This window comes from Lissotriton vulgaris, chromosome 5, assembly GCF_964263255.1.
Source record: "Lissotriton vulgaris chromosome 5, aLisVul1.2, whole genome shotgun sequence".
NCBI classification, from domain to species: domain Eukaryota; kingdom Metazoa; phylum Chordata; class Amphibia; order Caudata; family Salamandridae; genus Lissotriton; species Lissotriton vulgaris.
In genome coordinates this window covers 317,921,883-319,075,315 of record NC_141693.1, presented here as the reverse complement: position 1 = coordinate 319,075,315, position 1,153,433 = coordinate 317,921,883, and the positions used below count along the sequence as shown (strand labels likewise).

At 45.2% G+C, this 1,153,433-nt stretch overlaps 1 protein-coding gene across 1 annotated transcript; it reads left to right on the top strand.

Moving 5' to 3' along the window:
• Positions 1 to 443,594: 443,594 nt before the first annotated feature.
• On the top strand, positions 443,595 to 997,876 carry TTC34 (tetratricopeptide repeat domain 34). The gene is made up of 8 exons (XM_086920058.1): positions 443,595 to 443,789; positions 476,488 to 478,152; positions 514,253 to 514,478; positions 630,691 to 630,883; positions 801,207 to 801,373; positions 871,215 to 871,488; positions 894,737 to 894,951; positions 996,845 to 997,876. The coding sequence occupies exons 2-8, from the start codon at positions 476,549 to 476,551 to the stop codon at positions 997,364 to 997,366; spliced, it is 3,201 nt and encodes a 1,066-aa protein (XP_086776184.1). The 5' UTR covers positions 443,595 to 443,789; positions 476,488 to 476,548; the 3' UTR covers positions 997,367 to 997,876.
• Positions 997,877 to 1,153,433: the final 155,557 nt, after the last annotated feature.

Below are 1,153,433 nucleotides of genomic sequence, written 5' to 3'. Positions count from 1 at the left end.
ATCTGGGTGATATTTGGGCTACATTTAGGCTCTTTTGTCTCTGGTGGCCATCTTGGGAGACTGTATGTCAGATTTTTTAATGAAATTGAAGAAGGTTTGAGAAGTCACTCAAAATGTGCCCTAATTTTTCTTTCTGCAGCACTAATCATAATTCATATGGCAAAATATACCCCCTCATTTTGTTCCTTTTTAAATTAAATGTTTTAAGAGTTACCACTTTATTCCAATCAAGATGGCTTCAGGTGTGCCATACCTTTGTAATAAGTAGGACTGTTAGCGCTCTAGTTGTTCTTTAGAACACTCTGGGACATTCTGTCATTGGGCTATACTTGGGCTACATCTGGGTGATATTTGGGCTACATTTGGGCTCTTTTGTCTCTGGTGGCCATTTTGGGAGACTGCATGTCAGAATGTTTTAATGAAATAGAAAAGGATTTGAGAAGTCACTCAAAATGTGCCCTAATTTTTCATTCTGCAGCACTAATCATACTTTCTATGGCAAAATATACCCCCTCATGTTGTTTCTTTTTAAATTAAATGTTTTAAGAGTTACCACTTTATTCCAATCAAGATGGCTTCAGGTGTGCCATACCTTTGTAATAAGTAGGACTGTTAGCGCTCTAGTTGTTCTTTAGAACACTCTGGGACATTCTGTCATTGGGCTATACTTGGGCTACATCTGGGTGATATTTGGGCTACATTTGGGCTCTTTTGTCTCTGGTGGCCATTTTATGAGACTGCATGTCAGAATGTTTTAATGAAATAGAAAAGGATTTGAGAAGTCACTCAAAATGTGCCCTAATTTTTCATTCTGCAGCACTAATATTACTTTCTATGGCAAAATATACCCTCTCATGTTGTTTCTTTTTGAATTAAATGTTTTAAGAGTTACCACTTTATTCCAATCAAGATGGCTTCAGGTGTGCCATACCTTTGTAATAAGTAGGACTGTTAGCGCTCTAGTTGTTCTTTAGAACACTCTGGGACATTCTGTCATTGGGCTATACTTGGGCTACATCTGGGTGATATTTGGGCTACATTTGGGCTCTTTTGTCTCTGGTGGCCATTTTGGGAGACTGCATGTCAGAATGTTTTAATGAAATAGAAAAGGATTTGAGAAGTCACTCAAAATGTACCCTAATTTTTCATTCTGCAGCACTAATCATACTTTCTATGGCAAAATATACCCCCTCATGTTGTTTCTTTTTAAATTAAATGTTTTAAGAGTTACCACTTTATTCCAATCAAGATGGCTTCAGGTGTGCCATACCTTTGTGATAAGTAGGACTGTTAGCGCTCTAGTTGTTCTTTAGAACACTCTAGGAGGCTGCAGTAGAACACAAAGGAATCAACTGACAGGGTCTGTCCTTGTTGGATGTTTATGTTTTACTGAGAATGTCAGACTTCATTTTCACATGACTGAGAAAGATAATGTGAATTTACAGAAAATATGCTTTCAGTTTAGCTTATAGATCCCCTTCCAAACCACTGTGGGAAAATCATGAGATATTAGTTTTCTTTCAAACAATATTCATGATATCACAGCAGAAGGTTTTTTCACATGGTAAAATCACCTTAGAACCCACCACAATTCCTAAAACGAGTATGGTACCATCAACAAATGATTTATAATGTAACTAAAGTCCTAAAACCCTCTATTAACTACAATGCTTTTTAATGAGGTGCTATCATGTATATTGGTCCCAAGATGGCTGCCAACACTTCTTGGATGAAGTGCTGACAGCCAATCAGATCAGATGTGTGGTTAGGCTCCGCCCAGATATATATCTTTTTTTGAACCTAAATTACTCAAAATCCACTGGAGCACATATATTGAGACCTAGCAAAGGCACATCGGGCTAACAGTCCCTACAATTTTGCCAAGTTTCATGCAAATCCATTCAGCCGTTCGAGCTAAAAGTGAGGCCAACCACCCTATGGAAATTAACATGGGAAAAACGCGTTTTGGGACCCCCCTTTTTTCTCGGCCCCCCCTTGATGAACCCCCCCAAATTGTCAGGGGCTGCTCAGAAACAAAATGTTCCATTTTCCTGAAAATTTCAGCCAATTCCGTCCACAAACGCCAAAGTTATTAGACATAGAATTTTCAAAAATCCCATAGAGAAAAAATCCTAACTATATATACCTACTGGCGACCGCCAGTAGGTAATATATATAGATATATAGATATGTATGTATGTATGTATGTATGTATGTATGTATGTATATGTATATATATATATATATATATATATATATATATATATATATATATATATATATATATATATATATATATATATATATATATATATATTTTACCTACTGGCGGTCGCCAGTAGGTAGTTATGGTTAGGATTTTTTTCAATGCAAAATCTCAAAATTCGATTGTGAATAACTTTGGCACCGGTTGATGAATCCGCCTGAAAATTTCCTCAAATTTGCCTCGCGGAGCTTCGGTCCTTCCTTGAAAATTTGGGGGGGATTCATGAAGTGGGGGCCGAGATAAAAGGGGGGTCCCAAAACGTGTTTTCCCCATGTTAATTTCCATAGGGCGGTCGAACTCACTTTTAGCCCGAACGGCTGAATGGATTTCCACCAAACTTGGCAAAATTGTAGGGACTGGTAGCCCGATGTGCCTTTGCTATGTCTCAAGATATGTGCTCCAGTGGATTTTGAGTAATTTAGGTTCAAAAAAATATATATCTATGGCCGCACCCCGGTACGCACACCGGGGCGCGCTCCGGGCGGGCCACGCGAGGTGCGCACGGAAAGCTGATTGGCTCTCGGGTGTCTGAAAACATTCGAAACAGTCCGGAGCGGCCGCCATCTTGTGTCTCGGTAGGATCGAGACACAAGAGGTGGCAAAACAAAGGGGGAAATGACCATAAGGGGGCAGAGTAGACCCCTTCTGACCCCCTAGGTTTGATGTGGGGGCTATAAAAGGGCCCCGCGGGGCAAACATTTTTTTTTTGATTTGTGCGGGGGGAGCGCCCAGTACGCGTACCGGGGAGTGTTCCATGGGGAAAAAGAATGATAGAGTTTTAAAAAAATGTAGCCTTTTTTTATAATTTGGAGGTAGTTCTAAAAATAACTGTTTTTTTTCTTCTTTTTGTTGTTTTATATTTTGTTTATGTTTTTTGAACATTTTGTACTTTTTTTGGCTTTTATGAACTATTTTGTATTTTTTTTGTTATTTTTATGGGGTGAAACAAAAAACAGGGAATTGAAAATGGCTCAATTGGAGTAAAAAAAAAAAGGAAAAAATTAGGTTTTTTTTGGGGCAATTGTGGTTGTCACCAGCAAGGAGGATGAGCTTTAGGCTCTGCTCACCATAGGAGATGGTCTTACCACAAAAAATACATGTTATCCTAAATTCTCCAAACCATGGTTGTATGCAAGGGATTGTCTCCCTTGTCTCTGGTCCCGATGGAGTGGGTTGTTTTCGTTTGGAGGTGCTGGGTGTAGATTGGGGAGGGTTGCTGGCCAGTTCTCTCATCTCTGCGGCAGCATAGTTGTTCGGATGCTTGTGCTGCATGTGTCTAATCATGGTAATATTCCCAAATGAATATTTTTTATTTGGGTTACCCCTTGAAAGTTCCATGTCACAGATAAGGCAAGTCACCTTTGCTGCATTCACTTTCTTTTTTCCCTCAGGGATGGAAAAAAACTCCCATACAATGTGTGGCTTGGGTTGGTATGGGGTATTGTGTTCTTCCAGCCACCTCCTCCTCCTCCCCTCCTTCTCTTCCTCCTCCTCCTCTTCATCTTGACCACCAATGTGATGTTGTGGTAGTCCTCATGGTGGTGGTGGTGGGGGTGGATATGCTCCAGCTGATGCTGCTACTGTAGCCATTTCAAAGTACAAAATATACCTCAAAGATTTCAAAACAGGTCTTCCTCAGTCAAAGGACAAAGTCAGAATAAGGAAAAAAGGTGGGGGCTTTCATCATTTGGAAAAAAAAATGTCCTGCACCAAATGAAAGTGTTATTTTCAGGTCACATGACCCAACGCGCTTACGCGACGCGCCCGGGGGCGCGCCCTGGGTCGTGTCGCGTAAGCGCGTCGGATGCTTACGTTGCGCGATCGTATGCGCTCGAGTGCTTCCGGGTGCATTTACGCCGTGCGTATCACGTGGACGCGGCTACGCGGTACGTCACAATGATGTTTTCGGTCGCGGCATTGGCGCTAACGGGACGCTCCCCGGTGCGCGACCCGGGGCCCTTCAAAAGACTACGCTTTTCGGGGCGCTCACCGGGGCGCACCCAGGGAGCGCTCCAGGGCAAAAAAAAAATAAAAAATATATACATTAAAAAAATTGTTTTAAATACAAATATAATATAGGATTCATTCATTTTCAAAAAGATTACATTTCATAGCTATAGACATTTGCTATTAACAACATTTTGAAATTCATTCATTTGGGGCCTTATATATAGTTAGGAATTAGCATTTAAAAAACCTATGAAATTCACTGAAAACACCATAGGTTTCACACCAGTTATAGTTAGGAATTTGCATTTAAAAAACCTATTAAATTCACTGAAAAAACCATAGGTTTGACACCAGTTATAGTTAGCTGGAAATTTTACTGACATAAAACCATTGAAATTCCCACGTTATAGTTAGTTGGACTCACTATAACTTGCGCGCCTTGCAATGCACTGCTGATGACGTCACATATTACATCACTCATGACATGGTCAGTGACATCCCTCATGACATCACTGATGACACCATCCTTGTGACAGAGCGACAGACCTCCTTTCAGTGTAATGTAACCCTTGAAACACATATTCAAAAATAGAAACTAACATTTTCAAAAAATGGAGATACCCATACCAGTTACAACAACCAATTCAGTAATTCCACCATCTATATACACATCCACTCATATCTATATACATACACACACACACAAAGGAATTTACCCAGTTCTCATAGGGAAGTCCAAATTCATTACGCTTAAGCTTCAGAGCGCTATCTAGCAGCACAGTGTATTTTATTGAGGCCAGCCATTCTACTTTATTCGGGGGCTTAGCTTAAATCCAATTCTTACAGATTTCCCTGCGAGCAAATAAAATTAGTTAGAAAATCAGTTTTTTTATGCTTTGTGACAAAGATTTATAGTTATCCGGGAGCCCCAAAAAACAAGAGATTTTCTTACCAGGAACGTCACTCCAAGTATAAGGGATATTTTATTAATTACATACCGCCAAAACCTTTAAACCATCTGACAATCCATGAACATATGCTAGTCATCACCTTTTTCTTTCCCACATTTAGAGCTCCTTGGCGTGATGCCTTTTGCAAATTTTGCCAATTTATATGGCGTCCAATAGATCCCGTGGAGACAAAAAAGGTGGTTCTACCTTAAATTTGCGGCACGTACCGCGGAGTATAACAAGTCACAAGATACTTGCCTCTGCTCTTTCAACTGCTCTCCTGGCATGCTCCTCCACCACAGTGTAACTAGTAGCTTAAAGTCTCCATCCGAGCTCTCCACTAAGATCCAGGACCATCTTGCCCCCTCTTTTCTACTGGTTCCTTCAGATTTTATTGAAGATTCTAACTCATTGGGAAGTCCCGCACCTATCCCATCCGTGAGGCTCCAACTCTTTATTTGGATATACTTAATTCTTGACAGTTGCCCGTTGGTCATCTACTGGGCCTCCTCCCAAAAGATTAATCCTCCCTCTACCATCAATTGACTTCAGGTCGCTATCCCTGCTTCTTGTAATGGATAAACCAAGCAGTCCTTAGACCACTCCGGAGATCCAGGAGAGTCCCAGATAAGGGCTAATCCACTATAGTAGTTAATGTTGGATTCCCTCCTGATTTTATGCCAAGTTATTGCAAAGCCTTGCAGGGTCTTAAGCCGTACTTTTTTAAAGAAGAGTGGGTCACCATAATTATGAACAAAATCATACTCGCCCCTTGCACATCGGATAGCATAGCTTTAAAAAAATTCCCGGAATCAGAACAGTATGGTTTGCTTAGTAAACATTTCCCTCCCTTTATTAAAAAAAAAAACAGGCTTAATAAGATAAATCCGGCAGTTGTAGGCCCCCTTGTCATATTGCCTTCCAAGCTATTTCCAACCAATTCTCGTACCTTTTGAGGCCCAGATAAAGCTAGTAATCTTTGCTTGGGCCTTTTTAATCCATTCTTCTTTAAAGGCCATAAGGATATGCTGAAACAGAAAAATGAACTTGGGGAGGATTGCCATCTTTACAAGATTTACTCTGCCGTAAATAGTTAGAGGAAGGTGAGCCCAGCTAAGTAGGAGTTTCACCATTGCCTTATTGATCTTTTGGAAATTAGTTTCTGGGATTTGTTCTATCCTCTGAAAAATTTTGATGCCTAAGTACCTAATTTCTTCCTTAACACAGCTCAGTTGCGAATTAAAGTTCCATGTCTTTACAACCATTTTACTTTCCTTTTCTTGTAGCCTGAGAGACTCCCAAACCGTGATGCTAAATCATACATTGCTGGTAATGCTGCATTAAGATCTGAGGTATATACCACTAAATCATCGGCATAAAGTCCTACTTTTTCCTCCCACCCCTGGAATCTAAATAGGAGTATGCTGTCATGACCTTATCTTTTCCGCTAATGTTTCAATATACAAATTAAAAAGTAAGGGGGATAACGGACACCCTTTCCTGGTCCCCCTATAGATGTTAAATGTGTTTGAGATATTTCCATTCACCAAAAGCCTAGCTGTGGGATTCTTATATAAGAGTGATATTGCCCTGCAGAAGTTCTCCCCTAGATTAGATAATCGCAAAACTTCCTGAAGGAAAGACCAATTGACCCAGTCGAAGGCCTTAGTCGCATCCACGGAGGTTAACTCTTTGATCCCCCTACCACGCACAAAGCCCTTCTGATCTACATGTAAAAGTACTTTCAACACATCACTCAGCCTATCTGCTAAAATTTTAGTAAAGATCTTATAATACGAATTAAGCAATGAGATAGGCTTGTAGGAGTCTCAGCGATTAGGTGGTTTATCTTTTTTAAATATCAGAGTGACAATGGCATCATTCCAAGAAGGGGGGATTTCACTACCAGATTCAGAAATCTCAGTGAACAGCCTGGCCATTACGGGACTAGATATTTCTCCAACTTCTTATAAACTTCGACAGGAAGACTGTCTGGTACTGCAGCCTTGTTCGATTTTCCTATTTTAATAGCACTTCTGATTTTGGCTTCTGTGATTGGGCTATTAATTACTTCCCTTTGAGATTTAGACACTTTGTTGGGGGGTTTCTTGACACAGCCAATCTTACACCTCCTCTCCCAGTGTGGATAGATTTCCAGAATACACTTCCCCAAAATGATTTAATAAAGCCTCTTCTATGCCCTCTCTCATCTTAGTTAGGCATCCTGTCCATCACCTTTTAGTTCTTTTAAAAAGCTTATTGTTTGGTCGGTCTTTACTTTCCATGTAAGTAGCTTGCCACAGCCTTCTCCATAATTAAAATGGACCGGTTTACTCACTTGCCACCTTTCCTGCAATCTTCTTTCCAATATGCATACCAGCTCCATTTTAAGAAACTCAATAGATGCTGTCCCGGACTCCTGTACTATCTCATTATCCTGTATCTGTTGCTCAAGCCCCTTGATCTGATCTTCAATATTAGCTATTTCTGCACTTCATTGCTTATTTTTGTAAACTTGAATAGATGTTATTTTCCCCCTTAAGAAGGCATTAAAGGCATCCCATTCTATACCCATTGAGGCACTATCTAAGTTATGCTAAAAAAAACTCTTGAGATTCCAGCCCCAATTTCTCCATCGTATCTTCATCAGAAAGTATAGTGCAATCAATAGTCCCTCTCCTTTGGATCACCATATTAGGAGGGGCTAAAAGTATAGTTATGGCAGAGTGATCAGACAAGTGAGATCCCACATGACTGGCTTCCCTAACCTGACCCTTCAAGGATTGATAAATCAAGAATAGGTCTATTCTTGATTGATGTCCATATTGTTTATTATTAAAGGTAAAGCTTTTTAGGGGCCCTTTCCGCTGCCTTCAGATATCACACCAAATTTTTTATTAGAGAGCGTGATTTATTATGTTTAGTCACTCTTCGTTTGGTGGATCGGTCTAAGCTATCATCTAGAACCACATTAAAATCACCTGCCATTAATATGGGGTCCGGAAAAAATCCAAGAGTTCCAAGAGTAGATTGCCAAAAGGAGTAGGGTCATCAAGTCGGGGCAATAATAACCATCCAAGGTATAAGCCTGGTTGTAATACCTCACTTTGACAACAACCCATCTACCAGCCTTATCTACTCTAGTCTCCTCTATTACAATCTGTGGATTTGTTTTCACAAGAATCATCACTCCTCTTATAGTGAGTTGATGGTCCGTACAAATCACTCCCTGAAGCCATCTTCTAGAATTAAAAATCTCAATCATTTCACTGCTGGTTAGATGAGTCTCTTGGAGAATTATGATTTGGGCTGGAGCATCTTTTAAATATTGCAGGATCTTTTTCCTTCTTGACTCACTCTAAGGCTATTAACATTCCTTGATAGCAGCCCTATCTGTGCTTTCTGGCTGATAGTCATTTTGTATTCCATACGCTCGCTAGCCCATTAAGACCAGAGTTCCTGATCATTTGTTGAGGACAAACTTTTTTTTGCATTTTTTCCCTCTGCTCCCCACCCGTGCACTCAATTCAAACGGTGCCCCCCTCCTCCCCTCTCTTGCAAATCCCTCCTCTCTCTTCTTAATAGCCAAAGCCTAAGGAGGCCCTCCGAGGTTAAGAGACCTAATCTTAAAAGTATATGGGCCATATGTAGGTAAAAGTGAAATTCTGAATTCTTATTATCGAATATTACCGATTCGGTATTAAGAATTTCGGAATCTCTGATGTAGGTAAAATTTATTGTATTTTTTACCGAATCGGTAAAATTCAGAAAAAAATTACAGATTCCTCAATACCGATCGGTATTATTGAATCTGTATTACAGAGTTGGAAAACACCGAATCGGTAAATACCGAATCGGTAATTCAAAACACCGGCAATTGAGGAATCAGCCAATCCTGTGCATCCACCCCACCTCCCAACCAGGAAGTGGCCACACCCATGCAGGTGCACTGAATCAGAACCTTCTGGAGACAGACAAAGAAGGAGGTGAAAGGAAGAGAAAGCTGACATTCAGCGAAAGGGATCTTCAGGTCCTGATTGAGGAGGTGGTGAAACAACATACCAAGCTGTTTGAGAAGCAGTCCTTGCAAGTGGCTGAATCTGAAAAAAGGAAGATCTGGCTGGGAATTCAGGCACAAGTGAATGCCATAGGTGTGACCCCCCCCCCCCCGGGAAATTGAAAAACTTAAAAAAAGGTGGTATGATGTCAGGAGCATCACCAAAAAGAAGATGGTGGAGATTAAAAAACAAGCCAGACAAACAGGAGGAGGAAGGAACAGGGCACCTGCCCTGACTGCACTTGAGCAGCTTGTGGAGTCCACCATAGAGCCTGAAAGTGTCTGCGGAATCGGGGATGCAGACAGCTCAGCCAGAGCTGCCACCAAACAAGGTAAGAAGCATGCACACCAATCTGCATCCCCATTCCTTATCCCCAATCCCCAATGAGGCTGTGTGAATCTCACTCCAGTACTGGTTTTAGTAAACACCAGCAATGCATTATGGGTGATGTAGTCAGTTAAACAGGTATCATGACAGTCATCTCACTGAACACCAAGGCATGTGACACACATCAGTGATAAGCAAGCAGAGGGCATTAAGATAGTGTGCCAGAAATGAAAATGTGTTATTGCTATACAGGGCTGCCGGACTACTGAGCTAATGAATAATTTGTGTCCACAGGCGAGACATCGCACAGGTCTGCACAAGACAAGGCAAGAAGGGCACCCCCGGAAGGAAAGATCAGAGGAGGCCAGTATAGGGCAGGGCACACCACACCACTACCACCGGCATCACCACCTCTGCCAGCCTCACAACCACTGCCAGCATCACCACTACTGCTACCATCACCACCACTGCCAGCATCACCACCACTGCCAGCCTCACCACCGGTGCCAGCGTCACCACTACTGCTAACATTGTGGTGGTGAGCCTCAGCAAGGCCTACCAGTGCTAGGGGTTCTCCCTTCTCTGGAAAGAGTCCTCAGACCAATAGAAAGAAGTTGGCACAGAAGCTGGAGTAGAAAAGACAGAGTTTATTAAACCTCATGAGGTGGAACTACATTCACACAACACCCTTCGGAAATGTATGAAGTAGCACACTGACTGGAAGGAGCGTGGTCTTTTTATACCCACACAGGGGCTCAAATGAAGGTGGTACAAGTACAGAATGCTGGTTTTAAATACATATAAGGTCATACAGAGAATGTGCTGGCAACACGTGGGAGGGGCTGACAGTTAGCTAATTGTGGTGGACACATCCTGACAGTTACAAGTTGGGGACAGCTGTAAGCTCAACTTAGCATGTGCAAAGCAGAAGAGGCTAAATATATCTCGTCTCTAGGCAGATTTCAAGAGCAGTTGACAGGAAGGTAGGACAGAGCACATGGCGGGCACATGGCAAACAAAATGGCTGCCAGAAATACAAAATGGATTCCACACAGCGGACAAGATAGACTCTAAATAAAAGATGTCTTCTGCTAATGCTTAACCTAATCGCTGCTGAAATACAACAGCGTCATCAGCAGCAACACCACCGGCAGTGGCAAGACCCAGGAGGCATGCTGTTGCCACACTCCAAGAGATGGAGTCGTCCTTGGAAGACACCAGGGGGGAGAAATCTTAACTGTGCCAGTGGATGGCAGTAATGCTGGGTCGCAGTCCACCTCAGGGAGAGCACACACAGGTGCCAGACGCCGCAGGGCTAGAGAAACCAGTCCACCTTTGCAGGGTGAGGAGCATGATGTCTTCGCAGGGCTGGAGGCAAACATGGTCAAGGTGCAGCACCTGCAATTGAAAGCAATACAGTCTGTACAGCGGTAAATGAAGCACCTCAACAATAATATGGTGAACATTGAGAAGGGCATCAGCACTATGACCTCCACGCTGGCTGAGGGCATGAAGGACACTGCTTCTCCTACCAGAATAGACCTGAGCTGGTTATTGCGCTGAGTTTCTAATGGTTCTCCAGGTCTTAGAGGGCTCCACGCACTCCGAAGACTCCTGCCCTTCGTGAACTACAGGCAGTCTATCTCTCTTATTGGAAAGTGTTTCATCCGTGCTTGTACTGCTTCTGCCCAAACCACTCTGGACGGAGCATTGAGCCACCGCCCTCTTGCCTCTGCCGAGCTACCGTGCCACACGAGCCCAGTAAGAGTCTCGGGCAGCCCCACAGCCTCTATGGGACCTCTACCCCCTCTGGGGCCCCGCTCCAAAAGGAAAAGTATAGCTCAGCCAGCGCAGGATCACAAGGTAAGCCACGAGCTGAATTCCTTCTCACTCTGTCTCCGTATGCTGTAAGCCCATTTAAATCACAGTTAGATCATCCTGTGATTTCTCTGCATTTAACTATACACGCCGATTACACCAAAAAACACTGGGTTGTTGTAGGATCAATTTCTACATTTTAAGCCTCGGGGAGCTTCCGTGACCGAGTCTTATCGGCCGCCATGCTTTCCTCCACTTTCCGTGTTCCGATACTTCTGGTTTTTGTTACAAACCGTTTGGGTATCAGACAACATTAAGGGGATGTCGCTCTCTTTGTCTCACTCTAGTAAAGTCACTATTGACTGTTTAGGAATTAAATATCACAATTGAACTCAAGTGAAACAAACATGTCTCAATTCCGGACCAGTTTATATTGTCTTAGAGTGTAAAAATATATATATTTTTTTAAACACACTAGTTTGTCACTAAAACCGAGGTGACATGTTTATGACTGCATGGGTTTCCACAGGCACGAGTAGACAACATGAGCCGAGCCTTCAAAGTTAATCTGTCACAATGGGAAACTGACATTAGATGCTACTGTTGGATACCTTGCATTCTCAATTCTGTACATTTGTTTATTTCTTAGCCCTGAAGGATTGGATACGCACAACCATAAAGCACGACAAAACACGTGTTGGCTAAGGTTTTTGAGAATAAACTGAGGCAAATGTTCCAGCAAAGATTCAAGTTTTTTGTCACACTGTTATTGATATAATCTGTATACTGTTAGCGTGTGCTGGGGATTGTTGTTATGTTCTGGTAGTGACAAACACTCCAACTCATTTTTCAATACTGCGAGGCCGTCTCCTCTCATAGGGTAACATTGGGAATTCCTTATTACACTTTTAAGCTGTAATTTCTGATTCAGAAAGAGTAGCTCTGTCATGTTTTTTATTTTGGATTTAATATTAGTATTTGAGAAATACCACTTATAGAAAGTTGGAATTCCTCTGCTCTTAAAGGTCTGTGTGCCTGCAGCCTGTCTCCAATATACGTTTGGGGTGGGTGACAACTTACCTTTGTGTATTCCTTCTAGAGAGCCACATACAAAGGAAGGTTAGGTGTGTCTAAGTGCCCATCTGCCTCCTGATGGCTCATCAAATCAGACACTTCTGGATCTGTAAAGAAACTCTGTCAGGAAGAAGTACTGTGGTGCTGCTACAAGGACTTTCACTCTGTTGTACTGCTGCTCTGGAAGAACTGTTCTTCTGCTGTGCTGTCCTGCTGTCTGCTTCCACCTGACCCTGCTGAGGAAGAACTGGACTCTTCTAGAACCCAGAGTTATATCCAAGGGCTTGTTGACTCGCCTCCTATTTTTGAGGCTCAGGGATATCAAAGTCAATGTTAGTGTCTCACTACCTGCTCTTGTGCCTGGTCCATTGGAAGTGGACCCAGGTGCTTGCCCTAGTCGAACAAATGCATCTCCTGCCCGCATGTAGCAGAACCAATGCATTGTCACTGTTGTGGGAGAAGAACTGGTGCATTGCACTTAGAACAAGCGCATCCCTTAAAGTACCTGTGCATCTGAACCAACACTTCCGCCGCTGCAGTGTGGGCAGATTGAGGCATCCCTTCAACTGCGATGGAGAAAAGCGGAGCATTTTAAATTAAATAATGTATCCTCATTAGCCTTTTCGCCACCCATTTCTGAACCCATGGGCTTTTATCTCATATACCAGCTTTACCGACAACGGCTCATGCAGTGCTACTTCGAATATGGAAACTCTTGTGCAAACCAACCCATTTTTGAGAGTCCATCTCTTAAAGCACTGCTACCATTTCAGTTCAATCTCCTGGGACAGAGGAAAAAGAAACCGCCGGTGAGATAGGCCAAGATCTTAATCATCGGATTATTATTGTTTAAGTCGCCTTCTCCACGCCAGAAATTCCCTCCCTCACCGCCAAAATTTCCCTCCCTCAACCAAAGTGTGTCAAGAATGGTAGCCAGAATTTGTGCTTTTTCTTTATCTGATCCAAGGTATCTATTTTAGCGGTGTGTCTTATGGCTCGTAACCAGTACGAGATCGTAGGGGATAAGGAAGACACCCATAATTTGCAAACCTCCCTACGTGCCAGGAGAATCCCGTAGAAAACCAATTTAGCTTTGTCATCCATATCCTTACTCTGCAAATTATATCTTCCTGTGATAATTAGTTCAGAGCGTACCTCTATCTTCTGATCTGCAGCTTGTGATAGGCAATTACTTACGGCCTCCCAGAACTCCCTGATGTTCGGGCAGTCCTCAAACATATGCAGATCGTCCTCGTTGGGGCACCTGCACTTGAGGCATTCCACCAGCCCGTCTGCTTTAAATTTTGAAAGTCTGCGAGGAGACCAGTATGCCCTGTGAATTGTAAATAGATGGTTTCACCTTAAGTTTGCAGGTTTGACTATTTTATATAACATAGCCATAGTTACTTGCCATTGAGTTTCTGTTGCGATGTTCGGCAAGCAATCGCCCCATAGGACGTCAGGAAGTGAAAACACGCCGTCCTCCATCTCAAGTATCGACCAGTACCAAAGGGCCACTTCCTTTTAGTAGGATTGAGTTGAAAAAAAAGCTTTTCTTCTAGCTCATTCTGGAGTCCACCAGTATTTTCCACTTCACTTGCCCAACTGTGAATTTGCAGATACTTTACATTTTGAGAAGCCCGACCCCAGATGGCCTGACCTTGACCCCATTCAATCAGCTTTCCATCTGGAAATAAGTCACCCCATCGCTCCAAACCCGACACTCTCAAATGAGTAGCCAGTGCATCCTTAGACCAAAGAGGTGACCCTGGACCATCCCATATTGGGGCCATATGACCATAATAGGGAATCTTGAGTGCTCTCCTTATCCTATACCAAAGCTCCGCCGCATCATGCAATGTCTTGAGCCTTACTTTCGTGAAGAACCTTGGATAAGAAAATTTGCACAAGAAACCATGCTCATTGTATTTACAAGTCTTAAGCATTGCAGCAAACATTCTTCCAATATCTGAGACCGTCGGAGTATTCATCAGCATTCTCAAATTCTTTAACTGAAAAGCTCAAAAGTATAACTGAAAATCAGGGGCCGCCAATCCCCCTTTGACCAACTTTCGTCTTATCTTGTTCCAGGATAAACGGGACCCTTTTGAGGCCCATATAAATGAACAGATCTCACTCTGCAACCTCTTAAACCAGTCTTTTTTGAATGCTAGGGAAATAGTTTCAAACAAAAAAGTCAATTTTGGCAAAATCACCATCTTTACCAAATTTGTATGGCTGTACAAATTAAGTGATAAGTGTCCCCACCCTCGCACCATGGCACCTATTACTCTTGTTATCTTTAAGACATTTGTTTTTGTTAAATCTCCAAGGTTATGTGTGATCCTCATCCCCAGGTATCTCATCTCAACTTTACAATTTATCCCTCCTGTATCCAAATTCCACGACATAATCTCGGTCTTATCTTCGTTTATCTCATAGCCTGAGACAAGACCAAACTCTTTTGTTAATTCTAATAAACCTTGCATTGATTGTTGCAAATTAGAGGTATAAATAATGATATCATCCGCTTATAGTCCTATTTTCTTAGACCACCCTTCTACAACAAAGGGAGGGATATTCTCGGCATTCCGAATCCTGCAGGCAAGGGGTTCTATATACAAGTTAAACAATAGAGGGGACAATGGACATTCCTGTCGTGTCCCACGCATCACCTTAATGGACTGAGTTAAAATCCCATTGATCAATACCTTGGAAGTAGGTGAATCATATAGAGCTAGCAGTGAGTTGGTGAAACATGTCCTAAGTTCAAGATGACCCAAAAGAGCCTTTAACAAAAAACAGTTTACCCGATCGAAAGCCTTGGCGGCATCGAGTGCTATTACTGCCAAGGGAAGTTTATGAACCGTAGCCATATCTATTGCGCCTTTTAAAGAGAAAGTAAGCTCCTTTAGGAATCTACCCTTTATGAACCCCTTTTGGTCCTCATGTACCAATTTAGGGATAACCAAACTTAACCTATCAGCCATTATTTTTGCAAAAAGTTTGTAGTTGCAGTTTAATAGCGATATAGGTCTGTAAGAATCTAAATATTTAGGTGATTTCCCTGGTTTTGGAATTAGGACGACGGTTGCCTCCTTTCATTAGTCTGGCAGTGCCGCCTCTCCCTGAAAACTGCTATTAAATAATTGAAAGATTATAGGAGTAATAGTCCCACTCAAAGCTTTGTACACCTCAGCCGGTAGACCATCTGGCCCCGGAGCTTTGCCTCTCTTTCCCGACTTAATAGCATTTTCAACTTCAGTTAAAGATATTTCACCATTTAAAACCTGCTTAAACTCAGTTGGAAGTGGATCCACCAGCTGTAACCATCCCCTTAGTGCTGAAAGTTCCGGATTTAGGTCTTCCCTGTAGACTTTCGAAAAGTAGTCGAAGAAAGCATCCGCTATTCCTTTACTCTCTGTGATAATGGTATTCGTCGCTGCCGGCTTCACTTCCTTAATGAAATTGCGAACCTGATCTTTCTTCGCCTTCCATGCTAAGAGTTTACCACAACCCTCACTGTAGTTGAAATGAGCAAATTGACTAGCTTCCCACTTATCCTTAATTCTATAAGTGAAGACTGCCATTAGGTCCGATTTCAACTCTTCCAAGTCATGTAAGACCTGCTCCTCTATTGTAGAATCCCCAGTATTAATGATCTTAGCCTCACACAGACTAATCTTCCCTTCCAACTCTGAGACTTTTCCATAATAAGATCTACACTTCTTAGCTCCCAGAGCTCCCAGTCTACCTCTCAAAAAAGCTTTACAGGTTTCCCAGACCGTCTCAATCTTTGCCGTGCCGATGTTTTTTTCCAGAAAAACCTCTAGCTCTTCACTAGCTACTTTTAAGCTTTCTTGGTCTAGGAGGACTGTTCGATCTAACCTCCAGGTTGAATCCAATCCACTTGTTTTTAACTTCATACTCAATATGATAGCCGAGTGATCTAAAATATGAACACCTACATTGTCCACCGCAGTCACAAAGTCCTTTAATCTAGAGTCCAGGAGAAAATAATCAATTCGGGATCTGTGCTTTTATTTTTTATTGTTATACGTATATCCTAGCTGTTGACCCAGCTTTAACCTCCAGATGTCGCACAACCCAAACTGGGTCATCAACAACCTGATTCTATTAGACATTTTAGAGTTTATCAACCCTCGTGATTTTACTGACCGATCTAAATTATAATCCAATACTGCATTGAAGTCTCCTGCCATAATTCTTTTCCCCGTAAGACCTAATACCTCCCGAGCTAAAATATCTAGAGGTCCATCATCTTCCAAATTTGGACCATAATAGCCAATTATAATTAAAGATTCTCCTGCCACTTTGGCTTTCAAAATCAACCATCTGCCTTTTGGATCTGCCACTGTGAATTCTACACAAAAATTTACTCCTTTCCTAACCAAAACTGCCACCCCTTTGTGACTATGGTTTAAGGCGTATAAAATGAATAAGCAACCCACCTTTGGGCCAACAAAATTTCCTTACACTAAGTAGCAGTTAAATGCGTCTCTTGTAAAATAATAATATGGGCCTGTGAATCCTCAAAATACTTTAATATTACCTGTCTCCTACATTTTACATGTAGGCCATTAACATTCCACAACAAAAATTTAAATTCCATTATGTTAGCCCCACTCATCAAATTCAAAACAAAATACTCCATAGATCATGGCGTCAAATAAGCTTCTGAGGAAATTATTTGCTGTTTTCTCCCGTACCCTAAACCTTCCCCACCCCCACCCCCTCCTGCCCCCCTACTACACTCTCCCCCACCCCACACTCCCCTGGAAAACCCAACCGACCTCCCCATTGGCCTTAGCCCTTAGGGTGTCTACCGTGGTGGTGCAAAATAACTCAATCGCATTAATTAATGCAATGTGTGCAAGCTTCAGTCTGGAAGCTACATTTTAACCAACTTTTTTAAATCTCCACACTATATTATTACAAGCCTGCCTGTTGAGCCATCTCTTGGCACTGTTCAATAAATCGACCACTCGAAAAGTGTGCATCCTTTTTCGCCACATTACTTTAAAAATGCTGGAAACTTAAGTTGAACCGTGGCGCCCAAGTCCCTGAGAGGCTCGATCCGCTTACCTAGTTCCCACTGTCTATTAGCTGTGACGGGTGACAAGTCAGACCTTACTTCAATTTTCACCCCGTCAACTGAAATACTCTTCTTCTTTAAGACAGCTGATAGAATTTTCTCTTTTAAATTATACGTCAAAAAATTCACTGAAATCTTTCTCGGCTTGGTGCGATTCGGATTCAACCTGATGGGATCTCGGTGAACCCTCTGGATATCTGCTAAAATCACCTCTTCATCCTCGTCCAATTCCAATTCACATTTAAGAAGATGTGCCACATATTTCTTAATATCTGAACCCTCTTTCCCTGAGCTTGCGTTCCAAAATAATATGCTTTCCTAGACTGTTTAGAGCAGTTCCTTTTTTTTGCGCTTTTTTAAATTAATGTCTTGTAGGCTTCTATCTTTAGGCTTGGGGGGACCGCAATATTTTACAAATGCCTTGTCACCCGCATGACCTGGTAACTTGGACAAGGTCATGTGAAGAATCACGGTCGGTCTGGCTGCCAATTATGGAGCCAGGAGGGAGGTCAATTCCTGATTGGCTGGTAGTAGGTTAGGCGAGTTGTGCCTACGGGGAGCCTCACGATTTAGTTCGATTTAGTTCGCAATGGAACTAGCGGAGATGTCTGCGGGCCGACATCTTCGCAAGTTCCATTGCGAACTCAAGGAGCCTTATTATAGGCTACCGCGCCTTGCAGCCCACTCCCGAAATCGGCAACCTTCTAGGTGCCTCATCTTTAACCGGTTCTGCACCCCTTGATTTCTAGATAATACCGGTCCCTGCCTTATTAACTGCGCACTTTCCACACTAACCGCATAACTCATTGCGCAACCCGGGGACTCCTAAATCGTGAGGCTCCCCGTAGGCACAACTCGCCTAACCTACTACCAGCCAATCAGGAATTGACCTCCCTCCTGGCTCCATAATTGGCAGCCGACCGACCGTGATTCTTCACATGACCTGGTCCAAGTTACCACTCCATAGGCTTTCAATTCAGACAAGCATTGAATGTCCTGATGATGATCCACAATTTTAACTGGATCAAAACGCCGTCGACAAATTATGTAGTCTAAACACTAGTTCACAATTGTGTGCCAAAAATCATGTTTTTTCTACATATGTGAAGCGAACAGATTGAATAATCACCTTTTTGCTCCTGTACTTTTTAAATGCCTGAAAATCCCTAGTTAAATGTACTGTGTATTGTATGTATAGCACTGTGGATACAGGACTGTGTCCCACTGCCCTATTGTTGTTTTGTTGAATTTGACTTATCTCTTTATCAAATAAATTCTAAAGTCCAGCTGGACTTGATGTTCATTATAGTGCATATTGTAGCCTATAATTATTGAAACTGTTATTCCTCCTTATCTTGGCTTGGTGCATCATGTTTGCAACTGGTGCATTTCCACTGCATGAAGAAAATCGACGCATCTCCTCGACTGTGGGTTTGGTACATACACATTGATGTTTGTTGTCAACGACTAGTAAATAATTATAATTCAATTAGTGAAGAAAAAGGTAACATTATTTGTTTACATTTATTTCATATATCACATCTCATTCTAAAAGAACCTGACTACTTACAGGCACGTGCATCAACCTATTTAGGAAGTGCAAACGGTGCGAATCGAAAAATTCGGCCGTTTGCGATTCCTAAGTAGGTTTTTGGGATGCATCAAGCATTTTTGGTAAAATCGCTATTTTTAGCGAATTCCAAAAATGCGATTGCTTTTCAGGAATCGCAAATTTGCGATTCCTTAAAAGCAATGCATGATTAATTTTAAAATTGCGAATTCACAATTAGGGGGTGCAAATTACCACGAGGTTGAACCTCGTGGTAATTTGCGAAAATGTGTTAAAATGCTCAAATTTGTATTTAAATACACTGTCATGTTACAGACACACATGTCCTTAGGACATGTGTATTTGAAACATGCACTTCAAAAAACATTTCAGGGGTGCAGGGGGTGGTCCTTTGGACCCCCCCTGCACCCATGGAATGCATCAACATTTTGCGAATTCTAATTTGCGAATTCGCAATTCCCATTGATTCCTTTTGGCCCATAGGAATCAATGGGAATTGCGAAATCGCAAATTGGAATTCGCATAATATTTGCGATTCAGTAAAAATTGCGATTTTTACTGAATCGCAAATATTATGCACTTTCAATCATGCATCCCGTTTTGCGATTCCTTATTTGCGATTCCTTAAAAATCGCTAATAAGGAATCGCAAAACGTTTTGTTGGTGCATGTCACCGTTAGTATACTAAACTGATGCATCAATGAAACCTCTTTAATTTGGCGTTCAATGTGTATTGAAATTAATGTAAGCGAGGAGCACGGTTAATTTTACATAATCATAACATGACATAAAATTTTCTATGATTATTTATCACTTGCACAGCATGCCATTTACAGTTGATAGCTGATCAACAAACCTTTTCATAATTGGACAACAAAATATATAATGATGTTACAGTCTTCTAACATATTTAATACACCATAAACATTAGAATTCTGATGTTTGTTGTTACCCAACTCAATAGTACTCATTTTATTGACCTCAGAAGGATGATTGTCTGAGTGGACCTGCCAAGATTTGAACCTGTGACCATGCGGTCGAACACAGGCCCTTACAATGGACACATTAGTCCACTAAGTCACCAGACCCGGTTTCAAATCATGTTTACTATACTAAATACATTTTTAAGAGTGAATTAATATGCCGCATTTTAAAGTTTACATCTGGAATTCTGTCTGGTAATATGTTTTTAATAATATGTGATTCAACTTCTAAATATAGCATAGCTGCATGTATATATAAATATTAATATTATTGTTAATATTACACACAGATAATTAAAAAAATCATATTTAGTAATCAAGCATTTTATTTTGAAGAATTATTTTTACATCCTTTTTAATACTTTTTTATAAGTGCTTAAGAATTTACAATCTGCAAAGAGTGTAAAAATTGTCAATTATTTTAAGCTGAAAGTTATACATACATACTTTATTATGTATGAGGTTAACAAAACCAAAAATAAAGTCAGGGTCCTATATTGGTAATTTGCATATTGTAACCTCTAATTTGTATGAAAATACATGCCATTTAGCACACGTTCTCATGCGTATTGTTTTTGTATAGCTTTGTGTCTGACAAATCATGCCAAACGTCACAAAATGTAAATAAAAATGACACAAGGGGTACTGTCAACTTGTTCATTGGAGGGTTTCTTTGTGGATGTGTGAGGAGGTGCTTTGGTGTTTTGTGGAGTTTTTAGAAAGTTTGGAGGAGTTTTGAGAGTTTGGGTTCATGTAGGGGTTAAAAAGTTAGATAGACTTAGGCAGGGGATAAGGAGGTACAGAGGTAGGGACTTTAATATGGCTCGTACTGCACTACCTGCCATATATGCTTGGGGCCGGTGATAAAGTTGGACATGGCTATCTTTTGCAGGAAAGAAGGCAAAGAAGCGAAGAGGACATCCTCCACCTTGCAAAACCTACTGATCTGTGAAGCTGACTTGGTGTCCCAAGAGGATGATCTTCTACATTATCTCAGCATTAAATTGGTGGTGTATTTGGTAAGTTTTAATGTTTAATAAATGTATTTTAAAATGAAAAAAACATTTTAAATATAACTTTGAAAAAGAATACAAACTTTGTTTATTTTTGTTTTATACATAATATTAAAAATATATACCTTTTGTAAACATAATGTTTCATAATAATATATTTGAAATTGACTCTCTAATGTATTTTTTATGCAAAAATTGAAATGAAAACATTTAAGACATTTGGACCTAAACTGTGGGGCCTGAATTCTAGTATGTGTAATGTCATATGGCAGGCCCTACTATGGGAATGCAAAGTAGTCGGTGTAAAAATGCTTTAAAATTAGCTATTGTTGTTCTTAAATGAACAAATGTGTCATAGCAGTATAGGTTTACATGTATCTTTTGTATGATTAAACATTTAATGAAATGTTTTTCTAAAATGAGGACATTTTGTTCTTAATATAACTGTTCAAAGATTACAATACTGTAATGTGCATTAAGCAACATAGAAATATAAAGTATGTTATTATGTATAATTCTTTTAGTGAATTGGTATTTGAATGTATAAATCTTCTCGAAACTCCCTCCTTATGTAGAGTAGGATGGATCAGATACTCAAACACAACTGTGGCAAGTGTCCCTTATGCTAAATTTCAAGTGTATGAGAGTATTTGGTAGTGCGGCAAGTGGAAATTCTGCTATAATTGTCACAAAGTACCCAGTCCATGATTCTCTAACTAATGCCGTTAATATTATAGATTAGGGTTTCAAAAATGTTTTAGGCTTGAAATGATTATTGAGGAGCTACATCTCACTAGTAAATGTTTTGCACCAAGTTTGTGTCTAAAGCTTTTGCTAACCCACATTAAAGTGTTTATGTGGATTAACATAACAAAGCTAAATGTAGGTCTGGATGTAATTTGTATTACTCCGGTGTAATGTGAGTAATTCTGTAACTTTGCTTTACTCTTGTGATGCATAATTACTGTTTTACCACAGTAATGCTATACCATGTAAATCATTCTGCTGTTTGGGGAAAATCGAACTATAAGAACCACTGAAACAATGCAATTGCACTAATTTCCCTATTCACCTTTTGACAAGCGTAATCAGAATGTTCAGTGGCCATTTTGAATGCAAGCGGCAGTTATTTAACTCAGGTGATAGCCAGTCAGCATTTTGGCTAGATTACTTACTCAAGCAGCTGTAAAATCAACTCAAAATGCATTGTTGAGTTAATATTTTACCCAAATGGAATGTTTTGGTATTTTTTAGAATGAAATGCACTTATTATTGATTTTTTTAAAGTAGTACGTTAGTTTTATATATACTGGTAGACTTCTAGAGCTACAGTAGCAACTTCCTCTTCTTGACCTAAAGCCTCCTTTCTTTGCTTTGTCCAGCTCTTGGTCACTGTGAATTTGGATTTTGGAGGGAAAGCATCGCTCTCTCTTCCGCTTCAATGTCTGTTGTATTCACACCAATAGAAATTTATCTTTTTGGGAAAAATCAAGTAAGTTTAATGCAGCACTTTGTAAAAGGTTTTTGTTTGATAGATGGTATGCAGCAATAATTTTTGTTCCTTTTTACTTTGTTTTTATCTTTGTTGTTACATGCCCTGGAGTTTGTATTGGATTAGGTGGAACATGTGGGATTAACGTTTTAGGGGACATGTTTACACTTTTTTTGATGGCGGGGGACTAGGGATAAATATACTTTTTCTCCATAGTCTTGTGTGGCTTTTGTTTTTTTTGACTGATTTAGTTACCATTGTACTGGAATGTTGTTTTAGTTACTGTTTCAGACTTTGCCTGCCCTGCACTAGGACTGGGATTTATTTGTATGTATGTTTCATATTCTCCCTGTTGCTGTGCTATATGTTGTTTAAAAAAAAACTTTAGAGCAAGGGGTTATGGTCTATGGCCTTGGATTAAATGCAATATATATATTATTTTTTGTCTGCATGTGCCTGTTGGTGGCTTGGAATGTGGGAACTCCAGGAGTCCACGCCCATGTAGCCAGTCATCTACCTTTGCTCATAGCTACCTTCTTCTTGCCCACAATTTTCTGTGACTTTGTATATTTGTGACATGGTTGATGTTGTGGCTGGGGAATTTTTAAACTTAGTATAATTTTGTTTTGGTATTGCTGATTTAGTGTTGGTGGGTAAAGGGCAGTTGCATGTGTGGGCCCAGAGAAATGTGGGAAACAATTACTTTACAATCATTCCCTGCAATGTTACAAGACATTTTAGGTTGGACAGGTGCTCCATGCAAGACATGGCAACGGTCTTCTTTGTTCTCCATGCCTCCTTCTTTGCTGGCCATGCTTCTGTGGCCATTTTGTGTAGCCAGTGTGTGTATGTTATAGCCATTTTGCCTTTGTCCTCTAAGTCTCCTGCTTTGCTCGCCATGCAGCGACCCCCATTTTGTTGAGCCAGTTAGTGTGCGTATTTGGTAGCCATTTTTATTTTTTTAATGTCAAAAACCTTTATTGAAGTTTGGTACAATGTAAGTATAGATGTTACATTTCGTACATCACACATGTAGTCTTAAAATAGTGACTTGTTGCATCTTCGTACCATCGAACAACCCACCCTCCCTCCTCCCCCAGCCCCCCTTCCCTCCAACAAAACGATTGTATGGCTAGACAAGCATAACTCTCTTTAGGACTTAGGAATTGTACACGGTACACTATTATCGGTACTCATCGCCAGGCAAGGCCTGCAAATTTAGCCAACAGAAATTGCCTTGCCCCTTCAGTGCATCTAGTTGACAAAGTAAGAAACCCAGACCAGCATCGTCCATCTCCTCATCCACCCCATGTCGCCCAGCGGCGGTGCCCAATTGCCACTCCACCATCCCCAGACTTACGCCCTAACCTACCCCTCATCTGCTGCACTATGTTCCTCCCCATCTTCAGTTCCTCTTGCTGGGAGGTAAGTCACTAGGGACCCCCTACAATCGGCACCCCCAACATCTCGGACAGCCCCTCAAAACCTCGGTCCAGTAAGATTCCACCCCAGGACACTGCCATGCCAAATGTATAAATTCTGCTCTCCCTCTACCACATATTTCACAATTGTCATTCTCTCTCAGTCGGAAGCGGTGTAATCTAACAGGGGTGTGGTATATTCGGTGCAGGAACTTAAAGTGTATGAGCCGCAGTAGACTATTTCCCGTCACAGCCTCTGTCTGCGCGCAGCTCCATTCCCACTGGTCATCAGTCAGTGGCTCTACTAGGTCTTTGTCCCACTCCCCCCTAGCACGTGAGGGCCCTGGAGGGATAGCATCCTTTACTTGTCTGTACAGCAGGGAGACAAAATGTGTGGGGGTATCAGTCTGTAACAATACATGCAGTGGTATAAATATGTCAGGTTCTGACAGAAATGCTGGGGTGACTGCCCTCATATTTTGCCTGAGTCGAGTATATAGAAACACGTCCATGCTAGTGGGCATGTGATACCAAAGAATTGCTCCAAGGTGCAGAATTGTCCACCCGTGTATAGGTCCCCCATGTACAGTTCTTCAGTGTCCGCAACATACGGCAGCCCAATCCCTCACACTTAACTTGTAGCAGCGGGTTACGTAGGAGTGGAAAGCGAGGGGAGTACATCAGAGATGTCTCCATCTTATGTGCCATCCATTTCCAAGCCAGCACAGTGCAGTCCACTGTGGAAGGGTCACGACTACGTTCCTTCACTTGCGTGAAAACATATCCCTCCGGGTGGATGGGTGCCATAAAACCGTCCTCTACAGCTAAGTGGGCCATGTAACCAGTACACCGCATAGTGTGCCTGCGCGCAATAATAATAGTACTCAAAGTTGGGAACATCATATCCACCTTTATGATATGGCAACATTAGTGTCGCTAAATTTAGCCGCGCCTGTTTCCCTCCCCATATGATCCGAAGCAATTGCGTGTTGAGGGTGCGAAAGAAGAACCTGCCCGGGTGGAATGGTATGTTGATGAATAAATATAAAAAGTTTGGTAAAATCGTAATTTTTATAAGGGATATCCGACCCACCGTCGAGAGAGGCAGGCTAAGCCACTTAGTAATATTGTCCGTGACCTTATCTATGGCTGTGCCATAGTTCATACGCATCAACTCATCTTTGTTCCTGGACACTTGTGTACCTAACTATTTGAAGTCTTCCATCTTCCATTGCAACGGGTAATCGAGCTGATCTTGTGCTGTCTCACCATTCAAGGGGAAAACTGCCAATTTTGCCCAATTGAACTGTACCCCCACTATAGCTCCAAATTTTGTAACTTCCCGGAGGACTAGGTTAAGATTTTCTTGGTGCTTATGTATATACAGCGTTATATCGTCCGCATAAAGGGATACTAACAACTGCCTAGCGGGGTACATAAGAGCCCTGTGATCGTGATGTTGCCTCAGTTTCGCAGCGAGGGGTTCAATCGCCAACGTAAAGAGGACCGGAGATAGCGGGCATCCCTGCCGCGTACCTCTTGAGATGGGAAAACTGTCCGATCTGGCACCATTCAGCAGTACAGAGGCCCGCGGGTTGTTATATAACAGCCTCACCCAATTGAGGAAGACGGGCGGCATCCCCATGCATCTTAGTGTGCCCATGAGGTAATCCCACTCAACCCTATCAAAGGCTTTGGTGGGGTCTAGAAAGACTGCCACTGCTGCACTCGAAGGGTCGATATCTTGAAGCACATCCATTAGGGTCCTGAGGTTATGTGCTGTTGCCCTATTGGGAAACAAGCCTGCCTGGTCTGGCAGCACGAGTCGCTCCATCAGGAGATTGAGGCGTGTCGCAAGTACCTTTGCCAGGATTTTAGTATCGCAGTTAAGAAGTGACAGTGGCCTATAGGAATCGCAAGAGGTCGGAGGTTTGCCTGGTTTGACTTTGAGCAACGTGACGATCTGGGCCTCCCTCATTGTCAGCGGCAGCTGTCCTTCTTTCAATGCCTCATAGTAGACTGCCTTCAAAATGGAGACTAGAGTCGTTACATACGCCTTATAAAATTCTCTAGGCAATCCGTCGGAGCCCAGCGCTCGCCCCGACTGCATATGCATTATTGCCTCAGTAATCTCATCAACTTCCAGGTCTAATCCAAGAAACTTTTGCTGGGTAGTGCCCAGCCACGCCAGGGTGGTGTCTTCAAAATAGTGCTGTAATTCTAAAGGTGGACCCCTCTGGGATGTATGAAGCGCCGCATAATAATCTGTAGACGTGCGGAGCTGCTCCGGCAGGTTCCGATGCAGTTGGCCGTTTGCGTCGCTAATTTCCACAACATATTTTGGGAACTTAGGAGGCCGTACCGCATTCGCTAGTGCTTTACTGGGTCGGTCTCACTCCTCGAACAGTTGCCCTCTGTACGCTTTCCCTCTAAATCTGCACTCCCTATCAGCTGTCTCCTCATATTCAGTCATTTTAGTGTGCAGCGTGTCCCTGGTAGTATCTACCTCACCGCCCTCTGCCAATTCCCTCAACAATGCTTTAAGTTCCACCTCTAATGCATGTAAACTTTTACGTAGGTCCTTCAACATCCCCCCTAATTTAGAGATGCACCAGCCTCGTACCGTTACTTTAAAAGCCTCCCAAACAGTGGTCAATCTAGGCACTGAGTTTACTTTACGGGCAAAGAATTTCTTTATGTCTTGCTCCAATTGAGCGCTAAACACTGGGTCCTGCAGGTGTAGAGGATTGAGTCGCCAGTAAATATATTAACGGATTGGTTTACTGGGGGCATCAGTGTAATCATAACTGGAGAGTGGTCCGAGTACGTACAAGCCAGATGGGATGCTTTCTCTATCCAATGTGCCATCCCCACCGTAACTAGAACATAATCGAGCCGTGCCCAAGACCTATGTACCGCGGAGTGATGCGTTCCCTCTTTTAATGTGGGGTGCATATACCGCCATGTGTCCAGTAGATAGTGAGTGGATACAATGTCTCAAAGGGTCCCCTGCGTGTTGGTGTAATGTATGGGTCCAGGATGGGATCTGTCAACACTAGGGTCTATTACCACATAAGTGGTACCTATCGTCTGAATTTTTCCCCACACCTCCAGGAGAGCGTGCGGGTCGTCCGTATTGGGGCCGTAATAGTTAGCGAACAATACATCAGTAGAGTCCAGCCTCCCCCAGAGCAGGCAGTATCGTCCGTTCACGTCCACCTCTTCACCTCCGTGTACAAATCGCAACCCACGTTTTATCAGCACTGCCGCACCTCTAGAATAGTTCAAATATGAGGCAAAACATCGATGGGAAGCCCAGCGGGCGGCGAATTGAGGCTGGCTACTCTGGCCTAGGTGAGTTTCTTGTAGCATGGCTATCTGAACATGGTGTCTATCTAAATAGCCCAGTACTTGCCTCCTTTTCCTTGGGTCATTTAACCCTCGTACATTCCATGAAATAACTTTTATACCTTTCATGTCCATCACCCCTTCAGCCATCGTTCCAACTGGTGGTCATATCCTTTATGTGTCTGCTTTGTCTATAGCCTGTTTCACAACTAAGAATATGCTCCTACCCTCGCCCCACCACCCCCACCCACACCGGCTCCCCCAACTTGCCGGTCATGTTACCCTCCCACCAAGAAATAACACAGAAGCCTAGTGAGTTCCTCCTCTCTCAGGAGGAAGACCTGGGGGTATGCCCTCATATTGGGGACACTAGGGGCTCACGATTCGCCCTCACTCCTCCTTAATTTCACCCACCCGCGATCCCACTCAGTGGAGCAGGATGCATTAGTGGGACAGAGGCGAGTGACCAGGCAGAGCAAACAAATAGACATTTACTGAGTAATGCTGTTAATACATCACCAATATGGAGCTAGTCACTCGATAATCATTCATAACCTCCGTCTACCACGCAATGTCTGTGCTCCAGCACTCAGTCCCGGTTTGACGTGGGCGAATGGGACCTGGAGCGTCTGCTGTCGTCTGTCTCCCGGGATGCTGCTGTGCGATGTCTCCTGAGGTAGTCTTCAGCTTGTTGAGGAGAAGTAAAAAATAATTTTGTTTCCCTAAGTGAGTGATCTTGAGTTTGGCCGGATATAACATCACATACTGGATATGCTGCACCAGTAGTTTTTTCTTCACTGCGGTATACTTGCGCCGCACTTCTTGGACCGCTTGAGTAAAGACTGGGTAAAATGCCCTGGTGGTATTCTCGTAGCGGACCTACTTCATTTCCCGGGCCAGCCTCATTACAGTAGCTCGGTCCCGGTAGTTCAGGGAACGGACGATGACCGGCCAGGGTGGTGCGCCCGGCGGCGGGCGCGCTGCCAGCGATCGGTGGGCTCTTTCCACAGTGAGGTGGGCCGAAAAGGCATCTCTGCCAAACAGCTCAATGACCAGATGCTCTATAAATACCTCCATCCGGCTCGTGTTGGTGGTCTCTGCTAGGCCAAGGATCCGTACATTATTGCGGTGAGAGGGTGCCTCTAAATCCTCATTCCTTTCAGCAATCACTTTCAACAATTTGTCTAACTGAAGCACAAGGGTGCTCGTCGTGGCGGCACCATTCTCCAGTTCCGACACTCTGGTTTCAGCTTCCTTGAGCCTGTGTTCGTGTTGCTCAAGTTTATTTACTACTGAGTCCATTCTCGCATTCATAGTGTCTATCTTGGTGTCGATAGATGTGAGGCTTTCTTTCATGCCCAACAGGTTCATCTACTAGTCTTCGTTGGGCTGTTCCGTCGGGCCAGTGTCTTTATGCTCCGCCGAGTTGAGCTGCTGCCCCCTACGGGGGTTGAACGAAAGTTTGGACTGCTTGGGTTGAGTACGACCTATATCGGGTGCGGAGCGGTACCCAATGTGTTGGACCCACTCTGTTGCATTCTCCGTGTAATGTGCAGCAGCACCACTGTACGGTCTCCACGCCCGGGGCCATGCGGGCCTGCCTCCTGGCCAAGCACTAGTTCACCCCCGCTGATGTCTCCTGCAACTGTTCAGGGCGTGAGGGCAAAGGGTTCAAGCACCCGACACTGGAGAGCCCACACACACCAATCCTCACACCACTGCACTGGTACTTTGTCCTGGTGGTGGGGCGGGTATACTGTCTTTCATGTCACTCTGCCCAAGTTGGAGTCTATTCCGGGATTATGCCCTCCACAGTGCCATCTCAGCTACAGTCTCTCAATAATGGTGCCGCTGTGCAGGCTACTGTAGTCCGCTGCAGTCTCGTGCCCAGTTAGTACCCTCCCGGCACCACACAGCGGGCGAGCAGGCCACAACCGGGGATTTCAAGCACCGTGCTCCACTAGGTGCTCACAGGCTCAAAATGGTGGTCATCGCACCCTGCCGCTTCTCAAGTAATGGCGTCCCCCTACAGGAGTGTGCTGGAGGCCCGCGCGTTCATCAGCTTCTCAGCAGGTCCCAGGCAGTATTCCTTCACTGTATCTGAGCAACATCAGTAAGCAGCGCAGCTCATATCGCCACACCTGTGCCGTTCAGACACCCGTCGCCGGGGCTTCATGTAGGGTGACTTTAGCTAGTAGCGCGGTTCCTACCTTCACTCCCGTTTCTCACGCTCACCCGCTGCTGGGGCTTCATGGGGTGCCACAATCTCAGCGGCCGGGCAGTGCTCTCCTAGCGCGACGTATCGAAAATAATGGCAATCGTCTACAGGACCGGAGTCAAGGTTGTGGCCTAGGCTTGCGCGGCCCGCTACCCCTCAGCCAGGTCCGGCTAATGCACCCTTACTGTGGCGGGGCAATTCCTGGCAGCAGCGCCTCAGCTCCCAAGCCGCTCACTCACCCGACATCGGGGTGTTATGCACCACCGTACAGTGCCTCCTCGGGGCACTCCTCGCGGATCTCTCAAGGAGCGCACTCCGCCAGGGGTCTCAGGCGGGGATCTGTAGGCAGCGACCCCGGTCTGCCACCGGACTCCAGACAGTAACGTCTCCAGAGCCCGGGAGTGCGGCTAATGGGCTGTTTGCTGGTCTGTCCGCCGCACGCTTCAGTTGGACCCAGTCATCCCCAAGTTCGCCTGAAGAGGGCGGCCGTCTTGCAGTTCCGGCACTCCGCCACGAACACTCTCTCTCATTCGTGCCGGCGTCCGACTCAGGCATACGATACTTCCAGGAGACAGGAGTTAGTTCCACACAGGCAGAGTTGTTTCAGCTCTCCATTTAGGTGTTCAAAAGGCGGATTTGGCACTCAAGGATGGGGGTTATGTGTGATTTTCCGGATGGTCCGGCAGGAGTCTCGCTAGTGCGCGGCCATGTTGGTCGTGCGCCCTCTAGCGGCCCCGCGTTTGGAAGCCATTTTGCCTTTGTTTTCCACCCCTCTATCTTCAGGCGACTTGGTCAGTTAGTTAGCTTCCATCATTTTGTACAGAGAGTGTGCCTTTAAACCCTTTTTTTCACTTTTAAAAGGTATTTTCTAGGAACATTGTTAGAAGAGACTTATGACATGTTAGTTCATGTTTTTCTTTTTTTCCTGACATACATTTTTGTACTCGTGACTGATTGTAGTACACTTTTGTTGTGTTTATTCATTTTATCAATGTTTGCCTCACTCAACCTGCCTCTAATAGAGCCCACGTGGTCCATAATGGGGCACCAGCAATTATTGAATGTATTTTTTTCATGCCTCCCTTAGACTTCCGATAATACCTGATGGTGAACCAGAAATTATTTAATGTATTTATTTTTAATTTTTGCCTCCCTCCCGTAGTATTCCCATGGGCCTGGTGGGGCACCAGCAAATATTTAATATATTAATTTACATTTTTGCTTGCCATTCATAAGGTTTGTTTCAATATTTGCTGCCTCCCCTAGAAACCCCACAATCCCTGGTGAGGAACCAGAAATTATTTAATATATTGTTTTTTATTTTTGCCTGCCTCCCATATAGTTCCAATAGACTCTGGTGGGGCAGCAGTAAATATTTAGAGGCCAATTACGATGCGGCCCGTAAAGGCCGCATTGTAATGGGCTGCTCAGTTTACCACTTAATTATGATGGAGGTGGTTGGAAAGTAAACCGGCCAGACGTTCCCGTGGGCCAGTCAGAATCCAGCTGGTAATCTCAAGGGCGGGCCTTTCTGCCTTTGAGATTACAATGCACAGTTTCCGAACATGGTTTCCATGCCGGTCTGTCCGACATGGAAACCATGTCCGAAAGTGTATTTGGGGACCCCAGTATGGCCCCCTTGGGTGCACACCCTACGGTTGGGGGTCGAGGGGGCATCTATGGGGACCCCTGTTGATATCTTCACCCCGTGGCAGGCACCTTGAGGCACCTGCCACGGGGTGCAGGGATGAACTAAATCTCCTTTTTCTTAATGCAAGCTTGTGTTTTGGCCAGTTTACGGCTGTAACACGAGCTCCCATTGAGAAAAGTGGAATTTGAGTGAACAGTGTTCGATCGCATTATAATGGGCATTATAATGGGCCAGTCTGGACCACCGACCGGGTGTCGGTCGGTCCCAGGACCGTGTCGGTGTCGGTCAGAAGCAATACCACCCGACAACAAAATTAGGCCCTTATGTATTATTTTTGATTTCTACATGCTTCCCCTATAGTCCTCATAGTCACTGGTGGAGCACTTGCAATTATTGATTGTATTTTGTTCGATTTGCCTGCCTCTTACTGCCTCTCCTAGAGTCCTCATGGGGGTACTAGCAATTATTTATGCAATTTTTACCTGCCTCCCATAGAGTTCCCATGGGCCCTGGTGGGGAACCACCAATAAATAAATAATTTAGGGGCATATTATCAAGCAGGATTTTTTTTATCACCAGCTATCGCTGGCAGTTATCGCCATGCTATCGCTGTTTAACCGTCTTCAACCATCTTTATTTCGATTTTATAAATCATAAAAGACTACAAGATTAATACATACTTTTACATAAGATACAGATGAAAAAATATCCACAATGTTCGTTAAAACGTCATCAATGCATTACCCATTAAAACTTGACTAAATATACTTCTAAAGACGTGCAGAAATTCATTCATATAAAAGATAAAAAAAATGTATCATCCAGTTATGTGTCTAATAGGTGACTAGCTCTAATGACCCATACCCATCCTAAAACTTTTGCCACTCCTATTGTCAACCATTCGGAGGTATTTGATCTTAAAGTCCAAAGTGCTTTCAAGTATCCCCTTATCTTTATCCTTTTGCAAATGGGTTTGAGCCATTTGCGGCGGGGAACAGTATAGGCAGGGCAGGCAAAAAAGATGTGGCCTATAGTTTCTTTTTTGTCGTTACACCACGGGCAAAACTCTGTTTGTTGACCACACCATTTGTGTGTATACGTCCTAATTGGTAAAGAGCCTATTCTAAATTGATGGTAGAGTTTTCTATCCAGACTTTTAGTAATGTTATCCCAATAGGGCTCTAAACAGAAATCTACCTTATGACTCAAGAACAAACCTGTCAGGGATACAGATTGCGATGACTTAACAAGTTGTGCTTTTACAGTCGCCCAATACAGTAATTTAAACTCTTGTTTTGATGGAAAAACATTATTTCCCGGATCGGACCACTGCAGACTTAAGCCCATGTTTTGTAGTGTAGACTTCACTACCCGGAACCACGGGAGGTTACCCGACCCCATAATTGATCTTAGATCCAATATTTCATTGGCAAACTAGATCAATTCTGGAGTAGTCCAAATGCGTTGCCACAAAGCTACCATCCTATAACATGCTAAATCTTTGATGGAATGACATCCCATATCTAAAAGAAGCGGTAGTATTGGGGTAAATTGAGGGAGACTGGCTAAGCTCCGCAAAAACTTGTTTTGAATTTTGTCCAGAGGTGCAAGGTCCACAAAACCCCATAGATCGGCACCGTAAAGAATTGCAGATCTAATTTTTGCATTATATATTTTTATTGCTGGTAAGATCCTTTTGCTGTGCGAGCAACGTTGCTCCTTTACCAGACACCACGTTAGACGGGCAGATTTCAGGCATAAGGCTTCAATCTGTGGCTTCCACCGCAGCCTATAATCCAAAACCACCCCCAAGTATGTCATGACATTAACCTGTTCAAGGTCAATGCCATTCACACAGACATGGCTAAGTTGTGGCTTATTTTTAGTTAAGACCATGAAATTTGTTTTTGAGACATTTATCTCTAAATCGTTAATGTTACAAAAATCCATGAACTTATTTATGGCAGACTGTAACCCCATCTGAGTTTTTGCCAGAATCAACGTATCGTCTGCGAAGATAAGCAGAGGAAATTTCCTACCTCCTAGGACTGGGGCATCGGTAGGGACCTCCTAGGACTGGGGCTATCGCTGTATTAACAACACCTAGCGCAATGGCGATAATTTTCCAGCGATAGCAGTATTTTCCATGGAACATCGCTGGTTTTCCAGCGATGTTCTGTGGAAAACGGTGATAGCCTTTCTGATACGACCACATCATATCAGCATAATCCACTCCCCCTTGTTAGGTATAGGTATGTCTGAATTTTTGCAGACGTTAGTTTTTGGCAAAAAACGCGGTTTTCGCCAAAAACTAACATCTGCAAAAATGCGTGGGCCTCCTTGTAAATATAGCGATGTACTTTTCGCAGTATTTTACAGGGTAGTCCTTTAGGGGTATGCCCAGAGACTCGCACTTTGCATCTCATTAGAGATGAGAAGTTAGGCGTACTGGAAATGGGCGCTAATTCAAGGAAACATGTGCTACCGTGTCCTTGATGATATTGCAATACAATTATCGCCGCTTTTCGCCTGAAAACGGACGCTAACGCTGCAATAATGTTATCACCACCCCTTGTTAATATGCCCCTTAGTTATTACTTTTTTTTCTCTTCACCAACAGCTTCCTATATGTGTCTCATGGCTCTGGAGGGACACTAACAAACCCTTTCTGTGTTATGTCAAAGTTTATGCATGTTTTGGGTACACTACATTTAAGTATTGAAGATGATGATGATGAAGATGATTTTTTTCAATTGAATACCTGTTTTTTTAATCATATGCCACATTGAACCGTTTCTCGTGCCCAACAAGGATTGTCAACCCCACTGCTCGCTGCTTTCACAAGTGTGGCAGGGTTTCTCTGTGTTTATTCCCATATTACATGCAATACAGGTCTGGGTAACTGTGGCAAATAATGTTTTCTTTGCAATCAAAAGCAGTAAGTGAAAAGTGCTGGTTAACAGCAGATTAAGTGCTGCTTTGTGTTTATAACTAAAAAGTGTATGCTTGGATTGCCATGCTTTTCACACACGTTTGCTAGCAAGACCAAGAAGCAAACTTTTCACCCTCTGGTTCATGCATTGTTTTAAAAAAAGCATCAGTTGACAAGATAGCTTCAAGGGAGATTATCATGTGTTCAACCGTCCTGTGGGAAGAAAAAAAGAAAAAAACAATAGTTTTTTTGTGTTTTTTGTTAGAACAGTTTTATTGAAGATATGACTTGCGATAATGACATTAACAGCATTGCATTTCCATGAAACATTAGTGTCCATCATCTTACAGTGAGAACAAAGTTTTCTAGCACGTCTGATGTATATTATAGGTTAATCAATTAACAGATATAATATTTATTGTTCATCATCCTCCGAAAAAGGATCAATAGTCGGAGGGGTGCAGATACCTCCCCTAAATGTATTCCATTTACCCAACATTCGTTCCCATTTTTTGGGGCATCCTCTGTGAACGTATGTGGCCCTTTCAGCCACCATGGCAAGTCAATATCTTTACACCAGTCTTCAAGGAGTGGGGTAACACTCGCCCCACAATGTCTTACAATATTTCGTTTTGCTATTAACATACCGAGGGTTGCCCAGGCTTGGGCTGTGTGATTGAGGTCCATTGGTTCCCAGATGTTTAGGAGATTTCATTCAGGCGGTACAGAACTGGCGCTAACCTGTGTGATTGTGTTCATCACTGTCGCCCAGTATAGTTTAATCGCAGGGCATTCCCATAGTGTGTGGTAAATGATGCCTGTGTCCCCACATTGCCGCAGGCACAGTTGACTGTTGGACTTTCTTATCTTACATAATGTTACTCTGTTAAAGTATGTCCTGTGGAGCACTTTGAGTTGTATAAGACACAGCTTAGTGGATACTGCCACCACCCTCGGGGACTCTAGCACCTCGTGCCAGTCAGTTTCGTCTAATTCGCCGATATCAGTCTGCCATTTTCCCTGTAACATTTGCATAGGATCTAACTAATTATTGATGATTTTCCTGTATGTGAGTGATATTGCCTTTTTGTCTATGTATTCCGTGAGGATTCTGTCTTTCAATGGGGAAGACTCTGGAAGGATCGTGTCTGGTGGGATGGCCGCTTCCAAAGCTTGCTTAACCTATAAGTATCGAAACAGCTCAGTGGGTGCCAGTTCGTAATGGGTTTGTAATTGGGCGAAGGTGAGGATTTTTCCTGTTTTCCAGAGGTCACCCAGTCGTGAGATCCCTTTTGTGTCCCATTGTCTAAATCCCTTACTCTTGCCCAGGTTGCCTAATTAGCCTGTTTCCCATAGCGGGGTGTGTTGCATTAGTTTGTCGTCCCAGCCCAGGCGTCCTTTTACCGTATACGTTGTGAGGAAGGTATGTTTGGTCGGTCCTATAAGGTCTGATTTACGCTTTTTATTATACAGTACTCGATAGATTTCTCCCACTCATAGGGCATGTCTATCTAATCGTTATAAAGGGTCAGTTTGGGGTGAATGAAGCCATTGATTAATCACGGTTAATTGAGGGGGCCAGTAGTATGTCTGGACATGTGGGAGTGCAATACCGCCGTCATACCAGCTCCTATCCAGCTTCGCCGCTGCTATTCTAGCGGTTTACCATCCCACAAGAGATTATTCACTTCTGAATCTATTGCTTTAAAGTACAAAGAGAGAACACAGAAGGGGTATTAAGAAGGGCATAGAGAAATATAGGGAGCGCCATCATTTTAAAAAGTACTGCTCTACCCAGTAGTGTGAGGGGCAGTGACTGACAATGTTTGGCGTCTCACCGTAGTCTCTGCAGTGGTTCCTGAAGGTTTTTAGCTATGAAATCATCGGAGTCGGACGTGACATGAATTCCTAAGTATTTGAAACTGTCTGTGACTATCTTTACCACACATCCCTTGGCAATACTGGAGAGGGTTCATGTAAAATGTACAATACTGATTTTCCCCAGTTGATGGCATATCCTGACACTGTCCCTTATACTTCGCATATGTTGAGGAGTCTATGTAGGGAGCGTCTTGGGGATACCATGTATATGAGAATGTCATCCGCATAAAGGGATATGCGGTCTTCCCATCCTTTTGTCCATTGTAGCCCACGGATGACTGCCTCTCAAGGGAGACAGGAGATGGGCACGCGCAGACGGACTGGAAATGTGAACGCGTGCGTGAACTCGCACGTTTAGTCACACGCCGTGCACATCTCCTGTCTCCCTTCCGTCCTCAGGACTTTCACTTTCCATTCACCCCACACCAAATGGCCAAGAGGTTCTATAATTAAAATTAAACGTTGCCCCCAAAGGAGCGACCCGCAGCGGCAGGACTGCTCATGATAGGCACTCACTAGTGCCAGCATGCAGCCCCACTCACCGGGCTGCTGTGCAGAGACTCTTCTTGGCGGCCTGCTTGGGGTTCCAATGCGACGCTCTGCAGGGGCTCCCTCAGCATACGGGAGCCCTGCAGAAACACACCCCGCGTCGCCACTTCACCCGGGCCCCCTCCTGGGACCCGGGACTTCTCAGGACTTCCACCGCTACAGCGGGGCTCTACCTTCCTCGTGGGAGCTCCGCATGGACGAGCCCCATCAGCCTCTTCCGGCCGCGTCACAGGCCCCGCCCATGTCACGGGCAAGGATGCTTGACATCCTGGTTCAACAGTGCTACGAAGTGACACATTTGGCAAGGCAGCATTTTACAATACATGTGAATATATTTTTATGTTTCTTTATTTGTTTTTGTATCCCCTCTTGCCTCGTGTAGTGGTCTTGTGCTTGGTGTGTAGGGTGCTTTGAAAATACTAAGTAAAATAAAAATAATAGCAGAAATATCATATTGCTATTTTGTGTTGATAAACCCCGATATAAAAATGCATGGCTTGAATCCGTTTGTTTAGAAGGTGGCTGCGTCTGTAAATCGAAACAATTTTGTCTAGAGTTAGTTACGCTCTCGTATCGCCTCAGGGAGGAGTCACACTACTACCACTTAGTATCCATAGTGGCAGTAAACCAAAGAAAATCGTCCTTCAGCAGCTCACTCGTTGAAGTTTCATTAAACATTAACTGCCACTGCTAGTCATGCTGCCTTTAAGTTTTAAAGAACACAACTTTTTTTCCTTCGGAAAAAGATGTCATTGCCATCTTTATGCAGCGCAGACTGGTGACGTAAATGGACCTGAGTAAACCACACAAGGGCATTGTAGGGAAACTGCTCAAGGGCAGATTTATGTAAATTGTGGTTTATGGGCTGTGCGAGTTGCACATTTTTTGATGTTCACAAAAGTGTTGTCTATGACATTACGGGTTACTGTTTATTTGTAGTGCAGACTCTAAGACAATTTATGTACATGGAGTTAGAAAAAGAAATCGGAACACTCGGGGAACGTCAGAAATCTGAAAATACCTGAATGAACTGGTTGATCTCAGCTCTCCAGTCTGTCAGATTTTGTCTGGCAGTGGTGACTTTGGATTCCAGGACTTGCACTTTATCACTCCAGATTCACAGGTTTGGTCAGTCTTGCTGGCTACAGCACTTCGCGCTGCGTCGCCAGGTGCAAGCCCTAAAAAGGAGTGGGGACAGGGGGCAGCCTTATCTCGTTCCACATCCCAGGGGAACTTTACCGGAGATGGCTACTACCTGTGTCAATGGATTAATGTATAGCAGTCAGACCCATGAGCAGAATTTTGGTCCGAACTCTGGATGTTGGAGAACCGCAAAGAGGAATTGCCATTCAACCGAGTAAAAGGCTAGCCTTGCGTCAAGAGACCATATGGCAGTGTCTTCTTGGATAGTGTGTTTGCTGCTTAAGATACTAAGTAGGTGTCAGAAATGTAATGCTGTCTTACTTCCTGGCATAAATTCGAATTGGTCCAGATGGACCAATTTTGAAAGGTAGGAAGTTAATCTGTTGGCCAGTGTTTTAGCCAGTATCTTGGCTTCTGCGTTAATCAAAGAAATGGGACGGTAAGAGGTGCTTTCTGAGGGTGGTTTACCCAGTTTATGGATGGCTACTATTGTGGCTATGTGTTGGTCTTTGGGGAGTTCTCCCTTTTCTAGGCTGGCTTCATACATCCTTAACAGGTGGAGGGCAAGTTCAGTAGCCGCCTGCTTGTAAAGCGCGATGGGTATGTGTAATGGCTGGATTTTCTGAGTAGGTGGGATCAGCCCCCAGGGGCCCCTCCAACCCAGCCAGAACGTACTCACCTTCCCTCCTCAGGACCACCTATCCAGGCACCTGGTACCTACCTGAGGATGGGGAACTCGCAATATACAAGCTCATATTATTAAAAACACCACTAAATCTATAGGGATACTAAGAATACTCACTGATTACTAGGGATATCCATACCCTACACCACACTTATTCACATCAGTTGGTCTCGCGGCCACTCAGACCCAGACCGGTCTACCCTAGGGCAGATATTGCGCACAATCCGGTGCGACTACACATGGGCCTGCAGAACCCAATGCTCCCTTTTCCAAACTGTTCGCAATCCTGCGAAACTACACACTAGTTCGACCACCTAGTGCTCTCACTTACTCAAGCCACAATCCAGTGGGTATCTACACTGGTCTCCCACCCAGTGTTCTCACTAACGCCGCATATCAACGACGACCACATTCCTATGAACACCTATACATATATATATTGGGAAGTCTCTTCACTAAGGGTCTGCTACTACAATATTAGGAGTTAGCCAATTAATATCATGCGTCCCCTATTCTTGGCATCATAGGTCCACTCACTCCCTATTTATGTGATCACCACTTACCTGATTGGGATTACTCATCCATTCACATGCCTAGTAATTACCTAGGAGCTACATTTACCTATATTGACCAAAAATATGAAGCGCATGGCAGTTCATTAATAAACTGGGGGTCTCTTTAATCACAATAATATAGATACATACACAGATCTGACAAAGACTATAGGTAGAACACTCCGCTGAAAGAGAAAAGATTAGCAATGCAAAAGCCCAGGGAATAAAGATAAGATTAAGATGCAAGTGTAAAGTAAATTAATATAACAGGAACGCCTTCACCTTATTAGTGTGTAGTCTTGTTCTAGCTGTCATCTGGGTTCCTCTCTCGTCTGTGCCTTGGCTCATCTCAGACTCTCTCTCTCTCCTGCACTCTTGGGTACACCTCTGCGCTGATCGCTCTGTCTCTGGACTCCTCTCCCCCACACGAACTGTCTCCACCTTCCAGATTCAGTCTTAATGGTTCCTGCCGCTCTGATCACCGTTCATTCCACTAGCTTATTCACTCTGTCTCTGCGCCAATGTCCAATTAACTCCATCTGCTCCCATAGGTTAATCCACGATCTCTCCTCGGTCTCTTCTAAAAGGCATTACTTCAGACTCCAGCTATTCACACCTCCTCCTGATAAACAACTGCTTCTGACTGCTTCCTTCAGTTCCAGCTCACTATTCAACTCAGCTCTTCTCCAGCTTGAACCCTCTCTCTCTCTCTGCCAACTCCACTCCACTGCTTTCCACTCCTCCACCTTAACACGACTCCCTCTCTCTCCTTGACTCTCTGCTTGACTCCCTCTGCTTGACTCCCTCTGCTTGACTGACTCTCTCTGCCTCTGCACTTCACTGATATAGAATGCTGTTTCCTCATGGAAAGTTCCAGCCATCAGCCTGCCGCCCACCAGGTCTCTGCATCACCTCGCATCAAGGACACACACCCAGCCGGCCGGCCTTTTGTTGTGTCTTCTACACAGAGAATAATACAGCCTACCGATAAGGGCTGGCCCAGACCGGTTCTCTCCAAGTGAAAAACAGCCTTAACTATAAACTTTGCCTTTGCCCTGAAAAGCCTGTCAGCTTCATCAAGATGGAGTCCCTCTAGCTCTAGGCCTGTAGGCCTGAAAGGGGTGAAATGCTCCTTAGCTCTGTCAGAATACCTACATAAACCATACCAATGTGTCTAATATGTCAAAGCCAATAGGCAATAGACAGGTTAAAGTCAAGAATAAAGGCATATTAAGCAGCTATCCTCTTCTAGGTCTGGAAAAAGGGCTTAAAAGGGCCAACACAGGCTAAGAATACCTATACTAGATGCGAGCAAGATTAATGATCTATATCACTGCTAAATAAAGCCAAAAACTCTGCCATAACAGTATGCCATTAGGACCCAGAGATTTTCCTGACCGTATCTTTCCCACAGCAAGTGTTAGGTCATCTGCGGTTAGGTCTGCGTCTAGTAATAAGGCCTCTTCCTGTGTGAGTGTAGGTAAGTGTATGATTTGAAGGAATGCTATTGCATCTTGCGAGTCAGTGTTGGTCGTGGGAGTGTAAACACACTCGTAGTGCACTGCAAAGGCGTTTACTATCTCTTGTGGGTCTGATGTGAGTGTCCCGTCCTCTAAGCGAAGCTCTGTCACCTATCTATCTGCTTGTGTTTGCTTATCTAGCCAGGCCAAAAGCCTGCCTGCTTCGTCCCCAGCCTCAAAGACCCTATGGCGAACTGCTGTGAGTCTAGTTTTAGCGTCCTCCCATAATTACTCCTTGTATTCTTGTTGCTTCACACGCAGCCTATGCGTGTTAGTGTCAGATGGGTCCTGAGTATGTAATGTCTCTAGTTGATTCATTTCTAGTTCTAGGGTTCCTATTGCTTTACCCTTTGCTTCTGTATGACCTGAGATTAAGGATATGGCCTGTCCTCGCAGGACAGGTTTGTACGCTTCCCAGAGAGTCAGAGAGGATGACACTGGCTGCTCATTTTAGATGAAATTGTGTTTTGTGGTAGTAAGCAATCCCTTCCAGATCTTGGGGTTCTTTAAATAGCTAGAATATATCGGGTATATGCGACAGCGGGTTGCGACCTGCATGGCACATTCCGCAGAGACAAGGGAGTGGTCGGAAAGACCTCTGGGTAAATGTGATATCTCTCGGAATCTACCTACATTGTCTGTTGATGTAAGTATGTAATCAATTCTAGAGAGACTGTTGTGGGCACCGGAGTGATAAGTGAATTGGCACATCTGTGAGTGAAGGTGGAATATAAACAGATACCAAATTAGTTGCGTGTCCTTCCCATTGATAAGAGACTGCTGCAAAGTGCGTTGTACAATCAGTGGGAATTGTGTTTTAATCAAAATTCCCACCCCACATGAACCTGTTGTGAATTCGGAGTGTACCGCTAACTAAAAATCCCATTAGTCTAGGGTTCTACAGGTTGATCCCACCAGATGGGTATCCTGTTTCATGGCTACTGCTGGTGCCTTGCGCTTAAGATTTTGCAGCACGAGCCCACTCTTTAACTTGTCAGGCCATTTACATTCCTGGAGACTAGCGACAGTGATGGAGCGGGCGTGGGGCATGTCTTGGAAATATCAGAGGTAGTAAGTGTGGACATTGTTGTCAGCTGAGCCAATTGTGCGTGTCAATCAGTCTGTCTCTTCGAAGTTTCACTTCTTCTTATAAGTGCGTATTATCACTCCAGTGGGTCCAAGGCCATCCATGCTTTTACAGACTCAGGCCCTTCTGAGTGTTTTGTGGACCATGCTTTCAAGTTACAACAGGAGATTCCTATTTATGCAAAGGATAAACCACATGAAAGGGAAATGATGGCACAACACTCACGTCTGGGGATTTACGAGAAGAAACAAGACCTCTTCTTCTGAATAGCTTTCATGGGGAGGTAGAAAACATTTAATTTATCATTATAGACTCTCTTACGTTTCCCATCATCTGATTGATTGGCAGAATCCATCCATTTTATTTTCAATGCCCTAGTGACTAAAGAAGTATTTGCCTACACCTTGAATCTCACAGACCAGGATATGAAATGTTTTGGTCTACAAAAAGACCCAATATTGTAAATCAAAGAAATTGAGCCAAAGAGGGATCAGATTCTGTCAAGATATTAGGTTTTACTGATTTATTTCAGTAAGAGAAGGACGGACATTATTCCTTTTCATAAAGAATATTGTGCAATTTAACAGGCCATTATAGCAAAAATTTAACATTGAAAGATGTATCTCTTGTCAGTGAAAGAATATGATAAGCTCATACAGGTCTTGAATAAAAACGTAGACAAGAAGTTCATTAGGCCTTCGACGTCAACAGGTGGGGCCCCAATATTGAGTGTGTATTAACAATCAAAGGTTGAACACTATGGCCATCTGGAACCAATACCTTCTTCGTCTCATCTCAGGATTAATGGACCAAATCAAATCTGTCAAGATAGTTTGTTGACTTGACTTTAAGATTAATAGAAGATGAGGAATAGAAAACAACATTCAATACACAATATGGACTTAGTGAATATTTTGTTATGCTGCTTTGTCTATGTAATGCTACTGCTACTTCCCAGTACTTTGCAAATTGCTTTTTTAGAGATTGGTTAAATATGTTCACAGTTGTATACTTAGATGATATTTAAACCCACTAAGAAAGCAATAACTTCAAGAGCATATCAAAGAAGTGCTCTTTTTATGTGTGCTATGTTGGGATTTTTTTTTATTAAGTACCAGGTATCATGTGCCTAGGTTTCAAAATATCTGAAATCGGTATTCATGAGAGGGAGGCAAGATGGCGACTGAGTAAAGTCCTCTGATAATCACCCCCGCATCTCTCCCGGAGATCACCTAGGGTGACGAGGTTTTACCTCGAGTGGGGCTGGCTATGCGCGGAAAAGGGGCTGGATGGCACCTGATGAACGGATGGTGCAGAGGTTGCCGCAGATCAGCTGCTCGACAAGCCTTGGTGAGGAGCGCGCAGGACGGGGCCGTTGGGATGCTGGGAGCCTATTGGGCAGCTCCTACTGACTGCAGATGCCGGCTTTGAAATCCCCGATGTAGGAGCGGCGCTGCCTAGCAACACGGATGCTGGAGAACCCAGAGCTCAGCCAGGAGAACAGATGGCGGCTCGAGGCGCTCGGAGCAAGATGCGTTTGACGGCACAGGCGGTTTCTACGTCTGCACAACTTGAATTGAACAAAAAAGCAGACAGTGACAGGAAAAAACACGAGCTGCATACAGGTAAGGGCGGTAAACAAGAAAATTAGAAAAGCTCTTTACCGAGAGATACTATAACTGGAGATCACAAAAAAAACAGATAGCTATAACAAGTCTGTTTCCAGTCAAAGGAACAAGCAAATGTGAAAAGTGAAGGAACTTTTAAAGGACACAAACAGCATAACCAATATTTCAATTGAAGCCTCTACCGGTGCCGAACCGCCTGTTACAGACCCCTTAGTTCCTAACAATTTCCCTGACACAATAACGGAAGTCTGCATTGAGCGGTTGTCATAGGGGTCCAGCGGTGAGACAACCGTATTAGGAATGCCAGAGGCATGTTTAGGAAATCACCTAGGAGGGGAGGAATCTCTAACCAAAGGAAATACCCTAAATACGGTCCTTTTAGTTGAGACATCAAGAATAGCCATACGAGCCCCAAATGGGTTAGACATGACCAATAATAACGACCAACCTCTCTCACTTATTCCACTGAAAAGGAAAAAGAAATACAGGGGGAAAATAATCATGAGGCAGGTTCTTTGTCTCCAGATCCTTTGGAAAAATACTATTCCCTTAATGAGGAATATGGGGAATCTGAAAATAAAGTCTTAAGCTCCAGAAGCGATGAGGAAGGGGACAAGGATACATCCACAAGCTACTGTAGCCAGCAGGGGGAAAAAGGCTGTCTAGGAAAACTAAGAGGCTATCAGATGGAAAAAAGAGTGGGCAGAGGCAGAAAGAGGGAGAGGAAGAAGGGTAACTAGGCTGGGATTACTCAGACACGCAGACACTGCTAGGTAATGGTCTACCTGGGACTATGAAGCCGCCTAAAAAACAACCAGTGGGTCTGCCCGGACAGAAAGACTCTGGCCTTCCAGGAGAACCATCCCTATCCCTGATCCTACAGTCCCTCAAATCATTTCAAAATGAAGTAAAACTGGAGAACTGGCAAGGCCGACTGGCATCAAAAAAGTTACAGGGTTCAATAGGGAAAGTTGTGAAAACATGTACAGAGATTGTGGAGAGATTACGTTTGCTGGAAAATCGAACAGAACTGTTGGATATCACGGTCGAAAGCCTGAAAAAACAAACAGCATCTCAAGAAAGTACCCTGAAAGACATAATGTGGAAGATGGAAGAGACAGAAAATTGGCAACGCTGCAGCAATCTAAGGCTGCTAGAAATACCAGAGATTAGAGAGGGTGATGACATCAGGAAGTTCACAATCGATCTGTTGAAAATCTTTTTTCCCGAACTCGCACAATGGGACTGGGATAAAGAAATCCAGTGGGTACACAGATTCGCTCTAAATATATCTAGACGGCGTCTGAATGACCAACAGTATCCAAGAGCAATTTTAATCTTCTTCAGGAATTTTCTTCTCCAACAATCTGTGTTTGAACTGGCGAGACATGACAAAAAATAAAACTGGGAGAGCTTTTCGTACTTTGTTTTGCAGGATTTCGCTCACACAACAGTCGAGAGGAGGTGGCGGCTCAGACAGATGATATCGCCATTTCAAAAAACAGGTGCTTCAGTCTATCTACAAAATCCTGCTAAACTAAAAGTGAATTTTCAAGGACAGTACTTTTATTTCACATCTGAAATGCAAGCGCAGAAAATGTTAGAGGAAATTACTGAAGGGAAAATAAGCCCTAGTGAGAATAATCGTTAGCGAATGGACATGAAGTAATGTAGCTATCTCCCACCTACATAATAGAATGTAATTTATTGATCTACACCTTGCTATGGTCAGTAATGGTCATTAATTCCGGGGTAGTTTCTTTCTGTGCTTTTTTTTCTTTTTTTTAGGAAGGGAGCACTTTTTTAGGAGACATCTGAGTACGGATAAAGAGGAAAAAAAGAGAAAAGAAAATATATGTATATAGCTATAACAGCAGGGAGGGCGACGGGAGTGGGGTGAGGATGAGACAGAAGATATCAAAACAAGCTCAGGAAGCTCAGGACTGAGCCTGATTGCCTACATATTGTTGGGGGGTGGGGGGCAGTGACTCACACAAATTCACACAAATTCAAATGTTGATGCAGAAACAAGAAGTAAGGGAAGAAAGTATTTAAATGGAAAAAGAGTAGAGAGGTTAAGTAAATATATACCCGGGATGGGAAAGGATCAGTATGGCTAAGTTAAACTTTTTGACTGTTAATATTTGTGGCCTCAACAATGAAAAGAAAAGGCAAAGAGTGGGTATCGGGTTACAATTGAGTGGGACTAATATCCTCTGTGTACAAGAAACACACATCTAGGGGTCTCAAATACACCTACTCAATAAATTGGGTTTCAAGGTGGTTACTGCAAGGGTGTAGCTATATTGGTGAAAGGGGGTGGGACACAATTCACTTGTTGTATATCTGATAAATATGGACGATGGGCTATCACAGAGTGTCAGCAGTATAATGGTGCTAAAAAAAACTATCTGCACAGTATATAGTAATGTCAGTGATGACCCAGAAGTTCTGGATCATATATCTAATGAGACTGTTCACTGGCCTCTCCCAGTAATAATTTGTGGTGATTTAAATCTAAATCTACCTAGTGACTGGTCGGAGGACACAGGTCTTCAGTACAAGGGTAGGAAGCCAAAAGTATTTCAAGCTTTTAAAAATGTATGCCAAAGCCATAGTCTGATAGACAGTTGGCGAGATAAACATCCGAAGGATCCAGGCTTTACTCATTATTCTTACGCACATGCATGCCATGCAAGACTGGATTATTTTCTGGTCTCTAACACATTAGCAGCTAGCTGTACAATTGAAAAGCTACACAGGGTACTCTCTGACCATAACTCTCTCCTTTTAACTATCAAAGTTGGTTTAACAACGCAGAATGTGAAAACCTGGACATTTGAAAGGGCATTATTAATTAATGAGAAGTTCTGTGATTCTATGCGCCAGTGGATGCCCAGATTTTTAGAAGATAATATAGGTAGCGCACCAATCAATATCGTTTGGGATGCCCTAAAAGCTGGGATCAGAGGTGAAACACTTCAATTAATAATAAAATCTGTTCAAGATGGAAGGGAAGTTGAAAATGAACTTAGGAAGATTGCGATCGCTAAAAATTGTATTATTGACGAATTAACAGCAAAAGCCATCGATATAGCTACATTACGTAAGGAAAATGTTTATGAATTAAGTGAATAGGTGGGACATCAGCTGGCGGTACGAACCAGAGAACAAAGCACTGCTAACTTTATTAAGGCTATTTGGGATCTAGAAGGTGGGCTAAGGACAGATCCTGATGCAATTAGAACTGCATTTCAAAAATACTAGCAGGAGCTCAATAGGGATAGTGACATACAACAGGAATCAATCGAGGAATATATGGATCAAGACAGATTTGTCAGATTAGAGACAAACGACACAGAAAGCATGGATGCTATTCCGTAATGGTAGGAAATTCTTCTCGCAATAAATAGTCTTGCTTCAGGTAAAGCGGCGGGCATGGATGGAATCCCCATGGAATTTTATGTTAAATTCTCCAGGCAGTTAAAAAATATATTGTCAGATCTGGTCGCACATATATTTCAGGGGGGAAGACCTCCGGGATCCTGGTCCATGGCCAAAATCGTAGTCTTTTTAAAAAAACATAAAGACTCTACTGAATTTGGGTCGTATCACCCTATAACATTAATAACTAGCGATTCTATTTTATGCCAAGCTGCTAGCTGCCCGACTAGCCCCGAATAGACACAAAATTGTATCTGAACGACAGCATGTGTTTATTCCTGGCAGGGCCACAATCGATCATATCTAGAGGGTGATCTCATTGTTTTACTGGTCTGAGGTTGCAGGAGACCTTACGGCACTTATATTATTAGATGCCGAAAAGGCTTTTGATAGGGTCTCCTGGAAATATCTCTCTAGACAGTTATGGCAAAGAATGGTATTGGAGAACCCTTTATCAAAATGATACAGATGTTGTATCGGGACTCCTCGGCTGTTGTAATGGTGAATGGGTCAACTTCAGAACAGCTGCCCATCACCAGAGGGACAAGACAGGGGTGCCCATTTTCACCGCTTTTGTTCGCTTTATATATTGATCCATTTATCCGGAGACTAGTTAATAATACATTAATCCCACCTGTTTGGATAAGAGATCAGGCCACAAAAACGCTGGCATACGAGGATGATATTGCGCTGGTCACTAGTGACCCGGCAAACTGAATTAGTGAAATTGAAGAAAAGGTGAGATATCAGGCTTTAAATTAAATCAAGGCAAAACTCAGATTATCCCCAACAGAAAAATTGAGATGAGGGATGAACAGGTAACAGAGAAAGCTATATATCTTGGCGTTAGCATAACCGCAAAAATAGGGAAATTATTTAATGAGAATATCGCTCCACTAATGCAACTCACAAAAAAAGATATGATCCAGTTTAATAATCTTCATTTGTCTATCGGGGGCAGATGTAACCTGATTAAAATGCTTTTTTTACCTAGATTTTTTAATTTTTTTACAACAATCTGTTTGGAATTTCCCTCGCAAATTTTCAAAGACATAGATAGTATGTTTTCTAGGTTCTTGTGGGGGTATAAGAAACCTCAAGGAGCATTACAAACCATTACCCTACCTAAAAATAGAGGGGGATTGGCACTGCCTAATTTCAAATTATATTATTGTGCCAATACACTGAAATATTGTATTAGTTTACTATTCAAGACAGACGTCAGCAGTGAAGGGGATATTCCTACACCACAAGAGCTCTTATTAGGGGATGAATCCAGAGGATGTTTATGGCACCATGTGAATGGCAGTTACTTTTAAAAAGTCAAATTTAAATCCTTATTCAGTATTTATAAGTTTGGAATTATGTACGGAAATTACTGGGTATCGGATGATTATCTTACTATACCCCAATTTATAAAAATCGTAATCTCCCTGGGATTTTTAATGACATATGTATAGAAAGATGGGTACAGAACAGGATCACACAACTTGGATCTTTTTATACTATTTCAGGATTGAAATCTTTTAGGGAATTACAGATGGAGTACAATCTAGATCATCGGGATTTCTTTAAATATTTGCAAATCCGTGATTTTCTTTCGAAGAAAGGTGGTGAGGGATTAAAATTTCAAACAGTTCAGATAATGGAGAACCTGTCTAAAAAGTTAAATATTAAAATTGGAGAAATTTTCGAATTACTTATTATTTGCTATCCAGACGATATGGATAAATATACTACAAAATGACAGGTTAACCACATGGCTGCTAGGCGTTTTCCCGTTCTGTGCTGAAGTACCAAAATACCCATTATTCATGACGAGCTGGCCTTGTCATCCGCGCACGGCAGGTAAGCGCCATGACGAGCCCAGCTCGTCATTAGCTTCGAAGGGGTTAAACATGGGGTCTCGGTTGAAACCATCCACCACTCCTTCGTATTTTATCAGTGTTGCTTAATGTCCACTAAGCTACAGGCTCAATATTATAAAACCTTCTTTTTTCTATACTATGCTCCCTGCAAAATTGCTAAATGGGGAACCGGAAAAGGAACAGCATGCCTTAGATGTGCGTTAGTCAAAGCTGACAGCATACATATATTTGTGTCATGTGATATATTAACGAATGTAGTGAATGAAATTTCAGCCTTCCTATCAGAGGTATTTAATACAAGAATAGAAATTTCTGTTTGTAGTTCAAGCAAACATCTGGCAAGTAACTCTTATCTTCAAGAGTGGAATTTGTATGTACAATTTCCCAAAGTCAATATCAAAAAGTCAAAATTCCAGAGTAAATAGTCTTTGTAGTTTTATTTCTTGCTTTTTCTTTGTGTATCATCAGATGTTCAAAGTTGATTACAACAGCCAACACGTGTTTCGTCGTGTACAGTATAATACCCCGACTTCTTCAGGGCTGTAATCAAATAAAACATATCCCACAATCACTACACATACTACGTATAGTTAGCTATAAGAGGTGGGAAAGTACCAACCACCTTCCAGTAAAGTAATAGCCTGCAGAGTGGATAGATTTGAAGTAAGAAAGAAAGTAGAAGAGCCACTTCAATCAAGAAATACACCCTAAATATGTGTTAAAGTCAAGACCCACAACCAAGTGAATAATCATGGTATGGGTAATATATCACCTCTAAATTTTACAGTTGCCTCATGCTTCAATAAGGTCGTCCCAACATAAGTAAATTATCAGTCTGTAAAAAAGAGGCATAAAGTAAATCGTATATTCCATAAAATTTTCTCAAGCACCAATAGAATTGCCAAATAATCCTTATTTGGCTCCAAACAAAATGTCTTACCAACATAAAATATCAACTTCACCCCCTATATCTATTATTCAACCAATGTAATTATTACCTTCGTAATCTTGTCTAATCCAATTCAGCACTAGCAGAACATATCCAATTCTTCAATCCTCTATCAGCATCCACTAGAATCAAATATAATATATGAAACTAAATATGTCTGCTAGACAACGCTTGATAATGTAGTGCACTTAGTAACACTTACCCAGTGTCTATTATCTGGGATATTTCCGTAATCGTATTTTAAGTTTCTCTTATCCTCATCCCACACTACAAAAGTAAATAGTACATGTCATTTCCCTACTGAAATAATATAAAAACAGTTCAATCATATTGCCATGAGATAAGTTCACACAACTCACCATCCTCATTACACTACGTCCGTAGGTCTATCACAAAGTATCCAAATACAAGGGAAGGTTCCTAATCATAGATAAAATAAGAGTCAGTAAACTCCATGTAAATATTAGCATCCTTCCCATTTAATATAGGGATTCAAAAAGTATCTCACCTACGTTGACGGTCTGTCTATGCACAATTTACCTCTCAACGTGATCCATCCAATTAACTCACTTTCTATAAGTAAGAGAGGAATGCTTTAGACAATGCCGCTATTATATATATACCTCAGAAATTAGTCATGTGAGGTTATATAGACTTACCCACGGTCTTATAGTAACAATCTCGGCTCGGGGTCGCTATCGTCTCAAAATATCTAGTAACGGCTGTATATGACAAAATGGCGTCAAAGGTCATAACCCAACATCAGAAGTTGAACATACAATACTCAATTCTCAATGCCGCTCACCAAAATCTGTATCCTATTCTGTTTCACGACCTCCTATAGAATATAAAGTACATTTTAGTATTCGTGTAATATACTCTATTGTACCACAAAAGCTAACAGTCTACGAAATCCGCTTATTACCTATATTCCGCGCAGTCGAAGTGTGTCCAGTATCCTCCGACGTCTCCCAGTACTGGCGTCTAGCATCAGCGCCATCTTAGAGTGTCAATTTATATAAGTATTAGCGGGCGCCATCTTGTAACATGTTTGTATATTAACTCGTAATCCTAAATCGGGACCCTGTTCTTTCGAATACGGTACACATTAGCGGGCGCCATCTTGTAACATGTTCGTATATTACCTCGTAATCCTAAATCGGGACCCTATTCTTTCGAATACGGTAAACATTCATGATTTATAAATTGAATGTAGATATTAACTCATATATAGCAGCTAAGTGGCATACAGAATATAGTGCAATTTTTCGTAGACTTACTATCACAATGTCGACCAACCAGCCGCCCAATTATATACTAATATCAAAATTTATATATCCCTACTCCCCGCCGACAATTCATGGGATACTGTACTATTCTAATAAAAATTAGTATAGATAAGACTCCAATTATAACCCAAAGTGCATTAATCTGGTCCCATAGGTAAGGGTGAAAAGGAGCAATGAAGTGTCAATGTTAGTCAGTTAGCCAGAAGAAAGGTAACAGGTAGTGCAAAATCCTCCTTTCTACTTACTAATATTCTTAACAGAGCATAATACAGGTTGAAGCAATACCAATAATCATGCCATCTCATTTTGGAAACCTATATCCCTGTACATTCTAATAATAATCAGCAGCAAGATGTCAACATCAGACATGTAATAGACAAATTAGAATCATTTAACAGTCCATAACCATACGGAGCATTATTGAGTCAGAAATCTGCAAATGTGTTAATCATTACCTAAGAAGTACTGGTATTCATTGTCAATGTTAAGACCACGTTCAACTGATTTCAATTTCATGATCCAAAGTACTTCCCTGCGTCTGAGTTTCAGAGTTCTGTTACCTCCCCTAGGGTCTTGAGTCACATGTTCTACTCCATGGTAACAAAATTGGTGTTCTTCCTGTTTGTCAATATTTTGGACAAAGTGAGCAGCAATAGGGTATCTAGTGTCCCCATTTTTCCATGCCCTAATATGTTCCATCATCCTGTCCCTGAGTCTTCTTATTGTGCTGCCCACATAAATCTGTCCACATGTACATGCAATTATATATACGACAAAGGAAGTTTCACAATTGATGAAAGTATCAATTTCATACATAACTGAGTCGTTGTAACTGAAACTCACAATCTTTTTACATGCCCATCTGCAGCAATTACACCGTCCACATTTATAGAATCCTCTTGTCATATTTCTAGGCCAAATTTCTCTATTCCTGATAGGATAACTCGGGCTAAGATCATTAGCGAGGGTCTTCCCTTTCCTGAAAGTTATGGACGGTCTCTGCCCAATATACGGTGATAGGTCTTTATCTGCGGACAACAGATGCCAGTGACGATTAATAATAGAGTATAATTTATTGGACTCTGTATTATAACAAGTCACTAGGCAAACTTTCTGTTCACTCTTCTCTGTGGTGACTTTCTTCATTAATGTCTGAGAGCGCACAAGTTTACATGCACGTCTCCTTGCCTTGGCAATAACATCCCGTTGATAACCTCTTGCTACAAATCTAGTAGACATATCCTGAACTACATTGTCGAAATCCTCATTCTCAGAACAATTTCTCCTAGCTCGGACCATCTCTCCATAAGGGATGGATTTAATCTGAAAATTCGGGTGGCAGCTAGTTGCATGAAGTAATGAGTTGCAACTAGTCTCTTTTCTGTACATCCTAGAACACAACTTATCCTCCTTAATGTACAATTCAACATCAAGAAAATTGATTTTCTTCTTATCATATTGAGTTGTGAACCTTAAGTTCACATCATTACTGTTCAGATGTTCAAAGAAGCACATAAGGTCTTCAAGGCTACCAGTCCAGATCATGAGACAGTCGTCTATGAAACGACCCCAGTATTGAATGTATTCAATCCATTTGACACCACGACGACCCCAGATCCACTCCGCCTCAAACCATCCCATAAACAGGTTGGCAAAAGACGGAGCAAACCTGGAACCCATCGCGGTCCCAAGACGCTGTCTGTACCAATTGCGATTAAATACAAATACATTATTCTTCAGTACAGTTTGTGTCATGTCAAGTATCATCTTTGTATGCTCGAGATATTCAGCTGGTCTCTTGTTGAAAAAGGTTTCTACTGCAATAGTCCCTAAAGTATGATCAATATTGGAGTATAGCGAAACCACATCTAGTGTACCTAGATACATATCTTTTTGCCAGACCATATCTGACATCATGTTGAGTACATGTTTGGTGTCTCGGATATAGGAGGGCAAACCTTCAACATATGGTCTCATAAATATATCGATGTACTCTGAAATCTTTTCAGTCGGACCACCAATGCCTGAGATAATCCGCCGTCCGGGTGGGTTCTCTCTATTCTTGTGCACCTTGGGTAAGGTGTACAGACACGGGGCTCTAGGTGTTGATACTGTCATATAATTATACTCATCCACATCCAAAAGTGACAAATCATACCAGGATTTCAGTTTCTCATTTATCAAGAGTGTCAATGTTACCAATGGATTACTAGCTAAGGGTTCATAATATTTCAGATCCCCCAGCTGCTACATAATCTCCGCATTGTATTTAACAGTATCCATTATGACAACATTGCCACCCTTGTCTGCCATTCGGATGGTAATGTCGTCGTTGGCCCTCAGGAGTTTAAGTGCCTCCCTTTCTCCCTGTGTAAGGTTATCCGGTTCTTTATAGTATCCACCTTTAGACCTTTTATCAATGAGTTTATCGATTTCCAACTCCACAGACTTGTGGAATGCGTCTATCGTATTTCCTGTTCCGAGTTGCGGTGTCCATTTTGATTTCAATTTTAAACCACTACTTTGACTGAGATACCTATTAATCTCCAAATCTTCCAATACTCTAGAAATGTAATAGGATCATCTTCATTCTCAGTCAAAGAAAGTAGTTTTGATTACTTGGTAAGACAACCCCGGGGTTCCAAACAGAAAAAAACTGCCACACCTAGTGTAAGTGCTAGTGAAACTGATGCCTCATCTATTGTTAGTAGTGAGAATGAAGAGGTAGATGGAGGGGCAGTGGCCAGGTCAGGTATACATGAAAATACTTTTTTAGAAGAGGTGAAGCGTCACAGAATTGGGAATCGGGACTCTACGAACAGAGGCAGAGGTGGCGGAACTACAAGACAAGGAGAGGATCCAGGGGAAAGAGGTCAGCAAGGAGCAAGAAGGGGGATGAGACTAAGATCATGGAAGGATTGAATAATACACAGAGCAATTCTAAAAATGAAATTGAGATTATAAATGTGTCTGAACTTGTATTAACTGATGACATGACTAACTTGTTGAAAAAGGGATTGGGATTTTGCCCAAATGTTATTTCTGATTGGTACATGACTAAGATTGATGTATACAAGTTTGTAAGACTTCTGAAGATTAAGAAGTTTTTTGTTCATGCGCCATCGAAAGATAAAGGTATTTCAATACAGAATCAATTGAGTGACTTGACTATAGAAGGGGCAAATGCGACAAGACTACTACTTTCTTTGACTGAGAATGAAGATGATCCTATTACATTATCTAGAGTATTGTAAGATTTGGAGATTAATAGGTATCTCAGTCAAAGTAGTGGTTTAAAATTGAAATCAAAATGGACACCGCAACTCGGAACAGGAAATACGATAGACGCATTCCACAAGTCTGTGGAGTTGGAAATCGATAAACTCATTGATAAAAGGTCTAAAGGTGGATACTATAAAGAACCGGATAACCTTACACAGGGAGAAAGGGAGGCACTTAAACTCCTGAGGGCCAACTACGACATTACCATCCGAATGGCAGACAAGGGTGGCAATGTTGTCATAATGGATACTGTTAAATACAATGCGGAGATTATGTCGCAGCTGGGGGATCTGAAATATTATGAACCCTTAGCTAGTAATCCATTGGTAACATTGACACTCTTGATAAATGAGAAACTGAAATCCTGGTATGATTTGTCACTTTTGGATGTGGATGAGTATAATTATATGACAGTATCAACACCTAGAGCCCCGTGTCTGTACACCTTACCCAAGGTGCACAAGAATAGAGAGAACCCACCCGGACGGCGGATTATCTCAGGCATTGGTGGTCCGACTGAAAAGATTTCAGAGTACATCGATATATTTATGAGACCATATGTTGAAGGTTTGCCCTCCTATATCCGAGACACCAAACATGTACTCAACATGATGTCAGATATGGTCTGGCAAAAAGATATGTATCTAGGTACACTAGATGTGGTTTCGCTATACTCCAATATTGATCATACTTTAGGGACTATTGCAGTAGAAACCTTTTTCAACAAGAGACCAGCTGAATATCTCGAGCATACAAAGATGATACTTGACATGACACAAACTGTACTGAAGAATAATGTATTTGTATTTAATCGCAATTGGTACAGACAGCGTCTTGGGACCGCGATGGGTTCCAGGTTTGCTCCGTCTTTTGCCAACCTGTTTATGGGATGGTTTGAGGCGGAGTGGATCTGGGGTCGTCGTGGTGTCAAATGGATTGAATACATACAATACTGGGGTCGTTTCATAGACGACTGTCTCATGATCTGGACTGGTAGCCTTGAAGACCTTATGTGCTTCTTTGAACATCTGAACAGTAATGATGTGAACTTAAGGTTCACAACTCAATATGATAAGAAGAAAATCAATTTTCTTGATGTTGAATTGTACATTAAGGGGGATAAGTTGTGTTCTAGGATGTACAGAAAAGAGACTAGTTGCAACTCATTACTTCATGCAACTAGCTGCCACCCGAATTTTCAGATTAAATCCATCCCTTATGGAGAGATGGTCCGAGCTAGGAGAAATTGTTCTGAGAATGAGGATTTTGACAATGTAGTTCAGGATATGTCTACTAGATTTGTAGCAAGAGGTTATCAACGGGATGTTATTCCCAAGGCAAGGAGACGTGCATGTAAACTTGTGCGCTCTCAGACATTAATGAAGAAAGTCACCACAGAGAAGAGTGAACAGAAAGTTTGCCTAGTGACTTGTTATAATACAGAGTCCAATAAATTATACTCTATTATTAATCGTCACTGGCATCTGTTGTCCGCAGATAAAGACCTATCACCGTATATTGGGCAGAGACCGTCCATAACTTTCAGGAAAGGGAAGACCCTAGCTAATGATCTTAGCCCGAGTTATCCTATCAGGAATAGAGAAATTTGGCCTAGAAATATGACAAGAGGATTCTATAAATGTGGACGGTGTAATTGCTGCAGATGGGCATGTAAAAAGATTGTGAGTTTCAGTTACAACGACTCAGTTATGTATGAAATTGATACTTTCATCAATTGTGAAACTTCCTTTGTCGTATATATAATTGCATGTACATGTGGACAGATTTATGTGGGCAGCACAATAAGAAGACTCAGGGACAGGATGATGGAACATATTAGGGCATGGAAAAATGGGGACACTAGATACCCTATTGCTGCTCACTTTGTCCAAAATATTGACAAACAGGAAGAACACCAATTTTGTTACCATCGAGTAGAACATGTGACTCAAGACCCTAGGGGAGGTAACAGAACTCTGAAACTCAGACGCAGGGAAGTACTTTGGATCATGAAATTGAAATCAGTTGAACGTGGTCTTAACATTGACAATGAATACCAGTACTTCTTAGGTAATGATTAACACATTTGCAGATTTCTGACTCAATAATGCTCCGTATGGTTATGGACTGTTAAATGATTCTAATTTGTCTATTATATGTCTGATGTTGACATCTTGCTGCTGATTATTATTAGAATGTACAGGGACATAGGTTTCCAAAATGAGATTGCATGATTATTGGTATTGCTTCAACCTGTATTATGCTCTGTTAAGAATATTAGTAAGTAGAAAGGAGGATTTTGCACTACCTGTTACCTTTCTTCTGGCTAACTGACTAACATTGACACTTCATTGCTCCTTTTCACCCTTACCTATGGGACCAGATTAATGCACTTTGGGTTATAATTGGAGTCTTATCTAATCTAATTTTTATTAGAATAGTACAGTATCCCATGAATTGTCGGCGGGGAGTAGGGATATATAAATTTTGATATTAGTATATAATTGGGCGGCTGGTTGGTCGACATTGTGATAGTAAGTCTACGAAAAATTGCACTATATTCTGTATGCCACTTAGCTGCTATATATGAGTTATTATCTACATTCAATTTATAAATCATGAATGTTTACCGTATTCGAAAGAATAGGGTCCCGATTTAGGATTACGAGGTAATATACAAACATGTTACAAGATGGCGCCCGCTAATGTTTACCGTATTCGAAAGAACAGGGTCCCGATTTAGGATTACGAGTTAATATACAAACATGTTACAAGATGGCGCCCGCTAATACTTATATAAATTGACACTCTAAGATGGCGCTGATGCTAGACGCCAGTACTGGGAGACGTCGGTGTCAGACTCCACAGACTATCGCGCCTGCCACGCTAGAAACTACATATCCCATGAGCCTTGAGGCTCCACTCAGGAAGTACATCTGGGGGAAAGATGTGCTTCCGGTTGCGCGTTATTCAGTTTCCTGTTCGTCTTCGGTGTGAGAGCGGATGCTCTGCACGCTAGTACCTTGTTCCTGAAGCCGCCTGACGGAGTGCGACGGAGCGGGACCTCCGGTGTTCAGCTGTTTGGACCGCCCTCCGTGCGATCTCAAACTTCATCGCCTAGCACTTGGTCTGGGCAGTGCCGCAGGTATTGTTGTACTGACTCTTCCGCCGCCTCTAGCGGCCAGCAGTCTGCCTACGCTTAACCTTTTGCTCCTATGTAAACTGTAAACGAGTGTCTTACTTCCAAAAGGCTTCTTGGTTTTGGGTGTTGCGGAACATGGTGGCGGTCGAATCCACGTGTTACTGTACACCCTTGTACATTCCTGATTGTATCGGTAGCGGGGCACTGTAGTGAGGTTAACTACGTGTCACCATTACTCTCCTGGCATTTGAGGGGAAGTAATACAGAGCGGGGGCGTTGTAGTGAAGCTAACTACACGTTCCTGGGACCTTTGTTCTTGTTATTCGTTTGGTGCACCTTAACAGAATTCAGTGGTGGTCGCAACTACGTTTTTCTGTTATAAGCCTTATTCACTTTTGGGTCATTATTGTGGTTCCTCTGAAGAGAAGGGAGCGGAGTGTTGTAGTTCTTGCTTCCTACACACTGCCGTATCTCTCGTACGCTGTCTGGATCAAATGTACATTATTTCCAGAATTCTTGGACCCCCATTAATACATTGAGTCCTCCTAACAGTCTGTGGTATGTGGGGTATGATTGGTTAAGAGTCTCCAGTAGAGTGTGAATGCGTCTGTTAGGTGAGGACCTTCATTCACCCTCTGTTTCTGTGTTCCTAGGATATTCTTACAGGCTGTGACTGAAGGGCTGTGTTGGGTTATTATCAAAGGCTTGGTTTTTCTTCTCATCAGGTATATATACTTAAGTATACGTAGCGAGAATTCATGAGAGTAGAACTGTGTGGCATTAAGCACTTATTTGATACCTGTCTTGTTTTTTGTTACAGGCATCCCTTCCCTGCTGACCCTAGCCTTTTCCCTTCCCTCGTTTTTTATTTTAGTTTGTTATTTTTCTCCCTCGCCTAATGACTCGAACACCCTGTGTATATACATTCAGGGTGTTGGTGACATTTGGAGGTGGAACCATTGTTGCAGCGACTGGATCCCGTGGAGTCGACCTGACAGTCGGAGGATACTGGACACACTTCGACTGCGCGGAATATAGGTAATAAGCGGATTTCGTAGACTGTTAGCTTTTGTGGTACAATAGAGTATATTACACGAATATTAAAATGTACTTTATATTCTATAGGAGGACGTGAAACAGAATAGGATACAGATTTTGGTGAGCGGCATTGAGAATTGAGTATTGTATGTTCAACTTGTGATGTTGGGTTATGACCTTTGACGCCATTTTGTCATATACAGCCGTTACTAGATATTTTGAGACGATAACGACCCCGAGCCGAGATTGTTACTATAAGACCGTGGGTAAGTCTATATAACCTCACATGACTAATTTCTGAGGTATATATATAATAGCGGCATTGTCTAAAGCATTCCTCTCTTACTTATAGAAAGTGAGTTAATTGGATGGATCACGTTGAGAGGTAAATTGTGCATAGACAGACCGTCAAAGTAGGTGAGATACTTTTTGAATCCCTATATTAAATGGGAAGGATGCTAATATTTACATAGAGTTTACTGACTCTTATTTTATCTATGATTAGGAACCTTCCCTTGTATTTGGATACTTTGTGATAGACCTACGGACGTAGTGTAATGAGGATGGTGAGTTGTGTGAACTTATCTCATGGCAATATGATTGAACTGTTTTTATATTATTTCAGTAGGGAAATGACATGTACTATTTACTTTTGTAGTGTGGGATGAGGATAAGAGAAACTTAAAATACGATTACGGAAATATCCCAGATAATAGACACTGGGTAAGTGTTACTAAGTGCACTACATTATCAAGCGTTGTCTAGCAGACATATTTAGTTTCATATATTATATTTGATTCTAGTGGATGCTGATAGAGGATTGAAGAATTGGACATGTTCTGCTAGTGCTGAATTGGATTAGACAAGATTACGAAGGTAATAATTACATTGGTTGAATAATAGATATAGGGGGTGAAGTTGATATTTTATGTTGGTAAGACATTTTGTTTGGAGCCAAATGAGGATTATTTGGCAATTCTATTGGTGCTTGAGAAAACTTTATGGAATATACGATTTACTTTATGCCTCTTTTTTACAGACTGATAATTTACTTATGTTGGGACGACCTTATTGAAGCGTGAGTCAACTGTAAAATTTAGAGGTGATATATTACCCATACCAAGATTATTCACTTGGTTGTGGGTCTTGACTTTAACACATATTTAGGGTGTATTTCTTGATTGGAGTGGCTCTTCTACTTTCTTTCTTACTTCAAATCTATCCACTCTGCAGGCTATTACTTTACTGGAAGGTGGTTGGTACTTTCCCACCTCTTATAGCTAGCTATACGTAGTATGTGTAGTGATTGTGGGATATGTTTTATTTGATTACAGCCCTGAAGAATTCGAGGTATTATACTGTACACGACGAAACACGTGTTGGCTGTTGTAATCAACTTTGAACATCTGATGATACACAAAGAAAAAGCAAGAAATAAAACTACAAAGACTATTTACTCTGGAATTTTGACTTTTTGATATTGACTTTGGGAAATTGTACATACAAATTCCACTCTTGAAGATAAGAGTTACTTGCCAGATATTTGCTTGAACTACAAACGGGAACTGTAGGTGTGTGCTCAGAGGATATTGTATATATTGTCGCTCCCTTTTGGTAGCTAGTGATGTAGGATACACATCATTTCTCTAGAGGCACCAGTATATTATTGTAATCTGTTCAGAATGTTGTACCCTGATAATAAGGGTGTGCACCCACAGTTTTGGTTGGTATCCGAACTTTAGAGAAATTTCTGTTGATGAAATTATCCTAAGTATAGCTAACACAGAACGACCAAAATACATGCGAGGGCTGATATTCGTTGCAATGGCAGTTTTTAGATTGTGTATTGCGTCAGCGTGGCAGGACACAAATCCACAGTGTTCCAACAATGGAGATCTCGTCTGCTGGCTTCTTGCAGTTTAGAGGTAGCCATATATAAAAGAAAGGGGCGTAGTAAACGTAAAAAAGGCCTTGCAATCTGGGAGCCGTTACTGCAGTGGTGACAAAGACAAATAGAAAATGCTTAATTTATGTTAAATATTTATCATAGAGCCGAGCTGTGTTAGCTTTGTTTTATTTAGAATTTCTTTTCTGTTTCTTTCATTTCTTCTTTCTGTCCCTAAGTTCTTTTTTTACTCCCCCCCCCCCCGGGGTGGAGGGTGGACAACTCGTGGGGGTGTAAGTGTATAAAATTCAATAAAATTTTTTTTTTTTTTTAAATCGATATTCATATGGATAACTCCAAAATACATTCTGTACTGGAATTGCCTCACGCCACCAGTGACAAAGTCTTGCAGAAATTGTGGACTTCATCAATTTCTATAGACACTTTAAGCAGGATGTTCCCACTATTAACAAACCCATTTGAGTTAAACTAGGCTTCTCCTTCCTGTGCCATTCTTCAGCCACCGGGAGGGCTCATTTAAGTCTCAAAGATTTGCAAAGTTTAGCAGATTTCAGAATGGAGCTTTACTTTTATTTAAATGCTCTTCCTCTCACGCGGAAGAGCTCAAGGACCTGCCATTGTGCCCTCAGCACCTCAGCAATCTTCCTTGGCTGAGGCAGAAGTACCCTGCAGTTTTTAAGGCAAACTGAACTGCTTGCCTGCACTGTCTATCAACACAGCCTCTTGCTGGGGACCTGTGCATCTAGCAGCAGCCTGTATTACCTCTGGGTACCTTCAAGAAGAAGCCTGTCATAGAAGTTGTGATAAAGTGCCTCTTTTTTGCATGGTTAGCCCCCCACTTTTTGCCTGGTCACCAGCAGGCTCGACTACGGCAACGCACTCTATGCCGAAATAAACAAAAACCTCAGCGCAAGCTACAGAACATCCAAAATGCCGCCGCAAGACTGGTCCTCAACCTGCCAGGCCACTGCCACATCTCCCAGCACCTGCGCACACTCCACTGGCTCCCCATCAAAGCTAGAGTTACCATTAAGATGCTAACCCACGCTCACAAAGCCCTCCACGACACCAGACCAGCATACCTGAACAGGCGACTCAAATTTCACACACCACAAAGGACCCTACGATCAGCCCAGCTCTCCTACGCCATGGTCCCCCGCACCAGAAAGACCAGATCGGGAGGCCGCTCCGTCTCCTTCCGTGCGGCCAGTGCTTGGAACGACCTTCAGCTCCACCTCAGACAGATAACATCGCTCCCCATCTTCGCAAGAAACCTCAAAACCTGACTCTTCGACAGACCCCCTTCTTGATGGACTGGAACCTGCTAACCCCCCCAGCACTCTATTTACAGCTTATAGCGGATGAAAGGCAGATGTTCTTATTCACAAAGTTCTGACTTCAAACTATAATCTTTTTGGTAGCTTTTCCCATTAAAGGCACCGGTTTCCATCTCTCCCTAGGTGTCATTGTGAAAACTCAGCCGATCAAAGCACTCTGCACTTTACTTTATTCTATACGCTTTATTTACCCCAAAGAAGACAGTTCTTGAACTCAGTTTTGCAGCTCCCTTCATGGTCAGTGTCTGGAAAATGAAGCTGTCACTTTTGCTGTTTTAAACGACATCCTAAGCTCTCTGCAATTACGATCTAAATACTGCAATTATTTATTATATTTTACTCCTACTACACTATATAATTGATTTTTTTCAGATTTTATAACTGAGGGTCCCATTTTTCAGTTTTTACTGATTTTTACAGCACAATACAGACAGAAACAGAAAACAATGTGTTTTCTCTCTGTGTTTATTTCTAAAAGCTTGGAAATACAGAAAATGATGCTTCTTGTGGGTTACTCTCCATGCTGTCTTTCATGCTTTCCAGGACAACAGCCGAGCAGATAGACAGCTTGAGAGGTTAAAAAACACGTTCAGATTTCCCTAAATAGAGGTATATGTTAACATATATATGTGTGTTACAATGCTGATATTTACCTCTGGGTGTAATGTTTCTCTATATTTGGCTGCTTAATTTGCTAAAATGCAACAGATTGCAAAGAATGACTGCAGGTTTATCAGTTAAAGAAATGTGGAAATATGCCATTTTATGACTTCATTTATTCTCAAATTGTACAATAAATATGAATGAATACAAATAAGATGGGCAAAAGATATATATGGATAAATCCAGACGGAAATGTTAGAAAAATAAATACTATAAAACTGGACGCCCTATTTATTACCTACTTTTATATTGCATTTTACTTGACCTTTTAATTTTGTATCAATTATTGTGTATTTCTTTTACAATCTAACTTTTATGGCTCGGTGGAGCTGAATAAAGAATTTTGACTGACTATTATTTATTCAAATAAAACCTTTGTACCATTCTCTCTCTTTGTTATTTTCAAGATTCCTATATCTTCCAATTTTGAATATATTTAAGATTTTTAAATGATTTATTTACTTTACAGTTATGAAATAATTTTGAATTTCTGTTTCTTTAGTGCATGTTGTATTTAAATCATGTTATGTTATGTTATGTTATGTTACGACTATTTATTGTGCGCACAGATACTCCAGCCAAGGAGCGTCCTGGCGCAGAGACAAGGTAGCACGTAACACAACAAGAGGCTAAAAACAGAAGCTAAGAAACAACTAAAACAAGAAGGTTTTTATAGCCCTCCGAAAGGTCAGAAGGTCCTCCAGCAAGCGGATTTCAACAGGCAAGGAGTTCCATGCTGACGCAGCCATTACCCTAAACGAGCGGCCTCCCATGCGGCTAAGCCTGAATCTGGGAACCACCGCAAGGGCCAGACCCTGAGACCGGAGGCTACGGGCAGGGACATAAAAGGACAGACAACTCGACAGGATTTCCGGGCCTGTACCTCTCAAGATTTTAAAAGCCAGGCACAAAACCTTGAAGAGAATGCGCTTCCTAACCGAAAGCCAGTGTAGGGAGCGAAGGACACCTGTCACTGAGCAGGATCTAGGCAAGCCAACAATCGCCCTCGCCGCAGCATTCTGAACCCGTTGTAGGCGGGTTAGTTCAGCCTGGTTAGCCCCAGCCAGGAGAGAGCTGGCGTAATCCAGGCGGGAGATGATAGTAGCCTGGATCACCAGCTGCCTGGTCGGGGCATCAAAGAACTTGAGAACAGGTCTCAAGCCCCTCAGGAGACCAAAACAACAGGCCGCAGTTCTTTTAGTATGGCCTACAAAGGAGAGGCCCGCATCCAGCCATACCCCCAGATTTTTCACTTCCGATACCGGGATCGGAGTAGGTCCCAACTCTGAGGGCCACCAGTGGTCACCCCACAGCTCCACTCCCTTCCCGACGACCATCACCTCTGTTTTAGTGGCGTTTAGCTGAAGGCAGTTGCCTGTCAGCCAGCTAGCCACCGCCTTCAGTCCGGACTGAAACCTGGGGGCCTCGATCTCCGCATCCCCGCTGAGAGTAACCGCCAGCTGAGTGTCGTCGGCATATGAGACCAAAGTAAGGCCCCACTGCCTAGCGACATCAGCCAGCGGTCTCACGTAAAGATTGAACAACGTGGGACTCAGCGAGGACCCTTGCGGAACCCCCATGGCCAGTGGTTGGTAGTTGGACTTGAAGGGAGGGATGGCAACACAGAAGGAGCGGTCATCTAAAAAGGAGCGGAACCATTGCAACACCTGATCGCCAATGCCAGTCTCCTCGAGCCGACGTAGGAGGATGCTGTGGTCTACCGTATCAAAGGCGGCGCTAAGATCTAACAGAATAAGCGCCGCCGTTTGACCAGCATCCAACCTTGCCCGGAGATGTTCCACCATCACAAGTAATGCAGTTTCCGTACTGTGCCCAGCACGGAATCCGTTTTGTGTGGGGTCGAGGGCATTGGTCCGAGTCAGATGTTCCGACAGGGCCAGGTTGACGTGGGCCTCAGTGATCTTGGCTGGCCAGGGTAACAACGAGGGTAACTATGCAATTTCCCCAGTGTGTGTTATTCTGGATAAAAGTAAATATGACACTCCTAAATTACGTACTTTCTCCAGTGCTTCTTAGATTGGAGTTAGAATGCAAAATCTTTTCTTTTAGTGTATTGAGGGCATCAAAATAACTCTAAACATGGTGTTAGCTCCCATCTGGGTGGTCCACTTCCAAAAGTCATATATAGCCGAAAACATTCAATGTTGGCCTTCCTGTGCTCAGGATAGTAACAAAGGTTAATGCACAGGGAACATGGCGGCCGTGACGTAAACGGTCTTGGGCCGCCGGAAGGGAGAAGGCGAGCTGGCATGTGACCCCCGCTAACTTCGAACATGAATGCGGCCAAAGTATGTGTTAGATAGCGTACCTGCTGTGCGTCCAGGGGGTGTCTGGATGCAGCCTCAGTGGGGGTTGGTGTTCATCCCGAGGCAAGGAGGGTGCTATCGCGTGGGAGAGGGTCACTGTGCAGCTGTGCCGTTCTCGCATAGCGCGCGCCCTCTCACACAACTTGTCAACTGGCACAAGTTGAAAAGTGGAAGGAGAGGATGGAGAGAGTGAGCGGTGAGCAGGGGATTTTGGATGGCGTTTGCAGAGTCACTGAATCCCAGCATTTGAGTGAAGGCTGGGGAAGTGACAAAGGAGGTCGGCGAGCACTACAGTGCTTACCTATGGGGAAGGACCTACTATCCCTGGAGAAAGTACGTGGCCATTCTGAAAAGATCTCCAGTTACACCTTGCACACCCGGGAAATTGGGGATTCAACTGGGGTAAGTTCTGATTTTAGAATTGTCCCTAGTCACTGTCCCCAGCGATAAGGGCATTGGCAAGGTAGGGGGATTCCCTCCAACAAAGCTGGGGAGAGCTGGAAAGTCTGCAAGGCAACTGAGGAAGAGTCCATGTGGGAGGGGAAAAAAATCTCACCCCCAAGGGTAGGGTCACTCCCTCCCACAAAACATTTTATAAATTCTTGACCCAATCAACGATATTGAGGGAGGCAGGTGGGAAAGCAGTAACCGTGTCCCAGAAGGAGCCTAAAATGGAGAAAGCTAATCCCACCCCGATAGCAGTTAATAAGGCTGAGGTGGTCAGTGGGTGTGCAGAAGCAGGCAGTGGACCTGGATCAGAGAGGACATTGGCTCCTTCCAGATACCAACACAGAACAGTTTTAGTGTGCTGGGGGTTAAAGTTGAGACAGACTGTTTGGACTGTGTGGAGAAACAATGTTACGAAGTCCATCAGGTAGCCGAGACAGGGGGTTTGAACCCACAGCCTGAAGTCCCCTTGGCCTCCATCCTTCTGGATCTGAAAGAGGAAAAAAAGAAATAGGTTTAGAACATCGGAAGCCAATCAAGCAGATATACAAGCCTCTTGCGTGGCACAAAAATTGGAAGATGTAGCTGTGCCGACAGGTACATTAGAGGATGAGGTAGGACTGATGAGGAAAGACATAGCCAAAAATACAGTTGGGCTGGGAACACTGGTTAAAGAAAACTTAGGGCTCAGGGAGGATCTGGAAAGAATCAAGAATCACTCAAGAAGAAACAGCTTGAGGGTCTTGAATATCCCAGAAGCTGAAGAGGGGGCTAACATTAAGGCATTTATAATCAAATTGCTAAAAGAGACTGTCTTGAAAGAGAGGTTGGATATTAATCTGGACCATGGGATGCAACTTTTTCATCGGGACCCCTTTAAGCATAATATTCAAAGGCAGAAGCCAAGGAATAGTCTTGTAAACTTCCTCTCATATACACTTAAAGAGGCCATCCTAACAGCAGCCTTGAGGAATGGGCATACACAGTTGAAAATTTCACTTTCTCCATCAAGACTGATGTGTGTCATGCAACCAATCAGAAGCCGAGGGAGTTGGGCAAGAGAATGGAGGAGTTCAATAGGCTCGGGCCAGGGCCCAATTGAAATTCCCGGCGATGCTCCGCGTTATGTGGAACAACCAGATGCGTAAACAGTAGAAGAAGCAGACAGTTTGATAGAGAACATGAAAAAGGGTTGAGTATCTTGATGAGAATTGCCTCTCAATGAGAAGGTCAAGATACAGCAAGCAAAGTGATGCTGGTTGAGTAGTAGGGGGGAGGGGGATGGGAGTTCACTGTTATATTTTAAAGAGTATTGAAAATGTCTCCCTTTCTGGTGGCCCTACATGCACCAAGCCTGATAGTCCAGAGAGGCTTCCCATGGGAGGGAGAGGGGGGATAGAGGATGGGGTAGGGCACTGGGTAGGGAGCAGAGGGAATAAACTAAAAATATAAGTCCTCAGTATCGCCTTGGACCATTATTGTAACATACCACTTTGGATTATCAGGTGACATAACCCCTTCGCTGCTCATGACGAGCTCAGCTCGTCATGAGGCACGGTTGAGCTGTGCTTATGACGAGCTGAGCTCGTCATGAACAATGGGGTTCATTAAGGATCAGCACAGGAGGAGAAAACCATTAGCAACCAAGGTGATAAAGAACGTCCAACTTGAGAATGATTGGTGGAGATGATAAAAATGTACACATTTTAACTTGGAACATAAATGGCCTTAGATCTAAACATAGAAAGAGATATGTGAATAAATATTTGGAATACTCTAAAGCCCAGGTAGTAATCTTACAAGAAACTCTTCTAACGGCAAGCGAAAGCAGAGGTCTCCACACCCAAATAAGATCAATTGAAAGCTATGCAGTTTCGGACTAAGCAGAATATTGTAAGGGAGTTGCAATACTAATTAGGAGGGGAACGGGGGTTGAGCTTATTTTTTCCAAAACGGACAGTTCAGGAAGGTGGGTCGTAGCAACTCTCAAATGCTCAGGTACAGAATTTGTCTGTTCTGGCTTTTATGGTCCAAACGTACATGACCCCTACCATATAGTGGATCTGCAATGAAGCATGGTAGGGGAAATAACCCCTATAATTATAGGGGGACTTCAATACTGTTAGAACTGGGGGTCTCTAGTTGGCAATGGTACACCTTTGACCAAATAGGGACCCTTGCTTCTAAGTCGGGGAAAGGGGATTTCACTACTGGATAACGCCTACTCACCACTCTTGGAAGCTTGGCACGAGCAGACAGGCTTATCTCAGAAGCAGTGTATTAAGCATTTGTGAATACACACAGTAATACAGTGAAAACACTACAGATTGACACCACACAGGTTTGATAAAAATAAGTATTTTTATATAGACTTAACAAAAGACCACAAACACCAAAAATCCACAATACTGTATTTAAAATAGACTTAAAGATGGGGGAAGTTACTTAATTCAAGTTGATGAAGATTGCAACAAAGTTCTCACAAAAGTACCTGGATGTGTAACACAAAACAAACAAAAGGTTCGCAGGAAGGGAGATGCATTGGTTCCTTGCTTAAGGGGAGACGATGCATCGCGCTTGAATGCTTGTGCAGAGTAGGGGATGCATCTTGGTCCTTACTGGAGAGAAGGTGATGCGTAGATTCTGGTGATGCGTTCTGGTTGTGATGGGACAAGATGGCGCCTCGATGCGACGATCCGGTGCGATGTGATAATATGGCGCCCTTGATGCGACAACGTGAAGAAAATGCGTGCACACCCGGCAGCCGTGCGGTGAGCTCTGTAGCTTTGGAGCTGCGACAGGCCCTGCAACATGCTTCTCCGGTGATGCAACGACGACCTTGCGGCGGCGACACGCTTCTCCGGTTATGTGTTGGATAACAGCTTCGACGAAGGCACGCTTCTCTGGAGATCTGCGATGCGATAGCAACAATTACGACGACACGCTTCTTGTCGATGCATCGCGCTTCCAGCTCCCAGCAACACGCAGGCTTCTGCAGACAGAATTGCCAGCAAGGAAATTCAGAGGGGAGCTGGTAGTGAAGTCTTTTGTCCCTGTGACTTCAGGAGGCGGCAAGCACAAGTTCAAGCCCTTGGAGTAATATTCTGCAAGATTATGAAAGTTCTTTAAAAGTTCCTTCTCCTTTCCTTGGCAATAAAGAAACCACTGCAGGCCAACCCAGCAACACAGCACTCTGGCAGGGGACAGTCCAAACTCCTGCAGCTTCCATGGTTCTTCTCCTTGGCAAAAGGTTCATCTTGATCCCAGAAGTGATCTAAAATCTTGGGGTCTGGGTCCCCATATTTATACTCAAATTTTCTTTGTTCTCTGAAGGCAGAGAGGCCTCTGCCTAATCCAAACCAGTTCTGGTCGGTCCTTGAACACTTTGTTGAAAAGACTTCTTCTTTCCTTTCACATTGTAGGCCAGGGACATCAGACACACCACGCGAGGTGGAGCCAGCATTGTGCAGTGAAGGCACAGCCCTATTCAGGTCCCAGGTGCAACTCCTCCCATCCATCTACATGCAGATATCTTTATTCAGCCTTGTGCTGACTCAGCCTCTCCCCTGCAATCCCCCATCCCCTGTCACTCAAACTCCAGACAAGGAATACACACCCTAGCAGAGGCAGGCTTGGATAGTAAGGCAAGAAAATACCTACTTTCTAAAAGTGGTATTTTCAAACACAGAACGTTAATACCAACTTCACTAAAAGATGTATTTTATCATTCTGAGTTGGGGCATACTAGATTTGAATTTCTACCCAATTCCCGGGGTCCGGTAGGATTATAAAATGTAATAATATGGCCTATGGGGAACAGATAGCCTTGCAATAGTGAAAAACGAAAATGGCTGTAATTCATTATTAGGACATGCCACACACACCAGGGCATGTCCTACCTTGTACTCACAATGCACCCTGCTCCTGGGCCTACCTTAGGGGTGTCTGAAATGAAGAAAAGGGAAGGTTTACAGACTGGCAAGTGGGTGCACTTGCCAAGTCGACTTGGCAGTCACAGACTGCACACAGGTCTTGCAATAGCAGGCCTGAGACACACTTTACAAGCTGCTTTTGTGGGTGGCACAACCAGTGCTGCAAGCCCACCAGCAGCATTTTGATTTACAATTCCTGGACACACATGGTGCACTGTACTAGGGTCTGACAAGTAAATCAAAAAACCCAATCATGGAGTCACTAATTACTCCAGCAATTTAACATAGGGAGCACTTGCACTGTGGCACTGAATAGAAGTGGCTAAGGGCCCAAAGCATCTAAAACCAGCAAACAGATCAAAAACAGAGGAGTCTATCAGAAAAAATGGAAAGGAGACTCATAGCAATGATACCAGGTCTAACAAATACCCTATTGGATCCAACCTTGGACAGGTCCACTAGTGGGAGGGGAACCCAAGCTCAAGAGCCGAGGACAAGTCAAGCCCTCAAGCATATGTTATATGAGATGGGTTTAGTGGCTGCATGGAAATACCTAAGGGGGCAAAAGCGAGGACACACCTTTTACAGCAAACAATATAACCACGTCTCGGGGCTAGATTATTTGTTAGTGGACAGAGCCTGGGCTCGGAAAATAGAAGAGGTCACTATATCTCCGGGGCATATTTCAGATCATGCTGCAGTTTATGTTACATTAATGGGAGTTAGAGGAAGCCACAATGCAAGATGGACCTTGAAAAGTTCATCTTATTAGATCCAGACGTGTTCATTCTCTTAAAAAACAAGTATAGAATTATTCCTGGATATTGCCTGCTCAGCCTCCATTGAACTAATCTGGGACACCTTTAAGGCATATGTACGTGGGGTTTTACAAAACCAGGTCACCTACAAGAATAAGGTATATAGAGCAAAGTAGAGAACATTGGAGGAGAGAGTGGGGATGATAGATGCTGAACTACAGCAAATGGCAGAGAACAATCGATATAGTGAGAATATATTAAGCCAGCTGGAGGAAGATAGATTAAATTATAAAATCAACCTGAAGGCAAAATGTCGAGCGCAGTGGATAATGTGGCGCATGCAACAATTTGAGTATGTAGAGAAGGCTGGAGCATTGTTAGCATGGAAGTCGAGGGTTGAGAGGCCCCCAAAGTACATCAAGAAATTGATCAGGGCGACATATCTGATAAGGAGGAGGAAATGCAGGCCTGGCTGGTCTCTGAATAATATACGGAAGAGGTGTGCCCAGATGAGGGGAACCTAAAGAAATGGTTAAGTAGTGTAGAACTTCCTGTGCTCACAATACAGGGTAGGAAGAGTATGGATGCTCCAATCACTGAGGGAGAAATCAGAGACCAGCTCTCATGTGTAAAAAATGGGAAGGCAGTGGGACCAGATGCAATACCAGTAGAGTTATATAGATTAATCACAGATGAAATATTCCCAGAAATGACGGTATTATTCAATTAAATCCATAGGGGGGAAGGACGGATCCCAAGCTCATGGAGGGAGGCCACAATTGCTCTGGTCCTAAAACCTGTGAAAGAACCGAGGAAGCCCAATCTCCTTATTAAATGTGGACTATAAAATCTTCACCGGCAGGGAGATTGGCAAACTTGGCTCCTCAACTGATCCACACAGATAAGATGGCCTTTGTTCCAAAAATACAGAATCAAGAACTCATATTGTCATTAATCGAGACTATCGATCTTGTCATTATGTGTTTGATTGCCTTGGTAGTGATCACAATCGACACTGCCAAGGCATTTGATCGTGTTGGCTGGATATTCCTGTGAGCAGTTTTGGAATCCATGGGATTTAGTGCTGGTTCTATCCCGGCATTCTGAAGGCTATATGAGAGTCCCACGGCTGAAATCCTTTTAAATGTTTCCTTGATGAGGAGCTTTAAAGTGAAAAGAGGAACAAGGCAGGACTTCCCCCTGTCCCCTTTCCTGTTCGATCTATATATCGAACCATTGGCACATCTTTTAAGGAAAGATGACCAGATAGTCCCTATTCACTCACTTCCTTCCAGTAGCAAAATAGCATTATATGCTGACGACCTAAAAATCTATACCTCCGATCCCACCGAAACATTACCTAGGGTGGAGCAGTTGACAAAGGAATTTAGGGCTATATCCGGATATTTAGTGATCATCTCCAAGACAGAGGTAATGTGCTGTAATATGGAGGATTGTGGAGGGGGGTGTGTGCAAAGATAAAATACTTAGGGATTGCCACAGCCAATCAAATTGATGAGAACCGACTGTGTAATCTGAAGAGGGTTACCAAAGAGGTTGATAGGTCATTATCCAGATGGAATAATTTACCTTTAACCATCTATGGGAGGGTGAACTTGGTAAAAATTTCGATCCTCCCAAAGTTGACATATTTATTTATTTGTATCCCACTTTAATTCTCCAAGAATCCTATCAATAAAATTCAGGGGAAAATAACCAGCTTTATCTGGGAATCCTGTGGAGTAAGGCTTGCCTGGAAAAATCTATGGCGTCACCTTAAAATGGGCGGGTGGGCCCTCCCAGATTTTAATTTCTAGTGCATGGCATTAAAATTTGAAAACTTTCGTATGCTTCTGGGAGAGCCCGACTCTTTCACGTGGTGAATATTATTGGGGGAAATGATCAACGAGTTTGGACCAGCAGTGGAAGGTTCTAAAGACCGCATTAAGACTTTGGTATGGGGTGAGAAAGATGTTAAATATTGGGTATTATTCACCAATCTGGGAATCTCCAGGGATACCAGAATGTATGAAGGACATGTTGAGCCTTCCTCTGAAGGAAGCAGGAATATCTATGTGGGTAGACTTGATGTCTGCAGAAGGTCTTCTACCTTGAGAGAGGTTGAGCGCGAAAACAGGAAATTGATTGTCTAGATATAAATACATTAAGCTTACGTCAGGGATCACAACAGTTTCTCTGGAGATAGGAGGGCTAAGGGATGTTGATGCCCACCTCCAGGAAGTAGGTCCAAAAAGCAAAGAGGTTGCAAAGTGGTATTGGCAATTCCTGCAGGCAGAGGAAAAGAAACTGGTGACTCCCGATGTGAACAGGATGGATGTACTCCAGGAATAAAATATACAACCTCTTTGGAAGGACTCATTACATTTGTTATGTTAGACCTGCACACCTCAAACGATACCATTTTTTTGTCATGAACATTCTGTATTGGACTCCCCAAAGAGTGGCCAAGTTCGTATCACAGCCTGTTCCCAGATTTAAACGATGTAACTTGCCAAAAGCCAACGATGAACACATCTTTTTTACATGTCCAGAGATAAAAGAATACTGGAAGGTCATAGAAACCACTATAAGAGGCATCCTTGAGAACCCCATTGTTCTGACAGTTGTCTTAGTACTCCTAGGGGTCGATAATACTGCATCTAATGCTCTGAATAGTAAGTAAAGGGGCCTGGTATTCTACTTGCTTCTCACCAGGCGGGAGATCTGTAAACGTTGGTCCGACCCAGTCTCCCCACACCCTACAGGTGGTTAAAAGTGGCCAAGTGGACTAGCCGTATGGAGGTGGAATGTAAATCGCAAAGGTTGGGGAGGTATTGGAGGATTTCAATCAAATGGGTCATATAGGTGCTGCCGCGCTATGGCAGTATGCGGAGCTGTCGCGGAACAAGAATAAACTTTCCATAGTCCTATGATTACACTAGGTCATGGTACTTGGGGGAGGTCCCCCTTTGATGCGACCAGAGTGTTAGAGGATCAGGGCGAGTGCATGCAACGGGCCACAAGACGGATAGAGGGTGCCTAAATGGTCCAAGATTTGCAGACACCATGGTGATATGAGGACAAAAAAAGAAAATATTCTGTATTTATGAAATAATTTTGAATGCCTATTTCATTTGAGTATATTGTCTTTAAACCCTCAATGTAGGCACTTTCCCCAATGTTAGGGGGTCATTATGATGGTGGACGGACCTGTGTCCGTCCGTCACCCCAGAGGTGGAGGGACCGTCCGTAGGGGCAGCGGCGGTCCCTCCGTGCGAATGAGGATGTGACCCACCGCAATGCTAAAAATACATGCAGTGCATTTGCATGAACAAAGCGGCAGGCACCGCGCGGTGCCTGCCGCTTTGTGCAAGCAAATGCAGGGGGGTACCATAGATACCCCCCATGTGCACCCCCCACTCCCTGACACCCTGTGGGCCCACAACGGGCCCCCAAACAGAAAAGACCACATGCTTTTCCATTGTGGAAAAGCCGCTGTGGAAAAGCATGTTTCCCCATGCATCCTAATATGGCTGGCGGTGTCTGATAGACACGCCACCATATTAGAGCTTTTCCGCCACGGGACCGCAGCGGAAAATTTGCTGACGGTCTTCCTGACCCCCCTGCCATCCTAATCTGGCGGGGGGGTCTTTTCTCTCACCGCAGCGGTGAATCTGCATCCTCCGGGCCGGCGGTGGCTTCCGCCGGCCCGGAGGATGCGGATTCACCGCAATCCTAATCGGCCCCTAAATAAGATTGGAGTTAGAATAGTAAATGTTAACCCCTCGATGTAGGAATACTTCCCAGTCTTGGTGAGGTTTTAGTTAGAATAGAATAGCATATTTTAATTGTTTTTTATTTGTTCTTTTTTAATAATTTGATATTAGAGTTTAGTAAGTACATATAGTTTTCTTGTGAAAGTTGAATAAGATGTTTTGAGAATATTTAATTTAAAATTGCATATTTAACAACTTTATCCTACTTTTTAAATTAATTGTCATTTGTGTTTTCATTTTCAAAAGTATTAATTAAATGTTTCATTTTTTACCATTTAAAAAATATTTATTTGTGTCATATATGTTTAAAATATTTATAATGGATGAATTAATTCACAATATTTTTTAATATTTTAAAAAAACATAAGTCTATGTTTGCTTGGTGTTCTATTCTTTAATAGAAATTTAATTTAATCAGGAGGCAAGATGGCGTCTGGCTAAGCGGCAACTAAAATCACTCCAGATGCCGTAGCAGTTGATAGAGATAAAGCGGTGTGCTTATCCCCTAATGAGGGCGGTATATTCGGGCGACTTTCTGGCGAAAGCAGAGCAGCTGCTTACCGTGCTCCTGGGAACGGCGGCGGTGGTCCTGTCAGAGCAGTAATCACACGGTCGGCAGCGGAGGGTGATTCTCGGCATTCGCGGAGCTGGAGGAGCCGGCACTGCCAGCGGAGCATCGAGAGGCGGACCAGAGCCCGGAGGCAGCAGCAGAGGCGGAGGCAGGCAATTCAGCAGAACCTCGAGTGCTGATCCCGAGAAACACATACTGCAAAACAGATCATCGGAAGCCTCATACGCAACAATTATGGCACCGAAGAATGGCCGGGGAGCTAAAGGTAAGGCGGCAGACGGAGAGCAACAGCTCGGATTATCTTCAATACAACCAAAGGCTCCAATGCAGTCTACAGACCAGGCTAAGGCTAGCATGGCAAGGGAGGCAAAGGAGGCCGGTAAAGAGGTTATGAAGAACATGTGCAGCACCCCAGGTGAGAGGGCTGAACAGGTGAAAAAAAACCATATTGGGGCTTGGAACAATACAAGGGGGAGAGGGCCAAAGACAGGGGAAGCGAACACAGGAGGGCTTAAAAATATTACGGGCTTTTTTTCACCAGTTAATCAGACGGACCCTAAAAAAAAGGCTCACCAGCCCCTGGAAAATCTTTAAACGCAAAATCCTCTGCGGTAACCCCTAAGGGAAAAAAGACTGACCTGGAGAACCTCAGACCAACTCTGGCAGCCCCTATCGTAGTTACACAGGATATAACGGCTCCAGAAGGTCAATGGGGGGACTTGGTCGAAGCTAATGAACATAGCGCTTGTGTTGTCAAGGCAGGAGAGGACGAGGGGAGCATTGATATAACAGAAGACTACCTCAAACGACAAGAGGCTCCTGCAAGAGAAAACGCAATGCCTAACCCAGCCGAGCTAGGAGGGGAGCACTTGTTAACAAGTCTGGTAGTGCAGGAGATCACGGCAAGCAGTGGCCCCAGCGGCCCCAAAGACACCCAAGAGCTATGAGAGAACTTCTTTTTGGTCACAGATGGGTCAGTAGGCATTCCCTCGGCAGGGGAAGACAATGAAAATGGAAGTGATGGTGCAAGCGCCTCATCTGCCTGCACGGTCTCTAGCTCTGAAGCCGGAGCTGGTACCCTACAAAAAGATAAAGATACTGTAGTCAGAAAAAAAGGCTGTCAAGAAAGCAGAGGGATTCTCATCCCCTGGAGAAGAATAGTATGGCACAAAAACGGGTCAGCAGATCCAATTCGGAAGCAGCCTTGAATTGGGACTACTCAGCCACCAGAAATGTTTATCCAGAGCAAACATCACGGTGCACGCAAAGGCGACAGCTGGGGCGGACGAGATTGCCCCCACACTTCGGATGACTCTCGACTCAATCAAGGAACTTCAAGAAGAGACATGAACTGAAGGGAAAAAGAATAGACTGGCAACTAAAAATTTACAAGGAGCAGTGAGTAAGCTGGCAAAAGCCTGCACTGAAACCAATACGAAAGTTGCCCAACTCGAGGATCGGACAAGCATACTGGAGGACTGTCAGGTGAAAGACACAGCTAAACTAAGCACATATGATAAACAATTCACAGACGTGCAGTGGAAGCTTGAAGACCTGGAGAATCGCCAGTGGCGGAATAACCTCAGTATTTTGGGAATAGATGAGGGGGTTGAAGGAGATGATATCAGGGCTTACGCTCTGAAATTGCTGAAAGGCGCCTTTCCAGAACTGAGCCACTGGGAGTAGGAAAGGGAAGTTCAAAGGGTCCATCGCTTTCCACTGACCCCAAAGAAAAACCATCCCAGACCCCAAGAAGGTGCAGCAAGATCAAGAGCTATACTAATATGCTTTGGCAACTTTCTATTGAGGGAGGAAGTATATTCTAAAGCTCGGCCAAACAGTAAAAGATCTTTTGTCAGCCAGTCTTTTTTTACTACCCCGGATTACTGCCATATAACAGTTGAGAGGCGATGGCGACTAAGGGAGCTGTTGGAGCCTTGTCGTCTGATGGGCGCACAAGCCTTTTCAATGAATCCAGTGAATCTCTGCAAATACAAAAATATCACTTAAATCTTTGTTGGACTTAGTAAGAGCTTTTTACAGCAGCATTCCAAGTGACACTGTGTTTCATGGTTTCCAAAAGTCTGGTGTCATGTTTTCACCACTATCCCAGATGATTTGTGACAGCGCTCTTTTCACATATACCTGTCACTACACTTTGCATTGAATGTTTTAAGCCTGAGGTGTTTGACAGTTTACCTGCTATCAAACTTGACTCGCTAAAAAAGGGGGATGATGTACCAAGGGGTTTTACTCATTCAGTGTAGGTAAATGTGATGGTACAAATTAGGAAAGATTCTTATGAAACCAGCCCTTTTACATTTCAGTAAAAAAATCAATCGTAGCCAAACTATCAAATATGATTTTGATAATTCCTGATTCTCTACAGTTTATAAAAAAAAACTAAACAAGACCTAAAACAGTCTTCGAAACCCTGCATCTTTGGACCCAAGACCACAAAAGGAAGAGGAAACAATATTTTAGTGTTATCCCTAAACAACAAAACACAAGCAGAATAATGTTAGCTCATTCTTTCTTGCTGATATAGTTACATTATATATATATATATGTTATAGTTACATTATATTGGTCCTTTCAGGAAGAAATAGACATGACTTTCAGTCTCCTATTCTTTCTTTAAATGGCATTGACTTTGTGGTTGTGCAGGTGTTTTTTATGTTTATGGGGCCCATTCACAGAACTAATCTGAGACAAAAATCCTAAACTTACTACTTTTGGTATTCACAAAAGGCATTTAGTTGTAGTAAAGTTAGGATTTATAACTTTACTACTAATAAATGCCTTTTGTGAATACCGAAAGTCGTAAAGTTAGAATTTTTCTTAGTTTAGTAGTAGTAAAGTTAGTAATCCTAACTTTACTACTACTAAATCCCTTTTGTGAATACCGAAAGTCGTAAAGTTAGGATCTTGTCTCAGTTTAGTAGTAATGAAGTTAGGAATCCTAACTTTAATACTACTAAATGCCTTTTGAGAATGCCAAAAGTCGTAAAGTTAGGATTTTGTCTTAGACTACTTTTGTGAATCAGGCCCTATATGTCTACACTGGCGAGAGCTATTTGCCTTTTGGTTGTGTATTATCAGTTATTATAGGTTTAAACCTAAAACAGGATAGCCTAATCTTGATGAATATAAAAAAAGACATTGGGGCCTATTAGGATGGCGGACGGACCAGCGTGTGTCCGCCACCCCCGAGGTGGAGGGAACGTCCGCAGGGGCAGCAGTGGTCCCTCTGTGCGAATTAGGATGTGACCGCCACGCTGGGGGTCACATCCTGCATATTTAACCTTGCAGCGGGTGCTGCTTTAAGCAGCACCCGCAGCAAGGTTAAATATGCATGCTTTCCATTTGCATGCACAAAACGGCAGGCACTGCGCGGTGCCTGCCGCCTTGTGCATGCAAATGCTGGGGGTACCATAGGTACCCCCATGTGCACCCCCCACTCCCCGACACCCTGGGGGCCCGCAAGGGCCCCCCGAAGCTATTGTCCACATGCTTTTCCACAGCGGTAAACCTGCCGCGGAAAAGCATGTTTCCAAACCCATTGTAATTTGGCTGGCGGTGTCTTGCTGACACCGCCACCAAATTGCTGCCAACACCCCGCGGATCAGCGACGGACGGACCTGCCGTCCGCCGCTGATCCCACCGCCATCCTAATCTGGCGGTGGGTGTTTTAAAGGTCCGCAGCAGTGATTCCGCATCCTCCGGGCCAGCGGTGGCTTCCACCGGCCTGAGGATGCGGAATCACCGCAATCATAATCGACCCCATTGTTAGATATTTGACACATTTGATCTACTTGTTATTTACATGTCAGTTTAAAATAGCCTGCCAAGAAGACTTTCATTTAATTTGAACTTAAACAAATAACAGTAGGTAAGCTACAATGATAAAAGAGAACATGTACCAATTTTATGTTTGGAAATCATGTCTGCCTATATTAAAACAACTGCTCCTACAATGTATTGTCAAACAAGACTAAAATATGCATCCTCTTGTGGTAATTATTAGTACACAGTATACCACAAGCGTACTTCATGAAATTAATTCTGTCATAAATTTACTTTAGTTTACATGGAAAAATAAAAACATACATTAACAATGTTGGATTCGATTATCTAGTTTATTTGAATAATTTTAACTAATAATAGTTAGTACATTGTGCACATCATGGAAAGTTGTAATTTTCTATATGTTGAACTTGTGCTATATGTCAATTAATACCATTGATAGCATGCTATTATTATGGATGAGAATTGTAGTCTTATTTCAAAGTATCCGGCCACTGTTTTATTTGACTATTCATTCCTTTCAGCAGGTGTCTTTAAATTATGTTACTGGTTGGTATGCCACTTTTAAAAACTAGACTAATAGAAGATTAATAAAAATCACCTTCAAGGTATAAAACAGAGTTTCAATATTAAAAGCCTTCAAGAGAGTAGCACACTGTAACCTATTCTCTCCGAGTGTCTTGACAATGTGTATTTGCCTCCTCTTCTCCTAAGCACAAATAACTAATTATTAGCCTCAGTTTCCTGTTAAATAGGCTATTCATTGAAAAGACCACTTTGAGCATCATGAAAAGCAATTAGTAATACCCACTAATGTGCATCTTGATTTGTTCAATTTAAAGATGGATGATTCCTCAAGAAGCTGAGGCTTTCCGAGTAGTCCCACTAGGCCACAGGCGTGCCTAGACTCACACTTGCTCAGCGCGAAACTACCCTCCCAGGTGATAGTGCATTCTCCAAATCTGCATAATATATTATGTTGAAACAGCTGACAGTACTATATTGCCAAACATACCATAACATGGAATAACATAGCATAACATAACCAAACACGTCTGAAACAGAGATAACTTAGGTTCTGTAAAGTGGTTGAATTTATTTTTAATTTAGCTTCAAAGAAAGGTAGCAGACCCATAGTGGCCCTTTAAAATAGGAAATGTTTGCCGACTCTCACTTATGGTGCTGGCCTGTGGGGCTGTGGGGTTTACTGGCAGAGGAGAACAGAGTCTGCAGACTCAACTTTCGTGTGCCCCAGGACACCTACCTTTGCCATGCACGAGGAGTTGGGTCTACTGTACGTAGTAGATATCATCAAACTGGTCCCTCTGATGTTATTGTGTCCGATTTGGCACAATCCAGAGGCCTTCCTGAATAGAGCCATTATCTTGGACTGTTTTACTTTTTTAATTTTTTCTATGCACTTAGAAGCACTTTCACTGAACTCCGCCATAAAAAGTGACTGGAAGTAGTGGACTTTAATTAAATACCTCAACCACTAACAACATGAGCTGAATCAAAAACTGTTTGGTCAGGAGAATGTCTATTAAATTGCAGGGATGTATGTCAGTACAACGCGATCTTTTAGATTACGGTACTTTACAACGCGGTTATTACAACGCAGGTCGTTACAATGCCTTACGTTGGAGGGCGCGGATTGAGGAATATTATAGTTTTATATTCCAACACCAGTCCACGTAACAGTAGGGAAGGTGTTGGAATATAAAATTACAATATTCTTTAACCAACAGCGCCATCCAGCGCAAGTCGTAGTAACGACTTGCGTTGTAATGGGTGCCGCTCGCAGTGGTTTGTTTGCTGTGGACCTTGACTCTAGGGCATTTTCATGTCGGCGGGACTGCGAAGACCAGCAGCCCGTGTTTCCCCGCAGCTGTTTGCCTCTTCCTGCCCTCCCATGCTGAGACTTCATAAACTCATAAACTTGGGTGCCGCTCGCAGTGGTTTGTTTGCTGTGCACCTTGACTCTGGGGCATTTTCGTGTCGGCGGGACTGCGAGGACCAGCAGCCCATTTTTCCCCGCGGCTGTGTGCCTCTTCTTGTCCCTCCCACTTGCTCCTATTTCCTTGTGCGCGCATCCCGCTTTGCGGAACGTGTGCGGGCGCGCACCGGGCTCGTTTAAGCCCGTTGTAGCCCGGAGAAGACCGGGCCACCCCTCTTTCATCCGGCCTGTCCTGCATTTTCATCGTGCCGGCCGCCCTGTAAGTACTTTCCAGAATCTATTACTTGTGCTACTAAAATGTCGGGGCGAGAAAGTAGGAGCAAGGCAGCAACATCGAGTGGATATATAGTAGGGACGCTGGTCAATTTTATTATCAGAGCTAACTCAGTTATCGATCGCGAGATAATACAGATGGAGCGTCGCCTTTCCCAAGATCTCGCCCTAGCGAAGAGATCCTCACGTATGGGCGGAAAATCCGTTTCGCTCGCGGATTTTCGGGAAATCCGCAATCCGCGAGATTCGCGAATCTCCCGCAAAATCCGCAAATCCGCGAGCAGCGGATTTTGCTCGCACTGCTCGCACTGTTCGCGTGAGTTCGCGGCTTCCCAGTACAACTTCGCGCCCCGCGAATAAGTGCTAAATTGCAGAAATACGATCTTAGCAAAACTGAAACTACTTGCCAGGTTCAAAAGTTCAGGCTCATCATTAGTAGCCATTTCCTGTAGTGCTTCCTGAGGGGCCCCTCCAGAGTTCAGTTGCCAGTTGCAACTATTATGTGACCCTGCTCTGAACCTCAGAATAGTTACACATATGCCACAAAGGTCCTGAATTACAGCTAAGGGAGACAAGCAGGAGCCAGGCTGGAAGTTAAAATCCATTAATGAGCCCCTAATTCATTATTGTCAGTTGGGGCAGGGCAGGTGTTGTAACTAATTTTGCAACAATGAAAGCACTTAGCAAGTGCAAAAGATCACTAATCAGGGCGCACTAAGGAAGCAGGTGCCAGCTAAAAAAATATTCTGTGACACATTAATCAGCCCCAAATTAATTCAGGTCACTTGAGGCAGGGAAGGTGTGCTTTGCTCTGCCGAAAATAATGTACACTGGACAACCAGAGGGTGTGGTGATGAAACAGAGGGTGGCATGGGTGGGCCAGAGGGTGGCATGAGTAGTCAGAGAGTGGCAGTGGTGACAGAGAGTGGCAGTGATGAAGAAGAGTGTCCCAAACAGGCTGGACACGTAGAAACAACAAGTTCGCAAAACTTGCGACCCGACAGGTAAGTTCGCAAATTGCGAAATTGTAAAAACCCTCGCGAACTGGCAGAAACACGGGCGAACACAAAAAAAAAAATCCGCAAATTCGCGGGAATTCGATTTAGCAAATGCTCGCACACCAGAGCTCGCACAGCGGCCTACTATTATTGAAGTGCATGTGACTGTACATAGACCAGTAACTACTCAGGATCAGGGCCATACCTCCTTAGTCGTCGAGACTCAGCTATCAGCAGTAATAGAGACTACCGTAGCGTCAACAACAGGTAGCACCCCTGAAAGGCCAAACATGTGTCAGCTACGGGGGAGACGCGAGTGGGCGATACCCATAAGGAAGCGTGGGGCTACTGCTGCCGTTGGTGGCAAAAAGCCCAAACTTGCAAAGCGTACCATCAACAGTGACAAAACCACCCAGTGCCAGGTCCCAGCGGTCTTGGAAGTTGTGGATGAAAATGGCCCACCATCTTTAGCTGCAAATACCTCAGGAGCGGTTATCTTCACTAACGCAACAACTACCATGGAGGCCCCATTTCTTGCAAAACTGGGTACTCTACTAAGGTCCTCACTCCAACCATTTGAAGCCAGATTCGCGCAGATTGAGCTACGATTGTCCAATATTGAACAATTAACATCAATGAATGTGGATTGTAGAAAGTCTAATAATGTGACTCTGGCTAATGCTCAACCTAACATACCTAATATAGGCCAGGGGGGTGTTGCAACACAAAATTCTACACTATCATCCAAGTTGCCTCCCTCTAATGCAGACACCACAAAGCAAGTAACATTAACGGACTCTCTTGTTAATGCACCAACAGGGGTCAACTTTGCAAACCCTAATGAGGACCCCCAGAACTTATTTGTTAAGGGCTGTTCTTGGGAAATTACAACAGATTTGCCCCCAGAATCAAGCCCGTATCTCGTGGTCCTAACAAGGGTTCCCGAAATAAGTGATCCTAGCAGGGAATCCTTTATGTCACTAAAAAACAAAGTTATTGACTGGCTTAACAAAAATAGACCGCTACCAGGCCAAATTACTAGTGAAATCGTGATGGTTCGTAGGGTGTCAAGGTTGGGCACAGGCCAAAGTCTATAAAGGGTGATTGTGTGCTGGTTAACTTTAGGGATACACGGACAGTGGCACACATTTGTGACAGGACGCAACATATTCCTGGGTCAACTATACAACCCCTCCCATTGTCCTTTTTTTACCCTCCGTCCCACATATTAGACATGGAACGTGATTGGACCTTAGTGGAGCCCCGAGGAGTGGGTAGGGCCGACAGGGGAATGCTTGAACAACCCCACGCCCCGGGCCACATCCGTACCCAAAACAGATATAGTTGCCTGGATATGGTAGACTGACTGCACCACGTCCAGTTGGGCTTAAAGGGGACCTCCCAAAGAATGGGTAATGCACCTTACGACAGAACTATTGAGGTAGCTAGTAGCCAGTCTATCCAGGACTTTCCAGATTCTCATCCGCCTATTCCAGGCACTGCTATAGGTAGCGGCGATCAGTCACCGGTCAGAACTGTGTCTGGCTCTGTATTGTACCCCTTGTTGACAAGATGGAGTGAAGGAGGCCCTATGGGAAGTAGCGACAACAGCGCCAAAGATGATAAACCAGGCTCTGTAACTATACTATCATGGAATGTTGCAGGCCTACCCAACAAAATAGCTTGCCCAGAGTGGGGATCCTTTGTGGACAAGAATGATATTTGCCTCTTTCAAGAGACCTGGGCTCGTGAGGTACAACTCCGAGTAGGCTATGCTGTTTTCATGTACCGGCCCATTGGGGGGGAAGGGGCGTCCGTCAGGAGGCCTCACCACCTGGGTTGTCTCGCACTTGGGCTGTACTGCGGAGACTCTGACCACTCACTCAGATGATGTCCAGTGCGTAATTATGGAGTGACCCAATGCTTTTAAGCTCACCCTTGTTAATGTCTACTCGCGACCTGTAAGTGCAGCTAGCGATTCAAGTACTATTGAGAAGCTGTCGAATTTCTTGCACACCCTTTCTAGTGAGGGCATGGTCTCCTCTAGCAATCCAAATTATGGTGCTACCTTTAAATTACTCTATAAGGGCATGTAATGGTCGCACGCCCTCTGATACTCCAGCTAGGGGCACTTTTAATAAAACTGGACATGAGTCACGTCTCGACTATATCATGGTCGAGACTCGGCTGTGGCCCAAGGTCATAGATTTTAAGGTAAACACAAGTTCCGAGAGCGACCATAACGCTCTTACTCTGGAGATGGTCTTCCCTGGCGAGCCTGGTATGGCAAATTCGGAGGATCTAGGGGATAGGATTACCCTTTTCAAATTATAAACGCATGGTAAGGTGGGAAAAAATAGTGGCAAACCCAGAAGAACTCTAATTATAATGACAAAATCCTGGCTCTTCATATGGATCTAGTATCCAATCTAGGGGAGGTATTCAATCCCCAGGTGGCTAACAGGAGGAAAAGGGCTCCTGTGTCCTCATGGTATAATGGAGCCTGTAGAAAGGCCAAGACCCAGCTAGTACAGGCTATAAAGCTTGGAAACAATAAACCCCTTGTTCGAGAAAGGAGAGAACAGTATAAATATGCAAAGCAAGAGTGGGACCACGAGAAGTGGACAAGCCTATCCGCCGCCCTCAATATAAGAGATGTACGGAAAGTTTGGTCAATAGTAAATACAGGTTGCGGGGAACCGAAATCGGCCATTGAACCAAATATAGATGCCAGGGTCTGGGAAGTCCATTTCCAGGCGCTATATTCTAAAGAGCAAGGTTCGGAAAAGCATTCTGGTACCCACAGCTCCTCTACCTCAGTCTGATGAGCTAGAGTTTACCACAGAGGAAGTTTGCAATGCAATTGGTAAATTGGCTGTAGGAAAATCCCCGGGGTTAGACAAACTTCCGGGAGACCTCTTCAGACATGAGCCGAAGATCTGGGGCCCATATCTACAAATACTCTTTAATGCAGTTCTGACGGGCATGGCGGTTCCCTGTACTTGGCTGGGAGCAGAAATTGTCCCTATATTTAAGAAGGGCTCCCCTCTGCTCCCAGCCAACTATAGGCCCATCAGCCTGATTGATGTCCCGCAAATTTATTTTGCGCAGCTTATTTTAGATCGCCTTCAGTACTGGATCGAGGAGCACGCAATTCCTAGCCCGAACCAAGCGGGGTTCAGGAGGAACACCTCCACCATGGACCAAATCTTCCGCCTTGCACTACTATTCTGGAAGACGGTGAAGATAGAGGGTGGCAGCCTCTACATGGTGTTTGTGGACCTCCACTCCGCTTTCGACTTAGTCCCCCGGGGGAAATTGTGGCTCGTGCTCCTCGAGCTGGGTATTCCACCCCAACTTTTAACAATCCTGATGAGGTTACATGAGGAGAACTTTGCACAGGTCAGATATGGGAAGAATGGGACGGTGTCATCTAGATTCCCTGTTGACAGGGGGGTAAGGCAGGGTGTGTATTGGCACCTACACTGTTTTGCTTCTATGTCAATGGGGTAATCGCCCATCTGGATGGAGTACTCCACAATGACGCCCCAAAGTTGGCAGGCAGCAGGGTGCTGGCGATCATGTTTGCCGACGACACGCTGCTGCTGTCTAAGTCTCCCATGGGGATACAACGCATATTGGATGGCTTTGAGGAATTTTGCAGAGGACGGGTTTTGGAGATAAATGCTGGTAAAACGAAATTTATGATCTTCAACCCCCCAGCAACTACCCGTCCAAATTCAAGCCTAGGTCCAGTTCGACTAGAAAGGGTGTCGACATTTGAATATCTGGGGCTAACCATTAATGAGAACCTGTCATGGGGCCCCAGCAAATAAAGTCACAAATACAATTGGCACAGCTTGCGAGGGGTATTCTCAAGCTGTCCAATCAATCTACACTTAAACCCGTCAGTCCACCTATGGAGATATACAAAACTCAGGCGAGGGGTGCCATCCTGTACGGCGGCGAGTTGTGGGGTTACCACTGCAGGCCCGAGCTTGCTAAAACCGAGAATAAATTTATAAGGCAGCTTCTGGCCCTCCCACCTAGCACTCCGCTCCTCCCCTTGAGGCTTGACTTGGGGCTGAGACCCATTGAAGACGAACTGGCGCTCAAACCCCTCAGGTTTTGGCGTAGGCTCTGGATAACGCCCGAGCTGCAAAATTATAGGCAGGAACTCAAGGAAATATTAACCCATCACAGTACAGGTAGAATCCCCTGGTTCATGTACATAAAGAATGAATTAGCAAAGTTGGGATTGTCTGCTTTATGGTATGATCCCGAGAGGAGTTGCAAAAAGGTCTCTCGCAAGTCCCTTACCAGGATTTTTGTTGATAACAAACTAACTGATCCTTTGTCCGATCCACATTCTGGCACCTTAACCAATTCTTTTTTAATGATCAAAGCATCTTACTTTATGGAGAATTTAATGGATGATATCTACCCCATTGTAGCTAGAAAACTTTATATACAATGGAGATATGGTACTCTGCCCATAAGAGCATTTACTAGCAAATGGTCCACTTCTGGAGCGAGAAACTGTCCTGGGTGTAGCTGTGACACAGAAAATGAACTTCACGTTCTCTTCTTTTGCCCAGCTTATAGTAAGTCCAGGAAGTACTGGCTTGTACCTTTATGCAAGAACCTTGGCTTTGTACAGTGTATGTATGCTTTTAGAGTTCTAAAAACTGATATGGCCAGACATATCGTATTTGCTGTTTCTCAGTTCCTGGTTATAATTGCTAAAGAATGATATTAAATTATTTGTAGACAAGGGCTGTTTTACTGTTCATGCAATTTTAGAGTATGTAGGTTTTTAAGCATTTAAATGTGCATTTATCAATGAATTGAATTATCATCCATGAATATTGTTTTTTTGTATTGTACTCTTTTATGACAAAACAGCAGAAATAAAGATTTTATGAATGAATGAATGTCAGCGTGGTAAAGGTCGTGCAGTGTAAACACCGCGTTGTAAACGACGTTAACCAAATTGCAGTATTTGTTTTATAAATGACATAAATTATGGAATATTATTTTAAATATTGTATGCAGAACTGTTTTAACTTGATGTTCTTTGTATAGCAATGTTTTGTTTATTAACTATGCAAATAAACGTACTCACTTACTTACTTACTTACTTGTGACAAGCGTGTCCGTATTCTCTGGTTTAGGCATGTTAGAGATTTGTGCATCAAACTTGGCAGACCTAACATCTTCTCCACGTCTAGCGATATCACCCAGAGGGAAAGAAATCTAACTTTAGAGATCTTATGATAAGGGAAAGTGAGGTGACCGAGCTGTGGAAGCCTGCTAAGAGATTATCTGTTGATGTAAACTACCCCTGGTATGGAGCCATATCTGGTAATAGTCTTGGAGGGTAGGGATAGGGTCCTCCCCACCCGGTTTAGGTCAGATTAGATGCCGCCTCCCAATTCATTTAGGTCAGTTCGACCCAAAGGACATTCGGATCTGCCTTTGCGATGAACGTTCATTGCAAACTTTGGGACATTTTGTGTTTTCTGTAGATTGTATCATGACTTAACCAGAAATTTTTCATTCTGCTTTTGATGGACACCTCACATACCCGGCATATTCCCACACTCCTGTATTTACAGTCGCTCCCGACCCTTGAGGTCAGTTTGGTGAGGCCACTGTACTGAAAAATGTGTTGAAGTATGGGCATGCCCTAATGTTTTAATTGGCATAATTTGTTTTGCCAATTTTTAATGCAGTCTGGCCAGGGACAAGGTTTTTCTGCAAATGGGTTGCACTTGCTTCCTATTGCACTTTATATTTGCTGATGTCCTCATGTTGGCTACACTGAGCTGCAGGCCGACATTAATTTTGTATCCGACTGTATGATTCGTAGTTCTGAGTCAACTCTTCGCACCATGGTTTTAAAAATTATTATACAGAAACAATATTTCTTTTTATTGTAATAATATTTTTATTTATGTATTTAATGTTTTCATGTCATTGTGCTTTTATGGTTTTAATTGAACCAAAATAAAGCTGATGATGATGATGGTAACATAACATTACATGACATAAAATAACAGATACTTTGGAAGAACATTTGTGTTGGTATTTGTACATATTATATTTTTCTCATGTAATGAGGAAATCAAGTGCATGGAACAGTATTTAAAATGAGCTGTTACATGATGACAGGGGCATCTGTGCACTGCTGTCCATTATTATTCCTGGCTTTGACGGGTAATTGAATGGTCGTTGTGAGTTTCTTGCAGACCTACTGTCAGAAACTCACAAGATGGCATTGGTTGTAAGTCTTGAGAAGAGGGCTCTAATATGCCTCATTACAAACATAATTTGACTTTGCACTCAAGCCACCTTTATTACTGCAATTGAATACCACACAAGTGACTTTTATGCTTTTAGGGACATGCATTTTGGTTTGGTAAGACTGTGTTTAGTAGGGATTGGTTAACACTCTTATTTTCCTGCCAGGGATTTAGTTAACATCTAAGTTATACTGCTAGATATGTTCAGTAATATCAAGATCAAGAAGGCTCTGCAGAAGCCTTTACTAAGCAAATTGGCAAAGAAGATAACTCAGCTAAGGCGAGCTTTCAGATAGTAGGAGGTTGTTTCTTACTACTGACAGTGGAAAACAAAATATGTTGTCTTCCACAGATCTGTATGATAATCTTTCTAATTATTTTCAAGACGAAGAGGAGAACATTTACTCCAATATGGTCTTGGATAGTGGATGCCCATTCCTCTGTCCTAGTTCTCGGAGCTGCTCAAAAATGTGGGAGAAGAACTGGCTGTCTTTGAGGAAATCTCAGTAGCAGGTTCAGAAGTGGCAATTCTTACTGCTAGGTTGGGATCCCAACTAGACCCCTGCCCACCTAGTATTTTTAAATATGCAGTTTCAGCCTTAAACAAACCTATCAATGACCTCATCAACCGATCACTAGAACTCGGTTTGGTCCCCCCTTCCTGGGAAAAAGCTTTATTGTTCCCATTATTGAAGAAGTCTCTGTGCCTGAGCAATTACAGACATATTTCCCTTATTCGATCTCTGGGGAAGATGGTGGAGAAGTTAGTAAACAGACAGCATGCCCAATTCATATAAATGAATGGGATACTTCAGTATACTCAATCTGACTTTTAAGAAGTGTAAGAAAGTCCTTGTCAGGGTGAAGTCACTAGCAAACCCCAATATAACATTTGCAGAGTGATGTGAAGTGCAGTGGCATTTTTGAGGGGCTGTGAGACTGCGATCCAAGGTCCTGCATTATCATTGAGGATGACATTGATGAGAGGCTTGTGATGGGAAGTCCTGCACTGAAGAAGCATCACACACCAGCTGGCTCCAAAGAAGCTGTGGGGCTTGTGATGTGGAGTCCTGAGTCATCGTTGAGGATGCTTGTGATGAGGGTCTTGCAATGCGAAGGCCTGCATTGAGAATGCATTGTGTAGCAGTGGTTCCTGGGAGTCCGCGGGTGGCAATGTGAAGTCCTGCGCTGGGGATGCGTCACCCAGCAGTCCCAATGAGGAGTTTGATGAGGCGATTTGTCACGATGCAGCTATAATGCACAGCTTTTGGGAGGCGATGCATCAGTTTTGCTTGAACCATTGATGGGCTGCCAGACCACATTTATGCCCACTTCCAAGGGACCAGGACTGGGGTGGCACCACTTGGGAGGTCAGGAAACACAGTTGGCAGATTCCAGGTGCTTGGTCCATGATTAGTGGAGCCTGTTCTGTCCCTGAGGCTCTGATCGGGGGGCCAGCCAACTAGCTCTTAGAGTCACTCTGGTGGTCCTGGGTACAAGATGCAGGTGCAGTCCTTCTCATTCAGGCAGGATAACTGCAGGGCAGCACAAAATAACAGGAAATTGGTGGCCTTTCCTGCAGCAAAGCAGTAGAGCAGTCCTCCTTCTGAGTCTTCAACAGGTCCAGATGTTTAATGAACAGCTGGGTTTTTGAGACCCAATATTTATACCTGGTGGCCACTTTGAAGTAGGAAACGTTTCTAGAGGCTTTCACCCCCTGAGGTGTCATGCATCCCCTTCGTCCCTGCCCTGGACCCAACTTTTCTGGGAACACAAAAGACTAGTGACACACCTTTTGTGAGAGAATTTGTGATGTGCTATTGTGGTAGGTGGCAACTCCTCCTGCTCATTAGGTCAGAGTGGTCCATCCTACGAACACCTTGCTTTCCTTTGCTCATAGTTTGGGAGCAATGCACAAAGACAAAATGCTAGCTACACTTAGTAATGTGACCCAGGAACAGGCTACAGGCATGAAATGGTTGGGAATAGAAAATGACAACTTTCTAAAAGTGGCATTTTCAGATTTCTGACTTAAAACTCGACTTCACCATTAAAGAGGGATTTTAATTGCAATTCTTTAAACATCAAACTTGACCTGTCTTCTTGCTCCCAATAGAAAGTTATCACTTATTAAATGTAATTGGCTAACCCAATGTTGTCCTATGGGAGGTGTAGGCCGTAATGGTGAAAAACAAATTGAAGAGTTTTTCATTACCAGGACATGTAAAGCTTAAATGTACATATCCAAATGTTTAAATGCACTGAAACCACCCACTGGGCTGTGTGGGCCTACCCAGGGGTTACTAATATTTATTCAAAAGAAAGGTAGGGGCCTGGCAAAAGGTTTATTTTTACAGGTTAAAATGGACGTTTAAAACTGCACACACAGGCTGCAATGGCAGCCCTGAGACATGTTTAATGGGCTACTTAAGTAGGTGGCACAAAGAGTGCTGCTGTAGGCCCCTAATATATACATAATGTCCTAATGGAGCAGCTTGAGGAAGTGGTAATAGTTCATACAGCTAAGCTTTGCTTTAAAAACATTTTTATCAGAGAGGGAGCAGGCAGTCTATCTACCTCCATCTACATCAAGCAACAAGGGATTAGCAAACATTTTACAGTTTTTCAAATCAGTGTACCTAGCACAATTCTATAAAATGGGACCCTAAATATAACAATTTAAAATCTAGTAATGCTAAACTGCTTTGGTCCCTCGGCAAAGGGACATTGCCAAACTAATTCTTGGATTTCTCTCATCCAATATAAAAGCAGAAATCATTCCATTCAGCCTTTTAGAAAAATTATTATGCAGTACACAGGGAATAGACACCACCCTAGCAATGATTGAGATTGGCATCTTTCTCCACCGTTCCAACAGAGAGTCTTGTAAAACTGAGAAGGGTAATTTAATTAATACAAATCCTTGTATTTATTAGGAAACCCTTATGCCCAGATACATAACCGACATGCAGTTTAAGTTTAAAAATTCCAGGCGTTGCTGCCATTCACTGTGGTAAATGGGGCAGGCAAGAGACAAAGGAAACCCTGCCTAATGCCTCTATAAATCTGATAGGGTTCGAGGCCCTTCCCATTAAGGGATACTGCAGCACAAGCTCCCTGATACAATGATGGTGTTGATAAACACACTTAGGATCCGAGGGGATTGGAGGAAAGCCAGGGGGTACTAATCCCTCAATAGAATTTTTTTTATCAAATGGAGTATGCCCGGTTGTATGTGAGAGAGAGGAAAGGGAGGTAGAGGTAGTGCAATGTCTGTAGAAGAAACAGGAGGAGAAATTTCCTTCAGGGCAAGAACCCTCACTCACCGTTAGGTGACGTGCTTCATCATACGGGTTCCCTCCTCACACCGAGGTGGGGGCTACGACTCCCCGAGGGTAGAAGCTCGGGTGCTTTCTTAAACATGAGAATAGTGCAGAATAGGTTTGTGAGTGATTAAAAGTGTCTCTCTGGATCCACTGAAATTTTATTGGTATTTACCCAATATATCCTTATAGAAAGGACAACATGTTTCTGCCATTAGTTGGTCCCCTATAGAGATCCGGAGGGATTCATCAGGACCCTAGTTTAATAGTCACTCTGCAGAGATGAAAAGAAAGTACATATACTGGGCACCATAGGAATTGGGAGGTCAGGTGTTCAACAACCCACTTCACTTCAAAGGGGTTTGTCTACTGTGGAAAAATTGAGCTACATTAAAAAGAAATCACATATAGCCGGACATACTCTGGGTGATAACAATGACGGTGTTGACCTTTTGAACTGGGGTGGTAGCCCCGTAGCTTCCATCACCAAAAACAAATAATAACATTTCACAGTGTCAAAGCCCTTCCTGCATCAATAAACAAGAATACTGCTGGAGTCTTTGTGAGCTCAGAATAATCAATTACTTCTGTCAGATAATGAGTATTGTAATTTCATTTATGGGCTGTAATAAACCCAGTTTGATCTTTCCCAATTAACAAAGACATAACTTCTGCCAACCTTGCTGCAATTATTTTCATCAAGGGTTGTATAGTGTGAATTCAGCAGCGTGATTGGAAGGTATGAGTTTACGTTCTCTGGGTCTTTATCCTTTTTGAGAAAACACAATAGCAGGGCTTTTAGAAAAGAGGGTGGGGCAGAGCCACACATCAACGTATTATGAAATAAAGCAGTCAAAGGGGCTGTCACCTCTATAACCAGCGCTAGTACTTTCTCCCCACGGAACCTATCTTCTCCTGGTTCCTTCCCTCTTGACAAGGATCTGACAGCAGCCTCCTCTTCTAATGGTGATATTGGACATGCCAAATTTAATGCTGTATTTTTTGAAAGCTTTGAAAAAGGGATACTATCCAGAAAACTCCATACCTCTCTCCCATCCAAGGTTAGGGTGGCTGAGTATATACTTGCAAAGTGACGTCAAAATACCCACTCATTTAATAAGGCTTCCTTAACCATGGCCTCCCTTAGTGGCTCTCATATTTTATCCACTGTATTTTTAACCTGTTGGGTTCTGACCCACCAGTCTATCAATTTTCCATTTACTCCCAAGAGACAGTTGGAGCTTATTCTTATCCTGCTCTCTATTTTTCAAATTCATTCTATTAGGGACCGGAGAAAATTACTTTTCTGCAAATTGAAAGTCCAAAGACAAATTCTTCAACTGTGCCCTTGCTTGCTTATTAGAGAAACATTTGAAGGCAGTGATCTTTCCCCTCACAGTAGCATTAAATGCCTCCCATATGTTATCTAATTAGGAAGAATGTCAATTTTCATGAAAAAAAAGAGAAGCTCACTCCCTCATTTACATGAAAAAAGATTGGTCCACAAGTAGTGTTTTATTAACCCCCCCCCCCGCTTAGCCAGCCATTGCTGCAGAAACTTCATTCTGTCTAGAGACTGAGAGTCCCTTGGAGAAGGACCGCAATAAGGTTAGGTATCGCTCATTCATATGTCATAGAATTAAGCAGAAGAAACTGTTTGGATGGCTACAAATTCAAAATACCCATGCTGAAAGTTTGATTCAGTGTTGGTGCCTGGCGGAGCTGAAGGGAGGTAGCTTTCATATTATAGAAATATAAGGGCTTATAATGATGGTAGACAGTTGGACCATCGACCACTATTGCTGCAAACGACAAGCAGTTGTCAGTCCGACAGCCGCATTTCGATCCTATCGCCGGGCTGGCGGTTGGAAAGTGCTCATTTACATGGAAGCTTGTGCTTCAGCCCTGGAAAAAACCCACAGCACATGCCACAGTGTAAATGAGCACTTTGCGTACATCCAGGCACTGTTTGCCATGCACCAATGTGGTGCATGACACACGGTGCATGGGGGCACTACATGTGTATCCTAGTCCACTTTACAGTGGATCAGGACAGATAGGAGCCCTGTTTGTCAGTCTATCTGACATGAAAGGGCTGTCAGGAAGGGGTATCGGAATCCCGAAGGCGATGCCAGCCTCTGCACTGCCGCCATTCAAGGTATACAATTCCAACCACCGCCCAGACGGGATCTCAGATCCCGTTGGAGGCGATGGTCTACCCCTGAAACACTGAAGGTCCGACCAACTGCATCATAATGTTGCAGTCGGCGGGAGGGCTGTCAGTTGGTCAGACCGCCACTGACGGCCAGTCAGTGGAATTCCGACTGACATCATAATCAGGCCCATAGTTTGGGGAAAGTCAGACACTGGCTGGTGAATGAGGCTCTGATTTCCAGGGAAAGTGTGCAACCTCTTTTTCCAATATTTTGGAAGGAGAATATTCTGGTATACTATTATATTATGTCTATCTTAAAGAAACTCCAGCTACTTCAAATTGAAAGAACTCGAGAGGCAGTTGGGGCTCTCTTTCATTATCTGCAGGTTTACACAAAACAGACACAATGGTCATAATAGCTGAATTTAGAGGGAACTAACTTCCGGATCCAGTTTCTATGTATGCAAGCCAAGAAGCCATGAGAGGGTGGGGTGAACGTAACCCGGACCCAGGAGTTGGAAGTTCTTGCTCTTAGTACTCTGCTCAAATGTTTGCAAAGTGCAACTATATTCCCAAAGGATGATATATTATTCTCTAGCCCTGTTACATGAATGGAATGCCAATATATTCGAGCAGAGCCTAAGATGCACTGGAACAGGAACCTGGATTCATATTATTTGAGAATGCAATAGTGGCCAAAAATTTTTGAAAGAGGTGATGAGACGGTGGTGGTTCTCCTTTGGGAAAGTGTATTTTTTGGGCAGCCCAGCTCTTTTGCTGGGCTGCCCAAAACATATAGATATTACCCCTGTTTCAGCCTGGCGTTGGTGGTTTACAGCAATGTTGTTGGCAAAGCATTATGAAAATCTGCTGAACCGCCAAAGATGTAAACGTAGATAGAAAATGTTAATAAAGTATATTTAAGGGAGCAGCTCTATGCAAAAAGGTTTGGAAAAGGTAGAAGCTTCGCAGAAATTTTTGACATATTCCACCCCATTTATACAGGTTTGAAATATGTTGATATTAAATGCAATAAGTGTATGGGAGTTGGGGAAAGGATAGAATTCAGCTGTGTCGAAAATGAACTAAATCTGCACTTTAAGCACATATATGCAGATATTTATGCATATAGCATTTTGTACCATAAAAATGTTTATGGCACTTTTGATAAAGTTTTTAGCACTTCATATTTTTTGAAAATGTATTTAGCATTTAGGGGCACATGCATCAATATTGCATTTTGCAATTCCTTAATTGCGAAAAATAAGGAATCGCAATTAAGGAATTGCAAACTGCAACGCATCAAGAAATCGCTATAAAAATAGCGATTTCTTAAAATTCCTTAATTGCAATTCTCTAATTGAGAATCACAATTAAGGAATACCTCCCCATCCATTCCTATGGGCCTAGAGGCCCATAGGAATGAATGGAAAGACATTCTTAATTTGCAATTCACCATTAGAAATTCGCAAATTAAGAATGCTATTTCAAGGGTGCAGGGGTGTCCAAAGGACACCCTTTTGCACCCCTGTAATCTGCTTAGAAGTACATTTTGTGCATTTTTCAAAGTTTTCGCAAATTACCATGAAGGTCAACTTCATGGTAATTTGCTCCCCTTATTTGCGAATTCGCAAATTTTTAGAGTTTGATGCATTGCATTTAAGGAATCTCAATTTGAGATTTCTTAAATGCTATCGCAATTTAAGAAATCGCAATTTTGCTATTTCTTAAATTGGGAAAATTACAAAAATGTTAATGCATCCCAAAAATGGGAATTGCATTCGCAAACGGCCGAATTTTGCGATTCGCACCATTTGCAAATGCAATTTCCTTTGATGCATGTGCCCCAAAGTTCTATGATTTCTACCCTTGCACTTTAGAGAAACAACATTTTCGCACTTTCTATTTTAGAAATTGTAAATAGCTTGTAGCATCTAATTTGATCTGTATTTTCGCACTTTAAATTGTCAGCATTTGACTTTCTTTGAAATCATATACTCTCTCTAGAATGGACTAAACATGCACTTCAGAATGTTTACTTAGAAATGTTTGAATATAGCATTTATCATTTTGATCTTTGAAATGGCACTTTAGAGTAAGAACTCATCTGCATATGACACTTCTGAAACTGAATTTAGCACACAGCACTTTGATGTAAATTTCGGCCTTTTAGAGAATGAATTTTCAGTATTCGATACACTCTGAAATTGTATATTAGTTTATTTTATGAAACAATAAACTCAGAATGTATTTATTTGCTGTTAAAAAGTTAAAGCATATCTGAGTTGTTCTATACACAACCCTGTTTGGACTTTATACTTGCACTTTATAAACTAAATTGATAATGAATTAGATAATGTATGTAGTACGATCTATTTTTGAACTGTTTTGTGACCCTGTAAGAAAGTGCAAAAAAGAAAAAGCTACATGGAATTGTGATATGGTGTCCCACAAAGCTCGCCACTTAGTTCCACTTGTTTAACATCTATATGGCACCACTGGCAAGGGAAGTGGAAAAGTGGGGTTTTAATGGAGTTTCCTATGCAGATGATATCCAACTGATGCTGGACTTTCAGAAGACAGAAAACTTGGTGGTGGAGACATTCCAAGACTGTGGGTCGGCGGATGCAAGGTGAATGCAACACAGCTGCCTTAAAATAAATTCTCATGAACCAGAAGTTCTGTTGATTTGACTCTACCTCTCAGGTCTTCTAAAGTTTGGGGCCCAAAGATCTCAGAGAGCCTCTGACTCCCAAATCAGAAGCAAAAAATGTAGGAATAAAATTAGACAGAAATCTTTCTTTCAGACCACAAGTAAGAGCAATAACTGACATCTGCTTTGCGATTCTAAAGTCACTAAAAAAGAAGCTGATATTCCTACCTGGTTACACTCTGAAAAGTATAGTGCATTTCCTTGTAACCACTACACTGAACTATGCAAATGTACTCTATTTCAGGCTATCTTTTAGGATATTTATTAAGCTACCACTGGTTCAAAAGTAGACATGTGGGAGTCTGAAGCAGCTCCATGTGTTTCCCATTATTCAAAGGATCATTTTCAAATCCATGCTAATCACTTTTAGAGCATTGCATAAAAAAGGTCCTCTTTATTTGCAGAGAAGATTCAGGGACTGTTAGACCTGGCACTATTGGCGCGAGTCTCCCTTCCATTTTTCGCTGTTGCCTCATGTGTTTTTCTGGTAATAGATGCTTTGGGCACTTTGCCACTGCTGTCCAGTGCCACAGTGCAAGTGCTCCCTACTGTAAATTGATGTATTGATTAGTGGTTCCATGATTGGATGTTTGGTTTACTTGTCAGACCCTAGTACAGTGCACTGAGTGTGCCCAGGGCGTGTGATCCAAATGCTGCTAGTGGGCTTGCAGCACTGGTTGTGCCACCCACAGAAGCAGCCATGTAAAATGTGTCTAAGGTCTGCCATTGCAGAACCTGCGTGCAGTCTGGTCCTGTCATGCTGACTTGGCAAGTGCACCCACTTGCCAGTCCCTAAACCTTCCCTTATCTTCATATTAGTCACCCCTATGGTAATCCCACGGGCAGGGTGCAGTGTAAGTATAAGGTAGGTAAAGCCCTGATGTGTGTGGCATGTCCTAATAGTGAGTTGCAGCCATTTTCGTTTTTCACTATTGCAAGGCTACCTGTTCTCCATCGGCCAGAATGGGCTGTTAGACTTGTTACCTCCTATAATCCTAAGAGACTCAGAGAACATGGTAGAAATTCGAGTTTAGTTTGCCTGGACTCAGAATAATAAAGCACATCTTTTGGTAAAGTTTTTTTTAAATATTCTGTGTTTGCAAATACCACTTTTAGAAAGTGGGTATTTGCTTTCCTTACCATTTGAGCCCACCTCTGCTAGGCTGTGTATTCCTTGTCTGGGTTTGTGTGTGACAGGACTGGGGAATTCCAGGAGATAGGCTGGGGCTGCCCGGTGGTGAATAGGGAGATCTGCATCTAGATGGGAGGGAGGAGTTACACCTGGGACCTGAATAGGGCTGGGCCTTCCCTCTACAATGATGGCTCCACCCCTGTGGTGTGTCTGATGTCTCTGCCCTGCACACTGAAAGAAGAGAAGGAAGGCTGTCAACAAAGTGCTCCTGGACTTTACTTGCCTTCCACAATGCTGGCTCCACCTCCTGTGGGGCGTCTGATGTTCCTGCCCTGCATGGTGAAAGGAAAGGAGCAGTCTGGTAAACAGAGTGCTCAGGAACTGGTTTAGACTGAACACATGCCCCTCTCCCCTCAGAGAACAAAGGATTTTGAGGTATAAGTATTGGGACCCTGATCCCATGAAATTAGATCACTCCTGGAACTGACAAGATGAAACCTCTGCTGAGGAGAAGGAACCTGAAGAAACTGAGGAGAGAGTATTCCCAAGCTGAAGTGCTGCTTGGGGGATTGCCCTGCAGTGGTTGCCTTGCTGCCAAAGGGAGGAGAAAGACTTTGTGGACTTTTCTTTTCAACTTGTGCAAAGATCTCCAAGGGCTTGGAAGAGAGCTTGCCCCCTGACCGAAGTCCCAGGACCAGTGGACTTCCCCAGCCTTTGTGAATTGCTGCTGGAAACAAGTGGCTACAGAGGCAGGGAGCTGTGACCGACTCTCACGACCGGCTTGGTGTCCTGTAGTCACCACACCAAGCAACGTCCGCCTCGAACAACGTAAGCTCTGCTCTCACCGACTCCGTGCACCCCGACTGGAATAACACCGCAACGTGCAACGTCTCGCTACACCAAATCGAACTGGTCTGACCGACGCAGTCACTGCTGCTGACTTCGAGTCCTGTGACCGCACCAGAGTTGGGCACCGCCTCGCACGCTTTGCGATGCACCGCCCAACTCCGGCTCGTTCGCCACACCGCAAGCAGTAAGCACTGCATCGAAGCACCGTCTCGCCCTGCAACGCAAGCCTTGGATCCACTGACTCTGTCAACGGGCCGCTGCCTGCACCGAATCGAGGGACAACACGTCCTGCAACGCTTCCTTTCTGCAACGCGAGGATCACCGGAACCGGCCTGCCCGTCCTTGCCGGCCGCCCCAAGTAAAAGGTACTGTGACTGAGTCTGTCGACATTTGATTTGCCCATACCGACATGCTAGACTCTGTTATTTTCAATGACGCTGTAGCCCGTCCGGGTTACCGACTCGCACAGAATCTTGATTTAAGCCTTTTTTTAACCGGAACTCTTGAAATTTAATAGTACTGTGCATTCGTTTTGTCGTTTATTGGTCTTGTGATAACTCTACATAAAGTATACTTATTTTTGATGTAAAACCTGTGTGGTGTCCATTTGTATTGTTGTCACTGGGTTACTATATGTGGTCTCAAATGCTTAACTTACATCGCCTCTGAAATAAGCCTTGACTGCTCGCGCCACGTCACCTAGAGGGTGAGCAGGGGTTATTTTAAGAGGGTAATTCCCTTGCCCTGACTAGAGGAGAGGGTCCCTGCTTGTCATAAGTACCTACCTGTGCCAACCAGAAACTCCTAATTCTAACATTGGAAGTCAAGCGGAAAGGATTCTGAATTTGCATTTGTGACTCATGTACAGTGATTGGTGAACACTACTTAGTGAGTGCAGATCATAACGCAGCCAAATACTTCTGATACTTGTTTTGGCCAGAAATATCCTTTTTTTTAAAATCATGCCTGGTTCAGTCAGAAAAGAAAAGGCAGCATCCATTGCATCTGTTGACTGTGATTGGGAGGAAGAGAAACTAGCAAGCTACACCAACACCCAGCTCAAGAGCTCCTGCAAACAGTTTAAAATTTCAGTAGCTGGAATCACCAAAAAGGAGCAATACCACAAGGCGCTGAGGGCCTGGGTGGAAGCAAGGAATGCCCCATGTGAACTATTGAATGAGGAGGATGCAGAGGAGCAGCTTGGAGGGCCTCTGGGTCCTGAGAGGAGGGGTGTGCCCTCCCCAGTGGGTAGCAGTGTTTCTGCCCGAGTTCTGTCCCCAGAAGAGTTGGCAGACAGGAAAGAAAATAGGATGCATGAGATGGAGATGGCCAAGCTCAAATTGAATGGGCAGTTGGAGCTAGAAAGAAAGAAGATGGCTCTAGAAGTGGAGCTAGAGAGCAAGAAATTGGCTCTGGAAGAAAAGAGATTGCAATTGGAGCATGACCAAGTTAGGAGGGAGTTGGATCTGAAAGCTAGGAGCCTAGAGAGCACGCCCTCTGGAAGCAGCATACCGCCAGCGCATGGGGAAGGTAGAGTGTACATCCCCAAAGATGTGGTAAAGGAGTTTTTTTAAGAATGATGATATTGGGCAGTGGTTCAGAGCCTATGATGTAGCCATGTCTTCCCACCGGGTCCCTGAGAGAGATTGGGGAGCGGGGTTGTGGGGAAGGTTCCTTAGTGAGGGGTGGGGCACACTGTTGGACTTGCCTGCTGAAGTCCATAATTCCCATAGCCACATGAAAGAGGCCCTCATGACTAGGTATGGTTTGACCCCTGAACTCTATAGGCAGAGGTTCAGGAGGTGCAAGAAGATAGAAAGTAGTACCTGGGTAGAGTATTTCACTTTTTTTTGCAGAGCATTGGATGGTTGGGTAAAGGGCAGCAAAGTGAATGATTTATAAGGTCGCTTGGATTTGATTGCATGGAAGTACTTGTCTGATAATTGTTTTCCAGAGCTGCGCCAGCATCTGATTGATAGCAAGCTGACTAACCCTAGAAGCTTGCTGAGGAGGTGGACCGCTGGTTCAGTACCAGGGTCCACAAGAGTCACGTGGGAGACTCAGCCAAAGGTAGGCAGGGTCCCCAGCAGAAGAGTGGGGGGGGACAGGGGTAAACAGAGGGAGTTCTACAGAGGGCCCCAAAGTAATTCCCAAGGGAAAGGTTCCCAGCCTTCCCCTGAGAAGAAGGCAGTGGTCCCGACAGGTAATCCTGTTCCACAGGGACCCCTGAAATGTTACCGATATGGGAACCTGGGTCATAAGGCGACTGATACCAGGTGCAGCCTGTTTGGTAAACTAGCACCCACTGGTGCTCCGCCCAGGTAGATGGCTAGTGTAGCCTTTGAGGAGGAGGTACAAGTCCAAGATGGGTGAGGTACCGCAGAGATGTCCCTTGTGAGACTGTGAGGTGGTCCCTGAGAACCAACTGCCCAACAACACTAAGAAATATGGGCAGTGGGTGACCATTAATGGCCAAAAGGTGGAGGCTCTTAGAGACACAGGAACCAGTGTGACAGCTGTCAGGTGTCACCTGGTGTCTCAAGAGCAGGTTGTCCCACATGCATTCTGCCGAGTTGTTAACGCTGACAACACAGAGAGTCATTGTCCAATGGCTCAGGTTCCCTTTGAGTGGGGGGGGCTCTGGTACTCTTCAGGTACCCGCCATGCCTGTTGACTGTTTGTTGGGGAACGATTTGGAGAGCTCACCTTGGGAGAAGGTGGAGAAGAGTACTCACCTGAGGATGCTGGGTCTGCCTGACTGGGCGTGCGTGACCTCCCAGTCAATGGCAACCAGTAGGGGTGCTCAAGAGGACCTGGAGCCTGAGAGGGAGGCCCAGGAACCTGCCTTGGAGAGAAGTGGCAGGGGCACGGGAAACCGCCCCTGAAGTTCCCACGGCCTAGGAGGAGGTAGACCCTGAGGGGGATGCCCTGGAGCCTACCGGGGAACAGGTAGCTGAACTGGGGGACCTGCCTGTGCTGACCCATTGGCAGCAAGAAGGAGGCCCCTCTGCAAGGAGCAGAGAGAATGCCTTTCCCTTGAGGGTTTGCGGCAGCAGGCAGAAAGCCAGGCAGCAGGTGATCAGTTTGGGTCACATTGGATCTATTGGGAGAATGGTCTCCTGTATAGCAAGCCTATGGTTGCTAAGCCTGGGTCAGCCCGTGTGCTGGTGGTACCCCAGCGCTTCAGAGCCTTCCTACTGGTGCTGGCTCATGATGTGCCATTGGCAGGACATTTGGGGTAGGACAAGACCTTTGAGAGGCTTGTCACCCACTTTCAATGGCCCCAAATGCGCAAGAGTTCAGACACTCATTTCAGGACCTGTCAGACTTGCCAGGCAAGTGGAAAGAGTGGTAGGAAGCAGTAGGCTCCTCTCCAGCCATTCCCTATGGTCATTACCCCCTTTGAGCGGGTGGGGATTGACATTGTGGGGCCACTGGACCCCACGACAGCCATGGGCAACAGGTACATCCTGGTCTTGGTGGACCATGTCACCCAGTACCCGGAAACCATACCTCTGAAGACAGTGACGGCCCCCGTGGTGGGACGAGCACTGCTGGGAATTTTCTCACGAGTAAGATTCCCTCGAGAGGTTTTGTCTGACCGGGGCACCAACTTCATTTCTAAGTACATGAAGTCCCTGTGGCGGGAGTGTGGGGTAACTTACAAGTTCACCACTCCTTACCACCCCCAAGGAAATGGGTTGGTTGAAAGGTTCAACCGAACCCTGAATGGCATGTTTATGGGTCTTGAGGATCCCATGAGGCGTAAGTGGGACGTCCTCTTTCCATGCCTGTTGTTCGCATACCGGGAGGTACCACAGAAATCTCTAGGGTTCAGTCCCTTTGAGCTTCTCTATGAGCACCTGGTCAGAGAGCCTCTGAGTCTGGTCAAGGAAGGCTGTGTGCAATCTCCCAGGAAACCTCCCCAAGATGTATATAGCTACATTCTGGCCTTCAGGAACCTTACTAGGCGTTTCAGGCAAATCGCTGAGGCGAATCTGGAAGCCAGCCAGGAGGAGATGAAGCGGTGGTACGACCAGAATGCCACCCTGGTAGAGCTTCAACCTGGTCAAAAAGTGTGGGTCATGGCCCCAGTGGAGCCCTGTGCGCTCCAGGATAAGTGGAACGGACGTTTTAGGTTGTGGAGTGCAAGAGTCCAGTTACCTACTTGGTGGACTTGCGGTCTCCCAGGAACCCCTTGAGGGTCCTGCATGTCAACCACCTTTAAGCCCCACTTAGAGAGTTCTGAATTTGGCATGCTCTTGGTGACAGATGCTGGAATGGAGGAGACTGAGCCTCTTCCTGACCTCCTGATGGCCACAGAGCAAGACGGGTCAGTGGATGGTGTTAACCTCTCTTCCACCCTGACCCCTGAGCAACAGAATGACTGCCGCCAGTTGCTGGGACAGTTTTCTGATCTGTTCTCCCTGGTTCCTAGTATCACAGATTGGTGTGTCCATGATGTGGATACAGGAGACAGCCTGCCTGTGAAGCACAAGTCTTACAGGGTAACTGACAGGGTGAGGGCTTGCATCAAAGAGGAGGTCTCAAAGATGATTGCCCTAGGGGGGATTGAGTCCTCCAGCAGTCCTTGGGTCAGCCCAGTGGTCTTGGTCCCAAAGGCTGCAGCGCCGGGTGCCACACCCGAACTTCGGTTCCGTGTGGACTACCGAGGGCTCAATTCAGTCATGAAGACCGATGCCCACCCCATCCCCAGAGCTGATGAGCTCATTGATGGGCTTGGGGCTGCACAGTACCTCAGCACGTTTGACTTGATGTCTGGGTACTGACAGATATCCTTGCCTGATGGGGCAAAGGAGAGGTCAGCATTCTCCACACCAGATGGGCATTTCCAGTTCCGGGTTATGCCCTTTGGGATGAAGAATGCCCCTGCCACCTTTCAGAGGTTGGTCAACCAGGTGTTGGTTGGACTGGATGAGTTCAGTGGCACCTACCTGGATTACATTGCAGTGTTCAGTGTCACTTGGGAAGAACATCTGCGCCACCTCTGGGATGTGTTGTTGGCACTGCGGAGAGCAGGCCTCACGATCAAGGCGAGTAAGTGCCAGATCTGGCAGGGTTCTGTGGTGTACTTGGGACACCAAGTTGTGAGCGGCCAGGTGCTGTCCAGTGCCACAGTGCAAGTGCTCCCTACTGTAAATTGATGTATTGATTAGTGGTTCCATGATTGGATGTTTGGTTTACTTGTCAGACCCTAGTACAGTGCACTGAGTGTGCCCAGGGCATGTGATCCAAATGCTGCTAGTGGGCTTGCAGCACAGGGTCCCCAGCCTTTGTGAATTGCTGCTGGAAACAAGTGGCTACAGAGGCAGGGAGCTGTGACCGATTCTCACAACCGGCCTAGTGTCCTGTAGGCACCGCACCAGGCAACGTCCGCCTCGAACAACGTAAGCTCTGCGATCACCGACTCCGTCAACGGGCCGTAGGAAGGACACCGCGACATGCAACGGCTCGCTAAACCGAATCGAACTGGTCTGACCGACGCGGTCACTGCTGCTGACTTCGAGTCCTGTGACTGCACCGGAGTTGGGCACCACCTCGCACGCTTTACGACGCACCACCCGACTCGCACCGCTGTCCGGACTGATCGACGCCAGCTCCCGAACTCCGGCTCACACCGCAAGCTGCAAGCACCGCATCGAAGCACCGCCTCGCCCTGCAATGAAAGTCTTGGATCCACCGACTCTGTCAACGGGCCGCTGCCTGCACCGCATCGAGGGACCCATCCTGCAACACTTTCTTTCTGCAACGCGACGATCACCGGAACCGGCCCGCATGTCCTTGCCGGCCGCCCCAAGTAAAAGGTACTGTGACTGAGTCTGAGGACATTTGAGTGGGCCTGTACCGACGCGGTCTACTGGATTTGCTAGACTCTGTTATTTTCAACGACGCTGTAGCCCGTCTGGGTTACCGACTCGCACAGAATCTTGATTTAAGCCTTTTTTTTAACCGGAACTCTTGAAATTTAATAGTACTGTGGATTCTTTTTGTCGTTTATTGGTCTTGTGATAACTCTATATAAAGTATACTTTTTTATATAAAACCTGTGTGGTGTCCATTTGTAGTGTGTCACTGGGTTACTATATGTGGTCACAAATGCTTTACTTACATCGCCTCGTAAATAAGCCTTAACTGCTTGCGCCACGCCGCCTAGAGGGTGAGCAGGGGTTATTTGAAGAGGGTAATTCCCTTGCCCTGACTAGAGGAGAGGGTCCCTACTTGTCACAAATACTTACCAGTGCCAACCAGAGACCCCCAATTCTAACAGGGACTATGCTCCAAACTGTGAAATTCACTCCTCCAATCAGGGTTGGATTTGTATCCCGAGAATTCATAAGGTCAGATCTGGTGGTTCACAGCCAGGTTGAAGAAAAACCGCTGCAACCCAGGCACTGTCTGAGCAGCAGACAAGGCTGGTCAGACCAATCTTGGCACTGCTCTCATAGCAGTATGATTATAGAGATCATAATGGCTCCGTGACTGCAATCGCCGAGTCGAACTAAGTGACCGTGATTCCCTACAGCCCCGGCTGGGGCCGTGGACTGGGGGCGAGAGGTGGTGCCGCATTCAGCAGGAGTAAAGGCACATGGTAGAATTTTCCGCTGCCTTCCAGTAGAAGAGCATGACAGGATTCAAAGAAAAGATATCCCTCCGCCCCCCCCCCTTTTTGGCCACAAGATCGCTCAACCAAAGGTTGGTGCTGTTATTGAAGTATTCCTGGTTGTGTCCTGAATACAGGATTTGGTCCACTCGTAGAAACCTCCACAGGCCAACCACATATCAATCTCTCAGAAGAATAACAAGAGCCCTGATGATAGTTTGGACACTCCCGGCCCAAACTTGAAACGCGTCGGCAACCCAGCAAGAGCTAATCATATACATTGAATGTGTATCAAAAAATATAATTGCCTCACGTTTTTTGCTCTTATATTGAATTGGCTCTTTTCATATATTGATTTGTTTTTGATTATTCGTTTGTATTTTACATAAAATTGTCGCATTGTAATGTTTATGGTCTAGCACTGTGTTGTATATCGTTTGTGGGATGTAACACTTGAAATTTTCCTTTTCACACAGTTAGTAAGTGTCATCGTGTCAATTTAGGTTTGTGTCAATTGTTAATAATTTTGCATGTTGTATTCTCTTTTCTGCCAAGAATTTTTTTTTTGAAATAATTATTTAAAGAAAAGGTATAAATAAATATACCGGACCAAATTTAATGTCTATGTTAATTTGGTCCCCAATGTGAAGTTATTGAGCGAGAGGGCACAGTCTGTTGTATTGAACTATATAGGGTCCAGCCCTCCCTCAGCCCCACTAAGGACCTATCTCCCTTCGTGTGCTGCTCATAGCATGAGAGCAGCATCCAGATTCGATGGGGCGGCTGTGCTTTCCAGGGACTGCGGGAGCAAAGCACAGAGGCAGCCATCAGCATTGGCTGCAGGAACAGGTAAGTTATTTTTAAATGAATTTGTTTTCCCCCGCATGTGGAAGATGGGTAAGCGAAATATCCTTGACTATTCCTCATCAGAATCTCTTCAGAATGGGCATTTTGATGAAGGAACCAATACCAACACCCAACCCCTACAATTTTCTTTGCCATCTGCTTAGTGATTTAACATACCATCTCCCTCAGCATTGAATAATTCGTTTTTAGAAAATTCACTATTTCTAAAGAACTCAGAAAGAGAGCAGTGGTCAACGTAGTAGCCTGCAAACGAACTGTTTCCCAGGTAATCAACGTCTCATAATTGTACAAATCCCCCAGCTTGGAATAACCCAGCCCTTGCCATACCTGATCAAGCCCTCTGGGCAAAATAAGACCTCCTACTACACAGTCCTGAGTAGGGGTCTATGTATGGAATGTAGGGATATCTTGTGACAAAAAAAACAAACTGAGTTCTCTCAGCCAATGTGAGTATCACCTTATATCTTGTTTTCTAAGGGAGTTTCGCTAGTCGTAAACACACAGAGAGTTCTATATTACTTTTCTTCAACATATGAATCAATAAAAAGTTATCAAAAACTGAATTTTCCTCACCCAATTGGGCGAGTTAATTAATTAAAGCAGCCTGATAATAAGTTAAAAAATGTGGGAGTGCCAATCCTCCTGATGTTACATCAATTTGTAATGTACTTATTTTAACCCTAGGATGTTTATTATTCCACACAACCTTCCAAATTATGATATAACCAGGTCCATGCATTGTAGAAGGTTTTGGGGGGGGCTGATAATTAGTAAGGACAGGTTTCGGTCTGGTCCATGTTGACCCAAAAGCTTTGTTTAACTTTTCAGAAGGCACTGTATCAGTTAATTGAAAATCTTTAACTACTCGGTTAGAGTTGACCTATACAATGTAGAAAATAGTTGGGACCTCTCCAGGGCTGAAAGTAACAAGCAATTTTACTATATACAATTAAAACGTATTTACAGCATAATGCACAGACCGCAATTGAAATGGCCTGGATACAATGGTGAATTGAATTCCCAAGAGGGAAGCACCTGCACTCTGTTCTGTATTGCTGTGTACACAGTACTTAAGGTAAATTGGTGCTGCTTGATAACTCCAATGATATAGCTTTATACCAAACGTGGACAACGTCCCCAAACGCACTCAGAACAAAAGTTCTTTCAAAAAACGTGCTTGATCCTTTGGTTATAAGTTCATATGGAAGTTTTATTGAATTTCTTTCTGTTTTATTCCATTATTAATGATGTCAACTTCATATCATTAATTTTCTCATGTTTGATTTCTTGCCCAATGCATTTCGGGCTCTTGGCCCTTTTCAGGGGCTTCACAGTCTGGCAAGGAAAATATACACAACTTTAGGATACAACTACAGCATATGCATTTAGCGATCATTCAAAGACACATGTTTATCATGCTCGTTAATGTGGTCAACGCTATATCACTGGATACAATGGTGCCATTTTTGATTCGCAGTAGATTTCCTATTTCCTACAGCCTATAACCATTAAGTTATACTATTTGAATAAGTTATGAATGTGTTACAGATCAACCAAAATGAGTCCTTAAAGAATGCAAGTATGGGCAGTGCCAAATACAATCGGACACTGTGTTGCCCAAGATACTCTCCTTGGGTTACAAAACCGTATCTGATTTAGTATTGTATGGTGTCCACCTATAATGTAATGGAACTGTCGATGTAGTTAATATAGAGACAATTTTTTAACATAGGGATCCATACCCATCTAATACTGCGTTTTGTTCAGTCCACAAATAACATACAACCACTAAAACGAATACGTCAAATCCTAATAGTTTTAACAAAATAAAGAGAAGCTTACTAAAAGACGTCAAATTACACACCATCTGACAAATATAGTATGTCTGTACTTTTGAGCAGTATCACATATCCCAATTTCGGTGTCTTTGGCTCTCAGTTCTGGATTAACCTATTACTAGGATATCACAGCAATCGTGCACTGAGAAACGTTCTACTGACTGGCAACAAAAGATGTATGGTGCTACTCCGCACGTACATGCCGCCTTGTACTCAAGCAGAAATGCTAGTGCCAACTGTTTTCAATCTGGACAAAGTGTATCCCAGTCAGTGGAACCAAAAAAGGGATGCAGGTATTCCGTGGTACCGTTTTCTACACCATTGTCCAAAGTTACTCCTGAGACGCTCTTGGGCTGGAGTGCTCTACAAACTTTATTACATTCTGCATTCAATAAACTAGTGCCATGTGGTACACAAGGCTGCATGTCTTAAAACTATTAGAAGTTTGATTTGTTTAACTATGTGGAGGTGTAGCTGTCAGCAAGATGATACATGGTCAATCCCAGTACTATTCTAGGATGCTATTGAGCAAAGGCATGTTTCAGATTTACAAATCATTGTACTTTGCAGTAGGTTTGAGTATTGTGAAAAATTAAGTCTTATGCTTGGTCTTGGAACAGGATCAGTAGACCTGTGCGTAGACTATTGCCACGTGCTGATGACTGAGGTTAGTAATCTTCAGTGTTTTTGTATGGAGGAGAGGTCAGCACACCATATGAAGTAACCTGCCTCATGATTAGGGCTAAAGGAGGCTGGTGGAGCTATACGAAAGTTGAAGATCCCAGGCAAGCTGTTGGGGCCCTGTATGATTTGCTTTCACCGGACTAGGTGGGCTTGCCGCTAGAAATAGCACTGACATGCTGGTATCTTTAAGTACGATTATGTTTGTGGCAGAAGAAGTAATGTAAGTACATATGCGATTTTGGTGCATCAAGTAAACCTTCATGATTGACTGTGTCATGGGCTACAAGCGGATATGAGCCCAGGCTAGTGTTTTCAGGCATGGTATTGTTTCTGTTTTTGTATGGAGTTGGTTGGAGATCCCCTTCTCCGTAATTTTCTTGAGGCATGGCATGAATTGTTTGACATTTAATTTGCAGTGGATTGGGCTCGTGAGGGTGCCTCTAAAAGATCCTTGATTAGGGGTTATGTTCAGATTGTTTGGCAGTGTGCCTCACCACCGGTTTCCCTCACTACCTATGTTGGGAAGACATTGTCTTCCTAAGAAGCGTCCAGCAGCAATTGTACCATTCTTGCCACATCAGAGGAGAGTAGGGTTTGAAGGTAGCCTCCATGTGCACTGTAGAGTTTAACCCTGTATTGTCTGCACTGCCACTTGTTTAAGTTAGTTGCTGCACATTTCTTTTTAAAGGATGAGGGATCCAGTGGAAAGTTAATATAATGCTTGACCGCTTGTCCTTGTGCTGGAACCCTCACCACATGGTCGTTGTCTTGTAGAAGGACCTTGGCCCTGGATGTGCCACCAGTAGGTCTTCCAGAAGGTCCTTTTTGTCTGGTCTTTGGCGCCTGTGGTTGCTGCCACCTCTGTAGGTGACAAGTCTTGTGAAAAGCTTGGCCTTTAAACAGTGTGGCTCTCGTCTGGAGGGCCTAGTCGAAGTAGTGTTACAGTGTTTAGTCCAGATTAATCTGTAGATAAAAATGGAAAACGAAAAAAAATATATATTTTCATCGTTTATTTTGATTGCAGTTATAAGAGAAATGTATTCAGTTACTTGTCATCTTTGGTAGTGTTTCTGTCTCTAGACTGTTAAAAATGAATACGTACGATGTGGGCCACATTTCAATTTGTAATGTATAAAAATGCTCATATGTGGAGACCTTTTGTTTCTTTATAATTTTTATTGCTTCTTAATATTCCTGAAACTGTCTTACTAATTATCCGTGTGCTGCACTAGTGGAGTGGAATGTCCTCAGCCGTCTGTGGCTACACACTTGTTTCAATACGATTTGCCACTTTTTAAGTATAGAATTCATTCTTTGTCTGCGAGACATCCGATACAATGCAATAGGTCTCACATTTATACGAGTTTGAGCTGTTTGCATTGTAAATGGCAATGCCTTTTATTTAGGTTTTAAAAACGAAAACAAAAGTAGAAGGCATTGTCATTTGCAATGTCAATAGCTCAAACTCTCGTAAATGCGAGACCTACTGCATTGCAAATGCTTGTTTGTTTTTGGTAATGTTGAGCCATATCTGCAAACAAATGTTTTTCTTTTTTCTGATGCGGAACAGCATCGGCAAAAAGCATTAACAAGGCCAAAAGGTCAGGGAATTACACAGGAAGGTGGGAACTACATCCTACACAGTGATTTGTTTTCAATTCGGTGCTTACACTCTTCTCCGGACTCTTATGTTCTTTATATTCCAGTGTGTGTTTTGTTTCTTGGATAGTACACTACAAAGGCTTTGGGTAAGCGTGCTTTAAAACAAGCAGATATATATAGACATCCATTCAATCTAGACATACATCAAGCCGCCGCCAATCAGGAGGGAGAAAGCAGACTATTTCAGAACGTGCAATGTAATGCACATTGGCAGTAGCGTGCTGGCCACAAACACGCACAGTAAGAAATCAAGCCAGATACAAAAGCTGCTTGTCTTTCTGCCAGGCAAAATGTAAACTGCTACTATGTCTCTTAATAAATAAACTGCTGATTTAATTTCCTATTTTCCCCAGCACTGAAATACTCGTGTCCATGCGGACATGGTTTCATTTTTCCTCGAGTGCTTTCTTTTTTTTTTTTTTTTACCTTGCACTGAGGTTTTGCTTATATTTAACCTGATAAATGAATTCTGGGAATTATTCTTTCAAAAAATGTTAGGGTCTATTAAAACCATGGATTCACCAGAATTTCTGGAACCAATAGAAGACAAGCAGATATTTATGTGCTTCTGGCTGCTTTATACCGTTCAAGCTACTTTCAGGAAATGTGCTGATTTGCAGAGTTGGCTCGGCCATCCGAGAGATGCCTGTCTCACCTTTTGCCTTGATGGAAACTGCAAACAACGGGTTTGTGTTGTGATTATGAAACAGTATAGAGTTTGCATGTGGACTAGCCTTTCTGGTAAGTCAATGCCTCTGAAAGGTCAGCAGAGCTTGGGCAGTCAGCACATGGGAGGCCTACTTTTACTCCATCACAAGGTCTAAGAAATCTGACTAGGAACAATACTAAGGGCCTTATTATAACTTTGGCAGTGCAGGAGTAGCACTGCCTGCTTCCGCACTGCCAAACCTTTGTAGGAACTGCCCGCCAGATCAGGAGTTTTCTCTTCGTGTGGCCGGCAGTTCTTTGGCCTTCCGAGGGCAGTGCCTATAAATAGGCACTGCAATGGAAATGCAAAGGCAGACACTGCACGGCATGGACTACTGCAGTCCTTTCCGTGCAGGTACTGGTCTGCATGCACACAGGTGGGCACATGTTGTGCCTATCTACGAGCATCCGCAAGGTGTGAGGCAGCAGGGGGCCCTGTAGTGCCACCTTTGTTTCCTCTCCTCCATGGTTTTCATGGTAGGCTTCAAGGTGGAGACGAAACTCGCAAAGCATACTGTGGCCTCAGAACCACCACGCAACCGCCAGAGAACAGCAGTTCCCTGGCAGTTGCGACAGTTGTGGCATTCCTAGGGTGACCCAACCACCCTAGTCATCATAGGGCAGTAGGGACTCATATTAAGGGCCAAAGTCTGGTTTCAATCAAATCCAGGAATGCTAAGGAAGTCACATTTGAATCGATAATATACAGCAAAGAGAGATATGAATATTCCAGATGTTCGCAATGTACACACCATAGAAAAGAGAACAACTGCTAGTTTCAAAAAGAATAAGTAAGACAAGCGGATCAATACTACCATTTGGAAACACATACTTCAACAAACTACATCCTGACTACAGATGTATGGCATTCATTTGTATAGTGTCAGATTATGCACATTTTGGATACAAACACATATACATTTTCAATGATTCCATCAATAAGTCAGTCAAGCAATCTGAATTAAATGTGGTTACATTAAAACTTTAAAAACATGTAAAACAAATAAAAACGACAACTTATGTATTCATATTACTACTAAAAACAACGTATGAACAACAACTAAAAGAAATCCGGTGACTTGTAAACAATAGACCAGGTAATCTTATCAACAAAATTATCCCTAACTTTGGCAGTAGTACGCAAGGAATGACCCACAGCACAACACACTAAAGTGGTGGTTATAATAAAGCAGGGGCCTCATTTACAAGAAACTGATGCATCAATGCGCCAGTTTCCTTGTGCCTGTGCCAAATGTCCTTGCAACATCATGGATACAATGTATTTACAATACAGGGCTCCATGGTGTATGGATTTAACTGATGTGTCCGAAATTGTGACGTACCTGTTGCTGCAAATTGATGCATTAGTGGAGTTGGTCATAAAACTGATACAACTCCAGCAATGCGTCGGAACACACAGGCGAGTCCCATGTAAAAAATCCTGTGTCAATTCTTATGCCTGGTCATAAAGTGAAGCAGTGAAATGTTGTACATTTCAATGCTCCACTTGTACGTTTTTTTGTGTGGGAACATCCACCCTGCATACTTTATATCTGTCACAGGTATAATGTGATGCAGGGCTCTGCAAACTAAGTCATTGGACCCAGGGCATCAGTTTGTAGATATGCAGCAGTGTAGAACACTGATTGTGCCACCACTGCTTAAAAAGGAAGTGACGCAGTGGTGGTGTTTGTAAGGCAGCTGGATCTCAATAGAAATACAAGATATTTATGTTGGGAAAACTTGTAAAAAGTAAAAAAAAATGTAAGTGCCTCAGTGTCGGGATTGAATTCTGGTTCCAGGGCAAAGGGTCAGAGAATCAGCATGCGTCCAGCCCTTAAGAAACGATCATATAAAGGATAAATCCTATCCTGAACCTAGTTAATAAGCAGAGTTCCTATTGATTTCAAGCCAACTGTAAATTAGATTTTTATTGTGTTGTGTTTCTGACTTTAACTATTTTAATACATCTAAAACATTACGCATTTCTTCTAATTTAAGTCATAGCTACCAGGGGGGTGATCGTTAGTTTAAATTATTGAAATATTTGCCTGGAACTAACAGGCTGGTGGTGGTATTACTTGTGGTGGACTGCCATCCACCCCAATTAATAAATCACTTTCTTAAAGACAGATGTAAAAATCATGAGTCTTCACCCTAAAACAGGTGTGTTGGCATGTAATAGAGTCTCCCGAAAGAACGTTTTTGAAGAGTGGCCTGCTAGTGATTTTATTTGCTGATGCTGAAGCCATCAAGGACCATGACAGGGGCAGAGAGTGGAGGGTAATCTAACACACCATAAACCCCTACCATCAGTTGTTTAAATGACAAAGATATTCTAACTTATGGCTGAAGTAACTCTGCACAATCTATTAATAATCACCTCCAATGAAGGAAAATGATCATCACCCAAAATTTTAGCTTCCTTGCCATTGATCTGTTAAAAAATCTGACCTTCCCAGTTCAGAACGTGTGTCCCTTACATAATTGAGTTTAAAGAAAAAGGGGTAACCCTGTGTCCCTCAGAACCTGGGTGATAGTGGTTAAATACAAAGGTGGTTCTGTTGGGTAAGGCAAATCACTTTCAAAATGCTGATTAATGCAAAACATACGTATGAAACCTCTCTGAGGCACCTATGCAATGAGATAATGAATCCTCAAGCAAAATCAATCTCTTCAAAGCCAAGGGGTAGTTTGCAATGAATTTATATTGCAAATCAATCATGTTACATTATGACAATCAAACATAAGTGAAAGAATTGTGACAATTGGTGACAAGTGCTTGGTGCATGAAGCAATATGCAGTGAGATCAAAAAATATATACATATATACAATTATGTACTGGGGTATAGTTGGCCAGAATATATTTCACATCCAAGGAATCATAGCATTCATTTCAAAGATCCTGGAGTTTCTGGACCATAGGTGAGCGTCGACATTTCGACCCTAATGCGCCCCAGTTGGTGGTCGCGTCGGGTCTTTTTCAAGACAATAGGGGTTGAGTCAGTTTCAGCCGTGCACGCCGCTTTGACTCTGAGCAAGCAGCCTTCCCCGCTACCCAGAGAGGGATCTCCAGACACGGACCGTGTCTTCTCCTCCACCCAGACCGGATCTGACCGGTTGGCCCATGATCAGGCAGAGATCCTCCTCCTGACCTCCATACTGTCAACCCCCACCCCTATTGTCTTGATAAAGACCAGAAGCGACCACCAACTATACTCCTGTACATAATTGTATATATGTATATAATGTAACATGATTGATTTGCAATATAAATTAATTGCAAACTACCCCTTGGCTTTAAGAGATTGATTTTGCTTGAGGATTCATTATCTCATTGCATAGGTGTCTCAGAGAGTTTTCATACGTTTTTTTTGCATTAATCAGCATTTTCAAAGTGATTTGCCTTACCCAACAGAACCACCTTTGTATTTAACCCCTTACATAATTGAGGCACAGAATTTTAGAGTGAGTGTCAATGGTCAGACAATCCTTGATCATTTGCGGTTCACGTGGGTGGTCAGGTTACCCCGACTGACACACACAACGAAGAGGTGATCATTTAATTACATCGTTCAAATAGCACATCCCAAGTTTTTCATTTCGGGACACATTGGAATTTCTGTGTGGAAAGTCAAAGAGACATCTTCAGAAACTGTGGGGCATATTACCAACTTTAAGCGATATTTACCGCTAACGATGCTTAGCAACGAATTTTTTAACGCTAAGCATCGCCGAAAATTATCGAAGAGATAACTTGCTATTAGCAAGGTTTATCTCAGAAGTGATAAAAATCCTCACGCTAACTGCCAATTGAGAGATTATCGCTGGAAAACCAACGATAATCTCTCAAAGTTTGGTTTTAGCTTGATGATAGGGGCTCACAAACTTAGCCATGATATCCACCTTCCATAGGATATTATGGCTAAGTCAGGAAAATACCAGGTGTAAAAATCAGCAGTGCTAACTGCGGTTAGGGCTGCTTTTTTTATCACTAACAGGGTTAGCGAAATCCTTGATAATAGGAGAAATGTCGCTTAACAACATTTCTCCTATTATTTTTCTCTGGAACGCCCCCTTTGCATCTCATTAGAGATACAAGGGGAAGCGTAGAGAAAAAGGGTGCTAACATGCGAATTTGTGTGTTAGCACCCTGGTGCTGATAGGGAGATAATTTTATTTCCGCTTTCTTGGGTTTTAAAGCCAAAAAAGCGGAGATAAATCCCTTGATAATATGCCCCTGTGTTCTCCTATCTGAATACTAACAATGTTGGCAAACCCCAGGCACTGGCACTAAGCGCAGCCCATGCAGGTAAGAGCGGTGTAGGATATTTGACAGACGACCACGAGGGAAAATTAATTTTCCCTCATCCACGTCTGTCGAATCCCCCCCACCTCACCCCACCGCTCTTACCTACATGGGCCTTAGCTGCATGGGCCACTCCTGACTGGTGCCAGGACAAACAGATGCAATGCATTAACTTCTAAAGATGTTCTACATAAATTCTAAAGTCTTAGGGGCATATTATCAAGGGATATATCTCTGCTTTTTTGGCTTTAAAAGCCAAGAAAGCGGAGATAAAATTATCTCCCTATTAGCAACAGGGTGCTAACACGCAAATTCGCATGTTAGCACCCTTTTTCTCTAAGCTTCCCCTTGCATCTCTAATGAGATGCAAAGGGGGCGTTCCAGAGAAAAATAATAGGAGAAATGTTGTTAAGCGACATTTCTCCTATTATCAAGCATTTCGCTAACCCTGTTAGTGATAAAAAAAGCAGCGCTAACCACGGTTAGCACTGCTTTTTTTACACCTGGTATTTTCCTGACTTAGCCATGATATCCTATGGAAGGTGGATATCATGGCTAAGTTTGTGAGCCCCTATTATCAAGCTAACGCCAAACTTCGAGAGATTATCGTTGGTTTTCCAGAGATAATCTCTCAATTGGCAGTTAGCCCGAGGATTTTTATCACTACTGAGATAAACCTTGCTAATAGCACGTTATCTCTGCGATAATTTCCGGCGATGCTTAGCGTTAAAAAATTTGTTGCTAAGCATCGTTAGCGGTAAATATCGCTAAACGTTGGTAATATGCCCCTTAGTTCCTAGCCTAGCTCCAAAATCAAAAATTGTTCTTTGTAATTGAATAAATCTAAGCCACCTCAACTATCCTCCAGAATTATCACAGCCCCCATTAAGGTAACCAAGGTAAAAAAAAAGCCTGGACTTACTCGAAAATTTGATTTTTAATTGAGGAGGTTTTAGATCTTGTGGACTTAGCACACTTACAGAGCTACTTATGTTCAATAAAAATCATCCAGAGCTACTAATATTATTAGTGTTGTAATAGTGACCACATCAGAGAAGATTACATTAGTGCCCACCCTATGCAAGTTTACCAGCAGCAAACATGTTGGTGCATCAGGCAAAGTTGACATCAGCAATGCAAAAAAACTAAAAAAGGCTTTGTCCATTTGGAATGCCTTTACATAGGTAACATATAACAGCCATAGCTGCAATGCTGCTAGTATCAAGGTAATAATGTTAGTAATACGTCTGCCGAAAGCTACCTGCATTTATCACTCAATATCAGATGTAAATGTTTTTTTTGTTTAATTCAACCAGTTTTCTCCAAACACAGGCTTATGGGTTCCAAAAGTGCACACATTTTCTCTTGAAATTGCTCTTTTCAGGTTTGGAACACATATATTGATTCAGCCAAGCAAAAACGTCTGATTTATTAGGCTGGACTGCATCCTTGAGAGACACTTACAAGTAGCCGAAGTGCTCCCAGTAGCTCACAGACTGCTCATTGGAGAGGTCTGATTTAAATGTACTAGGTATAACTGCTGTGGAAAGTGAGGGAAACATACACAATACCCTCACTATTTAGGGAATGTTGTTCTAAAGAGAGATACATGTAAGAGAAAACAAGTGATACTGGAAAAATACAGCAAACGAAAAAATAAGTGTGAAATTGCTAACATTTCTCAAATCTAGTCAAACTTTCTGTATCCCCATGCAAAGTACGCAATCGAAGGATAAACAAAGTTTATTTAGTTCGTCAGCCAAAACCATAAAGCCTAGAGCAAACTTACACCCATTTTATGCGCACCTTACTTTGTGAATAAAGTTCATTCTTTCATACACCGGATGCTAGTTTCCTAGTTTTCAGCAGAAACAAGCCATTGTATGTGTATATTATTAGGCAGATACCTGCGGTGCGTGGTTGTTCCTGTCCCTGTATATGTTTTCCCCTTTGGCGTATTTGTTTAATTGGATCCAGCCAAAGAAAAATGTCAGTTCATAAGACATCTGCAGCATGGCGATTTTTTCCGCCAGAGGAGCAATGTCCATGTACGCCCTCACATTCGCCCATATGGACTGATTCTCCTGCAGACAAACTCTGGACAAACCCCTGACACAGCCATGAAGCCGCAGGAGGCTTTGATCGCAGCTACCTGAAATCAATTTGTGGAGCTAGGCACATCTATAATTATGAAGCTTAACAAAGGTAGATCCGATTTCCTCTGTTTAAAGGCTCCTGGCAAGAAGAGGGATGTGATGCTCAAAATAGGAAACACTCAAATAAAATTGGGGCCGACTGGAGCTGCATTCTTTGAATCTACATTTGGTATGCTTTATAAGTTCCACATTTTTAGGATGGACTGTATGTGCAAACCAAACAAGAAATAAAATAACATGCTTTCTATAATTTACCCTTCCTCTGGTGTTATATTACTATACATCAGCGGTCTTCAATCTGTGGGGCGCGACCCCCAGGGGGGCCGTGGAGTCCTGGGAAGGGGGTCGCCGATTCTGCAGCGTGCAGTTCCTGGCATTGGGCTGAGGGTGCTCCCGGCTGAGGCCTAATTCACACCGAGGTGTGAAAAACATCAACGCCTCATTAAGAAGTAAAAGGTCTTTTAAAGACCTGTCAAGTACTTGGGTGTGACTGTGTGTGTGTCCCTGAAGCTGTTACAGCCGGGCTCACATACACGAGCTGGTGGGAGCTGGGGGGGGAGGGGCTGGGGGAGTGGCTGTAGTGTAGCCCTTTCAGTTCAATGGATGTTGCGCACCTGGAGCTGTGGGTCCCGTGACATGTCCCCCGCCCCCAGTAGGGAGGCACAGAGATGCCCTCCCATGAGTGGGAAAGAAGAATGAAGCCCCCCCCACCTCCCCTCCCCCCCATGAGAGAGGCACAGAAAAGGTGGGTGGGTGAATGATAGGTGAATGGATGGATGAAAGGCTGAAGGATGGATGGATGTGTGAAAAGGTGGGTGGATGAATGATGAGTGGATGGATGAATGAAAGGGTGGATGGATGAATGATGGATGTAAGGATGAAAGGGTGGATGGATGAAGGATAGATTGGTGAAGGATAGATGTATGATGGAAGAATGAAAGGGTGGACGGAAGAATGGACGGAAGAATGGATGGATGAAAGGGTGGATGGATGAATGATGGATGGATGTGTAAAAAGATGGGTGGATGAATGAAGGGTGAATGGATGGATGAAAGGGTGGATGGATGAATGATGGATGTATGGATGGAAGGATGAAAGGGTGGATGGATGAAGGATAGATTGGTGAAGGATAGATGTATGGATGGAAGAATGAAAGGGTGGACGGATGAAGGATGGATGGATGAAAGGATGGATGGATATGTAAAAAGATGGTGGGATGAATGATGGGTGAATGGATGGATGAAAGGGTGGATGGATGAATGATGGATGTATGGATGGAAGGATGAAAGGGTGGATGGATGAAGGATGGGTGTATGTATGGATGGGAGGATGAAAGGGTGGATGGATGAAGGATGGATGTATGTATGTATGGATGGGAGGGTGAAAGGGTGGATGGATGTATGGATGGATAAAAGGCTGCATGGATGAATGATGCATGGATGGATGTGTGAACAGATGGGGGGATGAATGATGGGTGGATGGAAGGAAGGGTGGATGGGTAAAGGATGGGTGAATGGATGGATGGATGGATGGATGTGTGAAAAGGTGGGTGGATGAATGATGAGTGGATGGATGAATGAAAGGGTGGATGGATGAATGATGGATGGATGGATGGAAGGATGAAAGGGTGGGTGGATGGATGAAGGATAGATGTATGGATGGAAGAATGAAAGGGTGGACAGATGAAGGATGGATGGATGAAAGGGTGGATGGATGAATGATGGATGGGTGGATGTGTGAAAAGGTGGGGGATGAATGATGGGTAGATGGATGAAAGAGTGGGTGGATGGATGGATGAAAGGGTGGATAGGTGAAGGATGGATGGATGGATGGGAGGATGAAAGGGTGGGTGGATGAAGTATGGGAAGATGAAAGGGTGGATGGATGTATGAATGGATAAAAGGTTGCACTGATGAATGATGGACGGATGTATGAAAAGGTGGGTGGATGTATGATGGGTGGATGGAAGGAAGGGTGGATGGGTAAAGGATGGATGTATGGATGGAAGGATGAAAGGGTGGATGGATGAAGGATGGATGGATGTATGGATGGAAGGATGAAAGGGTGGATGGATGGATGTGTGAAAGTGTGGGTGGATGAATGATGGAGGGATGTGAGGAGGTCTAACAGGTGCATTTATGGTTGTCAAAAGTTGATGATGAGGAGTACCACTTTCTTGAAACTTTTGTCGGAAGGGGGTCCTTACGCCTAAAAAGGTTTTACAAGGGGGTCTTGGCATCAAAAAGTTTGAAGACCTCTGCTATACATGGATAACCTTTTCTTAATCCCGACGTCCAAGACTTAAGTGGCAAACTCTCTAGGGGCAGAAGAGTTAAGGCAGAATGAAGGGTTTCTCCTGATATATGTGTGACGAATTTCTAAGAAACCCAAGAGTTTATGTACTCTGGTGCTTTCATTTTACATTTTGGGAATAATACAAATACTAGTAACGTTTTTCAGACAATTATTTTACAAATTCATTTGAGCAACATCTATGAAGATTTCAGCAGCACAAGAAAATGTTTATAGTAAATAGTGATCTAAAAATAAACCTTCATAATTTCAAAGCCGAGTTAACCTATTGTTATCGGAAGATCGTAGTTTTTGAGAGAGCGCAATTTGAATAAAACGTATATCCGAGTCATATTTATAAGCATATCGTATAAACGTAGGAATGAAATGTATATCGTAACGTGAAGTTGACATTTATAAGTATAAAGTTAACAGACGTAACCAAAGTAATATAGGAAATGTAATTGTACTTACTTTTGAACGTGCATTAGATTTAGAAGACCCGAATACATAGTGGGCTAATGTAGAAATGCTTACGAATGAAAGAACGTGCAAAGTAGAATTCATGTACGTGTGTAACTTTAAATGGAGAAACGGTGAGAAATGTAACATGGAGAAATGTGCAGAGAGCATACATAACGATGTAAAGAACGAGGATAACTTTATATTCTATGTAATTTGTATTCTATGTAAAATGTATTCACATATAAGCAAAGGATTTGCTAAATACGATTATATATATAAATGTGTGTTAAAGGTTATACTGTGTAGAAGAAGTTTTGTAGAGTTTAGGTCATTTGTGATTTTAACCTGACTGACCAAGGGTTCGCAGGAGTGTAGTCCGCTGTTGGTAATTTAGTGGGCTCACAGGAGTCGTGAATAGACTTGATGTGAACGTGCGAGCCAAGGAGTCTAGTTCTTGTTAGATTTAAGGTGACAATGTCGGACGAAGTTTATTGCCTAAACATGAGAGGAGACGCTTGGAATTTGAGTCTTGTTTTGAAATGACCATTCACAGGACCAAGAAAGGTTACTTATATAGTCGTAAAGAGTAAAGTTCTGATGAGGTGATAGACTTTTGCTCCGAAAGTGTCAAATGTAATGTCAATGAAGTCACCAGCAAGAAGACGAAGATGGCGGCTAAGGAGAAAGGTCAACTTAACGGACGACGCGAAGAGACGAAGCCATGGAAAGAGCTAGAAAATGACATCATGGGGGAAAGTCCGTGGTGGGCGTCGAAGGGGCGTTCCACCCACACTGTGATTGTGTATTTTAGGGACAGCACCCCGGGGAGAAGATAGCGCAGATGGCATGAGCAGATGTCCAGAGAGAGAGATCAGAGCGCAAGAGAGCAGTAGGCCGAGGACCCTTAGAGAGCGGATGGGTAGGCAGAGAGGGTACTGCTTCTTAAAACTTAAGTTACCTTTAGAGGCTAAGAGAGTTTGAACTTCTTAGGGAGTCAAACTGCTGACACCTTTTTAGGGTACTTGGAACTTTCGAAGTAGGGATGTCACCTAATATAGAGTAGGGACAGATTTAACTTGTATTCTTTTTCTTTTAGATGACGCAACAGAACCACATCATATCTATGCTTTTAATTTGTTGATTCTGAAACTGACTTTGATTGTATTCGTTTGTAGACTGAGGTTCTTTAGGGAATTTATGTTCCTTTTAGTTCCTGTATATTTGCTGAATTTTATCCTGAGAGGATTGTATTTGCAACTTTTCTTAATTTTATATTAAATCTTTTAAACTTTATCAGTCGTAAGTGGTTCTTCAGAGTTGCGTCAGTTTATGGGGTTTATCTAAACTATGTGGGGTTTTGTCTTTTACTCAATGACAGAAAACAACCGATCCAAATTGATGAATGAGATTAATATCTAAGTGATTAAAAAGGGTATCAAAATCTCATTCCCCGCAGTTGGTAGCAGAGAAAGATGGTTTTCTTCTTGAGGAAGACAACCTAGGTCAGGTTTAGTTTACCCCAAGGTCCCTAGTCATCGACGACCAGAAGAAGAATCCCTGCCGAAGAAGGTGCTGACGGTGCGTCGAGAGAAAAGCAGCAGAGTCGGTCGAGAGTGAGTATAAGGGTCATGCGTTGCCAGATTGCGGTGTTTTATGTTGTACCTGTGTTGTAATGTCAAGCGGAGTTGAATGCCTGTAGTGTGATTGAGGGAAGGTTGTGAGCGCGCGCAACCGGATAAAATCTTATGTCCAGAGAGGGCTTAAGTAGTTCGGGTGTATCGAACACCCAGAGTAATTTGTCTACCATTTAAAGGGGGTCATGAGGTACCATTGATCGCCCGCAGACCGATGATAGGGGGAGCGTTTGAGTGAGTGTATGAGTAACGGACGCTGGTCGTACGTTTACTGTGTGTAAGTAACCTATCAGTTGAGGCAAGCGTCTGACCGTCAGAGGGAAGACGTTTCGCCAGTCGAGTTAGCAATTACAGTTAGACTGTGGCCGTACAGTCAGAGAAAAGTGATCGCTTGGACGGAAGTAGTCATTTTTCGGCGTATGAATGAGACGTATGCAAGACCGCGAGGCAAGCTGAGAAAGGAGGGAACTGCTGCAGAGGGGACGAGTGACGTCAGCGTAGAGTCGCGCTGAGATTGGTCGGTTAGCGTAGAACCGCGTTGGGATAGGCTGATTAGCGAGAGTCGCACAGGGATTGGTGGTTTGTCATCGGGACGTAAATAAGGAAGAGAATTAATAAAGGAAAATCATAGATTACTGAAAATGAAGTGTTTCAAACGTTTAAGGGCAATCTTTAGGAGAGATAGAAGAAACTTATATGCCGGAGAAGAAGCTCCACCAGAAGGCACACCAGCTTATCATATGGCAGTGAATGTAGGCTTACACTCGATAATATGGATCTCCGAGTGGAATAGGCTAACAGAAGGGAATAAGGAACTGACGTTTCCAAGATACGGAACGTTTAAGCTAGAAGTGTTGAACCAACTGAAAGCAGTAATGCTTGCAACGAGACCTCTACCGAGGCCAACACAGTTCGAAGCACTTAGTGCATGGTTTAGAGCAGCACACGAAAAAAGCTTAAAGAGACGCCAAGAAAGAGTGAGACGATCGGTAAAAGCAGTGCAGGATGCAAAGTGGGATGAGGAAGCTAAGAAGTGGAGAGTGCAAAAGATAGAAGCAGACAAACTGTTCACCATGATAGAGACTACGGGAGAAAAGAAACCTCTAGAAGAAGATGAGGATAGTGAACCAGATGACGATCTGATAGAGAGGCTATTAACAGATAGACCACCTCCGTACAACAGCGAAGTCGCAAGTCCCGTATTACAGCAAGGGGACGGAGCTAGGTGGGGGAATATAAATCGCTCCCCACATCAGAGTGGGATACCAAGAAAGGTGAGGAAGCAACTCAATCTAGTTCCGAACAGAGAGTAGTGGGAAGATTCGTGGTCCAGAAGGTCCCAGAAACACAGCATGCAAGATCGTATCAAATGCCAGATGCTTTACAAGTACCTGTTACCATAGGCCCTATAGTGTCAATCTACAACCCAGAGGGGGTCCAGCAGGAGGAGCAGGCACGATGGGACAGGGAAAGGGCAGAGATGGAGAATAGGAACAACGCGATAAATCCTCAGAGGCAGATACTAGCACCGACGAGTCGGAGTACCCCATTAGATTCCGCAACGGGTCCCTGGATAGAGCAAGGGGGTCAAAGAGGATCAATGGATTTGAGGGGACCGAAACCAAAATCCTATAAGGAATTAAGGGAATACCTGAGAGAATGGGATACTGCCGAAGAGACTCGGAACAAAAGCTTAGAAACAGGAACAGAATGGAGAGACCAGGATAACAAGATCCTCTCTCATTGTGGAGCTGGCGAAAGCAGCCCGGAGTGGGAGAGAGGGAGTCAAAGGGGAGATACTTGTCCTACTACTAGTGGCAATAGGCAAATGTGCAACGACAGGAGTGCAGGGTGTGGGGAAGTGCCTCGCGTCACCTTTAGTGAGGGAGAACGAAGGACGCAGGAGTACCGAAATACTTTCAGATGCACTCACCATACCCCGGATGAAAATGTGCAACATTGGAATCACGGGAACATGGAGAGTCGCGAAGGGTCTCGCCATGCGTCCGGTGATCAAGAACAAAGTCATGAGACTATAGGGAGTCGCGAAACGTTTCGCCATGCATCCGGTGATCACGAACGAGATCGCGGGAACATGGAGGACCGTGAAGGACCTTACCGTTTGTTGAGTGACACTAGACAGCAAGCGAGTTACAGTGGTTTAGAACAGCATGGAGGATCCTATATTGTATCTGGAGAAACTGAGCCAAAAGGACGGAATGTAGTGATGGGGAATGGAGCAATGTTCCACCACACCCCAAGGGAAGATGGAAAAGCTTGGGATCTAGAGAGGTGGGAACAAAGAGATAGAAGAAAAACTCCTCATAACTCACCTGTGCTTAGGCGTAGGGCGCATAGTGGAGGTGAGAGGGATGTAAGAGAACAACCTAGGACTGACGTACTGAGAGCTGAAATAAAAGCAAGACGGATAGATGTAATGAGCTTGAAATCAGACTTGGATGAAATAATTGATGGCACAGTAGAAATAGAAAGGTTAGAGCTGTACGATCCAGATGAAATATTGTTTTTATCTAAGGATGTTACTCGAAAAGCAAGGGCAGCTCATGAAAAGTTATCTGAATTAGCAGAAAAGTATATGATAGACATGTCACGAACTAAAGCCTTACAGGCCAACCATCGGCTGAATTGCACGGATCGGGATCTAGATGAGCGTAGAACGATTGGGCTAAGAGTACACATAAGGGAACTAATCATGTGTATCAGAATATGGAGAGATCTGGATAGATGGGAGGAAAAATGGTCCAAGAGGGGATCTGTCAGAAGGAGTACACTTGTGAAGTCCCAGGATACAGACCTAATGCGAATGGAAGCTTTCCCTTTGCGAGAGATCGCGAACGGAAACTACGTTCATGTACCCTGGAGTAGGGGGGATTTAGCGGCATTCACTAATTCTTTCCCAAAGCTTAGAGAGAATCCTGTGGAGTGGTACAAGCAGGTAGAGAGATTCGTGAAGATCTCTAAGGTGCTGTGGATCGATTTGAACACTTTGTTCGATATCGTGGTACCCGGAGATTTGTGGACGGCATGTAAACTTAGTATTGAATGGCCCGCTTGTGAGCCTCCGAGGGATGCCCGGACAGGCGGTCCATCAGACAGAGTCATGAAAAAATACGAGAGAGTAATAACATGGCTAAAAGAGAAAGTGCCGGTGCAGGATATAGACTGGGTTAAGATAGATCGAACAACTCAGGAGCCTAAAGAGACCGTTCACGAGTTCTATGAGAGGTTACTGAAAGCATTTAAACAGTACAGTGGGTTGGACGTAATGGATCCTAAAGACATAGGACAGTTTGTGTCGAAGTTTGTTCTCGGATTGAGACCAGACATAAGCCTGATGATTCAACAGCATTTGATCTGTTGGCAAAACAAACCTTTAGATGAGATTCTGAGGTATGCAAGGTACTGTAGCGATGAGATAGATTCGAAGGCAAAGAAGCTTAAGGAAAAGCTGATGTTGGTACAGATGCAAGCAGCTGGAAAGGGTGGACAGCGGCAACAGGGAACAGGAACGCCAGCAAAGAAACAGAATAATCAGAGCAGAGATGAGGAAGAAAGACCGAGACCGAGAATAGATATTGCGACATTGAAAAGGACAACAAGGTGCCATCAGTGTAACGAGGTGGGACATTGGCGACGCGAGTGTCCTTACAATGTCGAGACAGGCGAATTAGAACAGGAGGAGGAAGAGGAACAGAACAACGTGGTTAAGGGAGCAACAGTCCCGAAGGGAAAGTTTATCAAAGGGGGGACTCAGACTCCTCGAGCCCCGTTTCCTCAACCGCCTCGTATCACAAACGGAGGGAAAACCTATAGACAAATGCCATTGTTCGTAGGAGGAGAAGAATGCTACTACGTTGATCCTCTTACAGGGCAACGAGTGAATAGGGAAGAGGACTGTACTCTAGGAGCAGCCCTGGAAGTAGATCAGAGAGGACCATACGTAGAAGCCGAAGTAGCTGGATGTCCTACGACCTTTTTGGTGGATACGGGGGCCACTAGATCCACGTTGAGATCAGCGGTAGTCCCAGGTCTGCCGATATCAGGAGAGATGATTCAGGTGGGAGGAGTCGCAAACAAGAGGATGACGAATCCTCTGACGGAACCAGTGTCAGTGAAGATAGGGAATTACCGTGACGAACATCAGTTTGTGATCTGTGATTCTAGCCCGGTGTGTTTATTAGGAAGAGATCTGTTGTGTAAATTGAATTGCAAAATACATTGCACACCTGAAGGAGTGGAAGTGCAGACCAATGATGAGGATGCTGATTTCAAGGTTGTAAACTCGCAGGAATGCGTGGAACTATATCCTACCTTAACAGTGGGGGAGCTTCCACAAGACTTGAGGGAGAAAGTGTCAGCTGAGGTGTGGGATTTTACTGGAGAAGAAATAGGATTGATCAAAGGGGTAGAACCAGTAAAGATCATGGTAAGACCCAATGCTGAGTATCCAAGAACACCACAATACAAGTTGACACCGGAGACGATTGCAGGAATAAAGCCTGTGATCGAATCCATGATTAAACAGGGAATACTGAAGGAGATCGTGGGTAGTCCATGTAACTCACCGATTATGGGTTTACAGAAACCTAGTGAAAAATACAGAATAGTGCAGGATCTTCGAAAGATTAATAATATTGTTGTCTCATGTTGTCCAGTGGTACCGAATCCATCAGTGATATTGTTTCAGATACCGTTCCAAGCTGAATGGTTCACCGTGATAGATTTGTGCCAGGCTTTCTTTTCGATTCCTTTAGATGAAGATAGCCAGTATCTTTTCGCTTTTAAGCTGGAAAATCGCGTTTTAACATGGTGTCGTATCCCTCAGGGGTATACAGAAAGCCCATCGATTTTTAACCAGCTACTAAAGAAAAATCTTGAAAGTCTAGTACTGCCCAAGAATTCGGTTCTGGTCCAGTACATAGACGACCTCCTAGTTGCGTCAGAAACAGAGGAAGCTTGCAGGGTAGATACCATCACCTTGTTAAATCATTTGGCCGAGAACGGACACAAGGTGTCTCCAAGTAAATTGCAATATTGTCTTACCGAAGTGCAATACTTGGGCCACAGGATTGAAAAAGGAAAACGGAAGGTGTCTCCGGACAGAATAGAGGCGATCATGAAAATGAACGCGCCTAAAACACAGAGAGAAGTCAGGATGTTTCTAGGCATGGTCGGTTATTGTCGACAGTGGATAGCCAACTTCTCACTGAAGGCAAAGCCGTTATTACAACTGACGCACAAAGGAGTGAGTGATCCGGTACCATGGGACAAAGACTGTTTGATGGCGTTTTTGCAGCTGAGGGAGGACTTGTGTCGCGCCCCGGCTTTAGGAATGCCTGATTACACAAAATCATTCTTGCTTTACTGCTGCGAAAGAGAGGGATGCGCTTTAGCAGTTTTGGCCCAGATACATGGAGATGCGCGTAGGCCAGTTGCGTATTTTTCGGCTACATTAGATCCAGTAGCCGCAGTGTTGCCCGGATGTCTCAAATCCGTAGCTGCAACGGGTGTCAGCATTGAACGATGTGAGAGTGTGGTAATGGGACATCAGTTAGTGGTGTACGTACCGCATTCTGTGGAATTGTTAATGACCAGGACCAAGACTCAGCATCTGACAAATAGCAGGCTCACACGCTACGAGCAAGTCATATTGGCTGCCGAGAATGTGACCCTAAAGAGATGCTCCGTCTTAAATCCTGCTACGTTGATGCCACTTCCAAATGAGGTGGATGATGAAATTTGTACAGATCATGACTGCCTTGATGTGACTGAACTATGCACCAAACCGAGACCAGATATCGTAGATGAGCCATTAACTGACCCCGATGAAATTCTCTTTGTTGATGGTTCATGCGTAAGAGACGATATCGGTCAGCTGAGAGCAGCTTATGCAGTTTGTACAATCACCAGAGTTGTAGAAGCCGCTTGCCTGGAAGGAGTACATTCCGCTCAGGTAGCTGAAATTATTGCTTTGACGCGTGCCTGTTTAGCAGGTAACAAAATTCGAGTCACCATATACACCGATAGCCAGTATGGTTTCGGGGTAGTTCACGATTACGGGCAGTTATGGTCTCAAAGAGGTTACATGACCTCCTCGGGTTCTCCCATTAGGAATGGAGAATTCGTGAGACTATTGTTAGAAGCATTGCAAGGACCATCAGCTATTGCGGTTGTCAAATGTGCCGCGCACACAAAGAACGTAGACTTTGTGTCGCAGGGCAACCGATACGCTGATGAAGTAGCGCGTTACTGCGCAGAACAGGGATATTCTCACACTAATGTAGAAGTGGGGGGAATACAGGAAAGAACTGATTTGACTATGTTGTTAGATACTGTAGATACGTGGGATGAACTGAAAAATGTTCAGGAAAATGCACCAGATGATGAGAAAAAGGGCTGGGAAACAGCTGGGTGTACGAAAAGCGAAATGAACTTTTGGATTTCTGCAGATGGGAGAGCAGTTTTACCGAATGAACTTGTTAGTCCAATGGCAAGGAAATTGCATGGATCAGCACACATAGGTAGAGATGCTATGGTGAGAGTATTCAGACAAACGTGGTTTAATCCAAAGTTTAGAGTAGCGGCAGAAGCAGTATGTCAGCGATGTGCGATCTGTCAGCAACTAAACGTAGGAAAGAGAACACCAGTCACATTGAGTCACATTGGGAGGTCTGGGGGGCCTTTCAATAGGATGCAGCTTGATTTTATCGAAATGCCTAAATGCAATAGACTCAGATACGTTTTAGTGATTGTCTGTATATTTTCTAGATGGGTTGAAGCTTACCCTACACGTAGGTGCGATACACTTACAGTAGCAAAACTGCTACTTAGAGAGTTAATACCGAGATTTGGGGTGCCATCCTCTTTGGAATCGGACAGAGGAACTCATTTTAACAGCGAAGTAGTGAAGATGTTGTGCTCAGCTTTGGGTATCGATCAGAAGCTCCATTGCAGTTATCGACCAGAAGCTTCAGGGATTGTAGAACAAATCAACAGCACAATAAAGTCCAGACTTGCCAAGGTTTGTTCATCAACATCTCTGAGTTGGCCAGACGCACTTCCAGTGGTTCTTATGAGCATACGTAGCACACCAGATAGAAAAACAGGTCTCTCTCCACATGAAGTGCTAATGGGGAGAGCTATGAGATTGCCATCGGTTCCGACTGCAGCGTTATTGAGCATCACAGACGACTTGATCTTGGACTACTGCAAGGGACTATCTGATGCCATTAATTCTGTGTCCCTTCAGGTCCAGGCTGCAGAGGTTCCATCAGCACAAGACTTGTGCCATGACCTGTGTCCAGGAGACTGGGTCCTGGTGAAGAAGCACGTAAGGAAAAATTGTCTAGACGTGCGCTGGCGAGGACCGTTTCAAGTCATACTTGTTACGAACACTGCAGTGAAGTGTGGAGGCCTGCCGAATTGGATACATGCTTCGCACACTCGAAGAGTGCCAACACCTCTAGAAGAAACAGCTCCTCTCTCGGATGAGAATCCAGCGGAAAGCGGAGAAGCCACAGAGGGGGAAAGCCAAGCTGTAGAGGTGATCGAAGAGGCTGAGCCTGTGTCGGAACAAGTCGACGACGGTCAGGACACCAGTGAGACCGAAGCTGTATCAGAAGAGGGAAGTAGTTGGGAATTCGAGTCAGAGACCGAACAAGATGTAAGTGACCAAGAGATGAGTCCAAGAACAAGAAGCAGGAGGACAAGGAGTGATGAAGCTAGTTGGCCAGAACGAAGGAGAAGGCCAAGCTTAAGAGCACCACAAGAAAGAACCCTTGTCCCAATCTCTGAAGAATCGGACCAAGAAGAGGAAACTACAGACTCAGGCACTGAGAGTCCAAGAAGATCGAGAAGGGTACGTGTGCCCTGCAGAAGGTACACCACCCCAGAGTGGACTTATCTAGCAGATGTCTTGGGGACAGAAATCTGGGAGAGTGAGAGAAGTGAAAGTAATCGATCTCGATCCATTTGTGGCAGTGGAGATATGGATGTTGACGCCTGGACTCGAGACTGAGGGGTTACTGACTTTCACACTTCCCATACCCCCATACTTGAGTCGGATCAAAGAACTAGTGCTAAATCGATTACAGTTTCCAACTTTTGGTCATCAAATTCCAGAAGAAGAAGAAAAAGTCATTCGTTTTGAACTATTGGAACTTGTTAATAAAGCTGCAGGTACGAGAATAATTGTTGATGCATAAAGACTTTTGTGTATAAGCTATAAAGAAGAAGATAACCTAGCGCCGAGTGGAAAGAAGAATAAAATTAGGGATTACATTTAGAGGACGGAGAAGGGTTAGGGTTGTCTGTTGCTAAAGATAAAGAGACATTGTTGCGAAAAAGAGACTTTGTTGATAAGGAGCACTTTACAGACTGAGAAAGAAAACTTTTCTTCGAAAAAGAAAGAGCTACGCTGTTTTGATAACATGGAGAACGGCAACCCAAACCGAAAAGCCAAATGCATAATAGGTACACTAATATCAGTAGTAATTTTTCTCATAATTACAGTAGTGACCATATCATACATAATAGGACATGAAAGTGATAAAGAAACAGCAGATGTAAAGCCTGTAACGACTTTGAAACCTGCTCTTGTTGGGAAGAAGGAGGAGAGCAATGTTATCCGTGAAAAAGCGTTACTGGCAAATGAAGCTCGTAGGTTACACGTAGACGAGTCACAGGGAAACTTTAGGTCAAATGCATATGCCAAACTATTGTATGAGTATATCGATGCCATGGAGGCCAAAGATTGCTATGTTTGTATGCAATTGCCGGCTTCTGTAGATGAGGGCATCAGATATCATCATCTCCCATTGACTTATGGGATAACATGTAGTTTACTGCTTAGTATATTTTATGGTAGAGAAGGGTTCGAGTACTACTTTTCAAATTATGATTCGGTACTGCCTGAAGTTCCGAATTATAAACAAATGAATAAGTGGGACTATTATAAAAAGGAGGATAGACTAGCCAAATTCTTTCTTCCTTGGGATACATTAGATACATCATACGCACGCAGAAATAATCTGACTTGCAAAGTGTCAGAGATTGAGAAGAAATTCATAGGACAAGTAGATGACCGATACAGAAGGCAGAAGATTCTAAAAATGTCAGGACAGTGGAAAACTGATTGGACCGAAGAAGAAAAAGCACACAAAAAGAAAGGGAGCAATGGTCCAATAGCTTTGGATAGAACGCAGAAAGGAAAGTTATGTTTAACTCGAAGCAAGACATATTATGAGAACGTATTTGTAGGTGAAGTTAATTGCGAACATGCTTTTAGGTTAGAGTACTATACGAAAGATTTCATGAAGGAGATGCAAGTGATTCCTAATGTATATTTTGTATGCGGAAGAAATGCCTATGTAAGACTGCCTGACAATTGGTATGGTTCGTGTTACTTGGCAATTGTCTTCCCCAAAATATATCATGCAAAGGATTTAGCGATCATAGAAGGAAAGGCTTCGACAAGAACGAAAAGAGAAGTAGGAGATGCAGAAGTAGTAGGAGACGTATTTGGAGCGATGTTTCCTATGTTAGGTTTAATACTTAACGATGTTAAGATCAGGAGACTAGCTACAGTTGTAGATAGATTGTCTGCAAGTACTGCAAGGTCATTAATGCTAGTAGAAGGCGAGATGCAATCGATTAGAGCAATGGTTCTTCAGAATCGACTTGCTCTTGATGTACTATTAGCAAAAGAAGGCGGAGTTTGCAAGGCTTTGAAGGTTCAGGAATGTTGTACTTATATTCCTGATAATTCAAAACCACTTGAGAAGGTCATAAGAAACATTACACAGATACACCAAGAAGTCGAAGATTTGACAAAAATAAATGTTTGGGAAAAAGTAGGTCATGGAGTAGGAAAGGTTGGAAGTTGGTTTGCCAACCTTGGTAAAAGCATTATATGGTATATATTGAAACCTGTATTAATAGTATTAATTTGTATAATTACATTACTAGGGTTAGTAAAATTGTATAAATGGTATAGGACGAACCGGTTACAAAGAACCATGAGAGAACAAGAAAGGAGATTAGCTACTTTACAAGATCAACAGTATAACAGTTTAAGAGCACTCGAAATGATAAAAAGAGGGAATGATGTAACTAGTTCTGTTTAAAGGTGCTATTCAAATTGCATTTAGTGATGACTCCTAAGGGTCATCAAAGGGGGGAACTGAGAGAGTGCAATTTGAATAAAACGTATATCCGAGTCATATTTATAAGCATATCGTATAAACGTAGGAATGAAATGTATATCGTAACGTGAAGTTGACATTTATAAGTATAAAGTTAACAGACGTAACCAAAGTAATATAGGAAATGTAATTGTACTTACTTTTGAACGTGCATTAGATTTAGAAGACCCGAATACATAGTGGGCTAATGTAGAAATGCTTACGAATGGAAGAACGTGCAAAGTAGAATTCATGTACGTGTGTAACTTTAAATGGAGAAAAGGCGAGAAATGTAACATGGAGAAATGTGCAGAGAGCATACATAACGATGTAAAGAACGAGGATAACTTTATATTCTATGTAATTTGTATTCTATGTAAAATGTATTCACATATAAGCAAAGGATTTGCTAAATACGATTATATATATAAATGTGTGTTAAAGGTTATACTGTGTAGAAGAAGTTTTGTAGAGTTTAGGTCATTTGTGATTTTAACCTGACTGACCAAGGGTTCGCAGGAGTGTAGTCCGCTGTTGGTAATTTAGTGGGCTCACAGGAGTCGTGAATAGACTTGATGTGAACGTGCGAGCCAAGGAGTCTAGTTCTTGTTAGATTTAAGGTGACAATGTCGGACGAAGTTTATTGCCTAAACATGAGAGGAGACGCTTGGAATTTGAGTCTTGTTTTGAAATGACCATTCACAGGACCAAGAAAGGTTACTTATATAGTCGTAAAGAGTAAAGTTCTGATGAGGTGATAGACTTTTGCTCCGAAAGTGTCAAATGTAATGTCAATGAAGTCACCAGCAAGAAGACGAAGATGGCGGCTAAGGAGAAAGGTCAACTTAACGGACGACGCGAAGAGACGAAGCCATGGAAAGAGCTAGAAAATGACATCATGGGGGAAAGTCCGTGGTGGGCGTCGAAGGGGCGTTCCACCCACACTGTGATTGTGTATTTTAGGGACAGCACCCCGGGGAGAAGATAGCGCAGATGGCATGAGCAGATGTCCAGAGAGAGAGATCAGAGCGCAAGAGAGCAGTAGGCCGAGGACCCTTAGAGAGCGGATGGGTAGGCAGAGAGGGTACTGCTTCTTAAAACTTAAGTTACCTTTAGAGGCTAAGAGAGTTTGAACTTCTTAGGGAGTCAAACTGCTGACACCTTTTTAGGGTACTAGGAACTTGCGAAGTAGGGATGTCACCTAATATAGAGTAGGGACAGATTTAACTTGTATTCTTTTTCTTTTAGATGACGCAACAGAACCACATCATATCTATGCTTTTAATTTGTTGATTCTGGAACTGACTTTGATTGTATTCGTTTGTAGACTGAGGTTCTTTAGGGAATTTATGTTCCTTTTAGTTCCTGTATATTTGCTGAATTTTATCCTGAGAGGATTGTATTTGCAACTTTTCTTAATTTTATATTAAATCTTTTAAACTTTATCAGTCGTAAGTGGTTCTTCAGAGTTGCGTCAGTTTATGGGGTTTATCTAAACTATGTGGGGTTTTGTCTTTTACTCAATGACAGAAAACAACCGATCCAAATTGATGAATGAGATTAATATCTAAGTGATTAAAAAGGGTATCAAAATCTCATTCCCCGCATTTTCAATCAATTGGAGTGAATATTGACACTCGTAGAAGTGATAAATTGCTAATGTAGGGGTCAAGGGAAAGTACGGTATCAAAGAGATCAGGAAATCTGCAGGCCATCCTGGCTGTATGAACTGCCTCCACTTTCAACTCCACACCTAACCAAAGTGACTTGGCAGCTAATATTATATCAAATGGGTTAAACTGGAAATGTCTTGGCATCAATTAAAAAATAGAAAATAATTGGTTAGAGAAGATGTGGCATAAACAGCTGCCCCCTCAACCGCTTAGAGCCCAATTACGATGTCGTTAGGGAACTGTCCCGAACTAATCGGTTCCGGAATAGTTTCCAAACGAATCAGCTCCTGTGAGTCCGGACGACAGATTACAATGCTTCCCAGCATCGATCGGTCGGACTCGCATTGACTTCAATGAGAGCCTGTGTTCCGAACAAGAACACAGGCTCCCATTGAAAAAAGGGATGGTTGGGGAAAACCTTGCACCCTGTGGAGGGCATCCCATGGTGCCTGCCACATCGAGCATGGTTGGGAATAGGGGTCTCTTGGGTATCCACATGGGCTACATTCTTAAGTCTCAGGCAACGGGCCCCCAAAGACAGATTCCGGCAGCTGTTTTGTCTCTGGCAAACCGAATTGGAACGGCTGGCCGAATCTGTCATTGTAAGCACTCATCCAGAAACCATGTCCATAGAGCTGTACAAATCAGCTCTGAAAGACTCAGGCTGTCCGTAACCTTTTGGAATCGATTCGGTCTGCTTGAATGGTTTCCGGGCATCGTAATCGGTCATTGGGAAATCTGTACGATTCGGTAGGAAACAAGGGTTCAGAATCGGATTCTGCATTACTGAATCCCATCCGGAGCCTTTCCTAACAACATCGTAGTCGGCCCCTTAGTGTGGCAACAAAGACACTGGTAAATGAATAACACATGATTATTAAAATGTGATGTGTTTTGTTGACTCTGTATATCTACATTACCCTTAGGCTTCCCCACCATCAAAGACCTTCGTGATTCAAGGAGCTACAAGGCTCTCACAGTCAAACCACTTCTCAAATCTCAAAGGTGGAATCTAAAAATAGGGACATAGAGGCAGCATTGCATGGAATAGGCAAGAGGCTCTTCCCTACAAGTCCCCCGCTGCGTGGCAACATTAGAACGCAGCTTGTCTCAACTGCCTACTAATGCTTCTTTTCTGTAAACTGCAAGCACCACTTAATCCACACTTACCAGGTTCCTGCATACTCAAGAATCGATTTTGTGCCAAGCACCCATGCCAGGAAAATAATTTATCAATGCATGGCTTAGTCATTCATGCAAGAGTGGGACTCAGCCAGGACTACAGTGTAATCAGTTCACCCTGAAATTGTGGACCCGAGCAGTTCTTTCATATGACACTTCCTCGTGGGCCAGAACCTACTTACAGACTTAAGCCCTTGGCTTCGAGTCAACAGAATGCATCAACAGCCTTATTGAGTTGAAGCAGCTACTTTACGCACCACTTCGTATTTCATGCCACAGTCTCCAATTGAAGGTGGCAACCCCTGCGCACAGACCCAGAACACCGCCAGTTCAAACAGGGGTGTAAACTTGGTGACAGTGGGCACTTCCAATTTTCAAATATCGTAATAGTCAGTGGAAGGTAAGTCAGCAGCATTAGGAAAGTGACCCTGCTCGTTTATCCTGATGGAAGGCAGGCAACAGTTGCCAGGTCTGGACTGAGCCTAAATCAAGTGCTTTCCCATTGGGGGCCTGTAAAATCTTTCCATAGGAAATGCGTGGAGGAGTCGGACTTCTATGCGGAGCTCCTGGCTCAGACAGGGCAGCCCTTGTTGCTCTCTCTGTTAACTCTGTCTGACATCTAGTTCAGAGGCAGTTTAAGCTGATGTTTACAAAGGGCGGGCTGCAAAGTGGAGATGATTTGTTTATGCACCAGATACTTATGTTTCAGCCTGAAAAGCGTCCTTGATTAAATGGTATCGGGCTGGTCCCTTCACATAAGTCAGATGCAAGGAGTCAAAATAAAAAGGACCTTATCAGGGCAATGAAGGGGGATAATTGAAACTTTGAAAAAAAGTCTCTCTGTCAGCTACATCCCCATTCACCTGGAGGTCGTTTTGGCTACTGGTGGCGGCGCTGCACATCAAACGAAATAATCACACCCCCTGTGACCTTTTCCGAAGAAAAATCAAAATAAACTCAAAAAGTAATTAGCACCCACTAAGATATGTTGGGATTGGCTCACCATATGCGAATGCTTCGAATGTGGACATTAATGAATCTAGTTTGGAAGAATTCTTAGCCTGCCTGAGTTCAGGGAAAGTGCAGTACACGGATGGGAATCGTGTGTGTGAGTGCGTGTGTGTGTAAGATTAGGTGGACGCTTGCTAAACGTATTATTGCTCTACGCAGTCAGACATTAATGGTCATTAATTGTCTTTGTTTCTCACTATGCAACCGCTCACCTTATCTCAGCCACATTTGATTCTCGACAGAGCTGCAACAAAAACACATACCAGCCACTATGTGCCTTCCACAGCAAACCTCCCCAAATGCCACCTTGTGCATGCCAAAGCAGGGGGGTACCATAGGTACCCCTATGTGCACCCCCCAACCCCCAACACCCTGGCAGCTCGCAACGGGCCCCCAAACACAAAAGACCACATGCTTTTCCAAGGCGGAAAAGCCACAGTGGAAAAGCATGTTTCCGCCTGCATCATAATATGCCTGGCGGTATCTTGCAGACACCACCATCATATTTGTGTACACACACCTTGGATCCCATCCTAATGTGGCTGGTGGTGTTGCCGCAGTCCAAGGCGGTGAATCCGCTTCCTCCAGGCCGGCGGTGGCTTCCGCCGGCCCGGAGGATGTGGATTCACCGCCATCCTAATTGGCCCTCTAGGGAAAGAACTAAGCAGATGCCTTGAAAACAAAGAGCATATCTTGCTAAACAATTCAGTGGTGGTCCCATCCTCTTAGGACCACCCTAGGCACAGTTATGGGCAAAAATACAATCCCAACCAAAGGCCCTGCAAAGCATTATGGGACGAGATTAGAAGTGGGAATTGAATATTATAGTATTCTGGTTTTGTGCTTGAGTTACTTGAAATTTGGGAGTCTAAATTAACCAATATATTTTGCCTTCTTTTCTAAAATATTGATTTAATAAACATGTATGTGTCACTTTAAATGGACCTGAATTTGTTTTCTTGCCTCGCCTTAAGAGTGTGTTGGATCTTGTTTCATTGCCTTATCTTATGGAAGTGCTGTTTTACATGTGTTATTTAAAGGCGCAGTAGTGCATTTGCCTCTTCTTGGGAGTGCAGGGTTCAGGAGTGTTCTATTGTGTCAAATTACAAGCACTACAGGAAGTAAAAACAGTAACGCAAGACCTGCCTGTCCCAAAAATGAGGGATCTGGCCAGAGAAAAGATTGTGGACAAGAAAGAATTTGGGCCATCAAACAGAACATCTTTACCTGTCCTGGCTGTAGAAGGAACAAGAACAATACTTCTTCCGCCTCTTGCCAGCAGCAAAAGAAAAGAGATTTGTCTCTATTGATCTAATCAAACCGAACTATGTGGCTGATGCTGAATAACAGGCCACGTGGGCTCCTGGGTAGCCGCCGATCTCCTCTCGCTACCAAACAGGAGGTTCAGACTGAAAGACTGTTAACATTTGAAGAGTCTTCTATAGGTAGTAATGAAGTTACCATCAATGAAATGGAACTCGTTCCTATTGAAAAAGAACATCAAAACACAAATGAGCTACCAAAGATAGCTCAAAACACATCTGGCTACTTCTGATTCACCGCCAGCTCCATTTTTCTTCAAAAAACACCTTCATGATTTCTACATTTTTCTGAAACAGACATATCTAGTCTTACCATGGGTACAGCTCTGGATAATAATTGGAATATTGTTCCTACTCTTCCGGATAAGTTTAGTGACTGTCTTTTGTTTCTCATGAATGGACCTGCACCACACCCGTCAAGCCGAGCACCTGCAGCAACCACCTGAAGTGCATCCTGCTCAACACCCGCTCCGTCCACAGACACGCCGTCGAACTCTGGAACCTGCTCGACACCACATCACCAGACATCGCCTTCCTCACGGAAACCTGGATGAACGCCTCCTCAGCGCCCGACATCGCCATCGCCATCCCGGACAGATACAAGATCACCCGGAGGGACCGCGTCAACCAAACTGGAGGAGGCATCGCCATCGTACACAAGAACACCATCCGCATCACGACCGACTCCAACGACACCTTCCCCGCCGCCGAGCACCTCCACTTCCAGATACACACCGACCCAAAGACAACCTTCAGAGGCACCCTCGACTACAGACCCCCGGGACCACGCACACAATTCAGCGAAGACATCACGGACTTCATCAGCCCGCACGCCCTCCACTCCGCAGACTACATCCTCCTAGGGGACCTCAACTTCCACCTGGAGAACAACAAGGACCGCAACACCGCCGCCTTCCTGGACAACCTCGCAAACCTCGGACTCAAGCAACTGGTCAACACCCCCACCCACTACGCCGGCCACACGCTTGATCCCATCTTCTCATCCAGCAAGCACATCACCTTCAGCCACTCCACCGGACTTCACTGGACCGACCACAGCTGCGTCCACTTCAGCTTCAGAAGAACAACGACCCACCACCACCCGCAACAGGTTCCTCACAGGAGCTGGAGCAAGATCACCGCCGAGCAGCTCACCACCTCCCTCAGCCAGAACCCGCCCGCCAGCACAACGGACCCCAACGAAGCAGCCCACAACTTCACACAGTGGCAGACCGCCTGCGCAGACGACCTCGCGCCACTGAAGAACCCTCCCAGCAGACCCAGAAGCAAGAAAGCCACCTGGTTCACCGACAAACTCAAGGACTCCAAGAAGAACTGCTGCACCCTCGAGAATGCCTGGCTCCTCTACCAGACCACAGACAACATGACCACCCTCAAACAAGCCACCCGCAAGCACCACCAGCTCATCCGCACCACCAAGAAGAAATCACTGAAGGAACGACTGGACAAAAATGCCCACGACAGCAAGGAACTCATCAGCATCGTCAAGGAGTTCTCCAACCCCAGCACCGGCAACAACGACATCACTCCTTCACAAGACCTTTGCGACTCTCTCGCCTCGTTCTTCCACCGCAAGATCGCCGACATCCACAACAGCTTCGGCGCACCATCCACGCACCCTACCATCGAACCAACGCCCCCCACCGCCACCCTCCGCACATGGACCACGGTGACCACCGAAGACACAGCCCGCACGATGAACACCATCCACTCTGGATCTCCAACTGCCCCCTGCCCCCTCCACGTCTTCAACAAGGCCGACTCCATCATCGCTCCCCAACTCCGGGACATCATCAACATTTCCTTCAACACCGCCACCTTCCCGGAGAGCTGGAAGCACGCCGAGCTCAGCGCCCTACTGAAGAAACTAACAGCGGACCCCACCGACCTCAAGAACTTTCGCCCCATCTCGCTCCTCCCTTTTCCTGCCAAAGTCATCGAGAAGACCGTCAACAGACAGCTTGCCGCCTTCCTCAAGACGAACGGATCCCTTGACCCCTCCCAGTCCGGTTTCCGAGCCAACCACAGCACCGAGACCGCCCTCATCGCAGCCACCGATGACATCAGAACCCTGCTCGACAACGGGGAAACAGCGGCCCTCATCCTCCTGGACCTCTCCGCAGCCATCGACACTGTCTGCCACCGCACCCTAGTCCAACGCCTCAGCAACACAGGTGTCCAGGAGAAGGCACTGGAATGGATCATCTCGTTCCTCGCCGGAAGAACACAGAGAGTCCGCCTCTCCGTTTCGATCCAAGGCCACCGAAGTCATTTGCGGCGTACCGCAAGGATCATCACTCAGCCCCACCCTCTTCAACGTCTACATGAGACCCCTTTCAGCCATTGCACGCCAACACAACCTCAACATCATCTCTTACGCCGACGACACCCAACTGATCCTCTCCCTCACCAGAGACTCCGCCAACGCCAGAACTAGCCTACACGAAGGGATGAAAGACGTCGCCGAGTGGATGAAAAACAGCCGCCTGAAACTGAACTCAGACAAGACGGAAGTCCTCATCCTGGGACCATCGCCCTCCGCCTGGGATGACTCCTGGTGGCCCCCCACCCTGGGCATCACTCCCAAGCCAACAGACCACGCACGCAACCTGGGCTTCATCCTGGACTCCTCCCTCTCGATGACCAGACAAGTCAACGCCGTCTCCTCATCATGCTTCAACACCCTACGCATGCTCCGCAAGATCTTCCGATGGATCCCAACCGAAACCAGGAAGACGGTCACCCAGGCACTCGTCACAAGCCGACTGGACTACGGAAACACCCTCTACGCCGGAACCACAGCCAAGCTACAGAAAAGACTCCAACGCATCCAGAACGCCTCCGCCCGACTCATCCTGGACATCCCCCGACCCAGCCACATCTCCGGCCACCTGAGGGACCTGCACTGGCTCCCCGTCAGCAAGAGAATCACGTTCAGACTCCTCACCCACGCACACAAGTCCCTCCATGACCTGGGCCCCAAGTACCTCAACGACCGCCTGACCTTCTACACGCCCACCCGCAAGCTATGTTCGACAAGCCTCGCCCTCGCCGCCGTACCACGCATCCGAAGAGCCACCGCCGGAGGAAGATCCTTCTCCTACCTGGCGGCCAAGACATGGAAGTCCCTACCCACCCACCTTCGGCTGACCCAGGACCATCTCGCCTTCAGGAGACAACTCAAGACCTGGCTGTTCGAGCAATAGCAGACCCCCTTCCCCCAAGCGCCTTGAGACCCTCCGGGTGAGTAGTGCGCTATACAAATGCTATGATTGATTGATTGATTGATCATTCCAACCAGTCTGGATTGACTGTGTTTTGCCTGTTCCCCGCTGCTTGTTCTGCAGACATGAATGCATGTTGGACCTCTAACACTTCCATTGGTTGCACCACCGGACGTGGATGTATTACTGGACCCGTTAACCGCCCAGTACTGCAGTGTCCTCATCGTATTCCCATGTTGACGTCAGCACTCTTAAGTATACCAGGGATGTTTCAGCTCCTGTTGGATTGGATACCGGCTCCACTACAGCTACACAGGCTTTAGATGTTTCAAATGCTTCCCCAGAATCAGCTTTGGGAACTGAAGAAGATCATCTTTGGTCGATCGACCTGACCTGTGAGTTGTTACAGGGACTGTTGTCTGCGAAGGCAAGGCGCAGTGATGTTGTGTCTCCCACACAGGACATATAAACATTTGGCTCTCCGTGTGCTGGTAAGAATTCTCCCTTTTTCCAAAACAAACAAAATTGGAACTTTAAACACATTTTTTGATTCTCAGTTATATGAACATATGTTAAAGGACTTATATGGCTTTTTACATATATAATGGATTCATAGAGTTTTTTGGCACTTTTTATATACTTTTAGACATTCTTACTCTGAAAAATTTTTAACAATTTTTTTATGATTGCTTAGAAGGACAGTCACCTTTTTTAGTATATCCTCTGGCCAGATGAGGAGTGGGTGTTATGTTTTGTAATGCACCCCAATATAGGCCTGGGTAGTCACCTAACCTTTCACCTACATTTCCCCTGCCATTGTTCTACATAATGGTTTTTAGTATTGCCTTGTACCTAGTTGGGTGCTGCATAAAATGTTGTGTGTTTTTCCCAGAAAACTAACCTAATTTATTATGCATGAGGATTCCCAGAATCACAGCATGATTGCCATCTTCTTCATAATAACTCGGCTGACATGACACAGCAAGGGAGAACCCCTGAGAGTATCTTTTGCGTATATAAACACCATGGGGCCCATTACGATGTCGGGCGGATTGCCACCGCCAGGCTGGCGGTAGCCACCGCCAGCCTGGCGGGGGCAATCCGCCCGACATCGGTGCACTAAAGACCTCCCGCTTTAGTGGGATGGCGGGGGGACCTCGGCGGACGGAAAGACCGCCGGCCGCTTTTCGGCCCCGGTCACCTTGCGGCCAGGGCGGAAAAGGAATAATATGGTGGTGGTGTCTATCAGACACCCCCAGCCATATTAGAATGGGCTTCTCCGAATGGGAAAGGCATGCGGAGAATCCCTGGGGGAGCCCATTGCGGGCCCCCAGGGACTCCAGGGGGGTGCACATGGGGGGGTACCTATGGTACCCCCCAGCAGTTCCATGCACAGCATGGCACACACCGCGCGGTGCCTGCCATGCTGTGCATGGAAGTGCACAGCATGCTTTCCTTCCATTGTGGAGGGTGTGGCTGAGTGCACCGCCCACCACAATGGTATGAATGCAGGATGCGCCCGACCACTGTGGCGGGCGCATCCTAATACTGGCGACGGGACCCCCGCCCTTAAGGCGGGTGGTCCATATTACCACGGGGATGGCGGGCGGGCAAAGTCCGCCTGCCATCCTAAAGAGGCCCCATATCTTTGCTGGGGCAGGCAGAGGAGGTATACTTCCATGCCGGCACACTGACGCAAGGCTCTGAGGTTTCCTGCACGCAGACACTCCAGCACGCAGTGATCTAACATCCCTCGCGGGGTGTCCATCTCTACTATTCTTTCGCAAAAGTTAAGAATCCCCCTAGGCTTTATCCTAGGGGGATTCTTGGCTCCACCTACATACATGCTAGGTGCACTTAAGTACTTCTAGTTAGGGTTGCATCATAGGAGTATGCATTATTATTGTCATGTATTTATATACCTGCGTATATTCATTGTTTTAGCACTATCCCTTTACTCTGTTGGTGCTTATAATCATTTATATCTGTTGCTGTCTTATGGTGGTTTCATCACACTTATTTTACACTAGAATGACGCTGGTTCAATAAATGCTTATTAGAAACGTCCCTATCATTAATTCTGTGTATCTTTCCGTGACAAAGTGAGCATGAGGGACTGAGCGGAAAGTACTGTACTGTTTCCATGATCCATGATGGATTGTCATGTTCCATAATTGCCAGGAGCTATTCTTTTCTTGATAAGAGGAGTTTACAGTGGTACTGTGCAATAACTGGTATATGGGCGAACATACCCGTAGGGGGTGTCGGTAATCAGTCTGGACACCAATCCCATAGTTTATGTTGCCTAAATGTTCAGATCCTATATATATTTATAGGAACTACATGACAGAGTGCAGCCGAGAGGTCCAGGAGAATGAGTGCTGCCGTTTCACCCTAGTCGAGGAGGGAGCGTATGTCATCAGTGGCAGCGAGTAGGGCGGTTTCAGTGCTGTGGTTGCTGCGGAATCCGGATTGGGAAATGTTCAGGACGCTGCTAGCTTTGATGAAGTTTGCCAGCTGGGTTTTGACAGTCTTTTCGATTACTTTGGCTGTGAATGAAAGCAAGGATATGGGCCTGAAGTTCTTGAGGTCCATCGGGTAGGCTGAGGGTTTCTTCAGGACGGGGTTGACTTCGGCGTGTTTCCAGTCGTTGGTGAATGCAGCGCGTTCAAGGGAGCAGTTGATCATCTGATGTAGTTTGGTGTGATGGTCAAGGCGGGTCTGTGGAAGATGTAGGTGGGCAGGCATCTGAGGGTACTTTGGAGTGGATGCTTTTCATGATCTTCAAATCGTCTTCTGTAGTGAGAGGATCCGGTTGAGCAGGGTCTGTTGGATGATGTTTTATGGAGGGAGAGCAGGAGCGGTGCCGAGGTCTTAGTTTTCGATGTTGTTGTAGATCCTCTTAACCTTGAGGTGGAAGAAGGTGTTGAGTTTGTTGCAGAGGTCTTGAGAGGGTGGAACGTCTGTTGTTTCACCTTCGGATTTTGCAAATTCCTTGATGATGGAGAAGTGTTCTTTGGTATTGTGAGCGTTGATGAGGATTTTGTCCTGTAGGTATGTGGATTTGATGAGATGGTGGTGTGCGGTGGTGGTTGCCCTGTAGGTGGTACATGATTCTGGGGTTTTGTTGTTCCTCCATGTCTTTTCGAGTCGTTGGCAGGAGCGTTTGGATTTCTGGAGTGCAGGAGTAAACCAGCTTGCTTTCTTGATGTGTCTTCCTGTGGCTTTCTTGAAGGGGTCGAGTCTGTTGGCGCAGTTTGTGATCCATTGGTGGAGGTTGCATGCTGCGTTGTTGCCATCTTGTGTAGTCAGTGGTGGAGTGCTGCCTAGGGTGTAAGTGAGCTGGTCTTCGGTGACTTTGTTCCAGCTTCTGCGGGTGAGGTAGTGGGTGTGCTTGTGTAAGGTGGGTTTTTTGAAGGAGAAGTGGATTCAGTGGTGATCTGTCCAGAGGAGTTCTGGAGTGTGGCAAAGATGGAGGTGAGTGTGTGTCCCACTGTGTGTGTGGGTGTGGTGACCAGTTGCTTCAGTCCTATGTTGGCAAGGTACTCTAGGAGGGAGGTGGTGTTTGGGTTGTCGTGGTTGTCCAGATGGAAGTTTAGGTATCCGAGTAGGATGTGGTCTGTGGAAGCCAGTGGGTGGGGTGCGATGAGTTCGGTGATGGCATTGGTGAAAGGAGCATGGCCTGTAGATGAGGTTTCCGTGGACAGTTGTTTGAGGTTTAGTCTGGATCTGGAAGTGGAGGTGCTCCATGAGAGTTGTTGTGTTGTCCAAGTTGGTGGTCGTCATGCGGAGGGTGCTTTTGTGAACGATGGCGATGCCTCCTCATGGGCGGGTGGGACAGTCCTTATGTAGGATCTCCATAGGATCCATCGAGAATGGATAACCAGGTTATTGGTCTTGCTCTTCTTGCCACGCAGTGGCCACCATTAATTAGGGAACGGGGAAGGTGGGTCAGAGGGAGGTGGGAAGAATACACTGGAGGGAGGAGGAGCTGACGGGGCAGCAGGAGCAGGGTAACAGCATGAAGAAAATGGCAAGAGCAAAAGAAAAAAAATAGAAGGCAGAGATGGATGGAAAAGGTAAAAAAGAAATTAAATAAATAAAAGATAAAGAGGCAATAAAAGGTAAAAAAAAAGAAGAAAAAGAAGAACAGGCAATAGAGGTAGGACAGCAGAAGAGCAGAGTTCTCTCCAACTGGACCACCAGGGACGAGAAGCAGGCAGGAGCCTGTGGGTGGAGGAGGGCTCGAACACCCTGCAAACAAGAACTCAGAGGGCAGCGCTTAATGGTGAAACTGAGCGGGGCAAGCAGTCATACTGACCAGGTCAGTGGTCTTGCTCCAAGTAATGTATATGGAGGCCGGGCCGTCATACAAATCTGTGTCTACCTCACTTGTAGAGTCCAAGGAGGGGACTTACCACACTGGTGAGTAACTTATTCTTACAAAGGGTCTTTTCATGCTTACAGAAACTTCCATGTGCACTTCTTGGGAAGTAGCCTGCTGTCAGGAGAGTGATCTATTGAAGCAGACCCCTAATTTACAGTGTCTTTCATGCATACAAAATAAAGGTGAAATGTGCATGCAACACTTTACCACACATTTAACACCTTTCTGTGCTATGATATGCTATGTGGGTATCTAAAGCACACAGCTGCCCGTAGGCTTCCCAGCTCCAGCTGCCTAAGAGACTGTATTGCTTCGAGACAAGTGGAGAAACACAGGGTGGTCCAGATGTATATAGCCATGCGCTTAGCTTTTTCTGAACTGTGATTTGTCGTTTAGGCATCTTAATTCTGTGAGGAGTGTGTTCCAAAGTTTGGTAATGAGATGTAAAAAGTACCTACCGCCACATCTGGCTTTATTAATACTAGGGGGCCTATTATCATGGCGGGCAGATCGCCACCCCCTTACCGGCGGTGGCGATCCGCCGACCAAATCAACCAGCCACCGCCATTTACCCCCGCCACATTAGCATGGCGGGGTACCGCGGCGGACGGAAAGACCATCCGCCGCTTTTCCACCTGCAGGCAATCGTCACGATTGTCACGATTGCCTGCCCGGCGGAAAAGGTCCATAATGTGGTGGCGGTGCCTGCCCTATTATGATGTATGAGGTGGAATGCCTTCCCATGGCGGGGAACCCCACCATGGAAAGTCATGCAGAGTTTACTTTGGGGGCCTGTTGCGGGCCCCCCGGGGGTGGGGGCTGCACTTGGGGGGCACCCATTGTACCCCCCCCCCCCGACATTGGCATTCACAAGGTGGCAGGCATCGCGCTTTGCCTGTCACGTTGTGCATGCCAATGCACATCATGCATTTTCAACATTGTGGCAGGTGCTGCTTACAGCACCACCCGCCACAATGTTGAATATGCAGGATGCGACCGCCAGTGTGGCAGTCGCATCGTAATGGGCAAAGTGGGACCGCCACACCTTTGGCGGTCAGTCCTGCTTACCATTATGGTGGCGGGCGGACATCGTAACGGGCCCCTAGGTACCTTCAAGAATCAACCCATAGTGGATCTTAAAGCCCTACTGGGAGAGAAGACGGTCAATAGATCCCTTTGTGTTAAGCCATCTATGTGCCTGATAGAGTGTTTAAAATGTTATCCATGCCTGACAGGTGTGGTGCAGCGGCCAGGGTAGCTGCCATTAAAGCACAGGGTTCACAGTTTGATCCCCATCTCCGGTGGCAGCTCAGCTCAGCACCATGTGACTGGGTAATAGCTCACTTAGAGTCTCATGGTCAACCATGTTAAAAGCTGCATTTGGGTCCAGGAGGATGATAGCAGCTGTTCCTCCCCAATCCAGCAGCATTTTTAGATCCTCTGTTAAAGTAGGGTAGGCTGTTTCTGTACTGTGTTGTGTACATAATCCTATCTGGGAAGTGTACAGTAGATGATTTTCTTCAAGGAATGTAGACAGGGTTTGGTGACATGTTTCTCTAGCACTGTGCCTATAACTGGGAGCAGGGAGATTGGCCAATAATTCCCTGGATATGTTGGGTCGAGACTGTATTTTTTTACCAGGGGTTTGACCACCGCATGTTTCCACGTGGGGCCCGATTCTGATCTCGCTAAGATAGTCCTCCGTACGACTAGGATCCAGAGGGCTTTCCGAACAAGATGTGCTTCAGGGGTCCGAACAAGCGAGTACGATGCTTCCTTATGCTTACGGATACGTTTCGCTTGGACTCCCATTGAACTCTATGGGAGCCCGTGTACAGAGGCTCCCATAGCAGAAAAGGGGTGGGTGGGGACAAGCGTACACCCTGGGGCGGGCACCCCATGGTGCCCGCCACACTGTGCATGATTGCATCGGGGGACCCATGGGTACATGCCTGTGACAGATTTGGAGTGTCCCGGGTGAAGGGGGCCTGCTACACCCCTCAAAGTACGCTTCCGACAGCCGTTTCGTCTCGCTGAGACCAACGCGAGGCGGCTGTCCGGATCATGCATCGTACTTGCTCAGTCAGAATCTGGCTCCATTGCACAGCACATTTCGTCTACGTGTGAGTCGTACGGACAGATTCGGGTCCCGGAAACGATTCGGTTGTCGCGTACGCGAACTTCGCAGCGTACTTGGTCCTTCGGACCTGTGTACGATTCGGTCGTAAACAAGGGCTTCGTATCAGATCTGGTGAAGCCAAGTCCGATCCGGATGCCTTCCGAGCAAGATGGAAATTGACTCCTTCGATGGCAATCTAATGGTGATGGTGGCTGGAGCTCCTTGTGAAAATATGTGTGGGGTGCGGGGTCAAACAGAGACCCTGAATTGACCTAAATGAGAAGAGTAGGAAGTTCTTCCTCTGTGATGGGAAGGAAGAGAGGCAGGCCAATAAAGGATGTGTTGGGCATTCACTTTTCTGAGGTGAAGGCATTTAAAAGTCTGTTCTTTTGTAGAGACAGATAAATATCGGCTATTGAATTCTGACAATTAGCTGCAGCCTGTTATTGAGGGGGGTGGGGAGAGTGTTTCCGGTTTTTGGAGTGGTCAGGGATTTCACAAGTTTAAAAAGATCCTAGGGGCGTTCGATGCCTGGCTTATTTTGGTTATGGAGTAGGACACTTGGGCAGTTTTAATATCTATATGATAGTTCTAAATTACAGTACTATGGGACATTTTAAGTTGAGCTCATATTTTTTTTCTCCATTTCCTATCACGTTTTTTACATTCTTTTTTCAAGGAAAAAAGAAGGGTGGTAAAACAGAGTTCGTTTTTTTTCTTTTTGACCTTTTTTGATCTTTTTTATATTTTTTATTGGGATATTTTCATTTAAAGACTGTGTGATCCATTCTGTTGGCAGAATCAGGGCTTTCTCCTAATGTACATTTGGTCAAGTCTAGGGACAAAGTCCATTCCACTGTATTCAGCTTAGACATTATATGGACAATTTATGGAGTGCATTTAATCTTAGTCATGGGTCCATACTTATCAAGTGTGAAACGCATTAAAAAATCGTCTGTCCAGGGCACAGGACAGGGACTTTTTACAATCATTTTGTGGTCATTGCTAAAAACAAGTCATGTATTATCCCTGCTGCGAGTGGGTTATTAATTTTGTCAAAATGTATATTCAGGTCACCCAGGGTAACATTTGATTTTTCGAGTTCCAGGCTAGCTAACATGTCTAGGAGGGCATCAGCAAACTTGGAACTGAATCCAGGGGGTCTGTATCTCAATACTCCCAAGAAGGTGCAGGTGGGTGACAGAGTTATTGTGATTGTGAGATTCTCTCATTCAGGAATGGAAAGGAAATTAAATATGCATCTGTAGGACTCTTTTAAGATTACTGCAATGCCGCTGCTCACTTTATTTACACGATCTTTCCTACACATGTAATACCCTGTGAGTATGGTTAATTTATCAGGAACATATTCCTGCAACTCTTTTTCAGAGGAAGTTCTGGATTGACTTCCATCACTGTACCAGGGAAAAGCTGCACTTTAATCAAAACAGTTCCCAACTTTCTAGGTTTGGAGAAGGGCAGAGGTGTAAAAGGGGTGGTGGGTTGCGTGTGTGGCTGTAGCTGCTGGGATGTGAATCCTACATTACTTGTGGGATATTGGGCAGAGTTCGTGGCCCCTGGTACTGTTCGGGCGCAGACGGGTGAAGACTGCGTGCCTCTAGCTTGCCTTTGGCGGGCAAGTGGCACGCCCAAGCAGGGGACCTTGTTTGATGTTTAGGACGATGGTCTGCTGCCACTTAAACAATGTGGAAATACCACATTAAAGCAGAGAAGACGTTGCTAGCAACAGCAAACCATTGCTCCTAACTCCACTCATTTAAATGGTTAAACACGGTTCTGTTCCGTCATGCTCCTCCAGAGTTAAAGCAAAATTGTCAGTGATGCCTCGACTACCGGGCTAAAACCCTATCACTGGTTTGTAGTGTTGCCAGAAAATCTCTGTTTGGTTCTATATGGGCATGGTTTCCGTGAGCACTGTGCCACTGGAACCAAGCTATACCTGACTGATAGGCCCTAATAAGTGTGATACTGGCCCAGGGTTGCTTATGTTCTGGTTCAGGGAGCACCTGGCCTGGAAGTTCGGCTGGACTGTTTCCATTAGAGCAAGGTCAAGACTGATTTACATATGGCTGGTTTCAAACTGAGGAGGCACCATATGCAATATAACAATGGACTGGTATGCAAACTGAGTAAACCAGTGGCTGCGATTAATTTAAGCAGGGCCGGCTTTAAGACGGTGCGACCGGTGCAGCCGCACCTGGCGCTGACTTTGGAGGGGGGCACTGTGTCTAAAAATAACTTTTGGGTTAAAAGCATGTGAACTTCCTTGTGCATCCAGCAGTTTTCAGGCAACAATAAGAATGTCAAGATAATTCTGTTTTGTCTAGTGCCAGTTTTGGCTCATCATAAAGTACAGCAGATGGTTAATGCAAAGGACATGCACCATGCAGATCACAGAATTGAGTGAGTGAGTGAACTATGAGTAGCTCTATGAAAAAGTGAAATGTTTGTCAGAGAGAGGCTATGAATAGACAAGGAGCCCCGTTGGGAGGTGGTAGTGAGAAAATCCTTTTAGAAGGAGGTCATTGGGGGTGCCAAAAACAATTGCCACACTGTGCGTCACCAGCGCTAAAGCCAGTCCTCTATTCAAGCATTTTATTTTTTATGTTTTCTTTTTTTTTACCAGAAGGTATTTGAGCACTTTACGTGAGCACCAGTTACATTACACAAGGACACATCCATATTCTGGTAGGCTCCTGGAGATTAAGGGGTATATTATCAAGGGGGTTTATCTCCACTTTTTTGGCTTTAAAAGCCAAGAAAGCGGAGATAACATTATCTCCCTATTACCTAGCTGTCGCTAACACCAGTTAGTGACAGCTAGTAGGAGATAGCGACCATCTTGGGCCCCACTTTGCATGTCAGTGATATTTATCACTAATGAGATGCAAAGTGGGCGTGCCAAGATGTTAGCGACTGAAAACAGTCGCTAACATCGCTATCTCCTATTACCAACTTTTGGAGATATTCGCGCTAAGCGCGAATATCTCCAAAAGCTAACACCTGCCCTGAGCAGTTCTTAGCCATGTTATCCAATGGGAGGTGGATAACATGGCTAAGAGAATTCGCTCGGTAATGCATGAATATCGCTGACTTTTCAGCGATATTCATGCATTGCGGCGATTTTTATTGCATTTGCGATAAACCTTGGTAATACAAAGGTTTATTTGCGGTAAAAATCGCCGCAGCTCAGCGGTAAATTTTTGTCTCTAACCAAGCAATAGCGATAATTATCGCTGTTGCTTGGTAATATGCCCCTAAGTGATTTGCCCAGAATCACAGGATGCTGAGCAGACGCCGTATTCTTCAGTGGCTCTATATGAGGGTAGTAGGCGGGTGGTTTACTTCCATTATGTTCACATGTGGGTTGTATGTGATGTGGAGTGCAATACTTTAGGGGTGATAATGATGGCGAACAGACTTGAGTCAGCCCGACATTGTAGCAGGGATTGGGGCCGCCCGCATGTCATGCGGTGGTCCCGCACACCACATTACGATGCGACCACCACCATGGCGGTCGCATCCAGCAATTTAATATTGCGGCGGGTGCTGCTGGCTTGCGCACCTGCCGCAATGCCAAAAATGCATGTAGTGCATTTACCTCGATCCCAGCCTTTCCATGGCGGTTGTGCCTGTGGCAAAAGCATGGTTGGCGGTCTTTGCGTCTGCCGCGGTCAGAAAGTGATTCCCCCCACCATCGTAATGTGGCGGGGGAAAATTGCTATCCGATTTCGGAGGGCCCACCACCGCAGGGCTGACGGTGGCGGGCCTTCCACCATCATAAGTGGGAGAGGTGTGGCGCCGCAGCCAGGGCGACTGATGCTGGACGCGGCGGATCACGTTCGATCCCCGGCTCCGGCAGCAGGGGTCTGCCCAGCACCATGCGACTTTGGGCAATAGCTCGCTTAAACTTCCCAACGGCCCCCAGCAGCGAGATACCCTTAAGGGGCGATTCGTGCGCTATACAAGTACTGGATTTATTTATTTTATTATTTATAACCAGCCCCTAGTGACTTACCAGCATGCGTGGGTCCAGACTTATTGCAGTCGTCTGCTTAGCATATAATCACCGGGGTGGTGTTCTCACTGAGGAATGAGGAAAGTGATGAAGGACATTGGGTCATTCCACACCAATTTAGGTATACTGAAACACCTTCATTTGACAATCATTACTTTCAAGTTAAAACGTTTTCCTCATCCTGTGTTTTTTCGCGTTTTAATTTTCCAGGAACGCACTCTTTTATCATGCCGGGCCGCGGGGTCGATTAAGGAGCCATGGCTTTCTTTCAGTTAGCCTTGCTGTTACGTTGAGTAACCGCCAAGAGTTCCAGCTAATGAAAAAAAAATCATTATTCCGCCTATTCTTCTGCCCTCTGTTACCGACTGAAGAGCTCTATTAACAGACGTTGCAGATTTATTTAATTAGAAAATTATTTTGTTTCCTCAGATTCCTCCAGGCACAGAATATGTCAAGCCCGTGAGGTGATGGCTAACGAGTTCTAAATGACGCACATCGATCACCAGGCGCCCTCGTCCTTCTGGACCCTCCTTCTGTGCATTATTCTCAGAGCCTGTTCTGGACTGCACCACTGGCCTTTGGGACAAAGGGGGCAGGGTGTACTTGAACCAAGAGACGTGGGCTTTCACATTCAAAGTGACACCTTTAATGGAACGGGATAGAAAACTTGAACTTTACTCTGTTTTTTAGCTTTTCAAGCTTTTGCTCCAATATTTAGAAACTATCAAAAATGAGTTACTCTGCATTATCCACGCTCCTTACGGGGGATTTGGTCACACCAGGTGTTACCAGTATTGGTGGCACCACCAATTCCGGTTTCTATTTTTACTATGGGATAACAATTTGATCCCCTATAGAACATATAGACTGAGGAGACTGATGTACCAAAATCAGTATCAACGTATCGATTTCTGTATCAAAACCTGTAATTCAGGGCAAAATTCTGGCAAATATTCAAACCTTCTTTTAGTGGGTAGAGTTGTCCCCAAAAGTCCTTGCAGTGTTGCTCGACATGGGAATACAGGGTGTAATATCACCCTTAATACAGTGCAGTGTCAAGAAGGAGCTTAATTGACTGTGATAGCTCTCAGAGTTGAAGAAGACATTTTAAAAGGTCTCGTGTGCCAAGCAATAGGGCCCAAGTAAATCCAGTCCCTCTGGACGGGAGGACTTGCATCATAGTGGCTAGAGCTGCTGACTTTAGAACCTGGGAGCCCGGTTTGAATCTTGGCCTAGGAGCTTCACTAAACATCTTGTGACTCTTGGCAATTACTAAATCTCTCTGAGTGTTAATATATGAATTGTGTTTGTGTACTCTCCACTTCTTTTAAGCATCTTTCTCTCCCATTCCCCAAAGTAATTTATTGTTTCCTAGCTAGGTTTGCGCTATATAAATACCAAGGGCCATATTTACAAGGAAGTAACGCAGCCCGGTGCCGCAAGCCATTTGACTGCGTCATGATGCATTACTTCCAAAGCAAAGGGATGTATCATATTTACAACAATATGACATATCCCTGATCTCTCCCCCAAGCTGACGCACAATTGGATGCCATGCACCAACGCAGGCACCCTTGCACCATGGTGCAAGAGTGCATGCGTTGCGGGGATGATTGTTTTTGTGCAGGAAAAGACATCTTCCTGCACAAAACAAGGAGATATAAAAGTATTTCTCCTCATTGTGCCTCCTTACGCCTCCCCTGGGTAGGCGTAGTAGTCTGATGCATTCCCAGGTTTACGAAACATTGTAAATCTGGGAATGCAGCAGAATCCATGGATGTTGCATGGGAACACACACAGCAACACCCATGGAATGCCCCTTTCATGGAAAGTGCTGCGTGAAAAGGGCACATATTTACAAGGACATGAAAAGCCACGCAGGGTGGCTTTATGTTTCCTTGTAAATATGGAGCACTACAATGTGTCGCATGTGCGTCACAAAAAGTGACAAAGGCGGCGCAAGGGGCTTGTAAATATGCCCCATTTCATTAAATGTGGCAGGGAGAAAGTGAAGTAGTCGAAGAATGGGGAATAATTACTGTAAAATGTAGTGGGCTAAGTGGAATTGAAGTAGAAGTTTAGGTAGGGTCTTGTTAAGACAGAACCCACATATGAGTAAAACAATTGCTATTCACAAAATACAATTGTGATTCCACTGTGACTTTCATAGTGACAAATCAAATGAGCCTTAAATGTACCCCAGCACAGCCATGGCATTATCAAGCATCAAACATGGCCAGCAATTAGTGCTGGAACACACTTCATAGAAAGCAACAGAGGCTGTCTATATATTTGACGCACCACAGGAAATATTGTAACTTAATTTCAACTAGTTCCAAAGTTCTCCATGTAAAATTATTTATATATTTATATATATATGTGTGTGTGTGTATATATATATATATATTCGGTAAGCACAAACGTCAAAAACAAATCGATGTCTTGAATGACGAGGCAGGACCCATAGATAGTGCAGGTTTTTCAATTTATTGTGCGACCCAACACCAGTCCGACATGACACGTTTCGGCTCTTACAAGCCTTGATCACATGACACATACAGGTGGCTGATGACCCTTATTTAAAGTGCACAGTGCTCATTTGCATAATGAAAAGTGAAGACATACTTTGACACTTAATAGCATAATGCTGTTTGAATGCGATTGTGCAATTTCTCAATTTAAACAAACAAATAGCTGTAATAGTTGTTTGTACAGTCAGTAGCCAAGTAATATGTACTTTGGATTAATATAAGTCCAAAATTACAAATAGCCAGCAATGGGGGTACAGAAATAAAAACCATCATTTTAAATATTTTGCCTTTAAAACAATAAATATTCACTTTTACCACCCAAATACTGTTTAAAGTGCATTTGTGTTTTACCGTATGCAGGATTTAGCTGCAACAATAAATATAAATCAAAATGCAATGTCTTATTTCGAAAAACAACTCATAAGAAATGATTTCCAAAATTGACAACAATAAAGCCCAAGTGGGCAAGCCATACTGATTCTGTATAGGGTCAATTGTACAAATTGGTGTCAGTTATAGAACAACAGAAAGTACCGCCCAAGTGGGCAAGACCCCTTTGTGCAAAATACGCAATTTTGAATTAACAAATAGTATGCCTTCATTATGTAAATCTTAAAAGTGCTACCAGTGAATTTTAAAAACCATGTAATCGATGTTAAAATTCATGAAATATCAGATGTGTGGAGGACTTATACAGAGGGGCACAAACAACCTAAAGTAAATTAACTCATTTGTATACAGTTTTTGTACTAGGTATATATCCATCTCATGCAGTAACGATGAAAATTCTTGGAGAATGGAAACCTATAGATACGTATAACAATCATCACTTGTGTTGAGCCCATTTGGAATCTTTGTGTCAAGTAAAATTATATGTCTGGTCTCCAATTTTCTCAATAAAATCTCCCTGTCACCACCTCTCCGTTGTGGGGGTACACAGTCTATTACAAAATAAATTAATAGAGATGCATTTTTTGCGTGTACCTGATTGAAATGTCTGGCGACTGGGTACGCGGGATCAGCATTAGTGATGGCCCTTAAATGCTGTAAAATTCTTTTGTACACCTGCGGTCTGGTACTGCCCACGTACCTCAGACCGCACGGGCATTCCAGTACATACACCGCGTATTCTGATCGACAGTTCAATTTTTCTTTGATCTTGAATGGGGTAGGGAAGAGAGGAGACTGGTATTCCGATTTACTGACACCATTCTTGCAGGCCTTACAGGTGGAGCAACGCAGAAAGCCTTTACTGCCTGATAGCCACGATCCCGTGACTAACTCTGGGCTACTACTAACAAGATTATCCTGCAAAGATCTGGCTTTTTTTAAAGTTATGTTGGGAGATTTATCCAGTTTAACACCAATAATGGGGTCACTTTTAATAAGTGGCCAGTGCTGTTTCACGATTTTATGTATGGCTTTATGCTGGCTGTTGTACCCAATAATTAGGCGAACCACATCGATTTTACTGTCAGCCCTCACAGTATCAGTAGATGGAATTAAGAGGGTTTGTCTATCAAGTTTGTTCGCTCTCAACATAGCACTGTCAATGCAGGAATTAGAATAGCCTCTCTGTTGGAACCTGATTTTGCACTCATTCTGCGCTGCTATACATTCTGACTCACTACTGCAGATCCTCCTGATACGGAGCATCTCCCCATATGGGATGCTCCTGATCAGGTGCGCCGGATGGTGACTACTGGCGTGCAGCAGGGTGTTGCCCGCCGTTGGTTTGCGGTAGAGTCTGCTGTGTAACTGACCATTTGCGACATAGAATTCAACATCTAAGAACACTACACTTTGCTCACTCATGTTACAAGTAAAATGTAAATTCAATGAGTTGGTATTCAATTCTTGTACAAAAGATGTTGCCTCTTGAATTGACCCCTCCCAAATAAAGAAGAGGTCATCTATGAAGCGCCACCATGATTTAACCCTGGTGGTCATGGCCTGATTGTGTTCTACCATGAGGACCTGCTCCTCCCAGTAACCCATGTGGAGACATGCGTAACTGGGAGAAAAACAGGCCCCCATGGCGACCCCCCTGACCTGCAAAAACAATTGGTTGGAAAACAGGAACACTTGTTCTCAAGACAAAGTAAAATCATGGCTAAAAGCATTTTTGAGTGTTCTGAGTGGCATGGCGTTCTGTTCATCAGGAAATGTTCCACAGCTCTTATGCCATCCCTGTGGTTGATGCTGGTATAAAGTGATGACACGTCCATTGATACCAGCACATATCCTGTTTTCCACTCAAAATCAGCCATTTTCCTAAGTAGGTCGCCTGTATCCTGGATATAGGATGGAAGAGATTTCATGTGTTCTTGCAGGAAGAAATCTATGTATCTGCTTACATTCTCCAGTATGCTGTTTCTGGCCGAAATAATAGGACGCCCAGGAGGTTTTAATGGGTCCTTGTGCACTTTAGGAATAAAATAGATGACCGGTGTTGTTGGGCAATCTATTTTAACATATTTGTATTCATCCATTGTAAGCAGACCAATACTTTTCCAAGCAATCAGACTGGAATAAATAGTTTTATGTGCCTGTTGTACTTCCAAGGCGTTAGTTCTTTTGTAGCAATCCCGGTCTGTTAGTTGGCCTAGTGCTGTCTCCATGTACAGGTTTCTTGCCCACAACACAACATTTCCGCCTTTATCGGATTGGCGAATAATCACATTCTTATTTGTCTTGAGTTTTTTATCAATTTGAAATATTGTGTGTCATTGTAGTTCCTTTTCCTAGTGGTGTTGCATACTTTGATGTGCAAGCTTTTTAAATCTGCGCAAACCTTATCGTGAAAACTATCCAAGTTGTCCTTGAGCAGAAGTGGGTAGAATTTGGATTTTGGTTTGAACGGGGTTGGTTGCAGTTTTGGTCCCAACTCCCCGCCAGGAATTGTTTGAGAAAGCAGCCCTTCATCCCGTTGTAATTCCAAAAGTTCCTGAGTCAAAGCCATCCCCGTTATAGCAGTGGGCTCGGGGGTGCGTAGTGGATCAGATACCGTAGACTTTGTAGTGGTAAAATGTTTTTTTAGCTTTAATTTACGAACATATTTGAATACGTCAATTTTAGTGGTGGCATAATTGAAGTCACATCGTGCACTGTATGACAGGCCTAGAGATAAAATGGAAGTCTCTCCCTCAGTTAGTGCAACTTCAGATAAATTGACAACAGTTCGTGAATTCTCTACTTTTGTACCTGATTGCGTTGCCACTTCGCCCTTTGTCTTCTCTGCCTCCCTCCTGCGTTTCCGCTTGCGGTTGCATTTGCGCCTTTCTGCGCGTTTCCTGTTGCAGATTTGGTGGCGGATGCTCCTTGGGTACCAGATCTGAGCGTCATTTTCCTGTCTTCTTGCATGACCTCTAGTTCCTGCCCCATTGTGAACTTGCGAAACCCTGACCTTTCCTTTCTTTTTAATTCAGAGTCCGATTCACTATCAATTTGTGAACTATCTTCTGAAATGGAAACTTGTTCCGCTTGAGTACTGTTGCCACTGGACCCCACAAGTTTTGCCATGGCTGCAGCATTGGTTGCCTTGCGCGCTTTGATGTTATCGTATTTTTTCGCAAAGGTGAAAATTTGACCGTTTTCATAGTCCAAACGGTTGCGCTGGAATTTGTACGCCTTACGTTTCTTAATTATCTCCTCTTCACGTTTCAGGCGCATTTCCATATCTTCGCGAAACTTGGCTATCATAGGAGAACTAGGCAGTTCGTCAATTTCTCCGTTGATTCTGTCAATTTCTGCTAAAACTTCAACCTGTCGCTTTCGGCATACTGAACTAGTATTAACATCAAACGCCGTGAGGAATCTAAATTACATTGCGCCCAGTCCAAAAGCATTTGCGGGTCGGGGTTCTCGTAAGATGGCGTTAACATGCATCTTAAGCCTCGGGGCTCTCTTCCCACTTCAAGGTAGCCTGTGAGTGAAGAGTGTTCCCACCATTTGTCTTGCTCTTGTTTACAACACTTCTCTAATGCTTTGAATAGCTCCTTTGCATTGTTTGTAGGCTCTGGCAGTGATGTTGTAGTTCCGTTATTCGAACCTTCCCCAGCCGGGGGTCCGTAAACATACCCCTCGATGCCTCCACACGCCCCCTGACCGTGTCGGCGGACATGGTAATTGCTCGTTGGGTCAAAGTTAGAAATATAGAGGTTGTCGATACTCTTACTTGGGTTGGTCCAGAAGAGTAGAATCCTCGCACACCTCGCACAGGGAAAATACGCAGAGTCCTTCAGTTTCTTCACGAGTACATGATACAGCTCCCGGCCGCGATCAACCTCCGCCGACCTCTCAACCGGAACCGCTTCAGTACTTCCTGTGTCACCGAAAAGAATATCCGCTGTCCCTGGGGCTCCGTCGGCAACTCCTTCTCCCGGAGTAGAAAATAGAGTTTTGCACGCAAAACAGTTGCTTCACGCCGCTCTTGCCCAGTAGCGAGGGGGTCTTGCCGATTCCGAGGAAGCAGTCCCGGAAATATCTTCGGTAAGCACAAACGTCAAAAACAAATCGATGTCTTGAATGACGAGGCAGGACCCATAGATAGTGCAGGTTTTTCAATTTATTGTGCGACCCAACACCAGTCCGACATGACGCGTTTCGGCTCTTACAAGCCTTGATCACATGACATATACAGGTGGCTGATGACCCTTATTTAAAGTGCACAGTGCTCATTTGCATAATGAAAAGTGAAGACATACATTGACACATAAAAGCATAATGCTGTTTGAATGCGATTGTGCAATTTCTCAATTTAAACAAACAAATAGCTGTAATAGTTGTTTGTACAGTCAGTAGCCAAGTAATATGTACTTTGGATTAATATAAGTCCAAAATTACAAACAGCCAGCAATGGGGGTACAGAGATAAAAACCATCATTTTAAATATTGTGCCTTTAAAACAATAAATATTCACTTTTACCACCCAAATACTGTTTAAAGTGCATTTGTGTTTTACCGTATGCAGGATTTAGCTGCAACAATAAATATAAATCAAAATGCAATGTCTTATTTCGTAAAACAACTCATAAGAAATGATTTCCAAAATTGACAACAATATATATATATATATATATATATATATATATATATATATATATATATATATATATATATATATATATATATATATATATATATATATATATATATATATATATATATATATATATATATATATATATATATATATATATATATATATATGCCGCGGTCGGAAAGCGATTCCCCCCACCATCGTAATGTGGCGGGGGAAAATTGCTATCCCATGGCGGAGGGCCCAACACCCACGGCTGGTGGTGGCGGGCCTTCCGCCATCATAACAAGCCCCTAGTGAGTTACCAGCATGCGTGGGTCCAGACTTATTGCAGTCGTCTGCTTAGCATATAATTACCCCGGTGGTGGTGTTGAATGTGAGAGTGGGTTTCTCTCCTCCTGCATTTCTGCATAATCTCGCATAATTCTGCTGTAGTTTTGTATAAATATGCTACGACATGTTACAAGTTACTCCCACCCCTAAAACCAATAAATACATACTTTGCCCAAAACCCATAAGTAGCCCTTCCTTGAAACTGCCTTTGTGACTATTTTGTCTCTTCAAATATGGCAGTCACCTGCCCGCTGTACAGAATGTATACACAAAATTACCCTTAGAGGAGTTCTTGAACACTACAGGTGCTGTGATACTTAAAATGGCACAATATTGATCTCTAACGGGCTCCTCATTGAACTCTGTACTGACAACAGGCCACCCTTCAAGGGATATTACCTCAATCACTTTCTTGCCCAACAAAAAATCCAAATCCAAAGATTCACCCGATGATTGTTACAAGCCAATGAGAAACCTCAAAAAGTAATCAGAAACAAAGTTGCTCATATATCACTGTGGAGCCAATAACAGGACTTTGGTAGTCATACTTAAGATCCTGTAATGGAGCTGATATTGATTTGTAAAAATAGGCACACTCCTAACCAGACAACCAGTCAGTTTTTGGACCAAAATATTTATTGACATAGTAGCTAATTTGACATCTTTATTGAACAAAAGTCAGTATGTTGGCAAAGAAAAGGTTCCCTGTAAAACTCTGTAGAGAGTGCACCCCTGCCCTCTGTTTTCCATAGCAATCTCTGATGATTTGTGGATGTTTGGTCTCAGACCATGCAACAATCATTTGTGGGTTTGCTGCTCGACCACTGTGACATTGAACGTGACACTGAACAGGGCTTCCTGTGGAGCGTTACACCACATGCACCCTCTATGTCTGAGCATGACTATCATCAGCTTACTGGCAGTGGAAAGCTGACAGTGGTGGCAGAAACAGATGATAGTGACAGCACAGGCCTTCTTTTTTACCCCTCACCTGCCGGGGAGAGTTTTATATATTATTTTACAGTTTTTAAATTGGTCTTTGAAAGGGGAAATGGCCTGAGTGTGGAATGAGGAGGAGATGAGCAATATGAGCTCAGCTCCAACCATGCCAAATAACACTATATCAGCACCATACTATAACAAAACCTCCAGTCAGATTCCGAATCACAAATTCCTTTATTCGAGTGCAAAAGCAACCATAAAAGTCCTTGTGTTCAATTAAAACTATTGTTGAAACATCTTACAGAATTAAATATCACATATAAAATCAAGTAAAATGCTTGTGCATTAATTAGTTAAAAAACACCATTAATAAATCACTCGAGGTGCATAGAGCTATGTGAACGAACAGAAAGTCTCCAACATAAAAACAACATTCAGCCTCCACCAGCTGCTGAAGGAATCACATAGCTGGTCTATACTGCCTAAAATTGAATAACTTAATTAAAGGGATAAAAAATTGTTTTGTATATTTTAAATAAGATTTACAAAAAGCTCAAAAGTGTAGCATTGTTTTAAGGGATCTTCCATTGCAGGGACAGAGGGATGTGCTAACATTCTTCAGGAAGCCCAAGGGAAAGTAAAGTCGATAAATAACAATATCAGCTCTAAAGCAGAATAATAAGGACCATTCCCATCGCCTATTTGGATTATACAAATATTGCACCAGGGTTCTACCGATATTCAAGTATAGAAAAGCTGCAATAATGGGTTTTTTGTTTTCTACTATAAGTCTTTGAGAGAGTGAGTGTGGTTTAGCACTAACGTTTTCATGGTCTTTTTGCCAAGTGTCCAGCTGGAACAAGGCTCATCAAAGATGTGCGATAATCCTAAATTGTGAAGATTTGGGTGCACTATATGATATGGCTGTGGGGCCTTATCGTGAAACACGCTAGCAAATACCATCTTAGGTCCAGTCAGTATTGTTTACTTAGACTTAGCTCAACCCTAGGTAGCTGAAGCTGTGAGTGGCAAGGATTGGCAAATAAACTTAGGGCCTGATTTGATGTCGGTCAGACTTCCGTTCAACCAACATCGTAGTGGAAATGGACTGCCCGAAAAGGACTAAGCAGTTTCATTTCCACAATTAGGATGCAACGACCTTCACGGCGGTCGCAAATTGTACAGAATCTATTGAGGCTTGTGCTGCAGATTTCAGCACCAGCCACAATAGAAAATATACACTTTTCAAACATCCCTGCACTGTGTGGCAGGTACCATGCGGTGCCTGCCACACAGTGCAGGAATGTTTATGGGGGCACCACAGGTGTCACCAAAGTCTCATAGCGGAGGCCCCCAAAGTCACTTTCTGACAGTCTTTCCATGTTAAAAAAAGGTCGACATGGACAGGCTGTCGGAGACAGACATCATGATCAAGACAGCGGAACAGAGCCAGGCTCCTCCGTCATTACGGGATAATGAATCGTTCCAATGCTCTGACAGGCTCCTTAAGCAAAACAGAGATCTCCAGATGGTGGGGGTGCAATTCCCTCGAAAAACATTTGGAGGTGGGTAGAGTACTGCAAGAGTTGAAGGTTTGATTGTTCCAACCTTTGAGAATCCAGACCCTTACAGAATGGGCTATGAACAGCACGGAATCATCACAAAACATGATGAAAATTCTCATTAAATATGCTAAATGAGACAGACAGTAAATATTAGAAGAAATCAGATTACTCCAACAAGCTTGCCAAACCAGGGAACAGAAGATGGAGCGAGCACAAGTCGTGACCTTGACTACTCGAGTTAGTGAGCAGTTCACTCCGCTCGTCCCCCAAGGAAGTGAATACGCTGAATAACAAGTTATAGGTATTATAGACCCATACCCACCCAGTGCCCAAATAGATCACTGAGAAGAAGTGTAAGTGCACAGCATACCTCCGCAAGTCAGTGAACAGTTACATGCCATACACTGGTTCTGGAGAAAGCCCTCCAACCCGACTGGGCACCGTAAGGGCTGAAACATGTCGACCACTCACGTTTTTACAGTCAGTCAATCAATCAATCAATCAATGGGATAGTAGGTCCCATAGAACAGTAGCCCTTCTAGATACGAACCGCCTTTTGTTTAAACTTGCCCCATCTCCAACAGAATAAACCCTTATTTTGAGAGATGGAGGTAATTTTAAATTCACTTCACTTGCACTCTGACCATTTCTGATCACTACTGTAATCACCAGTTTGTCTCCCTGCAGGTGGAGGAGATCATATATTAAGATCCTATGATGATACTTTTCACATAGTCACTGAAGCGGAAAATCAGATATACCGATACGTTACCCTTTACGTGAATGAGGGTTTTTTAGACGGTTAGAATCTAAGACCCTGGTAATAATACAGGACAAGCAATCCATTCTTCTTTGATTATTTGCAAACCGGAAGTAGTCCAGAAATTTCGAGAAAGGTTTTGGAAACTAAATTGAAGAAGCATGAGCAAACCATCAGAGAACAAAAGGCAATAAAATTTACGAGAGATAGGATGGACTATCAAAGGGGCCAAATGTATACTTTTGCGTGTCGTTTTGATATCCTACGTAGACAGAAATTATCAAACAACGCCGTCCCACAAGTACAAAATCAAGACAAATGAATTATGACAGGAACCAGTTCAGAATTTAGGGGCACATGCATCAAAGTTACAATTGGCGATTACCAGATAGCCATTATCAAGGAATCGCTATTTGGTAATCGCACACGCCTTTGCATGTAGGAATTGCCAAAAAATTTGCGATTCCTTAACATTAGCTAATAGTGTTTCGGAAATTGCAAATCACTATTAGCTAATGTCAATCCATTCATTCCTATGGAGCTACAAGCCCATAGGAATGAATGGCATTGTATTCCCTAATTGCGATTATCAACTGGTAATCGTAAGTAGCGAATGCAACTCCAAGGTTGCCCAGAGGACTAAGGCCCCCCTGAAGGACCCCACAAAAAAAGTTAGTATGTGAATGTAAGCACACTCATGTCCTAAGGGCATGTGTGCGCTACATGGCACATTGAAAAATGCATTTTTGTGCATTTTCCAAAGCAATATATTACCATCAACTTGAAGTTGATGTTAATTAGCGTTTCCTAAATGCACAGCTCTCATTTCGGAAAGGCTACATGCATCGGCATTAGGGAATCGCAAATTGCAATTCCCTAAATGCATTTACAATTTAGGTATTCGCAAAAAATTGCAATTACCTAAATTGCAAATGACAAAAACTACATGGGACGGAAAAAGGCTTGATGCATGTGCCCCTTAGTTCAGACTTGGACACTGATCAGGTAGACGGAGCAGGGCTGTCTGATAGAGGTAGAGACACACAAGAGCCACCCTCAGTCGTATATGAACTTCCTTTTTTATGCTTCGACCGCTTGATGAATCCCAGAACGCACCCGCCGAGAAAAGAAAAATTCAATTGAGGAAACTTAAGAGAAGAAGAAGAAGGCCTGGAACTCAGATCGGGGTCAAAATCAAGGAAACGCGACAGCGCAACTGAATTTAAACGCAGCAACAGTAATCAACCTATCGGACTTGGTTCTGTCAGAAGAAGAATTAAGTATTTTGTCTTTAGGGCTTTCATATTGTACTCATGCAAATTTCAACTATGGACAGATGTGGAATGATTTTTATAAATTCGTGAGAAAACTAAAATTAAGAACGTTTTTCCACAATAAAACCAAATCAGAAGCTGTGGGACATTCTGATGACTATATATCTGTTTCAAACTTGGTGGTAGGTCATTTGAATTTATTACATGATTTCGAACAATTTGAGAGGAACAGTGAAGGAACATGGCAACCTACATTATCTAGAGAGACTGCCAATATTTTCTGTCAAGATATTTATGGCAGAGTTAAAACACTGTTTAGACCCTTGTCCACTTTTGTTCCAAACATTTTGAGGGATTTCTTAGATATATTCTTGAATCTTGTGATTACTGATCTAAAGGATTTATCTGTGAAGTCTAGTGAAACTTTTCTTAAAGAAAATAAAAACAGGACATAGGATACAAAAAAGTTGTGGGTAAGATCAAAGCTAGAAAAATTATTGTGGTTCACCAGTCTGATAAGGGAGGAAACAGCGTACTGTGACCATTATGTATGTACAACAATGAGGCCAGATTACAGTTACAGTCCATTAAGTGTTATCATAGAGTACCACAAGCAAATTTGGCTGAGATAAAGATTGGGTTTCATGAAGATCTAGCCAGGTGGAGGGGAACAGGCTTAATTTCTCAAAGTGAATATCTGTATTTGAAGGTGGATGCCCCCATTACATCAATACTATACCTGATCCATAAAATACATAAAAATCAAGAAATCCCACCTGGGTGACCCATCATCTCCGCAATAGGAGGCAGTCTCTGAGATGACTTCCTACTACATTGGCCCCTTCTTGTAGGAATTTGTAAGTGGTCTTTCATCGTACATCCAGGACACAGGGGATTTTCTGAGGAGAATCTATGACATCCCGTGGGAGGAATCTTTGGTTCTGATGACACTTGATGTAACCTCGCTGTATACCAGCATTTCCCATGAGGATGGGCTTAGAGCCATGAGACATGTTTTAGACTCATGACCAAGAAGGCTTATATCAACATTCTGAAATGCTTATTGAGATGGTTAGATGGTGCTTGGAAAATATATTTTTTTTGTTTGGCAAGGACACAATCTGACAGGTGAGGGGAACAGCTATGGGCACCTGCTTGGCCCCAAGTTATGCCAACCTGCACATTGGTCGGTGGGAGGAGCAGGTGCTCAGGGTCAAACATACCAGGGAGTGGGCTGAGAGTGTCATTCTCTGGACAAGATTCGTTGATGACTTGTGGAAAGGTCTGCAAGAATCAGCTAAGCTGGTTGTGTCAGAATTAAATAACATCTCTTTAAATTTACAGGTTACCTGCACCATCAGTGAATCAGAGGTTTGCTTTTTGAATTTTGAGGTGTGTGTGAAAAACAGTAAATTATATACTAGAACAAATAGGAAACCGACAGCAGGGAATCCCATCGTGCATGCACGTAGCTTCCATCCACAGAAAGTTAATCAGAGCATTCCATATAAGCATGGGCGAATTTTGCGAATCTCGCGTTCGCGAATTTTGTGGATTTGCGAACTCGCAATTCGCAAAATCCGCGAATTCTTTTGTGTTTGCGCGGGTTTCTGCCAGTTCGCGAGGGTTTTGTACAATTTCGCAAACGCGAACTTACCTGTCGGCTCGCAAGTTTTGCGAACTTGTTGTTTCTACGTGTCCAGCCTGTTTGGGACACTCTTCTTCATCACTGCCACTCTCTGTCACCACTGTCACTCTCTGACTACTCATGCCACCCTCTGGCCCACCCATGCCACCCTCTGTTTCATCACAGCACCCTCTGGTTGTCCAGTCAGTGTACATTATTGTGGCAAAGCAAAGCACACCTTCCCTGCCTCAAGTGACCTGAATTAATTTGGGGCTGATTAATGTGTCACAGAATATTTTTTTAGCTGGCACCTGCTTCCTTAGTGCTTCGTGATTAGTGATCTTTTGTACTTGCTAAGTGCTTTCATTGTTGCAAAATTAGTTACAACACCTGCCCTGCCACAACTGACAATAATGAATTAGGGGCTGATTAATGGATTTGAACTTCCAGCCTGGCTCCTGCTTGTCTCCCTTAGCTGTAATTCAGGACCTTTGTGGCATATGTGTAACTATTCTGAGGTTCAGAGCAGGGTCACATAATAGTTGCAAGTAGGCAACTGAACTCTGGAGGGGCACCTCAGGAAGCACTACAGGAAATGGCTACTAAGGATGAGCCTGAACTTTTGAACCTGGTAAGTAGTTTCAGTTTTGCTAAGATCGTATTTCTGCAATTTAGCGCTTATTCGCGGGGCGCGAAGTTGTACTGGGAAGCCGCGAACTCACGCGAACAGTGCGAGCAAAATCCGCTGCTCGCGGATTTGCGGATTTTGCGGGAGATTCGCGAATCTCGCGGATTGCGAATTTACCGAAAATCCGCAAAATCCGCGAGCGAAACGGATATTCCGCCCATGCTTAATTCCATACGCAGAACATCTACTGATGAAAAGAAATTGCAGTGATTCCACTTTTCTGAGGGAAGCACAAAGGAAATTAACAGAGAGATTCACTGAGAAAGGATATAGCACAGAGGTTCTAGATCAAGCTCAAAACAAGGTGAAGAGAATCACCAGAGATTTGCTACTGTTCTCAAGTAAGACAGGAGGAACCAAAACAAAAAAAGGCAAGGATGAATTATGTATGCTCAATGGATACAATGCCTATCATGCCAAGCTGAGAGAATCAATGAATAGATACTGGCATTTAGTAAAGAGTGACCCTACATTAGGCAGCATCATATCTCGTAAACTTCTTTTAACATTCAGACGAGCAAAGTCTGTGCAACAGGATCTTGTGGTGAGTAGCCCAGAGGTGACAGACATTAGAGAGTCCTTGGAAAATTTACCATTTTTATAATTGCAGGAGCGACTATGGAGTTTATATTCTTCAATGCTCATGTCCAAAATTATATGTAGGGAGCACTATTCACATGTTACATGTGAGAATTCTGCAACACCTTAGGGCAGTAAAAAACATTGGCAAAGGTTATCCTGTCACTGAGCACAATAATGAGGTCCATGGAGGTAATGTGAATGAGCTGTTTTACTATGTTAATAATTCGGTTTAAAAAAACAGAAGAGGTGGTAACCAAGAACTCAAATTAAGAAAGTTGGAATCAAGATATATTTTGATGCTGAATACCAGAATTCCATATGGTCTCAACTCTGATGAAGAGTTAGATGGACATATTTAGAGAGGATTATTTTTCTTTTCTTCTCCTGATTAGCCAAAGCAGATGTGTAGATAGAGGTGAATACATTTTGGGTGAAGAAGATAAGCATCTCAGAGAATAAGAGTGATCGTAAAAGAGAAAGTATAAAAAAACACTTCAATTTATAAATCACGAGTTTAGGTTATGTTTGTATGTATTGTTGCAATAAATCAGTGAAACCACAGTAAGTTTATGTATACAAGTAGATGACAATAGTTGTGAGGTACAAGTACAGTAGCTGGAGAAGTGTGGCTTAATGATTAGAGCGGCAGACCCTGATGCAGAGGTCTAGCCTGGGACCAGGGTTCAATTCCCCACCTCGGTGGGTCTTGGGCTTAAAATTCCACGGACCTGATAATTCTCGCCTCAGTGCCTATTCCAATCATGGTGTCCCACTCTGCAACTCTGGGCAATAGGTTGCTTAATCTCCACAACGGCCCCCACATTACTAAGGATGCCTGGCCTCCACCTCGGGGGTGCCCAGGAGTGGACGCCTCACAGGGAAAGCCAGGATGGGTTCCACAACGGTAGTCGTACAAGCCCCTTGAGACCCTTGCGGGTGAGTAGTGCGCTATACAAGTATCAATTTACATTTACATTTACAAGATGTGTGTCAAACATAATATAAGACAAGCAAGGGGAGGAATCTTCTGCTTTTATATTTTATAACCCCGTTGGAGTCAAATTGTTGAATAAGGAATATATTTTGCACAGGCACTAGCCAAGAATTTCTATTTGTGTGTGTGGCATCATTTGAATATAAAAATATAAAAAATATGTGTATACAAAGGTGATAGAGACAATTTACTTAAATATATTTATCAAAGTGTACATTCATAATGTTCTGCAGCAAATGATTATGATGCTGGCAGAGTTTTAAATATGGTGCAGTAGCATTTTAAATATAAGATTTGCACTTCATGAGAGCTTGGCAACGGTCACTTAAAGCACTTGCACCTTAAATAATTAACTTAGAGTGATCAAGTAGTATACATGGAATGACTTACGTAGGCACTGAATTTATGCATGAGCTCTTTATTTTGACTTTACTAACCAACCTGTGCTCTGTAATTGTGCAAATACCTGAGATGTGGTTAAGTATGATCAATTTAAAATATTGGATTCAAATGGCGAAATGAATTTGACATAGGCAGAAAAAAGAAAAAATTAAAAAGTACAAATATTAAAGAAATTAAAAAGATAATAAAAATAAATATAATGTGCATAGCCGGAGGTATGCCTCTCTTGCCTGGGGTGCAGGTCCGATGTACTAAGCGTGACCAACATTTTAAGCATCGAAGAGGACTAACCAAAAATATTTTTAGGTACATTTTCACTCATTTCTTTTCATTTGACTCACTTATCTCCTTTTATATGTGAATATCTCCCTGTTATTGTGGTGTCTGTGGTGTTTTTGACAGGCTATTTATTTTAACCCCTTGGGCGTAGCCGGAATTTTGCCACGGTGCGGCGAAATTCCACGCGTGCGCAGATTGGATGGCTCCAGGCCATTCGACGCACAGGCCCATCATGGCGTTGGATGGCCGGGGGCCATCCGACACGTGCAAGGGGTTAAATTAATCTTTTATGGCCACTAATAAATACATTCGGTTAACATCTGTGTGGTATCCTTTACTGTATCCTTTATTGTATGTATTTATTGCTTTACTTCTTCCCCTTTAAGTTACAATGTTCTTTTTCTGTTTTGAGTGTTCTGTATTCTGGGTAGAATCTTAGAGTGGAAGTTTGGCAGTTTCTGCTTGGCCTTCTACCGCTACAGTTGGGCTTTTGCCGTGGGTCCCTTCCTTTGGACTCTAGAAATAAACTACTACTCTTTGACAATCCTAAATTCTCCTGCCTTGGTCTTGCAGTCTCTTCTCTGTTCCTACATTTTGGTACCACAGTAGGTGAATGGAACGAGAGAGTTTGAAACATGCAAGGTGTGAGACACAGCAGTTGGGGTTTAATGACAGCACGCATTCTCAAAGTTTAAAACATAAAGAGTGTGCAGGCATGTAGCACGCAGCACGTAGTCCTGAGTGCAGAAAACCAACCACAGACACATGTGGGTACAGAAGCCACACACCTGAAAGCGTGAGAATAGTCCTCCTCAAAAAAACTGCTTAACTGTAGATCCAAATGAAAACTCTGAGCCTGTTGGTCCAAAGCTTCTCCCATTAAGAGATGGAACAGTCGTAGTAGTCTCTACCCCACTCCTGGTATCCTTGTACCAAAATGTAATATCAGAGCAGAGACTTAAAGTCTGATGCAAAGTGTGCATGACAGCAGGAGTGGCTCCTACACTAGGGCGGAGGAGCGTCGACCCACTACTTTCTTGTAGAAACATAAAATGTTAATAACTACCATTTATGTTTTTGCTTCTCGCACTGTGGGAAAGCAGAAGGGGTTGGTTGCAGACTGGGAGGTGGGTGGTGCTGCTCTGTGAGCAAGGCTGGGAAGGGTAAGAGTGATGTTCCCACTCCTGAGTGCGTATGACTGGTTTGGTCAGTCCTCTGGGGCCGACCAAACCAGTCATGGGGACTCTGCCTTTCTCCATGTAGGCTGCAGTGCAGCCTACATGGAGAACATTGGTGGGCCATTAGCCCATGGCTGGGTGGCGTCCCGACCAATCACAACGCTGCTTGCAGTGTTGTGATTGGTTTAGGGGTGGGACTGGGAGCCGCTTCCTGTCCCTGCTGGAGAGCAGGAGCAGAGATGACGCGGGACCCGGACGGTGTGAAGGTGCGTTAAATTTTATTTTTATTAGGAAATTAACTCCTCCTCCTCTCCTCGTGACCACCCACCCTTCCACCCGCCAGTCGTGCCGGCCGCGACTGCATGAGGGTTTGGCCGGGCCGGACAAAAATGTGTGTGCACTTGGGTTGGTTAAACCACTCCTCCCTCTGCTCCTCTGTCATTGGAGCAGCCCCACTATGCCCCGCCTGCAAACCAGCCGTAGCAGGTAAACATAAAATGCTAATAACTTTGAGTTATTATAATTTTATATCTCCTTTACTTCACTTCTGCAAAGCAGTGGGGTGGCGCTCCTTCGTCTTAGCCGAGGATCTGCCTCTATAACATGCGCCTTAAAGTTGGATGTCATAAAGTACTTATTTCAAATATCAGTTAAGACCAAACACAGGGAGAGAGGTTTGACATTCAGCTTAAAAAGTATCATTTTTTTACTGTCTGAAGAAACGTTAAATATCTATGTGGAGTAAATAAAACACGTTCATAAAGAGTGCATAGCGTATGCCATAGTCAGTGCAGGACGAATGCTATAATCAGCACGAGGCATTCATCGCTTATAACATGATTTTACACTTTGCCCTTAACATTACATGATTTGGCGCTGCTCAACGCCAAGAAAAGAATGCTTCTTTTAAGTGTGTCATAGGGATAAATGTCCCTTTGGTGCCCTCTGCCGATCTTATTGTGAAATGCTAAAGCTAAAAGAATGTCAGAATGTATTTACTCTTTCCTTAAATTATAATTTATTCATATAAGTGAGCAGTCCAAAGCATGTATTTATTCAATAAACTTTGTAATGCAGGCGTAATTGTTATATAAAGCCATATCAGCAATTAACTAATTGTTTCCCTGTCAGAATGAAGGACGGATCAGATGTTGTAGAACTTTGCCATTAAACTGTCTGATTCCGTAAACAAGCAACAAAAATGTTGAGTGGTTTCTGATATAGAGAAAAAACAAATAACTGGGGGGCATATTATCAAGACCGGGCGATAAAATTATCGCCGCTTTATCGGCAGGAAACTGCCGCTAAAGTAGCGATAAGGGGCTTGATAATATGCCGCATAGAATTCCCTTAGAAGGCCAGGTTAGATGTCTAACCTGAGTGCGAATTCTATAGAGCATATTATCAAGCCCCTTATCGCCACTTTAGCTGCAGTTTCCTGCCGATAAAGCGGCGATAATTGTATCTCCCAGTCTTGATAATATGCCCCTCGATTATTTTTATTACCCGAGTGACTGCATTCAACGTTCTTCCTTAAGCCATTGGATAATCGTTCAAGGACAACGTAGCGTGCAACATTCCTTTCTTAACCCCTTCGCTGCGGCGGCTATTCCGCCGCAGCGCTAAAGGGGCGGGGCGGCCGCGCGGCGGCCGCATGCTGGTGACAGAACCGCTCCGTCACCAGCCGCGGTTGAGCTGTGCTGGTGACGGAGCGGTTCCGTCATGACCCGCCCCGCTCATTAGAACTGCCGCGCAGGCGTGAAATCAGCGCCGCGCAGGCGCAGCGGCTGGGCCATGGCGGAACCGCTCCGTCATCAGCACAGCCCAACTGTAGCTGATGACCGAGCGGTTCCGTCATCAGCAGGGGAGGGGTTAAAGAGCCCATAGATGCCTAACAAATAAAACAGACGAGGATCTTTGCATAAGAGTTAAAGTCCACCTAAAACAGAGCTAGTGACCACTGTTTACGAATCCAGGGCATGTTGTTTGGACTCGATGAGATTAGAACCCATAACCAGTGGTGCTGGCACAAATTTCAGAGTGGGGGGCGCTCCCATCAAAGTTATATCACTAAACTCAAGGATATTCTCAAAAAAACAAGCATGATGCAAAGAACAAGTTTCGCATATAACCCACTTCCATTCAGTGAGAGAGTGATAATGGTGTAGTATGTAACTGTTGTTGCATTTAGTTGCCCACTTATTAAAAATATACTACTAAAAAACCGTGTGGAAGAACAGTCTTATTTGCAACAGCATATTTTCCCTTGAAATGACAACTAAATTTGCGTAGACGTACAGTTTTACTGATCAAACTATATAGCAGGTAAACAATAATGTGTGGATATTTGATTTCAGGGAATATTTGACATTTGCGCATCTCCAAGTGAAGAGTCTTGATTTTTTTTGATCCTGCCTAAACCTGTTTCCTCACACTTTCAAAATAAAAAAAGCACTTGATTTGTGTTTTTATAACTGTTTTTTTATTTCTAAATATTTGCATCGTTAATTTGTAAGTTTTTAAATGTTGATGTGTGTTAGAAGAAAACGACACCCTACTGCCTTTCCCTTCACACTCAGCAAGATTCTCACATAGGTCACTTTACAAAATTATCACTCTTTGGAGTAAGAGAAATAAAAGGACACATCATTCTCCATGGTAAAAGAATAAGCAGCGGTTTGTCAAAGGATTAGACTGACATTTGACCTCTATCTTTGAACTTAAAGTGTATATGGCAATATGGAAACACAAAGTAAAGTCATCTTTAATGTTCATTCAGCTTCAGAAGTCCAGCATAGTTCTTTTGACGGTGCTGCGGCACTCCTACACACTTACTTCCAGCACTATACTCGCAACCCAATATAAACCTCCCTCCAGAGGCCTAGCCATATGTTTTAATCCTTGTGAACATTCTTGCTTCAAAAGCAATTTGAGAGGAAGTTGCTTCCAATTAAGGAATACAAGCATAACTGGATATCCAAACATCTGGACTTCAACACTTACAACTCTGATCAAATTTTGTCTGTAAAGAGAGTCAGATTGATTGAGCCTTCTCCAAACTCCAAAATCATTTCAGGGTGACAGCATAATCATTAACTTTACAAAGTTTATCTATTTCAAGACATTGCTTGCTAGTTAGTTGCATCGATGCAATAAGTGCAGTTGTATTCTCGCCTTGCCACTGGGTTCCTTCTATAAGCCACCCTTATTCTGTACTATCTCCAGTCCTTCATTTGAGCTCTATGGTGGTTTCCTGGTGCTCAATGAAGAAAAGTGAAGGAGGCCCCCTTATCTGTCAATTCGGGGACAGGGGAGGAAAGTTGAAAAAGGCAGGGAAGTCCCACTGGTAACCCTTATGGGTTGGTGTTATATGGTAGGCGCCCAAAGTCTTATTTTTTACTAATACCAATCACACAATTGTATTACCAAACCTTATCTGCAGATTCATTAAGTTACATATTAGCCAACATTGTATTAGAGAACTGTCAGATGTTTTTAATAGCTGTCAAGCTCACACATTACTTATATTTTAGCAAAATTAAGAAAATTAAAAAAACAGGAAAGTTAGTTTTAGAAAAAATATATACCATTTGTATGTTTATTTCGGAATCACAAATAGATCACAATGATCACAGTTAATTAAAACAACTTTACAGTAACATTTTAAAAAAGCATTCAAAATCATTGGTATAAACAATAAACAAACAATTTATGCATTTGTCAAGTTAAAAATGTTCACAAGAACAGGGGTCGACGCGGCGTTTCGGTTCTGGGACAACAATTAAAACCTTCTTCAGGACCAAGTTCTAGAAGGAAACATACAATTACTTTTTTGTGTTTACAAATCTTTTTTAGCAACAACACATAATCCTAAAACAATTCCTGTTATCTATTAGAACATACTACAGCTATTTCGCAGTTGGCATTAGTCTAATTCTAGTTTTTGGTAATGTTATTGGTATATGTAAAAGACATTTTAGTTACTGAAAAGGTCACCACCGGTAAATACCAGTATCTAATTTCCATAGGGATGATGTTACACTGTTGCGATCTAAACAGTGTATTAAGCATGGCGTTGGTTGCCCCAATTTATGAAACTCCAATAGTTGGTAATATCATTGGTGTTCCCACGACATACTAAATACTATATCAATCACCATTGGTCTCTGGTTTGCGAATAGATGATGACTTGCTCTTCTCACCCAATAAATGAAAAGAATTTAGGAAATTATTACCTTAATTATAAAACACTGTCGTCCAGATAAATCATGGAGGACTAGCCGCCCGAATATAATTTCCGGGTCTCAGCTATACTGCATATTTCCAAGTGTGGGGATATATCTTTGTGAAATTATAGTACCTGTGGGTAAATAGCAGTAGGGCCCATGTCAATATCTCACCAAACATAATATATGGTGTGTTTAAAGAATAATGGAGCAATAAATCTATAAGTTATGCAGCTACCTTGTATTTTCATAGGATGGATACGCGCTCTGGTAGTAGGAGCCACCGATATGGGATTTATGTTGGGCTGTGGATAAGTGAAAGTAAATTACTATCGTTTTTTAGGGGTAATACCAAAAAAAGTCCAGAGAGGCTCTATTGTGTGCACTTACCCAGTTTATAAATTGCTGGACCCTCAGTTTAACACGACCTTATCAATTGGCTTGTGTTGCAGGTTGCTTACGTATATGAGCAGGATCCTCCTTGTACTGTAGATAGAGAGGGGAAGTTTGTAATCAGTATACTCCCATTGTACAAGTGATTCTATGCTAGCCTCATCTAATTTTAATACTGATAGTATGTATACGTACTAACGTAAAATTCGTAATGGGAACCACTGTATAATTTTTGGCATTTATTGGTATTGCCCTTAATACATGGATTGTACTTAGTCGACATGAAGTCGGGTTCTTTCTTGTAAGGCATATTGTGTTTAAGCAACTCGCAGATATATTGCATCATCAATAACTAGATCATATGGGGAAAAACCTTTAGTATGGGTTTTGATCTTTATGTCTTGCTTTAGCAGACACGGCTACGTTTTGAAGATGTTGCGTAGTAATGCAGGTCTACTTGAATACAATTTGTTCTGACCGCCTAGTTACTGTCAAAGCTATATTGGCGTGTTGGTATTTCATTTGCATTCAGCGTTATGGCTGGTTAAATAACTAAACTTGTGTAGTTGCTTTAAGGGACTCATACACGGACTGAAAGGTGCGGCCGTGTGAATAGCCACAGACATTCCACCTAGTTGCTGTCGAGACTGTGCTGGCGTAAGGGTATTTCCTTTACTTTCAGCGTTATGGCTGGTTAGATAACTAAGCTTGTGTGTTTGCTTTAAGGGACTCGTGAACGGACTGGAAAGTGCGGCCGTGTAGATAACCACTAACATTCCATTGGAAATAGACAATTAGGTCTACGGGCAAGCGGATATTGTAATCTACACACGCGCATCTCTAATCAAAGCGGCGGGTCGCGTTCAGCTTACCGTGGGTTGGTAATTCGGCCTCCCTGCTCCTACTACGGCGAAACTTCCCGGGTTCTGCAGTCATTTGATATGCGGAAGGGAAATGCTTTAGAGCCTTTTTATGCTCCGGGTCTGACGATTGGGCGGCTACTAGAGTCGCGCTGATAGGTTCTCAGGAGGTCATGTGGCCACATGTTCTGTTTACCTTCTCTCTCGTTCGTATTTTTTAAGCCGTTCGGTTCTATATTTAATCGCCATATATAACGCATTAAATTGTATGAAATTATCAGAACAAAAGTGTGGGTGAAAAGGGATATGCGTGGTTTACATTAGAGACTTTACTTCCTCTTTCAGCGCTAGTTCTATAAAAACGAGTGCAGAATGCAATTATGTCACTCGTGGGGTATAAAGGAAACAGTAAGCAGCACATGCTCAAGCATATCCAGGACCCTAGTGAGTTTATATTAAGTAGATACAGGGAGGCAATTATCTTTCCTGGGGTGCCATGTATTGCCACCTGGTAGGGAAAGCCTGTGATTTAACTTTCTTATTTAGACTATCCTTTCCCAGTCTTCTCTGCTGTTCAATCCAATACGGACACTGTTGCATTTAGACATGTAAAATTGTTCACGTCTTTTTCTTTTCTGTGTGAGGTTTCCACCCCTGATATTGAGACTTACATGCTCTAGACAGCACCAACGTAGGTCACTGAGCTCATGTTTTGCTGTTTTCCAATGGTCAGTTAGAGGGGCCCCTAACTTGTTGGTACGTATAGCTGATCTGTGTTCGTTAAGTCTAACACGTACCTCTCTAGACGTTTCCCCTATATAAATAAGATCACAAGGGCAACAGATGAGGTATATTACGCTTCTGGTCCTACAATTCATGAAACTAGTGGGTTTGATGACGACATTTTTTACGGTGATAGTGTTACCGCGAATAATGTCTTTGCAATTGTTGCACCCTGAACATGGAAATGTACCTGTTGGTAGAGGTGCATTGTTGATGCAAGGCTGGCTTACTGGTTTATTTTCTCTGTATGTATGTACTAAGCTGTTCCTGATTGTACGGTTCCTCCGGTACGAAAATCGCGGTTTGGGCAATGTGTTATACTGTTTATCAGTGATAAGGTGCCAGTTTCTGTTTATAATGTTCTTTAGTTTGTTGCTAATTGCATTGTAATTAGTAACGAAAGCAATGGGCTGAGGGATGCTCTCTTTGTTGTCTTTAGACAAGAATAGGCTTTCTCGATTGTAATATTTGGCACGCTTGTATGAATGTCTTATTATTCTTTTCGGGTACCCGCGTTCCAGAAATTTAGTTTTCAGAATGCTCGCATGCTTTTCAAAGTCCTGGGGTGTAGTGCAGTTTCTCTTCAGTCTTAAGAACTGACCAAATGGGATATTATTTATTTGGCTGGGAGGGTGGTTACTTTTATGGTGAAGCATAGTGTTTCTATCTGTCGGTTTTGGTGCTCAGCAATGGCACTCAATTGCCAGCTCTGGCACTTTTGACAGTCTGTCAAATGGTGGCGCTGTCTGCCTAAGTTAGTTATGAGTGTTTCTTAATTCAATTTACATTTACAATGACTAATACATGCCCCCCCCCCGAGCCATTCTTATGGCTTTGGGGGCCTGGAATAGTATGACTTGTTGCACTTGTAAAGTGGTATGGTTAGTTGTGTTGGCACTGCCATTGGCAGTGCTGCCAGGGACAATGAATGGTGCAAGCTGTAGTGTCCTCCTGGCGAGAGCCCAGGCACTAATTATTTTACAAATTAAGCACTGACTATCTCACACTCTGACTTTCTTTAGGCTGACTAACCATCCGTAAATTTCACGGACCGTCCATAAATTGGCCCTCACGTCTGTTGTCCGTGAGGATCCCTTTCACTGACGCCTTTTCTTAGTAATTTTGGGCCTTGCAGGGAAAAGAGCTGTTACTTGTGAGAGGCCTCAGCTCTCTGATGGGGCGGCCTCGCAATCGTCTGCAAAACACAAGAGCAGCCCCACCCCACCATTGTCATTCATTCTGTATGCTGGCTGATTGTCACATACAGAATGACAGGCTAGTCTGGGCTGTGAAAGCATGTGGTGGCCTCCTCCAGTCTACTTCTAGGGCAGGGCATTCTCTTAGGGTTAGATGGATGACATTTGAATTTAATACTCCTCTTAGGCGGTGGTATGGAGCGTGACACTGAACACTAGTCTAGATAGTTTACAGCAGTACAAGGCTGACTTGAAATTTCATAACTTGGAACCCCATTTTGATTCTCACACAAATCTAGGTGTGAGCTGAGCATTTAGTAACCACCAATGACAGGGGGGTACAGCATTTTTCGGGCGACATGTTGCACTTCATGCAGTTTCGACGATTTGACCCCCAGAATGAGGAATAACTGCTTACCTGTGCATGTTTTTTTCCGATTCCAAGGTGCAAAAACTCAGATTTCGCACATTTCTGTGTATGATTTGAGCCAGGATTTGACTGGCGAACATCAGGCAGGCAAATAAATACCTGTGGGATGCACAATCATTGCCTCATTCAAGTTCCCAAATCTGCTGCAGGTGGGAGTTGGCAGACGAATTGGGATTAGCTCTTGTATCAAATGGGTCCCTGGTGCACTTAAGGGGACCACAGCACGTGCACTTAAGGGGACCACAGCACACAAACTGTAGGATTCCCATTACTTACCATGACCCAGACCCTTTTCTTTACCAGGCATGCTTCCAAAACACTATTGCAACAGAAGGAAAAGATACACCAAGTAGGCAAACAAAAAGAATATTTAGAATGGAAGTACCACTATTATAGTGTACAGAGTAAAAAAGTTAAAAAGAACATCTTACAGTTCTTTCACAGTCTCATCATTTTAGAGCTGAAGCATTGTTAATATTATATACAACGAAGCCATAGTTGCTGCTTTTTTATTTATTTTATGCAACTAACATCCATTGACAAAGCCAATAGACATGGCTTGTTGTGGGGCTAATATTACTGGATGCAATGATAGAAACAGCAAAATACCAGTCGGGTGGCACACTTTGCTCAGCACATATTTTTAGCGTAGGTGTTCTAAGCCAAGCCCTTAATGACATCAGACACGCCCCTTGGAAAGACCCCCAATTTTTTCAACCCACGTAAAGCCCTGGAAACAACACCCTGTCACAGTCACCTCACGTCCTGGCACTGTGCATCATGCATGACTCATGACTTCCAAGTTTCAGATTGCCTATGTGCAGGTGCATAGTGAACCCTCCCCCACCCCAACCATTGCTTTAGGAACTACAGCGAGGGTGAAGTTCTTGATGGGTCTCTTCTGTCTGCAACTGGATGGGTGGGTGGGTGTTTGGGTAAAGTGTGGCTGGAAGGATGGGTGGCTAAGTGAAAGGGGAATGGAGAGAGAAAGGGAGGATGGATGGATGAATGAGTGAAAGCATGAATGAATGATTGGCAGAATGGATGGGAAAATGAATGCATGGATGAGTGAAAAGAAGAATGTAAAGATTGATGAGTGAAAGAATGCATAATGAGTGAAAGGGAGGTTTGAGAGCTGGAAGGGTGGATGCATGAGTGAAAGGGTGGACAAATGAGTGACTGGGTGGATGGATGAGTGAAGTGATGGCTTGGGTGAAAGGGTATATGGTTGGATGGATGAGTGAATGGATAGATGGGTGGAAGAGTGGATGGACGAGTGAAAGGATGGATTGGGTGAAAGGATGGATGGATGGATGATGGATGAGTGAAAGGGTGGATGAAGGGATGGATGAGTGAAATAATTGATGGAAGGATAGATGATGGATAGGTTTGCAAATGATTGAAAAGGTTTAAATATGGATGGGCAAACAGATGGAAGGACAGAAGGAATGGTGAAAGACTGAATGATGGATGAAAGAATTAATGGATGACAGAATGAAAATTATCATATGAAATACCACAAAAATACCTGCACAGTTGCTCAAATCTGCACGCATACCAAATAAACGTGAAGTGCACGATTGTCTCAACCTAATATAAACTTATTTTGACTTGTACTTAAGTGGTTGTCTATTTACTCACTTTTATACTATCGCGCAACTGAAGTGTCTGTAAAACGTAGCTTTTTTCACAAAGTTTGGTCCTGAATTTTAACCTTCTGTAATTTTGACCCTCTGTCCTGAATTTTTAAGCTTACAGACCTGAATTCGCAACAATGCCAGTTGGCACCTTGCAGGTTTTGTCTAAATTTCATTTTTTGGCATCTAATTGGTTGATTTGTGGGGATTTTAAATCTAATTTAGACATTGAAACAAATTTCATGAACTATTCCAACTTCAACTTTATTTAGCTACTACTTCTGCCAGCCGAAACAACACAGGTTCTGAGCTTGGCAAACTCATCTTGGAATGCGAACTGATTATGGTTCATGAAAGGGCTGCTTCCAATACATCGCCTACTTCCATTATTTTGGAAGAGGGTATTTGTCCACCATAGATTATATTTTTTATCCAGTGCAAAACCATCAATTTGAATATTGGAGATCACAATCTAATAACTGTTGTGCTGTTGTCTCCAACACCTTTGATTCGTAGTATCTCCAAGGTACTCTCTAACCTGAGACCTTACAATGATAATTTGAGCCTTGCATGGAACCTACCGAATCCTTGTGCGTTCTTGGAGTACCTTATTAAATCCAAACCCGGCCTTTTCTCATTGCCTTGACTCCAATTACCCTTCCAGAAGAGGGAGTTGGCAATATCATGTTTGTTTTTCACTAATTATGTGTCACAATCAAAAGTATTTTCTTAAACCCCAAAAATCTAGAAAGTCACCACCACCAAGGTGGTTTAACGCAACATACTCAGTTGCGTGCAATCGTCTGGAAACTGCCTTGTCCACTAATCAGAGGGGCTCCAGTTTTGTAGCCACTCATTGCTTATTTATAAGTATCTATATATATATTCACTGAAAAAAACATAGGTTTCACACCAGTTATAGTTAGCTGGAAATTTTACTGACATAAAACCAATGAAATTCCACGTTATAGGTAGTTGGACTCACTATAACTTGCGCGCCTGCAATGCACTGCTGATGACGTCACATATTACATCACTCATGACATAGTCAGTGACATCACTCATGACATCACTGATGACACCACCCAGTGAATGTGAGTCTTTCTGAAAAATAAATATGATTTATATATGTATATGTAAAGGTCGATGGAAGAATAAATGTTTAAATAAGTGTCTAAAAAGATATATTTTTTTTAAATTTGATTGGTTAACTGGCTTATTAAGTGTCTACATATATTAGCGAGTAATGATTAAGTATTTAAATATATGTATCAGTGTTTCACTTTGTGTATAAGTGGCTGCATGGGTTGGTGAGTAGCTACATGTGTGTGTATATGGGTTATTAGATGTTTTTTTAGTATCAGTATGAGTGTCTGTATGGTTTGGTGGGGGTATTACTTAGCACATAGATGCATCAATGACTGACTCACTGTTTGTATGTGTTTTGAAGACAGCATATGTGGAGGACTGTATGGGTGGATGAGTGTGTATATGTGTGTGTTAGTGAGTGAATGACTGTCTCACTAGTGTCTTTATCAGTAACTACATATGTTTTAATCTAGTATATGTGAGTATTGATGTATATAAGGGAGTATTTGTGAGAGTGAGAGATTGAAAGAGTTCCTGTTTAAATAAGTATGTGTTTCTATAAGTGATTGTTTAAGAGAGTAAGTATGTGTAAGTTTCTTTAGAAGTAAGGTGGTAGTGTGTGTATAGTTGTATGTGCAAATAAATGAATGTTCAATAGTTTATTTGCATGTGTGATTATGTGTGAGTAACTTGTGGATGACTGTCGGTGTGTAAAAGGATGTATAGATGTTTCACTAGAATGTCTGTCTAATTATCGACAGACAGAATATCGATATACAAAAATATCGCAACAAAAATATCGAGGGACAAAAATATCGGGATGCTATCTTTAAAAAGGTAAGTACCAAAATATCGGAAAAAAAATTTCGAATGTAAAAAATATCGTTTTGTGTAAAATATTGTTATATTTTAATTAAATAAAAATGTTATATTAACAAAATAATAATTATGAATGTAATCAACATGTTTAAAAATATAATATATTATAAAATATTAACAATTAATGTTAAAAAAATAAGAATTATTAATAAATGTATAATACATAGTATATTTTTCATTAATAATAACTCTAAATTAATTATTTTTATAACTTATAAACATATAAAAATATAATAATATAAAAATAAATGTATATACATACAATAGTAATATAAATTACAATTAATAACAACATAAAACTACTAAAAAAATACATACATTAAATATATATATAAATAATTTTATAAACATTAATTAATATTATAAATAACAATTAATAACAACATAAAAGTAATAATAATAAAATTATAAACATAGATAGCGTATGAGTACAAATTACTATTCCAACTCCAGAGAGCGCAACAGTAGGGAAATTGTTGGATAGTTTAGGGGTTAAAATTACTATACCCACTCCAGAGAGTGCAACAGTAGGGAAAGTGTTGGATAGCGTAGGGGTAAAAATTACTATTCCAACTCCAGAGAGTGCAATAGTAGGGAAAGTGTTGGATAGCGTAGGGGTTAAAAATACTATTCCAACTCCAGAGAGTGCAACAGTAGAGAAAGTGTTGGATAGCGTAGGGTTAAAAATTACTATTACCACTCCAGAGAGTGCAACAGTAGGGAAATCGGTGGATAGTGTAGGGGTAAAAATTACTATTCCCACTCCAAAGAGTGCAACAGTAGGGAAAGTGTTGGATAGCGTAGGGGTAAAAATTACTATTCCAACTCCAAAGAGTGCAACAGTAGGGAAAGTGTTGGATAGCGTAGGGGTTTAAATAACTATTCCCACTTCAGAGAGTGCAACAGTAGGGAAAGTGTTGGATAGCGTAGGGGTAAAAATCACTATTCCCACTCCAGAGAGTGCAACAGTAGGGAAAGTGTTGGATAGCGTAGGGGTAAAAATTACTATTCCAACTCCAGACAGTGCAACAGTAGGGAAAGTGTTGGATAGCGTAGGGGTAAAAATTACTATTCCCACTCCAGAGAGTGCAACATTAGGGAAAGTGTTGGATAGCGTAGGGGTAAAAATTACTAATCCCACTCCAGAGAGTGCAACAGTAGGGAAATTGTTGGATAGCGTAGAGGTAAAAATTACTATTCCAACTCCAGACAGTGCAACAGTAGAGAAAATGTTGAATAGCGTAGGGGTAAAAATTACTATTCCCACTCCAAACAGTGCAACAGTAGGGAAAGTGTTGGATAGCGTAGGGGTAAAAATTACTATTCCCACTCCAAAGAGTTCAACAGTAGGGAAAGTGTTGGATAGCGTAGGGGTAAAAATTACTATTCCCACTCCAAAGAGTGCAACAGTAGGGAAAGTGTTGGATAGCGTAGGGGTAAAAATTACTATTCCCACTCCAGAGAGTGCAACAGTAGGGAAAGTGTTGGATAGCGTAGGAGTAAAAATTACTATTCCCACTCCAGAGAGTGCAACAGTAGGGAAAGTGTTGGATAGCGTAAGGGTAAAAATTACTATTCCCACTCCAGAGAGTGCAACAGTAGGGAAAGTGTTGGATAGCGTAGGGGTAAAAATTACTATTCCAACTCCAAAGAGTGCAACAGTAGGGAAAGTGTTGGATAGCGTAAGGGTAATAATTACTATTCCCACTCCAGAGAGTGCAACAGTAGGGAAAATGTTGGATAGCGTAGGGGTTAAAATTACTATTCCCACTCCAGAAAGTGCAACAGTAGGGAAAGTGTTGGATAGCGTAGGAGTTAAAATAACATACTTATAAATAAAAAATAACATTTATTAATCAAAAAATAAACTATTAAATAAATATAAACTATTTACTATACCTATACATAATTATTAAAAACATGATTAGCTAAATAAATGTAAAAAAAAATTGAAAATACCATTTTATAATATTTAATTAGCAATTAATAATTTATTAACAATTATATAATTAACAAAACTATTACTTTTGAAACATTATTAAATATTTTATTTTAAATTATTTCCCACCATATTCCCCTATAAGCCCATAACCCGCTAATGAACATATTTATAAATTAATCAATTTTTTAAACGTTATTACCAAATTATTTAAAATGTATTAACAATTAATTAAAATTAATTATTAACTCCTACTAATTACTACTTAATTTAACATTTTTAAATTACTTCCCACCCTATTCCCCTATAAACCCACAACCCGCTACAGAACATATTTATCAATTAATCAATTAATTAAAAATAATTCCCAATTAATTAAAATTAATTACCAATTAATTACAATTATTTATTAATTCCTACAAATTAATACTTAATTTAACATAATTAAATTACTTCCCACCCTATTCCCCTATAAACCCACAACCCGCTACATAACATATTTATCAATTAATCTATTAATTAAAAATTATTACCAATTAATTTTTGGGAAAAAAGCATTATTACCAATTAATTCAAATTAATTACCAATTAATTAAAATTAATTATTCATTCCTACTAATTAATACTTATTTTAACATAATTAAATTACTTCCCACCCTATTCCCCTATAAACCCACAACCCGCTACTGAACTAAAATGCTAAATTTAATTAAATTACATAAATAAATACTTAAAAACATATTATATACATTATAATATACAAACCAATTATTAGAAAATCGATATTAGTAACATCGAAAAATTTTACATCGATATTACTACACATTGATATATTTAACTTCGATATTACTGATATCGATATTAAATAGTGTCGATATTACTTACCTTCGATATTGTGTTACATCGATATTTAAACTTCGATATAATTGTATATCGATATTTAAATTTCGATATTTTGTCTGTGTACCGTTTCACTACATATGATGAGTGAGTATATGTATGAATGACTATATTGAACTGTTGGTGAATGAGTGGATGTGTATATAGATGGTGGTATTACTGAATTAGTTGTTGAAACTGGTATGGGTATCTCCACTTTTTTGAAAATGTTAGTTTCTATTTTTGAATATGTGTTTCAAGGGTTACTTTACAGTGAAAGGAGGTCTGTCACTCTGTCACAAGGATGGTGTCATCAGTGATGTCATGAGTGATGTCACTGACCATTTCATGAGTGATGTAATATGTGACGTCAACAGCAGTGCATTGCAGGCGCGCAAGTTATAGTGAGTCCAACTAACTATAACGTGGAATTTCATTGGTTTTATGTCAGTAAAATTTCCAGCTAACTATAACTGGTGTGAAACCTATGGTTTTTTCAGTGAATTTCAAAGGTTTTTTTAATGCTAATTCCTAACTATAAGTCTCACTTTATAAGTAAGACTGTTAGTGCTCTAGTTGTTCTTTAGAACACTCTGGTACATTCTGTCATTGGGCTATAGTTGGGCTACATCTGGCTGATATTTGGGCTACATTTGTATTTTTTTGTCTCTGGTGGCCATCTTTGGGCTACATTGGGCTACATTGGGCTACATTTGGGCTACATTTGGGCTCTAACATATATATAGCCCAATGTAGCCCAATATATATTTTTTTAAAGTTAATTTTCTTAAAAACAACTGGAGCATATATCTTGAGACATAGCAAAGGCACATCGGGCTACCAGTCCTTACAATTTTTCCAATTTATATTTTTTTTGTCTATTATTTTATTACGGTGAGCGCCCCGGAAAGCATAGTATTTTGAAGCGCCCCTGTGCGCGAACCGGGAAGCGTCCTGTTAGCGCCAATGTCGCGATCGAAAACAACATCGTGATGCGTCGCGTAAGCGTGACTTATCGCGTAGCCGCGCGATGTGTCTTATGACGCGCTGCGTAAATGCACCCGGAAGCGCTCCACGGCGTGGCCCGGTGCGCGTAACGTAAGCGCGCCGGAGCGCGTAACGTAAGCGCATCGGGTCATGTGACTTGAAAATAAAACTTTTCATTGGTTCTCATCATTTTTTTTCTCCAAATAATGAAAGACCCTCCTTTTTTCCTCATTCTTACTTTCTTCATTGAGAGAGCAAGAGCTATTTTTGAGCAAACAATGGCATCACTTGTTTCTGCAGCTGGTGCACCCCCACCACCACCCCCACCACCAAGAAAAGAAGGTCCACCAACACAGTTTCTTGGAGGACAAGAAGAAGAGGAGGAAGAAGAGGAGGAGGATGAACAACCAAGGCGCTTCCTGCCTGAAGAACCAAGACAAAGGCATGTTAAAGTGCACTTTATTTGGCAATTCTTTTCTTTTCCTGAAGACCAGAAAAAGGGGAACGCCCCCAAAGTCACCTGTCTTATTTGTGACAAAGTTCTCTCCAGGGGCAATCCCAAAAAGAAATATTATTTTGGTAATTTTACCATGATCCGCCACATGGAGAGGTGGCATCCCAATAACTTAGCCCAGGCTGAAGTACAGGAACTTCGAAACAACCCACCCCCTGTGGCCAGCACTTCCTCTACTGTTCCCTCACTTTCTGGTCCTGAAGAACGCCAAATGGTGCCAAATATTCAGCAAAAATTTGGCAACCTCAAATTTGTTTGCATTTTCCGTGGCAAAACATTATGTTATGGTGAACTTAGTGTCACCTAATAAATAATGCTGTAGACAACCACCAATGCAGCAAGAAAAGAAAGCAGTAATTCTTTTATTTTTTTTTGCTCCTGTTGAGCCATTTCCAATTCCCTGTTTTTTGTTTGTTCCCTTAAAAAAAACCAAAAAATATAAAATTGTTCAAAAATGCAAAAAAAAAATGTTCAGAAAAATAATAAAAAAATATAAAACAACAAAAAGAATTAAAAAAGTTCTTTTCAGAACTACCTCCCATTTATAAAATATTGCTAAAATTTTTAAACTCTGGCATTCTTTTTTCTCTTTTGTGCGCTTCCCGGTGCTCTCCCTGGTGCACGTACCGGGCGCTCCCTCCGCGACAATCGAAAAAGAAAAAAAGATTTTTGCCCTGCGGGGCCCTTTTATAGCCCCCACATCAAACTTAGGGGGTCAGGGTGGGTCTACCCTGCCCCCTTATGGTCATTTCCCCCTTTGTTTTGGCCACCTCTTATGTCTCGCTCCTACCGAGACACAAGATGGCGGACGCTCCGGACTGTTTCGAATGTTTACAGACACCCGAGAGCCAATCAGCTTTCTGTGCGCAAGTCGTGTGGCGCGCCCGGAGCGCTCCCCGGTGCGCGTACCGGGGCGCTGCCATAGATATATATATTTTTTTAATCTAAATTACTCAAAATCCACTGGTGCACATATCTTGAGACATAGCAAAGGCACATCGGGCTACCAGTCCCTACAATTTTGCCAAGTTTGGTGGAAATCCATTCAGCCGTTCGGGCTAAAAGTGAGGTCGACCGCCCCATGGAAATTAACATGGGGAAAACACGTTTTGGGACCCCCCTTTTATCTCGGCCCCCGCTTGACGAATCCCCCCACATTTTCAGGGAAGGAGAGGAGCTCGACGAGGCAAATTTGAGGAAATTTTCAGGCAGTTTCATCAACCGGCGCCAAAGTTATTCCAAATAGAATTTTGAGATTTTGCATTGAAAAAAATCCTAACTATAACTACCTACTGGCGACCGCCAGTAGGTAATATATATACATATATATATATGTATATATGTATATATATATATATATATGTATATATATATATATATATACATACATATATATATATATATATATATATATATATGTATGTATATATATATATATATATACATATATATATATATATATATACATATATACATATATATATATGTATATATATTACCTACTTGAAGGGTCGTAAATAAACAAGATCATCCTGCCTGAAAACGTGGGGTCTGCCTTCTTCTTTCGCCGCGCTGCGCTGTTGGCGTGGAGGTTCGAGGATTGTGCTACATATATATATATATATAAACGCAATCTTCAAACCTCCACACACGAGCGGCGAAAGAAAAGGCAGACCCAACGTTGTCCAGGCAAGTTATTTATTTCGTGGCTTTCAAAAAATGTAACGTTTCGAGTACAGATGTACTCTTGTTCACACACCACATTTTTGTTACTGGAATACTTTTATAATTGCAGTTCTGACCCCTCCTATGGGCCACACCTACCACACGTGCAACACAAAGTTCAACCTCCAGCCTGATTAGAACAATTTAAAGGCACAGTATACATTGACAAAATGAAAAGTGTGATGGCAACATATATATGATGATTATAACGTATTTAACGAAATTTGTGTATGTTTGAAAATTTGGGCACAAAAGATGTCAAGTGCATTATTACTTGTACAAATACGATGAAATGTGCAACATTACTGCTTGAATGCAAATGGAGTAGAATTTCAAATAAACCTATTGATGTAAACATAACATAACTGCTTGAATGCATTTGATGTAAAGGTATCAATAAACTTTTTGAAATAGCGTGCACAATCCATAATCAAATCTGGGTTGAAGTACACCCAACAAAAATGGAACATGCCTAAATAGTTTACGTAGAGCAATGTATGTAGATCTTGTTTGTTGCATATAAACACAGTGCCATTAATAAGTTGAAACAGAACTTATGCTAAACTTTGTGAGAAAACCAAAACAATATCACATTAGAAAGCACCTAAGTGTTTGACCATGTAATTGAGCTACAGTCCTATATACTTATTTAAAATGTATACATTATAAACTTTATACTACATAAATATTAAGGACTATTTACAATATGTGCAAAACATAAATTCAAGTTCTCAAATTTATTCACAGTGCAAAAAAACCACCAAAGGAAATAATTTTTTTAAACCAGTGATCTATTTAAAAGACTGCCATGCTCAGAGCCCTGGCTGGCCAGTTCAGAAACAGAAAAACGGACTGCAGATCACCTAAAATAGGTGCAATACCAAAATTTATATACAATATAAGATATATAAGAATGATATTATTATGCTGTGGTGGTATATCAGCTAGAGAGAATTGTTAGATGCAGATTACAGGTGATAGGTTGGTGTTTTTATAGAAAGTTGTACATGTCCTCTGTCGCATTCAACCCATTGGGCTGTTTGCTGTCGAGCCTGATTATATATCGCGTTTCCAGTCGGCGTAATAGTTTGTCACGATCGCCACCGCGTCTAAGAGGAGCAACAGCATCGATGACATAATATGATAGGCATGACAGATCCCTGTTGTGCCTGCTGTTGAAATGGCGTGCCACTGGATAAGCACTGTCGTGATTAATAATAGCACGAAGGTGCTGCAGTATTCTAACATGCACCTGGGCACCAGTACTGCCCACATAGCGCAGACCACAGGTGCATGTTAAGACGTAAATAGCAAACTCCGTTCGGCAGTTGTAGTTGCCAAGAATTGGAACTTCACTATCAGAGAACGGAGTGAGGTAATGGGTCATGTTCTGTCCAAATTTGCAGGCTCGGCAAGAGGAACATTTGTGAAAGCCTTTCCTTCCCAGCCATTGATTAACTGCGGGTAATTCAGGACTGGATCTAACCAGTTTGCTGTGCATACTGTATGCACGCCTGAAAGTTATCACAGGTCTGTCTGAAATGATGTCCCGTAGAACACCATCAGTTTTCAAAACTGCCCAGTGTTTGGTCATTATGGATTTAATCTGACGGTGTTGCCTGCTGTAAGTAGTTATTAATCTGGATGTGTCAGCATTGGTGTCATTCTCAGGGAGTTTCGGTGTAAGCAAAGAGATTCTTGATCTCTCACGGCTCTTTTGCAAAGCTTGGGCCAGACAATCATTGTTGTAACCTCTTGCTTGAAGCCTGGCTACCATTGCCACAGCATCCTCCTCAAACTTTTCTGGTGTGTTGCAAATTCTTTTTAAGCGCAACAATTCACCGAGAGGGATACTGTTGATTACATGCTTGGGGTGACCACTGCTGGCATGTAATATACTGTTGCCAGCAGTGGGTTTCCTGTAAAGGGAAGTGCCAATAACAGTGCCATTGATGTTGATACAGACGTCAAGAAATTCAGCAGTTGTGGTACTGATATTCGATGTAAAAAATAAATTGAAATGATTGACGTTGAGTGCCTTAACAAATAGCTGAGCACTCTCCACATTACCCTCCCATATACAAAACACATCGTCGATAAAACGCATCCAATGCTTGATGCGTTCAAAACCTGGAATGTCAATTAGCTCCTGCTCCTCCCACAGCCCCACGCGCAAGCACGCGTAGCTGGGGGAGAAGCAGGATCCCATGGCTACACTGCGTATTTGTCTCCAAATGTCCTTTCCAAACATAAAATAATTGTTGTCGAGACACCATTGTACCAAATTACATATCATCTTGTTGTGACTGTAATACATACAGGATTTACGTCCCTAAAAAAGCTTGATTCCTTCAATGCCCTGAGTGTGTTCTATACAGGTATAAAGGGACTCTATGTCCAGAGTGATGATGCACCAGTTCTCATGCCATTCTATTGACTCCAATTTGGACAAAAAATCCCCCGTATCTTTGATATAACTGGGCAATGATTGGACATGTTCCTGCAAATAAAAGTCAATATAACGTGAAATGTTCTCACCCATACTTCCGATTGCCGAGATAATGGGTCTCCCCGGAGTTGGATCTTGCATCTTATGTACCTTTGGAATTAGATACATATGTGGCATGACTGGGAATTCCACCAATAAAAAAAGCACATTCGGTTGCTGTAATAAGGTTGTTCCTTTTATACGATAACAGTTGTTTTTTGATGTCATACTTAGCATGTTTGTATTGAACGCCATTGCTTCTTACATAACAATTGGCATTCTCCAACTGTCGTTTGGCTTCCACAATGTATTGGTCTTTTTGCCACAGCACAATATTACCTCCTTTATCCGACGAGTTCACGATGACTTCTTGATTCTTGGACAATTTGGTCATTAAATTGTTGTACTGTTTAGTTTGGAAACTGGACATGTTTTTCTTAGTATGAATTCGTTTGTTTAATTTCTTCAGATCCTCAATGATGCAGTCGTGGTAAATGTCAACCACGTCCTTGGGCATGACGGGGACAAATTTACTTTTGGGTTTGAATGGGCTCTCTCCAGCACCTTTCTGAGGAACATCAATCTCACGCAATTCACTCTGCGTATCTGGAAGTTCCATGTTGGTTGATAGAGGGGGTGCTCCGCTGTTGAGCTTGCATAGCGTAATGAGGGTTCTGGTGTCACTTGCTGGAACCATTGAAGATACAGCCACTTCGTTGGTTGCCCCGGTGTGGACTGACTGTGTCGAATTGGGTTTGGATTTGATGGCGTGAAATTTCTTAAGTTTTAATTTGCGAATGTACAGATAGACATCAGCTCTGGTGTTTGTGTAATTAAATGAGCTCTCCGGACAGAAATTAAGACCCAACTTGAGAATTTGTTGCTCGGCTTTGGTCAATGTCATATCGGATAGATTGATGATGGTACTTGCATCAATCATTGCTTGTTGTTTTTCTTTTTGAACCACTTCTTTTTTGGCGGCTGCGTTGGTTTTGGCGCGCTTTCTTCTTGCCCTCCGCCTGGCGTTTTTCCTTTTCCTGCATTGCGCGATCTTGTCCGCGGACCCAGAGATTGTAGTTGAGCCTCGACTAAAAAATCCATTTCCTCTGCGAGGTCAAGGACAGCATGTTGTGAATTGTCTTCCAGTAAGCTTGATAATGAGCCGCATGTACTGGAGGTGCTGGCAAGCTGTTATGTTATGTTATTTGGATTTTTTAAGCGCACAGCTGCCCCAGCTAAGGGGCGTCCCGGCGCTATAACTGGAAAAAGTAACATAACTAATAACACAGAAAAAGTAAGGAGTAATTAATAAGACAGAGGAAAGAAATGAGTCTTGACAGCTTTCCTAAAAGCAAGAAGGTCATCCAAAGAGCGGATGTAGGCAGGAAGTGCGTTCCAAAGTTTAGAGGCCAAGACCGTAAACGATCGGCCACCCAATCTGCATTTTTGAAATCGGGGGACAAGTGCCAGATTTTGGCCAGCAGAACGAAGGCTGCGTGAAGGGGTGTATGAAGACAGAAGGTGCTGAAGGATGATAGGGGTGTCAGATTTAAGAATTTTACAAGCAAAGCAGAGGGCCTTGAACTCTATGCGCCTGATTACTGGCAGCCAGTGCAGGTTGAAAATTGTGCTACGGGCTGAACAGAAGCGTGGCAGGCCCACCAGGGCCCTAGCTGCCGCATTCTGCACCCGTTGAAGTCGCAGGACTTCCGCCTGGTTGGCGCCCAAGAACAGTGAGCTCGCGTAATCGAGCCTCGATAGTACGCTAGCTTGGATCACCATCTGGCGGGTAGGGGCATCAAAAAATTTGAGGATAGGCCTCAAGCCACGTAAGATGCCGAAGCACGTGGATGCCACCTTCTTAGTGTGGAACGAGAAGGTTAGTTTGGAATCCAACCAGACGCCAAGATTTTTGAGTTCGGAGACAGGTTTTGGGGGAGGTCCCAGCTCCTTAGGCCACCAGCTAACGCCCCACAAATCAAGATGTTTCCCCAGCACCATCACCTCAGTTTTGAGGGCGTTGAGTTGTAAACAATTGGACGTAAGCCAACTAGCAACAGCCCTCAAACCATCCGCAAAGTTCGATGCCAGTTGGTCAGTGTCCCCGTTGAGAGCCACCGCCAGCTGGGTATCATCGGCGTATGATACCATAGTGACACCGCAACTCTTCGCAACCTCCGCCAAAGGTTGGACGTAGAGGTTGAAGAGAGTGGGGCTCAACGCCGAACCCTGCGGGACTCCTTGAGCGATGGCATGGGGCTTGGATCTGAACGGTGGCACTACAACCTGAAAGGATCGTTCCGAAAGGAATGATTGAAACCAATCCAACGCCCTGCCTAAAATGCCAGCCTCACCAAGCCTTCGAATAAGAATGGTGTGAGATACAGTGTCAAAGGCGGCACTGAGGTCCAAAAGGACCAGTGCCGCCGTTTGACCTGCATCTAGTACAGAGCGGAGATGTTCGACCATGAATAAAAGTGCCGTCTCTGTACTATGTCCAGATCTAAAACCATTCTGTGTAGGATCTAGTAGATGTGCAGATTCCAGATGGTTTGTTAAGATGTTATTCACATGGGCCTCTGTGATCTTTGCCACCCAGGGAAGGAGGGAGATGGGTCGATAACTCTCCGGCTTCAGCGGGTCCAATCCAGGCTTCTTTATGATGGGCATGACGCAGGCAGCCTTCCAACTAGGTGGAACTGAACCGATGGTAAGGGATTGCTCCACCAGATGGCGAATAGGAGGAAGGCAGAAGGACGCCGAGTCCATAAACTGGGCTGGTCTCATAGGGTCATCTGGTGAGCCAGACTTGACCTTGGCCGCTAGGAGATTAAACTCCTGCTCCGATGGTATAGAGAGAGAGGCCAAGCACTGAGAAGTAAGCGAAGTGGTTTCTGTTGTGGAAGTTTCGTGATTCTCCGATGTTACAGCTAGATCAGATTGCGCCTCTTGTGTTTGTGTTTTCGAAGTCATTTTTTGAATTTGACACTGTTTTTTGGCCTGATCATACTTGCGAGCAAACGTGTATATTTGACCTGTCTCGTAGTCATTAAGGTCTCTTGCAAACTTGTTAATTTTGCGTAACTTGATCTTGTCCTCATGTTTTTTGAGACGCTCACTGATGTCTTTTCGCCCCTTAGCAATCACTGCTTGAGTTTCAGCATCCGTGAAAGCATCCAAATCCGTGTTTAACTTTAAAATGTCATCCAAAAGAACAGCTCGGTCCAGGATTGCATATTTAATTAGCAGTCTAATTAAATTCATGGATGCTCCTAAGTTCAATTCCCCCCATTCACGAAGCATGTTTGGATTGGGGTCCCTGAAACTTGGAGCCAGCATTATGCGCAACCCTCTCGGGACTCGTCCAGCCTCCTCATATTTAGTTAACGATTTGTGCTCCCACCATTTGGTTATCTCGGAACGAGATTTTTTTTCCAGTAAATTCAACATTTTCTTCACATCTTGACTCTCTGTGGAGGCGGTGCTGGCTTGCGTTTGTTTGCTGCCTATTCCCCGTGGCACTTGTGCAAAAAGGGCGTCAGCTGCCGCTTCCCGCTCCGTTTCTAGATTGGCTGCCATGGCGCCTGGCAGAGCAGTCGAGTGGTGTAGTTTTTTGAAAGTTTATGGCGCACACAGTTATCGTTTGGTGAAAAAGGGTGAAAACACTTTACGCACCCTTCGCGTTTGCACGCCGCCTTCGGACAAGAACGCTGCCTCCTCACCTGAAATGATTAGTTGAACCGGTATACGCCCACTCAAGATACCGCGGTGACCGGTGTAGAAACTGGCCTCCCACAGTGTCAGAATATGCGCACAATCCGTATGTTTTAGATCAGGGAGCTTTCATTGTTGTATTCCTTCTCGGAATTCGCGTCCGTGGTGGTTGTAGAAATGAAAGCTGCTTTGGAGGAGGGGGTGCCGCCAGCGGAGACAGCCAGCATCCGCATTAATATAAACGCAATCTATATATATATATATATTCAAATCGAGCAATGCGCTCCTGCGCTTTCGAAAGTCACTCTCGATCCTCCTGCCATCCAGCTCTATCAGCCTCTCGTAGCTCCGCGCCTCTGTTCTCAACTGTTCAGTGTCATGCGCCCGACGCGTTTCGAGGCTGATACGCCTCTTCTTCATGGGGTCTTGGGAAGTAAAGCAGGCAAAGGCAGCTCATCCTTTTTCAATCAATCTTGGTTCGATTTGACTGGGTGCCTCCCTTAGTGGGCGTGGCTTCTTTTGCTTTGTCCATCAGGAAAGATGGTATTTGTAGTTCGTAGGATGAGTGTGTAGCTTAAACCTTGAGTAGGCTGCCTGTTTCCTTCATTGGACATCTGTATTAGTCCCTTGAGTAGGGGTGATAGGCAGGGAGCGGAGCTGTCTTTTGTCGTGGAGCATCGGGCCTCAAGCAATGCCGTGTGGGTTGCTGTGGCCTATCCGCGTTGTTTCTGCTTTTCCTCACAACCGGAAAAGGTGCCCTTTCGCACGGCCAGGGGCAGCCGTGTATAATATTCAAATCAAGCAATGCACTCCTGCGCTTTCGAAAGTCACTCTCGATCCTCCTGCCATCCAGCTCTGTCAGCCTCTCGTAGCTCCGCGCCTCTGTTCTCAACTGTATATACATATACATAAGGGGAATACGTATACCAATTTCTAAGATCTGGTCACAACAGCTAAATTGGAAAAACTCTAAGGTATTTTAGCATACCCTTAACTCTAGTATAGCCAACCATAGACACCTAACATGAGTTAGCTCTCATAAGTCATCAGAAGAGTGAGTTTGGCCTTTTTAAGCATCTATTCCTCAGCAGTCTGGGAGCGTGGTGGCATTCAGTTAGACAGATTGTATTCCTATTTTAAACTCAAAGTGGATCTTCAGGCAGTAGCTACAGCCTTGCATAAATGTCTTTCCAACAAAGCCCCTAGACCCAATGGAATGCCTATGTGCATATTTAATTGCAACATCAACCTATGGGCTCCTTTGCTCACTAACACTTTTAATAACTTAAGCAAGAACAATCTACATAGATCTTGATCCAATTCCATAATCGTCCCTATCTTCAAAATGGAGATCGCACAGACCCACACTGATATCCATCCCTAAATGACACCCCAGTTAAGGTATAAGTGAAAACAGTAATTATCAATAGACTTTGGCTATGGGCTAGTGAGCATGGAGTCCTGAGTACCTGTCAATATGGGCTTCGAGACAGTCCTGGTACAATACAACAGTCCTCAAATATCCACTTAATTATCAGTAAATATACCCTGGCTAAGCATGCCCATTTTACCTTGCTTTTTATGAACCTTTCCAGTGCCTTTGACAGGGTCAACAGATCTAAATCCTAGCCATGGCTCAGAGGGATGGGATTGTACACCAAGTTGCTTCATTTTCTTTCTGTCCTGCACCTTAACTTCTCTGCTGTAGTTAGGTCCCAAAGGTGAGTTTACTGACTCATTTAGTTTAGAGCATGGAGTGTGTTAAGATTGTATCCTTCCCCCTCTGCTTTTTTGTTATATATAAATACATTGAATATAGTGCTGGTAGAGCTTTTAAAGGATGTCCCTACTTTTAACTCCACAGTCATCCCTGCCCCGCTTATGTTGATAATTCAGTTTTGTTTCCACATACTGTTGTGTGTCAATTTAGATACCGTATATAGGTTTCCCGATGTATGCCCTTATATAGACACAATTCGCATTGCCCATATTTAGGCATAGAAATCCTACCCTTATTTAGGCATTATCCATGCTAACAAAATACAGGCATGGCCACCTACAACCGTCCATCCACGTCACAATGAGTTCTTGGAAAACCAGACTCTTAAGCCTTGCTTGAATTATTGATTTCTCCAAGAACTAATTTATTATGCATGAACATCTATTCCTTAGGGGTTCATTTGTGACGTTCTTCTGCCTGACTTCAATACTGGCATTCCTAAACACCTTCAAAGTATAAATATACCTTCACTTGCCATGGCAAACTACGTTTAAGCTGCATACTTGCACGACACGGCTCACCATGGCAAGTTCAGAAGGAAGTCGAGTCCCCACCTGACACACTGACCAGACGCTGTCATCCTCCTTGCAGAGAATCCAGCTCCATTGTTTCTGACTCCCCTTGCAGGGTGTTAGAGATCGAGCCCGGAAATAGATTCCAACCTCTCTCATTCTAAGGTATGGAGTGGACTAGAACCTAGAGGGACTTTTGGCAAATCTTGGCAAAACCAATCTTAAGCTATAGCTAAACTAGACTAAACTAGACTATAGACAAACAGCACCTACTTCTTACCTCGTACTACACTTAGGTTAGGTACACTGGGGTAGAACTAGCTAGAAGCACCAGATGAGTATTCACAATTTAGCCTGTGTTATTTATATATGTATTTTTATGATGATATGTCATAGCTACAAACCAGGCTATTGCAGTATTATTTTATCTTACTGCTAACGCTGTACGTATTATACTTCGCATTCTGCCTTACGATTGTAGCAGTTTATATCTCTTGCATGAGAAATAAGATTGTTCAATAAACTCTTTTTATTGAAATGCCCATCTATCTATTCTGTGTAACTCTGTAGAAACGAAGCATGCACAATTGACTGAGTGAAACTGGTATACCTTCTTGTTTTTTCGAGAAGTTATTAGTGACCTCTAAGTTAGCTGGAACACACCAGCAATTAAGTTTAATGACTTGATAGAGACATACTGACGTCAGTCCTATGTCAAAACTATAGTGTATATTATTCCAATGCGCAGAGCATATCAGGGATATAGGAACTACACTACAATACTCCCAATAGTTTGAACAATCTGGTGGAAGCATTTAACAGCTTCACAGCCCATCTAGACTTGGATATTAATTACTCCAAGTCTCTGATAATGTCTGTGGGGAAAACACATGAATATGCATGCAATATGATCAGCAAGAACATACTTGACACCAAAACCTGAAACACCCTGCCTCACCACCTCAGGCTATCCCCGTGGCTAACCCAATTAAGGAAGGATCTCAAGACCTGGCCATTTGACTGAACCTCAGTGCCCAGTAGGGCCTGCAACCCCCTCCCCCAGTGCCTTGAGACCCTAGCGGGTGAGTAGTCACGCTTAACAAATACTGATTGAATAATTGATTGAATGACAAAGGTTGATTGTTTTTCACATCTAGGAGTGATCTTTGAATCTAACCGGTGCTGGCATCAAGATAACTGTCCCAAACTGTTGGTTCCCATCATAATTTGATTCCCGCCCAGTAGGTAAACCACAAGGGCCTTCCCTCGATATTATAAAGCCCATAACATTCCAATTGCTATATATGGTGCCAGGATTTAATGAGTATACTAATGTTTCTCTCTTGCGGAACGAGGAAACACAATTTTATCAGTACTTTTCTTTCAATACCACCTAGCGGTTAGCACTACTTGTGTCATGCAGAAGTGTGACTCTCATACATTGAGGACATTATCAAATTCACCCTCTTAGTGTTCTGGATATCTGTTTGTAATAATGCATGTGCCAATTTTAATCTAGATGTCATCATGGGCTGCTTGAGTGCAACAAAGGGCTTGATATTCCGTGGTTGTGTTATATCAAACAGTCTTGTAAAATCATAAGACTTTTGGAGTTGTTCAGCAATCACACGTCTATTCATAAGTAGGACACACTGGGCAAAGAGCTCCTTTTTTTGTGTTAAGACGTCAAGCAAAAAAAACATTAAATTGCAAAAATCCAGTATATGAGAATATGTGACACTAAACACCACAACGTTCATTGACTCCAACTTGCTGTGTAATGTCAGTCACTGGGAGTGGGAATTATTATTTAGGTTTAGTTCAGGCACTATCCAATGCGTGTGTTTCGTCTTGGGTAGTACAGCTTATCCAACACGAACAAGTATCCTTGTGATGATTTTTCAAACCAAACTTTGTTGCATGTTATGTTTTTTTGTGAATTTAATGAAATTCCCACTAGAAGATTTTAAATTCTCCTATTAAAATAAAGACATTTTAGAAGATGTGTTGGGTCGTACACTTTTTACAGCTACTAGGCGATGACTAGGTGCGTCTGATGGTTGGGTTTTTTCTTAAAATCAACGTGCGCTGCTGCAATTCAATGCATAATTCACTACTTATTTAATGATTTGTCCTACCTTTCCTAATGTTGTTTTTATTGTTTTATGGATATACTTTTATAAGTACACAATTTATGATTGAATAAAGCTTTTTGATTTATTGAAAGTTAAAGTAATTTAATTCAAAACACTGTGGGTGAGGGAAGTTTTCCATCACTCTTCATATATTTATTTTGGGATTTTGTAAAGCAAGACCAGGCTCAAAAAGTAACGGGCCATGTGTAGGATGTCAGAAAATACAAGTGAGAATGTGCTGGACTTGATCCTTTCAGCAGGGTTATACCCAGAATGTGTGCCTTCAATCTCCTGCTTTCTGAACCCATTTTTGTTGGCCTTTAGGACTCTGTGCACTTTACCACTGCTAACCAGTGCTAAAGTGCTTGTGTTCTCTTCTCTAAACATGATAGATTGGCTTGCACACAATTGGCATATTTAATTTACTTGTAAGTCCCTAGTGAAGTTGTAGTACATGTAAATAGGATCTATAACTTACATTCTGCTAATGGGCCTGAAGCACCGATTGTGCCACCCACTTAAGTTGCCCTTTAACATGTCTCTGGCCTGCCATTGCAACCTATGAGTGCAGTTTTAAGCAAAATCGATTTGGGCAAATAGACGGATTGAGAATATTCAGCGAAAATGTTAAGTTAAGCTCCAATCCACCTAGTGACTATATTTCAGATCCATATTTTGAAAAACCGGACTTTTGTTGGAAAGCAGTACAAATTATGATGAAGAATTGCAATGAGCAAACTGTAATGTAAATAGCCTTGAAAAAGCCCTGGCGCGAATCGCCACAGGGGGCGAAACACGTGTCGGCTGTTCATGTTTTTACTAAAATCAATAAAGAGCCTTTTTCTACACAAAAATTGACTTTTGACTCAATCTATATGAGCAAGGATTCAGCCTAAGACTTTACTGTTTAAAACTCAAGAGGTCCAGAGTTTTTTTGAGTGTGTTTCTTCTACAAAAACCACGTGAAGACTGATATAGCCTTGGATTCTCCTTTGGACCACCCTTCCTTTCTAGAGTACTAAAAAGTAGTGCCTGCACTTTAACATTTTACATGTTTAGAAAAACAGAGAAAGACACTTGAATTTGTTTTTCACCATTGCAAGGCCTGCCTCTCCCATAGTAACATTGGAGTAACCTATTATATTTAATGAGCATATCTTCCAAATGACAGCAGCTCCACTGATCATGTTTGGTGTCTTTGGAATTGTAATGAAAAATCCCCGTTTATTGTAGTTAGATTTTGAATTGCAATTCAGTTTTTAGAAAGTTGGCATTTTTCTGCCTTAGCCATTGAAGGCCTCATTTATGGCATTTTGGCATAGGGCAGCACAGCAAGGCACCTTGCTGTGCTGCCTTAAGGCAAAGTGAAAGGGCAGAGATTCACCATATTTAAGCATTACAGTGCATTTCTGTCCATTCTGCCCATGCTGGTGCAGTTTCATCAGCCTAGTGCTGACGTAGGCCCCCTTGCACCATGATACAAAGGTGCCTTCATTGGAGGCAGGATTGTTTTTGTGAAGGAAGGTGCTTCTTCGGTTGCACATACTAACGGTTGCACAGACAGAACTGATTGATACAGTACGTTCCCCGCTAGTAAGCCCAGCTGGGCTTATGAGGAGGCTGTCATCCCCCACCCCACACAGTCCTGAGGAAGACCCGACTAGACGCCTCAAGTGCGCTTTCTGAGGGTCGAAACGTCGACGAATATATGTAGTGGACCTACTTTTTGAAGACCATGTATTAAATACTGACATCTGCAGTTTACAGTTTACTTTATAAATAACATAGGCCACGCTGGATTTTTCTTGCACATCCTCTTGTAAATATTGTCTGTATATATTGTATATTTCACTTGCACCGGGAGCACAAAGCACTTAATTTCACGAATTGCACCAATTGTTCACTCTTGTTCAGCCTTTTTACGTGGAAAGATATGCATTTTGAACATCTATGATTGAATACGATTTATAAAATACTGCATGAATACGCAGATGGTATTGGATTCTCATTTTCTCTAGAATTGTTTCTGATTAAAAGAAATTGTTGAATACTTCATATGTTTATGAGACTGAAAATAAATATTTTGCACCCGAATGAACCAATTGTTTATAATATTATTGGGTTACTTTGCATGGCTTCATAAATCTTTAAAAGAGCCCTGCATCAGGCATGTACCATTTTACGTGGTGCAAACGTGATGCAGGCCTGTCATAAATAAGCCCCTTAGTGCTTCCAGTATGGGTCACATGGGTCACATGAATGGGTGTAGTTAACAATGAGTCTTGTCTATTTCTGCTTGACAGCTACCCACAATAGAAAGCTTAGGTGTGCCTGAATAGGCCATCACTGGCAGGTTGGGAGGATGGAGCTGGGCACAACCCTACTTACACCTGAATAGGCTGTGTCCTGCCTTCACGCAAAGAACTGCATAACCCCTGTAGTTAGTCTGGAGCCAGGACAGGGGAGGCAGGAAACCTGAGCACCTCAAAGGGAATCCTCTAGAAGTTTCTCCTAATTCAAAAAATTCACAAGGTATAAATATTGGACCTCAGACACCAACTCTTCAGTATACTCCTGGACCAGTGTATACTACAGAAGAAGGACTGCTGTGCTGCTTTGATGCCAGAATGACGGCTACTTTGCTGCCCTGTTACTCTGGTAGTCTTCTGTCTCCTGTCCCCCTTGCTGAGAAGGAATATTGGACCTTCACACTTCATCCCAGGCTGAAGTGACTCTAAGAGCCAGCCAGCTGACATCCTGTTCTGAGCTACAGGGACATAACAAGTTTTCAGAGTCTCCCTGCAACTGTTCAGCTGATCTGCTGCCCGGACCTGCAACTGGACCTGTATTAGCCCTGCTGGCCTCTGTTGAAGCAAGATCCTGACCCCCAAGTAGTGCCTCTAAGGTCCTGGACCCTTAGTGAGGCCTACGTTGAGCGCCCCAGACGTTTTTGGACTGTTCATGAATGCAAATGGACACATTCAGGCTAAAATCTTGCCCCCGCGGCAACAACCAACATGACGTTCCCGTGAACCAACTCTTCATGCTATAGCATTGACTACAAGCGGGGGCCACCAACGCAATGTGCCAGCAAGGGCAATCTACAACACTGACAGGAAATTCTTGCTACACCGACAACCATCCGCATTGCCCAGCCTGAGCACTATGCTACTTCGCTGATTACTTGCAAAAATCTCCCTGCTCCTCGTGACCACATCTACAGTGAACTGAACACTTTGTGCTGGACTGTGATGGTAACTCTTTCAGTGGGACTAACCTGGTACCAATTTCCGGTCCTCAATCCATCTCAGCTGGTATTAACTTGTGATTTTCACCTGGTCTTGCACAGCTAGATAGCCATGGTTGACACTTTGTGTTTTTGGTCCCTTTAATGTTTAAAATTGCATATCTCCGGTTCTACCAGTTGGATTTTTGTCCTTTTGGCGTCAAATTATTTTTTACATTTTACTTTATTTTTCTAAATTGGTGTGGGATTTTCCTGGTGTTGTGTTTTCACTTATTTGCTTGTTTGAAGTACTGCACACATACTTCACACATTGCCTCTAAGTTAAGCCTGACTGTTCTATGCCAAGCTACCAGAAGGTTGAGCACAGGTTAAATGGGGGGTTTCCATGTGACTTCTCCCTGACAAAGATTGTGAATACTGCTTGAGTAGGGTTTACCCATTTCACAACCAGTAACCCACTTTCTTATAGAACTACCCCTCTCCACTTCAATCTATCCCAATCTACCCTAATCTACCCCACTTCACCCCACTCCACCACAAACTATCCCAATCTGCCCCAGTCCAAACTACTCCACTCCAATCTCCCCCACACTAATCAACCCTACTCCAATCTGGCCTACTCTAATCTACCCCACACCAATCCACTCTACCCCACTATGCTCCAATCTACCACACTCTACCCCACTCCACTCCACCACAATCTACATCAATGTACCCAACTCCAACCCACCTCACTCATCCCCATCTACCCTTTTTCCAATCTACCCCACTTCAATCAACTCCACTCCAATCTACCCCACTCCACTCCAATCTACCCCAATATGCGCCTCTCCACCCCATTCCACTCCAATCTCCCACACTCTGCCCCAATCTAACCAACTCAACTCCAATCTACCTCACTTCACTCCAATCTACCCCACTTCACTCCACAGCCATCTACCCCAATCTACTACACTCTACACCACACCAATCTAGCCCACTCCATTTTAACCCTATATTCCCCACTAATGTCTATTCCAATCAAACCCACTCCAATCTAACACAATCTACCCCATTCCTGCCTACCCCCCTGTGCTCTCCGGTCTACCTCAGTCTACTCCACCATGCTTCTGCCAGAGAAAAACAGCACACATTATCTAGTTCTAAGACATTGTAACAGCATTCCAATGTCATGCATGTGCCCCTGAATGTTCTATCTCCGGTAGCTGGCTAAATAAACAAAATGATCACAGCTGCCATGAATGGCAAGCACAGTTAGTGGAAGCATACAACTTATACCCAATTAAAACATGTATTCCTGGTTCCAAACATGTGGGCGAAGCCAAAGCCTCTTCCCAAAGGTGAGTAAATCATGCACCTGTCTAAGTGACAGCGCCAGGCAGTTCCACAAACGGGAGGCCTTTAATTGAAAGGAGCGGCCCCCCTTGCGGACACGGGAAAACTTGGGAATAGTTGTCTGCTTCTGCGAGGACTATCTCAGAGTTCAACCTAGAATGTAGCGCTGAACTCTCTTTCTTATATAAAAGGCACCAGAGTCATGTAGAGCTTTGAAAGCCAAAACTAAAGCTTTAAATCGAATTCTCTTTCGGACTGGCAACTAGTGTAGGACTTTCATGAGGGCAGCAACCCTCGCTCTGAGCCTAACAAGAGAATCGCCCTGGCTGCTGCATTCTGAGCCACTTTACGCTGATTCAATAGATGCTCTGGGAGGCCCAGATACAAGATATTGACATAGTCCAGCCTTGAAACTATAAGAGTCTGGACTACAGTTTTCCTATGAGAGACTGGTAGTAAGGGAAGAAAGTTCTTGAGCATTTTCAGTAGGCCAAAGCATGAACCCACTACTGTTTGGATCTGAGCTTTCATGGATAAATTATCATCTAGCTTAATCCCCAAGTTATTGACTATACTTACTGAGTCTGTAGGGGTCCAAATGTCTGAAGGCCACCATTGACGCCATACGTTACTGGCTGAAGAACACAAAAAATGATCTCCGATTTCTCCGGATTTCACTTTAATTGGTTCATTCTTCGCCAGGAAAACATCTCCATCAGACAATTGTTAATCTCATCACCCGTAAAATCAGTACCCATGTTGCATGTAAACAGCATTTGGGTATCATGTGTGTGATGTGATGTGATGTGAGGAAGATTTATATAGTGCACTGCCACTCCAAGGAGCATCATGGCGCTTAGACTCGTGAGCTGAAAGATGGTAACATATACTGTTCTCACACATTAGGAAAGGGATTTAAACAAGTGTTTTACAGACCGAGTCAACTAGGCCATAAATCCAAGTTTTGAGAAGTTTCCTGAACTTATGTTCGGAGGTGATTGCACGAAGTTGATAAGGCAATTTGTTCCATACCTTAGCACCTATTACTGCCAGGGTTTTTCCTCCTTTTGTTGCTAATCTAAATTTTGGAACAATCATCAGATTGGCTGTTGCTGATCAAAGTTCTCGAGTGGGATGGTATCTGTTAAACTTGTTATACAGATATCGTGGACCATGCTTGTGAAAGGCCCTAAAGGTGATTGTGAGGACCTTAAACAGAATGCGCTTCAGGATGGGCAGCCAATGGAGCGCATCCAGCGCGGCCGAGGCCGAGGATTTTCTTGCCCATCTAAGGACCAGCCTTGCTGCAGCGTTTTGAACCATCTGCAATCTATGCAGGGCCGATGTATTTGCCCCTGCATATAGGCTGTTACAATAATCTATTCTGGAAGTAATTAGCGCCACCGCAACAGTACGTCGGGCTGATAGTGGCAAGAGATCAAAAAATTTCCTGAGGCCCTTTATGGTGTTGAAGCACACGCCAGCAACTTCTCTAGCCTGCTGTTTAAAAGAGAGGGTCTCATCAAATGTAATTCCTAGATTGCGTGCTGCCGTGATGGTGTTTGGCGGGGCTTCTGCTTCTTTTGGCCAGCAGGTAAGAGGGGAGAAGAGGTTGTTTTGACCGAACGGCAGGATTTCCGTTTTGGCAGAATTACATTTAAGATGGTTATTGTTCATCCATGCAAAGGTCGCCGTCAGACACTCTTTCAGAATTAGTTCGGCTTTTCCCAAATCTTCATCTAAGACTAGAACTAGTTGAGTGTCAACGGCATACACTATAGTACTGATGTTAAAGGAGGAGATAAGATCGATCAGGGGGACCATATACAGGTTGAATAAAGTAGGGCTCAAACTTGAGCCCTGAGGAACCCCTGACCGAACCACCTTCTCTTCTGAACAGAACTGGCTTAGCATAGTAATCTGCCTTCTGTGCATCAGAAAGTTTTTAAACCACTTTAACACGGTGCCCGCTATGCCTGCATTGGCCAGGCGATGTAATAAGATAGCATGGGACACCGTGTCAAACGCTGCAGATAAATCTAGTAGGATCAGAACTGCCCTCTTGCCCTGATCCAGTGCAGCTCTTATGGTCTCTGTAGTTGACAGAAGTGCGGATTCTGTGGAATGATGAGCTCTAAAACCAGCTTGATTTGGATAAAGAATATCATTCTCCTCCAAATAGGCCGAAAGCTGCTTGTTGACAAAAGCTTCAGCAAGTTTAGATAGAGCTGGGAGTAATGAAATGGGCGGTAAATTAGATAGGACTGTGGGGTCCCGTAAAGCTTTTTTCTGTAGTGGTCTAACAGCTGCGACTTTCCAGCATGCTGGAATCTCCCCTTTTTGAAATGATGAATTGAGAATTGAATTGATCACAGGGTTGACCTCCTCTTTTATAGCATTTAACAGCGCAGGGGGGAAAGCATTGAACGGTGATCCTGACTTGATTGTAGAAATGGCTTGGGAGGACTCTTCCAGACTAATCATGGCAAAGGTTTCCCAACCTACTGAGTGAGGCTCTTTGTTTTGAATTTTAAGTATTGACTCTAGCCCCTTCAGATTAACCTGAGGGAAATCTTTAGTAATATTGATTATTTTCTGATCAAAGAAGGTTGCTATCTCATTGCAAAAGTTCTGAGATGGCAGAATTTCCTGAGAAAGAGTTTTTGGGTTTCTGAAACTATTAACAATTTGGAAAATTTCCTTTTGCTTATTTTGTGAGGTTTCAATCAAATAGGTGAAATAGGTCGCTTTTGCATGTTTAATTGACGCATGATAGTTTCTCCTAGTCATTTTGTAAGCCTCCTGATCATTACTATTGTATTGTCTACGCCATCTCCGCTCTAGTATTCTCACTTTTCGTAGGGTTTCTTTTAATGAACTGGTAAACCAGGGAGCGGATGTTTTCCCTTGTCTAGATTTCTGCTTTTGTGTCCCCCGAGATTTCATTCTTTCCCCGATGGTCCTCATCCACCCCTCCTAGCTTTGATTATCAAGTGTCACATCCCCTAACAAGGATGGTCTGCTCTCCTTCACCCAGCTGTTGAGATCTGGATGCTCTATAATTTTCCCCCAACATGGGGTAGGCGTCTCCTTGCCTGATCTAGCCGCCTTCGTTACCTTTTTGCCATCGGTTCCAAGGCTGAACGCGATGAATTTGTGGTCCGACCAAGTTTGAGTCAAAGGGGATTGAACCTTCATAGTGTCTAGATTAGAGCTGGTGCAGTCTAGGATATGCCCAGCTTTATGTGTGGGTTCCGTTGTTAGTACCGTTAGCCCCAAAACATTTAAGATCTCTTTGAAACATAACGCATTAGGGTCACTGATGCTATCCAGATGGAGGTTTAAATCACTTAATAGAGTAAAGTTGGCCGATTTGAGAGTTAAATTCGTTAGAACTTCACCCACACTTTCTAAAAACTGAGTCGGTTGTCCAGGGGGGCGATATATCAGTGCCCGGCAAAGGTAAATGAGTCGTGGACCGGAAAGCTAAAACCAAGGCATTCTACTCCTTTTATATCCGGTAATTCCATAGTGGTACATTTGAGGTTGTCTCAATGGATAATAGCTAACCCTCCTCCTCGCTGAAATGGTCTGTCCAATCTCTGTATGAGGAAGCCAAGAGGCAAAGCCTGAACTACATCAGGATTAGCCCAGATCATTTTCTGAGATGAGATTGTATATGTGAAGTGCATTCTTGCACATGGAGCGGGCATTGATGAGCCCCCGATTAAAGATCTACGTATGGCCTTCTTCGACGGTCTTTGGTAGGGTTCTAAGTTTTGTTTACAATGAAGACAGCTAGCTGGGCCTACCCACTTATCGACATTAATGGCCTGGTGGCAGTGCTTAGATGTTGCATTCAAAGATAGTATATGATCTATAGATAGCTGACCTGTCATAGAAATCTGAGCAGTATGGGCAGCCCCTAGCCTGTCCTTAGCGCGGACGGGCGCAGACGGGCTGGACTTTGGCTTGACTTCGGCGCGACATCATCGTGCCCGCTGCTCGCGTCCGCTGCGCGAAGCGGTGGCCATCTTCCTTTGTAGTCCCGTCTGCAGCGCTAGAGCGCTGGGGCTTGTAGTTCCTCAAGTATGTCCGTGAGGGAAACTGATCGTGCGTCTCCGGCCACAGCACCTAATCGTCTGTGTTAGCTCGGAGGGGACAGTGCCGGCTATTGCGCATTTTAAGGGTGTCAAGAGTCAAAGGTAAAATACAAAATGCGGCGCAAATTAAAATGGGTGAACAACTAAAGAATTTTTTTTAAATAGTGACAGACAAACCATAACCCGGCTTTCCGCCTCAGGTGTACAATTTTTAAGTGGACAAACAAGTAAACTTTCACCTGGCTTTCCGCCTCAGGTGAGCATGGAGCATGGAGTCTTGCGAGCTAACGCGCTCCCTTCCTTTGTAGTTCCATCTGCAGCGCTAGAGCGCTGGGACTTGTAGTTCCTCAAATATGTCCGTGAGGGAAACTGATCGTGCGTCTCCGGCCACAGCACCTAATCGTCTGTGTTAGCTCGGAGGGGACAGTGCAGGCTATTGCGGATTTTAAGGGGGTCAAGAGTCAAAGGTAAAATACAAAATGCGGCGCAAATTAAAATGGGTGAAAAACTAAAGAAATTTTTTAAAATAGTGACAGGCAAACTATCACCCGGCTTTCCGCCTCAGGTGCACAATTTTTAAGTGGACAAACAAGTAAACTTTCACCCGGCTTTCCGCCTCAGGTGAGCATGGAGCATGGAGTCATCTGCAAATTGTTGCGCCATTTAACTCAGCTAGGTGGGCAAGAGGGGGCATATATAAATTTAAAAGTGTCAGGCTCAAAATCGAGCCCTCTGGAACCCCTACCTCCATGGGGGGAATGGGGCAGCAAATGGAGGAGACCAAATCCTTTGCTGTATGTCCTTCAGAAAGGAAGCAAACCACTGTTGTGTAAATAACAACAAAATGAAGTTAAAAATATAAGTTTATTTGTAGAAATGAAGCACTCCCTGCATGCAGCTCCGGTCACAGAGAGAATATCCAGTAACTGATCATAATACAGTTAGGGCATACAGTACAGCAGTAACCAACTGGGGATGGTCTCGAGTGATGCACAATTGAACAATAATATCACTCGAGACCAAACTGAATCAAAACAACAGCACGAGTCGGCGCGAGTCCACGCGGTGAGCACACGAGGGAAACCTCGCACCAAGCATGTACTCGCGCTGACTCACGCACTACACAACACACCTTCCCCCCTTAAAGAGAGAGAAGAAGAAGAAGAAAAAAAAAAAAAAAAAAAAACACAGTAAATTACACTTTTCTGGTAATGAAAGCAACAAAATCAGACAACCACTTCGGTTTTTTAGTGACTCTTTTAGGTAAAGAAACCCCATACTGGACAGTAACATCTTGGTTGATGACACTGCTATCTGGACAGGGAGTTACAGTAGGAACAGTATCTTGGTTGGTAAGACAACTATTTGAACAGCAAGGTGAAACGTCTGCAGTACAAGAATCCTCTTCCAAAAAAGAAAAATCAGGATGTTCAGGAATAACTTCCTTACAATAGACATCCTTGTCAGCCTTGAGGACAGCAATTCTACCCAAATTCCAGACTTTATTATTAGATAGTCTCACAGAGTTTTTCAAAACTTCTGAAACTTCAAAAGGGCCCATAAATGAACTTTCACCTTTCTTGACCTTCCATGGTTTCTTGACCTTTACCATCATGCCCACTTCTACCTTGGGATCTTTTTTTGAACCACATTTCTCATCAAAGTATTTTTTGTTTGAACAATGGGTGCGAATAAGGTTTTCCTTGACTATACCCAAATCCACTTTTGAAGGAGTGGACTTCACCAACCACGAGGGGTTCGCCTTTGTCCTAGGAGCTCTTCCTCTCATGATCTCAAAAGGAGAATACCCAGTCATTGAGTTTGTGGTTGTTCTGTACATCCACACCTTCTTAAAAATCTCTACTTCCCATGTTTTGTCATCATTACTAGCGATCTGTATGGCCCCTTTCAGAACCCTATTGAATCTCTCTATAACCCCATTCCCACTGGGATTATATAAAGAAGTGGTAGAGTGAACAATGCCAAGTCTTGAAAAATAGTCATTAGCTTTCTTGGAGATAAATTGTACACCATTGTCAGATATTATCTTTACTGGTAACCCTTCTTCAATGAAAACTTTATCTAGGAAACACAGGACTGAATCTGTATCTATCTTCTGGACAATTTTGATAATAGGCCATTTTGAGAAAATGTCAATAGCTGCTATAACATACTTGGAATCGCAGCCAATGGGACCCATAATGTCTATGGCAATGGTTTCCCAAGGATTATTTGGAATACTATGCGTACCCATATTGGGTTTCAAAGTAACTAAAGACTTATCAGAATTGGCACATGTCACACAATTTCTGACCAATCTTTCAATAAACATGTCCATCCCTGGCCACCAAAATAAATGTTTAACTTGTTGCTTGGTTCTAACCATGCCACTATGACCTTCATGACCCTGTAAAACTATAATTTTCCTTACACCCACTGGTGGTACGATGCGCTCACCTCTTTTAATGATGTCCCCACAACATGAAAGTTCTGACCTTACTTCCCAGAAGCTTCTCAACTCCGGACTCAAACACTTCTTTTCAGGCCAAGTGCTAACTATATATCTGGCAACACTTTTTAAAATATCATCACTCTCAAATTTCTCTTTCCACAAAGTCTGATCAATAGAAATGGGACCCTCATCATGTATCATGGCAATCTGGAAATTGTCCCATTCATTATGCAAATCCTCTTGAATAGGTAAAGGCATTCTAGACAAGAAATCCGCAGAGACATTCTCTCTTCCCGGTAAATATTGTATGTTGTAAATAAAATCCTGCAAACGCATGGACATGCGTGCAATGCGTGCTGAAGCTCTTAACATACCTTCTGTAGTAAGTAGCCGTACTAACGGTTTATGATCACTCCTAAGAGTGCATTCCTTACCCCAGACAAACACTCTGAAATGTTCTAACGCCCATATGCACGCTAAAGTCTCCCTTTCTATTGTGGAATACTTTTCCTCGGCAGGAGTAAGTGCCCTTGAAGCATGCGCAATGATAACCTCTTTTCCCTCCTTATTCTTTTGCGAAAACACAGCACCTAGTCCTTTTGCGCTAGCATCGGTAGTAATAATGTTTTCCAGAGAAGGATCAAAACAAGATAATGCGCTTGCAGAGCAGATTGCATTCTTCACATCACTGAACTCTTTCTCACATTCACTAGTCCATTCGAAAACCACCCTATTTTTAATTAACTGCCTGATATTATATGTCCTGCACGAGAAGTCAGGTACATACCTAGCGTAGAATTCAACTAACCCTAAAAAAGACCTTACGTCATCCTTAGATAAAGGGTGAGGAGCTGATTTAATCGCTTCTAAAAGTGAAGGTTTGGGTTTGATACCCTCTGCACACAATTCATGGCCTAGGTAATTTACAGAATGAACACCAAACTTGCATTTCTCATGCTTAATGGTAAGGCCATGTACGTTAAGTGCATTCAAAACTTCCTCTAAAGCCATAATATGTTTATCTTTATCATCATTGAACACCAAAATGTCATCCTGAAAACAGATGGCACTTTTACAATCCTTCAAAATATCTTGCATGACCCTCTGGAAAATAGCTGCTGCAGACGCTAGTCCAAAAGGCATCCTATTGAATCTGAAACACCCAAATGGTGTAATAAATGCCGCAAATCCTTACTCTTCTCACTTAACTCTATCTGGTGATACGCAGCAGAAAGGTCAATTGTTGAAAAAATATTAGACCCCCCAACCACAGATAACATTTCGGAAATGCGAGGAAGGGGAAATTGATCTACAACAATATTATTGTTGAGATTGCGAAGGTCAATGCATAATCTCACTTTGCCATTAGCTCGCCTGGCAACCACTATGGGCGAAACCCACTCAGAGGACTCTATTCTCTCTATTATTCCTCCTTCCACTAAGGCATTTAATTCATTCCTAACCTCCTCTCTGACAGCAAAGGGAATGTTGCGAGCCTTATGTATTTTAGGACAAGCATTGTCTTTTAAACGGATTTCATGTTTAAAACTGGTTAACTTTCCAATGTCTTTTGAAAAAACATTTGGAAATTTACTTAACATCAGAGAAGAAATACCATTTTGTTCATCAATCAACATCACTGGAGTAGGACTATTAGGATCCAATACAATGTCAAGTTTGCCAAAATCAAACCAGCTAAGGACTGAGGGACCCTTCCTTGAAACATATAATTTTGCAATGCATTTTCTGTTCTTAAATCTGAAAACTAAGGTTCTGAATCCTAAGATATCTATCCTTCCACCAGAATATCCTTCAGGATTGATATCACTTTCTTCTAAATGACTGCCAAGTCTAGGTACAAATAATTTTTTCCAAACAGATTCACACACTATAGAATAGGGTGATCCAGAATCTGCATACATGTTAATCTTTACACCTCCAATAACCATATCACACAAAGGCTTTTTCTTGATGGAATGGTCATTTACATTTAAAACAGCGGCATCCTTTATGTTCAAAACAAACGAACAGTCGTTGGAATCATCTGTAAAATCATCCTCATCACTATTCTCATTCAACTCAATACACTTGACTTTTTGATTGACATTACCTCTTCTGCAAGCAGAAGTGAAATGTCCTTTTAACCCACATTTGGAACATTTTTGCCTCAAACCAGGACAAGTTTTATCGTTTGCTAAATGTGATTTGCTGTTACATCTAAAACATTTCAAATTACTCCTTGAAACTTCAGAATTAGGTTTGGAAGAAAATGTCTGTCTCTTTTTGAGAGCATCCCTATTATTACTGTCATACTTTTGATTAATTTTGGCAACAATATTTTTACTGACGGAAATTTCTTTCCCTTTAACTTGTAGTGCACTTCTACAGGAAAGTTCAGCTTTTCTGACAATGGATAAAACAAAATCTAAATCCTCATCACCATTAATCCAAAGTCTCTCCTGTATGGTTTCATTTTTAGAGTGCATGACCACTTGATCCCTAATAAGATCTTCTTGTAGGTTACCAAATTTACAATCTAACGCTAATGTTTTAAGGGATGAAACAAAATTATCCACAGTCTCCTCACTTAATTGTTTTCTTTGAAAAAACTTAAACCTCGAAATTCCTATGCATACTTTAGGAGAACAGTACTTATCAAAATCATATACCGCCTTATCAAATACATTCATGTCACCACTTGCTTGTGAGATAGGAAGTTGATTGAAGGCTTTTAGTCCTTCTGGTCCTAAACTGTGTAAGAAAATACCTTTTTTTTCTGGGGCTTTCATTTTGCCATTTGCATCTAAAGTCTCAATATAGTTTAAAAAGTAAGCTTTCCATTCAATCCAAGGCATGCAAGGAGAACTACCAGCTGACCAATAACTTTGTGGAGGTGAAAGTGTATATCCTTGAGCACACATTGTAAAAGAAGTAAGTAAATAAACAGAATACTTTACACTGAATACTAATGGCAAATGGAATAACAATCAAAAATAGTCTTTGCAAAAATAAAGAAATATTAGAGTATTGCAGAGGAAAACAAAGCAGTCACAAGAAATAATGGAAAAATAAAAAGATTTCCTGTGTCTATTTATCACCATCCATCTGTTTCTCTGCTCTTCAAGATCTTAAAAACAATCCATTCCTCTGTCCTCGAGGTTTTTGCTCCGTTATTTGAATAAATCTCTCTGTTTTTTAAGTAGGACGAGAAAAACGAAGTCACCTTGTCAGTTTCACTAAAAATAGAAAACCAATAGAGAGCGGCGTCTGTAATATCCACAGGAAATGCAGCAATTGGTTCCGTTTTATCCAATTAGTGACAGCGTAGAAAATGTAGCAGAACCGCTTAATGGACAGCCAGCAGATCCACTTAACAGGCAGCCAATGCGTGTACAGGAAGGATTAGCCAGCGCGATCAGACGCGCACCTCCACACGCGAGTAAAAGAAAATCGGCTTTCAGAAGAAATTCAAATCCTCAAATCCTTCGAGGGATCAGCTCTTCAGGAGATTGTGCGCCGCTTTCAATGTAAGTTGTAGCATACGTGAAAGCGTTTAAATGCTTTAAATTTTTTTTTTGAAGAATCAGAAAAGCAAAAAAAAATGGTAAATAAGTATTTAAACAGACAGGAAGTGCTTCCTTCAGGAACAGGTTCAGTGCTCCGTCCCTCGTCGCCAAGTTTGTTGTGTAAATAACAACAAAATGAAGTTAAAAATATAAGTTTATTTGTAGAAATGAAGCACTCCCTGCATGCAGCTCCGGTCACAGAGAGAATATCCAGTAACTGATCATAATACAGTTAGGGCATACAGTACAGCAGTAACCAACTGGGGATGGTCTCGAGTGATGCACAATTGAACAATAATATCACTCGAGACCAAACTGAATCAAAACAACAGCACGAGTCGGCGCGAGTCCACGCGGTGAGCACACGAGGGAAACCTCGCACCAAGCATGTACTCGCGCTGACTCGCGCACTACACAACAACCACTTAAGTACTGTGCCACCCAGGCCGCTCTCCTGAAGTCTCTGCAGGAGCCGGTCATGGGGCACGGTATCAAAGGCTGAGGAGAGGTCCAGTAGAATCAACACCACTTTGCCTGCTTTATCTAATGTCTCCTTTATGACCTCAGAGACTTCCAGCAGGGCTGTATCTGTGCTGAAGTTCGCTCTGAAACCCGACTGGCTATGATGGTTAGCTTCCACATATTCTGTAGTGACTAGATTCACATATTTCTCCAGGGCTTTGGAGAAGAAAGGGTGTAATGATATTGGTCTATAATTTGAAGCCACCAAGGGGTCGGCCGAATGCTTTTTTTAGCAGAGGGAGAACTTTTGCATTTTTCCATCTGCCTTGCACCAGCCCCTTTTGCATCGAGGCATTGAGGATCATATTGACAGCAAGATTAATGATCCCTGCTACAGATGCCAGTACTTTGGCTGGGCTTGGATCGGTGGGAGAGCCAGACTTAAGGGCTTTCATTATCTCCGAAGATTTTACCAAGGGAATTGGTGGGAACTATGTGAAGAGTGGCCTTGTTGCAGGGGTGTAGGGGGGAAAGGCCCTGTGTTCACATCTTTAACCAGGGAGGGATCCTCAAAGGAGTCTTGAATGCTCTTGATTTTCTTGTAAAAATAAGAGGTAAGGTGGCTAGTCCATTCGTGAGAGGGAGTGAAAGGACTCTCAGCAGCACCCGAAGACGAGAACTCTCTTACAATTTTAAAATGTCTTTACTTTTGTTCCCCACTGACTCAATTTTGGAGGAGAAGACATTTTTCTTTCCCTCAAGAATTTTATTGTAATGGACCTTGAGGGCATGTTTGTAGGTAATTTTATCCACGGGTTGAAATTTTTCCGCTATGCTCTCTCCGGGTATTTACAGGAACTTTTGTTCTTTCTGAGGGCTTCTGTAAACCATGGGGCTGAGGCTCGGGTGGACTTAGCTGAGCACAAGGTAGTGGGAGCAAGCTCCCAGGAGCGAAGCAGGAGCCAATTCTCCAGACAGAGTGCATCATTCTCCAGGTTGCCACTGAGGGGAATCGGATGGCAACTAAGTGCATCCGTCAGGGCTTCTGGGGTGATCTGATGGAAGGGTCTAAAACTACTAGAGCGAACCCTCCCATAGGATTGAGAGTAATTAGGTTCCTTACAGACTCTAAAACCCAAGAGATGATGGTCAGACCACACTAGAGGAAGCAGCGCATCTGTTTCAATCCGTACATTGGAGAAAAGCTGATCCAAAATATGCTCCCTTCTCATGGGTAGGGTGATGGACATATAGGAGCAGATTGAAAATAGCCAATGTTTCCCGCAGCATGATGCTCAGCTGGCTTGTCCATGTGAATATTAAAATCACCTAACATCAGGCAATGCTTATATTTGGAGACAAAGGGGGAAATTATATCACTGATAGACTCAAAGAACTTTCCGGTAGGGTCCGGGCCCGGGGTCCAATAGATTAGTACTCTCGCCAAGGATTGATGTGCAGACACTACAAGGTGAAATCCGAGGCCTTGAGCCCCACCTAACTCTTCTGTCGGTACTGTGGAGCAGGAAAAGATCTTTTTGAAAATAATTGCTACACCCCCGCCTATACCCACTTCCCGGTCCCCCCGTCTCATCCGGTAGCCAGGGGGAATAGCACTCGCAATAATAGGGTTGGAGCCTGCATTAAAGCAATGTTTAGGTTAGAAAAAGTGGTACACAGTCAAAATATCGAGTTGGAAATATCGACCTACCATAATATCGAGTCTGAAATATCGAAGGAGCATAATATCGAAGTCAAGAATATCGTAGGACAGAATATCGACCCAAGGTAAGTAATATCGAAATCCTTAATATCGATGTAAGTAATATCGAAGTTAGTAATATCGATGGCATATATATCGATGTTACTAATTTCGATGACACTAATATCGATATTTGTATTATTTTATAGTTTTTTATTATGTATGTGTTATATGTTTAATTTAAGTATTTAAAATAATTACTATTATATGTGTATTAATTTTATATAATAATAAAGTAATTTATAAGAAAATTGTATGTTTTAGTACCGGAGCGGGTTGTGGGTTTATAGGGGAATAGGGTGGGAAGTAATTTAATTATAGTAAATTGATTATTAATTAGTAGGATTAATTAATAAATTTAAATTAATTGGTAATTAATTGAAAATAATAGGAAAATAATTTTATTTAATTTATTAATTGATATATATGTTCTGTAGCGGGTTGTGGGTTTATAGGGGAATAGGGTGGGAAGTAATTTAATTATGGTAAGTTGATTAATAATTAGTAGGATTAATTACTTAATTATAATTAATTGCTAATTATTAATAATTAATTGAAAATAAATTAAATTAATTGATTAATTGATATATATTTTCTGTAGCGGGATGTGGGTTTATAGGGGAATAGGGTGGGGAGTAGTTTAATTAAGGTTAATTATTTAATAATTAGTAGGAATTATAAAATAAATTATATTAATTGGTAATTAATTATAATTAATAGTTAAATAATTTTAATTATTTACTAATTATTTTTCATTAAATCATTATTGGATAAATGTGTTATATTATGGGTAGTTGTTTTATAGGGAAATATGGTGGGAAGTAAAGTAAATTTAATTAATTAATAATGTATTAAAACTAATTGTATTGTTTATAATTTAATTGATAATTAATTATTAATTGGTAATTAAATAATATTAAATGGTATTATTTTACATTAATTTTAGGTAAAATATATTTTGCTAAGCATGTGTTTTATAATTAAGTATAGGTATTGTATATGGTTTATATTTATTTAATAGTTAATTTATTTATAATTACAAAAGTCGTTTATTTATAAGTATGTTATTTTAACCCTTATACTATCCAACACTTTCCCTACTGTTGCACTCTCTGGAGTTGGAATAGTATTTTTTACCCCTACGCTATCCAAAGCTTTCCCTACTGTTGCACTCTCTGGAGTGGGAATAGTAATTTTTACCCCTACGCTATCCAACGCTTTCCCTACTGTTGCACTCTTTGGAGTGGGAATAGTAATTTTTACCTCTACGCTATCCAATGCTTTCCCTACTGTTGCACTCTCTGGAGTGGGAATAGTAATTTTTACCCCTACGCTATCCAACGCTTTCCCTACTGTTGCACTCTCTGGAGTGGGAATAGTAATTTTTACCCCTACGCTATCCAATGCTTTCCCTACTGTTGCACTCTCTGGAGTGGGAATAGTAATGTTTACTTCTACGCTATCCAACGCTTTCCCTACTGTTGCACTCTCTGGAGTGGAAATAGTAATTTTTACCCCTACGCTATCCAACGCTTTCCCTACTGTTACACTCTCTCGAGTGGGAATAGTAATTTTTACCCCTACGCTATCCAACGCTTTCCCTACAGTTGCACTCTCTGGAGTGGGAATAGTAATTTTTACCCCTACGCTATCCAATGCTTTCCCTACTGTTGCACTCTCTGGAGTGGGAATAGTAATTTTTACTTCTACGCTATCCAACGCTTTCCCTACTGTTGCACTCTCTGGAGTGGGAATAGTAATTTTTACCCCTACGCTATCCAACGCTTTCCCTACTGTTGCACTCTCTGGAGTGGGAATAGTAATTTTTACCCCTACGCTATCCAACGCTTTCCCTACTGTTGCACTCTCTGGAGTGGGAATAGTAATTTTTACCCGTACGCTATCCAACGCTTTCCCTACTGTTGCACTCTCTGGAGTGGGAATAGTAATTTGTACCCCTACGCAATCCAATGCTTTCCCTACTGTTGCACTCTCTGGAGTGGGAATAGTAATTTTTACCCCTACGCTATCCAACGCTTTCCGTACTGTTGCACTCTCTGGAGTGGGAATAGTAATTTGTACCCCTACGCAATCCAACGCTTTCCCTACTGTTGCACTCTCTGGAGTGGGAATAGTAATTTTTACCCCTACGCTATCCAACGCTTTCCCTACTGTTGCACTCTTTGGAGTGGGAATAGTAATTTTTACCTCTACGCTATCCAATGCTTTCCCTACTGTTGCACTCTCTGGAGTGGGAATAGTAATTTTTACCCCTACGCTATCCAACGCTTTCCCTACTGTTGCACTCTCTGGAGTGGGAATAGTAATTTTTACCCCTACGCTATCCAATGCTTTCCCTACTGTTGCACTCTCTGGAGTGGGAATAGTAATTTTTACTTCTACGCTATCCAACGCTTTCCCTACTGTTGCACTCTCTGGAGTGGAAATAGTAATTTTTACCCCTACGCTATCCAACGCTTTCCCTACTGTTGCACTCTCTGGAGTGGGAATAGTAATTTTTACCCCTACGCTATCCAACGCTTTCCCTACTGTTGCACTCTCTGGAGTGGGAATAGTAATTTTTACCCCTACGCTATCCAACGCTTTCCCTACTGTTGCACTCTCTGGAGTGGGAATAGTAATTTTTACCCCTACGCTATCCAACGCTTTCCCTACTGTTGCACTCTCTGGAGTGGGAATAGTAATTTTTACCCCTACGCTATCCAACGCTTTCCCTACTGTTGCACTCTCTGGAGTGGGAATAGTAATTTTTACCCGTACGCTATCCAACGCTTTCCCTACTGTTGCACTCTCTGGAGTGGGAATAGTAATTTGTACCCCTACGCAATCCAACGCTTTCCCTACTGTTGCACTCTCTGGAGTGGGAATAGTAATTTTTACCCGTACGCTATCCAACGCTTTCCCTACTGTTGCACTCTCTGGAGTGGGAATAGTAATTTGTACCCCTACGCAATCCAACGCTTTCCCTACTGTTGCACTCTCTGGAGTGGGAATAGTAATGTTTACCCCTACGCTATCCAACGCTTTCCGTACTGTTGCACTCTCTGGAGTGGGAATAGTAATTTGTACCCCTACGCAATCCAACGCTTTCCCTACTGTTGCACTCTCTGGAGTGGGAATAGTAATTTTTACCCCTACGCTATCCAACGCTTTCCCTACTGTTGAACTCTCTGGAGTGGGAATAGTAATTTTTACCCTCACGCTATCCAACGCTTTCCCTACTGTTGCACTCTCTGGAGTGGGAATAGTAATTTTTACCCCTACGCAATCCAAAGCTTTCCCTACTGTTGCACTCTCTGGAGTGGGAATAGTAATTTTTACCCCTACGCTATCCAACGCTTTCCCTACTGTTGCAGTCTCTGGAGTGGGAATAGTAATGTTTACCCCTACGCTATCCAACGCTTTCCCTACTGTTGCACTCTCTGGAGTGGGAATAGTAATTTTTACCCCTACGCTATCCAACGCTTTCCCTACTGTTGCACTCTCTGGAGTGGGAATAGTAATTTTTACCCCTATGCTATCCAACGCTTTCCCTACTGTAGCACTCTCTGGAGTGGGAATAGTAATTTGTACCCCTACGCAATCCAACGCTTTCCCTACTGTTGCACTCTCTGGAGTGGGAATAGTAATTTTTACCCCTACGCTATCCAACGCTTTCCCTACTGTTGCACTCTTTGGAGTGGGAATAGTAATTTTTACCTCTACGCTATCCAATGCTTTCCCTACTGTTGCACTCTCTGGAGTGGGAATAGTAATTTTTACCCCTACGCTATCCAACGCTTTCCCTACTGTTGCACTCTCTGGAGTGGGAATAGTAATTTTTACCCCTACGCTATCCAATGCTTTCCCTACTGTTGCACTCTCTCGAGTGGGAATAGTAATTTTTACTTCTACGCTATCCAACGCTTTCCCTACTGTTGCACTCTCTGGAGTGGAAATAGTAATTTTTACCCCTACGCTATCCAACGCTTTCCCTACTGTTGCACTCTCTCGAGTGGGAATAGTAATTTTTACCCCTACGCTATCCAACGCTTTCCCTACAGTTGCACTCTCTGGAGTGGGAATAGTAATTTTTACCCCTACGCTATCCAATGCTTTCCCTACTGTTGCACTCTCTGGAGTGGGAATAGTAATTTTTACTTCTACGCTATCCAACGCTTTCCCTACTGTTGCACTCTCTGGAGTGGGAATAGTAATTTTTACCCCTACGCTATCCAACGCTTTCCCTACTGTTGCACTCTCTGGAGTGGGAATAGTAATTTTTACCCCTACGCTATCCAACGCTTTCCCTACTGTTGCACTCTCTGGAGTGGGAATAGTAATTTTTACCCGTACGCTATCCAACGCTTTCCCTACTGTTGCACTCTCTGGAGTGGGAATAGTAATTTGTACCCCTACGCAATCCAACGCTTTCCCTACTGTTGCACTCTCTGGAGTGGGAATAGTAATTTTTACCCCTACGCTATCCAACGCTTTCCGTACTGTTGCACTCTCTGGAGTGGGAATTGTAATTTGTACCCCTACGCAATCCAACGCTTTCCCTACTGTTGCACTCTCTGGAGTGGGAATAGTAATTTTTACCCCTACGCTATCCAACGCTTTCCCTACTGTTGTACTCTCTGGAGTGGGAATAGTAATTTTTACCCTCACGCTATCCAACGCTTTCCCTACTGTTGCACTCTCTGGAGTGGGAATAGTAATTTTTACCCCTACGCAATCCAAAGCTTTCCCTACTGTTGCACTCTCTGGAGTGGGAATAGTAATTTTTACCCCTACGCTATCCAACGCTTTCCCTACTGTTGCACTCTCTGGAGTGGGAATAGTAATGTTTACCCCTACGCTATCCAACGCTTTCCCTACTGTTGCACTCTCTGGAGTGGGAATAGTAATTTTTACCCCTACGCTATCCAACGCTTTCCCTACTGTTGCACTCTCTGGAGTGGGAATAGTAATTTTTACCCCTACGCTATCCAACGCTTTCCCTACTGTAGCACTCTCTGGAGTGGGAATAGTAATTTTACCCCTACGCTATCAAACGCTTTCCCTACTGTAGCACTCTCTGGAGTAGGAATAGTAATTTTTACCCTTACGCTATCCAACGTTTTATATCAATAATTGTAAAAAAATTAAATGTTTATTTTATTTTTTATATTACTTACATTTTATTTATGTTATTGTTTTATGTTTGTAAATGTATTAGTAAATTAGAATATATTTTATTAATTTATAAATTAGTAAAATAATTATTACTACTTATTGTTCAGTACATATATAATATATATTTAGTGTATATATTTAATTAATGTATTATTAATATATAAGTATTATTTATTAATTTTAAACATTATTAGATACTTTTAAATATGTATATTTTTTTTATTTGTGTTATATACTTAATTTTACATTTATATATTAAAAGAAAAAAAATCGATATTTTTGACATCGATATTTTTTACATCTATATTATTTTTTCGATATTTTTGTACTTACCATGTTGTAGATAGGATGTCGATATTTTTGCCCTCGATATTATTGACTCGATATTCTTGTAGGTCGATATTTATGAGGTCGAAATTCTGTCAGTGATGCAGAAAAAGTATATCAGGATTTGATTCTGTCAGCAAATCATAGATATGCGAATATGTGATATAACAACGCGATCAAAATGATTGCGGTATGTTACATTGCAGTCTTTACAATGCAAGTCGTTACAACGACTTACGCTGGAGGGCGCTGGACTTAGGAGTAGTAAGATTTACTATTCCAACACCAGTCTGCGTACAGTAAGGTGTTGGAATAGTAAATCTTACTATTCCCTAGGACGGTTATAGCGCCATCCAGCGCAAGTCGATGTAACACTTGCATTGTAACGGCTGCGTTGCAACTGCATTGCGGTGTACTCACCGCGATGTAAAGGGTGTTTCCCTAGATATGCAAATCATGTTCTTTCAAGGAGCATGTGTTAGGGAGAAGGGCCTTTACATGTCCGTCCTCCAAATGCTGTGGACCTAATTGGGGCCCCAGGGTACCCTAAGTTGGTCTCGCTATTGGAAATAGAGGCCGCCCAGTTGCAGTGCATGCACACTGAGATATTACCTTCCGAGTTCAAGGCTGAGTGGGAGCGGCAGCTCACACACTTACCGATGTCAAATAGCATTGCTCTACTGTAGCTCCCTCTCTGCATTAGCAATAGAAGGGTTCAGTGCACATGTAAAGAGTGCAAAGAACACTACCTTCTACATCTTACCAAGATGATGTTGCATCCAGCCTAGAAGCAAACTGTGGTACCTCTGAGCATCTGAGGCTGACTGACCCGGCTTTGATTTCTAGGACTCCCCATTTACTAACATTTTCGGCAACACTATGCAGCAAGACAACTTGCTGCGCTGCGTCAAATGGAAAGAGCAGGAATGCATATTTAGTTATATATGGTGCATTCCTGCTTCCTCTCTGTGCCGGTGCACTGAATGCTGCCTGGTGTCAATCAGTGCCAGACTGGGAACCAAAACCGGCCCTGGCAAAATGCTCGGCCGGCCCCAGCACCTCCCCCCCATTCCCCCCCCACCCCCGCCGCCGCCGCCGAGCTCTTTGACAGGTATGCTGCAAAAACGGCCCTGTAACAAAATCGGCCCCCAGGGGCCCAAAACCGGCCCCCACCCATGCGGCGCACCGGGGATTGCCCGGTGCCGGCTACGACCAGTCCAGGCCTGGTGTCAATGCAGGCATCCTTATGCCATGGTGCAAGGATGCCTACATTAGAGGCATGATTGTTTAGTTTGTTGGTCGCTGCCCTACCTTTAAAAAAATACAACCCCGTGGGTGGGGTCCCTAGAACCTGAGATGTCTCGGCAGGGGATGATAAGTATTGTAAGTAAGATGACTCGTAGGCAATCGTGGTTCTTCAATTCTTCTTTATTCCATCAAGTAGTAAGCAATACAGCGACACGAACACAACTGCATCCTCCACCTTCCCCTTCAGTAACTGACTCCCTTCCACTACATTCTTCCAAGCATACATTCCACACATTCCACACGTGCATACACATACACGCGCCACACACATACACGTGCCACACACACACGAGACATACACGCGCACAACACTACATATATAACCAATACCACACACCCTCCTCCTCAAAAGCTTAAGTCACCGCAAAAAGAATTACCCTAATTTGAAATCAGAAAACCGGACAGGCATCCTCCTTATTCTGTCACCACGGCGAAGATTCTCACCTTCAACACCAACATTGGTACGAGATGATCCAACATCAACAACATCTCTAACACCATTTCCTATATCACAACTAGTACTACAACTACCCGTGCTGCTAGTTAACGCCAACTCCTTTACTAGACCAAAATCATCACCTAACATATAACCACTACAGGACCCATCATCAACACCACCAGAACGTGCACCTACCACACCACTCCTCTCATTGCAAAAACTCAATTGCCGAAAATTCCACCTCTTACCATCTTCCAATTCTACAGCGCTACCAAACACCTTCATTACTCTCAAAGGTCTGGACCATACACTTTCACCTTTCAATACTTTTCTAGGATTCTTCACCCTAACCATCTGACCAATCTTAACTAAAGGCCAAGCATGTTTGTTACCATGATACTGCTGATTACGATCTTGATACTTCTTGACTTCAGATCTGACTTCTTCATCAATATTCTTCCCATTACACTGCATTTTATCATTTCTTTTCCTCAACCACCAAGGAACCAAACCAGTAAATGGTTTCCTACCTCTCAAAATTTCGAAGGGTGTCTTCCCTGTAGCAGAATGCGGAGTCACACGATATGCGGTCAATCTCTCTTGTAGAGCTTTCCTCCAAGGTAAACCTGAACTCAATGCCAATTCGATCTCTTCCTTAACCACCCTGTTGAAGCGCTCAACTTGACCATTACCTTCCGGGTGATATAGTGATGATTTGATGTGCTTGATACCCATCACCACTAAAAACTCTTCCATCTTCTGTGACACAAACTGGGGACCATTATCAGAAACCAAAACTTCTGGTACTCCTTCTCTTGAAAACACGTCCTCTAAAAACTCAATAAAAACATCTGTAGTCATCCCACTTACCATTCTTACCTCGGGCCATTTCGAATAGTAATCAACTAATACAATGGCATAACAATCCATAGACGATAAGGCTGAAAATGGCCCCATGAAGTCAATAGCTACTTTTTGCCACGGATATTCAGGTAACTCCACCATGGTTAAGGGCACACTTAATGGCTTTGCCACTTTATCACTAGTACCACAAATTTTGCAATCCCTTACTAATCGATCCACCATGGAATCAACACCTGGCCACCAAAACCACTCCTTGACCCTCCTTTTTGAGCTGGACATACCACCATGTCCTGAATGACTTTTCTCAGCAATATTCTTCCTTAAACCAACTGGAGGCACAATTCTGTCACCCCTTAAGACAATATCATTAACAATCCACAATTCATCTTTGATCTTTGAAAACGCAGCACACTCACCACGTAAATTGGATTCTCTTGGCCAACCCTCAACTATAAAGCGTTTAACTTCTTTCAAAACCACATCTTTATCCATCTCACTCATCCAAGATGCCTCAGATACACTACTATCAGTATCCTTAACACCTATAAGAAATACATCCTTAGTGGTAAACGCTATCTCACAATCAGTATTTGTTTTAACATCCGTCAAATCCACATTAGGTAGTCCTGACAAGCCATCCGCAACTACGTTGTCTTTACCCGGAATATATTCTATGTCAAAACTGAACATTTGCAGCTTTGAAGCCAAACGAGCCAACCTTGGAGTTAAATTCTTCCCACCTTCAGGCCTTAAGATGTTCACCAATGGTTTATGTTCAGTGCAAATTTTGAACTTCCTCCCCCACACATACATCCGGAATCTCTCAGCCGCCCATGAAGCAGCCAACAATTCTTTTTCTATTACGGAATAATTTCGTTCCGCTTTTGTCAATGTGCGTGAAGCATACGCCACCACCCATTTTTCAGATTTAACATGTTGAGAAAACACAGCACCAATTCCATACCCAGACGCATCCACAGATAAAATACATTCAGCAGTTGGCAAGAAAGGTTTCAAACATGGTGTCGTAACTATCTCTTTCTTCACTTTCTCAAAACATGTTTTTTGTTGGTCACCCCATGTAAACATTACACCTCTTTTTAGCAGTGATCTCAAGGGTTCAACCTTTGAGGCATAATTTTCAATGAAACATGAATAAAATTCTGTTAGTCCCAGAAATGACATCAATTGTTCTCAACTTGTAGGTTCAGGAACAGCTAAAATAGCATCAACATGACTAACCTTAGGTCGAATACCATCTTTGGATATGACATGTCCTAAATACTCTACTTCGGATTTCCCAAACACACATTTTTCATTTTTAATAGTCAATCCACTCTTTCTTAACGCATCTAGAACCGCAAATAAACTTTTGTCATGACATTCCTTGTTCTTCCCATATATTAAAATGTCATCCTGAAACACTTTAGCATTTTCAATGCCTTGTAGGACCCTGCACATTTCTCTTTGAAAAACCGCAGATGCACTTGCAAGACCAAATGGCATACGTTTATACCTAAACATTCCTTCTGTGGTAATGAAGGCAGTGCAGTGTTTAGAATCATCCTCTAACACAATTTGATGATATGCACTCGTCAAATCTATCTTAGAAAACCAAGAAGATCCACCAACAGAGGATGTAAGCTCCTGCAAATTTGGAAGAGGAAATGTGTCAACCCAAATAGCTTCATTTAAACATCTTAGGTCGACACACAAGTGCAAATCGCCATTAGATTTAAGCGAAATCACGACTGGCGAAACCCAATCTGAACTTTCAACTGGTTCCACAATACCATCCTTGCATAATTTTTTAAGTATTTCACCCAATTTTTCTCTATAACTAATAGGTACGTTCCTAAGTTTTTGCCGAACAGGACATGCACCTTCTCTTAATATGATTCTGTGCTTGAAACCAACCATTTTACCAATCCCATTAGAAAATACATCGGGAAAATTTTCCTGGAGGTTTGAATAACTATCCCTCTCAACACACTCATTCTGAATAGAGTAAACAGGACAATCCAACCTAGGATCAATTTTCATACCTAAATCAAATATGTGTGGCCACCCCAAAATAGTTGCACCTTTGTTAGCCACATAAATTTTGCCTTGACATGAATTGTGTCCAAAACTTATTTTGGCTAGTATAAACCCTTCCAAAGGTATTTTGTGCCCAGTGTAACTTCCAGGATGTACATCAGGTCCCAATAATGACCTGTTGGGCCAAAGAGATTTAAACAGGTCCATGCCCATAATGGTATACCACGCACAAGAGTCTACCATAACCTTTACTTCTAGACCATCAATGTTGACGAAACATGATGGTAACTTTCTAACCTTACTCGTCCCTTTAACTGACTCATCATGTACACTGCATATCTCACCTACTACGTGAAAAGTATTGTCTTGGTTATCAAATTGGACACAATTAATGTCATCTTGCTCATCATCTTGTAGAAAATTGACCTTAGCTTTAAAGTTGCGACACACCCTAGTAAAATGTCCTTTTTTTTACAATTAGTACATATTTTATCAAGAGCAGGACACCACTTATAGTTTGCTAGATGGGTAGAAGATCCGCACCTAAAACATGCAAACTTTTTCAGCTCATTACTTTTCTCAAAACTCTTTTCATTACTCTTCTTATTAGAATAAGACGAATAATTAGTTGACTTACTATCACTCTTGAATTTAGATTTGTCATCCTTATTTATCACATTAACTGAAGTAGAATCAGAATCATTTTTCTCGTTTCTGACCTCGCGAATACATTGGTCCGAAATTTCCACACCTCTAGCTACTTCAATAGCATTTTTCAATGATGTACTCCCTGATGACCATAACTTTTCTTGAATTTTTTTAGATTTGGTCTTCATAAGAATCTGATCACGCAAAACCTGGTCATACGTCATACTTTTAAATTCACACGTAACAGCTAAACCCCTCAAGACTGAAACATATTGATCAATTGACTCATCACTTTTTTGAGCTCTCGAATAAAACTTAAACCTCTCCATAACGACATTAATTTTCCTTCCAAATCTCTCCTGAATTTGTTTAACAGCACATTGGTAAACACCCATGTCACCAGCATTTTCAATTTTAGGTAAATTTTTGAACTCCCTTAACCCTACTGCACCCAATCTATGTTTAAGCAAGGACACCTTTCTTTCTTGAGAAGATTCTTCTTCAGCTAAAACTTCAACATAAGCTTCAAACATGTCAAGCCATAAATCCCATGCAATAGGAGGTTCACCAGACTCTGCTAAAAAAAATGGTGGTGGATGAATTGAAGACATTTGAATTAATATATACAGTTAAAACAGCAACTTAGAAGTGAAAAAAAAATCTTTGTATCCTTGTAAGTACCTTGCGCAAAAAGTTCACCAAAGTTCAAATAGTATTAACAGTTAATATTCCTTTTTGGGCAAATTGTTCACCAAAGTTTGTAAAATAAAAAAATTTTAAATAAAGAAAATTAATATATATTCCAAAAATTTACATGGACTCTGAGCGTTGATACCATCAATGTAGAACACGGTATTCAATTGGTATTACTGGCGTTGAGATCAGCATGCATTTAACATCGTTAGCGTTAACAACGCATTTAATTTATTTATTCAGCGTTAAAATCGGCACCCAGAATGATGTTGAACACGGAGTGCTCGTTGCTAGGATACTGAAAATGTATTCAAGATGGCCGCACGTTAAGCGTGATGACGATGTCGCGTGATGACGATGACGCGTCGTGGAAAACAATCAGCTTCGGAAAGTCAAGGGAATGTTTCCGCTTAAGCTGCAACGATCCACACGCGCAGAACGTTCATGCACCATCCACTCGCGAGTCCACTTGAAAGATGCACCATAAGAAAATAAACGTTGCTGAAGGTAAAAGTTCCTTAAACATACCAATTTGCCGCTCAGAAGTCCATTAGACGATCTCGTCGTAGTAATAAGATAACATTCAGTTGAAAAGTAGCAATTTGAAAAATTAAGATAATCCAAACGGAAAAAAAAATATTTTCAGTAAATTTGTGTTCAATGCCGCTGCGAAATCCCGCTCGTCGCCATATATTGTAAGTAAGATGACTCGTAGGCAATCGTGGTTCTTCAATTCTTCTTTATTCCATCAAGTAGTAAGCAATACAGCGACACGAACACAACTGCATCCTCCACCTTCCCCTTCAGTTACTGACTCCCTCCCACTACATTCTTCCAAGCATACATTCCACACATTCCACACATGCATACACATACACGCGCCACACACATACACGCACCACACACACACGAGACATACACGCGCACAACAATAAGCTCACTCCCCTTTTTTTTTTCTTTTTTTTTTACAAAGCCACCCTGGGGGATGTGGTCTGCCTGAGTGTGACTAGGATCTGCGAGACCAACTTTACACTGTGTATGTCAAAATTTCAGTGCATTATGTCGGGTTGGCTGCTCGAAATGCTGCCCACATCAAGCCATGCATGGACGAATGCCTGGTGTGGCATGGGTTTGGCTGCCTACAACGGTTGGATATAGGGCCTGGCAATACCTGAGGCCAGCTCCATGCAAAACACAGCCAAAGGCTGCACTCCACCAGAGTCTATGCGGGTGTGGGGTTGCTTGCCAGCTAGGAGAAGGCCGTGCGCGGCCGGGGGTTGGCTTTACATATAATAATAAATATTACTTTAAGTATAAAAAAAACTGGAAACTCACCACTTATAGTTATCTCTAGTAAATATAACTCAGAACCTTAGAACTAAAACACGTGTCCTCGCCATACACAGCGAATTATCCCACAAACTCTATCGTAAATGGTGTTCTATGGCATCATTGATAACATCACTGCCACATTTGAAATGACATCACCGATGACGAGACTGTGCATGGTGGGGGCACAAGTTACAGTTAACAGAGAGAACAATAACTGAAGATTTTCTGTGTTTTATTTTTACTTTACAACATTAAGTTGTCACTGAAATGTTCATCTATCTACAATGTCAGTTGAATCCTGGTTTTTACAGTGAAAATATACATAATACCAGGGGAGGGGTAGGGGAAAGGATGTAACCTTATGGCTAGAGCGGTCGACCTCGAAGCTGGAGAACCGGGTTTGAGTCTCGGCAATTATGCTCAACATCCTGTGATTCTGTGATTGTCCTTGTGTAACGAAACTGGTGCTCATGTAAAGCACTCTGAGACCCGATATCTTCGGGCCTAGTTCGCGCTATATAAAACAAAAAACAAAAAGAATATTGCAATAGGGTACGGGTTGATATTTTGTTATTGCCAATTAACTGACTTCTGTTTTTGGTCCCTATTAATACTTCCTGAAGTCCATTCTTTGGTGTGTGTTTTTGTTGCTACACATCTCCCTCGAGTAAATACATATGATGTCATTAGAATGAGGAAGCTGTCGGAACAACCCGGGCAGAGCCACGCATGTTCCAACAACGCAATCGCTACCACGCTTGCCTTAACCACGCAAATGCCTTAACCGCGCATATGTGTGGTTAAGGTAGTCAGCGGTCTAGCCGCTGCTTGGTGGAAGCAGGAAACATTTGGAGAGGACACAGTGAGGTGAGTGGGGTCGGGTTTTAGATTTAGGGGGTTAAGGGTCATTTTTAGGGTTTAGGGGAGAGCGGGTAGTCTTTAGGGCTTTGGGGTGGGGAAGTTTTAAGGGTTTGGGGGAGGGGGTTGGTTTTCTGGAGGGAGGGGGTAGTTTTAGGTCTCAGGGCGGGCCACGGGCCGTTATAGGGCTCAGGTCAGAGGCAGGGATCAGGATACTTTTTAGGGCTGTGGGGCAGAGTAGTTTTTAGGGCTCAGGGGCTGGGGTAGTGTTTAGGGCTTAGGGGAGGGTGGGGTCATTTTTAGGGCTTGGGGGCAGGGACGTTTTTAGGGGAGGTGGTTGGTTTTTAGGAGGGAGGGGTATTTATATGTCTCCAGACGGGGGGCAAGGGTTGGGGACAAAGACTTACCTGATGAGTCTTACCCACTCAAAAGTCTTTGCCATAAAATACATTCTTAACAACGCATGCATGGTAAAGGCATATGCGTGGTTAAGACTTGCTTGGTTAAAACAGCGTGGTACTGGCATGTTAAACGCATGTGTGGTTCCGTCACACAACCAATTAGAATGTGTTTTAATCTAATATAATTGTTTCCATCAGATGTTTTGGCCTGAGCTACCAACTTTCACTGCCCATGAAAAGATTTGAGGTTTGACTACACAGAGTGAATGGATGATCAAATAGGCTTTGGTTCAACACAAATATGTAGTGAATTGCACCATAAAAGCAAACCTACAACAGAGCCGCAATGACGAGGAGTGAATATGCGGCATAGAATCCCTGTGAGTAATGCTGCATTTTCGGTGCACCTTTCTGTGCCAGAACATTGTCTGTCTGGATATACTGGGATATATTCAGTGAGGTCATAAAGCAAAGAATGTTCTTGTGCTGTTGCAGCTGCTGGGTACCTCCACACGCTCGCACTTCGCTTTAATGGTTATATTTGCTTTCATTCTCGGTGACCGCAGTGCGCCGTGCGGTGTCTGCTCAGTGTTACTGCTGACACGCTGTATGTTTGCCTTACTTAAGGGAGGGTTGCAGGGCTTGACATTGTTGGTGAACTGTGCAAGACACTTGGAAGCATAACTCGGGTTCCAGTAAACAGACTCAGCAGATGCCTTGCTGGATATGTTCGGAGCTGTTTGGCGTCCTGTGCAGCACAAGTGCCTGTGCGAGGGGAGGGGGAGCTGACGCTGGCTGAGTTGTAACTGTATTATCTCATGTGTAATAGGAAGGGGCCAAGCTGAGAGCGGGTTAAGCGTGTTTATGTTTTTAAATTATTTACAGGGCTCTGCGCTGCAGGAAGACCTCATTTTATGACAGGTTTTGCAAATCTGACAACTGAAGACCAGCTCGGGCTTTAACGCTGGAGGAGCCCGGTGCTTAATGACGACGTTGTCCACGGATTCCCTCACTACCACCCTCCAGCAGTGCGCATGATCTCTCCATAGCCCTCTATCGCATGCATTTTATATGTTTTATATTACTATGCACACCACTGTAGGGTGTCAGAGCACTTTACATCACACACACACACAGATTATAAAGAGACAATGACTGTGCAACTCAGTCGACAGATAAGGTTACATAAACAATGATGATTAAAAGATGTAGGAAACATGTCATCCACATTATTTGTCAGTACATTTTCAGAGTGTTGGGTCTGGAGAAGCAGAAACTCAGGATTTAAAACGTGCCACCGTGGTTGGGTTTACTAATAAGAATGCATTTCTACCCAAAGTAACCTTTTTTGGCAACATTAGGATAATAAAAAACATAACACTCCAACCTATACCATGATGTTTGTTTGCAGCTCTTTGGTGGCAGTTCATAGGTCACTGTCATATACTAGGATTGTAATTTATGAACTGCATGTAACAAAAGGATCTCTGTGATGAAAGCAGTAACCCACTGAGCTAACCACATAAAATAAAGTTCTGTGATATACATGGTGTACGTTCTTTGCAGTATGCATGTTAACCCACGACATTACTTTATGATGAGTCAAAACTGACAAAATACAAAACTCAATCTCTCTCCAGCAGGAACATTAATCATCAGAGTTATCTTGACATGTTTATTGTTACCTGAAAATTGCTGGACACACAAGGAACTCTGCAGCCGGTGCTGTTAAACCCATAATGTTTCTCTAAACACAGCATCCCCAATCGTGGTCAGGGCCAGGTGCAGCTGCACTGGTCGCATCGCATTAAAGCCGGCCCTGCTAATGACTAATTTCATACACAACAGCAAGCATTCTAACCAGAGGTACACAGTTCTTGCTTCCTCATCTCTTCATCACATGTTCTCCCGGTCCAAGTATTTTGGACCTTCAAGTGTGCATTGCCTTCCACTCTACAGTTTCCAGAGACATGTTTAGGAGTCAGGCAAAGTAGGTGGCTCTCATGGCATTCAATAATTATGTATTCATTTTTTTTTTAAAGTGGTGTACATCTTGGTCACCCACTGTACTGAACATTATTTTACGGCAGTGGACGCAGAAACAGAGTTGCTTTGGTGCAGTAAAGGTCAATCTAGATTGTGTAGGAAGCTGTGCCCTTGACTCTGTGTTGGGTGATTCAGGGCTTAATTTGAGCTTGTGGTTGCAGATGGGGTCTACTGGCTCTCTTTAGTGGGGTCAGGCCCTTATTTTCCTCATCAGAATTAGAACCAGAGCCAGATAGAGAACAATACACAAGGAGGAAAAGGGAAGAGAAAGACAGAGAAATTGTGAAAGCGACAGAAAGCAGGAATGTGCCAGAGTGAAAATAAAGGCCTGAAATGGATTAAATAGACATGTGGTGGTATCAAGAGTATCCAGCACCCTAAAATTCAATAGTGAAGGCAACGAGCATCTGAGCAACACTTTGGGCACCTGCGCTTATTTGTTTACAAGCTGAGCACTAGGGTGGTCTAAACATGGTAGCATAAAGAGGTTGAATAGATGTAGGGGGCATTTTAGGAATTTTTCAAACTGATAGATCAGCTGTGTTTCAGAAATGCATAATATGAAACCCACAGAAGATCTACTTGGGTATGACTTGATCGGTAGGGAAGCTAAGCTGGTAAATTATGTTTCTTTTCTTTGAAATCTGTGTGCATGATACTCGATTCTTACGCCGTGGTTTTGATTCTTAAAGTTCAGCAGATGGGTAGCGAATGGCGCACTTGTCCCTTAGTGGAGTCAAATGGTTCAAGAATTAGAGAATGATTACTCACATGGCATCTGCTTTTGGGAAGTTGCAGGGTGCTGTTATAATCTTTAAAACTTTGTATTCATGACTTTATGATGCCATCCAGCTAAGACATATAGGCCACTATTAGGATGTTAAGGACGGGGGTCCTGATGTATGCATTAGGATGCGCCCGCCACAGTGGCGGGCACATCCCTCATTTTTAACATTGTGGCGGGCGGTGCTCACTGCACCGCCCGCCACAATGTTAAAAATGTATGCATGCATTTGCATACACGAAGCGGCAGGCACCGCACGTTGCCTGCTGCTTCGTGTATGCAAATGCTGGGGGGTACCACAGGTACCCCCGTGTACACCCGCCACCCCTCCTTCACTCTGGGGGCCTGCAGGGGCCCCCCAGAGTGAAGACCGCATGCCTTTCCGTGGCGGCGGAAAGGCATCTCTTTTGGCCCATACTAATATGTCTGGCGGTGTCTATTAGACACCGCCACCATATTAATCCTTTTCCGCCCCGGCCGCAAGGCGACCGGGGCGGAAAAGCGGCGGATGGTCTTTCCGTCCGCCGCGGTCCCCCCCGCCATACTAATATGGCGGGGGGGAATTCAGTTGCGGATGTCGGGCGGATTGTCCCCGCCAGGCCGGCGGGGGCTACCGCCAGCCTGGTGGGGGCAATCCGCCCGACATCCTAATGGGCCCCATAGTTTTGTCTTGACTGTAAACCCCAATCACACTGATAGAAATTGGGTAGGTTAGCATTCCATTTAGCAGTGCAAAAACTCATATGAGGATCAACAGGGGTGATCCACGACTATCTTTCTCTATATTTTATGAGGCATCTCTTTGATATGATTTAATATCATCTTGAGGCTGGGCCAAGATGGTGAACTAGTGAGTCACACTGCAGCACGTTCTTCTTGAATCGCCCCACAGACAACATCTTGATGAACTGTTAACCCCTCCCAACCACCGGCCGTTACTGTGGAGATGCTTCACTGCTTGCTATGGGTAGCAGCACTGTAAAGCCCAGAGAAATGATGACAGCTGCCAGAGTTGGAGGTGGCCTGCCGTGTCGCGTGCAGCAGTGGCCTTCCCTGTCTGGTGGGGCCGAGTAGAGACTGAGGTGGTGAGGGCGAGATGAGAAGTGCATGACGGCAGCTGCCATATGAGAGGGACCTCTGAGAATCTCAGTGGGAGCAGCCCACACCAGAGCACACATACGGAGGAGAGGATGCCAAGACAACTCCCATCTGGACCCGGGGACACAAGTGGTAAGAACGGACCCCCCGCCCCCAGGTTATGTGACAACACAGCACCAATTGCCCATTGCTCCAGCCGGTGGTGAACAAGGAGGCCGCATACTTGGAACTCTCCTGCCGGTCCCCTCTAAGACAGAGACCCTCCCCTATGACCCCAATACTGTCACCAGACTGTACATGGGGAAAGCATAGACCACCAGCTGGTTCCAATTCAATAGACATCCATTGCAGGGGGCTAGCAACTGCTGCTGCGCTGTGGCCTCCATGCACAACAGCCCCCTCCCTTCTGCCATACCTGGGCAGCACACCTGAGCATCACATGGCTTAGCCCATCAGACAAGCAGTGCTGCAGCATAACCACAGGAGGATATAGAGAAAATATGGGCAAATCCAAGGTTTCAAAAGGTGGTGGGACAGCCGGTGAACCTGTTGGAATGAGAGGTAACTAAAGTATCTGGCGAAAGCTGTCATAAGTTCATCCACTAAGTGAGGAGATACAATCTCTAAAAACAAAGGCGGATGATGCTGAAGAGTGATCGTGAAGTAATAATGTCTACATTGTGGGGCTGCCGGAGAGGATGAAGGGTCCCAGCATGGAGCTATACCTGGAAGACTCGCTAACACAAAGTGTACTGGTCGGTAAGCAATCCACTCTCTTCAACTACCAAGATAGGCATCACATCCTACAGGGCTCCTGCAATAAGGGCCCATGGACTATTGAGAGCTTTGCTGTCCACATCTTCCCTGACTACACGATGGAAGTCCAGAACCGAAAAACATCAATTCTGGAAGTCAAACAATGGCTCCACCAGTTAAACATACAATATATCTAGATGTTTCTGTCCAAGCTCTGAGTAACGATGGCAACTCCACTAAGTACCTTTCGAATCCAGGAGAATTCTAGCTGTGACTCAAATCAATAGGGGTACCTTGATTGAATGCCCAACCAGAACCCAATGGTGAATCAGAAGCTAGACACAAAACATTTAGGAGGATGTAGAGTAAATCTACCATGGAGCAGGCTGTTAACAGACCGTGCTAAAGTACTTATGTTTCGCGAATTCTGATGTAGCCGCCAAACAATGACCCTGAGTGACAACGAAGCACACTGTTCAGGAACACATGGGATAGACATCGAGAACGCCATGGTGGCCTTATGACAGAGTCACGTTTTCACTCCAGTGACTGCTGAACAACTTATATGATTTGGGAATATTGCTCCTTTTGTAATCTGCTCTTAACTCAAATATAGCGTTTTACCCACTCAGGTTGAAAGGGAGCTCCAAAGGTGGAGATAGAAGTTGGACAATACAATTACAGCCCCTTTCATCACATGATGAAGGGGGGAAATTCAAAAGGTGCTGGTGAAAGGGTCTCTTAACCTAAGGGACAATGACATGATCGCCCCTCCTCTTCTACCGAGATGGAACAGGTTACTGCATAGTTGTTGCATGCTTGTTAAATGTTGAGGCAAGTTCTGCAGTCCCTGCCAGAGAAGGAGAGTTGGGATGTTTTAGTCAATATGCTATTTGGATCAATGTGTTGCTTTACATGGATGGACAGAACTATGTACAGCAATATGGTGGATAAGGATGGGGCATGGAGAATGGCTGTTTGTTTAGTACAGGAACTCATTGTGGGGATTGAAAGACATGATCCAACCTGTTATATGGTTCTAACTTCGAACATTAGAAGCATGGCTACTCCCACAAAACATTGTAGAATAAATAGGGGCATATTTATTAGTAAAGTATTGAAGCGTGTCGTTAAGCCAAGAAGGCTAGCAACACACTCCGTCACTTTAAAAATGCAGGGCTGCACCATATTTACAAGAATATGGTGCAGCCCTGAGTTTTGCCCCGCATTGGCACTCAATTCAGCTGCCAGCACGACTGCAGGCACCCTTGCACCATAGTGCAAGGGTGTCTTCGTTGCAGGGGTAGAATGTTTATGTGCAGGAAGGTGTCCCTTCCTGCACATACCCAATCTTTAAATGGTGTTTTGTAACTTATATGTGTGCTGCTCTTTCAGCACAAATAAAAGTTGCAAAAAGTCATTTTTTTAAAAATGATTGTTTATGTGCAGGAAGGGACACCTTCCTGCACATAAACGTCCCTTCCTGTACATAAACAATCATTGGCGGTTTGCTGCTTCCATGTGTGCTAAACAACGCACCTCACATGGAAACAGCAAAAACAAGGAGAAATTAAACATTTCTCCTCATTACGCCAGGGAAAGACCGGGGTTTGCATGGTCATAATTTTGGCTATGCCCCATAATTACACCATCCTTATAAATATGGGGCAGCTTCAAAATCAATGGGTGTTGCGGTGGAGCGCCCACAGCAACACATATTGTCCTCCCCTTTCATGCTAAGTATATTGTGAAAGGGTGCCCTATTTACAAGGAAACATTAAGTTATGATAAGTGGCTTAACGTTTCCTTGTAAATAAGGCAAAGCCCCTATTGCCACCAAATGTCCTGAAAAGTTATGGTATGATGGCGATAAGGGCTTGTAAATATTCCCCCCAGTTACCTTAAGAGGGGTCATGTATACTTCGCATTCCTCCAGGAGACACAATTTACTCTCCCTGCTCTCCCTGTGCTAACCAAATTGTAAAACCGCTGTCATGGCCTATGGGTTGGCACCACATATGCAAGATACACTAGAGAGGTGCTCATATGGGTGGCTCTGGGGGTCCCATTCTGTGCAAGCCACACTAAGGTAGAAGGTACATACGTGGTCCTCGAAGAAGTACTAGATGGGGCTTCCATCTCACTTGTGGCCATATATGCCCCAAATGCTGGACTACTTACCTTCTTAACTACTTGAACCCCTAATTCCTAACTGATGAACAGGCACCTTGCATGTGGGAGGGATGACTTCAACTGTGTCCCGAATGTTGTCCAAGACCGCCCTACCCCACCTTTGGCAGGAGCACAGTGACCGAGGTCAGCAAGGAACCAACATAACGGGCAAATGATAATCAAGTGTGAACGTTGCACCCAGAAACTAGAGCTTGCATACTATTCGGGGTTGCACATACTGCACATGTGCATTGATTTGATTTATTGTAATGCAGCACTGGCAGAGAGGGTGCTTGGCATGGAATAATTAGTTTGAACGTAATCAGGCCACTCCCCCTCAAATTGACTTTCAGCTGGGGCCACAATCATTCACCCATCCCCATATGGAGACTCTGTCCAGAGGCTCTGCCTGACCCCGCTTATCAGTCCACTGTCTCGGATCACATACAGATATAGTTTGTGGAGAATAAGGACTCCGCCACGGACATCACGGTGGCGTTGAACACATTCAAGGTGGTGCTCCGAGGCTTCTGCATTAAAAAAGCATATGGGGTGAGACAGAAATTAAAGAGGGAACTAACAGCAACAGATATGGTCACTAGAACTCCAATTCCTGAGTGAACCAAGCAGAAAAACACCTAGTACAAACCAGGGTGGAACACAGAGCTCTGCAGTGTAGGTTAAGCCAATTGGATTGTCAAGACTGGGAGAACAGGCAGCATGAAGAGGGAGACAAGCCTGGGTGCATGCTGGCCTGTCTCTTGAGATCTGGCATCCCTTGAATACTGATAGATGTGGTTAGAAAAAATGCTTGCACAGTTGACAATAGACAAGTTGAGATAAATGCAGTATTTTGTGATTACTATGCAGGGCTATATACTCCTTCCCACTTGAGAAGTGGCACATAGATGGCATTCTTTCTCAATGGGATAACAGTTCTGTCCATAGACCCCAGGAATGGATTGGTTCTCAGTGGAAGTTTATGCAACTTATTAAACGGGGCTTTCACCGAGACTATTGAGGATGTATAATATGGCAAAGCAGCAGAAGGGAAGACTCCCAACATTCCTATAAGAGGTACTAATAGTAATTCTCCAAAAACCAGTCATGTTGGTGACGTCATACCTTCCACTGTCACTGATAACCTAGATTGCAAAATATTAGCTAATCGACTTATACATATAGCCCACAACATAATACACCAAGATCAGAATGGGTTTATTCCTGGTCGAACACCCTTCTTAGCATCTGCTGCCTCTTTAGACGTATGGATTGGTCACAACACTAAGTAAAGTATCAGGTGGAATTCATAGATATAGAGAAGCCTTTTGACACTCTTGGGTGGCAGTATTTGCAGGAGTTCCTTCAAAGAATGGACTTTAGCCCGGAGATCTGTTCATGGGTGCAGCTGCTGTATATAGACACAACAACTAGAGTGCAGATAGGCAAGACCATTTGGGATGCACTGAGCACAGACAGAGGCACTAGATGTGGTGCCCCTAGCCCCTTTCAAATTTGTACTGGCAGTGGAGCACCTTGCATGCCTTCTCAGAGGTCACAAACCACAATGCGCAATCTTGGTGGGCAACGATTGGCATATAATATCATTGTATGCTGATGACACCCTAGTACATCTATGAAACAAGACCATCTGTAGTGATTTCCTACTGTCTCATTTCTTTGCTAGGGGACTTTAAGGTGGTCTCAGGACTCAAGTCAATGGTGACAAGAGGCGACCCAGGTGCTCCCAATTACTAATTTTATTCTGCTGACATCCAACTAGAGAAGCCCATAAGCTTGTTGGTGATGCCGCGAGCCTTGGAAATGTGAATACCACCTTATTCATTGGCTACTGAGCAATAACAGGGGACCTGAGGGAGACCACCTCCTAATGAGAGTGGCAAAATAGTATTGGCAGAGATATGTACACAAAAAAGAATCCCCCTCCATACACGCCTGAACTTCCCCTTTGGTTCCTGCCAAGTTGTGCTTGACTGGCACCGATCTATGACATGCGACCGCAGAACAAGGCAGTTCTGTAAATCTGGGGTAATATGTTCACTGAGGAGGGCTTGAGACCATTTAAGGACCTCCAAGAGGGGCATAACCTAGGTACAGGCTACTTCTTGCTATATAATGCACTGACAAAACAGGCGACTGCAACCTGGACAGCTGAACAGGGCGCCCAAGTGCCATTGGCATAACCACAGGTGATACTTATGGCACCGCCGGATGGGGATCTACTTGCCGATATACTGCCCTATTAAGGGCACTGGACACACAACTGACAGATCTCAGGCAGTGGAGTGAATAAAGTCTGGGACAAAAAATACCTCCCAACAGATAGGCCGCTCAGCAGCATGACATTAACTTCAGATTGCAGTATATGCAATTTAACAGCATATGCCACACATACACCATACGTCACACATACACATATGCCAAACATATCTCAACCCCAAGCGCATAGGGCGCATGTACCCAGGGAGTACACACGTTACCCTAGATTTAAATGCACAGAGGAGGCTTTCCTCCATATGGCATGAGAATGCCCAGTGATAGAGGGTTTTGAGAGGCACTTTTGATTTGCTTGTCCTAACTGGCAGGGAGACTAGTACCTAAAGCAATAAGACTTGCTTATTGGGATAAACAGCATGCACAAAAAAGACCAAGCATGTTTGCAGATTTATTGACTGAGGCCTAGGGCAGGCGAAGTGATGCCTAGCAATGACCCTGGAAAGCGGCGACAGCTCGACCCCTGGAATAGTGGCTGAGAGAGCTATGTAAGTGGGCCATGGCAGATGTTGATGCACTGCCAGGCCCACTTACAAACTAAGTCAATGGGTGGTATTGGATTGAGCTACACCCAATGGGACGGTTTTCTTGGCACAAGTGGAAGGGCAAGTCAGACACCAGGCGTCCTTGAACTCAAGACATCACCTGTTACTAACAAACATGTTTACAGCTTTTAACACCAACAGACCTATTGGGGTGAGGGAAGGGATAAGATATGAGTAAGTCCACACCTGAGCACTTAATAACACTACAATTCTCTGCTTAGTACCAACTTACTCCACCATGGTTCTTCAGATACTGGCCCCCTTATTGTTGCGTCTCCCCTTGGGGAACTCTGAACCCCTACATGCACATATCCATACATTCCTTATATGTTCCTTATTTTTCTCTTTCGCTTTTCTGGACCAGTAATATCAAGTTTGTTATGTTTGTTAAATGTTTTTTTTATGGATAAAGTTCTCACATCCTTAACTGACTGCCTCATACAACACACTGCAATGGATTGAATGTGTACATATGATGGCAACATACTTAATATACAAAGATCACTGTCAAGCTATGCTTAGTCTACTGTCATATTAAAAGAAAAAGATATACAGGAAAAAATGATGCAGTACCATTTTTTTTACAATGTGTGTAATTGATGACCAGTGATAGATAAAAGGTGCACATAAGCGCTCTGACAGAGAGACGTTTTAAGGCATGGTCAAAGTGGGCCTTGGCCTAAGAGCCCAGCCTTTCATGGCCCCCTTGACAAAGCCACCTCTGTTCAGCAGAAAATCTTGCTCTAATGATCTCGAAAAAGACTTACAAAGATTGTTTCAAATACGTTTTCCATACAATTTATTTTTAATGTGGGTGATGTGCGTGAGTGTATGAATCAAACATAAAGGCTGGGACTGGGGCTTGACAGGTCCAGCACAGAGTCCCCTGATAGCAGTAATGAAAGCAGAAGTATGCAGTTCCTAAAGGGCAGGGAGGGGGCAGGGGAAAGAGGAAAAAGGAGTTCTGGTGTCCAAAAGTAGAAAAGAAGGTGAGCATGGAGTAGCTCCAAATTAGGAGCAAGAACCCTCACATACCCTGGGGGTGTCATGCTTCATCATCAGGCTGCTCCTCGTTGGGCCGGCGCTGCAATGCCCAATGTGCCCCACAAGGGGGCTCTTTGCCAGAGGTCTTCTCTTTTTTCCGATGTGAAGTGTTCGTGGGGCATGTGTGTCAAGAGTAGAGATGGGAGGGAGTGGTTGTGGATTAAAAAGAGCAGTCGGAGTCCCACAAAATAATTTTATTAGCTGGGTTAATATTCTATACTAAAAACAAAAGACTATAGAGTTGTGGCTAGAGAGGGGGGAATTATACCCTCTCGAGCTCTAGATTATGCGTGTAAAGTGCAGGGATCAACATGTTTCGTGCCTTTTTATGGTCCATACAATCTTGGCATTCCATCAGGACCATAAACATTTTTATTTATCCCTATACTTTACCATACGAAGATCTCCACCCCGACTGTGGTTTCTCACTAGGGTACTGTATAGGGATTTTTTTTTTATGCATTTAGCTCGAGAATATTTTTACTTTAAATACTGATTTAAATGTATTTTATATATATACCTTAAATGTAAAACCAAATAAAAAATGCTACAGCACTATCAATTTCATTTTGAATTAAAACTTTGAATAATGGAAATATATTAAGTTAAATATTCATTATGTGTTTGAAGTTTCAAATAATTCATACATTCCCACCCAAAGAAAAAAATATGTTTTTAGGATGCATTTATAATTATTAGAGGTTATGTACAGAATTAATTCAAATTAATTGGATTTCTTTTTAATAACATTTTTGTTACGTTCTTTTTAAAATTCAAAATAGGTTATTGAAATATGTGGTAATTTAATCATGAATATATACTATTTTTATATATATATTTTAACATTCATTATTTTTTTTATATGTTTAACTATTTTAAATAATTTCATGTAATTTAACATTATTTCATATAGGGTTTTATTATTAGTCCCCACATCCATTATTTCACATGGGATGGTGTTGCAGTAAAAGTGGTTGGCCATTTGTAATGCTGGATTTAGGAGTATCTTACATTCGGAGTTTGTGAATAATGGTAAGTAGTAAAGTAAGTAAAAATTGTAAACTTACTCTAAAGTGTAAGTTATGATTGAGAATTTGTATCGCTTTGTTCGCCCTAAGTTGGTAGAGTATGCTCAGACGTGAGTCCCTTGCTCACTTTGCCACTGGATTCAAGCTAGCCTGGCTGATGACGGCTGAAATGCCAGAAACCAGTCCCAGGATGCTTGTTTCCGGTCCAGGGAAGACATGGCTTTGGCAGTTCGGGCTGGACTGTCCCCATGAGGCACAGGGTCAGACTGATTTGCATATGGTCATGTCTGAACTGGGGTGGTGGAGTGAGCTAAAGAATGGTGATGGATTAAACCCAGATCAGTTGACTGGGGGTGAGTGTTTGATTTGCTCAAACGCTCCGTCCATCATCCCCTTTTGTATCACTTTCTTCTCCCTAAGTTGGCAGGGTATGCTCAGACGTGAGTCCCTTGCTCACTTTGTCACTGGATTCAAGCTAGCCTGGCTGATGACTGCTGCAATGCCAGAAACTGGTCCCAGGATGCTTGTTTCCGGTCCAGGGAAGACATGGCTTTGGCAGTTTGGGTTGGACTGTTCCCATGAGGCAGAGTCAGACTGATTTGCATATGGTCATGTCTGAACTGGGGTGGTGGAGTGAGCTAAAGAATGGTGATGGATTAAACCCAGATCAGTTGACTGGGGGTGAGTGTTTGATTTGCTCAAACGCTCCGTCCATCATCCCCTTTTGTATCGCTTTCTTCGCCCTAATTTGGCAGGGTATGCTCAGACGTGAGTCCCTTGCTCCCTTTGCCACTGGATTCAAGCTAGCCTGGCTGATGACATCTGAAATGCTAGAAACGGGTCCCAGGATGCTTGTTTCCGGTCCAGGGAAGACATAGCTTTGCAGTTCATGCTGGACTGTTCCCATGAGGCACAGGGTCAGACTGATTTGCATATGGTCATGTCTGAACAGGGGTGGCGGACTGAGCTAAAGAATGGTGATGGATTATACCGAGATCGGTTGACTGGGAGCCATCATCCCCTTTTGTATCGCTTTGTTCACCCTAAGTTGGCAGGGTATGCTCAGACGTGAGTCCCTTGCTCCCTATGCCACTGGATTCCAGCTAGCCTAGTTGATGACGGCTGAAATGCTAGAAACCGGTCCCAGGATGCTTGTTTCCGGTCCAGGGAAGACATGGCTTTGGCAGTTCGGGCTGGACTGTTCCCATGAGGCACAGGGTCAGACTGATTTGCATATGGTCATGTCTGAACTGGGGTGGCGGAGTGAGCTAAAGAATGGTGATGGATTAAACCCAGATCAGTTGACTGGGGGTGAGTGTTTGATTTGCTCAAACGCTCCGTCCGCCATCCCCTTTTTTTATTGCTTTGTTCGCACTAAGTTGGCAGGGTATGCTCAGACGTGAGTCCCTTGCTCACTTTGCCACTGGATTCAAGCTAGCCTGGCTGATGACGGCTGAAATGCCAGAAACCGGTCCCAGGATGCTTGTTTCCAGTCCAGGGAAGACATGGCTTTGGCAGTTCGGGCTGGACTGTTCCCATGAGGCATAGGGTCAGGCTGCTTTGCATATGGTCATGTCTGAACTGGGGTTGCGGAGCGAGCTAAAGAATGGTGATGGATTAAACCCAGATCAGTTGACTGGGGGTGAGTGTTTGATTTGCTCAAACGCACCGTCCATCATCCCCTTTTGTATCACCATTGTGAATTAAGAACATTATGTTATCAAGATTTTTCACTACAGAATTGGGGCACAACACAACAGAACTACCCCCCTCACTATTACTGTGCAGTGAAATTTGAATGAAAACTCAAATTAGTTTGATATCGTAAAAAAGTTCAACAGAACATTGTTATGGGAATGATGCCAAATTAGCATTTTAGCAGCCAGCATAAAGCATTTGAGAAGCATTGCATCACTTTTTATTCTCCACTTTTGGTTCTGAGAGAAAACTAAACATGTGCAAATCAGTCTGACGCCAATATCAAAAGACAAGCAATGACTGCTGGTCATGTGCTCTTTACAAAGAACAAAAACAACATCAAACAAGAGTCGTTCCCTGGCGGTGGCGGAGCTGCACCACAATGTAACATGCTAAGGGGGACTGGTGTGGTCCTGCTCTGCATATTATGAGTTCCGTCACAACCAGCCATTTCATGATGGGAGTCCTGCCATGAAAAGGCTGGCAATGGAGGAACAAAGGGGGCCCTACAGGGCCCCAATGCCCATCCTCCCATGGGGATACATTCAGAGGGGCCCAAAATGTGCCCCCCTGTTTGTATTCCTCCAAAGTTCCAGCACACATAGACATCACCGTCCATGCTATGCTAGAACTCTTTTGCTGTTCCCATTGCCGTGCTTGTTTTCCAGGCACAGCTATGGGTAATGCAAAGGACCATCTGCCTTACACAAGTTCAACTCGAAATAAGGCAGGCAGTCCTTGAGTGGCTTTGGCGCAGCTGTGTCGGGGGAGAGCCGGCACAACTGTGCCAAAGTCGTACTCAGGCCCTTAGATCTTGGATTACACTTACAATGCACCATTATATAATTTGGGCCCTAAAGAAGACCTGTGTGACTACCCGTTTATGGCAAGAAACACGTCTTAACAAAAGGAATTTCATCAACATTAGGACATTTGCCGAATATAGTGGATGGACATTTCTAACTGATGTATTATATATATCCATGGGGCGTCCGCAGAAAATTTTCCGGGGGGGGGGGGGAATGTTAACGTCATCACCATCCTACGACATGATGTGTGCCAGGTGGGGCATAAGAAACACTGGGGTGCAGGAGGAGCCATGGGGGGCAGGAAGCAGGCTGCATATGATCTCATACACCATAGAGTTGTTGTGCCACAGCCATCTCTTTCTTTTGTGGCACCCCAAAATCCATACCCAACCTGAATCCTAAAATCACCACTGCAACCCCCCCCCCAAAACTCATACCCTCCCTGCACCCTAAAATTACACCCCTGGCACCCCAAAACCCACACCCGCCCTGACCCCTACAATTTTCCCCTGGCACCCAAAAACCCATACCAGCCCTGAACCCTAAAATTTCCCCCTCTTGCACCCCAAAACCCATACTCGCCCTGAACCCTAAAATTACCCCCCTGGTATCCCAAAACCCATACCCACCCTGAACCCTAAAATTATCCCCCTGGCATCCCAATCCCTAACCCACCCTGAACGTTAAAATTACTCCCTGGCACCCTAAAACCCACACCCACCCTGAACCCTAAAGTTACCCCCTGGCACCCCAAAAGCTGAACACTACATTCTGATTGTGTAGCGCACCATCGGCTGGTCTGGATCTGCTCGCCCTGGTCCGGTTCTGCTCGCCCATCTCTGGAGCTAGTCTGCCTGCCCTGTCCCTCTTCTGGACCCACCGAGCCTGCCTCCGTGCACACTGCCTGACCTACTCTGTCTGGCCTTGCTCTTTCTCCTTTGGACCCCCTGTCTTCACTGGTGGAGTTAGGACACAGGTCTCACTTCTCTGAAGCTGCTCTCCCTCACCCAGACCTCCCCACCCCCTCCACTTGCTCTCTCATCTTCCTTCCTCCCTACTTCTTGGTCTCTCTTTCCGCACATCCTGCTATCTATGTTGCCTCCCCCCTCCCTCCTGCCTTTTGTCTGTGTTGCCTTGCCCCACACTTCTTCCAGTTGTCAGTGTTACCTTTCCCCCACCCTCTCTCCAGTTGTCAGTGTTGACTTGCTGTCACTCTTCCTCCCACTGTCTCCACTGTCTTACCCCCTCCCTTCCTTCAGTTGTCGGTGTTACCTTCCCCCCCCCCTCCCTCCTGTTTTCAGTGTTGCCCTACTGGTGTCAGTTTTGCCTTGCTCCTACTCTCCCACCTGGCGTCCGTGTTGCCCTGCTCCCCCTCTCCCTCTCAGTTCTCTGCCACTCTCTGTGCACTGCCACTCTCTATGCACACTCACAGTGTGTCTGAAGGGTCCGGGTCCCCTCTCCCTCTCTGTGCTCTGCCACTCTCTGTGCATACTCACTGTGTGTCTGAAGTGTCCCCTCTCCCTCTCTGTGGTCTGACACTCTCTTTGCCCAGTCACTGTGTGTGTGACATGACCCCTCCCACTCTCGGCCTCTCTCTGTGGCAACTCAAGTAGTGTGTGAAGTGTCCCATCTTCCCCTCAGTGGTCACCCACTTGCTTTGCCAACTCAGTGTACATGTGAAATGACCCATCTCCCTTGGTGCTATCCACTCTCTGTCCCCACTCACCATGTTTGAAGTGCCCCCTCTCCGTCTCTGAGCTGTAACTCTATGTGCCCACCCACTATCTGTGTGAAATACCCCCTCTCCTCCTTTGTGCTCTGCCACTCTCTGTGCCCACTCACAGTGTGTGTGAAGTGCCCACCCTACTCTCTATTTTCTGCTGCTCTCAGTGCCCACTCACTGTGTGAAGAGCCCCCTCTACCACTCTGTGCCCTGCCGCTGTCTGTGCCAAATCACTGTGTGTGTGAAGTGCCCCCTCTCCCTCTCTGTGCTTTGTCACTCTAGTGTAGGTGAACCGTCCCTTCTCATTCTCTTTGCTCTGACACTCTCTGTGCCCACTCACAGTGTGTGTGAATTGGCCCCTCCATCTCGCTGGCACTCCCTGTGCCAACTCACTGAGTGTGTGAAGTGACCCTTCTACCTCTCTGCCACTCTTACTGCCAGCTCACTGAGTGTGTGAAGTGCCCCATCTCCCTTTCAGTAGTTACCCACTTGCTGTGCCAACTCACCGTACATGTGAAATGACCCATCTCCCTATGTGACTCACTGTGTGTGAAGTGCCTCATATCGCTCTCTGTGCTCTGCCGCTCTCTGTGCCCACTCACTGCGTGTGTGAAGAATCTCCTCAGTCTTTCTGTGCTCTGCCACCCACTTACTATGCCCATCACTGTGTGTGTGAGAGCCCCCTCCCTCTTGTGCTCTGCTATTCTCTGCGCACACTCACAGCAGGTGTGAAGTGCCCCCTGTCTCTCTCGGTGCTCTACCCCTCTCTTTACGCACTGTGTGTGTGAAGTGTTCCCTATCCCTCTTTGTGCCCACTGACCATGTGCATAAATTCCCCCCTCCCTCTCTGTGCTCGACCACTCTTTGTGCCAACTCACTGTGTGTGTGAGGTGACCCCTCTCCCTCTCAGTGCTCTGCCACTCTCTGTCCCAACTGACCATGTCTGTGAAGTGACCCCACACCCTCTTTGTGCTCTGCCACTCTGTGCCCAAATACTGTGTACGCGAAATGTTCCCTCTCCATCTCTTTGCTCTGCCACTCTGTGTCAACTCACTGAGTGTGTGAAGTGACCCCTCTCCCTCTTTATCACACACTGTGCCAGCTCACTGAGTGGGTTAAGTGCCTCATCTCCCTCTCAGAAGTCACCCGCTTGCTGTGCCAACTCACCGTACATATGAAGTGACCCTCACCGTCTCTTTGCTCTGCCATTCTCTATTCCCACTCACAGTGTGTGTGAAATGCCTTCAGGCAATAAAAATATGCCCCCGGCAATAAAAAGATGAGCAGCAAACTAAGGCAGTGACTGATAGAAACTAGGCATGGGCGTCTGTAGGGGGGGGCAAGGAGGGGCACTCCAGGTGGTGGAGGGGGCAAGCACCCCTCCGTGCCCCCCCTGCGGACGCCCATACAATCGAAGTGTTGCTTTTGGGTTATGTGGAGGAATTTAAGAATGAAACTTTGGACACTTTCCACACATGAACAATATTTTGTATGAATAATTATTGATGTGAATTTTCACTGATGTGAGAAGTCTTGTGAATATTACAGAATATACCATACATCACGACGTTGTACTGGTAATCTACCTGTTTACTTACAAGTTGGGAAGATGACCTTGAAATAACCACCCCACCCAAAAGCCAGAGAGTCACAAGGTAAAATTGAATTTGTACCTTTAAAAGAGTCACTGTTAAGGAAGTAATGATAAATTACCCTTACGAAATAATAACTGGGAGGAAGAGTAGAACTGACGATTAACAGAGCGTAATCATCTACGAAGTATACACTTTCTTAGTCTTTAATCATGTAATTTCAACAAAGGATCACGCCACTCTCAGCAGCTAGAAATACACCTTTTATCACCGGCATAGCTGCCAGGTGACCCCATATGTGATGCTCTCAGCATCCTCTTCAGTTTTCTATCAATCAAGATTTTCATTTGAGGATGTATAGCTTCACTTTGAACATCAAAAGCGTAGCTCAAATCATGTTTACAAATTGTTGTCCGGTGAAGTCCAGGCCTGGCTGATGGTGACACCCATAGCAATGGACAACTCAGTAGCAAGGTGAATTAGGGTAACTGTTTTTTAATTGATTTCAGGTGAACGCTCGCAATGCCTTCAAATATAATTCGGTCATAAATAAAGGACTGTTGTCTTCATTTAATGTGTGACTGGTGTCCTCCTATTCTGGAATATATATGACGTTACAATGCAAACTATTACAACACATGCCTTTAAAATGCAGTTTTTACATCGCAACTACCATTACAACGCATGATTTAACAGCGCATGCCATTAAAACGCATTTTTGGAAACTACTATTACAAGGCATACCATTACAACGCGTATCATTACAACGCATACCATTATAATGCATAATGCTTTTGGGGCAACAGTGGGGTAAGTGTTGGATAGTGTAGGGGTTAAAATGACTATTCCCACTCCACTGAGTGCAACAGTAGGGTAAGTGTTGGATAGTGTAGGGGTAAAAATTACTATTCCCACTCCAGTGAGTGCAACAGTAGGGTAAGTGTTGGATACGGTAGGGGTAAAAATACTATCCCCATGTACCCCAAAACCCACACCAACCCTAAAACTACAAAATCCCCATTACTTACCTTAAAATGCGTTGTAATGACTTGCGTTGTAATGGAATGTGTTGTAATGGCATGCGTTGTAGTGACATGCGTTGTGTTGGCATGCGTTGTAATGGAATGCAATGTAAAGGCAGTTGTGTTGTGACAGCTGCGTTGTAAAGGTAGTGTGTTGTAATGACTGCGTTGTAATGGTTGTTTCCCACTATTATGCCAAGTCAGTGGAGTCTAGGACAACGCTTCCTGGCGGGAATCACTGTGCCTTCAGAGGAGCTGCCTCTGAGGTGCCCCATTGAAGGCACTGTTCCTTTGCTAAGCAGGGACTATGGTTGATTTGTCTGCTCTCAAACATAGAAAAGCAGTTCATGCAGAACAAAATGACAATGACCCCAATGTACAGGGGGTTTTCTCCCTGCTCTGGAGTCTATTGTGCAATTATCTTAAGCAAGCCTGCCAAATCTTGCGTGCTGGTTGGGAGCGAGGAAAATAAATTAAGGTCAACCTCCCAAATAGGGTAGTTCACCCCAACATTGCCCTAGCACTCCTGCGATGAATGCACTGCTACGTCAAATTCAGCTGACTGAGTCCTCACCTGTGGAAATCCAGTGGTTTAACCTCCTTTAAATTAAGTGGAGGTGGGATTTGCGAGTTTGGGGGACGCATACATCTGCTATTTTATGGTGGACACACTGTTCGCACAAAGCCTCAGTGATCCCCCCCACCCCTAGTGTGACTTAAAAGTTAAAGGTCTCAGTAGATGGGCACCTCTCAAAGAAGATCAACAATAGCAGACAGGAAATTGAACATTCTTCCAGATCATTGTTACTCCTTTCTTGCAAACCTTTATGAAGAGATGTTACCTCAGAAACAAGCTAAGGTTCCTAAATTGCATCACAGGCACCGTCAAGAGTCTCAGTAAAGGACTCCAACTCTCCTCCTGTATCAAAGTATGGCAGATTTTCTTGTTCTAATGATTAAGCTGCTAATTCCGCCTGTTTATAACTTGTTTCCTGGGTTTCTAATGGCAATTAGCATGCAAATGAGCACTGTGGGGAAAGGCTCTTGGGTCCATGGTTCATTACCAAGTTAATTACTGTTTGCATACTTAAACGTTACAGTTATAAATCGAGGCAGTTAGTGTAATAGGCGAAAGGATAATTACATCAATGACATTTTCAAAACCCGCTTCACTGTGTTATTTTTCTGGGTGATTAATGCATCGGGGCCCCATTGGAAACGCGGGTTCGTGTGCACTGGCACCCTGAACGCTTTGCAATATAGGGAAAAAGGTGCTCCATATTTCAACCTATGCCCCAGTCTGCCATCAAGATCATAGAAATGTAAGGAAATGTTCATTAATCGTTTTTGTCTGAATAAAAGTTGAGGTTGCCCAGCTGTTCTTTCCAGTAGTGTAAAAGTAGATAGTGGCAATTTGTGTGGCCAACAGATGTATATGCAATTATTTTTAGACTTTGATCGCTAATGTTACACTTGCCCATCCGAAGGACACTCATTTTTTATGTTCAAAGAGTATAAAAGACTCGTTGAAGGTCCAGGGACTGAAACTGTGCACTTGAAACACAGGTTTCTGAGGCAGTGGCATTGACCCGCTCAGCTAACATTTCGGTTTGAAAAGAAAGGGCCAGTGACTTGACCCTTCTCTTGACTGTCCTTGCATAGAGGCAAGAGACTACATCAATGCATAGGTTTGTACGTTGGACCAAAGCCTAAATCTGTTGTTACAAGAGTAGTATATGAAAACAAGGTGGAAAACACGGTGGCTTAGGTACCATTATTGTAGCAGCTGAAATTGCACTATGGCAAAAGGGTATGATGAGTCTATTGCATTAAGTTTATGGATGTCCATTACTACCCATCCAGATGTTACCAAAGCTATTTTGCTTTCTTTAAGTAGTACTGATGTCATCTTGGCAATGTCAATGGAAAAACACGAAATGGTTTATGTTAGACCTGGCATCCTTGGCATTATTTCACCTTAGTTTTTGCCTTCTGACCTCCTGTTTTGCTAGCGTCATTTTTGCTGGCTTTAGCATTCTGGGCACTTTACCACTGCTAACCAGTGCTAACATGCACATGCTCTGTACTGAAAATATGGTAACACTTGCTTAACCACAATAGGCATATTTAATTCACGTATGGATCCCTAGTGTAGTGCACTATATGGGCCCAGTGCCTGCAAATTAAATGCTGCTAGTGAGCCTGCAGCACTCATTGTGCCACCCACTTCAGTAGCCCTTTAAGCATGGCTCAGGTCTGCCACTGAAGAGGCTGTGTGTGCAGTTTAAACTGCCATTTCGACCTGGCAAGTTAACCTACTTCCCAGGCACAAACCTTCCGCTTTATTACATATAAGTCACCCTCAAGGTTGGACCTAGGCAGCCCTATGGGCAGGGTGCAGTGTAGTTGAAGGTAGGACTTGTACTTTTGAGTTTTACATATCTTGGTAGTAGGAAATGCTACATTTGTTTTTCAATATTGCTAGGCCCATCTCTCTTATAGGTTAATATTGGGATTGCCTTAAAACATACTTTAGGTGTGATTGCCAAATTGGAAAATATAGAGATTTTGAGTTTGGTGCCTCTAAACTCACAATTTAAAATCACATTTTATGGTGAAGTTGGATTTTAAATTGTAAGTCTGAAAAATGCCACTTTTAGAAGGTTTGTGGCTGGTTGAGTGCGTTACGGGGTATGTAAACGCATCCTTGTGTTTGGGCACACCGTTGGGTTCGTCATAAATACGACAGACTCCTTTGGGTTTCAAGAATAAATTGCTTTTAATTTTTGTTCGAGTTTCTCAAAGTTCATTTGATTGCATTTTATAACTTCATCTTATCCATATTAATGCATATGGAGAAATAATTCAACGCTGTTAGGCTTCACATAAAGCAAATGCTCCAATGCATTTCGGGCAGGACAAGCCCTTTTTCAAGGAGCGCTGAAAATGTAATGGTAAACACTTTTAACCCCTTCCACGCTCATGACGAGCTGGGCTCGTCATGGCGTAGCCTCCTCGCACGCTGATGACGAGCCCAGCTCGTCACGTAAAGTGCGGTTTTAAAAAACTCAGCACAGGAGCGGAATTGCGCTAGCACGCATGCGGTTAAAACATGGAACTAACCCAAAGTAAAACATACATGTATGCTTAAATGTTATAACAATGTTCATTAATCTGACAATCCATGAATACACATGCTTAAATGGTGATCTTATTGCGGGTGAAAGAATGTGCCTTGTGCACCGTGTGGGTAGTGATAAAAGCGGCGAGGAAGGTGAAGTGGAGGTGGGGGGAAGTGCAAATGAATATCAGAGAACACTTACGTGCGAGTGGTAGGTTTGATTGGTGAAAACCTATGAAAGACGTGGGAAAAGAAGGTTATCGCTATTGGTTTCAAACCGAGTGGTGAAACAGTAAGCTAATGCTCGTCGGGGCCCCGACTTACTTATAGATTGAAGGGCATCGTGGATAGGTTTGCGGCTGCGAAGCGGCAGGGATCCCAAGCGGAGTTTCCGCGGAGTTCGGGAGGGAGTCTCCACTAGCGGAGTTAAACAGAGTCATGTGGTGAATCACGTGGTAGGGGGATAAACATGGTGAAGGGACTAGGAGAGGAGGGGGCTGGTTGGTGGACATGTTGGAATGGGGTAGTGCTACGGGAAAGTAAATTAAAGTGTTCAAGGTGCTGATATTAAAGGTTGACAGAAAGCATACACGAATACAAATTTCTGCACAGTTGATGGTAACACTCAAGTAAATGCTGCCAAGGGTCAATGTGTGGAAAGAGTACCAGCAAGGTACTATAGAAATGCGCTTAGTTCAATTCGGTCATTCAGACCGTGTGGCTTCATTGCCTGAAGCCTGTAGATCCAGGCGGTTTCCCGTTGAAGAAGAACTTTATTGTTGTCTTTACCTTCATATTTACATACAGTCTCAAGTACCATGTACTTTAATTGGGCCACATTGTGGTTGGAGTCATTAAAATGGATCGCAACATTTGATTTCTGATTTTTTGTACGAATGTTTGATTTATGTTCATTGAGGCGAACTTTAATTTTCCAGGTTGTTTTTCCCACGTAGATCATCCCACATGGGCATTTCAAGAGATAGACAAGGTTGGAGGAGTCACAAGTAGCGTCTACGTTGAGTTTGATTTTGAAACCTCTCATGGGGTGGTTTATACTGTTTCCAGGGATGACGTTGTTACAGCTGTTGCAGTTGTGGCATGGGCGTGTTCCAGTGTGTGACATTTGTTTAGGGGGTGGTTTAGATAGTAATTCTTTTAAGTTCTCAGATCTGGTGTAAGCGAAGAGAGGGGGTTCTTTGAAAAGATCTCCAAAGTCAGGCTCAGATGAAAGGATGTGCCAGTGTTTCAAAATGATACTTTTGAAGGTTTTGCTGGCTGTAGAGTATCTTGATACAAGTACTGTTCTGTTGTTATCTTTTTTGGTGGTGGATCCTTTGAGGGCTTCCTCGCGTGTAATGTTAGAAACTTTAGTGATAGTCTCATTGAGGCTTTCATGTGGGTACCCTCTGCTTTGGAATCTTTTGCCCATTTCTTTCATTTGATTGATGCACACGTCTGGGTTTGATACGATTCTTTTGACTCTCAGCAGTTGGCTCTAAGGTAAGTGTCTTTTCAACGAGTCCTGGTGGAAACTAGTATGATGGAGGGTGTTGTTGCGGTCAGTTACTTTTCGAAACAGATCTTTTTCTAGGCCAGTTTCAGAAATTTTGATCTTGACGTCAAGAAATTTGATTTCTTTGTTACTTATGTTCCATGTTAGTATGATGCGGTTGTCTTTGGTGTTTAGTGAGTTCAAGGCATTTTCAAGAGTATGTTGCGTATTCTTCCAGATGAAAAAGAGATCATCAATGTAGCGCACGTATAGTAGGATGTTGTCGGTCCAGTTGGTGTCAGTATAAATGTGTTTCGATTCAAATTCACCCATGTACAGATTCGCATATGTAGGTGCTGCGCAATTGCCCATTGACATTCCGGACATTTGTAGGTACCATTGGTTGTTATATACGAAATAGCTGTGGTATAGCGTGTATACCATGAGTTCCATGAGGAACATCTGGAGAGGTTCGGTGATGTTGCTGTTCAATAAAGTGGTTTCAATGGCCTCGATTCCACCGCCATGGGGAATGGAGGTGTAGAGGCTTTTGACATCTGCCGTGCACAGGATCAGTTTTTCAGGGTTGGTGATGGTGATTTCAGAAAGTTTTTTCAAGAACTCAGTTGTATCTTTGATGTAGCTTCTGAGTTTGATGACGGAAGGTTGTAAGTGACGATCAAGGAATTTTCCAATGGGTTCGTGAAGGGACCCTCTCGTGGATACGATGGGTCGAAACGGGGGGTTTGTGAGGTTTTTATGACTCTTTGGTAGCATGGTTATCGTTGGGCTTCTGGGATGTTCAACTACCAGAAATTTTTTTGTACGATCATCGATGATACCATCTTCATGTGCTTTCGTTACTATTGCTAGCAGCTCCGTTTTATATTCACTGGTGGGGTTTCCTCCAAGGGGCATGTAAGTTTCAAGATCAGAGATGTATTCATATACTTTATGTTCATACATGCTGGTGTTGAGGATGACGAGGGCTCCCCCCTTATCAGCTTTTAAACATTTTATGCTGCTGTTGCCAGCGATCTTCTTTAAGGTGTCTTTATCTTTCCTCGTGATGTTTTGTCGAGTTTTTTTGTTAAGGTTCAGTTTGGAGATGTCTTGTCTTACGAGAGCTTCAAAAGTGTCAACACTTTTATGACTACATGGAGGCATGTACGAGCTAGGTGGCCGTAGGCCCAACAATTGATCCGTTTTGGTGTCCGTTGCGGGTGGTATGATGTTTTCAAAAAAGTGCCTTAAGCGTAATTTGCGAGTTAGCTTGAAGGTGCTGACTTCCAGCTCTAGTAAATTGGTGTTACTTGTGGGGATGAACGATGTGCCTTTCTGGAGGAGTCTGATTTCATTTGGGTTGAGATGGGTATCTGATATGTTAATAACTAACGATTCCTCCTCGTTTTGGCTTTCTTTTTGTTTAATGATTGATTTTCTTCTTGATCCTTTTCCTGCTCTTTTTCCCCGACGGGGTCGTTTGTTTCGTCTGGTCCTACCTCTAAAAAAGGCTCAGATGTTGAAGGTGTGTCAGTCGGTGTTGTTTTTTGTCTGGTGTCTCGTGGTTCTCCTGGTCTGGTGGATTCCGTATATGTTTTCCTTGGTGGACGATTAGAACTTTCGCTGCCAGAGGATGATGTGTTTGTGTTCTGATTGTAAGGTTTATTACGACGACGCTGCGCATATGCGTCGGCCCAGTTGTACACTTCCCCTAGCTTATAGTCTAGGGTGTTGCGGCGAAATTTGCGTATTTTTCGTTCGTTGATCTCCTTGGTGTGTTTATCTAATTGGAGGTTTATGTCCTCTAAGATTTTGGTTAAGGTCTCTGGGGTGATTGAATCCTGAGCTCCTGTTCTATGTCACTGATTTCTTTTGTTAATTCTAACAGGATGGTAGAAAGTTCTTCAACGATCAGGAGAATGAGATCGAGACTGCATTTATTCAATATGGCGTTCCATTTTTCTTGAAACACTGGTGAATTCTTACATAATGATGGTTTCAATGCAATCCGTAGTCCTCTGGGTATGCGCAGGGCCTTATGATATTTGATCAAAGTATTTGCATGGAGTTTTTGGTTGATCCTGCGTTTTGAAAGATAAAGAAGTTGTTTAACACACTGTTCCTTGGTGCGACTTGAGGTCGTTTGGGTTAGGTCCTCGTTAATAAGTGCGTAGATCCGTTCGGTTTCTTCTGATCCGAAGGCTAATGTACTTGCTCTAGCTTCGGTTGATTTGAAGATTTCCTCGTACTGCATGTCGTTCAGTTAGATGAGGCGTGCTGCCTGCCAGAGGGGCGGAGTGGGTTGAATAAAGACTGTAGATACGGGGGCAAGGCGCACAGCGCGAGTGGTTACTCGAAAAGTTGTTGTGTGGTTATTTGAATTTAAAGATGAATTTTAGTGGGATTTTTAGGGTGCTCCAACAAGTGGCGTAACCGTCCCAATACGCCGGAGATTGGTGGCTGGTTGAGTGCGTTACGGGGTATGTAAACGCATCCTTGTGTTTGGGCACACCGTTGGGTTCGTCATAAATACGACAGACTCCTTTGGGTTTCAAGAATAAATTGCTTTTAATTTTTGTTCGAGTTTCTCAAAGTTCATTTGATTGCATTTTATAACTTCATCTTATCCATATTAATGCATATGGTGAAATAATTCAACGCTGTTAGACTTCACATAAAGCAAATGCTCCAATGCATTTCGGGCAGGACAAGCCCTTTTTCAAGGAGCGCTGAAAATGTAATGGTAAACACTTTTAAAACATGGAACTAACCCAAAGTAAAACATACATGTATGCTTAAATGTTATAACAATGTTCATTAATCTGACAATCCATGAATACACATGCTTAAATGGTGATCTTATTGCGGGTGAAAGAATGTGCCTTGTGCACCGTGTGGGTAGTGATAAAAGCGGCGAGGAAGGTGAAGTGGAGGGGGGGGGGGAAAGTGCAAACGAATATCAGAGAACACTTACGTGCGAGTGGTAGGTTTGATTGGTGAAAACCTATGAAAGATGTGGGAAAAGAAGGTTATCGCTATTGGTTTCAAACCGAGTGGTGAAACAGTAAGCTAATGCTCGTCGGGGCCCCGACTTACTTATAGATTGAAGGGCATCGTGGATAGGTTTGCGGCTGCGAAGCGGCAGGGATCCCAAGCGGAGTTTCTGCTGAGTTCGGGAGGGAGTCTCCACTAGCGGAGTTAAACGGAGTCATGTGGTGAATCACATGGTAGGGGGATAAACATGGTGAAGGGACTAGGAGAGGAGGGGGCTGGGTGGTGGCCATGTTGGAATGGGGTAGTGCTACAGGAAAGTAAATCAAAGTGTTCAAGGTGCTGATATCAAAGGTTGACAGAAAGCATACACGAATACAAATTTCTGCACAGTTGATGGTAACACTCAAGTAAATGCTGCCAAGGGTCAATGTGTGGAAAGAGTACCAGCAAGGTACTATAGAAATGAGCTTAGTTCAATTCGGTCATTCAGACCGTGTGGCTTCATTGCCTGAAGCCTGTAGATCCAGGCGGTTTCCCGTTGAAGAAGAACTTTATTGTTGTCTTTACCTTCATATTTACATACAGTCTCAAGTACCATGTACTTTAATTGGGCCACATTGTGGTTGGAGTCATTAAAATGGATCGCAACATTTGATTTCTGATTTTTTGTACGAATGTTTGATTTATGTTCATTGAGGCAAACTTTAATTTTCCGGGTTGTTTTTCCCACGTAGATCATCATGGCATACAGGCTTCAGGCAATGAAGCCACACAGTCTGAATGACCGAATTAAACTAAGCGCATTTCTATAGTACCTTGCTGGTACTCTTTCCACACATTGACCCTTGGCAGCATTTACTTGAGTGTTACCATCAACTGTGCAGAAATTTGTATTCGTGTATGCTTTCTGTCAACCTTTAATATCAGCACCTTGAACACTTTGATTTACTTTCCCGTAGCACTACCCCATTCCAACATGGCCACCACCCAGCCCCCTCCTCTCCTAGTCCCTTCACCATGTTTATCCCCCTACCACGTGATTCACCACATGACTCCGTTTAACTCCGCTAGTGGAGACTCCCTCCCGAACTCCGCGGAAACTCCGCTTGGGATCCCTGCCGCTTCGCAGCCGCAAACCTATCCACGATGCCCTTCAATCTATAAGTAAGTCGGGGCCCCGACGAGCATTAGCTTACTGTTTCACCACTCGGTTTGAAACCAATAGCGATAACCTTCTTTTCCCACGTCTTTCATAGGTTTTCACCAATCAAACCTACCACTCGCACGTAAGTGTTCTCTGATATTCGTTTGCACTTCCCCCCCCCTCCACTTCACCTTCCTCGCCGCTTTTATCACTACCCACACGGTGCACAAGGCACATTCTTTCACCCGCAATAAGATCACCATTTAAGCATGTGTATTCATGGATTGTCAGATTAATGAACATTGTTGTAACATTTAAGCATACATGTATGTTTTACTTTGGGTTAGTTCCATGTTTTAAAAGTGTTTACCATTACATTTTCAGCGCTCCTTGAAAAAGGGCTTGTCCTGCCCGAAATGCATTGGAGCATTTGCTTTATGTGAAGCCTAACAGCGTTGAATTATTTCACCATATGCATTAATATGGATAAGATGAAGTTATAAAATGCAATCAAATGAACTTTGAGAAACTCGAACAAAAATTAAAAGCAATTTATTCTTGAAACCCAAAGGAGTCTGTCGTATTTATGACGAACCCAACGGTGTGCCCAAACACAAGGATGCGTTTACATACCCCGTAACGCACTCAACCAGCCACAAATCTCTGGCATATTGAGACAGTTACGCCACTTGTTGGAGCACCCTAAAAATCCCACTAAAATTCATCTTTAAATTCAAATAACCACACAACAACTTTTCGAGTAACCACTCGCGCTGTGCGCCTTGCCCCCGTATCTACAGACTTTTAGAAGGTTGCCATTTACTTACTTTAACTATTCGGTGCCTCTACCTGTCTCTGAATACACATCGGGGATAGGTGACAGTTAGGCTTTGTGCATTCCCTCTAGGCCGTCATACAAACAGAGCTGGGGTCTCACATTTGCATCCTGATGACCCATCACTAGGCTGATGGGCATTCCTGAGGTAAATTTGGAAGGAGGAGCTGACACTTGCACCTGAATGGGGCTGTGCCTGTCCCAAAACAAAGAGCTGCATAGCTCCCTGTAATGAGTCTGGAGCCAGTGCAGGAAAGGCAGGGACCTTGTGCTCTTCAAAGTCCTCTTTGAAGTCTCTCCCACTTTGAAGGCACATTTAGGTAAATGTAGTGGATCCCTGACATCACCAAATGTGAACTTTGCTGGAAAAAAGGACATTCTCCCTGGAGATACAGCTGCTGTGCTGCAGGAGGGACTACCACTTTGCAAACTGCTTTGCTGTGTTGCCCTACCACATGCTGAGTGCTGTGGTGTAGGAAGGTCTGCCACTTTTCTACCTGCTCTACAGTGTTGGCCTCCTGCCTGCTGCTTCTTGCCTGGTAGTGTGAGGACTCGACCTGCTCCCTAAATCCTTGAACCCAAGTTTCTCCAAGGGCTTGCTGGCTAACCTCCTGTTCTTGAATTCTCAGGTCCATGAAAGACATCCCTCAACACTGCTTCAGCTGCTGGGAAACCACTATCTGTGAGTTCTCCCTTGCCTGAGGTGTCCCTCCAATCTTGGGTCTCAGAAGCGGATTCTACAGCTGTTTTGTTCCAAAATCAATACAGCTTCACCTGTGCATCAATCGCAAAGCTAATGCAGTGCTTATCCAAAGACATCTCTGTTTGGCTCAATGAAGACACAGGACCTGAATGCATAGTTCGACGATAATGCAGCGATAATCTGAGGTCCCGACTGCAAGGCTCGACAATAATGCAGCGCTGATTTGAAAAGACCAGACTGCGAGAATCAGGAATGGGCGCATCAAGTCCTCAACACCGATGCTTGCTCCATTGAAAGGTACATTTCCAATGGGCCCTGCGCGGGCCTTGTGGTCGGCCCTCCACTGCGGTCAGCCTAGAACTTTGGATTTACCCCAGCCTAGCGTGACAACAAGTAATCTGTGAGTGCTAGTGACTTCTAAGCACTGTTTTTGTATTTAATCTTTAAAAATCAATATCTCAAGTTCGTTTTGGTCTTGTTTTACTCAGGTAAATTTTCACTATTTTTCTACACTGGTGTGGAGTCATTTTGTGGTGTTTTCACTGTGTTACTGTAATTTAAGTGTTGCACAAATATTTTAGCAAAACACACACAATTGATGGACGGGATGCAGAACAAATCAAAACTTTCCCGCCCAGTCAAGATATCTGGGTAAAATCCATCCTTCTTTTTCTCACCATACCACCCCAGGTTCGACCCAGCCATATGCAAATCCGTCTTCACCCTGTTCCTCAAAGGAACAGTCCAGCCCCAACTGCCACACCAAGTCCTTCCTGGACCAGAAACAAGCATCCTGGGACCAGTTTCGGGATTTCACCCCTCATCAGACAGGCTAGTTTGAATCCAGTGGCAGAGTGAGCCCGGGCCCCGCGTCTGGTCATACTCGGGGCACTTACGGCGAGAAAGCAAAAGATACACAATTCATGGACCGAATGCAGAACAAATAAAAACATTCATCCCCAGTCAAGAGACCTGGGTTAAATACATCATTCTTTTGCTCACCATGCCACGCAGGTTTAGACCCAGCCATATGAAAATCAGTCTTGACCCTGTTCCTCCTGGGAACAGTCCAGCCTTTACTGCCAAGCCAAGTCCTCCCTGGACCAGAAACAAGCTTCCTAGGTCACCCCTCATCAGCAATACTCATAGATCGGTTGGGAGCTGCCAGTCACCTTAGTACGTTTGACTTAACGTCTGGGTACTGGCAGATTGTCTTAACTAATGGGGTCAAGGAGAGGTCTGCTTTTTCAATCACAGAGAGGCACTTCTAGTTCCTGGTGATGCCATTTGGGTTGAAGAATGAACCTGCCACCTTTCAGAGGTTCGGAACTAGGTGTTGGCTGGACTGGAGGACTTCAGTGCCGCATGGGACCTGACATGGGGAACAAAATAATTATGGATTTAGGACCAGATTTTTGTACTGGGGTGAATGTTTGACATTGTTCAACATTCTGCCCATTAATTGTTCTTTTTGCACAAATACTTTACACATTACCTCTTAAGTTTAGCCTGACTGCTCTGTGCCAAGCTACCAGAGGGTGAGCTCAGTTTAATGTAGGTTATGTATCTAACTAGGATTGTGGTTTCTCCGTGGACACGGTTCAAACCTCTGCCAACTAGATACCCAATTTCTGACAGTGCCCATAAATAAATACACACAATAATACTTCTCCAACATTAAGAATAACTTAAAGTAGCATAACAAAATAATCAGGCTATATGTATAATAACAAAAGAACAATTTGGGGCATTTTAATTAATCACTTTATACTTCTAGAACTTGCCTTTGAGAGCTTTGCCATTTTCCTTGCTGTTCACTCACATCACCAAGCGAGGCTGGGAGTAGTTTCTCAGGAATAGTGATTAATGCACAACTCTCTCAAGACAGTATACCTTCTGGTTGAAGTAAAACAAGCCTGAGGATAATATTAGAAGGGTAATGGGAGAAACAGGTGAAGTATGGATGTGAGGAATAGAAAATGGGTGCAAACTTGGGTAGAAGCAGAGGGAGCCCAACAACCGCTCTTGCCAAATGTCATCTTCCAAGATTGCTGTTTTTTACCTGGCTCTTCCTCTCATTACCCGGAAGTGAAACCAGTTCCTGACCTCCCATTATAGGACTGGTCTAACTTTATTAGTCCCAGCCGTAAACGTCCATCCAAGTCTCCTCTCCACAGTTTTTCAGAGCTTCGGGGCTGTGTGTGTGTTTGTGCCACTGCTGTAGTTCATTTGATATCTTAGACAAAGATGTCCTAATTCCCTGTAGTGTCTTTTTCTTAGGTTGACACCCAGCGAGCTCTGAAACTGAGGCTGATTCCTGATAGTTCATAGCTCAGTTATTAGTAGCTTACGTTAATGCAGGGCCTTGTTGTCTTTCCTTGAAATCAGATCGAAAAAGGTAAATCAGGATAAAGGTTATGGAATTCAAAGGTGTCATGTTTCCTTTTTTTCTGTTGCCGACAGCCAGATTTCTTCCTCGCGGTGACAGCAGAAAAAAATACATCAGACTGTCTGCTCTAAATAGGGTGTGTGAATGGATGTCCTTACTCCGATGGCTCTTACACCATCCACCAGTTAGAGTAAGCTTTTAACTTTAAAAGATGAGAGTCAGCACGATTCATAATAGAGTGGGCGGACCGAGGGTTTGAAGGACAGAGTACTACGTCACGTTTGTGGCAGAATATCCTGTTTGCCAAACTCCAAATCTCCCACATAGTCAATATTGACATATGCATTCTTTTGTCAGGTGTAAGTACCCAACTTATGGGTGCTTTCTGGTAGGCATTATTCTCGGTTTGGGTTCAAATTGGAGGTTGCCCCTGAACAACTCGTACAATATTGCCTTACAGACCCAACTGTGTTTCCCCACAAATGTTTGGGAAGACAAAAACCCGGTGAACTTTCTGCGGAGAAAGGCCAACATATTACGTGTTTCTCAGTTCAGAATGGGAAAAATGCATTAGATCCATGCTAACCCCAGTTCAGATCTGCAGAAAACGTAGTGGAGGGGAACAATGTCACACAGGGGAAACATTACACCATGCTGGATCAGTATCGCGCCTGGCAATATTACCTCACCAAATAACAACGCAGTTAAAATAAAGGCCTGTGTCTTCATTTCTTTGACTTTTACATTTGAAAAGTAGGGCTTCAAGAAACTGAAGGCACGCAAAAGAAGATTGCTAATATCTGACGTCGCAGACATACTAAACTCTCAATAAAGGAGGGAAAGAGTTTGTTTTTTTAAAGTGCCAATCTAAGTTTCGTATTCTAGAATAAAATACCAATGGCCTAATGCTGGAGTGTGGATTTGTGTCTTGAATTAAATTACAGATGGGTGACCATGTGTGAAGAGGGATATTAAAAGATGTGGCACATACTTATTTTCAAGCATGCCTTAGAACGTCCAGCAGGATTTAGCAGTAAATAGACATTTAATGACAGCAGAATTGAAGCAGGAACAGTGATGGTGTTGAGGAAAAATGCCCAGCAAAGATTGAAGTGTGATCAACTAAAGCCAAGCACAATAAAATTATTAATTAAATACTTTGTGGTGAAAAGGTGAGAAATTACCTAGTTTCAAGAGATTTTGAAGTAGATTGAGACAGTTTAGCGTGCAGAAGTATAAGTGAGATAAAGATGAATAATAGGTTAACAGTGTACACTAGGGGGCCAGATGTACGACCAAGGAATTTGCGACCAATGGGGTCGCAATTTGCATGCCTCATGCATATTCATGAGGCACTCTCAATGTGAGAGCTATTGGGAATGACTGGCGGAGAGAGGCAAGATGGCGTCCGCACGGTCTGACCGATCGGACGTGTGAGCAGGACCTCCCCTTTCTGACCCACAGGTGCGAGCCTTGGAGCTACTACTGAGCAGGGAGCCGTCGATGAAAAAAGAGAAACAATTTGCTCTTTTCCAGGCTTTTTCAGTAATGCTTTAACTGCAGAATGTATGCTGTTTTTTCCGAGGGAACAAAATAAACCCGAAAGGTGCTGGCGAAAGAGGGTGTTTTGAGATGCCGACGTAAAGTAAAGTGGATTCTGAGCGGTCACGGGAAAAACAAAAAAACAACAGAGAAAAACTTTCTTCAGCTTTGCATCGCTCAAGGACTTACTTGTGGACTTTCTGCCAAGTTATACGAGCGCGAAAGGGTGAAGTAGTCAGCCGCTTTGAGAGCTGTGTAGAGCGGATACCGATGCTAATCGTTTCCGCGTTGGTGAGACTTCGACGAGCCTTGTGGGCGGTACCTTCCACAGGTGCTGCAGCTTGGCTCAGTGGAGAGCGCTGGTCGCGAAAATCGAGGGAAGGCAGCTGGAAGGCTTTCCCTGCAATGCCGCCGAAAGGAGCTCGGGCGAAGCGGGGCCAGGGTCAGAACGTCATGACGAGCGCTGCAGGGGGTGAGAAAGAGAAAGAGAAGGACACAAATGTGGCTGCGGTGAGTAAAACTGCAGCAGTCTCGACCAGTGACAAACAGGCAGAAAACCAAAATAAGAATAAACAGACTATTTCGGCACTTTTCTCTGCAGTTGAGGAGAAACGAAAAGGGAAGGTTCATGGCACACAAACTGTTCAAGGGAGTAGTTCTTTGTTAGACTTTATTACAGCTAGGGTGGATGAGACTCCCTTGCTGATCTTGGATGTTGCTAATGGCTATATTGAAAATAAAGCGGAACTGCCGGCACCATCGGAGAGCATTGTTGAGGGGAATTGACTGTGGAGCTACAAACTGGCTGTTCATTAACTCATGCAAACAGAAGTGAAGATCCGGTGGTTAAAGCACCATTTCCCACTCAGAAAGGTCAGATAACAGCAGAAAATGTAGAAAATGTACATCATTCAGATAATATAGAGCATGTGCTGGAGCTTACTACTCAAAAGAATCTGGGTATAGTTAATGAGGCTGAATCTGGAGATTTTTACTCAGTATCCGAGAACTCTGCTTCCTCGTGTGACGACCTGACAACACAGTATAGTAAACAGATGCGTATGGATGAGGTGGAGAGTGAGGGTGATGAGGAAGAGGAGCGGGGAGAATATTCTGAAGACAGTCCGATTACGGTGAGAGGGGGAGGAGATGCCTCTATTACAGAGGGGGCTGTCGGCGGATATCAAGTAGACACAGGTGAAGATATCACCCTCGCCACCATTTATCAAACGATACTGAGTCATATGGACAAAACGGAGCAGGATACTCAGAAAATTCAGAACTCTTGTCGTAAGCTACAAAACTCTATTAGACGGTTAGTCAAATCCCATTCTGAATTTGGTGAAAGGTTTACAGAGGTGGAAACAAGGGTATCTACTATGGAGGACGAGTTGGTTAAGCAGAAAGCAGTGACGGAGTCTTTAAGCGCAAACAAGGAGGACTTATTGTGGAAAATGGCCGATTTCGAAAATCGCGCTCGTCGCAACAACCTAAGGCTGATGCAAATACCCGAGGGTAAAGAGGGGCAAGACCCCCGTAAGTTTGTCGTAGAGCTCTTCCAGAAGGCATTCCCCGATTTGAGTAAATGGGATTGGGAGAGAGAGATTGAGAGAGCGCACAGATACCCTTTTAATATTCAACTTCGACCAGGACAAAATGACACTAAACCTAGACCCCTTCTTGTGTCTTTCAATAACTTCCGGGCTAGGGAAGATGTGTATATGCATACTCGCCCAAATAGTAAAAATATGGGAGTAGGATTTACTTTTTTCACGACATCCGACTACTGTAAGTATACAATGGACACTCGATGGCAGTTGCGGCAGCTGGTGAGCCAGTTCCAAAGCAAAGGAGAACAAGCTTTCATTATGAACCCTGCAAAACTTAAAGTTATTTATAGGGAAAAAACTCGTTTTTTCACTAATGTTTCAGCTGCAAAAGAGTATCTGCAGAGTGTTTTTGAATCTTAAGTATAGGCTTATTGGGTCACAGTCAAGAGTTTGGTAGTTGATTTGGATAATGATGGAATGCCTCCTTATTTTTTCTGTTGTCGCGCTTAGATTTAAACCTAGATTGAGGTTTAGGCAATGGTTAAGGCAATGTAAATAGGTTTCAATGTATTGATGTTGGAATTGAGAGCTGGAAGAGTTGAGATTTGTGGTAAATGAGCTAATATCTGTACTCGACCCTGTGGACGGTGTCAGAGAGAGGGTTGCAAGCTCACCACCATCAACTGGACCGCGAGTCCAATGGCCTCGGTAAAGGGGGGGGCTGGGTGGGAGAGGGAGGGGAGACGGGGGGGACAGTGGGTGTAGGTGGAGGGTACTCGGGGTAGGGGGGAAAAAGGGGGTAAAATCCAGGGTTGGGGCGGGTGACAATGCTGAAGGAGAAGATTTTTGTTGGCGTAGGGACACTTATTTAGTTATTTTATACAGAATAATACAAAGGTTTTTTGGTAGAAATTAGGTTGAATGTTGGAGGGTGCTCATAATACTGGATGGCGCGAAAAGTTAAAATCTGTTCATTCAACGTATCCGGGCTCAACAATGCCAATAAACGGAAAAGAATCGCAGCTGAAATTCGTGTTATGCAACCTGATATCCTCTGCCTGCAGGAAACCCATCTAGCATGGGATAAAAGGAAGCTTATAGCGGACTTAGGATATACTTTAATAGTTGCTTCCAAGCAGACTAATATGATTAGAGGGGTGATGATTCTTGTCAGGTGAATTTCTGTATCTCAGTCCGCAATCTTAGTGACAAATGGGGTAGATGGGCAATTGCGGAGTTAAAATTGGGTCAGGGAAATTTAACAATATGCTCAATTTATGGGTCTAACATGGATGAGGATGAGGTGTTGGGACTGTTAAATATAGAATTAGCTACTTGGAGATCTCCATTAATTATATGTGGAGACATGAATATAAATTTAAATGATATGGAATTAGCCGCAGGCCCAGAAAATTATAAGGGTCGCATACCGCGAGTGTTTAGAGCTCTATTTGATTTAGTAACTGACCATGCTTTGGTAGATATCTGGAGCAAGAAGCATCCGACACTTCCTGGATATACTTATTACTCTGCTCCCCACAAGAAACTTGTCCGGTTGGACTATTTTTTTACCTCTACATCTATTCAGTCTGGAATAAATATACAGACATTTCCCAGAATATCATCGGATCATTCCCCAATTCTAATTGAATGCCCAATTCAAATAGAGACAGTTTGTCCAAGGAGCTTTTCATTTGATAGTAAACTGTGTTTTGATGAGTCATATACAATATATATGAATAAATGGATAATAGAATTTTTTAATGTTAACTTGGGCACCGCCATTATTGAAACAGTATGGGATACATTTAAGGCCTGTTTTAGGGGGGAAGCAGTTAGCTATGGGATATTTCATCAAAACAAACTTCGCTCACACATGAGAGACCTGTATAACCAATTAAGGGTCGCAGAAGAGGAACTGACTGTAAAAATTGGGAAAAGAGACACTTCACAGACGATAGCAGAGGCAGAGGGCAGAGTAGCACGCTGTCGGGCCAGTCTCACTAGTGTTTGGTCGGAAGAGATAGCAAGTAAATACCTAGTCAACAAAAGACATATTCACGAATATGGAGAGTCCATAGGCCGTTCCCTTGCGCTAAGATTAAAAATGAAAGCAACGTCTCGTCTGATCCCTAGACTTCAGGAACAATCCGGGGTGATGCATGAAGAGCCGGGAGCCATCTTAAATATATTTTAACAGTTCTATACGGAACTATATACTAGGCAAGCTAATGAAGAGGTAGGACAGAATTGGAATGAGGGTTTATTTAACAAGTTGGGTGAAAGTGAGGCTGAATCTCTGGATAGTCCCTTCTCGATGGAGGAATTAGAGGTAGCAGTAAAAAGCATACCAAATGGAAAGGCAGCGGGCCCTGATTTTATCCCGGGGGAAGTATATAAATGTTTTTTTGAACCATTAAAACAGGTTATGTTGGATACTTTTAGAATGGCACAGAAGGGGAAAGCCCCAAACACTTGGGATGACGCCGCGATTGTCGTATTTAGTAAAAAAGGGAAACCTCCTGAGCTACCTGGCTCATATCGTCCTATATCGTTGCTCAACTGTGATAGTAAGCTATATTCTAAAATGATTGCGAATCGATTGTCTAAAGTTATTACACCATTGGTATCAACTGTTCAACATGGGTTTATCCCCAAAAGAGGCACAGTTTCAGATATAAATAGGGTCATCACATTATTTGATATAGCGGAAGTGGAAAAGAGGGATTTAGCATTGATATTACTTGATGCCGAGAAAGCTTTTGATCGGGTGAAGTGGGTATATTTATGGGAGGTGATGAGGAGGATGCGATTTGGTCAAGCTTTTATGACTGCCATTCAGGTACTATATAAGGCACCTAACGCAAGAATAGTTGCTATGGGTTTAAAATCTGAAAAGTTTAATATCACTCGAGGGACTCGGCAAGGGTGCCCGTGTTCCCCGCTGCTTTTTGCTTTATTTATAAACCCTTTTATTATTAGTTTACGTAATTCACCCAACATTAAACCTTTTGTTGTCAAAGAGATCTCATACTCAATATTTGCATACGCAGACGATATTGCGATTACAACCACCAAACCTGGGCAGGCATTAAGAGAGATAGAGCAACTAGCAGAAGAGTTCGGCGCCAGGTCTGGTTATAAATTAAATTCAGCAAAAACTCAAATCTTATGTACAGAGACTATACAATTTAACGATTCAAGAGTTACTACTGAGGTCACATACTTGGGTATAAAAATCAGAGCTCAAATGCAAGGAATAGTAGATATCAACTGGGAAGAAACAATAAATCAAACTAAGCAATCTTTGGAAAGATGGGGGCATCTGCAAATTTCTATCATAGGGAGAGGGAATATTATCAAAATGAATATTCTACCAAAAGTATTATATTTATTTCGGAGCATCCCACTGGAATTCGCAGTAAAATACTTACATCAGCTTCAGACTGGGTGTCTGAAATTTCTCTGGTTCCCGGGTAAAACTCGGCGTGCCATGAAATGGCTAACGCTTCCGGAAGAAAGGGGCGGGCGTGGCTTACCCGATTTTCTGTTTTATGACTATGTTTGTTTTTTGCAAAGGATGCGCTTTATGCTGACTGGAGAACCTACAGAGGATGGAGCAGATTCACCCTCAATATTTTATCTGCTATTAGGAGAACAAGTGAAAGGGAGTTTATTAAAAGAACTAGAGGGTAACTATTACAAGCGTACTCGCTTTAAGGTGTTAGTTTCAGCCTTTAAAGTTTGGAGAAGTGTTCGGAAATTAGTTAATTTAGGAAGAATCTCTTATTACACCCCCTTCACTGCGGACAAAATATTACCTTCTATTTTCTGGGATAATGTCACAAAGGGATGGTCAAATAAAGGGTTAAGAAAAATTGGAGATTTATATGATGAGAACTCTACATTTGCTATTTTTGGAATATTGGTAAAAAAATATGATTTGTCTCAGGCATCTTTTTTTAAATATTTACAAATTCGCGATTTTTGTTTAAAAAAACTAATTAAACCAGCACCAAACGCACTAGTTGAAGGGATCCGTCTCAGGAAAAAGATCGCATCATTATATTCGTTAATGTTGGAGGGCAGAGATGATGATATGTATAAATGTAATCATTATTGGCAAAATCAGTTAGCTGTCCCAGAAGTCGACATTCATGATACTCTATGTATGGCCAAGGAGATTTGTATGGCAGCTAACTTAAAAGCTCAAGTATATAAAACTGTATTTAGGCTATATTATACCCCTAAGCGAATGGCCACCTGGGGCAGTAAATATGATGGGAAGTGTTTTCGATGTGGGGATCCCGATGCTGATATGTCGCATATATTCTATTATTGCATTAAGTTGTCCCCATTTATGAACGGTTTGGAGAAATTCATTTCCATTGTATTGCATAGCCCGATTAAGATATCCTCAATGCTTATGTTATTGGGAACTGATCCAAATGTGGATGATGATTCAGTATTAGGCAAACACAAATTCTTCTTATTCTTTGCCATGACTGTCGCTAGGCTATGTATCGCCACGGAATGGCTACAGCCAGAGGCCCCTACGTTCGAATTCTGGAGGGCTAAACTTTATAATATTTATGAACTAGAATGGAGTTTATATGCAGTAAAGGGGGTAAGGAAAAAGGGTATCGGCTCATCAATTTGGGGAGCTTTAACAGAATTTCTAGAGACTGGTTGAGTCCTATCGCAAATACTATGAGATAACTTAGATCAGTGTGTTTTTTTTTTAGTCGCTTTATATTCTTCTCTGTCCTTTTACTATTTTCTTTATGGTCTTGCTCTGTGCTGGAAGCAAATGTTTTAAAGGGGGAAGAAAAGAAAGAAGGAAAGGAAAAAAAAAAAAAAAAAAAAAAGAAGTCAGCAATAATGTTATTTATGTAGTGATTATGCCAAATGTATAAATCTAATTTGTTGTGTCATCTGAAAACAACCCTGGAAAAAAAAAATATATAAAAAAAAAAAAGGGAATGACTGGCCCTCCCAGGTATGGTGGCCTGCTGGGCTCAGCAGACCCACATGTCTGGAACTGCTTTTCAACATAGCAGTTTTTTTCTTTTTATTGCAGCCCGTTTTCCTTAAAGGAAAACGGGATGCATTTAAAAAAATAAAGATGAAACGTTTTTGTTTCATTTTTTAAGGGCAGGTTGTGGTCCTTGGGACCACTGCCTACCCTTAAATATTTTTAGAGCCAGTACAAAGGGGAAGGGGTCCTTTGGGGACCCCTTCCCATTTGCGAGTGGTTTATCACCCTTCTGTGAAGGGTGCTAAACTGTGACTCTTTTGCGACCGCAATTGTGGTCGCAAAACAGTCATAAATGGCATTTGAGGTCACTATTAGGAAGGGAATGAACCTTCCTAATAGCGAGCGAGTTGCAAAACCTATTTAGCGAGTTGCAAATAAATTGCGACTCGCTAAATAGGCTTTATACATGGCCCTGTAGGATTTTGCATGCGCAAATGGGTCACAAACCCGTTTGCGCATGCAAAAACGGGTCGTACATCTGACCCCTAGGTTCCTAAATTATCCTGATGTCGAGCAGAAACACAAGAGAGTATGCATTGGTAAAGCCTATGGGTATGGCCATGATGTATCAACGCATATACAGAAAGGCAATCACAAGTGCTGTTTACATTTGTTGCCTTGTTGATTTTGCCTATGCTATGACAAAAGTAGCAAAAACAATTGCTTTCAGTATAGAATCCATAGAGGAGATAAATAATTGAGCATGACATAAAGTGTGATGACTAAAGATACTTTCCAAAAGCAAAATAGGCCATTATGCATTCCAGTAGAAGCACTCCCTTTACAGTGGAACGATATCTTGAAGAGCAAATAACAAGAGGTGAGAGAGTAATGCGCCTATCAGGGTAGCCAAAGCATACTCTTGTATATTTGACTGAAATGGTAGCAATAAGCCTTGCAGACAGCTGCAGGGTCAAAACAGACCTAAAAAAGAGAGACTGTAAACTGTCAAACAACTTGAGACTTACCAACAAGCAATCAATGTTCCTTTGAGAACAACGCCTTGTGTTGCTTTGTGGATCTGTGTGAGGTAACTCCAGCAATGCATTTTGAGGCCTATTCCCGCTACACTGCATTACTCCTTACTACTGCTTCAAGCAGGCGTAAGGTTCTGATATAGTGGCTTCATAGAAGTGACGCAATAAAATCTTGTAGATTTCACTGCGTCACTTTTACGAGGCTTTCATGCATGGGAACGCCCACCCTGCATACATTATACCTCAGGCAAGTATAATGTGACGCAGGGCTTTACAACGTGACGCATCTCCCTAGATGCTTCACGTTGTAAATTGACCGCAATTTGTATGCCCCTGATGTGCCACAAAAGTGACGCAAGGGCAGCGCAAAAGTGTCGCAATGGGCTTGTAAATCTGCCCCTTGGACATAATAAAAACACGTGCCTGCGTACATGAAAACTTTTTCCCGCACCAAACGTAGTGTTAGACTGGCCGATAGGGTAATCTGGCAGTGCCCAAGGGCTGGTCGGAAAGATTACAATGTGGGGCAGTTTTTTTAATGTAAGCCTGTGCTATGCTAATGTGGGCCAGTTTTAAATGCTGATGTTCATGATTTTCCACATGCACATGCATAAAAATTGGCCACACTTGCAGAATATGGCTCTCCTTTTTAGCTATCTAATTCGCTAATGGGGGTTACTTTTATGTTGGTGCCTCTGCCTATTTTCTCTGCCTGTCGAACTCTGACTATGCAAGAGTCAGAAACCTCCAAATGGCCACCGTATACCCAATCAACCAATTAATTTTCTGGCTTTATAAAAAAATAGACGAGTGATCAGGAGTCAAGGGCCATAGCCTTTGGAAAGACTCGAATACAATTTTGACAGTGGAATCTAGGCAAAGACCCCCTCAAGAAACACCTGAAAATGAACTTTTGAAGCTAGTGCTTAAAATTGTAACAACCCCCTATTCCAGAGTACCTGCTTGTTGCTGAGAAGTGATAGTATTCTTCTATTAAAAGTACTGTACCCTCCTACGAAGTGCAGGTACTCTCCGTTTCACAATCAAGAATGCAGGTACTGAGAACCTGTGAGTACCTTCCCATTGGAAGCAATTCTTCAAGCCAGCTTCAAGTGTACCGAAGAGTGTGGGATAGGTGGTGTGTATCAAACAACTGGCTGAACTCTAACTTCTCTCCATTCTAACAAAAACTCAAATTACCAAGTCCTCTAAAGAAGGTTGAACTTGACGCTATTTATAATTCTTCCATGTCAATAATGAACGATTCTGTATAAACAAACAGTGCCATAGAAAAGAGCAGACTGTGTTAGCCTATTGGGTCTAATATGTCAAATACGCCTGTGCTCTGTAATTATGCCCAAATCTGACCCCGGAAGTGACGCTGCCAGGGTAACGTGACCTTCTGGCTCTTCGGCAGTGACACGGAGAATTAAAGCGTGTCTCTGTTTTCTGTTTTGGGTGGAAATGATGCAGAGCCTGCTGCTCACTGCTCAAACGGATGACAATTACAGGTCACGCTAAATATCCTCTGTAATCGGCAGAAAAGGCAAAGCAGCTGTAGCTGGCGATGGAGGGGGTAACACTTATAATGCGAGGCACATGCTGCAAGAGCCAATTCAATACACATTGAGCAGCAGGCCCCTTGCAGAGGGCTTGGGCCTCAACTGAGGAAACTCTCCTAACATTACTTTCTATTTAGCTTTTAACTGAGGTGCGCAGAAGCAGGCTGCCCTACGGGGCAATTGTTAGATTTGCCAACAGTCGGGGTATCTGAAAGGCCAGCAGGGCTATGGCAGAGGCAACCACACAAACAACACCGAGGAAGAGAGGGAGGCAGCTCACGCAACAACGTACTTGCCAATAACACACTTTCCCAAGTTTCCTTGGCCCTTGACCCCACGATAAGGTCTTCTGTATAATTATAGAAATGGACTTAGGATACGGGATACCCCTGGGCTGGAACGCGATCCGATTTGCGACATCAGAAGAGTGTCTGCCTTGAATGCCACGTGCATTCAATCACACGCATGTATTATTCAACATGCACCCAGGCAACCTGCGTCGCTCAGGTAGGCGAGTATTTGTGTCCGTCTCGGAAACCACGGGCTCGCGGCCGCTGAGAGGCGGGGCCGTCTGAGGGAGCAGGAACCGGTTATAAGCGAGGCAATGGGGAAATCGCAGCAGGGGAAGGTCACAGCAAAGCCATGGAAATGATGACGTGGGTATGTATGAAACTAAAGTATTCTACTATGTTATACGTACAGATGGAAATTGAAAAAATACTCCAGGATTTCAACAGGGACAGTCCGGATCAATAATAGCTACCGGATCTGGGCTACAGCTAGATCCCCATCCACTTCCAGCAATAGCTACAATTGTATTTATTTAGACATTCATACCCATTGCAATACTGTGAAGAGCTCTATGGGCCAACAGCACTTCTTCAACAAAACGTTAAATATCTGCAAAGATGGAGAATTGATCAAACATGTTTGATACAGAAGCTGTGCCCCAGAAATCTTACCACAAAATATTCGTCTGATATAACGTGAAGGATGAAGCATGAAGTGTTAAGTGTTTTGCATTTGTATGGAGCTTACCACTGCTGCATCGAAGTACATTATTTCTATGAGTGCCCCGTCGTTGGCCTATCGGAAAGTCATCAACTAATGCAGAAGGTATATACATATTGAAGTGTGTCTGTGTTAAAAGTAGCACACCTTTTATTGACATCATGTCTTCAGTCTGGACTTATGACAAAGATAGACTTAGGAACAACATATTTGCCAGACCGTACAATGTTATGTTTGGTATTTCCTGATGATTTGTGTATTAGTCATATCAGGAAAGAGATGAAGTGCACTTCTTTATGAGCTAGAAAGTGTTATGGAAAAAAATTAGTATTATTATGTGATCTTATTTGCTCACATAATAATACTTCCATCTTGATTTTCCTTAAAGCCACATGCCATTTCTTAAATCGCTTGTAATTACATTCCTGAAAATGTTTGAATGATGACAGAAAGTTAGGTTAACCTAAAGATTTGAGGCTTAATTTGCCATCTACTCAGCAGATATTCATTAATCTGAATTGATTGAGTTTATTGACAGGTAAAAAGCCTCTACTCGTTTTGAAATTAATGAATGAACAAAAAAAATTGCTAATTACTTAAAAACATTGCAAAAAAGCATGTATACAAACAAACAGTGTTAAAAATGTCTATGATTAAAAGGTACATTAACAGGTGAAAAGGAAAGCCAATACATCTGTATTTCCTGCCTTGTGGCTGCCTCACAGAAGTCAAAATCTAAAAATAAAAACAAATCTAGCCCAAAAGTACACCTAGTACATACAGATGGTCCTTATGTAGAAAGTGCTTGTGCTTTTTGCTTTGGCTTTGCCATGGGAAGTCTATCTCACCCCTTTGAGAACAGTACCGGTGATAAAACCCACCCCATGCCTTTATAATGCAGGTGGACATGCCACAAGAGGTGCATGTGCTACATGCAAGTGTCCAGAAGATGTCTTCTCACTTGATTGGTTCTACATGCTCAATACTTCCCATTGTGGGCTACTATGTGTTACCACCAAGTTCATACTTCGAACCACACGCATGTGCCTCCCCACTGTGGACCAGGGTTCCATGTTCACCATCCGGCCACGGAGGGGTACAGGAGCTATCCTGCACCTGGTGGCTTATTTCCCCTGCCTCCAAGTTGCTTGTTCTGTTTTCACTTTTTTAGTGTTTGCTGTTACCTGTCGGAGCCTGTTACCTTATCAGCTCAGTTCAGACCACTTTCATGTACCTTCCAAATTTGGCCAGGTCCGAAGGCACTGTAGACGCAAAAAGCCATGAAACTGCTTCTGCACAAGTCCTAACCTCATGGCGTAGTATTATTGGCCTTAGAAGCACCCTACGCTGTTAAAGTAAAGCGGGGCAGCATCATACGAAGTGTAGCAGTGACTTCGCTCTATACTTGCTCATTCAACATTCGATTACCTGCTTAAAGCCTTTCCAGCCTGGATTCAATTCCTTTATTGGAAGCTGTACTATTCTGGCCCATTGGATGTCTTACAGGAATGTCTTGCCCAGTGCATTATTCAAATATGGCTGAATGACGTTTGCCTCATAGGAAGAAGTCAGGCCTGGTAACCGTCCATTTTCCTTATATGTGGCTAAATTTTTCACTCTCGCAAGCTGAGAGACTTGCTTATTTAGAGCTTTCTTTATTGCCACATAGTTTACTTCTTTCAATGACCAACTGGCAGTTACTAAGTTCAATTTTGTCAATGCAACTAACCTGAAGCTGTTCCAGGGGTTCGATCCCCCTTCAAAATTGCTTTGAGTATTTCCTTTAATGAGCCTGTGTGGGCTTTGAGGATCTGGAAATAATATTTCACCTGGGTGCTCATGCACTCGTACTTTTGCTGAACCAATCAAAAATCCAGCTGGGTCAAAGAGTTGTATTTGCTTTGGTAACTTGAAGACACGTTTGTAGCCCTAGCACTGAGATTTTTCCAGTGCTGACTCCATTTGCTCTGGGAAAGCTTGCTACACGTAGCGTGCAACCGCTAGCAATTTAGATTTTATTACTCATCTGATCGGTGCCGTGGTTAGGTTTCATAGCCTCTCCAGTAATTTTCATAGTGCATATATGGTTGATTGTCTTTTGACCTTCATCTTGGCCTGGTGTACAGTTGCCCTTCCAGTACGACTTTGCCATGCCCCCAGATAATTATAGGTTCTTACTGTTCCTATGAACTGATTTCCCAGCCTCCACCTGAAGAGGAATTTTCTTACGTGTTGTCCAAAGACCAACACTTTGGTCTTACTTGCGCTGTCTACTAACTCATTGGCCTCATTATATGCGTTGAAGGCATCCAGACCCCTTTATAGGCCTACTCTGGTATGGTCAAAGATTACCAGGTCATCCGGAGTGGAGAATTAATGAAATTCTCGAAAATGATCAGTGCTTTTCTCCTAACTCTATTTTGAACTCTAGACCAATCATCCATACAATGCTTAATACTAGTATTTAGTCTGTTTCTAAGGACTACAATGTTATCTCTTATTGGAAATCTGCCACAGTCAGACAAAGAAGGTTTCATAGGATCATGCAAACAAGGCTAGTAAGGTTGCCATTTATCCTCTAAATCACACTTCCTCCTTAAATGTTATGTTGTGATGCTCCTGCTCTTTAAGTGAAAAACAATTCCATAGTTATCTATCATTTATTTATTGTAATGCAGAATTGAAATGAGCACAGCATAGTTAATATGAAGCCTTTGCAGCATGATTTCCACAAGCTAATATCTAGGCTTGGATGTGGACAAATGGCTAATGAATGTGACCAATGCTTGCCTTATGAGACGTGCTTTGAGATGGTTTTAAGAAGAAGAGCATGGGTGGACTGAGTGCTGCCTGAAGTTGTGTGCATGTGTTCACCTTTGTGTTATCTTAGCATTGTGAAAGGTGAGACCTACTCATTACCAGTTCAACATTCCTTATACTATGACTGTCAATTGCTGTCATGGGATTGAGCATGTTTCACATACGCATTGAGAATCTGTCAATTTAATAAAACATAGGATGCATATTTTGACTTTAATGATATTAGATTATTCATTTTTGAATCAAGTATGGCAGTCTTTATCAAGCTCCCATGGTTAACAAATATGCACTGCAAATTTCTTATGAGGCCTTTGGAGAGAGATGAAATCATACCCGCTTTGTCAAGCATGAAATCGGGGAGCGCGCTGGGTGTAGATGGCCTGACAGTAGCTTTTACAAGGCGTTCATGGACTTACTGGTCCCACATTTGGCTACTCTCTTTGATGATATGTGTGTCACAGGCACTTTGCCACCATCAATGAATGAAGCAATTATTGTGGCTATCTTGTAACCGGGCAAGCCTCCGGATGAGGGTGCCTCCTATTGTCCGCTTTCACTGCTTAATGTGGATACCAAAATATTTGCGAAGATCTTAGCCACTTGACTGGTCCCACTTATTCCGATATTGGTGGCACCAGAACAGGCGGGTTTTGTTCCAAGTAGGAACTTATCTTATAATTTGAGAACAGTGTTCGTAGCGATACATCACACCAAGCCGGGGATACAGGCGGTAGCTGTATTTCTCGACATGGAAAAAGCCTTTGACTCGATTGAATGGCCCTTTATACAGAATGTCCTGCTGAAGAATGGGTGGGGGCCATTTTTTTGCAGTTGATGGGGTACTATACAGCGCACCCACTGCTAGAATCAAACTTGGCAACCTGGTGACAGATTCTATACACATCACTAGAGGTATGTGACAAGGCTGGCCATTGTCTCCTATTTTATATGCGTTAGTAGCAGAGCCCTTGGCCTGCGTGCTCCGAGAATACCACAGATATAAGGACATAAGATTCCCGAATTATGAGCTGATCACCTATGCGGATGATACACTACTTTATGTGCGCGACCCAGAACAACACCTTTCCTCTGTCCTGCGTGAGGTGGTGCGATTTTGAGCTGTGTCAGGACTAAGGGTTAATTGGCCGAAATCTATAATATTTCCCCTCACACAGGTTATGGCCCCATTTGAGCCTGACTTTCCGCTATAATAGACAACAGAGTCAGTGAGATACCTTGGGATGAAGATACATACAGTCTAGGAAGTGGTGTTCAGGGAGAAATATGGGGAGGCAATAAACAAGCTAGAGGATGATATGGAAGCTGGATCCGTTTGCCACTGTCCCTGTTGGGCAGAGTTTCCATCATGAAAATGGTGATACTCCCCCATTTTTTGTTCCTTTTCAATAATATTCCCTTGGTCCTCCATTGATCTTTCTTTCGGCAACTTACAACATTAATGATCAAGTTGGCTTGGGCGGGTAAGCAGGTGCGGGTCCAATGGGAAGTACTTACGCTACCATACCATATGGGGGGACTGGGTGCACCAGACTTGGATCTTTATTATTGGGCAGCACAGAGTGCACATGTTTACCATTGGATACATGGCTCGCCGGACACTCTACACTCGTGTATCGAGAAAGTGGTGGCCTCTCCTCTACCCATGCCAGTGTTAATGTTTTTCTCCTCCAGATCGTAGGACTGGGATATTAGATTTGGTGAATGCTACAACGCATGCTTGGCATCATCTCCTGAAGTTGCAGGCGGGTGCAATACTGTACTCTTCGCACACTCCGCTAGATTGGTGCCACTGGCTACCCCCCTGCAGGGAAAAGGGGGTTACACAAGTGCTCAATTCCAGAGGAGTTCGAGTAGTCGGGAACTTATTTGAGGGGGGAACGGCAAAGAGCTGGGAGGTATTGGCGACTGGTGACTGTCTCATAACTCACCGTACAACATTTTAGCTCCACAGAATACGGCAAGCATTGTTGCATATCCTGGGTGGGGACTTGTCGGAACAACCGGAACTGTCCTCCTTATTCTATGTCATCAAAGCTACATCAGCACTCCGGATAGTATCGAAGATTTATAAGCTGTCCATGGCCTACACGGAACACCATTACACTAAAGCCCGTCTAGCTTGGCAGAGAGATTTGGGCAGGGAGATAGATGAGGCAATGTGGACATATTGCTGTACTAGTACGAAGCACATATCTTTAAATGGTAGGAAAAGACCGATTCCCTTCAAATATTTAAACAGGGTATACTACACGCAGGAGAGATTGAGTAGATACGGACTGAGAGATGGGGCTGAATGTGACTGTTGCAGCAAAAGGATAGCTGATTTTCTACACTTGGCCTGGCTTTGTCATGGGATCATCATATTTTGGGACGTGAATCTGGCCCTCTCTCTGGAGCCGGCACTGGCACTTTTGGGGTACTCCAAACTGAAAACTAAAGGAGCTCGCAGGTTGGTTGACATGGGGTTGCTGCTAGCCAGGCATAGAGTGGCAATGTGTTGGCTACGAGGCACGACCCCTACGATAGCACAGTGATCGAGTGACATGCTGTATTGCAGTACAGAAACGGAAAATTTCAGCGACCTCCTACTGCACGCAGTCGACCAAAGAACTTTTGGGCGTTGTACAAAACATACTTTGACACAAGGGAGAAGGACACTTGTAGCTGAAAATCGGGACATGAGTGAGATCAACCTGACTGACTAGCAATGCAGAGCTTGAGTGGTTCATTCAACATGCCCAAAGAGTATTTAAGTGATGTTATGCAGGGTTTCTATGCTTGGCAACTACTGGATGTTATTATAAGGGACTGCAGAAGTGGACAGTTTGAGGTGGGGCGATGGGGGGTGAGCTCTGCTAACCAAATGCCACGTGATATGAGACGCCTGATAACTTTCAGTGATGTATAGTATGCTATATGATTGATATGTGCCATTGATAATGTCATGCTACAAGACTAAGTCTCATGTTTGTATTATATAAAAACTAATAAAGTGTTTTAAAAAAAGAAAAAGTAGGGCAGTCTTAATCTTATTTATTTATTTGAAAAGATTTATAAAGCGCGAACATGACCCGACCGGGTATCAGAGCGCTGTACACAAAAGCAAGCAATATGAACAGGAAGGGTAGCAAATTTAACAAATAAGCAGACAGTTAAATAATAACATGAAAGAGAACTGACCTGGAAATAGGAGATATGAAGCAAAACAAATGCAAAGTTGATCTACTAAGACCACTGAAGACCTGAAGTATTAGTTTTAGTTCAGATGGTTTTATGTCTATTTTTGCAAGTAGCTATTCAGGAGCAAACCTTTGACTTCTTTTTTTAACGTGGTAATCGAAGGGTTGGATCTGATTTCAGGAGGAAGAGCATTCCAAATTCTCAGCGCCAAACCAGAGAAGGCTCGGTTGTAGGTTTTCTTCCTATTGAATTTTTGTGGTTTCAGCAGTTTCAGCAGTAGATTCTTAGAACTTCTTAGGGGTCGATTCAAACCGGATAGTTCAAGTTTGTTTGACAGGTAAACCGGAGTGTTATAGTATAGCGCTTTATGTGTCAAGCAGGCAATCTTGAAATTAATCCTTGCTTCTAAGGGGAGCCATTTGAGTTGAATTAAGTCTGATGTGATATGTTCACATTTTCTTGAACCAGTAATGAGTCTAGAAGCAGAGTTCATCATAGCCCATTAAGGGACCAGTTTGACTGAGCCCATCACCAGCTATAATAACCTTGGAATATGGTTCCTTCAGATGGGAAGTTATAGATGTCATCTCTAGTGACTGAACAGAGAGAAATATTTACTTGTATGAATTATAAAGGTCAAAATCTAAAATTCTACACCAGTCAGCTTCACATCTCTTGACTGTGGTGAAGACATAACTTATGTCATTGCAAGTATACGGCATTGCATGGGTTCCAGTTAAGCGAGGGAGAAGGCTTGCCTTAAAAAATTCTCAGGCTAATGCCAGGTTAGGCTAGAGTTTGGCCAAGTGAAGCAAGAATGTGAGATTGAGTCTCAGTTTGCTAGGATGTGAATACATTTTTGTGCATTTTTCAAAGTTTGCACATGGTTACCATCAACTTGAAGCTGATGTTAATTTGCATTTCCCAAGTGCACAGTTCGCATTTAGGAAAGGCTTCTTACTTGTGTATTAGGGATTTGCAAATTGCGATTCCCTATTTGCATTTGGAATTTAGGTAGTAGCAAAATATTTCAATTACCTAAATTGCGAATCCAAAAGTCTTTCAAACATGAGGAAAGGCCATTTTTCTTTAGCAAATGGACACATTTTGTGATTCGCACAGTTTGAGAATGAAAAAATGCTTTAATACATTTGGCCCCTAGTTTAGAGGATCAAGTGACTGGTTGCTTAGTGTTTTGCTACAGTGTAATTTGCTCAGTGATGCAAAGAGGGTACATCACATGCATTGTGGGTGTTTGTGTAGTGCTAGGATGAAATGTGAGTATGATGTGTTATGGTGATGTGTGTGGGGTAGATTTGGGGATGATGTACAAAGGGAGATCTTGGATTGTGTAGTTGTATTCAATGCCATGTAGTTTTGTTCAGTGCCAATGTGGTTTCATATAGTACTAGCTTACCCGTCGCGCTTTGCTGCGATCTCAGAAGAAAGGAAATTTAAGGAAACTTGTTATGATAAGATTCAATTTACATTGTGTCATTTTTATTGAAATGTATTCATTTTAATATGGAAAACATTTTAAAGTGTTTTTTTAATTCTGTTTATTTATTCGAGTGCTTGTGGATACACTTTTTTTTGTTTTTCAGTCTGGTGCGCACACAAATAAATCAGAAGGTTTTCCGACGCGTGAGCTGGCCACATACAGTTGTCCATGTGAGAAGCACGGATTCTCCAAATCTGGTCCACACACTTGCAGCGATTGTCCTTGTGCTTTGTTAATGGTCATTGCAAAAGCGAGTCGCACCGTAAACCGTAAACGTTCAGTATTGGAAAGATTATGAGGGCTCTGGAGGGCCGGGGCGCCTATATTTAAAAAAAATATTTTTTTCCAGAAACCTTCGCGGGAGTGTACTCAACAACTTCCCAAAGTTTCATGCCGATAGGATGAATGGTGTAGTAATGCATAAAGGACAAACAGACATACCTTCGTTTTTATATATATAGATAACATGATTGATAGTTTCATTGTTGATCTCTGTCTTCTTATATCCTTTGTACCCAAAACAGGGGATAGTTCACACCAGGAACACACACCACTCATACCTTCAACAATGCAAATGCACGGAATCTCACACACATGCAGACAAATACATACATGAGCGTATGGAGGTTACTCCATTGGGATGGCGAAGGAGATTAACTTTGCCCATCCCAGGGACCTCCGCTAAACAAATTTAGAGTTGTCTGCGAGCCCCATGGACAACTCCTAAATTGAAAGGACTAGCTGTAATGGTGGTTCTTTTCAATGCAGGAAAGGTTTGACAGGCGGTATCGTCAAACATGATGGCCAGTCCTCAAACATTTGTAATGTTTCTGCTTTTCAAAGACAAACTATAAATGTTCACATTTGTTTTTGAAACATCAAAAAAACTAATGAGCATACCCTGAGTTTTTTCTTCCATCGTGTAGGGGTAATTTTGGCTTATTTCCCATCCCACACCTTCAAGTTTTTCCTGGCTGTGACAAACTGGAAATAAAAGGCAGTACATCATCCATCCTAAATAGGGTGGGGTGTGTGATGTTCTCCCTCCCTGCTCCTACTCCGTAGGGTTCATCAGAGGAAGTATTCCGTTAACAGCACTAACCAGGCCTCTATGGACAGAATACTGTAAATGAGGCGGGCGGACTGAGGTTTTGGCAGGTAGGGCACTCCATCACATTTGCGACAGAATACCCTGCTCACCCAATTCTACATTGGTGGTAAGTGATCTCAGTACATCCACCTGTCTCAAAGACAGCAAACTTGAGTCTAGAGGAATGTCATTGACCCACCCGCTCTACTTAGCAGTCCCTAAAAGCACTATCCACAACACACATACCTGAGAAAATCATAGAGCAGAGTCAAATGATAGAACACTTCACAATCACTGAGAATGTTATAAATGCGTGGCCCTCCTTTAGGTCTACTTGCAACACACCAATGGACCGACAGTATCGACAATCTTTAACATGGCTGGCTACAAGGTTATCAAAACCTAAATAGCTTGCCTCAAAGCCAGGGCAAGCGCCCCTCATAAATTGACTCGATTCCAAATAAGCACAAAGAGGCCACTCATTTGACCGATGCAGCACAGTTTAAACACGAAATGACACAGCGTAACAATTAATGCCATTACTGTTTTGGCATCACTATGTGTAATATATATTTCAACTGCCAAAATTGAAAGAGCCTATTTCTCAAATGTAACTGTTGTTTTACTGAAACCAGACTGCTTTTGTGGATAAGTCTGTTTCAATAGAACTGCAAGGACGACGAATTGGCAAGAAATGGATATATATTTTTATCTGAATGCCTTTTGATGACTCGCGCTTCGGGCCCTTTAGAAAGCTCAGTTTAAGTCATGAACGAATCATAGATCACATAAGGATTTTGCATATATGTCAAGGGACCTTGAGCATTACTTAATTTTTTGGTTTTTTAGACAACGATTCTTGAATTTGTAGCCATTAGGTTTTTTTTTATAGAAAAGTGGATATACAACTCCAAGAATGTAACATGTTTGTGGCCAACAGGCCAGACTGTCTGAAGTGTAATTACCCATATGTATTAGTCCTTTACATCCCTGATCTTGAGGAGTACTTATGTGTCATTCGTGATTGAACAGAGCAGTACTGTTATCCTGATATAGATTGCTTTATTTAGGCTGGTGGTGCGGTGAGAATGAGCAAGGTATAGAATTAGGGAACTTTACAATGATTTTATTGTTGTATCTGGTTGGAAGGGTGCGGCATAGGGATAGAGGAAGTGTTTTAGTACTGTGCATGATAAGTTGAGGAAGGCACTTATGAAGCAGAGAGATAGATGCGCATATGTGCCAACTATCCTTCATCGGGATCTGGTTCTTGTTCTGGTTTCTTCAGTCAGATTTATCCAAATTCATCTGATTTTTATTTTACATTGTAGCCAATTAAACTTGTTCATGGTCAGTGGGACAATGCATCATTAGTTGGAAAACAGTTACGTCTTTACTTCCTACTTGAATTTTAGGTGATTATCGCCCTTTCTCATGCGCCGTGGATCAACGCTCAGATGTGGACTGGGGGCCTTTGCATGTTCCCCCATTCGGCTGTGTAATGCAGCCTGGTGGGGAACATACAAAGTGCGCATGACTGTTTGGCCGGGCCAAGATGGCCTGACAAAACAGACATGCACACATGGAATGTGCAAACCTCTCTTCCCCAGCCGCGGTCCGTGGAGGGTGTTTCGGTGGGGCAGAGAGGCGGGGTGGGGGGTGCTAAAAACCGGAGTATGTATAATTGAAGGTAAGTAAACAATTTAATTAATAAAACGAATTTCCTAGCGCTCCCTGCATCGCAAAATGTGATGCAGGGCGCGCTACGAAATTCGTTTTATTAACTAAATTGTTTACTTACCTTCAATTATCCATACTCCGGTTTTTAGCACCCCCCACCCTGCCCCTCCCCTGCCCCGCCGCTCCGCCCCACCGAAACTCCCTCTACGGGCCGTGGCTGCTCTTCCCCCTGTGCTTCCAGCCCCACTCTCACCGAGCCCCAAACCTGAGAAAATAATAATGATAATAACTAAGGGCCTCATTACGATGGCGGACGGACTGTAATCCATCCGCCATCGATACAGATTTAGGACCGGACACCTATGAGGTGGCCTCTCCACAATCCTAATCACGATGCGACCGCCAGCATGGTAGTCGCATCACCTATATTTTGCATTGTGGTGGGGATGCGGTCAGCAGCCCCCGCCACAAAGCAAAATAGAGGGTGCAGACAAATCCCTGCACTATGTGTCAGGTATACTGCGGTGCACCTGGGATTGAGGAGGACCTGCTATGGTTGGAGGCCTGTTGGGCATCATAGGTGCCTGCCACGTGGTGCAAGGATTAACAAAAACTCCCATTTCTGTATGGTTTATGGCCGCAGCACACGCTCCCATAGAGAAGAGGGAGTGTGTGACCGCACCAAAATTACAGTGATATAATAAAAAAAGCTTGCTAGGCATAATGTCAACCAATATTATTTTTTAATTCCATTATTTTAAAGTTTTCCTGGAGTTATTTTTCTACTATTTTGGGCTTTGATTGGCTTATGAGGACAATAATAACATAAAGGTGGGAGGGGGCCCAAACCAGGCAAAGACAGTTCCCTAACTTGAATATATAACACAAAAAGTGTTGATGGGTCTACATAAAGGGGTCTACACATGTGCATATCTATCCACGCTGTCCTGTGACATCCTACCTATGGAAAGTGAAAATCAATAAACACTAGAAATACTAAGAGATATGATCAGGATATCTCTTAGTATTTCTAGTGTTTATTGGTTTTCACTTTCCATAGGTAGGATGTCACAGGACAGCATGGATAGATATGCACAAGTGTAGACCCCTTTATGTAGACCCATCGACACTTTTTGTGTTATATATGGCTTATGAGGACAACAATTATTTCTTTGGATATACTTTTTTATATATTGATGTTTTCCAATTTTCATGGGAATTATTTATCATAGTCTTGTGGGTCTATTTTGTTTTTGGAGTCATTCAAGATCATGGACATCATTGACAAAAATGTAAGCTATATTTGATTTAATTTTAATTGGGAAGATTTTTATTTGCATTTTGTTATGTTATGTTTTTGATTTATTTGTAGCTAATTGGCATTAGGTGTTCTGTTTGCAGGTTGTATTATACATTTGCTTCAATGTATATAATTTTTAACAGATTTCTTAAATCAATCAATCAATCATAGTACTTGAGGAGCGGGCTACATACCCATGAGGGTCTCAAGGCGCTGAGGGGAGAGGGGTGCTGCTACTGTTCGAAGAGCCAGGTCTTGAGGAGTCTTCAGAAGGCGAGTAGGTCTTGAGTCTGCCCTATGTGGGTAGGGAGGGTGTTCCAGGTCTTGACGGCAAGGTAGGAGAAGGATCTGCCGCCGGAGGTCATTCGTTGGATGCGGGGGACAGTGGCAAGGGCGAGGCTGGTGGAGCGGAGCTTGCGGGTGGGAGTGTAGCAGTTGAGTCTCCTGTTCAGGTAGGCTGGTCCGGCGTTGTGGAGTGCTTTGTGTGCGTGGGTGAGGAGCTTGAAGGTGATCCTCTTGTCTACAGGGAGCCAGTGTAGGTCTTTCAGGTGGGGGGTGATGTGACTGCGGCGGGGGACGTTGACGATCAGCCGGGCGGAGGCGTTTTGGATGCGTTGTAATCGCCGTAGGTGTTTGGCTGGGATTCCTGCATAGAGTACGTTGCCGTAGTCCAGTCTGCTGCTGACGAGGGCCTGTGTCACCGTTCTTCTTGTTTCGGTCGGGATCCACTTGTAGATCCTGCGGAGCATGCAGAGGGTGTTGAAGCAGGAGGAGGAGACGGCGTTGACCTGTCTAGCCATGGAGAGGGAGGAGTTGAGGATGAATCCTAGGTTGGTGGATGGTCGGTGGGTGTTGGTGCTGTTCCCAGTGTGGTGGACCACCAGGAGTCGTCCCAGGCTGAGGGGGTGGGTCCGAGGATGAGTACCTCCGTCTTGTCCAAGTTTAGCTTTAGAGGGCTGTTCCTCATCCAGTCGGCGACGGCCTTCATTCCCTCGTGGAGGTTGGTTTTGGCGGTGTGTGGGTCCGTGGTGAGGGAGAGGATGAGCTGGGTGTCGTCGGCGTAAGAGTTGATGTTGAGGTCGTGATGGCGGGCAACTTATGCGAAGGGGACCATGTAGATGTTGAACAGTGTCGGGCTGAGGGACGAGCCCTGGGGGACGCCACAGATGATTTTGTTGGCTTCGGATCGGAAGGGTGGGAGGCGGACGCTCTGGGTTCTGCCGGAGAGGAAGGACGTGGTCCAGTCAAAGGTCTTCCCTTGGATTCCAGCTTCTAAGAGGCGTGTCTTTAGAGTGCGATGGCAGACCGTGTCGAAGGCGGCCGACAGGTCCAGGAGGATAAGGGCTGATGTTTCGCCGTTGTCTAGTTGGCGCCAGATGTAGTCTGTGGCGGCGATTAGGGCTGTCTCGGTGCTGTGGTTTCGTCTGAATCCGGACTGAGAAGGGTCCAAGATGTTGTTGTCTTCCAGGTGGCAGGCCAGCTGTCTGTTGACGATTTTCTCGATGACCTTGGCTGGGAACGGGAGCAGGGAGATGGGCCGGAAGTTCTTGAGGTCCTTGGGGTCTGCCTTGGGCTACTTGAGGAGGGCGTTGATTTTGGCGTGTTTCCAGCTTTCCGGGAATGTCGCTGTTTCGAAGGAGATGTTGATGACCTTCCGTAGTTGGGGTGCGATGGCTGTGTCTGCTTTGTTGAATATGTGGTGTGTGCATGGGTCTGACGGAGATCCTGAGTGGATGGAGTTCATGACCTTGCGTGTCCCGTCGTCATTAACGTTGGACTAGGAGGTCAGGCGGATGGCACTGTTCACAGGGGAGGTGGGGTCTGGTGTAGTCGGGGCGGTTGTGGTGTTAAAGCTGTCATGGATGTCAGCGATCTTGCGGTGAAAGAAGATGGCTAGTGAGTCGCACAGTTCTTGAGAGGGTGGGATGTCGTTGGTGTTGGCGCTGGGGTTGGAGAGTTCCCTTACGATGCTGACGAGCTTTTTGCTGTCGTGTGCGTTGTTATCCAAGCGGTCTTTGAAGGAGGATCTCTTGGCTAATCTGATGAATTGGTGATTTCTTCCGGTTGCGTCCTTGTTGGCTGTGTGGTTGTTCGGTGTGCGTTCGAGGAGCCATATTTTCTCCCGTTTCTGGGATGCACGTTTGGAGGTCTGGAGTTCGTCGGTGAACCAGGTGGCTCTCTTGCTGGTGCGGTTGTTGGAGGGTTTCTTGAGCGGGGTGAGGGTGTTGGCGCAGTTGTCGATCCACTGTCTGAGGTTGCGAGCTGCGGCGTCTGGGTTGGTGGGGTCGGTGGGTGGGTTCTGGGCGAGGGTGGTGATCAGCCGGTCTTTGGTGACTTTGCTCCAGCAGCGGCGAGGTAGCTGTTAGGTGTGGTGGTGCGTGGTTGGTTTCTTGAAGATGAAATGGATGCATGGGTGGTCCGTCCAGTGGAGTTCGGTGGTGTGGTTGAAGGCGACGTGGGTGTCTGTGGAGAAGACGGGGTCCAGCGTGTGGCCGGCGGCGTGTGTGGGTGCGGTGACGAGTTGTCTGAGGCCGAGTTTGGCGAGGTTGGCGATCAGGGTGGCGGAGTTGGCGTCGTTGTTGTTCTCGAGGTGGAAGTTCATGTCCCCGAGGAGGATGTAGTCCGTGGAGGCGAGTGCGTGGGCGCTGGCGAGGTCGGCGATGGAGTCGCTGAACTGGGCCCGGGGGATCTGTAGATGAGTGTTCCTCTGAGGGTGGTGTTGGGGTCGGTGTGGATCCGGAAGTGCAGGTGTTCGGCGGCGTTGAGGGTGTCGTCTGCGTGGGTGGCGACCTTGAGGGTGGACTTGTGAACAATGGCTATTCCTCCTTTGGTTCCGTTGGCGCGATCCCTGCGGGTGATCTTGTAGCAGTCTGGGATTGCTATGGCGATTTTGGGAGCCGAGGAGTCGTTCCGCCAGGTCTCGGTCAGGAAAGCCACGTCTGGGGCGGCGGTGTCGAGCAGATCCCAGAGCTCGACGGCGTGTTTGCGTGCGGAGCGGGTGTTGAGGAGTATGCAGCGGAGGTGGTTGGGTCCAGTCCTTGAAGTTTTGGTGGTTCTGTTGCAGGTGTAGCTGCAGGTTGCGGCAGGAGAAGGGTCCTTGAGTTCGTTTTGGGGCGGCCGGGAAGCAGGTGTGGTTTCGGCCGGCGTTGAGTGCGTGGAGGCTGCTGGCATCGTAGTGTAGTCTGGTGTCGTGGCGTTCGCGAGGTCCTGGGGTTCTGGCGCTGTCCAGGCACAGACGGGTGCAGACGGGCTTGCCTTAGGCGCGCCTTCGGCGCGCCCGCTGCGCGCGGTCGCACAGCTGCCTCCATTTGAGGGTAGCTGGGAGGGCGGAGTAGCTGGGAGGCGGGAGGCAGGAGGGAGGGGTTAAGCGAATGGGCGCGGGGGCGGGGCTGCCGGGGCAGAAGCGGCGGGAAAGCGGGCTGTGGCAGGGGGGGGCGAGGGAAAAAAATGCGCCCAGGAATGGGCAGCAGGAACGAGGGTCAGGCACAAGGGCTGTTGCAGCTGCAGCGGGGGGTGGGGAGCAACCTACCAGGCCAGTCCAAGGTCAGGGGTCGCTCTGTTTTTTAGTTTTTTAGTTTTTTTACTTTTCAGTCTGACTGCCTTTTATTTAAAACCAATATTTATGACTTAATAGTAAAAGTTAATTTAAACAAATTATAAATGAATTAATTTGATATGTTTTTGTTACTTACTATTGTATTTTAGTTTTAGTTGCAATTGTTGGAATCTTTAGAGAAGTGTACCCACTATGGATTTTAGGTATGTCACGCCTTGTACTGTAGTATTTCAATTATTTCTTTGGTTTGTTTTAATTCTTTTGCTGTTAGTTGGGTAATAGATTGTTCTATTCAAAGTGGTTGGTAGATTTGTTCTTTTTTAATATTTCTAGGAATTGATAATGGGTAGGACGGTTTCGGTGTGTTTTGGAAGGCATTGTTCTACTCGTCCACTGTGTTATTTGTATAGACTTGTTGAGTTACGGTGCTGTTATATATGTTCCACCTTGGTATGTGATACTTGGATTGCGGTTTGTCACCAAAACAGTTTAGTTTACTGATCCAAGTATCTTAAAAGTAGTCCATCAGGGGACTTAGTTTGTGTTGGACCTGGCCCTTTCTACTGGGTTATCCCCAAACTGTTTGCCTTCCTCTGCCTATTTTTCTGACCTTTTTGTTCGTTTTAGGACTCAAGGCATTTTACCACTGCTAAACAGTGCTAAAGTGCATGTGCTCTCTCATCTAAACGTGGTATGATTGGGTTACACCTGTTTGGCATATTTGATTTATTTGTAAAATGCTTGTAAAGTGGTATACCATATACGCAGAGCCTGTAAATTAAATGCTACTAATTGGCCTGCAGAACTGCTTGTGCCACCCACAGGAGTAGCCTTTCAAACCTGTCTCAGACCTGCCACTGCAGGACTTGTGTGTGCAGCTTACTGCCACTTTCACTTGGCATTTAAAACTTCTTGCCAAGCTTAAACTCCCCTTTTATAACACATAGGTCACCCCTAAGATAGGTCTTGGGTAACCCTATGGGCAAAGTGATGTGTAAATAAAAGTTAGGACATGTACTTTTATGTTTTGCATGTCCTAGCAGTCACAAACAGCCTATTTCGTTTTTCACTGCTGTGAGGTCTACTTTCATAGGCAAGCATTGTGAATTCCCTTATATAATTTTAAGTGGTAATTACTTATCAGAAAGGAGTGGTGCTGCATTGTTTGATATGTTTAGAATAGTAGCGATAAATCCTACCTCCTGGTGTAGTTGGATTTCACATTACTTTTTGAGAAATGTCACATTTATCTGTGCTCATGACTCTGTATGCTTTGCCACGTCTGGACTGGGTGACAGCTACACTTTTGTAGTTACTCTCTAGTCAGCCACAACACAGGAATAGCTGGGTGTGACAGAGGATACATTTGCATCTATCTGCATAATGATAGTCTTCCTGGGCAGGGATAGGGAGAGGTGGTTCACACTTACCTTTCAATAGGTTGTGTCGGTCCCTCACACAAAGGGCTGATTTACCCCCTACTGATCATCTGGAGCCAGGGCTGTGCTCAAAGGAATTGTTTTCACTTCTGAGAGTTCCTTTGAAGTCAACCGCCATGAAATGCTTGGCAGAAAAGCATGGAAAGGAGCCCCAAACAGGGTCCCCAGGCAAATCTGCCCATGGGGTTTTGTGCGGGGGGGCCTACTAGAAAGTGCATGGTGCTTGTCGCACCTTGCGCAAACATGCTGTAGGCGTTGTTGCGACGACAGTATGCTGTTTGAGCTCTCCTATGATTATAACATACCCGCTGCCGTGATACCGCAGCCGCACCACCCATCCGCCCTGAATTCAACTTGGAATCCAGCGGGTGGGTTCACCACAGGCTTCATGGTCTTCTTGGGACGGCTGCCGTAGTGGTCCTACAGGAAAACCACCAAACTCGTAATCGGGCCCTAAGTGAAGACTTTTGCAGATTTCTCCAAAGACTGTGGCTGAAATGATAGTAACAGCCCTGTATAGCTTGAGTAGATTTTTAATATGGAACTATTCATTGCCTTTTAGAAGTCAATGATCAGTGGAGTGGTGTGGCTCACTGGTTAGAGGCGGCAGACCCGGAAGCAGAGGACGGCCCGGGACCAGGGTTCAATTCCCGACGCGGCAGGGTCGTGGACCAGGGTCAGTGGACTCGATAATTCTCGTCTCGGTGCCTACTCTAACCATGGATCACACTCGGCAACTCTGGGCATTAGCTTGCCTCATCTCCACAATGGCCCCCCACATACGCCGGGGATGCTTGGTTTCACCTTGGAGATACCCAGTAGGGACCATCTCACAGGGAAAGCCAGGACGGGTTCCCCAGCGGTCTACAGCGCGGAGATACCCCATGTGGGGTGATTCTTTACAAGACATCATTACATTACATTACAATGATAACATTATGGGGCTTCTGACTGACACCGTCTTGGAATCTACTGACCTCCAGTCGGTGTGTTGGATTCTAGGTAATTAATGTGTGTATCTTTAAATGTGCATCTTAAATGGGTGTTTATGTTTGAATGATTGCCCATGCTACTTCACCTTTGTTCTTTAGAATGGTGGGTGGTAGAATGGACAGTACAGCAGATGTATTGTGCTGATGCTCTGGCCGGTCGCTTCACTATACCTCTCTTCACTAATAAAGAGATTAAACTTTACCTGCTTGGATTCATCATCCTTTCATTGGCGACGATCTGATTCGGACCCTGGATCGGTGAAGAGCATCTGGTGTTCCTGGTGGCTTGGATTTAATCGTTTTGGGGATTTTCTTATCTTTCCTGGATTCATCTTGTTTGCTGTCTTCCTGTGAAGCGGTAATCATTTGGAGCGGATATTGTGGGCTTTCCGGCAATCGTGAGTTGTCAGCCTCTTCGTCCCTTTTTCGGATTTTGAGCACCTCTGACCTCATCTGGAGTGCCTGTTGGTTGCACGCGCGCGTCTTTGTGTGTGTGTCAATCTTAATTGACTACATTAGTTGTTCTGTACGTGCTGATGCGCGCAGTTACGCACTAGCTACGCAGTTTCCTAGAGCAGCCCCTTTTGTGACGTACTCCGTCAGGCAAGGGATCGTCATGTCACTGTTGTTATTATTATCGCTTCAATGGCAATCTCTAACCGGAACACCATTTAACCAAATCGCGGCTGAAATTGACTTTCGTTTGGCAATCAACACCTCGTGAAACTGTCTTTCATGCCTGATTCTCTTCTGTGTATCTGCAAGTTCACGCTGATACACACAGCTACATCAGCTGACTTTGAAAGTCTTCAAATCATCAGTGCGTCATTGCGTATTCACGCTGATGCACACAGCTGCAACTTAAAACTCTTATGTATTAAGTCACATTGTGCATTTTAACCGCAGATATGCACAGCTTTTAACCAGTTTATTTCTACAATTCTTAGCAACTTTGTATGTGTCACACTGCACAACTTATGTTGGAAATTTGCATTGGATCATTTAATCCCAATTGTTTTTCCTTTATAGAGTATTTGATATTGTCGTGGTCATATTTTAACATTTAACTGTTTCTGCTCACACATTACATACCATTATGCAACAGTCAGTACTTCCACCTCCTCCTATTCTGTCCACTCCTGGAAATCCTCCTTTAGAATGGGAGTTAGGGTTAGAGGGTTTCGAGGCTTATTTAGAAGCCATTGAAGCCGAAGTATTTACCCAAAAACAAAAAGTTTACGCTACTGCGACATTCTTTAGGTACTGAAGGTAGAAAAGTGTTAAAACACTTACCTCCTGTGGAAATTATGGGTGAAGGTGATGCTAGTGATTCAGTGGATCAATATGCATCTTCCATAAAAATTTTAGAAACTAGGTTTAAAAAGAAACGTAATGTTATTATGGAACAACAAACATTTTACATGAGGAAACAATTACCTAATGAGACAGTAGAGGTTTTTGTAAGTAATTTAAGGGCTTTAGCTTCTACTTGTGACTATAAAACCTTTCATGATGAAATGTTAAGAGATCAGTTGGTAGAAAAAAGTAATAGTAAAAAGATTCAAGAAAAATTACTAACCACCCCTGATTTAACCTTAGATAAGGCCTTCGAAATAGCTAAGAATATTGAAGCGACTGGATTATACATGGATCAAATGACTTTGAACACCAAAGTACATGCATTAGCTGTTGATAAAGTTGTTTCTAAAAAAGAAACAAAATAAGATAAACGGAAACCATTAGAATGTTATAAGTGTGGTAGTAGAAACCATTTAGGAAATGCTCCTATTTGTCCTGCTATTGACAAAGTTTGTACCAAGTGCAAAAAGAAAGTTCATTTTTCAAAAGTGTGCAAGTCCAGACCTTATGTTTCCAATTTTAAACCTAGTACGAAAAAGATTCTTTCTATTGAAACCAAGTCTGAAGTAGATCCTGATTCAGATAGTGAGGAAGGAAATGAAATCATGATGTTATCTTGTGATGATGAGTTAGTAACCAGTGATTTCCAAAGTAACATGACACTTTCTAATTTGTCAAAAAACATGGTTCAAGTTGTGGAACGCCATTTTTCCAACATAAAACGTCCATATTGTCAAGTAGAGATTAATGATATACACATTCCTATGATGGCTTATTCAGGTTCTTTTTTCACATTAATAGGACCTGAAGATTGGAACAAACTAAAACAGGTTCCTTTAAGAAAATCCTTGATTAAACCGGTAGCCTATGGTGGCAAACCTGTACAAGTTTTAGGTGAATTTGATTGTATCTTATCATTTAAAAGGCGTTCTACTCCAGCTACTGTTTATGTGGCTGAGGATAAATCTTCTCTCTTGGGTTGGCTAGAACAAAAGAATTTGGGAATCATTTTAGACCCTAACAGTCCAGAACAAGTCTTACTCAAAGATCATTTTACAGTCTCTACTGATGGTGTTAGTGCCAAGGATTGGAAAACTTCTTTTCCTACAGTCTTTAGTGAAACGCTTGGTTGCATTAAAGGTTATTCTCATCAGATTTTTCTAAAGCAGGGTGCACAGCCCGTAGTGCACAAATCTAGACGAGCTCCATTGGCCATGATGAAGGAACTATCACAAGAACTGGACTCGCTTTGCAAGCAAGGTATTATTGAGCCTATTGAGTGCTCACATTGGCTTTCTTCAGTGGTTTTAGCAAGGAAACCCAATGGGGCTCTCAAGATCTGTTGTGATCTGAGATATCTTAATGACAAAATATGGGTAGACAGGCATCCCCTGCCTAATATTACTGAAATATTGAGTTCTATCAAAGATGCTAAAGTATTCACAACCTTAGATATGTCTTCAGCATACCATCAGATTACTATAAAGAAGGAGTGTCGTCATTTCACATCTTTCATTACGCCTGCTGGGGCATATAGATTTAAAAGAATGCCTTTCGGGTTGGCGTCAGCTTCGACTGTTTTTCAACATGTGATGGAATCAATGTTTTCAAATGTACCAAATGTTAAATGCTTCCAAGACGATATATTGGTCTATGGTAAAAACACTGAATCTCATGACAAGACTTTAGCCATTGTATTATCTATTTTGTCTGAGCGTGGTGCAACCTTAAAGGCAGAAATATGCAAATTTGCTGTTGATGAGGTAAACTATTTGGGGTACATTTTATCAGCTAAAGGAGTTGAACCCAAAGAAGATTGGGTTTTAGCCATAAAATCTTTTCCTACTCCTCAAAATAAGGATCAATTGAGATCATTTTTTGGCATGCTAGAATTTTATGCAAGATTCATTCCCAATTGTAGTATTAAGACACACAATTTAAGATTACTGATGAAAAAGAATCAACTGTTTCTGTGGTCATCTGATGTAGAAACGGAGTTCCAATCCATAAAAATAGATCTTTGTAAAGCTATTCCCTTGCAACCATTTGACACACATGACAAATCCATTGTAGTTACTGATGCCAGTCAGTACGGTTTAGGTGCGGTTTTACTGCAACTCAGAGAGGGAAAGGAAGAGGTTGTGGCTTTTGCCTTTCGCAGGGGCGGAGTCTTCATATTCAGTTGTGGACCGCAAAGCTCTGGCTTGTTGGTGGGGTGTGGATCACTTCAGACAATATTTATGGGGTTCGGAGTTTACGATATGTATGGATCATAAACCATTGATTAATCTGTTTATGACAAAAGGTGCTGGCAATGCCACTCCTCGTATTTCCAAATGATATTATAGATTGATGGAGTTTTAATTTCATCTTGAATATATTCCTGGTGTAAAAAACATTTTTGCTGATTGCTTATCGAGACTTCCTTTAGTAAAAGTGCAATCAGGTGATGAAGTGGAGGAAGATTATACTGTTGTTGCTGCATTAATGGATTCTAATTTTACTTGCATCTGTGAGGATGAGCGGAAACTTGCTGTTCAACAAGATGTATTGTTACAAGAGATAATTTCAATGTTAAGTAAGGGTGAATTATGAATCCATGAGAGTGTGGCTTCTTTTAAACATGTTTTCTCTGAATTGAACGTACAAGCAGGTATACTTGGGAGAGTTGATCTATTAGTTGTGCCAGTGACGCTTCAAAATAAAATCTTAATATTTGCCCATGAGGGTCATATTGGCATGAGGGCCATGAAGAGAAGACTCAGAGAAGTATTCTGGTGGCCTGGTATGGACCGTTCAGTTGAGCACTTTGTAAGGGATTGTTTTTCATGTGCCACAAGTGATAAGTCTCAAGTTACGTTTCCGAGTCCAGTGGAAGCCATACTTGTTCCCGATAAACCATGGGTCAAGTTAGCTTTGGATGTCATTGGACCTATGTTTGTTTTGGATGAAAGGAGCAGGTACGGTTTGGTGTTGGTGGACTATGGGTCCAGATGGCCTAAAGTAAAGTTTGTGAAATCTGCAACCACTGAGGAAGTTGTTAAATTTCTTAAATCTTTATTTTTAAAAGAAGGTTCTCCAAGTGAACTGGTTACGGATAATGGAGTACAATTTATGTCCAAAGAATTTCAAGAGTTTTTGTCACATTGGGGAGTCAAACACATCACCACTTCTTTATATCATCCTCGCAGCAAGGGTCTGGTAGAACGCTGCAATAGAGTGATAAAAGACAATATACAGCTGTCTGTGGTCAATGGGTTAGACTAGAAGAACGAGCTGTCTAATTTACTATGGGCTTTGCGGACCACACCAAATGCTGTAACCAAGGTTTCTCCTTTTACTTAATTGAAGGGTAGAACTGCATCCTCCAAGTTGGTTAGACCGTGGATGTGTGATCTCAGCATTCCTAAGGAAGATATTGATCAGGTAAAGGCTAAACGTCTTAAGGCACAAAATAAGTATATCACGAACTAACCAAATAAAGGGAGGAAACAGTTTGCTTTTAAAGTAGGTGATTGGGTTAAAGCGAGATTGCCTGGACATACAGCTAAGGGATATTCCAAGTTTTCTAATTCTTTGCAAATCACATTCATTAAAAACAGATCTGTTAGACTGAGTAATGGCAAATGGTGGAATATGGAGAGATTATCCAAACAAACTATACCTGGTAATCTCAATGCCAATGCTTGTCCCAAAAGTAGCTCTGAGGATATGCATGGTGATCTGGGTTTCAGAAGTTCTACAAGGGAACGTAAACCTCCCATTTGGTTTAAGGATTATGTTGAATCGTGATTTGTAACTGTTATTCTTCTACATTCATTTTGCTTTAATTAGATTCATTTGTTTTGTTTAAGGGGGAAGATGTGTTGGATTCTAGGTAATTAATGTGTGTATCTTTAAATGTGCATCTTAAATGGGTGTTTATATTTGAATGATTGTGCATGCTACTTCACCTGTGTTCTTTAGAATGGTGGGTGGTAGAATGGACCGAACAGCAGTTGTATTGTGCTGATGCTCTGGCCGGTCGCTTCACTATGTCTCTCTTCACTAATCAAGAGATTAAACTTTACCTGCTTGGATTCATCATCCTTTCACGGTTCTGACCACCTGATTACGGAGCAACCAATCACTAAAGCAGATAGATGAAGTTAGAAAAGAGAATAATTAGATATCTCAGCTCTTTTGATTTTCATTTTCTCCTGGGACTCAAGGGAGCTTGGTAGAAGAAATGAGTCCTGCCCATGGGCAACCAAGTACAGCACAATCCCAAATGACTAGGCCAAGGTATGAGGACCCAAACATTTGTGAACATAAGCACACAAAGAAAATGCAAGATTAAAACCAAATATTCTGATGTTGGACATATATCATCAGAGACAAGTGTAAATATCAACAAAATCCATTTCACATTATTGAATTGAACACCCATTTCTTTACTGGGTGAGTAGTGTTCCCTATGTATATCTTCCCACATGGGTATATTAGAGTGTGCACACAGTAATCAGAGCATCTCAAGTACTTTTTTGTGCCAGATAATGGTGAAAAATAGTGTGTCATATTGTGACTAAATTTGCAAGACGTGTAGCTCCTGCATTTGTAAAAGCCCTCTACTTGTAATGTTGCTTTTGTTCCTTTGGTTATAAATTCATTTTTACATTGTCTATCTTTCAAAGCTGGAATTTTATCTGAATGTAATGTTGGGGTGATTCTCCAATAGGTCAGATAAGGTATCTTCTGTTCTCTATATGCCCCAATGTCTGTTAAGAATGTTCCTGACTTCCCTGGCTTTATTTTTAAAGGTGGTAATGCATCTTTCTACTTTAGGAATCTGAATATTAGGAGCAGATCTGGAAACTAGCAGGTTTTCTCTGTGTGTGTTTTGTGCCTTCGAAAATGCACTCATGCAAACAGAATCAGTTTACCATGTCCCTTAAATGTCATGGTCATAGTTCTGCATTTCTCTTAAAATGGAGCATCAGAGCTTCAATTTCTGCGCTTGCACATAAATTCTCCACAAGGATACTGTTAATCAAGTGTTTTAGGGTTTCTGCTCTGGGCATGCAACAAAGTATTGCCAGCTATACTCTTTCTGTGCAACTTAGATATGAGTCTAACACCTGCTATTATTACCTTAATATCTAAGAATTCCACACTGTCAATACTTATGGTGCCCTCAAATTTCAAATAGTATTAATTGTTATTCAATTTGGCAATGAAAATTGGATGCCTGTTCTTTATTACCCTTCCAAATCAGGAACAGGTCATCAACATATCGAGTCCATAACACAATATGGGTATTGTAATCTTCCATGGCTTTGGACACCTGGTGCTCCCACCACCCCATAAGAAGTTTGGCATAGCTAGGAGCAGATGTTGTCAAAGAAAAATACATTATTATTCAAATAAAACTCCATCATTGTGAGGATCATCTCAGTGTGAAATACCAACGAAGACATTGTGCCTTCAAAGAGCGTCTGCATGCCCATTCCTGTGTCTGATGCTCGTATAGAAACTGCTGGTGATTAAAAGAAAATCAATCTCCCAAGGAATGTCCTAAATTATGTGAAGAAAGTCTTTACTGTCCTGAATATAGGAGGGGAGAGATGAGACAAATAGTTGTAAAAGTAATAGATATATTTGGATGTATTCTCCAGTAGGGGAGCGAAAGGAAGAAACAACGGGTCTCCCAGGGGTATTGGTAGGGTTGTTATGTATTTAGGCAATGGATATAGTACTGGCACTTTTGGAAATCTGTTGCATAAGAATGAGTACTCTTCCCACTCTATAAGGCCTTACTCTCTACAATTCAACAACATACCATAATACCTAGTGTTTGACATTTCATTTCATTCTTGGAGACAACCTCATAGTAATCACTGTCCTCCAATTAGCATAAACCCTCTTGTGTGTAGGCGTCAACAGAGAGAGACACAACATTGCCACCCTTATCAGATTTTTGAATGACAACGTTGTGATCCTCCTGCAAGGCTCTCATTTCCAATCTCCCACTGTTGCTTAGATTATCAGTTTCCATATGTGTTTCTTAGCCATTTTCTTAAAATCACAGATCACAAATGATTCAAAGGTGTCTAGTGCATTAGAAGGGAGAGTGAGGTTAAAGGTAGATTTTGGTTTAGAGTTACTAGGGTAGCTTTCCATAAATCAAGCCCCATTGTCGCAAATTTCAAAAACCTATCGACCATATAGTCCTGCTCTGTATCTAACTCAGAGAGTAAAGAGCAGGTCCACATCACCATTGTCTAGATTGCTGTTTTTCACTTTTTAGTGTTTTCCGGAGTGCTAGATGCTTTCAATTTAAACCATGTGTTTAATTTCAGTTTTCTTACAAAGTAAAGAAAGTCAATCCTGCTTTGTGATTAATCAAAATTATTAGCTGGACACAAGGAAAGCCCCAATTTCAGAACCTTAATTTTAATAGGTGAAAGAGGGTACTTGGACAGGTTTACCACATTTTTTATATGTGTTCATCATTGACTCACTTTCTTTCCCCTCATTGTCATTCTCATAGGGGTTACTGTTGAATTTCCTGCTGCACCTTGCCTTCCTTGTTTCTTTAGGCATCTTTTTTTTCTTCTTCTTCTTCTTCTTTTGCCTTGATCCTGCTTCCAGTTTCACTGGTTCCTCTCCTGATTGATAAGGCGGAATTCCTCCCAAAACTTTTTACTGGGTTTTTGTGGATGTCCATCCTATTGATCACTAGAGCCTTCTTCTGATATATCACTTTCACTTTGTTCACTGACAATATATATATTTTAGAAATTATATTTGTTTATTTACGAAAATGTAATGTTTTAATAAATAGTTATTTTTCACAATATTGTTTTATTTTTATTTCTTTATATTAAATGTTGGCTTAGTGTTATTTTTGCTTAATTTAATGTAATTATTGTTTTGTATATTTTATATAACATTTAGAAACATTTTATTTTCTGTTTAGAAATCTTTTTTAAATATTCAAATATTTTAAGGTGTTATTTAGTATTTCGCAGCATTTCACATTATTAGTATCAGTTCAGTTCAGTTCATATGTCTTTATTTCGAATTTTTTTATCATAAAAGACGTACATAATAAAATACAATTGTTATAAAAGATAAAAACAGGAATTACACTAAAAACAACAAAATAAACTATCTACCACACCTGATACACCCGGATCAATCCGGGTTCATGCCTCACAGAAACACAGCGCTTAATCTCAGACGAGTACGAGGAGTGATTGCGCGGGCCTCAGAACTGACTATGCAGACAGCGATTCTATCGCTGGACGCAAAAATGGCGTTTGATATTGTGGAATGGAAGTACCTATTTGAAGTACTGGCACACATGGGCTTCGGGCCTAAGTTCCGCGCTTGGGTGAGACTCCTATACACAAACCCAGTGGCTCGAGTGACAGCCAACGGCCACATATCAGATGAGATAGACCTGGCACGGGGCATGCGCCAAGGCTGCCTCCTGTCGCCTCTGCTGTTCGCAGTTGCGTTGAAACCCCTGGCGACACTAATTAGAAAAACCCCATTGCTGAAAGGGATCACATGGAAGGAGGGATGGGAAGACCGTGTTTCGCTTTACGCGGACGATATATTGGTTTATCTCACAGAACCAGAGAACGGAATACCTGAATTACTGAATATATGTAATAACCTTGGGAGCCTCTCGGGTTATGAAATAAACTGGTCTAAATCGGTGATGTATGTGTTAAAGGGTCCTAAACCACTACTTCCGACAGCGTGTCCTCTGCTGGTGACGGAAGACTCGTTCAAATACTTAGGAATTTATATCACTAAATCCACAACGGACTTCTTCTCCAAGAACTTAGCTCCACCACTAGAACGGCTTAAACGAGACGTAACACACTGGGCCACACTGCCGCTTACGCTCCCTGGTAGAGCAGTGCTGTACAAGATGAAGGCTCTCCCTAGGTTCCTATATGCCCTAGAAAACACACCCGATCGAATCCCAACCAGATATTTCCAACAGGTGGCGGCGCAGGTCTCAGCGCTTCTATGGGGCAACCGCGCGGCTCGCATAGCACAGGCGAAACTTAACAGCAGCTGGTACGATGGGGGGATAGCTCTCCCCAACCTCCAGCTCTACTACTGGGCCGCGCAACTCAAAGTCATTAACCATTGGATACACACGCCTCATGACAACCCAGCATATATCGCAGATAGGGCGCAATTAGGAACAAATAACATGCTAGCAGCACTATACAATAGGGGCATGCTCAAGAAACTGGTGGGGCCTACTAAACATACAGCGCTGATCTGGTATGTGGCACAGGCCAAGTTGGGCTGTAGTGGAGTGATCACGAAACTAACCCCACTCTGGGACACCAAGGCGCTGGGAAACCTGCGGCAGAGTAAGGGATTTACACATTTGGATAACATAGGTATATCCACAGCTGGTGATTTATGGGAGAAATGAACAGTGATACCATTCCCGCAGTTGCAGCAGCAATATAACCTGGACTCAAAAGAAAAATTTAGGTACTTGCAAATTAGACACGCCCTACTAAAGACACTTACTTTAAATACAGAACTTCCTGAAGCGTCCCCGCTAGAAGACCGTCTACTAACGGATCATATGCCGCAGAGTGCCACCTCTTTCACATACCGAAAACTGCTTAATAATTTACCAGACCCCACAGGCACATTGAAAGAGAGATAATTTGCAGAGATAGGAGACATGGATGTCCACGAATGGAGAGAGGCCCTGGCATCACCCAAAGAAGTGGGCATCTCTACTAGACTGAGATTAGTGCAACTTAAAATTTTACATAGAATATACTATACTAGAACTACATTACATAAAATACAGAGAGCACCACACCCATTTTGCTTGAGAGGCTGCGGAGATGAGGGTACATTCTTCCATACAATATGGGACTGCCCAATGATAATAAACTACTGGAGACAGGTACTCCGCACTATTTCTCAGATGACAAACACATCTCTATTGCCAGACCCAAAACCATGTCTAATAAACATATGGGGACCTAACGACCTTACACGCTATGGGCAGGCGTGGACCACGCTGGGTCTAATAATTGCCAAGGGAGACATTGCGCAGAAATGGGGAACGGCATAGGTGCCGACACTGTCTGCATGGTGCAGAAACATGGACCTAACTATGGTAATTGAACGTACAGTATACATCACAAGAAAGTGTCCGCGGAAATGGAATAAGATCTGGGCGGCATGGAACACTTTCAGAGGAGACATATGTGATCCGATTCCGGAATCGGATGATGACAGCTCGGATGAGGAGATAGAATAGGAATAATGGGAAGCTGTCCTTAGGATGAGACACCAACACAGGGTTAGAACACATTAGATAATGAGGAAAGCACCGATGGAAGGAAATGCTTGTAAAGTCTTTAATGGAAACCAAATCGTGTTTTGTCTGTATGCTCAAGTGTGATACTACAGTAATAACTTTAATAAAAAACAGTTTAAAAAAAAAAAAAAAAAAAAAATACATATGTATATACACGTGGCCAATACATGGTACCCAATTAATAAATAGAAAAAGTATAAAAATACATAGGGCGGTCAAGATAGCAAGGCAACTTAAAACCAACCGGGTGGTTTACTCTTTGTTCCTAATAATCCACCCAACCCTGGTACCCATGTTACGACAAATGGGTTTGAGCCATTTTGCTCGTGGTGCTACATACGCCGGGCATTCAAAAAATATATGTCCGACGGATTCCACGCTGGTGGGGCACCAACGGCAAAAAGCACCCTCCTGGCCCCTCCATCTTTTGGTAAATAATCCAGTGGGAAGCGAACCGACCCTTAGCTGGTGGAACAGTTTCTTGTTGCTAGGCTTGGTGATGGTATCCCAATAATCCTCCAAGAAAGGATCGAGTTTATGCTCCAGAAACAGACAGGATAAAGAAGTTGCAAGTGTTTGGCCGATCCGTTTCTGACGAACAGCCGACCAGTACAGGCTTTTAAATACTTTCTTGGAAGGAAAACGGCCATTTGCGGGGTCAGTCCACAAATTGCTAAAGCCCATGGTATCCAAGAGGAGTCTAACCTGTTTAAACCAGTTGATATTACCCGACCCCATAGTGGACCTAACATCCAGAATAGATTTTGCAAAAAGAGCTAGTTCAGGGGTTGTCCAAATCCTCCTCCAGAGAGCCACTGGCTTAAAACGAGCTAAATCATCAATGGAATGACTACTCAAATCCATTAACAGTGGAATACTGGGGCTAGAACTGGGAAGGCCAGTTAACTTCCTAAGGAATTTGTTCTGGACTTTAACCAGGGGTGAAAGGTCCGCAAAACCCCAAAGGTCCGCTCCGTACAAGATCGCTGAACCTATCCTGAGGTTAAACTTTTTTAAAGCAGGAACATTCCTTTTCGTCTACGAAGATCTCTGCCCTTTAACCAGAAACCCTGAGATCTGGGCAAACTTGAGAGAAAGGGTGTCGATCTGGGGTCTACATCTCACTTTACTTTCTAGGACAATCCCCAGATAGGTCATAACATTGGTTTGCTCTAATTCAATGTTATTCAGAGTGACATGGCCCACCACGGGTCTGCCTTTTGTAAGGACCATGAACTTTGTTTTAGTTACATTTACCTGGAGGTCATGATTGAGACAGAATTCCTCAAATTTATTTAATGCCGCCTGCAGGCCCACCTGTGTCTTCGAAAGTAGGAGGGTGTCATCCGCAAACATAAGTAACGGATATTTCGTGCCACCTAATGAGGGGGCATCTGTCGGAAAGGCTGAGAAGTAGTGCACGGCCCTGTTTATGTATAACAGAAACAAGGTCGGCGCTAGAACGCAGCCCTGCCTGACGCCACGGGACACTGGAAACCTATTGGTGACCTGCCCTTGTTTGCCCCAGCGGACTTGTGCGAAATTCCCCTCATGTAGGTTGATTACAACAGACAGAAGCTCCAGCGGCATCCCCATGTCACTGAGGACCCCCCACAGCTTGCCCCTAGGTACGAGGTTGAATGCTGACTTGAGGTCAACAAAGGCGGCATAGATGGTACCGCCACCCTAACTAACTACTTTCCAGTAGATTAGTAAAAACCTAAGGACCTGCTCGATCGTGCTTATGCAGGATCTAAATACAGCCTGCAGGGAAGAAAGTATGTTCTCAAGCTCTATCCAGCTCTGTATTCTGGCCAGGACCATTCTAGCGACTACTTTTTGTATGGAGTCAATCAAGCTGATCGGTCGATAGGTCCCCGGGATGGAACGATCCCCCTTCTTGTGGATGGGCAAAATCTCGGCACCACGCCACGAGTCCGGGATACTAGCCCCCCTAGCTATTGCATTTCCCAAAAACGCAATATACGGAATCCAGTTGGTCGGATTTAAAAACATCTGCTGGAATGCAGTCCATTCCCGGGGCCTTACCACATGGGATCTTTTCCAGGGCTGCCTCGACCTCCTTGCAATCAAAGGTAATTGCTTTAGTGTTCAACACAGGACCAATGCCATGTGGGGGGTCAACGTTGTTTGAGACCATCCCAGAGAACTGGGACTCGTAATGCTCCACCCAGATCTCACAGGGAACATGGTTAATGGGGACCTGAGATTGTTGGGAATTGCCCCATTTAACTATGTGCCAGAATTTGGTTAGATTTTTCTGCTTACTGGCTACTAATAGATCAGACCAATGTTGGGTGTCCCAGTCAAGTTTAGCGCGGAGCCGCACTTTGGGGTAGTTCTGCCTCGCTCTCCTAATATCGGGTATGTTTTTGGACTTAATTGCCAATGCCAGGATACCATAAGAAACCCGGCAAGATTTATTATACCATGAGGTGCTCGTAGAACGAGCAGCTGTTTTATGAGACTTACATGGTCTGGAAAAGAGCCCTTTAAGGTCATTAAAAAGGTTATCGTGAATTTTAATGATTGACCCATTATTATTGTCCTCCAAGGGTGGGAGAGATCGCAGTACCCCCAAAGCCCTTGATACCATTAGCCTGATCTCTTCAGTTGCTCCGGGATCAATAGCAACCTTCGCCCAACGCACCCTACGTGTGTCGTTTGTAAACAATGTGTCGGCGGTAGCTATCTCCGTCGTAGGATTATACTTGGTACCGCCTTTTATGCGGAGACTCAGTGCAAGCGGGTTGTGGTTGCTTTCCGGGCGATCCAAAATCTCCATGTCCTCCAATATGCCCCAATACTCAATTTTAATGAGGATGTAATCAATTCTACTATTATAGGGGCCATTTACAAAGGTGGACTTGCCCATTTTATCAAAGGAGGACTGACCATTCACCGCTCTAAAACCACGCTCTAGGCAGAAACCCATCCATTGTAAAGCTGATTCAGTCCATTTCTTGACTGGCTGGAGGTCCAGCAAGGGAATATTCCACTGTACATCCTCCTCTTTCATGAGGGTGTCTCCATCACAACAAAGGGGCTCAAACGTACAGTTAATGTCGCCAGCAATTAAAACATTGCTGGCGTGCCCATCTAAATTCAGGAATGTATCAAGATCAGCAAAGGTTTTAGAGCCACGACCTCCTGGCAGACCCCGGTTATACACATTTACAATGGTAATGTCTTTTTGATCGGGCAGATGCATATTTATAACAAGAAGCTCAGGGCTATCGACCACCAGTTCGGTTGGACTGTAATTAATAGACTGCCTAACCCAAATGGTTAGGCCCCCTGAGGGTCTACCTCTTTTTACTCTGACTGCGGGTTTACGGAAATGTAAGTACCCAGGACGGTATATAGGATCCAATGCCCATGTCTCCTGAAAAATCAAGATATCGTACTGTTCTATCAAGGCTGACCATTCTACTGAGGGAATTTTACTCTTCAGGCCAGCAATGTTCCAAGAGATCAGCTTGGTCAGGTTTAGATCAATAACTGTACTGGGCAGGATAGAAGACAAAACCCTTTTTAGGGCCGGGACACGGATATTGGTCAACCTAGGGCAGCTGGTTTCAGTGGGAATGAGAGCCGCGATCCCCAGCTCAGCAGTAGCCAACTTTTCTTCCCCATCCTGTAAATCACCCATACATGACTTGTGGTTCACACAGACTTGATTTATCACGGGGGAACCCTCCAAATTGACTAACCCAGAAGCAGCGCCATTTTTAAATATACTTCCACTAAAGGGTGTAGATGGGTCCATACATACTGCAACCGGTGGTACCCTCATAGGGCTAGTGCTGGCTTTTGAATGAACCCAGACAGCAGCTCTATTTACATGACGCCCAACTGATTTCTCCAGACCAAGTAGAGACTCAAAACGGTTCATCAAGGGGAGTTGAAACTCCTGCCTGCTAGTTATGAATGGGCGCCTTTTAGACATCTCCCAAACATACTGCTGGGAGGAGCTTTGGCCAATAAAAGAGCTGGGATAAAAAAAGCTCAGGTTATGCGTTTGTATTCCACTAGTACCCCTGTACCCAGAGTCATGACATATGAACCTAACCAGTCTGGGGTCCCTAAAATTCACAATTATGCAATCCCCCTGGATATCCTTACCAACCAACCACCCCACCCTTCTAACATGCAAAATCTCGGCATTCATGAATGCTGGGGGTGATCTATTACAATAGAGCCAGTGAATAACCTTGTTTTTAAGTTCACCAAGTCTATCTGATTGGATCCCAGGAACAACAGTGAGAATGACTGTGTAGGGTATTGACTCGGGGGGTAGGTTTATACACGGGAGCTTCAGGGGCGGGCTTGTTCTCCGCATACTGCTTATTCTTCTACTATGTGGGTCTACACTGTGTTCAGGGGCTGCCAACTTTGAACTAATGACACAGTTGGTAGTCACAGGTTCCACACTCATAACGTTTATTTTCCCTCTAGCAATCTCAATAGCATTGGGTGATTTGTTCACCTTTTGTTTGTTAGATGCGCTACGCTGGGACACTATCTGGGGATCAGAGGAAACAATAGCCGCACTCGAAGAAGGCGGGAGCCCCAAACCCTGGCTAAGTCCCGCAACCTTATCCAAAGTAACTGAATTGGCTATCACAGCTCTTTCAAGTTTCCCCAGATTCACATTAATTTGCTTAACCCTTTCAAGTAATGGAAGGAACAGAGATTTTAATAACTGCTCTAGTGTTTCTAGGAAACCCATGGGAAGTTGGCTTTCAACTGACGAAGGAGATTTTTGCACCTTTGGTATATTCCCGGTAGTAGGTGTCGGGTTTTCAAGGTTCACCGAGTTGACCCGTGCAGGTATGGGTGTATGCGTTTTAGACACTTTTACACGCCCTCCCTTTTTCAATCTTCCCCCTTGCTTTCTTTTGCCTGTGGCTGGTACAGATTTACTAGCATTTCCCGATTTAGGCGAAGATGACACAGAAAACCGGGACTGGGAAGAAATGTCAAGAGTATTAGAGAGTCGTGGTCTTGTCCCTAATATGGAAATACTATCGGTGGAAGAATTAGGTGAGCTACTGTACTGGGACCCTGCTGGTACAACTGGCCCCGCCTGCTCTGTAATAGATCCCCCGTGAAGAATACCATTGACCGGGGACTGCGCAGGTGAGACAGCACCCATAATGGTACCCAAAGAGGATCTCTTGGAAGGAAGAAGCTCTAATGATATTTTTTTTTCAGTCAGTTCTATTTCCCGTTCCAATACAACTGCTGCTCTAGTGATGAAATTGTCAAGGGTTTCCGACACAGACCCCCCAGTGGTACAAAATGAGAGCCTCTTGACATTCCTTGGACGGACCGCCATAACACTACACACCAGGGAACAAAATAACAATATAAAAAGAATAAAGACAATAGGACATTTAAGAGTGCCCCGAGGCACGATATAAAATTCCACAAAATCAAAAATATTAATAAGATTTAGAACATAAAAAGTCTCACTGCATTTAGTTCAAGACGAAAGGGGGGTGACCCAGCCCAGCCTCCTCCGGCCTTGGATGGCCGCAGACGGTCCCGCCCTTGTCCCAGGCTTCTCCCGGGACGCTCCCGCGCGCTCTTGCGCAGCGATAGGGGAGGTTGGTTAAAAGCCTGAGGCAAGGGGGCGGTGCTCAGAGCCCCGCTTCAGGTGTATGCAGAGAGAGGAATCCTGGGACAATGAGTCCCTACAATGCTCGTGCTGGTCTTAGTTCCACAAGCAGCCCTGGAGCAGTCCGTAAACACACAGGACAGGTCTCTGCCTCTCCCTTTCGGCTCCCTGGGTTTCGTCACAAGAGTTCAGCACACGCTCACCTCCACGCTGCGGCACCCGCGGAGCGGGTGCGGCGAGGTGTACTTAACGCCTAGGCAAGGGGCGGTGCTCAGAGCCCCGGTTCAGGTGTATGCAGAGAGATGAATCCTGGGACAATGAGTCCCTACAATGCTCGCGCTGGTCTTAGTTCCACAAGCAGCCCTGGAGCAGTCCGTAAACACACAGGACAGGTCTCTGCCTCTCCCTTTCGGCTCCCTGGGTTTCGTCACAAAAGTTCTGCACACGCTCACCTCCACGCATGCGGCGAGGTGTACTTAACGCGTAGGCAAGGGGCGGTGCTCAGAGCCCTGGTTCAGGTGTATGCAGAGAGAGGAATCCTGGGACAAAGAGTCCCTACAATGCTCGCGCTGATCTTAGTTCCACAAGCAGCCCTGGAGCAGTCCGTAAACACACAGGACAGGTCTCTGCCTCTCCCTTTCGGCTCCCTGGGTTTCGTCACAAGAGTTCAGCACACACTCTCCTCCACGCTGCAGCATATTAGTATCATGGAGCCGTTACCGCAGTAGCAGCGAGTTGCAGAGCGAGTTGCCGACTGAGACGCCAGCCGACATACACCGCGGACCGATCTTGCCATCCGTGAACCGAAGCCGAAGCCATTAGCCAAGGCTTCAAGGACCCCCCCCCCCTAGACGCTCGAGGGGCAGGGGGAGAGGCGGAGGTGAGGTCTGAGGTGAACCAAGGCGAGCCAGGGAGTGCCGCAATTGACCGGACCTGACCTGATCCAGCCCATCGGTTTTCTCCCGGTGTACTCAGGGCATCACCTGGTTCCTCAGCCTCGCGGAGCACAGTTACAGCTGACCGTACCAGACCGGACCTACAGGACACTAGCAGGCAGCAGGCAACAGAACCACGGTGAGAGGTGTCAGCACCAGCTGCGCTATTGGCAATATCGGCTCAAATGTACTAAGCGCACCCATTACCCTTCACCCTTCAAGCGCTATTTTGTTCTTTATACGCCAGTAACTGATCATGTCTAAAAAACGTGTAACTATGGATAGGCCCACCTGACAAAGCTAGTTAACAGCTGGGGGAGACTAACAGCGTGTCAACAACGCGCACCAGGACTGAGCTCCGTTGCATACTGGGCAAAAATTGCCTACCAGTACTTTTCTATCAAAGCTAAACAGCTGGGGCAGACTAACGGCGTGTTAACAGTGCACAGTGCACAGTGCACAGTAGGGAACTGAGCTGCATTACATACCAGGCAAAAATTGTCTTCCAGCACTTTTTCAACGCCAGAGAGAGCAGTCATTCCGCCACATACCGCAACAACCACGCTATCTCCCTGACAGCAGCTGTTCTAACTCAGAGGGGGCAGACAGGCTTGGGAGGTGGAGTGGAAGCAGAGAGGAGGTGGGAAAAGTGAAAAAGGGATTGAGGTCTGGGAGAACACGAACAAACCCTCCCCAAAATGCAAGGAAAAAAGCTAAGGCCAAGACCAAATCCCCCAATATTCAAACTAAGGGAAGTGCGGCCGCATCATTAATATCCCCTGTATACCCAATTTTCAGCAACATGAATCCTACCGGCAAATTTACTTTCCTGAAAGACCCAATGACAGCTACTATGCAATGCCGATAACACCAAATGGATTACAAAAACCAATGTCGCCAAAAAAAGTAGATTTGAGATCAACAGACACAAGGACTCCTCCGAGCGCCTTAAATACCAATGAAGACAGGGCCAATGGAAGAGAGGAAATACCGAAGTGTATGGATGCCACCCTGGAGAAAAAAGTGTTTCAATTTCAAGCCCAAGTGCACAAGGAAAACAAAAGGCACGACTCAGTTCAAAGGCAAGGACAGGAGAAACCTTTAACAACCCATATAGGATCTATCAAGTCCACGGATTACCACCCTGAAGGACACACAATAAGATGCTCCCCTAGCAAAAAAGAGAGTAATAGTGAAAGAACTTCCGCAACTCAATCACTATCAACCAATGCTATAAATCGAGATCAAACAATAACGGGAAGCTATGTGGTTCAATCCAAAAACGAGGACTGTCACAACACTAGTGGGTATGAACTAGCATACAAGGTGCCTCCATACGTTCAAGTTCAAGTTCAAAAATTTGTATAGCGCACTACTCACCCAGAGGGTCTCAAGGCGCTTGAAGGAGGGAGGAGCTTTACATATCGAATAGCCAAGTTTTTAGTAGTTTCGGTGCTGTGTTTGGCTCGGAAGCCGGATTGTGAAGGGTCGAGGGATTTGTTGGATTCGAGGAAGGCGGCGAGTTGACTGTTGACCCTAAGACTGGATTCACGCATGATCCCAGTAATGAATAAATCCATAGAGAGGACAAAGGAATTTAACCCCTGTTGGGCGCCTCAAGTGCCCACTCTTAAAGGAAGAACCATGACACAAAAAGCCTGCTTGGACATCCATGCAACCGAAAGCAACCTGGAGGGATTAAAAATCCTCAGTAAATCAACCATCACCGAAACGGAGGTCCAGGAAGCAAACGAAACCAACTTTGAGGGATTAAAAATCCCCAACAAAGCAAATGTCACTGTAAAGGAGGACCAGGGAGTAACACCAATCGGTTGGTGCACAAAAAACTCTCCAAACAAAGAGCCGTTAAGTAACAACATAGTTGAGATATCCAGTGGAGTGAACCAGGAGGATACTAATGCATCAATAGATTCCCCAAACGTGATTGACGTAGGTGCTTAAATGGAACCCTCAATATTAGAGATTTCAAGTGTTTCAGCTGTTGCCGATGTAGCAATAACAAAAAGCCCCGAATCGCGCCCCGGAACACGGCAAAAGATTAAAGTGCGGCAGAATGACACAACGTCTAAAAAGCAAGTCCCACAGGGATTTTCCTCCAACTGCAACACAGGGGACCTGCACCGGAAAGAAATAGGGCACGACATCAACGAAAACTTGGAATCAATAATCACATTGCACAGTTCACTGGGGTGCATATTGGAAACCTCTATTAAAACCCTCAGTATGCAGTCAGACAAACTCGACATACAGATACATTTTATGAGTACAATGGCGGAATACATATCTAATATAAACAAAAAGTTCGATACCATGGCCAGCATTTCCAACATCATTAAGGATCAGATTCAACCGTGGGCAGCATCTCAGTCATGTACCTGCCACCCAATACTGGAAAAATTAAAGGATCTGCCTTCAATACTTAAAGACATATTACTGGAATGCAAGCACGCTAACCAGAGCAACAACAGCACACCAATCGGATGCAACCTTATTTCTTTTGAAAATTGCAAGAGCCCACAAAAGGAGTATCCGATTAAATCTAATGCAGATCAAGCGGACGAGTCAGCACGGCAAACAGCAGTGGAAAAAAACAAACCAAACAAACTGACAATGATATCTGACGATATAATAGAGGAACCTAAAATAACAAGTGGAACACACCTTATCACACAAAACAATGGTTGCAAACAATTGGGAATAGAGCATTCAAACCAGGATGGGGAAAGTAACCAAAATGACCTTAAAGGCCTAACCAAGCGGCAAAAAAAACGGGCAAGAAAAAACAGAAATCAGATGTCAAACTGTCTGCCTGCAAATAAGCAGACGCTGGTTACTTTTCCTATCTTTAATCAGGTAAAAATCAAACCAAAACAGGAACCTAACATTAAAGAGGGGACACACCACTCATCAGTAAGGATATATAAAGAGCATAAAAACTGGAAAAACCAAGAAGAGGGACAAATACCATTAAGTACAAGCCCCAAGGACATGACCCAACCGACGACAACAAAAAAAGTTACGCATACAGAGGGGATAGTTTTTTCTAAAACCCAAGGAGCCGGGAACTCCAGTTACACTGATCTTTCGAGTTCAACGCCCGCCGCAAGTGGCACTGACTTGAGCCGGGATCAAGGGCCCAGCAACAATACACAACTAAATAAAACTTCAGATAGTCGGCCGGATGAGCCACAAAAAACTGAGTCCACCTCTCGTCAAAAAGGGCGCACCACTCACGAAGATAAAAGGCATCCTATAAATCAGATCGAGCAACATAACAAAAATGAACCAAGTAATCAAGGACCCCATTGGGTTGTAATTAAAGGTATGGACAAAAACCAAAAAGCTCCCTCCATTCGTATCACCATACCAAGCAATAATTCCATTAAAGTAATGGGGTGACCCGAAAAGGTACTGGACCTGGGGTGTTTTCGATACAGAAAAAATGGTCCAAGACCTCTATATTTTCATTAATACCTGAATTAATCAGTACATTTTCAAATCAAGAGCTTGTCATTACAGATCAGCTCAACACAATCAATGTATCTCACTCTACAAGACATGAGAACTTCGAAAGCATTCGAAAAAGGCAGCAGCAAAAGACAAATTATATTCAGACACAAGTACTATTTAATATTACCATGTCAGGAAATTACTCATTTCAAACATTTGTTTTTATAAATAGCAGTGGTTGCCCCAATTCGAGCGTGCAGATAGAAAAGCTCTGGGTGAAAAGGTGTGTGAAAGATTAAGACAGAAAAAGAATTCACAGAAAATATTTGTGACATAAAATAATCATATCTTTTTTTAATACACCATACGAAGAAATTAATTAATCGTAGTGTACAACCTGGCCAAAATCAAAAACAAATTGACTCAAATGTTTATCTTTAAATGTTCATGAGTCCTCAGTGTCAACAATAAGGTCTGCACATCAATATACAGAGACAAAATGGTCCAGGTATTTGTTACTAAGGGCGTCGACGTTTCGACTCGTCTTTACGGCCTATCGGTCAATTAAGCCTTGGCCATGCGAGTCTTCATCAGGACAAAGAACTGGCGAGGCAACCAAGTGTAATAGATGACCCTAAAACAAAAAACAAGGATTCTATAAGTGCTGCCGCAACTACTGCAGAGGTCACGCCCTACCTATTTCTAAGTGGCTTACCCTTTCAGAAGAATGGGGTGGCGATTATTCCCACGCTCCCAAGAAGTTTTCTTCAATCCTTCAATCAATATTAACAAGCATTTGCAATGCAATAGGTCTCGCATTATGAAAGTTTGAGCTATTGGTCTTGTAAATGACAAATTTTTTATTTATGTGTTGGTTTTGAAAATAGCGAAATTATTAGCTTTGTCATTTACAATGCCAATACTTTTATCTTTTGCAAATGTGACACCTATAGCATTTGTAATGCAACATGTTTTGTATTTACGTGACTTAGATGTATTGATATTACAAATAACAATGGCTTTTAATTTTTTTAAATACATAATACTTAAATAAAAGTTATTGTAATTTATAATGGCAAAAGCTTAAACTTTTGTAAATAACTTTTGTGAGAATTATGTTCAGTGTATTTTATTGTGACGAAAATCCAAGAACAGAAGTGAGATATTAACATTTTTGTGACATTTGTAATAAAGCTTGAAACATTGAGAGAACATATTTGAACCAGTTGATGCTGAATGGTTGCACAGATTGATACTGTGGTGGCGACGAGTGATGCTGTGGCGTTCAGTGATGCTGTGGTAGCGCATATTGATGTTGTGGTGCCCCTGAGTGATGCTGTGGTGCCCCTGAGTGATGCTGTGGTGGTGCTGAGTGATGCTGTGGTACCCCTGAATGATGCTGTGGTGGTGCGCTAGATAGAGTGAGTGAGGGCGATAGATAGAGTGAGTGAGGGCGATAGATAGAGGGAGTGAGGGCGATAGATAGAGGGGGTGAGGGCTATCGATATAGAGGGAGGGCGATAGATAGATCGAGTGAGGGAGGGCGATAGATAGATCGAGTGAGGGAGGGCGATAGATAGAGTGAGGGAGGGCGATAGATAGATAGATAGATAGAGCGAGGGAGGGCGATAGATAGATAGAGCAAGGGAGGGCGATAGATAGATAGAGCGAGGGAGGGCGATAGATTGATAGATCGAGTGAAGGAGGGCGATAGATAGATAGGTAGAGTGAGTGAGGGTGGTAGAGTGAGTGAGGGCGGTAGAGTGAGTGAGGGCGGTAGAGTGAGTGAGGGCGGTAGAGTGAGTGAGGGCAGTAGAGTGAGGGCGGTAGAGTGGTAGAGTGAGGGTGATAGAGTGGTAGAGGTATGTGAGAGGGTGAGGGTGTGTGAGAGGGTGAGGGTGTGTGAGAGGGTGAGGGTGTGTGAGAGTGAGGGTGTGTGAGAGTCAGGGTGTGTGAGAGTGAGGGTGTGTGAGTGAGGGTGTGTGAGAGCGAGGGTGTGTGAGAGTGAGGGTGGTTGAGAGTGAGGGTGTGTGAGGGTGTGTGAGAACAAGGGTGTGTGAGAGCAAGGGTGTGTGAGAGCGAGGGTGTGTGAGAGTGAGGGTGTGTGAGAGTGAGGGTGTGTGAGAGTGCGAGTGTGTGAGTGAGGGCGTGCAAGGGTGAGGGGGTGTGAGTGGGTGAGGGTGAGGGGGTGTGAGAGGGTGAGGGTGTGTGAGGGTGAGGGGGTGTGAGGGTAAGGGTGTGTGTGTGAGAGTGATGGTGTGTGTGAGAGTGAGGGTGTGTGTGAGGGTGAAGGGGTGGGTGAGAGGTTGTGTGAGGGTGAGTGAGGGTGAGGGTGAGTGAGGGTGAGGGTGAAAGGGTGGGTGAGCATGGGTGAGAGGGTGAGTGAGGGTGAGGGTGTGTGTGAGGGTGAGGGGTGGTGAGGGGGTCTGAGGGTGTGAGGGAGGATGAGGGGGTGTGATGATGAGGGGGTGTGAGGGTGAGGGGGTGTGAGGGTGAGGGGGTGTGAGGGTGAGGGGGGTGAGGGGGTGTGAGGGTGAGGGGGTGAGAGGGTGAGGTTGAGGGGGTGTGGGTTGTGGGGACGAGTGAGGGTGAGGGAGGTGAGGGTGTGTGAGGGTGTGTGAGGGTGAGGGGGTGTGAGGGGGCGTGAGGGTGTGAGGAGTGCAAGGGGGTGTGTGAGGGTGTGGGGTGTGTGAGGGTGTGGGGGGTGAGGGGGTGTGAGGGGGTGTGAGTGTGAGGGGGTGTGATGATGAGGGGGTGTGAGGGTAGGTGAGGGGGTGTGAGGCTGAGGGGGTGTGAGGGTGAGGATGAGGGGGTGTGAGGGGGTGAGGGGGGTATGAGGGGGTGAGGGGGTGTGTGAGGGTGAGGGGGGGTGTGCGGGTGAGAGGGTGTGTGAGGGCAAGAGGGTGTGTGAGGGTGTGTGTGAGGGTTAGGGGGTGTGTGAGGGTGAAAGTGTGTGTGAGGGTGAGGTGGGTGGGTGAGGGTGAGGGGGTGTGTGAGGGTGAGGGGGTGTGTGAGGGTGAGACGGTGTGTGAGGGTAAGAGGGTGTGTGAGGGTAAGAGGGTGTGTGAGGGTGAGAGGGTAAGTGAGGGTGAGAGGGTAAGTGAGGGTGAGAGGGTAAGTGAGGGTGAGAGGGTAAGTGAGGGTGAGAGGGTAAGTGAGGGTGAGGGGGGTGAGAGGGTGTGTGAGAGGGGGTGTGAGGGGGTGTGTGAGGGTGAGGGGGGGAGAGGGGGTGTGAGGGTGAGAGGGGGTGAGAGTGTGTGTGAGGGTGAGAGAGGGTGAGTGTTTGTGAGGGTAAGGGTGAGGGGGTGTGAGGGTGAGGGGGTGTGAGGGTGTGTGTGAGGGGGTTTGAGGATGAGGGTATGTGAGGGTGAGGGGTGTGAGGTTGAGGGGTGTGAGGTTGAGGGGGTGGGAGGTTGAGGGGGTGTGAGGTTGAGGGGGTGTGAGGGTGTGTGGGGGTGAGGGGGATGAGGGGATGTGAGGGCGAGGGTGTGTGAGGATGAGGATGAGGGGGTGTGAGGGTGAGGATGAGGGGGTGTGAGGGTGAAGGTGTGTGAGGGTGACCCAGATTGAAGAGTCAAAGATGAAGTTGTGGGTGCTTAAATTTGGCAATAAAGCAAAATTCGTGTTCATATGTGGTAATCTGCATACTAACACTGTATGCGTCACCTTGATTCTGAGGTCAACACAGCTACAATGTTGCCCAATATCACATATGAGGTCTCAGCCAGGTCTAGCTTTACAGCCAAAAGCACACTGCATGCTGGGACTTGTAGTTTCACTGTTAACAGCGTAAGTATAGGTTAATAAATTGCAGCATGCAAAGAGCTGTTGTATAAAAAAAGGGCTGAACTGGCTGAACTTATCACACTTCACGTGGTCCTTCTTGGCAGCAGTAATATGAATAATTGGCAAGTGCAATAGGTTTAGCCCTACAACTCGATCTCTAGCTATGTCAATTGTTTTGCCTATGTTGTTGTGAATGAGCAAAAATAAAAAAAGTGCTTGTTTTCCAATGACGAGAGGCATTTCCAAAAAACGTCCAAAAAAAAAAGAAAATAAGCACATGCCCATCTCGCATGTGCATGTATCTGGCGTTAGCATCTCACATGTGCATGTATATCTGTCAAGACGCTCCAGTGACACCAGTGTGATGACGTGTACGTCATGATGCAGTAGCCATTTAAAAAACAAGATGTTGAGCTGACCCCGAAATGCGGACTTTATTCCCCAGCACTAAAGTCAGCGGCTTTGGCTATTATGCCACATCCTCTACTTCAATTTCCATAACAGCAAATTGTAAACATATTTTTAAAATAAATAAATACATTTATTAAATGCACCAAAGCAAGCACAAAAAAAAAAAGCAACTCCATTTTGTCGAAAGATATTTTAGATTATCAGAAAGGGTAAAATTGCCTTAAAGCTAGTTGTAATGTATTCACGCTTTTTTTTATCAGAAAAAGAAGGGAGCCAAGCAGTCTGGGCGAGTATGATAAGTTTGAATAGTTTCTGGAAGTGTTGGGAAAGGAGACAGCAACGGGATAATAAAGTGCAAATTAGGCTCGTAGCAAACATTGTTATCTTTACTGCAGTGGCATATGTGGAACACACTTCTGCACCTATGCATCTAGCGCCAGAAAAGCAGAGTACAGCCCGCAGCGCTAGGAAGGCCTGTGCGGTACGCATGCAAAGCAGCAGCCCCGGGAACTTCAAGGTCGACAAGTCGCCCTGCTGCTATCTGCGAGCCAGAGTCACCCTGTATCACACCTGCTGCCAGCACGATTAGGGGGAGTCGGGGCGGAAGACAACCGGACAAAGATTTTAACGTCCAGCGGTAAGGCCCTGCGGCTGTCCCTCTGCACATGCCCCTGCAGCAACCTACCCGTGACACCCCACGCGCTGCCGAAAAATTGCTAACTGCAAACCCGCCACTTGTGCACCTTGTCTCGGTGCCCTGCAAGGAGCGTCCTGCCATCAGTGTCCTGAAGGAGCTAAATAAGACACTGCGTGCCCCTCTCTCCCTTCAGCGGGGAAAAGCGAGCCCGACGCCTCCTGGAGCAGCCCCCAGGACAAAGGCCATGCCCCGACCACCTGTTTGCACCGCCAGCATTATTAGGCACAGCCCGCCGTACTGAAAAAGCGGCTGTGGCCTGTGTGTGCTCATGGAACGCTTACCGGAGTGCATTGTCCCGAATGAGGTCTAGAAGGGAGCCTCCCGGCACTGCGCACCTCCGTTTTCCCAAAGAAACTTCCAGGAACAGAGTGTGGCCTGCTGTTTTCGGCGGAGAGAATCACGATATTCTCAGAGAGTATCGGCAAGTCTCACGACACTGCATCCTCGCCAGCAACTGAAGGAAAGTGCTGGGTACCAACTATGTGCCCGGTCGCGTCGCGTCGTGCAGATAGTCAAAACGAAACTGAAACCTACGGAGCATGGCAGAGTCGGATTCTGACGCGCGCGACCCAATCCCAAGGCGCGCGTCAGATTCCGGCGTTCACAGCAAACAGCCAGCAGCAAAAGCGCGCTCACAAGGACAAATCTGATACTGAAAAAGCGCGCGTCCGACTCGTGTCCACATTCAAGTAAGCAAGAGGTATACTAAAGTATACAAGAGGTCTCGAATGCTCGACCTAAAACATGTATATATAGAACTAGCTCTCAATAGACAAGGTCCAATAATCATGATAGGACCCCAATATTGATATTTACCAGAACGGTGTTGAGAGGAATGGCTTCTTCCTTAAATTATTAAATCCAAATATGTAGTCGATGAGATGCAATTTCAATAATGAGTACAGCACTGTAAGGGATATTATTATGTCTATCAGTGTAATTCCTCAAGGGTGATACTCATAGGGTATTGTTTAGAGGGACAGTATAACTATACCTTGAAGTGTTCAGGGTGTCCTTATCCCTCAATTCCCAAGAAGAGGTGAAATTACTGGAAAAATGATACTGGTTCAAGCCTGAATCTACGTAGTAAAACCCTGTAAAAACATAATAATAGTAGGAGTCATTATTGTAAACTCCCTCTATTCCTATGCACTGTCAACACAATGACAAGAAAGAACGCAGGCATCTTTGTGAATTACCTGTGTTTTTTTAGTGCAATCAGATGCTCCTCATCCCTGTATTATTCATCACCATCCAACGTGGGCATAGTACTGTCCCACCTCTCGTGTCTATGAATGATAATAAACGGCAACATTAGCCGACTTAACACTGCGTCATAGCTGTATTATCAACCAGGCCCTAGTGACGGTGCTTACCGTGTGTACACTGCACGTTGTCCGACCGAGTTAGCCCACAGCTAGGTCGCAGCTGGTGTACGCGCCGTTCATAGCTTCCGCATTCAAGGAAGTAGAGATAGAAAGCGGACTCGCTCGATTGAAACGCGAATGACAGTATCGCTGGGGCATTCGTGTGTTTCAACCCGGTTGTAGGTGCTAAATGGTGGTTAAAATTGCATCAAAGTCCAGTGGTGCATAAGTTATCAAAAATGGAAGCGGATTTTGGACGCAAGTCGAAAAATGCAAACATTTAAAAATGGGGGCGCGGGCAACACGCCGTACTTATTATTAAATAATGACCCCAATTGGTCAATATAAACCTATAATTGTAAGGATTGTGTGCCCAAAGTTCAAAAGGACAGATCACATAGCATCATTCACATTCCGATAGCGGCCGCCATCTTGCTATGGGCTCATACTAGTAAGTTGTAAGGACAAATATGTGGTCTCTAAGATCCACCAACAATAATTATTACAAAAATATACATACAACTAGCAGCCCGCCCCAGCGTTGCCTGGGGCAGAAAGGGGCTGGGGGCAGTACACCCGCTCCCGCCCCGACCCCCTCCGGTCCCGACCCCCTCCGGTCCTGACTCCCTCCCGTCCCGACTCCCTCCCGTCCCGACTCCCTCCCGTCCTGACTCCCTCCCGCCTGTCCCTCTGTGCACACCCGCTCCCCTCCCACCCTGACTCCCTCCCGCTCTCGTCCTGATTTCAAGCTTTACTTTACCTGAGCTGCCGTTCCGCTCCTCTTCCCCATGACGCGCCCGCGCTCCTCACCTCACCGCAGCTCCATGTCCGCCGCTCCTCCTCCTCATCACGCACGCGTCGCGGTCATCACGCACCTCGCGGCCGGCGCTAGGACCGGCCGGCGCTACTTTCAGGGGACTACTTGGTTTTAAAACTTAATTTTTTTAATTTACTTTTTTTTTATTTATATAGCCTATGTCCATCTACACACCCTGACATTTTCATAGATGTATCGGGTGTGTAGATTGGCGCTGTGGTTCCTGAGTTTACCTGGCCAAAAGGTGGAAGTTCTCTCTTTATAATAGTAGTATAGATTACATAAAACCACATTTAACAATTTAAACATTACAAACATTAACCGTAATTAGGAGGACCCCAACATTCATTGTCTAGGTGCCATGCCCCAAATTACACAAAAACAGAAACACAGTTTTGGATTGACATATAAATCAATACTTCACAGCAAAAATATCATGTGGTGTAGGTTAACATGATTATTAATCAACCCATGTAATCACACGAATAATCAGTAGGTGTAATGTCTGATAAATCCTGCTATTGATTAACAAATATTGACCTTACTCAATCACTACAATTGAGAGAATCATGTCATGTGCCAACATTGGCACAGTCACTACTCACACTAGGGACACGATTATACTCTCAACAGTGACACCTGTCTGTTGATCTCCTCTAATTCATTTAATCCTTTATTTACTGTGTCAAGTTGGTGTATCCATTTACATTCCCTTCTACTCAGGATTCCACTAAGGTCACCACCTCGTGGGTTCACTCTCACCTTCTCAACAACCCACCACCTAAAGCTGTTAGCTTCATGTTTGAACGTGGTGAAATGTTCCACCAATGGGGCACCTGGTGTGTTGCAACGTATGCGGCTCATATGCTGTAGAATGCGGCATTTAACTCTCTGTATTATCTGCCCCACATATAGAAACCCACAGGGACACAAAATGACATAAATGACTCCTGTTGAGTTACAATTGCTGTGGTCTTTTAGCACATATGTTTGACCATTATAGGTAAAAGTTGTACATTCTGTAGTCAAAGGACAAGCCTTGCATATACTGCACTTTGTGTGTCCTATCACTGGTGGGAAACCCCATAACGTGGTTTGCTTCTCAATATGGGCACTTGGTAAAAGGGATTTTGTGAGATGATCTCTGATGTTTCTCCCCTTACGAAAGGCATGTAATGGGGGTTCCAGCCCTCCCACTTCTTCCTTCACCAGGTGCCAATGTCGATTTATTGCCTTTTTGATCTTGTTACTCTTTGTATTAAAAGTGGTCACACACACCAATCTTTCTGCCCCGCTTTTCTTAGGGTGTACCTCCAACAGGTGTTCCCGGTGGTTATGCCACGCCCATTTACGGGCCTTCTTGAGTAAACGGATAGGGTACCCTCGTTCACTTAAACGTGCAATAAGTAGTGAAGATTCATCAAAGAAGTCTTCCTTCTTAGTACAGTTTCTCCGTAACCTCAGGAACTGCCCAAAGGGTAAGTTGTCCCTGAGGTTACGGGGATGGTGACTCGTGTATCTAAGGAGTGTGTTTCGTTCACTACTTTTCCTATACAGACTCGTATAGAGACTACCTGTATCTGCTTTGATTTGAATGTCCAGAAAGTTGATTGAGACATTATCGTACTCCAATGTAAATTGGATATCCTCTAAACATGTATTCAACCACCCATGAAATTGGACCAAGGCCTCTTTATTTCCATCTCAAATCATTAAGACATCATCTATATACCTAGCCCATACAGAAATATGATTTCTATATGGGTTATTCAGATTAAGTACATAGTCCTGTTCATATTCACTCATGAATATTATCGCCAGATTAGGGGCAAAACTTGCCCCCATTGCCACGCCTTTAGTTTGCACATAATACTTTTCTTGAAACATAAAGTAATTACGGGTCATGGCTATTGTTAAGAGTTGAATAATGAACTCAGTTGGAACCCTATGGGGAGTAGGCCTCCGATTTAGAACTGTTTCTATACAAACTAGAGCAGCTTGCTGGGGGATGTTTGTATACAAGGACGTGATGTCCATAGTTACTAGGAAACATGTATTCTGATCATACACCCGTCCCTCTACCAGCTGGATGGTTTGAGTGGTATCACGTAAATATGTAGGAGTAGATGTTGCTATAGGTTTTAAAAAAACATCTACATATTTACACAAAGGTTCCAATAGAGACCCACACCCAGATATGATGGGTCTACCCGGGGGGTCTGTCATCCGTTTATGAACTTTAGGGAGGGTATAAATAGTGGGCATCCGTGGATGCTTGTTGTTCAAAAACTCTAATTCTTGTTTATTGATAATGCCATCTTCCATAGCCTTATTGGTTATTTTGTTAATCTGTAGGCTAATCGCTTTGGCTGGATCTGCTTTCAATAACGCGTAATTGCCTGCCACTTCCAGCTGTGAAAGGATCTCACCCTTATACTTGTTGACATCTTGAACCACAATGGCACCGCCCTTATCCGCGGGCTTTATTACGATTCGGGTGTTGTTCTTAAGGGTGTGCAGAGCAGTCTTCTCCTCCTTAGTTATGTTATGTGACACATATTGACGGATCCCAAGGGCCCGGTCTACCTCTCGCATTACCACTTGTTCATATGCTCGTATTTTGCTCTCCATCAAATGGGACGGGGGTTAAATCGGGAAGGTGGTCGCAGACCACTTCCAGAAAATACCGGGTTAAATGGAACCTTCAAAAAATAATGCTTCAGTCTCAACTTTCTGAAGAATTGTTGTAATTCAATCTTCAAGTTAAAACTGTTAGGCAGTGTAGTGGGGACAAAGGATAAACCCTTTGATAGAACATTATGTTCTTCTGATGTCAATTTGTAATCAGATAAGTTGATTATTGGATTGTCTGGTCTGTGCATTACCATCTGTAGTAATTGCGCCTGGTCCTGATCTCGCCGTGTGCGTCCTGTTGGAAGTTCGGTTGCTTCTTCCCTATGCCTGTACCCTGGTTCCAGGTCACATTGCGTGCCCCCCTGGGTCTCCCCCAGAGGCGACCCCTTCCTCGTGGGCCCCACCATTGGTCCTCGACTAAAAAAGGTTGTTGTTCAAGAAAACCTTGATTAGGAGTATTATTCCCAGCACCTGCGCTGGTCCCTGGGCGTTCAGAATCACTATCAGAGCTGCTACCAAAAGAGGAACCAGAGAAGGTATTATACCTCTTGTAACCTCCTCTCCCTCTACTCGTCAGGCCACCTCTCTGATCTCTTACGTAGTAGTCTTCTTGGAGGTAAGGGTAAGTGGATTTCCTATCATACACCCTTATATCACGAGCCACCTTATCAAGTTTGGTTCCTTGAGTATATAAGCCAAATTCGCGATTGGTCTTTTCTAGCCGTTCTAAAGCCTCCTTAGCATTTACTAAGGCTTTATCATCGATAATTTCCTTTCTCAAGTCTTATATACTCAAGGAACCAAACTTGATAAGGTAGCTCGTGAATGGCCATATCAGCACCAGATATGCAAATCATTAAACTGGAGAGCACAATAAAAAGCAAGACCAGAACAATCATCTTAATTAATTTATACGCCCACCCGAAAAAATCGGCCAAAAAGGACCTCTTCCACCGTGTTGTTAATGTAGTAACCAACACCCGCCTTGAACAACCAAGTCGGGAGATTATTGTCACGGGTGATTTTAACACCAACCTTTTACACCAACCGGAAGATGAGGACAACATCTTTGTAGCAAACGAACTGTGGGATGTTGAACCCCAGGAGATTATATCGGTCAAGAAGACAGATAAAGTGGGTAGGCAGCTGATGTGGGACTTTGAACGCCTTGGCCTAAGGGTAATAAACGGAAGAGCCATTCACGATAAACCCCCTGCCGCCACCTATATAGGCCACAATGCAAGTTCCATCTTGGATTATACATTAGTAACAATACCCCTGCTGAGTCTAATTAAAAAATTCCAAATAATCTGCTCACTAGACAGTGATCACTCAATGCAACACATCGAGATGAAACTGAGTTCCTCCAGGTACGTAAAGGCACCAACTATACCAGACATAACTTCAACAATCAACCTGAAGCGGTTAAGGTGGATGAGCAACACCCTACCTCAAATAGCGCTAGACGCTAAGGAATTGTTTAAAACATCCACTGCAGAAAAGGACCTATGTTCAGAAACCTGGTCTGACTTCCTGGAAAGGTTACCAAGGTCCAATAGTAACGCTAAAAGGAAGACCTATCCTAAGACCGATACAAAACTCACAAAAACAGCATTCTCTATGAAGAAACAACTTCAGAAGCTCACAAGACGGGCACAAGGTCTAAGGATAAACCCAATCATCTGGCAAGAAGTCCGATTGACAAGGAGACAATACAAGAAGCTGGTTTGGATGGAAAAAAGGAACAAGACTAACGACTTTTGGGCTAAATTGTTGCACAACATAAAAAAATCAGACTCCAGGGCTTTCTGGATGCAAGTCAACTCCATTAACAGAGCAGCACAACCTGTAAGTATGACATGCATCGCTGAAAGCGATTGGGCCCAACACATAGTCGACACATTCACAATAAAGCAAACGGCAAACCAGATTACAACGTCAATAACTGCATCTGAAACACCAAGAGCTATGAACCAGGAAAGAGCGACTGTTTCTAGCACTAATGGCTTGACCACCGGCCAGGAAGACATGGGTCAATCAATACGGACAGATGACGATTGCCGAATACTAAAAATAATCAAGAAAGGCAAGCAAGAGAGTGCGCCGGGGCCGAATGGCATTCCGCAGGCAATCTACAAAGAGGACCCCAAGTTCTGGGCATGCAAATTCAATATCCTGTTTCGGTCAATCAGCAACTCAGGTCGGGTCCCGGAAAGCTGGAGGGGTGCCATCATCAATCCCATCTATAAAGGCGGAGACCGCAAAAATCCAACTAATTACCGCTTAATAGCCCTGATCGATGCGGAAGCAAAATACTACGCATCCCTGGTGCTAGCTGATCTAGCACAATGGTCGGATATGAACCGCAAAATCCTGTTAAACCAGACCGGGTTTCGTTGTGGAACAGGCACAAATGCAATGGCGTTATGCTTGATTGGTGAAAAAAGTCTACAAAACCACCAGGAACTTTACACTTGTTTTGTTGACTTTAAGGCGGCCTTCGACCGTGTCAACAGGAAATTACTATGGGCCAAATTGAAGCAGCAGGGCCTGCCAGACTCAATCCTAACGCCGATCATTGACTTGTATAGTAACACCTGGATGCAGGTAAAGATCGACAACGGACAGAGGTTAACCCGGAAGATCAATACCTTTGATGGATTAAAGCAAGGCTGTGTGTTGGCCCCTCACCTCTTTAATTTATTCATGGCGGATCTAACAGTAAGCCTTGATCAGATTAATGCTCATCCACCGCGGCTAGGTAATCTGTGTATAACACACCTATCCTATGCCTACAATGTGGTCCTACTAAGCCAGACAAGAATAGGCTTGCAACGTCTACTACAGGAATTGACCCGCTATACCAAACAGAACTTGCTTGTAATAAACAGCACAAAAACAAAGACTATGTTTATTACCCGACGCCACAAAATGCAACCAACCTTCACTATAGACAATGTTAAACTAGAAGCGGTTGAAAGTTACAAGTATCTTGGGATACTACTGGATAAGCATCTTAATTTCACTAAGCATCTCAATAGCATGGAAAAGAAGGGCATGGTCCTATTGCACGCTTTCAGTAGCTTGGCGACCGAACTTAAAGGCCCCCTGGTCTCCCCCTGCTAACAATAATGAAAGCTAAGCTACTTCCAACAATAGCTTATGGGAGCGTATTACATCATGGCAAGAGTGCACAACTCCTGGACAAAGTTCAAATGAAAATCTACAAGCGTGTTTTTGCGTTACCAAGCAATGCATCACCCGCACAAGTCAGACTTGAATTCGGTTTGCAATCCCAAGTGCTGCTGAAAAAGTACGAGACCATAAAATTCTGGTACGATGTCTGGATGAACCAAGAAATTGTGCTGTATCGTGCCATGTGGGAAATAATCAGTAAAAGTCCCAACTCTCACTACGCCAAGTATCTTCAATCGTCACTAGAATCAACTGACTTGGCTGCACTCTGGGAATCTAAGCTTCCAGTACTTTCCTTCAAACAGTTGGTAAAGAAGGCTGCCAACAGGCATTCGTTGCTCGACGATAAACTAACTTTCAGTCATCGGTCCAATGCCTGGATGACAATTCAATCTTATAAAAAATTAGTACCGGCAGCCTTCCTAGACCTTGCTTTCTCGCCATTCATCAAACGGAAACACCTCAATTTAAGGCTGGGTAGCTTACCAACAAATGCTGAGTCACCAAAGTGGAAGCCCCAAGAATGTGATGGATGCGGTTTATGTGGCGCAGGAAGACATCTGATCTGTATTTGCCCGGCTCTGATCCAGGAACGTCGGAGTTGGTTAAAAACCAAGTTTAAGGAATATGGAATACGCACCTGCCGGTCCGCGATCATACTAATCCTATGCTCAGTAGATCCGCAACTCATTTGCAGGGCAGTCAAATTCATTGACAATTTCGAGAAAAAGCAAAGAACACTGGCAAAGTCTTGAACCCGGAAAACACTTTTACTTTTCTAACTTGAAAGACACTCTCATTTTATAACTTTTTATCACTCACACAGCAGTGTAAATTTTCTGTGTTTTAGTATATTGTCGTATTTATACTTTGTAATGGTTTTTACTAACTATACAATAAAGTATTATTATTATTATTATTATTAGTATCATGGAGTTTAAATATAGTGTTCTGTTTATTTCTAATCATATTTTGCTTGTCGATATTGTTACTTTTCATATTTGGGTATGATTCTATGTGTCAATAAGTGCATTTTTTGTTGTCAATAATTAGGTGTTTTAAATAATTAATATATCTTGTAGTATGCCATGCCTATGTCTGATGAGGAATCGTAGATCTAAAGTTAGATAACTAAGGGCCTGATTACGAGTTTCAGTGGTCTATGAACAGGTAGCATGCCACTGCTCCACTCAGGACTGCCGAAACTCACCGCCCTAACCTATGGGGGCACAACATGTGCCCCCCGCATGTATCCCATGCACAGGGGCAAGATCTTTCCTCACCACAAGCAGTTAAATGGAGGAAGAACCTCCGGAAGACTGGCGGTGAGGGAAGTCGTAATATGCTTGGCGGTGCCTCAGGGCACCACCAAGTATATTGCAGCCCTGAGACTGCCGCAGGACCGCCAGGGAACCCTGGCGGTTGCTGCAGTACAAAGTCCTAATAGGGCGGTCGGAACGCCTGCACGAGTCTGGCGGTCATCAAACCGCCAAACTCATAATCAGACCCTAAGTCTGTGTTTGATCGAAATTCTTGCAGTGCATCATTTTATATTTATTTACACATTTATATTTGGGACAAATTAGCATTAATGGCATGTATAAGGCTTGACTAAAAGTACAAAAGTCAATAACACACAACATCTGGCTAATTTCACATAATAGTGTAGGTCCTTATTAAAAACATAATTTGGTCACCTAGGTAGATTTAGGCAACACAATGGCCTTGTCCTGACAATGTAAAGTAACATTTTGTATTCACGAAACATGAACTTGCATTTAGTGACTTCTCTCTAAATATTGTACAATTTGAAAATGCCTATTTAAATCAAAGCTCATAGCATTGCTTTCTACTAAGTTTTGTAGACAGAGGACATATCCTTCAGAGTAACAAGAAGCAGGAGCAGTATTTGTGTCCCTTCTATACTACTAGAACAGTGTTCTGAATTTGAATTTACCACTTGGTGCATCATTTTGGTAAATTACCATGCAAAACTAAGAGTCAGTGAAATTTGTGCTAGTTTTGTGATGGATACAAGTGAAATATCGGTGTAAAGACATTTATGTGTCTGTTTTTACCACTTGCACCGGTGTCTAAATTATGCTATTGTTTTTTTTCTCCTTGTGAGGCTCCACTAGACATAGGACAACATTTGCTCTTAACTCTAGCATCTTAGGGTAGGAGTTCGGAATTAGTACTGATCAAACTTTCAGTGTAAACTTTCTGTCTCTAACAAAATTCCAAACTCATCTACTTGCCTTCATGATATTTCGGTAGTTGAAAATGTGGAGTCTATGTTAATGCAGGCCAATGTAAAAGCAACATGATATTTAGATAGAACGCCATATATTAACATAAAGAAGCTCAATGGCATTACCAGAAAAGGTCCAACTAGCTCCCACTGAGCAAAGGGTTGAATTAAAAATATATTGTCTAACATCTACACAACCTGCGAGGATAAAGACAGAATACCTGCAGAATCTGGTAACTTCTTACATCCTGCTGACAAGCTGATGTACTAAAAAGTGAAACTGATCACCCACGTCAGATTTAAAGAAATACTGAGCTAGAACCATAAGAGCATAGGCTCACAACTCTGAAATGTCTTGAGCTCCATGGAGCAATAAACCCAACCTGCTGTTGCATCCTTCCCAGCCTGGGAGCATGCACAAGAACATGCCAAATGCAGAGCTCATACCCAGTGTCTTATTTAATCAGCGTATATCTCATCACCGTTATTAACAACACCTTAACAGCTCTGAAATTATTACATCATTCTTTCATTAAGTCCTCCCAGGATTTCTGGTTCCTAGTGCTCACAGTCCTAAGACACTACATCTCCTCTATGATTAAATAAAAAAGTATGAACAACAGCAGAATCATATTTATTTGATAAGTCCTTGAGGTGCTTGCACAGTTTGAACATATCGCATGGTATAAGGTAGTTGACCTATAGCCGAGTGGACACCAAGGGTACAGGATCTAATGTCTGAGCTGGGCCTTCAGGTGGGGTAGTCTCATCTGGGATTAGAGGGATTGATGATTGTCAAGCCTGGTGTCTGAAATGTCAAAAGCCCCTTGTAATAGATTTGCCGGGTTATTGTGCCGTTATCATGTGTCCAATGTGCCTCACAACTCTCAGAGTTTCAACGATAAATGGAGGATCTGTTTTTTACTTCAGTTTTTGCTTGACAAGGACCCAATCACCTTCTTCGAAGATGATCTCCTGAGTTCACCGATGTTGATCAGCATACATCTTCATCTGATGTTTTCGAGCAATATCAGTGACATAAACCTGTTCATCAGTCCGGGTTCCTTCAGTAGTTCACTTTGGTAGTTTGACTCTTATAGTTCTTCCAGACATCAGGGTGGCCGGACTCTCACCGGTGGTGGAGTGAGAAGTCAAACAATAAGCATGGAGGGCTTGAAATATGGCTTGACTCAGCTCAATTCCCTTCATCAATGCACGCTGGATCATTTGTTTGAGGGTTCCCATAAAACGGTCCACAACACCGTTAGCCTCAGGCCACAAGGGTGTATTTTTTTTATGCTTGACATTGAGTTTGGTCAGAAACTCCATAAATTCCTGGCTATTAAATAGTGGACCATTGTTAGACTTGAGAATGTCTGGTATGCCCCACACTGCAAATATGTCTTTCAATCACTCAGTGACTTTGTCGTGAGTTGTTGATGACATTTCCTCCACCAGAGGAAAACGGATCCACTTGTCAATGATCACCAACAGGTGATGGCCATTCGCTAGGGGCTCCAAGAAATCTACAGCTACTCTTTCCCATGCATGTGCAGAAAGATAAGACATGGTTAGTGGATGCTTGGTCACATTAGGAAAAAGGCAAATGCGTAAGTGACCCTCCTTTAATTCTCTCTCAACTCTCGTCCAAGAGAGGGAACCACACTCGATCTTTCAGGACACTTTCGGTGGCGACAATGCCATAATGTCCTTTATGAAGAGTTCAATGGTTTTCAGTGTCAGACTCTCGAGTATGACAATCATGGAGCTTCTTAGCACAATGCCTTCTTTAGTGACAGACAGCTCATCTAGCACATTTCGATACTTCTGAAATTCAACATTGTCACTCAGAGGTCGAACACTGTCTCCATTGTAGTGTAGTTCCTAGTTTCCCACTAGGCCCTGCGCATTGGAATAACATAAACAGTAGTATCGACGTGGAACTGGCTATATTCCAGGCCTCCACTGACTATGCTAAACTTAATTGGGTTGTGTTACCAACTAGCTCAGAGGTCACTGGAAACTTTCTTCTCTGCATAGGAAGTGATCAGCTTCCTTGGCACAGACAAGAAGGGATTCAGTTTTCCAACAACCGTGCAACATGACAACTTTGCTCCTCAGATCAAGAGTCGATCTCTAGGGTCGTGTGAAACAATAGACATAGATTTCACTCAGTCAGTCTGGTGCAGTTTACTTTCACAATATGTAGAGAATAGAGAGACGGGCGTTTATCAATAAAGGGTTAACATTTATTGAACAGTCTTTCTTCTCATACAAGAGAAATGTATTGCCACAATTGCAATAACTGTTATTATAAAAAGTACGTACAGTAAGATAAGAATTGCGAAATAGAACTGTAAAAGCATTGATATGGTTTCTTAGCCATACAATGGTTTAAAAGTAATAAAACATATATACAGTCATATATACATTAGGCTAACATACTCAACTGGTGCTTCTAACTAAGCCTACCCCAGTGTGCCTGACCTAGGCCTAACACGTGAAAGGGGGAGTAAGTAAGTAGCTTAAGTTAAGTTGGTTTTGCCAAGGTTTGTTTCAAGAATTCTCTTCTAAGGGTTTAGTCAACACCATACCTCTGAATAGAATGATGGAGGATTGGTATCTCCTTCAGGGGTCTCTCTCGATATCCCAGTCACCCGCGAGGGTAAACCGGAAGCGCCGGGACTGGATTTCTCTGCACGAGAAAGGCAGCGGCTTCTCTCAGCGCGTCGGGAGGAAGGAGGGGTGACAGCGTCCGCGGGCAGCTGGGCTGGATGTCTTCGCAGAGGACGGCTGCACGGCTCCTCAAGCGTACTGAATCACAGTTCGCGCTGTAGCGGCGATAATGGTAATCAGTAGCTTCACCACCACAGGATAGCGGGCTGCAGCGACAGAGTGCTAGTTTTTACCAACACTGGTCATGCAGGCAGCTGGCATCAGCAACAGGCAACGCACATTGCTTAAGGCAACGTTGGTAATATTTATACCTGACAGGTGCCGGGTTTGACGCAAGTTTGCTGGACATAAGACGTCAATTAAAGATGTCACTAGGAAGTGGCAGCTATCAGTTGCTCATTAGAGTTCTATTACTAATCAAAACATAGCAAGCGGGGATTTCCAGGTTTGCTAAGTTTTTATCTTGTTGAAGAACTCGGAGTGTTATCTAGGAATATCAGATAGTGACTGCTGCTCTGTCATTGCACTAATTGGTCGCAAAGGAAGTAGCAGAGAGTCATGCTGGAATGTGGCTCTGTGGCTCTGCTCGTGTGAGGCCAGAGATGACTTTTCAGAAAATCGCACTTGAACGGTTATGCCAATATAGGGAATAAAGGGCTTTATAGCCGAATAGGGGCATAAGGTCACAGTATCGATCAGGAACCTAGATAAGCACATGACACCCACTCCACGAATTCATGTCCATCAAAATTACTAAACTAAGCAATTAGATGCATGTGTAACATTGTGTAACATAGCCCACCCCAAAATACATAAATGCATTCGAAATAGGCGTACTTGTAATACATGGAATTTAGGTACTGTACGTTGTTTTAAAGCATAGTAATCATTCAAAAGGTATTGCATATAAAATCAATGAACGATTATGCAAAAAGAATTACACATGAAGTATCTCTGACAGAAGAAATGCGAGATAAATCATCACATAAAAATGCATTGTAATAACATGTGTGCTAGAGGCTGGTGTAATGTTGGTATGTCTCTAGATGTGTTTAGAAATAGAAGTGTGAAGCTTCTGTTCTCTAAGAATAGTTTTTACGTTAAGCAAAGAATTGTTCGTGCCAAAAAGAGAGGGTCAATATTTCAAAAATTGTCCAATTCAAAGAAAAATCAGTTTACCAAAGCTCCTGGCAGTTTTTTGTTGATCAAAACTGAAGGCCGAATTCAGAGTTCATAGGAACGCTGTGTGTCGGAAAGCTTTTCAAAAGTTATTGTTTCTCTATGGGTGAGAACATCGTATCAGACAGGCTCGCAAAGAATTGGTCTACAAAATCAGGTGATAGTTCAACCAAATTAGATAGCGCTGAAACTTGGCAGGTGTGAGAATGATTGCTGTCGTCGAAGTCAGGACCAGCAATGCTCACAGAACGTTGTACCTGGATGATGTTGCTTTTGTCACTCGCTCCACTGTTACCACTTGGCTGTAGTACAGGAGTCTCCACGAATGCCGTCATCAGGATTGGTAGCCGCTGGGGACAACACAATGCGTGAGCCGTTATTGGACTTAGCAAAGTATCGACGTCCATTGGTACTGCTGATGGAAGTGAAAGACAGATGTCCAACACGCATTCCTCGCCGCAAAGCATACACCGTAGCACAGGTAAAATGCAATTTTGCCATATCGGTCTGAATGAAAGGAACCAGGTCATGTTTAGATCTCTCAGCCTGGCCAATCCAAGGACGTTAGTTATCCTGTCCCTGTAGCGCATTGCTAGGATTGTCTCTTCCATTCCCATGGGAGCTATGTCTGAGCCGAGGCTTGCCATAACGTAGCAGGATGGTCAAAAATAGAATCCCTGCGATGAGTCCAAAAAATAGTGGAATACCACCAAAAATGGAGTGCACAAAATTAGGAAAGATTCCCAAAATTGCCTGGAAGGGTGTTAGCAGTCCCGTAAAGACTGTCTTAAATATGCCTGGGATGCTCGTGGCACTAGACATGTTAAGGAGTTGCTCGAGCATTTGTACGAAATGCACGGGGCAATTTGTTGATAAAAGGTCATGGACCTCAGTAGCCGTCCTTGCGACTAGAAGATCATACGTCTCTTTAGATGACGTTATAGGCACTGTTGTCTGTAAAAGCACAGATTTCATTTTGCTTAATGTATCAATTCGTATAGAATAGAGATTCAGACGAGGCCAGATGGGAGTCACTATGTCTGGAGGCCCGCTCGGGAACAATGCTTGCATACAGCATTTGCCATGGACGTTACTTCTACTAGATAACTTAGTCCGGGCGCGAGGCCACAGCACCTGTGATCCGTTCTTAGAATGTAACTCCCGTTTGCGAGTTGCATAAAGAAGGGCTCTATCTGAGTTGCAGGTGTGACTAGCTGGTGGCATGAAAGGTTGTTTGAATTTCCATCACATGCTCCGTGTAAATTAATACCCTGACACAAAAGTATACCGCTTAGTGAATGTTTACAGTTGTCACCACTAAGAAATACATTTTTGTCGCTGTCACTATAGCAAGAATGAGTGTATGGTAATTTCCATTCGGATTTTAAGTATCCTTTACCTAATTGTTCATATTGGCCAGCAGGTATGTACTCAAGGCACTTATGAAATCGGAAAGTTGTTATCGGAATTGTGATAATTCCGTGTATTATCCATTCAATGACAGGACTCTCTGACATTGTCAATGGTAATCTCTCGAGTTTCTCGATGCTCAAGATTGTATAGTCTGCTCCTTTCTGTGCCAAACTGATCTGTTTATCAGTAAGGTTAAAAATGGAAAACAATGACGTTGTGTTTATCAAACGCCAAGGCACATAGCCTGAACGAAGATTTTGCAGCGTCCAGCCTAGTTCTATAATAGAGCGTAATTGAGATTGGCCATGTTGTAACATTAGCAAATCTCTGTCTATCACATCAAAGGCAGATGATACAATATTGTCCAAAGAATATATTCTGGAAGACAGAGTCATTAACCCATTGTCTACCACAGAAAGTGATTTCTCCAAATTAATACGATCAATTTCTCGTATTTTTTCAGCAGTTTCAATTTGCTTTACTTTCCAAGCCTCGTTGTATGAAGCATAGATGCTGGTCGCTATGAAACGCTTTTGACGCTGTTTGCGTGGTCCAATAATGAAATCGCGCAAATCAGCACCATCTTTTAATAAAGACAAGTGTTGCTTAATTTCAGCCAGTGTGGATGTAGCTAGCCATTCTAGGCAGAGTTTACCTACACTGTATGTTGTTATAACCCCTGGATGTTGTCTCTGGGAATATCTTGAGTCTAATCTGGTCATTTTTAAACCCTGTGTTTTATTCAGGAACCTATCTTGACAGTTATTTGTGTCTGTAGGCCAGATTAACCACTTTTTCCAATCAGGATGTGTTCTGTTGAAATGTAAAATGTGTGACACGTCTAACTCATTATCTGCAGTTGCATTCTCAGCTATTGGCTTTGGTATAGACGGTGTTTTAAGGTCTTTGTTCTTAGCTAGGCCAAGACAAGATGTTTGGTGTACAGTGTCATTTAAAAATAACATTTGTTCTGGTATCATGCAGGTTCTAAACAGTGCTTCTAAGCCTTGCACCTGCCAATCTTTTGTACCCCAAATTGTTTTCGTTTCAATATTATTTTTCCAATAATCAAAACCAAATGTCATCATTTTGTCATAAAATGCTTCTGAATATATCAATTTTGAATTTGTCAGCATTGTTTTCATTCCTGTTTTATCTAACAGTTTATAATAAAACGTTTCTGCATCACTGGTGTTGAACCCTGAAAAATATTTGAATTTCTCAAAAAATGCTTTAGAACTGCTTTTAGGTGGTGTAGAACAATGTTCCCATTGATTATACATAAAAACATTTCTAGGCTGTGCAGATTTATGCAAGTAGTGATCACCATAGTGGGTATAACAGAATAACTGCTCATAACTAGATGAACCTTGTAAATAATCATGATCTGTGAATCTAGCTGACATAACTAAATCAGACATCATGTCATTAATACTGTTAAAGTCCCAATCATCAGAGAATGTACTAGGTGTAACAAAGTCACTTAAGGAAACCTTTAGTTGATGAGGATACTTCAGGATTTCGACCGGACCATAGATCTCATAGTCTGTTTTCTCCCATACTACCCCACCAGGTATTGGAATTGCTGTGACATTTACTGTTGACAGTTCTCTTTTCTTCACGTGGGATGATCTGTGTGGTTTCAGGACTAGGTTGATGTTCTGACTTGCTGTGTCCATTGTAATATATTTTCCTTCAATGAATTTTCCCAGACACAGTACCATGATGAGCCAAAGCAGGAGGAAAAATACACCTAGACCGAACCAGAACTCTAGCCAAGGGGAAATGAGGTAGATTTCCTTCAGTTGATGAAAGAGTTCCGTTGCTTTTTCTTTAAAAGACTTTTTTGTTTCTGGCATCACTTCGGGCTCATTTTCATCTTCAGAGAAGTTGTCGAAGTTGATGAAATAACCAGAGGCAGTTCTGTCAATTGATGGGATTGTTCTTTCAATCTGTCTCTCGGTAGCACTTTCTGATGCCACATTAGTGTAGACTGGTGTTGATTCTTGACGAACTGTTTCAATTTGTGTTTCAAGAGGCACGAGTTCCATGGCATTATTGCATAGTCCTTCATTGTGCACTGCAGGCTGATCGAATGTGATGAGTCTTTCAGTTTGAACCTCTTGGATTGTTGCAAGTTTGGGTATTCTGTTGTTTCTTGGGAGTCCACTGGGCCTACTGTTGATTATAGGCCACATGCTTGTGGTTTTACCAGATCGATGGATACGACTCTGTTCTCCTTTTTACCAGGTGACTGCCAAGACAGGTACTGCTTTTCTGTAAGAAGGCCCAAATTCCTTCTTAACCGCGATCTTTTCTCTGACTAGATCCCCAATCTTTGGAATCCAGACAGGCCTTGCTGGGGCTGTTGCGGGTGGTGCCTCGTCAGTGGTATTTGGCTGTTGCTTTAACTTTATGTTGCTTAATGATTTTCTTGTTTCATTCAGTTCCTGTAAAACAGCCAAACGGTCTTTTACTTCAAACTGCTTTGTTTCTTTTTGTACCACTGACATCTGACTATCGAGGTCCTGAACGTTCATTCTTATTCCGAACAATAGTTCGTATGGGCTGAAACCTTTTAGAGAATTTCTTGGCATGTTGTTAAGACTAGTCTGGACACTTATTAAATGTTTGACCCACCCAGCGCCTGAACCTAATACCTTCGCTGTTATAGATTGCTTTATGTCCCGGTTTTTTCTTTCTACCACACTATTCCCTTCGGGATGCGACGGACAAGAATACCGCAACCCAATTCCCATGCTGGCCATGGCCTCCCTATAAGCTCGAGAGCTGAAAGCAGGACCCTGGTCAGAATGGAACGTGGTAATTGCGTATGTGCCGATATGGACTCGCTAATCTTTTTATAACAGTTCTAGCGTCAGCCGAGTGCTGGAGGCCTCATCTTTTAAGTGCTTTTCGTCTTAAACGTTGTACACTGGGACGCGCTTCTCTTCTTTGATTGCGCAGATAGACCGCCTTATGCTGTCTAGAAGGGATCCTGAAACTACCCTGGCCTGTTCATTACTGCGATCTCTGTTGCAGTCTTCACAATTTTGAGCAAAACATTGAATATCTATACTCATTCCTGGCCACCAGTACTCTGATTGTAATTCTTTCAGAGAGGCTTTGATTGTTTGGTGTTTCAGACCCAACCCCATGTGTGCTTCCAGTAGGAGGAAGCCCCTCCTGCTCCTGTTTGGAATTACTCTATCCCCCACTCCAGGGATTCGAGCAAAAGGAACGGAGTTTGCATCGATTATGTATGCATAATTGAGTGGATAGTTTACGGGTAGTGCTGCACAGTCGCCTTTTACGGTCGTTCTTACTGCCAGCATGGTTTCCCCGTCTATATACTTATCTGTACGATTTTTTGTGGCTACGGAAGCCGGGTTAGTTGCTTCCGCGGTGGCTGTATTAGCCAATGAATTCCCTGCAACGTGAACGCCATCACGTTGAAGACTCTGTGCGTGAATCACGTGAGTCATTTGTAGTTCTTTGTGTAAAAGAGCTACCTCGTTCCAGAGCTTTTTATGCTTTATTGTGGCACCTGTGTCATCTTTGTAGTCGTTTTCGATCCAACTCTGCAGTTTGTTGTTGAAAGAATTGACGCAAAAATGAGAATCGCACACTATAAGTGTGGGGAATTCGCGTTCTGCATTTTCGAGCGCCATCTTTAAAGATCTGATTTCAGTTCTTTGAGCCGAACAGTACTTAACTGATTCAGTTTTTGTTATTTTCGGTTTGATTTTACCGCACAGCCAACGACATTTAATGATCGCACATGCTGCATCGTAGGATTTTCTCTCTACGTTAAAATGCTGTACAAAGCTATCTGTGTAGATTATACAGGCGTATTGTGGGAGAGGCAGAATTTCGATTGGCAGAGGATATTCTTCTTCATATTCTAAATCATTCAGTTCTTTGTATTGCGGGGCGAAATAGTATTTCACATCTTCCGCTTCTAGAGAATCTATACACTGTATCCATTTCGGATCCAGTGACACTGTAGGCAGGTTTACTGGGCTGAATAGCGCCTCGAAGGCGGATTCCGCTGTGAGGATATTAATCCGTTTGCCGTGTGCTAGTTCTCTTTCATTTGCTAATGCGATTTGCACTGCGTTCACAGTTTTTTCTGTGCGACTGAATGTTTTTTCTGCTTGTGTGTACAAGTGAGATTTAATTGAAATTGGTACCTTTTCTCCCTCATTAGAGGTTAGGTATGTGAATCCGCATCTTCCTGGGATGACTCGGATTACCAGATCGCGTGTGTTGTCACGTGTATCTAATTTTGTTTTTGCTAACATGTCTGTTTGCAGTGATCTCAAAATTTCTGTGTGTTTTTGAGTCCAATTGATTTGTTTTAAATCAGGTTTAATTAGTTCGTAGAGAGGTTTAACCCTCTCTGCGTAATTTAGGATGTAAGTTCTTCCGAAATTCAGAAAACCTAGTATTGATTGTAAATTCTTCAGCGTTTTTGGAGCTTGGAGTACAGCGCACTTCTCTAAGAAGTTGTCCGCTAGGCTTTTCCCTTCACTTGATAATTCGTACCCTAAAAACAGTACTGTCAGATGGGCAATTCGGGACTTTTTAAAGTTGAATTTGTAACCCTCTGCTGCGAACCCAAGTATAATGGTGTTCACTCTTTTCAAGTGAGTATCCAAGTCATCATCTGTGAGATAAATATCATCTACGTAAGATAATGCTTCATCATCATAGATTTGTAGTAACTCTGTTACCCTAGCTGAGAATAGTCCTGGGCTGTTCTTGAACCCCTGTGGGAGTCGACAGAATTTTTTCTGCGACCCAAATGCGGAGAAAGCGGTCAAGTATCTGCTTTCTGGTGCAATATTTTGACAAAAGAAACCATTAGAAATGTCTAATGTTGTTTTGTATTTTTTCCTAACTATGTTATTCATTAGGGCTGCACTATGCGAGTTTTGTACTGCAAAAGTTTTGCAACATGTATTAAGATGTCTGTAGTCCAAAACTAGACGATATGAATTGTCTGGCTTGGAGACAGGAAACAAAGGATTGTTCATTTGAGAGGTGCATGTTTCAATCACCCCCTGGTATTCAAGTTGATCTAAGATCTCCCTGACCTGTTTTTTAGCTTCTTGCTTTATGGGATACTGCCGTTGGGCAGTTGGTTCACTTTTTAATTGGATTTTGTGAGGCGGAGAATCCTCATCCCATCCTACATGATTTTTATACAATGCAGGTGCCTGGGCTACTGCCCATTTCCTTGCATATGTGTATTTTTTATGAATCGGTATGTGATTCGAGAAGGCAGGCATAATCACCTCTTCGCCACGAGGGCACTCCCTGACAAACTCCGGGGGCCAATCTTTTTCAGCTAACAGAATATCATAGCCTTTTGAGAGCTTATCCCAAAATAGACCCTTAATTTTCCTAGTCTTATCACCCTCCATACGCAATGTTATTTCGTATATTTTATGGGGCTCGCTAAGTCTGGCGTCGGCAGTTTCAACCTGAATGTATTCATTCGTGTCCACTGTCTCCAGATGACTCATCAAGATCTTGCGCGCTATACTGATCTCTGCTGCACTGTCCAACATTGTCAATGCCCACTCCCCGTTTTTCAACTGTGTCCTCAGTATTCTCGGCATGGTTGATTACTCTAATACTGGCTACCTTCTTTTTCTGAAATTGAGATTTCTTATTTTGAGCAGGTTCCTTGTCTTTGGACTTGGTGTGCTCTCCTGGGTCTGACCGTCCTCTTCTTTCCGAATTCTGTGGAAGAGATCGAGAGGGACGTGTATCAATACTTTGATATCTATCAGGTCTTTTTATATTATCCCTATTTCTAAGGTTATATCTTTTCTCAGAGGGCTCCCGTTGGGGAGACTGGCGTTCTCGAGTCGGAGTTCTTTCCCTCCGTCGAGGAGACCTTCCTCTGGACTGGAAAACTTTTTCCTTGGGAGTGGATTGTTTATTTCCATCCCAGCTCTTTTTAGGAGTATTTAAATTATTTTTAATAAATAATTTTTCAGGATTTTCGAGCAGTTGGGGCTTTACTGGTTTTCCACCCAAGCTGTCTCTACCTAATTCTTCATAGCATTTTTCTATGATTTTTGCTAGCTCAACAGGATCTTTTATATCTGTTTCCCTCAACTTCTGGCGAATCGCCACAGATGCTGCTTCTCCCTTTACATTGGCTAATAATATAGCCGTGACCTGCTTGAAGTCTTTCAGTAATTTCATACCTAGATTTAAAGCTGGCTCTGGACCGAATTCATTTTGAATCTGTTTTAGCACGTCTGGTATTACCGCCATAGACGGAACACCGTGTGTTTTTGTGTAAATGGAAGCAAAGACTGTACCCCAAGTGTCGCAGTCCTCCACGTGTGGTGCGATTCCCATAGGAAGGCAGATGGTCAAGATTCTGTGTTTCTCAATAGGGGTAGTATCAGGAAATACTGCCTCTATTTGAGTGATTTTCTGGGCTAACCAGAAAGGAATTTGTTCCCGTTTTACGGGTGTTTTACCAAGACATGACTGTATGTTCTGTGGTGTAATTTTATTTGTGTTCCCCTGATGAGGGGTCAGCTGTGGAGTATTAACAGCTGGCTGGACTGTTGCAGTCCGTATTACATATTGGACTAATTGCCTATGTATTTTTATTAATGTGTTTAGCTGTGCTAACAGCTCTTCTCTAGACATTCTTGCAATGTCAGGATGTGGTGTGTAGCTGGCTAGAACCGGCCACGTGGCTCCTGGTCTACCTAGTGGACCGAGCCTAGTTATGTGATTATTGTGTTTTAGGGCGCCATTAAACCAGAGCAGGTGCTCTTGAAATTTAAGTGGGATTTCAATCTCCTCGAAAGGAGCGTACTCTCCCGGAGGTTCCTCTATTTTGTAATAGTGAAACTCTTGTGTTATTGCGTTTACCGCTGGAAAGTTTATCCATGAATAGAATACCTCTGTCTGCCGATACTCGTGAGCCTCTATCACGAAAATTACTGTACCACCCTGAGGTGTCAGTCCATTTTCTATAAGTTTTAAAGTTATAGATCTTCTTAACTGGACCGGGATGATAATAGCATCCGGGTCAGCCTGTAGGAGACTCGTGTCTTCCTCTATTAGTATGGAAGCCAGCCTAGCTGCTCCTTCATTGTCTGACATTTTATAAATGCAGTTTTTGCAGAGTAGGTCTCCAAGGAGACAAAGATTAGATGCACAATATTTTGGAACACTGTATCCTTCAACGTTGAATAAACCGGAGCTTTACATAGGAATCTCTTCCTACTAAGGTCGGGCGGATTTTAACCTTTCACCCACTCCAGACGTCTATTGGAGTATTTACGGGAGAAAGGGGTGGGAAATATGCACGACTGAGTTACTCTACAAGTCTTACGTTAGTTTATCGCCTTACCAAACGTTAGGGCGCCATGTAGTGTAGTTCCTAGTTTCCCACTAGGCCCTGCGCATTGGAATAACATAAACAGTAGTATCGACGTGGAACTGGCTATATTCCAGGCCTCCACTGACTATGCTAAACTTAATTGGGTTGTGTTACCAACTAGCTCAGAGGTCACTGGAAACTTTCTTCTCTGCATAGGAAGTGATCAGCTTCCTTGGCACAGACAAGAAGGGATTCAGTTTTCCAACAACCGTGCAACATGACAACTTTGCTCCTCAGATCAAGAGTCGATCTCTAGGGTCGTGTGAAACAATAGACATAGATTTCACTCAGTCAGTCTGGTGCAGTTTACTTTCACAATATGTAGAGAATAGAGAGACGGGCGTTTATCAATAAAGGGTTAACATTTATTGAACAGTCTTTCTTCTCATACAAGAGAAATGTATTGCCACAATTGCAATAACTGTTATTATAAAAAGTACGTACAGTAAGATAAGAATTGCGAAATAGAACTGTAAAAGCATTGATATGGTTTCTTAGCCATACAATGGTTTAAAAGTAATAAAACATATATACAGTCATATATACATTAGGCTAACATACTCAACTGGTGCTTCTAACTAAGCCTACCCCAGTGTGCCTGACCTAGGCCTAACACGTGAAAGGGGGAGTAAGTAAGTAGCTTAAGTTAAGTTGGTTTTGCCAAGGTTTGTTTCAAGAATTCTCTTCTAAGGGTTTAGTCAACACCATACCTCTGAATAGAATGATGGAGGATTGGTATCTCCTTCAGGGGTCTCTCTCGATATCCCAGTCACCCGCGAGGGTAAACCGGAAGCGCCGGGACTGGATTTCTCTGCACGAGAAAGGCAGCGGCTTCTCTCAGCGCGTCGGGAGGAAGGAGGGGTGACAGCGTCCGCGGGCAGCTGGGCTGGATGTCTTCGCAGAGGACGGCTGCACGGCTCCTCAAGCGTACTGAACCACAGTTCGCGCTGTAGCGGCGATAATGGTAATCAGTAGCTTCACCACCACAGGATAGCGGGCTGCAGCGACAGAGTGCTAGTTTTTACCAACACTGGTCATGCAGGCAGCTGGCATCAGCAACAGGCAACGCACATTGCTTAAGGCAACGTTGGTAATATTTATACCTGACAGGTGCCGGGTTTGACGCAAGTTTGCTGGACATAAGACGTCAATTAAAGATGTCACTAGGAAGTGGCAGCTATCAGTTGCTCATTAGAGTTCTATTACTAATCAAAACATAGCAAGCGGGGATTTCCAGGTTTGCTAAGTTTTTATCTTGTTGAAGAACTCGGAGTGTTATCTAGGAATATCAGATAGTGACTGCTGCTCTGTCATTGCACTAATTGGTCGCAAAGGAAGTAGCAGAGAGTCATGCTGGAATGTGGCTCTGTGGCTCTGCTCGTGTGAGGCCAGAGATGACTTTTCAGAAAATCGCACTTGAACGGTTATGCCAATATAGGGAATAAAGGGCTTTATAGCCGAATAGGGGCATAAGGTCACAGTATCGATCAGGAACCTAGATAAGCACATGACACCATGACTATACTGAAATCATGTTTTTAAGATCGATCATGTCTTTATGTGCATTTATAGTGGCAGCAATCTGTTCAACAGATAATGCCACTGGCTTGCTGGACCTCATAATGAAGTGGGTGTATTTCTCAGCAGTTTTCAATGTTGATCTGTGCCATTGTAGTGGTACTCGTGATAAATAGTCTGCAAGGTTTTGGTTGTTTCAGAGGCTATGCATAAATGTATAGTCTTACTCCTTTAAATGCACCCCCCACTTCTCAATGCGAGGGGGGCATCTTGGCCTTTGGATTTCCAAAGATGGTGAGTAGCGATTGGTGGTCTGTGACAATCGTCAAATGCTTTCTGTAATGAAAGACATGAAAATTTTGCAGGCCCACTCCACAGACAGACTCTCTTTTTTCGGCTGTAAATAAGCAACGTTCTGTGGCAGACAGACTTTGGCTGGCGTACACCACAATGTGTCTCTCAGTATTTGTATGTCCATTATGCTGAGCAAGGATTGTGCCCAGCCCCAACGGGCTCCCATCAACAGTAATCTCATTTTGTAGTTTAACGTCAAAGTAGGCCCTCCCAGTCGCATTTTCAATTGCTTGCTTTATCCTTTTGAAGCCTTGGTTACCTTCAGAGGATCATCATAACTAGACATTTTGTTTGGTCAGGTCTCACAATGGGGCACTCACTGTAGTGAAGTCACATAGACCATAACACAGTGACATCTTATGGGGGAATGGTGGCTGACAGAGCTTGTATTTTATCTGGGTCAGAAGTACCCCATCAGAAAATATGTGCCCAAAGAACTTGAGTTTGGTTTTGTGAAGTTCACACTTTTCTGCATTTAACATGATACCTGCATCTGTAAATAACTGGCACACTTGTTTGAGAGCCTTATCATTCTTCTTCCTTGTTGTCCTAAATACCAGTATGTCATCCCTGTAATTGAAAGAATGCATTACAGGTTTCATTATTCTACGTATAACATCTTGGAATGCTTCTGCAGCAGATGAGACTCGAAAATGTAACCTTTTGTATCTGAACAAACCAATAGTACAAAAAGTGTTAATGTGCCTACAGTGTTTTCCAATTCAAGTTTATGGTATCCATTGTTAATGTCAAGACAGGGGAAGACTTTGGGTCAGTTCAGCCACATGATCAAGTCTGCAATTTACAGACCCGGATGTCATTCTCTCTCGATTGCTTTGTTTGCCTGGCACATATCCACACAAATTCACACTGCACCTCCACTGTCCTTTTTTGGCACTACCACTATGGGTGACACCCATGGTGTGTGATGAGTAGTGTGTTCGATGATGTCATGTTTCAATAGTGATGCTTGTTCTTTGTCCACCGCTTGTTGTTGGTGAAATGCTATTCTGAGGTGTTGTTGTGCAGCAGTCTCAATGGCCTTGTTGATGTGAAGTTGTACTTTCATGGTTTTGAAATTTCCTAGGCCGTGAAATAGCAACGGGAACTGACTCCCAATTTCAGTTTGTGTGTTTAGCTTATAATTAAGATATATATCAGTCCCATATCACCAGCAGTTGCAAAACTAAGTAGACATGCACTGGACAAAGTTCTTTGAAGAAAGTGGATTGTGGCTGGCACAGACATCTTTCTATGCTGTAATTTTGCTGCGAATGATCCTTGACTCTGTAAAGGTTTGGAAACACCCAATGTGTACACCTTCATATTTGATGCTTGGAGTCACTGCACAGGTGACAAACTGTTAAAATGTTGGACTGTCGTGATTTTTATTTGGTGAACCACTGTCGATTGTAAAGGTTCTAGGGCAACTGTTGACTTTTAGTGAGGCCTTGGGGCAATGTCCATATAAATTCTTCTGTTTTGTTAACTCACTTGTTTTTGTCATTCATTTGTCTTCTTTTGCAAGTGGCAAGGCCCACTTGTGCATGTCACTTTTCTTTAGATATAATCATTGCACACTTATGCTCTTCACTGTCGCTCAATCGTGGTGTCAAGGAACTGTTGCAGGATGAACTTGATGATGATTAACTTCCTTTAGTTTCCACCTGCCACAGTTGAGGTTGACTTTTTGTCTTACATGGGCATGGTGAGAGTGCTTCTGGAAACTTCTTGCACCCATTTTCTCACCTCGCCGTGACACACTTGGTTTCTTTTTTACTTTGCAAATTGTTATGAAGTGGTTCTCCTTTCCGTATCCTTTGCACATTTGTACAATGTCTGGACATTTAATTTCATGTGGAAATGAAAATCCACATTTGAAATACAGTTTTTCTTTTTTCGAACATGTCAACTTATGTGCATCTAGTTTGTCCTTGTGTTTGCACTTCATGATTAACACTGATTCACTTTTTGCTTTTTAGCTTCAATGCTAAGGGCTTGGTGATTTGCTCTTTCCTTGGCTCTTGCAGCCATTAGTACTTTTTCTAAACTGAGAGTCTCTTCCAACATGCATCTTGTGAATGAGTCTGAAATACAGTCAATAACGACTCTGAGCTGCAGTGTTTAATAAGCACATCAAGTCGGTCAATAAACTCATCTATCGTTCCACCAACTTATTGTCTCGCTTGAATGAAAATGTACCTTTCATGGTCAACGTTCAGCATCGGACTGATCTTGTCTCCTAGTGCTTCATTGATCTGACGGTACAATATTGTCTCAGTCTGTGAGATTTTCTTTATCAATTCTTTTACTCCATCACCGGCAAGATTCTTTAACTATTTAATAATTTTCTCATCATTTACTTTTTCCAGAGCATCGATGAAATAATCAAAAGTATCGATCCATGTGGCCCATCTGGCACCAATATTTTGCTTTTTGTCTGTAACTGTGGAGGAGGTTTAAAAATTGGGGCAGCACCGTACTCCATGTCTCTTGCTGCAGCTATTGCGAGCCTTCACTATCTTGAACCCTTTTTGAGTTGTACTGAGGGCCAACAACCTGGCAAGCACAATCTCAGTGTTCGCTCTCGAGTCACTTCACTTGATTTTGAGGTTGTGAGTCCGGTGAGTAAATTTCACTACTTGTACCCAGTTGCCACTGCCTTTTGGCGTTCTATTCAATTGTCCCTGCCTTTTATGTTGTACCTGGTTGTCACTGTCTTTAGTGTCATACCTGGTTGTCGCTGCCTTTAGCATTCTCTTTGCATGAATGATGGCTTTGTATTGTGGCACAGCACCACATTCTTCTTAAGACTTGGCCGACAAGTCTTAGCAGGTATTTCCAAAGGCACTCCTCTGGTAGGCCTTCAACTCCTCCATGAGTCCTTGTACAGGATGGAGTGGAGGTTGTATCTACCCACACCAGCAGCAGACTCCTTTCACCGGATGAGGTGTACGTGGCATGCACAAGCAGTTTGCTATGTCCTTGCAAACTCTCAGGGAGAGCAGTCTTGTTCCTTTGAGGCAGGCTTCCCACACCCGTCGCCAGATGTTGCCTCACCCCAGTCTAGGATCATGCACAAGAACATGCTTCATGTGGAGCTCGTAACCAATGTCCTTATTCGTCAACGTACAACATCCAAACTGAAACTTCTCATTATCTCATAACTGTTAATAACCACACCTTACCATTCTCCCAAATAATTACGTAATTCTTTCATTGAGTCCACCCAAGACCATGGGGTCCTAGTGCTCACAGTCCTAAGACACTACAACTAATTACTACAACTGCCAGCCTACAAGAAAGCTCTGAATGCTAGCACTTGGACTATAATGCTCCTTCCCGAGCAGGACTCCTACAACTGCAACATTTTGAGTATCACACGATCCATTACCAAATCAAACCATGTGTCTGTCCTCATAAGCTGCTACTAAGGCAGTCAACACTTGATCATCCCTGGACCGTTTTACCCCCGTAGACATTTAATTGATGTACTGGCAAGGTGAAAAAAAGATTTCAATAAACAGATAAATAAATGAAAGAATCGACAAGCATGTTGGTATGCGTTTTGTGATGGTCTCTCCAAAACACAATGGGAGATTGTATTCTAGGCTTGACTCTGATGATAAGGTGCAATGGGACGTGGCATAGTGGGAAAGCTGAGCACTCATTGTTGAGTAAATTGGCTTCAATGATAGGCCCTTATGCCCTGGGGTCATTGCTTTCCTCTTCCAGTTATGGACTATGACAAACTATAGATCTATACCATAACAAAAGAGGAAACTCATAAACCTAAAGGCAAGGGTAAAAGTAAGCTGTAATATGATAAATGCAGGACAAAGCAGAGGAAAATGCCAGTTTTGTAGCACTCATTAGGATAGTGTCACTGAAGTCATGGGGCATTGTAATTCTACTTGTAAGGATATATCCCACTGTGCCTTGGTTTGCGTGGGCCACCATTAACACTACAACATGCAAGTACTGTGTGTGCTGTGGAATGCCCATTGCAATGAGTGGTGTCATTAACAGACAGATTCATCATTGAAAAATGGACTCGCAAAGGGCCAGATTCTGAGAATCTGGCCCTTTGCGAGCGCAATTTTTGCATTTGGGATTCATCATCCCAAATGCAAAAATCAGTAATTGCGAATTCGCTAAATTGCGAGGAATTGCATTTAAGGAATCTCTATTTGAGATTCCTTAAATGCAATTAATTAACCATTTTTAAATTGCGAAATCGCAATTTCGGGCCGCTATTTACCGCAAGGTCAAACCTCGTGGTAAATAGCGAAAACTTAGAAAAATGCTTTTAAATGCATTTTTCTAAGTTGCATGTTGCACACACACATGTCCTTTGGACATGTGTGTGCGCAACACCAATGGAGATTACATTTCAGGGGTGCTACAGGGTGTCCTTTGGACACCCCTGGCACCCTTGAAATCGCATCCTTATTTGCGATTAGCAAATTGCTAATCGCATATAAGGAATAACTCCCCATTCATTCCTATGGGCATTTAGGCCCATAGGAATGAATGGGGAGTTATTTCTTATTTGCGATTAGCAATTTGCTAATCGCAAATAAGGAATGTGTAGGAATCGCAATTTATTTAGCGATTCCTACATGAATCCCGTTTTGCAAGTCCTTAATAGCGATTCCTTAATAATCGCATTAAGGACTCGCAAAACGGGACAATGATGAATCTAGCTGTATGTCCCTTACATGCATAGGAATGTTTGCCCAAAATGTAGATGGCATTGGTGGCTTGGATGAATGACAACGGGCAACTGGGTTAAAGAGCTGCACTTTCAGTAGGGTGCACACACACCTAAAAAGTAGCCTCAAGGTTTTAGATAGAGTACGTGTTCCCTGATGCACATAAAATTGAACAAGTGGCAACCTTTCATGGTGAAAAATAAAATACATTTCAGTTCGGATAAAAACGGAAAATTATTTGAATGATAAAATAAAATTAGTAAGCAACATCGAGAAATAAGAAGGATAACGTTTGACAGGCCGGGTACATTTGCAACTATTTACGGAGCTTTTATTTCGAAGTAAAGCAATTAACGGAATATTTATACATGCAGAATTTAGTGATTAGGAGTAAAGAAGGCCGGTAGTGGCAGTAGGTACACAACAGTGAATGAGCTATACACGATCAGAATTGTCTTAGCTATCGGTGCTCCATTCTTTGATGCGAACATTTTAAATAGTGTGCAGTTTCTGACAGATGCCTTCATCAGTCAGAGGCCTGATGCTGAGACCTGAGAAATGCTGGCTTGACAGACCATTCTGGGAGGGGGTGGGTGCACAACTGTATTCACTACCGCTTGGAGATCTGCTGATCGTTGCAGGAGACATGAACCAAGTCCTAGACCCAGCACTTGATAGGCACCCTTTCAGACCGAACCAGTCAACAAACAATCCGCACATCCTTAGGAATCTCTGCTCCAAACTAAGACTAAGAGACCCATGGCGCTTGAGCAAGCCAGATGCCAGGGAATACACATTCTACTCCAACCCTCACAACTCATATAGCCGAATAGACTACATCCTAATGTCAGAAACACATACCCACCTCATAGACCACACGGAAATAGGACCCAGAACAGTATCAGACCACTCACACATAAGCCTAACACTGGCGGGCAAGCACAACGACAAGCCAACCCGCAGATGGAGATTCGATGACAGCCTGCTCCAACACGCCCCTGCGATAGCCAAGATAGAGGAGGTGATAAAAGAATACCTACTCATGAATGACAAACCAAACACAAACAGGGAAGTCCTATGGGACGCCCTAAAGGCCACTATCCGGGGAACTGTCATGACAGTCAAGGGCAGGATGAACAAAGACAGGAATAAGAGAATTGCAGACCTAGAGAAGGAAATTAAAAAACTTGAGAACAGCCACATAGCCAGAATAGAAGATAAGAACACACTAACAAACCTGACTAAATTAAAATACGAACTCAACAGAATACTAAGCGAGAGAGCAGGCATGTGGATCAATAAATACAAGTCTATTAACCTATGCACCGCAAACAAAGCGGGCAAAAACCTAGCATCCTACCTGAGGGGGAAGCAGAAACGCCACACGATAGGAGCCATTAAAGACAAACATGGTATAGCCCAGACCTCGAACAAAGACATCTTAGAAGTCTTCAGAGACTTCTATGAGGGACTGTACACCAAAGATGTGACACTACATGAGGACGGGGGAAAAGAGTTACTAGAGAACATAACCACACCCACACTGTCGAACCAAGAACGAGACATCCTGGAAATGACCATAACGGAGGATGAAATAGAGAAAGCCACGCGAAGCCTCAAAGACAACAAGGCACCGGGGCCAGATGGCTTCACAGCCGGCTTCTACAAGCAGTACCTAAACATACTCAAACCCACAATGAAGGAGGTATTCACTGCATGCACCCAGAGCGGACACATGACACCCTCAATGGCTGAGGCGAACATAATAGTGATACCCAAGGAAGGGAAAGACACAACAGAGGCGAAGAACTTTAGACCGATCTCTCTCATAAATGTGGACTGCAAGATCTACGCAAAAATACTGGCCAACAGACTCAACGCATACCTTCCGAAACTCATACACAACTCGCAAGTAGGCTACCTTAAAAACCGCATGTCACACGACAACACGAGACTTCTATGCCACATAATTAACCACTCCTCCCGAAGCGACAACGCAGCAGTCATGATAGCCCTAGATGCTGAGAAAGCCTTCGATAGAGTCTCATGGCCCTTCTTAGATCAGTGTATGCGGAAATTCGGGCTAGGTCCAAAGTATAGGAAGATGGTGATGGCCCTATACGAGGACCCCAAAGCAAGGGTGGTGGTCAACGGGGGAACATCAAACATACTCAACTTGGGAAGGGGAACTAGACAAGTATGCCCTCTGTCACCAGCCCTATTCCTACTAGCCATAGAACCGCTCCTCACGATGATCAGAACTAATACGGATATCGTAGGGATACCAATAGGGGGAGAAACTTTCAAGCTAGCGGCATACGCGGATGACGTACTAATAGTCACAGAAGACCCAGAGAGATCCATAAAAGCACTGACTGACACCATCGATAACTACGCCCAGGTCTCGGGGTACAAACTCAACAGAGACAAATCTGAGTGCAAACCTTTAAACATCCACACAACAAGAACAGTATTAGGAACGTCAGGACTAACATGGCAACCGAAACCCATTAAATATCTGGGTATCCTCTTTGAGAGAGACCTAAGAATGACTCTGGAACATAACGAACACGCAACAATACAGAAAATTAAGGACAAAGTAGAAGGGTGGTCCCCCAAGTTCACAACATGGTGGGGAAGGATAGAAGCAATAAAAATGATGCTGACACCGATGGTCAACTATATGCTAACCATGCTCCCACTGACCAACACAGAGAGCTTCCACAAGACACTTGACAAGATACTGAACAGCTTCCTATGGAGGGGAAAAAAACCCAGAATAAGCCTACACAAGTTAAGGCTATCAAAAGATCAGGGCGGCCTGAACATAACAAATTTCAAACGATTCCAGACGGCATGCATAGCTAGACAGGGGCTACACTGGCTAGACCCAAGACAGGAATACACCCCAGCATGGCTATCATTTGAGCGCGGACTACTAAAAGGCATGAACCCCATAACCCTCCTGACAGCCACTCGACACCCAGCAGTGAAGGACAACCCCGTCCTCAAGAACACAAAGACAGCTCTCCTGAGCGTCGACAAACTACTAACAACAAGCATCAGGGGAGGCCAATTTAAATCCCTCTGGCATAACCCCGTCTTAAAATACAGAGATAAGGTTCTAGACATGCCTGAGTGGTACGGACATGGTATATCCACGGTCCAAGACCTTCAAAGACAGGGAGAGAACACAACTTTCGATACACTCAAGGAATCGCACAACCTGCAAAACATAGAACTATACAACTTCCTGAAAATAAAAGTAGCAATTAGGAAGGCAGACCTTAACAGCCAGACACCCTCGCTCTTACAACTTGCAGCCAATCTCAACACACTAGGACACCAAATAGCACACCTATACAAAGCCCTACGCCCCAAAAACACCAAACTCAATGATAAGGTCACAAACTTCTGGGGGACCTCAGCAGGGAAGGAACTAAGCGAGACCGAAAAGGTAGAATTATGGAGATCGACCACTAGAAAAAAGATAACCGCTTCACTAAATCAGACCAAATACTGGTTAGTGCACAAGGCATACTGGACACCAGCCCGCCTATCCACCCTAGGGATCCGAGAGAGCGATACATGCTGGAATTGTGACAGTGGGAGGGGGGACTTAGAGCATCTCCTGCTCAGCTGCCCTCAGATCAAGGACTTCTGGGAAAGAACTGGGAAGCTTATCAATGAAATCACTGGAGTAGCCATACACATAGATTTCCCAAGCCTAGTCCTGGGCTTTGCATCCCCGTCCATCACAACAACAGAAGACCGCGACCTCATTGACCTACTGTTGACGGCTGCAGTCAAAATAATCCTAAGCAACTGGAAAGACACCACAAAAGCTACACCACAGGCGTGGCTCAACTGGGTCACATTCCTAAGAGGGGCAGATAACATTACAGCGAAACACTCACCGAAAACACACAGGCAATCAAACATATGGGGGCCCCTAGACCTCTACCTTTCATCGCATAAGCCCCCCTAGGCGCAGACACTAGACGCTAGACATCCATCAAGGGACACACTATAGGGACCCACACTCTAACAAAAGAAACCTGCGAGGAAGAACACTCTCCTATCTCCTTTCCTACCTCTATCCCTCTCTATCCTCTCTATCGTCCGGGGCGTTATACCCATCAGGCAGTGCAAAAGGGGGAACAACGCCAAGCAAGACTCGGAAAACGGACTTCTTCTTTTTTGGACTATTCGAACTATCCGACCCTACGTACCATTGCATAGATCGAACTATTGCAGGACAATATTGCTATACCCCCCCCCCGCCCCCCCCTCCCCCCGGCGCCGTCTTTTTCCTTTTTCCTTCCTTTCTTCTTTCACTCATGTATGCTCCATGTAAATATATATTTTTTTATATACAATAAAAAATTACAGAAATAAAAAAAAAAGAAGCTAAGCACTCACAACAATTAAAGGAAAAATTTCAAACAAGAAAAGTTCTTTCGGTAGAGGAGCAGGTGGGAGGTCGTTCACCATGAATCCTAACAGGTAATGTTTTATTGGGATGTCTTAGAGGTTGGTCGTTTTGTACTATGTTTTTGCTTTTTTAAAAGAGGGTAATTTGTTTCGAACTGTTCTTAAAGAAATATTTATTATTGCCATCTATCCCCTACCATTCAGAAATGATATCTAGAGAATTGAGATGTCTGCATGATGGAGGCACCATCTGTTGAGGACGTATGTGCTTCTCTAAGCTTAATGCAAAGATTCTGCTGGCATTCCATTGGTCCCATTAGAGAGCAAAACTACTTTGGTTAACTGCACACATAAGTTGGACCAGCACCAGAGTCGCATTAAAAAACCAGAGGGAGCACATGATTAACTGGGCCGCCCAGCGTTGCTAGCACCGTTTGTATATTAGCTCTCTCCATTTTCATGCCCTCTGGTCTTTATTAAAGATATTACACTGGGACCCCTTGACAGCAAAGCTAAATTATATTCTGATAGCTAATTAGGGTAATTAAAATTAGAGTAATCAAGGCAGAGGAATGGAAAATCTGTAATAAACTGTCAAACTCCTGTATTAGCTGTACAGGCTACCACCCAAATGTCAGCTACGCATAATTGCATGTGAAAATAATTTCAGAATTCATATTAAAGAAAATGCCGTGACCTAAAGTTGAAAGAATTTAGAAATAATATATCACCTCTAGTGGTACACAGAAATATAATTTGCTTTCAATAAGAATGCATGATTTGATTCCGGTATCCAGATTTTGGTCACATAATCCAACCCTTTGCTCCTGACTGTAAATTCCTGGTAAAGGCAGGAAGGTCTTTAAGCAGAGGGCAGATGCTGAGAAATTAATGATCGTGCTTTGCTCAAAGTCTCGACGGAAATCACTGGCAAAACATGTTTGAGCAGTAATGATGGCTGGGCAAGAGAGAATATGGAAATCTGCCCCCCCACGGTTCAGTGTCTGAATGTTCCTAATGTGGACATTTATATTGCCCCCACAAAGGCTATAGTATAGGTCACGTTAAAATACTTGACATCGTTTTTAATCCATTTGCATATAGGTGAAAATGTCGTATTTGTTTCATAATAATAGCAGCATATGTTTACAATACAAATAAACTGAAAGACTGGTCGAGAAGTTATATTAAAAATATGTATTAAAGTGCGAGTGGGCAAACTAGACACACACACGTCTTTTTCACCATCATACCTCACCACCCACAGCCTGCATAAGCATATCTTAAGCATAAAAAGGTGTGAGCACAATGTATGTGTGCCCAAAAGAAGAACATTCCAAAAGTGACAAAGGCTTGCTTTGGAACAATTCAGATCATTGTTAGATTCTTTAAAGCCCCACTATTTTATTTTACCAAACGTTTCTGCCTATTTTGTTTAACGATTTTGGAAAAAAGGATAAATAAATCGACATAACATTTGAAAATTAGGAGCCAGCAAACCTACACATCGTCATTGCTGCAACCCGAAACCTATTCGACAACTAGCAGATTTTTTAAGTTTTTGGTCAAGTTCTCAGATTCAGTCAGTGAATCAAAAACAACGTTCTCCCAGCCTTATCCCATTATAAGAGGTTGAACTTTCAAATATTCACTTTGCAGACGATAGGATCAAGCAAGCCAGATACAATCATGGTGGTTTGGTTCACCAAAATGTTCTTCTGGGTCCAGTCCGAGGGCGATGCAGGTAGACTGAGGGTGCCGAGCGTCAAGGGCGGTGTGCCGAATACGCTCCCACCCCCCTCCTGAGACCCATGGTGATTTATTTAAATACCAGATAAGTGCAGAAACCGCAAAGTTGAAGCCTCCTAAACCAGGAGTCATTAGGAAGACATTTATTCTTCCTAATTCTTTGCACTTTTTCACTTTTTTGTTCATTTTCACTTTCACGCCCCTAGGTAAGGGTGGGCCTTAGCGCGTCCATAACGCCAGGGTATAGAACACCTATAGTCCTGAAGAATTGCCGGGTAAAATTACACCGTTTCTATGGCAAGAAACATGTCGACTGATACATAGGAATCTGCCACTCAACTTAATGTGGACTGCTTCCACACACATAAAATTTTAAATACTGTCTTTAGTGATCATAGAATAAAAATTAACTTTTGATACACTACTGACTATTTTAATACCCTCACCACTCGTTAGTTTATTTTTGCACAACATGTCCTGAACTCACTATCCCGCTCCGCAGTAGATCTGGCGAGGTAGCACACCAAAGAGACACTCTGTCTCTTTGGTGGAGCCCGATGATGAAGCATGTCATCACTAGGTGGTGAGTGAGGGCTTTCTTTAACGTCCCAGTGAGGTCGTTCCTGTACCTTAAGTTTGTTGCTCCCTACTGTGGTCAAGCCTACTCCTTAAGACACTCTTTTTTTGTTTATTGATGGTTCACCAAAATGTTGAACAAGTCGATCAAGTAATGCACTTTATAGCACCAGTCTAAATAAACTCACTCAGAAATTACAGAGTTTATAGAAAGTTCTGTAGGGGATCAAATATTAAGATACAATTGTGGTGCCCTAAGCAAGCAAAAACTCTCTAGGGTAAAACCTTAAAGAAATGTGTGCAAAATCGGAGGTTTTTTTAATAGTTTCCCTAAACAAATGACTAAAAAGCCCATTGGTTTACAGGAAGGTCGAATAATATGGTATGCAATCTGACATGTGAATGCTTAATACTGCAAGCAAAGTATTAGTCAAATAACATGAATGAGAATCTACCTGGAGATATTGGTGATGAAAAGCCTCCATGTGAATAATGAAATAAACAGCTTTATCATAAAGTGTAGAGTGGGTGAAGGTTTTAGTTACGCATGTAGTTTGGGGCATTTGGGTAATTTCCCTTCAGTTAGGCAAACTCGATTAGGTGTGGCCAAATGTGCCTGAGGTTTAGGTAAACCCAGCTTGATCCATTCTGTGCTCCATTCTGTGATCCATTGAGCATCTGCATTTCTGGCTCAGGATGTCCAGTGAAATGAACAGCCTGGACCATTATATCTTGAAGAAGGCAACTGCAATCCATCATATGCAAATAAGATGTGTTTGGATGACAGGTGTGGGAGGAGGGGAGCCAGTGCCGCAGAGCTATGGCAAGTAATCATAGTGGAATCGGGCGGAAGTAACGAAAAGGAGCATTGGCTGTGGGTTTAAAGATTGATTCAGATTTGTTCCAATCGTTTCCAGGTTTATATCATAATCTCTGTCCCTATGATAAATGTTACAATATGTTTCTGTGAAGATTGATGTTTATGAGAGAATATTGAGTAGAATGTTAATTGTATAATGAAGTTTCATAGACGTTCAATTTTCTCCGGAGCTTCTTGGGTACATTGTTTGTAGAAAAGATATGAAGTCAAAATTAGGGACTAATCTGAGTATCACAAATCCCCAATCCATTGGTAGAATTTGGCATAGGTAAACATGTCTCTTACCGTCAATTCAGAAGATGAACTCCAAAGCATGAAATACTTTTTGTTGACTTAATTTATCAACTACTAACATATTTGTGTTTGGAACAGCCTACAAAACTTAAAACAAGCTACCATTTTATTCATAATCTGAACACTGCGTACCATTAGTATCGGGCTATTTAATTTCAAGGTTTTCTGCTCTAGCTCTATCTTGAATGTGAGAAAGTTTGACTAGCACTTGCCATTTGCTTACTTAGTGTAGTCACATGTAGTTGAAAATGCTGTAAACAATAGATGTATCAATCAAAAGTCTTTACAGCATGAGGTTCATGGTACTATAAATCAAATACATTTTGAGACACCTTTAAGTTGCTTTAAATGCAACATCTCTTTTGATCATCAATCACACACACCATCAATCCTGCCCAATGGGGCAGTGATAACTAAAAATATCCAATATCAACTGTCCATAACAGACGTATGGTTACAATTCACAAATGATGAAAACTTCTGATTATTCCCACAGCATATTGAGAACAGGGTCTGAGATACCTGTCTACATTATTCTACAATCCAAGATGGTAATCTGAGATGAAATCTGATACAAGATCACACCTGTATCTTTCCCCAAGTATTGTGCCAGTGAAGAAAACGCATGATCTGAAAGATTGAAACAGCCTCAAACTAGCACACAGGCAACAGCAAGAGCATATTAGGTTCATAGGAGAAAGTAAGACTTTTACGTTCTTCCAGGCTTTCCCTAATATCATTCTATAGTCTGGTGGCTATTGATTACGTCTGTGATTCCTGGCCTTAGATATCGTGACAATATGGAGTAATTGGTAGAAAAAACTCTTTTTCAGCACTGGACCAACTGAGCGTCTTATTTGTAATGTTCCTTTGGAATAATTTTAAACAGCTGTATGTCGGAAAAATTACAGCCATTACGACAAATGGCTTTACAGCGATGATTTTACAATGAAAATGCCTTTACCACGAAAGTCTTTTACAATAACTTGTTTTACAATGGATATGACTTTACCTCGGAAGCCTTTACATGAAAATTTAACTATCTTAGAAGTAAGTATGTGTGTGTGTGTGTGTGTGTGTATATATATATATATATATATATATATATATATATATATATATATATATGAGACGCACAGCAATCTTCCTCAAAGAAGCACTCACGCTCGGAAAAAAACAGAGTTTATTTCAAATGGTTACGCGTTTCGACAGCAAGCTGTCTTGATCACACCAAATGATACTCGTTACAGGAAGTCTATACATAGGTGCTAACACAGAGGAAGGACTATTGATCGACAAGTGGTGGTACAAACCACGGCAGCCATTACTAAGTGTTGCATGAGCAACAGAATACATACATCTTGCATAGATCTCTCTTTCACATTTTACTGTACATCACAATTATAGTAATAATATTGAAAACAAAATGGCATAACTCATAGTGCGGTGTACACAGTAAATGACAAACTGATAAAGCAGATTTCATTGCTTTCCAAAACCACAAACGCCGTCTACGCGTAATGGTATCATTGCTGCCTTGGCAAAATAAATGTTTGAAATTGAACATGATTCAATGACCATAGTGCCCCTCAAGAAAAGACGACCATACAAACAACACTCCAAGAAGGCCAAATAGTTCACTCCCAATCTCCACTAGTCCAGTCCCACCTGCAGACATCAATCAACTCCACAACACAGTCAGCCAAGCACCATGGCGCAAGGGTGGTTGCATTGATGCATGCAGCGTTAGAAGTGGGCGGGGACGGAAGGGCACGGCGTGCCCTTACTTCTTAAGATTATGTTAGTCCATTCCCCTACTTCTTAGTTTTGAAAGAGAGTACCGGGGACTGTAAAATTGCCATACTTTAAGGTACACCTTTTTTTCTTTTTCACGCATGAGTGGTGCAACGTGAATATTCAGAAGGCCTCTGCACTGCGCCCGGCCTCCTCCCCTTCCCCGCTGGGTCTAATGGGCCTGCAAAGTGAGACTGAAAGGGCCATCAGTGTAACATAGTGCGAAAACGGCTACTCTGATGGCCCTGCGGCTGCTGTGAGCCCGTGATCACACCTCATTTGTGAGGACGCTGCCAGCAAGTTTACATGCCAATTTAAAGCTGCTATTAGTTGGGTTTTATGGCAGTGATATTCACAGTGTTTACCTGCGGAAGCAACGTTCATCAATGCCTACCATACTGTTTCCCGGCAATCTCGGCCCGGAGGTGCACCGGGGCCGTTTTCACGCCACTTCTAGTTCTGTTGACAGTTGTCCTCCCCATACAGGCCCCGGTCTAACACACACCATTCCAAAGATGTTTGAGAAACCCAAGGGCAAGAGTGGTTTTGCACCCATAACCAAACGAGTAAGCTCATATTTGGAAGCAGTATTTACACCACCTCCTGACCCATGTGCACATGATTTGGCAGATTTAATAATTGCATGTACTAACAGATTCGCCCCCCTGCAAAGCCCCATTGATAATGACGCCATCTGTGCAGACAAATCTTTTCCAACTCAAGCAATGACAGCCCCGGCGTTTGACCCCAGTATTTAGGAGTCTGTTAGTGATTTAAGAAAATATTCCAATGTTCTGAAGTCTATGATTGGTGACCTTATGGGGATGATGAAGGGCAGGAGCAGTGATGGGGCAGGAGCAGTGATGGGGCAGGAGAGGTGACAGGGCAGGAGAGGAGACGTGGAAGGAGAGGCAATAGGGCAGGAGAGGTAACCAGGCACAAGAAGTGACGGGCAGGTGACATGACAGGCAGGTGGTGTGACGGGCAGGTGAGGTGATGGGCAGGAGAGGTGACGGGGCAGGAGAGGTGACGGGGCAGGAGAGGTGACGGGGCTTGAGCTAGAGCAGTAACCGGGTGTGAGCGGTGAAAGGACAGCAGCGGTGAAAGGACAGGAGAAGTGAACAGGGCAGGAGCAGTGAACGGGGCAGGAGCAGTGAACGGGGCAGCAGAAATGAACGGGGCAGCAGAAATGAACGGGGCAGGAGCAGTGAACGGGGCAGGAGCAGTAAACGGGGCAGGAGCAGTGAACGGGGCAGGAGCAGTGAACAGGGCAAGAGCAGTGATAGGGCAGGAGCAGCGACAGGGCAGGAAAAGCAACAGGGCAGGAGAGGAGACGTGGAAGGAGAGGCAACAGGGCAGGAGAGGTGACCGGGCACAAGAAGTGACGGGCAGGTGACCTGACAGGCAGGTGATGTGACGGGCAGGTGAGGTGATGGGCAGGAGAGGTGACGGGGCAGGAGAGGTGACGGGGCAGGAGAGGTGACGAGGCAGGAGAGGTGACGAGGCAGGAGAGGTGATGGGCAGGAGAGGTGACGGGGCAGGAGCAGTGAACAGGGCAGGAGCAGTGAACAGGACAGGAGCAGTGAACAGGACAGGAGCAGTGAACGGGGCAGGAGCAGTGAACGGGGCAGGAGCGGGGCAGGAGCGGTGAACAGGGCAGGAGCGGTGAGCGGGACAGGAGCGGTGAACAGGGCAGGAGCGGTGAACAGGGCAGGAGAGGTGACAGGGCATGAGCTAGAGCAGTAACCGGGTGTGAGCCGTGAAAGGACAGCAGCGGTGAAAGGACAGGAGAAGTGAACGGGGCAGGAGCAGTGAACGGGGCATGAGCAGTGAACGGGGTAGCAGAAATGAACGGGGCAGGAGCAGTGAACGGGGCAGGAGCAGTAAACGGGGCAGGAGCAGTAAACGGGGCAGGAGCAGTGAACGGGGCAGGAGCAGTGATAGGGCAGGAGCAGCGACAGGGCAGGAGAAGTGACAGGGCAGGAAAGGAGACGTGGAAGGAGAGGCAACAGGGCAGGAGAGGTGACCGGGCACAAGAAGTGACGGGCAGGTGACATGACAGGCAGGTGATGGGATGGGCAGGTGAGGTGATGGGCAGGAGAGGTGATGGGGCAGGAGAGGTGATGGGGCAGGAGAGTTGACGGGGCAGGAGAGGTGACGGGGCAGGAGAGGTGACGGGCAGGAGAGGTGATGGGGCAGGAGAGGTGACGGGGCATGAGCTAGAGCAGTAACCGGGTGTGAGCGGTGAAAAGACAGGAGCGGAGAAAGGACAGGAGCAATGAAAGGACAGGAGCAGTGAACGAGGCAGGAGCAGTGAACGAGGCAGGAGGTGCGAACGGGGCAGGAGCAGCAAACGGGGCAGGAGCAGTGAAGGGGGCAAGAGCAGTGTCGGAGCAGGAGCAGTGATAGGGCAGGAGAGGCGACAGGGCAGGAGAGGAGACGTGGAAGGAGAGGCAACAGGGCAGGAGAGGTGACTGGGCAGGTGACATGACAGGCAGGTGACATGACAGGCAGGTGACATGATGGGCAGGAGAGGTGATGGGCAGGTGAGGTGACGGGGCAGGAGAGGTGACGAGGCAGGAGAGGTGACGAGGCAGGAGAGGTGACGAGGCAGGAGAGGTGACGAGGCAGGAGAGGTGACGGGGCATGAGCTAGAGCAGTAACTGGATGTGAGCGGTGAAAGGACAGGAGCGGTGAAAGGACAGGAGCGGTGAACTGGGCAGGAGCGGTGAACTGGGCAGGAGCAGTGAACGGGGCAGGAGCAGTGAACGGGGCAGGAGCAGTGAACAGGGCAGGAGCAGTGATGGGGCAGGAGCAGTGATGGGGCAGGAGCAGTGATGGGGCAGGAGCAGTGATGGGGCAGGAGAGGCGACAGGACAGGAGAGGCGACAGGGCAGGAGAGGAGACGTGGAAGGAGAGGCAACAGGGCAGGAGAGGTGACCGGGCACAAGAAGTGACAGGCAGGTGACATGACAGGCAGGGGATGTGACGGGCAGGTGAGGTGATGGGCAGTAGAGGTGACGGGGCAGGAGAGGTGACGGGGCAGGAGAGGTGACGGGGCAGGAGAGGTGACAGGGCAGGAGAGGTGACGGGGCAGGAGCGGTGAGCGGGGCAGGAGCGGTGAACAGGGCAGGAGCGGTGAGCGGGGCAGGAGCGGTGAGCGGGGCAGGAGCGGTGAACAGGGCAGGAGCGGTGAACAGGGCAGGAGCAGTGACGGGCCGGAGAAGTGACGGGCCAGTAGAAGTGACGGGCCAGGAGAAGGGAGGGGTCGGGGGAATTGACGAAGCAGGAGTGTTGATCGAGCATGAGCAGGAGTACTGACTGGACAGGAGCAGTGAAAGGGCAGGTGTAGGCGTTTCCTAGGTCGACTGGAAGGGTAGGGGGCCAGTTTAGTTTGGGGGGACCGGTTTTGTACAAGTGTAGGAGTTTTAAAAACACTGCAAAGTTATTTGTATATTCAGCAGGTTTCGGTCAACAATACAAGTGCCAAGATAACTTTGGTGATCAATGTACCTGCTGGAGGGAGATGGGAGCATGTTTTGTCTAGTGGCTATTTTACTCATCTAAGGTAGTGCAGAGGGGTAATATGCCTGCTGCAAAGAACATGTACCATGCATATCAAAGAGCAATATGTTATGTGTATAGTTCAGTGGGTACTGCTTTGTGTTCACTTCCCAAATGAAAGGACACTTGAATACATATGGCCTGGCAGTTCGGGCTGGACTGTTCACATTGGGCGCAGGATCAAGACTGATTTGCATATGGCTGGGTCCAAACTGGAATGGCATGGTGAGCAAAAAACAATGGATTTAAGCCCCGATCTCTGAACTGGGGTGAATGTATGACCTTGTTCTGCATTCTGTCCATCAATTTTTCTTTTTGCATTTGTCACCCCGAGTGGGACAGGTATGCTCAGACATGAGTCCTGTGCTCTCCATGCCAATGGAATCAAGCTATCCTGGCTGATGAGGGCTGAAAGCCCGAAACCGGTCCTAGGATGCTTGTTTCCAGTCCAGGGAGGACCTGGCCTGGCAGTTCGGGCTACACTGTTCTCATTGGGCACAGGATCAAGACTGATTTGCATATGGCTGCGTCCAAACTGAAATCGCATGTGAGCAAATAAACAATGGATTTAGGCCCCTATGTCTACACTGGGGTGAATGTATGATATTGCTCTGCATTCTGTCCACCAGTTGTTCTTTTTACTATATTATGATTGAGCAGCCAGCTGGCTGACATGAATATGAAGGAGCCTTTGTGGGTTTCTGTGAGTCTAGATTCTCCTGAAGAGTCCCTTTCTCTTCTGAGCCCTGCTTAACACATGTGTATAGGAGGAGCACTGCATTCATGACCTCAATGTTTGAGACAAAAAATAATCATGGATTTCTGAACAATGAGAGTAAAAGCATTAAGGTAACATGTTGTTCCTGCTTATATTTCACATGATTTACATAAACCTGTATTCCCTATGAGTGTTTGCTTTTTCCTGAATTAAACCTCAAATAAACATATCCATTCTTTTAATTAAATAACGTTATAAGCTGTAACTGGTCAGTGAAATGCTAAACGTACAAAAAATTGGTATGTTTTGCTATTTCTAGCCACACCCCTGACTCCGCCCACTGATTCAATCTTCGGTTGTTCCCGCCCCCTGATTCTCCACCCACAGTTCCCCTACTTTTTTTTCCCCACTTCGACCACTGGATGCATGGGAGTCATTGTGCACCTACTTAGGGGGAAACGACAGGGGTAATTATTGATGAGTCCCCTTCTGACAGATTCATTCCGCCAGTGCCTCATTTCCTTGATGTATTTGCAGCATGATTCTTGCACCACGTTGCGTCTTATTTGCAAAGTGACGCATCTAGGAATATGCATGACCTTGTGAAGCCCTGTGCCACATTTTCCTGCATCAGTTATGATGTAAGCAGGGTTGGCGTTCCCATTCAGCAAAGCCTCGTAGGAGTGGCGCAGTGAAATCCATCAGATTTCACTGCAAAAATTGTAGGACGCCACTGAGTCAGTACCTTAAGCCTACCTCATGGCAGGCGTAAGGGTGATACAGTGCCACAGGGATAGGCTAGCCCCATGCATTGCTGGAGCAATGTGTGACTTTTGCGCTGACAGATACGTCAGGATTTCAGACGTGTCTGTCATTAATTGAGACATGGAGCACTGTAAAGTGAATACAGCGCATCTATTATGTCACAAGAAGGGCGTAGTGAAATGTGTTGCAACGCAGTTTTGTTGCAGCAATGCAACATTTCATGAATGAGGCCCAGGAATGCGCCCTATGTTATCGATGGTGCACATTCCTGGCCTGTAGTTTTGTCGCAGGGCAGCGCAGCAACATTCTTTGCAGCGCTGTCCAGCACTAGAACCTTCTGAATTGAGGCCCCATTTTCAAGACCAGCTATTTTCTGGTCTTAGAAAACTGCTTCTCACTGGAGTTAGAGGTAGTTTTTTGGGATTTGCACCATACAAGGAATTCCTTGTAAATATTGTGAAGTGGGGTTAGCGGCAATTTTTACACAGGAACACCCATCTGGCATCTCATTTTCGTTAAGTCTCGCTAACAGAACCGGCGATCGGAAAATCGCACATTTACACCGGAAAACTGCCGCTAATTGCAGTTAGCGGCAACTTGTATGTGCAACGATAAAAAAAGGTGTTGTATTGTCAAAAAATTGATGCTGCGGCGGCGTTAACTCCTTGTACATATGCCCCCAAGTTCTATTCCACATTTTATAGTATTTGCCCCCTTGTGGCTATCCACTTGAGTCGACATGCATGATGGTACTTGCAGTGTCAAAAAAGTTTACAGAGCCCCAATGGGCTATTAAATCACTTGCCGTAAACAGCCACATAAAGTGCTTTTAAAAGATAGCAGCCAAAATATCGTTCTGTTTAACAGCTCTGTACATGCAGTCTATACAGACCCATACCGAGGTCATCCACTGTGGCACCTCTGCCTTATATCGCTTCACAGCATTTCTACAGAGATGGTCCTCAAAGGCAGTAATAGAGCTCTTAGTGGTGTTGCAGACTTGCGGCCGGACCACTCCGCTAAAACATAAATCAAGTTTCCCAACAGAAGCAAAAAAGAACCTGTACTCATAATATGATATGGGCACAGCAATCCCTTTATTCAAATCTGATCATCTGCTGTTGTTTCCCAACGCATTTCGGTCTTGTCAGACCTAGTTCACAGGTAGCGGTAATCTTGCTCAAATGACACCAAGTTCTATTCTACCTTTTATAGTATTCACCCCCTTGTGGTTACCCTCATGGGTCGACATGCATGATGGTACTTGTAGTGTCAAAACAGTTGCGGTCACCTGTAGGTAGTTGTAGTTAGGACTATGCTTCCATAGGAAAAACGTTTTATGACTTGCCCATATAGCCTGAACCACTGAATGGAATTACACCAAATTTGGCAGGAAGGTAGGTGTTGTTACGCAGATTGTTCCTTTTCTTATTTGGTGCAAATCCGTCAAGTAATTGTTGAGAAATGTAAGAAGAAATTTATAGTAATATGTCTGGCTGCAGATACTTGGCGAAAAAAGGTGAGCTTGTGCAGGGAAATGCACAGCTCTGATTGGTTGCCAACACTTCAACCAGGAAGTGTTGGCAGCCATCTTGGGACTAAGCTTCACCAAGCCCAAAGAAAAAAAAAAGTGAAAATAAAGAAAAGGGGGCAGGGTAAGAATACCCTGCCCCCCAAGCCATGGTCTTAGGGTCCTCCTGGGACTCCACCATGGCAAAAATGCTTGCTTTTAAATAACCCTTGGGTGGGCAAGATCCCAGGGACATATCCTAAATACATGTGGGGGTGCACAAGCCCTCCGACCTAGGGCTTAGGGGAACTGCCACCTCCCTGGGACTAATTACAATAATGTGGGAGACCTCATGGACCCTCCTGACCCGTGGACTACCACTTACCTCGTGTTTTTTATATATGGCTAGGGCGGCCTCAGGAAGCCCCCTGGAGACCACTACCTCCCTGAGATCAAACTCTAAAACGGGGGCCATGAGGCACCTCTTCCTGGATAATTTTAAGCCCGGGGACTGTCACCTCACCGAGGCAGCCCCTAAAAAAGAAAGGAGAGGGGTCCCTCCTGGAGCCATACATGGCCCTGGGGAGTGCCAACCACCCCCAGGGCTGGCTCCAGCAATGTCCAGGGGTGCCCACCCCAGGACATTGCAGTTTCCTTTTGCTTGGCAGGAGCATCGCTCCCACCAAGCTATAGAAAACAGTGCTCTGCTTTCATCATGCATGAGCAGAAAACGCTCTCGCTTGCTGAAAGCAGGGCATGTTTGTTTCCCTGCCCACTGTCAAGCGAGTAGGGAAACAGACACATTGTTTTGAGATCCAGTGAGCTGCATATTAGAAGCTCCCTAGTTCTCAAAGCAATGCCAGCTCCAGCAGGAGGCAGGGAGTCGGCAGGGATCGGGGGGCCTTCAGGCTTCTCCCCTGGTCCTCAGCACACTGCAGGCGGGCCCAGGGGTATTAGGCCGCTAGGGCCGAAATCGGCCCAGGAGGGGAGCTGCACAGCCCCACTCCCTTGTTTTTTTTTGTTGTTTTTTTTTTGGAAAACCTTTATTAAACAAAAATGCACAGTACACAGCGTCTGCCTACAACCCGAACGGGCCGGCCGCTATGACCTCAAGGTGAATTATAAACCACAATGCATTGCGGAAAAGTCAGAAGTCGATTCAGTAGGGTGCAACGATATAGACATCAAGTAAAGGATAAGGAAGGTTCAATTTTACAATTTTGTTGAAATTCAAACAAATAACAAAAACACTCACATGGTGGCAACAATATCTAGGTCGTGAGGGGGGGCAGGTACTGGGGAAATCAATATATGAGAATGGAACCAGTTCTGCAGGGGGCAGGGAGACAGTGAAAGGAATGTTGAAGAAATGGATGCTAGTCAAAGGGAACATTAATTACGGGGATGAGGGAATAGTCTCAGTATAATCAAGTGGTGGGGTACAGATGTCTCCCCTGTATTCATTCCACTGCGCCCAGATTCTACCCCATTTCTTAGGACGACCTCGAGCCTCGTAGACTGTCTTTTCCCGAAACATGCACCAGTCCATGTTGTCTTTCCAGGCACTCACTCCCGGTGGTCTGTGTGAGCCCCAAAGTTGCGCTATGTCTCTTTTAGCAATCATGTTGCCTAGGGTGACCCAGAAGGTCTGGGCGGTCGTACAATCCGTGGGTTCCCACACATTAAGCAAGCAGCGTCTCGCCTCAGGAAGGAGGGGGACCCCAGTAACTCGCCCCATCACATCATGCACCCTAGACCAAAAGGCGGAAATAACCGGACATTCCCACAAAATATGAAGAAAGGTTCCAGTCATTCCACAGCCACGCCTACAAAGTCCATCAGTTGCGAGCCCCATCCGTACCAGAAGCACACCAGTCACATACACTTGGTGGAGAATCTTCAGTTGTACAAATCGCAGCCGAGCTGGAATGGCCACCTCCTTGGGAGAGGAAATCGCCATTTGCCAGTCTTCGTCATCTAATTCGAGGCCATCCGCCACCCAGGAGGCTCGAAGTTTCACTAGAAGGTCCGCCCTGTTGTTAATGAGCTTTTTGTAGATTAAAGAAATCGTGCTATCCGGGACATGGCCATCTAGAATACGGTCTTCCAGCGGGGACGACTGGGGAATTTCCGTCCCTGGGGGGAAGGTTGAAAGCAGGGCGTGTCGTACTTGGAGGTAGCGAAAATATTCCTTGTCGTCCAGTTGATATTCTAACTTCAGGGCCTCAAAGGACTTGACTGTACCTTTGGCCCAAAGATCCTCCACCTTGCTAATACCAATCATATCCCATCTATCAAATCCTTTCATACGCCACAGGTTACCCAGCCGTTCAGAATCATACAGCGGGGTCATGCGTGTCAATCTATCACTCCAACCCGTAGCCACAGTCGCGTCCTTCCAGGCACGCAGGGCACACCTCGTCGGGCCAGTCAGAAGCCGGAGTGGTGGCTTCGAATATAAGGCTCTGTTAAAGTTGCCGCCCGGCAACAGGAATTTATCCATGGCGAAAGCGGGAGTGGGCCCTGGAGAATATGTTACATGGTTGATCGCACTCAAGTGCGAGGCCCAATAATAACGCCTGATGTCAGGCAAAGCTATGCCGCCATCATACCATGGAAGCATGATTTTTGAGAGGGAGATACGGGCCCGTCCGTCCCAAATTAACTGCCTCTGAAGGCCCTCCACCTCACGAAAATAACAGGAAGGAACAGGATCGAAGAAATTCTGTAAGGCATATAAAAACCTGGGGGGACATCATTTTAAAAAGAGCCGCTCGTCCCAGCGGGGATAAAGGCAAATCGCGCCACCTTCGTACATCCTGCTTGAGGCGACGAAGAGGAGCATAGAGATTACGGTCATAGCGAACGGAGGAATCCATAGAAATAAAAATCCCCAAATATTTAAAGCCATCCGCAGCCACTTGAATCGGGAATCTACGGGGCAGCGGAAGCAGTACCCCCGCTATAACATAGACACATGATTTGGTCCAGTTAATAACAAGCCCGGAGTTCTTCCCAAAGGAGGTGAGAACATCGAAGAGCACGTTAAGAGACTTCTGAGGTGAAGTGAAATAAAGAAGGATATCGTCTGCGTACAGCGAGACGCGATCCTCCAGGTCCGGTGTCCACTGGATGCCTTTTATAGAGGGCTCCCAACGGAGCCACGCTGCGATGGGTTCCAGCGCCAATGCGAAAAGAAGTGGAGAGAGGGGGCACCCCTGATGGGTGCCACGTCCCAATGGAAAAGATGCAGAAGCTCTGCCGTTTACTACAACCTGGGCTAATGGCTGCTCATACAGGAGCCGCACCCATGCAATAAAACCAGGACCGAAGCCAAACTTAGAAAGGGCAGCCCATAAGTACGGCCACTCAATGGTGTCAAAAGCCATTGTGGCGTCCAAGGACGCCACCACTGCGGGTTCGGAGAGGGTCTCAGCTCTTGCGAGAACACTGTGGAGCCTGCGGAGATTGAGAGCCGTATTCCTATGGGGGATAAAACCGGACTGATCCGGATGGATCAAGTCACAAATCACTGATAGTAAACGATTAGCCAGAACTTTGGCAAGGATCTTAGGCTCAGCGTTAAGCAATGAAATGGGGCGATACGAGGCACAGCGGTCACGTGGTTTCCCGTCCTTGTGAATGACCACTATGGTAGCCAGGCGCTGTTCGAGGGGAAGGAGGCCCCCTTCGAACGCATCAAGAAACATAGTACGCAAATTGTCGGCCATTTTGTCCGGTCGCAGTTTGTAAAGTTCGATAGGCAAACCGTTGGGCCCCATTGCTTTGCCCGATCGCAAGGACCTAATGGCGATGGCAATCTCATCCACCGTGAACGGCGCCTCTAAGGCCAATCTATCCTCCTCCGACACACAAGGTAGTGCGATGTCTCGCAAAAGCAAACAGGAATCAGCCTCATCACGATCACTCACTGATCTGTATACTTTCCGGAAATGGCCCACAAAACATTCAACAATCTCGCCCGGATCAGTCACTCTTTCACCCGTTTCACGAATTATTTCTGGCACCACACGATTCAGTCTATCAGCTTTGTCCAACCACGCCAGGAGCTTACTAGCCTTATCACCCACATCATATAGACGCCCTAACTGATTCATACGCATCACCTTAGCAGCGTCAGTGACCAGGGCTCTATAATCTGCCTGTTTCAGCTCTAGGGAATGTAAGAGCGCAGGTGTATCATCCCTGCCCAACCCAGTTTCGAGTTCTGTTATTTCGGCTTCAAGAGCTGACACAGCCGCCCTCCTCATCTTCCTATCGGCAGCAATAAGGGACAGCGCGGAGCCCCGTATGACAGTTTTGAAGGCCTCCCACAGAATCGTAGGGGAAGCGACCGATCCCACATTTTCATCAAAATAACAATCGATCGCCTTAACCAAGTTGGAGCGAAGCTGAGGATTCCCAAAATGCCAGGGAGGAATAGGAGGGACCCTACAGCCAGAGAAACCGCCCACCGAGACCTCAAGTAACAGAGGGGAGTGGTCAGAAATACCCCTGGGGAGATGTCGAATCCCACTAACCAAGGAGGAATTGGCAGTTAACATCAAAAAGTAATCAATTCTCGAGAGGCTAACATGAGCACCGGAGTGAAAAGTGTACTGAGTTTGCGTGGGGTGCAACATCCGCCAAACATCCACCAGCCCAAAGGTCTCAAGCAAGTCAGTCAACCACATCTGGGACAATGGGAGAACCCTGGGGGGCAGCCGGTCACACTCGCCAGATATTACAGAATTAAAATCCCCACCCATAATCAGGAGACCATCAAGAAGTCCTAGCAGAGTCCTACCAAGGTCAGCATAAGTGGTGGCCTGCAGTCCCGGGGGAATATAAACAGCAACAAGTACAACCAACCTCCCCTCCCATCTCCCGGAAACAGCAGCATAGCGGCCCCGATCATCGAGGGTGACGTCATCAATTGTAAGGGCCAAAGAGGATTTCACCATTATGCCAACCCCCCGGGAACCGGATGTAAAGCCAGCGTGAGCCACAAGTCGGTAACCTCGGCGGTCAAGAGCTTTGCAAGCATTCCCTATCAAGTGGGTCTCTTGGAGGAAAACAACATCAGGGGAATGGCGTCTAATGAATTGAAGCACAATACCACGTTTAATCCTATCTCCCAAACCATTAACGTTCCAAGATAGCACTTTCATGTCACCCCCCCCCCATTCCAGTATGACTCCCATACCACCACCCCCCAAAACCTCAGAGCAAGGATACGTGTAAGCGATAAAGTACCAAGTGAGAAAAAACATAGAACACAAAAACAACCAAAACCCCACCCCCAACCCCCCAACCAAGAACCCGTTACAACACCCCCCACCCTGCATCCCTGCGGACTCATAAGCCACCCCAAACTGCAGTGTGCCTGTCGCCCCTTCCAAAAATCTACACAAAGAACCCCAGAGGAGGAAGGGAGAGACTATCCCAACCCGCCCCACCCTTGGGCCTAAAAGTGAAAGCATAGAAAAATACTCTGCAGATAATTACGACCCAGAATCGGACCCCAGGACCCAAAGTCATTCTTGCGCCGATGCACCTCCGTCCGCGCCTCCGGGGCCTCTGCTCTCGGCGTCGTCCTTCGGCAACGAATCCAGCCAGTCACTAGCACTGTCCGGTTGGTCAAAAAAGAAAGCACGTTCTCTGTACTCAATACGCAGGCGAGCGGGGAACAGCATCGCATATTTGAGTCCCATGTCTCTCAGGCGGCGTTTCACTCCCAGGAATCCAGATCGTTGCCGCTGTACCTGGGGGGTAAAATCAGGATAGATGGAAATGGAGCTGTTCTCAAATTTCAACGGGCCGTGCCTACGAGAGGCCTGGAGGATGGCATCCCTGTCCCGAAAGTGAAATAGCCTAGCAATAATAGGCCTCGGGGAGGCCCCCGGTTTTGCCTGTCCACCTGGGAAGCGGTATGCACGCTCCACCGCAAAGAATTTACTAAGGCCTGCGGGAGCAAGTTTGCCAACAATCAACTCCTCGACCAGTAAATCGATCGAGGCGGCACCGCTGTCCTCCGGCACCCCGACCAGGCGAATGTTGTTCCGTCGGGCCCGATTATCGTACTCCTCCATACGTCTGGTCAAGAGATCATGCGATGACCGGAGATTCCCGATATCCGATTGTGCTTCCGCCATATCGGTAACCAGACTGGTAGCCTTAAGGTCCAATTCCTGAACCTCTCATTAGTTTTAGCCAGGTCGGCTCGAATAAGAGTGACATCGACCGCCACCGTGTCTATCTTGGACACGATGGCCTCATATTGTTGACTCATATCCGCCTTAAGTCTTGAGATGGCGGCCATTAGATCTTGAAGGGACACCTCCGATGCAGCCATCAGGTCCGTCCTCATGTCTTCAGTACCGCGGCCAGCAGCGCTGGGGGAGCCTCTTGGCTGAGTATAGCGGTCTATCACATTAGTCTGGACCGAGCCCCCACGGTTAGTGACTTTCCTGCGCTTCTCCAGCTCCGGCTTCGTCGCCATGTTGGAATCGGCACCTCGCTGGGTCTTCCTGGTCGCGATAAGATGGCAGCGACCCTCTGGACTCCAAAGCCACACTTTCGTGAAAAATTAACTGATCGCCGGCCCAAGCAGGTCAGACGTATAACTGGTCAAACCACCGGATCCAAGAATGCAATGTATATCCTCGGCAATCAGTTCGACAGGGAAACAGAAACCGCAAGTGAAAGTGGCGACACCACCGGTAGAGCAAATGCCAGGCGACCGTTGTTGTTGAATTACTGCTCGGCCATTCTAAGCAGCAGAGTCCCCGGTCCCGTCCAGGGCTAGGCCTGAGAACTTAGGACGGTGTAAAATGGGTTCCCGAAGTCCGATCTCGGCCCGGAAAAGTGTAGCAGCACCAGAACGAGTAACACTTCAAAAGCCCATCGAAGTAACCAGGATATCAGAAGGATGGATCAAGAAGGGCGGCGCGGGTCTCGGGAGCTCTCTGCTCACGCGACCATCTTGGATGCCCGTGTAGCTCCTCCCCACTCCCTTGTTTTTTAAACATTTTTTTTAATGGGGAAAGCCCTGGGGGATGGAGTTCCCAGGGCTGAAAATGGCCTGGGAGCTGACCATGGAGTGGTGTGGTTGTGTCTGGTAGGTGGTCGTGTGGTTTGACATGTTGAATGTGGTTTCTTCACGTATGCATCCCCACAGTTGTGCATTGTGCTTTGGAGGCTTTTGGATGTGTGGTGTGTTGATTTGGTACTTACCAACGAGCAGTCCCATTCCATATGTGCTATCCTGGAAGCGCTGGTTGATGACGGACTGTCGGAAGACAAAGGAATCATGCACACTGCCTGGGTAGTTGGCGACGAGATTGGTGAAGAGTCTCCGGTGGTCCACTATTGCCTGCATATTGATGGAATGTGTGTGCTTTCTGGTGCAGTAGTGGTGTGCAGTATCCACAGGGGACACAAGTGGGACATGTGGGCAGTCAACTGCCTCCAACTCGGCCGGGAATCTGGCTATGGCGTAGAAGCCTTGCTTTGTCTCCAGCTGTTCCTGCGCAGTGTTGGGGAAGTGAAGGTACTGGGGTATGAAGCTGAGGATGGCATCCAAGACAGGTGTGATGAACTTTCATAGGGCTGGCTGTGAGACCCCTCCAACTCTGGCAGTTGTTGGTTGGAAGGTACCAGAGGCCAACAGGTGTAGCACAGCCAGCAGCTTTGTCTGCAGAGGGATGTTGGTTCTCCGCTGTGTTGGGACCGTCAGCCTGTGGGCGATGTGGGTCTTGATGCCGTGAATGGTTGTCCTTTTGAGCCTGTAGTGGGCAATGACTTCCTCGGGCATTAGGTCTGTGAGTGTGATGTGTTTTCGGTAGGTCCGCTGTCTTACTCTGCGCTGTCTCTATGGTGGCCCGGGGGTGGGGCGGGTCTGGGTCCTGGGGTTGGTGGTGGTCCTGGGGGTGATGGCGGTGGGTATTGTGGCCCTGTTGGGGCTCCGAGCTGCATAATGAGTAGCTCCATGGCGTCGTTGTTTCTTCCGGTATGGTTGTGTGCGGGGCTCCATTGCCTACTGCAGGTAGTCATCCGTCTCTACACCTGCTTGAGGCAGGTGTTAAATATCTGTGGCTACTGTGGCTTATCGCCTGTTTTTGGTTCGCTTCGCGGATCTGACAGTTCATTTTGAAAGTGGTGGTGTTGTTTTTTCATGTGGTTCTGCACGGGAACGCCTACTCTGCATCTCATTAGGGTTAGTTGGTGGTGTCCGTCGTGGTGTTAGGTTTTGTGGCTGTTATGCCGGAATTCAGACGATGTCTGCTGTTTGCACTATCTTGTGAATGGGGTGTTAGTTCTATCTCCACTTTTGATGTGTTATGGTGGAGATAAATAGAGGTAAGTCCTTGTGAATATGCCCCTAAGTTTGATATACATTTTTTGTTGTGGGTGTGAGATGTTATATTGCATTGTTTATGTTATCTTTTTTAAATGAGGCATTGTTTGCATTATGTGTTATTTGAACTTATGGATTTAATTTGTTTTTAAAGCTAGTTAGGCGGTTAGCATTCTTTTTTTAATTATTAATATTCATATTTATATTATATCAGTGGTTTATACGTTTTCTAGTTTGTATAATTGTTTCACTGATGTAATAAAATATTAATAATTGTATTGGAAAATATATTTTTGGGTTGTTATGCTAGAGTATGTCTAGTCCTTTTTAATTTATGGAAATTTTGACTTTATTTTGTAGCATGTTGTACATTTTTTTGTTTGTGTGTCAAGTTTATGACCAATTTTGGTAACTGATTGTCCTATTCTTAGTTCATGGTAGCCATGTTCTTTTTGTAATGCTTCGATAAACTTGTTTAATGTAGGATGAGTTCTGTCTAGTGTGGATTGGAAAACATTATGCCATCCTTCTACTGTGTTGTTTGTTTTAGCTTCCTTTGCCAGGGTGCTGTCATAGATATTCCACCATGGTATCTGGAATTTTTCTTGCCATCTGTGTCCTGACCAATGTAGTCTGCCAACCCCTGTATCTTTAAAATAGTCCATTAGGGGACTGAGTTTTTCTTTATTTTGTTGGTAGAATGGGGTGTCTATCAGTAAGTTATAGTGGTTGACTACCTCTGTGACAGGGAAGTATGTTGGTGCAATAATTTTTTTGATTTCCAGGGTGACTTGGCTGTCCGTGGCATAATCTACACTTAGGCCCTGATTAAGAGTTTGGCGGTCCAACTACTAGACCGCCTCGGTCCCTGGAGGACTGCTACGCCGTCAGTCTTCCGCTCGCTCTATGCAGTCCTTGCCATATGCAGTGATCGCAAGACGGACAACATAGTTTTTTTTTATGAAGAAGGACATCGAGGACACAAGAGGAGAAGGAAGGAGAGTCGCCAGGCAGGGGAGGCGGCAGAACACAGGTATGTGCCTTCTTTATATCTTTTAAAACATTTGGGAGGTGGGAGGGAGCAGCTAACTCTGCTCCGCCACGGAGGCAGAGTTTTTGCCTACTCTGTGTTCGCCATTGAGTGCAGAGTAGGCAAATCTCTGCAAACACTGCTGGCAGAGTGGAGTTACCCGCCCAGGGTTACCTGTAGGTAGCTGTCCATGTGTCTCATAATTTTTTTAAGCATCTCTTGAAGTACATGACTGAAAGTTGGTTGTGACATACCATCAGAAATAGCCACAGTGAATTGAATGTAACCTGTGGCCAAACAAAATGCTATACTGACACGAGATTCATAACTGGTGTGATAGATGTTGGATAAGTGATGTGAGGAAGGAATTCAGGCTCCAGCTGATGACATAAATCCAGTATTTGGCGATTCAGAAAATATTCCTAGATAAGATGTTTTTCTTCCAAGTAGCGCTACGCGTAGCTACGCGAAGTGCACTTCGCACTACGCGAGCTACGCGTAGCCCTACGCGAACTGCGTAGTACCCTGTTCGTGATGATTGCACAGTGCTGGATGCTTGTCCGCACTGTGCAATCATTGAAAACGTCATCTTGCACAGTGCGAGCTGCTTTTTACTGCCGCTCGAGTAGATTATTACTCGAGCGGCAGCTTTCTCAACGCGGACTGGTAGTTTCTCATCGCGAGCGGTCACGAGCATACGCGACCATTCACAATGAGAAATCTGACCTCCCCACGTTGAGAATCTCACCGGGAGGTTTATTTTCCACGCTTACGATCAGCAACTTGATGTTACTGATCGCGAACCAGGAAAAAGTCTCACAGGGATGTCATTTTGCTTGCTCGCGGTTGCCAACTTGACGTTGAGGACCGCAAGCAAGCAAAAAATGACCGCTGCACTACACTACGCTACGCGTGTTTGCACTGTGCTACGTTGCAGTTCACGTAGCGCAAACTACGTGAGCGTAGCGTAGTGCTTTGCCCAGGGTTACATAGGACAATCATGTAATGGATTATGAGGTACTGTACTTTGTGAAGTGAACATCAGCATTGTAATGTCTGATAATCCCTATATTTGATGTGTGTTACCCAAATAGATATATATTCTTGTCTTCATTTCATTGTACCTATAATGATTTCCTACATCACATCATGGTATACGTGCAAATATATGTATAGGCTTTAAATCATTAGCTGTGTCTGTATGCTGTTATGATCATTTTAGGATGATTTTAGTCAAACTGCTGTCTTGCAGGTAGCTATACCCCCACAGGCCCCTTCAGAGTACCATACAACCTTATGGTCACATATTAAATGGGCAGAAGATTCACTTTTGTGAATTGAATTGCTGGAAATGTGAGATTCAAGTGGGATCAATATGCTCAGCCTGCTGGACCAGGAAGTGAGTGTGAAAACCGCCTCAGGACTGCCGCCACCACCAACATTTCTGCTACCGTGGCAGCAAGGCAGAGGCAGCCCATAGAGGCAGTTTCGTGCAGCTCTCCACCAGCCCAATCACAACCTGCCTTTACGCCATCCTCTTCCTAGTGGGGACACTGCATAGCGATAGTCAGGAAAATGTCAGGTAATTAGCCATAGTTAGGGCTTGAGGAAAAATGTCCCCATGCATAATGTAGCTGCTGCTGATGTAGTGTCCACCAATGCCTTCAGGTCAGGTGCGCGCAATGTTTCACTTGCATGACAGAATGCAAGGAAACAGTGTGCCGAAGTGTGGCTGCAATGAAAATGATGCCCACACACTGCCAGTCTACCGGGAGAATCATAATATATTGGTTGGGATGCTGCTGGCTTGGCAGCGTTTTCTGTACCCCTGCTGTGGCTGGCTGGTAAGAATTAACCCTGGGCGTAGTTTGCGTAGTAGCACTACACGTTGCTACACGAAGTGCACTTCGCACTACGCGAACTACGCGTAGCACTACGAGAACTGCATAGTACCCTGTTCGCACTGTGCAACATGCCGTTTTGATTGCACAGTGCGGACAAGCATCCGGCACTGTGCAATCATTGAAAACGGCATCTTGTACAGTGCGAGCTGTAGTTTTCTGCCGCTCAAGGAGATTTTTACTCGAGCGTCAGCTTTCTCAATGCAGATAGGTAGTTTCCCATTGCGAGCGGTCGCGAGAATACGTGCCCACTCGCAATGAGAAACCTGACCTCCCCGCTTTGAGAATCTCGCCGGGAGGTTTATTTTCCACGCTCGTGATCGGCAACTTGATGTTGCTGATCGCGAACTAGGAAAAAGTCTCGCCAGGATGTCATTTTGCTTGCTCGCGGTCTCCAATTTGACGTTGAGGACCGCGAGCAAGCAAAAAATGACTGCTGCACTGCGCTAAGCTACGCATGTTCGCACTGTGCTACGTGCAGTTCGCGTAGTGAGAAGTTGCGCAAACTTCACAAACTATGCGAGCGCAACGTAGTGCTTTAGAATTCCTAACTCGTAATCAGGCTCTAAGTCCCTGAGTCCTGTATTGGTTGCCTGCCACACTGTTCTCCATGTTGCAGGCCGCCAATCAGAGTGTTCGCTCACACTGTAGCATGTCTCCTGTGGGAGCAAATTTGTCCAGGGTAGAATAGCTCCTGAGTCAATCTATTTTTTAAATTGGGGTTGAGAGACTCACAAGAGTCCCTTGAGCCCAACCGGTTAGTTTTTCCAATATTTTTGATCCTTAATTTTTCAATACCTTTTGTACGGATTCACACAGAGTAACACAAAGAGTGCTTTCTGGACAAAGATCTAGCTTCCTGCTAAATTTAGTGTAATTCAGTTCTGTAGTTTTTGCGGTAGAGCTTTTTCAAAAAAGTATCTGGAAAATGCATGGGGATTTTTCACTTTGGGACTCACCTTTTTCTCAGCGCCCATTAGAGGGATCACCCCAAGCTATCCATGCACAAACTAGGAAAAAAAGAGCACTTTTTTTGAAAGTTTTGTGCAGATTTGTCAGAAAAAGTAATTAGCAAAACATATAAGGCATTTCCCATTGATAACTTTATGTGTGTGTGTATATATATATATATATATATATATATATATATATATATATATATATATATATATATATATATATATATATATATATATATATATATATATATATATATATATATATATGCCTCTGTTATTTTCTACGGGGATGTTTAGCAGAACTTGTGTGTGCCCATTGTCTGATGCCTGCTTTACTTAAACTCTGGACTGGAGCACATTTACCACTGTTATCTCACCTTCAGAGATGTAGTGACTTTAAAAGTGTAGTTTGTGGATAGTAATGTGCTTACTGTTTTGCGGCTGGGTGTTTGTGGTAGCCTGTCCCTTCCTAAACCCCTCCTTATGTTTCCCTGAACCCCTCCCATTTTGTAGTACATAGTCCCCATTTTCCACCACTCCATCAGTCCATCCACCATATAGTATTATGTAGTAAACTTACATGTAAGGATATCTCCCCATAGAAAAGACAGGAGAGACGGAGGTGGAGCTCGCCACCCGTAGGTTTATGAATTGTATTTTGTAGTAGAAGACTGTTGTGCTACATTATGTCCTGCAAAATGCAGTTTGTGAACTGGGCCCCTACAGAGCATCTTCTCATAGATCTACAGTCATTCTGTCACATTACTGAAGAGCTGCTACCCTGGGCAGATGTCACCCATTCATAAACAGATTGATGTACATTCAGAATGAGCTGTCTGAAGTCTGCTGGGAAATGTCTTTTTCTATAGAATTGAAAATAATGGGCCACTTCTGTCTCATAAATAATTTCATTGTGACAATGAGGCTCTTTTTTTCCCTTTGGAAACAAATTATTTAAACATGCCTCATAGAAATAACCAGGCGAACAAATTATTTTCCCAATTGTCGAACACTGAGGGAAGCAGATAAATTGTCTTTTTACAAGATCTTATTTCCGAGGAAACATACTGTTTGTGGATTATTTAATTTGTCTCAGGATCAACTCGTCAATTGAGGTAGGAAAAGTAAAGATCTTGAAAATGCTTTCAGTATATTACTGAAAAAACTAAATTCATAGCGGAGTTCAGGTTGACTGAATGACAGCAGTGGCTGAAACAAAACACTGCAAAAGACATGGGGCCCTGTTCACAAATTTTGTAATTGTCATAATTGTATGACTGAATGTTCCTGTTTTACAGGGCCGGACTGGCCATAACGGGCACCAGGCGTTTCCCCGGTAGGCCTCTGTCGTGTCGGAGCAGCAATAACGACTAACAAATCTTCAGGTTTATAGGAGCTTTATTTCTCTCAACTTTCTCTGACCCTGTCCCTACTCTAACTAACTCCTTCCTGTCACTGCTCCTCCTCTTCCCCCAACCCCTGGACTCCTCCCATCCCAACTACTAGAACGTGTACATCATCACATCTCCCCCTTTGTTAACAAAAGAACTTTAACCATTCCTAATCCATCTCTTCAATCAGTCTCTTTGGCTTTAGTATGTCTCTTCGTGGTCGGAGACGCGTTCTAGCATTCGCAGGCGCATCTTCCTTTGGCCTGTCGAGTCTCAGGGTTGGATTCGGTTGACTCAGTCCGTCAACATCCCGTTGTGCTGTCTCTCTATCAAGTGTCTCTTTTAATTTTCCGGGTAAATTGACTTCTACAAAGTTCGTAATTTTCCACTCAGCCCCATGAGTCGTCAGACAGCCTGTTTGGGCCACAGGAATGTGTCTCCATGCATGAGCTCAGATTTAATCCGGTCTTCAAGCATCAGTAATGTCGAATCAGTGATGGACCTGTCTTTGGTCGATCTTTCTGTGGTCTCAACACAAGCATCTTTGACCACAGGAGCGCATTCTTGAAAATGTGAGACATCGTGCATGAACTGCTTGTTCTCAGATTCCACAGTTGTCATGCTTTCTTTTTGCTGTGGGACTACTGATATCTCAGCGCGGTAGTGGCAATCTGTTCTCCATTGTGACACTTGTTTTACTAGGCATCCGCTTGTGGTTTCACTTCTTTTACCCATTCGGTCAGGGGCATCAATGCTCTCGCATTCCCGGCCCTGCATTTTGGACGATAGGGCATTGCCTGATAAGACTTTGTTTGAACTGAGTGTCCTGGTTCGGCTTTGAGACTCGTTTGCGGGCTCTATTTGTCCTATCTGCTCCCACTCGTTTTTGTGAATGTTAAACTCTTTGAGTATGGGGGCATGAGCAAGTACCGTTCGCGTCCCCTCTTGTCTTCGTGATGCGGATCCATCTTTGCCAACATGCCTTGTCTTCTTGACGGAGTGAGGAGACGGTCTTTTCCCACACCAGTGTATAGTGTCCCATATGATTGTCTTTCTTCTCAAAACCCTTGGAGTCAACCTCGCAAACCCCGGATAAGACTGCAACGGACAGGACAAGTTGCTTGACGAGGTGATCGATTGTTCCGAGCCATCGGCGTGAGATGTGTTGCTTTGGATGGGTGGAACAGTCTCTGAGTCCAATGTCCGCTCAGGTGATCGATGCCATGGGGGTTGTCGTGAGCTTGAGTCCGTTGATCCGAGTGATCGTACTGACATGTCTTTTAACTCAGGGAAGTCTCTTGCTGATTTCCTTCGGGACCCTTCTTTCAAGTGTGTTTTGACTGATACACTTCTTGAACTGGTAGACTGTGACAAACTGCTTTTAGAGTCAGACCTGCTCTTTGGGACATTTCTTGGGATATGTCTCTCGACATGTCTTCCACGCTGTTTCTGTGGAGAGATTGTCTGACATCCAAGCGTTTATTTCTTTTGTTCGATCCCAAGGCCTTTTGTCGCTGCCCCTCTCGTATGATGTTATTTGTCTCTTCTCAGTTTCCTCATTTTCACTGGTATCATGAGTGTGCTTGCCTATCACTTTCTGGTGTCGGAGTGAATCACCCAGTTTTGTGAGGTCTCTTTCTTCTTCTCGCTTGTTGGGGGCCCTGGTGTCTGTGTCCTGGGAGTGGTGTTTTCTTCGGCTACATGGTTCTTCTGACTTGTCTTTGGAGATTGGTGACCTGCACGTTGCTCGGGCGTGCTTGTGTAGCGGCTCCCAGAGTTGACATGACTGGTCCGGTGTTCGGTGGCTTGTCTTTCCTTCATACTTGTTGAGCAGGGTGACATCGGTTCTGTCCATGTGATCCGTCCCACTTGACTCTTCTTCAGAATAGTTTGTACCATTTGTTGAGTGACTCCTTGAAGTTGAATAACTCCCTGAGGTTATGTCGGTGGGGCTGTCATAATCCTGGATCATCTCAGTCTTTTGTCTTCGTGTTGTTGACTCAGAGTATTTCATGTCACTTTGTCTTTCCCGCTGTCTTGTCGCTGGTCTACCTTCATCCTCCCTCTTTCTGGTTTCGGTTGCCTCTTGGATTTGATGCTCTGTCACGAGGGATGTCTCCTTTCACTTATCTTCCTTTCTTGCATTGACATGCAATTCTCTTGACAGCTCTCTTGTTTCGGCTCGCTCTCCAGCTTTAGCCCTCCTAATGATTTCCTTTAACGAGAATTGCCTTCAAAGTATCTTGCGCTGTGCGTCTGGTTTTAAACAGCTCTCAATCGCCTGGAGACGGATCGCTTCCTCATTTGTGAATGTATTGAATTGACAGTATCGTACTAACTTTTGTAACCTCATTATGAAGTTTGATAGTGATTCCCTTGGTTCCCGCCGTGCTGCATTGAACACGATGCGTTCATGATCGACATCTTCCTTTGTGTTGAAATGAGCACGTATCGTTCTTTTGAGTTTTCTATATGTCCCTGTGTCCTTTGCTGGAAAGGTTCTGATTAGGCATCAGCCTTCGTGACCCACCAGTTGAAGTAGTAATAGTAGAGGTTTGCTATCTCTTCGCTCGCCGGTTACATCAAGAAATGCATCCAGTGATTCTAACCATCGGTTCCATTTGGGACCCAAAATTGGTTGTCGGTCCGTGTCACTGGGGGTGGCACTCCAATGCAGGGGTTAGATGTATGCGTTTCTTCTCTCCCCACCAAGATGGTGGAATGTGGTGGCATGACAATGTCACAGGACTGTTCCCTTTGCTTCCTGTTTTTTTCTGCCCACCCTCCTCGGCCGATAGTCTTTGTTTGGTCGTTTCCTTTGATTTTGATAAGATTCGCCGCTCCCGGGTGACTATTGTATGTCGTCCGCCCCTGGCACGACTGTCTCGGTATGCTTCAGTGAGTTAAGCTTGGATCTCCTGAGGTCAAATGGCCACCATTCAGCTGCACCATGCGCGACTCGTTTCTCTGCGAATTCCCGCTTTCTCTAGTGTTGCGTGCTAACTGCAGGTTGGTGGGGCTGTCGCAACGATATGTGGCACCGTTGACATCCTCTTCTTGCGCTTTGTTCCAGACTAGTGCAGGTTGCCCAGCCACTTGGTCAATGAGGGAAGGCTTCTTTGATGTTTGCTTACTTCTACTTCTGGATTGTTTGTTTTCGTCGCTTCTGTTACATTTTTACTTGTCTGTCTTCATGTAGTGCTGAATTATATTCTTGTCTGGGCCTTCCGTAATTCGGCCCTCTTTTGGGGTCTCCTACAGGACTGCCCCCTCCGGGGTCTTCTGCAGGACTGCCCTCTTTAGTTTGTGCCCAATGTTGTCTTTCCTTGTCGCTTGCATTTACTTTCACGTAGTCTCTTGTACCTCTTGCACTTGCCAGTGCTTGTTTTCTTACCCCACTTACCTTTGCTTGTGCTTGTTTAATTGTTTTCACCAATGCCACTCCTTGTTCGGTCACGTTTGCCACGGTTTGTTCGTTTACATTTGACAGTGCTTGCGCCGTTAGACTTGTCATTGATTGTTCCTTTACATATGTCAACGCTTGTTCCTTCCACTCACTTGCATTTACCAATGCTCGTTTCCATATCGCGCCTCTTGCATTTGTTTGGGTTCGTTCTCTCGTTTCCTTTCTGCTTTCACTCGTGTTTGTTTGTTGTGCAGTTATCAATGTTTGTTTGGCTATTGTCACTACTTCAATCTTGCATGTACCAATGCTTGTTTCTACAATTGTCAGTGCTTGTTTTGCAGTTTCCAATGTTACCTGACTTCAAAATGGCCGCCCATTCACTTCATAGGGATGTCCTTTACTGACGCCTGACTTCAAAATGGCCGCCACCAGTCATCCACGAGGTTTGAACTCCTCTTCAGCTTCAGTCACACTCGGGCTCTTTCTGCACTCACCGAGGGTCCCTTCTTCCAGCAGCAGGGATTTGGCAGCTCCACATCCACTTCTGGGCCACTTTCCACCATTCAGGTAGGCCGGGGCAGGCTCTAGCGTCTTCCGCTCGCTGCGTGCCGTTTCTCACGCATCGGGGTGAGACCCGATGTCGGCGAGATCGGCGCTTTCGTTCTGGCGCCTCCGCAGGCTTGTGTAAACAACAAGGAGATTTTCAAATTAAACCAGTGAACTTGGGCGCACACCTGTGTGTCCGCACGGTATAGAGCACCGTACAATAGTGGGTATAGGCAAAAGGGCGAGCGGTAATCTCACAAAACCGCCCAAAGTTGGACCAAGAGGATCCACACAAATAACAATAGAACAACAAAGCCCCTGCACTATACAAGTGTGTGAAACATACAGTAATGACATTTGTAGCAAAAAATGACCAGTTAGTATATATCCACACTTCCGGAGTAACTTTATGAGGATCAATTAATCCAGGTTCAGGTACAAGAGTTCCGAAAAAGAAAGAGAAATGTTCTGTTCTTGGTATAAAATAATTGGTTTATTGTTCCTTTGTTAATGCCAACACGTGTTTCATCGCAGGGAACCTACTGCGAATCTTCAGGGCTTTGTAAGGAAAGTATGACAAATATCAAAATAGTACGGAATGTCCGTGTCTGGACGAGATTCTTGTTGGTTGATTCGAGTAAAAAAGGGGTCTGTAGCACGCTGCCTGCGTGATTGTGAGATCTTATTCGGTTTAGATAGTATCGGAAACCGGGAGGAGTTGATGAGAATAAACGAAGTGTCTTGGTTTAAGACATGGATTTCATGACAGGCGAGTACACCTTCTTAGTGCTGGACTCCCTCTTGTGGTTCCCGGTGCCGTTTTACAAATGTCATTACTGTAATGTTTCACACACTTGTATAGTGCAGGGGCTTTGTTGTTCTATTGCCTCCGCAGGCTTCACTTGCCTCTCACTGCGCTCCTCACTTGAGCAGGACGCCTCAGGAAGGCTGGGGTGGGCTCCCAATCCCTTCCTTCTTGATGCAGTCTTCGGGATACACTCCTGATTTTGGCGCGAAAATCGCGCCGGACACCAGAGGGTCAGTGCCTTACTTCTCACTGCTCGGGGTGGCCTCACACGATCTCCTGGTCGTGGGACAACTCCTCCACCGCTGGCCTCAGGCTGTAGGCGGCGGCGACCTCAGGACTCAGACATCGCAAACGGCGATCGCGTCTGGCTGGTGTCCGGTACAGGTCAGCTCTTCCTCTCGCTCTCCAGCAGGACTAGCAGGTCACTTATATCCCACCCTCGTCGCCAGTTGTCGTGTCGTAGCAGCAATAACGACTGACAAATCTTAAGGTTTATAGGAGCTTTATTTCTCTCATCTTTCTCTGACCCTGTCCCTACTCTAACTAATCCCTTCCTGTCACTGCTCCTCCTCTTCCCCCAACCCCTGGACTCCTCCCATCCCAACTACTAGAATGTGTACATCATCACATCCTCTAGGGTGGGGGCCGGTTTTGGGCCCCTGGGGGGCCATTTTTGTTACTGGGGGTTGGCAATTGGCCCCCTGAAACAAAATCCGATGAAACCGACTCTCACAAACTGCTCAGCTGCACCCCCCCTCAACCCGGGGGGCGATTGGGCAGCTGAGCAGTTTGCCAGTGCCATTTTCTGTTTCAAGTCCAGCCCTGCTGATGTACACCTGCTGAGATACATCACAGAAACATTTACACCCTGGAGAACAAAAAAGTGCATTTCTCCGCTTTGAAGAGCTCCGCACATCAGAAAAAGGATCGGCTCTAGGACGGTGATATTGGAGACATGGGGGGCGGGCGGAGGGGGGCTGTATTGTCTAGTACAATATGGTTTTAAAAGCACCGGCTGCCACGTGCCTTGCCTCCAGCAAATTTCAGGTAATAGAGAAAATGTCAAGATGACTCTGGGGATTGATGGACCTGCTGTAGAGAGATCTGACATTTGTCTAGTGGAATGTTGGATTAATCAAAACGTAGAACAGGAGGTTTTGTTACTTCCAGTTTATAAGTTTAAATCCTAATATAGAACAGTGGGCTATTAACAGTCATTATGGAGCTGCATGCAAACTACAAGTTTTAGATTAGATGTTATGTTTTTTCCGAGTCTGTCATGATCCTAATATTGCAAAAAGAATTCACTTGGGTAGAAATCAGTTCTTATTAGTAAAGCCAACTCCCAACCATGGTGTTAAGTTTTAAATTCTGAGTTTGTGATTCTCCAGACCAAGCACTATTAAACTATAATGCCTTCCAGTAGGGATGACACGTGACTCCTACACCTTGTAGTCCTCTAACTGATGTACCATTTCCTATACACTTATTTCTCACTTGTGATTCATTGTTTCTGGGTAATGTGTATGTGATGCAATGTGCTCTGACACCTTACACTGGCATGAGTGGCACTAAAAAACAGAGGAAATACATGAGAGTAAAGGTGAGACAAACTACATACATGCATGTGGTACTCCAATTGAGCAAGTACGATTTATAATTTAAGAGCATAGTTCAAATGGGAAACTGCATCCATAGAGAGTGTGACCATTACTGCAATTCCCCTCATCCCAATAAAGTGCATTATTCAGTAAAAGAAGAGAAATCTGTAGCAGTTCACAACTACAATGATGCCTTATACAGTTGCCTAAAAAAAAAGAAAAATATATATATTCTTCCCTGCAGAATAAAGTGCAAAATTCTTTACAAAGGAATCAACAGCAGGGTTGCACTGTCTATGAAACACCTGAGTCAAATAATTATAAGTTCAGTTTTTGCCTAGTACACCACATCGATAGCAAGTACTGCGAAACAGCAGAAACTAGGTGTTGACTTGTATCTGATTGCAGAATTCGAAGGGCCTCTTTATACTGCTTTGAACCGAAATTCTGGCAAACTGGGATTAGCCACTTTTCCGTACCAGGCCTGTACGCTGGACAAAAAAGCGGGCATGTTCCACCGTTTCCTTTGTGGTTCCACAGGACCGGCACACCCACTCAGATGTTTCAGGAGTATGGGCCTATTTGGCAGTAAATGAGAGAAGTGGCAGAGTCCCATATCTAAATTGGATGCAGGGCTTCCTAGCCAATGCGGGTTCAATCTCATCTAGCTACTGCTCTGCTTTATTTTCAACCTATATAAGGAGACACAAATGTGTCAATGAACCCAGAGAGGACCGGATCAGGAGAGATTGCAATTTGAATTAGCCATAAATTCTCTTGAAATCGACTTTGGGAATGGAAGGTACAACCCTTGGGTTTTCCCAAAGTTACACATTCCCCAGCTTTCTCAGGGTATCTCTAACATACTTAAGCCAGGGGAGATCTCTTGCCCACAGGATACTAAGGATCTCCTCAAGCCCCTGATGGTAGGAATAAGGCTCGGGAGTAGCTCAGATTCTTCTCCAATACAGGACCGGTCTCATACCAGTCCCATCGGAGATCGACCTGAGCCCCATGTCCAACCTAAGGGGAAGCAGTGGGGTATTAATAGGAAGTCCCATCAGCTGCTGCAAAAACAATTCTCAGATAACACCAAAGCATTTAAGTTCCTATGCCCCCATATTCCTGCTCCATAAAGAGCAGTGCCTAGGGCCTATTGGTGAAAACTTGAACTTTAATGGACTTTCACCAATGCCCAACATGTTGTTCAAGTTTAAGCCTGTGCCTTGTAATTTGGGTGTACCTTTCTAATTGCTCTGTGAACGTGAGGCAGAGGTAATCAAATGTGTGGAAATGTTGCATTGCAGTCCCCTTCAGATGGGGTTAGATCTAGTGGTGTAGCAGGGATTTAACACCATATATTTGTTTTTGGCCACATTCATTTCCAACCCCTCTTTCTGCAAAAATGATCAAATTGTCTAAAGATTTTTGGGAGCCCCATTGGCGATTTAGACAGTAAGAGTGTGTTGTCGGCAATCATTAATGTGGGAACCTTAGTGTTTGCATCGCACACGCATTGGTTTCGATGGGCTACCAGATCATTAACATATAGGCCCTCATTACGATGTCGGGCAGATAGTGTTGCGGAATCAGGACCGACTGACCGCCGGTCAGCAGTCTGACTGCACTATTAGGATGCGACCGCACATGGTGCGGTCGCACACTTCCATTTCTCTATGACAGCTTGTGCTGTTAGAATAGAAATATTCATGTTTGCGCATTGCCCTATGTAAGTTAGCATTTGCTGCACCATTTTTTATGCAGTGTGAGTAAAAACAGTTCCCAACAGGTATTATGCGGAGGCAATTTTGAAAATGTATGCAATATGCATTACAAAGAAAGGAAAGCCAAGGAGTCAAAGGTTTTTCAAAGAGGGTAGTCTTATTTTCATAAGTGATAAGAAAAAAACTTTCAAGGGTCAATACAGTTAAAGCAGCACTGTACAGAGTGTATCTTGTGACAACCCAGTGACACTTGGTGCAGGTGCTATATACAAGCAGTGACAAGTGAGTGAGCAAGTGTTTAAAGACAACAGCGTTTCGATCCCCGTTGTTCGGGATCCTCATCAGGACGGGGTTGTCGATGAGAACAGTGACTTAAGCTCTGGTAGGAAGACGTGGTTGAAATCCTGGTTATAGACTCGATCGTCCAAGGCTACTGAATGATTCTTCCGTCTGGGCAGCGAGAGGTACTGGCGAGGCCTGACTGAATCAGGGCTATGGGCCGTAACCGGGGGTCTGCTGTCGCAACGGGTTGCAGGCAGTGAATGCGGGGATCGAAACGCCGTCGACTAGACAGCTTGAATTTCACGACGCATTTCACGTCTTGTGCTCCCATACTAATAATTGTGTTTCAAGTAATGGTTACTTGTCTCTGTTGGGGCCATTATCTGATGTTTAAATCTTGATTAATGCGTCGCCTTTGCTGTTGTTTTTAAACACTGGCTCACTCACTTGTCACTGCTTGTATATAGCACCTGCACCAAGTGTCACCGGGTTGTCACAAGATCCACTCTGTACAGTGCTGCTTTAACTGTATTGACCCTTGAAAGTTTTTTTCTTATCACTTATGAAAATAAGACTACCCTCTTTGAAAAACCTTTGACTCCTTGGCTTTCCTTTCTTTGTAATGCATATTGCATACATTTTCAAAATTGCCTCCGCATAATACCTGTTGGGAACTGTTTTTACTCACATGATACACCCATCCCAACGTGGTTTATGGGTCCTCTCCTGTTGTTTTCATACATACCATTTTTTATGCAGGCGCTATTTTGAATCATGATCGAAACTTATGTTTCGTTTCTGCAGTGTTGGGTTTTGCTTCACTAATAAATAGACTGTTCATATTAGTGTATACCTTTCTTACTAGATAGAGGCCCTCTCCCACTTGTCTGATGGCAGGTGCTGGGTGAAACAACCTTGAGTTTTATTAGGTGGTGTGAGATATGAGAACCGAAACGTATTTTTTTTCCATTTCACTGTCCAGCTGCATCTGCCTGGAAAATTCCACTGTGGGAATGCCTTTGTTCGGTCATGAAATGTACATAACGTATCTTTATGCTTGTTGATTTCAGTCCTCTCTGCAGAACTCCTAGCGACTGGGCAGGCTGGGCACTGCTCTGAGTGTATGTTGAATAAACAATTATTGGTTTGTATTCTCTACTGTCTGACTGACTCTTCATTTGGTACGGAAGGCTGAGAGGTGGTCACAGGACCCGGTTGACCCAAAACGGGTCACTTCCTTCAGTGCTACAGCGGTAAACAGGTCGTAGCACAAGCTCCCATGGACAAATGGGTATTTTTGTTAATCCCTGCACCACATGGCAGGCACCGTAGGCTGCTGTGGCAAGGGGGCTCTGCTATGGGCCCCAAAGTCACTTTCCGAAAGCCCAACATCAAAAGCATGTCCAAAGTATGAACCTAAATGCCACACATAGGGGATTATGAGTGGTCTCCAACTGGCTGACTGGCTCCTTGAGCCTGTTGGTAGCCAGTGCGTCCAACTGGCCGGCTTCAAATCCGACAGCCTTCATCGAAATAAGGCTGTCGGATTGAAACCAACTATGTAAGGGGGATCGCCTTTGATCTGCATTCAGAGGCTTTCCCACTTACATCGTAATCAGGCCCATAGTTTAACCCGTTGACCGCGGCAGAATTCTGCCACGGTGCGGGGGATTTATTTACTGAGCATGGTTCGGACGGCCTCCGGCCGTCCTCCGCACACCCCCTGGGTTAAAGAGGGTTGGGGAAAGGACGCAGCCCTGCCTAACCCTTCTGTTAACAGAAAATGGCTTTTTCACCTCGCCCATCCGAACACATCTGACTGGGCAAAATTCTGATTGTGAAGCCTAACAATAATTGTCAAGAGATAGTTGAAGACTCCATGTTGGCTAGCACCTGCCACAGCATGGGCCTGGGGACCAGATCAAATACGGACCTTAAGTCTACAAACACCACATATAGTCGACCACTCACAACACCACAGTTTTCCAAAACATTAGCTGAAGCAAAAACACCTGGTCTCCAGTGGAGGAGCAGTCCCGAAAACCTTCTTAGAGAGGGGTTAGTATCTTATTGTCTGCCATCCAGTCCTGCAACCTCTCTAAGATGACTCTACTAAACAACTTTTGTTCACTATGCATAAGGCTTATAGGCCTGTAGCTGTTTGGTAAAAGTGGTGAACTTTTTTTATGAATAGGTATGATTTCCGCCTCCGCCCATGATGGAGGTATAGGTGCCCCGTTCTTAATGGTATTAAAAAATAACACAAAATAGGGGCTCCAGATATCAATCTCGTCCAGGAAAAGATCTCCTTGGATCTTGTCTATCTCCGGCGCTTTATTGGGGGCAATCTTCTTGTTTGCTGCACTCACTTCCTGACCTGTGATGATTGGATACTCCTCATACCTCTCAATCCTACTATGTTAGGACACACCACAGCAGTTAGAGCAGTGCCAGCTTCACCAGTCACCGAATACAGCCTGGAGAAGTGAGCAACCCAATCAGCAACAGCAACGTTATTCTCAATGGGGTAGTAACCCTCCTTACTCCCATTGGCCACTAAATTCCAGAAGGTGTGAATATCTCCCTCTCTAGCTGCAACCAGCAGACCTTCCCACTTCCCTTGTTGCCAGGCCCTTTTCACTTGAGGGACAGCTTTTTGTATGCCACCTTCCTAAGTTGTATCATCTTCCAATCTTGCTGCTTCATTGAGGCAATAAGTGCTGACTTAGCACTTCTGCGAGTTTGATTAAACCAGGAAGTGGGACTTTTCCTACTTGCCACATGCTTTGTATCCACAAAAAAATAGTTTGTTTGTGTATGTCACTAATCTTAAATAAAGACTCAACTTGGTCCAGGTCCAGATCCAGTTCCAAACAAAGCAATTCCCTGATTAGAGGTAAATTGTGACCTTCTGTCAAAAGGTTCAACATGACTAACTAATCCCCTGCATTCAAAGGGTCCCAAGGCAAGAATTAGGGCCTTATGGTCGCTATCATGTCTAGGTGTAACTACCATGTCAGTAAAATAAGACCAGAGCCTAACATCTACTAATAGATAATCTATTAGACTAGTGCAATGAATGTGTCCATATCGAAGGAGTTCTGCCATTGCAGGCACAAATGCCCTGGTTTAAGACTAGGACTTTTAATTGAAGAGCCAGGGGAGACCATTTTTTGATAGGGGGATTACTACATCGGGAATGGACCAGATTCTGTTTTACTCCTGGCTAAGATCATCAATATATCAGCCCAACGGTTCAAACTGATAAAGTCCCCACCCACAACTTTTAAGGCACCTACTGTCACTGTTGCCATATATGAGATTAGCAGCTCAATGGCTGTAGATTCCATTTTAGTCCCCACAGGTTGTAAGTAGTACACATTGTAAACATAAAGTACTAATTTCTGCGTGAAAGTCAGACAAACACATACAATATCATAAGAGGCTATCTTAGCCTTATTTGCCATTCAAGCAAGTGTAGTACTGACCCAGATAGTGAGCCCCCCGTAGGTCTTCCCTTTCCAGTTTTTATTGCTTCCTTACTGAAGTTTATATTGCCCAGGCAGTAGGCCGCCATGGTTCACCAGGTCTCCTGAAAGAGGCAGGGATCATGCAAATCTATAAAGTGACCCTAATCAGGGCAAACAAGTTTGGAGGCTAGCCCTGCTACATTCCACGAAAGTATCATAATGAAAGAGGTTTAGATTGAAATGCTTCTGGTGCACAATGACCACTTACCCTGTTTGATGCCCCAGGGTCATCAGAAAGATTAATCTCTGGCAAGACCACGCTTGCCTTAGATCGAGTCTGCCTCCAGCTACTGATCTTACTTGCTCTATTTCAGGCCTAGCACCAAACTCTATCATGGTCTACGACTCAGTAGTTTAAACAGCTTCTTTACTGACTCATAAGACTGGGTTCAATCAATCAATCAGGGATTTGTAAAGCACACTACTCACCCGTGAGGGTCTCAAGGTGCTGGGGGGGGGGGGGATATCGGGCCACTCAGACTCATCCAAAAAGCTAGGCTTTTAGGCTCTTCCTGAATGCTTGCAGAGAGGGGGCTTGTCAGATGCTGAGGGAAGTTCATTCTAGGTCTTTTCCACGATGTAGAAGGCTCTTTCTCCTGTTCTGTCTCTCCGGATGCAAGGATTTCGGCAAAGGCAAGGTCGGCCGAGCTGAGGTTTCACTTGGGGGCGTGGAATGAGATTCTTTCATTGACGTTTGGGGTCCGGTGTTGAGGAGGGATTTGTAGACCTCTGTGAGCCGCTTGAAAGTCACTCTCCTTTCAAAGGGGAGCCAGTGGAGGTCTCGTAGGTGCTGGGTGATGTGGTCTTGTCATGGGATTCTGAGGACGAATATGGCTGCAGTGTTCTGGATAGTCTGGAGTTTGTGGAGTAGAGATTTGTTGATTCTGGCGTAGAGGGTGTTCCTGTAGTCCAGTCTGTTGGTTATGAGAGCGTGGGTGATGGTCTTTCTGGATTCAGGGGGATCCACTTGAAGGTCTTGCGAAGTACGTGGAGGATGTGAAGCAAGTGAAAAATACGGCGTTGATCTGTCGGTTCAGGGTGAGGGAGGAGTCAAGTATAATGCTGAGGTTGCAGTCGTGGTCCGTGGGTGTGGGAGGGTTGCCGAGGGCAGGGGCCACCAGGTGTCATCCCACGCAGAGGTGGTGGATCCGAGGATGAGGACTTCTGTTTTCTCCGCGTTGAGCTTCAGACAGCTGCTGCTCAACCAGGATGTGACATCCTTCATTCCTTCCTGGAAACTGTGTCTGGTGATGTCGGGTTCCTTGGTGAGGGAGATGATGAGCTGGGTGTCATCAGCATAGGATACTATGCTGAGTCCATATTTTCTGATGATGGTTGCGAGAGGGGCCATGTAGATGTTGAAGAGCATGGGGCTGAGGGAGGATCCTTGGGGTACTCCGCATCTGATCTCTGTGGGTTCGGAGAGGAAGGGCGGGAGTCTGATTCTTAGAGTTCGGCAGGCGAGGAAGTAGCGGATCCGGTCTAGGGCAGTTCCCTGTATGCCGGTGTTGTGAAGTTCAGGATCTGGTTGTTGACCATCTTCTCAGTGAGTTTGGCGGCGAAGAGGAGGAGAGATATGGGTCTGCAGTTCTTAAGATCCGTTGGATCTGCGAGGGCTTCTTGAGGAGGGGTTTGACTTCTGTGCATTTCCAGTCATCGGGGAATGTGTCTGTTTCGAGGGTGCAGTTGATTGTGCGTTGTACTTCAGGTGTTAAGGCTGAGGCAGCCCTGTGGAAGATGTGCGGCGGGCAGGGATCAGTGGGAGTTCCTGAATGTGTGTTCCTCATGGTCTGTGCGGTGTCTTCTGTGATGACAGGGGTCTAGGCGGTGGTGGTCGGCTGTGTGGCATTGCTGGTGTTGTGTCAGTGCCAAGGTTCTGTTCATCGAAGTTGTCATAGAGAGTCCTGATCTTGTGATGGAAGAAGAAGCCAAATTTGTTTCAGAGGTCCTGGGAAGGAGGGGCATCAGGGCTTTCGCTGGGGGTTTGGTGAATTCTTGTATGATGCTGAAGAGTTCCTTTGAGTTGCAGGAGTTGGAGAGGATTCTGTACTGAATGAATTTCCTCTTCATGGACCTGATGAGTTGGTGGTGTTCTGTCGTGGCGGTCTTGGAGGCGGTGGGTGCTTCCAATGTTTTGCTTTCCTCCTTGCTTTCGTGAGTCGTCGGCATGTGCGCTTGGATTTTTGGAGGTCTGTGGTGAAACAGGTGGGATTCATGGTACTTTGTTTGTCGGAGGTCTGGAGGGGGGTGTTTTTGTGCAGTTGGTGATCCATCTGTGGAGTTTGTTGGCTGCAGAGTTGGCGTCGGTCGTGGCGGGTGGAGGAATGTGGCTGCGGGCGGACTTGAGGTGCTCCTCTGTGATCTTGCTCCAGTTTCTGCACGAGCATGGTGTAGGACTTGTGTGCCGTGGGTTTCGAGAAGGAGAAGTGGTCGCAGTGGTGGTCCATCCAGAGCGGTTGCATGGTGTGGCTGAAGTGAATGTTGTTTCCTCCTGCAAAGATGGGGTCGAGGGTGTGTCCTGATTTGTGAGGGGGGATGGTGATGAGCTGCTTCAGTCAGATGTTGGCGAGGTTGTCCAGGAGGGCCATGGAGTTGGGGTCGCCGAGGTTGCTTGAGGTGGAAATTCAGGACTCCGAGCAGTGGTCAGTCCGTGGAGGTGAGGGCGTGGGGTATAATGAGGTCTGCGATGATAATAGTGAATGGGTCACGAGGTTCGGGAGGTCTGTAGGTGAGAATTCATCGTAGAGTCATTGTGGGGTTGATCTGAATCTGGAAGTGGAGGTGTTCCATGGGGGGCGAGTAGTTGTTCGAGCTGGCAGTAGAGAATTGGAGGGTGTTTTTGTTTATGATGGCGAGTATACTTCCAGAGTGGTTGGGACGGTCTTTCCTCTGGATCTTGTATCCATCGGAGATATCGGTTGCAATGTCGGGTGCGGAGTGGGGGTTGGTCCCGGTCTCTGTGAGGAAGGTGACATTGACGAGAGGGTGTTGAGGACGTCCTAGATTTCTATTGCATGTCTGTGTAGGGAGCGTACATTGAGGAGGATGCAGCTCAGGAGTTGATTTTGCTGGCGTCCGGTGATTTGGCGGTAGCTGTAATGGTCCAGAGGTGGGTGAAGGTGTTGTGGCAGTGTCGGCAGAAGAAGTGGCCTTGGCTGGTGTTCAGTGTCGACAGCTGGCAGGTTTTGTTTCTTCCGGGATTGAGTGTGTTGGGGGTTGCTGAGTCATAGTGGCGAGGGTAGGAGTAGGGTCCCTGGTGCAGGTCGTGTGTCGGGTCGCGGACGGGCGCAGACAGGCTTACCTTTGGCGCAGTGGTCAGGGAGGGAGAGCAGTAGGGAGGTGGGAGAGGGGACAGGCGGGGGAGGGGCCACGGGGCAGCAGTGACAGGAAAGGGAGAGAAAGCAGCTGCAGTGAAAAACTGGCATTAAAGGCACAATGAGACAAAAAGGCACAAAAGCCAACAAGGCACAAGAGACAAAGGCACAAAAAAGACAACAAGCGACAAGGGACAAAGGCATAAAAAGACGCAGGCACAAAAGACAGAGAGGCATGAACTGCACACCAGGTCAATTAGGCACAGAAAGATAAAAGCAGGGAAACCAAACAGAAAGGCTGGCAAAGTGGACCAGCAGAAGAGCAAGGCTCTCCCACTGGACCACCAGAAAGGAGATGCAGGATGGATCCTTAAGGTGGAGGAGGGCCTCGAACACCTTACCTGAAGGCCAGAAAGTGCTGGGGGCAGAGGCGCAATGACAGAGCTGCATGAGAGAAGAGCAGTTTCCCTGACTAGGAGGTCAGAGTTATTGTCAATACATTGCTCCCTTACACCACCCACTGGGAACTGTTGTCCCTACAGCACCCTTCACTAATGGCCACAGATTGAACAGTGTAAACATCACACACATTAACTAGGAGTCAATCAACTCCTGCTAAAGTATCAAAATGATTAGAGACGGGAACATTGAACACCACATGATCTAGTAGATAACAATTGGAAACTACCAATGGGAGAATCTTTGCTTCTGTGAGGTGTAATTGTGCCCAGTAAGGCTTATAAAAATAGCCTAGGGGCATTAGAGTAATGTTCAATCCACCATAGTTTTTACTCATATGACCAAAGAGCAGCCTGTGCACCAGAATTGGGTCCTTAAAACTGACAATTACACAGGAGAGTGATTTTAAAACCACATTAATCTCCCGCTCTAAAGGTCTACCTTCTTAAAAGTGCTAGAGTTGCTTACTCCTGAAGCGATAGCATTCTTAAGCCCAAAGAGTTAAAGGGATCCCAGCCAGCACCTGGATACCGCCATATGTGACAAGTAGTGCTCTACAAATCTACTGATTGATTGATTGATCATTTTCAGGATAAACCAGTGTAGGCATTTGAAAGCTTGTGTACATGCCTTAACATCTGTGTCTGTATGTTTGCGTGTATTAATTAAACGTTCCTCACTATGAATCAGTCTTGATGTGTTCCTTGCTGCTTACACTGTTTCAGCTTCAGTGTAAGCCTCTGTCTTGTGGTGGTGCCAAAGAAAACCCTCTCATGCATCACTGTGCTCATGTGGAGCTTGGACTGCGCTAAAGGTGCAGTTCGATTTCTTCTACTTCTACTGTTGTCAGAGGAAGGATAATTGAGGCTTGTGGCACTTTGAGACCCTGGAAGTAACTGCTACACATGCCTACAAATCATTGAGCTTGCAGAGGTGTCTGCCTTAGTCTGGATAATGTGAGAAGACACATTCATAACACCTTCTGCTGCTGCTCCTATTGAAGAAATGTAATTAGTTGAAATGGTGGAGGTAATGTTTGTATTTGATATACTCACTGCTTTAAATAGAGAAAACTTAGGGGTCTATTAGGATGGCGGGTGAATGGCCGCCGCCTGTCCGGCGGTAGCAACCGCCAGACTGGCGGCGGCCACCCCCGCGATCGAAACCCGGAAAGCCACAAGTCCGATTAGCATTGCGGTCGTGACTGCGACGGTGTGATTTTCCGCCGGCCACTTTTCCGCCCGCTTGCCTGGCGGGCGGAGCTGGACCGCTACAATTGTGGCAGATCAGGGCCACATGATTATGATGCCGGCGGTAGCCAGCCATTCCTCTGCGGTGAAACCGCTATGGAGAGGGTGGCGGAGACATGCTCCGAGGGCCCATTGAGGGCCCCCAATGTGTTGGGGGGGTGTGGATGCACTTTCCCTGTGCCAGGTGGCAGGCACTGTGCAGTGCCTGCCTCGCAGTGCAAGGAGATGCAGGACAAGCTCCTTTTAATATCTCAGCGGTGCAATGTTAATCGCCAGAATCCAACCGCCGCAGTCGGATTTTGACTGGAGCATCCTAATTGGACCAAAGGTTATGCTGCGGTCCTTGCGGGTCGTCTTTTCCCGCTACCATGGCGGTCAGGGAGGTTTTCCGACCGCCATCCTAACAGACCCCTAAGTGCGGGTACTCACCCCACTGAACTGTGGGCTAGCAGTGGAGCCAGGGCGAGGTCTAAGGGCAGGTTGAGAAGGCAAACATGTAATTAATCTTCTTTCTCACTCCTCCTCTTCTAATCGTTTCATGATCAGATACATTATTTCTGACTATATTCCTCATGGCTTCCCACTTAGCCACTCCTTTATCTCCCAGGTCTATATATTCCTTTTACTTTTTGGTCTTTTACCCCTCATCATATTTCTCTCCACTCTTTTTACCCACCTCTTCGTTTCCCTCATCTCTCTGACCACTCTCAGCTTTCCCTTTCTCTGTGCCGCTCTCTCCTCTATGCTTCTCAATTCCCATTTCTCCGTTGTCTTATCCTTGTTTCTTCTCTTTTCCCTTGTCTCAATTCCTCCATTTTCCTTAATCTTCCTTACTTTTACAAACAGGGGCCCCCCAAAATCCTTAAGTAGTCACTGGGTGTGAATGGAAAGAAGGAAAGAGAGGAAGGCAAAGATGAAATAGCCACTTTGATGTTATTACAAAGAAGACTAGAGAGCAACAGAGAAGGAGCAAACTATTGACAGGAAGAAAAGAAAGGGAAACAGGAAACTGGGGAAAGAGCATGTGGTGTAAGGAACAGAAGAGGGCAGGAGTAGAAGAGGACGAGAGAAAGGTAAGTACCGTAAAAGTAAGGAAGATTAAGGACAATGGAGGAATTGAGACAAGTTGAAATTGGATCATAGCTTTGAATTTATGATCCAATTTCAACTTGTTGATGTTGTTTTTGGCTAGACCACTGACACTGCGCAGGCACACTGGTCCCAATTCTAAACGTTTTGATCTATTATTTAGAGATATTGATGTGTGTTTTCAATATTGTAACATATCAGCAGCAGCTCACTAATATTATTGCAAATAATATCTGAGAGCCACTGCCCTTTCTCAAATGTGGGGTCCTGTTTCGATCTAAAAGGAACTTTTTTTATGGATGTTGCAGGTGCTGAAAAACATACATAAACAAATTTGTCTGCATAATGCCAGTAAAAGACTCCCCCCACAAATCACCAAATAAACTAAAAGAAAGTGGTATTTAAAACAACCTATCTTTAAGAATCATTCAAGGTCGTCAGGGCAGAACTGTGTGGAGAATAGAACTGGATCTTTCAGGGGGTCCCTAAAAGGCTGGGGGCCTGGCCCAGGCCAACTTTGCCCATGCCTTAAAACGTCTCTGTCCTCATGACGCTCACTATTTGTCCTAACTTGATTGCCTTTAATCTCTCATGACACAACTCACCTACACATGCATCAGGGGATAGGGACCATTAAGCATGTTTGTCTGAAAGACAATGAGGATGAGGTAGGGTCAGCCTTATGTCCTGCACAAGACTTGACAGGTTGTGTCCCCAACCCAACTGACGTTTGTGGTGCCTGGATCTTTGGAGGGTTCTATAGCTGTTCATACCCTGTGTTTTGGCTAATGAGAGAGAGAGAAAGGAGTGAGTGCTATGAATGGCATTTTTTATTCCTGTTCAGTAACTAGGGCACTTCCAACTAACCCCTCTTCTTGACATGCAAAGCCGGACACTGGCTGGGTGACTCTTCTGTGCCACTCAAGGATAGGAGACAATAACCCCTGACTTTAATGTTTTTAGTCTCCCAATTCGATTAGCTCTTTGTTACTGCGGAGCTGCATAGGTGCCTAGACACCTTCGGGTAGTAGTGCGCGGTATATATTTTTATTTAATCTCATTTCACAGCAGATCATCCCTGACATTGGTGAGTGCTATCTACAGTTAGTTCATCGAGTGAATGTGCTGTCGGTGTAGGTCTCTTAAATGTTATGTATTGCTATACTTGACTGGTAGAATCCATGTAATTTATCAAGTTGCCCTCTTCACTGGATGGAATTTATGTAGGTGAAGAATGTGAATACCATATAAGTGTTGACAACACTATGCCAGGTGGTTTCTCACATCTAATCCATATTTTCAGTTTTTACTTTTATTCACTAATTGTATCACTTACAGATTATTTACTTGTTTTTTGTATACTTTTAATGTCCTAATTACAACTACAGAGACAATTCAATTTAAGGTTTGCACTCATTTTTATTGCAGACATCTTTTCAGGATCTTGAAACCAAATAGCATGAAATTCCAAATTGCACACCATGGAATCCGTATCAGTGTGTAAAATCCTATTAGGATTTTGTTTAGTTGCCCATGACCACGGAGAGAGGGCTGGATACGTTGCTTCTATTGCTATCCTGCTGTTTGGGAGATTAGGACAGTTGACAGCAGCATGATGTTTAAAAAAAGATTGTCTCTCCAGTGTGTTTCACTAGCAAATTGTTTGCTCTTGTGCAATTATGTTTCTTTTGTAGGTGCATCCGGAACTGTGTAGGGTGTTGCTGGGCAACATTAGATAGTTTATTTTAATTGCATTAATTTTTTTATGGTTAGAAATATCCTCAGTGTCACGAAGTAAAGCTGTGTTTACTAGACTTGTAAAATGGGTGCTGCAGTAGTATTTTGCACATTTAAGTGACAAGTGAGTTCGTTTGCCATTTTTTCATTTGTACAATACTTTTACATGTTGGTTGCAGGACATCTAGATGTAACTGTGAGAGTTCTCGCCCTAATTGATGTTTTTAGATATGGGAAAAGCAGTGCATTTAAGTATGACTGCTAGGGCTAGCCTCTCATTTTGTGTCTTTTAGGTATCATTGATGCAGTGATTGCAATTGTGAGGGTTCAAATCTGATTGTTCGCGTTTAGTTGTGTTTGGTACATTGCATGTGTGTGTGTGCACCTGTGTGTCTTGGCCTTATGCTTTGTGTTACTGCAAGGATTCACCTTGTTGAAGGTTGCATTGTTTTCCCTTTGCCATTTGTTGCTTTGTAGAATGTAGATTCTCCAAGTTTGTGTAGAAAGAATCTGGGTTTCATTAAAGACACGAAGGTTAGCATTATGCTTATTACTTATTGCCAGCTCCTTGCAGCATTTCAAAGTATTACATCATAACACAAAAATTCCAGAACTGGGGGGGGGCGTGGCTAGGCGCCAACGGAGATGGCTGCTTAACCCCGAGCTCCCCGCAGCCTTCCATCCCGTAAAAGATCCGTTCATCGCCTGACCCACACGAGCCCCACGCCCTGATCGACCTGCGGAAAGGAGGCGGAAGGCGACGGCTTGACCCCGGGGCGAATCGGACCGGCTTCGGGTGAGCTACGGGACTCCGGCTGAGCGCTGGCTGCTGGCTTACGCTGCTGGTGCTCTTCGGGCGGCCCTGCCCTGAAATCGAGGCCCCGGCTCTTGGGCCTAGTTGGGCCGGGACCTGGTACTTCACCCTCTTCCACGGCCTCCCTGGAGGGGCCGTACTCCACGGGGCGACTTTGCTGCTGCTGCGCGCACAGCGCAAACTCCTGCTGGCCTCCAGAAAGCCAGGGGGGAGACAAACGGAGTGCGGGCGCCTGGGGCCAGGTACCAGCAGCAGCCCAGGGCGCCATCTTGTTTCACCTTTGTGACGGCCTCCTCGCGGGGATTAACCCTATCCGTGGCTGTGTCTGGGTCTGAGGCCAGCGACCCTGAGGAAGGACAAGAGGGACAATTAAGAGTCCCGCGAAGATAAACGACTGACCGTGCCCCTGTGGAGCGATTGAGGAACGACCTCACACAGCGCCAAAGGGAGAGTGGTCGCATTGGGGACACTCGTACAGCACAACTTTCCCTGGGATCTCTTTGCAGTGGTGCATAGCGCTCTGACCGATGTGGCATCAACGGTGAGATAGCGAGGTGCAGACTAAAGGGCCAATACGTCGGACAAACACCACGCAGGGCCGGTGAAGCAGGGGCCAGCTGGGAGAAGACCCCACTCGGCAATCATGAGGCCGAAGCAGACGATGGCCTCACAGTCCAACAAGCTGGACAAATACACGGTCCAAAAGAGGGTACCGTAAGTGGACACCGCCACAGGCGAGCAACCTGGGACTAAAGAACCCTCCCTGACCTCCATCTTGTCCGCCATCCAGACGCTTGGTGCCACGCTAGAAACCAAGATTGACAAAGTGTCAATAGAGGTGAGCCTACTACGGGCGGACCTCAACAAGACCTCCGAGAAAGCCAAGACCAACGAGGCTGACATCCGCGAGCTCCGGACGGCGTCCACGGCACTGGAACAGCATGTCAACGAACTGGTGCACCAGCACCGTCAGATGTCCATCCGGCTGGAGGACCAAGAAGGGAGGGCCCAAAGGAGCAACGTACGGTAGGTAGGAGTTCCGGAGGAGCTTGAGGGGCCCAGTGTCAAACTTTTTCTTGAAGACCTAATCCTTAATCACCTGAAGCCCAAGCGCCTGTCGAAGTTCTTCACCATAGAGCGGGCTCACCAAGCTCCTGCCCCTAAACCCAGGCCGGGTGCCCCACCTAGGACAATCATAGCCAAAATCCTGAACTATAGGGACAGGGACGCCATCCTGCAGACGGCCAGGCAGGTCGGGGACCTACCTTACGAAAATGCAACGATACTCTTCTTCCCAGACTTCACCATTCAGGTGCAAAAAGACAGACGGTCCTTCCTGGGGGTGAAAGCGGCACTACGTGAGAGAGGGATCAAATACATGATGTTCTTCCCGGCCAAACTGAAGGTCCTCTCTGATGGCAAGATGGCAAGTCCTTCTTTTTTACATCACTGGCGGACGTGCAGGATTGGATCGATCGGCAGTCGCCCCGTCCCAGGGACCGATCAGAGGGCAAAAACTGGAGGGACGTCCAACTGGCTTCACCGATCGAAAGGCTGGAGAGCCAACGCTCGAGGAGATCGAGATCGGCGAGTCCTGGCCACAGGTCCTCTGGAGGGGCGACGGAGAACTGACGGAGGGGAGAACACTGCTGCTTCACGCTGACACAGTAAAGTACAATGTTTTATGACTCAGGGGAAAGGGAATATTGGCCTTTAATGTTCTGCTGTGAGGGCATAACTCAGACACTTCTTCTTCACAAGCAGAGGGAGGGGCCGAGCACGTACCGTCTTGGTTTCAGGTGTCCCCATCCGGGCCAAGCTGTGTTCAAGACTGGCGATACCCTCAAGGATGGCTGTATAGCCCGTTCCGACCCAGGAACAAAGACAGGATGAGATTAGATTCTGATGAGGTGTGGGGTGGAGGGGGGGTCAGGTGATGATGGTTCATGCGATGTGCATTATTTCTCGGGATGGAAGGGGGGAGGAGGGGGGCGGCTTGAGTTGGGGCTGATCCACGCACCGAACAGGGAAGGTACCGAGAGGAGGGACGGCAGGGGGTGTTCTCTGCTAGTTTTTCTTCCTTAGGGTAGGTCGATAGGCACCCTGCTAATTGAGGATGTGGGTAGTTTTGAACCTATGGAGCAGGGCAGCAGGGAGGGGGGCGGGTTGGGCAGAGTTGGGGAGTTGAGCAGTTAGGGGGTTGGGAGTTGGGGGAGGAAGGGAAGGGGGGGCGGGCATTGCCTGGTGAGGTCACTACAAACCCCTGTGCATCTGGAATTACACTTTGCCTGGAACCCGGTGAAATCAGTAGCAGGAAAGAATACTTGCCAGTATGAGGTGGGATAAGAGCCTCAAGGTCATGAGTTGGAACGTCAACGGGCTGGGGGGCAAGCTCAAGAGGACTATTGTGATGCAATTCATCAAACGACATGGGCCCGACATTGTGCTCCTCCAGGAGACCCACTTATTGGGCAACTCCTGCCATGCTCTTAACAGGTGCGGGTACTCGCTCTTGGCGCATGCTGGGTTCACCTCGGGGTCTCACGGGGGTGGGCCTCATGGTGCGTCGTAGTCTGCCATCGGTAGTGGAGCGCACAGACTTGGACCCTCTAGGTCGCTATGCTGCTATTTCAGGGAAGTGGGAAGGCCACGGGGTGAACCTGGTTTCCACATATGTGCCACCCGGGTTGCAGACACAAACATACCAAGACTTGGGACAGTTGCTTCTGTCCCTTCCAGATGGGCAACTAGTAGTGGGAGGAGACTTCAACGCGGTGGTTTCGGGCAATCTGGATAGGCACCCTCCGAGGATCCTGCCATCGGGACACACATGGTTGGCGGACTTCGCGGATACATTCAGCCTTACTGACCTCTGGTGACTTAAACACCCACATGACACCCAATACACCTTTTTCTCAGGCCCACACCGATCCTTCTCCCGCATCGACTACATTTTAGCACCTATACAGCAGGGAACCACCGTACGAGATTTCAGACCACTCTCCAGTGCTGGTACATTTCACCTTGGGCGAAAGGAGGGTGGGGTGCATAGCACCTATAAACGCGTGGTACCTCCGCAATGAAGATACTAGAAAGACATTAACCCTGGCCATCACCCATTACTTTGCTGAAAATGTTGGCACGGTAGACTCCGCGGTTGCACTATGGGAGGCCTTCAAAACGGTGATCCGAGGGGAAACGCTCTTGACGATCGCTGGTCGCCGCAAAGAGCGAGAGGCTCAAATGGTCCACCTTGAAGCAGACCTCCGTGTATTGGAGGCGGCAGCACCGACCCAGGATGATCCGATAATTACCCACCAGTTGCAGCTTAAAAGCGCGGAATATAGAGCAATACCCACCGATGCCGCTAAAAAAGTCATTAGGGACATAGAAGGGAGGATAGACGACCAAGGGGATAAGGCGGGCAAGCTGATAGCCTGGCTAGACAGGAAACAGCAGATGCAAAAGGTAGTAACGGAGCTCAGAACTGACTCAGGAGTCACGGTCACAGACCCAGCTGATATTGTCCACGAGTTTGAACTGCACTACCGGAAGGTTTATAGTAGGGGGTCAGATAGACCGGAGGAAGACTCCACTGACTTATTGAAGGACATCCGGCTATCTGCCCTGTCGGAGGAAGACCGTGAGGCCCTTGAGGCGCCACTCACTAACGAGGAGGTGAGCCGTGCCATCGGCAACCTTCACTCAGGGAAAGCTCTTGGTATTAACGGTCTGCCCATTGAGCTTTTCAAGCTCAAGGCTGATACTAACAGTCCTTACCTGAAGCAAATGTTCCAAGAAAGCAAAGATCGGGGTCAACTGCCGCGGGACCAACGTATAGCCACTATAGTGGCCATCCCTAAGGCAGGCAAGCCTAGAGACTCATGCGCCTCATATAGACCCATCTCGTTGCTCAACGTGTAGCCGAAGGTGTTGGCCTAGGTGCTGGCTAACCAACTCTGTCCTGTCCTACACACGCTGGTCCATCCGGACCAATCGGGCTTTATGCCCTGCCGTAACACGGCACTTAATCTTCGGCGACTACACGGAGTTCTGGGGCGTTGCCACACTCTTGGGGAGGACGCCGTAGTGGTGTCGCTAGATGCCAGTACGGCATTTGACACCCTGGAATGGCCATATATGATGGCGGTCCTCTGGAAGCTGGGCTTTGGACCTGAGTTTATGAGGTGGATTTGTCTCCTCTATGCTGAACCTCTGGCCCAGGTGACAGTCAATAACAAGCTTTCTGACGTTTTATTTATTTTCTTATTTTCGGTATTTATAAAGCGCGACACTCATCCCAAAGGATATCACGGCGCTATGAACTAAGAGAGACTATTGAGGCATTGCTGGGGGGTTATGTTTTAGGGAAGGGTTATGTTTTAGGGAAAAGGTGGGTTTTCAGTTTTTGTCGAAACTGAAGATAGTTTGTGGTGTGTCTAAGGTCAGAAGGTAGGTCATTCCATCTTCTGGCTGCCAGGTAGGAAAAAGGGCGACCACCTGGCGAGGGGGACTAGACAAGGGTGCCCAATGTCCCTCCTCCTGTTCGCCTTATCCTTGGAGCCACTTGCGGCCTGGATCAGGCAGGACCTGTTTCTCATGGGTATCCGTTGGACGGATGGATGGGAGGACAGGATTTCGTTGTACGCGGATGATATCCTGCTTTATCTCACGCGACCCCGCCAATCGCTTAACGTAGCCATGGATATATCTACGAGTTTCGGAAGGAACTCGGGATACAGTATTAACTGGGGCAAATCAGTGATGTATGTCCTTCATGGGGACCCTCCCGTGCCCCCTCGGAACTGTCCCATCGCCACCGCCACGGATGGGTTCCGCTATCTGGGAATTTTTATTTCCAAAGAGAAGACCATCAGATACGAACGTAACCTCCTGGCCCCACTGCAGCGTTTCCAGCGGGACTCTGCATTGTGGAGGAAATTACCGATATCCCTTCTTGGACGGGCATCCCTCTTTAAAATGATGGCGCTGCCACGATTTCTATACGCCCTACAGAACCATCCTGACTTGGTCCCACAATCTTATTTTGCTTCTATTGAGTCCGGTCTACAAGAGCTGCTATGGATGGGGATGCCCCGCATCTCCCTCAAGAAACTCACTCTGGGCCGGTATGACGGGGGAATTGCACTGCCGGTCATTCAGTCATGTTATTGGGCCGCCCACCTTTCAGCCATTAATCAAGGCACGTACGCAGATGGTGCCGATCCAGGCTTTGCAATGGACCGCTGCACTATACTCAAGGCCCGGCAGATACCCCCTCACGGGGCCCACCAATCACTCGGTCAGACTATGGCCTACTGTCCAGCGAAAGCTGGGATGGGCCGACACCTTAACGATGGCTACCCCGTTGTGGGTGTCCGAAAAGCTAGGTACCCTTGGTCAGACGAAAGGGTTTCACAATTGGGACCTAATTGGGATTTCCCATATCCGTGACCTGTGGGGCCCCGGGGGGGTCGTCTCCTTTGACTCACTGCAGCGCACGCATGAGTTTGCCCGCACAGAAATTTTAGATACTTGCAAGTCAGACACTCACTGCAATCTAATATTCCCCCTGGAGGATAGACTCCTTGATGGCCACCTGCCTGAACATGCCATATTCCTTACGTACAAGAAGATTATTAACAACTCCCCAGATCTACTCCAGTTACTTAAAGGGAAGTTGGAGGCGGACGGGTTGGAAATTGATGAGGAGGAATGGAGGTCTGCCCTAGCGTCCCCAAAGGAGGTGGCCATATCGGCCAGACTGCAGCTGATTCAACTTAAGATTCTCCATAGAGTCTACATATCTGGTACTAGGCTGAGGTTGATGGGCCGCAGTGAGGATGGGCTTTGCAGGAGAGGGTGTGGGGCGGAGGGGTCGTTCTTCCACATTCTGTGGGAATGTCCGCGGATCCAAAACTACTGGCACTGCGTTCACCAATGCATGCAAGAGGTGTGGGATGTGGCACTTAGAGTAGAGGCAAAAAGGTGTCTCTTAAACATCTGGGAGCCTAATGACCTAAACACTCATGGGAGGTTGTGGGCCACGCTGGGATTTGCAATCGCTAAACTGAACATTGCCAGGCAATGGGGGGGGGGGGCGAGATCTCATCCACAATTGGCCTCATGGCAAACTGACATGGAATGGTGAATGCTCCAGGAAAAGATGGTATACGTGGCCAGAGGCTGTCCCCGGAAATGGATTGGTATATGGACTAACTGGAACAAGTACAGGGGTCATATCTGCGAACCCCCACATGTCGCCCCGGATGACGAACCAACAGTAAGACCGAGTGCTCATTGAAGGATTCAGATAATTGCTTGTAACCACCTAAGATATGTAATGAAGGTTTCACCAGGAATATTTGTAATTCACTGTATTGATTGTAAGTGACAACCACCGCTGTTTATCTATAATTAATAAAAAGATTTTTTTTTAAAAATCCAGAACTTAGAATGTCCCAATAAACTCTGTCACAGAAGCCATCTTCCTCTTTTAAGCTGCTCCGGACGCATTACCCGCAACCTTCAACTTCAACGATGAACATAATCCTCATGCCCTCCTTTACTGGACATCTGAAAACAACCAATAAACCATAAATAAACTGTTCCTCAATGAGTCTTCGTAACAATACAAGACATACCTCAATATTTCTACTCCCTCCTCCAAATACCAGCCTGGGAGGGTGGGAGCGATAATGCTAACCTCTGTGTTTTTAATGAAATCCAGATTCTACACAAACTTGGAGAATCTGCATTTCGTGACAAGACTGAAGGCAAGCATTATGCATGTTCAAAGCTGTGATAAAACCACAGACGATACATGACCCATAGGCGTTAAATAAAATTTAGCAAACACATCTGCATTTGACCAATCTGCTGCATGCAAAATTTCTTCCAAGCGACCACCTGACAAAAAAATATTACTTGCCATTGCTCCTCTCACCGAATAAGCACCATACTCCTGCAAACTTACACCTGCCTCAAACATACAGCACCTCACCCATCTAGCATGCATAGCTGAAGTTGCCGGCCTTAAAGGCTTCATACATGAAATCAACAACTGATTGTCACCATGCCTTCTGAATTCACACAACTTGTTCTCATATTCTGTCAAGCATCTTATCACACACCCCTTAGGATGTTCCTCAAATTTTGGATAAAATATCGATGAAGACATGCACTTCTTTCTCTTAGTAATCGTAAAAATTACCCCGTCTGGATTATAGCATCTGTTACTAACATCTAATGCTGCTTAAACCGGTGTTGGAGCTGTGCTCAATGCCCGACCGCTCTTCTAACGGATTTTGGGCCCGATGTAGGTAAATCTAATTTACCACTTCTAAAATACTGAATCATACCGATTCGGTATTTAAGAAGTGGTAAATTAGAGGGGGGAAATGTAGGTAATTCTGATTAGGTAAATACTGAATCGGTAAGATACGGTATTTACCGATTCTGTAAATACCGAATCGGTATCCCCCATTGATTCCTATGGGCCTTGAAGCCCATAGGAATCAATGTGGAATACCAAATCGGTATTTACCGATTCGGTAAATACCGAATGTTGCAAGGGTGCAGGGGTGTCACTTTAACACCCTCTAGCACCCCGAAATCAGGCACGTGTGACATGTGGCACACAGACATGCCCTAAGGGCATGTCTGTCTGTCACATGGCATAGGTGTGCATGCACACATGTGCATCCCCACCTGGATTCGGTATTTTACCACCCAATTGGATTGGGTGGTAAAATACAGATTCTGTAAGGCCTGTGGGACTCAGAAGAGTCCCACCTACATCTGCAAGTTACCGATTCGGTAAAAATACCGATTCGGTATTTTACCGATTCGGTAAATTTACTGATTAGGTAAATTTACCGAATCGGTAAAATAGGGCCCCTACATCACAAATGACCATTTATTCGTCGGTAACAGCCGAAATCGGCCGTTACCGGTCGGTAAATGGCCACCTACATCTGGCCCTTGGGGCCCGATGTAGGTAAATCTAATTTACCACTTCTAAAATACCGAATCATACAGATTCGGTATTTAAGAAGTGGTAAATTAGAGGGGGGGAAATGTAGGTAATTCTGATTCGGTAAATACCGAATCTGTAAGATTCGGTATTTACTGATTCTGTAAATACCGAATCGGTATCCCCCATTGATTCCTATGGGCCTTGAAGCCCATAGGAATCAATTTGGAATACCGAATCGGTATTTACCGATTCGGTAAATACCGAATGTTGCAAGGGTGCAGGGGGTGTCACTTTGACACCCTCTAGCACCCCGAAATCAGGCAAGTGTGACATGTGGCACACAGACATGCCCTAAGGGCATGTCTGTCTGTCACATGGCATAGGTGTGCATGCACACATGTGCATGCACACCTGGATTCGGTATTTTACCACCCAATTGGATTGGGTGGTAAAATACCGATTCTGTAAGGCCTGTGGGACTCAGAAGAGTCCCACCTACATCTGCAAGTTACCGATGCGGTAAAAATACCGATTCAGTATTTTACCGAATCGGTAAAATAGGGCCCCTACATCACAAATGACCATTTACCGGTCGGTAAATGGCCACCTACATCTGGCCCTAGATGTTTTAATTGATTTGTGTTTTTAAATCTGCGCAGAGGAGTCATTTTTAAAAACTGCTGCTTTAAAAAGTGTATTTGTGTTCTGGTAGCGCATGGAATATATCTGCACGTTGCACTTTACTTTCTGTCCTGGGTGGCCATATTGGGAAGTCTGAGGGTAGCGGTCCAGTCGTTGCACGCTGCCTATTTAAGAGGCAAGCTGACGCTGACACACTGTGCTGCTTAAACCGGTGTCGGAGCTGTGTTCAATGCCCGACCGGTCTTCTTACGGATTAGATGTTTTAATTGATATGTGTTTTTAAATCTGCACAGAGGAGGCATGCTGACGCTTACGCGCAGGACGCCCGCAGCGGGCGCGCCAAAGGCAAGCCCGTATATTCCTGCTACTCCTTGGATAGACCCCTGGGGAAAAGGGGTGATCTAGCTATTATTTACCACAATTCTCTGAATGCAATATTCCATTCTGCATCCAGTACATTCTGCGAAGCACTTTCCTTTAACTTCAATGCTCAGCATCATAATATCCTCAAAGGGGTTCTTCTCTATTGACCTCCTGGTCCTAGACTGGGGTTCCTGGAAGGTATAGGCACCCTTCTCGAAGATGGTATGAGCTTAAATTCTTTCACAGTACTTGGTGACTTCAATTTCTATCTTGAGGACCTCAATGACCCAGACACCACCTGCCTGAATAGAATAATGGAAGTTGGGGAACTCAAGCAGTTGGTTGTGGGTCCCACGCATCTGAAAGGACACACTTTAGATGGGATATTCTCTAATAACTCTCATCTATCTTGTTTAGAGGTATTCCCCATGGCTTGGTCCGACCACAGTGTCATAATTTTTGAGTTGAAGGAGCCATTAGACCCAATTTCCAAAATGGCCCCATTGAAGACGCTGGAAAAAAGGTTATGGAAAGACTTAGAGGGAACACAACTAGAGAAGAAGCTGAAGAGTTCCTTACCCCCTTCAACTCTTGAGATTGATAAAGCTGCTAAGGCTTATACCGGCTGGATAGATATAGCTTGCAAAAAACTGGTTCCAATTAAAAAATGGATTCGTAAGCCCACCCATCTGCCCGTGGTACTCTGAAAAGCTCAAAGATCAGAAACTGGCCTGCAATAAACTTGAACGAACCTGGAGAAGTGGATACAACAACATTGACAAAGTGAATTATAAGCACAGTCTTAAATATTATAAAGAGATGCTGAAGGAATAAAAAAAAGAGCTTTTTCTCAAATAAAATCCTCATTGCTAGATCAAACCCTAAAAAGCTTTTTAAAACAGTGAAAAAATTAGCCTTGCCTATTGTTACTAAGAAGGATAGCAGTCCAGAATTGTGTGAAACTCTGGCTACCTTTTTTCTACCAAAAGTGGAAAGTATTTTCTCCACTTTCTCTCCGCAATTGCATGAAGTAGGGTTACTTCCAGGGAACTCAATCAGGGTAAATCCCTATTCCGGACCAGTCTTAAACCATTTCTTACCTCTTGGACTAGAAGAAACTGTTAAACTTCTTAGTTCCGCACGCTCAGGTTCTCCTATTGATCCCTGCCCAGTTCCAATACTTAAATCTATTCCAGAAACCATATGCTCTGCTCTAAATCCACTGATTAACAATATGTTTGCCACTGGGATATTTCCGATAGATTAGAGGAAGGCTTCAATTCTTCCACTCTTAAAAAACCTACCTTAGTTTGTCTGATCCTGGCAGTTATCGGCCAATTTCTCGGCTGCCGTTGCCCGCAAAAAGCATAGAAAAGGCCATGAACATTCAACTTAGCACCTTTGCAATAACAATAATTTTTTGACAAGACTCAATATGATTTCATTCAGTGCTGAGCACAGCATGGAACTTGCCCTAATTAAATCTCTTGAAGAGATAAGGGAGGCTTTGGACCGTGGTGGGAAGGCTGTTTTGATATTGTTAGATTTGTTGGCAGCCTTCGACGCGGTTGTGGTATATCCTTCTTCTCTTTCTGTAGTAGAGCTTTAATATGTCATTGTAGAGTGTTGCCCATGTAATTGAGAATGTATTACGTTTGGTGTTCTAAATCAGAGAAGCGGTTGGAGCTTATCTGATTTAGACGCTTTGCTCTGTGCTCTGGTGGGTCCTTGGATTGAGCTAAATAAATCCATACTTTAAAATCCTATTTTGCCTCCTCCGCATCTTTACAATGGCGACGAGGTTCTTTTTAAATATATAATTGGACCCACTATGATTTTGAGCACATTTTAAATTTTTGACGAATTCATTTGAAGATTCGGACTTACGCTGCAATTTTCTTCAAGCGCTGTTCATGATGCTGGTTGAGGTGATGCCTCTTTGAAGCTCTAAGGTACTGTGATTTACGATCTATTTTGGGATTCCCAGTCGCTTATTGCTTAAGCGTCTCTGTGGCAGTTGGTCATCACGCGTTCCTGCCTTTTTCCCATCTGATGACGTCCGTGAATCACAACGGACTTCTGGTGGAACGCAGCGCGTTCAGCACGCAACGTCTCTTCTTTAGGGAATTCCGTATGCATCACTGAGACGCAGCGCGCTTCACTGAAACGCAGCGCACACTACGCTACGTAACGGCCATTTTAACTTTCCCTGTCAGCTGTTTTCTGAGATCGGCTTCACAGCGCAGCAACGTTCTCTTCGCGACGCTGTTAAGCGACTACCTCAAGATTTCTACTGGCGAATTCAGTGATTCGCTCACTTTTACTTCGACTTGTTGAAGATTTCTGCTGGCGGATTCAGTGATTTCCTCATGCTTATTTCAAGCCGATATTTCATTTAGTGTTCTTGATGACAGCGCAGGTGTGGTAAACTGGGAATTCTTAATTTCCTTCTGTCGTATTCACTTGTGCTGGTTACAGTCATTACTTCTGTGATTTGCACACAATATTTAAATGAGGTTGCAGTCTTTACTTCTGTGATTTGCACACATTTTAAAAAGAAAAGAGTTCTTTTACTTCAGTTATTAGCTAGTGCATTTCATCTTTTCTTTACTACAGTGATGTGCACACTTTACTTTTGCTGAAAGTGCATTTTGCCATTTTATCTCTACTGTGATTTGCACACATATTATAGTAATTTAACTTATTTGTTTGTATTACTGTTTAAAATGGCAGCATCTCAAATCTGCAATCAACCTTCCATATTTCTACAAATACCTGGCAAACCCAAACTTAGCTGGAAAAAATGGTTTGATACTTTTGAGAATTATATAGTTGCTATTGATGGTACTAACTTCTCAGCGGAGAGGAAGAAGGCCATCCTTTTCAGTTATTTGGGAACAGCTGCCATTGAGATCTTCAAGAACCTTATGCCCATTGCACCTCCACTTGAAGGTGGTGATGGATGGAACGTTTTTGTCGAAGCTGTTGCTAGACTGGAAAAACAATTCGAAGATGAGCCTAACGTCATGATTGAAAGGCATTCTTTTCATAAGAGAAAACAGCTTGCAGATGAATCTATTGAGGATTATATAGCAGCTCTAAGAGTGTTAGCTGCTAATTGTGAATTTGGTGCCTATGTTGATACTGCTTTAAGGGATCAATTTGTTTTTAATTGCGCAGCTAAAAAAGTTCAAGAACGACTCTTAGCCTGCCGCAACCCCACCCTGGCTGAAGTAATTGATTTGGCCAAGGGGATTGAGAGATCTATTGAGTCTTCTAAAGTCATTTCTGCTAATGAAAACAAGTGTACTAATGATGCCCCGATTTGTGCTGTTCAAATGCGCAGTAAAAGTAATTTTCAGCCTGGTAGAGTTTTAAGCTGTTTTAGGTGTGGCTCAAAGGCACACTTGGCGAATTCTCCAGATTGTCCTGCTCTCAAGAGGAAATGTACCAAGTGCGGTAAGATTGGTCATCTTGCATCTTCTTGTAGGATTCAAAGGAAGGGTGGTAAATCTGATACCGCTGTTTCCAGTGTTTCTTGTGTTCATGATGATTTGGAGAATTTAGTCATTACCATTTATGATGATTCCTTTGACAGTCACATAAATAGTGTTTCTCTTCCCTTCAAGGATAGTTCAGGTTGGGAAGATTGCCTTTGAAGCTATGGCTGATTCCGGTTCGCCTGTGACCATTTTATCTGATATTTTCTTTTATGAGAGATGGAAGGATGTTAAACTGGCCAAATCTGATATTAATCCTAAAGCTTTTGGTAATTTTAAGATCAAAATGCTAGACTTCTTTGAAGACTCATTAAAATTTGAGTCTCGTGTCATTTTTACCAACATTTATGTCGCAATTGATGGGCAGAACATTGTTGGTTGGTATGACCTGGGTAAACTTGGCATTAATCTATGTCCTGGATCTGATCATCCTATTCAGTTGAGGGAAATGTCTGTACACAGTATTTCTTTGGATTTTGGATTTGTATTTCTCTGGATTATCCTATTTCTCCTATTCTCAATAAGTATAAGAATGTCTTTGAGGATGTTGTGGGGGAGGTCAAAGGCTTTTCGCACAGGATCAAACTTAAAAAAGGAGCCTTACCTGTGCAACACAAGGTTCGCATGGTACCGTTGGGGGTGAGAGACAAGCTCAAGTCGCATTTGGATGGTCTCTGTTCCCAGGGGATCATTGAACCTACTGATAGCTCCGAATGGGCTTCGGCTATTGTTATTGCCCTTAAAAAGAACCAAGAGATTAGGCTCTGTGTTGATCTTCGATCTCTCAATAAAAATATTGTAGTAGAAACATATCCTTTGCCCAGAATACAGGAAATGTTGGCTGCTGTAAATGGAGCAAAAAAAATTTCTATTATCGATTTAAAGGCTGCGTACCATCAAGTCACTCTGGATCAGGAGTCTAAAGATTTGACGGCGTTCATAACTCCGTTTGGATTATTTAGATTCCTGAGAATGCCTTTTGGCCTGGCGTCAGCGGCCAGCGTTTTCCAGAAATTAATTGAAAATTTGTTTCGTGGCGTGAAGGGTGTACAGTCTTTTCAAGACGACATTTTAATTTTTGCTAAGTCTATTGATGAACACAATGTCACTTTAGAAATAGTCTTGAGAATTCTTAGCATCAAAGGCATGACTGTGAGTAAAGAGAAATGTAAATTTCTTGTTAAAGAAATTGACTATTTGGGTCATAAAATCACTCAAGAAGGGATCTTTCCTAAAAAGGATATCATCAGTAGTCTAGAGAATGCCAGTAAGCCTCAGGACAAGGATGCTTTACGTTCCTTTCTCGGGCTAGGAGAGTACTACGCCAAATTTGTTAAAGGTTATGCTTTGGTTGTTGAGCCTCTCAGGCAATTGCTTAAGAAAGGTGCTAGATTCGTTTGGACTGATGTTCATGATTCTGCTTTTCATGGTGTCATCAAGCTTATTGCCAATGCCCCGGGTCTCAAAACTTTTGATCCTGAGGGGAAATCTTTTGTTACTGTGGATGCCAGCGCTATTGGTTTAGGAGCTGTTTTCACCCAGATGGTTAATGGCAAGGAGAGAGTCATCTCTTTTATTTCAAGTGCTGTTAGAGGTGCTGAGGTGCATTATAGCACGATCGAAAAGGAGGCTCTTGCCTGTGTGTGGGCTGTGGAGAAGTTGAAGAATTTTTTGTGGGGTAGGCCCTTTGTTTTGGTGACTGACCATAAACTGTTAGTCTATATGATGGATGGGGTCAGGAGTGGTAGCGCTTCCTCAAGGTTGGTTCGGTTGATTGCAAGACTGCAGGAGTTTAATTTTGAGATTCAGCACATTCCTGGTGGGAAGAATTTTGCTGCTGACTGTTTGTCCAGGTTGCCCCCACTTGGTGATACTCATGATGAAGTTACTGATCTGCATGAGTGTGTTGTAGCTGCTGTGGATGCGGTGGAATCTAGCAATTCTGGTATTGATGCGTGTGAATGGAACGATCATGCTTGTAAGGACAATGTTTTAGCTAAGGTCAAGTCTTATGTGGTTAGTGGTTGGCCTTCTGTTAAGAATATTGAGTCTTCTTTGAGGAGTTTTGCGCAGGTAGCAAGTGAGTTATCCATTGAAAATTATATTCTGTTGAGGAATGATTTATTTGTTCCACCTGGTAGCCTTAGAGATAAGATTGTCAGGTTGGCTCATTCTGGTCATCCTGGTATCTCTGGTACTAAAAGGATACTTAAGTCTCACTATTGGTGGCCTGGGTTGGATTCCTTTGTTGAGAGGTTTATCAACAACTGTGCCGTTTGTGTCAGGTCTGACAAACATTGGAAGGTGTCCACTGAACCTCTGTCTATTTGTGAAGCTCCTACTGGTCCGTGGGAAAGCCTCTCTATTGACTTTTCTGGACCTTACGATTGTCTTGGCAGGGAGAACAGATTTCTCATTGTCCTTGTTGACGATTTTTCCAAGTGGCTACATTATTCTTTTGTGGAGCATCCTAGTACTGATGCTGTCATTGGTTTTCTGGACAATGTCTTTAGAATTGAAGGGGCACCTACCTTCATTAGGTCTGACAATGGTGTTCAGTTCACCTCTAGTAAAATGGGAGCGTTTTTAAAAAAAGTTTGGTGTGTCTACTAAGAGGGCCCCTCTTTATAGTCCACGTTCTAATGGTCAGGTTGAGAGGGCCAACAAGTTTTTTAAGGAGGGGATCCAAGCTGCATTGGAGAGTGATTTGGATGTTTTTGACTTTTTAAAAGACAAAATTTGGAGTTATCACATTACTCCTAATACCTGTACAGGAGTCTCTCCTTTTTGTCTTATGAGAGGCAGACAAGCTAAATCTTTGTTTTTACCTCATTTTGCAAACAAGAGCTGTGTGTCTGGAAATTTTGAGTCCTCTGTCTCTAAAGCTAGGGATAATATCACCTCTGCACGGTTGTCTGGCAAATCTTATCATGACGAGTTTCATCATTGTAAGAGCAAAGTTGTTAATATTGGAGATTGGGTCAGAATTGTTAATCCCTCTCATACTCCTAAGGGTTTGTCAAAGTTCAGTAAGCCATTCCTGGTGGAACGAGTTTCTTATTCCTCTGTTTTCCTCAAGGGTAGAGGGTGGTGGTGTAAAAGTTCTGTGGTTGTTCTGAAACCTGGCCAAGAATTTTTTTTTTTATAAAGAGGGAGATGGTGAGGATGATGTCTGGTTTGATGACTCGTGTGATTCGTCCCTCAGTCCATCACCTGAGGATTCATGTGATTCGTCTTCTAGTCCTTGTCCTGATCCTGTTTTGGATTCACATGTACTTGTTGATGAGGCTGCTTCTAGTTCACCTGTTCTAGATTCTCATGTTACCGCTAAAAGATTTGTTAAGTTGCCTAAGAAATTTGATGACTATGTTTTGGATTGATTTTCTTTCTTTTGTTTTACCTTTCTTTGTTCTTTTGGTTTTTTTTTGTTTTCTGTAAAAAAGATACATGTGGTATATCCTTCTTCTCTTTCTGTAGTAGAGCTTTAATATGTCATTGTAGAGTGTTGCCCATGTAATTGAGAATGTATTACGTTTGGTGTTCTAAATCAGAGAAGCGGTTGGAGCTTATCTGATTTAGACACTTTGCTCTGTGCTCTGGTGGGTCCTTGGATTGAGCTAAATAAATCCATACTTTAAAATCCTATTTTGCCTCCTCCGCATCTTTACAGCGGTCCACCATAAGGTGATGATGGATCGGCTGTCTGGGGTTGGGTACGTGGGGTTGCTTGGAAACTCCTTCAAACTTTCCTATCCGATAGAACCCAAACTGTCGACCTGGATAACTATAAATCAAAGCCTTTTAGCCTTCCTTGTGGGTTTCCCCAGGAGTCCTCCCTGAGCCCCACCCTTTTTAATATCTATGTGATATCCCTGGCAGCACTGATCAGATCCTTCGGTTTCCAGCGAACCTCGTATGCTGACGATACTCAAATTGTTCTATCCCTCAAAAACGGTCATGAAAAAGAAACTGGAGCATGCTTTCATGGCTGTATGCAGGCCATAGCAGGATGGATGTTGATGAACTGTCTAAAATTAAACTCAAGCAAGACCGAGGTGATTGTATTTGGAAACAATCCTCATATTTGGACCCCGGACTGGAGGCCCACAGAGTTGGGAAATCATCCCATTCCAACTCTGAAAGTAAAAAACTTAGGGGTCATAGTGGACAACAGATTACCTTCAATGACCACATAAGCTCAGTAGTATCTTCTTTCTTCTTGATCTTGCGAATTCTGAGGAAATTTAAACCCTATCTCTCAGAAGTGGACTTTAGGATGGTAGTTACAGTCCTCGTTATGTCACGCTTGGACTACTGTAACAGTATTTATCTGAATGCCCAAAATCAACATGTCAATAGGCTTCAGATAGCCCAAAATGCAGCTGCCAGGCTATTGACAGGTACACCAAAATTTGTTTTGGTAAAAAAATAATTAATTTGGCTACACTGGCTCCTGGTGAAACAAAGGTTTTATTAAGGCCTTGTGCATAGCGTTTAAGGCTCTCAATGGTATTGGCCCTGACCATCTGAGGCAAAGTTTTAAATGGTATGCCCCCGCCAGGACCCTGCATTCCAAAGGAGCAAAAAATGTCCAAATCCCCACTTTAAAAAAAAAACAGTTGGGGAGGCAGGAGCTTCATTACCTGCACGTCCAAGGCATGGAATGAGCTACTGTTCTACCTGAGGAATAGCGTAGACCTTATTTCTTTTAGAAGGGTCTGAAGACCTGGCTCTTTACTCACTGAACCTCCTCTGATTATCGTTTAGGCAGAGCTCAGCGCCAGGACACCCGAGGGTAATTGCGTGCTTTTATAAATTCAATTAACATTAACAATAACATCAGAAATTCTCTTGAACAAAACCAGACACAGTAAAGTTGCCAACTTACCTGACAACTGCTTCAGACTCAAAAATGTATTTACAGGCCAACACTCAAACTAATGAAGTAGCTTGTTGACATCCCAGAAGCAATTGTATCTTGTCCTTGGCGGTCTCCACAACTTAACACCTTTCATAACCCTACAAACCCTACAAACTAGCGCCTCTCTACCTATTGAGCAACCCCCTACCAAACCAAGACCTGCAGCAATTGCAGACCTCTAACAATTAATAGTTCTGGAACTCAAACCTTTCTGAAACAAAAAGATTTTAAAAAAATTGACAATTCTTGGCAGATGCTTCCACAGGATCAAATTCCTTTCCATGCACCAACTAACCCATTTCTTCCTTGCTCTCATATACCTTTTCCTAGTTCCTAGTGCCCAAGACTCCCTGAGTACCTCCAGAGCCTACCCCTAAAGTCCTCTAAACTGCACTTCTCTCCTGACTTCTTCCAAACAAGAAGGCTCAATACCCCTTCCAGAACCAAAGAATGATAAACTCCTTCTTGCCCTAGAAACATGTCCTCTGACTCCGGAATCAAGAATGGCTCCTCTATTGCCATTTTCAACAGTCCTGGAAACTATGTCTGTCCAGCCAAAAAGGCGTCACAAGAACCAGCTGACATCTGTCTCCTCATCATCAACAACACCCTCTCTATCAAAGCAAATGGGGGAAAAGCATACCCCTGAACTTTCCGCCAAACCAGTTGGAACGCATCCACCTCCTCTGCCAACGGATCAGGTCTCCAACTGTAATAGCACTCCAACTGGAACATCAACCTCAACACAAACAAATCCAACTTCAACGGACCTCAAACTTGAAATATCCTTTGGAAGTATCGAACATTCAGCTTCCAATCGCTAAAATCTCTGAGATACCTCGAATTCCAGTCTGCCACAACATTGTCCTGACCTGGTAAATTTTCTGCTTGCAACTCAATCTTCTGCTTTAAACAAAAACTCCAAATCCTTTTTGCTAACGGAGTCAGATTCTTTGATTTGCTTTCACCGAAACGTTTTATGTAACGAACCGCTGAAACATTGTCCATTTTGATAAAACATTGAAATTCAGTAATTTCTTTCCAAAACGCCATAGAGCCATAAAGCCAAACTATGTATGTGTTCCAACCTCTCTTCCAAGGACCATTTCCCACCTGTTTCCTGATCCTCCAAACATGCCCCCCAGCCAAATAGGCTCGCGTCTATCTATAACACAAAGTCTGGACATATTCCAAATATTGCCCAGCCATACCAGGCCTCCAGGTTCTCCAACCACCAAACCATCTCCTCATGAGCTTCCGCTGAAAGAAAAACATAGGGACATATTATCAACAAATAGCGATATTTATCGTTAAGTAGGATTAGCGTCAATTTTTTTATCGCCCCACATCACCGGATTTTATCGCTGAGATAACATGCTATTAGCAACGTTTATCTCAGAAGCGATAAAATTTCCGGCGATAGCGGCGAAAACCGTGAATATCGCTGAGAATACAGCGATATCATGCATTATCGCTAACAGGGTCTTAGCCATTATATCCACATCCTATTGGATATAATGGCTAAGAACCGGTCTGAGCAGTTTTTCAAGATATTAGTGCTTAGCGCGAATATTTCCATCGCTACACCTGTGTTAGTAATAGGCGATAGCGATGTTAGCGACTGCTTTCAGTCGCTAACAGGTTGGGTACACCCACTTTGCATGTCATTGGCGATAAATATCGCTGACATGCAAAGCGTGCCCCAAACCGCTCGTTATCGCCTACAAACTGTCGCTAACTGCTGTTAGCGACAGCTTGCTAATAGGGCGATAGAATTATCACCGCTAAAGTGGCGATAATTTCCTATCGCCCACCTTGATAATATGCCCCATAATCTTGAGAGAGCGCAAATTTGAATAAAAATTATGTATAGGCCATATTTACAAGCATATCGTGTAACGTAGGAATGAAATGTATATCGAACGTGAAGTTGACACTTATAGCATATAATCAACCGATGTAGCCAAAGTAATATAGGAGATGACTGTATTCACTTTAGAATGTGTTAGATTTAGAAGGCCCGTATACGTAGTGGGCTAATGTAGAAATGTGTAGAAATGCTCATGAACAGAAGAACGTGCGAATTAGAATTCAGGTACGTGTGTAACTTTAAATGCAGAAACGGCGAGAAATGTAACATGGAGAAATGTGTAAGGAGCATACGCATAACGATATAACCAATGAGAATATAACTTTATAATCTATGTATGAGATTTATATTCGGTGTGAATTATATTCTATGTAATTGTATTCTATGTAAGATGTATTCACACATGAGCAAAGTATTTGCTAAATGCGATTATATATAAATGTATGTTAAAGGTTATACTGTGTAGAAGAAGTTTGTAGGAATGCTGGAAGAGTTAGGTCATTTGTGATTATAACCTGAATGACCAAGGGTTCGCAGGAGCATAGCCCAATGTATGTAATTTAGTGGGCTCACAGGAGTCGTGAATAGTCTTCACATGAAGGTGCGAGCCGAAGAGTCTAGCATTTGTTAGATTTAAGGTGACAAATGTCGAACGAAGTTTATTGCCTAAACATTAGAGGAGACGATTGGAATTTGAGTCTTGTTTTGAATGACCAGTTGCAAGATCTAGTAAGGTCAAGGATCTTAGCTGCAAGTTAAAGTCTTGTTTAAGTTCATTTGACTTTTGATCTGAAAAGTGTCAATTAAAGTCGCCAACAAGAAGATGAAGATGACATCTAAGGAGAAGGGTCAACCTAACCAACGACGCAAAGAGATGAAGTAATGGAAAGAGCCAGAAGCTGACATCATCGGGGAAAGTCCGTGGTGGGCGTCAAGGGGCGTTCCACCCACACTGTGATTGTGTATTTTAGGGACAGCACCCCGGGCAGAAGGTGGCAATTGGAGATTAGGAACAGCGAGGCGAATTGCTCAGAGCGAAGGCAAGGGTAGATGCCTTGAGCAGATGCGCTGAGAGAGATCAGAGCGCAAGGGAGCAGTAGGCCGAGGACCCTTAGAAGAGCGGATGGGTAGGCAGAGAGGATACTGCTTCTGAAACTTAAGTTACCTTTAGAGGCTAAGAGAGTTTGAACTTCTTTGGAAGTCAAACTGCTGACACCTTTTTAGGGTTCTAGAAACTTGCGAAATAAGGAAGTCACCTAGTATAGAGTAGGGACAGATTTAACTTGATTATTTTCTCTTTCTGTAGATGACGCAAAGGAACCACTTCACATCGAAACTTTAAATTGCTGATTTTGGAATTGATTTTGTATTCTTTGTATACTTTGAGATTTATCTTGAGAGGATTGTATTTGCATTTAAATTTGACTTTTATATAAAACTTTTAAACTTTACCAGTTGTAAGTGGTTCTTCAGAGTGGCGTCAGTTAATGGGGTTTGTCTAAACCTATGTGGGGGTTGTCTTTTACTCAATGACAGATACTATCGGTCCAAAATTGACGAATGAGATAAGTTATTAAATTAATCATAAATTGATATCAAAATCTCATTCCCCGCAGTTGGTAGCAGAGGATGGTTATCTTCTTGAGGAAGACGACCTAGGCCAGGTTTAGTTTACCCCAAGGTCCCTAGTCATCGACGACCAGGAGAAGAATCCCTGCCGAAGAAGGTGCTGACGGTGCGTCGAGAGAAAAGCAGCAGAATCGGTCGAGAGTGAGTATAAGGGTCATGCGTTGTAAGATTGCGGTGTTTTATGTTGTACCTGTGTTGTAATGTCAAGCGGAGTTGAATGCCTGTAGTGTGATTGAGGGAAGGTTGTGAGCGCGCGCAACCGGATAAAATCTTATGTCCAGAGGGCTTAAGTGGTTCGGGTGTATCGAACACCCAGAGTAATTTGTCCACCATTGAAAGGGGGTCATGAGGTACCATTGATCGCCCGCAGACCGATGATAGGGGGAGCGTTTGAGTGAGTGTATGAGTAAACGCATGCTGGTCGTACGTTTACTGTGTGTAAGTAACCTATCAGTTGAGGCAAGCGTCCGACCGTAAGAGGAAAGACGTCTCGCCAGTTGAGGTGACAATTACAGTTAGACTGTGGCCGTACAGTCAAGAGAAAAGTGATCGCTTGGACGGAAGTAGTCATTTTTCGGTGTATGAATGAAACGCATGTAAGACCGCGAGACGAGTTTAGAAACGGAGGAAATTGCTGTAGAAGGAACAAGTGACGTCAGCGTAGAGCCGCGCTGAGATTGGTCGGTTAGCGTAGAACAGCATTGGGATAGGCTGATCAGCGAGAGTCGCACAGGGATTGGTGGTTGTCATCAGGACGTAAATAAGGAAGAGAATTAACAAGAGGAAATCGTAGATTATAAAAATGAAGTGCTTTAAGGGTTTAAGGAAAATCTTTAGGAGGAATAGAAGAAACTTATATGCTGGAGAAGAAGCTCCACCAGAAGGCACACCAGCTTATCATATGGCAGTAAATGTCGGCTTACACTCGATAATGTGGATCTCCGAATGGAATAGGCTAACAGAAGGGGAAAAGGAACTGACGTTTCCGAGATTCGGAACATTTAAACTAGACGTGTTGAACCAACTGAAAGCGGTAATGCTTGCAACAAGACCTCTACCGAGGCCAACACAATTCGAAGCTCTTAGTGCATGGTTTAGAGCAGCGCACGAGAAGAGTTTAAAGAGGCGCCAAGAAAGAGTGAGACGATCAGTAAAGGCAGTGCAGGATGCCAAATGGGATGAAGAAGCTAAGAAGTGGAGAGTGCAAAAGATAGAAGCAGACAAACTATTCACCATGATAGAAGCCACGGGAGAAAAGAAACCTCTAGAGGAGGAAGATGAGGAAAGCGAGACGGAGGAGGATCTAATAGAGAGGCTGTTAACAGATAGACCACCTCCATAAAGCGGTGAATCCGCAAGTCCCATATTACAGCAAGGGGACGGAGCTAGATGGGGAGAATATAAATCGATCCCAGTAACGGAGTGGGACGCTAACAAGAGTGAGGAAATACCCCAAACTAGTTCCGAACAGAGAGTAGTGGGAAGATTCGTGGTCCAGAAGGTGCCAGAGACGCAATGTGCAAGGTCGTACCAAATGCCAGACGCTTTACAAGTACCTGTTACCATAGGCCCTATAGTGTCAATCTACAACCCAGAGGGGGTCCAGCAGGAGGAACAGGCACGATGGGACAGGGAAAGGGCAGAGATGGAGAATAGGAATAACACGATGAATCCTCAAAGACAGAGATTAGCACCAGTGAGTCGGAGTACCCCATTAGATTCCGCAACGGGTCCCTGGATAGAACAAGGGGGTCAAAGAGGATCAATGGATTTGAGGGGACCAAAACCGAAATCCTATAAGGAATTAAGGGAATATCTGAAAGAGTGGGATACTGCCGAAGAGGCTCGGAATAAAAGTTTAGAAACAGGAGCAGAGTGGAGAGACCAGGATAACAAGATCCTCTCTCATTGTGGAGCTGGCGAAAGCAGCCCGGAGTGGGAGAGAGGGAGCCAAGAAAGCAGAAGAGATACGTGCCCTACCATTAGTGGCAATAGGCAAATGTGTGATGACAGGAGTGCAGGGTGTGGCGAAGTACCTCGCGTCACCTTCAGTGAAGGGGAACGTAGGACGCAAGAATACCGGAATACCTTTAGGTGCACACACCATGCCCCAGATGAGGATGTGCGACACTGGAATCACGGAAACATGGAGAGTCGCGAAGCGTCTCGACATGCATCCGGTGATAGTGGACGGAGTCATGAGAATTTAGGGAGTCGCAAAACGTCTCGCCATACATCCGGTGATCACGAACGAGATCGCGGGAGCATGGAGAGCCTAGAAGGACCTTATCGTTTGTTGAGTGATACCAGACAGCAAGCGAGTTACAGTGGTTTAGAACAGCACGGAGGATCTTATCTTGTATCTGGAGAAACCGAATCGAAAAGACGGAATGTAGGGTTGAAGGATGGAGCATTGTTCCACCACACCCCAAGGGAAGATGGAAAGGCTTGGGATTTAGAGAGGTGGGAACAAAGAGATGGAAGAAAAATTCCTCATAACTCACCTGTGCTCAGGCGTAGGGCGCATAGCGGAGGAGAGAGGGATGTAAGAGATCAACCTAGGACTGACGTACTGAGAGCTGAAATAAAAGCAAGACGCATAGATGTAATGAGTTTAAAATCAGACTTGGACGAAATAATTGACGGCACAGTGGCAATCGAGAGGCTAGAGCTGTACGCGCCAGATGAGATACTGTTCTTATCCAAGGACGTTACTCGAAAAGCGAGAGCAGCTCATGAAAAGTTATCTGAATTGGCAGGAAGGTACATGATAGACATATCACGAACTAAGGCTTTACAGGCCAACCATAGGCTGAATTGCACGGATCTAGATTTAGATGAGCGTAGAACGATTGGACTGAGAGTACACATAAGGGAATTGGTCATGTGTATTAGAATATGGAGAGATCTGGATAGATGGGAGGAAAGATGGTCCAAGAAGGGATCTGTCAGACGGAGTACACTTGTGAAGTCTCAGGATACAGACTTAATGCGAATGGAAGCTTTCCCTTTGCGAGAAATCGCGAACGGAAACTACGTGCATGTACCATGGAGTAGGGGGGATTTAGCGGCATTCACTAATTCCTTCCCGAAGCTTAGAGAAAATCCCGTAGAGTGGTACAAGCAGGTAGAGAGATTCGTGAAGATCTCTAAGGTGCTGTGGATCGATTTGAACACTTTGTTCGATATCGTAGTACCCGGAGATTTGTGGACGGCATGCAAACTTAGTATTGAATGGCCCACTTGTGAGCCTCAGAGAGATACCCAGACAGGTGGTCCATCAGACAGAGTCATGGAAAAATACGAAAGGGTAATAACATGGCTGAAAGAGAAAGTGCCGGTGCAAGACATAGACTGGGTTAAGATAGACCGAACAACTCAGGAGCCTAAAGAGACAGTTCATGAGTTCTATGAGAGATTACTGAAAGCATTTAAGCAGTACAGTGGGCTGGACGTAATGGATCCTAAGGACATAGGACAGTTTGTGTCAAAGTTTGTTCTCGGACTGAGACCAGACATAAGCCTGATGATCCAACAGCATTTAATTTGCTGGCAGAACAAACCTTTAGATGAGATTCTGAGGTATGCTAGATACTGTAGCGATGAGATAGACTCGAAGGCAAAGAAGCTTAAGGAAAAGTTGATGTTAGTACAGATGCAAGCAGCCGGAAAGGGTGGACAGCGGCAACAGGGAACAGGAACGCAAGCAAAGAAACAGAATAATCAGAGCAGAGAAGAGGAAGAAAGACCGAGACCGAGAATGGATATCGCGACACTGAAAAGGACAACCAGGTGCCATCAGTGTAACGAGGTGGGACATTGGAGACGCGAGTGTCCTTATAATATTGAGACAGGGGAATTAGAACAGGAGGAGGAAGAGGTACAGAAAAATGTGGTTAAGGGGGCGACAGTCCCGAAGGGAAAGTTTATCAAAGGGGGGACTCAGACTCCTCGAGCCCCGTTTCCTCAACCGCCTCGAATTACGAATGGAGGGAAAACCTATAGACAAATGCCATTGTTCGTAGGAGGAGAAGAATGCTACTACGTTGATCCTCTTACAGGGCAAAGAGTGAATAGGGAAGAAGACTGTACGTTAGGAGCAGCCCTGGAAGTAGATCAGAGAGGACCATACGTAGAGGCTGAAGTAGCTGGATGTCCTACGACCTTTTTGGTGGATACGGGAGCCACTAGATCCACGTTGAGATCAGCGGTAGTCCCAGGTCTGCCGATATCAGGAGAGATGATTCAGGTGGCAGGAGTCGCAAACAAGAGGATGACGAATCCTCTGACGGAACCAGTGTCAGTAAAGATAGGGAATTACAGTGACGAACATCAGTTTGTGATCTGTGATTCTAGCCCGGTGTGTTTGTTAGGAAGAGATCTGTTGTGTAAACTGAATTGCACAATACATTGCACACCTGAAGGAGTAGAAGTGCAGACCAACGATGAAGATGCCGATTTCAAAGTTGTAAATTCGCAAGAATGCGTGGAACTATATCCTACCTTAACAGTGGAGGAGCTCCCACAGGATTTGAGGGAGAAAGTGTCAGCTGAGGTGTGGGATTTTACTGGAGAAGAAATAGGATTAATCAAGGGGGTAGAACCAGTAAAGATCATGGTAAGACCCAATGCCGAGTATCCAAGAACACCACAGTACAAGTTGACACCAGAGACGATTGCAGGAATAAAGCCTGTGATCGAATACATGATTAAACAGGGAATACTGAAGGAGATCGTGGGTAGTCCATGTAACTCACCGATTATGGGTTTGCAGAAGCCTAGTGGAAAATACAGAATAGTGCAGGATCTTCGGAAGATTAATAATATTGTTGTCTCATGTTGTCCAGTGGTACCGAATCCATCAGTGATATTATTTCAGATACCGTTCCAAGCTGAATGGTTCACCGTGATAGACTTGTGCCAGGCTTTCTTTTCGATTCCTTTAGATGAAGAGAGCCAGTATCTTTTCGCTTTTAAGCTGGAAGATCGCGTTCTAACATGGTGTCGTATCCCTCAGGGGTATACAGAAAGCCCATCAATTTTTAACCAGCTTTTAAAGAGAAATCTTGAAAGTCTAGTGCTGCCCAAGAACTCAGTTCTAGTCCAGTACATAGACGACCTCCTAGTTGCGTCAGAAACAGAGGAAGCTTGCAGAGTAGACACCATCACCTTGTTAAATCACTTGGCCGAGAACGGGCACAAGGTGTCTCCAAGTAAATTGCAATATTGTCAGACTGAAGTGCAATACTTGGGCCACAGGATTGAAAAGGGGAAACGGAAGGTGTCTCCAGACAGAATAGAGGCGATTATGAAAATGAACGCGCCTACAACACAAAGAGAGGTCAGGATGTTTCTAGGCATGGTCGGTTATTGTCGGCAGTGGATAGCCAACTTTTCACTGAAGGCAAAACCTTTATTACAACTGACGCACAAAGGAGTGAGTGATCCGGTACCATGGGACAAAGACTGTTTGATGGCATTTTTGCAGCTGAGGGAGGACTTATGTCGCGCCCCGGCGTTGGGAATGCCAGATTACACAAAACCATTTTTGCTTTACTGCTGCGAAAGAGAGGGATGCGCTTTAGCAGTTTTGGCCCAGATCCATGGAGATGCGTGTAGGCCAGTGGCGTACTTTTCGGCTACATTAGATCCAGTAGCCGCAGCGTTGCCTGGATGTCTCAAATCCGTAGCTGCAACGGGTGTCAGCATTGAAAGATCGGAAAGTGTGGTGATGGGACATCAGTTAGTGGTGTACGTACCGCATTCTGTGGAATTGTTAATGACCAGGACTAAGACACAGCATCTGACGAATAGCAGGCTCACACGCTACGAGCAAGTCATACTGGCTGCCGAGAATGTGACCCTAAAAAGATGCTCCGTCTTGAATCCTGCAACTTTGATGCCACTTCCAAATGAGGTGGATGATGAAATTTGTACAGATCACGACTGCCTTGATGTGACTGAACTATGCACCAAACCGAGACCCGATATCGTAGATGAGCCATTGACTGACCCCGATGAAATTTTCTTTGTTGATGGTTCATGCGTAAGAGACGATATTGGTCAGCTGAGAGCAGCTTATGCAGTTTGTACAATTACCAGAGTTGTAGAAGCCACTTGCCTGGAAGGAGTACACTCCGCTCAGGTAGCTGAAATTATTGCTTTGACGCGTGCTTGTTTAGCAGGTAACAAAATTCGAGTCACCATATACACCGATAGCCAGTATGGTTTCGGGGTAGTTCATGATTACGGGCAGTTATGGTCTCAAAGAGGTTACATGACCTCCTCGGGTTCTCCCATTAGGAATGGAGAATTCGTGAGACTTTTGTTAGAGGCATTGCAAGGACCGACAGCTATTGCAGTGGTCAAATGCGCAGCGCATACAAAAGGTACAGATTTTGTGTCACAAGGTAACCGCTATGCGGATGAAGTAGCGCGTTACTGCGCAGAGCAAGGATATTCTCACACTGATGTGAAAGTGGGGGGAATTCAAGAAAGAACTGAATTGACAATGTTGTTAGACACTGTGGATACGTGGGATGAGCTAAGGAGTGTTCAGGAGAATGCACCAAATGAAGAGAAAAAGGGCTGGGAAACAGCTGGGTGTGTAAAAAGCGAGATGAATTTTTGGGTCTCCGCCGATGGGAGAGCAGTTTTACCAAATGAACTTGTTAGTCCAATGGCAAGGAAATTGCATGGATCAGCACACATAGGAAGAGATGCCATGGTGAGAGTATTCAGACAAACGTGGTTTAATCCTAAATTTAGAGTAGCGGCAGAAGCAGTATGTCAGCGATGTGCAATCTGTCAGCAACTAAATGTAGGAAAGAGAACACCAGTTACATTGAGTCACATAGGAAGGTCTGGGGGGCCTTTCAATAGGATACAGCTTGATTTTATAGAAATGCCTCCATGTAACAGACTCAGATACGTTTTAGTGATTGTCTGTATATTTTCTAGATGGGTTGAGGCTTACCCTACACGTAGGTGCGATACACTTACAGTAGCGAAATTGTTACTTAGAGAGTTAATACCGAGGTTTGGGGTGCCATCCTCTTTGGAATCAGACAGAGGAACTCATTTTAACAGCGAAATAGTGAAAATGCTATGTTCAGCTTTGAATATTGATCAGAAGTTACACTGCAGCTATCGACCAGAAGCTTCAGGGATTGTAGAGCAAATCAACAGTACAATCAAGTCCAGATTGGCTAAAGTTTGTTCATCGACATCCCTGAGTTGGCCAGACGCACTTCCAGCGGTTCTTATGAGCATACGTAGCACACCTGATAGGAAAACAGGCCTCTCTCCACATGAAGTGCTAATGGGGAGAGCTATGAGATTGCCATCGGTTCCGACTGCAGCGTTATTGAACATCACAGACGACTTGATCTTGGACTACTGCAAGGGACTATCTGACGCCATTAATTCTGTGTCCCTCCAGGTCCAGGCTGCAGAGGTTCCATCAGCACAAGATTTGTGCCATGACCTGAGTCCGGGGGACTGGGTTCTGGTGAAGAAGCATGTCAGGAAAAACTGCTTAGACGTGCGTTGGCGAGGACCATTTCAAGTCATACTTGTCACGAATACTGCGGTGAAGTGTGGAGGCCTGCCAAACTGGATACATGCCTCACACACCCGAAGAGTGCCAACACCTCTAGAAGAAACAACTCCTCTCTCGGATGAGAATCCGGCGGGAAGCGGAGAAGCCATAGAGGGGGAAAGCCAAGCTGTGGAGGTGATCGAAGAAACTGAAACTGAGTTGGAACAAGACGACGAAGGTCAGGACACTAGTGGGACCGAAGTCGTCTCAGGAGAAGACAGCAATTGGGAATCCGATACAGATATCGAGCAGATTGAGAGCGACCAAGAGACAGGTCCAAGAACAAGGAGCAGAAGGACAAGGAGTGACGAAGCCAGTTGGCCGGAGAGAAAGAAAAGGCCAAGCTCAGAAGAAAAGCAAGAAAGAACTCTTGTCCCGATCGCTGAAGAATCGGATCAGGAGGAAAAAACGACAGACTCAGGAACTGAGAGTCCACGAAGGTCGAGAAGGGGACGTGTGCCCTGCAGAAGGTACGCCACCCCAGAGTGGACTTATCTAGCAGATGTCTTGGGGACAGAAATCTGGGAGAGTGAAGAGCGTGAAAGTAATCGATCTCGATCCATTTGTGGCAGTGGAGATATGGATGTTGACGCCTGGACTCGAGACTGAGGGGTTATTGACTTTCACACTTCCCATACCCCCATACTTGAGTCAGATTAAAGATTTAGTGTTGAACAGATTACAATTTCCAACATTTGGTCATCAAATATCAGAGGAAGAAGACAAAGTCATTCGTTTTGAGTTGTTGGAACTAGTTGCAAGAGCTGCAGGTACAAGAATAATTGTTGATGTATAAAGACTGTTGTATATAAGTTATAAAGAAGAAGATAACCTAGCGCCGAGTGGAAAGAAGAATAAAATTAGGGATTACATTTAGAGGACGGAGAAGGGTTAGGGTTGTCTGTTGTTAAAAATAAAGAGACATTGTTGCGAAAAAGAGACTTTTGTTGATAAAGAGCACTTTACAAACTGAGAAGAAAACAAAGCAAACAAAGGACTGAACTGATAAACTTTTTCGCAAAAGAAAGAGTTACGCTGTTTTGACAACATGGAGAACGGCAACCCAAACAGAAAAGCTAGATGCATAATAGGTACACTTATAGCGATAGTAATATTTCTCATAATAACAGTAGTGACAATATCATACATAATAGGACATGAAACCGATAAGGAAATAGTAGATGTAAAACTTGTAACGACTTTGAAACCTGCTCTTGAAGGAAAGAAGGAGGAGAGCAATGTTATACGTGAAAAGACGTTACTAGTAGATGAAGCTCGTAGATTACACGTAGACGAGTCACAGGGAAACTTTAGGTCAAACGCATATGCTAAACTGTTATACGAATATATCGATGCCATGGAGGCCAAAGATTGCTACGTTTGTATGCAATTGCCGACTTCTGTAGATGAAGGCATCCGATATCATCATCTCCCATTGACTTATGGGATAACATGTAGTTTACTGCTAAGTATATTTTATGGTAGAGAAGGATTTGAGTACTACTTTTCAAATTATGATTCGGTGCTGCCTGAAGTTCCGAATTATAAGCAGATGAATAAGTGGGACTATTATAAAAAGGAGGATAGACTAGCCAAATTCTTTCTTCCTTGGGATACATTAGATACATCATACGCACGCAGAAATAATCTGACTTGCAAAGTGTCAGAGATTGAGAAAAAGTTCATAGGACAAGTAGATGACCGATACAGAAGGCAGAAGATTCTAAAAATGTCAGGACAGTGGAAAACTGATTGGACCGAAGAAGAGAAGGCACATAAAAAGAAAGGGAGCAATGGTCCAATAGCATTGGATAGAACGCAGAAAGGAAAGTTATGTTTAACTCGAAGCAAGACATATTATGAGAGTGAATTCGTAGGTGAAGTTAATTGTGAGCATGCTTTTAAGTTAGAGTACTATACGAAAGATTTCATGAAGGAGATGCAAGTGATTCCTAATGTATATTTTGTATGTGGGAGAAATGCCTATGTAAAACTGCCTGACAATTGGTATGGTTCGTGTTACTTGGCAATTGTCTTCCCCAAAATATATCATGCAAAGGATTTAGCGATAATAGAAAGAAAGGCTTCGACAAGAATGAAAAGAGAAGTAGGAGACGCAGAAGTAGTAGGAGACGTATTTGGAGCGATGTTTCCTATGTTAGGTTTAATACTTAACGATGTTAAGATCAGGAGACTAGCTACAGTCGTAGATAGATTATCTGCAAGTACTGCAAGGTCATTAATGCTAATAGAAGGTGAGATGCAATCGATTAGAGCAATGGTTCTTCAGAATCGACTTGCTCTTGATGTGATATTAGCAAAAGAAGGCGGAGTTTGCAAGGCTTTGAAGGTTCAGGAATGTTGTACTTATATTCCTGATAATTCAAAACCACTTGAGAAGGTCATAAGAAACATTACACAGATTCATCAAGAAATCGAGGATATGACAAAAATAAATGTTTGGGAAAAAGTAGGTAATGGAGTAGGAAAGGTTGGAAGTTGGTTTGCTAACCTTGGCAAAAGTATAGTGTGGTACATATTAAAACCTGTATTAATAGTATTAATTTGCATAATCACATTGTTAGGATTGTGAAACTATATAAATGGTATAAGACGAACCGGTTACAAAGATCTATGAGAGAGCAGGAAAGGAGATTAGCTGCTTTACAAGGTCAACAGTATAAAAGCTTGAGAGCACTTGAAATGATGAAAAGAGGGAATGATATGACTAGTTCTGTTTAAAGGTGTTATTCAAATTGCATTTAGTGATGACTCCTAAAAGTCATCAAAGGGGGGACTGAGAGAGCGCAAATTTGAATAAAAATTATGTATAGGCCATATTTACAAGCATATCGTGTAACGTAGGAATGAAATGTATATCGAACGTGAAGTTGACACTTATAGCATATAATCAACCGATGTAGCCAAAGTAATATAGGAGATGACTGTATTCACTTTAGAATGTGTTAGATTTAGAAGGCCCGTATACGTAGTGGGCTAATGTAGAAATGTGTAGAAATGCTCATGAACAGAAGAACGTGCGAATTAGAATTCAGGTACGTGTGTAACTTTAAATGCAGAAACGGCGAGAAATGTAACATGGAGAAATGTGTAAGGAGCATACGCATAACGATATAACCAATGAGAATATAACTTTATATTCTATGTATGAGATTTATATTCGGTGTGAATTATATTCTATGTAATTGTATTCTATGTAAGATGTATTCACACATGAGCAAAGTATTTGCTAAATGCGATTATATATAAATGTATGTTAAAGGTTATACTGTGTAGAAGAAGTTTGTAGGAATGCTGGAAGAGTTAGGTCATTTGTGATTATAACCTGAATGACCAAGGGTTCGCAGGAGCATAGCCCAATGTATGTAATTTAGTGGGCTCACAGGAGTCGTGAATAGTCTTCACATGAAGGTGCGAGCCGAAGAGTCTAGCATTTGTTAGATTTAAGGTGACAAATGTCGAACGAAGTTTATTGCCTAAACATTAGAGGAGACGATTGGAATTTGAGTCTTGTTTTGAATGACCAGTTGCAAGATCTAGTAAGGTCAAGGATCTTAGCTGCAAGTTAAAGTCTTGTTTAAGTTCATTTGACTTTTGATCTGAAAAGTGTCAATTAAAGTCGCCAACAAGAAGATGAAGATGACATCTAAGGAGAAGGGTCAACCTAACCAACGACGCAAAGAGATGAAGTAATGGAAAGAGCCAGAAGCTGACATCATCGGGGAAAGTCCGTGGTGGGCGTCAAGGGGCGTTCCACCCACACTGTGATTGTGTATTTTAGGGACAGCACCCCGGGGAGAAGGTGGCAATTGGAGATTAGGAACAGCGAGGCGAATTGCTCAGAGCGAAGGCAAGGGTAGATGCCTTGAGCAGATGCGCTGAGAGAGATCAGAGCGCAAGGGAGCAGTAGGCCGAGGACCCTTAGAAGAGCGGATGGGTAGGCAGAGAGGATACTGCTTCTGAAACTTAAGTTACCTTTAGAGGCTAAGAGAGTTTGAACTTCTTTGGAAGTCAAACTGCTGACACCTTTTTAGGGTTCTAGAAACTTGCGAAATAAGGAAGTCACCTAGTATAGAGTAGGGACAGATTTAACTTGATTATTTTCTCTTTCTGTAGATGACGCAAAGGAACCACTTCACATCGAAACTTTAAATTGCTGATTTTGGAATTGATTTTGTATTCTTTGTATACTTTGAGATTTATCCTGAGAGGATTGTATTTGCATTTAAATTTGACTTTTATATAAAACTTTTAAACTTTACCAGTTGTAAGTGGTTCTTCAGAGTGGCGTCAGTTAATGGGGTTTGTCTAAACCTATGTGGGGGTTGTCTTTTACTCAATGACAGATACTATCGGTCCAAAATTGACGAATGAGATAAGTTATTAAATTAATCATAAATTGATATCAAAATCTCATTCCCCGCAATCTCCATACCAGAAACCTTTCCTCAGCACCACTGCTTTCAATCTCTATAAAGCCCTGTAATGAAGCGGCCCTGGAACAACCACTTGAATAGAAGAGTAAAACAACCCAAATACCCTTGATAAAGATCTCAGAGTCACTTGCTCCTTCTTCAACATTCCTTTCACCTCTGACCTTATCTTTACCACTTTCTTCTCTGGTAAACTTAGAGTCTTCTCTACTGTGTTCACAACAAAACCCATAAACTCCAAACATTGACTGGGTTTAAAATGTAACTTTTCCCTGTTGATCAAGAAACCTAATCCTTCCAAAAGATTCACTGTCAAAAGTAGCTGCATCTTCAACTCCTCTCGACACTGAGATATTATCAAAAAATAATCTAAGTAAATTATCATATGGACCCCTCTCTCCCTGAGGTACTTGGCCACTGCTCTCAACACCTTTGTAAAACACCATGGAGCTGATGTTAGCCCAAACGGAAGAGATGAAAACTGAAACAGGTCTCGCATCCACCTGAACTGAAGATACTTGCAACTCTCTTCAGCTATTGGAATAGTGAAATAAGCATCCTTCAGATTCAATTGTACCAACTAATCTTTCTCCTGCAGAATATCTCTCAAAAGATGGATACCCTCCATATTGAAATGCCTGTAAACAGCATACTGAGTCAATCCTCTCAAATTTATAACGGATCTCCAACCCTTCTCCTTTTTCTTTACCAAAAATATAGTACTCACAAAACCCCAATCTTTTTCTGATGCTTTCTCTATTGCCTCCTTCTGCAACATTTCTATCACCTCTTTTCCTGCTACCTTTTGTAGTTCTCTTTGAAAAAACCAACTGACCTGGTTCCTTCAACTGCTTTGACACTTCCTCGAACTCCAACACATATCCATTTACTGTGTGGATAACCCATCTGTCTTTGGTTAATTTCTCCCAATTGTCTACAAATCATTTCAAACTTCCCTCTACCCCACTTTTGGTAGAACCAAAAACAGTGTTCCAACTCACCTTGATATCCTTGAGTGTACTGCGCTCTTCCCCTTGCCTGGTGCATCCTGCCTGCTCTTCCTCTTTTGGGAAACCCAGTCGCGGACTGAAATCTCCTGAACGGAGCATGTCCCTGGGACTGGTATTGAGCCCTTGTGCATGACTGGCCAGGGAAACGGGCCCTTGCCATGGCTCTGTCAAAAACACCCCTTCCAAAGACCCATCTCATGGACGACTGGGCCTTGTCCAGGTTGGTGAAAGTTGAAACATACTTTCCAACCCCCTTCACCAGTCCTTCCCTGACCGAGTACCCCTTAGGGTCCTCTGTAGCCTACTTTGTTGCAAAATCCCCTAACATAGGACTTATCCTCATTTGGATAAACTTGCACCTCTCAGCCGACAAAGCAGCGTTTGCATTGCCTAGCAATAAATCACCCTCTGCGGTCAGCCTCTTAGTAGCTCATTATCTACTTGCACACTTTTCACTCTGGCCTCTTCCGCCATGTCCAATATTCTGGCCAATGGCCCCAAGACATCCAGCAAGCACTCTTGGCACTGCTTGAGTGCCCTCTCCAAACCTTTTCTGGGTCACGCCCCATCTTAAATAAAAAACAAATCAAATCTGGATCCAGATCTGATGTCATGCAGCATTTTCCATCAACCACAGGATGAGAGCACTCCACCCTCCTTTCTGCTCTCCCCTCCTTCTCAAATGGCCTCCTTATCCAAACCTTCAAAAAGTCAGCCACATGAGGCAACGGCCACCAGTCCGCACTTCAGTCATTTCCGGACTGAACATGTCCCCTACCTGAGGATCCTTTATGATGCCTTTCTCCTTTCTTTCCTTCTCTACTTTGTCTGTGTCCATATCTCAACCATCATCGCAATAATCACCCAAAATTAACACATCAGCCTCATCATCAAATTCCTGCTCTAAGTGGTCCTCCTGTGATTTTTCTCCGTTTGTGCCGCTGAGGACACTTTCTCCAGTGCCTCGTAGGACACCTTCTTTATTTGTGGTGCTAGGCTCACCCTTACTTTCTGTCAGAAATCTGAGTCCCACCTCAATATTTTGTTTCTTTTAGGACCTCTTTTTATAACTGAGAGAGCGCAAAACTAAACTGAGTTAGAAATTGAAGGGGTGCACCATATTCACGAATAATCAGCACCCACACATATAAAGGATTATAATCATGTTTAATTCTGATGTAGAGCTATGAAATAATGTGCCAGAAGTTACATAGGGTAACGTAGAGTGTTTTTGAAAGTACTAATGCCATGTTAACCTAGAAATATTGTTTGCAGTGAAGTATTAATCCAATTAAAAGATGGTCAATAAGTCATTAGTGTATTAAGATGCTTTACTAGAAGTTCATTATTGTATTCTTATAACGAGATAGAAGTGCTTAAGTTAGAAAATGTATTTAGAAAATGTATTTTTGCTATAATGTTGAAGGCCTAATGAACGAAAATGTTTTGCTCATGTTAGGATGTGATATCCAGAAACATGCAGAAGCCCAGGTGGGGAGAAAGATTGTGTAGGCCGGACTGAGAATGTTTCACTTCACATTAAATCATGGAAATGTCTTTCCTAGAAGGTTGCTTTAGAAAATTAATTGCAAGTAGCATGGAACTGTGAGCCGATTTATTTGCGTTCTTTTTCAGGTGCAAGGTTAACTAGAGATTGTAGAAGAAGGGCCCATTGTGTATGAGCGTTAGGATGGTAGTCCCAGACCTGGAGGAGTGGCTGCGGAATTTAGGGAAGCAACTTCAACAGAAGAAGACTCTGGGACCCAAGGACGTTTTTCAACGAACAAGGATGAAGATGTCTTTATGGAAATTACTGAAAGTTAATACTTTCGAGAGGGGCGTACCTTGGGGCGTGTCGTCCATATTGTGGGGTTTTGTATTAGGGACAGCACCCCGAAGGAGAGGCAGAGCAGATGCGCATGAGGGCGAAGAGAGATGTCGGTCAGGCAGAGAGCTTTGCTATGCGAGATGGGTTCTTAGGCTAAGTCCGAACAAAGTGAGTGTGCTTCTTTGGAAGTCACCACGGCTGACACCTTTGATAGGAGGGAACTTTGTTAGGTAGGGACGTCACTTAGTATAGTATAGGGACAGATTAATCTGGATTTATTTCTTCTTTTTTCCGATGCCTACTAAAACCCAGATTATAGCAATTCTTGTTAGCATGATGATTTTGGAATTGATATTGGTATTATTTCTTAGCCGATTAAGACTTTTCCGTAGAATCATGTTTGTATTAGTGCCTGTTTATCTTCTGAACCTTTCACTGAGGTGTTTATATACACAACTGTTTTTGGCTCTATAATAAATCTTTAAAATCGATCTTATGTCAGTGGTTCTTTTGGGAAAGCAATGGGGATCATTCAAGTTGATGTTCAACTGTTTGAATAGATTGACTTCTACACTCTATGACAGGTAAAAAGGTCTAGTCGACCTGTGACGGGATTCTAGAGAAAACTATTCTGATTCTAGAGTACAAAATCCCGCCTTTCCATAACCTTTCACCTCACTACCTTCCTCTTCTTCCATTGACCAATACACATCATCTGAGCACTCCACATCCCTTATTTTCCTTAACATGCTCTGCAAAATCTCATTCACAGAGCTCTTCACCTCTCCTTGCACTATCTTTCTCAGATCCACATTACCTGAACCTGTGGACTGAGCACCCTCATTCACTTACATATCTTCTCTGCCAATGAATCACAACTCTATTAAAATATTTATTCTTCTCTTTTTTTACTTCTCCTTTTCCTCTTAAATGAACTTTCCTTCCTCCTTGCTCCTATTTAGTTTTTTTTATGTATAACTTTTAAACTTCTAATATCTTCTTTCTTAAATACCGACCCATACACTCTTACCTAAAAGCACCAAAAAGCAAGTGCCTTTCCTAAGCCTAAAACCTCTCTTGAACCGAGCACGCCTCCTCCCACTCTGCCAGCTGACAGAAAACAGCTGTTTGCCAGTTGGGAAAGGCAACGCTCGAGCGTACTTCACTCTGATGGCCGAGCACCAGCTTCAGGCCTTCAGAAACGCTTTACTTACTTTCCTAAAATGGCCGCAGTGCATCGCCGCGCATGCAAGCGTGGCGACGCTCCTTACTCTACTGATGCTAACAAGGCATACACTGAACCCGTGCTGCCTGAGAAATATGCGCGGCTCGCGCCTAAGCACGGGAGTCCTCTACCCCGCCGCAAGCTGATGCGACACACTTGCTTGTGGCGCAACAGTATTTTCATGTTCTTTTTTTTTAAACAAATACATTCTGCTTAACTTTCACTAACCTTACCTATGTTAGCTAACCAATCTACCCAGAACCCATAAATTAGGTTTACTATTATGATAAAAAATCTCTATACTCGTCAATTTGAAAATCACTTACAATTCTTACACAACATAAACAAACTCAGCTTCTTTGATTCTAAGCTACATAACACTTCTGCTAATCCACATTAATTATTTAAATCTTATAACATCATTTACTCTGAACACTATACTTATCTGTAAAGGAGCAGCAGATAAAAGAGGAAGGTGGATGCTGTGGCAGGGTTTATATATGTTATTGGGACATTCTAAGTTCTAGAATTTTTGTGTTGGTGATGTAATACATTGAAATGCTGCAAGGAGCTGGCAATAAAAGTAATATGCATAATGCTAGCCTTCTGTCTTGTCATGAAATTTCTTTCACCTTTGCATTTGAAGTATTTTGAGAAGTCTTGTCAATTTGCAAGGTTTTGATCTTGATGCTGTAGTGACAAAGAACCGCAGTTGCAAGGCATTGCTGGCCATCCTGGGCCCCAACAATATATTGTGCCCCAGGGGCGCAACAGACTTGTAAATCCACTTTGAAAGCCCAGCCTGGGGCACAATGGTAGTAAAGAAGGGGCCACAGACGATTGTGTGTCCCTTCTATGATACAGATATCGCTGTTGCAACACATGTTGCAACAGAGATATCACGAGAGGGCATTCATTTGCATGGGGCTTGGCCCCAAGCAACTGAGGGACTCACTTTGCCTCTGCACCCAAGCCATATTACAGACCTGGTGGCAGGGGCAAACATGCCTTTAAGAGGTACACTGAAGCTCTTTCAGTGCGCCTCCTAAAGGCAGCCCTCTTTGGGGGAGAAACGGGGTCCCATGGACCACTTAGACATCTCCCTGCAGGCAGGTGCAGTCACGCACTGCTCCTGCTTGCAAGGGGATCTCTAATCCCCCTTAAAAGTGCAGGTGATTGGCACCTGCACAGTGAAACACGGAGCAGTTTTTGAGCAGGTGCTCTGTATTTCACTTGAATGTGCTGCCCTAGGGCAGCGCAAGTTCGTGAGTTCCCTGTGGGCAGCACATTCATTCTAATGCGGAGCCCTTTCCTTGCTTTCACCTGGCGCACCTTTTGAAAGGTGCGCAATGGCACAAACAAGGAAAAGGCGCCCTATCTGTAATACAGCCTCAGATGTCTCATTTTAGGTTTATTTTTACTGCTGCAAATGCACATCACATGCCATCATTTTTGGGTTGATTGTGCTGAGGTAATGTGACTAGAAAGAAATTGTGGACTTGATTACTTCATTCACAGGTGGAAGGCCCTAATTGTGGCCTCGTGTTTTGTTTCTCATGTACTTGAGGGCTACAGGGATTGACAAGCTTGGAGAAGTTTCTCACCTCTATGGATTCTTCACCATTTCAGTTATAATGGCAACCGGATAGAGGGCATGGCAATGTTAGATTAGAAGCATCATTAAGATGGGCGCCGATTACGAGGACTGCATTTCCTTATATGTGGACGATCTCCTTTTATACATGGCCTCTCCTAGACGCTCACTGTCCTGTCTGTTAGATATCTGTAGATATCTGTAGCTCCTATGACCGACATTCAGGATATACGATTAATGGACAAAATCAGTGCTCTATGTCCTGAGTGGTCATCCCCCACTCCTCCCGGCTAACTGTGAAGTAACAATAGTGGAAGACACGTTTAAGTACTTGGGGATTCACATTATCCAAGACCCGGAAGTGTTTATGACCCTAAATCTCCAAGCCCCTTTGAAACGACATTTCATAAGCACTGGCAATGGCTGCCTTTGTCGCTCCCAGGGAAAGTGGCCCTTTTCAAAATGATGGCGCTCCCTCGGTTTCTCTATGCCCTCCAAAACACACCTTTTCCAGTCCCCCAAACCTACTTCCAGGCCATTGAGGCAGAAGTCACTAAACTCATATGGGAAAATAAACCAGCCTGCATAGCTATGGTGAAATTATATCGCTCTTGGTATGATGGGGGCATCGCACTCCCTAACATACAATATTACAATTGTGCCGCTCATCTAATAGTGGTGAATCAATGGGTTCACATTCCCCACACAGGCCCAGCCTATGCCCTTGATAGGTTACAGCTTGGGGTGACGGGGCAGCACCGCGCACTCTATAACAAGACCCGTCCCATGATGGGCCCGACGAACCATACACTTCAATTGGGAAAACAGTGTAAAAAAAGTTAGGATGGCATGACACATTCACACGAGAACGCAGGACCGCTGCATTGTGAAGCACCGAGACAGCGAAGCCCTAGACTCGCTCCGCCGCGCCTTATTTGGCGCCGGATTTAACCCCATCAACCCCCCCCCTGAAGCATCGAGACAGCGAAGCCCTAGGCTCGCTCTGCCGCGCTTCAATTAGCGCCGGATTTACCCCTCCCCACTGTGGGCATCGCCTAACGATCTAGGCTAACCGGGGACCATTTTATTCCTCTGGTTCACCACAACGCACCTCCACAACTAAGGAGGTCACCCAAGAACTTCCGTACTGCACCAGTTCCCTGCATTGTCAGCCATAGGAACCACAACCCCCTGCTCCATTCCAGCAGCATTACTGGCGCCATCCCTCAACTAGACCTTCAGGGCGCATCTCCCTGACCCTCACAGGCTATTGTGTAAAGCGTTTTTAGGCACAATACTTTTCGTCCTGATGATGATTCCTTGTATTTTGGTTATGGAATCGAAACGTCGTCGACCCTTTGTCACACCATAAAAGCAAATGTATATTGAATGTGATATGCGATCAATGGTGTTAATGAATTTCTGTCATTGTTTCATCTCCAGAAATCGCTCACTTTCTGCCTAAATATTTTCCTTCTTTGCCTCTCCCTATTCTTCCATTTTGCCAATTTGTAAGCGTGAGGGCACAGGCTTGTGTCTCACTCTTTGTGAATGTAAGAGAATTTTTCTGTCTATCCTGTTTATAGTAAAATAATCCTGTGATCACTGTCCGGCTGGACAGATCACATCAACCAATATAGTTCCATTGTGTCTATATTTCTTATTGCATTTCACTCCTACTTATGCATAGGACCATTGTTGTTAGATATAAACATTCACACAAGTGACACCCCAATGGGTTACAGACAGGTTGGGAAGGCCGGAAAAAACTAAAGGTTTTCACAACTGGGACATTATCGGGATCTCAAAGGTGGGTGACCTCTGGGTTCAGTGAAAGATGATTACTTTTATGCAACTCCAGATGAGATACGCACTGGCGTCAATGGAATACTTCCGTTACCAGCAGATTAAACACGATCTTGATGCGGCACTCCCCCCTGATACCACTCTGCCTGAGGCATGCCTGCAAGAGGACAGACTACTGACGGACTAGATGGACAAAAAAGCAATCTCCCTAACATATAGAAAAATTGTCAATAACATGTCGGACCCGATGGAGAAGCTTAAAGATAAATGGCAGGCAGACCTGGGTGATTTGGATGACACAGATTGAAAGGAGGAGCTGGCGTCCCCCAGAGAGGTAGGAGAGGTAGCGATCACAACCAAACTACGTCTAGTACAACTCAAAATTCTTCATAGAATTTATTACACTAGGACTACCCTCTGTAAGATTAGAAAAGTTGACAAACTGCTCTGTTTGCGACAATGTGGGGAGGTTGGCACGTTTTTCCACACTATTTGGACATGCCCTGCTGTGGTATCGTACTGGGAGTCAGTTATGTCCCTCATCACGAGGGTAAGTGGAAACCTAGTCCCCATGGAGCCCAAATGCTGCTTACTTCATATTTGGGATGTGACAGATTTAAACTCAACGCTACAGACCTGGGCTACTCTAGGTATCATGACAGCCAAGAGGAATATTGCCAGCCATTAGGGTGGGGCAACCACTCCTCCATTAGTGGAGTGGTGTAGAGACATGGATACTGCCATGGGGGGGCAGTGTATGTGCTTAGGGGGTGTCCCAGAAAATGGATTAAAAAGTGGGGAAGATGGAATACTTATAGAGGAGATAGATGCGAAGTCCCCTCCATGCCTATAGAAATAGACTAATTAGATGTGACCACAATTGATGGTGGTAACACTGTGTAAGTCAAAGCTTGAGTGAAACGGTTTTGTAATGTACATAAACGATTGCTAACATGGTATAACAACATAAGTGGACCATGTTCTCCGCCTGTATCATGTAATAAGAAATAATGATTGTGTCTTACTTTTTTAAAATAAAAAAATTATGAAATTTTTTTTAAAAAAGATTAGTGCCGGCCTTCATGCACTCAGCGGAGTCTGGCAACTACTGCGAGGGGGGGGGGGGCAGGGAAATTACATTAAATAAGATGCAAAGTTACTTACCGTGCAGCAACCATCATCCTTGCTCTGGTCCTCTTCTTCTCCGTGACATCAGGGCCCTAGCCAAATGCATGAGAGAAGCACCAGGATTAGAGGGAGCAGGCTCTGTCGACGCTCCTGAAGGCACTGGAGACCTGCCCTTGTCCCAACTCAAACCAGCTGTCTTAAGGCAGCTAGGTTGAGAGGTTTAGACCATGCATGTCTGGCTGGCCTTCACAAGACGGCCGTCCAAAGGTACAGGTACACTTTAAACAGTGCACCGGGGGCCCTCTGCCCACCACTCCTCCCTGCTGACACTCAGCAGGCCCCATCCCGTCTTGACACTCGGTTCTGGACGGGGTGATGAAAAATAAAATGAAAGTGAATTACCTTCATTACCATTTTATCTTTAGTCTCTGTGGGCATTGTAGTAGGGAGATGCTCCTCAGCTATAATGGAGGAGCCCGCCCTTATGTGTACTTTCTCATGGGGCCAGATGTGCGACTCGCTGGATGCACAACAGTGTGTTTAACACTGTTTGCAATTCCCAATGGGGTTACAAATTGCGAGGCTCATGAATATTAATGAGCCTCTCGCAATTTGTAAGCTCATTGGGAATGGCAAGCCCTCCCAGGTATGGTGGCCTGCTGACCTCAGCAGACCACCATGTCTGCAACTGCTTTTAAATAAAGCAGTTTTTTTAATGCAACCCCTTTTCCTTAACAAAAGCAATTGAAACGTTTTTGTTTCATTTTTTAAGGGCAGGTAGGGGTCCCTGGGACCACTGCCTGCCCTTACAAAATATTTTCAGATCCTGTCACAAAGGGTAACGGGTCCCCTGGGGACCCCTTCCCATTTGTGACTCCATTACCACCCTCTTGGATTCGGGTGGCAATTTGCAAGTGTTTTGCGACCGCAAATGCGGTCGCAAAACATTCGTACATGGATTAGTTGCTATTTGGAAGGGAATGCCCCTTCCAAATTGCGAGTCTCTAAACACTTTTTTGCGAGTCGCAATTCATTTACGACTCGCAAAATTGTGTTAGTACATGGCCATACCAATTTTAGCATGTGCAAACGGGTTGCTAACCCGTTTGCACATTCTAAAATTGTTTGTACATCTGGCCCATGGTGTTTTAGGGGCATATTATCAAGAACGGGGTTAAAATTATCGCCGGTTTAGCAACAGAAATCTGCGGCGATAATGGGCTTGATAATATGCCCTGGAGAATTCCAATAGAAAACCATGTTTACACCAGAACATGGACTTCTATTGGAATTCTCAAGGGCATAATATGAAGCCCATTATCGCTGCTTTAGCTGCAGTATTCTTCCGCTAAACCGGTGATCATTTTTACCGCTGTTCTTGATAATATGGCCCTTACCCTTTAGCTGTTCCTTTATCAGTGTGCATGTTTACAATATGTCCAGGTACGCGCTATTTTGTGGTTATTTCACCCTGAGTTTACCAGTAATGCTTTCCTTTTTTACTGATGATTACATTTTGCTGTTTTTCTGTGTGCAGACTCTTCACTAACTGATTCCCTAGTGCGTGATGGACAGGAATTATTTTGTGGAGTTTTTGCCTGAATTGTTAGATTTTTGTATAACAATGGTCCAGTGACATATTTTTGTCACCCTGGTTGTGTTGAGGTTACATATTGTCAGATATGTGACTTTTTTCGTTTTTTGTTTTTTGTCTTGTCCTGCTTGTGGCAATATTCTAACTTGTATGGTTGTATTGTAAGCATCTTTGGGAATGCATGATGTTATTAGAATGTGTCTGAGTCAAAGGTTTACCAGTATATTTTGGGAGTCTCATAGGAGACCGTGATGAGAGAAAAACAACACAGCTTCTGATGAGGTGCTGCACCTATGTCTTAAACCTGCAACTTACCTACTCTGAAGGACTAATGTCTCGGTTAAAATTTGGTGAGTTTGGTGTACAGGGTTGTGAACGTTTATGTGCATTCGTAAATTTAAGCATTATTATCAACATTTTGAATATCAAATTTACATGTACACACTGACATGGTACTATTGTATTTGACCTAGGTGAAAAAAAAAAACCTTTGGGTCAATCCACACTTACCACATCATACTTACACATGGAACCTCAAATCACCAGTGTGATATAAGTGGACGGAGAGACAATATAATCATGAAATAACTCAAATGTAAAAGATACAAGTTTTAATCCACAATACATATACAGATATCTAAATATCAGGATAAGTCACAAAAGAACCATTACATTAAAATATAGTTCCTATCTGAGCTACATATAACAATAAAATCACAAAAATTGTCTTTAAGTTGGTTTTTTTAACAGGTTTTTTTTTTCTTAAAAAGTGATATTGGGAACTATATATGTTTTTTTCCAGAAGAAGGTGATGGTCATTGTGAGAAGTTAGCCTGGCATATGATGTCCACTAGTCCAAGTGGGCACCTTGCACCAGTCCAATCAACCCTTATTGATGGTGGTTGTAAAATCAACCTCATAGAAAGCTATCCTAGTGGTAGCATGGACCAGCAGCCAATAGGCTAAGACTTCAGAGAGCACGTGCAGCCAGTTGTTTTACAAATTATAATCCCTTGAATACCAAATGAAAGGACACCACACAAGGTATATATCAAATATATATGTATTTATTCTAAACTCAACCCCTCTGCACTCTTTATGAGGTCAGAGGTAAAAGCACAATACAAGTTACTCAATTAGCATACAATAAGTTGCACAATATACAGTAATGCCCTAGGGGCCTCACAAACCATATACTAAGAAAGTGGTATAAGTACCACATGAGAGTTAGAAAGCAGGCCTGGGGCCTGTGGTATCGCTGGGGCTACACTTAACAACCAAAGGTTAGGAAGTAGGAGGCCCACGGGAGACGCGTGCAGTGTCTAAACACAGTCACGAGTTAACATTGACTTACAATGGGAAACAAAGAAGTTACAAAGTTACTGTTTACGGGCACTTCCGGATGGACTACGACAAAACCCCTTTAGACTAGGACACTTTGAGAGTCAAGACCCACGGGAGCACCGGAGTACTCGTGTTACCTCACCCAGAGAAGCAGGGTGCATAGGTGCCTTTTGGGGTCGGGTTTCATCGTCGTTTTCTATGGAGATCTGCAAAGAAGTGCTGAAGGCGGCCAGAGGAAAAGTGTCCGGGTGGATCCAAGGGTGGATTGAAGATCTGAAGAACCTGAAAGCAGAGGGGACAGAGTCTGGGTCACTAGCCAGTGACCAGGGAGGTACCAGGAAGGAACCAGGCGATGTCGCGATGATCTCAGGTGAAGAAGGAGAGTTTGTCTCTTCAGCCACGAGATCCAGGAGGCATCGACGAATACCAGGCACTGGACTCGAGCTGACCTATGAAGGATCTAGTAGACTGTGGTGTCGGTATCTGGATTGGACCCACCAAGCCTTGGCAAACGCAACCCACATAGGATGTCAAGATTGGCTCTGTTGCAGACCAGCAAGGTCTGTGGCGCGTCTCCTTTGGAGGGAAGCCGGAACAAGCCTGGAGCAACCAGGAAAGCAAGTTTGTTTCAAAGAAAAGTCTTCAGGGGGCTCACTAGCCAACAGGCAAGGAACCAGGAAGACGCGTTGAGTTGAAATACGAGCACAGGCTCCACACTGCACTCGTGGAGTGTGAAGGGTTGAGCTTCAGTGCAAATGGTGCTCGGGTCTGGGGCTTCTCATACCCCAATGCACAACTGCAAGAGTACCTCGGGAGTTGAGCAGTTAGCAATATGCAGGATGTCAAGGGTGTCCGGTCCCACTTCTCTCGTATCCGCCACAGGCCTCAGCTTTGCTGTGGATGTGGGTCGGAGTCAGAGAAGTCTGAAAGTCCAGTTCCTGTGTCGCAGATTCTTCGGGATCCTGCGGGAGCCTCAAAAATGCAGACTGGCAAATTTGCTGATGGTGCCTGTTTGCACAGGGTGGTCACTCCTTGACCACAAGGGAGATAGCTTCCATCTTCCAGTCGAAATGGAATGTCGAAGGTCCCGGATATGTCTTGTGAAGATTTGTCCAGGGTAATCTAAAGTCCTGGGGACACAGCCCCTACACTTATACTAAGGTTAGGGGCTGGAGTACCTGGCTAATTCCCTCCTATGGGTGGACCTGAGAAGGGGGTTGTTACACCCCTTTCCCTTTGTCCGTCCAGTTTCGCGCCAGAGCTGGGGCTGGAGTGCCCCAGCAACTGGTTTGAACCGGACTATGCATGGAGCACCTTGTGTGCCCCAGGCAGTGTCTAGATGCATTCACTGAATGCAGCCCTCCCTGCCCCAATACACAAAACCCCTGTCTGGGGAGGTGCCGGCACCTCCCTGGACAGGAAACCTATTGTCCAGGCTGCCCTTGCTGGAGTTTCCCCCAGGTAACAGGAGGTCAGACTCGTGTCTGTGGCAGCAGCATTAATTTTGTGATGCTGAGGCTCTGTTTAACTTTAACCGGGTAAAGTAGTAAGCTACATGTCTTTTCCCTCTAGAATGGTGGAATGCTATCCCTGCCACCAGAATTGGCGGGGGGGGGGGTAGTATTCCAAAGTGTTTGACACCTTACATGACATGTTTTGATAAAGCAAACCAAAGTTAGCATTAAGCGCGAGGATTATAATGCACTTAAGAGTATATGGTATGGCTATATCAGAACAGCTATAAAGAGATGGTTCCAAAAGCTGCCAAAGGGCTCAGCTCATGCTAGGGCACCCTCTCACATAAAACCAAGCACTCTGCCTCCAGGATTATTAAGGCCTGCCTTAGGAGTGACTTATAGTATATGTGTCTATATATAAGGTAGATATAGGTATACTATATCTAAGTAAAGGGTGATTACACCACCTTATCCAGGCTGTGTGAACAGACCTGTGGTGTCAGTTTGGAGGCCAGCCAGTGGTGGCATAATACATGCTGCAGCCCCTGGTAGGCCTTGGATGCACCTGTGCCCTGGGTACCTATGGTACACTATACAGGGACTCACAAAGGTGACCCAATTCCCAATCTGGTATGTACCTAAAGTACATTGTATCAATTTAGAGAGAGAACAGCTGGGCTGTGGGTCTGATTAGCAGGCCCACAGCCACACTAAAGTCGAAAAACCAGAGAATCACAGCAAAAAGTAGGGGTGACCATAGGAAGCAGACACTATTCTCCTACAGCCATAAACTAGTGCCCACCGAAACGCATTGAGATGCAATGAGAAGAAAAGTATACCTTAAATCTTTATGAACAATTGTATTATATATGACCTATGTAAAAATGTTTGTGATAATTACAATTGATTTATTTCTGATTAAGTAGCACTTTTCTGTGATTTGGAATACTTTTTCTATTTGGTTTCCCAATTTCTTTCAGTAGTATATGATTTTTAATAGTGTATTAGCCTATAGACATTTTTTAACCTTGTGTGATTTTATTGCTATATGTAGCTCAGATAGGAACTATGTTTTTGATGTAATGTGTGTTTTGTGATTTATCCTGATATTTAGATATGTATATAGGTATTATGTGAGTTATTTTGTCTTTATGTCTGTACTGTACCTTTTGAATTGTTTTAATAGGTCTTTTAAATTTCTCTTCCTGACATAATCAATTATTGAGCCTGCCCTTACTTACTTGACTGTATTTTTAATAAGCTGCATGGAGCCATATCTCCGACACACACTGCCTCATGAAATTGAGGTTTAACACTGCCTCTGATTCATCCACCAATGGGCAGGCTGTTAAGGTGCCATTTTGGTTTGGACAATTTTAGGGGTTCCTTACTCTATCAGGGTACTCCTTCAAAGGCAGTACTGATGTCCTGTTCACTTTATTAGAAGTGCATTATAATCAACAGCACTCTAAATAAGGCGAACAGACATTTTTCAGAGAACACACTGTCTACTAAACTATAATAAATAAGGACCTAAATCTTCTTGATCTACTTTTCTGACTGGCAATTCTGTTGCTTTAATAATTATGTTATGGTATGTCTATGACTAACTGTATAGCATAATATTTGGCAGTCACTTGGTCTGATGATGCTTTGCGAAGGCTAAGGTCTGCGGTGGTGACTGATTCAGCAAGGACATCCACATGGGGGTTGCCATCTGAGTAACAGAATGGCTTGAGATACATGAGTATACTTTCTGCCATCTCTCGCTCTCCTACTGGGTGGTTGGGGTGGCATGTTGCCTGGCTGCAGAGCTACTCTAAGGTAAGACCTCTGACGTCACTCGGACGGAGAGTAAACAGACATGCTTGAATGTTCCTGAACAAATACTTTTCACTAGAGCTCTGCCTCCCAGGATGCGAGGGATTGTGAAGTGCTGGCCCGTTGAAGTGCATCTATTGTACGAAGGCATCCATGGAATGCGCTCTGTTTGCTTGTAGAATAACGCGGCGAGTACAGTGTGGCCCTAACCTGTCCTCAGAGATCTCGGATTTCCTCATGCACAGAGTGTAAACATTTCACCAGTCAAGCTTCATTCTTTTTTTTTTTTTTTTTTTTGCAGATTTATATAGCGCGAACTCGAGTCGAAGGTATTGGCACGCTTTAGATGAGCACCGGTTACGTTACACAAGGGCATTTTGATAGGCAGGGGGAGATTAAGTGATTTTCCCAGAATCACAGGATGTGGACGCGACCCCGAGGGTCGAACTTTGGTTTGCCAGCCCCAAAGTTGGCAGTCTAGCCGTCAGACCACATTAACACCTTTACTGGCCACTTTGTGATCCCAGTTACCAAAAGCGCTGAAATAAGTACTACGTTTTAAAAACTTATTAAACTTAAACTTATTTATAATTAGCTAGGGTTTTTTGTAATTACATTACACACGGGCAGCTTTTTATATTTACTTTTATAGGGAGAACTAAGTGACTTGCCCTGAATCATAAGATGTTATGTAGACGCTGGGAAGCGAACCGGGCTCCCCAATTCAATAGTCTCCAAGTCTTGCCATTAGGGATCATCGCCTTCCCTATGTGCTTATGATGTTTATTCTTCTCAGTAAATTTGTCTTTTTTTATGCTAAAAAAGAGAAATCGGAAATCGACTTTCCCTGCTCACATTAGCACATAATCCTCTAAGCACGTGTTAACGTGTGCATTTAAATAGGCGATGTTTGAGCGAGCGTAAAGTGGAAGGACAAGATTTGTGGTGAGCTTTACAAAGGGGTCATTAACAAGCTGTCACACTCCCTGTGGTCGTCATCACCATCGTCACGTAGTGTAAAGGGCGAGTGTTAACTCCTCCCAACTCTCCAGGCTAGCTTCAGCTCGTGTTGACTGTTACTATGGCAACAGAGCACATGGCTGCTGCTGCAGCATCTCAGCTGACAGAGCAGCCGGCGCCTAACACAGCACGTAGTAGCTGAGGAAAGTAGACCGGCCAGACTGACCGCCTCCTTGACTGACTGACACTGGAGCACCATACTAAACATCTCTTCAGCCTGAACTCTCACTCTCTATGCAGAACCGACTTCCTGGAGGGGCTAAACTTCAACATACCCTACTCAGCAGACCGAAACTCACCTCTTGCACTAGACCGGCCGCTGTCCACGCAGGAGTAGCTGACGTAACCACGGTGTCCTGCAGGGTCTATATACGCACATTCTTGAACAAAGCCAGACGTCACACAGAGGTGAGATACTTTCCTGCAAGTATTAGGCACTCTCCTTCCTGCAGCGGATTTACACTGACCCCCTCGCAAACAGGACCTGGCAATACCGATACACTCTCTGCAATGTGCTCTCAATGCTGTAAATTAAGGCCTGAAGGGAGATATTTGGCAATAAAGAATGCGACTGACTAAACTGTGCAGCAACAACATAAATGCACTAAACGAAGAAGAGACTGACTCACTTCCTATGAGGGTAACACTGACCCAAGTTCTTACAGCTGCTGTTTAATCTGACTTCCTGCAGAAGAGACTGACTGACTCTCACAGGTGTAGAAAAGGCTGAACTGCCTCACCTCCTCCTAGAAGAGAATGGACTGACCCACCCGCATGCAGTAGAGACTGAACTGACTGACCTCCACGGAGGAGAGACTGAACTGCCTCGCCTCCTCGTAGAAGGGACTGAACTGAGCCACCCACATGCAGTAGAGACTGAACTGACTGACCTCCAGGCAGAAGGGACTGAACCGGCCCACCGCCCTGCAACCAGAGACAGACAATGAATTGCCTCCCTGCAGCAGACATAGACCTGGCCCACGTCCATGCAGCAGGGGCTACGGGGTGATTTTCTCCCCCTGCAGAAGGGAGTCTTCGCCCCTGCTATGAAAAAAAGCTTGACACTCCCTGCAGAATAAGTGACATTCGGATCCTTCCATTCTTGCCTAGCTTAGGTAACCTGCTGAGACTGGCCTTCCTGAATGGGAAGGTTGCGACCCACATGCTACCCTTTACTGAAGAACACACGCCGTGTCATAAGATGTGAAACTGACACCTGCTGAACGGGGACCCCACTCTGTGCTTGATTAGCACCGCCCCACTGTGCAGGACAAACACCTCCGTCCAGCAAGGGGGTGCTCGGGCTGACAGAGGGACGGGAGGTGGAACTCGACTGCAGTGCCCTCAAGGGGTGTGTTGGCAACCAAAGAAACAAACCGCGCTCCTCTCCCACAAGAACTGTCCGGCTCTCCCCCGAGACTGCAACCCGCTAACTACCTCGGCACAGACAAGACACCGAGGAGGTCCCCGAAGCATAGGTCACTTCGCCACCAGTAAGACTAACTTATTTTTCTCTGTTGAGCCTGTCTTCATCCGCACTTTAGAATTAACAGGACTGTCAAATGTATGTCTTTAGTGTACTGAATTGGGCTTGAGCAGGACCCTGTTTAATAGTGAAATATATCTATCCTCAGTAGACGTTTACCTTGACTTATATAAAAGTATTGTCACAGTCGATAGGTCTCGCCCTTGGGACTTCTCAGGACTTAATTTGTAAGTGGTTGAGTGCCAGGGCCAAAAGTGTTGTCCAGACCCTGCGGCCTTTGCTACTGAGTGCTGGGGTTCGAATACTAAGCCTGTGTATGTAGTCTCGATTCTCCTCATGTCTCTTCTGTCCAATCACAGGCACTCCCTGCCCTTTCATCTCACTGTTGGTGTTCTTTTCATCCCTATTTTCTCCTTTGGCCATTGTTTTCTCTCTTCTTCTTCCTCTCCACCTTATGTGTTTTTTTGCTTCTTCCTCTGGGTTAAAGTTGGAAGAGGAAAAATAAATACTATGCCCCAAAAATTAGTGCTGGAGGGCCCCACCTGCAATCACCGGCTCAAATTAAGTTCTGAGACGTTTTGGTTTGCCAAGCCTATTGTCGATTCTGTATGGCCTTGGAAGAAAGCTTTATTTGCTGCTGCTGTGCCATTGACAAAAACATAAATAAAGAAGGATTGACAAAGCCGATGGGTCTCACCTTTAATGACCTATTAATGCGACATTGTGAATACTTTTAGCCATGCTGCAGAGCATTCACTATGCTGAGCAGCGTGGCTTAAAAACATCCTTTGGCATGGCCACCGCACAACTGGCTGATTTCTCAAACCTGTTTTATCAAGCTTGGACAAATCAAAGATTGAATTTAAACCTGTAAGGATTCAAATGTATGAATTGCAGATAACAGGCAATAATTGTAATTCACATTTTGCTTCTCCCCATTACAGCATATAGCGCTAGGTAGTGAGTTAGCCAATTTCAGCCTCTTGCCTTTCTTGCACAAGGAGTTATGGAGCTTTTGCTGACGACACGTGCATATTTGCCTAAAAAGAAGTGCAATTCAGTGCCAAGATCAGATCAGATCAGTAATCTTTATTTGGATACAAATATCCATAAAAGCACAATTCAATCACCACCAACAGAAATACAACACATATTTAAATTCTTATTTAAAACCGCGGTGATTAAAGCTAGATAAAAATAAGTAACTTTGATAAAAAGACTGCAATTGTATACAATGTTAAAAAGGCATAATATACCTGCCAAGGCTAGTGGAACAATGCTTTTCCTTTCAGATGCTTTTCTTCTTTCCATTCTTTATCCTTATTATTCTAGTCACTCGTGTGTTTAAACTATGTCCTCAGGATACAGTAAATCAAAGCCAATAGTGACTTTTCTTTGCGTCATTAAGAATCATATTACCCTGGTGTGGCTATTAAAACTAAAAGGGGCTTCTATATATATGTTCTAAGTAAATCTGCTGAGAGGTAGCACCCATTATGAAAAGCAACTGCAAATCTATATTTCAATGAAAACATTTTATTGCATGCATATGGCACTATGTTTAGGTTGCAGCATAGTTTCTATTTTTTTCTTTTTTTCTGACATATGCTTGCAATAAAACGAATAAAAAAAATTACATTGTCTTCCGAATGCCGGACTTATTAGCTTTGCCATTGCTTGTTATGAAAATGACTCTTGCACTTTTTCCTTCGTTACCAGCTGCTAATGGTCCTCCTTTCTCTTTGGAGGGGACTTAGCAGGTCACAGAGCTATCTGAATGCAGGCCACTAGCGAAAGTTCCAGAGACACCTCAAAATTTAGTTCCAGGTTTTTACTTATCAACACACTATAGATATAGATGTCATGGCACTTTGTCAGTAAAGAGCTTCAACCAGAACTTTATTCTAAACCCTCATAAAAGTCACATTCTCAATATGGTCCTGTCAAAAAATCCATTGTTAATTGGATATATTTGCTTGTTGCTTTCAGTGTTGCTTGAACTCGAGTGAACACTCAAAGCACCCATCAAGGGAACAAAAATATTAAACCTGATTTCACACAGCCGTTAACCTGGAAAGTAATTTGCTTTAAGATCTGCCCTTATGTAAGGGAAAAGTGACCACAAATATGGCAGGGTTGTCTGATAGAAGCATGCATGGCTAAACCACTTATGCCTCTACCACGCTGCCCCAACAACAAATGTGTCTCAACAACTCATTCCTTTGCCACGCATGCCTTTACCACATTTGTCTTTACCAAGCAATTTTGTAGTAAAGATATGATTGGTAAAGGGATAGGCGTGATAAAGATCAAACCAAAGCCCCCCGACCTGAGTCCTAAACCCTTCCCTACATACTAAAAATAACAACAACCCCAGACCCACCCTGAGCCCTAAAAAGACCTAAAAACCACATCAGAAAAACTACCCTGACCCCAGCCCCCCAACCATGAGCCCTAAAAACTGAACCCCACACCTGCAAACTACCCCGGACACCCCACCCTGAGCCTTAAAACCCAGCCCCCTGCTGCCTTATAAACAACTGTGTTAGCCCTGGCACTGTTGGCGTGGGTCTCCCTTCCATTTTTTGCTGTTGCCTAATGTGTTTTTGCTGGTTAGTGATGCTTTGGGCACTGTACCACTGCTATTCAGTGCCACAGTGCAAGTGCTCCTTATGGCAAATTGATGTATGGATTAGTGACTCCATGATTGGCTGGATTGGTTTACTTGTCCGACCCTAGAATAGTGCACTGAATGTGCCCAGGGCTTGTAAATCAAATGCTGCTGGCTTGCAGCACTGGCTGTGCCACCCTCAGAAGCCGCCTGTAAAGTGTGTCTCAGGTCTGCCATTGCAGAGCCTGTGTGCAGTCTGGTACAGCCATGTTGACTGGGTAAGTGCACCCACTTGTCAGTCCCTAAACCTTCCCATTTCTGCATATTAATCACCCATATGGTAGGCCCAAGGTAAGAGTGCGTATTGTAGGTAAAAAGTAGGACATGCCCTGATGTGTGTGGCACGTCCTGATAGTGAATTACAGCCATTTTCGTTTTTCACTATTGCAAGGCTACCTGTTCCCCATAGGCCAGAATGGGCAGTTTGATTATAGCACCTTATAATTGACTCAAGGAACTAGGTAAACATTCGAGTTTAGTATGCTTGAACTCAGAATGATAAAATACATCTTTTAGTGACGTTGGTTTTAACATTCTGTGTTTGAAAATACCACTTTTAGATAGTAGGTATTTTCTTGCCTAACTGTCCAAGCCTGCCTTTGCTAGGTTGTGTATTCCTTGTCTGGAGTTTGAGTGACAGGGGCTGGGGGTTTCCAGGAGACATGGTGAGTCAGCACAGGGCTGAATAGAGCTATCTGCATGTAGATGGGTCGGAGGAGTTGCACCTGGGACCTGAATAGTGCTGTGCCTGCCTTCCACAATGCCAGCTCCACCTCCTGTGGTGCGTCTGATATCCCTGGCCCACACTGTCAAAGGAAAGAAAGAGTCTTGTCAACAAAGTGCTTCAGGACTGCACAGAACTTGTTTGGACTGGGTACAGGACCCTCTGCCTTCAGAGGACAAAGGATTTGCTAGTATACATATGGGGACCCAGACCCCAGAACTTTAGATCACTTTTGGGAAACAAGAAAAACCTTTGCAGAGGAGAGGAACTAGAGGAATGAGGAGGAGACTATACCTAAGCTGAGTGTGTTTGGGGGATTGGCCTGCAGTGGTTGCCTGACTGCCAAAGAAAGGAGAAAGGAACTTTGTGCTACTTTCATCAACTTGTAAAGGATCTCCAAGGTCTTGAAGATTGAGCTTGCCTCCTGCTGAAGACTCAGGGACAACAGACTTTACGATCCAGCTCCCCTGAGTTCTTTTGATGTGCCTGCTGTTGTGCTGGGCCTTCTGAGGGACTGCGTGTCACAAGGAGCTGGAAGCGTGACTCATGAAGAAGAAGCGTGATGCCGCCGTAGCCGCTGTCGTCACATCACTGAAGAAGGGTGTCGCCGCTGCCGCTGTCACATCGCATCGCCGAAACGCCTCACATCACTAGAGTGTTGCCGTCGTAGCAGAAGCCGTCGCATCACCGGAGAAGCGTGTCGTAGGGCCTGTCGCGGCTCAGAAGAATTGTTGAGTCGCCGCACAGCCATCGGGCGTGCACGTATTGTTGTTGCATCAAGGAAAATACGCCATTTTGTTTCATTGCACCAGATCTTCATCGCATCACAGCGCTGCTGGTCGCATCGCCACGGAAGCGTTGTAAGAAACCAATGCATCACTTCCCACGCGGAGAAGAACCAACACATCCCCTAAGCAGCAGTAGGGAACCGACGCATCACCGTTCTTGCGTGTAGGGAAACCGACGCATCACCTTCCCTGCAACACTTTCGTTTTATAGCGTTACGCATCCAAAGGTACATTGAACTTAAAGTGTTGCATTTTCAATCTTAAGAGAACTAAGCTATTTACCATTTTTAAAGTATAGTATTGTGGATTTTTGACGTTTATGGTCCTGTGTTAAGTCTATATAAAAAATACTTATTTTTATACTACAACTTGTGTGGGGTCCATCTGTTGTGTTGTAACTGGGTTACTGTATGTGTTCACAAATGCTTTACACACTGCCTCTGAAAAATAAATAAAAGCCTGTCTTCTCGCGCCAAGCTACCAATGGGGTGAGCAAGGGTTATTTTAGGAGTGTACCCCTTACCCTGACTAGATGCAAGGGCCCCTATTTGGTTAAAGGGACCTACCTCTGCCAATGAGAGACCCCCAAATCTAACAAACCCCAATCCCCTGACCCCAAAAAACAACCCCATTCCTAAAAACGAACCCCACCCCACCACAACCTGGCCCAAGCCCCACTTACCAGATCACGTCCTCTCCCAATCCTTTCTCTTCCTGAGCCCAGCCATCCGCACATTTATACCATGCACTGCCTTAACTGCACATATGCGTAGTTAAGGCATATGCACAGTTAAGTCAAGCATGGTTCCTCCTGCGGGGAAATGGCATCTGTTGGTCAGCCCACATTATAAAGACCGTTTCCCACGTTTCAGAAAATGCAAACAATTCTGTCTTGGAACTTAAAAAGCATTCATTGCTACTGCCTAACTCATCCAAACTATTTTTTGAGGCTTGGAAGAATCGAAGATTGAATTAAAACCTGCAAAGATTCAAACATATGCCCTATAGACTTCATGCAGCAGCTTGTAGCAAGCCTGTCAGTGTCTCATCTTTGTTAGTAAAATTGTTCCTTGTGTCCGGCATTGTACGCCACGATCTCTGCAAGATATTAACCTACCAGTCTACCTACCAATTACATAGTGCACATATGTATACCTTGCAGGTTACCCACAATATTCTACGACAAGCACATATGTGTCCCAGCACTTCTTTCAAGATACAAACATGTGACTAGATAATACTCACTGATCAGTGGAGTAAATGCATTAACCACCTGAGCCACCTTTACATTGCAAATCCCCATATGTCTTCATAGGGTGCATTAGAACCCCCACGCTAGCTTAAAAGGCAGCCTGTGTGTGAGCCTGTTTCAGAGAGGATGTGGAATAGCTTGCCTGTAATCACACAATGAGCTATTGAAGAATGGACTGGAATTGGTCCTCAGTGGGGCACTTTAAGTATGATGGTATGACGAGGCGTGGGCACTATGGCTCACTGTGTCTGGGACGCAAATTGAACTGTACTGAGGAGGCGCATCAACGTTAATAATAATAATAAGGATATTTATAAAGTGCATGGCTGTGCCTAACGGCATGTCCCAGCACTGCAAGGGAGGGACCAGAAGGAGGACTTCTCAAGACCTGGCTCTTCGAACAATTGCAGCACCCCCCCTCTCCCCAGCGCCTTCAGACCGTCACGGGTATGTAGTGCGCTCTACAAATGCTTGATTGATTGATTGATACGTCCACCTAATTATAGGAGCTAAGTTAAAGTCTATGCTAAAGCACATCGGAATAGCCATGTTTTTAGCCTCCTTCTGAGCCTCCTTCGCAACAACAGCTCCGATGGTTCCATTCTCAATTGGAGAGGAAAAGCATTCCAGGCCCTAGCAGCTAGGAAGGCAAAAAAAAGTCCACCCCATTTAGCTTTCCTTACCCGCAGGATGACTGCCTGGTTGGTTCCTGAGGATCTGAGATTACGGCTAGGTTTGTGGCAAGTCACCAAAGAGATGGGGCGTCATGGACCTCTGTCATTAAAGTTTAATTCGGTCTGAGATGGTGTGTTCCCATTCAGAGGTCATCTAGCCTTGGAATGTACTGTTCTGTGGAGCAGAGCCGAGCCTGCTTTGCATGTGATTGATCCCTGTCTGTAGTGGCACAGTGATCAAAAACACGAAGGATAGGAATATGGCCCGAGTAATCACCAGTGACTGAGATTAATTTAAGCATTATCCCAACCGTTTTCTATTTCATTTATTTCTCATGTTAAAATAATCCTGGAAAACTTTCGCAATCACATATTTACTGGTGTTAATTTCTTGGCTGCAGTCTATAATCCATGTACACTTTTGAATTGCATGTGGACAACAGGCTAAATAATTGAGTATGCTCCTCATGACCCTGCACCTCATGACTCTTTCTTTCTTGGTCCCTGCCTTTTTGCCTTCTATTTTCCTGGCATAAATATTTTGTATTTCCACCATGGTTTTTTGCCATTATCAGATGAATCTGTGTCAAACATTTCTCAATTGTAGGGGTAGTTCCATATGCCCCTTGCAGTCTTTCACCATTATCAAGAGTCATCTACATTGTTTTAATACTTTCGCTTGAAGCTCCAAATATTTTTTACTAGAAAGTGAAGATAGCAGTAGCGGCCCGTGGAGGGAGTGCTGCCGGGCGCTGACGTGCGGTGGGGGAGGGCCAGGGTGAGGGGTAGTAAACTGCGGATTACGGCCGATTAGAGGTAAGTAAACATATAAATAAATAAAAACGAATTTCATTGCGTGCGCTGCATTGCCAAATGCGATGCAGCATGCTCAACAAAATTCAATTTTTTAAATTTATATGTTTACTTACCTCTAATCTGCTGTAATCCATAATTTACTACCCCCCACCCTGCCCCTCCCCCGCCCCACGTCAACGCCCAGCAGCACGCCCACCACGGACCGCTACTGGAAGGTAGGTATAGGAAAACCACGGTGAGAATTCAAATCCTCAAGGACATCATAGGTCACAGCCTAAGAATGACTGTAGACAGGTGCATCCACTTGAAAGCAGGTGGATAGAAAAGAGTGACAACAAACCAAGGCGAATACTTTAATGCTTACATACTCTAACAGATTGATGGATTGATAGATTTGGCAATTTATAAAACGCAAAGAAATGGATTTAGGGAGGGTATTCCAAAGCCTAGATGCAGCCAAAACAAAGGCTCTCCCTCCCCATTTTGCCCTTCGAAACCTAGTAATAACCAACATATTTTTTCCAGTAAAACGCAACTGTCGAAAAGGAACATATTGTTGAAAGAGAAGCCTGACTCCCTCTAGGCCTAAGTTGTGAAGTGCCTTCTGAACAATGCAGAAGGCCTTTGTTAGAAATGGGGGTCACTCATTGGCAATGGTTTGCACCTTTTGTCCAAGTAGGGACCCTTGCTTCTAGTGAGGGTAAGGAAATTACTAGGGCTGGGTGTAGTTTGCGAAGTAGCGCTTCGCGAAGCTACGCAAAGTGCACTTTGCACTACGCGACCTACGCGTAGCCCTACGCAAACTGCGTAGTAGCATGTTCACACTGTGCAAGACGCCGTTTTCAATGATTGCACAGTGCGTACAAGCAACCGACACTGTGCAATCATTGAAAACGGGATCTTGCACAGTAGTTTTCTGCCGCTTGATGAGATTTTTCCTCGAGCGGCAGCTTTCTCAACTCGGACTAGTAGTTTCTCATCGCGAGCGGTCGCGAGCATACGCGACCACTCGCAATGAGAAAACAGACCTCCCCGCGTTGAGAATCTCGCAGGGAGGTGTATTTTCCATGCTCGCAATCAGCAACTTGATGTTGCTGATCGCGAACCAGGAAAAAATGACCGCTGCACTATGCTACGCACGTTCGCAGTGTGCTACGTGCAGCTCACGTAGTGCGAAGTTGCGCAAACTTCACAAACTACACGAGCGTAACGTAGTGCTTCGCCCAGGCCTAGAAATTACACCCTTAGTTAGCCCCTGCTCTCCCCTTTGGTAGCTTGGCACACGCCGACAGGTTTATCTCAGAGGCAGTGTGTAAAGCATTTGTGCACACATACAGTAATATGGAAGGTTAGGGCCTGGAAAGTGGGTGCACACAGCCGGGTTGACATGACAGTAGAGACTATGAGCAGACACTGCAGTGGCCAGTCTGAGAACCTTTTGAAAGGCTGTCTGTGTGGGTGGCACAATAAGTGCTACAGGACCACCATCCGCATTTGATTTACAGGCCCTGGGCACCATTGTGCACTATTTTAGGGACTTAGCAGTAAATCAAATAAGCCAATCATGGAAACACCAATCCATAAACACAATTTCAAATGGAAAGCATATGCACTTATGCCCTGAATAGCAGTGGTAAAGTGCTCAGAGTCCTAAAACCAACAAAAACAGGGTCAACAACAGGAGGCCAAAAAGCAAAAAGTCTGGGGATCACCTGCTGGAAAAGTCAGGTCTAACAGGCTTGAAGGCAATTCATTTAGTGGCTAAGAACCAATACAATTTCCAAATAGCAGCAGAGGCTGATATTTAGGAAGGTCCTAAACGAGTTTTGCTGCACCATTCTAGGTAAGCTGCAACTTGTCGATGGCTGTCTTATTAATGTCAAGGTAAAGCGTATTGCAGTGATCCATCCTGGACATAATCTGTGCTACAGCCGACTGTTTACGAGCGTAGAGGGATAGAAATGGAAACATGTTCCTAAGAGTCTTAATCACCCCAAAAAAGGATGATACTGTCCTGTTGACCTGAAGATTAAAGGACAGATTGTTATCCATCAGAACGCCAAGATATTTAGAAGAGTCGGCAAGACTAGGGCATTGCCCCAGCATTTTGGCTACCAAGAATGGGTCCAAATGGATTATTGATTACGAAATATCAAGACCTCGGTCTTGTCCTGTTTAAGTCGGTGGTAATTTGTTACCATCCAGGCGGCCACAGCCTGCATGCAGTTTTTAAAATTGGTGGCGGAGGCTTCTATGTCCTTTGTGATGGACACACTAATTTGTATGTCAACAGCATAGGATAAAGCCTGAAGCCCAAAATATCTAATCAATTTAGCCAGCGGGGAGACATATATATTAAACAAAGTTGGACTCAGTGATGAGCCCTGCGGGACCCCACATTGAGTGGCTATGGGTTCAAAGTGGAACTGGTCCACCCACATTGTCTGTGTCCTGTCCGTCAGGAAGGATCACAGTAGCTTCAAGGATACGACCTGATTAAGAGTTACTGTGTGGTGAGGAATAATGATACCCCCTCCCAACTGCATCAGTTTGGGGGAGTAGGTTTCAAATGGGGAGCCGGATTTAATCCACTGAAGAAACTGTTCAGGCAGCTCATGGGATAGAGGGGAGAAAGCAGAAAGGCAATATTCCATACTCTTAGTCTGTGGAGGGCTAAGTGCAGTGTAATTATTCTTTTGGGGGTAGATGGAGGGCTCAGAATTGAGACTGTCAAAGGAAGAGTAGAGGTAAAAAATGTAAGAATCACTTGTGTTTAAATTGCACTCACCGGCATTCAGCGTGTTTAAAGCGGAGCTAACGCTGACAAACACACGAACTCTTCCCCTCGCGCCCTCCCACCACGAGCGGAGGCCACGCCCCCTGAGGCCACGCCCCCCACAACACTCGCGCATAAAAAGCGCCGAGTCTTGGGCAAGCAACAGAATCAAAAACGGACTCCTGAGGCGGAAGCCGGGAGTAAGGCAGAGCACTTTTTAAAACTTTTATTGTCACCACTTTACCTGTATTTAAGCACAGATCACTTGTGTTTAAATTGCACTCACCGGCATTTAGCGTGTTTAAAGCGGAGCTAACGCTGACAAACACACGAACTCTTCCCCTCGCGCCCTCCCACCACGAGCGGAGGCCACGCCCCCTGAGGCCACGCCCCCCACAACACTCGCGCATAAAAAGCGCCGAGTCTTGGGCAAGCAACAGAATCAAAAACGGACTCCTGAGGCGGAAGCCGGGAGTAAGGCAGAGCACTTTTTAAAACTTTTATTGTCACCACTTTACCTGTATTTAAGCACAGATCACTTGTGTTTAAATTGCACTCACCGGCATTTAGCGTGTTTAAAGCGGAGCTAACGCTGACAAACACACGAACTCTTCCCCTCGCGCCCTCCCACCACGAGCGGAGGCCACGCCCCCTGAGGCCACGCCCCCCACAACACTCGCGCATAAAAAGCGCCGAGTCTTGGGCAAGCAACAGAATCAAAAACGGACTCCTGAGGCGGAAGCCGGGAGTAAGGCAGAGCACTTTTTAAAACTTTTATTGTCACCACTTTACCTGTATTTAAGCACAGATCACTTGTGTTTAAATTGCACTCACCGGCATTTAGCGTGTTTAAAGCGGAGCTAACGCTGACAAACACACGAACTCTTCCCCTCGCGCCCTCCCACCACGAGCGGAGGCCACGCCCCCTGAGGCCACGCCCCCCACAACACTCGCGCATAAATTATGTGTAATCCTCGGTCGCGCAGCGGGCGAGCGCAGCGGGCGCGACGTTTGCGCGCCGAAGGCGCGCCTAGGGCAAGCCCGTCTGCGCCCGTCCGCGACCGACCGGGACCAGGGGCCATATCCCCTACAGGCTTCAATACATCCAGGGCAGTTACCACCCGCTACAATCGCAGCGAATTACTAGCCCTGAACAAACCTATCATAACGACAAACTGCATCCAAACCGGCCCTGGCCTATCCTATGGACCCATCTCATGCCGCTCATGTCAATGGACCAGCGTGGGCCAACTCTCAACGGATTTCCACACAATCCCTACTAGCCACCAGCACGAACTAAATTGCCTATACTTCAACGCCAGATCCCTACCCAAGCATGCCTTAGACATATGGGACATTTTAACCTCAAAAACCCCAGATCTGGTTTTTATTACCGAAACCTGGCTATCTGATGCCAATGCTCCCGACCTAGCCAACGCCCTCCCCCCAAACTACAAAATAATCACACAAAATAGACAAAGCAAGAAAAAAGGGGGTGAGTCGCCGTGATTTTCAGGGACCACCTAACTTGTCTCACGGATACAATCAACGTATATCCCGAACATGAGCAGCTATCATTCAAAATTCTCACTGACAACTTCGTTATGCTAGCAGGCGCAGTTGTCTACAACCCACCAGGACAACAAATCAACCTCAGCGCCAAACTCCTGAATCAAGTACTCCCTTTGTGCTTAAAGCACAAAAACTACATGATCATTGGGGACTTTAATGTCCACTACGAAAATCCCAATGCCCCTGGAGCTACACAGCTCAAATACGACATGGAAATCCTCCAACTCAAACAGCTGGTCGAGGGCCCTACGCACATAGCAGGGCACACTCTGGATCTCCTCTTCACTAACATCGAGTCGACCACCCTCAAGGAAATCCTCCCCCTGACATGGTCCAACCATTTCATGCTCTCATTCTCACTCAAACTTCTCGGTAAACCCGTAAAGACCAGACCCACCCCCCTCACCGCCAACAGAGCCTGGAGACTAATCAACGACTCCAACTTCCAAAATCACTTTCACGAAATTGACATCTCTCTACCAGACAACACATCTATTGGCAACAACGTCATCCGGCTAGAAACCGGAATCCGCCAAACATTGGACAAAATAGCACCCTTACGAGAAGTCAGGAAAAAAACAACCACTAACGAAAAATGGTACACCCCCACCCTTAAGAGCCTTAAAAGGGAATGCCAAAAAACAGAACACCAGTGGAGACAAACGAAAGACTCTGTAACCAGAGCCATCTATACCGCCAAAAGGAAACAATACATCCTTGCCATTCGAGAGGCAAAAAAAGCATTTCTTACCCAACGAATTCACGAAAACCACAACTCTGCAAAAGAGTTGTTCAAAATTGTGAAAGAGCTCAGCAACCCATCTAGCACTTCGCAAACCCTCACCCCCTCAACAGAAGCATGCGAACGGATTAGCACTTTTTTCTCCGAAAAAATCAACAACATTTATTCCACCTTCACCCCCTCCCGTCCCACCACCCCCCACGACAACCCTGATGTATGTCCACCCACATCCGACAACGACAACGATCATCTAGACGTAAGCAACTCCCCACGTCTAACCAATTTCCAACCACTCTCTGAAGAAGAGGTGTTAACAATTCTCAGAGCAATAAAATCTGGCTCTCCTCCAGACCCCTGCCCGCACTTTGTGTTCTCTGAAATTGCACCGACTCTCTGCCCCCTCATAACCAAACTTTTCAACCAGTCCCTCGCCTCCGCGTCCTTTCCGGATTGCTGGAAACATGCATCTGTAACACCCCTCCTGAAGAAAGCTGGCTCCGATATCCTCAACCCCGAGAACTATAGACCAATCTCACAGCTTCCCTAACTCTCCAAGGCATTGGAGAAAATGGTCAACCTACAACTGTCCAAATACCTGGAGGACAATTCGCTTCTGGACCCCACCCAAACCGGATTCAGATCCAACAACAGCACCGAGGCTACGCTGCTGGCAGTGTCGGACAGTATCAGATGCATCACCGACCAAGGAGGATCGGTGGCTCTGATACTGTTAGACCTGTCGGCAGCGTTCGACACAGTGTCGCACAAACACCTATTAAACATCCTCCGGAGCAAAGGAATACAAGACACAGCGTTACAATGGATTGAATCCTTCTTGAGCAACCGCACCCAAGCAGTGCACATGGGCCAATTCCATTCAAAACCCCGTCCCATTAGCTGTGGAGTCCCACAAGGGGCCTCTTTAAGCCCCACTCTCTTTAATGTCTACGTCTCATCTCTGGCCGACATTGGAAGAAAGTGGGGCATCGGCATCTATTCATATGCCGACGATACACAGCTGATGGTGACCATGGACGAAAGATCCGAAAGCCCAGAAATAACCAAAAACAAACTCCACAGCTGCCTCTCTGAAATGGCAGACTGGATGGGCAACCACTGCCTTAAGCTCAATGCAGCAAAATCCGAAATACTACTGTTCGGAGGAGCCAAACTATCGTGGAACGATACGTGGTGGCCACCGTCACTGGGAACTGCCCCCACCCCGAAACAATACGCCAGAAACCTTGGCGTTATGATGGATGACGCACTATCCATGAAGGATCATGTGCGCATACTTTGGGGTAAAGGATTTGCAATCCTGAAACTCCTAGCCAAAATCTTCACCTGGATCCCACTTGACTGCCGACGTACGATCACCCAGGCCCTCCTAGTTAGCCGCCTGGACTATGGCAATGCCCTTTTTTTTTTTTTTTTAATTTTATTTTTGTTGTTGCTATCACATGGTATACAATGACAATTAATCGTTCTGTAGAGCAGCGTCAACATTCGGCTGTCTACGATTACTAGAGCAACTTTTTATTTTTTCCCCCCCCCAACATAAAACTTGCTACTTCAAGGGTTGCAGTACATGATCTTAAACTGTAGGCTATTGCAACATTGGTGTGTGTATATGCTTTCAGCAGCCCTAAAGACAGTCTCCGGTAGTACCATTCTCTCCTCCAGTTATGTCCCCCAGGTCCCGGGGTCATGCTGTGTATCTGGGCCTTCCTCCCCCTCCCCCTTTCCTTACTCCAGATCCTCATCGTCCCCTGAGCTGTCCCCATCCTCCTCTTCAGGCAAAGGCTCACAAATGTCCCCCCTGTATATATTCCATGGTGCCCAAATTCTGTTCCATTTACGTGGATTATGTCTCTGCTGATATACTGCCCTCTCTGTCACCATGAGCACGTCCATATTTCTGCACCATTGTGCCAGTGTCGGTGCCTCCAGTGCCCCCCAATTTTTCGCGATATCACGCTTTGCCAACATTACGCCAATGACCACCCAGCCCTTTGCATGCAATGACAAATCTGTTGGGCCCCACACATTCAGGAGACAAATTCTGGGGTCAGGCATAAACGGGTTCTGGAGGGCTTGGCTGATCGTGCGTGTGACACGCCTCCAGTAGTCCTGTATGATTGGGCAGGTCCATATAGTGTGGAACAGTGTACCCTCCTCTCCACATTTTCTCAGGCAATAGGGGTGTTCTGCTCTGTGTATTTTGTATAGTGTAGTGCGGGTGTAGTAGACCCTATGTAGTACTTTGAGTTGGACCAGCCTGAATCGGGTGGAAATGCCCGCCTCCCTGGGCGATGCCAGGGCTGCGTTCCAGTCTGCCTCATCTAGGTCTCCTATCTCATCCTCCCAGTGTTCCTTCAGCCTTTCAAGGGGATCCAGTAGGTTCTTCAGCAGTTTACGGTAAGTGAGGGAGGTTGCACTGGACTCCATGTAGTCCGTAAGCAATCGGTCCTCTAACGGTGCTGATTCCGGTAGCGTCACACCTGGTTCCAACACCGACAAGAGTGCGTGCCTGATTTGTATGTACCTGTATGTTTCGGTCACTTCTAGGTTATATTGCTCCCTCAGGGTCGCAAAGGAGAGCACGCCATCCCTTGTCCATAGGTCGCCCACCGTGGAGATCCCAATGGTATCCCATTGATCAAACCCTTTTGAACTGCGCAGGTTGCCGAGGGCTTTGGTGTCCCACAGTGGCGTGAGGTTAGTGATCACTCCGTCCCATGCGAGCCGTCTTTGCGCTTTGTGCCAGATGGCTACTGTGTGTTTGGTAGGTCCCTCTAACTTTCTCACTAGTCCTTTGTTGTAGAGTGGGGCCAGAAGGGTGGATGTGCCTAGCTGGTGCCTATCCGCCTGATATGCCGGGTCGTCATGTGCCGCGTAGACCCATTGGTTGATCACCTTGAGGTGAGCGGCCCAGTAGTACAATTCGAGGTTGGGGAGGGCTATCCCCCCACTGTACCAGTCCCTGGTTAACTTCAATTGCGCCACCCTAGCCGGTTTGTCACCCCACAGAAGGCCGGATAATTGTGCCGCCACGTGGCGGAAGAATGAAACGGGGACCATCGCCGGCGTGTTTTCCAGGACATAGAGGAAGCGGGGCAGCGCCATCATCTTGAAGAGCGCTGCTCTACCTAATAATGTTAGGGGGAGATTTTTCCAGTGGCGCACATCTGCCTTCAGCCTGTCTAACTGGGGTTTAAGATTCAGGTCAATGAAGGTTGAGTGATCCCTCGTGATCCGTATCCCTAGGTACTTAAAGGAGATGTGTTCTACGAGCAATTGGCAATCCTCAGGCAGCGCTGGCAGGTCGCCCTGCACCATGAAGATTATGGACTTGGACCAGTTAAGTTTATAACCTGAGGCTGTACCGTGGGCTTCGCACAGTGCCAGTAGGACCGGGATGCTGTTCGTGAGGTCCATGAGGTAGACGAGCATATCATCGGCGTATAGGGAAACTCTATCTTCCCAACCGCCTCCCCATTGTACGCCTTTCAACAGCCGGGTGGTTCTGATAACTGTGGCTAGGGGTTCCAATACTAGGGCGAACAGTAGTGGCGAGAGTGGGCACCCTTGTCTCGTGCCCCGTGCCAGCGAAAACTCCCTTGATATGTTGATATGTGGCCATTTGCGGTTACCCGCGCCACGGGTTCAGTATACAGTAGCCTGACCCATGATATGAACGTCGGGCCCATACCCATGTGTTCCAGGACCGCAAAGAGATAGCGCCACTCCACCATGTCAAACGCCATTTTGGCATCTAGTGACAGTACCGCCGCTGGTTCTTCCAACCGCGGGGCTCGGGCCAGCACCCCGTGCAGCCGTCTCAGGTTCAGCGCCGTACTCCGGTGCGGCATGAAGCCCGACTGGTCCGGGTGTATCAAATGCGTCAGGTGAGGCAGGAGCCTGGTGGCCAACAGTTTCGCCAGGATTTTACTCTCAGCGTTAAGGAGGGAGATCGGGCGGTATGATCCGCAGTCCTCAGGGGGTTTGCCGGGCTTGGGTATCGCGACAATTGTGGCCGTGCGTTGGTCAGGAGGCAGTCGCCCCCGTTCCCGACACTCCTGGAACATATCAAGCAATGGCGTGGACAGCGTTTCGGACATAATTTTGTACCACTCTATCGGTACACCGTTGGGGCCTAATGCTTTCCCCGGGTGTAATGCTGTTATGGCTATCTGTATTTCCTCCGCCGTCAGGTCGGAGTCAAGCTCGTCTCGTTGGTCGGGGGTGAGAGTGCGGGTCGGCACTCCTATGAGCGAGCTCTCCGCCATCTCCTGCGTGACCTCATACTCAGGGGTGTACACGGAGTGGAAGTGGTCTGCCAGGAGTTCCACTATTCTTGCCGGACTTGTATGCATCTCGCCATTAGGGTCTTTCAGCTGGAGTATGGCCCTCTGACCTCCCCGCGCTTTCTCCAACCACGCCAGGAGTTTCCCTGCTTTGTCGCCCACGTCGTATACCCTACTCGTAGTTGCCGACATATGTTCCCTCACTCTGCGGCGCAGAAAGTCGGTATGGCGCTGCTGGGCCATTCGGAGCGCGTGTTGTGTGTCCCCAGTTGGGTTCCCTTCGTGGTCCTGTGTCGCCTTGTCAAGTTGTCCCTCCAGATCTATCAGTTCCTGACGCCGTGTGTGCTTGTGCTGCGCGATCACTGAAATCGCCTGCCCGCGGAGTACCGTCTTATAGGCCTCCCACAGGGTCGTAGGCGACGCCACTGAACCTACATTTTCGGTGAGGTAAGATCGTGTATTTCTTTTCAAGGCCTTGGCTATGTCAGGCTCCCTAAGGTAACCCGGGTAGATGGGGAAGATTCGCCTATGGGTCCGTTCCTGACTGGAGAGAGTCAGTGTTAGCGGGGAGTGATCGGAGACCCCTCGCGGTCCAATCTGAGCGTCAGCGAAAGTGAGGAGACCCCCTTCCAACGTCAGGAAATAGTCAATCCGTGACAGGCTGTCGTGAACTGCCGAGTAGTATGTGTATTGCCGGTCTACTGGGTGGAGTAGCCTCCAGATGTCCACTAAGCCCTGTGCTTCCATGAAGTCCTGCAGTTTGGAGTGTGCCGGTATTTGTGTGCGCATCGGGTGTCGATCTAGGGAGTCTTGAGCCACTGCATTAAAATCCCCGCCCAGGACAAGGGCCCCCTCTGGAAGGTCTAATAGGAATTTACCTAGTTCCGGGAAGGCTATAGTGTGCAGTGCCGGCGGGATGTATACCGATACTATGTTAAGTGGTTTCCCCTCCCATTGTCCATGCACCGCTGCGAAGCGGCCCTGTGTGTCCACTGCCACTGATTGGATTATAAACCTGGACGAGCGGTGAATTAGTATCCCGGTGCCCCGGGACCCCTTTGTGAACTCAGAGTGGGCTACCATGCTATAGCCCTTCCTGTCTAGGGCCTTTGTGGCCGTGCCTGTGAGATGTGTTTCCTGTAGTAGGACCAGGGCGGGATTCAGTCTTTTTATACTTTGCAGGACCAGCCCTCGCTTAATTTTGTCGCCCAGACCCCTCACATTCCAGGACATGAGGCTCAACGGGGATGCCCGCCCTACATCAGTGCCCTCCCCCATCATGTTCGGGTATGCGGACTGAGAAGTCGTGCGCATGGAGGACCAGGAGGTCCGTGTAGCGACTCTGCGTGCAGCATCGTGACATTATCATTCTGTGTACATGTGCCCCTTCATAGCAATCTTGACCCCGTGTAGAAACTAAGAACCATAGCCCCATCCTACCCCCAACTCCCCCCCTCCCTGCCCCCCTGCTCAACGGACTCAAAACTGCCCGCCCCCCCAACTCAGCAGAGTGCTTGATCCCAACCCATAACATAGTACTTGCTCGCTAGGGTGAAGATTCCTCCGTGGTCGGCGGCCCCCTTCCTCAGCTGCGGAGGCCCTTCCGCCCAGTGTCCAAAGCGGCCTTGCATTCTTCGTTTTCATCGGTTTATCCAGGCAACAGCAGTGATTCATAGCCCTCCGTCAGCACTGTCCACCTGATGGTCGGCCAAAGGAGAATGTATCTCTGCGTCTTCATCGTCGGCTTGCGAGCCCTGCCGAGAGCCAGCAGTACGGTGCTTGTTCTGTCTGTTGGAGCGACGGGGGAGGCCCGCCGGTCTCCATCCCTCTAACCAATCTTGCGCCACCTCCGGGGAATCAAAAAACCAGGTCTTGTTGTCAGCCACGACCCGAAGCTTGGCCGGGAAGAGCATTGAATACGGGATTTCTCTCGCTCTCAGTTCTTTTTTGACTTCAAAGAAGGTTCTCCTCCTCCTTGCAACCTTGGCCGTGTAGTCAGGAAAGAATGCCAGTGTCGCGTTTTGGATCTTAATGGGAGGAGAGTTCCTCGCCGCCTGTAGGATGGCGTCTCGATCCCTGAAATTGAAGAGTCTTGCAATTATTGGTCTGGGGTTAGCGCCTGTCTTATGGCGTCCTCCCGGTACCCGGTGCGCCCTTTCCACCGTGAAGAAGGCTGAGAGTCCTTTGGGCTTCAGAGTCTCTTTGATCAGGTTCTCCACGTATAGGTCCATCGCCCTCGTGTCTTCCGATTCTGGCACACCTATTATACGGATGTTGTTCCGTCTTGAGCGCCCTTCCTGGTCATCGAGCTTATCGCGCAGTTCTTTATTTTCTTTTGAGACGCGTTCCATGCTAATTTGCAGTTCAGACACGTCTTCAACCAAGGATTTGGTCACCACTTCCATGTTGTTCACCTTCTCCGTCATTTTATGAAAGTCCGCCCTTATAAGCGTAATCTCAGCTGAGATCGACCCCACCGTGGCTTGTACCTGCGTGAGGGCCCGCATGACGTCGTCAATTGTCGCCTTCTTGCCGCTGGGCACGTCGACCGTCTTGCTTGATTGTGGTTTGGCTTCCTGCGAGGGAGAGCCGGGCTTTTCATACGCAAACCGGTCCAGGCGTGATTGCGCCGCCACGTTTTTAGGCCCCTTGCCGGCCATTTCGGCGTACCTTGGGCCGACCTGATGTTGCGTCGTCGCTTCACCCCAAGTTCCACTGGGGGCCGTTTCTCCCTGACCTCCTCAGACAGCTTTTAGGGGGTGGTCCCGGGGCCCACTCGGTGTGTAGGGGTAAGGTGCAGCCTTTGAGGGGCGCTCTAGGTGTTGCGTCTCGTAATGGTGCCAGGCTGGACCGGGTCTCCGTTGTTTGGTGGTGCGAAGCTGCCAGTAGGGTCTCGGGCCAATTTGCGGGGCAGGGGACCGGTCGGCGCCGCCCTGAGGGAATTGTCACTGCCCCCCTTAATTGCCACGTGTGCCACCTCCTTCTCGTGGCCGCCGGAGCCACTGCTCAGGACCTCTGATGTAGGTGGGGGGCCCCGGGCTGATGCCAGACAGACGTCAGGGGTTAAGGAGTATATAGTTCACGGTTTGCGTTGCATCAAATAGCTTTGCAGAAAAGTCCCATTCCGTTATGTTCTCCTCTTGTACTGTGCAGTATGAATAGGTAGAAACACCCCCTCATTGGTCGAACCTAGAGCCACGTTGCTTCCAAAGTTACGATTAAGTACCAGCTGGCTGCTACCACCACCGTTGCAGCTTGTACACAAGATTTCAAATGTGCATTTTGACATGAACTAAACTGTGAACTAGATCGAAGGCAATTCGCCGCTCAGTGCGTCCTCGGGCGGCGGGGGGGAGTTGCTGCACGTTCTAGGTAGCAGCGCGGATCCCCGGTCTCCTTCCCCAGCGCTCCTGTCGCCGCCGGCCAAGATGGTGGCTGCCGGCCTGGATTTCGCCGCTCTGTGCGCCGGCCTTTGCCCTCGCCGGGCGCCCGGGATTGTTCCTCTCTCACCTCCGACGTGCCCCACGCCAGGATTCGCGGGCTTCTGATGTCCGGTGATGGCGGCCGGGTGCTCCGGTCAGTTTATTGCCGCCGCTCTCCGCAGCCGGGCACTTCCGGTGGTTCGGTGCCCGAGACGGGCCACTTCCTCCCCGTCTTGCCGCTCACTGTGGTCCCCGGTCTGGTCGCTGCGCGCAGGCCCCCCCTGGGCACTGCTGGAACCGCACTTCCCGACCTCGGATTGAGGTCCTGCTTGTCCGGATCGCTGCCGCTTGGTCCTGGGCTTCTGTGCCTTCCCGCCCGGGAAGTTTTAAAAACGGATAGATGATCGGATTGATCCGGGAGCCGCCTCAAACACGGAGCTCTTCTTTTAGGCTGCCTCCATCGCCGGCTGCTAGCCACGCCCCCGGCAATGCCCTTTTTGAAAGAATGAACGAGCAACTGTTCTCCCGCCTACAGGTCCTGCAAAACCAGGCAGCCAAACTGGTATGCAACAAAGGCAAACGAGATTCGGCATCAGCATGCCTAAAACAACTCCACTGGCTGCCAATGCGCCAGCGTGCCACATTTAAACTCCTTTGCCACGCGCACAAAGCCCTTCATAAAACAGGCACTACAATCCTGCAAGGGAAAATCGAGTTCTATATTCCAAACAGGAATTTAAGATCCAATAACTCAGCTCTGGCAAAACCCAAGCGCATACACAAAACAAGGACAGGTGGACGAGCCTTTTCTCACCTGGCGGCCAAACGATGGAACGAACTACCTATGGATCTGAGACACACCGCAAACCTCCTCCAATTCCGGCAAAAACTCAAAACCCACCTTTTCCCCAAAAACTAACCTCCCCCCGCACTATCCCAGCAGTCCCTTTTTCTTTTTAGCGCCTTGATATCCCATGGGATGAATGCTGCGCTCTATAAAAACTAGAAATAAAATAAATAAAAACTAGAAATAGAAATAAGAATGAAAAAAGTTTGCCATACGATTACAGAAGACCTGCGAGGACTCGCTATTGGAGGTAACAGTGGGTATGGAAAGACTATTTATCAGTTTAAAGAGATCCCCTGATGACTTAACTGATGCAGTCTTCTGATTGCAATACAGGTATTTCTTTGTCCTAATGGCTGCTTTGTATTCTACCACACTAGCCTTAAAGCTGGCTCTTTCGAGCGTATCATAGTGTTTACACAAAGTGCAATCTTGTCGGCAACAGGCCTGTCTAAGAATTCTCAGCTTCTCTGAGAACCAGGGAGAGGTGGGCTTCTTCCTACCTATATAAGCTTCTTTAAGGGGAGCAAGAGAGCCTATGGCTGCTGTAAGCCATGATGAATACTCTATAGCTGTTAAAAAATACATTTTGTTAAAAATGTTTGTTCAAGTATGGATTACTGCTAGAATAAACAGAGATAAAGGAAGAATAAAAAACAAACATTGATTATCTTCAATGGACTGCCTTCATTTATGCGCTGTGCATCCTAGGTTGTGGGAACACATTAGCCTCCAACTTTTTCATGTTATATTTACGCTCAAAGATGGAGCGCTTTCTGGGGGGCACACGCCTGATATTTTGCCTTGAGCATCACTAGAAGTTGAATAGCATTACATTAAAGGGAGTGCAGTCCACCACTTTTTGCATTGAATACTCTATACCTGCCATGTCAATGTCTTTATGATCAGTCCAGTTTTGATTGTTAAGAGCCCATGAAAAGGTTCTATACTCAAAGTTCTCCAATTTCGTTTAAGCACCTTGTTGATTTCACTCAAGGCAGTTTTATATGTAGAGGGAAATGATAGAGAAAACGGGACAGCATGATGGTCAGAGCAAATGAGGGGTAGAGGTTTGTCAAACCTAAGCTGATGGTCATTGGTGAAAATACTGTCAAGAATTTGTCCTGCAACATAGCATCATGTCTTTGAAAGGGAGAGAGACATCCTTCAATATCGTTGGGCCCAATACCAAGGAGGTGGATTGAAAGTTGCAAACAGGGCAACTAGTGAGGTGATCAATCAAGGGTTTTTCTAAGCTAAAGGGGGACAATAGGCTACAGTATTACCCTGTTCCCCTATTTTAAGGAGTTGTTCTCTGGAATCAATCAGAGGATTGTTCTTTTGCATGGTGCAAGAACCAGGGTTCCTGGCACACGTGCAGAACATGTGTGGACGGGTTCAGATGGGCTTGCCTTTGGCACGCCCACTGCGCGCGTCCGCCCAGGTGGCCAATTTATGGCTGATCCTTAAAGCACTAGGTTGCTAACTCATCCAGAAGTGCTCCAAGCCAATCAGGGAGGCTCCACTTACCTTCGCTCAATCAGCGAAACACGCTGCGGTGGACCAGAGAAGGCGCCATGGTAACCGTAAACTTAATACAAAATTAAACACTGGACAGTGTATTTTAAAACCTCATCCGGTGCGGCAATGCAAGTAAAAAAACTGGGGACTCAGACGAAACCACACAGCAGCCTACCATCCGGCTAACCGCTGAACGTCTGCCCCAGGTTGCCAATTTAAGGGCGATCCTTAAAGGACTAGGCTGCTAACTCGGCGGGAAGTGCTGCTAGCCATTCAGGGCAGCTCCGCTTCCCTACGCTCAATCGGCACAACACGTCACAGTGTACCAGAGAAGGAGCCAAGGTAACCGTAAACTTAATTACAAATTAGACACTGTGCAGTATATTTTAAAGCATCATGCAGCTTGGGAATGCAAGGAAAAAACAGGTGATACAAATGAACACCATAGCAGCCTGCCATCCAGCTAACCGCTGCGCGTCTACCCCAGGTTGCCAATTTATGGCTGATCCTTAAAGGACTAGACTGCTAACTCAGCCGGAGGTGCTCCTAGCCAATCAGGGTGGCTCCATTTTCCCCCTGCTCAATCGACGCAACATGCCACAGCGGACCAGGGAAGGAGCATTTTATGAACTACAAGTGACAAAACAATCTCTGTGTTAAAAGAAGGACCCCACTAACCTATCTTCATAAAGTAAACATCTTACATCTGAATATTGCATGATGTGCTCAGCAGGAGACACATTACCCTCTATGCTACTTTGATTAAGAAATGGGACAAGACAAAACACGGATATCTCCAACAAATGCATTAACCTCCAGAGTTATCTTACCATTATTGTTATTGCCTGAGATTTGCTGGGCACTCAAAGATCTCTGCAGAAGGTGCCTTAACCCTGTAAGATATTTTTTAATGCAGACTTTGTAACCAATTAAGCCCAACAGATTTTTTCTACCACATTTCCCTTTGTTGCCAGTTTCTTTCTACAGAGTTAAGAAAAAAGGTAATAGTTGAAGCCCAGATTTTGCATCAGGGTTGCATCACTTCTTTGGCGCAATGCTGACACAAAATCTCATTAGTTACATCTTATCTTGTAATGCACTCAAATGTACTAATGATAGACCTGCTGAACATATGTGTGAGGTGTTAAGATCTGATGCCACTTCTTGTGAGGTCATGGTTGTGATGCGACTTCCTGTGATGTCACTTCCTGTGATGCGATGTGTGATGTCGTGGGCTATGATGCCACGTGCCGTGATGCCACACGGCATGATGCCATGTGCCGTGATGCCACTTCTTGTGATGTCACTTCCTGTGATGTGATGTGTGATATCACAGGCTATGATGCCATTTGCCGTAATGCTGAGCACGAAGGAACCACATGGTTCCCTTCCAAGCTGCACTGCCAAACGAATCCAATGTACCAATTTCATATTTAGCTCCTTAGTTACACCACTTTTCACTTACTTTACTTCACGGCATGATGCCACGCGCTGTGATGCCACATGCTGTGATGTCATGTGCTGTGAAGTCATTTACATACTACCTAACTTGGATAATATCCCAACCTCTTTTTTCAGGACTTGTGCCCTGTGTATGTCTATGTTTGGGCCAAAAAGTATTTGAAGCCGAGAACCCCTTAACCTTCAAAGTAGCCCTAAATCTCCATGAGAAAATAAAAATATCCATGGTGTTGCTGCGGAGTTTATAATTCTGAAAAGTTCAGTAATTACCATTAACTGTCCTTACTCCTAGTCCTAGTTTTCCTCATCACAATCCTTCCATATGTGAGGTGAGGAGTCACGTCAGGCACCTATGGACTGGGACAGCGAAGATGGAGGAGCAGGCAGCATGTCTTTCTCACCACTCATTTCCATTGCCACCTCTGCCACTTTGTGTGATTTTGGGCGGTTTTAGTGACAGAGATGCTCAGAACAGGTAGAAATAGGTGGATCCTATCTGATAGAAAAAAGTCATGCGCAATAAGGGCCATAGTTTAAGTTTCTCCATTCCCCACTTGTGACTAACTCCAATAATATTTTTTAAGGGCAGGCAGTGGTCCCAGGGACCACTACCTGCCCATAAAATGTTTTAACTAAACGTTTCATTTTTGAATTTTTTTAAATGCACCCCGTTTTCCTTTCAGGAAAACAGGCGGCATTTAAAAAAAAGCTGGTTAATTTGAAAGCAATCCCAGACATGATGGTCTGCTGAGCCAGGCAGGCCACCATCCATGGGGGGGGGGCTGTCATTCCCAATGGGCTCGCAAATTGCAAGAGGCTCATTAATATTCATTAGTCTCACAATTTGTGACCCCATTGGGAATCGCAAACAGTATTAAACACACTATTGTACTTGCAAAATAGTGCCTCGCATATTGCGAGTCGCAAAAGACTAGCAATTTGCGAGGCGCTATTTTGCGCGTCGTACATCAGGCCCTTAAAGCCTTGATTTTTCATTGTTGTTCTTTGCTTCTAGTCTGTAAGTTCTCAGTCTATTTTGTGGAAAAAGCATCCAATCTCTCTTTATCTGAAGAGCAACACTGATGTGCAAGAGAAAGTTACTCTCCAAACATTGTGAGATGGAAGGAGCAGCAGGGCCGGACAGGCCTTTTTAGGTTTCGCCTGCAGAGCGCTTGCACTGTGCTTAAGAAATCTATTGTTTTTAATATAAACTAAAAAGGGACTTACATCACTCCTCCTCCCTTTCCTGTCTTCTCATTGGTTCCTGTGCATGCCACTTACCATTCCTCCATTTTCTATTGCCTGTAGCATATTTTCCTGCATTTACCAATGCTTGTTACTTATCTGCTTCTCTTATCAGTTTCCCGCCACCAAAATACTGTCAATATAAGCTTTGCTGGAACTATATTTTCATAAAGTTTTGCCTTATACTCTTGCAGCATATTTATATAACAATTTATCACCCGGATAGATAAGGGGCCACATGCTTCATGCATGTTTGCCCTCGCAAAAGGTCCTACTTCATTTGCAGGGGCTAAAAGGCCTTGTCTGTTGCATCAAAAGCTTTCCATTCACAAAAAATTTTAATTACCTAAATTGCAAATGCATTTAAGGAATCACAATTTGCGATTCCCTAAATGTGATGCATCAAGTCTTTCCAAAATGCAAACTGTGCATTTAGAAAATGCTAATTACCATGAATTTCAAGTTGATGGTCATTTGCGCATTCTGTGAAAAATGCACAAAAATGTATTTTTCAACGCGACATGTGGCACACACGCATGCCCTTAGGGCATGTGTGTGTGCCACATGTGCACACTTACCTTTTAGGGGGGCTGCATCAGGGGGGCCCAAGGCCCCCTGGCACTCTTGGAATTACATTCACAATTTGCGATTACCAATTTGGTAATCGCAATTTGCGAATGCATTCCCATTCATTCCTATGGGCCTATAGGCTATAGGCCCATAGGAATGAATGGAGTTACATTATCTAATAGCAATTTGCAATTTGCGAATCGCTATTAGGTAATGTTTATGGATCACAACATTTAATGCGAATCTTACATACATAAGGAATTGCGATTCCTAAATAGCGATTCCTTATGTTGATGCATGTGCCCCTAAGTGATTTGCATAGAGTCACAGAATGTTATGTGGCGCGGCCAAAATTCTAATCTGGATCCCTAGCATTCCAGTCAGCAGCTCTGGCCACTGCACCACACCATCTCCACTGCCATCGTATCTGTCATGGAGCTCTTTCCTTCACTCTGACGAGGATTGATGCAAACAGCTCTTTATTCGTTACATAGGCAAAACCGATTCATTACCAATGCTTGTTTTCCAAGGGTTATTGCATCAGTTGCCTGGAGCCCTTGAAGGCTGGTTATGAAAGGCCAGGGCTGGTACTGATGCCTCTGCCACTTTCCCAAGCTCTCCCCAACTAAATTGTAGCAGGCATGGGGAGGCTTCAAAAGAGAGATAGGGGAAGGAGGTGGACATTTAGAGAGAAAGCGATTAGAGAAGGGAGGGGAGAAGGAAAGAAAGAGAATGGATGGATGGAACGAGAGAGATAGTGCAAGGAGAGGAAAGAAGCAGGGCTAATTCGAGCATTTTGAATTACAAGTCAGCCAGGCTGGACTGGCCATGCTGGTCATTGGTCATTTCTGCAGGAGGCTGGAAAGATGGGGCTGGTTTGTTCCTGGGGCCGGTTTTGTTACAGGGGGCCAGTTTATCCCTGAGCTAGAGGGCACTGTATTAAAAAAAATATTTTTGGTTTAAAAGCACCCGTCGCAGAGTTCTTTCACATCCAGCAGTTTCCAGATAACAAGAAAAATATCAATATATCTCTGGTGATTATGTTCCTGCTTGAGAGTAATAGAATTTTTTTCTAGTGGCAGTTCTGTGCAGAGGGTTAACATGCCTGCTGCAAAGAACATGTACCAATCCGATCACGGAAAGGTATTCTATGTGGATAGCTCAGTGGGTTACTGCTTTGTCATAGAGATCCTTTTATTACTTGCAGTTCATAAGTTACAATTGTAATATAGCACAGTGAGCTGTGGCCTGCCATCAAAGACCTGCATGCAAACTACATGATACAGGTCCCAACGTTTTGTTTTTTGCAAGTCTTTCAGTATCCTAATGTTGCTAAAAACTAAGGGTTTGTTTGGGTAGAACATTTTTTTTATTGGTAAAGCCAACCTCACCATTGTTTTACGTTTTAAATCCTGATTTGTGCTGCTGCAAACTAAGCACTCTTAAAAAATGCCTACCAGTATGGATGACATTTAAATCTTACACCTTGCAGTCACCTTTGTCATATGTAACATTTTGTATACACTGATCTACACACTTATGATTCATTGTCTCTGTATGTGTGTGTGAGATGCAAAGTGCTCCGACACCCTACACTGATGTGAGAGGCACTATAAAACAAATGAAATACATGTAAGAGGCACCATGGATAGATGAAGTGCACTGTTGGAGAGTGATAATGAGGGAATCTGCGAAGGAGGAGGTTATTGGGGTGGGGGGGCTAAAAATATTGTCACACTGGGCAACCATCAGTCGGACTGCCGGGCCACTTATCAGGGTGGAGAATGCTAACATCACTCGAAATTGTCTTAAATTGTATTCTCAGCTACTTGACTGTGCTTAATATTGAACGTGTGCACTTATGTTAAAATTCATTTTTCGTGCTTGACATCCTATTGTTTGTGTTCTTCATAAGAATATCTATAGATATGACTGGGTATCCTGGTGCACCACACGGTCATCATGTACTATGCTTTGAAAGCTCATACAATTGAACATATAATGAAAAGTTTATTGCAGAATGCACCATTTTTGCAATTTTTTCCCAATTTTTCTTGGGAAGCAATCCTCCCAAAAAACCCGGTTATTAGTCAAGCTCGCTCGCTGTGCTCACTCACACACTGTACGGAGGCTGTTCTGCAAACATGTAACAGAGCTGCTTTGGGTTCCTAGTGTGGCCCTGCAAGTCAGGCCCCGAATATCAGAGAGCGCCGACAGGACAGGTAAGTATTCGGATCTGGCTGGTTTCGGGCAGCGAAAGCGAGAAAGTATATTGTGGACCATTCGCGATTGCAGTGCCACTGATAACGGTACCTCATCACCAAGTATCCGAACAGGGAAGCATCAATGAAAGATGTTTGCATCGAGATAAAGGCCGGTTTTTGAAGAGAGCCGCCTGTGCCGTGGCGCCTGTCAGAAGCCCTGCTCCTGTTCGCGTGTGATAAGGCTATCTACTGAAAGCCAGCAAAGCTCACAGTTTCTGAGAGTTGCTAAGCAATGATGTATTGCTCGCCTCCTATTTGAACTTAAAATTGATCGCACAAAGTTGATTGGATAATTAACATCATATTTTTTTTGTATGTGATAAATCTTTAAACAAAAAGTTATGAAATGCACACACATGTTGGCAACATATATATTCAGTTCTAATTGCCGCATCTTTGTTTGCAAACTCTACTCTCCACCTTCATATTTCAAAATAATGGAAAGTTCAAGAGAGATACTTGGGTCTACACAGGGTTACGTTTGAATTTATATCATTCCATCCAACCATCCTTCCCTTTCCGTACCTTCTCTCCCCCTCTTTCTGTTGATATGTCCAACCAAAGTCTTTCTGTCCTCCAATCGACCCTTCCAAACTCACCCATACATCATTCGTCCATCCTTCCATCCTTCACCACACAAGGAAATAATGTAAAGTGATGCTATAATCTACAATTTTGTTATTCTCCCAGTGGTTACCTGAGAAGTAGATTAAACTTAACATTGGGGCATACAATATATATATATTAAAATTCATCGTTTAATTGTAATGCTTTACTTTTGTAACACAGTTATAAGCAACTTCGATTCCCAGGTCAGCCATTCGTTAGTGGAAATAATCCAATTGGCCAGTGAACTAGTCCAAATCAACCAGTGGATGGATCTGATGGGAAGCTTTGTAATATCCCCACTAGACTAAGGTAACATCATCCACACTGACCTCGTAAAATGACTTATTACCATATAACAAAGACTCGATAACAGATTGTGCATTAAACTTTTTTAATTGGGAACAATCAGGCCTCCTCCGAAGGAGAGCCACTAGTGACCAGTTGAAGTCAGAATTAAATTAAATATTCTCTGCAAATTTGATAGAGCCTTCTGAGGAAAAGGCCCACAATACCTGCAAAAGTAGCTCCGTGCTATATTCCAGCCGCAAACCGATCCGCATCAGTTGCTGCTATCTTGCCCGCTCATGGTCGCGACGTCGATGAAACACAGGGGAAGTTCCTTGTCTTTGCAAGCCCACTACCAGTATTGAATGCCCTCCAGCCTGTCTTGAGATCTAAACCTCATTCCAACTGAGCACTAAACTACAGGGTTCAAATATCACCGAAAACCAGCTGGGGTTCACCCATCACCCCTTATCGGGGACTTTCTCTCTTCCAATCACTTTATCCTCTTACTAAACTGTACTTTATTTCTTCTGTTGTGCTTTGAATTATGCAAAACGTGATACACAGAACAGTAAATACACAAAATAAATAAATAGACAAATAAGTATAAATAATCTTCTCTGAGTTTCTTGGGACTCTTTTCTGTTCTTATTTTCTATCTTCCTAGGAATGGGATACACTCTCTACATCTTTGAAGCTGATTAGCAACCCATTTAGGGTATCAGTAGTCTTTCATGGGGTCCAGTCTTGAAAATCGTCTTCTGCATCATCTTTCCCTTTAGGTCTTCTTGCCGTGCCATTGTCAAATAATCTCTAAATAATGTGGTTTAATTGCTGATTTTTATAAAAAAAATATGTTAACATACCCTGTGGCTTTTCACTCTTGTTTCTATTTGGTTGGTAGTTGCTGGCACTCTTAACAAGCCCAAGCCAGCATCTAAAGCTGGGATGATGGCACAGGGGAAGTAAAGACAAATATTGAGGAATTAATATTCTTCCTGATCACTAAAGTACTAGTATTAGCCACATTCTTAAAGCCCCACTAAAGGGATCACGGATAAGCCATAAAGGGCAGGGGCATGAGTGAAAACATTCATATTATAATGTTAAGAGCTTTACTTCCTTTGAGGAACTGATCATCTCATTTTAGGCCAGCTGTGGACCCATTACAGAAAGCTTTTGACTGCTTTTAGAATGTTGAAATAGACATGGCTGTGGCTCGCCTGAAATCTGTTCACATACAGGTTGCTACTGATTTCTTAATAAAGCAGTGCACTAAATAAACTCGATAAATTAAACTGAGGTATTTAGTAGGGTTCCATTTTTTAATTTTCTTCTCCAGATCAAGAGAGCTCATGAAAGAGGTTAAAGTTCATACATGAAGTTTTGAACGAGATCAAGCAATTTACAGGCACCTAATGCACAGGTAACCGTTCCCACTGCTCCAGCCCAAACACAAGCAAGAAGGGGCATTTTGTGTCATTGGAAGGCAATGAAGGAGAAAGCTGGTCAAGCAAGCATAGAGAAAGAGTGACAAAGATTAACCTTGTCTGTAAAAAGGCATACAGCATGGCAGTTCTATCGTTTAATGAAAAAGGTAACTGGCCCTACCGTTTTGTATCCATTCAAAATATTTTGACTACCTTTTGGCCCTCTGAGGCCCTACCTGAGTATTGTAATTAAAACATCATCTGACAAGAATATTGTGTCCTAAGTATTGTTTACCAGAAATTTTTTCCATGAGTATTAATAGTATAACATCTAAACCCAAATAGATAAATGTTTTTGTAAACAACATTCAGACCGCAATTTTTCTGTCAGACAATGTTTTTGCTAACACTTTCCTGACCTACAGCTCTCTCTGCATTTTAAACACACACACACACACGCATGCTCGTACACACACTCAAAACGAACATCTATATGAACAGTTTGTATGTGTGTGAGTGTGTGTGTATGTATGTGTATGCCCACTGCTCTTCCTCGATGCTGCTGCCATTCTAGACAGTGATCAATCAATCAATACTTGTAAAGTGCACCATAAAAACCCAGTCAGTTCAGTTCAGTTCAAAAATCAAAGTTTATTTGGACAATTGTCCTTTAACAGATAAAACATTTTAAAAAGCAATTCATTGTTACATAAAAACTTTAAGGCAGTATATGACTTACAACTCATTAAAATGGGTCAAACACGGCTTGCGCTAATCGCAATTTATAATTTGTTTAACTTTTTGCATAAATCTCCCCAGTGCACAAGTAATATCTAAATTCATCATTTCTATTAGGAGGACACTTGCAGCAAGTCTATTATGTATACCGTATTTTTTAAAAATAGGACCTAAGATCTCTTTTCGTGGTTCTAAAAGCTTTGTACAATCCAATAAAATATGCATCATGTCGCATGTGGGTCCCAGTATACACTTACAGTTTCCAATACTATCTATCATCACTGATTTTACTCTAGTCTTACAATGATAAGGATTCAATCCAGTTCTTAATCTTAGAACTTCTCTCCTCAGCCATCTATTCGGTAGTCTATCCATATAAGGAAAATGTGTATCTTTTCGCCAGGCCTGGGCCATAAACTCTACCGACTTTTTCGTCGCCAAATAATCTTGGTCCTCGGCTCTGGATACTTCATATCCTACCTCCCTAATGGCCCGATGTAGGTAAATCTAATTTACCACTTCTAAAATACCGAATCATACCGATTCGGTATTTAAGAAGTGGTAAATTAGAGGGGGGAAATGTATGTAATTCTGATTCGGTAAATACCGAATCGGTAAGATTCGATATTTACCGATTCTGGAAATACCAAATCGGTATCCCCCATTGATTCCTATGGGCCTTGAAGCCCATAGGAATCAATGTGGAATACCGAATCGGTATTTACCGATTCAGTAAATTCCGAATGTTGCAAGGGTGCAGGGGGTGTCACTTTGACACCCTCTAGCACCCCAATTCCGGACTTGTGTGCCATGTGGCACACAGACATGCCCTAAGGGCATGTCTGTGTGTCACATTGCACAGGTGTGCATGCACAGATATGCATGCACACCTGAATTCGGTATTTTACCACCCAATAGGGTTGGGTGGTAAAACACCGATTCTAAAGGGCCTTTGGCACTCAGAAGAGTCCCACCTACATGTAGATTTACCGAATCGGTAAATATACCGATTCGGTATTTTACCGAATCGGTAAATATACCGATTCGGTAAATTTACTGAATCGGTAAAATAGGCCCCCTACATCAAGAAAACCCATTTACCGGTCGGTAACGGCTGAATCGGCCGTTACCGGCCGGTAAATGGTGACCTACATCGGGCCCTAAGAGCCTTCCTTGTGACTTCCATTTGGAGAGTCACAGGACTTACATCCAGTCTCAGCAATTTACCATCCTTCTTAAGGGAATTTCTAACTACTTTAGCCCATGATCGTTCACTCGTCAAGGTTTCCCTCCTACACCATTGCAAGACTTTTAGATCTTCCTCAGTGCCCAAACGCTGCCAGAATCTAACTAGGGCCATACAGACTGTAAACCTCCAATAGGTTACACATGTTTCTAACCTTACAGCTTGCATCATTGAACATTTAGGGAGTGAGAATAGATTTTTCAAAACTTTTCCCTCCTCTACATCCCAATCATGTTTAACACCCAAAAACCCAGCCTGCCCATCTCTTCCTCCTCCATACCTCTATACTGGTGAGTCTGGTCCTCAAATGCCCATGTTGGAGAGCCCTCTCTTCAAATTCATTAGGAAGAAATATTCGCCACAGCACTGTCTCTTCCAGATTCAACGACTACTTAGGAACTATGGAGGAAATTCAACTGAGCAAGACTGCCATGTGTACTCATAAACACACGCGTTGTTTTACTCCATGATTCTCAGCTAGTTATTCAGTAGAAGATTTATGGACTGAATAACAAGGACGGTCTATGGGAATGCCTTATCACGAGTACAGATGATTAAGCAAATGGATTATGACAAAAATGATATGGCTGTACTTTCAACTAGCTCAGTACTGGTGATAGTACAAGAAGCAAATCAATTTCAATTCATGTGTGCACTCCCACTTTATGTGCTTCTCAAATAGTACCTGATTCATTTTCTTGTAGCCTACCCTGGTTTTGATATCCATCTTCTGTTTCTTTTACAGGTGCCCAGGTAAATCTACCTTCTGCCTTTTGGTCAACGATGTGAAGTTGAATGCTTTTGAAATGTCTGCTCAGGAGCTGATGGCTCGCTTGTGCCGAGATGGCGACCTTCATTTCGCTAAGGGAGATGTGCTGTCAGGTACAGCTTTTTACATGGCCGCATTCAGCTGCAACGCCCCCGTTGCCTTGCAGAAGACCAGATCCCTGGAGGACTTGCAATGGAAGGACGTCATTTCCACCCTGGAGAGCTGGTGCCTAGGTGACAGCGAAATACCTAAAATCAAGTGTGACGGAATGTCCATTGTCTCTCTCAACACTGGCATTGCTGCCGTTTTCCTATCAACCCTTTGCCCAAACAACTTTGCTGCATGCATCTACAAAATGAGCACTTTGCTACATGGCAAGCGATATGAAGAAGTGGTGAGCAGGTGCAATTCCTTGTTAAACACCTACCCTCAGCACTCAGTGCCGCTGCTTCTCACCAGGGCTCTAGCATGGGTGTTGTCCCAAACCCATTCCAGCAACGGGGTTGTGGACTACGTACAGGCCTTTGTCAAGCACAGCCAAGACACCATGGAATATGTTAGTAGAAAGCAGAAGGAATATCTCCCACAAATCACTCAGGCCTTTCACAGCTACATCTCCACGCACGAGAAGGATGCAGACAATGGCTTTCGTGACAGCCTTCTTGGGGACTGCCATCGCTTTCTTTCTTGCCTGGCACCTGATGACATGCGCATTTGTAAGACACAGACAGCATACTTGCTTGAGAACTGCAACTATGAAGAGCAAGTGGTTGTCTACTCCAAGGCTATCGATGCCTTATCCTTGGAGAGCAACCTCAAAATTGATAAAATTTGTTGTCTACTCGTGGACCGGGCAAGGGCTTATTTTTCGTTGGGTGCCCATACTAAAGAGATGCTCCAGGACTTAGCAGGAGCCTTCCAGAAAAGCCCCACCATGGCTCAAAAACACTTTGAAGAAGTTTTCTCCACCGAGGATGCTGAAAGGATTGAGAAGAAAGCTAAGAATAACCTGGAATCTGAATTTTCAGACTTTAGGGAAGCAGTGCGCATGCGCCCAGATCTGAGGTCTAATACAGAAGCTCAGCTACTCCTACCCATAATCCAGACCCTTCGGCTTCTAATCCTTGTATCTCCCAGCTCCAAGCGTGAAATGAGTGTCCGCCTTGCAGACTGCCAGTTGCTTGCTGGGGATTTCCGAGGGGCTTTGGACATCTGCAACCACTTGTTGGTGTCAGATCAAAAAACCTATTACAACACGCTTTTGGTCCTGCGGGGCTTCTGTGGGCTCCACGCCAATGACCATCATGGGGCCCTGGAAGATTTCCAGCAGATTGTGGAGCATGACTCCCCTCACCCTAGCAGTTGTGTCAAAGCCCTCTGTGGGCGCGGGCTTATCCGCATGTTGGCAGGCAGTCCATACCTCACTGCCTTGGACTACGTCACCGCCTGCAAGCTAAAAATGGAGGAAACCATACTCACGATAAAATCTTACATCCCATGGAATCAAAGAGGACTGCTCTTCAAGGTCCTCCAGGAAGAAGGGCAGAAGATTCTGCAGAGGAAACCACCCAATCCAACTGGAAGCAGTGGGCTGCGGGTGAAAAAGGCGACTGAGCAGAATGGCATGCTGTCTAAAGAAGGGTATGAGTGATTTCTGTTTGCATTCATTTAATTTCTTTTATATAAAGAGATTATCCCTTAGATTGTTCCATTCTATCAATATATTTTTCATGTCTGTCCAAATTTACAGGGTTTTTTGTATCTAGATTGATTCTTTCTTTTAGACCTGTAACAATAATGTGAACTTGAGAATAGATGGCCGTCTACCAGGAGTCAGCATTGGGCAATATTTACAAGCGCGTATCGCCACAGGAATGTCACTTTATAAAGACGTTTCTGTGACGATAGGGGCTTCACCTTATTTACAAGGCTGTGTTAAGCCACTTAACGTGGCTTTATGCCTCCTTGTAAAGAAGGCACCTTTTCACGCTATACTTAGCGACAAAGGGGTGGGCAGTGGGTGTTGCAGTGGGCATTCCACCGCAACACCCATTAATTTTGACGCTGCCCCATATTTACAAGAGTGGCGTAAATATGGGCAGCGCCCAAATTAAAACCAGGGAAAACCTGGTCTTACCGGGCACAACAAGGAGAAATGCTTTATTTCTCCTCGCTTTTGCTGCTTTAATGTGTGCTGCATTGTGCAGAACACATAAAAACAGCAAAACGTCATGAATGATTGTTTATGAACAGGAAGGTGTACCTTACTGCACATAAACAATCATTTTAAAAATGACGAGTTTCTACTTCTATCTATTCTGCACGAAGCAGCACACATAAGGTACAGCCCTGTGTTTCAGAAGTGGTGGAGCGCAGAGTTAAGCCAAGTAGGCTAATGCAGCACTCCGTCACTTCTTTGTAAATATGCCCCAAAATCCTTTTCCGGCGTTCACCTTTGTTAAATAGGATTCTTTGGGTTAAAATATGTCATATGTAGGAGTATGCTAAGGTGCAGAGGCCTTGACTTCGCTAATTGCAAATGTCCTTGTAAACAATGCCATTTTCGTGAACCCTGAAGTTTTTTCAAATAGAGAAAAAATGGAAATCTGCTTTGCAGAATGAAGGTTTTTGCTGCTGCCTACGGCTGGCAGTAGGCCCCCTGGCATTCGATTACCTTAAAAGGAGGTAATGTAGCACACCTTTCCATTCCCTACTGAGGTAGGTCCAGGACAGGATTTCCTACAGGAGGGAAAGGAGATGAGTTGAGCTACTGTGCTTCCCACGTGATCTTCCATTCATTTAGACTTAAGTTATTCTTCCCTTACATATTGGTAAACCGAATTCCTTATAATTTGGCTAGGGACTTCTCTGAGCTTTTTGTGGACCTTCACATACTCTTAGACAGGGAGTGGAAACTAGAAACATCAATGTCATTAGCTCAAAGACGGTCACACAGAAAGTTGGCGAAACATTTCTATGTCCCAGCTTTAGCAGTTTGTACAGGAGAAGTACACCCTAATGCCAGTCATGGGTCCAGGACATGGGAGGCACCACTTGAGGGTTAGGACACATTCCATCTGAGGACAGTAGCAGGTCCAGGGCAGGTCCAGTTGGAACTTGTCCTCCAGGTAGTTGCAGGAAAAGGCCTCTGGAAGCTTATTGTGTCCTGTAGCTCAAATGAGAGGTCAGCACGCTGACCCTTGGAGCCATTTCTTGAGTCCTGGTCTCAAAGAAACCAGGTCCAGGCTTCCTTCATGATTCCAACAGAAGGGCAATCCTTCTTCTAATCGTCACAGGTGAAGTTGTGTTCTGAGAGGAAATTTATAGGTTCCACTTTTATGCCCCCTGAGAGAAATTGGGTTGGTTGAGGGGAGTGAAAAGCTATTCACGCAACAGCCCCAATCAGCCCAGGGTGGACCACAAAATGTCATTAAATTAATGTATGCTTAACCCGCTGGTAGCTTGGCACAAAAGCAGTTAGTCTTCACTTAGAAGCAATGTGGATAGAATTTATGCAGCACACAAACAGTAATAAAGTGAAAACACAACTCAAGAAAAAGGTAATAAATTATATGACACCAAACTGATAAAAGTCCTATCAGTATAATGGGAGATAAGCAATTTTGAAGATTTCTGGTAAGTATAGATCTTAAAGACACAAAAGCACTACTCATGGTTATCTGGTTGTGTGAAACCGGATGGAAGTCACAAATTCATGCTGACTATGATGGAGTGCAGGCCTGATACAGGGACCAGGTTAGTCCTGATGAAAAAGTTACCTTCTAAAGTCCAGTGCGAAGAGTTCTGTTTTAAGTGAGGTAGGCTGCGAGGAGCATGGAAAGTGTTGAAGATGGTTGTCACCATAGTGTGAAGATCATGCCTGGCGTCGGGGGTAGTCGTCACTGTAGCACAAAGATCCTGTCGGACGTCATGGCCGATCGATGTTAGAGATTCACATTTGCAGTCACTGCTGGCTTTTGATGTTTTAGTGCAAAGTGCAGATCTTGCTTTGCCAGTCTTTACTAGTGGTCACTTTAGCGCACAGTCGGGTTCACTGGAGCTTCGCGTTGTTGGGCACCACGATCTATAGTGCGAACAGGCCTGTTTGCGGTCACAAAGATCCCCAAACCTAATGATTTATCCTTTTCTTCTAGGAGGAGCTCAACTAATGCCACACCATGGGTCCAGGATAAGCATGAGCGGATTTTGCGGATTGGCAATCCGCGAATTTTGCGGATTTGCGGATTCGCAATCCGCAAAATCCGCGAATTCCCGCGAATTTGCGGATTTTTTTTTTTTTTGTGTTCGCCCGTGTTTCTGCCAGTTCGCGAGGGTTTTTACAATTTCGCAATTTGCGAACTTACCTGTCGGGTCGCAAGTTTTGCGAACTTGTTATTTCTACGTGTCCAGCCTGTTTGGGACACTCTTCTTCATCACTGCCACTCTCTGTCACCACTGCCACTCTCTGACTACTCATGCCACCCTCTGGCCCACCCATGCCACCCTCTGTTTCATCACTACACCCTCTGGTTGTCCAGTGTACATTATTTTCGGCAAAGCAAAGCACACCTTCCCTGCCTCAAGTGACCTGAATTAATTTGGGGCTGATTAATGTGTCACAGAATATTTTTTTAGCTGGCACCTGCTTCCTTAGTGCGCCCTGATTAGTGATCTTTTGCACTTGCTAAGTGCTTTCATTGTTGCAAAATTAGTTACAACACCTGCCCTGCCCCAACTGACAATAATGAATTAGGGGCTGATTAATGGATTTTAACTTCCAGCCTGGCTCCTGCTTGTCTCCCTTAGCTGTAATTCAGGACCTTTGTGGCATATGTGTAACTATTCTGAGGTTCAGAGCAGGGTCACATAATAGTTTCAACTGGCAACTGAACTCTGGAGGGGCCCCTCAGGAAGCCCTACAGGAAATGGCTACTAATGATGTGCCTGAACTTTTGAACCTGGTAAGTAGTTACTTTCAGTTTTGCCAAGATCGTATTTCTGCAATTTCGCACTTATTCGCGGGGCGCGAACTCACGCTAACAGTGCGAGCAGTGCGAGCAAAATCCGCTGCTCGCGGATTTGCGGATTTTGCGGGAAATTCGCAAATCTCGCGGATTGCGGATTTCCCGAAAATCCGCAAAATCCGCGAGCGGAACGGATTTTCCGCCCACGCCTAGTCCAGGACCTGAGAGGCACCTCTTGGGGATCAGGAACTCACTCCATCAGAGGCAAGCTGGGTTTAGGCAGGTCGGGTTGCAGGGGAGGTCTGGTTGCAGTATGTCAGCTAGCAGTTGCAGAGAGGACTCTGGATTTTGTTGTGACCCTGTAGCTCAGAGCAAGAAGTCAGTCAGGTAATCTATGGAGTCACTTCACCTGGGATGAAGGATGCAGATCTAGTCTTCCATCTCAGACCAAAAGGCAGTCCTAAAGCAACAGGGTAGTCGTCTGGAAGCAGAACAGTCCATCTTTGGTAGTATCCAGAGGTCCAGTAGTATACTAAAAGTGGGTCTGAGGATCCCAGTTTTATACCTGGTGCCCCCTTTGAAGTGGGAGAAGCTTCTGCCTGGAATTTTCTGCCTCCCTGCCCTAGTCCCAGTCTGTCTAGGGGCACAATAGGCTAGTGAGAAGTCATTTGTGAGTGTGCTGGGCCAGTGCCTTTTAAGTGCTAGTGTGGTAGGTGATAACTCCGTCCCTACCATCAAGCAAGGATTGTCCATCCAGCCAACAACCACACCTATTGTGTTACTATCTAGGAGGAATACACAAAGGCTACCTGCCAGCTACACCTACACATGTGTCCCAGGAACAGACTGCAGGCACCAAACGATTAAGACAAGAAAATACCAACTTTATGAAAGTTACTTTTCCAGAATTGTCATTGAAAATCCAACTTTTCCATTGAAGAAGATTTTAAATTACATTCCTCAGTCAACAAACATGACATTCCTCCCTGCTCGTAATCAAACTTGATCACTTATTGAATGTAATAAGGTTAACCTAGGTTATCCTTTGGCAGAGGTAGGCTTGCAATAATGAAAAATGAATTTGAGAGTTTTTCATTAACAGGAAATGTAAAACCTAAACGTTCAAGAGATGTTTAGGACTGGCAAAAGGTTTATTTTACCAGGTCGAAATGGCAGTTTAAAATGCACATATAGGCTGCAATGGCAGGATTGAGACATGCTTTTAAAAAGACTACTAAAGTGGGAGGCACAATAAGTGCTGCAGGCCCATAGCATTTATTTACAGACCCTAGGTAGGTGTAGTACTACTTTACAAGAAATGTAAAAGTAAATTAAATGTGCCAATTGGATGTAAGCCAATTTGATCAGGTTTAAAGGAGAGAGCACAAACACTTTAGTACTGGTCAGCAGTGGCAAAGTGCACAGAGTACTAAGGCCAACAAAAACAGATTCAGAAAAATAGAGGGGCGAAGGCAAAATGTTTGGGGGTGACACTGCAGAGAGGGCCAGGTCTAAATTGACCACCCACCAGCCTAAAGCCTAAAGCCAGAGTAGATTAATCAATATGCTGATGGGTTTCCTGCTTAGGTGATATAACACGGAGAATGCCCTACTACTGCAGAGGCACATTTCAGTTCAATGCCCTTCTGAACTCAGTTGGATCCCTCTGTCTACACTCTTCTGAGCCTCTGGACAGACCCATGGGGAACCATTTTCCTCACTCGTGGACCCTATCTATGAAGCTCCTAACCTTGATTTGCTCAGCGATGCAACCCCATAGGCAGACAGTACCAACATGGCACACTATGTGATGTGGCCCATTCTGCCCCTTGGATCAGACTTCTGTCCCCAACACAAGGAACACTTTGCCACTAGACAGTTGCAAACACTGGCCACTAACAGCTGTCAGTTTCAAGGACCAGGTCATTGACCATACATGGTTCTTTGGCTCCTGAGGTTTCTCAGAGAGGGGTGCAAATGCTTCAGGTGATAGGTACACTTTTTCACATTTCCTTTCCACCACTCCAGAGGTTATAGCCTAAGACTGGTTCCCCTGCCCAGGGTCTGTACCCTGAGGCTGAACATGTGGCAGGGGCGAGTCCTTACTCCCCCTACCCATGAGCTTCAATACACTCTGCATGGGAGTGGGACCCCCAGAAAACAGAGCTTTCAGGGCGCCATGGTTGGCCACACTGGTGGTAATGAAGTACCCAGAATGTGTTCAATGAGTTTCTGGGGGATACATACCCTTGTGAAGCTCACACTAAGGGGTGCTCTTTTAGGAGAGATCAGGTTCCCTCGCTTGTGCCCCAAATGGGAGTATTCAAAGTACTGGGGATAAAAATGGGTACTCTGGACCACTGCCCACCAGAACCTCCCCTCCTATTCTTAGAAGGGGTATGGAAACCCTTCCCTCCCACACTATTCTCAGACCTATCTGGGTCACTGTGTACCTCTGTTGGGGCGATCCTGAACCACCCTTCTCAGGAGCACTTCCAGGTACTTTTCACAGACTCTTTGGTGCTAACCAAGAGGCCTGCCTCCTTTGCAAGCTCCCTGGGGTCAGTGATCTTGCAGTCAACCAATTGTTGGCGCAACTCTGTAAAACAACTACTGAACATGGGTTCTCTCAAAATTAGATTATATAGCCCCTAATATCTATTAACTTGGTTGCCCTTCACCCAACCATTCCATGTCTTTCTGGAGAAGTCCATAAAATCTACCCAAGACTGGTCCATCAGACTGTGACGGTCCCTAAACCTTAAGCTGTATTCCTCTGGGGTGAGGCTAAACGTAGTGTTTAGGGTTGCCTTCAGGGGGGGTATAGGACATCTGGTCAGCCACCTCTAACTCCAATAGGGTATCCTCCATCCAGCTGACATGTTCCTCTACAGACTGGCCCCCCAAAACTCTTCTGCGATCCTATGCAATCTAAGGCCTACCTCATAGACTGTGAAACACCTATTAATATCATCCCCCATTTCAAAGCAGGACACCACGTCTTTGGATATGTGGTCTCTGTGATCTCCATTGGACAGTGTGCTGTTGCTGTCATCATTTCTACTGGACTCTGACACATGTTTGGCATTTAAGACCTAATCTTTTAGACTCAGTTCATGAGTCCACAACATCCTTTTTTCTGCCAAGACCCTATCAGCCTCAGCCCTCTCCTTTCTAAAGCCCTTTCTGCCTCAGCTTTTCTGTCTTCTGCAGCCAGTCAGTCTATCTGCATCTTCAGGTCCCTCTCCGCCTGTCTGTCCTTCAACTCTTCTGGAGACAGGGTGTGGGTGGATACACTGTTTCCCGCATTGGTTCCATCAGGGGACTCCATCTCTGGGGGCCCTCCTCTCTCTTCTGGAGCTATTGCTAAATCACACTCCTCCTCCTCCTTATCATTACTCTCAGGGCCATCACCCTCTTGTTTCTCTGTAGAAGAATTCCACCAGTGTGCTACATCAAAATCATACTGGGCATCCCAATGGTCCTGCTTAATGGACTCCTTCATTGTGGTCAGAGCCCCTCCTTGCAGAACTTTTTCGGCCCCCTCTTATTGTAGTATGATAGGCAGTTTGGATCTATTTTTATTCTCCATTCTGGTAAGGTTTCACAGATGCAACAACAAAAGAGTCCAAAGTGAATTGAAGGTGAAGTAGGAAATAATGTTGGGAAAATTACCAATTTAAGAGAAAAAAAGAGTATTTAAAAAGAGGTCGAATGTGGTTTCAAATTAGTAATACTGGGAATTTTTGTGTTATACAAATCACTATATGGTACCGCACAAACACAAGTAATGGATCCTACCAATAGGCACCAAATTGAGAAACTGTGTTGTTGGTTGATGGGGATGGCGGAAACCCTACACAAGCAAAGAGCCACAATCTTTGTCAGCATGAACCACAAAAAGCCTGTGCCTAACCCTCTAGTAGTTTGGCACAGAAGCAGTCAGGCTTAACTTAGAGGAAATGTGTAAAGCATTTATGCAGCACACAAACTGTCATAAAGTGAAAACACAAGCCAAGAAAAGTTCCACACCACTTAGAAAAATAGAGTTAAATGTAATTAACTATTTGATACCAAAGTAGTAGAACCGGAGATATGCAATTTTGAAGATTCTGGTAAGTATAGCCCTAAATGCACAAAGCTCCAACAGTGGTTATCTGGTTGTGCGGGACCGGGTGAAAGTCATAATTTCAGGCAGACCATGATGGAGCATAGGCCCGATATGGGGACCAGGTTATTCCAGCTGCAAAAATTACCTTCTAATGTTCAGCTCATACTTTTCTGTTCGAGGTCGATGAGGATGAGGAGCAGGGAGAGTGCAAAGGATTAGTGTTGCTGTAGTGCAACTAGCAGGCCGGGCGTCGCTGGTGCTGATTGCTATAGCATAACGATTCTGTTGAGCTTCGTGCTATCGATTTGGGTTGACTGGCACCCCAAGCTGTTGATGGTATAGCGCGAAGTGCAGATCTCACATTGCCAGACATCGCGGGTGGTTGCGGTATAAGAGTCTGAATCACTGGAGCTTCGGTTGGCTGCCTGGACAGGAGTCAAGATCTTGGTACAAACACGTCTGTTTGTTGTTGCAAACAGCCCAAAAAATAAATATTTTTAATTTTCATTAAGGAGAAGCTCACCTGCTGCCACATCAATGGTCCAGGACCAGAGAGGCACCATTTGGGGATCAGGAACTCGATCCAGCAGAGGCCAACAGGGCTCAGACAGGTCAAGGCTGCCCAAACAGTCAGTATGAACAACAGTGAGCAAGCCACTCTCCCAGGTCCAGCTTCAGCAGGTCAGCTGGGCAGTTGCATAGAGACCCCTGGAGCTTTTTGTTTTTCTGTAGCTCAGAAAAGAAGTTCTGTAAGCTGATCCTTGGAGTCATTTTGCCTGAGAAGAAGGGTACAGGTCTTGTTTTCCTTTTCAGGCTGCAGGGGATGCCTCAAGCAGCAGGGTAGTCCTCTGGCAGCAGGTTAGTCTTTCTTCTGTAGTGTTCAGAGGTCCAGAAATGTACCAAAGAGTGGATCTGAGGGTCCTATGGTTGTATCTGTTGCCCCCTTTGAAGTGTGAGAAAATTCTGGGGTCCCTCTCTGACCTTTCCAGAATATCCTGCCTCCCTGCCCTGGTCCCAGCCTGTCTGGCAGCACAATAAGCTAGTGTGAAGTCCTTTGTGAGTGTGCTAGGCCAGTGCCTTTCAAGTGCTAGTGTGGTACGTGACAGTTCCCCCCATCAAGCCAGGATGACGCATCCTGCCAACACTCAGACCCTCTATTGTGATACTATCTGGGAGAATACACAAATGCTAGCTGCCAACTACACCTAGGCATGTGACCCAGGAACAGGCTGCAGGCTCCTAATGATAAGGGAAAGAAAATGCCAACTTTCTAAAAGTGTCATTTTTAGAATAGTGGCTTAAAATCTGGCTTTACCATTAAAGAGGATTTAAATTTCAATTCCTCAGACTCTAAACATTACATTTCTACCTGCTCCTAATCATAAGTTATCACTTAATAAATATAATAAGGTAATCCAAGATTATCCTAAGGCGAGGTAGGCGTTGCAATAATTATAGTATGCCGGCTCTCTATTTAGTTCACTAAAATGAAGTACACTGTGCAGACAGTCCAGTGAGACCCAGATTAGTATACATAGGCAAAAGTAGATATTTCTAACACGCTATTAGTGGCAGTGTCGGTGAGCAGTTAGGCTTATCAGAGGGTAGTGCTAAACATTTGTTGTACCTACAGAGGCAATAAATGAGACACACACTCAAGAATAAATCCGAGACCAACTTATAAAAATAACACCAATTTTTATGTCATTTTTCAGACCAAGAACTTGATTCTACAATAAGTACTTATGAATTTTTCGAATCCACAAAATGAAGTCAATTGGAGAATAGAGAAAAATGCATGTAAAATCGCACAGTTAGATTTCAAGGTTCACCTTCGGAATTTAAGTAGGTAACAAGGCCAGGCCCAAAGTTCCACCAACAGATGCTCAGGAGCATCTCGGATTTGGCTGAGAGCAGGGTGCTGAGGTAGTTGGCAGCTGGTGTGATACGAAGAAGGAGGCCACTTGAAAACACACTGCACTCCAGGGAGTTGGTCGCAAGGGCCTTAACTCCATGAGAGCACAGCTGGATCGTCGCCACCAAGGCCGGTTGGACCGAGTGCAGAGCAGATAGGTCAGCTGGGTGGCACACGTCAAGACATCCTCATGCTTGCTTCCTGGACAGTTTGAGTCTGGAATGGACTCTTTGTTTCACGGTATGCTGTAGGGGTCTGGTACCCCAGATATTGGTGTGGCATGGCTCCAATGATGTACCACTTTTGGTTTGAGTGTTGCATCAGAGCCGCCGGGGAGCAACCAGATGACGAACTGAACTTCGCGAGTTCAGTGCCTGAGGACTGCAGGTGAGTAGTACCTCTACTCCAAGGGAGTTGTTTGGTTATCTGCAGAAGGTTGGGGGAGCTCCACGGTTCTGCGAGGTCGCACAGCTGCAGATCGAGACAGCACTCCATAAATGTCAAGTCTTTTATTCAGCTGGCAGGGTTTGGTGCCAATTTTCTGCAGCAGGGATTCAGACTTTGGGCCAGGAGGGCTTCTTCATCCTTTTCTTCTCTGTGTCCATCACATCTAAGTTCAGGCTTGAGTTCAGGGTCTGGGGATGCCACCCAAATACTACATTTAGGGGCATTAAATGGGGAGACAGGTAGAAGCCAATAGGTTCCTTACCTTGAGGGTGCCTACACCCTCTAAGTGATCACTTACTTTGGTAAGGGGCACTACTCTAGCCCCGATAGATTGTTTTCCTATGATCTCAAGATGGAGGATTTACAAAAGTGGGATCCACATCGCCATCCACACCTTAGGGATGTGTTGGCTGAATATGGACACACCTCCTCATCTAACCCCCAGTCCTCTCTTTCAACCTCTATCCCTGAGGCCACCCAATAAAGTTCGAGTGGACCCCTGGAGATAGTTTAACTTCCACCACGTTCACATTTTCTTTGCACTCTGCCCGTTGGTTGCCTTCTCTTACTGCTCATCTTTGAGAAAACGTCTCAGCTCCTCCCCTCTGGGGAGTTGTAACCCACACCTTGGATCTTGCAGTCCAGGTGTGAGGAGGGAACCTAATGATGAAGCATGTCACCATATGGTAAATGAGGGTTCTTGTCCTGAAGGGATTCCTTTCTTTTCCTTTCTTCCTTCCTGGTAGTTTTACTACAAAAAGACAAATGCCAAGATACACACTTTATCTGTTTGACTTTACAAGCCAGACATACATTGTGTGAATATGTTTATGTATTAGGGATCAGTACATTCTTGGCATTCCAGATCCCTTTAGATCCTTTGTGTGGAGATCAGTTTAAAACTGCACACAGAGGCTGCAATGACAGGCCTGAAAACATGTTTTAAAAAAAGGCCACTTAAGTGGGTGTCACAATAAGTGCTGCAGGCCTACTAGTATCATTTAATTTACAGGCCCCGGGTTCACATAGTACTACTTTATTAGGGACTTGCAAGTAAATGAAATGTGCTAATTGGGTGTAAGGCAATTTGACCATGTTTGTAGGAGCGAGTACAAGCACTTTAGTACTGGTCAGAAGTGGCAAAGTGTTGCAGAGTTCTAAGACCAACAAAATGGGTTCTGAAAACAGGAGGGGTGAAGGCAGAAAGTTTGGGGGTGACCCTGCAGAGAAGACCAGGTCCAACACCCAGTGCCAGCCTGTTGTTAGAGGGAAAGCATGTGTCTACTTCTAAACCAGTTCTGGTCCATTCCTGTACCCCAACCAAGTTTGGTGCCAGCCTTGCCAGAGAGACAAAGGATAGGCAGACACAGGTGTGAGCTGCATCAGCTAGTAACAGGGTAGATCTTCTTTAACCCCTTCGATGCTTGTGACAAGGTCAACTCGTCATGGGTGTTACCTGCGCTGTGCGTTTGACGAGTTGACCTTGTCACCAACAATGGGATTTTGAAAATTGCAGCTCACAACGGGAATGTACTATAGCAAGGATGCGGTTAAAGTCAGGAAGTGGCTGGGTACAAACTCCAGGCAATGTTTTGAAGCTCAAGCAGGGTCTGGGTACAGCCCCCAGGCCTTTCTGCTCAGGAGAGGAACAACCCTTCCCACACCCAAGGCCCCTTTACCACTGTCTAGTAGCAATACACATAACACTCCAGGGTAGCCATCAGAGAGCTGGTGACACTGGACAATGGCAGAAAGTAATATTTGGCTTAGGCAGGAAAATTACAACTTTCTAAAAGAGTCATTTTCAAAATATTAATATAAACTCTGACTTTACTATAGGTTAGAATTTAAATCGCTATTCAAATGAGTCCTGGAATCATGTTTCTAGCTGCGCCCAAACTAAGGTTAAGCATTATAAATTGTTATAATGTAACCAAGTGTTTTTCTATTCCAGAATCAGTGAAAAACAACTTTTGTGGATTTTCATTGCCAGCAATTGGCTTTCAGGGTCTACATTAGGGGTGACTTACAAGCTTTAAAAATTACGTTTTATGCCTGATAAAACCTTTATTTCACCAGGTTGAAGTAGTAGTTTAAAACTTAGCTCTATATTTTAGCGTTCACTGTATCCTCATTTCCATTTTTCATTCAAGGGCTCATTTTGCATTAGAATTTAAATTTCGGCCAGGCCTAGATCTAACTGCTATTGTGACTTTGTTTAGAGCACACTGTTGTAGGAAGGGTACAGCTTATTTAGATAATATTCTGGGTAACTTACACATAGCCCCTAAACCCACTTACATCGCTGCCAGAGAAACAGAATTCTATATAGAAATCTCAGATGACTCCTGGCTGTTCAAGACGCAACTTTGTCAATATGTTTATAGTTTAAAGAGCATTTCTTACAAATACATTATGAGATGGTATTAAACTCCTGTCCTGGTCGGCCGAGTACATGAGGTACATGTGGCAGCCTTGCAAAACCATGCAAATTGCTTGGAAGGACATACTGCCCCTGATCATCGCAGTGATTGAACAGAAAATAGACCCTCTGCCCCTTATTGTTTGACGGTACAGGAGATAACTCAGGGTACCCATTTATCATCTTAACCGTCGTTCTCACAAGTCATACACTTGTTTCCACAATGCTCAGTATTGCATAAATGATTAAAAATCCACCCACACGGTCTATGATGTGGCCCAGGTTGTGGTTAATTTTTGTAATGGAAAGGTTGACCCCAGTACTGGGAAATATTTAAATTACGCCTGTGTTATTTGCATAATTTCAGGAATTTCACATCATGCTTATTAAGCAAAATTACCATAACGATGGCATTATGCTACTTCACATAATTATGTGCCATTATCACCAATGCACAGGAGCAACATAACGCTCCTAATACATTGGAATTGTTGCTCTATTTTTAGGATGAAATAAGTCCTAGCCTCAAAATCTGGCACAAAGACACATTTCATGCTAAATAAAATCCTGCTCCATGTGACAGATTTTCATTTCTCGTAGTTTCTGTAATGCCACGTAATTTTGCACACCCTACTGCAGAGTACAGGATAAGATAAGTAAGTTTAAAAAGCATTGTAATAGATGCAGGTTGCCACTGTAGGTGCTCTGGTTGCATGTCTGCGGTGTTGTATAGAGCATGTTTATGCTGGCCCAGTTTTCCTTCTCATCAACAAATGATTAATTGCTCTTACTGTTGAACTGATGTGGATGATCTTTACTACCTCTCCCTTTGAAAGTTCATGGCGTAAACCTCTAATGTCATACATGTCCTCTATATTATTTTGTACTCCCCTATGGTAATAAGCTGTATCAAACAACTGTGATTACTAATATCACATACATGCATAGGTGTGACTTGCTCCCGTACCACCAAAATGTTAATAAGGTCTTAAAAAGAATTGACCGAGGATCTTTTCAACATCGTCACAAAGTTCATTCCCCTTCCTCTGTCTCTCTCTTTATATCTTAAACACCAAAAACAGTGAGAAAGTGTCTTGCATCTTGAATGACAAAATAAAAAAAGGAACTTTGTTTGTGATGCATCCAAAAAGAGGTATACCACAGAAGACTTTACCCCATAAACCCATCAACAAATGGGCATCATGAAGGAGATAACACATTTGACTTGGTAAATACTGTAACAGTTCCCACACCAACCTTTCTTTTATTTGCGGTTTCTACACTGGCAGATATGGTAAAAGAAATAGGCCTGTCGCTCACATCTTAGCTTGGTGCAAGATAGCATCAGTCTTTCTGGTCTTATGCGTCAAAGTTGCTATCATGAACACTTGATAGATCAATATACAATTTAGGAGCCAGAATGACCCATTATTTCTAGTTAGCTGTAAGTCGTTAAGCAACTACCAATGTTTATTGCGCAGTCTAGAGTTAATGCCACTTTAACCGCCATTGACCAGAGAACGCTCTGGGCAGTTTCTTCCAATTTAACAGTGGTCAATAGACCTTGATAGTAGCCTTAGAGGATAAAGGGGTTATCCAAGTACAGTTTGATCATTGAGACTACATAATACATGTCTGAGTCAGTAACTTTAAGTTAAAAGATTTATTACAAATATAAATCAATCTCAAGAACATACTATAAAAATACAAGAATATCAAAGGATGACCAGTCCAAAGCAACATACAAAATTGGTCCCCAACAGCAAAGAGCCTATAAGAATTTATGTAGCAGCTATGCAGAAAATTAGGAAAAGGATTTGATGACTAGACAAATGGTTTCGATCCTTCTCCCAATACATGTAAAAAAAATTGCAGCATCCTACACTAAACTAAGGATAGGCGAAACGCTATTGAATCAAGGAAGCAAGAAAGGTGTATGCATCAGAACCTCTGAAGACATTCTATAGGTAAGGAGTCATGTTTATTATGAAGCCACAAAATCAGAGATGTCAAGAGGAGTCTGTACCTCTCCAAATCTTAAGGGAATCTGACTAACTCCAAGGTGTGCTCACTAATTAGAATGCACAAAGAACATCTGTGAAATATGACCTCATATGCATTACAGAAGTTTTCCAGTTCACCCGGCTCCCCGCGCCTCCCCGGTCCACCAACGGATTTCTCCCGATTGTTGTGGAGGGTGGAGCGGAGCTCCGAGCACTTCCGGGCTAGAGGGGAGGAGGGGGCGGACCTCACCGGCAGAGCCCTACAAAGGCTGCCACTCGGCACTCGCACAGCGGAGGCAAGTAGAGACAGAGCAGCGACTGCTCTCACCGGTACCCTGCCACCTTTTTAAAAATATTGTGATACTTTGATTTTCAAAACTGTATTTGAGCGATCTTTGGATTGAAAATACCTGCGACTTTTAAAATACGTGCAAAACTCACCCGCACTCCTACCTGCACCCTTTAACACCCGGCTCCCCGCGCCTCCCCGGTCCACCATGGGATTTCTCCCGATTGTTGTGGAGGGAGGAGCGGAGCTCTGAGCACTTCTGGGCTAGAGGGGAGGAGGGGGCTGACCTCACCGGCAGCACCCCATTTAACCGGATGATCTTCACCAGGCGCAGCGGACGCTCGCAGCGGGCTTGCCCCCGGCGTGCCAAAGGCACGCCAAAGGCAAGCCGTCTGCGCCCGTCCGCACCCGGCCGGGGCCAGGGGCCAACCCCCTGTCTGGCCGCCCACCCATGTTAGAAAATACAGCCCTCGCCTCCTACGCCAACTAAGGAGGGATGTAGGCCCATCATGTCACTCTTCCTGGGACCCATCAAAACAACACACCATCTGCTGTCACTGCGGGTTCCAACTATCACCTATCCCAACAATACAACCCTCACAATACTCTATGCTCTTGCTCAACTGTAGGTCCCTTCACAAACACACCCTGGAGATCTCTTTATTGATAGAGGACATAAACCCGGGCATCCTCTTTCTTACAGAGACTTGGCTGCACGAACAATCAGAACCAGACCTTGTTCAAACCCTCCCTTAAGGATACCAAATACTGCGCAATGACCGCAAAACAGGAATAGGAGGTGGACTTGCAATAATCCACAAGACATGTTTTGAAATAACTAGCCTCCCCACCCCTGTCCCAGACAATGAAAGTCTACCCTTCACAATAAAATTTAGTCCCACAAATACGTTTTCGGGTATACAATTCCTTCCTGGCCTCGCACCAATCATATCAAACAAAGTCTAGACGCCCTCGAACTATTGCAACGGGTCCCTGGGCCCACCCATCAAAAAGGCCACCTCCTGGGCCCTATCTTCAGTAACTGCCCTGACCTACAAATTGGAAATCTCTATCCCCTCCCCTGGACAGACCACTTCCTTATACCTTTTACGTGGACCCCCCCAACCACCACCCATTTAAACCCATAACAATTAAAAAATCCCGAAACTGGTCCAAACTTCCCCAGCCAGAATGGCTGGAGAGCCTTGAAACAACCAAACCGCCCATAACCTCCAACCCCATAGAGGGCAATGAGAATTATAACACCTGGATCACTAAATCCCGCGATTTGGTGCTTCCACTCAAAAGTACCAACCCCAAACGCGGGAACACGACTGCCCCGTGGTATACCACCGACCTACGAGACGCCAAACGCAACTGTAAAAAAATTGAGAGGAAATGGCGCCTTGATTACTCACCAACTGGAAAAATAGCCTACAGAGTAGCAATCAAAATCTGTAAAACTAGCAATAAACTAGTGCAGGCAACATATTTTGAGGAAAAAATCAATAAGGCAACCTCAAAACCTAAGGAAATCTACCGAATAGCGAAATCACTCCTTCAACTGCCAGAGACACCCAAGGAGCACAGCGATATCCAGGCTCACTGCGACGAATTAGCAGAATTTTTCCTCCGTAAAATAGAAACAATTAATTCTTCTTTTACGCACCACACCCCCTGGCCAGCTGCTCTCTAGATCTAGACCCCGTGCCACCTTCCCCAGCAACACTCAAACACCTCCCTCCTTTGGACCTCAACCATTTAGAGGGAATTATGCAGCAGGTTAGATCTGGCTCACCAAATGACCCGGCCCCTCCGCGGGTTCTCCTCCCGATCGCCAGTCACATCTCACCCACTATTCTGGACCTGCTCAACACTTCCCTTCACACCGGCACCGTCCCACCCCCTTGGAAACAAGCTATGGTCAAGGCCCTTTTAAAGAAACCGAGCTTGGATCAGAACAACCCCTTCAACTACAGACCCATTTCACTATTACCCTGGCTCAGTAAGCTGCGGGAAAAATATATCAACTCTGTTGTGACAAACTTTCTGGAGTCAAACGCTATACTTGAGCCTTCCCAGTCGGGCTTCCAGCCCCTCCACGGGACAGAAACGGCCCTGGTTGCAGTGACGGAGGAGGCGAGAAGGATCTTGGACAACGGTGGGTCGAGGGCCATCATCCTCCTTGTCCTTAGTGCTGCCTTCGACACTGTAAACCACAACATCTTACTCCACCGTCTCAGCAGGGTGGGCATCTCAGGAATGGCAATCACTTGGTTGAGATCCTTTCTCACAGATCGCTCCTGCCAGGTATTTGAGAAAGAATACACCTCCCCCAGCAAACCCCTGAATTGTGGGTGCCACAGGGCTCCTCCCTAAGCCCCATTTTTTTAATGTCTATATGAGCCCACTAGCTGAGGTCGTCCGCCCCTTCGGAGTGAAAATTGTCACCTATGCGGACGACACACAGCTAGTGGTAGCGTTAGACACCCCGTTTGCCTCACACCATGGCCTATACAAATGCCTGAAAGCAGTCACATCATGGATGACATCATCTTGTCTAAAATTAAACTGGGAAAAAACTGAGATTATGCTCCTGGGAAACACCATCGACAAGTCCATTGACCCAATCTGGCGCCCCTGCCTAGGATGTCCCCCTCTACCCAAAGAACAAATCAAAAACCTCGGCATATGGCTGGACAAGGCACTCAACTTTAATCACCAGGCCGCCAAGCTATCCGCCATCTGTTTTGGGCTCCTGAGACTGCTGCGCAAGATCCTCCCCCTCCTTCCTTTTCACTCAAGACGGATCATGGTGCAAGGACTTATCCTATCTCGTCTGGATTGTGGGAATGCCCTATACCTCTGGGCTCCGCAGTCCACACTAGATAAACTCCAAATTATCCAGAACTGCACAGCCAGGACCCTCCTCGAAATCCCCCGCCGAGTCTCAGTTAAAGCCCGACTGAAGGACCTCAATGGGCTCCCAGTAAAATCAAGGATTGAATTTAAGGCCATGTGCATTGCCCACCGATCCTACTGGGGAACAGGCCCCTCCATCAATCTTCCCCTAGTAAACGCCTATCACCCAAACAGACAACTCAGATCCGGGACCTCCTACCTTACCACAGTGTCTCGAATTAAGAGAGCTAGGTCCGGAGGCCGCTCAATCTCCTACAACCTGGCCAAGATCTGGAACACGCTCCCCCTCTCAATCATATCAGAGCCCAAACTACTGACATTCCGGGGGGCTACTAAAAACCTGGCTTTTTAACAAACATGTGTAGCTCCCAGCAGCTCTGTCTTAGCTCAAACCTCCACAGCGCTGGGACGCCTTAGAGTAGCCATCGCGCTATATAAATTATCTTTTCATTTCATTTCATTCATTCTCACTAATCTCTGGTGAATGCACTGCATAAAATGCATTTTATCGCATCACCTCACAATCTCAACCTGTGGATTAATATTAGCAGTCCAGAAAGTTTCTGAAAAAGAAAAACATTAATATGTACACACACATATATGTCAAAACGCACAAGTGATGCACTTTCAATGCCTTTGGTGCACCATAGCTCATTGGTATTATTGCGTCACATGTTTTTTTTGTAAGACGTTATTAGTAGCATAGAGCAGTACACAATGCGGAGCCTACAACCCTGTGGGCCGGCTGCAACACTTCAATACATATAAAAGAAATAACATGAGGAACTGAGAGAAGGGGAAAGGGACAAAATAGTGATTGTACATATCTCGTCTGACCATATCACCAGATTAATTGGCATTGATTACGTTGTATGCTTCTTGCATGCTCACAGCTCAATTTTGCACTCCAATGACGTCTCGTTTTATCTTTTTATAACTAAAGAAGTTAACTCTGTAAATTCAACAGTTCCTATCCGTTTGTTCCTGAAATTTCGCTAAATCGTTAGTATCTGCTGTGCGGATATTCATGGTTGTCGCGGACAGACCCTGTGAGTGTGTCATGTGGATAGAATTCGTTGATACGTTAGTTTTCTTTATCCGTACAGTGATGCATATCACCTACCTAGAACGGTGTGCTTCTGCCGATGATCAACGCGTTAGGTAAATTGTAACATAAATAAATAGTATAGCCTAATTGCACTTTGAGTAGATTTGACTTACATCAGGATTTATAGCAATGAGGTTTGTGCAGTTGTGCTCCGCGGAGATGCAGTATTGTGCAGGTCTTATGTACCCCCGTTTGTAGGTTTATGTGTTCTCAGGAGATTGTGTATTGGCGTCCTATGGGAGGTGGCATGTAAGTTTGTCCTTTACGTGTGTCCACCTCATGTCTAGCTGACATATCGTGGTACCATTCAGCATGTCGCATAGTCCGGGGTTTCGAGCAGGGTACGCGTCTAGGCCCCTAGACTATTACATTCTACATTGTATCTTGTATAGCGGTTTTAACCTGTCATAGCCATGTCTTAAACCAGCTCCAACCGGGGAGCAAAGTACCCAAGGGGTAATCAACTATGAAGTAACAGTACGGACATGTCAGGCGCCCGCATGTGCGTCCCAAGTGAAACGATCATGAAGGTAATAGCTGTATATACGAGAAAGGAACCTTGGAAATAGATGAGGGGATATTATACGGAAGAACAAGGGGGGGGGGATGAGTGTATCTGGGGGAGTGTGGTTGTGAGAAGAACTAGGAGATTGTCGTGTCGTGTCGTGCTCTGTTGGGTCGTCGCGTGGGAGGGTGCCCGGACCTGTGGCTAGCGTGTGGGAGGTTTGTTACAATCTTTATGCAATGTGGCAGGGGGGGCCAAGCTCCTCCCGTCATGTAGGCACAGTGTCACCAGTGCCTTGCGTCACATGAGTACATAAGGCCAAATGTAAATATATATGTGGCCTAGCCAAACGTAAAAGGATGGAGCCAGAATGAAGCCACTCCACCATGTTCTCCAGAATTTCCAATCAGTTCCAGACCTGCACTTTAAACATTGAAAATGTCATGCCTGATTCCTGAGAAGCAAGCAACATATGGAAGCTGGCTTGCATGGTTCACAACGTTATTCATTTGGGAGTAGCAACCTTCCTGGTACTAATTAGTCTTCTTAAAAGTCTCCCGCTGACACTACAAATAAAAACTGCAATATTAAAAAAAAGTAAGATCTCTAAAACAAACATTTTCAAGGAATGCTGCTTAAAACTAATATACCATCAACCCGGCTGTTAGAACAAATCCCTTGCACTAGAAGTTTAAGAAAGAGTTGTAAAGTCTTACTTTCCCAGCATCACAGACTATGGTTGCCGGGTGCAAGCCAGTCACAATGGAGGCCATGATGTAGGTGATCAGGAAGAAACTCTGTATCAGGAAAACTGTATTATCGTATCAATGTTATACTGAAGGTGGTAAACCCACACACTACCTCACTGAATCTCCTCGAAGCTCACAAGACACCAGTCTTTCCTTATAGTTGCTGGTTCCCCCCCATTTTATCACTCTTACCTTGTAATGTAAATTGCCATGTTCACCAGTATTGTGATACTCTTTGTAACTTTTCCTCTGTATTTTATTCTACCTTCTACTCCTATGTCAAGTGCTCTGCTGTCTTGATGGCAATGGTTCACTCTCAATAAAACTGCAAAAAAAGTAAATATATAAATAGCTTTCATACATGTCATTGAGTTATTATGGTACCAACACTTTGAAAGATTGCCAGTTATTTTGGATGACTTTCAAATCAGCACAGGTATATGCTAGGCCATCTTCTACAACAGTAGCAATGTGTTTGGAAAATTCAATAATATTGTGGCCTAACTAATTAAGATGGTCTATATCTGGTGACATTTTGACAGACATCAATTGAGCGAGCCCAACTTTACCAATTGGTGAAGATAAGGGACTTTTTATAGTGGGCCCTGATATCTAAGCAGTAATTGCTTGCTCCTGTAGTGAATTAGTGATCTTAGCAGACACAAGGAGATGATGGATGGAGCTCTGTCACTTTTCAGACACTCACCCCCAGTCACTATTAGATCTGGGTTGAATCCATCACCGTTCTTTAGTTCACTTCACCACCCAATTCCAGACTCAGCCATATGAAAATCAGTCATGACCCTGTTCCTTATGGGAACCGTCCAACCAGAACTGCCAAGCCAGGTCTTCCCAGGACCGGAAACAAGCATCCTGGGTCCAGTTTCGAAGAAACACCCCTCATCAGCCAGGCTAGCTTGAATCCAGTGGCAAAGTGAGCAAGGGACCCACGACAAGGCATATCCTGCCAACTTAGGGCAAACAAAACAAACACAAGGTGATGATGGTTGTAGCGCTGAAATGTTTCAGACACTCACTCCAAGTCACTATTAGATCTGGGTTGAATCCATCATCTTTTTTTATCTCACTTCGCCACCCCAGTTCAGACCTAGCCATATGCAAATCAGTTTTGATCCTTTTCCTCATGGGAACATTCCGACACGAACTGCCAAGCAAATCTTCCCTGGACTGGAAACAAGCATCTTGGGACCGGTTTTGGGGTAATACCACTCATCAGCCTGGCTAGCTTGAAACCAGTGGGAAAGTGAGCAAGGGACTCACGCCTGGGCATACCCTGCCAATTTAGGGTGAATAAAGCAATCACAAGGAGATGATGGACGGAGTGCTGAAACATTTCAGACACTTACCTCCAGTCACTATGAGATTTGTGTTGAATCCATCGTTGTTCTTTAGCTCACTTCGCCACCCCAGTTCAGACCCAGCCATATGCAAATCAGCCTTGACCCTGTTCCTCATGGGAACATTCCTACCTGAACTGCCTAGCAAGGTCTTCCCTGGACCAGGAACAAGCATCCTGGTAGCGGTTTCAGGGTAACACCCCTCATTGGCCAGGCTAGCTTGAATCGAGCGGCAAAGTGTGCAAGGGACCCACGTCTGGACATACCCTGCCAACTGAGGGCTAACAAAGCAAATACAAGGAGATGATGGACAGAGCCCTGAAACTTTTCAGACACTCACCCCCAGTCACTATTAGATCTGAGTAGAATTCATCATTGAATTAGTGATCTCCTCCAGAAACATCATCCTCTTTCTATGTTTTAGGTGCTGACTGAGGCATGGTAAGGTCTTCAGATATATTATATTTTGTATTTGGAGACAACAGAGCTCTGGGTGTGAACAGATGGTACTTGGCTGACTGTCTGTAGAAGCAGACCTTAATACCCCTCATCCCTTTTTAGACTTGCACCTCCTATGCCAACTTTTCATTTGCAATCCTTGATATATTTTGGGAGGAGAGAGGATGTGGCTAAAACTGGGGTGTTTTGGCTGTAGGTTGTGCTTGCGCTGCACATTACCAAACTCAAAAACCTATGCTTCTCGCTCTGTATATTTATTGCTATGTAAAAATAATGTGTAGACCATCAAACCCATATCTAGGAACACTTCCAGCTTCCTGAAACCTGGATACATTGTCACTGAAAATCTTCCCAGAGCACACATCCATATTTCAGGTCTGTGCTTTCATCTAACAATCAGTGTGTGCAGCCATCTGTCGTTTTCTTTTACATTCATTGAACAAAAGAGATTAGAACATCGGATGTTCAAAAAATTGGAAGTGCTTAGAAAAAGGCTTCATTCGAGTTTAAATCATTTTGAATACCTAAAAAAATCCTATGACATTGACTCCCCCTCATTCCGTTCCCTGCTTCACCCTCCATCATTTTAGCAGCCTAGTATCAGTTCCTGCAGTGTACTATTGCACTACCTCGAGTTATACTAGCATTTCGACGAATCCCGAAACACCCACAAACCTCTTTCCTCCTTTCTGTCTTGTTTTTGCTTTTTTTCCCTCCTGGCTCCTCTTTCCATTGATCCTGCCTTCTCATCACCGTGAGGCTTTATTATGGTGGCTTAAAGTGCTGTACAAGTGTACAAGCAAAATAGTTTAACATAACCACTCCAATTATTTGCGATTGCCAGATGTGCTGGGAAGCACTGTTAAGGAGATATTCACCCACTGCCTTGTATAATCGGGGCTTTCAAAGTGGCCTTAAGGACAGTGGCTGGGTTAGTAGTCAGTATTTTAACCCCTACTGGCACTCATTGTGTGTCTCCCCGTAGACACTCATTACAAGTTAGCCATTAAATTCCATTATGTGAGGTAACTAAGTGCATCTTCTACATTACATCATATCTCTTGCAAATTTTAAAATAGATCTCTCATCCCCTCCACCCCCATCCGATTCAAACAAAAGTATAACGTGCACATCAAAAGACATGATTTTGCCCTTTTCACAGGCGCATTCTGTTTTGGTGCCTATCACACTCAACGGGGTACTACAATATTTTCCCTTTCTTATTAAATTCAATTGGCACCCTCAATGGTCATTAGTATCAAACAATTATTAGCTTTTCTCTCTGGTCCCATATTCTCCCTGACTAATGGAAGAGTTATATGCTGCTGTGGTGCCATTGCCTGCCTTGTGCTGCTGTCTGTGCTCTCTGCTACTCTCAACCCTTTTTCCATTCATCCTCCAACATTTACCATCAATATTCAAGCTTACAATTCACCCCCCAGCCAGTTGTCCTACCAGCCATGCAGTCTCCATGCATACATTCCAACCTTTGAACAAACTATTCTTCTGTTCACGACTTACTATCCATCCACACTCCGCTACCCTTCACCCATCCACCATGAGTTCCCACCTACCTTCCTTTTATCCCTCATCCATTTACCCATTCATCTATTACCACTTGCCATTCATCCACAAACTAAACACCAGTCAATCTGCATACCCATTGTGCATTTTCATAACATCCATCGAAGGACACACACACTATCCACTCACCCATATATATATATATATATATATATATATATATATATATATATATATATACATATATATATATATATATATATATATATATATATATATATATATAGTGATTAACCAGACAAACAATTCACACACACACCAACCATTTGTCTATCCATCACATTTGACCACTCCACACAACATCCATCTACTCACACATGATCATCATCTATCTACCCCATGCAGACTCCCCCCACTCACATCATTTTCATTCAACCATGTCTACCCCTATGCCCCACCCATACATTGTTTGGTTACTATCTTCTCTACTTCAAGCTCATGCATTAACCATTTAATAGTCATTTCTTCATCAGCAATTCACAATTCATCATCTATTTATTTATTCATTATCCAACTATTATTTCACAGTTTCCATTGCAGGGTTTCTCAAACCTCAATCTCTTCCACTGGTTGTGTGGACCTCTGATTGTCGACTTGAAGTGTGAGAAAGGAGATATCAGCAATACATTTCAAATACAGTGAAACCAATGTGGCTCTCTAATAATGACAGGGAAAATTCTTTTTATCCCCTTCACTGCGGGGTGTTTCCCCCTGCTGTGTGGGGGGAGAGGGGCCACGTGCGGCGCCACTGTGCTTGTGGCGCCCTCAGTTCGTGATGAGGCACAGTGGAGCTGCACTCATGACGAGCTGAGCTCATCACAGCCACACCCGTTTTTGAACGTTCAGCACAGCGGGGTAATTATCCCTGCGTGCAGATGTTCCAACGGCCGTGACGAGCTCAGCTCGTCATGAGTGCAGCTCAACCGTGCCTCATGACGAGCTGAGCTCGTCTTGAGCACTCAACGGGTTAAACCCTCAGGGTTTGATTAACACATTGAGTTCAAGTTACAAGTTAAGTCAATCAGGAAATTTGACCGAAAGAAAAATATTGTAAGAGCCATACATATTGATATGATCATGCAGTCTGAATGTGTATATTATCAGAAAGAATATGCAAAATAGAATAGCATACAGCAAACAAAATATCACCCAAACAGGTTCCATAAAGGAACTTCCCTAATCTAAATAAAATATTGAAAGTACAAAAGGGATATTCTTTGGATAAGATGTCAGCATCAGATGAACCAAGTTTTAGGTTCAAAGGGGGGGTATACATTTTCAAGGATGAAGCTCTACGCTCTGGGCAGGAGAAATCAGTTGAAACGAGAAGAAGGAGCCTCTCAGCGAAGTCAGGACAGGGTCTGCTCTACTGTTCTAAAGGTAACACAAATAATGTATGGAGGAGGATTCTAGAAGGCTTCTTCTAATCAGCTTTCGCCAAGCAAACCAACCTAAAGACAGTGTTCTCTGGGTAGACTCCATGGTTCCCAGCTCTCAATCAAAGGAATACCCACCCGGAAGCCTTGTATTTAATATCGGTACAGTCTGCCCAATACAGACGTGTCACTCCCACATCTCCATCTTTATATCCAAGGCCAATTTCTAATTTAAAAATGTAGTTGTCTACTAATCTAATACAATGCAAAATGAACTTATTGTAACTTAACAAGCATGTTGAAAAGACAGCTGCGAAGGAGCGATAACAAAACACTTGCAAAACATTTTATGAAAATGCAATGTGTGCATTAAGGTCTACTAACTAGTTAGGCCAACATTAGGTTCAGAATTCACTCGAAACAAGTATGAATAACATAGGTGATTATATTGAATACATTTAGGAAGGATATACATTTCCTTTTATGATAATCACTTTTATTATACTTCTACAAAATATACGAGTGTCCCTCATCGAAATGGGTACACAGCCCGTCACTTCAATTGATTAATAAAATGCATACATATGAATTAAGTTAAACTCACGCTGAGTATAATATTTTATATTAAAGGGGTGGGGCAGTAAATTATGCTAATCTATATTAAAATCCCACAATCTGAAAAAAGAGATCTTTTGGTATCCATCAATCATCAACCAACCCAGAAGCTCTAATAAATGTCCAATGTACTACTGCTCAACATTGAACCATTGTAGTTGAACAACATGAGACAATGATAGTCACAGTTTAACTGAAACTAAACATTGTCAACCCATTTTTAAAGATGACCCCTTAGTTCTGATAAATTATCCTCTGAACCCCAAACTTCTACATACTAACCTAATCCTGGAAGCAGCAGTAAATGATCAACTACACAAATGAGTTTAACTATAGCAGCTACTGAGCATCTTCTAATCTGAGTCCTGATCTGCAAGGTGTGGTGGTACAGAATATTATTCTCAGAATATCTTCTGGAATAAATATTGTGTTCGAAATATTGATTACAAAAATATTGCCCCGTTGACATTAACAATAGACAATCTACACCCAGGGGGACAATTTTGTTATTAATATTTTAGATAAAATGTTTATGTTGGATAATTATTCTGTGTGTGATATTCTTACTCACAATCCAAGAGGAGCTGAGTCCGTTTGGGCAGACAGTGGAGCGACTCGCCTCTTCACATATGATGAAGGCAAGCACACTGCCTGATTTTCCTTGATTTTTCGGTAGTTAACATCACCCACTACCATGACACACTGCTGGCCAGATAAATGGGTTGGGGGTTTCAGGAAGAGCTTTACATTGAATTAGTTAATTACAAGGTTGCCAAACTCATAAATTGTACATGGGATCTTCATAATTATAAATAAGACTCCAAGTTTTCCATTTGTATGTATTTTTACAGAAGACTACCAAGAGAATACAATCTCCTCTTTATTTATTAAATATGGAAAACTAAAGATAATAGAACTTCTTGTGAGTGATCTTTAATGCTGCTAGACCAATAGCTGTGTAGACTAATACACAAGGGGGAGATTTACTAAGATTTTGTGCCGTGTTTGTGTCACAAAAGTGGCTCAAAACGGAGCAAAGTCTTTTTTTCCTAATTAACTTTCCAGCGCTAAACTGGTTTAGTGCTGGAAAATAACGTAAAATTATTTGCGAAACTGCGCATTGCCCTGCTTCACATTACTGTGCTCCATGGGGGCATACAAAGGGTGGTGCGTGGGCATTCCCGAGCAACCATCCATGGTTTATCATGCTAAATCCACAAGGAAGGAGAAATGCTTTACTTTCTACCTCCTTTTTCCTACTTTGCATGCATGCTGTTATGTTATGTTATGTTAAAAGCATTTTTACCGCGCACGTTCACCATGCGGTTTCATGGCGCTCCTGACAAAAACGGAAACTTGGGCGGAGGATTTACTCAAATGCTGAGTGAAACAGAAGGGTTTTTAACAGTCTGCGAAAACAATCGTAGCTGGGGCAGAGGCGAAGTGCTGCTGGGAGGGAGTTTCAAGTGGTGGGGGCCATGACAGAGAAACTCAAACCTCCATGCTTTTTCCGTCTGGTTTTGGGAACGACAAGTAAATTAAGAGATGCTGAGCGGAGATCTCTGTGGGGAACATAACATGTCAGGCAAGAGGAGATAAAGGCGGGGGCTAGATCTGATAAGGCTTTAAAGATGGTGCATCCAAGCTTGAAAGTGCAGCGTTTGGTAACAGGGAGCCAATGGAGGCTACGCAGAAGGGGGGTGACGTGCTGATGTTTCGGCTGGTGGAAGATCAGGCGGGCTGCCTGGTTCTGCACCAGTTGTAGCCTGTGAAGATGGAATGCTGGAATCCCCACATACAGAGTGTTAGCATAGTCGAGTCTGGAGGTAATAAGAGCTAAGATGACAAGAATCAGGGCATCTCTGGTGAGGAACCTGCTGATTTTACGGATCCTCCTTAGATGGAAAAAACAGGATGAGGTGACTGCGTTGATTTGTGGCCTCATAGAGAGGTCGCCAGAGATGACCACCCCCAGACTCTTCACAGTGCTAACAGGACTAGGTGGCGCCCCCAGTGATGAAGGCCAGAAAGTGGAATTCCACGGATTAGTGGGACCCCCCACGAGTACAAGCTCTGTTTTTGTGGGGTTCAGTTTCAATTGGCTATGAAACATCCACTCTGCAATATCGAGCATGGTAGACTGAAAGTTAGAACGGGAGGAGGGAAGAGAATCAATGGGAAAGATTAACTGAAGATCGTCCGCATAGTTGAAAATAGTGACCGGGGTATTACGGAGGGAAGCTAAAAGGGGCTGTAGATACAAATTAAACAGTAAGGGTGATAGCGCGGAGCCCTGAGGGACCCCGCAGGTTAAAGACGAGTAGGGTGCAGAGAAAGTAGACAGGTGCACAGCCTGAGTCCGGTGGTCCAGGAAGGATCTGAGCCAATCGAGGGCCACCCCCTGGATGCCGGCATTGTTGACACGGTCGATCAAAATAGTATGATCGACCGTGTCAAAGGCCGCCGACAGGTCCAGGAGGACAAGGGCCTGTGAGATGTTTTTGTCGGCACCTTTCCTAAGGGCATCCATGACAGCCACTATGACCGCCTCGGTGGAGTGGAGGGGTCTGAAGCCCGCTTGTTGTGCATCCAGGAAGGAGGAGTCCTCAATAAAGGTGCTCAGACAGCGGGTAACGTATGTCTCCAACATTTTTCCCAGATAGGGAAGGAGGGAGATGGGTCGGTAATTGCTTGAGGTAGTGGGATCAGCATTAGTTTTTTTAAGGATAGGTATGACAGCTGCCCGTTTGAAGGAGCACGGGACCTCCCCAGTGGCAAGAGAGTTATTGAGCAGGGCTAATGGGGGACCAGGGCATGCCAGAAAGGCCTCCCTCAGAATCTGAGGGGGGCAGCAATCGTTAGGGGAACCTGATCTAACTTTATGAAGTAGCAAAGAGAATTCTTTTGGAGAGATTGGAGGGAACTCTACCAGTCGGCTAGGGTTCATGGAAGAAAGAGGTGGAGGAAAAGGGGATGAAGGGGAAGGAATGTTGTTTTTGATGGTAGTGATTTTGTCTATAAAGTAAGAATTAAGGGAATCGCACAAGATTTGGGTCGGTTGGGGTTGAGGTGTGACCCTATCAGGCAGGGAAAGCTCGTTGACAATGGAGAAAATATCTTTTGCTTTAGTGTTGGAGTCCAGTATTTTTTGGGAGAAGTAGGCTGTTTTAGCTGATAGGATGGATTTTTTGTAGGTGTTCAGAGATTCTACATAAACAAGTCTAAGCTGGGGATCATAATTGCGCCTCCAACGGCGCTCTGCCTGCCGGAGAAACCTGTCGGAAAACCACAGCTGAGCTTCATGAGGACGCTTGGCTTTAATAGTTTTGTAAGGGGTAACTTTGTCACAGGCGGATAACAGCCATTCTTCGAGATGGACAGCCTGGTCAGCCACCGAGATCGAGGGTGTGGGGACGGTGGAGGCCAATAAGGCATGAAAATCGGTCATGTTAGCTTTCTTCCAATTACGAGCGGGTAGGTTGTTAATAGGAGGATGGGGACGGGATATAGAAAGATAAGGAGAGAAGGATATAAAGCAATGGTCGGACCAAGAACTGTGTAACACGTATGCAAAGTGAGAAAAGCTTTCCCTCATGTCTAGCATAGTATGGGGCATATTATCAAGGGGGTTTATCTCTGCTTTTTTGGCTTTAAAAGCCAAGAAAGCGGAGATAGAATTATCTCCCTATTACCTAGTTGTTGCTAACACCAGTTAGCGACAGCTAGTAGGAGATAGCGACCATCTTGGGCCCCGCTTTGCATGTCAGTGATATTTATCACTAATGACATGCAAAGTGGGCGTGCCAAGATGTTAGCGACTGGAAACAGTCGCTAACATCGCTATCTCCTATTACCAACTTTTGGAGAAATTCGCGCTAAGCGCGAATATCTCCAAAAGCTAACACCTGCCCCTGAGCAGTTCTTAGCCATGTTATCCAATGGGAGGTGGATAACATGGCTAAGAGCATTAGCTCGGTAATGCATGAATATCGCTGACTTTTCAGCGATATTCATGCATTTCGGCTGATTTTTATCGCTTAGGCGATCTCCCTTGATAATAGCAAGGTTCCTAAGCGATAAAAATCGCCGGAGCTCGGCGATAAAAATATCGCCGCTAAACCAACATAGCGATAATTATCGCTAGTTGTTGGTAATATGCCCCTATGTTTTACAGGAAGGTTACCCATCCTGTACAAAACCCATGCTACACTCATGCACACACCCTAGCGAAACGGTGCTAAGGTGTGTGCATGGTGCACGGCAGCTGAAATCAGTGCTGGCGCAAGGGAAAGGGGAGAGAGAGCCATATCTTCGAAAATATGGCGCTCTCCTGCTCCCTCCCTGTTGTGCAGCCTCGTGGGGGGCTGCGCTGCATTGCGTTGAGATTTTGTAAATCTCCCCCCAGGAGTTATAAAAAGGACACATTTTCCTAGTGAAGCTTTAGTCAGTTACAAATGTGCATGTGTACTAAAATGCTAATGTCGATTTGTGCATTGCAAATGAGTGATGATTAATATACGTCTTTTTATAGCAATGAAACCTAAGAGGCATCCAACTTCAAGTGTACTTTGATCAGTTAAATAAATATAGAAATATACTTGTTGCAGGTTACTTTTTCACAGAGCACAGACTAAACATGGATAAACACAGATTAAAATAGCAAAAAATAAAAACAAATAATTACAGACAGATATGTCTAAAAAATAAATATCATAAAACTGGGATCCCTAACATTGATTTGTTGCACAGGAAGAGCGTTTGTGAATGCTCCGCTTTAAAATCGGAAATCTTAGAACTCTCCACAAGAGGGCGCAAAACATCCGTAGAATCCCTTTTCTCCAGTTTTCAAATATCTGCATCATTATCTTGGAGCCAGAAAGCTCTATAATTAAGAACTCAACGCTAAATATGTTACACTAATTCTTGCAGCAGAGGCAGTTTGCAAATGCTTACCTCCTGTAATAAATATATGGACCCGATACAACTCGCGTTATAATGTTGCTTGAAAAGCAGATTATTTGTTTCAGTGCACTGTCCATCGCTGCTTCATTAGTGGATGTTTGTGTGCCCTTCATGAGGCAATTTTTGGTATCAGTTTAGGCGACTCCTTCCGCTTTGTGCCACTGTTACGTTGCTTGGTCAGTAAGATTGGAGGTGATGGGGAAGGGAGGGGGGGCGGGGGGGTCAGGTTGTGCAACAATCCCCCAGACATATAATTTTGAGATACGTTATACGACAAGCAGGGTGCATGAGAGGGGATTAAGGGGCAGTGGAAAGGGGGAGGTATGCATCTTAGAAGTAGAAAGTGAGGTAAAGCACAGTAGTTTGTAAACTATTCAACATTAGTGAGAATTTCAAAACTGAGGAGGGGGGAGAGAGTGTGTGCGTTTTTTGTCTGTGAGTATGTCAAAATTCCTGGTGAAATCTGAAAGACACATCACAATACCCGACTGAAAGCACTTCGACCCAACTATTTACCATTAAATACATTTATTGCGGGGTGGTGTAACATCCCAAACTCCAACCCCTGAAGCTACGCCCCTAGTGCCACAGTTGTATTTATCAAGTAAAATGGGCATCGGAGGTTAAGAGGTCTCATTATGAAGTATGTGAGAGCACTGTATCTGGATATTTGTTTATTTTTTGACAGTTTTTTAGAGCACCTACTTGGCCAGAGGGCGTTAAAGCACTTTACAACAGAACCAGGCTTTGTTGCACTTTATTTAGATTGCGCCTTCGAGACCTATTGTATACTTTAGTATACTTCTTTGTGGGCTTAAAACCCACCCACTGCTTTTCATTTGTTTTTTTCAGTGTCCTTTAAAAATCCTTGCTTGCTACTGGTCAGTCCTTCCTCTTTGTCCCTCTTTTTTCACTTTCACTTTCGTTCGTCCCACCGAACAGGGACCAAGTACTGTATATTTACACTTTGGTTCTTTGTCTCTTCGTTTAGGAGACTGCTTTATTATTTCAGGCCCATAGCTTCTTGCATTTTATTGCAGCATTCATCCCTCCCACCTCCTCCCATGTCGCTGACAATCATTTGTATTCATCCCAAAGGCAGCTCCCAGGCCCGGCTTCGAATAAAGAGCAATTTATTATTGTGGCGTTAACTCTGCTCCCTTGAATTTCCTCGTTGGGGCAGCCATAACCCGAAAAGACCATCTGCTGTGCTCTGATTAGAGCTACTTTGATGTGGATGCCCTGCTGCTAGGTGACAGCAAGCACGATGTTTGTATCAGCATGGTCCCAAAAGTCAATTTAAAAACAACACCTGAAATGCAACTCACAAAGACAGATATTTCCCGTGAATAGCAAGAAACAGGCACAAAAACGTACATACAACACTGCAACAGAAGCTCTGGGCCCCACAAGGACATAACAGGCATTGCCTCTTTAATAGGTCCCTCAAAATCACCCTTGCTATCTTCATCTTGTCCTTCCTGTCCTCCCTTCCCCGCATTGATACAAGCCTTGCAGCAAGCAGCAGCCATCCATTTTCTGCAGGCCGCTGTGTATTTCTGTAATCATTTATTTGTTTGTGTGGTTTTAAAAAGCGCTAAGTAGGTCCACAAGCTTCAGAGGGCTTTACAAGTGAACACAAATATGGGTCAGAATAACGGAGAAGCAACAAAGAGAACACACAGACTTAGCATAGGTGTTTACTTCTGTGTTGCTATTTTTAGTAAGGCACAATTTGTTCTCATGCCCTTTGCTTCTGCACCAAGTACTACCCCATGTCTGCTCCAGTAGAAAAAGGCATTCTCTGGACACTGCATTCCTTAGAACAGCCCGAAATGGCAGGTCAAGTGAGAGTGTGCGCTGATCTGAAATGCTTCACTGAGGAGAAGAATGAGACCAAATCTCATGCAAATTCCCCAAAACCCTGTTTCATTGCATCATCGTCACCACCCTTTTTTTCGCTACCCCTCTTATTTGGAATGTTAGTTTGAACTAGAGAAAAAACGGGGTGAATCACTTGCCAGTGAAAAAATGACAGTATTTTTTAAAATGAAACACATATCTGAACACAGACAGGCTTGGAGTGGTCTAACAAAGCGGCAGCTCTTTTTAGTGCAAACTTTAAGGGCGGTCAGTATTTATTGCCTTGTTACAATATGCTATTGTGCCCTATGCTAATTAATGCCCTGGTGGGACATGTTATTGTTTCTTCTGTTTCTTAATGCCCCGCTCTCACAGTTTTGTTATGAACAATGTGCCCTGTTATGTTTCGTACACTTAGCCCCCTCCCCTTTCTTCATGTGCGCATGTCTCTCTTCCTCCCATCCCCCTATCCTGCCTGCCTGCCGGGAAGCTGGTCGGGGAGGCCTGGCCTCACATTATTCCTTCAGCCACCAGTCTGTTTTGAGGTGCTGATGAACGAATATTAAAGGGTCTTTAAGTCAGAGGCGCTATTGCGTGGGAATGGAAGTACACTTCCCTGCCCTTTGAATGCCTCGCCAGAGACCTAGTGCCATGTGAATGCACACCGGGTGGCGGCCATGGCTACTTACTATATAGGAGTGAGTGTTTTTATGTAGCCTTCAGTGATAATCAGGTTCTGTAGCCTATGTTACACTTGTGTGTGTTTGTTTCCATTATGCTGCGGTTGTGTTGAGTTTTTTTTGTGTGTGTGCTTGAGCTGGACTGGAGTCCATACAGGGACGTGTGATATTGAAGATCAAATGCTCTTATGGCGTGTTTGAGGTACTGTGTCCTTGCACAACTCCTATGACATTGGAAGTTAATTACCCATGCTGTGTCTGCATTGCTGCCCAGTGGCTCCATGTAATGCCGGTCACTTGGCATAGCAAGCCTCCTCCGCTCTTACCTGCAGCCTTTGCGGGACGGCAAACAAATGCAGTAATCACCAGCGACCCCCCCAGCTCTTAACCTGCGGCCGCCAGGGGGCAAAAGCGGTGTCCCCCGCTGGCAGCGAAAGGTGATGTCACTGATGTCACTTTTGGCAGTTCTCCCCGTTTTGCCAATAGAACGTTGTATGCTGAGATGTTTTAGCCTATTCAATGTTAAAAAATAAAAATAAATGACACAGAATTCCAAGTGGCTTTTTTTGCTTGCCGAAGGTGTCACTCTCTTGTACCAAGGACTTTTGGTCTTATTTAAACTTAAAACCAAAACATAAGTTTGACTGAGACAAAAGTCACAAACGCCCTTCGTGAATACCGAATATTGTAAAGTTAGACTTTCATCTCAGTTCACCTTTGTGAATCATGCCCCTCATGCGAGCAACACAGGTCAACCTACCCTGGATTCCATCAGGTATCTGTGGTTCAAAAATGTACAGGTTTGCTAGATTTCCCTAGGTGTCAGCTGAACCAGGGCCCAACATTCACAGCTATCCTCTTTGCAAAAAAATGACAAGTTTTGAGTGGAAAAATGTGACGTAGCCATGTTGTGTTTTGGGCTGTGTCCTGATGCTGGCACTAGGCCTATCTATAAAAGGGAGGTACCATTTGAATAAGGAGACATGTGGCGACATAGAATAGTGGGCCATTCGCTATTACCCGTTGGATTTGCTCCTAAACTCCATATCTTGAGCCTATTTAAGGAATACATAAGTTTCCTTGATATCCATTTTTCACTCTACATATTTCACCATATGAATTGGTTCATACCTGGTACTCAATGAAAAAAACACTGTTTAGTACATCTCAGTTATTGGCTCTAAGAGATCCAACAAACCCTATGTATCCCCTCAACCAGCAGGGTCTACCAGACGTTATGGAATATTGCTTTTGTAAATAGGCAACTGTGACACAAAATTACTGATGAAAACCTTTTCCTACCTATTCTCATTATTTCTCTATTTCAAGTTAGTTTCTTTGGGAAAACCTTAAGCAATCTGCTCATATGAAACTTGCTGAATTCTGAATTTTGCCTACTTCTAAAAATCTATTGCTCACCTGCTTCTCCCATGGGTTTCACACTGGTTTCCACCATAAACTGGAAGTAGATTGAAAGCACAAAAAATAGGAACTTTGGCCCGCATGCATCAAATGAAAAAACGGTCGCAAACGGGCAGATTCTCAGAATCTGCCACTTTGCGACTGGTATGTTTGCATTTGGGATGCATCATCCCAAATGCAAAATCGCAATTTAAGAAATCGCAAAATTGCGATTACGTAAATTGGGATTGCATTTAAGGAATTACAAATTGAGATTCCTTAAATGCAATGCGTTAAAGTAAAAAATGTAGCAATTTCGCTAATAGGAGTCGCAACTTACCATCAATTTATACTTGATGGTAATTTGCAAAAACCTTGAAAAATGCACTAAGGTGCAATTTTCAAAGTTCCATTTTACACACAGACATGCCCTTGGGGCATGTGTGTATGCAACATGTACTCATATGCCGATTTCAGGGGTGCAACAGGGTATCCTTTTGGAACCATTTCACCCTTGAAATTGCGTGCACAATTTGCGCGTACCTATTGGGTACTTGCAAATTCCGAATGTGATTCCCATTTAATCCTATGGGCCTTTAGGCCCATAGAATGAATGGGAAGACATTCCTTAATTGCGGAATGTTTCGAAATGGCAATTTTTTTAGCGATTTCTACATGCATAGCCTTTTGCGATTCCTTAATTGCGATTCCTTAATAATCGCAATTAAGGAATCGCAGAAGCCTACCTTGATGCATGTGCCCAAATGGGCTTCTTTTTTTTTTTAAAGCCAAAACTGTGGAAAGAATGTTGCTTTTTTGTTTCAGCTCTGCATGTCCCAGAAAGCTGGGATAATGGCAACTTTAGCGCACACAACTTTTTATTGATGCCATCTTTCGGGAAAACCAGTCCTTTTTTGAGGCACGCTTTTTTCCTATTGCTCCCAGAAATGTCAGAATGTAGGTATATTTCGGCCATTTTCTCGATCCCCTCCAGGGTATTCCACGAACCATAGGAACCTCAAGACTCTCCAAGATGTTGGAAAAAAATGACACCAATTTTGAATGGATTACTCATGTGGAAAAGAAGGTTTGGATCCCTAAGCGCCAACTGCTCTAAATAGCCAAAATAGGGTTCAGCAATGGAGGGTGGAAGAGCTCCAGGAGTTAATAAGTGCATTTATATATGATTATTATTGATTATTGCATTTACGCACAAAATCATGGTGCATAAACATGTGGTTTGTTAATCTTGAACCTCTGACCAAGCCAATAGACTTACTTTATATGTTTGTATGACCCTTTGGTGGTCAAAGGAGATTACATAATTTCATCTGTGGTATTTTCTATCTGCCTAATGTATATATTTGTAAATTTAAACTAGTACTTAGTAGTGTGTGTGTGTAATAAATGTTTGTTTCCTTTTTATAAAAAGAAATGCTGACTGGACAACAAAGTATTGAGTGTTAGTAATGCATGTCAGCAAATGGTGATTACTTGCCCACACCAACTCTCCAGAGAAGGCCTTGGATTGCTCTGCTTTGCTACCCCGAGAGAGTCAAGGCCTACAATGGGGTACTTGCTTCCCAGTAGGGGGAAATTGTGTCCCTCTTACTTGTGCACACTACACAACTAATAACAGCATTTTCTACAACCTCTTTTTTATCTAAAGAATAACACTTTACAGTCTACCATAGACATAGCTAGATTGTATGAACATTTTATATAAGACTTTTATGAACCCCTATCAATAAATGTTCCTTGTGATAACCAGCTAGTTCTACAATATCTAGGTATGTTTTAATACACTTCCTGAAGGTGTCTAGAATTTAGCATCTGAGGCATTTTCTGCGGTAAACATACATTTTGTATTTTTGGGGGGAAATATATGGAAAGCTTGTTTTTTATGTTCCACTATTAGTTCATTTCTTCCTTGTAATGTATTCAGAAATTGATTATGAAGATAATTCAACCCCTTGATCTGCAAGTTTATGTGTTTCATACACTGCAGTGATGCTTCAGGGGTACACCTCCTTGCATCCCTTCTGATGGAGCTGGATCCTGGGGATGAGGTCTCCCGCATCCTCTGCACTGATGCTCTGTACCAGCTGGACCGAGTGGAGGAAGCCCACAAGATGCTCTTACTGACCCTCAGCGGCAATCCTCAGCGATCAGCGGTCCTGGCCAGGCTAGCCCTGTTGCAGTTCAAAAAGGGATTCATATATGACGGGAATCAGGTAAGCGGACCCTATGCTTGAAAAGAGGTTGCAAGGCAGGCGATTTAGTTAATATAGTTGAATTATTAATTTTTACAGCAGATTTTTTCCAGTAATGTTAAAGGAAAATGTCCTATATGTGCCACCATAGTAAAATGTATATTAATAATTTGTTAAATGTGAAATCCGTGTTTAATGTAAACATGCATCATTATGAAAAACAGTTCTCTACAATGCATTTGGACCAGGGAGTCCATTGTGTTAAAATCTATCTTATTGACAGAATGAGCCATCGTTAGGCACAGGGGATTTTTCTTTCATGAACTGTGAAATCAAACAGCATTTGCAAAGCAATCGGTCTCGCCTTTGGGACCTTATTTGTATTTAGCTATGCAGCACATTAGCCTGGGGGCTGCAACATCAACTGTTCTTTAACATGGAGCGATGAGCACCAAACTGCGTGACTCGCCAGGTATGGAAACACATGGAGAGAAATATTGCCTTTCAGCGGGAAATGATATAGTCCAAAAATCTCTTTTTAATATAAATACAGGGCCTTCGATGGTCATATCACTGAAAATACAAGATTTGAAAAAAATATTATTGTCTACGGGTGCTCATGGAAGACAACGTTTTCTATCAAGAAAGTTAAATAGAAAGTCCCTAAGCAGAAAGCAATTCTGGTATTTTGCTGACCTCTGCTGGCCGTTTTCTATTAAGACAGTTACATAAAGGCAGTTGCACAGAAAAAAAGTCCCTAAGTGGAAGCAGACAAGTCCTAGGGCTGATCTCCTGAGCCCACGAAGTACATACACATATAAGTATATACTAAAGTATGCTCAGCCTAAAAATGGAGCAAACTGTTGTTTTCCACATTCGCCAAATTTTGCTGGTTTGTGGTATTGTGGTCTACGGTGGTCCACTGATGTATGTGGGGTGGAGTTGATCAAAAGTCATACATTTCCATAAAAATTGCAATATTTTGCAAAATCCCCAGGCGTGATAGGTTTATGAAAAATGTCAAATTTGTTTTTTCCATCATATTTCTTCCATGGCAGAGTAAGCATCTTTGACATTTTTTCAGGATGTTTTGCTGATCATGAACCACAGGAGTTTCTTCATTACTGTCTTTCAGAGTGGGGACAACAAATGGGAGTTAATAGGTTAATAGATCCAGGGGGTGAGGATAAAATGTGCGTGGGTTCATCAGCCATCAGCAGTATATCAATAATCGAGGTTTTCAGCCACATTCAAACCCAAATTTCAAACATATGATGGGGTTCCCTGGGACTTTGACCTGATGATACAAATGCTTCATTGTAATTGATCCAAGGGACTATTTGCCCCATAACTAATCATTGCTGGCACAAAGAAATGGCACCCTGACATCATACTTCTCTGTCCCAGTGAAGGGGCGTCAGAAATGGAATGTAGCAAAAATGCCAGGGGTATGTAAAACAAATAAAATCCACCCTTACACGGAAAACAAAACCCTGTAGAATAGTGAGACTCCAGCAATAAATTCTGCTATCTTTCAAAAGACAGAAATATAACAAGCTGTAGACAAAAATTTCCCATCACCTTGCGGTTCAGAAAAAATATTGTTGACATCATAAAATGGTTTAAGGAGCAATTTCTTTGCGTACATGTTTTTGCCCATACCTAAACTAGACAGCAATGGGAATGAATAGAATAAGTGGGCATAACACAATTGGAGTGCCTCAGCTGTACTTTGGGGGAAGTATTGCTCGTCAGAAGTTGTTGTGAAAAGCTGGAGTGATGGAAACTCTGGCATTAACCCAATACCCGCGGCGGAAATTCCGCTGCGGTGCAGATTAAATAAATGTTGGGAGTGGTTCGGACGGCCCCCGGCCGTCCTACGCACACGTCCACTGTGACGGTGGATGGCCGTTGGCCATCCGAGGCATCCAAGGGGTTAAAAAGACCGTACTCCAAAAATACAAAACTCGACATGCAAGCCCAGCCTCTGTTCCCAACAACTGGTAAAAGGGTTACAACGGCTAGACCGGTCGACCTCGAAGTTGGGAAACGAGGGTTCGAGTCTCGGCAGAGACGCTCAACATCATGAGATTCTGGACAAATCCCTTAATCTCCCCTCGCGTACCAAAAATGAATGTGTCCGTCTGTAATGTAACTGGTGCTCATGTGAATCTCTCTGATACATTCATATCTATTTAGCTCTATATAAGACTCTAAAAAAAAAAACTAAAACAATTTACTTATTGGTAATTCAAGTTGCATCCTAGGTACGGGAGAAGGGTGGGCCACACTTACTCACATCCCAGCACTCAGTTTGCCCCAAAGCATCATAGTAAATGCAGTGCATGATAACACTTAATTCAGTGTCAGGCTTTAGTTTTTCACCCTTGTTGGTGCATGGGTAGCATGAAACCACTACCACCACTACCAAATTCACACCACAGTCGGAGGGACAACACAAACACAATTTACCCCAAAGAATTTAAGGATGGATAGGGATTGGGTTTAGCCTGAGATTACCGATTTACAGAAATGTCGAGCTGCAACAACATCATTTGGGTGGCTTAGTATCCATAGGTCTTAATGCAAGCAATGGAAATGTGTCTGATGTTCTCTTGTTGAATAATATAAGGAAGCACTATGTGGGGTGCAACTGGCCCATCGCAGTCCGCCACGGCACCTCCTACACTAGTGACAGCTACGCCACTGAACAGCATCAACTGCAAATATATCGACTTGCACAATTCCTTCAAGGTTTTTGATGTGGAATTAGGATAGTCGATCTATGATTCCTATATGTACTTACCTTAATAATAGTGGGCAAGTGTGGTCTAATTTGTTGTGTCGCAGTGCTTAATTTGATTTGGTGCTCGGCACCTGCACCTAAATATCAGCACCAGCACTTATGACAGTCTGCCACATGATGGCGCTGTCTGCCTAGTTTGGGATGAGCACACCAACAGCTGTTTATTAATTAACTATAGATTATCAATGACTTATACCTGCCACCCAAGCCATTCGTATAGGTTTTGGGACCTGGAATGACTTGCCACACTTGCTAGAGTGGTTGTTTTGGTACCGTCATTAGTCATTGGCAGCGCTGGCAGGGTGCAATGGATGGAGCAAACTGCAGTGGCCACCTGATGAGGACCCAGGCCCTTATTTAAAAAATATATAAATTAAGCACCATTTGCGGGTAGATATTTTGGCATTCAACCTCGCATTGTGATACATTGCATAGACTGAATATTGCCAAGGTGCCTAGAGGTGCTCTGACAGGATATGGAACACGATTTCATCAAAGGTAAATGTTGCTAAAATAGTTTTGCAGACGAAAATACATTTCCAGAAGTTTTGGAACGTCCTCCAGTGTGAGGATACACACTGGACATGCTGTAGAGATTTACAAAGTTACCTTATTTGCTAAAGTTCAATTGCAGCAGGGCTTAATTTATGGAGGTGTTTGCAAATGATAGCACTGGCAGAGAATGATTTTTCACTATCATTCAGAGCCAAAGAGAGAAAGGTCAAAAGGGAGAACGAAGGAGGAAAAGAAAGATAGAAAAACATCAACAAAATGAGATAAAAGAGCCTGAAAGAGTAAGATGGAAGCACTGAAAGTTTAGGGAGGTGGAAGAAAGAGGTATGAGAGTGAATTAAAACTAGGCAATCTTGGTTTTCTCCAAGCTTGACAGCCGAGCTCTCAAGAAAAGATGTAGGACCCTGCACTTGGGTGTTTTTTTCTTTTTTGTGAAGCACTGGACAGCTGAAAAGCGAGTCTCACTCCCAAAACTCACAGGAGAGCAGATGGCCGACATGAGCACTGCTGTGAGAGCGTTTACAGATGAATGATGCAAACATGACACTCCCCAAGGCAACCATGACTCAGGAACATCAGAACATATGAAGCATTGTGTTGATAATAAAAGTAACACAAATATCAGGTTAAATTCACTTGAACGTATCTAAAACCAGTGTTATGGAACAAGTCAGCCTCACTGATGTACATTAAACATTATGGGACCCACACCTGCTCAGATGTAAACATATCAACACGATTAACTGAAAATTCAAACATATCACACAGCATGTCAGTGGAATCTTAATGTTTTTTTCTGACAGGTCAGTCACGCTCATGCTGTCCAATCGTGCAAATCTCGGACACTTCAATATCCGAAACAGCCATCACTTCTCAATGCCCGTGTTCAGAAAGGCAGTCCAACTGAAAACGTCACTTCCGTACCGGTGCAACAACCACATAAAAATGTTGGCCACCCAGATACGACCTGTGTTTCAAAACAAGACAACTGGTGTTCAGTATGCCATACACGTGTATCCCTTCCCTGCATGCGGTTAAAATCTGGAATGCAGATAGTGTGGTACAGCCAGCATTCAGAAACGATATTAATGTTGATGACGGTCTTATTGTGGCTGGAAATTATTTGGGCAACCCACTCTGGTTAGTTTTCCCAGAGGCACCTCTCAGACTCTCTCCAAGCATGTTAGGAGGGTACAGCATGTCCTTGGATCACCTCTTCACAGGGTCCATCCTTGGTCCATGATGGAGAGGATGGTGTTAGTCAGGCATAGGGGCTGAGGACAGCAGTCTGATTGAACATCTGGATGTCTGACGACATGCCCATACACAACAACACATGATCCTCTTACATCACACAGATCTAGAAAATGAAGGATGACATTTACAACAATAGTTGTAAGAGTGCCTATTAGAAAGCACTGCATTGGGGCACCATGTGCCCCCCTGCATGCATCCCCAGGGCTTGGGACCTGTAGGGCCCCCTTTGTTTCCTCACACCCACACTTTTCATGGTGGAATATGCCAGTGACACCATCAGCATATTGCGACCTCACACCCGGTGCAACACCGTCGAAGCGGTTGCAGCAGTCCTTTGGCAGTACTTGCAATAGGGCAGTCGAACCACCAGTGCGGTGGTGCCCACACCGCCACCATGGGTAGTCATAATCAAGCCCACAGTCTTGTCATCTGTGCCTCCCAAGTCACACATTCTGTATTCCGCCACAGTTGTGCAGCATGAAAGCTGTGGGTGGATGTCCATAGGGGAGTGATGTTACACAACATCATCATAGTAGTGTTTTGTCACTGTGCATCTAGCTGTGGTTCGCGCACATCTCCATTTATGGATGTGTTATTTTCAGAAGTCGGCATGTGTTTCCCACCTCCTAGGAGAAATATTGGATGTTTCTTGACATGCTGCATTGGCCAGTTGATGGGTGAGCATATGCATGTAGTTCTTGTGCATTCATTGTAGATGTACGGCCAGGAGTATGCTGATCAGTCTGTATCTTTAATTCTAATATGGCTCAAAGGGCATATGCTTGTGCAGTTGTGTTTTGTTAGCAGGCTGTAGTAAGGTGTCCAGCTGCCAGTGCTTAATTTTAGCTGGTGGATGCTGGTAAGGCCCACTGGCACTCTTTTTGGGGGATCAAGACTTACCTTTAATCATCAGACTATGACCTAGACGAGAGAGAAATAACAAGGGGGAAATAAGGAGTAAGTTAAAAAGAGAAAGCAGTGGAAAAGGGGCAAAACTGATTGGGAGAAATGTAACCTACAAGAGTATAGGGCCACAAAGGTATATTGGTGGATGAAAGAGGCATGAGGTGAAATAAAGTGTAAGCAGCCTTGGTATTCTGCACCGCCGACATTTAACTACAGGCCCAGAGGGCTTTTTAGAAAAATATGGGCCCTATGCATTTAAAAAAAATGCATTTAGTTCTAGCAGTAGTTTGTTATATAACTACCAGTTTGGCAAGTTATGTGTATCCAGGGTATCTGAGTGCACCACCAATCCCTCTTTGCAGACTTCTGACTTAAAATTTGGGACATATGTTGTGTGCTGATGTGTATAATGTGGAATCAAACAATACACTACAATGGGTAGAGGGTCTCAGTTAAGATCCGATCAATAGATAAATAAAAACATCCCTGAGCTCCTCCATCACAGTGAGGGAGTTGTAGCCCTTGGTTGCACTAGGGTTTGCAACCAAGAGGAGATCCCAGATGATGAAGCATGCCGCCTTCGTGGGTGATGGGATTCCGTCCTTTTAATAGGACTTCCCCAATGATCAAGTAGGAGATGTAAGCTTATATTGTCGGTGCTCTAGAGCCCCTTTTTGTGAGCTCGACAGACCTGTGGATTATTTGTTTGTTATATAATGTGGAATCCCCTCACCAGTTTTATTATTTTCTGTTGCAATGCGTAACATTTGGGATCATAAGCTTGATACACTGTAGGTGTTGGACATAGTAACTGGTGACTGGGTACTAAGGGGCCGATTAGGATTGCGGTGAATCCGCATCCTCTGGGCCGGCGGAAGCCACCGCCGGCCCGGGGGATGCGGAATCACCACAGCAGTGCCTTTAAAGACCCCCGCCAGATTAGGATGGTCGTGGTAACCTTCCGACCGTGGCGGAAAAGCTCTAATACGGTGGCAGTGTCTATCAGACACTGCCAGCCATATTAGGATGGGGCAGGAAACATGCTATTCCACAGCGGCTTTTCCGCCGTGGAAAAGCATGTGGTTTTTTGAGTTTGGGGGCCTGTTGCGGGCCCCCAGTTTGTCAGGGGGTGGGGGGTGCACATGGGGATACCTATGGTACCCCTGCATTTACATGCACAAAGCGGCAGGCACCGTGCGGGCCTGCCGCCTTGTGCCTGTAAATGCAGTACATGTATTTTTAACCTTGCAGCGGGTGCTGCTTCAAGCAGCACCTGCCACAAGGTTAAAGATACGGGATGTGACCGCCAGGGTGGCGGTCACATCCCAATTGACATGGAGGGACCGCCGCTGCCCCTGCGGACGGTCCCTCTACCTCAGGGTGGCGGACGGACGCAGGTCCGTCCGCCATCCTAATGAACCCCTTAGTGTTGCAGTTCACCTTGCTAAGATTGGCCAGGCCATTACTGACATGCAGGTGAAGAGCACACCTTGTTCAGAGCACATGTTTTCTGTTGACTATCAGTCATTGCAATATGGTTATTATTATTATTATTATTATTATTAAATTTGTATTGCGCACAGCTACCCAAAAAGGGGTTTAACGGGGGTATTATACATTGGGCCTTTGAGAAATGTAAAATATGCTGGAACATTTTGCATAATTTCTGAAATTTAGCAATACACTTGTGCTTTATAAGTGACGTTCCAAAAATGATTCCATCATGCCACATCTTGTAACTGTATCACAGTCCATGGTCAAATTTAATGCAGTAGCACAGGTATAATGCAAACAAACAAACAAAATGCAATTACGTGTAATTTCTCGTAATTTTTCTGAACTTTTACACAATAACAAATTACACTTATTTCACACACACCGGTAACACTTCTGATAATTTACATGCTATTTTGTATTTGACGTCAGGTGTTATCGTTTCTTTTTATACAATTTTACTGCATCTCTGTGGAACATTTGCTGAATGGTTCATCTTCTTTACATTCCCACTCTGTGGAAATACCAGTAGTAAGAAGTGAGCATGTTGATGCTCATATTTAAAATCAGTTTTCAGAGTTCAATCTTACAGTTTTGCAACCTATATTTCCGGTCTTTGAAACCCTAGTATATTATTTCCTGCAGATAGCATTTTTACTACTGGTGTATGAAGGTATGGCAGTCAAACTGACCAATTACTTATAATAATCATAGTGCCAGTTGTATGACCTTTTTTTGAGGGCGCAAATGAGCAATCACCCCGTTTGCGACAGCAAATTTGGTCTAGCCCATATACAATCCCTATTTGGCGAGTCAGTAACCTATTATCGACTCGCAAAATAGGGTTTGTGAATCGTTATTAGGAATGGGCGTGCCAAGGGCGTCCCTTCCTAAGAGCAAGTCAGACTTCAATGTATGATTATTTTACGACTGCAATTGCAGTCACAGAACACTCGCAGTTTACCACCTGTTATGACTGGATTTTCTGAGTAGATGGGATCAGCCCCTAGGGGCCCCTCCAACCCAGCCAGAACGTAATCACATCCCTCCTCAGGACCAACTATCCAGGCACCTGAGTACCTACCTGAGGATGGGGAACTCGCAATATACAAGCTCATATTATTAAAAACACCACTAAATCTATAGGGATACTAAGAATACTCACTGATTACTAGGGATATCCATACCCTACACCACACTTATATTCACATCAGTTGGTCTCGCGGCCACTCAGACCCAGACCGGTCTACCCTAGGGCAGATATTGCGCACAATCCGGTGCGACTACACATGGGCCTGCAGAACCCAATGCTCCCTTTTCCAAAGTGTTTGCAATCCTGCAAAACTACACACTAGTTCGACCTCCTAGTGCTCTCACTTATTCAAGCCACAATCCAGTGGGTATCCACACTGGTCTCCCACCCAGTGTTCTCACTAACGCCGCATATCAACGACGACCACATTCCTATGAACACCTATATATATATATATATTGGGAAGTCTCTTCACTAAGGGTCTGCTACTACAATATTAGGAATTAGCCAATTAATATCATGCATCCCCTATTCTTGGCATCATAGGTCCACTCACTCCCTATTTATGTGATCACCACTTACCTGATTGGGATTACTCATCCATTCATGCAAACACTAAACACCTAGGAGATACATTTACCTATATTGACCAAAAATATGAAGCGCATGGCAGTTCATTAATAAACTGGGGGTCTCTTTAATCACAACAATATAGATACATACACAGATCTGTATTATAATTAACACATGTAACTGACAAAGACTATAGGTAGAACACACCGCTGAAAGAGAAAAGATTAGCAATGCAAAAGCCTAGGGAATAAAGATAAGATTAAGATGCAAGTGTAAAGTAAATTAATATAACAGGAACGCCTTCACCTTATTAGTGTGTAGTCTTGTTCTAGCTGTCATCTGGGTTCCTCTCTCGTCTGTGCCTTGGCTCATCTCAGACTCCCTCTCTCTCTCCTGCACTCTTGGGTACACCTCTGCGCTGATCACTCTGTCTCTGGACTCCTCTCCCCCACGCGAACTGTCTCCACCTTCCAGATTCAGTCTTAATGGTTCCTGCCGCTCTGATCACCGTTCATTCCACTAGCTTATTCACTCTGTCTCTGCGCCAATGTCCAATTAACTCCATCTGCTCCCATAGGTTAGTCCACGATCTCTCCTCCGTCTCTTCTAAAAGGCATTACTTCAGACTCCAGCTATTCACACCTCCTCCTGATAAGCAACTGCTTCTGACTGCTTCCTTCAGTTCCAGCTCACTATTCAACTCAGCTCTTCTCCAGCTTGAACCCTCTCTCTCTGCCAACTCCACTCCACTGCTTTCCACTCCTCCACCTTAACACGACTCTCTGGCTTCGCCACCTTCACTCGACTGCAACTCTACTCGACTCGACTCTCTGCTTGACTCACTGACTCCGCCTCTGCACTTCACTGATATAGAATGCTGTTTCCTCATGGAAAGTTCCAGCCAGCAGCTTCCTCCCACCAATCCCATGCACCAGGCTCCTTGCGCTAGACGCTCCCACAGTGACCAGTCTGCTTGTTTCGTCTAGAGACCTGAGCCCGGGAACAATTCCTGATTAGATTCAGCTCTGGCCGGTTCTCTCCGGTCCGCTTAGGGCGAACAACAGCCTTAACTATAAACTTTGCCTTTGCCCTGAAAAGCCTCTCAGCTTCATCAAGATGGAGTCCCTCTAGCTCTAGGCCTGTAGGCCTGAAAGGGGTGAAATGCTCCTTAGCTCTGTCAGAATACCTACATAAACCATACCAATGTGTCTAATATGTCAAAGCCAATAGGAAATAGACAGGTTAAAGTCAAGAATAAAGGCATATTAAGCAGCTATCCTCTTTTAGGTCTGGAAAAAGGGCTTAAAAGGGCCAACACAGGCTAAGAATACCTATACTAGATGCGAGCAAGATTAATGATCTATATCACTGCTAAATAAAGCCAAAAACGCTGTCATTACATTCCACCCTTAGATCCTTATCTTGCGTGCATCAGTAAACAACAACAACCATCTAAACAAACATCAACATAATCTATCCAACATAGACTAAGAATACCTATCCTAGATGTGAGCAAGATTAAGATCTATATCACTGCTAAATAGAGCCCAAAACTCTGCCATCCACCCTTAGATCCTTATCTTGCGAACATCTTATAAACAATAACATCCAAATAAACAAACATCAACACAATCTATCAACAAATCAAAACCTAAAAAACTCTCTAAAAAGAATGACAACTTAAGGAAATTCCACCTGAAACTCAATTGTAGGGAATACAAACCTAACAACCAACTGAAAACAAATCAAAGCAACCTCGACTTGAATGCTGAAACATATCTGAGATTGGATCTAATAACAACAGAAACTAACCAAAGCATCCTCAAACTAAATGTGCCTCAACTTCTAGTGATAACTGGTGAAATCTAGTGATGTAGGGACTTATGTGTTGAATGAAAACAGCAAGGGGCCTAAATGGGGCCTACTTCGGACAACTTAAGCCTAAATGAGGCCTACCTACTATTGTCAACTTAAGAACTAAATGTGTTTCAACTCCTAATGAGAAAACAAGAAAGGGCCTAAATGAGCCCTACCTACTATAGGCAACTTAAGCTAATGATGACTCAGGAAATCTATTGGTGTAGGGGCATGTTTATGGGATGAAAATAACAATGGGCCTAAATGAGGCCTACCTACTGACTGTTTCAAGGTCTGGGCAAACATTAATACATAATCATACTAAAAGACACACCACCCAGAACAATCCAAAGTTTAAGGTAACCACCCTTTGATCAATCAAGGTGAAAATGTAAGAACAGTAAAGAAAAAAACAACCCCATTTCTACAAGATAGCTGGTGTAACATCAAGCTTAGAACAACAAAACAACCATTTTAAATCACACGGTGGAACACATGTGTGCACCACCATTCAAAAAAAAAAGTCCTTCATTGGCAAAAACTGTTTTGAAGAAAACAGAAAAACTATAATAGGTGACATGTTTTTTGCTTTAAAAGTGGGGCCTGCTTGTCCAAGGGATTATGCAACGAAATACATGTATAATTCTGTCCCAAATAAAACATGTTTGTGTTTTTTTTTTTTTTTTTAAAGTGGGGCCTGCTCGTAGTGATGTCAACAAAAAAATGCAGGCCAAGGAATTATATAACTCAGTCCAAATTCTTCAGTGTAGGCCACCACCCTGCATCTTCGGTATCCGGACACTTCCTCCGATGCGGCCATCCATCATCCTTCCGGTCTGGTGTGGTCTGGTCTGATTCCATCATCCAAAAATAATAAACTAAAATAAAAACATGAAAGTAAAAAACTAAAACAAGAAAAGAAGTGGAAGGGGGACGGACCCACGCACAACCACAACTCAGCAATACTAGGAACAAGAGAACAAGTATCATTATTCTTGCAAAATAAAATTTTCCATTTAAAAAGCACCCCGGGTGCCTTTCATTATTGAAAAGAAAATATCCTAATTAATTAAAAACATTCAAAATTTAACTTTTAATAACATTTTGCAGGGCCTAACATACCCTAATCCTCTCTAAGCCAGCCCCTCCCTTCAGAGCAGGAGCCAGGCTACAGTGTGAAGCTACTTGAATCACTGCCAGATGATGAGCTCACAGCAGGAGCAGGGCACTGCAAGCCTCCCATTTCCCAGATCAGAGAAGCCCGCCCAGGCCCACTGCGACTACCTAACTCCAAGGGAAGAGCCAGGTCACCCCGCCCTTAAATAAACAAGCCGTTCGCGGAAGAAAATTGGATTGTAGCCAATCATAACAAACAGGGACGTGATCGAAACCTGCAGAATGAAGGAAAAAACTCGTCTGCACAAACCAGCTGGTCTGCCAAGGTCGACAAACAAATTCCTTTGCCTGTTCTCAGGCCTGATTTTCTAACTAACGGAAGCTAGCATTTAATAAAAAAAAAAAAACAATTCTGTTACAGTGTATTGCCAATTAAAAGCTCCAGTTTCTAAAAAGACTTTTGTCTAACTAATTCAGCTAAAGGCAAGACATTTAAAATATGGGCACTTATTTAGAAAGTGGCAACTAACTTTTGCACACAAGATTATACATTCTGCATTTGGGGAAAAAAAACGAATTAACATGGTCCATTGTCAGCTGCTGAAAGAGAAATAATTTGTAAAACAACATAAAATGCAGATACATTTCAACATTGTATTTAATTTAACCAGGGGCATTATATCATTTTACATTACAGTGTAATTTAACATGCAAGCCATTCAAGCCAGCCTAATAAAAGGGCCACATTCATACACTAATAAACAACGTATTATTTTCTAACTGAGTTGGTGAACTTAGTAAAAAAGATTTTGCTGACACATTTATAAAAGAATACATTTTAATTTACATTTGGGAAAATAATAATGTTACATTTTAACATTTTTTTTTCAAAGGCACATGGTTGCCTTCCACTAATTAAAAGCACATGTTACCATGCACTGTCGGGCAAGATTGATTATTCTCAACCTGTGATCATTGCAACCAGCACATTCCTGTCTAGATGGAAAACCCTCAAAGAAATAATTAATGAAAACAGCTCCGTAGCGTGCACTCTAACGGGCCATCTTATATATTTTTTTTTTTTTTGTAACATTTCACTCATTGTCTCTCTCCGTGCAAACCCTTTATCAATCCGACTGGGTGATTTATAACTTACAGTTCCAAGGCAAACCCACACAAATTCCTAGACGCATTTCAAAAAGAATGTGAAATGAACAGAACCCTTTGCAAAGCACAAGATGGTACCTTTCCGTCCAAAAAGCTGACAAAGCACATAGGCAGACCAAGGAACCAAAAAAAAAAGTCAAAATCAAACCATCAAATAATCCACTGACTTTTATAGTCAGGTCAAATAACCATGCATGTTGACAGCATGTTAAAAATAAAGACTGCCATCTCAACTCAAGATATTAACCCTTTGGCAGCTCAAGCACAATCATTTCCCAACGTCTGCAGATACATGGGAAAATCATGAGCACATTTCTTCACGTTTACAGATAACACGTACACATATTTTCAAAACGTTATCCCCAAGCACCCGAGAGAGATCCAGCTCTCCCCTGCCTAACGTAATGATAACATGCTCCATCCAAGCCATGACCACATGGCGCTATTCACAAGCCATATTTACAAGACAAGCTTTTCACCAACAATAAATCCAAGGCGCAATGCACAAGGAACACAACAAATCAACATAAGAACATGCACCTCACAAGCCACATTAAAATGGCGCTATTCACAAGCCATATTTACAAGACAGTAAACAAACTCAAAAAATGACACGCTTTTCACAAGCAATATATCCAAAGCACCATTCACAAGCAACACAGCAGATCAACATGAGAATATGCACCTCACAAGGCACATGAAAATGGCGCTATTCACAAGCCATATTTACAAGACAGTAAACAAACTCAAAAAATGACACGCTTTTCACAAGGAATATATCTAAAGCACCATTCACAAGCAACACAGCAGATCAACATGAGAACATGCACCTCATAAGCCACAATAATATGGCGCTATTCACAAGTCATATTTACAAGGAGCTATATCCAAAGAACTCCACAGATCATATTACAATGAACACATTTCACATTGCACAGCATAAGCAAATGCAGCAAGCAATTTAATGGGCAATTTAAAAGCATTTTTTACACACATTTATACAATTGGACCATCACAAAGATGTAACTGGCTTCCTCATGTAATGCCATCCTTCAACTCTGACAGTTTAAACACCAAGATGAAAACCATTCCTTCCACCCTGAATAAGCCAAATGCCATGATGTAATGCAATCTCCTCACGCTGCAACTGTTCAAGCCCATAGGCCACACATGCTACATAAACTGCAACATTACGCCAGATGGAACCGGCGTTCAGGGCACTCCCTCAGAACACATGGGAAACTCTCTAAGCACATGGCCAGATCACACAGGTTTTGTAAACTGTTCTACTACACCAGATGTTATGGCGTTCATGGCACTCACTCACAACACATGGGAACCTCTCTAAGCACATGGCCAGGACACACAGGATAGGTAAACAGTTCGTGACGCCAGATGTTATGACTGGATTTTCTGAGTAGATGGGATCAGCCCCTAGGGGCCCCTCCAACCCAGCCAGAATGTAATCACATCCCTCCTCAGGACCAACTATCCAGGCACCTGAGTACCTACCTGAGGATGGGGAACTCGCAATATACAAGCTCATATTATTAAAAACACCACTAAATCTATAGGGATACTAAGAATACTCACTGATTACTAGGGATATCCATACCCTACACCACACTTATATTCACATCAGTTGGTCTCGCGGCCACTCAGACCCAGACTGGTCTACCCTAGGGCAGATATTGCGCACAATCCGGTGCGACTACACATGGGCCTGCAGAACCCAATGCTCCCTTTTCCAAAGTGTTTGCAATCCTGCAAAACTACACACTAGTTCGACCTCCTAGTGCTCTCACTTATTCAAGCCACAATCCAGTGGGTATCCACACTGGTCTCCCACCCAGTGTTCTCACTAACGCCGCATATCAACGACGACCACATTCCTATGAACACCTATATATATATATATATTGGGAAGTCTCTTCACTAAGGGTCTGCTACTACAATATTAGGAATTAGCCAATTAATATCATGCATCCCCTATTCTTGGCATCATAGGTCCACTCACTCCCTATTTATGTGATCACCACTTACCTGATTGGGATTACTCATCCATTCATGCAAACACTAAACACCTAGGAGATACATTTACCTATATTGACCAAAAATATGAAGCGCATGGCAGTTCATTAATAAACTGGGGGTCTCTTTAATCACAACAATATAGATACATACACAGATCTGTATTATAATTAACACATGTAACTGACAAAGACTATAGGTAGAACACACCGCTGAAAGAGAAAAGATTAGCAATGCAAAAGCCTAGGGAATAAAGATAAGATTAAGATGCAAGTGTAAAGTAAATTAATATAACAGGAACGCCTTCACCTTATTAGTGTGTAGTCTTGTTCTAGCTGTCATCTGGGTTCCTCTCTCGTCTGTGCCTTGGCTCATCTCAGACTCCCTCTCTCTCTCCTGCACTCTTGGGTACACCTCTGCGCTGATCACTCTGTCTCTGGACTCCTCTCCCCCACGCGAACTGTCTCCACCTTCCAGATTCAGTCTTAATGGTTCCTGCCGCTCTGATCACCGTTCATTCCACTAGCTTATTCACTCTGTCTCTGCGCCAATGTCCAATTAACTCCATCTGCTCCCATAGGTTAGTCCACGATCTCTCCTCCGTCTCTTCTAAAAGGCATTACTTCAGACTCCAGCTATTCACACCTCCTCCTGATAAGCAACTGCTTCTGACTGCTTCCTTCAGTTCCAGCTCACTATTCAACTCAGCTCTTCTCCAGCTTGAACCCTCTCTCTCTGCCAACTCCACTCCACTGCTTTCCACTCCTCCACCTTAACACGACTCTCTGGCTTCGCCACCTTCACTCGACTGCAACTCTACTCGACTCGACTCTCTGCTTGACTCACTGACTCCGCCTCTGCACTTCACTGATATAGAATGCTGTTTCCTCATGGAAAGTTCCAGCCAGCAGCTTCCTCCCACCAAACCCATGCACCAGGCTCCTTGCGCTAGACGCTCCCACAGTGACCAGTCTGCTTGTTTCGTCTAGAGACCTGAGCCCGGGAACAATTCCTGATTAGATTCAGCTCTGGCCGGTTCTCTCCGGTCCTCTTAGGGCGAACAACAGCCTTAACTATAAACTTTGCCTTTGCCCTGAAAAGCCTCTCAGCTTCATCAAGATGGAGTCCCTCTAGCTCTAGGCCTGTAGGCCTGAAAGGGGTGAAATGCTCCTTAGCTCTGTCAGAATACCTACATAAACCATACCAATGTGTCTAATATGTCAAAGCCAATAGGCAATAGACAGGTTAAAGTCAAGAATAAAGGCATATTAAGCATCTATCCTCTTCTAGGTCTGGAAAAAGGGCTTAAAAGGGCCAACACAGGCTAAGAATACCTATACTAGATGCGAGCAAGATTAATGATCTATATCACTGCTAAATAAAGCCAAAAACGCTGTCATTACACCACCTACTTCAAGTAGGTGGTAAGTCACTCACAAACGGGAAGGGGTCTGGCAGAGAAAATATTTTTTTAAGAGCAGGCAGTGGTCCCACCGACCACTGTCTACTCTCAAAAAATGAAACAGAAATGTTTCATTTTTCTTTATTAAATGTAGCCCATTTTCCTTTAAGGAAAACGGGCTGCATTTAAAAAAGAAAACTGCTTTATTTAAAAAGCAGTCACAGACATGGGGGTCTGCTGACCCCAGCAAGTCATCACCTCTGGGAGTGCCAGCCATTCCCAAAGGGGTCACAAATTGCACCTGCGTCATGAATATTAATGAGGCAGGCAATCTGCACCCCCAATAGGAATTGCAAACAGTGTTTGAGACACTATTCTAAATTACATTTTTGCGAGTCACAAATTGCGAGTCGCAAATTGTAAGGGTCGTACATCTGGCCCATTGAGTGTATTTTGGGTCCGCCACTTTCAATCATTGACTTTCGTTGACAACCCGTTTCAGCCATTGTGTTGTAACTTTTCAATCACGTCTTGGCTCAGCCCCCTGGAGGTTTCATCTCCCATCTAATGCTATTGGCTGTTTGGGTGTATCCTTCCATCTCCACTCACACTCTTGTACTGAACTGGATGAGGGACTATTTTAAAACTATATCCACCTCAGTCCGTTACTGCTGGATCGTATCCATGTGTCTAGCCTTGATGTGCTAATGCTTTATATGTTAGCATATAAACCCAGACCAGTTTACTTTACCAAAGTATGATTTTACCTGCAAAACTGTGTTTATTTAGGCCACGGTCCATTAAACATACAACATTACGATTAAATGTATACTATTTACAAAAATATCTGCTAGTCATCAAAATGTTAGCAGAGATTTCCCTTGATCAGATAGCATAACAATAACCTAGATTAAAAAAAATGTCATTCAACTCATTACATTTTCACAAGGATTTCACCCCGATAGACAATGAAAACCATCCTATTGCACAAACCACATCAAGAAACTTCATACGAAATTAAAATGTAATGGCTTTCCATCGGTTCATCACACCATTTTTCCTGAAGACAGATATTTAAATTAGCTGTCTTTCCATCATAAAAAATAAACAGTCCAATAAATTATGGTAATTAGTATATGTAATCTCAAACCCGTAACTATATACATTGCTGTTCTCATTTAAAACATGAAAGGATTGCACTCTCAACACTGAGAGATGTCCTCCAGGATCCAGAGAAGTCCTTGTATCAAGGTTTCACACAAGATTATGACTCTGCTCAAAGAATTGTAGTCTGAAAATTTATTCAAATATATTCATGGCTTGTTAGGTTCACAAGCGTTTGCTACTGTTCATATTCCTTTATCATTTCGCACTCATACCATCCCAATGCATTTCGGCATTTCCATTATGCCTTCATCTGGGGATATATTTCTAAAAACGAAGAAATGCTTGTGTTTTACATCATGTCAAAAAATAGTTCATAAATTGTCTAATGCATGCTAAACAATAATATCACAGTGAGTTCATGCGATGTACATGGTCAAAAGACTGGTATAACGTGAAAGGAAAATCATAAATGAGGTCTAAAGCATATGGTGAAAAGCCTGCGCGTTCTGTTGCTCGTGCATGCTGTTAGCAGGATAACGTGTGCATTTCGGTTATTTCATTAAACTAAACAGAGTGGTTTGCGTTAGATACAATAACAGGCGTGGATATAACGTGCGTGAATATAACGTGTGAAGCTCCTAAGTTTAACATCAAATGAACACCTCGGTGCCTTACAGGTTAAGTGGCCAGAAAGAGCGCTTACCGCGAAAGTACGTCCGTGGCAGTCAAAGCTGCGGCTGGTTTCAGGAAAGGTCAGTCACCCGGAAGTGGGTGAACATAGTCACCTCTGCACAAGAATAAAAGGGACTAAGACCACATCTAAGTCTACAAATGCCCTGCCTCATTTCATGATTTGCTGAGGAAATAAATACCTTCTGCAAATGATAAGTTATTGTGCCATGAGACCCATAACTGTGTTGCAGACTCCTTAGTTAATATGTACCTATAGTCCCTGTCTCTAGAATTTAATTAGATTCTTGTAAGCAGTTCAGTTTTCAGGAGATTTACTAGTTTTGAAATAATGGGAGCGTCCAAGGATAAATGATCTACGTTTAGGACATGCCCTCTTAGACTTGCAGCTTATTATAACTCTCATTTGACGATCTTCTCTACAGTATGATGCTATTTTATCTTCATCAGTACCTAAAAGTCTATTCCAAAATCTCAGAGTGGCCATATACAGACAGAACCAGGATGTCAGACCACTCTCCTAACTTACAGTTTGAACCATAACTAATTTAGGTAAAGTCAATTTTCAATCACTGCCCTTCACTACTATTCCCAGTTCTGCATGCCACTCAAAAGTAGAATTTCAGACCCATATAGGAACCTAGTCTGACCGCTGTTGAATACAGTTAGCACTTGGCCAATATCAGGTCCCAACACTTCCTCCTAAATTTGCATAGCCCCTTTATGGTTGGCAGGCCATTTACGTTTACCTTTTCACAGTGTGTTTTCCACTTTACATTTGAGGAAAAATACATACCATGATATCAGTACGTCTTACTTGTCAAGCTTTGTCTTACCCAGGTAATACTTAAAAGCTTTCTTCTTGTGCCCACCGGTCTTTTCTGCGTACAATAACAAGAGAATGCATCTAATTTTCTCTGGAGGCCAATTTGAGTCCTGTTCATGATCATTAAATCAATAACATAAAGCAGAAAGGAAAGATCTTGGCTTCCCATTTTGAAGGAAAATGATATAGTCTCTGATAAGATCATAGGTACGTCCCTTAAGTAAAGTAGAAATAGTGTTGGGCCAACACACAGGCTTGTCTTAGTTGGTTCCTTAACTCAATCTTTTCTGAAAGACTTAACTCAATCTTTATCTAATTCCACTCTTGCCCAGTTCCCTGTGTGAAGTTTCTTCAGGTTCCCTTGCAATTTCATTGACATTTTAAGCTTCTCTAAATTGTTCCACAGAATATCAAAATGTACTAGGTCGAATGCTGCCCTGAAGTCTACAAAGCAACAAAATAAATTCCCTCTTAAAATCAATTGACCAAAGGCTGAAATAATGGTCTGTCGTGGAGTGCCCTTCCTTACATCCTCCATGTTCAACTGGGATCAGGGTATTCTCATTCCGCCCATTCCTTCAATATTCTAAGAACACATTTCCATAAAAATTCTCCCCCACATACATCAAGTCAACAGGGATGAGAGCAGCCTGATTTCACTAGGCGCCACTCTTCTTTGCATTATTTTAAACCTTTTATTCTTGCCACTTGCACCATAAATTGTATATATTGCGCACTTTGTACCTACCTGCTTACTTTGTAATCTGGCTCCGAGGCCCCATTCCAAGACGACTTGTGCCGATTGCTTGGAGGGCTACACCGGTAGGCACAGAATTATCCTCACTTCCGGCGGATGCTGAAAGTAGCGCTCCAGTCTCTCGACTGCCCCAGTCTACAAAGGGCGGAGAGACCGGAGCAGGCAAGTGGATGAGAGCAGCCTGATTTCACTAGGCGCCACTCTTCTTTGCTGTATTTTAAACCTTTTATTCTTGCCACTTGCACCATAAATTGTATATATTGCGCCCTTTGTTCCTACCTGCTTACTTTGTAATCTGGCTCTGAGGCCCCGTTCCAACACGGCTTGTGCCGATTGCTTGGAGGGCTACACCGGTAGGCACAGAATTATCCTCACTTCCGGCGGATGCCGAAAGTAGCGCTCCAGTCTCTCGACTGCCCCAGTCTACAAAGGGCGGAGTGCAAGCGCAAGCGCAGCGGACGCACGCAGCGGGTGCACCAAAGGCAAGCCCGTCTGCGCCCGTCCGCACCTGTACCGCGCCTAGGGCCACAAATTCTGGTACACAGGCCTTAGCCCCATCTCATACCTACCATCATCAAGCCCTCCTCAATCTTCGCCCCTCGACGACATGTTTAGACTGTATTTACAATCTATATGATCCCCTCTATTATCTCAAACCTTGCACTCATTGTGGTTTTAAACTGGAGGCCCCTCAATTAGTACATGCCTATACTCTGCCCCCTAAAATTAATCCCAAACCTATTAAAGCCTCACTCATTAATGCTAGATCATTAAGTAAGCATAAAGAGGAAATCGCTGATATCATTTGTAGTGAAGAATTGGATATACTGTTTCTTACAGAAACTTGGACCAACCCGACATCTGATCCCAATCTCCTAGTAGCTGTACCGGAAGGCTATAAAATTCTCAGGCAAGACAGACAAATAAAAACGGGAGGGGGGATAGCCATTATATACCGCAGTCAGTTGAAAACTACGATCAATCCCTTGCCTCTCTCCACATGTGAGGCCCTGCAGTTTACCATAGTCCTAGGCCCCTCCAACCGCTTCAAAGGTGTCCTCCTATACCGTCCCCCAGGAAGCAGAAGCCAATTCCTAACTTCTTTCGCTGAGATGATGGAATCTCTAGCCTTAGAAGATACCGCCACCATTTTAGGAGATTTTAATTTCCCTTTAGAAAATGAGACTAATAATGACACCAAAGCCCTTATCACCGACCTAGAATTTCTTGGTCTCACTCAACGGATCACAAACAGTACGCATGAAGCAGGGCATACTTTGGATGGTTTGTTTACAAACGACAAAAACTTACTTATTACGGAGATCATTCCATTGGGATGGACGGATCTATGATGTTACAACGCGTTATTTTACAGCGCATGCTGTAACATCGCAACTTTTACAACGCAGGTTCCATTACAACGGATGTCATTACAACGCAGGATATTACATAGCAGATGGTATTACAACGCATACCATTACATCGTAAGTATAGGTAAGTATAATTTATTTAAAAAAAAAAAATTAAGTTAATTTTATTAATTTTATTTTACTAATATAATTAAAATAATTTAAAAAATGTAATTAATATAATTTATTTAAATAAGTTTAATTTAATTTTAAATAGGAATTAATGTAATTTAATTAAATTAATATAATTTTTATTAATTTAATTTAATAAATATAATAAATTAATTAATTAAATATAATTAATTTAATTAAATTAATATAATTGTATTAATCTTAAAATTGTAATTAATTTCATTTAATAAATTTAATTAATTTTAATTTAATTAATTATTTTAATTTAATTAAAGTCGTACTTTAAAAAAAATAAACCCTAAAAATACCCCTGAACCCCAAAACCCAAACCCAGCCCTAAAGCCTAAAAATACCCCTGTACCCCAAAACCCAAACCCTGCCCTAAAACCTAAAAACACCCTTGTACCCCAAAACCCAAACCCTGCCCTAAAACCTAAAAACACCCCTGTACCCCAAAACCCAAACCCTGCCCTAAAACCTAAAAACACCCCTGTACCCCAAAACCCAAACCCTGCCCTGAAACCTAAAAACACCCCTGTACCCCAAAACCCAAACCCTGCCCTAAAACCTAAAAACACCCCTGTACCCCAAAACCCAAACCCTGACCTGAAACCTAAAAACACCCCTGTACCCCAAAACCCAAACCCTGCCCTGAAACCTAAAAACACCCCTGTACCCCAAAACCCAAACCCTGCCCTAAAACCTAAAAACACCCCTGTACCCCAAAACCCAAACCCTGCCCTAAAACCTAAAAACACCCCTGTACCCCAAAACCCAAACCCTGCCCTAAAACCTAAAAACACCCCTGTACCCCAAAACCCAAACCCTGCCCTGAAACCTAAAAATACCCCTTTACCCCAAAACCCAAACCCTGCCCTGAAACCTAAAAATACCCCTGTACCCCAAAACCCAAACCCTGCCCTGAAACCTAAAAACACCCCTGTACCCCAAAACCCAACCCCTGCCCTAAAACCTAAAAACACTCCTGTACCCCAAAACCCAAACCCTGCCCTAAAACCTAAAAATACCCAAACACCCCAAAACATATACCTCAGTACCCCAAAACATATACTCCTATACTCATACTTATTTTAAAAATTACTTAAACAAATATATTTAATTTATAATATTAAAAAACAAATAAATATATTTGTTAATAATTAATATTAATTAAATTAATTAAATAAAATTAAATTAAAAAAAAAATTAAATACTTACCAATACTTACGATGTAATGGTATGCGTTGTAATACCATCTAAACCCTGCCCTAAAACCTAAAAACACCCCTGTACCCCAAAACCCAAACCCTGCCCTGAAACCTAAAAACACCCCTGTACCCCAAAACCCAAACCCTGCCCTGAAACCTAAAAACACCCCTGTACCCCAAAACCCAAACACTGCCCTAAAACCTAAAAACACCCCTGTACCCCAAAACCCAAACCCTGCCCTAAAACCTAAAAACACCCCTGTACCCCAAAACCCAACCCCTGCCCTGAAACCTAAAAACACTCCTGTACCCCAAAACCCAAACCCTGCCCTAAAACCTAAAAATACCCAAACACCCCAAAACATATACCTCAGTACCCCAAAACATATACTCCTATACTCATACTTATTTTAAAAATTACTTAAATAAATATATTTAATTTATAATATTAAAAAACATAAATAAATATATTTGTTAATAATTAATATTAATTAAATTAATTAAATAAAATTAAATAAAAAAAAATAAAAATTAAATACTTACCAATACTTACGATGTAATGGTATGCGTTGTAATACCATCTGCTATGTAGTATCCTGCGTTGTAATGACATCCGTTGTAATGGAACCTGCGTTGTAAAAGCTGCGTTGTAACAGCATTACGACGTAAAAGTTGCGTTGTAACAGTAACGCACCGGGATGGACAGATCACCACGCAGTTATTTTTACCATCCCATCTTATTTGACATCACATAAGGAACACAATCCCCGACTACTTAAAACATTTAGACCATGGAAACACATGGACCACCAACAACTTTGTGATCTGCTATCTGCCTCTGCATCTAAGTTACCCCAAGACTCAAATGGCGCAGCCAGAGAATACTCTGCATGGCTTACATTGGCTCTAAACAAACTAGTCCCCATTAAAACCATTTCCAAAAATCGTACCACCCCTTCGGCACCTTGGTACTCCGAGGACCTTAGGCTACAGAAACAACTTTGTCGCAACAAAGAAAGACACTGGAGAAAGACCTACTCCACGGAAGATAAGGCTATCTATAAGAGAGAAATGACTCTATATAAATCTCTTATCCAAAATGCCAAAAGCACATTCTATTCTTCTCAAATAGAGCAAGCCAAGAACTCCAATAAAGAACTTTACCAAGTGGTAGCCAAACTGTCTCACTTGCCTTCCCAATCCACCCCTAATTCTTCCCAAGCATTCTGTAACAACCTGGCCACTTATTTCTTTGATAAGGCAAACAACATCTACACCAACCTCTCACAAGAAATTCCCATAGACACTCGCCCGAATGTTGCTCCTATCAAACATCCCATTTTTTCACAATTTCTGGACACTAACTCTGTCCAAGTTACGGAGGCCATAAAATCTATCAAATCAGGTTCAGTCAAAGATCCTTGCCTTGCCTCAATCCTCCACCCTATCTCTGATATCATTGCACCCCAACTTGCTAACATTTTTAACATCATGTTTAGCACTGGAATCTACCCTACGATCTGGTAGGAAACGTTTCGTAAAAAATCTAGAAATACTACTAGACAATAAACTTAATTTTTCATCCCATGTCAATTCTACTGTTTCATCATAATTTTTCAAACTAAAAGCTATAAAAAAGATTCTCCCATTCCTTCCTCCCAATTCTAGGAAAACACTGGTCACTTCATTTGTCATGTCCTCGGTGGACTACTGTAATGGACTATTGGTCAATGCCCAAGATAAAGTCATCAAGAGGCTAGTCTATACAGAACGCCGCTGCTAGACTGCTCTCAAACACCCCTAAATTCAAATCTATTTCTGACACCATAAATAAAATACCACTGGCTCACGGTCAGAAATAGAATAAAGTTTAAGGCGCTCTGTATCGCCTATAAAGCCACGCACAAACAAGGCCCACGTTTCCTTATCGATCATTTCACATTCCATGTCCCTAACCGATCACTCCGGTCAATGAACAATCTCACCATGACAGTCCCACGCACTAGAACGGTTGCATGGGGTGATCGCAGTTTCCATGTCTCAACGGCAAAACTCTGGAATTCCCTCGATCCACACGTTAGGGCCGCTCCCACCTTGACCGTTTTCAGGAAAAAAATAAAAACATGGTGTTGTAACCTCTCTTTCCTTTATCCCCTTCGCCCACCCCTCTCCCCCTCCCCACTTGGTACTGTCCGCTCTGCCTCCGGGAGCTCGTGTTAGAATGTTGGCTGTGAGAGCTTACCGCCAAGCTGGGAACACCTGTTTGCTCATGACTAATAAATTGATATCAAGAACCCTTTTGGAGTAGTGATTCTTTACTACATTTTGGCGACGGGGGCGTGGAGCTGAGCCAGGGTCAGTGTGGTGTATCCCCCCTGGATAAATTTGATGCTTGTGCGGAGTTTTGAAGTGATAAGGAAGACTCACCCAGTTGATAAAGGAAGTACTCAGGACAACGGACAGGAATCGGAGCTGAGCCAGGAGCAGTGAGGGTCCAAGGCAAGACATCTGGTTTCTGTACTCTCGAACCCAAGCAGACTTCAGCCTAACGTGTGGCCGTTTAAAAACGTGAGGCAGGAGTGCAGCTGTTGTAGTGATTGGACTGGCGACCTACGTGGGAATTGGTTTCGCTCCTGGCACCGTGTGGGCGCCCTTTCGCACCTTGCAGTGTCCCCTCCGTGGTTTGTGAGGACTGGTGTGCGGGCCGGGTGAAACAGTCGACTCTCGTGAGGAAGAAGACTTAGCTGGTCTTGCTCGGAGAAACCACGGGGTGTCGACGGGAAGTTCCTGTTCTGCGTTCGTGAAAGAAGAAAGAGGACTTCGCAGCCAACGTTACTTCCTGCATTTACACTGGAGTAAGGAAGAAAAGTGAAGGCATACCGAGACGACCTCCGGTGTTCCAGCGTAAATGATTTAGTGCAGAGAAGCAAGACTTAAGTCGAATACAGAGGGATTCGCACCAGTCTATGAGGTGAGCCTACAAAGCTGCGTGAGGTGAAGGGCGGAGCAGGTAAAGAGCTGCGTTACTGTCACTGAATAAGAAACTAACCCGAGGCAGAGTGTTTGCGCTCGAGACAAGAGTGAATGACAGTATCGGCAGGCGGGACTTGCTTATCTCAAGGAAAGTCGAGTGAAAAAATAGTATCTGTGAACTCTGAACTAGGTTAATATCATTGAGAGGAAGATGAACCAAAGGGGACCCAAACGGGATAAATATGAATTGCAGTGAGCCTGTAATGCACTGTTATGAGCGGTGAGCGGAGCATAGTGTGCAGTAATCCTTCGAAACTGATCGGTGGCAGTGAGTTGTTACTGCGTGAGGAAAGTGCAGAGGAACAGGGGGTGTAGCGAACCCGGGTTCCCACAATTGAAAATTCTCTGAGGCAGCATTTGTGAGCTGTTTGAAATGTCTGAGAGGGTCAGGGAAGGCGTTTAACCCCTGATGCCACGTGAAAAACTGATCTGAGGCAGTGTTTTGAAGCTGCGTGTGGAGACTGCAAAGGAACAGACAGTGAATCTGATCCCTGTGTCCGAGTATATAACGGTACCAAGGCAGCGGGGGTTGAAGCTGCGGGACACGTGAGGAAAACTCAGAGGGGCAGGGGACCAAGAGAACCCCTGGTAGGGTGTGTGACATAGATGTTGAGGAAGCGCGCCTAGTGAGTGATACGTGATTTCCAGTGAACTTTGACCTGTGTTTTATAAGGATCATTAATCTTTAGGCATTCGAGCTAAGCATATTGAGTGATATAGTGACATTCAGGAAAATAAACTTACACAATAAGAACCCAGACGGCCTGAACTTAAGAGGCAAAGTAAACAGATATTTATCAGAAGTAGCAAAGGAAGAAAAAAAAAAAAAAGTTTTAAAGGGTGATTTATCGCTTCCTGAGCCTATGATGAAAGGAAAAGGTGCCAGCTATGCAGATAAGGTAGAGATGAAGGTTAGGTTCAAAAAACGCTTACAGCCACCCATGCTGTTTATGGAGAGGGACGAAAGAAGCATCGCAAAATGGAGTCAGCGAAAAGAATATTGTGAGAATAATATATCTGTTAGTGAGGAAGAGGAAGTACCTCTTATACCTGAGAAAAAGGCTGAAATATTACTTAGCTGTTTGGGCAATGGAGGAAGGGAAATGTACCACGAAAGGGAAAGAGTGTTCAGGAAAGAAACTGACAGAAATGGTTATGAGAACAGTGTGAATGTGTTGGATGAACATGTTGAACAAGCCTCGTCTGTAAAGATACGAAGGGATGAAGAGGTGAAGGAAAGAAGGGATAGCAAAGTGGAAGTTAAACCAAGCGAAATAATCCCGATGTGTACTATCGTCATAGGCGAAGTAGAGACTGAGATAATTTCAGAGTTTGGATCACGTCATAGCGTGGTAAGCAAGAGTGATGGGAACAGGAAATTGGCTAAAATATATGGAGATGAGCTGAAAGAAGTCAACATATCCCTAAAAATGTACACTGGGGAGGACAACAAAGTATTAGCACACAAAGTCGTGGATTTAAAGTACAAGGGAAATAATACTAGGAGTGCCACATACATAACGGAAAGTGGACCCACTCTGCTAGGGTGGAAAGATCAAAAGAAATTGAGAATATCTCCCAAAGGAAAAAATGAAGGGCTCATCAGTGAGCCGGCAAGGATCCAGAGCATGTTAGCAACAAAGGGTGAAACATTGATCGCTCGAACGCAGCCATGTAAGGTCGTGGCAGTTTTGGAAGGAGCTGCTAGGAATAGAGAATGTGGAAAAGAAGGAGCTAAGGACAAATTTAAGGATAAACTAGAAACTTTCCAAAGTTGGATGGATGAAAGAGAAATACGTAAGAAACAAGTGAGAAAAGGAAGTGAAGGCAACTTTGGAAAAAACAGAGAGTTCGAAAGAGAGGGAGAGCGCATAATAAATACAGGAAAAAAGCGGAAAAGCATAAAATACAAGAGTAAACAATTTAATCACTATGTGACGAGGCAAGGTACCACATCGACTGAGTTTAGGGCCGAAACTAAAGAGGAATATGGAGACAATTATGAAAAGGAAAGAAAAGCGGACACAAGTTTGATTGAGTATAAGGGAAAAAAAAAAACAGGAACATACCTTCAAAGGCCGAACAGTGATAAAAGGGAGAGTGAGAGTAAGGAAATGCAGAAAATACTAAAAGATTCACCGCTTGAGGTCTTGTCGGGGAGGAAGGGTCCACCCTATGATTATAGGATAAAGCATAAGTGTCATGGCCCAGAAAACACAACTGAGTTCTTCCAGGGGAGTCTCGAGAAGGAACTGGAGGAAGGACATAGGTCAGCAGAGACTGGAGCTAATGATCAGGAGCTGCTTGAAATGAGTTTTGATAAAGTTTTAGAGACTGTGTTTGGCCAAGGAAAGGAGGGTAGAAGAGGGCTTAGACCAGTCACAGAAGATGACATTGAAGGAGAGACTCATCGTGTCAGAGGGAGTAGTTGGGGAGTGCCCCGGTCCAAGTTACTGCTCAAGGAAGAGAACTACATTTCCGCCAGGATCACCGTTCCGGAGGGGGAGGGAAAGACTAGTAGAGGAGTGCGGAACTCCATGTTGAAGTAACTGTTTAGCATGGTCAGTCAAAGGGGAGCATAGGTGGGAATAAATTGTTGTGGCACCTTGCCCCTGCCGGGTCCCTGAAGAGGCAGGTACAGCAGGTTTGGCACCTGGCATGGATCCAAAGGACATCAAGGGGAGACTGGTGGGACCTGACGCTGATCATTGTGATGCGAAGGTAGACTGTCGTAGGAGTAGGGAAAGTTGCACTGCAACGTGTTTCAGGAAATTCCTCAAGGAAAAAAAAATGTCTGTGACTGTGGCAAATCACCGGGGTGGAGAAAGGGTTCAAGCATTGGGGCAAAAATAGACTATTGTGCCCTGGTTTGTAATGACTAGTGACACAGCATAATATTGCATGATTTTCTTTAATATTGAAGAAAGGACATCTTGTATTGGTCCCTTTTGCCTCTTTCCCCCCACCAGGCTCACGGTTGCTTCATACAGTGGAAATGGAAAAAATATAACGAGCTATGTGTTGTACTTTAGCCTTTGTTTTGACTAATTGCACCACCAATCCTCCATGGGATTTCTCAGTCATTTTTGGGTATTAGTTGTTTGTTATACTTGTACCTGGAATCCTTAGGGGCAGGTGTGGTTGTTACCTATTTCACCTCCTTTTCCATTGGGGGAAGGAAGGCTGTTCTTCTCCTTAGAAGGGGGGCCTTAACACTCCCATTTAGGGTGTTTTGGGTTGAAACTCTTTGGGGTCCTTAGTGTATTAACCCCATGTGAGAAAGGTCTGGACATAGATGGGACCTAGCGGATCTATTCAACCTTCCGTCTGGAGCCTTTCTAGTTAGTTGTCACAGGGGTCCACCTGTAGGTTACACTGTCAAATTGTCATTGTGGCACAGGACCTTGCTCCATCCTTTGGTTTCTCTTCTCTGTTCCTACCCCCCACTTCTCTTTCCTGCTCCCACGCCTTCTCTCGTCTCACTCCTCTCTCCTCTCCTTTCTCCCCTTTACGGTTTCCCCCTCCACCCCTCCTTGGGACCACCTCCCCATTCTTCCCTTTGTTCTCCTTAGGGGGGTAGGTGTGTTGTAACCTCTCTTTCCTTTATCCCCTTCGCCCACCCCTCTCCCCCTCCCCACTTGGTACTGTCCGCTCTGCCTCCGGGAGCTCGTGTTAGAATGTTGGCTGTGAGAGCTTACCGCCAAGCTGGGAACACCTGTTTGCTCATGACTAATAAATTGATATCAAGAACCCTTTTGGAGTAGTGATTCTTTACTACACATGGCTCTTCAATCAGTAATCCAACTCCCTTTCTCAATCTGTCCTCATCCATAGCGCCGAGACGCCCTTGGGCATTTGTTCGCGCTCAACAAATCGCATAAATAAATACATAATATATCCTTTTGGGGTCTGAGGATGGCCTTATTATGTATAGATGTATTGGTTGAGCCTTTCTAATTTTTAGGCATCACCCTTGTTAAAGTTGTTGCTCGAAATATCCTATGAAGGATCGTACATGACCAACTGATTTTTGTCTTCATCATTATCTCTGGGAGACTATCTGGCCCTATTGCTCTTGTTAGAGAGAGACCCTTGATAACTTCCCTTATGGATTTAACAGTGATACTTTTTAAAGGCTCCTTGTCCACCTGATAGGTACTTGGTGAAGGGCTACATAACAAAGAGCATATGTGTCTTTTAGATGATTTACCCACGCTACTTCTGAACCCATACAATCTACTGGTTATTTTCCATCCTGAAATGCACAATTTCCAGAATTGCCTTATATCGGCCTTGTAGCATTTCATTCCAGGTTGAGTTATAATAAACCTTTTCTCCTCCTTCAATGTGATTTTTACTTAGTTGCTGTAGTGCACATATTTAACTCTCCAAATTTCGATCTGTAGTCTTTTCCACTGCCTCTCAAGCGTCCCTAGGTTACTCTTTTGTTTTTGACATTCCAAGTCATACCACCCTTTTTTAATAAAATTCCCTTTCAATTCCTGGGTGCACATATCTTCATTCACTTTCAATCCTGCATCTAAATTCCCTGTATTTCTTAATCATCTCAAATTATAGGCATTCCAACTCACTACCTAAAGGCTGTGCAGGAGAGCAGGATTTCATTGGTCATAACCACTTAATCCCACCATCTCCTGGTCATCTTGATCATAGCAATCCATTGCTGATCTTACATGCACCTTACCTTCTTATCCGCGATCTCTCCTTATCTTCCTCTCCAAGTTGACCTGGTCTAAACACTTGTTCCTTTTTCCACATTTTTCTAATTAATTTGTTCATTCTTTAAGGCAGCATGATATTGCAGGAAAGCTAGGGGTTGGGGAATACCCTTCTCATTCAAATCCCATTCTTCCTTTGTTATCAAAAGTATACTTTTATTTGCAGCTGCCTCTACTTGAGTGTTAGCATTGAACTGCATGAGGAACTACTTTACAACTATAGTCTTCCTCGTCTGCTCCTGGTAGCTTCCTCACATACGTCTTATTTTAAAGCACTCAGGGTGCATGCTTTAGCTCATTAACCCTTTCCATGCTCATGACGAGCTCAGCTCGTCATGAGGCACAGTGGAGCTGTGCTGATGACGAGCTGAGCTCGTCATGAAACGATGTAAATCTGAAACCTTCAGCACCGGAGGGGAAAATGTGCAGCAGCGATGTGGTTAAATCCAGACCTACTGGCTCTTTCCAATGCTTATTAAAATTTATGATAATATTTTCTCCAAATGTATTATGACCGTACCTCATTGAAGCAGAATTATTTGTGTTGGATTATGTACTATTAAGAGTGTTTTTCCACTTACAGAATTGGCACTAAATTACCTGAAGCCATGTCTGTCATTTTGTCATTTCAAAATTGAAAGCATCTAAGTTTAGATGAGCTACTCATGAACTGCAACAGATTTACCAAGTGTTATCGCAGCACTAGCGTGACTCAATGCTGCTCAGTACAACGGGTATTTTTACCCTGCAAAAAATGTTTTTTCGTGTTCGGCATCAATGGTTGTTACTGTGGTGGATTTGTGAAAACACTTGAAAAACTCCAGAAATTCGTCAGTTGTGCATAACACATGCCATCCACTATATTTTACCTATAGTATACACCTTTTTAGGTCTCGCCTATGGAGCGCGCATGTGCTGATTATGATGGCCTTTAGCCGTCGCTCTGCTCATTTTCCAGCACACACTCTTGTTTGTGGCGGCATCCACCTTGTGGGAGCGAGCAGGGGCGCACCACAAGCATGAGGGCAGTGCTTGAAAATCAGCAGACTGCTCATCCAAGCACGCGTGCGCCTCTCTCCTCACCCACACGTCCTGGCCACTCACTCGCTCCGCCTTCTCCGTCTTCTTTTTGCTCACGCTTCTTGTCTTCCCTCTCTCGGTTCAGTCTTTCTTTCCCTGCAATCTTCTTACATTCTTTTTATTCTCTTTCTCGCCCTACTTTTTGCGTCCGCTCCCATTTCTCTTTTTGTCACTCTGCCCTACTTTCTCTTTAAATTTCGCCCCTCTGTTTATTTTTCATTGCGGCTCTACTCTCTCTGCCCCCTTCTCTATCTCTCTTTGTATACCCTCCGTTACTCTTGCCTCCCCTGTTCTCTCGTCCTCTCGTCTCGACCCCGCCAAACCATCTTCTTTCCTGAACGGAGGCATTTGTCTGAGACTCACCCAACCCCTGCCTCTCTCACCACCCTGTCCTGAAGAGAAAACTTTTTCATGCATTGCAGCGCTAGCTTGTTTGAGGTTCTTCGTGACAGCTTAAAGGCATTGTCTTTCAGTCCATTTCCCTTATACGTAGGCGTTGCCTTTTGTTTTAACCCTATGCCCCGTCTGTTTCTTGTTTTGACGAAGGAATGACAGCAGAAGCATTTGCACTACGTTCTAAATCCGGAAATCGCAGCATGTTTTGATTTAAGTAGTTTGGCTAGGGTGACCATCTATCTCTTAGTTTACACGGACAGACTGTTGTCCGTGATTTAGAAGATAACAGATAGGATTTGCTGTGCTAGCGTTGTCAGTGATTTATAATTAAACGGATAGCATGTGTTGTCACCCCGAGTGGGATGGGTATGCTCAGACGTGAGTCCCATGCTCTCCACACCGCTGGAGTCAAGCTATCCTGGCTGAAGACGGCTGATAGCCAGAAATCGGTCCTAGGATGCTTGATTCCGGTTCAGGAAAGACATGGCTTGGCAGTTTGGGCTGGACTGTTCCCATGAGGCACAGGGTCAAGGCTGATTTGCATATGGCCATGTCTGAACTGGGGTGGTGTGGAGAGGAAAAAAACGATGGGTGTAGGCCCAGATCTCTGTACTGGGGTGAATGTATAATATTGTTCTGCATTTTGTCCATCAACTGTGGTTTTTGCATTTGTCACCCCGAGTGGGATGGGTATGCTCAGACGTGAGTCCCATGCTCTCCACACCACTGGAGTCAAGCTATCCTGGCTGAAGACGGCTGATAGCCAGAAACCGGTCCTAGTGTGCTTGATTCCGGTCCAGGAAAGACATGGCATGGCAGTTCGGGCTTGACTGTTCCCATGAGGCACAGGGTCAAGGCTGATTTGCATATGGCCATGTCTGAACTGGGGTGGTGTGGAGTGCAAAAAAACAATGGATTTAGGCCCAGATCTCTGTACTGGGGTGAATGCATGACATTGTTCTGCATTCAGTCCATCAACTGTGGTTTTTGCATTTGTCACCCCGAGTGGGATGGGTATGCTCAGACGTGAGTCCCATGCTCTCCACACCACTGGAGTCAAGCTATCCTGCCTGAAGACGGCTGATAGCCAGAAACCGGTCCTAGAATGCTTGATTCCGATCCAGGAAAGATATGGCTTGGCAGTTCGGGCTGGACTGTTCCCATGAGGCACAGGGTCAAGGCTGATTTGCATATGGCCATGTCTGAACTGGGGTGGTGTGGAGTGCAAAAAACCGATGGATTTAGGCCCAAATCTCTGTACTGGGGTGAATGTATGACATTGTTCTGCATTCTGTCCATCAACTGTGATTTTTGCATTTGTCACCCCGAGTGGGATGGGTATGCTCAGACGTGAGTCCCATGCTCTCCACACCACTGGAGTCAAGCTATTTTGGCTGAAGACGGCTGATAGCCAGAAACCGGTCCTAGGATGCTTGATTCTGGTCCAGGAAAGACATGGCTTGGCAGTTCGGGCTGGACTGTTCCCATGAGGCACAGGGTCAAGGCTGATTTGCATATGGCCATGTCTGAACTGGGGTGGTGTGGAGTGCAAAAAAACGATGGATTTAGGCCCAGATCTCTGTACCGGGGTGAATGTATGACATTGTTCTGCATTCAGTCCATCAACTGTGGTTTTTGCATTTGTCACCCCAAGTGGGATGGGTATGTTCAGACGTGAGTCCCATGCTCTCCACACCACTGGAGTCAAGCTATCCTGGCTGAAGACGGCTGATAGCCAGAAAACGGTCCTAGAATGCTTGATTCCGGTCCAGGAAAGATATGGCTTGGCAGTTCGGGCTGGACTGTTCCCATGAGGCACAGGGTCAAGGCTGATTTGCATATGGCCATGTCTGAACTGGGGTAGTGTGGAGTGCAAATAAACGATGGATTTATGCCCAGATCTCTGTACTGGGGTGAATGTATGACATTGTTCTGCATTCTGTCCATCAATTGTAGTTTTTGCATTTGTCACCCCGAGTGGGATGGGTATGCTCAGACGTGAGTCCCATGCTCTCCACACCACTGGAGTCAAGCTATCCTGGCTGAAGACGGCTGATAGCCAGAAACCGGTCCTAGGATGCTTGATTCTGGTCCAGGAAAGACATGGCTTGGCAGTTAGGGCTGGACTGTTCCCATGAGGCACAGGGTCAAGGCTGATTTGCATATGGCCATGTCTTAACTGGGGTGGTGTGGAGTGCAAAAAAATGATGGATTTAGGCCCATATCTCTGTATTGGGGTGAATGTATGACATTGCTCTGTATTCTGTCCATCAACTGTGGTTTTTGCAGGGTGGTGTTAGGAATTAGTGAGGGTTTAGCTCCCTGGGCTAGTCTTTTTTCTTCTTTCGGTGTCCTTCCTCTGTTTCCTTGTTTTCGGTAACCCCGCCCCCTTTCCCTCCGTGGATTTAGGACGCCAGCACTGGGGCTCTGTGCTTGGTTTCTGACCTTGTTGGCGTTTTTCGTGAGCCTGGATTTCGAGTATTCCTGGATTCATCGTGGGAACCTGTGGGACTTTGATTGTTCTGATCGCTTCTCGACAAGCGGAGGCGTTCTGCTGCACGAGGCTTCGTGTCAGCCGCCCGGATGGGTGCAACTCCGGTCGTCTCCCAGATTGAGTGAGAACCGTCGGTAAAGTAAGAGAAGCGTCCGCTTTGGAAAGCATGTGAACGTGCTGCTGATGTTATTGTGTTGAATCGGGACTGTGCTCGAGGGTTCTCCTCGCCGAGGGAACCGCTGAAGCTTTGCCGGGTTCTGAGTGCCCGAGGTTTAGTGTAGTTTTCTAGCGCCACCTTTAGTGGCGTGTCTAGTCTGTGGCCACAGAAAGTGGGATTTTTGTTGGATTGATTAGTGCCTAGTGTGCACTTCTCGTTTATCTTCCTGGGGTTTTTTATGTCAGACGTATGACTTTTTTCCCCCTTTCACTTATAAGAATATTCTACTAAGCAGGGCCTTGAACCGCTATTGGACTTGTTGCTCTTCTCGGAACACTCCTGATATGTTACACAAGTAAGGAGGGGATTGGGGTGTGTTGGATGTGTTTATTGTGTGAGAACAAGGATTCAGGAGAAGGAACACTGGGCTATTTGTTAACATGCTCTTTCTTTTCTGTGTTTCTTTTCTCTTTTGACTGCAGGTTAGAATACCTTTTCCCATGCAAATGAAGAGGGTCTGCTGTGCTGTAACAAAGAGAGAGCTTTGGCTTTACTTTTTCTTTGTTTTACTTTTTCCTACCTTCTCCCTTTTCCCGGTTCGCGGTCACGCTGTTCTAATTTGCGTGTGGCGATCCGAGCAGGGGCAGAGGAGTGGGGCCATCCTCGCTTCCGTGGTTGTGGGTTGAGTCTGCGAAAGATCCAACAGAAAACCAAGCCCACGAATTTACAACCACCCGAGCGAGTATGGATGAGGACGGGAATGAGTTGGAAGAAAGGGCCCCTACAGTGCAGGAACTGATGGGGGCTGTTACTGCACTTCAGATTAAGGTGCAAGAGTTACAGCAGGAGAACCAAGGGTTACGTCAGGAAATGAGTGCAGGGAAGGTTAAGGCTCCGGTTTGGGGAATGGGTAAATCTTCTATAGTACAACCTGCTACTTTTCAATTTGATAGGGGTGCGAGTACCAGTAATCCCCCTTTAACCGTTAACGTGACTACACCCACCCCTGTACCATTGGCGGTTCCTGAAAGATTTACTGGAGATTCCAGTAAATATAGTATCTTTATGAATCAGTGCCATTTGCACTTCATGTGTCGACCTGCGTCGTTCCCTAATGACTCTACCAAGGTGGCCTTTGTTATATCCTATTTAGCCGGCACTGCGGCGTCTTGGGCCGTGCCACTAGTTGAGAATGATGACCCTGTTTTGTATAATTATGTGGCTTTCAAGGAACAGATGCGTTGTCTCTTTGCAAAGCATGCGTTTATGCAAGCGAGCGACGCAGAATTGTTGAAACTAAGACAGGGAAAGCAGGATCTACTGACTTATGTGTCCACCTTTAATCGGTTGGTTTCCGAAACCAATTGGCCCGCTGATAAAAGGACTTCATTATTTTATCAAGGATTGTCTGAGGACCTGAAAGACATCGTCTCACAGGTGGTGAATCCCCCTGAAGACTGTGTGGAATTCATAGATCTTGTGGTGAAGCTGAACCATAGGCTAACTGAACGGAGAGGCGAGAAAAACCGCTTTCAGGTCTCTCGTGTGGTTCCATCGAAGGGAGAGGTAAAGAGTCCAGGGGAGAGTAGAACGATCCCTGAACCCATGGAGATAGGAGGTGTGCGGGGCCCCTTAACAGCCGAGGAGAAAAGCAGAAGACAAACTCATAATTTGTGTTTGTACTGTGGGCAAGGAGGACATTATGCCAGGGATTGCACAGTTAAACCTTCTTCCATGTCCTCCAAGAAAGTGGTGGCTTGTGTGCAACCTTCTGCTGAATTGGAGATGAGAGATAGGCTTAATCCTTCCTATCAGATTTCTGGTATAGTCAAACGAGTCCCCAAACATTTCATGATCACTGTCTGCTTAGTAATTTCCAACAGCCACAGGACTCCGGTGTCTGCCTTATTGGATTCAGGGGCCACTGGCAATTTTATGGACATCAAGTTAGCGGAACAATTGAAAGTGCCCTGGATTCTGAAAGAGCAACCCGAGCCTGTGAGGGCCATAGATGGAACAGAGTTGTCCTCAGGTACTATCACTAGACAGACCGAACCCTTATGCATGATATGTGATAACGGCCATTCAGAATATCTTGGGTTTGATTTGATTGATGCCCCTTCGTTTGGTGTTGTGTTGGGGGTTCCTTGGTTGCAATCCCACAATCCCCGCATCGATTGGTTTAGAAGGACAGTGACTCTTGATTCAGTTTTTTGTTTGCAAAGTTGTTATAAAGTTGCTACTGATTGGGTTACTCCACTATCCTGTGCGGTTGGAGATGGATTGCGGTGTGACGTGCAGACCATACCGGAAGCTTTTGTGGAGTTTGCGGAGGTGTTTGACAAAGGGCGAGCGAGGGACTTGCCTCCCCATCGTTCTTTTGATTGTCGCATAGACCTGATACCTGGGGCGACTTTACCTTGTTGTCGTATCTACGCCTTATCTGGGCCGGAGGAACACCATTTAAAGGAGTACTTAGATGAGATGTTAGCTAAGGGGTTTATTCGACCTTCCTCTTCTCCTGCTTCCTCGGCTATCTTTTTTATTCCCAAACGGGAAGGTGGTCTACGCGCCTGTGTGGACTATAGGGCGCTCAATAAAGGTACTATTAAAAACAAGTACCCCCTCCCGTTGATCCCGGTATTGCTCGATCAGCTGAGGCATGCGACGGTGTTTACCAAATTAGATCTCCGAGGGGCATATCATCTCATACAAGTCCGTGAAGGCGATGAGTGGAAGACTGCCTTCCGGACTAAGTTCGGTCTGTATGAGTACTGTGTTATGCCCTTCGGGTTGTGTAATGCCCCGGCTGCCTTTCAGTTTTTTATCAATGAGGTACTGAGGGAGTTTTTGGATGTGAGCGTGATTGTCTACATAGATGACATCCTGATCTTTTCAAACACGGATGCGGAACATGTCAAACACGTTCGGCAAGTCTTGCAGACCTTGAGAGATCATCAGTTGTTTGTCAGACCTGAAAAATGTACCTTTCATACTGACAGGGTTGAGTTTCTTGGTTTTGTCGTCTCGGTGGAGGGCATTAGGATGGATCCTCGGAAGATCGAGGCTATTACCTCGTGGCCAGCGCCAAAAAAATGTGAAAGACGTACAGGTGTTGCTAGGATTCGCTAACTTCTATCGAAGGTTTATCTCCCATTTTTCGGAGATAGTGGCCCCTATGACGGTATTGTTGCGGAAGGGTGTTCCTTTTGTGTGGTCTTATGTGGCTCAGATGGCTCTGGATCAGCTGATAGAAAGGTTTACTTCAGCCCCCGTTCTGGTCCATCCCGACCCGGCATTGCCTTTTTTTGTTGAAGCCGATGCTTCCTTGGGTGCTGTGGGGGGGGGTTTTGTCGCAGAGGGATGCGGAGACCGGATTTATGCACCCCATAGCTTTCTTTTCAAAAACCCTGTTGCCTGCTGAAAGAAACTACACGGTTGCTGAGAGAGAATTGCTGGCCATCAAGTTGTCCTTTGAGGAATGGAGACATCATTTGTGGGGGGCCCGTCACTCTATTACCATCTTTACAGATCATAAGAATCTTGAGTTCTTTCGATCTGCTCGAGCCCTTACCCCCAGGCAAATGAGGTGGGTCTCATTCTTCAATGAGTACGATTTTATTATCACCTATAGGCCGGCCGCTCAGCAATTGAAATCGGATGCATTATCCCGCATCCATGTGAAACCCAATGAGTGGGGGACCGATAAGGACTCGGGGTGTTTTATACCATCAGAGAAGATAGTGGGGAGTATTTCACTGGATGATTTTGTGGCCTCTGTGAAAGATAAGTTGAGGGGTCTGGATCTAACACCTTGGTCCTCTCTGCCTTCCTTTGCACAGAGAGATGGGTTGCTGTACCACGGCTCGCAATTGTTCATACCTCCCCCTTTACGAGACTCTGTGTTGGAATGGTGTCATTCATCTGCTTTGGTTGGGCATCCCGGAATTCATAAAACCAGGGAGTTCTGTTTACGTTGGTTTTGGTGGGAGTCACTGACCCAGGATGTACAGCAGTATGTAGCTTCTTGCCCGGTTTGCGCTGTGAGTAAACCATCTCATTCCAGCCCATCTGGCCTGTTGAGGCCGTTACCTGTACCTCCTGCACCATGGCATACGATTAGTATGGACTTTGTTACCGACCTACCTTTGAAATCAGGTTGCACGGTGATTCTTGTTGTGGTTGATTCCTTTACAAAGATGGGCCATTTCATCCCCTTGCCTAAACTACCCACGGCCAAGGAAATGGCCTTGATATTTGTGTCATCCATTGTGCGGCTGCATGGGTTACCCTCCTCCATTGTGTCTGATAGGGGTTCCCAGTTCGTGTCCCGGTTTTGGACTGAGTTAGGTGAGGCCCTTCATATGAAACTCTGCCTTTCTTCAGCCTATCATCCCCAGTCCGATGGTCAGACAGAGAGGGTTAACCAAACCATGGAACAGTATTTGAGATGTTTGTTGACTTCCTTAACTTGTGATTGGGTGGTGGCCCTCCCTCTTGCGGAATTCGCGTACAACAACAGCTATCATTCTGCGTTGGGAATGTCTCCCTTTTACTGTTCTATGGGGTTTCATCCCAGGGCAATCCCTATTCAACCTACTGGTCATGTGCCTGCTGTTGATGCCTTAGGAATAGCTTTGAGCCGGATATGGGATTTGGCAAGGGAACATCTGGTAAAGGCCAAAGATGACATGAAGCGACAGGCAGATAGACATAGGATTCCTGCTCCGTCCTATTCAGTAGGGGAACGGGTGTGGTTGTCAACTAGGAATTTGCGACTGGATGGCCCTAGGAAACTGCAGCCTCGGTTTGTGGGTCCTTTCCCCATAGCTCAGGTGATCAACCAGGTTGCAATGAAGCTGGAGCTACCGGATGAATATCGCATCCATCCGGTGTTTCATACTTCCCTGTTGAAGCCATATACAGACACCGATCAAACCTTGCCCCCTCCTCCTCCTGTGATGGTTGAAGGTGAGGTGGAGTTTGAGGTCAATGCTATTCTTGATGCCCGGAGGAGACGAGGGAGGTTGATGTACTTGATTGATTGGAAAGGGTATCCACCAGAAGACCGTTCTTGGGAACCTGCTACTGGAGTGCATGCTCCCAGACTGGTTAGATTATTCCATCTTCGTCACCCATCTAAACCTCGCCCGGTGGGGAGGCCTTTGAGGGGAGGTACTGTTAGGAATTAGTGAGGGTTTAGCTCCCTGGGCTAGTCTTTTTTCTTCTTTCGATTTTCCTATGGTGTCCTTCCTCTGTTTCCTTGTTTTCGGTAACCCCGCCCCCTTTCCCTCCGTGGATTTAGGACGCCAGCACTGGGGCTCTGTGCTTGGTTTCTGACCTTGTTGGCGTTTTTCGTGAGCCTGGATTTCGAGTATTCCTGGATTCATCGTGGGAACCTGTGGGACTTTGATTGTTCTGATCGCTTCTCGACAAGCGGAGGCGTTCTGCTGCACGAGGCTTCGTGTCAGCCGCCCGGATGGGTGCAACTCCGGTCGTCTCCCAGATTGAGTGAGAACCGTCGGTAAAGTAAGAGAAGCGTCCGCTTTGGAAAGCATGTGAACGTGCTGCTGATGTTATTGTGTTGAATCGGGACTGTGCTCGAGGGTTCTCCTCGCCGAGGGAACCGCTGAAGCTTTGCCGGGTTCTGAGTGCCCGAGGTTTAGTGTAGTTTTCTAGCGCCACCTTTAGTGGCGTGTCTAGTCTGTGGCCACAGAAAGTGGGATTTTTGTTGGATTGATTAGTGCCTAGTGTGCACTTCTCGTTTATCTTCCTGGGGTTTTTTATGTCAGACGTATGACTTTTTTCCCCCTTTCACTTATAAGAATATTCTACTAAGCAGGTCCTTGAACCGCTATTGGACTTGTTGCTCTTCTCGGAACACTCCTGATATGTTACACAAGTAAGGAGGGGATTGGGGTGTGTTGGATGTGTTTATTGTGTGAGAACAAGGATTCAGGAGAAGGAACACTGGGCTATTTGTTAACATGCTCTTTCTTTTCTGTGTTTCTTTTCTCTTTTGACTGCAGGTTAGAATACCTTTTCCCATGCAAATGAAGAGGGTCTGCTGTGCTGTAACAAAGAGAGAGCTTTGGCTTTACTTTTTCTTTGTTTTACTTTTTCCTACCTTCTCCCTTTTCCCGGTTCGCGGTCACGCTGTTCTAATTTGCGTGTGGCGATCCGAGCAGGGGCAGAGGAGTGGGGCCATCCTCGCTTCCGTGGTTGTGGGTTGAGTCTGCGAAAGATCCAACAGGTGGCTGTGAGGCAGATGTTTAAGTCAGCATTTTTTAATACCGTTTAAAGCTCTTTAGTGATCTTCAGCCAAGTTCTGCTTCCACAAGCAACCCGTACTTTGAATGTTTTTACAGCTTCATATAGGACAAACGTGGCCCCACCGCATTTTACAAGAGAAGCAGAAGTTTTACTCTTAAAAGCATAATCTTTTGTTTTTTTATGGCACAAGGAGTTTAAGTGAATTGCCCAGAATCCCTCCACATGCCAGTTTTTAATTTGTGCTGGTGGTTTCCGGTATTCGGCATAACACTGGTCAACACCGCCACTTATCACAGTCTGCCATATGGTTTTGCTACCTGTCAAATTTAGAAATGAACAATACAACAGTCGTTTATTAATTCAATGTACATTACACAAGCATTGGCATAGCCAATAGGTCTCGCCTTTGGGACATTATAAGTCTTTAGCCATGCAACAGTTGATGTTGCACCAAGGATATTGTGCTGCATAATTAAATACTTATTAGGTCCCAAAGGCGAGACCTATTGGGTATGCCAATGCTTGTTTTATGTGCCATTGGCAAGCGAATGTACTGAGCATGACAGAAGTACATTGAGCACTGATATACCATAACTGGCGAATTGCAGGGTTTTATTGCTCTCATGCCATTTTTTCAGCCTTAATACAGTCTAAGCGATATGTGCACAGATGTATTTTCCAGCTCCACACCATGTTTCTGATGCACAATTTTCTCCTGTGCATGCTCGCTGCAAACTTTGAAGAAGTAAAATATTTCGATTTTTGCCCTTAACTGCCTACAAAAATGTATATATTTGGCCAATCTATCTGTATGCTTTCTGCATGCTGTAAAATGCACTGTTTTGCTTTAGTTGGTCCAAAACCCTTTGTGGTACCCAGAAGCACAGTGCACTAAACCCTGTTTTCGGGGCTCCTGCTCCCTCGGGGGCTCAGGGTGCTGTAGGGCTGGTGTGCGTATTTGTAATGCCTATATTTGGTTCACAGTCCGACCCTGGCTTCTCTCCACTCCAGACATGGTCAGAGTCGCCTATAGGGCAATTCGGCACGGCGTAAAAGGCAGAGTGTGGGCCATTTTTTGGGCGGTTTTAGGGTTTGCTGGGCTGGTTTTTCCTGCTGATTTTCTTGATAATACCACAAATGTTGCCTGCAGCAAGTGCAAACCCATGCTGTCTTCAATACCTTGCAAAACATTTACACAGCGTGTCCTTAGAAGTTTGAAACTGCCCCATTTTTTCAAACATGGGCCATTTTTTTTTTTTTTGTAAAATTTTTATTTTGCATATAATGAAAAGGAAAAACACAAGAAAGCCGCACCGCAAATTAAAACGGTGGTGACGCTACATTGCAAAGAGAAAGATCAGTCAATCAGTCCGGGTATCTGCAAAAAAAAAGCCATATGAAAAAGCCACATTGGTGCTGAGTCTTGTTAAATCAAAATGTTCCATCAAGCAGGTCTCCAGGCTACACAAAACCATAGAAATGCACCAACCGGTGAAAATAGGCACCCCGGTGGCAACAGAGGAAAAGAAAGAGAAAGTGCAACTCCCCAGCCCCCCTCCCCCTCCCCCCCCCCATGACGGTGACGCATACATACCACATTCATTCAGCAGGCACACTAAATTTGGAAGAGGTGTAAAGATCTCAATGATGCTGGGCAAACAGCCGAAGGCAAGCCAGTAGATAGGAAGGTTACCAAGGGACCCCACACGTGCCTAAAGTTTTTGTAATTACCGAGGAAGATGTCCGCCATTCTTTCCAGGCTCAAAAGCCTCCAAAGTCTCGCGTGCCAAAGGGATATCGCTGGTGCCTCCTTCCGTTTCCAAGCCGCCGCCAGTGTGAGCTTGGCTGCCCCCAGGCACAGCCACAGAATCTTTTTACCCGAGCGCGTCTGGTGTTCAAGACCGGGGTCACGCAGGCCCAATAGCACAAAGGCCATAGAGTCCTCAATAGGATATTGAAGGATATACTTGATATGGGAAAGAATTTCATCCCAGTACGGCCTGTTAACCGGGCAGTCCCACCAAATGTGGCGGAAGTCCCCCAGAAGTCCACATCCCCTCCAGCACTTATCCGAGGCAGCCGGATATATACGGTGGAGCCGAGTCGGACACATATACCATTGCGTGAGAGTCTTTAAGTGAGCCTCCCGTAAGTGGATCGAGTGGTTAAATTGGTTCATATCCCTCCAAAGCGCTGACCATTCGGCGTCGGTGACATCCCTGCCCATCATCTCCTCCCATTGCTCCATATAACGCGGCCTAGGTGACAATTCAGATTGAAGGAAATGGCTCCCTTCATGGAAGACGCCCGTAGCAGAAAAGCCTCAAATTTCGAGGGAGGCCTCGTAGCTGCCTCCAGCACTCCTGGTGACGTGGCCTAATGTAGCAATTGGACATGCCTATACCTATCATTCTGCGGCACCTGGTAGTCCTGCATACAGTTAGCAAAGGTCAGAGGATCAGAGCCATGATACAGGTGAAGCAGCGCCCTGCACCCACCTTCCCTCCATGCGTCAAAGGGTCTCTCGGTAAGCGCTGGTGGAAAGGCCGGGTTGAAATGCAATGGCGTGAATGGAGATGGGAAGGTTGTCCACCGCTCATCGCCAGCCAAGGTGTCCCAGACCTTCAGTGTAGTTCCCGTGGGGGTACTGATGTAGGCATTCAAGGAGCGGTCTTTCTTCCGTTTCCAGGCTAAATCCCAGATGGACCGACCCGCCACACTCCGGTCCATATGCAGCCAATGTTTTTCGGATAGCTGCTGCGACCATTCCACCATTACCCTCAATTGGGCCGCCTTATAGTATAGGTGCAGGTCCGGGAGACCAACCCCACCCTCCGACCGAGGCCGGCGCATGACTGTGAAGGACAGACGGGCTCGGCCCCCTTGCCAGATAAATTTCAGTATCTGCGTTTTGAGCTGTCGGAAGTAGGTGCTATCCAGTGGAATAGGTAGAGCCTGGAACAGGTATAAATATTTGGGGAGAAGGACCATTTTAATTGCATGTACCCTGCCTAACCAGGACAGGAATTTAGGTTTCCACCTCTCCAATTCTGCCCGGGTCTTCATCAGGAGGGGTGGGAAGTTGGCCGCGAACAGTTTACCCACCGTCGGTGTCAGGTGTACTCCCAGATAAACAATCGAGCCGGATGCCCACGCCAATGGTGTCAACGCCCATACTTGAGCCACGTCAGTGTGCGATAAAGTCAGATTCAAAATGTAAGACTTGCCATAGTTTACTTTAAATCCCGCCACCTCTTCAAATTCAAGTAAAATTTCCCTAACGCAGGGCAAGGAACCAGCCGGATCTGCCACCGAGAGCAGGACGTCGTCAGCGAAGAGCGAGATTTTATGTTGCTCTCCCGTGAACGGTATGCCCTTCACGCCTTCATGTTCCCTCACCGCCATCGCCAGAAGCTCAATACTGAGCGCGAACAGCAGGGGAGAGAGGGGACACCCCTGTCTGGTGCCCCGCGAATGTGGGAAGAAGGCCGATAGGTGGCCATTCACTGCCACTCTCGAGTGTGGGCTGCAAAAGTTTGCCTTCACCATAGTGATGAATTTGTCAGAAAAGCCGAAGGCCATTAGCGTATTAAACAGAAAGCCCCAATCCACTCGGTCGAAGGCCTTCTCCGCGTCCAGGCCCACCAGCACAGCCGGTATGCGGAACATGTCCGCCTTTTCGATGAGGTGAACCACTCTACGGGTATTACTTGCACTGTAACTGCTGCATACCCACATTTTGTGGGACAGAAGGGACTCGGGGGCACTATAGTATCATCACGCCGGTTTCAAGCGCCATTTTGGAGTGGGGAGAAGGTCCTTCCACTCTGAGCGCCATCTTGGGTGAGGGAGAGACACTCGCCCTGCCAGGACCCACGCGACACCCCACCGGCCATTTAAGATGGGCGCTAGACAAGTGCGCAGCGACGGTGCGCAGCGGGGGCGCCATAGGGGCGCCGGAGGTGCGCCAGAGGTAAGCCCGTTTGCGCCCGTTCGCGCAACGGACGCGCTTAGGGCCGCTACCTCTGGCCCCTCTGGCCCACTTTGCTTAGCTTATACTCGGGCTGAGTTACTCAGACTCAGACCTTGCCAGGATTCGGTCAGGCCGTTACCCTCTAGGCCAATTTCCTGTGGGTTGCTCAATGTCAGATCCCTCTGCAAGCACCACACGGAAATAGCATTTCTCATCGATTCTGAAAATCTCGATGTCCTCTTTCTTACTGAAACGTGGACTCGGGAGGATTGTGAGGTCGAGTTGGGCTTAGCCTGCCCTTCAGGCTACAAAATCAGCCACACTCCGCGCCCACTCAATCGAGGAGGAGGAATCGGGTACATCTATAGAGACTCGTTGACCCTCTCCCAGCTAAAGATCCGTGACGTTCCGGGATTTGAATTGATGGGTTTTACAGTCAAACAGCAGGAGGTGATCTGCTGCTCGGGTGTTTTATGCTATCGCCCCCCGGGACCGGCACCCTCCATATCCCTTCTCATTGACTTGATTTATGAACTTTCTAGCTCCCACTCCAAGTTACTGGTTCTGGGAGATTTTAATCTGTGGGCAGGCAGTTCGCTGGACAAGGCTTTTTTTTCTCTCAGCCAAGCCTGTACAGATATCAACTTAGAACAGTTGGTGAACGCCTCCACGCATCAAAAAGGCCACATCCTGGACCTAGTGTTTGCGGACCCATTGTGGGTATCATTAGCTGATATCAAGCCCCAGTATTGGACAGACCACTCTCTGATTATGTTTTCCCTTCGTCCTGAGGACCCCACCTCGCGTAAGGCCGGATTACCCCTAGCTAAGCTAGAGAGACCTTGGTCCGGAATCCTCAAAACCTCTCCACTGCCGAACATCCTAGGTAAGGATTTCAAGCTCGGCAATACAGCTGAAGAGAGCTACACCCTCTTCTGCCAGTCTATATCGAGTTCGCTGGATGAGTTGGCACCCCTTCGGAAGTCACGAGGAAGGGTGAACCGAGCCAGCCCATGGTACACGAGTGAACTACGCCAGCTTAAACTTGACTGTAAACGTGCAGAAAGGGTCTGGAGGAAACAGTATTTAGGAAGCGTTCGAGTGGCTGACATCTGAAGCAGACGACCCGTGGGAGAAGTACCGAATTTTAAAACCGAAGACTGGACACATCCACGTCCAAGTATCCTACTGTTATCCAGAAGTGGGAAAAGCGGATCAAGAAAAGAGGAAATAAGGGAAAATATCGCCACGGGGTAAAAACATCTATTAACGGTGAAAGGAGTTCACCGCTCCTGTATCGTCTCTTCAGACCTGGCCACCTATATATCTATGAAAAACGCCCGCTGAAGAAAAATTAGGGGTCCTATCATTGCATACAGACCACAAGGATCGACTATCCACAGCACTAGGTAACAAAGTCCAGTAAGGGAATCAGAAACAGAGACCATAGACAACATACCGGTCAAGGCAAAACATCCGGGAACCCATAAGGTCTCCACGCCATCTTCCACAAAAGAAAATCTCATTGTGGAAGGAAAGGATACATGAAATTAACTCCAACTACTCCAAACCGTCCTGAGGAAGGTGTGCCATTATCGAAAGGCAGAGACACCGAAACGCGTCGACGCTTTTTCATGAACTAGAATTCAAGCCCAGGAAAATCTCTGACTTTAGGCCAATGAGTGGAGTAGAGATGTGATAAAGTATATAATAAGGGCTTCCTGAATCATAGAAATCAGCAATAATAGTATTTGTGCTTTTGTGTTGGGGTGGACTCCTAAGTCTATATGTTATATGTTTGATTTGAAAATTTTAAATGACATAGGGTATGTTGCATCAGCGCTTTGTTTAGATAAATATAAGCTTACATTCTGTCTATATTGAATGGTTTTATTGTTCTTTTATTATACTGTTTATACAATGAGTTTCCCAATTTATTATGTAATGAATTGTGTTTTATAATAAATGTAAATTTATTTTTATAAAAAAGTCTGTGAACGTTGTTTATTAGTTTTTGACCAGTGAACATGAATGAAGAGTAGAATGTCCAGAGCGAGTGATCGAATTCTCTATTCCAGGGATTCTCTTTGACTAGCGGAAACAGTATTTAGACTCTGAGAAAATGGTGTTTAGATCTGCCATGCAAAAATACAAGGCTCAAATCAAGATGGCTAAAGCGACCTATCTTGAATCTACCTTGAGTCAGGCCCCAAACAAGGCCCAGGCCCTCTTTAAAATCGTTAGGGATCTTGCCCACCCTGCGTGTGTGGCGACTGCAGTCCCGTCATCGCAAGCTCTTTGTGATTCACTTGCGGATGCCTTTGAGGAGAAAATCCGTAAAATCCTAGCGGGTCTGCAGGACCCAGCCGATCCCACCAATGAGGCGGGAGCTCCGGAGGAGATGGCCAGTCGACCCCGGCAGAGGGTCGCTCACCCCTGTTTGGAAGCTCCGGCCACGCCCTCCAGTCGACCCCGTCCAGCGGATCAGCCCCCTAGCTTGGGAGCTCCGGCGTTGGAAGCCAGTAGACTCCAGCTAAGTAGTTTTCCTTTCCCTCTTTTGGATCCGGGCCTCAGTTTGGGAGCTCCGGCGATTGTGGCGCCAGATGAGTGGCTCTCTCCCCCCAGCTTTGGATTCGGTCCTCAGTTTGGGAGCTCCGGCGAATGAGGCCAGTCGACCCCAGCTGAGTAGTCTCTCTTCTCCTCCCTTTTTGGTCCCGGCTCTTTGCTTGGGAGCTCCGGCGATTGTGGCCAGTCGATCCCAGCTGAGCAGCTTCTCTTCTTCCTCCTTGGATCCGGCTCTCAGCTTGGAAGCTCCGGCGAGTGTGGCCAGTCGACCCCAGCTGAGCAGCTTCTCCTCTCCCTCCTTGGATCCGGCTCTCAGCTTGGTAGCTCCGGCGAGTGTGGCCAGTCGACCCCAGCTGAGTAGCTTTCCCCTTCCTTCCTTGGAAGAGTTTAGCAGTCTAGCCCTCACGATTTCCTCTGGCTCGCCTCTGGATCCTCTTCCTCCAAAACTTTGGAAGGTGTTCCAAGAGGATCTTTTTCAGCCCTTGCATGCCATCTGCTGCCAGTCGTTTGAAACTGGGACTGTACCGGGCAGTTGGAAGAAGGCAGTGGTATCGCCACTTTTAAAAAAAACCACGCTCGACCCTGTGTGTCTTTCTAACTACCGGCCAATCTCCTTGCTTCCTTTTCCGGTTAAAATCATGGAAAAGTTGGTCACCCGCACTCTGTCCGGCTTCTTAGAAGGGAACACCTGGTTGGATGAGACGCAATTCGGTTTTCGCCCAGCTCATGGGACGGAATCCGCGTTGGTGACCGTATTGGACAATCTGCGGGCGCGAGTCGACAGTGGTCGGGCAGCATTTTTGGTGTTGCTCGATATGTCGGCCGCGTTCGACACGGTCGGTCATCCTACCTTGATTTCGAGGCTGGAAGAATGCAGGGTTAAAGACAAAGCCAGGGATTGGTTAATCTCCTACCTGGACAGCCGTCAGCAACGGGTTTCGCTACCTCCCTTCAGCTCAGAGGAGCGGAGAGTGGGACAAGGAGTACCCCAGGGCTCAGCCATCAGCCCCATACTCTTTAATATTTACCTCCGCCCTCTAGTCCGGCTCATCAAATCTTTTGGTATCTCCGCATTTAATTATGCGGATGATACCCAGCTGGTCTTTTCTCTGGAGGGACAGGATGCAGTCCCATTGGAGACCTTTCATCGGTGCATGCAGGCTACAGCGGAATGGCTCCGTTTGAACTCGTTACAGTTCAACGGAACCAAGACAGAGGTCCTGCACTGTTCCACTGACCGAGTTCCCCGAGATCTCCCAGATGACTTCTGGCCCCCGTCCTTCTCAGAGACGGTGTCAGCCGCACATTCGGCACGCAATTTGGGCGTCATTTTTGGGCCTAACCTGCAGCTGGATCTGCACGTGAATAAGACCACTTCAACGTGCATGATGCTGATCCGTATGCTGCGCAAGGTTTTACCCCTTCTCCCTGAGCAAGCCAGACCAGAAGTAGTGCGAAGTACCATCCTAAATCGACTTGACTATTGCAACGCACTGCTTCTAGAGGCCCCGTTAACACTTCTGGGCAAGCTTCAAAGGGTGCAGAATATGGCTGCCAAACTCGCTCTGTCACGCCCCTACCACAGCTCCTCCACGGCAGCGTTGCAGGAACTTCATTGGCTGCCGGTCCATCTACGCGTGCGCTACAAAGCAGCGTGTATTGTGTTCAGGGCCATCCATGGCCTGGGCCCAATCCCTTTACGGCGAATGTTTGCCTGGTATCTCCCACCTCGAGCTTTACGCTCCTCGTCGTCCAGGCTACTGGTAGTCCCGCGATTCCAGAGAGTGAGGATGGGTGGTCGCTCGTTCAGAGTAGCGGCGGCCAAACTTTGGAACTCCTTGCCTTTATCCCTGCGAAGTTTTGAGGATCTCTTAGCCTTCAGAAAGGCTCTGAAAACTTACCTTTTTCCTAGGACGGGCTGAACCACTGCTTTTGCTTGGACTACGGGTCAAAAGCGCCAGGATGCCCTTGGTGGTGACAGGCTGCGCTATACAAGTCTACCACAATACAATACAATCGTGGGTCTGGCGACCTTTAATAAAGCCAGATTGGTCTGGGTGGATAATCGCCGGCAACAGATCCTGTAAGCGGCTCGCCAGAATCGCCGAGTATAGTTTTGCGTCAATGTTAAGTAAGGCTATGGGGCGAAACGAAGCACAATGCTCCGGGTCCTTCCCCAGTTTCGGCAAGACCGTAATCACCGCCTCTGCCAGGGTCCCTGTGTTCATTCCAGACGACGCCATATCATTAAAGAGAGCAACTAGAAAATCACACAGCTCGGTAGCATACGTCTTGTAAAAGAGCGCAGTGTAACCATCCGGACCCGGGGCCTTGTGTAATTTAAAATTTTTGATGGCGGAGAGAACCTCTTCTCTGGAAATTGGCGCCTCCAAGAGGTCGTTTCATGCTCTAGATACTTGAGGTAACGGCAAACGTCGTAAGAACCCTCTTTGTGTCCCTGCATCCAGGTTGTCACCCGTATACAATTCGGCGTAAAAGCGTCCAAAAATGTCCGCCTTCGTTCTGTCCCGATGTTGCAGCCCACCTGCAGCATCCCTGATCCCTCCTATGTATTCCCGCTCCCTCCTATCCCGCAGTTGCCGCGCCAGATGTTTACCAACTTTGTTACCGCATGAATATGAGTGTCGCCCCAGTCGCAGAAGCGTAAGCTCGGCCCTATTGGCATAGTGCGCCTTTAATTTGCCCCTCACCGCTGTCAGCGGGCGGAGAGTCACCCTCGAGGGGTTGAGTTTGTGAGCACGTTCGAGCTCGACCACCTCAGCTTCCAAGGCCTGACGTTCCTTCCTCCGCAGGGCGTTAATCTGCGAGTTGAGTCCCAGACATGTGCCCCTGATCGTAGCATTAAAGGCATCCCATGTGGTCGACAGTGAGGTGTCCGATGGGGGATTAAGGTCAAAGAATTCTCTGATAGCAAGTCGCAAGGCCTGATTAGATGTATCGTCCCTGATCACCGACGCCGGGAAATACCACTTCCGTTGCGACGCACCAGTTGGGGACCAACGAAGGCTAAGCACCAAGAGACTATGGTCCGAAACAGAGATTGGAAGAATGGCGGCATCTACCACGTCCCCGCGTAGAGATTGGCTAAGGAAAATGGAATCCAAACGGGAATAGGAATGATGCACGTGGGAGAAGAATGTGTAATCCTTTGTGGTAGGGTGGAAGAAACGCCAGCCATCAACTAGGCCCAGCTCCCCCACCTCATGCTGTGACGAAGCAGAAAACACCCCCGTGCCCGCCCTATGCCCCCCTGAGCTGTCCATATCCTTGTCCCACACCAGATTAAAATCCCCCAGCAAGAATAGATGACCCTCCGCAAAGTCTCCAACCTTCAACAACAAATCCTGTAAATACTTATTCTGACCTACATTGGGCAGATACACCACCACAAAAGTGCAAAGTCGACCTTGAATAAGCCCTTTGACCATCAACCAACGGCCCCCCTTATCGTGACGCACCTCCATAGGTTGAAAGTACAACGCAGCTCGAAAAAGGAGTGCCACCCCCTGTGTTTCGTAGCGGCGGAGGACCTATAAATAATGGGATAAGCCCTATGGCGGAGCCGCATCTCATCTTTCCGTGCTAAGTGGGTTTCTTGCAACCCCACTATGTCAAGGTGATGATCCACCACATATTTCTACACCTTCTGCCTCTTCTGCGGTGAATTCATGCCCTTAATGTTCCATGTCCCTATGCTAATCGGCATGACAGAAATGGACCCCAAATAATCTCTCCTGTCACTCCAATTGTCCCCCTCCCCATGCTCAGACAACCCCCTTTCCAAGGGACGTCCAAGGAGTCCGCCACTCTCCCCCCACCATAGCCCAAAACTCGCCATCCAACCACAGCAATGTTATCCACGATGCCAACTCGCACGCACACCAACAGCCATACATCCAGCAGACCCCCGCTCCCACCGTCATGGGACCCCCCCAACACCCCAAACTCCCCAACTCCAACCCCCCCCTCAGTCGAAAAAAAACCAATAGCAAGAACAAAAGCAAAACCTTGAAAGCTAAGACAGTACTCATCGTGTCCAGAAGTCCAGAGTCCAAAAGGGGCCTTCCTTTCAGGAAGTAGGCCGGGGGGACCAACACAGTATCTCCCATGGCCACGGTCAAGGGTGTCTCCTCCAAAAGTACATTCATACCCCCAGACCAGGAGGCCAGAACCCCTCCGGCGCCGATCCATCAGCAAGAAAGAGGTCACGCCGCTCCGGAGCTTTGCTGCGTATCAGGTGATGTAGCCGAAGCCACCGATGCCACCGCGTTGCCCCGCTCCTGCAGGCTGGTAGTGAGGTCCGGTCGCCGCCGATCAGGGGAAGCGCCCACCCTGTGCCAGGAAGACGAGCGGTGGCGCCTCCGAGACGGAGAAGCAGTTGCTTCCTGCGAAGGCGGTACATCCTCCAGGCCCAAGAGGTCCTTCGCCACCTGGAGCGAGCGAATTTGTGCGAGCCGATTCTGCCATCGAAAGATGATTCGAAATGGATGTCCCCAGGAGTAAGCGATGCCACGCTCTCTCAGGAAGGCAGTCACTGGGCGGAACTCCCTTCGTTTCCGTAGTGTGGAGGCCGCTAAATCTTGATATAGCTGAGGGCGGTGGTCCCTGAACTGCAATGACGTGATTGCCCTGGCTTTGCGGAGGATACGCTCTTTCACCTGAAAGTCATGAACACATACAAGAATGTCAGGAGGGGGCCCCCCCCTCATCTGGGTAACCCCACTCTATGCACCCTGTCCATCCGAATTTCCCACATATCCTCTTTATCTAGTATCTGGAGAAACAGATCTTGGACATATCCACGCAGGTCTCCTGCCTCACCATCCCAGGGCACAGCTCGGATACGGATGTTGTTCCTGCGGGAACGGTTTTCTAAGTCCTCCGTGTGCGTTTGTAAGTCCAGGTTCTGCTCGGTGAGGCGGATGATATCCTGCTGCAACAAGTGAACATCGTTGGCCATACTTAAATCATGGTTCTCCAGAGTCGCCACTCTCTCGCCTATACCGTCCACGTCCCTCCGCACCTCCCGTAGATCGGAGGCCAATTGCGCGCGGAGTTCGGAGATGTCTTCCTTAATGGAGGCAAAGAGTTCGGTCATAAAAGCCTTCGTTGCCGGCGCCTCATCGTCCGATTGCTTCGAGGAACTACTAGCTCCTGGGGACGCCGGCTGCTGGGAAGATTTCGAAGTGCCATCCTTCCCCGGGCGCCCCTTGCGCTGCACGTTAGACATGGCGGCAAGCAGCACTCCACCCAAGCACCACGCGGCCAAACAAGATGGCGGGCCCCGCCGCTCGTCCCAGTCTAGAACTTAGGCCCGTGATCCCAGCGATCGAGCCTCGAACTATAGGCCGTAGTACTTCTGAAGAAACATTCACGGCCCACACAGCAGCCCGGATCTTCGTTCCCCAGGCTCCACAAGCGACCAGGGTGAAGCTTAAGCTTGCGGACGACCCAGAGTCCAATGGCGGCCGTGTATGGACGCCGTCGCTATCCCGTAGGCCACGTCCTCCTCATGCAAAGATCCGGCTTCACCGGAGCTCGCCGAACTGGCACCGCTCTCCACCACCAGTCTCGCTCAGAGCCACAGCCACTGCCCAGTCTCACCGCCACCGGCGTTCAGATGTCTCGGGCCTCCTCTCGGCGAACACCGCCGGGTGCTGTTAAACCTCCTCCTTCAAGCCTCGTGGGCCCGCTCCACGCCACAAGCTAGATGACTCCAAGCCACCCCTGTAGCAAGAGCTGCCGCCTCGCCGACTCAGCGCAATTCTCCACCTTCAGCCAGCTTCGGAGCTTCCAGGCGGGATCTCAGGAGCTCCGCCTTCCTCCTTCATCGGCCGCTAAGACCCAAGAAAGGCCGGGGTCGCGCAGGCCACAGAGCTCAGGCGGTCCCGTGGTCGATCTTGAAGTCTCTCCGCCCCGCCGACGGCACCAGACCTCTCCGCTATGCCAGGGGGACATCCGCAGCACTTTTGAAGTGAAACCGCTCCCTTAGGACCGTGCTGTAAGATGTTTTGTCGGATCAGCGCCGGAGCGGCTCGGAAAGGCGTCCTACTCCGCCGCCATCTTGGCCACGCCCCCCCCATGGAACATTTTTTTTTATCTCTCTGATTCGCAAATGGGGCCACTTTTGTTTTGGTGCCCTGTCCTATTTTCTGGATTTTCTTTTCCGACCCTGTCTCCAAACAGACAGTAACAGTCTTGCATGCAGAGCCGGTCTTGGGCATAGGTGAGCTGGGCTCAGGTCGCTAAAATTCTTAGGGGCTCAGCAGGGAACTTCTGGATTTAGGGGCAGATTACAAGCCCCTTGCGCCACTTTTGCGTCACTTTTCCCAAAAAGTGGCGCTAAAGTGGCTCAGGGGGCTGGTAAATCTGCTCCTTAATGTCATGCAAACAGCAGCTTGTCCATCCCACTTGGTCTCAATTGGGTGCCTTTAAAGGCTTTGTAATCAGCAATTAATGTATTTCAGCAAAATCGTTAGCACCCCGTCAACCACCTGCTCTCATCTCCTCTTCCTCACACCTCCTGCTTTCACACACACGCCCCCGCCCATGCCCCTTCCACCCACACACACAACAAACACTGAGCGCCTCATTTATGAGGCCCCCTGCACCATTGGAGCGTCACTTTTTGTGACGTTCCGTGGCGCAGAAGCCTGATTGATATTTATCAGTCAGCACTAAGCCACTTTTTTTGGCTTAATGTTGCCTGATAAATATCAGTCGCTTTAATGCAGTGTTCTGTGTTAAAAAGGCATGCAATTGGTGTTAGGGGCGTTCCCAGCAACATCCATAGCCTTTTGACACTGTCCCAGATTTACGAGAAATCGTAAATCAGAGGCAGTGCCAAAAGCTTCTGAAAGGGAGGCACAACGGGGAGAAATATCTTTTTTTCTCCTCGTTTTTCCTCTTTCTATGTGTGCTGCATTCTGCAGCACACATAGAAAGAGGAAAAGCCTCTTGTGATTATTTTTGTACAGAAAGGTTTCCCTTCCTGTACACAAATAATCATCCCCACAACGCAGGCACCCTTGGCGTTGGCGCAGGCAGCCCATTGTGCCCCGGCGCAGGGGAAAAGGACAGGAATGCGCCGTATCTTATAGATACAGCCTATTCCTGCCCTTTTCAGGAAGGCCTGCTGCGCTTCCCTACGGCAAAATCTCATAAATGAGGCCCAAAATGTTCTTTCTTCCTATGGCGCTGTACTGGTCGATCCGATTTAGGGTGGCCCAGGCTAATGGTATGGTAATTTAGTCACCCTTCCGATTACGTAAGAACTACCAACGCCGTGCGGACTTTTGCCTACATGATGATCAAAGTAGAAAAGCCGAAAAAGTATTTTGTTTGATTTGTGGAAAACCTTACATTATATAATAATTCCGGTTCTCAGGACGTCATTCAAGTTCCATACAGACATTCTACCAGCAGAGGGCACTGTTTAATTTCAAATGTAATTCAGCTCTGGCAAAGGATGCAACTGCTAAGCCTCATTATTTGGCAGTTGTTGTGCAGCGTAGTCAATTATTTGCCATTAAATTAACCATAAATACTGCTTGTAATATCATTCTTTGAACATCTAATGAGTTTTTAGGAATATTCCACGCCTCCCAAATTGGCAAATTTTAGGGTGATAAATGCTAATGCATCAGTCTGCCGGGAGTAAATACAATTCTGTTTTTCATTAAAAGCATTTTACCTGCTGTTCTGCACACTTTACTGCCAACTCATTAAATAATCCTTCAAAGCTTTAATGCGTTTACAATAACATTTATATAAACCTTTTAATTCATTTGTATAATCTGAAACATCTAAGGTGATTTTTGTGTGAAGAAAATAACATTGTTGTTTTGAGACCATTTTTTTGGTCGAAGCCTAGCAGCAGAGCAGCTGTGTGGTTTGCTAACGATATCTCGGGGACATTTGGATAGCCTCCCTGGGAATGCATTCCGCCCATTGCTTACCATTGGCTATGTGGTTTGTGACTCACATTTGCTTGCATTCTATTTGCTGGCTCTATTCGCTTTAGGTTGTCCAGCTTGAGTGTGTCCCGTCCCATGCCCAAATCCTGTTTACTGTATTCCTCCACCAGAATTGAATTTCTGTAAACAGGCCTTTATAGCTTGACCTTATCTTGTCATATATGCTGTGTATTTGAAAGACAGAGGTCAAATGTCAGGCTCTGGTCAGGGATACACATATTTCTGAGTAGCTTTAAACCATTCTTGACAGTATTTTTGTAATTTACTCTGATCTTCTGGAAATATCTTTTGCATGTGTATTAGGGTAGTCTCCATAATCACTCGTATTTCTAACAGCTCTTAAAATTTACATTTTATCTGTTTGGTCAATATTACTTTTTCTTTAAAATGTTCACACTATTCCTCATAAACTAGAAAATCTGACAATTTTGTCAAAACAATCATATATTAAACAGTGTGCATCACAATAACATTATGCAACATTATACAACAAAACCACTCTGTGCCCACGTTTCCATTCACCTACACACACACATTCACCTTCAGCATATTTAAAATATAAACACTTCAACTAATTCCAAATGTGAATCACCATTGTTCTAACTCTAAATGGTGGATATAGTCAGCAACCATCTGCCACTTCCTCCATGCTTAGAGAGGATAACCCTCAAACCATGCGTCTCATAGAGCATGGAATAACCTCAGGACATTAGGTCTAGATGGCAATTAGAGTGTTCAGGTCATGCTTGGAGGTAAATTCTAGCGACATCAGCCTTTCAGCCTTCCATCTATGTCAAATATTGGAACGCATATTGGAAAGCCAACTTCAAATCACTGACATTGACCACTTCTAACTTTATTTTGGGAAAAACACTTTAACCAACTATGCAACATCTTCAACTTAATATTGTGCAACACATGTACACAATTTTGCATGTGATAACCATAAATCTCTTATATCCTTCTATCCATATATACACAAACTTGTATGAAGGCCCCATTGTTCTCACCTTAAAGAATGCAATCTCCGGGTCCTACACACCCTCATGAATAGCCAGAACTTTAGACAACATGGTGTCTACTCACCTCATCAAAAATGTGCAATGGTCTATGCAGCAGGCTAGGTGGTATTTCGGTGGCAGCAGTCAGTTGAGGGCAAGAGGTGCTTCTATCTGGCTCGTTCGATTGTTGCAGGTTAGCTTAAAAATAAAGAAAAAGACAGACTCCTCTTGGCAATCTTAAAAACAGTTCTTTACTGTTGCGACAGGGAGAGCGACCGTCCCCTCACAGGTAAACAGCCAATCTCAGTTTGCTGCTTCACAGGCAGCTATTTTTATTCAGAGTTAGACAATGCTTATTACAAAAGTTCAAGCCTTAATTTAATTAAAAGTTATTCACTGTTACAAAAGATGAAGTCACCCATGACCCTAAACTTAAACCTAATTCTCTACACATCCTTCATTGTAGTTCTAACAATGCTTAACAAACTAAGTATTCTTCTGCTTTTGAATGCATGTGTATTTGGGTTGAATGCATGTGTATTTGTGTGTCTGCTTTATCATTGTGCTCCTAAGACCTCTTATCAGATTCCTGCTCCTCTTATCTAATCATGTTTCAATCTATCGAAAACACAGAATGCATGACTGTGTGCCTGTGTGCTAAGGCCATAAATTCGTTCAAGTTTTCTAAACATGAGTTTTCCATTAACTACTACCTTACAGGTCATCAGCTGAATCTTCACCTCTTTCTCATCAGCACCAGTTTTTGGCCTGCACTGCTCTTTCACCAGGTAGAGCTGTGTGACACTCTCTGATGTTGGCTGCTGTTGTGCTGTGTTTTCATATTTAGTTCTTCCATAACCACTCTGATATGCACCACTGCACTCTTCGCCATTGCACCACTGTACTCTGCACCACTACACTGTGCTTTATGCCACTGTTCTCTATGTCAATCTACTCTGCAAGACTGCACTCTTTGCCACCGAGCTCAATGTCCCTGCATTGTATGCTACTGCTCTCTATGCCACTACATTCTACTCTATCCTACTCAACTCTATGCCTCTCTACTGTACTCTACGCTAATGCACCTAAACCACTACACTCTACTGCAGTCTACTCAGCATCACTACACTCAAATCTATTCTGCACCACTGTACTCCATGCTACTGCACTTTACACCACACTACTCCACCCTGCACCACTCCACTCTATGCCATTGTACACTACGCCCCTGCAGTTTACTCTGCACCACTGTACTCTATGCCACTGCATTCTACGCAGTGGACTCTGCATGACTTTACAGAAAACCAATGCACTCTACGCCAATCTACCCCGTACCACTGTACTTTGCGCCCCTTCACTCAATTCCTCTCTACTCCACTCTATGACACTCCATTCTACAATGCTCCTGTCCACGATACTCCACTTCATGACTATCTACTCCATTCAACTCTACTCCACTGCACTCTAATCTATTCTATGCTGCTCCACTCAACAACTTCTCTACTGTATGCCACTCTATGACACGACTACACTCCGCAAAGCTCTACTCTACAACACTACATGCCACTTCACTTCACTCTGTTCTATGACACACTACTCCAGTCTAAGCTGCTACAAGGCACTCCACTCAACTCTATGCCACTATACTCTGGCACTCTACTCTATTTCATTCCACTCTCCTACACTACTCTATTCTATGCTATGCCACTCTACAACAATCTACTCCGCTCTACATCACTCTACTCTACAATGCTCTCCTCCACCCAACGCAACACTCTGGATGCCACTCCATTTTGCTTTATAACACTACACTACACCCTTTGCCACTCCACTCTACAACATTCTGCTCCACTCTGACACTCTACTCCACTCTATGCCTCTCAACTCTACTCCACGCTATGCCCTTCCACTCTACGACACTCCACGACACTCCACAACACTCAACACTACTACACTCTATGCCACTCCACTTAAATCCACTCAACTCTACTCTACATCACTATGTGCCACTCCAATCCACTCTACACCACTCCACTCTACTCCCATTTATGACACTCTGCTCCACTCTCCTTTACCCACTAATGTTCAGCCATGCTGCACAGCAGCCACGTTGGTGTACAACATGGCTAACACATATTGTCAAAGCCAATAGCTCTTGTATAGGCACAACATATTGGCTTTAACAATGCTTGTTTTATTCACTCTGTTGCAGTATACAGGATGACTCTGACCTCTTGAGAACTTGAGGGTCAGATTTGTGAAGCCTTTGTGATGTCCTTGTGTCCTGCAAAGCGCCATAAGTCCAACACAAAGGCTTTAGTAATATTTACAAAGCCACTCAAGGGGCTATTTATGCCACATGATTTCTGTTTGTTAAAAAAAGTTATGTATACCTGAAAAGCTATATCCGTAACATATAAAAAATAACAACATGAAGGACCCCCTACAACCATTGCGGGAGAGATGGATAAGAGATGGGATTGAGTTGGACGATGAGGACTGGCGAGAGGCAGTGTCCTCCCCTAGAGTGGTTGCCACCCCTGCACGACTTAGACTAGTGCAGCTCAAAATCCTTCATAGGGTGTATGTTACAGGCCCCTGTCTCATACACATGGGGAGGGCGGACAGTGGAGAGTGCAGGAGGCATTGTGGCCACTTGGGAACTTTTAAGCAAATTATCTGGGAGTGTGATTCCATAAGCTCCTTCTGAAGCAGGGTACACATTACCGTCAATTCGGTGCTTTCTGTTAATCTCCTCCCGGAGGTATGAAGATGCTTGCTAAACATTTGGGAACCGACTGACCTGAACACTTATCAGACACAGTGGGCCACACTAGGGCTTATGCTTGTAAAACGATATATTGCACAGCTATGGGGCGCAACGCAACCACCCACAATTGAAGCGTGGGAAAAAGATCTCGACTGGTGTATGTACAGGGAGAAGACAGTGTACTTGGCCAGGGGCTGCCCCAAAAAATGGTCCCGTGTTTGGGGCCCTTGGAATACGTACCGGGGCGAAATATGTTCGCCACCTCGCTGTATTGAGCACGATGATACACTTTCCCCATGACATTCCCTTCCCATGTAATGGTGTACCATGATTCCTTCAGTGTCACTGTAGTCCTTGGATGATTTGAGTGCTCTGTAATGTTTCTTGAAACGATGTATGTTTAATAAAAAGATTTTTTTTTTAAAGTTACGTAAACCTGATGCGAAGTGTTTGTAAATCTGGGGCGTCATGTATGAAGGTGGAGTGGTTACTTGCCCAGCATTGTGGAATCTAGTTCATGATCTAGTTTCATAGGTAGGCAGCAGCGGCAGGCACAGTAAATGCGGTGGGGTGGGACAGGGGCGGGGGGGGGGTCGACAAACGACAGAACAGGTATAATTAAATAAATAATACATATTCTGTCGTCTGTCCGCCTTCCCTGCCGCCCCCTGCCACACCCTGCCGCTCCTCACCGCTAACACACGCTTACTTTTGCCAGCCGCTGCTGTGGGTAGCACCATGGATGATTGCTTAAACCAGGACCTTTCAATGTTCATGAGGTTGTTTACATTTATATGTCATTGCATCATTATCTTTGATCCAGGTCCTCCTGCTTATATATAAAGTATTCACTTTGATGCTATTTTGCTTCCAGCTTGGAGATTAGAGTGTTTTCCCCTTCCATTACATTTTTTAAACTCTATCTCAAAAGTATCACCATCTTATCAAAGAATGTTATCCAGGCTTTTTTCTGTGGGAATTACAGTTCATCCCTTAATTTTCTGCAGATTTAATCATTACCCTCTTTAATTAATACTGGACATTTTCTGTAAATTTTGGTTGGTGATATTCCTAAGAGGATGATGGGAGGCTACATCCTGTGCCACCTCAGGACGAGAACATGTTGTTATGTTGTTGTCTAGCTTTGTGGCAGGGTAAGGAGCATAATCATTGGTAGGTGCCCACAGGTGCCAACTACATGCATTCCATATCAGACTCAAAAATGTCCAGAATGTCCAAAGAGAAGAGGTAGTATCATCAAGAAGAGATCAGTTCTAGTTTCAAAAGGTCAATCCACGCGTCCAGAGGCAGCCAATGGCACCAGAGAACAATGGATGTGGGGTCAATTACAAATCCTTACTAGCCATGGCCAAAACCACCAATGTCTTCCTGCGAATGGCACACCTAAAGTGGGTGAAACTTGGTAAAGCTGGGGAATAGCAGACACCAGGGAAGTACAAAAGTAAGACAAGCAGTGGTGGGGGACACCATATGGAGAGGAGTAGCCTCACAATCAGCCCACCAGCTTGGAACTCCTCTGGACTGTCACATTGGTTGATGTTTTACATTTCTAGGCCCAACTACCAGTTGTGATGATGTACATTTGCAGTTTTTATAATCAATGCCTTTTTTTGTTTGTTAGTTACATGCATGCATCATATGGCTGTATATAATGAGACGTGTACAGTACAATCCTAACTAGGGAATAAGGAGCACTGCAAGATGTCATGTGGTCAGTATTTATCATCTCTTCCACACATTCACATGTAAGTTTTTAACTGCAACCCTTATTTTGAATGCCACATGACACACAGACAGGGGTGTTACATAGGCTCCTGCAGCAGGCCGGGGGCATACCTTCAGGGGAGCCCTCCAAACCTTAAAGAGGGAATCATTCAGCACAGGTTCAATGAATATCTGTAACATATGAGAGGTTCATGGGTCATCACTTTCTGCAGGGGGTGCATCTTTATCCCGGCCCTCACCCTTTTTAGCTTCTTGCCAATGAATGAACCTCTTATTACAACAAGTAAGAAAGTCCAAACCTCTGCATCGAGGATTTGGTCTTCTGAATTGTCATGAGAATATATTTTGAAAATAATCTGACTCAACAACAGGAGCCCACTGTGTCACTAAAGGAAACATAATGGCCATGTGTCCCCTTGTAACCAGTTGTGTAGCTACACTTGGTGCAGCAGGTGCAGTGGCACCATTGCCCATACACGTGAGGGGCGCATTGAATGCTGACCCTGACAATTGCTATGTTTCACTACCCCCACAATAGACCAAGAGATCATTCTACTAGCCTTTACCAGGACCCATGGTATCCTTGCTAAGTTCAGCGGAGCCGCGTATGGGGTAGTCAGGCAGCAGTGTCTCCTAGACTTCGTAGCGAATCTGCACGTAAACCCTTACGTTCCTGAGGCTCATGAGGCATAGGATTTAACTAATAACAGTCGAAAATTCTGCGACTTTCTCTTCTTGTAGGTACATATTAGGACCTGCACTAGCTTGCACTTTTTTAAATAAACTACATGTTTTAAGTAGAGATACGCGAGTAAGGTGGGGAGTTGTGTACCCTGTCCTGAGAAGGAGCTTAGTCTCCGAAACATGTCGACACACACACATGGGAGGTAGTGCACATAGTCTTACATTATACACCTCCGTTTACTGCAAGTTTTTAATTGCGCCAGATTAAAATAGTTTTTTACCCCACGAGCCAGGCTCTTTTTAAACCTCACTCGCCATATAACCTCACCACTCACGCACATAAATATTCCTTCACACACACCACACATAGTCCAAATAAGTGCTCCCGCGTAGTCGCTGGTTGAAGCACGCCGCATCCCGTAGAGGGGTGCGAAAACCCCAATGATGAAGCATGACACCAAGGGTCCTTTTGGTGTGTGAGGGGTATTTTACAACACAGGGTGTTCCCAACCTGATAGGGAAGCTCTTCCTCAGTGGATTCCTTTTGTTTATTAACTATTTATTAACTATCCTTGCTAAGTTACCAACTGGAAAAACAGGAAACCTTATCAGCTCCCAGTTTCTCTTTGTGACCAAAATATGATACTGCAAATGTTACAGCTGATTACTGCTGCCATATTCCCTTAATCTGTCTAATATTTAATCACTTCGAAACAGGGATTTTAAAACTGTACCATTATGTACTGCCTGAAAAACCCAAGATTCATTTAAGTTTCTTGCCTTGCATTTTATAAACCACTTCACACATATTTGATTCATGCCTTGTACCAAATGACTTGTCTGTAACACTTGAGTTCAAAGCAGTGTGGCTGCAAGTTATTTGTGATGGATTTGATAAAGTGAGCAAAATCAGTAGGCTACTGTGGTTACCTCTAGGTATCAGAGTATCTAGTAGCCATGGAAGGATTCCTCTGGAAACAAGGTTGTCATGATAACAAGGGGACCTGCTCTCTCTTTGATGGTGTCGCTCAGAAGTTAGGGTTGCAGTAGAATTGAGTGCCTGTAAAAGTATTAAGCCCTCACACACCTGCATGCAGTTCATTGCCTTTTAAAAAAAATAAGGAACAGGCACATTTTCTGGGATTGTTTTTATACAGTTGAAAACATTTTCTGGGAAAGGCTGTGAACTAAAGTCCTGTTTGTTTAAATTGTGGGTGTGATCTGGTGGTGGTTATCACCTAACGGACAAGCAGATCACTCAGATGGGCAAGTATGCACCCTGCTCTTGATTCACTGGCTCCGTTTACACATCAGAACTATGCAGTTAGTGGAATCATGTAAGAAAATTACCACAGGGAGAAGCCATTCCAAAGAAAGCTAGGACTGGCAAAACCAATAGATCTGGGGATGGCTGCCAGTTTTTGGCTTTGTCAGTGCTTTTTTTGTTTTGCCATGGGGTTTACAAAACGTTACAATTGAGGAAGCAGCTGGTCATCGCCAATTGAAAAAGAACACAGTGTCTTTAAGGAAAAATATTATTTGGTCCCAAAAAGTACCCATTGCTATAGAAGCACCTGACACTGACATGAACTACTTTGTGTGGATGTACTCTGTGTGAAATGGTGGAAAGCAATCACTTGCAGTGACTTTGAAGAGGGGTGGCCTATTGCCCCATGCTGAAAGAAGTAGTGGCAGGAGGAAATGCGAATGACACAATAACAGACCAGTGGATTCTCATACTAGATAAACAATTTTCATAAAATCAGAAGATGTTGGCCAATGCCAGACCTAAAAATGGATTGCTTGATCCATGTTAATGCTTTGCATGCTGGCTGAAAAGAATTTCTAATGTAATTCTCCTCAACCTGCTTTTACTTTATACATATTATTTACCACTTGCTGGTAATCTGTGTATATATGTTTAGAAACGTCACTTTGACTGGCTTTGGAATCAAGTTTTTAGGTCTTTCCTAGGCAGCTCATGTGCTGTCTCTCAAGACATGCTGTACCTACTGTATAGGCTTTCAGCACGCTCATCTGATTTCATTTGTTCGTTCATGTGCATTGTGAAATTCATGTGTATTCGTTGGTGAATAGTTTACACTTGTCCTTCCATTTGCTGTTTTGGTCACGCCCTGGAGATTCGCCCTATTACAAGGGTCACTTCACTAAAGGCCATATATGTTAGTTTTGGCACACTATATTTTCTTTTGCCTCAGCTTGTTTGACTTTCCAAACATGCTCAGCCGAGGCCTGCAGATCATGTCCTTATCTTGTTGTCCACTGTCTTTGGTGTCATGAGTGCTTTTTCAGCCAGAGGCTATGTTATTTTTCATCCTATAACATTTTTAGTTTCATTAGCTCAAATGCCCAAATCTTAAATAACATACTTACTTAATGGAAGTGTAGTTTAAGACGCCCAACAGTAGAACAATATGCTTTTGTCAGCAGATTATTTGGATACGATTAAAAAGATAAACATGTTTTTATTGCTCCATTCTATGAAAATAGAAGCAGCTTTAAGTTACGCACTTCCAACTTTTTGAAGATTTCTTTTCGGTTTTAATCATTGGTGAAATAAAACCAATATCAAGGGAATCCTTCTTGTGCTCTCCAAACATGACATGTAATGTGACGTTAATTAACAATATATCCTGCAAGTAGACAGTGCAATACCACCTCAGCACCACCTCACCATTAGTGTAGCACCACTTCAGCACCGGTTACGTCACTCAATCCACTTCAGCAGCACCACTGAAGCACCACCTGAGGATCACTCAGAAGCACATGAGCACTACCACAACACCAGCACAGCACCACCTCAGTATCACTCAGCCCCAGCTCCCTACCTCCTCAGCACCAGCGCAGCACCACCTTACTACCAGTGCAGCACTATCTCAGCATCTATGCAAAACACCATCACCTCAGCACCAGCACAGTATCAGCACAGAAGCAGCACAGCTTCACAGCACCACCACAGAATCACTCTGCATCATCTCAGCACCAGTGCAGCATCTCTCAGCATCAATCAACATCACCACAGCACCACCTCACCATCAGCACAGCACCAGCTCTGCATCAGTGCACCACCACCAATGCAGCACCAACTCAGCACCAGAGCAACCTCACCAGAGCATCAGCGCATCACCACCTCAGCACCAACATGGCACCACCTCAGCTGCAACTCAGCACCAATGCAGCTCAATTTCAGCATAAGAACAGCACCACCTCAGCACTAGTGCAGCATCACCTGAGCACCAGTGCAGCACCAACTCAGCATGACCTGAGTAAAAGCACAGCATCACCGGAGCACCACCAAAGCATTGCACAGTACCACCTCAACATCACTCAGCACCACCTCAGTATCACTCAGCACCACCTGAACACCACCTTTGAACAAGCACACCATCACGTCAGTATCACTCAGCACCACCTCAGCACCAGTGCAGCACCACCTCAGCATCAGCACAGCACCATCTCAGCATCAGCACAGCACCAACTCCTCATCAGTGCACTACCACAAGTACACCACCAGCTCAGCATCAGAGCAGGACGAATTCAACACCAACGCAGCACCACCTCAGCACCAGTGTAGCACCACCTCAATATCAGCACAGCATAATCTCAGCATCAGCACCACCTCCACATCAATGCACCACCACAACTGCAGCCCCACCTCAGCACAAGCGCAGCCCCATCTCACCAGCAACTCAGCATCAACCCAACACCAGCTCGGCGTCAGAGCAGCACCGCCTCAGCATTAGTGCAGAATCACCTCAGTACAGTACCAACTCAGCATCACTCCGCACCACCTAGGCACCAGCTCAGCACCAGTGCGGCACCACCACATAAGCATGACTCAGCACCACCACATCATCAATCAGCAACACCACAGCATCACTCAGCACCACCTCAGCATCAGCACAGCACCACCTCTGCATCAGGGTGCCACCACCAGAGCAGACCTAACTCAGCACCAGTGCATCCCCATCACAACATCAGCGCAGAACCACCTCAGCAGTGACTCAGCAACAACTTAGCCCCACTTCAGCATTAGCACTGCACCACCTGAGCACCTGTGCAGCATCACATCAGCACCAACGCAGCACCAATTCAGCATCACTCAGCACCATCTGAACACCAGCACAGCACCGATTGGCACCACCAAAGCATCATTCAGCACCACCTCAGCATCACTCAATACCACCTAAGTATTGCTCAGCACCAACTGAGCTCCACCTGTGCACAAGCACACCACCACCTCAGTATCACTCAGGACCAGCTCAGCACCAGTGCAGCACCAGCACAGCATCAGTGCATCACCACCTCAGCATTGGCACAGTACCAACTCATCCCCAACTCAGCACCACCTTAGCACCAGCAAAGCACCATCTCAACATCAGCACACCATCTCAGCATGCATCAGCACAGCACCACCTTAGCACCAGCACAGTACCCCTCAACATCAGAACAACGCCATCTCAAGCATCACAACAGCACCACCTCCACATCGATGTACAATCACCAGCGTATCCCCACTTTAACACCAGTGCCACCCCACCTAAGCAGCAATTTAGCACCAGTGCAGCACCGCCTCAGCATCAGCACAACATCACCTCAGCACAGCACCAACTCAGCATCCCTCAACACCACCTGCGCACCAGCTCAGCACCACCTGAACACCAGCGTAGCACCACTACCTCAGAATGACTCAGCACTACCTCAGCATCACTCAGCACCACCTCAGTATCACTCAGCATCACTGGAGCCTCACCACTGCATCACCTCAGTATCAGCACAGCACCATCTCAGCATCAGCACAGCACCACCTCCTCATCAGTGCACCACCACCTGTGCAGCACCAATCAGCATCAGCAAAGCACCACCTTAGCCGCAGTGCAGCACCACCTCAGCACCAGCGCAACACCACCTCAACATCAGCAGAGCACCATCTCAGCATCAGCAAAGAACCACCTCCTTGTCAGTGCACCATCAGCAGGACAACCCAATCTCAGAACCAGTACATCCCCAACTCAGCTGCAACTCAGCATCAGGCAGCACCAACAGTGCAACATCACCATAGCACAGCACCACCACAGCTTAACTCAGAACAACCACAGCATAACTCAGCACCACCACTTCAACATCACTCCGCACCACCTCAGCATCACTCAGCACCACCTCAGCACCAGCAAAGCACCACCTCAACACCACCACAGTACCACCTCAACATGAGCACAGCACCATTACAGCATCAGCACAGCACTACCTCTTCATTAGTGCACCGCAACCAGGGCAGGACCAACTTAGCATCATCGCAGAACAACCACAGCACCACCATTGCACCACCTCAGCACCAGCGCAGCACCACCTCAACATCAGCACAGTACCATCTCAACATCAGCACAGCATCACCTCCGCATCAGTCCACAACCACCAGTGCAGCCCTAACTCAGCACCAGTGCAGCCCCACCTCAGCCCCAGCACAGCCCTACCCCAGCAGCAATTCAGCACCAACACAGCACCACTGCAGCATCAGTGCAGCACCACCTCAGCGTCAGTGCTGAATAATCTCAGCACAGCACCAACTCAGCATCATTCAGCACCACCTGAGCACCAGTGCAATACCACCACCTCAGCATAACTCAGCACCACAGCATCACTCAGCACCACCTCAGAATCACTCAGCACCACCTCAGATTCACTCAGCACCACCTCAGTATCACTCTGCATCACCCGAGCATCACCTCTGCACTAGCACACCACCACCTCAGCACCAACTCAGAATGACTCAGCACCACCTTAGTCTGCCCTCGGAATCTGGTATCTGTTAATTCTCCCCTAGTCTCTGTACGTGGCTCCTGTTGTAATTCAAGTACTATTTCCCAAACTCCACCCTCCCATTGTTTTTGTCCCACTCAGTAACAAAAAAAAGTTCTAACAAACAAACATTAGAACAAGCAGGAGCATGTTGCCAGAATTACAAGGACAAAAAAACTAGAAGACACTTTTATGTTATTTCCTTTTTTAATAGGATCGTTCAGTTGTACATAATGTCTTTTTGGTATATTTAAGGTAACAAAAATGCTTATAACACTGCTCTACAATATAGCTTAAAGACATAGGCAAATCCAAAAGCTCTGGCTAAACACTAATAAGGTTCCAAAGGCGAGACCTACTGGCTAAGCCAATGCTTGTTCTGCTCTGCTTTCACTAAAAGCAGCTAGAGACTCTCAGTCAGCCCCTTTCTTTTCAATATGGAAAGAAGTGCAAGAGAAATCGTAAGCCCTCATTAAAAGTTATTCGCAATACGGTGTGCTAATTGCCACAAGTGGTAAATATTATTACTCGAAGGTGAGGTTTTTCCCACGTGTCGAAAATACTGCCTATTTTTAACATAAAAATTAGGCATAGAGGGGCATATTATCAAGGGGGTTTATCTCCTCTTTTTTGGCTTTAAAAGCCAAGAAAGCGGAGATAAAATTATCTCCCTATTACCTAGCTGCCGCTAACACCAGTTAGCGACAGCTAGTAGGAGATAACGACCATCTTGGGCCCCGCTTTGCATGTCAGTGATATTTATCACTAATGACATGCAAAGTGGGCGTGCCAAGATGTTAGTGACTGGAAACAGTCGCTAACATCGCTATCTCCTATTACCAACTTTTGGAGATATTCGCGCTAAGCGCGAATATCTCCAAAAGCTAACACCTGCCCTGAGCAGTTCTTAGCCATGTTATCCAATGGGAGGTGGATAACATGGCTAAGAGCATTAGCTCGGTAATGCATGAATATCGCTGACTTTTCAGCGATATTCATGCATTGCGGCCGATTTTTATCGCATTTGCGATAAACCTTGGTAATACCAAGGTTTATTTGCGATAAAAATCGCTGCAGCTTAGCGGTAAATTTTTGTCTCTAACCAAGCAATAGCGATAATTATCGCTATTGCTTGGTAATATGCCCCAGAATGCGTAATCATTTATTTACTATACCAAATTCCGTGCATTCTTTGCCTTTTTTTCTGCCTCACTCGTGACACAGATTTGCTTTGCCGGTACTTGTTTTCCCCCAGCCGCTATGCTGTGTGCACAAGTGGGCGCATAGACCATCTTGCAATGTTTTTTTGAAAATAAACCTAATCCTCTTTGCAGACTTCATGCATGACTTATCAATGCAGACAACACATAGAATTTGTCCCTAATATTGGGATGTGTTGCGTTTTCTTCTCTACATAAAGACCCATCTTGGGATACACCTATGCATAATAAGATGACCAGTGGCCAGGCATAGAACAGAAGATATTGATTTTTATCGTCATAAACATGGCTTCTGAGCATGAAAAATTGGCAACAGAAAACATTTCATCCTAGGTTTTAAAAGTAAATAACAAGTTTAAATGTTCTGAAATATATAAAATCGATTCATTTTCAACGAATTAATTTGGCTAAAGCACATTTGCCTTGATATTTTTGTTTTCAGCTCTCTTGTTGGAAATCTTTTTGGGAAACTAAATGTTTGTGACCTTTGTGAACAAAAAGCTGTACTACATAACAGGTGCAATTAATAAATGTATATATTTAGAATATCAAAGCTTGTGAATGAAGAATAGGTCCAGTAAATGAATGTTCCAGGCTACAAAAAAATGTAGCCAGAGTAATAACAACTGTAGAGGAATTCACAATCAAATAAGGTTATGTTGTTTACACTTCTATTTATTATCGACATCTCTCCACATTGTCAGAGTTATTTTTTTATGAACAATTCTTAAGTAAAAGGCACATTTATAACAGTGATACCGCAGCAAGTTTCAAGAGAAATCAGAGAAGTCAGTGCTGGGAACATAAGTAAATGTTTATATCAAAAATAAAGATTAAGTCATGTGGCAAAACGGGGCATGTTCTCCACAAGGCTGTGCATCACATTCCAATAGAGAACATGCCTAGTGCGCATGACGGTTTGGCCCCGTCAAGTGCACTTAGAGGAGTGCAAACCACTTCTCCGCTGATCAGGCGCCACGGAGCCGGCCCCACCCTGACTCCCGCAAAGAAAAAGGAAATGATAATAACGCATGTTATTATTATTTTCATTTTGTTTTTTACCCTGATGAAAAAGAAGTGGGGCAGCGCTCATCTGCCTTAGTGGAGGAGCCGACTCTGTGACCTGGTGCAAATTATGACACATTTTTATTGGTGACACTCACTGAGATGGTGACCTGTGAGATCAGCAGACCACCATGTCTGTGATTGCTTCTGAATAAGATTGCTTTTTTTGTTAAACTTGATTGATTTCTTAAAACGAAAGGGGGCTTCTTATTTTTAATTCTTTATTAAAATGTTTCTGTGACAGTTGACAGTGGTCTCCTACACCACTGTATACTACCTAGTAACCTTTTTCCAAAATGCAAAAAGAGGAAGGAGTTCAATGAGCAGGGGAGGCTCTAGACTCATGGCGGCCCTGGGCAGGGAGTGTAGGTAGGGGGCCCTGGAAGAGGGGGTCCGGGCAGGGCGGAGCGCGGAGTCCAGTGAAGGGGGGGGGGGGGTCAGGGTATTTGGAAGTGGAAGTGGCATGCCGCGGAAGGGGAGAACTGGCAGGAAGAACCCACCCATGGAAGGTCGCATTGCAAAGGAGAATTTGCCACAACTCTGTAAGCGACGCGCAGAAAAATGAAGTTGCACTCATGAAAGGAGACACATAAGAAGATTCGAAAAGCAGCCCCAGATCATTAGACATTAAGATCGGACAGAAATTAAAACCCCAAAAACACTCTAACCGGCGCCCCCTTGCCGAAAAAACCAGAAGAAAAAAGTATAAGAATAGGCCCCTATTAACGTAAAGGACAAGATACCTTGTAAGAGTCCACAAGAATAAACTGCAGTACTAACGAAGCCAGAAGGAAGAGTCATATACAGGACATTTGCAGCAATATTAGTGGTGGTACATATGGACCGTTTATATTGACCACGAACGAATATGTTCAGGAAAGGCCTTGTACGGATTTGATTGGAAGATACCCTGCACACAAAGAAGAATGAAAGGATAAAACGATTTCTAAGCTGGTCCTGAGGAAGGTGGTCATATCCCACCGAAACGCGTAGACCTGGCGTTAGGAAACTTTTAAGATCTTGGTTATCTCCAAACTTAGAGATTGTTTTAGAACTTGTAAGAGTGTGAAACGGTATGAATGTGATGTATGTGAGGTAGTTTTTGTGTGTGTTAGGGGTATAGTTGGTTTTGTCGTATCTTTGCACTTTGCATTTTTCAGAACAAACAATACATTTTTGGATTGTATAAATGATGATATCTGATGTTACATTGTCTAATTTATTTAGATTGAAACAAATGTTAATGAACTGATGAATTACACTTATAAAAAAAAGATTCAAAAAAGATAAATAAAATAATTGTTTTAAATAATTTTGATAAAATCTAAAAAAAGAAATAAAAGAGATTTAAATGAAAAATATGAGACTGTTATTCCTATACTAAATGTGAATTTTGATGGTTACATTTTGAGAGCGAAGCCTGAAAAGAAATTATGTTTTGACCATGGGGGAATTTTGACAAATTGTGATATATAGTGTATTCCTCTCTCTTCCCCGGTCACCAAAATACATATAGAGGGGGTCCCGTAATCTACATCATTGGAAGTGGAACAGAGCCAGAGGCCCCCAAATCCCTGCCAGGGGTGACCACACAAATTTGTATCCATCCCCAGAGGATTATAATATTAAGGATATATATTGGCATGGCGGCCCCTGGGGTTTGGTGTCCCTGTGCAGGTGCACAGCTTGCACATGCCTAAGGCCGCCCCTGCAATGAGGACCCCTTCCCTTTTGTGAATGTTACCACCCACCTAGAGAGATGGTAATTTCTCAATGGCTTGTAGACTGTTTGCACAGAGGAAGGGCCCGGTGGTAGACCACGTGTCAGAGTGGCATTGTATGCTTGCTCCAAGATTGCACTGTCCATGTTGTGGAGCCCCTGCTAGGCCAGTGCGATCACAGCCTAGTGCCACCTGACTCAGAATTTCTGTTTTCCACAGAGCAGGACAGGAGTGCAGTAAACAAAAACATATCTTCCAAATGCACAGGTTCAAAAGGTGAGGCAGCAGCAATCCACTGCAGCATCTCCAGGTCACTTGTTTTTCTGCTTCTCTGGTGTCAGACAGCCAGAGATAGACTGCTTGTGCCAGGGTTGGGAACAGACGTGGGCTGGCTAATGAAGAGAGTGGTCAATGATCTGACCATATTTGATGAGGGTTTGAATGAGCTATCCCTGTTCGGAATAATAATTCCACCTGTGCAGTTATGCAAAGCTGAAGTACTTTCCACTTCAACTAATAGTTGTACTGAATAATTTTGCCCTAACGTTCCTGTGAAAGTTCCACTAATACAATTTTGTGACTGATTTTTTTGTGCAAAAATTATACTCAGCAGGATCTTTCTGTAAACCATTTTTGTAGGAGAATTTCGAGATTAATGCCCCCACCATGACTATGAAAATGCAGTATCCCCGTAGCTTCACCCACCCTACCTTGAATACGCAGCTCCAGACAGTGTTACAGAAATTCCAGAACCGAAATTACCATGTCAAAAACAAAGGACATGATTTAACTGGGTCTAGAGCAGTACCTTGTAATACTACAGCTGTAAAACGGCTTGAGCTTCTCTTGTTACTAGACTGGTTCTCTATACCACTGGATGAAGTAGTTGTGGCCACAAATTGGAGTTTTTGCCCATTAATGGTCTCTGATTGCTTGCCTCCTGATACGTGTTTTGCCTTATCTAAAGGGGTGTTAGTGTAGTTGCTTGAGATTTTAGTGCATTCATCCAGTTGAGGATGTCCTTGTACATGCTGCTATTTTCATCTTGGTGGGACTTCATCTTCCAGATGTGCTTCCCTCACATCTCACTTGTTAAGTGAGGCTTGTGGTTTGTTGTTGCAGTTGGTTTGTGGTGTGAAATAATTTTATTGAACAGAATTAGCTTGTAGTGAATGTTGACTGGCTATTGCATGCTCGTCCAGGATCAGTTTTGTAGGCGCTTGATGATATTGTACATGGAGATTTACTATCATTGGGCCCGATTCACAGAACTAACTTAAGACAAAATCCTAAACTTACTACTTTTGGTATTCACAGAAGTTAGGATTTTGTCTTAAGACAGACTTAAGTTAGGATTCTGTCTTAAGTCTGTCTTAAGTCTGTCTTAAGACAAAATCCTAACTTCTGCGAATACCAAAAGTAGTAAGTTTAGGATTTTGTCTTAAGTTAGTTCTGTGAATCAGCCCCATTATGTACAGTAGTTGTATTTGATCTTCATGGAGCTTCTCTGCAATATACGCATGCTCTGTCTCAAGCAGTTAAGTGGGTCATGGTAGTTGGTTGCTCACTGGCAAGCTTTACATGGATGAGGTTATCATTTGATGATAGATTTCTTACATTGGCATACTGCACACTTGCAGGGATATGTTGCATACATCTAAGGATGCTGTCTCCTCGATTAGTGCCCACAACGGGCATTCACATTAAAAGGGTGTATGGTCCGGGGTGAGTGGATGTTTCTTTTAGTATTAATATACTATTGAATTGCAGACATAGCATGATGAACAATTGTTAGCTCTGTGACATTGTTCCATGTGATAGGGGATGCCTGTTCTCTGACTGCTTGCCCTGCAGTATTAACGTATACCCCTGGTTTTGGCACCACTCCCCCTGCTGCCCAGCTCCTCGAGACAGCTGCCTAGCTCACAGTCCTTCAGGCCGCCAGTTCTACAGCAGAGCCTGCTAGTTAAGCTCACTGATATTCTGGAATTTATTTTGTCACTTCTGCTATTCACTTTTGTATAATTATGTCATTCAATCAATCAATCAATCAACCAGGGACTTTTAAAGAGCGGCTACTCACCTGTGAGGGTCTCAAGGCGCTGGGGGAGGGGGACTGCTGGTCGGACTGGGTGTAGGGGCAGGGTCTTCCACGTCTTGGTGGCTAGGTAGAAGAACAACCTTCCTCCGATTCTGGTCTTGTGGATCATGGGGACGGAGGCGAGGACGAGTTGGGAGGATCGGATTTGTCTGGCGGGTACATAGAAAGTGAGATGGTGGTTCAGGTATGCTGGTCCTTCATCAAGTTTTGTAGGCATGAGTGAGGAGCTTGAGAGAGACTCTCTTGTTGACTTGGAGCCAGTGGAGTTGTCGGGGTGTTGAGTGATGTGGTGTTGTGATTTCAAGGAGCAGTCTGACTGTGGCGTTTTGGACATTCTGTTGTTTTTTGAGCTGTTTCTGGGTGACACCAGCATAGAGTGAGTTGCTGTAGTTGGTCATGAGTTGCTGTAGTTGATTATGAGTGCGTGGGTGACCGTCTTTCTGGATTCTGTGGAAATCCATCTGAATGTCTTTCAAAGGAGGTGGAGCGTGAGGAGACAGGCTGAGGAAACTGCATTGATTTGGCAGTTTATAGTGAGTGATGAGTCCAGTATGATACAGAGGTTGCATGCGTGGTCCGTCGGGGTGGGGATTAATCTCATAGCGGCTGGCCACCAGGTGTAGTCCCAGGCTGAAGGGTTGGGTCCCAGGATGTGTACTTCGGTCTTGTCCAAGTTGAACTTGAGGCAGCTGTCTTTCATCCAGGTAGCAACGGCATTCATTCCACTGTGGAAGTTGGTTCTGGTGGTTGTAGGTGAGGGAGAGGATCAGCTGGGTGTCATCGGCATAGGATTTAGTAGCTTTCTTTGTATTCTGCTGGAATTTTGTTGCTTCATCTCTGGATTGACTTAATTTGTTTTTGACCCACTGCCCAGTTCTCACCTGCTGTCTTTCCTGATGTTTTTTACTTCCACTCGCTACCCTCCCGGCCTGCCCCTCCCACCTTCCAGGGCTACTAATGGAGGCTGCAGCGTGGCCACACACAGAAGGTGCGCTAAAGGCAAGCCCATCTGTGCCCATCCAGACCTGGAAGTGCCCAGTGCCAGCAACCCTGGCCCTTCACGCTTTCACATATATGCCACCACAGACCTTCATTCCCTGGATCCCAGATGCAACAACTGGTGTCTTGCCTCACCGCGCTACACAGCTGGTCCTTTCACTTGCATCCGCTGTGGTTCACCACCTCTTCAGCTCCGACTAACACCACATCTACCAGCACCATGCCAGCCCCGGACACCAACACCCCCGGTACAACTCAGCTGCCTCCTGATCACTCTGAAAACATTCCACCAAAGTCTGGGACACCATCTCCATCTTTGCCCCCAATGTGACCTTTATCATGGAGACTTGGCTCACCCCCTCATTGGACCCAGATATCTCCACGAAAACACCCAGCGGCTACAAGATGAAACAGCGCAACAGCACCCTCAGATACGGAGGTGGCATCTCCATGGTACACAAGGAATCAGTCACCTGTACCATCACGGATGACGGCCACGAGACCACACCGATCATGGAACACATGAACATCCAGCTCCGCACCAACAACAAAACCACCAACTCCACCGACCTCATAGAAAGATTTGATAACATTGGCCTCAAACAGGTGGTCACAAACCCCAGGCACAAAGCAGGACACATGCTGGACCCCATCTTCATGTCCAGCACCTGAATAAAATACAGCCACACCTCTGTACTCACCTGGTTGGACCACTCCATCGTACACTTCCCCCTCACCAGACCTCTCCACACTGCCCCCAACCACCAAAGCGCACTCTACCACTGCTGGACCGAGGACACTCAGCAACAATGGACCAACAGCTTTAGCACCACACAGCCCAGCATCACCACTAACGTGGACCAGACAGTAAAGAACTTCAACGACTTGATCACCAGCACCGCCAACCGAGTCGCTCCCACCAAACCAGCCAAAATGCACAGACCCACTAAACGAGCCAGCGGGTACACCCCAGAACTCAGCACATCGAAGTGCAGGTGCAAACAACTGGAATGAAGATGGAGCACCAGCAGGAACCACATCGACCAAGTCAACCACAAATCAGCCCTCAGAAACTAAGACTGCCAGGTAAAACCTGCAAAATAGGAGGCCCTGACCCACCAGATTGAAACCAGCTCCAACCAAACCAAGGAACTCTTCACCATCATCAGAGAGTTCACCTGCCCGTCAGACACCAAACACTTGATCCCCTTCTCACAAGAACTCTGCAACGCCCTGAACGACCACTTCCACCACTAGATAGCAACCATCTACAGAAACTTTGATCCCTAACCCTCTGACCTCTTCAGCAACCCATCAACCACCACTGTCGACCACCCACTCACCTCATGGGAACACCTCAGCCCACCGAACACAACCACACTTATGAAATCCATCCACTCAGGAGCACCCACTGACCCATGCCCCTACCAACTCTTCAACATTGGAAGAGACGAGATCACCCAAAAGCTCACTACCATCCTTAATGGCTCTTTAACCACAGCCAACTTTCCAAATGCATGGAAACATGTGGAGATCAGACCCCCTCAAAAAACCTTCGGCAGACCCGAGCCAGCTCCAGAACTACCTGCCATCTCCCTGCTCCTGTTCCCGCCAAAGGCCAGGAGAAGTCCATCAGTCTCCAACTCACTGAACACCTGGAGAGAAACAACCTACTGGACACTCCCCAGTCAGACTTCAGAACCAGCCACAGCACTGAGATAGCCCTGATCTCTGCAACAAATGACATCCACACCCTACTCAACAGAAGAGAATCAGCCACCCTTATCCTCCTGGACCTCTCAGCAGCCTTTAACACCATCTTCCCCCACACACTCATAAATCCGCTAAGCTAGATAGGAATCAAAGACAACGTGCGATGTCTTTCTTTCTCACAGGATGCACCCCAAAAAAATGTCAGCCTCTCCCTTCACCTCTCAACCCAAGCACACACATCTACATGACACCACTCGCAGACATCAACATCATCTCCTACGCCGACGATACCAGCTTGTCCTCTCACTCTCAGCATGCCCCACCTTGACGAAAACCAACGTCCACAACTGTATGAAGAACATCACCCCCTGGATGAAGTACAACTGCTTGAAGCTCAACACAGACAAAACTGAAGTTCTGATCTTCAGCAATCACACCGCTCTATGGAATGACTCCTGGTGGACGGCAGAGCTCGGACCCACCCTTACACCAACAGTCCCCACCTACAACCTCAGCATCATCCTGGACAGCAAACTCTCCATGATATGTCAGGTCATTTCCTCAACCTACTTCCACAACTCTTCATGCTCCGTAAAGTCTTGAGATGACTCCCCATGAGCACCAGGAAAATGGTGGCACAAGCTCTCATCACCGGACAACTAGACTACGACATTGCACTCTATGCAGGAACCACCCATGGAACTCATGCAAAGACTCAAGACAATCCAGAATGCAGCTTCCAGACTGATCCTTAACCTGCCCAAGAGTAAGGGTGGGCGTAGTTGGCAGAGTACTACTACGCAGAATTCCACGAAGTTGAACAAAAACTCAGTGAATTTCGCTCCGTCGGACTCCCAATTAATAAAACAGAAACCTCATATACTTTTGGTAAAATAACAAGTATCTCTGTCTTTACATGCTAAAATGCATATAGTCATTTCACAAAAGTGAAATTGAAAATTTAGCAAGCAGTGAGAGAGGTGATGATTTTGGGATCCTCCCTTACCTTGGGAGAGAACCAAGCAGATGCCTTCAAAACAAAGAGCACATCTTGCTGAACAATTTGGTGGTGGTCCCATCCTCTTAGGACCACCCCAAGCACAGTTATGGGCAAAAATACAATCCCAACCAAAGGACCTGCAAAGCATTATGGGGCAAGATTAGCAGTGGGCAGTGAATTTTATAGTGTCCAATATCAAAATATTTCTGCAAAGAGCTGCAATTCAACTAGTCGTTACTATGTGTCCCTCAAGAGTCAAATGCAAAAGCATTGAAATTATTACATCAAGCTGCAGTTTCACTCGTCTTTACTAGGTGTCCTTCACGAGTCAAATGCAAAAGCATTTGGCTTGAGGGACACCTAGCCACAACTAGTTGCTAGTCTGATGGTCGTTCATTTATAGGAAGCCTGCAGCTCTTCTCTAACCCGGCTGTCAACACAGCTGGGTTGGAGACACTTAAGTGCGCATGTCTGTTTGGCCGGCCTAAAACAGCCGACCAAACCGACATGTGCGCTTTACAGTACCCATCACTCCTCCTCCCTCCCTCACCCCACCCAAGACTCCCTGGCTAGGGTCAGTCAGCTGAAAATAAAATGATAATATTGTTTTATCATTTTATTTTGCTCTGACTGACTCTGACCAGTGGGGCGACGCTTCTCAGCCATTAATGAGTAGCCGCCCCTGCGCCTGGATTCCCTCTAGGGTGCTTAGCTGTGCTATACAAGTAATACTGGATTGATTGATTGATTGATTAATTGAATGAATGATTGACATGTGCAACAAAATATAGTTTGCGTATTTGACTGATTTATCCCCAGACGTGTCTATAACCAGAGTCCCAACTGCTTAATAAGTGAATAACCGTACTTGAAAAAATGAAAAAACATCTACTTAGGATAGCATATAAGAAGGCAGGAAAAAAAGTACACAACAAAGTAGCAGTGATTACACAGCAATGACACGTCCTTAATCACAAAGCCATAAGTTTATGTAAAAAGCCTTTCCGCGAACATTATTGGCACGCCACCTTAAATAAAACAAAACTGCAATAAATAAGGAGCTGCCAGGACATTAATTATTTATTTTTGAAGTTTTTATAGCGTGAGCATGTCCTCAGTGCGTTAGAGAACTTTAAAATGAGAGTCTAGCATAAATTAAAGAAATACACAGAACTAGGTAAACCCTCATTTCACAGCCATAGGAGCAGCATACATACATCATGCCCTAAAAAGTCAGTCCTGCATAGCAGTACTCTGCGTTAGAGATGCAAGCATGATAATCACAGACAAGCCCCACTACATGGCTTAGGAAAGTGCACAGGGCACATGGCAAATTTGGAATTCTAAAACCAAGACAGATGCCATGTGCAGCCTACCTAGACTTCATTATTCACAAATATCACGGCACGGAAGACAGCCTCTAACCCCAATAAAGGTCCGAGAATGAGAGAACAAGCAATGGTCCCTCCAAACACATTATAAAGATCAATGTCAAGTGGGCCAAAATTGAGGCCACTGCAAGTGGTTGTGCACCACCGCATGGCCCAGTCATGAGGTAAACAATCAACAACTCCAAGCTCAAACACCCTTACAACAATGTTAGCAGCTGTGACCTAGCTTAAAGTGCCAGTGGGATTATGGCTGTGGGATTTTCCACACAATTATGTATTTACCACACTTGCTTTAATAATCCACCATCCGTTGCGTAATTTGTATGGTTCAATAAAAAAACGAGTTGCTCGTTCAAATGGCTCAGAAATGCGATGCCACCCAGTAGACGACCCTTAGCAAAGGGTAATTGGTCACCTTTCAGTTGGTGGTTGCTGCAAGTGTTTAACTAGTTCTAAACAGGTAAAACATTTGCTCAGACTGCTAATGTGTTTTAAAAACGACAAAATAGCAAAATAGTACTGCCACACTCTGAGCCACATAAGGCTGCGTAATGTGCCTTTTCTATAGCCAACTGGGCCTTATAATTTGGTCCGCTGTTGCAGCAGAATTTCAGTTCCTGCTCTCGTGACATACTTATCTGAGTTTTGTACGTTTTCATTTCACTGGGTAAATTGTGTTTCACCAGTTCCATTGTGACAAAGTACAGCTTAGCGTACGGCTTTCACCTTCACTCTGTGGTTGATTTACTGGAGTTAACATCTGTAAACTCTGAATAGCCAAGGCCTCGTCCGCCAGTGTTTACGAAGACAAGGCCGTTGAAGAGGAAAACAAGAATCTATTTGAAGTTGTGTTGTCTCGGGGGCCCTGTTGTGCAATAATTGTTATCACAGGGACGCGTGCATTCTTTTCATAGCCCAAGTTTTAATGGTAGGTTTCACAATCTCTCGGGGTTCTGATTGGCAGGAGTTGGACTTGCCTCCATTGTCGAAGTCTCATGGGATGTTGAAATCGCGATTACTGACGTAGGTAACAATGGCTTGCGCATTGCGTAATTCTGTTTTGTTATACTAATGGCCCAAAATCAGGGCCGGACTGGGAATCAAAACCGGCCCTGGCAGAGTTCCCCCGCCCCCCCCCCCCCCCCCCCCCCCCGCGCGGGGGGTTGGAGGTGCCGCCGAGCTCTTTGCCGGGCGGTTTTCGGTCGATTTTGCTACAGGGACGATTTTGCAGCTATGCTGCAAAAACGGCCCTGTAACAAAAACGGCCCCCAGGGGCCCAAAACCGGCCCCCACCCGTGCGGCGCACCGGGGAATTGCCCGGTGCCCGCTAAGGCCAGTCCGGGCCTGCCCAAAATAGATACACTTGCATGTTTAGGCAAGGCACGCACTTAAAACCTGCTGGTCATATCAATACAAACACTTGCCAGGCTGTCTCTGAGTTTAAGTGACTGTTTAACCGGTTCACACTGAACATGTGCGGAACGTGTGCAAGTGGATTTAGCCCCAAAAATTGCATTATTTATTACTGCATTGTCATATTTTCACACTTACTTTTAGCACCAACTCAAAATATGAGCTAGGCCCGTGGCAAGGGGTTCTAAGGGACATCATTTATAAGGCCTCACACTTTTTCAGGGCCTCGCGCTGAAGCTGCAAATCCTATGTATGGGGTTTTAAGCGCACCTGTTTTTTAGTGTTGAGAAAGCCTCATGATGATGCCAGGTACTGGAGCTACCATCTTTCTTTTTTTCCTGAGTACATTTTTTAGGTCCAAGCCTACCAGACAGCGCACCTGTGTGGTTTGCTGAAGACATCTGGGGGACATTCAGAAATCTTCCCCAGGAATGCATTCTACCCATTGCTTACCATTTGCTTTGTGGTTTGTAACTCACATTTCCTTGCTTTCTATTTGCTGGCTGTATTTGTTTTAGACTGTCCATCTTGAGTTCAGCGCTTCCCTTGCCCAAAGCTCGTTTACTGTATCCTTCGGGATCTCAGTTTCGGTAAACAGGCCGTTAAATGCCGTGCTTATCTTGTCACATTTGCAGTGCATTTCAGCACAAATGTCAAATGTCAGGCTCCATCTTCCATGGGAATTTGGTGTTTACTTTTCTGTCTCTAACTGCAAAGTGAGAGCGTTTATAGGAAAGTAAAAGGGATGCAGATTACTCTCCCATGGAGCCTACTCCTGCCCCTCTCATGTTCTAGTTTACGAGGCTGTAACACAACCCTTGACAGAGGCCTGCCGGCAGGAGGTGCAAGCACATTCTATTGCAGTGCTAAACAAATATTCAAGTTGAGGTTCTCTACGCAACTGCACTCTATGCCACTGCACTCTATGCCATAATACTCCACTCCATGCCACTCTATGCCACTGCGCTCTATGCTGTACCACTCTACTCTATGCCACTGCCCTAACCCCTATGTAAAGCGCTCTGATACCCTCGTGGGTCATGTTCGCGCTATATAAAACATTTTAAAATAAATATATGCCAGTCTACTCTAAACCACTACACTTTACGCCAATGCACTCAACACCATTTAACTCAAAACCAATACACTCTACACTGTGAACTTTATGCCAACTACTCTGTACCACTGCGCTCTACGCCACTATACTCTGCAACACCCTATGCCACTGCATGCTACGCCACTCGATTCCAGTCAGAACCACTCTACTCCTCGCCACTCTACTTAACGCAACTCTACTCCATGCCACTCTACTCTGTGCCACTCTAATCCAAGCCACTGCACTCTACAACACTCTACTCTGCAAGATTGCACTCTTGGCCACTGGACTCAATGACACTGCACTCTGCACCAATGCACTCTACTCTACTGCATGCTACGCCGCTCCAAGCTGTCCCACTCTACACCATTGCACTCTATGTCACTGCACTCTATGCCACTCTGATCTGCACCACTCTACTCTGCACCACTCTACTCTGAAAGACTACTGTCTACAAGGCTGCACTCTCTGCAACTATACTCAACACCACTCTACTCTGCAACACAGATCTCTATGCCACTGCATGCTACGTCACTGCCCACTGTGCCACTGCACACTATGCCACTACCCACTATGCCATTCTACACTATTGCACTCTACTTCACTGCACTCTACACCACTCCATTCTACTCTGCACCACTGTACTCTACGCCACTGCATGCTACGTCACTGCACCCTATGCCACAACACACTATGCCATTCTACACCATTGCACTCTACTTCACTACACTCTACACCACTTCATTCTACTCTGCACCACTGTACTCTACGCCACTGCTCTCTGCACCACTTATCTCTGCACCACTCTACTCCTCACTACAACTACTTTATGCCAATGCACTCTATACCACTTCTCTCAACTCTGTACCACTCAACTTTACCCCACTCTACTGCACTCTACACCACTACATACTGCATCAACCATACCGCTCTGATCTATTCTGCACTCCACCCCACTGCACTCTACACCACTCTACTGGCTGCCCCCCGGACCCCTGCTGGAAGTCATGGTGGCCGGCGGATATGTTCCCTCCCTCCGCCGCCTCTTCTGGGGCAAAGAATCTGGGAGTAAAAGTGGATAATGGGCTTACTTTTAAAGCGCAGATCTTGGGTTTAGTGGGGCAGTGTTTCAGCCTCCTAAAAATGCTGAGGAAATGTCTTCCCTTGCTATCCCTTGCTCACAGGAGGACCACGGTTTAGGCCTTGATAGGTTCCCGGCTAGACTATGCCAACGTGCTATATCTGGGCCTTCCAGAGTATCTTCTCTCGTGCCTTCAAACGGTTCAAAACTCTGCCGCTCAAGCAATCTTCGGCCTTAGCCTTAGGTCTAAAACCACTGCTCTACTTAAATCACTCCACTGGCTGCCAGTACGCAAACGCATTTCTTTTAAGACCCTTACCATGGCTTTTAAAGCCCTCCATGGTACTGGCGCCCGATATCTTAGGAAAAGAATAGGTTTCTACCTTCCTCCCAGACCTCGTTAGCATTGGCTACGGTTCCGGCAATTAGGCGAGCTCGCATTGGAGGTCCCTCGTTCAAACGTCTGGCACCCTAACTTTTGGAACAAACTGCCTCTATCTCTTCGGAACATAGATAATCTCCTTGCATTTAGGAAAGAGCTTAAAACATGGCTGTTTGGACAATAACCTCGTCGGTTTCTTTGTTTCTGTCCTCTAGGCCGGGACACTCTGCCCGAGTAGCTGAGCGCTTTATAAAACGCCCTGTAACATAACATAACATAACATAACATAACATAACATAACATAACATAACATAACATAACATAACATAACATAACTGTACACCTCTGCATTCTACCCTGCACCACTCCGCTCTACCCTAAACCACTCCACTCTACACCACTTCAATATACTCTGAAACAATCTTCTGTTAGCAACTGCACTCTATGCCACTACACTCTAGTCTGCACCACTCTACTCTATGTCACTGCACTCTACGTCACTGCACACTACACCACTTTACTCAAAACCAATGCACTCTGCCCCACTGCTCTTTATGGCAAGCTACTCAGAACCACTGTACTCTACGCCACTTCACAATAGGCCACTCTACTCCATTCTATGAACTCAACTCTACAACATTACACTCTACGATACTCCACAATGTCACACTCAACCCCATTAAATTCAACTCCACTCTACTTCACTCTGCAACACTGCACTCCACTTTAGGCCATTCTACAACTCTATTCTATTCTATGACACCCTACATAACTCCCTCCATATCACTCCATGTACCTTTACTCTACTCTATTCTACAAGACATTTCTCCCCTCCACTCCACTCCACTCCACTCCACTCTATGGCACTCCACTCCACTCCACTCTATGGCACTCCACTCTATGCCACTCCACTCTACTCTGTGCCACTCGACTCTATAACACTCTCCTTCACTCTATGCCATTCCATTATCCTACACTACTCCACTATACGCCACTCCACTCTACAACAATCTACTCATATTTCTTAATTTGTATTTACGAATCGGTAAATAAGTTGTAGGTAAAAATTCGGTAGTTTTTTCCGAATCAGTAGGATTCGTTATTTACCGATTCGATGAAGCCCATAGGAATCAATAGCAAATACCGATTCGGTGATTACCGAATCGGTAAAAATACCGAATTACCAAGGGGGACAGGGTGTCACTTTGACACCCTGTTACACCCCTGTTTCTGGCTTGTGTGCCATGTGGCACACATACATGCCCTAAGGGCATGTATGTGTGTCACATGGCACAGGTCTACATGCACAGATGTGCATGTACACAGGAATTCGTTATTTACCACCCAATGGTATTAGGTGGTAAATAACAAATTCTAAAGTCCCTGTAGCACTGTTTAAAGTGCTACCTACATAAGAAATTACAGATTCGGTAATTTTACCGATTTGGTAAATTTACCGAATCTGTATGTTTTTGCTACCCCTACGTACCAATGTCCAAATACCGGTCGGAAACGGAAAAAATCGGTATTTTCGGACATTTCCAACCGGTATTTGGACACCTACATCTGGCCCCTTGTCCCGGTGCTCACAAATTTTCAAAGGAGGCTGCTGACACGGCTTCCAGTTGTCTGCCCAGCTATATTCCTCACTTAATTGTTTCATTGTCAAAACCACTCCTTACATGGACAATGCAAAAGCATTCAAAAGCACTCCTGCGCCTGTATTACGTTTTAAATTCCGGGTATTGTGTTTCTCCAGACCAATCACTATAAAACTATACGGGCTACTAGTATGGTTGTCATGTGACTCCTACACCTTGTAGTCCTTAGTCTTATGTAACATTTTCTTTACAGTGATTTACACACATATTGATTGTCTCTGTGTAATGTGTGTGATGTAAAGTGCTCTGACACCCTACAATGGTTTGAGGGGCGCTGTAAATCAAATTAAATGCATCTGAGAGAGAGTGGTTATGGAGACTTGGGGGGCACAGTTAAAGGGTGGTAGTGAGGGAATCCATGGCAGAGGTGGTCATTGGGGGGGCACTAACAAACATTAATGCACAGGACACCACCAGTGCTATGGCTGGCCCTGCCCTTGAGGCCAGTCTGCCTCACCCAAAGGTACCTCCATTGGCCGTGTTTCAGAAGCAGTAGCTGTAATTCACCAGGGATTGGCAATGCAGGATTTGCACACACCAGACTAAGTTTGCAAACTTCACAATCTCCCTGCTTCATTCACAAGCACTTTTAACATGTGCTGCCTGCTGTGGGGCCACTGGAATTAATTATGCAGCAAAGGATAACAACATTATGCCGTAGTGTTGACTAAATTATGCATTAAAAAAAGGCTGCAGCGTAATGCAGTATATTTTCAGATATTTTATTATATTATTTTGACTTGTGTACACTTGCTAACAGTCTCTGGAAAGATTTTGCCTCATTAGTACCAGTGTAACATACAAATGCAGCAGTGAGAAAGGTGACCAGTCAACCTTTACAATAGGCCATCCACTCCGCAGCAACACAAGTCACATTTTATATTAACTTTAGATATGTTTGAGCTACAAACAATTTATTAGTTTAAATGGTCAGATCATGCAGCAGATCTTGCATTATGAGGAAATATGGCAGAGCCATAATTTTAGAGAAAACATTGGCAAACTAGGATATTTTGCCATTCATGTTTGAACTGCTGTTGTTGAAAAAGGGTGAAGTGCTGATGACAGAAACTCCATGGCTCGGAGACAAAGTGCTTGTGTTTCCACATTCTATCGTATTTGGTACATTCTGTGATTAGAAGCATATCCCACTTTGTGAATATATTTTAATGTCAATAACTCATTATAACCTCAAATAATCATGTGTATCCATTGGTTGATTAAACTGGGCAGTGAAATGCTAAACAAATACTAAAAATTGGGATGTCTGCGCATTCTAGCCACACCTCTGACTCCACCCACAGATCCAATCCTTGGGTTATTCCCGCCCTCTGATTCTCCGCCCACTTTTCCCCTATTTTTTTCCCCCCACTTCAACCACTGTGTAAGACTCAGCATCCCTGGACCTGTGATGTGGCGCAGCTGCGGGCGCCGCATGTGCCACACATTTATGGTGCCGGGCTTCCGCATAAGGGAGCTGGACATTATTGTATCCCTAAACGTGCCCACGATGTCAGTTTGACATTGACTACACGTATAGGGACTCTAAGTTTCTTTTAAAAAATATAGCTAACATTTGGACATATACATTTTATTTTGTATAAATTCATTGAATGTGTGTAAAATTTAGCAATGCCCCGGGAAATTCTAGTAAAGGCAGCACCCACTGTCAAATCACTAGCGTGTGTGATTGCTGCATTATTTATTACTAACTTTGACGTTGTGCTTTAACTTTGGATAAAAGTTATCATGAATTCTAGCACCAAGAAGCCAATATTGGTAAATATGTGTGCTACAAATAATCCCTAACATACACTGTGCATACAGTATATTTAATCTAGGGCTTTAATCATAGGCTGTTTTAAAGTATTCCGATCAAAATCGAATTGTGCTGAAGACAGCCTAGATTGGTGTTGGATCGAGGACACAGAAGTCTGCCCACCTAGCAGACAGAGATAGAGCACCTTGTCAGAAAGTATAGCGTTTTCCCTACATGTGGTGTTTGTTGGCCCGTGGCAGGGTCAGTCACATGTCGTGGATTCCTGGCATTTAATTGATTCTATCCTAGTTCTGCACCCCAGTGTTTCGTGTGCCCCACCTGGCACACATCATGTCGGAGGATGGTGATGACGTTAACATTTTGCCCCCCCCCCCCTGGAAAAATTTCTGCGGACGCCCATGTGCCCAGGGCTGTGACAACAAGGCATGATGACATCACTAGCGTGATGAACACAACACATTCATCATGCCTAAACCAGGGGGACCAGTCTGTGGAGACATGCCACGCAGTCACCCAGATAGGTGTATTTATTTTGAGGCAGACAAAGTTGTGTGAAGATATCTGGAAATGATTTGTAAAGATGTGTGTGCAACTCTCCTCCTCAGTAGAAGATGAACAGTGGGTGCTGTGAGACACGCTCGCTCACTGTGATGGTGTAATACATGAAGTGCAAGAAAACCCGGCACAAGGAACACTTGTGTCCGCTATACACATTCATCACTCTACACAGATAAGTGCTTAAAAAAGGCAACAATGTTGAAATAGTATTTGCGCGCCCTTGAATTTTGCATTTTTATGCGTAGTGGGAGCTTTCACCACCACCTAAGAGCTAAAAGGTGCAATATCTACGCACACACACTTTGCGCTCAGCTCATAAGTGCTACCAGTACTGTTTTGCACCTATTTGTATTCTATCACCAGAGGCAGATGACCAGAATGCACATTTGTTAACTTCTGTGAGAGATACGAATGCACGCTTATGAAAACCGAGGTGGATGTCTGTTTCATTATACGTTCACCATGATGTCATGCCAAACAAGGCCACTGACTGCAGTGACAACACAGAAGGAGCGTGTAGTCTGACAGGCAGCTTGAGTATTGGGAATCTTCTCCTTGCAGGCACATGGGAGGAATCACGAGTCTCATGACTTCACACTGCAGTGTGGAGAGCAGGGGGGATAAGAGGCACCTCACATCTTCTCAGGCAGGTAGAACTGGGCGCTGTGCAGACTGCCCAGGGCAGGAAGAAGTGTCAGGCACAGGACGGAGAAACAGCATTTACAACAGTGCCCGCAAAAGCCTGACAGGCAGGCAGCAAACCAGCATGGGGTCTGATGCCAGGCTGGAGGGGCTGGAAGGGAAAGGGGCACACTTGGGAAGCACAAGAGGGCCAGGAGCTGGCGCTCACATAAAGCCAGGCCTCTTGGTGCTAGCAGGCAGCCAGGTGCAGGCACCATTCCAGCCCTGGTGGGAACCCTCCACCTGCTCCTGGGAGCTGTCGGCTGACAGGGAGCTAGTACTATGACACACGTAGTAGCTGGCCCCGGGGTCATGATGAACCCGCTGGAGTGCCAATGCTGGGGTGTGATTCTGAGCTCACCGAAGTGAGAAAGAAATGTAGTCCAGGCCCTGTAAATTAAGTGCTGGTGCTGAGCACTGGAAACCACCGGCACAAATTAGGCACTACTATGCTCTAAGTCATTATACTCAACAACACTCCACTCCACTCTACGCAACACCCTCCATGCCACTCTACTCTGTTCTAAACCACTCCACAACACTCTATGCCTCTCCACGATACTCTACTCCACTCTGACACTCTATGTCACTTAACTCTACGACACTCTATCCCTCCACAATACTCCAATCCACTCCGCGACACTCTGCTCCACTCCACGCATCTTTACTGTAGTCTACACCATTCTACGCAACTCCACAACACTCTACTCTACTCCACTTAATGACACTCCACACTACTCTCCTATACCCAACTAACCTTTAGCCATGCTGAACTTCAGCCATGCTGCTGAGCATATGGCTAAAACATATTGGCAAAGCCAATAGCTTTTGCATAGGTGAGATATATTGGCTTTGCTAATGCTTGTTTATTGTAATTCTTACAGGTGCATGTGACATTTGGAGTCTGCATTTATTTTTTACCAGGGCCCCATAAAATCTTCTGATATGATTTCTACAAATAATCGATATTTGTATTCAAATCTTGATTCAGAGCTAAAAAAAGATATGCCTGTTTTTATACCTGGACCACCCTTTAAAGAAGACTGTAAATCTTAGCTGAAGTGGATGCCCATATATCCACTGCTAATTTGGTCCTTAAGATAAATATGCATGGAGCTGTCACCCTTTTACAAAAACTCTATTACTTTCCTCTGTGTAAATACCAACTTGAAATGCATTTGTATACAGCTTAACCCCTTCGCTGCGGCGGCTATTCCGCCGCAGCGCTAGGGGGTGGGGGGGCCGCGCGGCGGTTCCGTGCTTGTGACGGAACCGCTCCATCACGGCTCGCGGGTGAGCTGTGCTTGTGACGGAACTGTTCCGTCACGAACTCGCCCGCCCATTAAATCATCAGCGCAGGCGCGGAATTCGCGCCGCGCAGGCGCGGCGAGCGGGCCGTGACGGAACCGTTCCGTCACAAGCACAGCTCACCCGAGGCTTGTGACGGAACGGTTCAGTCACAAGCATGCAAGGGGTTAATACTGATCATTGACACATTTATAATCACTGCCACTATTATCAGAGTAAAGAAACCCTAGGTATATTTGTATAGTGATTTATACCCCACAGTCAATGGAGTACGTTTGTGGACAGACCACATGAGAGCGCAAGGTGTGTGTGTGTGGCAAGTGACTACAATGTTGTATGAGCTTGAGATTTGTGCTCTTAATGAGGCATTAGAGTTGATGTACAGACTGGTCACTGAACCCACGCACAAAGCCGGACACACACTCAAGCCCATCTTCACCTTCAGCAACAGAATTAAATTCAGCCACACCACAGAACTCACCGGGACTGACCACACCATTGTAAACTTCACCATCATCAATGCCAAGCACACCATAATGAGGCAGCAGATGTCCTCCCACCATACCCGAAGCAAGGTCACAGAAACTCAGTGGTCACAGACCCTCACCACCTCCCAACCTGAGCCCACAACAGACCTCAAACAGACCATCTAGAACTTTGCCACCTGGATCCCTGACTTGGTTGAGAGAGTTGCCCCGCTGTAACCCACGAAAACTTAACAAGGGCCCCAAACATGCCAGCTAGTACACCCCAAAACTCAGGGGCACCAAGTGCAACTGCCACCAACTGGAGAATTATGGCATGCCATCTAGAACCTCTCAAACATGCAGTCCACAAAGCAGACATCAGCAACTATCACCGGCACATCAAACATTACAAGAAAGTAGCCATCGCCAACCGTATCGACTCCACTGCCAACCACACAAAGTAACTCTTCAAAAAATAATCCTCTAATTCTTCAACCCAACCCGACAGCCATAGAGAACACCATCCACCCCTCCAAAGAACTCTTAAACACCCTCTCAGACTACTTCCACAGCAAGATCACCAACATATACAACAATTTAAACATCCAACCCATTGCCATCAACCCTGCGAGCCTCAACCAACCAGCAAACACCAGCCAAACCATCACCACCTGGTCACCGCTCACCGCCCTGACCACCTCAGCCATCATGTCTTTTATCCACTCTGGGGCATCCACTGCCCACTGCCCCCACCACCTCTACAACCTTGCAACAGGACACGCAGCTCTGCTCTTTGCTGTCAGGCTTACTAATGCAGTTCTGAATAGCAAATAATCAGCAACTGAAGATTCATACTTCCCATGGCAGCCTTGACCCGCTGCAGCATATTGTAGTTTTCATTCCTTTGCATCAGATAACGCCAGAATAGGCGGTTCCTCCTTGCGCAGTTTCTAGTAATTGCTCCAATTGCACGCTACTTCAATCATTAGCACCCTCACGGGCGGACGTCAGTCACAGTTGGAATAGCTCTACACCATCAAGTCCGAGTTTCAGGAATTCATGCCCCTTGCGGCACTCTGCTTACTTTACCGCTACCTTTCTCCCCAGCACTGCCCGGTTTTGAATTCAGCTTGCTCACAATTGCTATGTCCTGAAGAAGATCTCGAATAGCTGAGGTCGAAATGTTGTCGACCTCTTACAACAGGAACTCTGTACACTTTGTATCATTTATTCTTGAGGAGTTCTCCTATGTGTTGTCAATGCGATATTTATATTTTAAAGTGACCCATACTTTGCACAAGATGTTTATTATCTAACTCGACTCGAGTGCATTGTCACTAATTCTGACACCGCTTCCTTGCTTGGTCCTTTTAGGCCACATAAGAACCATTGCTTTTCTAAAACTCTAGTCTACCCCAGGTTCGCTTATTGGGGGCCCCTTGTTTTCCTTACTACATGCTCACTCTCCATATCATGTGGTGTCTGTGGGGTGTTGAGGGAAGTCTGCTAAGTCCGCGGGACCCAAGCTAGAAGTGGAGACTGTCTCCGACGTCCAGATTAGGGGGACTACAGTGCTCCCTTTCCCTGGACCCATCTAACAAGGTACTATGTTGTTGAGACTATTGTGACTGGACCAGAGGGGTCTGGTCCTCTGTGTGCACCTACTGCTGACTATCTGGAGCAACAGCGGCTCGCACCTCCGCTTTGCGGGAAACAATTCTCCAATTTGGGCACACGCCAGCTTCTGGTGTCACAGTCTTATGCCTATGGGGGGATAGTGATCCCGCACCCGTGAAGGTACCATTGGTTGCCTGAAGTCCTAATTTGGATGGTGAGGTTCTGTAAATTACGAATTTGTTCGTGCTCAGCCTCCATTTTGTTGTCGCCGCCATTTTATGTTGCCCTCACTCACTGCGAACGTGATGTTTTTGCCGTTTTTGCATTTACGTGTCAGGTGGCTTCTTCGCCTATGTTTACTAACGAGTGTCAGGGTCTGGCCGAGTACATTAATTCCTGTCTGAGCTGATTAATCCCCGTCCGGACTATTTGTTGGTTCACACCATTGTTTCCTCAAAGATATCTTATCTACTGTCCTTCGCTACATGTCTCATGCATTCTCCTGTTTCACGATTGTCCTTCTACAACATGCAGCTGTGTTTTCTCTACTTGTAAATCGAATGGTGTGGATTCACTTGTAATTTGCTTAAGGGGTCGAGTGACAAACATAACCGGGAACTTGAGTTGCTTTGGACTTAAAACATTGTCTATAACGTTTGCCTATAGCTCATGCTCTTGTGTGATTATATTTTGCACTGTATTGTACCGTATATAAACCTGTGCGCCACGAAGTTAATTGGCAGTCTCTTTTGAACCTCGTTATACTAACGACTTCTAAGACCACTGTACTAGCTGCAGCTAATAAATGCCATCTTCTACGCCAGACGAAGAGTCCGTGTCTCTGTTTCTGACAAGGCAGGTGAAGGATTTCAGGCGTACCCTGTGCCGCCGGGCCTTAAGGCTGCGGTTTTCCAATGGACAAAACCACTATACTTTTTCTTTCCTCTATAGGTGGTCCCAACAATCTAATCCAAGTTTTGCCATCACATGCAAAGTGTATCATTGCCTGGTGTTGTTTGGGGTGGCTAAGGTCCTGGATCATGAGGCACAGTCAAAACCTGTGATTTTTTTTACCATAAAACTGTACGGGTTACGCGACATTGGGAATGTCGTGCTCTATGTAAATGTGTTAGCGAGAAAGTTGAATACCTGTGAACAGCTTGCATATATTTTTCTGTTGCTTTTGATGTGGGAGCGATTGCTTGGATCATGAACACTTCAAGGATGTAAGCACATAGGTTTATGTTGCTTGTGATGCAGAGAGAATAAAGGGGCAAGTGAATACCAAGGATTAGTACATATATGACTACGCCTTTCAGCTGCTAATGGGAGAGTTCCACAATTGCATATAACTGTAAAGCATATATTCAATGTGTGTGTCATTTTGGTTTCAATGTGTGTGTAATACAAAGACCAGTGTTTTATACATACGGTGTGGAGTCTTTTTGTAGTCTACCCAGTGTGTTGCGAGGGTGGTGTTGTACTAATACTTTACACTTTGCCCTGATTATAAGCCTGACTGCTCTATGCTCTGTTATGGGACAAGTATATTGTACTCCTTCTATCTGGGACGGTGGATTCGTCTGGCTTTGATGCATCTTAGCCAGTTAGAAACTGCTGGGTCTAACACTGGATGTTACTAGACTGGCTGATAAGTTTTTGCAATGCAGAGTCAGTTGTGGAACCTCTTACAAGCTGATGAACAGCCATGGCCCGTCATAAGGGTTGAGGGGCTATGCTACCCACCCTTTTTCCCCAAAAAGAAGAGTGTCTGACAGGCTGAACAAAGGTCATCCTGACATAGATTCTTCTTGTTCAGGTCAGGCAGGCAAGAGCTCTACATGTGGTAAATGTGTAGGTGCCTGTCTGCCTGAGCTGAACTTTACCAGGCTGAGGTTTACTTTTCACAGCTCTGTGGGCGTGACCTCCTCAGTCTGGCAAGAGTGCTTAAAAGCCCTCCCTTTCAATATGAGGTGGAGTGTCACTGATAGCCTCAGTTTCAAGCCCTGAAATGCCCTGGGCCGAGTGTCAATCAGTGACATCTCGTTACAGAGTGGGGTGGGGTCAACAGTCTCACTGACCCCATCCCAATCTGTGACAAGTGAGGGACTACTGCCTCCTCTCATTAGCTGACCTAAGGCCTTCTAATAAGAGAAGGCAGCAGTCCCAAACCTCCTGGGACCTGGGAAGCTTCCCTCCCAGAGAGCTGCAGTGAAGGTAAGTTTTATGTTTTTTTGATGTTTGGTATTTATTAATGTATGTGCATTTGTCAGTGTGTGTTGTGAATGTGTGTGTGTGTATGAATGCATGGGTTTGAGGGAGTGTGTATGTGAGCGTGTGTGGCCCCCCTTCCTGCTAAAATTAACTGCTGCTACTGCTAATGATAGATGTGGAGAGGATAGAGAGAGCCGGAGAGGATGTGGTCTGACGGCTAGATTGCCGACTTTGGAGCTGCGAAACCAAGGTTCGACCCTCTGGGTCGCATCCACATCCTGTGATTCTGGGCAAATCTCTTCATCTCCCTGTGCCTCCCAAAAAATGCATGTATTCTTGTGTAATGTAACCGGTGCTCATGTAAAGTGCTCCAATACCTTTGGGTTGAGTTAGCGCTATATAAATCTGCAAAAAAGAAAATAAAATGGAGCTGGTAGAGAGTGTGACTCTTGATGCTCCAATTGGGTTCAATATGAATGGAACGTGGGTGACAACAGAAGGTGTTTTTTGTCCATGTGTTATGGCTGTATATATTAAAGAAAAAAGGTTAGGTTAAAAGAAGTGCAAAAATTCCTGTTCATTGTGAATGAACAGTTATTTCTCATCATGCATGATGTCTTTGTTTCAGGAGGGAGTGGGGAGAGAGAGAGAGAGAGAGAGAGAGAGAGAGAGAGAGAGAGTGTGTGTGTGTGTGTGTGTGTGTGTGTGTGTGTGTGTGTGGGTGTTTGTGTGCGTGCGTGCGTGCGTGTGTGTGTTTGTGTGTGACCAGTCTTTTTCTTTAAAACTATAATGCAGGAACAATTGCTTTGCTCACTTTGTTTGAAATTAATATGGATTTCGCTTCAAATAAACTAAAGTTTTTTGCAGACACAAAGCTACGCAAAGCTGTGCATGGTATTTACTTTCCAACACTGGAAGTGTATGCTTCCACTTCACCCGGTGTTTCCTCGCCACTGCACCATGATGCGAGGCTGTGCATATCGGAAGGCAGCCTTGCTAGAGCATCCAGCAAAGGGAATTATAGCACCAGAAGACCAATTTTTATAGATATTGTGTTACACCATGTTTTCCCCTTTATGCAGTGCAGTACAGCAAATATGGTTTCTGAGCTGCAATGCATAAAATATGAGTAAATCTGGGTTTTGGAGGTACAATAGTAAATTAACCCTTGAAGAATGCCAACGAGAGACATATATATATATGGAGAGAGTATATAAAGGCAGTTACCACAGGATTTAGTCTAATCTGTACTCTGGATATAATCCTCCAAATCGTAGTATTAAATATAAATAAATCAAACAACTTCACAAGAAATAGATGCTGGGAGGAGAAAAGGAACTACAAAACTATTATTCAATCTTAAGCCGAATTGTAGTTAAGAAAAGGCCTGGTTCTTGTGGAAGAGAAGGGAGAACGTGGTGCATCGAGCAAAAGGAGAGTGGGTGAATTGATATAAGCAATAAATAAAGGATACATTTATTTTCAAGCAAAAGGATAAATACTGCAGTGATCTTCACTGAAAAGCTTGAGAACTGGTACTCATGATATTCGTTTAGAAAAGCATACTTGGAATTCACACAAGAAATAGTTCATTAAATGAATGACTAACCATTGTGTAGACTTGCCTTTAGCTGAAGTTGACTGAAACACTAAGAAAGGACTGATCACAAAGGGTACAATAGTTAAATGAAGGAAATTACAAATCCTGAACTGGGGGGATATTTACTTGACTGAAAACAACAGGCACCTCAATAAATCATATCAGCACTCAGTCTAAAATGTCCAGCTCAGCCACACCTGGTACTTACATAGGAGGTGTAAGGAAGGAGCCCCGCCTAGGTAGTAGTAAAGTACAAGGAAAGTCTAGAAAACTGTCTTTCTTAGTTTGTGGCGAGTGCTCCAGCAGCAAAATGACAATATTCTTGGAGTGCCCTACATCAAAACACTGTTCTTGGATCAATGAAAAGGTTCCCTTTGAATGTAAGGATCAGTAGTAGTCTATGTATGTGCTCACCAAGCCTTCTCTAGCTGTCTAATCATGGAGGCACAGTGCTTCCACTGTTCATCCATAGCCTCAATGTCCATTGACCATTTCTCTTTTGGTGTTGCTGTGGGATCTGACATATTGTTTATTAATTTGCGATAGGTGAGGGAAGTGGCTCGCTTAGGCATAAAGTCTGTGAGGAGCCTATCTTCTAATGGAGATGCCTCCGGCAAGTTCTCGGTCTGTGGAAGAGTTGTTAGTAGTGCATGTCTAATTTGTATATAACGGTATGCATCCGTTGGTGCAAGCTCATATCGTTGTCTAAGCTGGTCGAATGGGACGATCGCCCTTTTTCCCATAAGTCCCCAACTGTGGAGATACCTATGCTATCCCAGCGACCGAATCCCTTGCTGTTTCTGAGGGTCCCTAGCTGTTTCGTATCCCACAGAGGTGTAAGCCTGGTTATAACCCCCTTCCACCCTAGGTGTGCCTGCGCTGTATACCACAGCATGACAGTGTGTTTAGTCGGGCCCGCTAGTGCCAATGCACGCCGCCTGTTAAATATCGGCCGCTAACATGTAGTCCGAGCCTAGTTGAGCCCAATCAGCCATGTATGCTGGGTGTGTCCGAGGGGCGTGTATCCATTGATTTATTACTTTGAGGTGTGCAGCCCAGTAATAAAGGCGTATGTTAGGGAGTGCTATGCCGCCATCGTACCAACTGCGGCATAGTTTAACCTGTGCAATTCGGGCTGGTTTGTTGCCCCACAAGAGTGTGGACACTTGTGTAGTTATTTGTCTGAAAAATTTTATGGGTACCTGGTACGGTGTATTTTCCAGCACGTACAGGAATCTCGGCAGGGCCATCATTTTAAATAATGCCGCTTTACCCAATAATGTAATTGGCAGTGACTCCCAGTGCGTTGCATCTCTACGCAGTCGTTCCAGCGGGGGAACCAAATTCTTGGCGAAGAAGACTACTGGGTCCCTTGTAATGTGTATGCCCAGATATTTAAACGTTTCTCGGGAAACTGCCAATGGACAGCCAGGAGGGAGTCGCGGCGTCAGGCCCTTTAACGGGAATAACACCGACTTATCCCAGTTTATGGTGTAACCCGAGATTTGCCCGAATGCGTCGCATGTTCCAAATCATTTCGGCAGAGTGTTTTCGGGGTCCGTGATGTAGACTAAAATGTCGTCTGCGTATAGTGATATACGGTCCTCCCATAGCTCTGCCCAAGTAATACCACGTATAAGAGGGGTGCTACGGATCTGCGCTGCCAATGGCTCTAAAACCAGTGCAAAAAGAAGTGGCGACAATGGGCATCCCTGTCGTGTCCCTCTCGTTAATGTGATGATGTGTGAGAGTCGCCCGTTCATTGCCACTTGAGCCACTGGGTCTGCATAAAGGAGCCGGATCCATGCGCAAAATTTAGGGCCAAACCCTAGATGTGGAAGAACTGTGAAAAGATAAGGCCATTCCACCATATCGAAAGCCATCTTGGCGTCTAAGGAGAGGACCGCTGCTGTCTCCGTCAGACTATGTTCCCTCGCCAGCACACAATGCAAACGCCTGAGATTAAGTGCAGTGTTTCTGTTTGGCATAAAGCCCGACTGGTCCGGGTGAATTATGTTGTGAATGTGGGTTTGTAGCCTATTTGCAATTAACTTAGCCAGTATTTTGGACTCTGCATTAATCAGTGATATAGGACGATACGATAGGCATTCCGCTGGGGGCTTCCCTGGTTTTGGGATAGCCACGATGGTGGCCGTCCGTTGGTCCAGAGGCAGCGTATCTTGCTCCAAGCTGTCGTTATACATTGCCAGTAGGTGTGTGCTGAGGGCGGGTGCTAGGAGTTTATAGAGCTCCATTGGGATGCCGTTTGGGCCCAATGCTTTGCCGGATTGAAGGGACTTGATTGCTTCTCCTATTTCCTCTGCAGTGAGGTCGGCTTCTAGCTCCTCAGAGGCCTCGGAGTCGAGTCTGGGCATCTCTACCTCCCGCAGAAAAGTCGCAGCTACGACTTCCGTGGCTGATGATGAGGATGCGTACACCCTACTGAAATGAGTAGCTAGTTCCTTCACAATTTCCCCAGAGTCTGAGGTGTAATGTTCATCTGCCGTTTGAATTTGTGCAATAGTACGATTACCCCGTTCCCTCCTGACTAGCCATGCCAATAACCTCCCAGCCTTGTCACCGACATCATAAATTCTTTGCCTTGTCGCTGTGAGAGCTGTCACTGTTTCTAGTCTGATTTGTTCCTTGTGTTGTTGTTGCTTTAACAAAAGAGCTTGAGTCGAGTCTGGTGTGGGGTTGGTCGAGTGGGCAGTGTCAGCTGCTTGGAGCTCTTGTTCAAGGGTGGCGAGCTCTCTGTGTTTTGCACGCTTGTGTTCTGTTATGGAAGAAATGGCCTGACCTCTGAGAACAGTCTTGTAGGCCTCCCACAGTACAGTTGGAGAGCTTATTGAGGCTTCGTTTTCGGTGAAGAAGTGCTTTTTAGTGTTGCGGAGTACCTTACGTATTTGTGGTATTTGTAAAAAGCCTGGATATATTGGGTATAGTCGCTTGTAAGTGGTGTGGGAGGAGGAAAGCATTAGAGTCACCAGGAAATGATCTGAGATTCCTCTCGGGCCGATAATGATGTTTTCTACACTGGAAAGGGTGGATTCCTGGGCCAAGAAATAGTCTAATCTGGATAGACTATTATGGACAGCTGAGTGAAAGGTGTATTGCCTATCTAATGGATGTTTATGCCTCCAGACGTCTGCTAGACCCATTGCCTCCACAAAGCTCCGTAAGAGGGAGACTCCATTCGTTGTTGCCCGTGCTGGGTGCCTATCCACATTAACGTCCATTGTGGCGTTAAAATCCCCACCCACAAGTAAGTCTCCACTTGGCAGCGACAATAAGAAATCGCTGAGGGCCGGAAGTGCCACCATTTGCAAAGCCGGGGGGATATACACTGACACCACGTTTACTAGCCTGCCCTCCCATTGACCGTGTACTGCTGCAAATCTACCTTGGTCGTCATGTTTAGTTTGCTTGACTATAAATGGAGAATTCTTTCTCATTAAAATACCTGTTCCCCTAGACCCCGCAGAGAATTCTGCGTGTACCACCATTTTAAACCCCCATCGATCTATTGATTTACATATCGCTCCCGTGAGGTGAGTCTCTTGTAGGAGTACCAGGGTAGGGGCTTGACTTTTTAGTGCTCGAAGAACTAACCCTCGTTTAATTTTATCTCCTAACCCGTGGACATTCCAAGTGACCACTGTGAGTGGGGCCACTGGGGCCATCAGACTCGTTGTTTGTGTATTAGTACAGGGTGTGCCTATCATGCCGTCGAAGTGGAGTGGGAAATGAGTAGTGTAACCTTGTTGTGCCATGTGAGGAGGCACTATTTAACAAACCCCATGCCTTGTAGTCTTGTCTATGAGAAATTACAACGAAAAATTGGGGATCTTCGAACTCTCCCACCCCTCAACGCCACCCTCCTCCCTGCCCGACGGACTGAGAACTGCCCGCCACCCCAACTCAGCAGAGTGCTCTATCCCAAACCCCAACAATGTACTTGCGTGTAGGGGTTACGAAGTCCGAAGTGAGCATGACCCCTCCCTTCCGGCTGGGCACGTTTCAGCCCCATGTCCAGAGCCGGCATATCAAAAAAACTTCATTATGCATCTGCAGTTGACTAAGTCCGAGTCTTTCCCTTTTCAGCCTGATTCATTTCAGTCCAGAGTCTCCCTGTTCCGGGTTTTGCGAGTCGTCATCATTTGGAGTGAAGAGTTCGGGGCTACCCATCTCTGCTTCATCTGTGAGGCGACTGCGGTCTCTCCCACCACGACGGGATCCATCTTTCTTTCTCCAACCTTCAAGCCAGTGATACGCCTCTTCAGGAGTCTCAAAGAACCAAGTTTTCCCCTCTGCTGCTACTCTTAGCCTTGCCGGGAACAGCATAGAGTAGGTTATTTCACGTGACCGTAAAGCTTTTTTGATCTCCAGGAAACTGCGACGCCGTTTTGACACCGCTGCTGTGTAATCAGGAAAGAATGAGATCGAGGAGTTCTGCAGTCGGATTTGCGGGGAGACTCGTGCTGTTTGGAGAATGATATCTCTGTCTCTGAAATTGAAGAGACGCGCGAGCACCGATCTAGGGGGCGCCCTTGGCTTAGCTTTTCCGCCTGGCACCCTATGCGCCCATTCTATTGAGAAGAATGTGGAAAGCACTTTGGGCTGTAGTCTAGTTTTTATCAGATCTTCAACGAATAGGTCCATAGCCTGGGTGCCTTCACTCTCCGGAATACCTAAAATTCGCACATTATTTCGGCGAGAGCGCCCTTCTTGGTCATCCAGCTTCTCAGCCAGAATTTTGTTTTCAGTCTCGAGTCGTGAGACCGTTTTTTTTAGTGCTGCTGCGTCGCCCACTAGTGATTTCGTGGTAAGCTCCACCTCCGCCACTCTGGTGGTAATTTTCTGGAAGTCAGCACGGATTAATGATACATCTGTGGAAATGGAGCCCACAGTAGTCTGCACGGCAGCCAGCGCCGCCATTATGTCCTCCAATTTCACTTTTTTGGTCGCTCCCTCACCCTGTACTCCGCTCGATGAAGTCCTCCTCTCCTACAATGGGGGAAAGTCTTTATTAAAGGCATATTTATCTAGTTTGGCCTGCGTTGTAAGGTTTCTAGGACCTCTACCTGACATTGTTGCACACCAGTTCAATTGCAGGGGCTGCATCACTATCCACAAATGTTGGCCAGCGGATCTAGAGATCTCTGCAATGTGTTGCACCTTGCTCGTCTTCTTGCACTACAGTTCGGAATTATTGGTATGAGTTCGACCTAAGGGGGGAGGGGAAGCACAGATATGTACCAGGGTTCGATCGTGCCTGATTCCCAATGCGGATAGGTGATTTCTTCCCAGGGGATTAGTGCTGTTCAATAGGGCAAAGTCGTCGCATCATTGGCTAATACGTGGGGTGCAGTGGGGTAGTTATGATAGGCAGGGGTGCTTCCACTTTTAAAACTGCACTCTTTCCCTACCTTTCCCAAGTTCCCTTCGGTAGACGATCGCTGATGCCCTCAGTAGTTTGTTGCGTGAGAGTTCTCATTGCACAGGGGGACCCTTTCTTAGTTTGTGGCGAATGCTCCAGCAGCAAAATGACAATATTCTTGGAGTGCCCTACATCAAAACACTGTTCTTGGATCAATGAAAAGGTTCCCTTTGAATGTAAGGATCAGTAGTAGTCTATGTATGTGCTCACCAAGCCTTCTCTAGCTGTCTAATCATGGAGGCACAGTGCTTCCACTGTTCATCCATAGCCTCAATGTCCATTGACCATTTCTCTTTTGGTGTTGCTGTGGGATCTGACATATTGTTTATTAATTTGCGATAGGTGAGGGAAGTGGCTCGCTTAGGCATAAAGTCTGTGAGGAGCCTATCTTCTAATGGAGATGCCTCCGGCAAGTTCTCGGTCTGTGGAAGAGTTGTTAGTAGTGCATGTCTAATTTGTATATAACGGTATGCATCCGTTGGTGCAAGCTCATATCGTTGTCTAAGCTGGTCGAATGGGACGATCGCCCTTTTTCCCATAAGTCCCCAACTGTGGAGATACCTATGCTATCGCAGCGACCGAATCCCTTGCTGTTTCTGAGGGTCCCTAGCTGTTTCGTATCCCACAGAGGTGTAAGCCTGGTTATAACCCCCTTCCACCCTAGGTGTGCCTGCGCTGTATACCACAGCATGACAGTGTGTTTAGTCGGGCCCGCTAGTGCCAATGCACGCCGCCTGTTAAATATCGGCCGCTAACATGTAGTCCGAGCCTAGTTGAGCCCAATCAGCCATGTATGCTGGGTGTGTCCGAGGGGCGTGTATCCATTGATTTATTACTTTGAGGTGTGCAGCCCAGTAATAAAGGCGTATGTTAGGGAGTGCTATGCCGCCATCGTACCAACTGCGGCATAGTTTAACCTGTGCAATTCGGGCTGGTTTGTTGCCCCACAAGAGTGTGGACACTTGTGTAGTTATTTGTCTGAAAAATTTTATGGGTACCTGGTACGGTGTATTTTCCAGCACGTACAGGAATCTCGGCAGGGCCATCATTTTAAATAATGCCGCTTTACCCAATAATGTAATTGGCAGTGACTCCCAGTGCGTTGCATCTCTACGCAGTCGTTCCAGCGGGGGAACCAAATTCTTGGCGAAGAAGACTACTGGGTCCCTTGTAATGTGTATGCCCAGATATTTAAACGTTTCTCGGGAAACTGCCAATGGACAGCCAGGAGGGAGTCGCGGCGTCAGGCCCTTTAACGGGAATAACACCGACTTATCCCAGTTTATGGTGTAACCCGAGATTTGCCCGAATGCGTCGCATGTTCCAAATCATTTCGGCAGAGTGTTTTCGGGGTCCGTGATGTAGACTAAAATGTCGTCTGCGTATAGTGATATACGGTCCTCCCATAGCTCTGCCCAAGTAATACCACGTATAAGAGGGGTGCTACGGATCTGCGCTGCCAATGGCTCTAAAACCAGTGCAAAAAGAAGTGGCGACAATGGGCATCCCTGTCGTGTCCCTCTCGTTAATGTGATGATGTGTGAGAGTCGCCCGTTCATTGCCACTTGAGCCACTGGGTCTGCATAAAGGAGCCGGATCCATGCGCAAAATTTAGGGCCAAACCCTAGATGTGGAAGAACTGTGAAAAGATAAGGCCATTCCACCATATCGAAAGCCATCTTGGCGTCTAAGGAGAGGACCGCTGCTGTCTCCGTCAGACTATGTTCCCTCGCCAGCACACAATGCAAACGCCTGAGATTAAGTGCAGTGTTTCTGTTTGGCATAAAGCCCGACTGGTCCGGGTGAATTATGTTGTGAATGTGGGTTTGTAGCCTATTTGCAATTAACTTAGCCAGTATTTTGGACTCTGCATTAATCAGTGATATAGGACGATACGATAGGCATTCCGCTGGGGGCTTCCCTGGTTTTGGGATAGCCACGATGGTGGCCGTCCGTTGGTCCAGAGGCAGCGTATCTTGCTCCAAGCTGTCGTTATACATTGCCAGTAGGTGTGTGCTGAGGGCGGGTGCTAGGAGTTTATAGAGCTCCATTGGGATGCCGTTTGGGCCCAATGCTTTGCCGGATTGAAGGGACTTGATTGCTTCTCCTATTTCCTCTGCAGTGAGGTCGGCTTCTAGCTCCTCAGAGGCCTCGGAGTCGAGTCTGGGCATCTCTACCTCCCGCAGAAAAGTCGCAGCTACGACTTCCGTGGCTGATGATGAGGATGCGTACACCCTACTGAAATGAGTAGCTAGTTCCTTCACAATTTCCCCAGAGTCTGAGGTGTAATGTTCATCTGCCGCTTGAATTTGTGCAATAGTACGATTACCCCGTTCCCTCCTGACTAGCCATGCCAATAACCTCCCAGCCTTGTCACCGACATCATAAATTCTTTGCCTTGTCGCTGTGAGAGCTGTCACTGTTTCTAGTCTGATTTGTTCCTTGTGTTGTTGTTGCTTTAACAAAAGAGCTTGAGTCGAGTCTGGTGTGGGGTTGGTCGAGTGGGCAGTGTCAGCTGCTTGGAGCTCTTGTTCAAGGGTGGCGAGCTCTCTGTGTTTTGCACGCTTGTGTTCTGTTATGGAAGAAATGGCCTGACCTCTGAGAACAGTCTTGTAGGCCTCCCACAGTACAGTTGGAGAGCTTATTGAGGCTTCGTTTTCGGTGAAGAAGTGCTTTTTAGTGTTGCGGAGTACCTTACGTATTTGTGGTATTTGTAAAAAGCCTGGATATATTGGGTATAGTCGCTTGTAAGTGGTGTGGGAGGAGGAAAGCATTAGAGTCACCAGGAAATGATCTGAGATTCCTCTCGGGCCGATAATGATGTTTTCTACACTGGAAAGGGTGGATTCCTGGGCCAAGAAATAGTCTAATCTGGATAGACTATTATGGACAGCTGAGTGAAAGGTGTATTGCCTATCTAATGGATGTTTATGCCTCCAGACGTCTGCTAGACCCATTGCCTCCACAAAGCTCCGTAAGAGGGAGACTCCATTCGTTGTTGCCCGTGCTGGGTGCCTATCCACATTAACGTCCATTGTGGCGTTAAAATCCCCACCCACAAGTAAGTCTCCACTTGGCAGCGACAATAAGAAATCGCTGAGGGCCGGAAGTGCCACCATTTGCAAAGCCGGGGGGATATACACTGACACCACGTTTACTAGTCTGCCCTCCCATTGACCGTGTACTGCTGCAAATCTACCTTGGTCGTCATGTTTAGTTTGCTTGACTATAAATGGAGAATTCTTTCTCATTAAAATACCTGTTCCCCTAGACCCCGCAGAGAATTCTGCGTGTACCACCATTTTAAACCCCCATCGATCTATTGATTTACATATCGCTCCCGTGAGGTGAGTCTCTTGTAGGAGTACCAGGGTAGGGGCTTGACTTTTTAGTGCTCGAAGAACTAACCCTCGTTTAATTTTATCTCCTAACCCGTGGACATTCCAAGTGACCACTGTGAGTGGGGCCACTGGGGCCATCAGACTCGTTGTTTGTGTATTAGTACAGGGTGTGCCTATCATGCCGTCGAAGTGGAGTGGGAAATGAGTAGTGTAACCTTGTTGTGCCATGTGAGGAGGCACTATTTAACAAACCCCATGCCTTGTAGTCTTGTCTATGAGAAATTACAACGAAAAATTGGGGATCTTCGAACTCTCCCACCCCTCAACGCCACCCTCCTCCCTGCCCGACGGACTGAGAACTGCCCGCCACCCCAACTCAGCAGAGTGCTCTATCCCAAACCCCAACAATGTACTTGCGTGTAGGGGTTACGAAGTCCGAAGTGAGCATGACCCCTCCCTTCCGGCTGGGCACGTTTCAGCCCCATGTCCAGAGCCGGCATATCAAAAAAACTTCATTATGCATCTGCAGTTGACTAAGTCCGAGTCTTTCCCTTTTCAGCCTGATTCATTTCAGTCCAGAGTCTCCCTGTTCCGGGTTTTGCGAGTCGTCATCATTTGGAGTGAAGAGTTCGGGGCTACCCATCTCTGCTTCATCTGTGAGGCGACTGCGGTCTCTCCCACCACGACGGGATCCATCTTTCTTTCTCCAACCTTCAAGCCAGTGATACGCCTCTTCAGGAGTCTCAAAGAACCAAGTTTTCCCCTCTGCTGCTACTCTTAGCCTTGCCGGGAACAGCATAGAGTAGGTTATTTCACGTGACCGTAAAGCTTTTTTGATCTCCAGGAAACTGCGACGCCGTTTTGACACCGCTGCTGTGTAATCAGGAAAGAATGAGATCGAGGAGTTCTGCAGTCGGATTTGCGGGGAGACTCGTGCTGTTTGGAGAATGATATCTCTGTCTCTGAAATTGAAGAGACGCGCGAGCACCGATCTAGGGGGCGCCCTTGGCTTAGCTTTTCCGCCTGGCACCCTATGCGCCCATTCTATTGAGAAGAATGTGGAAAGCACTTTGGGCTGTAGTCTAGTTTTTATCAGATCTTCAACGAATAGGTCCATAGCCTGGGTGCCTTCACTCTCCGGAATACCTAAAATTCGCACATTATTTCGGCGAGAGCGCCCTTCTTGGTCATCCAGCTTCTCAGCCAGAATTTTGTTTTCAGTCTCGAGTCGTGAGACCGTTTTTTTTAGTGCTGCTGCGTCGCCCACTAGTGATTTCGTGGTAAGCTCCACCTCCGCCGCTCTGGTGGTAATTTTCTGGAAGTCAGCACGGATTAATGATACATCTGTGGAAATGGAGCCCACAGTAGTCTGCACGGCAGCCAGCGCCGCCATTATGTCCTCCAATTTCACTTTTTTGGTCGCTCCCTCACCCTGTACTCCGCTCGATGAAGTCCTCCTCTCCTACAATGGGGGAAAGTCTTTATTAAAGGCATATTTATCTAGTTTGGCCTGCGTTGTAAGGTTTCTAGGACCTCTACCTGACATTGTTGCACACCAGTTCAATTGCAGGGGCTGCATCACTATCCACAAATGTTGGCCAGCGGATCTAGAGATCTCTGCAATGTGTTGCACCTTGCTCGTCTTCTTGCACTACAGTTCGGAATTATTGGTATGAGTTCGACCTAAGGGGGGAGGGGAAGCACAGATATGTACCAGGGTTCGATCGTGCCTGATTCCCAATGCGGATAGGTGATTTCTTCCCAGGGGATTAGTGCTGTTCAATAGGGCAAAGTCGTCGCATCATTGGCTAATACGTGGGGTGCAGTGGGGTAGTTATGATAGGCAGGGGTGCTTCCACTTTTAAAACTGCACTCTTTCCCTACCTTTCCCAAGTTCCCTTCGGTAGACGATCGCTGATGCCCTCAGTAGTTTGTTGCGTGAGAGTTCTCATTGCACAGGGGGACCCTTTCTTAGTTTGTGGCGAATGCTCCAGCAGCAAAATGACAATATTCTTGGAGTGCCCTACATCAAAACACTGTTCTTGGATCAATGAAAAGGTTCCCTTTGAATGTAAGGATCAGTAGTAGTCTATGTATGTGCTCACCAAGCCTTCTCTAGCTGTCTAATCATGGAGGCACAGTGCTTCCACTGTTCATCCATAGCCTCAATGTCCATTGACCATTTCTCTTTTGGTGTTGCTGTGGGATCTGACATATTGTTTATTAATTTGCGATAGGTGAGGGAAGTGGCTCGCTTAGGCATAAAGTCTGTGAGGAGCCTATCTTCTAATGGAGATGCCTCCGGCAAGTTCTCGGTCTGTGGAAGAGTTGTTAGTAGTGCATGTCTAATTTGTATATAACGGTATGCATCCGTTGGTGCAAGCTCATATCGTTGTCTAAGCTGGTCGAATGGGACGATCGCCCTTTTTCCCATAAGTCCCCAACTGTGGAGATACCTATGCTATCGCAGCGACCGAATCCCTTGCTGTTTCTGAGGGTCCCTAGCTGTTTCGTATCCCACAGAGGTGTAAGCCTGGTTATAACCCCCTTCCACCCTAGGTGTGCCTGCGCTGTATACCACAGCATGACAGTGTGTTTAGTCGGGCCCGCTAGTGCCAATGCACGCCGCCTGTTAAATATCGGCCGCTAACATGTAGTCCGAGCCTAGTTGAGCCCAATCAGCCATGTATGCTGGGTGTGTCCGAGGGGCGTGTATCCATTGATTTATTACTTTGAGGTGTGCAGCCCAGTAATAAAGGCGTATGTTAGGGAGTGCTATGCCGCCATCGTACCAACTGCGGCATAGTTTAACCTGTGCAATTCGGGCTGGTTTGTTGCCCCACAAGAGTGTGGACACTTGTGTAGTTATTTGTCTGAAAAATTTTATGGGTACCTGGTACGGTGTATTTTCCAGCACGTACAGGAATCTCGGCAGGGCCATCATTTTAAATAATGCCGCTTTACCCAATAATGTAATTGGCAGTGACTCCCAGTGCGTTGCATCTCTACGCAGTCGTTCCAGCGGGGGAACCAAATTCTTGGCGAAGAAGACTACTGGGTCCCTTGTAATGTGTATGCCCAGATATTTAAACGTTTCTCGGGAAACTGCCAATGGACAGCCAGGAGGGAGTCGCGGCGTCAGGCCCTTTAACGGGAATAACACCGACTTATCCCAGTTTATGGTGTAACCCGAGATTTGCCCGAATGCGTCGCATGTTCCAAATCATTTCGGCAGAGTGTTTTCGGGGTCCGTGATGTAGACTAAAATGTCGTCTGCGTATAGTGATATACGGTCCTCCCATAGCTCTGCCCAAGTAATACCACGTATAAGAGGGGTGCTACGGATCTGCGCTGCCAATGGCTCTAAAACCAGTGCAAAAAGAAGTGGCGACAATGGGCATCCCTGTCGTGTCCCTCTCGTTAATGTGATGATGTGTGAGAGTCGCCCGTTCATTGCCACTTGAGCCACTGGGTCTGCATAAAGGAGCCGGATCCATGCGCAAAATTTAGGGCCAAACCCTAGATGTGGAAGAACTGTGAAAAGATAAGGCCATTCCACCATATCGAAAGCCATCTTGGCGTCTAAGGAGAGGACCGCTGCTGTCTCCGTCAGACTATGTTCCCTCGCCAGCACACAATGCAAACGCCTGAGATTAAGTGCAGTGTTTCTGTTTGGCATAAAGCCCGACTGGTCCGGGTGAATTATGTTGTGAATGTGGGTTTGTAGCCTATTTGCAATTAACTTAGCCAGTATTTTGGACTCTGCATTAATCAGTGATATAGGACGATACGATAGGCATTCCGCTGGGGGCTTCCCTGGTTTTGGGATAGCCACGATGGTGGCCGTCCGTTGGTCCAGAGGCAGCGTATCTTGCTCCAAGCTGTCGTTATACATTGCCAGTAGGTGTGTGCTGAGGGCGGGTGCTAGGAGTTTATAGAGCTCCATTGGGATGCCGTTTGGGCCCAATGCTTTGCCGGATTGAAGGGACTTGATTGCTTCTCCTATTTCCTCTGCAGTGAGGTCGGCTTCTAGCTCCTCAGAGGCCTCGGAGTCGAGTCTGGGCATCTCTACCTCCCGCAGAAAAGTCGCAGCTACGACTTCCGTGGCTGATGATGAGGATGCGTACACCCTACTGAAATGAGTAGCTAGTTCCTTCACAATTTCCCCAGAGTCTGAGGTGTAATGTTCATCTGCCGCTTGAATTTGTGCAATAGTACGATTACCCCGTTCCCTCCTGACTAGCCATGCCAATAACCTCCCAGCCTTGTCACCGACATCATAAATTCTTTGCCTTGTCGCTGTGAGAGCTGTCACTGTTTCTAGTCTGATTTGTTCCTTGTGTTGTTGTTGCTTTAACAAAAGAGCTTGAGTCGAGTCTGGTGTGGGGTTGGTCGAGTGGGCAGTGTCAGCTGCTTGGAGCTCTTGTTCAAGGGTGGCGAGCTCTCTGTGTTTTGCACGCTTGTGTTCTGTTATGGAAGAAATGGCCTGACCTCTGAGAACAGTCTTGTAGGCCTCCCACAGTACAGTTGGAGAGCTTATTGAGGCTTCGTTTTCGGTGAAGAAGTGCTTTTTAGTGTTGCGGAGTACCTTACGTATTTGTGGTATTTGTAAAAAGCCTGGATATATTGGGTATAGTCGCTTGTAAGTGGTGTGGGAGGAGGAAAGCATTAGAGTCACCAGGAAATGATCTGAGATTCCTCTCGGGCCGATAATGATGTTTTCTACACTGGAAAGGGTGGATTCCTGGGCCAAGAAATAGTCTAATCTGGATAGACTATTATGGACAGCTGAGTGAAAGGTGTATTGCCTATCTAATGGATGTTTATGCCTCCAGACGTCTGCTAGACCCATTGCCTCCACAAAGCTCCGTAAGAGGGAGACTCCATTCGTTGTTGCCCGTGCTGGGTGCCTATCCACATTAACGTCCATTGTGGCGTTAAAATCCCCACCCACAAGTAAGTCTCCACTTGGCAGCGACAATAAGAAATCGCTGAGGGCCGGAAGTGCCACCATTTGCAAAGCCGGGGGGATATACACTGACACCACGTTTACTAGTCTGCCCTCCCATTGACCGTGTACTGCTGCAAATCTACCTTGGTCGTCATGTTTAGTTTGCTTGACTATAAATGGAGAATTCTTTCTCATTAAAATACCTGTTCCCCTAGACCCCGCAGAGAATTCTGCGTGTACCACCATTTTAAACCCCCATCGATCTATTGATTTACATATCGCTCCCGTGAGGTGAGTCTCTTGTAGGAGTACCAGGGTAGGGGCTTGACTTTTTAGTGCTCGAAGAACTAACCCTCGTTTAATTTTATCTCCTAACCCGTGGACATTCCAAGTGACCACTGTGAGTGGGGCCACTGGGGCCATCAGACTCGTTGTTTGTGTATTAGTACAGGGTGTGCCTATCATGCCGTCGAAGTGGAGTGGGAAATGAGTAGTGTAACCTTGTTGTGCCATGTGAGGAGGCACTATTTAACAAACCCCATGCCTTGTAGTCTTGTCTATGAGAAATTACAACGAAAAATTGGGGATCTTCGAACTCTCCCACCCCTCAACGCCACCCTCCTCCCTGCCCGACGGACTGAGAACTGCCCGCCACCCCAACTCAGCAGAGTGCTCTATCCCAAACCCCAACAATGTACTTGCGTGTAGGGGTTACGAAGTCCGAAGTGAGCATGACCCCTCCCTTCCGGCTGGGCACGTTTCAGCCCCATGTCCAGAGCCGGCATATCAAAAAAACTTCATTATGCATCTGCAGTTGACTAAGTCCGAGTCTTTCCCTTTTCAGCCTGATTCATTTCAGTCCAGAGTCTCCCTGTTCCGGGTTTTGCGAGTCGTCATCATTTGGAGTGAAGAGTTCGGGGCTACCCATCTCTGCTTCATCTGTGAGGCGACTGCGGTCTCTCCCACCACGACGGGATCCATCTTTCTTTCTCCAACCTTCAAGCCAGTGATACGCCTCTTCAGGAGTCTCAAAGAACCAAGTTTTCCCCTCTGCTGCTACTCTTAGCCTTGCCGGGAACAGCATAGAGTAGGTTATTTCACGTGACCGTAAAGCTTTTTTGATCTCCAGGAAACTGCGACGCCGTTTTGACACCGCTGCTGTGTAATCAGGAAAGAATGAGATCGAGGAGTTCTGCAGTCGGATTTGCGGGGAGACTCGTGCTGTTTGGAGAATGATATCTCTGTCTCTGAAATTGAAGAGACGCGCGAGCACCGATCTAGGGGGCGCCCTTGGCTTAGCTTTTCCGCCTGGCACCCTATGCGCCCATTCTATTGAGAAGAATGTGGAAAGCACTTTGGGCTGTAGTCTAGTTTTTATCAGATCTTCAACGAATAGGTCCATAGCCTGGGTGCCTTCACTCTCCGGAATACCTAAAATTCGCACATTATTTCGGCGAGAGCGCCCTTCTTGGTCATCCAGCTTCTCAGCCAGAATTTTGTTTTCAGTCTCGAGTCGTGAGACCGTTTTTTTTAGTGCTGCTGCGTCGCCCACTAGTGATTTCGTGGTAAGCTCCACCTCCGCCGCTCTGGTGGTAATTTTCTGGAAGTCAGCACGGATTAATGATACATCTGTGGAAATGGAGCCCACAGTAGTCTGCACGGCAGCCAGCGCCGCCATTATGTCCTCCAATTTCACTTTTTTGGTCGCTCCCTCACCCTGTACTCCGCTCGATGAAGTCCTCCTCTCCTACAATGGGGGAAAGTCTTTATTAAAGGCATATTTATCTAGTTTGGCCTGCGTTGTAAGGTTTCTAGGACCTCTACCTGACATTGTTGCACACCAGTTCAATTGCAGGGGCTGCATCACTATCCACAAATGTTGGCCAGCGGATCTAGAGATCTCTGCAATGTGTTGCACCTTGCTCGTCTTCTTGCACTACAGTTCGGAATTATTGGTATGAGTTCGACCTAAGGGGGGAGGGGAAGCACAGATATGTACCAGGGTTCGATCGTGCCTGATTCCCAATGCGGATAGGTGATTTCTTCCCAGGGGATTAGTGCTGTTCAATAGGGCAAAGTCGTCGCATCATTGGCTAATACGTGGGGTGCAGTGGGGTAGTTATGATAGGCAGGGGTGCTTCCACTTTTAAAACTGCACTCTTTCCCTAGCTTTCCCAAGTTCCCTTCGGTAGACGATCGCTGATGCCCTCAGTAGTTTGTTGCGTGAGAGTTCTCATTGCACAGGGGGACCCCCAGAGTCTCTTTGGCATTCTTCCTATGTCCGCTTGAGAAGTGCTTGCTTTGTTTCGCCCCCCCCTTGGTCTAGTCTTGATTATTTATTGTGCTTGGCCCCTCTGGCTATGTGTCTGGCCTTACAGTAATGCCCCCACTGTGATTTGCCGTTAGGTTTCCGGAGTACTGTGCGCTTACTGGCCTCTAATGCGGAGTGCGCCTCAGTTGCTCTGCCGATCGCGGAGCCCGTCGGGGTTGCTCAGGCACTCAAGTTGCAGTTTCCGGCCCAGGCCTTCTGTCGGCAGTCGCAGGATCTCACAATACGTTTCTGCTTTAACCCACTGTGGATCCCAGCAGTTGTGCGCCCCAGTACCTGTACGGGCCCTCCAGTTTAGTCCTCCGGTGTCCGCTCCGGTCCTGCGGATCGTTGCTCCACCCGTGTCCCCCGTCCCGTGCTACGGGCTTTTTTCGTGCGCTCCCGCCTCCGTATCGTGCCGCTTAGTAGGGATGCGGGGAACAGACATGCCAATCCGTAGACTCTGACCTTCCTTATGAGTTTCGACAACGCCTCCGCCGCACCTCTGCCGGGGAGTCTCTGGGTCAGCAAATCACTCGAGGCCCCGGCTTCTGTCGCGGAAGTAGGCCCCCTTTCCCCGGCCTCGATTTACTCCGGTCCACAGCTGTGGATTTTCACCGGAATTGCGTCCTTCAATGCCGCTCGATCACGGGCATACACGGGTGCTCCAACCTCCCGTTATTCATCAGGATAAATAGTCGGATTTTTCAGGAGGGTCACTTCTACTCCGGAGCTCCCTCAGCAAGCGGCCATTTTCGTCGGCTGCAAGCCACGCCCCTGTGATATTTTTTTTTACAGTGGAACTGTAAAATTGTATATCACACACATCGCCTATCTGCTACACCTACAGAGCACTAAATGCAGTCTTAATTGCCAGTTCAATCTGAGCAAAACAACTTAAAGGAGCATAGAAGCTATTGTTCGCAGTTTCGCAACATCCCCTACCCTTAAGCTTGAGTATACATGCGTCCAAACATTCATGAACTTGCAATTGCAAAGTACATTTTTGGTACACCTGATAGTTTATTTCACTGTTGAGCATCCAAAACTGCAACAATAATTGTGTGCGGCCCTGTTCTTTGAGGAAGAGGTGTGGTGCACAGCAGCACCATGTGACTCTGGGCAATAGCTTGCTTAATCTTCCCAATGGCCCCCAGCGCCTAGAGACCCTTACGGGTGATTGTGCGCTCTACAATTGTGGATTATTATTATTATTATATTGAGACGTGGGGCTTGTTGGTACAACTTGTTTTCTCCTAGAAACATGGAGAAAAAAGTTCCTCACCCTGCTCCCCAAGCTAGCTCCCATCATGAGATTACTCTTATTAATCCTGGATCACTGAGGCATCAATGTAGCAGTTTACTAGCAGCGTCGAATTTTTGGTTTAAGTGTTGGGCACCTGAGATTGGAGCATGCATGGCCCTGCCCCATAGCACTTTAAGGATTGTGGCTCAAGCAGGGCTAAACAGGAAAGTTGCCATATGTTCTCTTCCCAGCAATAATTCACCCCAAGTGCTCAGAATAAGATTGCAATCTGAGTCATCTGGCAGTCAGATAAAGGGATGTGCGAGGACCTCACAGATTGGGATAATAGTTTACAAGTTGAGGGCCAGTAACAATCAGACTCACAGTAGATTACCACAGTACTCAGCCAAAATAACTGACACTAGTCGCACCAATACTACTGATTCCAAAAAGTTGGTTGTAGTGCAGGACCCGAAAGCCACCGGTGTTCCAAAACATATCATATAGCGCAGTATCATACCCAGAATATTTAGATGCAATAATGGGCTGTATATTTCGTCAGTCTATCACAAGATGCTGGCACAATCATATACAGCAGAAACACTGATCCCATAAACCGGGAAATTCATATGAATCATGGTGTACACACTGTTCCTTTTCTCGCCTTCCAAAATCAGAAACTGAACTTCCGGATATACTGACAAAGGACTGACCTTGTGAGTTAATATTTAAAACACCAGGATGCTGATGAGCCTTGGTGAGAACAGAAGTCCTATTCTTAGCAAAACATATTATCCATTAACTATAGCAACAGCAAGCTTCATGTTTACAGAACAGTAGTGCATAAGGATTTAGAATGTTGTGTGCTTTCTGTTGGGTTACATTTGTTATAACCATGTCTTCTAGAGCTGGTGTCAACTGTGTAGCTCATTACAATGACTTGCTTTAGGGAAGAGCTGGACTTTGGAATAGTTTAAATTACTTTTCCAACTTCAGTCGGTGTATCAGTAGGGAAGGTGTTGGACTTAAAATCCAACGCCATTCTTACACCTCATTCCCTAAAGAAAGTTGTTGTAATGACTTGTGTTGTAATGGAACGCGTGGTAACAACACAGTCCTGGCATTAACTGCTTAAGGCACAATGTTGTAATGCCTGCGTTGTAATAGATGGTTCCCCTCTTGTATTGTACTCAGATTCCGCACATGGCCTTCGCCATGATCATTCCATGCACTCACTCATCAAACGACAGTACTGGGTCTTTTTGTAATTCCCATATATAGCAATTCTAAAAATCAAAGAATACTTTTTGTTAGTTATCATAGTTAGGTTAATCCTCACCTGCGTGGCACAAGGGATTCACGCCACACTATGCTATATTACAATGATTCTTTATCAGTGCTGTGTAATAGTAATTATTTTACACCTCTAAACATGCATGATAACGCAGAGGTAACGCCTTTCTGATTCTCGCATCATCATACAACCCATCTCAGTTATATGTACATGCTATGATATTACTTTTCTGCCCCCACGGTAATATTATTAATGCTGAAACAGATGAATTTGTTAAAGTCGGGTGGACCTTAACAATGACCTTAATGAGTCCATACATTCCCAACAGTACCTACTTTCTTAAGGGCTTCTAATCATCCCGATGAGAGGTTACAGGCAGGCCGGTCGCTTGCCACACACCTACATTAGAAATAGGGCAGAAATCTCACACCTGGGGCCTGATTCTGAGGCAGTTTGGAAAGCTTCCTGATCGAATCAGTTTAGAACTGGTTTCCGATCAACTCAGATCGGAAGAGTCCGACCCACCGATTATGATGCATCCGGATGCTCTCAGATACGACTTGGTTGTACTCCTATTGACTTTTTTGGGAGCCTATGTTCCTAACAGCATTGTGATCTGGCCCTCAGTCGGGAAGACATGTTCCCGATCCGATTCGGAAGTAGCAAATGCCGTTAGGAGGCCTTCCTAACCGCATTGTACTCGGCCCTAGGTGGGAATGCTTTCCTAACCGCATCAGCATTGGTCCCCAAGTCTGTCAAATGTCCAGCCACACAAACTATGGACACAGGTCAACTCACTTTTGGAAAAGGTGATGGACAGAGTTTCTGAATGATGCAGAATACTCCTACCCAGTCAAGAGATCAGGGCTTGATCCATCACCGTTTTTTAGCTCACTGCACCATCCCAGCTTCAGAACCTGGCTGTATGCAAATTAGTCTGTTCCTGTCCCAGTGCATGATGGGAACAGGGCAAACCAAACTACCAAGTCAATTCTTATACTGGGAAGGAGACAAGCTACCGGGGACCGGTTTCTGGCATTTCAGCCGTCGTCGGCCCGGCTTGCTTGAATCCTGATGGTGCAATGAGCTAGGGACTCACGTCTGAGTATACCCTCCCACACATAGGGGGTCATTACGATCGCGGACGGACTTGAGTCCGTCCGCGACCCCAGAGCATGAGGGAACGTCTGCATGGGCTGCGGCGTTCCCTCTGTGCAGATTAGGATGTGACCGCCAGGGTGGCGGTCACATCCTCTATTTTAACATTGCGGCGGGTGGAGCTTCAAGCTGCACCCGCAGCAATGTTAAAAATGCATGCACAGCATTTGCGTGCACAAAGCGGCAGGCACCGCGCGGTGCCTGCTGCATTGTGCACGCAAATGCAGGGGGTACCTATGGTACCCCCCATGTGCACCCCCCACTACACCTAGGGGGCCCGCAACGGGCCCCCGCAGTGCAGTTACACATGCTTTTCCACAGCGGAAAAGCCGCCGCGGAAAAGCATGTTCCCAAGCACATCCTAATCTGGCTGACCATTTTAGTGCTTTTACGCCGCGGTTGTAAGCCAGCCGCGGCGGAAAAGCTGCGGACCTAAACCATGACCCACCAGCCATCCTAATGTGGCGGTGGGTCCTGGTGGGTCCGCAGAGGATTTTCCGCATCCTCCGGGCCGGCGGTGGCTTCCGCCGGCCCGGGGGATGCGGAAAATCCTCCATCGTAATGACCCCAATAGTGTGGATAAAATCAATTTTGGAAAAGGTGATGGACAGAGTTTCTGAATGATGCAGAATACTCCTACCCAGTCAAGAGATCAAGGCTTGATCCATCACCGTTTTTTAGCTCACTGCACCATCCCAGCTTCAGAACCTGGCTATATGCAAATTAGTCTGTTCCTGTCCCAGTGCATGATGGGAACAGGGCAAACCAAACTACCAAGCCAATTTCAGACATGGCTATATGCAAATCAGTCTGACCCTGTGCCTCATGGGAACAGTCTAGCCCGGCTTGCTTGAATCCAGTATGCTCAGACGTGAGTCCCTTGCTCACTTTGCCACTGGATTCAAGTCAGCCGGGCTGAAGACAGCTGGAATGCCAGAAACCTGTCCTCGGAAGCTTGTTTCCGGTCCAGGGAAGACATGGCTTGTCAGTTCGGGCTGGACTGTTCCCATGAGGCACAGGGTCAGACTGATTTGCATATAGCCATGTCTGTACTCGGGTGGCAGAGTGGGCTAAAGAACGGTGATGGATTAAACCCAGATCTTTTGACTGGGTGTGAGTGTTTGATTGATTCAGATGCTCCGTCCATCACCACCCCCTTTTGTACTGATCAATTTATGCAGCACATCACAAACCTCAACATGAGGCATCCAGGCTATTTTGTGTTATTCTCACCAAACTCCACACATTGGAATTTACTACATATTTACCCTTGCAACTTCGACTGTCGAAAAATATCAGGGGGAAATTGCTGATGAGTTGTGTTAATCTCGGATTTTACTGCTTGCACTGGGATTTGCATTTCCCGTCACCACTCAGAATCAAGACCTCAGTTAAGGAAAAGAGCTTCACGAAGTTGTCAACACTTTGGGAACATGAATGACATGCTTTCAAATTACTGATTGTTCACCAGCTGCTCATTACATACATGTTTTGCTTCTAGAATAAATTCAGTGTATTACATGTTTAGTAATTTTGAATGCAAAATTATTTTTTGTTTACAAACATTGGCAAAAAATTTATGAGGCAAAAAGGTGAAAACTTGGCAACTTCAACATCAAATTGCTACCGGAGTAATTTTAAATTCAGTGGGGCATCTGTCAAACGTATAGTGCTATGGTGGCGTGGCTTCTGACACCCTGCAGTGGCCAGACTGCCCACTGTAAAGTTGTCTAAAAGGTGGACATTATTCTCCAAAACAGATCCAACACCCACCATCGGTGTTGGGATGGGTTTTTTTGGGGAAATAAATGGTGGATTGTCCACCTTGACTTGCAGCTTGATGAACCTACCACCTCTCATGTTATTCTACAGACTTTCCGACAAAGGGCAACTCTAATTTCAGAAATTTGGGGAAAATTTCTCGATTTTTTTCATTCCGGGCCCACGAGATGCCAGCAGTGGACTTAGGCAGAATGAACGCCAATGGCAACAACGCCAACACAGTCAAAGAGGCCAGCCTAAATATAGCCACCCCTCAAGTGACCTTCCCCTGCACTCTTATAAGACAGGGACACCAAAAGGAAGACAGATACAACAATGTACATTTTTCTATTGTCACCAGCATCTTAATGATGCCCTAAGATTTCAAATAAAAATAATGATTTTGCTGCTGGAACAACAATTTGCACCTCTCTAGCTACTGGTAATACAGAAGGAATCACACTTAAACGGTTTTATTGTACCAATGCTTTAGTACATTTTGACATATGATGATCTGCATACAGTGAAGAATTAATTGTCTGCATGCCTTTATTCTTACAGCATCTGAAACTAGTGTGTTCCTGTGATGTTATGTTATGTTATGTCCTGTCATGTTATGTTATGTTAATAGGTTTGTTTGCTTTTCTATTGCAGCTTGTTAAGAAAGTCATCCAGATTGGTGACACCTCCTGTCTCTTGCCAATCATGGACGTCTTTAAAGAGGAAGATAGGAAGCTGATGCAAAGCCACTGTCACTCTCGGGCAATGGCCATCCTCCAGAACAAGCAAGGCGACACCTATGTGAAGGAGGCGATTGCATACCTCTCGTTTGCCATCATTGCATCAGGTATGGCTTGACAGTCTGAGTTACAATGCTTTGCAATAGTCATACTGTGTAACAACAGAAGTATAAGGGCCAGTCCTCATGGAAGGTTACAAATGAAGACAAGGCGGTATTAAGGAGTGACTAACAAGCCTATTAACGCATCAGAAGCCAGTATTTATGAAGAACAATGACACATGCCAATGACAAATGTGGGCGGACAGTGGGCAGAGCTTTAAGTCCTAATTCGAATACAGCATGCCTTGCAGAGCAGCGCATGCGCTGACCAGACTCGACCTAAAAACAGATCGATGTCTTTCGTCCTTCCTGCTAACTTATGCTTGCATGTAATGTTGATATAAATCAGACAAACCTGTTAAAGAATCATTTATCCACGGATGACACTATGGAGAAGTGTGGCTCACTGGTTAGAGGAGGCAGACCTAGAAGCAGAGGTCAGCCCGGGACCAGGGTTCAATTCCCGGCTCGGCGGGGTCTTGAGTCCTAAAACGTCCATGGACTCGATAATTCTTGCTCCGGTGCCTACTCGATTCACGGGTTCACACTCTGCAACTCTGGGCAATAGTTTGCTTAATCTCCACAATGCCTGGCTTTCACCTTGCGGATACCCTGCCGGGGTTATCTCACAGGGGAATACCAGGACGGGTTCCCTAAGCAAGTGCTTAGAACCCGCTCTGTGATTTGTGCTATATAAATTCCTGTACATTTATATTAACATATGGAGCCACACCCCTACCCAATAAAATACACGTGCACACGCACACTGGTCCCCACAGTGTGGGTTATAGATGCCACACACGCAAACACACGCCCACATCTTAATATATTTAATTAATGTTTATTATTTAATTTTGTGCTATTGTACTACAAACAATATTGATAAAAAATATCACAATACATAATAATAACTCAGCGAACAAAAAGGATAAAAATGAGAAGGCTAGAGACATCCCGGTCATAGTTCATCACACATTCCTAACAAATTAGTCGAAACCCTTCCTAAGTTATGATTATGTGAATTACAGCTTAGTTTCTCTGAATATTTTATTCTGGGTCATGCAAAGTCCCCTGCATACATTTATGGCATTAGGCCTGAAGTCGGAGAGCCGTCTCTCTGCATCCCTATAGCAACGGGTCGAAATGACTTAAACCTTCTCGATCGCTGGCATCTTTTATATCTTTTTTATGTACTGTGGTCTGTGGAGCGAGAAGGTGTCTGCTCATGCTTGACTGCTGTATTCGCTATACAGGGCAGTAAACTAGGTCTCCAATCAGATTTTAAGAGCCAGGTTGAAGCTGCTGCTGCTTGCTTCCAGTTGTTCTGATAAGATACCGTGCAGAGTCAGTTACACTTGCAAAAACAAATCCCCATGTACTGTGAAATGTAATGTGCTTCAGAGGATGGAAAAATCCCTTCTCCAGCATAGATACTGAGAAACTGTATGTATGTATGTATGTATAGGCATTTATATAGCGCACTGCTTACCCGGAGGGTCCCAAGGCGCTTCGACCGCTGCGAAACCCTTCCTGGCTTCCCTGAGAGATGGTCCCTTAATGGGTATCTCCAGGGTGAGACCAGGCATCCCCGGCGGAAAAATATGGTACAATGGAGTACATATAGGGCCTCATTTACAAGAAACGGATGCATTGATGCGTTAAAGAAGCGATGCACCAGTGTGCTTGCGCCTGCAGCAACAACCCTTACACCACCATAGATGCCTGGGGACTCATGTATGAGCCCTTGCGTCACTTTTACGCCGCCGGTACGTCACTTTTTGTGACGCACCAGTGGCGTAAAAAATGTGCCTTGTTGCGCCATATTTACAAAGTGACGCATCTAGGTAGATGCGTCACTTTGTAAACCCCTGCGCCACATTATACCTGCGCCAGGTATAATGTATGCAAGGGGGGCGTTTTGACGCAAGAAAGGGTCGTAGAAGTGACGCAGTGAAATCTATGCAGGCGTAAGACTGACGCAGGCCCTTTCGCATGGGGCTTGCCCCATGTGAAAGGACACATTGCTGGAGTTGCGTCACTTTTGTGACACACTCCAGCAATGCGTCACTTTTGAGCTTACAGATGCGTCAGAAATACTGACGTATCTGTAACTCCTTGCGACATGATGCATCATAATATAAATATGACGCATCTTTGGTGTCGCAAGGAGGGCACAATGAAAAGTGACGCATCACTTTTTTCACGCAGCGATGCATCACTTTTCATAAATGAGGCCCCTCGTATTTACACAACGGTGCACCATGGCACAAGGTTTTTTGGCGCATTGCTGGAGTTGGTGGGAATACCAACGGAACTCACAGAGACAATGCATCAGTTTTCACTGATGTATCACCTATTGAGAGGGGACCAATGTACCAGAGCGTGAAAAGGTGACAAAGTCACGTTGCACTCAAACATGTCGGTCCTGGATGTGAAGCATACACGCTGGCATCGTATCCTTTTGTATGTGTGACATCAGCACGTAATGTCACAGCTGGTCTTGTCCCTTGGGCACAGCCAATGAGTCATCCCTATGCCTAGGTGTAGCACGCGCAGGGATTGTGACCCATTGGTAGTGCAGCGGACCGAAACAGAAAGAGAAAAAGTGGTAAATACCACTGCTGCAGTTTTACAGTGCATAAATTAAAATCTAACGGCGCAGATGTTTCTGACGCATGTAAAAACTGACTGAACCTTAAAAAAAGTGATGCATCTGCAACCATGTAAATATGTAGCAAATGAAGCACTGCATTTGCGTAAGAAAAAGCGATGCAATGGCGGCGCAAGGGGCTTTTAAAAAAGCCCCATAATTTGTAAATCTCCTTAAAGCAGGGAGGCCCAAGTTAATAATAATAGGCCTGTCTTTTGGGTCCTAGACTTCTGTCATGCACCTCAATGTATTTAGTAGAGAAATGATGACGGTGTCACAGCACTGCTTGTGTTGTATTTCACATTATCTAAAAACCCCAAAAATGCCATGATGCCACAACGTCACCAGGGAGCAACTCCGTTGTTTAAGTGCCTTGGTGGGGTTAACGTAACATAATGTGTATGTGTAAAGCGCACGTTCACCCAAGGGTATCTTGGCGCTGAATAACAGATGTTTATTGTTGTCCAACTCAATGGTTCAGTGCTAGATGCAGGACAATGGTTATGTTTAAATGGTTATAAATCAAAGGGTCTGTTGGTGAGTTGCTCTGGATCAGGCCCCAATCCATTGCACTCATCTGACCAGCTGGGATCTCTGACAATACCGCTAGAAAGTATTAGAAATCTGAGTGTACTTTTTGTATTACTGGTCTCCCTTTCAAACCTCAATTGAAGGCAGTTGTGAATCCTCGTCACTCCCATCTCGATATATCATCTCCAACTCGCCCATATCTTTAAAAAAATGTATGAAAGATTTCATTCAACCTGTCGCCCTGTCAAAGGTTACAGAAAATGTCAGCCCTAGGAATTCTCTATGGCCTGTATGATTCTAGTGAGTTCACTGTGATGGGTCACCTTGCTGTATGACTCTCTGCTTTTGTGCTTGTAGGGGGAAGGTCCTAGGACCTTCTTCATTATCGCCATGGCCTGTTCAACGACACTTCCACAAGATGTGGTAAGTCATCAGCTCTCTGCCACCACCACCTGACAATGGCACCAAACTACAACAAAAGTCCAGAAAATAGCCTTTTTTCAGTGTACATGGACTGCTCCAGGAGGCAAAATGCCACTCTGCCCAAGCACTGAAAATACAGTCAAGTTTCCTTTCTGTAAGAATGGGGCTCTCTATTTGGCAGGTTGTTACCATGTCCAGGTAGGGACCCTTTTTTCCTATCAGGATCACAGAGTTACACTTCTGAAATAACCCCTGCTCATCCGCTTGGTAGCTTGGCACAAACCGTCAGGCTTATCTCGTAGACAATGTGTAAAGCATTTGCACATTACCAACAGTAATACTACAAAAGGACACCACATCAGTTTTTGAAAAATAGCCAATATTTATCTGTATCTGTATAAAACAAGACCAAAACGATAAGAATCCAACATAGAATTATTCAAAAATACTCATGAAGCAAAAAAAGATGTAAAAAACAATTCCTTGAAACCGATAGCACCATCCGGGGCTATCACTGCATCATGAACAAACAAATCCAACAGGTCCGGCTGACCACGGAGTCACGGGCCAGCTGCGGTGTTGGGGGACCCGCAAAAACAGTACCTTTAGCAATGTAAGGCATCGGGGACCTCGCTGTGAGTTTTGAAGAGCCAGCGTCGGTAGGCGTCGTTATCCTAGGTTGGTGCAAGAGTTGTCAGGCCATGATTTCACATGTATTGCAGGTCGAACTACGTATGGTTGAAGTCGGGAGCACCAGTGTCATGGCTGTGGTGAGAAGTGCAGCGGTGCAGCATGCAGTGCCCTCAGGTTGCAGTGCTGGCAGTGGCTCAGTGACGTCATCTAGCAGTGTTGGTGAGACCAGGACTGCAGGACTGCAGGGTGCTCGTTGCAGTGCTAGCAGGTCACGGTGAAGGCAGCATCATCATCATTGTTCAAGCACTGTTGTCGGCTGATGAACCAAACCCGATGGTGCCAATGTCAGTGGGCCAAGGCTGTGGTGTGGGGTGGGGCACTGCGTAGTGTAACTTACGAGTAGTACCCCCAAACCAGGATGCAGGCAACGTCGTTGATGTCAACTTGGAGCGTCGTCGTCGGTGAGACCAGGGCTGCGGTGCGAAGCGGACAATGCTAAGTGTTCTCCATGAGCGGTATCCACAGGTCATAGTGCAGGTAAGGTGATGGCTAGTGTAGCGCTTGGGGAGGATGAGGACCCAGAGGAGGGTGGTGTGAAGCAAGGCGGTGTGGGGTACGGTGACCACAGGTGACAGTGCAAACAGCAACTCGTGGCAGAGTCGAATGTCGTCTTTAGTGAGACCAGTGTTACTGTGCGAAGTGTGCCCATGCCCTCTGCGCTGTTTTCGGATCATGGAGCCGGCAGCGGTGTCATTGGTGGCTATTTGTTACTTTTTTCTCTGTTACAGCACAAAGCAAACAGTTTCCAGTGCAGGTAGCAGATGAACTTGAAGATTTTGCTCTTCCTGAGACTTCTTGAGCAGGGGGCAAGCTCTACCTCAAGCTCTTAGAGAAACTCAAAAAGAAGATTGCAGAAAGTTCCGCTCTTTCTTTGCCCAAGTCAGAAGCATCTGCCGCAGGCCAAAGCAGCAAGGTCCTCGGAAGCTTGTTTCCAGTCCAGGGAAGACATGGCTTGGCAGTTCGGGCTGGACTGTTCCCATAAGGCACAGGGTCAGACTAATTTGCATATAGCCATGTCTGAACTGGGGTGGCAGAGTGGGCTAAAGAACGGTGATGGATTAAACCCAGATCTTTTGACTGGGTGTGAGTGTTTGATTGATTCAGATGCTCCGTCCATCACCACCCCCTTTTGTACCGCTTTTGGCCGCCTTAAGTGTGGCAGGGTATGCTCAGACCTGAGTCCCTTGCTCACTTTGCCACTGGATTCAAGCAAGCCGGGCTGAAGACGGCTGGAATGCCAGAAACCGGTCTTCGGAAGCTTGTTTCCGGTCCAGGGAAGTCATGGCTTGGCAGTTCGGGCTGAGGCACAGGGTCAGACTGATTTGCATATAGCCATGTCTGAACTGGGGTGGCAGAGTGGGCTAAAGAACGGTGATGGATTAAACCCAGATCTTTTGACTGGGTGTGAGTGTTTGATTGATTCAGATGCTACGTCCATCACCACCCCCTTTTGTACCACTTTTGGCCGCCATAAGTGTGGCAGGGTATGCTCAGACGTGAGTCCCTTGCTCACTTTGCCACTGGATTCAAGCAAGCCGGGCTGAAGATGGCTGGAATGACAGAAACCGGTCGTCGGAAGCTTGTTTCCAGTCCAGGAAAGACATGGCTTGGCAGTTCGGGCTGGACTGTTCCCATGAGGCACAGGGTCAGACTGATTTGCATATAGCCATGTCTGAACTGGGGTGGCAGAGTGGGCAAAAGAACGGTGATGGATTAAACCCAGATCTTTTGACTGGGTGTGAGTGTTTGATTGATTCAGATGCTCCGTCCATCACCACCCCCTTTTGTATCGCTTTTGGCCACCATAGGTGTGGCAGGGTATGCTCAGACGTGAGTCCCTTGCTCACTTTGCCACTGGATTCAAGCAAGCCGGGCTGAAGATGGCTGGAATGCCAGAAATCGGTCCTCGGAAGCTTGTTTCCGGTCCAGGGAAGAAATGGCTTGGCAGTTCGGGCTGGACTGTTCCCATGAGGCACAGGGTCAGACTGATTTGCATATAGCCATGTCTGAACTGGGGTGGCAGAGTGAGCTAAAGAACAGTGATGGATTAAACCCAGATCTTTTGACTGGGTGTGAGTGTTTGATTGATTCAGATGCTACGTCCATCACCACCCCCTTTTGTACCACTTTTGGCCGCCGTAAGTGTGGCAGGGTATGCTCAGACGTGAGTCCCTTGCTCACTTTGCCACTGGATTCAAGCAAGCCAGACCGAAGATGGCTGGAATGCCAGAAACCGGTCGTCGGAAGCTTGTTTCCGGTCCAGGGAAGACATGGCTTGGCAGTTCGGGCTGGACTGTTCCCATGAGGCACAGGGTCAGACTGATTTGCATATAGCCATGTCTGAACTGGGGTGGCAGAGTGGGCTAAAGAACGGTGATGGATTAAACCCAGATCTTTTGACTGGGTGTGAGTGTTTGATTGATTCAGATGCTCCGTCCATCACCACCCCCTTTTGTACCGCTTTTGGCCGCCATAAGTGTGGCAGGGTATGCTCAGACGTGAGTCCCTTGCTCACTTTGCCACTGGATTCAAGCAAGCCGGGCTGAAGACGGCTGGAATGCCATAAACCGGTCCTCGGAAGCTTGTTTCCGGTCCAGGGAAGACATGGCTTGGCAGTTCGGGCTGGACTGTTCCCATGAGGCACAGGGTCAGACTGATTTGCATATAGCCATGTCTGAACTGGGGTGGCAGAGTGGGCTAAAGAACGGTGATGGATTAAACCCAGATCTTTTGACTGGGTGTGAGTGTTTGATTGATTCAGATGCTCCGTCCATCACCACCTCCTTTTGTATCGCTTTTGGCCGCCATAAGTGTGGCAGGGTATGCTCAGACATGAGTCCCTTGCTCACTTTGCCACTGGATTCAAGCAAGCCGGGCTGAAGATGGCTGGAAGGCCAGAAACCGGTCCTCGGAAGCTTGTTTCCGGTCCAGGGAAGACATGGCTTGGCAGTTCGGGCTCGACTGTTCCCATGAGGCACAGGGTCAGACTGATTTGCATATAGCCATGTCTGAACTGGGGTGGCAGAGTGGGCTAAAGAACGGTGATGGATTAAACCCATACCTTTTGACTGGGTGTGAGTGTTTGATTGATTCAGATGCTCCGTCCATCACCACCCCCTTTTCTACCGCTTTTGGCCGCCATAAGTGTGGCAGGGTATGCTCAGACGTGAGTCCCTTGCTCACTTTGCCACTGGATTCAAGCAAGCCAGACCGAAGATGGCTGGAATGCCAGAAACCGGTCGTCGGAAGCTTGTTTCCGGTCCAGGGAAGACATGGCTTGGCAGTTCGGGCTGGACTGTTCCCATGAGGCACAGGGTCAGACTGATTTGCATATAGCCATGTCTGAACTGGGGTGGCAGAGTGGGCTAAAGAACGGTGATGGATTAAACCCAGATCTTTTGACTGGGTGTGAGTGTTTGATTGATTCAGATGCTCCGTCCATCACCACCCCCTTTTGTACCGCTTTTGGCCGCCATAAGTGTGGCAGGGTATGCTCAGACGTGAGTCCCTTGCTCACTTTGCCACTGGATTCAAGCAAGCCGGGCTGAAGACGGCTGGAATGCCATAAACCGGTCCTCGGAAGCTTGTTTCCGGTCCAGGGAAGACATGGCTTGGCAGTTCGGGCTGGACTGTTCCCATGAGGCACAGGGTCAGACTGATTTGCATATAGCCATGTCTGAACTGGGGTGGCAGAGTGGGCTAAAGAACGGTGATGGATTAAACCCAGATCTTTTGACTGGGTGTGAGTGTTTGATTGATTCAGATGCTCCGTCCATCACCACCTCCTTTTGTATCGCTTTTGGCCGCCATAAGTGTGGCAGGGTATGCTCAGACATGAGTCCCTTGCTCACTTTGCCACTGGATTCAAGCAAGCCGGGCTGAAGATGGCTGGAAGGCCAGAAACCGGTCCTCGGAAGCTTGTTTCCGGTCCAGGGAAGACATGGCTTGGCAGTTCGGGCTCGACTGTTCCCATGAGGCACAGGGTCAGACTGATTTGCATATAGCCATGTCTGAACTGGGGTGGCAGAGTGGGCTAAAGAACGGTGATGGATTAAACCCATACCTTTTGACTGGGTGTGAGTGTTTGATTGATTCAGATGCTCCGTCCATCACCACCCCCTTTTCTACCGCTTTTGGCCGCCATAAGTGTGGCAGGGTATGCTCAGACGTGAGTCCCTTGCTCACTTTGCCACTGGATTCAAGCAAGCCAGGCTGAAGATGGCTGGAATGCCAGAAACCGGTCGTCGGAAGCTTGTTTCCGGTCCAGGGAAGACATGGCTTGGCAGTTCGGGCTGGACTGTTCCCACGAGGCACAGGGTCAGACTGATTTGCATATAGCCATGTCTGAACTGGGGTGGGAGAGTGGGCTAAAGAATGGTGATGGATTAAACCCAGATCTTTTGACTGGGTGTGAGTGTTTGATTGATTCAGATGCTCCGTCCATCACCACCCCCTTTTGTACCGCTTTTGGCCGCCATGAGTGTGGCAGGGTATGCTCAGACGTGAGTCCCTTGCTCACTTTGCCACTGGATTCAAGCAAGCCGGGCTGAAGACGGCTGGAATGCCATAAACCGGTCCTCGGAAGCTTGTTTCCGGTCCAGGGAAGACATGGCTTGGCAGTTCGGGCTGGACTGTTCCCATGAGGCACAGGGTCAGACTGATTTGCCTATAGCCATGTCTGAACTGGGGTGGCAGAGTGGGCTAAAGAACGGTGATGGACTAAACCCAGATCTTTTGACTGGGTGTGAGTGTTTGATTGATTCAGATGCTCCGTCCATCACCACCTCCTTTTGTATCGCTTTTGGCCGCCATAAGTGTGGCAGGGTATGCTCAGACATGAGTCCCTTGCTCACTTTGCCACTGGTTTCAAGCAAGCCGGGCTGAAGATGGCTGGAATGCCAGAAACCGGTCTTCGGAAGCTTGTTTCTGGTCCAGGGAAGACATGGATTAGCAGTTCGGGCTGGACTGTTCCCATGAGGCACAGGGTCAGACTGATTTGCATATAGCCATGTCTGAACTGGGGTGGCAGAGTGGGCTAAAGAACGGTGATGGATTAAACCCAGATCTTTTGACTGGGTGTGAGTGTTTGATTGATTCAGATGCTCCGTCCATCACCACCCCCTTTTCTACCGCTTTTGGCCGCCATAAGTGTGGCAGGGTATGGTCAGACGTGAGTCCCTTGCTCACTTTGCCACTGGATTCAAGCAAGCCGGGCTGTAGACGGCTGGAATGCCAGAAACCGGTCGTCGGAAGCTTGTTTCCGGTCCAGGGAAGACATGGCTTGGCAGTTCGGGCTGGACTGTTCCCATGAGGCACAGGGTCAGACTGATTTGCATATAGCCATGTCTGAACTGGGGTGGCAGAGTGGGCTAAAGAACGGTGATGGATTAAACCCAGATCTTTGACTGGGTGTGAGTGTTTGATTGATTCAGATGCTCCGTCCATCACCACCCCCTTTTGTACTGGCCAAAGCAGCAAAGCACACAGCATTGTGGTAGTCTCTCCTCAATGCTTTTCCTGTTCTTCTCCTTGGCAAGTTCCTTGATCCAAAAGAGTTTTAATGTTCTGAAGTCAGGACTCACATTTCTCTTTGAAGTTGACACAAAGTTCCACCGGCATACATAAACCAGTTCTGCCTGGCTTAGGCCAGGTTCACTCCAGGAGAGAAAGAAAGCATTGTGGAAGACAGCCACAGTCCATTCAGGTACAAGTGACAACTCCTCACACTACTCTAGATGCAGGCAAGTCTATTCAGACTGACTATTGTATTGTATGGTAATTGCATTTATATACTACCCCTGATGAGGCGTCAAAACGCTTTTTCGACAAGTAGCATGGTACTCTGGAACCCAGAAAGGATTTTTGTTGAATTAGTATAGTGAAATATAAAACTGATTTAAGTGGTGGATAGGTTAGTCAATTATTTGGACTCAGAAGGATAGTGAAAGGATATAAGTGGGAAAAAATGTTTGTATTTATTTATCACTTGTTTCCCCTGGTGGAGCTGTTGAAGCGCTTTTTTTGGGGGGGTAAGTAGCAAGCTACTCCAGAAAACCATAAAGTGGTGAATTAGTATAGGGAAATATGAAAGTCATTTGAGTGGTGGATATTAGTCTGTTACTTGGAGTGAAAAGGATAGCGGAGGGATAGAAGAGGGAAAAAAGGTTTGCATTTTAATAGGGCTTGCTACCCCTGATGGGGTATTGAAGCTCTTTTTGGTCGAGTAGCACGCGACTCTCAAACCCATAAAGGATTAGTATTGAAAATGAGTATAGTGAAATATGAAAGTAATTTGAGTGGAGGATATGTTATTCAGTTATTTGGATAGAGGAGGGTAGTGGCGGGTTAGAAGAGAGAAAAGAGGTTTGCATTTATATAGCACTTGCTACCCCTGAAGGGGTTTTGAAGGGCTTTTTGGCGAGTTGCACGCTACTCTTGAACACATAAGGACTAGTGTGGCATTAGCATAGTGAAATATGAAACTAATTTGAGTGGTGGATATGTAAGTCAGTTATTTGGATTGAGAATGGTTGGGGAAGGATAGAAAAGGGAAAAGGTTTGCATTTATATAGTGCTTGTTACGCCTGATAGAGTTTTGAAGCGCTTTATTGGCGAGTAACACGCTACTCCGAAACCCATTGAGGATTAGTGTTGAATTAGTATAGTGAAATATGAAAATTGAGAAGTGACCGTTAATCTGTTATTTTGATTGAAAAGGATAGCGGAGGGACAGAAGAGTGAAGGATTTAGACTTTTTGGGGGGGGTCATAGCAGTAGGAAGATGCTTTGCGATGAGTAAAAAGGGGATGTGGAGTGGAAGATTCAGAGGGAAGAGTTTAGAAAGGCTTATTTTGTGGGATCAGTATAGTTAAAAGAGGTGTCAGGTGATGCAAGGCGAGGTAGAGTATGGGAGAGTCTATAAAGGGTTATTTTGGGTATCATAGAAGTAGTATGGGGTTTGGGATAAATGAGAAAATGGATGTAGAGGATATATTGATAGAGGTATAGGGTGAGAAAAATGGTTGTGCATTGGAAAGAGTAGTAGGAAGAAGTTTGAGATAAGTCAGAAAGTTGGGGTAGGAGATATATTGAGAGAAGTATAGGGTGAGAAATAGGATAGTGCATTGGATATGCTGAATTAGAAGAAAGTGATAAATTAATAGACCCATAAGTACATGGAAAGTATATAGATGCATAAAGAAGGTAGGTATATGTAGATTAAAGATATTGATAGAGATGTGGGATGAGAAACAGGGTAGTGCATTGGATATGCTTTTTTAGGAGAAAAGCAATAAATATATAGAACCAAGTACATGGAAGGTATATAAATGCATAAAGGAAATAAAAAGATGTATAAGATAAACTCTGGTTTTCAAGTATTATTGTTCTTAAAATTTGTATTTGTATTTATTTTTTAACATCATAATTATTCTACATGTTTATACAAAGCAATAAACAAAGATACGTACATATCTATAGTAAAATAAATTCTTTTATACAGACGGATATGCTGTAAATTTCTGGTTGCGTATGGTGGTAATGTGGGGAAGAGCCAATTCTTGAGTAGTTTTCTGAAGATAAGGTGGTTGTGTGTGGATCTTATGTTGTGGGGGGAAGAGTTCCATAGTTTGGCTGCTTAAACAGAGATGGATGTGCCACCCATGGTTTTTTTCTTGAATCTTGGGATTTTGAGGCGAGCTGCCACTACAGAGGGGAGGTTCCTTTGTTGAATATGTTTTGTGATTTTAGTCCTGATAAAGAGTGGTCCCATTCCATCTATTGCTTTGTGGGTGATAGAAAGCAGCTTGAACGTTGATCGTCTGGCAACCAGCATGGCTTTCAAGGCAGGTGAGATGTGGTCTCGCTGTTTGATATGCAAGAGTAGTCTGGCAGCAGAGTTCTGAATCTGTTGTAGTCTTTTCATGGTTGATAAAGTGACTCTACTGGACAATGGAGACACAGTCGCCCTCATCCTCCTCGACCTCTCCGCAGCCTTCGACACAGTCTGTCATAGCACCCTTCTACAGCGCCTCAGAAACATCGGAATCCAAGGAAAAGCACTGGAATGGATCACCTCGTTCCTCACCGGAAGAACCCAGAGAGTCCGCCTTCCACCATTCAAGTCAGAGCCCTCTGAAGTCATCTGCGGCGTACCACAAGGATCTTCACTCAGCCCCACCCTCTTCAACGTATACATGAGCCCCCTCGCGACCATCGCACGCCAACACAACCTCAACATCATCTCCTACGCCGATGACACTCAACTGATCCTATCTCTCACCAGAGACCCTAACACTGCCAAAACCAACCTGCATGAAGGAATGAAAGAAGTAGCCGAATGGATGAAGCACAGCCGTCTGAAACTGAACTCAGACAAAACAGAAGTCCTCATCCTAGGCACCTCCCCCTCCGCCTGGGATGACTCTTGGTGGCCGGAGGCCCTTGGAAAAGCACCCATCCCGACGGACCACGCACGGAACCTGGGAGTCATCCTAGATTCCTCACTCTCGATGAACAGACAAGTCAACGCCGTTTCTTCATCTTGCTTCAACATTCTTCGTATGCTCAAAAAAACATTTCGTTGGATCCCCACCGAAACTAGAAAAACAGTCACCCACGCACTGGTCACGAGCCGCCTGGACTACGGAAACACCCTATACGCCGGTATCACCGCAAAACTCCAGAAAAAACTCCAACGCATCCAGAACGCTTCAGCCAGGCTCATATTAGACATCCCGCGTAAAGAACACATCTCTGGGCACCTGAAAAACCTCCACTGGCTCCCCATCAATAAGAGGATTACTTTCCGTCTCCTAACCCACGCACACAAAGCACTTTACGAAATTGGACCCGAATGCCTCAACACACGACTGTCCTTCTACACCCCCTCCCGCCAGCTACGATCCTCAAACCAAGCCCTTGCCACTGTACCTCGCATCAACAAAACCACCATGGGAGGGAGATCCTTCTCCTACCTGGCAGCTAAAACCTGGAACTCACTTCCCACTCACCTTCGCCTTACTCAGAACCACCTGGCATTCAGAAAGCAACTTAAAACATGGATATTCGAGAAGTAATTCCCCCACCCTTCCTCAAGCGCCTTGAGACCCTCTGGGTATGTAGCGCGCTACATAAATCTCTTGACTTGACTTGACTTGACTTGACTTGACTGGACAGAATAAGGGAGATGGTAGCTTGAACCTTGTGTGGAAATCCCAAATGGGGGAAAATTAGTTGCAGCGTTTTTATAGTGACAAAGCTTAATCTTGCTAGTTTGTCCACTTGGGCCTTCATCGATAGCTTGGAGTTCAAGGTCATTCTGAGTAACCCAGGAAAGGTAAGGCACACCTAAAACCCCCCTTGTGTCTGTCTAGTGTGAAGACACATCTCTGCTCCTGTCACTCTGAACCCAGACAGTGAATACACAAATGGTAGAGCCACACAGGATGGTTAAGCAAGAAAATGCCTACTTTCTAAAAATTGCATTTTCAAACACACAACATGCTTGTGTTTCCCGTCAGAGGATATCATTTATTGGTAAGCAGGGGACTTGTAAGCAAATCATAATATTGACTAACATATAGGACAATAACTATCTATATGAGGGCATTGAACTTGCATCACATGTTGTCAATGACTGTCATTAGAAGGGCTGTGCATGTGCATGGGCATATGCTGGCAATGGGTATAATGTTTACCAGTGAAATATGTTTAACTTGTGTCACATGATTCCAATGACTGTCACTAGAAGGGCTGTGCATGTGCATGGGCACATGCTGGCAATGGGTATAATGTTTACCAGTGAGATCTGTTTTTACCTTGGCAAACCATGAGCTCAAATCCTGTTATGACTAGCTTAGACTTCCATCCTTATAAAGCCAATATGTTGAGTACCATTGTATTGGATAAAAAAAATAAGTACCTGTTGTTTGCAGCACTTAACAAACATAAACACTGAGTGTGATTTTAAATATCTCACAACAAGTTATTATTAGTTTATTTTTGTGATGGCATTCATTAGAATATGATAGGGTCATCTGGTAACACGATTGTATATACTTGTATCTGAAATAGAATACTTAAGCATCATGATATTGACTGATACTTAATGGATGGGGAAAAAAGCAACGAGTTAGAGGTAATTGAGAGGAAATGTTGTAGAGAGGTGGTTATACATTGTGGTGGAGGAAACAGGAAGAGTAAGACTGGTGGCTTATTTCTTAGTGTCCAGCACAAAAATTGTTTCATGGAAGTAGTTAGGCACTGAGCTACAAAGAGCCAAGAATGGAGAAATAACATTCTCAGATACTAAAAGGTTACTAAATCCTGATAGTTTGTAAAAGTCCTTCATTGGCTTATGTCTGTAAACTTTTTCTGCAGCTCTGACTTAATGAAGACATGCTAGTTACTCTGCTCTAGGTATTTGCACTTGAAAGTGTGGACTGTGGATGTGGGTGTGCTAAGAAGTGTTGTTGAACCATCTTGCAATCTTCTTCTCAGTATGGGTGAATGGAGAGTAGGCATGCGAGTCAAAAAAAAGTACAGAAGACAAGATCTAGTATATTGTGAGCTGATGTGAGGTCAGAAAAGGTAGAGACAGTGAATTCAAAAGTAGCTTTCAGAGTATGTCCCTTGAAGACATTTACTTGTAAAGTAAGGTATCTCAGGGATAGGGCTGTCAGGGTATGCGGGAGAAAAACAAATTGCAATAATGTCTCATCAAGGGATCTAAATTGGTGCTGCTGTAGTTTAGGGCCTGGGGAGAGACAATAGCTCCAAGGAACTGACAGCTTGGTGCACCCATCACAAGATTGTAATTATGAAGATTCTCACTTTTCCATGTAAGAGAGAGGGTTACCTCTAGCTGGCAAACTAAACACTGGTGTCACCAGAGACGGTGAGTCCAGAGTGCATCTGAATAATGATTGCAACATCATGAAAAGGATTTGGCAAACCTAAGCTGGCTGAAGGTCAGTTTAAGAAGAGGAAGAAGGTGAGACACTGAAGTGAATGTACATTGAACACTTCGTTGGATACTATTACGTGCTTCAAACTGTAAGCTAGGTATGGTGGCAGGTTAAGTCTTTAGAAACAAATGTTCAACCTTAGTAGTCCCCATTAAGGAATCTTTAATCCGAAGGAGGAAGCCGATTTTGTCAAAATGTCTGGTTGCCAATCTGTCCTATCAAGGCAAAAGTAGCTATGAAGGCTAAGATGAGAGTTCAATGCTTTAGTAGAAAAGAAGTATTACTCAAGAAGAGAAGACAAGTAAAGAGAGAGGAGTGGGAGGAAATGAGAGTAGTGAGATGAGGAATGGGATGGTGAGTGTGAACATTGTTAGGCGGTAATGTTGGTGTGAGTAGGTTATTCTGGAATGTGAAATGAGGTTTGGTAGGTAGAGAGCTGAGGGTGATGAAGTAGAAAAAGTAATGCAGGCTGTTAAGAAAACGATGGGTGTTGAACGCTGATAAAATAAGATGGGGTGAATGGAAATAGATTGGGTTTGAAAGGGAGAGAGGTAACATTACAGGGCAGTGGAAGGTGGCACAGGGAAAAGAAATAAGATGTAAGTGTGTTATTGGGGAGAGGAGTTGACCTAACGGCTAGAGCGGTCGACCTAGAATCCGAGGAACCGGGTTCAATTCTCGGAAACGGCACTGAACACCCTGTGATTCTGGGCAAATCACGTAATCTCCCCGTGCCTAACAAAAATGAATGTGTCCTCATGTAACGCAACTGGTGCTCGTGTAAAGCGCTCTGATACCCGATACCTTCAGGTCAAGTTCGCGCTATATAAAACTCAGTAAAAAAAAAAATAGGCAGATACGGTGTACCATGAATAAGCAAAATGGGCAGTAGAAAGGAATAAGTACTTTGAGGAGAGGACAGAGACAAACTGTGGTTGGACTGATCAGTAGGAGAAATGAGTGCCTGTAGTAATAATCTGAAATTAGTCTTCAACTCTGTGTTTGCTCTTATACTATGATCATCCCTCTGCCCCTACAGCTGGTAATTTTAAATGTGTTATTGCTTCCTTTCACCACATGGATATTCCTTTTTCTGTAAATGAATACTTCCGGTGTTATTCCAAGTCCTCGATAGCCAGGGCTTAGCTTATGCCAGTAGAGGCTCCTGGTGGGAGTGCTGTGGGGTGGTGGGGTGGGGTGGGGGAGGGATACGGTGGGGGGAGTAGTAAACTCCGGCAAACGGCCGAACGGAGGTTAGTACATAAATAAAACAAATTTCATTGCACGCGCTGAAACGCCAATTGGCGATGCAGGGGGTGCAAAGAAATTTGTGTTTTTTTGTTTTTTTTATTACTCCGGTCGGCCGTAGTTTACCACCCTCCACCCTGCCCCACTGACCCGCAGCACTCCCTCCAGGAGCCGCTACTGGCTCATGCTCATTTGAGCGGGTGCATGTGCAACAGCAGTGCAAGCAATATTTGTGTGTGGGAAATAAAGGGCTTATTTACAAGCGCTGTGCAGTGCCAGTGCGTCACATTGCTTGACGCACCGGCAGCGCAACCTGCTGAGTAATATTTACAAGCACACGTAAAGCCACACTGTGTGGCTTTTACGTGTGCTTGTAAATATCACCCTTTTACATGCAACACTTTGCGTTTTAGGGGTGTGACATGGGTGCTGCTGTGGCTGTTCCCACTTTCTACCCAAATCCATTGATGCATTTTCAGATTTGCGAGCAATCACAAACCTGGAAATGCATTCCTATGTGCAGGCAAGTGCCCCTTCCTGCACAAAAACAATATCCCCAAGATGCAGGCATTCTTGCACCATTGTGCAAGGGTGCCTGTGCATAGCAGCAGCTGGTGCACCAGCACAGGGAAAAGCATGGAGAGGAAACATATTGTTGTAAATATTTTGCATCCCTGTGCTTCGAAACTAACGAAACGCTGCGCAGCAAAAATGACTTGCGGCACCGCGCTGTGTTAGATTATCGTAAATATGGTCTGATACTACTGTCCATCTGCACCTCTTCTGTGTATTACTGAAGCTTTTCATGCTATTATCAACAAAGTAAAGCCAATGCCGTAGGCATTGCCAAAGCTTAATTAAATTGCTTCATAGGATTTTGCAAAACCAGGATTAATGCTATGTATTGACGTCAGAGAACTGTGTTTAAGAATGAGAAACAACAAATGCAAAATAACATGGACAAAGACAGTGCATCTGGCTTTTTAAAAGGATATTTCTGCAATGACAAAGAGTAGTGCATTTTAGTATATCATAGGCATAACTATCTATCTCGCTACAAAAATATCGTAACCCTAATAGCGACCAACGAAATATCGTCAAGAAAACACATACAGCCAAGTATGGATTTTATGTTTTCAACCTCACATCTATGTACCTAAAAAAACATAAACAGATAGTTAAAGTACCTATTTGTGGAATTAAATATAGTAAACCTACAACAGCAACATGTAGATTATGTGGAGAAGTGTGGCTCACTGGTTAGAGGAGGCAGACCTGGAAGCAGAGGTCAGCCCGGGACCAGGTTTCAATTCCCGGCTCGGCGGGGTCTTGAGTCCTAAAAAAAATGTCCAAGTACTCGACAATTCTCGCTCCGGTGCATACTCGATTCATGGGTTCACACTCTGCGACTCTGGGCAATAGCTTGCTTAATCTCCACAATGGCCCCTCGCGGCGGGATGCCTGGCTTTCACCTTGTGGATACCCTGCCGGGGTTATCTCACAGGGGAATACCAGGACGGGTTCCCTAAGCAAGCGCTTAGATACCGTGTCGGTGATTTGCGCTATATAAATACATGTACATTTACATTTACATTATAACCAGACTACTACCCCGTAACAAAGCAAGGCAATTGAAACAAACACATATAGAAGCGCATAGCTCTTCTGAGAAGCAGTTTGTATAAAGCGCTACACAGGACCAGTTATTTTTGACTGCAGGTCGCTCCTTTGATTTCCCCCTTGCTGTGACCTGATGCTTCCTCGCATTTCCCTCGGAATCCTTTTCTCTCTGATCCTCACAGCTTCCCTCCATAAAGGCAAATGTTTTGACAGCGGAAGCCAAGAGTGGAAGAAAAATACAGCAAATGGGTAATCGCTCCGAGAGGCCGCGCGAGCACAGGCTGAGCAGATTTCTGGTTCATCTGCCTACCACCTGCAAGGAGCCGCATCTCGAGGGGATAATTGACTTTCTATTTATAGCACCCCTTGCACTCTCGGGCGGCGCGGCACATTAAGAGGAATCGCAATGCTGCGGCCGAGGGAGCCTGGAAAGATTTCTCACCCCCTCAAAATAGCTGCACGTGAGCCAGCGAGGAGACCTTGGCGAGCAGACGAGATAACGAGAATTGGACTCCGTGTCCCAGAACTGTTTATTGTGATAGAAGCAACAGCGCGTTAGGGGTAAGGTGACCAGAATTTTAAAGCCAAAAACGGGGACATTTCATAACAAGCGTTTACAATGCAATTGGTCTCGAAATGACATTGTTAGGAGCTATTGGCATTGAAAATGTGTTGTTGTTTTTTTTATTACCTTTGTGAAGCCTTAATCAAATGGTGTGATTGAAAATGGCAATAGCTCACTTTGTTGTAAAAGAACGGAGCGAACCAGGGGGACAAGAAAACGGGTGCACTCTCCGGGAGCGGCGAAAAGTATACACTTGGAGTGTGGAAGGGGGAGTCTCATAGAGAAGTGTGCAATAAGGGTACTGAGACATGTTTAAAAGAAGGGTATGGCCAGATAGGGGTGACTAGAAGAGTGAAATGAGAGTACACTCTCGGAGGGAGCAATAATCTGGAACATACACAGAGGTTACTCACAAAAAGTGAGTAATGGGGAATACGCAAAGGGAGAGTGTAAGTTTAGGGTACGCATGTACACTGGTGTACAATTTGGGTACTCACCAGTGGGTGGAAAAAGAAGGTGCTAAGAAAAAGAGTACATTGAGAATACTAGCAGAGAGTGTGGAAGAGAAGTAGTGGCAGGTCGGGGATGTTGATACCCCGAGAGGATAGAACAAGCAAGTAATGAGAAAGGTGCAAAATGATGTGCTTAGAAGAGGATATTCACAAGGAGTAGGGGTAAACAGAGGGTACTGGCAGAGAGGCACTAACAGAGGTGTCAAATGAAGGCTCTTGACGTGAAGTGACAGAAGGGGCACTCTGGATGCAGAGGCGTAGCTAGAGCTTGTGGCGCCCGGGGCTATACCTCAGATTGCCGCCCATGGCACCCGCCGTCCTGTGATTGTGTGAGGTTAAGTCTCAGGCTTGAATTTTGAATCCTCTCACTGTCAAATTTAGAGCACATATATTTCTCATAAGTATCATTAGAATGCTCGTTTTACATTCCTGAGATGTGAAGAGGACTCAGGAGTATGCATGTTCACTGTAAAAGTATCAGGAGTGAGTTTTATTTTTAACCACTTCTTCCCTTAAAAGAACTGTACAGGTTCGAAAAGCACTGTGTCAAATCTTAACCGCTTCCATGCTCGTGACGGAACCGCTCCGTCACGAGCCTCAGTTGAGCTGTGCTCATGATGGAGCGGTTCCGTCATGGCCCGCTCGGCGCGCTTGCGTGGTGCTGATTTCGCGCCTGCGCGGCGCGTTCTATTGAGCGGGCGGGGCCATGACGGAACCGCTCCGTCATGAGCACAGCTCAACCGAGGCTCGTGACGGGGCGGTTCCGTCACGAGCATGTGAGCACCGCTCGGCCCCCCCTTCCTCCTAGCGCTGCAGCGGAATTGCCGCCGCAGCGAAGGAGTTAAGTTACATTAATTACTGATTTATACTGGATTCCCAATACAGGAACGAAATCCAATAAAATAAAATACTAGGACAGGTGACCTAACATCCAACACTGGGCATCCTGAACCCTGGGGCCACCTCTTACTAACTCTTAGGACAGGATGATGGCTTCTGGCATGCGTGCCACAGGCAAAACATGTGCGCCCTGAGGCAAAGCAAGCAAGAACATCCTCCATCACACAGGCCTTACCTCTGTCACCTGACAGCAGAACTGCCCGCTCTCACCACCTTCCAAGAATACATGGCATTACCCACTCCTCCGGCTGCCCAGCCAGCGCGCGCTGTAGCCCACAGACCAAGGGCACTGTCACTGTCACTGGGGAGGAGAGAGCTATATTTCTTTAAATATGGCGCTCTCCTGTTCTCTTCTTCCTTTGCTTTCTTGCCTGCTGTGCTGTGTTGCGCGAGATTTTAGTAAAACTGCCCCACAGTTTACCTACACGGCATTGCTGTAACATAACAATTATCTGTAGCATCATAAGTGCACAATATATCAGTCACAGCATCATAACAGCACAGAATATCAGTGCAGCCTCTTTGCATAACAATAACAATAGCATAATATAACCGCGTCCTCTCATGGCATCATAATGGCACATAGCTCAGCATACCCTGGTTGCCTAATATTAGCACAAAACCTCAATGCACATCATAGCCGAATCATGACTCTAATTCATGTCAAATTATCAGTACGCTTTTCTATCATCATAATTGAACAATACATCGGAGTCACCTCGAGGCACACTATTTCGGTGTAACCACATAATATCACCATAGCTTCTATGTGCATCCTTATACAATCAAAACACCACACTATCTCATTCTGCTCTCACGGCGGCATCAAAGTACAGTACCTGGATGTCTGCTCCTGGGATTGTGCTTCTTTCCAGGTGTCCAGGTCCAACTATCTGCGCAAGGCCTGGTCAGTTTCCAGGTTTCCCTGTCACAGCTCCCAAGTGCAGAGGGTCACATCACTCAGAAGGAGGCAGGCGCTTGTGCCTCTGAAGACGTGTGATAATTAACCAGTAACCGAGAAGGATGGTTTCACCATGCACCTGCTGCTCCGTAACTTAGCCTCAAACCTACCTCAACGTGGAAGTGGCGAAGGAGGCCGTGGCAGCGCAGCCTCACACGTCCCCCACGCAGCAGGTGCTGGAACACCCGCCCACAGGCAGAGGCGAGCACTGCACACACACCGAGGAGGATTTGCGGCTTGACAGGTAACCCGAGTGCAGGTAAGAGAAGCTGTGGCCCCGGCCAGAGACTCTCTCATCCCCATTGAATGTTGATTTTTAACCACTTCCAGCCCGCACCTTGAAGCACTCCCGCATTTTGCCGCACAAGGGAGAGCTCCTACAAACTCCAGGTGCCACTTCACACACACACACACACACTCATTATTGCGCAGCCGTCAATGGACCAGAGAAAGTTAGGTCCTTGCTCGTTGTTGCCAATAGTGCAGACATAGGCTCAAACACTCTTGGGGGCAGGACAGCACCATTTAAAGGGCCGTCATTGGTAGCGCTTTCACTCGCTACAAGATTGACAGCCCTGGGACTGGACCCACAAAAGCGATACGTCATGCACCGCACCACCACCACTATGCTAGGTGGTGGTGCGTGCACTGCAGACAGCTTACAGCAGGTGTGATTGCATTTCATACGGCGCCGCGCAGCACTGGTGGCTCGTGGCAGCAGCCTTTACAATTTATTTGGGTACACTGTAGTGACTGTAGTGTCAGTAAGTGTCCCCAAATAAATTATAAAGGCCGCAGCCAAGGACCACCAGTGATTCGCGGCCACCGCCCCCAAAATAGTGCCGCCCGGGGCGGACCGCCCCCACTAGCTACGCCACTGTCTGGATGGGGCATTACAAGGCAGACTTAATAAGAGGGTACTCACAGAGAGAGGTGTCTATTGGAAGCCAGGGTGGGGCTGTTTCTACAGTCCATGCACTCATGGTGTCCTCCAGCCCTGCAGTAACCTTCAAGAGACACGTCCCAGCAGACACTGCGGCCATGCTGAAGGTGGCCATGGGGCAGCAAAAACTCTGGCTGTGTCCTGAAAAGCAGCCCTGCCTGAGGGGCAACAACTGTAAAAACGCAAGCCAGAGAGCAGTGACCTCACTGCCTGCAAGCAAGATGTCTCCTGGTACTGGAAGTGTCCTGTTGAGTTTCAGAGCAGTGCTCGAACAGTTGGAAAATATTCTTTTTTTGGAGAAAAATGTAAATAAAAGCCCCAAAAGTCTGACAGCCTCCCTCTCCTACCCCAGCACGAGGTACCCCACACTTCTGTGTGCCGCACTCCAGGGAGGGAGGCAGAGAGTCAAAGAGAGGCCAGGAACCGGGCGCAAATATGCCAAACATGCTAAAAACAACAAGGATTTGAAGCTCCAAGATACCTGAACGTTTCAGAAAGAGGGAAGGGAAAGAGAAAGAAGGCGATCAAGCAGGAGAGGGGGAGAGAAGACAAAGGGGAGGCAGGGGAGTGGGGAAGCAGGGGATGGAAAAAGGGGGACAGAGCGACATGGGAGAAGAGGAGAAAAGGAAACACAAACCACGCCAATGATACTTTGTGCCTTACCTCCTGGGAGCCCTTTATTGTGCCCCAGAGTGAAAGTTTGTCGCGGGGTGTTAATGTGAGCAAGGCTAACTGTGCTGAGGGCTTGAGTGCTCTGTGGGATGGTTGTTCTCTTCCCCTCCTCCCGCCTCTTTTCTCCCGGGGGCTGCGCCTCTTGGAAGTGGTGGTGGATGATGATGATGATGGTTTTGGCGGCGGTGCCCTGGGTCCTGGTGCCTGCTGTTGTTGATGCCTGAGAAGGTAGGCCAGGTATTTTGGAAAGGGGACATCTTTTCAGAGGAATCTCCGGAATGAGAGAGAGGAATGGAATGGAGTGAACTCAGCTAGTCAGTTTCAGTTCAGGGAGGGGCCAGTGAAAGGTGCGGGGCTCGGCAGGGGGTGGGGTTGCACTTCCAATCTGGCTGATCCTCCCCAGGAGCTCACCAGAGACGCCGCCTGCCAGCAGGTAAAGAGGAAGAAGAAGGAGTGGGGTGAGAACGGCCTCTGTTAAACTCTCCTGTGTGCCCTCGACGCAAAGACTGGGGGCTGGGAGTAAAACCGGAGCAGGGGAATGAGTGGCGGAGAACTCTTTGATTACACTCCGACAGCAGCAGAGGTAGGACAGAGCCGGAGGAGTGCTACAACCAATAGAGAGCCTCCTAAAACACCAAGATCAGTGCTTCATTAACGACGGGGAAGCGCAGGAACTAGAACAGGCCTCGAGTGTGATGAAAGGGAGTGTCTAATAAAAACATAAAAACAGCAACGAGAACAGCATCGGAGCGTGATGAGCTCCGAAGTATGGCCAGACTGATGCTGTCAAAGATGCTTATTTTGTATTTTTACGCTCGGCGGTGGAGAGCCACGTGGGCTCATTCGCTCACACGGGCCTCAGTGTGCAGGGTACTGCCTGCGGAATTTCTTATCTTTAGTGAGGGCCATCTGTTTCTAATTAGCATAGCCTTAGCACGGCCATGCTAATTAGTAACAGATGACCCTCCCTAAAGATAAGAAAGTGCTTCACGACAGTCGTGAAGCAGACAATCCTGTCCAGATGGGCTGGACGAAAAGGAGAAAGGGCAGCAACAAAAAAACTAATTTCCAATGGCAGGCCACCGTTTAGCACAAACGGTGACGCCAGCCAATGAAAAAGAGGGACAGGGCTTCAAGTCCCCTTGCTCACAAGAGGTCTCACAGAGCGAGCAGCGCATTGCCCTGCAACGCTACGTGAGACCTAAAAACTACAATTTTACTTCAAGCGAGCGCACAGAATGACAGCACTCCTCAGCAAATAATTAGATAACAGGCAGTAAGAACATACATAAAATGCAATTTTTAAACCCAGTAGCTTGTCTGTTAATTAAATTACTTTCTTGAATCATCTGCTAACTATCCCTGCTTTGTAAAACATAAAAAAGCAACTCCCGCTGTTTTCAGTCGACCCTCTCTAAAAACCGGACATGAACTAAGGGGCATTTTCTCAAGGACTTATCGCTGAGTTATCGCAGCCAAAGTGGCGAAAAAGTTATCGCCTTATCCACAAGCTGGTGCTAACAGCCGATATCACCAGTTTTCCTGTGATAGCAGCCGCAAAAAACATCGCCACAGATGACACCGGAAACTAACGCTAATGAGATGCAGAGTAGGCGTTCTAATGCAAAAAGCTGCGGCAACACCACTTCGCAACATTCTCAACGACCAGCCAGATCGGCTATAAGATCCCAAAAAAGGCGATAAGGCGTGTTAGCAGCAGGGATTTAACACCTGCTCTTACCTGGTGTAATGCCGGACAACAACCTGCACCATAAAAGGGAGCACCCGAAGAACAACAGATTCCATGGATCTACTGATCATGCAGCTCGGACACCCAAGTGGGCCACAACACCCACCGCCACCAGTCTGAGGCACGCCACCCCCGCGCCCCCCCCCCTCCCCCCCCCTCCCCGGGCACTCCCACGGACAAAGATATGTTACATCAACTTTACAAAATCATGAACAAAACAATTTGCCTGATGTCGCACAATTACAACACTTAACTTTCATGTGTGGTCAGAAAAAAGAGAATCATGCATTCATCTTTGAATTTCCAAACAAATCATTTTATTCAAATTAAACTCAAAACAACTATGTGGAAGAGTCATGGCAGTTCTTCTCTGGACAATCTGTAAGTCCCAGCCTGCAAGACAAAATTCAAGATAGGAAGGTATGTCAAGCGCTCATCAAAGGATAGAGAGAGAGAGAAAGAAAGGGAGAGAGAGAGTGAAAGGAAGAGAGGTAGAGAGAGAGAGAAAGACAGAGAAATAGAGAGAGAAAGAAAAAGAGAAACAGAAAGAGAGGGAGAGAGAGAGAGAGAAAGGGAGATAAAGAGAGAGAAGGAGAGGGAGAGAGAGAGAGAGAGAGAAATAGAGAGAAAGAGAGGGAGAGAGAGAGAGAGAAAGAGATAGGAAGAGAGAGAAAGAGAGCGAGAAAGAAAGGGAGAGAAAGAGAGAGAGGGAAAGGAAGAGAGAGAGCGAAAGAGGGAGAGGAAGAGAGAGTGCCGAGACTCGGACCCAGGACTCACTGCTCACCTTCTGCGACCGGCGTGTGTCCAAGAGGGCCCACCACGTGCCTGTGCAAGCTCCAAGCCCAGGGCACGCGTCCTTGGCAGCCTCCACATCAGGCAGCCCCTCACCGTGGGCCACCAGGTCACACACTTGATTCTGGGTCTTGATTTCACAATGGCAGAGATCATATCAGTGCACCCGGCAACATCGCAGGTTGCACACCCGCTCAGCTCTTTAGGTGCCACTAACTCTGTGAACCGCGAGGCACCCCCACATGGTAGTAGGCCTGTGCCTGCCACAGTGTATCCAGTGCCACCAAGTCTGTGCAACGCAAGTCATGGACCCTTTATGATTGAGTCTCGTGGTGCGGACACCATCATGTCACCTCCGGCAGTGGGGAATGTGATGTGGTAGTGCCCTAGGCCCTCATGCATAAATAATAACTACACAGATACACCCAGACAGAGAGTGGAAATGTCGTCGAGCACGTGCACCGGGCTCTTTTTATTGGAAGGGTCACATGTACTGTGATGCGTGTGCTGGATGGGTGTGGTGTGGGTGTAAACCAGCCGTGAGGGAGTGGCTGTGGCTAAGGGTGGGCAGAATTTGCGTAGTCGCGCTATGCAAAGCTCCGCGAAACAGTAAAAAATCTCCGCACCCATGCAAAAGTTCAGCGAACACGCGGAATTGCTTGTTCCTCCCGTTCACGGTGCTTTTTTCCTGTTCGCGAACGCTGTTTGCATGCTCAGGAGAAATATCTTGTGAACACGCATTTTGAAAGCGCGAACAAGCAAAAAAGTCAGCGAAGCCGCGAATCGCAGAATTTTTGGCAATTCTGCGTTCTCCGCGGAACGCGAAATTACACAAATTCCGCAAATTCCGGGGAGTGGAATGGAATTTACCGCCTAGGCCTAGCTGTGGCATGCTGACAACTAGACCTGTGATCAGCAGGTCACTACAGGGAAGCCCTGGGACATGTAGCGTTGTCGTCCCCCCTGTAAGCATAAGCAGAGTGGGCTGGCCTTGCTCGTGCCAGTCCAGCGTAGGGGTGTGAACAATGACAACGGGGCTCTGGGTGTGGTTCTGTCCTGGGCTCGACAAGGAAGTAACTAATGCATGTGTCTCTGTTGTAGTGTTGGCCCCACCCAGACCGCAATCGGTAATGTTGCACCCTGTGACTCAAGTCCCACAACATGAGCAACCTGTGCGTAAGGGGGAATCACTGACCCTACATGCATCCATACTTCCACACTTGAATGATCATAGACATGACACATCTGTGTGAATATGAATGTTTAATGCATATTCAGTGGACTGTTGTAACTGGAGCAGTACAGGGCCATGCAAACCCCACTTTACATTGTTGGCCCATGGATGGCCAGCCAGAGTCCTTTAGGGAACGACAAGTTCATCAGAAGAGGAAGAGTTTAGTCCGCAGTCTGATTGCTGTGTCATTGGTTACCAAACAGAATATGGCAGTCCATGTCAAGGTCCAAGGTGAGTGTCGCAGAGTTTATCGGGGGACAGTGGAAGGTGATGATGGGGAGAGCAGAACCAAGCAGAAACAGGCCATATGGCGGAGATGGATGCTACAGTTTTCTTCTTACCAGTAAGGCAGATTCATCCACATCTTCGTCCTCTGCTGTTTCATGTGCCTCACATGTGGGTGGTGGTGTTCTGTCTCCAGCACTGTGTGGCAGTGACACCTCAGGGGTCGGAGGTGGAATGTCTGCCACACTGTGTGGCACTGACACTTCCAGGGGCGGAGATATGGATGGAGTGGTAGCAGCAGCATTCATCCGCGCCAGGCCTAGTGGCAGCAATGCCATGAGGAGGGTCTGCAGGGCATGGTAGAACCCTGCTACCTCTCGCTGGTGTGCAGCCATGGCAGCCTCTCTTTCCGCTACATGCTCCGGAGTCATTGTGGGAGGGCACTGTGCTCTACCTAATTGTACATGTGTGCCATTGTGTCCATCTCCCCCATTGCCCAAGTCCCTGGGCGTTACTCACCCTGTTGCTGCTTTGTCAGGTCATGTTGAGCAGTGTACGGTCCCCCAACTCCTGCCATCATCTCCCCACTGATGACTGTGGACACCATTTCCTGCATCTCATCCAGCTCCTCCTGTGGCGCTGGACTCCCACCTCCAGTCTGCAATGCTGCCTTCTGGTTGTGCCTAGTTTCTGCTTGGTTACGCGCTTCACATCATTCCAGCGCCTCTTGACCTCTTCCATTGTCCTCCTCAGCACTCCGACTGCATTCACCTTGTCCACGATGGACTGCCATATTCCATTTTTTTTTGCCAATGACACATTGGAGGTGATGGACAGTTGTTGGTCGTGTTCTATCACCTCCGTTATCAGAATCCTGTTTTACTGCGGACTGAACCACGTCTTCCTCCCCTACTTGTCCTTGCCCTTCCCTGACTCTGTGGTCCCAGGCTGGTTCTCCGGGCGGCTTGTGGGGTTCTGGTTGTCCCCTGTACTTGCTCCGGCTACCTCTATTGTGCTTCACAGTTTTTTTGCTTTTGTTTGTATTTTTTCTACTTTTATAGTGATTTTTCCCGCCTGATGTGTGTGAATTGCAGGCCTGGCAGTGCTTATTGCTGATTTTTTTATCGTGGTTGGTCCCATCGCAACTTTTTTCGCACTGGGGTTTACATTTATATCTGGAACATATCGCATGTTATTGCCGTGTTGTGAATAGGACGTTAACACAGAGTTATTTTTCTGCGATAGACGACGATATGAAACATTGCGTTAACCGATTTTGGCAATAATTATCACACATTCTTGAGAATATCCCCCTCAATTTCCTGAAATCTGCCCAGAGAGCTGGTAAAATACCAGGACCGTCCTGGGAAATCCAGGGCTCCTATTCAGCCAAGTTAGGAGGGATCCCTTATTGCAGCTTAATAGGAGGGAAACCATACTTTTTTTTGAAGTTTTATATAGCGCAAAATCGACACAGAGGTATTGGAGCACTTTACATGAACACTGGTTACATTACACAAAGACAAATTTATTTTAGGTGGGAACTGAGGGGCATATTATCAAGGGGGTTTATCTCCGCTTTTTGGCTTTAAAAGCCAAGAAAGCGGAAATAAAATTATCTCCCTATTACCTAGCTGTCGCTAACACCAGTTAGCGACAGCTAGTAGGAGATAGCGACCATCTCGGGCCCCGCTTTGCATGTCAGTGATATTTAAGACTAATGACATGCAAAGTAGAGTGCCAAGATGTTAGCGACTGGAAACAGTCGCTAACATCGCTATCTTCTATTACCAACTTTTGGAGATATTTGCGCTAAGTGCGAATATCTCCAAAAGCTAACACCTGCCCCTGAGCAGTTCTTAGCCATGTTATCCAATGGTAGGTGGATAACATGGCTAAGAGCATTAGCTCGGTAATGCATGAATATTGCTGACTTTCAGCGATATTCATGCATTTCGGACGATTTTTATCGTTTAGGAGTTAAACCTTGATAATAGCAAGGTTCCTAAGCGATAAAAATCGCCGCAGCTCGGCGATAAAAATATCGCCGTTAAACTAACATAGCGATAATTATCGCTAGATGTTGGTAATATGCCCCTGAGCATATGAGGATGTTGAGCCGACACCGAGATTTGAACCTGGTTCCCCAGCTCCAAGGTTGACAGCTCTGGCCATTATGCTACATCCTTTGTGATAGTTACAGAAGATCTGCTAAGTAAAACATACGGTGCCACCATGTCTCACATAATATATGCACCCTTCACACAATCACCTGCTGAGGAGTCACTATCACAGGATGGATCAAAAGGTGGGCTTGAAAACCCAAATACAGTGGGTTTTTAGCTGATGTTTGGAGCTTTTGCACACCTGTTATCTTATGTATGGTGTGCACCACTGCTTTAAATGGGCATGTGCTCACTGGTACTAAGTACAGGCGCTTCATAATTTTCTCCTTTTGAATACCGGATCTTTTCCTGTGCTGAGTGCAGTAGCAGTACTCATGCGGGCCCCAGGGTGCCTTCACTGCTCGACTGCTATTAACGAGGCTGACAGAGGGAAGTATTTATGTGCTCCACTCTCCCAGGGGAGCACAAGTGCAGCTCTACAGACTCCAAAGGTGCATTCACCTTATGCCCCTCTCTGCCCTCGCAGATGTCCCCGCCCATCTTGTCATTAGTGGTACCAAAATGCAAAGCAACTTGCATTTCTTGCAGTCAATAAAGTTGCGGAAAACAATACCACATACTCACATGCCTGACTAATTCTTCAGTCGTAGTCTGTAGAGCCTGAATTATTAGAACACCAAGATGGACTCCAGGTGCCTTATTTATGAAGGCCTTGCGCCGCCGGTGCGTCACTTTTAACATGGGAAAAAGTGACGCACCGGTGGCGCAAGGCCTTCATAAATAAGGCCCCAGAACTTCTGGCTTTGCCTGTTTGGTAAGCCAATGAACGCTTGTCATCTCAACCTGATGGCCTTCTGAAACGAGTTCCAGAGCTGGCCCAGTTCCTGCATATACGTGGGCGAACCAACAAATCAACAGTGAGAACTGAGCAAGAGCCAAGCCAAGGATCTAGAACGGCTCTTTCAGCCCATGCATGAGCCAAGCCCTGAAAATATTTGCTGTGTAAATCATACCACAAACACCATGTAAAATGCGATAAAATATCTACAAATTTAAAAAAGTCTATTTCTTTAACAAGTGGAAGCCTTAACATTAATACGTCACATTATCGCACTGCACTGGGAAGTACTTTTTGAAAATTATAGTTTTAAACCTGAATTATTAGTGAACTAAGAGACAAGACAGTACATGACCCAGATTGTTATAGAGCAACATTATAGTTTATTAAATCAAACACAATAGGTTTTTGTATAACTGGTATTCTGAACTCACATATTTGAAAGTGTTTTCATAAGTAATAATGAAGAAAAGGGAGTTTTGGTGAAATCAAATGTTTGCCTAAGATCCCACAATTAGGTGTGGGCGATAAATTCACCTATGCCAGCTGAGCTGGCGGAGTTTAGGCCTCTCCGGGTAACGCATGTAAAGCAGCGTTCCGGCCATATTCCGCCAACCGTGACTCGCCATGTACAATGTTGTGTACGTGCTAATTGGCGTCCCCTATTGAGATTTTCAGGCATTAAGAGGGCACCAGGCAGGACTTTTCCAATGCAGGTGGTCATGACTGTTATCCATGAGAAAGCTGCAGCTCAAGTAGTAAATCTGCTTGAGCGGTAGCAAAAACCAACTCAAGAAGCACGCCGCGTGGTGCCATTCCCATTTAATTTTCAGTGCAGATCAAGCTCCTGATGCTAAAAATCAGCATGAGCAGAGCAACTTGTAGATATCCCCCTATTTGAGGAACTCTACAGAATCTCGCAAAGTTTTCATGTAACTCCACGGATTTCCATGGAGTTCCATCTACCCCTACACACAGTTTAAGAGGGGGAGCCACGATTTTTCCTGGTTTTCTGGTTTCACTTTGTACAAATCAGCCAGTAAATGAGTATCTTTTTTTCATTTCTTATGTTAATGCTTTGTTTCTACTTCTTTGTCCATTTTCTGCAGTTTTAAGATTGCGTGAACTCAAAGTATTGGAGACCTTTACATAAGCACCAGTTGCATTACACAAGGTCACATTCACTATTTATAGTCACAGGCAGATTAAGTGATTTGCCAAGAACCACAGGATGATGTTGAGCCAACGCTGAGACTGTGACCAGATTCCCTAGTTGCAAAGTCACCAGCTGTGGCTGTACCGTCACATCCTGGGTAGAAGGAGGCTGGCAGGCAGAAGTCACATGAAAGCTTATCTCGTTATTTTTTTTATTTTTTGAGTTTTATAGAGCGCAAACATGACCCGTGAGGGTATCAGAGCACTTTACGCGGTATAGATTGTTGAACAAGCAAAAGGTTTAAAGTGCAGAGACAAGCAAGATCAACATGTATGGTTACAATCACCGTCAGAGTCAAAGGTTCCATATGTTCTCGTTGTGGGCACTTGGTGATATGGGAAAGAGGTAGACATAGAGTAGTCCCGTTTAATGAGGTGGTTGCAGGCAGGCCTTAGGCGAGGAATTTACCCATGAGGAAGGTTTTGGTCACATTTTTGAAGCGTGCTAGAAGAGGGATTTTCCTGATGGAAGGTGGGAGAGAGTTCTAGATTCTTGGTGCTACTTCGGTGAACGCCCTGTTGTAGGTTCTTTTTTTGTTAAAGGAGGCAGGTTGGAGCAGGAGGTTTCTAGCGGACCTGGAGTTCCTGCTTCCTCTGGATATCACTAATTTCTGTACCAGATAGGCAGGGAAGTTTGTGTATAGAGCATGCCAGTTTCAGCTGAATTCTGGCCTCTAGGGGAGCCAGTTCAGCACTTTCAAGTGTGGAGAGATGTGGTCAAACTTCCTGGTACCTATTGAGGTTCCGTGACGATTTGAACCCGTGTTTTCAAGTTTGTCGGAAATACATAATATTAGTATCAGCGAACCGCAAATGATCCATTTAGCATATCCTGGTGTTTTCGCTACGATACGAGCAAGAGCACTCTTGTTATGAACACATTTCTGATCTACCCATGGCATCCATCTTAGATCATGGCCGCCATTTTGTGTTTCCTTGCCCTCACATATGCAATAGCCTCTGATCACTTCATTCACTCCACTTTGATTAAGGACACGTAGCCTTAGCCGGAGATTCACCTCTCACATGACACGTACACCTTAAACCAGATCACGCTGAAGCTGCATGACTCGACAAAGGCTGCCTCCTCTGCCCGAGGCCAGCCCACCTGAACTGGTTTTCCTGTCCATTGTCCTGATCATGATTAGGCGGCCGAAGCCGGTAGCCTTGCCCATTTACAACCCACAAACATCTCTTATCCCGCTTTCCTATCTTCTGCACCTGGCTCTGCTCCTTTCCTTCTGGGCCTTTATTAGGGGGAGGTAACGAACTTTACGATGAGGCGGTCCGGCTCTTGAATGCAATATTGACAAGGGATTGTGATGGACTAGTGGGAACCCCTCTTCGTGATGTTTGGCATCAGATATTATCGACAGTTCCTGTGTAACGCCAAATATTTATTGTTTAAGACACAAAGGTTTGGGAATGTACTGACATGTGAAATATTTGCCTGAAGCACAATTTTTGGTATATAAGGAGCAACCCACAATGTACAAATCGAACAGTCTCCTAGATTCTGCCCGTGTGTAGATTCTGTGATTTCTGTGTCCCTGCAGTAATAAACCTTTGGTCTTTGACGCCACCTTCGAGAAGCCCGTGTTTCTGTTCATTTGCGCACCAAGGCAGGTGGAACTCCGGGGTCTTTGGGTGTTGTTCCCTGACACCTCTGGACGGAACCAAAAAGTCCAGAACTCCAATTGGCGCCCACGTGGGGCGACGTCATTCGGTACCGGTCCAAAAGCCTGAAGAGTTCGAGGAGCTTCGTGTGAAGATTTCCGAGGGAGGCGCCCCACTTCATCGATCCCGGCATATCGCAAAAGTGGCCCTGAAGTTCTCTTCCACGAGGGTTCCCGTTCAGGACGGCTGCAGTGGGCCGTTGCCTTGACCGTCGCCCTGTCTTGGACCCGAGGTGCAGCCCTTAGTACAGCGAAACGTGACGGGTTTCTCCTTGGTGACGTCTTCAGTGCCTCAGTTAAGTATTTAGTGATAGCTAGCTGGTTACTTTGTGAGGATTGTTAAAATCCTTGATCGGTTCTTGGTTTGGTTTGGTTTCGTAAGATTATCACTAGTTGTTCTGGTTACGATAATCTATTTGGTTCAGTTTGGGTATCGATACATTAGTTTGGTTTTGGTAGGCCTAAGTTCTTGGTTCAAGTGCACATATCTGTTTCGTGTTTTGTTTGTTTTGTGTTCCAGACTGAAAATGGTAAGTCGGAAAATGTTGTCTTGTTTTAGTTGCAACAGTGACTCACGATTGGAGGATTCCTGTCTGGTTCCTCCGATTGGGACTCCCCTTTATGACCTATATTGCAAATTTGGAGTGGGTCCTATATCCTATAACGAGGTGTGGGTCCGTTATTGTAAGAAAGATGGTGTCCTTAGTTGGCCACTACATGGTAGTTTTGAGCCCGAGATCCTTGATAATTTAGAAGCGAAACTGTTTAGTAAGAAAGCCCGGCCGGCAATGTTTGATTCTTTCCGTTATTGGCGAAAAGAATCTAAACAGAGAGAAATGAAAAGGTTGAAGAAAGAACAGAAAGAGAAAGAAGAGCTAACTCTAGAGCAAGCAACTAAACAACTGCAAGATAATGAGTGCGAAAAGGCCATAGATGTAGCAATTAGAGAGCATAATTTAGCGATTGACAAGTGCTACCCTGCCTTGCCATCGAAAACAGCTAAGATACTGGAGGATCCCGAAAACGATCCTCTGTTGTCTTATCTGTTACGTTCACCTCCACCGTATGCACAAGGTGCTACGGCTCAACTTGTACCGAATGTCCAATTGCCGGTTGCTGGACAACCTGGTGTTCTTGTTCCTCAGAATCTAGTTCCTGTACCTCCTGTGGTTAATATGAATGTTCCTACGGCTCCTCCTCTTCCTGGGTTGCCGACTTCTATACCTGTATCTGTCTCGCTTACGCCTACTACTTCACAAACTATTTTCATCGATACTCCTACTGCTTCGCAATCTGTTCCTACCTCTACTGTGTTCTCTACGTCTGCAAGTGTATTAACTCCACTTTCTGTACGTCGAAAAATAACTGATTCTGTTGCTAATATTCTGTCTCCTTTATATAAATCTTTAATTAAGACTCCTACTTCTGATTCAGTTCAGAGACGTAGTCAGCTACCAAGTACTGAAGAACGGGGAGTTTTAGATTCCACGGCTCTCAGATGGATTACGAAAGTTAGAAGATATAGTACGAGAGATGTACTAGATACGTTTATGCAGTGGAAGGAACCAACGCAACGATACGTCTTTGATGAGATGTGCTCGTTGTTACGTGAGGAAATAGAGGAAGATGACGTTGAATCAGACTTGGAGGATTTAATTAAAATTCAAAAAGAGTTTGCTGCAGGAATGATAGTGTGTGATAATATAAAAGAAGCGATGGAACTTATTTTGAGTTTTAGGAATGATCCATCTCTTCGTTCACCGAGAGATTTAGAAAAAAGTAAAATGAAGCTAAGTCGCCAATATCCTATGAGGGAGGTTCCTCCAATTTGGCGTGAAGCCGTGCAAGCTGATGCGGTTGCGGGTATTGCAGCTGCTCCAGCACAGTTCCAACGAGTGTGGATACACATTCCATGGAAGCGAGCAGAAGTACTAGCAGTGAAACAGGCCTTACCAGATCCGCGTAAGAACCCGGCCGGATATTACAAGGAATTGACACAGACAGTTGAAGCTTGTATAATGAATTTGGCAGACATTGACATGCTATTTGGCAATGTAGTTCCACAACCAGTGTGGGCTAAAATTCGTAGAGAGGATCATCAGGCTGCCTTAGGTGGTGATTGGGCAGCTATCACTGCAGCAGATGGTCAGCAAACGGGTGGTGCAAAACCCGAACTCCTAATTGCTAATCTTCCAGGTAGAATAATTGATTTAATGAAAACTCTGATGCCTGCGTTGCGTGTTAATTGGGATAAATTATCCGCATGCAAGCAAAAGAAAGACGAAAGTGTCTCCGACTTCTTCACGAGGTTCGAAGAGACTTTTGTAGACCATAGTGGTCAGGATATGAGTACTGAAGGAGGACAGAGACTGTTTGTCGATAAATTTGTGCATAATTTGTTACCTGAATTATGCAATAAATTAAAGGATTCAGAGAGTGCGTGGGCTGTTTCCACGACTGCGCAAATACTTGCGACTGCACAGTACTACGAAAATAGGGATAAAGAGGAAAAGGAGAAATCAGAGAAGAAAACGAAAGATTTAAAGACTAAAGTTCTTTTACAGCAGGCGTATCCGCCTCGCACGAATCAGACTAATATGCAACAGAATTCGTATCAAAGGACAGATTATAGTTCAACCAGGCCTCAATATCAGTGGAATCAGTGTGCGTACTGTAAGAAAGAGGGTCACTACAAAAATGAATGTCCGATTTTAGCGCAGAATAATGCAGCAGCAGCTCAGAGAGGTCGTGGTGGTTATGCGCAGAATACTAGAGGTCGAGGGCGAGGTGCTATGCCTCCGCAAACGAATGATCGTCCTTCTAATCACTTTGATCAACGAAACGTACAGTCAGCTCAACAGAATAGATCTCAGCAATATCTTGTTGAGGATTATTGTGAAGTTGATGAGGGATTCCAGCAAAATGGGTACTAGGACAGCCATGGACAGAGAGAGGGAGTAGTATCAGTTCCAGTGGATCAGAGTGGGCCTTATGTCGCAGTAGCAACATCAGGTGTAGTCGAACCGTTTCTGTTGGATACTGGTGCCGCAAAAAGTTCTATAATTCATGCGAAACTCCCTGGCGCACCTTTGTCTGGCTCAACGAATGTTTCCGTAGGTTTTTCAGGCGCCTCTGTTTACAACCCGATATCTAATCCTTTGTCTATTTCTGTTGGACCATGCCAATTGAAAGCACCCTTGATTTTGACGACAGGTTGTAATGAAAATCTGCTTGGTTTAGATTTGTTAAAACGACTATATGCGACATTGTACTGTTCTCCGGAAGGAGTACAGCTTACTTTGGGTAAAAGACTCACTTCTCCGATGTACTTGTCAATGGACGCACTCCCGCCGGAGCTGCGCTCACTCCCTGATTCTCTTTGGGCGACTGGTCCTAATGATGTAGGCCTTTTGGAAATACCACCGTATGTAGTAACTTTGAAAGCAAATGTAAAATTTCCAAGAATTCCTCAATATAAAATATCGAGTGAAGGAGAACGTGCACTTTTATTGATTGTGCAAGATTTGATTAAGAAAGGTGTGGTTGAAGAAACTCGAGGAAATGTTTGTAATAGTCCTGTATTGCCAATTCTGAAACGAACTGATCCTACGAAACCTCCAGTGTACAGGTTTGTCATAGACCTTAGAGAAGTTAATAAGATTGTGGTTCCGCAGTTTCCTGTGGTTCCAGACATTACTGCATTGTTAACATTGATTCCTGCTACAGCCAATTGGTTCTCAGTCATCGACTTGAAGAATGCCTTTTTCAGCATTCCGATAGCCGAGGAAAGCAGGGATATTTTTGGCTTCTGTCTAGGAGGTCGAAGCTTCAGATTTAAACGCGCTCCACAGGGCTACTGTGAAAGTCCATCTATTTACAGTCAAGCATTAAAAAGCCAGCTAGATTCTTTTGTCCTTCCTCCAGGTTCTGCCCTAGTACAGTATGTAGACGATCTTTTAGTGGCTGCCGATGACAAGGAAACTTGCAAAGCAGCTACAGTATCGTTGTTGCATCATTTGTCTGATTTGAATCACAAAGTATCACCTTCCAAGATGCAATACTGCTGCCAAGAAGTGACCTACTTAGGTCATCTCTTGTCAAAGGAGGGAAGGAAGTTGACCCCAGAAAGAATAAAAGCAATTACGCAAATGAGTGTTCCACGCACACAGAGAGAAGTACGTGCCTTTTTAGGTATTACCTCCTACTGTAGGCAGTGGATTCCAAATTTTTCTCTTTTGGCGAAACCATTGGTAGCTTTGACTGGGAAAAATGTTCCGAGTCCGGTGCCATGGTCTGATGAATGTCAAGAGAGCTTTATCGAATTACGAAAAGCCTTGTGTTCAGCTCCTGTATTGGGTACACCTGATTACAGTAAACCATTCACGCTCTACGTTCACGAGAGAGAAGGTTGCGCGTTGAGTGTCCTGACACAGAAGTTTGGTGATAAACAACGCCCCTGTGCGTATTTCTCATCAACATTAGATCCGGTAGCTAGAGCGTTGCCTAGTTGTTTGAGGGCTACAGCGGCAGCTGCGGCTTCCATTCGGCAATCTGCTGGTTTGGTGATGAACAACATGCTAGTGGTCATGGTTCCTCATGCAGTGGATACACTCATGAACCGAACGAAGACACAACACCTTACCAGTGCGAGATTATCTGGTTACGAACTGACACTACTAGCGAGTCATATTCAGATCAAAAGATGTAATGTATTGAATCCAGCAACACTGTTGCCGACTGATCAAGAGTCGAGTGATTCTGAGCCACATGACTGCTATTTTAAAACGGAGGAAGAGACAAAAGGACGCATTGACCTTAAAGATACTCCGTTACTCGATCCGGATGGTACGCTATATGTGGACGGGTCATGTTTTAAATTGGAGAATGGTGATGTGACTGCTGCTTATGCGGTGACAACTTTGAAGACGATTGTGGAGACTGCAAGAGTGAGTCAGAATTCTGCCCAAGCTGCAGAATTAATAGCTCTAACGAGAGCATGTGTTTTAGCTGAGGGAAAGAGAGTGAATGTGTTCACAGATAGTCAGTACGCATTTGGCGTGGCCCATAGTTTTGGCCGGTTGTGGAGAGAAAGAGGTTTCATTACGTCCCATGGGACTAAGATTCAACATGGTCAACTAGTTAACGACTTGTTGGAATCTTTAACCTTGCCGACTGAAGTTGCGATTGTAAAGTGCAGTGCTCATAAAGCAATCACGGATGATGTTGGGCGTGGGAATGCTTTTGCTGATGAAATTGCTAAACAGACAGCTAGAGATGTGATGAGTAGAATGTATGTTGCAACGTCTGCAAGATGGATCGCTGAGTCTGGGATGTGTGAAGATACAATGGAAAGTGTAAAGGAGATTCAGAGAGAAGCGACTGAGAAAGAGAAACGTGTATGGAGAGAAAGTACGGGCAAGTTGGACTCGAATGGATGTTGGATTGATTTGACAGAGCAACAACGTTGGATGTTGCCGGATGCGTATGTGCTTGCAGTAGTGACGATGGCGCACGGAGTAGCGCATATAAGTTCTAAAGGTATCTGTAAAATGTTGGCTCCGGTCTGGAAGAATGATGGGATCAGTAAGTGTGCGGAGAGAGTGGTAAAAAATTGTATGGTGTGCTTGATGCATAACCCTGGTAAGGGAACTCCAACTCCAGCTGGTCATTTCGCTCCTCCTTCCTGTCCCTTTGAAGTGATTCAGTTAGATTTCATTCACATGGAACGCTGTAATAACTTGAAATACGTCCTGGTGGTGGTTTGTGCTTTTTCCAGGTGGATAGAAGCATACCCACTGAAGGACAATACCGCCTTATCAACTGCCAAAATTCTTCTCAAAGAATATTTCCCTAGATTTGGAATGCCACGGATTGTATGGTCAGATAACGGAAGTGAGTTTGTAGGGAAAGTTATGCAGAGTGTATGTGCAGGCCTTGGTTTGAAACAAAAATTTCATAGTGCGAACCATCCTCAGTCAGCTGGTCTAGTGGAGGGTTATAATGGCACCCTCAAGCTGAAGATAGCCAAAATACAAGCATCCACAGGTTTGGCTTGGCCAGACGCACTTCCTTTGGCCTTGTTATCAACGAGAGCAACAGTGCATTCTAGAATACGGCTTTCTCCATACGAGATTGTGTTTGGCCGCCCGGCAAATGTCTGGGGTGTGCCAAGGCCTAAACAATTTTGCTCCATTGAATATCCTATGTTGATAGACTACCTTTACGACTTGACTGCTAAATTGAGTCTTATTCATCAACAGGTTTTTGATGCACTACCAAAGCCTCCGGAGAGTCCAGGGCATCAACTGAAACCGGGTGACTTCATTGTGGTCCGGAACTTCGCGAGGACAAAGAATCTTCAGCCTCGCTACATCGGCCCCTTCCAGGTCCTGCTGGCAACGAGGACAGCCGTACGTGTTGCTGGCCGAAAGAACTGGATCCACGCTTCTCACGTAAAGCGTGTTCCATTGCCGCTGCCTTTCGACGACTGGGTGAAGAAGGGGATTGGTGCCTCCGAATCTGAAATCACCCCGAAATTTATCCCTTTCAGTGATGCCGATTTGATTACTGACACTTTGAAACCTGACTCTCCTCCAGAGAAAACTCCTTCGAACATTGAACATTTGTCTTCAGCATCAGAAGAAACTTTGTTACCTGCGAACTTAAACTCTGCAACAGCTGCTAGTGATACACTATTTTCCGATCAGACAGTACCAGCGAAGAAGAGATACAACCTTAGAAGCCATAAAAAGGACTAATAAAGCAGGCAACTGCATATTGTAATTTTGATATATATATATATATACTGAACTTTTGCTTTTCAGCCAGGAAGTTTGCTATTGTTTATTGTTTTTTTAAAATTGCCTTGCCGTCTGGGTAGCCGTAGGGTCGTGGCTGTGTGCCTAGTTTGAATTTGCAGGGGTCTGACACAAGGTCGATCTTTCTGTTGGTTTTGGGAACTCCCAGGGCTGACAGAGGCATTTTCATCTACGTACACATCATCAGTGGTCGCGAGCGGATTGTAGAAGATGGAGCTTCCTGCGCTGCAACGAGAAAATGTGATTTATGTTCGCAGAAACAGACTGTACAAAATTCTTCGTAGCAAATGCTTTTTGATGCAATGTGCCGTTATATTTTTGATTATTTTAGCAACATTGGTGGGTGGAATAGTCTTTAGTATAAATCTGATTCTTGTGCCAGTTACTACAGTACCTCCCCTTGATCCTGTTACTTCTACTGTTCCTTCTATACACTCTTTTCACTCGTTTCCTGAACATGAGCAAGCACGACGTACAGAGTTCATTAACAACACTTTTGTACAGCTCTTGCACCAACACCAACTGGTAGTTAACACTACAGACTGCTGGGTGTGTGGCTTGATACCCCACACTATGGATAAAGGTATTCCCTATCTGGTTTTGCCTTTCAGCTACAATGGATCATTTCAGGCCCTTCAAACCATCTTTGCTTATGCCCTTGAGACCTATCCTCCGCGTCCACCACGTTCCACTAAATATAACTCTGCCAACAAAGCTTTAGTCCAGGGAATTATTGACATGATCAAGGATGTCAATAATACTCCATCATACCCTAGAGACGAACTACGAGTGTATTTGAGTTGGAATACTTCAGAGTATCGCCTTAGTTTAGGAGAAAGCAAGCGTAAAAGCTCAACTCCAATCTGGGTCGTACCTCACCGAGGTCAGGTCTGTTTGCAAGGTAATGGGAGAAATCCGAGAGCTCAGCTAGGGAGGAGTGAGTGCGTTGAGACTTATGTGTTTCCGGCTAACTCTTCCCCTGCCTTCCTCACTGCTAGGGGTACCTATTTCATTTGTCGAGACCAAGCTTATACATGGTTACCTGCTGACTTTTCAGGTTCATGCTATATTGCTCGATTGTTGCCTCCAACATACACTGCTTCATCTGATTACCACAGAACAAGAGTAGCGAGAGGTGTCTTCAGCAAAGAAGATACTGCTGGTCAGGAAGCTGGAGACTTCTTCAAAGGCTTCCTTCCGTTTTGGGGGCCTATGGCCAATAGTAGAAACCTACGTCAGCTAACACGGGTAGTTGAATCTACTATTACCGAAACTGCTGGTGCCCTTAGCAATCTAACAGCTGAGCTTCAGGCGGATAGACTCATGACGTTGCAAAACCGTATGGTTTTAGACGTTATCCTTGCAGACCGAGGTGGGGTATGCAGAATGATCCAATCGAGCTGCTGTGTCTTTATTCCTAATAATGCTCCAACAGTCTATGAGGCGATCTCTAAGCTACACAAGATTTCCGACTCTATACATGTAGACAAGGGAAACTGGTCCTTTATGGAGTGGGTTTGGACTCTGATCTCAGCGTGGGGATGGAAGGTTCTAATGGTCATTGGTGTCATATTAGTATTCCTCTTCTCATGCTGCCTGATTATCCAGTGTGGTCCAGCCCTGTGTGGCCTTTGTGCTGCAACCTGTTTTAGGAAACCACCTGCGTTTGGAGAAAAGGCACGAGAAAGGATGATGATACAACAACATGTCACTGACCTGATGAGTATAGAACTAGACTCTGATATAGACTGAGTAATTGCCTATGTAAGGGCAAAAGGAGGGTCTGAGGTTCCGTGACGATTTGAACCCGTGTTTTCAAGTTTGTCGGAAATACATAATATTAGTATCAGCGAACCGCAAATGATCCATTTAGCATATCCTGGTGTTTTCGCTACGATACGAGCAAGAGCACTCTTGTTATGAACACATTTCTGATCTACCCATGGCATCCATCTTAGATCATGGCCGCCATTTTGTGTTTCCTTGCCCTCACATATGCAATAGCCTCTGATCACTTCATTCACTCCACTTTGATTAAGGACACGTAGCCTTAGCCGGAGATTCACCTCTCACATGACACGTACACCTTAAACCAGATCACGCTGAAGCTGCATGACTCGACAAAGGCTGCCTCCTCTGCCCGAGGCCAGCCCACCTGAACTGGTTTTCCTGTCCATTGTCCTGATCATGATTAGGCGGCCGAAGCCGGTAGCCTTGCCCATTTACAACCCACAAACATCTCTTATCCCGCTTTCCTATCTTCTGCACCTGGCTCTGCTCCTTTCCTTCTGGGCCTTTATTAGGGGGAGGTAACGAACTTTACGATGAGGCGGTCCGGCTCTTGAATGCAATATTGACAAGGGATTGTGATGGACTAGTGGGAACCCCTCTTCGTGATGTTTGGCATCAGATATTATCGACAGTTCCTGTGTAACGCCAAATATTTATTGTTTAAGACACAAAGGTTTGGGAATGTACTGACATGTGAAATATTTGCCTGAAGCACAATTTTTGGTATATAAGGAGCAACCCACAATGTACAAATCGAACAGTCTCCTAGATTCTGCCCGTGTGTAGATTCTGTGATTTCTGTGTCCCTGCAGTAATAAACCTTTGGTCTTTGACGCCACCTTCGAGAAGCCCGTGTTTCTGTTCATTTGCGCACCAAGGCAGGTGGAACTCCGGGGTCTTTGGGTGTTGTTCCCTGACACCTCTGGACGGAACCAAAAAGTCCAGAACTCCACTATGAGTAGTCTGGCAGGCCTTTAGAGACGCTAAGGAGATCTTAGGTAATCCTGTGAGGGTGGAACAGCCGTATTCCAGTCTGGAGATGACAAGTGCTTAACCTTCCATTTTTAAGTCCGGTGCGTCAATGAAAGGTTTCAGCTTCCAAAGGGAGCTAAAGTGGAATCTAGCTGCTTTGGTCAATTTGGTTATTGAGTTAATGTGGTCTCTCATATTAAGGTTACTGTCAAGGATTATGCCCACGGATTTGGCAGAGTCCACAATGGTCGGTGGGCAGTTCAGGGCTGTGATGGTCTTAATCCACATCTGAATCTCCGGGTTGGCTTTTGATGGGGGGAATTAGGAGAAATTCATTTTTTTTCGCATTCAGTTTGAGTTGGTTATTGGCTAGCCATTGGCCAGTTATTTTAGGGGTCTTGTTCAGGGAGAGCATCTCATTGAGCGAAGAGATGTTGATGTATATTTGGGTGTCGTCCGCATACATATGGTAGGAGATGTTGGCGGAACGGAGAACTTCGGTGAGTGGCTCTAGGTAAAGGTTAAAGAGGGTGGGGGACAGAGTTGAACCTTGGGGGACTCCGACTGTGACCGGGTCGGGAACTGATAGTTTGCCATTGATGAGGAATCTCTGAGAGTGGTTTTGGAGGCAGTACCTGAACCATTCTAGTACCACACCATCCAGACCCATCCTGAGTCTGAGGAGTTCAAGTAGTTTTTCATGGTTAACCGTATCGAAGGCAGAGGATAGATCAAGGATTAGAAGGCAAGTTTTGCCTTTGTCTAGGGCTTGGAGGGCATTGTCCACGATGTGGAGCATAGCAGTTTTGGTGCTGTGCCCTGGTCTGAATCCAGATTGGAAGTCACTGAGTAGGTGGAAGTTGTTGATGTGCTGGCTTAGTTGCTTGTTGACTAGTAGCGGGATACTGGGGATAGGTCTGAAATTGTCAGGGGAGGCTGGGTCCAGTGAAGGCTTTTTCAAGATGGGAGGACTTGGCCGGCTTTCAAAGGGTCTGGAATCAAGCCCTGCTGGAGAGAGGCGTTGATAATTGTAGTCCAGCAAGGAACAATGGAATGAAAGGCAGCGGCGAGGCAGTTGGAAGGTAGCGGGTCATTGAAGTGGTTGTTTGGTTTTAAGGTAGAGAGAATTTTTGAGATGGAGTCTTCATTATAGTATTCAAAGTCAGTCCAGCGGGCTTGATTTTTAGGAGAGGCCAGGTTGGTAGGAGCAGAAGAGTGTGACAGAGCAGGAGGGGGTTGGGGGCAGGTGGTGGTACTGAGTTCAATTCCTAATGCCGTGATTTTATCAGCAAAGAAGAAGGAGAATTCGTCTGACGATATTAGCGATTTGGGGGATTCTTTCGGTGTTTTAGCCAGTTTATTAGATTGGAATTTGACCAGTTCAAAGAGATTTTGGGGTCTATTCTTGGCTTTCCCCAATTCCGATCTGAAGTATTCTTTTTGCAATTGATGATGTGCTTGTTGTAGGCATTTCTCGCCTGGCGCAGAAGTTTTAGATGTGCTGCGGAGGGGTGTTGTCTCCAGTTTCTTTCAGAATGACGTAGGGATCTCCTCTCCATGTTGAGGGAGCCAGTGAACCAATGGTTTCTGTCTTTAATTTGTGTTCTTTTTAGTTTTAGAGGGGCAATGTCGTCCAGAATGTTCGAAATGGACGATGAGTAGTTGCTCATTGAGATCGCTAACCTTGGTTATGTGCAAGAGGGGGGGCTGGGGGGGGAGGTCATATTTGCAGCGAGCCTCAAGTTTCATAAAGTCTAGGTTCTTAGGGTCTCTGGTCCAGCGTTTGGGAATCACCGGTTGAGAGGACTTTGTCTATCGGGTAAAATGAAGGATATAGAATGATGGTCCGAGCAGTCATAGGGGTCTATGGAGATAAGCTTGACAGCAGAATCCTTAGAAACGATCCAGTCAAGAATGGCTCCTTTTGAGTGGGTTGGCATAGAGCAGGCTTGGGTCAGGGCTTGGTCAGTTAGAAGTTCTTTGATGGCATTGACGTAGGGATCTTTGGCGTCATTCCAATTCAGGTTAAAATCACCCAGGAAGACCTCTGTGGCATTAGAGAAATCTTTGTTGTCATGATTTCCAGGAGGTGATCAGTGAAAGCGTTGTTTGGACCTGGTGGGTGGTAAAAGATTCGCAAGTTACAGAGGTGTAATGAGTTGTTGCAGACGTAGAGTGTGAGGTATTCGCAGGAGTCGGAGGTGTCCGTTACGAGTTCTGTGACAAGCAGGGAAGATCGGTCGATGCAGGCTATGCCTCCTCTTTTCTTATTGGAGTGTCTATCCAGTCTTGTGATGTTGTAGTTGGGCGGGACTAGTAGATCCAGGCAAGGGGAAGAGTATTCATTTAGCCAGGATTCAGTTAGTATGGCTAGGTCTAGGTTTTTGTCCAGGACGAGGTCAGCAATGTCAGCGGCATGTTTGACTGCTGAACGGCAGTTGATTAAAAAACCAGATAAGGGGGTGTCTGAAGGAGAGTCAGGAGTCTGGATAGATATATCTACAGGCGCCAGATTGCTTTTTACCACACTTCTGTTGTGGAGGGTAGCTGGCCTGTTGGGGTTAATGGTGACCGTGCTGATGGGGTGTTCGGGACTCGTATTTAACGGACGGGGGATGGTTGGGGTAGAGTTGTGATCTTGGACGATGGCTAGGATTTTGTTTCCCGTGAGGTCTAGAGGATTAGAGGAGGCGGTGGGAGCATTGTATGTGAGTGCGAGCCTCGGGATTCCTCCTCAGAGAGGAGGCAGGGTTGTTTGCGTGGGCGAATATATATTAGAGGTAGCGGGAGAGGTTGCTTGGGTGTTCGGTGTTTCTAACAGCACAAGGTTTCTGCCAGACCTCGAGCAGAGCCAGGCTTCAGGCCTGAGCCGGGATCCAGCCTTAAGTGGCTCGCCTACTTCTGTTTCTACAGTCACATGCAACATTAAGTACTTTCGTGTCCCCAAGTCCCTTGTTAGTACCGCATAACCTTTCTTTCGGTGAATGGCGTTCTTTTCCTTAATTGTGCAGCAGCTGGTCAAAGTGCTGATGGACGGTCATGTATGGTGCAGGGGAAGAGTGGCTGGGTTTGAGTGGCTGAGCGAGGTGGACTCACATCTGACTGGGGGTTCAGCCCACCAGGGTCAGGGTGGCCTATGGGGCAATCAAGCAGTGCCCGCCGGTCTCCCAAGTCAGCATGTGGCCTGTTTTCTGGCTGTTTGCGGTCCTCCTTTATAGTCTGCTGGGCCATATTTTACTGGTGATTTCCCTGCTATTAAAATAAACATTGCGTGCAGCAAGCTCAGATCCATGAGGTGCTTTATACTTTGCAAAACACTTATACAGCTTGCCTTTATAACAAAATTATTCAAGTTGAGTTTAAGCAGCACTCAAGTTGTCAGACCAGCCTGTCAACTGGCAATATCACAATGCAGTTTATGATCGATGCACCTCAAGGCGTATGATCACAAGTGCTTTTTGTGAAGCCAGATAATAGATCCAGCAGATGTACAATTAGAGACAACAGCACTGTGCAGGGATGGTATATTCTGTGTCAGAGTCTCGTGGACTGCCAAACTGAAGGTTTAGGGCCTGTGAGTGAATGTAGTTCATTGTGGGGTGAGTTGTGAGAGGTGGCATGGTTGGACAGGCCTGTAGGGCAGTGTGGCAATGCTATATGGGCTGATATGACAAGGCACAATATGTGCTGTTTTGTGCTGTTTTTCTAGCTGTGTGTGAGCCTGTTTAATGGTCTGAAAGGCTATTTTTATTACTATTGATTTCACTTTTATTACCACAACAACAAGCTCACATCCATGCAGTCTGCCTTACCTTTCAAAACACCAGTGCAGCATGTCTTTACAAGTTCAAGTTGCTTAATTTGCAAATGTGGGCCATTATTTTAGCTGTTGATTCGCTCATGGGGCCTGCCTTTATTTTGGTATCTGGGTCTATTTTCTGTCCCAATCTGACCCTACAAGGGAGATATTTGGGAGTATGTGTGTCCTATCCATGAGTGACGTGGCAGAGGTGTCCAGCTAGTGTCTGGCTTTGCATGTCGACTGAGAAGTGGGGTGAGTTAAAAGTGCCCTATGCACTAAGCTGGAAATAAAAAATGTCATTCACAGCACTCTATCCTCTCTTTCTCTCATTAACCAATGCACAGGGTAGAAAGAGCTATTGAACCCTCCAAAGATCCAGGCACCAGAAATGTCTATTGGGCTGCGGACAGAACCTCTCAAGTCTTGTGTAGGACATAAGACTGAGCATGAGCATGAGCGTGGAGAAGTGTGGCTCAGGGGTTAGAGGCGGCAGACCCGGAAGCTGAGATCGGCCCTGGACCAGGGTTCAATTCCTCGCCCCGACGGGGGTTGGGCTCAATAATTCCACGGACTCGATAATTCTCGCTCCGGTGCCTACTCGACTCACGGGTTCACACTCTGCGACTCTGGGCAATAGCTTGCTTAATCTCCACAACGGCCCCTCGCGGCGGGATGCCTGGCTTTCACCTTGTGGATACCCTGCCGGGGTATCTCACAGGGGAATACCAGGACGGGTTCCCTAAGCAAGCGCATAGATGCCTGCGATGTGGGCGATTTGCGCTATATAAATACATGTACATTTACGTACATTTACATTCCCTATCCTCAATGTCTTTGAGACAAGCAGGCCTGAGGATCCCTATCCAGTGACGCATATTTAGGCCAGTCCTGCCATGAGAGATTATAGGAAGTCAAGTTAAGATGAAAGGTGAGCGCCTTGAGGTGTTTAGGAGAATAAGGAAAGAGAGGAAGTCCAAGAGGGGATAGCCCTTTTCTACATGTTAGTCACCTCTAAGGTAGGCCCAAGGTACAGGGTGCATTATATGTAAAAGGTAGGACATGCCCTGGTGTGTGCGGCATGTCCTGATAGTGAATTACAGCCAATTTTGTTTTTCACTATTGCAAGGCTACCTGTTCCCATAGGCCAGAATGGGCAGTTTGATTATAACATCTTATAATACTAACTGACCCAGGAAACAAGTTAGAAATTCGAGTGTAGTATGCCTGAACTCAGAATGTTAAAATACATCTTTTAGTGAAGGTGATATTTACATTCTGTGTTTGAAAATACCACTTTTAGAAAGTAGGTATTTTCTTGCAAAACCATCCAGTATGTCTCTGCTGGGTTTGTGTATTCCATGTCTGGTTTGTGAGTGCCAGGGGACTGGAGAGGGCCTTGGCTCCAGCAGTCTGATGGATCAGGGCAGGGCTGAATAGGACCTGCATTGAAAAGAGAGGAGGGGAGGAGATTTCCTTTCACTGCCCCGAGTCCTCATAGAATAGAGAGTAAGAGGCGGAGATTTCCTTTCACTGACCTGAGCCCTCATAAAATAGTAGGTGGAGGAGATTTCCTTTCAGCTACCTGGGCCAGGTCTGCTCTCAAAAAATGCTGTCTCCACCTCCTGCCAGGAAGCTGCACCAGCAGGAGAGAACTGGTTTTGACTAGGTACAGACACTGTCCACCTTCAGAGAACAAAGGATTTTGCAGTATAAATATTGGGGCCCAGACCCCAGAACTTTAGATCACTTCTCGGAATCAAGACAAACATCTGCTGAGGAAAGAAACCAAGGAAGCTGAAGGAGGAGACTGCCTCTACGCTGGTGACTGTTTGGGGTTGGCCTTCAGTGGTTACTTAATGCCAAAGAAAGGAGAAAATGAACTTTGTGAGTACTTTCACCATGTTGAGAAAGATCTCCAAGGGCTTGAAGTTGAGTTTTCCTCCTGTTCTGAAGTCTCAGGGCCACAAAGACTTCACCAACAGATACCCCTGAATTCCCTTGCTGGGAATTCTACCTGCAGTGAGGTGCCTGTTGTTGGTTGGGCCCTCTGAAATACTGTGTGTCACTGGGAGCAGGAAGCACGACGCAATGAGGAGAAGTGTGTCACCGCCACATCAGTTGCCATCGCATCGCCGAAGAAGAGTGCCATTGCCGCAGTTGTTCACCCTCGCATCGCAGACGAAGCGTGTCACATCACCGGAGAAGCGTGCCGCCGCCGCAAAGGTCGCCGGCGCATCACCGGGGAAGTGTGTTGCAAGGCCTATCGTGGCTCAAAAGTTCATTGATGTCGCCGCACAGCCGTCGGGTGTGCACGCATTGCATCCACATTGTCGCATCGCATCCAAGACGCCATTTCATCGCATCACACCGGATCGTCGCATGGCATCGAGGCGGCATCTTGTCGCATCGGAACCGGAACCCAGTAAGAAACCGACGCATGACCTCTTCTCCGGTAAGGAACCAACTCATCATCTCCTCTGCGCTGCAGTAAGGAACCGACACATCACCTCCCCTGAAGCAAGGAACCGATGCATCGCCTTCTCTGCGACCCCTTTGTTTGGTTTGCGTAACACATCCAAGGTATTTTGAGAGTTAAGTTTACCATCTATATTTAACTAAGCTATTTCCACCATTTTAAAGTCTTATTGTTTTGATTACTGTATTGTGGATTTTTGTTGTCTGGTCTTGTGTTAAGTCTAGTAAAGATTACCTATTTTTCTAAACTGGTGTGGTGCCCATTTGTAGTGTTTTCACTGTATTAATGTATGTGTTCACAAATGCTTCATACACTGCCTCTAAGCACAGCCTGTCTGCTCGTGCCAAGCTACCAAGGGGTTGAGCAGGGGTTCTTCAGGAGTGTATCCCCTTTCCCTGACTAGAGGCAAGGGTCCCTAATTGGACAAAGGTGTATACCATTGCCAACTAGTAGAGACCCCCATTTCTAACAACAGGTATGGGAAACAGGCCGCAAAAGTGCTCAGAGAAGGCATGGAGGAATATGGGATGACAGACATTTGGCACTTGAGACTCCAGGGACACAAAGAGGGCACTTGTATATCTACGACCCACAACACTTGGTCCAGAATAGACTTCTGGATAGCCACTAAAGATGTTTTCATGTGAACAACGTCAATAGAACACATGCCTACGACACTAACGGACCATGCACCAGTTCACCATGAGCTTTCAATTGCCACGCATACCCCACAACAGTTTACATGGCATCTACAACGTGGCGCAATGCTAGATCAGGTATTCAAGTCAGAGCTGTAACAGGCCATCACAGTCTTACTTTAAACATAATGAGGGATCAGTAGATAGTGCCAAAATATTACGGGAAGCTTTCAAAGTAACAATTCAGGACTTTTGCATAGGTAAACATGCAGGCATACTGAAAGATATTCAACAACAGCTATATAGGGTTGAAAAATAAATTAAACAATTAGAAATAGAATATATGACCAACCTAAATCCCATGATATTGGCCAAAATCAGAGTAAAACTTGACACCTATCATAAATTTTCAGAGAGCGAGGTGAAATACATTTCACATAAGAACACAACAAGAAACTATGGGGCGGGAGGAAGACCGGGCCGCACGCTTTCTTTCAGGATACACCCTGCACACAGTGCCCCACACAACCCAATTAGCAGATGCGCAGGTCTGGCCCCAATACCACACCCCATCTATTATTGGCTGCTTCACGGAATGCTATGCACACTTATACTCCGCAAAGTCAAGTACGACCTCATCTAAGATAAACCAGTATTTAGATGACATATGCTTAGCATGGCTGTCGATTGAGCATCGAGAATACTTCTGTCATCGTATTATAGAAGATGAGATAAAGGAGGCAATTAACTCCGTCCCAAATAATAAAGCCCCTGGAATGGATGGGTTACCCGGGGAATTTTAGAAAGAATATAAAGACTTACTACTGGTATGCACCTGTTACAACGCATTTTTTACAACGCACTACCACTACAACGCAGGCATTACAACGCATACCATTACAACGCATTGCGCTGGGGGGCGCTCTAGGATAAGAGGTAAGTTTAATTTACTATCCAACACCTTCCCTAGGGTCCACGGGGACTGGAGTTAGAATAGTAAATTATACTTACCACTATCCAGCACCCCAAAGCGCTATGCGTTGTAATGGTATGCGTTGTGAATACCGCGTTGTAATGGTATGCGGAGTAAAAGTATGCGTTGTAACGTCATACATCCCTTACTATTCCCTCACCTTGCTGCGATGTTTGTTGAAGCTTATGAAGATGGTATGCTGCCAGCATCATTACGCGAGGCGCTGCTGGTTACACTCCCTTAACTTGACAAGGACCCCGTAAAATGTAAATCTTATCGCCCACTATCGTTAATAAATATAGATGCCAAAATATTTGCAAAAATCATTGCACTGAGGATACAACCCCTAATGTGTAATATGGTCCTGCCGGATCAAGCCGGCTTTATACCAACAAGGTCAACAACGCAACATTTGAGGACCATATTTGCTATGTTTTACTATCTGAACCCAGAGTTGCCAGTCGCTGCGGCCTTATTGGATGCATGGAAACCATTTGACTCCATGGAATGGTATTTTATGCTTACTGTGATGCGGAGAATGGGATTCCCTGAGCCGTTCCTGCCCTGGATAGCGCTTTTATACACGGAGCCATGCGCACGACTAAGAATAAATGCCAATACATCTGAACCTATTAATATATGTCGATAGACAAGGGAGGGATGCCCGCTCTCGCCACTCTTATTCACTCTAGCACTAGAACCACTACCATGTAAGATCCGGCAAAGGCACACAGACACTGCAATTCAGTTCCAACTTTATGGTCCTCTACACACGGTACCCAGCTGACAACTGAAATAATCTCATCAGAGAGTATATCCATTTCAAACATTACTCAGGACTCAGTATAAACTGGGATAAATCCATGGTGATCCCACTCACCCCCACTACAACGCACCCCTGGCTCGATTACCCATTGCAGTGGCAGACGGAACCTGTGAAGTACCTAGGCATCTGGATACATCGGGATCCGGAGATAGTGCTACGAGAAAATTATGGCAGAGCCATATCAAAACTAGAGGACCAGATAGATAGGTGGATTAAACTGCCTCTATCGCTAGCTGATAGGATCGCAATACAGAAGATGGTGGTGCTGCCACGATTCCTTTACTTATTCATGAACATACTGGTGTGGGTTGCACAACAATTATTTACTAAACTGCGTACCTCCATGCTCAGGCTGACATGGGCAGGTAAACAGGCAAGAGTAGGGTGGCAAGAACTGACAAGACTATACACTCATGAGTGCTACGGAGCACCAGATTTGCAATTATACTATTACTGTGAGCAGGCACAACACGCACACTACTGGCCACACCAGCATGCCCACAAACCGCACCGTAGAATATGAGAGCGTAAAACCGACCCCTCTGCTTACTTTTGTATCAAAGCCAAGACGGCACACCTCGAGTGGTGAATTACACCCGGTTGGCTGCACATCTAGGGCATGGCACATGTTGGCGAAATGAGCACATAAACTCCCAATATATGCACCGGCACTACCCATGAACCACCACCCGCGATTAACAGTGATGCAAGAAAAGAACATGACGAACTTGCTAGGGGAAATGGGACTCTGTACCATGGGCAACATATTCCCACATGGACAATTAATATCACAAACTGACGACTCCCTTGGTGTGCACCGCACACCTTTAAAAATATTTGAGTATTTTCACCTGTGTATGGCAGTGAAGGAACTATACCCCACATTCCCTGATCAGCCACCAACACATAATGTACTCCAGACTCTATTAACGTCTCCGACATGCCAACGCTTAGTCACATGCCTCTACAATGCGGCCCTATGTGAACAATTCTGAGAACAAGAAAAAACTCTACAGTGATGGGAGGAAACACTTGGCAACCCCATTGCCAGAAAAGACTGGGAGTATAGCTGTGCACAGATGCAAATGCTCACATCAAATTGCAATCTACACATTATACATTTCAAATGTACACAACAAGCATATTATACACGGTACAACTGCATAAGTACGGTTTAAGAATAGATGACAGATGTCATAGATGAAGCGCCCATAGGGCAGATTCTTACACATGGCCTGGGCATGCCCCCAGTTCCAATTATACTGGCAAGAGGTGACCAGCACCCTCACTATTATGCTGACTGAACAGATACCCAATGCGCCTCTGGTGTTGCTACTGGGGATATACAAAATCAAACAACCTCAAAGACGTAAACTCCTGGCTGTGACATTACTACTGGCCAGGAGACGCATAGCCCTGCAATGGGGGAGCAGACACACATCACAGTACAAAGACTGGGTTACAGACATGACATATTGCAAGGAGAGACTGGAAACCTTTGCAGAAGAAATACCACAAGCCTCCAGATCTAGAAAATTCTGGGACCAATTTGTGCAAAACCTAAGATCCATACAAACAGATGACTAAAAACACACCATAGTACGTAAACGGAACTCACAGTGTATGGCCTTCCATATTTTAGTATGTCGTGGATGACAGCTGAAGAGGTTGGGTGTTGTAGAATGTAAATATCAAGGATTATGCTTACTGGGGATGTATCAAGATAAGCTAACAAGCTGAAGTTGTGAACAAACGAATACTCAGATGTGTACAGGAACTGTTTAAGCAAGTCAATAGGGGAATATGTGCATGAGCAGATGTATAGTACTTGTACAAATGATGTGGAATTTTGTACTCTCTGTCTGACCAGAATAAATAAATTATATATATATATATCACCAAATTCATCCAAGAAAGGAGGGCGCACTTTTGCACGGCCGGTGCAAGCAGCGGGGATCAACGCCCCCCAAAGATAATCTTTCACCAAGAAAAGAGAATGCTTGCACTCGCTTAGTATATATTCCAGGGTTTATTAAGACGCTATTGCCAGCACTCCCACACCTACGCGTTTCGACCGCAGGTCTTGGTCACAGTGTCAACAGTTATCCTACTGTTGTTTCTATGATTTATACCAGATCACCTTACTCAGCATGTTATGATGCATTGTGGGTCAGGTAGTTTTTCAGATTTATTTCCGTTCATTCTCGTGGCAATACAAAATATATATTCTATATACTCATTCTGACATTGCGCATTAGTGTCCAATTAAAATGTTCATTATTTGTCAACAAAATTATTATAAATATCTCTATAGGCTATCCTTATTTTAGGATAGTCATGTCAGACATCTCTTAGTGGTAATGTCTAATCTTTACCATATTGCATGTCGGAATCAGTGTTCCCTTATGAATATGTGGAGATGTTTATTTCCTTCTCATTATGGGCTCAGGGCCCTATTTTGTGGAAAATATATTTTCATGTTGATTCAATTTGGGTACATCAGTATATGTCAGTCTTTATGAGTAGTGTTCCAGCATGCATTTGTTGGTAATTTTTCTTTGTCAGTTTTCTCTTGTCATATTTTTTATCTTTAATTTTGAATGGAACAGAGACTGAATTTCTGAACTTCTTTGAGTTATTGAAAAGCAATGATAATGGTCTGATTTTCACATATCCAATTAGTGCAGATGAGATTGTTTTTCTGGACACTAAAGCCAACGTGAAGAATGGCCAACTTGAAACTACTCTCCATCGAAAAATTACAGCAACCAATAGTGTATTGTATGGAAGTAGCTTCCATCCGGATAGCTTGAAGAAAAATATTCCATATGGAGAATTTATCCGGATGAAACGTAACTGTGCCAATAAAAGTGAGATGAACAACAAATTCAAGGACACCACTGAGAGATTTCTAAAAAGAGGATATAAATACAATGATGTAAGGCGAGGTGAACTGAGGGTCAGAGGACTAACTCGGGCAGAAACGCTGATAAACAAAAACGACCGGAACACGGAAATACCATCAAGAGAACCAATAAGAATGGTATTAACATATAGCAAAGAAAGCTATAAAGTAAGAAAGGTATTGAACAAATATTGGAACATTTTAATCAAAGATCCTGATATTGGAGAGGAACTGGGGAAACATCCTCAAATGTCGTTTAGAAAGGCACCGTCACTACGTGACAAATTGGTCAAAAGCCACTTTCAAATCAAAAAGCCAGATATATGGCTTCAAGAAAGAAAGAAAGACAAAGGGGCTTTAGTAAATGTAACCTATGTAAAGCCTGCAAAATTGGAAGATCAATAAAATCAATCAAGGATCCTCAAGGCAAAACCTTCAATGTTGAGAATGTAATCACATGTAAAATCACCCATGTGGTATATATATTGAGGTGTTTTTGCGGTGAGAGATACATTGGGAGCACGATCTGCCCACTAAGTAAGAGGATCCTTGAACATATAAGGGCCATACAAAACAAAGATCAAACTTATGCAATAGCAAAACATATGCTAAAACATGAGACCAAAACGTGGCAGGATGTAACCTACAGTGGACTTGCAACCATACCCATCAATGAAAGAGGAGGAAATAGGACCCTCAAGTTGAGACGGAGTTGAGGATAATCATCCGATTTAAGACAAAAAAAAGAAAAAAAGAAGAAAGGAAAAAGATAAAAAATATGACAAGAGAAAACTGACAAAGAAAAATTACCAACAATTGCATGCTGGAACACTACTCATAAAGACTGTCATATACTGATGTACCCAAATTGAATCAACATGAAAATATATTTTCAACAAAATAGGGCACTGAGCCCATGATGAGGAGGAAATAAACATCTCCACATATTCATAAGAGAACACTGATTTCGACATGCAATATGGTACAGATTAGACATTACCACTAAGAGATGTCTGACATGACTATCCTAAAATGGTGATAGCCTATAGAGATATTTATAATAATTTTGTTGACAAATAATGAACAATTTAATTGGACACTAATGCGCAATGTCAGAATGAGTATATAGAATATACATTTTGTATTGCCACGAGAATGAACTGAAATGTTTTAAAAAAATATATCTGAAAAACTACCAGACCCACAATGCATCATAACATGCTGAGTAAGGCGATCTGGTATAAATCATAGAAACAAAAGTAGGATAACTGTTGAAACTGTGACCAAGACCTGCGGTCGAAACGCGTAGGTGTGGGAGTGCTGGCATTAGCCTCTTAATAAACCCAGGAATATATACTAAGCGAGTGCAAGCATTCTCTTTTCTTGGTAAAAGATACAGATATATATATCCATACTAATATAATAAAGAGAGAGCCCAAACCTTTGAGGCGGGTAATCTCAGGAATCACAGCACCAATCACAACACCCAATACAGCGTTGGAAAGGGCAGTTGCAGCAGAAGGACATAGGCTATGCAGACCCCCACCCTATACATTTAAAAGGTAAAAGAACTGTGCCAGCAAAGTAGTCCCTTGTGGGCGTGTCTGCGTTGTGTTGTGGGCATGTGCAGGGGGCGTGACAAACGCAGGGGGCGTGTGGTACGTTCCGCCCTTCATGCCATGTCTCATATCGTGTGCTAATCCCACCCTGTTCCTTTTAAATACCCCTGCACCCCATAATCATAACACACCCTTACTCCTTAAAATACCCCAACACCCTTAAACACTAACCCATCTTAACCCTATAAATATACCCTGTGCCCCAAAACCCAAACCTATCCCTAAACCCTAAAAATACCCCTGTACACCAAAACCCAAACTTAGCCTTGAACCCTATAAATACCCCTGTACCCCAAAACCCAAACCTACCACTGAACCCTAAAAATACCCCTGTACCCCAAAACCCAAACCTACTCCTGAACCCTAAAAATACCCTTGTACCCCAAAACCCAAACCTAGCCCTGAACCCTAAAAATAACCCTGTATCCCAAAACCCAAACCTACCCCATAACCCTAAAATACCCCTGTACCCCAAAACCCAAACCTAGATCTGATCCCTAAAAATACCCCTGTACCACAAAACCCAAACATAGCCCAGAACCCTTAAAATACCCCTGTACCCCAAAACCCAAACCTACCCCTGAACCCTAAAAATACCCCTATACCCCAAAACCCAAACCTAGCCCTGAACCCTAAAAATACCCCTGTACCCCAAAACCCATACCTATCTCTAAACCCTAAAACGAACCCTTTACCCCATAACCCAAAACTATATCTGAACCCTTAAAATACCCAAACACCCCAAAACATATACCTCAGTACCCCAAAACATATACCCCTATATGCATACTTACCTTATCCAAACATAAAATAACATGCTTTTACCATTCATGCATTTACAACGAATTTTGTTGTAAATGTATGCGTGGTAAAAGCATATAAAATGTAATGCCATGCGCTATAATGGCATTGCGGAGTCATGGTACTTTCGTAATGAAAGCATGCGGAGTGATGTTATGCGGAAAGAAAGTTGCGGAATTATGGGTGTTTACCCTCCCCCGATAAGTACATTGGTGGCGCGGCGGCCCACATCTCCAGCAACACACTCATATTTTTTCACCACCCATTTGAAAAATGCACAGCTCTCTCTCATTGATGGCCAGCAGCGACATGCACTTTTAGACACACCTCCTGCCACAAGTTCTAGAATTGCAAACTTTAGAGCTGGGGAGCTACGTTTGAATCTCGGCATCAGCTCAACATCCTGTGATTCCAGGCAAATCGCTTTGTCTCCCTGTGCCTTCCACAAATGAATGTGTTCTTCTGTAATGTAACTTGTGCTCATGCCATGTTGTCGAGTTCGCGCTATATAATATTGCAAGGAAAAATAAAGTAGGGAAACTCGAGTTCACACACTACTGAACGCGCACTCTTAAGTGCATCAGCAGTGCACTGTGAATTGGAGTGTTTCACAGGCCTGTCACAGATAAGAAATGCAATCAAAACGAAATCCTACAAAACAATATACTACTGGCCGGCAGCAATTCATACCCGGGCAACGTCGGGACGGGCTGCTAGTGTATATATATATATATATATATATTACCTACTGGCGGTAGCCAGTAGGTATATATAGTTAGGACCTAGTTTCCATAGGAAATCCTCAACATTCTATTGGGAATAACTTTGGCGCTGGTTGATGAATCTTCGCAAATTTCTCAAAGAAGATGGCTCGCTCTGCTCCTCTCCTTCCCTGAAAGTTTGGGGGGGATTCGTCAAGCGGGGGCCGAGATAAAAGGGGGGTCCCAAAACGTGTTTTCCCCATGTTAATTTCCATAGTTCCTGAGAAAATTGAAAGCGAAATAAATTATATATCTATAAGCGCGCACCGTGCGCGCACTCCGCGATTTTTCAGAAAAAAAAATTGAGAGGGGGGGGCTTGGGGGGCTTCTCTCTTTTATTTCAATGTTTTTATTTTAATATCGAGGGTGCCCACCCCTCGTTTTGGCCCCCGAGATCACCGCCGCGGCCCGAGCCGCCTCAAAATGGCCGCCGCCTGGTTGTGGGCGGGGCCGGGAGGACGTAGCAGGACAGGCTGTTGTAGCGGTTATCTTCCGGGCCAGCATGCCAGGGAGGCGCTAGAGGTTCCGTGGTAGTGTGTGTAGAGTTCGTGCCACGTCTCTGCATATGCACATAGCTCAATATACCTTCCTCGCAGTGTCACTACTGTGGCAGGCACTCGGAACGACCGGTCAGTCCATCGCTCTCCGATCCACCCGCATAGCTAGGGGGGGAGACGAGGGGGGCGGCCCGCCCCAGGCGGCACTATTTTCAGGGCGGCAGCCGCGCTTCTCTGTTCTGTTGCGGCAGCCTTTATTATTTATTTGGGGACATTTACTGACACAGTGTACCCAAATACATTATAAAGGCCACCGCAACGGGCCAGTGCCGCGCGGCGCCATTTGATGCTTTGAAGTGTACTGGCCGCCCTCAGCCGCGTTCAGCAGCTGAGCCTCAGTTTTAAATCAGCCGCTTCTTCTTGCGCGCTCGCCATTGGCTCCGCCGTTTGCCCGTCAATGATTGTCTGCTCGCAATGCAGTGGCACAGGCAGCTCTACCAGTACCGCTAAATTGAAAATGAAAATTATCCCGCGACCGGACCACCCGACAGGGGGTCCGCCGGAGGAATTATTATTGCCACTGCTGAAGAGAGCACAGAACGGCGCTAGAGACAGCCTTTTAAATCAGACGTCTCTGCTCAGGCACACTATAATTCAACTGCTGTTGCAACCCGTGCACCCTTGGCCCCTGCCCAGCCAACCGAAGAGCCCAGTCACAAGAGAAGAAACAAAGTGGAAGTGGTGAAGGCAAGCGCTCAGATTGGTACATGCAGAAGAACTTGTTTACCGGCACCCGTCAGGTGAGTCTAGAGGCTCTGTGTGTCCCGCTCTGCAGAATTTCCTTATCAATACAAGGCAGCAATACAAGTTGGTGCAAACCATTCATTTCAGAATGCGCCAGCCCAGGAGTTTTTGTTCACGCACAGTACGAATTGTATTCATGTTATAAGTGCGGTAAATTATGTCTGGCAATTTCCAGCTCAGTGCAGCTGTAACCACAGAGAAACAGAAGTTTGTCCTTCTTGGCTCAGTAATGCTAATTACTTCTTATTATAGTGCTACGACGAGCCAGTCTGCAACCTAAAGCACATGATTATGCAAATTCTTTCACGATTGTATTACGTATAGTATAATATAGCCTGCCACAAAAACTGCGGATATTTAGAGTGCATGATAAAGCAAGTGTAACCTTTTATTTCATGGGGTTAGCTCCAGTTGCAAGATATTATTAGAACTTATTGTGTACATTTTTTGTTATTTCTATTCCCATGCAGCTCATTACGTGGTTTTATACGTGAGAAAGTGTTACTCTGAATGATACACATTTGGTAATTAAATGTCATTCATAAGTCCACTAATACCATGGACATGCCTCACATAAGCCAAAAACTTGGCTACCTATTTTGCACTCACACAATCTGTCTCCGGTTAGTGCCCTTCAATTTCTGGTAGTTAGCAGCAGTTTTAAAATCTTCTTTGTTTCTCTTTGCTCAGTTGGGTGCAATTTCTTACAGTTAAATGTTTTGCTTGTCTAAATCTGCTTGATTTTGCTCACTAGAAAGTGTCACTCATAGTCGGTGGAATGTCACTCATAATTACAATGACATTATGAAAATGTCACACATAGCAATCTGAAACCTTGGCAGCTATGTGCTCCTCCTTAAAAGGTGGTGGTGTTTTGTGAGCGTGACCGATCCTGGGTGCGGAAGTGGGTAGTGCAGGGTCATGGAGTGCCATAGTCTGCTCTCACTGCTCGCCCTGTGTCTGTGCCAGGGACGTAATTGTACGGTTGACTTAACTTCCAACAAGCCGTCTTCACAGTTAACGTGGACCACAGGGTAAGAAGCTAATGATTCCGTGCTTCAGGATGTTTTACAGTTGTAACTCTTTAACTCTCGGTTGTATCCATGGGTACTAGGACTTGAACGAGAAGCAAAAACTGCAGATGCTTTTTAGATGTGGGCATTAACTTCTGCAGCAGTCTCTGATCTTGCTAGAATAATAAACTTCCTCAACCATTGTCTGGCCTGCCCTCCACAGGCCTGCCACTCATTTGGGCAGTACAGCCCTTCACGACCAGATCACTTCTTCTAATCAAAATATCTATTATCTGTCTGAGGGGCAGGCTTGTATGTGAAGCTACAGGTCTGCTCCAGCATTAGGAACGGGGATCAGAACTGGACCTTTTTACGGTATTCTCGAGACTTTCCTATGGGTACTGTGTTAAGAAAACCTTGATGGTGCCTTTTATCCCTGAAACAAGTAAATATTTGAGTGTGCAAAAGTTTTGGTTGTGTGAATTTTCGGTTGCCAAGTTCAGTAGATTGCACAGTTCCTTCATGTGGAGGCGGGGGAGGGGGAGAGTCTTCACACCAGCCTGGTGCCACTCTTAGGGAGAAGGCCTACTATAACGTAAAGGGCTCGGTGTACTGTGAAGAGGAATACTTGGTGAGTACTTTGTAAGGCCGCCATGTTAAGGGATTAATGATTGCGTGGTGTGTGTGTTTTAAGAGGACAGCCTATGTGAGGATTCCTTGATGAGTGGTGTGTGAGAGCGACTTGGTGATTGATATGTAAGAAATCAATGTATGTCAAACCTAGGACACAATATCCTGACACAAAAAGACTGGCCCCCGCCCGCCACAACATTGTCCGGGACACAGACAATGTCGTGGCAGGCAGGGGCCTGGGCGGGAGAGCACGCAAACCTGAAATGCAGCCCCCAGCCCGCTTCTACCCCAGGCAACGCTGGTGCGGGCTGCTAGTATATATATATATTCACTGAAAAAACCATAGGTTTTAGGCCTTATATAGTTAGGAATTAGCACTTAAAAAACCTTTGAAATTCACTGAAAAAACCATAGGTTTTAGGCCTTATATAGTTAGGAATTAGCATTTTAAAAACCTTTGAAATTCGCTGAAAAAACCATAGGTTATAGACTATATATAGTTAGGAATTAGCCTTTAAAAAACCTTGGAAATTCACTGAAAAAACCATAGGTTTTAGGCCTTATATAGTTAGGAATTAACATATAAAAAACCATTGAAATTCCTCCTATATAGTTAGCTGGACATTTTATTGATATAAAACCAATGAAATTCAACATATAGTTAGTTGTACTAACTATATATTTCGCGCATCCGCAATCCCATGCTGATGATGTCACATATTACATCATTCATGACATGGTCAGTGACATCACTGATGACATCACTGATGACAGCTCATTTAACATCAATAATCACACCACTGATGATATACTTCATGTGATAATACAATGCACCTCCTTACACTCTAATTTAACCTCTGTTACACCTGGTGTAAAATACAGAGTATCATTTTTGAAACTATTGACACATCAATACCATTTACTACATACCCACTCACTGATTCCTACGTCTACATGCACATTCATTCATTCACCCATAAGGTCACTCGTACATACAGTCACTCATCATTGCAACACTATCATATGCACTCATACACCTATGCAGACACTCACACACTGCCACTCATCCATGGAGTTACTCACACACCTACTCAGTCCTGTAAAGAATCAATCACACTTTGATTTCTTCATCTATACAGTTAAACACAGAACAGCTTACATTTTCAAAGATATACTAACACATACTTACTCACTTATACAATCAAATCCTTCATCCATACTCTTATACATCCTCTCATTCTTCAATATGTAAAACATATTTAAACTTTACAAAAACACACAAACACTGGATGATGTCATCAGTGATGTCATTTGAAGTGTCATCAGTGATGTCATCAGTGATGTCACTGACCATGTCATGAATGATGTAATATGTGACATCATCAGCATGGGATTGCGGATGCGCGAAATATATAGTTAGTGCAACTAACTATATGTTGGATTTCATTGGTTTTATATCAATAAAATGTCCAGCTAACTATATAGGAGGAATTTCAATGTTTTTTTATATGTTAGTTCCTAACTATATAAGGCCTAAAACCTATGGTTTTTTCAGTGAATTTCCAAGGTTTTTTAAAGGCTAATTCCTAACTATATATAGTCTATAACCTATGGTTTTTTCAGTGAATATATATATATATTATATATATATATATATATATATATATATATATATACACAGAAAATCATTTATTTTTCTGTCTGTGTTCATTTTTAAATGCAGATAAAATTAGGTTGTTTTTTTTGAGTGATACTACTGTCAGTCAAGACTTCAAGGCCAATAGCTGAGATGATTGACAGGTAAAGCAGTGAAAGAAGAAGCATATTTTAGAAATGAGGCTTAAAAAACAGTAAATGTGCACAAGATTGAGACTAACATATGCATTAAAATAAGTGGACTGATTTCTTATCTGTGGGTGTTCATATTAAATAAACCCGATAGGAATTCATGTCAAAGAGTATGTTTATTGATTAAATAAATGTGGACATGTACTAGTTTTAACTTCATGGTTTTTATATTAAAACTTAAATACAGATAGATACAGATAGATACAATTTGGAAAATAGAAATATGGATAAATACAGAAGGAAGTGTAAAAAAAACATAAAACTGGCAGCCATATTTATTACTAAATTATGTTTTTAACATCACATTATATTTATTTATACTTTTAGCTATTTTAAATAATTGAACATTATTAATGTGGGTTTTTATTATAAGTCCCTAACTCCAATATTTCTTCAGGAGTTATTTGCTACTTTTTTGGCTCCCTTATGTGGTAAATATAAATTACCTATACTTAATTTATGTGGTAAAGTTCAATAAGAATAACTCAGTCAAAAATAAGAGGCAGAATCTGTGGTATTTGAGGTTTTAAAAGGGGTTTTATTCCTTAAAAAGGAATTGGTTATATGGTTCGAACCATGGCAAATCGCATTCCATCGCCGCGAAGGCTCAGGAAGGGATAGACAATACTTTATTGACAGGTTATCATATATATAGTCAATGCATTACAGTAAGACAGATGCAGGAGGCGTAACAGCTGAAAGGAGAGATAAGAATACACATACGTACTGAAAAGAGGCGTTACAATAGGCGTGCATGAGGGCATGTACTAGAAACGTCATTATGAGATGTCACAGGTGGATCTATCCATAAGAGAATCCTGCAGTGTCAGCAGAATTACATGGCAGAGATGCGCGCGCAGCAGCATGACGTGTAATTGACGTGTAACTGGAGGGTGAAGGGGACTTGACATTTAGCCTTACATGAGGAGACAGAAGTCTGGGGTGTCAGAACAACCTAATCCCAAATCGTATCTAATATCTTGTGTTTAAGGAACTGTATTATCTGGAAGGAAAGGTCTCTCGGGCAAAAGGCTATTCTATACTGACTGCTAGTGCGTGCATATGCGTCTACGTGTCTACATGAGATGCGAGGGGGCATGGGCCAACCATGTTAACAGGAGCTATGAATTACTTGCATGGAGACAGTGAGGCCGGGCCCTTTGCTCTGCAGCTGGAAGGATGTTTTCCTAAACTACTAGACAGGAATGTATTTTCGAGGAGCGGAGCAGATAACTTGAAGGCAAAATACCGTTTTGGCAGGCAACAGGCTGAGCCAGGCACCGTTAGCCGTGCAGGGAGTAAGACAAAGGTCATGGATACAGATGCTCATCCAGGCTGGAGTATTCAGAGGCAGAAAGCAGGAAAGGACTCGATGACAGAAATCAGGGCCTAACTCGCCTGAGCCAGGGAAAACGTGAAAAGTGTACCATGAAAAGACGTTGGCAAGGCACACTTAGGAACGGAATATCCGACCCATTCATGGTGGATCTGAAAGAGGACATATTAACGTTGGACGCAAATGTATTTGCGTCTTCATAGCTGGCACAGAAGGGAAGTTACATGCACTTTAAGCTCGTACATGGAGACAGTGGGGTACACGTTAGGGAACATTTCTGACCATAAAATTTATATTTCCTCATTCCCTCCTTGTTCCCTACGAACCCTTCATGATATATCGATACTCATAAATCTATCAATCTGTTCACGTAGTATAATTTGCTCTTCTTTCTTCTTATGCCGTTTTGAATGAGAACTTGAATGAGGAATACATGATGTGGCGCACAAGCCGCAAATCGCTGGCCCACATTGTAGACATAGGCAACAACTGAATACTATGAGAAGGGCAATACCTAGGAAGGATAGGATCTTCCATCCCCAGGCTGACAACGTGGTCCAGAACCAACCGGACCAAGTCCAGGTGCCTGGATTCTGGTGTATCTTACTTGCAATTTTGTGAAGACGAGTAATGGCTCTATATACTGATGGCGCGTTTTCTGGAATGAAAACACAGCAACTCGATCCGATGACTCTACAGGCTCCGCCCCTATCGGCCAGGATGACGTCAAGGACGAGACGATTTTGAAGAACAACAATCCGCATCGCAGACTGTTCCTCTGTTAAGTTGCCTAGGGCAGAAGTAGTCTCATTCACTACTGCTTCGAGGGTTCTAGTTAACTTGCGTATCAGTTTACTATTAAAGATAGCACCTAAGTAGGGAAAGAAACCTTTATTGAAATCGGTGTATTGCTCCCATGCCGTTTCAGTATAGTCGACAATCGGGAGATCTCTCTGGGGTCTATTGTGCACTAGATGGGTATTCCTATGATAATCAGGAGGGGCTAGGAAAACAGGTGGCAGAAGGAATGCAATGTAACAGGTACCATCCCAATCTAGAGGTAAACGTATATATGCGGTATGACCACAAATGAAGTAGGAATGTCGCGTAGCTTTAAACGCAGACTTGCCCTTATCACTGAATTCGATCACAGTAGTACATTTACTATGACCCAGGTGTACTGAACCATTCTTTCTAACACATAATTCACCTTTGACTGGTAATACCGACATAGCAGGCAAGACTGGTTCGGATTCGGATTCAACATTCAGAATCATGAGGTTAAGTGTAAAGTTACCTAGTCCATATACTTCATTTTCTAGATCAGTCCCTGTCCTTTTAGGAAGTCCCTCCTTGTCAGGGAAACATACTTTATGCAGAACTGTGTTCAAGTTTCCCCATACCCAGTTGCCCTGGTAAACTACTGTATTTGAATCTAAAGAATTAATCAAACTAAACCATGCGCCACAAGAACCATTATGTGTGAACGGGTACGGAAAAAGGGGCAGAACTCCCTTGTATTTCTGGTAGGGAGGGAGTCGGCCACATATCCAACAATTGGTAGCGTTGCTGGTCTGATGAGAGTGATGTAACATACTAATGAAGGTGTTGTTGCGCAGCGCAAGTCTGTAGGACAACTCATGCGGGGGTAATTCACTAAAAGAATGTTCGGCAGTGACGTTGAAAGCAGAATGTGTACTCTTGAAAATAGGGTAATAGATGTGCAATAGTATACTTGCAGCAATAATCAAAAGACTTAGAAAAAACATAATCAATAGTGTCACTATACAGTGACTACGAAGTGATTTACAATATTCATGTTTCTTGAGCTGTTTCTGTCTATCTCTCTCTCTATTTCGGTCTAGGGGATACATGTCAGAGACTAATTTAACCGATTCACCTAGGGGAGGACTAAAACAATTAAACTGTCTGACTTGCTAGACCTTAGTTTTAGCTTATATTCCTGGGAAGCGGTTTTCTCAACCAGGGGAAGTTTTGAGTCAGTCTGTGGAGGAGGGCAGGGCTGAGAATTCAAATCAGAAGGCAGTCCGTGAAATTTCTTGATGTGGCTCGAGTGCAGCCACCCCTTTCGGCCCTCAATTTTCACAGCAGTCCTCGTCGTCAAAAGTACCAATTTCGGCGTTTGCCAGCGGGGCTCCAGCGGGCTCCGTCGGTCGAAGTTTCTTATAAACACATAATTCCCAGGAACCACTTCATGGGGCTTCACGTCGGTGTTGTCGGGAAAGGCTGCAGCTACCTGTGAACGACAAGATTGTAGTGCAGACATCAAGGAGGCAAGGTAATCTGTCAGCATATTACAATCAACATCAGTTATTTTACGAGGTATAGGCGTCCCCCACATATTTGGTGGCCTTCCGAAGACCACCTCATACGGGGATAGCCCTGATCGAGAATGCGCTATCATTCTCATGTAGAAGAGCGCAACTGGCAAAGCTACTATCCAGTCAACGCCTTTCTCTCTGCAGATTTTAGCAAGTCGAATTTTCAGAGTCTGATTATGGCGCTCCACGAGACCTGCTGCCTCGGGATGCCGGACACAGTGGAATTTCCATTGATAGCCTAACAGGAGTGTAACTTGTTTTACAAGCTCGGATGAGAATGGCTGGCCGTTATCTGAGTATATGATACGGGGCAAACCATACCGTGGGAAGAATTCACGAACCAGCTGCTTGGCAGTGGTCGGAGCAGTGTAATCTGGGACTGGATATGCTTCTGTCCATCGGGAGAGTGCACATACAACTACGAGGACATATTTGAATCCTCGACAACGTTCCATCTGGATATAATCCATCTGGAGGACTTCAAAAGGGTGATCGGGAGGATGAAATCCACCTTGCTCTACAGGAATGCTTTTACCTGGGTTGAACTGACAACAGATCATGCAAGTACGCACTTTCTGTTTGGCTGCTGCTCGTAAGTGTTTGTTGAACCAGATGTTTTGAATACTGTCTAGCATAGCTTTTTCTCCTAGATGTGCAGGACTGTGTACTGTGTTGATGATGACTTGAACCATAGAGTCGGGGAGAAACCATGTAGATTTTCCTTTCGTCATCCATCCCTGATCTGTTTGGATCCCTCCTAGTTCAGTCCATTTCTTTATTTCATCTGGTGTGGCATGTGTCTGTATGTCAATTACATCATGGGCGGGATCCCTAACTGTCATGCAGTGTGTCGGTGTCGGAACTATTGTCTTTGTCAAGTCAGTTGCGTGAGTCTGAGCTGTATGATTGGCTGTTCGGTCTGCCAGGTCGTTACCCTGGGAAACGATATCAGTGACTTTTGTATGTGCCTTGCACTTCGTGATGGATATAGCAGTAGGCAGATGTATTGCATCTAACAGAGCTTGAATGAGGGGACCGTGTTGAATGTTGGCACCGTGAGAAGTTAGGTAACCTCTCTCTCGCCATAATACGCCAAAGTCGTGCACAACTCCGAAAGCATAACGGGAATCTGTGTATATGTTAACTCTCTTGTTCTTGGCTTGGATACAGGCGTGTGTCAGAGCGATGAGCTCTGCTGCTTGAGCTGACAGGGTGTCAATACAGTTTGTCTCTATGACTTCAGTGTCTGTCGTGACTGCGTAGGCGGCCACTAACTCTCCTGTATTTGTTCTCATACATGAACCACCCACATAAAGTGTCAGGTCTGGGTCCGGTAATGGAGTGTCTGTCAAGTCTTGTCTAGGCTTCGTCGTAATAGTAATGACTTCAATACAATCATGTGCCAATGGGTCTGTTCCACTTAACGGCAAAAGTGTGGCGGGATTTAATGTACTACAGCGTCTGATCTCTATGTGTAGCTGAAACAATGTCAATTCATAACCTGTCAGTCGTGCTATAGTCAAGTGCTGGGTTTGTGTTCGATTCAAAAGAACTTCCACAGACTGTGGAACTTGTACTGTCAACTGATGTCCTAACACTATAGAATCACTTTGTCTGATTGCTAGAGCTGTCGCTGCAACTGATTTCAAGCACGCAGGCAGAGCTTGGGCTACTGGATCTAATGTGCTAGAAAAGTAAGCACACGGTTTGTGTGAACCTGCTTGTTCCTGAGTGAGTACTGACAAAGCAGTACCTTCGCGTTCTGTGACAAAAAGTGTAAAAGGCTTATTGTAACATGGTGTTGCTAAAACAGGTGCTTGACATAAGGCTTTCTTTAAGTCTTCAAAAGCTTGTGTATGTTCCTGAGTCCAAGGGAGGACAGTCGAAGACGCTGCCTCCTGGGTTGTCAATTGAATGAGTGGCTTTGCTAGAAATGCATATTGAGGAATCCATTGTCTGCAGTAAGAAGTGAGGCCTATGAAGGCCCGTACCTCCTTTTGTGTCTTGGGTCGTGACATATTTACAATTAACTGGATGCGATCAGGTGTGAGCTGTCTCCCCGCTTTGGACAGCAAGTGCCCAAGGTAAACAACTTGCTGAACACAGAATTGCAGCTTCGAAGGGGACACCTTGTGCCCCTTGTCGGCCAGAAAATGTAAAACCGCCAGTGATGCTTTTTCACATTCAGGTTCGCTTCGGGCGGTGATAAGCAGATCATCGACATACTGAAGCAGAGCAGTGTTATTAGGCATGTGAATACTGTCAAGTTGTCTTTTCAGTGCTTGGCTATAGATGCTGGGGCTTTCTGTGAATCCTTGAGGTGCGCGTGCAAATTTAAAGCTTCGTCCATTTAAACAGAATCCGAACAAGTATTGGCTTTCTGGGTCAATTGGAACACTAAAGGAAGCGTTCTTCAGGTCGATTACAGTAAAGAACGTTGCTTCTGGATCGATAGCTGTCAACAAAGAAGAGATATCTGGGACCACGGGGTACTGTGGTACAATACATTTATTCAATTCGCGCAGATCAATAACTAATCGATAAACTGGTGGTGCATTGGGATCGGTGCGTTTAAGAATTGGAATGATAGGGGAATTACATACATTGGAGTCGGTTTCCACAACCACTCCTTGTGCAATGAGCTCGTCAATGATTTGCAGTAAAGCCACTACAGCATCTGGGGGCAACTTGTATTGTCGCATTCGTGGTAATACCACTCCTTGCTTGAGTGTAACTCGATATGGTGTGATGTGCATACAACCTACATCAGTGGGGCCTTGCGCCCATAAATGTGCAGGGACATTCTGTAACCTGGGGTCAATATCTCTCAATACATAGTGACCTTTAAAGTCGCGCAGAAATAGTCGTACTCCTTCCGGAGAACAACATATTACAGCTCCTAGAGCTTTCAGTGTCTTTATACCTAGCAAGTTTTCTGGGCATGATTTTGTAAGTAGTAAGTCTGTAGTACGTGTCAAAGGACCAACTGCAAGGGGAAGCGGTTGCGATACTTCGTTAATAATGGGCTTTCCTGAAAATCCAAGGGAAACATTCTGTGAGCCTGAGAGGGGTGCCCCTGGAACCTCGTCGTGACTGATAGTTGTCCTGCTTGCCCCTGTATCAATTAAAAACTTTCTGTCTTTCCCTAATACTTGACTATGTACATAAGGACCCTCTTGATCTACAGGAACCTCAATAAGAGGCAAGCCAACCTCCCTCTCTAGGCTGTTTCATGTGTATCGCTGATAGTCGGGATAATCATTTTGCGCATACTGATACATCTGTTGTGTCGTGTTTTGTGTTGCGGTGATGGGCTGCGACTGTGGCACTGCTACGGTCTGTACTGTCTGTTGTGAGGCTTGCATAGGCTGGATATTCTGTGGTACTTGTTGTTGGACCTGGTCTTGTCTGGGTGGACGTGGTCTCTCTTTGGTTTTACCCGTAGAGATATTATGTTTCAAAACTGCACAATCGTTTATATAGTGACCTGGCTGCTTACAATAGTTACATGTCCCTTTAACAGGACCTGCTGAATTATTGGACTATGTTGTACCCTTTTTCTGACCATCAGCTGGAACTGACTGAGCGACTAGCATTTTCATTTTCGTGTCTTTCATACGTCTCTGTTCATGTTCATGTTCTTCTCTAATTCTATTCTGGTGGTACTGTAACATTTGTAACATTTGTGAAGGGGTATTAGCTTGCCAGGTGCTTTCGACTTTCAATACTCGGTTCTTAACCTGGGGCAGAGAATTCTCGACTAATTTGGATACAAAAAGATGTGGATATGACTCGCTACTTGCTTTCAGGCCACTATTAATACCAAAACATTTCTCAAATCGGGAATAAAAATCACTAGTGTCTTCATCAGGTTTCTGTTTACAGGCTGAGATTGCATCCCAGTCTTCCTTTTTCGTTGACAATAAACGTGGTAATACTTGTACTAATAATCCTGGTAATGCTTTAGTTTTGTCCCCAAGCCCTAGGCCTGGAGTACGAGTGTTTTCTTCGTTTTCTAATGCAGCCCACTCAATCTTTTGCTCTCCCACCTCCCATTCTTTTTCCTTGAGTTTCTCGTAAATACCGGCAGGCAATAATACTTTCAATATTTTCATGATATCTGGATAGGTGTAATCACCCATGAGTAACATGTCTTTTATTTCGCGGTGAAACCCTGCTGGATCTTTGTCATGACTAGGCACTAGTTTCTTCATTTCTAACAATTCCAATTTTGTTAAGGGCGTGTACACAAACACACGTCTAAGGGTATTATCATCATTCATAACTGGGTGCACTTCTCGCAAGGGATTCTGTCTGTCTATGTAATACGTTTTTCTTTCCATGAAAGGAGCTGGATCAAGCCGTGGACACAGGAAGGCACTGTACCTGTGCCGATGTTCTAGAATTACTTTAATTAAATCAGTACCTAGACCTCTCCATTTCCTCATGAGTAGTTCTATCAATATATCGGGTAGGGGACCTGGGTCAGAGTGTTGGCTTTTATACAATATAAGAAGATGTTGTATCATATACATACCAGCTAAACGCTGTTCGTCTGGTGAAAGATTCAAAAACGTGTGTGCTAGCGCATCATCACTATATTTATCAGAACTGTCAGCCCATTGTACTGCTGACCTGGCTAATTCTTGTTCATCCATAGAATCGAGTACATGGTACCCCATTCGTTCTCGAAGTATTTTATCAGTAGCCTGAAATAAGTGTTCAGGCGTTTTTGGATTTACCATGGCAGCTTGAAAAAGTCTCTTACTTTCTGGACGTACTGGACGCATTGAATTATTTAAGGGTCTTCCCTTACCTACATAAGCTATCATTTCTTTATCTGATTGTTGTGAAGTTTCTGCTGAATCCTCTGTTTCCTCTTCCCCTTGGGAGGAAATCGGATTATCTAAGTCAAGATCTTCGTCGGGTGCTCGCTGAGCATGTATTTCTATTATTTCCTTACGGAGCTTTCTAACCATATGATGTACTTGCTTTTCTTTATCGTGTCTGCCCTCCGACATATTCTGGCTCCATCTAATCAATCTATCCATCTCACTTTGCGGACAACCTGCCTGATCGTGTTCTCTTATTAAGCAATTAACCAAAAATCGCATTATCAAACCTTTAGTCTCAACCTTCTGACGTGACATGGCTTCAGCGACAGACTCCGGTCCTTCTCCTGTTCTAATAAAATCATACAGGTTGTCTAGATGTTCTGGCATTCCTGGTAGTAACATTAAATAGTCTGTAACACGTCTCAAACGTAGGGACGCTAGTAACATGGGGCCTGACGTACCAGGCACTGGGTCATATCTGCAGTCTGTGAGCTCTCATCTAAGTATTTCGGCCGGAACGCCTTTCGGTGTCCGCGCCTTTGCTAGATCTCTCATCGTAATTCGGTGTATCTGTGGGGGTGTTCGATAACCTCCCGTGGCACCTCCCGAACCTCCTGAACCGGAGGCCTGGGCATAACCTGACTGTACTTGTTGTAGCAGGGTTGGGTCCTGGGCCACGCCAGTCCCAAAAGGATTTAATGGATGTAGCTGTTGAATACCGGGGGTAACAAGGGGAGCAGGTGCGGGCAGTGAACCTGGAAGCATCTGCGGTTGCGGACCTGGGGGCTGATGTTGTAGCTGTTGGGAGATGTCAGCTGGAGCAGGTGGTACAGGTACATGAGCAGGTGCAGAAGTATATGAGGGAGCTACATCGTCTAGATAGGAAGAAAGGAATATATCCTTTGCTGTCTTGTGGTGTAATTTAGTCGGAAGCAATGGAGGTGGCAGATCTTTTGGTACTTCCGGGGTGGCCTTAGGTAAACCCTCGGCCATAAGAGGATACATACCATTCATAAGAGTGTTTCGTTGTCTGTCTACTTGTTCCGCTTTTACTCGTATACCTTCCCCAACTAATACGTTTTCTCGGGTTTTGTCAGACTCCTCTCTACTCTTTTCTTCTTTTCTGAGCGCTTTCTCTGTACGTCTATGCGATTCTTTACGCCATAATTCGATGGCATCTTTCTGTGACTGTCTGGCTTTCTTTTTCCATAATGCTTCCTCTACTCTCATGATGCAATCAGCATCCCATGTCCCAGCAGCGGGCCATCTCTGATTCTCTGTTAAATCTTTAGTGTAATCTACCCACAAATCGAGATATAATACGGCATCTAGGCCATGTTTGTGGTACATAAAGTACCCTGGAGTGTCCCTAGGTGGAATAGGAACAGCTTCCTCGAGTACCCCTTTTCTGGTTTTTATCTGTCTTAATTTGGAGAACAGCGGCATGTTTCAGCCGTGCTGCTTGATACTTGATACTTACTCGAACTTGAACACAGTTAATACAATAAACACAGTAATGAAAATCGAACAATCACTCATACCACGACATTTAAAACCACATTAAAACATTTTCAAAACGAACAATAATAATTAAAATAAAACTAGCTAACTGCATGATACAGGATGTACTGCTAAACAGTACAGATACACCACTAAAACAGTGCAGACCGGATATACTGCTAAACAGTACAGATACACCGCTAAAACAGTGCATACCGGGTCTGTGTACCCAAACCCGTCTTGACCGGTACAAATTAATGCGCACGTCTAGATGCGTCCCCAGCAACGGTACTCACCGGGAAGCACTGAACAGAAGGCCTCGGAAACTTGACACTGGACTGGACTGGACTCGACTCGTGACGTAGATACTTCGGAACTTCGGAACCTGGTGGGCCTCCGTATACCTCGGATCTTGCTCTCTCAGCTAGGCTCTGGTCGGGATCCTCCGCACTCCTCACCGCCTCGTCTGGGTGTTAATCGCAGCCTCAGTCACCTTCGTTGGCCTGAGGGAGATACAGGAAATCCTGCGGGTACGCGTAGTTGTCCGTCCGGCTGTGGCAGGGGACCGGGCCTGCAACGCACCTCCGGCGCGTAAGGTGGGGGAGGGGTCCCTATTCGGGCGCCAATTATGTGGTAAATATAAATTACCTATACTTAATTTATGTGGTAAAGTTCAATAAGAATAACTCAGTCAAAAATAAGAGGCAGAATCCGTGGTATTTGAGGTTTTAAAAGGGGTTTTATTCCTTAAAAAGGAATTGGTTATATGGTTCGAACCATGGCAAATCGCATTCCATCGCCGCGAAGGCTCAGGAAGGGATAGACAATACTTTATTGACAGGTTATCATATATATAGTCAATGCATTACAGTAAGACAGATGCAGGAGGCGTAACAGCTGAAAGGAGAGATAAGAATACACATACGTACTGAAAAGAGGCGTTACAATAGGCGTGCATGAGGGCATGTACTAGAAACGTCATTATGAGATGTCACAGGTGGATCTATCCATAAGAGAATCCTGCAGTGTCAGCAGAATTACATGGCAGAGATGCGCGCGCAGCAGCATGACGTGTAATTGATGTGTAACTGGAGGGTGAAGGGGACTTGACATTTAGCCTTACATGAGGAGACAGAAGTCTGGGGTGTCAGAACAACCTAATCCCAAATCGTATCTAATATCTTGTGTTTAAGGAACTGTATTATCTGGAAGGAAAGGTCTCTCGGGCAAAAGGCTATTCTATACTGACTGCTAGTGCGTGCATATGCGTCTACGTGTCTACATGAGATGCGAGGGGGCATGGGCCTACCATGGTAACAGGAGCTATGAATTACTTGCATGGAGACAGTGAGGCCGGGCCCTTTGCTCTGCAGCTGGAAGGATGTTTTCCTAAACTACTAGACAGGAATGTATTTTCGAGGAGCGGAGCAGATAACTTGAAGGCAAAATACCGTTTTGGCAGGCAACAGGCTGAGCCAGGCACCGTTAGCCGTGCAGGGAGTAAGACAAAGGTCATGGATACAGATGCTCATCCAGGCTGGAGTATTCAGAGGCAGAAAGCAGGAAAGGACTTGATGACAGAAATCAGGGCCTAACTCGCCTGAGCCAGGGAAAACGTGAAAAGTGTACCATGAAAAGACGTTGGCAAGGCACACTTAGGAACGGAATATCCGTCCCATTCATGGTGGATCTGAAAGAGGACATATTAACGTTGGACGCAAATGTATTTGCGTCTTCATAGCTGGCACAGAAGGGAAGTTACATGCACTTTAAGCTCGTACATGGAGACGGTAGGGTACACGTTAGAGAACATTTCTGACCATAAAATTTATATTTCCTCACTTTTATGGCTGCAGTAACTTTAGAAGTGCATTTTGTGAATATCAATGGGCTTAATCTTTTCTGGGTTAGTGCATGTTCCTTGCCAAATCTCTCCCTAACCCTACCGAAACCCCACCATAATCTTCTCTATCCCCCTCCTGTTTTCTTTCAGCCACTTCCTCCTACCCATCCCACATTTACTATACCTGTGTGGTATATCCCCATAGAAAAGATAGGAGAGGTGGAGATTTACTCGTGTAGGTTTGTGAGAAATACGTTGTAGTACTTTAACAGTACTATTGTATAGCACTAAACATACTACAAAGTTCACTATCACTTTGACAGAGTTTAGTTTCAAATTTTACTTGATCGAAAGATGCTACCCTAGGATCTGCAGATTATGTAAATGCAAAGCTGTAAAGTGAAAGTAGGAACCTGATTGAATGGGCCTGGACACTGCAGGAATGGCTGGCAGGTAGTCTCCTGTTTTTTAAGATTTGAAAAGGTGCTCTGGGTGTCAGTAAAAAGCATCAAAAGAGCTGTTGGGCCATATGGTAGGAAACTGTGGTCCAAGGCCAAGCACTAGTGATGGATCTTTGATGGTATCTCTGTGTTTTGTGGAGAGGGTCTGAGGATCTGCTGGGGTGCCTTTGTGACTTAGTAATTGGCTTTACTAGCCATTAGAGAATATCTCAAAAGCAATAAGGTCCAGCACAGTGGAAAAGAGGGTCTGGAACGGACAGCTGTTACCCTGTGAAGTTTGGTTGACAAATGTTAAGCTCACGTCTTAACACCTTGAGGTACACCTCTCGTACACTCATGACGAGCTGAGCTCGTCATGAACAATGGGAATAAATCGGGGCCAGCACAGGAGGGGAATGCCATCAGCATTGATGGTGTTAAATATTGCAGCTGACTCCCTCTCTCGCTTTAAGATGCACGTATTCAGGGAACACCTACCAGCTGCAGAGGCCTCCTCAGCTCACGTCCCTTCGACACTTTGGCGGATTGGTGCCCCCAACTACATGACCTCGTGGCAGCCAGCCTAGCTCCCAGGACCAGGACAGCTTATGAAGGGGCGTTCATGGCTTACTGTAAATTTCTGGGTCAGGATTGGGAGACCAAATGGGATCAGGAGGCTAAGTTTAATGGGTATATGGACACATTACACAGGGAAGGGCACTCAGCGGGGACGGCGGGAAGACATAAGGCAGCTGTTTCCTTTTTTGCACAAGCAAGGGGAGTCAGGGTCCCTACAAGTAGCTTCCTAATACAAAGGGCGTTGAAGGGATGGCGGCGCTTACAGGCTACCACCGCCGACAGCAGAAGGCCAATAGGTCTAGACCGGTGGGCACTAGTATTCCTCGCCCTGCTGGACACATGCAGCTCTTCGGGAGAGGTAGTACTACTCAAGGCCGCCTTTTCCCTGGCCTTTTACGGGGCGTTCCGCGTAGGCGAACTGGTGGCTGGCAACAAACTGTACAGGATAGGTGGCCTTCAGCTGAGTGATACCAGTATACGTGGTGACACAATGAGGGTTACCATCCGGGAATGCAAGACTGATCAGGAATCTAGGGGAGAGAGTTTAGTACTACATCGGGCACAGAATAACCCGTGCTGCCCGGTGTCACATGTGGAGGCGTTCATGAAACAACGGGCGGGTGAACCAGCGGGTGCATTGCTAATGCATGCGGATGGGACCCCTTTGACCAGGTTTCAGTTCCAAAGAGTTTTAGCTATGACTATTGCCAAAGCAGGTTTAAACCCCAAGGAATTTGGGACACATTCCTTCCGGATAGGGGCAGCCACCGATGCCACTTCGAGTGGATTGAATGTCAATAGTGTGAAGAGGATTGGCAGATGGTCTTCCAATGCCTATAAGCGTTATGTGCGGCTGCACATGTTGTAACGGTCAGTTGACACCCCCTGACACCTGCTTTATTTATGTTTAATTTTAGTTTCTCTGGGCTGTGGCGCAGGGCGGAAATTACTACAGGGTCATCAAAAGCAACCATCAACACCTCGGCAACGGCAGGAAGATAGAATGAGGACACATGTAATATGGATAGTCGGTCCTTTTTATGTGAAACGTGCTAAATCAATTTTTCTTGCAGGAGAAGATAGACGGAGGGCGGAGTGGGGGGGGCTTCAAGGTGTCTTTCCATGGCAGAGAGGGGCTTCGCCTCAGTCAGCTCAGGGGCTACATCTCGGATTTACTAGAAAGACACACCCCACCGCCCTCAGTGGTCATCCTGCACCTGGGAGGGAATGATTTAGTTGAGTTAGGCAGAAGGGTCCTGTTGGAAGAGATCATTTCAGCGGCAGGGTGTCTGGCGAAACTGTTACCGGATTGCACTATAGTGTGGTCACAGTTGATACCTAGGCTTCAATGGAGTGGGGGTGAATCAGTCAGGGCGTTGAATCACTCGGTAAAGAGGGTCAACAATAAAATCGACAAGCTGTTTCAAACTCCTCACCTGCAGAGTATACCACATGGTTGCATTTGGGGGGAACAGTTCTACTTGCGGGATGGGGTCCACTTGACAGAGTCAGGGAACGACCTACTAATAGGGAACATACTGGCATGGGTAGAAGGTTTTGCTAGGAGGGTATGACCTTTCAGTGTAGGGCCAGATAGTCGGTCAACTATGCTGGCCTGTGGCGGTAAGGTCATAATCGGTGAGCAGCAATTTAAGGTCCTTAGGGGGCAGCACCATTAACGAATGGAGCTGCCCAGGAGGAGGGGCCAATAGTCTCTACTAGAACTTCAGGGGCAGGATATCCGCTTGCTTGGGTGCGGGGGAGGGAGTCACGCTTTCCTCGGGCTGGTAGCCACCCCGCACATACACTATGACGTCAGCAAATGGTGCGAGTGTAAGGGCCCTCCTTTTTGGTTAAATGGAGTTCACGGAGCGTACGAGGGCAACCAAGAGAGGGACGAACTCTCCCGGTAACCGGGCCCTTGTCACGCATGCGTAGCTGGGTAAAGAATCCGACACCGGTTAACGACCTTGCCGTAGGACCAGAAATTATTAGAATACAAAATTGATATGTAGGATGTTAGATTTGGTTAGGAAACACGCTGTATTTGACATTTGTTAAGGTTAGCCCATCATACCTGTCTAACTTGCTGTAAATCTAATGTCTGAATTTTGCATTTAATAATTATGTAAATAATTTTATTTTAATCAATTTTAATTTGTTTTCATATTTTAATAAATACGTCCGGGGGGTCGCGAGACCCCCTTGCCTTCCAAAGAATTCTGGTGCTTGACTGATAAGTTTTGTTAACTATATTTTGCATGTTAAGGTGGGGGGTGGCCGGCAGTCCCAGACCATGTGAGATCTAACAGAGAGTGGCACATGAGTATCTGGCAGATGATGGAATACCTGCCACCCGTTAAGAAACCCCATATGTCTTCAGTTTACACACCAGAACAGTGCCAGTACTGCTGCAACCAGTCCCAAAAACTTTCCCCCAACTTCCGGCTCAGCCTGATACATTTTAACATTTTACACAGACTGTATCGCACGCCTGCAGCACTTTACTTAATGGTCCTGGCAAAAAGGATGCAAAATGTGCAAGATGCTTTTGCTCCCGACACAACATTTACGCACCTTGCCTGGTCATGTCCGAGGATAGCGACCTACATGCCCAATTATAGGCGACATCACCTCTGACACCCTTGCACCCGACCCCCTCACATGCCTCAAGGACATTTCTGACACCAACTGCAGACTGGTCACAATGCTGCTGGTACTGACTAGGTACAGGGTGGCAATTCACTGGGGCTGTAAGCCGGCACCATCTACAAAAACCTGGGTAGCGGACTTGGCACACTATCAATCGCATCTGTGTGAGTACTGGAATTTAATTCCCTTAGCGAGCAGACCACATGACACTTGGGCCCCCTGGTGTCCTATGTCGAACAGACAGATAGGGCTGACCAATCCCCCGACCACACCCCTGGCTCTGTGGCCACGAATGAGTAAGTTGACATGGAAAGTGGCAGACTTAATCCCCATGATAATGTGATGTTGAGGAGAATGGGTATGTTAAACTCAAAGTCGGTTCTGCGCCCAGTTTGTGATTATATAATTGCGCATATTTAATCTCCTGTTATTACTTGAATGCTTCATGACTGTGCCTTGTTTTAAACCATGTCACTGAATGCATACCCTATATCGTGCCTTTATTCAAATAAAGTTTTAAAATAATAAAAATAAAAAAATATATTCAGTTTAAAGCAATTCAAATATTTTGTTTGTGCCAGTAAGTATCATACTCTTCTGTGATGACATTAATTCTAACGAGGGCTTCTACTCTGGTTTTACGTGAACCTGTCTGTTAGAAAGTGGTTGCACAGGGTTATTTTTCTTCTAATTTACATTTTTAGTGCACACATGTGACTGACATAGTAAGGCAGTCTTGTTTCAACAATTTTATAGCATATAGTTGCAATAAAAAAATAGCAAACATTTGCAATGCAATAGGTCTCGCATTTACGAGAGTTAGAGCTATTAGCATAGTACATGATAGTGTATTTTGCCATTGTGTTTTGGTTGGAAGTGCAGTGGCCTTTGGGACCTGGCCTATTAGTGTTTTGTGAAGCAGTATATTATCCTGGCTGCTCTGCCCCAGGGATTGAATAACTATGCAATAACTATGCAATGCGACATGCATTCTGATTCAGGAAACATGCTTGTCCGACCGCATCTTTAGATGACTTTGCAATGTCTAATACTGCCCATTGTCATCAGATGGCATTGTATAAAAAATACATGATTTCTCTTATTGTATTTAAAGCACATATATACTCCAAAGTCAAAAAATCCTTAAGCAACAATTGACGTTTGTGGTAAGATAAAATAAACTGTCCACAGAGATGTCACAGATAAAGCGAGGTGAAACAAGCAATTAGTTGGGAGTTCTACTGCCTTGGTCGCTGCATGCAACAATCAGGTCTGCTGAAAGAGATACCAAAGGTCCAACAACTGTTGTTTTAGCATTTGTCACCCCGAGTGGGATGGGTATGCTCAGACGTGAGTCCCGTGCTCTCCATGCCACTGGAATCAAGCTATCCTGGCTGATGAGGGCTGAAAGCCCGAAACCGGTCCTAGGATGCTTGTATCCAGTCCAGGGAGGACCTGGCTTGGCAGTTCGGACTGGACTGTTCCCATGGGGCACAGGGTCAAGACTGATTTGCATATGGCTGGGTTCAAACTGGTATGGCATGGTGAGCAAAACAACGATGAATTTAGGCACAGATATCTGTACTGGAGTGAATGTATGAAATTGGTCTGCATTCTGTCCATCAACTGCTGTTTTTGCATTTGTCACCCCGAGTGGGACGGGTTTTTTTCAGACGTGAGTCCCGTGCTCTCCATGCCACTCGAATCAAGCTATCCTGGCTGATGAGGGCTGAAAGCCCGAAACCGGTCCTAGGATGCTTGTTTCCAGTTGAGGTAGGACTTGGCTTGGCAGTTTGGGCTGTACTGTTCCCATGGGGCACAGGGTCAAGACTGATTTGCATATGGCTGGGTTCAAACTGGAATGGCATTGTGAGCAAAGCAACGATGGATTTAGGCCCAGATCTCTGTACTGGGGTGAATGTATGACATTGTTTGGCATTCTGTCCATCAACTGTTGTTTTTTAATTTGCCACCCCGAGTGTGACGTGTGTGCCCAGACGTGAGTCCCGTGCTCTACATTCCACTGAAATCAAGCTATCCTGGCTGATGAGGGCTGAACGCCAGAAACCGGTCCTAGGATGCTTGTTTTCAGACCAGGGAGGACCTGGCTTGGCAGTTCGGGCTGGACTGTTCCCATGGGGCACAGGGTCAAGACTAATTTGCATATGGCTGGGTTCAAACTGGAATGGCATGGTGAGCAAAAAACGATGGATTTAGGCCCATATCTCTGTACTGGAGTTAATGTATGACATTGTTCCGCATTCTGTCCATCAACTGTTGTTTTTGCATTTGTCACCCTGAGTGGGACGGGTATGCTCAGACGTGAGTCCAGTGCTCTCCATGCCACTAGAATCAAGCTATTCTGGCTGATGAGGGCTGAAAGGCAAAACCGGTCCTAGGATGCTTGTTTCCAGTCCAGGGAGGGCCTGGCTTCGCAGTTCGGGCTGGACTGTTCCCATGGGGCACAGGGTCAAGACTGATTTGCATATGGCTGGGTTCAAACTGGTATGGCATGGTGAGCAAAACAACGATGAATTTAGGCCCAGATATCTGTACTGGAGTGAATGTATGAAATTGTTCTGCATTCTGTCCATCAACTGCTGTTTTTGCATTTGTCACCCCGAGTGGGACGGGTTTTTTTCAGACGTGAGTCCCGTGCTCTCCATGCCACTCGAATCAAGCTATCCTGGCTGATGAGGGCTGAAAGCCCGAAACCGGTCCTAGGATGCTTGTTTCCAGTTGAGGTAGGACTTGGCTTGGCAGTTTGGGCTGTACTGTTCCCATGGGGCACAGGGTCAAGACTGATTTGCATATGGCTGGGTTCAAACTGGAATGGCATTGTGAGCAAAGCAACGATGGATTTAGGCCCAGATCTCTGTACTGGGGTGAATGTATGACATTGTTTGGCATTCTGTCCATCAACTGTTGTTTTTTAATTTGTCACCCCGAGTGGGACGTGTATGCCCCGACGTGAGTCCCGTGCTCTACATTCCACTGAAATCAAGCTATCCTGGCTGATGAGGGCTGAACGCCAGAAACCGGTCCTAGGATGCTTGTTTTCAGACCAGGGAGGACCTGGCTTGGCAGTTCAGGCTGGACTGTTCCCATGGGGCACAGGGTCAAGACTAATTTGCATATGGCTGGGTTCAAACTGGAATGGCATGGTGAGCAAAAAACGATGGATTTAGGCCCATATCTCTGTACTGGAGTTAATGTATGACATTGTTCCGCATTCTGTCCATCAACTGTTGTTTTTGCATTTGTCACCCTGAGTGGGACGAGTATGCTCAGACGTGAGTCCAGTGCTCTCCATGCCACTAGAATCAAGCTATTCTGGCTGATGAGGGCTGAAAGGCAAAACCGGTCCTAGGATGCTTGTTTCCAGTCCAGGGAGGGCCTGGCTTCGCAGTTTGGGCTGGACTGTTCCCATGGGGCACAGGGTCAAGACTGATTTGCATATGGCTGGGTTCAAACTGGTATGGCATGGTGAGCAAAACAACAATGGATTTAGGCCCAGATATCTGTACTGGAGTGAATGTATGAAATTGTTCTGCATTCTGTCCATCAACTGTTGTTTTTGCATTTGTCACCCCGAGTGGGATGGGTATGCTCAGACGTGAGTGAAGTAGTGTGGCTCACTGGTTAGAGGCGGCAGACCCGAGAGCAGAGGACGGCCCGGGACCAGGGTTCGATTCCCGGCGCGGCAGGTTTCTGGACCAGGGTCAGCGGACTCGATAATTCTCTCGCCTCGTGCCCACTCTGATCAGCGATCACACTCGGCAACTCTGGGCATTAGCTTGCCTCATCTTCACTAACGGCCCCACCAGACCGCCGGGGATGCCTGGTCTCACCCTGGAGATACCCATTAAGGGACCATCTCTCAGGGAAGCCAGGAAGGGTTTCGCAGCGGTCGAAGTGCCTTGGGACCCTCCGGGTAAGTAGTGTGCTATATAAATGCCTATACATACATACATACAGTCCCGTGCTCTCCATGCCACTCGAATCAAGCTATCCTGGCTGATGAGGGCTGAAAGCCCGAAACCGGTCCTAGGATGCTTGTTTCCAGTCCAGGTAGGACTTGGCTTGGCAGTTTGGGCTGTACTGTTCCCATGGGGCACAGGGTCAAGACTGATTTGCATATGGCTGGTTTCAAACTGGAATGGCATGGTGAGCAAAGAAACGATGGATTTAGGCCCAGAACTCTGTACTGGGGTGATTGTATGACATTGTTCTGCATTCTGTCCACCAACTGTTGTTTTTGCATTTGTCAGCCCGATTGGGAGGGGTATGCTCAGACGTGAGTCTCGTGCTCTCCATGCCACTGGAATCAAGCTATCCTGGCTGATGAGGGCTGAAGTTCGAAACCTGTCCTAGGATGCTTGTTTCCAGTCCAGGGAGGACCTGGCTTGGCAATTCGGGCTGGACTGTTCCCATGGGGCACAGGGTCAAGACTAATTTGCATATGGCTGGGTTCAAACTGGAATGGCATGGTGAGCAAAAAACGATGGATTTAGGCCCATATCTCTGCACTGGAGTTAATGTATGACATTGTTCCGCATTCTGTCCATCAACTGTTGTTTTTGCATTTGTCACCCTGAGTGGGACGGGTATGCTCAGACGTGAGTCCAGTGCTCTCCATGCCACTAGAATCAAGCTATTCTGGCTGATGAGGGCTGAAAGGCAAAACCGGTCCTAGGATGCTTGTTTCCAGTCCAGGGAGGGCCTGGCTTCGCAGTTCGGGCTGGACTGTTCCCATGGGGCACAGGGTCAAGACTGATTTGCATATGTGCTGGGTTCAAACTGGTATGGCGAGCAAAACAACGATGGATTTAGGCCCAGATATCTGTACTGGAGTGAATGTATGAAATTGTTCTGCATTCTGTCCATCAACTGTTGTTTTTGCATTTGTCACCCCGAGTGGGATGGGTATGCTCAGACGTGAGTGAAGTAGTGTGGCTCACTGGTTAGAGGCGGCAGACCCGAGAGCAGAGGACGGCCCGGGACCAGGGTTCGATTCCCGGCGCGGCAGGTTTCTGGACCAGGGTCAGCGGACTCGATAATTCTCTCGCCTCGGTGCCCACTCTGATCAGCGATCACACTCGGCAACTCTGGGCATTAGCTTGCCTCATCTTCACTAACGGCCCCACCAGACCGCCGGGGATGCCTGGTCTCACCCTGGAGATACCCATTAAGGGACCATCTCTCAGGGAAGCCAGGAAGGGTTTCGCAGCGGTCGAAGCGCCTTGGGACCCTCCGGGTAAGTAGTGCGCTATATAAATGCCTATACATACATACATACAGTCCCGTGCTCTCCATGCCACTCGAATCAAGCTATCCTGGCTAATGAGGGCTGAAAGCCCGAAACCGGTCCTAGGATGCTTGTTTCCAGTCCAGGTAGGACTTGGCTTGGCAGTTTGGGCTGTACTGTTCCCATGGGGCACAGGGTCAAGACTGATTTGCATATGGCTGGGTTCAAACTGGAATGGCATGGTGAGCAAAAAAAAGATGGATTTAGGCCCAGAACTCTGTACTGGGGTGATTGTATGACATTGTTCTGCATTCTGTCCACCAACTGTTGTTTTTGCATTTGTCAGCCCGAATGGGAGGGATATGCTCAGACGTGAGTCTCATGCTCTCCATGCCACTGGAATCAAGCTATCCTGGCTGATGAGGGCTGAAGCTCGAAACCTGTTCTAGGATGCTTGTTTCCAGTCAAGGGAGGACCTGGCTTGGCAATTCGGGCTGGACTGTTCCCATGGGGCACAGGGTCAAGACTGATTTGCATATGGCTGGGTTCAAACTGGTATGGCATGGTGAGCAAAACAACGATGAATTTAGGCCCAGATATCTGTACTGGAGTGAATGTATGAAATTGTTCTGCATTCTGTCCATCAACTGCTGTTTTTGCATTTGTCACCCCGAGTGGGACGGGTTTTTTTCAGACGTGAGTCCCGTGCTCTCCATGCCACTCGAATCAAGCTATCCTGGCTGATGAGGGCTGAAAGCCCGAAACCGGTCCTAGGATGCTTGTTTCCAGTTGAGGTAGGACTTGGCTTGACAGTTTGGGCTGTACTGTTCCCATGGGGCACAGGGTCAAGACTGATTTGCATATGGCTGGGTTCAAACTGGAATGGCATTGTGAGCAAAGCAACGATGGATTTAGGCCCAGATCTCTGTACTGGGGTGAATGTATGACATTGTTTGGCATTCTGTCCATCAACTGTTGTTTTTTAATTTGTCACCCCGAGTGGGACGTGTATGCCCAGACGTGAGTCCCGTGCTCTACATTCCACTGAAATCAAGCTATCCTGGCTGATGAGGGCTGAACGCCAGAAACCGGTCCTAGGATGCTTGTTTTCAGACCAGGGAGGACCTGGCTTGGCAGTTCGGGCTGGACTGTTCCCATGGGGCACAGGGTCAAGACTAATTTGCATATGGCTGGGTTCAAACTGGAATGGCATGGTGAGCAAAAAACGATGGATTTAGGCCCATATCTCTGTACTGGAGTTAATGTATGACATTGTTCCGCATTCTGTCCATCAACTGTTGTTTTTGCATTTGTCACCCTGAGTGGGACGGGTATGCTCAGACGTGAGTCCAGTGCTCTCCATGCCACTAGAATCAAGCTATTCTGGCTGATGAGGGCTGAAAGGCAAAACCGGTCCTAGGATGCTTGTTTCCAGTCCAGGGAGGGCCTGGCTTCGCAGTTCGGGCTGGACTGTTCCCATGGGGCACAGGGTCAAGACTGATTTGCATATGGCTGGGTTCAAACTGGTATGGCATGGTGAGCAAAACAACGATGGATTTAGGCCCAGATATCTGTACTGGAGTGAATGTATGAAATTGTTCTGCATTCTGTCCATCAACTGTTGTTTTTGCATTTGTCACCCCGAGTGGGATGGGTATGCTCAGACGTGAGTGAAGTAGTGTGGCTCACTGGTTAGAGGCGGCAGACCCGAGAGCAGAGGACGGCCCGGGACCAGGGTTCGATTCCCGACGCGGCAGGTTTCTGGACCAGGGTCAGCGGACTCGATAATTCTCTCGCCTCGTGCCCACTCTGATCAGCGATCACACTCGGCAACTCTGGGCATTAGCTTGCCTCATCTTCACTAACGGCCCCACCAGACCGCCGGGGATGCCTGGTCTCACCCTGGAGATACCCATTAAGGGACCATCTCTCAGGGAAGCCAGGAAGGGTTTCGCAGCGGTCGAAGCGCCTTGGGACCCTCCGGGTAAGTAGTGTGCTATATAAATGCCTATACATACATACATACAGTCCCGTGCTCTCCATGCCACTCGAATCAAGCTATCCTGGCTGATGAGGGCTGAAAGCCCGAAACCGGTCCTAGGATGCTTGTTTCCAGTCCTGGTAGGACTTGGCTTGGCAGTTTGGGCTGTACTGTTCCCATGGGGCACAGGGTCAAGACTGATTTGCATATGGCTGGGTTCAAACTGGAATGGCATGGTGAGCATGGTGAGCAAAGAAACGATGGGCCCAGAACTCTGTTCTGGGGTGATTGTATGACATTGTTCTGCATTCTGTCCACCAACTGTTGTTTTTGCATTTGTCAGCCCGATTGGGAGGGGTATGCTCAGACGTGAGTCTCGTGCTCTCCATGCCACTGGAATCAAGCTATCCTGGCTGATGAGGGCTGAAGCTCGAAACCTGTCCTAGGATGCTTGTTTCCAGTCCAGGGAGGACCTGGCTTGGCAATTCGGGCTGGACTGTTCCCATGGGGCACAGGGTCAAGACTAATTTGCATATGGCTGGGTTCAAACTGGAATGGCATGGTGAGCAAAAAACGATGGATTTAGGCCCATATCTCTGTACTGGAGTTAATGTATGACATTGTTCCGCATTCTGTCCATCAACTGTTGTTTTTGCATTTGTCACCCTGAGTGGGACGGGTATGCTCCGACGTGAGTCCAGTGCTCTCCATGCCACTAGAATCAAGCTATTCTGGCTGATGAGGGCTGAAAGGCAAAACCGGTCCTAGGATGCTTGTTTCCAGTCCAGGGAGGGCCTGGCTTTGCAGTTCGGGCTGGACTGTTCCCATGGGGCACAGGGTCAAGACTGATTTGCATATGGCTGGGTTCAAACTGGTATGGCATGGTGAGCAAATCAACGATGGATTTAGGCCCAGATATCTGTACTGGAGTGAATGTATGAAATTGTTCTGCATTCTGTCCATCAACTGTTGTTTTTGCATTTGTCACCCCGAGTGGGATGGGTATGCTCAGACGTGAGTGAAGTAGTGTGGCTCACTGGTTAGAGGCGGCAGACCCGAGAGCAGAGGACGGCCCGGGACCAGGGTTCGATTCCCGGCGCGGCAGGTTTCTGGACCAGGGTCAGCGGACTCGATAATTCTCTCGCCTCGGTGCCCACTCTGATCAGCGATCACACTCGGCAACTCTGGGCATTAGCTTGCCTCATCTTCACTAACGGCCCCACCAGACCGCCGGGGATGCCTGGTCTCACCCTGGAGATACCCATTAAGGGACCATCTCTCAGGGAAGCCAGGAAGGGTTTCGCAGCGGTCGAAGCGCCTTGGGACCCTCCGGGTAAGTAGTGCGCTATATAAATGCCTATACATACATACATACAGTCCCGTGCTCTCCATGCCACTCGAATCAAGCTATCCTGGCTGATGAGGGCTGAAAGCCCGAAACCGGTCCTGGGATGCTTGTTTCCAGTCCAGGTAGGACTTGGCTTGGCAGTTTGGGCTGTACTGTTCCCATGGGGCACAGGGTCAAGACTGATTTGCATATGGCTGGGTTCAAACTGGAATGGCATGGTGAGCAAAAAAAAGATGGATTTAGGCCCAGAACTCTGTACTGGGGTGATTGTATGACATTGTTCTGCATTCTGTCCACCAACTGTTGTTTTTGCATTTGTCAGCCCGAATGGGAGGGATATGCTCAGACGTGAGTCTCGTGCTCTCCATGCCACTGGAATCAAGCTATCCTGGCTGATGAGGGCTGAAGCTCGAAACCTGTCCTAGGATGCTTGTTTCCAGTCCAGGGAGGACCTGGCTTGGCAATTCGGGCTGGACTGTTCCCATGGGGCACAGGGTCAAGACTGATTTGCATATGGCTGGGTTCAGACTGGAATGGCATGGTGAGCAAAAAAACAATGGATTTGAGCCCAGATCTCTGTACTGGGGTGAATGTATGACATTGTTTGGCATTCTGTCCATCAACTGTTGTTTTTTAATTTGTCACCCCGAGTGGGACGGGTATGCCCAGACGTGAGTCCCGTGCTCTACATGCCACTGGAATCAAGCTATCCTGGCTGATGAGGGCTGAACGCCAGAAACTTGTCCTAGGATGCTTGTTTTCAGTCCAGGGAGGACCTGGCTTGGCAGTTTGGGCTGGACTGTTCCCATGGGGCACAGGGTCAAGACTAATTTGCATATGGCTGGGTTCAAACTGGAATGGCATGGTGAGCAAAAAAGTGATGGATTTAGGCCCAGATCTCTGTACTGGGGTGAATGTATGACAATGTTCTGGATTCTGTCCATCAACTGTTGTTTTTGCATTTGTCATCCGAGTGGGACGGGTATGCTCAGACGTGAGTCCTGTGCTCTCCATTCCATTGGAATCAAGCTATCCTGGCTGATGAGAGCTGAAAGCCAAAACCGGTCCTAGGATGCTTGTTTCCAGTCCAGGGAGGGCCTAGCTTCGCAGTTCGGGCTGGACTGTTCCCATGGGGCACAGGGTCAAGACTGATTTGCATATGGCTGGGTTCAAACTGGTATGGCATGGTGAGCAAAACAACGATGGATTTAGGCCCAGATATCTGTACTGGAGTGAATGTATGAAATTGTTCTGCATTCTGTCCATCAACTGTTGTTTTTGCATTTGTCACCCCGAGTGGGATGGGTATGCTCAGACGTGAGTCCCGTGCTCTCCATGCCACTCGAATCAAGCTATCCTGGCTGATGAGGACTGAAAGCCCGAAACCGGTCCTATGATGCTTGTTTCCAGTCCAGGTAGGACTTGGCTTGGCAGTTTGGGCTGTACTGTTCCCATGGGGCACAGGGTCAAGACTGATTTGCATATGGCTGGGTTCAAACTGGAATGGCATGGTGAGCAAAGAAACAATGGATTTAGGCCCAAAACTCTGTACTGGGGTGATTGTATGACATTGTTCTGCATTCTGTCCACCAACTGTTGTTTTTGCATTTGTCAGCCCGAATGGGAGGGGTATGCTCAGACGTGAGTCTCGTGCTCTCCATGCCACTGGAATCAAGCTATCCTGGCTGATGAGGGCTGAAGCCCGAAACCTGTCCTAGGATGCTTGTTTCCAGTCCAGGGAGGACCTGGCTTGGCAGTTCGGGCTGGACTGTTCCCATGGGGCACAGGGTCAAGACTGATTTGCATATGGCTGGGTTCAAACTGGAATGGCATGGTGAGCAAAAAAACAATGGATTTGGGCCCAGATCTCTGTACTGGGGTGAATGTATGACATTGTTTGGCATTCTGTCCATCAACTGTTGTTTTTTAATTTGTCACCCCGAGTAGGACGGGTATGCCCAGACGTGAGTCCTGTGCTCTACATGCCACTGGAATCAAGCTATCCTGGCTGATGAGGGCTGAACGCCAGAAACCGGTCCTAGGATGCTTTTTTTCAGTCCAGGGAGGACCTGGCTGGGCAGTTCGGGCTGGACTGTTCCCATGGGGCACAGGGTCAAGACTAATTTGCATATGGCTGGGTTCAAACTGGAATGGCATGGTGAGCAAAAAAGTGATGGATTTAGACCCAGATCTCTGTACTGGGGTGAATGTATGACAATGTTCTGAATTCTGTCCATCAACTGTTGTTTTTGCATTTGTCATCCGAGTGGGACGGGTATGCTCAGACGTGAGTCCTGTGCTCTCCATGCCACTGGAATCAAGCTATCCTGGCTGATGAGGGCTGAAAGCCCGAAACCGGACCTAGGATGCTTGTTTCCAGTCCAGGGAGGGCCTGGCTTGGCAGTTCGGGCTGGACTGTTTCCATGGGGCACAGGTTCAAGACTGATTTGCATATGGCTGGGTTCAAACTGGAATGGCATGGTGAGCAAAAAAACGATGGATTTAGGCCCAGATCTCTGTACTGGGGTGAATGTATGACATTGTTCTGCATTCTGTCCATCAACTGTGGTTTTTGCAACAATCAGGTCTGCTGCCATTCCGCGAAGCTCAACCGAGATAAATATTACACACGGACATAGAAAATAAAAATACATTTGCATTCATGCTATGTGAGAGTAGCAGTCTAAACTGAAATGTTCTTTCCTCAGTTTATTATGTCCACAAGAGGAAGAATACAGTCAAGTGAATCATGTAAATTACTTTTGAATCTTGTCACGCATAATTACCATAGCTCAGAAGTTTGGTGTGCATTTTAAAAGGGCGTCACAGTTTGAATACGAATAGCGCCAACGACCTTCCTGACTTCCTTCCACAGAGTTTATGTCTGAGGTCTATTTAGAGAGTACCACTAGGGTGGTGTGGAGTGCAAAAAAACGATGGATTTGGGCCCAAATCTTTGTAGTGGGGTGAATGTAAGACATTGTTCTGCATTCCGTCCATCAACTGTGTTTTTTGCAGTTTTCACCCCGAGTGGGCTGGGCATGCTCAGACGTGAGTCCCTGGCTCTCCACATCACTGGAGTCAAGCTATCCAGGCTGAAGAAGGCTGATAGCCAGAAACCGGTCCTTGGATGCTTGATTCCGGTCTGGGAAAGACGTGGCTTAGTAGTTCAGGCTGGACTGTGCCCATGAGGCACAGGGCCAAGGCTGATTTGCATATAGCCTTTGTCTGACCTAGGGTGGTGTGGAGTGCAAAAAAACGATGGATTTAGGCCCAGATCTTTGTACTGGGGTGAATGTAAGACATTGTTCTGCATTCTGTCCATCAACTGTGTTTTTTGCAATTTTCACCCCGAGTGGGCTGGGCATGCTCAGACGTGAATCCCAGGCTCTCCACATCACTGGAGTCAAGCTATCCAGGCTGAAGAAGGCTGATAGCCAGAAACCGGTCCTTGGATGCTTGATTCCGGTCTGGGAAAGACATGGCTTGGTAGTCCGGGCTGGACTGTTCCCATGAGGCACAGGGCCAAGGCTGATTTGCATATAGCCATTGTCTGACCTAGGGTGGTGTGGAGTGCAAAAAAAACGATGGATTTAGGCCCAGATCTTTGTACTGGGGTGAATGTAAGACATTGTTCTGCATTCTGTCCATCAACTGTGTTTTTTGCTATTTAGGGAGTACACCACATTAAACAAAGGTACATACTACAATTCTGGGTCCTCCTTATACGAAAATGAATATAAGCTTGTAATGTAGCTCAGTGAGATAATGTGCCTGCAGCAGGAAACTAGGTGAAACACACTTCAGTAATGAATAGCAAAAGCCACACTCCAAGCTTTCTGACTTAGGGGCCATTATGATGTTGGTAGGAGACGCTAAGGAAGCACAATTGAATACTAGCCAAAAGGAGGGTACAATAATAAATGGCATATTTTGACCACAGGCTATGAATATCAATGTTCCAAATAATTAGACACGGTTGAGGTCTTTTGTTTCATGTTGTCTTTATGTTTGGATTATGCAGGCCATAACCAATGTACTAGGAAGAAATAACTGCTTTTGATAAATTGATGTTTTATAATGTGTTTATGATAACTTTTATTGTTAAATAACGAGTACACTCAACGAATTGAATGATTCATTGCTCCTGTGAGTGTATGATAAATATACTGTATATTGTGCCACAATTGTGTTTTTAATAAATGTGCCAGGAGATTGGCTGAATAAAATATCTTGCTTTTAATTTAGTTCAAATGTAGCAGTATGTTTACATGTTATGTGGTAGAACTGCAGAATATGTGGTAGATTTGTAACGCATATTAGATGTTCTAAGGGGACCCTCTCTTTAAGTCACCTCCAAACGACATCATAATGGAATTGAGACCAACTGACCTCCGATCTGCGGTCTCAACCTCCTAATTACGAGATACATGGTGCAGTTGCATACTCTCATTTTCGTACGGTAGCATGCGCTACGGCTGTAAGACGTAGCACAAGCTCCCATAGTGAAATGGGAGGTTGTGTTCATCCCTGCACCGCGTGGAAGGCACCTTAAGGAGCCTGTCACATGGTGCAGAGATCAACAGGGGGGGCACCCTAGGTCCCTGCTCGGTCCCCAACAAGGAGCCGCAAGGATCTAAACTCACTTTCCGACAGGCTTTCCATGTCAGAAAGCCTAGCATGGAAAGCCTGTCGGAAACCAGCATCGTATTCCCACCGGCAGAAACCCCATACATTGCGATTACGAGCCAGTCTCCAACTGGCTGACAGGCTCCTTGAGCCAATCGGAATCAAGCCGGAATGACTGGCCGGTATCAAATCTGACTGCCTACATTGTAATTAGGTGGTTGGAATTGAAACTCATAATGTTGGTCGGAAAGCCTCCAACCTGTGGTCGGAGGCTGTCTGTCCGACATCGTAATAGGCCCCTGAATCGGTAACCTCCCTCTCCAACCAGTTCCAACACAAGCATGCAGCTGACTTAACACTGCACAGTGCAGGTCAGCCACCATGAAGTCAAGGTACAGCGAAAGCACGAAGCAGCAGGATGACAGCAGTCATGTTGAGAGAGCCTGGCTGTAGCATGCTTGCGCCAGAGACACTGGGGCCAATGCAGACTTCCATCTTCAGTGTTGATGCCTGGAGGTGAGGCTAGCTGGTGCATGGCCATGTGCTATGCTGAAAGAATGCCTCTCCGCCCTGATGGAGAGCAAGAAAAAAATGGAGGTGACGTACGCACGTTCTCTGGTACTTGTTTACGCTGATTTTGAAGTACATTAAAAGAAGGGGGCAAATTTGCAATGAAATACATTTAAAAAAGCAGCCATGGGGGACAAATGGGCAACGGGCAAGTAGCAACCTGGGAGGGGTGGTGGAGGTTGGTTGCAGATATGGGTGAAGGTGCCGCACTGGGGCAAGTTCAACAGAGTGCGTTGCTGTCATGGCTCCAACACGAGATACAATAATGTCAGTAAAAAAAGAATGCTCACAAACTGTAAAAAAATATTTACAGAGTAAGATCACTTGTAACATGGACAGCCTGCATGGGAGGTGTTAGAAATTGAGGTCTCTAGTTGGCAGTGGCTTGCACTCTGTCCAAGAAGGGATGCTTCCTTTTAGTCAGGATAAGGGAGTTACACAGCTAAAATAACCCCTGCTCATCTCCTTAGTAGCTTGGCATCAGCTATCTCAGAGGAAATGTGTCAAGCATTTGCAAATACCACACAGTAACAATGAAAACACCACAGGTCATGGTGCAAGCAGCGGCTTTGGTTGACAATGCTGGAGCCAATGGCGCTGATGTCAGTGGACAAGGGCTGCAGTGTGAGCTAGGGCAATGCTCTGTGTACCTCACTAGCAGTGTCCGCAGGACACGGTTCAGGTAGAGGTGGTGATGTCAGTGTGGAGCGTCGTTGTCCGTGATACCAGGGATGTGATGTGAAGTGAGGCAATTCAGTTTGCGATTCCCACTTGTCACAGTGCAAGCATAGGATCGATGAAGGCATCAGGCAGCAGCGGTGGAGAGTCCAGGGTTGCTTTGGGAAGTGGAGTGATGCTTTGTGAAATGCCGTCTGGTCACGGTGCAGGCAGCAGCATTGGTGACGGCATCAGAGATGACGTCTGTGCTACATTTTCTTCTGTTGCATCACAAACATGCAGTTCCCCTTGCTGGTAAGCAGATGAAGTTGAAGTCTTTGATGTGTCTGAGACTTCCAACAGGAGGCAAGCTCTACCTCAGGCCCTTGGAGAAACGTAAACAGCATTATCAACAAAGCTCAGTCCAGTCCTTTAACTGCCTGAGACAGAAGTAGAACACAGCAGGCCAACAAAGAAACACACACAGCAAAGTGCTAGTCTCTCCTGACAGTGGTTCCAGCTCTTCTTATAGGCAGGGCACACCTCAACTCCCTTTGTGTGACTGTCTAGAGTAAATGCACAAAACAAGCCCCTGCCAATATAAACCAGGCGTTGATTCCCTAGGTAGGTAGAGGCACAGGATGGCAAAGCAAGAAAATGCCCACTTTCTAAAAGTGATTTTTTTTAAACACACAATTTAAAAACCACCTTTACTAAAATATGTGTTTTTAAATTATGAGCTAACAGAACTCAAACTCCAAATCTCCATCATTTCCCAATTGAAAGTTACACTTGTAAGATTTTACAAGGCAGCTCCAATAATAACCTATGGTAGAGATAGTCCTTACAATAGTGAAAAAAGAAATTGGCAGTTTTTCACTATCAGGACATGTAAAACATAACAGAGCACGTCCTAGCTTTCACATACACTGCACCCTGCCTATGGGGCTTACCTTGGGGGCACCTTACGTGTAATAAAAGGAAAGCTTTGGGCCTGGCAATTTGTTGCACTTGTCAGATCGCCTTGCCAGTTTAAAACTTCACTCACAGACAAGGCAGTGGCAGGCCTAAGCCATGTTTACAGGGCTAATCATGTGGGTGGCACAACCAGCGCCGCAGGCTCACTAATAGCATTTCATTTACAAGTCCTGGGCACATACAGTGCACCTTACCAGGGACTTACCAGTACATTAAATATGCCAGTCATGGTTAACCAATCATAATCACAATATACATGGAGAGCATATGCACTTTAGCACTGGTTAGCAGTGCTAAAGTGCCCAGAGTCCTAAAGCCAACAAAAACAGTTCAGAAAAAAAGGAGGAAAAAGGTAAAACAATCAGGGGATACACCTGCAAAAACAGCCAGGTCCAGAAGGAGGTTCCAACAGTAGAAAAGGAGGGACTACTAAACAAATTAACCAAACAACAAGACGCATTTATGAAGGTGTCAATTACAAAGATGGGCAAAGCTGAAAGCCCAGATTCTGGATACAGCATGTCTCAAAGAGACAGCGCACCTGCGCTGCCTAGGCGAGACCTAATAACACAATTAGCCATCAGTCTGCCTTGCTACAGCCAAACCTATTGGCTTTGACCTTGCTTGTTATTAGCTGTATTGCAAAATGTCCTAGTCATGGTGTCAATATAAAGTACTTACACTGAGATTCATCAAAGTGCCATTCTGCGAATTTCTAATTGAGAAAAATAGCGAATCGCAATTAGAAAATCGCAGAATGGCATTCATGAAGAAATGCGATTAAAAAATGTGAATCGCAATCGGCCTCAATTTCCAATTGCGATTTTGCCACAATCTCTTAAATTTTGCAGAATCGCCCGTTTTCCATGTCGAAATTGCGATCTTGCAATTAGCAATCTCGCAATTTGCGATCTCGCTAACTGCGAGATCGCAAAAACGGGAAGTCGCATTTCGAGCCCATTGATGACATCACAACCAGGAAGTAGGCTTTTCCCTCCCACAAACAGATCACTGAGCCAGACAGTGGAAGCAGCATTGTAAAGAAATCCACAACAGTGATTTTGCAGCACCCCAGCAGGACACATACCACCAACATGTCCCAGGAAGCAGCAGGGAGCAGTGGCCAAGCAGACCCTCCAGGATATAGCGATTTCGCGATTTTCCGCGAAATCTGCACTTTTGTAAAAATGCCGCGATTTTTGCAAAAGTGCCTGCGAAATCGGCACTTTTGTAGAAATCGCGGCATTTTGACAAAAGCGGCTATATCCTGGGGGGTCTGGGGCCACTTACGTTGTTTATTGGGGTGGGCGGGAAGGACACAGAAGCACTAAAGAATAACTTTCCGGGCTTAATGGGGCATTAGCAGCTCACTGTGACGGGCTTTGAAGTGCCCCTCCCGCCTCTGGCTCCCCGCTGGAGACCCTCCCGGTGACTGGGGCGAGGCGCCGCCCTCACCCCTGGAGCCGAGGGTCGATATAGTAAAGGAAGGGCGATTGTTCGCTGACCTGTGTGAGGAAGGCCCGGCGGGAATACAACATGTGCACCCAATGCTAACAACGGGCATTTTTTTTTTAAAATAGCGACATCTATCTTCGGCTCCACAAAAGCAATGCGTTTTTTTCTTGTTGAGATTTGCTGACGCTATTCTTCCAATTTGATTGATGGATGAATGTCTTAATTTAAGGGTTTTGTATGGCGCACAGTTACTTGTTGAGTGTACCAGCGCTGAGACTGAGATTTTGTTCTACAAGGCTTCTCCTGCGAGATCCAGACAGACACTTTCCTCATAGTAAAGCTGAGGGAACAGACAAACTACTGCTACATGCATCGTTCAAAAAAAGATAAAGTGCATGGTTAACGAAAAGCTCATGTGCAGAGGTTATTGAGAGAATGCATGCATGACTAATAGAGAGAAAAAGCAATTGATTGACAGATGCATGCTGCCAAGACATAACAGGTGAGCAGAGTGATGTCATCATGTGGCCTAAGTTTAAATCAAAAGAGGCGGCAAGCAAATTAAACATAGCCACAGGTTCACAAGTGGGCTGTTATCTTTAAGCATGTGAATTACTTAAACCCACAATCAAGAGTGTTTCTATTGAGGAATGCTTATATTAGTATACATACACAGCTTCATGTTGTTAAATAACTAAAAAAACGAAGATATCTGTGTTTGTTGTAGGAAAAATGGCCAAATAAAATGCTGCAAAATTGCCGCTAAATTTCCATATTTGTGCCGCTAAATTTCCATGTTTGTGCCGCTAAATTTGCTAATCCATGCCGCTATATCCTGGGGGGTCTGGAAGGAAGAGAAAAATAAAGTTCTCTGAACAAGAACTTGAGTACCTCATAGAGGGGGTCTGTAAGGACCGTGGACGCCTTTTCGGCAAGGACTCCCGGAGGGTGCCAGAGGCAGACAAGTGCTGGATCTGGCTGCGCATCCGTGCTAAAGTAAATTCTGTTGGGGTGAGCCAGCGGTCAATCGACGACTTGAAGAGCGCATTGCGGAGAGGCTTGGGGAGCGACTTGCCACCGGTGGTGGGGATCCAATTGTCACACCCAACACTCCATTGGAGGACCTTGTCGAGGACACCCTCTCACCAGAAGCCTGCGTGGGTGTCATTCAGCTGGACTCGTCCCGACCCAGCCAACAATCACAAGGCAAGTGCCATGCGGCTGCGACCCCGTCCCCTAACAATGCCCATGACTCCTGAGCTAGCAATATGACATACCCAATAATGCAGGCCATGAACACCTGAAATGCCCCAATGCATTGTGGTAGTTGTAGTGTAATCATAATTACCCAGATAGCCCAACACAGCCAGACCTGTCAGATCATAGTAATTCCAAAAGCCAGTCAGGGAAAGCAAGCCTGCATGCATGTAGCAACATCTCATGTGCAAGACACACATCATTAATCATGCACCCTTGTACATCACAGGTGCTGCCGACCAACCCAGCACTGACAGCGAGTCCCTACATATCGAGGAGGTACCGGAGGACACTGAGGGAGAAGACCAATCTGACCAACAACCAGGTCCATCCCAGCCACCTGCAGTGATTCCACCACCACCCCGTGTGAACAGGGCCACCCCTGCTGCCACAGGTGTCCAGCCACCACCTCAACAGACACCCACAGCAGTTGTAAAGGCAACACCACCAGCGGCTAGAAGGCAGACGAGGCGCACAGCCGGATCAAGAACCCAGTCCAGCGGACTGAGGCGCCAGCAGCGTCAAGCCTTAACAGGCACGGGCCGGGCACTCCATCTACCTGATCCTGGCCTGGCCATTGAACGCCGCATGCTGGCGGTACACCAAAGACAGGCGCGTCACCTGGCAGCGATACACCTTGAGCTGCAGAAGACTGGCCAAAATGTCGGACAGATGACCGCAGCTGTCCATGAAAATAGCCAGCTGCTGATAGCCCAGCAGGACATGACCCGCCGCCGCCACCGCCAACTACTGGCCCGCCTGTCGGCCTACACCAGGTCCAACCATATAGTAGGCAATGCTACATCGCAACTGTCACGCAGAGCACTTGCCATGCAGGGTCAAATGGTACAGTGTTGCCAAGATGTGGCCAGGTCACTCGAACTGCTGACAGCAGCAGTGCTCAGCATGCGGCCCACTGCCCATGGTGAACCAGGGTGTGGTAACGATGTCAGCGAGGTTGCGTCGACCAACAGCAGCATGTCCTTGCCGCTATTGGGTGCTGCATTAGGGGGTCTAGGTCCCGGATCAGCTTGATGATCATTGCCCCATTCAGGCGTTACTTAGAGTACATTTGCTCATCAGTTTGGCCCAGAAGGGAGATCCGCTGGCGGAATATTCGCTCCTGGATCCTGAGTCTGTTCCGTGCTGCTCGCTGTAGCCTTCGCCGCCTGACCACCATGTAGAGTCCTGGCATTGTGAGAGTCCTCATGCTCCAGCTGCATGTCCTTATTTATTAACAGCATTTATTAACAGCATTTATAGAGCGCGAACGAAGGCCCGTGGGCATCTCGGCGCTAAGAGAATATCTGCAGTGTTTGACCATCAAAGGGGAGCTAGAGTTTACAGATTAAAAAGCCAGGTCTTGAGTTGCTTTCGAAAAGACCAAAGTGAAGGGCTTGTTTTAATCGAGTGCGGCAAGGTGTTCCATAGTTTGGGTGCTGCTACAAGAAATCTTCTGTCTCCCCATAAAACAGATTTGGTACGAGGCACCACCAGTTCATGTGAGCTGGAGGAGCGTAGTGTTCTAGAGGGACTGTAGGGAATAAGATTTTGAGTAAAAAAGGCTGGTCCCATGTTGCGTAGAGCCTTATACACTATACAGAGGGCCTTGAATTTGATTCTATTTCTAACAGGAAGCCAATGTAACTTTCTAATGGTTTCTGACGCAGATTGATGTTTAGGGATTCTTCCAAGGAGCCTGGCGGCTGCGTTTTGGATAATTTGCATTTTGTATAGTACTCTTTCTTGGGCACTTAGAAACAGTGCATTACAATAATCTAATGTAGACAATACCAAGGAGCTCACCAAGGTTTTTCCAGCTGTCTCAGGAAGAAATGGCAAGATTTTTTTGATCAGCCGTAGTTTGTGAAAGGCCGAGGAGGAGATCTGATTTGCGTGAGATTAAGTGTGTTTGGTCAGGCCTGCACCTGTTGGTAGTTTGTTAAAGTTTTTTTTTTTCCTTACTGGTTTCCACCTGGTTTGGGTTCTCCTTAAATTGCGCGTCGCAAATAGCGATTTTCAGGTTTTTCGTATTTTGCGATTTTACTTGAATAGCGATAACGATTATCGATTTCGCAAATTAATTTGCAGAATCCATGGTTTCTCGCAATTTCCGATTTGCTAATGGGCTTCTTCCTGGATTCTGCGAATTACTTTGCGAACTCGCAATTTTTCTTTAGCGATTTCGCAATTTTAGAGTTTTCACTTTCATGTATTCCTTTTCTTCAAATTGCGCTCGCAATTGCTAATTCGCAGCTTTTGCGATCGCAATTTGGCTTCATGAATCTATCTGTTAAAGCCCATTCAATGGGAAAAATAATATCATCGTGAAGGAAAAGGGGATGGTCCATTGCACAACACTAAACGCTACATTTCTGAGCATACTGCTATTTACCGACTAGTAAATGCTTGAAAGATAAGCACAGTGTTGAGAAGCGGAGGGCATGCTCCCTCAAAGAATGTGAACAACATAATTGCGAGACAGGGAATCTGCTCTGCATCTTCCTGCTGTGGCTTGGCTTGGACACTTCAGCCTTTCAAGATGAGTTCAGCAGGGTCACGTGGTCACGTTCTGCGCCTGTCATCATTACTGACATGCCTACATAAATGATCTCTGAAGCATAGAGCATGCCTTACATCGAGAAAACTATGCAATTAAATTATTAGAAGTACATGCATTTTGTGTGTAGTGCCTACTATCTGAATTATGTGGCTTCAAAATGCCTTTAATGAACAAAGTGTTGTTATTGGCAAACTCATTGGCTCTCAGATTTATTAACCCGTATCAGATTGAAAGATTGAGCCACTCCTGAGCGTGTATGGCATACTGAGATTTTTGGAGCAGCTGTGTTACTTCACGGAATGGTGGTGTTCAGTAAGCCGCTACAGCCCCTGTGGTGCAGGAGGGCCCTCAACTCTTCAGGGGTCCATACCTTACCAGGAGGCTACCATTCAGCCAAAGGCTGATGAATATCAGTGAGATATGGGAGATTCAATGACCAGTCATCATTCTGCATGGAGACCCCAACATTTTGCGTTAAGCCACTGTCACTGACCGATTGTGCTGCTATAGAGCATCACTTGTATGCATGCAGTGGGTGACGTTCTTGCTCTCTTTTTCTTTCTGTCTCCATCTCTGTCTCTTGCCATCCGATGCTCCTCTCTGAAACATCTATGTCCATCTACTGGATCACCTCCTCTAGCGTATTTTCCCCATCATACCCCCTTACATTTTCTTCTATTGAACATCAGACTCCACTGACTCCATTCTAACCAAAGCCCAACATATTTGTTGACCATCAATCAATCAATCAGGAGTTTGTTAAAGCGCGACTACTCACCCGTAAGGGTCTCAAGGCGCTAGGGGTGGGGGGGGGGGGAAGGGTGCAGGTTCCATTCCATCAAGGAGGGGGTCTGTCGAAGAGCCAGGTTTTGAGGTTTCTTGCGAAGATGGGAAGCGATGTTGTCTGTCTGAGGTGGAGCGGAAGGGCGTTCCATGCTTTGGCCGCGAGGAAGGAGAAGGAGCGGCCTCCCGATCTGGTCTTTCTGGTGCGGGGGACCACGGCGTAGGAAAGCTGGGCTGATCGTAGGGTCCTTTGGGGTGCGTGGAATTTGAGTCGGCTGTTCAGGTATGCTGGTCCGGTGCCGTGGAGGGCCTTGTGTGCGTGGGTGAGCATCTTAAAGGTGATTCTCGCCTCGACGGGGAGCCAGTGGAGTGTGCGCAGGTGCTGGGAGATGTGGCAGTGTTTTGGCAGGTTGAGGACCAGTCTTGCGGCGGCGTTCTGGATGTTCTGTAGCTTGCGGATGAGGTTTTTGTTTATTTCGGCGTAGAGTGCGTTGCCGTAGTCGAGTCTGCTGGTGGCCAGGGCATGAGTGACTGTCTTTCGGTGTTCGAGGGGGATCCATTTGAAGGTCTTACGAAGGAGGCGGAGGGTGTGGAAGCAGGAAGATGAGACAGAGTTGATCTGGCGGTCCATTTTGAGCTCGGAGTCCAGGATGATTCCCAGGTTGCGTGCGTGGTCTGTGGGGGTTGGCGGGTTTCCGAGGGCGGTGGGCCACCAGGTGTCGCTCCAGGCGTCGGGGTTTGGGCCTATGATGAGTACTTCTGTTTTGTTGGTGTTTAGTTGAAGGCAGCTGTTTTTCATCCATTTGGCGACGGCTTCCATGCCTTCTCGAAAGTTGCGTCTGGCGGTGTTGGGCTCGTTGGATAGGGAGAGGATGAGCTGGGTGTCGTCTGCATATGACACAATGTTGAGTCCGTAGGTTCTGACGATGGGGGCAAGTGGAGCCATGTAGACGTTGAGTAGCGTCAGGCTGAGGGAGGAGCCCTGGGGGACTCCGCAGGTGATCGGTGTGGGGTCCGAGAGGAAAGGGGGGAGTCTGACCCGCTGCGTCCTGCCAGAGAGGAAGGAGCTGATCCAGTCGAGGGCCTTGTCCTGGATTCCTGCATCGTAGAGTCTGCGTATTAGGGTGCGGTGGGAGACTGTGTCGAACGCCGCTGATAGGTCGAGGAGGATTAGGGCTACTGTTTCTCCTTTGTCCAGTAAGGTGCGGATGTCGTCTGTTGCGGCGGGGAGGGCGGTTTCCGTACTGTGTTTTTTTCTGAAGCCGGATTGGGAGGAGTCGAGGATGTTGTGTTCTTCAATGAATGTGGCGAGTTGGCTGTTGATGGCTTTCTCGATGACTTTCGCTGGGAACGGGAGCAGGGAGATGGGTCTGTAGTTTTTGAGGTCGGTGGGGTCCGCTGAGGGTTTCTTTAGGGGGGGGGGTTGACCTTGGCGTGTTTCCAGTCGTCGGGGAATGAGGCGGTCGTATCTCGAGCTCCCACACAAAGGCCCCAATTCACAAAGGTAAACTTAAACTTGTAATCTAAGTTTAGACCTGAAGTCTCAGTTTAGCTCTGAAGTCCCCATTTCGCAAAGGTAAACTTAAACCTGAAGACTATCCCCCAGATTCATCATTGTCATATTTTGCGAGTCCTTAATAGCGATTATTAAGGAATCGCTATTAAAAACTCGCAAAACAGGATTCATGTAGAAATTGCAATATTTATTGCGATTTCTACAGCTTCCTTATTTGCGAAATGCTAATTTTTAATTGCAAATAAGGAATGACTCCCCATTCATTCCTATGGGCCTAAAAAAAATTGCGAATTCGCAATCTGGGGCCGCTATTTACAGTGAAGTGTAATTACGTGGTAAATAGCGAAAACTTAGAAAAATGCACTTTAGTGCATTTTTCTAAGTTGTATGTTACACACACACATGTCCTTTGGACATGTGTGTGCACAACACCTGTGTACATTACCATTTCAGGGATGCTACAGGGTATCCTTTGGACACCCTGGCACCCTTGAAATCGCATCCTTATTTGCGAATCGTTATTTCCTAATCGCAAATAAGGAATGTCTCCCCATTTATTCCTATGGGCCTAAAGGCCTTATCCTTATTCCTTATCAATGGGGAGTCATTCCTTATTTGCGATTAGCAAATAGCGATTCGCAAATAAGAATGTGCTGAACCCTGGCCTCTCATTGGCACACGCACACCTCTCATCCTACAGTGGCATGACTCTTTTAATTCTATTCTACTAGGTATAGAATGAAGAAAGAACTTCTGCCATCTCTGATGCAATAGAACATAGGCCCAACCTATGATGCATGAGAAGAGGAATGAAGAATATTAGAGGGCACATAGGGATGAAGGCAAGGGATGAGATACTCAGTACAATTGAAAACAAGTGCCTTGGGCACTATGCAAAGTGCCTTTAACAGCATCCATTTATCCACTGGTAATCCATGTGGAACTTCTGCTGGGATTTAACAGAAGTGAATTAAATAACAGACGCGGCAGATGCTTTTTGCACAGTCTGAATGTGACATATATGATATTTAAGTAAGCCAAGCGAGACTATATTTCAATAATACAAACAAGATGGAATAGTTGATTGGATCAACAACTTTCTCCCTTCAACTCGGAGGCAAAGAAGAATTTTACTTAGCCTCTCCAAAAAGAAGTTACATTTGAAAGTGATCTTGTAGATGGAATGGCAGAAAGTAAGATCAGCATTGAGAGTAATATTAGTATTTTTGGTGATAGTAGAAGGGCTCAGAATGGACCAACAGCCAGTGACTACCAAACGGACAGTCTGGATCTGGTTTTATCTGTATGCAATTCTAAAGGTTATTGGTCATAAAATATGCAACTTAATCAAGACATCACCAAGGTTTAAGAGGAAAGTCAAAGTTACTATCACTTTATTTTATCAGAAATTGTATATCACCAGCCTACCTAAAAAATAAAGCCGAAAGAACAAATTGAAGAAAGTAAAGAGGTTAAATAAATGTTCTAAAAAACTTCCCAAAGAGAACAATAATTTTTACAAAATCAATGGACAGTCTTTTTACTTTTAAAAGAAAAATACTTTAATCCACACACAACTAAACACTAAACACAAAAATACACAACGAAAATGAGACAAAACTAGCACCTTTTGAGCTAGAGATGTGCAGAACCTCTCCTAATGTTAAACAATGAAGAGGCATATTCTCAAGGAGCTATCGCCGAGTTAACAGCACTTTATCACAGCCAAAATCGTGATAAAGTTATCACCCCATTCAAAAGCTGGTGCTAACTGCCCATAGCACAAGTTTACCCGCGATAGCAGCCGCAAAAAAAATCGCCACAGACGACCCCAGCAATTAGCGCTAATGAGATGCAGAGTAGGCGTTCCTGTGTCAAAAGCAAAGACAACACCACTCCGCAACATTCTCAACGACCAGCCAGATCTGCGATACAACCACAAAACATGCGATAAGGCGCGTTAGCAGCAGGAAACTAACACCTGCTCTGACCTGGTGTAAAGTCGGACCACAGCCTGCACCAGAAAAGGCAGCCAAGTCCAGAGCCACATCTAAAGGGCAACAGATGCCATGGAGCCACTGATCATGCAGGCCAGACACCCAAGAGTGCCACAACACCCACTGCCACCACCCCCAGGACCCCACTCCCTGGACCCCTCCCTACCGGCCAAAGACATTCCATATCAACTACACAAAATCATGTTCCAAATAATCTGCCTGATGGCGCACAATCAAATCTGGTGACATACATGTGTTGTCACAAAAATGAGCATCACACATTCACCTTCGAATCAACAAATGAAAATGTATTCAAAGAAACACAGAACAGAAATCAAGACACATTGCGGCTCCCCTCGGTAAAATCCATAGGTCACCACCTGTAAGACAAAAATCATGATGAGAAGGTGTATCCTGCCCACATCAAGGGACAGAGAGAGAGTGAAGGAGAAAGAGAGAAAGAGAGGGAGAGAGAGATAGGCGGACAGAGAGGGGGAGAGAGAGATAGCTGACAGAGAGGGTGAGAGAGCGATAGACGGAAAGAGATGGGGAGAGAGATAGATGGACATAGAGGGGGAGAGATACACAGATAACAGAAGAGACGGACAGAGAGAGAGAGCCAACACTGTGCACCCAGCCCACACTGCTCACCTGCTACCACCGGTGTGACTCCAACCACGTGCCGGCATGTAGTGCAGTTCACCAGGTCCCACATCTGAAACAGATCCATGATCTGATAAAAGAGTCCAGATACATGAATGGCAAAGTACATACAATTGCTCACAACATCATCGCCTGTCCACCCCTGTGCACCCAGGCAGCTGCACCCCAGCCCCTCCCGCTGTGCAGCAGTGCATGCCTGCCCCTGCACACCCTGGCAGCTTCTCCCAGCCTCTCCCGCTGCCCAGCGGTGCATGCCCACCCCAGCGCACCCAGGCAGCTGCACCCCAGCCCCTCCCACTGCCCAGCGGTGCATGCCCGCCCCTGCGCACCCAGGCAGCTGCACCCCAGCCCCTCCCGCCACCCAGCAGTGCATGCCCACCCCTACGCACCAGGCGGCTGTGCCCCAGCCCCCCTCGCCACACAGCGGAGCATGCCCACCCCTGTGCACCCAGGCAGCTGCACCCCAGCCCCTCCCGCCACCCAGCGGTGCATGCACGCACCTGCGCATCCAGGCCTCACTGCTCACCTTCCACCACAGGCGTGTAGAAAAGAGGGCCCAACACTTGCCGCTGCAAGCCAGATGCCCGGGGCCCGCAGACATGGCACCCTCTACATCATGCAGCCCCACTCCGCAGGCCACCAGGTGTCACTTTTGATGCTGGGTCTTGATTTCGCAATGGCAGAGGACATACCAGTGCACCCGGCATCATCACAGGCTGCACACCCGCTCAGCCTTATAGGTGCCACTAACCCTGTGATCCAGGAGGCGATGCCACGTGGCAGTAGGCCCACTCTGCCCGCTGGCTCAGGCCTACACTGTGGTCCAGTAGGGCACACAAAAATGGAGCCGTCCGGACGACCGTGACAAGGCCTCATTGCAGGTTGCACACCCGCTCAGCACTTAAGGTGCCCCTACCTCAGTGCATGAAAGTCACCGTCAGTGGCGAAGTGCCTGTGCCGGCAGCAGTGTATCTGCTGCCACCAAGTCTGTGCCCTGCAAGTTATGGACCCTCTATGATTGGGTGCGGACGCCATCATGTCACCTCCGGCCCGGCGGAATGTGATGTTGCAGGCCCCTGGGCCCCCATCCCTACATGCACACCACACGGATACACCCTGAGAGAGTTTGGAAATGGCGTTGTGCACGAGCGCACAGCCGTTTTTATTGGCAGGGTCACATGTCCTGTGACGCCTGTGCTGGATGGGTGTGGTGTGGGTGTAAACAAGCCAGGAGGGAGTGCCTGTGGCATGCTGACAACTAGACCTGTGATCAGCAGATGACTACCGGGAAGACCTGGGACATGTAGCGTTGCCGTCCCCTCCTGTGAGCGTAAGCGGAGTGGCCTGGCCTGGAGTATAGAGGTGAAAACAACAAGGACCCCCTGGGTAGTTATAGTATATAGACTCCTAGGGCAGGGTAATAACTGGTGTGAAAAAAATCCTAGGACATCTAAGAGGACAGTGTGAACAATCAAGTTAGATCAGTGGTCAAGAAGGAATAATCGAAAGATTAACAATGTTTATATAAAATATATATTTTTAATCAATATTTTTAAAAAAAATCATATTGTGTATGACCAAAAGGTCAAACCATATGATGAGGGTAAAAGATGCTTCAATTACATACAGTTTTAATAAACATATAACATGAAACTCATATTCAATATAATGAAATTTATACACAAAAATACACGTAGTAAGTCAAATAATAAAAAAGAGCATAAAAACTCGACGCGCGTTTCGGCAGTGAACCGCCTTCTTCAGGAGACACAGAATAAGTCCTGAAAATACATGTATAAAAGAAAAATATATATTAAAATATAATCCATACATATATAATCTTTTATTCACCTATCAGCTAATATATAGTTGGTGCAAATGGCTAAAAAACATGTTAAACAATATCAACATATCAAAACGACATTCCTTACTATCTAACTGACCCTACTTCACGATTTGTTCACTCAGTGCCAATAATTAGCAGAATGGTATCTGGCGATTGTACAGTATCTGACTAAGCAGGAAACAATCACAGATTGATCACTTGAAACAGGCCCCGTCATATATCATAGAAGAACACAACTGATGACATCTTCATTGACAGCCATATGTTTGCTGTATTCAAAATTTTACATTTCGCCACCCCATTGGTGGAGGTTATAGATATATGGTGGATCAACTCCTCATACATATTTAATAGGCTCTCAGTACATGCTAAATTACTTACAACATTGGACGCTCTATCCATGCAGTAACAATGATGGAAGGTGAAATCCTCTGCAATTTTTGATAAGACTAGTATGGATTAAAGATGGAAGTAGTCCTGGTAATAAAAGAAGGGACATAACTGAGAAGAGAACAACAACTACGATAAATTTATTAAAAGTCGAGCCAGATGGGTCAAATGCACTGCGCAAGACATGTGGATAGCCCTGCAGTTTCGAGAAATAGATACTGGTATGGGAAGCAAAGAAAGGATGGGGGATTTCAGTGTAAGAGAGCCTGTAGATTGTAACACATTTAGTTACTAACTATTCGTTTAGATGACCATGGGTATATATTTACCTGATCTCCACGGTAATATTCTACTAGTAGAGAAGGATGCTAGGGATAAGCGATGTCTTGGATAGGGGCAGCAAGCTCATTCCTGTTCCAGGTGTTGCTTTATCTAACTTCCAAGCACACTCTCATGGCTGGTAGATGGGCGAAAGCGGGCGATATAAAGAAAGGGAAAAGAATATCGAGCAGAGGCTAATCAACGTTCTGTGTATATATATATATATATGGTAAAAAATACATATTATTCTGACCCAACACAGTTATAGTATTTTGTTCGGGTGCGCAATGTAAATACCTGAGTATTTCCAGATGGAGCAGGCAATGTATATAGCGCAGAGGTAAATTGTTCTACACACGTTGATAGCAGTATTGCTGGTAATACAAGTAAAAGAGAGCACAAGAAATAATATAAAAGGTAGGGAGACATGAGCTTGCTAGTTGCTAGTGATGTCTTGGTTATTGCAGACTATAACCATTTGTTGGAATTATATTGCAAAAACGGATGCTAGATGTCTTAGTTACCTTTGAAATATACGCGATGTAAATGGTATCAATCTCGGTGCATATCGCCAGGTATTTGATGACTCGAAGAAAAAGGTAAAAGACGTCTCTGCAAATAGAGACACGATTGAGGGTCAGTTCAGTTTGAATCTAATTCCGTGATAAAGTATAATGCAAAAAGTCTACGAGCGCCCAGCGAAACGGGATTCTTACCTTGAATGAGTAGACGATATACGGACAGCAGGGTGGTGCTGCTCCGACGCTCGTGGTGTGGGGACCCGACCTCCACACGAAAAGAAGATAGCCGCCGGGTAATTGGTATCCGATTTAAAGGGAATTCTTGGCGCGAAAATACCGGCATCGCTACTGTTGCCGGTAGATCTAAAGGAAGGACTACTAGGGAGATAGAAGTCCTAAGCGTGTCCCAATCTAAAATGGCGCCTAAACACTCTCGGGTTTTCAATCATTTACGAATTTTCAGTCGTTTCTAGTATGATAGCGGTTCCCTATTTAATGGATATTTAACTTTTATGGAGCCAGGTCTTATCAGGCACAATAGTAAGCTATTTGGAATATTCTTTTCAAAATTAAAATGGTCCATTCTGGTTAGTGATGATGGTCCTATTTATCATTAGATATACATCTGTACTGTAAACATATATCCATATATAGAAAATGGGGGGCTAGTACGAAAGAAACATAATTTACTACATATGTTTATCATTACTGATGCTGGTTAGTTTAGAGGTAGGACTAAGTGGAAGAGGGTGGTTTTTCATGCATCCCAATTCAAGATAGTGCTTGAAAACACTCGAGATATCGTTCCGTAGAATAAAGCGTCTCCATTCATCGGAGATATATGAGGTTTATTGGTCTGAATATTGTACATACTAATAGTTATTTAAGAGCCCCCAGGGTATTTTCAATATTATAAATCCCAAAAATCGTTCAAAATAGGACAGAACCAATATGACTCTTTATTATTGGTCATGTCTATCAATAGATATATATGTATCAATTATATACATATATATAAATTGAAGACCAATGCGGGGGAGTGATATGGCTCTCTAAATATATTATCTAATTCCTAGTTAGTAGCATAGAATGATTACATGATAAAATCATGTCTTTCATAAGATCAATATGTGTAAGACGCATCGGTATTAAGAAAAACCGTCGTAAGGAAGATATAGCTTTCTAAATGGGCGGAAATTTCTGGTTTCATGGCAAAATTCGCAAGAAAGTGACACAGCAAACTAGCTTAGAGGTAACTTAAAACAGGATACAAAAGAATGGCATTCTCCCAGGGAATTTCGGCATTAAGGCCCTTCTTGAAAGTTCCCAGGGAGAAAATCCAAAAGACCTCCCTTTTCTTTCTGACTTGATCACCACCTTTGTTATTTGGGAGTCTAATTTTTTCTAAAATTCGCCATTTAAAGTCATCTGGAGCATGGCGATTTTCATTAAAATGTTTCACTAAAGGGGCTAGTTGTTTATTTGTACGAATAGCTGACCTGTGTTCTGTAAGCCTGGTTTGGACCGATCTTGAGGTTTCGCCTACATAACCAAGCTGGCATGGGCACAAAATAAAATAGATACAGTTCATAGTCTTGCAGTTCCACATGTCTTGGGCAGAGGTCCGACAGCCATTATGTTAAAAAACTCACCTTCAATGATGTTACTGCAGGATTTACAAGATGAGCATTTGACAGTGCCTCTAACAGGAAAGTTGTTACTAATTGATCTTTGCAAGAATTCTGATTGAACATTACTTGTCGTAAAGCGAGAATGTACTATAAGATCTTTAAGGTTTTTGTTTCTCCTATGGGCAAAGATAGGCTTGTCTAATTTACTACTGGTGGGGTTGGAATTAAGGATATGCCAATTTGAATTGACAATGTGTCTAACTGTATTGTCAAGAGTGGAATGTTTTGTGATACATACCAGTTGATCATTGGTTGCGGGTGGCTTTGTTCTCAGGAGGTGGTCGCGATCGTAAAATCTCGCTCGTTTATACGAGTCTCGTATCAACCTATGAGGGTACCCCCTATTTAGAAATTTCTGTCTCATCGTTTTGGCCTGGATATCAAAGTCTGCTAAATTCGAACAATTTCTCCTGACTCGGAGAAATTGGGAGAAGGGGATACTCTCTCTTTGGCACCGCGGGTGGAAACTCTTGAAATGAAGAAGAGTATTTCTCGCTGTTGATTTAATGAACAAATCAACAATAAGTTTATTGTTTTGGTTCTTAATGATTATATCCAAGAATTCGACCTGTATGTCGCTATATTGAGCAGTGAATTTGAGGTTCACATCTGTCAGATTGATCCATTCAAGAAATTCATGGAGCGAATCTCTCCCATTGGTCCAGATAAAGAAGATGTCGTCTATATATCTGGACCAATGGGAGATGGATTCATAGAAAGGGGCTACCTCATTGTGGATGAATCTAGTTTCAAAGGCTGCCATGTAAATATTGGCAATAGAGGGGGCCACAGATGCCCCCATACTAACGCCTTTGACTTGGCGAAATAGGGAATTTCCAAACTCAACAATATTCTCAGAGAGGACAATCTGAAGCAGGTCTAGTAGGAAGTCTTTGGGACATACGATGTTGAAGGTGTCAATAAACCAACTAGTCGCTGACACTGCTTCCTGCTGTGGGATGTTGCTGTACAGCGCCTCAATGTCCATTGTGACTAACAGGTCTTTATTGGGATCAAATGGTAAATTTTCTATTTTTGATATCATTGAGCCTGTATCTCTAATGTAAGAAGTGATTTTGGGCACATGAGGACGTAAGTAGGAGTCAATAAACTTAGAGAGTGGTTCTGTATTGGTGCCTATCGTGGACACGATGGGTCTGTAGGGTGGATCTGTTTGGTCTTTATGAATCTTAGGCATGCCATAGATGCATGCTGTTTTATGTTGATGGCTATTGAGGTAGTCAAATTCTTTTTGGTTGATATCTCCCGAGGTAAGTGCTGTTAGTGTAAGATTATGTATCTTTTTAGATATCGAAGCAATCGGGTTCATTCTTATCTTAGAATAAGTGGCAGTATCTGAAAGCATGGTTATCATCTTTTGTTCATATTGTACACTATCTAATAAGACGATGCCACCTCCCTTGTCACAGCTCTTGATTATTAGCTTGTTATCTTTTCTAAGGTTTTGGAGGGCTTCTGATTCTTCTCTACTTAGATTATAAATAGGTTTTGGTATAAATCGAAGGGATCTTTCTAGTTTTTGAAGAACAACTAGTTCGAAGCTGGCCACCTCTGGTCCTAATTGGTCTAAGGAGGGGTTAAAAGTGGAAGGTAGCGATAGCTGGCTGGTTCCCTGAGTTATATCATTAGTGTCTAACGTAGAGGCAGAAAAAAACTTCTTCAATCTGATTTTTCGAAAAAAAGAAATAATATCCTTTTGTAATTCAAATACATTGACTTGTGCGTGGGGGACATATGATAGACCTTTCGAGAGTAGTGACTCAGTATGGATGTCTAGATGTTTAGAGGACAGATTGAAAATGGGGATCACATCCCCTGGCCCCAATATTGGCGATTGCGCGTTTCGCGAATGAATTGGGGTTCCTGTGGTTGATGTTGGTATTGTTGATGTTGTTGCTGGTGATGATGGGCTTGCTGGAAATTGCCCCTGGATTGGTTCTGGAAGTGGACTCTGGGTCTGCCTCGTCGTGGGCCCCGGTTGGCTAAAAAAGGCTGTTTGGCACGAGGTCCGTTATGTTGATTATAATTCTCTGCCTCATAATAATTGCTATTTCCTTCATTCTCTGAGTCTGAAGAGTCTGTAAAATGGTTGACTCTCTGGGGAGTGGGTCTAATTTCGTCATTATAATGATTTTGTTTATAGAAGTCTTGCCTCAGATATGGGTAAGTACCTTCCAGTGTATAAAAACGTTTGTCCTTTGTTAATTTATCGTTTTTGCGTTTGTTAAGATACGCACTAAATGACTCTAGTTCTTTATTAGCCTCTTCAATTTTCTTCATTGCTTCATCTACACTACCAGAGTTCTTAAGCTTGGTCTCTAAATCATCAATTTCCTTCTTAATATCTGCCACTAGTTCTTTGGCGGTTTCAATAATGAGGATCATAAGATCTCGGGAGCACCTGTTTGCAATAAGGCTCCATTTTTCTAGGAATGGCCTGTGGTGAACAAAAAGGCCTGGAATATTCCGTACTTTGAGTCCCATGGGGATAATGCCGTTTTTAAGATAAGCTAACATGAATTCCCCATGGGCTTCCATGCGTATCAATTTATTTTTTAGCTCAAGAAGTTTGCGACTGTCTTCATTATTAGTTATGTTAGTGGCGCCACTATTACTAGGTGCCGAACTAATTCCGACTAGGGAAGCAAATACATCGTCAGAGAACCCAAAAGTAGGTAATTGGGCCATAGTATGAAGGATGCGGGTATAAAGCAGATATATAAACAAGGGGCAAGATAATGATGCAGTCAATACTGACAATCTTTGATAACAATTGTAGTGATACAGAGGGAGCACAGCCCTACACAGACAAGCTGTGGGTAAACAGGTGAAAACAACAAGGACCCCCTGGGTAGTTATAGTATATAGACTCGTAGGGCAGGGTAATAACTGGTGTGAAAAAAATCCTAGGACATCTAAGAGGACAGTGTGAACAATCAAGTTAGATCAGTGGTCAAGAAGGAATAATCGAAAGATTAACAATGTTTATATAAAATATATATTTTTAATCAATATTTTAAAAAAAAATCATATTGTGTATGACCAAAAGGTCAAACCATATGATGAGGGTAAAAGATGCTTCAATTACATACAGTTTTAATAAACATATAACATGAAACTCATATTCAATATAATGAAATTTATACACAAAAATACACGTAGTAAGTCAAATAATAAAAAAGAGCATAAAAACTCGACGCGCGTTTCGGCAGTGAACCGCCTTCTTCTGGAGACACAGAATAAGTCCTGAAAATACATGTATAAAAGAAAAATATATATTAAAATATAATCCATACATATATAATCTTTTATTCACCTATCAGCTAATATATAGTTGGTGCAAATGGCTAAAAAACATGTTAAACAATATCAACATATCAAAACGACATTCCTTACTATCTAACTGACCCTACTTCACGATTTGTTCACTCAGTGCCAATAATTAGCAGAATGGTATCTGGCGATTGTACAGTATCTGACTAAGCAGGAAACAATCACAGATTGATCACTTGAAACAGGCCCCGTCATATATCATAGAAGAACACAACTGATGACATCTTCATTGACAGCCATATGTTTGCTGTATTCAAAATTTTACATTTCGCCACCCCATTGGTGGAGGTTATAGATATATGGTGGATCAACTCCTCATACATATTTAATAGGCTCTCAGTACATGCTAAATTACTTACAACATTGGACGCTCTATCCATGCAGTAACAATGATGGAAGGTGAAATCCTCTGCAATTTTTGATAAGACTAGTATGGATTAAAGATGGAAGTAGTCCTGGTAATAAAAGAAGGGACATAACTGAGAAGAGAACAACAACTACGATAAATTTATTAAAAGTCGAGCCAGATGGGTCAAATGCACTGCGCAAGACATGTGGATAGCCCTGCAGTTTCGAGAAATAGATACTGGTATGGGAAGCAAAGAAAGGATGGGGGATTTCAGTGTAAGAGAGCCTGTAGATTGTAACACATTTAGTTACTAACTATTCGTTTAGATGGCCATGGTTATATATTTACCTGATCTCCACGGTAATATTCTACTAGTAGAGAAGGATGCTAGGGATAAGCGATGTCTTGGATAGGGGCAGCAAGCTCATTCCTGTTCCAGGTGTTGCTTTATCTAACTTCCAAGCACACTCTCATGGCTGGTAGATGGGCGAAAGCGGGCGATATAAAGAAAGGGAAAAGAATATCGAGCGGAGGCTAATCAACGTTCTGTGTATATATATATATATATATATGGTAAAAAATACATATTATTCTGACCCAACACAGTTATAGTATTTTGTTCGGGTGCGCAATGTAAATACCTGAGTATTTCCAGATGGAGCAGGCAATGTATATAGCGCAGAGGTAAATTGTTCTACACACGTTGATAGCAGTATTGCTGGTAATACAAGTAAAAGAGAGCACAAGAAATAATATAAAAGGTAGGGAGACATGAGCTTGCTAGTTGCTAGTGATGTCTTGGTTATTGCAGACTATAACCATTTGTTGGAATTATATTGCAAAAACGGATGCTAGATGTCTTAGTTACCTTTGAAATATACGCGATGTAAATGGTATCAATCTCGGTGCATATCGCCAGGTATTTGATGACTCGAAGGAAAGGTAAAAGACGTCTCTGCAAATAGAGACACGATTGAGGGTCAGTTCAGTTTGAATCTAATTCCGTGATAAAGTATAATGCAAAAAGTCTACGAGCGCCCAGCGAAACGGGATTCTTACCTTGAATGAGTAGACGATATACGGACAGCAGGGTGGTGCTGCTCCGACGCTCGTGGTGTGGGGACCCGACCTCCACACGAAAAGAAGATAGCCGCCGGGTAATTGGTATCCGATTTAAAGGGAATTCTTGGCGCGAAAATACCGGCATCGCTACTGTTGCCGGTAGATCTAAAGGAAGGACTACTAGGGAGATAGAAGTCCTAAGCGTGTCCCAATCTAAAATGGCGCCTAAACACTCTCGGGTTTTCAATCATTTACGAATTTTCAGTCGTTTCTAGTATGATAGCGGTTCCCTATTTAATGGATATTTAACTTTTATGGAGCCAGGTCTTATCAGGCACAATAGTAAGCTATTTGGAATATTCTTTTCAAAATTAAAATGGTCCATTCTGGTTAGTGATGATGGTCCTATTTATCATTAGATATACATCTGTACTGTAAACATATATCCATATATAGAAAATGGGGGGCTAGTACGAAAGAAACATAATTTACTACATATGTTTATCATTACTGATGCTGGTTAGTTTAGAGGTAGGACTAAGTGGAAGAGGGTGGTTTTTCATGCATCCCAATTCAAGATGGTGCTTGAAAACACTCGAGATATCGTTCCGTAGAATAAAGCGTCTCCATTCATCGGAGATATATGAGGTTTATTGGTCTGAATATTGTACATACTAATAGTTATTTAAGAGCCCCCAGGGTATTTTCAATATTATAAATCCCAAAAATCGTTCAAAATAGGACAGAACCAATATGACTCTTTATTATTGGTCATGTCTATCAATAGATATATATGTATCAATTATATACATATATATAAATTGAAGACCAATGCGGGGGAGTGATATGGCTCTCTAAATATATTATCTAATTCCTAGTTAGTAGCATAGAATGATTACATGATAAAATCATGTCTTTCATAAGATCAATATGTGTAAGACGCATCGGTATTAAGAAAAACCGTCGTAAGGAAGATATAGCTTTCTAAATGGGCCGAAATTTCTGGTTTCATGGCAAAATTCGCAAGAAAGTGACACAGCAAACTAGCTTAGAGGTAACTTAAAACAGGATACTAAAGAATGGCATTCTCCCAGGGAATTTCGGCATTAAGGCCCTTCTTGAAAGTTCCCAGGGAGAAAATCCAAAAGACCTCCCTTTTCTTTCTGACTTGATCACCACCTTTGTTATTTGGGAGTCTAATTTTTTCTAAAATTCGCCATTTAAAGTCATCTGGAGCATGGCGATTTTCATTAAAATGTTTCACTAAAGGGGCTAGTTGTTTATTTGTACGAATAGCTGACCTGTGTTCTGTAAGCCTGGTTTGGACCGATCTTGAGGTTTCGCCTACATAACCAAGCTGGCATGGGCACAAAATAAAATAGATACAGTTCATAGTCTTGCAGTTCCACATGTCTTGGGCAGAGGTCCGACAGCCATTATGTTAAAAAAACTCACCTTCAATGATGTTACTGCAGGATTTACAAGATGAGCATTTGACAGTGCCTCTAACAGGAAAGTTGTTACTAATTGATCTTTGCAAGAATTCTGATTGAACATTACTTGTCGTAAAGCGAGAATGTACTATAAGATCTTTAAGGTTTTTGTTTCTCCTATGGGCAAAGATAGGCTTGTCTAATTTACTACTGGTGGGGTTGGAATTAAGGATATGCCAATTTGAATTGACAATGTGTCTAACTGTATTGTCAAGAGTGGAATGTTTTGTGATACATACCAGTTGATCATTGGTTGCGGGTGGCTTTGTTCTCAGGAGGTGGTCGCGATCGTAAAATCTCGCTCGTTTATACGAGTCTCGTATCAACCTATGCGGGTACCCCCTATTTAGAAATTTCTGTCTCATCGTTTTGGCCTGGATATCAAAGTCTGCTAAATTCGAACAATTTCTCCTGACTCGGAGAAATTGGGAGAAGGGGATACTCTCTCTTTGGCACCGCGGGTGGAAACTCTTGAAATGAAGAAGAGTATTTCTCGCTGTTGATTTAATGAACAAATCAACAATAAGTTTATTGTTTTGGTTCTTAATGATTATATCCAAGAATTCGACCTGTATGTCGCTATATTGAGCAGTGAATTTGAGGTTCACATCTGTTAGATTGATCCATTCAAGAAATTCATGGAGCGAATCTCTCCCATTGGTCCAGATAAAGAAGATGTCGTCTATATATCTGGACCAATGGGAGATGGATTCATAGAAAGGGGCTACCTCATTGTGGATGAATCTAGTTTCAAAGGCTGCCATGTAAATATTGGCAATAGAGGGGGCCACAGATGCCCCCATACTAACGCCTTTGACTTGGCGAAATAGGGAATTTCCAAACTCAACAATATTCTCAGAGAGGACAATCTGAAGCAGGTCTAGTAGGAAGTCTTTGGGACATACGATGTTGAAGGTGTCAATAAACCAACTAGTCGCTGACACTGCTTCCTGCTGTGGGATGTTGCTGTACAGCGCCTCAATGTCCATTGTAACTAACAGGTCTTTATTGGGATCAAATGGTAAATTTTCTATTTTTGATATCATTGAGCCTGTATCTCTAATGTAAGAAGTGATTTTGGGCACATGAGGACGTAAGTAGGAGTCAATAAACTTAGAGAGTGGTTCTGTATTGGTGCCTATCGTGGACACGATGGGTCTGTAGGGTGGATCTGTTTGGTCTTTATGAATCTTAGGCATGCCATAGATGCATGCTGTTTTATGTTGATGGCTATTGAGGTAGTCAAATTCTTTTTGAATACAGCAAACATATGGCTGTCAATGAAGATGTCATCAGTTGTGTTCTTCTATGATATATGACGGGGCCTGTTTCAAGTGATCAATCTGTGATCGTTTCCTGCTTAGTCAGATACTGTACAATCGCCAGATACCATTCTGCTAATTATTGGCACTGAGTGAACAAATCGTGAAGTAGGGTCAGTTAGATAGTAAGGAATGTCGTTTTGATATGTTGATATTGTTTAAAATGTTTTTTAGCCATTTGCACCAACTATATATTAGCTGATAGGTGAATAAAAGATAATATATGTATGGATTATATTTTAATATATATTTTTCTTTTATACATGTATTTTCAGGACTTATTCTGTGTCTCCTGAAGAAGGCGGTTCACTGCCGAAACGCGCGTCGAGTTTTTATGCTCTTTTTTATTATTTGACTTACTACGTGTATTTTTGTGTATAAATTTCATTATATTGAATATGAGTTTCATGTTATATGTTTATTAAAACTGTATGTAATTGAAGCATCTTTTACCCTCATCATATGGTTTGACCTTTTGGTCATACACAATATGATTTTTTTTTAAAATATTGATTAAAAATGTATATTTTATATAAACATTGTTAATCTTTCGATTATTCCTTCTTGTCCACTGATCTAACTTGATTGTTCACACTGTCCTCTTAGATGTCCTAGGATTTTTTTCACACCAACTGGCCTGGAGTATGCCAGTCCAGCGTAAGCGTGTGAACAATGACCCCGGGGCTCTGGGCACTGTTCCGTATGGGGCTGGACAAGGAAGTAACAAATGCTTGTGTCGCTGTTGTTGCGTAGGCACTGCCCGGACAACATTTGGCAATGTGTCACCCTGTGACCCAAGTGATTCGGAATGTTTAATGCACATTCAGTGGAGTGTTGCATCTGGAAGAGTACAGGGCCATGCTAACGCCACATGACGATGCTGGCCCGTGGAGGGCCAGCCAGAGTCCTTCAGGGAACGACAGGTCCAAAGGACGAGGAAGAGTTCCGTCCGCAGTCCGATTGCTGTGTCATTGGCGATCAAACAGAATATGGCAGTCCATGTCGTGGTCACATGGTGCATCGGGGGACAGTGGATGGTGATGATGCAGAGAGCAGAACCAAGCAGAAACCGGCCATTTGGCGGAGATGAATGCTACTGCGTCCTTCTTACTATGTAGGCGGTTTCATCCGCATCTTTGTCCTTTGCTGTTCCATGTGCCTCACGTGTGGGTGGTGCTGGCCTTTCTCCAGCACTGTGTGGCAGTGACACCTCAGGGGCCAGAGGTGGAATGTCTGCCGCACTGTGTGGCACTGACACTTCAGGGGGCGGAGATATGGCTGTAGTGGTAGTAGCAGAATGCATCAGCTCCAGGCCTTGTGGCATCAATGCCATGAGGATGGTTTTGAGATCATTGAGGAACCCAGCTACCACTCGCTGGTGTGCAGCCATGGCAGCCGCTCTTTCCGCATTGGCCCGCTCCATGGTCTCCATTCCCTTCCTCATGTTTCCCAACTCCTGTGTTACATCGCTAGAGCCACTCTGACTGGACAGTTGTTCTAGTCTCTGAGTCAGGGCTCCAGCGATGTCAGCCATGGTCCATTGGAGAGCATGGAGTGGAAGTGGGAGTCCGTTAGGGACTGCGACTGGTCCCTGATGAGACTTAGACACCCACATATGGCATCTAGTTTGTCTGCCATGTGGTCAAAGCCCACCCGCACCTGTTCAGCCTGCTGCTCCTGGCACCCCAACACACGTCGTTGGAAGTAAGTATGGGCGGAAAATCCGTTCCGCTCGCGGATTTTGCGGATTTTCGGGAAATTCGCAATCCGCGAGATTCGCGAATCTCCCGCAAAATCCGCAAATCCGCGAGCAGCGGATTTTGCTCGCACTGCTCGCACTGTTCGCGTGAGTTCGCGCCCCGCGAATAAGTGCAAAATGGCAGAAATACGATCTTAGCAAAACTGAAAGTAACTACTTACCAGGTTCAAAAGTTCAGGCTCATCATTAGTAGCCATTTCCTGTAGTGCTTCCTGAGGGGCCCCTCCAGAGTTCAGTTGCCAGTTGAAACTATTATGTGACCCTGCTCTGAACCTCAGAATAGTTACACATATGCCACAAAGGTCCTGAATTACAGCTAAGGGAGACAAGCAGGAGCCAGGCTGGAAGTTAAAATCCATTAATCAGCCCCTAATTCATTATTGTCAGTTGGGGCAGGGCAGGTGTTGTAACTAATTTTGCAACAATGAAAGCACTTAGCAAGTGCAAAAGATCACTAATCAGGGCGCACTAAGGAAGCAGGTGCCAGCTAAAAAAATATTCTGTGACACATTAATCAGCCCCAAATTAATTCAGGTCACTTGAGGCATGGAAGGTGTGCTTTGCTTTGCCGAAAATAATGTACACTGGACAACCAGAGGGTGTGGTGATGAAACAGAGGGTGGCATGGGTGGGCCAGAGGGTGGCATGAGTAGTCAGAGAGTGGCAGTGGTGACAGAGAGTGGCAGTGATGAAGAAGAGTGTCCCAAACAGGCTGGACACGTAGAAACAACAAGTTCGCAAAACTTGCGACCCGACAGGTAAGTTCGCAAATTGCGAAATTGTAAAAACCCTCGCGAACTGGCAGAAACACGGGCGAACACAAAAAAAAAAAATCCGCAAATTCGCGGGAATTCGCGGATTTTGCGGATTGCGAATCCGCAAATCCGCAAAATTCGCGAACGCGAGATCCGCAAAATTCGCCCATGCTTAGTTGGAAGGCCATTTGTTCCTCGTGGGGGTCCTGGGAGGCAGCCCTGGTGGTGGGTGCTGCCTGCTGTGTGGTCTGTGCAGGCGGTGTGGTGTCCTCACTGCAGATGGGCTGCCCTGCTCCTGGAGGTGGGCTGGGGAGGCTGTCAATTAACTCTCGCAGGGCGTCGGAGTTGAAGCTGGGGTGGTCCTATTCGTCATCAGAGAAGAGAGGTTCGGGCTGCTGTGCAGGAGGTGTTGATTGTCCCTCTGCAATGTGAAGGGGAGATGCAGTTTAACAATGTGGTCACATGTATGTTGTCGCATTGTACATGTTTACATACAGACTGCATGACTGTGTACATCGTGGCTGTTTGGGGGGAGCTGCCTATTTGATGGGGGACAGTGAACATTTCGACAACATGACATGTGTGTGTTTGTACTTGTACATTATCAACTCAAATTTCCCTGCAATGCCACTTGTGATTGGTCAGTGTCTACACACAGTCGGCACCAGTTGTGTCCTGTGTTCTGTTGTGGACGTGTTGCAGTTTGTGCCACATTGTTGTCAGTGTTGATGTGCTCTGCATGTTATGTGTGTGTGCTGCATTTTGAGGGAGTGGCTCCTGCTGCTCTGATTTTGTTACGTTATGTTATGTTAACTGGTGTTTTGTTGAGCGCTCAGCTACTCAAGCAGAGTGTCCCGGCGCTATCAGACCCAGCACAGCATAACCCCGGCGTAGAGGGGAGATTATTGGCGGAACAGCCACGTTTTGTGCTCTTTTCTAAAGGACAGTAAGTTCTCACTCTTTCTTAATGACAGTGGAACGGCATGCCAGGCCCGGGGCGCCAGATATTTAAAAGATCGACCTCCGGTCCGAGCACGCCTAATTGCCGGGACCGTGGTCAATGACAATGACGCCGAGCGTAAGGCTCTAGACGGATGGTGAAAACCAATTCTCTTCCTTAGATAAAGTGCACCGGTGCCGTGGAGTACCTTAAACGCGGTGGTGAGAGCCTTAAACTCAATGCGTTTCCGAATTGGCAACCAGTGGAGAGACTTCAGCAAACCCGCAGCATGGGAACTACGGCTGAGGTCAAAAATTGCCCGTGCCGCCAAGTTCTGCACTACCTGCAAACGCGATAGAAGGTAATCAGAAGACCAAGGTAGAGCACGTTAGCATAGTCAAGCCTTGATCCCACCAAGGCTTGTACCGTGGTTTTCCTGTGGGCAATGGAAAGAAAAGGGAGGAATTTCCTTAGCGTTTTTAGTATCCCAAAGCACTGTCCAACCAGGCCCAGAATCTGTGTAAGATTAAGACAGTTGTCCATCTTAACTCCAAGGTTCTTAGCCGCCAAGGTGTCGGCGGAAGGTGGAAATATACCTGCCGGCCACCAGGACTTCCAACTGGGGTCCGGAGGACAACCAAAGAAAAGAACCTCGGATTTGTCTAGGTTACATTTTAGCTGGTTAAGTTGAAACCAGGCAAACACCGCACCCAGACAGTTCTTAATGCGATCCCCACCAAAGTCCATGTTCTTTCCGCAGGTGAAGAGAAGCTGGGTGTCATCAGCGTAAGAGACAATCTGGGCGCCAAATGAGTCGACCAGTGCTGCCAAAGGGGGCATATAAATGTTGAAGAGAGTGGGGCTTAAAATCGACCCTTGGGGGACTCCCCCCTCCAGAGGCGGCACTGCAGCCGAGTACGGAGGGGCCCAGACTGTCTGTTGTCGGTTGGAAAGAAAAGACTCAAACCATCTGAACACCGTTCCCCCGACACCAATCTCCAAGAGTCTTGCCAGGGGTCGGTCATGGGGAACGATGTCAAACGCCGCCGAAAGATCTAACAGCACCAGCAGTGCTTTCCCTCCAATGTCCAGGACCTCCTTGATAGCCTCTGACACCTCCATTAGTGCCGATTCAGTACTCATACTCCCCCGGAAGCCGGACTGAGTATGATGCAGGACACCATGTGACTCTACAAAGTCAGAGAGAACGGCCTGCACATGCTTTTCCGCAACCTTAGCCAGGACCGGGAGCAGAGAGATAGGCCGATAATTGGTGTGGATGCTAGGGTCCAGAGACGGCTTTTTTAAAAGAGGGAGAACCAACGCCTGTTTCCATACTGGCGGCACTACCCTTGTCTCCAAGGAGCGATTTAAAATCGGGTTGATCATAGGGTTGATGACATATGCCATTTTAGCTAGAAACTTAGCGGGACAGGGGTCCAGCGGGGAGCCAGATCTCATTTTAGATAAAAATTCTAAAGAACCTTGCTGCTCAATAAGAGGAAAATTCAACAGACTAGGCTGTAACGCGGCCGACACAGAGGAGAGGGGTCCTGGATTAGGCACTCCCACTATCACTGCAGGTGGAAAAGTTGCCTGAATGCTTTTGATCCTTTTAGCAAAAAAACTTGCCAGTTGGTTAACCCAAGGTCCTGAAAATGAGCACTTAGGAGTAATGGAGGCCGGCGATGTAAATTCCTTTACAATCACGAAGATTTCTTTGCTGGTGTTGGTGGCCTCCTCAATCCTCCTGGCAAAGTAGGCTTTCTTTTCCAAGTAGATTTCCTTGTGATAGGCCTTAATGCAACGCCTGTAGGCCTCCTTCAGTGGTTCCAGATAGTTTGATCGCCATGCTCTTTCGGCCTTCTTACAAAGCCTACGACTGGTATTGAGCGCTGGCGTAAACCACGGTGCCGAAGCACGAGTAGAGATCTTAAGAACCCGCTAAAGAGTACGCAGTGTTTAAACTGCACACTCATTGCCGAAATCACTGAGTAGAGCCCCTCGTGAAAGGACCCTATAGGACCCGGGAGCCTGTAGACTAGCAGTCCCGCGCAGGATTGGGGGAGTGAAAATGTCAGGCAGAATCCCAATGCTTCTGCCCCATGAATGTCTTCCGTTGGTACCATGGAACATTCAAAGTGTATGTCTATCACCAGTGCCACTCCACCGCCTTTGCCCAAGCCCAGATCTTTCCTCAACATGAAATAGTTAGGAGGCAGGGCGTTGGCGATATCCGGACCAGACGCCTCGCCGACCCAAGTTTCCATCAGGAAGAGGCAAGCAGGTTTGGATTATGATAATAAATTAAACAAATCCTGAGCATGTTTGCTTACCGACCGAGTGTTCAAAAGGGCACATCTGAAAGTACGAACCGAAGGTCCCAGCCCATGCACCGGATCACCAAAGTGCCCTGGCTCCTTGGGGGCCCTCTCCGACAAAACTTTTGTTTAATGACCACCCACATCCGGCACAGTGAAAATTGCCCTTGAAACACCGGCCCTGAACTGTACATCCTCTATTGATTATACGTCTTAAGCTCAGGAGATGCGCTGATGAGTACCTGCAAATTTCTCCCTGGGGCTGCGTCAGGAAGTCGCCAGCCCGCCCGCCCCGTCCGCCTCCGAAAAGCTGACGGGCGCAGACGGGCTTTCCTTTGGCGCTCCTTCGGCGCGGGTTAGGCGCGTCCGCTGCTCGCGTCTGCTGCGCGGAGCCATCCCCGTCTAAATTTATACTCCCGTCCGTGAGGCAGCAAGCCTACTCCGCCAACTAGCAAGCCTGCCTCACCCAAGATGGCCACCGGAGTAGTGCGCAGCCTCCCCGTCCCGCAATACCCATCAGCTCCTAATCGGCTGAGAGGGAGACACCCAGATAGTACACGGCGAAAGGGTGACAGGGACGAGCGGCGCGTCAGTCAAGGGAGACAGGTAGGTGCTCGACTGCCCCCAAAAAAGTTTAAAACAGAATCCCCATAACAGTGATTAAAACAGTACAGAGAGAGATCTCCCGGCTTTTCGCCTCAGGAGAGAAAAGAAAGGCAGAGAGCAATACAATTTAAAAGAATGGCACGGGCCAGAGAAACCGTGCAGTGCAATTTAAAATACAGAGCAAGGGAAATACAATCTCAGTTTTTTTTAAAGCTCAGTTCTGAAGCTTGCTCCGCCAGGCATCTGCCACGGGAGTCGCGCTGTAACAGGTCTGTCCCTTATCCCTTTCCTGCGATGTGTCTTTGCCTTATGTGCTTATACAGTGCTGAGATGTTGCATACTTGGGTACATTGGTCTCTTCGTGGGAGTTGGGGGCTGGGGCATGGTTTTTCCGCAGCTCATTTGTGCATGTGTGCCATTGTGCTCATCTCCCCCATCCCCCAGTCCCTGGTCAATACTCCCCCTGGTGCTGTTGTGTCGGATCATCTTGAGCAGTGTCCGGTCCCCCGACTCCAGCCACCGTCTTCGCACTGATGACTGTGGACATCTTTTCCTCCATATCGTCCAGCTCCTCCTGTGGCACAGGACTCACACCACCGGTCTGCATTGCTGCCTCCTGGTTGTTGGTGAGTTTCGGCCTGGTTTTGCGCTTGACGTCATTCCAGCCCCTCTTGACCTCTTCCATTGTCCTCTTCAGCACTCTCACTGCATTCACCTTGTCCACGATGGACTGCCATATTGCATTTTTTGTTGCCAATGACACAGTTGAGGTGATGAACAGTTGTTGATGGTGTTCAACCACCTCTGTTATCAGGATCCTGTTTTCCTGCGGACTACTCTTCTCCTCCTTGGCCTTCCCTGACCCAGAGGTCCCAGGCAGGTACATTGGGGGGGCTTGTGGGGTTCTCGTTCTCCTCCGTACTTGCTCCGGCAACATCCATTGTGCTTCGCTTTTATTTGACCTTTGTTTGTCAGTTTTTTCTAGTTTTATGGTGATTTTTCCTGCCTGACCATGTGAATTGCAGGCCTGTCGCTGGTTTTCGCAGATTTTTGTATCGCGATTGGCCTCATCACAGCTTGCATTCGCGTTTCGCATTTTTGCGTTGTGGCGTTGATTTCACGTGTTATCTGGAGTATATAGCATGGTGCCGCCATGTTGAGTATGCTTTGTTAACACAGCGTAATTTTCCTGCAATAGACTGCGATGTTGGAAGTTGCGTTAAGTTACTTTTGTGATGGTTATCACACGTTCTTGAGAATATGCCCCGTAAAGTTCTTAGTGATGGTGTTCATCAAGAATTTCATAGCAGGAAATTATTTCTCCTATGGTAGTTGTCAAACAGTTCTGAATGTAACGTCTCTCTAACGTTTGTCACAAGGTTCATAGTGTAAACTTCCTCCCTTGTGCATATATCAAAGAGTCCAGAATGTAAAACCTGACACTCAGGTTAACCTTGACTCTGTTAGATGTTTCTGGTTACAAATCCACAGCTAGAGGTGTGTGAACTTGGCATAATTTGCATTTTACATGATTATTAAACCTGACATCCTTGGTATGGTATTCCCTTAGACATTTTTGTCTTCACTCCTCTATTTTTATTGAACTATTTTTTGTTGGCGTTAAGGCTGTGTGCACTTTAAGCCTGCTAACCAGTACTAAAGTGTTTGTGCTCTCTCCCTTAAACATGGTAAAATTATCACACCAAATTGCCACATTTAATTTACTTGGAAGTCCCTTGTATATATCCATACTAATATAATAAAGAGAGAGCTCAATCCTTTGAGGCGGGTAATCTCAGTAACCACAGCACCAATCACATCACCCAATACAGCGTTGGAAAGGGCAGTTGCAGCAGAAGGACATAGGCTATGCAGACGCCCACCATATACATTTAAAAGGTAAAAGAACCGTGCCAGCAAAGTAGTCCCTTGTGGGCGTGTCTGCGTTGTGCTGTGGGCGTGTGCTGGGGGCGTGACAAACGCTGGGGGCGTGTGGGACGTTCCGCCCTTCATGCCATGTCTCATATCGTGTGCTAATCCCACCCTGCTCCCTTTAAATACCTCTGCACCCCATAATCATAACCCACCCTTATTCCTTAAAATACCCCAACACCCTTAAACACTAACCCATCTTAACCCTATAAATATATCCTGTACCCCAAAACCCAAACCTACCCCTGAACCCTAAAATACCCCTGTACCCCAAAACCCAAACCTAGCCCTGAACCCTTAAAATACCCCTGTACCCCAAAACCCAAACATACCCCTGAACCCTAATAATACCCCTGCACCCCAAAACCCAAATCTAGCCCTGAACCCTAAAAATAACCCTGTACCCCAAAACCCAAACCTACCCTGAACCCTAAAATACCCCTGTACCCCAAAACCCAAACCTAGCCCTGAACCCTAAAAATACCCCTGTACCCCAAAACCTGAACCTAGCCCTGAACCCTTAAAATACCCCTGTACCCCAAAACCCAAACCTACCCCTGAACCCTACAAATACCTATATACCCCAAAACCCAAATCTAGCCCTGAAACCTAAAAATACCACTGTACCCCAAAACCCATACCTATCCCTAAACCCTAAAACTACCACTGTACCCCATAACCCAAAACTATATCTGAACCCTTAAAATACCCAAACACCCCAAAACATATACCTCAGTACCCCAAAACAAATACCCCTATACCCATACTTACCTTATCCAAACATTTAAAAAAAACATGCTTTTACCATTCATGCATTTACAACGAATTTCGTTGTAAATGTATGCTTGGTAAAAGCATATCAAATGTAATGCCATGCGTTATAATGGCATTGCGGAGTCATGGTACTTTCGTAATGAAAGTATGCGGAGTGATGGTATGCGGAAATAAAGTTGCGGAATAATGGGTGTTTACCCTCCCCCGGTAAGTACATTGATGGCACGGCGGCCCACATCTCCAGGAACATACTCATATTTTTTCACCACCCATTTGAAAAATGCACAGCTCTCTCTCATTGATGGCCAGCACCGACATACACTTTTAGACACACCTCCCGCCACAAGTTCTAGAATTGCAAACTTTAGAGCTGGGGAGCTACGTTCGAATCTCGGTATCAGCTCAACATCCTGAGATTCGAGGCAAATCGCTTTGTCTCCCCGTGCTTACCACAAATGAATATGTTCTTCTGTAATGTAAATTGTGCTCATGCCATGTTTTCGAGTTCGCGCTATATAATATTGCAAGGAAAAATAAAGTAGGGAAACTCGAGTTCACACACTACTGAACGCGCACTCTTAAGTGCATCAGCAGTGCAGCGTTTCACAGGCCTGTCAAAGATAAGAAATGCCATCAAAACGAAATCCTACAAAACAATATAATACTGGCCGGCAGCAATTCATACCCGGACAACTTCGGGACGGGCTGCTAGTATATATATATAGTGCTACCTGTAGCTTAAATGCTACCAGGGAGTTTCAGCACTCAATGTCAACCCACTAAAGTAGCACTGTAAAACATGTCTTAGGCCTGCAACTGCTGCCTGAAAGGCAGTTATAAACTGCTTTTCGACCTGGCAAAATAAAGCATTTGCAGGTCTAAACCTTCCTTTTATACTTATAAGTCACACCTAAAGTAGGCCCTAAAGGTTCATATGGCAGGGTGCATGGTAATTAAAAAGTAGGAAATGTATATTTATGGTTTACATGTTGTGGAAAAGGAAAAACTCTCAAAGTCGTTTTTTCACTGTAGCTAGCTTAAGAAGTGACAAATACAGTTTGGGAACACATGGAGAAATATTCCTTCCACTTATTTGAAAGGAAATGAAATATCCTCTTTAATGGCGAAGTCAGATTTAAAATTGCTATTCAGAAAATGCTACTTTCTGAAAGTTGACTTTTTCCTGTCAACCCAAATGTGCCTTTCTGCCAGTGTCCAGGTTCACATGACTGTGAATGGCTCTCCTGAGGTGTGTTTGTGCATTCCTTCCAGACATGAGAGGAAAACAGGCCTAGGTGTAGAGGGAGTGGTTCTTCCTGATAAGATGGCTGGGGAGCAGTTGTGACCTGCCCAGATTATACTTCAATGGACCCTGCCTGCAGCACACACAAAGGATCATGACACCAAGCCCGCCCTTTCCTTTGTTACCCTAGACAGTTTGGAGCTAAACCCATTGGAAGAACTGAGCAGAAACAGTTTGGGATTAGGCCAGGGGCTTCCCCCCCACACACACTGGCTTCTATGTATGAATGTAGTACCAGTGGCGGCTTGCCGAGGGAATGCAGTGGGGCGAGGCGGGGAAGGGGCAGGGTAGGGAGTAGTAAACTCCGGCATACGGCGGAATGAAGTTAAGTAAATAAATAAATAAAACAATTTATTTTGCGTGCCCTGCTTCGCCGAGATTGGTGTTGCAGCTCGTGCAATGTAAATAGTTTTATTTATTTATTTACTTAACTCAGTTCCGCCGTAAGACAGAGTTTACTACCCACCCACCCTGCCCCTCCCCCACCCCACTGCCTCTCAGCACTCCCTTGGCAAGCCGCCACTGTGTAGCACATTCAGACTCGGTCATCAGAACACTCCTGGACCTGTGGAATATTCTGAAGATGGGTGTCCTGCTGTCTAAAGGAGAAAGACTTGACCTACTTGCCATGAACACATGATCCCCAGACGTGAAAGCAAGAGTCAGTTGGCTGACCTCAAAAAGCTTCCAGATGGCTTCCCTGCAAATGTCCAGCCATCTAGCACCAACTGGATCTGCCCGAGCCCTGCTGCTGGCCTCTGCTGATGTGAGTCCTGATTTCCAACATGAGCCCCCAGGTCCTGGAACCTTGGCTGGCATCAAAGTGTACTCCTGCCACAAAACAGAACTCCATATGAAAATCCATATGTTTTAGGCTCCTTGCAACTGCAAGTGGAGTGTTGGAAATGACCGTCCGCAACGCCTGAAAACATGAAGCTCCAATGATGACCTGTTCTTTGCATCAGCTCCGACCAGCTGTGCCATCAACATCTGCCACATCTCCCATTAATGTGAAGCTCGAGAGATGACCTGCTTCTCATGCCAAACAGTGAACACCCACATCAGCCACCAATATTAAGCTCCAGCGGTGACCTGCTCCTCACGCCAACAACAGCCTTCTTGTGGCCTATGGGAAATGCGAAGCTCCAGCTGAGGCTTACCTCATGCATTTGGAATACGAGAAGGTAAGCTATTAACCAGGACAAACCTGGTCCTTGTACCTTACCAGGCTTCATGGTGGTTGGCTTGAACTTGTTACTTTGACCCATTCCACAGTGATCAGATATCAGTGGGAGAGGTGTGGTGCAGCAACCAGGACGGCTGACACCGAAGCTCAGGGCTCACGGTTCGATCCCCGCAGCTGGTGGCAGCTCAGCACCATGTGTCTCTAGACAATAGCTCACTTAATCTCACCGATGGCCCCCACCACCTTGAGACTCTTAGGGGTGAGTTGTTCACACTTTACAAATACCAGATTTAGTGGGTGGTGTTTTGTGCTTTAAAAAGAAATTTTTCCGATGTTACTGATTGGATTCTTGTTGTTTTGTTGTGATTTTATTTATAAAATTTTACTCTATTATAAAAATTGGTTTTGGATTTTTATTGTATTGTGTTTCACTTTATTACTGTTTAAGTGCTGCATAAATACTTTACACGTTGCCTCTTAATAAAGCCAGACTGCTTTTGTGCCAGGCTACCAGAGGGTTAAGCGCAGGTTTATTTAGTGACATTTGGGGCCACAGTGGGAAGGATGCTATTGCAGCAGCAAAGAGCATAGGGGACAGCTGGTACCCCTGACGCATGCCCTGGGCAGCTGGAAAAGGAGATAAGTTTGTACAATTGATCAGCAGATGCGCAACAGGTAGGGTGTAGAGCAGACAGATTAAATTAATGAATTTGTGACTGAAACCAAGGCACTCAGATAGAAAAGATAGGGCGATTTGAGCTAGCCAGAGGCCTTGGAGGTGTTAAGAAATCCAGCAGCAGGCTGGACATTTAGATCTAGTGTATGAAGGATGGCAAAGAAGGTACATAGTTTGCGGATTGTGGACAGTACAGGCACAAAGCTGGATTGATCCGGGTGGATCATATGAGGAAGAAGAGGTAAGAGCCACAAAGCAATGAGTTTTGCTAGGATCTTATTGTCTGCATTTATCATAGAGCGGTCTGTAGAATTTCCATCCTTTAGGGTCTTTGTTAGGCCTGGGCACAGTTTGCAGGGTTTTGCTACATGGAACTCCATGAAGTTACAAAAAAACTCTGCAAAGTTCCGCGAGTGGCGGAGTGCAGTGTAAACCGCAGTTTATGCTGGTATTTCTGCCGCTTGGGTAGGGAGGATCGATATAGATTGGCATAGAAATTCACCATGGTGCGTTGAATGGCCTTGTTTCCAACCTTTACGTTTTGGTGGTTGTCTAATAAGTCAACCACATATTCACTCTTCCAGGGTTTATGCAACAGCCACGGTCTTCCTTGCCCTCTCTCCCGTAGCGCCTAGCTCAAGCCTCCCTTTCCAGATAGTGGGTCTCCAGAAGTGCCTCCTCCTCATACTCCATGAATTTACTGAAAATGGACTCAAGTAGGTCCATCTTGCCAATGTAAGTACTCAATATCTAAAAAACATATGTCCACTTCAAGACAGGACAGAGTCGCCCAGATCATTGTCAACACCCCAGCCTGTTTGGCAATGCAGACCCTGTGAATGATCACCTTGAAGGCCACCCAGAGGGTGGATGAGGACTCCACATACTGTGAGTTCAGGGTAAAGTATTCCACAAATACTTCCCGAACATCATGGTGGAACACCTGGTCCCGCAAGGTGCCAAGAGCCAGCCTCCAAGAAAAAGCACACAGAACAGCATCAGGCGGTCGTATCTCCAGGAGCACGAAGGCACAGTCAGTCAACGTCGGGGTAAGGTGTCTGACATCAAGGGTCCAAGAGACCACATCTCTGGTGTCAAGCCAAAGATCTATTCTAGACCATGTGTTGTGTGTGGAGGTAATGCATGTCCCCTCCGTACTTTTCATGTTATGAGCGCATCAAACATCCATTGGGCTATTGTCAACTATAATTGTGTGGAGTTGTGCAGCAGATTGTGGGTGCTGCGCCACATCATGCTAGATCTATCTACAGTAGCATCCAGGACCACATTGAACTCTGTACCCCATACTATTGCCCCAGGTCCCATAGTGCCCACTAGCCTCCATACCTCTGCGAAGAAGGCAGGGTTGTTATGTTATGTTATGTTATGTTATGTTATGTTATGTTATGTTATGTTATGTTATGTTATGTTATGTTATGTTATGTTATGTTACGTGGTTTCATATAGCGCATAGCTGCCCCAGCAAAGGGGCATCCTAGTGCTAACCGGCAAAAAAGGATGGGAGGCTGCAGAAGAAGGCAGATCCTAGGTCTGTGTTAGGGTCATATACCAAGACATGTATCTGGGCCAGCCCTGTGGAATTCTGGCCAGTATAAAATACCAGCCCTGTGGGTCTCAAAACACTGAGTATGTACACCATTGTAAGCTTTTCAAAAGGCGACAGCTACACCCCTTGCATAATTTGAGTAGCATGCCACATGTTTTTCACCCAGCCAATGCGCGCCCTCCAGCATGCCAATTTATCGTCGTCAACTGAAGCTCTTGCAACAGGCGTACATTGATTTTATGACACTGTAAATAAGAGAAGACTTGTTATGCCTGTCATCTGTCATTCATGCCCCTAATATTGCAAGCCAAGCATTTACTTGATGCCATCATGCAAACTAGAGCGTACAATAGACTCCCTCATAGGGGCGGCTGCTAGCAATGTTAAGTGGAAAATAATGCAATGTTGAGTGACAGAAGAAGAAGGAAAACAAATGCACACCAAACAGTGCCATGACAATGTCCTAATACCCACCTCCCATTTTTGCCCCCCAGCCCCAATCGGGCCAAATGTGACCAGTCCACCCGCTGAACAATTTCCCATATATAATCTGATACAGCATAAAAGGATTCACCCATAGAGCATCAATGAAGCAGCCCAAAACTCTCCCAGCACAGAAAGTTCCAGGTAGCCAGAAGAAGGAATTGGGGTGGCCAGGGGTGAGCACATCCAGAAAAGGTTAACAGTTATAATTTTCACACCCTCGGCCAGGGTCAAATTGTCATGTTACAGTCGGACTGCAGGAGGAAGTCGTCTGGTCCCGGGCGGCACCAACGCTCACATCTCTCACTGTCAGGGAGGTTCTAAGCATTCAATCATTTTCGCTGAGCCGGTCATTTCCTGAATCCGCAGGCGAGAGCAGTGCTGATTTTCTCGCCTCCAGCAGCCCTTTGCAGATTTGGTGGCCACATTCGGATCAGTGAAGATGTGAGTTTTTCCCAAGTGTGGTGTACAAAGTTTGGCAAGTTAAATCAAGGAGTATTTGACATCTGCCTTCTGGAGGGTTCATTTCACAGGAAGAAAGTTACACCTGGCGGTCTGGACAGCCATGGCGAAGTCTGGAAAAAAGGAGATCTCACTGCCCTGAAACTGGAGCGGATGACCTTCTCTAGCAAGACAAAGTACAGTGTCTCTGTCTTGATAATTCAAGAGCCTTGCTATAATTGGCCATGCAGGAGCTCCCGGGGTAGGATGTAGCCCCATCGATCTGTGTGCCCTCTCAAGAATAAGCATGTGGACTAGGCTTCTCCGAAGAGTGCAGGCTCCATGTTTTCTACAAAGTCCTCCCTAATGTCCATGGCGGCAGATTCCGGAATACCCAGAATATGCAGATTGTTGTGCCGGGACCGCACCTCTAAGTCCTCATTCTTATTCCGAATGACTTCTAGAACTTTTTACATCTGGAGAAGGCGTTCTCCTGCCAAGGGGTGCTCATCCTCCACCTCACAGGTACAATGCTCAAGTTTGTCCAGTTGTTCCTCATGCCAGTCCACTTTTTTATCAGGCAGTCAAAACAATCTGCCAACATGTCAATTTTGGAGTCAATAGTGTACAGGCTTTGCTTAAGGTCCATAAACATGGAGTGGATGTCTGGCTCTGGGGTCAAACCTCCCCCGTTCTGTAAGCATTGCACCGGCTCTTCCTGTGAGGACTCCATGGTGCTCATCGTCCTACATGGCTCAAATGGCAGCTTGGATTGCCTGTTGTCTGCCTTCCCCATAGCATCCCTAGACTCACTGGTCACCCCAGGGAGGGGGAATGGCATGCAGTCAAGGTAGGGGAGACAATGCAGAGCAGACAGGCTCACTACTCCACCAGGCAGCCACTCAACCAGCCGAACCCCCTGCCATGAATACAATTAAGCTCACCAGACAGGATGTGTAGAAGGGTAGTGAAGTGTATATGCTCCTACCTGCTGCGGTTCCAAAAGGGTTCACCTGAAGGGGTTGTGACTAACCACCAAGGTCAGCATCTTGTTGCCACTACAGGAATGCCACCCGAGCATTCTGCCTCTCTCCATGGAATCCGCCGCTGGGGCACAAGCATACAGGCGGTAGCTTGGAGGATCTGAAGTCTAAAGTGGGAGCAGCAGAGCACCACGGGCCGAGCCAGAGTCTGAAACACTTGGGAATCTGAAATAGTGGATTTCAATTTGAGGTGCTTGTAAACTCTGCATTGCAGATCGTCCAGTGGGTGGATATACCAAATGTCAAAGTGACAACTCATTCCATTGCTCGACTTGATGGAGAGTTGGGGATCTATTTCACATGCCAGTTACCCAAGGGCATGTTTCCTTTCAGGTCACCAAATGTTTCTGATTCCTTGTTGTGCATAGTGTCACAATAGGAACACATGACAAGGAGCTCAAAGAAAAATAGGCACTTACACAATGTTGCTGCACTGGTGTGGAGCCATTCCATAAATTATTACAATTAATGTCCTTATTTTCACAGTGTCTTGATGGACTTCTGTTACTTTTCGGAGGTTTGCCCAAACATAGGTCCCTTTCTCACTGTGTCATAGGACAAAACCTATTCCTCACTGACAAAGTCTAAAAAGGCGGAAACAGGTTTTAGGTTCCTTGTGCACTCTTCTGGAGGGGCTCTCGTCTGGCAGTCTGGGACAGACTCTTCCCGTGAGGAACAGGCTCATTACTTATTTTCATATGGCAGGACTTTGTCTAGCGTTGCACAGTGGAGGAAAATGATGGGTTGGAATGCTATCCCAAGTGAATGCTGGTGGTTAGACTATTTGCAAGCACTCGACGCTTCACTTTTTGTGTGATTGACTTTTCTGAGGTCCTCAAGGCTTCGTCTTAAACTAGACGGAAGCATGCAGGGATTCTATAGCAAAGAATGCAGTGGCGGATCCTCCGTTATGGCCGCAGCGCAGAGCATCGCCTGCTCTGCTTTCAAGCAGTGTCAGAAGAGAAAACATGAAATGATATGTGCTACTTTGCGGGTGGGCGGCGCATCTGTGCTCCCTGAGTAGGGCAGGAGAGGAGTGGTTTGCCCACTCCTAAGTGCGCAATCAATGTTTGCCGACGCTCTTGGGCTGCCCAAACCATGTCATGCACACTTTCCCTGTTCTCCATGCTGGCTGCATTACAGCCTGCGTAGATAACGTTCCCACCCCTCCAGCCCCTGGCTGAGTGCCGTGTCATGGCACTCAGACCAAACACAAGGCATTATTGCAGCGTTGTGATTGGCTTAGGGGCGGCAGCCTGGCTGCCAGCTTCCAATTTCTGGAGCCGTAGGTAGGAGAGCAGGAGCAGAGACTATGGACCCAGCTCAAGGTAAGTTTATTTTTTAATTTTTATTCCCCTCCCCACGACACCTCTCTGTGACATCCCTGTGACATTCCCTGTGACCCCTTGCGCCCACCCCCTCACCCGCGTTCAGATTTTAAGGATTTGCCATGTTGTGCCCTCAAATCATCATTAGAAAAAGAACACCATTCAGATAAATGAAGCAATAAGGAAAAAAATACTTAAGACGTGTTTGCTTTTCTTTCCAGAGTTCAACTTTCCTAAATCCACAGTTTACTTTCTAATTTTTAAGAAAATGTTTGCTGGCAGTGCTGAAGAAAACGACTTTAGGCTTGGGTTGAGCATATCTTTTTGAAAAACCAGACACCATCCCAAACAAATAGAAATATTGGGTTATGGATTGCTTTAGTGATCACAGGCAGGCTACATGGGAGACTGTAGAAGTGGTGAATCCAGCTGTGAGAGAATACTGTATGATCCATATTTCTGCTGGGATTGCTCCTTATTTGCCTTTTGTGCAGCACGCATATGAATGAACACTACTGATTCGGTTCGGATTAGGGTCTATTCGTTGGATGCTATGTTTTCCACAATGGCAGTTTCCTTCTGCAGATATATGCATCTGTCCATGCGACGAGCTTACTGCACTTCATTTTGTTCCACAAATATTATCTTCCCTTCACAAGGAGATTTTTACTGTTCCTATTGCGAATATTTTACTAAGTGTAGGTCCAACTTGCTTTTTCTTCAACAATCTGAAGAATATGTCATCTGTTATGCAGTTGGCTGCTTCCTGAAAAGTATTTTAAGACAGGGGTATGTTGTTCTAAGTGACGGGCCATCATATGACATTGCAATTTATGTCCCGGCCTCACCAGATTTTCTTTGTTTTTTTGTCATAAATGAACCATTGTATATTCATTGGCGATATTCTTTTTAAATAGTTTTAATCGTGGCTTGTTTTAACAGATTTAGCTAACACTGTGGCATTGTTTTAAATGTTTTCTCAACCAAATTGTAAAGTCTATTTATTGTCTTGTTATACATGTTTATTTTGAATATGGCTATCATTTATGATCTACTTTGGTAGGATCAAATGAAGATTATTGATTGACTGAATGACAATTCTAAGAAATAATTCTAAAGGCCTCTTTTGAGCAATGGAAAATGTTGATTTAAAAACATTAATTCATATTGAGCCAATTAAAATCTCCTGACTGTTTCACAAAATTCCACTGGTCAATTGATGTACCACAAGACTGTTTGCTTTTCAACATTGCACTTGTGTTTTTGTTGTAGTTTTGCATATTTTTCGGAGGTGTACATCTCAGTATATAAACAATAAATGAAATTATTATCATACATTAAAGTACTATGAAATATTAACTTTTCAGATTTTGGAACACAAAAACCATAATACAGTTATCAATATATACAATATCTGATATATTCATAATGCATCCAGCTGTAAATTAGATCTTAGAAGGAAGACCTGAAAAGAAAACCTGGAAAGAAAGGATTAGGGGTCGTGGGCAAGGGAGGAGATGATGCAGATGTTATGCAATATGTATTATAGACTATATAGCCCGCTGATGAACGCTATAATGGTTGCGGGTCGGGCCTGCAATGAAGCTGAGGGCTTATAACAACAGGTATAGTCAGAGGCAGAGGGCTATAAGTTTATTAGAGCATTCCACCCACTGAGGGTAGAAGGTTCTAAATGAGCAAGGGACAAACAGAAAGATAAACATTTTCAATGTTGGATCTCTGGGCTTCTACAGCCATTATAAGCCCTGAGATACTCTATTGTCTTCAAAGGAGCTCTCAACTTTCCAATGTTCTAATAAACCATATACTATAGGTAGTTAGAATATAGTAGAGATAATATCATACAAATCCACAAATATAACATTTCAAATGGAGATATTCCTGTTAATTCAACAATGTCCAATAGGTGAACAGTAAGTCCCAATTAAAATAGGATTGTTAATGGCTAAAGCGTCATCAGTCCAACTGATCACAGCATGAATATAAATAATGATGATATTGAAATTGCGATTGGTTTTAAATTGTGCTGGATGAGTATTTTCCATTTTGCTTCTTTGATGGAGTTTAAGTGAACAGCTGTTTGGGAGTCTGTCTAGAGTGCATACATTTAACTCAGAATTTCTCTGATTTCATTTATGAGCAGCTGATAGCATAGTTCAGAAACAGAAAGGAAATGAACACTCACCATGTTCTGCTCTCTGCTCTCTACAGATCATGCACTAACTCAGTGCAATTTTGAGTTAAAAGTAAATGCTTTAGTCAGTGGAGTTGTGTAAAAATAGGTGCACAGCAGTGACCAATGTAAGCGCACATGTTCATGATTCACTCCCACAGGTTTTAATCCAGGCAAGGTGCACTCTGCTTTCTATCCTTCCAAGGATAGTAAGCTGAGTGACAGAAAATTGGCTGACAGTAATATTTCAGTAATATGAAACTGTAATATTTCTTACTCAGAAATAGCAGAGGTGAGTTACGGAACACTACATGAACAATGTATTTATCAGCACCCTCCCCAAAAGCATCAAGAATTTCAACAACTAGATCACCTCCTGCACTGACTCTATGGCCGTTCTCAAAAACAGCAATACAACAAGATCCAGAACACAGGCCAACTCATATACGGAGATATGGAGAAACTCAGACTGATGAAAAGCTACTACAAACAACAGGAGAGCAAATGGAGAATAAGCCAGTACAATGCTTACAGCAGCACAATTAAATCCACCTTAAAAGGCTACCACCAAATGATCCGGACCTCCAAATGTGCCTCTCTGGCAGACCGCAGTGATGCCAGCACCAACAGAAGCAAAGAAATCTTCATCATTGTGAAAGATTTCACCTCACCATTGGCCGCCTCTAACTCAATCAACCCCTCGCAGGACCTTTGCAACATTCTCTCTCAATTCTTCAGCAACAAAATCATTGCCATTTACAGCAACTTAAGCCCACAACTGGACCAAACAGACCTCTACAAATGTCTCCCAATCGTATCCACCAAAGCTAAGCAAGTGGCCGGTCATCATCCCAGTAAAAACAGCTGCCACCATAAAGTCCTTTCACTCAGAGGGCCTATCTAGCCTCTGCCAACACTATGCATACCCCAGAGGACTGCAACCCATTAGCACCATGGTCACACCCATTCTGAATGCCTTCACGTCTTCTGTGATCTTTACAGATGCTTGGAAACATGCCACTGTCCTCCCATTGCTGGAGAAACCCTCTGTGGACATTTCAATTCTTGCTAACTACACAAAAACCAGCAATTACTCAACATCACTCAGTCTAGTCTTGTTTCAGACCTAACAGCACAAAAACTGCCCTGATCGCTGCCACGGATGACATCTGCATGACTCTGAACAGAGAAAACACAGCTGCCCTAATTCTCCTGGAGCTCTCCACAGTTTTTGACACAGTCTCTAATTCCTTCTAATACAGTGGTTACACAACGTCGGAATCCAAGGACACACACTCCAACGGATCTGCTTATTCCTGACTGGAAGGACTCAGTCAGGGAGCCTGGCATCATACATCTGAGACACACGTGATCTCATCTGAGGAGTTCCTCAAGGATCCTCCTTCAGTCTGACCCTCTTCAATGCATACATGATCCCTGTAGCCAGCATTGTCCGTTTTCACAATATCAACGTCCACGCCAACGTCAAAGGGATACAACTCATGTTCTCCTTCACACACAAGACGCCCAGTACCCAAGTCAAGTTCAAGCCTGCATGACTGAAATCACCCTCTGAATGAAAACCATCTGTTTAAAGCTGAACAACAAAAGGACCAAAATCACGACCTTCAGAAAGAACATATCACTGTTGGACTCCACTTGGTGGCAAACATAGCTAAAACTGCCCCCCACCACCCATGCCAAGAACCTCAATTATCATCAACAGCAGACTTAGCATGACCGCCCTAGACAAGGCTGTCAACGCCTCATGTTTCCTTACCCTGAAGATGCTGAGGAAGATATCCAAATGGCTTCCAATCAGCACCCGTAAAGCTGTCAAGGACACCCTGGTCACAAGCAAGATGACTATGGGACCACCCTCTAAGCTGGGATCCCCAAAAACTGCACAGAAGAGTGCTGAATATTCATAACTCAGCAGCCAGACTTGCTATCAACCTCCCATGCCGCATTCACATCACACCACACCTGAAGGAGTTCCACTGGCTCCCCGTTCACAAATGAGTACACTTGAAAACCTTCATCTACACTTTCAAGTCGCTACATACCTCAAGCATACGTCAACAATCACATCTGGTTTCACAAACCTTCCAGACACCTCCGATCATTCAGTCTCCTAATTGCACAAATTCCACGTATACAGAAAACCAGATCTGGAAGTCAGGCCTTCTCCTACATTGCTCCTAAAGTATGGAATGGCCTGTCTCTTTTCATAAGAGCCTCCTCCTTGTTTCTTGAATTCTGCAAGAAGCTAAAGAACTGTCTTTTTGAGAAGTCCCACTTGGCCCCAGGTATGCCAAGACTCACACCTGCCCAGCCCCTCAATACCCTCCCAAGTGAAATGTGCATCACATAAAATAGCACCCTAGAACCATGCTGTATTGCCGTCCCCCATAACTTCTCAACGCTTGTTGGAGTTGGACGATCACTAAAGATTTGAGCCGTACTCATGACAAATGTCTGACTCTGGTAAAGCCCGAGGTCCTGTTGGATTCTCAAATCAAAACCAAGTTGAGTTGAGTGTCCTACAAACTTTGTGTTCCTCTGGGTGCAGTGGGAGAAGAGTATGGCCAGCAACAGGATTTTTGTATTGACTTATCCCCTGATAATCGAATGCCAGTGGGGAGTAACTGGAGTGAGAAAGTACTGGATTAAATGTGCTTATTCATCCATATCTGGAGGGAGTCCAGCAGCAGTGCTGTGCTGGAAACCAGGATAGTGCTGTGCAGACTAGAAATAGAGCACACTGTAAGTAAAACAGCTTTTTGTTTATCTTCTGTTCTTAGCTGCATGATCTTCATGACTACAGAAGAAAGGGTACAGGAGAATGAGATTGTCTCAAATTCCTATGGACTCTATAGGTTTGGGGCAGCCCTGGCCTCACTAAGCATACTTGACAATGTGCATGATTTAGGTAGCTGAGCTGTCCTGGAGTGTGTAGATTTTTTTTGCCCAGGATCACAAGGAGAGATAAATGGATTTGGACGTTCCTTGCTTGGAGACTATCACTTGTGTTGCCTGTCTTATCTCTGTCCTCCCACTGGATGGTCTCAAAGTGGAACCTGCATCAGGATATTTGCTTCCTTAGTTGCTGGGCACGAGTAGTGCAATGTGTTTAATGAACGATGAATACAGTAGACATTCCGTGCTGTAGGTGGACCGAATGTCAAATGGGTAAGTGGCTGAGCCTGTGGGTGTCAGTGTCTAAATTGCCTTTGTGCTACAGGATTATTAGGGAGAGGGCAACACACAAGATACAGCTTATTTTATTTCTGTGATTTAGAAAATATTTTTGGGATTGTCATGTGGTTCTTTTGTGGACTTGGCTCGTGTTTTGGCTCCTAGGGCCAAGCTAAATAAACCCCTGGCTCGGCTCTTACAATAAATTATCTACACCGTGGTGTATCAAAAGCGGCATGGGCCTTACTGGTTTAATATTTTTTTTAAAGCAGTTATTGTTGGTGTGCAGTGCTCCCCGGTGCCACTGCACCTATTCCACTTTTGATAAACGCCCACCTCTAACACGAGTATTCTCACCCTAAGCCCTTTTGTCTTCAAGGAAGCAATCTATTTTGAAACGTAAATAACCTGCATATAAGTTTTTGTGGAGTTTAGAAACTCTTTAATTCTGCAAAGTACAGAGTTACAAAGGTTGCCTGTGGCAAGGGTCATATTGGGGTCAACATTAGTGCCAGGCACCAAACCGAAAATGTGACCCACACTTGCGCATACTGACTTTTCATAAAATGTTGTTTAGCTTGTGTCAGGGAAGTTATTTTCCTCTACCCTCTTCTTTTGTCATTCTTCTCCACTTTGCACGTCTCATGTTTCCTTTTGTCTCCACACTGCACCCCTTGCTCATTCCATTTTGTTACTCTCCCACCATATCTGTTTTTCCTTCCCTTTGTCATTTTGTCCCAGGATAAATTATTTTTCACAGTAATATTGTCAAATAACCCAATTGTTTAGAGCATCAAGTATTATTATTTTTGTTTAATTTGTTAATGTTTTTATTTTCTCTAATTGGAAGCCTCTTCTCAGTTTTGAGGATGACAACGTGGCAGCAGGCACCCAATGCTCATCGGTTTGCTGCTGGAGACATAAGTAGAGCCTCTTATGCCCATCACTTGCAATCTGACTCTTTGCACAACCCCCTTTCACTCCACCCCCACGTAAGTGAAAGGGGGTTGTGTAAGGAGTCACTTAACATCATAGCTAGCTGTGATGCTCAGAAACAGCAGCCCTGCTCCTCGAGGCCTCGTTGTCACGCTCAGTGTGACTCAGGATGGGCAACTACCTCCTGTGCCTGCCTAATGTGGCCCACTGTCCTACTCACACGACCATGAGCCACCCCGGTCTGTGCTTGGTCATTCTGAGGTCTGACTTATGCTCTAAGGGGCAGATTTACTACTTCTGGCACATCTCTGCTAATCAGCAGGGATGCGGCAGAAGAGTTGCGACGCATCTGCCCACCCGTGCGCCACCACTGATGCGCCGCATTTACAATGCGGCGCACCGTGGGGCACGGATGGGCAGATGCTTGTCGCATCCCCCCGTGGAAAGGCGGTGCATTGCTGGAGGTGCGTCGCAAACGCGACGCAGCTCCATGAAGGCTCGGGGTGCCCCTATCCCTAACATGCTGCGTCAATCCTTGCACCTGCTTCAAGCAGGCGCAGGGTTTTGACGCAGCATGGCCATAAAAGTGACTGAGTGAAATCTTGTAGATTTTACTCAGCCACTTTTCGGAGCCACTTTTGCGCTGGAACGCCCACCCACTCCCCCCGCCCCACCGTGCAGGAACGCCCACATTTGGCGCACATCTCCCTAAATGCGTCACATTGTAAATAGCCCGCAGTACGGCGCTGGCTTTGCGCCGCCGCTGCGTCACAGAAGTGATGCAACGGCGGCGCAAATCTGGCGTAAGGGGCTTGAAAATTTGCCCCAACGTCCTCAGCAGTTTTTCGGGACGGTTGTCCACCAGCAGCCAAGGAGGCCTAGGCAAATGTTGGGAGTTTATTTGCATACTGAAAACAAAAGGGACCACCAGCTGGGCTCTGCCACAGGCCCCTCGGGCAATGGAGTGACTGCCCGCCCTCCCTGCCAATCCGACCCTGCCAGTGGCTGATTACCCGGCAGAAGGGCCAGTTCTCGCTCGCGTGCTACCTTTGCTGCAGGAGAACCCTCTCGAAGCAGAGTGCTTGAAATTGTTTTGTCAGCTCAAAATAACAAACTGTAAACCAGCATGAATTTACGAGCGAGTGGAAAGCGCTTCATTTCAGCCTCCTCTCAGAGCTCTTAAAAACAACACCTCTGAATACGGGAAAGAAAGCAACTCACGACTTGTTCGCGGGGCTCCCATTTGCATGCAGCGATTTCCGCGCAGTTGGGGCTGCGGTAATGTGTATGCAAATGACTGTGTCGTGAGTTCTCTGAGCACCCCTGAGATGAGAGCCCTATCAGCTCAGACTCAAAGGCGCACAGCTGGAGGCGCGTAAACTGTAAAGCCTCTACGGCATCTTGGCAGCTGTTCATGAAGGATTTCAGTATCGCCACCACCACCATCTTGTTCCCCATGGCGTGGCCCGAATTGTCGCATATGCAAAATGGATGATTTTCTTTAATACACCTGCACAAAATGTAACTCTAGGAGTTTGAAAACTGATGGTTTAGAAACAATAATAAATACATCAAATAAAAGAATAAAACAATGAATAAAACGACGAATAAATAAATATTAACATAATTAATAGTATTATAAACAAATTGATAGACAATAAATAAATAAAGATCTAGTCTAGGGGACTTCAAAGTTGCAAAGGTTTTTTTGTAATCTGCATGAAGCTGTAGGAATATCTTTGAAACTTCACAAATTTGTGATGTGTTAGGCTTATCCCCACAGGTGCATGAACATTGCTACTTTTGCCATGATATATGTGGCGAAAGGCAATTATCAAGAGAAACAATCTGCAAACATTTTACATTATTTGACCAGAGGAAAATTATTTCGGAAAGGGATGACAATTATCTCACAATTGCAAACACAACAAAGTGCTGACACGTTTTAAACACTCCCCAAGTCAAGAGATCTGGGTTATATCCATCATTCTTTTGCTCACCATGCCACCCTAGTTTAGACCTGGCCATATACAAATCAGTTTTGACCCTGCTCACCATGGAATCAATCCAGCTGAACTGCCAGGACCGGAAACAAGCATCCTAGGACCGGTTTAGGGATATCACCCCTCATCAGCCAGGCTAGCTTGAATTCAGTGGCAGAGCGAGCAAGGGACCAACATTTGGGCATACCCATGGCTACTTTTTTTTTATTGAACTTTTTCAATAGAAGCATGTTAGTACATACAGTTCAGCAGTGGCACCACCAAATTACAGTGGCTCACTGATACATATACAGGTGTACCAGGTATCTAGCACCAGTTTAACTTCGTCAGATATTCACAACAAATGATATTTTTTAAAAAAAAGAAAGGAAGCAGTCATACAGAGGCAAGTAAGATCACAATAATAGTCATATACTTTAGAACTTTGAGCATCTCCGGACTGGCATCGGTCAGTTTTGCAGGCGTGCGTATCGGACTGCCCATGGGGGTGTTATTGTCTGAGGCACCCTCAGCCAGGCCGTGTAGGTAGGTAGCTAATGATCCCCAAATATCAAGCTGCCTGCCAGCAATCGGCTTAAGATTCCAAAATTCTGTTAGTTGTGTCTGACCGTATGCCGCATCAGCGAGCCAGGATTTCAGCATTGGTTCCGGTTTCCGCCCCCAGTGCATTGCCACTCTGCACTTGGCCAGAACCAGTAGCATTGCCATCAAGCGCCAGCAGGCATCAGGAATATCTTTAACGTAACCAAGTAGGCAGAGAAGGGAATCCTGTGAGAGAGTGATTGAGGTAATAGCGCTGATGGCCTATCATACCTCCAACCAATAGTACGTCATACAAAGGCAAGTTAGATCACAATAATAGTCATATACCCTAGAGCTAAGAGCACCTCTTTCCTGGCATTGGTCACTCTTGCAGGCGTGCGTATCGGACTGCCCATAGGGGTGCTATTGTCTGAGGCACCCACAGCCAGGCCGAGTAGGTAGGTAACTAATGGTCCCCAAATATTGTGCGGCCTGCTCGCTGTCGGCTTAAGATTCCAAAATTCTGTTAGTTGTGTCTGACAGTATGCCACGTTAGCGAACCAGGATTTGAGCATTGGTTATGGTTTCCTCCCCCAGTGGATTGCCACCGTATGCTTGGCCAGAACCAGTAGCATAGCCACCAAGCACCAGCTGGCATCAGGAATTTCTTTAACGTAACCAAGTAGGCAGAGAAGGGAATTCTGTGGGAGAGTGATTGAGGTAATAGCGCTGATAGTCTATCATACCTCCAGCCAACAGGATGCCTCTTTAGGGCAGGACCAGGCCAGGTGCATGAAAATGGCGTCAAGCGCCGAACAACATGAATAACGAATACAATCTAGTGGCGAGTTTTCAATGTGAAGTAGTCCTGTGTATATATTCCAGTGCCACATTAATGGGAGATGGCTCCGGAAAAAAATTATTTGCGCTTTTGCATTTTGCACGCATCTGGTGGTATAGTAGGCTGTCCAGTAGTGTGGGGGTTGATTTTGGGGTGCACTCAGGGGTGGGGGGAGGAACTGGCCAGCTGGGTATAAATCAGCATTTATGCGGATTCCTAGCGCCTTCACGCAGCACGCCATACCTTTATTTTGTAATGGAGGAAACGCTGGATTTTCGGCAAGTTGCATGGATAGGGCAAATAGTATGTCTGTGCCAGTGTAGCTACAAAGTCCCTCCCATGCCCATTGTGTGCATTCAACTGTGCTGATTTCTTTTCAGGGATTTTTGTAGGGCAGGAACAGCGCAGTGCTAAGCATCCAAGGAGAGACCAGGTCAGCATCTACAGCAGTATGCAGTTGGAATGGTGTTGGGTGGAACCACAAAAGTAGAAAACTAGCCTGGGCGCAGTAAGCGTATAGCTTCAGGTTAGGGGTGCCAACATCGCCACGTGCAAAAGGGAGCGTCAAGATATCATCGGCAATTCGTGGCTGGCGTCCTGCCAATGCCAAAGAGATTAACTTGGATCGCAGTCTATTGAAGTATTGCATCATGAGCTGCAGTGGTATGTTTAAAAACAGGTAAAGAAATGTTGGCAAAATAATCATTTTAGCAATTGTGATGCAGCCTGACAAGGAAAGCAAAAGTTTATTCCAGATTGGGATTTTGGCTTTTAACCACTCCATGGCCCTACCATAGTTCGAGGACCAAAACTCGTCTGTGCTTCTGCTGAGCCAAACGCCCAGTTATCGAATCGGTTCAGTTTCCCATTTGAGCAGAAACTCTGTCGAGCAAGGTTGTGTAGCATCCGTAAGGGGGAACAATATGGATTTGCTCCAATTAATGTGGACACCCGAGTATCCCCCAAAACATATGACTGCTCTGGTCATTGGATCCAAATTCTTGTGCGGCTCATGGATGAACAGTGCAACATTGTCCGCATATATAGAGGTGATCAACGCTCTGGCAGAGAACCAGATGCCATATTGGGTGTGGTGTTGACGTAGCCGCGTAGCAAGGGGCTCCATGGCAATGGCAAAGAGCAGTGGTGAGAGTGGGCAACCCTGCTGCCCACTCTCACCACTGTAGGAAGCATATGTCGGTGTTATGTCTGGCTAAGTAGGCGTGGATAAGCCTGGATTTCCGGGGATCATTGATACCTCTGATAATCCAGGTAATAAACATTACCTCGGACATACTAATGGGTTGTGACAAGTGTAAATGTACCGTTGGTGTTGTGTCGACCGCCGTCTAAGCGGAGGACTCCTCGGCCTATTGTGTTGTTGTCTGTTATGACAATGGATGTCACCTACTGAACATACTGAACATTTAGAAGGAACATAAACCCATAACAGAGGGGTGAATTCCCAGCCCCTGTCTACAGCTACCCTAACCCTCCCACCTCCCACTCCAACCCCCCCAATCAGGTTGAGAAACACTCCCCCACCACCCCCAAGCAACAAAAAGAGGAGGAACAGGTAACAAGTGGATTCATCCCGAGTGGGAGCAAGAGCTCAGCCGGACTTTCCCCACCCGGGGACGGGGTGACCAGGTGACAGTGTACAATAACAGCTATAGGTCCAATAGACACATTCTAGTTTGTCTGTGAATGCAGTGAAATAGCAATTTAGCAGGAAACAAGTAACTCCACAAAATAAACATCCTAATGTTCATGCCCCCTCAAGGACAGCAAAGACAGTAGATGAAAGGAGGCTAATCATTGTCACTTAGATAATTATTCTCACCCTCCGGTGGTAAAGAGCGTGGGCGGTCTTTGTTCAGTTGTTTGGCAAAGGATGCGGATGCCTTGGGGTCCGTGAAATTACTGGGTTTGCCCTATTTATCAAAACCCAACTTTGCTGGGTACAGGAGGGCATGTGATGTTGAGTTGCTGCAACAGCCGCTTAGCCAGTAGGAAGTCTCTTCTGGTATTTTGGGCACTGAGGGTGAAGTCCAGATAGAAAGCTAGGGTGTTGTCCTGATGCCGTACTTCCTTCATCTCTCTCGCCCTCCTAGGGATGACGGTGTGATAATTTAGGATGCGGGCAATGACTGGTCTTGCTGCAGCCCCAGGAGGAGGCCGAGGCCCCAGGAAGTGGTGGGCTCACTCCACATAATGCCAGGCCAAAAAGTTCACGAAGCAGTGTTTCTAGGTAATCCTCCACCCTCCCCATTGCCATTGTCTCCAGAATGTCCGTGATGCGCAGGTTGTTCCTACGGGATTGTGCTTTGAGATCTTCATTTTTGGCACGTACGAAGTCAAGGACCTTATCCATTTTGAGCAGTTTCTATTGTGTTTCGGCAATAGAGTCATCGGCGTCTGACACCTGGGCTTCCAAGTGCGTGATTCGGTTGTCGTGGGAGTTGACGCGTTGTTTAACCTGGTCTAGGCGCAGTGCCAGGTGATCAATTTTAGAGTCATTGGTCATCAAGCTGGTTTTGACTTCCATGAGTAATGATGTAATATCATCCTCCTGAACAGTAGGAGGCTCTGTTTGAGTAGCTTGATCATTTGCATCTTGCTGTGAGTTGACGCCACGGTCTGTGCGTCTGACCTTGAAGTTCAATTTAGGCTTTTTCTGGCCAGTTTTGCCCATTTCGAGCAAAGGGCATGGGCCCGGTTCAGGGGGGGCCCAGGCGGTGTGCCCGGTCGAGGTCGCAACCTCGAGATTCCATTGGGGGCCCAAAGAGAGGCAGAGAACGCCACAAGTTCAGCTCCGCCAGCAGCTGCGCAGCCCAAGGGGAACGCCAGGTGCGCCCACCAACATGCCCGGGACCGTGCCCGAAGGCCGCAGGGACAGTCAATGATTGTGTGTGCTGAAGGGCAGTGTTCTTCACAGGTTGTGTTCTTCCTTCAAATCGTCAGGTTCTCCCAGCGCACCAAGCTCTCCTGCAATTCGGAGCTCCAGGATGCCACGCAGCCCACGGGCTCATCGCATGCGGCGTCCGGCAGTGTTTTTTGTGCTCTTCTTTGGCTCTGTGTTTCCCTTTTTGGTCCCCAGTGCATATTCTGCAGTACCCCGCCTCTGGCAGGACCGGAAGAAAATATTTCTGGGCTGCAGCGGCGTCCGGCAGCAAACCCTGGTAGCTTATAGGGTCAAAGTTTAAAAGGAATGCAGAGCTAATGGGCAGTCCACTGTGTGCCAAATGAATGGGGCAAAAGTTGCAGAGCCCTTCTGTGTATACAGGCCACAGGCATCCCTGTCCACCGCTGCCGGGGCGCCACCCTAGCACACAACCCCCCAGGAGAGGCAGGCAGGCGGAGCAGCCCAACCCACGACCACACCGTTGGAAGCAGCGCTGTCCACGGCAGGCAGGCAGCAGATGTCCCTGGCGCTATTCACAGGAAATTCCCTCAGGGTTCGAAGCAACTTCACCCCAGCCCAGGGAGTCCTGTGCCAGGCCGCACAGCAATGCTGCCTTGGGGTAGGGCCACAGGGATTCACAGAAAGGGGCGGCCGAGGGAGTCACTCAGTCTGATCACTCAGCGGATCGCGTCACCACCGTCTTCATGCCTCCGGGGCAAATTCTTCTCCCAGCTCAGGCAGCACAGATATATTTGGTGTCGGTCAACGAGAATCGCACTGCAGTCGTCACCGCCACACGCCAAGAAGTCAGCCTCTGCTGCCTTGTGGCCCCCCTGGACCCGGTCTGTCACAGCAGGCCTCGCCCCTTGGCCGTCCCTCTGGCAGCTCCGCGCCTCGCAGGTGGATCGAAGCAGGCAGCGGAGTGTCCCACGTCACAGGCTAATGTTCTTGCCACTTAGGCGGGCCTTAAAGAAGGATATTGACGGATAGTTCCTGTATGGTCTGCAGAGCTCACTCAAGGTGCAGCCATTTTGCCGCCAGTGAAACCACACCCCCATACCCATGGCTACTTAGGGCGAACATAGCCAGGGCCGGATTTTGTTTCTGGGGAGCTGCAGGTGTTTCTAAATGAACAATGTAAAACAAATAGCTTTAAAGCGCACTTTTTAAAACATTTGTTTTGCATTGTTTATTAGGGAAAGCCAGTTAGCCAGTCCTGCCCTGAACATAGCGAACACAACAAGATGATCGACGGATTGATGAAACTTTTCAAACACGCAACCCCAGTCAACAGATCTGAGTTAAATCCATTGTTGGTTTGTTCAACATTCCGTCCATCATCTGGTCTTTTTGCATTTGTTGCCCCATGTGAGAAGGGTATGCCTAGACCTGGGTCCCGTGCTCGCTGAGCCATTGGATTCAAGCTAGCCTGGCTGATGAGGGGTACCCTGAAACCAGTTTCAGGCTGCTTGTTTCCGGTCCGGAAACACTTGGCCTGGCAGTTCAGGCTTGACAGCTCCCATGGGGGTTGGGGAGGGGGGGGAGTGGGAGGGGTCATCAAGACTGATTTGCATATGGGTGGGTCCAAACTGGGCTGGCGTGGCGAACAATACAACAATGGATTTAAGCCAGGTCGATGACTGGGGTTGAGTGCTTGATTTGTTCATCATTCAGTCTATCATCAGTTCTTTTTGCAAGAGAACATTTTTGCGCAGGCTAAGGGAAACTTAAACCTTTCAAAATACATGAAGGATGAAAATTTGGAACTTCTTCGGTGTAAAAAACGTTGCACAATTTCTAGCTTTGACTTGCTTGTGTTTCATACTTTCTCCCCATGATTAGGTGAACTCCAACACCAGCAGGTGAGATGATATATTTTTAGGTCGAGCTATTATATCCCATAGGGATTAATAGCTCGAACATATAGTAGGGGAAACAAACTCTTGACCAAGCGGATTCCCTGCAGTTAATGTGATGCACTTGTGTGAGACGCGCATCCACGTCAAACTCATCAGCCTCGCAGCACCAGACTTCAATGGAATGCCTCCCAAGCTGCTCCCCCGCCCCCACCATGAGACTTCAAAGCAATGCGCTGCTCTGAAGTGATTGTTTTTCACGCGCTCTGCAGGTCACCATTTGCCGCTAGCGCTTTCATCCCTATCACTCCCCCTCTCCTACTTCCCCTCCCACCTCCCAAACAGCATAGAGCCGTGAAGACTTGTTTGTTTCCTCAGTGAGCCACTTTTACTATTTAAAAACACAAGCTCCGTCTCATTCTATCTTTCCGTCCCTCTCCCTCAGTCTTTCCTTTTCAACCCTTTCCTTTTTCCAACCAAACTCTTTCTGTATGTTCTCTTTCTCGCCGCATCTCTAGGCCTTTCGCGCCCTGTTCCATGCTTCTAGCTAGATTGCTTTCCCTTCTCTCTATCTCTTCTCATCTGCTTATTTCATGTCTCAGTCACTCGCCCTCTGCCTTTCAGTCACACTTTCTCCCCCATCCCTCTGTCTCAATGTCTTTCCCACCACTGTAGTGGAAATACCTCTTTCTCATGCCTTTTTATCCTTTCTGCATATTTTATCTCCTCTTTCCCAGTCGCTCGCTTCCTAAATCCATTCATACGCTGTCTGTCTATCCTTCCTACTTTTGGCTCTGTTTCGCAGCAGCATATACCTATCGCTCCCTCTCTGTCCCGGTGTACTTCTCTATTTCGTTCCCTCTCTGCTTCAGCCCGTCTCTCTTCGAACCTCCGATCCCCATGCGGCCAATTTGCTTTGTTCATTCTTTTTATCCTTACTTTTCACAAAACCTCTGCTTCCCCTCCCCTCACTCAGGAATGTTGCACAAAAATCAGGAAGTGCCCATGGCGATTTTACACTGAATATGTCTTGGAAACACAGAACTCGTCATCTCCTCCACGTATAGGTCAAGACATTATTTTACTGTACATTCATACAGGTTTCTGTGTATTCAGGTGCATTGACTAATAGGTATATAATGTGTATGTTAAAGTGTGCATAGATACTGAATTTGCATAAGCTTCTTACACACACACATTCAAGAATACACCGACGTGGCTGCAGACACAAGCATAGAATGTCACGATCTATAAATATTTAGCATGTATAAACATTCACAAAGTCGGTGGATCATTAGGCACCACTACAAATCTCTCACAAAGGAACCTTTTTATATATTTTCAAATTTTTAAAAATTAAACTTTGCATATTATTTCTTTTCCCCAAGCCCTCTAGGTGAAGTTGTGATCCTTCCTGGGTGGATTTCACTCACTTTAGTGTTAACTTTAGCAAACTGGATCTCCCCAAGATGATCTACGGAAGGGATTTTCTAAACTATTGGTCCATGAGACAGTATTTTTGAGTTTCTTTCTGAGTAAAAATGCTCCTAAACAATAATAACTGTTTTGATAATGGTAAAGAGCTTTTTTTGGAAGATGATGGTACTGAATTTCACTTTGCATACCAAGAGTGATCGTTGATAAAGTATACACTCAAGCACTTATTTCTCAAACCTTATGTATTGACACAGGGTTATTTTTCTGGCTAATTATTCCACAATTCTGACATGAATTGCGTCAACACCTGTTAAGGAATTAACACATTTCCTATTCCTATAAGTACACACAACACCCCAGCTGCTTTTGATCCGGAATAAACTTAAAATCTGTAGTGTGAGCAAACAGGCCACTGATCTGTTTACACTTTGTTGCAAGCACATACTTTAAGACGTTTTCAATGTATGGTAATGTGAAGATATATTCTCGCATTTTCTTGGTAAATTAAGGACGTGTAATGAATAAATCATCTTAGATAAAGGACCTCCTTAACTCTCTCTACTCCCCCTCTCTACGCCCCCTCTCTCTCTACACCCCTCTCTCTCTACACCCCCTCTCTCTACACCCCCTCGCTCTCTACACCCCTCTCTCTCTCTACACACCCCTCTCTACACTCCTCTCTCTCTACACCCCCCTCGCTCTCTACACCCCTCTCTCTACACCCCCCTCTCTACACCCCCCTCGCTCTCTACACCACCCTCGCTCTCTACACCCCCCTCTCTCCACACCCCTCTCTCTCCACACCCCTCTCTCTCCACTCCCTCTCTCTCTACACTCCTCTCTCTCTACACCCTTCTCTCTCTCTCCACCCCTCTCTCTGCACACCGCTCTCTCTCTACAACCCTCTCTCTCTTCACCCCCCTCTCTCTACACCCCCCTCTCTCTCTACACCCCTCTCTCTCTACACCCTCTCTCTACATCCCTCTCTCTACACCTCTCTCTCTCTACACCCCCCTTCTCTACACCCCTCTCTCTCTACACCCCCTCTCTACACCCCCCCTCTCTCCATTCCCCTCTCTCTCCACACCCCTCTCTCTCCACACCCCTCTCTACACCTCTATCTATCGCCCTAACTCTATCTGTCGCCCTCACTATCTATCGCCCTCACTCCATCGCCCTCACTCCATCACCCTCACTCCATCGCCCTCACTCTATAGCCCTCACTCTATCGCCCTCACTCTATCGCACTCCCTCTATCTATCTATCGAACTCCCTCTATCTATCTATCGCACTCACTCTATCGCATCACCACAGCATCACTCAGCGGCACCACAACATCACTATGCGCTACCACAGCATCACTGAACGCCACAGCATCACTCGTCACCACCACAACATCACTCAGCGCCACCACGGCATCAATCTGTGCAACCATTTAACAACAACTGGTTCAAATATGTTCTCTCAATGTTTCAAGCTTTATTACAAATGTCACAAAAAGATGTTAATATTTCACTTCTGTTCTTGGATTTTCGTCACAATAAATACACTGAACATAATCTTCACAAAAGTTATTTACAAAAGTTTAAGCTATTGCCATTATACATTACAATAACTTTTATTTAAGTATTTATTATTTAAAAAAAATAAAAGCCATTGCTATTTGTAATATCAATACATCTAAGTCACGTAAATACAACACATATTACATTACAAATGCTATAGGTGTCACATTTGCATAAGTGAAAACTATTGGAATTGTAAATGACAAAGCTATTAATTTTGCGATTTTCAAAACCAACACATAAATACAAAATTTGTCATTTACAATACCAATACCTCAAACTTTCCTAATGTGAGACCTATTGCATTGCAAATGCTTGTTATTTAGGGTATTTGCAAGATCTCATCATAAGTCTCATGTCTTGCAGAATGAAGGTTCACAAACACGGGTGGGCGAATTTATTTTCTATTATTAATTGCAAGCATATGTGAAACTTCTCCCGTCTGCCTGTTTCCACTGATTTATCATATTCCTTGTCCCATATTAAAAGCCAAAGGCGAAAGGAAAGCAGAATTATTTGCTGCACAAGAGTATCTAGCATCTGTTTATGTACAAGCTACCTCACTAAAAACAAATTGTTCTGAGAGTTCGAAAACATCTACAGGATCCTATGCATTGCTATTTGTTGTCTCAGTTTGCAGGCTCCTGGATGCACCTCTTACATCTGGTGATATCTATTTGACTCTCAGGCCTTCCTGGTGGATACTTTTCTGGTACATCAACAAGTGGGAAGTGAGGAAAATCAAATCATGCCACCTGTAGCTTAGCCCACCCCGCCCTCAACTCCTTTTGGGTGTCCTGGCCCACCAGCATGCTCTCCCTTCCTTCATGTGGAGCAGCTTAGTTTGAATTCTGAAAATCGCTCAGTTCAACCAAGTGAGAGTTGCATTCTCTGCAAATATGGTGTAAAATGCATACAGACAATGAATTAAGTTGTAGTAAGGTCCTCTCTGACTGTGCTTGACCCAGACTGTTCAGGTCTGTGCTAACTTAATTGAAGAAATCTGTTTTATTTGAGTCAAAGAGAACATTTCTTTCATTGGGCCTAATAGTGCATTCAAAACTTGGGAATAGTTAGTATAGTTTAGTCCATGACTGACTTCAATAGATGATGGCTGCCCTCAATGAAATCGTAGGTAAAATAGTTGTAAAAGGCATTAGTTAGGTACGTTAAGGGGAGAAATACTAGGTGCAGAGCTTCTTGCTTGGTCTGGAAGTGATTCAATCGGACCTTGAGCAAACATTATAGAAAAACAGGAGACACCATTACAAAGCAGGAATTACAATGCACTACCTTTACAACACAGCTGTTACAATGCAACTGTCTTTACATCGCATGCCATTACAACGCATGTCACTACAAGGCATGCTATTACAACACATACCATTACAACGCATGCCATTACAACACATTATAAGTTGAGTAATGGGGATTTTTGTTTTAGTGTGATTATCGGTTTTGTGGTACATGGGAATAGTAATTTTTACCCCTACACTATGCAACACTTACCCTACTGTTGCACTCACTGGAGTGGGAATAGAAATTTTTACCCCTACACTATCCAACACTTACCCCACTGTTGCGCTAAAAGTATTATGCGTTGTAATGCTATGCGTTGTAATGGTGTGCGTTTTAATGGTATGCTTTTTAATGGTAGTTTCTAAAAATGCATTGCAATGGCATGCATTGTAAAATCCTGCGATCTAATGGTGTTTGCGATGTAAAACCGCATTGTGAAGGCATGCGTTGTGATTGTTTGCGTTGTAACATCATATATTCTAGAAAACGTTGCTAAAAGATTAGCTAATCAAGTTGATAAAGCTCCACATTCGGGATTGCAATTCACCATTTTGATTTCTCAGTTTACACGGGATAGCATTTGAGATCAAATAGGGGGATAGAATTACAGACTATGCATGTCTTTACCACACGTGGCTTAACAACAAAGTCTGAACAACGGATGGGTATTTACTATGCGTTCCTTTAGTATGGAAGTTGTTACAATGACATACCTTAGGATCAGCACTGGACTTCGGATAGTATGATTTGCTATTCTAATGCCAGTCTATGCAAAAGTAGGAAAGGCGTTGGACTTTACATCTAACACCAATCCAACAACTTATTCCCTAAAGCAAGCCGTTGTAAACACTTGGGTGGTAAAGGAACGCATGATAAAGACACAGTCATCATTCAGGCTGTGTTGTACAGGTTCTGTGTGGTTTAGACTGCATTGGAAATGATATTTCCCAAATAGGGTAAGATCGTCGTACAGTCTCACACTTTATTTGTTTTATGGACTTATGCCACACATGTTTTCTCACTGTTGGTAGGGATCAACAGAAATTCAGGAGCAATGCAACACAGAGAACAATAGTAGAGAGTAAGATACATTTATATTAGGAAACAAACACCAAAATATCAACCCTTCATGTCCAACTATGCTTATCACAGTATATATACACACACAGAACAATAACCTTTATTTTAGATGTATGGTATTATTGTTAATTTAGCCTGCCTGTAAGCCATCCCTAAAAACGGCCTTTCTAACGCATGGCCTGGAAATATAGACCTTCCTATAGTCTATAAAAATGGGGCAAATACTTTGTTTTTCATCTATGACCACATTGAGACAAAGACACGATCTGCTACTGCTCAGTTGAAAGTCTACAGCACCTACATATATGAAATTGCTGCTGCTGTGTGTTTTTTTCAGTTATGTGCAGTCTTTCAGTAACACGACTGGGTGGATTTAATTTGCCCAATGTAAATAGGGTTAATCTTAGCTCTATATGTGTTTCATAGCAAATTCTAAACCATACCCATTTTCTATTTAGACATTAACAAAGAAAAGATTTATTAAAATTACAAATCAATTTTTAACAAAAATTATTTAAGTATTTAAATCAAAAACGAAATGATTTTTGAAAAAACGAACTAATTAATAATGCATAGCAACGAAATACTTACACATAGTAGTTAATTCTGAAAAAAATGATTTGCACTTCAAAAGTCTAGATCTTACAGAAAAAAACTCTGTAAAATTCAGATTGGAAAACCAATTGATCTATCAGATTTTAGATCAAATTCACAATTTTCAGCGCTTATTAAAAAATGGAAAATCATTTGCTAGTTTCTATTCACTAAGCACAGTTAGCTGTCTACCAGCTGAATTTCTGGAATGGTTGCTATCTCTGCACAAAAAAAATTGCAGAGGTGCCTGACAGCAGCAATTTAAATTTGCAGAGACACACATGGCGTACCTACAAAATGACACAAATTGACAGTTTTTTTACTGAACCAAAATTAATCAGTAAACTAGAAGAAAAAACATGGAAAAGAAGTAGCACAAGAGCACTTTTTTCTTTTAAGGAGGAGTGGCCAGCCATAATTGACTGCCTTGTCTCTAAATAGATAAATAAGTAAATACATAATAATTTCAGGAAATGTTATATATAATTACCTGAATTATGCCACTTCACGTAATAACATGCCATTTGCAGTAAACATGTAATACGAACAACGTAACACAAACTGAGTGGCTGTTGTTTCTGATGCTTTTGTTTTTTTGCACAATTTCTTTGCACGAAATGTGTTCTCATGGCAGAAATTGACATGTAAACAATTTCGACCTAAAATGTAGCTCTCAAAAATGGATTTGCATATCTTATTACTTCATTTAACTTTGCCCCCAATTTCTGTAATGAAATAAAAGGAAATTACGCAAAATTTCTACACACTTGGTTTATTTCTGTAGAAAACGATGATTCGTACTTTAAAATTATGTGGGTGCTTGTGACAAAATCCAGCCTTCATTTGCAGTCTTTACAATCTTTTCCCAAGTAGACCATCTTCAGTCCTAAAATGGGTAGATGGCGTGGGAGGTTGTTGGCTGGGAACCGAGTTGGACTGGGACTGAAAATATGCAGAGGCACCTAAATAAAAGTGGTCCACATCATTGATGTATTTATTTATTTCTTTATTGTATTTATATAGAGCTTACTACCCCTTACGAGGTGTCAAAATGCTTTGCAGCAGGTAGCATCCCACTCGTGAGCCCAAAGTTAGTGGTCAGTCCAGTAAATATAGGGGCTAGTTTTGCATGCTCATTTCATGCATTCACACCAATTTCGTTGTGATACATTGCTGATAGCGATGTGATCATAGAGGGGGCTACGTGAGACGCTATTCCTTCCTGGAAGTGATAGATATTGTTATGGTGTCTAAAAACAGAGACGTTTCAAGGCATGGGCAAAGTGGGCTCTGGGCCTTTAAGGGGGCCCCTGATAGAGCCAGCTTTGTTCTACAGAGTCGTACCCGGATTTCCTTGAAACATTTTCAGATTGTTTTAACTACAATTTTCCTTTAATTTATTTTTAATATGGATGATGTGTGAGTCTATTGCAGACCTTTTTCAGAGAAATGTTGTGTTTATGTTTCATGCAACATCCATAACAATGTTTATTTTGGATCAAAACAGGACCGGACATTAGAAATAGGAGGGTGACACAGAGATTATTCTCAGTAATATTAGTGAACTGCTGCTGTTTTACAATATTGAAAACACTAGTCACTCTCCCTGTATATTAGATGTAAACACTTTTAGAATTTGGAGGAATGTGTCTGTGCACTGTCAAATGACTTTGTTGCGTGCTTATCTAGGATCCTGATCGATACTGTGACCTTATGCCCCTATTCGGCTATAAATCCATTTATTCCCTATATTGGCATAACCGTTCAAGTGCGATATTCAGAAAGTCATCTCTGGCCTCACACGAACAGAGCCACATTCCAGAATAGTTCTCTGCCACTTCCTTTGCAACCAATTAGTGCAATGACAGAGCAGAAGTCACTATCTGAGATTCCTAGATTAACACTCTGAGTTCTTCAACAAGATAAAAACTCAGCAAACCTGGAAATCCCCGCTTGCTGTGTTTTGATTAGTAATGGAACTCTAATGAGCAACTGATAGCTATCACTTCCTAGTGACATCTTTAATTGACGTCTTATGTCCAGCAAACTTACGTCAAACCAGGCACCTTTCAGGTATAAATATTACCAACGTTGCCTTAAGCAATTGCTGCTGTTTGCCTGTTGCTAGCTGTCTGCAGTACTCTGATGCTGCTGCTGTCCCGAAGCCGCTGATACCATTATCGCTGCTAAAGCGCGAACGATGGTGTGGTGAAACTAGGAGCTGAACAGCCGTCCCTCTGCGAAGAAGCCCAGCAGATGCCAGCTGCCCGCGGACGCTGTCCCCCCTCCTCCTCTTCGACGCGCTGAAGAGAGACGCTGTCTTTCTCCTGCTGAGAAATCCAGCTCCAGCGTTTCTAGTCTGCCCTCGCGGGTGACTGGGATACCGAGTTCCCCCTGAAGGAGATACCAGACCTCCATCATTCTATTCAGAGGTATGGTGTTGACTAAACCCTTAGTGAGAATTCTTGAAGCAAACCTTGGCAAAACCAACTTAAACTGAAGCTACTTACTTACTCCCCTCCCAAGTATTAGGCTTAGGTCAGGTACACTGGGGTAGGCGTAGTTAGAAGCACCAGTTGAGTATTTTAGCCTAATGTATATATGAATGTATATATGTTTTATTACTTTTAAACCATTGTATGGCTAAGAAACCATATCAATGCTTTTACAGTGGAGAAGTGTGGCTCAGGGGTTAGAGGCGGCAGACCCGGAGCTTGAGTTCGGTCCTGGACCAGGGTTCAATTCCCTGCCTCGGCGGTTCTTGGGCTCAATAATTCCACGGACTCGTTAATTCTCGCTCCGGTGCCTACTCGACTCACGGGTTCACACTCTGCGACTCTGGGCAATAGCTTGCTTAATGTCCACATCGGCCCCTCGTGGTGGGATGCCTGGCTTTCACCTTGTGGATACCCTGCCAGGGTTATCTCACAGGGGAATACCAGGACGGGTTCCCTAAGCAAGCGCGGAGATGCCCCAGGGTAAGTCATGCGCTATATAAGCTTCATACATTTACATTTACATTTACAGTATTATCTTGCAATACTTATCTTACTGTACGTACTTTTTATAATAACAAGTCTTGCAATTGTGGCAATACATTTCTCTTGTATGAGAAGAAAGACTGTTCAATAAATGTTAACCCTTTATTGACAAACGCCCGTCTCTCTATTCTCTACATATCGTGAAAGTAAACTGCACTAACCTGACTGAGTAAAATAAATGTCTATTGTTTCACACGACCCTAGAGATTGACTCTTGATCTGAGGAGCAAAGTTGTCATGTTGCACGGTTGTTGGAAAACTGAATCCCTTCTTGTCTGTGCCAGGGAAGCTGATCACTTCCTATTTCAGTCAAGAAAGTTTCCAGTGACCTCTGAGCTAGTTGGTAACAAACCCAATTAAGTTTAGCATAGTCAGTAGAGGCCTGGAAGATCCACACTTCTACGTCGATACTACTGTTTATGTTATTCCAATGCGCAGGGCCTAGTGGGAAACTAGGAACTACACTACATGGCGCCCAACGTTTGGTAAGGCGATAAACTAACGCAAGACATTAGAGTAACTCAGTTGTGCATATTTCACACAGACCCCTTTCTCCCGTAAATACTCCAATAGACGTCTGGAGTGGGTGAAAGGTTAAAAACCGCCCGACCTCAGTAGGAAGAGATTCCTATGTAAAGCTCTGGTTTATTCAACGTTGAAGGATACAGTGTTCCAAAATATTGTGCACCTAATCTTTGTCTTCTTGGAGACCTACTCTGCAAAGCCTGCATTTATAAAATGTCAGACAGTGAAGAAGAAAGGGAAGCAGCTAGGCTGGCAGCCCAACTAATAGAGGAAGACTCGAGTCTCCTACAGACAGACCCGGATGCAATTATCATCCCGGTCCACTTAAGAAAATCTATAACTTTAAAACTTATAGAGAACGGACTGACACCACAGGGTAGTACAGTAATTTTCGTGATAGAGGCTCACGAATAACGGCAGAGGTATTCTATTCATGGATAAACTTTCCAGCGGCAAACGCTACAACAAAAGAGTTTCACTATTACAAAATAGAGGAACCTCCGGAAGAGTACGCTCCTTTCGAGGAGACTGAAATCCCACTAAAATTCCAAGAGCACCTGCTCTGGTTTAATGGCGCCCTAAAACACAATGATCACATTACTAGGCTCGGTCCACTAGGTAGACCAGGAGCAACGTGGCCGGTTCTAGCCAGCTACACACCACATCCTGACATTGCAAAAATGTCTAGAGAAGAGCTGTTAGTACAGCTCAAAACATTAATAAAAATACATAGGCAATTAGTCCAATATGTAATGCGGACTGCAACAGTCCAGCCAGCTGTTAATGTACCACAGCTGACCCCTCATCAGGGGAACACTAATAAAATTACACCACAGAACATACAGTCATGTCTTGGTAAAACACCCGTAAAACGGGAACAAATTCCTTTCTGGTTAGCACAGAAAATCACTCAAATAGAGGCAGTATTTCCTGATACTACCCCTATAGAGAAACACAGAATCTTGACCATCTGCCTTCCTATGGGAATCGCACCACACGTGGAGGACTGCGACACTTGGGGTACAGTCTTTGCTTCCATTTACACAAAAACACACGGTGTTCCGTCTATGGCGGTAATACCAGAAGTGCTAAAAGAGATTCAAAATGAATACGGTCTAGAGCCAGCTTTAAATCTTGGTATGAAATTACTGAAAGACTTCAAGCAGGTCTCGGCTATATTATTAGCCAACATAAAAGGAGAAGCAGCATCTGTGGCGATCCGCCAGAAGTTGAAGGAAACAGATATAACAGAGCAGCCAGTTGAGCTTGCCAGAATCATAGAAAAATGCTATGAAGAATTAGGTAGAGACAGCTTGGGTGGGAAACCAGTAAAGCCCCAACTGCTCGAAAATCCTGAAAAATTATTTATTAAAAATAATTCAAACACTCCAAAAAAGAGCTGGGATGGAAATAAACAATCCACTCCCAAGGAAAAAGTTTTCCAGTCCAGAGGAAGGTCTCCTCGACGGAGGGAAAGAACTCCGACTCGAGAACACCAGTCTCCCCAGAGGGAACACTCTGAGAAAAGATATAACCTTAGAAATAGGGATAATCTGAAAAAACCTGATAGATATCAAAGTATTGATACACGTCCCTCTCGATCTTTTCCACAGAAATCGGAAAGAAGAGGACGGTCAGACCCAGGAGAGCACACCAAGTCCAAAGACAAGGAACCTGCTCAGAGTAAAAAATCTCAATTTCCAAAAAAGAAGGTAGCCAGTATTAGAGTAATCAACCATGCCGAGAATACTGAGGACACAGTTGAAAAACGGGGAGTGGGCATTGACAATGTTGGACAGTGCAGCAGAAATCAGTATAGCGCGCAAGATCTTGATGAGTCATCTGGAGACAGTGGACACGAATGAATACATTCAGGTTGAAACTGCCGACACCAGACTTAGCGAGCGCCATAAAATATACGAAATAACATTGCGTATAGAGGGTGATAAGACTAGGAAAATAAGAGGTCTATTTTGGGATAAGCTCTCAAAAGGCTATGATATTCTGTTAGCTGAAAAAGATTGGCCCCCAGAGTTTGTCAGGGAGTGCCCTCGTGGCGAAGAAGTGATTATGCCTGCCTTCTCGAATCACATTCCGATTCACAAAAAATATACATATGCAAGGAAATGGGCAGTAGCCCAGGCACCGGCATTGTATAACAATCATGTAGGATGGGATGAGGACTCTCCTCCTCACAAAATCCAGTTAAAAAGTGAACCAACTGCCCAACGGCAGTATCCCATTAAGCAAGAAGCTAAAAAACAAGTCAGGGAGATCTTAGATCAACTTGAATACCAGGGGGTGATTGAAACATGCACCTCTCAAATGAACAATCCTTTGTTTCCTGTATCCAAGCCAGATAATTCATATCGTCTAGTTTTGGACTACAGACATCTTAATAAATGTTGCAAAACTTTTGCAGTACAAAACTCGCATAGTGCAGCCCTAATGAATAACATAGTTAGGAAAAAATATAAAACAACATTAGACATATCTAATGGTTTCTTTTGTCAAAACATTGCACCAGAAAGCAGATATTTGACCGCTTTCTCAGCATTTGGCTCGCAGAAAAAATTCTGTCGACTCCCACAGGGGTTCAAGAACAGCCCAGGACTATTCTCAGCTAGAGTAACAGAGTTACTACAAATATATGATGATGAGGCATTATCTTACGTAGATGATATCTATCTCACAGACGACGACTTGGATACTCACTTGAAAAGAGTGAACACCATTATACTTGGGTTCGCAGCAGAGGGTTACAAATTCAACTTTAAAAAGTCCCGAATTGCCCATCTGACAGTACTATTCTTAGGGTACGAGTTATCAAGTGAAGGGAAAAGCCTAGCGGACAACTTCTTAGAGAAGTGCGCTGTACTCCAAGCTCCAAAAACGCTGAAGAATTTACAATCCATACTAGGTTTTCTGAATTTCGGAAGAACTTACATTCTAAATTACGCAGAGAGGGTTAAACCTCTCTACGAACTAATTAAACCTGATTTTAAACAAATCAATTGGACTAAAAAACACACAGAAATTTTGAGATCACTGCAAACAGACATGTTAGCAAAAACTAAATTAGATACACGTGACAACACACGCGATCTTGTAATCCGAGTCATCCCAGGAAGATGCAGATTCACGTACCTGACCTCTAATGAGGGAGAAAAGGTACCATTTTTAATTAAATCTCACTTGTACACACAAGCAGAAAAAACATTCAGTCACACAGAAAGAACTGTGAAAGCAGTGCAAATCGCATTAGCAAATGAACGAGAACTAGCACACGGCAAACGGATTAATATCCTCACAGCGGAATCCGCCTTCGAGGCGCTATTCAGCCCAGTAAACCTGCCTACTGTGTCACTGGATCCGAAATGGATACAGTGTATAGATTCTCTAGGAGCGGAAGATGTGAAATACTATTTCGCCCCGCAATTTGAAGAACTGAATGATTTAGAATACGAAGAAGAATATCCTCTGCCAATCGAAATTCTGCCTCTCCCACAATACGCCAGTATAATCTATACAGATGGATTTGTACAGCATTTCAACGTAGAGAGAAAATCCTACGATGCAGCATGTGCGATCATTAAAGGTCGTTGGCTGTGCGGTAAATTCAGACCGAAAGTAACAAAAACTGAATCTGTAAGAAACTGTTTGGTTCAGAGAACTGAAATCAGATGTTTGAAGATGGCGCTCGAAAATGCAGAACGTGAATTCCCGACACTTATCGTGTGCGATTCTCATTTTTGCGTCAACTCTTACAATAATAAACTGCAGAGGTGGATTGAAAGCGACTACAAAGATGACACAGGTGCCACAATAAAGCATAAATTGCTCTGGAAACAGGTAGCTCTTTTACATAAAGAACTACAAAAGACTCACGTGATTCACGCACAGAGTCCTCAATGTGATGGCGTTCACGTTGCAGGGAATTCATTGGCTAATACAGCCACAGCGGAAGCAACTAAACCGGCTTCCGTAGCCACAAAAAAGCGTACAGAAAAATACATAGACGGGGAAACCATGCTGGCAGTAAAAACGACCGTAAAAGGCGACTCTGCAGCACTACCCGTGAACTATCCACTCAATTATGCATACGTAATCGATGCAAACTCCGTTCCTTTTGCTCGAATCCCTGGAGTGGGGGACAGAGTAATTCCAAACAGGAGCAGGAGGGGCTTCCTCTTACTGGAAGCACACATGGGGTTGGGTCTGAGGGATTGGTGTCACTACAACGCATGCTTTTACATCGCATGCCTTTACAACGCGGTTTTTACCACGCAGTCCATTACAACGCATAATGCTTTTAGGCGCTGGATAGTGAATTATTTAATTTACTATTCCAACTCCAGTCCCCGTGGATAGCAGGGAAGGTGTTGGATAGTAAATTAAATATATTCCCTATCCTAGAGCGCCCCCCAGCGCAATGCGTTGTAATGGTTTGCGTTTTAATGGTTGCGATGTAATGGTAGTGCGTTGTAAAAAATGCGTTGTAAGTGATGTTCCCCGGTCTGAGACATCAAACAATCAAGGATTCTCTGAAAGAATTACAATCAGAGTACTGGTGGCCAGGAATGAGCATAGATATTCAATGTTTTGCTCAAAAGTGTGAAGACTGCAACAGAAATCGCAGTAATGAACAGGCCAGTGTAGTTTCAGGATCCCTGCTAGACAGCATAAGGCGGTCTATCTGCGCAATCAAAGAAGAGAAGCGCGTCCCATTGTACACAGTTAAGGCTAAACACACTTAAAAAATGAGGCCCCCAGCGCTCGGCTGACGCTAGAACGGTTATAAAAGATTTGCGAGTCTTTATCGACACATACGCAATTACCACGTTCCATTCTGACCAGGGTCATGCTTTCAGCTCTCGAGCTTATAGGGAGGCCATGGCCAGCATGGGAATTGGGTTGCGGTATTCTTGTCCATCGCACCCCGAAGGGAATAGTGTGGTTGAAAGAAAAAACCGGGACATAAAGCGATCTATAACAGCGAAGGTATTAGGTTCAGGCGCTGGGTGGGTCAAACATTTAATAAGTGTCCAGACTAGTCTTAATAACTTGCCAAGAAATTCTCTAAAAGGTTTCAGCTCATACGAACTATTGTTCGGAATTAGAATGAACATTCAGGACCTCGATAGTCAGATGTCAGTGGTACAAGAAAAAACAACAGACTTTGACATCAAAGATCGTTTGGCTGTTTTACAGGAACTGAATGAAACAAGAAAATCCTTAAGCAACATAAAGTTAAAGCAACAGCCAGATACCACTGACGAGGCACCACAAGCAACAGCCCCAGCAAGGCCTGTCTGGATTCCAAAGATTGGGGATCTAGTCAGAGAAAAGATCGCGGTAAAGAAGGAATTTGGGCTTTCTTACAGAAAAGCAGTACCTGTCTTGGCAGTCACCGGAACAAGATCAGTTGTACTACCGCCCCTTGCTGGTAAAAAGGAGAACAGAGTCGTGTCCATCGACCTGGTAAAACCACAAGCATGTGGCCTATAATCAACAGTAGGCCCAGTGGACTCCCAAGAAACAACAGAATACCCAAACTTGCAACAATCCAAGAGGTTCAAACTGAAAGACTCATCACATTCGATCAGCCTGCAGTGCACAGAGAAGGACTATGCAATAATGCCATGGAACTCGTGCCTCTTGAGACACAGATTGAAACAGTTCGTCAAGAAACACCAGTCTACAATAATGTGGCATCAGAAAGTGCTACCGAGAGACAGATTGAAAGAACAATCCCAACAATTGACAGAACTGCCTCTGGTTATTTCATCAACTTCGACAACTTCTCTGAAGATCAAAACGACCCCGAAGTGATGCCAGAAACAAAAATGACTCTTAAAGAAAAAGCAACGGAACTCTTTCATCAACTGAAGGAAATCTACCTTATTTCCCCTTGGTTAGAGTTCTGGTTCGGTCTAGGTGTATTTTTCCTCCTGCTTTGGCTCATCATGGTACTTTGTTTGGGAAAATGAATTGAGGGAAAATATAGTACAATGGACACAGCAAGTCAGAACATCAACCTAGTCCTGAAACCATACAGATCATCCCATGTGAAGAAAAGAGAACTGTCAACAGTAAATGTCAAAGCAATTCCAATACCTGGTGGGGTAGTATAGGAGAAAACATACTATGAGATTCATGGTCCGGTCGAAATCCTGAAGTATCCTCATCAACTGAAGGTTTCCTTAAGTGACTTTGTAAAACCTTGTACATTCTCTGATGATTGGGACTTTAACAGTATTAATGACATGATGTCTGATTTAGTAATATCAGCTAGATTCACAGATCATGATTATTTACAAGGTTCATCTAGTTATGAGCAATTATTCTGCTACACACATTATGGTGATCATTACTTGCATAAATCTGCACAGCCTAGAAATGTTTTTATGTATAATCAATGGGAACATTGTGCTACACCACCTAAAAGCAGTTCTAAAGTATTTTTTGAGAAATTCAAATACTTCTCAGGGTTTAACACCAATGATGCAGAAACGTTTTATTACAAACTGTTAGATAAAACAGGAATGAAAACAATGCTGACAAATTCTAAATTGATATATTCAGAAGCATTTTATGACAAAATGATGACATTTGGTTTTGATTATTGGAAAAATAATATTGAAACAAAAACAATTTGGGGTACAAAAGATTGGCAGGTACAAGGCATTGAAGCACTATTCAGAACCTGCATGATACCAGAACAAATGATGTTTTTAAATAACACAATACACCAAACATCCTGTCTTGGCCTAGCTAAGATCAAAGACCTTAAAACACCGTCTATTCCAAAACCAATACCTGAGAATGCAACAACAGATATTGAGTTAGACGTGTCACAAATTTTACATTTTAGCAGAACACATCCTGATTGGAAAAAGTGGTTAATCTGGCCTACTGACACAAACAGCTGTCAAGATAGATTCCTGAATAAAACACAGGGGTTAAAAATGACCAGACTAGACCCTAGATACTCCCAGAGACAACATCCAGGGATAATAACAACATACAGTGTAGGGAAACTCTGCCTTGAATGGCTAACATCATCCACATTGGCTGAAATTAAGCAACACTTGTCTTTACTAAAAGATGGTGCTGATTTGCGCGATTTCATTCTTGGACCACGCAAACAGCGTCAAAAGCGTTTCATAGCGACCAGTATCTATGCTGCTTACAACTAGGCTTGGAAAGTCACACAAATTGAAACAGCTGAAAAAATACGAGAAATTGATCGTATTAATTTGGAAAAATCACTTTCTGTAGTAGACAATGGGTTAATGACTCTGTCTTCCAGAATATATTCGTTGGACAATATTGTATCCTCTGCCTTTGATGTGATAGATAGAGACTTGCTAATGTTACAACATGGCCAATCTCAATTACGTTCTATTATACAATTAGGCTGGACGCTGCAAAATCTTCGTTCAGGCTATGTGCCTTGGCGTTTAATCAACACAACGTCATTATTTTCCATTTTTAACCTTACTGATAAACAGATCAGTTTGGCACAGAAAGGAGCAGACTATACAATCCTGAGCATCGAAAAACTTGAGAGATTACCATTGACATTGTCAGAAAGTCCTGTCATTGAATGGATAATACACGGAATTATCACTATTCCGATAACAACTTTCCGATTTAAAAAGTGCCTTGAATACATACCTACTGGCCAGTATGAACGATTGGGTAAAGGATATGTAAAATCAGAATGGAAATTACCATACACACATTCTTGCTATAGTGACAGCGACAAAAATGTATTTCTTAGTGGTGAAAATTGTAAACATTCACTAAGCGGTATACTTTTGTGTCAGGGTATTAATTTACATGGAGCCTGTGAAGGAAATTCTAACAACCTTTCATGCCACCAGCTTGTCACACCTGCAACTCAGATAGAGCCCTTCTTTATGAAACTTGCAAACGGGAGTTACATTCTTAGAACGGATCACAGATGTTGTGGCCTAGTGCCAGGGAAAAGTTATCTAGTAAGAGTAACATCCATGGTCAAATGCTGTATGCAGGCATTGTTTCCGAGCGGGCCTGCAGACACAGTGACTCCCATCTGGCCTCGTCTGAATCTCTATTCTATACGAATTGATACTTTAAGCAAAATGAAGTCTGTGCTTTTACAGACAACAGTGCCCATAACGTCATCAAAAGAGACGTATGATCTTCTAGTTGCAAGGACAGCTACTGAAGTTCATGAACTTTTATCAACAAATTGCCCTGTGCATTTCGTAGAAATGCTTAGCCAACTCCTTAACATGTCTAGTGCCACAGGCATCCCAGGCATATTTAAGACGATTTTTACGGGACTGCTAACACCTTTTCAAGCAATTCTGGGAATCGTTCCTAATTTTGTCCACTCTGTTTTTGGCGGCATACCCTTATTTTTGGGACTTGTAGCAGGGATTTTATTTTTGACCCTCCTGCTTCGTTATGGCAAACCAAAGCTCAGACATAGCTCCCATGGGAATGGAAGAGACAATCCTAGCAATGCGCTACCGGGACAGGATAACTAACGTCCTTGGATTGGCCAGGCTGAGAGATCTAAACATGACCTGGTTCCTTTCATTCAGACCTATATGGCAGAACTGTATCTTACCGGTACTTCGATGTATGCTATGCGGAGATGAGTGCGTGTTGGACATCTGTCTTTCACTTCCATCAGCAGTACCAATGGACGTCGATACTTTGCTCAGTCCGATAACGGCTCACGCATTGTGTTGTCCCCAGCGGCTACCAATCCTGATGACGGCATTCGTTGAGACTCCTGTGCTACGACTAGGTGGTAACAGTGGAGCGAGTGACAAAAGCAACATCACCCAGGTACGACCTTCTGTGAGCATTGGTGATCCAGCCTATGATGACAGCAATCATTCTCACACCTGCCAAGTTACAGCACTATCGAATTTGGTTGAACTGTCACCTGATTTTGTAGACCAATTCTTTGAGAGCCTGTCTGATATGATGTTCTCACCCGAACAGAAACAATAACTTTGGAGAAGCTTTCCGACACACAGCGCTCCCAAGAACTCTGAATTCGGCCTTCAGTTTTGAACAACAAAAACTGCTAAAAGCGTTGGAACTCTATTTCCCCGTTCAAGCAATAATTCTTTTGAATTGAACACTTTTTAATATTGACCTTTTTTTTTGGCACAAACAATTCTTTGCTTAAGGTAAAAACTATTCTTAAAGAACAGAAGCTTCAAACTTCTATTTTCTGCACACATCTAGAGACATAATAACTTACACCAGCCTCTAGCACATGTTTTTGCAATGCATTTATATGTGATGATTTATCTCACCCTTCTTCTGTTTCAGAGATATTTCATGTGTAATTCCTTTTGCATAATCGTTTATTGATTTCATATGCAATAATTTTTGAATGATTTCTATGCTTCAAAAACGTACAGTACCTAAATTTCACGTATTACATTATACGCCTATTTCGAATGCATTTATGTATTTTGGGGTGGGCAATGTTACACATGCATCTTATTGCTCTAGTTTTAGTAATTTGATGGACATGAACCCGTGGAGTGGGTGTTGCGTGCTTATCTAGGATCCTGATCGATACTGTGACCTTATGCCCCTATTCGGCTATAAATCCATTTATTCCCTATATTGGCATAACCGTTCAAGTGCGATATTCAGAAAGTCATCTCTGGCCTCACACGAACAGAGCCACATTCCAGAATAGTTCTCTGCCACTTCCTTTGCAACCAATTAGTGCAATGACAGAGCAGAAGTCACTATCTGAGATTCCTAGATTAACACTCCGAGTTCTTCAACAAGATAAAAACTCAGCAAACCTGGAAATCCCGCTTGCTGTGTTTTGATTAGTAATGGAACTCTAATGAGCAACTGATAGCTATCACTTCCTAGTGACATCTTTAATTGACGTCTTATGTCCAGCAAACTTACGTCAAACCAGGCACCTTTCAGGTATAAATATTACCAACGTTGCCTTAAGCAATTGCTGCTGTTTGCCTGTTGCTAGCTGTCTGCAGTACTCTGATGCTGCTGCTGTCCCGAAGCCGAAGATACCATTATCGCTGCTAAAGCGCGAACGATGGTGTGGTGAAACTAGGAGCTGAACAGCCGTCCCTCTGCGAAGAAGCCCAGCAGATGCCAGCTGCCAGCGTACGCTGTCCCCCCTCCTCCTCCTCGACGCGCTGAAGAGAGACGCTGTCTTTCTCCTGCTGAGAAATCCAGCTCCAGCTGATCTAGTCTGCCCTCGCGGGTGACTGGGATACCGAGTTCCCCCTGAAGGAGATACCAGACCTCCATCATTCTATTCAGAGGTATGGTGTTGACTAAACCCTTAGTGAGAATTCTTGTAGCAAACCTTGGCAAAACCAACTTAAACTGAAGCTACTTACTTACTCCCCTCCCAAGTATTAGGCTTAGGTCAGGTACACTGGGGTAGGCGTAGTTAGAAGTACCAGTTGAGTATTTTAGCCTAATGCATATATGAATGTATATATGTTTTATTACTTTTAAACCATTGTATGGCTAAGAAACCATATCAAGGCTTTTACAGTATTATCTTGCAATACTTATCTTACTGTACGTACTTTTTATAATAACAAGTCTTGCAATTGTGGCAATACATTTCTCTTGTATGAGAAGAAAGACTGTTCAATAAATGTTAACCCTTTATTGACAAACGCCCGTCTCTCTATTCTCTACATATCGTGAAAGTAAACTGCACTAACCTGACTGAGTAAAATAAATGTCTATTGTTTCACACGACCCTAGAGATTGACTCTTGATCTGAGGAGCAAAGTTGTCATGTTGCACGGTTGTTGGAAAACTGAATCCCTTCTTGTCTGTGCCAGGGAAGCTGATCACTTCCTATTTCAGTCAAGAAAGTTTCCAGTGACCTCTGAGCTAGTTGGTAACAAACCCAATTAAGTTTAGCATAGTCAGTAGAGGCCTGGAAGATCCGCACTTCTACGTCGATACTACTGTTTATGTTATTCCAATGCGCAGGGCCTAGTGGGAAACTAGGAACTACACTACAACTTGGCCAAACAAGGCATATAAGAGATGAAAGTAGATCATAAACTCAAAACTGTTCTGAACGGGGGCCCGCAAAATGCACTCGGCCCAGGGCCCCCAAAATCCTTAAGATGTACCTGTCTAAAAAGAGATGTAATGAAGAAAGCAGGCATGAGATTTAGAGTAATTTGTATACAGAAGAGGCAGACAGGTAGAAGGAAGCAGAGGGATGAAAGGTCAATCTTTCATGCAGTATTTTAAGGTTGAGAATTATTGAATGCAATTTGTGGATGTTAATCTGTTGACAGAAGCAGTTTTAAATTCTGCCCCAAAAGAACAGCGTACACCATCTTTCTAGTGGCATTTAAGAGGTGACACAGATACTCCCACAGTAAAAAAAATAAAAAAGCACACTGGTTGTTGAGACCCCTTTACTTCAAGCAATGGGACAAAACAGACTTCTACCCACTACCGCACATTTAATACTATAAAGTATTGTTACAGTTTATGCTAAGTACATGCACCATATATATATATATATATATATATATATATATATATATATATATATATATATATATATATATATATATATATATATATATATATATATATATATATATATATATATATATATATATATAATATTAAACATATGTTCTGTAAATACCCACCACATAAAAAATATAACAAGGTAAGATAGTCACAAATTCAGCCATCATTATTATATTTAGTGCCTGGTTTAAAAGGTGCTGTCTCTTTTATCCCCCTCAAGAGTACACCCCACAGAACGGACAGGCACCACGTCCAGCTGAATGGATGTGTCTGGACTCACCTTCCCCTTCCAGGATCCGAATTGTCTTGTGTGAATTATGCATCAGGTAGCTAAAAATTGTCCATGCTTGTAAATTGAGGCAGTTTTAATAACTTGTTAAAATATGCTGTATAAGTGTTCTGCAAGATATGGAAGACTGCATGGGTTTGGGCTTGCTGCAGGCAATATTGTTTTAATATCTTGGGAATCAACAGTAACACACATTTGCAATCCAATAGGTCTCTCATTTACGAGAGTTTGAGCTATTGGCATTGTACATGACAATGCCTTTTATTTATGTGTTGTTTTTAAAATAGATAAATAAAAAGCATTGCCATTTACAATGCCAATAGCTGCAACTCTCGCAAATGTGAGATCTATTGCAATGCAAATGCATTCTGCACCCGTGCTATATAAATTAAACAAGAGCATTAGGACAGAGGTGTCCTGCCTGCAACAGCAGCCAGGACAAAGCTATTTGAGAAAATAGTGCTCGGAGGCTGTAATTAAGACCTACTGATTAAAAACACATGTAACTGTGGTGTCACCATGGGAGGTTAAAAAATGAGACAAGGCGGTACTAAGAATGGACTACTAAGCCTATTGACCAATGAACAGCCACAGTTTACAGTGGAAAATGACACAAGCCTATGAAAAGTATGGGCGGAGAGTGGGTGGAGCTTCTCGTCCCTACCTGAATACAGCATGCATTGCAGAGCAGCACATGTGCTGCCCCGGCTCGACCAAAAAACTGGCCCAACAGGCCATAAGAACATGGCCACAAACAACCCAAAAAGACAGTCCACGCACTATTCTGTCATATCAGCCCTTAGGGCAGTGGTTCCCAAACTGTGCGCCGTGGCTCCCCGGGGAGCCGTAAAGCCTCGCCAGGGGAGCGGCGCACCAAGCACTTTAATGCATTTAATGTTGAAGGGTCTGTTGGCGTCAGATAAACGAATTAGACTTAAACGCATGATGTCGATGGCTTGTAAGTGACATGCCTAAAGCTGTAAACGTAGTGCTTAAATGATGGCATGTTGAGGGAGATGACTTCCATATTTCACTGGATCCCGTCGTTCCAACACTCCCGAAGTAAGCAGAAGATGCCTGAATTATTTTTCTAGACTCGTTATTAGTTTTGTTTTTTTCCCAAATGCATTTTACTCCCATGCAAGTTATCAGGAAAGTACAGTTGCCCTGACTATTAAACACACTAAGAATTATTAAGTATTGACATTTATACTTGAATCATAGATACTTCCCGTACACATTCTTTCAGTACACACACATTTCCAGACAGGCCTGTACTCACCTTGAGCACAGTGAAGTAAAACACCATATACAACATAATGCCAACATTTGGAAGCAAGAAAGAGGAACGTTTAAATAACTAAAATCTGAGGAATTTATTTTACTTGCATTGATTTGGAGGAAATTTTAGGGAGGAGACAGCAAAAAGATAGCTGTATGTGGTTTAAAAAATTGTGAGTCACCCTGCTGAGACAAGTGTGTTGGCACATACGACATGGGTAGAAATGGAAGTGCATGCACCTATTCTTCAAGCGCAGAAACACTTTGGCAATGGGGCCTACATGCATAGGGGTGCTATCTAGCACTGTGTGTAGGATAAAAAGGTTTGAAAGGTTACTCTAAAAAAGGCATGGTCAAAGAAGTGTAACTAGGAATAATTTGTTAGAGGCACCGCCTTGATAATACGAAACACCCTGCATATAGGATTATAATCATCAGCTTCATCCCAATTATTTTCAGGGAGAAAAAGGCAAGTACTCCAGAGGCTGGACTTACATCCACCCCATCCTCCAAAAAAAGTAACAGTCGGGAGCCACAGGCAATGGCCAATGGGTCAAGGGAGCAGCGGGTAGAAAAAGTTTAGAAACCAATGCCTTAGGGCACTTCCATGATTGCCATATACACCGGTCTGACCTTGGTTGGGTAGCAGAAAGGCATATTTTTGTGGGCGAATTCTAAAGCCGAGGATGGAGTATACAACCTTTCTTTTGAGTATTAGCTGTCAAAGCTGTCATAAAGCAGATATTGATTGTGCAATATGGAGCTCTTACTTAATAATACCTAGAGCCCTCTGGATGCTTTGTCTAACCAATAACTTTCTACTTACACAGGTGGCCAGGCTGGAGATTCCCTGCTTGCCCGTGCCCGATGCTATGGGCACCTTGGGCAGAAGAAAACAGCAATATTTGATTTTAACGCTATTCTGAAGGAGGAGCCTGGTAACGTACAAGCTCTTGTTGGCCGGGCCTTCATGTACCTAGTATTTAATCAGCAAAAGGTGATACGACGTTTGGAAATTAGATGATTGTCTATATAGTTGCTTGTATGTAATATTTTTTATAATGTTAGATTGTACTGGAACTATTTCAGCCACACTCTCTCTATGAAACTTGTTTGAACAATATATAATAGATTTATTAGCATTTGCATAGAGAAACGGTCTTCACAAGCATGACTAACCATTAAGAAAAGTGAACATATTCAGTTTAGTTACTTATTTGTTTAGTAGTTTTAATTAGCGAGGAGAGTGTCAGTGTATAGGAGTAGGTATTTCATAATAACGTCTGGAAACTATGTACGATTAATGGTGGGAAAGCCTGCTGCCTAACTCCACAAGCACAATCAGCTTCATTTGGGAAGTAAAGCCAATGAGAGGTCAGTTTTATATACAAATAATACAACCTGTATCAAAAAGAATGGATTCAGTCTAGAGTATTGATCTTTGGAAAAGAAAAGATTTACATAGTAGAAAATAATGAGAAAAAGATCCATTAACAGATTTGACTACACTGGGTAGGTTTCAATGTCCTGTGGTAATACTAGGTGGAAGTAATGTTTGAGTCGTATGTTTTTCAGTTTTTTTTAATACTTTCTACAATGATGCTAACCTGATAGGTTAAGAGGTGGATTTTCTTTAATTCTCAGAGCACTTCAATAGAAGGACTCTTTCAGTGCTTTAGATTTTTTCAAAATTGGAATCTCGAGAAAGATGGTTTCCTCAGTTGTTGCTTTCATTCTAAGAGTTGTAGTTTCCTAGTAGGCTAGTACTGTGTGCTTTCATGCAGTACCTCGTGAGTGATTCATGACAGTTTTAACATATTCCTTACTTTGCTGGGGTCAAGCCACCCAGTTCAGACTAGGAGACAGAGGGCTACCTGGAGAAGTGTGGCTCAATGGTTAGAGCGGCAGACCCTGATGCAGAGGTCTATTCCGGGACCAGGGTTCAATTCCCCGCCTCGGTGGGTCTTGGACTCAAAAATTCCTTGGACCTGATAATTCTCGCCTCGGAGCCTATTCTAATCATAGAGTCCCACTCTGCAACTCTGGGCAATAGCTAAGGATGCCTGGCCTTCACCCTGGGGGTGCCCAGGAGTGGACGCCTCACAGGGAAAGCCAGGACGGGTTCCACAGCGGTATTCGTATAAGCGCCTTGAGACCCTTGCAGGTGAGTAGTGCGCTATACAAGTATCAATTTACATTTACATTTACCTATTCTTATTCTCAAGACCATTCTTGCAGCTATATGCTGGGCTGTTTTCAGTAGAGCCAGGTGAATTAAAAAAATCCTTACCAGGAGTGAGTTCCCGTATTCCAGCAGAGGGCCTGAACAATATGTTTAAATTGGGCTCTGTGATAAATTATTTAGTACCCCTAAGCAGTCAATGTTGGCATTGTGCTCCATTCACAATATTATTGATGTGCACATGTAGAGTTAAATGAAGTTTCAGTTGATGTTAGACTGTTTTATGATGGAGGCAAGTGGTTACATCTAGATATCGAATCATGTGGGTTAAAGTTTTGAGCCTTGGGGAACCCCTTGTGTAAGTTCTCCTCGGCTGCAGACGGAATTGTCCATTTCAAGAAATGAACATGTTTTTTAGGACTCAGACATTCATGCCCATCATTTGCTTGAGTACTCACCGGTGAGAGGCAAGGTTCTCTATGTCGAAGGGCAAGAAGAGGTCTAGAAGGATGAGAAAGGAAGAATTGCTTTCATCTAAAATTATTCGAAATATCTGAAATGTAATTGGTGTTACCAGTCCAGTTTTTAGGCATTCTAGGATGGGTCCATGTGGTAAATATGAGTGTATGAGGTTTAGCCAGTACGTTGTCCCCAACCAACTGATCTTTTTCAGAAGGGGGACTGGGATTGGCACCATGAAATGAGAAATTCTGGTCTTGGTGATGGTGTTGATCAGGTCTCCATAGGAGGTTTCTTTAACTGTATGTCAACTTGTTTGACTTGACTTTTGGGTTGCAATTTTATGTATTTTATGTATTTCAATTTTTACCATGTCAGCACTGGATAGTTCAATCTTTCCTACCTTCTACCAAAGTGGCTGGAGGATTCTTCCCATTTTTGTATTGAAATGTTTGTAATCTGCAGCCAGCATTGTTGTTGGAGGAAATTCTATTTGATCATTTTTTAACTAGGTCAACTCCCTTTTTGATATGCAAGGATTTTGCTTTGAAAATGTGTTTTTAGGTCGCGCCTATACAGCGCTTGCGTTGTCAGGTGATATGTACTTTGTGGGGGCTGACTCCTCCTACACTTTCGATTAGCTTTTGTATGTGTCATTTAAAAATCGTAGCCTGCAAATGACTAATGATGGGTGTATGTCCCACCTTTTTTCATTTTTTCAAAACTTCACTCCCATGGAGTATTGCCGCGGGAGCGAGTAGCAGCGTGCACAGTGACGGCTGCTGCGGCAGGAGGCACACTTTGCTCGGACAGCTCTCCTCTCGATGTATATGTATTTGTGTGGCCACTCCATTAGTTCCTTTCCGCCCTCATTGCTCTGTGCACACCTCCATTTTTTAACCTCTCGAGCCATTAGTTCCACCCCCTCCCCAGCCTCTCTTCCGTCCATCACTTTCTGCCCTTGTTGCTCAACGAGAGAAAGCAAAAGTAAGTGACAACACATAAGTTAAGCAAAGCACTGCACCCCATGGTACCGTGGTCCGAGCACCAGCTAATCCAGAGCACACTGGAAATTACAGCTATTTTGATGCATGCTAAATCCTGAAGTCTCAAACAATGCCATGCACGTGTTTGCAGTTGGTATTGTGAACTATAGGGGTCTTACAGCTTAGGTGGAGCCTCATTTTCACCTTTTCTCCGTGTGTAGCTCACCCGCACTCATTCCCCCAACCCTCCCTCCCCCCAGCACTTATTTCAACTGTGGCCCTTCAAAAGGTGATTACTAGACACATCACAGCTTGGCATAGCCTGCTCCATTCCTGCGGGCCTCTGCCCCAGGCGAGCTGCAGAGCCTCAGGGGGCACTTCTTGCCTGCCCGGGTGCCCTGCGCTCCAGCCTGTACCCATCACCAGAAGGGCAACTTCAGTGGTTTAGACCCTGTTCACTGCTCCTCCAGTGGGTGGGGAAAGGGAAGCCAGCCTCGGATGCCGTTGGACCCACCATCCACACATGACCGACATGCACACTAATCTGCTGTTCTTTTCCAGCCTCGGAGCCACACATTCATCCACACTGTATGAACAGCGACACGTGGAGACATGTCTCGCTCCCGGCGCACAGGGTGCACCTGGGTAAACGTCTCTTCCTTGCCCATCCTAAGTGTCTATCAGAGTCTGTGTCCTCAGGCATCAGCTACGTCTTCGTTCCCCTCCCTCACCGGCACACCCTCCCCCACAGTCCCCAACTACCCCAACACTTCTGAACCTGGGTCTGCCCCGGTTCATCTCTCTTTTAGCATGTCTCTTCTGTTCTCCCAAGACTCGCAATCAGGCGCCCCACCCTGTGAGTCTTTTCCCCTCCCCTCAATACCCGAGTCCCTCTCTTCATCCCTTGCCCTCCTCCTGCAAAACTTTTGGAAACTTTCAGGTGAGTTTTAGACCCCCCCTTTCGCTCTGGCCCCTCTCACCTGACCATTGACCTTCCTGCGGCCTGGTGCAGCAGGCATGGCTGACTTTTCCATCTGCTCTTGCTGGCTGTCTGCTTCTTAGAAAACTGGCCATCTCTTTCTTAATTGCACTCTCCTTCCATCCTGCCGCCGACCTGTTTCCCCCTCACACTACCTGTCTCTCCCTTGCCCTCGGTGCCTGTCAATTGCTCCCTTGCTCTCTGAGTCCTGCTTCCTCTCTTACTCGCCATCTCTTGCATACCATCACTCTGGCTGTCTCCTATGTACCTTCAGACTATCTCTCCTATACCTTCCTGATGCTTTTCTCTTCTTTCTGTCTCACTCCCCTCACACTGGATCTCTCTTGCTTCCAAGCTGTATCTTAGTGGTCACTCACTGACTGTACTCTGCCCTGTCGGTCTCTTGCTACCCTCACACTACCTATCTCTCCCTTGCCATTGGTGCCTGTCAATAGCTCTCATTGTTCGAGTCCCTCTCTTACTAGCCGTCTGTTGCATATCGTCACTCTGGCTGTCCCCTAAATACCTTCAGAATGACTCTTGCTTACCTTCTCACTGGGTGTCGCTTTTTTCTGTCTCCCCCTGCTGTCTTTCGTGTGTCCTCTCATGACTGTACTCTGCCCTGTCAGTCTCTTCCCCCTCACACTAGTGTGGGTGCCACAAAGGTCTCGCATTTGCAACAGTTTGAGCTATTGGCATTGTAAATGCCAATGCCTTTTACTTATGTGTTTACAAATCCTGCAAGCTGTATTTACGCACAATTGCAGGTTTTGTAAACACATAAATAAAAGACATTGGGCCATATGTAGGTAATTTTTGTTTTGCAATTCTCAAATTGCGATTTTTGGGGAATCGCAATTAGAGAATCGCAAAACGAAATGTAGGTAGGATTAGCAATTTTTTTTGGGAATCCCAATTATTCCTTATTTGCGAATCACAAATTTTGCGATTCCTTATTTTGCATGTGGGTTTTTGTGTGCTACATAGCACACTGCCCTAATTGCGATCGCAAATGCTGAAATTCTGCGAATTTCAGCATTTAGGAGCGCAATTAAGCTTCCTACATGTGGCCCATTATCATTTACAATGCCAATTGCTAAAACTCTCACAAATGCGAGACCTATTGCAATGCAAATGCTTGTTTGTAGTTGCTGCTATATATGATAGGCTTTTTGCTGAAGTAGGGTCGGGCTTTTACAGCAGAAACCCAGGCAAGCAGCAGGCACCATGTTATTTCACACACACATCAAAAGTAACATCAGTTTAAGATTTGCTCTCAGGATGCAGTTTGCAACTGGATAGGTATCGCTCAGTAAGATAATGTATCAACCTTAAATTGAAGCCATATAAGCTTTCATCATGCAGGGAAAAGGTACAGTCTGTGGAGCACCAATGCAACTTCCTTCACTTCCGGATGAAGTACAGCCTATGAAGAAGCAGCATCAGGAGCCCTAAGAGAGACAGAACAGGTATACAATATAAAGAAACCATGCAAGATTGTGTTGCCCACAGAACACATGCAATACATACATAAAAAGTGCATACGTCCCTCACCTACACAGGTCAGTTACAGCACAGGCATCAGGAATGCAAGTTCCAATTACATACACAGAACACACAAGAAAACACAGCTGAAGTACAAGCCATACGCGTCTTTGAGCCTCTTAACATTTTACTAGTAGATATTTTAATATTGGATGACCTCACTATGGTTAACAACATGACAAAGTCACAGAGAAATAATGTTGTGATAACATTTAAAAGCTAAGAATCCTTGCATACAATTGACGCTGTTTCACAATAGCTGCATCAGTGATGAGGCCACATCAAGTCAGATCAGATCAGAAGGCCTGAGTGGAATTTGAAATTAATCTCTCTCCCACAGGGTTCGGCGCTATCGCCCACCTTGTTTAACATTTATGTCTCCCCTCTGGCCAAGATAATAAAGAACCTGGGCTTCAAGCTAGTGTCATATGCTGATGACGCTCAGCTGATCGTCTCAGTGTCCCACTTTGTGGATTCCAAGGCTGCTGATTTCTCCGTCTGTATGTCTTAGGTCGTGGAGTGGATGAACTTGAACTTTTTGAAGTTGAACACAGAAAAGACGGAAGTCCTGGAGTTCGGACAGAAAGCGTCTATCTGGAACCGAAGCTAGTGGCCCACATCAGTGGGAGCCTGTCCGGTTCCAGTGGCGAAAGCAAGGAACCTAGGGTTCATTTTTGATAAAGATCTGTCCTGGAAGCCTCAGGTGAATCAGGTGGTCTCTGCCTGCTTCTTTACGCTTAAGGGGCTAAGAAAGATTCTACCGTTTATTCCATATCATCCTAGGAAACTGTCATTATCGCTACTATCTTTTCTAGAATAGATTTCGGCAAGGCCCTCTATCTAGGAGTAGGGTGCGCTCAAATGGCCAAGTTGCAATCTATTCAGAATGCCGCAGCCAGATTACTCCTCCACCTGCCTAAATTTCACTCCACCTCACAGGCCATCAGGCAGCTTCACTGGCTCCCAGTTCAGAGGTGGATTGACTTTAAAGCACTCTGTTTGGTTCACCAAGCATTGGCGGGAGTGGGGGCCTCTGACCTTCAATACCTATTCACAAGGTACCAGCCAACTCGATCTTTGAGGTCTGCCTCTCAAGGGCTGGCTATGGTCTCCAAGATCAATAGACAACATTGGGGAGGGAAGGGCTATTCCCATCTGGCCTCTAGGCTTTGGAACTCTTTACCACAGCAGTTAAGACAAATTTCCAACCACAGGCTGTTCAGAAAGGAAATCAAGACGTGGCTTTTTACTCTATAGGACATTGGCCAGCACATATCTTAGTTACCATGCACAGCGCCAAGAAGCCTCGACATTAGTGCGCTTTAGAAATACCTTCACTCACTCACTCACTCAAAACTGGCCCCCACCCTGGCTGTCCAGGGGGAAAAGCCAGGTACCCGCTACGTCCAGTCCACACCTGCACTCATCGCAGCCACCAACGCCATCTGGACCATCCTAAACTGAGGAGAAACAAAAGCCCTTATCCAGCTCGACCTCTTTGCGTCATTCAACACAATGTCAACCAACACCGTCATCAGAAGACTCCATGAGACTGACATCCATTGATCCTCACTGAACTGGATCTGCTCCTTCTTCATGCGAGGAACTCAACGAGCCAGAATCCCACCCTTCACATAGGAAATCAAGAACCTGCTATGGGGAGGACCCAAAGGATAGTCATTCATCCCTACCCTATTTAATGTCTACATGACACCACTTGCCAACATCATCCGATCCCAAAGCTTCACCATTACCTCCTACACGAACAACACCCACCTCATCCTCTCCCTGATAGGTATGACAACCGCTACCAGAACCAACTTCACCAACTGCATGACCATGGTAGTAGAATTGATTAGAACCAACTGCTTGAAGCTCAACTCTGACATGACTTAAGTACTTGTCTTTGGAAACAAGATCTCCCACCTGGTGGCCCACAAAGCTAGTACCAGCACCAAATCCACCAACTGCACCAGAAATCTGGGGATCATCCTGGAAGACAAGCTCAATATGATGGCACAAGTCAATGCAATAAGTGCTGCCTACTTTGACATCCTATGTATGCTACTAGAGAACTTCAAGTGGTAGCGACAGAACACCAGACTAATCACCACACAAGTACTTATCACAAGCAAACTTGACTGTGGCACTGCTCTATCTGCCGGAATCTCCAAGCAGCTCCTGCACAGACTTCTGACAATCCAGAACGCCGCTGCAAGTCTCATACTCAAACTTTCATGTCACATCCACATCTCACCCACCTCAGAGAGCTCCAGTGGCTCCCCATCCAGAAACACAGCCAATTCAAATTACTCACACACACTTACAAAGTCTTGCATGACCCCATACCAGCTTACGTGAACAGCTGCTTACATGTTCACCAGCCTGCCAGATGCCTACGTTCAGTCTCAGTCTTACTCACACACACTCCCCTCATTCACAAAAGTAGAGCGGGAGGCCGCTTGCTCTCCTGCATCACTTCCAAAACATGGAACGAACTCCCACAATACACCAGAACCTCCTCCCCAAGAAGCTGAAGACCTGGCTCTTCAAATAACTCTGCGGGGACCACAGGCCTACGCAAGTGCTCAAGCTCCTGGATACACTCCTGGGTGATTTGTGCGCTTTATAAATTGACCTAACAACACATAATAAAGGAGATATTGTGATAAAAGGGGTACAATGAAAGATGAGGGCTATCTGTGGCTAGAGATGGACAGGCCCACCAACACTCACCATCCACAAACACAGTGCCAGATTTATCATTGGCTTGCGTTGCCCTTGTGTAACGCATGGTGTCACAAGGGCACCGCACTCCATAAGTCAGATCTACCTTAGCAACGCAAGACCACATTGCGTGGCTCTGAGTTGATTGGTAAATCTGGAGTAACGCAAGGTGTGAGAATCTGATGCATTCCCAGGTTTATGGAACCTTTTAAATCTTGCAATGCCTCAGAATCCATGGGTGTAGTGTGGGAACACCCACAGCAATACCCATGGAACGTCCCATTCATGCAGAGTAATGCCTGAAAGGAGGAAATATTTAGGAGGCCATAAAAACACACACAGGGTGGCTTTGCGTGGCCTTGTAAATTTGTGACAGGAGACTGCACCAATGGAGCATCAGAAAAAGTGACACTTGGGTGGTGCAAGGGTCTCATAAATATGCCCCATAGTCTAATGGTTCCCACTCCGCTTCCTCACTGCTTATTTTCCCTATCTGCCTTCAAAATTATTTAGCTAAGTGGAATTAGTTAATCTAATATTGTACTAGAATGGGTAGCTAGCCATGTCAGGTTAAGAGCGTAATATCAAGTTTATAATGATGAACGAGAGACTACATTTCTGTTCTGTGTGCTATGGCTGAGCAGATGTTACAAAGTAATCCTTTCATTGAGAGTGTGATCTCCTGTTTTTCTATGGTAACGGGGTGATGTCCAAGAGAGAAACAATATTTTCTCTCTTCAGCTTAATATTAGTTGCTTCATCTCATTGACAATGGTTGTTTAATGCAAGTAACTGAGAACTTGAATAATATATATGAGGATTATCTGATATGAATGTGCTTATCTCTGACACAGCAGCGGCCCTTGCAGGAAAAAGCGGCGGAGCGGTGGTTCCAGGTGGGGGGGATGTTGACGGACGATGACAAGGGAAAATTAAATAAATAATTAATTTTCCCTCGTCATCGTCCATCGAAATCCCCCCCAACCTGACCCCACCTCTCTTTCCTGCACGGGCCACGGCTGCTCCAACGGAAGACCAGCGGTATAAAGGACCACAGGCTATATTCAGGTGCAGATGAGAGCAGACGGGCTTGCTTTCGGTGTGCCTTAGGCATGCTAGATGCATGCCCACTGTGCACGTTTGCTGCGTGTCCATGTGGCGAGATCCATTTCATAGCAACTATTCGGACGGCACATGCTTACTTAAGTGCTTAGATCGCTTAAAGTGGAATACCTCCAAACTGGCACATCTATCCAACATACAGCGATCCATCCGCACACACACCATCCACATTAGGACTATCAATCCTTTCATACACACACACTCATCCCAACTCACACAAATCTCCGCCCAGCCATCATTCACACAGCGTCTTCAACCTTTTACCAAGGCAACTATCCTTGCAAAGTTCCTAGTCATAACAAACCACAATGTCTCAAAAGGTTCACCCTCCACACACACAACAGTTCTTACATTTATCTGAAACCACACAGTCACTGGCTTACTCTGACTCATCTATTCCTTACCAACTACCCCTCAAGACTCATTCATTCATTCACAGACTATTTGAAGTAGTAATTTAACCATTCACACATATACACACATTTACAGACTTACCCATCAATAAACATACACTTTCACAAAGGACTTTACCAAACCCCCATGGCATCTATACCCATTCACTCCCTCACTTATCTTTGCCCCAGTCCACTCACTCACTCACTCACTCACTCACTCACTCACTCACTCACTCACTCACTCACTCATCCATCAATCCAACCCACCCCACTGGTGTTCTTCCTTCTCCATCCACTCACTCACCCACCCATCAACACGTCTCCACCCTCCCATTTACCCATCTATTCATTCGCTCACTAATACATTCAATCTCTTAACAGCCCATAAACACAAACACACATTCAAACCCACACTGACCCATTAATAAACACTTTTTCACAACAACTTTGAACTGCATATAGCAGCACCACAATTCAGATGTGACCACCAGAAATTGGCACATTATGTCCGAGGTGGCCTCCTGATCTGAATAATGCCCTTCAAGGGAAGACTGTAAAACAGCTCACAGTATTCCAGCTAAGGCCTCCAGAACTGGACCCAGTACTTTAAATGAGGTGTGCAGAACTGGACACAACACCCCGGATGAGTCTTCTAAAATTGGAAACACAATCTAGATGCAGCCTACAGAACTATGCACAAAATGCCATATGTGACATCTCTGACTGAACGGTTAATGCCAGGCATCTAGAACTGGCATAACCCATCAGATTTGGTCTCTAAATAAAGTAATAACAATACAATTGAAAGAAAAATAAATGGACACTAATTTCCAGATAGGGCTTAAGGTATTTGACACAACACTCTTGATGAGGCTTCTAGAACTGATCTCCAGATCGAAAGACATTGTACCTGAGGTATTCGCTATCACTCTACGAAATATGATAGGAAGGGACTCTGGAATGAACAACATACTCCAGATGTTGCCTCAGGATTTAGAGGCAACAGTTCATACCACACTGTGACCACTGTGACATCTTCACTGCACCCTTGTAATACACCCTTCTATCTCTGCTAGTAATATTTAAAGAACTGGACATGACACTTTTGGTGTGGCTTTCCGAACCTAACATACATTTTGAGATAAGGATAAGGTACTTGACACATACTCTATTTGTGACCTTCAGTACTGGACATGGCACTCCTACTAAGACCTCCTGAGCTGAAAACAGTACATTGGAAAGGAGCTCCTGACTTTTACAAAATGTATCATATATTGCCCGTGGCACAGATCCATAGATGAGGCCTATATAATTGGATGGAATATGCAATAAGAGGTCTACCTGACTGGATATAATACTTAGGACACTACTGTTCGAGTGCTGTGTTCACTTAATAGCTGTAATGAATCACTCCTTTCCTTCTGTTCAAATCTCCAGAGGTTTATGCAGCACAGTGGTGGTGGCACCAGAACAGGATATTTTTACTCCAGATAAGTCCTAAAAGATTAGACTTAGTGCTTCAGAGGTTACCTCCATAACTGAATAGACCCCATGACAAGGGGCCTCAAGTTCTGACCAATATACGCTTTTGGTGACCCACACAACTGAACACAGAGCTCTACATGTCGCCTCTTCGACGGTAGGCATTACCCTTCTGAGAGTCCCAGAACTGCAAATCAAAATACAGAGGAGAGTGTTTGACTTGTATTGAGCACTGCAGATTTGGGTTACAGACCTGAGGGCCATAATACAAGCCTCTACAGTCCCCGTGGCTCAGAGGGGCTCCCTCCCCTTCAGGACCCCCCAACCCTTCAGGGATCATACATTCAGGATAACTTCAACGAATATCTGGGTATCATTTTGCATCACTGTCAGACTTAGGTTCAGGATTTCAGGTGAGGACCCCAATGTCAGAGACAGACGAAGAAAGTGTGAACAGTTGTATAGATGGAAAAGTGAAATTATGGCTAGAGGAAATGTTAAAATTATGGATAGGTGAACGGATGAGTGGATGAAAGAACGTCTGAATAAAACGATTAAAGATAGGAGGCTAGATAGACAGGGGCGGCCTTAGGCATGTGCAAGCTGTGCACCTGCACAGGGCCACCAAACCCCAGGGGCCGCCACACCAATATATATCCTTAATATAATAATCCTCTGAGGATGGATACATATTTGCGTGGCGGCCCCTGGCAGGGATTTGGCGGCCTCCAGCTCTGTTCCACTTCCAAACACCCTGACCCCTCCCTCTTCACTGGCCTCCGTGCTCCGCCCCGCCCGGACTCCCTCTTCCGGGGCCCCCTACCTACGCTCCCTGCCCAGTGCCGCCATGAGCCTAGAGCCGCCCCTGAGATAGATATGTGGAGAGAAGGATAGATGGTGGAGCAAAATGATGGATGGGTGGGTGAAAGGATAGGTGAATAGAGAGATGGATACATTTTGTAGTAAAAAGATGGCTAGGTGGGTGAAAGAATTGTACATAATTTTGCAATTTTATATAGTGCGGATATGGCCCGAAGGCATCAGAGCGCTTTACAACAGTAGTAGGATACAGGGTAAAGTAAGTTACAGCTACAATAATTAAATGCAGACATTTGCATCAGTAGCTGCGACCAGGATATATGCAGCAGATTAGCCAATGGTCCAACACGGTTCAAGCAACGGGCGAATGGATGGATGAAATGCATCTCTTACTGAGATGCAGGAGAGAAAGCAACTAAAAACATGGGTCGGGAAATAACCCCAGATATATACAGAAAATAGGAAAACAAATCATAAACGAAGCAAAAGTGCTCTAGCTAATGAAGGAAAAATGATTTTACTGCAAAAAGAATGTGACTACTTCTCTCTGTCTCGTTTTCGTTGGCAAAGCTAAGTGTTTACCAATTTACAAAAAAAAAAAATCAAGAGGGAACATAATTGAAGCTTGTTTCATAATCTGATCGTCGGCTGCAAGAAAGCGGCGGTTTGAGCCAGTGTACGCTTGGAGATAAGAACCTTTAAAGTAAAGCTGTTGGATTGTGTGCAGCCTTCTCTGCCTTTGATTGCCTATTTGTTTCCCCTCCAAGGTCTGTGTGCAATTAAGCTAGATGCACTGCAAAAGGCGAAGTAGCCCATTAGCTGGCTAAGTCTTAAGGCAGCTAAAAGCCTGCTTTTTTCAGACAGCAAAATCATCGTGAAAAGTCAGAAATAATGACTACTTTCAGTCAGTGGTCTTCGTTGACTCTGTGTGGCGGTCCTTTTTGTAGCTGTAAAGATATCTCTAAACCTCTTGCAGCAGCTTTGTGGGTGAAACTATTTTTTGGAGACTCCCGTTGCTTTTTTATTTATTTTTTGTTACCCACATTGTTTTTCCCCTTTCTTTCATGTATTTGAGTCCCATGGTATAAAGCACTATTTAATTACTAATTTAAGGTAATTGCATTCTTAATTTAATTTAGTAGTATATATTTTTTCAATAGATAAGAGTCTGTCCTGCTGCACTCTTTTCCCAGGTGGGAAACTGCTTGAGTGACAACTCTATGAGCTGAACGATTGTGATGACTACAACAGTCTGGCAAGGGACAGGTTCAAGTCCTGGTAATACCACTGTTGCATCTTTTGAAATGTAGATGGCTGGGTTGGTTGTGTTCCAGAATGAAAGATGAGGATTAGGCTAAGGCAGTTACAGGAAGTCACCCTTCCAGTCAGAAGTTTAGAAATACACTCCCTTCTTGACCTGAAGTACCGTCTTTCTTCATTCCACTGGCAGCCATAAACCTTACTAGAGCGGGAGGAGAGCTGCTGAAAGACTCTGTGGTGTTCTCCGCTAACTTCCACGGTGTCGTCTTTGCCAATGAGCCCGACTCTGAGGAGCACACTGTATTCAGCCAGGGTGAGGTGTGTAGTGAGCCTGACGCGGAGGAGAGCACCATATTGCGCAATAATTACACTCAGTGCTGATACTTGATGCGTAAAAGGCCATTTTATTAGGACAAGGTTGTTAACAAACTACTTTGACCAAAACATCAACATAACTATACCATTTCCGTCAGCAACCTCTTCATTCACTCCCTTCAGCCTGAATCCTCACACCTGTTGCTCTCATCCCGTTTCACTCTACGACCTCCTCCCTCTCTTCATTCTCGTCTACACTTATCTTTCAATCTCCTCTCTTGGATCTCCTGCCGTCACTCTCTTGTATCCCACATCTCCATCCTTCAACTGTTCCCCCCCCCCGAGGGGTGGATGTGCCTGTCTGTGACTCCTCACCCCTCCAAAGTACTGCAAACCCTACCTACAACCTGTCCAAAACTGGCACGCTCAACCGACCCAATGCCCCGGCCCCCAGATTTGTAGGGTGGATGGGTGGACTAACAAAATCTTAAACTTCCCCGGTGGTGCCAGGTGTAGAAAGATGAAGAGCCCTCCTCCCCTCCTCCCCTGCACCCTTATACCCCACCCTAATCCCTCCCCTTATCCAACCCCTTCACCCCCTCCCAGCTTGTCCTTCCGCACGCATGTAGCTTCCCTTGGGAAGACTTGTCTTTGACCCTACTTCCCCCAGGGGACGACATCGCGCAATAATTACACTCTGTTAGATCTGGGGGTCTCTAGTTGGCAATGGTATTTACCTTTGTCCAAATAGGGACCCTTACTTCTAAGTCAAGATAAGGGGATCACACTCCTTAATAACCCCTGCTCACCCCCTTGGTAGCTTATCACGAGCAGACAGGCTTATCTCAGAGGCAGTGTGTTAAGCGTTTGTGAATATACACAGTAGTACAGTGATAACACTACAGATGGACACAAAACAGGTTTTATAAAAATAAGTATTCTTTATATAAACTTAAACACAAGACCACAAAGGACAAAAATCCACAATACTATGCTTAAGATTACTTAAAAGATGATTAAAATCTCTTAGTTCAAGTTGTTGGTAAATGCGACAAAGTTCTCAACAATGTACCTGAATGCGTAACGCAAAGTAAAAAAAGGCTCGCAAAAGGGGAGATGCGTCAGTTCCGTGTCCTGGGCGAACGGTTGCGTCCTTCCTCAATGCTTGCGCAGAGTAGGGGACTCGTCGTGAGCCTTACCGGTGCGGAGGTGATGCTTAGATTCTCGGCCTGCGGGCCCGTTGCGGTGCGCAAGATGGCGCCTTGATGCGTTGCGACAATCCGGTTGCGATGTGAAAAGATGGCGTCCTTGATGCGGCGATACGATGACGCCCTGGCAGCCTTGCGACAACTCTGTACTTTAGAGCCGCGACAGGCCCTGCGACACGCGTCTCCGGTGATGCGATGGCGACTTTCTCGATGGCGTCACACTTCTCCGGTAATGCGACAGCACGCAGCTTCGATGAACACCCACTTCCAGGGAGATGCGAGGAAGGCACGCTTCTCTGGCGTTGCGATGATTTCAGCTGCTGCAGCGACACACTTCTCGATGCGTTGCGCTTGCAGCCCCCAGCGGCACGCAAGTGACTAGAGTCAGAATTCCCAGCAAGGAAATTCAGGAGGGAGATGGAGGTGAATTCTTTTGTCCCTGAGACTTCAGCAGGAGGCAAGCACAGTTCAAGCCCTTGGAGAATATTCTGTAGATGAAAGTCCTTACAAAGTTCCTTCTCCTTTCCCTTGGCAATGAAGCAACCACTGCAGGCAACCCAGCAAACAGCAAACTGGCAGAGGGGCAGTCCAAACACCTGCAGCTTCCTTGGTTCTTCTCCTTGGCAGAAAGGTTTCTTGTTCCAGAAGTGATCTGATTTCTTGGGATCAGGGTCCCAATATTTATACCCCAAAATCCTTTGTTCTCTGAAGGCAGAGAGGCCTATGCCTAGTCCAAACCAGTTCCTGAGCACTTTGTTTACATGACTCTCTTCTTCCTTTCACTGTGCAGGGACATCAGCCGCCCCACAGGAGGGGGAGCCAGCACAGGGGAGGGAAAATATAGCTCTGGAGCACTCTGTTGACATGATTCCTCCTCTCCTTTCACAGTGCAGGGCAGAGACATCAGATAAGCCACACTGTTATAGATAAAAGTGGGGAATGGACATCGAGGCCTATCTGGGGGCTTGAAATCGACGACAGTTAATGATGCGGGAACTGATGAAATTCAGTGTGGACTACATGTAAGCATGGGCGAATTTTGCGAATTAGCGGATTTTTGTTTTTTTGCGTGTTTGCGGGGTTTTTTGTGTGTTCGCAGGGTTTTTTGCGTGTTCGCAGGGCTTTTTGCGTCTTCGCGAGCCGCTTGCATAGCGAAGTTACCCATGCAGTCGTTTATGGGAGAGGGATAGAGAGATAGATAGATAGATAGATAAATGAAAAAAAATTGAAAAAATTGCATTTGTATAGCGCATAACCGCCCTGGGGCCTCGCAGCGCTTGAAGATAAGATGGTTTTAGCGCAGGCTCGGGGCAGATCAGAGAGATTTAGCAAACAAATGCGTTTTTAGGGCCTTTCTGAACGAGAGGAGGTTGCTGTTACCCCGGATGGCAAAGGGGAGGGCATTCCAGAGTCTGGTCGCCGAATGGGAAAAAGAGCGGCCACCCCAACGGGCTTTGTTAATTTTAGAGGAGGTGGCCAGCTGCAGGGTACCAGACCGAAGGGGGCGTGTTGGAACATAAGGCGTAACCAGAGGGTGCAGAATCGCTGGGCCTACACGGTGGAAGGATTTGTGCATGATGCACAGAGCTTTAAACTGCACTCTGGCAGCCATTGGGAGCCAATGAAGGTCCTTCAGAGCCTTCCTCGCCGACTGCCGACGGGACAGATTGAACAATAGGCGGGCCGCACTGTTTTGTGTGACCTGGAGCCTCTGAAGGACCGAAGCCGGTGCTCCCAGGTAGAGAGCGTTCCCGTAATCCAGGCGAGAGAGAATGAGGGCCTGGACCATGATCCTCCTCGCCTGGAAAGGGAGCAAAGGGAGCACCCGCCGGAGCATCCTCATTAGTCCGAAGCAAGTGGCAGCAGTCTTAGTAGCCTGGACAGAGAAATCAAGGGCAGTGTCAAGCCAGATCCCGAGGCTCTTTATCTGGGACTTAGGCGAAGGAGGAGCGCCAAGACATGGTGGCCAGACGGGTGCAAGAGCAGACGGGGAGGGATTTCCAAGGAGAATGATGTCTGTCTTCTCCCCGTTAAGCTTGAGACAGGAAGCTTGCATCCAGCTGGCAACAGCCTCTAGACAGGGGCCTAAGGTGTTGGATGATCCATCTGCGTGGTCTAACGAGACCACCAGCTGCGTATCATCCGCGTAGGTGACTATACGCACACCAAAGGGATGGACTATCCTGTCCAGAGGTTCCATGTAGGCGTTAAAGAGGGTCGGGCTCAGGGAGGAGCCCTGAGGGACCCCACACCTGAGAGGATCTTTAGGAGAGACTGTCTCACCCTCAAAGACCCGGAAAAAGCGCTCACTCAAAAAGGAGGCAAGCCAGTCCAGAGCTGCGCCCGACACGCCCATGCCCGCCAGTCGGTATACTAGCGTGGCATGGTTCACCGTGTCGAACGCGGCACTAAGGTCTAACAGGATAATGGCCACCTTTCCTCCCCGATCCAAAGTCGTTCTTGCTTCCTCTGTGACCGCCAACATGGCAGTTTCTGTGCCATGTTGAGGGCGAAAACCTGTCTGGGAGGCACGCAACAGACAGTTGGACTCCAGATAGTCTGTTAAGATATTGTTGGTATGCCTCTCCAGCAGTTTACTCAACCAGGGAAGCAACGAAATGGGGCGGTAGTTGGATAGGTTGTTCTGGTCCAGGGAGGGTTTCTTGAGAAGCGCCCTCACCATGGCACACTTCCAAGCGAGTGGGACCGACCTGGACACAATGGAGGTGTTTAAAGCTTCCAGGATCACAGGACGAATAACGTCCAGTGCCTTGACAAGGATCCGGGGGAGTGCCGGGTCATTGGGGGAGCCAGAAGAAACTTTGGAGATTAATCTATCCAGGCTGGCGGCATCAAGAAGCGGAATTGTGTCCAGTTTGCAGGGAACCGAGGAGTCAACTGGCCTAGGAGGGACGGAGGGGGTATTGACTGTAGGATTACTAAAAGATTAATATATGGTCGAGATTTTCTTGGAAAAAAAGGCAGCTAGCTCATTACAGCGGTCTTGTGCCCCTTCAACAGAAGGACGCTCAGCCGGAGCTGAAATGAGGGGATAGATAGATAGATAGATAGATAGATAGATAGATAGATAGATAGATAGATAGATAGATAGATAGATAGATAGATAGATAGATAGATAGATAGATAGATAGATAGATAGAGAGAAAGAGAGGGAAAGAGAGAGAAAGAGAGAGGGAGAGAGAGAACGAGAGAAAGAAAGAGAGGCCGGATCTCTGAAGGGCCAGATTCCTGAGTTGAACCTACAGAACATACAGCTTTTTATTTTTAGCAAAATGCATATGAAAATTGTGCTGTAAAGGTCTCTTTTAATTTAACCCCTCCTGACAACTCAAAATGGGTGTATTTGCCATCCTCTCCCTTCTTCCTGTTTTTTATATCTGTAAGTGCTTCCTTATGAGGTTTAAAACCTTGGACAGGTGCCTCGTTGCCTACTTGTAACTATTCTCTGACCCTACTTCAAGGGTCAGAGCAGGGTCAGAGAATAGTTGCAAGTAGGCAACAAGGCGCCAGGAAGCAATTAGCAGCAGGTGTCCAAGTTGAAGTTAATTTGTTTGTAACCCTTTTGTAAAAGGTTACAAAGAAATTAGGTTCAACTTTTGCACCTGCTGCTGTAACCCTTGCTTGGCTGAAAATTCGTCCCCGCTGATTCGCGGATTTTACCGCGATTTCGCGAGATTCGCGGATCGCGAAATTGCGGAAAATCCGCAAATTCGCCCGCGAAACGGATTTTACCCCCACCCTTAACTACATGGCCCAGCATTCCTCACTCCCCACGCGACAAGCAGCCTATTAAGGCCGGGTTTCCTGGTATATTCAGACCCAGGATCCTTTTCTTTGAGCAAAGGAGTGGCTCATTCAGGGCGTACCATTCAACAGCAATTAGCAGCAGGTCCACGAAAAGCGAAATGCCAGTGCATCCTTGCCTCTGAAGAAGAAGTTCGGTAATACTTCGAAACGCGTCAGGCTTCAGGCAGTTGCTGGACTTTTGAAACAATTGATGCCCATTCTCCCCTTGTACCAATAAAGGGTGTGCATGAGAGCAGTGTCGGAGTGCCTTCCATTGCAGGGAAACCTTTGTAGCGTGGATATATATATATATTTATATATATATATATATTTATATACATATATATGACCAAGGCTTCTGTGCAGGCCGAAACGTTATGCTGAGGTGCGCCTTCCACCTGATTGAATAAAATCACCGTTCACCTGCACAAGGGTCTCCTTCTCTTCTTCTGCGCCGTTGGTATCCGAGATTTGGGCTCCTGGCGAGAGAAAGCTGAGTATGTGTGTATATATATATATATATATATATATATATATATATATATATTTTCAAACCCGAATCTGCACCACTCCATGTCCACAGCGCCAGAAACGGATCAGACATCAATTTTTTCTATGGGCAGTATTTTTATTTAGTGCATTCCGCCATGATGAGTTTCAGCCCCTAGAGGCCTTGATCACATGTATATATATATATACTAGCAGCCCGTCCCGACGTTGTCCGGGTATGAATTCCTGCTGTCCAGCAGGCCCGGACTGGCCGTTGCGGGCACCGGGCAATCCCCTGGTGCGCCGCAAGGGTGGGGGCCGGTTTTGGGCACTGGGGGGCCGTTCTTGTTACAGGGCCGTTTTTTCAGCATAGCTGCAAAATCGGCCCTGTAACAAAATCGTCCGAAAACCGGCCCGCCAAAGAGCTCAGTCGCACCCCAGGGGGCCGACCGAGCACTTTGCCAGTGCCGGTTTTGGTTCTCAGTCCGGCCCTGCCGTCCAGTAGTATGTTGTTTGTAGGATTTAGTTTTGATAGCATTTCTTATCTGTGACAGGCCTGTGAAACGCTCCGATTCACAGTGCACTGCTGATGCACCTAAGAGTGCGCGTTCAGTAGTGTGTGAACTCGAGTTTCCCTACTTTATTTTTTCTTGCAATATTATATCGCGCAAACTCAACAACATGTCATGAGCAAAATTTACATTACAGAAGAACACATTCATTTGTGGTAGGCACGGGGAGACAAAGCGATTTGCCTGGAATCACAGGATGTTGAGCTGATGCCGAGATTCGAACGTACCTCCCCAGCTCTAAAGTTTGCAATTCTAGAACTTGTGGCGGGAGGTGTGTCTAAAAGTGTATGTCGGTGCTGGCCATCAATGAGAGAGACCTGTGCATTTTTCAAATGGGTGGTGAAAAAATATGAGTATGTTGCTGGAGATGTGGGCTGCCGTGCCACCAATGTACTTACCGGGGGAGGGTAAACACACATTATTCTGCAACTTTCTTTCCGCATACCATCACTCCGCATACTTTCATTACGAAAGTACTGTGTGTCCGCAATGCCATTATAACGCATGGCATTACATTTTATATGCTTTTACAACGCATACATTTACAATGAAATTCGATGTAAATGCATGAATGGTAAAATCATGTTTTTTTTTAATGTTTGGATAAGGTAAGTGTGGGTATAGGGGTATATGTTTTGGGGTACTGAGGTATGTGTTTTGGGGTGTTTGGGTATTTTAAGGGTTCAGATATAGTTTTGGGTTATTGGGTACAGGGGTAGTTTTAGGGTTTAGGGATAGGTATGGGTTTTGGGGTACAGGGGTATTTTTAGGGTTCAGGGCTACGTTTGGGTTTTAGGGTACAGGGGTATTTTTAGGGTTCAGGGGTAGGTTTGGGTTTTGGGGTACAGGGGTATTTTAAGGGTTCAGGGCTAGGTTTGGGTTTGGGGAACAGGGGTATTTTTCGGGTTCAGGGCTAGGTTTGTGTTTTGGGGTACAGGGGTATTTTAGGGTTCAGGGGTAGGGTTGGGTTTTGAGGTACAGGGTTATTTTTAGGGTTCAGGGCTAGTTTTGGGTTTTGGGGTACAGGGGTATTTTTAGGGTTCAGGGGTAGGTTTGGGTTTTGGGGTACAGGGGTATTTTAAGGGTTCAGGGCTAGGTTTGGGGTTTGGGGTACAAGAGTATTTTAGGGTTCACGGGTAGGTTTGGGCTTTGGGGTACAGTGGTATTTTAAGGGGTTCAGGGCTAGGTTTGGGTTTTGGGGTACAGGGGTATTTTTAGGGTTCAGGGGTAGGTTTGGGTTTTGAGGTACAGGGGTATTTATAAGGTTCAGGGCTAAGTTTGGGTTTTGGGGTACAGGGGTATTTTTAGGGTTCAGGGATAGGTTTGGGTTTTGGGGTACAGGGTATATTTTTAAGGTTAAGATGGGGGACTGTTTAAGGGTGTTGGGATATTTTAAGGAGTAAGGGTGGGTTATGATTATGGGGTGCAGTGGTCTTTAAAGGGAGCAGGGTGGGATTAGTTTTTATGGTGTAAAGAGTAATAAAATAAAATAATAAATAAAAGGTTTGTGTTCTCTCTTTATAATAGTAGTATAGATATATCTATACTACTATTATATACTTTACTATTATAAAGAGAGAACACAAACCTTTTGGCAAGGTAAACTCGGGAACCACAGCGCCAATCCACACACCCAATACATTGTTGTAATCCTCAGGGTGTGCAGATGGACATAGGCTATAGAAAATAAAAAAAAACGTAAATTTAAAAATATAACTTAAAAAAAAGCAGTGCCCTGTAAGTAGCGCAGGCCGCGACGCTGACGGCCACGCCGTAGCGCTGGCCGCAACGTACGTGATGATGACGAGGAGCGGTGGTGAAGTGAGGAGCTCGGGGAGGAGTGGCGGATCAGGTAAGGCTCTGGGACACGGGACGGGAGGGAACCGGTGTGGGAGGTTGGCCCGAAACAACTGCGGTAAGGCTCAGGGTCTAGGGGCAGCATTTCAGGCTTGCGTGCACTCTCGCCCCGGCCCCGCCTGCCACGACATTGTCCGGGACACAGACAATGTCGTGGCAGGCGGGTCCCGGGGTGGGAGTGCACACAAGCCTGAAATGCTGCCCCAGCCCCCGTCTGCCCCGGGCAACCCTGGGGCAGGCTGCTAGTACTAATATAATAAAGAGAGAGCCCAAACCTTTGAGGCGGGTAATCGCAGGAACCACAGCACCAATCACAACACCCAATACAGCGTTGGAAAGGGCAGTTGCAGCAGAAGGACATAGGCTATGCAGACGCCCACCAAATACATTTAAAAGGTAAAAGAACCGTGCCAGCAAAGTAGTCCCTTGTGGGCGTGTCTGCGTTGTGCTGTGGGTGTGTGCTGGGGGGGCGTGACAAACATTGGAGGCGTGTGGTACATTCCGACCTTCATGCCATGTCTCATATCGTGTGCTGTGGGTGTGTGCTGGGGGCGTGGGCGTGTGCAGGGCGCGGGATTACAAAAAAAAAGCGAGTTTTGTGCCCAATATTTCATTGTTTTTACTTGCCCCGCGCTCCAAGTGACGTGCACCTGCTTTACTGTATGGAGGTCAGGCATGACGCTATTCCCAAGGGCTGGAAGGAGCGCAAATAGAGGCCATTGTGCAGGAAATGTAATCTTGCCCTAACCTCTGGTGACGCCTGAAGCGCACACTGGAGATTTTCCACTTCTGTTGCGCACAGGCCTCGCGCGATGCACATCCGGACACAAGGCCCGCCTCCACAGGAATAGCAAGAAAAGGACTATCCCTCCCCCGGGAATATGTGATGATATTCCGCAAACCAACATGCCTCATACCATCACTCCGCAATTTTTATAACGCGGGACTATTACTCCGCAAAGACATCATTTCTAAAACTTTTACAACGCATATAACTTTATCAAGCATGCCATTATAACGCACATGCATGTGTGGTGAAGTCATATACATTGTAAAATTACATTATTAAAACATCAAATATATGTTTGTATATATGTGTATTTGTATATATAAATATATATATATATATACACACACATTTTTTCAATTTAATTAAAACATTTTGGGCCAGATGTAGGTCGCCAAATACCGGTCGGTAACGGCCCAAAATCAGTAAAATCGTCCGTTACCGACCAGTATAGCGAGAAAGAATCGATAAATATCAATCGGAAAAATTCCGACTCGGAATTCTCCGAGTTCATATTTACCGAATCGGTATTCACCGATAGGAAAATTACCGAGTCGGCATACACCGATTCGGTAAATAAGGAATCGGAAAACATGCCCATCGAGATGTAGGAAAGGCCAAAAATACCGAATTCATCGAAATTCAGTATTTAGGAGTCGGTATTTACCATGGACTGAAAGGTGGTGGTAACCATGTGGATGCTATAAAAAAGGTCCCAAAATGCAACCCACCAGTCAAAATGGCTGCACTCTATGTGATTGCGAGGAGGCGAAGGCTACAGGCAGCAGGTCTGAGGGTATGGCAAAGGGAGGAGCAGGTGTACAGGCAGAGGATCACTCTGTTCCAATTGACTGAGCCTGAGATACTCCAGAGGTACAGACTGCACCCCAATACCATCATGGACCTAATAAGGGACCTCCACCCATACCTGGATCATCCAACACCCAGGGCCCACGCCATTCCTCCCCATGTCCAGGTGCTGTGTAGCATACACCTGCTTGCCTCTGGGAGCTACCAGAGTGTGATAGCTGCAGTAGGAGGTGTATCCCAGAGCTGCCTGTCCCGTTTCTTCAGGAAGTTCCTGGATGTCATGACTCAGAGAATGGGACATTACATACAGTTCCCTGACACACCTGCGGAACTTGCCAAAACTAAAACAGACTTCTATGGACTGGCTCACTTCCCGCATGTGATAGGCTGCATTGATGGCACCCACATTCCCCTATGCCCACCTGCAGCCACCGAACACATATACAGAAACCGTAAGTCTACGTACTCCATCAACGTGCAGGTAATATGCAATGCAGGGAACATCATCACCGACATAGTTGCCAAATTTCCAGGGAGCACGCACGACTCCTATATATTCCAGAACAGTGGAATATACACACGGCTACAGCATGGCGATTTTGGAGATGGTTATCTGCTAGATAACTATGTTTTACACACCCTGAAATGGTTCCCAGCTCAATGTGAAATGTGTATGAAACTCATGTACCTCTCGTTCTCTCCCAGGTGATAGTGCGTATGCCCTGCGTTCCTTTGTGCTCACACCGTACCTGAACCCAACCAACAGAGCAGAAAGGCGATACAATGTGGCACACCCGCAACGTTGTGGAGAGAACCTTTGGACTCCTGAAGAGCAGATTCCGTTGCCTCCACAAAAGTGGAGGTGCGCGACAGTACACCCCATCCTGTGTTGCAAAATAATAGTGATCTGTGCCATATTGCACAATCTTGCAACCAAGGAAGGCACAGAGGTGGAGTTGACACATCATGAGAACATAGATGAGGACCAAGAACATGCAGAGCCCCAGGCAACAGGGCCAGCCGCACTAGATGGGAGATTGAGACGGACTGAAATTACACAACGATACTTCTAGGTAAAGTATGACACACACACAGGTATACTTCAGGACATGAGTAGTTTAATCTGCACTTGTTCATGATTGTCACATGAATGTACGTCAATGTCACTGGCTGCACATACTGAGTTGCTGTCACTGTGTGCAGTAGAGTCAGTCTCCTGCATAGTTTAGTGCTTGCGTCCTCGCACTACATTGCGGGATTTAGGTGCTGTCCTTCAGGTTCCCTGCTGGTGCCTGACTCTGCATGGCTGTGCCTGCCGCTCATGCGCACCTCCTGGACAGGTGTACTGGAGCCACTCCTGCTGGTTGACCCCTCAGTCTCCTCCACACCCGTGTCACCAGCATTGCCTGTGTTTGAGGTCAACATCTGCTCCATTGCAGAGGTCAATCTACCCATGCCCCGTGTTAAGTCAGTGCAGCAGTGCTCTATTGCTTCCTGCATTGAGATGGAGCATCTGCAGAGGAGAGCTGTGTTGGCAGCGAACCTATTCATGGCCTTGGTCTGTTGGCGCATGTACTGCCGTTCCCTGGCACGCTGGAGATGTTCCCTGTCAAGCTTGTCGGAGAGGACTCCCATGTATGTTGAAATGTCAGAGATCCCTTGTGCTATCAGGTCCAGGCTAGAAGCCATTTGGATTATGCCCTTGTCCATGTTGGACATTGTGGCGCTCATACTGCGCACCTGCCGATGCATGGCTTGCAGTGATTTGGCCTGCTGGCGTTGAACTTTCACCATCGTACCCTCCAGCCCACAGAACACGCGCTCCCCATCCTGGCCCTCCCCACCATCACGTGCCCTCCTGCCAAGGACAGTAGTGTGCGCTGAGCCTGCAGACATAGTTGGTCTTGGCCTGTCAGCCACTGGCCCACTCTTCTGGGGGACATCTTCCTCATCCTCTGAAACAGAGGTCTGCAGGATCCTCTGCGGGGGCTCCGCCTGGCTACTTTTCCCTCCCGGCATGGGCGTGTTTGTGAGGTCAGGAGACCCAAACAACAGAGGGGACATTGGGATAGATGTAGTGGGTGGGTCTGGTGATGAGGGGTCCTGGGTGCGGTCGTCTCCACCTTCTCCTGCGCTGTGACGACTTTTCCTCTTTTCTTTCTCCCCTCTTTTAGTTGGTGCTGCCCTCTCCTTCCTCGGCGGTGTAGAACTGCGTGACGACTCTCCTGTGGAATCAAATTGACATAGGATCAATGTTGTTGTTTGTCTGTGTGTGTTTCTTAATTAAATGGTCTGCAAACCTTTGCACAGTCCACATTGCTTGTTTGGGGATGTGTGTGGCATGCCTTGCAGAGTCATGTGTGGTGTACTTTGCATCTGTGTGCACATGACTACGTCTACCATGATGCATTGCTGGCACAAAATCTGAGCTCTCCTGCTGTGTCATGTGTGTACACAGTGGGGTGCAGGGTTGGGATAGCTGGGGGTGCATGTGGGTACATGCCTCTTACCTTGTTTCTTGGCTGCTTTCGCTGTGCTATCCAGGTCTCCTATCCCATGGATGCATTCAGGCTCCATGGTGCAACTTGCTCCTCTATTGGTGTCAGTTTTGGGGCTCTGCTCCTGCCACCTCCAGTCACAGCTGCATCCTTTTTCAGTGCTGCAATCTTCTTCTTGGTCACTATGCGCAGGTCATACCACCGCTTTTTGATGTCCTCAATGTCCTGGTGGGTGACTCCTATGGCATTCACTTTGCCCTGAAAAGCTAGCCAGATGTTCCTCTTCACAGTCTCTGCAACATGCAGAGACTGCCTCCCAAATATTTGGCTGTAGTGGCTAACTATTTCATCCACAGCCACATGTAGTTCCTCTGGGCTGAACATAAGCTTCCTTTTCCTCTCACCACCATCCTTCTGTCCTTCATGTGCCTTCATTCTGTCAGTCTGCTTGCCTGTGGATGCTCTGCTCCCCTCTCCTCTGCAGATTTGTTTGTTCAGTTGGTTTCCACCTGCATGGGTGTGGCCATTCCCAGGTACTGGGGTGGGGTGCTTCTCTCTCATTGGTTGGATTCACAGGGCCTTGGCTGTGGGGTGTGTAGGCTGTCCCTGATTGGTTGACAGGCTCACATGGCGTGTTTCAAACTCCCGAATCGGTATTTACCGATTCGATAAATTTCGAGTCGGTAAAATCCGAATGGGATTTTTCCGATTCGGTGAATCCCATTCATTCCTATGGGCAATGTGGCCCATAGGATTGCTTGGGTTTCACCGACTCGGTTAATTCCGATTCGTAATTACCGATTTGGCTTACCGAGTCATACTGAATCGGTAACTTTTACCGATTTTTTAGCTACATACCATTTACCGATTCAGAAATACCGATTCGGTATGAGTCGGTATTTATGAATCGGTAAATGGAAATTACCTACATCTGGCCCTTTTTCTTTTAAATTGCATTATTTATATTATTATTATTTATTATTTTATTTTATTACTCTTTACACCCTAAAAACTAATCCCACCCTGCTCCCTTTAAATACCCCTGCACCCCATAATCATAACCCACCCTTACTCCTTAAAATATCCCAACACCCTTAAACAGTAACCCATCTTAACCCTATAAATATACCCTGTAACCCAAAACCCAAACCTATCCCTAAACCCTAAATATACCCCTTTCCCCCAAAACCCAAACCTAGCCCTGAACCCTATAAATACCCCTGTACCTCAAAACCCAAACCTACCCCTGAACCCTAAAAATACCCCTGTACCCCAAAACCCAAACCTAGCCCTGAACCCCTTAAAATACCACTGTACCTCAAAACCCAAACCTACCCGTGAACCCTAAAACTACCCCTGTACCACATAAACCAAAACTATATCTGAACCCTTAAAATACCCAAACACCCCAAAACATATACCTCAGTACCCCAAAACATATACCCCTTTACCCATTCTTACCTTATCCAATTTTTTTTTTTTTAAAACATGCTTTTACCATTCATGCATTTACATCGAATTTCGTTGTAAATGTATGCATTGTAAAAGCATATAAAATATAATGCCATGCGTTATAATGGCATTGCGGACGCATGGTACTTTCATAATGAAAGTATGCGGAGTGATGGTATGCGGAAAGAAAGTTGCAGAATAATGGGTGTTTACCCTCCCCCGGTAAGTACATTGGTGGCACGGCAGCCCACATCTCCAGCAACATACTCATATTTTTTCACCACCCAATTGAAAAATGCACAGGTCTCTCTCATTGATGGCCAGCACCGACATACACTTTTAGACACACCTCCCGCCACAAGTTCTAGAATTGCGAACTTTAGAGCTGGGGAGCTACGTTTGAATCTCGGCATCAGCTCAACATCCTGTGATTCCAGGAAAATCGCTTTGTCTCCCCGTGCCTCCCACAAATGAATGTGTTCTTCTGTAATGTAAATTGTGCTCATGCCATGTTGTTGAGTTCGAGCAAAATAATATTGCAAGGAAAAATAAAGTAGGGAAACTCACACACTACTGAACGCGCACTCTTAAGTGCATCAGCAGTGCACTGTGAATCGAAGCGTTTCACAGGCATGTCACAGATAAGAAATGCTATCAAAACGAAATCCTTCAAAACAATATACTACTGGACGGCTGGGCCGGACTGAGAACCAAAACGGCCCTGGCAAAGTGCTCGGCCGGCCCCCTGGGGTGCGACCGAGCTCTTTGGCGGGCCGGTTTTCGGCCGATTTTGTTACAGGGCCGATTTTGCAGCTATGCTGCAAAAACGGTCCTGTAACAAGAACAGCCCCCAGTGCCCAAAACTGGCCCCCACCCTTGCGGCGCACCGGGGGATTGCCCGGTGCCCGCAACGGCCAGTCCGGGCCTGCTGGACGGCAGGAATTCATACCCGGACAACGTCGGGACGGGCTGCTAGTATATATATATGTATATGAGCCACACAAATCCTCCTTCCTCCTGCAGACAGCACCCAGTATAGGACCAAGGTGCACTTTGGGGTAGAGGAGCCCCATGTAATTGCAGTCCCTTCCGATTTTGCAAACAGCAACACTTGTCTTTCACCTCATATAAGAAAAGGTCATTAATCCAATATTGTGTCCACAATCTTTTCATCTATGTCGAACAACCCAACGCATTTCGGCGTTGAACACGTCTTGTTCACAGGTGCTGTTAATGTGGCTATTTTACTAGGTGGGATGGAGATGGTCGCAGACAAAAATGCATCAATTCTTGCGTGTTGCTCTTTATCGCAGTGGGCTACCACTTTAGACCGACTAAAGGAGGGGCAACGATTGAAGAATGGCCGTTTGAAGTGGACTGGAAAGGATGAGACTGACAATATTATTAGAAACTTAAAGAGACACATTTGTTTTACCTCTGTTGGGGCCTGTTTGATCTTTCGAGTTTAGGCTGGTTCCTAGCTTTCCTTGTGGCAATAGCGATCTCACAGATTTTACAAATGGAAAAATCACACTTCAAATGTATTCCAATATAAAGAAAACGGAATTCATTAACTGTAAAAGCTGGTCGACAATTAAACAAACTCTTTGTAGCCTCAGGATCTCTTTTGAAGCTGCAAAATGAAATTGAAAAAGAAACACTCTTTATGAATTTTAAGTAGGACGTTCATAGCAAATGCTGTTATTCATTAGCTATTAAATGCAAATATTCTTGAGGATAGGCCCTGGTGGAAGCTTTAATGATCAGTCAGTGATTGTCTGCTTGTCTCCTTGTGCAGATAGCAGGAACATCATAATTAGAATCAAACTTTAATCTTTGTTCTAACAATACTTATTTTAAAAGGTTGAGAAAACTGGAAGCCATTTGTTTTTGTGATTTTCAAACTATTCTGAAAATATCGTAACAATAAACATTTCATGTTGGCAACAGAGATGAGATAGGGAATGAGCAATACATTGGCAGTCTTCCTTGAACCATGCAGTCCTTTATCTTGTTTCAGTCCACTGATCAAAGACGTCTTCATTTTGTTGAGTCCAACCACCCTCTGTGTAAGAAACTAGGTTGCTGGTTGGGGGGCGGGGGGGCGTAACCCTGCTAAAGCAGCAGCCACAATCCTTGTCTAGGTGAAGTCACTGGCAAACCCCAAATTAGCCTGTACTCAACCCTCTGGTAGCTTGGCATAGAGCAGTCAGGCTTAACTTACAGGCAATGTGTAAAGTATTTGCGCAGCATTTAAAATAGTAATAGAATGAAAACACTACACAGAAAGGATACCATACCAATTTAGAAGAGTAGAGTACATATTAATAAATGAAACAAGACTAAAATAACAAAAATCCAATCAGTAAAACTAGAGATGTGCAATTTTAATATTTGTGTAAAAAAGCCAATAGTGATATCTGGTCGTGCCGGACTGGGAAAAAGTTATGCGTTCAGTCCGACAGTGATGGAGTGCGGGCCGGCTCTATGGAACCAGATAGGCCCATTGAACAATAATACCTTAAATTCTGGTTGAGGAACGTTGTGAGGTCCCGTGTTGAGGATGTGTGGTGCAGCCCAGATGACATGCTGGTTCCAAGGAGGTGCAAGGCTGCAATGCGGGGTCCTGCATCATCATCGAGGATCCTGTTGATGAAGGCTTGTGATGTGAAGTCCATTATTGAGGATGTGTTGCGCAGCCAAGGCAATGAATCGGTTCCAAGGAGCTTCGAGGCTGCAGTGCAAAGTCCTTGAGCTAAGAAAGTCCATGCAGCACAGGCGATGTGTAGGTTCTGTTTGAGGTTTTACCGTGCAGCAGAGAATATGAATCAGTTCTTCTGGATCCAGAGATGGGCAGGCAGAGCACCTTCAGGACCACTTCTAAGCGTCCATGACTGGGGTGGCACCACTTGGCAGGGTAGACTCACAGTTGCAGAGTCCAGTTGCTGGTCACAAGAGACCAGCCCTTGCAGTCACTCTTGTTACAAGTTGAAGGTCCAGTCCTTCTCACCCAGGTAGGAGCTCAGCAGGCAGCAGGTCAGCACAACAGGCAGCAGGTTTTCAAGGCAGCAATCCAGCAGATTGGCAGTCCATTCAGCAGCACAACATTCCTTCTTCCTGGCAGTCTTCCACAGTTCCAGAAGTGTACTGATGAGTGGAAGTCTGAGGTCTAATATTTATGCCAGGTGCCTCCTTCGAAGTGGTAAAAGCGTCTACAGCAGAGGTCTTCGACCTTTTTCTGTAGAGAGACCTACTTCTGATCAGTGAAAATCATTGTGAGCTACTGAAAGCTAAGGAACTTGTGAATTGTTACCAGACGCCCCCACACCCAGTTTAATTGGTTTTAAGCCTAATGTCCATAGACCAAGATGCTATGGTTTGAACAAATATGATTTGACCAACGGCACTATGACAGGGTTGCCATTGAGTGCTTGGTCTTTGGAGATGTATGAATATCTGTGCGTATGAATGGGTTATTTTTGTACGCGTGACTGAGAGACCGTGCTGTGTATACTTGAGGCACATGACATACCTTTTACCATATGTGGCACTGTTACATATATGAAAGAGAGAAATATAAAGTGCAGAAAAATGTTCTGCAAAAATTAAAGTTTCCCAGCCTAAAACAATGAATGTCTTTTTCACTTATAAATATGGCACGGTATCATGCAAATTAAACTGAAGAGTTAACTTTGTTTATGTGGATTGAAAACACTCATCATTTACTTTTTCCCCCATTTTCAAGTGTCACATTTATAAACACCAAGACTCTTGTTCCCAGTGACCTGTGGACATGGCGCTATATTTATAACAGAACACATCATTATTTGAAATGGGAGGAATTTTAAGTGAATAAACATGCTTCATAAAACATTAAGAGGTATTTGCTCAATTGAAAGAGACGTAAGACATTAATGCTTCATGTTTCATAGAAAAAGTGTTCTTCACTTTAAGTTACTCCCATTTAAAACAAGCATTGGCATAGCCAATAGGTCTCGCCTTTGGGACCCTATAAGTGCTTATCTTTGTAGCACAAAAGAGACTACAGTGGCATGGTGGGCAAAACACAAAAGAAGGACTAGAATGCACCCAAAGGAGAACCACGCTGAGATTAACTCAGGCATTTCACCCATCACTTTTTCCATAATTTGCTAGTGGCACCGCCTGCCCACAGTACGAAAGCGTTAGTCTTTCCTCCCCTCTAGGATGAACGTGGCCTGCTCTGCTTCTGAATCCTGTCCCTTGAAAGGAGTGCACTCGGCTCCGATCTGTGAGTCTACAGTCTGAACTATCGCTCACTGAAAGTACAGCTTGTGTGTATACATCTATATATGTGCACGTACACTGGTTGAAATAGATTACATCAATTATGCAATGGCAAACTTACACAGGCTTATCCTTCATATATAAAATATACATCATTCATATGTGCATATACATACACCGATTGATTTAGATAAAATGAGTTATGTAGTGACATGCACGCACACACACACATATGGTAATCCCATATATATATACAGATACGCAGACAGGCTCTAGGGGGACGGGAGCAGCCTGCCAGTACTGGCCGGGGGGAAGGGCTGCACCGGGCAGAGGCAGAGAAGAGCAGCCCGCGGAGCTCAGGCAAGGCGGGAGCAGCCCGCCAGTACTGGAAGACTGTGCACTAGAAGGACAGGACCGCTGCAGGAAACCTTCCTGCAGCGCTCACGCGTAGGAAGGAACCAGCCTTCTGCACCAACCAGATCTCCCTCCTCCAGGACCTCGCAGCTTAGGGCACAAGCATCTAGATCCCAGCAGTACAGAGCACCAAGATCAAGGATGGGCCGGCACAGGGCACCTGCCTTCAAGACAAGGGCAGGTCAACTTGTTTGAGGACCCAACTACCATCATCAGCCCACCTCTATTAGGACATCGACCTTCAGTACCCACCAGTATTTGCCCACGAGACCTGCTCAGGGCGCTTGTCTCCAGGATATACCACCTCGGTGCGTGCTGCCACTTCAGAACTCACCAGCCTCGGGTCACATGGGTGACGCATCTGCCCACAGCGCCCACCGCACAGGCCATCAGGAGCGGACCCCGCCAATGCCCGGCACCCCGCGGGCGGAGCCAATAGCCAGAGCCCTGCACGCGGGGCAGAGCGCGAGCTGGCGAGACAGGTGAGCTGCATCCGCGGCTTGGGGGATGGGGACGGGGCGGGGGAAATGAGGGGTGACAGGAGTTTGGAGAGAAAGAGAGAATGTGTGTGATGGGAAGCAGACAGAAGACACCGGAGAGAGCGGGGCAATACTAGCTGTTGCTGGGACGGGGAGTGAAAGGTAAGACAAGGGAGAGCGCGTGAGCAGCAGAAGCCGTGTACCGAGCGGTCCCGAGGGGGAGAGGAGACCCAGAGCACACAGTTGGGCAAGAGAGGGTCGGGACCTGGGTCGGCACACAATATCTACGGGACACTGGGAGAAAAGGCCTGCTGCTTGTAAATGTGCCACTTTAAAATGGGATAAAATTAAACAAAGAGTTAATCATCAAGGTAACTTTTCATTTTTTTATTTTCTACCATTTAAAAGCATTCAGAAACATCATTTTGTTCTAACCTCCATGACTTTTATTTAAGAGTTAATAAATGCTTCAGTGTTTTAGTTCTTCACCTCGGTGATGCAACCTGGCCCATAAATCTGACTGAACACTGCTCATTATCAAGCCATGCTATCTGCAACCTGATTATAATAATGTAAAGTAAACACCCCTTCATTTATTATTAACAGAAAAATGTGACTCTGTGATTATTTAAAAATGAACTCAAGGTTGCGAGCTACTTTGAAGGTGTCTAGTAACTACTGGTAGCTCATGATCAACAGGTTGTAGACACCTGTTCTAGAGGTTTCCCTTTGAAGAGCACATGTTTCATGCCTCCCCTTCCCTGGATCCAAACTAACTACATGGGTATGCAGCCCTTTACGTTAAGGCAGGACACAATCTATTTAGGAGTCGATTACGATCGGTCGGAAAGCATTACAACCGAATCGGTCTCAGAATGGTTTCCGACTAAATTGGAATCTGGGAGTCCGACCGACCGATTACTATGGTTCCGGGTGCCATTCGGTCAGACTCACATTGACTTCAATGGAAGCCTCTGTTCCGACCGAATACACAGGCTCCCATTGAAGAAAAGGGTGGCTGCCACACTGTTCATGGTCTGAAAGAGGGGTTCCTTGGGTACCCCAACAGAACCCATTCGGTAGACTATGTGTGAAGGGGGGCCTGCTACTGCCCCCCCAAATCAGATTCTGACAGCTGATCCGTGTCAGACAAACCGATTCGGAAAGGCTGTCTGAATCCGACATCGTAATCGCTTAGTCGGAAACAAGGCCTGTAGACCTGTATAAGTCAGCTCCGAAATACTCTATTCCTCTGAATGCCATCCGGAACTGAGTAGGAAAGTATGAACGCTTTCCGAACATCGTAATCGGTCATTCAGAAAGCTTTCCAAATCCGTCAGAAAGACGGGTTCCGAATCAGATTCAGCAGACCTGAATTTGATTCGGAGCCTTTAAGAACAACATCTTAATCAACCCCTTAGTTGTAAATAGGACTATTCCCAGCTCTGCCCTCCCATCCTGTCCTTGATGGACTGTCCAAGCTCACTTAAGATCACTTTTGTGTATGGTTGTCTGAGCGAATACACACAGCCCAACTGTCAGCTACACCCAGTCATGTGACCCAGAGACAGGCTGCAGGCACTAAATGGCTAAGGCGTTAAAATTTGAACTTTCTTTAAGTAGCGGTCCCTTAAAGAAAAGGACTAGGACATTAAAGTAGTGCACCTTGGCACAATCTTACTGTTTAACAAATTGTGCTATGGTGCCGTAATGTATATTTGTTGGTCTAACTACTGAATTATGCTATAGGCCTTACTACATTAATGCAGGAGTCCTTTTCTTTTTCTTTTTTGTCAAATGTCCCACTTACATGTTCTTCTAATTAATTAAATTATTATGTCCTGTTGGACAGTCAAAACATAAATGGGGCGAGGGAAGAAAGTTGGATGCTGGTTTGTTTAAAAAAAAAAAACATTGGAGGGTGTCCATTTTATAGTTCTGATGGGAGATATGTGAGAGTCACTGTACTGAGATGAGTGAGCTCTCCTCATCTGATAACACACCCCACATGCTCTCTCCACATCATCTGATAACACACACCACATGCTCTCTCCACATCATCTGATAGCACACACCACATGCTCTCTCCACATCATCAGGTTATATTGAGCTGTTATGTTTGTACTAGTTTCTACTCTCTGGGTGACATATGTATTAAAAAGGAAGGGTTGCGCCAGGCAAAAGGTTTATTAAGCGTGGTCAGGTGACAAACCACGCTGCACGTCAGATGCGATCATAAAACTGATTGAGTTTGGTTCACTGGCTCCCTATATTTAATTCTTAAGACAGTGCGAGTTCACTTGTCAGAGGAGGCCACATCAATTTTGAGACAGAAAACCCACTTCGGTTTTTGGGAATCTGTTGTTCATATTTGGCAGGAGTCACAATTTATATTCAACTGAAGACTGTATTTTACCCTGACGAAGGGTGGAACAACCCAAAAAGCATTGGGTCTGTCATTATTTAACCACAAAACATGACTTCAGCATACTATTTAACATATGTAAATGCAATGAATGTTAGTATTTTTTAAACTGTATGAGATGAAGATTTGGTGTTTGTTTACTATATTCTTTTGAATCAAAAACTATTCAAATTAAAGCATTTTTTCAACCTGCGTGTGTTTATTACGTTTAATGAGTGATGAAATGATCTAAATATATGTTTATGATTCTCACTGAAACCTTAGGGACACATAGCTGTGAGCTGTGTGTAGGGACAATGGGGCATATTATCAAGGGGGTTTATCTCCGCTTTTTGGCTTTAAAAGCCAAGAAAGCGGAGATAAAATTATCTCCCTATTACCTAGCTGTTGCTAACACCAGTTAGCGACAGCTAGTAGGAGATAGCGACCATCTTGGGCCCCACTTTGCATGTCAGTGATATTTATCACTAATGACATGCAAAGTGGGCGTGCCAAGATGTTAGCGACTGAAAACAGTCGCTAACATCGCTATCTCCTATTACCAACGTTTGGAGATATTCGCGCTAAGCGCGAATATCTCCAGAAGCTAACACCTGCCCTGAGCAGTTCTTAGCCATGTTATCCAATGGGAGGTGGATAACATGTCTAAGAGCATTAGCTCGGTAATGCATGAATATCGCGGACTTTTCAGCGATATTCAGGCATTGCGCCGATTTTTATTGCATTTGCGATAAACCTTGGTAATACCAAGGTTTATTTGCGGTAAAAATCGCCGCAGCTCAGCGGTAAATTTTTGTCTCTAACCAAGCAATAGCGATAATTATCGCTATTGCTTGGTAATATGCCCCAATGTTCCTACGTTTCCTCACCCTATAGAAGGTTTATTTTGCCAGATTGAAATGCCAGTTTAAAACTGCACACAGAGGCTGCAAAGGCAGGGCTGACATATTGTTAAAGGGCTGTTTAAGTGGGTGGCACAATAAGTGTGGCAGACCCACTAGAGCATTTAATTTACAGGCACTGGAAACCTATTTACTATGTACTTATAAGTAATTTAAATATCCCAATTAACGACAACCAATGTTACCATGTTTTAAAGAGTAAGAACAAACCTTAACACTGATTAGCACACGTAAAGTGTACAGAGTCTGGAGGCCAGCAACAATAAGATCAGCAAAATGAGGAGGAAGGCAAAAGGTTTGAGAGAAGATTGCCCCAAGGCTGACGGGTCTAACACTCTATATGTAAACTGGAGTTAGATGGTTTGGAATGAATGTACTAGGCCTTGGAGTGTAGCATCATCAGCATTATTGGATCTTAAGGTAGGCTTTTCTTTAGTGGAGTCTTCCTCTCACTCACCACTGATTGAGGTTGATGTTTCCTCCAAGGCAACATGAGCCCAACCAGCCTGCGACTGTTGGTCTCAAAGTCATAGTCAAATAGAGTCTCTTGTCACCAGTGCTTAATTTGAGCCGATGGTTGCTGGTGGGGGACACCAGCGCTCATTTTTAGGGACGGCACATATTTTTCACCAGTGGTGTTTTACTAAGAGGAAGAGGTAGTAAAACACACAAAGCAGAAAGACAAGGAAGAGAAAGATGGGAAAAACAGTGCAAAGGGAGCAAGCTGGAACCTGCAAGAGTGAAATGAAGGGATAGGGAGTGTCTGGTAGTGGATTAAAGAGAATTCAGGACTACCAAGCCTTGGCATTCTGCGAGAAAACATTTCATTGCAGCAGCCGTGGGCTTCTCAGCAGAGCATCCATAGAGAGGTCACAGGAGTAAGTGTGTGTCAACCAAAATGCTTTTCTGATTTCATATTTGCCCAGTGCCTGGCTAAAATAGGCTTAAAACTAACCATCCGAAACTGTTTTACCAAGAGAAGACTTACATCCTTTTTGGGGCAGGCAGTCACAGTTCTGAAATCCAATAATGACCCCAACCTTGTTGGGTTATAAACCTAATCCTTTCTCCTTGCACTAATAATTGTTTTCTGATTAGTATTGTATTTAATTCAGAATTTCATAAGCTAAAACATTGAAATTTAATCTGACATGATGCTGCCTTTCAATAACAAATCACAACAAAGACTTTATATTCCTTACTTTAGCAATCCCTTATGTTTGGTCCTTCTTGCTCATCTCCCTGTGTAGTCCAGAAACAGGGGAATGTACCAAACAGATTGCTGGAATATTTTTTTGAAAGATTCAAAGGGCGCCCTCGTGTTGCACCTCAAAGCCTCCTTTTTGTGATGCAGCGTTGACGCTATTTGGGGTCACGATCACCAGCCTCAGTTCATCTAAAAGAGAATAGTAATTGATACTTCAGTGGTTTCCTGTTATTTGCATGGTGTGTTAAGTGGGTAGACCTGTTATGTTAGACATACATGGACAAATATGTATCATATTCATTCCTGCATCCTGGCAGTGGTACACCACAGTGAAATTGTAGTAGCACATTTGGCATTTTTCCCTCTGTAATTTGTAGTATCATAATCTTCTTTATATTGTTGAACTCAATCATTCATCATTTTATTTGTTTCTTCTTTTTTGTTTTATGCTTTTATATTGTTTTTCCTTCATTTTAATAAACTCAAACTTCATAAAAGGAGACACAAACAGGAGACATTATGCAGCATGGCTAGTATTTTTGCAGCTTCTCTGCAGCTTTTTATTAATTATCTGTCAAACGATAGTCTCAATTAAAAAAGTAAAGTGACAAGTACTGTCACTTTAGTCCCCAAGAATAGGACTAAAGTAACAGAACATAATAGGGCATGCATATGCAAAGATAAAAACATCATCAGCTTGTATCTTATGATCCTGTCTGTACACAGTGGGGCATATTATCAAGGGGGTTTATCTCTGCTTTTTTGGCTTTAAAAGCCAAGAAAGCGGAGATAAAATTATCTCCCTATTACCTAGCTGCCGCTAACACCAGTTAGCGACAGCTAGTAGGAAATAGCGACCATCTTGGGCCCCACTTTGCATGTCAGTGATATTTATCACTAATGACATGCAAAGTGGGCGTGCCAAGATGTTAGCGACTGGAAACAGTCGCTAACATCGCTATCTCCTATTACCAACTTATGGAGATATTCGCGCTGAGCAGTTCTTAGCCATGTTATCCAATGGGAGGTGGATAACATGGCTAAGAGCATTAGCTCGGTAATGCATGAATATCGCTGACTTTTCAGCGATATTCATGCATTGCGGCCGATTTTTATCGCACTTGCGATATCTGCGATAAAAATCGCCGTAGCTCTGCGGTAAATTTTTGTCTCTAACCAAGCAATAGCGATAATTATCGCTATTGCTTGGTTGGTTGGTAATATGCCCCAATGTTTCTTAACTTTGGAGTTGGAGTGGATGTGATTGTCTATATTAATACTTAGGGCCTTATTACGAGTATGGCGGTCCTGTGGACTGCCGTACATTCAGAGCCGGTCTGAGCGTGAAGAGCTCGGAGATCTGACCGAAGTATTATGAGTTGGACAGATAGGCTTTGCAAGGACTGTGGCTGGACCATATAGACCGCCCGCAGACCACCGGGTTCATGGTCGGGAAAAGGCAGCTGCCATGAGACAGTACAAGGGAGCTACCTGTTCCACAAGAGGACCACGTCAGTCCGACTGCTTGCTTCAAGGTGGCTGCAATGAAGAATTTGGGGTGTGTACTCACCCCTTTCTTGTTCCTCCAGGCAGAGTCCAATGTGGATCCCCTTCTTGAGGTCCCCTCATCACAGTAGGATCTTCACCCATATATGACCTCATTTGTGATGATCTACAGGAGAGTCATTTTTGTACCATATACCCATTGCCAGGGACTGCCTACATATGAGCCGAACCCCGGCATTGGGTAGATGGTATTTTTCCAAATGTTTCAAGCATATGTGTGCATACAACACATAAGCAGTCGAAAAGTACACACAGGCATTGATATATTTGGAAAAAGTACTCACCACCGCCAAAGGATCCCCGCCTCCACACCGCCGGCCCTGTAGTCAACTCTTAATATGGAGGTCTTTGTACCGCCAGCACCATGGGCTGCTGGCGGGGGCAGATGAGGTTCTAAGGCATTCGGACTGCCAGACTCCTTATAAGGCCCTTAGTATTTGAAATAAAAATGAGCTTTTTCTTTAGTGGATTAATCAACAAAGGGGGACTAAACATAGATTTATCTTGTTCCATTTCATTTTTTTAGTTCTCATCTGACACAGCGCATACTCTGTTGCTTGCAAGATATTTCGTTCACCTACAGGGGGCTTACAGCCCACCCATTGCTTAACATTAGCTGGCTTCATTGTCACTCTCATTTGCTGAGTCCTCTTTGGTCAATGCTTGCTGGCATTGTGTTGCTCGCCCCATCCCACTCCAGTGTTTTGTTGCTTTACCCATCCCTCCCACCCCCTTCCGCTTCCTCTCCGAGGTTATGCAGCTGGGATTGTCCATCCTGTCTTGTGTTGCTTGCCCCGCCTCTCCTGCCAGAAAAAAGGTCTATTATGCATGATATTACTTTTCTTCCTAACATTCAGCCATGCTGCAGAGAAGCCACTGTACAACATGGCTAAACTACATTGACAAAGCCAATAAATCTTGCATCAGTGAGATTTATTGACTTTGTCAAAGCTTATTATTCTGGCAATGGAACCTGTAGCTATGAGTGTTTTAATTACTTGTGAATACAACTTAATATGAACACTGATCATGGTATTTCTCTTTAAGCACATTATAGTTTTGCACTATGTTATGAATACAACATCATTGGTTCTCTAGGACACACATTTCGTTTTTTTGACGGTTTCAAAATTGAACCAATCCTAACTATAAATCTCGAATTTGAGTAACGAAAATAAAAAATAAATATGAATTTGTGTCTTCATCAATTAACAATGGCGCTACCTGCTATACATAACTTTTTGGACATTATACTTTCTTTGCCAAGGTCAAACCTCTCAAAAAGATACACACATAGAATTAGAGTTTTACACCATCTGATTATAGCAGTCCAGAGTCTCCTCTTTTTAAGGCATTTTTCATTTTGTTCATGTTTTTACTTTTATTTCAGTTATTTAGAGGCATTAAATATCACATCGGTATAAACTGAGACTATCAGGGCCAGCTCGAGGGCGGTATGAACGGAGCACCTCTCCCGGGTGCTGACTTCAGGTGGGGGCTCGGTGTTTGCAAGTATATTATGGTTTTAAAAGCGCTTGCTGCCCATTCCTGGCATCCAGCAATTTTTAGGCAACAATAAAAATGTCAAGATAACTCCGGTGATTAATGTTCTTACTGGAGAGAGGCTGTAGTTTTGTCTAGTGGAATTTTTGACTCATCCTATGGTAGTGCAGAGGGTTAATATGCCTGCTGCAAAGAATGTGCACCACAGAAGTGCATCACAGAAGTGCATACAATGTAAATAGTTCAGTTGGTTACTGCTTTTGTCACAGAGATCCTTTTGTTACTTGCAATTTATAAGTTAAAACCCTAATATACAACAGTGAGCCATTAACTGTCCTCAATGAGCTGCATGCAAACTGCAAGTTATCGATTACAGTGTTATGATTTTTCCCCCAGTCTTTCATTATCCTAATGTTGCAAAAAAGGGTTCATTTGGGTAGAAATCAATTCTTATTATTAAAGTGCTTCTCCAACCAAAACTCTTAAACTATACTGCCTACCAGTCAGTCAGTCAAAATACTCTTTATTCGATTTTTGTTAAAATCATAAAAGGCATAAAGCAAACACAATACAGTATTTAAAAGCGTCACTTAATCACATTAAAAATACTGCCTACCAGTATGGATGACACGTGACTCCTACACCTTACATTCCTCCATCTTATGTAACATTTCCTATACACTGATTTACATATGTATGATTGATTGTCTCTGTGTAATCTGTGTGTGTGTGATGTAAAGTGCTCTGAGACCCTGCACGGGTATGAGTTGCACAATAAAACTATTTAAATGCATCTGAGAGAGAGTGGTTATAGAGACTTGAGGGTCACTGTTACAAAGTAGGTGGTGAGGGAATCCGTGGTGGAGGTAGTTACTGGCGGGGGGCAACAATGTCGCACCGGGCACTACCAGCGCTAAAGCTGGCCCTGGTCATATAGGGGCATATTACCAAGCAATAGCGATAATTATCGCTATTGCTTGGTTAGAGACAAAAATTTATCGCCGACCTGCGGTGATTTTTATCGCAGATAAACCTTGGTATTACCAAGGTTTATCGCAAATGCGATAAAAATCGGCCCCAATGCATGAATATCGCTGAAAAGTCAGCAATATTCATGCATTACCGAGCTAATGCTCTTAGCTATGTTATCCACCTACCATTGGATAACATGGCTAAGAACTGCTCAGGGCAGGTTTTAACTTTTGGAGATATTCGCGCTTAGCGCGAATATCTCCAAAAGTTGGTAATAGGAGATAGCGATGTTAGCGACTGTTTCCAGTCGCTAACATCTTGGCACGCCCACTTTGCATGTCATTAGTGATAAATTTCTCTGACATGCAAAGTGGGGCCAAGATGGTCGCTATCTCCTACTAGCTGTCACTAACTGGTGTTAGCGACAGCTAGGAAATAGGGAGATCATTTTATCTCCGCTTTCTTGGCTTTTAAAGCCAAAAAAGCGAAGAATAAACCCCCTTGATAATATGCCCCATAGTGCAGTAAATCTCTCAATAGCTGATTTCAAATTGCCTTTATTTCTTAATCTACAATTGTCACTACAAAGTTTCTCGTGTAGTATGTGTATACCATCTTTGTTATATTATGACTCATGTTCAGCAGAAATTGCAGAATTTCCTCAGATGCCCAAAATGTTACATAGTTAATCTGAGAGTATCACTTTTATTTCCGTAGCACAGGAATATTACAACCATAATATGCACTCTAGGTTTTCTGGATGTACTTTTAACTGTTAGAATCACTACACCCAGGGACCAGATCACATGATTTGCACTAAGGATTGTGCAGTGCTAAAATGTGCTGGGATAACTTTCTATCCTGTTTTTTGTGTTAGCACGCGTATTTGTCAGCAGTAGGTAGCACTTGCGTTCTGAGGGGCAGATTTATGAGGCCGTTGCGCCTCTTTGCGCCGCAATTGCGTCACTTTATTTGACGCAACTGCGGCGCAAACAATGCGCCCTATTTACAACGTGACGCATCTAGGAGATGCGTCACGTTGTAAAGCACTGCGCCATAAGGAGGCGTTCCTGCGCAGGGGGGGGCGTTCCTGCGCAGGAACGCCTCCTGAAAGTGGCTGAGTGAAATCTATGAGATTTCACTCAGTCACTTTCAGGGCAATGCTGCGTCAAAACCCTGCGCCTGCTTGAAGCAGGCGTAGGTCTTGACGCAGCATTGTGCAGATGGTGTACCCCCGAGCTTTGCTGGAGCTGCATCGCGCTTGCGACGCAACTCCAGCAATGCGCCACATTTCCGGCACAGATGCGTCACGCATCTGTGCCGTTTTTGCACCATGGTGCGCCGCATTATAAATGCGGCGCACCATGGGTGGCGGAGCTATGGGGCACTGTGGCGCACCTTAACTGGCGCATCCCTGGGGATGCGCCAGTTAACATAAATCTGCCCCTGAATCTTTTTGATACAATTAATTTTTTCTCTAGTTTTATGTTATGTTATAATTTATGTGTAGAGCACTCGTACGCCGAAGCCTCCTAATGCTTTAGGAAGGCGCAAACATAAAACCTAACAATGACGGGAAAAAAGCTCGGAGTTATTTATTAGAAAAGCCAGCTGAATGGCATTCAAAACAGAGTCGATTTATTTCTGCCCACAGGCTCAAAGAGAGAGACTTCCGCAGTATTGCTGCTGCTGTAAAGAAGCATGGCCTCCATAAATGACCGTTCTGGTCCAGAGGGTGGCGAGAAAGAATTGGTTTATCAATCTGGGGGATGATTATGGATGATAAAAGGAAACTTTATTGTCCACAATAAAGGGTGATCCGAGGTGGAGAGCTTTATTGACAATTAGTAGGGCTTTAAGAGCTACCCAAGATTGAATGGGAAGCCAGTGTAGAGATAGCACTGCTGTGGCCATATTTGATACTGAGGCAGTTTTTGTAAACACTTACTTCACACCATGCATCTGAGCAAATTGCAGCCAAAATAAGGTTTTGTCTAGGGATTCAAGGTGGACTGTGTTAGCATTGTAAAGACGAAATTAAAAGATAGTATTTACTACTGCTGTACGCAAAAATGTCATAAAGGGAAGAATCTGTTGGAACTGGCAATTTCTGGTTGGCTGAAAGGATGGCCCCAGCCTGGCAGAACCAACTGCTCCCATCAAGGGAGGGTGATTACACTCGCTGTATAAGCTGTGCTCACCCTAGGGTAGCTTGGCACGGAATAGTCAGGCTTTCCTCAGAAGCAATGGGTAAAGCAAAGGCACAGTAGTCACTCATAATAAATACACTGAACATCACAAAAGAGACCACACAGAATGTATGTCAAAAACGTTTATATTCAACACACATCACCATTATAACATGAACATTATATACTTTCTGGCATAAAACATATTTGAAAATATTACTAGCAGTATAAGGCCCACTCCCAATTTTATGATATCAATTGTATGCACACTGTTGACAATCGCTAATCCCCCCACAAAAAGAGAAAAAGAGAGAGCACCCTTATGCAGTGCAACACGCTTCCAACCCAGGCCCACCCTAGCAATCCTGATAATACAGTCCCACACTGTTATGAGGTTCACCCCGAGTAACAATGATATCAACAATATGTACATACAAGAAACAAAAATACTTTTTAACAGCATCACGGGCTGGACCCACGCGGGTAAAACCAAAGTCAAATATGTTGTACTTTTGCCATTAAATCAACGTATAAAACTGCACAGCCGGCCACTGTTGTGAATCACAGGCAGTCCACACATTTACACTACTACTCACATACACTCACTTCACAATGCTACATGGTGCCACAGGTATGAGCCGTGTCCACACAGAATTCTCTCACTCACATACACACTCATCACCCTAATGCCATGATACTAGTACCCAGCAGGTCAATGGATCACACCCTGCAGGCTCCATGGTACCAGTCTCCCTCCACCCTCTGTTTCACCCCGATTGTCCTCAAACCCTGGATGGAAGATCCCGGATATTTGACCACACACGGCCAAAGTCACTTAGTTTAGGTCCTCGAGTAGCAGGTGTGGATATGTAGCAAGTTTTAACCCCTTCGATGCGGCCGCGATTTTTCCCGTGTGCGGCCGCCGGCCGAACACGGGCGGGCCATGACGAACCCCAGCCGTCATCAGCACACGAGCACCGTAGTGCATGACGGCTGGGGTTCGTCACCAGCATGGAAGGGGTTAATTAGAAAGTAGATGTAAACAAGGGGTGTTTAGCAGACACTCAGGAAGTTCACCCACAGGTCTCAAAACACAATGGAGTCATGCAGTCTCTTGACCCGCTTCCCAACTGTCTGGGAAGTGTTTCTTCAACCCAGTCAATCACTCTTGCTACTACCTGCTGCCAAGAGGTCTTTGGGAGGGGCCAGGTGTGGAGAGGGCAGTTGGTTTACCGCGATGAGGGTCAAAAGGGAACAATCAATGAATGGAGAGTAACACAGGGGAGCCTAATGGTAGGAGGAGGCACCCTGAGTGGTACACAATGATCAGGGTCATGCCCAGGAAATCTGGGCACAGCAGCTGGTGCGTGTTGATACTGGTCACACCGTACACTTCTGGTCTCCAAAATGAAGAGTTGCAAATTCAATACCTCCCTGGAAATGAGACACAATGGCTTGTGCACATTGAGATGGGTTGCACCAGGCCATTCTGGTCACAAATTCCGTACCTCCCTGGAAAGGAGGTACTGCGTCCGGTGCAAGATGATACAGGTTGCACTGGACCAGTGCAGTCACACATACAGATACAAGTTCAGCAGAGACACACTAGATAGAATGAGGCACTACTACGGGTACACCCCTAACTCTGAATCACACAGTGTGCGCAATGAGCATGCAGTCGGCATGTCGCACAAGAGAGATGTGGCACGCTCAACCAAACGGGCAATACCGGCTCCTGCAACCGTTGAATCCACTCACCACCAACTAGACACTTATGAGTGTAAGGGTCCCTGTGGTACAGGCATCTCATGCCTTAAATGTGGGCATAATTTCTTGGGCTCTGCACTAGGAAATCTGGCCTCCAGGCAAAAGTCTTAGGGCCAGATGTAGGTGGCCCAATACCGGGCGGTAACGGCCGAAATTTCGGCCGCTACCAACCGGTATTGGGCAATTGAGATGTAGGTGGCCTAAATTGCAAATTTGGTAATTTAACGATTCGGTATTTTAAGGAATCGGTAAATTTGCAATCTAGGGAGCACTCAAATGAGTGCTTTTCCCATTTTAGGATTCGTTATTTACCACCAACTATAAGTTGGTGGTAAATAAGGAATACCTTTGAAAATGCAAATCTGTGCATTTTCAACTGTGCCATGTGGCAGACATACATGCCCTTAGGGCATGTATGTGTGCCACATCTGTACACAAGCACGATTCAGGAGTGCAACACTGTGTCAAAGTGACACCCTGGCACCCTTGAATGTGTCCCCCATTTTACCGAATCGGTATTTACCTATTTAGTAATTGCCATTCATTCCTATGGGCCTCCAGTGCCATAGGAATGAATGGCAATTACCGAATCAGTAAATACCGATTCTGTAAATACAGAATTATACAGATTCAGTAAAATTTACCGAAAAATTACCTACATACTATTTACCTATTCTTAAATACAGAATCGGTAAAATTCAGTATTTAAGAATAGGTAAATAGTATTTACCTACATCTGGCCCTTAGTTCCTAGCTCCCACCACGATACCCAAATGGATTCCATTGCCAATGTGGGCACTTGAAAGGGCACTGCTGTGGGCATAATTTCTGAGGCTCCTCACTAGACAATCCAGCCTCCAGGCACGAGTCTTAATTCCTAGCTTCCATCATGATACCCGGTTGGATTCCATAGCCAATGTGGGCACTTGAAAGGGCACTGCTCTCAAGATGTCACAGGCAGATGGTGTAGGTCCCTTGTGGGAGATCTTTGAAGTCCCTGAGATAACTTTGAGAACAGGAGACCCTTCAACAGGACCTTGGAGAACGCACTTCAGGGTGCCACACTTAATCAGGTCTTCGGCCCATGCCAGCCACTCTACAGAAAGGGCATGGGGTCCCCTTCACAGGCAGTTATCCTCCATGTGCACAACTGAGTCATCTAGCAATTTGCACCATACAGTCCAGGTTCTCTGGTCCCACACCCCCAAGCGTATCCCACCCTTTGCTGAAGGATGGCACCTGTAGTTATACTGTCATGTGTCATTAAAGTTGGGGCGGTTTAAGGGGCTTCCCTTTGAACCACAGATGTCCCCATTAACTTGTTGGCCTGTCTGCCGCGGGGCAGTGGAATGCAGATCTTAATCATCCAGCCCTCAAATGGCAGAGGTCTAATCATTCTAGTGACATTTCAATCACGGTCGCTGGGGAATGCACAGATGTGCTCCCCTGGCACCATGGCACACAATTTTTAGAGCATAGAATTGCCCTTCAATAAGTGGCATTTCTAGGTGAGTTATGCTGAAAACCTCTTTACCACTGGAAAGGGTTAGGCATGGCAAATCCATTGATAGGAAATATCATGAGGCTGCTCTACTACAATCCAATAAAGCAGCATTAAGTAATGTCAACTACTTCCCATTGTTAACCTATGGGAAGAGAAAGCCTCATAGGTAGTGTAGTCACACACAGGTATTCCTCACCACCTGGGTACACGTGCACTAGTGCACACACAAATCTGTGTTGGCAGGTTGGACACTTAGTCCCCACCATCCGGGATGCAAGTGCACCCACCCGAGTCTGCAATGGCAGACTGGATATGGGTTTAACTAAATGGGTGTCAGTACACATGCACCAGCCTGCGAAGGCAGGCAGCACACGCAATCACAGCTATCATCGGAGTGGGTGAGCACCCACGGTGGCCTGCAATGGCAGGCTGCTCATGTTTACTCACAATAGATGCCAATGCTCACATACTGGTTGGCAATGACAGGCCAGGCGCATGGGCTGTCCCAGGCCTTAGCACCTTAGGTGCGAGTGCATGCACACCACCCTGCCTGGCCCTGCTGGTCATGGGATGCCCCCTTGCAGGTGCGATTGCATACACCCGGCCTGTGAAAGCCGGCCTGACCCTGATGTGAGAAACCGGGGATCAAGGCAAGCCCTCACTGACCCGCCTAAGCAGGCTGGGCACCAATACAAAATGCTATAGGTGTCAGGACGTATCCTCGAGCCTGCAACGGCAGACGGGACACATATTTAAAACAGCATGAAGGTCAATGCGCACACTCACAGATTTAAGTGTGCACTCCCCGGTCTGCCTTGGCAGACCAGCCCATATTTCAGAACATCAAGTCAGCGCCTCTTACTAGCCTGTGTAAGAAGGCGCAAGCACTTCCACACTGCCTTGACGGTGAGGAAGTGCTCAGAGCCCTAAGGTCACACAAGAGAATCACCAACACCCCAGAAGTAGCCCATGGAAAGAGCTGAACTTCAAGGCAGCGGAAGCCCCATGTGGGGGATTCATCACTACCTGGGCAGAAAACATCCATGTATAGCCGCCTGGCCATCAGCCACCACCACGAGCCCTTCAGGGCTTTCAAACCGGCGTGCTCCCATGCTGTGAGATATCCCACTCAGGATCAGCTGAGGCATACGTGATGCCAAATTAGGCACAGGCTCAATTACAGGCCCGACTCATAGTTGACCAGCTATCCCGTGGGTGTAACACTCAGTGCTACATTCCACTACTTAGCCTGTGCCATAACCACCCTGGGTATGTGGTGTACCTGTTAAATGGGTGCACAGAGGTATGGCTCCTAAACCCATCTCATATGCACCCGCTTTTCAATGTGGGTGAGGCCAGTGCAGCACCCTCCCTCAGCGTGCACCTTCCCTCTGCAGTACAGGGGAAGGTGCCCAGATTCCTAAAGTCACGAGAGGAGAGTCAGCAAAGACTGGGAGAAAAAAGCAAAGATTTTAGGGTAAATTCCACTAAGAAGGGCCATGTCTAACAGAATCCTTTTTAGAAGATGGTTGGGGAAACAGATACCAACCTCATTTACAAACTGGACAGCCAGGGACACAGTACTGTCCAAAATACCTCCTAATTTCTGCACCACTGATTAAGGATTGGGGTGGAGGCTGCCCAATATATCAGGTCATAAGTTTGCGTCCAGTTCTGCTACCAATGAAGTGATATGGGACAACTGAAACACTGAAAAAGTCACTGTTCCAACCTTAGTAACAGCAAATTCTTAGCTTTACCTGAAGCAGGGACAAAAATGTTACCTGGCGTAATTTAGCACTGGGCAACTCTTAACATACATCATTTGATTTGGCTCTTAGGATTACCAAAAGTCATCATTTGAATAATTTTCTTTATTCTCTTTATTTTTCAACTTCACCAATTGCAGTCTAATACCCTCTCGTCTTTGCATTTCATTGCTGTACTCAACAAAAGTTTAAACTTCTACCTTTACAATTTTCTGGAAAAAAAGGCCTAAAGATCTTAAAATCAAAATAATGAGATCAAGTGAATCTTCATGTGACCAGAAATTATAAAGGTGTTTCCGAATAGCTTCTAATGTAGCAACAATAAAAATGTGAAACAATGAAACAGCGAGCTAATACAACAATCGCATCTCCCTCCATATCACCAGTTCATTTGGATATAGACCGCAGAAAGATGTGTTGCGTGCACATCCACTGCACCTGCTGTTTCAAGAGGTACAACCCCAAAAGGTCAGAAAAGTTCAACCAATGTATGTGAAGTGCACTGCACAATCAGTATTCCCAAATATTAGTCCAATTCCATCTTATGTCGTCCAGAGCAATCTTTATTTTTCTGAGTGGACTCACGAAGCAAAGTTGACTCGAAAATTAGGAAACAGCACGTATCAAGGTGTCCCATCCTCTTCTTACGACAACAATGAGGTAAAATATTTACCCTCAAAATATGAAGACTCATTGAATTGGAATATTGGAATTCCATAGAGACCATACATATACCTTGAAGGTCAATACTCGAACCCTGATGAAGTTCACATGTAGTGAACAAAACACGTTGGCTGTTCTGTTCCATTTCTAAGAAAAATAAAGTTTGCTTTCGATGACATAAGACAGAATTGACTAATATTTGTGAATGCTGATTGTTCAGTGCTCTTCACATGCATTTGATAATCTAGCAACAATATTGTAACGTTGTATGTATTAATCACAAGCCTAACCAACTAAATGAATGCATTTTCAGGTCAAACCCCATCAGAAAATTCACACACATCATAAAATATAGCATTACAAGATTCATAAATTCAATAAACATTTATCAGAAATCCAATTTATCAAAAATATTCAATTTGTCATTCTTCACATTTTTGGGGAAGACCACTCTCTCATCTTGTAAATTTACAACACACCCAACTTTATTACATATATTTGGTTCTGCAAAATTAATTTTGAGAGTATCAGACTTCATAATTTAGGAATTTTCTTAACAGGTACCTACAAGTAATCCACTCTTGAAAGATTTTAAATAGTGACATAAGAATAATAGAATGATAAAACCTTCTTCAACTCTCTTTATTCTGGTAAAAATACCATAAAAGATACATGCAAAAATCAATTATAAAATACCTTTGCGTTCTTGTTATAATAAATACAAAAAAAGCAAAGACAAACTAATTACAAGATTACAGTTTCCTAAAATCAATACAAAATGATTTAAACATCTTTAAAATAGGTGACTTATTATCAATTGTATAAAAATGACAATTCCTGATTAGTCTGATTGAGCAATTGCTCCCATTTTTTCCTGTACATGCCACATACTCCTTAAAAATCTCGAAAGTGCAAAGACAATGGGTGCCATCAGATCTGTCTGCAGAATTCTACATGCCTCTAGGTGCCTTCTGATACCAAGACTTCTGCATATTGGAATTATCCACCTGGCCCTCACCCCACTATAAGCAGGGCAAGAAAACAGCATGGGGCCTACAGGTTCTTGCACATGACCACAAGATGGGCAGCCTGTTTCAACAGGGTCTAATGACTTCACCCATCTTGAAGTAAAGGTGCAAAGTACCATATCTAAAAATAATATAAAGTTTCCTAGCCTAATTTGGCTCGATATCATCTAAATAGAGCTCTGTACAATAAAAATCCGGTGTTATTAAGAATGTGCCTGTTACTGTACCCAATGTTGTTAAAGTTAGGAGATTATTAAGTATGTAAGATCTAAACAGGGATTTCAGTTCCTTTGCTGAAATGGAGCAACACTTACCCCTGGGATTTTTTCACAGGTTAGCTAAGCCCAATTAAAAAAACATTTCGCTAACATATCTCATCCAAGGGAGATCAGCTGCAGCAGGGTGCATGAGGATATCATTAAGGCCTTTACGGTAGAATATCAATTTGGGAGTAACCCAAATTCTCCTCCAAAAGATTAGGGGTCTAATCGCTGCCCGCTCAGAGATTGGTCTAAGGCCGGAATCATACCCAAGAGGAATCAGGGGGTGTTGATCGCAACACACAGCACCTGCTTCAAAAAATGATTGTCCACCAAGTCTAATTGTTTGGAATTTTTATGCCCTCAGAGCTCCCCACCAAAGAGGGCCAACCCATGGCCTGTTATGAGTAAAGCAGAAGAAATGAGGAAAGCGGTTTGTGATGAGGCCCTCTATAGATCTTCATCAAGCCACCTAATTGCTACTTTAGTTTTAGCCTAAGCTTGGAGATATGATAGGTCCAGTCCATCTTCTCATCTAAGGTGAAACTCAAGTATTCAAATCTATGGACCTGTTCACGTCGTATCCCATTCAGCATGGGATTTGGTCAAGTGGTGAGACAAGGATTAAAAACCAATACTTTGTTTTAGACACATTATTTGCCAACCTCCTATCTCTACAAAATTTCCCAAAGCGGTCTATTATCTTCTGGATCCCCATAGGCGATATGGCTAGAAGGAGAGTATCATCAGCAAGTGTTAGGGCAGGAACCCTCAGGCCTGGTAATTTAGGTGCATCATATGACACTCATTTAAATAACTTAAAGGACCATTAATAAACAGGGTACACTTCTTTACTCACTAAAAATGGTTTGGTTACCCCGCCCAACTTTCCACTACATGCCTGGGCAAAGTTACATTCATGCAGGAGCTCAATAATTTTGCATAAATACTCACATCTCACTTAACAAAGTCTGAAGAGTTGCCATCAGAACCAAGTTGAAGGCCGTTCTAAGGTCAACTAACATGGCATAAAGTCTACCTTTGCCCATTGTTACCGTCTTCCAATATATTAACTGAAATACTAGAGTGAAACCCCTCCTGGAAGGGACATAAAATCTCATACTCATTTAACCATTGCTTAAGGCGGGAGGGAATAACCCTACTGAACAATTTCTTGGTAGTATCCATTAGGCTGATAGGCCTGTACTTTGTAGGATCCAGGGGAGAAGCTTTTTTATACCAAGGAAAAATGTCTGCTCTATCGCAAGAATAAAGAAACCACAGGCCCTTCGCTAACTAGATAACTAATTACCACCCATGTCTTTTTTTATCACACAGATGCCTAAACCATATCTAATATATGATCATACATGGTTGAACAGTTTCACTTAGAGCATTGACTGTAGCAGCAAACACATTGTCATGCCATGTAATGTATATCTAGTGGGGGGCTATTGCTCGTTTCGGGGGTATGACGATGTGCATTGCACAAGGTTCCATGCATGTTTTGTGTAAAATTAAAACCAATAAACTATGTTTAAAAAAAAATCATACATGGTTGAAAATATACAACCTATTGATAATCATTGCATGTTTTTAAGTATAATTACAGAGCGATAAAGGACTTTTTTCTGAATTTCAAGCCATGATCTTTTTGACACCCAGTTGCGATTCATAATGTTTTGGAGAATTGAGAGTGATGAATTGATCCATATTTTTAGAACTTTCTACGTTAGGCAGTTTAGATAAAATATGTTACAGTGATGGTTCAAAAATGTGGGCCATCTGAAAAAAAGGTTTGTGCATAATTTAGACAAATACATTTGGCCATATCAAGGAGAATCTATAAAGTGATTCAAAACATAATTTTGAGATTGACCACTACATCAAAAACAATTTGTTTTTTAATATCACTTAAACTTTCAGGTTTGCAAGCCTTGCAATAAAATACACTAGTATCCAAATCAGCGTCTCTTGGTTTATCGACCCTAGATGGATTAAGCCTGCACATTTATTAGTGAGAATGTGGAGGAGGTCGTCATGCAGAGTATAAAATTGGGAGCACTAGTAATTTGGTCAATTTAAATTCATCGTTAAATTATTTAATATCTAGAAAGCATTTCTCCATTTGAGTGATTTTATTTTACAACCATATCTAATATACTAAACAAATGTTCTGTTGTTGTCTCAAATGGAATTTCATTTTCAGCTACTTAAAGGGTGAGTACAGCTTGATACTATCAAGAATGCCATCTCCTAATCTATATAAACCTACAATCATACTCCTAGTTTTTTATAAATGTTACTATTGATGTGTAAGCTTTCACATTTGCCACTTCCCACCCCTCAGCTTAATTAACTTATTATTTAATCTAAGAATTAGGGGCCAGATGTAGGTAATTCATATTTACCGAATCTTAAATACCGAATTTTACCGATTCAGTATTTAAGAGTCGGTAAATATGAAGGGGGAAGATGTAGGTATTACAGATTCTGTAAATACCGAATCGTTAAGATTCGGTATTTACCGAATCTGTAAATACCGAATCGGTATTGCCCATTGATTCCTATGGCCCTTAAAGCCCATAGGAATCAATGGGCAATACCGATTCTGTAATTACAGAATCGGTAAATACCGAATTTTGCAAGGGTGCAGGGGGTGTCACTTTGACACCCTCTGGCACCCCAAAAATAGGCATGTGCGCCATGTGGCACACAGACATGCCCTAAGGGCATGTCTGTCTGTCACATGGCTAGGTGTGCATGCACACCTGAATTCGGTATTTTAACACCCAATTGGATTGGGTGGTAAAATACCGAATTTGTAGGGCCTTTGGGACTCAGAAGAGTCCCACCTACATCTGGGAATTACCGAATCGGTAAAAATACCGATTCGGTATTTTACAGATTCTGTAAATTTACCGATTCGGTAAATTTACAGAATCTGTAAAATCTGGCCCCCTACATCTCAAGATGCCAAATACCGGTCGGAAACGGCCGAATTCGGCCGTTTCCGACAGGTATTTGCCACCTACATCGGGCCCTAGGTGCCTAGGGCCAGATGTACGACCATTCCATTTTGCGAGTCAGAATTGCAATTTTTTGTGACACGCAAAACAGAATGTAATAATGTGTTTCAGACACATTTAGCGATTTCCAGTGGGGTCGCAAATAACCTGCCTCAAATTCATTAGGTAGGTCGAAATTTGCAACCCATTGGGAATGGCTAATAACACAAGGATGGTGGCCTACTGACCATCATGTCTATATTTGCTTTTTAAATAAAGAAACTTTTTTTTTTCAGATGCAGCCTGTTTTCCTTATAGGAAAATGGGATGTGTTTAAAAGAAAAAAAATGCATAGCATTCTTTTCATTTTTTAAGAGCAAGCAGTGGTCCTTGGGGCCACTGCCTGCTCTTAAAAAATATTTTTGCTGCCAAACACAAGGGGGAGGGGTCCCCTGGTGACTCATTCACCTTTGAGACTGGTTTACCCCCAATTTGAAATTGGTTGTAACTGCAATTGTTTTGTGATCGCATTTACCATCGCAAAACAACCATACATCCCCCTGCAACTTGCTATTAGGAAGGAATGCCCTTGGCGTGCCCCTCCCTAATAGCAACTCACAAAGCCTATTTTGGTTACTGAGCCACAAAATAGGGTTTTTAGATGCCACAACCCTTTTTAGCGGTCGCAAACCGCCTGATTTTCAGTTTTGTGGCCGCTAAAATGGCTGTATATCTGGCCCCTAATTCACAAAGGTAAACTTACACTTCTGTGTAAGCCTACTATTATTTTGGTATTCAAAAACTACAAATGTAATTTTATTAATAGTAATTTGACTACTGTGGAGACTCTGCATTTGGGGCGGAGAACTCAGCACATAAAAAGATAGGTGAGGGCTGTTTATGTGCAGAGCCTCCACAGAAATGACATTTCTATTATTAAAATTAAACTCATAATTTGTGAATACCAAAGAAATAGGAAAGTTACACAAAATTGTATGTTTACCTTTGTGAATCAGGCAATACATTTTGAATAAGTGATGCATGTCAAGTTTTCCATAGACACAATTTCAAGCACATTATCTTCTTAGAAATTGAATTTTCCTTGCATTACAGGATTTCCATTTAGATCAAGTCTTCAGGAGAATAATTTGTCTTTTACTATGTAATTTCTGTGATGATACACATACAAATTGACATTTCAATGAATGTATAGAACCCTTTAAAAGAGTTGTTTATCTTTATATTTTATTCACAATCTTACCATTGTAATTCATAACATACCTGGAAGTCTTTTAAATGAAAAACATTTTCTGTGCTCAAAACATCACTGAACCAGGGTTAATTTAAACACCACATGTAGAAACCTATAACACTACTCTGCTATGAAATTTGGTGGTGACCCCTTCCCCTTCCCACAATAGAAGATGGGAACCTGTAGCCCTTTTCTAAAGTATAGCGCAGACCATTCAAAGATGACCATTTGAAAAAGGAAGTGATTATCAATGCCAACAAACTAATACGTGTGAAAGTGTTCACAAAATCTCAAGCCAAACTACCCCTTGTTCTGCCCCTCCCCACTCCTTGCATTGGATTTACTGTTGCATAAATGTTTGCCATTGGGTGTAAGGGCACGGCATAGATGACTGAGCAGTTGTAGTGTGGAAAAGGCCACTTCAATGAAGATGGTGCACATGACAAATATATTATAAACCTAGGTAAATTGTCTTCAAAAACATTTGACCTCACTATACATCAATCTTCACCTAGCGCTTGGTCAACTCCCCACCCCTAATTCTCCCCTACAATTGCCCCATCCTGCCTGCCTCGGAACCTATACACTACATTGTGAATTAACTTAACTTCCTAAACTGTAAACCTTTCAGCCTTCTACAAGTCTCCACTTACTCCCATCCTCCCCTTCAAATTGCTTCACCCACCCTAACAACAATAAAATTGATTCAAACCATGGAAACATAATGACAAACCACCCCCACGGCACCTGCTAATCAGTGACAATACCCCCATACATCAACCCTCCCTGCACACCTGGTCCATGAAAAACTTCCTATATCTAATAAAAAGCCATCCAACCATCTGATAAAAAGTGCACTGGGTGGGCAAGACAAAATGTTTCTGCCCTGACTAGCTGCTACAAGCCACTCTGCCACCTCATTTTAAAATGGTGGGTGGAAGCCGAAAAGCCTCTTTAAAATATGCCTTGCTCATTCCAGCCTACAGAGTAGCCCAACCAGACCTACCTTTTATTTATTTATTTAAGAGTTTTATATAGCACTGACCAGACCCGAAGGTATGGGAGATCTTTACAACATTTATCATGATGCCATCTAACACAAAGTATTTCAATAAACAGCATTGCCTTGTGTCAAATCCATTTCATGGTGGGTGGGACAAGGAGCAAAAGACAGGTGATGTAGATGCCTTCTTATCGAAGCTTCAATATTCTGTGCTGGGCAAGATTCCTGTGACAGAGGGACTCTGTCTCTTTAGGCGGCAGCTGTCTATTCGAATGGGTTCATTTGAATAAGAGATCTTTGAGCTGACTTTTGAAGTTTATGATTGATGGGTTAGTCCTGATGTGGACTGGGATGGAGTTCCAAATTTTGGGCGCATTTCCAGAGAAGGAGTGCAATAAGATTTTTTGTTTGCGAGTTTTTGGGGGAATGAGAAGTAGAGTGTTAGTACTCCTGAGATTCCTTGTCTGGCCTGCCTTATTAAGTTTGGAAGCCAAATAGGCAGGTTTACCAGTGTGAAGAGCTTTATGTGTGAGACAAGCAAGAGAGGGAGAGATGTGGTTGTATTTCTTTACTCCGGTGATCATCCTGGCTGCTGTATTTAGAGTAGATCTGAGAGGAGATAAGCAAGATTTTGCCGTGCCTGTGAGGGTTGTATTCCCGTAGTCCAATCTGGACAGAACCAGGAAGTGTGTCGCCGTTTGCGGTCATTGGGCGGGATGAAGGGTTTTATTTTGTTGAGTAGTTTTAGGTTGAAGAATGCACTCTCTGCAGTGTTCTTGATATGTTTGACCATGTTTAGGTTTGGGTCCAGAGTGATTCCCTAGGATTTTACAGAGTTGGTCAGGGTGAGATTGCAGTTAAGAGCATCAATGGTTTATAACCATTCTGTGACTTGGGGGGTCTGCTCTTTGTTGGATATGAGGAGGATTTCCCTCTTGTCATGGTCAAGGCAAGACTGGCCATAGCTGGCACCGGGCAATTCCCCGGTAGGCGCTAGGGTGGGGGCCAGTTTTGGGCCCCTGGGGGCCGTTTTTGTTACCGGGGTCGGCAATATCACCCCTTGTAACAAAATTGTCCTAAATCGGCCGTCGTAAACTGCTCGACTGCACTCCCCCTCACCCGGGGGGGGGGGAGCAGCTGAGCAGTGTGCCAGAGCAGGTTTCTGTTCCCAGTCCTGCCCTGATCATGGTTGAGTTTTAGGTGATTGTGAGATAGCCAGTGTTGGACTTCTCTTAGAGTGTCATTTACTCTCTGTATGTCTCAGGTTGAGGAAGTTTCTAGGTCGACTGGACTGTTCCACCTGCCCAAAATGCCCGGGGGCACACACTCACAGCAAGAAAACAATTAACATTACCTCCTGTCATCTTCCTCGTCCTGCCACACATATATTATGTAGCAGCCCCATTACCACTTACCCAGCCTCTTAATCTTATACCTGGACCAACCCCACCAATTAGCCTCTGGTGCCACACCTATTCTAAAGGAATGCGCCCCATAATCAAGCCTCATGTAGCCCCAGGTGTGTTAATGTCCCACGCAACACTGAAAATTGAAAAGCTGTTACCATTGACCCAATCTTGATGCTGAAACCCCTTACCACACCCTCTCCCACCTACCTACTGAAACCTATAGCACCATCACACAGGGAAAAAATGGTGTACTGCAATCTCTAACTTGTAGCCCTTTGGCCTTTTTGGGAATTTCTGAGGCTAAGCCAAGTGATTCCAGCCTATGGCTCGACATCCTCCACTTCAGGCCTTCACTACCTCTGTTCCCCTAACAACCCAAAATGCCCCAAAGAACATCCAGCTCATCAACATGGAGCACAAAACTGCCTCACTAATGCTGTGGTAATGCGCTGATCACTTTGCACAGCATGAACCAAAGACGTGGCTTCCTTCTCCTCCGCCCATTACCTATGAATTTCGACCACCCCTCCAGCAATCATTTGCCCAGTTCATAGGCTGTTAAGGTTCAGCCACATAGCAACTAACCAACAAAGGCAATGCCCACCACCTTACCTGCTATTGTAACTCTTAACAGACCTCTGTCTACCATATCCATGATAAACTGTGCTACATTTTCTGTTCTCCACCATGCCTGCTCCTTCCCTCCTCTATATTACACCTCTGGCTCCATAAATTCTGTCCATGCCTATGCATATGCCCTTTTTGTAGACTGACCATTCACCATCCAGTCTTCTCTTTCTCTGCCCCACCTCTGGTCACTTCCCTTTTGTCACTTGCTCCCTTTTCTGCTTCAGCTCCTCCATATCCACCATTCTGTCTGCCACATAAGTCCCCTTCCTTGATCATATCCCCAAACTTGACTCCGTGGCCTCACTCCTCGCTCCCACCCCCTAGAAACCATTACAGGTCGACCTCTTGCTTTGGCATGCTTACCTGGACACAAGGTTAGCGTCTGTTCATTCTATGTCTCTATCCATTTCCCTTACCTCGCATTCTTGCATCTTTTCATTATTGTTTATTTGTTTGATAACGCCAGTGCTTCCTTCGTCCTCTTCTACTTCCTTCCATGTCATTTGTTCCTATATTTTCATTCTCGTTTGTCATTCTCTAGCATTTTGATCGCTCCTTTTCTTCAACCATACTCGCTTCATTACGTATATTATTCCTTTCTCCATCTCTTCCTTTCTTCCTTCCCTTCACTCAAATTGTTTTTATCTTAACCTACGTTTCTTGATCTTGTTCATCCAGCAGTCATTATTTTATCTATTTTGTCTGGCTCCCTCCCTTTTCATTTCCCTTCCTCCATGCATGTCATTCTAACTCCATCTTTCCCTCCTCCATCCCTCCTATGTTCTTCACATTCATCATTTCTTGTTTTTATACTCCCTGGCATATCTGCTCCAGTCCGGGTTTCTTTCTTTACATTCTGAGGCCTATAGTGCTTGCTGATTTTATAATGTGAGGACTGTATGAACCATGTCATGCATGGATAAGAACCATGGGCTCGATTCACAGAACTAATTTAAGACAAAATCCTAAACTTTCTACCATTTTGGTATTCACAGAAGGCACTTACTCATTTTGGTATTCACAGAAGGCACTTACTCATTTTGGTATTCACAGAAGGCACTTACTCATTTCGGTATTCATAAAAGTTAGGAGTCCTAACTTTAGGACTCCTAAATGCCTTCTGTGAATACCGAAAGTCTTAAAGTTAGGATTTTTCTCAGTTTAGGAGTAGTAAAGTTAGGACTCCTAACTTTAGGACTCCTAAATGCCTTCTGTGAATACCGAAAGTCTTAAAGTCAGGATTTTTCTCAGTTCAGGAGTCCTAAAGTTTGGAGTCCTAACTTTACTACTACTAAACCGAGAAACGTCCTAACTTTAAGACTTTCGGTATTCACAGAAGGCATTTAGGAGTCCTAAAGTTAGGACTCCTAACTTTAATACTCCTAAACTGAGAAAAATCCTGACTTTCAGTAATCACAGAAGGCATTTAGGAGTCCTAAAGTTAGGACTCCTAACTTCTGTGAATACCAAAATGAGTAAGTGCCTTCTGTGAATACCAAAATGGTAGTAAGATTAGGATTTTGTCTTAAGTTAGGTCTGTGAATCAGGCCCCATGTCAAGCATGCTGCTCACCTACCTTTCTTTCTCTCTCTCTCTCTGAGTCTAATTATGCCATGTCTCGATCTTCCTTCGGCCACCCATTTTTCCTCTACTATGAATTTTTTCTCACTTCTTCCACGCACAGTTCTCTTTTGCTTTAAATTTTTCTTGTCAACTGTACCTCCGAATTCTCCTTTCCCGATCGTGTATTTTTTTCATACCCCTCCCATCCTCCTTGTTTCCTTACCTGACCCCTTTCTCAAGTTCTTCCTTCCCTCCTTTGATGTTTTGTGTTCTCCTCCAGTTGTATCATGATCCTGTGCTGCATAGAAGCAGAAAGGATCTGTGCTTTTCCTTTTTGCATCATTTGTGTATATTTTAATTCAAAATATCGACAAGTTAGTACAGGTTTTGCTGACAACAAGGCTTGGATAGTAAACACAGGGCAATTAATGCCTCTTTGTGAGTCCGAGCTCTGTTGTCAGCAAAACATGCACTAACTCGGAGACAGGGCTTTAAGTGGGCCGGGTCTCACGGCTACTAAGCACCAGCAGTTTTTTGAAGGGGTGCTCGAAACGGGTCTCTATCAGGCTCTGTTTTGTGCCCTGGCATCGGCGGGCTGTGTTTTTTCCAGACTGCAGTGACAACAGGCACATCGATGTGTCCGGCTCACACTGCTCACTTCTCACTAGTGGAGAAGTTAGGGCATGAGGCATGCCAGGTGCCCGTTGTAAGGGAAGGGAAATCCTTTAAAGAGAGTCATTTTCTCTCTTTTTTAAACTCAGGAGCAGCAACATTGTCGTGGTATCACCAGCGCTTTAGGTGGAAGCTTTTTAAATAATATACAAGCCATAGTTGCTGCTTATTTATCCTATGCAACTAACAACCATTGACAAAGCCAATAGTCCTGACTTGTTGTAGGTATGATGTTACTTGTTGTATCATATATCTGATGCAATGACAGAAACAGAAAAATACAAGTTTGGTCGCTTACTATGCTAAGCACAGATTTTTAGTTTACCTGTTTTTAAGCCACGCCTTTAATTATGACAGACACGCCCCTTTGAGAGACCCACCCCCAGTTTTTTATTCCACCAAAAGTCCTGCTCGGAGATATGTTAATGTATGCGCTCATGACGCCAGCAAAATAGCCCCAGAAGTCTTTCCTCTTCTTCCACTTTATCCACCACGGTTATATCCTTTCAGCAGGTTTTTGTTTCATCCTTCACTCAAACATTCTGCCTCCTTACATCCTTTCTCGTTCTCCTTCTTATTTGCATTGCACATGCAGAAGGCAGTGCCTTCATTTTCTGTCTTCTTTCCCCTTCTTTTTATTGATGGGTTGTGTCAATGTTGCATTCCCTTTAAGATTAGGGTTGGCAATCCAGACGTGGTGAAAGCACAGCTGCTGCTTTCTGTTTCATTTATTTCCTGTTTATGATTGATTAGATGTCCTTCTCAATATGGAGATTAATGTGCTCACCTTTGAGGTTTTCCTTGAAGAGAGTTCTGAAAAAATAGTAAACATGGAAACTCAACAGCTACAAATAATGCTGAAAAATCATCAAAAAAGCAATTTGGGACAGATTTATAGGTAAACAGGCAAACCAAAAGGACACCACATTAGAATGAATTCGAAGTTAATGTATGAGGAACCCCTTAGGTGGCTGGAAGGTTTCATGCTATGAACAACCTGTGTAATGACCTTGGTATATGCTGTGCAATCGACACATATGCATGCATTAAGAGGGGTCTCTTAACACGGGGGCCTATTCACCAAGACATTGTAGAGAATGTAAAGTAACACTCCTGTAGTACTGTTTAAGTACTCTTGACGGCCTATGTGAATCAGCCCTGAAACAACCCACTCCTATTAATAAAAGTGCAAAAATGTCACAGCTCTTTCTATTTGTACTGGTGGTGGACAATTATTCCCTGCAGCTTTATATTTTTTCCCCCACTTAGAGGTTTTGGGACCACATGTACAAGGGTACTTAAAAGACAACTACAAGAGTACTATTTTATATACCCTAAAGTGCCTTTGTCAATAGCCCCTACTTTCTTTTCAAATTCAGCCATCCAGAGAATTTCATTGCCAAGGAAACTTACTATGAGTGTGAAGCTTTTCCTCCTACGGCAGTCCAAACATTGAGTATGACTGAGAAACATAAGATAGTTTGAAAATCTTTTATCAAGACCACCCGGAAACAGTACAGTTTTGTTCGCACACTTTAGATGATTAAAATGCTTGATTGCTTCTTTCTGCAAGTGTTATTTGATAACATTACTCAGAAGGTCAATGTTCCAGAGATGTGTGCTGCCTGCGGGTATTGGATTTGAATTGCAGTATAAAGCAGGTTTGATAAATCGTTCGTCCATTAAAGTTTGTGCTGTGCATTATAGAAGCGGTGAATTTGCTGAACATCTTGGGCTAATAACTATCCCATCATAAGGTAGGTTGGGTTAATGAACCTATTGTGTGGTAGGGCATGCATCCTGCAGACAATCAATATTTTGCAACAAGTGCTACAACTGAGAACAAAAACGTACTTGACCTTTCAACCCCATTTTTAGATCTCGCCTACACAGCGCATGCGCTGTCTCTTGGAGACATGCTGTATCTAGGATATGGCCTTCAAAAAATGCCCATCTTTTTCATTGGTTCCTTTTGCTATTCTTTAGAAATGCTGGCTTTTCATTGGTGAATACACTTAGTAGTCCCTCCTTTTGTGTATCCTCTCATGAGGACTGCCTCTGTTACATGTGTTCTTACTCTTCAGGTTTTTTATACTTTCAGTGCACTCTTTTTTTTGGCTTGCCTCTTTGCTCGGTAAGTGTTCTGTTTCCTTGTGCAATGAAACTTTGGTTCTTTCTTTTGCTTGATGTCCCTTAATCTCCCCATGTCTCCCATCTCCCCTCCCATAACAATGATTGCAGTCCCCCACCACCCCTCCAAGGCCAATGCTTGTTTCACTCGTTTCTTTGTTTTGTTAATTTATACATGATTTGCAGTGCATTGCCCTCATTTACTCTCCCTTTGCTGTCTTCTCCCACCCACCTCGAACAACACTGCTTGCCCGCCCCCACCTCCGAGGTCACTAGATTGGTTTGATATCGTTATTTTAAATTGGTAGCTTTCGTTTATATAGGGCAGGTATCCTGGCGCTTGTGGGAAATGAAAGGATCAGCCCATAATTACAGGATGTTGAGCCAACATCAGACTCGAACATGGATCCCCAGCTCCCCAGTCAGGAGCTCTCACTGCTGCTCCATATCCTTTCCCAAATCCTGTGGCAGGGTGCAGTACCCTGTGGCCAAAAGAGATCCCAAGGAACACCTAGTGACAGCCTGTGGTACTGCACCCTTTTTTCTGCTTTGTGCACAGTAGAACTGTAAATGTTGCTGTACCGACAATAATGTCCTTCATAGCTAAATACTTATAAGGTCCCAAAGGCAAAGATCAATTGAATTGCAAATGCTTGTTTACAGATGCTACAAGCACCATATGCAGAGGACATTTTTTTTTCCTGTAGCACTAATTGAGGTTTAGTCATTCCACAACAGAGAACACTGCCCGCTTTTCCATATAAGTGTGATGCTCTGCTGTTGTCATTCAAAAGATTAGCTAGACTGAGAAACAGTCCATCACGCCCCCTCCCATACCCCCTTCAGGAAGACAGGCAGGAGACTACTTATTCCAATGTGTATAGACTACTATTATAGAAAAATCAATAAGATGGACAGCCATTTTGGGTTAGACCTTATTTGCATTTCCGCATGGTCTAACAACCCAATTCTGAAGCTTTCTTTAGGTATCAAGGGTTACAGTGCAAGCGCTCCAAGAGTTCTAAGGTAGGCCAGTGCAAAATATGATCAATCAATATCAAATTGTTGTGGCCACTAGCCGCTCAATTTCATATGGTCTCCATAACTGGGCCCTCTGGTGTAAGGAATAAACCCCACCCCGTTGAGGTGCCTCAGAATCTCTTTCTAGTAGGTGCTCAATTTCAGACACTTCCATCAAATTTGCACATCATCACCCACCATGCCATAATGTCTCGAATAGTACTTACCTGCACCCAGAAACATCCTACTCAACCTACTCTGGTTTCTGTATATGTGGGTTTCTGTGTGTACACTCCGAGCTATCTTTGGTATGTCTCACCATAGTGATTACCATTGTCTCACCATAGTGATTACCATATCTCTCTTTTTAGTGCCTTTTCACATGTTTTCATGCAGGGCCACTGTTTGGAGGGGATGCATGCTAGCTAGCATTGTGTTTATGTTGGTTGTAAGATCTCTTGTTTGCTCATATTTAGTGAATAATTTCTCAAAAGCTGTCAATTCCCTGATGTCTGCATCCATTAGGATGGGGAACGGGTTCCTGTCTGTTAATAGCAGGTACTAGAAGATTTTAGACTCTCCCACCAAGAAAATCTTTTTCCAATTGTCAAACGTTCTGAACCTTCCCTGACAGAAAAGGCCTCTCACTATTTGACAGTCTCCAACCTTCCTTTTTAGGTCTCGCCTGTCGATGCGCATGCGCATTGAGCAAGCGAGACTATGGGGGCTTATCCACTCTTTATCCACTGCAAGGAATCGTGGTGATTCCTTGCAGTGCCCGTGACTTTTAAGCTCAATGCGCATGCGCATTGAGCTTAAAAGCGCGTGCACATCCGTCTTGTTTTACCCGCTCCGCCCCCTCCCCTTCCCGCCGTGTCGCATTTCTCCTCCCCCCTCCCCTCTCTTCCCTCCGTCTTGTTTGTTATTTTACCCGCTCCGCCCCCTCCCCTTCCCGCCGTGTCGCATTTCTCCTCCCCCCTCCCCTCTCTTCCCTCCGTCTTGTTTGTTTATTTTACCCGCTCCGCCCCCTCCCCTGCCCGCCGTGTCGCATTTTTTTTTAAACCCCCACTTCCCCCCTTTTTGGTTTGGTGTGGGGAATTGTGGCTTGATCTTGTTTTGTTTGTTTGAACTCTGCTGCAAGCTGAGGATTACGTGACTGCCATCGGTTGTCTCGCACTTTTCACGATCCAAATGTATTAATTAACAGTAAGGGAAGAGGAGCTTCATTCTTGATATTTCCCTAGAATATAATTTACCCCACTTTGCAGACACGCACTTTACACCCATTCTGTATGTCACACCTGGCTTTGCAGAACCCACCCCACACACATTTTAAGCGCCACACTTTAGTTACTGTCACAAACACAACATACACACTTTATATATGCAGAGTACTCCCACACAGCCCTTCTTCACTTTAAATGAATCCCAGATTTACGCAACACAGATATCACTACCTCACCCCCAGCACCCCCCACACACACGTTGGAGACCCACCACGCCGACTCAATCCTTCTGGGAACCAGAATGTCTGCGGCACTCTAGCTCCCTCAGCTGCACTTGCACTGCCGGCTGCACGCGGAGCTGCACTCCAACTGGCGCTTCTCAGTTGGCTGCACATGTCGCTGCGCTTGCACTGCCGCCTGCTCAGTTTGGCTGCTTTCCGTGCTGCACTTGCAGTCCCGGCTGCGCAGCCCAGACAGCAGGAAAGCACTAGACAAGGAACGCAAAAACGCCAGTCTCACCAACCATCCCTCCAGTAAGATACATAAACAGAGCACAAAGTTTGCGAACTTACTATTTTGGGGGGTGCTCCCGGGTGCTAATTTTGCTCAAAACTTGACAGAGGATAGGTGAATGCTCCCCAAACTTGAAGTTGCACCGTGTCGTGAATCACTCAGCCTCAACCCGTCCCCCTCAACCCCTCACCCTCACTCACCCTCACTCACCCTCACTCACTCACCCTCAACCCCTCACCCTCAACCCCTCACCCTCAACCCCTCACCCTCAACCCCTCACCCTCAACCCCTCACCCTCACTCGCCCTCACCCTCACTCACCCTCAACCCCTCACCCTCAACCCCTCACCCTCACTCACCCTCAACCCCTCCCCCTCAACCCCTCACCCTCACTCACCCTCACTCACCCTCAACCCCTCACCCTCAACCCCTCACCCTCAACCCCTCACTCACCCTCACTCTCACTCATCCTCACTCAACCACCCTCAACCTCACTCACCCTCAACCCCTCACCCTCACTCACCCTCAACCCCTCACCCTCACTCACCCTCACTCACCCTCACCCTCACTCACCCTCAACCCCTCACCCTCACTCACTCACCCTCAACCCCTCACCCTCAACCCCTCACTCACCCTCACTCTCACCCTCACTCAACCACCCTCAACCTCACTCACCCTCAACCCCTCACCCTCACTCTCTCACCCTCAACCCCTCACCCTCACTCACCCACCCTCAACCCCTCACCCTCACTCACCCTCAATGCCTCACCCTCACTCACTCACCCTCACTCACCCTCAACCCCTCCCCCTCGACCCCTCCCCCTCAACCCCTCACCCTAACCCTCACTCACCCTCCCTCACCCTCAACCCCTCACCCTCAAACCCTCACTCACCCTCAACCCCTCACCCTCAACCCCTCACTCACCCTCAACCCCTCACCCTCACCCTCACTCACCCTCAACCCCTCACCCTCACTCACTCACCCTCAACCCCTCACCCTCACTCACCCTCACTCTCACTCACCCTCACTCAGCCTCAACTACTCCCCCTCACCCTCACTCACCCAAAACCCCTCACCCTCACTCACCCTCAACACCTCACTCACCCTCACCCTCACTCACCCTCAACACCTCACCCTCAACCCCTCACCCTCACTCACCCTCACTCACCCTCACTCACCCTCAACCCCTCACCCTCAACCCCTCACCCTCAACCCCTCACCCTCACTCACCCTCACCCTCACTCACCCTCACTCACCCTCACCCTCACACAGTGCAATAGTTCTCAGACCATTTCAGTTAGAGCTTTTAGAAATGTTTATGGCTTTTTTTATTTGTAATACTTTAGCATTGGCTACAGGAAACAAAAATGCTAAACATTTTTAAAAAAAACCCATAAACAATTCTAAAAGCACTAACTCTAATGGTGCGAGACCTATTGCATTTCCAATGCTTGTTTAAATTCTCCTGACATGGCCGGTTTGAAGTCAGGATTATCATGCATGGTTGTGAAATGAGAATGGAATGTTCTTGATCTAGGAGAAGCAAGACATTACTTGTATAAACTTCTCCAGGTGCCCTAGTGTTAGCAGGATATTGCCTGAGAACCGGTCGGTTTTGTGCACCATGCCTTTGAAGTGTATCCTGTTGATCCCCACAGACAGAACTTTTTTGTTAATGACTCTATTGAGAGAGCAAAGAGAAATGGGGAAAGCGGGAGCCCCTTCTTAAATTTCCTGCTCAGTCTGAAAGACGGTGCTTTATCATCATTTATTATTACCTTGGCAACTAGACTCGCATAGCTAGCTGAAATGCCTCTAAGGTGTAGGTCGAGAAATCCAAATCAGCTTGATCAAATGACTTCTTGGTGTCTAAAGTGAGTATGACCATCTGAACCATGCGCTTCTATGGTTTCTCTATCGGGTGCAGGGCATGCCAAATGTAATCAAAGATCTGACTAGCTTTTATGAAACCTGATTGGTGGGGTTCCACCCAGAAAAACGTCAGTTTCTCCAGCCTATTAGTCAAGACCTTTGTGAAAATCTTAAGAACTAAATTAAGGTATTTGCCACAAGTGGTAAATACCTCCTATTCAAAGTCTGCAGCAGGAAAAGTAGGTATGAATTATGGAGTTGGTTTTTAACACACTGAGTTCTGCATGTTCTGCCTTTTTATCGGGCTTTTTCCCTCCATAAATTTCAGTTAGTTTGTACTGGGATTGAAATTTGCCCCAAACTCATAATGAGGGTCTGAATGTCAACTACACATGATTAAGGGTATCTGTGGGTGGAAATCTGGCCACGGGTGTGCTTTCATTACCACATCACAAGTGTGTCTATTTTCCACTTGGCGATCAATGTTTGATGTTAAATGTTAGAGGTAATATTATTTACTACATGTTGTAATTCCCCCCCCCCTATTCTGAACATCTTGTAATGAGGGCATTAGTTAAAAAAATAACTTTGCCAGATGTTTCTTAATTTATTGGGAAGCAGGGATAAGCATGATTTCAAAGTTGTTGTCTCTTATCTCCATCATACCACTCGGTAGACACATGCTTGTGGTTTGCTGTTCCTGGCTTTTTCCCATCACCCCTATTCTGGCTTTGGGTTCTCATTATCAGCTTGGGGATCTGGGGATGTGTTTGGTTGTAGCGTAAACTGGACGCCCCCTTGTATTTGATTTGTCTTTTCATCTGTTTTATTGTGATATCCTAAGTACACTTGTTCAGTGTACTTAGAGATAACTCCTGGTATAACTGCAGTGAACAATGGTTGAACATGTACATTGCCATCCGGTGGGCACTTCTAAGAATTCTATCTTTCACTGCCAAAGAGACATGTTTCACTAGTATTTACCTCAGGCTGGTTAAAAGCACCCATCTTCAGCCCAGTAGTTAAAATTCTCTGCATCCTCTAGGTTGTCTGAAACATGACCAACAAAATCAATATATTTCATCACTTTCTGCGTTTTCCCTGCTGGTTTGGAATCTACATGTTGTTACTATGCAGTCTGTCCTACAGGTTGTTGTACTTGTCTTTTAGGGCTTTCAGTTTCTCACTTAAGAGTAGGCCTGGGCGAAGCACCACGCTACGCTGCGAAGTTTGCGCACCTTTACACTACGTGATCTGCACGTAGCACAGTGCGAACACGCGTAGCGTAGTGCAGCGGTCATTTTTTGCTTGCTCGCGGTCCTCAATGTCAAGTTGGCGACTGCGAGCAAGCAAAATGACATCCTGGTGAGACTTTTTCCTCGTTTGCGATCAGCAACATCAAGTTGCCGATCGTGAGCGTGGAAAATAAACCTCCCTGCAAGATTCTCAACGCGGGGAGGTCTGTTTTCTCATTGCGAGTGGTCGCGTATGCTCGCGACCGCTCGCGATGAGAATCTACCAGTCCGCGTTGAGAAAGCTGCCGCTCGAGGAAAAATCTTCCCGAGCGGCAGAAAACTACAGCTCGCACTGTGCAAGATGCCATTTTCAATGATTGTATAGTGCCAGATGCTTGTACACACTGTGCAATCATTGAAAACAGCATCTTGCACAGTGCGAACAAGCTAATACGCATTTCGCGTAGTGTTACGCGTAGCTCGCGTAGTGCGAAGTGCATTTCGGTTAGCTCGCGTAGTGCGAAGTACACTTCGCGTAGCTTCACGAAGCGCTACTTTGCAAACTACGCCCAGCCCTACTTAAGAGTTCTATTGTGCCCATCACTGAAATTAAGTCTATCTTTGCTCTCCATTGGCTTTAATGACCTTTCAGTCATCTGACATTTTGGGCAACAACTCTGTTTGTAAAGAGACTTTTTTACCTGAACTTCTAAAAATTTGAAATATTCTCTAAATGACACATTTCCTGAAAGTCCAAAAGCCTCTGATGTTTTCTAAAGGGATTCCGTTTGACATAGTCATCAAAAATATATCCCTTACGTAGAATGCCCATTCATTTCAAAGTCTCCTTGACTTTGGCACAGATGAAACTGCATTAACATTTATTTCTAGCCCCGGGTTCTCTACTATGTCATTCAGCCAAGAATGATTCCTTTATGACTCCTTCATATTGCCCATTTTGCTAGCATGCTGGGAAGAGAGCAATGAGAGGGCAATAGGGGCAAGATTACATATTAGTAGTTTCTGGTATCACTTGAGAAAATCTGAATGTAATAAAAACGGTGATAAAGTTCCGAGGAACAACCAGGATTATGAGTATCCTCTTAATCTTGCAGAATCAAGAAATAACTTGCAGTTGTGGAATATCACACCGGATCCCAGGCTAGTGCTGATATTAGACATGTTATGAGTTAAGCATGCCTATATCTTATGCTTCTCAACTTTATCAGTTTGCTATGCTTCTCTTTACAAAAGAATACGGTACTATAATATTAACAAGCAGTTACCCTGTAGGTTAAATGCTTCTTTGTGACTAGTCAGCTGTCATCTTCAGTGACATTTTGAAGATGCACAGTGGAATATGAGGAACTATCTTAGTGACTAGTGCTATTCCAATGTTCTTATTGTACTATCGTAAAGGCAAGTGGATTTCTCCATGGTAATACAGAAATATATCCTAGCAGAGTGTTTTTACTAAATAGCTTATAGTGATACTGTAAGGTTAGGTGACAATTTTGGTACCACCTTTATCAGTAGTTCTTTAAGCTGAAATATGATACCAATATTCTCCCCAGGAAGTTCATTAGAACTCTTTGCCATCCTAACTTTCCAGTCCTGTAGGGTATGTGTTGGTAGATGCCTTATGTCGGCGTAAATTGGTTATTTAACTAAGACTGTTGTTTAGAAGTGTCTGCTTGCTCTTTACTCTAAGACCCTCTAGACATGTGACCTTCACACACAGCACTCTAGATGGGGTTGCACTTAACACTTAAAGATCCAGAGATTGCTTATATCAGTCAACAGGATCCAGGTTTGAATTAATTTGCTTAAAATTCCAACACCTCCATAACCAGTCTACGTATGTTTTAACAAAATATTCTGACCCCCTACCCACCCAAAACTTAATTGTGGTAGGAAATGGCAAAAGTAACAATATTCTAGTAAACATGTCGAGATTTGTGTTTGAATGTTACCTGGTGTTCATTAAAGCATCAAGGGACTGGAAAACAGTTTGAAAACCTAGGATCACCCATCATTCCATTTATTTTTTACTAAAAAGAGGTCATAGCTCAATGGTGATCCCAACACTTGCTGTTGAATTAAATCCAATCTCACTTTTTTATTTTTTTCTACCTGGCACAAGCAAACATGTCAACACTCCGCACAATTTCACATGAGTACATCAAGGTCCTTCATTGTTTCTTACAATATAGAATCCATACTAGCTTAAAGTGATATAAAGTGACAAAACCTGGTAACTGCAGCACACAGAGTTAGTTCTCCCAGTCTTGCTATTTTAGCCATGCTTCTGTTTTGCTATTATAAGTAAGCTATTAGGCAGACATAATAGGGATTTAGGCCTTTAGCTACTGCTAAAGTGCAAACAATGAATTCCCTAATTTTAGTTTGTAAGTTTTTGAAGATGTATATTTTATTTAGAGTATGTTATATTGCTATGTGAGTATTTTTAAATCGTGTTCACCTGAGTTAAACATTCTGGTAGTGACATCAATCACCAATACTTTATTAAAGACATATTAGAGATTATGACTTTCCTTTATCATACTAGCTGCACTGTACATTTGTTATAGATTCAGAAAAAGGTGGTAGAAATGAATAGCAGATATTTTTTGCATTTAGGAAGCAATACAAGACCTGGTGTTAGCCTTCAAACTGGATCCAGCATCAGTGATTCAGGAAATCCACCCCTTGAAACAGGAAGCTTTGGCAGTGATGATCCAGTGGTTGTTTGAGCACTGCAGGACCGTGCTGTCTGAACTACTGGCCACCAACAAGGATCCTATGAAGGAAGAGACCTACAAAGACCTCCTTGTGATTGGGGAATCTCTGATTAAAATCGATACCAAGAAATTAAATGGGCACATCCTATACACAGACCTCCTAATTGCAAATGGTAAGTTACTTTGTTTATTTTAGACCATTTTTTAACTGAAAGTTGTTTCCAGTAATTAATCTGAGCGAGTGGTTGACGGTGGGTGGCATCGGCACTCATTCTTGGGGACCGGCACTTACTTCAACTCTTCAGGCATTTCCGGGGCGCAAGAAAGAGAAAAACAAATACATGGAAGAGAAGAAGGAAAAAAGTGGTAAAACCATCAAAAAGGGACAGAGCACGAACCTGCAAGAGTGAGATTGAGGAAAAGAGGTGTCTGGTACTGAATTAAAGAGACTTGAGGATGAAACAAGATTAAGTACCTTTGGTAATCCACACACTAACATTTAATAGAACAGGCCATCAATCAATGGATCAATCAATCAGGGTATTGTAAACGCACTATTCACCCGGGAGGGTCTCAAGGTGCTGAGGGGGAGGGGGGTCCGCAGATCTGTGTAGCTGAAGAGCCAGGTCTTGAGGGTCTTCCTGAAGGTGTTCAGGGAGGGGGCGCATCATATGTCTGCCGGTAGCTCGTTCCAGGTCTTGGCTGCAATGTGAGAGAAGGATCTTCCTCCTGCTCTAGCTCTGTGGATGTGCGGGGTTTCGGCCAGTGCGAGGTAGGAAGATCGGAGGTTTCTTTTGGGCACGTGGAAGTTGATTCTGTCGTTGAGGTATTTGGGTCCGTGAGTGAGGATTTTGAAAGTGACTCTTTCTCCATGGGGAGCATGTGAAGACTTTGCAGGTGTTGGCTGATGTGTTCGTGTTGGGGGATGCCGAGGACGCGTCTGGCGACAGTGTTCTGTATTGTCTGGAGTTTGTGGAGTAGGGACTTGCTGATGCTGGCGTAGAGTGCGTTTCCATTGTCCAGTCTGCTGGTGATGAGTGGTGGATGACTGTCTTCCTTGACTCAGGGGGATCCATTTGAAGGTCTTGCGGAGGATGCGGAGGGTGTTAAAGCAGCTGGAGGTGATGTAGTTGACCTGTCGGTTCATGGTGAGTGATGAGTCCAGTACAATGCCGAGGTTCTTGGTGTGGTCTGAGGGAGTAGGTGGGCATCCGAGGGCGGTCGGCCACCAGCTGCTGTCCCATGCAGAAGGGGTGGTACCGAGGATGAGGACTTCTGTCTTCTCGGCATTGAGCTTCAGGCAGCTGTTGGTCATCCAGACTGCAACGTCTTGCATTCCTTTCTGGAAGTTGAGTTTGGAAGTGGTGGGGTCTTTGGTGAGGGAAAGAATGAGCTGGGTATCGTCGGCATAGGATACGATGTTGAGGCCGTGTTGTCGGCGGATGGCTGCGGGGGGGGCATGTAGATGTTGAATAGGGTGGGGCTCAGTGATGAACTCTGTGGGACTCCGCAGGTGATTTTTGTGGGGTCGGAGAGGAAGGGTTGGAGTCTGATCCTTTGGCTTCTTTCGGTGAGGAATGATCGGATCCAGTCCAGGGCTGTTCCTTGTATGCCTGAAACGAGTAGTCTGGCGACTAGTGTGTGGTGGGAGACAGTGTCGAGGGCCCCTGATAGGTCAAGTAGGATGATGGCTGCGGAGTGGCCTTGGTCCAGGAGGGTTAGGATGTCATCTGTGGCAGCAAGTAGGGCAGTCTCTGTGCTGCGGTTGCTTCGGAATCCAGATTGGGACGGGTCGCGGACGTCATCTTCTTCAATGAATTGTGTCAGTTTTCTGTTGACTGTTTTCTCTGCAACTTTGGCTGTGAAGGGGAGGAGCGAGACGGGCCGATAGTTCTTGAGGTCGGTGGGGTCAGCTGTGGGCTTCTTGAGCAGGGGTCTGACTTCTGTGCGCTACCAGTCATCTAGGAAGGTGCCTGTTTGAAAGTGGTGTTGATGATGCATTGTAGTTCGGGTGCGATGGTGGCCTCTGCTCTGTGGTAGATGTGAGGGCGGCAGGGGTCTGTGGGGGACGAGTGGATGCTTTTCATGGTCGAATCGGTGTCTACGGCCGAGATCGGTGTCCAGTTGGAGATGGTGGGCTGGCTGGTGTTTCTGGGGTGCAGGGGCCATCTGTGGCGCCTGGTGGATGGTCGATGAAGATGTCATAGAGGTTTTTGATCTTGAGGTGGAAATAGGTTCCAAGCTTGTCGCAGAGGTCTTGGGATGGGGTGATGTATGTGGCTTCGCTGCATGGGTTGGTTAATTCTTGAATGACACTGAAAAGTTCATTGGAGTTGGCCAGGATTTTGTTGTGGATTAAGTTCCTCTTGGTGGCTCTGATCTGGCTGTAGTAGTTCGTTCGTCATGGCATCCTTGTAGGTGGTGGGCTTTTTGGTTGACTTGGCATTTCTCCAGTTCTTCTCCAGGCATCTGCAGGTGCGTCTGGCTTCTTGGAGAGCGGTGGTGAACCAGACGGCTTTCCTGGGGCATTGTCTGTCAGGATTGCGTAGCAGGCGAGCTCATCTGCGCAGTTCTCTGGCTGCATCATTTGCGTCGGGTGCCCAGGTGTGGTTGTCTCGGGTGAGGGTGGAGTTAAGGTGCTTGTCGGTAACCTTGCTCCAGTTCCTTCATGGTGGGCGTAGGCTGGTTTGGGTGCCTTGGGTTTGTTGATGGCGAAGTGTATGCAGTAGCGGCTGCATTGTGTGGCTGAGTTGGACGCTGTTTCCTGCCGCGAAGATGGGGTTGAGGGTGTGTCCTGCTCTGCGGGTCGTTGTGTTGACGAGATGTTTAAGTCCGATGTTGGCGATGGTGCACAGACATAATATCGAGTCCAAAATACCGATTGGACATAATATCGTGTTTTTAATATAGACTGGACAAAATATCGACAGGACAGAATATAGACTACAAAAATATCGTTTTTAAGGTAAGTGAAGTAATATCGACTGTAAAAAATATAGTTAGTTAAAATATTGAAGTATATAATATAGATAGTTAAAAATATCGATTTTTTAATAATATATAATTTTTTATAGTGTATTTTTATGTTATAATATGTGTGAAAAGTGTGTATTTATGTTATAAATAATTATATTGAATGATTTTTTTTTATAATTATTGCGTAATTTAATTCTGTAGCGGGTTGTGGGTTTATAGGGGAATAGGGTGGGAAGTAATGTAATTATAATTAATGACATATGTAAATTTAATTATTGATAGTAATTTGTAATTAATAGTTAATTAATGTATATGTGTTAATTAATTTAATTGTAATTGGAAAACAATTATTATTAATTGATTAATTGGTAATTATGTAAATTTTACTAATTTAATTTCTGTAGCGGGAAGTGGGTTTATAGGGGCATAGGGTGGAAACTAATTTATTAATAATTAATTAAATAATAAAACTAATTAAAAATTATTTATTTGGAAATAATTGTAAAATAATTTAAAATTATAAAATAAATATTTGTTAATGTTTAATTAATTTGTATTATTAGGTGATTAATTGAAATAATTATTGTTAATTAGTTTTTTTAAATAATTATTAATAGATATTCATTTTTAGATATTTGAATAATATATGAAATATTTACTTTCCCTAATGTTGTATTTTCTGGAGTGGGAATAGTAATTGTAACCCCTACGCTTTCCAACGCTTTCCCTACTGTTGCATTCACTGGAGTGGGAATAGTAATTTTTACCCCTACGCTATCCAACGTTTTCCCTACTGTTGCACTCTTTGGAGTGGGAATAGTAATTTTAACCTCTACGCTATCCAACACTTTCCCCACTGTTGCACTCTTTGGAGTGGGAATAGTAATTTTAACCCCTACGCTATCCACCGCTTTCCCTACTGTTGCACTCTTTGGAGTGGGAATAATAATTTTAACCCCTACGCTATCCAATGCTTTCCCTACTGTTGCACCCACTGGAGTGGGAATAGTAATTTTTACTCTTTTGTCATTGTACGTTAATAATATTGGCTATTATTTAATTATATTTTGTTACTATATATATGTTTTAAGGAATATGAATTAAAAAATATTATTTTTTTACTTTCATTAATTATTTAATTATTATAAGTTAATTTAAGTAATTTTAAGTATATTTTAGTACTTAGTTTTTCTTATTAATTTAATTTAACATTGTTTTTAGTAAAGTCGATATTTTTTAAAACTATATTATTGTAAACGATATTTTTAACTCGATATTTTTGTACTCACCTGTTTGTAGATAGAAACTCGATATTTTGTCAGTCGATATTTTCTCAACGATATTCTTGCAGGTCGATATTTTGTCTCTCGAGTTGGGGTCACTGGTGTTGTCGTAGTGGAAGTTCAGGTCTCCAATGAGTATTTAGTTTGTTGAGGCAATGGCGTGGGGTGTGATGAAGTTGGTGATGGTGGTGGCAAGCGTGTTCGGGGGGTCTGTAGACGAGAGTTCCTCAGAGTGTGGCTTTGGGGTGGTCTAGATCTGGAAGTGCAGGTGTTCAGCGGAGGGGAAGGTTTCGCTGGAGGTGGTGAGGTGGAGGGTGCTCTTGTTGGTGATATCGAGGCCCCCTCCTGGGTGGTTGGGGTGGTCTTTCCTCTGGATCTTGTATCCGTCTGTGATGGCGGTGCTGATGTTGGGGCAGAGAATGTGTTGGTCCAGGTCTCTGTGAAGAAGGCGATGTCGGGCGAGAGAGAGTCGAGTAGGTTCCAGATTTCCATGGCTTGTTTGTGTTCGGAGTGTACATTGAGGAGGATACATTTTAGGGTGTCGCCGGTGCCAGCGTCGGCGGTGTTGGAGGCCGGGGTGGCGGTGAGGGTCTGGCAGTAGTGGACGCAGAAGAACTGGCTGTGGGTCGTGTTCGGCGAGGCCTGTTGGCATTCTCTAAGTCTTCTAGGGTTGAGTGCGAGGAAGGTGGCGGTGTCGTAGTGATGGGTAGTGGGAAGTCCAGGGTTCCTGGCGCTGGCCGCGGTCGGACCACGGACGGGCACAGACGGGCTTACCTTTGGCGTGCCGGTGGCGCACCCGTGCAGCGGCCACCATTAAGTAGGGGAGGTGGGAGGGAGGAGAGGCTGGGAGGCGGAAGCGGGGGAATGCCGGGGGGGGGAATTCCAGGGGGGAGGGGCAGTGGGGCAGCAGCGTTGAAAGGAACAGGTAGGCACGAGAAAATAAAACAGTGGTGGAATTAAGGCAAGACACAGATGGGCACAATAACAGTGGCACAAAAGGGGAAAATTAAGAAGAAGAAAAAGGCTGAGAAAGGTTACGTTGGTTGCAGGCAGTCTGGTTCTAGTTGGAGCGGGCAGCAGATGCAAGAGCGGACAGCAGCCTCAAACCTTCCAAGGAGGAGGTCAGGGTCTGAAGGCAAGGGATGGCACAGCGGAGCTGCGGGGAGAGAGTGGACCTAGACTGAGGTCCATGGGCTTCTGAGCAGAGATTGGGCACCTACACTTATTCTGTTACAAATTAAGCACTACTTATTTCAATGGACCCAATTGAAAACCGGGAATTATTTGTTGTTATTTCCCTCCCAGTAGTTGTCTTCAATCCAAAAAGCATTTTGTGGTTGCAAATCCTTGATTCACAAAATCCCAGTGTTTTTACTATGTATTGAATCCCTTTTGCGATATAGAAAACTAGTGAAAAGTAGTTTTACAACTCCTTCTAAATTGTAATTAGGAGGGGCATAAAAGGGGTGATTTCTCCTATTTGCACAATGAAATGTATCAGTGATGTGTGACCACAGTTTTAGTCACAAACCTATGAAAGGTTGCCAACTCTTCAAAGGTCCATAACCAATCACAGGGAGTTGCAAATAGCAACCTGCCTAATTAATATTAATTTAGAAAATCCTTCTACAACCACCTATGATTTGGAATTTTGTGATGCGGCCTATTAAAACACAAGTCACTTTGTAAAATTACAGGGCGGTCACAAAATGTTGGAGCTCAATTTGCACCCACTATTTGCTACCTGCCTCAGTGCATATCTGGCCCTTCCTTTTCTGATGATCATTAATGCTAACAAAAGAAGATTATGGGCCTGATTTAGAGTTTGGCAGACAGGCTACTCTGTCACAAAAACATAAGTTTCATAAACTCCTATGAGATTTATATTTCAGCGGACCGGATATCGTCACCGTTGTGATGGAGTAACCTGTCTGCTGAATTGTAAATCAAGCCCTAAATTTGCATATAGGGCCTGAAAACACAAGGAATCGCAGTCCATGAATTCTAAGTGTTTGGAATTCCATACAGCATTTGACTGCATCCTTGTATGCGTTTCTTCGGAGTGGAAACAAAGAAAAAGGCGTTCCCTTCTGCAGGGGGCCTTGCAGTTTGGGATCGACTGTTCCCCTGAAGAATAGGGTCAGTAATGATCTGCAGAAGCCAGATCTCTGTCTAGAGTAGTATGGTGAACAGCGATGGACTAGAATACGGCCCTTAGAGATCGCCAGTGGCTGACATTAATTCAAGCATTCATCCTGCACCTTGCTGTTGTACTTGAACTCTGTGACTGGTATGTTCATATATTATGGGACTGTGCTCCCCGTGACATAGGCCTGAAGATGTACCTATTGATGAGGACCAAATAGGCCGAAGCTGGTTTGGGTTTGCATTTTTGCCATTCTGGAGGGAGACCTCATCTGGAAGATCAGGATGGTCTGTTCCCTTGAGGAGCAGGAGCACTGATTTGACTAGAATGGGTATACAAGTGATAAGGAATGGCAAGGATTAATTCAAGCATGCCGGCCATCATCTTGTTGTTGTTGCATGTTTCTTGGGAGCTAAGCATACCGTTCTCACCCAATTGCAGAAAATTACAGTTGGAACATAATTGTTTTAACAGAAAATATGTGTAAGGGCTTGTTCAAGAGGCCTAACCACCTATTGCCTAAGCACCTATTTTCCCAAATAAGGCCTGGCATAGCCCCTTCCAGGATCTCAAAAGGTTCTGAGTGGTTTGTAAGTACACACGAACATTACAGTATAGTTTCATTTATCTAGTGGTCTCTGAGGGAACCTAGTTGTTATTGTGAGAACGCCTCCATATCATGATGACATATGAGATTCACACTTCAGTCTTTGCTGATTAATTATTAGACTTTGGGGAAAACTGGGCCAGAATAGAATGCCCTGTAGTCCAGTCCATAGTGGGAAGCCAGTTTCAACTAGTGTAGCAATGCATGAGGAATAGTTGTTAACACTGCAGTTGCAGCTTTCGATTTTATTACACAACACAACAGAATAAGACATAAATACCGTCAATGGTTTCTCTAAGTATAAATAAAAGTATAATGTATCAAGTAAAGTAAAGTAAACATCAAGAAAAGGGTCTTATAAATATATGGGAAACGAAAACATGTCACCATCAAGTAATCTATAATGGTAGTATGTGTCACTCCAAAACAAATAACAGAAAGCCGAAAAGAATTAATAATATTCAAACGTTTGTAGGTGACCGTCAAAGAGCTGGCCAAGACTCGGGCACCACACACTGTCTGAAACAAGGTAGGGCGGTGTTGCAGTAAAAGATTCCACATTTGAACTTTGAAAATAATTACAGAGGTGAGTATTGTACAGCAGGACCAACCTGGAGACTCTAGCCGGACTGGGCTCCACCATGACATGGCCCTAGAGGGGGGCATACAATTTGAAGATGTCTCATTCAATGCAGCCATTGGTTCTGAACATTACCAAGCTGCAGGAAGGTTCAAGGGAAGGTAAAGCCTGTCAGTGTACACAGCAAGCCTGAAAATGCAGGTTTCCCCTGGCAAGAATTTGTGATTCTTTTAGTTATAATCCAATGTAATTCCCGCCTAAAGTCATTTTAATAGAGATAATTTAAAAATAAGCAGTGTTAAAATATACAATATTACTCCATCAAGATAACAATCTTTTCTTATTGTTTGCAGATTTATATAGTGAAAACTTCTCCAGACGACATTAAAGCGCCTTAAGGAGCAACAAATCCATTACATTTTTGTATCCTAGGGAGATTGAGCGACTTGCCAAAGATCACAGAACGTTGATCCGAGGCTGGGATTCGAACCAGTATCCCCAGTTCCAAAATCGTGATGTCTAGCCGCCATACCATATCTCCTCCCCTCAATAGCATCAAATAGTGTCAGTGATTCGCAAATCACTAAACTAAATTTGTTCAGACGATAGTCATTGGGTGTCGCAGAACCTAAAATAACATTTATGTTTTTGCTAGACTGTAGAAAAACTGTTGCTCGAGTTGCTTGAGTGGTTCAGTCTGACTAGTTAAATCCAGTGGATCCATCCTGAAGACCTTCTTGGTGGTGTCCCACTAAATCTTCCTGTAGAGTTTTCAAGAACTACACCTGTCATCCAGAGAGCCCCCGTATTCTGATCGGATGTTCTTTTTTATTAAGAGTAAGAGAGCCTATTTTCAGATTAATTCAAGGAGGCGGCATTGCTTTTTTAATGGTGCAGCTTTTAACTTTGGTAATACTTTTCTAAGAATGTCAGCTCTTAAATTCCAAGAAGGGTCTGAAAACCTGCCTCAGTGCACTGTGCCCATGGCCAGGCAGCTATTTGTCTTCACCGTTCCCTGCTTTATAGTTCCAAGAAACCTCATATATATGCCAGGGCTGCGTGCGGGCTGGAGTGTTGCAATGAATTTTTAGCATCGCTGAAGTGCACAGTCCTTGGAGTGGACTAGAAACAATATTAAATTCCAAACTGCCATGGCTAACAAAGGATTACAAATATTTAAATGCTAGAGGTGCATATGCACTTCGCTTTATTGGTATGTATGCATGTGTACAACGCCTATGCCGAAAATTAAAAGCACTCCTTTACTGTTCATACTGAAAAGTTTAATAGCAAATGTGAACAGAAGAGTAAAATCTAGTCTTCACGCACTTTCTGCAGATTTAATAACACGGAAGTTGATGCAACATTGGCCATCATTGATTAAAAATGTGCAACACTTTAATAGGCCATCCAGTTTAGAGAAAAAAACAGTTATCTTTAAACCGTCCTGCATCTCTACCAATCACCAACAATGGGCAATCCAGAATGCTGCTTTGTTTGATGATGTCAGGTGGGGGTTTGTCCTAGGCTGGACCACTGTGAGTCCACTGAAGCTGCCCGTGTCCTGATATTGGCAACACTCGTTTGGCTAATTTCCTCTCAGAGTACTCATTTTAAGGCATTAGAGTCTGCAGAGCACTGATGACAACAGTGATTAAGAAATTGTGCTCTTATGGCAAGTGACTGGCACAAAAGGGCGAACTCTAAGCAGAATGTGCTCTGACCTGTGGATTGAGAAATGCCGAAGATGGATCGATACAAATTGCTTTGGGCTATGTTCAGCTTTTCCTCTGCTGCAACAGTTAATACCTCTAGGCCTTAATTTGTTAGACTCAATTAATCTGATTTGAGAGATGACTGACCAGGGAGGATCGGCAACAGATACCACTACATACCACCAAATAATCATGAGAACCAAAATATGATACTGAGTTACTGGTGCTGGCACAACATGGACTTGTAAGAAATACATCATAGATTTAGCAAAGGGCAGTGCCTACATAAAATATGTTATGTTATGTTCTGCAGATTTGTACAGTGTACTTATCACCCAGGAGGGTATCCTGCAGCTAAGCAGGTGTGAATCTATCTCCACCTAGCACCTAGTGGGTCTAATAGAAAAGCCAGGTTTTCAGCTTCTTGCGGAATTCAAGAAGTGAGGAGGAGGCTCCTAAACGTAGCAGCAGGTCATTCCATGCTTTAGGAGAGATGTAGGAGAAGGCTTAATAGCTGGCTCTGGTTTTCTGTATGCATGTGGTTTGTGCCAGTAGGAGTACCGGCCAAGCGGAGGTGTCTGGAAGGTTTGTGAAAGCAGATGCGATTGTTAACGTATGCTGAGCAAAGTGCTAAGTAATGCTTTCAAAGTGTGGATGACGATTTTGAATTGTACTCGTTTGTGAATGGGGAGCCAGCGGAGCTCCTTCAGGTGTGGTGTGATGTGAGTGCAGCATGGGAGGCTGAGAGTAATTGTGGCTGCAAGTTCTGAATGGCCTGCAGCCTTCTGGTGAGTTTTTATTGATCCCGGTTTAGAAGGTGTTCCTGTTGTCTAGCTTGCTTGTGACTACAGCGTATGTGTGAAATGTTGTCTTCTGATTGGGAGCCACTTAAAATCTTCATCAGCACCTTCAGGGTATAGACGTATGAGGCAGTGATGCCATTGACTTGGGCGGTCATGTAGAGTTTGCTATCCATGATAATCCTGAGATTCTTGGAGTTGTCGTTCATAGCTCTATTGGCCACCAGGTGGAGTCTCACAATGATGTTCTCCTCCTGAAGATCATGATTTCCGTATTGTCGGTCGTAAGCTTTAAACAGCTCATCTTCGTACAGTGTGCGATTTCAGTCATGCAGGCCACTAACCTGTTAAAGTTTTGATTTCTGGGGTAGATCTTGTAGGTCCCAATTATAACGAATTTAGCAGTTTTCCTCCCCTTACCACTGAAGGAGTTTTAGAACAAATTGGACACACAAAGTCAGGAGCGCGGTCCGATCCCTGCTTGCCAAAACTTGACATGACAAAGCAGGCACAGTAGCTAATCCACTTACCATTTTACTAAACACTAATATTAACTCTGGTCACTCTCCTTCTGAGTGGAAAAAGGCATCTATTCTTCCTCTGCTTAAAAAAACCTTTCTAAACCCAAATGAGGAAAAAAACTACCACCCAGTCTATCACCTACCATTTGCAGCAAAAATGCTTGAAAATAATTTGAATACTGCACTTTCAGAGTTTTTAGAAGAAAATGAAATCTTGGATAGTGCACAATTTGGCTTTAGATCAAGCCACAGTAGAGTCAGCACTTGAAGTCAATCCACCCAAAAAAAGGGGGGAGAGGTTACCTTCCTACCTGACCTCCCCGGTCAAAACCCAATTCACACAGCAGAGAGGTAGGAATGTGTGCTATGGTTCAATTGTTGATTGTATGTGGCATGTGCTCTGTGCAAAAATACAGTTCTCACTCACAATTTACTTCATTATCGGGCTTTCTAACTGACACCCCTGCACAGACCAATGCCTGGGGTGGAGAAAAGGGGAGGGGAAGACAATATGACATGGGTATCACCTTTATAAATGTGTGACTATAGTGATCCGCTCCTACTCCCATGCCCTTTCGAGTTCACTTACTGATGGAACTCGATCATTCAGGAGTGTGAGTTATGCAACCCCGTGCTAAGAGGGAACTACCCAGTCAAATCTAAAATAGGTCTGGGTTTTTTTTAAGACGATCCAGAAGGTCCTGATGAATGCCCTAGTGACCCAACACTGAGGGTGCAGTAAAATCGTCAGAAACATGTCAACACTTTTGCAGTAAGGAGGGGTGAACTGATCCTAATTTTCTCCTTTCACCACCATCCTTTATGTTTTTAATCCTGACCGGGTGGTCCAGGAATAAAATAGAACTATGGATATACCAGAGCTAGTTTTAACCTTGACAAATTGCAAATGTTTTGGTGATCCCTCTATTATATGTTTGTATCGTCTTCCCCTCCCCTGCGCTCCACCCCAGGCGTTGGTCTGCCCAGGGGTGTCAGTTAGCAAGCCTGATGATTAAGCAGGTTACAATTTGTGAGTGAGAGCAGTCTTTTTGCACAAAGCACATGCTACATACAATCAATTGAACCATAGCACACATTTCTACCTCTCTTCTGTGTGAATTCAGCACTTGTAGTGTCTACCAAAGAGTTCAGAACCATTTTGGACAACGGAGGTAAGGTTGCGGTGATCCCGTTGGATTTATCCGCAGCCTACGACACAGTGAGCCAGTCTGTCCTGCTGGAGTGATTAGTGGAGACTGGGATTGGTGGATCGGCTCTTAAACTTTTACGTTAATTTCTCACCAACAGAAAACAATCTGTCGCTCTGGGGAAATTTATTTCAAATTCTTTCTCCTTGCCTTGTGGTGTTCCTCAGGGGTCATCCCGGGGCCCTAAGCTTGTCAACATATATGTAGCCTCTTTAGCCAGGTTGATCAGCACTTTTGGTCTCTCACCAGTAGCTTATGCTGATGACACTCAAATTGTAGTGTTGATTTCCAATTATATAGCTGAGGTCATGCACCACCTTAATAGCTGCATGTGTGCAGTTGTTAATTGAATGAGTAACAAAAGCCTCAAGTTGAACTTAGAGAAAACCGAGGTTCTCCTTTTTGTCAAGGACACATATTTTTTAAACCAAGCTTGGTGACCCTGGCCCTCCCTTCCACTCCAGTATCTTAAGTCAGGAATTTGGGGATGATTTTTGACTCCAAACTCTCTTTCATTGATCTGATTAATAAACTCACTTCATCTTGTTTTTTTCTGTTGAGAACTATGAGAAAAATCCTCTATTTTATTCATTTTGACCTACAGAAATCAGTAATCACTATGTTGGTTCTGTCCAGGCTAGATTATTACAGTGCCCTTTATTTAGACATCCACCAAAATTCATTGAAGACGCTTCAGATACTGCAGAAAGCAGCAGCCCACCTTCTCAAAAGAATTCATATGTTTAAGTCAGTCTTGTGTGCATTAGTAGAGCTCCATTGGCTTCCAGTAAAAAAGCAGAGGGGCAGATTTACGTTTCCTGGCGCATCCCTGCAAATCAGCAGGGATGCACCATAAAAGATGTGTGACACAAGTTTACCCTTGCGCCACCACAGATGTGCCACATTTACAATGCGGCGCATCATGGCGCAAGGATAAACAGATGCGTGTCGCATCTGCCGGCGTAAGGTTGGCACAGTGCTGGAGTTGTGTCGAGGTCGCAACGCAACTCCAGCACTGTTTCAACCTGGCCTATCCTCAACATGGTGACCCCTGCAGAGGGCTGCTGTCAGGAGGCACATTGACAGTATGCCACCTTTTAAATGGTGCACTGTTAGTGCGCCTTCTGAGGGCATTTTTGACTCTGCCCCTGCGTCAGTAATATAACATTGGCACAGACTCAAAGGAATTCCCTCATTTGCATAGGGCACGCCCCTATCCAAATGAGGGAACCCCTTTGTTCATAGTGGTGATGCGTTAAGATCGCCAGCGCTATCAGTATTATAGAAGGGGATGCACAAGTGTCTGCGCCCCCTTGTACTATATCAAAGTGCCCTGGGGGCACACAAGGTGGGTGCAAACACCCGTTTCGCCCCCGGGGCACCTTATGTAATACGGCCCCAAATGTGCTCCCACATTCTGCACCCTCCAGAGCTTTCTCAGTCTACCTTGTGAGGCTCCGAGATATAACACATTACAATAGTCCAGTCTGGACATGACCAGTGCCTGGATTATTGATTTTCTGGTGGCTTCAGGGAGAAGGCCCATGATCATTTTGGGTGTTTTCAGAATTCCAAAATGCTAGGCTGGAGTTATGGTTGTCAAATGATAGATCAGTGCCCAAACAGATGCCAAGGCTCTTCACTTTTGGCTTGGGAACCAAAACTGCTCGAAGTACATGTGGCCACCATGCAGTGGACTAGATAGATGGCTGCTTTCCTAGGATGAGAACCTCCGTTTTTCTGGCAACAAGTTTGAGGCAGCTTTAATCCATCCACTCCGCTAGTTCAACCAGGCAAGATCTAAGCTGAGCTGCAGGGGCTCCTTCATTCTGAGACAAGGTGATAATAAGCGGTGTCATTGGCATATAGCACAACGCTAAAGCTGTAACGCTCGTTGACATCTGCTAGGGGGCGCATGTAAAGATTGAATAACATAGGGCTCAATGCAGAGCCATGTGGCACCACCTGCCGCGGGTGAAAAAAACCTCAAGTGAGAAAGATGTTGAACCACCTGAAAGGTGCTGTTCTGTAGAAAAGAAGCTAGCTATCTCAGAGCCATATCAGCGACACCGTATATCCATAGCTGCTCAAGTAGAAGGCCATGGGATACTGTGTCGAAAGCTGCACTTAAGTCCAGCATTATCAGTGCAGCAGTTTTGTCCCTGTCAACAATATTCCTATGAGACTAAGAAGCAAACAGCAGTGCCGATTCTGTGCTGTACTGTGGGCGGAAACCCGATTGGGTCTCATGCAGTAGATCCTCAGCCTCAATAACACTCATCAGCTGTTTATTTATGTGTTTCTGGCAACTTTGGAAAAAAACAGGATCAGGGAGATGGGCCTAAAGTTTTCCAGCATTGCAGGGTCCAGTGTATAATAGTAGCATTTTTCCACCTTGAGCGGATCTGAACTAGCACAAAAGAATAATTAAGCAGGCCGCACAATCCAGGTAAAATAGCCTCCATCCCTCATTCCAAAATGATGGGTGAGGCAGGGTTTGGTAAGCCTGATTTCACCTTAGGCAACGGAGCGCACAGCTCTATTGTGGTTAAGGTACTAAAGTTAGAGAGACCTTCCGCAGTGCCAGATGGTTTAAACCAGGCTTCCAGACATGGAGCGTCTCTAACTGCCTTCAGGAAAGTTGCATAAATATTGGAGACTTTATCAGAGAAGAACTGGGCAATTTAATTACAACCCTTCACTGACAGGGCAATAGACGCAGAGACACAATCCAAGGAGGATAGTGGTTTCACAATGGAAGATAGCTCCTGAGAGAACTTGTGAGCTAGCTCGATCATATTAGCATAAAAATGACTCTACGCGATTCTGATCTGTTTATCATATTCCTTCAGTGCCTTATGATTATTAGGTTAATCCAAGGCACTGTTGTTTCTATGCCAAAGATACTCTAAGCATTTGCAGTCTTTTTTTTCATAAATAGCTCCTCATTGAACCACCTGGCGAAGGTTTGACGTGATTAACTATATGATTCGTCATAGGTGCAATGTGATCAAGTGCCTTAGTTATCTAGTTCTCTAATTGTGAGTTGTCATGTCTACACAATAAGTTAAGATTGGACGATTCACTATAAAAGCCTTCACAAAGGTGGCAGAGGTAACCGTAGTCCATTTTTGTGACCTACTCTGCTTGCCTGGAAAGGTATGACACAGTGGTCAGACCATATCAGAGGTATGGGAGACTATCCCATCACACCTGTTGAATTGGCACAAATGGGATCCAACATACGACCCAAAATATGTGTGGGACCATGTACCAATTGCGTAAACTGCAGTGCTTCCAAGTCTTCAATAAGAGTAGTAGCCAGAAGACACCTCGCCTCTTCAAAAGGAGATTAAGGTCACCTAAGACAAAAAAACTGGTGTAATGCAAAGAGTATGGAAAGGGGCGACCAATCGGTCCCCCCGAACGTATGGCAGAGTACCACGATCCCCCCGGGAAGCCATCTTGGGCGGGAGGCGAGTCTCGGCTGGTATGCCCGAAGCGGCGTAGCCGGGGCGCGCCTTTTCCCGCCCTCGAGTGGGTTGGCCTAGACACTAACGCGGCTGGCCACGCCCTTGGGGCAGGCAGGGGCGGGTTTACGCCCGCCCTGAAGACGGATAAAAGGAGAAACAGGACCAGAAGGCATCCTCTTGTTCCTGTGCTCTGAAGCTGCACCTCCTCGCTGCACGTGAGCTCGAGACGGAACGAAGAGACAATTTTTGAGCGTTGTAATTCTCTTGTTTGTTTTCTAGATAATCTGCTGGAGAATGCCGAAGAAGGTGGGAAACCGAATGACTACCGACCAGATGCTGCGTGTTCTCATGAAAGAGATGACCGACCTGAAGAGGCGAATGGATAAAAATGAGGAAGGGGGCCCGAAACGTCCTTTGGAGGGAACGGCCCCGGGAGGAAAAGGCAAGAGGCCCAGGAGGGGAGCAGCTGGGGGGGATACCCCGGGTCCCAGTGTCCCGCTCGAAGCACCCACTCCCGTGCCGGAAGAAGGGAATCCGATTCCCGTTGTGGTCACCCCCGTGTCCGGGGAAGATATGCCGCCCGAGCTGGCAGCACAATTAGCAGCGTGGTTGGGTATAGGTAGCGAGGGCGCCACGGCTGTCGACGCGCAGGTGTTGATGAAGCAACTGCGTGAAACACGGGAAGCAGCGAAGGTATCCACGCCGGCTGCGGCCGTAGAGAAGCCACAGGGGACGGTTTTAGTCACAGAGACAGCGTCCGGTTCAGGTAAGCGGCCATTGCCGATTGCGAGGGAAGAGTCGGCACCCTCTCGAAGGGAGAGGTTGGGTCAGCATGTCCCTTTAGCTATAAAAGAAAAGATATGGGCAGGGGAATATATAAACATCTTCTCGTTGCTTACTGATCATTATGAGATGGAGCATGTTAAAAGTCAGAAGGACCTCATGCATCCGAGTGTTTGGCGCGCAAAGATGGCCGCCTTTAAGGTTAATGAAAACATTGGCAATTGGGGCAAGGCGTGGGGAATTTTCACATCAATTTTGGGAGAACGGAGGCCCGAATTGCTACCCGAATTGCCGAGTTATCAGTCACGGATCATGGGGTACTCGGTATCACACGAGGGTAATCATTGGTTTTGCTATGATAATCTTTTCAGAAAAGCGAAAGAACATGATAAAAACTTAACGTGGGATTGTTATGATTCTGTGTCCTGGTCCAAAATGAAGGATACTGGTATGTTGAAAGTGCCATTAGTAGGGAGTAACGTGGGCGAATCCTCCCGTCAGTATGCGGGGACGCCCTTTCGATCAAGTACGGGTACTGACAATCACTCGAGGCCTACCGGTAATGCAGGCAAAAAAGGGGTTTGTTGGAACTTTAACAGGGGTAAATGTACTAGGCCCCAGGGGTCGTGCAAATTTAGACACAAATGTAGTGGGTGTGGGCAATCATCCCATCCTGAGTCCACGTGCAGAGCCAAAATGGGTGATAACGGGGGTAGAGGAGGTGCCAAACAGGTCTAACATAGTCCGAGGGGCGCCTTTACCTACCCCGATTGATACCTTGGCAATGATTCCCTGGCTCAGTGAATACCCGGATCGTACTTCTGCTGGGGTGTTGCGGAACGGGTTTTCATATGGTTTCCGCATCCCAGTAGGGGACTTTCAGGGTGTGGAAAAATGCAAAAATCAGATATCGGTCTTGCAGCATACGACCGTGGTACAGGAAAAGATCCGGAAGGAGGTTACTCGAGGTCGAGTCGCCGGTCCGTTTAGTGTACCCCCGGTGGATAACTTTGTTTGTTCGCCGTTAGGAGTGGTCCCCAAGAAGGACCCGGGTGAGTTTCGGCTGATACATAATTTGTCAGCCCCACGTGGTCTTTCCGTAAACGAAGCGATAGACCCGGAAATGTGTTCGGTACGGTACGCATCTTTCGATGAGGCCGTGGCCATTTTGAATCGCCTGGGGCCCGGGGCGCTGATGGCAAAATCTGATATCGAGTCAGCGTTCCGGTTGCTCCCGGTACATCCAGACGATCAGCGTCTACTGGGTTTCATGTTTCAGGGTCAGTTTTACATGGATAGGTGTATGCCGATGGGATGCTCTATTTCTTGTGCCTATTTCGAGAAATTCAGTAGTTTCCTACAATGGGTCTTTACTAAGAAGACGGGTTTTCAACATGTGATGCATTATCTCGATGATTTTTTGTTCCTGGGGGCAGCCGGGGATCCGGAATGTGGGCAAGCTTTGGCTGCATTTTGTGTTTTAATGAATCAGTTTGGCGTGCCATTGGCACCAGGTAAGACGGTGGGTCCTTCGACTTGCCTCGAGTTTCTGGGGATCGAGTTAGACTCCGGAGAAGGTTGTTTCCGTTTACCAGGTGATAAAGTGTTAAAGTTCAGGGCATCCCTGCAAATGTGTATGAGTGAAGCTAAGGTTAAGCTGCATCAATTACAGCAGTTAGTGGGGCAGTTGAATTTTGCCCTAAGAGTTATACCAATGGCCCGCCCCTTTTCCCGTTCGATCGCTCAAGCCATGGTCGGACTGAAGGAGGGCCATCATCGCACAAGGCTCTCGGCCGAGGTCCGCCAGGACATGCGCATTTGGTTGGCATTTCTGGCGGATTTCAATGGTCGAGTCGTCTGGAACAAACCGGCCGTGTCCTCTGAGGAACTGGGGCTATGGACAGATTCGGCAGGGAGTATAGGTTTTGGTGCCATTTTCGGTACTCAATGGTCTGCACAAAAATGGCCGGCATGGTGGCGAGACAGTGGGCTGACAAGTAACATTGCCTTCCTGGAACTCTTCCCCATTTTGGTGGCCCTGAGAACGTGGCCTGAAGGGTTCAGAGATCACTCTGTGGTATTCTGGTCTTACAATATGACCGTGGTTGAGTGTATCAATAGCCAGGCAGCACGATGCAAATGGATTTTGAGACTGCTCAAGGAAATTGTATTATTATGTATGCAATTGAATGTGCTTTTCAAAGCAAGACATGTCCCGGGGATAATGAACCAGGCGGGTGATGCCCTTTCTCGTCTTCGTATGCAGGCTTTCTGGGGTTTTCTTCCCACAGCGGACCCGGAGCCAGCACCCTTTCCCGAAGCTCTCTGGTCTCTCGGTGCCCCGAACTTCGTAACCTCGTGGGAGAGAGTTTAGCACCCAGGACGAGGAAGGCATATGAAGGGGCGTTCCTTTCCTATTTAGCCTTTTTGGGGACTGCTAGAAATGAGCTTTGGGGGCAAGAGGAATGGGTAGTGAACTTTTTGATGTCTTTACATCAGGCAGGAAAATCGGTGGCCACGGCCCAGAGGCATCGGGCTGCCATTTCCTTTGTTGCTAGGGCTCATGGGATACAGGACCCGACAGCGTCTTTCACTGTTCAAAAAGCGCTACGAGGGTGGCAACGCCTTGAGGGTCGCAGAGTAGACGAGAGGCGCCCGATAGGTTTAGATAGGTTGGCCCAGTTATTATCCAGACTCCCTACAACATGTTCATCTCACTTTGAGACAGTGTTATTCCGAGCCGCTTTTACGCTGGCATTTCATGGAGCTATGCGGGTAAGCGAATTAGTGGCGAGGAACAAGCAGGATGTTACGGGAGGGTTGTGCGCAGAGCACGTTCAAATCAGAGGGGAGACGATGACTGTCTCGTTTGTAAGGTCCAAGACCGATCAAAGCGGGATGGGCGACTGCATAATTATACACAGGATTCCCGGGTCGTCCATGTGCCCAGTGAAGTGTTTAGAGGATTATTTGACACAAAGGGTGGCATCATGGGGGGGGACCTTGTTGAGACACGCGGACGCCACCCCACTGACAAGGTTTCAGTTTCAGCGGGTGCTTGCGATGTCAATTACAGCTGCGGGCTTGAACCCGGGCGAGTTTGGGACCCATTCCTTTCGGATAGGGGCTGCTACAGAGGCTACAGCCAGGGGTCTGAATGTAGAACAAGTCAAACGTGTGCGGCGTTGGTCCTCCAATTGTTATAAAAGGTATGTGCGTTTGCACATGTTGTGAAGCTGTAATGATGTACTCACGCTTCTTGTTTTGTTTGGTTTTCAGTTACGCAAGCCTACGAGGCGGGGCGGACTATGCAGTCGACCCAACACCGGGACAGCGGTCAGACATCACCGGCTGTGAAAAAGGAGGTGTGGGTCGTGGGCCACTCATACGTGAGGCGTGCCGCGGACGTATTCAAAGCAGGTGACATGGTGCACATGGCTGGGGAATACGGGTACAGTGTGTCCTTCTACGGAAAGGGCGGTCTCTGTATTGACCAGTTTAAATCATTTTTCGAGGGTTTGCTAGGGCGGACGAGGTCACCGCCGTCTGTAGTCATAGTACATCTTGGGGGCAATGATTTGGTCACCACTGGTAGACGACTTCTCCTGGAGGCGATGCTTTCCACTGTAAGTTGGTTAGCGAGGAGAGTTCCGGGGTGCACAATTGCGTGGTCCCATATGATCCCACGAAAAGTGTGGCGGGGGGCTATTTCTGTTTCTGCTTTAAATCATTCGGTGAGAAAAATTAATAACAAAGTGAGTAGGTTGTTCCGGTCCAATGCACTGCATTCTATTTCGCATGGGTGTATTAATGATGACAGTATGTATTTGGGGGACGGTGTTCATTTGTCTCGGGTGGGGAATGAGTTACTCATAGGAGACTTCATAGCTTGGCTAAAGATGTTGAAACATGACCTTTAGATAGGAGTTTGGTGGGGGGTCCGGATAGCCGGTCAACTATCCGGACCTGTGGCGGTAAGGTCATGATCGGTGAGCACTAATTGGAAGATCCCTATGAGTGGGCGTTACCCATTACGGATGGGGGCGCTCGGGAGAGGTGGCCATTGGCCCCTCAACGGGGAGGCGGTCCCTTCTAAGGATGGGTCGCCGAAAGGAAAGGGAAGGCGGTCAAGGCTCCTTCATGGGTAGGAGGGGTTACAGCCCCCTCCTGGGGAATTTCCCGGGGCCAGGACGTCTGCGACGGCAGATGTGGTAAGTTGTGTGGGGTGTGGGGGGGGGTCTACGCTACCTTCTAGATACCTCACACGAGCCTCGTACGACCTTTAAGTGGCGTCGAGTTTTACTGGGGCCCCCGTCAAGTCAAGGGAAATTGGTATTTGCACTGGAGGTATGCCTCCGTGCCGCCCCTCACAAGGGAGGGGGATATGTCTGGGTTAGGGATCTTGACACCGGTTACGACCTTGCCGTTGGCCCTTAAACGTTAGGATGTACAATTTCAAAATTTCAAGTAAATGTTTTGTAGGATGTTAGTTCGGCTAGGAGAACCTTTGTATTAGAGGATATGTTAAGGTTAGCCAAACATCGCAATGTGGTAATGAAATTGTACATATTATGAAACTGTTATTTTAATGTTTTAATTTTGTTTCATATTTTAATAAATACGGCCGGGAAGGGTAACTCCCTTCCCGACTTCCAAAAGTTCAAGAACGGTTTCCGGTTTCCCATCCTTGGGGAGTGTGTTGAGAGGGGGTGGCGGGTATCTCAGCCATATGGAAAGGGGCGACCAATCGGTCCCCCCGAACGTATGGCAGAGTACCACGATCCCCCCGGGAAGCCATCTTGGGCGGGAGGCGAGTCTCGGCTGGTATGCCCGAAGCGGCGTAGCCGGGGCGCGCCTTTTCCCGCCCTCGAGTGGGTTGGCCTAGACACTAACGCGGCTGGCCACGCCCTTGGGGCAGGCAGGGGCGGGTTTACGCCCGCCCTGAAGACGGATAAAAGGAGAAACAAGACCAGAAGGCATCCTCTTGTTCCTGTGCTCTGAAGCTGCACCTCCTCGCTGCATGTGAGCTCGAGACGGAACGAAGAGACAATTTTTGACCCACCCACCAGCCCCTGAAGACAGCGAGTGGTTTTAATAAAGTTTGATGGATAACTGTGATTCTAGTTTACAGGTTGTGGTATTATCGTGAAGATTTTGAGTATGCAATAAAGAATGGTCGATTTGTGTTATGTTTTGCAAATAAAGTGATTCTGCTTTAGAGTTCATCAGTACGCATGTGTTTGAATAAAGTTGTTTGCTACTGTTGGTTAGATATAGTCATTTAGTATTTAGTTAGCATTGTCGTATTTATTTTGGTCGGGCGGTAAGGTCATGATCGGTGAGCACTAATTGGAAGATCCCTATGAGTGGGCGTTACCCATTACGGATGGGGGCGCTCGGGGGAGGTGGCCATTGGCCCCTCAACGGGGAGGCGGTCCCTTCTAAGGATGGGTCGCCGAAAGGAAAGGGAAGGCGGTCAAGGCCCCTTCATGGGTAGGAGGGGTTACAGCCCCCTCCTGGGGAATTTCCCGGGGCCAGGACATCTGCGACGGCAGATGTGGTAAGTTGTGTGGGGTGTGGGGGGGGGTCTACGCTACCTTCTAGATACCTCACACGAGCCTCGTACGACCTTTAAGTGGCGTCGAGTTTTACTGGGGCCCCCATCAAGTCAAGGGAAATTGGTATTTGCACTGGAGGTATGCCTCCGTGCCGCCCCTCACAAGGGAGGGGGATATGTCTGGGTTAGGGATCTTGACACCGGTTACGACCTTGCCGTTGGCCCTTAAACGTTAGGATGTACAATTTCAAAATTTCAAGTAAATGTTTTGTAGGATGTTAGTTCGGCTAGGAGAACCTTTGTATTAGAGGATATGTTAAGGTTAGCCAAACATCGCAATGTGGTAATGAAATTGTACATATTATGAAACTGTTATTTTAATGTTTTAATTTTGTTTCATATTTTAATAAATACGGCCGGGAAGGGTAACTCCCTTCCCGACTTCCAAAAGTTCAAGAACGGTTTCCGGTTTCCCATCCTTGGGGAGTGTGTTGAGAGGGGGTGGCGGGTATCCCAGCCATATGTATATATGAGTTACTGAGACCTACTCGTACAAGCAATAATGATATAAACATCCTGAAAGAATGTTTGGGATAGAGAGCAACAGTTCTCAGATGTGTCTCCTATTCTGAGAATTACAAAACAAAACACTAATAAAAGTCAGCAGCAGCCAACCTGAGCTCTCTTCGCTTAAAAACCTAAAACACTGGCACCTGCCCTATAAATAACCTGAGCCCCCTTGAGACCTAAAAACTACCCCATCCCTAAAATCTAAAACTACCCTGACACCCTCATGTCCTGAGCCCTAAAATCCTGCCCCCTGCCGTATAAACAACCCCGAACCTCCGAGCCCTAATAACTACACCCACTGCTAAAACTGCCACCCCAAATCCCCAGCCCCTCTTACCTGTCCACATCGAGCTTTCTGCCCCAACACTTCTTGTTCCTGTCCTTGCCCATCCGGACAGCAAGACCTCTCACCGCCTTAACCACGCATATGCGTAGTTAAGGCATATGCTTGGTTAAAGCAAGTGTGGTTGTGCTTGCGGTGAAATGGCACGGGTGGCTCTGCCCGCATTGTGAAGCCAATTTACCCCCCTAAAATCTGTCCTTTCTAGAACAAGAAAAACACTATAATAAAAGTTGATAGTCTCTTGAGGTCTTCACACTCTGGAAAGTTCGACCACCATCCATCTTAAAATAATTATCTTCAAAAATACAATCACAAGGAGTGACTCCAAAATCTGGAATTCTCTTTCTGTTAGAATCTGGGCAAATGTCATGTGGGTTGTTAGAAGAACATGTAAAATGCTTCTCATTCCTGCAACACTTCAAGAAATACTGTATAAGGTCATTCATATGCTTCTAGTTTGGCAGCTATAAAATTGCTCCAAAGATGTAAAATGTTCAATATAAATATTTTTCTTTTTGTATATGTTATTGTGAACAGTGTATAGATGTTCATATTTATATTTCTTTAAATTGTGTTGTCTGGTCTTTCGGTACTTTTTTCCTTATTTTTTTGTCTAAGTACAAAATTGTGACATACAAACGAATGCTCTGTGACCCTCTCTTACCCCCTCTTTGCATTGTCTGTGGCATATAAATCTATCAATAGATAAATAAGTAAAAAAGTAAAATGTAGCAAAAGTTTTTAAAACAATAACTCATACTAAAAATAGAAGACTATAACATGTATGTAGTGATGTAGGTCTTGTTGTGAGGTCCTCACTCTGTCACATGCAGTTCATTGGTTCTGCCTTTCTGTCCAGGGCGGTATGAGGAGGCACTCTCCCACCTACAGCAGTCTGTTGACCAAAGTGCAATTGATGAATCAGTAATGGCCCGATTTGGTGTACTACACATGAAACGTCAAAATGTGCCTGTTGCAGCTCAAAATTTGTGTGCACTCACGAGGAAAGACCCAAAAGAGGTGGAATTTCTAGTGAAGCTTTTGGACATCAGACAGCGGCAAAGTTTATCCCAGGTAACAAATTGTCTTATTACTTCCTGTTATAGGTTTGACGGCACGCCAAGGGTACCACAGATGGATGGTGATGTTATTATCAAACATTGATCGTATCATTAGCTAAAAGTGAAACATACAGTGGTGATAAAGTCCATAAAAAAAGTCCATATGACAGATTAAAAATATTCAAAGGGTAAAGCATGGAAGATAGAAAGTGGACTAGGAAGGGTAAATTGCTAGAAGCTGAATATTTCTAAAGAACAGGCCTAGCTGTCCTCTGAGATACTATATCATTTTTTGATCTTTCAAAAAACATGTTGTTAAAGACTGCAGAAAATTGGCTTACTGATTGAGGATGTGAAACCACAAATCTGTCAGGGTGTAACACAAGCAAACCTTAAATTAACCTGTGCTCAAACCTCTGGTAGCCTGACCCAAAAGCAGTCAGGCTTAACTTAGAGGTAATGTGTAAAGTATTTATGTAGCACTTCAAATAGTAATAAGGTAAAAGCACAAGACAAGATAGACCCCACACCACTTTAGAAACATAGAATGAAATGTAATAAATATTTTGAGACCAAAACAACAAAAATTCAACTATTAGAACCGGAGATATTGAATTTTAAAGATGTAAGTAAAAAGAGTGCCTAAAAACCCAAAGCACCAACTGTGGTTATCTATTTGCACCTGACTGAAACAAAGTAAAAAAGGGGCCACCTTAGGCTCTCTGAAAAAAGTATGTTAAATCCTGGTTGCAGAGCTGTAGTGTAGTTTCTATATTCCCAATAAGGTCTGCTCATTGGAATAACATATCCTATAGATTTGACGTAAGTCTGAGGTCGACTAGGTCTCTATCGAATATATTAAACTTAATTGTGAGTGCCAGCTAGCTCAGAGGTCACTAGAAACTTTCTCGAATAAACAAGAAGGGATTAGTTTCTGATAACCGCATAAACATGACAACTTTGTTTCCCCAAAAGTAAACGTATCTTCAGAGTCATGGAAACAATAGATAGATAATTTACTCAGTCAATTGTGCATGCTTTGTTTCATCAGTGGTGCAGAGAAATAGAGAGAAGGCGTTTTCAATAAAAGGATTTATTGAACAGTCTTCTTTCTCATGCAAGTAAAGTGAACTGCTACAATCGTAATACTGGTTGCAAAGTATAATGCGTACAGTAAGTAGAGTATTATAAAATAATACTGAAAAAGCATTGTAAGGTTTCTAAACCATTGATAAATACATACATAAATAACAAAGGCTAAAAGTACTCAACTGGTGCTTCTAAAATTTGCCTACCCCAATGTACCTAACCTAAGTCTAGTGCGAGGGAAGACGTAAGTGAGGTGTAGCATAGGTTTAGTTTCTTTGCCAAGAATGTATCCAAGATTTCTCTTAGGGCCTAATCAGCTCCGTACCTTGGTTTTAGAATGAAGGATGTCTGGTATCTCAGTCTCGGACTCGATTTCCCAACACCCCGCAAGGGAAGCTTGGAAACACTGGAGCTGGTTTCTATGTGAGAGAAAGGGCAGCTTCTCGATCAGTGTGTCAGCTGGAGGGTCGGCTTCCTTCGGCACTTGCTGTAGCGAGCTGCGTCGGGCAAGTAGATAGTCGAGCTGATCCGAACCACCGTGTGTTTGCTAGGGCAAGTGTAGGCATATTTATACCTTGAAGGTGCCTAGTTTGACGTAAAGTCGGGCATAATAACATCATCAAAGAACCCCAAGGGAATGGTAGTTCTTTGAAAACTCCATGAGTTCTTGGACAAATCAATATTCAAGCAAGGGAATGTCCCTGACTGCTTAAGCCGATTTTTCCAAGAAATCGTTGTGGCTTTTTGGAACGGGTGGAAGTAGCTATGCCTGTATTTGGACTGCTTTGGCTATGTCTAAATATGGTTATGATTTCTATGCGTATATTAGGGCAATGTGAATTGTACCTATATAAGAGCATAAATCTGGAAAATTTCACTCTGGTCCCAAAACCCCATACAAAAGAGCGTTGCGGATCCCGCATTCAGGATGTGTCGCACAGCGGCAGTTCCAATGGACTGTGGGTGGCGATGTAAGGTCCTCCGTCGAGGATTTGTTGCACGGAGGCAGTTCCAGTTAAGCCACTGATGAGATTTTTGATGTGATGTCCTGCGTAATTGTTGAGGATGCCATCGACGGAGGCTGGAGATGTGAAGTCTTGTATCGTCGATGTGTCGGGTAGTGGTGGTTTAGATGCTTGACTGCAAGTAGATGGGTCAGGCTGTGTCAGTTCTGCCCACAAGACCACAACTGGGCTTGCAAAGCACATTCAGGCCCAGCTCCAAGGCTCCAGGACTGAGATGGTACCACTTGAAAGGACAGAATCACAGCCAGCTGAGTTCAGGTGCTGGACTCAAGGTGGTTGGACCCTTTTCTGTTCCTGAGGCTCTGACCAGGAGGCCAGCCAACTAACCATTGGAGTCACTCTGGCCATCCTGGGTTCAAGATGCAGGGTAAGTCCGTCTTACTCGGGTATCAGGTTAGCAGGGTAGTAGGGCAGCAGAGTAGCAGTCCATCTTGAAAAAGAGCAGCACAGCGTCCTTCTGATTCTTCCACAGGTCCAAATTTGACTGAAGTGTTGGGTCCGAGGGTCCAATATATATCCTTGGTGCCAGCTTTGAAGTAGGAGAAGGTTCTGGAGGTTTCCACCCCAGAGGTGTTTGAATACCTGACTCCAGCGTGTCTGAGGAAACAAAAGACATGGTCAAAGACTTTGTGAGTGTGCTGAGGCAGAGCCTGTGTGATGTGCAAGTGTAGTAGGTGACAGCTCCTTCCCCTGATCACAACACATATTCTCCCTTTGTCTCTTTGTCTTGGAGCAATACACAAAGATCAACTGCCTGTTACACCCAGTCCTGTGACTCAGGATACAGGCTGCGGGCACCAACTCATGGGGACAAGAAAATGCCAACTTTCTAAAAGTACAGTGGCGGTCCATTTCAACTTTTACTTCACAAGTATTCACCAATTCAACCTTTTATTAGCGCGCAAGCTTGCTCCGCGCTCCGCCCAATTGTGCTGCAATTATTAGAACGAACAGGAAGGAACTAGGTAGGACTCCATTTCAAGCTGCACAGCCGTTACCAGCCAATGAATCAAATAAATCAAATTCATATTCTACTTGTGAATTCATCCACTTTTACTCTGCTCATTTCATCTTTTTTATCCTTTTTTTATGAAGAGTTTTATATAGCGCAAACTAGACCCAAACCGAATCGGGTATCAGAACGCTTTACATAGCACCAGTTACGTTACATGAGGACACACATTAATTTTAGGCACGGAGAGATTAAGTGATTTGCCCAGAATCACAGGAGGTTTTGGCGTCATTACCGAGACTCGAACCCAGATCCCCAGGTCCGAGGTCGAGCGCCCTAGCCTCTTATGCATTCACGTTTTTCCACTCAAACACAGGAGAGTCAAAGTGTTTTCAAAAGTCACGATTTATTTAAAACACCCAATGCATTTCGGGACAACCCTCCATCAGGAGTATCTATGAAACAATTAATAATGACAATTAATAAAATGAAACATTAATGGTACAATACACAGACTAAAAATGAAAAATATCCTGTTAAATTTCAATTAATGAAACTATTAAACACTGCTACGTTCTACATAGATCATTTATCTATGACTCCCATCATTGATACAAATACACACCATTCATTGTCCCCATATTTATGCCTATATGAAAAATAAACCTCTGATGCTGCTTAAATACACATGCTTACCATTGGAAACCTTTTATATTATCTAGATTTTAAGAAACATCAAAACTCTAAAGTACATGCACAATACTAATGTTCCAACAGCTTGATATTCGTAACTCTGAGTCAATGAGTGACGCAGTCCATTTAAAACATAATATCATGAAACTACACATTGATCAGTGTAATCACAAAGCAAAAAATAATAATGTCCAAATCGTTCAAAGCATAATCTATTGTATTTTATGTGGTCAAAATCATCACTGACTAGGAAACCAGTCTCCTGTGTAATCCATGAGGTTCACCAAATATGTGCGTTCCATTTCTTTCACTTGTCCATGCTCGGTTTTCTTCATGGGTGTAATATCACCGTTTTTGGACGGAAGATTCGTTCATATAAAGGACAGTGGTGGTGAGATGCACACCGTTTTTTACTCCATTTCAACTTTTACTTCACGAGTATTCACCAATTCAACCTTTTATCTGCGTGCAAGCTTGCTCCGTGCTCCGCACAATTGCGCTGCATTTATTCGAACAAACAGGAAGGAACGAGGTATGACTCCATTTTTAAGCTGCACAGCCGTTACCAGCCAATCAATCCAACAAATCAAATTCATATTCAACTTTTCAATTCATCTACTTTTACTCTGTTAATTTCATCTTTTTAGGTCGAGCTGGCGTTGGAGCGCAAAGCGCTCCCGCAAGCGAGTTCTAGAGTGACCGTGTTAACTGGCACGGGAGCTAGAGCTGTGCACAAGCCGCTACTGGCCTGTGCACGAGCCGATTCAGCTCTGTGAACGCGCACGTCTCCGGAAGACGTGCTGCGCCCGAGCCGCCTCCCGCTTATTCTTTCAGCAAATATTAACGGAGCCCTAGGGCAAAGTTACCGAACAGCACAACAGGTAGGCTTTTTACATTAATGAAAACAGTATGATAGGCCTCGTACACACACCTCCCCTTCCAGTGCTATACTAAATCGATCTAGCAGTGTACCCTAGGTATTGTTGGGTACAGAGTATTTGAGATCTTGCTGTTGGCTATGGGCTATTAACGATGAAAGTATTCTCAAGCTTTGTCTGCGCAATTACATATTTTGTGATGATCATCGTGATTTCCTGTTTGGATTTTTCTGATCCAAGAGAGGTGTTAACAGTCGATAAAGTTGATGTTTATAAAACTGTAATAAAGCGTCCTGTCTCTTTTTGTGTTAACCGCTCATTTGTGAAGTTTGAGGTAGGCGAACTTGACTGCTTGTTTTTCACAGACGGTGTGCTGGAAATGTTATGCAACAGAATGAACTTGCTTGAGTGCAAAGTCTTCTAACTGTAGAACCTAATGTGTGTTTTCACCTCCCCTCAGTCCTTGATCAGGACACGGGGCTGCGACCATGCAATGTGTTTAACTTATTCACAAATGGCTGCTTGAGGCCAAAGTACGCACACCCTCCTTCATTAATGGGTTCTGTTACACAGCCTGTAAAACGCGGCAAACAATGCCAGTGGGAAGGAATGCAGTTGAGTCTGGAAACTATGTTCCACATAAGATTTTGGTATTCTGAAAATACAACCTTAGCAGGAGTGCTATTTGCGACGAGCTTCATGGTGGATAAGGTGTATATATTTTGAAATACAAATATGCTGCCTGGATCGTTGGCCTCGTAGGAAATACTTTACATGGAAATGCACTGCAATTACATATTTGGATGCGAAAAGGACAGATTTATAGCAAATAAGCAACGTTCTTAATTGGAGTGGACCTAAATTATCAGGGTCATTTTGTCTGTTTTATTTTTCTTTTAGGCAACATCTCTCTTCCCTCCCCTCCCCGAGGACCCTTTGAGTCCCAACACCACCCTCCAACTCCACCCTCCAACTCCACCCTCCACCCTCCAACTCCAGCCTCCAACTCCAGCCTCCAACTCCAGCCTCCAACTCCACCCTCCAACTCCAACTCCACCCTCCAACTCCACCCTCCAACTCCACCCTCCAACTCCACCCTCCAACTCCAACTCCACCCTCCAACTCCAACTTCACCCTCCAACTCCACACTCCAACTCCACACTCCAACTCTACCCTCCAACTCCACCCTCCAACTTCAACTCCACCCTCCAACTCCAACTCCACCCTCCAACTCAAACTCCACCCTCCAACTCCACCCTCCACCCTCCACCCTCCAACTCCACCCTCCACCCTCCAACTCCACCCTCCAACTCCACCCTCCAAATCCACCCTCCAACTCCACCCCCACACTCCCACTCCACACTCCCACTCCAACTCCACACTCCCACTCCAACTCCACACTCCCGCTCCACACTCCACCCTCCAACTCCACCCTCCAACTCCACCCTCCCCCCTCCAACTCCACACTCCCACTCCAACTCCACACTCCAACTCCACCCTCCAACTCCAACTCCACCCTCCAACTCCACCTCCAACTCCACATCCAACTCCACCCTCCAACTCTACCCTCCAACTCTACCCTCCAACTCTACCCTCCAACTCTACCCTCCAACTCCACCCTCCAACTCCACCCTCCAACTCCACCCTCCACCCTCCAACTCCACCCTCCAACTCCACCCTCCACACTCCAACTCCACCCTCAAACTCCAACTCCACCCTCAAACTCCAACTCCACCCTCCAACTCCAACTCTACCCTCCAACTCCACCCTCCAACTCCACCCTCCAACTCCACCCTCAAACTCCAACTCCACCCTCCAACTCCAACTCTACCCTCCAACTCCACCCTCCAACTCCACCCTCCAACTCCACCCTCCACCCTCCAAAACCACCAACTCCACCCTCCAACTCCAACTCCACCCTCCAACTCCAACTCCACCCTCAAACTCCAACTCCACCCTCCAACTCCAACTCCACCCTCCAACTCCACCCTCGAACTCCAACTCCACCCTCAAACTCCAACTCCACCCTCCAACTCCACCCACCAACTCTACCCTCCAACTCCACCCTCCAACTCCACCCTCCAACTCCACCCTCCAACTCCACCCTCCAACTCCACCCTCCAACTCCACCCTCCACCCTCCAACACCACCCTCCAACTCCACCCTCCAACTCCAACTCCACCCTCCACCTCCACCCTCCACCCTCCAACTCCACCCTCCACCCTCCAATTCCACCCTCCAACTCCACCCTCCAAATCCACCCCTACACTCCCACTCCACACTCCCACTCCAACTCCACACTCCCACTCCAACTCCACACTCCCACTCCAACTCCACACTCCAACTCCACACTCCAACTCCACACTCCACCCTCCAACTCCACACTCCAACCTCCAACTCCAACTCCACCCTCCAACTCCAACTCCACCCTCCAACTCCACCCCCCCCTCCAACTCCACACTCCCACTCGACACTCCCACTCCACACTCCAACTCCAGCCTCCAAATCCAACTCCACCCTCCAACTCCAACTCCACCCTCCAACTCCACCCTCCAATTCCACCCTCCAACTCTAACTCCACCCTCCAACTCCAACTCCACCCTCCAACTCCACCCTCCAAATCCATCCTCCAACTCCAACTCCACCCTCCAACTCCACCCTCCAACTCCAACTCGACCCCCACCCTCAAACTCCAACTCCACCCTCCAACTCCAACTCCACCCTCCAACTCCACCCTCCAACTCCAACTCCACCCTCCAACTCCACCCTCCACCCTCCAACTTCACCCTCCACACTCCAACTCCACCCTCCAACTCCACCCTCCAACTCCAACTCCACCCTCGAACTCCAACTCCACCCTCCAACTCTACCCTCCAACTCCACCCTCCAACTCCACCCTCCAACTCCACCCTCCAACTCCAACTCCACCCTCCAACTCCAACTCCACCCTGCACCCCCAAATCCACCCTCCAACTCCACCCCCACACTCCCACTCCACACTCCCACTCCAACTCCACACTCCACCCTCCAACTCCACCCTCCAACTCCACCCTCCAACTCCAACTCCACCAACTCCACCCTCCCCCCTCCAACTCCACACTCCTACTCCACCCTCCAACTCCAATCTCCAACTCCACCCTCCAACTCCACCCTCCAACTCCAACTCCACCCTCCAACTCCAACTCCACCCTCCAACTACACCCTCCAACTCCAACTCCACCCTCCAACTCAACCCTCCAACTCCACCCTCCAACTCTACGCTCCAACTCCACCCTCCAACTCCACCCTCCAACTCCACCCTCCAACTCCACCCTCCAACTCCACCCTCCAACCCCAACTCCACCCTCCAACTCCACCCTCCAACTCCATCCTCCAACTCCAACTCCAACTCCACCTCCAACTCTACCCTCCAACTCCAACTCCAACTCCACCCTCCAACTCCACCCTCCAACTCCACCCTCCAACTCCAACTCCACCCTCCAACTCCACCCTCCTACTCCACCCTCCAACTCCACCCTCCAACTCCACCCTCCAACTCCACCCTTCAACTCCACCCTCCAACTCCACCCTCCAACTCCACCCTCCACACTCCCCCCTCCAACTCCACACTCCCACTCCACACACCCACTCCACACTCCCACTCCACACTCCCACTCCAACTCCACACTCCACCCTCCAACTCCACCCTCCAATTCCACCCTCCAACTCTAACTCCACCCTCCAACTCCAACTCCACCCTCCAACTCCACCCTCCAAATCCATCCTCCAACTCCAACTCCACCCTCCAACTCCACCCTCCAACTCCAACTCGACCCCCACCCTCAAACTCCAACTCCACCCTCCAACTCCAACTCCACCCTCCAACTCCACCCTCCAACCCCAACTCCACCCTCCAACTCCACCCTCCAACTCCATCCTCCAACTCCAACTCCAACTCCACCTCCAACTCTACCCTCCAACTCCAACTCCAACCCCACCCTCCAACTCCACCCTCCAACTCCACCCTCCAACTCCAACTCCACCCTCCAACTCCACCCTCCTACTCCACCCTCCAACTCCACCCTCCAACTCCACCCTCCAACTCCACCCTTCAACTCCACCCTCCAACTCCACCCTCCAACTCCACCCTCCACACTCCCCCCTCCAACTCCACACTCCCACTCCACACACCCACTCCACACTCCCACTCCACACTCCCACTCCAACTCCACACTCCACCCTCCCACTCCAACTCCACCCTCCAACTCCGACCTCAAACTCCACCCTCCACCTTCCACACTCCCTCCTCCAACTCCACACTCCCATTCCAACTCCACACTCCCACTCCACACTCCACCCTCCAACTCCACCCTGCAACTCCAACGCCACCCTCCAACCCCAACTCAACCCTCCAACCCCACCCTCCAACTCCACCCTCCAACTCCACCCTCCAACTCCACCCTCCACCCCCACCCTCCAACTCCACCCTCAAACTCCAACTCCACCCTCCAACTCCACCCTCCAACTCCACCCTCGAACTCCAACTCCACCCTCAAACTCCAACTCCACCCTCCAACTCTACCCTCCAACTCTACCCTCCAACTCCACCCTCCACCCTCCACCCTCCAACACCACCCTCCAACTCCAACTCCACCCTCCAACTCCACCCTCCACCTCCACCCTCCACCCTCCAACTCCACCCTCCAACTCCACCCTCCAACTCCAACTCCACCCTCCAACTCCACCCTCCAACTCCAACTCCACCCTCCAACTCCAACTCCACCCTCCAACTCCACCCTCCAACTCCACCCTCCAACTCCACCCTCCACCCTCCAACTCCACCCTCCAAAACCACCAACTCCACCCTCCAACTCCACCCTCAAACTCCAACTCCACCCTCCAACTCCAACTCCACCCTCCAACTCCACCCTCCAACTCCACCCTCCAACTCCACCCTCCAACTCCACCCTCCAAAACCACCAACTCCACCCTCCAACTCCACCCTCAAACTCCAACTCCACCCTCCAACTCCACCCTCGAACTCCAACTCCACCCTCAAACTCCAACTCCACCCTCCAACTCTACCCTCCAACTCTACCCTCCAACTCTACCCTCCAACTCCACCCTCCACCCTCCACCCTCCAACACCACCCTCCAACTCCAACTCCACCCTCCAACTCCAACTCCACCCTCCACCTCCACCCTCCAACTCCAACTCCACCCTCCAACTCCAACTCCACCCTCCAACTCCACCCTCCAACTCCACCCTCCAACTCCACCCTCCAACTCCACCCTCCAACTCCAACTCCACCCTCCAACTCCACCCTCCAACTCCACCCCCACACTCCCACTCCACACTCCCACTCCAACTCCACACTCCAACTCCACACTCCAACTCCACACTCCACCCTCCAACTCCACACTCCACCCTCCAACTCCAACTCCACCCTCCAACTCCACCCCCCTCCAACTCCACACTCCCACTCGACACCCCCACTCCACACTCCAACTCCAGCCTCCAACTCCACCCTCCAATTCCACCCTCCAACTCTAACTCCACCCTCCAACTACAACTCCACCCTCCAACTCCACCCTCCAAATCCATCCTCCAACTCCAACTCCACCAACTCCACCCTCAAACTCCAACTCCACCAACTCCAACTCCACCCTCCACCCTCCACCCTCCAACTCCACCCTCCACACTCCAACTCCACCCTCCAACTCCAACTCCACCCTCCAACTCCACCCTCCAACTCCAACTCCACCCTCCAACTCCAACTCCAACCTCCACATCCACCCTCCAACTCCACCCCCACACTCCACACTCCACACTCCACACTCCAACTCCACCCTCCAACTCCAACTCCACCCTCCAACTCCACCCTCCCCCCTCCAACTCCACACTCCCACTCCACCCTCCAACTCCAACTCCACCCTCCAACTCCAACTCCACCCTCCAACTCCACCCTCCAACTCCACCCTCCACCCTCCAACTCCACCCTCCAACTCCAACTCCACCCTCCAACTCCATCCTCCAACTCCACCCTCCACCCTCCAACTCCACCCTCCAACTCCACCCTCCAACTCCACCCTCCAACTCCACCCTCCAACTCCAACTCCACCTCCAACTCTACCCTCCAACTCCAACTCCACCCTCCAACTCCACCCTCCAACTCCACCCTCCAACTCCACCCTCCAACTCCAACTCCACCCTCCAACTCCACCCTCCAACTCCACCCTCCAACTCCACCCTCCAACCCCAACTCCACCCTCCAACTCCACCATCCAACTCTACCCTCCAACTCCACCCTCCAACCCCAACTCCACCCTCCAACTCCACCATCCAACTCTACCCTCCAACTCCAACTCCACCCTCCAACTCCACCCTCCAACTCCACCCTCCAACTCCACTCTCCAACTCCACCCTCCAACTCCAACTCCACCCTCCAACTCCAACTCCACCCTCCAACTCCAACTCCACCCTCCAACTCCACCCTCCAACCCCACCCTCCAACCCCAACTCCACCCTCCAACTCCACCCTCCAACTCCACCCTCCAACTCCACCCTCCAACTCCACCTTCAACTCTACCCTCCAACTCCAACTCCACCCTCCAACTCCACCCTCTAACTCCACCCTCCACCCTCCAACTCCACCCTCCAACTCCACCCTCCAACTCCACCCTCCAACTCCACACACCCACTCCACACTCCCAATCCACACTCCCACTCCAACTCCACACTCCACCCTCCCACTCCAACTCCACACTCCAACTCCACCCTCCAACTCCACCCTCCAACTCCACCCTCCAACTCCACCCTCCACCTTCCAACTCCACCCTCCAACTCCACCTTCCAACTCCAACTCCACCCTTCAACTCCACCCTCCAACTCCACCCTCCACCCTCCAACTCCACCCTCCACCCTCCAACTCCACCCTCCAACTCCAACTCCACCCTCCAACTCCACCCTCCAACTCCACCCTCCAACTCCAACCCCACTCTCCAACGCCAACTCCAACTCCACCCTCCATCACTCAGGGCCTCCACAGCATCACTCAGGGCCTCCAAAGCATCTCTCAGGGCCTCCACAGCATCACTCAGGGCCTCCACAGCATAACTCAGGGCCTCCACAGCATTACTCAGTGAATTGATACTTGCATAGCGCACTACTCACCCGCAAGGGTCTCAAGGCGCTTGTACGAATACCGCTGTGGAACCCATCCTGGCTTTCCCTGTGAGGCGTCCACTCCTGGGCACCCCCAAGGTGGAGGCCAGGCATCCTTAGCGTTGTGGGGGCCGTTGTGGAGATTAAGCAAGCTATTGCCCAGAGTTGCAGAGTGGGACTCCATGATTGGAATAGGCACCGAGGCGAGAATTATCAGGTCCGTGGAATTTAGAGCCCAAGACTCGCCGAGGCGGGGAATTGAACCCTGGTCCCGGACTAGACCTCTGCATCAGGGTCTGCCGCTTTAACCATTGAGCCACACTTCTCCACAAGGCATCACTCAGGGGCCTCCACAGCATCACTCAGGGGCACCACAACATCACTATGCGCTACCAGAGCATCACTGAACGCCACAGCATCACTGAACGCCACAGCATAACTCAGGGCCTCCACAGCATCACTCAGGGCCTCCACAGCATCACTCAGGGGCACCACAACATCACTATGCGCTACCAGAGCATCACTGAACGCCACAGCATCACTGAACGCCCAGCATCACTCCGCGCCATCACAGCATCAATCTGTGCAACCATTCAACTACAACTGGTTCAAATATGTTCGCTCAATGTTTCAAGCTTTATTACAAATGTCACAAAAAGATGTTAATATTTCACTTCTGATCTTGGATTTTCATCACAATAAAATACACTGAACATATTCTTCACAAAAGTTATTTACAAATGTTTAAGCTATTGCCATTATAAATTACAATCGCTTTTATTTAAGTATTATTTATTTAAAAAAATTAAAAGCCACTGTAATTTGTAATATCAATACATCTAAGTCACGTAAATACAAAACATGTTGCATTACAAATGCTATAGGTGTCACATTTGCGAAAGATATAACTATTGGCATCGTAAATGACAAAGCTATTAATTTAGCTATTTTCAAAACAAACACATAAATAAAAAAATTGTCATATACAAGACCAATAGCTCAAACTTTCCTAATGCGAGACCTATTGCATTGCAAATGCTTGTTTATCCTTTGATTCCTTCGATTTATTTTTCTCATTCTCTTATGCATTCACGTTTTTCCACTCTCTCCAGTCAGAGTGTTGTGCTGAGGCCCCCCGCACCACGGGGCCTGTGTTACGCCCCTGCAGGGGCGTAGCTAGAGCTTGTGGCGCCCGGGGCTATCCCTCAGGTTGCCGCCCCTTGGGGGGGGGGGGGAGGGGGGGGGGGGTTGTGCTGGGGAAAAAGGACGATGAGCACTTGAAAGATGTCCGAGAGACACGTAGTATTGCTGCCTGCTAATAGTTACCTCAATCATGCAAGTTACATGCACATACATGACACGGTCAAAGGCTACACAGTTGAATACACCGGTGACTGGCAGTACAAAAGAGAACACACAGACTTCTGGAACACTTTGTGCCACTCAGACCCTCCTTGGACCACCACCCATCTTGTTTAAATGTATGCTCCCGGACAAGTCCACAAATCTGTTTACAGTTAACCCCGACCCTGAATAATAAAGCGGGACCTCATTAATATCCCAGGACACCTGTTTACTAATGCGTACTGCTACTAGTCTCACAGTTAATATACTGACCCTCCGCTAAGAAGTCCCGGCACTCTCCCTTTCTAAAGGTAGTGCAGGTTTTCAGCACCTGACAGTACTTGCCCAGTTAAATCACCACGTCAAAGGACTCCTATAATTCCCTGAACTGCATCAAATACCAACACAGCAAATCGGTCGTACGCTCATATATGTGCTCTGTGCACACCAACTGATCCCACCCCAAAACCACATTTTAAGCGCGCTACACAGTCAGACCCGATCAGAAGTCCCTTGTAAGTCGACAATTACATGTCAAACACATGGCAATCTCAATGGCAATGTATGGGCACCCTCCAATCACTGTCACACACAGCACTCTGTTGGTAGCTAGTGGGAGCACTGCCACAGTGTAACCCAGCTAAATTTATGCCAAACCCATGACAGGATGTTAGAGGTTAAGAATGGAACTGCCTCACAAATGTTCCTATCCCTAGAGCGGAGAATGTGCTTGGCGCAATTCATTGGTCGTTTCTAGACTGCATACTACATAGGAACTGGATAGGGAGAAACCCAGTAGACTCACAATCGACATGCAATATATGACAGAAATCTAGCATTCACTGAGTTATCACCCCATAAGCAGAGGGTTCGGCAAAACTATCCCCCATTAACACCTCTTTTCAGCGGGCTCCAAATGACTGACTTTGAATGAGTGTGGCGCGAGTTCTCCATGCAGGTCAAGCTACTCATTGCAATATATAAGAGAATCAACCCACTGTTTGAGTTTCAGACAACAACCTCTACCATGATAGCAGGCGGCCAGTCTCTTAGGTAACAAAACTGCCAATGCAATAATTTATTTTGTGAATGGTAGGGATCCACATCATCCAATCCAAGAGTGCGATTTAGAAACCCAATGGTATTACACGTTTGACAATAGTGGACAAAACAGATAGTGCCTCATGCCAAATATTTTACATTGCACTGCAGGACCAGGCTAGGTGAAGGAATTTAGCCTCCAGTGACTCAAATCTAATCTAATTTGAATCTTGATGGAGAGCAAACTTCCATAGGGCCAAAATAGTATAATAGACCCTTTGCAAGGATATATAATTATCAATCATTACAATGTCAACAAGCATCGGTAAGCACCAAAGGCTGCAGTCCTGTCCAAGTCAATGAGCTGACAGTGACAGTGAGTGCATGGCAGCCAGCCTCGGCCGGCAAGGCGATGATTTTAATTCATCATTCATTTCATGGGAACAACAATGAGCTTGCCGCCTTGCTGATGAACGAAAATGATCTCTCACTCACCTCTGACTTGAATTAGTCTAGTCTGTCTCTCTGAAAGCTGCCTCAATTAACTAAACTCTGACACAAGTCACATGACGAGAGCTTACCGGTGAGCGCGTAACGCGTCACAGCTACGTTCTGATCGCGACTCGGCGAGGGCTGGCCAAAAATGTCCATACAGGGCCGTCATTGGTAGCACTCGTGTGCTACAACTGATTGACGGCCCTGGAGGACTTCTCTGAGCGAGGCTAAAATGGGGGGCAAGGCCAAAAACAGTCGGAGGAGGACGAGGCAGCCTAGTAGTGGGCAGGACATCTGACGTCACTAACGCAGCGGCGGGACTTAGGTGCACTGCAGCCTGCACTGAGTCCTGACCATCGGCTTTTAAGTTTTAAGTGCCACGGCAATCCACTTGACTTACTGTCACGTCACAGACTCTGGCCGCGGCCGTGGCACTGGAAGCTTGTTGCGGCCGCCTTAATAATTTATTTTATTTGGGACACACACTCAAACTGTGAAATTGTTCCCACTTCTGAATCCCAAATAAATTATAAAGGCCGCCATGGCCGCAACGGGTCTCCGGTGCCGCGCGGCGGACCAACCCCCTCACCCCCCCATAGCTACACCACTGCGCCCCTGTGTAGGAGCAACGACTTGCTGGTTGAGTGCGAGAGAGAAACTGGTATCTCTTGGCTGGCTGAAGAATTATAATTTGCCTTTGACCTCTTATGTGTCATGCCTATTTTCTTTGAAGTTGGGTAGATGTGTGCCCTCAATATTAAAATCTACTTTTTCGAGTAGCTGTACAATAAGTCTAACATATGTGAATCCATGGAATTTCAGATTGTTTAAATCTCATTGGATTATTTTTCTATTATCCCACTGGCGTCTGTTTTAATAGGAACAGGTTATTAAAATGCAACCACAATTTTGCAATATGTCCAAAATTAAAATACTCACCTCCAAGATAGAGAAACGCAAACCTATCTTGGAAAAAATATAATTCTGTGAGTTACACTACAAGCTTCATTCCAAGAGAGGAACTGAATACCTTGTCATCAACATCGATATCTCCTGACCCAAAAATAAGTTGATTGACATTTTGGAGGATTTCATAGGACTGCAACAAGCTTGCTTGCAGTTGCCCAGGATCGGTATAGAAAATGGACACTTGCATCCGCCACTGAGGGGTGGCTGAAGATGAAATGAGTGTACACATAAGCACCACTATAAATAAATACATTTAATTAGCTCTAAAGTGTGAAACACATATATTTATACAACTAACCAAGTGGAAGAGTCCCTGCTTTCCATTGTACAATCATTGAGTACCTTGACTACTCAGAACAAAGCTATTCTGGAAGAATTAACATCTATTTGAATGTGGTAGTGAGAGATGATTTTTTAGTGGGTTCATTGTGATGTTCCACTCTTGTGTTGATGACTGTACACTTGTAAGTGCTTTCTTGATCTTTCTAAAAAGTAAATATCTCAAACGTTGCTCTATTTAACTGCACCTGAGAATTTCTTTGTAGGAGTTAGTTGCCTTGTTTTTTTTATTATTGAAATTTAAGATATGGTTTCCTACAAGAGATGTGAGCTGTCTCAAAGTTTTTAGGATGAGAACATTTTTCACCTTGAATTGGTAAAAGGAGACGCCTCACCGAGGCACCCATTGGGCCATACAGGGCCCGATTCACAGAATGAACTTAAGACTCAATCCTAAACTTACTACTATTTTGATATTTACCGAATGAATTTACTACTTTTGGTATTCCCAGAAGTTAGGATTTTGTCTTAAGTTTGTCTTAAGACAAACTTAAGACAGACTTAAGACAGACTTAAGACAAACTTAAGACAGACTTAAGACAGACTTAAGATAAAATCCTAACTTAAGTCTGTCTTAAGTTTGTCTTAAGACAAACTTAAGACAAAATCCTAACTTCTGTGAACACCAAAAGCAGTAAATTCATTCTGTGAATGCCAAAAGTAATAAGTGCATTCTGTGAATGCCAAAATAGTAGTAAGTTTAGGATTGAGTCTTAAGTTCATTCAGTGAATCGGGCCCTGACTGCCCTGGTCTTGGCATCATTAGTGAACTCCTGAGAGTGCATTTGGGAGGGGGTGATGATAGGTTTCTTGTTTATTGTTTGGCTGGCACAGTGTGTTATATTCTAAGCTTTCATGTCCTGTAATTCTGCTGCACTATATCATCAGCCCTCATAATCGTGATGGTCTTCTCCAGTCAAAGGCACCAAGGGGCATATTTACAAGGGCTTTACCGACGCTTTTTTGGCTTACAAAGCCAAAAAAGCAGAGATAAAACCAGCGCGTTATTTACAAGAGGGTGCTAACATGTATAATCGCATGTTAGCACCCTTTTTTCCAACGCCTCCCTTTGCATCTCCAATGAGATGCAAAGTGAGTGTTACTGGGCGTACCCCGGATGGACTACCTTGCAAATATCGCTGATGTTTACATCTCAATATTTACAAGGCAGCCCACATGATTTTAGCACACGTTAGATTTTGGCGAAAACCACAGTTTTTGTCAAAATCTAACATCTGCTAAAATCCTGATTTAGCCATCCCTAACATGGGGGTGGATTATGCTGATACGACCCTGTGGGTCGTATCAGCAAGGTTATCGCCGTTTTGCAGGGAACATCGCTAGAAAACCAGCGATGTTCCCTGAAAAAGGGCGATAACCTCGCTATCTCTGGAATTTTTATCGCCCTGGAGTAGCTCGATGTTAATAACTCGCTACCAGGGTGATAAATTCCAGAGATAGCCTGCAATAATATAATTTTTTTTTATTTTTATTTTTTATTGCACATAGAGGTAGTTTCAGGTTACACAGCTTCTGGCCTACAACCCCCCCCCCCCCCCGGGCCGTCCGCGTCACAGGTATTACATACAACTCAACTTCATACAGTACACAGCCTGGTGGCCGACAACCCGGGGGTCCGGTGGCGCAATGTGGATTTCGCGTTCTCGTAATCTAGTATGGATCAGAAGCGCCGGCGGCCTCTAATATTCATGTGCGTTTTCAACTTTTTCTCCCCCTAAATCAACCCAATAACTCCCTTATTGCACTACGCCCCCTACCCTCGCTCATTGCCTCACAACAGTTCCCCGCTCCGTGCCCCATTGCCTGTGTCCTCCCATATCCGTCCTGCCCCCAGACCCCGTGTCTGCTGGAATCTGTGTGGTCATTTGTAGAAGGACCCCAACGAAGATCCCGGTCCTCGTCTAACTTTTAGTGTGATATCCAGAGGCATCTCCTTATGGTGTGTGGTCCCCTTAGTGCACCCCCCGCAGGTATACCTCGCACCCCGTCCGACCCCGCTGCCCCCTTGTCCCTACCCCTGCTGGTTCACCCTGACTCGCCTGTCGCCACCCCGTGTGGACCGCTGTCCGTTGAACATGCGTCTTCATCCTGCTGCCCCTGCAGGTAGGTTTTGTAGAGGGCCCAGAAGTTTTTCGGGCGGCTTTTCGGAGGTAACAGTTCACTGTATGTCTCCGTCTGTGTGCTACAGTACAGCATGTCCCAGGCTCATCTGGTCTTAGTCGGTAGAGGGCCTCGCATCCAGCACTGTGCCTCTACTCTCCTGGCCATTAGCATCCCCATGTCTGAGAGTCGGCATATCGCCCCCGGTAGCCCCTTTGAGTTACCTATGAGTGCTAACCCCGGGTCTATGTCCAAGTCCACCTCCAGTATTTTGCTCATCTCAGTAAATATATCTAGCCAGAACCTCTGTATGCCCGGGCATTCCCACGAGAGGTGAAGGAAGTCTGCGTCAGCCGTCCGGCAGCGCTCGCAGTGAGCCTCCGGTCTCAGCCCGTATCTGTGAAGCCGTGCTGGGGTGTAATACACCCTTTGGAGGAATTTAAAGTGTATGAGCCTATGTTTCCCATTTAGGGAAATACGTTTCGTGTTGTCACAGCAGTAACGCCACGTCGCGTAGTCCAGTGTTGTTCTTAAATCTCTCTGCCAGTCCAGCCGGGCTTTCGAGGGTCTGTGCTCCCCATGCGATCTAGCTATGCTGTAGAGGTTGGTCAACAGCTTCTTGGGATCTTTGTGTGTGATTATGTACGTTAGTTCTGGGACTTCCGGAGGCTCCGCCATATCCGGGCCCAAAAATTCCGCGAGGGCGCTCCGAGTTCTATGGAAGTGGAATCTTTGGAGCAGCGGTGGCTCAACTCCATCCCTCCTCGTTTGGTCCCAGGTTTTGGCAGTGCTGTCCTGGAACAGGTCGCCTGCCTTGCACAGCCCCAAGTTTGTTAGCCCCTGCGTGACCGCTTTGTCCACCATGGGCGGGAGCCAGCGCATCCATTCTGTCAGCATCTCCGGTGAATAAATCACCGCCCCCCCCCCCTGCCGGAACAGTAGTGAGTGCCAGGCGTGGTTAGTACAGGAGATGAAGTCCAGCGTCCCTGTCCGACGGTCCTGCGGCTGGCAGATCGTCGCCGGGAGCGGTATTGGATGGGCGAATAGTCGTTCCATCCTAACATGTGGGATTTGCCTGTCACTGTGTACCCAAGTGTGCAAGTGCGACGCCTGGGCTACCCTGTAGTACAACTCGAGGTCCGGCGCCGCCAGACCCCCCATGTTGTACGGGAGGGTGAGCGTTGTCCACTTGACTCTCGGTTGCTTCGCTGCCCATGCTAGTTTTATCATCAGGCTGTTCAAGCTGTGAAAGAAGGCCTTAGAGAGCACAATCGGCAGTGCGCTAAAGAGGGACAGAAATCTCGGCAGCACTATCATCTTCATTATGGCAATGCGGCCAAGCAGAGTAAGGGAGAGTTTGCACCATATCTCTATGTCGTCCTCTAGCTTACTGACCGCCTTCCCATAGTTCTGTCCTAGCAGTAGGTCTGGGTCCGTGTGTATCTGGATCCCCAAGTATCTGATCGGGTCTTCCGTCCACTGGACAGGGTACTCTGTCTCCACTCGCGTGGTCGCCGGAGTGAGTGGCAGCACTACCGATTTCGCCCAGTTAACCTTGAGCCCCGATGGTGCACCAAACCGAACCACCTCCTTCAGGAGGGGGGGAAGCATAGCAGCGGGGTCGTGGGCATACAGCAACGTGTCGTCCTCATACATAGATACGACAATTTTGTACGTCGGGAACCGAACCCCCACGTGGCTGTGGTACTCTCCGAGTGCACAAGCGAGAGGCTCGGCGGCAAGTGCATACAGAAAAGGGGATAATGGGCATCCCTGACGGGTGCCCCGCCCTATGAATAGGGGGCGGGAGACCGTATTGCCCACTCGGAACCTACCAGAGGGGCCGTCGTACAGCGCTCCTATCATTTGGATGAAGGGTTCGCCAAGTCCCATACGGCGTAGCACTTGAAGAAGGAATGGCCATTCGACGGAATCAAATGCCTTCTCCATGTCTAAGAAAAGCGCTACCGCTAGTGTATCCTGTTTCACGTGTTGTATGGTACCCAGCACCGTTCATATGTTGTAAGTCAGGTTTCTGGACGGGATAAATCCCGCCTGCTCTGGGGCCACTAAGTCAGAGGCCAGCAGCGCAAGCCTATTCGCCAGTACCTTGGCATAGAGCTTGGTGTCAACGTTGAGGAGCGATAATGGGCGGTATGAGCTACAGTCGTCATGTGGTTTACCCGGCTTCAGAATGGTCACTAACACCGCCTCTCTCATGGAGCTGGGCATGCCTTGCAAGCATATGTCCTCCAGGAGGGTATGTATGTGCGGCAACAGTTGTTCCTGGAACGCTTTACAGAATTTGACAGACAGCCCATCGATACCTGGTGCACTGCCCGATCTGATTTCGTCAATCTGAATAGGGTACATCAGAAACTCCCTGTCGGAGTTTGGGAGGAACGGGAGTTGTATGTGGTCTAGATAGCCCAGAATTTCAGCCGACATGTCAGCGCTCCTGGAAGAATATAGCTCCGCATAATAATCTCTGAAAGTCGCTGCAATTTCCGCCTCATCTGTCACCCTTTCTCCATCCGAATTTAGTATGTCTGAGATTAGCGCCTTTCTCCGTTGGCCTTTAACAACATTGGCCAGGACCGACCCCGGTCTCTCTCCCTCGCCATAGGTGCGGGCCGTGGCGTATTTGCCTAGGTATTGCACTTCCCTGTCCGCAGCTTCGTGATATTCTGCCAGGAGACGCTTAATGTCATCCTCTGTAGCGTCATCAGGGCTAGAGCGAGTTCGTGCCTCAATCGCTTGCAATCGGAGCTCAAGGTCTGCAAGGGTGGCCCTGATAGTCTTTAGGACACTGGAGTGCTTGGCCATAGCTATGCCTCTAATATAAACTTTGAACGCCTCCCAAACTGTTTGGAAGTCTTCCACAGACCCCACATTTTTCTCGAAGAACACATCAATCGCCTCCGCCAGCTCGCCGTGGAAGAGCGGGTCCAACAGGGAGTATGGCGGGAAGCGCCATGTAAATGGTGCAAATCCCTTCACTGGGGTGTCTAAAGTTAACAAGACGGGGGAGTGGTCAGTAAGGGTGCGCGGGAGCACCTTACAATGTCGAATGGCTCTATTGATTCCCGCTGTGATGAACCAATAATCTATTCTGGTGTGTATGTCGTGGAATGCGGAGTAGTGTGTAAAACCGCCCCTCCCCTCATTCCTGTACCTCCATGCATCAGTCATGTCCAGAATCACTAGCTTTGCCGCGAGCGATTGCGCAACTGCTGAGGGCCGACGGGGGGGTCCCGTTGACCTGTCTATGTCTGGGTTTAGTGTCAGATTAAAGTCCCCACCCCAGATTATATGTGAGTTCTCGTGTCTGCCTATCTCATTGGCTAGGGCATCAAAGAAATCAGGGGAGTCATAGTTGTGGCCATATGTATTAACCACCAGCAAGTCCATCCCCGCCCCTTACAGGACGCTATGACGTACGGTCCTTCCGTGTCCACCCCCAATGTCTGTATCGAGATGCCCGAATGTGGGTTTACCCAGGTGAGGACCCCTCGAGCGTGTGAGGTGAATCCAGCCACCGCTATGTGCCCCGCTAATCCCCTAGTGTGCAGCATAGTACTTGATAATGGGAGGTGCGTTTCCTGCAAGAGCGCAATATCGATATTGTGGCGCCTGAGATAACACAATACCTTCCTGAGCTTCCTGTGGTCATTAAGTCCCCTTACATTCTATGTGAGGGCGTGTATCAGTGCAGGCCGCCCATCATCCCGCTCACCACTTATTTCAGCCATAAGGACATTGCGCTGTTTGCATTGACGTAACCGAATATGTAGGACAGGCCACATTGCAGGCAATCAAGTGTTCGAAGTAGGCACTTTGCATATCGTGAGGCAAGACACAGTGGAACAAAACAGAACAACCAAAGCTTCACAGCCCCCCTCCCACAGCAGACCATCCCCAACTTGGCCCAAACTGCATGCCCCCACCCCGACCAAACCCCCCAAAAGGCCCCCATAGGTCCCAACTGGAACCTGTTGTGCTATCAGCGCTAGGGCGGAGGTCGCCAAAATTAGAACAGGTAACATTCGTTTCAAGACAGTGTCTGCCTTCCGGCTCACCGCCTCTTCACCCATTTCGTAACCTTCAATGGCTCCACATGTACGGATGTCTGTGTAAGATACTGACCAGTCTCTGCCGGTGCAAAACGCCCCCACCACCCAACCCCCAACAGCCCTCTAGTCAAATAGAACCACATTAAGTAGCAACAGGCCAAAGTCCACAAGTCGACAGATGCAACAGGCCAAAAATTCTAATATAGAAAGTGTGGAACATTGACTTGGAACATTCTCACCATGTCGCAGGGTCCGTGGTTCCGCGGGAAGAACTCTCAGATCGCTCCATCAAGGCAGTCCGCAGCCTCCGGTCGCCAAACGATCTGCGCCCCCTGCTTGGCGTTTCTCCGCGATTTCACGCAGGCCACCAAAGCTTAGGTCAGAACAGTAGAAACGGAGCGGTCATTCTTGTTCCTCTAGCCCGCTGGAGGGGTCCTGTTCATTCGCATGTTCCCTAGAGCTGTTCCGTTGTTCTTTGGTCCACATCAGCGCCTTTTGAAGATCTTTAGGATTCGTAAAGATGTGAGAGTGACCGCGTCAGTTTATCCTCAGTTTCGCTGGATACAGCATCACATAGTCCAGCCCTAGATCACAAAGCTGCTGTTTATACGGTGCAAAGTGTCGCCGCTCCTCCTGCACTTTGGCGGTGAAATCCGGGTACAGGGAGATGTTTGTGCCCTCATACTGTAGTTGTCCTTTCTCCCTGGCGACTCGTAGAGCTGCATCCCTATCCCTGTAGTTCAGAAGCTTCGCTATTATGGGCCTCGGGGAGGCTCCTGGAGGCGGCTTCGGACCCAGCGAGCGGTGTGCTCTTTCGACTATGAACATGTTGGAGAAAATGTCGCACCCTAGCAAGGTGGGGAGTAGCTTCTCGACAAAGAGCTCCATCTTACCCGTCTGGGTCATCTCTGGGACCCCCGTGATACGCACATTGGATCTCCGGGAGCGAGCTTCCAAATCCTCCGACTTGTCTTGGATCACTTGCAGGAGCTTTGCCATGTGCTTGTGATCTTTGTCAAGTTCCATTTGCCCCTCTTCCACTTCTGTGATCCGCCTCTCAGACATGTCGAGGCGCTCCGCATGTTTGTCTACCCTTTCCGACATCCTGTCCATGCGGTATGTGAGTGCGTCGATCTTCGTGCCTATCGACGCCATGCTGTCTTGGAGGCCCTTTTCCATATTAACCAATAATTCCTTTATTCCGGAGTAGAACGAACTGCCCTGCATCACCCCAGGATGTCCATTGTCCTGGTCCCCAGCATCCGGGGCCTTGTTGCGCCATTGCTCGAAGGGCAGTTTGGAATGCGTTTTGTCGCCTTTCCCCATCTTGCAGCGTTGCTGACCCTCAGCGGCTTCTTGCGCGGAACAGTTCCGGTGGAAAGGTGGTCTCAGTGGCCTTCGTGACACAGCTCCCGTGCGGGTACCTAGTATCTCCTGCTCTTCCCTCGACGTGGTAGCTGCTCTTATCAAGCGGGAGTGGCCGTTGCAGCTGAGCTGCCGCGGATGCGGAGCCGCAGGGCTGTTCCGGGTAGCTCTTCAGCGAAACCGCTGCAGTAGGCGCTGTGTAGCTTGGTTGGTCACTCTTCCCGACCCACCATGCAGGGCACACACAGCGCAGCAGTCTGTCTCCTCATCTAAACGGGGAGGGAAGAAGCAGGGATGGTCCAAAATGGCGTCCGTCTTGTCTGCTGGCCTCCGGTATACCTTAAGCTCACTGCAGTCGTCACTTCGCAGCTCCCTCAGTATTAATCCCATAGGATGTGCCAACTGCTGGGAGAGGTAGGCTGCCACGTCATGGAGAGGGGGATGAGTAGCTCATATGGGATGCCAATGTCCATTTGGTGTATGCGTAGTTCCCAGCAAGTTCCACTCCCTGGCCACACAGTTGGGGTGCTCCGTGCAGTCAAGGGCCTCTCTCCAGCTCCCAGAGGCGCGATTAGTCCATTACCGGAACTAGGGGATCCCCGCAGACCCCCAACCACTCAGCAACAAGTCTGGCCTCTGTCTCGCAGCTCAGCCACGTGTCCGACCACCCTCCAGTTGCGTATAGGCCAAGTGCTCCCAGCATCCACTTTTGGGCCTCAATGGCCTTTCCGAGTGTCTGTCCGTGCCGGGTACCACCCCCCGCGGCGTCCGGCACTCACCGCTGTGAACGCCTGCTGTCCTGCTCTCGGTAGCGGGGGTGAAAGTTTGCCGCTTCCGGCGCCGCCGGGCCTGTGGGACGGCCCGCGCCGCACGTCGCGTCACGCTCTCCGGGGGCAGATCCACTCTAGGTCGCGGCTCCGAGGCCCTCAGTCCCGGTCCGTCATTTCGCCGTTTCGCTCCCCCACAAGGTTCGTGGGCCTCTCACACCGGGTCCCGGGAGTGCCGACGGAGGTCAGGGGCAGCGTGCCGTGCTATCCGGCCAGTTTGCGCCGTGAAGGAAGGATTACAGAAGGATATTTAGGGTGAATCGGCAGAGCTCGGTTTTCAGGCGTCCGCCATCGACGCCGACAAGCTCCGCCCCCCCTGCAATAATATAATTATCGCTAAGCACAGCCAGCGATAATTATCACTGGCCGTTGTTAATATGCCCCTAATTACGTTGCCTATATATGTATTAAATGCATCTAAGATTACCCATATATTTTATTTGTCTGTGTTTCTTAGCACATTATTAAAAAATCAGTGCTTCATGTTTCGATCTGGTAGTTATGGCTGGCCAGCATGTTTCATTGCTGCAGTACTTGGCAGATTCATTAGGGCCCGAGGACCATCATACATGGTATCACCAAGAACCATGCCCACTTTCAGGGTCACATACCGGTGGGTTTTACCTGTAGTTTTATGCTTCCTTGGAGAAATGCTGCTGTGTAGGTCAGGAGCTCGTCTCAGTAGAATACTTTCTCTGACGATTATGCCATGTTGTTTGTACTAATTGTGTTGCACTTTGGCATCATATCTAACCCTCAGGCTTGCAAAATGAAGGCTCTTGGGGGTTCATGACGAATTCTTACTAATGCACAACAGTGAATATTCCATGTTTTCAGTGTTGGTTGGTACATCAGTAGAGTAACAAGTAAATCTGCCCGCAAATCTACTTGTCATTTGGTTACAATGGTATTTAAAACTGAGCCTCCTGCTAGTGCTATCTATGGGATATACCAGTGACAATAGAGCTGGGTTGTATACATTTTTTATCTTTTTTGAAGGGCATGGGTTGATTTGAACGTTGAAAGTACATTACTGAACAATTTCCAATTTCTCAATTATTGGAACATTTGGATTAAAGTGGTTACATCAATGTTGGACTTGGCCCTTTTTGGCAGGTTCACCCCTGAACTTTTTGCCTTTTAATATGACATAATGGTAGTGATTTCTGGTCTCTGCGCACTTTGGCACTGTGGGCCAGTGTAAAGTGCGTGAGCTCTCTGAAAGCGAGTGGTGAGATTGGCCTGCTCTCCCATAGGAATGCATGGGGGCTATGAGTGTCCATGGTAAATCCTGATGTGAGAGGAGTGCAGGGGCGAGTTTGGTATTAAGCCACTCTGTCACCACTGCCACTCTCTGACTACTCATGCCACCCTCTGGCCCACCCATGCCACCCTCTGTTTCATCACAGCACCCTCTGGTTGTCCAGTCAGTGTACATTATTGTGGCAAAGCAAAGCACACCTTCCCTGCCTCAAGTGACCTGAATTAATTTGGGGCTGATTAATGTGTCACAGAATATTTTTTTAGCTGGCACCTGCTTCCTTAGTGCTTCCTGATTAGTGATCTTTTGCACTTGCTAAGTGCTTTCATTGTTGCAAAATTAGTTACAACATCTGCCCTGCCCCAACTGACAATAATGAATTAGGGGCTGATTAATGGATTTGAACTTCCAGCCTGGCTCCTGCTTGTCTCCCTTAGCTGTAATTCAGGACCTTTGTGGCATATGTGTAACTATTCTGAGGTTCAGAGCAGGGTCACATAATAGTTGCAACTGGCAACTGAACTCTGGAGGGGCCCCTCAGGAAGCACTACAGGAAATGGCTACTAATGATGAGCCTGGTAAGTAGTTTCAGTTTTGCTAAGATCGTATTTCTGCAATTTAGCGCTTATTCGCGGGGCGCGAAGTTGTACTGGGAAGCCGCGAACTCACGCGAACAGTGCGAGCAAGCCATAAAATCCGCTGCTCGCGGATTTGCGGATTTTGCGGGAGATTCGCGAATCTCGCTGATTGCGAATTTACCGAAAATCCGCAAAATCCGCGAACGAAACGGATTTTCCGCCCATGCTTATTTGGTATGTGCGAACTAGTGAGATTAAATGCTGCACAACGGTGTGCGCAGATTTATTGTGTCTAGTGGAGAAGTGCCACTTTTAGAAGTTGGCATTTCCGTGTGCTATGTCTGCCTGCCTGATGTGAATTGTATGTCTGGCTTGTGATTGACAGGGGCTGGATGGTGTGCTTGGCTCCAGGAGCCAGGATGGGTCTGCCCGGTAGTGAATAGGGAGATCTGCATGTAGATAGGAGGGAGGAGTTGCACCTGGGACCTGAATAGGGCTGGGCCTCCCCTCCACAATACTGGCTAGACCCTCTGTGGTGCAGCTGATGTCCCTGGCCTGTCCTGTGAATAGAGGAGAGGAGCTGAGCAAAACAAAGTGCTCAAGTGCTCCTGAACCAGTTGTATCTGGTTCCCTCCTAGCCCTGTGCTGTGTCACGAAGGGAAAAAGCTGTATAAATAAGGGGCTAGGAACCCAAGTAAATGTTCTTGTTCTTTGAATTGAAACTACCAAGGGCGTGCTGCTGCTGGGGCCCAGGTGAAGGCTTGCATCCCTGGGCCCTGCCCCTGGATGCCTAGAGGATTTTCCATGATAGGAGCTGTTTTGCTCCATCTTTTATGCCCAGGACGTCTTGGGACCCTTTTGTTCCAGTTCCTCTGTTAAACTGGGTGTTCTTATACCCTTAGCGCCTGGGAAGCGCTTTATCTTAATTTGCCCCTTATGTGGAGGGAGCCTACACCTCATTGCCGCATTTATTATTGCAGCGCGGGTGCCCACCGAGCTTATTTGATGATCTCTAGTGCACAGGTGCCCACCCTGCATCTTCGTTTTATTTTTATAAATTAACCGGGTGCCTACCCCACTTATGGGAGCCATAGCGGGTGCCCACCCCGCATACCAGTTTTATTTTTCACTTCAAGGGAGCCCACCCCTCATTTCCCAAAGGAGAATTCACTGCCGCGGCCCGCGGCGAAAAGGAAGTCAGTCCTTCCGTTTTCAAGGAGGAAGTCCTGCGCACGCCCGGCAGCTTGGGGAACGTCGCCTGAAGCCGCACCGAGCCTCGGGGGCTCCACGCTAAGTCCCGGTCCAGAAACGGGGGACCGGGTGAACCAGGGCACCGATCTGGCAGGGCTCCCAGGAGTAGGGAGAGCCCCGCGTGCCACTGCGCCGAAATGCGACCCAGAGTCCAAACATTGCCCCTACCGGGCTCCCGTTGCGAGGAGGGAGCCCCGCGCGCCGATGGTGATTTCAGGCAGGACTCTCATACGGAGGAGAGAGCCCCGTGGATCCCCCACCTCAAGAGAGAAGCTGCCCCTGTGCTGACCGGACGGAGCAGGAGATCGCCGCCACCGGGAGAGACAGGTAAGTTGGGCCTCTCCGTTGTGATGGTGCCTATTGAAGGCACGAGCCTGAGCAGCCCCGTATGGCAGTGGGCTGCTCCCCAGTGTACCAGGACTATTCCAAAGCCCTGTGTGGCTCCATGGGGACAGGGTTATTTTTAGCGCCAGTGCTCGGCCTTGGGGCATAATTGTTTTAGAGCTGTGTGGCTCCAACGTTTGGGGGGCATATTTAGGACCCGAGCATAGATGGCTCTAACATTTGGGCATACCTACTAAAGGGGGCCCAGTGGGGTCCTCAGGGGTCCGTGCCACCCCAGTTTGCGCATCAATAGTGCAGGAGCCCGTGTGCTCTATGGGACATAGGTGTTTTCCTAGAGGGCTCCAACGTCCTGCTAATTATTTCCAGGGCCTAGATGGCTCTAACGTGTGGCGCATCTGTTCTAAGGGCCAGTGAGAGCCCATGCCGCATTTTTTTTGACTATTCCCAGCTGCCCGACAAGTAGTGGGCAGCTGCACCATTTAGGTGCAATTCTCAAGACAGTCCCTGAGAGCGACAGAAGTGGCACAGAGGTGCCAGGCCTTCCACAGCTGCACAACACTTAGTGCCAGCTGCATCGTTTAGGCCCCCATGTTATTGTTCTCAGCTGCTCAGCAAGTAGTGGGCAGCTGCAACGTTTAGGTTTTGCACAAGTGGCGCACCCTTGACCTTCGCTGCCTAGGCAGCAGCCCTGACTTTGTGGACATAGGGCATTTGTGCCCCCTATTTTGAGATGGCCAGTTGGTCAGGGGGGATTGTTACATTTATAGGGTGCCAGGCCCTAATGTGATTTTTGTGCTAATATGATTTTGGTGCTAGGAAATGTATTGTGTATAGTACGTTCTACGCCCCCTATTTGATACCTCTAAATATGGTTTATGATTAGGAGGTTGTTTTACCTATTTTGGTTTGTGTTAGTGAGATTATACTTCACTGTGTGATTTACGCCCCTATTGTGGTTTATACTTAGGTGGTTAGGGTCTAATGTATTTAGACTTGTGGGATACTGTGCATAATGTATTTTATGTCACAGACTGATGCAAAGTACAGTGATTACCACTGTTTAACGGATGTACGTTTTTTGACCTATTTTACTTGTACGTTTTAGGATCAATTTTACTTTTACCAAGTTACCCTTGTGATGGTTCTGACAGTGGTCCATGTGGCCCTGTCAGTTGTACATAATCCCTTGTAATTATTGCCCAGTGACAGTTGGCACAGTGTACAGTATGTGTTTACTATTCTAATGTGTTTTGAGAATACAAAGGCTATTTTTGATATAACCTTGTGTGGAGTTCCTTTTGTAGTGTGCCTGGGATGTTGTTGCTGTTGTGTGCGTGCGCAAATGCTTTACACATTGCCTCCGGGATAAGCCTGACTGCTCGTGCCAAGCTACCAAGGGGTTGAGCAGGTGTTATCTTTGGAGTGTAACTCCCTCGCCCTAACTAGAGTGGTGGTCTCTGCCTGGCTTTGGCACAAGCCTGAGCCAACCAGAGATCCCATTTCTTACAACCAAATATACTGGAACGTACATATTTCTATAGTAAGGAATCCTCCTGTACCAATTTAACTGCATATTCTTATTAGATGGGTCTGTTCTGATGTGCATGAAAAGTTTCCATCCTGCTTACTCTCTTTGCCCAAATTCCACTTAAAGTTATATTAGACTTGTTGAGAAGGAAAATTAAAACAGAGTTAATTACTTTTTTTCTTGCCAGGTGTTCTCGTTTTACTCTCATTAGAGATATTATGTTTCCTTTCAGAGTTACAGAGGAATAAAACGCAGTCAATCACTTAGGTTTCTTCGCAAATTTTCACTTTGGAGAGACTGATAACAAGCGCTGTCAGTTGTAGGGCCATCAATGCACTAAAAGCAAAGTTTTGAGAGTGCCATAAATATCTTTGGTTTGCAAAATAAAATCTATATTCAAATATCATCTTTATGTCGTCTGGATTTCCATCAACTTTCTATACCCCTCAATTTTGGTTGTTCTTATTTGCTCCTGCTCTGATTGAGATGATGGAAGTGTTTTTGCTGTGCAGCTCTGTAAGGAGAAATCGATAGAGCTATTTTAATTCTATTCAAAAAGTGTTAAAAATAAAATAGAAAATTGCTTAACCCTCCTAAAATTTGTAGTTGCATTTTCTAATTAGAGACACAAAGAGAAGAAAATGAATAATCAAAAAGAGTGTGAGTGTCATAGGCATGTTCCTATGTCACTTCGCGTTCTTCTCCAGAATTGGTGACTATCATCAATGCCATTATGTCATCAAAGCTGAGTGTTCGAGAAGTGCCCTGAAGTCCAAATATGGAGTGTGTGAAGGCTGCCTGTAGAGTATTTCACCTTAAATGGTGCCTCACTCATCTTTAATAGCTTCATTCTCTCTAGTCTTACAGCTGCATAAAACACAGCAAATCAATCCCTGCAGCCCTTGACAATTACCTCCCTTGGTCTTTCCAGCATGATGCTTTGGTTGAATGTGTCAGTGGCCACAGACATCATCAGCATGATGCATTTGGTTGAAGGTGTAAGTGGCCACAGGCAGATAAGTGTACGGTCACCTTTCTAGAGATTGCCAAAGATGGATTTATGTTGTATCTACCTTTTTGAGGAAAGGAACCTTGTAAAATGGTCTTTTATTTTTAGGGTCTGAGTTGTGTTTAATCAGTTCACAAGGTATGCATGTGCAAGTATGATTCATTTATTCAGAAACCTGGCCCTTCTGAACAGTGATTTTTACGGGACAGGAGTTCCACCTATTTATGGCAGGGTCCCCAATCTATTTACTAGAATTAATTTCCCTGCTTGCCGTCCGAGGAACCTGAGCCACGGCGCACCTAGTACTCTATTTTGATTGTCATGGAACTCCCATAGGTCTTGCTGATGAACTCATCCATTTAGTGGTTCCCGGAACCTGTTGTGCTCCCGAAATCCTGCTATTTGTATTCTGAGCCCTAGGAACCTTTGGCTTATGTTTAGTGCTGATATTATCCATTAAGCTTGGCTTAACTTCTCCCTCTAGTGTGTCCCTTATCGTTTGGACCACCCTGATTAAGGTCTCTTCTTCTGTGTCCCACACAATGTACTGTTGTAGCCCTGATGAAGGTGTAGCCCACATTGGGTGAGGCACCGAAACGCGCATTGGCGCTGAATTATCTTGTGTGTCTGGATTCAACTATTGCCCTTATATAAGAACACACACAAGAGTCCTTCATTTGTACATTGATTCGTAATTTAGGAACCTGTACTAACCTTCTACTTTATAGCCTTCTTATGGGTAGAATGTATTTGATTGAGGTGTTTGACTGAGTATGTATGTATCGTTGAAGTGTTGGATGAATGCATGGTTTGAATGTGTGGTTGTGGTACTTGATGTATATTTATATTTATATGTCTGATATTTTTCACCTTTATGTCATTAATTCTATATGTATGTTCTTTTGATCTATTTAACTAATGTCTGTCATGAAAATGAAAATAAATATTAAGAAATTGTGTTAAAAATGTCTCGCTGATGTGATGAGTATCTATTGTATCTTGTTAGCCCAGTGATGGTATATATTTAGTAACCCCTGCTGGGCACAGTTTATTGCATATATAGGCAGGTTGATCTTTACAGTAGTAATAGGGTTCCCAATCTACCAACCTATAAATGAGGCTTTCAATCTCTTGGTCCAACGGAGGTGTCTGTAGATATATTTGTCTAAACCGCTCTAGCTTTCATGACTTATGAGATCTTTTTGATCTCAGTGGGTGGAGGCCCTGCCTCCAGTCCCATTGAAGAGAATTTTCGACCATATGTTGGAATAGAGATCTCTGGAGCAGAATAATAAAGAGTCAGACTGGAACTTTATATGGAGGGAAATGTTGATCATAGAACCAAAAGAATGATCAATAATTATTGTGGTTAGGCTGAAATAATTTACTGAGTGATTTAAATCTAGGAGGTAATTTGGGATAGGTTTGCGACTGAGGTAGTCCTTAATTTAAGCCAGTGATTTTCGTTGCTCAGCACCAGAACTTAATTGGTTCCTGGTGCTTCGCACCAGCACTTAATTGTCAATTCTACACTTAGGACAGTGTGCCACATAGTGGCGCTGCTCCTCTAATTTAGAGATGAGCAGAACAACAGTTATGAATACAATGTAAATGTAAATGTACAGGAATTGATATAGCGCAAATCACTGCACGGTTTCTAAGCGCTTGCTTAGGGAACCCGTCCTGGTATTCCCCTGTGAGATAACCCCGGCAGGGTATCCGCAAGGTGAAAGCCAGGCATCCCGCCGCGAGAGGCCGTTGTGGAGATTAAGCAAGCTATTGCCCAGAGTCGCAGAGTGTGCGCCCGTGAATCGAGTAGGCACCGGAGCGAGAATTGTCATGTACATGGACATTTTAGGACTCAAGACCCCGCCGAGCCGGGAATTGAACCCTGGTCCCCGGCTGACCTCTGCTTCCAGGTCTGCCTCCTCTAACCAGTGAGCCACACTTCTCCTCTACAATATACATTATACAATATCCATTAAAAATGACTACTACCTACCTCCCCAGCCATTCCTTTAGCTTTGGGGACCTGGAAATATCGGAACTGAGGCACCTGCAGGAAAGAGAGATGGTTAGTAGTTGTTTTGGCAGTGATGACAGGGGCGATGGGTGGTGCAAGCTGCAGTGGCCTCCTGGTCAGGGACCAGGCATTTATTATTTTACAAATAAAGCACATGAAGAATCACTGTAGTGAAGAGCTGGAGGTCTTACACGAGAGCACACTCAATTCTAATCTAAGATAGTAAAACCCTAGAGTGGTGTATTCAAGAATTCTGTCGCCTCATCCTGCACAGAAGTTGGCAGACAATCAATGAAGCACCTAAACCCAATGTTCAAGTCAAAGATGTTGCCTTTAGGGGTTATACACTTTGATCATTTGGAGAACTTAGCAACACTCCACTCTTAATTTTCCTGCACATTAAAAGGATTTTTTTGGCTTGCTCGGAGTTTCTGTTTGTTTTATAACAATTTGTTATATTTCTTTGCTGTCTCTTGAGCTGTGATCCATTTGTCATCTGAAGTGTCCATCCATGACTTTGAAATTAGCTTTAGGGTCATTTTGCGCATTTCCTTGGCAGGGAAATAATAGAGGAGTTCAGCATATATGTTAGGTAAAGCCATGCCCTGTGCAACCCACAACTCTGCACGGTTTAAAACCATCATCACACCATCACAAATGTATTCCTCTCATGTAATGCAACTGGTGCTTTGTAAAGCGCTCTGATACCCGATTTGGGTGTAATTCGCGCTATATAAAACTCTGTAAAATAAAAAATAAAATACATTCCTAAACTTTTGTCACGAGACCTGCCCCGATGATGGCGTCAGTGGAAGCTTAGTCACTTTTGTACTTGTGCTACAGTTTGGGGCCCATCGGGAGATGGGGGTGGGGGGGAAGACTGACCGGAGACAATATAAGGTGTGTGATAAAGGCTGCTTTATTGGGAAACAGGTGCATCTTACCACAATACCAAATCCTCTGCCGTACAAAACTAGGCCTAACTAAATATATACATACCTGCCACAACCCCCGCCCCCACCCCTAAAATGTTCCCCCACAAACAGCATATACATCATTACCAACTACCCAAACGCCTGCCTCAACTGTTTAAGCACTTGCCATATGTACACTCCCTCCCCCTCTGTCCAGAAAACCTCATTCCTCCTATCCTTCCACCTCCCTTAAACTAGGAAAAAGCACCATCCCAACAACATCTCACCAGCACCTGTCCCCAGCGACATCAAAACCCCCGCAATCCTGACAAAGAAAGCACCTGATCCCAACAAAACTCCCTCCGGGGCAATTCCCCCCCCTGGCCACAGACCCCGCAAACCCCCTACATACCCTGCCACCATAGGGCGGGAGGGCGGGACAAAAACTTCCCTGCCTGCAACTCGACTGCTGGGTCACTGTCCCTAAAATGGTGGACAGTGACCCAACATGGCCGGTGATATACTAACCAGCCCAAAGGGAGCCCAAACCTACCACCAGCCCAAACTAGCCCAACTAGCCCAAATCCTCCCCAAGAAGCCCAAACCAGCCCAAGGACTGCTTCCTGTCCCCTGCCTATCTTGTCCCCCTCCCCTTCCTCCCAAGGCCCCAAAATTCCCTGGGGGGGCAAGCCTCCCTCCGGTCGGCCGCCCCCCGCAAAGCCCCATACTTCCTGCGCTGGGAGATAGATGTCTGTGGGTTTCAAGTCAACACAACAGTGGCCTTGACTACCTAATTCTTTAAACTTTTTGTATAGCGATAAGCTGGGATTTATTTGCTAAAGTTTTGCGCTGACACTGTCCTGGTGCAACGTGACACAAGAGGTGGTGCCTATTCAGTGAACATGATAAAAGTCTGGGAGTGCAGCGCCGCACAAAGTTCGCACAAACATTAGTAAATATACACCTTTGAGTCTTTGCATGCAAACAGAACTGCTGAGAGTTGCAACTAACTCCTCAATGTGTGGCTCACCAAACAAGTGATGGATTCCTGTCCACAATATTTAGAGAGCCTAGACATCTATGCAGTCTAAATACTTTTTTGTTAATGTCCTGCATCCACAAACTCCAAGGGGCTTATTACAAGCCATGTCTTCGGTTACTGAGATTCTACAGGCCTTGTTGGCACAAAATGGGAAATTGGTAGAAAATGTACTTAAGCCTCCCTCTATTCCTGTTGACACTGGTCTTTCTGTTCTTAATGAGGCAGACAAAAATATAGAAGAGAGGGGAGAGGCTCATCTGGGATCTTCCACAGAGGCGGGGATGCTTAAGTCACTTAATCAACCTATTTCACCCGCCTCGCATTTGAGGATTGAGCCTTTGTTACCTGAGCAGGAAGAGAGTGTCTGTGAAGCTCCTACAACGGGGGGCCACGATCACGATCTCTTTCCCATTTTTGTACTGGATAAAAAGGAGCCAGAAGCTGCCTCGGGGTCTCCAAAAGTCACCAAAATGAAATCAAGAGAAAAAAAGGGGAAACCTACACGTAAATATAAAAAGAAAAGACCTAGACAGATTATTTTTCCAAAACATATAATAACTGTAACACCTGCTCCCATAGAAAGAGGGCATAGTATTCCCCCTGTTAGTTCGGAGAAGGTGGAAGTGGAAAATATCTTAGAGGATTCCAAGGGACTTCCCTCGGCCGAAGTAAACACGGATATGGTGGTCTCTGGTTTAGTAGTTGATGCCCCTGTTCCCCAACATACAAGTACAGATGATAAATATTTCCCGATAGTAACACGAGTATATAATCCAACTGCTCCTATTTTTCTGCCTCAGAAGGAGATAGTTAGGAAGGCAATACCACAATCTGTAAAAAGTCCAATCTCTTATGTGGATACTTGTGTACTAGATTTTCTTCCATTATTTGACGCTGATCTAAAAATGAATAGATCTTTGCTACTTAGCTGCTTTAAGGAGATTGAAAGTTTAAAGTTGGTCCTATCAAATGATATAGATTTAGTTACCCCAATAAGATCATTAAATGGCCAACGAATAAGGGTAAAATTTTATTCGAAGATAATTACTAACCTAGTTCTCCAACAAGCCGATGCATTCCAATGTAGAGGTATTGACATCCTACCCTATGTTAATAAAAATGTGTGCCTTTCTCTTAATGAAAGGAACACAAAGTTAAACATGGGACAGGATGTCCTTCCGTTATGTAATAACGATCAAAAAATTTGGATCTCTAGAGGCAAACGCATGGTTTCCCAGGTTTGTCCTGTACCTAGTAGTACAGACAATCTATTTACTGAAGATTCTGCGATGTGGAACTGGCTACCTGGAGTTCTCTCAAACACCACCTCGAGAAACCCACGGTCACCCTCACATCTTTAACCATTGTTTAAAAATTGTCTCTTGGAATGCGGCCGGCTTGACTAATTGCCCTGAAAAATTTGATTATCTCTTCTCCCAAAATGCAGATGTGTTATGTATCCAAGAAACATGGTGCCATATTTTCCCACATGTTGGAAATGATTACTTCGTCCTAGAGGCTGCCGCAACGCCATCAAAGAAGGGCCATGCTAAAGGCGGAATTGCCTGTTTATTATCTAATGCACTACAATGGCATTTCGCACACTATAAGGACGAGAGTAATCTATTCCAAGTTATAACTATTTCTAACCTGGATCCTGGTGTCCAACGGACCTCGTTTATCATAGTAAACGCCTATATTCCACCTGAAGATAATTTTACTGTAGTTTTAAAACGTATGTTTTCCTATTTAAAGCGTCTATTAGAGGTGGATGATCCTCCATACCTATTATTAGTGGGGGACTTAAACTGTAAAGTGTCTAACACTTCCCTAGACTTATTTCGAAACAAAGCAAAGGAAGAGGTTTATAATATCCCCCAAGCCTCTTTGCCCAATAAAATAAAAACTAATAAAAGGGGCAAGATTCTCTTTGGGGAACTCAATGCCATGGAGGGAATTATTATAAACGGCAGAATGCCCTCTGATACTCCAGCTAATTACACTCATGGTTCATTCAAGGGAGAATCTATTTTGGATTACGTAATTACAGACTTTGAAATGTTCTCTTTCTGCAAAGATTTGGTAATCTCTTATACCCCCTTGAGCGATCATAAAATCATTAAATTAACTGTTTCTTTAACATCTCCTGAAGCTGACCTCTGGTCATTAAAGAACAGAGGTTTCACCATTAATAGTCACTCAGATAGATGTTACTGGAGATCTAATTATAACAAAGATGTACAAAACATCCTTACCCAATTTCTAACTGAGCTTGACTATTGGCAGGGAAGGGAATTTATGTTCCTCGAAACCCTTATCCAAAAAATTACTGAAATAGTTAGGACTTCAGGAAATTTTAAAAAGAAAAGTTTCTCTCCTAGTCCTCTATTAAGGTTGAATAAAGAAATTAATAAAGTTGTTAGGATGCAATACCTAAATAGATCTGGAGAGCTTGGGTTAAAACTAGCTTTATTAAAAAGAAGGAGGGTGAGATTGAGAGCCAAATTAAAAAGAGATAAAGAAGATATCTTATGGATTAAGCTAAAAGAGGCATCTAAGTGTAAAAACGTCTGAGATTTTTGGTCCATAATAAGGCAAGGATGTGGATCTGTAACAACGTCCACTCCGATTGCAATCACTGAAAATGTCTGGACCCAATTTGTGACTACTCTATATGCGTCCAACCATGTAGGGACCGATGTTTGGGTTCCAGATTTCAACTCTGACGTTATAATAGAACTCCCCACTGAGCACACCATAGCCAGTGCAATCAGGAGTATGCGCTCTTCAGGGGCTATGGGACCAGATGAAGTGCCTATGTCCACAATTAAGCAAGATGTAACTACTTGGAGTAGGATCCTTCTTCCAGTGTTTCAGGTGTGTTTTAAAACAAGAGCAGTTCCGGACTCTTGGCGGGGAAGCATCCTGATCCCAATTTTTAAAAAAGGGGACCGGGCTAATCCCGCTAATTACCGTCTAATTGCATTATTGGATGCTATAGGGAAAATTTTCGCTAAACTTTTATTAATATCTATAACAGAATGGGCAGATAAAAATAATATTATACCCAGGGAACAGACAGGTTTCCGAAAAGAGCACGGAACTCTGGACAATTTAACCATGCTACAGGTAATTGTAGATAAATATGTTCGTGTTCGTGGTGGAGGTGTATATGCAGCATTTATAGATTTCTCTGCAGCGTTCGATAGGGTGGACAGACCAACGCTGTGGAGAAAGCTGTTGGCATTGGGTATGCCGGGGCATTTATTGGACTTAGTTAAGTCCTTGCATTGGAACACATGGTGTCGGGTGCTACAAGGAGGTGATAGGGGTCTCTCCCAAGCCATTCCATCCTGCAATGGCCTAAAACAAGGATGCATACTGGCACCCACTTTGTTCTCCCTATATATGGCTGATTTGCCAACTGCTGTTGCTGACTGTGAGGGATTAGCCCCAAAAATTGGAGGAACTGCCATACCCATTCTAATGTACGCAGACGATATTCTTGTTCTAGATCTGACCCCGAAAGGTCTTTCTAATCGTCTCCATACATTGAATGAATTCGCCGATGCACACTTTATGAAAATCAATAGTTCAAAAAGTAAAGTTATGTGCATCTTTGGAAAAAAGAAATGCAGGTCCAAGAGTTTTAATTGGACATTAAGTGGTGAAAAACTAGAGGTAGTTAACTCCTATACGTTTTTGGGCAAAATAATATGTTCTAACCTTAGTGAGAAACCCCACATTGAAAATAACTCTAGAAAAGCAATGGCCCATGGGAGGGGATTATGTTCCTTGTACAAAGCGACTGGGAGGAGACACTTCTCATGTTGCCTGGATGTATTCCGTGCAAAGATTCCTGCTACCCTTTTGTATGGAATGGAATTGGTGGATCCATATCAATGGGAGTTTATGCAAAAAATGGAGGGGAAGGTATTAAGGAAAATTACTTCTTTAAATTCTGCCTGCTCCACTTCATCTTGCAGGCTGGAATTCGGACTGCGAAGTTGTAGGGCTCAAGGGTTAGCTGCTCTAGTAAAATGGATAACATGCTTGGCCCGAGGCAAACCAGGAACCTTACGAGAAAGCTTAAAAAAGGAGCTCTTGGGCAACTTTAATGAGTTCTCGCAGCTAGTAAAAAACTTCCGACTGGCTGTTTCAATATTGGAATTGGATGAAAGTACGTTGTTTTTACTTTCTCCATTAGAACTAAAGCTAAAGTTAAAAAGTATGTCCTGGGAATACTGCTTCAAATTGGATATACTTGCCCAACAGAAAGAGAAAGATAAAGATAGGGAACTCCTGGTTTTAACCTATACACCTAAACATGCCCAACAATATCTAACTTGGAACATTCCGCATGGTGTCCGTAGGGTATGGTACCTCCTTCGCCACAATTTGCTTCCACTAAATACATTACTTGCAAAATGGTATGGAGTGTCCCCCTTGTGTAATTTTTGTAATAATGCCGTTCAAGATTTTAAACATGTTCTGCTTATTTGCCCAGGCCTGTACTTATTGAGGAAAAAATGGATAAAACCAATCTGTATACAAATGGGAATTACGAATGTAAAAATGTTTTTTAATGCTCTCCTCTGCCCCCCTAATGAAATGTTCTGTTTTAGAATTTTTAAATATTTTAAAGAATTTTTAGATATCTATTAATGTGATTATGGTGAGATGTTGATGAGTGCAACTTTGCATATAACAAGTGGTCGTTTAGTCGTTGTATTAAGTTTGTGTTTTAAAATATGTTTACATGTATGTTATTTTATGTGGCCCTCATTGAGAGCCAAATCATAATAAACTTTTTGACTTTGACTTGACTTGACTACAAGCCCTGCGCGCCGCCACGTAACGTGTCTTTTTGTGACGTTCCAGTGGCACACAGGGCTTAGCCATGTCACAAAATGGCCAAGTAAAGCCACCCTGCGGGGCTTTTCCTGGCCTTGTAGATATGGAGTGAGGCAACGCGGTGCAAGTTGCTGCGTTGCCTTACACTACAATGGGAAGGCATGCCCTGGGTGTTACAGTGGGTGTTCCCACATAACACCCAAGGCAATTGACACATTCCCAGATTTACAACAACGCTCTGTAAATCTGGGAATATATTAAAATCCTACGAGGGGGTAAAGGAGACACAACGAGGGGAAATAACATAATTTTTCCTCGTATTTTGCTCTTTCTATGTGATGCGTTCAGCAGCACACATAGAAAGAGGAAATTGAATCCAGTGATTGTTTTTGTGCAGAAAGAGACACCTTCCTGCACAAAAACAATCATCCCTACAATACAGACACCCTTGCACCATGGTGCAAAGGTGCCTGCTTTGGTGCAGATCAGCCCTTTGAGCGCCAGTGCAGGGAGAAAGGACAGGAATGCGTCATATATTATAGATACAGCGCATACCCCCCCTTTTCTTTTGATGTAGGGCAGCGCTGCAGGTAGTCGTGCATTCATCGGAGGAATAGGTTGCTTTGGTAGGCAACAAATGATTAGCAATTACATTAAATCAAAATTACCAATCAATTCAAAAATACCTTTTGCAATCATCTACTTTTGAGTGCGGCTTAATTCAAAATAATGTTCCAACCTTTGTGAATTGATTGGTAATTTTGGTTTAATATAATTGCTAATCATTTGTTTTCTACCAAAGCAACCTATTGCTTTGATGCATACTGATATTAAGTAACTTTTTGCACTCCTGCGGAACCATTGTAGTTTTTCCTTATCAGTACCCAGGTTCCGCGGAACACAGGGTTACCCCATTATGGCTATACTGCAGATAGTCTTGTGACGCTGCCCTATGCCAAAAAATTGTAAATGAGGCCCTAATTTAGTCCCTGAGTGTGCATAGGAAACCAGGGGGCATATGTTCAAGGACATGTCGGAACTGTGCCAAATCTGGCAGTGCCACACTCCGAAATTTCCAAAACACAGGGATGCGCCGTATTTACAACAATACTGCACTCCCCTTTGTTTTCCCTAGTGCTGGCGCTAAAATTAGCTGCTTGATGCCAACACAAGCACCCTTGCACCATAGTGCAAGCGTGCCTGCGTTGCAGGGAATGATTGTTTATGTGCAGGCTGACCCTTCCTGCACATAAACAATCAATAATGGCAATTTGTTACGTCTATGTGTGCTGCAAAATTCAGCTTACATAGACATAGCAAATCGATTGTTTATGTGCAAGAAGGGACTTTTTGCCAGCCTTCTGCTCAATGACCTAAAAGTTTGAGCATATAAAGGTCAGGCCATTACCAGAAATCAGTGCTGCTTCTGAGACAACTGCGGTACCATAACAAATCTGAAGGCACTGGCCCTGATGCGCGACAAAGTTCTCAGGAGTTGATCTATGCTCTACTCCTGTTAACTAGACTTCAAAGATGACTATGACAGTATCCCCAGACTTACCCGTAGTGCAAACTGTGGGCCTGGGGTCTCCCAGTTAATTTACCGAGACCAATTGAGCAGCTGTACTCAAATCCCTTGATGCGGGACAAACTATGGGATGGCATGTGCATTTCAACTGAGGTTCCCACGAACCCGGGTTTGAAACAAGGTTGTGTATCGCCACCTTTGCCTTGTCATCTGTACATTGCTGACCTGTGGAAGGCCCTAGACAAAGTCAACTGCCACCCTTCCAAACTGGGAGGTCAACGTATGGCACATCTGCTCTATGCGTACGACCTTGTGCTGCTAAGCCAAAGCAACATTGTCTCCACCTTAGACTCTGGCACGGTCAGGGACAGCCTTGAAATAAACCATACAAAAACCATGACGGTCACCTGCGGAAAAAAAACAGCAGGTTGTGGTAGGTGGCACCTCATTGGCGAATGGCTTCAACACAGTGCTGAGTATAAATGCTTGATGCAAAAACAACAGTTGATGGACAGAATGCAGAACGATGTCATACATTCACCTCAGTACAGAGATCTGGGCCTAAATCCATCGGTTTTTTGCTCACCACATCACCCCAGTTCGGACATGGCCATATGCAAATCAGCGTTGACCCTGTGCCTCATGGGAACAGTCCAGCACAAACTGCCAAGCCATGTCTTCCCTGGACCGGAATCAAGCATCCTAGAACCAGTTTCTGGCTATCAGCCGTCTTCAGCCAGGATAGCTTGACTCCAGTGGCATGGAGAGCACAGGACTCACGTCTGAGCATACCCGTCCCACTCGGGGTGACAAATGCAAAAACAACAGTTGATGGACAGAATGCAGAACAATGTCATACATTCACCCCAGTACAGAGATCTGGGCCTAAATCCATCGGTTTTTTGCTCACCACATCACCCCAGTTCAGACATGGCCATATGCAAATCAGCCTTGACCCTGTGCCTCATGGGAACAGTCCAGCCCGAACTGCCAAGCCATGGCTTCCCTGGACCGGAATCAAGCATCCTAGGAACGGTTTCTGGCTATCAGCCATCTTCAGCCAGGATAGCTTTACTCGAGTGGCGTGGAGAGCACGGGACTCAAGTCTGAGCATACCCGTCTCCCTCGGGATGACAAATGCAAAAACAACAGTTGATGGACAGAATGCAGAACAATGTCATACATTCACCCCAGTACAGAGATCTGGGCCTAAATCCATCGTTTTTTTGCTCACCACATCACCCAAGTTCAGACATGGCCATATGCAAATCAGCCTTGACCCTGCGCCTCATGGGAACAGTACAGCCCGAACTGCCAAGCCATGTCTTCCCTGGACCGGAATCAAGCATCCTAGGACCAGTTTCTAGCTATCTGCCATCTTCAGCCAGGATAGCTTGACTCCAGTGGCGTGGAGAGCACAGGACTCACGTCTGAGCATACCCGTCCGACTCGGGGTGACAAATGCAAAAACAACAGTTGATGGACAGAATTCAGAACAATGGCATACATTCACCCCAGTACAGAGATCTGGGCCTAAATCCATCGTTTTTTTGCTCACCACATCACCCAAGTTCAGACATGGCCATATGCAAATCAGCCTTGACCCTGTGCCTCATGGGAACAATCCAGCCCGAATTGCCAAGCCATGTCTTCCCTGGACCGGAATCAAGCATCCTAGGACCGGTTTCTGGCTATCAGCCGTCTTCAACCAGGATAGCTTGACTCCTGTGGCGTGGAGTGCACGGGACTCACGTCTGAGCATACCCGTCCCACTCGGGGTGACAAATGCAAAAACAACAGTTGATGGACAGAAAGCAGAACAATGTCATCATTCACCCCAGTACAGAGATCTGGGCCTAAATCCATCGGTTTTTTGCTCACTACAGCACCCCAGTTCAGACATGGCCATATGCAAATCAGCCTTGACCCTGTGCCTCATGGGAAAAGTTTAGCCCGAACTGCCAAGCCATGTCTTCCTTGGACCGGAATCAGGCATCCTAGGACTGGTTTCTGGCTATCAGCCGTCTTCAGCCAGGATAGCTTGACTCCAGTGGCGTGGAGAAGAGCACGGGACTCACGTCTGAGCGTATCCATCCCAATCGGGGTGACACATACAAAAACAACAGTTGATGGACAGAATGCACAACAATGTCATACATTCACCCCAGTACAGAGATCTGGGCCTAAATCCATCGGTTATTTGCTCACCACATCACCCCAGTTCAGACATGGCCATATGCAAATCAGCCTTGACCCTGTGCCTCATGGGAACAGTCCAGCCCAAACTGCCAAGCCATGTCTTCCCTGGACCGGAATCAAGCATCCTAGGACCGGTTTCTGGTTATCAACCGTCTTCAGCCAGGATAGCTTGACTCCAGTGGCGTGGAGAGCACGGGACTCACGACTGAGCATACCCATCCCACTCGGGGTGACAAATGCAAAAACAGCAGTTGATGGACAGAATGCAGAACAATGTCATACATTCACGCCAGTACAGAGATCTGGGCCTAAATCCATTGATTTTTTCGCTCACCACAACACCCCAGTTCAGACATGGCCATATGCAAATCAGCCTTGACCCTGTGCCTCATGGGAACAGTCCAGCCCAAACTGCCAAGCCATGTCTTCCCTGGACCAGAATCAAGCATCGTAGAACCGGTTTCTGGCTATCAACCGTCTTCAGCCAGGATAGCTTGACTCCAGTTGCGTGGAGACCACGGGACTCACGTCTGAGCATACCCGTCCCACTCTGGGTGACAAATGCAAATCAGCCTTGAATCTGTGCCTCATGGGAACGGTCTAAATGCCTGGGCATCTATCTGGACAGTCAAGGCACGTTTAAATCCCATTTGCTCTCCCTGCAAAACAAGGGTGCAAGCCTCAAGCACGGCTTCCCCACTCTTGTCCAGAAACATCAGAGACCGAGCCTAGACGCCTTACTTCAGGTGTTGAAAGCCAAAGTTATTCTCACACTGTCTTATGGGAATGAAATTATTCTGGGTAAGAAGGCTACTCTGCTGGATAAAACCATCACTGGGACCTATGAAGCTGCTCTTTTTCTGCAAAAGAGAGTGTCATTGCCACATATAAGGTAAGAGTTCAACATAACAAAGGAGTCCTGAGCCAGAAGCAACACATTTCGAAATGTATGTCATAGACTTCAACTTGCCCCGCAAGACGCTATGAATGGCTTACTCTGGCGAGACCTAGAGAGCTTGGGATCCTATTACAATTGCTTAATCCAAAATAAATGTAACACAGTTTCACTCATGGAGGCATGGGGAAAAAAAACTCCCACAGCAGGCATTCAAAAAGCTTTCTGCATCCGCAAAATAACTGTCAAGGTTAGAAGATATGACAGCACAGAGCAAGTGCTCTCAGGCATGGGCACTAAACAACTCCTAAACCACCTGGAATAAGCAGAAATACATCACCTGCACTTATCCGTTATAGCTATAAGCGAGATTAGTGGCACTCCGACTGGGGCAGTGTAAGATGTCGGTTCACCTCCCGGCATGGCAAAACACTGCAACTCAAGGAGCAATGTGCCACCTTTGCGTCTTCCATGAGGAAACCAGCCCTCACTTGCAATGCATCTGCCCTTCACATGCACTTTGTTCGCTTGGGACCCCAAGCCTGCCATCAGGCTGTAATCAACAGCCTGAACCCAGAAAATGCCACACCTTGGGGCATATTAACAACGGCCAACGATAATCATCGCTTGACGTGCTTAACCATAATTATATTATCGCAGGCTATATCTGGTATTTATCGCCCGGGTAGCGCATAATTAACAACGCGTTACTGCAGGGCGATAAACATTTCAGAGATAGCGAGGTTATCGCCCTTCAGAAGGGAATGATGTACCCTGCAAAAGGGCGATAACCTTGCTGATACGACCTACAGAGTCGTGTCAGCATAATCCACCCCCTACGTTAGGGAGGGTTAAGTCAAGATTTTAGCAGACATTAGATTTTGGCGAAAACAGCTGTTTTCGCCACAATCTAATGTGTGCTAAAATCATGTGGGCTTCCTTGTAAATATCGCGATGTAAACATTAGCTATATTTGCAAGGTAGTCCATCTGGGGTATGCCCAGAAACCGCCCACTTTGCATCTCTTTGGAGATGCAAAGAGAGGAATTGGGAAAAAGGGTGCTAACATGCAATTATGCATGTTAGCACCCTATTGTAAATAGGGTACTGGTTTTATCTCTCCTTTTTTGGCTTTGTAAGCCAAAAAAGTGGATATAAAGCCCTTGTAAATATGCCCCAAATGTGAAAACAGTTAAATTCCTTCAGATGGCCGCAGCGAAACTAGGATCTGCAAACACCACCCTTGTCGCAGAACTCGGTCTTTAAATCTGTCCTCCTCATTAACAGCTGCAATTGAACATTTAAAGCCTTACAGAGACAATCCATTGTTCTAATGGGATTTGCTCTTTCTACCTGATCGAGCCCCCAAGAGGAATGCTACGAACAACATCGTTGTACAGCTTTTACTACATTTCAAACGTCTGCAGCAACCTTGGGAGATCGTGTGCTTTCCATGTTGGCTCTGGACATCAAAATGATAGCTTGATGTACGCTCAGAGCAACATCTGAAGAAACCCTGGGTTAACCCATTGCTGCCTTTGCAGACGCTAAAATGACGTTCCTGTACTTTGCACTTTCTCTTGTACACTTTGGCACTTTGCTTTTAGCTGCTTTATCTACTCTTCTGCTAAGCATCCGACTAATGATGATCACCTTTCCTGCTCTACTGCTAAGCTTCTGTCTATAAAAAATCGTCTGTCTGCGGGGTTGCCTTTTTTTTAAGGTCTTAACTAACTGCCTTAGGAGCTCTGGGCTTTGTTTTAATGTGTTTATAATGGTGGTTCACGTTCTGTTTTAAACTGTTGTCATGAACATATGACATGAGATGCATGCTTGTAAAGGTTTTAATTAACTGTACAATAAATTCACTTACTACTAAACTCAAAGATGCTTTCTACATAACAGGACTGTTTTCCCCTTATTTTGATGCATGCTCTGCAGTGCACTGAATTTGATTTCTCTGTCATTGAACCTGACATTAACAATGCTCTGCATTGCGCTTCGGAGCCAATGTGAAAATGGATGTATGACGTTACAACGCATACTTTTACCACGCATACCATTACAACGCGGTATTTACAACGAATACCGTTACAACGCATAGCGCTTAGAGGTGCTGGATAGTGGTAAGTATAATTTTATATTCCAACTCCAGTCCCCGTGGACACTAGGGAAGGTGTTGGATATAAAATTATACTTATTCCCTATCCTAGAGCGCCCCCCAGCGCAATGCGTTATAATGGTATGCGTAGTAATGCCTGCGTTGTAATGGTAGTGCGTTGTAAAAACTTTGTTGTAACAGTTGTATACCGTGAAAATTAGTCTATTCTGGTTTCTCTGCTGCATACGTCTTGAAGACATGGAGTTGAGAAATTGTTCTCCCTTGTCACTTGTTCCAGGCCAAATAGTTCTTTGGATTGCCTAGTACACTGGTTTAGACCAGACACAAAAAACTAGAACAAGAGTCAACAGCAACCAAAATGTATTTGAATTGATCTACAGGAGGGATGAACAAATGAGGTTGCTATACAGCCTTAGTGAGAACTCTGGCTAGAGAGCTGGCTTGGTTTATTGGTTAATTAACTAAAATGGAATTCCCAGAGCCAGCATTTTTCCAGGTGTGCCTCTGTAACCCAAGAATTACCTTCATATGGCCGAGATACCCGCCACCCCCTCTCAACACAATCCCCAAAAGGAGTGAAACCGGAAACAGTTCTTGAAGTTTTTGGAAGTGGGATGGAGTGACCATCCCGGCCGTATTTATTAAAACAAAATTAAAACATTAAACGTTTCATGTTATGTACAATTTCATTACCATATTGCGATGTTTGGCTAACCTTAACAGATTCTCTAATACAGAGGTTCTCCTAGCCGAACTAGCAACCTACAAAACATTTCTTGACATATTGAAATTGTACAACCTAACGTTTAAGGGCCAACGGCAAGGTCATAACCGGTGTCAAGATCCCTAACCGGACTTACCCCTCCCACTTGGGATGGGCGACAGCACGGAGGCGTACCTCAAGTGCAACTACTACCAATTTCCCTTGACTTGACGGGGGCACCTAAAACTCGACGCCAGTTAAAGGTCGTTCGAATACTCGTGTGAGGTATCTAGAAGGTATCGTGGCCCTTATCCCAACCCCACACAACTTACCGCATCTGCCGTCGCAGATGTCACTGGCCCCGGGAAATTCCCCAGGAGGGGGCTGTAACCCCTCCTACAAAGGAAGGGGCCTTGACCGCCTTTCCTTTACTTCCGGCGACCCATCCTTAGAAGGGACCGCCTCCCCATTGAGGGGCCAATGGCCACCTCTCCCGAGCGCTCCCATCCGTTTTGGGTGACGCCCACTCATAGGGATCTACTAATTAGTGCTCACCGATCATGACCTTACCGCCTACCAAAATAAATACGACAGTGCAAATTAACCTAAGAATACATTGGCCACTATGACCGAAAGAGCATACATCAAAATTCGACACTAAACTGAATATCTTTAATGGCAAACATACTCAAAACGGACATTCTTTATTAACTCAAAATCAACATGGCACTACAACCTGGAAACGAAAACAAAACAAAATTAATCAACTTTATTATACACAACTGGCTGTCTTCAGGGGCTGGTGGGTGGGTCAAAATTGGCTCTTCGTTCTGTCCCGAGCTCACGTGCAGCGAGGAGGTGCAGCTTCAGAGCACAAGAACAAGAGGATGTCTTCTGGTCTTGCGTCCCTTTTTATCCGTCTTCAGGGCGGGCGTATACCCGCCCCTGCCTGCCCCTGCGGGCGTGGCTGGCTGCGTCGGTGTCTAGGCCAGCCCACTCTAGGGCGGGAACGAGCGCGCCCCAGCTACGCCGCTTCGGGCATACCAGCTGAGACGCGCCTCCCGCCCAAAATGGCTTCCCGGGGGGATCGAGGCACTCGGCCATAAGTTCGGGGGGACCGATTCGGTCGCCCCTTTCCATATGGCCGAGATACCCGCCACCCCCTCTCAACACAATCCCCAAAAGGAGTGAAACCGGAAACAGTTCTTGAAGTTTTTGGAAGTGGGATGGAGTGACCATCCCGGCCGTATTTATTAAAACAAAATTAAAACATTAAACGTTTCATGTTATGTACAATTTCATTACCATATTGCGATGTTTGGCTAACCTTAACAGATTCTCTAATACAGAGGTTCTCCTAGCCGAACTAGCAACCTACAAAACATTTCTTGACATATTGAAATTGTACAACCTAACGTTTAAGGGCCAACGGCAAGGTCATAACCGGTGTCAAGATCCCTAACCGGACTTACCCCTCCCACTTGGGATGGGCGACAGCACGGAGGCGTACCTCAAGTGCAACTACTACCAATTTCCCTTGACTTGACGGGGGCACCTAAAACTCGACGCCAGTTAAAGGTCGTTCGAATACTCGTGTGAGGTATCTAGAAGGTATCGTGGCCCTTATCCCAACCCCACACAACTTACCGCATCTGCCGTCGCAGATGTCACTGGCCCCGGGAAATTCCCCAGGAGGGGGCTGTAACCCCTCCTACAAAGGAAGGGGCCTTGACCGCCTTTCCTTTACTTCCGGCGACCCATCCTTAGAAGGGACCGCCTCCCCATTGAGGGGCCAATGGCCACCTCTCCCGAGCGCTCCCATCCGTGTTGGGTGACGCCCACTCATAGGGATCTACTAATTAGTGCTCACCGATCATGACCTTACCGCCACAGGCCCGGATAGTTGACCGGCTATCCGGGCCCCCCACCAAAACTCCTAGCTAAAGGTCATGTTCCAACGTTTTTAACCATGCTAAGAAGTCTCCTATGAGTAACTCATTTCCCACCCGAGACAAATGCACACCATCCCCCATATACATACTGTCATCATTAATACAACCGTGCGAGATAGAATGCAATGTCCTGGAACGGAACAACCTACTCATTTTGTTATTAAGTTTCCTAACAGAATGGTTCAAAGCAGGGATCGAAATAGCCCCCCGCCACACTTTTCGTGGGATCATATGAGACCACGCAATTATGCACCCCGGAACTTTCCTCGCCAACCAACTTACGGTGGAAAGCATTGCCTCCAGGAGAAGTCGTCTACCGGTGGTGACCAAATCATTGCCCCCTAAATGTACTATGACTATAGACGGCGGTGACCTCATCCGCCCTAACAAACCCTCAAAGTAAGCTTGAAACTGGTCAATACAGAGACCGCCCCTTCCGTAGAAGGACATCCTGTACCCGTATTCCCCAGCTACGTGAATCATGTCACCTGCTTTGAATACGTCTGCGGCACGCCTCACGTATGAGTGGCCCACGACCCACACCTCCTTTCTCACAGCCGGTGATGTCTGACCGCTGGCCCGGTGTTGGGTCGACTGCATAGTCCGCCCCGCCTCGAAGGCTTGCGTAACTGAAAACCAAACAAAAGACAAGAAGCGTGAGTACATTGTTACAGCTTCACAACATGTGCAACCGCACATACCTCTTATAACAATTGGAGGACCAACGCCCCACTCGTTTTACTTGTTCCACATTAAGACCCCTGGCTGCAGCTTCAGTGGCAGCCCCTATCCGAAAGGAATGGGTCCCAAACTCACCCGGGTCCAAGCCTGCTGCGGTAATTGACATCGCGAGCACCCGCTGAAACTGAAACTTTGTCAGTGGGGTGGCGTCCGCGTGTCTCAACATTGTCCCCCCCCATGATGCCACCCTTTGTGCTAGGTAATCCTCTAAACACCTCACCGGACACATGGAAGACCCTGGAATCCTGCGAATGACTATGCAGTCTCCCACCCCACTTTGATCGGTTTTTGACTTGACAAAGGATACCGTCATAGTCTCACCCCTGATCTGAACGTGTTCCCGGCACAAACCCCCCGCCACATCCCGCTTGCTCCTTGCCACCAGCTCACTTATCCTCATAGCCCCGTGAAATGCAAGCGTAAAAGCGGCTCGGAACAAACAGGCCTCGAACTGAGACGAGCATATGTCGGGGAGTGTGGCCAGCAACTGGGACAACCTATCCAGACCTATCGGGCGCCTCTCATCTACTCTGCGACCCTCAAGGCGTTGCCACCCACGCAGCGCTTTCTGTACAGCAAAAGACGCTGTCGGGTCCTGGATATTATGAGCCCGGGCAACAAAGGAGATGGCAGCACGATGCCTCTGGGCTGTAGCCACCGACTTCCCAGCCTTACGCAAGGACATCAGAAAATGTACTACCCAATCCTCATGCCCCCAAAGTCCCCCTCTCTCAGTCCCCAAAAAGGCCAAATAAGCCCGAAACGCCCCTTCGTATGCCTTCCTCGTCCTTGGTGCTAGACTCTCTCCCACGAGGTAACGAAGTTCGGGGCACCGAGAGACCAGAGAGCTTCGGGAAAGGGTGCTGGCTCGGGGTCCGCTGAGGGAAGGAAACCCGAGAAAGCCTGCATTTGAAAACGAGACAGTGCATCAGCAGCCTGATTCATCACCCCCGGGACATGTTTTGCTCTGAATACCACGTTCAGTTGCATACACAGTAAGACAATTTCTTTAAGCAGCCTCAAAATCATTTTACAACGTGCTGCCTGACTATTAATGCATTCTACAACGGTCATATTGTCAGACCAAAATATGACAGAATGATTTTTGAATCCATCGGGCCAGGATCTGAGGGCCACCAAAATAGGAAACAGCTCAAGGAAAGCAATATTACTCGTCAGCCCCTCATCGTGCCACCATGTTGGCCACTTTTGTGCCGACCATTTTGTGCCGAAGATGGCGCCGAAACCCATGCTTCCCGCTGAATCCGTCCATAGACCAAGCTCTTCAGAGGACAAGGCCGGTTTGTTCCAGACGACTCGACCATTGAAATCCGCCAAAAATGCTAACCAAATACGCATGTCTTGGCGGACCTCGGCCGATAACCTCGTGCGATGGTGACCCTCCTTTAGGCCGACCATCGCCTGTGCAATCGAACGGGAGAAGGGGCGGGCCATCGGGATCACCCTTAAGGCAAAATTCAACTTCCCCACCAATTGCTGCAATTGATGCAGCGTAACTTTAGATGCAGTGATACACATTTGCAGGGCTGTCTTGAATTTCGATACTTTGGAAGCTGGTAAACGAAAACAACCCTCACTAGAGTCCAACTCGATCCCGAGGAACTCGAGGCAAGTCGTGGGACCCACAGTTTTACCTGGTGCCAACGGCACGCCAAATTGATTCATTAAAACACAAAATTCAGTCAAGGCCCGGGCACATTCATCATCCCCAGCGGCCCCAAGGAACAGAAAGTCATCGAGGTAATGCATCACATTCCGAAAACCTGTTTTCTTCGTGTAAACCCATTGCAGAAAACTACTGAATTTCTCGAAATAAGCACAAGATATCGAGCACCCCATTGGCATACACCTGTCCATGTAATACAAACCTTGAAACATGAATCCCAACAAACGTTGGTCATCCGGGTATACCGGGAGCAAACGGAACGCTGACTCGATATCTGATTTCGCCATCAGCGTCCCGGGCCCCAGGCGATTCAAAATGGCTACGGCCTCATCGAATGATGCGTACCGCACCGAACACATTTCTGGATTAATTGCATCGTTTACAGAAAGGCCATGAGGGGCTGATAAATTGTGAATCAATCGAAACTCACCCGGGTCCTTCTTGGGGACCACCCCTAAAGGAGAACAAACAAAGTTCGGTACCGGGGGGACAGGAAACGGGCCGGCAACCCGACCTCGGGTAACCTCTTTCCGGATCTTATCCTGTACTACAGTAGTATGCTGCAAGACGGAAAGTTGATTTTTGCACGTCCCGACACCCTGAAAGTTACCCACCGGGATGCGGAAACCATATGAAAAACCGTTTCGTAGCACCCCAGCAGAAGTACGATCTGGGTATTCGCTGAGCCAGGGAATCATCGCCAGGGTATCAATCGGGGTTGGTAAAGGCGCCCCTCGGACTATATTAGACCTGTTTGGCGCCTCCTCTACCCCCATTTTCACCCGATTTGGCTCTGCACGAGGACTCAGGATGGGGTGCCCCACAACCACTACATTCGTGTTTGAACTTACAAGATCCCGGGGGCCTAGTACATTTGCTTCTGTTGAAATTGAAACAGAACCCCCTCTTCCCTGTATTGCCGGCGGGTCTCGGGTAATCGTCTGTACCCGTACCCGACCGAAAGGGTGTCCCCCCATTTTGACGGGAGGACTCACTAACAGCACTCCCCACCAATGGCACTTTCAACATTCCCGACTCTTTCATCTTATTCCATGTTAAAGAATCGTAACAGTCCCAGGTTAAACTTTTGTTATGCTCCATCGCTTTCCTGAAAAGGTTGTCATAACAGAACCATTGGTTACCTTGGTGTGATGTCGAGTACCCCATAATTCGTGACTGATATACTGGAAATTCAGGGAGCAAATCAGGCCTACGTTCCCCCAAGATTGCCGTGAAAATTCCCCAAGCATTACCCCAGTTACCAATATTTTCATTCACTTTAAAGGCGGCCATTTTTGCGCGCCAAACACTCGGATGCATCAGATCCTTTTGACCCTTAACAGTTTCGACCTCATAGTGATCAACGAGCAGGGAGAAAATGTTAACGTATTCCCCCGCCCGAATCTTTTCCTTTATTGGCAAAGGAACATGTTGCCCCAATCTTTCTCTACGAGAGGGTGTTGACTCATCCTTTGCAATCGGCAATGGCCGCTTACCTGCACCGGACGCTGCTTCCGTCCCTCGTGGCTTGTCTATCGCCGCATCCGGCGCGGGCACCTTGGCTGTATCACGTTTCTCGCGCAACTGCTTTATGAGTGCTTGCGCTTCGGTAGCCATGGCGCCCCCATTACCGTCCCCCAACCATGCTGCTAACTGTGCCGCCAACTCGGGAGGCATATCTTCGGCAGACGTCGGGGTGACTACCACGGGAATCGGATTCCCCTCATCCGGTACCGGGGCCGGTACCGGGGCTGGCGCCTCGAGCGGAGAACAGGGAACCGGGACGTCTCCCCCGACCGGCCCCCTTCTCGGCCTCTTTGGCTTCCCTCCGGCCGGTGGACGCCCCGATCCCTCCTCGCCGTCTCGCTCCGCCAACCGCTTCTTAATTTCGGACATGTCCTTCATGAGTGCCCGAACCAACTGGTCAGTCGACATTCTCTTTGCTCCTTTCTTGGGCATCTTTTCGACGAAGTATCTAAAAGACAAAGAGAGAGATTAAAACGCTCAAAATTGGCTCTTCGTTCTGTCCCGAGCTCACGTGCAGCGAGGAGGTGCAGCTTCAGAGCACAAGAACAAGAGGATGTCTTCTGGTCTTGCGTCCCTTTTTATCCGTCTTCAGGGCAGGCGTATACCCGCCCCTGCCTGCCCCTGCGGGCGTGGCTGGCTGCGTCGGTGTCTAGGCCAGCCCACTCTAGGGCGGGAACGAGCGCGCCCCAGCTACGCCGCTTCGGGCATACCAGCTGAGACGCGCCTCCTGCCCAAAATGGCTTCCCGGGGGGATCGAGGCACTCGGCCATAAGTTCGGGGGGACCGATTCGGTCGCCCCTTTCCAGTATGTCAGTGCCAATGGTAGACTCGCGTGTTTAACACCAGTCTCACTCTCTCACACTTAGATTCACTCACACTCGTTCTCACTCACTCACACTCTTATTCATTCATTCACACTCATTTATCACTCTATATTATGCACCCACATACAATGGAATTGCAGCAAAATGGTTTTGTTTAATTAGGCCATCCACACGGTTGATCTGGTATGGTTATTGTTGCAGCCGAACCTACATGAGCAGGCACTAGTCCTTCTGGGCTTTCTCATTAAGAATGTCATGCTTGTCTATGCTAATGATGGGCACCACAGGATTGTTCTCTAGTCCTAGAGTTTATTTATGCTTAGCAGGGAAGTCTGTTGGCAGTTTTTTTGTGATGTTAATGTTGCCTCTGTTGGGTTGTATGACAGAATATTGAGGATAAAAATATCATGTGGCCAAAATATAGAGGCTTAAATATTGCACTCCAAAATATTGAGAAGGAAAGTGCATATAGGTAAGCACTATTTTTAACTCAGCATCTATGTACCTGAAGATATATACATTGTCTAGGTACATATATGGTTGGGTTAAGCATAGTAAACCTAGGCTTACCCATATAATCTTAAATTCACAATATTTTGGCCCTTGATATATTTCCCACAATATTTCGGTCCCACGATATTATGTAGTCGAATTTCTAGTGCAATAGCCTGTATTACTTACTTTATATTTTGGGTGATTCTTGTCTGTGACATAGGCCCTCATTATGATGTTGGGTGGACCGACATCGGTCCACATTACTATTCAGGCAGTCTGAGTGATAACGTCGCGGGGAAAGACTGCCGCCTACGATAGGATTTAAGATCCTGTTGGGGCAGCGGTCGAACTCCACCCCTAAAATGGAGGTAGTGACTGCACAAGCACCGCCATAGGGAATAGGATTGACCTTTCCGACTGCCTTTTCATTGCTACCCGAAAACAGACTTTAGGGGCCTCAAACAGGGCCCATATGGGCCACTGCTAAGTGGCCCGGGGGCACATGTAGTGCCCCACACACATCAATGCACTGGCATTTTACGACCACCTTCATGTCCTAATAGGGCGGGCGGGGCTGCCAACTCATTGTCGGTTTCTGCCCGAAATGATGGCGGTCGGCGGGGTTACCGACCGCCAGCGTAGTAAGGTCCTTAGTTCTACAAGCTCAAAGATATGCAGCACTACTATTGTTAGAATGTATTCCTACCCTCTGATAAGCCATTTATGTGCTGGATATCAGTGAAGGTCAGACTATGCTGAAATAGGATTGTCCGTTCACAAAGCGTTTTTTTCCTAATTCATCTGCTCTTTTCAATCTCTGTAAAGATTTAGCTGCTAATATTTCAGGCCTATGTTGAAAATAGAAGGCCAAGTCGGAAATAATAATAATACAAACCCGAGGGTCCGTTTTCTTCAAGCTTCGAGTCATGAGTGGACAGTGAGCCAAAGGTTTGGTGTGAATGTACAGTGGTGCGAAATCAGAGCTATCACATCTCCTCTCACTTGTCATGAAAGAAGTTGAGTATTTTTGCTTCATGCACTTAGCAGACCAAACGTGTAAGAGGAATGTATGAGGCGTTGTGGAATGGTTTATTATAATATAACATTTCTTGGGTCCTGAGTGTAGATTCACACTCACTGAACATCGACTGTCCATAGTGCAGATGTGTTTCTCTGTAACTGGATATGCTCAAATTTGCGACTCCTTGGCAAGATATTGAGATAAAACAATGGTCTTTTCACATTGAGCTGTAGCCCTGCTTCTGTGATGGCTGTCAGTACTTCTGTAATTATTTTCTCGTACTTTGGGCCAGGACTAAACCTTATACTCAATTTCTGGAACCTAGTTAAATAAATTTCTCTACATTTGTAAGAAATGTGTACTGTCTGCCCTTGTTTTTGTAACCACACCTACAGGGAACCACACTTAAGCATGGTATTTACAAATTGATAGAATTATGCATTGAGCATGCCAGCCGACTAATCTTTTAATAACTTTGTGTGTTCCTTTGTCCAGTCCTCTTGATGAAGGTGAGTGTAATTTACATGATGTTGAAGTTTGACACTCTCGAGGATAATGTGGTAGGTAAGTGTCCCACAAATTTAAAAATCCCATTGGTAACTGAAGCCTGTGGAGTGTTTTTAGGATGGTAATGTCCCCTACATGGTGAAGAGTCATGTTCCCCCTGTTCTGAGTGCCTGACTGTAGGACTCTGGTATCCTGGTTTTTGTTTATGACCCCAGCCTCGTCCTAATCTAGCATGTACACAAAGGCCTAAGCCAGTCCCTTGATGTGAGTGAAGTCCTGCTCCTTTTATTTGATCTGGAGGGATATATTAAGGACTCCATCAATTTCTTATAGTGAACTACTGTCCCCAGTGTAATGGGTTTGGCATGTAGGGCAGTGGTTGCAACACACTGTGTTTATAAATCAGTGGTTACCAGACTTTTATGTCTGTGTCACTTGAGTGGATGGCTACTGGCCCATTGATTTAAAGTACCATTTCTATGAGTTATACCAGATTCGAGTGCCAATATTCCAAACATATAGGGGTTGATTCCGATTCGGGAAAAACCGCTTAGAATAGCCGTTCGGAGCGTTTTTCCCATACGAATCGTACCCTTCAACATCCCCCATACGTATGACGAAGTACAATTTGTACCAGGAGCAGGACTCCGTACGAATCGTACAAGGACCGTACGACTCGAATCTCTGCACGAACCTCCCTCGGAACCCGCTGTACGCGACATCTGTACGGTTCGCGGCTGCTTTTTCTGAACCGTCAAGTACGATTCGTCTCGGGTACCCACCGTACGACCCTTTTCCTACGGGAGCTGAAAACAGCAGTAAAAGCAGAGTTCGCCACGAAACAGGTATGGAACGCCCCCTCCCGGGTACGGCGCGTACCCCCTCATGATCACAGGGGTACGGCGCGTACCCCTGCGAACACGGGGTGTACGCATCGTACCCCGCGATCTTGGGGTCTACGCACCTTACCCCATGTTCGCTGGGTGTACGGTGCGTACACCCTGCGATCGCGGGGTACGGCACGTACCCCCCATGATCGCAGGGGTACGCGCCGTACCACTGCGATCATGGGGGGTACGCGCCGTACGGTGTGTATGTGATTGTGCGCTTTTCCGTACGAATCGCCCTTACCTGACGTGGACCGTACGAATCGCGTCCTGATTCCCCGGATCGTACTCGTTGGGTCGTACGGCATGTGTACGAGCCATACGGTTCACTGTTTCAGCCCTGAAAAACATACGGATCGCGGCGATTCGGACGGATTGACGGAAAACGGATCGTACTACGCGAATCGGACGGACGGGTGCAAATCATACGGCGATGGCTCTGGATGAAAATCTTACGGACGTTTTTTTTCCAGGATCGGAATCGGCCCCATAATGTGTGTGTATGTGGCCTGCGTAGTACATGCATTACTGTTTTAAAAAATATAGTTAGTCAAAATATCGTTTTTTTAAAAAAAATTCTTAAAATTATTTTAAAATTAATGAAATAATAAATATAACTAACTAAAACATACTTAAAAATACCTAAATAACCTTAACATTATTAAATAATTAATTTAAGTTTAAAAAAACCATAATTGAAGTGGGGGAGGGGGTAACATGCTGAACTGTACAGCCATTTCTCTGGTCTGTTGTGTGCTCAAATATTCAGAGTAAATGTACTATTCCAAAGGCAGAAGGGATGTGGAACCATGTTTTATGCTAAGAAAGCTATTTAAGGAAAGGGTAACTGATATGGGGTCGCTGGCGTTTCTCAAAAGAAATATGAGTTGTTTTAGCAGGATGTGGTGACATTGTGACATGGAGTTAAATGAATCAGTTCTTTTTAAACAACTGTGTACAATCCCATGCAAAATATTCCATACCAATAGTTGTATTGCTCGCAAGTCACATTTTAAAAAGGAATGTCTCAAATGACAGTAGAGTGTAGAGAACCCTAGGGTAAAATTGAAATATTAAGAAATGTCATATTCTGTGAAATTAGGACTGTTGCAAATTTGCTCTTTAGGGGAATGGAGCATGACGGGATGGCAGGGAGAGTGATGACAGAGGCAAATGTTATACGCAAATTCAAGACTTCACTCGTACTTTATTTGCAGCAGGCTTTAGAGTTTTTTTGGCTGTTGTTTTTAGTTTTTGTCAGAACACCTCTTGTATGCAAAACTTACAATGGGGGCTTTCCTTCCTTTTTCTATGCTTGATCGCCACTGAAGCATAGCTTCTTCACAATGTTTGGGATTGCATTACTTGTTTCCTTCCACTGCTCACATTGAGGAAACTACTTTTTTCTTTTTCACTCAGCACTCCACAAGAGTGCATGCTTTTTCTTGCTTTCTCGCTCTTCAAAAAGATCCTCCATCTTGCCCTCTGTGTTGCTCTCTGCTCTTAGAACCAGTTCTCCATTGTTTTCTCCTCTTGTCCCACCCTTTACTGCTGCTTCTCCCCACACCACGCCATGTGTAGCTAGCTCCCTCTTTCCAGAACCCATCCATTGCTTCCCAGCTTGTTTTTTCATTTCTTCCACTCTCGATCTGAAGCTTGCCAGGCCCACTCACCATCACTTTCTCCTACTCGCAACCCTACCTGCTTCTCTGTTTCTCTCCTACCCTTTGTGGTCCTTAAAATATTTAGTCAAGTCAATATAGCTTGATTCGAGAAAAAAACAACTCATAAAAGCATATAAATAAACATCTCATTGAAAATGCAAAAGCCACAGCTTTATACAAATATCTCACCATTAGGCAAGTTAAAAACAACACCTATATAATTGGTTTATCACATAAAATCTAAAAAAAATAAAAGAATAAAAACATCCTTCAACTATGCTACAAAAGATTCCAATAGGAGGCTTATGATCAGGAATGGTACATAATCTAAGACATCATTTTGCCAATTTCATGGTAGCTCAGCTATGGTAGTTCATAAAACCGTAAAGCAAATTTATAGGGCTATTTCAGTGCTTTTTCTCTCAGGGTCCACGCCCAACCCAAGTATTTAGCCACAGCTGTTGAGATAAATGGAAAAGTGCTAGTGCAAATCAACCTTAGTGCCACATCACTTTGTCTTGTACCCAGTGATTTACACATTGCTTTTAGCCAAACTCGTCTTGGAGCTTTATACATAAGACAGACAAAAAGGAAATGAGCTGTAGTTTCCTGTTGGATCCCACATGTCGGACAGAGGTCTCTATTACCACTAGCCCACTTTCCAGTGAGTGATCTTAAAGGCAAAGATCCAGCTCTCAACTGGAAATAAAGTTTACTATCTCTGGGTTTTGTAATAATATCCCACTATAGCTCTAACTTGGGAGTAAATTCGACCTAAAAAAACGACCTTCCATGGTGGAAGTATTAGCACTATTCCATGTACACTGTGCAACCCACTCCCAATACTTTTCTTTTAGTATGTCTTTGGGAGGGAAAGCGGCTTCATTTGGGTTTCCCCACAACCCTTGCATCCTCATTCCCACCAAAGTCTTGGAGAGTTCCCTTAGCCAACTTATTTTATGGAATTCGTCAGATTTAATGACGTCCATGAAACCTTGAGCATAATGTGCAAGCTCTGGAGTTGTCCAAGTCTGCGCCAATATATGATAGGACGCAGCCTTGCCACATCAGTGATGGCCTTCCTGCCGAAGTCATACCTTAATGGCTTCATTGGGGTACTCTTTGGGAGACCAATAATGCTATGCATGAATTTGTTCTCAGCAAGTGCTAATGGTGTTAGTTTTTCAAATCACCACAGCTCTGCGCCGTATAGCGCTGAACCGAGGGCTCCGATTCACAGTGCACTGCTGATGCACTTAAGAGTGCGCGTTCAGTAGTGTGCGAACTCGAGTTTCCCTAATTTATTTTTCCTTGCAATATTATATAGCGCGAACTCGCCAACATGGCATGAGCACAATTTACATTACAGAAGAAGATATTCATTTGTGGTAGGCACGGGGAGACAAAGCGATTTGCCTGGAATTACAGAATGTTGAGCTGATGCCGAGATTCAAACGTATCTCCACAGCTCTAAAGTTCGCAATTCTAGAGCTTGTGGCGGGAGGTGTGTCTAAAAGTGTATGTCGGTGCTGGCCATCAATGAGAGAGACTTGTGCATTTTTCAAATGGGTGGTGAAAAAATATGAGTATGTTGTTGGAGATGTGGGCGGCCGTGCCACCAATGTACCGGGGGAGGGTAAACACCCATTATTCCGCAACTTTCTTTCCACATACCATCACTCCGCATACTTTCATTACAAAAGTACCATGACTCCGCAATGCCATTATAACGCATGGCATTACATTTTATATGCTTTTACCACGCATACGTTTACAACGAAATTCGTTGTAAATGCATGAATAATAAAAGCATGTTTTTTTTAATGTTTGGATAAGGTAAGTATGGGTATAGGGGTATATGTTTTGGGGTACTGAGGTTTTTGTTTTGAGGTGTTTGGGTATTTTAAGGGTTCAGATATAGTTTCGGGTTATGGGGTACAGGGGTAGTTTTAGGGTTTAGGGCTAGGTTTGGGTTTTGGGGTATAGAGATATTTTTAGGGTTCAGGGGTAGGTTTGGGTTTTGGGGTACAGGGGTATTTTAAGGGTTCAGGGCTAGGTTTGGGTTTTGGGATACAGGGGTATTTTTAGGGTTCAGGGCTAGGTTTGGGTTTTGGGGTACAGGGGTATTTTAGGGTTCAGGGGTAGGTTTGGGTTTTGGGGTACAGGGTTATACTTAGGGTTCAGGGGTAGGTTTGGGTTTTGGGGTACAGGGGTATTTTTAGGGTTCAGGGGTAAGTTTGGGTTTTGGGGTACAGATGTTTTTTAAGGGTTCAGGGCTAAATTTGGGTTTTGGGGTACAGGGGTATTTTAGAGTTCAGGGGTAGGTTTGGGTTTTGGGGTACAGTGGTATTTTTAGGGTTCAGGGGTAGGTTGGGGTTTGAGGTACAGGGCTATTTATAGGGTTCAGGGCTAGGTTTGGGTTTTGGGGTTCAGGGGTATTTTTAGGGTTTAGGGATAGGTTTGGGTTTTGGGGTACAGGGTATATTTATAGGGTTGAAATGGGTTAGTGTTTAAGGGTGTTGGGGTATTGTAAGGAGTAAGGGTGGGTTATGATTATGAGGTGCAGGGGTATTTAAAGGGAGCAGGGTGGGATTAGCACATGATATGAGACATGGCTTGAAGGGCGGAACGTACCACACGCCCCCAGCGTTTGTCACGCCCCCAGCACCCGCCCACATCACAACGCAGACATGCCCACAAGGGACTACTTTGCTGGCACGGTTCTTTTACCTTTTAAATGTATATTGTGGGCGTCTGCATAGCCTATGTCCATCTGCTGCAACTGCCCTTTCCAAAGCTGTATTGGGTGTTGCAGTGGTTCCTGAGATTACCCGCCTCAAAGGTTTGGGCTCTCTCTTTATTATATTAGTATGGATAAGCGTGTCATCCGCAAACATTAAAATTGGGGTCTTAACACCAGCCAAGGTTGGAGCATCTATACTTGCCAATGTCATACGGTTGACTACTCCATTAATTTACAATGTGAAAAGAGTTGGTGCCATAGCGCATCCTTGGCGCACACCGCTCTCTACCGGGAATTCAGTTATAACATCCCCGTGCCCTCCCCATTGGATTCTCGCATAATTCCCCTCATGCAGCCTCATGACTAATGTTAAAACTTCTGCCGGCATACCTAGCCTATTTCAAACAGCCGACAGCAGGGACCGCGGTACAAGATCAAAGGCAGCGCGGAGATCAATAAAAGCAGCATAAATACTGCCTTTACCCAGTAAGACGGTCTTCCATTGCAGCAGGGTAAAACTGAAGCCCTGGTCAATAGTACTTGTTGATTTACCAAAACCTGCCTGAAACGGAGACAAGATATCTTCCTCTTCAACCCAATCAAGAATTGTATTCAGGGTCAGTCTAGTAATCACCTTCTGCACAGTGTCTATAAGGCTGATGGGCCTGTAATTCCCCGGCTTTGCTCTATCGCCCTTTTTGAACACGGGGATTATCACAGCCCCCTTCCATGACAAAGGCACTGGTGCACCATGTGCCACAGCGTTAGCTAATTTCATGATGTACTTGCACCAGCGCGTTTTGTCATGAAGAAAGACATCTGCCGGCACCCCATCAGGCCCAGGAGCTCTCCCGCTGGCCACGGAGTTAAGGGCCACCATTACATCATTATTATCAAAGGCCTGGTCTACATACAAAATATGTATACAGTTTTCTACGGAACCTTCTACTGGAGCGCTTACATATTGGGGGGGTAAAATAACCTACGCAGTCTTCCTGGGACACGTGATTTGCTGGGGGTTCAGGATAACCTCCCCTCTCCCACTTAACCATATTCCAAAAAAGTCTCATATCCTTCTCCACACTTGCTTCTTTCAGATCCTGTCAATATTGGCCATCCCATGCTTTCTTTGCCTCAGAAATAATTTTTTTATAAGCCTGTCTAGCCAGCTTGACAGCGTTGGGTTCTCTTTCTTTGATAGCAATGCCAAGGGCAATTCTAGCACCATTATACCACCTCAGTCGTCCCATAGGAGCTTTTTTCCCTGCATTCTTTAATACTGGTTTAAAAAAAAAACCTTGATATTACTAAAGAAATGTTCATGTACCTGGGTAATTGATCCTTGACTTACTTCAGGCCTGTCTATGTTATCCAAGTCAAATATCGCTTGGTCTAACTCTTTACTGATATTGCTCATCACCCTCTCATTAGTCACAACCTGCGGCCATTTAAGACGCCTCATATCATTTGCTGGGATACTTTCAGGAAGGGACTGTTCTGCCCCTTTAATCCCTACTACCTTTTGTCTCCACCAATACTGTGTTATACACAAAGGATTATGATCAAAAGTGTTAGCCCCAAGTTCATCACTTCGAGTTCTGCCATTCAATGCTCTGAGCCCTCTTTCACAGCATATTGCGTTAATCTGAATTAAACTGTCTGTACATCTATCCACCGGTTTTAGATCTAGTTTTGGTACCCCCCACTGGCTGTCTTGTTCTTCTCCAAAATGCCAATCACCTATTGCGAGGGGTTCAAAAGTCATATTTAGATCGCCGGCTACTATCACACTTTTTCCATTTGAATACAATCCAAGCATAGAGTCCAGGGCTGCTAAAATCCGGGACTTCTCACCCCTGGATCCTCTAACATATATGTTATAGATGTCCAGACTACCCCAAGGGCCCCCGGCCAGTCTAATCATTTGAATATCATTGCTTTTGGGAGGTAGCTCTTTAACTATAGGAAACATTTCATGCCTTGCCCAAATAGTTAAACCACCTTTCGGACGTCCTTTAGCCCCTTTTAGTGCTGGGATATGAAAATTCAGATAACCTAAAAAACACTGGGGCTCACATGACCAGGTCTCTTGGAAGAGGCAAACGTTGTATTTATCAATTAAACCAAGCCACTCTGGCGATTGAATTCTAGCGCTCAGTACGGCAATGTTCCAGGAAATTAACTTCCCCTCTCTCGTGCTAGAATTCTGCACCAATTGGACACTTACACCAGTAGGTTCACTCAAATCAGATAGCCTTAACGGTCCTTGATTTCTACTGGGGTCTTGGTATAATGGACAGCATGCCGCTTCCCTGAGATTGATCGGAGCACATCGATCCCAATGATAGTCCCCTTCACCTTTCCCATTGACAGACTCCTCCTCTCCTGGAATAATACCAGCAAGGTCAATTTCGTCGCCCTCCATTACATTTTGGGCCTCTACCAGTCAATCTGTATTCTCCAACCCTGATTCATTCGCCCTGGACCAATTGTATTTTGTGGAAACAATAGTGGGCTTGGCAGAAGAAAAATAAGATGGGAGCACCTTCCTCAGCTGTATACTTGAATAGGATGGCGGGCTAGACCTAAACTCTAGTTGAAATAAGTTCTCGGCCAGCTCCTCTGAACCTAATGTTAGTTCAATGACATCAAATTTTTCTGATGTCAAACTTAACCTTGTTGCCTTTCTGATGTCTTCCCTTATAATAGATCGACATCCTCTAACATGGCGTAGCCAATGAATAGCCTTATTTGTTAATGAGTCCACCCCCTCTCTTGAACCGTTTTTCCTAATATCTAATTTGGGAACATTAGTCATATAGATTATATTCCCAATAGGTGCTACACTTTTATAAGCACCCTCTCTTCTGGGAGCCATAGTCGACTTTAGTTTTCCCATATTATTCAAATTATTCAAATTAGAATGCCTGCTTTGAAGGACCCCCTCCCTTCCTAGGTCTGGAACTAATCTTGCTACCATCCCTTTAGCCCCCCCTGCTGGCCCCTCACCCATGGGAACCTTGCATTGGGTAATCCTGTCTGAGCTCTTATTTGGGAGCACTAGACTTTTTTTTGCACTTATTACACCTTCTTTCCCCACGATCATTCTGATGACAGGTATGGATTGTTTTTCCTTTATTAATGCCGAAATTTTCTAGGAGCACAGGATTTCCCTGACTACACTTAATTGGGAATAAACATGGTTTATTTAAATCGGTGCCAGATTGAATCTCTGAATCCCCACCTGATTTAGTCTTCATCTCAAAGGTTACATTTATAATCAGGTTCCTCATAGTACAAATCTGATCCCTTAACAGAGAAACTAGTTTAACCAAATCACTAACTGTTTCTGTGAGAGAGCTATGCTTGGAATTGCTATATTCCAGGACATTAGTCATTCTGATATTTAGTGGCGGGGCAACAACAAGGCTGGTATTTTCTTGTAAGTCGGGAGCAGAATCCCCCACTCTACATCCGGTAAAACTGCAAACCTATTGGCGCATAATAATAAATTATCACCAATTGGGGGTGGAGTATGGCTACCATTAATTTCAGTGCTCTGAGCAAGAGCATTGTCATTATCATTATCATTACTTCCCTTAGGCCCAGTAGATTTAATCAAGCCTACAGATTTTTTCCTTGATCGGAACATTTCAGGGATCGTAGATAATAAAATCTCCTCAGGTTGAACCAGAGCTTCCGTCTCCCCTTCCCTCGTTTGAACAGTGGTCTCCTTTATATGCTTCCCACTATCGCTAGATAGTATCTCATGACATTCATCAACAATCTCGCCTATTCGATCAAGCACACAATTAGCAGCTGCATGCATTGGCACCCTTTTCACCTTCTTCCCTTTACTCTGTTTACTCTGTTTGGGTGGCTTTACAAAGTCATTTCTGCCCATAGCCCCTTCCATCGATTTCCGCTTCCCCATATCTTATGATAGGTTTCTATCTAATGGGATGAACGGTGTTCTCAGGTACCACAATAATACTTTACAAAAATGCAGATTAAACAATAGCCAGGCGCGTTTTCAGTCAACTAGGGCTCACAGTACATGTGTCCCTGAGTTAGTTCATAACTCTAGAGTCCAACCAAGGTGCTCACGGGCTTAATACTGAGTGTCTCTTCAGACCAGACTCCACCTCTCGCCACTTCGTTTGTCCCAGTTGACAACAAAACAGCTTCCCCGTCAGGTTACAAAGTTTCACTGCTTTGGAATATGTATAAATACAATATCCTTGCTCTCTTGTTCCAAGGGGCACTCACCGATCTCCTCTTCACAGCTCAGTCGGTCTCTGTGCTCTTTTCCGGTACTTGCAAAGTTAGAGAAATGACCCGACCCGGTCTCTTTCGGCCCCTGACGGCCACAGACGGCCCGCCCTTGTCCCGGGCTTCGCCCGGGCGCTGCCCGCGCGTGTCTCGCTTTGCGGGTGGAGAGGCAGCGCTACGTAGCGGGTGTGTGTAGCGCCTCCCCCTCACGGCAGCTGTGCGGGATAAGGGAACAGACGGCGTTGTGGGCAATGCAGTCCCTTGTAGTGGAGGACGATGGCTATGAGGCAATTCGTACAGCGCTTGATGGAAGAGCGCTTCCTGGTTACCCCGGGACTCCTGTCCCACCCGGGTTGCAGCAAGCGTGAGGGCAAAAAGGAAATTACAGGTATTCTGGGCTGCGGGTGGAGAGGCTATATTTCACAGCTTCCATACATGTCTTGTACTTCTGTATGTGAGAGAATATTACACTTTTCATACTAGTGGTAATCCAGTTCTTGGTGGATGAGGCTTATAACACTGTCTACGTTTATAGCTGCTGCCTAAGCTGCAATGGTTTGATTGTGAGGGGTGCTTGCACTACCATTGTTTTATTGTGTAATGTGGGAAGGAGGTTTCATCTTGTGTTTATAATGTACCTATTGTACCTATTAAGAAAGCATGGCTGTCTCTACCCAGGTTGTACATGTTCTATAATCGCAATGATTAAAAATTAAATATACATAAAGTATTTGTTCTGACACTCTTATATTTGGTCTGTGTTGTGTGTTTGTTATTGAAATCTGTATTATTACTACCTGTTCTTTACACAACATACACTGTACAGTATGCACAGAAAGCTTTCACAACAACTGCCTAAGCTGAACCTAATTTCAGTGTTGTGTCTGAGGTAAATGTATACAGCTCCTCTCCATCATCTCCTTGTCACCTAACTGGGCTCTGTGACATGGTGTGAGAGGAGGAGGGCAGGTAGGTGTTATCCTCTGAGTAAGAATACATTGGTGAATGATTCAGGGAACCAGAGGAGGTGCCTGGGGCAATACTGTCGCTGTCCACTAGCCTGTTGAGTACACGGGTGTTGGCTCATACACACTTCATTCCAGCCACTAACAGTTTAGCACCAATGGCCCATCTGAGTGTGGGTGAAGCTAGGGACTGTCCAACCTTACCACCTAAGTCTGCCCACCTATCTGGTCCTTTGAAATGTTTGGCTATGCATTGCTCCATGTAGGCCAACTTTAGCCTACTGGTGGACTGTATATTTTCCTGTACTCTCTAAATAACTTTGTCTTTGTGAATTTAGGGTCAGTCAGATCTGAAACATCTTCTGGATGATCTACTACTTAACGACTTTTGCTTTTCATTGACCCTGCAAAAATGATTGACTCCCGAGGATGAACGAGGCATTTTGCACTGGCATCGCCCTCTTTGTGGATTGGAAATTCACCTTTGAGTACACAAAATTTTAAAGTTCACTGCAGTTATATCAATAATTCGTCCTTTAATGTGTTGTGATCATCAAGATCAAATGTCTAGCTTTTAACAAACATGTTTTGTTGAAATGGCATTCGGCCCAAGACTTCATTAGTACTAAAAGTAAATAAAATCACTATTTTATAAGTATTGATCTCCTCAATAAACTACAATCCAATTACAATGTTATCCAGCACCTCGTTACATGATACTCGTATATATTAAATAATAATGATGAAGTAAATACACTGTGTGCGGAAACCCAACAATACATTAATGAAAGTAAATATAGAGAACATGATTGATCAAACAAATCACACCCAGGCAAGTGCCAGTCACACAAACAAACTCTTCAGCATCATCAGAGAGTTCTCCGGCTCCTTTTCCACCAAGAGAACGATCCAACCTCCCCAAGCCCTCTGCAACACCCTGGTGGACCACTTCTACAACAAGATATCAGATATCTACAGCAACGTTGACCTCCAACACACCAACTTTGGCCACCTCCAGGAAAATACAGATGCCACCCACTCACCACCTAAAAACTTCTCAACACGCTCAGCACGTCAGACATTATGACCTCAATTGAGTCTGGAGCACCGACAGACCCATGACCACACCAAGTGTTTAACCTTGAACAAAAGGAAATCAGCAGTGCTCTCACCAACATCCTCAACTCATCCGTCACAACGGCTACTATCCCTGATGCATGGAAACAGGCAGTGGAAGAATCCCTCCAGAAGAAACTCTCTGCCGACCCCAGCAAACTAAAACATTAGCGCCCCATCTCGCTGCTCCCCTTCCCTCCCAAAGTCTTGGAAAAAGCTATCAATCACCAGCTCACCGAGCAAATGGAAGAATATTCCATTCTCAAAGCTTCCCAATCCAGCTTCCAATCCAACCACAGCACTGAGACCACCTTGATTGATGCAACTGATGACATCTGATCCCTCCTCGATAGAGGTGAGACACAGCCCTTACCCACCTCGACCTCTCAGTGGCCATTGACACCGTATCCCACCACAACATAATGTCAGGACTGCACCACATTAGCATACACGGAGACACCCTCAAATGGATTGCCTCCTTCATCACTAGGCACACTTAGAGAATCAGCCTACCACCCTTAACCAATGAGCCCAAGGAAATCATTTGTGGCGTACCCCACGGCTCCTTCTTCAATCCCACCTAGTACGATGCCTACAAGACACCGGTGGTCGACATCGTATGGACCATCATCTCCTACACTGACTACAACCAACTCGTTGTCTCGCTCACGGAAGAGCGAGACAATGAGCATGATCCAATTTCTTGAATGCTTTGAACAACATCGCTGACTGGATGAAGTCCAACTGCTTGAATATAAACACAAATAAGGTGGAAGTGCTTATCTTCAGGAAGAACACCTCACTGTGTGACAACTCCTAGTGGCCTACCAAACCCGGACCCTCTCCCACCTCCACCGACAATCCCTGCAAACTTGGCATCATCCTGGACAACAAGCTCACCATGAAGCCTCAGGTCAACTCAGTATCCTCCTTCTGCTTCCATACCCTCCGCATGGTCAGAAAGATCTTCGGATGGATCCACATCAACACCAGGAAAAGAGTCACCCAAGCCCTCGTGAGCAGCTTACTTGACTAGGGAAATACATTCCACGCTGCTCCCATCCTTGACATCCCTAAATGAACCAGCATCATCCCCCACCTAAGGAACCTACACCGGCTCCCCGTCCAGAGGAGATGCCAGTTCAAGCTGCTAACTCACACCTACAAAGCCCTCCACATCATCGGACTGACCTACATCAAACAACGCATGACATTTCACCAGATTTCTTCGCTCCTACTCCCCCGCCCTTGCATATGTACCACGTCACATAAGGGACAGCCACTGAATAATTGCTTGGAATTTTCACCTCACTAGATTATTTCAGATACTGAAGTCCATTCAGAGATTATGGTCTGCAGAGATTTTGACCACCTGGGTTTATTCATTCCTGACATATGGTTGCCAGTGGATGCTGTAGTGTAGCGTTTGTTTACAAATGGAATCATTAATGAAATAGTTATATGTACCATCCTCCCAAAGTCCAGTTCACGATTCTGGTGTTTAGAAATTCATCCCTTTATTTAACTGTGTGACTACAGGAAGGTGGATTAGTTAGGAATATCAATTGCATTGAACTCATGCTGTAGGTAAGGGTATGACTAATCAAGTATTTGTTTCTCGTGAAATTTCTTTACAAATGTGCAATATTATGCTTTGGGTTTGAACTATGGTAAGCTGGTATCTAATGTGACTTTTTTCATGCACATACATACATGCCTCAAGTAAAGAATAGGAAGTCGAAATATGGCAGGAAACTAGTTCAAGCAGAAAATATCTCTTGCCAAACCAAAATCCAGTGAAATGGCAGAAGGCAAAGTTTAAAGAAAATTTTCACATTTAGTGTAATGCAAAATTTGGGAAATTAATGAATCTCGCCAATGGTTTTCAATTTTAATTAGGCTTAGCTCTAATTAGATGTGTCCCAAAACTAATGGGTGGAAATGCTTCAGTCAGTTTGAATCACTGGTAATAAATCTCGGCAAATTCCATTCCATCTTTTGTTAGCTTTTATGTGCAACTGCAGAGAAGATAAAACATATATAAATCCCTCTTTCAGCAGCACAACAGGGGCACTCAATCAGAATCTTCTAGGTCTCATATCAGCATAAGAGGAACAAAGTACTCCCGAATATGCTTCACCAGTATTGGTCCACATCAGTTCAACTTGTGCTTGTTTCTGCTATGGTTTGAAAGGGGCAGAACATGGAACAGGGAAACAGAGAGAGGTTTCAGGTACTTCTCTGTAAGGAGCACACTTATCTTTAGACTGACGTGATTGTGTAAATTATGAAGTTCTGTCATGACCGCCAGTAAAGAGAAGGATTTCCATGTTATTTTGGGATAGACAGTTAGGATTAGATGTGCATGTAAGTGTCCTGAGGGTGCTGCCTCAAGGACCTGTTCGCCTCGCTGCAATGCTGCTGCTGCGCGCAGTAAGGACCACACCACACTCGTTCACTATTGAATGTGGACTGACCCATTGCGGTCACACCCCCCATTTATTTGCGCACTCCACCGTTCCGGCACGAGCGCGTGGGTGCTACATATTTGGCGTGGGCCGGCAGAGTCAGCTAGACCGCTGACTCATTACATCCCATCTCAACTCTGTCCTTGATTTTTCTCCAGCAACTCCGCTGATCATTCACTTGGCACGCAAAGTCTCTTAGGCGTTTGCTCGACCAGGGATTTCCCCTCCGTTCATGGGTGCTGGAAGAAGGCTCAGGTAATCTGGACATTGACGGTACCTCTGGGCCATCTCCTGCCTCCTCCCCACAGGGCATAGTAGGTGGCGGTTTTGCCAGCTGACCCTCCCAGGGTTTTTCCTGTTCTGCTCTACTGTACTCCCACCCATCCAGGGTCTGGTCGGTTTCTGCACCGGCGAGACGTTCGGATACATTTTTAAACCAGGAGAGGTTCTGTGTCACCGTTTCTTCTTCCCTCTCGACCGTTATTGTGGTTCCCTTGACGCTGACTACTGACGAGTACCCGGGTTCGTAGCGGGTCTGGAATTTTCCTCCTGGTCTCCTGTCCTTTATTATAACTGTGTTTCCTCTCTGTATCTTTCAGGACGCTGCTCTCCTTGTCTGACCGGCAGCGAGGTTTTGCATTATTCTCCTCCTGATGGCATCTTCTTCATCATAGGGGCTTGGCATCCGTCGCAGGCAAGTAGGGAGGGTATCACGGCGAACTCCGTTAAACATGAGCGCCCACGGTGCTTGGCATGTGGTACTGTGGGGGGGTACTCCGGTATTCTCTGAGGAACATCTGCAGGTGGCGTTCGGGGTCCACATTCTCAGCTACAGCAATACGGAGAGTCTTGCTGAGAGTCCTCATAAATCTTTCAACCTCTCCGTTGGCTTTAGGCCATTGTGGGGTGATGCAACAGTGCCGTATCCCATGATGTTGTAGGAATTCATGGAACTTATTGCCCTGGAACGGGGGTTTGTTGTCACTTTTGATTTCCTCCAGACACCCAAACATTGCAAAGATCTTTTCAAGCACTGGGGCAACTCGGGAGAAAGCGGTAGATCTGACAACCTCTACGAGGAGATATTTTGAGTAGCTGTCGATCAGGGCTAGGGTCGTCCGGCTGTCTGGGAAACTCCCAAAATCGATGCTCACCTTCTCCCCTGGGACCTTCCTGTGTTCTTCTGTCTGGACGGTTGCTGGTCTCTCTGACGCACTCATCAGCTGACAGGCTGGGCCTCTTCTGACGGCCTCTTTGTCTCTGCCTTCTAGCCTGGGGAATCAAACCTTTTCCCTCATGCAGGCTTTCATCTTCTCAACTCCTTTCTTTCCCACATGAGCCAAATATGTTGCCTGGTGCTGTAGGGATGCGGGGATGACGATTCGAGAACCTCTCAGTAGGATCCCCCCCTGAGTGACGCTCAGTTCATTTCAGATCTTCCTTATTTGCATGAGGCTCTCCTTTTCGGGGCCTGCCCAGGAGTTGGTGGACTGCAAGAAGCGGTGCCAGTGTGCTCCTTGGGAAGCCGCACATTCTTTGGTGATCACTGGGTCGCCCTCTGCTGCCGCGTCCACATCTTCCAGCGTTAGCGCTTTGGGGCACGTGATGGTGGAGATCATCTTCAAATGTGCTCCTATTGACTATTCTCCTCCGCCCTCCTGCGGGGCTGGGTGCCTCGAGAGGAAGTCGGTGGGGTTTTTGGTGCCAGGCCGATAGGCCACTTCCATCTTGTACTGCGGATGGCTAGGGCCTCCCTCTCGATTTGCACCTAGCTCCATTCAGTGGGTGAGAGTGCTGTGCTGGTGTAGGCTAGGGCTGCCCATCTCCCTGGTTCCTGTTCTTGAGTGAGAACGGCCCCAAGGCCTACGGGGCTGGCATCCACCAGAATCTTGGTTTGTTTGGTGGGGTCGAAATACACCAGCGTAGTGTGGTCAAGGAGGGCATTCTTGACTGCTTGGAACGCTGTTTCCTTAGACATTCCTCATTGCTAAATGGCGTCAGTGCTTGTGAGTTTCCGGAGTGGTTCTGCAATGGTGGCCAGATTGGAAATGAATCAGCCACAATACGTGGCCATCCCCAGGAAGCTTTGTACCTCTGCCGCAGTTAGTGGAGCTGGGGCGTCTTTGATTGCCTGGGTCTCCCGTGGGTCTACTTTGATCCCCTCCTGGTTAAAGGTGTACCTGTAGAATTATATTTGCTTCTGGAAGAATAGGCACTTTTCTCTGTGGAAAGTGACGCCATGGTCCTGGAGCCTCTTCAACATAGCTCTGAGGTGTTTGTAATACTCATCAGCGGTTCTTGAGTGGATGAGAATGTCATCACTTACGTTCAGTGCGCCAGGCAACCCTGTCAGGATCTCCTTCACTGCGTCCTGAAATGCTTCCGCTGCTGACGATATCCTGAAGTTGAGGCGCTTATATCTTCAGGGTCCCAGGTGGGTACTGAACATGGTAATGCAGTGGCTCTCCTTCGCCAGTAACAGCTGGTGGTAACCGGCATTCAGATCCAGCTTAGAAAACCACCGGAAACCGTTGAGGTCAGCCACTATGTCGTCCATCGTCGGCGTGATGTGACGTTCGTCTCAGATGGCTTTGTTGGGAAGGCGCATGTCTATGCACAGTCTAATCTTCCCTGGCTGACAGGGCTTTTCTGCGATCACCATGGGCAATACCCATGGTGTGGGCCCAGACACCTTCTCAATGACCCCTTGATCCTCCAGCTTTTGCAGCTCCTGTTCTACGAGGGGTCTGAGGTGAAAAGGGATTCTCCTGTGTCGCAGTGCCGTCGGAGTCACAAACGGGTCGATGTGGAGCTTGATTGGAGCCTTTTCAATCTGTCCTAGTCATTTGAACAAGTTTGCAAACTGGCTTAGTAGTTCGTTCATTTGGTCAGCTTGCACACTCCTCGCGAATGTTATCAACCCAAGGTCTTCTGCAGCATTGCTGCTGTGTAGATTGTCTGCATCTTGGCTTATGACGTGGAGGTCCCTGGTGATCTCGTTGTCTTCGGAACGTATGGGCATGGTTATCTTGCCTTGGAGTGGCTGGGGCGAGTCACTCCCATATACAAAGATCTTCGTCTTGGAGGGTCTGAGTTTTGGTTTGGGCTTCAACCGATTATACTGCTGGATCCTCATGATGTTAACTGACGCGCCGGTGTCAATCACAATGCTTACTTCGGATCCTGAAATGTGCACTGTGCACGTGGGCTGAGACCTTCTTCACTTTTTGAGCGCTTGTGCGAAAGAGACTAGGTACATCTCTCCTTCATTGTCCTCTGGGGAGGTGTCGTCAGCTTGGTAGGTGCTCCGCTCATTCTTTCTCCCTCCTTGGGAGGATGTGAGGGAAACACTTGATAGCTGGTGCACCAGCTTGTGCACCAGCTTTGTTCGTCTTCCATCCTTCCACTGTGCCTTTCTCCTGCACACGGACGTGAAATGATTCGGGATGCCGCAGTTGGTGCATGTCTTCCCTTGAGCTCGGCATGATTGGGGCGGGTGTTCCTCATGCCCGCAGTATCCGCACTGGCCTTTCGGAGTTTGAGGTAGGAGATCTCTTGGTTTGTTGCCTCTGTCGCGTGACCTGACAGCAGCGGCTCACTCCACTTTGATGGTGGCGCTTTTTACGGTTGTGCATGTCTATGCTAGGTCCATCTCGTCAGCCAGAGCTGCTGACAGGTCGTGTGACTTTGCCATGACTAGTATGTTGTTCAACAGTATGTTTGGCTGCCGCACCTTGCTGCGTATTCCCCGGATGAGCTGCGCTCTGATTTCTTCTGCCGCTCTTTCATCCACCTGGTGCGTGCTGGCTAGCTCCCTCAGCCTCGCTTGGAATGTATCAATGGACTTCACTCCCCTTTGCCGGGCTTGTCGCAACTTAAACCACTTGAAGTCTGGGTTCAATTGGGGGTCGAAATGCACATTGAGTGCTGTCACCGCTGCTTCGTAATCATTTGGGGCTCCGCCGTTTGGGAGGTGTCTGAAAAGCAAGTATACTTCTTCCCCAGCGTAGTAGAGCAGGAGCAATCTTTTAACAGCACAATCTGTCTCTCTGGTGGTGATGAAATAGTTCTGAAGACAATCAAGCCATGTCTTTCACCTGAAGGATGCTGTGGTGGGGTCAGCTGCCTCATTGAACGGGGGTAGGATGCCTGTGGGAGGATGCTGTGCCATTACCCGGACTGGGGCCTGGTTTTCTCTGCATTGTCCCCCATGCTGTCTTGTGGCAGCTTCCTGCACCCAGTGGTATTGGGTATGCAGGGCATGATGTGTGTTCCCCCCCTGTCTGTGGTATTGTTCTGCAGGGTTACGCTGGCATGCTGTGGCCAGATGTTTGTGCCTCGGGTGTAGGCATGGCTCTTCTCTTCACCTGCCTGGGTGCTGCACTGAATGGCACATATCTTGCGCTGTTAGGGGCCTGGTCCACTAACCGTGTACCATGCTGACTCACCGGTGATGCGCACAATCGAGTCTGGGGCCTGGCGGTATGTATATCGCCGCTGCCGTCCTTGCTTGGGTGCGGGGCACAGAGTAAACACTTCACTTGGGGGTGAGCCACGCACTGCACTGGTTCTTCCCCAACTTTTTGCCTTCACACTCCTGCTTTCTGAACCAGGTTGTGTTGGATTTTAGGACTCTACACTTTACCACTATTAACCAGTGCTAAAGGGATTGTGTTCTTTACTTTAAACATGGTAGAATTGACCTAACACCAATTGGCATACTCAATTTAAGTCCCTAGTAAAGAAGTTCTACGTGTGCCCAGGGCCAGTAAATTAAATGGTACTAATGGTCCTGCAGACGGATTGTGCCACCCACTTTAGTAGCTCTTTAAACATGTCTCAGGTGTGCCATTGCAGCCTGTAGGTACAATTTAAATGGCCTTGTCGACCTGGCAAAATAAACTTTATTTCAGGCACAAACCTTCCTTTTTAATACATGTCACCCCTATGGAAGGCCCTGAACAACCCAGAGGGCAGGGTGCAGTGTATTTAAAAAGTTGTACATGCACTTTTAAGTTTTACATCCTGGTAGTGAAAAACTCTTACATTCGTTTTTCACTACAAGGCCTACCTCTCCCATAAGTTAACATAGGAGTCACCTTATTACATTTAATATACTGTAAATTTCAGTGGGGGAGCAGGCAGACAGCTCGAGCTTGATAAAGTTAGATTTTTAGTCACAATTCTAAAATTTCCACTTTAGATAGTTGGCGTTTTCTTGTCCTAACCATTTGGTGACTGAAACCTGCAAACTGTTCCTTAGTCACATGACTAGGTGAAGCTGTCCTTTGGTCTTTGTGTATTGCTCCCAGAAAGTGAGACAAAGGCAAGATAGGTTTGTCTTTAGTCTATTATGACCCCAGACAAGCTGGGACAAGGGCAGGGAGGAAGGGGATGCCTAACACGTCAGGAGGGTTGAACCCTCTAGAGCCTCTTCCACTTCAAAGTGGGCACCAGGTATAAATATTGGACCTTCGACTCCAGCCTTCAGTACAATCCTTGATCTGGGGATTCTGCCAGGAAGGATGGCTGTGCAGCTGAAAGGACTGCCACCCTGCTGGATTGCTGCTCTGAAGGACTGCTACCCTGCTGTCCTGGCCTGCTGCCCTCTTGCATGGCTGGGAAGGACTGGACCTGCTTCTCATTGACGGCAGCCTGGAGGACTCCGCATCCCAAGCCCTGCAGCTTCGCATCGCAAACCCCTCGTCAAGGACTTTGTGAGAAGTTAGACTGGCATATGATGTCCACTAGTTCTAGTGGGCACCTTGCACCAGTCTAATCGACCCTTATTGATGGTGGTTGTAAAGTCAACCTTATAGAAAGCTATCCTAGTGGTAGCATGAACCAGCAGTCTTCAGGCTAAGACTTCAGTAGGCAAGTTAAGCAAGTTGTTTTACCATATATAATCCCTTGAATACCAAATGAAAGGACACCACACAAGGTATATATCAAATATATATGTATTTGATCTAAACACAACCCCTCTGCACTCTTTATGAGGTCAGAGGTCAAAATACAATACAAGTCACACAGTTAATATACACTAAGTTGCACAGTATACGTTATGCCCTAGGGGCCTCACAAACCATATACTAAGAAAGTGGTATAAGTACCACGTGAGAGTTAAAAAGCTGGCCTGGGGCCTGTGGAATTGCTGGGGCTATACTAAACAACCAAAGGTTAGGAAGTAGGAGGCCCACTGGAGACACGTGCAGTGTCTAAACACAGACACGGGTTACCATTGACTTTCTATGGGAAACGAAGAAGTTACAAATATGCAATTTAAGGACACTTCCGGATGGACTAGGATGGAACCCTTTTAAACTAGGAAACTTCAAGAGTCAAGACCCACGGGAGCACCGGAGTACACGTGTTACCTCACCCAGGGAAGCCGGGTGCATAGGTGTCTTTTCGTGTCGGGTTTCATCGTCGTTTTCTATGGAGAGCTGCAAAGAAGTGCTGCAGGTGACCAGAGGAAAAGTGTCCGGGTGGATCCAAGGGTGGATCGGTGATGTGAAGAACCTGAAAGCAGATGGGACAGAGTCTGGGTCACTAGCCAGTGACCAGGAAGTTACCAGGAAGGAACCAGGCAATGTTGGGTGCTTGAAGGTGAAGAAGATGAGTTTGTCTCTTCAGCCACGAAGTCCAAGAGGCATCAACGATGACCAGGCATTGGATTCGAGCTGTCCCACAATGGATCTAGATGACTGCAGTGTTGGTATCCAGATTAGACCCAACAAGCCTTGGCAACCGCAACCCACTCAGGATGTCAAGATTTGCTCTGTTGCAGACCAGCAAGGTTTGTGGCACTTCTCCTTTTCAGGGAAGCTGGAGCAAGCCTGCAGCAACCAGGAAAGCAAGTTAGATTCAAGATGGCGTCTTCAGGGGGCTCACTAGCCAGCGGGCAAGGATCCGGGAAGACGCTTTGAGCTCAAATGCAAAGGAGCGGCCCACGGGACTCTCGCTGAGTGTGGGGGCCTGGGCTTCAGTGCAAATGGTGCTCAGGCAGGGGCTTCTCGTACCCCAATGCACAACTTACTGAGGCTTCAGGAAAGGAGTGCAGGTAGCAAAATGTAGGATGTCCAAGATGTCTGGTCCCACGTCTCTCGTGTCCGCCATGGGTCCTAGCTTTGCTCTGGATGTGGATCTGGGTCAGAGAAGTCTGAAAGTCCAGTTCTTGAGTCACAGAGTCTTCGGGTTCCGACAGGAGCCTTGAAACTGCAGACCAGCAAAGTTGCAGTTGGTGCCTGTTTGCACAAGGTGGTCACTTCTTGACCACAAGGGAGATGTCTTCAATCCTCAGTCAGAATGGAATGTCGAAGGTCCAAGATATGTCTTTCAAAAATTCATCCAGTATAATCTAAAGTCCCAGGGACATAGCTCCTATACTTATTCTAAGGATGGGGCTGGATTACCTGATTAGGTCCCTCCTATGGGTGGACCTGAGAAGGGGGTGGTTACACCCCTTTCCCTTTGTCCAGTTTCATGCCAGAGCTGGGCTGGAGTGCCCAAGCAACTGGTTTGAACCGGGCTATGCATGGAGCACCTTGTGTGTCCCAGGCAGTGTCTGAAAAAGCATCTGCTGATGCAGCCATCCGTCCCCCAATACACAAAACCCTGTCTGGGGATGTGCTGGCACTTTCCTGGACAGGAAACCTATTGTCCAGGCCTCCCCTGCCGGAATTTTGTCCAGCAGCAGGAGGTCAGACTTGTGTCTGTGGCAGCAGCATCCATTTTATGATGCTGAGGCTCTGTTTAACTTTAACCGGGTAAAGCAGTAACTACATGTCTTCTCCCTCTAGAAGGGTGGAATGCTACCCCTGCCGCCAGAATTGGCGGGGGAGGTAGTATTCCAAAGTGTTTGACACCTTACACAACATGTTTTGATAAAGCCAAACCAAAGTTAGCATTAACCGCGAGGATTATAATGCACTTAAGAGTATTTGTTATGGCTATATCATGGAACAGCTATAAGGACATGGTTCCGAAAGCTGCAGAGGGGCTCAGCTCATGCTAGGGCACTCTCTCACATAAAACCAAGCACTCTGCCTCCAGGATTGTCGAGGCCTACCATAGTAGTGGTTTATAGGTGTATATGTGTCTATATGTAAAGGTAGATATAGGTATACTATATCTAAGTAAGGGGTTATTACACCACCTTACCTAGGCTGTGTGAACAGACCTGTGGTGTCAGTTTGGAAGGCCAGCCAGGGGTGGCATAATACAAGCTGCAGCCCCTGGTGGGCCTGGGATGCACCTATGCCCTCGGTACGTGTGGTACACTATACAGGGGCTCACAAGGGTGACCCAGTAACCAATCTGGTATGTCCCTAAAGTACATGGAGTCCATTTTAGAGAGAAAGCAGATAGACTGGGGCCCTGAATAGCAGGGTCCCAGGCCAACTAAGTCGAAAACCAGCAAAACACCAGGAAAAAGTGGGGGTAACCATATAGTCAGATTCCACCTTCCTACAGATCTCTTTGGCGATGACGATGCAGGACCTTGCATCGCAGCCTCGCAACTTCTCATAACCAACACTGTGTGATGAATGTCCAACCCAGACGTTGCATCTCCTTGGCTGGTTGACGTATCCTCAACGCAGGACTCCGCAACTCTTTGAAACTAGGATTTAAAGTTCTCTTGTTCAACGGGCCTACCTGGGTCCTTGTAGCCGGACCATGCTCCATCGCAGTTAGCCTGAACATGTGACTTTGTCCTGATCTAGCAGAACCAGATACCCACAGTTGGTGCTTTCTGCTTGTTGGTACTATTTTTGGATAAAAACAGATTGATTCTGATAGGTGGTGCTCAGAATCCTTGGAGCTCACATTTCTGGCCAATTGAGCTGGGTTCTCAACCAACTCCATCTTCCTCAGCAAAGAGCCTTGGGGTTACAATCAATTGCGACTTGTCCATGAAGTCCTAGATTGGAACAGTAGTCTCTACCTGTTTCTTCCAGCTGTGGAAAATAAGAAAAATCTACAGATTTCTCACTAAGGAAACACTGGTCCAGACGGTCCTAGCCTTGGTTATCTCTCACATAGACTACGCAAACTCAATCTATTTCGGTGTGCCATTATATCAAGTCAAAAGGCTGAAAATGGTGCAGATACAGGCTGCCAGACTGATTTTCCACCAGCCAAGATGGCAACACGCTTCCCCTCTCATGAGGAATCTACATTGGCTCCCCATAACACAGCGTTGCGCTTTTAAAATTGGGTGCCTTATTTTTAAATCCTTACATGGCACCTGCCAAAAATTTGTCTCCAATCTTATTCAAGAGACATAAACCTACCCTCAATTTGCGCTCTGCCCATAGGGACCTCGTGGTCACACCAACTTACAAACTGAAGAGACTAAGCAGAAGCAGATTTGCTGTGTTGGCCCCCACTTTTGGAACAGCGTCCCCCATGACATGAGATCCTGCACAGACTTCTTGACATTCAGGAGACTCTTTAAGACATGGCTGTTTATTCAGGCATACGAATAACTCACCCGGGCCCAGGCTACTCCTATTTTAGCACCAAGAAACCGACCGGTGTATGTGCGCTCTTTAAATAATTTCAACATAAACATAACATATTTTCACTTAAATCTTTAAAATTGCATATCTCTGGTTCTACCAATTAGTTTTTTGTTGTATTTGGTCTTGACTTATTTCTTAAAGTTTACCTTGTTTTTCTAAATTGGTGTAGGATTTTTGCACGGTGTTTTTACTTTATTACTATTTAAAGTGCTGGATAACTTCTCTGCACATTGCATTTAATTTAAGCCTGACTGCTCTGTTCCAAGCTACCAGAGGGTTGAACACAGGTTAATCTTCGGTTTGCTTGTGACTTCACCCTGACCAGGATTGTGGTTGCTGCTTGAGTAGAATTTCACCCCCCCCCCCACCAGTAAATCAATTTCTAACAGCTAGTCATCATTTATTTCCTTTCACTAATATGTAATACTAAACTGCTGATGAATTTTATAGGTAATTCTCATAATTGAATGGAATCTAATGTTGAAAGGATGGGTCCACTCAAGTATGAATTATATATGCAACAATTTTCTTTAATGAAAAATCAACATACAGCTGACGTTAACCTCTCATTAAAATACTTTCTTGAGTGTTCTCAAGTCAAAAATATTGTTATTACTTGAGGTCCATATAATGGAAGTCAGATAGCCTCTTTGATAGGTTTGTGGTGTGTGAAAGCCTAAGGTCTCCTAAGAGACCATCAAGACTATCTAACAATCGTACTTTTGGCTCATGCTTATGTGCATTAGCTAGGACACACTGATTCAGCACTCAGTATTTGGGATTGCGCCTTTCGCTTCCTATCATTCTTTGTCATACCAGCTACTTCTGGACTGATACATCCAGCCTTTTCCAATTTTCTGCCAGTCTTGAAGGTATTAATTAGCTCATCTATATCTATCAGCTTTTTATACAAGTCAAGGATCACCTTCGCTAGTGGATCCTCAACAAATGTACTCTCTACTTCTTATGCTTTGAAAGTTGATCTTCTACAAACGTACTCTACTTGTTCTTTTGCTTTAAACAATATCCTTTTGTGCATTTTAACATTATTGCTACCATATCATCAGATAATTTTCCTAGATAAATTTAAAGTTACATTGCTTCCTTCATTTTCAAATGTATGCTTTAAATCCTTACTCACATTTCTACAATTAAAATGTACCTATTACGGTATTGTAGTCACTTACAAATTTAGTTGTTACAACTGCAGGTTGTACATTGAGGGTAGGTTTATTATCACTAAGTACAACACCCGCCACCACAATCCAATATTTCTCAACGCATATTATAAATTGCTATATTTTTTTTTTATCATAAACTAGATTACCAAAAGTTGGAGTGTATTCACTATGCATGATCTTCTAGTGGATTCATCCCAAACAAATGTTTTTTTCTTGTGTTAGCTTTGGAAATATTTTCCTCCATAACCATGAATACCGCTTCTTTATCAGTAGCAGATCTCCCGTAATCATCTATCTTTGCTTTTTTGCTTGGCGTAAGCTAAGGGTAGTGAGGGTGGTCTCTGAAATTATTTTCTGGGTTAAATTATAATCATTGATAAAAAAGAAAAACTTTAACACATTCATCAACCCGAGTAATCTGACCCAGAATTAGCAATTTCCCAGGTAATTCTGCATTGATAAGAAAACCCACACGGTCCCATTTGTTAGATTATAATGTTATGTTAACTGGGGTACCAGGTTCAAGTCTTGTGCATCGGCTCAACATCCTGTGATTCAGGGCAAATCACTTAATCTATCTGTGCCTAAAAAAACAAATGTGTGGTTGTGTAATGTAAGTGGTGTTCATGTAAAGTGATCCAATATCTTTGGGTTGAGTTTGCGATATATAAAACTGCAACAAAAAAATCTCTGCCCCCCAAAAAATCTCAGCCTTCGGAGTTTCCATTACCCTTGATATTGATAAGTTTGGGAGGGTGAAGTTAGTGGGAGGTTTACTAGGCCAGAAATAAAGATGGATCTGGTAGCATAAAATTCCTGGTATGTGAAAGTCAGAGATGTACCACTTACCCCCTTGGGTGCTGAATGCTAAGAACACCAAAGGTAAATAGCTTCTTCTCCCCTGCAGGAAGCAAGACACCATTTAACTTGAAACCAAGGGAGAATAATTTAGGAACCACTCAACGTGTAACAATCCCAGAAAAAGAGATGTATGGATTCTCCCCATTGTAAGGCAAGCTGAGCAGAAGTTGAAATAAAATGCGGGAGGCCTGACTGTCAATGCATGCAGCTCCATGCGCCTTTTCCTTATTTTGAACCTTTCAGCTACAACGGCCTACTGACCTTGAGTGAAAACCGAACATTGCGTGTCGTGCCCCTGCTGTGGATGTTGAAAGCCGCTGCCTGTATATTTATCACGAAGAAGGGTTATGAGGAACCCATTAGAACGGGGGCACTAATGGAGGCTCTGCGCCGACCTCATTGAGCTGGTTAGACGGCATGCGCCAGCCTCGCGGCCTGGAAGGAGGCGTGCGCTCGCGGCCGCCGCCGAGGCCTCCCAGGCAAGCTGTGTTTACCAACCCCCAATTAATAGCAGCCCTCCTTGGCAGCGGTCCGTGAGCCACGCGCTTCTTGTTCTTTCACGCTGTTCCACGCAGCCCGGGCCTAACCCTGCCATTATTAACCACCGGCCTTCAGAAAATGGCTTTTTAAATCAAAGCTAGCTATAAAGGAGCTTGGCTGAGTCCTAATGGCGCTAATGAGGATTTCATTTCCAGCTAATAATTTTGTCAGGAAAACAACCCGTCCCCCAGGCAAACGCTGCTGAGATGTGAAAATAAACTGCATTTCTGCAAAGAGCCGGAGTAAAGTGAAAAGGGTTTTTTGGCCGTGGTGCAGCAACATTTATGTTTTACTGTTCACTTGGGACCCCAGTGTTGGAGATATGTGAATGATAGTGCAAAGTTGAACACGCTAATGTGCCACTCGACCATTGTTTAGTGACTGTTGCCTCTTTTAGTCTGCTTAAAAAAAAATGTAATCTTAGCATTTGGACTAAATAATTTAGATTGCGGAGTTAAGTGCTTGCAAAAGGTGAAATACTCTGTGAGTTGTAGATTTATGTCCACCATAGCACTGAACTTTAAATTTGGAACGTACACCCCACCACTCACTGTTATCCAAAGTGGCCTATCCTTTCGACAGCCATAATTTCATAAGCAAAGATTTACTGGTGTTTTATTACACCAACTTTTCTAAACCGCTCTGATAGCCTTTGGGCTTTAGGAGCGGTAGACTAAGGGCCATATTTACAATAGAAATGACGGAGCGTGACGTTAGACTTCTTGGCTTAACGCCATGCTCTGCCACTTCTGAAACGCAGAGCTGCCACATGTTTACAGCAATATGATGCAGCCTTGAATTTCCCCCTGCGCTGGTGCTAAATGTAACTGCCAACGCAGGCACCCTTGCACTATGGTTGCAGGGGAAGATTGTTTATGTGCAGGAAGGTGTTCCTTCCTGCACATAACCAATATTTAAATGGCGTATTGTAACTTCTCTGTGTATAACACACATAAAAGTTGCAAAACGTCAATTTTTAAAAATGATTGTTTATGTGCAGGAAGGGACACCTTCCTGCACATAAAGAATCAATTGCATTTTGCTGTACAAAGCAGCACACATGGAACCAGCAAAAATAAGGAGAAATTAAACATTTTTCCTCATTGTGCCAGAGTAAGACCAGGTTTTTAGGTCTCGCCTGAGCCAATGCGCTTGCGCATTGCTCCGGCGAGATTATAGTAAGCGAAAAAAGAAAAGTCTACCAAAACAGCTGCGGATCACATACAGTTCATGTGATCTATGCGCATGCACACCATCGCCAGCCACATAACACACCACCATTTGTCTGTGCCTCGGCATCAGACTTCAAAGGCTGCGGCTCCCCCACGCCCCCGCATGCACATTGCGCACCACCATTTGTCTGTGCCTCAGCATCAGACTTCAAAGGCTGCCGCTCCCCCGCCCCCACATCAGACTTCAAAGGAATGCTATCCCGCTCGCGCTCCCCTGCCCCCCGCCACAGCAATGCCGAGAGCTTGTTTCTGGACGAAAGTGAAAGCCTACTGTGCTTGTTTATAGTAGCCTTAATCCTCAAATGCTGTTGCTGTGTTGCCACCTCTCTAGGGACACTCAGCTTGAAAACACTCGACTTGCTAGCTGTAATGCTACATCTGCTATGCTTTGCCTCTAGACATGTTGATCCCTCGCAGACTGTGCTGACTCTGCCACTCCTGATTCTGCAACTGACCAACGCAGTCACCACACAGTCTCTTCTCTCTGTCTTATGATGTCTGCCCTGCCACCATTTACTTTGGGCCCTCACCCTCACACCCCCTCACCCTCACACACCCTCACACCCTCTGACCCTCGCACACTCTCACACACCCTCACTCACCCTCACACCCTCAACCACCCTCACACACCCTCACTCACCGTTATTCACCCTCATTCACCCTCACACCCTCACCCCCCTAACCCCCTCACCCTCACAACTCTCTCACCCTCACCCCCTCACACCCCCACACCCTCACACCCCCCTCACACACCACATCACTCAGAAAACCCACCACATCACTCAGGAACACCACCACATCCATCCCATCAGGGGCACCAACACATCACTCAGGGACACCACCACATCACTCAGGAACACCACCACATCACTCAGGGGCACCACCACATCACTCAGGGGCACCACCATATCACTCTGGGACACCACCACATCACTGGGGAACACCACCACATCACTTTGGGACACCACCACATCACTCAGGGACACCACTACATCACTCGGGGACACCACCACACAGGCAGGCAACTAGAGCCAAATTTTGGGGGGGGGCTGAAAAATAATTTGGTGGGTGGCTAATTCTTCCAACCATAGATAGAGTGACTGAAAGAAAGGGTGAAAACACAACAAAAGCCTAATTTACAAGTAAATGGTCTTTTAAAGACCTGTTAAGTACTCGGGTGCGGCTGCAATTAGATGCTCGCCAGCCCTCAAAGCTGTGTCATCCCGGGCTGACATACACAACGGGGGGGGGGGGGGGGCAGGCTGAAGCCCCGTGAGCCCAATGGGTGTTGCGCGCCTGCCAACACATCACTCAGGAACACCCCCACATCACTCAGGAACACCACCACATCACTCGTGGGCACCACCACATCACTCGGGGACACCACCACATCACTCTGGGACACCACCACATCACTCAGGAACACCACCACATCACTCAGGGACACCACCACATCACCCAGGGGCACCACTCAGGGACACCACCACATCACTCAGGGACACCATCACACATCACTCAGGGACACCACCACATCATTCAGGAACACCACCACATCACTCAGGGACACCACCACATCACTCAGGGACACCACCACATCACTCGGGGACACCACCACATCACTCAGGAACACCACCACATCACTCAGGGACACCACCACATCACTCAGGGGCACCACTCAGGGACACCACCACATCACTCAGGGACACCACCACGTCACTCAGGGTCACCACCACATCACTCAGGAACACCACCACATCACTCAGGGACACCACCACATCACTCTGGGACACCACCACATCACTCTGGGACACCACCACATCACTCGGGGACACCACCACATCACTCGGGGACACCACCACATCACTCAGGGGCACCACCACATCACTCGGGGACACCACCACATCACTCAGGGACACCACCACATTACTCAGGGGCACCACCACATCACTCAGGGACACCACCACATCACTCGGGAACACCACCACATCACTCAGGGACACCACCACATCACTCGGGGACACCACCACATCACTCTGGGACACCACCACATCACTCAGGGGCACCACCACATCACTCAGGGACACCACCACATCACTCGGGAACACAACCACATCACTCGGGAACACCACCACATCACTCGTGGGCACCACCACATCACTCGGGGACACCACCACATCACTCTGGGACACCACCACATCACTCAGGAACACCACCACATCACTCAGGGACACCACCACATCACCCAGGGGCACCACTCAGGGACACCACCACATCACTCAGGGACACCATCACACATCACTCAGGGACACCACCACATCATTCAGGAACACCACCACATCACTCAGGGACACCACCACATCACTCAGGGACACCACCACATCACTCGGGGACACCACCACATCACTCAGGAACACCACCACATCACTCAGGGACACCACCACATCACTCAGGGGCACCACTCAGGGACACCACCACATCACTCAGGGACACCACCACATCACTCTGGGACACCACCACATCACTCTGGGACACCACCACATCACTCAGGGACACCACCACATCACTCGGGGACACCACCACATCACTCAGGGGCACCACCACATCACTCGGGGACACCACCACATCACTCAGGGACACCACCACATTACTCAGGGGCACCACCACATCACTCAGGGACACCACCACATCACTCGGGAACACCACCACATCACTCAGGGACACCACCACATCACTCGGGAACACCACCACATCACTCTGGGACACCACCACATCACTCAGGGGCACCACCACATCACTCAGGGACACCACCACATCACTCGGGAACACAACCACATCACTCGGGAACACCACCACATCACTTGGGGACACCACCACATCACCCGGGACACCACCACCTCACTCAGGGGTACCACCACATCACTCAGGGGCACCACTCAGGGGCACCACCATATCACTCAGGGACACCACCACATCACTCAGGGACACCACCACATCACTCGGGGACACCACCACAACACTCTGGGACACCACCACATCACTCAGGGGCACCACCACATCACTAAGGAACACCACCACATCACTCAGGAACACAACCACATCACTCGGGAACACCACCACATCACTCGGGGACACAACCACATCACTCGGGGACACCACCACATCACTCGGGGACACCACCACGTCACTCAGGGGCACCACCACATCACTCAGGGACACCACCACATCACGGGACACCACCACATCACTCAGGGACACCACCACATCACTCAAAGACACCACCACATTACTCGGGGACACCACCACATCATTCGCGGACACCACCACATCACTCTGGGACACCACCACATCGCTCTGGGACACCACCACATCACTCTAATACACCACCACATCACTCAGCCCAACCACATCATCACTCAGCACCACAACAGCACTGTCCTTGCTTGCTACCAACAAGCATTGCTATAGCCAATAGGACTCGCATTAGGAAAGTGTAAGCTATTGGCTTTGTGAATAACAGTGCTATTAATTTATATATTTTTAAAGCCAACACATATTTAAAAAAATTGTAATTTACAATACCAATAGCTCACACTAGCTCATACTTTCCTGATGTGAGACCTATTGCATTGCAAATGCTTGTTCCTGGTCTTTATTTTGGCGCTGACCCATGTTTACGCCACCCTAGTAAATATGGGGCAGCATCAAAATCAATGGGTGTTGAGGTGTAACGCCCACTGCAACACCCATTGGCCTCCTCTTTCACACTGAGTATAGTGTGAAAGGGTGCCTTATTCACAAGGCGACATTAAGTGGCTCAACACTGCCTTGTGAATAAGACAAAGCCACTATCGCCACCACAATGTTGTGAAAAATGATAGGGCATTGCAAATATGTCCCTAGGTGTTTTCAAATTAATAAATACAAATATCAGGGTACACTTCGCAGATCCTGCAGGTAGGATTCAATGGACATGCTCACTATAAAGGGTTCTTATATTCACACTCATAGTCAGTCATTCATGTGGTTATTGAAACACCCAACATATTTGAAACCTGTGAGGCAATTTTAGTAACGTATACACTGGCCAACTCGAAAATGTACTGAGGCCACTGACTCCTCTGATTTGGGTCGAAAATCGGAATGACTCATGCTTATCCCATTACATTTCCTGGAGTAGTCGAACTGTGTGAAGTCAATGATAAACTTGAAAAATTAGGGTGTGTCTTCCACAAACATAACTGCTTTTAGCAGGTGATTGATAGGTGCTACTGATCAATTCAATGGTACTCATTTAACAACTTTGAAGGATAACATGCTTCAATGGTCCTTTCCGGGATTTGAAACTGTATACTCTATGTCAAAACTTACACAGTGTCACAGTGGTGGTGTTGGGAACGATAAACAGTAGGGTTCTAACCAGCTCTAGTGAGGAATAACCCTCTAAGCTTCCAAATAGTGAAAACCCCAGGGCATACAAAGGAGGGATAATATATGCATGCTAGTCCAACGGCAGCATGACCCCACCTGTATCGAAATCATTGCACATTTCTCCATCATATTGTGAGAGAAGGGGTCATAGTGACTATGATGTCAAAGTGAGATGTTCTACTCCACTTGTGGTTCTTAAAACTGGTCTAACTTGTGAGCAAAACGTATGCCCCTTTGTAAATATAGGTTAAGGTCATCACCATGCTGCAAGTATGTGTAGATCTAGTTGTTGCAACATCAGCTATCTTTGTTGAAGGAAACTATTTCCCATTTGTCTCTTATTTACCTTACACACTGATTTAGTGCTCTAATCACAGCACATAACCAGTTGCTCCATGCCAGTAATTAGTGTGCATTACATAATGGCGGTGCTCGGTGATGGGTGACTGGTGGTCCAATGGCAACATTGTGCGGCTCTTACCTTGATGAATCGGCTGCCTCTCCCTATGCAAATACATTGCTGTGCTCAGTATGGCTGTACTATAATACCATTTGCTCAATTTTTTCATGACTGTAGTCTTCGTTTCTCAGTATTGTTACACTCGCTAATGGCAGGGGTTACAGTGGTAGCATTACAGCTGAGAAATTCGAGTTGCATGTCTTTTCATGCAAGATATCATTGCAGTGCTGGACACTTAGTGGCATATGTACAAGCCCCTATTGGCACCACAACGTCACTTTTACCGACGTTGTCGTGGGGATAGGGACTGCGCCTTATGTACATAAGGCTACCTTTCACGCTATGATTAGCGTGAAAGGGTTGGGCAGTAGGTGTTGCGTTGGGCGTTCCACTGCTATTCCAATTCATTTTGATGCTGCCCCCCATGTACAAGGGTGGCGAACATAAGAGGCAGCGCCAAAATGAAGACTAGGTAAATTCTGGTCTTAAGTTAGCGAAACGAGAAGAAATGCACTATTTCTCCTAATTTTTGCTTATTCCATGTGTGCTGCCTTGGGCAGCACACATTGAAAAATAAAAATTGCATGGTTTGTTTTATATGTATGAAGGTGTCCCTTCCTGTACATAAACAAACTTTTTTTTAAAGTGCCATTTGTCATTTTCATGGGTACTGCATGAAGCAGCACACATAAAAGTAACAGAATGGCTTTTTAGGATTGTTTATGTGTAAGTAGGGACAACTTCCTACACATAAACAATCCTCCCCGCACACAGACACCCTTGCAATCTGGTGCAAGGCGCCTGCATTGATGCTAAGTTGCCAAACGTAGCGCCATTGCAGGGGGAAACGAAACGCTGAACCACATTCTTGTAAATATGGTGCAGCCTTGCATTTCAGAAGTGGCGGAGCATCTCTCTTCACCACTTCCTTTTACATATCCCCCTTAGACCCTAGTGGGAGTGCTGTTTGCCCAGACCCCCAATACAGAAGCCATTGCAAATTAATTGAAAATTCTGTGCATATAGGGCAGCAAAGACAATTTTGGAAAAACATTTAAGGACAGTACCGTGTGCATTGAGGTCTTCACTGGAGTTCTGTGTGCACAAGTACCCAGGACAGTGTCTTGCAATGTGAGTGACATTAGGAGGCAAGTACAGCAGTGACCCCCATGGTGGTGGTTTTCAATCCAGGCTCTAATTGCAATGTTTTTTATCCAGGATCAAAGCAGCATTGCTTTTCCACTGAGGTCTCAATATGTATTTATTTATTTACTTGCAAAGTTTTATATAGCGCTGGCTAGACCCGGAGGTATCAGATTATTTTACATGAGGATCAGTGAGTTACAGGTTCCATAATTACATAGACAAGTATAGACATAGGAGAAAAGAAGAACCATGAGATTACACAATAATGTGAGAATATTAGCGTGTACACACTTCTTATGGGGAGTGAAGAGGTAAAGGGTGAGTGGTAAATGGGGGTAGGGAATGCAGGTAGGAAAACACAACGGGGAGGCGAGGAAAATGAAGTCCGATGTCCAGCTGTGTAGGTGCCGGCCGAGCGGTGAACCAGAGCCAAACTCCTCTATAGCTGCATATGACAGCTCGACCAGGCATCGGCCATGTTGCTCAATCTCCATGGTAAGTACAATATTCGTGCTTTCCACCCAGGGGAGCCTCGTTATTGCGCCATCTGCCACACCAGTCCTTTTGTAACTGGGGAACCCTGAGCGTAATTCAAACATCAAGCGGTGTTTGCTCCGTGACGTTTGTCCAGCTGGTTCCTCAGACCATGCTGCAGCGCGTTCCATACCTCCCTCACTAGTTCCTGTATTCCAGTGAGATCAAACAGTGAGGTGGGGAGATGTTTGGCAGGCTGACTCTCTTTCAAGGCAGGCTGTTTCTGGCAGAATGCTGTTTCTGGCAGAATGTGGTAGGATCTGAATCTCAATGACCTGAGCCTCTCCAATCTGTTAAAGCTGTGCACACTTCATTAAGGCTAGGCATGCAGCAACATCAGGAATTGCAGGGGCTGGGCCTTTCATCAGCAGGCAATATTAGATCACTGTTCTCGGGGCTCTGTCCCAGGCAGCCATAATCTTAGAGTCAGGCGGTCCCGATCTCCAGTATTCACGGCTCACCTGCTCTCAAGACCATCAGTTTAATCATCCAGTGAGTTTCTTCTGCTCTTCCCCTTTAACATAGGCTTACCGGTATTGCAGCTGTTCCTCCTGAATTGGACTCAGGTTGCTCCGTTCAGTTCCATGTGGGCTTCAGGAATCGGAGCCGAGCACCACCCTCAAACTTTTTCGATCTCTGCCGAGGGCATCTTCTCCTCTGATTCCAGTGCTGTGGCCTCACATCCTGCTGCCTCCCAGAACTGCTGCTGGGCTTGGGCTCACGTTCATTAAACAGCAAGCGCCGCACAGGAGCACTCAGCCATCTTGTGCTCAGAAAGCGCATATCAGACCCGGAAAATTGAAGGCTGATGGGGGCACAGGTCATCGGAGCCCCTTACCGCCAATATCGGACATTAGGGGACCCAGGGTCTGCCAAACTGGGTTACCAGTTTGGCAGAGGCTGAGCGTAGGGCACTGCTTGGTGTATACCATGCAAAGCCCTTACTCAGAAAAAATGGTCTTTGCTCGTGCAGTGCTTTATACACAATACACAGCACTATAAAATTGACCCTCTGTCTGGCAAGGAGCCAGTGTAGTTGCCTGACAACCTTAGAGCAGCCATGGTTGGTAGTGGGAGTACCTGCCGGGCGGTGACGTGGGGAGGGGGAGAGGCAGGGTGGGGGTTAGTAATCTACGGATTACCGGGCTTTACAGGTAAGTAAACATAAATAAATAAAAAGAAATGTTGTTGTGCGCACTGCATCGCATTTGGGGATGCAGTGCACGCAACAAAATTTGTTTTATTTATTTATATGTTGGCTGAAGACGGCTGATAGCCAGAAACCGGTCCTAGGATGCTTGATTCCGGTCCAGGAAAGACATGGCATTGCAGTTCAGGCTGGACTGTTCCCATGAGGCACAGGGTCAAGGCTGATTTGCATATGGCCATGTCTGCACTGGGGGGTGTGGAGTGCAAAAAAACGATGGATTTAGGCCCATATCTCTGTACTGGGGTGAATGTATGACATTGTTCTGCATTCTGTCCATCAATTGTTGTGTTTGCATTTGTCACCCCGAGTGGGATGGGTATGGTCAGACGTGAGTCCCATGCTCTCCACACCACTGGAGTCAAGCTATCCTGGCTGAAGACGGCTGATAGCCAGAAACCGGTCCTAGGATGCTTGATTCCGGCCCAGGAAAGACATGGCATGGCAGTTCGGGCTGGACTGTTCCCATGAGGCACAGGGTCAATGCTGATTTGCAAATGAACTGGGGTGGTATGGAGTGCAAATAACGATGGATTTAGGCCCAGATCTCTGTACTGGGGTGAATGTATGACATTGTCATCCAACTTCCCACAGCTGTCATACAGTAATGAAACCATGAAGCAGTTCCCAACCACTTTCTAGGTATCAATGACACCACAATTTGGGTATCGTCCGCTTAGGACGTCGGATTAAAGCCAAAGGATTCAATTAGGGGAGCCAGCGATGAAACATAGATGTTAAAAAGTGTCGGGCTCATGGATTACCCTTGAGGGACTCCACACAGCAGTGAAAATGATTTGGCCGAAAATTCGCCCAGAGAGACCATTTGAGTTCTATTAAGTAGGAAGGATTCCAATAGTTTCAAGGCAGTGCCCTGGACTCCCAATCTCTTGCAGCCGGTCCATCAACAAAAAGTGATGGACCGTATCAAAGACCGCTGAGAGGTCCAACATAATCAGTGCAGCTTTACCTTCCTAATCAAGAGTCATCCTAATCTCTTTTGTGGACTTCAGAAGACCCAACTTTGTGCTTCTGTTTCTTGTAGAAATAAGCTAAGTTCAACATTCCTTTTCTTTTCGAGATTTTCGCAGGAAGAGGGAGCCTACAGATAGGTCTAAATTTGTTAGAATCTTTAGGGTCCAAATCCGGTTTCTTGAGCAGGGGCAGTATAGAAGCACTCTTTCAAACTTTGGAAAAGTACCCTTCGGAAAACATGGCATTTATGATGGAGGTCAATGCAAATGTAACTGGTTCAGGAGTTAATTCAGACACAGCTATATGAAAACCAGTCTTGACCCTGTGCCCCATGGGAACAGTCCAGCCCGAACAGCCAAGCCAGGTCTTGCCTGGACTGGTAACAAGTATCCTGGGACCGGTTTTGTGGTAACCCCCCTCTTCAGCCAGGCTATCTTGAATCCAGTGGCAAAGTGAGCAAGGGATCCATGCCTGGGCGTACCCTGCCAATTTAGGGCAAACAAAGCAAACACAAGAAGATGATGGACAGAACCCTGAAACTTTTCAGACACTCACCCCCAGTCACAGATCGGGGCTAAATCCATCATCGTTCTTTAGCTCACTTGCCACCTTAGTTCAGACCTAGCTATATGCAAATTAGTCTTGACCCTGTGCCCAATGAGAACAGTCCAGCCCGAATTGCAAAGCTAGATCTTCCCCAAACTGGAAACAAGCTTCCTGGGCCCGGTTTTGTGGTAACACCCCTCTTCAGCCAGGCTAGCTTGAATCCAGTGGCAAAGTGAGCAAGGGACCCACGCCTGGGCATACCCTGCCAACTTAGGGCGAACAAAGAAAACACAAGGAGATGATGAACAGAGAGCTGAAACTTTTTAGGCACTCACCCCCAGTCACAGATCTGGGTTAAATCCATTATCTGTCTTTAGCTCACTTCGCCACCTCAGTTCAGACCCAGCTATATGCAAATCAGTCTTGACCCGTTACCCCATGAGAACATTCCCACCTGAACTGCCAAGCTAGGTCTTCCCTAAACCGGAAACAAGCATCCTGGGACCGGTTTTGGGGTAACACCCCTCTTCAGCTAGGCTTGCTTGGATCCAGTGGCAAAGTGAGCAAGGGACCCACGCCTGGGCATGCCCAGCCCACTTAGGGGGAACAAAGCAAACAAAAAAAGATGATGGACAGACCATTGAAACTTTTCAGACACTCACCCCAAGTCACAGATCTGGGCTAAATCCATCATCGTTCTTTAGCTCACTCCCCACCTCAGTTCAGACCCAGCTATATGCAAATTAGTCTTGACCCTGTGCCCTATGGGAACAGCCCAGCCCAAACTGCCAAGCCAGGTCTTCCCTGAACCGGAAACAAGCATCCTGGGACCGGTTTCGGTGTAACACCCCTCTTCAGCCAGGCCAGGTTGAATCCAGTGGCACACTGAGCATGGGACTATCCACCAGTTGGTCCAGACCAAGCGAGGACATAGTCAAAGGAGGACTGCAGTGTCATTAGCATAGTGAGCATCAAGATGAAAATTAAAAGCGCCAAGGATTGTATGGTCACTTAGCAAGGAGACTGATAATCTCCTGGGCAAAGGTAGAACCTGGGTAATAAATAACTGTGCCTTTAAAGGTCTGGGTATTAGACAATTCTACACCAAAAGAGACCGCTTCACATAGTCACATAGTAGGGATGATAGAGGAGAGTATCGGACTGTAAACTTCACTCGATCTTGCGTTGTGAAGTACCCATGGCACAGTGGTATTAGGCTGGTGAGAGACTGCTGAAGAAAAAGAAATAGTTAGCAGAGAAGTTGTGCCGGTGTCATATCTCAGGCCCAAGTTCAGAGGGAGACACCCTACAGGCAGAGCAAGTAGAAAGAGAAGACGCTGAGAAGTAGGTTGGTTGCAGCAGTGCAACCTAGAGAATCACCTGGATGGTTAAAGGCCAGCAGTGTGTCCTGTATGTATGTTATCCTGAGGGGGCTTCTGGGCCAAAACTAGCAGGAGTGCTGGTGCTGTGTGAGGTCTGTGCATGGATGTGGCACAGACGGGCTTACCTTTGGTGAGCCCTCAGCACGCCTGTGGCGCAGAAGAGCTATGCATACAAGTAAATAGCCCACCATGAGCAGGGGGCAAGGCCAGATGCATGGCCTGCTTGCGTTGTAATGCGGCGAGTCTAAGATGATTAAAAACAGGTGGGCGAAATAAGGAAGGACTCCGAACCAGGATCCAGCAACCCCGACTCTTTGCCCATGCTTCCTTGGGAGCAGAGGTTTAATGGTAAACAAAGGTTAAACTAAAGCAAAAGTGAGTAAGAAAACCATAAAATGAGTAAAATAAGGGTAGCAACCCTTTTCAATATGCCCCCCATACTTGACGCAAGGAGCCAGGCACCTCCCAAAGAGTGGCAGCATAGCCCGCCTGCAATGTAATCAAATGGTAGTGAAGGATTCCAAATCTGCAGCACCCAGCTGCACAGATGCGCTATGCATCAAAGTAAATAACCTGCCATGAGCAGGGGCGGGGCCAGAGGCGTGGCTTGCTTGCATTGTAATGCAGAGTCTAAGATGATTAAAAACAGATGGGTGAAATAAGGAAGGAGTCCGAACCAGGGTCCAGCAACCCTCGACTCCTGTCCCAGGCCCCCCTGGCTGCAGAAATTTACTGGTAAAGAAAGATTAAACTAAAGCAAAATTGAGTAATACAGTCATAAAATGAGTAAAATAAGGATAGCAACCCTGTCCAAAATGGCCCCCATAGTTGAGGCAGGGGGACAGGTGGGGGTTAGAACAAGGAACAGCAGTATCTCGCCTATAGGTAATTTATTTTGCTTCTTTGGTTTGTTCTTTACCCTCTCATGATGCAATTTTTACTTCCCAAGTGATTGTACTCAACACCTTTTGTGTCATCTCAGGGAACAGAATGTCTTAAACACATAGGGGCTTATTTACAAGCCTCTTGTGTCACTTTTGCATCATTTTTAACATGGGAAAAGTGACATACAGGTGGCGTAAAGGGCTTGTAAATCTGCCCCATAGTCTCAATTCACACCGCATGGAGTACAGCCACCCTTACCAGGGGGGTAAGTGAGGAATCCCAGACATGGCAGACATTACAAATAGTTTTCAAGAGGGCCAGCAGATATCAGTTCCAAGATCACATGTAGAATCTGTCTGTTCCTCTGCATACCATGTCAGCTCCCATAAAACATGATTATCCTCGTACCCTCTGACCAGAATATGTTTCCTCATTGTTAATTTCTCTCAGAGAATGGCAATCCAGACAACCCTACCTTCATCAACACATTCTCTTTTCCTCAATTATTTGTATCCATATCATAACTGGAGTTATGTTCTCCTTCCATTGAAACGCGAATTAGCCTGGCTGATGGTTTGAAAAACCTGCCTGACCATGTAGAACGCCTGTGGCACTGTTTATAGAATGGAATTCATTATGTGCAGAGCATGGTTGAATCTGTTCAGGCCATATACGGGGAGGTGAACACTACACCTGAGAGGTCTCTGACAGGTTACCTCTCTTACCTGCCTGCTCTATCATCATCATGACCTACCATTGTTAAAAAAAAACTGAATCTTACAAGCAGATTCTTGAGCAGCTGCATGCAGGGCCGACTTTCTAGGTATTTTGCCACCCTAGGCAAGAATTGAAAAAATGCGCCCCCTCCCTTTCACTACCATCACACTCTCCCCCTTTCGTCCAGGCTTTTCAATATAAAAGTAAATATTTAAACAGCATATTTCTGGGGTGAAAATAAATTGAAGCAGAGCTGAATATGGCCTGGGAGCTCGGGACTGGAGCTCTGTACGGACTGAGGCTGCTAGAGACTGAGGCTCCAAGAGGGCTGGGACTGCTAGAGGACCAGAGTTGAAGGTTTCGAGGCTGCTGGTGGATGGGAGATCTGAGGGACCAGAAGCTCTGGGACAGGAGCTAAGAATGCCGAGGGTTCCGGAGAAGGCCCGGGCAGCCAGGGGGTAGGGAGTTATGATAGGACTGGAGCTGCTAGAGTGTGGGACCTTTACCAGCCAGAACAGGAGCTGTACAGACAAAAAGAGTTTCGAGAAGACCAGGACTGCTTGAGGATGGGAACTAAGAGGACTGGGGGGCAGCTAGAGGAAGGGGTCAGTGAGAAGGCTGGTGGTAGCTCCAAGAGACTCCCCCAGGGCACTGGATGATTCAAAGGGCAGGGGGCTGCTAGAGGAAGCGAGCTCCAAGAAGACCAGAGCCACTAGGTGATGGGAGGTCTGAGAACACAGGTTGGGTGTTAAGGAGAGTCTCCAAATGTACCGTGTCTCTGCCTCCCATGGGCTGAGATTTGAACTCTCAGTGCGGCCTAAGCCCTGTTACAGTTTTGAGAGTGCCTGTTCTCCAAGGAACCTGTCCCTGCCTTCAAGGCCCTACTACCGAGATGATGGACAGAATGCAGAATACATTAAAACATTCAACCCAGTTAAGAGATCTGGGTTAGATTTGATGTTCCTTTGCTCACCGTGCGACCCCAGTTTAGACCCACCCGTTTGCAAATCTGTCTTGCCCCTGTTGGAACAGTCCAGGCCGAACTGCCAGGCCAGGTCCTCCCTGGACCAGAAACGTGAACCCTGGGACCAGTTTTGGGGTTTCACCCCTTGTCAGCCAGGCCAGCTTGAATCCTGATCTGTGACTGGGGGTGAATTTTGCATTGTCCGGAATTCCATCCATCATCTGTTCTTTTTTCAATTGTCACCCTAAGTGGGAAGGGTATGCCCAGACGTGGGCCGCATGCTCGCTACGCCACCAAATTCAAGTTAGCCTGGCTAATGATGGGTGATACCCTGAAACAGGTCCTAGGAAGCTTGTTTCTGGTCCAGGGAGGACCTGGTCGGAGAGTTTGGGCTGGACTGTTCACATGATGCACAGGGTCAAAACTGATTTGCATGTGGCTGTGTCTAAAGTGGAATGGCGTGGCATGCAAAAAAAACATAGATTTTACCCAGATCTGTGACTGACTGGGGTAATGTTTGATTGGCTCAGCATTCCATCCAACTTCTGTTCTTTTTGCAGTCGTCAGCTTAGGTGGCAAAGAGCGTGTGTACCTACAACATCCAAAGCCACATTCCGCTTGCGTGCTTTAACACGCCCATCTCCCTCCCTCCTCCTCTGCCCACCGACTGGGCCCAGATCACACAGAGCACACTCCACGTGACGGGCGCTGTGCTTTTTGACAACTCTAGCCTATCTGAAACAACAACAGTAGGAAGAAAAACCTGTCTCTGTCTAAAACATACACGAGGCTCCTACATAAAAGGTTACAGTTAAAGTTCACTGACTCAAAAGGATTGGTGGTATTTTACAAATGATAAAGAATGTAATTATTATATTACAGAACTTCATGTATTAATGTGGGAGGTAACTCAGGTTTTAATGTAGCAGGAGACCTGTACTGAACTGGAATTCTGTTACTAAAGAGAGTTAAAGAACAAAGGGCACAATATTCCTTCTGTAAGAATGTGCAAAGGTTTCCTCGGTGACCAAAGTAAGCATTTCTGCTTCGTAATGTGACAAAGGTAAACATTCTTGTTGTTGTTAAAACATGTCACTTTAAGCAAGTTTTTGGTATCTGATTACTAAGGATGTGTGTATGGGGGCTGGGAGTTATGCTACGGGCACTGTGGGTGTCTTTGTGATTGGAAAAGGTGGGCAGTAGGAAAACTAAAAGAAACAGGTAAATAAGTAAGGGGCGAACTGATGGGGTAACAGTCAGGGGGCACTCAGGAAAGGTATGGGGTAGAAATGAAGCCCAGAGCACAGGCCAAGGAGGCAGGACATGGGGACAGATGGCCGTAGTGGGATGTGGTGAGGGGACGGGAGGTGTGCGTGCACACCCCTTCTGTAGCATACGTTCATGGCAAATGCAACTAGAGGGCGACAAATGTTATTCGATGAGAGATAGGATCAGACTTTTAAAATCCGACCACTAACTTTGGAGAAAATAGGTAGGCGACAATAAAATCCAAAATGCAAATCCGTGTTCAGTTCTGCTTGTCAACACAGCTGTCTCTACAACCATTGATAGTCATTCTTTAAAATACCCATACAGAAAGCTTCAGTCAGAGAAGTCTTTCTCTCAACTCATGCAATTGGCTGTATCTTTTCAACTCCTATGTCATGTTTGCTTGGCAATGCATAAGGGACTATTTCACATCTCTGAATCATGGCACATTATTTTTTTTTCTCCTAAATGCATTGTATATCGAAATCAATCGTTTTTTCTATGTATTGCACTACTATAGGCATTTTAAAAATACATTAGTCAGGTTTCAAAATGAAAGGCACACCCATTGGCTTTGCCAATGCTTGCTTTATTAAGTAGGGAGGGGACTATCTGTGTTTGAAGGTAAGGCTTTGTCGGAGTGGATGATAGAGTGAAACTCTGCATTGCTGCTATGTAGTGTTCACATCTCAGGAGGATCAGAGATTGTAGAGACACAAGGGAGGCTGACAAAGGTTGTGTAAGTCAAAAGGGGAGAACTGAAGACTCCGCAGAAGAGAAGAAAAGATTCTAACGAGGGGGGTAGTAATGGTGAAGGATTTGAACTTTAAAGAGAAGCCAGAATAATCCATTTCTGATTATGTGAGTTAAACTCTGGCTCATTGTGGGGCCTGGGGGCACTGAGAAAATGATGGGACTGAGGGCAGGTTAGGATGAGTGCACGAAGAGGAGCTCAGTCAGTGAAAGTGAGATCTATCTTGCTGGCTCGAGCGTTGCTGTGAGGCTGAGAAGAATAAACCAGCAGACGGAAGTTGTCTGTGGTGCCGGGGTATCTTGTCTTGCGAAGGAGAGATGATTAGATGGCATTAGTGCCCTCAGAGGCGAAGAGAGAGTGGAGTGAAGAGTGAAGCGGTGGAGAGGGAGCGAGGGGGGGGGGGGGGGGGGGGGGATTGGCACAGTTATGAGGTGGTTGCCTAAATTAAGCATCCGTTGCAAATATTATATCAGTATCATGACAATGACAAAGTTTGCCGCTTACTGAGTGCCTGAACTGCATGATAGGAGTGCAGGAAAAGGCAGCTGGCCTCTCGGTCTCTTATTAAATGTCAGCTGGTCCAATACGGCAGATTTGAATACCCCTTTTGCCAATGAACATCACCCCACTCCCCCTGCGCGCAGGCTCCATGCACAGGCCCTTTTAGGCGCCAATATTTTATAGCTGTTGGACAGCAGCGCACACAGGCCAAGGCGCTGTGCCGGCCTTGTACCGGCTGTAAGAGAGACCTGGGCAGAGCCCACCCTTCAGGGAACATCTTGGCCCCTCTGGGCACTGGGGAGACGCATGCGGTGACAGGCTTCTCCGCCCCTCCACTCCCCTGACCCAGGGGCCCCCATTCATGCCCATCTCTTCCTCCAGGTGAGGTGATAAATCACCAAATGTCTCATCGGAGCACGGTGGGGGCGTCTCACCCGTGAACCCCATGACCTGGGGTCTGCTGCTGTGTCTCATTCTGGCACGAACGTCACTGGCCCCCAATTCAGTCCCTCATTTGAGCCATTCAAAGAAGGTGCTGCTTTGTTTTACACTCTCTTGGACAAAGATCACACAAGCAGTCACGGCGGAAGTCAGAAATGTCTCTGTGACCCCAGAGCCTCTGTAGTCTTGGGCCAAACTCATGTTTTTTGCTGCCCTCTGCCTTTTGCCGCCATAGACGGCCGCCTAGTTTTGCCTAATGGTAGAGACGGCCCTGGCTGCATGAATAGTGATGTTTTCAGCACATCACAGTGATATAACTCATTGTTTATCAACAAAGAAGACAACTCGACAGCTCTGATGTTTGTATGGACAAATCTTTCCTGAAAGCTGCAATTTGTAGCTTAAGAAAAGAAGTGGAGAATACAATATGACTCCAAATTAAAGACAGATTACAAAAAAGAATTGGCCACTTACAAAAGTATGATAATCGCAGAAAAAAGCAAATTCTTTGTACATAAAATAAACGAATCCAAGAACTCGAGTAAATAGCTGTTTGCAGTAGTTAAGAAACTTGCCAAAATCGAAAATAATAATCCCGAAAACATATCATCCGATTTCTGCAACACCCTGGGTCATTTTTTTGTAAATAAAGTGTCTTCAGTTTATGAACTATTCAAAAACAATCAGATAGACCATATAACTGAAAGCCACACCAATAATACAAAATTAAATAACCAATCCAGCGGTACACCCTCCTTTCACTGGTCTCTACCTACAGTGGAACAAATTAGTAAAGAAATAATGACAACTAACTCGGGCAGCCCCTTAGACCCTTGTCCACCGAAGGTAATGCAAAAAATTTCAGAACAAATAGGACCAGCACTGCAAAAATTGTTTGAGGTAATCCTGAACACCAGTACATTTCCAAATGACTGGAAAAATATATCGATCAGGCCACTTCTGAAAAAACTTAATCTGGACAGTGAAGTCCCTAGCAATTACAGACCTATAGCTAGGATTCCTTTCGCTGCTAAAATACTGGAGAAACTGTTAAATAAACAGTTCTCACAGTACCTTCTGGAAAACAAGTGGCTGGACTATTCCCAATTCGGCTTCCGCGAGGGGCACGGAACAGAGACAGCCCTCCTTACGGCAACTGAAGAACTCAGAAGAATATTAGATAATGGAGAAAAGGCCGCCTTGGTGCTATTAGATCTCTCGGCGGCCTTCGACACGGTCAGCCATGAGATACTAATAAAACGCATTAAAGAAGCCAGAGCAAGCGATCATGCATGCAATCTCATCGCATCTTACCTAAAGGACAGAAAATTCTCAGTGGAACTAGGAGAAGCAAAATCAGACTCCTTCACGGTACCATGCGGTGTCCCACAGGGCTCTTTATTAAGCCCAACACTTTTTAACTTATATGTGGCCCCCCTTGCCGAAGTAATACGAGAAAATGGCTTTACGCCAATTTCCTACGCAGACGATACACAGATCGTCATATCCATAGGCAAAGACAATAAGGTAACAGCCAAAAAATTCCAAATATGCATGCTAAAAGTCAGTCAGTGGATGCAACAAAATTGCCTCAAACTAAACGGAGAGAAGAGTGAGGTAATGATTCTGGGAGGTAATGCAGACATCTGGTCCCCAGACTGGTGGTCTCCTGAACTGGGAATCAGACCAGAACCCTCGGAGAAGGTTAAAAATTTAGGATTCATGGTCGACACAAAATTAGCATACGAAGCACAAGTAAATAAGCTAGCTTCGTCTTTCTGGCTGATTTTAAAAATGATAAGAAAGATACTTCCGTATCTGCCCCAAGATACTCGTAAAACGGTGGTGACTGCTCTTGCACTGTCGCGACTGGACTACGGAAATGCACTATATGCGGGAGCCAGAGTTAAAATCACGGAAAAAATGCAGCGGCTACAGAATGCTGCAGCCCGACTAATACTGGAAATTCCGAAGTTCCAGCCCATTAGCCATAAACTGGAGTCACTACATTGGCTTCCAGTGGCTAAAAGAGTCAAGTTTAAGTCATTATGCCTGACATACAAGGCATTGCAGGGTAAAGGACCACACTTCCTGAAAATGCACTTAAAACACTACGAACCTTCGAGGCTACTCAGATCTGGACAACAAAATCTGATAGCGATACCCAAGTTTAAACGATCAAACTGGGGAGGAAGAAGTTTCCTAGTTAACGCAGCACGGTCCTGGAATCTACTACCACTGGATATAAAAAACAGCCCAACATTGGAAATATTCAGAAAGAAAATTAAAACATGGCTATTCAGTGTATAAGTTGTGCTAACCATAGACCTGCTCAGGATAATGGACAAATCATAGCGCCAAGACGCCTCCGGGCATTCGTGCGCTTTAGAAATGGATAAATCAAATCAAATCTAATCAAGATTTAAAACTCATCTCGGATGTCACCTTGACTGGCTGAAGAGAGTCAGAAAGGTATCACTAAAGACGAAGAATGCTCAATGCGCGAGACACAGAAAGAGGCTCCTTTAGTTTGATGGCCAATCTTACAGCGAGTAGACCGTATGGGAACATAGGTGTGCAGGTGAAAGAGGTGTGAAGCATAGCCAAGGAAGTACAGAGTGTGGCCAATAGTGTGCAAAGAATGACCAAGCATGGATAAGGGTGTGCAGTTTCAGAGTGATCATAATCAGAATAAATGCAAACTTTTAAAGTGTTTTAAGAGAAAATGTTTAAGTTTGCTTTGGATGTAATGTGGATGCAAAATAAATTCTTATGCTGTTCTGCATACTCTTGTAAACTCTCCATGAGGCAATGGTCCTCACATTTCATATTGTATACAAATCATTTACTAAAGCATAAGTCTTTCTTCCCTTTTCACAGACTGCTGCCCAAGAAGGAACGGCTTTGATGAAGGATGATCTACACGAGCAAGCGTTAGATCACTGCTCCTTGGCGGTCATTGCAAGCAATAATAATCCACGATATCTGCGGATGAGAGCCTCATGTATGTGCCACCTGAAAGAATATGGCAGTGCTCTGAAGGATTTGGACAAAACCATTCAGAGGCATGGTTCTAATGACCTCAAAACTCGAGTAGAAGACTATTGCTCCAAAGGCCATGTGCTTCTGCTCCTCTCGGAAGAGGCTAAGTCTGTGGAGCAGTACCTCCAAGCACTGCAGCTCCAGCAGTCTCTAGCTGTGGCTGACATCTCTCATCGCCCTGGTAGGACGAAGATGGCGCAAATCTTCCATCACGTGGCACAAAGTAATTTTGAACAGCAACTATACGAGGATGCTTGGAAAATCACCAATTATGGCCTGGTCATTGATGAACACAGCAATGAGCTTAAGAAGCTAAAAGTCAAAATTAAGAGGGAAGCTTCTGGGTGTAGTGTCCACTAATGGCGTTTGTTTTCCTTTCAGTTGGTTTGACTGATGCCACAACCTAGCTACCAAAATTATTCTACTGTAACAAATGCTAAAGAAGAATGGACTTCATGACCCTGCAGATAGAGGTTAATAAATGTATTTCAGCAGACAATTAGATGACATTTGACATAAGCACTCATTATGAGTTGCCTGGGGTTACTCTTAGGTGTATACTGCTTAGAGCATCTAGGAGTAATCCGGTATATCCATACGCCAAATTACCTGGTCCTAAAACACTGCCCCAGTTTTAATACTGCAGGGCCAGATCCTCAGGTGAATAGAGGCAGGGTTTGCAATAACAGGGAAATCCCATCCACTGCCTACCCTCTCCAGCAACACAACCTGAGTAAAGCTACAGCCTGCTCTTGCCCTACATGCCCTGAGTAGCCCCTCACCTGCAAATGCAACCCTACTGATGTTTATCACCCACCCTCAGCCGGTGGTAAATATCTGTTGAATAGTCCCACAATCAGTAAAAACATGCAGATTCCAAAGTCAGGTAAATATGGAAAAATGAAAGCATTAGGATTTGCATCAAAATCCTGGGCGGTAACACAGGAACGCCCATGCATCACCCCTTGAAGTCTCCATCAATGCAGAGTATTGCAAAGCAGCCCTTCGTGTTTCTTAAAAATCAACGCAAAAAAACAATTTGCGTTAGTTTGTAAATTCCCCAAAATTGTTCATTGGGTCTGCACTAAAATAGTAACGCAAACCTGACGCTAAACCTTTGTAGATCTGGGCCATAATGGCCTGATTTAAGTGCACAGATACTGGCCAGAATTGGAGAATCTGGGCTCCCGATATCTCTTCACTTAAAACAAGCCAACTTATAATGAGGGCCAAACACTGTTGAAGCCCTACCATTTGCTGAAACGCGAATCGAAAAATACATGTCATTACAGTATTAGACATCGATTAAATGCATTGTTAAGGACTGGTGATAACTTGCACTATTATGCAATTTTTAGCCAATTTTAACAGCTGGGATCGTGGAAGCCAGGAATGCCAAAATGTGGTAGGCTTTTAGAGTGGCTAAATTCTAAATCGATAACCTTCAGTGAAAGTCGATATATCTATACTTTTCACACTCATAGTCAGTATTGATATCAAGAAAAGTTCAGAGGTTTATACTATTCAGTATGTTGATAAGCTCACCCCTATATGACAATTGAAGAACCCTTCCCTCAAATGTTAATTTTTAAAAATATTGTTGAAGTCTTTCATATACACTGGTGGCAAGATACCTCATATTTTTCTTAAGTAGGAGATGTGCATGTGGTTGTATATCAGATTATCGAATATATAAATATTGTCCTTCAATAAAATTGACTCGACAATATCGACCCTACCATGTCATCAAGTTATACATACGTGTGTGTGTGTGTGTGTGGGGGGGTGGGGAGGGTGCAAGAATAGATTTACTATTCGTAACTCAGCATCTGCGTACCTCGAAAATACATGGGAAACAACCTTTACAACTCAACTTTTACACCGCACTACCATTACAACAAAACTTTTACAACGCAACATCCATTACAACGCATGCATTTACAACGCAACCATTACAACGCATGACACTACAACGCACACCACTACAACGCATGCCATTACAATGCAGTCATTACAACGCATACCATTACAACGCATAGCATTACAACACATAGTACCCTTACACTATCCAACACTTACCCTACTGTTGCACCACCTGGAGTTAGAATAGTAATTTTTACCCCTACACTATCCAACACTTACCCTACTGTTGCACCCCCTGGAGTTAGAATAGTAATTTTTACCCCTACACTATCCAATACTTACCTTACATGCAATGTAATGTTATGCGTTGTAATGGTATGCGTTGTAAATGGAGTATGCGCTGTAGTGGAATACGTTGTAAAGGTAGTTTCAAAGAATTTGTTGTAACGGCATGCGATGTAATGGTATGCGTTGTAATGGATGTTGCGGTGTAAAAATTGCCTTGCAAAGGTAGGCGTTGTAAAAGTATGCATTGTAACGTCATACATCCAAAATAAATATATCATGGAGGGACAGAAAAGTCGACCTACAACTAGTAAATCTGTAGTTATACATACTTGCAGTCATGATAAAGTGATTGTCGATCGTTTTCTAAGATGATGTTTACAACTCGATATTCTGGCTGCTCATCATGCACGCACTGACTTTCTAAAATGTCTCTTTCGGTGCTCAGGTGAATGGTGTTATATTTATTAATATTGCAAAACGTGCTAAACAAGATTCCAACATATTCATTATGTTTAACCCTTTATATTATGTATGCCGGTTTCTGTTTCGATAAATAAATACCTTTATTTGATGTAAGTGGAATCTCAAGAATGGATGGTCATGTCTCTAGGCTGACTGTTCAATATGTAATCACGCAGATGGTGGCTTGCAATGTTACAAAAAATAATGAAAAATACATATAGTTCCTATCTTCAATGTTATGGTTTTCGTTGAAAACAAATGACAGAATAAATTCATCACTGCGAAATTTTGTTTGTTTTGTAAACTGTGTGTTTTGCCGATAACCCCGTTATTAGTAGATTTGTATGTAAACAATTACGTCATACTGGTGCTGCTGCAGTTACTTACAAACACAACCCTTTTTTGTGCGGCCAGTATTTTAGCTTCATATACGTGCATGTTTGCTAAGGCCTCCCCTGCATTCGAGGAAGCAAAGATGCTGTCCACGGTGCTGAAAGGAAACATCTGCAGTTCACATTCAAACGTACAATGCACTCAACCACATTTCCGACACTCAAATGTAAAACTCGATTACATTAGTATATAGTATTGGTTCTTTTGAATCTTTGGCAATCCTGAATTCCAGCTGGAAGTTCTGAACAAAATACTGAAAGGGCGCTCTGAATCCTTCTTTTGAAACAATCCGAGGACATAGCTGGCATTTTGGTCTTTTTCGAGACTCCGTGCAAATACATTTCGGTCCCCTTTCTGAGGGGCCTGGAAATACGAATGTAGTTATTCACAAGCCTCATCAGCCCAAACAGGATTATTAGTTTTACCAGGGTAGTTTCGGTGCAGGGCAGTCTCCATGGCTGCTGAGGAAGTGACGCATTCTCACAGGTGCTGTGGGAGGGGGGGGGGGGTGCAGGGTTCCGGTAGTGGCAGGCCAGAGACTCTGTATCATAGCTCTGGGTGTTTTGATAGGTGCATTATTACAGAGTAAACATCAGCCTCTACATCTAGTATGTTCATGTGAAGTAATTCTAGCTCTGGCAATCAACTAGGGCAGTATTCCCCAGGGAAATGCCTCTGGCTGACATGCAGTAGGCCCTTTAATTTTGAATTGTTGTCAATAAAGCTCAACGTTATGGAGAGCGCAAAACTAGAAAATAATCCAGTGGAATGTACAGTCAAAATAAGCTGTCATGATAATTTGCTCAACACATACTACCACTGAACTCGTAGGAGTTTATCCCTGGATAAGACCCCATGAAAGGCAATGAGTAAACAACTTGTCAACAGTTAATGGCCCCATCATAAGTAAACTCTTAATTCTGAATGAAACCGACGTTACCGGTAAAATCAGGGTTTTGAGAGATGAAGGAACACTGCATGTTCGATGTTTTCTTAGCCGGAAATGTCACTTCCTGAAACAAAATGTGCGGTGGGGGAAGAGGGGGAGATGGAGCTATTGGGATGTCAAGGGACCTCCGGTGGAACATTTTCTGCTCATATTAGTCTCCCACTGAACAAAAATGCCTTTAATTCTGTGGCCACTAAATTCACAGAATTTCATGAACATAACATGAAATTCACAAATATGAACTTCACGAGTGAAATTAAAAACCTGTATAGGTCCAGTTGGAAGGCACCAGCCTGCTGTGAAAGGTCCATTTATGTTTTTTAAGGAAAACCCGCACATGGTTGGAAGAAGTAAATGGTGTGAGGGAAGAAGTAAATGATGAGGTTGGTGTTCAGGGTGAATCAAGTGACCTGGCATTCAGTAACATTTGGGGTTCATAGCGGTCATGGTTTATGCAGTTGAACCATGTTTTTATTTTTTTCTTGCTAAATAAATGGGGTTATGTTTTGGTGGCAATGCGCCTCGGGTAAGGCACCGGACACCCAGTTCTGAATGAGGTTCAGGCTGTTTTTAAAGTGTTGGATATCTGGAACGGAGGAGACTTTCATGAGAGTTTGTAGTGGCTGGTAAGTTAGAGATGACAGAACCCTTTTGATTCTTGATGGACTCCATAGAACAGTGACGTAAGTGCGTGGGTGTGGGTAATAGCATTTGTGATATAGAATGTTCAGTTCACGGTTACATGCTGATGAATCAAGATGGGTAATACCAAGCTCTGTGTGAGGCATGATCATTTACAAGTACCCAGGATGGGGTAGGATGCTCCAACTGGTGATGAGATAGGTGATTACGTAAACCCACCGCCTGAAGAACCGAAAGTGCTCTCCAAGAGAGGAAGTGAAATTCGACAGTTGCCATATGTGGAGTCAAAGCAACACTTTAGCCCGTGCTAGGCCTGTGAATAAAGTAAAGGCATTACAGGAAGTGTGTTTCTCATTGGGCAGAAATTTGTTGGTAAAGTCAAGACAGGAGGGACTGCACCACAATAAGACACAGAACCATAATTCATGCAGTACGACAATGCTAAGGACAGGGGAAAGCCGGGTATAGATAGATAGATAATTTGTATTGCACAATTAATTGCAATGAGGCCATATATAAAAAAAACAGTATAAATGGCATGTGTTCCAATATTAAAAAGAGGATAAAAAGTTATTTCAATCGGTTGCTAAATTAAAAAAAAGTTTAATCACTGCTTAAGCAACTATAAACATGAAGCCTTTAAAAAATGTAGGTACAGCATTATGAGTTATAGTTCTGTGCGATGGTCGGAATCCAAAACTGACTTTACTGCTATCAGATATTTCAAGAAGCGTGGCACCAACTGCACTGATTCAACTTTCATGCACTCGACTAGGGCATCTTGTCATGTCAGTATATTTAAAATAAACCAAATTGGGTGAAGCTAGTCAATTCTCAGTGGGCGTAGTGTCTTGCAGCTGCACAGTATGTGAGTTATGGATTCCTCTACTGCTCTGCATGCTCGGCACTTAGTAGCTACAGAATCTTTGTACCCTCGCCCATATTTGTATGCCAACAGTGGGATTAATCCGAACTGCAATTTCATTAATTGACGCTTCATTATTGGTTTTAAGGGGAGGACAGGTAGTGTGGCAAGGTCCCACTATTATAGAGATTTGATGCCCAGCTTCCATGACTTAAGTTTTTTAATGTTTGCATATCACTGTAAGCGAGTCAGTAATTTCGCCTGTTTTGTTAAGAGTCTTGCGGTCGCTGATGTAGGTAAGAGGGCTGACCATATTTCCTTTGCTTCCAATACCTCAACACAATGGCTTAGAAATTCACACCATGTGGATCCCCAGGTGTTTATCATTGTCCAGATGTTTTTCTTTAGTGTGTTGTCCCAGGCTTGTTTAGCTTTTAGACACTACACTATAAATCTAGCTTTCTGGATCCACTTTTGGCATGAAAGGTTGAATTCCCTATGTATTTGGGCATGGGAGGTAGTGGTCGGCAGAAAAAAGACTTTACCAAAACAGGCCGACTGTGCTCTGTCTAGCCATGCTGTCATCTTGTCTTTGAAAGCTGTTGCACCATGGGCTACAGACGGTAAAAATGTTCCCTCATTATTTTGATTGGGGGAGTGAGATCATGTGAACTTATGGCTTTCCTTGCTCTGCAAAAAATGCCTTCCAAAGATTGAGCTGTACCTTGCATTGCACGGATGTGAGCGGAGGGCCGTCCTTTATGATGGATCCACACTCCTAGGAACTTGTAGGAGGTCACTATCTTAATAGGTTTACCTTCAATGTTCCGTGCACCTTTCCTTTTTGTTTGCCGCAAGATTATCATTGCCTTTGTTTTGCCATGTTTATTTTTAAATTGTTCTCTCTGCAGTATAGAGACAGTGCTGTTAACAGACGCTGTTGACCAATCAGGGTTTGATCGAGCAATATCGTGTCGTCCGCATATTGTAGTGATTGAATTTTGGTTCCAGCTAGTTTAGGAGGAAACGCTGGTGGTTTAGCCAACCATTCAGGTAAATCGGCCAAGTATAGATTAAAAGCATTGGGGCCAATAAGCATCCTTGCTTTAAGTATCTTTTGTTTTGCAATTTTTTGTTGGCAGACCAGGCTGTAGTGACTCTAACATTGACCCAGGTGTCCAAATATAGAGCAATCAGTGCTGTTAAGAGCGTATTATCAATGCCCAAATTGTTAAGTTTTATCCATAGTTGTTGGCGAAACACACTGTTAAAGGCAGTTTGGAAGTCGATGTATGCAAGATACAGGGCCCTGTCTTTTTTTTGCCAATGTTGTTTTGATCAAGTTGGAAATACAATCAGGTTGTCTTCGATGTGCGATCCCTTTTGAAACCCTGTTTCCGTGTGAGGTATCAATTTGTGCGCTTCAGCCCAAGCAACCAGCTCTTGCAACAGTATACTAGTGCAAGCATTTCCCATCCACATCTAGGAGCGCAATGATTCAATAGTTTTCTGGGATAGATCGTGTGCCTTTTTTATGTATTGGGGCAAGAAGGGATCCCCTCCATGACTCAGAGATACTTCTTTCCATCCTGTGTTTCCAGAATAAAGGCACCATGATTGTTGCCCACTTACGTGCCATCCCTTTGAAAACCGGGGACGGAATACCATTGGGGCCCGGTGCACCTCCAGAGCACTTTTTTTTGATGAGGTGCAAGACTTCGATGGATGTGATTTCTTTTATGTTGTCACAGTGAGCTTGCGACTCCGTGCTCTGATGTACGTTGTTAATGTTTCTCATAGGAGGAATTGTGCCATTGTAACTGGGCGTCTCCACATAGAGAACGTTGATGTTATTTCCAAGCTGTATGCAAGATATTTGTGATTGTAGGGCGATGAGTAGATCGACAGCACTTATTCATCCAATTCCAGAAATGCTTCTGGTTTCGAGATTTTATAATCTTGTGTCCTTTACTCCAGTGATTTTCTTCCAACATTCTCGTATAGGTGGATCTTGCTGTTCTATATTCTCGGTGGATATCTTTACTTTTTGCCTTTAGAGATCTACGTTCGGGCACCTCCTTTATGGTTTTGTGCACAAGGTTATTTAGTTTGCATTTTATTGCCTCTATTAGTTGCTTTTGTTTTGTGAGGCAATCATTTTTTATGGGAAATTGTTTAGATCTTGCATTCGTCAACATTGTTAATTTTTCCCTTGTTTCTTCCAAGAGGAGTTCCCATGATTTAGTTAAGGGCAATTCACTGTTACCCTGGGTTACTTTGTTCAATAAAAACTCCACTTCTGCATTGATTTTTTCTTGGTGTTCTATCACCCACCTTATTTTGTTTATTGGTTCCCATTTTTCCTCCTCACCGATTAATTTGATTCTAGGGAGGCGGCATTGCGGGGCTATTATATCACACGTAATGATTGTGTGGTCACTTGCCACGGTAGGAGTTACCAAGAAGTCCTGGATTGCGTGGAAATGGGCAATCGAGGTCCTGATGTAGTCCAGCTTAGCCAATCTAAAGTTTGATAGGTGTGTAAACTGCTTGCGAGTCAGCAGCTGCTCTACCATGTAGGATTCGGAGCCCCAGATTGTAGGTGAGTGGGGTCTGCAATCCTATGGCCACCCCCGATTTTTGCTTTTTGCTTCACTGGTTTACGACTTTCCCTGGCTGTGGGTCTGCTAATCAGACCCACAGCCTAGCTGTTCTCTCTCTAAATTGACAAGCATGTACCTTAGGTGCATTTACCAATTGGTACTGGGCCACCTTATCAGTCCCTGTATAGCATACCTTAGGTATCCAGGGCATAGGTGTACCCAGGGCCTACCAGGGGCTGCAGCATGTATTATCCCACCCCTGGCTGGCCATCCAAATCTGACACAACTGGCTGCACCACAGCTGGGGCAAGGTGGTGTAATCACCCTTTGCTTTAGATATAGTATCACTATATCTAACCCTAAAATGGACACATATATTCCTATCAGTCACTCCTATGGCAGGCCTTAACTATCCTGAAGGCAGAGTGCTTGGAATTATGTGAGATGGTGCTCTGGCATGAGCTGAGCCCGTTTGCAGCTTGCGGAACCAAGTCCTAATAGCTGCTCCATGATAACGCGTACCATATACTCTTAAGTGCATTATAATCCTCGCGGTTATTTGCTAACTTTGGTATCGCATTATCAAAACATGTCGAGTAAGGTGTCATACAAATTGGAATACTAACCCCTCGCCAATTCTGGCGACAGGGTTAGCATTCCACCCTTCTAGAGGGACAGGACATGGATGTATCTGTGAACCCCGGTTAAAGTTAACTCGAGCCTCAGCATCATAAAATGGATGCTGCCACCACAGACACAAGTCTGATCTCCTGCTGCTGGGAGTCCTTCCAGCGAGGGAGGCTCGGACAAAGGGTTTCCTGCCTTGGGAGGTGCTAGCACCACCCCAGACAGGATTTTGTGTATTAGGTAGGCCAGGGCTGAAAGGAATGAGACATGCCTGGGGCACACAAGGTGTCCCTGTGCATATGCCGGTCCAAATCAGTTCCTGGGGCACCCCAGCCCCGGAGCTGGCGCAGGACCGGACAAAGGAAAGGGGGTGTAACCACCCCCCTTAGTAGTCCCACCCAGAGGAGGGACTTAGTCGTAGTGCAGCCCCCCTTTAGCTGGATAAAGGTAGGAGCTGGTCCCATTCCAAATTAGATTATCCTGAACAACTTTATAAGAAGAAACTCTGGACCTCGACGTTCTGCTCCACAGAAGACAGAAGGAATCTCCCTTGTGGGCAAGGAGTGTCCAACCTGCATCTGCAGGCACCATCAGCGTACCGCGACTTCCCTTTGTCGTCTTCCTGCAAGGGATCCAGACTTCAGAGCCCGACGAGACCCAGATTCCCAGACCTCTCCGACCTCAACCCACATCTGCAGCCGAGCTGAGACCCGTGGGTGCGACGAGACACGTGGGACCGGCCATCTTGAAAGAAGCAGCACTTCGCTCCAGCACGACTTCCGAGGCCTCCTCGTTCAAGTGCTTTGGGGACTGAGAAGCCCCGACCCCGAGCAGCTCCTGCATCGAACATCAGCCCTCCAGCATCCATGAGATCTGCGTGGGGCCCTTCTGCCTGTTTGCTGCTCGACGCGTTGTCTGGTCACTCGCCGGCTGGCTAAGTGACCTCCTAGACGACGAACAACGACAACTTTGCTGCTGGTCTGGTTGCTCCAGAATGGCCCTTGCTCCCTTCCAAAAGAGGAGCCCCCCGGACCCTCCTGGTCCACTCCAGACGCCGTTTCCACTCACCTCGTGGGTTGCCTTTGCCAAGGCCTGTTGAACCCAAATCCGGAGACGACACCGCCGACAGCGAGAGCCTGCGTGGGACAGCTCGTGCCTCCATCCTGGTTGTCGAAGACACCACCTGGTCCACGTGGCTGCAGAGACAAGCGTCCACCTTCACCTGATCGCGACGACGACATCTGGTTCCACTCCTGGTTCCACTCCAGTCACTGGCTAGTGACTTTGAACATTGTCCCCTCTGCTTTCAGGTTCCTCTATTCACCAATCCACCCTTGGATTGCACCGGACATCTTCCTCCTGGTCGCCTGCAGCATCTTTCTTCAAGGCTCCATAGACTTCGACGCGGAAACCCGACACAACTTCGCACCTATGCACCCGCAGCCTGTGGGTGAGGTAACATGAGCATTTCGGTGCTCAAGGGTAGCTTGACTCTCCTAGTGTCCAGTTCCATTGTCGTTTCAGTCCTATCTAGTCAGGAACGTCCGTACTCACCTTTTCTTTAAACTGTACTGTCCATAGACGTTTGTACGCATCTCGCGTGTGAGTTCACAATCTGCACACGCGCTCCGTGGGCCTCCTATTACTTACCTCAAGTTGGTATAGCGTGGTCCCAGCGATCCTACAACCTCTGGACAGCTCCATTCCTCTAATTGACTTTCACATTCCATTTATTTAGTATATGGTTTGTCGTGCCCCTAGGGCACCATTGTAAATCGTGCAACTTAAACGTATTTTTCCTAAGAGTTTGACATGTGCTTAGCCCTCTGACCCCATAAAGAGTTCAGAGGTGTATGTTAGTTAATAAATAACTGTTTATTTTCATAACAACTTGTGTGGTGTCCTTTTCATTTGGTATTCAAAGGTTATATGTGGTAAAACAGCTGGCTTCACATGCCATAAAGAGTTTAGCCTAAAAGACTGCTTTTGTCAACGCTACTAGGATAGCTGGTCTATAAGGTTGACTTACAACCAATCACCATAAGGGTTGTTTGGACTGATACAAGGTGGTCACTAGAACTAGTGAACATCATATATCAGGCCAACTTCTCACATTGGTGTGCAGCGGTTGGGATTTGAGCTTGCTGTTGTTTTTACCAAATATAATCTGAGATATCATTTGAAAAATCACATAAGGTACCCTAGGTACATATAACAAGCTTAGAAATACTCTGAGTTCTACTGCACCAGCTGTTGTAGTAGAAAGGGAGTAGCACACCCTGACTACAACTCTTAGCAAGGGATCAGTAGGTAAACCCATAGTGTAGGTAAGTGCACCACTTACACCTCACTAGAAGCATGTCTACCCATGGAGAGTCTTCTGAGACTCCCCGTGTGGTTGTTGACCCTCCACAGGTCACTTCCAGATATGCAGCCCTTAGCTTCCAGGAGATGAGACAATTGTGTACCTCCAGGAAACTAAAACAGGGTTCTAACCCTACCACTCCTTTTCTGATAGGTCTCTTAGAGACATATGATGCCAGAAGGGCTTCTAACACAGGCCCCTCTAATCCAGATAGGAGCATGCCCCCCTTAGAGGGAACCCTTGGTGACCCTGACCTTAACCTCCATGGAGCAGAAAGTGAAGAGGAGGAAGAGGAACAGGAGTTGTCAGGGGATGAGGCAGACAAAGGTCCAGTAGTAGTCAGTAGGCTCATCAGGACCAACTTAAGCATACATGAGAATGGAACTGGGGGACCCCCAGGCCCACTCTCAGGCAGGCTTAACATTGGGAATAGACGAGTTAGGTCTCACTCCAGAGGCTCTAACAGATCTATTCATACCCATGTCTCTCAGGCATCTTCTCAGAGAGGGATGACATCCCCTCAGAGAAGAGTGCATGAAGCTAAGATGAGGGAAGTCAATCTGAGGATTGAGAGGGAAGAACTTGCCCTTGCCAAAGAAAGACTTGCCTTTGCCAGAGAGCAGAAATTGAGTGGGGCAGACCCCACTGGTGGCAGCATTATCCCTAGAGATAAAGACAGGAGTTTTGATACTAGACACCTGAATAAAATAGTGCCCCCCCCACCCCCCTTAAACAAGGGGATGACATCCACAAATGGATGACTGCTTTGGAGAGGGCCTGCACTGTCCAGTGCATCCCCCAGAGTCAGTGGGCAGCTATTCTGTGGCTCTCCTTTGAAGGTAAAGGTAGAGATAAGCTCCTCACTACTAGAGCTAAGGATGCTAACAATTACCAAGTCCTGAAGAATACACTGATTGATGGGATTGGCTTAACGACTGACCAGTACAGGTTGCTGTTCAGAGACACCCAGAAAATTCAGTCTCAGGATTGGGCTGACTTTGTAGATTGTGCCACTAAGGCTTTTGAAGGTTGGTTACTGGGAAGTAAAGTTACTGATTACACAGGATTATATAATAATATAATATAATCTAATTATGAGAGAACAAATCTTAAGTAATTGTCAAAATCAGTTGTTGCATCAGCACCTTATTGACTCAGATCTGACCTCTCCCCAAGAATTGGGAAAGAAGGCAGACAGATGGGTCAGGACAAGGGTCAAGCAGCAGAACCAGAACCAGGGTGGTGGCCAGAAGAAAGCAGACCAGAAGGGTAATGAGAATAAGCAAAATGACCAGAAGTCTTCAACAGGGCCCCAACAATCTAAGGAGGGTGGGTCCCAGAATTCCCAAAAGAAGAAGAAGAATGGTCAGAAGAAACCATGGTGCCAATACTGTAAAAGTAATACTCACTGGTTTAGTGAGTGCGCCAAGAAAGGCCCAGCTCCTACCACTACTGCGCCTAAGGCACCTGCAACCCCTAGTTCAGTTAGTAGTGGTAGTGTTCCCCCTAAGGCTATAGTGGGGTTGACATTGGTATCTGAGGCGGGCTCTGACCTAGTCAGAGTACCTACCCAGGCTGTTCTTGTTTGTACTGGGGACATGGATTTGACCCCTACAATAAGTCCCAGTACCGTGGGCAAGTACAGGCAGACGCCTTTAATCAATGGAAAATTGGCTCAGGCCTACAGGGACACTTGTGCCAGTGTCACTATGGTGACACCAAACTTTGTGGACCCTGATCTGGTATTACTAGGTCCAGACTACCTAGTGACCAACGCTAGCAATGTCACTACCACCCATAGTATGGCACTTGTTCATTTCTCCTGGGGAGGGGTAAATGGCCTCAAAAGGGTTGTTGTTAGTTCCGACCTCCCAGTGGACTGTCTTTTGGGCAATGATTTGGAATCCTCTCTATGGTCAGATGTGGAGTATAGGACTCATGTGGAGATGTTAGGTTTGTCAGCACATGTCCTTGCTGTGACTAGGTCACAGGCCAAGAAATGCCCAGCTGAACTAGTGCTGGATCCTGGAACAATGGACCAGACACTAACCAAGAGTAAGAACAGTAGGGTTAAGGCAGTGCCTTCCCCCTTGCCTCAAGGTGAGGATCAGCTCTCACAGGAGACTGACCTACAGACCCCAGAAGGAACTGTCCTAGAGGGGGAGCTTGAACCTGGACAGGTTGAGTTCCTTGGGACAGGGGGACCTTCCAGGGCAGACTTGAGGCAGGCTCAATTAGACTGTTCATCACTTGAACCCCTCAGACAGCAGGCTGCTGCTGAGGCTGCAGGGAATGCCACAGGTGCCCATAAAGTGTACTGGGATGATGGACTCCTTTACTCTGAGGCAAGAGACCCCAAGCCTGGTGCTACCAGGAGGCTGGTCATCCCCTTGTCTCTGAGAGGTTTCCTTCTCACCTTGGCCCATGAAATTCCCCTTGCAGGTCACTTAGGCCAGAACAAAACTTGGGACAGAATTGCCCCACACTTTCACTGGCCCCATATGTCTGAGGACACTAAAGAGTTTTGTCGCTCATGTGTCACCTGTCAAGCAAGTGGCAAATCAGGTGGCACAACAAAGGCCCCCCTTATACCACTACCTGTGGTGGGGGTACCCTTTGAAAGAGTGGGGATTGACATTGTTGGACCAATGGACCCCCCAACAGCATCTGGGCACAGATTTATACTGGTGGTAGTGGATCATGCCACCAGGCATCCAGAAGCTATTCTCCTTAGGACCACTACAGCTCCTGTTGTGGCCAAGCCCCTACTCTCAGTTTTTACTAGAGTGGGGTTTCCTAAGGAGGTTGTCTCTGACAGAGGTGCAAACTTTATGTCAGGATACTTGACTGCAAGGTGGAAGGAGTGTGGTGTCAACTACAAGTTCACCACCCCCTATCACCCACAATGCAATGGGCTTGTTGAAAGGTTCAACAAGACCCTCAAAGGGATGATAAAAGGGTTACCTGAAAAGCTTAGGCGAAGATGGGACATCCTTTTACCCTGCCTTTTGTTTGCTTACAGAGAGGTCCCACAGAAGGGGGTTGGCTACAGCCCTTTTGAACTTCTGTTTGGGCATCCTGTAAGAGGACCCCTGTGTCTTGTGAAGGAAGGATGGGAGAGACCTCTCAAAAAGCCTAAGCAAGACATAGTGGACTATGTACTTGGTCTCCGCTCCAGGATGGCAGAGTACATGGAAAAGGCATCTAAAAACCTGGAGGCCAGCCAATAACTCCAAAAAGCTTGGCATGACCAAAAGGCTGTCCTGACTGTGTATCACCCAGGACAGAAGGTGTGGGTGTTGGAGCCAGTGGCCCCAGCAGCTCTCCAAGACAAATGGTCTGGACCCCATACCATTATTGAGCAAAAGGGAGAGGTCATGTACTTGGTGGACCTTGGAACTCCCAGGAGCCCTCACAGAGTACTTCATGTGAACAGGCTCAAGGCAGTTGTCAACAGGGAAGACATGGGCTTGCTCATGGCTACAGATGAGGGACAGGAGGAAGAGAGTGACCCTCTCCCAGACCTGCTCACTCAAAACCCTGATGATGGGTCAGTAGATGGTGTAGTCTTTTCTGACAGCCTCTTTAAACATCAACAAGAGGATTGTAAACAGGTTCTTCAATCCTTCAGACAAATGTTCTCTCTGACACCCAGTCAGACAAACTGGTGCACCCATGAGGTGGACACTGGTGACAGTCTGCCTATAAAGAGTAAAATCTACAGGCAACCTGACCACGTCAGGGACTGTATCAAACATGAAGTACAAAAGATGTTGGAATTGGGAGTCATTGAACCCTCAGAGAGCCCTTGGGCTAGTCCTGTAGTTCTAGTACCTAAACCTCACACCCAAGATGGTTAGAGAGAGATGAGGTTTTGTGTAGACTACAGGGGTCTCAATGCTGTCACTAAGACAGATGCCCATCCAATACCTAGAGCATATGAACTCATAGATAAATTGGCTTCTGCCAAATTCTTGAGTACATTTGACCTGACAGCTGGTTATTGACAAATCAGGTTAGCTGAGGATGCCAAGGCCAAAACAGCATTTTCTACCCCAGGAGGTCATTACCAGTTTGTGGTGATGCCCTTTGGTTTGAAAAATGCACCTGCCACTTTTCAAAGGTTGGTGAACCAAGTTCTCTCTGGGCTGGATGACTTCTGTGCAGCATATCTAGATGATATAGCTGTCTTTAGCTCCACCTGGGAGGATCACCTGATCCACCTGAGGAAAGTTTTGGAGGCTCTGCAAAAGGCAGGCCTCACTATCAAGGCTACCAAGTGCCAGATAGGGCAGAGTCAAGTTGTATACTTGGGCCTCCTTGTAGGTGGAGGCCAAGTTCAACCCTTGGAGAGCAAGATACAGGCCATAAAGGACTGGGCTCCTCCAACCACCCAGACACAGGTCAGAGCTTTCTTGGGCCTGTCTGGTTACTATAGGAAATTTGTCCGAAATTATGGAACCATTGTGACTTCACTTAATGACCTGACAAGTAAGAAAATGCCAAAGAAAGTTCAGTGGACAGTTAGCTGTCAAAAGGCATTTGATGACCTAAAGCATGGCCATGTGCACTGCACCTATTCTCAAGAGTCCAGACTACTCCAAGCCATTCATTGTCCAAACAGATGCTTCTGAGTTGGGTGTTGGAGCTGTTCTATCTCAACTGAATATTGATGGTCATTACCAGCCCATTGCTTTTATAAGTAGAAGGCTGACCCCTAGAGAGAAACGTTGGTCAGCTATTGAGAGGGAGGCCTTTGCTGTGGTTTGGGCCCTGAAGAAATTGAGGCCACACTTGTTTGGTACTCACTTCAAGATTCAGACCGACCATAAGCCCCTCTTATGGCTAAATCAAATGAAGGGTGAAAACCCCAAACTTCTTAGGTGGTCCATTTCCCTACAGGGGATGGACTTTACAGTAGAGCACAGACCAGGGACTGACCATGGCAATGCAGATGGTCTCTCCAGGTACTTCCACTTAGAACAAGAAGACTCACCTGGTCAAGGTTAGTTTAATGTCCCTATGTTAGACCTGTCTGCATCTGGGGATACTCTAACCAACATTATTTATTTTTGTCCCCCTTAGCCTCCCAGAGTTTCTGTTTTTATTTTTTATATATGTCCACCAGGATTTTTCAGTGCTGTCAGGGGGCTAGGTGTTCCTTGGTTATGACACCATTTTTCCCTCATAACCTGTGAGGCCTAGTTATGCCCCTTGAAAATCTAGGGACACCCAGAAACCTAAAATGGTGTCCACCAACTGCCATAACGGACACTACTGGAGAACAGGCCCATAGGCTAACATGAGGAACTTTCTAGAAGCATCCAGTGACTTCTGCAGGTCTCAGGCCACCCTATAAAAGGCCAGTGACCAGCAGCCATTTTGTAGTAGTCTCAGGAGTGACCAGTGAGGAGAGAGGCGACTTGTGAAGGAGGATTGCGCACCAGAGGTGACCAGATCGACCTGTGGGCCGGCGGTCGCGTTATTGGGAAGTGCCCCCTTTCAATCTGACCAAACCCCACTGTCACGTCATCCATAAAGCGTGACCAGAGACTTTATGACCAGATTGTGAACCAGGTCGTGTTGTGAGAAGACCCTTATTAACTGCAGCCAAACGACCCCTGTGAGCGACCTGCGCTACTGCCCTGAAGGCTGTGGGTAGCTCAGGGCTCTGCCGATTGCCTGAGGAGTAAGGATCAACCCTGTCACAACCTACGCGACAGCCTCGTAGCTTGTGGTGACCAGCGGTGAAATCGGCAGGAGTTCCTACCTGTTTGAGGCGCCAGCACCAAGCCTGTTCCAGGCGCGAGGGAAGTGCCCAGCTGTTCCGGGTGTCGGCGAGGGAGGCGGCGTTGGAGGAGAGGCGGAGTCCGGAAGCCGAAGGAAGCCAGCGGCGTCACAGGAGACGCGCCTGAAGGCCAACCCGCTGGTCGGAAGAGGCGGAGCCCAAGAGGGGAAGCGCCGGACGCCTCGACAGCGGAGAAGCGAGAGCGCCGTTCACCTCATCGGCGGAGCATCGAGAGCACCAACAGACTCGCCGGTGAGACCGCGGCGATCCGGGCGGCCCCACGCTCTTCAGTCCCCGCCTACGGAACACTCCCCCACGACGCCGAAGGCTAGAACTTGATCGAGCAACTTCAGCCGGTGTCCCCGTAAATGAAGTAAGCAGGGTGGAGCGAAGGGAGCGGGAGGCGGCAGCACCGGGTGACTAAAAACACTAAAGCGGCGGTTTCAAGAACGAGGTAATTAACTGAGAAGCCGCCAGAGATCAAAATACGAGGAATTGGGCTATTGATCCGCCCAGACCACTTGAATCTCTCTCCCAACTAGATAAGAGGAGGAGGGGGGGGAGAACGGTGTGCAAAGAAAAAAAACGAGGCATCAAGTACGTGTGCCTAACATGGGAATGTTACAGGTTGAGCTCTAGGGTGTCAGAAGCGGACAGGGCTCACGAGTAAAAACCCTTACAGTCTGTTATTCATTGAGGAAGCAGATCCTCCACCAGTAAGGTGTAGCCTGTGAATTGACCAAGGGGGGGCCTTGTTAATTTTACTTTGTCTTCTTTTAGCCACATAACTGGTGGTTTATGCTGAGAAGAACCACACCTGTGGTAGAGGTCTGTTGAGCTGAAATGAAGGCTAAGAGCTGAGGGGTAATGTACCTGCCTGGGTTCTGTTAAATAGCATATTGAAACTGTAGAGTGCAATGTCCTTTCTGTAACTACTAGGCGGAGAAGTTTACTGTAACATTGACAGCAATTTATCTCAAATGTGATGTACCTTTGAATCTTATGTACTGACTGGGAAAGTATTGGATGTGATTTGATATCTATGAGAACTGTGTTGAATTATTTGTGTACTGCTTTTATTTAAAACAAGAACAAGAAAGAACATTATTTTTATAAAAGGTACTGGTATTTTTCCAAAATTGGTGTTGTGTCTTTTATTTTAGTGGTTAATCACTGGGTTACTGTGAGTGGGTCTTGTAAGCACTTAACCAACGCCTTGAGTTAGCTGTGTCCACTACTGTGCCAGGCTACCCTATGTAGTCTAGGATACCCTAGGTCTAACACCCTAAGTTTGGGGGGGTTATGTAGGAGAGTGGGGTCTGCAATCCTATGGTCAGCCCCGATTTTTGTTTTTGCTTCACTGGTTTATGACTTTCCCTGGCTGTGGGTCTGCTAATCAGACCCACAGCCTAGCTGTTCTCTCTCTAAATTGACAAGCATGTACCTTAGGTGCATTTACCAATTGGTACTGGGCCACCTTATCAGTCCCTGTAAAGCATACCTTAGGTATCCAGGGCATAGTTGTACCCAGGGCCTACCAGGGGCTGCAGCATGAATTATGCCACCCCTGGCTGGCCATCCAAATCTGACACAACTGGCTGCACGACAGCTGGGGCAAGGTGGTGTAATCACCCTTTGCTTTAGATATAGTATCACTATATCTAACCCAAAAATGGACACATATATTCCTATCAGTCACTCCTATGGCAGGCCTTAACTATCCCGAAGGCAGAGTGCTTGGAATTATGTGAGATGGTGCTCTGGCATGAGCTGAGCCCGTTTGCAGCTTGCTGAACCAAGTCCTAATAGCTGTTCCATGATAACGCGTACCATATACTCTTAAGTGCATTATAATCCTCGCGGTTATTTCCTAACTTTGGTATCGCATTATCAAAACATGTCGAGTAAGGTGTCATACGAATTGGAATACTAGCCCCTCGCCAATTCTGGCGACGGGGTTAGCATTCCACCCTTCTAGAGGGACACGACGTGGATGTAACTGTGAATCCCGGTTAAAGTTAACTCGAGCCTCAGCATCACAAAATGCCACCACAGACACAAGTCTGACCTCCTGCTGCTGGGAGTCCTTCCAGCGAGGGAGGCTCGGACAAAGGATTTCCTGCCTTGGGAGGTGCTAGCACCACCCCAGACAGGAGTTTGTGTATTAGGTAGGCCAGGGCTGAAAGGAATGAGACATGCCTGGGGCACACAAGGTGTCCCTGTGCATATGCCGGTCCAAACCAGTTCCTGGGGCACCCCAGCCCCGGAGCTGGTGCAGGACCGGACAAAGGAAAGGGGGTGTAACCACCCCCTTCCTAGTCCCACCCAGAGGAGGGACTTAGTCGTAGTGCAGCCCCCCTTTAGCTGGATAAAGGTAGGAGCTGGTCCCATTCCAAATTAGATTATCCTGATCAACTTAATAAGAATAAACTCTGGACCTCGACGTTCTGCTCCACAGAAGACAGAAGGAATCTCCCTTGTGGGCAAGGAGTGTCCACCCTGCATCTGCAGGCACCATCAGCGTACAGCGACTTCCCTTTGTCGTCTTCCTGCAAGGGATCCAGACTTCAGAGCCCAACGAGACCCGGATTCCCAGACCTCTCTGACCTCAACCCACATCTGCAGCCGAGCTGAGACCCGTGGGTGCGACGAGACACGTGGGACCGGCCATCTTGAAAGAAGCAGCACTTCGCTCCAGCACGACTTCCGAGGCCTCCTCGTTCAAGTGCTTTGGGGACTGAGAAGCCCCGACCCCGAGCAGCTCCTGCATCGAAGATCATCCCTCCAGCATCCACGAGATCTGCGTGGGGCCCTTCTGCCTGTTTGCTGCTCGACGCGTTGTCTGGTCACTCGCCGGCTGGCTAAGTGACCTCCTAGACGACGAACACCGGCAACTTTGCTGCTGGTCTGGTTGCTCCAGACTGGCCCTTGCTCCCTTCCAAAAGAGGAGCCCCCCGGACCTTCCTGGTCCACTCCAGACACTGTTTCCACTCACCGCGTGGGTTGCCTTTGCCAAGGCCTGTTCAACCCAAATCCGGAGACGACACCGCCGACAGCGAGAGCCTACGTGGGACAGCTCGTGCCTCCATCCTGGTCATCGAAGACACCACCTGGTCCACGTGGCTGCAGAGACAAGCGTCCACCTTCACCTGATTGCGACAACGACATCTGGTTCCACTCATTGTCCCCTCTGTTTCAGGTTCCTCTCTTCACCAATCCACCCTTGGATTGCACCGGACATCTTCCTCCTGGTCGCCTGCAGCATCTTTCTTCAAGGCTCCATAGACTTCGACGCGGAAACCCGACACGACTTCGCACCTATGCACCTGCAGCCTGTGGGTGAGGTAACACAAGCATTTCGGTGCTCAAGGGTAGCTTGACTCTCCTAGTGTCCAGTTCCATTGTCGTTTCAGTCCTATCTAGTCAGGAACGTCCGTACTCACCTTTTCTTTAAACTGTACTGTCCATAGACGTTTGTACGCATCTCGCGTGTGAGTTCACACTCTGCACACGCGCTCCGTGGGCCTCCTATTACTTACTTCAAGTTAGTATAGCGTGGTCCCAGCGATCCTACAACCTCTGGACAGCTCCATTCCTCTAATTGACTTTCACATTCCATTTATTTAGTATATGGTTTGTCGTGCCCCTAGGGCACCATTGGAAATCGTGCAACTTAAACGTATTTTTCCTAAGAGTTTGTCATGTGCTTAGCCCTCTGACCTCATAAAGAGTTCAGAGGTGTATGTTAGTTAATAAATAACTGTTTTTCTTCATAACAACCTGTGTGGTGTCCTTTTCATTTGGTATTCAAAGGTTATATGTGGTGAAACTGCTGGCTTCACATGCCATAAAGAGTTTAGCCTAAAAGACTGCTTTTGTCCACGCTACTAGGATAGCTGGTCTATAAGGTTGACTTACAACCACTCACCATAAGGGTTGTTTGGACTGATACAAGGTGGTCACTAGAACTAGTGAACATCATATATCAGGCCAACTTCTCACACAGATGATTAAAGGAAGTTGACAATTTGAGGTCATGATTATCTTTTTGTTGGTACTGGCTGTTTATATCTAGAATAGACCAGGCGGAGTCATCCAGGCAGTGGCGGCCGGTACGTTTTGGGGGGAGGGGGGCGGACGGGACAAGACACACGCTCACATACACATAACACTCACAACCAGGCGCACACACAAATACATTAATTCACAACACTCTTTCCCAAACATTCATACATGCACGCACGTACGCACCAAACACGGTAAAAAGAAAATAAATCACACTTACCTTCAGCCAGCTCTGCTCTGCCTCGGAGGTTCCAGGAGGCTTGGGACTGCTGCCTTCCCTCATTGGCTGACCTAAGGGCAGCCAATGAGGGAAGGCAGCAGTCCTATCATCATCACAGAGTAGGATGGGGTCAGGGAGACTACTGACCCCACCCCACTCTGTGATGAAGTGTCACTGATTGACACTCGACCCTGGGCGCTTCAGGGCTTAAAACTGAAGCGCCCAGGTGCGAGGCAATCAGTGGCACTATCCCTCGTCACCTAGGGGAGGGCCTCAGCAACCTTTTCTGAGCTGAGAAAGTCACGCCCAATGGAGCTGTGACCTTCTCAGCCCAGCAAAGTTCAGTTCAGGCAGCCAGGAGCCAGCGCTAAATACACATGTGTGAATCCTGGCTGCTTAAACTGAAAGTGAATAGTGTCTGTCAGGCTGACTTTTGTTCAGCCTGAAAGACACTGTTCCTAAGGAGGAAAAAAGGGGCACGGCGGGGCCCTTCCTCCCAAATGGACCAGCCATGCCTGCATCCAGGGCTACCAGGGAGAAGCTTAGATCTGAGGCCATTAGATTGGCATTAAAGTCACCAATTATCATCCATAGGTCATCTGGGCACTTTGAATAGAGATCACCTATTGTTGGTAGCATCTCGGATGGATGAAGATAAATGCAACCTAGGATCATGGTTTGATCAACCTGATCTGGCAATTCTGATTTTAGCCACTTTGCCTTAAAAAAACATAAATCCACTTCCCTCACTTATCAGCGATACCTGAGCGGCCAGATCGTTATTAACGTAAATTGCTACTCCACCCAAGGCATGTCCACCTACTTGAGATGCTATGGCATGTGATTCATAGACAGTGTAATCCAGGTGTAGGAAAGCGCTAGAGGCTGTGCTAGCCGAGTGCAAGACAGTGCTAAAAGCAGAAAAATTACTGACCTCAAAAAACGCTAAAGGCAGTGACAACGAAGTGCGGAAAGTGCAGCGAGTGTCAACAACCAGATTCAACATACCACAGTGAGCCGAAGAAGGTATATGACAAGAAATGCTAGAGGCAATAGACATCTGATACAATGCAAAGAGGTGACACAGGTTTAGAAATCATGCAAGAAACAAAGCTGTTACTCACTGCCAAAGATGAACACAGTGCCTTACAGCTAGAGAGTGGGTGCGACAACCCAAATGTCAGTGCACAGCTAATGCGTGATGAAAGTGCCAGTACAAGTGGGCCGCAGACACCACCGGAGCAAGCTCCACTCCCAGTAGCAGAAGGTTCCACAGGTTATGATACTGCTGCAGTCCTAAAACAACAGTTTCTCTTCAATACCACCAAAAAACGAAGGGGCTTATTTACAAGCCCCTTGCGCCACCGGTGCTCCACATTTTCTCATATTAAAAGTGGTGCATTGGAGGTGCAAGGGGCTTGTAAATAAGCCCCTAAATATTGGTGACAGATAGACTGCCTGGATTGAAACCTTTGATGATTTCATTGATGCACTGGAAGAAGCAAATGACAAAATGGTCCTTAAATACCTAAAGAATTTAGCAGGTGATAGAGTAAAAGAAGTGCTAAAGAAAATAAAGTGAAGTGATGAAATGACATACTGTCAAATCAAAGTTAAACACCAAGTTCAATCCAATGCTGAATGTCGACTATGAAAGGTACATTTTCAGTCAGGAAAGGTAGAGAGCTGGTGAGCGAGTTTGTAGAAAGACTGAGTGAGTTTGTAGAAAGACTTGATTTACTCATAAAGCATTGTAAGTTTAATGAGTTTATTGATGAAGATGCTATGCAGCGCAGCCGCTCCGATTCCTTCAGTTGACAAATGCTGAAAGAGACACTCAGCGTGGAATGAGTACTCATGGCTGCCAGAGCAGAGTAGAGAGCTGGCAGACAAGCAGCTATCATGGAGGCCGGAATGGTCCAAAATGAGTTAGCGCTAAGCGTGAAATGCAAATTGAAGTGCAAGGTCGAAGGCCATAAAGTAATGTCTCCACAGAAAAAGAAGTTGTGTTTTTGATGTGTTTTCCCTTTTCCAATGAGAGTAGAAGTCTCTCCATTGGACAAGTATGCAAAGGCTGATAAAAAAGTAGAGAGGGACCCCTTAAACTAGGCAAGGGAATTGAGGTACTTACAACCAGCAGTAGTAAAATTCCCTTGACCCTCTAATTTCACAATGCTAGCATGCAATTGTCAGCCTTACATCAACATATTCAATATTATATTCAAATCATTAAAAACACTTTATTATCTCAAGATCATTTGTACTCACATTTCATTATACATAGGTTAAAATAACTTACAATTCAACAATATTGTCCCTATAATAAAAATCCTTCATGCAAAACACGTGAAATACATATAAATCACAAAAGGATAAATGACCAACAAATTACAATTATGACCAGCATAATCAAGATAATACAATATGTAAGACACTATCTTTATCATATACTATCAGCCCGCCCCGGCGTTGTCCGGGGCAGAAGGGGGCTGGGGGCAGCATTTTAGGCTTCTGTGCACTCCCGCCCGGGCCCCCGCCCGCCCCGACATTGCCCAGACCGCCTCCCACCTCCCGCTTTTAGGCTTCTGTGCACTCCCGCCCGGGCCCCCGCCCGCCCTGACATTGCCCAGACCGCCTCCCGCTTTTAGGCTTCTGTGCACTCCCGCCTGGGCCCCCGCCCGCCCCGAGATTGCCCAGATCGCCTCCCGCCTCGCCTTTGCCTTACCTGAGCCGCTGCTCCTCCCCGCACTTCGGACTTCACCGCCACTCCTCGCCGCTCGTCACCGCTCCTCCCCGCCTGTCGTCATCACGCACGTCTAGGTCGCGGTCAGCGCTACGTCGCGGCCGGCGCTAGTTTTAGGGGACTACTTTGTTTTTAAATTTAAATTTTTTATTTTACGTTTTATTTTTATTTTATGTCGCCTATGTCCATCTACACACCCTGAGGATTCCAACAATGTATTGGGTGTGTGGATTGGCGCTGTGGTTCCCGAGTTTACCTTGCCAAAAGGTTTCTGTTCTCTCTTTATAATAGTAGTATAGACAAGTGCACATTGAATAGGGCTCCAAACCACGTCAATCAATACATTGCCTTCATCAGTATTTGACTATTGCTGTGTCTGTCCTTCAATTGTTTTAAATTAGCGTTGACGCGTTTCCATGGTTTCACATAACTTATTCCATCTTTGTCAAGACATAGATTTTGTTGTCTTAATAATAAAAACGATCACTGTATTTCTTCTCCCTTTGTTGTTCAGATTCAAACCAGGCGTGCCCCTTTCTCTCATAGGGTTATGTGGCAACAAATCCTTACACATATAGATTGTAAAAATCGCTTGGTTAGTCCGTGGAGTTTCTTATTTCTGTTCTTCACTCGTATTCATCATATCCCGTCTTGTTTGAACTCGGGCATATACTTCCTGTCGTTTACTCGGATTTTAAATCGTTATCTGAAATAGCGCAAGTATGCAAAGGCTGCAGGAAAGAGAACCATTTTGCAGCAGTCTGCAAAGGGAGGGAAAGTGTATCACGTTGAGAAAACAAAATAGAGGCAAGATCAAGTGCATATCCTCGTCAAAACAAAATGGATGCCAGAAAGTTTGAGACACAACATTTTACACATACCCAAAAGGCCAAGCGGCAACATCAGTTGATGCAAGTAGAAACTGAATGATGTTGATTGTCATAAAATTCTTCATCTAAAAGTTTCTCACAGGTCATTGTCGAGTGACAGTCAGGAAGATGGGTGTGCGATGTCAATGTTGACTGCCAGACGACGTACACATGTAGGATTAGCTTCATGCAAGGAAGAATGCAGATCAAAGTTATGCCAACAAGTGTAAGTACAAAATTAATTTGGGTACTGTCCTACGATCACACTGAAAGTGAATGGGTGCTCCATACCTTTTATCATAGACAGTGGCATGTTGATAGAATTTATGCTGGTGGAGAAGTATAATGAACTGTCCCCAGTGCCCTGTTTAACTCCTTCAAAAACCATAGAGTGTACTTTGGCCGCTTCAACACCACTGCAAAATCAAGGTTCATTCATAGCCACTGAGACGCATAAAAATATGAAAGTACAGGTGCCAATTCATATCTTACTAGGCTCTTCATTGGGTGCATATTTATTCAGTTTCAGTACTAATGCTGGCACGGGGCTGATTTCTGTAAACAGCACTGTCAATGCCTATCATGAGATAGTGCATTGTTTCTGTCTTTGTTTCATTCATTAGAAAGGCCAAAGACCATGTAAGTGCAACTTCACATAAATGAGTACTTTCGTTCTATTGCTCAATGAATTAGTTGAATTGTATTCCATTTACAAAAGGCTGTTGAGAAAGAACTTGATACTTTATTAAAGCATGATATCAATGAGTGATCTACTGGTCCAACGCCATTGGTATCACCCATAGTGGTCGTGCCGAAAAAGGATAGTGGAGGAACGTGCACATCTGTGTTGATATGCGCAAAGCAAACAAGGTGATTGAAAGAGAACGACATTTAGGTCTGCATATTGCCTACATGATTGCACAGATGAGTAGAGCAAAAGTCTTTTCCCATCTTGAATTGAATAAAGGGTATCACCAGCTCAAACTGGAAGAGAATTGCAGGTACATTACTAACTTTTTGACTCATATTGGTTTCTTTGGATATAAAAAAGTTACGTTTTGGAATGCTGCCGAACATTTTCAGGATGCCATTCACCCTATAATACAATCAGTCACAAATGGTTTAAATTACAGTGATGACATACTAGTTTTTGGGGCCACAGGAAAGGAACATGGTAATGCTCTGGCACAAGTGTGTTGCATACTTGCTGATTCAGGTCTCAAGTTAAATGCGGCAAAACCAAACTCAAGTTATTTGGACATGTCTTTTCTGATGGGGGAAAGACTCCAGTCTAAAAAAACAAAGTACAAGCATTTTCATCCACTTCCATCCCACAAGATGTAACTATGCTGGGATCCTTCTTTGGTATAGCCAGTTACTGCTCGAGGCATATAAGTGACTTTGCCACTGTAAGTTCCCCATTAAGAGACTTAACAAAACAAAGGGTCCCATTCAAATGCTCAAGTGAGTATGAACACAGCTTCAAGAAAATCAAGCATGCAATTAACAATGTAACTGAAATGGTATACTTTGATCAAAAATTGCAGACAAAGGTGGTTGTTGTTGTTGTTGTGAGCCCAGTGGGGTTTAGTGCCATACTTGCCCATCACACTGGACATCCTAATGCCCCAAGACACACATGGCTTATGCTTGCTAAAGTTTGTCAATGACAGAACGTGATTATTCACAGACCAAAAAAGAAAGGCTGTAGTGTGGGCTTGTAAGTATTTCCATGTGTTCCTGTACGGAAAACTTTTCACAGTTTTTTTTGTTGTTGTTTTTTTAATTGAAATCCATATATCACATACATTAGCATATTAAAATTCATGAATCCAAATGTCAACATACATACATCAAAATTCATCAGTATTATCGGATTTTACAGGAATTAATATATAACATAAACATTTAATCAAGAATTCATCGAGCTCTTAAATCAGCAGCAGCTGATCAAATCCAATAGCTAAAAGCGCCTATAGCCCTAAAATATCGTCAAATGCCCCCTAATCTCATCCATTTTAAACATATTCTCAGATCTTTCCTTCTTTAGAGTGTAAACCCTGTAAGAATATGGATTTTGGTTTAGGCATCCCCATTAAAGAACTCTGCCCAGACCTTGCCAAACGTCCTCAGCCCGCCCGTTCCTAAGGCATATGCTTGTTCACTTTTTTTGACCTGTTCCATTTTCCAGATCCATTCATATTTTGATGGTACCAGATCTGAGCAAAAGTGACCTAGCAACTGCCATGCCAATATAAAGAAGTTTAATCATTTTATCAGGTAGGCAGAGATCTGGGTCATAACCAAGAACTATAAGCAAGGCTTTGGGACCACTAACTAATATACATTCTGATGTTAAATATTTGAAAATGTCAATCCAGAATTTCTGGATCAGGGGACACTGAGAAATGATGTGTGTCCATTTGGCAGATGGATGATTGGGGCACCGAAAACACTGCCCTGAATGATTTGGATAGGCTTTAGCTATAAAGCTTGGGGTTCTATACAGTAGCCATTCACTAAAAAAAGCATACTTTGCCAATTGGCCCCCCTGAGCGTGCTAAAATGTTATTTATTTATTGTACACCACACATTTGCATTGATTTCCAACTCCTCATATTTTCCCCATTTAGTTATAGCTTTAGATTCCAAATACATCCCCTTAAGCGAGGCAAGACGTTTTTCCGAACTCCTGTTTTTTTTTTGGGCCATATCTTCTACTAAGTCATAGACTAGGCTTTTCTGATTGCTAATCTGGACCAAGTCTAAGATTCAGCAGAAAATTCGAGAGTTTCAGAAACCCTGCCTTAATCCAAATTTGAATGATGGTGGATGAATCTTTAATTCCTGCAGAGGAAAAGACCTGCTATAGGAGTGGAGCTATTAATTACTGGGATAGAATATCTTTTATAAAAAGCCTGCTGTTTAAAGTAAAACCAATGTAGACACTTTTACCGTACTAAGGCGCCTATTAGGATGGCGGACGGACATGCGTCCGTCCGCCACCCCCGAGGTGGAGGGACCGTCCGCAGGGGCAGCTGCGGTCCCTCCATGCCAATTAGGATGTGACCCCCACCCTGGCGGTCACATTCCGTATCTCTAACCTTGCGGTGGGTGCTGCTTGAAGCAGCACCCGCCGCAAGGTTAAAAATGCATGTTTTTTATTTACATGCACAAAGCGGCAGGCACTGCATGTAAATGCAGGGGGTACCATAGGTACCCCCCATGTGCACCCCCCACCCCTCGACACCCTGGGGACCCGCAACGGGCCCCCAAACACAAAAGACCACATGCTTTTTCACAGCGGAAAAGCCGCCGTGGAAAAGCATGTTTCGGCCTGCATCCTAATATGGCTGGCTGTGTCTTGCAGACACCGCCACCATATGTGCTTGCATGGGGAACATCACTTACAACGCATTTTTTACAACGCACTACCATTACATCGCAACCATTACAACGCATACCATTACAACGCATTGCGCTGGGGGGCGCTCTAGGATAGGGAATATATTTAATTTACTATCCAACACCTTCCCTGCTATCCACGGGGACTGGAGTTGGAATAGTAAATTAAATAATTCACTATCCAGCGCCTAAAAGCATTATGCGTTGTAATGGACTGCGTGGTAAAAACCGCGTTGTAAAGGCATGCGATGTAAAAGCATGCGTTGTAGTGACACCAATCCGCTTGCATACACCGCGGATCAGCGGCGGACGGATGACATATATTGTTCAAAATATGCATAATAATAATCCTTCAAATTGGGAAGAGCCAACCCACCAATTGCCCGCTCCTCATATAAAGTGCTCAGTGCAATGCGGGCGACCTTTTTGCCCCAGAGAAATGATGTAAACATAGACTCTAGTTTCTAAAAAAAAGAATGAACTAAAACAAAGGGAATAGCTGAAAAAAGAAAGTTAAAAAGTGGAAGCACTGACATTTTGATCAGTGACACCCTGCCTAGAATAGATAATGGAAGAGGATGCCATCAGGTAAGCAAATCTTGAGCTTTTCGAAGTAGTGGGAAATAATTTAAATAATATAATTCCAAAATTAAAGGTGAAAAATACACCCCTAAATACCTCTTTAGATTTGCGTTCAAGCATGGGATAATGTCGGGGTGTAAATCTCTAGATGCCCCACCACTGCAAAGTAAGACTTCAGCGAAAGCCTCATACCGTTCAAAAATCTGGATGGCAGCTACCTGCACATCCTTCTCTCGTTTTATGATCAGCATGATGTCGTCCGCGTATAATTTAATTTTATCCAGATTTGGAGGCGGATATCCCTGTTGTTTCTAATGGCTATCGCAAGCAGTTCAATAAAAAAGGCATATAAATTGGGGAAAGCGGACATCCCTGTCTTGGTCCTCTTTTCACTTTTACTTGGCCAGCACTGGCTGCATCAATAATAATATTAGCCTCAGCATTCAAATATAGCTTTTCGACCAGCTTCATAATTTTAGAGGGGATGCCAAATTTGCCCAGGATACAAATTAAAGATTCCCAAATCAGAAGCCTTTTCAGCGTCTAAAAACAGCACCAAGGCTGGTATCTTCTGAGTATCAAAATAGTCAAGTGCCTCCACCAAAAAGTGCGTGTTCGTACCAAGCTGGATTAAATAAGAGGCAGTACCATTAAAACGATTTGCTTAAAGTTTAGTAATTATTTTGTAATCAGAGTTTAAAAGCGTAATGGGACGATATGAATTGGGGTCTATGCTGTTTTTACCTTTCTTTAAAAACTGACTAAACTTTCTTCTCGAATTGATGAAGGGATGGGCCCACCCTCAAAAATTGAGTTTATAACTAATAGTAAAGATCTTCTGGTGGATCCCCTCCGAGACCAGGAAGACCGTCACCCAGGCCCTCGTCACCAGCCGACTGGACTACGGCAACGCCCTCTACGCCGGTACCACCGCCAAGCTCCAGAAGAGACTCCAGCGGATCCAGAACGCCTCAGCCAGACTCATCCTCGACATCCCACGAACCAGCCACATCACCGGACATCTGAGAGACCTCCACTGGCTCCCCGTCAACAAAAGAATCACCTTCCGCCTCCTCACCCACGCACACAAAGCCCTACACAACCAGGGCCCGAGCTACCTCAACAGCCGAATCAACTTCTACGCTCCCAAACGCCACCTCCGATCAGCCAACCACGCCCTCGCCGCCGTCCCCAGCATCCGAAGAGCGACTACGGGAGGAAGGTCCTTCTCCTACCTGGCCGCCAAGACCTGGAACTCCCTCCCTCCCGACCTGCGCCTGACCCAAGACCACCTCTCCTTCAGGAAGAAGCTGAAGACCTGGCTGTTCGAGCAGTAGCGGCACCCCCCCCCCCCCCCCCCCCAGCGCCTTGAGACCCTACGGGTAGGTAGCGCGCTATATAAGTGTCACTGATTGATTGATTGATTAAAGAATCCCCAATTACCCCGAAGAATGTTTTGACAAATTCTGCTGGTAAACCATCTGGGCCACAGGCTTTGCCATTTGGAAGATTTTTGATGACCTCCCCTAGCTCATCTTTTGTAAAAGGGTTCATCATATGCCCTTTATCCTCCTCTGATAGCTCCGGTACTTCGTATTCTTACAAGAAATCTTGCAATGTTGAGATATAAATTGATGATTGCTGGCCATAGTTCTTCTCATAACACTGGGCCGGCATCTCTCCTATTTCTTCCGAATCCTCCGTATGAGAGCCAGAGGTAGGGCCTCTCAGAGCCAATATTTGATTGCTTATGGCCCGTTCCCTCGCCTGCCAAGCTAAAAATGTCCCATTGTAATTGCTTTCTTCATAGGTCTTTTGCCTAACCTGCTGAAAAAAGGTGTCGCTTTTGGCATTATATACTTCAGTCAGGTCCCGCTTAGCCTAAACCCATTGACGTTTATTCAGGGCCGAGGGATTAGAGAGAAACCTTTCCAAACATTCTTGCACTTTTTTCTCTACAAACTGTTTTTCTCCCTTCCTTTTTAGGTTTTGCCTCGCCAAAGATGCGCTCTGCGCATCTTTTCGGCGCAGGCGAAAACCTGATGAGAACTGTAGTGTGGCTTGGTTCGGCCCTCGTCGTTGATTGGCTGGCTCCGTAAACGGAGCCTTGCCATTGGACGAGGGGCCTGTCCGTCAATGCCGGACCAGACACGGGGGCGTTCCCGACATTCTTTGGCTTTTGCCGACGTCACGGGACGCCGGGAACGCCCCCGTGTCTGGTCCGGCATTGCCGGCACTTCTGCGTCTCTCCTAACCCCGTGACTGGCCGGCCGGCCAATCCTAGCGCGGCCGGCCGGAAGTGCCCGCCCCCCGCAACAAGAAGGAAGACGGCAAGCAGTATGGCGGCGCCCGCGGGGCTCCCGTGGCCTGGAGGGAACCCCGGGAGATGCGGAGGACGTTGCCGGTCTCCCATGCCGAAGAGGGAGACCGGAGAAGTGCCGCCGTCGCAAGGTGCAGGTGAGTCGATTTGTGCTCCCGTCCCCGTTCCCGCCCCTTCCCCCGCCCAGCCACGCAGAGCACCGGCCGCCCGCTCTCTGTCCCCACCGCAGGCCCGGAAGGCGCCTGCCGCCCGCTCGCAGTCTCCCCCGGCGCGGAAGGCTCCCGCCGCCCGCTCCCAGTCTGTATCCCCGGAAGGGTTTTTCACCAAGAGTCCAAGCATTCTGGTGGCATATTATGTCATATGCACGTAAGTAGGTTTCTAGCTTGGGGTCCAGTGTGAATTTGTTTGCACATGCAATATTCCATGAATTTAGAGCGATCTTACTCTTGAGCAGAATGGTCAGGTTTTCTGTTGGCTCCTGTGTGCTAGGAATGTCCGTGAAGGGCAACCGCGAGTCAATCAAGACTTGTGTTGCCAGACGACGGTAAGCCGGTACACCTGGTTCCATGTATCGTGGATAAGGTGATTTTTAAGTTTTGCTTTACTTGTGTCGAGTCCATGCGTGGACCTTTTGCACCTGCTAACACAGATTGGCTGGCTCCTGTAATGGCAAGGTTGTCCCGGATGAACTGGGATAAAAAGTGAGGATATTTCTCTGGCACTGGCGAACTCACATGGATCCCCCACTCTTCCAGCAGGGCACTGTGCTGGAGGATAAGGTCCTTGATTATGGATTCATAGAATCGTATTTCAGAGGATTCCCTATTCTCCCTTCATCCGGGCAGCAAGAAAGCTATTCTATTTGTCCTGTTCAAAATATCCCAAGGACTATGTGAACTATCGGTTGGTTGGAAAATTAGCGTGGGAGGCAAAGCAGTTGATGTGCCTGTCTCAATTTTTGTTTTGCTATGCCCCTGTGCATTACTGGAGATGGAGGAAGAAGCCATGAGAGGCAGTAATGGCTTATTTGCTTGAGTGGAGCTCTTCTTTGTGTCCATTTTACGAAGCTGGCGCAAGTTGACGGAAGTAGGCTGTCCACGTAGGAGCCTTCTACCGCCACCTACGTGTTCCTCCGCCCCGACGGGACCCCCCAGCTCCGGAAATACCCGTCTGACCCAGCGGCGAAAATCAGGGGGGCGGCCAGGGCAGTGCTAGGGGGGGTCCCGGCCGGGGGAGTAGGGATCGTGGCACAGTGCTTCAGAGCCTAGTCTCAGTGTCGTCCGTGGGGGTCGAGGGGTCCTGCAAGAGTAGGTAAACCTAGCGTTGGAGTGAGGGGGCTGCTGTATGTTGGGGTGCTGCTTGTGTGCGTTTGAGCCGCTGCCTGCTAAGATTGCGTGCATACTGCTCCTCCTGTGCAGAAGTTAGAACTAGTTGCTGATTGCTAGGGGTGCTGGTGTTTACTTTGGGGGCGCTGCTGTAGGGTATCAGCTGGATAGGCTAGTAGGTGTCTGATTTAATGTCAGTGTGCCACGTCTGGGAGCAGGGCGCGGCTTAGTAGGGGTGACTGCGTAGGGAGGGTGCTACTTAGTTGCAGGGGTGCGGTCCCGGGGGGTATCTTTCTAATCGCGTACCCCCTCCCCGCCATGTTGAAGGTACCCCGGGGGGTGACCCCCGCTCCGGGATGGGTGCTTGTCTCCGCCCAGCCGCAGAAGGTACTGTCCTTCGTGGGCCCAGATCTCTCCAGCCCGCAGCTGAGGCCCGGCACCTACTTCACCCAGATCTACCCACAGCCACCCGCGGGGACGACTTTGGGGGGGCTGCCTTTACACCACCCCCAACGGGCCCGAGCTGAAGCCGCTGAGACCCGCCTCCCTGGGGAGGCTGCCGGTAAGAACCCCCGGTCATAGGGGCGTGATTGAAGATGTGGGGAGGGTATTTATTTTGGGGTGTCTTGTGGGAATTAGGGGTGCAAGCGTGGTGGGCGACAGCCCGGCGCTTCTGTGAGCTTTACCCGCGGGAATGTTGCAAAGTTTTGATACATTCAAGTAAAGGGGGGTTGTGGCACGATGGTCTTTGAAGTGGTGTGCACCAACAAATGACAGCTGCGTATACAGTGATGTGTGGTGCACAGGTGTGACGCCCATTTGCACCCACACAAGCCAGAGTCTATGCCCCAGAGTGATTATACTGCTTCCATGTGGGGGTGGGGGGATTCTCACTGTTGCATGGGTGCATGTCTTCAGAAAGGGAGGGGTTGTGCTGTTTTATTGGCACAACGTGTGAAAAGGGCCCAGGGCAGAATATGCCCTTGAATGGAAGACAGCGGGTCACTGGGTTATAATTGCAGGGGCAAAGTTTAAAGGTGTGGCAAGTGTTTTTGCTGTCTACCTAAAGCGGGGGCAGTGTCAAAAGGATGACGATTCTGGAGTGGATGGTAGTGAACGTGCACAACTGGTGTAAGGGCCTACATGTCATACACCGAAAGTTGTACGGAGTAGGTGAAGGAGTCCTTGAGTGGTGACGTGACTTTAGTTGTTCTTTTAGGGTGCCCTGGCCTGCCGCAACGGCAGATACTGTATTCTGGTGTAGGCGGTGTTAGGGGTCGTTCTTGGTAGTGCTATCAGTTTTTCACGTGATGTGACTGGCATAGTGCTTGACATTATATAGCCTGCCTGGATGTCGTTTTCCTTTCAGATATCTCTTGTGGTGTTACACGCTGAACCCCGTGGATGTGGCCAATAGTTTGGATGTCTGGTCCTGGCTGGAACTTCTGCTCTTGTACAACTTTTTCACTTCCTCTTTGACTAGTGCCTGATCTCGGATTCCTCCTCTGCACTTCCCTTCTGAGTTCTGGAAATTATGACTGCTACTGTAACAAGGTGGCATTCTGGTGTACTTCATTCTTAGTTTTCTGTGATCTCTAGAGGTGACCCCAAGGGTAACTTCTTTATGTGCTGGGCATGTATTGCAATGCAATTGGTCTCGCATTTGGGACCTTATATGTATTTAGCTCTGGTAGTGACTACGGAAGAGCGTCTCGCGGGCTGAAGCACCAGCATGGACCCACTCGGTGCACTAACCTGTAGCCAGCGAGTACCCGGATGTAGCCTCTGCTGCCGCCGTTTCGTTTGCTGCCCAGGGGAAGAAAATTACCCGGATGGAGCTGCAGCTGTACTGTACAGTTCAGTACAGTAAGCATAGATATAGAAAAGGGACGATAAAGGCATGCATAGGCGCACATTATTCTGCACCTACCCAGACGAGAAAGCCATTTTGGAAGTATAAGTGTTTCATGCACTTGAAAGCAGGAATCGCAGTTATTCACGAAGGCAGCAACTTCCCATCAAAAATGTCTTTATTTTAAATTTGCCTGTATGTAAATTATTTGTAATTATTTTTTCCAGCCTCGTGTAGACATTGCCTGCTTGTGCTCTGCTTGTGCCTCTGTGTGCCCCTGTTGCCTGCTTGTGCCTCTGTGTGCCCCTGTTGCCTGCTTGTGCCTCTGTGTGGCCCTGTTGCCTGCTTGTGCCTCTGTGTGCCCCTGTTGCCTGCTTGTGCCTCTGTGTGCCCCTGTTGCCTGCTTGTGCCTCTGTGTGCCCCTGTTGCCTGCTTGTGCCTCCGTCTGCCCCTGTTGCCTGCTTGTGCCTCCGTCTGCCCCTGTTGCCTGCTTGTGCTGTGTTGGTGTGTGTGGAGGGCTCTGTGTGGCTGTGTGTGTAGGAAGCTTTGTGTGGCTGTGAGTGTGGAGGGCTCTGTGTGGCTGTGTGTGTGGGGGGCTCTGTGTGGCTGTGTGTGCGGGGCTCTGTGTGGGGGTGTGTGTGGGGCCGCTCTGTGTGTGAGAGAGAGAGATTTGTTTAAATACCAGGATAATTGCCGGCAGCAGCACCCTTGCTGTGTAATGCCTTGTACTACATCTGTGTTAGCAGTCGCCTCAGGCTGTTGTTTTTTTTTATGCAGGGGACGGGATTTGATCATGCCCATTACGCCGTATTGCTTTTCAAAGGCAACTGTTGCAGAGCCAAGTGGGCTGTTGAAAATTGTGTTTTCTCCACCTGCCCCTGTTGCCTGCTTGTGCCTCCGTTTTCGTGCCCCTGTTGCCTGCTTGTGCCCCTGTTGCCCGCTTGTGCCTCCTTGTGCCCCTGTTGCCCGCTTGTGCCTCTGTGTGCCCCTGTTGTCTGCTTGTGCCTCTGTGTGCCCCTGTTGCCTGCTTGTGCCTCTGTGGGCCCCTGTTGCCTGCTTGTGCCTCTGTGGGCCCCTGTTGCCTGCTTGTGCCTCTGTGTGCCCCTGTTGCCTGCTTGTGCCTCCGTCTGCCCCTGTTGCCTGCTTGTGCCTCCGTCTGCCCCTGTTGCCTGCTTGTGCTGTGTTGGTGTGTGTGGAGGGCTCTGTGTGGCTGTGTGTGTAGGAAGCTTTGTGTGGCTGTGTGTGTGGAGGGCTCTGTGTGGCTGTGTGTGTGGGGGGCTCTGTGTGGCTGTGTGTGTGGGGGGCTGTGTGTGCGGGGCTCTGTGTGGGGGTGTGTGTGGGGCGGCTCTGTGTGTGTTTGTGTGTGTCATTTGCGATAGATAAAGGTAGTGGCATTGTAAATGACAATGCCATTTATTTATGTTAAAAAAACATAAATAAAAATAATGTCAAGAGCAATGCCAATAGCTCTAACTTTAACAAAGGCAAAACCATTGCATTGTAAATGCTTGTTCTTGAATTCTCTGCATCCTTACCTATAGCTAGACCTCGAAAAAAGGCTTTGAATGAATCCCATACCAAGTGGGATGGGGCAGAGCCAAGATTTCGCTCGAAAAACTCAAAAATGTGTGTTTTACTGGATGGTACCCAGTCCTCTTCCAGCAAATATTGTCGGTTTAACGTCCAACTTTTATTAACTACCCTACCTTTACCCAATGCTAGCTCCAAAACCACCAACGCATGGTCAGAGAATCCATTTTAAATAATGTCCTGCTTAAAAAAAAAGATTTCCTAGAAATAGGAAAAAAGTAAATGCGTGAAAAAGTGTGGAATCTCCCTGAGAAACAAGTGTAGGCAATTTCATTAGGAAATGCAGATCGTCAGGGGTCAATAATATCCAGCATTGAACTATAACTGTGTATAATGTTATGAGTTTTTCGTTTTAACTGACTTTTTAATTTAGCTGAGGAATCAATCCTGGGATTCATTAGCAAATTAAAATTGCCACCCACAATCAATTCTCCCGAGACTTGGATTAAAGATTGAAAAAGTTCCTCATTTGGGAGGGGATTATCCTCGACTTGGGCATATACTAGTAAACGTCAGAGGTCTATGGTCTACATTACAAGTGACCCAGCACCATCTACCACTTTGATCACTTGCCGAGTTAACCACCTGTGCCTAAAATAGTTTTTTGAGAAAAATCGCCGTCCCCTATGTGCTACTGAGGATGAAGAGAAACCCCTATAAGCTGCCCAGACTCTGAACATTGTAAACTCAGAAATTTTCCCTGCTGGTATGTGAGTTTCTTGTATTAGAATGACCAAGGGGTTCTCTGGTTTAATCTAAGTCTCAATGCCCGAATTTTACTTTTATTATTGAGAGCATTGACATTGAATGACACTACTTTCACAATTTCCTTATTAGCCATTACAGAAAAAGAGTGAATTTCTGAATGCCCCCGTGTTCCAAGAATATTCCTTTTACTAAAACTGAAATAAGCCTCCCGCCCAGAGCTAACGGAGATGACAGGTTCTTCTATCTTGCTCTCACATAACAATCAGCATAACAATCAACAAATGAGTATGTATTTATATATTATGGATTTAATTTTTTACCCCATGCTCCCTACCCTTGACCCTTGACCCATTGTCACCCATGCAGATGGCCACCCCTGCCCCGTGGTTGACAACCTGTCCAACCCACCCTCCCTTCTACAGGCACGCTGACTTGGTGCCTAGTGTAGCTGAATAAAGCCCTCTCCCTACCCTCACTTCCCCTTCCTACATTACAGAAACTAATTTAATAACCGCCTTATACTATCATTTCCCTTCTATACCAAATGCTGACACCATATCATTTTACCCGTGTAAAAAGTTATATAACAATACAATCCTCAAGGGTTTAATAAATCATTCCTAACCCAATAATACACACACCCCCCAGCATGTCAACCAAATACTTGCTTCAGCCCCTAGGGTTTATCTGCTGAAATCTCTTCTAGTAAACCCTGTGCCTCTGCGACATCAGAAAAAATATTAAATTTGCCCTTAACTAACACTTTGAGCTTGCTCTGCTGAGCTATCATGGCTTGTGTCCCTTGAGCTTTAAACAACTGAAACATTTTTACAAATTCTTTTTGACTTTTTGCAGCGGAGGCTGAGATGTCTGAAAAATATGACACACTGGCACTTCTGCAGAAGAAAACTGTCTTTGCCTGATTGCTCTAGACACGATCTGCTCCTTGACCCTGAAATCACCAAAGTTAACCAGAATCGTCCGGGGGAACTTTGCTGTATCAGGGAGATGTGCGGGGACCCGATGAGCTCTCATTATTGTCAGATTCCTCCTTAAATTCTGGAAGGACATTTTTCTTTATGAAAGAGTCAACCCATTGTAGTATATGCTGGCCCTCTAAACCCTCAAGAATGCTCAGGATTCATAGATTTGAGCCTCTGGAGTGGTTCTCCAATTCCTCCAGCTTCATTTCCAATGAAGCCCTCTGGGACTGGAAAGTAGTCACTTTACGATTTAGAGATGACATTTGATCTTCTAATTGGGAGATCCGAGTTTCGGCCTCCAGGAACCATGCCGGGACCTGCGCCATGGATTCCTCAATCTTTGTCAAGTGGGCGTTTATTGCAGAGATCTGAATAGATTGGGAAGCCTTTAGGTCCCGAATTTCTTCCAAAATTAATTTGATGAGGTTCTTAGCGTCCCATTGCATAGAAAAGGAGCTGTCACCTTGCGGGGGATCCATCTGAATAGCGTTTGACCTATCCTCCGCCTGGAACTCCTCTAGACTCGTCAAGTCAAGGACTACTGCTGAGGTCACCATAGACACAGCTTCAACCCCCGGCATTGAAAGAAGCATGGGCTCTTCCTCAGCTGATGGATTTAGGGAAGAGACAATTGACTACCAGACTTGGAGACTAAAGATTCTGGGCCAGTAACCAGCAAGTTATCTGCTACTATAAGATCGCCCCCTTCCGTCTCCTGCATTACATCTGCCTCAATCAAAGGTCCATCGTGTTTGGATTTGAAAAAAATAGGGAATTTTTTGTCCACAAGATTTTTTCCTGCTGCCTTAACGGGGGTCAAAGTCTCTTTGGTGGAAGCAGCGGAGATTGGTAAATCCACCCTTAAGGAAGCCATCTCACCGGGGCTGATGGGGGAATCCAAATCAACCATCTCCGCCTCAAATTGGTCCTGTAGGGCCAAATCAGCACTCCGCCCCCCTCCAACAGGCTCCGATGAAGGAGGAGGATCCTGCCGAAATGCAGCTGCATGATTCATCTGCGCCGTGTTCAGAGCTGCACGCTTTTTAACTTTTTGTGCTAGAGTCGGTGATGCACCCTGGGTTGTTGCTTTTGCCCCTTTGGCCAGTTTTCTCATAGTGTCTTTCTTACAGTGCCCCTCTGCCGATATCTGCTGAACATGCTGCCCAGAACTCTAACAAAAACTGTTTAACTTCAGCTGAACGGGATCTTCCCAGCGATCCTCAGCCAAGACAAGTGAGCAAGAGAAATGCCACTTACCCCCTCTTGGTGAGAAACCTGGGTCCCCGATGATAAACCCCGGCAGCCCTCCTCTGGAAGAGTTAAAAAAAAAACAGGCAGCTGGCTGTAATCCGTCCGTCCACCGGCACGCTGTCTCAGGGACCTCAAAGGAGACTTTTCTATTTTATAAGGGGCTCTGTATATTACAAATAAGAAATGTAGCTCAAATCCACGGATCGAAGAAACTGAGCGCCAGGGCTCCAAAAACGTAAAAAATTCCAAGACCTCCAAGAAGCCTCGGTGGCAGCTCTTCGCTGCTGGTGGCGTCTGACGTCAGAGGAAGTGAGGGGGAGTGGTAACTCTCTCAGCCGATCAGCATCTCTCCTCTCAGCCCAAGCCTGTGATTCCTTGTGCGAAAACATTACACAGTTGTCACTGACCACAAAGCATTGCTCACCATTTTCGGTAATCCTAAAGCCAAGATTGAGTGGTGGGGTTTCGATTGTAGCAGTATGAATATACAATTGTGCATCATCCAGGACAAGATCAAAACCCTTCTGACTACTTCTCACATGTGCAAATACAGGGTCATGGCACTATTTCTAAAGCGGCTGATGCCTAGGTTAACTTGATTGTGAAGTCCAGTACCCCTGTTGACATATCAATAGAACAAATCATTGCTGTCACGAGTACTGACAGGGATTTGCTAATACTCAAAGACATTATCACACACCAGTCATGGCAAACACATACTAGACCTATTCATGATCACATTGAATACCAGAAGTTGAAAAATGTGCAAGAACTTTCAGTTACTCCAGAAGGCATCATCTTATGAGGGTCGAGAACTGTCATACCCGAGAGTCTGACACAACAAGTTAATGAACTGGCGCATGAGTGACACTGTGGGGTTATTGCTATGAAACAAGCTGTACGGGACCAAGTGTGGTTTTCCTGTCTTGATGAGACAGTTGAAATTAGTTAAAGGCCTGTCATTTGTGCAACTGTTTGTCATCTAAGACAACCCCACATCTGTTAAACATGTCTGAGTTCCTAAAGCATGCCTGGGAGAAGATTGCAATACATTTCTTTGAACTTCTAGACAATGGAAATCATCTACTAGTAATAGTTTATGAATATTAATATTTTCCTCTGGTGGAAAATCTATCATTAACTATTCATGACGGAGTAATTGAGAGACTAGAAAGTATTTTTGCAACTTGGGGTGTTCCGTCAATTTTGAAATTTGACAATGGCCCCCCTTTCAATGGTCAGGAATTTAAAGGCGTTCCTACTCTTTAAATATCAAGCATCAGAAAATCACACCTCTTTGGCAAAATGCTGTGGTCAAGAGATTTATGAATACCCTCAAGAAGACAATTAAACACACTGCGCTGGAAAAGCTTGAACTCAATTCAGTTCTTTAGTCTAGGCTTAGTGCCTATAGGTCAACTCCATATTCAATCATTGGTGAAAGCCCCACCACTTTGATGTTTGAGAGAGCCATGGGCACCAAAGTGCCTTAATGGACCAATGAGAGATCTATTGACATTGATAAACTTTGAACCATTGATTTGTCTCAAAAACGCAAAATGAAGACCTATCCAGACCGACACTACTGTGCTCGGAGCACTGTGTATAACAAAGGAGACCAAGTGATAATCAGGCAAAAACAGAAACGCAAGGCTGATGCTCCTTTTAATGCAGACTCACTGAGGGTTATGACCAGTAAAGGACACATGGTTGCTGCTCACAGTGCTGGAAAGTCAATTATGCTTGAATCTTCACAATTTAATCTCCTGCCTCGACTTTCGCCAACTTCAGATGTGAGGAGTAAGCCTTCTCCACCTGAGAGACCATAGAGCCCAATGACTGTATCAATGTCTGTGTTTTCAGTGCCAGCTTTTGACCCTTCTTTGGTATCTCTGGAGACTCAGCGAACCAGATCACAGCGATTGGTTTGAGCGCCAAAATGACTTTTTGAAGAGTTGTAATGTACATATGTATTATTGGTACTTTTTAATTAACAAAGGTGGGAAATGTAGTGTCTTGTGAATTAGAGGTTAGAGATGACGGGACCCTTTTGGTTCCTGATCTACTCAATAGAACAGTGATGTCGTATGCGGGTAATAGAACTGATAATGTGAAATGTTCAGTTCATGGTTACAGGCTGATGAATAATGAAGTGTAATCCCAAGCGTGATCATTTAAAAGTACCCAGGCTGGGGTAGGGTACTACAACTGGTCGGACACTACATATTTGTGTTTCATTGTCATATTGTTAAATTTTGATTTTCCCATCTAGGATTATAGCTCCAAAGTATTCTATGTAGAGATTTAAGATGACATGGGACAGTGTGGAACCCCGGAGGACTTTCCTGATGAGAGGAATCTTTTGACAACTAAAGTGCCTATGTGTAGTAGTTGTTATGCAGTAGCTGCTTAGGATTGATGTTATCTTGGAGATGCATGTTCACTGTTTTTTTGATGTTCCAGCCACTGAAGAGTTGGTGACTGATGCGCCGGTAGTTGGCAAGGTCATCGGGGTCTAGTGTAGGTTTTTTAAGGAGTGGGAGCAACTGGCCGGTCTTGAGAGCTTTTGGTAATATGAGATATTAACTAGAGTGGGTAGGGTTTTGAGAATCCCTAAAGAGAATTTTCATGAACAATGAAGGTAAGACATCACGTTTATCAGAAGCATATTTTATAACATTGAGAATATATGCAAGATCTGTATGAGGTAGGTCTTTGAAAGATGACAGTTTAATGATCTACAAGCAAGAGTGAATGTAAGAAGAGAAACCAGCCTTGTGTTTTTGATGTGCTGTCAGATCTTCTGTTATTTTTTCACTGAATAAGAGGTTGTTGGCATTGCGAATGTCTGTGGCATGTGAGATAGGAGCGTCAGGCTAGAGGTTGTCTTGTGAAGTATTCTGCTTCTTTTGCTGGCTTCAATGATCATGTTAGTATGCTAAATTGCTTTGGCTTATGTAGTGAGTTGTCTGTTGTTACAAGCAGGGGGATCAGTAGCATGAGGTCATTGGGTGCTCTGCTTTTCATCCATTTTCTTTCCTGTCTGAAATTGGCACACTTATTGTCTGCTAGGTCTTTAAAGTACTAGGATGCTGAAGGCCATTGCCTCCTTTTCAAGGTTTTAGTTGGTGCATGGAAATTCTTTAGAAGGGTGTTGGCAATGGATGTGCAGTAAAAAATAGTTGAAGCATCAGATTGTGCCTTGGTCTTCTCTTTTGTGTGAATTTCGGTTTGTTGGTAGGGCACTGAGCGGATTCATTGGGGTGGCAATGCGGTCACTGCAATCCATGGATATTATGAAATTTGTCCTTGATTGGTGGTGATGTTGACGCCTTCCCCAAACCGAAGTGGTGTGCAACATTGTGTGTTTTTTATTTGGAGTGGGTCCACGGCATCGAATAATGTTGACAGCATCACCAGTGGGTCCTAGCTCATTTTTAGCTTGGCGAAGCAGCTACATTTTTTTTCTCTTTTTTTCTTTGCACTATGGGGTCATAGTAGGATAGCACATGATTAATGTGTGTTTTCCGTTGTTTCACACATCACTAGATTTCAGGTGCTTTACACTGTTTTCACATATCTCATTTTGGTCTTGAAATATACAGATGATGAAGACGTGAGCATACAGCTGAGTACCTACCAGCAGCTCCTTTGGTGGTGCTTATGTGAGGTACTTTTAGACCTTCACACATTTTATTTAAATGGGCACTTGTGGAAAGGGATTTAAGTCGGGGTGGTAGACATACTGGGCCATATGTATCATAGTTCCGTTTTGCGATTCCTAAATAGCGATTTTTAAGGAATCGCAAAATGGTATGTATGAAGAAATTCGCTTTTTTTAGCGATTCCTTAATCTTTCTTATTTGCCAATTCGCATTTTGCGAATTCGCAATTAAGGAATAATTTCCAATGCATTCCTATGGGCCAGGAGGCCCATAGGAATGATTGCAAAATAATTCTCAAATTGCGAATTCGCAATTTGCTAATCGCAATTTGAGAATTATTGCAAGGGTGCAGGGGTGTCTCAAGGACACCCTGCTGCACCCCTGTAAATTACATGTGTGTGCATATGCCGCACATACATGCCCAATGGGCATGTATGTGCATCATATGCCACCCTCACAAATGCACAATTGTGCATATTTACAAGAAATCGCAAATTACCACCAACTACAAGTTGGTGGTAATTTGCGATTTCTAAACTTGAAATCGCAAGTCTAAAAAGCTTCATACATAGCATTTAAGGAATTGCAAAATTGCGATTCCTTAAATGCTGAAGCAAAATAAGGAATCACAATTTTTTGCGATTCCTTATTTCGCTAATTGTTCATACATTACAAAATCGGTAATAAGGTCGTTTGCGATTCGCTAAGGACGAAATTCTGCGAATTTCGGCCTTAACGAATCGCAAAAGGCTTGATACATATGGCCCACTCTGTCTTAAAACTGGGCAGCAAAACCCCATTTCGAGTAGCATTTGTGAAGCTACTCCATCAGTATATTAGCCAAGTATGGCATTTGGGGATCTTTTGAAAACAGTAGTCCATTATCAGAGCAGGTCTTGGTTGATTTAATATGTTTTGAGTGGAGGGCGACCTGCTTTGCAAATCCCTCTATTGCTCCTTATTGTATATGATGTGATGTTGAAAAAACAAGGTCGAAGATTTTAGCTTTTGTTGGGACGACACTAAGCAGGGACAAAGGGATGGCAATGTGGTCAGTCCAATCCACGGATATAGGTGATTTGCACTGGATTGGTGATGATGTTGAGGAGACATGGTGGAAGATGTGAACTTTGGAGTGTACTGGTTGGGTCACAGGCTGTTCTACAATGAGCTTGTTGATCAGGTTGAGGAGGATGTCTCTTGTTTTTCTTTAGCATGTGTTGTCAGGGAGATTACACATGCCTTTTACAAGGGACCATTACAAATGCGCCAGGATATGTGGGTGAGAATATCACATGAGGATATAGCGATTGCACAGGGTGTGGAATTTCCTCAACTCAGTATTAACAATTGATTCTAAGCCCAAGCTATACAACACAATTACAATTAGGTAGTGTGCATAGTGTAGCTCTCCTTGCTCCCTTCCATGAATGAGTAGTGTAGTGACGTTAATATACCACTCCTCAGAGTCCAACCCTAGTGCATAATATGCCCACAGTACATTTGGAACATGCACAAATTCAATTCAGAGGTTGTGAAGTTAGTTTTTTGCCCAACTCTTCCAGTGGGCAATAATTCTTGCAATAAACGTGTATCTAGAAAATATTCTACCTAAAAACATATTTGTAGGCAAATTCTCCTATACAAACCTTCAATCCAAGAGAATTCCTCCACTAAAAAGTAAAGGGCATATTACCAACAACTAGCGATAATTATCGCTATGTTGGTTCAGCGGCGATATTTTTATCGCCGAGCTGCGGCGATTTTTATCGCTTAGGAACCTTGCTATTATCAAGGTATATCTCCTAAGCGATAAAAATCGGCCGAAATGCATGAATATCGCTGAAAAGTCAGCGATATTCATGCATTACCGAGCTAATGCTCTTAGCCATGTTATCCACCTCCCATTGGATAACATGGCTAAGAACTGCTCAGGGACAGGTGTTAGCTTTAGGAGATATTCGCGCTTAGCGCGAATATCTCCAAAAGTTGGTAATAGGAGATAGCGATGTTAGCGACTGTTTCCAGTCGCTAACATCTTGGCACGCCCACTTTGCATGTCATTAGTGATAAATATCACTGACATGCAAAGCGGGGCCCAAGATGGTCCCTATCGCCTACAAGCTGTCGCTAACTGGTGTTAGCAACAGCTAGGTACTAGGGAGATAATTTTATCTCCGCTTTCTTGGCTTTTAAAGCCAAAAAAGCTGAGATAAACCCCCTTGATAATATGCCCCTAAGTCTTTTGTTGTTTTCCAAAATCTATTTGCTAACTGTGTTAATGGTTTTCATTTGTCACATTAAAAAAAGAGAAACTTTCACCATGTGGGAGTCAGTACAGCTGCCTAACTTCTGAGTTTCCTACTCTGTCTAATTATAGAGGGAGAATACATTTTTTCCACTCTTAAAATGTGGAAGATGAAACTCAATTTGATGAAATGGAATTTACACTATTTCTTATTATGAAAGTGAAAGAAGTAGTGCAAAATCAGTTTAGTTATTTGGTTTTAAACAAGAATTAATCATGAGTGAGAATTTGGGGGCATATTAACAAGGGTGTTTATCTCCGCTTTTTTGGCTTTAAAAGCCAAGAAAGCGGAGATAAAATTATTTCCCTATTACCTAGCTGTCGCTAACACCAGTTAGCGACAGCTAGTAGGAGATAGCGACCATCTTGGGCCCCACTTTGCACTTTAGTGATATTTATCACTAATTTTTTTTTTTTTTAACATCATTTTTATTGCATCACCAATATAAATGTACAGACAAGATATTCAGCAAAAAATAAAATAGCATGACATGAACCGATTCGATTGAAGACATTCGTTCTTCATCCGGAGGGATCACCCCGCTCTTGACGCGGGTGGCTTCATTTCCGTTCTGGTCCCGTACTTCTTACATTGTCTGACCGCTTTATTTTGCACATAACCCTGGAATGCTTTTGTGATTTACGCCCCTCCCCCTCCCCCAATTTCGGTACCCCAACATCCCTCCAAACCAGCTTCCCACCCGCCCTCCCCCGTGGTCGCGCTGCGCTTGAGTAACCATGTACTAGTGCCCGGTGTGCTGTAGGAGGAAGCAAACAATCGCTAAGGTGTGTTCTCCTGTATAGTGTTGGGGTCTGCTCCAGCTAGTTCGCTCTCGCCTTCCTGCCCCTCATCGTCCACTTCCCTGAGCGCCTGCACCATCACCTCCCATGCAGTCGCCCTTTCCAGTGCTTTCTCGTCATTCGACCTCCAAGCCATCTGGTACCGTAGGGTACTATCACACGCTGCCCATCTCAGACACTCCCCATACCATCTTTTATACGTGGGCCCCACTCTGGACTTCCAATTTCGTGTGATCTCCCGCTTGGCCAAGATAAGCCCTAAATCTATAAATTTACTTGACATCGTATTTCTAGGTGTATGTGGGAACCAGTGAAGGATGCCAACTGCTTTAGTACACTGGATATCCCTGTCCGTCGCGCCGTTAAGGGCCCGCCCAACTTCCTGCCAATAGTCGCCTAAAGAGGGGCAATCCCACAGCATATGACATAGATCCGCCCCCGCTGTATTACATCTGGGACAAGCAGCGTCGGTCGCCCCAAAGTACTGTTGGATTTTCCCGGGCGTGAGGTATGCCCTGTGGATAACATAAAAGTGGATCAATTGGAACCTGGCATTCCTCGAGCTCTTCCGCGCCCTCCTCAGCAGTTGGCCCCAGGTCGTGTCTGGTATCTCCACCTGGAGGTCCAGCTCCCACTTGGTCTTCAGGGCTGCCAAAGGTTGCAAGGCCTCCCGCTGCATCCTCGAGTACAGGCACGTGACGGCCTTAAAGGTTCCCGCCGCCATCATGGCGTACTGGCAAGCCATCGAGGTGCCTGGTTCCTGCAGCCCTTCCCCCCAGTGGGCTCGCATGGCGCCCGTGACTGCCGCGTGCAGCAGGTAGTCACCCCTCGGTAGGTCAAATCTCTCCTGCAGGTCCCGAAACGGCAGCAACACCCCATCTTCGTAGAGGTCACCCAGCACGTGCACTCCCGCCTCCTCCCACCCTAGCAAGTGTGACCAATCACCTCCATGTGGGAGGGCAGTGATCATTCCCAGCGGTATTTCGGGGGCATACATAAGGCGGACACCCGCCCGCTTACGGGCCCGGTCCCAACATAGCCGGAAAGTCTGTTCCTCGACCGTCAGGTCTCCCACTCGGAGTTTCTGGTGCAGCGTAATATAAGCCAGAACGTGTCGCGGGGTGCCTTCGGCTCTCGTGTCCTCGGGACCTCTATAAACTCTCGCCACCTCCTGAGTAAAAGTCTGCAGCTGCGCGGCGAGGTAATATCCTTCGAAGTCCGGCACTGCCATACCTCCCTCATCTTTGGGGCGTAACAGCGTGTCGAGCGCTATGCGTCTCCTACCCGTGCCCCACAGGAACGCTATAATCAGTGACCTCAGGCGTTTGAAAACCGAACTCGGGATCCATACCGGCAGTGTCCTAAAATAATACAAAAGCCTGGGCAGGGCTATCATTTTAAGCAGGGAAATTCTACCAGCCAGGGAGAGCGGTAGAGTCGCCCAGAAGTCCATAGATCCACGCAGGGCGTTAATACAGCGAATTATGTTGCCATCCAGCAGGTCGGACGGGGCGTGGTAAACATAAACCCCTAGATAATGTAGGCAGCGCGGCTCCCACCGGAGTTCCTGAGCGGTGAGTGGGCACGGCTCTCCCGGCCTCAGGGGAAACAGACAGGATTTAGGCCAGTTGACCCTCAGGCCCGATAACCTACCGAACTGCTCCAGTAGCCTCCGCGCCCCCTGAAGTTCGGCGCCGGCATCGGCCAAAAACATCAACAAGTCATCCGCATATAGGGAGATGAGGTGTGGCCTCCCCCTAAAAGGCAAGCCTGCGTAGTGGCGGCCCAGTCTGGCTACCGCAGCGAAGGGTTCCATTGCCAACGCAAACAGTAGCGGAGATAGGGAACAACCCTGTCTAGTGCCACGCCTAATCGGGTATTGTCTTGAGATCAGTGCGCCCACCCGGACCCTTGCTACCGCCTCAGTATAGAGGACCTTGGTCCACTGTATATATCCGTCTCCCAACCCGAAGCGACGCATCACCTCATACAGGTATCCCCATTCGAGGCTGTCAAATGCCTTCTCAATGTCGATGGACAGGACAAATGGGGAGACGGTGTCTGGCCAGTCCGCACCCATCAGTCTCGTAAGTCTACGGATGTTATGAGTGGTATTGCGCGTCGGTATGAAACCGCACTGGTCACCATGAACCAGGCCCGTCAAGTGCACTAGTAATCTGTTGGCCAGAATTTTACTGAGGATCTTGTAGTCCGTCGTCAACATAGACAACGGGCGATACGAGGACAGCGCCGCACCCTCCCTGCCCGGCTTCAAAAGTGGGATCATAAGGGCCTCGCACATAGAGCCCGGGAGTCGGCCCTTCTCCTGCGCCTCATTGTATACCTCGCGCAGCCGCGGAGCAAGATGTTCTAGGTATTTGCCATAAAATTCGATCGGTAGACCGTCAAGGCCCGGGGTCTTGTTTCTAGCCATCTGTTTTATAGCACAACCTATTTCTCCTAGGGAGATGGGCCGCCCTAACTCTTCTGCCTCCGAGTCCTCCACTCGCGGCAACTCTAGCCCGTCCAAGAACTCCTCAAGCTCCTCCGTCCCTCCCGTATCACCACTCAGATAGAGCCCTTCATAATAAGCTCGAAACTTGTTCAGGATCCCGGGTTGGGAGTGGCAAGGCTCCTCCCCTGGCTCCTGGATCCTCATGATCGGCCCTCCCCCCGGATAGGGTTAGCAAGCCAAGCCAACATCGCCCCCGCCTTATCACCTTCCGCATGCGCCCTCGTCACGTACGCCTTGTGGTCGAAGCTACGCAGCCGCTCCAGCTCCACCGCCAGCCCCTCCCGCGCCCCGCTAAGCCCCTCCTGCAGTTCAGGGTGATTCGGGCGCCTCTTCTCAAGATCCCTCAGCCGTGTCTCAGCCTTGTCCAAGTCATCCAACAGTGTCTTCCGCGCCCCTGCCGTGTGCCCAATACAGTGTCCCCGCACCACCACCTTGAAAGCATCCCATTCAACCTCCCTCGTGGAAGCCGAGCCACTGTTCTCCTCAAAATACCTCTCAATACGTTCACTCAGGGCCTCCCTGAACAACAAGTCGTCCAGGGTGTCAGGTTGCAGGCGCCATGTTGGCACGCAGTTAACAGTCACCATCCATTCCAGAGACATCAACAAGGGGTTGTGGTCCGATATCGTCCTGGCCAAGTATTCCGCCCCTCCCACCGCGGGGAGCACACATTCCGAACAAAGAAACGCATCCAGCCTCACATGTAAATCATGCAGGTGCGAGTGAAAGGAGTAGTCCCTAGTGGTGGGGTGCAACGCCCTCCATGCATCCGTGAGGGCCCAGCTCTCCTGCCATTCTGATCTACGCTTGGCGATCTTATGTGCTGGGGACGCGCGCAGCGGGGGATGGGACCTATCTAGTAGCACATCCTCAACTGAGTTGAAGTCCCCTCCCAAGAGGACCGGCCCTGCCAAATAACCCGCCAATTTGCCCGAGATGTTAGACAAGAAAGCGGGCAGATCTACATTAGGAGCATACACATTACAGAGAGAAATCATCCTGCCTCTCAGCCTTCCTTCCATCGCCACATATCTGCCCTCTGGGTCTATCGTTGACTTCGAGACCTGGAAGTGGACCCCCGCCCGTATCCAAATCAATGTCCCCCTCGCAAATGCTGAAAATGTCGTATAGAATAATTGCCCCCTCCAGCGCCTTTGTAGAGCCGCCCCTTCCTGCTTATTGAGGTGCGTCTCCTGCAAAAACGCTATGTGAACCCCCCTACGCTTGAGGTACGCCTGAACCTTATGTCTGCGCGTCATGGATTGCATACCCCGCACGTTCCAGGTCACACATTTCAACGCTCCAGTACTAGCCATTCCCCCCTACACAACCGGACCCCACAGCAAAGAACAGTGTTCGTATAAGTCCCGCGACCACGGGCCCCCCCCCCACCCTCTCCAAACAGGAAGCCAAACCCCTCCAACAACTACAACCCCCTGAGCAACCCCAACTGCTCGCAACTCCCACCCCCACAGGACAGGCCCCCCCGCAACTGGAAGTACCCCCATCCAAACCAACACTCCCGACCACCCCTCAAGGAAAGGTGGTAATATTCGCAGTCCCCACTGCGATGACCTTAGGGGCCAGTAAGGCGCGGCTCAATGCTATAAGACCTCCAACAAATCAGCCCCGCGCGCTCCACCCCACAATCCCCACATTACAGCTCCCCAAAACCTCAATCAATATCTTTCCACTGCTGCGGGTCCATCGCCCCGGTGTCCAACCAGCGAGTCCATTCCGCCATACCAGTTCAACACGCCTCCAGTATCTCTCCCGAGGTCTGCGGCGTCACAATAGGGCCCCGGGCTCCACCAAATTCCGATTGTCCTGTCTCTGAGCCCGTGCCCGGGGCCTCCGAATCCGTACCCTTCCCAGACTGAGTCCTGGCGGCTCTAGATAAGTCCACCACCGCCTGTAGGGCCGCCTGCCTCTCCGCCTCCGTCTGCGACATCGAAGGTTTCCCGGTCCTCTTGCGGTTCCTTCTGATCCGTTGGGACTGCCTGATCGGCTTTTCCACCTTAGCTTCTTCCTCCCTGGCCTTAGCACCGTCCGTTCCTGCCTTATAAGTGTCCCACCAGTCCCATGCGTCCGCGGAAGTCGTGAAGAATAAAGACTTCTCATCCACCACCACTCTTAGCTTGGCAGGAAACAACAGGGAGTACTTGATGCCTTCCTGGCGGAGCTCCCGTTTGAGGGACAGGAAGTTTGCCCGGAGTCGCTGAGTCTCAAACGTGTAGTCCGGGAACATGGTGACTCTGTTGTTTTCCACTTGAAAGGGCCCTGCCTCTCTCGCCCTCTGCAAAAGCCAGTCTCTGTCCCGGTAATGGAGCAACTTGAACACCACCGGGCGAGGAGGAAGGCCCAAGGCTGGCGGACGCGCCGGAACTCTATGTGCCCGCTCCAGGGAGAAGAAGGGGGACAGACCTTCTGGTGCTACCTCCGTCCGCAGCCAGTTATCCAAATAGCCCACCATGTCGTCGCCTTCAATTTTCTCCGGCAGGCCCACTAGGCGTACGTTGTTGCGCCTGTTCCTGTTTTCTGCATCCTCGGCCCTCCTTTCCAGCACCTTCAGACGGTCCATCACGTCGGCCATCTGGGCCTTCACCGTTGCCTGGGCCGGGGCTAAGTCCTTAACCGTGGACTCCACGGATTTCACCCTGTCCTTGAGTTCGTCGTGGTCGGCCTTCAGGAGGCCCAAGCCCGTCGCCACCTGAGCTATATCTTGCTGCAGGGCATCCTTTGTGGTGGCGATGGCTTCCAGGATACGATCCTGCATCCGCTGTAACGCCGCTTGGTCTCTCTCCGCTCCTTCCGCCGCCTCAGTGTCGGTCGCGCCATCTCCCTTCCCCTTCGGCTTCCCCATCTGGGCCGGGGTGGGCGGTGGTCCTCAAGTGTGTACTTGGTCGCCCTCCGAGCGTCGCCGGGCACCGTCCTCCGGCCGGGTTCTCAGGCCCAGAAATGTCACCAAGAAGCAGGAAGCACCGAGCGGTCGTGGCCCGGCCAGCGCCAGTTGCGCCAGAGGTCTGGGGTCCTCGTCTCCGGGTCCCTGTCGCACCGTTGTTGCCCCAATCAGGAGACGGTCCTCAACCACCGCCCAAGGGCGCGCCAAAAGTCCATCCGGCACCTGGGGAGAGGCGCGACTCGGCCGCCAACACCTCTAGCGTGTCCGGGAGTGGTCTTCAGTGGGTCTCCGGGCAGATGTCTCCGTCACAAGCTATCCCATGCTCTCGCCGCCATTTTGGGGTCCGCGACTTCTCGGCCGAGTTCAGCTTTCAAAGTTGAGTTACTGCTGTGGGAAGGCTCGGTGTCGTCCTCCGTGGGTCCCGGACCCTCCGCAGTACCGTCCAGTACCGGATAGTGTCCTTTATCTCGGGGTTCAAATGAGTTTTCAGGATATTTTCCGGGATCGGGCACGGAGCTCCGAGCTCACGCTGCCTACCTCCTCGGCATCCAAGCCACGCCCCCCATATTTATCACTAATGACATGCAAAATGGGCGTGCCAAGATGTTAGCGACTGAAAACAGTCGCTAACATCGCTATCTCCTATTACCAACTTTTGGAGATATTCGCGCTAAGCGTGAATATCTCCAAAAGCTAACACCTGCCCTGAGCAGTTCTTAGCCATGTTATCCAATGGGAGGTGGATAACATGGCTAAGAGCATTAGCTCGGTAATGCATGAATATCGCTGACTTTTCAGCGATATTCATGCATTGCGGCGATTTTTATCGCATTTGCGATAAACCTTGGTAATACCAAGGTTTATTTGCGGTAAAAATCGCCGCAGCTCTGCGGTAAATTTTTGTCTCTAACCAAGCAATAGCGATAATTATCGCTATTGCTTGGTAATACCCCTTGGTCTTCATCACAAACTAAAAGGTAGGAGACAAATGATTTATCTGCAGTGTATGATTCAAATGATTTTGCATTGGTTTTCCAAATCCCTTTCCTCTCTTTTCACTCACGTATAAAAATCTAAACAGGAGCAAAAGTGTTTGTCCCATTGACTAGAACATAGACGCTAAAACTCATTTTTATATGAAGATTGTCACCCATAGCATTTTGGAGGATTTATGAACATAGAAAGGGTTCCCTTTTGCCCCATAAATAGAAAACCCCACTATTTACTTATATTTAAATGCAGGAGGTGAAATAGATCAAGTCCCTTTCCAGGAACATGTTATCCCCCGCCAGCCTCGATATTTGCAGCTGCAAGAAGCACACTGTTACCCAATCCCTGGTTACCATCTCCAGCCTCCAGTTTTTGACTTCTGATCTCCAAGTTTTAAAAAAATATTTTTAAATTTCGGAAATCAATTATATCCTGAATTGTGATGAATTGACTTTGGTACACTGGATGAATTTGATATGTATTGTTTTTTAAATTGTGATTTTATCTGAACTTTTATGGTTGTTTGTTCTAATAACCGAATAAAGCAAGAATTGAATTGAATTGACTTCTGATGATCCGCGGAAAACTGTCCACAGCCAATCCTTCACAGACTTCTTCAGTGAAACCATTGCTGACATCACCATCAACCATAGCATCATCAACTGTCATGAGGATGACCCGATTCTCTCTAAAAGATCAGCAATTAATTTGTGTCGGAGGTTCACAGTAGGTACCAATGGCAATTTAAAAAATAAAATCTTAAATCTGATACCTGTATTTTTTTTTTAATTGTTGATTTTTTAAAAATGATCTTGTGTGCAGTGCTGTGAGGCCCATGCCACCGTATAGCGTCAAACAAATGAAAATCGGGCGCTGTAACTGGTAAAGTGGTGCTGAATATAATAAAATGACTTAACATGGCTACATTATGACACTTCAGGGAGTTGGGGCCATCATTTATCATTTTGTATTATTCAGTAGCCTTTACCAAGGGGAAGATGTGGCTGGTGCCAGCAGGAACACATATCGCATATGAATTTGGGCAAGTGGGTGTGTGTGGAGGGCATAGAGTGCATCAGGCCATCACCATGTGTATAAGGTTGTTGGAAATTGGGTCACTGGTTGAGGGGAGGAAATCCTCCTCAAGCAGCAACAACAATTCTTCTCAGGGTGAAGTCACAAGCAAACCCCAAACTTGCCTGTGCAAAAAACCTCTGGTAGCATGGCACAAGCATTGTGGCTTAACTTAGAGGCAATGTGTAAAGTATTGACGCTGCACTTCAAATAGTAATAAGGTGAAAACACAGCACAAGAAAAATCCAACACCACTTAAGAAAAATAGAGTAAAATGTAGTAAATTATTTGAGACCAAAATAACAAAAATCCAATTAGTAAACTGGAGATATGCAATTTCGAAGTTCTAAGTAAACATTGCAACTAGAAGCTCAAAGGGCCAACTGTGGTTGCGATGGACCAGGACAAAGTCGTAAATTCAGGCCGACCGCACTGAAGCACAGGCCGGGTACAAAGACTAAGTTAGGCCTGTTGAAAAAAGTACCCTAAATCCTGGTTGTGGCGCATTGTTGGATCCCGTGTCGTGGAGCTGTGGGGCTGCAATGCGGAGTCCTAGGTCATCTTTGAAGATGCCATTCACAAGGTAATTGTGATATGAAGTCCTGCATTGAGAATACATCATGCAGTGGCGGTTTTGAAGAAGTGGTGAGGCTGTGATGCGAGGTCCTGCTTCATCAAGGATGCCCTCAATGTGGTGCTTGCGGTGTGAAGGCATGTGTCTAGGAATCAATGCACAACAACAGCTCCGAGGAGGCTAAGTGCTGTGATGCAAGCTCCTGCATCGGGGATGCGTCATGCAGCGGCTGTTCTTAAGTGGCTGCTTGGAGATGTGTCACACTGCATTGGGTCTGCTCACAGGACCACAGCTGGGCTGGTAGAAAACCTTCAGGCCCACTTCCATGGGTCCAAGACTGGGTTGAAAGCCCATGTGGGACAAGATTCACGGCAGACAGAGCCTAGGTGCTGGGTTCAAGGAGAATGGAGCCTTTTCTGTTCTTGAGGCTCAGATCAGAAGGCCAGCCAACTAGCCCTGCAGTCACTCTATTAGTTCTGGGCTCAAGATGCAGGTCTAGTCCTAGCAGAGCTGCAGGGCAGCAGGGCAGGGCAGCAGAGAAAGAGAGTAGCAATCCTTTTACAAGAGCAGAACAGCAGTCCTTCTGAGTCTTCCACAGCCCCAGAGGTATACTGAAAAGTTGGTTCTGAGGGTCCATTATTTATATCCGTTGCCCACTTTTAAGTAGGAGAAGTTTCTAGAGACTTCCACCCCCAGAGGTGCTTGTAATTTCATGCTACCCTGCCCTAGTCCCAGCTTCTCTAAGATCACATAAGACTAGTGTCAAACCCTTAGTAAGTGTGGTAGGTGACAGCTCTTCCTCCAAGTCAGAGATGGGCCATCCTGTCGACATTTATTCCCCTTTGTTTCATTGTCTCGGAACAAAACACAAATACCAACTTCCAGATACACCGAGTCATGTCATACAGGATGCAGATTCCTGGCACCAAATAGTTAGGAAAATAAAATGCCAACTTTCTGAAAGTGCCATTTTCAAAATTTGGACTTAAACTCTGACATTATCATTAAAGAGGGTTCTGAATTACAGGTCTTTAGAGACAAAACTCAATATTCCTACTTGCTCCAGTTGAGAATTATCACTTATTACATGTAATAAGTTAACCCAGTGTTATTCTAGGTGAGAAGCAGGCCTTGAAGTAGTGAAAAACGAATGTAAGGTTTTTGTTCACTACCAGGATATGTCCAAGTTAAAAAAGCTGTGCCAAACCCTTAATTTCCACTGCACCCTGCCCTATGGACGATTTAGGGCCTACCCTAGGGGCGACGTATTTGTGTTAATTGGAAGGTTTGGGTGGAGCCAAAGATTTAAGCTTTATTTTGTCAGGTCGAATGGCAGTTTAATCTGCACTCAGGCTGCAATGGCAACCCTGGGACATGTTTAAAGGTCTACTTGAGTGGGTGGCACAATAAATGTGTCAGACTCGCTAGTAGCATTCAATTTACAAGCCCTAGGTACATTAAGGTAAATTAAATAGGCCAATTGGTTGTAAGGCAATATTACCTTGCTCAAAGGAGAAAGCATAAGCGTGTTAGCGGTGGTAAAGTGTGCAAAGTCCTAAGACCAACAAAAATGAGATCACAAAAATAGAAGAGTAAGGCAAAACGTTTGGGGGAAGGCTACCGAAAAGCTGAAAGGTTGAACAAAGGTGTTGCCCCCTCTACTCACCAGATAAAACTTACAGGCAGTGACAGGGCACACACAAGCCACAGCAAAAGACTTGTTAGCCTTATTTTAAGTAGTGCATTCTGGAGACATGGCGGGACTCTGACACAGTAAGCATTTCAGGGTTCTAGTGAGAGCTCCATCCATCCTTTGAAGGGGACCACAAAGGCCTGCTACTGCTCATGGAAATACATCACACAGCAATGGTGTGGTAATGGGTAGAAATGGCTAAGCATGAGGGATAATGTGCTCTTCTGCTTTTCTGCTACCAACCCTGGTAGAAATATCCTGATTTCTCTTATCTAGCAACAAGGAATACCGGCTGCACTGCAGAGACATTTTAAGGCATGGCCAATTGCGCAGGGCCCCCACTTTCTTAGGAGCCACATGGGAAAGTGTTATTTCTCTGTAGGTCACTTCTGTGCATTTTTGTATCTTAACCTTGAACACATAAATCACTATTGTTAGCCAACATAGGGCTTGCATTAGCAAAAAATAGGTAATTAGATTTCTTACCCTGGGCCCTAAAATCCATATGATGACACTGCTCAGCCGGACGGTATTTGTCACTTAATAGGCGTGTTTGTGTATTCAAGGACAGCACACAAGCTCTCAGTTCTCAAACTGGAGTCCATTTTCTAACAACACTGAGGAATTTAGTCACCCAGCACCGAGCAAAATGCGCAAAGTCTTCTAACCATCGTCGCCCCAGGCATGAAATGAGCTCTTTCAGGCTAACAGCAGTTTTCTCGCTTGCCTCAAGTCTTGCAGCATAGAAAATCCTAATGGGAAATCTCATTTTAGAAGATTCGCTTTCTGTGACGGATTCCTTAACAGATAGCAGCTGCTTGTTATAAATAAATTATTTACCGGTTATAAAAAAACATTACTGACTTGTGCTTCTATCGTTTCGGTTCAATGGCCATCGCGTCCAGAGGAATTAAATTTGTGTTGCAGGGCTCCTGATTTCATCTGATTACTACGGATTGTGGCATAAATCAGACATAATCAGGACAACTTCGGGGGAGAAGCGACTACTATCAAAATCCATAACAACATGTGCAGCACAGTGAATTGAAAAACATGAAAGCCGGCATAGTAAATTCACATTTTAGTATTCATTTAGTTCAGATATAGAGGATCAAAGTTTTGTAAACTAAATAGTAAGTAAGTAGATTTTAGTTAATGCAGCCAGTTAAGTTTTGCGTTTCATGCTGGAAATTGTTAGATTCAACTCATCAGTCTTGCTTTTGAACAACACCTAAACAAGATTTGACAATGCTAGTAGGTCTGGCTGTGCAGGAATGTTGTAAGGTAATGTGAAGCATTACATATAGATATAATGAGAATGGATGTTAGAAATGGGGGTCTCTATTTAGAAGTGGCTTGCACCCTGTTTAAGTAGATACCCTTCCTCTAGTCAGGGTAAGGGAGTTACACACCCACATAACTCCTGCTCACCCCCTTGGTAGCTTGGCATGAGCAGTCAGGCTTATCTCAGAGGCAATGTGTAAAGTATTTGTACATAACACACAGTTCATATAGTCAAAATACCACAAATGGACTCCCCACTAATTTAGAAAAATAAAGAAACTTCAGCTAAACCAAATAAGACCAAAATGCCAAAAATCCAACATACACAACTCAAAGTATGACCTTTAAAACGTTTCAAGCTCTTCTGTCCATAGAACTTCATGTATGCAGTGACTGTACAAAAAGTACAACAACAACACCTCCCCAGTCGGCCCAGATGCCGGCTTAGAAGTACCGACGGAGAGAGCGGTGCTTCACTCTACTCCTGAGCCACTGCCAGGTGGGGTGAGGTCTTCACTTCTTACAAGTTCGTGAAATACATGACCTGTAAGAAAAAAAAAGACTCAACACCTAGAATCTTCAGGTGATCTCTGTGCTTGTCTTTATAACCGTTTTTCTTACTTTTTCACTGTATATTATAGTTTGTTTTGCAGTAGCAATAGTTGTTGTTAGGTCCTGAAGAAAGCAAGGACAAATACGTCCCTCATTGCTGAAACATGTCGACTTGGTACTATATCTAGACAGCTAATTTTTAAACGGTCTTGACAATTTCTTTATATTGGTAGAGCGATGCTGAGCGGAGACCCCCCAGAGTACCTGAGAACTGCCCTGTGAGACTGGAGTCGGTTAGCTTTTGCTATCTTGGGATCCAGATTTCTGGTGATCCCAAAGTGAGCTTCCGGTTAAATCTGTTGCCCCCCCCTTAGCTAGACTCCAGTCAGATGTGGCGCGGTGAAAGACGCTCCCACTCTCTCTCCTGGGCCGGGCCATCCTTTTCAAAATGATGGCTCTCCCGCGGTTCCTATACGCACTGCAGGTCTCCTTCGACCCTGTGCCGCAGTCATAGTTCAGCGAGATTGAGTCCCTCCAGCGTAGCCTTCTGTGGGAGGGGAGGAAGCGCATTGCTCTGTCGAAATTGATGCTGCCATGGTACGACGGAGGCATCGGTTTGCCCAATATTCGGAAATACTATTGGGCGTCTCAGCTGGCCCCCATAAATCATGCTATATACGGCTCTCCGGTGGACCCCGGATATGCGATGGACCGCTGCCAAGTGCCGGGTGGAGAGTACACCCGTGTTCTATATGCGAAGCGTGGTCAGTTCCCGTTGGTGGTGCCTCCCTCGATCTCTACAAGAGTATGGCATGAGGCCAACAGAGACCTCAAATGGGCTGGTCACTTGACATTGGCTACTCCCTTGTGGAGTTCTGAGATGTTGGGGATGCTCTGGAAAACCAAGGGGTTTGATCGTTGGGACATGATCGGTATAACCCAGGTTCGAGATATGTGGGGTAAGGACAGGGTGCTGACATTTGAGGAATTGCAGGCTAAACATCAAATGAATGAGACAGAACGATTTAGATATCTTCAGATCAGTCATGCTTTGACCGCCATTGTCCCCAGAGGTGAGATGCTTCCAGTGGCCTGTCCACTGGAGGATCGTTTACTTGATGGTCTAGTACCCACCAGGGCGATCTCCTTAACGTATACCAAGTTGATTAACCATACTGAGGACCCCTTGGTGGTGCTGCGTGGACAGTGGGTTGCTGATGGCTTTGTTCTGGACGACGAGGACTGGAGAGAGGCGGTGGCGTCCCAAAGGAAGTGGCGGTCCCTATGAGGCTCCGTTTAGTCCAACTTAGAATTTTACATCGCTCCTATGTCACAGGTCCGAGATTGCAGAGGATGGGCCTGGCTGGGTCTTCTGACTGCCGAAGAGGGTGTGGGCTGCCTGGAACGTTCCTGCACATATTGTGGGAGTGTGAGAGGGTTCGTGACTTCTGGACCAGGATACACACAAAAATGAGTGAAGTATGGGGAGTGAATGTCGAGCTGGAGTCTAGGAGATGCTTGTTGAATGTGTGGGAGCCTACGGACCTGCCAAGCCATGGCAAGGTCTGGGTGGCTCTTGCGTGTGTGATTGCTAAACGAAATATAGCGCAGCTCTGGGGTGCCTCTCGGGTACCTCGGGTAAGGAAGAGGATGGAAGATCTTGACTGGTGTATGTTTCGTGAGAAGTCAGTGTATGTATCCGGGGGGCGTCCCAGCAAATGGGTCAAGATCTGGGGAACCTGGAGTGCCTATCGCGGTGATATCTGTGAGCCGCCGGAACTCGAACCCAAGGACATGGTTCGGAAGGATGCCTAGGCCCGTTTTCTTTTGCTTAAATCTCTTGCTGTTATTGTGGGGAGCTGCATCCATAAACATGTAACAGTGGACACCCGATACAACCTGGTCAATGTTTGTGTACTGTATTGTTGATTTCTTTTGTTAATAAAAAGATTTTTTTTTTTAAATATTGGTAGAGCGAGTATCACCAGAATAAAATCATTCAGTACTCCCTCATCCGATTTTAACACACTTATTTCATTTATTTCACTTTCTCCTTTTGCACTGCACTTTTGTGGTCACCTCACTGTTTATAACTCATCCTTATAGGGAAGTGATAAGACCATTCTGCCTTCTATCTCAGCAGAGGGGACCATTTACCAGCTTAGTCACCTTTTTCCCGAGAACAGCACATCCGGGCGTATGGTCTCAAAGGAATCCCAAATGATGAAGGCCGGTTCCGAGTGGTGACTGATGGGTATCTTTGACCACCTGCTTAGGTGTCTTAATTCACCATTATTATTTTTTAGTAAGTTAGGGAGTTCTTGTGCTAGGTGGTGATTTGCACCATTAACTTACACTATTTGTAGATCCTCTGGTACTTTTGTGTTGTTATGTACAAAAAGTACCTCAGATGCGTCAAAATCCACAAGACAATATAGCCCAGAGGAAGGCAGTGTCGGAAAACACAGTGATGTATCCATTCTTGAGTCCACGGGGAGGAGATGTGTCAGTTCTGCTGCAAGCAGGAGAAGAGTTTCATCGAATCTGGACTGTAAGGTAAAGCAGTGGGTTGGAATCCAAGACAGTTCTGTCTGGGGTGAAGCGTCGGAAAGAATTGGTGCACAGGTGTGATGCGTGAAAATCTGGACGCCCTGGAGGTTGATGAGGTGGCAGCAAAACACGCTGCATTGATTTTTTCAGCTATGGTCCCATGATGCACCGATTCTTTTAGCTGCACAGCAGGGCTTGCGACGGGGTCAGTCCGGGGATCTTTGATTTCGGGGACATGGTGTGCTGAACTCAGGCTACAATGGTGGCGATGGGTGGACATTTCTCCTGCACAGCGGTGCTGCATTGACAAAACAGAAGCTGGAAGGGCTATGTGTGGATTTGGATGGTTTTAAGCAGGTCTTTGCAGCAGGAACAACTTCCAAGGGCTCAGAACTGGAAGGCAGGTCTGCAGTGGCCAGCAGTGGAGTACAGGAATGCTGCAGATGAAGTCCTTGATGGCCCTGAGATTTCCAACAGGAGTGAAGCACACACAAGCTCTTAGAGAAACTTCACAATCAGGAGACAAAGCAAAGTCCAGTCCTTTTCCTCTCCAAAGCAAAAGCAGCAACTGCAGGCCAACCCAGCAAAGCAACACAACAAAGTGGCAGTGCTCCTCCTCACAGCTCTTTAACTCTTCTCCTTGGCATAGGCTCCTCTTGATCCAGAAGGGTTCTAAGGTTTTCGGTCCAATACTTAAACACATTGTGGCATTTGAAGTAGGCATTCTTCAGAGGATTTTCTTTGTAATGCACACATTCTTATTCTATATGGTCTTGGCTTCAGACACACTACAGGGGGGTGGAGACAGCACTGTGAGAGGTCAGGCACAGCCTTATTCGGATGCAGGAGACAGCTCCTCCCACCACTCATGAGCAGGAAGGTCCGTCAGCCCCGTGATCGGCCATCAGGTTTTGCAAGGCACATCTCATCTCCTGCGACTGTAAAGAGTGAATGCACAAATAAGCCCCCATCAGTCTAAACCAGAAATTGATTCCACAGGCAGGCAAAGGCACAAGATGGTTAATCAAGAAAATGCCCACTTTCGAAAAAAGTGTCATTTTCAAACACACAATTTAAAAATCACCTTCACTAAAAGGTGTGTTATTAAATCCTGAGCTCCAGGAGACCAAACTCCAAATCTCTAGCTGTTTCCAATTGAAAGTTACACTTGTAGGGGGGGTGGAGCTAGCCATGCCTGTAGATGGCCGCTGCTTAAGCAAGCTCCTTCGGGCGCTCAACTAACCTGCAATTATCCTGCACCGTAATCCCGCTGCTGTGGCAGAAATACAACATTAAGGTATGGGAATGTCAACCCGTTCCGATGACCCGAATTTTATAATGGATGATCACCCAAAACCTACAGTAACAAGCCTGGAAGGGATCTGCTGAAGCGCGGCCTATACCACTTGAGCGGACGTGGCCCTATCCTGCAGCAGGCCGAGACTCGGAGGACGTGCACCCCACAGGACCCCGCTGGAGGCTCCGACAGGGTCTCCGTCCCTCGGACAACATCCTGTGAGCGGAAAGCTGCGTTCACAACTGCCCGCCGTGAGGGCTGAAGCTGCTTTCCTGCTAGCCATGCTCACCCGTGGTGGCCGGAGCTGAGGGCTGTGCGACGTGTGGCCTCTGTGGGCGTTGCAGTGACTGCCGCCGACGGCAGTGCCATCCACACGGCGTCATCGCTCTAACAATCTGGGATTACAGCAATGGCGTGGTACAGATACCACCGGCTCCCTTACTCCTCGCCCAATATGTGAGAAGTTAGCCTGGCATATGATGTCCACTAGTTCTAGTGGGCATCTTGCACCAGTCTAATCGACCCTTATTGATGGTGGTTGTAAAGTCAACCTTATAGAAAGCTATCCTAGTGTTAGCATGGACCAGCAGTCAACAGGCTAAGACTCCAGAGAGCATGTGAAGCTGGTTGTTTCACCAATGATAATCCCTTGAATACCAAATGAAAGGACACCACACAAGGTATATATCAAATATATATGTATTTATTCTAAACACAACCCCTCTGCACTCTTTATGAGGTCAGAGGTCAAAGTACATCACAAGAATCTTAATTAGCATACGATAAGTTGCACAAATATACAGTATGCCCTAGGGGCCTCACAAACCATATACTAAAATAGTGGTATAAGAACCACGTCTGGAATAGAAAGTAGGCCTAGGGCCTAGGGAATCGCTGGGGCTACACTAAACAACCAAAGGTTAGGAAGTAGGAGGCCCACGGGAGACGCATGCAGTGTCTAAACACAGCCACGAGTTACCATTGACTTTCTATTGGAAACGAAGAAGTTACAAAGTTACTGTTTAAGGGCACTTCCAGATGGACTAGGACAAAACCCCTTTAGACTAGGACACTTCGAGAGTCAAGACCCACGGGAGCACCAGAGTACTCGTGTTACCTCACCCAGGGAAGCCAGGTGCATAGCTGCCTTTTGGCGTCAAGTTTCGTCATTGTTGTCTATGGAGATCTGCAAAAGAGTGCTGCAGGCGACCAGAGGAAAAGTGTCCAGGTGGATCCAAGGGTGGATCAAAGATCTGAAGAACCTGAAAGCAGAGGGGACAGAGTCTGGGTCACTAGCCAGTGACCAGGAAGGTAACAGGAAGGAACCAGGCGATATTGGGTACTTGAAGGTGAAGAAGGTGACCTTGTCTCTTCAGCCACGAGGTCCAGGAGGCATTGATGATGACCAGGTGCTGGATTTGAGCTGTCCCACAAAGGATCTAGTTGACTGCAGTGTCGGTATCCAGATTGGACCCAACAAGCCTTGGCTAATGTAACCAATGCAGTATGTCAAGATTGGCTCTGTTGCAGATCAGCAAGGTCTGCGGCGCTTCTCCTTTGCAGAAAATCTGGAGCAAGCCTGGAGCAACCAGGAAAAAAAGTTATGTTGAAAGGAAGTCTTCAGGGGGCTCACTAGCCAATGGGCAAGGAACCGGGAAGACGCATCAAGCACAAATGCAAAAGTGGGGCCCACGGGACACTCGCGGCGTGTGGGGGCCTGTGCTTCGGTGCAAAGGTGCTTGGGGCTGGGGCTTCTCTTACCCCAATGCACAACTGAATGGGTACCTCGGGAGTTGAGCAGTTAGCTAAATGCAGGATGTCCAGGAGTTCCGGTCCCACATATCTTAGCTTTGCTGTGGATGTGGGTCGGAGTCATAGATGTCTGGAAGTCTGTGTCCTGTGTCGCAAATTTGTCGGGATCCAGCGGGAGCCTTGAAAATGCAGACTGGCAAAGTTGCTGTTGTTTCCTGTTTGAACAGGTGGTCACTCCTTGACCACAAGGGAGATGTCTACCGTCTTCCAGTTAGAATGGAACATCGAAGGTCCAGGATATGTCTTGCAAAGATTCGTCCAGGATAATCTGAAGTCCTAGGGACACAGCTCCTATACTTATACTAAGGTTAGGGGCTGGACTACCTGGCTAGATCCCTCCTATGGGTGGACCTGAGAAGGGGGTGGTTACACCCCTTTCCCTTTGTCCAGTTTTGCGCCAGAGCGGGGCTGGAGTGCCCCAGCAACTGGTTTGAACCGGACTATGCATGGAGCACCTTGTGTGCCCTAGACAGTGTCTGGAAAAGCATTTCTGAATGCAGCCCTCCCTGCCCCAATACACTACAGCCTGTCTGGGGATGTGCTGGCACCTCCCTGGACAGGAAACATATTGTCCAGGCCTCCCCTGCTGGGGTTTCATCCAGCAGCAGGAGGTCAGACTTGTGTCTGTAGCAGCAGCATCCATTTTGTGATGCTGAGGCTCTGTTTAACTTTAACTGGGTTTACCAGTAACTACATGTCTTCTCCCTCTAGAAGGGTGGAATGCTACTCCCGCCGCCAGGACTGACGGGGGGGGGGTGGAGGGGGAGTAGTACTCCAAAGTGTTTGACACCTTACACAACATGTTTTGATAAAGCCAAACTAAAGTTAGCATTAACCGCGAGGATTATAATGCACTGAAGAGTATATGGTATGGCTATATCATAGAACAGCTATAAGGAGATGGTACCGAAAGCTGCAGAGGGGCTCAGCTCATGCTAGGGCACACTCTCACATAAAACCAAGCACTCTGCCTCCAGGATTGTCGAGGCCTACCATAGGAGTGACTTATAGGTGTATATGTGTCTATATATATATGTAGATATAGGTATACTATATCTAAGTAAGGGGTGATTACACCACCTTACCCAGGCTGTGTGAACACACCTGTGGTGTCAGTTTGGAGGGCCAGCCAGGGGTGGCATAATACATGCTACAGCCCCTGGTAGGCCTTGGATGCACCTATGCCCTGGGTACCTATGGTCTACTTAATCGGGGCTCACAAAGGTGACCCAATACCAAATCTGGTATGTACCTAAAGTACATGGTATCAATTTAGAGAGAGAACAATTAGGCTGTGGTCCTGATTAGCAGGGCCACAGCCAGTCTGAAGTCGAAAAACCAGAAATTCACAGCAAAAAGTGGGGATGACCATAGGAAGCAGACCCTACTCTCCTACACATTGTGCCACCTCCGGACCTTCCCCCGAGCCCAGCACTACAAATAATGCTACGGCGCACGCTTGCTAAGCCAAGCGCCGCAGATACGTCTCATAATGGGTTAGACTGCTTGCCACTGCTAGTGACTCTGTTGCAGAAGTTGTGCCCCCCTGGAACAGACATAAACTTACCTGTGGCCATAGATCACCTTGACCCTTGCGAAAAAGACACTGTTGGACTACGTGCGGCTTGGTGCTTGCCTTCTGGTGCCCGGGAGGGAGAGATACTGGGCTGCACATGCTGAGGTACATCTACAGAGCGAATACCGACTGGGGCTATCATCCTTTGGCTCGAGGTGCCATGTGACCACTGCTCCAACCTGCAAGGACCGCGCCGCATTGTGATGTGTGAGACTGACGCCTCAGGGCCTGTGATTGTGGTGAACCACCAACGCTGAGGGCCTTGCTCTTCCGACTGATCCCTCCCCTTCGCCGTCGCCCTGTGTCCTGGAGTGCCGCTTCTTACTATGCTTCCCTTACTGCCTCACTTATAAGGTGCTGTGAGAGGGCGACCTCCACTTGCGCAGAACTTTCAAAATATGCTCCGCCAGGTCCGCACTACCGGCTGACCCATGCACTAAACCAGCTGAACCCTCCTGCATCATTGCATCATGGTCAATCTGGACAGAAACCAACCTAAAATTAACTTTGAACAACAAAAAAAAGCGGTTGAGCCTGACTCGGATGACCACACCGCTGCAAAACAGGGGGCATCAACAGTCGGCGGATATCGGATGTGGAGGATGCTCAACAACACATGGATGCTAAACAAGGGAAAATGGACAAGCACCTTGAAACCATGTTGGGGAAGACTGAAGATTTGGAGGCGCATCCTCGCCGTAGCAACATACGCCTTATGGGTATAGCTGAGATGCCCAACACAGGACCCATGGAGCATTATATAGAACAACTGTTAATAACTTTCTTAGGCAAAGACACATTTTCTGACGTCTGACATCATTGAGAGAGCTCACAGAGCTCTTGCTCCGCCACTAACTCTGGTAGCCAGACCACCCCCGATCATTGCAAAAATTCTAAACTACCTGGACCGAGATGCAGCGCTCCACAAATAAAACATCAAGGTATGGACATCTCAATCTACCCTGACTTTACACCACTTGTACAGGAGGCCCGGAAACGATTTGTGTCTGTTAAAAAGAAATTAAGAGAACAAAATATCCTGCATGCAATGATCTATCCAGCCAGATTGAGAGTATCGGCTGGGGGAAAACCATGATCTACAACGAACCGAAGGATGTGCTCAAGTTCTTGCAGCTGAGGGGATCTCAACTTCCACGCCGGAAATCACCGAGGGGAGAGCAAGAGGAACAAACTGGTGCATCGGATATTAAGTAGCAGACAATTGTGTACGGACCTACTGCCCGAACACTGAGGTGGGCAAGTGAACTATGTGGCAGTACCCATTTAGCATTGCAGATAAGTGCTTAATAGGACCTTAGCCTTCCAGGCTTATAGAGAATTGAACGGTATGACTCATTATAATGTTTTTATTGCTGTTTAAGTCATCTTTAGCCACAATTATACTACCAGATTAGTACTGGTGATCAGCTAGATCCTGAATAAATAGCAGGCTCTGACGTACGGAGTGGATCTCTATGTTGTTGGGCGCCCCCTGAGTGACTCTCATCACGAGGTTCCCGGCTGGCGGCTCCCACCACCCTGTGTTTCCCACAACAAGTTTCAAATTTTTCTCAGGGGAGGGGGGATTGTATTTTCCTGGTTTTTGGGGTTGTCTTTGTCATAATTGGGATGACGAAGTGGGAGGGGTGGGTGGCGGATTTGGTTGGGAGGGTTCGACAGTTATGTAATTTACTTTGTCAAACCACCATACAGTTTTCAATTGTTATTATCACTGCTCAAGTACATGGGAAATGTATAATTATGATCAATGTAGCACCACATATAGGCGACCCAAACACCACAATGACACATTCAAATCATGATGACTGGAGGTACATTGATGCACACTAATGCTAACCCTACACCCTTGAAGCTTGCTACCTGGGGTCTTAATAATCCTTGGAATATCAGGCAAGTCTTTGTATACTTAGACAGGCACCACATACACATAGCCATGTTACAAGAGACGTATTTGCTCAAAATTAAGGCGGATGGCTTTAGCAAACGATGGGCTGAGTTGGTAATGACATCCTCTTACTCTGCATATGCACGTGGTGTAATGAACCTGATCAGAAAAGGCACGCAGTTCTCACTGGAACCAACATTGACGGACACACAGGGACGGTATGTCATAATTACCGGCATACTACGTGGTATAAAAGTGGGTCTCATTAATACATACGGCCAAAACGAAGGTGATCTAGACTTCTTTGCGAATATATGCATCAGGATACGGGAGCTCCCTCCTATGGAGCTGCTGTGGGGTGGAGACATGAATGTGACACTTGATAGTACATGTGATAGGTCACGCACCACGGCTGAGACTCAGCAATGAGCTGCTGCTGTAGTATCGAGCACAATGACAGAGTTTTGCATGTACTACATATGGGATATGTGTAACCCACACACATACTAAAGTACCAACTCCTCTTCTGTACATAAAAGTTGGTCCAGGACAGACTATTGGTTGGTCACGGAACAAGCATGCACATTGGCCCAGGATGTTAGACACCTCCCTAAAACGCTATCGGACCAAATGTCTGTCCTATTAACCCTGCAAGTCCTGACATACATTCCACCACCATTTATATGGCGGTTCAATGCCACTTCTCTCTAGGATCCCCTCTATGCCGACACAATTCAAACAGCGATAGAAACCTTTTTCACAACCAACAATCAATCAGTAGATAGTGCAGGCACTCTTTGGGAAGCCTTTAAGGTGACCATGCGTGGTATTTGCATTAGCACAACTGCAGGGATCCTTAAAGATATTAGCACGCAATTGCAGCAATGTGAGGCACGTATCCGTAAGCTGGAAATAGAATTCGACAAAACTTGAAGAGCAGATATATGAGGAAACATTTGAAAGGAAGTAAACGCATATAATGCATTAGTAGAAGATGACTTGAAATATATATCACAAAACGCCACATAGCACGTAAGGTGGGTGAGGGGGGCAGACCAGGCCGCATACTCGCACACAAAGTATGCCTAGAACACAAGCAACATACCGTTCTGCAAATGGTAGATGGTAATAATATAACGCATTATGACACTGGCATCATTCTACGCACATTTATGGACACCTATGGTGACTTATATAAAACGCACGATACGGCACACATGCAGAAGATACTAGACTACGTTGAGGATATTGCATTGGCGTGGCTGTCCGACGGGCAGCGTGAGTTCCTTGAACAACCGATCACTATAGAAGAAATACAAGCTGCTATAAAAACACTAGCAAATGGCAAAATTCCAGGGCCCGATGGCTATACGGTCGAGTTTTACAAAACATACTCCGAATTAATCAGCCCATATTTGGTAGAAATGAATGACGAGGCATATCCTAATTAGAGGCTTCCCCCAACTCTATGTGAAGCACTAATAGTAGCATCATTAAAACCTGCAAACAGCGGACTCATATAGGCCATTATCTTTAATAAACACAGACACTAACATATGGGCCAAGATTATTGCAACAAGGCTACAACCCCTTATGACAGCTATTGCCTGACCAATCTGGTTTTATACCTTCCAGATCTACAGCACATAATCTTCGTACCATATTCCCCCTCTTACATCAACTCAATCCTGAGCTGGAATCTGCGACTGTACTACCTGACTCAGCCAATGCTTTTGATTTGATCGAATGGACTTATTTATTCACTATTCTGCAGCGTATTGGACTCCCTCCTATGCTCATGAACTGGATTAAACTCCTTTACACTAAACCCACTGCTAGTATCAAAGTTAGTAGACATATATCAGATCCAATACCAATACAGCGCGGCACGAGGCAGGGATGCCCGCTATCCCCCTATTATTCTCTATTGCATTGGAACCGTTAGCCTGTAAAATACGACAGAAATATGCGCATACGGCCCTAAAATTCTGAATATATCCCATTGCCATATCACTCGATGTGTGCACCAAACATGCCTTTGGCTCAACACCCTGCGCTGTCTGCAACACAATAAAAGGGAGCTTTCAACTTATTAAAACAGGTGGGCATTACAGTGATGGGCAACTTATACCCCAATGGTACGTTCATAACTCCAACTGATTTGACATATGTGAGTAATCAAACACTACTGTTCCGATTTGCGTACAATGTACCTTAGGCTGCGTGCTTCTATCCAGGTACTCTATCCTACATACCCAAATGAGCCACCCACATTAGAAACACAACAGTTACTAATAACTGCTCCAGATAATGCCAACCTGGTAACGCGTCTCTATAGATCCCTGCCGAGGGAAATTGGGGCCAACACCCAAAAGTCATTTGACAAATGGAATCTGATACTCGATGAGCCATTGAATGGGGATGTGTTGCAGGGATTCTGCACATACACAGAACTATGTGCGGGAAACCAGGGCCTCAGTGTGTAGTGGTGTACCAGAAAACCCACCTCAGTGCCCAGAACCCCAATCTGACTAGCTTTAGTGTTTCATTCTTTCTCCGTACTACAGCTGAACTACAAATGATTAGACATCTAGAACACGACACTCCGCCCCTCTCAGGAAATGCAGGAAGAATAATACACTTTCGTTTATATACTCATACTTGTCCACAACATGAGTAAACAGAGACACAATATAGTTTAAAATGTTTATTTTAACTAACGTGCTCTACAATGCAGTATACGAGCCAACACAAGCAGCAAAATGCATGAGAGCAATATAATTAGCATGGTTACAATTCCATAAAGCACAAAAGGGGAAATAATATTATAATGATAGTGGAAACAGGACTACTGTGCCTTCCCACCCTCTCCGTGTATAAGCTAGTTTATTATAAGTATAGAAGACCTCTAGGCTTTGTCAGGGGGGCCTCATACCTCCAAGTTTTAGATGCAAGGACTTACATCTCAGGACAAGCACAGCTCTTCGTCGTTGAATGAATCTCCCCAAGTGCCTTTTCATGCATTCAATGCCATATTAAAAGCACTTGACTTTCAGTAGGGCAGCTGTGTTCGATGTTATGTCTATGGGCATGGGCCTGACCAAATTGAATCAACAGCATACATTGTTTTTCGACCTTGGACACGCTGAGCAGACGAGAAGCACAGTGTACAGCTAAATGTGTGAAAACCAAACTGTTCTCATGTTAGAATGCACCAACAACCTATCCACGAGAATAAAGCCAAATAGTGACATGCGCAAAAGCGGCAAGATGGATGCCAAGCATATGCTAACTAATGCTAACTTAGCAATGTCTGCAGTTAATTCTATGACCTCACTACAGAAGAATGGCAATCCTGTTGTACACTCACTGAACTTCTCATATCCTAATGAGAATTTGCGTATTATTAAATATAAAAACTTACACCAGACGTACCACACCCCGTTTCACTTACATAGACATGGCTGAGAGCAGACGTGAGATGTAAATGCTGTGGAACTGACCTGAGTGACTTTGGACATCTGACATGGCACTGTTGCAAAGTAAAGCTATACTGGGAATAAGTTATATCTATGCTGAGTGGAATTTTGAATTATAAATTGCAATGCACACTGCAATTATGTCTACTGGGGCATCTAACATCTTTGAAATCTGCCAAAAGGAAATTAGTTGCCATAGAGCTATTATGGGCAAAGAGGAGGGTGGCAATGCACTGGGACAGCAGGAAAGCACCCACCGTAAACCGTTGGATACTGGACTCTATATATTGTAAGGATAATTGTGTTGTATGCTGAAGAATTGCCCACAGCTGCCCACAGCTGCTAAGCCCTCTAATTTCTGGGAACCCCTTACTGTCTATCTATGAGAACATCCTAATCTCCTTGAAGATGATGAATAGTCACTGTGACTGTTTTCCTAATGTATTGTTGCTTGGATAAGTTGCTGATATGTTGTTCATTACATACCGTTGTGCTATGTACAATTGCTAATTGTTTATCATATCATATTGTGCAAACTTGATATCGGTTGTAAACACTGCTTGATACAATGAAAACAATTTATAAAAAAAAAGTTATACTTGTAAAAGGTTACAAGGCTGCTCCAATGATAGCCGATGGTTGGGCTAGTCCTTGCAATAGTGAAAAACGAAATTGGCAGTATTTCACTTTATGGACATGCAAACACATCAGTACACGTCCAACCTTTCACGTACACTACACCCTGCCCATGGAGGTACATTGGGCCTAACTTAGGAGTGCTTTACATGTAGTAAAAGGGAAGGTTAGGGCCTGGCAATTGCGTACACTGGGAAGGTCGACAAGGCAGTTTAAAACTTCACTCACAGACACTGCAATGGCAGGCCCGATACCAGTTTACAGGGCTACTCATGTGGGTGGGACAACCAGTGCTGCAGGCCCACTAGTAGCATTTGATTTACATGCCCTGGGCACACACCATGTACTTTACTAGGGACGTGCCAGTAAATCAAATATGCCAATCATGGAGAGCCAATCAGAATTAGAATTTACACTGGGAGGACTTGCACTTTAGCACTGATGAGGATACAAAGCAAAGTCCAGTACTGTTCCTCTCCAAAGCAAAAGCAGCAACTGCAGGCCAACCCAGCTAAGCAGCACAACAAAGGGGCAGTGTTCCTCCTCACTGCTCTTTGTGAAATTTCTCAGGGTTCACACAGTGGGGTAGAGACATGCAGGCGATGTGCACAGAGCTAGGGATATGCCGGTGACATTTCACGACTTCCAAACTAAAGAAAAAGCACTCTCAGGAGCAAGAATGTGTGTTTCTCTTAAATACAATGACTATGAGTGCTTACTGTTCCAATACATATCACCCTCTACACAAGCATGCCGCAGCAATTCAGACCTATCACAGAAAAGCTGCGTAAAGAAAAAATACGATACTGCTGGCCGTACCCATTTAGAATTGCTAAACTATCAGATACTGTTAAAATCCTACGTTTGCATTTAGGGAAGGCATCTGGAGGTTGTAAGCCCGAGCTACCAGCAGAGAGTGGTAAAGCTCCAGCCGTCTACTGGGGAGGGAGTGGAGGACGCCCCAATCTCAACAATCCTCGGGCCAAAAGATCTTTCAGACTAAATGCTCACATAAGGCCTTTTGTCTGGTTCTGGAGCTATTCTAGTCTGCTGTCAGCTTTAGAAGATCCTATAACTCTCATGCCTAGTGGGAATGAGTGTGAACATGTATATTGCATGGGAACTGGAATGAGATGCCTTGTTGTGTCGTTGTTCAAATGTATGGCCCTCACCATTCCTTTCGAAGCTCTATTGATTGGTACATATCATTGGGAGGTATGCTGTGGTAGAGCTGTAGCAGAGGATGTGGGATGGATAGGCCCAGTTTTAACTAAGTGGGGAAAAGGCCACGCTTTGGTGGTGTACTACATGACCACTGGATGGAGCAAGTGGGTATCGTTTGGGGGGACTCATCTAAATACCATACAAATCTTCATGCCAAAGGTTTTCATATTTAAAATGTTTGATCCTGAAAGGACTCTGTCTTCTATGAAAAATGGAGGCTGTCGATTGTGATACTAAAATGGACCCTGGTAGAATTTCTCCCTGTCTTCCCTCTGCTTAGATTCACAGATATGATTCAAGTGGGAATTACAATGTTTCGGAGAGCTCCATCTTCCTTCCCTAGAACCTATTACATTTAAAATCTTCACACTAATTGCTAAGGGTCTGAACTTCCCCAACAAGAGATCAAGAATTTGTAAAGTGGCATACAATTGGAAATTTGGTCTCATGCCCATTCAGGGAAGCCACCTCGAAAGACTAGAAGAGAAGGGATTATGCAATAGGAAATATCCTGATGCATACTACTGGGCCCATTCCTTAACACCATCGATGCGAGTGTTATTTTCCTCCTGTGCTGAGCTTTTGGTTTTCCCATTGTTCATGACGAGCTCAGCTCGTCATGAGCGTCGAAGGAGTTAAAACACCATATGGTGACCATGTTTCTTCATGGCTCCCTCCCTTACATACCACACAACTCTAACACCCACATGCATCATTGTTACATTTTGCGATTTCTTAATTGCGAAAATTAAGAAATCGCAATTAAGAAATCGCAAAATGCTATGCATTAAAAAATCGCAATATTTTTTGCGATTCCTTAATTTTCTTCCTTAATTGTGATTCACAATTTGCGAATCGCAATTAAGGAATCCCTTCCCATTGATTCCTATGGGCCTAGAGGCCCATAGGAATGAATGGGAAGCCATTCTCATTTTGCGATTCGCAATTAAGGAATCGCAAAATGAGAATGCTATTTCAAGGGTGCAGGGGGGTCCCAAGGACCCCCCCTGCACCCCTGAAATGTAACTTTAAGAACATTTTTCACACACATATGCCCAAGGGCATGTGTGTGTGTAAAATGAAACTTTCAAAAATGCACTTTTGTGCATTTTTGAAAGTTTTAGAAAATTACCATGAAGTTGAACTTCATGGTAATTTACCTCTTCCTATTTGCGAATTCGCAAAAAAAAAATATTCATGCATTGCATTTAAGAAATCACAAATTGCGATTTCTTAAATGCAATCGCAATTTAAGAAATCGCAACATAATTGCGATTCCTTAAATTGCGAAAAAATAAAAAAACATGATGCATCCCAAATAAGGAAATTGCATTCGCAAACGGCCGAATTTTGCGATTCATACCGTTTGCGAATGCAATTTACCTTGATGCATGTGGGCCTAAGAGCGATATCGAGGTAAGGACAGAAAGCTTAAACTTGCTGAAGTGTATGTGCAAAATCCAGGACAGGAGTTCTTCCTCTGTAGCTTTTTAACTAACCCTCAGAGTTTGTGGAGGGAGATGTCCTTGTACTAGGTGTTTTCAGTGCTAATTGGAAACTCTTGCTAGATGGAAGGGGGACGAAAACTGCACATCTAGGATCTTTCCCTAGAACTCTGAAACTAGCTTTAAAGGAATTGGGCCTTCAGGAAGTATGGAAGGAATAACACAAGGTAAACCATGAAAACACATTCTTGACACATGTCCACAGGATATAATATAGAATTGATCATCTTTTTAGTTCCAGTGATACCAAGCTCCAAGACTGGACCGTTATACCTGTCAGATTATGTGCCCCTGTCTCCTCATTTGAAATGGTGTTGTATCTAGACACAGATGGATTAGGAGATATATATCCAGGTTTACATTTGACAGAATAGCAATAGAGAGTTGCCTCGCTCAATTATGTAAGATGCTTCAGGCTAATGAATGGCTCAAGTAAGGAAGGTTAAATGACTCCGCAAAAAGCAACTGGAACAAGAAATAATATTGGGAAATTATAACTATACAGTGGCCCCGTCCATCCGTCTTCTCCAGAAGGTAACTAATACTTAGGGAAGAGTTTAGTGTACTGGAAATAAACAGAGGTAACCCTTTTACACCTGAAAAAGATACATTATTTACAAGGGAATAAAGCGGGCTCTTGTCAGGCATCACAACTTACAGAAATACAGGAGGGGTTATGTTAGAGAGATTCTGGGAGATTTTAGAATACGGGGAAATATTGACAGCAGAAAATGATAAGTTGGATGCTTTCTATACATTTTTCACCACTCTGTAATCTGCTGAAAATCTTCCCATGAGAACTCAGAGGGATTCCCTGGAAAGGTATCACCCCCTGATACTGAGGCCAGACCAGAGGGAATCACTTGAATTTCAGATACACGAGGAGGAGGTAACTGCGGCTAACACATCCCTAAAGACAAATAAATCACCAGGAACTGACAGGTGTACGAGAGGGTTCTATAAAGCTTTTCTCATATACTATTTCCACATCATACAGGATTGTTCAACACTCCCTCAGGGGGTCAGGGAGTCACCTGTACCATGATGGAGGCGACTATCTCTTCCATCCACAAACAAGGGAAAGACCCCTCAATTAGGCCAATTTCTCTTATTAATTTAAATGCTGAAATCTACACTTAAATATTGCCAACACACCTGGAAGAGATCCTGATCAGTCGAGGTTTATTAGAAAATGCAAATACATGCTAATCTGCGTAGGATATTACACTTGGTTAAAAAATCATCGAAAAAAGTTGTACCAGTAGTGTTAGTGACCCTTGATACAGAGAAAGCTTTTTGGCAGGTTGAAATGATCTTTTTAACACAGATTCTGTAAAAGTTGGGCTTCAGAACCAAGTGTATTACCATGATATTAGTGCACAATACCTATCTGTAGAACAGCCCTAATGGGATGTCTGTCTGACCTCTGGGCACCCTACTGGGGTGTCCATTACTTCTATTACTATTCTCCTTAACAGTAGAGCCACTGTTGTGATGTAGACATGAAGACAGAGACCTATCTGGGTTATACGTTGACTGAGACACCCACAAGGTTATGCTTTTTGTTGATGATATTGTTTTAACACCCTTACATCCTGAGGTCTCCCTTCTGAGACTGCTGGAATGTTTAAATAAATATGAGGTGGTAACAGGCGGTAAAGTAATTTTACCTAAGTCTAAGATACTAAACTCCATCCTCCCTTGATCCAAAGAATAAGTAGCACTTGATTCTAATGGGCCACAAAATCAATCAAATATTTAGGAGTCACAATAACTGTAGACCCAGAGGATGCATGTAAAGGCACTTTCCCACCACTTCTGGCTACCTTAAAGGAACACCTGACTAGATGGTGGCACTCCTTATTTGTTTGCTTGGGAATGTAAACAGTATCATGATAATAATACTCCTAAAGTACTATACCTCTTCCAAGCTTTGACAATAATCAGTTCCATGCCCCTTTTCGTATATCTCAAACAAACTCTGGTTAGAAATATCTAGGGAGGGACGCATCCTAAACTTTCATATAAAATGATGTGTCAATCTAGAGATATAGGTGGCTGGCATTGCCTGACTTTGAAACATACTATTGGGCAACGCATTTGAGTGCCAGAACAACTGAGAAAATGTGGGTACATAATGTGGAAAAGATTTTAGAATATATATTTATGTGCATCGATAATTAAGATTACTTTGCCCTTTTACCCAAGATTCTACATATATAGACTGAATTAACACAAAATTGAAATGAACTTTCTAGGGTTTATAGAAGTGTGTTTATTAATGTGTTTTAGTTTAGGCCACATTCCTGTGTAATACTCCATTTTGAACAAGGTGGAAGCTCTCTCTGTCACTCATTCATGCTTCCCCCCCTTGTGCACATCCTCTCCTCAAAGGTTTTGAAGGGCATAGTCAAACTGATGTCATAATAGTTTATTACATTGCTGTTGTTCTGCTTACTGCAAATCATCCATGGTGTGGATGTAAAATTGCAACATATATTCCGATCTTTCACTGGGTTTGTTTATTCAGAGAAAGAGTCTCATTGTAAAATGTTTAATATTTGCTTGAACATCTTTAAATTACATTAGTATAGAAGGTGATGAACAATTACTCAAGAAATTAGGATGGAGCCTATATGTTAAGGTAATGATGTTTATTTTTCTTGTGTTTTGATTTGTTAAAAAAAATATATACTTTTGCTCACACCCCAATGAATCTGCACTATTACTGATTTTCTGTGTAAGAATTGTATGTCGAAGCCCTGAATTTTGGAGGTGACCAGGAACGCTTTCCCGTTATGCTGGGGTGCTGTCTATCTTCTTAATGGTTTTGCTACCCTTTAGACTTAGTGCCTGATTATATTCTTGGCGGATGGGATACTCCATACCAAATGTGATGGATATCCCATCCGCCGTATTACAAGTTTCATAGGATGTAATGGATTTATAATGCAGCAGACGGGATATTCAACACTTTTGTGATGGAGTAAGCATGTCCGCCAAGATTGTAATCAGGCCCCTAGAATATTTTCAGATTTCTTGCTTTACCTACTCTGCATCTGAAAGCCTTCATGGTATTTATTTTGTATTGTTCATTTGAATTTCTATAATAAAACCCTTTAACATTTTTTATTGATCTAGAACTCAGCTATTGAGTGGAATCTATTACTAAATGAGCTGTAATACTCTGCTAATTTTATGTTCGGGGAGGTGCCGTAACAAAAGGACACATTGCCTCATGAAAATGAGGTTTAACACCGTCTTCAATACAGTAAACTGCACAAGACCCAATGATGTGTATTTCAGGGTGTCTACAATTTTGGGTAATGTTTTGTTCCCACAATGTGACATAGTCCTTGGAGGCCCGTCACTACGCAACCCCATCTGCAAACTCAAGAGGGACCCTTCTATCAACGCCTATCTCAGTACACCAACGTCCACAACTGCCCAGTTCTGGGACAAGCTGTATAAGCAATTGCTGTCAACTACCAACCTATCCCACACACACTCCAATTCACTTTAACCAATCTTTCCCACAGGCCGACACTCAGGCCCATTCTCAGTATGATGGAAGGGGGGCTGCACTATGATATCTGATTTGTTACAGGATGTCAAGATTAAACCCTTTCAAAAATGTAAGAAAGAGTTTGGAGTGAACAAGGGGAAAGATTAAATTACACTCAATTAGGCCACTGTGTACTACATATGACTGGAAAGAAGTGACTACTAGAGATGTTGCACCTTTTGTAAAGTTTAAAAAATCTGTCACAGAATCTGAGGGGATAACATTGCAGCTCCACTTGCTGCTTACAGAGGCATTGCCTCCTAGTATCATGCAATACAGACTCAAATGGCAGAACAGACTACGTTTGGCCCTTTCTGATGTTCAAAAGCTGGGCTTCTGGAGAGTACATGAAAGACAGGGGGTCCCTGCAAGAAGAAGAATTACAGTATGAAGTTTGTTAAAACTGAAAATACTTCCACATTTAAAAAATTCTTATGAAACTTTTACACAGTATTGCAATTTATTAACAAAACTGGACACATCAAATAATGACATATGTTCGATATTCAATCAACAAACATAAGAAGCCCCGAGGGGAGGAAAGGAAGGAAGGGAAAGGGGGTGCTCATTAGAAGGAATTACAGAAAAGTGATAGTCATATTAAGTCAGACCAATCACAATTTTGACATATGGCAATAAGACATTTCAAATGCAACATCCAAGATTGGAGGACAAAATCGATGCATTTATGAAAAGGACATTCGCCGGTGTAAACCACATCAATGGAAGTGTCAGGGACTTGAGACCGGATGTCGGAGAACCACAAGCCGTCGACGTTTCGACCCCTGTATTGTAGGTCAAATTAAGTCCTTAGATGGGGTCTTCATCAGGACAGGGACGGGGAAGGTGAGATAGGGGGGGGCGTCAAAATCTGGAATTTAAAGAGGGGAAGGAGGAGTTAGACATTCGAAAGAAGGGGTACAGAATTATCATTACAGATTAGTTGAAGACATCGTGACAACGGCGTCAAGGAGTAAAAACACACACACAATTACCATGTGCAGCAGGCTACAAGGCGCTCTGCGGTAGGAACTGGGGTATCCCACTCAGTCGTAGGGGAATATCCACCGCGAAACCCAAATCGCAAACTACAGAGGAATTAGAAAACAGAAGAGAGGAATCAATAATGGAATTACAAGGGAAATGACATCTCAGTGAGTTGTGACCATTTGAGGTTACCTCTAGTATCAGGTACAAGGAGGGGCCACCTTGCAATTAAAAACTGTGGTATCCAACGAAATGGAAATTGGGTCCAAACATGGCGTAGGCCCAAATGTTGAATCAGATGGCTATTAGAGTGGAAAGGTCAGACTAGAACAAGTAGTGATACAATACGGACCCCCACATGAGGTATGTTATGATGCTCACCTTGATTTAAAGCCAAGGATGGCCTTAAATAACTACAAAGCCAAAGTGTGCAGCCGAATATCCTGTATCACTTGAACAGGGGGCCGGGGTTGAGATCGCTGTGGACATAAAAGGGTAACACTCAAATTCGAAATGAATTATGGGTGGTTGAGAAAACCAAAGATTAAGAGGAAACCCCACTTACTATATTAATACAGGATTAACAGGCACCGAGGGAGTACTGTAGATCGAGGGTTGCATACGGTGCTATAAGAGACAAAGTCAGAAAAACTCACATGATGGGCTGACTCAGGAGGGTTCTAACAAGGGGCCACAGATGTAACGGGACCACTTACTTGATCCTGAGTGTATATGACAAGGATCAGAGGGGCAGAACAGCTCAATCTGTCTTGGCTTGGTCGCTGTAGCGAGAAGACAGAATCAAAAAGGGAACCAAGTTCCATTAGCAGAGTCGGTTTAAAAAGGGGGTTAGCACTCATCAAAAATGATAAGGGAGAGCAACTATTTTAATGAAAACTTACTTGGTCCCAAGTACGGCGATCGCTCATTTAAGCTTCGGGAATCGGTCGCTATGGGGAGAAGACAAAATCGAAAAACTGATCCGTAAGCCAGTATCCAGATTTAGCTTATAAATAGATTTTAACGTATCGAATTCGTCTGCATTGGCGGTGGGAGGAAAGGAACTCACGGTTAGTCAGACTCGAAAAGCGCCGTCCAGCGGTGCAGCGGGAACGGAGGCGGAGTTGTTCTGACACTACGCGAAGTTATGGCTGGTAGGTCACGTGTCCCTCATGTCGAGAAAAGTGACACTTGACACTTTCACAGTTCTTGGAATGGTAAGGTCAGACAACATCTGCATCAATGGCAGACATGGCAATGATCTTGCATAAACTGAGGAAAATGCAGACTTTTTTAAATTGAGTTAGACCCTAGAGGCTTTACATCAACACTAGCAGATAACATATTAGAGAGGAGGTCAGGTTTCGGTCAACTTGGGGGCCTGTACTTACTTACTAGAGAAGAAATCCCTTTGGCAATATACCCACCTACACTCGAGGACCTTAACATATTCACACTTTAACAATTGAGAGAGAACAACTAATGACCTTTAATTTTCACTTTGGCTCGGGGAGGAGGGGCAACAGATGTGTACTAAGGGATTCTATTCAGCATGAAACCTGCTGATATGAGTATAAATGGTAGAATCCGCATGGCTGTGGAGGAGAAGGATAAGGGGGTTTTCTTTCCTTTTCTTTACTACTGTATTCTGTATGCATCATGATTGTAACTCCAAATGCCTGGAGGAGATGCATGACCAGGCCACGAAATTAATTGAAACTGTAGATGATGAATAACTCCTTTTGTTTTACCATGCTCCTGCTCTTGTCCGACCATGTGAAGTGTTTCATTGTACACTTGGGAATTCACACATTAGTTGGCACTACCATTCAAGACAGTTAGCTTTCTAGGTTCTAAGATTATTATATGCCCATTCTAAGGAATTAGTACAATCATGTTGCCATATAAGGAGGTTTGGCTTCTAGGTAATGTATGCTTTACCATGAAAGCTCTGTGGCACACAACACCACCATAAGTCAAAATAAGGGGACAGTAGGCTTTTGAAGAGGTCCAACGTACATGCCCTAATATACTGCGGAAAATAGAGTACCTGATTCCTCAGTGGGTTAAAAAAACAAAGTGGGAGAGTATGAGTGATGATGGAAGAATCGGTTAGCCTCCAAGGAGGGGGGATTCCTCCTTTCGGAACTAGGGCCCTCACAACCCCAGCAAGCTAGGTTTCATGCTTCATCATATGGGCCTGCTCCTCGTCAGGTCGGCACTGCAATACCCGACGGGCACCCATAAAGGTGCTCTTTTTTTGAAATCTTTCTTCCTTGCCGTTTAGGTGCCATGAGTTGTAAGGGGCCTAGTATGTGTAGATGTAATAGTGAATGTGCAGGATAAAACAGGGGAGAGAATCCTCTAAATAAACTTTATTCATGGACCCCTTTTGGGACATGATTACATCAGATTCGCCTCATCATCAACTAACCAGGGATTGTTGACGATCTTACGACTATAATGCACTCGACACTTGAGCATACGTACGACTTCACCAGGCTTCTAAGCCACTCAAAAATGGCAGACACAAATCACCTAACTTCCGGCCATGCAGACTAGATTGTCAGAATACATGCTCCATCACAGCTGTAAGCCATTGGTTTCCCGCCCCGCCCCCGCTTGCAGCCACAATAGGTATAAGAACCAGCCCATACAGCGGGACATTACCATCCCGGTTACAGCGGTGCAGGGTAGGTCTACCACCAGGCTTCTTTTGGGAGCAGGTGAGTACTGAAGATGCTTTTAAATATCTTCCCGAGTCTCCAGCAAGCAGTAGAGGTAACCGGCTGTGGTAACAAGTGCTGTTTCAGTTGAGTGAAGAACTACTCATTCCCTACCGCGACTTAGTTAAATCCTTCTGCTTACACCAATGGGCTCTCGTTGGTCATCTGTCGCACTGCAGTTCCGGGCCCTGACTTTTTGGACCACCCGTTGAGCTGTAGTGTTTTCCGATCTACCCCTGTAGCCCTAGACTAAGAGTAACAGGGGTCTTTTAAATAGCACAAGGAGGACGGCGTTCAACCTTACAGACTGCCTTGCCCACCCAGCGCCACTGCAAGGCTTTGTTGGTGACTAACTGTTTTTTAAGAATCATGGTTTAGCGGTTTTCATACATACCGGCTAATCACTACCTTCAATTTCATTTCTATTCTATTTAGACACAACTCTATGTGTGTCTATTATCCTGCTGCAACTGATGAGGCACGATCTTACATATATGAGTTGAGTTTTAGATAAGTCTCATCACCACCATTATCAAAGCCGGGGAACAGCGTTTACAACGCAACTTTTACCACGCACTACCTTTACCGCGCAACTTTTACAACGCAAGTCGTTACAACGACTTGCGCTGGTCTGCGCTGTAGGATAGGGAATGGTTTAATTTACTATCCAAAACCTTCCCTACTATCCACGCGGACTGGAGTTGGAATAGTAAATTAAACTATTCACTATCCAGCGCCCCCCAATGCAAGTCGTTGTAACGACTTCCGTCGGAAAAGTTGCGTGGTAAAGGCATGCGTTGTAAAAGCATGCGTAGTAACGACATACATCCTCACAGCCTATCCCATCACTCCTGCTGGTTTTATTTAAAGTCACGGTTGTGCTATAATGACACCATCAATGGCACTGCGCTTTTATACTCTCCACGATTGATAACTACAGGTATCAGTCCATATTGATCGGACCACTTCAGATAATTTTAGAGGTCTACAACACATAGAATGAATTGATGTCTGATGTGTGATGACTAATGCATAAATAATGTATGATGTTTTTTAATATGTTCCCTTCATAGGTTGGCCTGTAAAGTGCGGGTACAGTTCTCATAGAACCACAGTATGGTATGTAATTTTACACATTACCACTAGTTGTAGATAGTTTTTTCTTTTCATTTTGGGCCTGAGGAATCGCCACATATCATTCTTGACTAAGATGCGAGAAAAATGTCGAACATCTAAGAGAAGAGTGCATTTCCGACACATTGTAGCCAGATAGTCACCTCTCCTTCATTCTTTTAACCAGACTGGGATCCTCCCAGAATAAAGTTTATTTAGAGGATTCCCTCCCCTGTTTTATCCCTCACATTCACTATTACATATACACATACTAGGCCCCTTACACCCACGGCACCTAAACGGCAAGGAACAAAAGATCGCTGAAAAAGAGCCTCTTTATTGGTGCCCGTCTGGTATTGCAGTGCCGGCCCGACAAGGAGCAGGCCCATATGATGAAGTATGACACCTAGCTTGCTGGGTGTGTGAGGGCCCTAGTTCCGAAAGGAGGAATCCCTCCTCCTTGGAGGCTAACCGATAATTCCAGCATCACACACACTCTCCCACTTTGTTTTTTTAACCCACTGAGGAAACTCGTACTCTATTTTTCGCAACACAACACCACCATCCCATGCAACGATTTAACCCTGTCATAAATGCAATGTGTTTTAACAAAGTTAACAAGACTTAGAACCTTAAAATTATTAAATTCCTAATGGCAATTTGCAAACATGCTCCCAATTTCCCTGATACAGGATTTCAAAGACACACAGAAGTGATTAGTAAACTGTTCATTGGATGATCCCCATTCAAGATAATTGATCTGCCATTAAAGTATAATAGAAATATTCAAACTTCCTTGGATCGAAAATTAAAAATTGGTAACAAGAATAGATATTATTTATGAGATTCATAGTACGCCTGCAGTATAATGCAAAAGTTCCTAGAGAGGTCAACTATCATAGAATGCAGCGTTTTGCTTCTTGAGTGGTTTATTATACCCTGGCATTTCTGCAAATCCTTAATCATGGTATATCAGACTAGTGCCCTCAGTGTCAATGGAACATGGTTAGTAATTGGATGAATATGGTAAGGGTCTGTCCAGTCCCGCAGGTTAATCATTTAGGCAAATATTTGAGATGGGAAATCTCTCTTGATCCACTGCCAGCATCACTAGGTAGTATTAGACTTCTTAGCACCCTTTTCACGGGAAGCACTTAAGTGGTAGGTTCATCTATGCTGTTAAATAGATTGGTAATTACTGGCTTAGGGAAATTAATCAAGATTCGACCATCTGAAATGTGACTTGAACTAGGAAAGACCTATGCAATAAGCAATTGAGCTCAGTGCAAGTTTGCAATGATTTGGGGGATGTTCACACACTATACCAGCATTATATAGTTGGTGTAACCTGCAAATAAAATGGTGAAAAGTTTAAACAAAAATCCACTGATGAGAGATTGGGTGAATGTAAAGGAGTGAGAGGAGACAACTTAATGACAGATACATTTAATGTCATTCGAGAAGTAAGCAGAGAACTAGTGGTTTGTCACCAGACGAGAACACAGGGAACTACAGGTTACAATAAGAGACTGCAATTTGGGATTTTAAGGATCACATGAAATACATGTATTTCCAAAATACTTAGCTTACTGGAAGAACAAATGTGGCAATGGCTAAACAATATATGAAATAAACAAGTAAAAACCAATAGAACTACCTTTTTTCATAAAGAAACGTATTTCTTGATTGGTCTGCAAATCTTATGTGTGTGGTTATGTGGATAGTTAAGTAGCTGAATGCAAGAATGGGTCAATTGATGGGTGAGTGCATGGATGAACGAAAGGGTGGGGTATTGTATGAATGAATGAATGGTGAAGTGAATAGATGAGTGAGTAGTGGGCAAGCACATTGATGAATATATGAGTGTCATTATAGATGAATAGCTGGATAAATAGATGCATGCATGGATGGATGAATGAGTGAATGCATGACTGGATACATTAAATATGCCATCTGTATATAGAGACTTGCATATAAATGCTTTACTAAAGAAGAAAGAAAAATCCAATGAGGGTGTTAGATTGTTGTAACCGAAGCACCTTGTGTGTTATGAATCATTTCTGCTGATATTTCAGCAATATTTACTTTATAACAACTTGTTACTGTATGGTTCTGACAATAAGTACATCTTTGAGGGAAGACAATGCTCATGTTGGAACATTACTTGTTTATGACATAAAAATGTCTTGCAGATATTTCACAAAATGCAGCTTTTGAGTTTCATATATATGAATCTATATACTGTGTGAGCACAGATGTATTGCTAAAGATTAAGGCTTATTTACGTGTGCTTAAGTTACTATAAGTAGGCTGCAAAAACTAATTTATAGGGCCAGATTGCACTGAAAGGTAAAAGAAATGTGGCATTTAAAAGTTGCACAGAGTGCATGGTTTCTCATTGCGTATTTTTCCTCTCTTCATTAAAGAAATAATTGTGTGCTCTTTTTCATGGTAATGTTTATTGTTACTGTATTAACTCAAAGTGCTTCAGAGGAAGCCTGCTTGCCTGGCTGAAGAACACACTCTTAGGGCCTGATTCACAAATGTAAACGTACACTTTTGCAGCCTGCTAAAGGATATTTACAAGCACAGGTAAGGTCACCCTGCGTGACTTAACCTGTGCTTGAAAATATCGCCCCTGTTCACGCAGCACTTTGCGTGTTAGGGGCGGGACATGGGTGTTGCTGTGGGTGTTCCCACACAACACACATGTCCACTGATGCATTTCCAGATTTACGAGAAATCGTAAACCTGGAAATGTGTCCGTTTGCTGCGCCACCATAAGGGTGGCGTAGCCAAGCGAAACGAGGAGTAATGTTTTAATTTCTCCTGGTTTTTCTACTTTCAATTGAAAGAGGAAAATGCCTGCAGTGATTGCTTTTGCGCAGGAAGGAGCCCCTTACTGCACAAAGCAAGCTCCCCATGGTGCAGGCATCCTTGCACCATGGTGCAAGGGTGCCTGCGCATGGCAGCTGTTTCTGCGCAAGTGCTGGGGAGAGCACAGGAATACGACATATCATTGTAGATATGTCGCATTCCTGTGCTCTGAAAGTGCTGCAGCGTGGCGCAGCCAAAGGGCTTGCAGTGTCGCACTGCGGCACTTTCTTGTAGATCTGCCCCAAAAGTCTAACTTTGCTATGGGTAAATTACCTTTGTGAATCCTGAAAAATAGTAAAGTTGAACTTTTAGTCTAAGTTTACCTCTGTGAATACTGAAAAGTAGCAAACTTACATAAAAGTGTTGGTTTACTTTTGTGAATCGGTCACATAATATTTCAATGCCCAAGTTTAATATTGCTTGCTTACTTGCTTGTGCTTTGTTCTTATTTTTACGCCACTATTGTGTAGTAATGCAATGTCACTTCCACTTGTATGTAGATGAAAAGTCCTGCTTGCCTGTTATATTTAGGAGTAATTTTAGAGTTCGCCTGTTTTATGTCATGCAAGTTCTAAAATGCTGATTGTTTCGAGACATAACCTTTACTGGTGCAGTCCTTGGGGCCACTTCACACCATGCGTAGAGTGCAGTTTTCTTCACTGTAAAATCTATATAATGCAGCAGCAGCTCCTCAATAATGGTGGAGGAGTGTTGCCCCCCTGCTGAAAGCCAGCAGCTGCAAACAAAATGATAAAACAAATGTATAATTATTTTATTTTTCACTGACAGCCGCCGCCAATATGGAGGGGGCGGGGCTGGGCCATCTGCTTGGACGGCAGCAGGGAGGAGGAGTGGTGGGCACCTGTAAGTGCACAACTCAGGATGGCTGGCCGTCCAGCTGTGTTGCAGAGACAGGTGGAGGAAAGGAAGAGGCTCATTGTCCTTGAGCGAGTGTCAAACCAGCTCACTTAGGCCAAAACTTTACTGTAATTTTGCAGATGTTGTGTACACAGTGTGTTGCTTTCCTCTGGGTGCGAAACACAAATTTGCAAGACGTCTCAAGAAAGTCCCCAGTGCCCAACACACATGTGTGGTGAGCCACCTCTTCACACTTTAGCACTCGCCCCAAAGTGTTGGTAGTGCATTCAGCACTATGCTAACCACACTCTTCAACTTACCGCTATCACAAACCGGTGATATCAGTGATGTTGGACACCTCAGTGGCAGTCGCGGTCCGTGCAGGTAACAGCGGTGAGGCAGTGAGGCGGTGGGGCCGGGTTAGGGGGCATTTCAAGGGACGATGGCAAGGGGAAATTAAATATTTATTTAATTTCTCCTCGGCATTGTCCCTAGAAATCCCCCCTTACCGGACCCCACCGCCCCATCGCCGTTACCTGCACGGACCACGGCTGCTCAGTGGACTGCTATCCTCCCACTGAACTTTCTGGTCCTTCCTACGCAGTCACTGCCAGTTTGTGAGACACCGTAACGTGGTGGTCCACTTACTCCAAAACCACCTTTCCCACTAAGCGCTGGTCTGTGAGAAAGTCTCTCAGCACTATCCAACTCCACCCAAACAGGTTGCTTGATCACACCCTCCTGCAGTCGCCTGCCTCTGCCATAATCTTAGACATGTGTCCTTCACAAAAACAAACATGCGCTTCTTAGCCCCATGCGGTTACATGCCACACGCACCTTGGTACCACCCACATTAAAACCTTCAGAAGGAACTGATTGTGAGAGCGCTTGTGGGTCATTGCTCTCTGGCACACAAAAATTGAGGGGTAGTTGGCGCTGAGTTCATGAAGGAACTACAGGGCATATTAGCAAGGGCAATATCACCGCTTTAGCTGGACTTTTTCCCGCTAAAGCGGCGATATTTTTATCTCCCTATTAGCAAGCTGTCGCTAACAGCAGTTAGAGACAGCTTATAGGCAATAGCTACAGGTTTTGGGCCCGCTTTGCATGTCAGCGATATTTATCGCTAATGACATGCAAAGTTGGCGTACCCAAACTGTTAGCGACTGAAAACAGTCGCTAACACAGCTATCGCCTATTAGCAAGGCAAGCGAAGCGAAAAAAAAATCGCACATAGCGCGATTATCGCTAGATTTTAATGCCTGCTAAGAAGTTGACTTACCTGTATAGTCAATGGGGGGTGGATTATCACATTAAGACCCAATTGGCGTTAATGCGAGAATATCGCTGAATTTCCAGCGATATTCTCGCATTGAGCAGTTATATTTTATCGCATTGGAGATAAACGTTGCTAATACCGCGTTATCTCTGCGATAATATCCGGCGATAGGCAGCGATAAAAAAAAGTGCGCTAAGCGCATTCAGGGATAAATATCCTACTTCTTGCTGATATGCCCCTACGGGTTGCTGCTGGCACTGAGTGAAAGTAAATCCACCAGATGAAAGAAAGCCTACACGATTGAAATGCTGAGTTTAAAGCTTGGCATGAGACAGGGATCGAACAAAAATAGGGTCTCATCTCCATTTTACATTGTGTTCGGATAGCATGCCTACTAATAGGAAGAGTTAGAACCCCCTGTTGTTCTCAGCAAGTCCTCTATACTTTTAATGTGACATTAACAACAGTGCGCAGCAGGCTGCCATACTTCGATTGGGCCAGAGCACTAATTTCTTACTGTTGCAATACCTTTCCTTGGACAGTGCAAACATTTCTTAGCAGGGCTACTGTACTTTTAATTGAACAGTATGGAGAGTACCATGCATAGAAATAACACTTTTCAGTTGTTAAACTTTTAAAGGGACACTAGCTACTCTTCTCAGCAGGGCTAGCATATTTTAATTGGGACAGTGTGGGCAGTTCTTAGGAGGACTGTGATGCATTCCTGCTTTGATACTGGTTGCATCACTATACTGGTAGCTAATGTGGGGGTTTTCTCATCTGTTTCTACAGCTTTCCCTTGGATGTTACCTCCCTCGTGCCCCCACCCCACAACCTTTTATTTGCAGCAGCCGCCACTGATATAATAGGAGCCCGAGATTTTGCCCTATTCTTGGAAGGAAGACTTGATGTCAGTCTGTTATTGATTCATTCTTAGAGTATTTAAAGACATTCTGTGACTCTTGTTGAGCATGTCCCTATGACAGACTGCTTTATGATGTTGTATTCACAATATTTTGCCCTTGATTTATGAGATTGATGCTGAATTACAACGACAAACCATTAGCCGTTCCGCCTCCGGTAATCTCATAAACCTTCATGGTTTGGACTTTTAATTGTGGCCCATGTGGATTTTCCTTTGTGGACTTTACATATGAGTCTTATTTGTGCCAATCTGTCAATTTGCCCTTTTAACAGTAAACGCGCGACAACTGCAAGGAAAACCGAATATTCTGCTGTTTCCAATGGTTCACACTTTTGGTTGCGGCACTGTCAGGTAGTACATTTCTTGTCGAAAGGAAATAGAGGAAAATGCCAACTAAACAATAATGATAATAGCAAGTACAACGTATGGCTCTCAGGCACAGGATGCATTAGCACCGTCATGCTATACTCGATGTGCAGGATCTGACTCCTCTATAGTTTCAGGCCCACACACCCATAATGCCCAGAGTTATGTACTGTAAGCAAGAAACAACAATAATGGAACCACATAATGTTTATATGGCTGAGATACCCGCCACCCCCTCTCAACACAATCCCCAAGAATGGGAAACCGGAAACGGTTCTGAACTTTTGGAAGACGGGAGGGAGTGACCCTCCCGGCCGTATTTATTAAAATATGAAACAAAATTAAAACATTAAAATAACAGTTTCATATTAATGTACAATTTCATTTCCACATTGCGATGTTTGGCTAACCTTAACATATTCTCTAATACAAAGGTTCTCCTAGCCGAACTAACATCCTACAAAACGTTTAACTTGAAATTGTACATCCTAACGTTTACGGGCCAACGGCAAGATTGTAACCGGTGTCAAGATCCCTAAACCAGACATATCCCCCTCACTTGTGAGGGGCGACCGCACAGAGGTGTACCTCAAGTGCATTTACCAATTTCCCTTGACTTGACGGGGGCCCCAATAAACTCGACGCCATTTAAAGGTCGTCCGAGGACTCGTGTGAGGTATCTAGAAGGTAGCGTAGACCCCCTCCCAAACCCCACACAACTTACCACAACTGCCGTCGCAGATGTCCAGGCCCCGGGAAATTCCCCAGGAGGGGGCTGAAGCCCCTCCTACCCAGGAAGGGGCCTTGACCGCCTTTCCTTTCCTTTCGGCGGCCCATCCTTAGAAGGGACCGCCTCCCCGTTGAGGGGCCAATGGCCACCTCCCTCGAGCGCTCCCATCCGTAATGGGTGACGCCCACCCATAGGGATCTTCCAATTACTGCTCACCGATCATGACCTTACCGCCCGACCAAAATAAATACGACAATTCTGACTAAATTACTAAATGACTAAATTACTAAAAGACAGTAACAATTATACTTTATTAAAAGGCATGATTACTGATCAACACTAGTGCATAATCACTTTATTTGCAAAACATATTACAATTTGACCATTCTTTATTGCATATTCAAAGTTATCACGATAGTCATCACAACCTGCAAAATTAGTGTTACCACATCCAACTTTATTCAAAACCACTTGCTGTCCTCAGGGGCTGGTGGGTGGGTCAAAATTGGCTCTTCGTTCCGTCTCGAGCTCACGTGCAGCGAGGAGGTGCAGCTTCAGAGCACAGGAACAAGAGGATGCTTCCTTGGCTTGTTGCTCCTTTTATCCGTCTTCAGGGCGGGCGTAAACCCGCCCCTGCCTGCCCCAAAGGGCGTGGCCGGCCGCGTCAGTGTCTAGGCCAGCCCACTCCAGGGCGGGAAATAGCGCGCCCCGGCTACGCCGCTTCGGGCATACCAGCCGAGACTCGCCTCCCGCCCAAGATGGCTTCCCGGGGGGATCGTGGTACTCCGCCATACGTTCGGGGGGACCGAATGGTCGCCCCTTTCCATATGGCTGAGATACCCGCCACCCCCTCTCAACACAATCCCCAAGAATGGGAAACCGGAAACGGTTCTGAACTTTTGGAAGACGGGAGGGAGTGACCCTCCCGGCCGTATTTATTAAAATATGAAACAAAATTAAAACATTAAAATAACAGTTTCATATTAATGTACAATTTCATTTCCACATTGCGATGTTTGGCTAACCTTAACATATTCTCTAATACAAAGGTTCTCCTAGCCGAACTAACATCCTACAAAACGTTTAACTTGAAATTGTACATCCTAACGTTTACGGGCCAACGGCAAGGTCGTAACCGGTGTCAAGATCCCTAAACCAGACATATCCCCCTCACTTGTGAGGGGCGACCGCACAGAGGTGTACCTCAAGTGCATTTACCAATTTCCCTTGACTTGACGGGGGCCCCAATAAACTCGACGCCATTTAAAGGTCGTCCGAGGACTCGTGTGAGGTATCTAGAAGGTAGCGTAGACCCCCTCCCAAACCCCACACAACTTACCACATCTGCCGTCGCAGATGTCCAGGCCCCGGGAAATTCCCCAGGAGGGGGATGAAGCCCCTCCTACCCAGGAAGGGGCCTTGACCGCCTTTCCTTTCCTTTCGGCGGTCCATCCTTAGAAGGGACCGCCTCCCCGTTGAGGGGCCAATGGCCACCTCCCTCGAGCGCTCCCATCCGTAATGGGTGACGCCCACCCATAGGGATCTTCCAATTACTGCTCACCGATCATGACCTTACCGCCACAGGCCGGATAGTTGACCGGCTATCCGGACCCCCCACAACACTCCTGCCTAAAGATCATGTCATAAAGTCTTTAGCCAAGCTATCAGGTCTCCTATGAGTAATTCGTTCCCCATCCGGGACAAATGAACACCATCCCCCAAATACATACTGTCCCCTTTAATACACCCATGCGAAATAGAATGCAGTGTACTGGAACGGAACAATCTACTCACTTTATTATTAATTTTCCTTACTGAATGATTCAGAGCAGAAACCGAAATAGCCCCCCGCCACACTTTTCGTGGGATCATATGGGACCATGCAATTGTGCACCCTGGAACTCTTCTCGCCAACCAACTTACAGTGGAAAGCATTGCCTCAAGAAGAAGTCGTCTACCAGTGGTCAACAAATCATTGCCCCCAAGATGTACTATGACTACAGACGGCGGTGACCTCGTCCGCCCTAACAAACCCTCAAAAAATGATTGAAACTGGTCAATACAGAGCCCGCCCTTTCCGTAGAAGGACACACTGTACCTGTATTCCCCAGCCACGTGAATCATGTCACCTGCTTTGAATACGTCCGTGGCGCGCCTCACGTATGAGTGGCCCACGACCCACACCTCCTTTTTCACAGCCGGTGATGTCTGACCGCTGGCCCCCCGGTGTCGGGTCGACTGCACAGTCCGCCCCGCCTCGTAGGCTTGCGCAACTGAAAACCAAACAAAAACAAGAAGCGTGAGCACATCATTAAAGCTTCACAACATGTGCAATCGCACATACCTCTTATAACAGTTCGAGTACCAACGCCCCACACGTTTTACTTGTTCGACATTCAGACCCCTGGCTGTAGCCTCTGTAGCAGCCCCTATCCGAAAGGAATGGGTCCCAAAATCGCCGGGGTTCAAGCCCGCGGCCGAAATCGACATCGCAAGCACCTGCTGAAACTGAAACCTCGTCAGTGGGGTGGCGTCAGCGTGTCTCAACAAGGTCCCCCCCCATGATGCCACCCTTTGCGCTAAATATTCCTCCACGCATACCACAGGGCACATGGGAGACCCGGGAATCCTTTGTATGATTATGCAGTCCCCAATCGCACCCTGATCGGTCTTGGACCTGACAAACGAGACAGTCATTGTCTCCCCCCTGACCTGAACGTGCTCTCGACACAGTCCCCCCATGGTATCCTGCTTGTTCTTTGCCACTAGTTCGCTTACCCGCATAGCCCCATGGAATGCTAGCACAAAAGCGGCTCGGAATAACCCCGTTTCGTACTGGGATGAACATGTTGCGGGAAGTACAGATAACAAAAGAGCCAACCTATCTAAACCTATCGGGCGCCTCTCATCTACTCTGCGACCCTCAAGGCGTTGCCACCCACGTAGCGCTTTTTGCACAACAAAAGACGCAGTCGGGTCCTGGATCCCATGAGCCCTTGCCATAAAGGAAATGGCGGCCCGATGCCTCTGGGCCGTAGCCACTGATTTGCCTGCCTGATGTAAAGACAGCAGAAATTTTACTACTAGCTCTTCCTGGCCCCAAAGCTCTCCCCTAGCAGTCCCCAAAAAGGCCCAATAGGATCGGAACGCCCCTTCATATGCCTTCCTTGTCCTGGGTGCTAAACTCTCTCCCACGAGGTTCTGTAGTTCGGGGCACCTAGAGACCAGAGAGCTTCGGGAAAGGGTGCCGCCACCGGGTCCGCTGTGGGCAGAAAACCCCAGAAGGCCTGCATACGAAAACGAGAAAGCGCATCAGCCGCTTGATTCATTACCCCAGGCACATGTCTTGCCCTAAACAGCACGTTCAATTGCATATACAATAACACAATTTCTTTGAGCAATCTCAGAATCCATTTGCATCGTGCTGCCTGGCTATTGATACACTCAACCACGGTCATGTTATCAGACCAAAACACCACAGAGTGATCTCTGAATCCCTCAGGCCAAGTTTTCAGGGCCACCAGAATGGGAAAAAGTTCAAGAAAGGCAATGTTACTTGTCAGCCCACACTCATGCCACCATAACGGCCATTTTCGAGCCGACCATTGTGTGCCGAATATGGCACCAAAACCAATGCTCCCAGCCGAATCTGTCCACAGCCCTAGCTCTTCGGAGGACACCGCCGGTTTATTCCAGACAATTCGACCATTGAACTCCGCCAGAAATGCCAACCAAATGCGCATGTCCTGGCGAACCTCTGCCGATAGTCTCGTGCGATGATGACCCTCCTTCAGGCCGACCATGGCCTGAGCGATCGAGCGGGAAAAGGGGCGGGCCATCGGCATTACTCTCAGGGCAAAATTCAGCTGGCCCACCAATTGTTGTAATTGATACAGTCTGACTTTAGACTCACTAATACACGCTTCCAGGGAAGCCCTGAATCTTAACACCTTTTCTCTTGGTAATCGAAAACAACCTTCCTCTGAATCGAGCTCGATCCCCAGGAACTCGAGGCAAGTCGAGGGACCGACAGTCTTACCTGGTGCCAGCGGCACACCAAAATGCTTCATTAAGACACAAAATTCATTCAAAGCCTGTCCACATTCCGGATCCCCGGCCGCCCCCAGGAACAAAAAGTCATCGAGATAATGCATGACATGTTGAAAACCCGTCCTCTTTGTGAAGACCCATTGCAGAAAACAACTGAACTTTTCAAAATAGGCACAAGATATAGAGCATCCCATCGGCATACATCTATCCATGTAATAGTGACCCTGAAACATGAAACCAAGGAGACGCTGATCGTCTGGGTGTACCGGGAGCAACCGGAACGCTGACTCAATATCTGATTTTGCCATCAGCGCACCGGGCCCTAGGCGATTCAACATGGCGACGGCCTCATCGAAAGATGCGTACCGCACCGAACACACTTCCGGGTCTATCGCATCATTCACGGAAAGACCACGAGGGGCTGATAAATTATGTATCAGTCGGAACTCACCCGGGTCCTTCTTAGGGACCACCCCCAAAGGGGAACAAACAAAGTTAGCACATGGTGGATCAACAAATGGACCGGCGACTCGACCTCGAGTAACCTCCTTCCCAATCTTCTCCTGTACCACGGTCGTATGTTGCAAGACCGACAGTTGGTTTTTACATTTTGCTACACCCTGAAAATCCCCCACTGGGATGCGGAAACCATATGAAAACCCGTTCCGCAACACCCCAGCGGAAGCATGATCCGGGTATTCGCTGAGCCAAGGAATCATTGCCATGGTATCAATCGGAGTAGGTAAAGGCGCCCCTCGGACTATTTCAGACCTGTTTGGCGCCTCCCCTACCACCGTTATCACCCGTTTTGGCTCTGCACATGGACTCAGGATGGGATGGCTGCCCACACCCTCCACATTCATGTCTAAACTTGCATGACCCCTGGGGCCTCGTACATTTACCCCTGTTAAAGTTCCAACAAATCCCCCTTTTACCTGCGTTGCCGTTCGGCTTCGAGTGGTAGTCATTACCTGTACTTGATCGAAAGGGTGTCCCAGCATATTGGCGGGAGGATTCCCCCCGCTACTCCCTACCAATGGTAACTTCAACATACCAGTACTCTCCATTTTTGACCATGAAACAGAGTCGTAACAATCCCAAGTCAAGTTTTTGTCGTGTTCTTTCGCTTTTCTAAAAATATTATCGTAACAGAACCACTGATTGCCCCCATATGATCCATAATATTCCATGATCCGTGACTGATAAATAGGCAATTCGGTCAGCAACTCGGGCCTACGTTCGCCCATGATGGAGGTAAAGATTCCCCATGCCCTGCCCCAAGTGCCAATGTTTTCATCAACCTTAAAGGCGGCCATCTTTGCGCGCCAAACACTCGGATGCATGAGCTCCTTTTGGCTCTTAACATGCTCCATCTCATAATGGTCGGTAAGCAACGAAAAAATGTTTACATACTCGTCCGAATGTCGATGCGTGTTTCCTGTATCACAAGATTCACATTCACATCCGCACTCTCTTTTCTTTTCATATGCAGGTGAACAAATATGTTAAATAAACTTCTTTACTCAATTGTTTGACTGTTCATTTCATTTCATTTAATTTTCATGAAATTTTTTCAGTTTTCATTTTTCATTTTCCTTATTACTTCAGTAATTTAATGATTGTACATTGCCCGATGCATTTCGAGCTACACAGCTCTTCCTCAGGGGACTTTAGATCTGAAAACAAATACATTCCTTTACTAGTGGTGTACCAGACTTATTTACGACAAGCAATTCATATTGGCAGTCCAATATTCAAACATTTACTTTAAACCGATACAATTGCAAGTGAGATAACAATTCTCAAGTTCCCCAGCGTGCAAAAATACCTCGAGCTGGTTTATAACCTTATGTCCCAGTGTTTGAATAAATAGATAAATAAACGCGTGTGTGTATTTCAACACTACCATGTAACTGACCTGTACCCTTGTAAGTAGGTCTGTGTGCTGAAAAGAAGAAGAAAATGACACTCTTATAGTCTAACTAAAAAAAGGGTTCTTTGAATAAATTTCGCAAGCGTGTTTCTCCCGTAAGGGGTTCTATCCTTCTCTTACCGTGTATCTGGATGTACGATTTCCCGATGGTGGCCCCTCGGCGTGCGTCGCTCTATCTACAGAATCTCTATGGTTTTTATGCCGGTCACGTGGGACGGGCTAAGATTACTTTTTTGAACGTTCGCGGCGTGTGACGTGTTTCGCTCTGTTATTGGTGCACTGGTCACGTGGGGCGGATACATACTCGTCCGCCCACATCTTTTCCTTAATTGCCAGAGGGACATGCTGACCCAACTTTTCCCTTCGTGAAGGTGCAGACTCCACCCTCGCAATCGGCAATGGCCGCTTACCTGAACCAGAAGCTGCATCCGCCGCTGGACCTGCTCCTGTTGCTTTTCCCACCGCCGGAGACAGCGGGGTAACTGGCGCTGGTGCCTTCGCCGCCTCCCTAGTTTCACGCAGTTGCTTCATCAACACCCGTGCGTCGTCAGCCGTGGCGCCCTCGCTATCTTTCCCCAACCACGCTGCCAATTGTGCTGCTAACTCAGGCGGCATGTCCTCTCCGGACACGGGAGTGACCACCACGGGAATCGGATTCCCCTCCCTCGGCACCGGAGTTGGCTCCTCGAGTGGGGTATCGGGAACCGGGATGTCCCCCCCAGATGCCCCCCTTCTGGGCCTCTTGCCTTTTCCTCCAGGAGCTGCTCCTGCCAAAGGTCGTTTCGGCCCCCCTTCCCCGTCTTTAGCCGCCATCCGCTTCTTCAGATCGGTTACTTCTTTCATGAGCATACGGAGCATCTGATCGGTAGTGACTCGCTTTCCGACTTTCTTAGGCATTCTCCGACAGAGTATCTGTAAGACAAAAAAGAAAGATTACCACGCTCAAAATTGGCTCTTCGTTCCGTCTCGAGCTCACGTGCAGCGAGGAGGTGCAGCTTCAGAGCACAGGAACAAGAGGATGCTTTCTTGGCTTGTTGCTCCTTTTATCCGTCTTCAGGGCGGGCGTAAACCCGCCCCTGCCTGCCCCAAAGGGCGTGGCCGGCCGCGTCAGTGTCTAGGCCAGCCCACTCCAGGGCGGGAAAAAGCGCGCCCCGGCTACGCCGCTTCGGGCATACCAGCCGAGACTCGCCTCCCGCCCAAGATGGCTTCCCGGGGGGATCGTGGTACTCCGCCATACGTTCGGGGGGACCGAATGGTCGCCCCTTTCCACAAATACAGGGACTATTCACAAATGTAACTAACCCCCGTGAGTAAATTACACATGTAATTTACTCTTACACTTTAGAGTAACTGTACTACTTTGGGCTATTCACAAAATCTTACTTAAAAAGTTTAGACTTGCATGTCTCCACCCCTCTAAAAATTGGAATCAAAAAAGTATTAAACATATTTTGAAGTTAAATAATATTGTAAATTAATTATATATATTTATTTTAAATGCGAAACAAAATAAAAAATGTGGCAGCACTATTTATTTATTTTTGGATTAAATATTTTAAAACTTTTGACTATATTAAATTAATTATAAGTTTGATCTGAAGTGTAACTTAAAAGATAATAAACTACTATCTATTGAAAATTATTACAAGTGATGTATGGAATTAAAGTAATGTAATTGTATTTTAATTACAATTAATTTTACATTAATGTATATATTAAAACAGGATTTAAAAATATTCAATAATTAACAAATACATATGTGTGGTGCTGGGCTTACTCCAGTTCTGACCTGAAGCAATTTACTACTCTTTTGGATCTCTTATTGGCTGCAGGAACTTTATAAAGGCAGTTTGTGAATAGCAAGGGGCTTGCGCTTTAGTGGGTTGGTTCATGTCCCACTCTACAGACACTCCTTAACCTGCCCTAAACCCATCCATACTCCTTCCTAAACCCCTTCTATTTATGGCCCGATTACGAATTTGGCGATGCGGCGTGCTGCACCACCAAATCTGTGGTCAGACCGCATTCCAGATTAGGAGTTTCCTCCTGAATGGTGGGCTGTTTTTTTGTGCATTCCCACCGCGGTGCCTCTAAAAATGGGCACAGCAATGGGAACGCCCTGAAATGTCCATGCCAAACAGGAACTGAGGCGCATGCACACAGGGGCACACCTGTTGTGCCCTCCCTGTGTGCTTCCACATATGGAGGAGGCACAGGGCAAACTGCTGGGCGCCCTTTGTAACCTCTCAGCCATGGTTTACATGGAGTAAGAGCCTACATGACACCTCCACTGGAGAGGAAACTCGTAATACGCTTGGCGCGACCATGACTGTACCGCCAAGCATTGTGCAGCCTCCTTACCGCTGCAACACTGCCAGGGAATGGCAGTTCCCTGACAGCTGTGGCAGGGCTGTGGTGATTCCTCCGCTCAACTCATAGTAGGGCGGTTTTTCTAGTACTTTAGTTGTACTAATGTAGTGCTACTAAGCATACTACAAAGTGCAACTTGTGCCCCATTGACTAGAGTTTTGTTTACAAGAGTAAGTTCTCTCTCAGAGTCTATGATGGATTACAGTATATTCATGTATATTCATGTTTTATGACCATGTTGTGTCTTGTGGGTTTATGACCACTCTTTTTTGCTTAACAGGAACAAATCACACTTCTAGGGTTTGCGTTGGTGAAATAAAAACAATGCATGTGGAGCCATCATGGCATTGCACCACCATTACGCAGAAGCTCACTGGTGTTACATTATTGCAAAATGCTCTATGAATGTTTGTAGAATCACTTTCAGCAAAAATGACTCCCAATATAGTGGTCATGCTGTTGTAGTCAGCTATATGCAGGTCTAAGTCCTCTAAGCAGCTCGATGCTTTTCCTGCTGTAGTCTAAATTAATGCCTTTGTTTAGTGTGAACAGGGAAATGGTTAGGCAAAATGGACCCTACCTTCAAATTCAGCATCTTTGTTAGAAGTCTGTCTGTTACACTGGCCTGCAAGCTGCTGCTGTCAGGAACCTGCTCTAGCCTTTCCAAATACATTATGTATTTATTTATTCTAGGTTTTTATACAGCACTCCTCTAGCTACAGGGGGTTCACAGAGCAACAACTATACCCGAGGAGATCCTAGTTTCCAAATAACAGTATGAGTCCGTTCGTTCGTTCGTTAATCTTTATTTCGGCAATTTTGCCATAAAAGATAAAACATAACATTTGTACAAACAAAGTCAAAGATCAGTGTTACATCAAATAGCGGAGAACAGACTAGTACAAAAAGAAGGGATACCCCAATACACAACAATCTATACTGTTAAAACATACATCAGAAACAAAACTACTTAGTTATTTAAGAACAGTCTGTCATATTACAACTAAAAATAGGAACAGTTTAACAATACAGCTAAAATTTTACTTAAAATGACCTGGTATATAGAAATGTATGCATTATCTAATGCATGGTCTAGACCGAGGATACAATACCATGGGAGTTAAAATGCGATCTCTTGTGCCATACTGCTTCAAGAAATTTGGCCATTGCAAAAACAGTTACGCTTGAGAGGTCAGTCTTGAGCATTCTAAAGGCCTCAGAGCATTTGGCAAACCCTAGATTTTTACAGAGTGGAATTATCCAATACCTTCTAGCCACAGTGTAGGCAGGACAAAAGAAAACTAAGTGCAATTCATCTTCAAGGCTGCAGTTGCAGCCAGGGCAGTTTTCCAGGCAGAATGGCAGTTTTTCAGGGAGTGCTGCTTCCATACTGGAAAAAGCTCTTAGCGGAAGAGTGCCATACCGCCATTGCAAATACAATTTCCTAGCCAGATTAGGGAAAATGTCATTGAGAACTGTCTCAAACTTGTAGAATTCCTTGACCCTTAGAAAAGTGTTAGCTAGGGAATCTGGGCGTGTACCCTGTGTGTGGGATGCAAGGTTACATGCATGGAAAGTTGCCACCAGATGTTTGCGGGAGAGTCCCTGACAAGCCACTTCAGGGTCGCTCCAAAGAGTCGGGAGACCTAGCCGGGCAAACTCGTTTTTTAAGTATTTAAACCATGGAATGTTCTCTATAGCAGGAAGTGCAAGTATTTCCTGCAATTCCTGCCTATAGTTGGCTAACTCGGGAGTGGACCACAATCTTCTCCAGAAAGTCAAGGGCTTTACACCCAATACTTCATCCAGAGGTTTCAGACCCAGATCCATCCTAAGGGGTAAGAGGGGGGTGCTAGCCGGTAGCTTTAGGAGTTGTCTGATAAATTTATTTTCGACTAGGACTAGCTCTTTCTTGCACGCATGACCCCAGAGTTCACTGCCATAGAGAATCGCACCTCTGGCCTGGAGTCTGTAGATCTCCAGCGGGGGGCCTATTGGTCTAGCAGATGATTTATTAGAGTTGACCAACCTGATTATTCCCCCTGCTATTTGAGCTAGTCTAAGCTGGGACTTAACTTGATGGTCGCCCCATTCCAACTTATCATTCATGGTCACACCCAAATACTCAAACGTAAAAACTCTTTCTAACCTGTTCGGGCCTATAGAGGGGTTGGGGCGTGTTTTTTTGGGACGATTAAAAATCATGTACTTGGTCTTGAGCGCATTTATTTCGAGACAATGCTCTTCACAAAATGCCTCAAAGCCCTCCAGAATCCGCTGGATCCCCATTGGGGATTTCGATAGCAGCAGGGTGTCGTCGGCAAACATAATTGCGGGCACCCTGCTGCCCCCAAGCCTCGGTGCATCTGTGTTGGGGACCTTATTTAGATAATCGATTACCCCGTTGACAAAGAGGCAAAACAGGGTTGGTGCTAAGACACATCCCTGCCTTACCCCTCTGCCAACGGGAAATCTTTTTAAGAGGCTACCCATCCTCCCGCACCTAACCTGTGCAAAGTTGTGTGTGTGTAGACGAGTAATGATGTCTAAGAGAGCGGGTGGGATACCCAGATTGGCAAGTACCGTCCATAGTTTGCTCCGCGAAACCAGATCAAAGGCTGCGCGGAGGTCAACAAAGACGGTATACAACGTACCACCCTCCGCCCGCACCGTCTTCCAAAAGAGGAGAGCCAAACGAAAAATGTGGTCCATAGTTGACACCTTGCTCCTAAATGCCACCTGGAACGTACTTAGGATTGAATGATCCGTCATCCATTCCTGGAGGCGGTCAAGTATCAGCCTCGCAAAGATTTTTTGTGAAACATCGATGAGGCTGATTGGCCTGTAATTGGCTGGGAGCAGAGGAGAGCCCTTTTTGAAGATAGGAACAATCTCTGCTCCCAGCCAAGTACCAGGGACCGCCATTCCCCCAAGGGTTGCATTATACACTTCCAGAAGATAGGGAGCCCAAACTCTAGGTTGGTGCTTGAATAAATCTCCCGGGATTTTATCTAGCCCGGGGGCTTTACCCGATGGCAACTTTGATATTACATTGAGAACCTCCCGCATTGAAAATTGCATTGGCTCAGCTCCCTCCATCATTTTTTATTTCGGGCTTGGCCCGCCAGAGAGTGGGAGGTAGTCAATCAATAGGCCATGTTGGGGCTTGGGGGAACCAGGGATGATCTCTTCCTATAGGCTGTGAAAGTGGTCCTCCCACACCGTAGCCGCTATGTTGGCCTCCACAGCTGGAGTCGGCTAGGCAGACCCTGTTCTCACTTTCTGCCAGAATTTACGTGCATATCTAGTCTGAAGAGAGGTCAACATATTTTCCCAGTTGGAGTAGTCCCTTTCCACCTTTGCATGGTGGATTACTTGCTTCAGTTCCGCCCTCCTAGTCTTAATTAGCCCTGTGTCCCTAGGGTGCTTCAATGCAGCGAGGAGGTCGGCCTTTGCCTTCCTGCAAGTTGGATTGAACCATGAGGCTCTTTGCCCCCTGCGGGGCCCTTTCCGCACAATTGGATTTAAAAGTTCCGCAAGAATGGCCACCAATTCCACATGGAGGGTGCCCAGCTTGGGAAACAGTTCTGCTTGAGAGGGCTGAAGAAAAAGGGCCTCGACACGTTCGAATATGGGGAAGATTCGTGTGTAAAGGTCGGCAATGTGGGCAGGATTGTCCAAGAGCTTAGCCCACCTCACTCTGCGCCTGTCATTTGTTAGGATTAGTTTTGGGTCTGTGGATGCCTCTGCCAACTGGACACCCGTAGGTCCACCGGGCGAGACCATCAAAAGAATCAGCGTGTTGTGATCGCTGTCAGTTCTTTGCACTACCGCAAAGTCAGAAACCTTGTTCCAGTCGGATGTCTGAACAAGGATATAGTCCAGATGAGACTCCTGCCCTGTTTTATTAAAGGTAGGTTTTGAAGGGGTGTCACCCTTAGTTCAGCCATTGCAAGCCCTCAGAGAATTGCTGAGGGTAAGTGATAGAATTTGGGTTGCTAAAGGTGACCATGGCTTAGGTGGGGGGCCATCTAATTGCGGAATTCCCCACTGGTCATCCTCTTCCAGGAGTGCTCCCTCCAAAACCAGTGTTAGCGGCTCGTACTGACAGTTAAAATCTCCCCCTATAACAATCCTTACACCCTGGGGTATTGTGGGCAGAAACAAAGAAAGCTCATCAAAAGTGGGTGAGGGCTTTGTTATTCCCATCGGTCTAGAGTATACATTTATCAGCGCGAGTTGAGTATGGTTAGGCCATTCCAACAAAACACACTGAACATCTAATTAATTAGTTTTCAGAACCCTAGCCTTGCATCCCAAATGGGATGCCACCCATATGCAGAGACCCCCCGAGGGCCGTCCTTTCCCCTCCCACTTGGCTGGAATTGCAAAGGTTGCATAGCCAGATTGCCATTTATCCTCCCTTGCCCATGTCTCCTGGAAGAGACAAACATCCTGGGTGTCAATAAAAGACCCCCACTCTGATAAGTCTAGTTTCCCCTGGAGTCCGGCTAGATTCCAGGAGAGAATGGACAAGCAGGATGCATGATTGCTAGGAGAAGATGCGGATGAATCAGGCATAGTGGCCATGGTAGTGTCCACCAGCTCCCTGGGGGTTCGGTGAGTTGGAGTTCCGCACCGGTAGTACCCTCATCTGGGGGGAAGGGGGGACTATGAGGGATTCCCCCTGTAAAATTCAGTTGCCATATTTAACTCCAGTTGCCAAGATGACATAATGGATGTTGAAACTACTTTGGGACTCTCATAGACTATACCTTCAGGGCCAGAGGTGTTTAATTGGCCACCCATGCCCTGATCAGACTGTAGTCTTCAATCACAGTCGTCCATACCTGTGAACACATCAAACCTATTTACTGACTCCAAGGGTGTAAAAGGTCTCAGATGATCCATTCTCCTATTGATGTTTCTATTAAACCCAGGAGGTACCATATTCCACCCAAAGGGGTCAGCAGCAGGTGGAGGGTGTGGTACTTGTGACTGGTAGTTGATGTTATAAGGTAGTGAAGGGAAAGTCTGAGCAGGAACCTGACCACCGGTGTAGATGGAGGGGAACACTAAAGATCTGGGTAGAAGTAGGTCAGGGGACGAGGGACGATGGAGTTGCTGTCATTACCTGGGGGCCAGTTTAGTATATAGTTGACCGCACGTGGGTCTCTGAAGTTTACCACAACTAGGTCTCCCTCGCTGTCCTTGACCCTGCTACCCAACCAAGAAAGTCACCGGACATGCACAATCTCACCATTGATGTTGTGTGTGAGTGGTCTAAATTGGCTAAGCCAGTGCATAATTTTGTTTTTCAGCTGGTGGAACCCTTCCCTCTTGTTATCTGGCAAGGTAGGGACCCCTGTCAGAACAACCACGTAAGGGACAGCTTCAGGGGGTAGTTCTACTTGGGGGCCTTTGCGGATTGATGCCCTGGTATGTCTAGTAGTACCCCAGTCCTCCCGTGTGTTTCCTAGAAATACCTTTTGAGGTCCCCTTGGGACTTCACTAGCTGGTTTTGAAACTAGATTGTTGCCCTGCTTGGGGGGTGGTGCCCTCTGCTGCTTGGGGTTTGTTTGATTAGCAGATTGAACTGAGACTTTGGGGGCATTGGGTGTAAGCGATGTCACCAAGGCTGGAGGTGGGACAACCCCACTCACCAGTGCCTTGGTTGGTCCCTTGTTGTAACTCATTATTATTATTATTATTATTATTATTATTAGATTTTATAAAGAGCGTAGTCACCCGTAAGTATCCCAGCGCTAAGATCCATACATCTGAGGGTCACTGGGGCGAAGGGGGGAGTCAGATCAGGGGAAAAGGTGCGTTTTTAGCCGCTTCCTGAATCGGAGATAATCTGGTTCCGTTCTAAGGTCACGGGGTAGTGAGTTCCAAAGACGGGCAGTGTTAACAGAGAAGCGCCGTCCACCCGTACGCACCTTCTTAACTCCGGGGATGGTGATAAGGTATTCCTGATCGGATCGGAGGGATCTAGGGGCTTTGTAGGGCCTGATAAACTTTCTTAAAATAGGGGGGTCTTTATCTTGTAGAAGTCTGTGAGACAGACAGAGAGCCTTGAACTTCACTCGCTCTCTCACTGGGAGCCAGTGGAGGAGCTTATGGGCTGGTTTGGCCGAAGCTCTGGCCGGAGTATTGGTAAGGATCCGAGCCGCGGCATTCTGGATCCTTTGTAATTTGTCCAGGGTTGCCTCGGGAGCGCCTAGGTAGATGGTGTTACTGTAATCCAACCTTGATAAAATAAGGCCTTGGATTAACAGTTTCTGGGAGGCAGGAGGAAGTAGGGGCAGAATCTTCCTGATCGATTTAAGAAGCCCAAAGCAAGTCCCCGCAACTTTTTTGGCTTGCGTCTTGAAAGACAGATCTTTTTCGAGCCAAATACCCAGGTTTTTAATCTCAGACTTAGGAGCAGGGGGTTCACCCAGGCAGGGGGGCCAGATGTTCTGTGAGAGGGACAGCCCCTTCTGGCCAAGGAGGAGAATATCTGTCTTTGAGCCATTAAGTTTCAAAGACGAGCTATTCATCCATCCTTGTATTTGTGTCAGACAGTTGTATAAATCTGCTGGTTCTTGATTTGGGTGAGATAAGGACACCACTAATTGAGTATCATCAGCATAGCTGACTATACTCACTCCGAACGGGTTGACGACCTCCTCCAATGGGGACATGTAGACATTAAATAATGTTGGGCTCAGGGAGGAACCCTGAGGCACGCAACATTGGAGGGGGGTTTCGGGGGAGCGTGTGTCATTCTCCCAGACCTGAAAGGAGCGTTGGCCAAGGAAGGAAGTGAGCCAGGTCAGTGAGCCAGGTCAGCGCAGTGCCCTCCACACGATATTCCTAAATCGATGGATTAGGAGCCGATGGTTAACGGTGTCGAAGGCCGCACTGAGGTCCAGGAGGATCACTGCCACTGATGCTCCCGCGTCCAGAAGTGCTCTGGCCTCCTCCACTGCTGCTAGAAGGGCGATGTCAGTGCCCTGCCCTGGGCGGAATCCGGTCTGCGAGCTTCTAAGCAGATTGTTGGTTTCCAGATACTGCAAAAGTTTTTTGTTCACAAGCTTTTGCGCAATTTTACTGGTTCCGGGGAGAAGGGAGATTGGCCTGTAGTTGGCCAAATCCGAGGGGTCCAGGGAGGGTTTTTTCAGTAGCGCCTTCCAGCTAGAGGGAACAATTCCCTGTAGCAGTGAGGCATTAATGAGATGGGTAAGGGGAGGGACGATGGTGGGGGCTACTTTCTTAAGGATGCGTAGCAGAACAGGGTCCCTAGGAGATCCGCTTTTGATGGTGTCTAGCGTGATTGCGACCTCTTCGGCAGTTACTGATCCCCAGGAAGTTAAACGGGGAGAGGTGGGAATCGTATTAATACCTTCTTCCTCGCTAAAATTAGTAGGTGGAATGGAGGCAAGGATTTTCTGAATCTTCTCCTCGAAGAAGTTGGCCAGTTTAAGGCATTTTTCTTCATCTACTTTGGGGTCTGGCGGAGTTCTTGGTCCGGAGTCCAGGGCTTTAAGACTCAATGTCCTCAAGCCTTTTCTCAACCCTCTTCAGTCTCTCTATTATGGGTAGGATGAAAGACCTGATTAGGGGTTCCATATTATCCAGAGAGACGGCAGTGGGTGCATCCTTTAGGAAGGGGTCAACATGGCTGTCAGTTTGAACAGTGGAGATCTCAGCCTGTGCGACTGGTGCCAGTGGTGAGGGGGGTGCCGTATTAGCAGGAACGACCAATGTCACCGGGGCAATTCTGATGTTATACTTTGGGGGTTTGCCGAAGTTGGTATGACTAATCTTGGGCTTTTGCGGGTCCCCCCCTTCCGTCTTCTTTTACTAGGTGGTGGACCAAGGACCTTTGCAGGCAGCGTTTTTTTCGACTTGATTTGGGCGGGTTTCACCCGGACCAAAGTCCGGGTAGTCGGATCGACATCTATACAAATGGGACTGGGAAGAGGAGTGTCACTTATAGAGTGGTCGATAGAGACCAGGGGTGTGGGAGAGCAATCTCGTATCAAAAGTGGGACACTCACCAGGGATAGGAGATCATCATTGCTACCAGTACATCCTACATTAGGGGAAAGGGCATGGGGTGAGGGATCTGTGGAAGCCCTGTTCTTCAAACTTTCCACAGAGCGGCGACGCTCTGCCCGGCGCTCTGCCAATAACTTTTCCATGTCTTGGCCAGTAAGAGCCCTAGTGAAATAATTATCAAGTGTGCCATTATTCAAACCCCCGTCTTTTCTGAGAGTGCTTTGTCAGGACTTTGGGCCATGACGTACAATACACCTACTTATAGTGACAGTAAGTGGAGTGAAAGAACATAGGCCCGGCCCGGCCTCGCTCGGCCTCTGAGGGCCTCAGAGGGCTCGCCCTTTGCCCAGGTTTCGCCCCGGGCTCTGTCCCGCACGCATCCCGCGTGCGCGTTGCGATTGCTCCTTTTAGGGGAGGTAATCCAGGATGGGGCAGGGAAGAGGACCAGCTGCGGCCGATCAGCGCCGCTGAGCAGGCTGGTCCTCGCAATCCCGCCTCTGTGCGTGTGTAGGACTGGCCGTTCGAGTGATGTCCTTCAGGTCCCAGGCAGACTGGACAAACAAAGTTCCTGGCAGAAGCGAGCAGCTCCCGCGGAGCGGGGGCCGCGAGAGGTGGCGTAGTGGGCAGTCAGGCAGGCAAAACGGTAAGGTCCGTGATAGCAGCAATCCTCATGAGTCACAAAAACATATTCTTTCCATCAACACGGATTTTTGGAGCTAGAAGGAAAATATTTGTAAGAGAGGGGTTAAGGTAGGAATAAGGAGAAGGCTAGTTTGTAAGAACAACTCATTTTAAGGTTCACCATAGCATTTGAAATTAAACATTTAAATGTTGCTTGATGAGAATGCAGTCAGGTTGTTTTCAGTAGGAACCCAGGCCTTCTCCTCTGATTTATTCATGGTATCCTTGTCCAAAGGTGGGAATTGTCCCACCTCCATAGCACCCAGGGAAGGATTTGTTTGACTTGATAAGATTTAAATTTCAGGGCAGAAGGCTTCTTAACTTTTCAAAACTCTTTCAACGTAAGAAATGTGGAGCAGGGAGTGTAGCTGGAGCAGGTTAAGACATGTGGAGCAGGGAGTGTAGCTGGAGCAGGTGAGACAGATAGAATAATTTAAATGTAATCCTTGCCTCCAGAGAACCTTAGTAGAGGTCGCTCAAAAAATGGGGGTAATGTAATCACATTTCCTGTTCCTTTTGTTAGACACGCAGCACAAAAGAAGGTGGGCTTTTAAAGGTTTTGATGTCTCCTGTTAGTAAATCATTTGCATAATGAGTTTTTGAGATGCCAATTGCATGTTTACGGAATCAAAGTCCTACTTCTCTCTTCTTTGGATTGAGTTTCAATAAATGTTATTGACATCCGATTTTCCGAGTTTTAGTTAGTCAGGGCCCGATTCACAGAACTAACTTAAGACAAAATCCTAAACTTACTACTTTTGGTATTCACAGAAGTTAGGATTTTGTTTTAAGACAGACTTAAGACAGACTTAAGTTAGGATTCTGCCTTAAGTCTGTCTTAAATCTGTCTTAAGACACACTTAAGACAAAATCCTAACTTCTGTGAATACCAAAAGTAGTAAGTTTAGGATTTTGTCTTAAGTTAGTTCTGTGAATCGGGGCCTGAGTTTTTGATAGAGAATATGTTACAATCTTGTGATTTTCATGTGCAGTTGTGTGTCACACATGTGTCTGTGAATGAACAGCTCAGAATCCTTCCACCAAGTCCCTAATAGTTCTGTGTATTGGTTGAAAAGTTTGCATTCAAAAATGGAATCTTTAGAAACTCCAAAAGGGACTGAAAGGGTGTCAAATGTGTTACATTTCTCATTTGATTTGTCCAGGAGGAAAGTAGCAAAGGTTTTAAAGAATTTTATTGTACAATAAGTGAGTGCTTGTTCTTTTATTGTAGGAATCAATTTTCTGCAATAATAATCTTCCATTTGTAGATGTTCCTTTCTTTGTAGGGTTGGCCTTGCCTTTGAAACAGCGTAAGCTGTTTTGCAAGGCAATGCTTTTCCAACAAATTCATAAATGATGCTCACACTTATGTTGCTCAAATATGAATCTACCTTGAAAAAACATAAACTGAGGGCTGACTCGAAGTACAATCATTTTTAATGTCTTTTTATACATTTCTTGAAGCTTCTTGAAACAGTGCATAGATCCTGTTTCGGGAGTGGAATGTGGGTCTTATGATGAAGCCATACATTACTCCAACCTGATGAAAAATGTAGATGGGTCTCAACCATGCGTGGACACAATGAGGGCCAGAGGGTAATGTGTGAAGATGTCACTGCATGTATATTGTGTGCTGTGTCCTGATTGGCTGAGTGCACTTGACTTCATGTGGCAGCTAACTTTATGTGTGTTTTATTGAAGCCAATCTCCTAGGACCATTGTGGTATCGCTGCCTAGTTGTGGGTTTTTCCTGTTCACACATTTGTCCTGCTGGTTGCTTGCCACCCCACCTGTAATGTGTCAATCAGTAGCCTCAGGCCTAGGTCACAGTGCCTGCCTGACCACGTATTTCTGGCTTGGGTGGATGGAGAGCTCATATCAGGGGATATAGACAAAAGTGATTCGATTTTGTTTTGTACATACACGAATCATTGTGTACATCAACATCAATATTGACATTAAATGGTCTTTTTGGCAAAATATTTAATCTGTTGATCTATTAAACTGTCATTCACATTTTGCTTCTGCCCACCTCACTATACAGCTTAGGGATTTGGCAGTTCACTTTACTCCCTTCACTTCGAGTACTGCACAAAGCCTGTGCAAATGTTCGTATACACCTAAAAACATTTTCTTTCTCTTCGGTGACAAAAATAAGTGTAAATGGTGCATTTTATTTCATTTCATTCACTTTAAATACCAGAGGCCTAATTTACAATAATTTGACGCATGGCAGTGCAGCCTTCCTGCTGCACTGGAATGTGTAAAAAAAAAAGGGCAGTAATGCACCAAATCTACAAGATAAGCCACATTCCTGTCCTTTTCCCGTGCACTGGTGCACTATGGGCTGCCATGTGCCAATGCAGACACCCTTGGGCTATGGTGTATGCTATGTCAGGGTGATTGTTTTTGTGCAGGAAGGATCAACTTCCTGCACAAAAACAATCACAAGAGGTGTTTTCCTCTGCAGCACACATAGAAAAAGAAAAAACGAAAAGAAATAAAGGTATTTTCCTCGTTGCGCCTCCCTTATGCCTCCGTTGGGGAGGTGTAGGAATCTGATGCATTCCCAGGTTTACAAAACCATGCAAATCAGGTTCGATGGATGTTGCGTGGGAGCACCCACAGCAACAACCATGGAACACCCATTTCACTCATAGTAATGCGTGAAAGGGGGCCATATTTACAAGGCCCTGAAAACCCACACAGGCGCAATGGGCTTGTAAATATTCGCCCAAATATTTATTTTCTTGTGCTTTAGGTACCCAGTTGGATGGTGATTTTCCATCTCCTTTTTAAAACTGAGGGGTCCATTACGATGTCGGGCGGTTTGCCTCCGCCAGGCTGGCGGTGGCCACCGCCGGCCTGGCGGAGGCAAACCGCCCGACATCCTAAGCCCAAATCCCCCCGCCATATTAGGATGGCGGAGGGGAAGGTGGCGGTGCAAAATACCGCCCGCCTGTTTTCCGCCCCGGTCGCCTTGCGGCCGGGGCGGAAAACGAGTAACATGCAGGCGGTGTCTGTCAGACACCGCCCGCAATATTACAATGGGCTTTTTTCAATGCCTTTCCGTGGCGGCAATGCCACCACGGAAAGGCATACGGTGTTCAATCTGGGGGCCCCCTGTGGGCCCCCAGAGTGAAGGCCAAAGGGGGGTGGCACACGGGGGGTACCTGTGGTACCCCCCTGCCTTTGCATAATCGAAGAGGCAGGCACCGCGCGGTGCCTGCCGCTTCGATTGTGCAAAGGCGTGCTTTTGTTTTTAACATTGTGGCGGGCGGAGCAGTGAGCACCGCCCGCCACAATGTTAAATTGAGGAATGCGCCCGCCACTGTGGCGGGCGCATCCTAATGGCAATGTCGGGACCCCGCCCTTTAGGGGGGCGGTCCCGAGTTCCGCTAGGGTGGCGGGTGGGCAAAGCCCGCCCGCCATCCTAATGTGCCCCTTAGTGTGTTTAAGTAATATTGCAGCTGCCTTTGAGAGCTTGATGAATAATATTAATACTAATAACAGCAACAATTAACACTTATGATTATTATTTCAATTAGCACAATATTTTCATTATTATTATTATTGTTATTTTTATTATCATCATCATTATCATCATCATTACAAGGCACAATTGCAAGACTAGTAATAAAAAAAATCACTAGTGAAACAGCCACAGTAAGGAATGTTTTTAAAAGTAGCAATTGAAATCCAACCATATGGCAGTCATATTCAGGTTCAATAATTTACTTTTTATGATATATGCTTTCTGTAAAAGAATTTAAGAAATAACCATTGCCTAGCTTGCCAAGGCAAGACCCACTGACTTTACCAATGCTTGTTTTAATTTATTGAGATTTCATTGATTTTAATATTTACTCCAGATCTCTTACAGTTTCCTGACTTTTGCTCTTTGTTAGTGTAATAAGTCACATTTATTTTCTATTTGGGTTGAAATTTCTCTTCTTCAGGGGATGTCAGGCTTGCAAGAAATCTCCATTGATAAGTGTATCCGGGATAATTCCTTTGAATCATTTTTTCAGTTTTCTTTCTTTCTACTTTTTATTTGTAATGTGAGTTTAAGACAGTTTCAAATGAAATTACAGCATGGTAGGATCAGTCAACATATATGGGGTCTCTTCTTACAGATGATCCAATGGATTTGGTCAAAACATTTCGAACCAGATGCTTGATGTTTGCATAACTGATTTGAGATTGATAGTCAGAACCATTTACATAAAAAATGATTTTAACTTTTTGTTATTTCAGACCCTGTACTTTGTTTTTTTGGAACAAAAGTATCAATTTGCGATCCGATTAATTGAATTTATACTATGAAGGGCTGGTGCTTGTATTATTGTTTTGATTTAGTTTTCTAAACAATTAATCAATCAGAATTAGAGTAAGCAAGTAACTCATGTGATGGTCACCTAAATCTGCTATACTTGAAAATTAAAATAGCATCATAAAGAAATAACTCTTGTCAACAGGAGCTCGTTCCTACTATTTTCCTTTTTAAGAAAGTCCACTCACTCTACCTCTTCCTGAGCTTGCCAAGAAAGTAAAACAAGATTTTATAATGTTTGGCAGACAACTTAAAAAACACATCGACCTTCATTATACTGTTAAACATCAAACGCTTGATGACAAATACAATTGGAGGCTAGTGAGATCTGAGCTAATTGCTTTCCACTCTTTCTCCGCTGACACAGTCACATGGCATGGCAGCTCATTAAGCTATGCAAATTATCTGATCACTATGAGGCCGGCCTGAGACTGTGGTTTTTCACATTACTCCTTGAATGAAGTAGGAACAAATGAAATCTGTGTTGGCATGGATCGCCAAGAACATGGAACACGGAAATCAAGCGACACAGGCAATGTCTGCTAAGAAAGGCATCAGAAGTGATGCATGATGAACTTCAGCCTTGTGTGGCAAGGGTATTGTCCTCTTGCATTAGAGTAGGGTAACAAGGCATCACAGATTTTCTCTGGTTGTGTTAGTCGTTTTTGGTTCTGGCCCTCTCTGCAGGGTCACACAAGAATCTTTACCTTCACCCCTCTCTATTTTTTTACTTTGTTTTTGTTGGCCATAGGACTTTACCACTGCTAACCGGTTCTAAAGTCTTTGTGCTCACTCCCTACAGCATGGTAAAATTTGTTTATACTGGATTAGCATATTTAATTTACTTTTAACTCCCTATTACATTGGTAGACCATATACCCAGGGCTGGAAAATTAAATGCTACTAGTGGGGCTGCATCACTTATTGTGTCCCCCCACTTAAGCAGCCCTCTAAAATATGTCCTAGGCCTACCACTACAGATTGATGGCAGTTTCAAACTGCCAAATTGACTTGACAAAATAACCCCTTTGCCAAGCCAAAAACTCCCTTTTTATCATATATAAGTCACACCTACAGTAAGCCCTACACAGGCCATAGGGCACGGTGTATTGTTAATATAAAGCTGGACATGCACTCTTATGTTTTACATGACCTGGTAGTGATAAACTCACGAATTCGCTTTCACTACTGTGAAGCTTACCTCTCCCATAGGATAACATTAGTTTACCTTATTATATTTGAAAGGTGATAACTTTTGATTGGGAGCAGGTGGGAAAGCCATGTTTAGTGTCTGAGGAATTGTAGTTTTAGACCCTCTTTAATGTTAAAGTCAGGTTTTAAGTCACCATTTTTAAAAGAACACTTTTTGAAAGTTGCCATTTTATTGCCCTAAACATTTTATGGCTGCAGCCTGTTTCTGGTTCTCATGAATCAGTGTAGTTGGCAGTTGATCTTTGTTTATTCCTCCCAGACAGTATCATTATAGAGTGTCATTGTATTGGCAGGATGGCCATTTCTGGCAGGATGGGGATGATGGTGGAGCTGTGACCTACCATACTTACACTTAAAAGGCACTGGCCCAGCTCACACATTAAGGACTTCACAGTAGACAATAATATTTGCATTTATGCATGGAAATACTTTAGGTCCCGAGTATGAGGGTAAACTCGCTCTGAGACGAAGAATTCCAATTTAGTTGTACCATCATACCACAAAGATGTTATAGAGTTAATTCACCCTGAAAGCTTAAATGTGTATTTGTACATTGTATTAATTATGCAAAGAAAACTACCATGCTCTATGAAAAATATTAACTGATGAGTAATGAGCAACAGCGATTTTTAAAGTATTTGAACCGAATTTTACAAACAAAGGTTTATTTCTTTCCTTTTTGTAGTCTTTTGACATGCAGTATGTTTTCACTTTCTATGGTGTGTGTAGTTCCTAAAATCATGTGGTCACTTTGCACCTGTGTATTTAAATGCATTTGTTTGAGCGGCTCAGGTATGTGAACAAGGCTACTGCGTTAGCCGAAACGCGTCATCCTGCCTGACTTATTGCGCACCTGGTTTAATAAAAGTCACTGTCGCCAGAAGTGAAAACAGATATTTTAGTGTCCGTGTTTCTCCTTATGGTGGACCGAAGCACCGGAGTGGTAACTGGATATATATATATATATATATATATATATATATATATATATATATATAACCTACTGGCGGTCGCCAGTAGGTAGTTACAGTTAGGATTTTTTTCAATGCAAAATCTCAAAATTCTATTGTGAATAACTTTGGCGCCGGTTGACGAATCTGCCTGAAAATTTCCTCAAATTTGCCTCGCGGAGCTCCGGTCCTTACTTGAAAGTTTGGGGGGGATTTGTGAAGTGGGGGCCGAGATAAAAGGGGGGTCCCAAAACGTGTTTTCCCCATGTTAATTTCCATAGGGCGGTCAAACTCACTTTTAGCCCGAACGGCTGAATGGATTTCCACCAAACTTGGCAAAATTGTAAGGACTGGTAGCCCGATGTGCTTTTGCTATGTCTCAAGATATGTGCTCCAGTGGATTTTGAGTAATTTAGGTTCAAAAAAATATATATATCTATGGCAGCGCCCCAGTACGCGCACCGGGGAGCGCTCTGGGCGCGCCACGTGAGGTGCGCACCGAAAGCTGATTGTCTCTCAGTTGTCTGTAAACATTCGAAACAGTCCGGAGCGGCCGCCATCTTGTTTCTCGGTAGGATCGAGACACAAGAGGTGAGAAAAACAAAGGGGGAAATGACAATAAGGGGGCAGAGTAGACCCCCCTTGACCCCCTAGGTTTGATGTGGGGGCTATAAAAGGGCCCCAGGGTGGAAAAAAAAAATGTTTGATTTGCGCGGGGGGAGCGCCAGCTACGTGCACCGGGGAGCGGACCGGGGCGCGTCCCATGGGGAAAAATGAATGATAGAGTTTTTAAAAAATGTAGCCTTTTTTAGAAATTGGAGGTAGTTCTAAAAAGAACTGTTTTTTTTCTTCTTTTTGTTGTTTTATATATTTTTTATGTTTTTTGAACATTTTGTACTTTTTTTGGCTTTTATGAACTATTTTGTATTTTTTTTTGGTTATTTTTATGGGGAGAAACAAAAAACAGGGAATTGAAAATGGCTCAACAGGAGCAAAAAAAAATTAGGAAAGAATTAGGGTTTTTGGGGGCAATTTTGGTTGTCACCAGCAAGGAGGATGAGCTTTAGGCTCTGCTCACCATAGGAGATGATTTACAAAAAGGGGGTGATTTACAAAAAGGGGGTGGTGATGAACAGAGTGTCTGAGTTAAACAGACCACTCTTACCCAGTCCAAAGATCAGGGCTTGATCCATCACCGTTATTTATCTCACTGCCCCATCCCAGCTCAGAACCTGGCTATATGCAAATCAGTCTGTCCCTGGCCCAGTGCATCATGGGAACAGGGCAGACTAAACTACCAAGCCAATTCTTCACCAGAAAGGAGACAAGCTACCGGGGACCGGTTTCTGGCATTTCAGCCTTCTTTGGCCCGGCTTGCTTGAATCCTGATGGAGCAGTGAGAAAGGGACTCATGTCTGAGTATACCCTGCCACACCTATAGTGGCCAAAAACGATTTACAAAAAGGGGGTGGTGATGAACAGAGTGTCTGAGTTAAACAGACCACTCTTACCCAGTCCAAAGATCAGGGCTTGATCCATCACTGTTATTTATCTCACTGCCCCATCCCAGCTCAGAACCTGGCTATATGCAAATCAGTCTGTCCCTGGCCCAGTGCATCATGGGAACAGGGCAGACTAAACTACCAAGCCAATTCTTCACCAGAAAGAATGACCCTTGCTCATTGCACCATCAGGATTCAAGCAAACCGGGCCGAAGACGGCTGTAATGCCAGAAACCGGTCCCCGGGAGCTTGTTTCCTTCCCAGTGTAAGAATTGGCTTTTGTAGTTTGGTTTGCCCTGTTCCCATCATGCACTGGGACAGGAACAGACTAATTTGCATACAGCCAGGTTTTGAAACTGGGATGGTGCAGTGAGCTAAAAAACGGTGTTGGATCTAGCCCTGATCTCTTGACTGGGTGAGAGCTTTCTGCTTAATTCAGAGACTCTGTCCCTCACCACCCCTTGTTGTAAATATTTTTGTCCACCCTAAGCGTGGAAGGGTATTCTCAGATGTGAGACCCTTGCTCATTGCACCATCAGGATTCAAGCAAACCGGGCCGAAGACGGCTGTAATGTCAGAAACCGGTCCCCGGGAGCTTGTTTCCTTCCCAGTGTAAGAATTGGCTTTTGTAGTTTGGTTTGCCCTGTTCCCATCATGCACTGGGACAGGAACAGACTAATTTGCATACAGCCAGGTTTTGAAACTGGGATGGTGCAGTGAGCTAAAAAACGGTGTTGGATCTAGCCCTGATCTCTTGACTGGGTGAGAGCTTTCTGCTTAATTCAGAGACTCTGTTCCTCACCACCCCTTGTTGTAAATATTTTTGTCCACCCTAAGCGTGGAAGGGTATTCTCAGATGTGAGACCCTTGCTCATTGCACCATCAGGATTCAAGCAAACCGGGCCGAAGACGGCTGTAATGCCAGAAACCGGTCCCCGGGAGCTTGTTTCCTTCCCAGTGTAAGAATTGGCTTTTGTAGTTTGGTTTGCCCTGTTCCCATCATGCACTGGGACAGGAACAGACTAATTTGCATACAGCCAGGTTTTGAAACTGGGATGGTGCAGTGAGCTAAAAAACGGTGTTGGATCTAGCCCTGATCTCTTGACTGGGTGAGAGCTTTCTGCTTAATTCAGAGACTCTGTCCCTCACCACCCCTTGTTGTAAATATTTTTGTCCACCCTAAGCGTGGAAGGGTATTCTCAGATGTGAGACCCTTGCTCATTGCACCATCAGGATTCAAGCAAACCGGGCCGAAGACGGCTGTAATGCCAGAAACCGGTCCCCGGGAGCTTGTTTCCTTCCCAGTGTAAGAATTGGCTTTTGTAGTTTGGTTTGCCCTGTTCCCATCATGCACTGGGACAGGAACAGACTAATTTGCATACAGCCAGGTTTTGAAACTGGGATGGTGCAGTGAGCTAAAAAACGGTGTTGGATCTAGCCCTGATCTCTTGACTGGGTGAGAGCTTTCTGCTTAATTCAGAGACTCTGTCCCTCACCACCCCTTGTTGTAAATATTTTTGTCCACCCTAAGCGTGGAAGGGTATTCTCAGATGTGAGACCCTTGCTCATTGCACCATCAGGATTCAAGCAAACTGGGCCAAAGACGGCTGTAATGCCAGAAACCGGTCCCCGGGAGCTTGTTTCCTTCCCAGTGTAAGAATTGGCTTTTGTAGTTTGGTTTGCCCTGTTCCCATCATGCACTGGGACAGGAACAGACTAATTTGCATACAGCCAGGTTTTGAAACTGGGATGGTGCAGTGAGCTAAAAAACGGTGTTGGATCTAGCCCTGATCTCTTGACTGGGTGAGAGCTTTCTGCTTAATTCAGAGACTCTGTCCCTCACCACCCCTTGTTGTAAATATTTTTGTCCACCCTAAGCGTGGAAGGGTATTCTCAGATGTGAGACCCTTGCTCATTGCACCATCAGGATTCAAGCAAACCGGGCCGAAGACGGCTGTAATGCCAGAAACCGGTCCCCGGGAGCTTGTTTCCTTCCCAGTGTAAGAATTGGCTTTTGTAGTTTGGTTTGCCCTGTTCCCATCATGCACTGGGACAGGAACAGACAAATTTGCATACAGCCAGGTTTTGAAACTGGGATGGTGCAGTGAGCTAAAAAACGGTGTTGGATCTAGCCCTGATCTCTTGACTGGGTGAGAGCTTTCTGCTTAATTCAGAGACTCTGTTCCTCACCACCCCTTGTTGTAAATATTTTTGTCCACCCTAAGCGTGGAAGGGTATTCTCAGATGTGAGACCCTTGCTCATTGCACCATCAGGATTCAAGCAAACCGGGCCGAAGACGGCTGTAATGCCAGAAACCGGTCCCCGGGAGCTTGTTTCCTTCCCAGTGTAAGAATTGGCTTTTGTAGTTTGGTTTGCCCTGTTCCCATCATGCACTGGGACAGGAACAGACTAATTTGCATACAGCCAGGTTTTGAAACTGGGATGGTGCAGTGAGCTAAAAAACGGTGTTGGATCTAGCCCTGATCTCTTGACTGGGTGAGAGCTTTCTGCTTAATTCAGAGACTCTGTCCCTCACCACCCCTTGTTGTAAATATTTTTGTCCACCCTAAGCGTGGAAGGGTATTCTCAGATGTGAGACCCTTGCTCATTGCACCATCAGGATTCAAGCAAACCGGGCCGAAGACGGCTGTAATGCCAGAAACCGGTCCCCGGGAGCTTGTTTCCTTCCCAGTGTAAGAATTGGCTTTTGTAGTTTGGTTTGCCCTGTTCCCATCATGCACTGGGACAGGAACAGACTAATTTGCATACAGCCAGGTTTTGAAACTGGGATGGTGCAGTGAGCTAAAAAACGGTGTTGGATCTAGCCCTGATCTCTTGACTGGGTGAGAGCTTTCTGCTTAATTCAGAGACTCTGTCCCTCACCACCCCTTGTTGTAAATATTTTTGTCCACCCTAAGCGTGGAAGGGTATTCTCAGATGTGAGACCCTTGCTCATTGCACCATCAGGATTCAAGCAAACTGGGCCAAAGACGGCTGTAATGCCAGAAACCGGTCCCCGGGAGCTTGTTTCCTTCCCAGTGTAAGAATTGGCTTTTGTAGTTTGGTTTGCCCTGTTCCCATCATGCACTGGGACAGGAACAGACTAATTTGCATACAGCCAGGTTTTGAAACTGGGATGGTGCAGTGAGCTAAAAAACGGTGTTGGATCTAGCCCTGATCTCTTGACTGGGTGAGAGCTTTCTGCTTAATTCAGAGACTCTGTCCCTCACCACCCCTTGTTGTAAATATTTTTGTCCACCCTAAGCGTGGAAGGGTATTCTCAGATGTGAGACCCTTGCTCATTGCACCATCAGGATTCAAGCAAACCGGGCCGAAGACGGCTGTAATGCCAGAAACCGGTCCCTGGGAGCTTGTTTCCTTCCCAGTGTAAGAATTGGCTTTTGTAGTTTGGTTTGCCCTGTTCCCATCATGCACTGGGACAGGAACAGACTAATTTGCATACAGCCAGGTTTTGAAACTGGGATGGTGCAGTGAGCTAAAAAACGGTGTTGGATCTAGCCCTGATCTCTTGACTGGGTGAGAGCTTTCTGCTTAATTCAGAGACTCTGTCCCTCACCACCCCTTGTTGTAAATATTTTTGTCCACCCTAAGCGTGGAAGGGTATTCTCAGATGTGAGACCCTTGCTCATTGCACCATCAGGATTCAAGCAAACCGGGCCGAAGACGGCTGTAATGCCAGAAACCGGTCCCCGGGAGCTTGTTTCCTTCCCAGTGTAAGAATTGGCTTTTGTAGTTTGGTTTGCCCTGTTCCCATCATGCACTGGGACAGGAACAGACTAATTTGCATACAGCCAGGTTTTGAAACTGGGATGGTGCAGTGAGCTAAAAAACGGTGTTGGATCTAGCCCTGATCTCTTGACTGGGTGAGAGCTTTCTGCTTAATTCAGAGACTCTGTCACTCACCACACCTTGTTGTAAATATTTTTGTCCACCCTAAGCGTGGAAGGGTATTCTCAGATGTGAGACCCTTGCTCATTGCACCATCAGGATTCAAGCAAACCGGGCCGAAGACGGCTGTAATGCCAGAAACCGGTCCCCGGGAGCTTGTTTCCTTCCCAGTGTAAGAATTGGCTTTTGTAGTTTGGTTTGCCCTGTTCCCATCATGCACTGGGACAGGAACAGACTAATTTGCATACAGCCAGGTTTTGAAACTGGGATGGTGCAGTGAGCTAAAAAACGGTGTTGGATCTAGCCCTGATCTCTTGACTGGGTGAGAGCTTTCTGCTTAATTCAGAGACTCTGTCACTCACCACACCTTGTTGTAAATATTTTTGTCCACCCTAAGCGTGGAAGGGTATTCTCAGATGTGAGACCCTTGCTCATTGCACCATCAGGATTCAAGCAAACCGGGCCGAAGACGGCTGTAATGCCAGATACCGGTCCCCGGGAGCTTGTTTCCTTCCCAGTGTAAGAATTGGCTTTTGTAGTTTGGTTTGCCCTGTTCCCATCATGCACTGGGACAGGAACAGACTAATTTGCATACAGCCAGGTTTTGAAACTAGGATGGTGCAGTGAGCTAAAAAACGGTGTTGGATCTAGCCCTGATCTCTTGACTGGGTGAGAGCTTTCTGCTTAATTCAGAGACTCTGTCCCTCACCACCCCTTGTTGTAAATATTTTTGTCCACCCTAAGCGTGGAAGGGTATTTTCAGATGTGAGACCCTTGCTCATTGCACCATCAGGATTCAAGCAAACCGGGCCGAAGACGGCTGTAATGCCAGAAACCGGTCCCCGGGAGCTTGTTTCCTTCCCAGTGTAAGAATTGGCTTTTGTAGTTTGGTTTGCCCTGTTCCCATCATGCACTGGGACAGGAACAGACTAATTTGCATACAGCCAGGTTTTGAAACTGGGATGGTGCAGTGAGCTAAAAAACGGTGTTGGATCTAGCCCTGATCTCTTGACTGGGTGAGAGCTTTCTGCTTAATTCAGAGACTCTGTCCCTCACCACCCCTTGTTGTAAATATTTTTTTCCACCCTAAGTGTGGAAGGGTATTCTCAGATGTGAGACCCTTGCTCATTGCACCATCAGGATTCAAGCAAACCGGGCCGAAGACGGCTGTAATGCCAGAAACCGGTCCCCGGGAGCTTGTTTCCTTCCCAGTGTAAGAATTGGCTTTTGTAGTTTGGTTTGCCCTGTTCCCATCATGCACTGGGACAGGAACAGACTAATTTGCATACAGCCAGGTTTTGAAACTGGGATGGTGCAGTGAGCTAAAAAACGGTGTTGGATCTAGCCCTGATCTCTTGACTGGGTGAGAGCTTTCTGCTTAATTCAGAGACTCTGTCCCTCACCACCCCTTGTTGTAAATATTTTTGTCCACCCTAAGCGTGGAAGGGTATTCTCAGATGTGAGACCCTTGCTCATTGCACCATCAGGATTCAAGCAAACCGGGCCGAAGACGGCTGTAATGCCAGAAACCGGTCCCCGGGAGCTTGTTTCCTTCCCAGTGTAAGAATTGGCTTTTGTAGTTTGGTTTGCCCTGTTCCCATCATGCACTGGGACAGGAACAGACTAATTTGCATACAGCCAGGTTTTGAAACTGGGATGGTGCAGTGAGCTAAAAAACGGTGTTGGATCTAGCCCTGATCTCTTGACTGGGTGAGAGCTTTCTGCTTAATTCAGAGACTCTGTCCCTCACCACCCCTTGTTGTAAATATTTTTGTCCACCCTAAGCGTGGAAGGGTATTTTCAGATGTGAGACCCTTGCTCATTGCACCATCAGGATTCAAGCAAACCGGGCCGAAGACGGCTGTAATGCCAGAAACCGGTCCCCGGGAGCTTGTTTCCTTCCCAGTGTAAGAATTGGCTTTTGTAGTTTGGTTTGCCCTGTTCCCATCATGCACTGGGACAGGAACAGACTAATTTGCATACAGCCAGGTTTTGAAACTGGGATGGTGCAGTGAGCTAAAAAACGGTGTTGGATCTAGCCCTGATCTCTTGACTGGGTGAGAGCTTTCTGCTTAATTCAGAGACTCTGTCCCTCACCACCCCTTGTTGTAAATATTTTTTTCCACCCTAAGTGTGGAAGGGTATTCTCAGATGTGAGACCCTTGCTCATTGCACCATCAGGATTCAAGCAAACCGGGCCGAAGACGGCTGTAATGCCAGAAACCGGTCCCCGGGAGCTTGTTTCCTTCCCAGTGTAAGAATTGGCTTTTGTAGTTTGGTTTGCCCTGTTCCCATCATGCACTGGGACAGGAACAGACTAATTTGCATACAGCCAGGTTTTGAAACTGGGATGGTGCAGTGAGCTAAAAAACGGTGTTGGATCTAGCCCTGATCTCTTGACTGGGTGAGAGCTTTCTGCTTAATTCAGAGACTCTGTCCCTCACCACCCCTTGTTGTAAATATTTTTGTCCACCCTAAGCGTGGAAGGGTATTCTCAGATGTGAGACCCTTGCTCATTGCACCATCAGGATTCAAGCAAACCGGGCCGAAGACGGCTGTAATGCCAGAAACCGGTCCCCGGGAGCTTGTTTCCTTCCCAGTGTAAGAATTGGCTTTTGTAGTTTGGTTTGCCCTGTTCCCATCATGCACTGGGTCAGGAACAGACTAATTTGCATACAGCCAGGTTTTGAAACTGGGATGGTGCAGTGAGCTAAAAAACGGTGTTGGATCTAGCCCTGATCTCTTGACTGGGTGAGAGCTTTCTGCTTAATTCAGAGACTCTGTCCCTCACCACCCCTTGTTGTAAATATTTTTGTCCACCCTAAGCGTGGAAGGGTATTCTCAGATGTGAGACCCTTGCTCATTGCACCATCAGGATTCAAGCAAACCGGGCCGAAGACGGCTGTAATGCCAGAAACCGGTCCCCGGGAGCTTGTTTCCTTCCCAGTGTAAGAATTGGCTTTTGTAGTTTGGTTTGCCCTGTTCCCATCATGCACTGGGACAGGAACAGACTAATTTGCATACAGCCAGGTTTTGAAACTGGGATGGTGCAGTGAGCTAAAAAACGGTGTTGGATCTAGCCCTGATCTCTTGACTGGGTGAGAGCTTTCTGCTTAATTCAGAGACTCTGTCCCTCACCACCCCTTGTTGTAAATATTTTTGTCCACCCTAAGCGTGGAAGGGTATTCTCAGATGTGAGACCCTTGCTCATTGCACCATCAGGATTCAAGCAAACCGGGCCGAAGACGGCTGTAATGCCAGAAACCGGTCCCCGGGAGCTTGTTTCCTTCCCAGTGTAAGAATTGGCTTTTGTAGTTTGGTTTGCCCTGTTCCCATCATGCACTGGGACAGGAACAGACTAATTTGCATACAGCCAGGTTTTGAAACTGGGATGGTGCAGTGAGCTAAAAAACGGTGTTGGATCTAGCCCTGATCTCTTGACTGGGTGAGAGCTTTCTGCTTAATTCAGAGACTCTGTTCCTCACCACCCCTTGTTGTAAATATTTTTGTCCACCCTAAGCGTGGAAGGGTATTCTCAGATGTGAGACCCTTGCTCATTGCACCATCAGGATTCAAGCAAACCGGGCCGAAGACGGCTGTAATGCCAGAAACCGGTCCCCGGGAGCTTGTTTCCTTCCCAGTGTAAGAATTGGCTTTTGTAGTTTGGTTTGCCCTGTTCCCATCATGCACTGGGACAGGAACAGACTAATTTGCATACAGCCAGGTTTTGAAACTGGGATGGTGCAGTGAGCTAAAAAACGGTGTTGGATCTAGCCCTGATCTCTTGACTGGGTGAGAGCTTTCTGCTTAATTCAGAGACTCTGTCCCTCACCACCCCTTGTTGTAAATATTTTTGTCCACCCTAAGCGTGGAAGGGTATTCTCAGATGTGAGACCCTTGCTCATTGCACCATCAGGATTCAAGCAAACCGGGCCGAAGACGGCTGTAATGCCAGAAACCGGTCCCCGGGAGCTTGTTTCCTTCCCAGTGTAAGAATTGGCTTTTGTAGTTTGGTTTGCCCTGTTCCCATCATGCACTGGGACAGGAACAGACTAATTTGCATACAGCCAGGTTTTGAAACTGGGATGGTGCAGTGAGCTAAAAAACGGTGTTGGATCTAGCCCTGATCTCTTGACTGGGTGAGAGCTTTCTGCTTAATTCAGAGACTCTGTCCCTCACCACCCCTTGTTGTAAATATTTTTGTCCACCCTAAGCGTGGAAGGGTATTCTCAGATGTGAGACCCTTGCTCATTGCACCATCAGGATTCAAGCAAACTGGGCCAAAGACGGCTGTAATGCCAGAAACCGGTCCCCGGGAGCTTGTTTCCTTCCCAGTGTAAGAATTGGCTTTTGTAGTTTGGTTTGCCCTGTTCCCATCATGCACTGGGACAGGAACAGACTAATTTGCATACAGCCAGGTTTTGAAACTGGGATGGTGCAGTGAGCTAAAAAACGGTGTTGGATCTAGCCCTGATCTCTTGACTGGGTGAGAGCTTTCTGCTTAATTCAGAGACTCTGTCCCTCACCACCCCTTGTTGTAAATATTTTTGTCCACTCTAAGCGTGGAAGGGTATTCTCAGATGTGAGACCCTTGCTCATTGCACCATCAGGATTCAAGCAAACCGGGCCGAAGACGGCTGTAATGCCAGAAACCGGTCCCCGGGAGCTTGTTTCCTTCCCAGTGTAAGAATTGGCTTTTGTAGTTTGGTTTGCCCTGTTCCCATCATGCACTGGGACAGGAACAGACAAATTTGCATACAGCCAGGTTTTGAAACTGGGATGGTGCAGTGAGCTAAAAAACGGTGTTGGATCTAGCCCTGATCTCTTGACTGGGTGAGAGCTTTCTGCTTAATTCAGAGACTCTGTTCCTCACCACCCCTTGTTGTAAATATTTTTGTCCACCCTAAGCGTGGAAGGGTATTCTCAGATGTGAGACCCTTGCTCATTGCACCATCAGGATTCAAGCAAACCGGGCCGAAGACGGCTGTAATGCCAGAAACCGGTCCCCGGGAGCTTGTTTCCTTCCCAGTGTAAGAATTGGCTTTTGTAGTTTGGTTTGCCCTGTTCCCATCATGCACTGGGACAGGAACAGACTAATTTGCATACAGCCAGGTTTTGAAACTGGGATGGTGCAGTGAGCTAAAAAACGGTGTTGGATCTAGCCCTGATCTCTTGACTGGGTGAGAGCTTTCTGCTTAATTCAGAGACTCTGTCCCTCACCACCCCTTGTTGTAAATATTTTTGTCCACCCTAAGCGTGGAAGGGTATTCTCAGATGTGAGACCCTTGCTCATTGCACCATCAGGATTCAAGCAAACCGGGCCGAAGACGGCTGTAATGCCAGAAACCGGTCCCCGGGAGCTTGTTTCCTTCCCAGTGTAAGAATTGGCTTTTGTAGTTTGGTTTGCCCTGTTCCCATCATGCACTGGGACAGGAACAGACTAATTTGCATACAGCCAGGTTTTGAAACTGGGATGGTGCAGTGAGCTAAAAAACGGTGTTGGATCTAGCCCTGATCTCTTGACTGGGTGAGAGCTTTCTGCTTAATTCAGAGACTCTGTCCCTCACCACCCCTTGTTGTAAATATTTTTGTCCACCCTAAGCGTGGAAGGGTATTCTCAGATGTGAGACCCTTGCTCATTGCACCATCAGGATTCAAGCAAACCGGGCCGAAGACGGCTGTAATGCCAGAAACCGGTCCCCGGGAGCTTGTTTCCTTCCCAGTGTAAGAATTGGCTTTTGTAGTTTGGTTTGCCCTGTTCCCATCATGCACTGGGACAGGAACAGACTAATTTGCATACAGCCAGGTTTTGAAACTGGGATGGTGCAGTGAGCTAAAAAACGGTGTTGGATCTAGCCCTGATCTCTTGACTGGGTGAGAGCTTTCTGCTTAATTCAGAGACTCTGTCCCTCACCACCCCTTGTTGTAAATATTTTTGTCCACCCTAAGCGTGGAAGGGTATTCTCAGATGTGAGACCCTTGCTCATTGCACCATCAGGATTCAAGCAAACCGGGCCGAAGACGGCTGTAATGCCAGAAACCGGTCCCCGGGAGCTTGTTTCCTTCCCAGTGTAAGAATTGGCTTTTGTAGTTTGGTTTGCCCTGTTCCCATCATGCACTGGGACAGGAACAGACTAATTTGCATACAGCCAGGTTTTGAAACTGGGATGGTGCAGTGAGCTAAAAAACGGTGTTGGATCTAGCCCTGATCTCTTGACTGGGTGAGAGCTTTCTGCTTAATTCAGAGACTCTGTCCCTCACCACCCCTTGTTGTAAATATTTTTGTCCACCCTAAGCGTGGAAGGGTATTCTCAGATGTGAGACCCTTGCTCATTGCACCATCAGGATTCAAGCAAACCGGGCCGAAGACGGCTGTAATGCCAGAAACCGGTCCCCGGGAGCTTGTTTCCTTCCCAGTGTAAGAATTGGCTTTTGTAGTTTGGTTTGCCCTGTTCCCATCATGCACTGGGACAGGAACAGACTAATTTGCATACAGCCAGGTTTTGAAACTGGGATGGTGCAGTGAGCTAAAAAACGGTGTTGGATCTAGCCCTGATCTCTTGACTGGGTGAGAGCTTTCTGCTTAATTCAGAGACTCTGTCCCTCACCACCCCTTGTTGTAAATATTTTTGTCCACCCTAAGCGTGAAAGGGTATTCTCAGATGTGAGACCCTTGCTCATTGCACCATCAGGATTCAAGCAAACCGGGCCGAAGACGGCTGTAATGCCAGAAACCGGTCCCCGGGAGCTTGTTTCCTTCCCAGTGTAAGAATTGGCTTTTGTAGTTTGGTTTGCCCTGTTCCCATCATGCACTGGGACAGGAACAGACTAATTTGCATACAGCCAGGTTTTGAAACTGGGATGGTGCAGTGAGCTAAAAAACGGTGTTGGATCTAGCCCTGATCTCTTGACTGGGTGAGAGCTTTCTGCTTAATTCAGAGACTCTGTCACTCACCACACCTTGTTGTAAATATTTTTGTCCACCCTAAGCGTGGAAGGGTATTCTCAGATGTGAGACCCTTGCTCATTGCACCATCAGGATTCAAGCAAACCGGGCCGAAGACGGCTGTAATGCCAGAAACCGGTCCCCGGGAGCTTGTTTCCTTCCCAGTGTAAGAATTGGCTTTTGTAGTTTGGTTTGCCCTGTTCCCATCATGCACTGGGACAGGAACAGACTCATTTGCATACAGCCAGGTTTTGAAACTAGGATGGTGCAGTGAGCTAAAAAACGGTGTTGGATCTAGCCCTGATCTCTTGACTGGGTGAGAGCTTTCTGCTTAATTCAGAGACTCTGTCCCTCACCACCCCTTGTTGTAAATATTTTTGTCCACCCTAAGCGTGGAAGGGTATTTTCAGATGTGAGACCCTTGCTCATTGCACCATCAGGATTCAAGCAAACCGGGCCGAAGACGGCTGTAATGCCAGAAACCGGTCCCCGGGAGCTTGTTTCCTTCCCAGTGTAAGAATTGGCTTTTGTAGTTTGGTTTGCCCTGTTCCCATCATGCACTGGGACAGGAACAGACTAATTTGCATACAGCCAGGTTTTGAAACTGGGATGGTGCAGTGAGCTAAAAAACGGTGTTGGATCTAGCCCTGATCTCTTGACTGGGTGAGAGCTTTCTGCTTAATTCAGAGACTCTGTCCCTCACCACCCCTTGTTGTAAATATTTTTTTCCACCCTAAGCGTGGAAGGGTATTCTCAGATGTGAGACCCTTGCTCATTGCACCATCAGGATTCAAGCAAACCGGGCCGAAGACGGCTGTAATGCCAGAAACCGGTCCCCGGGAGCTTGTTTCCTTCCCAGTGTAAGAATTGGCTTTTGTAGTTTGGTTTGCCCTGTTCCCATCATGCACTGGGACAGGAACAGACTAATTTGCATACAGCCAGGTTTTGAAACTGGGATGGTGCAGTGAGCTAAAAAACGGTGTTGGATCTAGCCCTGATCTCTTGACTGGGTGAGAGCTTTCTGCTTAATTCAGAGACTCTGTCCCTCACCACCCCTTGTTGTAAATATTTTTGTCCACCCTAAGCGTGGAAGGGTATTCTCAGATGTGAGACCCTTGCTCATTGCACCATCAGGATTCAAGCAAACCGGGCCGAAGACGGCTGTAATGCCAGAAACCGGTCCCCGGGAGCTTGTTTCCTTCCCAGTGTAAGAATTGGCTTTTGTAGTTTGGTTTGCCCTGTTCCCATCATGCACTGGGACAGGAACAGACTAATTTGCATACAGCCAGGTTTTGAAACTGGGATGGTGCAGTGAGCTAAAAAACGGTGTTGGATCTAGCCCTGATCTCTTGACTGGGTGAGAGCTTTCTGCTTAATTCAGAGACTCTGTCCCTCACCACCCCTTGTTGTAAATATTTTTGTCCACCCTAAGCGTGGAAGGGTATTCTCAGATGTGAGACCCTTGCTCATTGCACCATCAGGATTCAAGCAAACCGGGCCGAAGACGGCTGTAATGCCAGAAACCGGTCCCCGGGAGCTTGTTTCCTTCCCAGTGTAAGAATTGGCTTTTGTAGTTTGGTTTGCCCTGTTCCCATCATGCACTGGGACAGGAACAGACTAATTTGCATACAGCCAGGTTTTGAAACTGGGATGGTGCAGTGAGCTAAAAAACAGTGTTGGATGTAGCCCTGATCTCTTGACTGGGTGAGAGCTTTCTGCTTAATTCAGAGACTCTGTCCCTCACCACCCCTTGTTGTAAATATTTTTGTCCACCCTAAGCGTGGAAGGGTATTCTCAGATGTGAGACCCTTGCTCATTGCACCATCAGGATTCAAGCAAACCGGGCCGAAGACGGCTGTAATGCCAGAAACCGGTCCCCGGGAGCTTGTTTCCTTCCCAGTGTAAGAATTGGCTTTTGTAGTTTGGTTTGCCCTGTTCCCATCATGCACTGGGACAGGAACAGACTAATTTGCATACAGCCAGGTTTTGAAACTGGGATGGTGCAGTGAGCTAAAAAACGGTGTTGGATCTAGCCCTGATCTCTTGACTGGGTGAGAGCTTTCTGCTTAATTCAGAGACTCTGTCCCTCACCACCCCTTGTTGTAAATATTTTTGTCCACCCTAAGCGTGGAAGGGTATTCTCAGATGTGAGACCCTTGCTCATTGCACCATCAGGATTCAAGCAAACCGGGCCGAAGACGGCTGTAATGCCAGAAACCGGTCCCCGGGAGCTTGTTTCCTTCCCAGTGTAAGAATTGGCTTTTGTAGTTTGGTTTGCCCTGTTCCCATCATGCACTGGGACAGGAACAGACTAATTTGCATACAGCCAGGTTTTGAAACTGGGATGGTGCAGTGAGCTAAAAAACGGTGTTGGATCTAGCCCTGATCTCTTGACTGGGTGAGAGCTTTCTGCTTAATTCAGAGACTCTGTCCCTCACCACCCCTTGTTGTAAATATTTTTGTCCACCCTAAGCGTGGAAGGGTATTCTCAGATGTGAGACCCTTGCTCATTGCACCATCAGGATTCAAGCAAACCGGGCCGAAGACGGCTGTAATGCCAGAAACCGGTCCCCGGGAGCTTGTTTCCTTCCCAGTGTAAGAATTGGCTTTTGTAGTTTGGTTTGCCCTGTTCCCATCATGCACTGGGACAGGAACAGACTAATTTGCATACAGCCAGGTTTTGAAACTGGGATGGTGCAGTGAGGTAAAAAACGATGTTGGATCTAGCCCTGATCTCTTGACTGGGTGAGAGCTTTCTGCTTAATTCAGAGACTCTGTCCCTCACCACCCCTTGTTGTAAATATTTTTGTCCACCCTAAGCGTGGAAGGGTATTCTCAGATGTGAGACCCTTGCTCATTGCACCATCAGGATTCAAGCAAACCGGGCCGAAGACGGCTGTAATGCCAGAAACCGGTCCCCGGGAGCTTGTTTCCTTCCCAGTGTAAGAATTGGCTTTTGTAGTTTGGTTTGCCCTGTTCCCATCATGCACTGGGACAGGAACAGACTAATTTGCATACAGCCAGGTTTCGAAACTGGGATGGTGCAGTGAGCTAAAAAACGGTGTTGGATCTAGCCCTGATCTCTTGACTGGATGAGAGCTTTCTTCTTAATTCAGAGACTCTGTCCCTCACCACCCCTTGTTGTAAATATTTTTGTCCACCCTAAGCGTGGAAGGGTATTCTCAGATGTGAGACCCTTGCTCATTGCACCATCAGGATTCAAGCAAACCGGGCCGAAGACGGCTGTAATGCCAGAAACCGGTCCCCGGGAGCTTGTTTCCTTCCCAGTGTAAGAATTGGCTTTTGTAGTTTGGTTTGCCCTGTTCCCATCATGCACTGGGACAGGAACAGACTAATTTGCATACAGCCAGGTTTCGAAACTGGGATGGTGCAGTGAGCTAAAAAACGGTGTTGGATCTAGCCCTGATCTCTTGACTGGGTGAGAGCTTTCAGCTTAATTCAGAGACTCTGTCCCTCACCACCCCTTGTTGTAAATATTTTTGTCCACCCTAAGCGTGGAAGGGTATTCTCAGATGTGAGACCCTTGCTCATTGCACCATCAGGATTCAAGCAAACCGGGCCGAAGACGGCTGTAATGCCAGAAACCGGTCCCCGGGAGCTTGTTTCCTTCCCAGTGTAAGAATTGGCTTTTGTAGTTTGGTTTGCCCTGTTCCCATCATGCACTGGGACAGGAACAGACTAATTTGCATACAGCCAGGTTTTGAAACTGGGATGGTGCAGTGAGCTAAAAAACGGTGTTGGATCTAGCCCTGATCTCTTGACTGGGTGAGAGCTTTCTGCTTAATTCAGAGACTCTGTCCCTCACCACCCCTTGTTGTAAATATTTTTGTCCACCCTAAGCGTGGAAGGGTATTCTCAGATGTGAGACCCTTGCTCATTGCACCATCAGGATTCAAGCAAACCGGGCCGAAGACGGCTGTAATGCCAGAAACCGGTCCCCGGGAGCTTGTTTCCTTCCCAGTGTAAGAATTGGCTTTTGTAGTTTGGTTTGCCCTGTTCCCATCATGCACTGGGACAGGAACAGACTAATTTGCATACAGCCAGGTTTTGAAACTGGGATGGTGCAGTGAGCTAAAAAACGGTGTTGGATCTAGCCCGGATCTCTTGACTGGGTGAGAGCTTTCTGCTTAATTCAGAGACTCTGTCCCTCACCACCCCTTGTTGTAAATATTTTTGTCCACCCTAAGCGTGGAAGGGTATTCTCAGATGTGAGACCCTTGCTCATTGCACCATCAGGATTCAAGCAAACCGGGCCGAAGACGGCTGTAATGCCAGAAACCGGTCCCCGGGAGCTTGTTTCCTTCCCAGTGTAAGAATTGGCTTTTGTAGTTTGGTTTGCCCTGTTCCCATCATGCACTGGGACAGGAACAGACTAATTTGCATACAGCCAGGTTTTGAAACTGGGATGGTGCAGTGAGCTAAAAAACGGTGTTGGATCTAGCCCGGATCTCTTGACTGGGTGAGAGCTTTCTGCTTAATTCAGAGACTCTGTCCCTCACCACCCCTTGTTGTAAATATTTTTGTCCACCCTAAGCGTGGAAGGGTATTCTCAGATGTGAGACCCTTGCTCATTGCACCATCAGGATTCAAGCAAACCGGGCTGAAGACGGCTGTAATGCCAGAAACCGGTCCCCGGGAGCTTGTTTCCTTCCCAGTGTAAGAATTGGCTTTTGTAGTTTGGTTTGCCCTGTTCCCATCATGCACTGGGACAGGAACAGACTAATTTGCATACAGCCAGGTTTTGAAACTGGGATGGTGCAGTGAGCTAAAAAACGGTGTTGGATCTAGCCCTGATCTCTTGACTGGGTGAGAGCTTTCTGCTTAATTCAGAGACTCTGTCCCTCACCACCCCTTGTTGTAAATATTTTTGTCCACCCTAAGCGTGGAAGGGTATTCTCAGATGTGAGACCCTTGCTCATTGCACCATCAGGATTCAAGCAAACCGGGCCGAAGACGGCTGTAATGCCAGAAACCGGTCCCCGGGAGCTTGTTTCCTTCCCAGTGTAAGAATTGGCTTTTGTAGTTTGGTTTGCCCTGTTCCCATCATGCACTGGGACAGGAACAGACTAATTTGCATACAGCCAGGTTTTGAAACTGGGATGGTGCAGTGAGCTAAAAAACGGTGTTGGATCTAGCCCTGATCTCTTGACTGGGTGAGAGCTTTCTGCTTAATTCAGAGACTCTGTCCCTCACCACCCCTTGTTGTAAATATTTTTGTCCACCCTAAGCGTGGAAGGGTATTCTCAGATGTGAGACCCTTGCTCATTGCACCATCAGGATTCAAGCAAACCGGGCCGAAGACGGCTGTAATGCCAGAAACCGGTCCCCGGGAGCTTGTTTCCTTCCCAGTGTAAGAATTGGCTTTTGTAGTTTGGTTTGCCCTGTTCCCATCATGCACTGGGACAGGAACAGACTAATTTGCATACAGCCAGGTTTTGAAACTGGGATGGTGCAGTGAGCTAAAAAACGGTGTTGGATCTAGCCCTGATCTCTTGACTGGGTGAGAGCTTTCTGCTTAATTCAGAGACTCTGTCCCTCACCACCCCTTGTTGTAAATATTTTTGTCCAGCCTAAGCGTGGAAGGGTATTCTCAGATGTGAGACCCTTGCTCATTGCACCATCAGGATTCAAGCAAACCGGGCCGAAGACGGCTGTAATGCCAGAAACCGGTCCCCGGGAGCTTGTTTCCTTCCCAGTGTAAGAATTGGCTTTTGTAGTTTGGTTTGCCCTGTTCCCATCATGCACTGGGACAGGAACAGACTAATTTGCATACAGCCAGGTTTTGAAACTGGGATGGTGCAGTGAGCTAAAAAACGGTGTTGGATCTAGCCCTGATCTCTTGACTGGGTGAGAGCTTTCTGCTTAATTCAGAGACTCTGTCCCTCACCACCCCTTGTTGTAAATATTTTTGTCCACCCTAAGCGTGGAAGGGTATTCTCAGATGTGAGACCCTTGCTCATTGCACCATCAGGATTCAAGCAACCCGGGCCGAAGACGGCTGTAATGCCTGAAACCGGTCCCCGGGAGCTTGTTTCCTTCCCAGTGTAAGAATTGGCTTTTGTAGTTTGGTTTGCCCTGTTCCCATCATGCACTGGGACAGGAACAGACTAATTTGCATACAGCCAGGTTTTGAAACTGGGATGGTGCAGTGAGCTAAAAAACAGTGTTGGATCTAGCCCTGATCTCTTGACTGGGTGAGAGCTTTCTGCTTAATTCAGAGACTCTGTCCCTCACCACCCCTTGTTGTAAATATTTTTGTCCACCCTAAGCGTGGAAGGGTATTCTCAGATGTGAGACCCTTGCTCATTGCACCATCAGGATTCAAGCAAACCGGGCCGAAGACGGCTGTAATGCCAGAAACCGGTCCCCGGGAGCTTGTTTCCTTCCCAGTGTAAGAATTGGCTTTTGTAGTTTGGTTTGCCCTGTTCCCATCATGCACTGGGACAGGAACAGACTAATTTGCATACAGCCAGGTTTTGAAACTGGGATGGTGCAGTGAGCTAAAAAACGATGTGGATCTAGCCCTGATCTCTTGACTGGGTGAGAGCTTTCTGCTTAATTCAGAGACTCTGTCCCTCACCACCCCTTGTTGTAAATATTTTTGTCCACCCTAAGCGTGGAAGGGTATTCTCAGATGTGAGACCCTTGCTCATTGCACCATCAGGATTCAAGCAAACCGGGCCGAAGACGGCTGTAATGCCAGAAACCGGTCCCCGGGAGCTTGTTTCCTTCCCAGTGTAAGAATTGGCTTTTGTAGTTTGGTTTGCCCTGTTCCCATCATGCACTGGGACAGGAACAGACTAATTTGCATACAGCCAGGTTTTGAAACTGGGATGGTGCAGTGAGCTAAAAAACGGTGTTGGATCTAGCCCTGATCTCTTGACTGGGTGAGAGCTTTCTGCTTAATTCAGAGACTCTGTCCCTCACCACCCCTTGTTGTAAATATTTTTGTCCACCCTAAGCGTGGAAGGGTAGTCTCAGATGTGAGACCCTTGCTCATTGCACCATCAGGATTCAAGCAAACCGGGCCGAAGACGGCTGTAATGCCAGAAACCGGTCCCCGGGAGCTTGTTTCCTTCCCAGTGTAAGAATTGGCTTTTGTAGTTTGGTTTGCCCGGTTCCCATCATGCACTGGGACAGGAACAGACTAATTTGCATACAGCCAGGTTTTGAAACTGGGATGGTGCAGTGAGCTAAAAAACGGTGTTGGATCTAGCCCTGATCTCTTGACTGGGTGAGAGCTTTCTGCTTAATTCAGAGACTCTGTCCCTCACCACCCCTTGTTGTAAATATTTTTGTCCACCCTAAGCGTGGAAGGGTATTCTCAGATGTGAGACCCTTGCTCATTGCACCATCCGGATTCAAGCAAACCGGGCCGAAGACGGCTGTAATGCCAGAAACCGGTCCCCGGGAGCTTGTTTCCTTCCCAGTGTAAGAATTGGCTTTTGTAGTTTGGTTTGCCCTGTTCCCATCATGCACTGGGACAGGAACAGACTAATTTGCATACAGCCAGGTTTTGAAACTGGGATGGTGCAGTGAGCTAAAAAACGGTGTTGGATCTAGCCCTGATCTCTTGACTGGGTGAGAGCTTTCTGCTTAATTCAGAGACTCTGTCCCTCACCACCCCTTGTTGTAAATATTTTTGTCCACCCTAAGCGTGGAAGGGTATTCTCAGATGTGAGACCCTTGCTCATTGCACCATCAGGATTCAAGCAAACCGGGCCGAAGACGGCTGTAATGCCAGAAGCCGGTCCCCGGGAGCTTGTTTCCTTCCCAGTGTAAGAATTGGCTTTTGTAGTTTGGTTTGCCCTGATCCCATCATGCACTGGGACAGTAACAGACTAATTTGCATACAGCCAGGTTTTGAAACTGGGATGGTGCAGTGAGCTAAAAAACGGTGTTGGATCTAGCCCTGATCTCTTGACTGGGTGAGAGCTTTCTGCTTAATTCAGAGACTCTGTCCCTCACCACCCCTTGTTGTAAACACCATAGGAGATGGTCTTATCACAAAAAATACAGGTGACCCTAAATTCTCCAAACCGTGATTGAATGCAAGGGATTGTCTCCCTTGTCTCTGGTCCCGATGGAGTGGGTTGTTTTCGTTTGGAGGTGCTGGGTGTAGATTGGGGAGGGTTTGCTGGCCAGTTCTCTCATCTCTGCGGCAGCATAGTTGTTAGGATGCTTGTGCTGCATGTGCCTTATCATGGTATTGTTCCCAAATGAATATTTTTTATTTGGGTTACCCCTTGAGAGTTCCATGTCACAGATAAGGCAAGTCACCTTTGCCGCATTCACTTTCTTTTTTCCCTCAGGGATGGAAAAAAACTCCCATACAATGTGTGGCTTGGGTTGGTATGGGGTATTGTGTTCTTCCAGCCACCTCCTCCTCGTCCCCTCCTCCTCTTCCTCCTCCTCCTCTTCTTCTTGACCACCAATGTGATGTTGTGGTGGTCCTCTTGGTGGTGGTGGTGGTGGTGGTGGTGCAGATGCTCCAGCTGATGCTGCTACTGTAGCCATTTCAAAGTACAAAATATACCTCAAAGATTTCAAAACAGGTCTTCCTCAGTCAAAGGACAAAGTCAGAATAAGGAAAAAAGGTTGGGTCTTTCATCATTTGGAAAAAAAAATGTCCTGAACCAATGAGAAGTGTTATTTTCAGGTCACAAGACTAGGGATTTCATCATTATGAAACCAAAACTGTTCTGCACCAATTAAAAGTGTTATTTTCAGGTCACATGATCCGACGCGCCCCCGGGCGCGCCCGTGGGCGCGCCCCGGGTTGCGTCGCGTAAGCGCGTCGAATGTTTACGTTGCACGATCGTATTCGCTCGAGTGCTTCCGGGTGCGCTTACGCTGTGCGTATCACGTGGATGCCGCTACGCGATACGTCACGATGATGTTTTCGTTCGCGGCAATAGCGCTAACGGGAAGCTCTCCGGAGCGCGCCCTGGGGCGCTTCAAAAGACTACGCTTTGCGGGGCGCTCACGGAGCGCGCCCCGGGAGCGCTCCTGGGCAAAAAAATAAAAATATATATATATACATTTAAAAAATTGTTTTAAATACAAATATAATATAGGATTCATTCATTTTCAAAAATATTACATTTCATAGCTATAGACATTTGCTATTAACAACATTTTGAAATTCACTGAAAAAAACATAGGTTTGGGGCCTTATATATAGTTAGGAATTAGCATTTAAAAAACCTATGAAATTCACTGAAAAAACCATAAGTTTCACACCAGTTATAGTTAGGAATTAGCATTTAAAAAACCTATTAAATTCACTGAAAAAACCATAGGTTTCACACCAGTTATAGTTAGCTGGAAATTTTACTGACATAAAACCATTGAAATTCCTACATTATAGTTAGTTGGACTCACTATAACTTGCGCGCCTGCAATGCACTGCTGATGACGTCACATATTACATCACTCATAACTATAACTGGTGTGAAACCTATGGTTTTTTCAGTGATATATATATATATATATATATATATATATATATATTACCCACTGGTGGTCGCCAGTAGGTAGTTATAGTTAGGACCAAGTTTCCATAGGAAGACCTTTTTTCTGTTTTGCTTTTAACTTTGGCATTGTTTGATGAATCTTCATGAAAAATTTCTAAACTAATTCTTCGTACATATCAGCTCCTATGTTGAAAGTTTGGGGTTGATTTGTCAAGCCGAGAAAAAAGGGGGGTCCCAAAACGTGTTTTCTCCATGCAATTTCCATAGGAAACTTTAGACAAGGCTACAGGTTGAACGGGTGAACGGAATTACCCCAAATTTGGCAGGGGGAAGGGTCTTGGTCTAGAAAGCACACTCTTGTTTATTTGGTGTAAATCCATTCAGTAGTTTCGGAGAAATATCGAAATTTACAGATATCGATATTTGGGAATTCTGCTATTTGATTGGCTGGGTCGTTACGAGCATGAGCTTGCTGCTTATTGGTTGCGAGCGCTGCGAGCATTTGCAACTACGAAGTGTTGGCCGCCCTTTAGTAATTTCGTTGAAACAAGTAAGGGGAAAAAAGGGCAAAAAGAGGAGGATACGAGCGCTGTAACCTCTGTGGGGGAGTGCGAAGCGAAGTAGTCACTCCTACCAGTCTGAAAGTGAAAGGGTTGCTCAGAGTGAAATGGTGATGAGATGCTGCTTCACTCGGGTATGAAACCGAGAGCCTACACCGAGAGCTCATTGCTGTAAAGTGATGTGCTGTGGTCTTTGTAGCATACGTGTGCAAGTAGTGTTAGTAGGTGTTTATACCATACAGGGAGTGGGAAGCGAACTACTGACCGCTACCGTGTGTTTATACTATACCGGAAGTGAAGTACTCACGCCTACCGGTGTGAAGACTCGGGGGTCAAACTGAGCTGATTGCTGTAAAGTGATGGGCTCTGGGCGCTATAGCATACTGGCTGCTGTAGTATAACTGTGTATAAAAGTATAACTGTGTAAGACTCAGGGATTAAACCGTGACCCTAAATCGTGAGCTCATTGCTGTAAAGTGATATGCTCTGGGTGCTGTAGCATACCTGTGGAAGTAGTGTTAGTTTGTGTTTATACAATACAAGAAGTGGGAAGCGAACTACTCACCCCTACCGGTCTGAAGACTCGTGGATAAAACCATGAGCTCATTGCTGTAAAGTCATGTGCTCTGTGTAGTATTCTAATGTAAGACATAGTAGAATGTTAGTATGTAATGCTACTAGAATGTAAGTATGCTATGCTAGAATGTAGGGCTTTCATGAGGGGAACCTTTGGGAGTTTGTGCAAGGTGCTGGAGAAGACGGTTGCCTTGTTGTCTGCTCCTGTTGGTGGCTGTTTAAGCTGTCTTGTTTTCCTGCAATAAATCTACTTATAGGATCCACTGCTGTCTGCCTCTTCAGTACATAAAGTTGGCGACGAGCGGGAGAAGGTAAAATGAAGGAAGCACTCACCAATATTTCGAGTTGCGTGCATTGTGCTGAAGAGCCGTTTTCTTCATGAAGCTGTTTCTACTCATCCCAGGGTCGCCGGCTCATTGAACTATGTCATCCGAACTCTGGTAGGATTTATATTTTTAGATTTTGGGCTTCCTCTGCCTTTTCAGTACACTCTGGTTGCTGTACTACACATGTGCAAGTAGTGTTAGTATGCTAATTCTGTAGTTATGCAGGACATTTATGTTTGCTATTACAGGGCGGGTGCATGGCTCCCACCCTGTGATAGCAAATCCTTGTTTGTCTCATTAAAGCGAGAGGAGGAAAACCTTGTATTGCTATAATAGAGCGGATCCTGATAGTAAAAATGGAGAGAAAAAAATTAAGCAGGGTCTCACCCGTTAATTTAATGTGGCCACCTGGTGGGTAATGTTCCGGGGCCAATCCTATTATTCTATTGGGGGTCTCTGCAGCAGTGGGGACCTTAATCTCACATGTAAATTAGGCACAGGAGTGCACAGAGACGTTTTGCAGCTTAGGGGATTGCCACGTCCCCGGGTATCGTTTACTAATCGTTCGGGGGGATTCGAGGCCAACTGAAGTCCGGGAATCGCCACTCTCCGGGGCTTTACTTAAAAATGCAGGGTGGACCTTGCCAGTCCCTGAAGCCTCGGTGGTCCTAGGCAATGCCTTATTGGTTCTGTAATCACACGAGCAGTACTCATGATGTTATAAAGTGTTACACGCATAGAACCCTTGCAGTTGTATAATTATTCAGGCTTAATGTATGTAATAGTCTGTTGGTTTATATTTGGTAGGTGCACCGCAAAATTACAAATGTTTATAATGATCTGTCCACATCAGCAGATAAGATACTGCCAGAGCAAAGCAGGGGCGACGGTGTATGCAAATCACAAGGTGCTTTCTCATCGTTTTCCCCGTTGGATGCCAACATGCTGGCCGATTCACTGATGAACACCAAGTCAGGCTCTCCAATAGATCCTTGTCCACCTTTTGTGCTTCACTTGGCACCGGCAGAATCAAGTGCTCTACTACTGCCGGCTTTGAATCAGGTCCTGAGCTCTGGAGTTTTTCCACTAACCTGGAAAAAGGCCTGTATTCGCCCTTTGTTGAAGAAGCCCAAGCTAGACCCCTCAGATGAGAAGAGCTACCATCCCATTTCCTGTCTGCTGCTTCCAGCCAAGCTAGTGGAAAAAACCATGAACGTGGAATTATCCGCACATCTAGAGACATGGCATATTCTTGATAGCACCCAACAAGGCTTCAGGGCAAATCATTCCACGAAACTGCCCTGCTGATGGCAGCGGAAGAAATCCGTATGGGAATGGATGAGGGAGGCAGGGTCACGTTGATTTTATTGGATCTAACGGCGGCCTTTGACACCATAAACCATGAGGTACTTATCCAACGGCTGCAGGATATCGGTGTCAAGGGACTAGCGCTGGATCTCCTCTCCTCTTTTCTGTCGGACAGGGAGCAAGTTGTTTCCTGGAATGGCCATCAGTCAGACGTCTTTACTCTACCGGGAGGAGTTCCTCAGGGCTCTGCGTTATCTCCTACCTTGTTTAATATTTATGTCTCCCCTCTGGCCAAGATAATAAAGAACCTGGGCTTTAAACTGGTGTCACACGCTGATGACACTCAGCTGATTGTCTCCATGTCCCATTCTGTAAACGTCAAGGCCGCTGATTTCACCGGCTGTATGTCGGCTGTCATGCAGTGGATGAACTCTAATTTTCTGAAACTGAATACAGAGAAGACAGAAGTCCTAGAATTTGGACAGAAAGCTTCCATCTGGAACCACAACTGGTGGCCTACGACTGCCGGAGCCTGTCTGGTACCAGTGGTGAAAGCAAGGAACCTTGGGTTCATTTTTGATAAAGATCTGGCTTGGAAGTCCCAAGTGAACCAGGTAGTGTCTGCATGTTTCTTTTTGCTTAAAGGGCTGAGAAAGATCCGTTTATCCCTTACCATCTTAGGAAAACGGTTTTAATCAGTACCATCTTTTCAAGAATAGATTATGGCAATGCCCTTTATTTGGGAGCAGGGTGCGCACAACTGGCTAAACTCCAGTCCATTCAGAATGTCTCTGCCAGACTGCTACTCAGCCTGCCTAAATACCATTCTACTTCACAGGCCATCAGGCAGCTACACTGGCTTCCAGTCCAGAGTAGGATTGACTTCAAAGCGCTGTGCTTAGTGCACAAAGCACTGGCGGGAGGGGGGCCTCCGATCTCCAACATCTATTTTCTAGGTACACGCCAACCCGTCCACTGAGGTCTGCCTCTCGCGGGCTGGTTTTGGTGTCTAAGATTAACAGACAACGTTGGGGAGGGAAGAGCTTCTCACAGCTGGCCTCGAAGCTTTGGAATTCATTACCTCAACAGCTAAGGCAAATCCGCAATCATTTGTGGTTCAGGAAGGAAATTAAAACATGGCTCTTTACTAAATAGGATGGTGGCAAGTCCTTCAGTATGTTGCCCTACACAGCGCCAAGATGCCTCGGCATTAGTGCGCTTTACAAATACCAGCACTCACTCACTCACTCACTCATAGCCTCCTATAAACAGCCGATTTTCACAATAAACTACAGACAAGTGTTGTCAGAAAAAGAATAACTATACACTCACTTATTTATCAGTAAAAAAAGTAACCTTTATTAAAACAACACAAATAAATGGAAATGCAAGGTTATTAGAAGAAACAACAGTATAACATGAAATAAGTGGGAGGGACTCCTCCGGAAGCAGTGTACAAAACCTGCAAGACAAAAAAGAAACATAAGTATGTGTGCTGTGTCTAGGAGAAAAAGAAAGGTAGAGAGAATGAAAGGACGATAGTGAGAATGGGACAGAGAGGCAGGGGGTGGAAGGGAGAAGGGGAGGGTGAGTCAAAAGAACAGAGGGAGGAGGAGACAGAGCGTCGGCCTTCTGCACCCACCCCTCACTGTTTAACTCCCCTGATCCGTGTGTCTAGGATGCTGGGGTCCACGAGAAGAGTGCGGTGCAGCAAGTCCTTAAAATGAAACAGATATGAATGAGGCCAGAGATTACATTATTATCTACGGCAACATCGCATGCCTGCACTTGTGCACCCAGGCTGCTGCACCCCAGCCCCTTCCCTCGAACTGTGCTCAATTGCAGCTACTGCGCACCGAGGCTTCACTGCTCACCTTCCACCACCGGTGTGTCCAACGACGTGCCGGTGCAAGATCAGACTCCGGGGTGCCTCTCTAGGGTGGCACAGCAGGTCTCCGGTTGGGAACGGTGTCTTGATACCACGATAGAAGGTGCCAGAATGCCAAGGGCATCATCACGGGGTGAGCACCCACTCCGCCCATTTTGGAGCAACCAATTCAGTGTCGAAAAAGGGAGAAATAATATAATGGTGGAAACGTCTGGAGGTAAATGTAGGTTTATTTCAAGCTCAATAGAGAACACCAGTTGAGTGCATCCTTCCTTTTTGAAGTACGATCTACCAACTATTCGTGGTAATCGGGGTTCAAAGAGGAGTTAGAGTGCACAAGAATACACAAGGTTAAATAATAATATGTTATGCCAACGTTCACAAACAATGTAACAGAGCGCATGCTAGAAGCATAATGTGCGTGTGTAATGCAGTGTCGCAAGCCTGTGTGCATGCAAACTTAGTAATCAGCTCAATAAAGTGCCCCAAAAGGCAACGCCATGTGTCGGTAGGGCAGTGCTCAGGCCTACAGTACAGTCCAGCAGGTCCTTAAAATGAGACAGAGATGTGACTGTATGAGGTCAGAGATCACATCATTATGCACAGCAATATCGCTTGTTCCCACCTGCGCACTCAGGCTGATGCACCCCACCCCTCCCGCAGCACCACGCTCAATTGCAGCCCCTGTGCACCCAGGCCCCACTGCTCACCTGCTGTCATTGTTGTGTGTCCAAACAAGATGGGCAGCAGTGTTAATTCATGTCCAGTGTTGATTGCGTGGATGGTGTACACCTCATGGATCCTTTTTTGTTATGGTGCATTCTGATATGCGAGGTGGATGCGGCCATTTCATCAGAGGCAGTGTGGAAGAACTGGGACATGTGGCGTTGTCGTTATCCTATTTATTCGTACCCAAAGTGGGCTGGGCTTGTGTACCCCAGGCCAGCTTAGGGGTGTGAATAATTGTTCTGGGGACCTGGGCATTGTTCAGTTCCTGCGTGGCCAGGAATTGTAGTTATGTGTGTTTCTGTTGCAGTTTTGATGTCGCAGAATGCACAATTTACATTAATATGGCATGTACCGGGAGGGCGGAAAATATCGCTAATGAGATGTTGTTCGAAAACATTGAATGAACAACATTACATGTCGTTGTCAAGCTTGTGGATATGCGCAGACACGCATGTAAATGGTGTGCGGTAATATTGAAAGTGTTTCTATCGGGAAGCGCACACATGTGAATGCTCTCGGATGGAGGGAGGATCAGCAGCGAGGCTATGTCATACATACAATCCAGCAATGCATGTCAAACGTGAATCTGAAAGTCTCACATATGACACATTACTCTACAGGTAAAGCATGACAACAGAGCATACAGCAACACAAATGTACACATTACTCTTTACTGTTTGTTTCATGTGATCTAGGAAGTGCACTCTGACCATGGCTGATGATACCCCTTCGAGCCACTAATACCCAGGTCGAAAGGCAGCAGAATAATGTGCACACACACACCCGGGACATCGTGTAACACACATTTGTTTTTTGATGTAACGTTTCAGGTGCATGGCCATCACACATGGAAGGCTAATGTATAGACCATGAATATTGATCAAGATGATCGTTGCATGTTGTGTGTAGTATAAGATATCTGTACACAGCAAAAAAACTTTTCAAAAAAGCTCTCAGCAGAAGGGGTGTGTCTCATCAAATGCTGTAGAGAGAATGACTAAAACAGGTGGGGTCCTCCAACTGTTACAATGGGAAATGTTATGAAGTTATCAAATGCTTTTTCTAAAGGTCACATGGCAATCGCGCACCGAGCGCGCAAGGAGGCTGCATGCGACGCGATTCTGAGAAATATATTTACCATAATATAAGTTTATTACAGTTAGAAATATATAAATGTTTAAAATATTTTAGATTATCGCTTGCTCTCATATACACTTTAAAGTTATTTAGATATAGTTTTGAGACATAAAAAAAAAAATGAGGGAATGGCGTACCCGGCATGATACCATATGTCTATGACGTGACACAGGGCCAGGTAGCATGCAGTCGTCGTATACGCAACGCGCAGCGGGCGTTACCCCATATGCACATGACGTAATGCGTGGCATGGTACTGCGTACCTGTCGGATACCAATGTAGCAGCTGGCGCGACCTCATTCGTATATGATGTTACACGGGATGCTGTGCTACGAATCCGTCGGATATGAAATGCGCATCATTTACGAGTTTAGCAATATGGCAGATAGTATTCGCGTGGTGATGGAGCTTGGTACACTACTGGTATGGGACTGCAGTTTTCGAAAAAAAAAAAAAGATGTACTAACTATAGCTCGCGCGCACGCAATCCACTGCTGATGATGTCACATATTACATCATTCATGACATGGTCAGTGACATCACTGATGACATCTCAAATGACATCACTGATGACATCACCAATGACATCATCCATGTGACAATGAGATACACCTCATCATACACTAGAATAACTTTTCATCACTCACTATAAAATATAAACTACCGTTTTTTAAATGATAATTCCTTACTATAACAGGCCTCAAACCTATGTTTGTTTCACTGAATTTCTAAGGTTTTCTAAATGCTAATTCCTAACTATAACATGTCTGAAACCTATGTTTCTTTCAGTGAATTTCAAAGGTTTTGTAAACGACAATTTTTAAATGTATTATTTGTTATATTTATTTTCTTGATACTGATTTACTACATTTTTTTTAAACTATTTATTTTTAGACATTTTATTTTTTATATTTACATTGTACATTACATTACAAAATATACTTTCTCAGAATGAATTACTTTGGTTTAAATACTTTGCAAATAGGCAATAGACTTTTAAGTACAGTAGTTACAGTTGTTGCAAGGGGCAACACAATGTCAAACACAGGGCAACATTGAGCTCAATGTGAATTTCTAGTTAAATGCAATTAGTTGCTTTATAGATTACTTTTCTAACCACAGGACTGGATCCTAGATTCAGTCCTTGGACATCTCCTGTAAACAATTGAGTAAAAGCGTTTTGGTTACATTAGTGATTTTAAGATATATTATTGTATTTTAAAAGTTGACACTTAGAAAGGTTTTCACATAGAATCACCAATGTTATCCTATGGGAGGAAATTCACTTAGCAGGTAAGTAGTATTTTCGTTACTTTTTCTTACTCAGTGGTGGATCCTGGATCCAGCACTGGTGCATCTCCTGTAAACAGTTGAAAGAATGTGTTTAAATCATACAGGCGATTTTTTAGGAATATCTGTAGTTTGTGAAAATAAACACTTAGAAACTTTTCTGGTGAAAACCAGACAATGGATTCCTATCGAAGAAAATACAAGTTACTGGTAAGTACGGTTAGAATTACTTTTCAGGGTCAGTGCTGGGCTAAAAGATGCAGCACTGGGTTCTCTCCTGATAACAGATGAGTAAATTGGAATTTGTTGTTCGGATGATTTTAGGTGAATATTTCAAAGTTCCAAAACTCCACACTTAAAAGAATTTCCAAGTGAAACCAGTCAATGTTAGCCTATGGAAGGAATTTCAAGTTACTGGTAAGTATGGTTAGAATTACTTTTTAGGATCAGTACTAGGCTCAAAGATGCAGCACTGAGGTCTCTCCTGATAACAAGTGAGTAAATCGAAATCCATAGTACATCCAGTAACTGCCACAGAGCTGCATAGCAGAGAGATGTAAAAAGGGGCACGGCCTGCATCACCTCTCTGCAACACAGGGCAGTGACGCTTCCTGGAAGCACCTGGTGGGCTACTTGGCCCCCATGGTACCTCAGGTTTGAAGTGGAATTTTTTCCCCAACTTAAAACGCGCCACAGGGCATGTTTGCACACATCACGTCAGGCCCCGTCCCCTCCCTTCACCACTGTGTAAATGCGCCTTGTGGCCGTTCTAAGTTGAGAGATTAAGTCCCCTTCAATCCTAAGGGTCCCTAGGGTCAAACTAGCCCTCTAGGTACCTCCAGTAAGCACCACAGAGCTGCGTTGCAGAAAGGTGTAAAAAGGGGCGTGGCCTCTGAACACCTGTCTGCAACGCAGCTCCCTGGTGCATACTGGAGATACCTGTTGAGCTATTTGGCCCTCAGGAACCCTAAGTATTGAAAGAGAATTAATTCCCCAACTTAAAACGTGCCACGGGGCATATTTGCACAGTGGTGAAGGAAGGGGCGTGGCCTGAGGTGATATGTCTGCAAACACGTCCTGTGGCCCATTTTAAGTTAGAGAATTAATTCCTCCTCATTCCTGTGGGTCCCTGGGGGCCCCCCTCCGAAGGCCATAATGGGCCCCGGGGACCCCATCCCCGGGGCATGGCCATTTTTTTATTATTTCCTTATAGGAGGCCTTGCCTTGCCTTAGGCCATTCATGGCCCCGGGGACCCTATCCCCCGGGGCCGGCCTTTTTTAATTTATTTATTATTTATTAAATTTTAGGCAGGGGCACATGGCCCCCTTCCCAGGCCACTAATATCCCCGGGGACCCCATCCTCCGGGGCTGGCCCACTCCGTTGGGGACCATGGGGTGAGTCCCCAATCCCCCCACGGTCCCAGCCGGCTCCCCGTGTCCTGCGGGAGCCGGCATTGCTTTTCCACATGGAGAGCAGTTACCATGCTGCTCCCAATGTGGAAAAGCAATCTGCTTTGCTATTTGGAAGACAGAGAAGGTTTCCTGCTCTCTCTTCCAAATAGCAAAGAAGGTTGAAATGACAGGGTAGGATCTGTGGAGCTCCCGCCCTGTCATTCCAAACGGCAGTGTCCCAGGGGTGGGCACCCTAGGACACTGCAGGAGCCGGCCCTGGGGGGTGGTGGTCCCCAGGGCCATCAAGGGCTCCAGGAGGGGGCCGGTGGCCCCCCTCCCACCATTTGAAAAGCCCCGGAGGGTGGTGGTCCCCGGGGCTTGGAGGTCCATAATGAACCCCCAAATTAAAAACTTAGTGCCCCGGGGAGGTGGCGATCCCCGGGGCGACTGGGGAGGCTCAAGCCCTTCCCCACACAGTTTTTTTTATTTTTAAAAAAGCCCAGGGGGTGGCGGTCCCCGGGGCTTGGGGGGGCCTTTGAGGCCCCCCACCCTCTTATGATAAAAGCCCCAGGGGGTGGCGGTCCCCGGGGCTGGGGGGACTATGAGCCCCCGCACAATTTATAATAAAGCCTTGGGCGTGGCGGTCCCCGGGGCTGGGGGGCCCCTTTGGGCCCCCCACCTAAACTATTTAATTGCCCACGAGATTTGGCCCCCCCGGGGGCTAATAACTAATATAGCGTGGGAGCCCAAGCTTCGTTTTTTTTCATCGGTAAGATCCTCGCGGATTTTGCCGATTTTTAAAAAAACATATTTTTAGGGGGGGCCCTGGGGGTCCTTGTGGGACCCCTTGAGCAGGCCTAGGGGGTCAGGGTGTTTCTACCCTGCCCCCATTCGCGTTTTGCACGTTTGTTTCTTAGGTTTCTTGTCCCTCGGTTTGAATTTTTGAAAAATAAATCAAATTTTAATAGAATTTCTCGAAAATGTATTAGTTATGCCCAGGAGTTCAACTCCTAAACGTCACTTTTCATGGAATAGGGCTAATTCTTTAAATTTCTATCAAAATGTTACACATTCTCTTGTTTCCTGTGAAACTCCATATATGTGATTGATAATTCTCCCGCCCCCATGGTGGCATTTTAACTTTCCATTCACGATGTTTCAAAATATTCATTCTGTTCCAATACTTACATGTAAATATAAGTTGGTGTAATTTTATGTCCACGACTCTTCCTATTTTGAGCAGGCAGCATTTACTTTCATAGAACATTTGCTGTCATTGAAAATGAGACTGGTTACTTTCTAAAGAGAAATGTGCGTGTTTTAAAAAAAATCCCTGAGCGTTTATAGCCTTTTTAAGTCATAGTCTACCAAACAGCACAGCTGTGAGTCATGCAAAAGACATATTGGTAGAAAGATGACCTTGGAATTCATTTTGCCTGTCGCGTGCCATTGGCTTTGTAACTCATATTTCTTGCTTCCTATGTGGCGGCTTTATTATCTTTAGGCTGCCCAGGTTTAGTTCGTCCTGCCTGATGAGAAAGCTGTGTTCACAGAATTTTTCCACGAATTCTTTTTCTGTTAAAATGCCTTAACAACTTGTTCACATCTAGTCAAGTTGGCCGGGCATTCAAAGACCGAGTTCAGATATCAGGCGCTGCCTTATCTTCTGAGTGCTCCCTTTCTGTAAACTAAACAGACCTGTAAATCATGTTCTTATCTCGTCACATTTACTGTGCATTCAAACTTCAAAGTGAAAGCATTTATAGGAAAGAAGAATGCATGTTTTTTTTTGCTGTGTTGTAAAGCGATGGAATTCGTGTTTTATAGGACCACCATAAAATTCATTAAAAAAAAATCGGGAATGGGGATTTTACATTTAATGCCTATTGTCCTGGTTTAGCCATGGGACAATTAAACAATTTGCTCAAAATCACAGGTTTGTCAGCGCTACCGGGACTCAAACCTGGCTCCCCAGTCAGCTGTCTCTTGATTGTAACTCAGAGTGCCCATTCTGGGGGCACATTTAGAACTCACACGGCTCTGTACATTGAAACAAAAGACACAGGTTCTCTCACACAGGGGCATATTACAAGCAATAGCAATAATTATCACTATTGCTTGGTTAGAGACAAAAATGTATCGCCGACCTGCGGCGATTTTTATCGCAGATAAACCTTGGTATTACCAAGGTTTATCGCAAATGCGATAAAAATCGGCCGCAATGCATGAGTATCGCTTGAAAGTCTGCGATATTCAGGCATTACGGAGCTAATGCTCTTAGCCATGTTATCCACCTACCATTGGATAACATGGCTAAGAACTGCTCAGGGGCAGGTGTTAGCTTTTGGAGATATTCGCGCTTAGCGCGAATATCTCCAAAAGTTGGTAATAGGAGATAGCCATGTTAGCGACTGTTTCCAGTCGCTAACATCTTGGCACGCCCACTTTGCATGTCATTAGTGATAAATATCACTGACATGCAAAGCCGGGCCCAATATGGTCGCTATCTCCTACTAGCTATCGCTAACTGGATTTAGCGACAGCTAGGTAATAGGGAGATCATTTTATCTCCGCTTTCTTGGCTTTTAAAGACAAAAAAGCGGAGATAAACTCCCTTGATAATATGCCCCACAATCCCTTGATCGATATGTGCATAGGATAAGGTATGCAGGCGGAAACACTGCTATGGGATTAAATCTAGATGTGTAATACCAAAGTGCACCACGGATAGCAGACCGGTGGCTCATTGTCTGAGGTATGTGTTACCCTGTGCTGCGGAGAGTATACGGGCACACGTAGACATGTCACTGGTAATCGTCGAGACTCCGGTTTGCTTTAGTAGTCCTAACAGAACTGTTGTGTTGTACAACTTCTAGTAAGAACACTAGTGTGCAGAGAGTTGAGATAGTTATCAATGGTATGTCTCACGTACCATTATCTATACTATTATGTATAGTTGTATGTTCACAAGCACTGTGCATTAGAGCATGCAAGAAGTGGTTGCAAAACACTTTACCAATAGCAATTATAGCACTTGCTAAAGCAGCGGCTTTAGAGCACCAAGTGTACAAAACTCGTATGCTTATTTTTGCCATGTGTTGATTTTTAGGTTTAATCCTATGCTTTGCTATTTTAATTTTGCCAAACCCGCATTCTAATACACAGGTTTGCCACTTGGCTGCTAGAAGGATCCAGCAGGGGGGTAGCGGAGAGGCATTTTGCAGAGGAAACATTGAAAGGTCAGTAGTAAATAACACTAGGTGTGAGAATTCGGCCAACAAATTATTAAAAAGTATCAAAATCACTGACATTAAAGCCATCATCATTGGCATGTGATACTTAAACAGCGCGATGATTACCTAGAGGCTTCTTGGCTAGAGGTAAAAAAAAGAAGCATTGCCAAAGCAAATAGGTCTCATCCATTCGAGATCTATAGGATTTGTCAATGTCTACGAAGTCATATTGTACAAGCAGCGCTGGCTTCAGTGCAGCATGGCTGAAAGTGGAAAAAAAGTGCTATGATTAGGTGTGGGCGGAGCTGGCGTAGTGCCTCTACACATAGCTCCACAGAGTTTAAAAAAAACTCAGTGGAGCTACGCTTTGCCCCGCTCTGCTCCCTCCCCACTCCCTCTCTCCTCCCAAATTCTTTAAAAATTATCAAGGAAGGAGCAGGAAGTAGAGCGTCCAGGCAGGGGAGGCGGCAGAAATGCAGGAAAGTGCCTTTTTTTAAATCATTTTTAAAGAATTTGGGAGGGGGAGGGAGAGGCTAACTCCGCTCCGCCACAGAGGCAGAGTTTTGCCTACCTCTGTGTTTGCAACGGAGTGCAGAGTAGGCAAATCTCTGCAAAATCCGCTGGCAGAGCTGAGTTACCCACCCAGGGTTAGGTATGATGCCGTCAACATTGGCTGTGTCATACAGCTTTTTGCTGCAACATGGCTAAGAAACATTGCAGGATTTCTGCAAGAAAATATTGGTGAGCGGTGTAATGCCAAATTTGGCAACGCCGTGCTACGACATTTTCAACAGGCAGGGATGGGCCATATTTATAAACATATGGCACACACCTACATTTCCCCTAGCGCTGATCCAAAAAAAGCTGAATAGCTCCAGTGCATGCACCTTTGCGTCATATTGCAAGTGTGCCTGCACAGCAGTATTCCTCTCCTCAGAAAGAAATCTGGGAAGGCAAAACAATTGGTTGGATTGGCATCCCATTAAGAATAGGTCATAAATTGATAATGCTGTCAAATTCGCCTCATATATCTCTGAGAATGCTCAACGTGCAAGCCTAAGCTCCTAAAGTTAGGTATAGAAAAGGGATTTGTATGCTTAAAATAATTTTAGAAAAATTGAGGCAAAATGAATCATGTTCAACACATTTTTCTAAACATGCATGCACAAAATCACAAGATATAGAACCCAATTCATTGCTGTAACGTCCTCCCCAGCCAGGGAGCATGTAACAGACCACGCCACAAACAGAGCACTGGTTTGCACATCTTTACTCTTCAACTTGTAATCGTTAACTGAACGCACTGTGTCACAAACTTTATTAACCACACTCAGTCTCAACCACCAGATTACGTAATACTTGTAAGGAGACTGTCGAGGACCACTAGAGGCCTCATACACAAACACAGAAAACAATATCTCGCCCTTTGTTAAATAAAAAGTACGAACAAATATATATAAATATACACATTATAACTTCTTGGTCTGCCATCTCCGGAGAAGGGTCCAATGCTTGACTTGGGCATTCAGGTGGACTTGCCTCACTCAGGAGGTCTGGAATTGATGAACATTAAGGCAAAGGCTTTAAGTACGACGACTCTCTGATTATGGCCTTTCCAGTACATTGGTCAGTTACCATATGCACTTTGCTTGCCACCACTTTTAGCAGTTCAGTATCACACGGAGCATCCGTCTTATGTGTCTGCTTTCTCATGGCAAGAACTCAGTCTCCTTTCAAAAACCATGTCTTGAGCACATCGGCGCTTATCGGCATAAGCCTTCATTTTGCAATGGCTAGAGGTGTCAGAGACACAAATCTCATCAGAGTCTAGTGACTGACTGGTGGTCCATTGTAGAATCTTCTTTCAAAGAGATCTCCTGAACAGCAAGGCGGCAGGATTTTCTCCTGTCATGGAATGAGGAGTGGAGCAGTAGGCACATTGGGCTGAGCATAAATCAGACTTTAGGTCGATGCCTTCCACCGCTGCACGCGGAGCCACCCTTTTGAAAGTACTCACAATTTAAAAACACCATTCGCCTGTGGCCAGAGAGGTGTACTTTTCTAATGTTTGATATTCAAATGATTTATAAATTCTTTGAACTCTCTGCTATTGAGGAGTGGACCATTGTCAGAATTGAGAATAGACGGAACACCCTACCTTGTGAAAAGTCATCTAGCCTCCCAATGACCTGTCTTGTGTGGTTAATGGTAAGTCTTCCTCTAAAGGAAAACGTGAGTACTCATTGACAACTACCATGAGATCATGTCCATTTTTGAGAGGTCTGAAGAAGCCAACTGCAATCCTATCCCAAGCTTGCTTAGGTAGATCAGACATGTTCAACAGGTGCTGAGTAACTTTGGGAGACATGCAGTTGCACAGATAACAATCTTTCAACTCCCTTTCAACTCGTGTGTCAAACTCGATCCCTGAGGCGATGCCACGATGTCCTTTGTGTGCCAGTTCAATAACTTGTTGATTCAGGCTTTCAGGGATTACCAGTCTTGCTCCTCTTAGTATGACTCCATCATGGTTGACAGAAATGTTGTCATATACATTCTTGAATTTCTGGAACTCAACATCATCTGCGAGAGGTGGAGTAAGCTTCCTACATGATTGTGTTGTAATGATTTATTTGAGCTTAAGCATGTCTTTGTCAGTATTATAAGCTGTTAGACTCTGTACAATAGAAAAAGTTACAAGCACACTTAACTTTACTATGAAATCAATATAGGCCTCAACAACTTTGGAAGCTGTACTATGACGCACTAGTGGCATTAATTAAAAGTAGGCTGGAGGGCTTTGGTCCTTCTCCGGTTTGTGCACAATATAATAATCATACTCTTGTAGACAAAACCTCCACTTCTCGATGTGAGGGGGCATCTTGTCTTTCAGATTTCCGAAGATGGTGAGTAATGCCTGATGATCCGTGACAAGGGTGAAATGCTTTCCATATAGAAACACATCGAAGTGTTCAAAGGTCCAGACTACACCTAAGCTTTCATTCTCCAGTTGAGAATAAGCATGTTCAGTCTGAGCTAGCTTCCAGCTAGCATAGGCCACAATGTGGCTCTGACATCAGTCTGTCCATTGTGTTGAGCACGGATTACTCCCAGCTATACTGGGCTTGCATCCACCACAATCTCTGTATGCAAATGCATTTCCAATTGCGAATTTTATTTTCTTGAAAATTCAGTCACATTCAGATAACCAATCAAACGGAACATCTTGTTTTGTTAGTTCTCTTAGAGTGGCCCTCAGTGGCAAAATCACAAACGTTTCTGGAGCAGTAACTGACCATGCCTAAGAAGGATTTCAGTGTGGTCAGATCTTCTGAAGGGAAAGTAGATGACAGTGCTTGTACCTGTTTGGGCTCAAGAGTCATTCCCTTTTCAGAGAAAATATGCCCAAAGAACTTATGTCTGTTTTTGTGAAATTCACAACTTTCAGCATTTAGTATGAGGCATGCATCAGCAGGTAGGCAGCATAATTGCGTAATTGCTGTTGGATAATTCCCTAAAACGTTTTACTTTTTGTCCTTCTGTTTATTTCTGTTTCTTGTTTCGTGGCCTTAGGACTATGAGTGCTTTGCCACTATAATGCAGTGTGAAAGCATGTGTGTGTCCGTCTTACACATGCTAGGAAGTGGTGTTTACTTGATTAGGTGCTGTACCTGTGAGTGCACTGTTAAAAGGTACAACACATACCCAGGGGTACACAGCACTGATTATGCCACCCACCAAATAGCCTTTCAAACATGTATCAAGCTGGCCATTGCAGGTCTGTGGGTGGGCAGTTGTACTTATGCTCAGCTTGGCATTTCTAGCTTGTTAACCAAACCTAAGTGGGCCTTCCACTACCACTAGAGCACCACTAGGGTAAGCCTTGAGGGGCAGGGCAAGTGGTAGGCGAAAGGCAGGGCAGGTACACATGTGTGTCCATGCCTATGTAGTAAAGAACCACCATGTGGGATTTTCCTACCTAGTAGGTCGGCACTTTCCCACTTAAAATGCAGTGTGAAAGTGTGCAAACCCTTCCTACACATGTTAGGGAGTGGTGCTTATCTGATCCTTTTACAAAAGACTGCCATTGCAGACCTGTGTGTATGCACAAGCCTGTATGATGTTTTTCAAATGTGTCTTAAGCCTGCCATTGCAAAACTGTGAGTGTGCACTTGCACTCAGGTTGGCCTTTCTAGACCACTTGCTAATCTTGAGAGTACCTTTCACTACCACTAAAGCACCCCTAGAGTAAGTTTTGAGGGGAGAAGCAAGTGGTAGGTGAAGGTAGGGCAGGTGCACATGTGTTCCCTGCCCAGGTAGTGAAGAATACCCATATCTTCTTTTAATTACCTATGAGGTTTGTGTAGTGACGGCCACAGATGTACAAAGACGCCGCATAGGTTAACCAGGAGTATTTATTAAAGTATGTGACATACTCTGCGACCTCAGCCACAGCCTCCGCTTCCGCAGCTTCCTCACACTCTTGCCCCGGCACTCGCCTTGGAACACTGGTCGCGGTGACATTCTAAGTGATGTCACCGCGGGCAGCTCCATTACACGCGGAGACGCCGGGAGGCAAATCAGGTGGGAGATACCCCACATCTCCCTCCCCTGCGGAAAGAAAACATAGAACAGTGCATGAACAACAGGAAAACAAGGAGGACAAGATGAATCCTGATCGAAGTATCTTGAAGGTCTGGTCACTATCCTGCTAGGAAGAATAACTCTAGAATAGCAGAGTAGCAGGAGCTACGACATAATATATTGATCGAAATGCCTGGGGGGTCTAGTCACTCTCCTGCTAGACCTACCACCTGGGTGGGGGACTGACAACAGCTTCTTGGTGTTAGGACCTCGGTCCTGCCTTGCATCACCCTACCCCCCCATTCACTCCTAGAGTCATTCCCTGGTGGGTGGAACCTCACTACTCTCCCTAGGTTCCATATCTTTCCCTCTTGAGTCTTGACGGCATTCTTGAATAGTTTTGCGATTTTGGTAGGACTACTGTACCCGGACCAATTTGCTCTTCCAGTGGGGGTTCTGATCTTGATGATATCCCCTACTTTGAATTCGGCCTCCCGTGTGGCCTTGAGCTGGTCATATCTTTCTTTCCTTTTTTTCATGGCTTCCTCTTGCTTCTTCAAGCTTTGCGCTCCTTTGGTTTGGTCTGACCATCCCTTGTGCCACTCCATCCACCCTGGGGATAGCTTGGTGTTGGGCATCCTTGCACGGAGCAGCTCGAATGGGGTGACTCCCGTCGTCTGGTGCGGTGTGAACCTGTATGCTTCTAACCGCTTCCACGCCTCTTCTTTCCAGCTTATACCACTGGCTTTGGCTAACTGGATGCTCTCCTTGAGGGTTTTGTTAAATCGCTCAACCATGCCATTGGTTTCGGGGTGATACAAGGCGCAACGCTTGTGTTTGATGCCTCTCTCCACAAGGAAATCTTCCATTTCTTTCGAACATAGTTGCACCCCATTATCCGTGAGGATGTTGCTGGGTAGCCCTTCCCTGATGAACACCTCTTCCAGGAACCTGATGACTGTCCTGGTCGTGACTTCATTTACAAACTTCATCTCCGGCCACCTAGAATACAAATCCATAAGCACCAAGATGTAAGGCATTCGCAGTTCTCCAGACAATGGGCCCACGATGTCTAGCGCCAACTCTTCCCATGGTCCTGAAGTGGTGGCCTGCATACCATTGGGGGCATCAGTTGCTTCAGGACTTTGTCACTGTTGCTGCACGGAATGCAGTCTCTGATTCTCCTTTCGGTGACCAGGTCCATGTTCGGCTACCAATAGCTCTCCCTGAGTCTTTGTTAAGTCTTGGTGATACCCAGATGCCCTTCGTGGGCTATCTCAACCAGGTTGTCTCTCACCGATGTAGGTGGTACAAGTCTCGTCCCCCTGAATAGGCATTCGTCTACTATGGACAAGTCATCCTTGACAGCCCAGTAAGGCCGCAGGTTTTCTTCCCGTTTGTCTTCGTTCTTCCACCTGCCTTTTACTCTTTTGCACACCTCCTCCAGTATCTTGTCTTCTTCCAATGCCTTTCTCCATGTTTCCTCTCCCAACGCTCTCTGGATGGTGCAGACATTCTCCATCTGAAGTCCATCCTCTTCTTCATCCAACTTCTTTTGCTTCTCCCTCGCCTCATTTTCACTAACGAGTCTCGACAGACAGTCTGCTGCAAAATTTCACGTTCCCGGGACGTACTCGACACCGAAAGTGTATTCTTGGAGGCTGACCACCCACCGCCTTATCCTGCTGGAGATGGCATCCAGGCCTTTCCTGCTGAATACTTCCACTAACGGCTTGTGGTCAGTATGAAGAGTGAACTGAGTTCCCCACAGGAAGTCTCTGAACTTTCCCACCGCCCAGGATACTGCTAGGGCCTCTTTTTCAATTACCGAGTAGTTATTCTCGGACTTCTGGTGTGACCTTGAGGCAAACGCTATGGTTTCTTCTCCGTCTTTTCCTACTTGGGTGAGGACTGCTCCCAGCCCCTTGGCACTTGCATCGGTGGTGACTACCGTCGCCTGGTTGGGTATGTATGACTTTAAGCTGGGGGCCTCTGCAAGTGCCCTCCTTACGTCTTCAAACTCCCTCTGGCACTCCTGACTCCAGTTGAATTCAGTCTCTTTCTTTAACAGCAGCCTGATAGCGTAGGTCCTTCCTGCCAGGTTTCTTATGAATTTCCCGTAGAACTCCAACATCCCCATGAATGACTTGATTTCGTCCTTGCTCGTGGGAGGTGCCAAATTTACGATGGTGTTTTGCAGTTCGGCCTTGGGACATATTCCTTCTGTCGTCACCTTGTGCCCCAGAAAATCTAGCTCTGCACAGCCAAACACACACTTATCTTTTTTCACTGTAATTCCTTGTGACTGGAACCTCCCTAGCACGCATCTCAGTCTCATATCATGCTCTTCATGGTTCTTAGCGAATATGAGCACGTCGTCCTGGTAACACATGACGCCTGGGATGCCTTTCAAGATGTTGCCCATGATTCTCTGAAATACGGCGGCCGCCGAGACTAGCCCGAAAGCATCCTTTTGAACTTGTATGCGCCCATCGGTGTCACAAATGCTGTGAGTTCCTGTGACTCTTCGTGTAGCTTTATGTGGAAATAAGCCGAGGTGAGATCGAGAGTGGAAAACACCTTAGCTCCCTCTAGCATGCTTATCATTTGGGTGATGTTCGGTAGGGGTATCGGTCGACCACGACCTCCTTGTTCAACGCCCTTAGGTCGATGCAGAGCCGGACCGACCCATCCTTCTTCTTTGCGGCCACGATGGGTGCCAACCATTCCGTCGCTTCCACCGGTTCGATGACTCCAGCCTTGCACAATTTCTCTAGTTCGGATTTCACCTCTTCTTGGATGGCAATAGGGAGTTTTCTGACTTTAGCCACAACTGGCTTAGCGTTCTCTTCCAATCTTATCTTGTGACAGTAGTTTTTTAGGCATCCAAGTTCTTCTCTGAACACTCCTTTGAACTCTGTCACCATGTCAGTCTTGTGTTCTTGTATCTCCTGTATCAGGATCTGGGGATTACTGTTGGGATTAAGATAGACCCCTAACTCCTTCTGTGCTTTCCACCCTAAGATGTTGTCCCCTACAGTGGACACGTACACTTTGGACACAGTTGCCCTGTTACTGTATTCAATTTTCCCTAAGAAATAGCCTTTCATAGAGATGGGGCGACCAGCATACCCCCAGGCCTCAAATCCATTTTCCTCACGGTTATCTTTCCCTTAGACAATCGAGAGAACTCTTTTGCATTGATAATAGTTATCCTAGAACAGGAATCGAACAATGCTTCCAGATCAATCCCCCCTACTTTTATGGTGTCTTTTGGGCTGTTGACCTGACCCTCACCAACCTGCACCACTATTTCTTCACACATGGTGTCGTTGGGGCTTTGGACATGCAACTCTTTGACCTGCACCACAATTTCGTCGCACTCTACATTCGTCCTGTCTCTACTCTGTCTACTGACCCCTTGCCCACTCTTGCAGTATTGCTTGAAGTGACCTTTCTTACCGCACTTGTTACCTGTAAATCTGAGGGCGGGGCACTCTTTGTCGTTGGCTAGGTGTCCCTGCTTACCACACCTATAGCAGGTGCTCTTGAACGATCCCCCCAATCTGCTCTCCTTCTGTTCTCTGCCCGCTACCTTCTGGCCTTTGATCACAGACACTGCCTCACATTCGGTCACCACTTCACTGACATTGGTCTTGTCATCGTTTCTCTTTTCCCCAGAGTCTTGCTGTATCTCTTAGACACACTGCAACATGTGCTCCACCTGCTTGGCTATGATAAGAACCTCCCTCAACGGTGGGTCATCTTTAAGCCATAACTCACGCACCCGCTCCATCCTGCAAGCCAAAACAAATTGATCCCTAATTCTTTCCTCACTCGCCCCACCGAACTTGCAAGTAGCTGCTAATTTCCTCCACTCAGAAACAAAATCTTCAATAGACTCACCTTCCTTCTGTGCTCTTTTCCCAAAGTGGTACCTCTCCATGATTGTGCTTGTCTTGGGGAGGTAGTGCAAATCTAATTTCTTTAGACTTACTTCAAACTCATTCAGACCCCTTGCTTCCTGCGCCCCTAAGTCTGGGAGGTGATCTAAAACCTCCTCTCCTTCCTCGCCTAGGTAATAGGCTAACAATGCAACTTTCCTTTCTAAACCAAGGTTAGGCCCACATACAGTAGCGTAATTCAAAAACACTTTTTTCCATTTTTTCCACTGGATAGTGGGACCACCAGGGTTGGTCAAGAAAAAGGGTGGAGGAGTCACACATTGCATGGTTATTCGTCATAGGGCTATATTACAGATCTACAACCCAGATGAGAATGTACAAGTTCTGCTAGACCAACTGTAAACATAGGGAAGGGTACTATTTCCCTGTGCCAACAGAAGCAAATATTCATAAACTACATCCGTGTACACTTCTACTTCTAGTATTAGTTTTCAACTAACCCTCTTGTAGGAACAGTTGGAGTGTGCCCCAGTTGCATGGGCTTCTTGATTTCCATGCTACGGGTCAGTTCAATAATACATGAATAGCGCAGTCCACATTCAGCCCGCAGTGGAAATACTTCAGAAAACTCCTTGTTTTATTTTTTTTTTCCTCTGTACGGCCCACACTCCCTGGAGTAGACTGCACTCTGCTTAAAGCTGACTGCAGAAGAATGCTGACTCCAATAGTGCGTGGCCACCACCCTTCAAAATGTCATTCCTACATTCACTTTGTGCACTACACCGTGTTCATTTCTCCTTACTGTCAGCACAGTTCATGCTGAACCACTTCCGTGGTGACAGAGAAAAAAAACTCCTTCACATGCCCCTCGATGCGTTAGGAAACAGCACACAGTTTCTGACGAGTTCCGGTTAGTACGACTTCTAAATACTGGCAATGCTCATATTCCTTTGTGGCAGTGCGTGCGTTACACTCCGTTCACTCTGACTTTCAATTGCTGGCAATGTCATTTATCAAATGCCCTCCGAGGTAACAGAAGAGCTGCCTTCATCACACGCGCCTCGCTGTGTTAATTCTGAACAGCTGTGCCTTTCCTGTCATTCTCCGGTTGCACACTTAATCATCGGCATAGTCACTAGGGATGGTGAATCGCACTTCACAACCAATTCTAGTTGTGCTGTTCACTACGCGCTACCCTTCGAATGCGCTACGCTGCACTCGAGTCAGACATGGGTAAAAGGTGTCTGCTCTACGCTTCCTTGACTGCCTGTCACAGGCTCACCATAAAATCCTGAAGTGGGTGAAGGAACAGCGCGCCTGGCTCTCTCTTGTCGGGTCGATGCAGCTGGTGCTTCGCTTCACCGTTTATCAGACACCCGCCGCACCAAAACGCCTCACACGCTTACATGACCCCAGATGCCAGTTCCTACCATGCAGATCGTCTATGTGCAGCGCGCTAGGATAGCTGGCAGGCGTTACCTCACTTCTTGCTTGCACTGACGGGTGATATATTCTCACTGACCCGCAGTCGCCCTTTC

Bases quoted from the DNA above. Each gene is read 5' to 3' on its own strand.
- TTC34 (XM_086920058.1), top strand. From the start codon at position 476,549: ATGTCTGCTCAGGAGCTGATGGCTCGCTTGTGCCGAGATGGCGACCTT. The intron at 514,479-630,690 runs GTAAGCGGACCC...TTTCTATTGCAG, and splicing joins TCATATATGACGGGAATCAG to CTTGTTAAGAAAGTCATCCA. The intron at 801,374-871,214 runs GTGATACGACGT...TTTTGCATTTAG, and splicing joins TAGTATTTAATCAGCAAAAG to GAAGCAATACAAGACCTGGT.